The following is a 1,153,433-nucleotide window of genomic DNA, read 5'->3' as shown; positions in this document are numbered from 1 at the left end:
CTAGCATGGGACTCTAAAGAAGAGGCATAAAAATTCCCTGAATGAAATGGGAGAGTCCACTCAAAATTTTAACAAAACAGTTCTAGGCTATATGGGTGAACCCATGTTTGACTGTTCCTTGACCCACCACCCTTACTCAACAGAGTGAGTGCTTGTGGAACATGTGGCACAATATGTCTCAATTAAACTGACACAACCTTCGGACAGAATTACTTAGTTCATAATAGTTTAGTAATGTTAGTGTCTTCTCTAAAATTAAACAAGTATGTTGCTTTTCTTTACAGAATTCAGGAAAGGCCACAAAAAATGGTTGGATTGGACCTGGATTGATTGTTCGGACAGACTCCTAGATTTACTCGCTTCTTTAACAAGAATACTTGCGTTGGTAGACAAGGCGAGGCTGGAGGGCAAGGGCATTTAGGTGGATGCCTCTCCATTATTTAAATGGGCACAAAGATTGATTTACATTTTGGAAAACACAACTGCAGCTTGATATCAAGAACAGCATAAAAGCTTTAATTCAAACATGTATCCTAAATTGGAAATTTGGGTCTCAAATGAGGAGGGCCAAGAGGTGAATGGTTTTCTTTTGGTGATGTCTTAATAAAAAATGAGCAAATATGTGGCAATGTTCACTTGTGTAGATAAGGCACAATTTTCACTGACAAAATGTTTTGAATTCAGAGTTGTTTTTAGGGATGATGAAGGTAGTATTTACTTTGTCAGCTGGTATTTCACAAGTGGAAATATACACTTAAGAAGTTTCAACAAATACCAACAAGATTAAAAGCTGCATTTTTACTCTGAAAGGGGAATAGGTTACAGGAATTGAGTTTATCACCCAAGAAAATCAAAACTCACGTAGGAACTTGATTCTGGCAAACCTTCTGTGGGAGGCCACCTGGCCTTTTTCATATCAGCTGGGCACAGCATGACTTCAAATCCAAAGGTTTTGCAAACAGTTCAGGAATATTACATAAACCTTTATCAATATTCGGTATAAAATTTCTCCCTTACTCGCTGGTGATCTCCAAGAAAAAGAAAAAAACAATGAATGAATATAGAAATACAGCCTCTACTTCGGAGGGGAGGCTATAGAAACAACACCTTCAATTCCTTGGGTTTTTTAAAGCACACTTTTTCTAGTACAAAAGAAAAGCAAAGGTTTTGCTTAGTAATAAACCACAAAATATTCAATACCTTTGTAACATATCTTCATTTCCAAACAATTTTTAGTTTAGAGACTCCCTTTTACAAGGACATTGGATGGTCCGTCTGGACCTTCTTGATATCTCTCTTATGATTCCAGTTTACGGTTCCTACATCAAATTCCTTCAGTTTCAGTGTGGATACTCGTTTTTCTATTTCAAAAGCCTTCAGTCTCTCATTTACACTCTGATGATTCACAAAAATCTTGAGATTGCAGTGGGTCAGTTAAGAACCATGACAGTCTGCTTACTTGATTTTCTGCTTTTGGGCCAGGAAAAGATTGCTCATAAAGTCAAGTGTTGGTCTATCTTGAACTGTAACAAATGTGTTTTTTGGTAAACATAGAGAAACCCTCTTCGACACCTTCGAGCCAGTGGACTTATTACGTTTTCCTATCAACTTAGGGAAAGCTATATTACAACTTTCTCAGGGAAAGATTAAAATCATAAAAAGTAGATTGACCAGATTCTAAAACTGTCAACTTTATCTCTCAGTACTACGGCACGCACTGAGTAAGTGTACTACTTTTTAGTTATTCACAAAACCTAATTATACATTTACTCCAAGGGTTTTACTTAATCTTGGATTTTGTAAATAGCCTAAAAGTAGTAAACATACTCAAAACTGTAAAGTACTCAAATGTGTATATCCCTCAGGTCCTTCAGTTGGTGGAGACATGTAAGTTACAGTTTTGGAGTAATTTTGCCTCTCTCAAAAGTGCAAATTACTCAAAAGTGTAAGTTACCTTTGTGAATCAGGCCCAAATTGTCCAGAGATACTTGCAAGCTCATTTGCAATTCATAGTTTTGAAAGAAAACAATAAAAATAATGCCCTCCTTCAGCGAATGGATAATAATTGAGCAGTAAGGTATATCAATCATTTGGGGGGAACCAAATCCATACCATTGACTATACTAGCCAAAATGTTCTCTGATTTTTGTTTGTAAAGTAAACTTTTGGTTCAAGTAGACTATCTTACAAGCAATATGAACATGATTGCAGAATGGTGCTCTAGATAATTTTGAGATTCGAGGGATTGGTGGCTACACCCTACAATCTTCAAAAAAAATAATTCTAAGTTCAGACTTTTTGTGACAGATCTCTTTGCCTCTTGATTAAACACACAATTCCAAACTTGTTTCAAGTGGAGACCGGATCCTAAAGCTCTGCAACAGATGACATTCATCAGGATTGGTCCTAACATCTCAATTATGCCTTTCCTCCATTCATCATGATGTCTGAAGCTCTGCCTCAGATAAGACAACTAAAAGGTTCTCTGATATTGAAAATTCTACCATGGAAGCCTCAGCCTTGGTTCTCTACTATACTGGAATTATCAAAAGATTATCCAATTTTAGCAGACCTTTTCTCAGTCCACTTCTCGACTCACAAGTTCAATTCCTAAAATTTATACTGAATCATCCCTAGCATTAGTGACTTGGAAGGTTTTGGGTCAGCTTGAAGAACACCAGTAATTTGGGTAGCAGAGGCTACACAGTTCATCCGCCAATCCTGGGCCCTGGGACCCCCCAAATTTACAAATACACATGTATAGTATTGAATAGCTAGTGTTTTTTCAGCTTTTGTGAAAGGAAAAGCGCATAGAAATACCTTCAGGTTATCTATTTTGACACAACATGAGAGAGTGGGTGATAGATCTGTAGGAAAATATCCATTAATTTGTTGACTTTTTTTTTGTCCTCATATTCCTCGCCCCTGCTTTGGTTAAGTAGGAAAGGCATTGGCGCGACAAACGACAACATGCCACCAGTAAATAGACCAAACCTTAGTAGATCATCCCCTCTGATCTACTGATTATCCTTTCTCATACGGGTGTCATTGATCAAAAGTTGTCACTTTCAATCATAGCCAAAGCAGCACCTCCAAAGAGCGAGGGGGAGATCTTAATCATTGGACTTTAAAAATTCAAAGTGTAAGGAGCTTATATGACAAAGAAATAATATGTTATTGATACACATTTTCCCAATATAACCAAAAATCATCTTTTCTAGACAGGGGGCCCCGTTGTTCCAATGTACAGATTCGATTTACAGATATCTGCCAATCCGACACACGAGGAGGAAGAGGATCAATCCATTTACGACAAATTTCTCGCCTAGCTAGAAGAATTAATATGAACAGCAAATGCTCCTGCTGAACTGACAATTTCTGGTAATATGTATCCTGTTCCCGCACCCCAAACACCACTAATGCTGGGTTTACAACTAAGTTTACATTAAAGATTATTTTAAAAATACACTCTATATCCCCCCAATAATTCAACAACTTAGCGCAATGCCAAAACATATGGATATCGTCCGCCTTATCATCCCCGCACCTTGGACAGTTTTTCTGAGTCTTCCCAATAGCTGTTAATTTGGCCGGAGTCCAATAAACCCTATGGAGTGTGAACAAATGATTTTTCTTCAGCCCCGAAGGACTGGTAGTAAGCCACAATATTGAACAAGACTTTTGCCACAGTGTTGTAACATCTAGAGTTGGAAAGATCGCTCCCCACTTCGACAAGGGAAGGGAAGCGCTATCATCTGATGTTTCTAACAAAGCGTGGTACCACAATGCAACCTCTTTGTTGATGGTTCTCTGATTTAGCTTCCCTTCCCATATACTCCTCCCTATTTCTCCATTTCGGCGGGACTTTGCCCAACTAGATATTTGAAGGTACTTAAATCTAGAAACTGCCCCACCAGTACCTTCCTGGAATGCGCCCCAACTTAACACTTCAACTCCTTCTATTAACTGGCCCCATCTTTCCACCCCACTTGTTCTCAAAGGAGTTGATAGTTTGTCTATAAGGCATTCCGGAGTGCCAGGCGAGTCCCAAATGGGAGCTGAACTACAAAAATAAGGTATCTCTAACATCCTCTGAAAATGCATCCAAACGATGCATGGGTGTCTGGGGAGTTTCAAACGAACTTTCTTGAAGTAACTGGGATGTCCAAATTTATATAAAAAATGGTCTGCTCCTTCTTCAAGGTGAGCCGTTAATGCTCCCCAGACTGAATCGTACTCAGACTTTTTATACAATAAAAATCTAATATTTTTTAACTGAAAAGCCAAATAGTACTTAAAAAAGTCTGGAGACGCAATACCTCCCCATTCCCTTTTTCTACTCAACTTCTTCCAAGCAATCCTAACTCCCTTGGAAGCCCATACAAATGAGGATAACTCCCCTTGTAGTTTATTAAACCAGCTCTTCTCAAACTCGAATGGGATAGTATTAAACAAAAAAGTAAATTTTGGAAGGATACACATCTTCAAGATATTAGATCTCCCAATTATCGTAAGAGGAAGAGCAGCCCACGCTTTTAACAGTCTTTTGGTTTCCCTATATACTATATCAAAGTTCAATTTAGCTACCTCGTTAAGATCAGCTGCTAATCGAATACCCAGATATCTAATCTCTTGTTTAACTAAAGGGGAAGCATACAACAAGTTCCAGCACATTATTTCTGTCTTTTCTGCGTTTATGCTGTACCCAGAAAGTTTACCAAATTGTTCCATCAAGGCAATGACCCTAGGTAGAGTAGACCTAACATCACTCGTGTATATCATCAAATCATCTGCGTATTGAGCTAGTTTTTTTTCCCATCCCCCAGTTCGAAATGGGATAATCTCTTTAGAAGACCGAAGTAAAGTAGCCAAGGGTTCGATGTATAAATTAAAAAGCAAAGGAGATAGGGGGCATCCCTGTCTCGTACCTCGCCTGATCCTAAATTCTTGTGTTAATTGGCCATTGACTAAAATTCTCGCTAGGGGACATCTATACAGTTCCCCTATCGCCCTAATAAAAGGGATTCCCAAGCCCGCTTTTTCCAGAACCACCTTTAAAAACAACCAATTAACACGGTCAAAGGCCTTGGCCGCGTCAAAAGACAAGATCGCCAATGGCGCCTTCTCATGCGCCGCCAAATCAACTGCAGCAAATAACTCGTGAGTTATCTTGTGAAGCTGCCTCCCCTTCATGAAACCCTTTTGGTCCGGATGGATTAGATTGCCAACGACTCTCCCCAATCTCTTGGCTAAAATTCCTGTATAAAGTTTATAGTCTGCATTCAGCAAGGAGATGGGCCTATAGGAGGAACAAGACGTGGAATCTTTACCCGGCTTTAATAATAAGCAAATTATCTCCTCTCTCCAGGAATTGGGAGTTTGGGCCCCTTCTATCAACATAGAGTTGAATAGCTCTAATAAAAATGGGGTAAGTTCCTCCCCCAAAGCCTTATATAATTCATTAGGGAGACTATCTGGCCCCGCTGCCTTACCTTTTTTTAGAGCCTTTAAACCTTCCGCCAACTCAGCCTCATTTAACTTATCATTCAATAGGAGCATCTTAGACTCCTCTAAAACTGGGAGATCTACATTATCTAAGAATTCTCTTACCGGCTCTTCCAAGTTAACCAAACTTTCTGAGTATATCTCCTGAAAGAAAGATACGAATGCCCCCTCAATCTCCTCTTGCTCCGTACAGACCAGATTCATGGACTCTGATTTGACTGATAAGATGTGCCTTTTGGAAAGGTCCGACTTAACCTTCCACGCTAACAGTTTACTGCAAACTTCTCCATATTCAAAATTAGCATTTTAACCTACAACAATTTTCCAAAAAAGCGTCTAAACTAGACCGGACCTTTTCCTCTTGACAAGACAGCTCCATTACTAAGTCAGTTTTCCCTTCTAACTGCGCATTATACCTTGCTACTTGAAAGGTTTTCAATGACGATTCCATGTTTCCCAACTTTTCCCTCTCTTCACGGTACTTATGAGCTGCAAGGTTAACTAGCCTCCCTCTTATAAAAGCCATAAACGCATCCCAAACACACCACAAACTTGCTGTTCCTTGATTCACCTGAAAAAATTCTCTAGTATCTTTTTTTAACACTTCTACTGATGCGTCATCTAAAAGTAGAGCACGATTGATTGTGCTCCTAGTTATCCTGTTACTAACCCTAATATCTAAGTGTAGTATTACTGCAGAATGGTCTGACATGTGTGCTGTGTTGTGGGCTACCCTTCTTACCTCCGGGCATAAACTTTTATGAATTAAAAAAAAGTCTATTCTGGATCTATGCCCATATTTTTTATTGTGAAATGTATATCTATCTCCTTCTCCCCTTCTCCAGTGCCAGGCATCTACCAAGCCTAAATCCTGCATCGCTTGCTTCACCAATGCCCTTGTTTTAGGTGAATTAACCGTACCCCGAGGGGTTGACTTGTCCTGTGCAAGGTCTAGCAATATATTAAAATCCCCACCCAACACCACTGGGTACCTAGCTGAAAGTAGAATATTAAATAAGTCTTGAAATGGCGATGGGTCATCAATATTCGGCCCGTAGTAACCCAACACTGTAATCCAGTGACCGCCTACACACAGCTCTACCACTACCCACTTCCCTCTGGGGTCAACATGTACTGTTCCAACCCTAAACCTCATGGATTTCTTAATCAAAACTGCCACACCTTTTATTGTACTAGTTTGAGAAGAGCACACGCTGAACGCAACCCAATTCAGTTGTTTAAGCCAGGTCTCCCATTCAGTTTGGTGAAGATGGGTTTCCTGCAGTATAATAATCTCCTCCTCAACCAAAGGCAAATACTCAAAGATCTTCCTCCTCCTACCAGACACCCTTAACCTATTCACATTCCAAGAGAGGAATCTCAACTTTTCAATACCCTGCATGATCGTTCATAACGAAAAGGAAGAAAAAGGAAGAACACCAACCTCCCCGACCTATATTAGTAACATATGAGGACTTTCTTATTTTATCCTTTTCAACCCACCAAACCCAAAACAAACCCCGACCCCCGTGCCACCCACCCCTGCACCCAACACCAACATGCCCCCAACGCCCCACTCCCCCCCCAGAGGAACCCTCCCTGTTTCTACTGGGATAACCATCCTGTTATCCTATCTTCGAACCCCATGCCGGACGGGGGCTTTCCACTAGGTCTTATTGAGACGCCTTGATCTGGTCTATAAATATACTGACCTCCCCCGGGTCTCTCATATTGTACATTTTATTCTTCCACATTATACGGAGAGCTGCCGGGAACCTCAGTTGGACTGTCGCCCCTAGTTCACGGAGCTCCCGCATAAAAATTCCCAGCTCCCACTGCCTATCTGTTGCCTTAGACACATCTGATCTTATCCTAAGAAACCATTCCCCCTTGGGAAAAGCCCCTACCTTGAGGGCTTCGGACAAGATTCTTTCCTTAATAGAGTATGTGTTGAAATTTATCAAAATCCTCCTGGGGGTTTTCCTTCCTGGATTTTTCTTGAAAGGATCACCATGGACTCTCTGAATGTCATCTTCCAGATTGATCCCTGCCATACTGGGGAGGACCTCCCTAATCAGCGAGATCACATAGCTCTTAATATTTTCCCCTTCCAAGCCCTCTGGAACTCCCAGGAGCCTGATATTGTTTCTCCTCATGTTATTTTCCAACATTTCCAATTTATCTTGCAACAACTTTTCTCCCCGTTTCAATTCTAAAATGTCCTTAGATTGAGCTAACACTCGTTCCTCGTGGGCCTCCACCACAGCCTCTAGTTTCCCCAGCCGGTCTGATAACAAGTTGATTTTACTTTCCAAGACCTCACAGGCTTCCCGAATCCTAGTTTGATTAGTTTCTGAGATTTCGAATCTCCCTCTAATTTCTTTAGTAAGAGAAATTAACAGAGCCTGTACATCCAAGTCATGTGGTGTTGATCCACTGGAGAAATTACCATCAACTTCCAGCAAGGGCAGTGTCTTAGAAGGGCCCTCTCTCAGTGTAGCTGGTCCCAAATCTAATAGTTCTTGTGCTGGGCCGACAGCTGAACCGCCTTCAGCTAGCTTAGAAACCCCTAACTCGCCTAAGGCCGATTGAGCGTTTGCCATGTCCTGTGGTGGAGGAATTGTGGACTGAAAGTACCTTGTGATCAACGAGTCGCTCCTCCCCTGGATCTCAATTTGACTCTCCTCCCGGTGGGGTAAAGGATGGTCCACGAGTAATGTTGTGTAGGATGACCCTTCACCATCGATTTTAGGATCTAATTCTGCTATGCCTGTTATTATAGATCCAGACACCCGAGTCCGAAGATTAGCACTTGCACCACGGGTGCCGGCCATACTTTTCCTGGCCACAATCACCTCGTTGACTTCTGCCCGGGCACCCCTGGGGTGACGCTTAATTAATGGCATGCACTGCGAGGTTCCAACTCTCTCACACTCCTTTCTTGCGCCCTTCCCACTTAAGTTGGTTCTGGTGAGGACCCCCAGGGTCTCCGGGAGGCTCCCACGAAGCGAGCAGCGGGCGGTATAGGATCTCCCACGTCGCACACCCCTAGCCGCTTCTGTCCAAATACTGGAATTTAGAGCCTGTTTCCAAATCACCCCGCCACCCCACCCTGTGGTCAATGACCCCCCCTTCTTGTTCGCCGTTTTCCTTCCTAGTTTTCCCGACAAAAGTCGGAAAAGGGAAAATACTGTAGAGAGGAAGAATGAAATTAACAAGGCGCAATAACTGAAGTATTCTTCTTAACCCCCTCTCTTTCTCTCTTTCTCTTTCTAACGCCTGGAAGTCCAGGGAGACACAGCACAAGATGTGAGGGACCAAGTACCCCCACCCAACGGGGAACCTATCTAAACGATGGGCCACCTCTTTTCTCAAGGCCTTTAAACCTTTAAACCTGAGGAATTCTCAATTGAAACAATAATTTACTTCTCAGCCCTTCCAGCAAACGGCGAACCACCACGAGTACAAGAGTGTTGAATATTTGGTGTCCATCTATATCTCACCCTCCTTCTATGTAGAGAAGCGAGATTTACACAGGTTTTGTGATTATGGAGTAAGAAGCGCTGAAACGTAACAACCCCTGGCGAATATGCAGCTGTAAAACGCGGTATTTAGGCACGAAGTTCCTCTAGTACAAACTTCTAGTAGAAAACTCTTGCACCTGCTTATTTTTACCATAAGCAACACTTTTCATATGTATACGCGTTTTCTTTAAGCCCCCAATACTCCTGGGAAGGCAGCCTCGGTATTGCTAACAGTCTCTGCCTGCTAAGAACAGGTTATAACCAAGCTATAACCCAGGCTCCCCCCCCCACGCTGCCAGAAATAGACTGTCACCGTCTTATGCCGCTCCTTGCTCCGCTGGCACAGCTCTAGGGGCCTCTCCCAAAGAGACGCCAAAGCGGGAGCTCCAAATCTCAGGCTCCCTGGTTCCCAATCCGATGTGCGAAGGCGCGAGGAGGAAATCCTCACCCTCGCCTTCCTATCAAACAGGCCGTCGCCAGGGGGGGCCGGGGGCATAAACAAACTCGAATCCGGGGAAAAACTTCCGCAGCTTTCCCGCAGCTTTCCAGAGCAGAGACCGAGGGGAGGTCTGCTCACAGTCCAAGTCGCGCGATGTTTGGCGTCACATCCGTCCGACGGGAGTTCACGGGCAGCTCGTTAGCTGACCGTCATGTTCCTCTCTCCTTTGTTGACTTTTAAAGGGAGTAAGATTTACCTAAACATCTTTAACCAAAATACATTCAAATGTGGGATGTTAATTCAAAATTGAATTTGCTTTTTGATTGGCCTGATAATGATTAATCATTGAATTTATTTTCTGCAAAACTCTTTTATTATGTTTGGTGTCCTTAAACTCATCTTTCTGATATCAAAACATTCTATGCTTCTTCAGTTCAATATATCCTTCAGGCATTTGTTTCTAAGTCTGTAAAAGAAACAAACGTAATCTAATATCTGTCCATTACCCTTTATTTCCTTTTCATCTTTAACTCTGTGAGGGAAATTGGTTAAAAGTATATAATCAGAAAACAGTAGATTTGAGAACATCCTCTTCAGTCCAGCTCAATATTACATTCAGAAGACCACATAAATAAGTATCTTCCCCCAACTAAGGTCACTGGGTTAGATGGGTCATGAAGTTAACAGATTTTGATACCTGGTTAAGGACTCATTCATTTTTTTATGGTCTTTACCATTGTTCTCATTTACTGTTCATATGTTAAATTATGCTAGATCAGCTCTCACAATAAAGAGGGCTTGTTACTCCCAGTCAAGAATGTTCATGGATTATCTAACTTAATTGACTGTATGGCATTATGACATCATCTTGTAGTTATTTCCCAGTTTTTCAGGTTTTTAACACGTCTGCTATTTATTTAATGGCAAGAAGAGAATGCCTAACAGGGAACTTTGTGCCACCGGAATGTCACTTTTACAGATGTTTCGGTGACGCAATGTCCTGCCCCATATTTACAAAGTGGCGTTATGCCCCTTTACACGCATCACTTTGCGTGAAAGGGGTGTGCAATGGGTGTTTCTGTAGGTGCTCCACTGCAACACCCATTGTATTTTGATGCTGCTCCACATTTAACTGTAAACCTGAGGGAGTGCCAAAAACTAATGCCACTCCAGGGGCCAACGAGGAGAAATACTTTTACCTCTCCTCGTTTTTGCTTTTCCTATGTGCGCTGCATTCTGCATCCACACAGGAAGAGCAAAACACCATTAATGATTATTTTTGTGCAGGAAAGTGTCCCTTCCTGCACATAAACAATCATTAAATAATGATGATTTGCTACTCCTATGTGTGCTATGTTGTGCATCACCATTATGTGCAGAAAGTGACACCATCCTGCACATACTCAATCATTCCCTGCACTGCAGGCACCCTTGCACTATGGTGCCTGGGTGCCTGAGTTGGCACTAGGCAGCTTAGTTTAGCGCTAGTGCTACAGAAAACGCAGGGATGCACCAAATTGCAGCAAATACAGCACATCCCTGTGTTTTGGAAGTGATGCAGTGTGGCGCTGTCAAATTTGGCGCGGCGCACTTTACTACTTTATAGTAAATGAGGCCCTTTGTGTCTTTAAAGTTTGGAATATCTACATTTGTTGCCTCTTTCTGGTTTATGAGGAAAGAAATCCCCCCACTTTCTTAGCGCTGCTGACACTGATTGAGGAAGTCAACCAATGTCCTAAGCATGCAAGATCACACCCAGTATTTTCTATCAAAGAATCTACTGTACATACAGTGTCTCTAGTTACAAGAGGGCCCCCTACTCCATACTCCGCTAACAGCTTCACCACATCTACTGACAATTCAGCTTGCGGGATGAATGTTCTGAGATATAAATAAAAATAACACTATGCTTAATTTTCCGTCCATGTCTTTCGAAGTAGACAAGGGTAGGCCACTAAGGACACTGAAGTTCTTAAATGTTTGGTCTCTGATTCAGCATGCCAACGCAGAGGACCTGACTGAGCACTTCTGACTGTAGTTGCATCAGCCATGAAGTATGTCAGTACACCTTCACAACACTTGCAAAACTATTCGATATGCAGGAACATAGGTAGATCTAAGGCATCTTTATCTGATGTTCTCTGAAGTCGTATTGGAAATAGTGTTTAATTGTATTAAGAAGCAGTACTGAGCCTACTACAAAGTACAGGCCATATTCATGGGCTTTTGACTCAGGGCAACACAGCAAGTAAACTTGCTGCACTGTCGTGCCTCAAAATGACATAGCAAATGGTGCATTCCTGTCCTTTCACATTGTTCTGGCACCATTGTGTCAGCCTAGCACCAACACAGGCACCCTTGCACCATGGTGGATTGGTGCCTGCATTGCATGCAGGATTGCTTTTGTGTAGGAAGGAGGAAGAGACACCTTCCTGACAAAAACAATCCTGGGAGGCTTTTTCCTCTGCAGCATCCAAAGTAAGAGGAAAAAAAGAGGAGAAATAAAGATATGTCTCCTTGTTGCGCCACCCCTTGAGAGGTGTAAGGTTATGGCGCATTTGGAGGTTTCCAGGTTCTTTGGGATCTCTCTGGGAATGCATCAAAATCCATGGGTGTTAAGTGGGAACACCCACCACAGCGCCCATGGAATACCTCCCTTGCTCAATGTAAGACAAAATACGATTTGCGCAGCTTGCCTTACTCCATTACTAGGAGGCCATTCAAAGGCACACAAAGTCACTTTGTGTGGCCTCACAGATATAAGTTCAAGGTTTGTGCCGCAGTTGCATCACAAAAAGTGGTGCAGCAGCAGCCTTAGGGGCTCATAAAAAGTCCCCTACGTTTTCAGCGTTTGAATTATATTGGTGTGTTAGTTTAGGTTTACTTGAATAGTTAAATTAACAAGCTCATCCAAGTATAAGAGTCGGTAATAAAAAACATTGTAGTTCTGCGCTATGAAGCATTCTTATTGATGGATGGCTTTACTCGGGCTGGTATCTGTAAAGTGCCTAATCATGTTCTGCCAGACAATTATTATTTTCCCTTGAAAACAGACATCACCATGAGCACACAAGTAAATGGTCTGAATCCACTGAAATGACAAAGCACGAGTAAAATTAAGGACATAAAAAAATAACAGTAAATTAACTTGCAGCAGAGCTCAGAGCGGAATTGCAAACTTGCACATATACTCCACCTTATGCTGTAAAAACCAGCAACAGCATAAACAACGAAATATACGACGAGGTTATTAGTATATCTAGCACAATGCTGCCCTCCAGTGTATTTTAAAGAAATAGCATCTGGAGGCAGCTAAACCAGTTTAGCGAGATTTGCCTACTGCCTTGGCTTTTTGAACCTCGGGGTTTACCGGGCTGAGCCGTAAATTATAACCTTTCAAATGAGACTTTACCAGAAATTACATCAACAAAGGTGCTGAAATAAATAGCTCGGTTGAAGGCAATGGGCAAACAAACATACAGGTAGCTGAAGACTTTGGCATTTATGCTTTGGCGGTAGGCAGCCAAAACGGCATCAGGGCAATGAGAAAGGACTGGAATGCGCCGTATTACATAAATCCGGCGCCCTCCTGCCCTTTTCCTTTGATGCAGGGCAGGGCAGCAAGCAACACTGCCCTGTCCTGCACCAAAATCCCATAAATATAGACTACTTTAAATCATACAAAGGGAAGTCAGAAAATAAACACAAATTCTTTCATTCCCCACCCCCAGCCCTCACAAAACGTGCCCCTGCTCTATCAGTCTAACCCTCTCTTCTTTCTGTGCTTGTTTCTGCTTTTATTACTTTCTTTTCTTGTATTCCTCGACCCTCTTCCCACCCACCAGCTCTCACACTTTTCTCTGCTCACCCAAGCATCTCTAATCACCCCTGTAGCCTGTCCGTTCCTTCCATTTCACTCCAGCAGCTTGATTTTCATAACAATGTTCTTTTCCCCAAGTTATTTTATAAGGTATTCCTCGTGCCTCCATTTCTTTGTATTCCTCGGTGTCATACCCACTTCACTGTCGGTTGCTCAATTCTAAGCACACAAAACCTTCAGATATTTTAACAAGATGTCTCAGTGAGGTAAAGCTCATCAATGACATCTGCTGTTACCTGCATGTGAAAATCTGGAATCCAGCTAGACCAGCATAGGCTTCAACAGGGCAAAAGCCAGGCGTACAAGCAGGTACAGGGTGGACACCGTCCACCCTGCAAGAAGTGGGCCCCACTGAAATATGCTGAACATATCCTGATGTACTAATTGTCAGGCACCAGGCACATTTAGCAGCACCTGCACCTTGTCTGCTCTTGTTTGGAGCAGCAATCTGCAGGAGACATGGGGGTTTTCATGCTTCAGACTCTCGCTGGGCCCATAACAAAAGCTGAATTTAAGGGGCCATCAGGCCTCATTTTGTTCCACTATCCTGACTGGGATCTATCTGATCGTAACACCTAGATGCAAATGCAAGGGAAGGGAAACAAATCCACACAGATTGTTATAATTTCACAAACATTTAAGAGACACCTACTTTTTAAGGTGTTCAATCCTTAGATATGAGAGATATGCATCTTCTATGAATGTAAGTTGTGTTGGTCTGTTCCAGTATTTACACAATAACAATTTAGATACCACTATTTCGCTTTATTTCTTTTATTGCTCTACTCATCTCAATGCAGGGTGTCAGCGCACTTTACATCAGACATACACATTACACATTGACAATAAATCCTATGACTGTGTAAATCAACGTACAAAATGTGTTACATAAGACACTGAGGGTTACAAGATGTAGGAGTCACATTTTCGTTCAAAGCTTGCTGTGTTATATTAGAAGGATTACAGTTTCTAAAATGCGAGGAACATAAGGATGTCTTTAAAAAAAGGATGTAAAAGCAGTAACTCACTTACCTAACTACATAAAATAAAAATCTGTCATCTGCAATGCTTAACAGAATGCACATTAACCCCCTGTGCTACTTTGATTCAAAACTGTAACTATAGAAAATGCAGGTCTCTCCAGCAAAAGCATTATCCTCCAAAGTTATCTTTTCATTGTTATTGTTCTCTGGGATTGACTGGGCACCGAAATACCTCTGCAGCAGGTGCCTTAACCCCATAAAATATTTTAAAGTGCAGCCTTTGCAAACAATTAAGCAGAATAGATTTACTGCTACATTACTCCTTGTTGCCAACTTCTTTGTGGCAGAGTTTTAAAAACATAAATGTATAAATTGAGGCCCACATATTGCATCAGGGTTGTGTCATGTTTTTGGCACAAACCAGATGCAAAATCTCATTTGTTAAATCTCATAATGCGCTCAAATGGACTTATGCTGGACCTGTGAAACATGTGTGAAGAGTTAAGATTTGATGTCACTTCTTGAGATGACACTTCCTGTAAGGTCAGGGGTTATGATGACACTTCCGGTGCTGCTGTGACGCCATCCACCATGCTGTCACTTTCATATTGCCTAACTTGCCTGGGCCTCAATGTTTCCAAGATCTGTTAAATTAATTTTAAAGCTTAGAATGTGATATTCTGACGATTAGATGAATTTGACTAAGCTGAATCTGATTAACTGACGACTTTCATTAATTGGTTAATCTGATAAACTGCTGACTTTTTAAAAACTTTTAAACTGAAATTTAAATATTACTTCAGGGATCATGGAGGCACTTTACTAATTTACATTTTCTCATTATTGTGGTTGTTAGGGGGTTTTAGGGGAAGTAACTCAGGGGCAATAAGATAGGTAATATAGAACATGTACTGAGAAGATATCCTCTTTTTGGTTAGCCTCTATCTTAGAAGGAAGGTTAGCGCTCTAGCTCTTGCGCAGCCGATGATTGACCTACACAGAATAGTTATAAGGAGAGGGCTAGCATAGCTGTGCATAGCGTGCATGCCACTGCAGTGCTGAAGTTGCACCAAAAGGCAAGCTTGTCTGCACCCGGACAGAACCAGGAACCAGTTATAATGCCTGAATCCATACCTATATGTCTAGGGAATTGCAGCGAGTGAATCAGGAAACTGGGGGTCTTGATTCCCAATTAGCCTCTGAGTTAAAGGAACTTGCTTCACTAAAGACTTCGGCTCTCTCCTCTTTTAAGGAAGGACACATACCCTGCTCAAGTCAGTCACAGCAAAACACTCATTGACTTATAATGACATAAGAAACACATGCTTCTTGGTAAAACATAAGGAAGAAGTGCACTACTACTTTACATGTTTTATACCTGCAGTACTGATGCTCACAGAGTCCTGGCTCACTCAGGATTCTTTATGCGAAATGCTAGAAGCTACCCCTGAAGGATGTGCACCACTTTATGCAAATAGGGAAGAAAATAGAAAATGTGGTGGACTCGTGAGGAAACAACTGAAAGTAGCTCAACTCCAGTGTCACACTACAGCAACAGTAGATCTTCTACCACTGAAAATAGATTTTAACAAATTAAGAGGAGATGCAGTTTATGCAAGGAGAGTGAGAAGAGATTTAAGATAGGTGACAAGAGAAGTTGTGGTCATTTAGAGGATCTGGAAAAACCAAGGCATTCCATTTGTCTTGATTTTATTGGACCTATTTATGAAGTACCGTTTGAATTAAGGTCTGCTGCAGTAATTGATGATGTGCATTCAAGGTGGCTCATAGTAACATTCATGCGAGACATCACTACTAATACAGCAATAAAGGTGTTGGAAGAAGTCTTTGTTTACCTTTGGTACTGATTACCGATAATGGGACTCAGTTGACCTCTAATGAAATGGTTTCTCTTTTGAGACGGTGTGGTGTGAGACATTCTCGTCCTTCTTTATACAACCCACAAGGAAATGGTATTGTGGAGAGGGCCAACAGATTGGTCAAAGGAACTATGCAATTAGCTTTAAGCAATCATTGGATTGTGAAAAAACAATCTCTGAACTGATTTGGGCCTATCGTACTACTGAACAGTACCTCTAATAATTGTCCCTTTCAGTTGATGAGAAGGCATTCTCCAGGCTTTAAGTTAGTTCTTTCTTGGCTTAGAGAGTGGATTGTGTCTGGTGGAGAGAAGGTAGTGGAACCAATAGAAGTGTCTAGAATAAGAGTGGGTGATTGGGTTAAAATAAAATATGGAAGAATAAGAGGAGGTATTTATAAATGTATAGGTCCTGTTGGGGTTTTGAAAGTTAGTAAGTAAGTACTATGTGGTGGTGGAAGGTGGTGAGAGGTGGAGTGTTAGAAATATGTCCCTGTATCAGAGGGGTGGTGAATGTGAAAAGAAAGATGATGAGGGATTTTCTGGAGCAATGTTGGCTGCGAATGAGAGATACAAAAAGGTGACACATTCCACAAGTTTAGGTGAACATGAGAGACATTTGGAGAGTGCTCAGAACATTTGGGGAAAGGGTGTAGATGTGGATGTTTCCATGGTTAACAGACGTTTAAAAGTACATAGACCACCTGCCTATTTAAATGATTAAGTTAGGTCTTGAAGTATTTCACTTTTTATTCCTCTCTTACAGAGTTCTTCGATGTAGTTTTGTTCTTATGCTCTTATTAGAATTTGGAAAACATCTGTGTTTTATTTTTACATGATGAAGGGGAAAGGATGTGTTGTGTTTTAATTCAGAGAATGTTCGTTAAGAATGTGAGAGGAGAGAAATTCCAGAGAGAGACAGTTGCTGCTCTCTCCTTGGAGTGGATCAATGCCAGGTCATGTTCCTGAAATAAACTTGGTGTGACTAACACTACAACAGTGTTGATTACACTTACAACACTCTGTATTATGTTTATTGGTTTAACGTCCTTCACAATATATGCCTAACTTCTATGAGCACATATTTTAATTGATTTGTCCTATCGCATCCCAATATTCTCAGATGTTGGTCCTAGGGGACTTTAGTTTCCGGTTTGACTTGAGGGTAAACTTAATAACAATGAAATATTTTTGGACACCATGGGGCATATTTATACTTTGTTTGCGGCAAATGTGCATCAAACATTTTGACACACATTCAGCGCAAACCAGGCACCTTTTTTAAACTTTGATGCCCGAGCCCACGGATGTCACAATTCCTCTGTGTGTGCAATTTTTTGGATGCGGGAAACTGCCTTGCGTTAATGACATACAAGGTAGGCGTTCCTGCCCAAAAAATGAATTTAAGGCCTGTGCGCCTTATTTATTCTCCCGCTTCATTTTGACGCACAGGAGGGGGCAGACCTTAAAAAATGGTGCACAGCCTGATGTGCGCCGTTTTTTAACGCCTGTGTCAGGGCAGGCGTTAAGGGACCTGTGGGCTCACTTCCATGGTCTCTGACCATGGAAGGAGTCCAGAGGTGCCCTTCCCTGTCCCCAGGGACACCCCATGCCACCCTCGCCCACCCCTGGAGGACACCCGTGGGTGTAAGTGCAGGTAAGTTGAGGTAAGTATTATTATTAATTTTTTTTAAGTGGCATAGGGGGGCCTAATTTGGGCCCCCCTACATGCCACTGTGCCCAATGACCATGCCCAGGGACAGAAGTCCCCTGGGCACGGCTATTGGGCAAGGGGGCATGACTCCTGTCTTTGCTAAGACAGGAGTCATTTTAATGGGGGTTGTGCGTCAAAAAATGGCGCAAGTCCGGTTTGAGGCATGATTTTTGCCTCAAACCGGACTTGCACCATTTTTTTACGCACATTCCCCATTTTCCCCTACGCTGGCGCTGCCTGGTTTGAGTCATTTTTTTTTACTCAGACCAGTCCACAGTGCCGGCTAACGTCATTCCTTGACGGTAACATTTTTGACGCAACCCAGCGCCGGCGCTGGTCTGTGTCAAAAAGTATAAATATGTGCCCATGTCTGCCTTAACTTTTCAACAACATATCACCAAACCTACACACATCAAAGGCCGCATATTAGACTAAATTTAGTCACAAAACTTCGAGGTACAAGATATAATTACGTAACCCTGCACCTGGTCCAACCACCATATAATTGAATTATTAACCCAAAGACCTCTTTCCACTCATCCTTCTGAAATTAGGTTACCTGGTAATTGGAAACACGTAGCCACATGCAAATTAGCTAAAATGGTTCGGCACACCAAACCCATCAAAAGATCATCCACTGCAGGTGCTGAACTTGAATATATAAACTTGTTAACTGCTGCAGCAGACAGTCGTGCACCTCTTCCGAGCCAATACGTGCCCACTATAGCTAAATCATCCCCTTGGTTCTCGAAAGAACGCAAGGAAGGCAAACTGAAATTGAGACAAATAAGGCACCAATGATGTCATGTTTCTACATCAGTGTAAATGTTGATTCATAGCGTATTTCGTAATGGAAAAGAACAATAAACTCTCTCATGATGAACGGAAGGATCCACAAGTTGATTCCTATTGTATCGACTGGGTGTACGCAAGCAGAGAAGAAATAAACGTAGATGTGCAGATGTCTGCCTAATATATTTTTCTGATATCTAGTGTATTTGTAATTGGATAATTCTTTTTGCCTGACACTTTTGACCAATAGAAAATATGCATGTATTTTAATATAGTGATCTGCTCACTGAGGTTAGGGAAGATTACTTTCTCTATGACGCAAGCTGACTGATTCTCATGGTGATTTGTCTCTCTGACATTTCATGCTTTACCAGTCAGTCTAATGACGTTCTGGTGGTTTATTGTTTTCTGAGTTTATTTTGTTTGTTCAATGCTGAACTAATGATCTGATAGTTTAATGATTCTATAGTCCAAATTCTAAACCGTCCCCTTACCCTGCCTCCTATCCTGATGCTGATGCTACTGACCCCTTGATGAAGCTTTGCAGTTTTGCTTTTTTACCTTAGGAATAGGTAACTATGTTCAGATTGTGCATAGTTATTTGTCTTTTGTTTTTCAGGTCCCAACTGCAACCTTTCTAATACTGCTGCTATTTTGATAGAGCCATAGTTAGATGTTTTTTTAAATTAGTATTACTAAAACTGTTGCATGAAGCCCAACATGCTAATACTAATCTGAAGTTAGTGAGGTGTTTCTTTATGCCTATGATCTGATGTTAATTTGCTTGCTGAACAAATGTATTCTATATCTCTTTCTCAAATATTGATGTTATTAACGAGTATTTTCATTTTTGAGATGATTGTTCTTGTTGATTTGTCAAGATTCTTTAGGTGATATGGACAGCCTGTGATGTTTCTTTATCTTTATCATTTGATGTTGTGACTGATTTTCATGACCTAAGCGTTGTTAATATAGGGAAATAAATGTTCTGATTGATATTACACCCCTTCGCTGCCAGGCCTTTTCCGCCTCAGGTGCCAAGCCTTTTTTTTGGCTGTTTGGGGAAGTTCACTCTTAAGCCCTCATAACCTTTTGTCCACATAAGCTACCCACACCAAATTTGCGTCTTTTTTTTTTTACACCAACCTAGGGATTCTAGAGGTACCCAGACTTTGTGAGTTCCCCTGAAGGAGGCCAAGAAATTAGCCAAAATACAGCAAAAAGTTTGTTTTTTTCAAAAGATTGGGAAAAAGGGCTGCAGAAGAAGGCATGTGTTTTTTTTTCTCCTGAAAATGACACCAACAAAGGGTTTACTATGCTAAGATCACTATCTTCCCAGCTTTCACGAACAGGCAGGCTTGAATCCGAAAATCCCATTTTTCAACACAATTTTGGCATTTTACTGAGACATACCCCATTTTGACCATTTTTTATGCTTTCAGCCTCCTTCCAGTTAGTGACAGAAATGGGTGTGAAACCAATGCTGGATCCTAGAAAGCTAAACATTTCTGAAAATTAGACAAGATTTTTAATTCAGCAAGGTGTAATTTGTGAGGTCCTACAAGGGTTTCCTTCAGAAAATAACAGCTGAAATAAAAAAATATTGAAATTGAGGTGAAAAAAACAGACATTTTTCTCCACGTTTTACTCTGTAACTTTTTCCTGTGATGTCAACTTTTTTAAAGCAATATACCGTTACTTATGCTGGACTCTTCTCTTGTGGGGATATATATATGGCTTGTAGATTCAAAAAGAACCCTAGGTACCCAGAGCCAATAAATTAGCTGCACCTGCCATAGGTTTTCATTCTATACAGGGTATGCAGCAATTTATTTGCTGAAATATAAAGGGCCACATGTAGCAACATTCAGAATTGCGACCCGCAAATTGCGAGTCAAAGAGACTCACAATTTGCGAGTCGCAAATCCGAATGTTGAATGGTGTCCCTGATACCATCTGAGATTCGCAAGGGAGTCGCAAATGCCCACCTCATGAATAATCATGAGGTGGGTCGTAATTTACGACCCCCATGCGAATGGCGGCCCTCACAGGCATGGTGGCCTGCTGCGGACAGCAGACCACCATGTCTGTGACTGCTTTTTAATAAAGCAGTTTTTTTTTTTTTGTAATGCAGCTCGTTTTCCTTAAAGGAAAATGAGATGCATTACAAAAATGAAAAATGAAACGTTTTTGTTTCATTTTTTCAGCTGCCCTGAAAAAATGTTTACAGTGCCAGGTCATGTTCCTGAAATAAAGAACTATGGGGAAGGGGTCCCATGGGGACCCCTTCCCTTTTGCGAATGGCTTACCACCCATTTGAAATGGGTGATAAATGCAATTCGTTTGCGACCGGGTTCGCGGTCACAAACCAATCGTACATTGCACTGCGACTCGCAATTAGGAAGGGAACACCCCTTCCTAATTGCGAGTTGCAATCCCGTTTTGGGATTCCGTAACCAGGTTACTGAATCGCAACAAGGGTTTTGTGCATTGCAATGTGCTTTTTGCACGTCGCAAACAGTGAAATTCGCTGTTTGCGACGTGCAAAAAGTTTGCTACATGTGGCCCAAAGACCAAAAAATAGGTAATTTGTATTTCCAAAATGGACACAAGATAAGGTGTTGAGAAGCAGTGGTTATTTGCACATCTCTGAATTCCAGGGTGCCCATACTAGCATGTGAATTACAGGGCATTTCTCAAATAAATGTATTTTTTAATCACTGTCTTACATTTGGAAGGAAAAAATGTAGAGAAACACAAGGGGCAATAACACTTGTTTTGCTATTCTGTGTTCCCCCAAATCTCCCGATAAAAATGGTACCTCACTTGCGTGGGTAGGCCTAGTGCTCGCGACAGGAAACGCAACATGGACACATCACATTTTTACATTGAAATCTGATGCATTTTTTGCAAAGTGCCTAGCTGCAGATTTTGGCCTCTAGCTCAGCCAGCACCTAGGGAAACCTACAAAACCTGTGCACTTTTTAACACTAGACACGTAGTGGAAGCCAAGATGGGGTGACTTGTGGGGCTCTCACCAGGTTCTGTTACCCAGAATACTTTGCAAAATTCAGCCAAAAAACACTTTTTCCTCACATTTCAGTGACAGAAAGTTCTGGAATCTGAAAGGAGCCACAAATGTCCTTCCACCCAGCGTTCCCCCAAGTCTCCTGATAAAAAACTTTACGTCACTTATGTGAGTAGGCCTAGCGCCCGCAACAGGAAATGCCCCAAAACACAACGTGGACACATCACATTTTCCCAAAGAAAACAGAGCTGTTTTTTGCCAAGTTCCTAGCTGTGGATTTTGGCCTCTAGCTCAGCCGGCACGTAGGGAAACCTAGCAAACCTGCACATTTTTTAAAACCATACACGTAGGGGAATGCAAGATGGGGTGACTTGTGGGGCTCTCACCAGGTTCTGTTACCCAGAATCCTTTGCAAACCTCACAATTTGCCCAAAAAAACACTTTTTCCTCTCATTTTGGTGACAGAAAATTCTGGAATCTGAGAGACGCCGCAAATGTCCTTCCACCCAGCATTCCCCCAAGTCTCCTGATAAAAATGGAACCTCACTTGTGTGGGTAGGCCTAGCACCCACGACAGGAACTGCCCCAAAACACAACCTGGACACATCAAATTTCCCAAAGAAAACAGAGCTGTTTTTTGCAAAGTGCCTAGCTGTGGATTTTGGCCACTAGCTCAGCCGGCACGTAGGGAAACCTAGCAAACCTGCACATTTTTTAAAACTATACACCTAGGGGAATCCAAGATGGGGTGACTTGTGGGGCTCTCACCAGGAGCCGTTGCCCTGAATCCTTTGCAAACCTCAAAATTTGGCACAAAAAACAATTTTCCTCACATTTTGGTGACAGAACGTTCTGGAATCTGAGAGGAGCCACAAATTTCCTTCCACCCAGCGTTGCCCCAAGTCTCCTGATGAAAATGGTTCCTCACTTGTGTGGGTTGGCCTAGCGCCCGCAACAGGAAATGCCCCAAAACACAACGTGGACACATCACATTTTCCCAAAGAAAACAAAGCTGTTTTTTGCAAAGTGCCTAGATGTGGAGTTTGGCCTCTAGCTCAGCCGGCACCTAGGGAAACCTACCAAACGTATGCATTTTTGGAAACTAGACACCTAGGGAATCCAAGATGGGGTGACTTGTGGGGCTCTCACCAGGTTATGTTACCCTGAATCCTTTGCAAACCTCAAAATTTGGCCCAAAAAATCAAATTTTCTCACATTTTGGTGACAGAAAGGTCTGGAATCTGAGAGGAGCCACAAATGTCTTTCCAACCAGAGTTCCCCGGAGTCTCCCAATAAAAATGATACCTCACTTGTGCGGGTAGGCCTAATGCCCGCGAAAGGAAATGCCCCAAAACACTATCTAGACACATCAAAATTATCAAATACAAAACTACCTGTTTTTGTGGGGAGTGGGGTGGCACCTGAATTTTTGGTCCTGGGCTCAGCAGCTGTCTAGGGAATCCTACCAAACCCAAAATTTCTGAAAACTAGACACCCGAGGGAGTCCAGGGTGGTGTGACTTGCGTGGATCCCCCAAAGTTTTCTAACCCAGAATCCTCAGCAAACCTCAAATTTAGCAAAAAATTCATTTTTATCCCACATTTCTGTGTGTGATCACCACACTGGGACAAATTTCCTACAATCTATCGTTCCTCTCAGTCTCCTGGTAAAAATTATACCTAACTTGTGTAGGTGGACCAAGTGCCTGTGACAGGGAAAAGCCAAAAACAAGTCGCAATTGAGGGACAACCAGAGCGGGTCCAAAAGGGCAGTTTGAAAAAAAAAATGTTTAGGCTGATGAGTGCAGCAAAAATGTTATTAGTATACATGAGATAATGCTGGGTGGTAGTAATTTTGTGGATTCCTGTAGATTTAAACACAACACTAACACTGTTAGAGTGGAAATGTACCTGGGAGCATAAAAAATAACCCCGCACGGGTGAGTATCGACATCACTCATGAGTGATACTGTGCGTTGTTTCTCCTTCAGTCAAGTTGGCGTGCATCGTTTCTTCTCTCCGCAGGAGAGCGATGCGTCAATTTGTACAGCACTCTCGGGTCCGGGCAGGCTTTGTGCGTTTTTATACACCCAGTAATGTTTGCATCGGAAATCCTGCCGCACAATGATCCGAAAACCATGCAGCGTGGGTTGCGATCTCACCAGCCTCCATCAGCGATGCTGTGCGTCGTTTCTCCAGCCACGTTCATAGATCTTTCAGTCGCGCTGCAGGCCAGTGTTGATTTTCAGCCGCAAAGAAGGCGGCGCATCTATTTTTCAGCCGCGGATCAGAGTTGTGTCAATCTTTTCACCGCACGGCGGTCAGTGCGTGGATTTCTCACGCTTGGTCTGCCAGCTTCTCCTTTCAGGGTCCCAGGAACTGGATGTGCACCACTTGGCAGAGTAGGATTTTCAGCAGAGGCTCCAGGTGCTGGCAGGGAGAAGTCTTTGCTGTCCCTGAGACTTCAAACAACAGGAGGCAAGCTCTAAATAAAGCCCTTGGAGAGTTCTTCACAAGAAGGAAGGCACACAATGTCCAGTCTTTGTCCTCTAGCACAGGCAGATGCAGCAACTGCAGGATAGCTCCACAAAGCACAGTCACAGGCAGGGCAGCTCTTCTTCCTCAGCTCTTCAGCTCTTCTCCAGGCTGAGGTTCCTCTTGGTTTCCAGAAGTGTTCTAAAGTCTGTGGTTTTAGGTGCCCTTCCTATATCCATTTTGCCCTTTGAAGTAGGCTTACTTCAAAGGAAAGTCTCTCTTGTTTGTGAAATCCTACCTTGGCCAGGCCCCAGACACACACCAGGGGGTTGGAGACTGCATTGTGTGAGGGAGGGCACAGCCCTTTCAGGTGTGAGAGACCACTCCTTCCCTCTCCTAGCACAGATGGCTCATCAGGAAATGCAGACTACACCCCAGCTCCCTTTGTGTCACTGTCTAGTGAGAGGTGCAACCAGCCCAACTGTCAAACTGACCCAGACAGGGAATCCACAAACAGGCAGAGTCACAGAAATGGTTTAAGCAAGAAAATGCTCACTTTCTAAAAGTGGCATTTTCAAACACACAATCTTAAAATCAACTTTACTAAAAGATGTATTTTTAAATTGTGAGCTCAGAGACCCAACCCCTCATATGTCTGTATGCTCCCAAAGGGAATATACACTTTCATCATATTTAAAGGTAGCCCCCATGTTAACCTATGAGAGGGACAGGCCTTGCAACAGTGAAAAACTAATTTAGCAATATTGTAGGCTTGCTTCAAAGAAAATTCTCTCTTGTTAGTGAAATCCTGCCTTGCCCACGCCAGGCCCCAGACACACACCAGGGGGTTGGAGACTGCATTGTGTGAGGGCAGGCACTGCCCTTTCAGGTCTGAGTGACTACTCCTCCCCTCCCTCCTGGCAATCAAGGCTCATCAGGATATGCAGGCTACACCACAGCTCCATTTGTGTCCCTGTCTAGGGAGAGGTGCAACCAGCCTAACTGTCAAATTGACCCAGACAGGGAATCCACAAACAGACAGAGTCACAGAAATTGTTTAAGCAAGAAAATCCTCACTTTCTAAAAGTAGCATTTTCAAACACACAATCTTAAAATCAACTTTACTAAAAGATGTATTTTTAAATTGTGAGCTCAGAGACCTCAAACTCCACATGTCTATCCACTCCCAAAGGGAATCTACACTTTAATCATATTTAAACATAGCCCCCATGTTAACCTTTGAGAGGAACAGGCCATGCAACAGTGAAAAACTAATTTAGCAGTATTTCACTGTCAGGACATATAAAACACATTACTATGGACCTCATTACAACCCTGGCAGTTGGTGATAAATCTGAGGTAATACCGCCAACAGGCTGGCGGTAAATACTGCCAAATTATGACCATGATGGAAACAGCTCGGACAGACAGCCACTTTAACACACCGACTGCCAGGGCGTAAACAAAAGTCACCACGGCGGTAGCCGTCTACAGCCAGATAGAAGTCAATGTTTCGTCCACTGTATTATGAGACAGGAAACCGCCATGGCAACAGGGTACAGAAGGGAAACGACTCACCTGTGGAGACTCAGGGTAGAACCATGCCGCCATGGAGCCCGAGCTGCATGTCTTCCCCATGATCTTCTACGTTCTGCTCCATCACGAACATCAACGGTAGCAAAGACGACCATGGTAAGTACAGCCACCTAGCACACAGGGCGGGGGGGAGGAAAAAGCGACACGCGCAACACCACCACCCTCAAAACCATACACGCACGCAGATGCAGTAACATAACATATTGACCCTGTACCCCTCAGGAAAAAGGCAAGGACAACGCCATTATATCAAAGTGAGTGTAATAAGATAAATATAGTAGTAATACGTGCATCCAAATCCAAAACTATATCCATATTTACAAATTAAGGGACATTGCCCAGTCCTCAATGTTCGTGGGCCACAGGGCCACATTACAAGGTCCAAGGCCCCACTTGTTTCCTGCAACAACACGGAGAGAACACTGCAGGGGCATCAGTTCAAAAATAGGTAGGCACCTCAGGGGGATGGGGAATGGGGGGGCACTTCAGCCGGAAGATGGAACAACACCACTGGTCCTAGAGGGGGCAACATGCCCTGCAATTGTTCCTGGTGAGTGCAAGGCCACAGTCTCTGAAGTGAGTGACTTGCCCAGATTCTCTGGACGGGGCAACATGCCCATTGCTCTTTGTTCAGGGGAGTGCAAGGCCACGCTCTCTCAAGTGGGTGACTTGCTCACATTCCCTGGAGGGGGCAACATGCCCATTGCTCTTTGTCCTGGGGAGTGCAAGGCCACAGTCTCTCAGGTGGGCGACTCGCCCGCTGGCGCTGGAGGGGGCTTCGTGCCCTGTGATTTTCATCCTGGGGAGGATGGGGTGAGTGGGTGACTTGCCCTCTGGCTCTGGAGAGAGCTCTGTGCCCTGTGATTTTCAGCCTGGGGGGGATGGTGTGAGTGGGTGACTTGCCCACTAGCTCTGGAGGGGGCATCATGTCCTGTGATGCTGATATTTGGGAATGCAAGGTCACAGTCTCTCAGGTGGGTGTCATATGCACAGGATTTGCAGGTGCAGCCCGCCCAACAGCCCACGGATGCAGGATTACACACTGTCCGCCGGCGGTGACAGATGCTCAGTGGTGGCAGTGGTGGTGCTGCTGCTGATACTGGTGGGGGGAGGCTCCAGCCCATCCCCTGCAGCCTCAGACGGCTGCCCACTGGTGCTGCTGGTGGTGGTGCTGGTGGCTGTGCTGCTGGTGGAGCTGGTGGTGGGGGGAGACTCCAGGACCTCCCGTGCAGCCTCGGACGGCTTCCCACTGATGCTGCTGGTGGTAGTGCTTTTGGTGGTGCTGCTGATGGAGCTGGTGGTGGGGGAAGGCTCCAGCCCATCCCCTGCAGCCTTGGACGGCTGCCAACTGGTGCTGCTGCTGGTGGTGGTGCTGGTGGTGGTGGTGCTGCTGGTGGAGCTGGTGGTGGGGGAGGCTCAAGCCCATTCCCTGCAGCCTCGGACGGCTGCCCACTGGTGCTGCTGCTGCTGGTGGTGGTGCTGGTGGCGGTGCTGCTGGTGGAGCTGGTGGAGCTGGTGGAACTCCCCAACCAAGCCCTGAGATAGGATTCCAGGGGTAACAAATATCTTTGGGACGGGATCTAATGGACATCCCAATGATCTCGACAGTAAGCCACATCATGCAGCCAGCAAGCTGTCAATGGTGTCGGCCCCAATGGACTGCAACATGACTTTTCGCAAGCACACAAGAAGGGCTGGCAGTTTGTGCATATCTGTGAGGATAGCCTTCACATATCCTAGAAGCACCGTGAGAGGTGATTGCTGAAGTGCAAATCTAATGATCTCCTCAACTACATCAAATACTTTGCATCAAAAATGTTGCACACCAGGGAAGAGCCAGACAAGGTGTAAAAAGTTTTGCTGGGCACAGTGCAGTGGCGCGCAAGCAGCGTGCATCATCTGTTAGTCTCATTCTATGCATCCTCTCTAGTGTACACTAAAGTCTGTGTAAATATTTAAAGTTGATTAGTCTCAGCCTGTAATTGGGGGATAATGCACAGAACTGGAAGCGGCAGTACTTCCATTGGTCTTCTGTGAGGGGGGTTGTCAGGTCTGCGCTGCATGCCTAGCTGGTGCCATGGACTTGTATTGTTGCGGTCTCCTGCATGTCAGTATAAAGCTTATTATCATGTTTACTGGAAGATGGATTTGTGAGTGTTGCCTCAAGCAACTGAAATGAAGGGGAAGCAGCAGGAAAAGATGTATGAGTGGTCTGGATGGCTGCTTGTAGTTGATAATAGGTGGCCGTGTCCAGTTGGGTCACTGCACGGCCCTGCAGTGACTGATGTGGTGTAATAAAATTGCCATCTGGGTACACCACACCCATGGTAGCTAACTTCTAGCATTTAGATCTGGTGCCAGCATCCATGGTCCAGGACAGCAGCAAGTCCTACAATAGGAATTGAGTGGGCAAATAGATAATCCAGTTGAGTTGATTCCTTTCTCACACTGTGCCAATCCACACTTGCGGGCACTTGGGGTCAGGCATAGTGGCACTCAAAGAGGGGCATGCTCGGCATGATCATGCCCAGGTGCTGTGTGTGCCTGAAACTGTGTGAGGAATTATCCAATAATGTGTGATCTGTGCCTGTGTGCTAATATAGTATAAGTCCATGTCTGTTGCACCCAGACCTCCCTACTTGAAGGGAAGTGTTAATATTTTCCAGGCAACTTGAGGCTGCCTACCCACCCACCAAGAGATACTAAGCGCAAGCAAAGTTTTCGTTGAAAGAGCAACGGCAATGGGAGCAGCAAATTTATGACTAAATACAAATTTTGGGAATGATTAGCATCTTAATGACAGCCAGTCTCCCAGTTAAAGAAAATGGGAGCTTCAACCAGTCCTCTATTCACTGATCCAGCCAGGTCAGCATGCATCAGTAGTTAACCTTCCAAAGGTCATCTAGGTTTCTGCTTAGCCAGATCCCCAGATACCCCACCAACTCTATTGTCCGACTCTCTCACCCACTGCAGCAGGTACTCTTAAATGAACTTCTCTGTCAAGGCTATCAGGGGGAACAAAATTGATTTAGCCAAATTAATAGAAATGCAGAGGAGTCGCGGTTTAATTGCTCCACAACAGAATTTCCCTCTGGATGAAATGGAGATGAGTACTGGAGTTGGAGCCCCAATGAAGCCATGGTGTCCCTGAATGCCCTTGAGGCAAAAGCAGGGCCCTGGTCCGAATGGAATGCCGCAACTGCATATGTACCGACAAAGACTCGCAAATCTTTAATAACAGTCCGAGCGTCAGCCGAGCGTTGTGCCACACCCACACAAATCTGGAGCAAGAATCCACAGCGACTAGGATATATTTATATGCACTATCCGGTGTTAGTGGACCACAATGATCCAAGTACACACATTGTAATGGTCTATTAGATATTAAGAAGGGTGTCTGCTGCGGGCGCTTAGCTGTTGAAACTTTAATTTGTTGGCAGATGTCACAACAAAGGACATACTGCTTGGACTCTTTATAGAGACCAGGCCACCAATAGCGGGCCTGTAATAGCGAAATTGTAGCTGTCACGCCAGCATGAGCAGATGCCACTCCCTCATGTGCTACTTTAATCAATTGAGGTCTTACATCTTTATTGGGGATGTCGCGTACGCCAACGCCTGGAATCTCAACTTCAGCATTCAGCATACCTCCCATAAAGTATAGGTATTTATTAGGAATTCCCTTAGGAAAAGGTGTGCCATCAACCAAAGCTTTTATGGCAGCCATAATGTCTGTGTCTTGTTTGGAACTCAAAAGAGTCACTGCAGCTACAGTGGCAACTGCCACTGCCGACTTTGCGGCTTCATCAGCCAAAGTATTTCCAGCAACGTGTATTCCAACGCGCTGGTGTCCAAGTGTATGCACAACATGGATAGCGTCTATTTTAGATCTGCTACCTTCCCCCACAGTAGTCTGTGTTTTATGGTGTTGCCTTTTGAATCTCTGAACCCATTCAAGCACCAGTAATGTAGGTATTCATTAAAAGACTGGACGCAATAATACGAGTCACAAACAATCAGTGTGAACTGCGTCGGATCCGTATGTTCCAGTGCCATCAGCAGAGCTTTTAGCTCAGCCAATTGTGCTGTACAATCCCCTAAGGTCTGCGTATAGGTATGTTGGGGGCAGAATTTCTCCCCCTCCATACAGCTGCTCACTACCGCACATGCAGCAGAATATTGGTGTTTTTGTTCCAATCGCCGGTTGCACAGAGCCATCGGTGTACATGACTACTTGATATTGATCAATAGGCAACGTGTCAGCGGGAACTGGATATTCAACTTCATATTGCAGAAATTCCTGAGTTTGTAACTTTGGGTCAAAGATGTAGTCTACATCAGTGACTGTTAAAGACGTAGCCTATTCTATCCATCGCGGGTGAAGTGCTTCCGCGTTCGGCACGCTAGCTTTTGTAACAGCCTCGAGGGCCAGAATAGGAGATACAACAATAATGCGTTTCCCCTGGGCAAGAGGTCTTTCTTTCATAACAGCCATCTGTACAGCAGTGAGAATTTTCTCAGTGGGTACAAATCGTTTTTCAGCAGCAGAATACAAGTGCGACTTGTATCCTATTGGGACTACCTCACCCTCATTAAATGTGAGATAAGTAAATCCAATGGCCCCAGCTATTACCCTGAACACCAAATGCGTCTTATTGTCCCATGTGTGTAAATGTTTCGCTGCTAGCAGATCTGCCTGTAACTCCCGAAGAGTATGTGTATGTTCAATTGTCCAGAATTTGCTTGAAAAATCAGGATGTATCAATTCATAGAAAGGTTTTATGCGTGTTGCATAATCAGGAATGTATGTTCTGCCAAAATTTAGAAAGCCCAACAACGATTGGAGTTTTTTAATCGTATTTGGTGGTTGCAATTGTGCACACTTTTCTAAGAATTGTGGCGCTAGGCTCTTACCTTCATTCGACAGCTCATATCCCAGGGATATGATGCTGAGGAAGGCTATTTTTGATTTTTTGAAGTAAAATTTGTATCCGATTTCGGCAAACCCCACAGCAATGCGGGCTACCCGTCTTAAATGTTGTAGCAACTCTTCATCCGTGAGAAATATATCATCCACATATGACAACGCTTCAGGGTCTAACTTGTGTAGAATAGCCGTCACACGAGCCGCAAACAGTCCTGGGCTGTTCTTATACCCTTGAGGCAAATAACAGAATGTTTTTTGGGAGCCTAGTGTGCTAAAGCTTGTTAAATCTCGGCTTTCAGGAGCTACATTCTGACAGAAGAATCCATTCGAGATATCCAAAGTTGTTTTATCTTTTTTCCGCAAAATGTTATTCATTAGTGCAGCGCTATGCGAGTTCTGTATAGCATATGTACGGGTATGTCCGTTCAAATGTCTGTAGTCTAAAACTATTCTATACAAATGGTCCGGTTTAGCTACAAGAAATAAGGGATTATTCATCGGTGAGACACAGGGTTCAATTACCCCCTTGTATTCCAATTGTGTAAGTATTTCCCTCACCGGTGTCCTTTTTTCATGTTTAATTGGATACTGCGGTTGTGACTGAGGATCACCTTTAACCACTTCGCTGCCAGGCCTTTTCCCCCTCCTGTGCCAGGCCTTTTTTTGCCTATTTGGGGCAGTTCGCGCTTAGGCCCGCATAACTTTTTGTCCACATAAGCTAACCAAGCCAAATTTGCGTCCTTTTTTTCCAACATCCTAGGGATTCTGGAGGTACCCAGACTTTGTGGGTTCCCCTGAAAGAGGCCAAGAAATTGTCCAAAATACAGGGAAAATTTTGTTTTTTTCAAAAAAATTGGAAAAAGTGGCTGCAGAAGAAGGCTTGTGGTTTTTCCCCTGAAAATGGCATCAACAAAGGGTTTGCGGTGCTAAACTCAGCTGCTTCCCAGCTTTCAGGAACAGGCAGACTTGAATCCGAAAACCCAATTTTCAACACAATTTTGGTATTTTACTGGGGCATACCCCATTTGTGCAATTTTTTGTGCTTTCAGCCTCCTTCCAGTCAGTGACAGGAATGGTCATGAAACCAATGCTGGATCCCAGAAACCTAAACATTTCTGAAAAGTAGACAAAATTCTGAATTCAGCAAGGGGTCATTTGTGTAGATCCTACAAGGGTTTCCTACAGAAAATAACAGCTGAAAAAGAAAAATATTGAAATTGAGGTGAAAAAAACATAAATTTTTCTCTACTTTTTACTATGTAACTTTTCCCTGCAATGTCAGATTATCGAAAGCAATATACCGTTACGTCTGCTGGACTCCTCTGGTTGCGGGGATATATAGGGTTTGTAGGTTCATCAAGAACCCGAGGAACCCAGAGCCAATAAATGAGCTGCACCCTGCAGTGCGTTTTCATTCTATACCGGATATACAGTAATTCATTTGCTGAAATATAAGGAGTAAAAAATAGCTATCAAGAAAACCTTTGCATTTCCAAAAAGGGCACAATATAAGGTGTTGAGGAGCAGTGGTTATTTGCACATCTCTGAATTCCGGGGTGACCATAGTAGCACGTGAATTACATGGAATTTCTCAAATAGATGTCTTTTTTACACACACCCCTATATTTGGAAGGAATAAATGTAGAGAAAGACAAGGGGCAATAACACTTGTTTTGCTATTCTATGTTCCCCCAAGTCTCCCGATAAAAATGATACCTCACTTGTTTGGGTAGGCCTAGCGCCCGCGACAGGATATGCCCCAAAACACAACGTGGACACATCACAGAAAACAGAGCTGTTTTTAGCAAAGTGACTACCTGTAGATTTTGGCCTCTAGCTCAGCCGCCACCTAGGGAAACCTACCAAACCTGTGCATTTCTGAAAACTAGAGACCTAGGGGAATCCAAGGAGGGGTGACTTGTGTGGCTCGGACCAGGTTCTGTTACCCAGAATCCTTTGCAAACCTCAAAATTTGGCTAAAAAAACACATGTTCCTCACATTTCTGTGGCAGAAAGTTCTGGAATCTGAGAGGAGCGACAAATTTCCTTCCACCCAGCATTCCCCCACGTCTCCCGATAAAAATGATACCTCACTTGTGTGGGTAGGCCTAGCGCCCGCGACAGGATATGCCCCAAAACACAACCTGGACACATCACAGAAAACAGAGCTGTTTTTAGCAAAGTGACTACCTGTAGATTTTGGCCTCTAGCTCAGCCGCCACCTAGGGAAACCTACCAAACCTGTGCATTGCTGAAAACTAGAGACCTAGGGGAATCCAAGGAGGGGTGACTTGTGTGGCTCGGACCAGGTTCGGTTACCCAGATTCCTTTGCAAACCTCAAAATTTGGCTAAAAAAACACATGTTCCTCACATTTCTGTGGCAGAAAGTTCTGGAATCTGAGAGGAGCCACAAATTTCCTTACACCCAGCGTTCCCCCACGTCTCCCGATAAAAATGATACCTCACTTGTGTGGGTAGGCCTAGCGCCCGCGACAGGATATGCCCCAAAACACAACGTGGACATATCACAGAAAACAGAGCTGTTTTTAGCAAAGTGACTACCTGTAGATTTTGGCCTCTAGCTCAGCCGCCACCTAGGGAAACCTACCAAACCTGTGCATTTCTGAAAACTAGAGACCTAGGGGAATCCAAGGAGGGGTGACTTGTGTGGCTCGGACCAGGTTCTGTTACCCAGAATCCTTTGCAAACCTCAAAATTTGGCTAAAAAAACACATGTTCCTCACATTTCTGTGGCAGAAAGTTCTGGAATCTGAGAGGAGCCACAAATTTCCTTCCACCCAGCGTTCCCCCACGTCTCCCGATAAAAATGATACCTCACTTGTGTGGGTAGGCCTAGCGCCCGCGACAGGATATGCCCCAAAACACAACGTGGACATATCACAGAAAACAGAGCTGTTTTTAGCAAAGTGACTACCTGTAGATTTTGGCCTCTAGCTCAGCCGCCACCTAGGGAAACCTACCAAACATGTGCATTTCTGAAAACTAGAGACCTAGGGGAATCCAAGGAGGGGTGACTTGCGGGGCTCGGACCAGGTTCTGTTACCCAGAATCCTTTGCAAACCTCAAAATTTGGCTAAAAAAACACATCTCACTCACATTTCTGTGGCAGAAAGTTCTGGAATCTGAGAGGAGCTACAAATTTCCTTCCACCCAGCGTTCCCCCAAGTCTCCCGATAAAAATGATACCTCACTTGCGTGGGTAGGCCTAGCGCCGGCGACAGGAAACACCCCAAAGCGCAACGTGGACACATCCTAAATTTTGGAAAAAAACAGAGGTGTTTTTTGCGAAGTGCCTACCTGTAGATTTTGGCCTCTAGCTCAGCCGGCACCTAGGGAAACCTACCAAACCTGTGCATTTATGAAAACTAGAGACCTAGGGGAATCCAAGGAGGGGTGACTTGCGGGGCTCGGACCAGGTTCTGTTACCCAGAATCCTTTGCAAACCTCAAAATTTGGCTAAAAAAACACATGTCCCTCACATTTCTGTGGCAGAAAGTTCTGGAATCTGAGAGGAGCTACAAATTTCCTTCCACCCAGCGTTCCCCCAAGTCTCCCGATAAAAATGATACCTCACTTGCGTGGGTAGGCCTAGCGCCGGCGACAGGAAGCACCCCAAAGCGCAACGTGGACACATCCTAAATTTTGGAAAAAAACAGAGGTGTTTTTTGCGAAGTGCCTACCTGTAGATTTTGGCCTCTAGCTCAGCCGGCACCTAGGGAAACCTACCAAACCTGTGCATTTCTGAAAACTAGAGACCTAGGGAAATCCAAGGAGGGGTGACTTGTGTGGCTCGGACCAGGTTCGGTTACCCAGAATCCTTTGCAAACCTCAAAATTTGGCATGTTCCTCACATTTCTGTGGCAGAAAGTTCTGGAATCTGAGAGGAGCCACAAATTTCCTTCCACCCAGCGTTCCCCCACGTCTCCCGATAAAAATGATACCTCACTTGTGTGGGTAGGCCTAGCGCCCGCGACAGGATATGCCCCAAAACACAACGTGGACATATCACAGAAAACAGAGCTGTTTTTAGCAAAGTGACTATCTGTAGATTTTGGCCTCTAGCTCAGCCGCCACCTAGGGAAACCTACCAAACCTGTGCATTTCTGAAAACTAGAGACCTAGGGGGATCCAAGGAGGGGTGACTTGCAGGGCTCGGACCAGGTTCTGTTACCCAGAATCCTTTGCAAACCTCAAAATTTGGCTAAAAAAACACATGTTCCTCACATTTCTGTGGCAGAAAGTTCTGGAATCTGAGAGGAGCCACAAATTTCCTTCCACCCAGCGTTCCCCCACGTCTCCCGATAAAAATGATACCTCACTTGTGTGGGTAGGCCTAGCGCCCGCGACAGGATATGCCCCAAAACACAACGTGGACATATCACAGAAAACAGAGCTGTTTTTAGCAAAGTGACTACCTGTAGATTTTGGCCTCTAGCTCAGCCGCCACCTAGGGAAACCTACCAAACCTATGCATTTCTGAAAACTAGAGACCTAGGGGAATCCAAGGAGGGGTGACTTGTGTGGCTCGGACCAGGTTCTGTTACCCAGAATCCTTTGCAAACCTCAAAATTTGGCTAAAAAAACACATGTTCCTCACATTTCTGTGGCAGAAAGTTCTGGAATCTGAGACGAGCCACAAATTTCCTTACACCCTGCGTTCCCCCACGTCTCCCGATAAAAATGATACCTCACTTGTGTGGGTAGGCCTAGCGCCCGCGACAGGATATGCCCCAAAACACAACGTGGACATATCACAGAAAACAGAGCTGTTTTTAGCAAAGTGACTACTTGTAGATTTTGGCCTCTAGCTCAGCCGCCACCTAGGGAAACCTACCAAACCTGTGCATTTCTGACAACTAGAGACCTAGGGGAATCCAAGGAGGGGTGACTTGCGGGGCTCGGACCAGGTTCTGTTACCCAGAATCCTTTGCAAACCTCAAAATTTGGCTAAAAAAACACATGTCACTCACATTTCTGTGGCAGAAAGTTCTGGAATCTGAGAGGAGCTACAAATTTCCTTCCACCCAGCGTTCCCCCAAGTCTCCCGATAAAAATGATACCTCACTTGCGTGGGTAGGCCTAGCGCCGGCGACAGGAAACACCCCAAAGCGCAACGTGGACACTTCCTAAATTTTGGAAAAAAACAGAGGTGTTTTTTGCGAAGTGTCTACCTGTAGATTTTGGCCTCTAGCTCAGCCGGCACCTAGGGAAACCTACCAAACCTGTGCATTTCTGAAAACTAGAGACCTAGGGGAATCCAAGGAGGGGTGACTTGCGGGGCTCGGACCAGGTTCTGTTACCCAGAATCCTTTGCAAACCTCAAAATTTGGCTAAAAAAACACATGTCCCTCACATTTCTGTGGCAGAAAGTTCTGGAATCTGATAGGAGCTACAAATTTCCTTCCACCCAGCGTTCCCCCAAGTCTCCCGATAAAAATTATACCTCACTTGCGTGGGTAGGCCTAGCGCCGGCGACAGGAAACACCCCAAAGCGCAACGTGGACACATCCTAAATTTTGGAAAAAAACAGAGGTGTTTTTTGCGAAGTGCCTACCTGTAGATTTTGGCCTCTAGCTCAGCCGGCACCTAGGGAAACGTACCAAACCTGTGCATTTCTGAAAATTAGAGACCTAGGGGAATCCAAGGAGGGGTGAATTGCGGGGCTCGGACCAGGTTCTGTTACCCAGAATCCTTTGCAAACCTCAAAATTTGGCTAAAAATACACATGTTACTCACATATCTGTGGCAGAAAGTTCTGGAATCTGAGAGGAGCCACAAATTTCCTTCTACCCAGCGTTCCCCCAAGTCTCCCGATAAAAATGATACATCACTTGTGTGGGTAGGACTAGCGCCCACGAAAGGAAAGGGCCCAAAACACAATGTGGACACATCACATTTTTTTATAAAAAGCAGTGCCTACCTGTGGATTTTGGCCTGTAGCTCAGCCGACACCTGAGGAAACCTAGCAAACCAGTGCATTTTTGAAAACTAGAAACCCAGGGGAATCCAAGATGGGGTGACTTGCGGGGCTCTGACCAGGTTATGTTACCCAGAATCCTTTGCAAACATCAAAATTTGGCCCAAAAAACACTTTTTCCTCTCATTTCGGTGACAGAAAGTTCTGGAATCTGAGAGGAGCCACAAATTTCCTTCCACCCAGCGTTCCCCTAAGTCTCTCGATAAAAATGGTACATCACTTCTGTGGGTAGGCCTAGCGCCCACAAAAGGAAATGGCCCAAAACACAACGTGGACACAACATATTTTTTCACAGAAAACAGAGGTGTTTTTTGCAAGGTGCCTACCTGTGGTGTTTGGCCTGTAGCTCAGCCGGCCCCAGGGGGGGGGGGGCAGAAATGCCCTAAAATAAATTTGCCCCCCCAACCCCCACCCTCCCCCGCCGGGAGCGACCCTTGCCTACGGGGTCGCTCCCCCTGCGTGACATTGGCACCAAAAAACAAATCCCCGGTGCCTAGTGGTTTCTGCCCCCTTGGGGGCAGGTTGACCTAAACTCAGCCAATCTGCCCCCAAGGGGGGCAGAAATGGCCTAAATACAATTTGTCCCCCAGGGGAGCGACTTTTGCCTGATGGGTCGCTCCCCATCTCTAAAAAAAAAAAACAAAGAAAAAAAAGAAAAATTCCCCTGGCGCCTAGAGGTTTCTGCCCCCCCCCGGGGGCAGATCGGCCTAATAATAGGCCGATCTGCCCCCCGGGGGGGCAGAAATGGCCTAAAATAAATTTGCCCCCCCAACACCCACCCCCCCCGGGAGCGACCCTTGCCTACGGGGTCGCTCCCCCTGCGTGACATTGGCGCCAAAAAACAAATCCCCGGTGCCTAGTGGTTTCTGCCCCCTTGGGGGCAGATTGACCTAAAATTGGCCAATCTGCCCCCAGGGGGGCAGAAATGGTCTAAATGCAATTTGCCCCCCCAGGGGAGCGACCCTTGCCTGATGGGTCGCTCCCCTTCTCTAAAAAAAGAAACAACAAAAAAAAAAACAAAAAAAAAAAATTGCCCTGTCGCCTAGAGTGTTCTGCCCCCCCCCCCGGGGGGCAGTTCGGCCTAATAATAGGCCGATCTGTCCCCCGGGGGGGCAGAAATGGCCTAAAATAAATTTGCCCCCCCAACCCCCCCCCCCCCGGGAGCGACCCTTGCCTACGGGGTCGCTCCCCCTGCGTGACATTGGCGCCAAAAAACAAATCCCCGGTGCCTAGTGGTTTCTGCCCCCTTGGGGGCAGATTGACCTAAAATTGGCCAATCTGCCCCCAGGGGGGCAGAAATGGTCTAAATACAATTTGCCCCCCCATGGGAGCGACCCTTGCCTGATGGGTCGCTCCCCATCTCTAAATAAAGAAACAACAAAAAAAAAACACACAAAAAAAAAATTGCCCTGGCGCCTAGAGTGTTCTGCCCCCCCCCCGGGGGCAGTTCGGCCTAATAATAGGCCGATCTGTCCCCCGGGGGGGCAGAAATGGCCTAAAATAAATTTGCCCCCCCAACCCCCACCCCCCGCCCCCCGGGAGCGACCCTTGCCTACGGGGTCGCTCCCCCTGCGTGACATTGGCGCCAAAAAACATTCCCCGGTGCCTAGTGGTTTCTGCCCCCTTGGGGGCAGATTGACCTAAAATCGGCCAATCTGCCCCCAGGGGGGCAGAAATGGTCTAAATACAATTTGCCCCCCAGGGGAGCGACCCTTGCCTGATGGGTCGCTCCCCATCTCTAAAGAAAAGAAAGAACAAAAAAAAAAAACACAAAAAAAAAATTTGCCCTGGCGCCTAGAGGTTTCTTCCCCCCCTGGGGGCAGATCGGCCTAATAATAGGCTGATCTGCCCCCAGGGGGGGCAGAAATGGCCTAAAATAAATTGCCCTCCCCCAGGGAGCGACCCTTGCCTAAGGGGTCGCTCCCTTTGCGTGAAATTCACGCAAAGAAAAAACTCCCTGGTGTCTAGTGGTTTCTACCCCCCTTGGGGGCAGATTGGCCTCATCAAAATAGGCCAATCTGCCCCCAAGGGGGCCAGAAATGGCCAAAATATAATTTTCCCCCAAGGGGAGCGACCCTTGCCTAAGGCGTCGCTCCCCACCTCAATAAAAAAAAATGAAACAAAAGAAAAAAATGGTCCCTGGTGCCTAGAGGTTTCTGCCCCCAGGGGGGGCAGAAAAGGCCTTTTCAAAAAAATGCCCCCCCTGGGAGCGACCCTTGCCCAAGGGGTCGCTCCCTTTTGTCAATTTCAATGAAAAAAAAAAAAATCCCTGGTGTCTAGTGGGGTTTCAAAAGCCGGATTGCAAGAAATCCGGCTTTTGAAACCCTCGGAGGGACTTCAAAGGGAAGGAAATACTTTTCCTTCCCTTTGAAGCCCCTCCGGGGCTCCCAAGTGATTGAAAAAGAAATGCTTTTGCATTTCTTTTTCAATCGCGCTGGAAGCAGAGCTTCCAGCGCGACTAGGGAGGCCCCTGTGACAAATCAGCGCGCGCTCGCGCGCTGACGTCACGGGTGGGGGTGGGGGGGGTCGGGGGTGGAAGGGGAAGGGATTCCTCGGTCAGCCCTGACCTAGGGGGGTGGGGGGGCGGCCCTCGGGAGGAGCGCTAGCGCTTCTCCCGAGGGAAGCATTCAGGACGTAATGGTTACGTCCATGGCGCCACACGGGCGCTGCCATGGACGTAACCATTACGTCCGTGGCGGGGAAGGGGTTAATAGGAATTACATGATATGGAGAATCCCTATCCCACCCTATGTGATTTCTATATAAGGCAGGTGCTTGTGCAAGAGCCCATTTAATCGAATAAGACTCTGCGAGTTCCCCTGGAACAAGTGGCGAGAAGGAAGGTTTAATAACCTCCTCCCCTACTGGGCAGGTGCAAACAAAATCAGGTGGCCAATCTTGTTCAGCCAACGAGATGTCATATATATTAACTACACAATCCCAAAAGATTGCGTGTATAGTGCGCTCAATGTCTCCTTCCAATTGTAAAGTCACTGTATACACCCTATCGGGTTCGGAGACATGCATATCTGCTGTTTCTACTTGTATGAAGTCATAAGTTGCTTTCACCTCCAGATGCTCTAGAAGATTCCGGCGAACTATTTTGACCTCTGCTGCACTGTCTAGCAGTGCTAGTGCCCATGTCTTCTTCTTCAAGAGAACCCTCTTCCTGTGTGGCATGTCTGACTGAAACTGCCGCCACCTTTTTCTTTTTAAACTGTTGTTTTTGTTGTATCGGTTTCTCTTCCTTCTTGACAGAAACCTCCGAAGAGCGATGTGATTCCTGTCTCGGTTTCACGTACTCTGTTCTCTGCTCTGACCGCCCACCTCTCTCATTTCTCTTTTCTGAGGAGTCCTGAAAGGAACAAGATTGGTGTGTATCAGTATATTGATATCTATCAGGCGTTTTTATATTATCTCTATTCCTTAAATCATACCTAGTCTGTGGGGTCTCCGTCCGTGGAGATTCTCCCCTTTCTTTTTTGGCTGTTTGTTGCTTTTTCTCCCAGCGCGTCTTATTACCCTCAGGTTGCTGTTTAGCATTATCCTTATTAATCTTTCCCAGAAATTGAGGTTTTTGTGGTCGAGCCCCTAGGCTATCTCGACCGATACTGGAATATGTTTCCGCTATTATTTTAGGCAGTTCCCGCTCCTGATCTTGTTGCGGGACGTCACGAAGAAGCATGCGCACTGCAAGTGCAACTGCTTCCCCTTTAAGATTGCTTAGGATTATCAAAGAAACCGTGGCAAAATTGTCCATTAGTTGCATTCCTAAATCTAAGGCCGGGGCAGCCCCATATTCATCCTGAATCTGTTTAAGCACTTCCGGTAGGTTTGCTAATGTCGGTGGACCGTGTGCCGTTGTATAGAGCGCGGCAAATACCGTGCCCCATGTATTACAATGTTCCACTCTGGGAACCATCTCAAAAGGTAAACACATAGTTAGTATTCTATGTTTGTCCTGAGGTCCCGTATGGGGAAACACTGCCTCCAGCGTATTAATTTTCTGTGCCAGCCAAAATGGAGTCTCCTCTTGTTTTGCTTGTACTTTACATATAATAGAGTGTACAGTCACTGGATTTATACCTGGTGTTACTGCATGAGGTTGTGCTGGAGCAGCACGCGCTGGGTTTGTACTTAGTGTCTGCATCACAAATTGTACTAATCGTCTATATATTGCTATAAGTTCAGTATATAAGCGTCGAACCTCAGCCACTGCCATATTAGCAGCCGCAGGATGTGGTGTATAAGTGGCCAATAAAGGCAAGGTAGGACCATCATTGCTTAGTGGACCTAACCTTACTGGTAATATTGTATGGGGTAGGGCGCCATCAAGCCAATTATTATGTTCTTGATAAGATAGAGGTACCTCTAAGTATGCGTACGCCGTGTATTGTCCAGACGGGTTCGCTACTGCTGGAAGTGTGACCCAAGAGTAAAAAACGTTCTGTTCTGTAGGCTACATGGGCGTCCACCACAAACGTGACGGGACCACCCTGGGCCGTGAGGCCGTTTGCTAGCAAATGTGCTGTGAGCGGTTGTCTCATGTTGAGAGATATTTGTACAACCTGGGGATTTGCCATTATAAAAATGGACCAGAGTTTAGTGAAGGCACACCAAGATGAGTTTTTTTTAATCCTTTTAAGGTTCAAGCTTGAACAACCACCCGCTGTAAATAGGGTTACCTATACGGCGGTGGTGGAAATCCTCAGTGCCACAGACGTCTCCGCTTAAAGGAACTGAGGAATCATTATATTATATGAGACCGAGATAATCCGGCGGACCTGAAAATTAGAGCCAGACCAAACGTTGGCGGCTCCATGTCGCGTAGGCTCTCATCATCCTAATGAGACTACTGAATTTTTGGGCGGCAAGATCGTTCACAGTGTGGGGGACTAAGTCTGACCCACAGTGAAGGACCTTTGTCAACCCAAACCCGGTTTTTGTTCCGTCTAACTAGCAGTGCCACATCTCTCCCGAAGGGAAGAGACAATTGGGCAGCCGAGCGCATGACATCTTAATACTTCCCAGGGAAATCGTGGTCACTCAGGTCACAACCGGTTCTCTCATACACAATGCGGTCTCATATATAAATGACAAAGGCAGTTTGAGTTTTAAAGATTGGTTTAATAAAACAACTGCATTTTAGATAACAAAGCGTGAGCTGCTATAACCAGAACTATACAACACAGTAGGATTGAAATAGTAACGAGGAGAGTGAAACACAAGAATAAAGCTATCACAGTGTAACTAAATTATGTTCTCTCTAAGTTATATTTTGAGCACAGCCTATGAAGCTCTAAGCCTGCCTTTCAGGTTCCCCCGGGAGGACATCAACCCCCATACCTCAGCAAAGGCCAGTAATCTGCATCAGCATCTGCAACAGGGCAGTCAGCATCTAGTTGTGGGTTCCTGGTCGGAATCTCCCTCTTACGTGTACCAGGACTAGGAAGTGTTTTTATAACTAACACGCCAATGTTCTAAGAAACGTCCCTACGTAAGAATGAGTACTTTCTATGAACCCTAGAGACTAAACTTCTACCACGTCTATCGGCAATGTACCAGACTGTATCCTTGACTGAAGCACAGAGCGAGCAAGAATGTATTGTTTGAGAACACAGTGCTAAAGTAAGCTAAACAGTGTGATAGAATGAAATAAAACAAGACCGTGAAACTGGTTATTGTAAAATAACAGTGCAAGGTTAAATAAAATGCATCTAGGGCAAAGTGCACAGAGGCCTAATACATTAAGCAAACGCGCATAAAGCTATATTAAAAATGGCTACACTACAAGACAGTCTCTCTGCCCCTGGCAAAACTCCTCTCTGGAGGGTCCACCGGCTCCTGTCAGTTCTGTGAAGTCTGACAGATCTGGTAGGGATGGAGTTCCATCGTCAGAGGTCAGATCCTTCCCATCAGGGTCAGATTCCTCCTGTACTTCTGGAGTTCCCTGGGCTGACTTCCCAGACCCTGCACCCTTATCCATGGAGGCTTGCTCCTTTGTTCCAGGTTCCAAGTGTCCAGCATTTTCCTTCTGAGTAGTCTGTGACCGGGTCACAGCACATACCCACTCAGGGAGCTCCAATATTCTCACATGGAGCCCTCTCTCCACTTCTGACCAGTCAGATGCTTCGAGATCATTTCCCAGTAAACACTGTACTTGCATGGTAGGTGACACAGCTTCTTTCTCAGGGCCTGTCACACCTCCCCACTTTAAATCCACCTTAGCCATTGGATGGAGTTTGGTCCTGCTGTCTGCATAGGTCACCTGGTGAAACTCACCTGGTAGCATTTGCTCTTGAGACACCAGTGTATCCCTCACCATAGTCACATTGGCTCCTGTGTCTCTCACAGCCTCAAACTCCGTCCCATTGATTTTAAGCCTCTGCCTGTACTTGTCCATGCTTGGAGGTAATGTGGCTAGGGTTGCAAGAACCACCCCACCAAAGGATACTATGATTGCCTCTGCCACTTCCCTACCCCTCTCTGGGGCACTCTCCACCTCCACCTCCACACTTACACTAGCAATCCATGGGGGCTGCCCAACAGTGGAGGGCTTCTTTGTGCAGACAGCATCTCCTCTCCTGTGCTAACCACAGTCAAAGCACTTTCCCACCTTTGAGGGATCAAAGAACATACCCCTCTTTCCCTGATACCACCTCTCCTTAAAGTTAGATTGGCTCGGGCCCCCCCTCCTTTCTCAGGTTTTTGTGGGTCTTTAGAGGACTCCTTCTGTTTCTGAGCTTCTTTCCCCTGGGCTTTCCCCGGGGAAGGGATCTGTCCTCCTTTCTTCTGGTCGCCCCCCTCGTGCAGATTGGAAAACCTGGTTCTGGCCCACTCATCAGCTGCCTTGACTAGTTCCCTAGGACTAGACAGATTAGAGTCTACTAGATACTGGCGTGACCTCTCCTGTACACAATGAGTCAAAATGTGTTCCTTCAAAACCAAATTATACAATCCGTCATATGTGCTCACTTGGTTACCAAAAATCCAGCCCTCTAGTGCCCTCTCGGATGTGTCCAAAATATCCACCCAAGAATGTGTACCCACTTCCTGGGTATCTCTGAACTTCACTCTGTACTGCTCTCGGGTCAAGCCAAATTTCTACATTAAGCATCTCCTCATGTGGGTGTAGGATTTAGCCTCCTCCCCATGCAGGGTCAAGAGCCTATCCCTCCCAGCTACTGGAATCAGTTCCCACAAGAGTGAACCCCACTGCTTGGGGTGGGCACATCTCATGGGCCCTTTCAAATGCAGTTAGCCATTTGTCAATGTTGTCCCCCTCTATGTATCTGGGTACTATTCCCTTGGGAAGCTTGGAATCAAACCCCCCACCCCTGGGCACCTCAACATCTTCTTCATTGTCGCTGCCACCATTTCTCTTTGCTTTTTTCTCCTCCCGCTGCTCCTTAGCTAACTCTAGTTTCTTCTCCAAAGCTATTAAAGCTAATTGGGCCTCAAGCTGTCTCTCTGCAAATGACAGTTGTGGTTCCTGAGTAGGGCCCCCTGCCCTCCTCCCAGCCTCCGAAGTGACAGACTTAGTACTGGAAGCAATGGAAGGTCTATCCTCCTCATCCTCCTCTGTGATGCAGTAGAAGGGGGCCACCTCCCCCTCCCTTTCCCTCTCTGGGGCTAACCTGGCCCAGGCCTTCAGGGAACTAACCAATGCTGCCTTCCTAATCTTGGTAGTATCAGGTAGCCCCCTAGCCTTATACAAAACCCTAATCTCAGCCACATTGAGTTTAGTCAGTTTAGCCAGGTCCAGCTTCATGGTATCCCTAGTTTTGGGTCACAACAACTATCAGTTGGACTTAGAACAAATTTAGAAAAATGAAAACAATGGATTAAAAATAAGCTTAGTCCAAATTTCAAAAATTAAAAAATCAAAAGTTTTGTTCTAAGGCAATTTAGCAGATTTTTACTGATCTCAACATAAACTCTGTATGGTGTAAATTGAACATAAGTCCTCTTCCACACCACTGATCACCAACATGTTGGAAAGTGGGTTATTGGCAGTGGTAACTATGAACCTACCACTGGCACCAAGGCCACTAGCCAAATATAGGTTCAGTACAGGCCGCAGTAAATTAGCCCCTTGCTCAACCCTTGGTAGCTATAACCAAGCAGGCAGGCCTAACTTAGGAGACAAGAGTACAAAGCATTCAAAAACACCAATACAGTAAATAAGTGAGACACATCACACAATAAAAATCCCACACCAATTTATAAAAATAGGTTATATTGTTATGAGTAAATAGACACCAAAGCAACAAAAATCCAATGTAGGGAACCAGAGATATGAATTTTAAAAGAATAAACACTTTAGCAGTTAGAAACACAAAATGCTAACTTTACGAAAATTCTCCAAACTTCAGGAGGTATTTACTGAAGTTCTCCTTGCAGGTACAAAATGTCCAAAACACAAATCCAAGGGTCTGGAATCTCCGGGTGGGTCCTTGGAACCGGAGATATGAATTGTTTAAAGAAAAACACTTTCTAGTGCTTAGAAACACAAACCGCCAATTTTACCAAAATTCTCCTAACTTCTCCAATCTTCAGGAGGCATTTCCTGAAGTCCTCCTTGCAGGCACTGAGGTGTCCAAAACACAAATCCAAGGGTGCGGAATTTCCTGGATGGTCCTTGGAAAGTTGGACCACAATTCCCACAATGTACCTGGCCAAATCCTTAAAGGTCCACTGGATGCACTCCAGGATGGGGACTTTTGCTGGGGATGGTGCAGGTGAAGCTCTGTTAACCTGTAGCTGCAGGAAGTCCACCCCTGAGTCCTTCTTAAATTAAGGCACCGTCCCCAGGGCTGTAGTACCACATTGTGCAGCAGGCACAGTTCACTTGGAAGTGCAGCCCAAGGGTGCAAATCAAGATTCCAGCAGGGCAGTCCTTCTTTCTCTTGTAGTTTCAGGCAGCAGATCTGAGAGGCCATGCACCTCTCACATATTTATTCCCAGCTCCTGGGCATCAGGAAGGGGGGCGCCCAACAAATAGAATGCAGAGTGACGCCCAGATGCATGACCACTTCCTGCAAAGTGTGGCATATTCTTGCCCCAGAAAGCACAATTTTTCCAAAATCCATGATGTCTGAAACTAAGAGCTGACTAAACTATCCTCCAGTGTGTCTCATTTCCATAACTCTCCTCCTTCTAACATCTACAAATTCCTTCCTTAATCCTGGTATCTGTCTGAGAGGTACAGAAGGTGGGGGTTAGGTGATCTGGCATTCTCTCCTGTCTTGCTCTCCTTTGAGGCTGTATGTTTTATTACCCCTGCTCATGCATTCCTGTGCAGCCCCCGAGCTGCCCTTCACCAGATAAGCTCCCCCCTGGACAGCCACTTATCACTTAATCAAGCAGCTCTGCTAATCCTGTTAGCACTGACCAATCAGAGGGGACAGTCAGAAGGCTGGATTTTGGCTTACAGAAAGAAAAGCCTTATAACTTATTTTCTGTACAAATTGTGATAAATTCACCAATGTCAAATTACTGGATTTATAAAAACAAATCTTTTAAGTCCTTGAATTACTTTTTTGTGCTTTTCCTTACTATTATTCCCATGAAATACAATATAGCAATGATAGCTTATGAAGGCCAGTATCTATAGTGGGGGAAAATGAAATGATCAGTTTTTCCCTTACCCAGGTTTATAAAAAATCTTGTATAAGGCCCCTGCTTATGGTTACATGACCCCCTGCCACTGGGGTTCCTAGGGGAGATCCTTGGGGAACCTAATATGTGAAAATAAGGTAGATCATCACATTTAAAGTGCCCACAGCACCAAAGTTGAATTGGGACACCATTTCAACGTAAATGCAGTCTGTAGAGTCAGGCTGCATTTTAAAATGGAAGAAAACATCCAGTGGTGCCCACATGCAAAGGGCAGCAATTCTGCTGGGTCTCTTGCTCCATGCCCTATTATGTACGAGGGTCTCATAGGTAGTTGTCACCCCTTTTGTCACCTTGTTTACTAGGGACCCATAGGGGCTGTTGTGCAAATGGTAGTAATGTAACTTTTAAAGACAAGCTGCAAGGCAGGTCTGCATTTAATGGACCAGAAGCACACAGCAGGGCACACATGCAAGTGCAGAAATTCTGCTGGACCTCTATTAGATAGGGGCCTATAGGCAGATTATACACCCTTGCCCCATTATATACTAGGGACTTACAGGGTCTATCAGGACAGTCGGAAGGGTACCCTAATACCTAGTGTCCTCTACTACAAGTGCGTGTTTTAACATAGCACCGGCCTGGGTCTGGCTAACAGAGTCCAGTAAACAGTCAGAGTCAGTTATCATCAGCACCAGTCAGCACCAAAAAAAAAAAAATGGGGATGAACAGGGCAAAAAGATGACTTTGCAACACCCAGGTTTACCTGTTCTTGTAAATATGGGAATGCATCAAAATCCACTGATGTTGTGTGGGAATACCCATGCAACATCCATTAAAACGCCTCCCTGGTGCAGAGCAAATCAACACAGCAATTTGTCCTGCGTTACATCACTGGAGAGGCAAGGTGACCTTGCATGACTTACAAAATCTCATTTTTCATTTACAGAGCTCTTGCACCATGCTGCGTGGTGCAAGAGTGACGCAAAGAGGCTCATAAATATGCCCCTTGGTGTTTTTATCCTCTGGGTTGAAGTGTTCACTTGTCCATCACAAATGCTGTTGCCCTGCAGTAGCCAAAGCACTGAGGGCAGGGCCGTTACCGGACATCACAGGGGTAGGAGTGAGGGAGAGGGGCAGTGATGGTGGGAAGGAAGGGGTTTGTTCAAAATGTTTTATATTGCACCATGAAGACAATTCCCCTAACTCCAACAAAATGTTGTCAGAAGCGTATTTTGGTTTGGTTCCTTTTAGCGTTTGTGTGGACTCAGAGTTCGGAATGCTCAATGATTGGAATGTGAATGTGAAATAGCTGAGGCGAAACAGTTGAAGCAAAGAAGTGCCAAATCTAGCCTGCAGTGTTGTGGCACCTATCCAATAAATATATTGATTCCTCAATTAGTCTCTGGCCTCATGAACTATGTGGTGTCTTTAAGATATTCCTCGTGAATGGTCTTACTGTGATGTCATGTATAGACTTATTTAACAAATGTGTTGTGCCCTTCATGCTGCAGCTGCGTGCTGCAGAATGTACGAGTTAAGTGGAAGGCAGGCTTGCTCTGCGGAATGCGAGTGATTCGGAAGGCAGACCTCGGCAGTTACAGAAAGTCTCCCTCCCGGTTTGACTTCTAATAAACTTCTACTATTTTCTTCACCCACGGCGTGCCCTGGATTATTACACTGGTGACGAGCTTCATTACTGGGAGGAGAGACAGCAGTGTGGTGTGCTGCAGACGCGAAACGAGTTTCCTGAGATTTGAGTGTTGCGGTGCGGTTCCGGTGTGGGGCCTGCTTCCGTCGTGGGATTCAGACCGGCAACGTCAGAGTTTGGCAGAGTGACGAGCAAAAAGAAAGTTAAGGAAATGGATTAAAAGTGGATAGGAAGTACTTTTCGTACAAATTGCTTTTACAGAGGCTGGTTGCTTGGCAACGCTGTGCATGAGCAACGCTGCGGATCAAGCGTCACTAAGCTTGTGGCAGTAGCTAGGCATGAGCGTCTTTCCGTTTCTTGGTGCATAGTTGCTGGGCATCATGGGAGACGCGGAAAACGTCAGAGTGTCACCAAGCTTTTGTCAGTTGCTGGGAAACAGAGAAGACAAGTGTCTTTTCGTTTCATGGTGCTTAGCCATTTTCGTTCACAGTCAATTCGGCAAGCAAATCACTTTGGCGTGGTTTTGTTTGATTGTGATGATTTTACAATATTTCTGTGCCACAACTAGCTTAGTTCCTAAGTGATTTTATTACAGAACTAATATTTTGTTTATAGCTCAATGTTATTAAGCAATTGAGAGCTCCTGCAATTTCTAATAACGTTGATATGCGAAAGTGTGAATTGGCACTACGAAAAGTGTGTTGATGGATCACTCTGCACTAATTCCATTGTATTAGACCTATGCTTCTGGTTTAGTGTAGTTTATTTTTTTAGTGCTTTATTTTCTTGGTAGTGATGGAAGGTTTCACAGCGCCTAGTTTCTTCTTAAATAATCCTGGTGAACCAATTATGCCCTGGGAAGACTGGAGAGAAGGTTTTGAAGCCTATGTTTTATCTGTCGGTGGGGATATATTTACAGCATCAAGGAAATTGGCCATGCTAAAACATTGCTTAGGAGCGGAAGGAAGGCGTATTTTGAATCATTTGCCTTAGCGTGATGATGAGCATGAGCAGGACAATGATGAATTTTGGGAAAAAAAAGAATGTTGTTGTGGAACGATTTAAATTTCTAAAGAGAGGCCAACTACCAGGAGAGTCAGTGGAAAGTTATGTGGGGGGTTGAGAGTTTTGGCATCTATATGTAACTATAAACATTTTCAGGACAAGATGTTAAGAGACCAATTGGTGTTGAAGGTTAATGATAATAACATACAGGAGAACTTGTTAAATACAGAGGACATGACTCTACGAAAGGTCATAGACATAAATTGGATTGGAAAAATGACTAGATTTGTTTTAAGTGTGGGTTGAAGGGACACATTGCAACTGATGCGTGCTGTCCTGCCATTGGCCAAGTTTGCAGGAGATGTAAATCTAAGGGACATTTAGCCAGGGTATGCAAGGGAAGACAAGTGGGAGTAAAGAAAAGTAAAGGGATGATCAATTCAGTGGGGGGTGACAATGAGGATGGGAGTGGACAACAATTTATATTACAAGTGGTGGATGTTGGGAGTGTAAGTGCTGATGGCCCTCATTGTGCCATCAGGATTGATGTTTTGGATATGTTAGTAATGGATGACTCAGGGGCGAGGTACACACTGATTGGAGTAGAAAATGTGTCAAAATTTCCAAAGCATGAAATCAAACCACTGGATGTGCGTTTAGTGGCTTATGGTAACAAACCTATTGAGCTAGTGGGGTACATGGAGGCTTTACTGGAGTTTCAAGGCACAGCTGTAACTTCTAATGTGTATTTTGCGGAGGAGGGTACTCATCTTTTGGGATGGCCACAGCAGAAGGATCTTGGCATCATTCTTGATCCGAACCATCCTGATCAAGTGTTGGGGGCATGTTCTAATGTATGCAATGTAAAAAATAACAATTTTGTGGAAGAGTTTTGGCAAGTGTTCAGGAAGGGTTTAGGTAAACTGAAGGGATTCTCGCATAGGATTGTATTGAAACAAAATGCTGCTCCTAAAGCTCATAAACCTCATACATAAGAGCACATAAGAGCGTCTGTTTATTACCCTCAAAGCAATGGGTTAGTAGAGAGATGGAACAGAACTTTGAAGGAAGGTTATGGTATAAATTGGCAAAAGACAGTAAAAGATTTGGGCCCTCATTGCCGCCCGCCAAGATCTGACCGCCGGGTGGCCACCAATGCGGCCACACTCCCGCCGCGGTCATTTTGAGATCCCCGCCGGCCCAGTGGGTACCTCGGGCGCTACACAGGAGCCAGCCCCAAATGGAGCCGGCGGTGTTGCGGCCGTGCGACGGGTACAGTTGCACCTGTCGCGCTTTTCACTGTCTGCATAGCAAACAGTGAAAAGCTGCATGGGGCCCTGTCAGGGGGCCCCACGACTCCCCGTACTGCCAGCCTTTTCCTGGCGGTTCAAGCGCTGCCAAGGCGGATTATCACCGCCTGGGCAAATGTGGCGGGAAACCGCTGGCCCCGGCGGGGCGACAGCGGCGCAACCGCAGCGGTCGTAATTACCTTGGAAGCACCGCCAGGCTGTTGGCAGTGCTTCCGTCATAACAGCCCTGGTGGTCTTGGACCACCAGGGTTGTAATGACCGCCTTGGTTTGGTCTTACTGCACAACTCCCCATGGTGTGACCAGGAAATCACCTTTTGAGATTATGAGAGGAAGGAAACCTAGGGCGTTGTTTTCCAAGGGGGTGGAGAGGAAGAAGATAGCTGGTGAAATGGTGCTAGGCGATTTTATGGTTGGTGATGTGGTCCCGGTTGTGAAGGGTGAAAAAAACACTAAGGGTGAGTCGAAGTTTTCGGAGCCCTTGGAAGTGAAGAAAGTGTATAAATATACTTTGTTGCTGAGTGATGGCAATGTGTGGAATTGTGGAAAGATTGTAAAAGTTCTGGATTGTGTTAGACAAAATAATTTATCTGAGGTAGACACCAAACCTCTAACCAATAAGTGTGATTATTCTAGGGTAAGTGTGCGTGACAAGACCTGTGGTTGAAATTGCCCAAGAAATGTGAAGACTTTGTTGTACAATGAGAATGTTGTTCTTTCTTTTTGCTATTGTTACTTTAGTATGACAAAAGGGGATGTGTTCTGTACTTCATGCTGCAGCCGCGCGCTGCAGAATGTACGAGTTAAGTGGAAGGCAGGCTCGCGCTGCTGAATGCGAGTGATTCAGAAGGCAGACCTCTGCAGTTGCAGAGAGTCTCCCTCCCAGTTTGACTCCTAATAAACTTCTACTATTTTCTTCACCCACGGCGTATCCTGGAATATCACACAAGGCCTCAGCAATTTACCAAAAAAAAAGACATCCTCAAGGAACTGTTTCATGAGAATTTCTCAGAACTTCTTAGCAGCTTCTTGGGGAGCCAAATCAATTAAAGTACACACAGTAACGCTTACAAAACATTGGATCTTACCAGCCTGACTGTCATTTTGTTCACTTCCGCTTGTTTCGTTTTCTGCACATTGGTTTAGGAGGTGGAGCAGATTACATGAAATCATAACCTTAGCTCCTTATTGGCTGAGTTCTTTTACTAAAGAAAAGACCATTGATTTGTTGTACAACCTTCATTAATGGTTTTCAATTCAGAAATTTTACCATCAGAAGGATTTAGGTGCCGAACCGCCGCGGTCAGAATGCCCTGCGGGGCACCGCCGGTCTGTCGGCAGTGCTCCCGCCGACCCTGGCCCCGGCGGTCTCAGACCGCCGGGGTCAGAATGACCCCCGAAGTCTTTTTGGTCCTGAGACTTCAGGGAACAGGAGGCAAGCTCTATTCTTGGAGAGCACTTCTCAGCACAGCCAGAGAGCAGCAAGGCAGCAGGGCAACAGTAAGGCAGCAGTCCTTCACAGAAAGCAGTCAGGTGAGTCCTTTGGCCAGCCAGGCAGTTCTTCTGGGCAGGTTCGGGATTCTTGTTCAGGTTCTCTTCTCCAGGATGTGTCTGAGTTGGTAGGGGTAGAGGCCCTGTTTAGATACCCAAATGTGCCTTTGAAGTGGGGGAGACTTCAAAGAGTCACTTAGACGTGCACAAGGTCCCCTTTCAGTTCAATCCTGTCTGCCAGGGTCCAAGTAGAGGGTGTGACAGTCCTTTGTGTGAGGGCAGGTTACTGTCCTTTGACATGTAAGTGTCATGCCCTCCACCCTCCCAGCCCAGGAAGACCCATTCAAAATGCTGATGTATGCAAGTGAGGCTGAGTATCCTGTGTTTAGGGTGTGTCTTAGTGAATGCACAAGGGAGCTATCAACTGAACCCAGCCAGACATGGATTATAAGGCACAGAAGGATTTAGGTGCAGAGAAATGCTCACTTTCTAAAAGTGGCATTTCTAAAATAGTAATATTAAATCCAACTTCACCAGTCAGCAGGATTGTCTATCACCATTCTGGCCATACTAAATATGACCTTCCTTCTCCTTTCAGGTCAGCAGCTACAACTCAAACAGTATATGAGGGTATCCCCAATTTTAGCCTATGAAAGGAGCAGGCCTCACAGCAGTGTAAAAACTAATTGAGGAGTTTTACCCTACCAGGACATGTAAACTACATAGGTGCATGTCGTGCCTTTTACCTACACCGCCCCCTGCATTATGGGGTTACTGAGAGCATACCTTAGGAGTGAAACTGCACAGACAGGCCTTACAATGGTAGACCTGAGACTTGGTTAAGGAGCTACTTAAGTGGGTGGCACAATCAGTGCTGTGGGCCCACTAATAGCATTTAGGCCCATATTTATACTTTTTGACGCAAAACTGCGCTAACGCAGTTTTGCACCCAAAAAATTAGCGCCGGCTAACGCCATTCTGAAGCACCATGCGGGCGCCGTATTTATTGAATGGCGTTAGCCGGCGTTAGCTGACCGGCGCTGTCAGGTGTGCGTGAAAAAAACGACGTACACCAGGCAGCGCCGGCGTAGGGAAAAATGGCGTTTGGGCGTCCCAAAATGGGGCAAGTCAGGCTGAGGCAAAAAAATCGTCTTAACCAGATTTGCGCCATTTTTTAGGGGCGCCAAGACGCCATTAACATGACTCCTGTCTTAGCAAAGACAGGAGTCATGCCCCCTTGCCCAATGGCCATGCCCAAGTGACTTATGTCCCCTGGGCATGGTCATTGGGCATAGTGGCATATAGGGGGGCACAAATCAGGCCCCCCTATGCCACAATTTTTTTTAAAAAAAATACTTACCACAACTTACCTTTTCTTCCCTGGGATGGGTCTCTCCATCCTTGGGTGTCCTCCTGGGGTGGGCAAGGGTGGCAGGGGGTGTCCCTGGGGGCAGGGGAGGGAACCTCTGGGCTCATTCTGAGCCCACAGGTCCCTTAACGCCTGCCCTGACCCAGGCATTAAAAAGAGGCGCAAATGCGGGGTTTTTTGCCCCGCCCACTCCCGGGCGTGATTTTTGCCCGGGAGTATAAATACCACGCACATGCCTGGGAGTCATTTTTTAAGACGGGAACGCCTACCTTGCATCTCATTAATGCAAGGAAGGTGTTCACGCAAAAAAATTACGCTAATTCCATGAACTTTGGCGCTAGACGCGTCTAACGCCAAAGTATAAATATGGAGTTAGTTTTGCGTCGAATTTGCGTCAAAAAAAACGACGCAAATTCGGCGCAAAAGGAGTATAAATATACCCCTTAATTTACAGGCCCTGGGCATACATAGTGCACTTTACCAGGGACTTATAAGTAAATTAAATAATCCAATTGGCTATCATCCAATGTTATCATGTTTAAAGGGAGAGAGCATATGCACTTCAGCACTGGTTAGCCATGGTAAAGTGCGCAGAGTCTTAAAACCATCAAAAGCAGTATCCAAAAGGTGGAGGGAGGTAGGCAAAACATTAGGGGTGACCACCCTAAGGCTGTCAGGTCTAACAAAAATTAAGAGAGCTGTCTATGAAGTGCCAGTTTGGACAAATGGCTGCTGAATTAATAAGCAATCAATTAATTGTACAATGTTGTAGTAAAAAAAACAAGAAAGGTTATGGGCAGTGAAAAACCTTTGTGTGAAAGATGCTAAACAGATTGCCAAAGTTTGTTGGAGAATCTGAATATTGTATGGATGAAAGTAACGAGAGAGAAATAGTGGAGGGAGGGGCTAGGTGTCTACAATTAACAAGGATGATGGAGAGCAAAAGATGGTGCGTGTTTTAAATAACTATGGTAAAAGTTCAGAGAAATTTCAAAAGAAAAATAGTACCAGTGGACAAAAATCCACAGAAATAAATTGTTTTAGGTGTGGTAGTAATTTTCATTTAGGGGATTCTAAATATTGTTTTGCTATCAACACAGATTGTTTGTGTGGTTCTAAAGGACACTACGCAAGAGTATGCAGAAGTAACATCAAATCAAGAGATGCTGTAACAGATATAGCTGATTTTTCTATTACTAGTACCAAGGATCACATTTTGAGTGTGAGGAATTACAATATTATTGAAACTCTCGCCCGGTAGCCAAATTTTGTATCATGGGAAGAGAGGTTGGCCTAATGGTAGATTCTGGTTCAATCATTCAAAAAAAAAATATTCTTAGAGATTTGGCCTGAAATTACACTTCAGCCTAAGTACATCAATCCAGTGGGGTATCATGTTGAAAATATTTACATTTTGATATATTTCTCTGCATCTATGCAGTTCAAAATAAGAGAGGTGCTGGAAAAAATGTACGTGGTGGAGGTTGGTCCACCGATTCTAGGGTGGGTTCATCAATATGACCTGTACGCGATAATAAATCCCAGAGTGCTGAATCAGGTTATGGTGGCTGAAGAAGTAGACATTGATAATATATTAGAGGAAGCCAAAGATGTTTTCAAAGATGAATTAGCTTAATTGAAGGGGTATGCATATGAAATAGTACTAAAAAAAGAGGACCCTTACCTTTCAAATATAAGGTCAGGAGAGCACCGTTGATAATGAAAAATCAAGTGAAGAAAATGCTTGAAGAAATGCTGCAGGATGGAATAATTTAATTAGAAGCCACAAGTTGGGTGTCACCTGATCACTGAGAAAATTGATGGTCATCTGCGCTTTTGCGTAGATTTGAGAAGTGGTAACCATGAGATAGTAACAGGTAGTTTTCATTCACCTGATATAAATGAGGTGATTTTGACTTTAAATTGGGCGACATCTATTTTCAAGATGATATCCTAGTTTTTGTAAAGACTGAAGAAGAACGTAATTGTGTTCTTAGGCAAGGTTTCAGGAGATTATCTTATACTGGTGTCACTTTGAGAAAAGACAAATGCTTATGTCAAGTTCAAGAAATAGAATATTTGGGGCACACTGTTATGGGAGAAGGTGTTCAACCAAAGGAAGATCTCCTCAAGGCCATAAGACTGGCTTGCATTCCTCGTGACAAGGACCAATTGCATTCTTTTATGAGTCTCATAGAATATTATTTTAAATTTGTCGACAGATTTGCTGAAAGGACTGAATGTTTAAGAAGTCTATTAAAGAAAGCATGCACATTTGAATGTGATGAGAAGCAACAGAAAAATTTTGATAACCTCAAACAAGAAAACCTCAAACAAGAAATCTGTACAGTTGATATACCTGTGCCTTTTGACACCTCATTAAAAGCAATTATTACTGTTGATGCCAGTGCCTCTGGTATTGTGGCCATTTCTCATGGGTACAGAGAGTGGCCTGGAGTGTTGAATATTTTCAAACTTATGTATGGGGTGAGGTGCTTGTGATCCGCACTGACCACAAACCTTTAGAGAAGGTTCTGACACCAAAAGGAGCTGAAAAGGGTTTGGCCAGGCCAGCAAGGTTAGCAGCAAGGTTACAAGAGTATTGATACACACTAGAATATGTTCAGAATGAGAAGAATGCTCAAGTGGATTGCTTGTTGTGGCTTTCAATAAATTGGGAAGAGGTGGATAAGGAAGCAGTAATGAATAGAAAACAGGAAGGAGCTATAGCGTGGTTAGCAGATACTGAACTGAATGGTAAGGGAACATTTACCACGGAGATGTGGGAGAAGCAGATAGAGGTGTATGAGGTATTGATAAAAGTCAAAGAAATTATGTTACCCAGTGGCAGCAGGGAAAGTGATGTTTCTTCTGATGTTAGACCATATGACAAAATCATGGACGAATTATCCATGCGGGGACATAAAGTGATAATGAGAAAAGACAGGTTTGGGCCTCCATTAGGATTAGGAAAACAGTTCATAATATTAGCTCATGAAGGACATCTTGGAAAACCTTAACTAAGAAAGGGATACACAATACTTTTTAGTGACCTGGAATGAATGAACAAGTGACAAGATGGGTTGTTAATTGTCAGGACTGCAAGGAGAGTGAAAACAGAGTACAGACTGATGCACAATCAGAAGGAGGCCACATTATAACCAAGGGGAAATGTTTGTATGGATTTTACAGGTCCAATGCAAAACGTGAAACTGGAATTGAGGTATGCTCTAGAAATGGTGGATGTTTATTCTAAGTGATTTGTAGTGACATTTATGAAAGAAGTGACAATGAAAAGTATCATATTGATATGAGAGAGAGTTTTTAGGGAAGAGGGTTTTCCCAGAGTTTCTGTCACTGACAATAGAACACAACTTATGTTTTCAGAGATTAATGCATTCTTGGAGATGTTTGACATCAAACACAGATGCACAGCTCTATACAACCCACAAGGAAATATCCTTGTAGAGAGGGACAAATAATTGGTAAAGTCTACCATCTTAATGGGACCTCAAAGTGGAAAAGAAGTTGAAGAAATGGTTGAGAATATGGTTTGGGCTCATCGGTCAACAGAGAATGCTGCCATTCCTATTTCTCCCGTTGAGTGCATGCTAAGAATGAAGCTGGGAATTAAATTGTTTCCTGCATGGTTGATAATGCAGGGTGGTGTGGATCAGGTGATTAAAGAAAGTGCTTTTAAGGATAAAAAAGAAATAGAGTCTGGCGACTGTGTCAAGATCAAGAAGGGACGTGTGGAGGTGGGATTATCCAAGTTTTGAGGCCGCACCTTATTGATATCTGAACATTGCTGCATATGGAAGAATGAGCTGGAACGTAAGTACTACTTATGAGTTACCTATGAGTGACAGTGGAATAGAAATAGCATTACCTTTGGTTTGTTCTTGTTGATTCTAAGTTAAATTACTATCTCTGTTGGGATGCAGACATCGAGTAATTGAGGCACGCCCTATAGGAAGTTCCTCGAGCCCAAGAGTGCGTCTCTGTGTGTTGTTTTGCCTGACAATAACGAGACAAATAGCAGAATGTGTTCAAGGGAACCTCTGAGCACTCAGGGACACTTCACAGAGTGCTATTATCTGAAGAGCTTAAAGCATTCAAAAATGGAATTTAATGGCTGAAACTGAGAGGTGCTTGTGAAGCTGTATTCAGAACCTTTCATATTGCAAACGACAGCTGTGTGGAGAGCTTCTGGGTGAGACTACATTTGTCTCAATGATGTAAATAGGGGTGGGCATAACTGGTGTAATCCTCTTTATCATAGTTGTAATTTATACTAAATTACTTGTAGTCCTGTGTAACTATATGAGAAGCGTAATCCAGGCTTTAGTTCTCTTTTCTTAGTGTCAAATGCACCTTTACATCCAAAATGGCCCAGAGGATGCAGTTTGTGCTAAGAAAATAGCAGTAAATGCTACAGGACATGAACAGCAGTAGCCAGCAGCTACCCACTCTCTTAGTAAGGTTATCTGGCACTCCTGCAGTATACTTTTTGCACCAAATTACTCTTAAGTGCTCAAGTTGGTGTAATTGCAAATTTTGGTGAGTTTGTATCATAGCAGTAATGTCTAATTACTGAACTTACTCCAATTAATGTGGCATAATTAAAGTTCACCCAGACCTAATATGAAGCCCTGCTGTCTTGCAATTTGACCCTGCAGGCTAAGTACTGTTGCACGTGTATCTCTTTTTGTTTTGTGTTGTTATTTTGTTTTTATATTAAATTGTTATGTTACTTTGTTGTGTTAGTGTATTATGCAAAATTATTGTTTCAGTTAGTTATGTACTCTGAAGTCATGGTGGCAGCCAGTATGTCTCAGCCACTGCTTTTTCTGAGAGAGGCAGTGAAGCATCTGTTGCTGTGGAAAACTGGAAACCCTATTTGACTCCCTTTTAATAACCATTAGTGGGAAAAGTTTAACCAGCCTAAACGCAACAGTTTCTTTTGCATACCCTTGGAATTGGGTGGAATATTTATGAAATCTTGGATGAGTTGCCAATTGGAGCTGGTGAGGGTGAAACCCATGATATTTATGAAATGTCAGTGAGAATGCTGGAGAAACATTTTGGCTCAAAAGTCATCACAGAGCTTGACAGACACAGCTATTTCACTTGTGGCCAAGTAAAAGGTGAAAAACTATCAAGTTATATTGCAAGTCTTTAGAGTATTTCTGTGTCTGTACTGAACTCAGAGACTCACTGATATGGGACAAATTTGTGAATTGCACAAATAATTCCAGAGTTCAGTAGTAACTGCTGGTAAAGAATCCATCTGTAAAAGAGGCTATAGATATTGTTCAAGGTATGGAACATACTGTGGGAGGGTGAAAAAATGAGGGGGACCTTTGAGGATTGTATGGACAGTGTAAGTTACATTGTAGTGTTCATGTGTGACACAGAAGGAGCAAATGTATTGGTGCACAAAGTGGGTGATGAAAATTTGAAGAATATAATCATTAAAGAGAGCTAGTTGAAGTGTTGCACGTGTGGCAATATTGGCCACACGTCCAATAGCACAAACTGTTATGTGCAAGAAGTGTAGCAACTGTGCACACGTGTGCTGTGCTTTTAGGTTCCAAAGTGTAGGAGAGGTTTTGAAAAGATATCCAGAAATTGTTGTTGCAAGTTTGTAACCCAGACAACTAAGGAAAAGTGTGGTTGGTTGTGATCTATTAACAATACTTGTTACGTTAAAGTGGGAAGTAAGTTGGTATTGGGTCTAGAAAAATTGTGGTTCACCATAAACCCTGATAGGTGACAAAAACTGTGATAAGATTCATGAATATGATAATATTTTCCTCTCTTCTCTTGATAAAAACCAGGGTTATGGAGGTTGAAAGCTGACCTTGTTGGCCACTGCCAGATGGGGTGACAATCGTTTAGGCTAGAGACACTAGGCCCACATGCCAATAGACTTGTGGAGCATATGAGGAGAGTAGTAAAGTCATGGGTCCAGACAGAACATGATAGTAGACGAGGTTTGATGTAAGTAGTATGTAAAACATTGTGGTTGCACAGGAATCTATCTAATAAAGTCATTAAGGTTTCACCTTCCGTATGCTTGAAATGACACAGTGACGGGTTTGAAGCGTATCCCTTATAGCTGAGATGTGAGAGGTGGAAGGATGCGACAGAAGGGAATAACGTTTGCTTATTTGTGCTGTGGGGGAGATGCCAGGAAAGTTGGGGTATTATGACAAGAACAGTGGGAAAGCTAAGAAGTGGAATGTGAGTGATGTAGTATTTTTCAAAAGTCAATGTTGAGTAAAGAAAGGTAGATCAAGATTTACTGTTGCTTTTAAGATTTCTAAAATGAGGAGGAATGTAACGGTGTTGGATATGGGAGAAATCCGGAGCATGTCCGCGTTAGCTAATAGATCAGGGAATAAAGTGTATGGGGGAAGGAGATAGCAGGATTTTTAGATGGTGGAAAAAGAATGGTGTATCCTTTGCCGTCTGATGCATGGAAAGAAGGTCACTGCCCAAGGCCTTGAAGCTCCTCGTTCAGCTCAGAGACTTTTTCCTCAATGGGGATGATGAAGAATTTTTGTGTGGAGTTTTATGTACATTGCTTAGGCCTTACATCATGCCCTAGAATAACGCCTGATGCACTAGCACTGGTACTGAGGAGCTTTGTCTTTTAGCTTTTCCTGTTAAAACTTAGGCCCATATTTATACTTTTTTAGCTCCGCATTTGCGTCATTTTTTTACGCAAAAGCGGCGCAAACTTGCAAAATACAATTGGATTTATTGCAGGTTTCTTTGGGGATTTATTTTGTGAGTTTTCTTCCTCATCCTTATTTTTATTGTGTTTTTTGTCCTTCTACCTTCTTTGGGTCGAATGATATTCATGGGAATGGGGATGTGCTGTGGTTTACTCTCTTTTTAGGGTTGGTAGGAGCTCCTTGTTAGAATGTTCAATGATTGGGTTGTGGAATGCGAGATCAGTGAGACAAGGCGGGGAAGCAGAGAAGCATTGAGCCTAGCCTGAAGTGCTGTGACACCTACCAATAACGTTCATGCCTTTACCAGTCTCGGGCCTCGTGGATTAATTTAGGGTCGCTCTACCTAGGTGGGGACTTCTGCACTCTTAAGGACATACCTTTTGATGTGTATTTTTAATGCTCGCATCTACCATGTAAAATTGCAACAGACAAGGAAACTGTCATGTCTCACTTAACAACAAGCAGTCGATTAAAAAAGGACTTCCTCCGAGGGCCCTGTCTTGTGCTGTCATTTTGTAAATGATCAGCTCCAGCAGAGTTCCTGTATTTTCATGTTCTAGAATAGTCATCTAGCTGTTAGCAGTCCCAAAAACGTATAGAAAGCTCTTTAGTCAATATTGAGGAGAACTATACGCAATTCACCCCAGGCACTAACCTCCAAAAGGACTATCAGACTAGAACAAATGAATAACCTCTCATTTATCATGACATCTTGTGAGGGGAGAATTAATACTTAATAACACAATGCTGGACGGCAACCAAAGTCGAGCGAGCAGGGCAGTGCCATAATCACAAAGATAAAGACAGATTTATGACCAAGTGGTGCAGTGCAGCAACTTACCTTGATGTACTGTGCTGTGTCACAGGGACACGGCAGGAATGTGCTGTATTTATTGCAATATGGAGTATTCCTGTCCTTTCTCCAGGGCTGGGGCAAAGTGGGCTGCCTAGCGGCATTGCACGCACCCTTGCACCATGTTGCAATGGGGCCTTTGCTGCATGTATGATTGTTTTGGTATAGGAAGGGGCACCTTCCTGAACAAAAACTATACTAAGAGGATCTTTTGTCTTTGCATGTGTGCTGCAAAATGCAGCACTCAAGGATATAGGAAAAACAAGGAGAAATAAAGATATTTCTCCGTGTTGGGCCTTCCCTGGCAAAGTGCAAGGTTTTGGCACATTTCCAGGTTCACCAGCTCTTGTAAATCTGGGGATGTCTCAAAATCCATGGGTATTGCATGTGAGCATCCACTGCAATACCCATGGAACACCTCCTTTGAGCAGAATGAAGCAATAGGTCTTGCCTTCCTTACTCCATATTTATGAGGCCAATCAAAGCCACACAAAGTGGCTTTGTGTGGCCTCGTAGATATGAGTTCAAGGTTTGTGACTCCGTTGCATCACAAAAAGCTATTTGCACTGCGTTGCTTTACTCAAGATTTATGAAGTCACTCAGGGTCACTCAAGGTGCCTTGCGTGGCTTCATAAATCTCATTTTGGGCTTGCAAAACCCTTGCAGTTAAGTGTTGCTAGAGTGACACAACAGGTCTCGTAAATATGCTCCATATTGTGCAACTACCCGCTTCTCCAGCGCTTGCGATCTTTGAGTCTACCGAGTGCCATGATACATACCTTTGCACCATAGTACAAATAATCCTCTGTTCGTATTGTCATAGCAGAAATTACCAGATAGAAGTACATTTGTGAATATCATAAGTAGGGGAGTTTTAGAAGTTTTTTCTATAGCGTGAACTTGGCTCAAATGAATTAGAGTGCTTTACAACAGAACCAGACAGGTACACTTTTTAAAAGTTGACAGTGATGATGATGGGAACAACCCACAATCAAAGACTCCTTTCCTGCAATAAATGATGATACAGAGGGAAGCATAAGGCATGAAACAATTAATCGGGAGAATGCTGTGGATCACAACGTATCACAATGGAGCAAGAGAAAGCAAGATATACCACCTGAAACAGAATCAAAGGTAAGGGGTGGAAGAAACCATCAGAACACACAATCATTGTGATAGGTTTAGAAGAAAGATATATTATCGCCACCTTAGTGTATGTAATAAAATGTTCTATTTGCTGTGCACGGGGTAAGAAAGCTCTTATCATTAAACAGCTCACCTTTGAAAAATGAAGGACCTCATTTACAAGTCCCTTGTGCAATCATAGCATATTTTTTTTTTTACGCTAAGGCATTGTAAAACAGTCTCTGACCCCACGCCATATTTACAAACTGCCACAATGTCACCATTGCACCAGTTTGTAAAGCCTTGCACGACATTATACCTTTGCCAGTTATAATGTATGCAAGGTAGGCGTTTCCACATAAAAAGCCCCACAGAAATGGTGCAGTGAAATGATTTTTTTTAACGTCTGATCAGGGCAGGCAATAAAAGTAAGGCTGGCTGTTTCCTATGGGGTCCCCTTAGAACTCCTGGACTAGTATTAAAATGTTGACTCTCGTCCACCAATGTTAAGGGGTAGCGCCACAACAGCATCATTATGGACACTTTTGTATCATGGAGCACTGCCTTGTAAATACCGTGCTCCCATGGCGTTGTTAGGAGGCGCCGGGCGATGCAAGAAAAGTGACACATCAGAGCTGAAGAGCCGCTTTCTTGTAAATGAGCCCCTCAGTATGATTTCAATAGCTGTAAACTGAATATTGTATGAGATGACAATGAGGTACAATATGTGAGTACACCCACTAACAGGTTTGAAATACATCGAAGACATTTGTAAAACAAAAAGAACTTAGAACTAAAATGTGATTTTGTAATTGTGCATGTCATAAATATTTGGAACTGTGTTTATCTTCTGTCAAGTAGCTTACTGCACCATTACGGAATAAAACACTTGTATTTGTAAATTTAAAGAGACCTATTGGCTCTTACCTATTTCATTTTTCTGTAAATAAAAATGCACGGTCACACAAAGATTACTTTGGGCATAGTGTTAAAAGTTAGTCTTAAGACCAAGATGAAAAGATCCGTTCTTCAGCTGTAATTGGCTCCTGACGGTGTCTTACAGAATTCATAAATTCACTACATTTAAGGCAATTGGCGTCTCGTACCCTAACAGCATCTGTATCCTTGTAATGCTTTCATTTATGCATCCGTGAGTGTGGTTTTGCTGCGATCTGTTTGATACAACTCTGCCATCTACTGGCTGTTAATGAGTATGGTACAATAAATTGCGAAATATTCGTTTCGTTTTAAAACAGCATCGTGAAACATTTTAGATAATATGAGGCCCATTTTGCGTGAGTAACTTCAATTTATATACGCAAGTGGCTCATTTCATGAGCGCAGGTTATTTACAACAGGTGATCTTGCAGTCATGAATCTACTTATTCATGTGTAATAGTATTACTTGATTTGATGGAGTAATATTGTGTGTGAATAAGAGAAGCAGTGGTGGGGGTCTATTGTGCTAAGGCAGTGATGATGAGGAATGTTGGGGACACCCACAAACGCAAAGTTTTCAGGGGAATTCTTATACCTTTATCTGAGCCGTGCCACGCAGGGTATGCTTTGTAGATTTGTAGATTTTCTTCTGCCCCTCCTCCAGAATTGTTGGGGTATAGGTGAAGAGTTTACTCGTCGAGAGAAAAGGTCCGGTTTCACAATGGCATTTCCTCTTGGGCAACCGTGTTTGCATTATATCCGAAAAATGATGACGCACAAAAGATGGAACTAGTACATTTGGGTACTTCACACCATTGCAGGCTTTCAGGGATAATCAGAAAAACCTTTGTGAATTAAAACAAATCAAAATCTGCTCCATTCAGAGACTGGAAACCCGAAGGAGCAGATTTCTGACTTTTTTTTGTGAATACGGCGTTTTTAGTCATTCCGTTATTTTGTTACATACCATGGAATTATACATATTTTTATAAAAATAAATGAGGGTATGAACTAGAGGAGACATACATCGGACTGATTTGCTAGTATATCGATGAAGTGGGCATATTTACGGTCATAGCACAAACTAGTTGACGGGATGCATCAGAAGATGCCAATGCTTTGAATGTTTAATAAAGGACAGTTTGCTGGCTGATGGTTGGTGGATGGGGTTTTGGAGCTTAGCGAAATACAGACTACCATTTGACAAAATGTACTGTTCATAGGAAGCATCTCATCTTTAGACTTGTAGGGGGTTCAGTTGTTTGAGTTATTAAGATATTAAGGGGGTTATTCTAACTTTGGAGAAGTGTTAATCCGTCCCTAAAGTGACGGTAAAGTGACGGATATACCACCAGCCGTATTACGAGTTCCATAGGATATAATGGACTCGTAATACGGCTGGTGGTAAATCCGTCACTTTTCCGTCACTTTTGGGACGGATTAACACCTCCTCCAAAGTTAGAATAACCCCCCAACAAGAGTTGCCACACGTCACTACTGCTTACACAGGTAAAACGCGTGTGGTAAGAAAGGGGGCAAAACTGTGAAGGCAGCTTACCCACAGCTAACATCTGTATATTCATGCTCAGATTGGGGGTGGAGAGTCAAACTGGGGCAGATAGGCAAGAATAGGTCCATATCGTTCCTTGACACTGACGGAGGACGGGCACAGGGGCAGAATCATTCACTTAGAACAGCGGCCATAGGCCTGCTATCCTATATACACGTTCTATATTTAATACATTTAGAATTGCACAAACAGTATCGCCTTCAGTGGGGTTGCATGACCGAGTTACTCGAGTTAAATCACTCTCACATCATTGTGTTAAGCAATAGACTTGAGAAAATTGAATTTATATCTACTGTGCTACTGGATACGAGGGAAAGTGGATATCGTTTTAAATCCAAAATGCATTTGAAATCGATAATGAAACCACCAAAATAACCCATCACAGCCACATTACGTCAAAGGCTACGTACAAGCACATGTTCTTTAAAACATACACAAAAAAAACACACGAAACATTTTGTATACTCTTTTACAGTGGCTGAAAATGGTTCAGGATGTGCAGATACTCAGAAAACAACAGGGAGTTCTTACTTTCACTTACAAAACTATAAAATCCAGCCCCAGGCTTAAGGAGGTTGGATTCCGAAATATCACTATTTGTCAGGAACATAGAAGAGGAGATATCCGAGAGATTCTTGAAACTGCCTTTTGCACACTTGGGGACAGATGTGAGAGCCCCTAGCGCCTCCTTGCACCACTTTTGCATCATTTGTTTATGCTAATGTGGTGGGGGGGGCAAAAAAATGACGCAAAGAAATCTAAGAGATTGCTTTGCATCATTTATTTTGGCACTTTTTAGTCCTGCTCACAACAGCCATTAAATGGAGGCACACTGTTGTTTACAATGGGTCTCAGGGGGCTTCGCTATATTAGTGTCAACTTTCTTTACGCTAATCCTGCAAAGCTCCGAACTAGCGTCAACATATTTTACACTAGTTCCCTAACTACAGCCATGGTACACCATATCTTAGATACAGCACACACATGGTGGCTTTAGGGGAGCGCTGAGGGGCGCAAGGAAAGTGACGCTGCATTGGGTGCAGCGTCACTTTCCTTAAATCAGGCCTTTGGAGTTATACGCCGTGTTATTTAGACAGTGCTCTAGTAGGAACAAGTAAATATATTTAGGCGGTGTTAGGATGAAGCCTGGGTCTTATCACATGGGGCATTTGTTCGCATACACTAAACAGTTTCCATTTTGGTTTGTTGTATCCAGTTTTAAAGTTGTCAAGTTGATAAAAATTAGTTTTTTCTATTCTGTTGTGTACACGTCTACAGTTTGGATACTTGTTTTGATGAATAAAGGTTGTTCATGAAGGCCACTATGGTGTCAGTTACCACAGCTTCCCTGAAAGAAAGGAGCACTAAAAATAGTTAAATAACAGTCCCTATGTCATCCTTTAGGGAGAAAGATCCAGATATCATATTTATTACTCTTCCAATTAAAAAAGTAGAGCTCCAGGGGCAGGAAAGTTGGTCTTTTGAAACAAAAGGCTCTTGTTGTTTGATATTAGTCTGCCTTTATGTAGCTAAAGTAGTGTAAACTCCCTAACACTGCTTAAAGATTTATCACATAAGTATTTATTCTATCCTGACTTCTTAAGTAGCCTCTTGAGATCACTTGTTGCTCCTGAAAATGATCCCATACCAAGCTTCAACAATGAGCAAGCCTAACCATTGTGTGTCCTTTAGAATTTAGCAAGAAAGTTCTTGAAGATGGCAAGATAACAAATACATGCATAATCCAACCTACGTTGAATGACACTGTGACAGGTAAGTAATATGTCAGGATACGTCTCCCTTTTTATCTGAATTTTGAATAACTTTTTGCACCAGTATATTAAGGTTCTTTGATATACGTGTTTATTTCTTTTCTCTCTGTTCTTATTCTCTAATCCATATATCAATATATTCTACAGTCTTTGTCCTCAGTGTGCTTCTCCTTGCGAGTCTTCTCCCGAGGTAAGTGGTTCAAAAGCTCTGGAATCTCATCCACATCAAGAGAGGGAGAGAGGAAAGAAAACACAAAGCCTTTATTAGGTAAGTGGGTGGGTAGCTTAATATATTCTTTCTACTTTTCCCTTCCCAGAAAGATTTATTTTCCCCTTTTGTGTTTTTGGTGAATTGTGAATGAATAATTCCTGGTTGCTCCTTGATTATATGTTAGTAGTGTGGCATGTGTTGTTTTCTTTTTTTATTTTCTTGTCTGAGGCATGTCGCCCTTTATTTCCCTTCACCTTGTGCTATTTACCTCTCATAAGTGCTCTCATTGTTTTCTTTCCTTTTTTCGGTCAGTTAGTGCCCAACGCGTCTCCCTCCTCCTCCCAGAATTTCTCTGCCCTCCCTCCGATGGTTTCCCCTCCTTCCCCTGTCCATTCTCGTACCTGTGTAAGCCACGCTCCTCCAGGAACGTGGCTGGGTTCTTCACCTGTCACTCTCTTCCTCATCTTCTTGTCTATTGATGCTCTCTGCTCCCCGCAGTGTCTTTGTCCCGTCGTCTCCTTCTCTTCCTCGTCTTCCATCATCTCTGGCATGGCTTCCCTCAGAGGAGAGACGCCCTGCTCCTCTGTGACTCACGACTTTCTCCTTGCTCTCCCCATGCTGGCTCCTTTCCTTCTGGGTCCTCGCACGGCTCCTCCGGGCTCCTCTATGACGTCAGACCGTTCTGGACGAAGATATGCTCTGGCACTCATCGCCCCTGTTTCTCCTGTTATTTGTGCCCTGCCACAGACACCCAAATGGGTTCACTGATAAACAGAAAAAGAAAGTGGCAAACACTTGGAGTAGTCAGCTGAGCTCTAGCATGTTAGTTTTCGAGCAGAGCGCAACAGGGAAAAAATTAAGCAAGGTTGTCCTACTCTTTATTTTCTATGGTTTATCAAGTCCTTGAAGGTGGGGCAGATTCAAAGAAGTGGTGAAAGAAGTATTTATTTGGCAATAAATATGGCACAGTTGATGAATCAGCAATAAAAATGGCAGATGTTGGACTTTTTTGCGTATGCTGGGTCATCCTCAATCTTTTTGCCTCCTTCCTCCTATTTTTTCTGACCTGTTTCTGTTGGCTTTTGAACTCTGAGCACTTACCTCAGCTAACCACTGCTTAAGTACATATGCTCTCTGTGTAAATTGTATGTAATTGGTTCATCCATGATTGGCATATTTGATTTACTAGTAAGTCCCTAATAAAGTGCACTTGAGGTGCCAGGGCCTATAAGTCAAATGCTACTAGTGGGCCTGCAGCACTGGTTGTGCCACCCACATAAGTAGCTCTGTAATCATGTCTCAGACCTGCCATTGCATTATCTGTGTGTGCAGTTTTAACTGTAGATTCGACTTGGCAAGTGTACCCACTTTCCAAGCCTAAACCTTCCCTTTTCTTACATGTCAGACACCCCTAAAGTAGGCCCTAGGTAGCCCCAAGGACAAAGTGTATTATATGGTTAAGGTAGGACCTCATTACAACATTGGTGGTCGGCCAAGGCCGACCCCCAATATTTGACGGCCAGGAACCCACCTGCCGCATTTGGGCATCCCTTCTGGGCCAGCGGGGAGCAGGGCCGTAACATTGCAGCCGGCTCCTAATGGAGCCAGCAGCAATGTGGCATTGCGGTGGGTGCTGCAGCACCCGTCGCGCAATCCACTGCCCGTAATTCGGGCAGTGGATTGCACGATGGGGCGGTGCCTTGGGGCCCCTGCACTGCCCATGCCAAGTGTATAGGCAGTGCAGGGGCCCCTAGGGGCACCCCGAGTCCCCTTACCGCCAACCTTTTCATGGCGGTATTCACCGCCATGGAAAGGCTGGCGGTAAGGGGAGTCGAAACCCCCAGGGCAGCGCTGCTGTAAGTGCTGCCTTGGCGGATTACGACCGCTGGGACCCCCATGGCGGTATTCCGCCGGTACCGGCGGTATGACTTTAGCGCTTTCGCCACGGTCAAAATACGAAGTGTAGTACCGCCCCAAGTTGGTGGTACTACTGTCACATTTCCCCTGGCTGTCACCGACCGCCAGGGTTGAAATGAGGGCCATAGTAATGTGTTTTATATGTCCTAACAGTGAAATATTGCTAAATTCGTTTTTCACTGTTGCAAGGCCTGTCCCTATCATAGGTTAACATGGGGGCTACCTTTAACTCTGATTAAAGTGTATATTCCCTTTGGGAGCGGATGAACATGTAGAGTTTGGGGTCTCTGAGCTCACAATTTAAAAATACATCTTTTAGTAAAGTTGAGTTTAAGATTGTGTGTTTGAAAATGCCACTTTTAAAAAGTGAGCATTTTCTTGCTTATACCATTTCTGTGACTCTGCCTGTTTGTGGATTCCCTGTCTGGGTCAGTTTGACAGTTAAGCTGGTTGCAGCTCACACTAGACAGTGACACAGAGGGAGCCGGGGTGTAGCCTGCATATCCTGATGAGCCATCTGTGCTAGGAGGGAGAGGAGGAGTGGTCACTCACACCTGAAAGGGCTGTGCCTGCCCTCACACAATGCAGTCTCCAACCCCCTTGTGAGTGCCTGGGCCCTGGCCTGGGCAAGGCAGGATTTCACATTCAAACGAGACTATACTTTTAAAGTAGGCCTACTTCAAAGGAGAAATTGGTTATAAGAAGTGCACCCAAAACCACAGACTTTGGAACACTTCTGGAAACAAGAGGAACCTCTGCCTGGAGAAGAGCTGAGGGAGAAGAGCTGCCCTGCCTGTGACCGTGCTTTGCGGAGCTATCCTACAGTTGCTGCTTCTGACAGAGTAAGAGGGCAAAGACTGGACTTTGTGTGCCTTCCATCCTGGGAAGAAATCTCCATGGGCTTGATTTAGAGCTTGCATCCTGTTGTTTGAAGTCTCAGGGACAGCAAAGACTTCTCCTGCCAGCACCTGGAATCTCTGGAGAGACTCCTAGTCTGCCCTCTGGTGCCCATCCAGTTCCTGGGACCCTGAAAGGAGAAGCTGGCAGCCTAAGAGGAGGAAATCCACGCACAGAGCTCCGTGCGGGAAAAGGATCAACGCAACTCCAATCTGCGGCTGAAGAAACGACACGCAGCTGGCTCTACGTCTGAAAATCGACGCTCACCAGAAATGCGACTGAAGAATCGATTAACGGAGCTGGAGAAACGACGTGCAGCATCGCTGACGGAAGATAGGAGATCGCAACCCACGTTGCGTGGTTTTCAGATCATCGTGTGGCTGGATTTCCAACGCAAGCATTGCTGGGCATGTAAAAATAGCGCAAGGCCTGCCCAGACCAGAGGGTGCTGACCGGAGAGAAGAAACGATGCGTCCCGACCTGATGAAAGGAGAAACAACACAAGGTCTCGCTCGTGAGTGAAGTCGACGTATCACAAGCCCTTTTTGTCGCACACTCGCCTGTGCGGGGTTATTTTTGATGCACCCAAGGCCCTTTTTCACGCTAACAGTGTTAGTGTGTGTTTTAAACAACATAAAGACTCTTTTTGCTTTTTAATTGATGACTTGCGTATGGTGTTTTTTTTCATTTTGGTCTTGTTTTGTTTAGATAAATATTTCCGATTTTTCTAAACTGGTGTTGTGTCATTTTGTAGTGTTTTCATTAAGTTACTATGGGGGTTATTCCAACTTTGGAGGTGGTGTTAATCCGTCCCAAAAGTGACGGTAAAGTGACGGATTTACCACCAGCCGTATTACGAGTCCATTATATCCTATGGAACTTGTAATACGGCTGGTGGTATAACCGTCACTTTACCGTCACTTTTGGGACGGATTACCACCTCCTCCAAAGTTGGAATAACCCCCTATGTGTGTTGGTACAAATACTTTACACCTAGCATTCTGAAGTTAAGCCTACTGCTCTACCAAGCTACCAAGGGGGTAAGCAGGTGTTAGCTGAGGGTGATTCTCTTTTACTCTGACTAGAGTGAGGGTCCTTGCTTGAACAGGGGGTAACCTGACTGTCAACCAAAGACCCCATTTCTAACAACAGACAATTGGCAGGTTAGCACTCATGTTTATGTCAAGTTCTGGCCAAGACCGTGATGTCAGGGCAAGGATAAACGGAGGTCATAAAAATGTTATTCCCTAATAAATCTTTCAGTGATTTGCTGTATCTGCAAAAAACCCAATGTAACCTATACAAGTGCAAGGCCAAGCTGGTGAATTGGCTAACTCACACTGCCAATGCAGTTTGGGTGCAGAACCTGGCCAAAGACCATGCTAGGTGCACAATGCGTACATGGCATGTGATTGTGTTACATCATAAAATTACATGAAATTCACTGAAAAAAAAAGTTAAAAGTTAAATGTTAATTATGGTTCAGCATATACAAAACCAAAGAACCCTTGAAATACACCAGTTGTGGTGTGCAATACATACTGCACAACCTAACTGTAAGAAATGTGATTATTAATTGAGGTGGATGGAAGCCACACTTAGGCCACAACCACATTCCTTGTAAGGACAAGCCCCCAACAAAGGTCACTAAATTAACCTGTGCTAAACGCTCCTCTATCTTGGTACAAAGCAGTCAGGATTAACTTAGAGGCAATGTGTAAAGTACTTATGCAGCACACAAACGATGATAAAGTGAAAATACAATACAAGAAAAACACCAAACCAATTTAGAAAAATAGAGTACATTTCAATAAATAAAATAATACTAGAAAGTCAAAAATCCAATCTTTAGAACTGGAGATATTCAATTGTAAATATTTTGTGAAAAATAGCACTAAGTGCCAACTGCAGTTATTTGGTAGCACCAGATTGGGATAAAGTTACAAGTTCAGTCTGACCACAATGAAATGCGGGCCAGATAGAGGGACCAGGTCAGTCCCACTGAGAGTTGTATATTATGCCATTCATGCTAATCTTTGCTTCATTTTGCGTTGCTTCTGATCATGAACTGTGCAGTGCAGTGATGAGAAGGCCTGCGTTGAGTTGCTTCACGCTGCATCAGTTCTGGTCAGGAGCTGTGAGGTCTGCACTGTGAGGTCCTGTGTGGAGTTGCACTGTGCTGCGCCAGTTTAGACAAGCATCTGCGAGGACTGTGATGTAAGGTGCTGCATTTGTTCCAATTAAGCCATAGATCAGCAGCGGCTGGGTGCTGGGATGGGAGGTCCTGCATTGAATTTGATGGAATCTACAGTTTGGCGGGAACAACTACACTCTGATTCCAGCTAAAGGTCCACAACCTGGGGAGGCACCATTCGGAGATCAGGGCTCACTCCAGGCAGAGGTCACCAGTAGAGCTCAGGCAGGTCCTTTTGCAGGTCCCTTTGCAGCAGGTTAGCTGGACAATTGCAGGGAGACCTCTGGAGCTTGTTATGTCCCTATAGCTCCTGCATCAGATCTGACAACTGACCCTTTGAGTCACTCTGGGCTAGTCTGGAAAGAACATAAGCAGATTGAGTCTTCCTTCTCAGACAGCAAGGCACTCCTTAAACAGCAGGGCAATCCTTTTTCTATGACTTCACGATGTCTTGGAGTGTTCTCAAGATTGGCACAGTAGGTCCAATATTTATACCTGGTACAAGCCTTTAACTGTGGGGGAAGAGGGTTGCCTCACCTCCCCTCACATCTGCTTCTAGACGTATATTCCCCTGTCAAGGCTCCAAACTGTTTGGGGTGACTATAGACAGGACAGGCCTGGTGTTAGATTCCTTTGTGTATGCAGGAGGCTGAGGCCATTGAAATTCAAGACAGGCTGGATACAGCCCCACTCATTCATCCTGCAAAGGATGGTTCATCCTGTCCACAACATAGTCCCCTTTGTGCTACTGTCTGGAAGCAATACAGAAACCTCAACAGCAAGTCATTCATAGTCATGTGACCCAGGACACTGGGAGAAGGCACAAATGGTTAGTACAAGAAAATGCCAACTTTTTAAAAGTGACATTTTCAGAATTGAGACTTTACTAAAGATCATTTTAGATTACAATTTGTTTGCATGTATACAATCTATTTCTACCTGATCCCAATCTTAAGTTATCACTTATTAAATGTAATAAGGTAACCCAGTGTTAGTCAGTGGGAGAGATAGGCCTTGCACCAGTGAGAATGACTTTAGGGTTTTTTACTGCCAGGAGATATACAATTTAAGCACACCTGTCCTACTTTTTAAACATAATGCAGCCTGTCCAATGAGCCTTTGGGGTCTATCTTAGGGATGACATTTATATGAAGAAAGAAGGTTTGGGCCTGGCAAAATTGTCATTTTGCAGATTGAAATGGCAGTTTAAAACTGCACTACAGGTGGCAGGCCTGGGACATATTTTAAAAAGCCACGTTAACATGTGACACAATAAGTGGTGCAGGACCATTAGTAACATTTAATTTACAGGCCCTGGGTAGAGATAGTATCATGTACTAGGGACTTACAATTAAATTAAATGTGGCAGTTAGGTGTAGTCCAATTTTATCATGTTTGAAGGAGAGAGCACAATCACTTTAGCACTAGTTAGCAGTAGCAAAATGCACAGTCCTAATAGCAACAAAAACAAATTCAGCAAAACAGGAAGAATGAAGGCAAAAGGATTGGAGGAATTCCACTCTGAGGATTACAGGTAAAACAGTAACACATGCCCCTCACTTTTCTTAAGATATTCAGTACAACCCAAAGCCAATGGTGTCTATAAAGTCTATCAGCAATGAGCAAATCATGATGAGGGCTGGCAATGTGGGTTGTATTATGATTTGCACCCTACAATTAGTGAATTTAATGGCTTTTTAAGACAAATAATTTAGAGGTTACTTCTGGCTGGTTTCTTCCTATCAAAGTTTTCGAGCAGTAGCCATATTGCTTTTCAAAATCTTGTCAGTGCCAGTGTAACTTATCGACCAATGTAAGAGTAACACTGGATTTCTGTAGGGTAGTATGCATTATGTAAGTACTAGTAAGCACTTTTGGTCATGTGGGAGAATGTCAGAAATCTCAGCCCACACCTATAGGGATACTGTTATCAGCTCAGAGACATGTTCTAGGGTTCTTGGAAAATGTTGAGCACTATTTGTACTTCCAGCATTTTCAGATCAGACCGGTTTGGAATCTGATGAAATTGTCTTATACATGCATTCTTCATTATTTCACATTTCTATCTAGCTCTCTAATCAAACTTTATAAGTACCACAAAAAAGTTGTTGAGTAATTGGCTAATTAAGGCTACTTCTTTAACTGGTGTTGTAATTTTCAAACTCAAGTTTATGTGAAGACTGCATTGCTCACATTTTGCTGCCAAAGACAATACCACAGCTACTTTTTGGGAATACAAGTTTGGGGTGGGGGAAATTTATAGCGGATGGCCACAGGAATCAGTGCCTAAAGGAAATGTGACAGACAACAGTTTTTTAAACAACTCTGTATGCAGGCCATGGACCCTACCTTTCTCTCTCTCTCCTAACCTTAAGGCAGTCTCCTCTGAGTCATGCTTCAATAGGGCCAAGAAGCATTGATGGTCTTAATGAGTGGTTGAAGTGTATTTGAGTGTGCGTGGATGGGTATGTGATTAGATGAAGAGCACTGTTGGTATTGTCCCTTATCTGTAGCACTGTATATGTAAGGGGGCTGGGTTATGGATTTAGTAGCCTGTCTCTCCTGGGTTTTCAAATCAATCCTATAGGAATGGGCCTGCTATTGCTCTGTCCATGTGCAGAGAGGCATTTTTTTTAGATTCACATGCACTCCAGTCTGCTAGAATATGCAGTTAAGCTGCCATATAATATGTGTGAATATCAAGAAGAACCAGGCTTCCTCTTCTTCTGGGTCTACAAATTATCTTGTAATCTACATGGGATCTCCGATTTCACAAGAGGTACTACAAAAAATGGTTTTCAGCGCTGATACGAGTGTGTGTGGAAGCAGTATTAGCAGGGTCAGGAACAGGTAAAATAGCCTGGGAGAACATTAATTTTTATGACGTTGATACAGCTCAACAAAAATACTGGGAGGGAAGCCCAGCATAGGAGGCCCCTTCATGTGTCACTAAGTGGAGGAGTAAAATTGAAGCCCAAAAGCTCTTGTATGTTTGCTGCTAATTTAACACCCTGGTAAGTGATGGATTTATCTACCCACCGAAAGGAGGAGGTGCTCCTAACTCAAGTGGCAATGTAAAATTATGCAACTCAGATTTGGTAGAGTTGAACTTGAAGCTGGAAGCAGAGTCACAGAAAAGTAACTGTTCTTGTAATTTAGGAAGTGTTGTATCTGGGTTGGTAAGTGTTACCAGTACATCATCTGCGAAAAACATCAGTTTATGATCCTCCTTCTGGGAAGGGAGGCCTGTGATCTCAATGTCTTCCCTAACCTTGGACGCAAGGGGCTGTATGGTATGGGCAAAAGGCATTGACCATGCCTTTTGTGTGCCTCTGACTAAGTGTTTAGGAGCAGAGATGCACTCGTTCACTAGAATATGTGCTGTGGGGTGTTGGTAACCTGCCAGGATCATGGTTTCAAATCTTGGGCCTATGCCCGGTCAGTGCTATACTTTTGACAGGGAGGCTGAGTCCACCCAATCAAACACTTTTTCTGCATACAGACATATCAGGATTGCAGGAGTAGCTTTCTTTTTGGCTTTCTCGACCAGGTAGGCCACCGTCCTGATATTGCTGTGTAATTGTCAGCTTGCTAGGAAGCCCATTGATCCAGGTGTGCAAGAGTGGGCATAATGGGTTCCAGGCATGTGGCCAGGATATTCATGTAGATTTTTAGGACAATATTCAGGTGTGCAATGGTTGTACAAGAGGAGCACTCGGCAGGGTCCTTGTGTTGCTTGGGCATAAGAGAACTTGTTGCTTCTTTCATAGAAGACATGACTATTTAGGTTGACAAAACGAGTTATGGAGACCCACTAAGAAGGGTGTTAGCTGGGGCTAAAACTGTTTATAAAGTGTGCTCATGAACCTGTAATGCCCTGGAGCTTTATTAACTTTAAGGGACTAGATTGCAAATTTTATTTTATCTTCAGTGACAGGATCCTCCAGTGCAGCATATTGTTGGGGAGTAATCTTGAGAAGTTGGTAGGACTTCAAATAAGCTGCCATGTCTGTAGCTCTTTCCGCTGCTTATGTTTGGGAGTAGAAGGCTAGTTTGTCAGACTCTCTGGATGCTTTAGTGCAGTTTGGAGGAGCCAATCTAGGTGCAGCCCCACTTTATTTCCCTGAGTGAAGTGTGCATGTTTCAATTTCCAACATAAGAGCTCTGCTTTATTTGTATTTAGTGTCCTACGTTTGTCCCACAGGGATCTGATAGACCTCAAATCTTTGTGTATAGGTGAGTGACAATACTCTTTCTCATTTTCTTTTAAGGCCAGTTCTAGCTTGTCTCCATGCTGATGCCACAGTTTCTTAAGGAAGATGACCTTACTAATACACACTCCCTGTATAACTGCTTTAAAGGCATCCCAGATGAGTCCTTCAAGGGTGTTCTCTAGGTTGTTTTCAGGAAAACATTCAGTACTATGGGTTTTCAATGTTTTACAAAGGACCAGGTTTCAAAGCAGAGAGAGATGGAAAGTCCATTTCCTTGTCCCTCTTGGGCCCTCCCTCCCCGTTCAGTGGTTGGAAACGGTAATGGTCCAAATTTCAGAGTGTGAGACCAGCTGCATAAGTGGAGAGGAAAGGAAGGCATACTCTATTTTTGAGAAAGTTCTGTCAACATGGGAGAAGAATGAGTATTCCTTCTCCTTGTCCTGGAGTGTCCCCAAACTGTACTGGAGTTCCAGTTCTTTTAATTTGTGTTTGAGTTTCTTAGAGAAGTCTCTTGCATATTAGGACCTGTCCCCTGTTCTATCCATCTGTAGGTTCCACACAACTTTGAAATCCCCAAAAGGATAATGTCCCCCACTACAAAACATGATAGGGTGTCTAGAGGACTAGCTGTAAATTCTTCTTGTCCTATATTGAGGGCTTAGACAACTGCAAAAGTAGGAGATTTCCCCATTAGAATACCCTTGCAAAATAGATACCTACCATCCTTATCTCATTTAATGTCTGTATATAAAGGGTAATAAGTTGTGTAAAAAGAGGGCCATCCATTATATTTAGATTGGCTGCAAGTTTAGAAACCTTAGGGATAGTGTTTTGTTTGAATCCCATTCCCTTTGTATGTTGTAAGTGTGTTTCTTGGACAGTCAGACAGTCATAACACCTTCTCCCCATAAATGCTAATCCATTTGTTTGGGGCATTGAGTCCCTTAACATTCAAAGAAACATTCTTAACCATGGAAGCGTAGCTGCAGAGATGAAGTTTCTTTCGACATTCCTGGAGAGTCTGTCAGGGCAGTGTCCCTCTGGAGGTATATGGTATGTGGTGCTATACATGTATAGGTAGAAGGCAAAACATCTTCCCATTTCCATCCCTTCCCACCCCATGACCCTCCCACCAAGGTTTAACATAGGTAACAGCACTACAAATAATTTCAGAACAATCTCATGGTTCTTCACAGGTCACTACTTGGTCCGCAGGGTTTCCCTCCTTCTACAGGGGGTGGGTTGTGCACCAAGTCCATTCAGGAAGCAAAGCAGTTCATAATGCAGAGTAACCTGCAGGGGAAGAATCACCATTAGGTCTAGCCATAGGGCTATGAATGTCATTGCTGAATCGGTGTCCCTTTTCTTTTTCTTTTTCATGTGTTATAAATGTAAATATGACAAAAATACGTACATACAACAAGGAATAGCATCAGGTCAGGCATAAACGATTTAAAACCGCAGAAGAAAAACAGGTTAGCCATGAGAGTGTACATGTACATAGGGAGACAAAAGTCACACCAGACCCCTCAAAGGCAGTACTTAAATTTGGCTGTGATGTGTACAGGGTAAGGCCCTGGGATCAGAAATGTGGTGCTCGGCACATACAGTGGTCCATGCCTTGGGTTATATTAATCAGAAACATAAGAGTCCAGCACCAGTATGTAACCGCATAGTGGATGTCTTTGAGTCGTGAGGTGAGGGGTTGTGGAGAGGCTTACACTTCACTTGTAAAGTCACAATAAGTCATATCTTTCAACTGTTAGAAATGGGGTCTTTGGTTGGCAGTCACCTTACCCCCTGTCCAAGCAAGGACCCACACTCTAGTCGGGGCAAAGGAGAAACACACCTGGTTCACCCCCACTCACCCCCTTGGTAGCTTGGCAGGAGCAGGCAGGCCTAACTCAGAAGAAATGTGTCAAGTATTTGTACCAACACACACAGTAAGATAGTGATTACACTTCAAAATGAACACCACACCTGCTTAACAAAATAGGTATTATTTATCTAAATCAAACAAGACCAAAATGACAAAAATCCAACATACTCAAGTCAAGATATGAATTTTAAAACGAATGAGTCTTATTCCATAGAAAACAATGGAAACATTGTTATTACACAAAGTATCTGGTTTGCGTAGAAAATAAAGCCACACGAGCAAGCGTGAGTTGAAAAAGTCAGCGATGCGTCGATTTCTCACTTGAAAGTGAGACCGTGCACCGTTTTCTTCTCCTATCGAGTAGGCGCTGCATCGCTTTTCTCTGCCACAAGAGATCGATGCGTCAATTTCTAGACGGACACCTCGGATCCGCACAGGCTTGTGTTGACTTTTGATGCCCAGCGATGCCGAGTGATTATGCCTGTGAAATCTGGCTGCACGGTGATGGAAAACCATGCTATGTGGAGTTTGCGTCATTATCAGCAGCCACAAGCGGGTGTTGCATCGTGTCTCCAGCCACAATGCGTCGATCTCCAGCTGCGATGTAGGTGGAGAGTTGATTTTTGCGGGTGGCGCATTGTTTTTCGGCTGAGTTGCAGGTGGTGCCAACCTCACCTCTCAAGGGCTTAGGGACTGGATAGGACACCACTTGGCAGGGCAGGAGTCTCAACAAAAAGTCCAGGTGCTGGCAGAGGCAGTCTTTGATGGCCCTGAGACCTCAAAACAGGAGGCAAGCTCATTTCAAGCCCTTGGAGAGTCTTCTCAAGCAGGAATGCACAAAAAACTCCAGTCTTTGTCCCCTTTCACAGGCAGAAGCAGCAACTGCAGGATAGCCCAATAAAGCACAGTCACAGGCAGGGGCAGCACTTCTACTCAGCTCACATGCTCTTCTACTTGGCAGAGGTTCCTCTTGATCCCAGAAGTAATCTAACAGTCTGGGGTTTTAGGTCCACTACGTATACCCCTTTCTGCCTTTGAAGTAGGCAAACTTCAAAGGAAAGTCTCATTGTTCACAAAATCGCAGTAGTGCAGCTGTTCTCCTGTAATTCACTATGCAACGGATATTACTGTCTCCTGGTCTAGATTTCTGATTTAGTGTGTCCGTCCTTTTCAAGCGCATAACCCTATCACGTGCTTTGTCAATGATATGAGGAGTATAACCTCGTGATTTAAATCTGTTTCCCATATCCTCTATGCATTGTACAAAATCCCGCTCTCAACTGCAGTTCCTTCTTGCCCGTACCATTTCACCATATGATATCGAGTTTATCTGATGTATTGGATGTGCACTCCACGCATGTAGAATGGAATTACATGCCGTGCTTTTTCTATAGAGACGGCTCTCAACTTTATTGTCATGGATAAAAAGTTCCACATCCAAAAATGCAATGCTGGTCGTGCTGTGTTCAGAGGTGAATCGAATATTAAAATCATTGGTGTTCAAATAGGTTATGAAATCATTAAGTTTCTGTGTGTCACCCGTCCAGATCATTAAACAATCATCTATGTATCTGCCCCAAAATAGTATATCAGTGTTCCATGTGTTTACCTCCTTGCTCCAAATAACATTCTGTTAAAAAAAAAACATAAAGAGGTTAGCATAGGCTGGTGAGAATCTGGATCCCATGGCCACGCCCTGTTTCTGGCGGTACCAATCTTTCTTGAATTGGCTGTGTTGCATTATGGATATTGTTTTCCAAGAACGGTTATTGTTGCCCTAATGGATATTGCATTTCAAGATTAAATTGAACCTTTGCCTATTATCCCGGTCCGACTTATATTTGATGATTTTGAACAAAATACCAAGACCTGACACATATGGAGGATTGAACTTTTATTCATGAGTGCCCTGACATCTGTTTGTCGCAGTGATAACAGTGTATAGGGTCAATTCTAGCCAGGCCAAGTGGTTGGTGTATGACCGTTAGAGAAACCTATGATGTAAAAGCTTATGTTGATGATTAGGGCAAATGAGCTTTGTTTCAGTACAACAGTAGCACCAGGTCTTGTCAGGGATCAGCATCCCAAATCTCTTTCCCACCCACCTCTAATCCTCCTGGTGCAATCTGGTTTCAATGCAACATAAGCTTGATGTAGCCTGGAGACCAATCTCTTACCCTCTGCAGATGTAATTGCTAAGGTCAACAGAGGTAATTTGTCTGGCTCCAGTGGAAAAGATGGAAGTCTGTCACACAGTGTATTATGAAGCCATCCAATCATGAAGCAGTCCATATACGCAGCACACCTATATTTGGCAGTATCTGCTTGGTTGATGACATGTTCTTCTGAGGATAGGTTCCCTATGGTGTGTCGATGGAAGTTAACAGGTTAACACTGTACCTGTTTTTCAGTCATGAGAGGAAGCCATGGATTGTGTGGCAGTGTAATGGCAAGAGAAGAAAGTAAGCCCCCACTCAACCAGTGGCAGAGCTTCCCCGGTTCCCCCATGCCCAACTGGTAGTGGATAGTGTCTGAATATCAGAGGGGTTCCTTGGTATGTTCAGTGGGAGAAGCGAGGAAAGCAAACTACCCCCAGCCTGGTCTTTCTTCGGTTTCACATAAGGTAATTGAGCATCAACATGATACCAGCGGTATGCAAACTGGCACTGCTTCACCAGAAAGTATAACTGCAGGTTTGGCAGATCTGAACCACCCCGTTCATAAGGGAGAATAAATTAGTCCCATTTAATCCTGGGTTTACGTTCCACCCAAATTAGCTGTAACAGGAGGCCCTTCAGAGTGGCGAAGAAATTGATCGTCAAAGGTCGTCAATTGATCTTGTGAAATAGATGTCAAAAATGAGGAAGCACAACCATTTCGATAATGGCAATTCGTCCCGCCATGGAAAGTGGTACCTTGATACATCGTTCGATTTGTGTGGTCAACTTATCAAGTTCTGGGCCATAATTTAAATGAATTACCACTTCCTTTTGCATATGAAGAATAATGCCCAGGAATTTAGTTGAATCTTTGCACCAGGCGTGAGTGTATTCCGGCGTGCATCACGCTGTAGCATCTGTGAGTGGAAAGAGTTTTGATTTGGTCCAATTGACGGGGAGGCCAGAATGCTAAAGCAAAAAAATTCACGCATGAGAGTGGGTAGATTGTCAGCAGGCCTTTGTACAAAAAGTAATATTTCATCCACGTATATAGATATCAATAATGAACCGGGACCAATTATTGAGCCCGCCTGCGGATGTTGATCTTGCAGCTACCTAGGGTGTCCACGGCTATGATAAAAAGTAGCGGCAAGTGGAGGCCCCATTGACGCGTTGCAATAGTCACCGGGAACTGGCCCGTAAGGGAACCATTGACCCTCAGATGTACCACCGGGCTCGTCTATAACAGCATAATAATGGCAATATACCCCCATGGGAGTCCCAGCTTGCCCAGTGTCACTTTAAAAAAAGGCCATTCACGTGAGATGAATCAGCATCGAGAAAGGCAACTGCTGCTGCTACATCATGTGATATCTGATTTAATACTGCAAAAATTGAGCATAGGTTAAGGGCTGTGGATCTGTGCGGGAGGAAACCAGTTTTGTATTAGTGATAAAAATAATCGCTCCATTAATAGAGCGAGGCGATTAGCGTTGGCCTTAGTCATAATTGTATTATCGTGGATGAGGAGAGACAGGGGTTGATATGATATGCATGAATTAGGTGCTTTGTCAGGTTTTAGAAGCAAAGTGATTATGGCTTCACGAAGCATTGGCGGGAGAGACCCGGGCTCCAATGGTTCAGCATATGCTTCCTGGAGATGGGCAGTGAGGAAATGCTTATAGGACTTGTAAAAATTACCAGTGAGACCATCTAGCCTCAGGGCTTTGGACTCATCTAGGGCATCTATTGCCTGAATAATTTCTTCTCAAGAAATGGGCTCACTTAGAATCTGCCTCTGTCCATCCATCAACCATACCATTGCCACCTCAGCAAGGTACTCTGCAATTGCAGAGATATTGTCCTCCATCCGGGTTGTATGCAGTCGCTCATAAAGGTTTATCATTTCTCATATTATGCACTTGTTATCCACTATCGGCTCTCCCCCAGGTCCGTTATGTACCTGCTCTGCCTACTGGTGCATAATAAGCGGGCCAATGTTCGGCTGAGTCGTTCTCCCTCCCATATTGTTGTACTTGTACATATTTACCCAGGTAGGCCAGCCCTCTGGCTTTCAGGTCCGAAACACATCCATCAAATCTGAAAGATGTTATAGGCAATCCTCGTGCCTCTTCTGTGTATCTGCCTGATCAATGCAGAGTATCTGGGCCTCAAGGTATCTGAGATGTGTGTGAGTGTCACACAGAATGCTTGCGTCCTTGGTGATACTAACCCCACAAATGTAGGCCTGTAAGCCTTACCAGAGGGTGGTCTGTGTGTCGAAGGAGCCAGAATTGAGTGTAAAATATTCTACAATAGAGTCATGACAGCCCGCTTGAAAGACTGAAAAACCGAGTCACGAAGGACGGTATTAATAAAGCGGCGTTGCTATGCAGGGCCCCACATATAAGGCATCTGTAGTACCATTCTTACTGGGGCATGATCCGACAGTGTGCAGGGAAGGTGTACCACGTCAGACACCCAGAGGCCAGCATTAGTGGAGAGAAACCAATAATCTATCTGGGTTCGTGTGCCATGAGGAGCAGAGTAAAACATGTATGCTGAGGTTGTTGAGTTGCGCAGACACTGCACATCAGAAAGTTTGAATGTGACAAGAATATCTTAGAAGATGTACACTGCACACGGTTTGCTGCCCACACTGGATCCCGTGTGTGTCTAATGAAGGACTAAGCACTAAATTCAAATCCCTTTCCCCCTTCACTTAAAGCACCAAAGGTCCGCTTTAAGAGCCCCTAGTGCCTCGTTTCACCATATTAGCGTCTTATTTTTCACGCTAATGTGGCCCAACAAGGCCAAAATCACCACGTCAAATTTACAAAGTGGCACAATGCATACATTGCTTTGTAACCCTTTGTGCTACATTGTGCCTACACCGGGCATAATGTATGCAAATGGGGGTGTTCCTCCGTTAGGGGGTTGAAAAAATGGCGTAAAGAAATCTAAGCGATTTTTTTGCGTCAATTTTTGGGCACTTTTAACGCCTGCTCAGAGCAGGCGTTAAAAGGATGAACATCATTATTTATAATGGACCTCAATGGGCTTTGCAGGATTAGTCAAAAAAAATTATGCAAATCCTACAAAGATCCGAACCAGCGTAAAAAAATTGATGCTAGTTCCCCTAACTACTGCCATTGTGCGCCGTATCTTGGATATGTGCCCAGTGCGGGACCACTTTTCTGAAATCAGGCCCTAAGTCTGCCTCAACTTGCCCCATTAGCTCGAAAACCTCATAGTAAAAGTCAGAGGAGTCTACATTAGGAGCATACACATTGACCAGAAGTACTCGTTTATCTGCTTAACTACCAGTCAGTATCACATACCTCCCGGTTCCATCATTAAAACTGGTCCTGTGTCTGAACTGTACTCTCTTGTGAATCAATGTGCATATTTCACGTGAGCAGGAGCTACAGTAAGAAGAGTATCAATTGTCCCCCCATGTTGAGGCAAACAAGCAAGTGTCATGGGGCGAAAGATGGATCTCCTGGAGAAATGCCACATTGACGCCATATAGTGTTAAGTACAAGAGCACCTTTTTAACCTTATGAGAGCTGTTAAGCCCTCTAATATTCCATGTCATGTACACTAACTTCATAGTCTGTGCCCTTCTAGTAGGGGTCCCCATTACTTGATTTTATCTAGTGACCTGTCTCGTAAGTGTTGTACCTGGTATGTTGTGTAACAGCCTGACAGCCAGCAATCAAATGAATAATAGCTAAACATCAACAAAGCATCCCTCCCACCCACACTGGATTGCAAAACATCCAGGGAATCCCAATAGAACACTAAAAGCACCCCAACTGTAGTCAGCACAGTGTACACCTTTGAGGATGGCAGCACCACAATGGGCATGCTCAAACTGAATAGGAGTACTGAAATCTAACATTATGATGGGTTATTTGCATTGTAACAACAAACCTTCCCCCAGATGGCCAGCAGAGCATAATGAGTAAGTTAGGTCAAGTTTGACTGTGTCTAATAAAGAGAGAATGGGAGCAGAGTATTAGAAGCAGTTAATGATCACTCAGATAGCGGCTGAACAGTGTTGACATTTTCAGCAGGTGGGGATCGACCTGGAGTGGTATGTCAGGAAGAGCTCCTCTGTCTGCAGTGCTGCTTGTAGAAGTCCATAGCCTCGGCTGGTGTAGCAAAGATCCAAGCCCTCCCATCAACCTCTACCTTCAAGTGAAGTGGATACAGCATATTAGGCCCGATTCAGAAATGTAAACTTAGACGTTTGGTCTAAACGTAGTCATTTACGAGTAGTACATTTAGGTCCGCACTTAGGGTGGATATCCGCCCGAGTACGAACCTAAAGATAGTACCTGTGAATGTCCTTTGTGAATTCCCAATGATGTAAACGTAGATGTTTAACCTAAGTTTAGACCAAATGCCTAAGTTTACCTTTGTGAATCAGGCCCACTGTAGTTAGTCCTTCTTTGTGTAGGGTGTTCTGTACATCTGCAAACTTACAACAAGCTTCCTGTACTGTTGCAGTGAAATCAGGTAAAATGGTGATAGTTGAGCCCTGGAATGATAGGGGGCCCTGCTCCCGGGACAGGCATAGAGCCACGTCCCTTTCCTTGAAGTTGAGGCAGATAGTCTATAAGAAGGCAAGGTTGGATGCTCGGCCTGTGGGCTCTCTCCACCACAAATGTGTCCCTGAAGCATTTCTTGTTAAATGGATCTCTAAGGAGACATTCAATGAACAGGTCAGGTCAGGCCATATTCATAGACTCTGCCACTCCTAGTATCCGTATGGTATTGTGACAGGACCTGGCCTTGAGGTCTACATTCATAACTACAGCAGCTTTAAGCATCTTTATAACTACTCTTTTCAGCTGTTTTGTAACTGATGAGGTGTTGTCCTCCATCTCCGAGGTATGCTTCTTGGCACCATTCAGCCTAGTGTTCTATTGGTCTATACACTCACCCATGAGATCCAGATTGTGTGAGCGAGTGTCAAAGCAGGCAGATGTCAATGGATCTGAAGCCTGCACAGATCTCTTCCATTATTGCTGAGGTGCCTTCAGCAGCTCTGCAGTCTCCCAGACAAGGCCATCTTGGGTGTCTGACAGGGACTGTTGCCACCTTATACTTTTATTCTGCTCAAACATGGCCTTCCTGTGCTTGAGATCACCTCTTCCCATTCTGGATTGGGTTTGGTAGGAAAGGCTGGGGATGTTCACATCAGCAATCAAAAGTAGCACTCATAGGGTTGATACAGCTTATGTCACCCCAAGCTCAAGGAAATGCTAGAAGTCCCATACATCAGTGGTACACACAAAATCAGATATTGGCACCAAGTGACCACAGCGGGTAATAATCTCTAAGCACCTTAGCTTACCGGTGCACTTTTCATGACTCATGGGGACTCCACGCTATTAAAGCAAAGACATTTCATCCAGAGCCAGAAGCCTCAAACTTCACCCCCACCATTAGTTCAATAGATCCTCAGGAGCAGAAAATGGCCTCCATTGTTACGCATCCACTAGTGGCACAGGGCAAGTCTCAGGCTGCAACAGGGGGCTGATAGGCATCAAACCAGGAGATTCAGCAGGTGATTAATTGGTAGGTGCCCCTCTCACCCACCCACAGCTCCTTGGGGAAAAAGGAAGCAAAGTCATGCACTGCCTGGCTTTTGTCACAGTAGGTTTCTTCTGTGTTAGGTGAGAGTTGGCCAAATATCCGTTGATGAGGCCCAGCAAGGTCCAACAGCACCCGCCTCATGGTCACCCATGACACTGATCACCGTGAGTACACTGAGACCCTGCCAGATAGTGGCGTTGGTTCGCTCCCAGAGCGATCCTGAGTCTGTCCTCATATTAGGGGCCCACCAGCAGCAAGTAGTCCTCTCACCTGGGATGCTTCACCGCCACATCAGTTCCTCTATGCTCATAGGGCTGACTGGTCACGGACCCACCAAAGCTTGGTAGCCTTGGCCTCAGGCTCGCTTGCTGCCCCTGTTGCTGCTGGGCCTCTGTGGCCAGAGCCAGGCCACAGTAACTGGTTGCCCCAGCCACCTATTCCCAGCACCATAACTCCCCAGTCAAGGGGCACATCAGGGACAGACATGTCCTAGGCCAACAATTCTGTCATACTTGGCTTCTCCAGGATGGAGAAGGATGGTGAAACCCAGCAAAAAAGGGCAGCCAGCTCAGGAGCTTCACAGTTAGGTGGCTATCTTGGTTACCAGTGTGGCCCGAATCACTGTCAATGTAATCTAACTCGTGCCCAGAAGTGATGGTAGGTGGTGGTAAGCTATGGCTTTACTCTGGGACTCTGTCTCTCTATTACAATCTCTGATGTTCAACTGTCGCATCTTGTGTCACTCTTTCTTTGGGGCCGGTGACTGCCATGAGGAGTCATGGGACGGGAAGGTAAATGGTCATTCTTGCTGTGTTGAAGGCTTGTTCTCCAAGGTTTAATCCCAGCATACGAATGCCTGTTCTATTTTCGAGAATTGATGGGTGCGATTCCCATGGTCAAAGGCAATGCTGAAGGGAAAGAGCCACCTGTAACATATTTTACACTGTCACAGATGGTCAGTTATAGGGTGTTATTGTTCCTGTCTAAGGAGTGTAGCCGGGGAGATGTCCTGACAGATTGTGCAGTTGTAGCCCTCATTTTCAAAGCAGTCTGTAGCTCTGGTACCTTCTAGTATCTTTTCTTTCCACTGTCATGCAAAGTAAAATAGTTGTGGCACTTGGCCAGTACATCTTGTTGTCTGCTCATTTCTTCTGGGCATCATGGGCCTACTTGGTGTACTCAATCAAGTTGTATTTTGGAGGGGTCTAGACCGGCCACTGAGCCGAAGAGAGATTAAATGTTCTTCATTGAGTTAGATTATTCAATGTCCTCTCTCAGGCCCCTAAAAGGCAGATTTTCATGATGGAAATGGTTTTCCTAGTCTTCGATCTCCTGTGCCATGACATTGTTTGGAAGGATGTGCATTTGTCCGTAAGTGTTAAACTTTCTGACGTATTTTCTGTGTCCTGTACCCCCACTTGGGGCAAGGTGACTGCCACTTTTGTAATCTAGCCTGCCACGAAAAAGCCAGTCACTTTCTTCAGTGTCTGTCGCTTGTGGGCATAGGTTGCGCGGTACTTATACAGGGAGGGTGGGAGGCCTCAAATGGAGAAAGACCGCCACAATCTAAACACGTTTGTGGTGACATGTTTGGGAGTATTCATACGGTTTGCCTATTATTGTACATTGAAGAAGTGGTGACGATTTGGGCAAACTTGTTGCTCTTCATACCCGTAAGTTGTGACAGACCTTGGTGAGAAGGTCTAAGCAATTGTACACATGCTGATGTACACAAATGTATGCAGGGAGAGTGAACATACCTGTTGGATAAATCGAGATGGGCTCACACAGAGGGGTGTCATTACCCTTAGGCAACATGTTTTAGCATGTCTCAGACCCTTAGTCAGGTAGGAGGAGCAATGGTTTGGCTTCACGTTCATCTCTATGCATGGATACATGTATCCACTATGGGTATTATGGAATACATTGTATATTGCAGGGCCGGCTTTAGCACTGGTTGCGCCTTGTGCAACAGTCTTTTTGATGCCCCTCCACCCCATGACCACCTCCTCAGATTCACTCACTGCCACCTGGCAATTGTGCCCCTCATCTCTTCATAGCCCCTCTTCCACATGCATCAATTTGTTTTAAAGCGCTTGTAATGGCTGGCTTTACTAATCCACTTGGCTATGCACAAAAAAATACAGTTCTGTTCTTTACAGCAGGCATATTCACCCTCTACCTAGTTTAAGCCTGTCAGATCTAACAACATTTAACAAGTGGTAACTTTCAAATGGGACCAGATTGTAGTGTCAAGTTTGGTGTCTATGGTATTGTAATTTAAAACCCTCTTTAATGGTAACATCAGGTTTTACATCACAATTCTGAAAATGTCACTTTTAGAAAGTTGGCATTTTCTTGTCTAAGCCATTTGGCACCTTCAGCCTGTACCCTGGGTCACATGACTACGTGTAGTTGCCAGCTGGTCTTTCTGCATTGCTCCCAAACAGTGAGATTAAGTAGGAATAGGTGTTGGCAGGATTGGCCATCTCTAGCATGATTGGGGATGGAGCTGGTACTTACACTGGCACATCACAAAGCCTCTGCCCCTTTACACTCACAAATGATTTGCCACTACTCTTTTTTGCCCCCAGATAAGTCTGGGGCCAGGACTGAGAGGCAGGAAATTCCAAGCACATCTGGGGCTGGAAGCCTCTAGAAACATTTCCCACTTTACAGTGAGCAGTAGGTTTCAATTTAGGACCAAGAGAAGGTGTCCCTTCCTGAACATAAACAATCATTCCCTTCAACGTAGGCCCCCTTGCACTATGGTGCAAGGATGCCTATGTTGGAGCTGGCAGCTATATTTAGCACCAGTGCTAGGGGAAACACAGGGGTGTGCCATATTTTTGTAAATATGGCACATCACTGCATTTCAGAACTGATGCAAAGCGGAGCTGGCAATTTTGGCGCAGTGTCAGTTTCTTGGAAATCTGGCCTGGTGCAACCAGATAACCACAGTTTGCACTTTGTACTTCTAAGCGCTGTTTCCACTTAAAGCTTTAAAATTGAATATCTCTGATTCCACTGATTAGATTTTTGTCATTTTCGTCTCAAATAAGTTACTCAATTCCACTCTCTTTTTCTAAAATGGTGTGGAATTTTTCTTGTGTTGTGGTTTCTCTTGATTACTATTTGAAGTGCTGCATAAATAATTTACACATTGCCTCTAAGTTAAGTCAGACGGCTTTTGTGCCATGCTAACAGAGAGTTAAGCAAAGGTCTATTTGGGGTTTCCTTGTGACTTACCCCGACAAGGATTGTGGTTGTTGCTTAACCAGGGCTCACACCCCAGTCAACCAGTAACCCAAATTCTCATCTACCACAGGGGCTGCACTAAACTTGGTGGAACTCAGAGAGTTTTACTCCGTTAAAAAATTCTCAACAAGATTTAGAAAAATGTTGTGAATGGGTGGGAAAATGTTCTTTCTGCCATTGTTTCTTTATTTTTCATGCTGGAAGTGCATTCTATGGTGAAAATCAGTGCAATCAGAATCACACAGAGTGCATTGGTACGACCATTTTATTTTATTTGCTTCTGCTTCTCTTCCTGTTGTGGGCCTGCTTTTTCTCAGTCGTACTCAGTCTTCCCCATCTGATCATCACCCCAATCTCCCAGCCATCATTTACTCACAGCCATCATTTACTTCTTTCTTATCACTTGTGTCTTTCTGTGCATGCATTTTACATTTCTCTGTGAGTATTTTTTATTTTTTCATTTTTTTGTACTTTGTTGTTTCCTTCCGTCCTTCAATTGGTGTTCTATATCCTTCCTCATTTTTCTACTACACTATCGCAGAAGCAAGCAGCAGCGGTGCCAGTACCAACTGCACCCCCTGTGGGGACCAGTGCCTTCTAGGGTTGCAGCCCTGCCCCATTTTCAGTGAGGCAGCGGTGGCTGCACCAGTGTTTTGGGTCCAGCATCACTTCCCTTTGGGTCCAGCATCACTTTCCCTGCATGTTGTCAGCATGAGGCAGGCCCGTCAAGGGGTACGCCCTACAGGAGCAACAGCTGCTGGGGAGGATGTAATGTTCATTTTTTTCTAATTGTAAAAATAAATGTATTTCACACTGGTTAATAAGTGTGCATATTTATATTTATGTTAAGTATATAACTATATATGCAAACATATATAATGCAAATTTGTAAACGTGTGTGTTACATATCTTTATTTTATTTATACATTTATCTATAATATGTGTGTGTGTGTGTATATATATTTATCTTACAAGACATATGCATAGGCCAATTGGCACACGAACACTGGTGGTGCTCGTAAATGCACTTGCACCCATGCGTGCAAATATGCAGATTCCTGCTCCTGATCAATCCAAAGGAAACAAGAACAACACTCCTGGTGGTGTGTGAATTCTTTAATGAAGAAAGTGGCAGCATAAAGCTGCAAACATCACTTCAATGTGTTTCCGGCCAAAAAGCCTTGTTCACGACACTGACTTCTTTTGTGAGTGCCATATTTAACAAAGTACAAAAAGATAAGCATGAACAAAGGATTAAACACAGTATTCTGCCATAGGTGTCATCTTATGTTGGTGTGATACACAAAGAAATCTAACTGTGAACATGAGATTATAATAGATTTGGTAATTTCTGCTCTCCAGTACGGGCCACTGTCTTCTGAAAGAAGTGGGCATGCAATGTTGTAATATGCCAGGGTTTATCATCTATAAATGTTGCTGACTGCATCCAATTCAGGGCACAGAGTTCTTACATTTTATTTCAGGCAGCAAGACAACTTGGTGCACTGTGTCAAAGTGAGAGGGCAGGAATGTGAGGTATTTATTAATTTATCGAGATATGTTGCAATCCTGGTGCTGTATACTGTGCCAGTGCACGCACCCTTACAAGTGAGTCTCATACATTCGTTACAGAGTATTCCCCTCCGCCAAGTTCTAAATCGGGCACTAAGTGCCTGATTTAGGCTAGTTTGTCAGATAGAATACTATGTGACAAATGTTCCAAATAAAATATATCCTGTTCCCTTCCCTGTTCTATACTGCATTGATTAAAATCTGTGCATTGTCTACTTACGACAGACAGGATATCCTCTATATGTGATGGAGTATTCATCTGCCACTTCTAACTAATGAGTCAGGGTTGAATTGAAGAGCAGCCGGAGAAGAGCAGGGCCATTGGAAATAATATAAAAAAATAATAAATTATCCATTACAGCTACCCCAAATACATGCTGCAGACTGTTAATCCAGCTAATGTTGAATATCAATAGTACTATTAATTGTGCTGCATTTATTTCTTACTCTTTATTGAGAGTTATGTTATACAAAGTATCAGTTTAGTTTCACTATGAAATCTGTTGAATGAAAAAAAAAACCTTTTTCTATTCTGGTGGTATTCTGGCTTAGTTCCCCTTGCCTTCAGTGCTATTGTTATGTGCTGTATGTGGGGTGAAAACCTGGCTCTGTGACTAATTAAATCAAAATTACAGTGGCTTTAAGGGAGCTGCAAGGTTCTGCTACTGTTCCACTATAAACAAGTGTTTAAATTAAGAATTACAATTTGTGTTTTTCATTCTTTATTGATATAGTTACTCCTGCTGCTGGATGCCCATACCGACAAGAGATAGCCACCTGGCTGTAGCACCAGTGGATGGAGGACATCGTGGCCAAATACCACTGGCTTTTGGTTTGGACAAGGAGGAGTAGGAGGAGGCATGTGCCTCCAGTCCTTCCCATCAACCTGGTCCGTCCCCATCCTGGCCACTCCATCACTGCCAGCAGCCGGGGTCTACCATTGCCACCCAGCAGAACACCACTCTCCGCCTCATCATCATCTTCAACCACAACATACCACCTCCTCTGCCACACCCTACATGAGCTGGTGCTGATTTGCAAAGGCCAGCAGAGTCCTTTTTTATGGACTTTTTTGGTGAGAGGGACTGTTTTGTTGATGATGGAGAGGCTGGGAATTGGGACGGGAAGTTGGGGCAAAGGTCAGTCAATATTGATAGGACATTCGGGCTATTTGTTTAGGGCAAAGGGGCAGGTCTGTTATGAGTGGTGATGGTGGGTTTCCTTTGTAAAAAAATGGTGTTGTTTTTATTCTTTCAAATATACTTATCACTCACAATCTATCTTTTATCTTTGCACTGCTTTTTAGCAAATAATTGTGTTTTTTATTGACAAAAAGATGCCTTATGAAATAGTCACATACTGTACATCGACTTTTCCCCCTAGACTTTCACGACCTGAAGCCCCTTGCCATAGGTTACTTACATTACTTACGTCTTCTTCCTGCAGTCCAGTGTATCCAAACAACACCCTGCTACCAGAGTGAAAACAACACAGACTAGGTCTGTCTTATTGCTTGATGAATTAACTTTTGCCCCTTTTGTATCATCCACTTATTGAAGTGTATTCCAGTTAGTTAATAATACCCTTGTCCTACTGTTGGAAAATGGGTTATTGGTAAGGGCAGGTAGGTACCTACACCTAGCAACAAGCCACTAACCTCCACTTAGGTCCAGTTAGGTCTCAGTAAATTAACCCCAGCTCAACCCTTGGTAGCTTGGCAACGAGCGTCAAGGCTTAACTTAGGAGACAGTGGGGGTCATTCTAAGTCTGGCGGGCGGCGGAAGCCGCCCGCCAGACTTCCTCCACCAAAATACCGCTCCGCGGTCGAAAGACCGCTGAGGGTATTTTGGGATTTGCCCTGGGCTGGCGGGCGACCGCCAAAAGGCCGCCCGCCAGCCCAGGGCAAATCATCCTTCCCACGAGGACGCCGGCTCAGAATTGAGCCGGCGGAGTGGGAAGGTGCGACGGGTGCAGTGGCACCCGTCGCGTATTTCAGTGTCTGCATAGCAGACACTGAAATACAAAGTGGGGCCCTCTTACGGGGGCCCCTGCAGTGCCCATGCCACTGGCATGGGCACTGCAGGGGCCCCCAGGGGCCCCGCGGCACCCCCTACCGCCATCCTGTTCCTGGCGGGAGACCCGCCAGGAACAGGATGGCGGTAGGGGGTGTCAGAATCCCCAGGGCGGCGGAGAGCGCTCCGCCGCCATGGAGGATTCACATGGGCAGCGGAAAACCGGCGGGAGACCGCCGGTTTTCCGCATCTGACCGCGGCCGAACCGCCGCGGTCAGAATGCCCTGCGGGGCACCGCCGGCCTGTCGGCGGTGCTCCCGCCGACCCTGCCGGGGTCAGAATCACCCCCAGTGTGTAAAGCATTCAAATATCACAAAACAGTTATTAAATAAAACACAGGAAACAGTTTAAAAATCCAAAACCAATTTATAAAAATAGTTTATATTTTTATCTTTAAAATGACACCAAAACTAATAAAATCGGATAAAGTGAACCGGAGATATGAATTTTTAAAGAATTATTATTTTTCTAGCGCTTAGAAACAAAAAGCGCCAATCGGGTCATCTGGTTGCACCTCGACCGGGGCAAAGTCAAACTTTCAGGCCGACCGCGATGGAGCCCTGCTCGGCTACAGGTCACGGGAGGCCTCGGTTAAAAAGTTACCTTCTGACTTAGTCTTTATTTTGAAGATTTTCTTCAGCGGGACGAACCTGCCAGTCCTATCCGACCTCCTGGAGCCCTTCTCCGGATACGCGATGCTGGATTCCTCGGTGGAGATTTTTACCTTCGGACTTAGTCGTTTTTTCGAGGTGAAAATCCTTCGACCGGGGTAAACCTGGATCTTGATCCGACGTCCATGGAGCCCTTCTCGGATACGATGGCTGGGAGGTCCCGGTCAACTTTTTACCTTCGGACTTAGCGGGTCATTCCGACCCTGGCGGTCGGTGGCCGCCAGGGCCACCGACCACGGGAGCACCGCCAACAGGCTGGCGGTGCTCCTACGAGCATTCTGACCGCGGCGGTTTAGCCGCGGTCAGACGCGGAAAGCCAGCGGTCTCCCGCTGACTTTCCGCCGCTCGTAGGAATCCTCCATGGCTGCGGAGCGCGCTCCGCAGCCATGGAGGATTCCGACTCCCCCTCCCGCCATCCAGTTCCTGGCGGTTCTCCCGCCGGGAACCGGATGGCGGGAGGGGGAGTCACGGGGCCCCTGGGGGCCCCTGCCGTGCCCATGCCTATGGCATGGGCACGGCAGGGGCCCCCGTAAGAGGGCCCCTAAAAGTATTTCAGTGTCTGCAAAGCAGACACTGAAATACGCGACGGGTGCAACTGCACCCGTCGCACCTTCCCACTCCGCCGGCTCTATTACGAGCCGGCGTCATCGTGGGAAGGGAGTTTTCCCCTGGGCTGGCGGGCGGTCTTGCGAAGACCGCCCGCCAGCCCAGGGGAAAACTCGGAATACCCTCCGCGGTCTTTCGACCGCGGAGCGGTATTTCGGAGGGGGGAAGTCTGGCGGGCGGCCTCCGCCGCCCGTCAGACTCAGAATTAGGCCCTTAGTCTCTTTTTCTGAGATTTTTCTTTACCGGGACGAACCACCAAATCAGGCCGGGTCGCGGTTGAGGCAAGCCGGCTAGAATTTCCGCGGCGGGTCGGTCCCTCTAATGAGCTTTTTTACAAAAATTCTGAAATCTTCTCCAAACTTCTGGGGCTTCACCCAGATGTTCTTTTAAGGTTCTTTTGGGGTCCACAGCTCACCCCAAGGGTCCAGAAGTTCTGAGATGGTCCTTGGGGGGTGCGGACTACCACTCCCAGAATGCACCTGGCGCAAACTCCTTTTTGGCCACTGGACAGTGGTCAGCTGGTCACTTTCTTCAGGGGTTGGTGCAGGGGACTCTGGATAGCAATTTTTCACCTGTAGCAAACAGGGAGTCCCTCCTTGATCCAGTTGAAGCCAGGCAAAGTCCTTCTTGTGGTGAAGCCCAAGTGTGCAGCTGGTGCAGTCCTTCTGAGTGCAGGTTCCAGGTGCAGGCCAGAGGTCCAGCAGGGCAGTCCTTCTTCTCCTTTAGTTCTTTTCTTGTTGAATTCTGGCGGGGATCTGAGGTGTGGGTGCAGGTCTGCCAGTTTTATCCTTGCTCCTGGGTGAAAAGCAGGGGGGTCCTGGTTCTCCAATCAGGTGCAGGGACCTTCCCCCTGCGATGACCACTTCCTGGGAAGTGTGGCAAAAATCCATCCCAGAGGGCAACATTCTCTAAAAATCCAACATGGCTAAATCTGATTTTTGGAGGTTACATCTGGCTGAGCCCACCCACTGGTGTGGCTAAAAATCATAAACACACCCCTCTCCTAATCTAATCAAGGGGGCACCTAGTTGTCTGGGGTTGCAGGATGTGGGGGTGTTGCTGGTTGCTCCAAATGTCCTTCTCTGCCTTTGAAGACAAGTTTGGCAGCCCTCCCCCTTCCTGCCTCACCATCTGCTGAGGGGAGATTCTCTCCCACAAGCACATTCCTTTGTGTGAAGCCAGGCCGCTTCACACCTCATCAAGGCAGCTTGGCTAAGCTGCTGCAGGCTGGCCAATCAGAGCACAGCAGCAAAAACAATGCAGGGCTGAAATTGGCAACTTTTTAGGTAAAGTCTAAAACTTTTTACCTGAACAAGTTATATTAAATCCAACAACTGGAAGTTGTGGGATTTATTACAACAATTAATTTGATACCAAATTTTTGGTATGCAACATTTAAGGAGACTTTAAAATTTAAAATAAAGTCTCCCCATTCTAGCCTCTGAAGGCCATTTACTTCAATGAGGGAAAAACGAATTTGGCTGTTTTTACCTCGCCAGGGTTTATAAATCTATTTTTATAAAGTCACTGCTTATAGTTACATGGCACCCAGCCCTAGGGGCACATAGGGCACAACTTAGGGGTGACTTATATGTAAAAATAAGGTAGTTTAAGACTTTGGAACTACTTTTAATTCCAAAGTCGAATTTGCATATAACTTTAATTTAAAAGCAGCCAGCAAGGCAGGCCTGCCTTTAAAATGACACTGGGCACCTCAGCAGTGCACCTAGGAGTGCACCACCTATGCTGTGGTCCCTAAACCTACATGCCCTACCATATACTAGGGACTTAAAGGTAGGTTAACTTAGCCAATTATAATTAGCCTAATTTGCATATTGATTTTACACAGAGCACAGGCCCTGGGACTGGTTAGCAGTACGCAGGGCACCATCAGAGTCAGGAAAACACCAGCATAAAGTGGAAAATGGGGGCAAAAAGTTAGGGGGCCTCTGCAATCAGCCCTGTTTTCTCACACAAGCCCCCCCCCCCCCAGCCCACACGCCCAGGAGACTCAGCCCAACCCTGGGAGAGTCTTCCTGGCATGTTAGGCGAGGAAGACAGTGAAGAAAACTGGCTGTCCCTTTGCAGGGCCTACTCTGGCTTACATCCTCCTGTCATGGTCACTCCCTCTGGGTAGTGAAGCCATCCCAACAGTGAAAGGACCCATCTCAAACTGAAACTTCCCTCTAGGGGGGTCTTCCTCCTCTCTCTCTGCCAACTTGGGTAGTGAGGTGCCCACCTCCCCTACTCCTAACTTTGCTAGGGCAACACCCAGCTTACCCAAAGAAGTCACAAAACACTTGAGCAACCCCACCATGACCAACAGGGTCACGGGGCCTACTTTGCTATTGGCCCTGGGGTCTGCCTCCCAGGCCAAGTACAGTGCTGCCAGGAAGGCTAGCACCCAGCAGAGGCTACTGACAGCTGTCAGTACCCAGAACCACACCCTAAGCTCTCCACTAACAGGTGGCTGAGCTGCTTTAGGGGCAACTTTGGGGTCCTGGCACCCCTCTTGCTTTCTAGAGTGGGGGGCTACCACCTCCTGTGGCAGACACCCTCCTTCTACTCTCCCTTCTGTCAGTGCAGGGGCAACACCCTGCATCTGGACAGCTGCCTGACTACTCAGGACTTCCTTGGGGTCAGGGGAGGCCTCACCAGTGCCAACTCTGGGCTCCCCCCCTACTGGGGCAGAAGGCCTTTGGCTCCCTGGAACTCTCTTTAAGAGTGGCCTACCCTTCCTTTTCTTCTTTCCTTTTCTTGGGGACCCCTGTCTCCTAACTGTAGGGACTGACTCCCCAGGACTTTGGTTTGGGGGGGCGCCCTGGGCGACCGCCCCATCTGGGACCAGACCCCCCTCTGGGAGGTCATTGCCCAGGATACAATCTAGGGGGAGGTCAGCACTGACTACCACCCTAAACCAGTCAAGGATACTTGTTTGGTGGTGACCTCCCCTGTGGCTATCCTGACTTTCCTTGTCTCTCCTGGGACATACATGTCTGGGGTCACTAACCGGTCACTCACTATAGTGTGACTGGCACAGGTGTCTCTCAGGCCAGTGGTAGGGATCCCATTCACCTGAATGGGGTGGAAGTGCCTACTTCCACCCTCAGGGATCACCAGCTTACCATCTGGTCCTGTCTCCCAGCTCAATGCTAGGAGGACTTCATCATCTGAGGAGTCCTCCTCCATGGCTACACTGGACAGCCCAGTGCTAACCACCTTCTTTCGACAGGCTGCATCTCCTCTGAAGTGACCTGTCTGCTGACAGTCAAAGCAAGCCCTACTGTCCAAGAGCTTTTTTAACCCTGGGTCTCCCTGTCTCTGCTTGTCAGAGTGGGAGTGGGATTTACTCTCCTCCTTCTTAGGGTTCTGGGGTACAGAGGGAGTCTCTGTGGTGGGCTTACCACCTCCCTCCTTAGGTTTTTGGGGACCTGCCCCCCCTTCTTGGAGTCTCCCCCCTGGGACTTGACAACCACCCTGGTTCTCAACCACTCATCAGCTGCCTCCCCTAGCTCTCTAGGGTTGGTCTGCTTAGAGTCCACTAGATGCTGGCGTAACCTTTCTTGGGTGCAATTGGTCAAGATGTGCTCTCTCATGATCAGATTGTATAACCCCTCATAAGTATTTACTTTGTTACCAATAATCCAGCCCTCTAGTGCCTTTAGTGAGGTGTCTACAAAGTCAACCCAAGACTGGGTACTGACCTTCTGGGTGTCCCTGAACTTCATTCTATACTGCTCTGGGGTCAGACCAAACTTCTTGGTTAAGCACCTCTTCATACTAGGGTACGAATCTGCCTCCTCCCCCCTTAAGGTCAGAAGCCTATCCCTCTCTGAGTTGGGGACCAACTCCCACACAAGGGAACCCCAGTATTGAGGCCTAACCCTTCTCATTTGGAGTGCCCTCTCAAAGGCCTCCAACCACTTGTCTAAATCATCCCCCTCTACATAAGCAGGAACCACCCCCTTGGGTAATCTGGGGCAAACTCCCCCACCCATGGACATCTCAACTTCTCTGTCGCTGCCACCATCTCTTTTCTCCTTGTTTGCCCACTTTTTCTTTTCTAGGGCCAGCTTGTCTGCTTCCAAAGCTATATAGCTATATATGCTAGCTGGGCCTCCAGCTCTCTTTCCCTGATGGATGGGTTCTCTCCTCCTGAAAGGACCCCCTTCCCACCACTAGCTTTGGGTCTGCCCCTAGTGACTGTATGTACTGAGGACCGTTCTTCCTCATCCTCACTTAGGCTCAGATGCCCTCCCTCCCTTGAGTGGTTAGAGCTAGCACCCTCCCCTGTTTCTTCCTCCTCTGGAGCTTCCCCTAGGTCTACCTCTTGGGCCTCAGCCCATGCTGTCAGGGATTTGATCAGGACTTGCTTCCTGAGGTCAGTGGTTGCAGGCAACCTTCTTTCAGTACACAACCCCCTAAGCTGGACTACTGTCAGTGTGGGTAGGCTAGCCAGATCAAGCTCCATGGTTCCCTGGTTTTGTGTCAACAAAAACTTTTTGCAAAAATTGGAAACAATAATTTAGAAAAATTACAAAAATTCAATAATAGAAATTAATCCAAATTAAAAATGTAAAAAAAAAAAAAAAAAAGTTTTTTAAAACAATTTTTGCACTAAGACAATTTAAAGGATTTTTAATTTGTTTTACTTAAAACTGTAACGTGATACTGAACACAAGTACAGGATCCCACCGCTGCCACCAAAAATGTTGGAAAATGGGTTATTGGTAAGGGCAGGTAGGTACCTACACCTAGCAACAAGCCACTAACCTCCACTTAGGTCCAGTTAGGTCTCAGTAAATTAACCCCAGCTCAACCCTTGGTAGCTTGGCAACGAGCGTCAAGGCTTAACTTAGGAGACAGTGTGTAAAGCATTCATATATCACAAAACAGTAATTAAATAAAACACAGGAAACAGTTTAAAAATCCAAAACCAATTTATGAAAATAGTTTATATTTTTATCTTTAAAATGACACCAAAACGAATAAAATCGGATAAAGGGAACCGGAGATATGAATTTTTAAAGAATTATTATTTTTCTAGCGCTTAGAAACAAAAAGCGCCAATCGGGTCATCTGGTTGCACCTCGACCGGGGCAAAGTCAAACTTTCAGGCCAACCGCGATGGAGCCCTGCTCGGCTACAGGTCGCGGGAGGCCTCGGTTAAAAAGTTACCTTCTGACTTAGTCTTTATTTTGAAGATTTTCTTCAGCGGGACGAACCTGCCAGTCCTATCCGACCTCCTGGAGCCCTTCTCCGGATACGCGATGCTGGATTCCTCGGTGGAGATTTTTGCCTTCGGACTTAGTCGTTTTTTTGAGGTGAAAATCCTTCGACCGGGGTAAACCTGGATCTTGATCCGACGTCCATGGAGCCCTTCTCGGATACGATGGCTGGGAGGTCCCGGTCAACTTTTTACCTTCGGACTTAGTGTCTTTTTCGGAGATTTTTCTTTACCGGGACGAACCACCAAATCAGGCCGGGTTGCGGTTGAGGCAAGCCGGCTAGAATTTCCGCGGCGGGTCGGTCCCTCTATGGAGCTTTTTTACAAAAATTCTCAAATCTTCTCCAAACTTCTGGGGCTTCACCCAGATGTTCTTTTAAGGTTCTTTTGGGGTCCACAGCTCTCCCCAAGGGTCCAGAAGTTCTGAGATGGTCCTTGGGGGGTGCGGACTACCACTCCCAGAATGCACCTGGCGCAAACTCCTTTTTGGCCACTGGACAGTGGTCAGCTGGTCACTTTCTTCAGGAGTTGGTGCAGGGGACTCTGGATAGCAATTTTTCACCTGTAGCAAACAGGGAGTCCCTCCTTGAACCAGTTGAAGCCAGGCAAAGTCCTTCTTGTGGTGAAGCCCAAGTGTGCAGCTGGTGCAGTCCTTCTGAGTGCAGGTTCCAGGTGCAGGCCAGGGGTCCAGCAGGGCAGTCCTTCTTCTCCTTTAGTTCTTTTCTTTTTGAATTCTGGCGGGGATCTGAGGTGTGGGTGCAGGTCTGCCAGTTTTATCCTTGCTCCTGGGTGAAAAGCAGGGGGGTCCTGGTTCTCCAATCAGGTGCAGGGTCCTTCCCCCTGCGATGACCACTTCCTGGGAAGTGTGGCAAAAATCCATCCCAGAGGGCAACATTCTCTAAAAATCCAACATGGCTAAATCTGATTTTTGGAGGTTACATCTGGCTGAGCCCACCCACTGGTGTGGCTAAAAATCATAAACACACCCCTCTCCTAATCTAATCAAGGGGGCACCTAGTTGTCTGGGGTTGCAGGATGTGGGGGTGTTGCTGGTTGCTCCAAATGTCCTTCTCTGCCTTTGAAGACCAGTTTGGCAGCCCTCCCCCTTCCTGCCTCACCATCTGCTGAGGGGAGATTCTCTCCCACAAGCACATTCCTTTGTGTGAAGCCATGCCACTTCACACCTCATCAAGGCAGCTTGGCTAAGCTGCTGCAGGCTGGCCAATCAGAGCACAGCAGCAAAAACAATGCAGGGCTGAAATTGGCAACTTTTTAGGTAAAGTCTAAAACTTTTCACCTGAACAAGTTATATTAAATCCAACAACTGGAAGTTGTGGGATTTATTACAACAATTAATTTGATACCAAATTCTTGTTATGCAACATTTAAGGAGACTTTACAATTTAAAATAAAGTCTCCCCATTCTAGCCTATGAAGGCCATTTACTTAAATGAGGGAAAAACGAATTTGGCTGTTTTTACCTCACCAGGGTTTATAAATCTATTTTTATAAAGTCCCTGCTTATAGTTACATGGCACCCAGCCCTAGGGGCACATAGGGCACACCTTAGGGGTGACTTATATGTAAAAATAAGGTAGTTTAAGACTTTGGAACTACTTTTAATTCCAAAGTCGAATTTGCATATAACTTTAATTTAAAAGCAGCCAGCAAGGCAGGCCTGCCTTTAAAATGACACTGGGCACCTCAGCAGTGCACCTAGGTGTGCACCACCTATGATGTGGTCCCTAAACCTACATGCCCTACCATATACTAGGGACTTAAAGGTAGGTTAACTTAGCCAATTATAATTAGCCTAATTTGCATATTGATTTTACACAGAGCACAGGCCCTGGGACTGGTTAGCAGTACGCAGGGCACCATCAGAGTCAGGAAAACACCAGCATAAAGTGGAAAATGGGGGCAAAAAGTTAGGGGGCCTCTGCAATCAGCCCTGTTTTCTCACACCTACTATCTACTGTAATATTCCAGTTAGTTAATAATACCCTAGTCCTACTATCTACTGTAACATTTGATCACTGAGGTATGCCTATGCCTACAGCATATATAAAACATTAATCTTACTTATCTATTGCTGCTTGTATAAGTTACTAACTAAAATAGTCCACTTCAATTCTTAGTTCTCTTACCTGACTAGATGAAGTGATGGCTGCTACTGCCCTCAGTCTTCCAAAACCCTATTTTAGGGTTTTCAGAGGTCCGTCGTAATGGTGGTGGTAGTAGCAAGTTAGAGCTAACAGGAAAGACATTATAACCCGGGTCCCTCTTCCACCTATTCCACATGAGGTGAACATGCAGGATTATTCAGAAGGATTATCCATCACAGGCAACATTACTGAAAAAAAACACAGTTAGTGGGTTATTTATTATCATAACTTATCAAAGACTGATACCAGACCACCACCACCACACAAAGACCGCATATTAAACAAACTAGGAGTATTAGTGTCTGAGCAATGGGGAGCTACAAATTATTTTATGAAAACAATTAAAAAGAATTACATTTACGAAATCCTTGAGTCAGGAGTGGGCTCAGGAGAAGGGTAAGCATTTAATCAACACAAGGCCTGATTCAGCAAGGTAAAGCATGTTACACTTTTGGTGTTAGTTTACTATTGCAGTGTAAGTTATTGACTAGTAACTTTCCATCAGTAACTTTACGAGTAGTAACTTTGAAAGCAGTAAGTAATCCCTATCACTTTCAAATGAGTTACTACTACTAATTAGTACCTACTCATAAGGTTACTACTTGTAGTGGTAAACTTCTGGTAGTTCAGTTAAACTGCAAGAGTGAACTTACAGCAAAAGTGAGGCTTTATCTTTGTGAATCAGGCTAGATAACGCATAGCAGTACTACTACCTATTGTGGAACACAGGTATTGTCTGACTCTGCACTATGGGGTTGTTGTTATCCCTTTCATGTCTGGTTGAGTAAGTGGGACTGGCATGGGCTATTGTTCAGGTAAGAAAACCCAGCACTTTCACCACATCTGCCCCACCAAATGTGTGATCCATTTAATCTAAGTTCGTAAGTCACACTTCAATAGAATACACAGTCTTGGGGATGAGGGGTAGGAGTTTGATGAATGGATGGGCACAAAGAGCTGGGGAAAGGTATAACAAAGACAAAAACTACACAAACATAACAATATTCATCAGGTCAATGACCAAACATCATCATCATGAAATCTGTTGGGGAAGGAAATTAAGGAATGACAGACACAGTTCAGTCAAATCCATTGCAAACACTCCTTCAGCACCAGAGACCCAAGTTATTATCTAATGGTTCTGTCATCTAAGTTTCACAAATTTTAATTAGGGAGGAGTGAAACCACACATTTCCCAATAAAAATATGATTTCCCTAACTACTGCCATGGTGCGCCATATCTTTAATATGATGCACTCGTGGTGGCGTTAGCGAGCACTAAGGGGCATCTGGCCCTAATTGTTGATACTGTTAATTTAAGGTGAAACTAAGCTTCGTGAGGAGTGGACCAGGACGCAGACCAAGGGCAAAGGCTGCTGCAGTGCAATACGATCGTGACTCGTGTGATTAACAGAGAGGTGAGAACAGTTTTACAGCCAATCCCAGACAAGGAGCTGCATGTACCTGGCTGATTAATCTTACAACTGTCACAAAATGTATCTGAGTGTATTAATCATTTGACACGTCTGTTTCCAGTTGCAGCCCCCCAACCACAATTACTTCATCAGAGGAGTTTGACATTTGAGCAAGCACACTACTTAGCATTTCCAAAATCATCACACCTCTCTACAGTCTACAGAGCTGATTAGGCCTCTTTGAGTCATGGTCACTTCCCTTGGAACTTGAAGTAGATAACATTCTTCTGGCTGTTAAAGTAGTCCTGCCCTGAGTCCTGAGTCTGACTCCGAGCCCGGACTCTGTCCGACTCCCCAGTCCTTCTGACCCAAATGAGATTGAGAGCTATAGACCTGTAGTGCACTGCCGTTAATGAACAAAAAGAGCAAAGAATTTGATCATATTGTATAGATTGTATTTGTTAACTAAACTCACTGTTCTCAAAGGAATTTGAAAAAAGTACAGCAAGTAGTGGACCATGCTAAGAAATCTAACTAAGTGTGAAAGGGCCACAGATCTTCAAGTACAATCACCCATTAGCCCCCAAACATTGTATATCATCGAACTCAAATTTACAATTATTAAGCGAACAACACACTCATTGTCTGCCACCACACCAATCCTCATCACTCACACTCACTCAATATACATTACTCATTGGCGCAAAAGTTACCTGTTCCAATCAAAGCATGATAGTACACATTTCTCTATTGTAACTCCTATTTTCTTTTCCCATGGAAGCAACACAGTGGCAGTCTTGTAAATTAATGATCTTTAGTGGGGCAGCCCAACTAGGGAATTAAAAAAGAAAGATAAGAATAGGAAGGAGTCAGGCATTGTCTCCTTCATGTCCTTTAAGCAAATGAGGAGACTTCTTCTGTGCACACTGGTCCAACTCCAGTCTGGCCATACATGTGAATAAATGGTAAGGCCGCATAAGTCAGCCACCAAATACATATATATTTCTCTAGCTGTTATACATTTTTATTGCAAAGCAGTTCTTTGAAATTGTGAAAGTTCCATTGTGGCATGCTCAGTCAGGGAAGTAGATTTCATACTCAAACTCGGGGGGTTCACAAAGAAGTTGGTCAGTTAAAAAACTTGAGTTTGACCAAGGGAACCTCATCCTCCTTGTGTGCTGTTTCAGGAACAGTGTAATCTTGTGGTGTGAAGAGTTGGTTAATTTTAATCATGTTCAATCTCTCCACGTTTTGAGGTGTGAGACTGGTCCTTCTGACTGTGACAACTGCACCAGCTGTCATGAACTCAAATTCAGCAGACACACTGGCTACCGGACAAGCCAGATACTTTATTATCAGCCTACTGAGTTCTGGCCATTGGCACATCTTCCCATACCAATGGACCAATGGGTTTAGATCCACGTAGACCTTTTTTGGGGTCATCCAGGTAGCCATGGATAATCCCCTGAATGGTCATTGGTGCTGCCTCTTGCTCGACCTCTGTTGCCTTCACCTCTGCACTTGACTTAAGTCTTACCACTTGAAACCAAGCCATTGCAAAGGTTAGGTTTGGGTCTTCTGTTGCTGGTGTTGTTGTTGCCGCCAGTGTTTTTGTTGCTGGTGTTGCCGGTGTTGGCTGCTATGAGACAGAAGCACTGCCCTCTCTGGAGGTTGAAGGCAGCATGCCAGAACTTCTGCCTGGGCCTCTAACGTTCAGCCATTCTTCTTCCAGGTCTCTCACTTGCTCAACAATCCCCACCTTGTATTATGAAACTTCCCCGTCTAAAAAAGGAATGAAAGTGACTAGTATTTTTTGTACCATGGATCAAATATTGTAACACAGATGTACTCTTTGGAAGACAGAATCTTTCTTTGCATCCTTGGATTAACAGCTCAGTGAAGGACTAAGGGCCACATGTACGAACACATTTTCCCATAGACACAGAATGGGTAAAACCCTTTGCTACATCTGGCCCTAAGCTCTCAACCAATGAATGCACTTCTTCGTTCACACCTGTCAACCTTTACAACACCTATTGTAAGTCCTGTAGCAAATGCAGCATCATGATAGCTAGGCTCATCGTTCTGTCCTCCTTGTTGATTTTCTGTGGGAAAACCTCAAAAGGAAGAACACATGCAGGTCTATAGCAAAAGCACACTGGCTGACTACATAAAATAGCCCCAAGTCACATACTCAAACAACAAGCAAGGAGGCATGGACAACAAAGAACACATGGAAGTTTATGGCAAAAACACACTAACTGACTAAACAAAATGGCCACCGGCCACATGGTTAAACAACAAGCAAGGAGGCATGAACAACAAAAAAACTTGCAGGTCAATGACTACACAAAATGTCTGCCGCCCACATGGCAAGGAGAGCAAAGACAAAATGTAGGCTTATGGCAAACACACACAAATTCTGGCCAGACAAAGGAGGCATGGCAAACAATGAAGAAAACATTACTATTCATTCAATAATCTCAAAAATTAACCTTAAGTCAGCTATACATTTTTTACAACAACATACATCCTGTCAAGGCATTAAAATGTACTACTCCAAGAAAAGAAAATACACATTTTGCAGAAAAAAGTGAGGTACAAAAAAATTGCATTTTGTATGTTTTAATCCAATGCTACCCCTGGCCTAAATCATAGATATTTAAATATCACATATACCACAGAAACAGTTGTTTCATATACTCCGAATAGTACTGGCCAGATCTCCATGGGCAGACTAGGCCACTTGGTAAAATAAATAAATATTGAAAATTCAAACAATATGGAGAAAATGTGCTTAACTGTGCAACCTTTTTCCCTTATAAAAGCTAAAACATTAATTGCAAAAAAAGTACTGGCCCCCTATTGTAAATCCAGGCCACCAACCACAGTCAAAATAAAAAAATGAACAAAGGTAGAAAAATATATGCTGGTGTTTGCCCTCTATCTAACAGCACGATGTTCCAAAGGTTTTTCAACTTACCTGTGATGTCACAAAAAAGTATTTAACAAAATCCAATAGTATATATGGAACAGGAATTGAAAGAGTGATTCTTTCACCTGAAAATACAAATGAAAACTGACCAAGAAATGGGCAAAGCAGTGGGAGAAACCTTCTGGACAGGAAGAGGAAGCTGGAGTCTGTGCATTTCCTTCCTGTTGAAAAAGCATTAAAACAATGCTTTCCACACCAAACAATGACCTGACCCCTCTGTTTGAGTAGAATATCAACATTGAAAGGTATTTTTAAGTTGATTTAGTTATTTCTCCAGTAGGAACTCTACTCAAGAAGCAGTCGCTCATGAGCACTGGCATCACAAAATGGTGCTAGAAGGCTCTGTGGTAACTGGAACTCACGACAGCTGTCAGAAAACCTCACTCATACTCGCGTGTTAAAGGAACCTTTGCGTTTTTCACATGAAAAATCGCTAATCGCTAATGAAAGAATATTTCCACCATTGTCGAAATTTTGCAGGAAATCCGCATTACACATGTAACATGGAGTTACCAAATTTCGACAACTCCGCAAGTGGAATTAGATTTTCTGCCCAGGCCTAGAGGTGGCACAGGTAATTTTCCCAGCTAAAACTAAGACCACCATGTTGTTGAGATAGGCAGCAATGAAGTTCTCCAACCCAGCTAGGACCGGATTGACCAACTTCTGGAAGGTGGTAGGGGCATTCTTCAACTCAAAGGGCATTACCAGAACTGGAAGTGCTGTTCTGGGGTGGAGACCGCAGACCTCTCTTTGGACCCCTCAATCTAGGCAATCTGCCAATACCGAGATGCTAGCAGCTCCTAACCAATCTATGAGCTCATTAGCTCCGGGGATGGGGTGTGTATCAGTCTTGGTGACTGTAGAGCCCACAATAGTCAACCCAAAACCAAAATTCTGGAGTGATTCCTGGAGGGGTATCCTTGGGGACCAACACCACTATGCTAGACCAAGGGCTATATGAGTGTTCAATAACCCGTAATTGTAACATCTTGGAGACCTCCTCTTTGATGCTGGCTCTTACCTTATCAGACAACCTGTAATTTTAGCTTTTTACAGGTGTGCTGTCCCCACTGTCATCATGTAAGGGTAGGGGAGAATAAAGAGGCAAACTGCCCCAACAACTAGCAGCAGTCTCTATTCTGCTCTAGGGTCAATGTGGGGGAGAGGTGAACACCCTTCACTGACCCATACTGCTTCTTGGAATGAAGGCATCAGGCATAGGTCCACCCTCCTCTTACACCCTATTATCAATGACTAAGAGCATTGTTAACTCAGGCCTCTGAAAGCGGGTCTTGAAGCAGTTGATGTGCAGAATCCATAAAGGGTTCCTGGTAGTCTTGAGTTCCACCTGGTAGGGCACCAGGTAGGTGGACACACTCTTGCGTTCCTTGTCATGTACTCACCTGGTTCCTACCACTGGGGCGATGCTCTGCCTCAAATCCCAGCTGGGGCTGTACAGTGTAACAAATAACAACTGCCTAGTTCCACCGACAGCACCCAGAGGGGAAAGGGGGATTAGGGTAAAACAAGAAAAAGATGAATCCTCTGTGGGAACTGCTCTACTGCCGCATGCACTGCCTAGAAGATTCGGAATCTCTGACCTCGATACCCTCTATGCAGATGCAATACAATACAAATTATACACTACAAAGGACAAAAGACAATGTTAATTATAGATTCCCTACTTAGCATCTCAATAGTTTGCACTACTGGTACACTTATAGGCACCATCATTAGCTTTGCATGAAAGAGAGCAGTAATCAATTCAAGAACAAACTGTATTCTTCCAGAACTCCGGAGCATACAAGATTTCCGATTCTAACCAGATACAACTTTAGTCTTGAGGAACTTACTCCAAGGTACTCAATTGCAATGGAACACAAGTGCCTGATGGCACAACCCAATTGTTCACAGTGGAAACATGACTACCTTAACAAGACATGACATCTGCAGGTGCAGACCAGCTGAAACTAGCATAGCAACAAACCAGGAGGGTCAATGGTTCAGACTTCTCGGGAGGAGAAAACCCATAGAGAGAGCTTGGGACTGAGGAAGCATGCAAACATGATGGGAGTACTCACGTTAGGGAGACAACACATGGGAAGGGTGACATGAGCCCAGCGAGTAAAACCCACTGCACATAGTGCACAAGATGGAGACTTGACAGTTCAAAGGATGACTTACCAGGTATGTTTTGTCAGGGTGACAGGTATGAAACAACAGAATCAGGTGAGGGGCATGAACTTTACTGGTGGATTCCCAAGAGATCTCCTCAGGACCAAAACCTTTTCTTGCAATTAGGTCAAATAAACCACCCTCAGTGTATCATGAATCTAGTATCATTTGAACTTCAAATTCTAGGTGCCCATCTAGTGCTACAGGTAGAGGAAGAGGAGTAGGTAGGGTGTGGACCTAATACGGTTTGAGGAGGGAAATATGGGACACAGAGTTAACAGGGAAATCATCATGCACTGAAGCAGGACTGCCACAGGATTAATAACCTTTTCAGTTGGAAAGGGATCAAAAACCAAAGTTGCAACTTGTGAGGACCATTTAGTCATTTGTGGCTAGACAGACCTTATCTCTGATTTTGTGCTCTGGTAGAGGTCGCTGATGTCTTTCCATGTTAACCTTAGCCTTTCATAAGTGTTGTGACACTTCTTGTTGGGAGTTAGTGAGTTGCTTTACAAAGTATTTTTTTGCAGGCACATACTCAGATGTTTTAACAATGCTTTCAAGTAGCATTTGTAGATTGATGCCTGTTACAGAATAAAAAGAAGATACCCCAGTGGTGGAATGCACAGAATTATTGTCTGCAAACTCTATAAAAGGTAACAAGGACTTCCATTCTTTGGGAGTTGAAATTAAAAGACTTTGCAGTGACTGTTGGAGTACTTGATTTACTTACTCTGTTTAGCCTCCGGTTTGGGGGTGATAGGCAGACGAGAGTCGAGTGTCAATGTTCAAAGATGTGCAAAGACTGTGCCAAAACCAGGAAATGAACTGTGGGCCATTGTCAGAAATAATGGCAGAGGAAAGACCATGTAATCGCAGGATATGTAGCACAAATCTGAATGGAAAGAGTCTTGGCTTTGGGTATATGTTTCAAAGCAACGAAGTGGGCCATTTTAGAACAAAGGTCAACCACTATCCAAATAGTGCTGTAACCATTTTAGTTGGGCTGCTCTGTAATAAAATCCATAGTTATCATATGCCATGGAGGTGGGGGGTACAGGTAAGGTTCTTAATAGACCTAGGCTGTCTAGTAAGCCTTGTTCTGATAAACAGATGGGACAGGTATGGACATAATCATGCACATCCTTGGAGACAACTGTTAGACTTTATATCCTTGGCGTGGTCTCCTTTAACATTTTGCCTCTGTTCCCCAGGTTGTTGATGTGTGCTGGACTCTGATTACACTGTTATTGTTTCTCTGGGCACTTTACTACTGCTAACCAGTGATAAAGTGCAAGTGCTCCTTTACAAAATGTGTATGTAATTGGCTTATCCAAGATTGGCATATTTGAATTATTAGTAGGTCCCTAGTACAGTGCACTAGAGGTGCTGAGGGCCAGTAAATCAAATGCTACTAGTGGGCCTGCAGCACTGATTGTGCCACTCACATAAGTGTCTCTGTAATTATGTCTCAGACTTGCCATTGCAGTGTCTGTGTGTGCACTTTTAATTGTAAATTCGACTTCGCAAGTGTACCTACTTGCCAAGCCTAAACCTTCCCTTTTCTTACATGTCAGACACCCGTAAGGTAGGCCCTAGGTAGCCCCAAGGGCAGGGTGCCGTGTATGGTTAAGGTAGGACATATAGGGGGTCATTCCGACCCTGGCGGCAGGCGGTTTGCTGGCGAGAACACCGCCAACAGGCTGGCGGTGTCCCGCCAGCTATTATGACCGTGGTGCAAAAGCCACGGCCATACTGCCGGCCCCTCCACTTAACCGCCAGGTTTCCGCCTGGCGGTCATAATCCCCAGGGCAGCGGTGAAAGCACCGCTGCCCTGGGGATTATGAGTCCCCGACCGCCAGCCTGTCCGTGGCGGTAGACAACGCCATGGAAAGGCTGGCGGTAAGGGGACGCACGGGGCCCCTGGGGGCCCCTGCACTGCCCATGCACTTGGCATGGGCAGTGCAGGGGCCACCAGGCGTAGCCCCGTCGCGCATTTCACTGCCCGAATAGCACCCGCTGCACATCAACATTGCCGCCGGCTCTATTATGAGCCGGCAGCAATGTTGATGTGCCATTTCTGCTGGGCCAGCGGACGGTAACGCTGTTACCGTCCGCTGGCCCAGCGGAAATGTCGGAATAGGGAGGCATGAATACCGCCGGCAATGGCGGTATTCTGTCTCCCCCGGCCTCGGCGGTCTGGAAAACAGACCGCCGAGGTCGGAATGACCACCATAGTAATGTATTTTATATGTCCTGACAGTGAAATATTGCTAAATTCATTTTTCACTGTTGCAAGGCCTGTCCCTCTCTTAGGTTAACATGGGGGCTACCTTTAAATCTGATTAAAGTGTAGATTCCCTTTGGGAGTGGATGGACAAGTGGAGTTTGGGGTCTCTGAGCTCACAATTTAAAAATACTTATTTTAGTAAAGTTGATTTTGAGATTGTGTGTTTGAAAATTCCACTTTTAGAAAGTGGACATTTTCTTGCTTATACCATTTCTGTGACTCTGCCTGTTTGTGGATTCCCTGTCTGGGTCAGTTTGACAGTTGGGCTGGTTGCACCTCACACCAGACAGTGACACAAAGGGAGCTGCGGTGTAGCCTGCATATCCTAATGAGCCATCTGTGCTAGGAGGGAGGGGAGGAGTGGTCACTCACACCTGAAAGGGTTGTGCCTGCCCTCACACAATGCAGTCTCCAACCCCCTGGTGAGTGTCTGGGGCCTGGCCTGGGCAAGGCAGGATTTCACATTCAAAAGAGACTTTACTTTGAAGTAGGCCTACTTCAAAGGTGAAATTGGGTATAAGAAGGGCACCCAAAACCACAGACTTTAGAAACACTTCTGAAAACAAGAGGAACCTCTGCCTGGGGAAGAGCTGAAGAGCTGAGGAAGAAGAGCTGCCCTGCCTGTGACTGTGGTTTGTGGAGCTATACTGCAGTTGCTGCTTGTGCCAGAGTAAGAGGGCAAAGACTGGACTTTGTGTGCCTTCCATCTTGAGAAGAAATCTCCAAGGGCTTGATTTAGAGCTTGCCTCCTGTTGTTGGAAATCTCAGGGACAGCAAAGACTTCTCTCTGCCAGCACCTGGAGCTTCTGGAGAGACTCCTACTCTACCCTGTGGTGCCCATCCAGTTACTGGGACCCTGAAAGGAAAAGCTGGCAGTCTAAGAGGAAGAAATCAACGCACAGAGCGCCATGAAGCGAAAAGTTCAACACAACTCCAATCTCCGGCTGAAGAAACGACGCGCCGCCGGCTCCGCAGCTGAGAATCGACGCTCGCTTGAAACGCGACCGAAGAATCGACGCACATAGCAGGAGAAACGACGTGCAGCATCGCTGACGGAGGCGGGGAGATCGCATCATCGTGCGGCTGGAATTTTGACGTGAACCATCGTTGTGCGTGCAAAAACAACGCAAGGCCAGTCTGGACCCGGGTGCGGACCGAATCGATGCATCGCTCTCCTGCGGAGAGAAGAACCGAAGCACGCCGACTCAACAGAAGGCAGAAACGATGAAAGGTCTCACTCGTGAGTGATATTGATGCATCGCAAGCCCTTTTTGATGCACACCCGCCCGTACATCTTCACCTTAGCAGCGCTAGCGTGTGTTTAAAACTACTTGAAGACTCTTTTTTATTTTTAATTGATAACTTGACTTGTGTATTGTGGATTTTTGTCAGTTTGGTCTTGTTTTGTTTAGGTAAATATTCCCTCTTTTTCTAAACCTGTGTTGTGTCATTTGGTAGTGTCATTAAGTTACTGTGTGTGTTGGTACAAATACTTTACACCTAGCACTCTGAAGTTAAGCCTACTGCTCTGACAAGCTACCAAGGTGGTAAGCAGGGGTTAGCTGAGGGTGATTCCCTTTTACCCTGACTACAGTGAGGGTCTTTTCCTGAACAGGGGGTAACCTGACTGTCAACCAAAGACCCCATTTCTAACATTGGTGATCAGCGGTTGGGATTTGGACTTGTATTTGTACTTGACATACAGTGATTAAGTGTACACTACTATTTTGTGTGCAGACCACTAAGTGACCACATACTACTTGTTTGGTGATCTTTGATTTTTCTCTTTTGCTTGGATTTTTCGATACATCCATTTTTGTGGTAATCTTTGATTGACTTCTGAACTTCATTATGTTTTTTGGAACTTTGCACTTTTGTTGGATTTTCATCATGTCTCAATCTGGAGATGTATCAGTTGGAGCTGCTTTTGACCTGTAGAAATTGGATAGCTATACCAAGGCCCGGTTAAAAGAGTTCTGTAAAAGCTTTAACTGTCCCATTAAGAGCTCATCCAAGAAGGAGGAGCTGCAAAAGGCCCTGAGGGCCTGGGTGACAGCCAAGAGCACTGGAGGGCACACAGAGGATGAGGAAGATGAGGAGGAGGAAGTGCAGTCCATACACAGTGGTACTGTGGGTGGGCCTGTTATGTCCAGGTAGAGGGTCTCCAGGGCAGGTAGCAGTGTCTCATCAAAGGGTGTGACCCCTGAAGAGTTGCAGGACAGAGAGGGAGCACCAGAGGGAGTTGGAGAAAAGGAGGATGGCACTAGAAGAGAAAAAGATTTTGTTGGCTCATGAGCGTAGCTTGAGAGAGCTGGATCAGAAGAGCCAGTTTAGTAGGGATGGTGGCAGCCACATCCCAGTGCAGCCTGAAAGGAGGGTGCACGTTCCTAAAGATCTTGTGAAGGATTATAAAAGGGAGGATGACATATACTTGTGGTTTACGGGGTATGAGTCTGCTCTCCATATGAATCTGGTCCCTGAAGCTCATTGGGGGGAGGGTCTGTGGAAGCACTTTGAGGTAGAGGGGAGGGATACACTGTCAGCCTTAGGGGATTCTCAGAATCTCACCTACTCTAGCATGCAGGATGCCTTGCTTACAAGGTATAGTCTTACCCCTGAGCAGTACAAGGATAAGTTTTGATCCTACAAGAAGAAGGAATCCCAAACATGGTTGGAATAAGTTGATTCTTATTGCAGAGCTGCACCAGCACCTGATTGATAGCAAGATGACTGACCCCAGGAAGCTTGTGCAGGAAGCAGACTGCTGGGAGAGCACCAGGGTCCAGAAGAGGTATGGGGGAGACCACACCAAGGGTGGGCAGGGTGCCTCTCAGAAGAAAGGGGGGGGGTTAAAGGTAAACAGGGGGAGTTCTCTAAAGTGCCTCAAACTGATTCCCAGGGTAAGGATTCCCAACACCCCAGTGAGAAGAACCCATGGTTCTCTAAAGGGAAGCCAGAGGCAGGTGATCCCCCACGTAAGTGCTATGCATGTGACCAGGAGGGTCATGTGAGGGGGGAACCCAAATGCCCCAAAAGTACACCGCACCCACTGGTGCACCGTCCCAGGGTTTGGCCAGTGTAGCGCTTGAGGAGGAGTTGGTTTCAGGTGGGTGGGAACAAGCTGAGATGACCCTTGTCTCACTAGGGGACACTGAGAGGGTCCAGAGAACCCTAGTGCCTGAAAACACTAAGAAGTACAGGCAGTGTGTGACCATTAATGGACAGAGGGTGGAGGCTCTGAGAGACACAGGAGCCAGCGTGACTACAGTGAGTAGTTAGCTGGTGTCTGAAGAGCAGATAGATCCCAAGGTACTTCACCAAGTAGTTGCAGTGGACAACTCTGAGTGCCTGTGCAGAGTAGCGCAGGTTCCCTTTGAATGGGGGGGGTCTCCTTGAAGGTAGCTGTGAGTCCAACCATGCCTGTTGATTGTTTGCTAGGCAATGACCTGGAGGATTCCCCTTGGAAGGAGGTGGAACACAGGTCTCACTTGGAGATGTTGGGTCTGCCTGGGTGGGTATGCGTAGCCACACGGTCAACGGCAGCCCTTCAGGGTAATCAAGAGCCCCTGGAGACAGAAACAGTGGCCCAGGGGACCGCCAAGAAGAGGACGGGCAGGGGGTGTGGGAATCCAGCCCCAGAAGTTCCCACGGTCCGGGAGGAGGCAGAGCCTGAGGGTGACGCCCCAGAGCGTAAAGGGAAACAGGTGGCTGAACTGTGGGAGGTCCCTCAGCTGTCACAGTGGCAGCAGGAAGGGGGTCCCACCAGGGAAGCATTCTGTGCAGCACAGAAGACAAGCCCTACTTTGGAGAGTTTGCGGCAGCAGGCTGCAGACCTGGCAGCTGGCAAGGAGCCAGGATTACACCTGATATATTGGGAGGATGACCTCCTGTATAGCAAGCCTAAGGTTCCTGAGCCTGGGTCAGCCCCTTTGCTGGTGGTACCCCAGTGCTTCAGGACCTTCCTACAGGGGTTGGCTCATGATGTGCCTTTAGCTGGACATTTGGGGCAGGACAAGTCCTTTGGAGGCATGTCACCCACGTTTTCTGGCCCCTAATGCCAGGCACTCAGATGAACATTGCAGGTCTTGTCAGACATGTCAGGCAAGTGGCAAGAGTGGGAGGAAATGTAAGGCTCCCCTCCAGCCTTTGCCTGTTGTCAGTAGTCCCTTTGAGAGGTTAGGCATTGACATTGTGGGGCCTCTGGATCCTAAGACAGCCATGGACAACAGGTTTATCCTGGTCTTGGTGGACCATGCCACCCGGTACCCAGAAGCCATTCCTTTGAGATCAATCACTTCCCCTGTGGTGGGTCGTGCTTTGATGGAGGTTTTTACCCACATGGGGTTCCCCAAGGAAGTGGTATCTTATAGGGGTACCAACTTCATATCCACGTATTTGAAGTCTCTGAGGAAGGAGTGTGGGGTGACCTACAAGTTCACCACCCCTTACCACCCCCAAAGAAATGGTCTGGTTAAGAGATTCAACCGCACCTTGAAAGGCATGATCCTGGACCTGTCAGAGCCCTGGAGGTGGAAGTGGGACGTCCTCTTGCCATGCCTTCTGTTCGCCTACAGGGAGGTGCCTCAAAAGTGACTTGGGTTTAGTGCCTTTGAGCTGATTTATGGCCACCCTGTGAGGGGACCTTTAAATCTGGTTAAGGAAGCTTTGGAGAAAGCTCCTAGTAAACCCCCCCAGGATGTATTCAGTTACATGCTGGCTCTGAGAAACCAGACTGCCCACTTCAGGAGTCTCGCTCAAGAGAACCTGGAAGCAAGCCAGGAGGACATGAAACGCTGGTCTGACCAGAAAGACACTCTGGTCGAGTTTCAACCTCGACAAAAAGTGTGGGTGATGGCACCAGTGGAGCATAGGGTGCTCCAGGATCAGTGGACTGGGCCATTTGAGGTGGTGGAGCGCAAGAGTGAAGTCACCTACTTGGTGGACTTACGGTCTTCAAGGAACCCTTTAAGGGTCCTGCATGTCAACCGCCTCAAACCTCACTTTGACCGGACTGAACTGTCCATGCTCCTTGCGACAGATGATGGGGTAGAGGAGGAGAGTGAGCCTCTTCCTGACCTCCTGTCTGCAGGAGAAAAAGATCCGTCAGTGGAGGGAGGGATCCTCTCCCCCCCATGACTGAGGAGTAGCAAGGTGACTGTCGCCACGTGTTGGGACAGTTTTCCTCACTGTTTTCACACTGATCTCAGGAGTCACACACTTGTGCACACATGATGTGAACACTGGGGACAGTACACCCATTAAACAGAAGGTTTACAGGGTGACTGACGGGATCAGGGCATGCATTAAGGATGAGGAATCCAAAATGCTTACCCTAGGGGTTATTGAGCACTCCAGCAGTCCTTGGGCCAGCCCAGTGGTATTGGTACCAAAGGCTGCTGCACCTGGTGCCACTCCAGAACTCAGGTTCTGTGTGGACTACCGGGTAGCCCCAAGGGCAGGGTGCAGTGTACGGTTAAGGTAGGACAAATAGGGCCTCATTACAACCTTGGCGGGCGGCCACCGCCGCCCACCAAGGTGTAAACGCCGTGCAGCCGCTAATGCGGCCGCACTCCCCCCAACCCCATTTTGTCATCCCCGCTGGGCCGGCAGGCGGAAACAGAGTTTCCGCCCGCCGGCCTAGCGGGGATGTCGGCTGCAACATGGGACACAGTCGTGCTTTTCAATGTCTGCTGTGCAGACAGTAAAAAGCAGTTTGGGGCTGTGCTTGGGGGCCCCTGCAGTGCAGGGGCCCCCCGGTGCCCCACGACTCCCCTTCCCGCCAGCCTTTCCATGGCGGTCTCTACCGCCATGGACAGGCTGGCGGGAAGGGGACTCGTAATCCCCTGGGCAGCGCTGAAGCAGCTCTACCCTGGAGGATTAAAACCGCCGGGACAACCATGGCGGTAAACCGCTGGTCCCGGCGGTGTGACGGCAGCGCTTCGGCGGCGGTTGTAATAGGCAAGATTGCACTGCCAGCCTGTTGGCGGTGCAATCTCCAAAACAGCCCTGGCGGTCTTTGTCTGCCAGGGTTGTAATGAGGCCCATAGTAATGTGTTTTATATGTCCTGACAGTGAAATATTGCTAAATTTCCTTTTCACTGTTGCAAGGCCTGTCCCTCTCATAAGTTAACATGGGGGCTACCTTTAAATCTGATTAAAGTGTAGATTCCCTTTGGGAGCGGATGGACATGTGGAGTTTGGGGTCTCTGAGCTCACAATTTAAAAATACATCTTTTAGTAAGGTTGATTTTGAGTTTGTGAGTTTGAAAATGCCACTTTTGGAAAGTGGGCATTTTCTTGCTTATACCATTTTTGTGACTCTGCCTGTTTGTGGATTCCCTGTCTGGGTCAGTTTGACAGTTGGGCTGGTTTCACCTCACACTAGACAGTGACACAAAGGAAGCTGGGGTGTAGCCTGCATATCCCGATGAGCCATCTGTGCTAGAAGGAAGGGGAGGAGTGGTCACTCACACTTGAAAGGGCTGTGCCTGCCCTCACACAATGCAGTCTCCAACCCCCTGGTGAGTGTCTGGGGCCTGGCCTGGGCAATGCAGGATTTCACATTCAAAAGAGACTTTACTTTGAAGTAGGCCTATTGCAAGTATAATGCATTTGTATGCACCATCTGAATTTAAAGGACCACAATGGTCCAGGCACACACATTGCCTAGGCTTATTTGCCATTAAGAGGGGTGTCTGAGGTGGGCCCTTGATGGTGGAGCCTTTAATTTATTGGCAGATGTTACTATTAAGGACATCCTGCGTGGTCTCTGCCCACCAATAGCGTTTTTGTAAAAGAGATATTTTACCCACAACACCAGCATGGGCAGAAGCAACACCCTCATGAGCCACTTTGATCAGTTCTAGCCTACAATCTTGGTTGGGTATAACATGATCACCCACTCCTGGTATTGAAACAAAAGGAATGTTTTGGGGACTTAAATTGTAGGAATATATTGTAGGGCATTCCTCTGGTAAAGGCTTGCCATCAACTGAAGCATGCAAAGCAGCAGAATATCATCTTCCACCCTCATATAAGAATAAGTTATCACAGCAACAGAAGCAGTTTCAACTGCAGATTTGGCTGCTTCAGCTGCTTATGAGTTTCCTACAATCTGTAATCCAACATGTTGGGGGCCCAGGGTATGTATTATGTGAGCATGTGGCAGCTTGTCTTTGAGGCCTTTCACTTTCCCTCCTAAGAAGGTGTTTTGTATGGTATTTTGTTTGGAATCTCTAAACTCATTAAGGCACCAGTAAGTCAAATTTTCATTAAAAGACTGGACACAATAAAGAAAATCACATACAATAGGTGTAGGCAGTTCAAGAGCCATATGTTCTATTGCCAAAAGCAATGCTTTAAGCTCTTCAAGTTGTGCTGTGCAGTCCCATAGGTTTGCAGAGGGTGGAAGTTACCATTCCTCATCACTCCACAAACAGCTGTGCAAGCCATGGAGTATTGGTGTTTGGTACCTACAGCTGGTTGAGCTGAACCATCAGTATAAATAATGATTCCGTAATGGTCAAGAGGCATGACATTATTAGGCATAGGGTACTCAAGTTCATATTGGAGAACATCTTGGGTCTGTAGTTTTGGATCAAAAACATAATCAGTAGCAGTCAAGGAGATAGCCCACTGTATCCACTGTGGATGTAATGATTTGATGTTTGGAACACTAGCTTTGGTAACATCCTCAAAGGCTGGATTTGGATAACAACAATGATGCTTTTTCCCTGGGCTAGCGGTGTCTTCTTGATGACCGCCATCTAAACTGTGGTCGGTATTTTTTTTCTATTGGTGCAAATCGCATTTCAGCAATGAAGTATAAGTGTGATTTATACGGTATGTGTATTGTCACCTTTGTTAAATGTGACATTTGTGAAAACGATGGCACCCGTGATTTCCCAGATCACCATATTTGTTTTGTCTTCCCATGTGTGTAGGTTTTGAGCTTCAAACATGTCAGTCTGGAATGATCTGAGAATGTGTATGTTGTTGTGTCCAGTGAGAAATCAGGACAAAACAAGCCATAAAATGGATTTTATAGGTTGTGAATAATCTGGAATGTATGTTCTGCCAAAATTAAAAGAATCCTAGTAAGGATTGCAGTCTTTTAATATTGTTTGGTGGTCGTAGTTGTGCACATTTCTCTAAGAAGTGTGGTGCCAGACTTTTCCCCTCATTAAAAAGCTCCCAGGAACAGGACACTTAGGAAAGCTGTTTTAGTTTTCTTAAATTGCATTTGTAGCCATGTTTCGCAATTTCCCAACACAATGCGATCTACCCTGGCTAGATGTGTGTTGAGGTCATAATTCATCAGATAGATGTTGTCTACCTAGGACATTACCTCAGGATCAATATCATGTAATACTGTTGTGACACAGGCTGAAACCATCCTGGACTGTTCACATACCATTGGGGAAGTCGACAAAACCGAGAGCCTAATGTGGACAATGTGCTTAAATTCCAGTTTTCAGGCACTAGATTTTGGCAGAAGGACCTGTTCGAAATATCCAAATATTGTATTTTCTGTTTACAATATTGTTCATGAGAGCTGTGCTATGTGAATTTTGAATAGCAAATGTGCATTTGTGACTGTTTAAATGTCTGTAATCTACGACGATTCTGTAACAATTTTGACAGTTTCGAACCCAAACACTTGCTGAACCCACCACCTACACCCCCGCCAGGATCAGACAAACCCTCTCAACTCCTGCATACCTGGACCCCCCTCACGACGGACGACACCCTCTCCACCATGAGCAGCATCCACCCTGGAGCCCTGACCGACCTCTGCCCACACTACATTTTCAACAAGGCCAGTGCCACGCATAGCACCGTAACTCTGTAACACCATCCCCTGCTCCCTAGAAGCAGCAACCTACCCCAAAGACTGGAAGCATGCTGAGATTTGCCCTCTTCTAAAGAAACCCACATCTGATCCAACAGACCTCAAGAACTACCGCCCCATCTCACTGCTACCCTTCTCAGCTGAAGCTGCAGAGAAGCCAATCAACACTCAGCTACGACAACACATCGAGAACAACAACATCCCGGACATCTCCCACTCAGGATTCAGAACTAAACACAGCACCAAAACCGCCCTGCACTCAGCCACAGATGACATTCGGTCCCTCGTTGATCAAGGACAGGGAGCAGCCCTCATCCTACTTGACCTCTCAGCCGCCTTCGATACAGTATCCCACCGTACCTATGGGTGTCATTACGACCCTGGCGTTAGGTGATAATGTGGCAGTAGTTACCATTCCTACTGCCATGGCGGTAGCTGCCGCTGGGCCGGAGATAACTATCTCCAGCCTGGCGGCCGCTATTGTACCAACAGTGGCATTTTGAGCCTGCCTACCACCATGGTTTTCAGGCGTTGTGAACACCATTAAAACTATGGCGCTAGGCCCTACCAGTGACAGGGAATTCCTTCCCAGTCACTGGTAGGAGGTTCACCCACCCCCCCAAACACTCCCCAGATGCCCTCCTCCATCCACGATCCCCCACTTCCAGTCTCCCACTCCCCATACGCAGACACACTTGCAGACACGCACCATGCACACACCCACTAACTGACACTGACATACATGCATTCATTCACGCATACATCCATTCATTCTTGCACACATCCGTACACAAATTCACACTGACATACAGACATGCATTCACATTTCCATTCTTACACGCATTCACACACATGCATACACCCACACAAACCACACTACACACACAGACGAATTCACGCACACACTCTCACATTCATGCACACAACCCACACACACACACAACACCCCCCTCCCCTGTCAGAAGCCCAACTTACCTGCATCCAGGAGGTCTTCCGGCAGGGAACGGGACAAGGCATTGCTACCACCAGCTGCGCCCACCAGGTGTCATGATACGGATGGCGGCGGTCTACTGGCGTTGCAGTGCTGGTGGTAGCAGTGCCACCTTATCACCAGCCGCCAGTATCGTAACAGCCGGATTTCCGTCCTTCTTGGGGCAGACGTCCGGCTGGGGTCATATTTTGGCGGGTGGCGGTCCTTTGGCAGCCGTCACCACAGCGCTAGGCAGCTTATACCACCAATGTCATAATGTGGGCCTATGTGCCAGACTCTATGAAGCAAACATACGAGGCAAGGCCCTTCAAAGGATTCACTCCTTCCTGACAGGCAGAACACAGAAAGTCAGAGTCCTGCCCCACCAGTCAGAACCCACCAACATCAGCTGTGGAGTACCACATGGATCGCCGCTGAGCGCCACGCTGTTCAACATCTACATGATCGCACTCGCCCCCATCATCAGAAAATACGGGATAAATATTGTCTCCAATGCTGATGACACCCAACTGATCCTCTCCCTGACCAAGAACCCATTAATGTCCATCAAGAATTTCAGAGACAGGATGGAAGCAGTAGCCCCTGGATGAGGGAAAGGTGCCTCAAGCTGGACTCAGACAAAACTGAGATCCTTGTACTGGGACCCTCACCATCGGCCTGGGATGACTCCTGGTGGGCCTCAACACTTGCCAACCTCCCACCCCTATGGACCATGCACGCAACCCTGACAACGTCACCATGACCAGGCAGGTCAACTCCATTGCCTACACCTTTTTCCACACCCTCCGACTCCTACGAAAGATCATCAGTTGGATACCAACCGACTGGCAGAAAATCATGACACACGCCCTTATAACAAGCAGACTCAACTATGGCAAAGTCCTCTATGCTGGAACCTCCAAGAAAAACCTGAACAAGTTACAACAGACCCAGAACGCTGCCCCCAGATGCATCCTAGACCTCCCCTGCCAAGAACACATCACAGATCACCTGAAGAACCTCCTCTGGTTCACCGTCGCGAAGAGGATCAACTTTAAACTCCTCATACACGCCTACAATGTCCTCAATGATAATGGACCCAACTACCTCAACAATTGCATCAACTGGTACTCTGCTGCAAGACACCTCCACTAGTCCCAACAGTCACTCGCCAATGTACCCCGAATAAAGAAGTCCTTTGCTGGAGGAAGATTATTTTCATACCTGGCAGCAAAAAGCTGGCAACTTTACTACCGCTGCTCAGACAATAACCATCATTGCCTCAGTTCAGGAAGAACCTCAAGACATGGCTCTTTGACTGATCTGTGGGGTCACTCCTCACTGCCTTGAGACCCTATGGGTGAGTAGTGCGCTATACAAGACCGTGATTGATAACAATGGTCCGGCTTAGCTACAGGAAATAACAGTTTATTCATAGCTGATACACAGGGTTCAGTTACTCCCTGGTATTCAAGTTGTGAGAGAATTTCCCTCACTGGGGATTAAACATAATGTTTTATTGGGTACTGAAGTTGTACTTCTGGTTTAGAACTTACAGGTATAATGTCATAAGGAGAATCCCTTTCCCAACCCACATGGTTATGGTATAGCACTGTAGATTGTGCCAGAGCCCAATCTACTGCATAGGCTTTCTTTACTGGATCTGGAATGAGGACTGTGAAAGAAGGCAAAATGACAACTTCCCATTGTGGAAATGTTCAGACAAACTCTGGTGGCCAATCTTTTCCTTCCAGAAGACTATCATAGCTTAAGGTTAATCTTTCACAGCAACTTACTTTAATAGTGCGCTTGATGCCCCCATCATTTAGAAGTTTTGATTTGTAGACCCTGTTGGGTGGGGCGAAGCACCTGTCTGAGGTTTTCGACTTCAAGGTACTCAGTCGTTAGTTGCTGTCACGTCCAGAAGCTCTTGAAGATTCTGGTGAACTATTGTGACCTTTGCCGCACAGTCTAGCGGAGTCACTGCCCATAGCCTGTTAGTCAGTAGTGTTCTCAATATGTTTGTCATACTTAGCTGAAAGTGCTGCAATCTTCATTTTGAACTGAGGTTTGCATTGTGGAAGTTTTTCTTCCCTTTTTATCATGATGTCAGAGGGGCATTGTGAGTCCTGTTTTTTAGTTTCACATACTTGTTTCTGTGTTTTGACTGCTTGCCTCTCTATGTCCATGAGTTCTGAAGGGCATGTATTAGTATACTGATAACTGTCAGGAGGTTCAAAATTGTCATGATTCCTAACATTGTATCATTTCTCTGAGGTCTCTGAATGCGTAGAATCTTCTCATTGTTTTACTTTTCCTTTATAATATTTTTGTTTTTCCCAGTGTTTTGTAGAACATTCTTATGCTCATTTGGTACTATTCTTCTTTGAATTACCTTTAAGTTATGGATTGTTAGGTCTGGCCCCCAGACTATCCTCACTGATATTCTCATAGGTTTTAGATATAATTTTTTGTAGCTCACGCTCCTGGTCTGCTCCAGGAACATCCCTGCACCAGCGGCACACTGCCAGTAATGCTGCTTCCCCTTTTATATTTGTGTCAGAGTCCCCAGATCCTCGGGGTCTGTGCACGTTCCCAACACGTCCACCACTGAACAGCTCCAAGACTCTGATAGATAAATCACAGAGACTGAGAGAGTTCAAGAGGGGATTAGGAAGGGAACAGCTGGGAAGGAGACCTGTAGTAAGAAAAAGGTTAGAACACACAAATCAGTACTAGACTATGATTCTAAGCCTAGTCACTTTGAAAACATGAGCAATCTAAGAGTTAAGTTTAAAATGACGAAGTTTCAAGATGGCCGGATACCTGTAGGGGAATCAAGATGAATTAAATGAAAACTTTCTTATTCAAGTACTTTCCTTTACATGAGAATCAGAAAAAAACATTCTGACTAAATTTTAAACCAGTCATATAAATCCTGTTTTGAGAATGTATACTAGGACCATACAATATTGCATCTAGAAACTCTGGCCTTCTGTGTACTCTTAAAATGTTTCAACACAAATTGCGCATATTGCAGATATATATATATATATATATATATAGTAAACACCATAAAAGGATTGTGCACCATGAATAACACAATATGGATTCAGGAAACAAATCACATAACTTGTCAACTCGAATATTACATAATAAATATCTTAGAATAGTAGCATACAATAAACAACATGAATTAAACTCGAGGAGAGAATCGTGCGTCTTGCCAATTCGAGTGTTACCATGTAAAATACCAAGAAATGGTAGCACGCAATGAATATCAAAGTCAAATCATCATTAATCGAATCGAGCGTCTTGCCGATTCGTAAAACACGATGTAAATGTCAAGGAATAACAGCTCACAATAAATAACAAGATCAAAGTACAATGAAACGAATCGCGCTTCTTTTGCCGATTCTTAAGCCACCATGTAAAATGTCAAGAAATGGTAGCACGCAATGAACAACAAAGTTAAATGCTCATGAAACGAGTTGTGCGTCTTGCCAATTCGTAAAACATCATGTAAATGTCAAGAAATAGTAGCGCGCAATGGACAACAATGTTTAAACACCATAAAATGAATTGCGCGCCTTGCCAATTCTTAAGCCACCATGTAAATGTCAAGAAATGATAGCGCGCAATGAATAACAAAGTCAAACCTTTATGAAATAAATCGCGCGTCTTGCCTATTTGTAAACTACCATATAAATGTCAAGAAATGGTAGCGCGCACGTAATCTGTTACTCATTTAGGAATTTAAACCAAGAATATGAAAATTCTAAATAACAGTGTCGGGACAGTCCAACCACTGTCTTACCGCCTGGAACAATGATCACCAATGAAGGATTAGGGCAGAAGACTGAAAGATCCAAATAGGCCGCCGAGACAGGAGCTCAGGAAGAAGCTGCTGCTCTGCACCGGGACCTCTGAATAGTGAGCACTGGGAGTTGGGCTGGCTCTCTTTTATAAAGTCTTGGGTCAGCCCAGAACCACGCCCAGGCATGTTGCAGGGAAAGTCTCTGGAAGGCCCTGGAAAGGGGCCACACCCTAACACACTCTGAAAACCTACAGCAATACATTGCAAAGGAACAGTATTTGTAAGCATATTAAAAATAAGTTTTCAGGATTGAACTCTGCAATGCAAAAGGTTAAACCACAACATATCAGCACAATGCATAAATTACTTTGTTTTGAGAGTGCTGGGTTTTTGCATTTTTGTCGCCAATAGAGCGCACACTGCTCTGGTGTTGACAGTACTCCCAGACACGCTCTAGGGCCTGGTTTGCTTGGATTACGACGATGAAAGCGTCTCACAAGTACTGGAGCATGAACATCAGATGCGGAAACCCATGAGTTACTTTCAGGACCATAACCTTTCCATGAGATTAAGTACCATAGATTATGCCCTCTCAGTTTAGAATCCAACACTTTCTTGACTTCGTACTCTTCTTCCCCTTGTACTAAAACAGGAGCTGGATGAGGGTGGACCTTTTGAACTGCCTTTTTCAAGAGGGAAGTGTGGAACAGTGGATGAATCCGTAAGGATCTGGGCAATTGTAGTTTATAGGTCACCGGATTGATTTGCTGAAGGACAGTATAAGGACCTATGAATTTAGAGTTAAACATGTGCTTCTTCTTGAAGTCTTTATGTTTTGTGGAAAGATACACTTTGTCACCTGGTTGATATTGTGGTCCCTCACAATGTTTCTTGTCATAATGCCTTTTATATTTTTGTTTGGCTTTTTCTAAATGCTGTTGAATCAGTTTCTGGGTTTGATGTAAATGCTGAATGGTTTCTGACACAGCTGGAGTAAGATAACTTTCTTGAGGAATTGTGATGGGCAAGGTGTCAGGATGATAGCCAAATAAACCAAAAAAGGGTGTAACCCCAATAGAAGTGTGGAATGAGTTATTGTAAGCTAACTCAGCTAACCAGAGCATAGATGTCCAAGAATGAAGTGCCTTTTCAGCGTAGGCACGTAGGTATTGTTTCAAAGTCTGATTTAGTGTCCCCGTTTGACCATCTGTTTGAGGATGGTGACTAGTAGATAGCGTAGATGTCATTTGGAGTGTTTTACACCATGTCTTCCAGAAATTGAAGGAAAATTGTGACCCCCGAACGGAGAGGATAACCTTTGGCAGTCCATGATAACGAACCACTCTGTTCAGTAAAATAGTTGCCAATTCACTAGAAGTGGGCAATTTTTTACAGGCGATGAAATGTCCATATTTGGTGAGACTATCTACTACCACCAGAATTACTGAATGCTGTTGAACCACTGGCAGACCGGTAATAAAGTCTAAAGAAATGTGCTCCCATGGACGACTTGGGGTTGGAAGTGGATGTAACAACACTTTTGGTTTTGAATGACTTGTTTTAATGCGAGCACAAACTTCACAGTTGTTTACCATTGTTTTTACATCCACCAAAAATAGCGTTGGATCAGTTCAAGAGTTTTAGGAGTACCTGAGTGACCTGCTGTAGGTATAACATGCAACCAATGAAACACTATCTTGCGAAGTTTGGTAGTGGGTATGAACAAACGAGCGTCATGAAAGGGTAAACCTTGCTTGATTGACCTTTTGGGATCTGCTTGGGCCCATGTTTGCCATTTTTCAAAAGTGAAAGAGTTGCAAATTTCTTCAGAGAAACCTTAATCTTCAGTTTTTATGATACATAGAACCTTGTCAGGAGCAATGATAGCTCTGGAGGCTTGAAACTCAGGCAACATGGTAGACTCTTGTCAGGACAAGGCGTCAGCCTTGCGATTATCTTCACCAGGCCGGAACGTTACTACAAAATCAAATTCGGCAAAAAAAAGCATCCAGCGTAATTGCCGAGGGGTCAAAAGTCTGGCAGAACTCATGAATTGAAGATTACGATGATCAGTATGTACTGTAACAGTGTATTTGGCACCCAACAAATGATGTCTCCATTCTTCAAAGGCATCACGAATCGCCAGAAGCTCTTTTTCAGCAATGACATAGTGCTGTTCGGCTTCGTTCAACTTCCGAGACATATAAGCTACAGGATGAAGTTGACCAGTGTCTTTATTTCGTTGTGATAAGACGGCTCCTATTGCTACATCTGAAGCATCAGCTTCCACTATGAAAGGTTGACTCGCATCAGGATGAGTCAAGACTGGGGCAGTGGAGAAAGCTTCCTTCAAAGTCGAGAAGGCTTGATCAGCTTCTGGGGACCATACAAACTTTTCTTTCTTTCTTAGTAGCTTAGTGATTGGAGCCACTGTCTGGGAGAAATGATTTATGAACCTCCGGTAAAAATGTGCAAACCCCAGGAAACATTGTACATCACAAACAGTCTTTGGGCCGGCCAATCAGATACGGCTTTTACTTTCTTTTCTGCCATCACCATACCTTGAGGGGTAAGAATAACCCCTAAAAACTCAACTGTGGTAACATGTAACTCACACTTGGTTAGTTTGCAATATAAATGGTGTTTTAGAAGGGCTGCAAGAATTTTCTTGACATGTTGGACATGTTCTTTTTCATTGTCTGAGTAGATCAAAATATCATTGATGTAGACTATGGCAAATATGTCGAGGTACTCTCTAAGAACGTCATTCTAGAAAAATTGAAATGCTGCTGGAGCATTACACAGACCAAAAGGCATGACGGTGTATTCAAAAAAGCCATATCTTGTCTTGAACGCTGTTTTCCATTCGTCACCCTCTCTCATTCTGACCAAATGATAAGAACCTCGAAGGTCAAGCTTTGTGTAGATTTTTGCTTTCTTTACTTGTTCCAATAAGACCAGAATTAAGGGCAAAGGATATTTATTCTTGATGGCGACTTTGTTCAAACCCCTATAGTCGATGCAAATTTGAAGTTCTCCATTAGCTTTTGGAACAAAAAACAAAGGCGAAGCTGCAGGAGACTTAGAGGGGCGAATGAAGCCATTCTCCAAAAATTGATCTAGGTATTTTCGTAAATGTTGATTTTCATGTTCTGACAGGGCATATACACGACAGTTGGGAATTATCGCACCTGTGGCTAGATCAATTTGACAGTCATAAGATCTATGAGGAGGTAGAGTCTCTGCTCCTTTCTCATCAAATACATCTTTGTAAGATGAATACTGTTTGGGCAGCTGAATTTCTTTCTCCGCGGCAGTAGCTATGTAAGAGTTGCAAACTTTTGGTACTTTAATCTTTTGGAGACATTGTTCGTTACGTAGCGCAGATGAGAACACGATTTTTCGTTCTGCCCAATTGATCTCCGTATTGTGATGAGTTAACCATGGCAAGCCGAGGATAATCCCGTATTGGGGAGCATGGATCACGTCAAAGATGATTTTCTCTTTATGTTTCATTCTTTGAATCTTATCTTCACAAATCATCGACAAGGGGATAGTCTGAAGAGTTACCGGACCTCCAGTCAAGCGTTTTTCATCGACTGCCTGGATGATTTCTGGGGTCTTCTTTTCAATACATGGGATCCCCCATGCACGAACCAATTGGACATCAACAAAATTCCCAGTAGCCCCAGAATCGACTAAAGCCTTTTTGAAATAGATCTTTTTCTTGACCTGAACTCTTATTTCCAGTTTAAGATGTGTAGATTGTGAAGGGTCCACGGTGAAACCCAAGAGTAACCCTTCTCTGCATCTCGGGTGTTTTAGTTTTCCAACTCGACTGGTGCATTGGCTGCGACATTCTGAACTGGACCTTGCTTGTTCTTTGGTTTGATTGGACAATCTTTGGCAAAATGACCTTTTCTCCCACAATAAAGACATTGTCCATTTTTTCTGCGGAGGTCCTTTTCATCTTTGGTCAAAGGTCTTCTGATGGTTCCAATTTCCATTGGTTCCGGCGTTCTTTCTTTCGGAGTTCTTGAGTCTCTGTTATCATGAACATGCCATGAATATTTTTCAATCTTTTTGCGCGTTCTTTTACGTTTTGCTAAACGATGATCAAGTCTCAAGACAAGATTTATTAATTCTTGACAGTCTGTAGGTTGGGGATCGATTTGCGCTAAGATATCTTTTAATTCCTCTTTGAGTCCCTTGTAAAACAAGACCGCTTATTTTTCTCAAGGCCAGGATGTCTCGGCAACCAGCCGGATAAAGTTGGCTAAATACAACACTAGGTCTTGATTTCCTTGGCGTAAACAAATAATTTCACGATCTGCTGATTGTGTTACAGTTCTACGATCAAAAACTCTCTCAAATTCACGAACAAAATTTCTCCAGTTATACAACAAGGGACTATTTTTACTCACAAGAGAAATTGCCCAAGTAGCTGCATCCCCAGGCAGATATGATAACAAGAAAGCTACTTTGGACTGGGCATCGGGAAAAGTATTTGGTCTGCAGGTGAAGTGTAGTTCCACTTGAACCAGGAAACATTGCGCTTTCAAAGGGTCACCTGAGAAACGTTCTGGGGGAGCTAAAGGAATTGCAGAAGGAACATTTAGGGAAATTGGATTACTTCCAGAAGCCTGAGAAGAAGTACCTGGCCAAGACACACCTGTTGGACTTTGTTCCTTCTTCTCTACCTTATCTTGCAACTGACTCACTCTCTCTGCTAAGCTAGTTGTCAATTCTTTGGATGATACCACCTCTGCTTGGAGCTGGGTGATAGCCTTGACTAACTCGTCTAGCGTGGCCATGCTGAGAACATACACAAGCCAGGAGGATAATAATTTGTGGGCTCACTATTCTGTCAGAGTCACCAGATCCTCGGGGTCTGTGCACGTTCCCAACACGTCCACCACTGAACAGCTCCAAGACTCTGATAGATAAATAACAGAGACTGAGAGAGTTCAAGAGGGGAAGAGGGAATAGGAAGGGAACAGCTGGGAAGGATACCTGTAGTAAGAACAAGGTTAGAACACACAATATGAAAATCATATCTCCTGAAATCAATACTAGACTATGATTCTAAGCCTAGTCACTCTGAAAACATGAACAATCTAAGAGTTAAGTTTAAAATGACTAAGTTTCAAGATGGCCGGATATCTGTAGGGGAATCAAGATGAATTAAATGAAAACTTTCTTATTCAAGCACTTTCCTTTACATGAGAATCAGAAAAAACATTCTGACTAAATTTTAAACCAGTCATATAAATCCTGTTTTGAGAATGTATACTAGGACCATACAATATTGCATCTAGAAACTCTGGCCTTCTGTGTACTCTTAAAATGTTTCAACACAAATTGCGCATATTGCAGATATATATATATATACATAGTAAACACCATAAAAGGATTGTGCACCATGAATAACACAATATGGATTCAGGAAACAAATCACATAACTTGTCAACTCGAATATTACATAATAAATATCTTAGAATAGTAGCATACAATAAACAACATGAATTAAACTCGAGGAGAGAATCGTGCGTCTTGCCAATTCGAGTGTTACCATGTAAAATACCAAGAAATGGTAGCACGCAATGAATATCAAAGTCAAATCATCATTAATCGAATCGAGCGTCTTGCCGATTCGTAAAACACAATGTAAATGTCAAGGAATAACAGCTCACAATAAATAACAAGATCAAAGTACAATGAAACGAATCGCGCTTCTTTTGCCGATTCTTAAGCCACCATATAAAATGTCTAAAAATGGTAGCGCGCAATGAACAACAAAGTTAAATGCTCATGAAACGAGTTGTGCGTCTTGCCAATTCGTAAAACATCATGTAAATGTCAAGAAATAGTAGCGCCCAATGGACAACAATGTTTAAACACCATAAAACGAATCACGCGTCTTGCCGATTCTTAAGCCACCATATAAATGTCAAGAAATGGTAGCGCGCAATGAATAACAAAGTCAAACCTTTATGAAATTAATTGCGCGTCTTGCCTATTTGTAAACTACCATATAAATGTCAAGAAATGGTAGCGCACACGTAATCTGTTACTCATTTAATAATTTAAACCAAGAATATAAAAATTCTATATAACGGTGTCTGGAAAGTCCAACCACTGTCTTACGGCCTGGAACAATGATCACCAATGAAGGATTAGGGCAGAAGACTGAAAGATCCAAATAGGCCGCTGAGACAGGAGCTCAGGAAGAAGCTGCTGCTCTGCACCGGGACCTCTGAATAGTGAGCACTGGGAGTTGGGCTGGCTCTCTTTTATAGAGTCTTGGCCCAGCCCAGAACCACGCCCAGGCATGTTGCAGGGAAAGTCTCTGGAAGGCCCTGGAAAGGGACCACACCCTAACACACTCTGAAAACCTGCAGCAATACATTGCAAAGGAACAGTATTTGTAAGCATATTAAAAATCAGTTTTCAGGATTGAACTCTGCAATGCAAAAGGTTAAACCACAACATATCAGCACAATGCATAAATTACTTTGAGGCATATTTATACTCCGTTTGCGCCGAATGTGCGTCAAAAACTTTGACGCACAATCAGCGCAAACGTTGCCCCATATTTAAACCCTGACGCCCGAGGCCGCGCACGAGTAAAAACCACAGTGTGCGCCATTTTCTGGAAGCGGCAACCGGCCCTGCGTTAATGACATGCAGGGTAGGCGTTCCCGTCCAAAAACCGACGCACACACCTGTGCGCCGTATTTATGCTTCCGGGCAAAAAGGACTCTCGGCCGGTAGGCGGAGCTAAAAAATTACGCAAAGCCCGATGTGCGCCAAAATTTAACGCCTGGGTCAGGGCACGCGTTAAAATGGGGCAAACACACCTGTATTTAATCAGAACACACAGAACAAACAACAGAGCAGCAGAGCAGCAGAGCAGCAACAGGGAGACATGGAGGTGATTGTTATTCAGCGTGCACATAGACGCAGAGCCCTGCAGCAACAACAGCAGCTACAACAACAACAGCAGGGACCCCAAAGGCAGCGCAGAAGGCAGGAGAGGATATTCCGCCCAAGAACAACCCTGCATGGCCTCAGGGAACACGACATCATACAGAGGTACCGGTTGAACTGGCAGGCCATTCAGCAGCTGCTGAGAAATATTGAACAGCAGTTGGCCCCCACTTTGGTGAAACCCCACACCATACCAACAGAAACAAAGCTGCTTGCCGTACTTCACCTGCTGGCAAGTGGCTCGTTTCAGACAACTGGTGCCCTGGTTGGTGGAATATCACAACCATCATTCTCCGCATTCCTGCCAAAAGTCCTGGATGCCATCATTCGCCTGACACCCCGCCACATCTGCTTCCCTAACACACTGCAGAAGCAGCAGGAAACTAAACAGGGGTTCTACGACATCAGTGGCTTCCCACACGTCCTTGGTGCAATCGACTGCACACACGTACGCCTTGTGCCACCTGCTGCAACAGAACACCTCTACTGCAACAGGAAGCACACACATTCAATCAACGTGCAGGCCATAGTCGATCACCAAGGATTGTTCAGCAACATCGTGGCAAAATATCCTGGGAGTGTACATGACGCATTCATCTTCCGTCACAGCACCATCAACCAACACTTCCAGGATGGACGGTATGGTAATGGACTACTTGTTGGTAAGTACAAAAATCAAACTTATATACACACTGCACAGCAACCCTCTAGGACAAACAACACCTACACCACAATAGCAACACCTAGCCAGGAACACACTGAGGTCCTCACATCACTAGCCATGTTTCTGAAGTCACCATTGAACCTGTCACACATTGGAATTTACTCCACAGCTTAATGTGAAGACATTAATGAGTGTGGTTGCCTAAATGTCACCTTGCAAATTGGAAGTGTCACAATAACCTGTACATTAACACATTGCATAAGTCTTAAGGTATGGGATGTTCAGGGTACTTTCATATGAACGTGTTAACTACACTTTCATGTTTTAACTCTGCATGGAACTATCATCTCACCCCCAGTGAAGACACACGGACACGTGTATCACAAGTCACAATGCAAGGGAGGGCACACTGTTCTGAAAATCCAAATACATACTGCTGACAAACGGTTAGCTAACAAACACTTGCTCTGCCAAGGAAAAAACTCAATGCAAAACTTTTCTCCTACAAGTATAGGTTGTCACATTAGTACACAAAAGAGTCACAGACAACACAACACAACTACTGCCATCAAAGGTCTGTACAAGAGTGCCTCCTACATCTAATTGATCCCATTCTGTGTTTCTCTTTCAGTTGATCAGGGGTATGGCATCCAGCCTTGGCTAATGACACCATTTGGGAACCCGACTACTGCTGCAGAGCGGGCATACAATGACACCCATAAGAGGACACACAGCATTGTTGAGCGGACCTTTGGGATCCTAAAGTCAAGGTTCCGCTGCCTTGACATCACTGGTGGTAGCCTACTATATTCCCCAGAGATGGTCTGTAGGATCATACTCACTTGTGCCATATTGCACAATATTTGTGTAAAAAGGAACATTCCCCTCCTTGAACCAGACCCAGACATGCCGGAAGAAGACGAAGAGGAGGATGCTGGCCTGCAACAGGAGGGGAAACAACCAAACACGGCTGCTGGAGTGCGTAGGCGCCAACAGCTTGTAAATAATTTATTTTCATAATTTCTTATATCAACACTTATTGCACAATTGTAAATAAACACAGATAACAAACACCACATCATGCTTTGGCCTATTCATTTCTGCCCACCTTTAGTTTGAATTTGCTGAAGAAGAATGTCGTCTCATTGTGAAATAATGACATAACACTCATCACACAAAAATTATACACCACAAATGTCTGCACTGAGGCTATGATGTTTCATGATACATTACCATCCACAGAGGCCAACAGGAGTACAAATGTGGCAATGACACATGCCGGATCCAGACACCTGAGACAGTCTCTCACTCAGCACAAAAATGTAGCTCATTTGAAAGTCTCATTACACGTGTTCAGTGACAGGGTGGGACCATCCATGTGTACGTGACCATGTCCTCAATGGCATGTATCAATTTTTGATATAAACAATACCCAATTGCAACAAGATTAGCTGCCACTAACTCATGAGGAGACCTTGAAGTTACAGTGACAACATTCACCCAGACAGTTGATAGTGGATCCACATTCGCCCACACATATAAACATATGTCATCCAATCAACCAAATATTTGCAAGCAGCCGATCACAGTAGTGTCCCAGTTCGAACCTAGCAGGAAGAATGTAAAATGCCACTAAACCAGGTAATGCATAAAGGGCCACATACATCAACAACCTATTTGTCATCAGCACATGAGGAACGCCGAGATTTAGCAAACATAGTCAGTGCAAAATGGTATGTCAGATTGCTCCAAATAATCAATAGGGCAAACGTCAAATGGGCTAATGGGATGATTGAATGGCTAACAGTGATTCATACCCTATGGCCTTCCATTAGCCTGCTGCTGCAGGTTTAGCATAACAGCATAAATGAAAGACCTGGATAAATGAGCAAATCTGGAAGGGCAAAACCTAGGGTGCTGGGGGCCTAGTCCACCTCTACCGCCCCCAAATATACAAGAATTAGGTAGATGTGAAGTAAACACATGCATAAGGCGCATGTGTGGCCTATATGTCAAAAGTCAAACACAAATCAGATACACAAAATCATTATTAGGACATGGTTAGCCCCATAAAAAGTGTAAGTGACTATTGCACTCCCTGTTTGGACTATAGATAAATGCATTACCGTGATAAATGTGGACACATTTTTGAGAAGGAATACATCCTGGTATCCCATTCATCATTTCCAAATAGCCATCAGCAATTAGCCAAAATATGTGTACAAATATGGTTAATAAACATTTTGAGCAATCATAAATCTTACAGTGTGAATGCCTTCTATACATCCAATAAGGGACATGTGTCATAGCTAACCACAAATGTGTATCACATAGCACCGTTTGGCCATGACAAAGTTCCTTTCACAACTTGAAAAAATCTAGACATTTTTGTCAAAATGCGCCATTTTTTCACGCATACAGCATGGGCGTCATAATTTTTTGACGTACAGGAGTGCACAGAATGCAGAGTCAAAAAATATTATATGAAAAATAATAAAATAATAAGGTACATGACATGTACACCATATTGTCTATGAAGCGTCATATTTCCACGCATACAGCATGGGCGTCATAATTTTTTGACGTACAGGAGTGCACAGAATGCAGAGTCAAAAAATATTATATGAAAAATAATAAAATAATAAGGTACATGACATGTACACCATATTGTCTATGAAGTGTCATATTTCCACGCATACAGCATGGGCGTCATAATTATTTGACGTACAGGAGTGCACAGAATGCAGAGTCAAAAAATATTATATGAAAAATAATAAAATAATAAGGTACATGACATGTACACCATATTGTCTATGAAGCGTCATATTTCCACGCATACAGCATGGGCGTCATCATTTTTTGACGTACAGGAGTGCACAGAATGCAGAGTCAAATATAATTTTCATATTTGGTTCTCATATTTGCCAGCAAATTACAATTCTACTGTAGAACTGTAAACTCAGCCTCACACAAATGTAAGGGAACAATGAAGAAATTAGTTTTGACTGCATTATGTGCAATGTTATGCGTCAAAAAATATGACGCACAATCTGTATGCGTGAAAATATGATGCATAACGGAAAAATAAAAACCATTTTCTGCAGGAAGTGATGTAATAGGATATCCTGTTTACATAATCTGTACTGTGAGTTTACTTTCACTTTCACTTTGCAGTCTCAGATTCTTCTAGACTGTGTGGCTGTGTGAAAAGTGTTGTCCTGTGTTTTACTGCTTTTGTGTCCTGTGTACCTTGTATATTGTGCTTTTGTGATCATAGTCTTGTTGTCTAATATTGTCTTAGTCTGTTTTGTATACTTTTGTCAAATCCTGTGTTTGTTTGTTTTGTCTGTGGGAGTCTGTTCTGGGTAGTTTAAATTTGGGGTTAGTTGGGCTATTTTACTTAAGTTTTCTTTTTCCTTCACTACTCTACCTTTCCCCATTTCCCACTTTTACTTTTTTGTCTAATTTTTCACCTTTCAATTTGTAAATATGTCAGGTAGGCCTCGGCTTGCCAGGATGGGTGAGGAGGAATTGGGGGGATTCATTTGGCTTGTTTGCCATTTCCTCCCACTCATGCTGGAGGCTGGGGGCCGTGTGATACAGGGGTATCACACCGAGGCACGTAAAGTCCGGTGGGGGAAGGTGCAGCATCACCTGGGCCGGGTCTATGGTAGCATTAGGAATGAGCATCAACTCAAGCACCGCTGGGCTGATCTGATATCCAGGGAGCAGGATCTGCTGGACCAATAGGGAATCAGGATTGGTGGCCATGTTGGTGAGTACAAATCAATTACATGTGAATAATTGAAAGCTCTGTGGGGACATGTGATGATTGTTACCCAATCTGCTAGATAAGTAGCTGACTGTGTGTAATGCTAGGGAAACCTAATGTGTATTTGTTGCACAATGTGTAGGCAGACCAATGCTAGCAGTCAGATGGCTCATGTTTTCAACAAATACCGGATGCCTGTAGCTGTATGTAATGTGTTGTTGCCTTTGTGTCAGACAAGCAATACGTTAATGCCTCTATTTGAAGTCTACAGGTCATAATTGCCATTGAAAAAGTGATGTTGAAACATCATACCTACATATGTAGATGCCATAGCTAGACAGAAAATTGTAAACCCATGATGATGCTATAAATGTGTGGTGCCTTCACGTCACATGAAGTTAGCTATGTTGTCCACACATATGTCACATGTGTGTCTGGTTGGTGTGTGTTGAAAATGTCCACATAGCCAGTTTGAGTTTGAGGGGTCATGCAGTCCTCAAGTAACCAGCTTTTGGATGTCTCTCTGGGATGCACATGATGAGATGAATGCAACCCTATATTGTTGGGGCTTAGTAATGGAGGTGTATCTTTGACACCACATGACTGTCCTGGCCACCGCATGTGTGTAGTAGGGTGTGTAACTGTAGCAGGAGACTCATCCAATGTAAATGTTGCTTAAAAATACATCCATGCAGTATGAGCATGTGTGAAAGTGTATCATTACGCATGTCATATTCACACAGTGTCATAGTAACTGCAATTATTTGTCAGTGCACGGAGTCTGAGTATATTCTTCCTTTCATGCTTTACAGGTGGACCTGCACCGTACACCGTGGGAGAGGTGGCACATTTTGAGGACCCCGATACCTACAGTGAGTGTGGCCTGAGTGCTATTTTTATTGTTTGCTAGTGATGCAAGATGGACTACTGTGTGTTCAACAGAATTCAAGATTTGATGCGCTGCCCGTTCATTGGCATTGTTGCTTTTGTGGGATTTCAAATATCACTTCTGTTTCTGTAGACCAATACTTAGCCATCTCTCAGATTTAGGGGCTGTAGGTCATTCCAGTCGGCCCGCTATGGGGAGTGAGATGAGTCATGTGGAATACACTGGTTAATGTAAGAGTTGCTCTGGGACTTGGCTTGGACTGAGTCTGCATATCAGACTGACATTCTCCCACATAGCTTTGGCAAAAGGCTAGTATAAAATATGCAGCTTCCTAGTTGAGGATGGACTGTGTACACTGTAGATTGGATCTTCCGGGGGCATGTACTTCCACAAGTTGAACTAGAAGTGTGTGGGACTAGAGTGCAATGGCCTAGGTGTTCAGTCGACTCATGATCATGGGTGTTCTTGCTCCTCTGTGTGTGTGGTAAAACATGCCTCACTGGTAGTATGTGATGTTGGCCTGAGTCAGTGCATTTTGACATGTGTGGACCTTGGATAGGACAATGTTTGGCTGACTCCAAAGTGTTACTAGCCCTTCATTGGTGTTGTATGTGGAGCCAAATACTTGTTGACCTTTCTATACCCTCCTGGGTGTGCATTGAATCTGGGATTGTTGATTGTTCTTCCCACCCCACCCTCAAAGAGTGCCATGTGATTGGGAATAGGGTACCTAGGACTGTAGCAACCAGTATGTTACACATACTTGTGACCTTTTGCAACTTTGTTTAGAACCTAGTGTACACATTCAGTTATGGCCCATGGGTTCAATATTTGCAAACAACAATTTACAAATGGCATTGAGTGAGGGTTGTGATAGTTATCACATAGAGTGACATATGTAGTGAAGTCAGTATGCGGAAGAGGTTCAGCCATAATGTCAGCTGCATTAGGCATTATTTGGATGAGAAGTTTAGGCTGATGTCACCCATCATGTAGAGACATGGATATGCTAGGTGTGAGATGGCCTTATGTATGCAGGCTTCACATGTACTTCCTCTGAGACTTTCAATGAACTATGTTGTGACAATTGCTGGAACAAATACAGTACAAGTAATGTGCAAATGACCCATTGTGCTATTCCACCCAATGCATTTCCCATGGTAAATATTTGCCATATCTCTTCACAGCTGCAAACATGAGTGCCGCAGATAGACACCAGTTTGAGAGGCGTGCCATGCGAAACCGGCACATCCTGCAGGTGCAGTCGGGGTACAGGAGGATGGCCCGCAAATACCAAGCAGATCGTGCCTCCGGGGCATGGTGGGCCTCACCACAGGGTGGCCCTACATTGCCCACAACAGCCACCACCACCACATCCACCAGGTCTCCCCAAGTGGCCCCAGCAACGGCGGGGACAGTTGACCCTGCCTCGTCATCAAGACCTGGACCCAGCCATGTTCAACACCCAGGACAGTCCAGTGGGCATTCAACTACTGGCACAAGGTCCACCTCGGCCGGCACACAGACTGCATCAGCCCCTCCTGTGGACTCATCCGCATTCCTGGCATTAAGCCGTAAATTGGACAAAGTTTTTACAAAGGTGGACAAGCTAAGCCAGGATGTGGCATATATCAAGAAAAGGGTTCGGTCCATCAGGCGGACCCTACGGAGGGCCAACCTCTAGGACTTTTGCCATGTTTTACTTTTACCCCTCCTCTCTCTCCTCTTTCCTATTTTGTACTGATAGTTGGGTTTTGGGGATTAGTATTAGGTTAGTATAGGTTGTTAGCTTAGTTAGTGTTAGGGAAGAGGGTGGGGGGTCCTTATTCTTTCTATTTTTCTTTTTTGTGTGGGTGGGTGGGGGTCAATGTTGGGATTCCTGTTTGTTTAAAAAAAAAAAAAAACAAAAAAAAAACAAAAAAAAAAAAAAATATATGATTGTTTAGGATAGTATAGTATGTGTGTAGGTTAGTATGTGTTGTCCTGCATGTGTCCTGTCTCATAATGGTGGGTGGGGGGTTGATGTTTAGATCGTTTCGTTATATGTGTAGAGTAAGTTTAGCTTAGGTTAGTTAGGGACAGTTGTGGGTTAGTAGTAGTCAGGTTAGATTAGTGTAGGTATTACTTTTCCCTTAGTTGCCTCTTGTGTGAATAAATAGTAATAAATATATAGTTAACCCTTTGCATGATGCGTTAGGTGCTACTTTATCATGGCCTTGACATCAGTCTAGGTGAATGTTTTTCTATGACATTAGTGTCCTATGCTACCCACCACAGAAAATGGAGGTTTAACATGCCAGCTACCCGTGTGCTAACTTGGTAAGTAGCCACCATTTTGGAGACCCACCATTGGTAGTTTGCATCGATCACCAAGTTTTTGTGTTGATGAGTAGGTATTCTGCTTCACAAAGTGTGCTTCCAGACTTGTTATTGTGGGTAATTTAATAGGTCGGACTGCAGTGTGATGTTCAGGGAGATCTTTGTAGATGAGGTGTTGTTAACACTCTTGTCTTGTTGCCTTCATTGCTGACCTAGATCATGTGTGTAATAATTCAGCATGACTTTCCTTCATGGAAGTATACTCAGAAAGGGTGATTGATGCAGTGTTTTCTTTTTTTGTTTGCTTAGATTTTGCTGCATAATTTCATGTTTTAGTATTGCATGGTGCCTACATTTCTCAGCCACCATTAGTTGACTAGAATTGCTATAGATGGAGCATTATTCTGTCCAACACAGCATGATTGTGTGTGGTTTGTCCCTTCATCAGTTATTCTCCTCAGGATGGTAAGGCTATGATGCAATCCTGGCCACTGCACAGATGTATCAGACTACATGATGTCAGGACAGTTGTATTGACAAGCTACATGGTTGCCACACAGGCACTTTAGAGTTATCTACTGCACAGTTGATGTGTCAAATCACACAGAGACATATTAGGTGTGCAAGTGCTATTTATTGATAGGTGCTGTAGTGCAAAATGTCCATTGTCCATGTTTTCTGAGTCCGTTCTGGTGCATTCTTACATGGTGATCCTACAGAAGGGGTGTGGATGATGCTCCTGACATGCTGGGGTGATGTCACAGACAGTGCAGAGGGACAGGAATTGGCAAATAGTAGGAGAGAGACATTCACTGGCAATGGTGACAAGTCATACAGTGGATTGCAGAGCAGTCATTGAGTGTAGTTCTAGTGAGACTGGCATTTGACAAAACGTAGGACCTTGGTCAAAGTAGGCCATGGTGCAGGGACTAGTGCTTCTGGGTACTCTTCAGTGAGAATGTGATCTGTTCCATGTCTTCTTCTTCTGATGTGTGTGTTGCCTGGTTTGTCCTCGTTGTTGTTGGTTGTGAAGGGGCAACACACACCTCAGTGTTAGAAGACGTGGAGTCAGACATCCCGGGGGCTTCTCCCTGTAAAGTTCTTAAGGGCAGTACTGCTGCAAGGAGGGCCTGCTGGTTTTTGAGAATAGCAGCCACATCACGATGGTAGGCAGCCAGGTCGGCCCTGAGGGGTTCAATGTTGCGTTTGTGCACACGTTGACTGGATTGCAGTTGTAGGTGTTGTGTCAACTGGATGACAGCTGTGCTGATTTCCTTCTGTGTTTTAGCAAGTTCCTGCAAGAGAGATGTTAGGGCTTGCATTGCAGCTGCCTGATCTGCAAATGACGTAATGCACGAACGCACCCCCTCAAGGCTGGCTGCCATGTTTTGCATCCCCACCCGCACCTCCTTGGCCAGCTCCCGCTGGACACCAACTACAGTTCTTTCAAAGCTGGTGCCAGTGTCGTCAGAGTCCTCAGCTGTGTAGGAGCTGGCAGGTCTTACAATTGGGGTGGTTGGTGGGTCTTCTGTGATGGCTGCTTGTTCTCTGCTCCTCCTTGTGACTGAAGGTGGGGTCTGGAGGGTTTCAAGGACCTTTTGGATGGTCTCCTGGGAAATGTTTATGGGCTCGTCATCCCTGTCATCAGGGAAATCAGGGACAGGCATATCGGCAGGAGATCCATGTTCCTCTGCAATGAAACAGGGTACAATTAGTGTGTCTGTGTTGTGACAATTTTGCCATAACATGCAAGCCTTTTGCTGAGTTTACTTTGTGCTCTGGTTTGGTATTGGTATCTGCTGTCCTTCATATGAGCATTGTTATAGGCCTATGGCCCACCTGTGTGTCACATGTATGATATATAGTTATCAGACTTGTCTGCCTAATCGCCTCTAGGTGTTGCTTTGTACCAATTAGGGAATTGCCATCTTTTTGTCCTACTCGTCCCTCCGTGTATATCTATTCTTATGGAGAGACATTTTGTTGTGTGGGCTCTCATTATCCTAAATGAGACTACTGGATTTCTAGGCAGCAGGATCGATAACGGTGTGGGGGCCTGAGTCTGACCCACTTGTAAAGAACTCTGTCACCCTAAAAAAATTTTATGTCTCTGGCTAACTAGCATTGCCGCATGTCTCCCACGGGGAATAAATGATTAGGCAGCCGAGCGCATGACATTTTTGCAACTTCTCAGGGAAGTGGTGGTCACTCAGATCCAAACCAACTCTCTCATTTCCAGTATGATCTCATATACAAATGACAAAGACAGTATGAGTTTTATATGATGATTTCATTAAACAACTGTATTTTAGATAATAAGGCGTGAGCCGCAATAACCAGAACAAAATAACATAGTAGAATTGAAATAGTCACCAGGAGAGTAAAACTTAAGAACAAAGCTATCATAGTGCCTAACAGTTTCTACTCTCCCTCTGCTTGTTCTATTTAGAGCACAGCATGTTCAGCTTCTAGCTTGCCTTTCCGAATCACTGGGGAGACATCAGCCCTCATACCTGAGCAAAGGCCTGTGATCTGGTTCAGCATCTGCAACAAGGCAGGCAGCGTCTAGTTGTGGTTCTCTGTTCGGAAACTCCCTCTTGTGTGTATTGGGACAAGGAAGTGTTTTTATAACTAACATGTCATCGTGATCACAAAATGTCCCTACGCAGGAATGCGACATCTAAACTCCTACCACGTCTATCGGCAATGTACCAGACTGTATCCTTGACTGAAACACAGATTGAATATGTTATGGAGAACTCCAGTGCTGAAGTAGGCAAAACAGTGTGAAATGAATACAAAACAAGACCGTAGAACTGGCTATTTGAAAATAACAGTACGATGCCTAATAAAAAGCATTTAGTGCAAAGTGCACAGAGGCTCTAAGCTGTCAGCAAATGAATAAAATACATTCAGGGCAAAGTGCACAAAGGCCTAAAGCCTGAAGCTAATGTGCAAAGGATAGGTAAAACTTACCACACTACACTTTCACTGGCTGTGGGTGTTGTGATTGCCCTGCCAGCACACTTGCCTCTCAGGACCTGCCCCAAAATCTTTTTATTCACATTGACCTAAATGTAATTGTTATGTGACATATCCTATGCATGGCAATGTTAGGATGTGATATGGATTTAAACATTGTTGATGTTTCCAGCTGATGTTGGGTAATGTGTGTTTAATTGGATTGCCCTGTTTATCGTATCAATGTCCTATTTGGTTCTCAGACTGTGCAGGTGTGTTTCAGTGACCAGTTGCATGTGTCCCCTCCTCAATGTTGTTGTCTGAGCAGTATGACATTAGTGATGTTGCCTTGTTAGCCAGGCACGTGAGGGACCCTGACGTATGCAGCATGTGTGTGTCCTTAGTGCTGTGTGGCTCCTATTGCTGTTTACTTTGGCTGATGTATGTGTCAACTATGGGCATTGGCATTTGAGTGTACTGGTGCGTTTGTCTTAATTCTAGAAATAGTTTCAGAAGTCATCCTCACCCCCTAATTTAGGTAGGTATGTTCCATGGGGAGGTTCCTGCCATTTGCTACTATAGCTGCACAGAGATCAGAGGTGTTAGTGTCAACTGTTGTTGCAGTTACATTGCAGTTGTTGTTTTGGCTACTGGATTACTGATAGGGACCTAGTTGATGTATGATACATTTTGACTGTTGAGTGCCTGGATGCAAGTTTGACGTAGTGGCCTTCCCACCTGTCGCTGCTTTCCCTTAGCTCCATTGTTGTCATGACAGGATGGCCCCATGGGACTGGTGTTGGTGCTGTGTTTTGTCGTGCCCCAGCTTCTGTCTGTGCTGGGCATGCCCCCCTGCCGTGCCCCTTTACCCATGCCACTTCATATATATGCTGACTTACATGCATTGTGTAGTTGGTATTCCCCACCCCGGTTACAGTTATCATTATTGCATTATAATTCCCCATGTGACTTACCCTGCATGTGAGTTGTGTCCTGGTAGTCTGCGCTGTCCTGTCCTTGAATCCCTGTGACGATCTCCTCAGGGATGACGGCTGCGACCATCTCCTCCATGTGGTCCAGGGCCTCCTGTTGTGCTGGACTCCCCCCTCCAGTCTGCAGTGCTGCCTTCCTGTTCCTGGCCATTTTTTCCTTTGTCCTACATTTGCAGTCATGCCAGCGTTTCTTACACTCGGTGACTGTTCTGCGTTCTTCAGCCACACTGTTGATCTTGTCCACAATTTGTTTCCATATGGTCTCTCTCCTGCTGATTGGCAACTTAGAGGTGATGAACAGTTGGTGCTGGTGTTCCGTCACCTCTTTAACCAGGATTTCCTGCTCCTCTGCACTGAAGCGACACTTTCTTTTTTTTCTAAAAATGTCCTGGTTCCTGTATGGATTATCCTGGCTGGTTACTGGTCTGCTGTCATCTTCCTGGGGTATGTTGGGGCATCTGGGATCCATTTTGGCTCTCCTCTGCTGAAAGGGCAGTGTTCGCGGGTAAATTTGACGCTATTGCGTCAAAATTGACGGCACTTTCCGGGTTGCGCTGTTGTAAATCGACCCACAGTCATTTGCGTCGCGTTAACGTTGGTTTCCTTTACGACTTGATGCCGCTGTGTGCGTCACGAAATAATGACTCCCACCTGTTGGTTGCGCCGCCGTGCGTCAAAGTATAAATTTGACGCCCGCATGGCGCATCGAAATGGCGTTAGCCGGCGCTAATTTTTTTGACGCAAAACTGCGACGGCGCAGCTTTGCGTCAAAAAGTATAAATATGGCCCTTTGTTTTGAGAGTGCTGGGTTTTTGCATTTTTGTCGCTAATAGAGCGCGCACTGCTCTGGTGTTGACAATTTGCCAACATTATTGCAGAGACTATGGCAAAATGATCCATTAATTTCATCCCCAAATCCAGGGCAGTGGCAGCTCTGTGTTCACTTTGTATTTGTATTAACAATTTCAGATGATTTGCAATTGTTGGTGTACCATGCATAGTGGTATATTTTGCAGCAAATACTATGCTCCATGTGTCACAATCATCTATAGAGGGGTCCATTCCTAATGACACACATATTGTGAGAATTTGGTGTTTATCTTAGGGTCCTACATAAGGAAACATTGCTTCCAGTTGATTTGTTTTGTGTGTAATCCAAAACAGAATTTCTTCACATTTGGTGGAAGCTTACCGATAGTTGTATTAATAGCTACTGGATTTATACGAGGTATTGACAATTTTTGGTTAGCTGGAGCAGCCCTTGCTGGGGCAGCATTTGAAGTTCGTATTATGAATTGTATTAAGTGCCAGTATAATCTATTTAAATTAGTGTATAGTAGGTGCAGATCCGCTGCCTGTAAATTTTGTATATTTGGGAATAGTGTGTATGCAACTAGAACTGGCCAAGAGGTACCATCATTACTGAAGGTCCCAGTCTAACATGATCAATAATGTGTAGCCTTGAAACCAATTTTGTTGTTCTTGATGTGTTAATAGTAATTTTAGACTTTCATAGGCTCTGTATTGTGCATGTAGATTTGCTACAGTATATGTATGAATAGTACTTGTGTTTGCATCAGCTGCAGGAAAAGTGATCTAGTAATAGAAAGTCTCTGTTCTGTATACAGCGGGGGCCTATACTATTAACATAACATCTCCATCCCCATTAGAAAGCTCATTAGCAAGTAGAAACTGTGTGACTGCTCAACTACAGTTGACTGGAATTACTACTGGCTGTGGTTGTGCCTTCTCGATAAGACCAGGGTGATAGAAACACCAAATGTGGAATCCTTTTAAGGTTCAAACTTGAACAACCTATAGACTAATATAGGACCCACCTATGTAGCTAGGATTTTTCCTTAACACCATGGACGTCTCTATATAAAAGGTGCTAAGGGTATCTTTGCTATGCATAAGAGAGTTACCCCTTAAGTAAGTACCTTACCAACATTGGTAGTGCCATGTCGTGTGGCTCTTATTATTGGCTCTGATTAATTTATGTAGCTCTAATTATTTTAAGCAAAATAACACTTGGTACAATCCCAGCAGATTATTAAGATCTTCCAACTCCAGGACAATCAAGGTTTGCAAAATCAGGAGATTCAGTTGGGGGCAACCCATTTGTGGAATAACTTGCCAGAACACCTTAGAGGCCAACCCAATTTTATGTGCTTTAGAAAACAGCTCAAAACCTGGCTGTTCTCCCGTCCAGTAGGAGAAGTATAAATTATGTCAGGCTGAGGCACTATGGTTCTGCTGTAGTCAAACAAGTCAGTGGTAGTATTCAGTGCCAAGAAGCCTTCGGCATTCGAGCGCTCTATAAAATTATCACTATTAATATCAATTATGGCAACACAACTGCATGTTTAGGGGGGCGCATTCAAAACGCCTCGGCGCATTCAAAACGCCTCAGCCCGCCTCATCCTCGACATACCCCGCAGCAGCCACATCTCCGCACACCTGAGACACCTGCATTGGCTCCCAGTCAGCAAAAGGATCACCTTCCGACTTCTCACCCACGCACACAAAGCCCTCCACGACAAGGGACCGGAATACCTCAACAGACGCCTCAGCTTCTACGTCCCCACCCGCCTCCTCCGCTCCTCTGGCCTCGCACTCGCTGCTGTCCCTCGCATCCGCCGCTCCACGGCGGGTGGGAGATCTTTCTCCTTCCTGGCGGCCAAGACCTGGAACTCCCTCCCCACCAGCCTCAGGACCACCCAGGACCACTCCGCTTTCCGGAGACTCCTAAAGACCTGGCTGTTCGAACAGCGATAACCCCCCCCTTTTTCCCCTAGCGCCTTGAGACCCGCACGGGTGAGTAGCGCGCTTTATAAATGTTAATGATTTGATTTGATTTGATTTGATTTGATTTGACACTGCCAGCCTAACTCCTGGCTTGCTCTCAGTCCCTCACCCACCCTAATAAGGGTAGTAGTGATTTGTGGCAACATAAACTGAACATGCTGACTCCTCAGGGAAGTTGTGATGAACAGCTCATACTCCTTTCACTCCATTACTCAAAGACTCACACATGTCAGGCTGGCAAGACGAGAGATGTAGACTGAATTTTAATATATTCATTGAAGCAATTGCATTCTAGTCTAAATAGAATGAGCTGCAATAATAAGGAAGATGAAACAATGCAGTGATCATCATTACAATGAGAGTGAAAAAAATAAACAATCCTACCATCTTGTATAGTTCTAGAAAGTCTAATGATTCCAGCCTAACCTCTATGTATGAGAGCATAGGGGTAGTAATCCATCCACCAGTCCCGATCCAAAGGAGTAACCCTGACCCCGTACTTGAAGTGGATAGCAGGGGTCTGCCTGTTGTCTGGATGTCAATCCGCTCCAAAGCTGAAGCGTTAGCATTAGGATCAGCAAAGCTAGCTGCAGTAGGTTGCACGTCCCAGGGCAGTCATGATTGGAATTCCCTGGGCCCTCCTTAGGCCTATCTGTTGTTTATATAATAAACCCTACACCATTCCTGGAAGTAGACTTGATGTCGTTGATGCGTCTAAAGGATAAGGACTGTCTCCTGAGACAACAAACCAACATGGCATATCAGGTACCGAATGTAACAGGCTTAGAGAAGGCACAGGATGCATGTAATGGAAAAGCTGAAACAAATGTGCAGTACGTCCTCCTTTTTCCTATAAGGAGGTAGCTTGATTAAAAATATAAAGCAATGCACTAAAAACAGGCTCTCCTAAATAAATGACAATAAATAAAGGATCATGTTTAAGAGCCCCTAGCGCCATTCTAACGCCACATTAGTGTAATTTGTTTACGCCAATGTGGCGTTAGAAGGCCAAAAATGCTGTGCCATATTCACAAAGTGGCACAATGCATGCATTGCGCCACTTTGTAACCCTTTGCACTACATTATGCCTGCACCAGGCATAATGTATGCACACGGGGCGTTCCCCCATTAGGGGGTCCGAAAAAATGGCGCAAGGAAATCTAACAGATTTTTTGCGTCATTTTTTTCTGCACTTTTATTAATGCCTGCTCAGAGCAGGCGTAAAAAGGGGGCATTCTATTGAATACAACGGGCCCCTCTGTACTCTGCAAGAGTAGTGCCAAAAGTTTAGTGCAGCTCATTCAGAGTACATCAGTAGCATAAAAAATTATGCTACTGCCCCCTACCTTGCGCCATGGTGCACCGTATTTTAAATACAGTGCACATATTGTGACGGTAGGGGGGTGCCAAAAAGAGTGCAAGAAAAGTGGTGCTGCACTATGTGCAATGCCACTTTTCCTAAATATGACCCAAACCATATGCATGTGTTTAAAGGTGCTGGTTGTGAAACTAACTAAAACCTGGGTGTCCAACACTAAATGGCCACTACAATGCCCTCCCCTTGTCGCTTATGTAGTGGAGATCCTAGTAAGTATATAATTAAATAAAACCCACAAAATATACAAAACCTAATAATAATAAAATGGTACAGCCTCAAACTGCATATTAAAAGAATATAAAAAGTGTAAAATGTCCTGGTCAACAAGCAAAGCAACCAAAAGAACAAGGCCACATTAATATCATTTTTGGAAAAAAGTGCCAAATTAAAAGTCAGTGGAATCAGGCAGCAGGTCACCCAATACATCAGTTGAGATGGAATCCAGAAACCCCCCCACTTAGGCAGACAATAAATCCACCAGTTCCTTATTTAAAAGGTCAAAGTAGTGAGAGAGCGTAGTTTAATATTACATATTATAGACGTGAAATGCTTATGATTAACAATGCTGCATTAAATAAAATATTAGTTAAAACATATTCATTAACGTAAAGGATTTTCATGTGTGTAAACTAATGTCAACTGTAAGAAATAATCATTCCTAGTTTGCCTAAGCTGTGCACATTAAAACGCATAAGACTGCATTCGTTAGAGCCATATATCTTAAGTTAGCGTGAGTCGAGGAAAGCTGTGTAGCTCTCATATTAAAGCGTACTTTTCTGTCTCTTCAGTGTGCTGACTTGCAAAAGACCATGACCCAGCGATTGTTCTTTTTCTTCACTAGTTTGCAACAACATCCAATTCTCCGATCCGCATGTTAGTAGCTTCTAGCATAAAAGATATGTACTTCGAAACAATAATAGACATTTCCAAGGACGATAAAGCGAGAAGAAGAGAACTTTTGACCCGACGTGTGCCAGATCGGTGAAGTAACCCCGGATGAGCCACCTACGAAAATACGTCAATTATGAAGACCAATTGGAAATTAGGAATTTATCGTGAAATGACAAAATGCATTACTTAATGTATAATTTGATAGGTTACCAATGGTGGGGTGTATTGACTGACCAATAGAATTTTGGGGGAATGTATCACGAAAAAGGGATAAAAACCCATGACACAGGAGACAAACGGTATTAGGTAGGGAATGATATCGATTGCATCCCGAAACTCTGTCACTCTATTTGGTGATTTGAGACCTAGATAAAACCATCCTTGCCCATAGACTGCCCCATTACACTTTTCTCCTTATGAGGAAAGTGACCCTTGCCTTTAACTTAGATAGACTGACGGTGATCTAGCTGATGTCCTGAAGACGAAGACTGATCCTGTATGCTGACCTATCTTGAGGAGGGTAATTATAAATGTTGCTAATGAAATCTACTTACTTGCCTTTTCTTTCTAGGTACCAACTGCTGTGTGTTTTTGATTAGAGACCTTAGTTAGATGTTTTCCAAATTAATGTTCTAAATTGTTTTGCATGAAGTCCAACATGCTAATGCTAATTAGAGGTTAGATCAGACATCCATTCCGACTGACAAACTGACATTGACTGCTTATAGTCAACTGATTGTCTATGCTTCTGATCTTTGCATTATTGAAAGTCTATCATGATTGTCATCTTGTGATTATGCCTATTTACTATTTGGTTTTGAGATTGACGCATTTGCTATTAGATTGTAATCAATAGGGAATAAAACTCATAAAAACTTCATTAAGGTGTGATTATTCATGACTGAAAGGTCATGGTTTCGCCGAAGGCTTATTAATGTCTAAGGTGGGATATATTTTGGTGCTAACTATTGATAATGTTATTGACATATTAATCGATATATTGATCAGTTACCTCGTCCTACGGTGTCTCACCACTGGGTCCAAAGATTCATCGGCCTAAAACGAGTCCTGATGTGTATAAATTAACATAGACGGACGCGTTAACAGTAGCACATATGATCCATTGCCTCAGCAATAACCACAGCCGAGGAGGGAGCATTCTGTGTAGAACCAGATGGCGAGGCACCAAGAGCCACAGACACTTGATCCAGGAATGCTGACTCATAGACGGTGTCAGAGAGCAACCACAATCTCATAGTACAAATCTGGCAATGAACACCTTGTGGTGATCCCCCCCCCCCAGATATCGTCTTGAGGACCCTAGTGCTGAAGCAGTGGCCCACCCCTTTACCAAGCTCTCTCGGGTCAGTGAGGTACAATCAAGTGTGTGCGTAAATCCACAAGGCTAAACATGTGCTCCTTTGTAATTAATTTATACTGCCTCTGGTAATCTTTTACATCATTTCCCTTTACCCAATCATTCTGTTCCTTGCAAAAATAAACTACACAATCCACCCAGGTCTGCTGGACTAGTTTCTGACTGTATCTAAACATCTGCCTCTACTTCTCTGGGGTAAGGCCGTACTTCTTGAAAAGGCCAGCAAAAACAAGGTCAGCAAAAACAGAAGGTCTGAAAGCAGTAAGTTACAGGAAACTTCACCAAGGATGCCAGGTCTCATGGAATACATGTGCAACTTTTCAGGAATTCATACAAAATGTTGAGTACTTCTGGATTATGTATCTGTCACAACTTCCCTTTGTTATTCACAGGGCATGTGTCATGAAATGTGATACAAATTGGCATTTTCGTTTCTAAACACCAATAATTTCTATTTTACTCCATAGAGAAACACATTTAACCACAGGGTTATCATTATTTGAAGTTTTTCCTCTCCAGTCTCACCCCAAAATGCACTTAAACCTACACTTGGCATCTGTTCATTTACAAGCATATTTGGGAAAGGAGACCATCTGAAAATTATTTCTGAATGCTCACAAACTTGCAGCTACCCTTTACTAGTGGATTAAACTAGAAACACCCTTAAACCAATCTCAGTCACAGATTTCCTCACTCAGGGATTTCACCATACTGACAGAATTTTTAAACACAGACAAAATGACCTCATTCCTGGTTTGTTTTAAAATAAAAATGAGTTGGCAATCACAAATGCTTTTATTAGTGCACTTAAATTTCAGGCTTTGAAAGCAATTGTGACTAAATACATAAAAAGTAAGTTTGTGAATGTGCACAAACTCTCTGCCCCATAAGTATGTTTACTCATACAAAAATCTTTGTGTAAATACATCTATGGACAAGGGTCTAACTGCTTTTGTGAATGTCGAAAGTGTTTTGAACATGGTAAAGTAGAATATTCCTAAACTTAACTGTTATTGGGGTGCACAGTATTTAGATTTTTCTACTGTATACAGTAAGGTACATCATCAATCCGCTCCTCCCTCTGTAGAAATGTCTTAGACTTCAGCCATTCTCTTAAGTCTAGCTTCTTCCTTCATTAGTCCCCGAGACACAGGTGAGTTGTGATCTTTAGTGGGCCCTTACAGTTTGAGTTAGACACCCTGGTCACTAGGTGGCTTCTAGGGAGATGAAAGCAAAAGGCTAGCAACCCAGCACTCCATAAAGAGTTTTATATCTTCTGATAATTTCGTAACTTACACAAAATGTGAACTGGAGTGGGCTACCTCACAGGGTCAGCAAAGGGTCAGCAAAGTTTTTATAAAATCTTGAGGGCATATTTACGAAAACGTATGCATCGCTGTGGCAAGGGAGCGATGTGTCAGAAAAAGTTGCACCGCAAAGTGATAGTTGCCAACTACATGGATGCTCCATATTTAAGGTATGTCAAACCATTTTGCAAGGTCCCTAGGTGCGCCCAAAAAATTGGCGTATCCATGGGACAGATGTGGCAGCGAAAACTGATACATGTGCAGCCAAAGTGATGCAAGGGTGCTTTGCCAGTTGTAACCCAAAGCTTATGTGCTGCAAATCACCTTTACGTCACAATGGAGCCCGTCATGCATCAACAATCCCTTAAAATGTGACCCATTGCTGAAAAAAAATATTCCCTACACCTCAAAACAGAGAGATCGATTAGGCAACACTGGGCAGCAGCAGTCAGGGCAACAATCCCAACAACCTAAACTCCAGACAGGATATCCAAACAGAACCCGAGGGGAAGGGGAAGAGGAAGATTAATTTTAGTGAGGCGGAGAATGAAATACTAGTAGCAGAGGTGAAAAGGCATGAGCATCAGGTCTTTTTCACTTCCAAAATGCCATTGTGAAAGCAAGAAAATATTTGGCAGTCCACAGTGGAGAAAATCAACAGTGTAGGACAAGCTAAAAGGACCATGCCAGGGTGTAAGAAGTGTTGGCATGATTTATAAGCGTAGGACCAAGGAGAAACTGGCCAATAACCTGGCCACCCATGCGAACTGGAGGAGGACATGAGGACCAGAAGGAACTTGACCCATTGGAGGATCAGGTGGCATTAGTCTTCCCAGCAGAGGTGGTGGCAGGAGTGGCAGGACAGGACAGGACAGTGCTGGCTTTGCCATGCTGTGCAGTGAAGCAAGCTATGTTCCTACACTGTATAGCACTGTGCGCAAGGCAGAGGATGGGAATCACTCACATTTTCTGTCATACAACACAGAAATGTAAGTCACATTGCCTAGTTACACGTTGTGCAGCCCACTCCAGCTCACTAAAAATTGTTAATTCCATGCGTTATGTGCAACACCAGTCCAGGTCCACCTTAGTATAATGGAACTTGTAGCGGAATGTAAAACGTGAGTGACCAGGACTACAAATCCCACAATACAAAGCAGAAATACCTGGACTGGAACAGCACATTATACAAGAACACTTGAACCCTGCCCAACCTGCATTGGACAGTGTTGCTCCCCTTGCTTCATGAGGTTAATGGGGCTTATTCATGTAGAATGGGCGCAGGGCAGTGTCACAAGTCTTCTCGCTGCACTGCTTTACATCAATGTGAAAGGACAGGAATGCACCATACTAATGCATTACGGTGCATTCATGTCCTTTCTTCCTGTGCTGGCGCACATTTGGCTGCTTAGCACCAAGGCAGGCATCCATTCAGCATTGTGCAGGGGTGCCTGCATTGCCTGAAGGATTATTTTTGTGCAGGAAAGGGCACCTCCTGCACAAAATCAATCCTGAGAGGCATTTTCCTCTTTCTATGTGAGCAGAAAGCAGCACACATGTGAAATGAAAATATTTCCCCTTGTTACGCCTGCTCTTGGGATGCGTAAGGTTTTAGCACTTCCCCAAGTTACATGATTCAGTAAATCAGGGCAGGGTCAAAATCAATGGGTGTTGCCTGGGAAAACCCACCACAATGCCCATGGCACGTCTCCCTGGTGTAGAGTAAGGCAATGCAGCAACTTGTGCTGCTTTGTTTTTCTCCATATATATGAGGCCACTGAGAGCCACGCAAACTGGCTTTGCGTGGCATCAAAGATATGGTGCAGAAGCTTGCCCTGCCGGAACATCAAAAAAAGTAAAGTTCTAGCTGCACAAGCCTCTCATAAATAGGCCCGGGTGGATTTCACAGAGTCGGACTCTGCAGAATTCCGCGGAGTTCAACAAAAACTCAGTGGAATTCCGCAGAGGCAGAGTTCCATGACTCGCAGAGTCCTGAATGTGCCCGATCTCCGAAGTGCTAAGCTGGGTCAGGCTTGGTCAGCCAAGCCCCACCCTGCTTAGTGCTTCAGAGGGCTAGCACATTCAGGAGAGGGCCTTGACAGTGAAAGCTGCCGTTTCAAGCCTTTTGTGCACTGACCTGTCCCATCTGTAGTGAACATTGGGCAGGCCAGTGCACAAGAGACCTGAAACAACAGGTTTATTTTGCTGCCCTGGCCTGAATTCAGGCCACAGCCGTAGGCAGTGAAAGCTGCCAGACCTGTTGTCCACCGCCAGTCCTCTGTACAGCGAGTTGGTGTCTTGCTGTAATGGAACGCACCATCCCACGTAGGTCTTTCCACCTCTTCCTGATGTTATCCCTTGTTCTTGGGTGCTGTCCCACGGCATTGACCCTGTCCACGATTCTCCGCCATAGCTCCATCTTCCTAGCAATGCATATCTGCTGCACCTGTGCTCCAAATAGCTGTGGCTCTACCCTGATGATTTCCTCCACCATGACCCTTAGCTCCTCCTCAAAGAATCTTGGGTGTTGTTGTGGTGCCATGGGTGTAGTGTGAGTTGTGTGGGTGAGGGTGTGTAGGGTGATGTGTTGGGGTGTGTGATGTAAAGAGCTTGGGTGGTGTATAGGTGATGGTGGTTTGTGGCTCTGGTTGTGTGAGTGCTCTTGCTGTAGTCGTAAGGGTTTGTGGGTTTTATATTGATGTGGGTGTGTGGGTATGGTGTGTGTATGTGTGTCAGGTGTGTCTAGTTTGAATTGACCAATGTGGTGTTGTTTTGTTTGAGTGTGTGTATTTTGACCATTCAATGGTTTACCTCTATTGAATGTCTGCTGTGCTGATTCGTGGGTCATAATGTTGTGGGCGTTGTTCTGTTGGCGTAATGGTGTGGGTTTTGCTACCGCCAGTTTATCACTGACCTTTGGGCTGGCGGACTTGCATGTGTGGCTGTAAATTGATGGATTGGTATGTGTGTGTCATAATATGATAAGCGAAAATCAACAGCGGTATGTTGGCGGCAGTCAGCGTGGTGGTAAGTGGGATTTACCACCAATGTCATAATGAGGGTCAATGTCTCTTTTGTATGTAGTTAGCTTAGATTTTAACTAGATTTCAGGTTTTTAGTTCAGGGCATCTTAAATTTGGACTGATGCACCTTCGTTAGTGAGTTAGCATCCTTCTTCTGGCAATCGGGAGGTGCAGCTGTTAAAGCCTCCTTTTCTATCTGCCCTCAGGAACAAACCAGAGACCAGCCAGCCATAAGATACAAGCAGAAATATTTAATAATACATGCACGGAGACTGTGGTTTGATAGGCCAAGTCCAAGCAGTCTGAATTGCGGAACTCCAATACAAGCTTTTATGCATGAAAACCACAAAAGGGTGAAAAGACATCATCCAATCAGAACTACTGAAAGATAATTTCTTCATCAAGTACATGGTGTGATGTTGATCAGGAGATGCATGATGTTACACATATATTAGGCATCTATCCAATCACAGTAGAATGACATTTCCTAGTGGCAGCGTGATATAAGATGACCTCAAGCGTGACCTTCACATTTCTCGACGGTTGGGACTTTCCAAGGCGTCACCAAACCAGTTTCTTCATAACCTCTCCTCAGACCTATGTGGACATCGAGATGTCTGTCTGTTGCTGTCTCTTTTACTCAAGCCCTGAATTACAAGCTGCCTGTCAGGAGTTAATGTACTAAAGGTCATCCAATCTTTTCCAAATGTTTTTCAGGCCTGTACATCATTGAGTATCACAGGATGAGGTCAGGCCTGGGCCTTAGCCAGTTTCCACACAGCTACTAATGGCCAGACGCCTTAAGGTTTTGCAGCATAGCTATCACACTGAAGGATGCTGAAGCTCACTGTTAGAACTTGGATATCAGTAAGCATTAACTACTACAAATAATTATTGGTGGGCCTGTGTCAACTGATAAATGGTATCTTAAAGCACACTGGGATACATGGAGTCAATGTGCTGGTCTATGTGAACATCCGCCCCTGAGAGCCCTCACATGCACTGAGTAAAAGTGTAACCACACAAGACATCAATAATACAATATACACAAGAAAAACAATTAGAAGCCAGGTCACACACACATTATTCAAGCTACACATCCCTAGGGTAAGAGGAAATGGGAGACTTATGGTTTAGTGATTTAGCAAGTAGTTGCACAAAGTCACATGCAGGATGTTCCCCACTTAGCAAGTACTCAATGGCAATGATGATTGAGGTTATCCAGGCAGGTGGAAACCACATCCATGATTTACAAACAGCTAAAAACAATGATCTCCTGGTACAATGGTGCAAGGGTGTGTGCGTAAGTGGGTGTCACCAGTGTGCGTCCAACACATCTAGGAATGGGTTATTTTGAGAGACAGAACCATCCATACTATACATACAACATCTAGTACACACATAGTGCCACGGTATCCACGGCAGATAGTGCATTATTAGCCAAATTAGGTCACCAAACTCCGCCTCTGACAAATTATCCCCCCTCCCCAATATGTTGCTATTCCCTCCACTAACACTATATCACAGATCTAAACCCACAACTACTTAAACTATCCCTAAAATAAAACCAGACAAAATGACAAAGCTCCCAACAATGCAGTGACAAAAATACACAAAACTAGACAAAAGGAAAATAATGGACAACAACAAACCACTTTTGAGACAGAGCACAAACAGAGCAAGACCAAACTACCAACAATTGTAGACAAACTCTCAAAAACCACCAACACCCAACACTGACAAACATAGAGTAAAACAAGGTGAAAGTAACTTCACACTTCCCAGTATGCAGCCTGCCACACTCATAGCATCATATCCATGATGAGCTGCTGCCCTTTTTTGACAAATACACAGTTTTTTATGATGCATTGGCGGTGATTTTGATATGGTAAAAATGATTGCACAGTGCATTGGGACTTATGCTGAGTTGTACACGCATTGGCTTTGATGTGCAGTTAAAACCAGTGCAACTGGTGCAATATGTGGCATTTGGCACATGCTACTGGCCCAATATGTGTGATGTAATGAAGACTCTGAAAAACAATATATTACAGCTTGTGCACAAATCAATTGCTCCTGCGGGTATAGCAAACAGGTCCAAAGGTTGATAATGAGTGTCATTTAACAAGTCAAAGTGTGCTTATGTGTGATATAATTCCATCTTGCATGTGACATGTAGAGTGGATCATATTCAAGGTGTAAGAACTCAGGGGCATATTTATGAGAAGCTTGTGCCACCAAAACCACTTTTTCTTTTGATTGTCCGGTGGAGAAAGCCTCCCAACCATATCTATGAGGCTACGCAAAACCACTTTGGCCTCCTAGATATGGTGTAAGACAAAGCAGCACAAGTCACTGCATTTCCCTACTTTGTTCCAGGGAGACATAGCATGGGAATTGCAGTGGGCTTTCCTATGCTGCACCCATGGATTTTGATGCTTCACCAGATTTAGTGGATCACGTAAACCTGGGAAACTGCATAACCTTACGCATCCCCATTGCAGGCGTAACAAGGAGAAATATTTTCATTTCTCCCTGCAGCACACATGGAAAGAAGAAAACACCTCTCATGATTGATTTTGTGCAGGAAGTTGTCCCTTCCTGCACAAAAACAATCCAGCATGCAAAGCAGGCGCCCTTAAACCATGGAGCAAGGGTGTCTACATTGGAGCTAGGCAGATAATTGTGCACGGGTGCAGGGTAAAAGGACAGGGATGCACTGTATTCCATAAATACAGTGCATTCCTGCCATTTGATATTGGCGTGGGGCAGTGGTGTAATAAGACTTGCAGCACTGTCCCACACCACTTACCCATAAATATGTACCTCAGTTTTTCAAATGTATTGAGGCATTGAGTAAATCATATTCATTTAGTGTTTTGAAAGTGGCTTGGGAGTACTTCCTTCGTTGCAGTGAGGCTGTGGTTATGTGATTTTAACATAACAACATCCAGTGTTGAATGGTACTTAGCACAGCTGTGAACAGTTGTCACTACTTGTCAGCTCTGTGTGACAGAGGGTGGTGTCCCGGTGGGCATAAATGCTGGGTCAGCTGGTATAGGCATAAGGATGACTAAAATTGAGTGGCAGAGTGTTTCACCAATTAATCCATTGCCTCTTGCTACATGAGATATAGGCTTCTTTAGTATTGCTTTGGGCACACGATGACAACATATGGATTATGAAACATGACAAAGCACATACAGTGGGAAATGAGCCAGTAGTGATACATTCCCAGGTGTGAAATTACAAGGTCTTGTACCAGAAATTCTCCTAGCCTCCGTTCTCTATGTGAGCTTTGTTCTGCTTTGGACATAGATGGTGGAATTAGGCTCAGAGGAAATTACTATTATCAAGACGATGCCCCTTCATGCACACATACCTTCCTGCATGTGAAATTTGCATCCCTGCTCTATGGTGCAAGTGTGCCTGCCTAGGCCCTAGACAGCCAAAACAGCAGCATGATTGTTTTGTACTCAGTTATGGATATCATTTTACTTCCAATGTCCATTCACACATAGCCATGCATTAGGGAGTATATCAGTGCTGCACTTTGTGGCTATGTACATTCGGTGCCCCTTTGTTTATAATCTCAGGATGTTGGTGGAACCCGGGAGACGGCCACAGAGAGAGCCAAGTCAAAGGGTAGCTGTAGGGAAAGGTCTCTCATTGCACGTTCACCTCCATTTTCTGGACTGATGCTGCTGGTTTTATGACTGTGCACTAGGACTCTATAAACCAGCCCTAGTGCATGCACTTGACTACAAAATCATGTAGAAATTGGTTATATTCCTAATTGCCATGTTTACCTATAGTTTAGTATAGGGTACAAAGTGTACAAAGGTACTGTAAAAATGTTAGTAGTGGACTACAGCAGCAATTGTACCATGACTTCAGTGCCAATGCAAACATGATTGCAGACCTACTATTGTAGCTTGGCTGTGTAATTTTAAAACAGCGATTTGACCCGTCAACATGAAGACTTTTAACAGGTCAAAACCATTATTTTTAATCAATACCAATGTGTCACCAATATGAAAGCCTTATAAGTCCTAAGACAAGGTGCATGGTATTCAAAAGTAAGCCAAGAAGTTTAATGTGACCCATGATTTTACAGTGAAAAGCCCCCAAAGGCTATTTTCGCATTAGCAATGTTGACTGTTCAATAGGAAAGCATTGAAATACAATGACACATTTAATAATGTTATCTTTGGCTGGGAAACACCTACACATGTCATTCTTGGACTTTTTGAAATAGTTACTGCAATCCCAATTCACTTGTATTATCAGGTGTGCAATACATATTTTGGAAAAGGTACTTTTAGAAGGTTACAGCTTCCCTGCCTAAAGCCTCTGGAGGCCCATTTGCATGAGCTCAGACTGTCAGCAGGCAACTGAGTAGCCTCCTTTATGAAATCTGCTCCTGGAGCAGGACAAACACTTTGGGGGTCATTCTGACCCTGGCGGTATTCGGAGGTTGGCAGTAGCACCGCCAACAGGCTAGCGGTGCACCGCCGGGCATTCTGACCGCGGCGGTACAGCCGCGGGCAGAAGCGGAAAGCCGGCGGTGTACCGCCGACTTTCCGCTGCCCATGGGAATCCGCCATGGCGGCGCAGCTTGCTGCGCCGCCATGGGGATTCTGACACCCCATACCGCCATCCTGTTCCTGGCAGTTCGCCCGCCAGGAACAGGATGGCGGTATGGGGTGTCGTGGGGCCCCTGGGGGCCCCTGCAGTGCCCATGCCAATGGCATGGGCACTGCAGGGGCCCCCGTAAGAGGGCCCCACAAAGAATTTCAGTGTCTGCTTTGCAGACACTGAAATTCGCGACAGGTGCAACTGCACCCGTCGCACCTTCCCACTCCGCCGGCTCCATTCTGAGCCGGCTTCCTCGTGGGAAGGGTGTTTCCCGCTGGGCTGGTGGGCGGACTTTCGGCGCTCGCCCGCCAGCCCAGTGGGAAACCCAGAATGACCGCCGCGGTCTTTTGACCGCGGTACGGTCTTCTGGCGGTTCCCGCTTGGCGGGCGGCTACCGCCGCCCACCAAGCTTAGAATCAGGGCCTTTGTGTGTGAGGAGGTGTTTCATTTCTCTGGCAGGAAGACCATCTAGACTGTGCCCAGCAAAGTAAATGACCCCAAAGAATCCTAACCTGTCACAGGCACATGTTAGGTGACACCAGGGGAGGGCTATTCTTTGTTGATCCAGTGTGAGAAAGTAGCCTCTTTCTAGCCTTGTTACCCCCACTTTTGGCCTGTTTGTGGGTATATGTCAGGGTGTTTTCACTGTCTCACTGGGATCCTGCTAGCCAGGGCACAGTGCTCATAGTGAAAACCCTATGTTTTCAGTATGTTTGTTATGTGTCACTGGGACCCTGCTAGCCAGGACCCCAGTGCTCATAAGTTTGTGACCTATATGTATGTGTTCCCTGTGTGATGCCTAACTGTCTCACTGAGGCTCTGCTAACCAGAACCTCAGTGGTTATGCTCTCTCTTTACAAGTTGTCACTAACAGGCTAGTGACCAATTTCACCAATTCACATTGGCATACTGGAACACCCTTATAATTCCCTGGTATATGGTACTGAGGTACCCAGGGTATTGGGGTTCCAGGAGATCCCTATGGGCTGCAGCATTTCTTTTGCCACCCATAGGGAGCTCTGACAATTCTTACACAGGCCTGCCACTGCAGCCTGAGTGAAATAACGTCCACGTCATTTCACAGCCATTTACCACTGCACTTAAGTAACTTATAAGTCACCTATATGTCTAACCTTTACCTGGTAAAGGTTGGGTGCTAAGTTACGTAGTGTGTGGGCACCCTGGCACTAGCCAAGGTGCCCCCACATTGTTCAGGGCATATTCCCCGGACTTTGTGAGTGCGGGGACACCATTACACGCGTGCACTATACATAGGTCACTACCTATGTATAGCGTCACAATGGTAACTCCGAACATGGCCATGTAACATGTCTAAGATCATCGAATTGTCACCCCAATGCCATTCTGGCATTGGGGAGACAATTCCATGATACCCCCGGGTCTCTAGCACAGAACCCGGGTACTGCCAAACTGCCTTTTCAGGGTTTGCACTGCAGCTGCTGCCAACCCCTCAGACAGGTTTCTGCCCCCCTGGGGTCCAGGCAGCCCTGGCCCAGGAAGGCAGAACAAAGGATTTCCTCTGAGAGAGGGTGTGACACCCTCTCCCTTTGGAAATAGGTGTGAAGGCTGGGGAGGAGTAGCCTCCCCCAGCCTCTGGAAATGCTTTGATGGGCACAGATGCTGCCCATCTCTGTATAAGCCAGTCTACACCGGTTTAGGGATCCCCCAGCCCTGCTCTGGCGCGAAACTGGACAAAGGAAAGGGGAGTGACCACTCCCCTGACCTGCACCTCCCAGGGGAGGTGCCCAGAGCTCCTCCAGTGTGCTCCAGACCTCTGCCATCTTGGAAACAGAGGTGTTGCTGGCACACTGGACTGCTCTGAGTGGCCAGTGCCAGCAGGTGACGTCAGAGACTCCTTCTGATAGGCTCTTACCTGTGTTACTAGCCTATCCTCCTTCCTAGGTAGCCAAACCTCCTTTTCTGGCTATTTAGGGTCTCTGCTTTGGGGAATTCTTTAGATAACGAATGCAAGAGCTCATCAGAGTTCCTCTGCATCTCTCTCTTCACCTTCTGCCAAGGAATCGACCGCTGACTGCTCAGGACGCCTGCAAAACCGCAACAAAGTAGGAAAGACGACTACTGCAACCTTGTATCGCTGATCCTGACGCCTTCTCGACTATTTTCCTGGTGGTGCATGCTGTGGGGGTAGTCTGCCTCCTCTCTGCACTAGAAGCTCCGAAGAAATCTCCCGTGGGTCGACGGAACCTTCCCCCTGCAACCGCAGGCAACAAAAGACTGCATCACCGGTCCTCTGGGTCCCCTCTCAGCACAACGAGCGTGGTCCCTGGAACTCAGCAACTCTGTCCAAGTGACTCCCATAGTCCAGTGACTCTTCAGTCCAAGTTTGGTGGAGGTAAGTCCTTGCCTCCCCACGCTAGACTGCATTGCTGGGTACCGCGTGATTTGCAGCTGCTCCGGCTCCTGTGCACTCTTCCAGGATTTCCTTTGTGCACAGCCAAGCCTGGGTCCCCGACACTCTAACCTGCAGTGCACAACCTCCTGAGTTGTCCTCCGGCGTCGTGGGATCTTCTTTTGTGACTTTGGGTGAGCTCCGGTTCACTCCTCTTTGTAGTGCCTGTTCCGGCACTTCTGCGGGCGCTGCCTGCTTCTGTGAGAGCTCCCTGTCTTGCTGGGTGCCCCCTCTGTCTCCTCACGCAATTGGCGACATCCTGGTCCCTCCTGGGCCACAGCAGCATCCAAAAACCCTAACCGCGACCTTTGCAGCTAGCAAGGCTTGTTTGCGGTCTTTCTGTGTGGCAAGCTTCTTCATGACGTGGGACATCCATCCTCCAAAGGGGAAGTTTCTAGCCCTCTTCGTTCTTGCAGAATCCACAGCTTCTACCATTCAGTGGCAGCTTCTTTGCACCCTCAGCTGGCATTTCCTGGGCATCTGCCCAATCTCGACTTTGTCGCGACTCTTGGACTTGGTCCCCTTGTTCCACAGGTACTCTCGTCCGGAAATCCACTTTGGTTGCATTGCTGGTGTTGTTCTTCCTTGCAGAATTCCCCTATCACGACTTCTGTGCTCTCTGGGGAATATAGGTGCACTTTATGCCTACTTTTCAGGGTCTTGGGGTGGGCTATTTTTCTAACCCTCACTGTTTTCTTACAGTCCCAGCGACCCTCTACAAGCTCACATAGGTTTGGGGTCCATATGTTATTTGCATTCCACTTTTGGAGTATATGGTTTGTGTTGCCCCTATACCTATGTGCTCCTATTGCAATCTATTGTAACTATACACTGCTTGCATTACTTCCTTTTGCTATTACTGCATATTTTTGGTATTGTGTACATATATCTTGTGTATATTTGCTATCCTCATACTGAGGGTACTCACTGAGATACTTTTGGCATATTGTCATAAAAATAAAGTACCTTTATTTTTAGTATATCTGTGTATTGTGTTTTCTTATGATATTGTGCATATGACACCAGTGGTATAGTAGGAGCTTTGCATGTCTCCTAGTTCAGCCTAAGCTGCTCAGCTATAGCTACCTTCTATCAGCCTAAGCTGCTAGAAACACCTCTTCTACACTAATAAGGGATAACTGGACCTGGTGCAGAGTGTAAGTACCCCCTTGGTACACACTACAAACCAGGCCAGCCTCCTACATCCAGTCAGGCAGGCACTAATCCCAGTGGGAGAGCAGCTGCCTCCAGAACTACTTTAAATGACTACAGATGACACAGACAAGGGGTTACTCATTTCGCTGGCCACATGTGTTGGATAGGCCCGCAGGCTTGCACAAGGGGAGCAGGGCTTCACCATCTTGGATTTGGGTAGAGAGGGGCACTGTGGATTTTTTTGCAGTAGGGCACACAGGAACTGCTGCAAATGTGGGTAAAGTTATCACTGAGAACCTTTTCCCTTTTGGTTAGGGAGGGGCCAGGAGTCATCCCCACCAAAAGTCTAGTGCCAGGCATAAATGTGGCACCTGTGGATACCCTCTACAGAACACTATTTGCCCTGTGGAAAACAAAAGAAGGACAATACCTGCTGCTGAGACCTAAAAAAGGAGACCTGAAAGGCTTGACCTGCTCCTATGTCGACCTAAGACAAAGAAGTGGACAAAGGTCAGTTAGCTCACCTTCTATTAAGATACAGGGACACATCAAGGTGTTAGAAGCCCTACTGGTGGCTACTGATACAATGAGTCGTGCCCCTCCAAGCACAGTTCCTGAGGTCCTGTGACCTTTTGCTATGTCAAAGTTTACTTCTCCTAACATCTCCTAACATCCTGGGAAATCTGGGACCTATAAACTTTTTGGTTCTAAAGACCTTTGGAGGACCAAGACAAACCTGCCAAGTCAATATGACGAAGAAAACTGCATTGTGCAATGTGTGCAATGGGTGTTGTTGTGGCCTTTCCACTGCAGCACCAATCGCTTTTGATGCTGCCCCAGATTTACAAAGAGTGGCAAATCTGTGGCAGCGCAAAAACTAACGCCATCCCAGGGGTGGCATTAGCATGGCACAATGAGGAGGTATACTTTTAGTCCTCCTCGTTTTTGCTTTTTCCATGTGTGCTGCATTGTTCAGCACTCATAGGAAGAGCAAAAGGCCATGAATGATTGTTTATGTGGAGGAAGGTGTCCCTTCCTCCACATAAGCAATCATTCAAAAATGAGAATTTGCTACTTCTATGTGTGCTGCGTTCTGCAGCACACATAGAAGTGTTAAATCACCATTTTAGATTTTTTATGTGCAGGAAGGGACACCTTCCTGCACATACACAATTATTCCCTTCAACGCAGATACCCTTGCACTATGGTGCAAGGATGCCTGCGTTGACAGCTATGTTTAGTGCTGACATAGGAGGAAACACAGAGGTGCATCGTATTTTAGTACATACGGTGCATCCCTGTGTTTCTAAAGTGACGCAGCACGCACTGCAAATTTTGCGCCAGCACCGCGCTGTGCCACTTTGTAGTAAATCTGGCCCTTATTTCGCATTGGTGCTGAAAAGATAAATCTGCACTGCGCTAATCTTGACCTATGTTTGAAATGAAGGTAGACGCCTAATTAAACATTTTGGGAAGGAACATCATCCCAAAAGAAAGACTGAATTATAGCAGCTTTCTACATGAATACAGAGTTCTGCTAAAATACATAGTCGGAAATTTCAACTGGTTATCCCGTAATTTACTATTGCGGATTTAATGCTCCCCTGAATTCAGAAATTTAGCACAGACGCCGGTGGAAGCCTAAACATTTAAACAGTCATTCGCTATTAACTATGCATAAGAAGGCATGTGTCTCACTTCAGCCTAGAAATTTCACAAACCTGACTTTCATAGCAGGAAATCCACGAAGCATGAATTCCTCCCCATAAAAGTCAGCCATGCAAAAAAAATCACGATAATTTACATTTAAGAGAACTGTATGTTTTTGTGTTGTTATGATATCAACGTGTACAGTACAAAGGAATTACCACCTACATACAAGGAACATTTCTCGCCTTTCATATGTTTGGGTTTTGAAGTCTATATTTTGACTCAAGAGTGTAACTTTTCATAGGGCTATTCACTTTCCCTGTTAAGACAAATTATTTTTAGGGTGGTGATAACTCGGTTTCAAATGAGGTGAAACCATCATGTTGATAAATGGGTTTCTTGATGAGGGGAGTTTATAACCTGGGAATACACTCTGCAAAGACCACACAGATCTGTTACTGGAATATGCTGTTAGCTGTTTGTTTTTAGAAATAAAATACACATGCTATTCTTATATAGAGAGACCTGAGCAACTGAATTTTAAACATTCTCGCCCTGGCTACCATACTGCTCTGCTGGGATATGACTGTAGAATTTCTTTTATTGTTATTGTGGTACAGGGAAGGGATACTCGCTTGCCAGATTTGGTTCACTTTTTCCCTAAACTGAGCATCCTCGGTTTATATGCTATATGGACTACAGAATGTAAGTTATTAATAGCAATGTTTTACATAACGTTGTATTTATATGAAGTGTATCTCAAGTGTGAGATACAGTGCACCAGATATGCTCCTGGATAAACGTTAAAAAGGCATAGAAGGAGTGCATTTGTTAAATCCGTAACTTTTTCACAAAATAGCCACAGATGGGGTTTTTAACAAAGACAAGTACTGCCTGCAAAATGACAGAATTTTAGGTTTTTAATCAAGATCTACTATTAGCGGGTCGGTCTTATAGGAAGGATTTTGTGCTATATATTGCACTTATGTGCTCATTATGGCCCTCGTTTACAAGGGCATTGCGGCTCCGGAACATCACTTTTACTAAAGCTTGGGTGGCACAATGCCCTGCCCCATGATTACGGAGAGGCGTTAAGACACTTTTTGTGGCTTAATAAAGCTTTGTAAATACAGCCTCTTACACGCTTCACTTTGTGTGAAAGATGCATGCAATGGGTGTTGGTGTTGGCATTCCACTGCAACACCCATTGCATTTTGACACTGCCCCAGATTTACGAGAATTGGTAAACCTGAGGCAGTGCCAAAAAAATAGTATTTCATTTCTCCTTGTTTACTGGAACACACATAAGAACAGAAAAAAAACAATAATGATTGCTTATGGGCAGGAAGGTGTGCCTGCATTGGCACAAGGCAGCTAATTTTCACACCAGTGCTAGGAAAAACACTGGGGTGCACTTTATTGTATTAAATACAGCGCATCCCTGCGTTTCTGAAGTGACGCTGTGCTGCACGGCCAAATTTGGCACAACGCCGCACTTCACCACTTCTTAGTAAATTTGACCCAATGAATTTGGGTGGCCTGCATGCTTAAATATCCAAGCAGTGTGAATTCAAATAAGCAGATCATTTGCTCTGCAGAATTGCAATTACAACAACTATTCCACTGATGAGACACAATTTAATAATTCAATACTTATTACATATATCTAGAATAACAAAAGACAAACTAAAACATAAACTATAATGTCTATGAAAATTTTAAAATATGAATGGCTTCTGGTACAGGAGAATGTCCCCTAAATATCAACAAGTCTGTGGAAACACAGTTCTTCATGTACTCCATATATTCTATAGATTGAAGGGGAAGGTATCAGAAAGCTGGTATATCATTTAACTGCTATACACAATTCCTCATTGACCTTACTGATTGGTAACCTTGAAAAAAGGTCTTTCAAGCCAGTGCTTGGAGGTTCCACCCAACACATATAGTTAAGTTGAACCAACAAATTACTTCCTAAACTTCTAAAACAATCATCTGAGCAATATAACAAATAAAGAAAAAAACACACATGAAACAAAGAGAACTCTTCATTAGAATAATCAAAATCAAAATTTTGCACATGAGCAGATCCCAAAACGTATGTACATCATCATTCCAAGCTTATCACATTCAACATTAAATAAAACGAGCAAGGATACAGTATGCAACAGTAGAATGGTCAACAGAATTGTCAATATTTTTGAGACAAAGTATAAATAGTAAAACAGCATCCTATGTGGTATATTTCTAAGAGGCTTGCGCTGCCGTTGCATCATTATTTTTTATGTGATGGTGGCACAGGCAGTACTGCATAATCATGAGTTGATGCATGTGAGCCAATGCGTCATTTTTCTGTAGGCCTGCGTCAAATAATACCTGCGCCAGAACAGGCTTAAAATATGCAAGGTAGGTGTTCCCCCGTAAAATCGATCATAAAACTGATACAGTGATACTTATAGTTTTCTGAATATGTACCTCATCATGGGCATGCGGTGCGCAGAGCCTAAAATGCGTACCAAAATTCCTGCGCATCTGCAACCCAGATGTGCAAAATGATGCAGTTGCTCTGGTATAGAATAAGAACACACACAAAGCAGTTTGGCAAGCTAACTACACCACAGAGGTGCTCATTCTTCATCTGGGAGTTGTGAGGGGACCCCCACCACCACCATGGAGGTAGGGCAGGAGAAGGGAGTGTGTCTTCCGCTAGCGGATTTCCCTCATTGACCTCAGTGAAGATGAGGTCATCACATATTACAGACTCGGGATGGAGTCCATCATTCAACTGCTCCACCAGATTGCGTCAAGGCTGAAGCCACCAACTGCCAGGCCAACTGACGTCTCTCCGCAGGTCAAGCTGATGGCAGTCCTCCATATGCTGGAATCTGGTTAATTTCAGAGTACAACAGCCAGGCTGGCAGGAATATCCCAGCCATCTTTTTCTGTATTCCAGCTCTTCGTCCTAGTTGTAATCAGCAGCTTCACACCTCAGTACTGCATTATACCCAAGGTTTCCATGCCATTGCAGGCTTTCCACATGTCTTGAGTGCTATGGACTGCACACACGTGCAGCTTCCTCCTCCTGCAGCAACATTACACATATTTTACAACAGAAAACACACAAACTCCATCAATGTCCAGGCAATTGTGGACCATCTGAGGATGTTTACAAATGTGCTGGCCAAGTACCCTGGGAGTGCTCACGATGCTCACATCTTAAGGCACTCCATCATCAATGAGCACTTCCAGAATGGGTGATATGGGAATGGCCTACTATTAGAAATGGGGTATCTAGTTGTCAGTAGTTTGTACCTTGTCCAAGTATGGACCATCATTCTAGTTAGGGTAAGATAACCCCTGGTCACGCCCTTGGTAACTTGACTTAAGCAGTTAGGCTCAGAGGCAATGTGCCTCACATTATCACAGTGAATACACTGCAAAAGTATTCCACACAAGTTCAGAAAAATAGCCAATATTTATCTGAGTAAAACAAGACCAAAACAACAAAAATCCAACATACACAGGAAATCACTTTTTAAAAGATTAAGGGCCTCATTCTCACCCTGGCGGTAATTACCGCCAGGGCGGAGGTCGGCGGTAGCACCGCCAACAGGCTGGCGGTGCTCCGCCGGGCATTCTCACTGCGGCGGTACAGCCGCGGCCAGAAGCGGAAAGCCGGCGGGCTACCGCCGACTTTCCGCTGCCCGTCTGAATCCTCCATGGCGGCGGAGCGCGCTCCGCCGCCATGGGGATTCAGACACCCCCTACCGCCATCCTATTCATGGCGGCTCTCCCGCCATGAACAGGATGGCGGTAGGGGGTGCCGCGGGGCCCCTGGGGGCCCCAGCCGTGCCCATGCCAATGGCATGGGCACGGCAGGGGCCCCCATAAGAGGGCCCCAAAAAGTATTTCAGTGTCTGCCCAGCAGACACTGAAATACGCGACGGGTGCAACTGCACCCGTCGCACCTTCCCACTCCGCCGGCTCAATTCTGAGCCGGCATCCTAGTGGGAAGGTTGATTTGCCCTGGGCTGGCGGGCGGCCTTTTGGCGGCCGCCCGCCAGCCCAGGGCAAATGTCAGAATCACCGCCGCGGTCTTTCGACCGCGGTGCGGTGTTCCGACGGCGGTACCTTGGCGGACGGCCTCCGCCGTCCGCCAAGGTCAGAATGACCGCCTAAGTAACTCTTAATCCATAGGAATCAATGGATTTATCTCCTTAGCACAGACTACCTGGGATGAGCCAAGAACAGAGACGATGCGGGCCACAGGTGAGGTGAAGCACCGGAAAAGCAAATTAATGCATTGGTTCCTTACTGGCAGTGGAGGTGATGCATCAGTTCTTTCTTCACAGGAAAGGTGATGTGTTGATTTCCGGGCACGCAGCCCTGGATCCTTACTGCAGTGTGGGGTCGATGAAAAATTGGCACACAGGAACAATGCATGGAAAATCCATATGCACTGTGCTGATGAGACCGTGGTCAAACAGGCATTGTGTCGATTCTGCAGTTGTGAGACAGGCGCTGCGTCAATTTTTCAGCTGCAAGACAGGTGCTGTGTCAGTTCTTCCAGCGTGCCATGTTGATGTGTGAATTATCTTCTTCAGATCACAAGCTTGCACTTCCAAGGGCCCAGGGACTGGAGTTGGCACCACTTAGCAGGTGAGGACTGTTGGAAAATGGGTTATTGGTAGGGCAGGTAGGTACCTACACCTAGCAACAAGCCACAAACCTCCACAAAAGTACAGTTAGGTCTCAGTAAATTAATCCCAGCTCTACCCTTGGTAGCTTGGCAACGAGCGTCAAGGCTTAACTTAGGAGACAAAGTGTAAAGCATTCAAATATCACAAAACAGTAATTAAATAAAACACAGGAAACAGTTTAAAAATCCAAAACCAATTTATAAAAATAGCTTATATTTTTATCTTTAAAATGACACAAAAACGATTAAAATCGGTTCAGGGGAACCGGAGATATGAATTTTTAAAGTATTATTATTTTCTAGCGCTTAGAAACAAAAAGCGCCAATCGGGTCATCTGGTTGCACCAGGACCGGGGCAAAGTCAAACTTTCAGGCCGACCGCGATGGAGCCCTGCTCGGCTACAGGTCGCGGGAGGCCTCGGTTAAAAAGTTACCTTCTGACTTAGTCTTTATTTTGAAGTTTTTCTTCACCGGGACGAACCTGCCAGTTGGATCCGACCTCCTGGAGCCCTTGTCCGGATACGCGAAGTCGGTTTCCTCGGTGGTGATTTTTACCTTCGGACTTAGTCGTTTTTTCGAGATGAAAATCCTTCGACCGGGGTAAACCTGGATCTTGATCCGACGTCCGCGGAGCCCTTCTCGGATACGATGGCTGGAAGGTCCCGGTCAACTTTTTACGTTCGGACTTAGTCTCTTTTTTGGATGTTTTTCTTTACCGGGACGAACCACGAAGTCAGGCCGGGTCGCGGTTGAGGCAAGCCGGCTAGAATTTCCGCGTCGGGTCGGTCACTTTATGGAGCTTTTTTCCAAAAATTCTCCAATCTTTTCCAAACTTCTGGGGCTTCACCCAGATGTTCTTTTAAGGTTCTTTTGGGGTCCACAGCTCACCCCAAGGGTCCAGAAGTTCTGTGATGGTCCTTGGGAAGTGCGGACTTCAACTCCCAGAATGCACCTGGCGCAAACTCCTTTTTGGCCACTGGACAGTGGTCAGCTGGTCACTTTTTCAGGAGTTGGTGCAGGGGACTCTGGTTAGCAATTTTTCACCTGTAGCAAACAGGGAGTCCCTCCTTGAACCAGTGGAAGCCAGGCAAAGTCCTTCTTGTGGTGAAGCCCAAGTGTGCAGCTGGTGCAGTCTTTCTGAGTGCAGGGTCCAGGTGCAGGCCACGGGTCCAGCAGGGCAGTCCTTCTTCTCCTTGTAGTTCTTTCTTCTTGAAATTTGGTGGGGATCTGAGGCGTGGGTGCAGGTCTGCCAGTTTTATCCTTGCTCCTGGGTGAAAAGCAGGGGGGCCCTGGTCCTCCAATCAGGGACAGGGTCGTCCCCCTGTGATGACCACTTCCTGGGAAGTGTGGCAAAAATCCATCCCAGAAGGCAACAGTCTCTAAAAATCCAAAATGGATGAATCTGATTTTTAGAGGAGAGATCTGGCTGAGCCCACCCACTGGTGTGGCTAAAAATCATAAACACACCCCTCTCCTGCCCTCTCCTAATCTAATCAAGGGGGCACCTAGCTGTCTGGGGTTGCAGGATGTGGGGGTGTTGCTGGGTGCTCCAGATGTCCTTCTCTGCCTTTGAAGACCAGTTTGGCAGCCCTCCCCCTTCCTGCTTCCCCATCTGCTGAGGGGAGATTCTCTCCCCCAAGCACATTCCTTTGTGTAAAGTCAGGCCACTTCACACCTCATTAAAGTAGCCTGGCAGAAGGTGCTGCAGGCTGGCCAATCAGAGCACAGCAGCAAAAACAATGCAGAGCTGAAATTGGCAACTTTTTAGGTAAAGTCTAAACTTTTTACCTGCACTAGTTATATTAAATCCAACAACTGGAAGTTGTGGGATTTATTATAACAATCAATTTGATACCAAATTCTTGGTATGTAACATTTAAGGAGACTTTAAAATTTAAAATAAAGTCTGCCCATTCTAGCCTATGAAGGCCATTTACTTCAATGAGGGAAAAACGAATTTGGCTGTTTTTACCTCACCAGGGCTTATAAATCTATTTTTATAAAGTCCCTGCTTATAGTTACATGGCACCCAGCCCTAGGGGCACATAGGGCACACCTTAGGGGTGACTTATATGTAAAAATAAGGTAGTTTAAGACTTTGGAAGTACCTTTAATTCCAAAGTCGAATTTGCATATAACTTTAATTTAAAAGCAGCCAGCAAGGCAGGCTTGCTTTTAAAATGACACTGGGCACCTCAGCAATGCACCTAGGTGTGCACCACCTATGCTGTGGTCCCTAAACCTACATGCCCTACCATATACTAGGGACTTATAGGTAGGTTTACTTAGCCAATTATAATTAGCCTAATTTGCATATCCATTTTACACAGAGCACAGGCCCTGGGACTGGTTAGCAGTACCCAGGGCACCATCAGAGTCAGGAAAACACCAGCATAAAGTGGAAAATGGGGGCAAAAAGTTATGGGGCCTCTGCAATCAGCCCCAGTTTCTCACACAACCCCCCCCCAGCCCACACGCCCAGGAGACTCAGCCCAACCCTGGGAGAGTCTTCCTGGCTTGTTAGGCGAGGAAGACAGTGAAGAAAACTGGCTGTCCCTTTGCAGGGCCTACTCTGCCTTACATCCTCCTGTCAGGGTCACTCCCTCTGGGTAGTGAAGCCATCCCAACAGTAAAAGGACCCAACTCAAACTGAAACTTCCCTCTAGGGGGGTCTTCCTCCTCTCTCTCTGCCAACTTGGGTAGTGAGGTGCCCACCTCCCCTACTCCTAACTTTGCTAGGGCAACACCTAGCTTACCCAAAGAGGTCACCCAACACTTGAGCAACCCCATCATGACCAACAGGGTCAGGGGGCCTACTTTGCTATTGGCCTTGGGGTCTGCCTCCCAGGCCAAGTACAGTGCTGCCAGGAAGGCTAGCACCCAGCAGAGGCTACTGACAGCTGTCAGTACCCAGAACCACACCCTAAGCTCTCCACTGACAGGTGGCTGAGCTGCTTTAGGGGCATCTTTGGGGTCCTGGCACCCCTCTTGCTGTCTTGAGTGGGGGGCTACCACCTCCTGTGGCAGACACCCTCCTTCCACTCTCCCTTCTGTCAGTGCAGGGGCAACACCCTGCATCTGGACAGCTGCCTGACTACTCAGGACTTCCTTGGGGTCAGGGGAGGCCTCACCAGTGCCAACTCTGGGCTCCCCCCCTACTGGGGCAGAAGGCCTTTGGCTCCCTGGAACTCTCTTTAAGAGTGGCCTACCCTTCCTTTTCTTCTTTCCTTTTCTTGGGGACCCCTGTCTCCTAACTGTAGGGACTGACTCCCCAGGACTTTGGGTTGGGGGGGCGCCCTGGGCGACCACCCCATCTGTGACCAGACTCACCTCTGGGAGGTCATTGCCCAGGATACAATCTAGGGGAAGGTCAGCACTGACTACCACCCTAATCCAGTCAAGGATACCCTCCCTCTCTAGGGGCACTATGGCTACAGGTTTGGAGGTGACCTCCCCTGTGGCTATCCTGACTTTCTTTGTCTTTCCTGGGACATACATGTCTGGGGTCACTAACCGGTCACTCACTACAGTGTGACTGGCACAGGTGTCTCTCAGGCCAGTGGTAGGGATCCCATTCACTTGAATGTGGTGGAAGTGCCTACTCCCACCCTCAGGGATCACCAGCTTACCATCTGGTCCTGTCTCCCAGCACAATGCTAGGAGGACTTCATCATCTGAGGAATCCTCCTCTATGGCTACACTGGACAGCCCAGTGCTAACCACCTTCTTTGGACAGGCTGCATCTCCTCTGAAGTGACCTGTCTGCTGACAGTCAAAGCAAGCCCTACTGTCCAAGAGCTTTTTTAACCCTGGGTCTCCCTGTCTCTGCATGTCAGAGTGGGAGTGGGATTTACTCTCCTCCTTCTTAGGGTTCTGGGGTACAGAGGGAGTCTCTGTGGTGGGCTTACCACCTCCCTCCTTAGGTTTTTGGGGACCTGTCCCCCCCTTCTTGGAGTCTCCCCCCTGGGACTTGACAACCACCCTGGTTCTCAACCACTCATCAGCTGCCTCCCCTAGCTCTCTAGGGTTGGTCAGCTTAGAGTCCACTAGATGCTGGCGTAACCTTTCTTGGATACAATTGGTCAAGATGTGCTCTCTCATGATCAGATTGTATAACCCCTCATAAGTATTTACTTTGTTGCCAATAATCCAGCCCTCTAGTGCCTTTAGTGAGGTGTCCACAAAGTCAACCCAAGACTGGGTACTGACCTTCTGGGTGTCCCTGAACTTCACTCTATATTGCTCTGGGGTCAGACCAAACTTCTTGACTAAGCACCTCTTCATACTAGGGTATGAATCTGCCTCCTCCCCCCTTAAGGTCAGAAGCCTATCCCTCCCTGAGTTGAGGACCAACTCCCACAAAAGGGAACCCCAGTATTGAGGCTTAACCCTTCTCATTTGGAGTGCCCTCTCAAAGGCCCCTAGCCACTTATCTATGTCATCCCCCTCTATATAAGCAGGAACTACCCCCTTGGGTAATCTGGGGCAAACTCCCCCACCCATGGACACCTCAGCTTCTTTCTCGCTGCTTCCATCTTTTTTTTCTTTGCTTGCCCATTTTTTCTTTTCTAGGGCAAGCTTCTCTGCCTCCAAAGCTATGTAGGCTAGCTGGGCTTCCAGCTCTCTTTCCCTGATGGATGGGTTCTCTCCTCCTGAAAGGACCCTCTTCCTACCACTAGCTTTGGGTCTGCCCCTAGTGACTGTGTCCAGTGAGGACCGTTCCTCCTCTTCCTCACTTGGGGTCTGATGCCTTTCCTCCCCTGAGTGGTTAGAGTTAGCATCATCCTCTTTTGGTTCCTCCTCTGGAGCTTCCTCTGTCTCTACCTCTTGGGCCTCAGCCCATGCTGTTAGGGATTTAATCAGGATTTCCTTCCTGAGATTAGTGGTTGCAGGCAACCCCCTCTCAATACACAACCCCCTAAGCTGGACTACTGTCAGTGTGGGTAGGCTAGCCAGATCAAGCTCCATGGTTCCCTAGTTTTGTGTCAACAAAAACTTTTTGCAAAAATTGGTAACAAGAATTTAGAAAAATTACAAAAATTCAATAATTGAAATTAATCCAAATTAATTTAAAAAAAAAAAAATTAAAATTAAAAATTAAAAATTTTTTTTGCACTAGGACAATTTAAAGGATTTTTAATTTGTTTTATCTAAAACTGTAACGTGATATTGAACACAAGTACAGGATCCCACCGCTGCCACCAATTATGTTGGAAAATGGGTTATTGGTAGGGCAGGTAGGTACCTACACCTAGCAACAAGCCACAAACCTCCACAAAAGTACAGTTAGGTCTCAGTAAATTAATCCCAGCTCTACCCTTGGTAGCTTGGCAACGAGCGTCAAGGCTTAACTTAGGAGACAAAGTGTAAAGCATTCAAATATCACAAAACAGTAATTAAATAAAACACAGGAAACAGTTTAAAAATCCAAAACCAATTTATAAAAATAGCTTATATTTTTATCTTTAAAATGACACAAAAACGATTAAAATCGGTTCAGGGGAACCGGAGATATGAATTTTTAAAGTATTATTATTTTCTAGCGCTTAGAAACAAAAAGCGCCAATCGGGTCATCTGGTTGCACCAGGACCGGGGCAAAGTCAAACTTTCAGGCCGACCGCGATGGAGCCCTGCTCGGCTACAGGTCGCGGGAGGCCTCGGTTAAAAAGTTACCTTCTGACTTAGTCTTTATTTTGAAGTTTTTCTTCACCGGGACGAACCTGCCAGTTGGATCCGACCTCCTGGAGCCCTTGTCCGGATACGCGAAGTCGGTTTCCTCGGTGGTGATTTTTACCTTCGGACTTAGTCGTTTTTTCGAGATGAAAATCCTTCGACCGGGGTAAACCTGGATCTTGATCCGACGTCCGCGGAGCCCTTCTCGGATACGATGGCTGGAAGGTCCCGGTCAACTTTTTACGTTCGGACTTAGTCTCTTTTTTGGATGTTTTTCTTTACCGGGACGAACCACGAAGTCAGGCCGGGTCGCGGTTGAGGCAAGCCGGCTAGAATTTCCGCGTCGGGTCGGTCACTTTATGGAGCTTTTTTCCAAAAATTCTCCAATCTTTTCCAAACATCTGGGGCTTCACCCAGATGTTCTTTTAAGGTTCTTTTGGGGTCCACAGCTCACCCCAAGGGTCCAGAAGTTCTGTGATGGTCCTTGGGAAGTGCGGACTTCAACTCCCAGAATGCACCTGGCGCAAACTCCTTTTTGGCCACTGGACAGTGGTCAGCTGGTCACTTTTTCAGGAGTTGGTGCAGGGGACTCTGGTTAGCAATTTTTCACCTGTAGCAAACAGGGAGTCCCTCCTTGAACCAGTGGAAGCCAGGCAAAGTCCTTCTTGTGGTGAAGCCCAAGTGTGCAGCTGGTGCAGTCTTTCTGAGTGCAGGGTCCAGGTGCAGGCCAGGGGTCCAGCAGGGCAGTCCTTCTTCTCCTTGTAGTTCTTTCTTCTTGAAATTTGGTGGGGATCTGAGGCGTGGGTGCAGGTCTGCCAGTTTTATCCTTGCTCCTGGGTGAAAAGCAGGGGGGCCCTGGTCCTCCAATCAGGGACAGGGTCGTCCCCCTGTGATGACCACTTCCTGGGAAGTGTGGCAAAAATCCATCCCAGAAGGCAACAGTCTCTAAAAATCCAAAATGGATGAATCTGATTTTTAGAGGAGAGATCTGGCTGAGCCCACCCACTGGTGTGGCTAAAAATCATAAACACACCCCTCTCCTGCCCTCTCCTAATCTAATCAAGGGGGCACCTAGCTGTCTGGGGTTGCAGGATGTGGGGGTGTTGCTGGGTGCTCCAGATGTCCTTCTCTGCCTTTGAAGACCAGTTTGGCAGCCCTCCCCCTTCCTGCTTCCCCATCTGCTGAGGGGAGATTCTCTCCCCCAAGCACATTCCTTTGTGTAAAGTCAGGCCACTTCACACCTCATTAAAGTAGCCTGGCAGAAGCTGCTGCAGGCTGGCCAATCAGAGCACAGCAGCAAAAACAATGCAGAGCTGAAATTGGCAACTTTTTAGGTAAAGTCTAAACTTTTTACCTGCACTAGTTATATTAAATCCAACAACTGGAAGTTGTGGGATTTATTATAACAATCAATTTGATACCAAATTCTTGGTATGTAACATTTAAGGAGACTTTAAAATTTAAAATAAAGTCTGCCCATTCTAGCCTATGAAGGCCATTTACTTCAATGAGGGAAAAACGAATTTGGCTGTTTTTACCTCACCAGGGCTTATAAATCTATTTTTATAAAGTCCCTGCTTATAGTTACATGGCACCCAGCCCTAGGGGCACATAGGGCACACCTTAGGGGTGACTTATATGTAAAAATAAGGTAGTTTAAGACTTTGGAAGTACCTTTAATTCCAAAGTCGAATTTGCATATAACTTTAATTTAAAAGCAGCCAGCAAGGCAGGCTTGCTTTTAAAATGACACTGGGCACCTCAGCAATGCACCTAGGTGTGCACCACCTATGCTGTGGTCCCTAAACCTACATGCCCTACCATATACTAGGGACTTATAGGTAGGTTTACTTAGCCAATTATAATTAGCCTAATTTGCATATCCATTTTACACAGAGCACAGGCCCTGGGACTGGTTAGCAGTACCCAGGGCACCATCAGAGTCAGGAAAACACCAGCATAAAGTGGAAAATGGGGGCAAAAAGTTATGGGGCCTCTGCAATCAGCCCCAGTTTCTCACAAGGACTCTAAGTAGAAGAGCCCAGGCACTGGCAGATAAAGTAATTGATGGACCTGAGACTTCTTATCAGGCGTCCAGCTCAGTCCAAACCCTTGGAGAACCTCTGGAAGCAGGATGTAGAAAGCCAAGTCTAGTCCTTTCACTCCCAGGGTAGAATCAGCAAGCACAAAGCAACAGGCAGAGTGGCAGCCTCTTCCACAGCATCTAGCTATTCTTCCTGGCAGAATTCCCTCAGTCCAGAAGGATTCTAACTAAGTAGTGTCAGAGGTCCAGTACTTATACACATTTCTATCTTTGAAGTAAGTGATCTTCAAAGAGAAGTCTTTGTTGTGCACAAGACCCTGCCTTTCCATGCCATTGGCCCCAGACAAACTCCAGGGGACTGGAGACTGCTTTGTGTGAGGGCAGGCACAGCCCTATTCAGGAGCAGGTGTCAGCTCCTCCCACCACTCTAGCTCAGGAAGAACCATCATTTGGGTGATGGGCACATCAGGATGTGCAGGGCACACTTCAGCTCATTTTGTGTGACTGTCTAGAGTGAATGCACAAACAGCACAACTCTCCTCCTGACCCGGACATGTATTCAGCAGACAGGTTGAGGCAGAGAATGGTTAAGGAAGAAAATGCCCTCTTTCTAAAAGTGCCATTTTAAAACTCACAGTTCAAAAACCAACTTCACCAAAATATCTATTTTTAAATTGTGAGTTCAGAGACCCCAAACTCCGCATATCTATTTACTCCCCATGGGAAATTACACTTAAAAGATCATTCAAGGCAAATCTTATTTTACTCGATGGGAGGAATAGGCCTTGCAATACTGTAAACCACATTTAGCAGTATTTCTCTGTAAGACATGTAAAACACACCATTGCCTACCTTTTAAATACACTGCACCCTGCCCATGGGCCTGCCTTGGGCCTACTTTAGGGGTGTCTTACATGAAATAAAAGGGAAAGTTTCGGCCTGGCAAGTGGGTGCACTTGCAGGTCGAAATGGCAGTTTAAAATTGCACATGCAGACACTGCAATTGCAGGCCTGAGACATGTTTGTATGACTTCTCATGTGGGTGGCACAACCAGTGCCTCAGGTCCACTAGTAGCATTTGTTTAACAGGCCCTGTGCACACCAGGCACACTGTACTAGGGATTTACTAGTAAATTAAATATGCCAATCATGGTGAAACCAATCACCTATACAATTTACACAGGGAGCAGTTGCACTTTAGCACTGGTCAGCAATGGTAAAGTGCACAGATTCCTAAAGTCAGCAACAACAAAATTCAGCACAGGATCGAAAACCAGGAGGTCCGAAGCAACAAGACAGTGGAAACCACGCTAAGAGCTGGAAGGTCTAATACCTACTTGCTGGTAAGTACATCTGAAGTACATAACACACCTACTAACAGTAAATAATGTATGACAAAATAGTCTTCTTCGACTGAGGTAGGGCCATATGTATAAGGGGTGTACCTCAACCTCATACATAGGTCATAGCACATGTGCAATGGAAACCCCCAAGTCACCCAAGTCCAATTCAAGGCATTATGCCATATGCACAGAACACTGTACAATCAAGGCCCTTATATGTTGAGAATAATAGCTTCCTTTCATGTTCCTAGCAGGCTGCTGAGATCTTCTTCAGCTATGTTAGTGACGATCCCGAAGGTGGCAAAGGCCAGATACGGAGGAAGGTTGTTGACCTATCAAGGAGCTAAACTTTGGAACAGTCTTCCACTCAATATTAGATCGAGTTCTCAAGAAATTTCTTTCCAGAAAGCCTTAATGACCTGGCTATTCAAAGCTTGAATTCAAGGGTGGTTATGTATCATTGCGTTTCTGCATTGCAGTTGAGCACTACGAGGCCTTCGGGCAGTTTAGGCGCTATATAAGCAATTATAACATAACATAACATAACACATGTTCAGACAGGCAAAGCCCATGTGTGTGCCTTTGATTTGTATAAAGATCCAGAGCAATGTAACACTATGCAAAATGCAGTTTTGCTGAATTATGTGCATGGGAGGGGTTCCATGCCTCGTTTGTTTGCCCAAATGCACCTCCCATGGTTCATGAGACATGTAATGTATCCCACACCAGGTAAACTGTGAAATGTGGCAAATAAATTGCTATTCCCATGTCAGGTGTACCACAGAAAAATAACTAATGTCACCCTAGACACTCTTGCAACCTATTTGTGGTGCACTCCATGGCACACACACAAAGACAATCAGGCCTCCAAGGGTTCATACTATGCAGAAGGTGGCCCTTCCTGCACAAAGTTAATACCATGTGCAATACAGCCACAAGAGCACTATGTTGCAAGTTGTGTGTGCTTGTCTCTGTGGTATGAAGCCCGTTGTGGGCCTGTGCAACTGTATGTGCTGTATGGCCTAAAATCTGTCTAACACTGCCCTTTCTCAGTGCCACAGTGTAGTGTTGATAGGTGACTTACATTACTCCACTGTACAGTGCCACATTTCAAAATATCTGGGCCCTTGTGTCATGTCCACATAGTGGGCCCAAAGCACTGTAATGTATAGATAATGATGTTCCACAGTGACATGCACTCACTAATCTATCAATGACAGTAGCAACAGAACATCAGTGACTATTAATGTGTCATTTGACTCTGTGTGAACGAATGGAGCCACATCATCCACACCAGGTATAAAATTACAATATGTGGTAGACCAAAAAAGCCAATATGAGTACCAAGCCAATGCAATTGAGAAGATTGAGATAAGTGTTTCCTCAATGGCATACCTACTCTGCGTATCAGTAAAGACTCATCATTTTCAGGGAAGTGAGAACAAGTATTTTCTAATGAGTAAGTGTATCACACATGGCAGTATACTGGTATGTTGAGTAAAGTGTCATGACCTACACAGGAAGAATTTGGAAAGGCCATGTGTGCCATGCAATGTCAGTGTAGGACCCAAACATAGGTAAATATCAATACTAGATAACAATGTGGCATCAACATAACAAAACACACATATATCTCAGCCATACTGATAGTCCATATAGAGATATGCACTTAGGTTTACAGCCACATTGACAGATGCAACCAATGTGTTGGCTCACCTGTTCTGTGAGGTACGTTGCCCAAATGAAAAGTATATGAATTTAGCAATGTGAAAGTCACAAACACTAACACAATGTTGCCAAATGTAGCATACTTCAGTCATCAACATAGAATTTAGTGCAACCTGGACAAGGCACCACAGTATACTCAGTATACCAATCTCAACATTCATTTTCCAGAGCAATGAGTATAAAATCATTGCATGTAGGTACACAATCCACTACAAGTTACAGTAAAACACATACATGTGAAGACCAATGTATTGTGTCCAGGTCATTATTAGTCAGATATTTGTTACAACATAAGTGTGTTCTACATAGAGATGCCCCACATTGTAATACTTATGTTTCAATCCCAGTACACCATAATAAATTGTCTGATGAAAAGCAGCAGCTGAAGGCTGACAATAAATCATACAACTATCCATGGAACATGTTTTGAAAACACCACATGTACTCACCAAAATAACTTACTAAAGTAAGCGAACAAATCAAAAGCTTTGTCATTGTCAGGTAGTGGAGCAACAACATCAGTGGTTCCACAGGAACATATGTTTATGTGAGCATGGAACAGGTTGGCACTGGCATAGCCTACCTAGGGATGACCAAAAGGGCAAAATTAAGAACAACATACTGTCACTTTAAATATGCAGTGAGTATGCATAACCTACATTGTCAATGAACCTTTCAAAACACCTGTCACACTAAGTTACTGCCAAAATCATATTATCTGATTGTGGCTATGTCAAAGGTATCAGAGCATGCACATATTTTAGTATGACACAGAGACCTGGAAATAAAGTGTGCAATAGTATATGTAACCAATATTATCAAATAATGGTGAAAGTGTGTATGAGTCATTCAGTACACAAAAGAGATGTAATGGAATGTGGGTATATCAATCACCATAATCCTTGACTGACTTTGTTTTTCATATTTTCAGCTGACCAAGGACATGGTCTGCAGCCATGGGCCATGGCCCCATTTAAACATCCCCAGACAGAGGCTGAACACCAATACAATCAGGTAGTGGGCAAGACTCGGGGTATAGCTGAGAGAATGTTCTGTGTCCTGAAGTCTCATTTTTTGGTGCTTAGATATATCAGGGGAAGATTGCTATACTCCCCCCTATGCTCTGATGTACAAAATAATACTGGTATGTTACATACTACATAACATATGTGTAAGGACAAATGTCCCATGGGATGTGTCCCATGAGGAGCAGGAAACAATGGAGGAAGATGAGGATGAGGACAGGGGGGAACATATACCAACAATTAAGGGTAGGTGGTGACTCAACCATATTATCCAAAACTTCTTTTCATAAAGGTTATTTTTCGGGATGGATTTCATCAGAATTTAGGATTGATTTCTGCAACATGTAAATACATTTTTATATACTAGCTTTGTGCTTGCAATTTTAATGTCACAGCCACTGCCAACATCAAAACACTCACATATTGTCACCTTGAAGAAGGCCTATTCCAATGGTGCGTAGCTACAAATTATACTCACCCCAGCACAACATCATGTAAATCAAAATATGTGTGCATATCAACACCATGTGGTAAACGCATGTGCTTGGTCAAGACATACACAACTAAAATGAATTACTGTGGATCAGTGTGTACATTATGAGAGTGTGTGTGCTGCAAGCCTGTGTTCACCTTCTGACACTTAAGCACAGCTCCAAGGGAGTATAGATCCAAACTTTATGAGCTGACTGAGTGTGTGTGCTGCATGCCATAATGTTAGTTTATGCCAGACACATACGAGTTATATCTCACCCCTGAAGTCTGCCTTGGGTGTCCCAAGGAAGAGTACCTTGTTATAAAAAGCAGGGACAATATAAAATATGTTTTATATGCCCTGGTAGGGAAAAAACGGAAAATCATGTTTCACTATTGTAGTGCTGCTATCCCCATAGGTTAACTTGGAAAGGCTTTATTAAACTTTACTAACTTTTGATTGGAGATAACTAGCAATATCATTCACAGTATCACAATAATGGTTCCAATAAATCCAAGAACTTGCCATGTTCAGATTTATTATACCAATTGTAGGAAAGTAGTTTTAGAACGTACTGTTCTGTAGTTACCTAAAGCAGCTCTTTTGCAGACTCTTCTAATTGATCAGCCTTTTACAGCCTGAGCCAAATTGCTCCCTGAGTAGGTGTGAAAAGGCTGGGGGATGAAACAGTACAGCCATTTGGTGGGAGGACATCTGATTCCTGGAGAAGCCAGGGAGAGGAAAGACTGGGGAGATAAGCTGGACTTCAAAGGCAGAAGAGCAGATGTCACAGGACCAAGGCCAGTATCAATCCAATATGGCCCCCGTCTGCAGTGTGTGCTTGGATTCACTCCAAGTTGTAATATTTGAATGTGCATATTAATAGTGACAAAAGTGAACTATGAGCAAAACCATAGGATGCTGCCCTGTTCACTTTTTATTTCCATTTTTCACAAAAAATGTCTGCAAAACCTCCAAATTTGTTATCACATAATCATTCTGTAGCTATGAGAGAAAATCCATTACTTTTAAGGTACTACAATAGCAAGTGCTCTGTTTACAGAATTATCTAAATTAGAAGTATACATTCTTTCAGAATGTTACACATAAAGTTGAAAAAACAATGATGGAATGATGTAGAAATGTAAAAATATCTATTTTCAAATCGTTGTATTGGTTGACTATTGCCAAATTAATCATTTCAAAGCCTTTTATTTGAAATGTTCTTTTCTTTCCAATCCCATATTTATATTTATTTTTTTAATGAAATAATTGTCTATGCTCTTTATGGTCTCATTCTTCTGCATCTTCTAAGAGTCTCAATAAAACCTGTAAAAGACATGTTCTCAAGGTGAAAATGTAGAAGTAATCCTAGGTGGCCATTTAGACTTCTGCACAAACAGAGATACCTAATTCCACTCACACAATTGATGAGTTGGAAAACCACTGGTTTTCTGCCTTTGTATCGTGTCAGTCACATGATACAATTCAAATCAAAGGCATGAAATATTGGTTGGTATTGTCAGGAATCGGATTATTCACTTTAGAGGTGGTGACCCTAACCAACCTAAAAAACACAAGCCAAAGGAATACAAATGATAGCTTCAATTTGCAAAAGATCTCATGATCATTACAAAAGGATAAGGGCAACTGGAAATATATTTTTTTACAATTTTAAGGCAACATGTAAAAGCTCCATTGATAGCAAAAAACAGTTCACGAGGCTTACACACAATGTCGGGATGATTGTAAAGAACCAGATGTCTGATATACCAAGCAGGTTGACCATGTCAAAGTTCTCATCTAAAGACTTAGGCTCTGAATTAAGGGGGCTTAGTGCCACTTTATCACTGCCTTAGCATAATTTTTTTGATGCTAAGGTGACCTTTTCCCCGCACCAAATTTACAAAGAGGCACAATGCATACATTGCGCCACTTTGTAACCCCTTGTGCTACATTATGCATGCACCATACATAATGCATTGAAAGGGGGGCATTCCCCTGTTCTGGGGGGTGAAAAGATAGCGCAAAGAAATCAAAGAGATTTCTTTGCATCAATTTATTCGGCACCTTTAACGCCTGCACAGAGCAGGAGTTAAAAGGGGGCACACCATTGGTTGCATTAGGCCCATATGTACAGTTCAGGGTTAGCGTCAGAATGTTAGCGCTAACCCTGAACAGTACATCAAAAGTGTCAAAAATGTTGATGCTATTGCCCCCGACCCTGTGCCATGATGCAGCATATCTTAAATACAGTGCACACATGGTGGTGGTAGGGGGGCACTAAGGGGCGCAAAGAAAGGGGCGCTGCACTAGGTGCAGTGCCACTTTCCTTAAACCTGCCCCTTGGTCTCTGAAAAGAAAGTCAAAATCTATCAGAAGGCCACAATTCTAGACTGTGATTGGGAAAGTCTGGCACACAATCCTAACTATTTTCTTGCAGTTCCCCACCTCCTGTTTTAGCAAGCCCTCTCTCCCTTACTGTAAAATTATACAAGAACCCCTTTTTCAAGATGGCAGAACTCTTCTGACACCAACCAGGCCAGTCTTCATCTCCTTCACCACTCCACTGTTTAGATGAGATGCCGTCCTATCCTCATAGGATTAAACTTGTTCTTTTAGCACAGAGACTGGAACCTGGCTGTCTGGGAGGGTCCTGTGAATGGATATTACCATCCTTTCTGGCATCCCCAAGTCAAAAGAGGTAGTGCTACTTCTGCCAACTGTTCCTGTCCACTCACAGATCGCTAATGCCTGGAAGGTGGTCTGCAGTTAACCCCAGCTAGTTCTTCCTGTATTATGATACCAACCATTATCTTCTGACCAATGGCCATTAACTCACCTAAACACATGTATATATTCCAGTTCAGGAGGTTTGATAAATAGAAGAACTGATTTAAGCCAGTTGTGCCACAGGCAGCTTGAAGTACTCTCCCACTCAAGGTTTCAAAAATGTAGTTTCACATTAAACCAGATTTTGAAAATTAAAGAGAAAACTTTCAAGGAATCAGCTAGCATTTTCCCAGACGGAGATAAAGAATTAAGGGGGTCATTACAACATTGGCAGTAAAAGCCGCTTACCGCCGTGCAGAAGACCGCCAACACACCGCCGTGGCCACGGAAATCTGCCACAGCTATTATGACCCACATCCCGAAATCCAACAAAATTCAGACACCCACACAAGTCCGCCACACCAAAGGTCAGTGATAAACTGGCGAAAACAAAACCTCCACCGTCACGCCAACAGAAATACGCCCATGCTATCACGACCCACGAATCCACGCGGCGGTCTTTCAACCGCGGTATTCCATTGGCGGTACACACCGCCGCCCTCAAAATACACACACTCCTACAAAACACCACCACATACACACACCACTCCCACACACTCAATACAATATAAAACACACACCCACATCACCCACAAACCCCTACGACAACAATTGAGAACGAAGCACAGAGAGAGACACCACCATCCACAAACTAGCAGCCACATAAACTCAACACCATCACCCACACTACTTCCACGCACAAAACACCACACACCACTACATATCACCACACTTATCACCACATACACCACCCCACACATCACCTACACCACCCCATGGAACGGCAAAGACACCCCAGGTTCTCTGAGGAGGAGCTCAGGGTCATGGTGGAGGAAATCGTATGGGTAGAGCCACAGCTATTTGGCTCACAGGTGCAGCACACCTCCATTGCTAGGAAGATGGAGCTATGGAGAAGAATAGTCGACAGGGTCAATGCAGTGGGACAGCACCCAAGAAATCGGGAAGACATCAGGAAAAGGTGGAACGACCTACGGGGGAAGGTGCGTTCTGTGGTTTCCAGACACAACATCGGGGTACAGCGGACTGGCGGCAGACCCCCACCTCCTCCCCCACAACTAACAACATGGGAGGAGCAGGTCTTGACAATTCTGCATCCTGAGGGCCTCGCAGGAGTCGTGGAGGAATGGACTCTGGTAAGTCAAATCTTAACTATCATATCCCCCACCATACCTGCATGCTATCAGATACCCCCACCCTCGCCCCCAGCCCTATCACTCCAACTCCTCACAAATGTACCAATATCACAAACCACACATCCCAACACCAAGCCCTGCATGCAAAAACAAAGCATGGACACCCATCACTAAAGCATGCCCACTGCACATACCCATAACACCCCCCTCAACCATCATCACACAAGCCCACACACAGGAACGCTAGCACTGGGGTACACGGTCACCCACCCATTGCACACCATGAAACACACAGATGCAATAATCATGCCTTTACACCCCTGCAGGACCACTACCCAACGTCACCAGACAGGAGGGTCCAGACATCTCCACCCCTCCCACAGAAGAGGCCCACAGTGATGACAGCAGCTCTGTCCACCTGGATCTAGATGACCAGCCCGGACCATCGTGGGCCTCGGGATAGTCGGTTCCCCTCACACAGGCACAGCCCACCACAGACCTTCCACCCACTGGTAACACCAGCACAGCACCCACCCAGCAGGCCCATACCTCCGTACCCAGGACACGTCAATCAGCTGTGTGTCCACCACTACAGGGAACCCAGGATAACCCACCACCCCAACAACAACAGGGACCTGGGCGCAGTGGTAGTGGGCACACGGTCCTGGGGACGGAGGCACAGGAACACAGGGGAACTGGGAGGGCTGCCGTGTGACAGGGGGCGGACAGGCCCAGGGAACCCAATCTCCACGAGGCCCTCTCCAACATCATGGGAGCATACCACCACTCCCAGGAGACGATAGCAACGGTACTGGCCAAATTTCAGGAGACCCAGTGCCTGCAGGAGGAACAGTATTTGGGCTTCAGGGAGGAACTCAGAACCATCCGCACCCCCCTGGGCACCATCGTAGGGGTGCTGAAGGAGATATTGAACACCAGGAGGGACACTGTGGCACTCCAAGGGGCCCCTGACACTAGCCTGGACGATGAACTGCCCACCACCTCCGCCGGCGCTAGTGGACAGGAGGCACGGCCACAGGACCACCACACCACCACCCCACCCCCTGCAGACGGAGAACCACCCCGCAAGCGGTCCCTGAGAACCAGGAACAAGACAGAGCATGATGCCAAGACCCCCGCCAAGAAATAAGACCACCCTGATTGTCATCCTACTGTCCCACTTTGTAACCCTGTCCATTTTGGAACTGCCCCAGCTCCACTTCCTATGCCCATTTGGGCAATGCAACTGTGAGACTAATAGACTGGACTCTGCCATGGACATTCCTCCACCATCACCTCTCACCATTTTACAACCCCCCTCCAATATTTAGCACTGCAATAAACACCCTTGAAGCACAAAACAACCTGGAGTCAGTCTGTGATTTAGAAAATGTATATTAGCAATGACAGTGACAAAATGCTTTTTCAAATGTAATGTCAACATACCTATGTCACACATCTCAAGTCCATGAGGAATCTCAGCAGATGACACACGTTGGAAACCACACCTGTGAAACCGTAATGGAAATGTACAACTCAGTTACCATATGGTGGTTGAAATCAACAGACAGGATAGAGGTAGAAGTGTGAAAGTACTTGTAGTAGGCAGGAATGTATTCTCACCTGTGTGTCACTGGAAATATTGCTGGATAACTGAGTCCCTGTTGTCAATGTCTTCTTCCTCTGCTTCCTCCTCATCACTGTCCACAGGCTCCACAGCTGCCACAACACCGTCATCTGGACCATCCTCCTGCAGAAAAGGCACCTGTCGTCACAAAGCCAAATTGTGAAGCATACAGCAGGCCACGATGATCTGGCACACCTTCCTTGGTGAGTAAAATAGGGAACCACCTGTCATATGGAGGCGCCTGAACCTGGCCTTCAGGAGGCCGAAGGTGTGTTCCATCACCCTCCTAGTCCGCCCATGGGCCTCTTTGTAGCATTCCTCTGCCCTGGGATTCCTCACTGGGGTCAGTAGCCATGACAGGTTGGGGTAACCAGAGTCCCCTAATAGCCACACCCGGTGCCTCTGGAGTTGACCCATCACATAAGGGTTGCTGCAAATCCTCCACCTGAGGGAAAAGGATGTAGCTCCGCATGTGTTTCAGCAGGGCAGACAACACTCTCGACAACACGTTGGAAAACATAGGCTGGGACATCCCTGATGCCATGGCCACTGTTGTTTGACATGACCCACTTGCGAAGAAATGGAGCACTGATAGCACCTGCACTTGAGGGGGGATTCCTCTGGGATGGCGGATTGCTGACATCAGGTCAGGCTCCAACTGGATACACAGTTCCTGGATTGTGGCACGGTCAAACCTGTAGGTGATGATTAAATGTCGCTCCTCCATTGTCAACAGGTCCACCAGCGGTCGGTACACCGGAGGATTCCGCCATCTCCTCACATGTCCCAGAGGACGGTGCCTAGGAAGTACAACAGCGAGCACAGAGTCAAACAACTCAGAGGTATGTACCCACAGTCTACACAGAACACGAAACATAATCCAAAAAGTTGCCTGTATGTGTGTTGAGTCTACGCCTAGGTATGTGTGACGCACTTAAAAATTAACCCATGTGGGCCCCTGAAATGGCGGCTGCCTGACCTCTAAACTGGGACAATGGGATGTGAGGTAACTGGCTGGCGTTGTACACCGTCGCGAAGACCGCAGAGCAATGCTGCATTGGTTAACAATGGACCCTATGTGTCCCAGGAGCCAATGACGAAGTGCGCCGGTGGTGATGGTACACACCACGCGGACGTCACTGCCGCGGACGTCACTGCTGTGGACGTGACCGCCATTTTCTATCTGTTCAATCACTCGATACCTGATCTTCGACAGGAGAGGACCTACACTGCAAGTGCTGCTGTGACCTCGGTCTGGAAGTGACAATGGCTCGTGCGTCTGGGGAAAGGGCCCCTGCCTTCACTGCACAGGAGTTGGAGAAGCTCGTGGACGGGGTCCTCCCCCAGTACATGCTACTCTATGGTCCTCCAGACCAACAGTTAAGTACACAGGGAGCACGTTGTATGGGCTATGCCTGAGTGGAGAGGGCTGGTTGTAAGAAGGAAGGGGCCACAGTTCTGTGTGCATGAAGGACTGTGAATGCATGTGCCACAGGGCAAGGGTAGGGATGTGGGCCACTCACTTCGACGGTGCAGTTGCTAATGACTTCTCTTCTTCCCCGGTACATTTCATTTAGGTCAGCGCCCACCAGAAGAAGGATATTTGGCGTGCCATCGCCAAGGACGTCCGGACCCTGGGGGTCCACCACAAATGGAGCACCCACTGCCGTAAAAGATGGGAGGAAATTCACCGCTGGAGCAAGAAGACAGCGGAGGCTCAGCTGGGGATGGCCTCCCAACGTGGGAGGGGTGCCCGTCACACCATGACCCCCCTGATGTTCCAGATCCTGGCGGTGGCCTACCCTGAGTTGGATGGGCACTTGAGGGCATCACAGCAGACACAAGGGGGTGAGTACAACATCATTCTGCGGAATTTGCATGCAGTGAAGGTGTCTGGGTGGGGGAGGAGGGCTGTGGGTTCCCCTAGGCCAGGGCGAGTTCCGTAGGCTAGGCCCCTCCGTAATGCAAGCCATGTGGCACTCCGCCCCACCTCTGTAGAGTGCCAAGTACAGGTATACATGCCCCTGTGTCATCTATGTGTGCAGATGTCGACCATAGCCATGTAGGCCATATCCCAGGAACTGCATCTGTAGAGCCCAACAGCGCGGCATAGTGCAGGGGGCTCCAGTTATTGTATTGTCCGCCAACGGTAGCGGTAAGCTATCGTCCCCCCCCTTTTTGTGGTCTCCTTGTTCTTGTGTGCATCAGCATCATCAGGCGGAGGTACAGTGGCACCAGAGCACAAGGGAGCTGCATCCCACAGGGCCATGGAGGGCCACACCACAGACTCTGAATACACCAGTGGGACAGAGGGTGAGGGGAGCTTCACGGCGGTCACAGGATCTGCAACCAGCGACACGGACTCGTCCTCCGATGGGAGATCCCTTGTGGTGGCGGCAAAATCTGTGCCCCCCACTTCAACAGGTACAGCCGCCACCCCCCCTACCAGCACCACCTTCCCAGCAGCCCCTCAGCCTTCGCCCCGTGCCCACTCACCCAAGAGGGTGGGCATCACCTTCGCCCCAGGCACCTCAGACCCTGCCCCTGTCACCTCTGCTGCCCTCAGTGAGGAGGCCATTGACCTCCTTAGGTCCCTCACTGTTGGGCAGTCTACCATTTTGAATGCCATCCAGGGTGTAGAAAGGGAATTGCAACACACAAATGCATTCCTGGAGGGCATTCATTCTGGTCAGGCTGCCCTTCATCGAACCCTGCAAACTCTGGCCTCAGCACTGATGGCAGCCATTGTCCCTGTGTCTACCCTCCCCCCTCCAACTTCTTCCACCCAGACCCAATCCCCTGTACCCCAGCCTATCCCAAGCACACCATCAGACCAGCATGCACACACCTCACCACACAAGGGAAGCTCAGGCAAACATAAGCACCACACATCCCACAGGCACTCACGCAAGCATCACACACATACAGACACAGCAACATCCACTGCCTCCACTGTGTCCCCCTCCTCGTCGTCTCCCTCCTCTCTCCCAGTCTCATTTACACTCTCCCTGCATGCACTACCACTACAGCCACTAGGTCCCGCACCAGCACACCCACCACCACACCCCGCTCACCTGCAGTCACCACCCCACTCCCATTTACACATCCCCTGTGTCCTCTCCCAGTGTGTCTGTGACGCCCCCTCCCAAAGTACACAAACGCAGGCACACACCCACCCAACATACATCCACCTCACAACAGCCTCCAGCGCATGCACCTGCACCCAAAGCCACAAAAGTTATACCTCCTACAACCACCTCCTCTTCCTCCACTCCCAGACCCCCTCCAGCTACCCGTCCCAGTGTTCCTAAGAAACTTTTCCTGACCAAGCTTGACCACTTTCCCACCCCCCCTCCAATTCATAGGTCCCATACTAGCACCTCAGCCAAAAAATCTCTGGGACCAGTGGTGCCTGTTGTTAGAGGTATGTGGAGTACACCAGGCACCAGGGCAGCCAGTGTGAAACGGAGCCACAGCACAGCCAGTCCCCCCCCTGTGAAGCACCAGAAGTTGGACAGTGCCCGGCGGGAGAGGGGGAAGACTCCAGCCAGCAAAGCCACTCACAAAGGTCCCGGGGGGAGTGTCCACTCAGCTGTGACTCCTCCCAAGGTGGGGAAGAGGCAGAAGAAATCGGCAAAGTCTGGGAGGAGCAGCACGGCGGAGAAGACCGCCATCATCCCCGCTGCCCAGGACGCCACCACCAGCCCAATCGTCAGTGGCCAGGAGGCCACCGCCAGAGTCAGTGCCCAGAAGGGCAGCCCGATCGTCACTGGCCGGGAGGCCACCGCCAGAGTCAGTGCCCAGGAGGCCACCGCCAGAGTCAGTGCCCAGGAGGGCAGCCCGATCGTCAGTGGCCAGGAGGCGTCACTGGCCAGGAGGCCACCCCCAGAGTCAGTGCCCAGGAGGGCAGCCCGATCGTCACTGGCCAGGAGGCCACCGCCATAGTCAGTGCCCAGGAGGGCAGCCCGATCGTCACTGGCCAGGAGGCCACCGCCAGAGTCAGTGCCCAGGAGGCCACCGGCAGAGTCAGTGCCCAAGAGGGCAGCCCGATCGTCAGTGGCCAGGAGGCCACCGCCAGAGTCAGTGCCCAGGAGGGCAGCCCGATCGTCACTGGCCAGGAGGCCACCGCCAGAGTCACTGCCCAGGAGGGCAGCCTGATCGTCAGTGGCCAGAAGGCCACCGCCAGCCACAGCCCAGCTGCCCCGGAGGGCCCCGGCAGCCACAGCCCAGCTGCCCAATGAAGGACCGCCAGCCCCAGCACAGCTGGGCAATGAAGGACCGCCATGGCAAGCACTGCTGAACAGGTCAGAAACTGCAAACTCAAGCACCGCTGAACAGGGCAAAGACCGCCATGGCAAGCACCGCTGAACAGGGCAAAGACCGCCATGGCAAGCACCGCTGAACAGGACAGAAACTGCAAACTCAAGCACCGCTGAACAGGGCAAAGACCGCCATGGCAAGCACCTCTGAACAGGGCAAGCACCGCTGAACAGGGCAAAGACCGCCATGGCAAGCACCGCTGAACAGGGCAAGCACCGCTGAACAGGGCAAAGACCGCCATGGCAAGCAACACTGAACAGGTCAGAAACTGCAACTCAAGCACCGCTGAACAGGGCAAAGACCGCCATGGCAAGCACTGCTGAACAGGGCAAGCACCACTGAACAGGGCAAGCACCGCTGAACAGGGCAAAGACCGCCATGGCAAGCACCGCTGAACAGGTCAGAAACTGCAAACTCAAGCACCGCTAAACAGGGCAAAGACCGCCATGGCAAGCACCGCTGAACAGGGCAAGCACCGCTGAACAGGGCAAAAACCGCCATGGCAAGCACCGCCGAACAGGTCAGAAACTGCAAACTCAAGCACCGCCGAACAGGGCAAGGACCGCCAACTCAAGCACCGCTAGCCCATGAGCGGCAGGGGCAGTGACGCAACTGGGACTGTCACGGGGAGAGTGATGCACTCTGGGCACCAGTCCCCCTCCAGAACCAGTGGAGACATGCATCCACTCAGTCTGTCCTGCACAGGATAAAGCACTCTGGGCACAAAGCCCCCTCCAGAACCAGTGGAGACTGTTATCCACTTGAGAGACTGTGGCTTTGCACTCCCCAGGATAAAGCAGTGGGTAAACCACCCACTGTAGAGACTTGAGAGACTGTGGCTTTGCACTCCCCAGGATGGTACAGTGGGCAAACCACACACTGTAGAGACTTGAGAAACTGTGGCTTTGCACTCCCCAGGATGGTACAGTGGGCAAACCACCAACTGTGGAGACTTGAGAGACTGTGGCTTTGCACTCCCCAGGATACATCAATGGGCATGGAGCCCCCTTGTGGATCTGGCGTGGTGCACTCATCCGTCTGAGGTGCCCCCCCTTCCCCCTGAGGTGCCTATTGTATTTGTATCTGATGCTCCAGCAGTGTTCTCTTCGTTTTGATCAGGTATCTTGTGTGGGCCTCGCCCATGCATTTTGGGCCCAGTGGTCCACGGACAATGACTTGTGCATTACCTGCACTACTAATCATGGTGTATATTTTGTTGAATGTGTATATATATATATGTGTAGATATTTGGTTACTGTATTTTGATATATTACAATAGTTCCACTCATTTCCTTTTGTCTTTGCATTCTTCCGCGGGGGTTGGGGGTTGTTACTGTAATGTTTGGATATGCATTGGTGTGTGTGTTGTAGTGGGTGAGGGTCGGGGTGGGGGTGAGGGTGTTGCGTGTGTGTGTGTGTGTCCCTGTCTTTTGACTCCCCTCCCCTATGTCGTAGGTGCAGTACTCACCGTTGTCTTCGCCGCCGGCATTGATGATCGTCGTATAGGAGCAGGAAGACTAGTGCAGGAAGAATATGGAGTTCAGGCTCCATGGTGCCCTCCTTCCTCGTGGAGTGTGTAGAGGTGAGCGTTTTCCCTTTGAAATGGCTGTTTCCGCCATGTTTTTATCCACGGTGAATCCGCCCCGGAAAAGGTAGCGGATTGGTAGGTTGTGATACTGTGGGCGATACTTTGTCTTCCGCCTGTCTGTTGGCGGTGACCGCCGCGCTGTTTGTTTGTACCGCCGTGGCGGTCGGAGTGTTAAAGTGGCTGTCTTTGTTGGCCGTTTCTGCCACGGTCATAATTCCCATTTTTTTACCGCCGGCCTGTTGGTGGTCTTACCGCCGCTTTAACACCGTCCGCCAGGGTTGTAATGACCCTCTAAATATTTTAATCATGCCTAGGCCAGTCATAAAGAAAACATAGCCAACATACACAGTGAAATAACTGTTAGGTTTTCAGTCACCATGAAGACACATTTTTTAAATATAAAATGTGACACTTTTTATGTATTAGGCACCTTGTCATGTGGGCTTACAAAGTAGGTTTTAGAGGTAACTTTAATATATAAAAATAGGTTAACCTACATGATGAGGGCACTTTTCCTTGCAATGTGTTACTGCTCTGCCTTTGAACTGTAGCCATTCTAGAGCACAGTGCTGCTTTTGCCAGCCATTTATTTTGAGGTCTCTCTCTCTCTATATATATATATATATATATATATGTATTTCTCTATATATAGATACTTATAGAGAGATAGGTAGAGATATAGATATAGATATATTTGTACCAAACTCCTTCAATTCGCAGAAGCAATGGCAATCCCATTACAAATGCTATAACTAATGATCTTTTATTTAGGCTAAGAACAAGCTACGCATTTCGTTCCACATGGGACCTTTGTCACGGTTGAAGACATTACATTTTCCACTTCCTCTTAAACAAAAATAAACATCAAAATGAACGATGGACCAGCTAGTATCTTTACATTCATTATTTACGTGGCAGCCAACTTAAGCAGTTCATTCTCCTGCAATAATTATTTTTATCTCTTAAAAAACGAGCAGCGAGAAGAAGTACACCGTTATAGTTGTGGATAATTCAAGTAACTAAAACTCACACCGTAAGGCAACTGTAACTTGTGCCTTCACCATGCACAGCTAATTACTCCACGCATTACATCAATGATGACACCTTTTATGGCATCATTGATATTATTACTGCAACATGTGCAATAAAATTATTGATGAGAAAACTATGCATGGTGGGGAATTGAGTTATAGTAACCTCAGGGTGCGAGTTATAGTTACTTGAGTTAACCATAACTATAACAGGTGACTTTGTGTAGTTTTATATGTTTAAAAGGTGAGCCAAGCTATAACGTCCCTTTATCCTTTTTTTCAGTGAATTCCTTTTTTTTTATTTTTTTATTGAAAGTAATTTTCATTACTACACACTAATCCAACCAGCATTGCGGCCAGGCCATGCAGGCAACCCCTAAAAACCACCCAAACCTGTTCTTGGTCTTAACTGTGCATGGCAGGGGTTGACGCCTATAGCCCGCCAACCCTGTGCTGCATATGGCTGACCTGTGGTCAGGCCCTGTGGCCAACCCCTATTAATAGCCAGGTCATGCACAGCAGGGGTTGGCTGCAGGGCCTGGTGTGTGGCCAGGCCCTACAGACAAGCTCCTATAATCATCTGGCCGTGCGCGGCAGGGGCTGGCCACAATTTTGTTTCTCGCATTGCCTGGGGGGTGGTAGAAAACAATGTAATAACAAGAAAGGGGTTAGGATACAAGTACAGACGAATTGCCCTTTTTTTTTGGTTGATCCACAGCTCCTTGAATCCTCCCTGGATCCTCCTCGGATCCTCCTCAAATCCAGTGGATAAGCAAGGCCCTGATTGGCTGGCTGTTACCAGAGAGAAATATTAATGTGTGTGTTAAAAAAACCATAGAAATTCACTCAAAAATCCAAAGTTTACAGAGACATTATAGTTAGGTTGACGTTTTACCCATACACAACAATGGAAATCCAGCAGTAATAGTTATATTTATATAACAATAGAATTTCGCAGTGATATAGAAGCCCTGGGGACTACCACCTAACCCAGAGCAATATGTTAAAATTATGCAGGGGGTCATGCAGCCCCCCACTTCCTGGGGACTGCCACCCCCCTGGGGCCTATTATTTTTATATGTAAAGGGGGTCCTGAGGACACCCCTGGCCCTTGGGGACCATCACCTATTTGGAATATGTTAATATAGTATGCTAGGGGGCTCCAACACCTCCCTGAGGCAACATGGAAATTTAAAAGAGGGATCCTAAGGATTTTCCCTTGCCCCGGGACTGCCAGCTCCCCAGGGCTATAATTTATAAATAAGCAAGGGGTGTTTGGCTCCACCCCTCACCCTGGGGACTAACACCTCCCTGGGGCAACGTAACAAAAGAAATAATAGGGGAGGTCCTTCGAACCCATGGGGCCCTGGGGACCACCACCTCCCCAGGGCAAAAAAAAGATATAAGAAGGGGGTCAGTCATGGACCCCGTGCTTGTTTTTTTTCTTTTTTTAAAATGTTACAGCAAATTTGCAGATCGATCACGAATGTGCAGCAAAAATGTAAAAAAAAATGCCCTGTGATCCCAGCACCAGAGCTAGGTGTCAGGGTGACCCTACCCTGCCCCTTTCCTCTTCCCCTTTCCTCTCATTTATCTTTTTTGTGGGACTCAGCTGAAGCTAGTCCCAAGATGGCTTACAACACTTCCTCGATGAAGTGTTGGCAGCCAATCAGAGCTCTGTAGTGCACAAGCTTGTTATTATTTGAGAACCCTTCGCACCTCTTGATAGCTATATTTAATTTTCTTATAATATTTCAAAAAGTACTGAATGGATTTACACCAAATAACAAAAAGTATTTTTAATGGACCAAGACTAACTTTCTGCCAAATTTGGTGTAATTCCATCCTTAGGTTCAGGCTGTAGTTGTGTCTAAAATCCCTATGGGAATTATAATAAAAAAAGAAAATTTCTTGACCTCCCCTTTTTCTCGGCCCCCGCTTGACGGATCATCCAGAAACTTACCATGTACACCAAGGTTCACTGGAAAGATTCATCAAACGGTGCCAAAGATATAGGCAAGTCGAAAAATGCTTTTTCAATGGAAACAAGGTCCTAACTATATCTACCTGCTGGTGGCGACCAGTAGGAAAAATAAATATACACATATATATATATATATATTTATATATATATATATTTATATATATAAAACACAAGAACCAGCTTAATTAATAGTGTTTATCAACTATTGTGTGAAAAGACATTCTTATAAGAGCTGTTGACCTGAACGCAGCATTTGTTTTGTTGTGTAGGGTGAAAAGTCCAATAATACTTACTGAGGGCCTTATTCACAAAATTTTGGTGCAGGACAGCACTGTCAGCATTTTTGCTGTGTCACCCTGCATCAAAACAAAAGGGCAGGAATGCACTGTATCTACCAGATGTACAAATTACATTATCTCACCCTTTGGGTGGTATTATCACATATTAAACATGTTAAGCTTATGATCTTGGGTGGTGTTCTGCATGAACATATTTGCTTACACTCGAGTACACAAATCATGCATATTTGGCACTCTGTCTCAACTATCTTGCATGTTCGCCATTGCACAATGTGTTAAATCTTGTTTTGCAACACCCACATAGCTGGACTGGCCTTTTATTCCATCACCCAGTGGGCCGGATCCCTTGGAGACAAGTTCTCAAAGCCTGGAGCCTACTATAATAATTGGACTACGTATTAGAATGACATAGTGACATAACTTCAGAATGCGAAGGCTGAGTCCATCCACACCATCAGAAACTGTCAGCCCAATTCCTGGCTAGCTTACAGTGCCTCACCTGAATCCCTAACCTTATCAAGGTGTAAGGTGATTATGAGAACCTGAACATGACATTTTGATCCCCAAGGGAATCGTGGAAACAAATCTTACCTTTTTGTTGTCTTACTCATGCATGCCCAGGCAAAACGCAAGAGAGATACAAAATACGTTTTCAATACATTTATTGAAAACATTGTAGTCAGGCATATAGAGAATGAACTACAATAATTAGGCAGATGAAACAAAGCATCGTTGCCAGCCTTATGAACATGGTGAAAAGAATAAACAGTCCAACCATGGCAAATTATTTCTAGATATTATATCTAAAACCAGCCCTATAGTGAAAGCATAGTGAGTGTACCCTCTGCCTCCGCCCGATCTAAGCGGATAGCCATTGCTCCCTTCCCTAGAGAACTGAACCAGGGAGTCAGTCTGTAGTGTACATGGAAATCCTTCTTGGTAAACTGGAAGATCTGTGCCAGCAGAGCTGCATGTCAACCACAGCATTCGCCCCAGGGCGGTCAAGGCTGGAGTTCTTCATTTATATAATCAAAGCCACACTGTGTTAGAGGCACAGCTCTGATGCAATGATATGTCTAGATGTTATAAGCTGTCACCAAAGAGGCAACGCAAGAACAAGTATCTCTTGTACTGTGTTCCTAGCCTTGAGCAGAGCTTATGCATTTCATGGTGAGAAGGTCTAAGTTTAAAAAAAAAAAATACAATATATTTTTGTAGTAATTTCCTGCAACCCTAAATGTGTAAAATGCTACTGCTAAAAGTGATGTCTTCTAAAACGTGTAAATTGTGAAATATATTTTTTAAAGCTAAAGTGGTGAACCAAAGTGGGCCCAAGAAGGCCTCATATCAGTGGCTGTCACTTTTCCCAACCCAGGAAAGTTAACTGCAGCAGGCACAGTGGGTCTTCAAGAGAGAGACGAGAATGAGGGAAGGAGATTGAGAGAAAGAGACCAGGGAGAAAAAAAGAGGGAGGAGAGAGAAAAAAAATGGATGGGTTGAAAGAGGGAGAGTGAGGCAAAGAAGGGAGCAGAGCTGGTTTGAGCAATTTTGTCAGGACTGCTCTTGGTTCTCAGTCTGGCCCTGATCACCCAAGTTGTCCTCATGTCCATCACAGATAACGACATTAGCCTAAGTAGCTTTGTAAATAAGCTAGTGCACTACATCAGTGTTCGCAGAACTGAAATACGCATGAAACAGATAGCATTTAGTACCGATAAGAACTGCACCTTTCCTTTCTCTAATCTCAAACTTAGCTTTTCGTACAGACGCTACTTTATTGCCACAGACAATTCACTGGACACATCTATTGCCAAATCCAGGAGTTTTGTCAAGCAAGCAGAGGCTCTAAGGCATACTTCAACTATTCTCAGCTAATAAACGCTTCATTTTCCTTGTGTCTGTTTCCACAATAGACGATGAGAAGCAGTTAACCCGGATAGGGGGTCTTGCTTCAGTGCTCTTTCTTATGATTGTATTCCTCCTATCGGAGAAATACAATGTTGTTTGAATAATTCTGTAAGTGAAGGGAAACCGAGGCAGTATGTGAACGCTGGCCAGCACCCCTCCCACCCCCACACCACACTTCTCAAGAAGCACTTATGTGCAGGCGCAGAAGCACCTCTCCCTAGGAGAACACATTAGGAAACCCTGGCGCAGCTGCAAGAGTATGTTTCCCTTCACTTGTGTGGCATGGAGCTTAGAAAATATAAAGGCGATGAAGTGAGGTGGAACAGGAATGCAGAGTTGAGCAGGGTCCCCACGCAGTGAAAGCACGGTTCAGAAACAGCTGAGTACATAAAACCTCATAAAGAAAACCTCAAGAATGACATTCCCCATTGTGACTGTTTAGTCTTTCTGCAGAGACTCGTGAGGTCTCTGTTATGATCTATTTTTAATGTCACTTGACCCTAACATACATGTAGCCATCTGGGGTATGAAAGCCATTCCATATTAAGCGCATTGTAGGTCCATGAAAGAAGTGCTGATTGTAAAGGCTCGGGTACATTTTAGGAATTTGAGTCCCTGATTTATCAAGGAAGGTTTGTATGCTCTATTTTCGAATTACACACAAGTACTTCACGGCGATAGTCACATTACACGGCTCTTACTTCATTAGACGCGCTTCAATATTTTCGTAAAGCACCAGAGAAGAGATAGCGAGATGTGGAAAAATAGGAGCAACCAATTTAATTAAAAATGAAAATTGTGACAAGTATTACCATGGCAATGAGGTTGTTTCATATCTGACAAGAGATGACCAAAAATGTGCATACTTCAGAAGAAGGTAAATAAATCAAGTAAAAAACAAACTCTGAAAAAAATACGTAAATAATCAGTCTTAAACTCCAACCAAGTATTTTGCCAAATATTATTCTTGTAAATTACGTGATTCAAAACTCAGAATATAATCACTGTTTGATTCCAGTTTCTAGTTTAAATGCAAGGGTTTTCATTTACAGTCGGCGTATTTTGGATTGAGCGTGCGCTTCAGTGGCATTATCAGTGAATGAGTGGTATGTGTAGTGTAGTTTCACTCCGATCCCCATCATACTATGATCATTGCATAGACTCATTGATTTCTGAAACACCTCTCCCCGTGCCCTCTAAACACATATGTATGTATTGTAGTTCTAATATTATGCATTGACTCAGAGAAACAGGCACGATAAATGTCACGAGCTTGCAGTTGTAAATTAAAATTGTTGTTCTTTAACATCACAGAAGTAACTTTGTCAAGTGATTATTTGATACGTTTCAGGATATAACATCACTTCATCAGCAGATAAATATTCGGTTGATTCAATGAAAACAATTCTACCTGCCTCCCAGTTTATATTCATTATTGAAGCACAAAGGAGTCTGCTTGATGTATTCAAATGCAAATTCAAAGACAGGAAGTCTTTCTTCCTGGTCACCACGAAGTCTCTACCTTTTTTATTGCAATACCCAATTTACACTCATTCCAGTGCTTAATTTGTGCTTGTTCTTTCCGGGCGGGGCTTATTCTTCTGCCTCAAGCATTTACTGCAAGGAAAAGACACATATGGGAAAGAGGGAGGAAGAGAAAAACGAAAAAACGTCACAAAGGGAGAAAGCAGAAAGCTGCCAGAGTGAGCTGAAGGGGCAGGGAGTGGCTGTAAATGGTTTGATAATGCCTGATGTGGTTTCAGGATTATGCTGCCTCAGTATTATGTGCTGGCACATTTAACTACATCAGCCGCATGTTTAAGAGGATGGCTTTGGGCAGTGGCACATTTTTATTCACAAATTAAGCACTGACTCATCCCCGATTAATAAATAATTATTTAAAAAAAGCTTATTATTATAAATTCAATCCACACTGTACAGATAATGTTCTGTCATTTATACTTAGATGTTCGATCAACTGTTGCCTGTTATAATCTTTTTTGTATTTTAAAAGACATTCAGATATGCAGGGAATACTGAACGAAAAACCCACCGTCCAAATACATTTAATAATAATGTGCCTTTCTTCTTATCAGTCGATGGAATCTTATGCCTCTGCTGCGCTAAGGCCGTGGTACTACTGAAACAAAACTAAGCACCAAGTACACTCAGGAGGGGTGGCCAACATTCGGGAAGAAGCTCAACAAAGCACACAATAACAATAAATCTATGCCCAGCCAGTTTTAAAAAGTCCTCCAATTCACTCGCAATAAAATAATTTTAAGCATAAAATTAGACAGCTGCACAATAGAAGACTGACACCCCTAGAGTCTTTTAAACTAGAAATGTGTATAACAAGTTCTTCTGGAGTTCTTCTGGAGTCATATCATTTAAAGCCTCTTCCTATGTTATTTGTCACAGAGAATGTAAAACCCTTACTGTTGGACTTGGACGTTTTTGGACAGGCTTCCGTAGTTTTTTACCTTCTTTTGACAAACCTATTTTTGTTGGCATTAGACCTCTGTGCACTTTTTCCCTGCTAACCTGTGGTAACGCCCCTCAGCATCTCCCTCAAACACAGTAAAAGTGCCGTCCACCTAATTAGCACATCTAATTTACTTGCAAGTTCCTAGTAAATGATAATACCTATGCCCAGGGTCTGTAAGTTAAATCCTACTAGTGGGTCTGCAGCACTCAATGTTAAATTCGCCTTTTAAAACATGTCTCAGGCCTCCCACTGCAGCCTGTAGTGCAGTTGTAAACTGCCATTTTGACCTGGCAAAAAAACCTTTATTTTGATTAATGCATATGCCACCCCTAAATTAAGCCCTAAAGGCTCATGGGGCAGGGTGCATTGTCTTTAGAAAGTGTGAGAAGTGTAAATTAAGCACAATGCAACAAGATCAGCAGAAACAATAATGTTTATTATTGTCGAAATATAACTCAGGAAGTCGGTCACCCCAGGCTGATTGCAGGCAACTCCAACTGCTGACTCCTAGATCCGTCCACTCTCCCGCATTCTAAGAATCCTAAAGAACAAAGGGTCTCATTACAACCCTGGCAGTCAACGACCACCGGGGTTGTTTTGGCGATTGTACCGCCAAGAGGCTGGCGGTACAATCTGCCTCATTACTACCGCGGCGGTAGCGCCGTGGTCGCACCGCCTGGACCGGCGGTTTCCCGCCATTTTCTTGCCCCCTCCCCCTAACAGGGGAATGCCCCCCCCTTGCATACATTATGCTTGGCACAGGCATAATGTGGCGCATGGGTATACAAATTGGTGCAATGCATGTATTGCACCACTTTGTAAATATGGCGCGTGGAAAAAAACGTTTTAGCATAAAAAAAGTACACTATGGTGGTGCTGAGGTGGCACTAGGGGCTCTTAAATATAACCCCAGTTTTGTAATACAAATCAAATCCCTAACCACAATAGCTTCACCCTGTACCCTGTCTCTTTGATCATAATACATCTTTTGTTTAGACTGAGCTCTCTCTACAATATATTAGATCTCGCAATGGAGTCTAAGGGCCTCATTACGTGTTTGACGGTCCTGTGACCGCCATGTTGGCAGTGGCGGTCAGACCACCAACAGGCTGGCGGAGAAGACCACCAAATTTTGAGTTTGGCAGTGGTGCACAGAGAAAATCTCCAAAACAAAATCTCCAAAACACTGCCAACACTGCCAGGCAGGACATACCTCCACAGTAGAATGGAGACAGTTCAGCGAAGACCGTGTTTCCGCCTGACTCATTACGAGGTTGCACACCGCCAATATGACTGCCGTAATGGAACCACCACAGCGCATCAGGCGAAAATGAGCAGTATAAAAGGAGACACTCAACACCAGGAAGCCATACACATGGGAGCTGCTATGGAACCAAAAGGCAACAGAATCATCACTGATGAGGACAACTACAACTGTAAGTACACATACTCACCTGTTACATTTGTAAATTGTAAACATTTTTACAGTGTCATTACACACCATAGGAAGGGGGGTGCATTTTTACAGTGTCATTACATACCATAGGAACAGTACAGTGATGACCACACTCACATAATGCATTAAGGACACCCACACAGACACAAAACGCACACTGCAGCTGGCACACACAGTACATGTCAATACCACACAGTTACGCACAGCAACAAAGCACAGGCCTAGCCTCACATATTCCTATACAACATACCAACCAGTTACAGCAAACACAACAACTGCACAAATACAAACACATGTCACACACTCAGAACCAACACTGACCAGGGACTCGACACACATACAACACAATGTACAACCATCTGTGATAGAGCACACAACAACACCATCATACAACCTAGCAATCAACACATCACACACAACACATCAACCTGTTTCTGCCATGCACAATACAAGCAGACACAAACAGTCAAAACACACAAAGCATGGTCTTAGGAGGGGAGCTCTAGGCTTTGGCTTGGGAGGGGTTGGGACATTTTTGAGAAGGGGGGACTTCTTTTTGGTGGAGGCGGGGCATGGGTACTGGCAGTGGGGTAGGGGAGACCATGGAGGTGGGAAGGATTGCCTTGGGGAGGAAAACTGATCTTTTGGGGGTGCCACAGGGGAAGAGTTGGGAAAAGTTCAAGGTTACAAAGGAAAAGTTTCTTAGACACAAGGGGGTGGTCATCAGAAGGGGGTTTGGGTGTGGAGGGTGAGAGAGTGGTTGTATGGCATTTATGTGTGGATGTCTTGGGTGCGTGTTTGTGGGAGGTGTGCTTGTGGGTGGTGGGTGTCTGTTGGGTGGGTGAGTGAGGACATTTATGTGTCTTGGCCTGAGGGGATTAGAGATGCTGGAGGATGCCATGGTGGGTGGGTGTCTGTCTGTTGGGTTGGTGACTGCACATATGGTGGATGTGCTGCATGTAGGCAGGTCACTGGTTGAGGTGTCTGTGGGTTTGGTGATGGGTAGATGTCTGAGGGTCTGCTGGGGTGCAGTCTGCAGGTAGGATAGGTGTGGTGGTGGATCAGTGAATATTGGTGTGGTGTCTACTTGTGTGTCAGGTGTTGTGTTTGTGATGCTGGGGGTGGTGGGGGTGTCAGGGCAGGTTGTGACTGTTGCTGTATCTGCAGGTGGAGGTTGTCTGTGTGCACACAGACAACATCAACCTGCAGACACAGCAACAGTCACAACCTGCCAGTGGTGTGTCTTGTGGTGCTTATGTTTGTGCACCCTTCCCTTGTCTGTTGAGGTGAATGCATGCAAGTCTGTTTGTGTGCTTTGGCTGGGGTGGGGAAGGGGGTATTGGGACAGGGAAGAGGAAGGTGGAGGGGGAACGATAGACAAGGGGTGACTGGCTGCCATCAGTGTGGAGATCAGAGCCTGGAAACATCTCTATAGGTCAGCCAGTGCACCATGAATACCCTCCAGGAACGCATTGCTCTGTTGGATTTGAGTTGCCAGTTTCTGAATGGCATTCAAAATGGTGGTCTGACCCATAGAGATCGACCTCAGGAAGTCAATAGCCTCCTCACTGAGGGCAGCAGGTGTAACAATGGCTGGGGCAGAACTACCTCCGGCAAAGGAGACGCCCACCCTCTTGGATGGGCAGGCACGGGCAACTGGGTTGGGAGTTACAGTGAAGACACTGATAAAACGGGGTGGCGGTCAAAGGATGTTACTGTAGGGGTCCCGATGGGTCTGCCACCACTAGGGAGTGGCTACTGGAGAAGGATTCTGAAGAAGATGTAGCAGATCCGGTCTTCCCCATAGTACTCCCCTCACACTCCGGGCCACTGGGTCCCTTGGTGCCTGTGGTGTCATGACTGGAGGTCTCGTGGCCAGAAGCTTTCCCACTCAGCTGTGCCCCATCTCCACCAGTGCTGATGCTGAATAAAAAAAGTGAAGTATAGTCATCACATTCACAAGATAACACTTCCATCATACATCACACATAAGTCCCATAACATCCTGTTCATTAACAGCCCCAGGAAATGCCAGTAAAGTGTTCACACTATGTCACAACAAAATACAATTTATGTCCCTCAAAATTAACATTGTAACACACCAGCAAAGCTAGCTGACAGACACCTACACTACCATGATTTAAGTTGATCAATCACACTGATCATACCATGACAAGGTGACTATGCCACTTAATAGGGGCTCCCTATCCAGAACAACATAGTCAAACAGCAATCAAGCAATAGTTCATAATTGTGAAATAGCTTACCACAAATCCAGACAAAAAACTTAATACACAAATACTTTACCCTGATTTCATGTACCAGGCAATGCCACATGTTGGAAAGTAAAGGCAATCAAGCCCTGTGCAAACAAGCCATACCTTCTTTATATCACATAGTTACTACCATACACTACGGGCACATACCAACATGTAACACCTCAAATTGTCACACATGCCAAATGTTAGTCTAGGAGTTAGAACACATCACACACACATGCACCAATTGTCAGGTACCAAGGAGTGACAGTACAATGTGGACCAAGGCACCTAGGAAATGTATCTCCAGAAAAAGAACAATATCAGTCATGTAAGGACCAAGTAAGTTCAGCCCAATATCCCACACAATAACAAGATGTCAATAAAGTGTATGTATCAAATGGACTACTGTACTGTGCATGAAGGAGAGAAACAGACCTAGCTAACTATGCAATGAGTCCATCGATATGCCACTGACTGACTAACAACATCACTACCCACACATAAGACATGGCAAGCATGACATCTGTCTGTGGAGTATTCCTAGAAGCACAGCATATGTAATTCCAACATAACTGGAGCATCAACCATGATGCAAGCCAAACGCCTGGACACACTTAACAACCTACTCAGAGGTATACATGAACTACCACAACTGCGCCAAATAGGCATCATGGCAAACATGAGGTTCCCAAACAGCCAGGCCTCATTTGGCATATGTTTCATAGCAACAGCAGGTTCACATAACAAATACCAATGTTGAGTCATGACTGAACATTTCCATTTAAACATGATGTTGACAAATAACTCTCTGGGCCATAGCTGTGATTAGGCTACTGTTGCCTATGTAACATACCTACAACATTATGACAATTGACAAAGTTGTGTGTCCAGTTTCTACTATCAGAACATCATCATGGTAGTTACATTCTTACTCCTGATACTAATATGTGTTCCTGTGGAAATGTTGCAATATCTCAATGGTATCTAACATGCATATTGTCCACTCCTATGAGATGCTACAAATGTCTAAGTGCATCCCTCGCTTACCAAGAGGGATTACCTTGCAACAGGTGTGAGGATGTTAACCATGTATGTCATGCAACATGTCAGATGGACAACACAGCTTCACATGAGGCTGTCAGTTATCAAAAATCTTTAAAAACTAGAGATGAACTGCATATGAATGACCCTATGTTTCACATAAACATGAATCTTGAGCCATTCCTAAGGACACAGAGCAAGGACCTACACACCTTATCAATATGATATTGGGAGAATTGACCTGTTGGTGAGAAATAACACCCCTCAGGGTGGCAAAAGCAGTATATTGGTACACATACGACACAGTCATATGTGCACCAATATGTGCCATTGGACTGAGGGGACAACATAGTTGAGTAACATGTCTCAAAATACATTTGTATGTGCACACCAGTTTGCTATAGATGTCTAGTGTACATCAGTGTGTTCACAGAATATCTGTAACACTTTGCACTAACCACATTGTCAGAGCTAACATTCTGTTCCCTCACTCAACACTAGGTGAAGGGGCAAACATGTGTTAGGTCTGTATTTCCCCCCTTGTGGCCGCTGTGCTGCCTTCAAACTCCCATCCAACTTAGGGAAGGCCACAACTGAAATTGAGGCCATTAGTGGGTCCAATGAGCACCCCATCCTCGTTGGGAGCACATCTCCAGCTGGGCCTCTGTGGTTTTTCTGGCCCAGCGCCTCAGATCCTCTCACCTCTTCCGACAGTGGACATTCCACAGGCCGTGGGCCCCAAAGGTCCGCACTTTCTTGGGGATGGCACGCCATATCCCCTTCTTCTGATAGGAGTTGACCTGCATGGATGACATCGACAAGAAAGAATATCATGTCCACATGTACCACACAAAAACAGGTAGAGTTAATTATAAGTCAGTTCAGCAAGCCAAACACAGAGGGCCTGATTACAACTTTGGAGGAGGTGTTAATCCGTCCCAAAAGTGAAGGTAAAGTGACGGATATACCACCAGCCGTATTACGAGTCTATTATATCCTATGGAACTCGTAATACGGCTGGTGGCATATCCGTCACATTTGGGACGGATTAACACCTCCTCCAAAGTTGTAATCAGGCTCAGACTGTCTTGAACATCATCTCCACTGTTGGATGAGCATATACAGTGATGGCATATGTGAGGTGAGAAACAGACAGACGGCATGCATCACCAGCACCAGCTGTCATGTTATCACAAAGGACCAGACACCAAGCACATATGATGATGGGATTTTTCAGACGGAGTCTGGCATAACTCCTCCACTAACCATGTGCAACAGTCACAAGGTGGGTCAGAGAACATACATGACACACTCTCCACAATGTCTCAGGACTCTAAATCTGTCACCAAACATAGGTACATGCACGGGAACTCACCAATTTTGCAAAACTTTATCACCCAACTGACTTTAAGGACACAATGGGAAACTCTGCGCATCAGCCTTTGCTTAGCATCTCAAAGAATAGTCGAGCTAATGAAACATATGCGCACATGGTGCACTTACCTGCTCCTCTGGTACACCATAGAGCTGTTGATACAGGGTTAGGACCTCCTCCACCAGCTTCTCCAGCTCCTCGGGTGAGAAGGCAGGGGCTCTATCATCTGTAGGACATGGCATTATTGCTCATAGAGGCGGTAGACAGCAGCTCATGTCATGGAAATCTTGCTGGCAGCAGTGTCAGTAGTTAACTGAGAGATGAAATATGAGATGGCAGTCACGTGCACCACGTAAGAGACTGTCACTGCTGGTGGACACTCCCATTGGCCCTAGACTGCCAAAGACAGCAGTGTGTTCCAATGAAAATGTCCACTGTTGTAGTATCCGCCTACTGCTATGACGACCTCTGCCGGCAGTAGCTGGTTGTTTCCTATTGTCCAGAACAGTAGGTCAGGCATTCACCATTTTAAGGCCCTTAGATGGTTGGAAAAGTTAATTTGATGATGCATCACAAGGTGGGAAACATACCTATCACATAGTCTTCTGTGCTGGCATTGACCAACATTGTATGAATGTCCAGATTGAAGGGACATGTTGTCATGTTGACAAGATGCAAGTAAGGTATCTTTGGTGGCACAGTCAGCACCCTCTTGGCAAGATAGTTTTTGTGGCTTTTTAATGCAATGCATAGTTGGATGTCAATATTACAGAGACTTGCTGAGGCATCCGTTTACATTTCCATGTCATAATTGAGGGAAGGGGATGCAATTCAACTAAAATGACATCATTACCATTGGTCTGTGCTGTGTACCATGTTCCTACTGTATCATATAGCATGTCAGATCATTATGAGAGATTTATGTATTGACACTTACAAGGCACACCAGGAGTGATGGACATACCTTCTTATTTTCTCCCACATAGTTACTCTGGAAAGAGAATGGTCAGACAACCACGAGCAGATCTGCAGAGCATGGAGGATTGACATGTGTTTCAGATCTTCTACCTGGATAGGCAGACAATCAAGGATCTCTGTTATTGGTTGGAGCCAGATCTGATGACTGACATTCGTCATCCAAATAGCATACCACCTACTGTACAAGTCATGTCAGTGCTGCATTTCGTAGCCACAGGGTCCTTTCAAAATATTCTGGCCCTAACTGCAGGGATGTCCCAGCCTATGTTCTGTCAGGTCTTGAAGGCTGTGCTGTCTGCATTGTTGAAACACCTGGACAGCTACATCTGATTTCCACAACGTGAGGATTTAACCTATGTGAAGGCTTATTTTTATGATTTGGCACACATCTCACTTGTAGTGGGAGCCATTGATGTGCCCATGTAGCCTTGGTTCCTCCACATGGCAATGAACAGGTTGTATCGGGACAGGAAGAACTTCCGCTACCTAAATGTCCAAGTAGTCTGTTTGGCGGACCTCTACATTTTCCAAGTATGTGCACAGAACCCAGGTTCAGTCCATTATGCCTTCATCATGTGGAACAGTGCTATCTCACAGTGGATGACATCACAGTACCCAGAGAGGGCCTGGCTGGTTGGTAAGTCACACGTGTCATGTATGTTAGTATCCTATGTCTGCTGCCAAATGTAAGGATGTCCTAGAATTATGATTGCACACATGTAATTATTTCTTACAGGGGACTCTGGCTACCCAAATCATCCCTGGTTATTGACACAAGGGGAAATCTGCTTCAATGAGGCCTGTGGAAGGACACAGCATGTCATGAAGCGGACCCTTGGGCTCCTGAAGCAAGATGCTTTAGCACTGATAAGTCTAATGGAGCCCTGCTCTACTGACCTGCCAAAGTGTGTCAGATCATTGTGGCCTGCTGCATGCTGCACAGCCTCGCCCTGAGAGGGCAATCCCCATACATCCCAGATGAGGGGGAGCCAGCAGTTCCACCGGGGTGAGAATGAAGAAATGCCAAGTGAAGATGATATTGATGAGAATTAAGTTGGAGACATCCGGGCAGATCTCATCAATCAATACTTCACCTGAGTATAAGTATGTGATGTTCTGCAATTTGACTGACTCAGTGGGGTAGTGGGGTGGTTAAGGACGTTTGAGAAGGGTCTTTGTATGACCCTCAGACTGATTAGCTCAGGTTTTCATAGATGAGTTGTGACTATCGTGATTATCTTTTTTTTTTAGTGTTTGTCACAATGCACAATCTAAGTTACCCTTGTAACATTACTTTTTTAACATTACCTGCCTAATCTCCTTGTTCAACATTGTTACTTTCCAGGTCTCTTCACAATTACATCCTCATGTGAACATTTGTGAATTGTGTCACTGGCAGGTTGGTTTAGCTAATCTGACTTGTGAAGTGGACATGGATTGATCCAGGTACTCTATGACATTATTATGGTGGTGTTCCACGCCCAAGCTGTCAGGACAGTGGGATGGCAGTGTGCAGACCTGTTTGCCATGCTATCTGGGTATAATGGTGTCAGGTGTGTGATCATGTGTCTATGACACGTCTTTCTGTGCAATCCATTCACGCCACCTTCTCATTGGTTTGATAAAGGTACTAACCTACTTATATGTAGCTGTCACTGTCTTTCCTCATTGCAGGCCACTGTGCATGTGTGTCAAGACTGACATAGGTCAGTAGCATGCCTACAGATACCTGACCATGGTAAGTGGAAGGTTCCTTGACTGGGAACGGTTATACTGACCTCAGTCTGGGGTATGTTGATGTGGTAGGTATGGCATGGGTATGTAATAAGGGCTTAGCTGATGACAAATTGCACCAATCTGTCTGCCTATTGGGATAGACAATGTCTGACATGTCCCTTATTCAGTGGCTTGTGGGATGTTAATAACTGACACCTATGTGAAGACCAACGTTGTGAAGATGAACTTCACTGTGTGATCATTGGCATGTGGTCAACCTATGTGCAGCACAATACTATAAATGGGGATTGATGATTGTCCACTTGTATCATTCTGAATGCACTGAACCCATAATCAACAGTACATGTGACCTGTCACTTCCCACATTTCCTACATTTGAGTATATCATGTACATTCAAGATATTTCACAGTCAACTCTTCAACATAGATGGAAAATGACTCTCAAACATTTCTTGTGGTTTTGTTGTGTTTATTTACAAGTGCACAGGAAAATAAAGTGAATGAGATCTGGTGCTGTGGACATACCCTGCTCAGGGTGGTGTTGATGTCTCTCAGCACCCCTGTTAGGGAGACCATGTCGGCATTGACGGCCTCCCACTGTTGCATGACTTCCTGGTGATTGTCCCTCTGCAGTTGCTTGATCTCCCCCATCATGACATTTACCTGGGCTATCACACCTTGGGACTGTTGGTAAGCTCCCAAGACTTGGGAGATGGTGTCCTGGCCAGTTGTATCCATAGCAGCCTCAAGCCACTGGCCCGCACTATCCCTCCCATGCACCATACACCCATGTACCTCCCTCCTTGGTACAGTTTGCCCACTGCCACTGGTGCCATGTCCTTATTGTCAGGGTTTTCCAGTTGTGACTCTAGTACCTGTACTGGGTGACACATGATGGTTGTAACTGTCCTTGGGACACAGGTTTAGGGGCAACTGGTTGTTTGGGATGTAGAGGCAACACGGCTGGGAGGAGTCAATGTGGGCAGGGTGAGGCTGAAAGTTGTAGACTGACCAGGTAGCCCAGATGGGCCAGATTTGTCCTCATTGTCCACACATTTTGGAGTGCTATCCTCACTGAGGGCTTCATCAAGGGTGGAAGTGGCTGTCTCAGGTGCCCTCTCCATGGTCTCAATGGCAAGTACACCGGTTGAAGAAGTGGAACTGACAGTTACAGATTGTGATGCAACATGTGGTATCTACATTTGACAGGTAGATATGCTTTGTGCCATGTACAGATAGGCTTTGCTTGGTCCCCTCATGTGATAGTGACACCTGCTTTCAGTTCTGGAGACCTGCTATATGGGGTACAGACAATTCCTATTACATTCATCTTGCTACAGGATGTCAGAGTATCTTGACAGTTGGATGTCTGTTCATAGACTCATATCTTGGCAGCTGTGTAGCTTTATTTTTTTCATGTTACCTCCCAGTTGGCAGTAGTTCATTATTGAGTAAACAGATAACTGCACAAGGTCATGTGGAAACTTACCTGGCCATCAGATTAGGAGTAACCATTCAACCTGGCCATATGTGTCAGGTTACACCAAGTACAGCACACTGCATGATCCCCCAGTGGAGTAGATTTCAATAGGTGATGGAAGGTAAAAGGGCCACTTTAGCAGAGGACACAGCTGTAGCTGTCTGTTGGGGGTATTATATTTCCAGATGCCCATAGCATTGCTGTCAATATCACAGACTGTACAATTGTGGAGCATTCAGGTGAGTTTACTCAATTGTTTATTTAACATGCAAGGAAATTTAAATTGTGGTACACTGTTCTGGTTTTCGTAATGGTGGAACAGTGCCTGCTTGGAGTTGTAGTGCTGCCAGTCCCTGTACTTCCCACGCCATACACAGATACTGTGCATCAGGTGAGTTTAGTTGACAGGCGTATTCGGACAGCTGGACACATGGGTGGTGACTGGGTTTGCTGTTAAGATGTCAAAAGGTAATCAGTGAGCATGCAAGACAATTTTTGGGTGACATTATTGGTGTTGTGACTTACCTGACACCACTCCTCCAGGTATTCCTGTCAAGCCCTCAGGATGCAAGATGGCCAAAAGCTTCTCCTCCCATGATGTGAACATTGGGGGAGGAGATGGAGACCACCACCAATCTTGAGGCCCGCAAGCTGGTGCCTGGCGGCCATGGAATGCACATTCTTCCTGAGGTCATTCCACCTCTTCCTGATGTCCTCCCATGTGCATGGATAGCTGCCTACAGAATCCATCCTGTCAACTTTTCTTTGCCACATCTCCATTTTCTTGGTGATAGTAGTTTGCCGAACTTGGGCTCCAAATAGGTGTGGCTTTACTTTGATAATTTTGTCCACCAGGACCCTAAATATTGTCGTCAGTGAAAACTGGGATGTTTTTGTGGGGACATGGTGGTGGTCGAAGAGACGGAAAAGTGATAAAAATGGATGATGAGATGTACGTGCTGTGTTGTAAGGGGGTGACAGTTGGTGTCTGATGTGTGGGGTGCTATTTTGTGTGTTAGGTGTGTTGTGCAGGTGTGGGATAAGTGGTATTTGAATTGTGGAGGGGTGCCTAATCTATGGTTTCTAATTTCTATTGGCAACCTCTGTTTTGCTGTGTGTGGCGTTTTTATTGCAAAGGATTGTGGTGTGAGAAGGGGTTTGTTTTATAGTGCAGTTTGTAGGTGTGTCAGGTGTGTGGAATTCAAACTAACCAATGTGGTGTTATATATTACTGTGGTGTCCGCCGATCTCTGCGTTTCACACCACCATTGGTTTACCACCATGGAAGAACCGCTATTATGATTTGTGGATATTTGATAGGCTGGCGGTGGTGGTGGTTGGACTGACTTTTTCCCGCCCTCCAGAGTCCAAGTGGTGTTTTGTTTTTTTGGCTGTTTTTGGAAGTCCTGACTGTGTAACTCATAATACAGCAGTCTGTATGTCCACCAAAATGATGGTCTTTTAGAGGCCGCCATCATGGCAGTCTTGCTGAAAGACCGCCAAACTTGTAATGCGGCCCTAAGTCCTTCCGCAATTGTTGATATTTTAACCACTTAGACATCCAGGCAGGTCTAAACTGTGTGGCAGGCTATCTATTTTTGAGTAATACAAAAGGAGACACACCTGTAGATGAATGAGGTGTAGTTCTGTAGAACCACAACATAGTTTTGGACAGCTGTAGTAACCACTGTTGTTGTGTAATATCCATCTCACACACTCTCCTAAGACCCTGCTGAAGCACACAACAAGGCCTTTGGTTTGTAGATGATATAATGAGCTTTTTAAATGTTTGATTGAAATAATTGTTAAAAAAATCTTCCACCTCAGTCGAAAAAAACTGTTCCCTGTTATCAGATACTAACTCTTCTGGCAATCCCTTGCACAAGAACACTTCTTTTAAAAATGTTAATACAGCGTTAGAATTAGAATCACTCACAAATCTGACATGTGGCCACTTAGAATAATAACCTGAGAGCCCAGAAGCATACCTACGTTGAAGTGGTAGTGAGTTGAAAGGTCCTACTAAATCTATGCCAATAAGGCTATTTTAATGATTTGTTACAAGGTGCACATACCACACATTTGTTTTACTAATTGATCAATAGTACCATTTATTCGTGGCCACCAATATGATTCACACAACCTATATTTGGTTAAAGTAGCTCCTAAATGTCCTTCATGGGCTTTTTTCAATATCTGTTACCTGAAATCATTGGGTGGTACTAATTTGCCTAATCTCATTATCAGACCATCTTCAATGGTTAGCTCAACTTTACAAAATGGTTGAATCATGATATTCACCATCTTTTCTCTTGGCCAACCTTCAACTATGTACTTGGTTACTGTTTTTAACACCCAATCATTTTCAATGGCCTCTTTCCATTTTCTTTCAGAGAATAAACTCTAATTTTCCACCTCAATTGCTGCAATCAGACATGCTCCCACATCATTTTCAACATTCACTGTACATTTGTCCTTGATTGGATAAGTAGTCTACCCGAACATTTCTTCCCCTGATATATGGAAAACATCAAAATGAAATTGAAGTAACCTTACAGTAAACCTAACTAGTCTGGGAGTACTTGTTTTTGCATTGGTACCACTGAGTAGAGACACTAGAGGCTTATGATCAGTTTGAAGAATGAAGTATCTACCCCATAGGTAACTTTTGAACTTTTCTATAGCCCACCAAAATGCTAAAAGTTCTTTTTCTATAACCGAGTAGTGAGTTTCTGTTTCCCTAATGACCCTGATGCGAAACCAATAGTGCATTCCTGTTCAACCGACTTCTGAGGCAGAACAACTACTAGCCCCACACTACTTGTATCGACTGTAAGGATACATTTGAGATTAGGATCATAAGACTTAAGTACTTCTACTAATGACACTTGCTGTTTGATATCCTTAAATGACTCATCACATTCTACACTCAACACAAAATCTACTCATGACTTTAGTAACATTGAAATGGGTCTTACCTTTGATGTAAAATCTGGACTAAACCTAGAGTAGACTTCAGAAAGCCCGCAAAATGATTTGACACTAGTCTTGTCTGAGGGAGGTGGCACTTTTACAATAGCATCAACCAAATCTCGCTTAGAGCAAATATCTGCACATGCAATTACATGACCCAAACACTCAACTGATTCTGACAAAAATGCACACCTCTCCCTTTGTAGGACAACACCTGCATTTTGGAAAAATTAAACTACATTTTGTAGTATGCCATCATGTTCTTTACACTCCTTAGCATATATCAAAACATCATCTTGAAAGATGGAAACTTATGGTATCCCCTTGAGCATATTAGTAATAGGTCTCTGAAAGACTGAAGCCGCAGATGCCAGCCTAAATGGTATATGGCAAATACTGGTAGCTTCCCAGTGGGGATACAAATGCAGTAAGATGGCGACATTCAGGTTCTAATTCCAGCTGGTGATATTCTGAAGGTTGACGCAGTTTCAAAAAATATTTTGCCCCTAATAGTGTTGAATGCATTTTGTTGATTTTTGGAAGGGGATGCACATCAACCCATATTTCTCTGTTGAGCGCTCTCAAATCCACACACACTCATAGTTCCCCATTTTTTTCTAAGCTACCACCAATGGCGAAAGCCACAATGAGGATTCAGCAGGTTCATTGATTCCCTTACTGCCCAATACTTCTAACTCTATTTCTCAGTCATACCTGACACTGAAGGGTACCCCCCTTAATTCATGACAGGAATAATATTGTCTTTCGTTTTAATTCTGTGTTTGAAACCTTTTGTCTTTCCCAGTTCAGTTCTGTGCTTGAAACCAGAGAACACCCTGGGAATCTGGTTCAATAAATCCTCAATACCATTCTCATCACGCATCACAGTCACCTGTTCGCTGGTGCATGGTTGCAGAATCATGCCAAAAAGCCATTGATGGAACCACCCTAATATGTTTAGGGCCACATGTAGCAAAGTTCACATTTGCGACTCGCAAATCCAAATGTAGGGCAGTGTCCTTGACACTAATTGCGATTCGCAAGGGGGTCACAAATGCCCACCTCATGAATATTCATGAGGTAGGTCACAATTTGCGACCCCCTTGGGAATGGTGGCCTGCTGGAGACAGCAGACCACCATGTCTGTGACTGCTTTTCAATAAAGCTGTTTTTTGTTTTTGTAATGTAGCCCGTTTTCCTTAAAGAAAAACGAGATGCATTACAAAAACAAAAAATGAAACGTTTCCTAATTGTGAGTTGCAAAACTGGGTTTGTGCATTGGGAAGTGCTTTTTGCACATTGCAAACAGCCAAATTCGCTGTTTGCGAGGTGCAAAAAGCTACGTACGTGTGGCCTTTAGTCCTTTAACTGCTACATAAACTTTAGCATATATCCTTCTCCCTTTAAAAGTCATGATATACTTAAAATACCCCAGCAGATACATTTTTCGTCCTTCATACGATACAGACAATCTATCTTGGGGCATTAAACTACATTCTCCCAATTTATGTTCAAATAATTCTGGAGTGATCATGGTGATCTTAGCCCCGGAGCCTACCAACAAACTCAACACTTTGTCACCAATTTGAATATTAACATAAGGATCAACACAATGCTTGGGGTTTCCTTGTTTGATCTCAACATTAGACACAACAAGAATCAAATCTTGCACTTCATTTATCAGCTCATCCACATTACTTTCACCCTCCACACATGCTGCAGTAACATTTGCAGATTTGCGTTTGGCACTCTGGCAAACCTTAGCAAAATTACCTGCTTTCATACACATTTGACACTGGACATTCTTTGCTGGACAAGCCTTGACTCCCTTAACATGTAGGTCATTTCCACATCTGAAACAGATGGTAGATTGTGTGAAAAACATAATTTTGACTGTATCCACAGGACGCTTTGTTATACTGCATTAACTTTGTTACCCTTTCCCTCTTGTTTTTTTTTTATACTAATAACCTGTTCTTCTTCTTTGTCATCTGATTCTTTTGCAGCTTTGACAGAGATTTCAATACTTTGTGCCACACTAATTGTTTCAGTTAAGGACGTGTTTCTCATGGATAATAACTTTTGTTTAATTGCTCTATCCATACAATGGCAAATAAACTGATTACAAATTAATTGTTCTGTGAAATTTTCAAATTGACACTCTACACTCAGTTGTCTCAAAACAGATAGATACGTGTTCATATCGTCACTAGATTTCTGTTCACGTTTAAACAATTTATGCCTAAGCACAACTAGGCTTGGTGGAACATCAAATATTTCCACAAGTTTTTTCACAGCTTCCTGGAACTGGTCAATGTCTTCTCCTTTTACCACCTAAACATCAGGTATATGTTTGAATATGGACCAACTCTATTAAAAAAAATGTAAAATGTTTTACAAGCAGCACTATCTCTCACTATAATATATATTTTTAATATAGTGATCAAAATAACCATAAGATAAGTGTGCCACTGGTAGCCCATAATGCAGAATATATAATTTGTAACTGGTCCAATAGAAAGAATACACTGAAATGTAGAAATATGGTGTGTGTCACCAAATATTTTGGGTGTAACACGCTGGTCATACACGTCATTTTATATAGATGATGGTGCATAAATACTTCCAAAATGTATAATAATCCCCGTGAAACAGGTCTGCGCATCACCGTAATTTAATGGTTGACACTCTGTGCAAATATGAACCAAATATAGTGAATTGTTATGGTTCCAAATTAAATCACAAAGTCAAATTCAACACTTTGCTCATTCTTGACAATATGGTGATTTTTTCTGAGATGCTTTAACTCCTTCGCTGTCAGGCCTTTTCCCCCTCCTGTGCCAGGCCTTTTTTTGCCTACTTGGAATAGTTCTCACTGAGGCCCTCATAACTTTTTGTCCACATAAGCTACCCACACCAAATTTGCGTACTTTTTTTCCAACATCCTAGGGATTCTAGAGGTACCCAGACTTTGTGGGTTCCCCTGAAGGAGGCAAAGAAATTAGTCAAAAAATAGTGAAAAATTTGTTTTATTTTCAAAAATGGGAAAAAAGGGCTGCAGAAGGAGGCTTGTGTTTTTTTCCCTGAAAATAGCATCAACAAAGGGTTTGCGGTGCTAAAATCACCAGCTTCCCAGCCTTCAGGAACAGTCAGACTTGAATCAGAAAACACAATTTTTCAACACAATTTTGGCATTTTACTGGGACATACCATATTTTTACGATTTTTTGTGCTTTCAGCCTCCTTCCAGTCAGTGACAGAAATGGGTGTGAAACCAATGCTGGATCCCAGAAACGTAAATATTTCTGAAAACTAGACAAACTTCTGAAATCAGCAATGGGTAATTTGTGTAGATCCTACAGGGGTTTCCTTCAGAAAATAACAACTGAAATAAAAACAATTGAAATTGAGGTAAAAAAACAGCCATTTTTCTCTACGTTTTACTCTGTAACTTTTTCCTGCAATGTCAGATATTTTAAAGCAATATACCGTTACGTCCGCTGGACTCTTCTGATTGCGGGGATATATAGGGCTTGTAGGTTCATCAAGAATCCTAGGCACCCAGAGTCAATAAATGAGCTGCACCTTGCAGTGGGTTTTCATTCTATACCGGGTATACAGCAAATCATTTGCTGAAATATAAAGAGTCAAAAATAGGTATCAAGAAAACCTTTGTATATCCAAAATGGGCACAAGATAAGGTGTTGAGGAGCAGTGGTTATTTGCACATCTCTGAATTCTGGTGTGCCCATACTAGCATGTGAATTACAGGGCATTTCTCAAATAGACGTCTTTTTTACACACAGTCTTATATTTGGAAGGAAAAAATGTAGAGAAAGACAAGGGGCAATAACACTTGTTTTGCTATTGTATGTTCCCCCAAGTCTCCTGATAAAAATGGTACCTCACTTGTGTGGGTAAGCCTAGTGCCCGCGACAGGAAATGCCCCAAAACACAAAGTGGACACATCACATTTTCTCAAAGAAAACAGAGGTGTTTTTTGCAAAGTGCCTATCTGTGGATTTTGGCCTCTAGCTCAGCCGCCACCTAGGGAAACCTACCAAACCTGTGCATTTTTTAAAACTAGAGACCAAGGGGAATCCAAGATGGGGTGACTTGTTGAGCTCTCACCAGGTTCTGTTACCCAGAATCCTTTGCGAACCTCAAAATGTGGCTAAAAAACACTTTTTCCTCACATTTCGGTGACAGAAAGTTCTGGAATCTGAGAGGAGCCACAAATTTCCTTCCACCCAGCGATCCCCCAAGTCCCCCGATAAAAATGGTACCTCACTTGTGTTGGTAGGCCTAGTGCCCACGACAGGAAATGCCCCAAAACACAAAGTGGACACATCACATTTTCTCAAAGAAAACAGAGGTGTTTTTTGCAAAGTGCCTACCTGTGGATTTTGGCCTCTAGCTCAGCCGCCACCTAGGGAAACCCACCAAACCTGTGCATTTTTTAAAACTAGAGACCTAGGGGAATCCAAGATGGGGTGACTTGTCGAGCTCTCACCAGGTTCTGTTACCCAGAATCCTTTGCAAACCTCAAATTGTGGCCAAAAAAACACTTTTTCCTCACATTTCGGTGACAGAAAGTTCTGGAATCTGAGAGAAACCACAAATTCCCTTCCACCCAGCGTTCCCCTAAGTCTCCCAATAAAAATGGTACCTCACTTGTGTGCGTAGGCCTAGTGCCCACGACAGCAAATGCCCCAAAACACAAAGTGGACGCATCACATTTTCTCAAAGAAAACAGAGGTGTTTTTTGCAAAGTGCCTACCTGTGGATTTTGGCCTCTAGCTCAGCCGCCACCTTGGGAAACCTACCAAACCTGTGCATTTTTTAAAACAAGAGACGTAGGGGAATCCAAGCTGGGGTGACTTGTCGAGCTTTCACCAGGTTCTGTTACCCAGAATCCTTTGCAAACCTCAAATTGTGGCTAAAAAAACACTTTTTCCTCACATTTCGGTGACAGAAAGTTCTGGAATCTGAGAGAAACCACAAATTCCCTTCCACCCAGCGTTCCCCTAAGTCTCCCAATAAAAATGGTACCTCACTTGTGTGCGTAGGCCTAGTGCCCACAACAGCAAATGCCCCAAAACACAAAGTGGACGCATCACATTTTCTCAAAGAAAACAGAGGTGTTTTTTGCAAAGTGCCTACCTGTGGATTTTGGCCTCTAGCTCAGCCGCCACCTTGGGAAACCTACCAAACCTGTGCATTTTTTAAAACAAGAGACCTAGGGGAATCCAAGCTGGGGTGACTTGTCGAGCTTTCACCAGGTTCTGTTACCCAGAATCCTTTGCAAACTTCAAAATGTGGCTAAAAAAACACTTTTTCCTCACATTTCGGGCACAGAAAGTTCTGGAATCTGAGAGTAGCCACAAATTTCCTTCCACCCAGCGATCCCCCAAGTCACCCGATAAAAATGGTACCTCACTTGTGTGGGTAGGCCTAGTGCCCGCGACAGGAATTGCCACAAAACACAAAGTGGACACATCACATTTGCTCAAAGAAAACAGAGGTGTTTTTTGCAAAGTGCCTACCTGTGGATTTTGGCCTCTAGCTCAGCCGCCACCTACGGAAACCTACCAAACCTGTGCATTTTTTAAAACTAGAGACCAAGGGGAATCCAAGATGGGGTGACTTGTTGAGCTCTCACCAGGTTCTGTTACCCAGAATCCTTTGCGAACCTCAAAATGTGGCTAAAAAACACTTTTTCCTCACATTTCGGTGACAGAAAGATCTGGAATCTGAGAGGAGCCACAAATTTCCTTCCACCCAGCGATCCCCCAAGTCCCCCGATAAAAATGGTACCTCACTTGTGTTGGTAGGCCTAGTGCCCACGACAGGAAATGCCCCAAAACACAAAGTGGACACATCACATTTTCTCAAAGAAAACAGAGGTGTTTTTTGCAAAGTGCCTACCTGTGGATTTTGGCCTCTAGCTCAGCCGCCACCTAGGGAAACCTACCAAACCTGTGCATTTTTTAAAACTAGAGACCTAGGGGAATCCAAGATGGGGTGACTTGTCGAGCTCTCACCAGGTTCTGTTACCCAGAATCCTTTGCAAACCTCAAATTGTGGCCAAAAAAACACTTTTTCCTCACATTTCGGTGACAGAAAGTTCTGGAATCTGAGAGAAACCACAAATTCCCTTCCACCCAGCGTTCCCCTAAGTCTCCCAATAAAAATGGTACCTCACTTGTGTGCGTAGGCCTAGTGCCCACGACAGCAAATGCCCCAAAACACAAAGTGGACGCATCACATTTTCTCAAAGAAAACAGAGGTGTTTTTTGCAAAGTGCCTACCTGTGGATTTTGGCCTCTAGCTCAGCCGCCACCTTGGGAAACCTACCAAACCTGTGCATTTTTTAAAACAAGAGACGTAGGGGAATCCAAGCTGGGGTGACTTGTCGAGCGTTCACCAGGTTCTGTTACCCAGAATCCTTTGCAAACCTCAAATTGTGGCTAAAAAAACACTTTTTCCTCACATTTCGGTGACAGAAAGTTCTGGAATCTGAGAGAAACCACAAATTCCCTTCCACCCAGCGTTCCCCTAAGTCTCCCAATAAAAATGGTACCTCACTTGTGTGCGTAGGCCTAGTGCCCACAACAGCAAATGCCCCAAAACACAAAGTGGACGCATCACATTTTCTCAAAGAAAACAGAGGTGTTTTTTGCAAAGTGCCTACCTGTGGATTTTGGCCTCTAGCTCAGCCGCCACCTTGGGAAACCTACCAAACCTGTGCATTTTTTAAAACAAGAGACCTAGGGGAATCCAAGCTGGGGTGACTTGTCGAGCTTTCACCAGGTTCTGTTACCCAGAATCCTTTGCAAACTTCAAAATGTGGCTAAAAAAACACTTTTCCCTCACATTTCGGGCACAGAAAGTTCTGGAATCTGAGAGTAGCCACAAATTTCCTTCCACCCAGCGATCCCCCAAGTCACCCGATAAAAATGGTACCTCACTTGTGTGGGTAGGCCTAGTGCCCGCGACAGGAATTGCCACAAAACACAAAGTGGACACATCACATTTGCTCAAAGAAAACAGAGGTGTTTTTTGCAAAGTGCCTACCTGTGGATTTTGGCCTCTAGCTCAGCCGCCACCTAGGGAAACCTACCAAACCTGTGCGTTTTTTAAAACTAGAGACCTAGGGGAATCCAAGATGGGGTGACTTGTCGAGCTCTCACCAGGTTCTGTTACCCAGAATCCTTTGCAAACCTCAAAATGTGTCTAAAAACACTTTTTCCTCACATTTCGGTGACAGAAAGTTCTGGAATCTGAGAGGAGCCACAAATTTCCTTCCACCCAGCGATCCCCCAAGTCCCCCGATAAAAATGGTACCTCACTTGTGTTGGTAGGCCTAGTGCCCACGACAGGAAATGCCCCAAAACACAAAGTGGACACATCACATTTTCTCAAAGAAAACAGAGGTGTTTTTTGCAAAGTGCCTATCTGTGGATTTTGGCCTCTAGCTCAGCCGCCACCTAGGGAAACCTACCAAACCTGTGCATTTTTTAAAACTAGAGACCAAGGGGAATCCAAGATGGGGTGACTTGTTGAGCTCTCACCAGGTTCTGTTACCCAGAATCCTTTGCGAACCTCAAAATGTGGCTAAAAAACACTTTTTCCTCACATTTCGGTGACAGAAAGATCTGGAATCTGAGAGGAGCCACAAATTTCCTTCCACCCAGCGATCCCCCAAGTCCCCCGATAAAAATGGTACCTCACTTGTGTTGGTAGGCCTAGTGCCCACGACAGGAAATGCCCCAAAACACAAAGTGGACACATCACATTTTCTCAAAGAAAACAGAGGTGTTTTTTGCAAAGTGCCTACCTGTGGATTTTGGCCTCTAGCTCAGCCGCCACCTAGGGAAACCTACCAAACCTGTGCATTTTTTAAAACTAGAGACCTAGGGGAATCCAAGATGGGGTGACTTGTCGAGCTCTCACCAGGTTCTGTTACCCAGAATCCTTTGCAAACCTCAAATTGTGGCCAAAAAAACACTTTTTCCTCACATTTCGGTGACAGAAAGTTCTGGAATCTGAGAGAAACCACAAATTCCCTTCCACCCAGCGTTCCCCTAAGTCTCCCAATGAAAATGGTACCTCACTTGTGTGCGTAGGCCTAGTGCCCACGACAGCAAATGCCCCAAAACACAAAGTGGACGCATCACATTTTCTCAAAGAAAACAGAGGTGTTTTTTGCAAAGTGCCTACCTGTGGATTTTGGCCTCTAGCTCAGCCGCCACCTTGGGAAACCTACCAAACCTGTGCATTTTTTAAAACAAGAGACGTAGGGGAATCCAAGCTGGGGTGACTTGTCGAGCTTTCACCAGGTTCTGTTACCCAGAATCCTTTGCAAACCTCAAATTGTGGCTAAAAAAACACTTTTTCCTCACATTTCGGTGACAGAAAGTTCTGGAATCTGAGAGAAACCACAAATTCCCTTCCACCCAGCGTTCCCCTAAGTCTCCCAATAAAAATGGTACCTCACTTGTGTGCGTAGGCCTAGTGCCCACAACAGCAAATGCCCCAAAACACAAAGTGGACGCATCACATTTTCTCAAAGAAAACAGAGGTGTTTTTTGCAAAGTGCCTACCTGTGGATTTTGGCCTCTAGCTCAGCCGCCACCTTGGGAAACCTACCAAACCTGTGCATTTTTTAAAACAAGAGACCTAGGGGAATCCAAGCTGGGGTGACTTGTCGAGCTTTCACCAGGTTCTGTTACCCAGAATCCTTTGCAAACTTCAAAATGTGGCTAAAAAAACACTTTTTCCTCACATTTCGGGCACAGAAAGTTCTGGAATCTGAGAGTAGCCACAAATTTCCTTCCACCCAGCGATCCCCCAAGTCACCCGATAAAAATGGTACCTCACTTGTGTGGGTAGGCCTAGTGCCCGCGACAGGAATTGCCACAAAACACAAAGTGGACACATCACATTTGCTCAAAGAAAACAGAGGTGTTTTTTGCAAAGTGCCTACCTGTGGATTTTGGCCTCTAGCTCAGCCGCCACCTAGGGAAACCTACCAAACCTGTGCGTTTTTTAAAACTAGAGACCTAGGGGAATCCAAGATGGGGTGACTTGTCGAGCTCTCACCAGGTTCTGTTACCCAGAATCCTTTGCAAACCTCAAAATGTGTCTAAAAACACTTTTTCCTCACATTTCGGTGACAGAAAGTTCTGGAATCTGAGAGGAGCCACAAATTTCCTTCCACCCAGCGATCCCCCAAGTCCCCCGATAAAAATGGTACCTCACTTGTGTTGGTAGGCCTAGTGCCCACGACAGGAAATGCCCCAAAACACAAAGTGGACACATCACATTTTCTCAAAGAAAACAGAGGTGTTTTTTGCAAAGTGCCTATCTGTGGATTTTGGCCTCTAGCTCAGCCGCCACCTAGGGAAACCTACCAAACCTGTGCATTTTTTAAAACTAGAGACCAAGGGGAATCCAAGATGGGGTGACTTGTTGAGCTCTCACCAGGTTCTGTTACCCAGAATCCTTTGCGAACCTCAAAATGTGGCTAAAAAACACTTTTTCCTCACATTTCGGTGACAGAAAGATCTGGAATCTGAGAGGAGCCACAAATTTCCTTCCACCCAGCGATCCCCCAAGTCCCCCGATAAAAATGGTACCTCACTTGTGTTGGTAGGCCTAGTGCCCACGACAGGAAATGCTCCAAAACACAAAGTGGACACATCACATTTTCTCAAAGAAAACAGAGGTGTTTTTTGCAAAGTGCCTACCTGTGGATTTTGGCCTCTAGCTCAGCCGCCACCTAGGGAAACCTACCAAACCTGTGCATTTTTTAAAACTAGAGACCTAGGGGAATCCAAGATGGGGTGACTTGTCGAGCTCTCACCAGGTTCTGTTACCCAGAATCCTTTGCAAACCTCAAATTGTGGCCAAAAAAACACTTTTTCCTCACATTTCGGTGACAGAAAGTTCTGGAATCTGAGAGAAATCACAAATTCCCTTCCACCCAGCGTTCCCCTAAGTCTCCCAATAAAAATGGTACCTCACTTGTGTGCGTAGGCCTAGTGCCCACGACAGCAAATGCCCCAAAACACAAAGTGGACGCATCACATTTTCTCAAAGAAAACAGAGGTGTTTTTTGCAAAGTGCCTACCTGTGGATTTTGGACTCTAGCTCAGCCGCCACCTTGGGAAACCTACCAAACCTGTGCATTTTTTAAAACAAGAGACGTAGGGGAATCCATGCTGGGGTGACTTGTCGAGCTTTCACCAGGTTCTGTTACCCAGAATCCTTTGCAAACCTCAAATTGTGGCTAAAAAAACACTTTTTCCTCACATTTCGGTGACAGAAAGTTCTGGAATCTGAGAGAAACCACAAATTCCCTTCCACCCAGCGTTCCCCTAAGTCTCCCAATAAAAATGGTACCTCACTTGTGTGCGTAGGCCTAGTGCCCACAACAGCAAATGCCCCAAAACACAAAGTGGACGCATCACATTTTCTCAAAGAAAACAGAGGTGTTTTTTGCAAAGTGCCTACCTGTGGATTTTGGCCTCTAGCTCAGCCGGCACCTTGGGAAACCTACCAAACCTGTGCATTTTTTAAAACAAGAGACCTAGGGGAATCCAAGCTGGGGTGACTTGTCGAGCTTTCACCAGGTTCTGTTACCCAGAATCCTTTGCAAACTTCAAAATGTGGCTAAAAAAACACTTTTTCCTCACATTTCGGGCACAGAAAGTTCTGGAATCTGAGAGTAGCCACAAATTTCCTTCCACCCAGCGATCCCCCACGTCACCCGATAAAAATGGTACCTCACTTGTGTGGGTAGGCCTAGTGCCCGCGACAGGAATTGCCACAAAACACAAAGTGGACACATCACATTTGCTCAAAGAAAACAGAGGTGTTTTTTGCAAAGTGCCTACCTGTGGATTTTGGCCTCTAGCTCAGCCGCCACCTAGGGAAACCTACCAAACCTGTGCGTTTTTTAAAACTAGAGACCTAGGGGAATCCAAAATGGGGTGACTTGTCGAGCTCTCACCAGGTTCTGTTACCCTGAATCCTTTGCAAACCTCAAAATGTGTCTAAAAACACTTTTCCTCAAATTTCGGTGACAGAAAGTTCTGTAATCTGAGAGGAGCCACAAATTTCCTTCCACCCAGCGATCCTGCAGTTCCCCCGATAAAAATGGTTCCTCACTTGTGTGGGTAGGCCTAGTGCCCGCGACAGGAAATGCCCCAAAACACAAAGTGGACACATCACATTTTCTCAAAGAAAACAGAGGTGTTTTTTGCAAAATGCCTACCTGTGGATTTTGGCCTCTAGCTCAGCCGCCACTTAGGGAAAACTACCAAACCTGTGCATTTTTTTAAACTAGAGACCTAGGGGAATCCAAGTTGGGGTGACTTGTCGAGCTCTCACCAGGTTCTGTTACCCATAATCCTTTGCAAATCACAAATTGTGGCTAAAAAAACACTTTTTCCTCACATTTCGGTGACAGAAAGTTCTGGAATCTGAGAGAAACCACAAATTCCCTTCCACCCAGCGTTCCCCCAAGTCTCCCAATAAAAATGGTACCTCACTTGTGTGAGTAGGCCTAGTGCCCGCAACAGCAAATGCCACAAAACACAAAGTGGACGCATCACATTTTCTCAAAGAAAACAGAGGTGTTTTTTGCAAAGTGCCTACCTGTGGATTTTGGCCTCTAGGTCAGCCGCCACCTTGGGAAACCTACCAAACCTGTGCATTTTTTAAAACAAGAGACCTAGGGGAATCCAAGATGGGGTGACTTGTCGAGCTTTCACCAGGTTCTGTTACCCAGAATACTTTGCAAACTTCAAAATGTACTTAAAAAAACACTTTTTCCTCACATTTCGATCACATAAAGTTCTGGAATCTGAGAGTAGCCACAAATTTCCTTCGACCCATCGATCCCCCAAGTCCCCCCATAAAAATGGTACCTCACTTTTGTGGGTAGGCCTAGTGCCCGCGGCAGGAAATGCCACAAAACACAAAGTGGACACATCACATTTTCTCAAAGAAAACAGAGGTGTTTTTTGCAAAGTGCCTACCTGTGGATTTTGGCCTCTAGCTCAGCCGCCACCTAGGGAAACCTACCAAACCTGTGCATTTTTGTAAATTAGAGACCTGGGGGAATCCAAGATGGGGTGACTTGTTGAGCTCTCACCAGGTTCTGTTACCCAGAATCCTTTGCAAAAAAACACTTTTTCCTCACATTTCGGTGACAGAAAGTTCTGGAATCTGAGAGGAGAAACAAATTTCCTTCCACCCAGCGATCCCCCAAAGTCCCCCAATAAAAATGGTACCTCACTTGTGTGCGTAGGACTAGTGCCCGCGACAGGAAATGCCTCAAAACACAAGGTGGACACATCACATTTTCTCAATGAAAACAGAGGTGTTTTTTGCAAAGTGCCTACCTGTGGATTTTGGCCTCTAGCTCAGCCGCCACCTTGGGAAACCTCGCAAACCTGTGCATTTTTTAAAACAAGAGACCTAGGGGAATCCAAGCTGGGGTGACTTGTCGAACTTTTACCAGGTTCTGTTACCCAGAATCCTTTGCAAACTTCAAAATGTGGCTAAAAAAACACTTTTTCCTCACATTTCCGTGACAGAAAGGTCTGGAATCTGAGAGGAGCCACAAATTTCCTTCCACCCAGCGATCCCCCAAAGTCCCCCAATAAAATTGGTACCTCACTTGTGTGCGTAGGACTAGTGCCCACGACAGGAAATGCCTCAAAACACAAAGTGGACACATCACATTTTCTCAAAGAAAACAGAGGTGTTTTTTGCAAAGTGCCTATCTGTGGATTTTCGCCTCTAGCTCAGCCTCCACCTTGGGAAACCTACCAAACCTGTGCATTTTTTAAAACAAGAGACTTAGAGGAATCCAAGCTGGGGTGACTTGTCGAGCTTTTACCAGGTTCTGTTACCCAGAATCCTTTGCAAACTTCAAAATGTGGCTAATAAAACACTTTTTCCTCACATTTCCGTGACAGAAAGATCTGGAATCTGAGAGTAGCCACAAATTTCCTTCCACCCAGCGATCCTCCAAGTGCCCCGATAAAAATTGTACCTCACTTGTGTGGGTAGGCCTAGTGCCCGTGACAGGAAATGTCCCAAAACACAAAGTGGACACATCGCATTTTCTCAATGAAAACAGAGGTGTTTTTTGCAAAGTGCCTACCTGTGGATTTTGGCCTCTAGCTCAGCCGCCACCTAGGGAAACCTACCAAACCTGTGCATTTTTGTAAATTAGAGACCTGGGGGAATCCAAGATGGGGTGACTTGTTGAGCTCTCACCAGGTTCTGTTACCCAGAATCCTTTGCAAATAAACACTTTTTCCTCACATTTCGGTGACAGAAAGTTCTGGAATCTGAGAGGAGAAACAAATTTCCTTCCACCCAGCGATCCCCCAAAGTCCCCCAATAAAAATGGTACCTCACTTGTGTGCGTAGGACTAGTGCCCGCGACAGGAAATGCCTCAAAACACAAGGTGGACACATCACATTTTCTCAATGAAAACAGAGGTGTTTTTTGCAAAGTGCCTACCTGTGGATTTTGGCCTCTAGCTCAGCCGCCACCTTGGGAAACCTCGCAAACCTGTGCATTTTTTAAAACAAGAGACCTAGGGGAATCCAAGCTGGGGTGACTTGTCGAGCTTTTACCAGGTTCTGTTACCCAGAATCCTTTGCAAACTTCAAAATGTGGCTAAAAAAACACTTTTTCCTCACATTTCCGTGACAGAAAGATCTGGAATCTGAGAGGAGCCACAAATTTCCTTCCACCCAGCGATCCCCCAAAGTCCCCCAATAAAATTGGTACCTCACTTGTGTGCGTAGGACTAGTGCCCACGACAGGAAATGCCTCAAAACACAAAGTGGACACATCACATTTTCTCAAAGAAAACAGAGGTGTTTTTTGCAAAGTGCCTATCTGTGGATTTTCGCCTCTAGCTCAGCCTCCACCTTGGGAAACCTACCAAACCTGTGCATTTTTTAAAACAAGAGACTTAGAGGAATCCAAGCTGGGGTGACTTGTCGAGCTTTTACCAGGTTCTGTTACCCAGAATCCTTTGCAAACTTCAAAATGTGGCTAAAAAAACACTTTTTCCTCACATTTAGGTGACAGAAAGTTCTGGAATTTGAGAGGAGCCACAAATTTCCTTCCACCCAGCGATCCCCCAAAGTCCCCCAATAAAAATGGTACCTCACTTGTGTGGGTAGGCCTAGAGCCCGCAACAGGAAATGCCCCAAAACACAAAGTGGACACATCACATTTTCTCAATGAAAACAGAGGTGTTTTTTGCAAAGTGCCTACCTGTGGATTTTGGCCTCTAGCTCAGCCGCCACCTTGGGAAACCTACCAAACCTGTGCATTTTTTAAAACAAGAGACCTAGGGGAATCCAAGCTGGGGTGACTTGTCGAGCTTACACCAGGTTCTGTTACCCAGAATCCTTTGCAAACTTCAAAATGTGGCTAAAAAAACACTTTTTCCTCACATTTCGGGCACAGAAAGTTCTGGAATCTGAGAGTAGCCACAAATTTCCTTCCACCCAGCGATCCCCCAAGTCACCCGATAAAAATTGTACCTCACTTGTGTGGGTAGGCCTAGTGCCCGCGACAGGAATTGCCACAAAACACAAAGTGGACACATCACATTTGCTCAAAGAAAACAGAGGTGTTTTTTGCAAAGTGCCTAACTGTGGATTTTGGCCTCTAGCTCAGCCGCCACCTAGGGAAACCTACCAAACCTTTGCATTTTTTAAAACTAGAGACCTAGGGGAATCCAAGATGGGGTGACTTGTCGAGCTCTCACCAGGTTCTGTTACCCAGAATCCTTTGCAAACCTCAAAATGTGGCTAAAAACACTTTTTCGTCAAATTTCGGTGACAGAAAGTTCTGTAATCTGAGAGGAGCCACAAATTTCCTTCCACCCAGCGATCCTGCAAGTCCCCCGATAAAAATTGTACCTCACTTGTGTGGGTAGGCCTAGTGCCCGCGACAGGAAATGCCCCAAAACACAAAGTGGACACATCACATTTTCTCAAAGAAAACAGAGGTGTTTTTTGCAAAATGCCTACCTGTGGATTTTGGCCTCTAGCTCAGCCGCCACTTAGGGAAAACTACCAAACCTGTGCATTTTTTAAAACTAGAGACCTAGGGGAATCCAAGATGGGGTGACTTGTCAAGCTCTCACCAGGTTCTGTTACCCATAATCCTTTGCAAACCACAATTTGTACCTAAAAAAACACTTTTTCCTCACATTTCGGTCACAGAAAGTTCTGGAATCTGAGAGTAGCCACAAATTTCCTTCGACCCATCGATCCCCCAAGTCCCCCGATAAAAATGGTACCTCACTTTTGTGGGTAGGCCTAGTGCCCGCGACAGAAAATGCCACAAAACACAAAGTGGACACATCACATTTTCTCAAAGAAAACAGAGGTGTTTTTTGCAAAGTGCCTACCTGTGGATTTTGGCCTCTAGCTCAGCCACCACCTAGGGAAACCTACCAAACCTGTGCATTTTTGTAAATTAGAGACCTGGGGGAATCCAAGATGGGGTGACTTGTTGAGCTCTCACCAGGTTCTGTTACCCAGAATCCTTTGCAAAAAAACACTTTTTCCTCACATTTCGGTTACAGAAAGTTCTGGAATCTGAGAGGAGAAACAAATTTCCTTTCACCCATCGATCCCCCAAAGTCCCCCAATAAAAATAGTACCTCACTTGTGTGCGTAGGACAAGTGCCCGCGACAGGAAATGCCTCAAAACACAAGGTGGACACATCACATTTTCTCAATGAAAACACAGGTGTTTTTTGCAAAGTGCCTACCTGTGGATTTTGGCCTCTAGCTCAGCCGCCACCTTGGGAAACCTCGCAAACCTGTGCATTTTTTAAAACAAGAGACCTAGGGGAATCCAAGCTGGGGTGACTTGTCGAGCTTTTACCATGTTCTGTTACCCAGAATCCTTTGCAAACTTCAAAATGTGGCTAAAAAAACAATTTTTCCTCACATTTCCGTGACAGAAAGATCTGGAATCTGACAGGAGCCACAAATTTCCTTCCACCCAGCGATCCCCCAAAGTCCCCCAATAAAAATGGTACCTCACTTGTGTGCGTAGGACTAGTGCCCGCGACAGGAAATGCCTCAAAACACAAAGTGGACACATCACATTTTCTCAAAGAAAACAGAGGTATTTTTTGCAAAGTGCCTATCTGTGGATTTTCGCCTCTAGCTCAGCCTCCACCTTGGGAACCCTACCAAACCTGTGCATTTTTTAAAACAAGAGACCTAGGGGAATCTAAGCTGCGGTGACTTGTCGAGCTTTTACCAGGTTCTGTTACCCAGAATCCTTTGCAAACTTCAAAATGTGGCTAAAAAAACACTTTTTCCTCACATTTAGGTGACAGAAAGTTCTGGAATTTGAGAGGAGCCACAAATTTCCTTCCACCCAGCGATCCCCCAAAGTCCCCCAATAAAAATGGTACCTCACTTGTGTGGGTAGGCCTAGAGCCCGCGACAGGAAATGCCCCAAAACACAAAGTGGACACATCACATTTTCTCAAAGAAAACAGAGATGTTTTTTGCAAAGTGCCTTCCTGTGGATTTTGGCCTCTAGCTCAGCCGCCACCTAGGGAAACCTACCAAACCTGTGCATTTTTTTAAACAAGAGACCTAGGGGAATCCAAGCTGGGGTGACTTGTCGAGCTTTCACCAGGTTCTGTTACCCAGAATCCTTTGCAAACTTCAAAATGTGGCTAAAAAAACACTTTTTCCTCACATTTCCGTGACAGAAAGATCTGGAGTAGCCACAAATTTCCTTCCACCCAGCGATCCCCCAAGTGCCCCGATAAAAATTGTACCTCACTTGTGTGGGTAGGCCTAGTGCCCGTGACAGGAAATGACCCAAAACACAAAGTGGACACATCACATTTTCTCAATGAAAACAGAGGTGTTTTTTGCAAAGTGCCTACCTGTGGATTTTGGCCTCTAGCTCAGCCGCCACCTTGAGAAACCTACCAATCCTGTGCATTTTTGAAAACTAGAGACCTAGGGGAATGCAAGATGGGGTGACTTGTCGAGCTCTCACCAGGTTCTGTTACCCAGAATCCTTTGCAAAAAAACACTTTTTCCTCACATTTCGGTGATAGAAAGTTCTGGAATCTGAGAGGAGCCACAAATTTCTTTCCACCCAGCGATCCCCCAAAGTCCCCCAATAAAAATGGTACCTCACTTGTGTGCGTAGGACTAGTGCCCGCGACAGGAAATGCCTCAAAACTCAAAGTGGACACATCACATTTTCTCAAAGAAAACAGAGGTGTTTTTTGCAAAGTGCCTATCTGTGGATTTTGGCCTCTAACTCAGCCGCCACCTAGGTAAATCTACCAAACCTGTGCATTTTTTAAAACAAGAGACCTAGGGGAATCCAAGATGGGGTGACTTGTTGAGCTCTCACCAGGTTCTGTTACCCAGAATCCTTTGCAAACTTCAAAATGTGGCTAAAAAAACACTTTTTCCTCATATTTAGGTGACAGAAAGTTGTGGAATTTGAGAGGAGCCACAAATTTCCTTCCACCCAGCGATCCCCCAAAGTCCCCCAATAAAAATTGTACCTCACTTGTGTGGGTAGGCCTAGTGCCCGCGACAGGAAATGCCCCAAAACACAAAGTGGACACATCACATTTTCTCAATGAAAACAGAGGTGTTTTTTGCAAAGTGTCTACCTGTGGATTTTGACCTCTAGCTCAGCCGCCACCTAGGGAAACCTACCAAACCTGTGCATTTTTCTAAACTAGATACTTAGGGGAATCCACGATGTGGTGACTTGTCGAGCTCTCACCAGGTTCTGTTACCCAGAATCCTTTGCAAACCTCAAAATGTGGCTAAAAAACACTTTTTCCTCAAATTTCGGTGACAGAAAGTTCTGGATTCTGAGAGGAGCCACAAATTTCCTTCCACCCAGCGATCCCGCAAGTCCCCCGATAAAAATGGTACCTCACTTGTGTGGGTAGGCCTAGTGCCCGCAAAAGGAAATGCCCCAAAACACAAAGTGGACACATCACATTTTCTCAAAGAAAACAGAGGTGTTTTTTGCAAAGTGCCTACCTGTGGATTTTGGCCTCTAGCTCAGCAGCCACCTAGGGAAACCTACCAAACCTGTGCATTATTTTAAACTAGAGACCTAGTGGAATCCAAGATGGGGTGACTTGTTGAGCTCTCCCCAGGTTCTGTTACCCAGAATCCTTTACAAAAAAACACTTTTTCCTCACATTTCGGTGACAGAAAGTTCTGGAATCTGAGAGGAGCCACAAATTTCCTTCCACCCAGCGATCCCCCAAAGTCCCCCAATAAAAATGGTACCTCACTTGTGTGCGTAGGACTAGTGCCCATGACAGGAAATGCCTCAAAACACAAAGTGGACACATCACATTTTCTCAAAGAAAACAGAGGTGTTTTTTGCAAAGTGCCTACCTGTGGATTTTGGCCTCTAGCTCAGCCGCCACCTTGGGAAACCTACCAAACCTGTGCATTTTTTAAAACCAGAGACCTAGGGGAATCTAAGCTGGGGGACCTTGTCGAGCTTTTACCAGGTTCTGTTACCCAGAATCCTTTGCAAACTTCAAAATGTGGCTAATAAAACACTTTTTCCTCACATTTCCGTGACAGAAAGATCTGGAATCTGAGAGTAGCCACAAATTTCCTTCCACCCAGCGATCCTCCAAGTGCCCCGATAAAAATTGTACCTCACTTGTGTGGGTAGGCCTAGTGCCCGTGACAGGAAATGTCCCAAAACACAAAGTGGACACATCGCATTTTCTCAATGAAAACAGAGGTGTTTTTTGCAAAGTGCCTACCTGTGGATTTTGGCCTCTAGCTCAGTCGCCACCTAGGGAAACCTACCAATCCTGTGCATTTTTGAAAACTAGAGACCTAGGGGAATGCAAGATGGGGTGACTTGTCGAGCTCTCACCAGGTTCTGTTACCCAGAATCCTTTGCAAAAAAACACTTTTTCCTCACATTTCGGTGATAGAAAGTTCTGGAATCTGAGAGGAGCCACAAATTTCTTTCCACCCAGCGATCCCCCAAAGTCCCCCAATAAAAATGGTACCTCACTTGTGTGCGTAGGACTAGTGCCCGCGACAGGAAATGCCTCAAAACTCAAAGTGGACACATCACATTTTCTCAAAGAAAACAGAGGTGTTTTTTGCAAAGTGCCTACCTGTGGATTTTGGCCTCTAACTCAGCCGCCACCTAGGGAAATTTACCAAACCTGTGCATTTTTTAAAACAAGAGACCTAGGGGAATCCAAGATGGGGTGACTTGTTGAGCTCTCACCAGGTTCTGTTACCCAGAATCCTTTGCAAACTTCAAAATGTGGCTAAAAAAACACTTTTTCCTCATATTTAGGTGACAGAAAGTTGTGGAATTTGAGAGGAGCCACAAATTTCCTTCCACCCAGCGATCCCCCAAAGTCCCCCAATAAAAATGGTACCTCACTTGTGTGGGTAGGCCTAGTGCCCGCGACAGGAAATGCCCCAAAACACAAAGTGGACACATCACATTTTCTCAAAGAAAACAGAGGTGTTTTTAGCAAAGTGCCTACCTGTGGATTTTGTCCTCTAGCTAAGCCGCCACCTAGGGAAACCTAACAAACCTGTGCATTGTTTTAAACAAGAGACCTAGGGGAATCCAAGCTGGGGTGAGTTGTCAAGCTTTCACCAGGTTCTGTTACCCAGAATCCTTTGCAAACTTCAAAATGTGGCTAAAAAAACACTTTTTCCTCACATTTCCGTGACAGAAAGATCTGGAGTAGCCACAAATTTCCTTCCACCCAGCGATCCCCAAAGTGCCCCGATAAACATTGTACCTCACTTGTGTGGGTAGGCCTAGTGCCCGTGACAGGAAATGTCCCAAAACACAAAGTGGACACATCACATTTTCTCAATGAAAACAGAGGTGTTTTTTGCAAAGTGTCTACCTGTGGATTTTGACCTCTAGCTCAGCCGCCACCTAGGGAAACCTACCAAACCTGTGCATTTTTCTAAACTAGATACTTAGGGGAATCCACGATGTGGTGACTTGTCGAGCTCTCACCAGGTTCTGTTACCCAGAATCCTTTGCAAACCTCAAAATGTGGCTAAAAAACACTTTTTCCTCAAATTTCGATGACAGAAAGTTCTGGATTCTGAGAGGAGCCACAAATTTCCTTCCACCCAGCGATCCCGCAAGTCCCCCGATAAAAATGGTACCTCACTTGTGTGGGTAGGCCTAGTGCCCGCAAAAGGAAATGCCCCAAAACACAAAGTGGACACATCACATTTTCTCAAAGAAAACAGAGGTGTTTTTTGCAAAGTGCCTACCTGTGGATTTTGGCCTCTAGCTCAGCAGCCACCTAGGGAAACCTACCAAACCTGTGCATTATTTTAAACTAGAGACCTAGTGGAATCCAAGATGGGGTGACTTGTTGAGCTCTCCCCAGGTTCTGTTACCCAGAATCCTTTACAAAAAAACACTTTTTCCTCACATTTCGGTGACAGAAAGTTCTGGAATCTGACAGGAGCCACAAATTTCCTTCCACCCAGCGATCCCCCAAAGTCCCCCAATAAAAATGGTACCTCACTTGTGTGCGTAGGACTAGTGCCCGCGACAGGAAATGCCTCAAAACACAAAGTGGACACATCACATTTTCTCAAAGAAAACAGAGGTATTTTTTGCAAAGTGCCTATCTGTGGATTTTCGCCTCTAGCTCAGCCTCCACCTTGGGAAACCTACCAAACCTGTGCATTTTTTAAAACAAGAGACCTAGGGGAATCTAAGCTGCGGTGACTTGTCGAGCTTTTACCAGGTTCTGTTACCCAGAATCCTTTGCAAACTTCAAAATGTGGCTAAAAAAACACTTTTTCCTCACATTTAGGTGACAGAAAGTTCTGGAATTTGAGAGGAGCCACAAATTTCCTTCCACCCAGCGATCCCCCAAAGTCCCCCAATAAAAATGGTACCTCACTTGTGTGGGTAGGCCTAGAGCCCGCGACAGGAAATGCCCCAAAACACAAAGTGGACACATCACATTTTCTCAAAGAAAACAGAGATGTTTTTTGCAAAGTGCCTTCCTGTGGATTTTGGCCTCTAGCTCAGCCGCCACCTAGGGAAACCTACCAAACCTGTGCATTTTTTTAAACAAGAGACCTAGGGGAATCCAAGCTGGGGTGACTTGTCGAGCTTTCACCAGGTTCTGTTACCCAGAATCCTTTGCAAACTTCAAAATGTGGCTAAAAAAACTCTTTTTCCTCACATTTCCGTGACAGAAAGATCTGGAGTAGCCACAAATTTCCTTCCACCCAGCGATCCCCCAAGTGCCCCGATAAAAATTGTACCTCACTTGTGTGGGTAGGCCTAGTGCCCGTGACAGGAAATGACCCAAAACACAAAGTGGACACATCACATTTTCTCAATGAAAACAGAGGTGTTTTTTGCAAAGTGCCTACCTGTGGATTTTGGCCTCTAGCTCAGCCGCCACCTTGAGAAACCTACCAAACCTGTGCATTTTTTAAAACAAGAGACCTAGGGGAATCCAAGCTGGGGTGACTTGTCGAGCTTTTACCAGGTTCTGTTACCCAGAATCCTTTGCAAACTTCAAAATGTGGCTAAAAAAACACTTTTTCCTCACATTTCCGTGACAGAAAGATCTGGAATCTGACGGTAGCCACAAATTTCTTTCCACCCAGCGATCCCCCAAGTGCCCCGATAAAAATTGTACCTCACTTGAGTGGGTAGGCCTAGTGCCCGTGACAGGAAATGTCCCAAAACATAAAGTGGACACATCACATTTTCTCAATGAAAACAGAGGTGTTTTTTGCAAAGTGCCTACCTGTGGATTTTGGCCTCTAGCTCAGTCGCCACCTAGGGAAACCTACCAATCCTGTGCATTTTTGAAAACTAGAGACCTAGGGGAATGCAAGATGGGGTGACTTGTCGAGCTCTCACCAGGTTCTGTTACCCAGAATCCTTTGCAAAAAAACACTTTTTCCTCACATTTCGGTGATAGAAAGTTCTGGAATCTGAGAGGAGCCACAAATTTCTTTCCACCCAGCGATCCCCCAAAGTCCCCCAATAAAAATGGTACCTCACTTGTGTGCGTAGGACTAGTGCCCGCGACAGGAAATGCCTCAAAACTCAAAGTGGACACATCACATTTTCTCAAAGAAAACAGAGGTGTTTTTTGCAAAGTGCCTATCTGTGGATTTTGGCCTCTAACTCAGCCGCCACCTAGGGAAATCTACCAAACCTGTGCATTTTTTAAAACAAGAGACCTAGGGGAATCCAAGATGGGGTGACTTGTTGAGCTCTCACCAGGTTCTGTTACCCAGAATCCTTTGCAAACTTCAAAATGTGGCTAAAAAAACACTTTTTCCTCATATTTAGGTGACAGAAAGTTGTGGAATTTGAGAGGAGCGACAAATTTCCTTCCACCCAGCGATCCCCCAAAGTCCCCCAATAAAAATTGTACCTCACTTGTGTGGGTAGGCCTAGTGCCCGCGACAGGAAATGCCCCAAAACACAAAGTGGACACATCACATTTTCTCAAAGAAAACAGAGGTGTTTTTAGCAAAGTGCCTACCTGTGGATTTTGTCCTCTAGCTAAGCCGCCACCTAGGGAAACCTACCAAACCTGTGCATTGTTTTAAACAAGAGACCTAGGGGAATCCAAGCTGGGGTGAGTTGTCAAGCTTTCACCAGGTTCTGTTACCCAGAATCCTTTGCAAACTTCAAAATGTGGCTAAAAAAACACTTTTTCCTCACATTTCCGTGACAGAAAGATCTGGAGTAGCCACAAATTTCCTTCCACCCAGCGATCCCCAAAGTGCCCCGATAAACATTGTACCTCACTTGTGTGGGTAGGCCTAGTGCCCGTGACAGGAAATGTCCCAAAACACAAAGTGGACACATCACATTTTCTCAATGAAAACAGAGGTGTTTTTTGCAAAGTGTCTACCTGTGGATTTTGACCTCTAGCTCAGCCGCCACCTAGGGAAACCTACCAAACCTGTGCATTTTTCTAAACTAGATACTTAGGGGAATCCACGATGTGGTGACTTGTCGAGCTCTCACCAGGTTCTGTTACCCAGAATCCTTTGCAAACCTCAAAATGTGGCTAAAAAACACTTTTTCCTCAAATTTCGGTGACAGAAAGTTCTGGATTCTGAGAGGAGCCACAAATTTCCTTCCACCCAGCGATCCCGCAAGTCCCCCGATAAAAATGGTACCTCACTTGTGTGGGTAGGCCTAGTGCCCGCAAAAGGAAATGCCCCAAAACACAAAGTGGACACATCACATTTTCTCAAAGAAAACAGAGGTGTTTTTTGCAAAGTGCCTACCTGTGGATTTTGGCCTCTAGCTCAGCAGCCACCTAGGGAAACCTACCAAACCTGTGCATTATTTTAAACTAGAGACCTAGTGGAATCCAAGATGGGGTGACTTGTTGAGCTCTCCCCAGGTTCTGTTACCCAGAATCCTTTACAAAAAAACACTTTTTCCTCACATTTCGGTGACAGAAAGTTCTGGAATCTGAGAGGAGCCACAAATTTCCTTCCACCCAGCGATCCCCCAAAGTCCCCCAATAAAAATGGTACCTCACTTGTGTGCGTAGGACTAGTGCCCATGACAGGAAATGCCTCAAAACACAAAGTGGACACATCACATTTTCTCAAAGAAAACAGAGGTGTTTTTTGCAAAGTGCCTACCTGTGGATTTTGGCCTCTAGCTCAGCCGCCACCTTGGGAAACCTACCAAACCTGTGCATTTTTTAAAACCAGAGACCTAGGGGAATCTAAGCTGGGGGACCTTGTCGAGCTTTTACCAGGTTCTGTTACCCAGAATCCTTTGCAAACTTCAAAATGTGGCTAATAAAACACTTTTTCCTCACATTTCCGTGACAGAAAGATCTGGAATCTGAGAGTAGCCACAAATTTCCTTCCACCCAGCGATCCTCCAAGTGCCCCGATAAAAATTGTACCTCACTTGTGTGGGTAGGCCTAGTGCCCGTGACAGGAAATGTCCCAAAACACAAAGTGGACACATCGCATTTTCTCAATGAAAACAGAGGTGTTTTTTGCAAAGTGCCTACCTGTGGATTTTGGCCTCTAGCTCAGCAGCCACCTAGGGAAACCTACCAAACCTGTGCATTATTTTAAACTAGAGACCTAGTGGAATCCAAGATGGGGTGACTTGTTGAGCTCTCCCCAGGTTCTGTTACCCAGAATCCTTTACAAAAAAAACACTTTTTCCTCACATTTCGGTGACAGAAAGTTCTGGAATCTGAGAGGAGCCACAAATTTCCTTCCACCCAGCGATCCCCCAAAGTCCCCCAATAAAAATGGTACCTCACTTGTGTGCGTAGGACTAGTGCCCATGACAGGAAATGCCTCAAAACACAAAGTGGACACATCACATTTTCTCAAAGAAAACAGAGGTGTTTTTTGCAAAGTGCCTACCTGTGGATTTTGGCCTCTAGCTCAGCCGCCACCTTGGGAAACCTACCAAACCTGTGCATTTTTTAAAACCAGAGACCTAGGGGAATCTAAGCTGGGGGACCTTGTCGAGCTTTTACCAGGTTCTGTTACCCAGAATCCTTTGCAAACTTCAAAATGTGGCTAATAAAACACTTTTTCCTCACATTTCCGTGACAGAAAGATCTGGAATCTGAGAGTAGCCACAAATTTCCTTCCACCCAGCGATCCTCCAAGTGCCCCGATAAAAATTGTACCTCACTTGTGTGGGTAGGCCTAGTGCCCGTGACAGGAAATGTCCCAAAACACAAAGTGGACACATCGCATTTTCTCAATGAAAACAGAGGTGTTTTTTGCAAAGTGCCTACCTGTGGATTTTGGCCTCTAGCTCAGTCGCCACCTAGGGAAACCTACCAATCCTGTGCATTTTTGAAAACTAGAGACCTAGGGGAATGCAAGATGGGGTGACTTGTCGAGCTCTCACCAGGTTCTGTTACCCAGAATCCTTTGCAAAAAAACACTTTTTCCTCACATTTCGGTGATAGAAAGTTCTGGAATCTGAGAGGAGCCACAAATTTCTTTCCACCCAGCGATCCCCCAAAGTCCCCCAATAAAAATGGTACCTCACTTGTGTGCGTAGGACTAGTGCCCGCGACAGGAAATGCCTCAAAACTCAAAGTGGACACATCACATTTTCTCAAAGAAAACAGAGGTGTTTTTTGCAAAGTGCCTACCTGTGGATTTTGGCCTCTAACTCAGCCGCCACCTAGGGAAATCTACCAAACCTGTGCATTTTTTAAAACAAGAGACCTAGGGGAATCCAAGATGGGGTGACTTGTTGAGCTCTCACCAGGTTCTGTTACCCAGAATCCTTTGCAAACTTCAAAATGTGGCTAAAAAAACACTTTTTCCTCATATTTAGGTGACAGAAAGTTGTGGAATTTGAGAGGAGCCACAAATTTCCTTCCACCCAGCGATCCCCCAAAGTCCCCCAATAAAAATGGTACCTCACTTGTGTGGGTAGGCCTAGTGCCCGCGACAGGAAATGCCCCAAAACACAAAGTGGACACATCACATTTTCTCAAAGAAAACAGAGGTGTTTTTAGCAAAGTGCCTACCTGTGGATTTTGTCCTCTAGCTAAGCCGCCACCTAGGGAAACCTAACAAACCTGTGCATTGTTTTAAACAAGAGACCTAGGGGAATCCAAGCTGGGGTGAGTTGTCAAGCTTTCACCAGGTTCTGTTACCCAGAATCCTTTGCAAACTTCAAAATGTGGCTAAAAAAACACTTTTTCCTCACATTTCCGTGACAGAAAGATCTGGAGTAGCCACAAATTTCCTTCCACCCAGCGATCCCCAAAGTGCCCCGATAAACATTGTACCTCACTTGTGTGGGTAGGCCTAGTGCCCGTGACAGGAAATGTCCCAAAACACAAAGTGGACACATCACATTTTCTCAATGAAAACAGAGGTGTTTTTTGCAAAGTGTCTACCTGTGGATTTTGACCTCTAGCTCAGCCGCCACCTAGGGAAACCTACCAAACCTGTGCATTTTTCTAAACTAGATACTTAGGGGAATCCACGATGTGGTGACTTGTCGAGCTCTCACCAGGTTCTGTTACCCAGAATCCTTTGCAAACCTCAAAATGTGGCTAAAAAACACTTTTTCCTCAAATTTCGGTGACAGAAAGTTCTGGATTCTGAGAGGAGCCACAAATTTCCTTCCACCCAGCGATCCCGCAAGTCCCCCGATAAAAATGGTACCTCACTTGTGTGGGTAGGCCTAGTGCCCGCAAAAGGAAATGCCCCAAAACACAAAGTGGACACATCACATTTTCTCAAAGAAAACAGAGGTGTTTTTTGCAAAGTGCCTACCTGTGGATTTTGGCCTCTAGCTCAGCAGCCACCTAGGGAAACCTACCAAACCTGTGCATTATTTTAAACTAGAGACCTAGTGGAATCCAAGATGGGGTGACTTGTTGAGCTCTCCCCAGGTTCTGTTACCCAGAATCCTTTACAAAAAAACACTTTTTCCTCACATTTCGGTGACAGAAAGTTCTGGAATCTGAGAGGAGCCACAAATTTCCTTCCACCCAGCGATCCCCCAAAGTCCCCCAATAAAAATGGTACCTCACTTGTGTGCGTAGGACTAGTGCCCGTGACAGGAAATGCCTCAAAACACAAAGTGGACACATCACATTTTCTCAAAGAAAACAGAGGTGTTTTTTGCAAAGTGCCTACCTGTGGATTTTGGCCTCTAGCTCAGCCGCCACCTTGGGAAACCTACCAAACCTGTGCATTTTTTAAAACCAGAGACTTAGGGGAATCTAAGCTGGGGGACCTTGTCGAGCTTTTACCAGGTTCTGTTACCCAGAATCCTTTGCAAACTTCAAAATGTGGCTAATAAAACACTTTTTCCTCTCATTTCCGTGACAGAAAGATCTGGAATCTGAGAGTAGCCACAAATTTCCTTCCACCCAGCGATCCTCCAAGTGCCCCGATAAAAATTGTACCTCACTTGTGTGGGTAGGCCTAGTGCCCGTGACAGGAAATGTCCCAAAACACAAAGTGGACACATCGCATTTTCTCAATGAAAACAGAGGTGTTTTTTGCAAAGTGCCTACCTGTGGATTTTGGCCTCTAGCTCAACCGCCACCTAGGGAAACCTACCAATCCTGTGCATTTTTGAAAACTAGAGACCTAGGGGAATGCAAGATGGGGTGACTTGTCGAGCTCTCACCAGGTTCTGTTACCCAGAATCCTTTGCAAAAAAACACTTTTTCCTCACATTTCGGTGACAGAAAGTTTTGGAATCTGAGAGGAGCCACAAATTTCCTTCCACCCAGCGATCCCCCAAAGTCCCCCAATAAAAATGATACCTCACTTGTGTGCGTAGGACTAGTGCCCACGACAGGAAATGCCTCAAAACACAAAGTGGACACATCACATTTTCTCAAAGAAAACAGAGGTGTTTTTTGCAAAGTGCCTACCTGTGGATTTTGGCCTCTAGCTCAGCCGCTACCTTGGGAAACCTACCAAACCTGTGCATTTTTTAAAACCAGAGACCTAGGGGAATCTAAGCTGGGGGACCTTGTCGAGCTTTTACCAGGTTCTGTTACCCAGAATCCTTTGCAAACTTCAAAATGTGGCTAATAAAACACTTTTTCCTCACATTTCCGTGACAGAAAGATCTGGAATCTGAGAGTAGCCACAAATTTCCTTCCACCCAGCGATCCTCCAAGTGCCCCGATAAAAATTGTACCTCACTTGTGTGGGTAGGCCTAGTGCCCGTGACAGGAAATGTCCCAAAACACAAAGTGGACACATCGCATTTTCTCAATGAAAACAGAGGTGTTTTTTGCAAAGTGCCTACCTGTGGATTTTGGCCTCTAGCTCAGTCGCCACCTAGGGAAACCTACCAATCCTGTGCATTTTTGAAAACTAGAGACCTAGGGGAATGCAAGATGGGGTGACTTGTCGAGCTCTCACCAGGTTCTGTTACCCAGAATCCTTTGCAAAAAAACACTTTTTCCTCACATTTCGGTGATAGAAAGTTCTGGAATCTGAGAGGAGCCACAAATTTCTTTCCACCCAGCGATCCCCCAAAGTCCCCCAATAAAAATGGTACCTCACTTGTGTGCGTAGGACTAGTGCCCGCGACAGGAAATGCCTCAAAACTCAAAGTGGACACATCACATTTTCTCAAAGAAAACAGAGGTGTTTTTTGCAAAGTGCCTACCTGTGGATTTTGGCCTCTAACTCAGCCGCCACCTAGGGAAATCTACCAAACCTGTGCATTTTTTAAAACAAGAGACCTAGGGGAATCCAAGATGGGGTGACTTGTTGAGCTCTCACCAGGTTCTGTTACCCAGAATCCTTTGCAAACTTCAAAATGTGGCTAAAAAAACACTTTTTCCTCATATTTAGGTGACAGAAAGTTGTGGAATTTGAGAGGAGCCACAAATTTCCTTCCACCCAGCGATCCCCCAAAGTCCCCCAATAAAAATGGTACCTCACTTGTGTGGGTAGGCCTAGTGCCCGCGACAGGAAATGCCCCAAAACACAAAGTGGACACATCACATTTTCTCAAAGAAAACAGAGGTGTTTTTAGCAAAGTGCCTACCTGTGGATTTTGTCCTCTAGCTAAGCCACCACCTAGGGAGACCTACCAAACCTGTGCATTGTTTTAAACAAGAGACCTAGGGGAATCCAAGCTGGGGTGAGTTGTCAAGCTTTCACCAGGTTCTGTTACCCAGAATCCTTTGCAAACTTCAAAATGTGGCTAAAAAAACACTTTTTCCTCACATTTCCGTGACAGAAAGATCTGGAGTAGCCACAAATTTCCTTCCACCCAGCGATCCCCAAAGTGCCCCGATAAACATTGTACCTCACTTGTGTGGGTAGGCCTAGTGCCCGTGACAGGAAATGTCCCAAAACACAAAGTGGACACATCACATTTTTTCAATGAAAACAGAGGTGTTTTTTGCAAAGTGTCTACCTGTGGATTTTGACCTCTAGCTCAGCCGCCACCTAGAGAAACCTACCAAACCTGTGCATTTTTCTAAACTAGATACTTAGGGGAATCCACGATGTGGAGACTTGTCGAGCTCTCACCAGGTTCTGTTATCCAGAATCCTTTGCAAACCTCAAAATGTGGCTAAAAAACACTTTTTCCTCAAATTTCGGTGACAGAAAGTTCTGGATTCTGAGAGGAGCCACAAATTTCCTTCCACCCAGTGATCCCGCAAGTCCCCCGATAAAAATGGTACCTCACTTGTGTGGGTAGGCCTAGTGCCCGCAAAAGGAAATGCCCCAAAACACAAAGTGGACACATCACATTTTCTCAAAGAAAACAGAGGTGTTTTTTGCAAAGTGCCTACCTGTGGATTTTGGCCTCTAGCTCAGCAGCCACCTAGGGAAACCTACCAAACCTGTCCATTATTTTAAACTAGAGACCTAGTGGAATCCAAGATGGGATGACTTGTTGAGCTCTCCCCAGGTTCTGTTACCCAGAATCCTTTACAAAAAAACACTTTTTCCTCACATTTCGGTGACAGAAAGTTCTGGAATCTGAGAGGAGCCACAAATTTCCTTCCACCCAGCGATCCCCCAAAGTCCCCCAATAAAAATGGTACCTCACTTGTGTGCGAAGGACTAGTGCCCGTGACAGGAAATGCCTCAAAACACAAAGTGGACACATCACATTTTCTCAAAGAAAACAGAGGTGTTTTTTGCAAAGTGCCTACCAGTGGATTTTGGCCTCTAGCTCAGCCGCCACCTTGGGAAACCTACCAAACCTGTGCATTTTTTAAAACCAGAGACCTAGGGGAATCTAAGCTGGGGGACCTTGTCGAGCTTTTACCAGGTTCTGTTACCCAGAATCCTTTGCAAACTTCAAAATGTGGCTAATAAAACACTTTTTCCTCACATTTCCGTGACAGAAAGATCTGGAATCTGAGAGTAGCCACAAATTTCCTTCCACCCAGCGATCCTCCAAGTGCCCCGATAAAAATTGTACCTCACTTGTGTGGGTAGGCCTAGTGCCCGTGACAGGAAATGTCCCAAAACACAAAGTGGACACATCGCATTTTCTCAATGAAAACAGAGGTGTTTTTTGCAAAGTGCCTACCTGTGGATTTTGGCCTCTAGCTCAGCCGCCACCTAGGGAAACCTACCAATCCTGTGCATTTTTGAAAACTAGAGACCTAGGGGAATGCAAGATGGGGTGACTTGTCGAGCTCTCACCAGGTTCTGTTACCCAGAATCCTTTGCAAAAAAACACTTTTTCCTCACATTTCGGTGACAGAAAGTTTTGGAATCTGAGAGGAGCCACAAATTTCCTTCCACCCAGCGATCCCCCAAAGTCCCCCAATAAAAATGATACCTCACTTGTGTGCGTAGGACTAGTGCCCACGACAGGAAATGCCTCAAAACACAAAGTGGACACATCACATTTTCTCAAAGAAAACAGAGGTGTTTTTTGCAAAGTGCCTACCTGTGGATTTTGGCCTCTAGCTCAGCTGCCACCTTGGGAAACCTACCAAACCTGTGCATTTTTTAAAACCAGAGACCTAGGGGAATCTAAGCTGGGGGACCTTGTCGAGCTTTTACCAGGTTCTGTTACCCAGAATCCTTTGCAAACTTCAAAATGTGGCTAATAAAACACTTTTTCCTCACATTTCCGTGACAGAAAGATCTGGAATCTGAGAGTAGCCACAAATTTCCTTCCACCCAGCGATCCTCCAAGTGCCCCGATAAAAATTGTACCTCACTTGTGTGGGTAGGCCTAGTGCCCGTGACAGGAAATGTCCCAAAACACAAAGTGGACACATCGCATTTTCTCAATGAAAACAGAGGTGTTTTTTGCAAAGTGCCTACCTGTGGATTTTGGCCTCTAGCTCAGCCGCCACCTAGGGAAACCTACCAATCCTGTGCATTTTTGAAAACTAGAGACCTAGGGGAATGCAAGATGGGGTGACTTGTCGAGCTCTCACCAGGTTCTGTTACCCAGAATCCTTTGCAAAAAAACACTTTTTCCTCACATTTCGGTGACAGAAAGTTTTGGAATCTGAGAGGAGCCACAAATTTCCTTCCACCCAGCGATCCCCCAAAGTCCCCCAATAAAAATGATACCTCACTTGTGTGCGTAGGACTAGTGCCCACGACAGGAAATGCCTCAAAACACAAAGTGGACACATCACATTTTCTCAAAGAAAACAGAGGTGTTTTTTGCAAAGTGCCTACCTGTGGATTTTGGCCTCTAGCTCATCCGCCACCTAGGGAAATCTACCAATCCTGTGCATTTTTGAAAACTAGAGACCTAGGGGAATGCAAGATGGGGTGACTTGTCGAGCTCTCACCAGGTTCTGTTACCCAGAATCCTTTGCAAAAAAACACTTTTTCCTCACATTTCGGTGACAGAAAGTTCTGGAATCTGAGAGGAGCCACAAATTTCCTTCCACCCAGCGATCCCCCAAAGTCCCCCAATAAAAATGGTACCTCACTTGTGTGCGTAGGACTAGTGCCCGCGACAGGAAATGCCTCAAAACACAAAGTGGACACATCACATTTTCTCAAAGAAAACAGAGGTGTTTTTTGCAAAGTGCCTACCTGTGGATTTTGGCCTCTAGCTCAGCCGCCACCTTGGGAAACCTACCAAACCTGTGCATTTTTTAAAACGAGAGACCTGGGGGAATCTAAGCTGGGGGACCTTGTCGAGCTTTTACCAGGTTCTGTTACCCAGAATCCTTTGCAAACTTCAAAATGTGGCTAATAAAACACTTTTTCCTCACATTTCCGTGACAGAAAGATCTGGAATCTGAGAGTAGCCACAAATTTCCTTCCACCCAGCGATCCCCCAAGTGCCCCGATAAAAATTGTACCTCACTTGTGTGGGTAGGCCTAGTGCCCGTGACAGGAAATGTCCTAAAACACAAAGTGGACACATTGCATTTTCTCAATGAAAACAGAGGTGTTTTTTGCAAAGTGCCTACCTGTGGATTTTGGCCTCTAGCTCAGCCGCCACCTAGGGAAACCTACCAATCCTGTGCATTTTTGAAAACTAGAGACCTAGGGGAATGCAAGATGGGGTGACTTGTCGAGCTCTCACCAGGTTCTGTTACCCAGAATCCTTTGCAAAAAAACACTTTTTCCTCACATTTCGGTGACAGAAAGTTCTGGAATCTGAGAGGAGCCACAAATTTCCATCCACCCAGCGATCCCCCAAAGTCCCCCAATAAAAATGATACTCACTTGTGTGCGTAGGACTAGTGCCCGCGACAGGAAATGCCTCAAAACACAAAGTGGACACATCACATTTTCTCAAAGAAAACAGAGGTGTTTTTTGCAAAGTGCCTACCTGTGGATTTTGGCCTCTAGCTCAGCCGCCACCTCTGGAAACCTACCAAACCTGTGCATTTTTTAAAACAAGAGACCTAGGGGAATCCAAGCTGGGGTGACTTGTCGAGATTTTACCAGGTTCTGTTACCCAGAATCCTTTGCAAACTTCAAAATATGGCTAAAAAAACACTTTTTCCTCACATTCCGGTGACAGAAAGTTCTGGAATCTGAGAGGAGCCACAAATTTCCTTCCACCCAGGGTCCCCCAAGTCCCCCGATAAAAATTGTACATCACTTGTGTGGGTAGGCCTAGTGCCCGCAACAGGAAATGTCCCAAAACACAAAGTGGACACATCACATTTTGTCAAAGAAAACAGAGTGTTTTTTGCAAAGTGCCTACCTGTGGATTTTGGCCTCTAGCTCAGCAGCCACCTAGGGAAACCTACCAAACCTGTGCATTATTTTAAACTAGAGACCTAGGGGAATCCAAGATGGGGTGACTTGTTGAGCTCTCACCAGGTTCTGTTACCCAAAATCCTTTGCAAACCTCAAAATGTGGCTAAAAAACACTTTTTCCTCAAATTTCGGTGACAGAAAGTTCTGGAATCTGAGAGGAGCCACAAATTTCCTTCCACCCAGCGATCCCGCAAGTCCCCCGATAAAAATGGTACCTCACTTGTGTGGGTAGGCCTAGTGCCCGCGAAAGGAAATGCCCCAAAACACAAATTGGACACATCACATTTTCTCAAAGAAAACAGAGGTGTTTTTTGCAAAGTGCCTACCTGTGGATTTTGGCCTCTAGCTCATCCGCCACCTAGGGAAATCTACCAATCCTGTGCATTTTTTAAAACTAGAGACCTAGGGGAATGCAAGATGGGGTGACTTGTCGAGCTCTCACCAGGTTCTGTTACCCAGAATCCTTTGCAAAAAAACACTTTTTCCTCACATTTCGGTGACAGAAAGTTCTGGAATCTGAGAGGAGCCACAAATTTCCATCCACCCAGCGATCCCCCAAAGTCCCCCAATAAAAATGATACTCACTTGTGTGCGTAGGACTAGTGCCCGCGACAGGAAATGCCTCAAAACACAAAGTGGACACATCACATTTTCTCAAAGAAAACAGAGGTGTTTTTTGCAAAGTGCCTACCTGTGGATTTTGGCCTCTAGCTCAGCCGCCACCTCTGGAAACCTACCAAACCTGTGCATTTTTTAAAACAAGAGACCTAGGGGAATCCAAGCTGGGGTGACTTGTCGAGATTTTACCAGGTTCTGTTACCCAGAGTCCTTTGCAAACTTCAAAATGTGGCTAAAAAAACACTTTTTCCTCACATTTCGGTGACAGAAAGTTCTGGAATCTGAGAGGAGCCACAAATTTCCTTCCACCCAGGGTCCCCCAAGTCCCCCGATAAAAATTGTACATCACTTGTGTGGGTAGGCCTAGTGCCCGCAACAGGAAATGTCCCAAAACACAAAGTGGACACATCACATTTTGTCAAAGAAAACAGAGGTGTTTTTTGCAAAGTGCCTACCTGTGGATTTTGGCCTCTAGCTCAGCAGCCACCTAGGGAAACCTACCAAACCTGTGCATTATTTTAAACTAGAGACCTAGGGGAATCCAAGATGGGGTGACTTGTTGAGCTCTCACCAGGATCTGTTACCCAAAATCCTTTGCAAACCTCAAAATGTGGCTAAAAAACACTTTTTCCTCAAATTTCGGTGACAGAAAGTTCTGGAATCTGAGAGGAGCCACAAATTTCCTTCCACCCAGCGATCCCGCAAGTCCCCCGATAAAAATGGTACCTCACTTGTGTGGGTAGGCCTAGTGCCCGCGAAAGGAAATGCCCCAAAACACAAAGTGGACACATCACATTTTCTCAAAGAAAACAGAGGTGTTTTTTGCAAAGTGCCTACCTGTGGATTTTGGCCTCTAGCTCAGCAGCCACCTAGGGAAACCTACCAAACCTGTGCATTATTTTAAACTAGAGACCTAGGGGAATCCAAGATGGGGTGACTTGTTGAGCTCTCACCAGGTTCTGTTACCCAGAATCCTTTACAAAAAAACACTTTTTCCTCACATTTCGGTGACAGAAAGTTCTGGAATCTGAGAGGAGCCACAAATTTCCTTCCACCCAGCGATCCCCCAAAGTCCCCCAATAAAAATGGTACCTCACTTGTGTGCGTAGCACTAGTGCCTGCGACAGGAAATGCCTCAAAACACAAAGTGGACACATCACATTTTCTCAAAGAAAACAGAGGTGTTTTTTGCAAAGTGCCTACCTGTGGATTTTGGCCTCTAGCTCAGCCGCCACCTTGGGAAACCTACCAAACCTGTGCATTTTTTAAAACAAGAGACCTAGGGGAATCTAAGCTGGGGGACCTTGTCGAGCTTTTACCAGGTTCTGTTACCCAGAATCCTTTGGAAACTTCAAAATGTGGCTAATAAAACACTTTTTCCTCACATTTCCGTGACAGAAAGATCTGGAATCTGAGAGGAGCCACAAATTTCCTTCCACCCAGCGATCCCCCAAGTGCCCCAATAAAAATTGTACCTCACTTGTGTGGGTAGGCCTAGTGCCCGTGACAGGAAATGTCCCAAAACACAAAGTGGACACATCGCATTTTCTCAATGAAAACAGAGGTGTTTTTTGCAAAGTGCCTACCTGTGGATTTTGGCCTCTAGCTCAGCCACCACCTAGGGAAACCTACCAATCCTGTGCATTTTTGAAAACTAGAGACCTAGGGGAATGCAAGATGGGGTGACTTGTCGAGCTCTCACCAGGTTCTGTTACCCAGAATCCTTTGCAAAAAAACACTTTTTCCTCACATTTCGGTGACAGAAAGTTCTGGAATCTGAGAGGAGCCACAAATTTCCTTCCACCCAGCAATCCCCCAAAGTCCCCCAATAAAAATGATACCTCACTTGTGTGCGTAGGACTAGTGCCCGCGACAGGAAATGCCTCAAAACACAAAGTGGACACATCACATTTTCTCAAAGAAAACAGAGGTGTTTTTTGCAAAGTGCCTACCTCTGGATTTTGGCCTCTAGCTCAGCCGCCACCTTTGGAAACCTACCAAACATGTGTATTTTTTAAAACAAGAGACCTAGGGGAATCCAAGCTGGGGTGACTTGTCGAGCTTTTACCAGGTTCTGTTACCCAGAATCCTTTGCAAACTTCAAAATGTGGCTAAAAAAACACTTTTTCCTCACATTTCGGTGACAGAAAGTTCTGGAATCTGAGAGGAGCCACAAATTTCCTTCCACCCAGCGATCCCCCAAAGTCCCCCGATAAAAATGGTACCTCACTTGTGTGGGTAGGCCTAGTGCCCGCAAAAGGAAATGCCCCAAAACACAAAGTGGACACATCACATTTTCTCAAAGAAAACAGAGGTGTTTTTTGCAAAGTGCCTACCTGTGGATTTTGGCCTCTAGCTCAGCAGCCACCTAGGGAAACCTACCAAACCTGTGCATTATTTTAAACTAGAGACCTAGGGGAATCCAAGATGGGGTGACTTGTTGAGCTCTCACCAGGTTCTGTTACCCAGAATCCTTTACAAAAAAACACTTTTTCCTCACATTTCGGTGACAGAAAGTTCTGGAATCTGAGAGGAGCCACAAATGTCCTTCCACCCAGCGATCCCCCAAAGTCCCCCAATAAAAATGATACCTCACTTGTGTGCGTAGGACTAGTGCCCACGACAGGAAATGCCTCAAAACACAAAGTGGACACATCACATTTTCTCAAAGAAAACAGAGGTGTTTTTTGCAAAGTGCCTACCTGTGGATTTTGGCCTCTAGCTCATCCGCCACCTAGGGAAATCTACCAATCCTGTGCATTTTTGAAAACTAGAGACCTAGGGGAATGCAAGATGGGGTGACTTGTCGAGCTCTCACCAGGTTCTGTTACCCAGAATCCTTTGCAAAAAAACACTTTTTCCTCACATTTCGGTGACAGAAAGTTCTGGAATCTGAGAGGAGCCACAAATGTCCTTCCACCCAGCGATCCCCCAAAGTCCCCCAATAAAAATGATACCTCACTTGTGTGCGTAGGACTAGTGCCCACGACAGGAAATGCCTCAAAACACAAAGTGGACACATCACATTTTGTCAAAGAAAACAGAGGTGTTTTTTGCAAAGTGCCTACCTGTGGATTTTGGCCTCTAGCTCAGCAGCCACCTTGGGAAACCTACCAAACCTGTGCATTATTTTAAAGTAGAGACCTAGGGGAATCCAAGATGGGGTGACTTGTTGAGCTCTCACCAGGTTCTGTTACCCAAAATCCTTTGCAAACCTCAAAATGTGGCTAAAAAACACTTTTTCCTCAAATTTCGGTGACAGAAAGTTCTGGAATCTGAGAGGAGCCACAAATTTCCTTCCACCCAGCGATCCCGCAAGTCCCCCGATAAAAATGGTACCTCACTTGTGTGGGTAGGCCCAGTGCCCGCGAAAGGAAATGCCCCAAAACACAAAGTGGACACATCACATTTTCTCAAAGAAAACAGAGGTGTTTTTTGAAAAGTGCCTACCTGTGGATTTTGGCCTCTAGCTCATCCGCCACCTAGGGAAATCTACCAATCCTGTGCATTTTTCAAAACTAGAGACCTAGGGGAATGCAAGATGGGGTGAGTTGTCGAGCTCTCACCAGGTTCTGTTACCCAGAATCCTTTGCAAAAAAACACTTTTTCCTCACATTTCGGTGACAGAAAGTTCTGGAATCTGAGAGGAGCCACAAATTTCCATCCACCCAGCGATCCCCCAAAGTCCCCCAATAAAAATGATACTCACTTGTGTGCGTAGGACTAGTGCCCGCGACAGGAAATGCCTCAAAACACAAAGTGGACACATCACATTTTCTCAAAGAAAACAGAGGTGTTTTTTGCAAAGTGCCTACCTGTGGATTTTGGCCTCTAGCTCAGCCGCCACCTCTGGAAACCTACCAAACCTGTGCATTTTTTAAAACAAGAGTCCTAGGGGAATCCAAGCTGGGGTGACTTGTCGAGATTTTACCAGGTTCTGTTACCCAGAATCCTTTGCAAACTTCAAAATGTGGCTAAAAAAACACTTTTTCCTCATATTTCGGTGACAGAAAGTTCTGGAATCTGAGAGGAGCCACAAATTTCCTTCCACCCAGGGTCCCCCAAGTCCCCCGATAAAAATTGTACATCACTTGTGTGGGTAGGCCTAGTGCCCGCAACAGGAAATATCCCAAAACACAAAGTGGACATATCACATTTTGTCAAAGAAAACAGAGGTGTTTTTTGCAAAGTGCCTACCAGTGGATTTTGGCCTCTAGCTCAGCAGCCACCTAGGGAAACCTACCAAACCTGTGCATTATTTTAAACTAGAGACCTAGGGGAATCCAAGATGGGGTGACTTGTTGAGCTCTCACCAGGTTCTGTTACCCAAAATCCTTTGCAAACCTCAAAATGTGGCTAAAAAACACTTTTTCCTCAAATTTCGGTGACAGAAAGTTCTGGAATCTGAGAGGAGCCACAAATTTCCTTCCACCCAGCGATCCCGCAAGTCCCCCGATAAAAATGGTACCTCACTTGTGTGGGTAGGCCTAGTGCCCGCGAAAGGAAATGCCCCAAAACACAAAGTGGACACATCACATTTTCTCAAAGAAAACAGAGGTGTTTTTTGCAAAGTGCCTACCTGTGGATTTTGGCCTCTACCTCAGCCGCCACCTAGTGAAGCCTACCAATCCTGTGCATTTTTGAAAACTAGAGACCTAGGGGAATGCAAGATGGGGTGACTTGTCGAGCTTTCACCAGGTTCTGTTACCCAGAATCCTTTGCAAAAAAACACTTTTTCCTCACATTTCGGTGACAGAAAGTTCTGGAATCTGAGAGGAGCCACAAATTTCCTTCCACCCAGCGATCCCCCAAAGTCCCCCAATAAAAATGGTACCTCACTTGTGTGCGTAGGACTAGTGCCCGCGACAGGAAATGCCTCAAAACACAAAGTGGACACATCACATTTTCTCAAAGAAAACAGAGGTGTTTTTTGCAAAGTGCCTACCTGTGGATTTTGGCCTCTAGCTCAGCCACCACCTTGGGAAACCTACCAAACCTGTGCATTTTTTAAAACAAGAGACCTAGGGGAATCTAAGCTGGGGGACCTTGTCAAGCTTTTACCAGGTTCTGTTACCCAGAATCCTTTGGAAACTTCAAAATGTGGCCAATAAAACACTTTTTCCTCACATTTCCGTGACAGAAAGATCTGGAATCTGAGAGGAGCCACAAATTTCCTTCCACCCAGCGATCCCCCAAGTGCCCCAATAAAAATTGTACCTCACTTGTGTGGGTAGGCCTAGTGCCCGTGACAGGAAATGTCCCAAAACACAAAGTGGACACATCGCATTTTCTCAATGAAAACAGAGGTGTTCTTTGCAAAGTGCCTACCTGTGGATTTTGGCCTCTAGCTCAGCCGCCACCTAGGGAAACCTACCAATCCTGTGCATTTTTGAAAACTAGAGACCTAGGGGAATGCAAGATGGGGTGACTTGTCGAGCTCTCACCAGGTTCTGTTACCCAGAATCCTTTGCAAAAAAATACTTTTTCCTCACATTTCGGTGACAGAAAGTTCTGGAATCTGAGAGGAGCCACAAATTTCCTTCCACCCAGCGATCCCCAAAGTCCCCCAATAAAAATGATACCTCACTTGTGTGCGTAGGACTAGTGCCCACGACAGGAAATGCCTCAAAACACAAAGTGGACACATCACATTTTCTCAAAGAAAACAGAGGTGTTTTTTGCAAAGTGCCTACCTCTGGATTTTGGCCTCTAGCTCAGCCGCCACCTTGGGAAACCTACCAAACATGTGCATTTTTTAAAACAAGAGACGTAGGGGAATCCAAGCTGGGGTGACTTGTCGAGCTTTTACCAGGTTCTGTTACCCAGAATCCTTTGCAAACTTCAAAATGTGGCTAAAGAACCAGTTACTTACCTTCGGTAACGACTTTTCTGGTGGATACATTAGCTACCTGTGGATTCCTCACCTCATGAATACTCCCATGGCGCCAGCATTCGACGGAAATCTTCTTACTAGTCTCTGCACGTCGACGAGGACGTCACTGTCTCGCACGCGACGCCGTCTGACGTCATACAGGCAATAAGAGGTCCTCGACGACGTGCAGACGTCAGTACCAATCATTTTTTACGTGCATGAGAACAACCAGGCAATGCAATGAAAGAGCAAGGCAACATCCATTATATTGTAAAATACACCACATTGTATGAATAACTGTAAATCTTTTTATGTACATATATATATATATATATATATAAAACTCTCTCTTTTAAAATATATACACACACCAAGTATATACATAAAGATATATACACATATACACATATATATATACAAATATATTATATATATACATCTATTGCACCCTCAAGGACCAAGAGGAGCGCACTCAAGGATTACTTGGCAAGACCATAAAGGCAACGGGGAGGCGGGTGGGACCGTGAGGAATCCACAGGTAGCTAATGTATCCACCAGAAAAGTCGTTACCGAAGGTAAGTAACTCGTTCTTCTGATGGATACAACTACCTGTGGATTCCTCACCTCATGAATAGAGTCCCAAAGCAGTACCACGCCCGGCGGTGGGTGCCTAAATGGTCAAACCAAGAAATCCTGCAGCACTGACCGTGCAAAATGGCCGTCCCTTCTAACCTCAGAATCTAAACAGTAATGTTTTGCAAAAGTGTGAAGGGACGACCAAGTTGCGGCCTTGAAGATGTCGACCACAGGAACACCTCTGGCTAAGGCCGAAGTGGCCGACTTAGCTCTGGTGGAATGAGCTCTAATGCCCTCAGGAGGATCCTTCTTTGCCAAAGAGTAACATATTTTAATGCAAAGAACAACCCACCTGGATAGTGTTCTCTTGTGGACTGCCTTTCCTCTCCTCTTGCCCACGTATCCAATAAACAGCTGATCCTCCAGCCTGAAATCCCTTGTTCTATCGATAAAGAAGCTCAACGCTCTCTTTGGGTCCAGACGGTGCAGTCTTTCTTCCTCTTTGGAAGGATGAGGCGGAGGATAGAACGTGGACAAAGTAATTGCCTGAGCCAAATGGAAGGGTGAAACAACCTTCGGGAGGAAAGCAGCCTTGGTCCTCAACACCACCTTATCCCCATAAAAAGTTGTATAAGGGGGTTTTACTGATAAGGCCTGCAACTCACTCACTCTCCTTGCTGATGATATAGCTATCAGGAAGACTGTTTTTAAAACCAAATACCTCAAGGGGCAAGAATGCATAGGTTCAAAAGGGGACCCCATAAGGAAAGTCAGGACTAAGGACAAATCCCATTGCGGCATAACAAATGGCTTTGGAGGATATTGATTTAGAAGACCTTTCAAGAATCTGATAACAATAGGGGATTTAAATAAAGATGGCTGGTCTGGAAGACATATGAAGGCTGACAAGGCCGATAAATAACCTTTAATGGTAGCCACTGCACAACCTTTTTGCGCCAGAGATAGAGCAAAAGACAAAATGTCCGATAGATGAGCATGTAAGGGATCAATCTGCCTCTCTCCACACCACGCAACAAATTTAGACCACCTATTAGCGTAGATAGATTTAGTGGAGTGTCGCCTGGCCGCTAATATAACATCCACTACCTCAGGCGGGAGAGAGAAGGAACTCAGGTTGCCCCGTTCAATCTCCAGGCATGTAGGTGCAGACTCTGGAGGTTGGGGTGTAGAACCTGCCCCTGCGACTGCGAGAGGAGGTCTGCCCTGAAAGGGAGACGGAGCGGCGGGCACATTGAGAGTTGGAGAAGATCGGAGTACCACACCCTCCTTGGCCAATCCGGAGCTATTAAGATTACTAGAGCCCGGTCTTGGCGAATCTTCCTCAATACTCGAGGAATCAAGGGTATGGGAGGAAACGCGTAAAGCAACTGGCCGCACCAGGTCATTTGAAACGCGTCCCCCAACGCTTCCTGCATCGGATACTGAAGGCTGCAGAACAACGGACAATGCGCGTTCTCTCGAGTGGCGAACAGATCTACCCGAGGAAACCCCCACTTCTGGAAGATTAAACGGACTTGATCTGGATGGAGACGCCACTCGTGGTCTGCCGAGAAGTGGCGACTGAGACTGTCCGCACGCACGTTCAAAACTCCGGCCAGATGGTTTGCTATCAAGCAAATCCGATGGTCCTTTGCCCAGGACCATAGTCGAAGAGCTTCTCTGCAGAGAAGGTACGACCCCACTCCTCCCTGCTTGTTTATGTACCACATCGTGGTAGTATTGTCCGTTAGGACCTGTACCGACTGACCACGAAGGGAAGGGAGGAAGGCCTTGAGAGCCAGACGTACAGCCCGTAACTCTAACAGATTGATGTGAAAAATCTGTTCCTCTGGAGACCAAAGACCTTTGATCTCCAGATCCCCCAGATGAGCTCCCCACCCTAGAGTGGAAGCATCCGTTATGACTGTTGTCACTGGTGGCGACTGCTGGAACGGCTTTCCTTGTGAAAGATTGTTGCTTGCAATCCACCACTTCAAATCCACAGCAGCATCTCTGGAGATCTTGACAGTACCCTCTAGATCCCCTCTGTGTTGAGACCACTGCCTTCGGAGGCACCACTGAAGAGCCCTCATGTGCCAGCGAGCATGCGTGACCAACAGAATGCAGGAGGCAAAAAGACCGAGCAGACGAAGGACCTTGAGGACTGGAACTAACGCTCCATTTCGAAACATTGGAACCAAATCCTGAATATCTTGAATCCGCTGAGGTGGAGGAAAGGCCCGACCCAATGTTGTATCCAGTACTGCCCCTATGAACAGGAGGCGCTGAGAGGGCTCTAGGTGAGATTTGGGCTCGTTCACCGAAAAGCCCAGGTCGAACAACAACTGGGTTGTTGACTGCAGATGACGCAACACAAGCTCCGGGGACTTGGCTTTGATTAACCAATCGTCCAAGTAAGGGAATACTGCTATCCCCTTCCTTCTGAGCTCTGCCGCAACCACCAACATCACCTTCGTGAAGACTCGAGGTGCTGAAGTAAGACCAAACGGAAGGACCGCAAACTGATAGTGTTGCGATCCCACCACAAACCGGAGATACTTCCTGTGTGACTTGAGTATCGGGATATGAAAGTAAGCATCCTGCAAGTCGACAGACACCATCCAGTCTTCCATGTTCAACGCCAAAAGCACCTGTGCTAGGGTCAGCATCTTGAACTTTTCCTGCTTGAGGAACCAATTCAAGATCCTCAGGTCCAGAATTGGTCTCAAACGACCATCCTTCTTGGGAATCAGGAAATACCTTGAGTAAACTCCTTGACCCCTTTCCTGCTCCGGGACCAACTCCACCGCGCCCTTTAAAAGGAGGACTTCTACCTCCTGTTCTAGCAACAGGAGGTGTTCTTGTGAACAATACGAAGGGCGGGGCGGGATGAGGGGCGGAAACTCCCGAAAGGGAAGGGTGTAGCCTTTTCCCACAACACTGAGAACCCAAGTGTCCGACGTAACAGTCTCCCATTTGGTGAGAAAATGCTGTAATCTTCCCCCTACAGGAGAGGAGTGAGTGGGAAATGGTGGAAGCCTAAGGCTGCTTCCCCTGCTGCACCCCGCCAGAGGATGAGGAAGAGGCAGAGTGCTGCTGAGAAGCTCCCCTGGTGCGGACCCTACCCCTCCCCCTAAAAGATCTATATGGATGGGAAGAGGCAGGTTGCTGATATCTTCCCCGAAAGGAAGAGGAGGAAGAGCCACGCCCAAATCCACGAAACCTCCTGAAGAATCTGGAAGAGGCCGTGGAAGAAGGAGCTTGGAGTCCCAGCGACTTAGCCGTGGCCCTGCTCTCCTTAAACCGTTCCAAGGCCGAATCAGCCTTAGCCCCAAACAGTTTGTCCCCATCAAACGGGAGATCCAACAATGTGGACTGTACATCTGCCGAAAAGCCCGAGTTACGGAGCCAGGCCTGTCTCCTTTCCACCACAGTTGTGCCCATTGCTCTGGCTACCGAGTCAGTGGTATCCAGTCCCGTCTGGATAATTTGGGTCGCAGCAGCCTGGGCATCAGAGACAAGATCCAAAAGACCCTGGGGAAGCTCTGTAAACGAAGAGGAGATGTCATCCATCAGAGCATGAATATACCTCCCCAGGATACAGGTTGCATTGGTGGCTTTTAATGCCAGACTGCAGGCCGAAAAAATCTTCTTCGACTGCGCCTCCAGCTTTTTTGAGTCTCTGTCCCCAGGCACCGTCGGAAAAGAACCAGGCGCTGACTTGGACGAACAGGAGGCCTGCACAACCAAGCTCTCCGGCGTAGGGTGCCTAGATAGGAAACCAGGATCAGTTGGAGCCGTCCGATACCTCCTGGCCACGGCTCTGTGAACTGCTGGGGAAGATGCCGGCTTCTTCCACACCTCTAAAACCGGATCCAGCAGAGCGTCATTAAAAGGTAATAGAGGCTCCGCCGCGGCTGAGGCCGGATGCAACACCTCTGTCAAAAGGTTTTGTTTCGCCTCCACCACCGGCAAAGGCAGGTCCAAAAAACTAGCTGCCTTCCGTACCACTGTATGAAAGGAAGCAGCTTCCTCGGTATATTCCCCCGGGGACGAAAGGTCCCACTCAGGGGAAGTGTCCAGCCCACTGGCCGACTCCAGTCCACGCAGCCCATCACCCGAGTCCTCTAGCTCTCCTTCCTCTAGAGCTCGTTGGTACTCCTGCTCCTCTAGTACCCGGAGAGCACGCCTCCTTGAATGCAGTCGTTGCTCAATCCGCGGAGTCGACAATACCTCCGCCGAAGTCGGAGATCGGCGCCGATCTCTCGAAGCCACCGACGCCGCATCCGGCGCCACAGGTAACTTCGGCGCCGACTGAAGAGCAGATGAAACGGATGGACCCACCGGAGTCACAGGCCGAAATCTCGACGTCGACGGGATGGGAATCCCTGGGGCCAATCCCTCCGAAGCCATCGGAGCGGCCACCGGCGCCGACACTGGCGCCGAGCCCACGTTCCCAAACGGGAGAAAGGGCATAAAGGGTGCCGGCCGAAGAGGCGCAGGATCACCCAAAGAAAAGGCCAAAGGCCCAGCCGGAGCACCCCCTGGAGCCATCTGCTGGAAGATGGCATACATCGCATTCAAGAATGCGGAACTATCGGCTCCAGGGGTGGGAAAAGCCGGATACTGGGGTGCCTGACTCGGAGGCGACCCCGACGCCGGCCTCGGCGTCTGCTCCGGAGAAAACACTTGAGGCTCCAATACCTCAATCACCGACGCCTGTCCAGGCGAAGTTGGAGACGCCGGAGAGAGCAACGGCGTCGAAGGATGCGGCGTCACCGTGGGGCTGACCTCCCATGTCCTCCGGCGCCGATCCGGAGACCAGGAACGAGCCTCCCTTGAATGACGCCGAGATTCTCTACGGCGCCGGGAGTCTCGATGACGCCGATGTCTTGGAGAAGACTTTTTCTTATGATGCTTCTCCTTTGACTTGGCCATAAACAGCTTCGCCTCGCGTTCTTTAAGGGCCTTCGGATTCATGTGCTGACACGAATCACAAGTCGAGACGTCGTGGTCGGAGCTCAAACACCAAAGGCAATCGGAATGAGGATCCGTCACCGACATCTTGCCTCCACACTCACGACAAGGCTTAAATCCAGACTTTCTCTGCGACATTATTTCCACAGAGAAAGAGTACGCAGCAAGATATACACTGTAACCGCAAGAGTAACAGTTGCTCCCTCGAAGATAACCGTTTCGAATGCACGGAAAAAAGGGAACTGACGTCTGCACGTCGTCGAGGACCTCTTATTGCCTGTATGACGTCAGACGGCGTCGCGTGCGAGACAGTGACGTCCTCGTCGACGTGCAGAGACTAGTAAGAAGATTTCCGTCGAATGCTGGCGCCATGGGAGTATTCATGAGGTGAGGAATCCACAGGTAGTTGTATCCATCAGAAAAAACACTTTTTCCTCACATTTCGGTGACAGAAAGTTCTGGAATCTGAGAGGAGCCACAAATTTCCTTCCACCCAGCGATCCCCCAAAGTCCCCCGATAAAAAGGGTACCTCACTTGTGTGGGTAGGCCTAGTGCCCGCAAAAGGAAATGCCCCAAAACACAAAGTGGACACATCACATTTTCTCAAAGAAAACAGAGGTGTTTTTTGCAAAGTGCCTACCTGTGGATTTTGGCCTCTAGCTCAGCAGCCACCTAGGGAAACCTACCAAACCTGTGCATTATTTTAAACTAGAGACCTAGGGGAATCCAAGATGGGGTGACTTGTTGAGCTCTCACCAGGTTCTGTTACCCAGAATCCTTTACAAAAAAACACTTTTTCCTCACATTTCGGTGACAGAAAGTTCTGGAATCTGAGAGGAGCCACAAATGTCCTTCCACCCAGCGATCCCCCAAAGTCCCCCAATAAAAATGATACCTCACTTGTGTGCGTAGGACTAGTGCCCACGACAGGAAATACCTCAAAACACAAAGTGGACACATCACATTTTCTCAAAGAAAACAGAGGTGTTTTTTGCAAAGTGCCTACCTGTGGATTTTGGCCTCTAGCTCATCCGCCACCTAGGGAAATCTACCAATCCTGTGCATTTTTGAAAACTAGAGACCTAGGGGAATGCAAGATGGGGTGACTTGTCGAGCTCTCACCAGGTTCTGTTACCCAGAATCCTTTGCAAAAAAACACTTTTTCCTCACATTTCGGTGACAGAAAGTTCTGGAATCTGAGAGGAGCCACAAATTTCCATCCACCCAGCGATCCCCCAAAGTCCCCCAATAAAAATGATACTCACTTGTGTGCGTAGGACTAGTGCCCGCGACAGGAAATGCCTCAAAACACAAAGTGGACACATCACATTTTCTCAAAGAAAACAGAGGTGTTTTTTGCAAAGTGCCTACCTGTGAATTTTGGCCTCTAGCTCAGCCGCCACCTCTGGAAACCTACCAAACCTGTGCATTTTTTAAAACAAGAGACCTAGGGGAATCCAAGCTGGGGTGACTTGTCGAGATTTTACCAGGTTCTGTTACCCAGAATCCTTTGCAAACTTCAAAATGTGGCTAAAAAAACACTTTTTCCTCACATTTCGGTGACAGAAAGTTCTGGAATCTGAGAGGAGCCACAAATTTCCTTCCACCCAGGGTCCCCCAAGTCCCCCGATAAAAATTGTACATCACTTGTGTGGGTAGGCCTAGTGCCCGCAACAGGAAATGTCCCAAAACACAAAGTGGACACATCACATTTTCTCAAAGAAAACAGAGGTGTTTTTTGCAAAGTGCCTACCTGTGGATTTTGGCCTCTAGCTCAGCAGCCACCTAGGGAAACCTACCAAACCTGTGCATTATTTTAAACTAGAGACCTAGGGGAATCCAAGATGGGGTGACTTGTTGAGCTCTCACCAGGTTCTGTTACCCAGAATCCTTTACAAAAAAACACTTTTTCCTCACATTTCGGTGACAGAAAGTTCTGGAATCTGAGAGGAGCCACAAATTTCCTTCCACCCAGCGATCCCCCAAAGTCCCCCAATAAAAATGGTACCTCACTTGTGTGCGTAGCACTAGTGCCTGCGACAGGAAATGCCTCAAAACACAAAGTGGACACATCACATTTTCTCAAAGAAAACAGAGGTGTTTTTTGCAAAGTGCCTACCTGTGGATTTTGGCCTCTAGCTCAGCCGCCACCTTGGGAAACCTACCAAACCTGTGCATTTTTTAAAACAAGAGACCTAGGGGAATCTAAGCTGGGGGACCTTGTCGAGCTTTTACCAGGTTCTGTTACCCAGAATCCTTTGGAAACTTCAAAATGTGGCTAATAAAACACTTTTTCCTCACATTTCCGTGACAGAAAGATCTGGAATCTGAGAGGAGCCACAAATTTCCTTCCACCCAGCGATCCCCCAAGTGCCCCAATAAAAATTGTACCTCACTTGTGTGGGTAGGCCTAGTGCCCGTGACAGGAAATGTCCCAAAACACAAAGTGGACACATCGCATTTTCTCAATGAAAACAGAGGTGTTTTTTGCAAAGTGCCTACCTGTGGATTTTGGCCTCTAGCTCAGCCGCCACCTAGGGAAACCTACCAATCCTGTGCATTTTTGAAAACTAGAGACCTAGGGGAATGCAAGATGGGGTGACTTGTCGAGCTCTCACCAGGTTCTGTTACCCAGAATCCTTTGCAAAAAAACACTTTTTCCTCACATTTCGGTGACAGAAAGTTCTGGAATCTGAGAGGAGCCACAAATTTCCTTCCACCCAGCGATCCCCCAAAGTCCCCCAATAAAAATGATACCTCACTTGTGTGCGTAGGACTAGTGCCCGCGACAGGAAATGCCTCAAAACACAAAGTGGACACATCACATTTTCTCAAAGAAAACAGAGGTGTTTTTTGCAAAGTTCCTACCTCTGGATTTTGGCCTCTAGCTCAGCCGCCACCTTTGGAAACCTACCAAACATGTGTATTTTTTAAAACAAGAGACCTAGGGGAATCCAAGCTGGGGTGACTTGTCGAGCTTTTACCAGGTTCTGTTACCCAGAATCCTTTGCAAACTTCAAAATGTGGCTAAAAAAACACTTTTTCCTCACATTTCGGTGACAGAAAGTTCTGGAATCTGAGAGGAGCCACAAATTTCCTTCCACCCAGCGATCCCCCAAAGTCCCCCGATAAAAATGGTACCTCACTTGTGTGGGTAGGCCTAGTGCCCGCAAAAGGAAATGCCCCAAAACACAAAGTGGACACATCACATTTTCTCAAAGAAAACAGAGGTGTTTTTTGCAAAGTGCCTACCTGTGGATTTTGGCCTCTAGCTCAGCAGCCACCTAGGGAAACCTACCAAACCTGTGCATTATTTTAAACTAGAGACCTAGGGGAATCCAAGATGGGGTGACTTGTTGAGCTCTCACCAGGTTCTGTTACCCAGAATCCTTTACAAAAAAACACTTTTTCCTCACATTTCGGTGACAGAAAGTTCTGGAATCTGAGAGGAGCCACAAATGTCCTTCCACCCAGCGATCCCCCAAAGTCCCCCAATAAAAATGATACCTCACTTGTGTGCGTAGGACTAGTGCCCACGACAGGAAATGCCTCAAAACACAAAGTGGACACATCACATTTTCTCAAAGAAAACAGAGGTGTTTTTTGCAAAGTGCCTACCTGTGGATTTTGGCCTCTAGCTCATCCGCCACCTAGGGAAATCTACCAATCCTGTGCATTTTTGAAAACTAGAGACCTAGGGGAATGCAAGATGGGGTGACTTGTCGAGCTCTCACCAGGTTCTGTTACCCAGAATCCTTTGCAAAAAAACACTTTTTCCTCACATTTCGGTGACAGAAAGTTCTGGAATCTGAGAGGAGCCACAAATGTCCTTCCACCCAGCGATCCCCCAAAGTCCCCCAATAAAAGTGATACCTCACTTGTGTGCGTAGGACTAGTGCCCACGACAGGAAATGCCTCAAAACACAAAGTGGACACATCACATTTTGTCAAAGAAAACAGAGGTGTTTTTTGCAAAGTGCCTACCTGTGGATTTTGGCCTCTAGCTCAGCAGCCACCTAGGGAAACCTACCAAACCTGTGCATTATTTTAAACTAGAGACCTAGGGGAATCCAAGATGGGGTGACTTGTTGAGCTCTCACCAGGTTCTGTTACCCAAAATCCTTTGCAAACCTCAAAATGTGGCTAAAAAACACTTTTTCCTCAAATTTCGGTGACAGAAAGTTCTGGAATCTGAGAGGAGCCACAAATTTCCTTCCACCCAGCGATCCCGCAAGTCCCCCGATAAAAATGGTACCTCACTTGTGTGGGTAGGCCTAGTGCCCGCGAAAGGAAATGCCCCAAAACACAAAGTGGACACATCACATTTTCTCAAAGAAAACAGAGGTGTTTTTTGCAAAGTGCCTACCTGTGGATTTTGGCCTCTAGCTCATCCGCCACCTAGGGAAATCTACCAATCCTGTGCATTTTTGAAAACTAGAGACCTAGGGGAATGCAAGATGGGGTGAGTTGTCGAGCTCTCACCAGGTTCTGTTACCCAGAATCCTTTGCAAAAAAACACTTTTTCTTCACATTTCGGTGACAGAAAGTTCTGGAATCTGAGAGGAGCCACAAATTTCCATCCACCCAGCGATCCCCCAAAGTCCCCCAATAAAAATGATACTCACTTGTGTGCGTAGGACTAGTGCCCGCGACAGGAAATGCCTCAAAACACAAAGTGGACACATCACATTTTCTCAAAGAAAACAGAGGTGTTTTTTGCAAAGTGCCTACCTGTGGATTTTGGCCTCTAGCTCAGCCGCCACCTCTGGAAACCTACCAAACCTGTGCATTTTTTAAAACAAGAGACCTAGGGGAATCCAAGCTGGGGTGACTTGTCGAGATTTTACCAGGTTCTGTTACCCAGAATCCTTTGCAAACTTCAAAATGTGGCTAAAAAAACACTTTTTCCTCACATTTCGGTGACAGAAAGTTCTGGAATCTGAGAGGAGCCACAAATTTCCTTCCACCCAGGGTCCCCCAAGTCCCCCGATAAAAATTGTACATCACTTGTGTGGGTAGGCCTAATGCCCGCAACAGGAAATGTCCCAAAACACAAAGTGGACATATCACATTTTGTCAAAGAAAACAGAGGTGTTTTTTGCAAAGTGCCTACCAGTGGATTTTGGCCTCTAGCTCAGCAGCCACCTAGGGAAACCTACCAAACCTGTGCATTATTTTAAACTAGAGACCTAGGGGAATCCAAGATGGGGTGACTTGTTGAGCTCTCACCAGGTTCTGTTACCCAAAATCCTTTGCAAACCTCAAAATGTGGCTAAAAAACACTTTTTCCTCAAATTTCGGTGACAGAAAGTTCTGGAATCTGAGAGGAGCCACAAATTTCCTTCCACCCAGCGATCCCGCAAGTCCCCCGATAAAAATGGTACCTCACTTGTGTGGGTAGGCCTAGTGCCCGCGAAAGGAAATGCCCCAAAACACAAAGTGGACACATCACATTTTCTCAAAGAAAACAGAGGTGTTTTTTGCAAAGTGCCTACCTGTGGATTTTGGCCTCTAGCTCAGCAGCCACCTAGGGAAACCTACCAAACCTGTGCATTATTTTAAACTAGAGACCTAGGGGAATCCAAGATGGGGTGACTTGTTGAGCTCTCACCAGGTTCTGTTACCCAGAATCCTTTACAAAAAAACATTTTTTCCTCACATTTCGGTGACAGAAAGTTCTGGAATCTGAGAGGAGCCACAAATTTCCTTCCACCCAGCGATCCCCCAAAGTCCCCCAATAAAAATTGTACCTCACTTGTGTGCGTAGCACTAGTGCCCGCGACAGGAAATGCCTCAAAACACAAAGTGGACACATCACATTTTCTCAAAGAAAACAGAGGTGTTTTTTGCAAAGTGCCTACCTGTGGATTTTGGCCTCTAGCTCAGCCGCCACCTTGGGAAACCTACCAAACCGGTGCATTTTTTAAAACAAGAGACCTAGGGGAATCTAAGCTGGGGGACCTTGTCAAGCTTTTACCAGGTTCTGTTACCCAGAATCCTTTGGAAACTTCAAAATGTGGCTAATAAAACACTTTTTCCTCACATTTCCATGACAGAAAGATCTGGAATCTGAGAGGAGCCACAAATTTCCTTCCACCCAGCGATCCCCCAAGTGCCCCAATAAAAATTGTACCTCACTTGTGTGGGTAGGCCTAGTGCCCGTGACAGGAAATGTCCCAAAACACAAAGTGGACACATCGCATTTTCTCAATGAAAACAGAGGTGTTTTTTGCAAAGTGCCTACCTGTGGATTTTGGCCTCTAGCTCAGCCGCCACCTAGGGAAACCTACCAATCCTGTGCATTTTTGAAAACTAGAGACCAAGGGGAATGCAAGATGGGGTGACTTGTCGAGCTCTCACCAGGTTCTGTTACCCAGAATCCTTTGCAAAAAAAAACTTTTTCCTCACATTTCGGTGACAGAAAGTTCTGGAATCTGAGAGGAGCCACAAATTTCCTTCCACCCAGCGATCCCCCAAAGTCCCCCAATAAAAATGATACCTCACTTGTGTGCGTAGGACTAGTGCCCGCGACAGGAAATGCCTCAAAACACAAAGTGGACACATCACATTTTCTCAAAGAAAACAGAGGTGTTTTTTGCAAAGTGCCTACCTCTGGATTTTGGCCTCTAGCTCAGCCGCCACCTTGGGAAACCTACCAAACATGTGCATTTTTTAAAACAAGAGACCTAGGGGAATCCAAGCTGGGGTGACTTGTCGAGCTTTTACCAGGTTCTGTTACCCAGAATCCTTTGCAAACTTCAAAATGTGGCTAAAAAAACACTTTTTCCTCACATTTCGGTGACAGAAAGTTCTGGAATCTGAGAGGAGCCACAAATTTCCTTCCACCCAGCGATCCCCCAAAGTCCCCCGATAAAAATGGTACCTCACTTGTGTGGGTAGGCCTAGTGCCCGCAAAAGGAAATGCCCCAAAACACAAAGTGGACACATCACATTTTCTCAAAGAAAACAGAGGTGTTTTTTGCAAAGTGCCTACCTGTGGATTTTGGCCTCTAGCTCAGCAGCCACCTAGGGAAACCTACCAAACCTGTGCATTATTTTAAACTAGAGACCTAGGGGAATCCAAGATGGGGTGACTTGTTGAGCTCTCACCAGGTTCTGTTACCCAGAATCCTTTACAAAAAAACACTTTTTCCTCACATTTCGGTGACAGAAAGTTCTGGAATCTGAGAGGAGCCACAAATGTCCTTCCACCCAGCGATCCCCCAAAGTCCCCCAATAAAAATGATACCTCACTTGTGTGCGTAGGACTAGTGCCCACGACAGGAAATGCCTCAAAACACAAAGTGGACACATCACATTTTCTCAAAGAAAACAGAGGTGTTTTTTGCAAAGTGCCTACCTGTGGATTTTGGCCTCTAGCTCATCCGCCACCTAGAGAAATCTACCAATCCTGTGCATTTTTGAAAACTAGAGACCTAGGGGAATGCAAGATGGGGTGACTTGTCGAGCTCTCACCAGGTTCTGTTACCCAGAATCCTTTGCAAAAAAACACTTTTTCCTCACATTTCGGTGACAGAAAGTTCTGGAATCTGAGAGGAGCCACAAATTTCCATCCACCCAGCGATCCCCCAAAGTCCCCCAATAAAAATGATACTCACTTGTGTGCGTAGGACTAGTGCCCGCGACAGGAAATGCCTCAAAACACAAAGTGGGCAGATCACATTTTCTCAAAGAAAACAGAGGTGTTTTTTGCAAAGTGCCTACCTGTGGATTTTGGCCTCTAGCTCAGCCGCCACCTCTGGAAACCTACCAAACCTGTGCATTTTTTAAAACAAGAGACCTAGGGGAATCCAAGCTGGGGTGACTTGTCGAGATTTTACCAGGTTCTGTTACCCAGAATCCTTTGCAAACTTCAAAATGTGGCTAAAAAAACACTTTTTCCTCACATTTCGGTGACAGAAAGTTCTGGAATCTGAGAGGAGCCACAAATTTCCTTCCACCCAGGGTCCCCCAAGTCCCCCGATAAAAATTGTACATCACTTGTGTGGGTAGGTCTAGTGCCCGCAACAGGAAATGTCCCAAAACACAAAGTGGACACATCACATTTTGTCAAAGAAAACAGAGGTGTTTTTTGCAAAGTGCCTACCTGTGGATTTTGGCCTCTAGCTCAGCAGCCACCTAGGGAAACCTACCAAACCTGTGCATTATTTTAAACTAGAGACCTAGGGGAATCCAAGATGGGGTGACTTGTTGAGCTCTCACCAGGTTCTGTTACCCAAAATCCTTTGCAAACCTCAAAATGTGGCTAAAAAACACTTTTTCCTCAAATTTCGGTGACAGAAAGTTCTGGAATCTGAGAGGAGCCACAAATTTCCTTCCACCCAGCGATCCCGCAAGTCCCCCGATAAAAATGGTACCTCACTTGTGTGGGTAGGCCTAGTGCCCGCAAAAGGAAATGCCCCAAAACACAAAGTGGACACATCACATTTTCTCAAAGAAAACAGAGGTGTTTTTTGCAAAGTGCCTACCTGTGGATTTTGGCCTCTAGCTCATCCGCCACCTAGAGAAATCTACCAATCCTGTGCATTTTTGAAAACTAGAGACCTAGGGGAATGCAAGATGGGGTGACTTGTCGAGCTCTCACCAGGTTCTGTTACCCAGAATCCTTTGCAAAAAAACACTTTTTCCTCACATTTCGGTGACAGAAAGTTCTGGAATCTGAGAGGAGCCACAAATTTCCATCCACCCAGCGATCCCCCAAAGTCCCCCAATAAAAATGATACTCACTTGTGTGCGTAGGACTAGTGCCCGCGACAGGAAATGCCTCAAAACACAAAGTGGGCACATCACATTTTCTCAAAGAAAACAGAGGTGTTTTTTGCAAAGTGCCTACCTGTGGATTTTGGCCTCTAGCTCAGCCGCCACCTCTGGAAACCTACCAAACCTGTGCATTTTTTAAAACAAGAGACCTAGGGGAATCCAAGCTGGGGTGACTTGTCGAGATTTTACCAGGTTCTGTTACCCAGAATCCTTTGCAAACTTCAAAATGTGGCTAAAAAAACACTTTTTCCTCACATTTCGGTGACAGAAAGTTCTGGAATCTGAGAGGAGCCACAAATTTCCTTCCACCCAGGGTCCCCCAAGTCCCCCGATAAAAATTGTACATCACTTGTGTGGGTAGGTCTAGTGCCCGCAACAGGAAATGTCCCAAAACACAAAGTGGACACATCACATTTTGTCAAAGAAAACAGAGGTGTTTTTTGCAAAGTGCCTACCTGTGGATTTTGGCCTCTAGCTCAGCAGCCACCTAGGGAAACCTACCAAACCTGTGCATTATTTTAAACTAGAGACCTAGGGGAATCCAAGATGGGGTGACTTGTTGAGCTCTCACCAGGTTCTGTTACCCAAAATCCTTTGCAAACCTCAAAATGTGGCTAAAAAACACTTTTTCCTCAAATTTCGGTGACAGAAAGTTCTGGAATCTGAGAGGAGCCACAAATTTCCTTCCACCCAGCGATCCCGCAAGTCCCCCGATAAAAATGGTACCTCACTTGTGTGGGTAGGCCTAGTGCCCGCAAAAGGAAATGCCCCAAAACACAAAGTGGACACATCACATTTTCTCAAAGAAAACAGAGGTGTTTTTTGCAAAGTGCCTACCTGTGGATTTTGGCCTCTAGCTCAGCAGCCACCTAGGGAAACCTACCAAACCTGTGCATTATTTTAAACTAGAGACTTAGGGGAATCCAAGATGGGGTGACTTGTTGAGCTCTCACCAGGTTCTGTTACCCAGAATCCTTTACAAAAAAACACTTTTTCCTCACATTTCGGTGACAGAAAGTTCTGGAATCTGAGAGGAGCCACAAATTTCCTTCCACCCAGCGATCCCCCAAAGTCCCCCAATAAAAATGGTACCTCACTTGTGTGCGTAGCACTAGTGCCCGCGACAGGAAATGCCTCAAAACACAAAGTGGACACATCACATTTTCTCAAAGAAAACAGAGGTGTTTTTTGCAAAGTGCCTACCTGTGGATTTTGGCCTCTAGCTCAGCCGCCACCTTGGGAAACCTACCAAACCTGTGCATTTTTTAAAACAAGAGACCTAGGGGAATCTAAGCTGGGGGACCTTGTCGAGCTTTTACCAGGTTCTGTTACCCAGAATCCTTTGGAAACTTCAAAATGTGGCTAATAAAACACTTTTTCCTCACATTTCCGTGACAGAAAGATCTGGAATCTGAGAGGAGCCACAAATTTCCTTCCACCCAGCGATCCCCCAAGTGCCCCAATAAAAATGGTACCTCACTTGTGTGGGTAGGCCTAGTGCCCGTGACAGGAAATGTCCCAAAACACAAAGTGGACACATCGCATTTTCTCAATGAAAACAGAGTTGTTTTTTGCAAAGTGCCTACCTGTGGATTTTGGCCTCTAGCTCAGCCGCCACCTAGGGAAACCTACCAATCCTGTGCATTTTTGAAAACTAGAGACCTAGGGGAATGCAAGATGGGGTGACTTGTCGAGCTCTCACCAGGTTCTGTTACCCAGAATCCTTTGCAAAAAAACACTTTTTCCTCACATTTCGGTGACAGAAAGTTCTGGAATCTGAGAGGAGCCACAAATTTCCTTCCACCCAGCGATCCCCCAAAGTCCCCCAATAAAAATGATACCTCACTTGTGTGCGTAGGACTAGTGCCCGCGACAGGAAATGCCTCAAAACACAAAGTGGACACATCACATTTTCTCAAAGAAAACAGAGGTGTTTTTTGCAAAGTGCCTACCTCTGGATTTTGGCCTCTAATTCAGCCGCCACCTTGGGAAACCTACCAAACATGTGCATTTTTTAAAACAAGAGACCTAGGGGAATCCAAGCTGGGGTGACTTGTCGAGCTTTTACCAGGTTCTGTTACCCAGAATCCTTTGCAAACTTCAAAATGTGGCTAAAAAAACACTTTTTCCTCACATTTCGGTGACAGAAAGTTCTGGAATCTGAGAGGAGCCACAAATTTCCTTCCACCCAGGGTCCCTCAAGTCCCCCGATAAAAATTCTACATTACTTGTGTGGGTAGGCCTAGTGCCCGCGACAGGAAATGCCCCAAAACACAAAGTGGACACATCACATTTTCTCAAAGAAAACAGAGGTGTTTTTTGCAAAGTTGCCTACCTGTGGATTTTCGCCTCTGGCTCAGCCGCCACCTAGGGAAACCTACCAATCCTGTGCATTTTTGAAAACTAGAGACCTAGGGGAATGCAAGATGGGGTGACTTGTCGAGTTCTCACCAGGTTCTGTTACCCAGAATCCTTTGCAAAAAAACACTTTTTCCTCACATTTCGGTGACAGAAAGTTCTGGAATCTGAGAGGAGCCACAAATTTCCTTCCACCCAGCGATCCCCCAAAGTCCCCCAATAAAAATGGTACCTCACTTGTGTGCGTAGGACTAGTGCCCGCGACAGGAAATGCCTCAAAACTCAAAGTGGACACATCACATTTTCTCAAAGAAAACAGAGGTGTTTTTTGCAAAGTGCCTACCTGTGGATTTTGGCCTCTAACTCAGCCGCCACCTAGGGAAATCTACCAAACCTGTGCATTATTTAAAACAAGAGACCTAGGGGAATCCAAGATGGGGTGACTTGTTGAGCTCTCACCAGGTTCTGTTACCCAGAATCCTTTGCAAACTTCAAAATGTGGCTAAAAAAACACTTTTTCCTCACATTTAGGTGACAGAAAGTTCTGGAATTTGAGAGGAGCCACAAATTTCCTTCCACCCAGCGATCCCCCAAAGTCCCCCAATAAAAATGGTACCTCACTTGTGTGGGTAGGCCTAGTGCCCGCGACAGGAAATGCCCCAAAACACAAAGTGGACACATCACATTTTCTCAAAGAAAACAGAGGTGTTTTTTGCAAAGTGCCTACCTGTGGATTTTGGCCTCTAGCTCAGCCGCCACCTAGGGAAACCTACCAAACCTGTGCATTGTTTTAAACAAGAGACCTAGGGGAATCCAAGCTGGGGTGACTTGTCAAGCTTTCACCAGGTTCTGTTACCCAGAATCCTTTGCAAACTTCAAAATGTGGCTAAAAAAACACTTTTTCCTCACATTTCCGTGACAGAAAGATCTGGAGTAGCCACAAATTTCCTTCCAAAAGCGATCCCCAAAGTGCCCCGATAAACATTGTACCTCACTTGTGTGGGTAGGCCTAGTGCCCGTGACAGGAAATGTCCCAAAACACAAAGTGGACACATCACATTTTCTCAATGAAAACAGAGGTGTTTTTTGCAAAGTGCCTACCTGTGGATTTTGACCTCTAGCTCAGCCGTCACCTAGGGAAACCTACCAAACATGTGCATTTTTCTAAACTAGAGACCTAGGGGAATCCACGATGGGGTGACTTGTCGAGCTCTCACCAGGTTCTGTTACCCAGAATCCTTTGCAAACCTCAAAATGTGGCTAAAAAACCCTTTTTCCTCAAATTTCGGTGACAGAAAGTTCTGGAATCTGAGAGGAGCCACAAATTTCCTTCCACCCAGCGATCCCGCAAGTCCCCCGATAAAAATGGTACCTCACTTGTGTGGGTAGGCCTAGTGCCCGCGAAAGGAAATGCCCCAAAACACAAAGTGGACACATCACATTTTCACAAAGAAAACAGAGGTGTTTTTTGCAAAGAGCCTACCTGTGGATTTTGGCCTCTAGCTCAGCAGCCACCTAGGGAAACCTACCAAACCTGTGCATTATTTTAAACTAGAGACCTAGGGGAATCCAAGATGGGGTGACTTGTTGAGCTCTCACCAGGTTCTGTTACCCAGAATCCTTTGCAAACCTCAAAATGTGGCTAAAAAACACTTTTTCCTCAAATTTCGGTGACAGAAAATTCTGGAATCTGAGAGGAACCATAAATTTCCTTCCACCCAGCGATCCCGCAAGTCCCCCGATAAAAATGGTACCTCACGTGTGTGGGTAGGCCTAGTGCCCGCAAAAGGAAATGCCCCAAAACACAAAGTGGACACATCACATTTTCTCAAAGAAAACAGAGGTGTTTTTTGCAAAGTGCCTACCTGTGGATTTTGGCCTCTAGCTCAGCAGCCACCTAGGGAAACCAACCAAACCTGTGCATTATTTTAAACTAGAGACCTAGGGGAATCCAAGATGGGGTGACTTGTTGAGCTCTCACCAGGTTCTGTTACCCAGAATCCTTTACAAAAAACACTTTTTCATCACATTTCGGTGACAGAAAGTGCTGGAATCTGAGAGGAACCACAAATTTCCTTCAACCCAGCGATCCCCCAAAGTCCCCCAATAAAAATGGTACCTCACTTGTGTGCGTAGGACTAGTGCCCGCGACAGGAAATGCCTCAAAACACAAAGTGGACACATCACATTATCTCAAAGAAAACAGAAGTGTTTTTTGCAAAGTGCCTACCTGTGGATTTTGGCCTCTAGCTCAGCCGCCAACTTGGCAAACCTACCAAACCTGTGCATTTTTTAAAACAAGAGACCTAGGGGAATCTAAGCTGGGGGACCTTGTCGAGCTTTTACCAGGTTCTGTTACCCAGAATCCTTTGCAAACTTCAAAATGTGGCTAAAAAAACACTTTTTCCTCACATTTCCGTGACAGAAAGTTCTGGAATCTGAGAGTAGCCACAAATTTCCTTCCACCCAGCGATCCCCCAAGTGCCCCGATAAAAATTGTACCTCACTTGTGTGGGTAGGCCTAGTGCCCGTGACAGGAAATGTCCCAAAACACAAAGTGGACACATCGCATTTTCTCAATGAAAACAGAGGTGTTTTTTGCAAAGTGCCTACCTGTGGATTTTGGCCTCTACCTCAGCCGCCACCTAGTGAAGCCTACCAATCCTGTGCATTTTTGAAAACTAGAGACCTAGGGGAATGCAAGATGGGGTGACTTGTCGAGCTTTCACCAGGTTCTGTTACCCAGAATCCTTTGCAAAAAAACACCTTTTCCTCACATTTCGGTGACAGAAAGTTCTGGAATCTGAGAGGAGCCACAAATTTCCTTCCACCCAGCGATCCCCCAAAGTCCCCCAATAAAAATGGTACCTCACTTGTGTGCGTAGGACTAGTGCCCGCGACAGGAAATGCCTCAAAACACAAAGTGGACACATCACATTTTCTCAAAGAAAACAGAGGTGTTTTTTGCAAAGTGCCTACCTGTGGATTTTGGCCTCTAGCTCAGCCGCCACCATGGGAAACCTACCAAACCTGTGCATTTTTTAAAACAAGAGACCTAGGGGAATCCAAGCTGGGGTGACTTGTCGAGCTTTTACCAGGTTCTGTTACCCAGAATCCTTTGCAAACTTCAAAATGTGGCTAAAAAAACACTTTTTCCTCACATTTCCGTGACAGAAAGATCTGGAATCTGAGAGTAGCCACAAATTTCCTTACACCCAGCGATCCCCCAAGTGCCCCGATAAAAATTGTACCTCACTTCTGTGGGTAGGCCTAGTGCCCGTGACAGGAAATGTCCCAAAACACAAAGTGGACACATCACATTTTCTCAATGAAAACAGAGGTGTTTTTTGCAAAGTGCCTACCTGTGGATCTTGGCCTCTAGCTCAGCCGCCACCTAAGGAAACCTACCAAACCTGTGCATTTTTTTAAACTAGAGACCTAGGGGAATCCAAGATGGGGTGACTTGTCGAGCTCTCACCAGGTTCTGTTACCCAGAATCCTTTGCAAACCTCAAATTGTGGCTAAAAAACACTTTTTCCTCAAATTTCGGTGACAGAAAGTGCTGGAATCTGAGAGGAACCACAAATTTCCTTCAACCCAGCGATCCCCCAAAGTCCCCCAATAAAAATGGTACCTCACTTGTGTGCGTAGGACTAGTGCCCGCGACAGGAAATGCCTCAAAACACAAAGTGGACACATCACATTATCTCAAAGAAAACAGAAGTGTTTTTTGCAAAGTGCCTACCTGTGGATTTTGGCCTCTAGCTCAGCCGCCAACTTGGCAAACCTACCAAACCTGTGCATTTTTTAAAACAAGAGACCTAGGGGAATCTAAGCTGGGGGACCTTGTCGAGCTTTTACCAGGTTCTGTTACCCAGAATCCTTTGCAAACTTCAAAATGTGTCTAAAAAAACACTTTTTCCTCACATTTCCGTGACAGAAAGTTCTGGAATCTGAGAGTAGCCACAAATTTCCTTCCACCCAGCGATCCCCCAAGTGCCCCGATAAAAATTGTACCTCACTTGTGTGGGTAGGCCTAGTGCCCGTGACAGGAAATGTCCCAAAACACAAAGTGGACACATCGCATTTTCTCAATGAAAACAGAGGTGTTTTTTGCAAAGTGCCTACCTGTGGATTTTGGCCTCTACCTCAGCCGCCACCTAGTGAAGCCTACCAATCCTGTGCATTTTTGAAAACTAGAGACCTAGGGGAATGCAAGATGGGGTGACTTGTCGAGCTTTCACCAGGTTCTGTTACCCAGAATCCTTTGCAAAAAAACACCTTTTCCTCACATTTCGGTGACAGAAAGTTCTGGAATCTGAGAGGAGCCACAAATTTCCTTCCACCCAGCGATCCCCCAAAGTCCCCCAATAAAAATGGTACCTCACTTGTGTGCGTAGGACTAGTGCCCGCGACAGGAAATGCCTCAAAACACAAAGTGGACACATCACATTTTCTCAAAGAAAACAGAGGTGTTTTTTGCAAAGTGCCTACCTGTGGATTTTGGCCTCTAGCTCAGCCGCCACCATGGGAAACCTACCAAACCTGTGCATTTTTTAAAACAAGAGACCTAGGGGAATCCAAGCTGGGGTGACTTGTCGAGCTTTTACCAGGTTCTGTTACCCAGAATCCTTTGCAAACTTCAAAATGTGGCTAAAAAAACACTTTTTCCTCACATTTCCGTGACAGAAAGATCTGGAATCTGAGAGTAGCCACAAATTTCCTTACACCCAGCGATCCCCCAAGTGCCCCGATAAAAATTGTACCTCACTTCTGTGGGTAGGCCTAGTGCCCGTGACAGGAAATGTCCCAAAACACAAAGTGGACACATCACATTTTCTCAATGAAAACAGAGGTGTTTTTTGCAAAGTGCCTACCTGTGGATCTTGGCCTCTAGCTCAGCCGCCACCTAAGGAAACCTACCAAACCTGTGCATTTTTTAAAACTAGAGACCTAGGGGAATCCAAGATGGGGTGACTTGTCGAGCTCTCACCAGGTTCTGTTACCCAGAATCCTTTGCAAACCTCAAATTGTGGCTAAAAAACACTTTTTCCTCAAATTTCGGTGACAGAAAGTTCTGTAATCTGAGAGGAGCCACAAATTTCCTTCCACCCAGCGATCCTGCAAGTCCCCCGATAAAAATGGTACCTCACTTGTGTGGGTGGGCCTAGTGCCCGCGAAAGGAAATGCCCCAAAACACAAAGTGGACACATCACATTTTCTCAAAGAAAACAGAGGTGTTTTTTGCAAAGTGCCTACCTGTGGATTTTGGCCTCTAGCTCAGCCGCCACCTAGGGAAACCTACCAAACCTGTGCATTTTTTAAACTAGAGACCTAGGGGAATCCAAGAGGGGGTGACTTGTCGAGCTCTCACCAGGTTCTGTTACCCAGAATCCTTTGCAAAAAAACACTTTTTCCTCACATTTCGGTTACAGAAAGTTCTGGAATCTGAGAGGAGCCACAAATTTCCTTCCACCCAGCGATCCCCCAAAGTCCCCCAATAAAAATGATACCTCACTTGTGTGCGTAGGACTACTGCCCGCGACAGGAAATGCCTCAAAACACAAAGTGGACACATCACATTTTCTCAAAGAAAACAGAGGTGTTTTTTGCAAAGTGCCTACCTGTGGATTTTGGCCTCTAGCTCAGCCGCCACCTAGGGAAACCTACCAAACCTGTGCATTTTTTAAACTAGAGACCTAGGGGAATCCAAGAGGGGGTGACTTGTCGAGCTCTCACCAGGTTCTGTTACCCAGAATCCTTTGCAAAAAAACACTTTTTCCTCACATTTCGGTTACAGAAAGTTCTGGAATCTGAGAGGAGCCACAAATTTCCTTCCACCCAGCGATCCCCCAAAGTCCCCCAATAAAAATGATACCTCACTTGTGTGCGTAGGACTACTGCCCGCGACAGGAAATGCCTCAAAACACAAAGTGGACACATCACATTTTCTCAAAGAAAACAGAGGTGTTTTTTTCAAAGTGCCTACCTGTGGATTTTGGCCTCTAGCTCAGCCGCCACCAGGGAAACCTACCAATCCTGTGCATTTTTGAAAACTAGAGACCTAGGGGAATGCAAGATGGGGTGACATGTCGAGCTCTCACCAGGTTCTGTTACCCAGAATCCTTTGCAAAAAAACACTTTTTCCTCACATTTCGGTGACAGAAAGTTCTGGAATCTGAGAGGAGCCACAAATTTCCTTCCACCCAGCGATCCCCCAAAGTCCCACAATAAAAATGATACCTCACTTGTGTGCGTAGGGCTAGTGCCCGCGACAGGAAATGCCTCAAAACACAAAGTGGACACATCACATTTTCTCAAAGAAAACAGAAGTGTTTTTTGCAAAGTGCCTACCTGTGTATTTTGGCCTCTAGCTCAGCCGTCACCTAGGGAAACCTACCAAACCTGTGCATTTTTTAAAACAAGAGACCTAGGGGAATCCAAGATGGGGTGACTTGTTGAGCTCTCACCAGATTCTGTTACCCAGAATCCTTTGCAAACTTCAAAATGTGGCAAACAAAAACACTTTTTCCTCACATTAGGGTGACAGAAAATTCTGGAATCTGAGAGGAGCCACAAATTTCCTTCCACCCAGCGATCCCCCAAAGTCCCCCGATAAAAATGGTACCTCACTTGTGTGGGTAGGTCTAGTGCCCGCAACAGGAAATGCCCCAAAATACAAAGTGGACACATCACATTTTCTCAAAGAAAACAGAGGTGTTTTTTTCAAAGTGCCTACCTGTGGATTTTGGCCTCTAGCTCAGCCGCCACTAGGGAAACCTACCAATCCTGTGCATTTTTGAAAACTAGAGACCTAGGGGAATGCAAGATGGGGTGACTTGTCGAGCTCTCACCAGGTTCTGTCACCCAGAATCCTTTGCAAAAAAACACTTTTTCCTCACATTTCGGTGACAGAAAGTGCTGGCATCTGAGAGGAGCCACAAATTTCCTTCCACCCAGCGATCTCCCAAAGTCCCCCAATAAAAATGGTACCTCACTTGTGTGCGTAGGCCTAGTGCCCGCGACAGGAAATGCCTCAAAACACAAAGTGGACACATCACATTTTCTCAAAGAAAACAGAGGTGTTTTTTGCAAAGTGCCTTCCTGTGGATTTTGGCCTCTAGCTCAGCCGCCACCTAGGGAAACCTACCAAACCTATGCATTTTTTAAAACAAGAGACCTAGGGGAATCCAAGATGGGGTAACTTGTTGAGCTCTCACCAGGTTCTGTTACCCAGAATCCTTTGCAAACTTCAAAATGTGGCTAAAAAAACACTTTTTCCTCACATTTCGGTGACAGAAAGTTCTGGAATCTGATAGGAGCCACAAATTTCCTTCCACCCAGCGATCCCCCAAAGTCCCACAATAAAAATGATACCTCACTTGTGTGCGTAGGACTAGTGCCCGCGACAGGAAATGCCTCAAAACACAAAGTGGACACATCACATTTTCTCAAAGAAAACAGAGGTGTTTTTTGCAAAGTGCCTACCTGTGGATTTTGGCCTCTAGCTCAGCCGTCACCTAGGGAAACCTACCAAACCTGTGCATTTTTTAAAACAAGAGACCTAGGGGAATCCAAGATGGGGTGACTTGTTGAGCTCTCACCAGATTCTGTTACCCAGAATCCTTTGCAAACTTCAAAATGTGGCTAAAAAAACACTTTTTCCTCACATTAAGGTGACAGAAAATTCTGGAATCTGAGAGGAGCCACAAATTTCCTTCCACCCAGCGATCCCCCAAAGTCCCCCGATAAAAATGGTACCTCACTTGTGTGGGTAGGCCTAGTGCCCGCGACAGGAAATGCCCCAAAATACAAAGTGGACACATCACATTTTCTCAAAGAAAACAGAGGTGTTTTTTTCAAAGTGCCTACCTGTGGATTTTGGCCTCTAGCTCAGCCGCCACCAGGGAAACCTACCAATCCTGTGCATTTTTGAAAACTAGAGACCTAGGGGAATGCAAGATGGGGTGACTTGTCGAGCTCTCACCAGGTTCTGTACCCAGAATCCTTTGCAAAAAAATACTTTTTCCTCACATTTCGGTGACAGAAAGTTCTGGCATCTGAGAGGAGCCACAAATTTCCTTCCACCCAGTGATCTCCCAAAGTCCCCCAATAAAAATGGTACCTCACTTGTGTGCGTAGGCCTAGTGCCCGCGACAGGAAATGCCTCAAAACACAAAGTGGACACATCACATTTTCTCAAAGAAAACAGAGGTGTTTTTTGCAAAGTGCCTTCCTGTGGATTTTGGCCTCTAGCTCAGCCGCCACCTAGGGAAAACTACCAAACATGTGCATTTTTGAAAACTAGATACCTAGGGGAATCCAAGATGGGGTGACTTGTCGAGAAAATTTTTAGGCTGACAAGTGCAGCAGAAATGTTATCGGTATAGATGAGACAATGCTGGGTGGTAGGAATTTTGTGGATTACTGCAGATTCCGGAAGGTTCCATCACAAAAATGTGGAAAAATGTGTGCTTTCCAGCAAAGTTGCAGGTTTGCAGGGCATTGTGGGTAAGGAAATGGTGCAGGGTGCATGTGAAGCACACCACCCTAGAATCAACTAGATGTTTAGTTTTCAGATGTGTCTAGGTCTTGTGGATTTTTCTACATGGCAGCGTCCCAAAGTAAAAAAAATTGCAGCCCTCACCATTCCAAGTGGGACGATTCTGAGAGTTACCAAGCTCTCATGGCCCAAATGTAAAACAAAAAACAAAAATAATCAAATGTCCTCTTGCTTGCCATGGGATAAGATGTTTTAGTGTGCGGGGGAGACCTAAATGACTGTTAGCCCCTTCAGTTCGGGTGGGGGCATAACCAGGCCCATACTGGTTGGTAGCCACCACCCCACTCTTTTCTTTTATTTTTTTTATTCCCTGGCATCTAGTAGACTTACTGTCCCCCCGGGGTGTGGATCGAGGGTAATTGCCCAATCTGCCCACTGGTGGGCAGAACAACTTTGGCCCCATTTATTTGGGGTGCGGGTATGGCCATACCCCCAACCTCTTATTTTGAAAAAAAAATCTTCCCTGGCCTCTGGTGGGCTTTCTGCCCCCCTTGGGGGCAGATAGGCCTTCCAAAATAGGCCAGTCTGCCCTCAAGGGGGGCAGTTATGGCCAAAAGTTATGTGCCCCCATGGGGAGAGACCCTTGCCCAAGGGGCTGCCCCCTCCAAACAAAACACACACATACACACACATCAATCCATGGTGTCTAGAGGTTTCTGCCCCAAAGGGGGCAGATTGGCCTTACAAAAATAGGCTGATCTGCCCCCAAGGGGGGCAGAAATGGCCTAAATACAATTTGCCCCCCAGGGGAGTGACCCTTGTCTAAGGGGTCGCTCCCCATACATAAAACATAAAGTAAATAAAAAAATATATGTATCCCTGGTGTCTAGAGGTTTCTGCCGCCTGGGGGCAAATCCGCCTAATTATACTAGGACGATCTGCCTCCAGGGGGGGCAGAAAAGGCCTAAAAGTATTTTGCACCCCCCCGGGGAGAGGCCCTCCCCTTTTGTGTTAGTATAAAAAAATAAAAATTCCCTGGTGTCTTGTGGTTTTTGCCCCCCCCCCGGGGCAGATCGACCTAATAATATTAGGCCAATCTGCCCCCGGGGAGCAGAAATGGCCTAGAAATAATTTGCCCCCGAGGAGCAACACTTGCCCAAGGGGCCGCTCCCCTTACTTGAAATAGCCCACACAAAAAAATATTCCCTGGTGTCTAGTGGTTTTTGCCCCCCCTGGGGGAAGCTTGCCAGGCCGATCTGCCCCCAGTGGGTGCAGAAATGGCCTAATAATGATTTGCCCCCCCGAGCGACCCTTGCCCAAAGGGTCACTCCCCAAACATAAAAAATTAATAGAAATAAAAAAAAATGATCCCTGGGTTCTAGTGGATTTCTGCCCCCCCCCGGGGGCAGATTGGCCTAATAATATTAGTAATAATAATAATCTTAATAATATTAGGCCGATCTGCCCCCGGGGGGCAGAAATGGCCTAGAAATAATTTGCCCCCGAGGAGCAGCCCTTGCCCAAGAGGCTGCTCCCCTTACTTCAAATAGCCCACAAAAATATATATTCCCTGGTGTCTAGTGGTTTCTGCCCCCAGGGTGGGCAGAAATTGCCTAATAATAATTTGTCCCCCCTGGAGCGACCCTTGCCCAAGTGGCCGCTCCCCAAACATACAAAAAAAAAAAAAGAACATTTTCCCTGGTGTCTAGTGGATTTCTGCCTCCCCCTTGCCTAAGGAGTCTCTCCCTCAAATAAAAAAAACAAAACAATCCCTGGTGTCTAGGGGGTTTCTGACCCCCCTGGGGGAAGATCGGCCTGCCCAGGGGGCAGAAATAGCCCAAAAATAAATTTCCCCCCTGGAGAGCGGCCCTTGCCCAAGGGGCCGCTCTCCTTATTGAAATAAACAAAACAAAAATTCCCTGGTGTCTAGTGGCATTTCTGCTGCCCGATCGAATCGCGGCAGCAGAAATGCTCCGAGAAGCCTAAAAAAAGGCCTTTCCTCTCCTTCCAGGCTTCTCTGACCCCCTCCATGTGATCGGAGGAGAAATACTTTGTGTTTCTCCTCCGATCTGGCGCTGGAGGGAAGGCCTCTGACGAGGTCAGCGCTGACATCATCAGACGCCACAGGGTGGTCATGGAGGGAGGCGGGAGTGGAAGGGGAAGCGATTCCCCTTCCATCCCTGCCTGGGGAAGGGGTGTGCCTGGCCATCGGGGGGACCACCTCGTCCCGGGCACACAAGCGGTTAAGATGGCCACTGTATAATCTATAAAATGGTGTCTATGCGTTGACATGCAATACCTTTCAGTTTTTCTAAAGTTGGTGGAACTAACACTGAAACATATACTTCTATTTCACGAGGCAGTAGGGCACACTGACTGGTAAACACTCCTTTGAAGCACAGATGCATTCCACAGCCTCTGATGGCTACAGTGCCACAATAACAATAAACTTAAAGACATCTCACCAGCAAAAATTCATCTCGCCACAAGTACTTTTAATGTGCTTTTCCGATCTCATGAACTCCCAGGCTACATAGAGTCACCAGCGTATTTGCGGATGTTTTTCTGTCACACCTCATGGGTTGGTGTCTCTGAGGTGACCAGCTGCTTGTCGCCACATAAATTAAGCATAATGCAAAAGGATCGGCAGAAACAAGTAGGTTTACTATCGTCAAAGTGTAACTCAGAAAGTCTTCACCCCAGGCTGCTTGCAGGCAATTCCAAATGCCAACTCCTTGAACCACCTGCTCCCCTGCATTTTAAGAATCATAAATAACAGTGGTTCCTTAAAGAACCCCTAACAAGAATTATTACAGTGAAAACATTGTACTGTGATATAGCAAAGTGTACTTACGTTTTGCATGTCCTGGCAGTAAACAACTCCTAAATTTGTTTTCACTGTTGAAATCTCTCCCATTGATTAACATTGGGTTACCATACTATATCTAATAAATTATATCTTTGAATTGGGAGACAATAAAAATATGCTGTTTATACTCAAACCCACTTATTTTAAATCCTCGTTGATGGTATAGTCAGATTTTAGGTGACAATCCTGAAAATGCCACTTTTTAGAAAGTTCAAAAACTTGCCTCAAGCACACACAAAGGAACCTGACCCTAGCCTTTTGTCACCCCAGGTGTCTTGGAGCCTTGACAGGGGAAGGGAAGCACCTACTAGAAGAACTTACTAGAACCAGATGTTGGGGTAGTATAGGGATTCCCCTCACATAAAGACTGTGTCCAGGGATGAATATTGGACTTCTACAGCCCCTCATCAGAACACTTCTGGACCTATGGATGTTACATAAGGATTGCCTTGGCACCAGACGATTGCCCTGATGCTACCAGAGGAATGCCCTGCTGCTCGGAGACTGACGTGCTCTCCTAGATGGAAGAATGGATCTGATCCCTACCTCCCAGGATAACCTGAGGCCAGCTAGCTGACCACCTGTCTGAGCTACAGTGCCCTAACAAGCCTTGCTGGCCTCTGCTGGAGTGAGTTCCTGCATCCCAAGACGTGCCTACCCACGTCTTGGACCATTGGCCGACATCAGTTGGAAATGCTGACATAACATTGCGATCAATACCATTGTGGACTAAAATATCATGTCAAAAGTATGAATTACAAAAATAATGTTTCCCTATAATTATGAAGGTAAGTAGAGAAATATTGAGAAAAAATATTGTTTTACACTAATGTCATTACAAATATATATATATATATATATATATATATATATATATATATATATATATATATATATATATTTTCAACCTCAACGCAGTCTTCGAAGCAAAGCACTCTGGCTGCTGGTGCTGGTGTAAGGGTCAAGACCACGACCCTTAATATAGAATCACACAAGAGAAGAACACCGCACTCCTGGGGAATTCTTTAGCAAGTTGATTTAATGACAGGCAGAATTTCTTAAGCAGCATTAATCAAGCTCCATGGCGCGTTTCGACATCTCGTCTTTATCAAATGGTTTAAAGTCTTTTTCAATGTTGTTTTAAAACGTCTGTCTTTAGTGCGCAGAGGCATTGTGGGATTTATACCTTCATATCCCACACCTGTGAACTTCATTGTTCTGTGAGCAGTTGAAAAGACAAGGCAGGTGGCACGAATAATGTTGGTGCAGTAACAAGTAAGTAGTTTGTACCATTAATCTTCCCAAAATCTGTTCACATTTTCATTATTTCAATAATTCAACACTCCGCACTTCAACATTCGTGCATATGCTCCAATACCTGCACTGTTATTTCACAGAAATCCATTTCGTGTCTTATTTAACCACTGTGCACAATAACTGTTGGTGTTGAAATGCTTTATCCCCGGACCCTCTATGTAGTTAAAAGGGTCGCATCGGTGCTGTGAATCATGAAATGAAGAGAAATATGCTCACCATAATTTAGATAAGTCCATCTCTTCCACAAACAAATTGGCGCAGAGGCGCTTTGGAAGTTATTGACTAGACAGTCTGTTCCAATCTTCCAAGTACAGTACACACGCAGGGGAAATATTTCTCCTCGCCAATTTTGTTGTAAATTATATCCTCCTTTCACAGAACCGGGTGCTCCTGCTTATAAATATTTTCAACGCGTTTCGACATCTCGTCTTTATCAAATGGTTTAAAGTCTTTTTCAATGCTGTTTTAAAACGTCTGTCTTTAGTGCGCAGAGGCATTGTGGGATTTATACCTTCATATCCCACACCTGTGAACTTCATTGTTCTGTGAGCAGTTGAAAAGACAAGGCAGGTGGCACGAATAATGTTGGTGCAGTAACAAGTAAGTAGTTTGTACCATTAATCTTCCCAAAATCTGTTCACATTTTCATTATTTCAATAATTCAACACTCCGCACTTCAACATTCGTGCATATACTCCAATAACTGCACTGTTATTTCACAGAAATCCATTTTGTGTCTTATTTAACCACTGTGCACAATAACTGTTGGTGTTGAAATGCTTTATCCCCGGACCCTCTATGTAGTTAAAAGGGTCGCATCTGTGCTGTGAATCATGAAATGAAGAGACATATGATCACCATAATTTAGATAAGTCCATCTCTTCCACAAACAAGTTGGCGCAGAGGCGCTTTGGAAGTTATTGACTACACAGTCTGTTCCAATCTTCCAAGTACAGTACACACGCAGGGGAAATGTTTCTCCTCGCCAATTTTGTTGTAAATGATATCCTCCTTTCACAGAACCGGGTGCTCCTGCTATAAATATTTTCAACCTCAATGCAGTTTTCGAAGCAAAGCACTCTGGCTGCTGGTGCTGGTGTAAGGGTCAAGACCACGACCCTTAATATAGAATCACACAAGAGAAAAACACCGCACTATATATATATTACAACAAACGGTCCACTCAAGGCACGCTCATTTCGTTGGTGCCCACGTCAGGGAAGGACCATTTCCCAGTATTTTACATCCACACAAGTTTGACACAAAGACAAGAACGCGGCACTCACAGGATTCTTTGAATTACTCCTTTAATCTGCAACTGATTACCCCAACACCAACGCGTTTCAACCAACAAGGTCTTGATCACAGTAAATGAGTGATCCATTCATGCCTTAATGTGGTATTATGGGATATGTAGTACTCTACAATAAATACCATACAAACTCGTGATTTCAAGCATCAAAAAAAGAAAACCCAAAATGCCATTAAAACAAATATTCACATATTAACAGAAGTCTTTTGTCACTGATAGTCATCACAAAGAATTATATCAAATGATGTTAATTTCTACTGATCAATACATACATTCTTTTTATTCTTTGCATTTTGCATTTGCTACATTTGCCTGCATCAATCTTCTATTTTATCTATGTTATGTTATTATTTTGGAATCCATTATCAAACGTAGTGGTCTAGTACCCACTCTTTCTTTTAATGAATCAACATATTCTGTATTGTCAGCATGGTACACCTATACTTTCTCACCTGGTGCAATCAATTCCATATTTATGTCGTTATAATTAGCTCATCATTCTTCATATTTATAAATGACAGTACAATTTCTCATCTCCATTTATCCCATAAGGGATCTTCATTTTCAATCTGATGATATACCTTGATTCTAGACGCCTCAGTTTTTTAACTCTGTCCCCTCCTCTCTCTTGTTTTTTTACTGTTGCATTACCAAAATACCTCATTTGTAACCAATTTGATTTTTCAAGATTTTTCAGATGTGTAGTCGTGGCATAATTACTATCATCATTTTGTACCGCCCTAACATGTACAAGAATTTGCGTCTTTAAAGGATAGATGGTGCTCCCTACATACCTCAAACCACAGATACATTCTATAACATACACTACAAATGTAGTTTCGCACGTGATCCTATCTGTAATCGGGATTTCGTTACCCCGAAAATCTGTAATCTTCTTCTTATTACAGCCAGTCTTGCATGCTTTACATTTGTTACAGCAGAACAAGCCTTTATTTTCATCTACTAGGCAGTTAGATGTTGCTGGTAATTCAAAGTGACTTTTCACTAACATATTCTTTAGCGATGGTACCTTCCTATATGTTACAAACTGTCGAGTTCTGATTTGTGATCCAATGTCTCCATCTTTTTTAATCACGTGCCAATGTCTATTTAAGATATTCAATATTTGTTGATTCTCTTTACTCTAATCCAATATGTCTTATTTTTCTCAATTTCCTCCTCACTCTTGCATTCATTCCTATTAACCAGCGTCTGTGCTCGTGTTTTCAGTCTTGTTTTTTTCTCACCTTGTTTCACATCTCTCACTTTATATCGTCTTTTTATAAATCTCTGCTCTGTATCTCTGAATTTCATACCTATGTCTTTTTCATTTGAACAATTTCTCTTAATTTGAATGAATTCTCCATATTAAATACTTTTCATAAGCGATTTTGGGTGAAAGCTTGATCCATGTAAAATACTGTTGGTCACCGTGGGTTTTCGATGTGATGTTGTCTGTAATATGTTGTTTTCTATATATACCATCACATTTAAAAACTCTGTAGAGATTTTACTTGTTTTGAATGTAAACTGAAGTCCAACATCATTCGTTTTTAATTTCATAAAGCACTCCTTAAACAACTTCTCAGTACCATTCCAAATTAAAAATAGATAATCTATATACCGTAGCCACATTACTACTTTCTCCATATAGGTCTAATTTTCTTGTCCCCAGGTTATGTGCTTTTCCCACCAACCCATTGTTAGGTTTGCATAGCTTGAAAAAAATGGACTCCCATGGCAGTCCTACAGATCCGTTTGTAAATCTGGTGATTGAAAATAAATAAATAATTTCTTAAACATAATTCTGTCATCTCTAGTAACATCTCCAAATGTTTCAATAAGTGAAAACGTCTTTGCTGTAAGAAATATTTCACTGCTCTCATACCTAATTCATTTGAAATAGATGTATATAGAGAGACCACATCTATGGTGATCAACATATAGTCAGACTGCCATGCCACACTTTCTAGTAGTCTGAGAAAGTGTCCTGAGTCCTGTGTGTATGCGTTCAAACCCTTCACCATAGGCGCCAAAAAGTAATCTACATACTGTGGCACCCCCTTCATATAATGATCCACAGCTCAAGATAATTGGCCTACCCAGAGGTTTCTTCAGAGTCTTGTGAATCTTTGGTAAAAAAAAATATAGGGTCGGCGTGATCAGATTCTCATTCATCATAAATTTTCTTTCATCAAAACTTATCAAACCATCTTTATACCATTTTTCCAGTCTTAAATTTAAATCCAACACCAACTCATTTATGGGATTTTTGTTTAGGTTGCAGTAATTAGATTCTATGATTAATTGATTGTACGCTTCAGCAACATAGTCATCCCTTCCCCAAATCACTATATTTCCTCCTTTGTCTCCCAGTTTGATTACTATGGTTTGATTTTCCATCAAGTTCTCAAGTGCTTCTCATTGAATTTTTTTCAAGTTTTCTTTGTTTCCACTCATTTGAAACTGTATTTTTTCCAAATCATTAACAACAAAATCATGGAATACATCAATATTATTACTCGGCGTCAGTGATGGACAAAATTTCGATTTAGGTTTAAACTTGGTGTATTCATTTTGTTCTGTACCTATTCCTAAGGTTGATAGTATTTGTGTTTCCGTCATTTGATCATCCTCCAACTCATGAATCAAGTTATACACCGTTTTCGTATCAGATTTTTGTTCTATTGTGCATTTCAAGTCATACGTCACTTGAACCTCTTTTGATACTCTCTTAGATCCTACTTTCGAAAAATATTTGGCCAACTTCAATTTTCTTGCAAATTTGTATATATCAGTTCCAGTTTGTACAAAATCCCGATGTTTCTCCGGGCAGAAGCTAAGGCCTTTCTGCAAAACACTCTCTTCCACCTTGGTTAATTGATAGTTCGACAAGTTCACAATCAGATTATCTATCTTTTCCGGGTCTGTATTGGTGTCTATTGTTTCTTACGACTGCGTAACATGTAGTCCTTTCCTTTTTCTAGCCCGCTTCTCATTTTCCTATTCCTTTTGTTCTTTCCCCACCTCGGCCTCTGCCTCTACCTCTGCTCCTTGGTGTTGCTTGGTCCAAATATACCAGCTTCATTTCGTATAAAAAAGTAGTTTTTCTTACATTTCTTACATTGGTACTTGCCTCTTCCCCTTCACTGAGATCGGTCTCTGAACCACTGCTTTCTATGGTTTGAATTTGTTCAAAATCAATTTTTCCAGTATGAAATTGTTGTTTCAAAATATCAAATCTCTTAGCAAAGGTTAGGATACGTCCTGTCTCATAATCTTGTGCATCTCTCACAAATTTTTCTCTTTTTTGTTCTTCCACTTGATTCTCATATTTGTCCAAAATCGTATACATTACTTTCTTACATTTTTCTTTCTCATCTTCCTGATCCAGTGACTGGATCCTATTTTACAAATCTTTTATACTTTTTCTTAACTTCTCACTGTCTTTTTTGGCATACTTAATAATTATCTCCATCATGTGTTTAAAACATTCCGTACTTTTAGCTCCCCATTCTTCCAGCATTTCTGGACACGTGTCTGGATGATTGGGAAGAGTGAAAATTCTCAACACTCTTGGTACTCTCCCCACTTGTATATATTTCTGTAAAGTAATCACTTCCCAGCTTTTAGAAATGTCCTTTTTCATTAGCCGCTCTAGTTGTATGTAAAGTTGTTTTATATTGTCTTTGGGTGTTGTTGAATTTCCCTGGGACACCCCATCCTTTTGTGTTTCACTTATTCCACAGAACACTGATACCACTCTCTGTGTTCTCTTTGCCACCCTTTCCTCCATGTTAACAGTTATTTATATTGCACCTTGGATGACTAAAAGTGATCAATCAATAATCAACCGTACTTCAAATTCATTTCACTCAGTTGGGTATCTATTGTTGTGTTCCTTATATCTCTATTTCTAATTCAAAGGACCCTGGGTTGATACCAGGCAACCTTTTCCTGTTGCCTAGTATCTACCACTAGGAAACGTATATATTTTTTTTTACCTCCTTTTGTTCACCTACCTGAGAGGAAGTCTTAATCCGTTCATGTGGCGTCCACCGACCCCACTCATTTGGTGCTTCAACTCAGAAAGGAACTCCGTTGTTGCTGCTATGCACACAATGTTTTTTTCACAGGAAGATCCTGTATGGAGGATGTATGTATTGATCAGTAGAAATTACCATCATTTGATATAATTCTTTGTGATGACTATAAGTGACAAAAGATGTTAATCTATAACAAGAATAATGGATATACTATTCCCACTCCAACCTATGCAACATTAGAGAAAGAGTTGGACTTCGGAGGGATAAGACTTACTATTCCCACTCTAGTATATGCAGCAGGAGGGAAAACATTGGATTTCGAAGGGGTAAAATTTACTATTCCCACTCCAGTCTGTACAATGTTAGGGATAGCACAGGACTTTGGTGGGATTAGGTTTACTATTCCCACTCCAGTACATGCAACAATAGGGAAAGTGTTGGACTTCGAGGAGGTAAAATGTACTACTCCCACGTTAGCATGTGCAACAGTAAGGAATGCATTACACTTCAGAAGGGTCACATTTTCAGTTTCCATTCCGGTCTTCCTAACAACAGGGAACATATCTGAGCAACCATATTTGTTTACAAACATAAAATTCCTAAAATGAACATTAAAGTACTATATGGACAAACACTAAACAATTTACATGATTATTTATTTATTACTTATACATTTAAAAAAATGTAATTTACTTATCACTTAATTAACTTTGTACACTATACCCCTAAAGACATAGCAGAACACATGTAAAAAATATGTATATATATATAACATAATTAAAATTATTAATAAGCCAATAAATAATTATTAATTCATTAATAATTGTTAAATAATTATTTTCTATGTAAATTACCATCATATATCCCTAAAACCCAGCAGCCCACACATAGTATATGAATTAACAAATATAATTATTACACAATTCACATAATTAGCACTCAATCAAATAATTAATAATATATTTGAAATGAATTGCAATTCAAATATTTCTTAATTAATTTCCCACCCTATGTCTCCTCACAATGCTTGTAAACATAATTATTGCACAATGTATATAATTAATACTCACTTAAATAATGAATAAATAATTAATTGTTAATTAATTAAAGCTCAGTTACCTTCCAACCCCCATCCCTCCAAACCCAGCAACTCTCTAAAACACTATAAATCACTATTAGCAAATAAATTAAAATGATAAATCACTTACAATTATACATTATATTTAAGAAATATTATTAACAGTTATATAAACAATAATAACATAGATTCAATACATGAATTAAAACACATAAAACTAATTTAAAAAACAATATCATATGCAACTATACAATTGAAAATGATATTAACAACAACAATATTCTTGATGCAATATTCTTGACAATGATATTTTTGCATCACAATGTTTTTGTATCAAAATATTGTTTCCACTATTTCTGTCACTCAATATTTAAAACTCAATATTTTGGCCAAATACCCTTAGTTTAACTAATTCTGAGAAGAAAGGAGAAATCCTGAAGTTTTTGGCTCTTGGCAACCGTCACCAAGCTCGTTCATGTTAAGACTTTGTCGCCCCCGATGGCGCAAAGTCCAATGAACTTGAATCTTTGCTCTCCAGCAATTGCTAGTGACAACCGACAATGCAATATATGCACCTTGCGCTACATCAACAACAACCCTGTGTGACACCCAACATGAAGCTCCAGAAACAACTGTCCAGAAACGCCCGACCGGTTATTCGTGCTATAGCAATGACAGCCGGTGGTGCTCCAGCCTGCTCTTTGCGCTACAGCAAAGAGCATCCACAATGCCATTCCCGCTCCTTGCAACCTCTTAAGCCTGAATGAAACTCTTTGTGCCAGACTATGAGAAAATATTTTTTGAGCAGGACTAACCCGGTCCCTGTAATCAACCAGCACTCCATCACAGTCTGCCTGAACTTTGGACTTCCCCCAGTCTAACATGACCCGATGACCGCAACTTTAACATTGCATTTCTCCAGTTCAATTGATTGGATTTCTGTTATTCTGGTATTGTTTTATTTATCAAATTGTACTCTATTCTTTTCTAAATTGGTTTGGGATTTTTCTTGTGTTCTGTTCTCACTCTATTACTGTTTGTGTGCTGCATAAATACTTCACACATTGTCTCTAAGGTAAGCCAGAGGGTTATGCACAGGTTAATTTATTGACTTTTGTGGTTCACACTGGCAAGGATTGTGGTTGTTGCTTGAGCTGGTCTTCTGCCCCTCTTAACCAACAGCCTGGCTTTCCTACTGTATTTATCGTACAGGTTGCAATGTAAAATTGCTAGCTGATGTATTTGTCACGTACTTATGCCATGCAAAGCTCCTTCCCACTGTAAATAACACAAGATCTATGTTAACAGATCTTGTGTTATTCTGACCAATGGACCTTCTTCATAGGCTAGCTGAAATTACTTCTACACCAGCAAATACCCTAGAGACCTTGAAGTTGCTGAGGAAGATCTTCAAATGGCTCTCAAGCTAAAGTAGAAAAACTGTCGCTTATGCCCCAGTGACGGGCATATTGGATTATGTGAACATCCTCTAAGCTGGACTCTCCAAGCAACTTACTAGAAGACTACAGATCATCCATTACTTGGGAGCCAGACTCATCCCCAATCTCCCCCACAGAACCCACATTACACCATATCTCAGGGAACTACACTAGCTCTTGAGACACAAAAGTACTCAATTCAAGCTCCACACACACACAAAAGGCCCCACACAACTGAAGCCCCGCCTACCTGGCCTGTATACGATACAGTGCTTGTATGGCGAAGGTCATTGTCCCATTGTCCAGGTTCAATAAATGTACAACAGGATGTGCCAATCTTAGGGCACACACCCCCCTTTATTTTGGTCATCAAGTCCAACCCATCCCGATGTTGCATCACCATGAGACGGATGGTTCTTAGTTCTTCCTTGATAGAGTTTAGGCCAAGCTCAGTATTGTTGATCATTTCCAGAATTTCCCATCTGGTTATCTGCAACCAGTGGGAGTCCGCTTTTGTCTGTAGGGTGAATAAGGGTATAGACCCTCCCACCTTTACTTGAGTGTCAGTGAATAGTTTGAACTCTTCCAAAATGTCCTTTTGTTTGAGCCCAGTCAAAATAATCAGCAGTTCTTTTTTACCAAACCTGATGCAACAGAGTTGTTTTCTTCTGTAGCAGGTGTTGGAATAACTCAGACAGGGGTGTGTATGGTCACATAGGAGCGGAGGTTCCACCATCTGGGCACGAGCTGAGTGTAGGCAAATTCTTCACACTACCAGTAGAAGCCCATCAGCGCGAAGGTGCCCCAGTGCATGTCTGATACGTGCAGTATTGCTCCACAATTCTCATTCATGCTGAGAGGGATCATACTTTTGCCTCTGAAACACAGTGAATACAATCTAAGTTTCCATATAATTAGGGATTGCCCCTTCTGTTCCAACCACGTTTACCTATCTATTTCAGTATACCAGATTTCCTGACATGGGGTATCTATGCCGGTATTTAATCCTTCCCTTTGAGGCTCATTTCTCCTTTTTATCATTGAGGTGGATGGCCCTACACCTGAGCTTTGTGTCTGGGGTTCACTTGTTATTAAAGAAGACTGCCCCAGGCATGCTAAGGGCTTCCACTGGACTATAGGCAGAGGTGGGATTGAATGTGTTTGTGCACTGGTGTGCTGGTTTTGTTCCCTCCAAGAACCTCATTTCTGGATAGGCTTGGGGCCAAACAGTGTCCTCCCCTACAGAGCCCCGCCTGTGCATTCAGTCTAGCTCACTTTGACTATTGCTAGACTTGGTGTAAAGGTACAGTGCGGTGGGACTGGTCTCATATTGAGTAACATTTGCTACTACTCTATGGAGTTCTATCTTACTAGGTCGTATCTTGGCCCTGATTCTACAAAGGTACAGGTAAATTAAACATTTTGCTTTCTTGGGGGTTACCTCCTAAGATAAACAACGTCTATCTGCACATACAGCGTGTGGTAACAGCTAACAGACGTAGAACAGTCTGGCCAATGTCTGGGCACCCATGGCAGTCATGTGCTGATACCATGTGTTATGTAAGAGTGCGTTGTGTAGAGTGTGTGGAATACCCACATTAGGTTCAGTGTAATTGTAAGTGATGCGGGAAAGCCCCCTATGCAATTGCTGTAATAATGTTGAGGTAGGCTAAGTGTGACAAGGCAGATTTCTGGCCATTGATGGATGTGGCCAAGCCCACAACAAACAAAGGGTATACACTGGTGGAAAAATACATAACTTTTGGAATTTTGAAAGTCTTGGTATGGGTGTCTTTGATCTGGCCAAGTGCTGTGGTACAGGGGGTGTCTTTGCATTGGTAAGAGAGTTTGTAGAAGAGTATCTGTAAAAAACAGTAAAAAAACTGTCTGTGGACTTTGTATTTGCTCTCTTGGGTCTTGTCAGAGTTCTGGAAGTAGTTGCTGAAGAGGTAGCGGGGCTCTGTAAAGGTGGTGCACTTGTGGTTTCGTCACAGACCTGTTGGATAAAAGCTGTGGGTTGTAGGTTATCTTAGAAAAACATACATGATTGTTTAGTCTTTGGAAATTCCTGTATCTTTCTTTTTTACTTATACTCTGTACATTTATTTAGGAGGTGGCCACAGATGGAGGCAACTATTTCAGCGAGTGGTGAGCGTTTTAGTCATGGATCACCTGAATTTTATTTTATGTGTCATTTGGTCCTCTCCTCTCACCAGGGCAGCGGAGAGTGTTTCCATGGGGCGATCTTCGTGGGGTTATTTCTTAGCTGTTTTCCCTGCTGTGTGTGTGCCTGTACCAATAAGGATGGAACTTTTGACCTACATGTACATGGAGCGATGTGAAAGGAAGGAGGTGTGTCACAATTTGGGAGTTACTGGTGTTTGCAACATGCTCCGAGGACATGTGTATGCCTCTCTAATCCCTGCACGTGGTGTGCAATGAAGTTTTCCCTAATAAAGTGAGGTGTTTTTGTTTATGCCGTGTTAGACCTGATTGTCTGTCCCCAACTTTTTGCCTGCCTTCCTCCATTTTTCTGATCTAATTGTTGCTGATTTTAGGACTCTGCACAGTTTACCACTGCTGACCAGTGCTAATGTGCTTGTGTTCGCTCTCCCAAACATGACAACATTGGCTCATACTCAATTGGTATATTTAATTTACCTATAAGTCCCTATTAAAGTGCACTAAATGTGCCTGGGGTCTGTAAAATAAATGCTTCTAGTGGGCCTGCAGCACTGATTGTGCCACCCACATAAGTAGCCCCTAACCTGTCTCAAGTCTGTAATTGCAAGGCCTGGGTGTGCGCTTTTACTGCCACTTCAACTTGGCATTTGAAAAAAAACAGCTTTTCTTACATGTAAGTCACCCCTACGGTAGGCCCTAGGTAAACCATAGGGAAGGGTGCTATGTAAGAAAAAGGCAGGACATGCACTTATAAGTTTTACATGTCCTGGTAGTGAAAACTCTCAAAGTCATTTTTCACTACTGTGAATCGTGCTTCTCTCATATGCCAGCATTAGAAATTCCCTTATCTCCTTTTAAGTGGTGATTTCTGATCTGGGAGCAATAGCCTTGTCATGTTGGGTATGGTTGGAATGGTAGAGAGAAAACTTACTTACTGGTGCAGTAAGTAGAAGAAATCCTACTTACTGCATTACTGTTTTAGAAATGCCACTTTTAGAAAGTAGCCATTTCTCTGCACTTACTGCTCTCTGTCCCTTACAACCTGTCTCCAATCGACGTCTGGTCGTTGCTGGTTGACAGCTCCCCTTGTGCATTCCACACAGACATCCATGAAGACAGAACACTCAGCTGCATCTGCATTCATCTGCATACTGATGGGTCTTCCTGTCAGGAAGGGTGGAGGGGCTCTCACTTACACTTCAAAGGCTAGTGGCCTGCCCTCTCACAAAGGACTGATACCCCCCACACAGGGCTCCTGGCAGACAGGGCTGGGTTGAAAGCGGAACCTGTGCACTTCAAAACAACTCTTTGAAGTTTACCCTACATCAAAGGCACTTTTGGGTATATATACGGGGCTGTGACCCCACCAAATCAGTCACTTCTGGACCAATAACTGGACTCTGCCAGAGGAACTGCCTGGCTGGCCAAAGACTCATCTGGACTGTTTTGCTGGAAGGACTGCTGGCCTGCTTGTTGCACTGCTGCCTGCTGGCCCCTGACTCTGCTGGAAGGACTCTGCCTTCCCCCATAAGTGCTCTCCAAGAGCTTCGATTGAGCCGGCTTTCTTCTCTGAAGGCTATCAAAAACGTCAGAAAAGACAATGCAGTGTGTCATAAAATCAGCGCAATGCCTGAAAAAGTCAATGCAACACCTGCAGGATCAACGCAGCACCTGTTGCGTGGCTTAAGAATCACTGCATCACCTGCCGGATCGATGCAGCACCTTCACAACGCATACTGGATTTTCCAAGCATCATCCCTGGGCATCAAAATATCCCTGCATTGCACTGAACAACCAAGGCAGAACTGCTGGAAACTGATGCATCACCTTGCCAAGTGGAAAGAAATGACGCCACCCCTTCGCCGTGTCACACATCGCTTTACTTTCTGGCACATCTCCTCCTCTGCAGCTCTCTGCCTTGTTATTTTTGACTTTTGTATTAAAATGATACAACCACAGATTCTTAAGGATTGAAACTCATCTAAACCTTTAAAAAGTGATATCTTGATTTGTGCATATTGGAGTTTTGTTGTTTTGGTCTTATTCTATTCAGATAAATATTATCTATTTTTCTAACCTAGTGTAGAGTACGTTTGTGTGGTGTTTTCACTGTTACAGTATAAGTTATTTCACAAATACTTTACTCATTGCCTTCTAAGTTAAAACTGCCTGATCTGTGCCAAGCTACCAGAGGGTGAGCACAGGATAATTTAGGTTGTGTTATCGCATACCCTGACTAGTATTGTGGTCCCTACTGGGTGCATACCTCTGCCAACTAGAGACCCAATTTCTAACAAGCCCCTTTTCTGGAAACTTTGTTTTAGGCTTGGGTTTCTTTTTGCAGGTCACTGGCCGCTTCCCTAGATCGTCATGTGATGGTGTTTAATAGCAGTATGCCGAAGGGAGCCAGAGAGGTGCTCCACGGCCCTAGCATGATTTTGATGCCGCAATGACTAGATTCATGTCTATTGCTTCCCAGACAGTGTGTGTGTGGGAGGCCTTATGTGATCCTACCGACATGCTGGCCACGACAGCAAGTGTATCTGTGAGCCTCGTATGGGGCTGTAATGGTCATTCACACAGTCGCTTTCCCTTCCGGCACCCTCTCTTCTGTGATCCATGTTGTTTTAGGCTTGCTGCCCCTGGCTGTGGCCAGGGACTTCTAACCAGTGGCATGCTACTCTCGCTGTTTTGGAGGGACATGATCTGATGAGCAGGCTTTTACCAGTTGGAAGCCTTTTGCAGGGAGGAGGAGGAGGCAGAGCATTTGCTACGATGGGAGTCAGATGTCTGATCAGGACTTGTTGAAATTCTCCCGATACAGGTAATGAGCTGGGACATTGATTGAATTTTCCTACTGACCTGGTGCCATGTAAAGCTTTGCAATCTGTTGGATTCTGTGCATGCATTCTGAAGATTTAAGGGGTCTTCATTGTCCCAAGTGTGAAGGAAACCTGACTCCCGACACTTGATCATTGCTTCTTTTTGCAGCTAGCTGCTAGTGGACGTGCAGCACTGGGCCACCCACTTAAGTAGCCCTTTAACCATATCTCAAGTCTGCCATTGCAGTCTGTGTGTGCAGTTTAAAACTACCATTTCAACCTGACAAAAGAAACATTTTGCCAGGCCCAACCATTCTTTTGTAATGTACATGTTACCTCTGCGGAAGGCCCTGGACAGCCCAGAGGGCAGGGTGCAGTGTATTTAAAATGTTGGACATGTACTTTTAAGTTTGACCTGTCCTGTTAGTGGAAAACTCTTAAATATGTTTTCACTAATGCAAGGCTGACCTCCCCCATAGGATAAGTTTGGAATTACCTTAATACCTCTAATACCTTTAACTTTCACCTGGAAAGCACCCACGACTGCAACTCCTCGGCCCTGCTGGACAACCTCGCAAACCTCAGCCTCAAGCAACTGGTCACCTCACACACCCACTCAGCCGGGCACACGGTAGACGCCATCTTCACCTCCAGTAGCCACATCGCTTTCACTCACACCACTAAACTACACTGGACTGACCACCACTGAGTTCACTTCTCCTTCCTGAAGCCCACCACCCACCACCAACAACATCCTACCCCATACCGCAAGTGGAACAAGATCTCCAAAGAACAACTGATCTCCATCCTCGCACAAGTTCCACCTCCTAGTACCAATGACCGCAACGCTGCCGCCCTCAACCTCACGCGATGGCTAGAAGCATGCACATACTCCCTCGCCCCACTCAAAATAACCAACAATACCCACACCAACAAGACAGCCCCCTGGTTCACCGCAGGACTTCAGTCTTCCAAATGAGAATGCTGAAAAATTGAGAAAGCCTGGCGCCAAGAATCCTCAGTGAGCAACTTCTCCGCCCTCAAATCAGCCATGTGCAAACATCACCAGCTCATCCGGACCACCAAACGATCCTTCTACAAAGAACGCATATACGACAACGCACACAACAGCAAGGAACTTTTTGCCATCATCAAAGAACTCACCAAACCCAAATCCTGCGCCATCGACCCTCCACACTCCCAAGACCTCTGCAACTCCCTCTCCAACTACTTCCACTGCAAGATCACAGACATACACGACAGCTTCACATCGTCATCACCCACCATCACCGGCACAGCCAACACCACAGCACCCTGCCTCACCAACGTACTGAACACCTGGACCCCCACCAACAACAAAGAAACTGGCAAAACCATGAGCTCCATCCACTCAGTCTCCCCAACAGACCCTTGCCCCCACCACATCTTCAACAAGGCCAGCCAAATCTACGCCATATTATCCTCCTGCTTCAAATCTCTCTGCATGCTATGCAAGACTTTCAAATGGATTCCTTAGGAAACAAGAAGAACGGTCACCCACGCTCTCATAAGCAGCAGACTGGACTACGGCAACGCCCTCTACGCAGGGACCACAGCCAAGCTTCAGAGAAAACTCCAGCGCATCCAGAACAGAGCTGCATGTCTCATCCTCAACCTCCCTTGCCACAAACACATCTCCGCCCGCCTCAGATCCCTACACTGGCTGCCCATCAACAAAAGGATCATTTTAAAAATCCTTGTCCACGCTCACAAAGCCCTCCACGACACCGGACCGGCCTGTCACAGTGCCCTTTCCTCGGGATCTGAGTTATGATGAAGCCAGATGGGGGAAAAGGGAATTAGGGTAGGGAACTGAAGGGAGAGAGATCTGAAAAGAAACGATTAGAACAAATATGCATGTACTCATTCATAACAGTATAAACTCACCAATAGACTCTTGAATAAAGGCGTCTCCGTGGTATCAGATTGAGAGCCTTTGTGAATTGGGCATAGCCCCTTCTTTGAATCATGGAACAAGAACAAACTGCAACCTCTGAACCTAGAGATGGCAAGAGCTTTGGACTATGGTCGTACTCTGAATATCAATCATGTCACAAGTATGCATTGATAACATAAACGTTTGATCTCAGCCTAGAAATTCTCAAAGACTTAAATATGTATCTCACATATTATGCTTCCCAAAAAAACAATGAAACTATAATTTGCTTATCTCCAAAACGTTTTCACATTTACTACTAAGGCCTGAAAGTTTTACTCATTGAACTTGAAACGCTTTGTTCGTTGGGCAGAAGTGTCTTGTTTGTTGTTCATGAAGCGCTTTGATCATCATACATGAAGCGCTTTGTTCATTATGCCACAGAGCGCTTTTACTTGCTTTGTCTGAAGCGCTATGCTCGTAGTGCTAAGGGGCACTTTACTCATGTGGCCTGAGGTGTTTTGATCCTCGTGCCAAGACCGCTTTACTCATGTGACCTGAAACGCTTTGATTGTCGTGTCAAGGGCGCTTTACTCTTGTGACCTGAAGCGCTTTGCTCGTTGTGCTAAGGGGGCGCCTTACTCATGTGGCATGAAGTGCTTTGACCGTCGTGCCAAGGGCGCATTACTCGTGTGGCCTGAAGCGCCTTTGATTGTCTTGCCAAGGGCGCTTTACTCGCGTGGACTGAAGCCCTTTGATTATCGTGCCAAGGGCGCTTTACACGTGTGGCCTGAAGCGGTTTGCTCATTGTGCTAAGGGGCGCTTTACTCATGTGGTCCAAAGCGATTTGATTGTCGTGCCAAGGCCGCTTTACTCGTTTGGCCTGAAGCCATTTTATCATAGTGCCAGGAGCGCTTTACTCTTTGGACTGAAAGCGCTTTGCTCATTGTGCTAAGGGGCGCTTTACTTTTGGAGATAACAATTCCCTTCAAGATTGGGCTCATCAAAACCTTCCCGCTACGAGTACAACCTACTCGTATCTGAATTCACCATGGAAACAAGGATACTCCGATTTGCTGTTAATCTGCCATGCAGGAAATCTGCTCTTCTTCAGAGGAACGCCCACGAGGTCTGACTGCATCAAAGTCTTCAAAATAGTGAGCAATGTGCTTGGGTGTGGCTGGGCTTTATAGGCCTGCCACACACCAAGATGGCGAATTGTAGCCCATTCATAGAATAGCACTGATAAGTGCATCTTGTCCACCAATGTCCTGACCCTGCAGCTGCATGAGCTTTACCACAGGGCAGGCGATGCTGATAACCACTTCTAGAACAAGAGGGGATGACAAGTGGTGCGCATGAAGCGCCACAAATATGCGCAGCGGAGTTTCGGGCAGGACCTGGACCTCACACAGCCTTATTCCTGACACGGCCTACCTCAACGAATGAATCAACTTCCACAAAGCAACTTAACAGCTCCGCTCCGCTCCGCCGACCTCGCCCTCGCTACAGTCCCCTGAATCCAATGCACCACCTCCGGAGGCAGATCCTTCTCCCACCTCGCCCCCAAAACCTGGAACTCCCTCCCCACCAACCTACGCAAGGCCCAGGACCTCCTAGCCTTCAGAAAGCACCTCAAAACATGGCTTTTCGAGCAGTAACCCTCCACCACCCACAGTGCCTTGAGACCCTAGTGGGTGAGTAGTGCGCTTAAGAACTTTGTTTAATTGATTGATTGATTGATTGAATAACCTCCGAAGTAGAAGAGGTATCAGGTCATGTTTGGTGTCTTTGGAACTGTAATGAAAAATGCCGTTATCAGATTTTAAATTACAGTTTTGAAAATTACACTTGTAGAAAGTTGACATTTTCCTGCCTTAGCCATCTAGATCCTGCAGCCTTCTTCTAGGTCACATGACTGGGTGTAGCTGACATTTGGGCTTTGTGTATTCCTTCTAGACAACTACACACAGTGGAGAGCTTAATTGTGCCTGGATAGGCCATCACTGGCAGGATGGGAGGGCAGAGCTGGACACATCCCTCCTTAAACCTCAGTAGGCTTGTCCTGCCTCCACACAAAGGGCTCCACACCACTTATAGCTAGTCTGGATCCAGGGATTGGAGGCACCTAATCTATAAACTTCAAAGGGAAACATCTAGAAGCTTCTCCCACTTCAAGGTAGGCACCTGGTATAAATATTTGACCTTGTACACCAACTCTTCAGTACACTTCCGTTGGCACCAACACTTTGATACTCACACTCTCACCAACGCGAAGTTTCATTAATCTAACCTTTTGTGCTATGGCATCAACAGCTCACAGGGAGTCCTACTTAAAAGCTCTTGCCCTCAGTTACCAACAGGATCTTTACGCTACATCAATCACTGTCTGTGACATCAGGCAGACTCTCCTTGCTACATCGATGACCGCTCGTGACACTTCCCTGCTCCTCAAGGCCTCATCCACCATGAACAGGACACTTTGCACTGGACGTAGAAGGTAACTTTTGAGTGGGACTAATCTGGTCCCTTTATCTGACCCATACTCCTTGTGGTCGACCTGAACTTATGACTTTCTCCCAGTCTTGCATGGCCAGGTAGACACGAGTAGTACTTTGGGCTTTTTGGCACTATTTTCACTTATTTTACTATTGCATATCTCCAACTCTACTGATGTGATTTTTGTCATTTTGGTCATGACTTATTGTTAGACCTGGCATCCTTGGTGGGGTTTCCCCAGTTTTTTTGCCTCTGCTTCCTGTGTTTTTGACTGTGGGCTGGACATTGTTGTTGCTGTTTTTTGGTACTCTGGTCACCTTACTGCTGCCTACCAATGCTAAAGTGCAGGTGCTTCCTGTGTAAATTGTGATTATGATTTGTTGCCTGTAAATCAAATGCTACTACTGGGCCTGCAGAACTAATTGTGCCACCCACAAGAGTAGTTCTGTAAACATGTCTCAGACCTGCCACTGCAATGTCTGTGTGTGCAGTTCTGCCTTGCCAAGTCAATCTGGCCAGTGTACCCACTTAACAGGCCCAAACCTTCCCTTTTATTACATATAAGTTACCCCTAAGGTAGGCCCGAGTAGCCCCATGGGCAGGGTACAGTGTATTTAAAACATAGGACATGTACTGGTGTGTTTTACATGTCCTCATAGTGAAATACTGCTAAATTCAGCTTTCACTATTGCATGGCCTATCTCTCTCGTAGGTTAACACGGGGGCTGCCTTTAAATATCTTCTAAGTGTAGTTTCCCATTGGGAGCAGATAGAGATATGGGGTGTGGTGCCTCTGAACTCACAATTTAAAAATACATATTTTGGTAAAGTTGGTTTTTAGATTGCCACCCTCGAAATGCCACTTTTAGAAAGTTGGCATTTTATTGCTTAAGCTTTCTGTGGCTCTGCCTGCCTGTGGAATCCAATTCTGGGTCAGACTGACAGCTGGGTTGTTTGTTAATTCCCTCTAGACAGTGACACAAAGGGAGCTGAGGAGTGCCCTGCATATCCTGATGAGTCTCCTGGGCTAGAGTGGGGAGGGACGAGCTGACACTTACATCTGAAAGGGCTGTGCCTGTCCTCACATAGCCCTTTCAGGTGCTGTCTACAACCCCCTGGTGTGTGTCCGGGGCCAGGCCTGGGAAAGGCAGGCCCTTGTGAGCAACATAGACTTTTCTTTGAAGTTTGCCAACTTCAAAGGCAGAAATGAGTATAAGTAGTGGACCCAAATCCCCAGACTTTTAGAATACTTCTGGATCAAGAGAGGTCTCTGCCTAGGAGAAGAGCTGAATAGCTGGAGGAGGAGTATTGCCACTTTTCTGCATGTGCTTTGCTGGGTTAGCCTGCAGTTGCTGCTTCTGCCTTAAAGAGGACAAAGACTGGACTTTGCTGTGTACCCTGCTTGTGAAGATTCTCCATGGGCAAGGTCTGAGCTTGCCCCCTGTTCTGAAGTCTCAGGGTCATCAAAGACTTCATCTGCCAGCACTTTGGATCTCTTGCTGAAACCTCTACCATGCCTGGTTGTGCCACATCCAGTCCCTGGGCCCTTGAAAAGAAAAGCTGATGAACCCAAGGTGAAAATCCATGCACCGGACTCGAGCGACAGAAAAATGGATGCAGTGCTACACTGCGGCTGGAAAATAAATGCATCACCAGCTCAGTGCGGATTCATTGCTGCCGTGTCCACGCATCGTCCCAGGGCATCAAAAACATGAAACATCACCGTGCAGACCCGAGGCTGCTTGTCCGGAAATAGACACATCTCTTCCCTGCAAGGAAAGAATTTACACATCGTTGCCCAGTGGAGAAAAAATCAACGCACTTCTCACTTGCAAGTAAGGAATCGATGCATTGCTTGCTTTTCCGACACATACTCACCCTTGCAGCTTTATTTTTGACGCATACCAGGTACTTTGTGCTAAAACAAAAGTTGAATGTCTCCTGCCCGGCGTTTCATACCGCCATGGAGGTATCAGTGGTGATGTGGTAGGTTGGCAGAGGCCAACCCTCCGCACTCATAATGTGGCCGTATACACCACCAACCTGGTGGCTGTGATACTGCCACATTAACCCTGGCGGTCAAAAGACCGCCAGGGTTACAATGACCTCCATTGTCAACAAATGCAAACACCACACATGCCCTGCACAGTGCTGCATACTAACCTGATGTAGGCCAAGGGAGAGTTAAGCCATCAGCAGAGGAACTTTAAATGAGTGAGCCTGTAGGCCTCACTCCAGTGACACAAGTAGAAATGCCTTTTCACTCTTATTTATCCTCACTTCAGTCCAACAAGACAGCAAACCATAAGGCAAGCATATGTCATGGCGCATATGCATGATCTTTGATTGCCCAAAGCAACAAAAATCAGCACCAGATAGCCAGGCATGTTGCAGCTGGGGCACTCTGGGCAGGAGTGCATATCAGTCACCATGTGAGGAACTTTTCCTTCCCAATACAGTCAATGGACACAAACACAATAACATATAAAATGAATACACAAAACAAATGAACAGCTGCACAAATATATGCACCCAAGCAACCACAAATACACCACAAATACATCAACAGCATATATCAGGAGTCAGAAAGGGATATGTTAACAAATACTTATGGCTTTCCACATTATGTCCATCAGTTTGTAACAATGAAAATTACAGAGCACACAGCAAGGTGCACGTGTTCTACAAAAACAAGGAACTCACATCTGTGATACCAGCTAAACTGCTATTCCCTACTAAACAAGATTAGCGATTCACTAAAATAAATGTTACCGCAACTGGAAAAATCATTTGTGAATTAACACTTTTTGGTCGCGTATGACAATAACTATGGACCTATGAACATAAGAAAATCTAATTATTATTATTATTTGCAATCACAAACAATTGTTGTCACAAAAACGTTTGTACACTATTACAACAAATCAAACATGGCAAAATATAATCAGTGATCCCAGTTACTTGTAAACAAATGATAAAAAATAGCAGAGAAAGTCCCTAAAATCACCATACTTTTTCAGACTTGTGAGACCCACAATATTCCAAGAGAAAGCATTCCATTTTTTTCATACTTTGTTGGTCATTTTGGGACAAATCACAGGTTATGCTGGAAAACTACTCCGGAATTCATATTCTTTGGTACCCACTCCCACTTTTGAACCACATCCCCAAAACGTGTTGTTGGGTCTTCACTAGCAGTGTTCACTATTGTCTCCCAAGTCTCTGGCATGAGTAACAGCATGGACATTTCCATATGTCCCATATGAAAAGTCAATGCAAACTGTATTTCAATGTATTTATTGAAGCAATTGTATCATAGTGTCAAAAGCATGTGCTGCACTAATAAGGCAGATGAAACAGAGCATAGTAATCATCATTACAAGTGGAGAATATAAACAACCCCACCATTTTGTGTGCTTCAAATAAGTCTGTAGATTATGGAGATTCATAATAAAAACCTTTGTCTAGATCTGAGAGCATAGCGGTTGTAACCCTCTGCCTTACCTGACCAAAAGGATCAGTCCCAGCCCCAAACCTGAAGAGAATAGCAGGGGTCTGCCTGTTATCTGGATGTCAATCCTCTCAGGAAGCTCTATAGTCAATGCCAGGACTGTTGTGTGGTACGCCTCCCAGGACTGTAATGACCAGAATGCCTTCTACCCTCCTTGAGCCTATGTATAACAATCCATACAGGCCTGATGTAATGCTGTGTCTTGAGGATAGAAAATGGCTCCTGGGCTGGCAATACAACTTAGCATATCATGTGCTGTACATGGCAGCCTTGTACAAAGGTACAGATTACGTGTTGTACAATGGCTGATGAAATGTGCAATGTGAACGCTGCCATCCTAGAAGAGGCAGCTAATAAAATATATAAAGCAATTCCTAAAAGCATGCTTGCTAGAAATATGAATAAAACATTGATAAAATGTGTATGATTGTAAAAGCCACCCACATCAAGTACTCTCTCCTGATCCTATTCAGACAGAGAGGTACAACCTATATTCTCTCAGTATAGACACAGGTTTAGATAGGAACCTCTAGAACATCTAGAACCACATGCCTCATGGATTGATTGTTCATCTTTTTTACCATGTTTGTAATGCTGATTAGCTTGTTGTGTTTCCTCTGCCTAATTATGGCAGCTCACTCTTCGTATGCTAGATTGAAATTGTTTCATTAAATGTATAGAAAACGTATCTTGCATCTTTTGTGTTTCGCCTTGGTATGCATGAGTAACAGTACAAAAGGGGTAAGATCTGTTTCAACAGCTTCCCTAGGGAGTAGGACTGCCATGTTCAGGTTGCCATAATTACCCTCCACCCTGGTGGTTTTGGGGCTCGGGTGAGGCACTGTGAGCTAGCCAGGAGGTAGGCCGACAGTCACTAAGGGTGTGAATGGGTCTCCCCCACACTCTGCATCCTAAACACGGAGTCCTATTACCCAAGTATGCACAGCATGAAAAACTGATATATTTACCTAACTTTAACATTAGTTTAACATTAGTTTTTCAGTGTATTTCTGAGGATTTTAAATGTTAAGTGCAATGGTATTATCAACTATAACATCACTTTAACCTTTAGTATTTTCAGTGAATTACTGAGATTTTATTAATATAAAGTACCAGTATAAAGGCTATCATTTTCAATAAGGCAGACCTACCAGCTTTGTCAAAGGGTTAGTAGTCCAAACAATAAACTACAGGCCTCTTGGCTTAACCAGGGGATCAGCACATCAGTATATATAAACTAAGACTATTGCCTTTGTCATTAAATCACCACAATAATTTATAACAATCATAATCCAATGTATCCCTGTGGGATCTGGCCCTCTCAGCAGGGTCACCCCCAGACTCTTTGTCTTCACCCTTACTGTTTTCTGAACCTATTTTTGTCGGTTTTTAGGACTCTGTGGTCTTTTCCACTGCTAACCAGTGCTAACACGCATTTGCTCACTCCCTAAAATATAGTGAGATTGGCTTAAGCCTGAAGATCATATTTACTTTAAAAATATGTCCCTAGTAAAGTGTTACTGCATGTACTCAGGACCGGTAAATTAAACTGTAGTAGTGGACCTGTAGCACTTATTGTGCCACCCTTAAAAGATGTCCTGGGCCTTCTATTACAGCATGAATGCATTTAGAAACTCACAATTCGACTTGGCAAAATAAACCCCTTGCCAGCCCTAAGCTTCCCTTTTTATTACATATAAGCCACCCCTAAAATAGGTCCTAAAAAGCCTATAGTGCAGAGTACATTGCATTTAAAAGGTTGGACATGTACTCATAAGCTTTAAGTATCCTGGTAGTGAAAAACTCACAAATTAGTTTTTTACCACTGTGAGGCCTACATCCTCAATAGGATAGCATTGAGTTCCCTTATTACATTTAGTAAGTGATAACTTTCAACTTGGAGCAGGCAGGAATGTTGAGTTTGGTGTCTAAGTAAGTGTAATTTTAAATCCACTTTAAAGGTAAAGTTGGATTTTAAGTCACAATTCTGAAAATGCCACTTTAAGAAAGTTGCAGGATGCAAGAGCGAAGCTGTGAACAGTCTTACTTGCACTTCAAAGACCATGCCTCAGCGCATACCTCAGCTCACACACAAGGGACTATTGTGCCCCCAGACAGACTGGGACAAGGGTAGGGCAGCAGGAATTTCCAGGCACCTCTGTAGGCAGAAAACCTTACAATTTTTTTCCACCTCAAAGTTGGCATCAGGTATTAAATGGAAGCCTCAGACCTGCTCTACAGACCTGTTGAGCAATCTCCGTGGACTGCCCTGCTGCCTCTTGCTTTCTGTGTACTTCGGAGCACTGCCCTTCTGCACCAAGTGGGCTCCCCTGCTGCCCTAAGACTGCCTCATGATGTCAGGCAACTATCCTGATGCTTAAGATCTGCTTTTCTGCTTAATCCTAGGACTTCCATAATGACTTCAATGGCTAGTTTTACATTACAGAGTGGCAAACGTTCAGCCAATTCCACCGCTGGAGCCGAATATATTGCCCACCCCAATAACAGCGCAGTCGTAACTACCACTCCGTAACATTCACTAAAAAATACACAGAAAAGTGATGTTATAGTTAGGTTTGATGATAACATTGTACATTTAATTAAAAATTCACTTAGAAACCCACTACAAAAAACAAAGGTTACAGGAACAACATGATTAGGTGAAAATGTCAGTTAAAACCTGCAGTTTTAAACAAACAAAATCACTGAAATTCACTAGTTATAATTACCTCAAGTAACTATAAGTTGTGCCCTTAAGTTACTGAGACTTGCATCCCCACCATGCATAGTGTTGTAATTCTAGATGTTGCAGTGATTTTATCAACAATGTCATAGGAGGTGTCACGGGTTATGTAATATGTGAAGTAATTAGCAGTACATGGTGACCCATTTATGGGTCCCAGAGACACCATCCCCTGGGGCTGATAATTTGTTTGGGGGGAAGTAAGCTTGCAGCCACCCTCCCTGAGTTTCTAAGGCCCCTGGGGCCCTATTTCCTGAGGTTTTCCTAAACCTCGAAAGGGCATCAGGGACCCCATCCCACAGGGCTATTATTTTTGTGAGGAGGGGTCATGGGCCCCATCTCCCTGAACCATTCAGGGTCCCTGAAGACTTCATCCCAGGGGACCCATGCAGCAGTATAGTGGAAACCACATTCCCTGGGATACTGCGGTTCCCTGCCTGCAAGAGCGTGGGCAGGGAGTACTTCAAATAGGCAGCGAACGGGAGCAAATAAAATTTGGCACAAACCACTGTAGCTGGGTTCAGCTGCACCATGATTAGTGTAGGCGCAAGAGCTGACAGGGACAAGGGGGACCCTGTGGCTTCCCCCACGCATCCATGGGTTGCTACTGCTGTAGGTGTCCCTAGTCATGCCTCATTGGCCAGGTATAGCTTGGTTCCAGTGACACAGTGTACATGGGACTCACGTCTGGGCATACCTGTCTCATTTAGGGAGACACACAAGAGCATATAAAACTTCTAATCAGCATTTGTTTTTGAACTTTAGTGTGTTGCCTGGCAGTTTGGGCTCAATAAATGATTTCCATATGGCTGGGACCAAACTGAGGTTACAGGGTGAACAAAATAACGACTGAATGGTATAGAGCAGTGAGTGATTACTGGTGGCTGAGATTAATTCAAGCATTCCATCCATCACTTTTTTTGTATAATTTAATGTGTCACACCACAGATGTGGCCAGAAAAATGAGCAACCCTTTACTGTGGTCACTCTAAACCGGTTTTGGGCGCAAAACTTCTCCCACCTGCATGGTTCCTGACTGGCTTGGTGGATAAATTAAATGAGCAGGGCCATGTGATAGGTGCATCTGCCTTTGATAGGGTAGACCATTTGGGAGCTAATTAAATTCCTGGGCACAGCCCAGTTGGTCTGCCAGCCAGACAAACCACACACCTCGCCACTCTCAAGGCCTTTGTCGCAGCTCAGGGAGCAAGTTCACACCACATCAGGGGGGCAATTCAGCTCTTGGGTGACAGGTGGTAGCTCATGCGGATGGGTTTATAGAGGCTTCAGGCATGCAAAAGGTAACTTTCCTAAAAGTACCAATTCTAAAATATTTATTTCAAACCGACTTTACCAAAGATTTGGGTTTGAAATAAATGATTTAAAATGTCCAAATATGAAATATGTAACTGTTCCTTAAGTAGAGATAGCAAATATTATATTTATTAATGTATCCTATTGGTTACCTGTAGAACAGCAACCCCTGCTACAGTGAAAATAGCTTTGTTTTTTTTTCCCATTAAGGACATGTTTAACATGAAAACTTTACATGTCCTACTGCTTTTAAATAATATGCACCCTGCCTTATGGACATGTAGGGCCATCTTAGTAGTGACTTACTAATACTTAAAAAAAGAGTTTAGGCCTTTCAAATGTGGTTCTTTTGTCAGATCCAATTTGCAGTTTAAGCCTTCACAGAAAGATTACTTCTGGCAGGCCTAGAGTCATGTTTACAGTGCCACTATATGGATGGCACAATGAGTGCTGCAGGCAACTTGTGAAATTTAGCTTAGAGGCCCTGGGTATACTGTAGTACCATATTCCAAAGGCTTAAAGGTGAAAACAAGAACGAGAAGGGGAAGTCCAGAAAGGTCTGTTTTTTTTGTTGCAACAAACCCAAATGTGACAATTTGCTCATTGACATTGTAATTCCTAACAAAAGAGGAGTTGGCAAAAGAAAGAGATGGAATGGATTGCCTGGTACCAGACAAATAGGTCTTCCCATCAGTGATATATACTCACTAAGCTTTCATGGCAGAAAATCTGTAAGATTCCACAAAGAGCTAAAGCATCTGTTGTAGAAGGCTTTGATTTGGCTACATGTCGGAAAATTCATAAAGCAAGTCCAAGCTGATCCATTAGTCTTGCTGGGCCTTTGCAGCCAAAGCAGAAGCTGAGACATTGAAAGACATATCATGTCTACTAGACATACTTTTTCTTATAAAACTGCAATTTGTGTTCAAGTAAAAATAATATATTTTGTGCCTTTGCACTGGTGGAGACTCAGCAAAAGTGACACAAACTGGTGCAAAGGATCAATTTGTGAATTACCTTCTAGCACAAATCTTTTTTTGCAATGGAAAGTTGCATAAGTTAAAGCAAAGTAGCACTTTGCTCTTCTTTGCCTCGGGGGGGGGCATGGCATAGCTGTTACATGGGTGTCCCCATTAAACCACCTATGATTGTTTTATGCAAAGTTCTATGTATTCATGTTTGTAGACAGGGCTTGTAGCTTTTAAAATATGTCTCCTTAAGGCAAGTGCAGAGAAAGAAAAACGTTTTCCTTTCTACAAACTTTTTCTGTCTTTGCATGTATGCTGCACTATATAGCACACAAACTGGAAAATATTCAAAAGCAAGTCTAAAAATGCTATTTAGTACCAAACGTATACCCTTCCAGTAGATAACTTATTATTTGCACTGTGATGCAAATGTATGTGTTTGTGTGTGGGGCAAGTGCCAGATCTTCATAGATAGGTCAGCTTTGTTTTCTGTGCTCTGTTGTGTAAAATAATAATAAATATAAATCTTTGTATTTAATTGGTCCTCACATTATGTCAAAGTAGCTTTTCTTCTTTGTGCTAGGCTCTACTTGTTCTCTTTTCTTTTTATCAAACTCTGTAATGAAGGGGGAGAGGGGGCACTGCACTTGCACATCCATAAGTCATGTTTCAATTAGGTCCAGAAGCCAAGTCAGAGCCACATCTTTGGTCCAGGTTAGACTAGTATCTGCCTTAACTTGCTCACCTACACATTTAGGGACAGAGTTACTGAGAACTTGAGTTGTCCTTACATTACGCAAGTCTCCGCAAGGCAAGGGAAGGCAAGTTGTCGCAAGGCAAGGCAAATCATAGCAAGTCAAGGCAAAGCCTTAAATGGGATTTGCAAATCCATGCAATGGGATGTTTGTGCCACCTTGTGTGACTTTGTAAAAAAATGTTTCATAACTCAGGTGCTTGTATCATATTGCAGCATATTTCTTAGTGGTAGGCATTCCATGGGTGGAGCATGGCCTTTCCCATGCATCCACCTATGGAAAGTGACACTTTACCAAAGGCATTAAAACTAGAATCACAACAAAATGGTGTGCATACCACCTTGAGGTGTGACGAGAAGTATCTTTATTTCTCCTCATTACTTTCTCTTTCTATGTGAGATGCATTCTGCATCAACCAAGGAAAGATAAATTCTAGGATTGGTTTTGTACAGGAAAGTATCCCTCTCTACACAAAAGCAATCTTTCTTGTAATGTCCTACACCATTGCAGCTTGGCACAAGGGTGCTTGCGTTGGCACTAGGCAAAGCACAGTACACCAGTGCTAGGGGAGAACAGATGTGTGCTATATCTTAGAAGATATGATGCAGTTTTGCTCTCTATCTTTTATGCAATGTAATGCAGCATTTTGCCTTGCTGTGTTGTGTGAAACATTAATTAATCTACCCATTAACTTTGCATTCATCCCACCAAGGTCAGTCTAATGAGTTGAAAATAATTAGATCAGTTCTCAAAAGTGCTAGACCAGGTATGTTTGGTGTTATTCTTTTTGTCTTCAACCCTCCTGTTTCCCAATTTCATTTTTGTTGGCTCTAGGACTGCACACTTTATCACTGCTAACCACTGCTAAAGTGCTTGTGTTCGCTCCTAAAAGCATGTTGAAATTCGGTCACACCCAATTGTCTTAATTTATTTACTTGTACGTCCTTAGTAAAGTGGCACTACAATTGCTCAGGGTCTGTAAAAGTAACTGCTACTAGTGGCACTCACTTAAGTAGCCCTTTAAATATGTCTCAGGCCCGCCAATGCAGCTGTCGGTGCAGCTTGAAATTGCCATTTCAACCTGGCATTACAAACCTTTTGCCAGGCCCAAACCTTCCTTTTTAATAAATATGAGTTGCCCCAGGGAAAGCCCTAGCAGCCCATAGGGCAGGGTGCAGTGTACTTAAAATGTAGAACATGTGCTTTTAGGTTTACATGTCCTGGTAGGGAAAAACTCCTCAATTATTTTTTCACAACTCCAAAACATGCCTCTTCCCTAGGATAAAGTTAGAGGTACATTATTAAATGTAATATGTTGTAACTTCCAATTGGAGCAGGTAGATAAGTTGAGTTTGATGCTTAAAGAAATGTAATTAAAAGCCTTCTTAAATGGTAAGGCCAGATTTAAATCACAATCCTTAGAATGCCACCTGTAGGAAGGGCCACTTTCTTGTCCTAGCCACTTGGTGACTGCAGCCTGATCCTGGGTCACATAACTAGGTGTAGCTGGCAGTTGATCTTTGTGAATCACTCGCAAACAGTGAGAGGAAGTTAAGATGGGTGTTGGCAGGATGGGCCACTGTGAGATAATGAGGGGGAGGTGATGTCATACTGGCACATAACAAAAGCTCTCCCATAAAGTGTCTGTCACCGGTCTTTTGCGACCGCAGACAAGCTGGGGCCAAGACAGGTTGGAAGGGCGTGTCTGACAGCTCCGGAGGGTTGAAACATCTAGAAGCTTCCTCCATTTCAAAGTGGGCATCAGGTATAAATATTGGCGATTAGAACAAACTCTTCAGTACACTTCTGGATCGTGGACTCTGTCAGAAAGAAGGACTGCTGTGCTGCTAAAAGGACTGCCGCTCTGCTGGACTGCTGCTCTGAAGGACTGCTGCCCTGCTGTGCTGACCCTGCAGTAACTCTAAGGGCTAGTTAGTTGCCTTCCTGATCAGAAGCCTCAGGGACGTAACAGGCCAACCCAGCCTTTGACCCTTAGAAGTGGGCCCGGAGGTCCTCAGCAAGCCCACTTGTGGATCCAGTAATCTAATGCAACTCCTCCACAGTGCAGCTCATTGCCTCAGAAACCGATGCATTGCCTCTGCTTTTCAGACTTCCTTGACAAAAACACTTCACACCACCCAAAGCAGCCCATTGGAGCCAAGGGATCTCTCTGAAAGGATATCACCTCACACTACGCAACTTCCCTGAAACACCGTTGCATGATGGACCTCCTCTCCTTGACCTCGCAGCTACATTGTTGGGCGACACATCTTGACATGGAACTCTGTATCTCTTTGCAACCAGAACTCTTTGGGTCCCTGTAGCCAGCCCATACTCCATTGCAGTCGGCCCGAGCTTATGATTTTGTTCCAGTCCGACATGATCAGATAACCTTAATGGGCACTTTGTGCTATTTCTACCTAAATCTTTAAAATTGCATGTCTGATTGGATTTTTGTCATTTTGGTGTAAATAATCTATTGGAATGGACTCTTTTCTAATTAATATGTGATTGTTCTTTTGTTGTGTTTTATCTTTATTACTGTTTGAAGTGCTGCATAAATTCTTTACACATTGCCTCTAAGTTCAGCCTGACTGTTCTGTTTTAAACTACAAGAGGGTTGAGCACAGATTAATCTGGGGGTTTCTCTTTAAGTAGGGTTCCTCCCCCACCCCCAACCAGTAACCCAGTTTCTTAAAGCACCTTATAATGACTTCAAGGTTCTGTGAACGGCTAGACCTACTACAAGGTTGGTGGTTGATATTTCGGATTACACAAAAATAAAATGCATGTTTCAATGTACAGTTTGAGATAATTCGAGAAATACATAAAACTATACCTTTTAATTGAAAACTCCTATTGCTTTATTGTTTGATATCTATGCGTGAACCTCTGACTGGCTATTTAATAAGGTCGCCCCTGCCCTCTCTTTAAACGTTTATTATTTTTATGTTTTAGAGACATTTTGTTTGTGTGAAGTTAAATTGACATGGTCAGATGGTGTACCAAACTGCTTTTGGCTTCACGCATCAGCACCAGAATCAGAACGTTGCCAAACAAATTTCATCACAAAAATGAAAAAAAATATATACTTTTCAAGACTATCAGCAGGGTTGGATGCAATTTTATTAAAAATGACAAGCAAATAATTCCTATTTTTAAACCATTACTAGAACATATGTTAGTGTACTAATAACCATAACGTAGGTGTAGATGTCTCACCACAGTAAGTATATCACATCCCCTGCTGTTAATATTTTCACAGCTATCTCTCAGTCACTTGTAATAGATGCTCGCTTTTCATACTTCGTCTTTGTTTCAGTGCCTCACACTCTGCAAAAAGTTTTCCACAAACTGTTTATGTGTTGAGTGCAGTACTCCATGGACTTTGGAGTCTAATGGTGTGTGAGAGGGGCCTGTGGTTTTTCATCTTGTTTTCAGCTGTACAAACACCATGCACTTTCCCCTTCTATTCAGAGGCCATACTATGCCCAGTAAAACACCAGTGAGTTGAGAAACATTCAGGGAGACTGGGAAGACCCGATGCCATTCAACCTAACACCCAGCGTGTCGGAACGGTTTATTTGTTCTTCCCCAGTCTTGGCCTTCAAATAAACATATAAATGGCCGATTTCCAATTGCCACTCTTTAAAGGGGATGTAGAAGGTATTAAATGCATGGTAGGGAAAAAAACGAATTTGTGGCCGTAAATGTAATATAGAACTGGAATGAACAGGGATATTGTAATTTTTTTTTACAATATTTCCTTTTTTTAATATAAAAAAGGTCTGTTTTGATTTCCGATACTTTGACTTAAGTGGAATTTGTATACTACCCCTTGGTTTGCGGGTTTGCCATTTTTGGTGTCCACAGGGATGCGCTGTGCCATTCATGCACACCCCGCCCTTGAAGACTTCCACTGTAACCATAAGATAAAGTGCTGGTCTGTACTGGTGACATGCGGGCTCCCCATTCGTTAAAGAGATGTATTATGTGGAAAGCTGCTATTTAGTCCTTTGAAGCTACAACCCAGGGACTTTGGACATATGTACAGGTCTGCTACTAGTAAGGATGACCAACAGGTAAGCTGCATTTTGACGAAACGTACTGACGCCATTTTATTTACTTTGTTATTAATGGGTAACTACTTATTTTAAACTATTTTTTCTACCACACAGCGAGAGCTCTAATAATGTATCCCTAAAAAAGTATGGTTTACTTCATAATCGTATGCTAGTTGCTATTGTAACATCAATATACCTACATAATGATATCTTGTAGCCAGACCTGCTTTATTCCGGTGGAATAACCTCTTTCCCTGCACCACACCAGATCTGGGAGTGTTTCCTTGCCCTCCCCACCCAGGAAATGAGATTTACACCAGCCCTTAGCAGCCCCAGGGGGGGTCGTGGAGTCCTGGAAAGGGGGTCCCGCATTCCCCCAGCAATCCTCAAAATGCCTCAGCTGAACTTTGAGTCTCCAGTGCTGTGAAAGCTGCACAGACAGCTAAGGAGGCCTTCCCAGGGTGTCTACTTTCTGAATGAAATGCAAATGTGCTCTACGAGCTCATCTGCAAATGTAAAGGGTGCTTGGGAGCAGCTTTAAATGATCAAATCACTCAAAGCTTTGGGACGACAAATATTTATTCTTTTTGAGGGTAGTGCAAAGAGTTAACAACTGGCTGTGAAGTGGGTGCTCTTAATTGTAATTGTATTTCCACAGTGCTTACTTCACCTGGCAGGTGTTGAAGGGACAGCTATTAAAAAAAAAAGGTATTGCATATGCTCTGGTATTACTTAAATCTACATTTTGGAACCACAGTTTTATCTTTATCCTTTTTGTAGTGGCCTATCTTATACTGTGTGTAATGCAAATATAAAATAATGCCTCACATACTGTATTCACAGTGCTTTCTGTCACAGGCTGTGACCTCATGGCACTAAAAATACACAAGTCACTATTCTCAATAGTCGCTCTCTGGTTACACGCAGACCTCTGCAGTGCATTAACTAATAGAGGTTTCATAATGCACTACAGTGCATTTACCAATGAGTAACAACTTTTTTTTATTTATATTTGGCGTTGTAGATATGGAGAAAGGCAAAACAGCTGCATTGCCTAACTTTGCGTCGAAGAGGCGTTCCATGGGAGTAGTGGTGGGTGTTCCCATGCAACACGCAAGGATTTTGACGCTGCCCCAGATTTACAAAATCACGTAAACTGGAGCAGTGCCAAAACATTACGCCTCCCCAGAGCAGGCATAATGAGGAGAAATGTTTTCATTTCTCCTTGTTTTTTCCTCTTTCCATGTGTGTTGCTATCTGACGCACATATAGAAAGAGGTACAATGCCTCTCTGGATTGTTTTTGTGCCAGAAGGTGCCCCATCCTGCACAAATACAATCCTGCCTATATTGGCGCTAGGCAACAATTTTGCGCCAGCACAGGGGGAAAGGACAGAAATGCACTGTATTTCATAAATACAGTGCATTCCTGCCCTTTTGTATTGGCGTGGGGCAGTGTAGCAAGAAGACTCGTGGCACTGTCCTATGCCAAATCCTCATAAATGAGTACCTTTGTTTTTAGTCACACCCTTGACAACGCCCCCACACTCACTGACCTTTGGTTTGCTAAACACTGTTTAATATTATTTCCTCACAGTAAAAATGATTTGCTGTGGGAAATGGGGACGTTTATTATTGTTGTTGATGATGAGGAGTACCAGGTTCTAGAAATTTTTATCAGAAGGGGGTCCTTACACCTAAACATTTTTAAGAGGGGGTCCCGGCATCAAAAAGTTTGAAGACCTTAGCTGGAGTAAAAATCTGACCTTTTCCAGGGTGGAAAGAGGGAGGAGAAGAGTTTGTGTGTACAGAAAAACATTGGCATTCACAAAGGTCCAAGGCTAACCACACCTTGGAATGCCCACTTTCCCACCCCTTGAATGGGGATTGCTGGCAGGGGGAACTCAACAGCAAATCAGTATTTAAAAAGTGCGTGTTTAGGACTTCCCTTCCAAATATTGATTCCTTATGGTATGTATTAATGTTTTTTCAACTGAAATCCGATCGCAAAGCGTTCATATTTTACTGAAAAATCAAAGCGCCTCGTAACCCATTCACAAATGGGCTAGGGGTCCCCCAGGGTGTGAGACCACTGCTTACTTTAAAGAAACATTTGTAAAACTTAATCTATTTTTTTTAATATATTCCATTTTCCTTAAGAAAAAATCACATTTAAAAAATAAACACTTGCTTTATTTAAAAGCAATTAAAGAGATGGCGGTCTGCTGTCTCCAGGAAGCCACAATCCCTTATGATGGCAGTGAATCATAGTGGGTTGTAATTTGTGAACTACCTTATTAATATTCATGAGGTAGGTCAAAGCGCGACTCACTATGAACCCATAGTTCATAAGTCTGTAAAATACAAACTCATTAGGTAAAAGAGTGCACATTAAGACGACTTTTATTCAATGCATTCTTACTACATCTTGCCCCTAGGTATATATATATATCCTACCTGCTCAAATGTATTGCCATTTTAAACTAGTTTTCTATGTCAGCATGATAATCAAAACCAAATTTAGAGGTAGTGGTAACAGAATTCTGTGTTTGAAATATAGACTGACAAAACTATCGTGCACCCGAGTTATTATCAAATCTACATACAATTGTATAGTATTCTTGAAGTCGATATTTTGATATTCTTATGTAAGATACATTTTTGTAAATGATATTCTGGCATAGAACATTTGTTATGTTAAAAAATGCAAAAATAGCTCATGTTCAACAGTGGTTATAGGCACTGGATAGATAATGTATGTAAAAAAATGAAACAGTAAGAGCGAGGAATCATGTAGATCCAGTGTATGAGGAGTACCAATTACAAGCCTGTGTGAAGAGTAGTGTCTTTAAGTCAGTTGTGACTGACAACTATGAAAAGTGGCATGGCGAGGGCAGGGGGAATAAAAAAAATACAAAAAACTTACCTGAACTGTGCCGTACTGCCGCTCTCTGCCACACTCCAGGCTCCCAGCCTGCCCTGTGCCAATTATGACGCTGCTCAGAGCAGTGTTATGATTGTCTGGAGCACCCCGACTGGGCACTCCAACGCAGACTGGGAGCCTGGGCTTGCTCTCTCCAACTCTGCAACACAGTGCCGGGTTAGACAGACGCCAGCTAAACATATATGCGCACTGAGGGGAGTGCTCTGTGCAGTCCCCTTCATGCTCATCACCCCCATGGCCCCGCCCCTTTAAAAATAAAACGATAATAAACAGAGTTAGTTTATTATTGTTTTATTTTAAAGGATTTTCAGCTACTGGCAGGGGGGATGCTCCTCTGCCATAGTGGAGGATCCGCCACTGCTTTAAGTTCTTTCAGAAGGACGAATATTCAGTGCCTGTCCTCAAATTGTCAGGAAAAGAATCCCAAAACTCAGGTACCAGCACAGGAAAGCTGCATTTCCACTTCTTTCTCTGATGTACCTTTGTGTTTCTTTGTTGATGATGAACCTAGTGGATGTTCAGACTAATATCATGAAAAAAAATGAGAAAAATGATGGGGCCATCTCATATGTAATGAGGTTGGGCCCACATAATACAAAGCAGGAATTAGGTCCCAATATTTGAAAAAAAAGAGAAGTACTCCTGCCGATAAAATGTCAAACGATGTATGTACGGTTCAAATGAATCAGCAGTGTCCTACAACTGAATTGTACAAATGTTTTGACTTTAAACAAAACACTGATCATTCGTTTCTCTTAACAATTGGGCATATTACACAACAACCAAGTCACATTTTTATGACAGTGCTGCGGGTAGAATATGTGACCCCGGTTGACCATAGTGAAATAAGTGGTGCACCTCCGTTCCTGACGGCTGCACTAATTTTGCAGTGTGGTTATTGGGAATGGGTCAGTGGCCGCACAAGAAAAGAAAATGTTTCTGTTGAAAACAGGTCATGAGGGGAGAGCTTTTACCACCCTAACTTAACAAAGTTGTTTATTTGTATTGTTGTAAGGCCAGTGCACCCAGCATGCTGACATCACAGCAAAGCAAAGTCAACCTAATGGCATGGTCTACTTCCATAACTCTGCTCCCAGAGCTGATCTCTGAGGGACAATGTCCCATTTCCAGTGTGCCCCCTCCCTAGTGGACCTCTGCTTGGGGATCACCCTTGCAGCACTCACCATCATGTGGTTTTCACGTGCCCTCTAGTCTGATTTGTTTCTATGCAGGCATAAAGTTGAGCCACACGGGCAGGGTACCATTTCAGTTGAAAGAAGATTGAACATGCTGGGTGGTAGGAATTTGGGGTCAGATGTAGCAAGATATGCTTTTGGGAGTCTGAAATTGCGAGTCGGTGCGACTCGCAAAAGCATATGCAGAATGGTGTCTCAGACACATTCTGCGACTCGCTATGGGGTCGCAAAGACCCACCTCATTAATATTAATGAGGTGGGTCGCTTTTTGCGACCCCATAGCAAGTCCCTGCACTCACAGGGATGGTGGCCTGCTGAAGTCAGCAGACCTCCATGTCTGTGACTGTTTTTTAAATAAAGCAGTTTTTTTTTCATTTTGCAGCCCGTTTTCCATAACGGAAAACGAGTTGCAAAATGAAAAAAATACCAAAACCATTTGGATTCATTTTTTCAGAGTAGGCAGTGGTCCATAGGACCACTGCCTGCTCTGAAAAAATATTTTTGTCGACATTCACAAAGGGGAAGAGGTCCCATGGAGACCCCTTCCCTTTTGCGAATGAGTTACCACCAGTGTGACACTGGTGGTAACTGCGAGTTTCTTTGCGACTGCATTCGCGGTCACAAAGCAAGTCTGAATTGCGATGCAAGTCGCAAATAGGAAGGGAACACCCCTTCCTATTTGCGAGTCGCATTCCCAAATTGCGAGTCGGTACCGACTCACAATTTGGGAATGAGCATCGCGGGAGGCCGTTTGCATGGTGCAAACTGCGTTTTTCGCTGTTTGTGCCATGCAAACGGCTTGCTACATCTGGCCCATGGTGTGTCCTCTCAGATTTTGAAAGCTTCCATCAGAAATAAGAGCAAAATGCATAAGTTTAGGAAAGTTTGAAGTTTGGAGGGCACTGTGGGTAAGGAGCTATAGAAAAGCACGCCACCCTGGAATCTTCTGAATCTAGTTTTCCAAAATGTCTGGGCTTGGTAAGTTTCCCTGGCTAGTAGCCGAGTCCATACCTCAATACAGCAGCAACCCCTAATGCAAAAATAAGTAATTTTTGACACAAAATGATGATGTCTCCACATAGAATTTTGGGGCCTTTTCGGTGTCATGTTCGTTACACCAACCACACAAGTGGGGTACAGTTTTTATTAGAAGAGGTGTGTCACACTGATTAGTAAAACATCTGTTGTTATGAGTTGAATTTCTCTCCAGTATTGGCTTCCAAATGTAAGCCAGTCACACAATTTGCAGATTGCTCTCTGAATCACAGATAGTAAGGGTAACCCCCAAATTCAAAGTTTTATAAATAACCACTATTCCTAGAATCAGTGTCTTGGGCACATTTCACAAACATGCATAGGTTTCCTTCATTCCCATTTTGTATTGATTAGATTTTACCATATGTGTTGATGCAAAGTCAGTACACCAGGAACTATTGTAATCTATAGCTCCTTTCTTGGCTCTGGGTATCATGTGTTTTAGAGCAACCAACAAACACTATTTGAGCTATTCACAAAGGTATCTTACACATTTGAAGAAGTGTTATATACTCTTACACTTTTGAGTAACTTTAATACATTTTGCTAATCAAACAAATCTGAGTGTAAAGTTATTTAAAAGTGTACACTTACATGTGTACATGTTAGAATAATCCTAATTTAGAACTGTATAGTTAATACATGTAACTAAGAACTGTACTTTATGTCTGAAGGGACGTCTGCACTGAGGGAGGACATTACACCTTGGGCTCTGCATGGTAGAGAATAGGGTACTGCTGCATGGCAACGATTATGAAAATATATACACCTGGAAAAAATCTGACCCACCTGATGCACAGTCCCTTATAGTCACATACTCATTTCACAGGATATATTATTTCCTCTTCAGATTTCAGAACCTGCAGCCACCACTGTGTCTTTCTGGCTGACCTATTTTTACTTGTACCAGTCCCAACAGGCCATGGCAGAGGCAAGGAGTACTGCTGTTGCAAAGTCCCATATTTTCTGTGGTCAATGGCGGCATGAGGGGGTGCCACCCTACCATCTCTTCAGTAATAAGAAGGTGGCCATGTTTATTTTTTATGCGAAGTGCCACATCTCCCTTACGCTGGCAGCAGGTGGGGATAGTCTGATGCAACATACACCTCCACACTGGCATCCCTTGCACAGAGTAGCAAGTGACACAGCGCTGGCAAACATCCTCAACCAGGAGTAGGCCCTGCTCGACCTCCTTGGGGTAGAACTGGCACACTAGATAAGTGATGTTGCATAAAATGTGTTTTAATATTATCTGTACTACTTTTGGGACAGCATTACACCTAGGACAGGTAAGAGTAAGTGATATACATGTGTCCCACAGTTTCTGACTAAGCAACTACTTTTCATGGCTTCCATTACTGATCTATGTTCTATGTTCTACCTTCCATTAAAAATGGAACTAAGCCTACTATTATATGACACCCAAAGTACCTATAGCCAAACAGAAGGGAAACCATGGTGTTCTATTACAACATATCTTACCCCAGAGTGACTTGCTCTATAGTCCAGGAAAAACGTATTTGCAGGGACATTAGAAGTTATGCTGACATGTCATTAGTTTTTGACAAAAATATGCTGCCCTGCCACAGTGGCTCCATTAATGTTGTATGCTATATTGTATAGTCAAGTAAATTGTGTCAGATTAACTTAATGTGTCATATTCATCAATAGCAATAAATATATTTTACAGCTGATTTATTTATTAACACACATTAACTATCGCAAGTAGACCTAGTTTCCACATGAAATCCTTTTACCTTTATATCATTTTTAAAAAAAACAGTTTTGATTACGGCGGTGCTCATGGATTAATCCATACCTGAGGAAGTGGGTTCTGTATATACTATCTCAAAGTAAGAGATAGTGTGCACAGAGTCCAAGGGATCCCCTTAGAGGTTGATAGCGGCAAAATTAGATAATTCTAATCCTCTATTTTGTGGTAGTGTGGTTGAGCAGTAGGCTTATCAGAGGGTAATCAACAGTTCCTGAGGGAGGTAAGTATGGTTAAGTTTCTGAGGTAAGTAAAGCACTTACAAGTTCAGTCTCTGGGCATAGGCAGCCCACCGTTAGGGGTTCAAGGGAACCCCAAAGTCACCGCACCAGCAACACAGGGCCGGTCAGGTGCAGAGGACAAAGGAGGGCTCAAAACACATTGGCGCCTATGGAGAACAGGGGTGCTCTGGTTCTGGTCTACTGGCAGATAACTACCTGCGTCCTCGGGGAGCAGACCAGGGGGGTTTTGTAGAGCACTGGGGGGGCACAAACAGGCACACAAAACACACCCTCAGAGGCACAGGGGCGGATGGGTGCAGTGTGCAAAGTTGGCGTCGGGTTTGCCATAGGAAGCAATGGAGGGACCCGAGGGTCACTCAGGCAATGCAGGTAGGGCACGGGGGCTTCTCGGGCCAGCCACCGACTGGGCTAGGAGGAGGGCCACCTGCTGGTCACTCCTGCACTGGAGGTTGGTTCCTCTCGGTCCTGGGGGCTGCAGGTGCAGTGCTTAGTCCAGGCGTCGGGTTCCTTGTTACCAGGCATTCTCGGTCAGGGGGAGCCTTTGGATCCTCTCTGCAGGCTCGCTGTGGGGGTGCAGGGTGTCGACTCAGGGTACTCACGTCTTCACAGTCACCTGGGAGTCCTCTCTGCAGTGTTTGCTCTCTGGAGCTTGAGTCGGGGACGTCAGGTGCAGAGTATGAAGTCTTAAGCTTCCGGCAGGAAGAGAGAGTTCTTTGAAAGCTGTTTCTTTGTTGCAAAAATGTTTCTGTTGGTGAACAGTGCTGCTGTTCTCTGGAGTTTCTCGGTCCTTCGGTTTCAGGGCAGTCCTCTGAGTCCTCAGAGGTCTCTGGTCCCTGTCGGATGCGTCGCTGTGCAGGTTCTTTGAGTCTGGAGACAGGCCGGTAGGGCTAGGGCCAAGTCAGTTGTTGTCTCCGTCATCTCTGCGGGGCTTTCAGGTCAGCAGTCCTTCTTCTTGTTGTAGGTTGCAGGAATCTGATTTCCTTGGTTCTGGGTCAGCCCTAAATACTAAATTTAGGGTTGTGTTTAGGTCTGGGGGAAGTAGCCAATGGCTACTGTCCTTGAGGGTGGCTACACCCTCCTTGTGCCTCTTCCCTGAGGGGAGGGGGGCACATCCCTATTACTATTGGGGGAATCCTCCAAAACCAAGATGGAGGATTTCTAAAGGCAGGGGTCACCTCAGCTGAGGACACCTTAGGGGCTGTCCTGACTGGTGGGTGATTCCTCTTTGTTTTTCTCATCATCCTCTCCTGCCCTGCTGCCAAAAGAGGGGGAAGTGGCCAGAGGGGCGGGCATCTCGACTAGCTGGGATGCCCTGGGGTGCTGGAACAAAAGGCATGAGCCTTTGAGGCTCACCACCAGGTTTTACAGTTCCTGCAGGGGTGGTGAGAAGCACCTCCACCCAGTGCAGGCTTTGTTTCTGTCCTCAGAAAGCACAAAGGCTCTCACCCCAAGGGGGCAGAAACTTGTCTCAGTGGCAGGCTGGCACAGACCAGTCAGTCCTGCACTGAAGGATTGGGTAATATACAGGGGCATCTTCTAAGATGCCCTCTGTGTGCATCTTGTAATAAATCCAAAACTGGCATGAGTGTGGGTTTATTATTCTGAGAAGTTTGATACCAAACTTCCTAGTATTCAGTGTAGGCATTATGGAGCTGTGGAGTTTGTTTTTGACAAACTCCCAGACCATATACTTAATATGGTCACACTGTACTTACAATGTCTAAGAATGGACTTAGACACTGTAGGGGCATATTGCTCATGCAGCTATGCCCTCACTTGTGGTGTTGTGCACCCTGCGTTAGTGCTGTAAGACCTGCTAAAACACACAGGCGGTCATTCTGACTGCGGCGGGCGGCGGTCGCCGCCCGCCATGTGGTTACCGCCGAACGACCGCACCGCGGTCAAAAGACTGCGGCGGTCATTCCAACTTTCCCGCTGGGCCGGCGGGCGACCGCCAAAAGGCCGTCCGCCGGCCCAGCGGGAAAGCCCCTGCAACGAGGAAGCCGGCTCCGAATGGAGCCGGCGGTGTTGCAGGGGTGCGACGGGTGCAGTGGCACCCATCGCGATTTTCACTGTCTGCAAAGCACACAGTGAAAATCTTTGTGGGGCCCTGTTAGGGGGCCCCTGCACTGCCCATGCCAGCGGCATGGGCAGTGCAGGGTCCCCCAGGGGCCCACGGCACCCGTTCCCGCCATCCTGGTTCTGGCGGTGGACACCGCCAGAAACAGGCTGGCGGGAAGGGGGTCGGAATCCCCATGGTGGTGCTGCAAGCAGCGCCGCCATGGCGGATTACCTGGGCCAGGGGAAAACGCCGGTTCCCCTTTTCTGAACGCGGCTTTACCGCCGCGGTCAGAATAGCCCAGGAAGCACCGCCAGCCTGTTGGCGGTGCTTCCGCCACCCTCCGCCATGGCGGTCATGGACCGTCAGGGTCAGAATGACCCCCACAATGTGCAATGGCAGTGTACATGTGTTAGGTGAAGGGTCCCTTAGGGTGGCACAACATATGCTGCAGCCCTTAGGGACCTTCCTTGTTCACAGGGCCCTTTGCAAGGGACTTATCTGTGTGCCAGGGATGTGCCAATTGTGCAACAATGGTACATTTTTAAGCGAAGGAACACTGGAGCTGGGGCCTGGTTAGCAGGGTCCCAGCACACTTCTCAGTCAAGTCAGCATCAATAGCAGGCAAAAGGTGGAGAGTAACTGCAACAGGGAGCCATTTTCCTAAAATACCACACTCTGCTACTGCATTCTGTGAAGTATGAATGAGAAAAACGTTGGCCCTGTGACAAAGAATCACTTAACAAGCATTGGCAAAGCCAAAAGGTCTCAGCAGTGGGCGAGCTTTGGGTGTTGTCAATACGTTTTAGCCATGCGTAGTGTAGAATGGCATTTCATGGAGTGGCAGTGTGTGGAGCAGCATTGCGCGGAGAGACCGTGGTGTTACGTGGCTTTGTATGGAATTGCATGGTGTAGATTGGAGTGCTGTAAAGTGGAGTGCAGTTGGACGGAGTGGTGTTGCGTAAAGCTGAGTGGCATTGCGTAGAGGTAAGTGGCATGGCATAGAGAGGAGTGCAGTTGTCTGGAGTGGCATTGCATAGAATGGAGTGGCACTGCATGGAGCAGAGTGCTGTTGCATGCAGCGCAGTGGCATGGCATAGAGTTGCATGGCATAGAGTGGCGTGGCATAGAGTGGTGATGCGTAGAGTCGTGTAGAGTGGAGAGGTGGTGCGTGGAGAGATGTAGAGTGGAGTGCAGTTGCATGGAGTGGCATTGAGTAGAGTGGAGTGGTGTTTCGTACAGCAGAGTGCAGTTGCATGGAGTGGCATAAAGTGGTGTTGCATAGCATGCAGTTGCAATGCGTAGAGTGGAGCTCCATGACCTTAGTGGCCTTGTGTGAGTCGAAAGGTGTTGCATAGAGTGGTGCTGCCTAGAGTGGCATTAGAATAGAGTGGTGTTGCATAGAGCAGAGTGGTGTTGTGTGGAGTGGTGTTGCATAGAGCTTAGTGGTGTTGTGTGGAGTGGCGTTGCACAGGGCGGAGTGGCATTGCATACATTGGAGTGGTGCAGCATAGAGTGGAGTGCAGTGGCATTGAGTGCATTTGCATTGAGTGCAGTTGTGTGTGCTATAAATATAGAACAAAAAGTGTGCATGTGCGCAAATGTGCTTTTACAGAAATAGGAATCAGTACAAGTCACAATATCGGCACTCTGAGATTTCATCAGGGCAGGAAGGCGACAGGTCATGCTGTGCTGCACACATTAAGGTGCCCTATCAGAAAATACATTTAGAAGCAGATGTGATCTGTTGTCCAAATAAGCATCAATTTCAAAGGAAAGAAGTAATGATAGATGGAGGGGGCAATCAGCGATAAGGGAGGCGGTCCATACAAAATTATTCACCACATGACCACTCAATCTTAGCCATTAAGAAGCGCAAAATGTGTGCATATGTGCAGTGCAGTGAAAAATAATTTGAGTGCAAATCAACAAACCTTAGTAGCATAAATTCCCAGAAGCACAAACAACTGTGAAACAAAACACTGTAGTTGACATCAAAAAATGAATTGACTAAAATAATTGGCATGCATCACAAAGGTGTAGTTTCTCTGAAAGCTTTCTAGCGCTATTTAGTTTTTTGCGTTCGCAACGAAATCTCCCAATGAATAATTAAATATTAAGAAGCATTGTCTCACATTTTTCAAATTTAGAAAGAAAGCGGAGGTCAGCTTGTGTTGTCGCTCTGGGTGATGAATCATTACAGTATTTACATGTTGGCCTCAGTTTTTCAGCAAACAGCCTGCCTCACACTGATCCTCCAGCAGAGATAGCTTATCAGCTACATCTCATAAACAGCTGCCCTCGGCTCTACGCACCCTGTTTAAATTAAACAAACAAGGATTGCAAGCTGAGAAAAAGCAGAACCATGGGCACAGCAGCATAGGCAAAGTAACTTCTTGGTGTGGGAGAGAGGAAGAAGCTGCCTGCAGGGAACAGCGACAGGAGGGGGGGTGGAAGAGAGGTAAACTACGAAAGAAGAGGGGAGGGGATGCAAACAACGGGAGGCATTATGTAACTTATTTGGAGAGAAAGAGAAGGTGCTGTTTGCTGTGAGGACAGAGAGCCTTGGTGGCTAAGAGGTTTATTTATATGCAAGGCGGCTTTTCTCTGGGCCGTTTCTAAGTTTGTGGTTTAGAAAAGCAACCGAAAAAAACATACCCAAGACACTTAATATGTAATGAATCTATTGAACAGCATCATGTGCATATCTCCTTTGTGAAGGAACAGATCGTGCCATAAACACGGCCGGATTAGCATCCCTCGCCAAGTCCCTCAGTTCCGGATTTCAGCACTTACAACGCACCTCTGTCGAAATCCACAGAAGCAACACTTGCAGGGGTGAGGTTGATATAACAAAACCGATGCTGCTTTGAATGCACAGAAATCTTCAAATGCGCAGAGACTAAAATCGCTTAGTTAACCCAGCAACAAGGCACTTCATGAAAACCTTGACGAGTTTAGACACGTAGTAAGGCTGGAGGATATTTCCGGGCTGCTGAAAGAATGTAAATTAGTCAGTCATGCACCCGGACCGCCAGTCACACTAACATTCAATCAATCACTTTGAAGTCAGACAAGAAAAAAGTCGCTCTCAGAAAACAGCGTCTGACATTCGCTCTCCATCGTTTAATTTTAATGCACCGCAAATGTGACCAGATAACACTCGGTGAACCACGAGCACTCAAAAGTAGTTCCTGAACAGAGGACATAAATGGTGACCAGTGTGTTTATACAGTAGTTGGTCGGTGCGCTCGGGAGGGCTCAAGAAAGCAAAAGGCATGACAAATGCACACCCAACACAAATGGTAAAAAACAATGGGTGAGTGACGCTGGAGCCAGCCAATTGCTACCCTGTGGGTGGGCTGAAGCCCCCAAACTGGATACAACATGTCTCTTTTCAAGACAGCGCATGCGCGCGTCTAGAGCAAAGACCTAAAAATGACCCTCGGGGGCCCTCAAAGCTGTGGTACTTCCTAACTATACAAACAAGTGTTTGTGTTGAGTACTATAATTTAGATTATTTTCTTCTTTTCTTTTGATCATCTAACTCCTCCTGCTGTAGGACCTGTCTGAGAGTTAAACTCCCTGTTGGAGATAGCCCCTCAGCTGCACCTCCACACAAACCAAGACAACAAAATAAAGTAGCAGCACCAAGAGTTGGTCCTTGAGGAAGAGGAAGCAGCCGCCACTGCATCCATCAACCATTCAACACAAATGGGGTGTACCCCGACTGATATTATCACAGGGGCCTGAGATAACTAGCAAAATATGAAAATCAACAGAAATGCTCAATGCATTAAATACGTTTATTAATGATTTTAACCCCTATTTGACATCTTGCATTACAGAATACAAAAATGAGAGAAAAAAAGGTTTTAATTATTCTGTACTTTAACTTCTATGTGAAAAAAAACATTAACTTCTGTGTGAAAAAACACTTTTATACAAAAACCCTACCAATACCCCGTTTCGGGTGGAGTAAACAAACCCTTTCACAATTTCTCTCTAAAAAACAAAAACATATAGGCAAAATTTAAAAATAAAACACACAAAATAAAGGAAACAAGCCCAAGAGATAGAGGCCCTCATTCTGACCTTGGCGGGCGGCGGAGGCCGCCCGCCAAAGTCCCGCCGTCAGGTTACCGTTCCGCGGTCGAAAGACCGCGGCGGTAATTCTGACTTTCCCGCTGGGCTGGCGGGCGGTCTCCTTCAGACCGCCAGCCAGCCCAGCGGGAAAGAGGCTTCCACGATGAAGCCGGCTCGGAATCGAGCCGGCGGAGTGGAAGCTGTGCGACGGGTGCAGTTGCACCCGTCGCGTATTTCACTGTCTGCGCAGCAGACAGTGAAATACATGTAGGGGCCCTCTTACGGGGGCCCCTGCAATGCCCATGCCAGTGGCATGGGCACTGCAGGGGCCCCCAGGGGCCCCGCGACCCCCCCCTACCGCCATCCGGATCTCGGCGGTCCGACCGCCGGGATCTGGATGGCGGTAGGGGGGGTCAGAATCCCCGCGGCGGTGCAGCAAGCTGCGCCGCCGCGGAGGATTCAATGGGGCCGCGGTACACTGGCGGGACCCCGCCAGTGGTGCCGGTCCGACCGCGGCTTTACCGCCGCGGTCGGAATCCCCATTGGAGCACCGCCGGCTTGTCGGCGGTGCTCCCGCGGTCCTCCGCCCTGGCGGTCAAAGACCGCCAGGGTCAGAATGAGGGCCAGAATGTCTTGGAATTCCAGCCCTTTCAGATTTTCAAAATGATCCCTGCATCATCCCCGTGCAGTGTTTTCCATTAGAGCTCATTCTTTGTTGAGATTTAGGTCCTCTTTTAGCTTTTCATCGAGACCATCCTCAGGACTTGATGGAGGTTCGACAGATATAGGGTACTACAATGAAATGAAATTTCACCAATTAATCAGCAATCTGCAAAAACTCCTCTCCTAGATGTAGTGCTCCATAGATACTACCAAGAAACATTCTGTCATATTTTGTTTTGATTACATAAATTACAACCCACAAATTATTCACAACATTTTAGCATAAACTCCATATGTGTTTAAAAGGGTTTCCATCACATACTCCACATAATGTTATATAACATGTTATATTCAATAACCAGTATCTCCTAAACCAATATTGTGATTCTAAATATAATAAATAAACTGTCATGAACCTGCTAAAACAGGACTACAAGAACACTACACAGTGTCCAGAAACATGAATTAACAAATAATAATGCATTGTAATACCAGTCTTTTATGCCTATTATTGTACACATTTACGTTATTCAACTTGAATATAACGCTGAAGCAACCATCCCACATCCTACAGCAGTAGGCAAGACATTTCTCATACATAAATGTACATCTTCAGAAGTAATTGCGTCTCCAAATCATTGCATTATTATTGTTAATAATACCAGTTGACAAACAGCAATGAAAACATAATTTTAATTAATTGTCACAGTGAAGAAAAACAAAAACAAAAATGGAGATAAGAAGAAGAAAAAACAGAGATAAGAAAAGGAAAAAAAATGAAAGGCTTCCAATGGAACCAGGGAAGAAGCAGATCAAGATATGTATTTGCCTTATCCCTCTGACCTAATACCTACTATAAAATATGTGTTCCAAATACAGTCAAAACCTTTGACTATAATATCATTGCTCACATACATTAAACATGCTCTACAAGAAAACAAAGGATAAACAGCACCTGAAATCATTTACCTAAGCATAAACCCAGATGTGACAACATATTATTCAGTATAAAAAACAAGCTTAAAAATCACCTAAAATCCAGACGTTTGAACAAGTCTAAAGTCATTCAGCCACTTGAAGCCACTTGCTGTAAATTTACTCAAACAAAGGATTATAATTCCTCTCTGTTAACTAGTTAGTTCCTAGGAACAGGAGGCAACAAAAGACAAACAAAACTTGAATGGTTTAAAATAAAAACGTACTACTGAAAAGTTATGTTCCTCGATCCAACAGTCGGTGACATTGCAGGCATCTGAGGTCACTAGCTGCCCCCAGCAACCACAGATTCCCTTCTTCATCAACTTGTTAGCCTAGATGAATGTTAGAGAAGGCCAGAGGGAATTTATGAGGAGACTGGATGCAGTGCAGGCCCATTTATTATAAAGAGGGGGTGAGGCTGTTGAAAATTGAGGGTGGGAACAACAGTTGGGGACAGGGTTGTTGAGGTGTTTTAGAGTTTTTAGGGTGAGGGGTTTGCCTATTGTGGATACGAGTTTCCATATGTGTGTTACAAAGATTAAATTAGTTTATTTTTCTTGATATCTGTCTTTACAGTATTGGCTTTGGAAGGTTCACTGTTAGTCAAACAGGAAGCTCAAACAACATAGTGATGACAGAGTCCACCCCCTTTACCCTCCCTAGTTTTTTGTCTTTCGGTACCTGAGCTTCCTTGCCATGTATTGTTAGGTAAGCTACTTGCACACCTTGCCTTACCTCTTCAAGTACAGCAATCCCCCTGGCAGTTAGAGCTTAGTGGCTTGATCAGGATGAGCAACACTAATCCCCCCACCAGTATCAATAATAGTTGTATTATTCTTAATACCCTTACCCTATCCTCTGTAGGTAGTGACCACTAATGGGGTCTGTCAGTATTCAGCAAAATCAACAATCCCTCCTTCCTGAGAAATGATGTTCTTATTTGAGTAGATTAAGCAATGTCTGCTAACTCTCCCCACTCTGCCTATACATTAACCCCTTCTGTGCCTTGGACGAGATGATCTCGTCCAAGGCTACAGTTCCCCTGTGCCTTGGACGAGATCATCTCGTCCTAGGCACAGGGGAACTTGGGGGCGCGCTAGCGCGCCCCCCGTGCACCCCCCTTCCCCCCCCCAAGTCGGGATGGAAGGGGAAGACCTTCCCCTTCCACCCCCGACGCCCCCCACCCCCCCCGGTGACGTCAGCGCGCGCGCGCGCGCTGATTTGTCACAGGGGCCTCCCTAGTCGCGCTGGAAGCTCTGCTTCCAGCGCGATTGAAAAAGAAATGCAAAAGCATTTCTTTTTCAATCACTTGGGAGGTCCGGAGGGGCTTCAAAGGTAAGGAAAAGTATTTCCTTCCCTTTGAAGTCCCTCCGAGGGTTTCAAAAGCCGGATTGCTTGCAATCCGGCTTTTGAAACCTCACTAGACACCAGGGATTTTTTTTATTTTTATTGAAACATACAATGGGAGCGACCCCTTGGGCAAGGGTCGCTCCCAGGGGGGGCATTTTTTTGAGAAGGCCTTTTCTGCCCCCCCAGGGGGCAGATCGGCCTTATTAGGCCGATCTGCCCCCAGGGGGGGCAGAAACCTCTAAGCACCAGGGACCATTTTTTTTTATTTATTTTTTTTATGTTTCATTTCTTTTTTTTTTGGTGGGGAGCGACCCCTTAGGCAAGGGTCGCTCCCCTTGGGGGAAAATTATATTTTGGCCATTTCTGCCCCCCTTGGGGGCAGATTGGCCTATTTTGATGAGGCCAATCTGCCCCCAAGGGGGGTAGAAACCACTAGACACCAGGGAATTTTTTCTTTGCGTGAATTTCACGCAAAGGGAGCGACCCCTTAGGCAAGGGTCGCTCCCTGGGGGGGAGGGCAATTTATTTTAGGCCATTTCTGCCCCCCCTGGGGGCAGATCGGCCTATTATTAGGCCGATCTGCCCCCAGGGGGGGCAGAAACCTCTAGGCGCCAGGGCAAAATTTTTTTTTGTGTTTTTTTTTTTTTTTGTTTCTTTTTTTAGAGATGGGGAGCGACCCATCAGGCAAGGGTCGCTCCCCTGGGGGGCAAATTGTATTTAGACCATTTCTGCCCCCCTGGGGGCAGATTGGCCGATTTTAGGTCAATCTGCCCCCAAGGGGGCAGAAACCACTAGGCACCGGGGATTTGATTTGTGGCACCAATGTCACGCAGGGGAAGCTACCCCGTAGGCAAGGGTCGCTCCCGGGTGGGGTGGGGGTTGGGGGGGGCAAATTTATTTTAGGCCATTTCTGCCCCCCCGGGGGCAGATCGGCCTAATATTAGGCTGATCTGCCCCCGGGGGGGGGGGGGGGCAGAACCCTCAGGGCACCAGGGCAAATTTTTTTGTTGTGTTTTTTTTTTTTTTTTTTTTTTTTTTTTCGAGATGGGGAGCGACCCATCAGGCAAGGGTCGCTCCCCTGGGGGGCAAATTGTATTTAGGCCATTTCTGCCCCCCTTGGGGGAAGATTGGCCGATTTTAGGTCAATCTGCCCCCAAGGGGGCAGAAACCACTAGGCACCGGGGATTTGTTTTTTGGCGCCAATGTCACGCAGGGGGAGCGACCCCGTAGGCAAGGGTCGCTAGGCAAGGGTCGCTCCTGGGGCGGGGTGGGGGCCGGGGGGGGGACAAATTTATTTTAGGCCATTTCTGCCCCCATCGGCCTATTACTAGGCCGAACTGCCCCCAGGGGGGGGCAGAACCCTCAGGGCAAATTTTTTTGTTGTGTTTTTTTTTTTTTTTGTTTGTTTTTTCGAGATGGGGAGCGACCCATCAGGCAAGGGTCGCTCCCCTGGGGGGCAAATTGTATTGAGGCCATTTCTGCCCCCCTTGGGTGCAGATTGGCAGATTTTAGGTCAATCTGCCCCCAAGGGGGCAGAAACCACTAGGCACCAGGGATTTGTTTTTTGGCGCCAATGTCATGCAGGGGGAGCGACCCCGTAGGCAAGGGTCGCTCCCGGGGGGGGGTGGGGGCTGGGGGGGGGAAATTTATTTTAGGCCATTTCTGCCCCCCCTGGGGGCAGATCGGCCTATTATTAGGCCGAACTGCCCCCAGGGGGGGGCAGAACCCTCAGGGCACCAGGGCAAATTTTTTTGTTGTGTTCTTTTTTTGTTTGTTTGTTTTTTTCGAGATGGGGAGCGACCCATCAGGCAAGGGTCGCTCCCCTGGGGGGCAAATTGTATTTAGGCCATTTCTGCCCCCCTTGGGGGCAGATTGGCCGATTTTAGGTCAATCTGCCCCCAAGGGGGCAGAAACCACTAGGCACCGGGGATTTGTTTTTTGGCGCCAATGTCACGCAGGGGGAGCGACCCCGTAGGCAAGAGTCGCCCCCGGGGGGGGTGGGGGCCGGGGGGGACAAATTTATTTTAGGCCATTTCTGCCCCCAGGGCAAATTTTTTTGTTGTGTTTTTTTTTTTGAGATGGGGAGCGACCCATCAGGCAAGGGTCGCTCCCCTGGGGGGCAAATTGTATTGAGGCCATTTCTGCCCCCCTTGGGTGCAGATTGGCAGATTTTAGGTCAATCCGCCCCCAAGGGGGCAGAAACCACTAGGCACCGGGGATTTGTTTTTTGGCGCCAATGTCAAGCAGGGGGAGCGACCCATCAGGCAAGGGTCGCTCCCCTGGGGGGCAAATTTATTTTAGGCCATTTCTGCCCCCCTGGGGGCCGATCGGCCTATTATTAGGCCGAACTGCCTCCAGGGGGGCTGAACCCTCTAGGCACCAGGCAATTTTTTTTTGTTGTGTTGTTTTTTTTTTGTTTGTTTGTTTTTTTCGAGATGGGGAGCGACCCATCAGGCAAGGGTCGCTCCCCTGGGGGGCAAATTGTATTTAGGCCGGGGGGGGGACAAATTTATTTTAGGCCATTTCTGCCCCCCCTGGGGGCAGATCGGCCTATTACTAGGCCGAACTGCCCCCTGGGGGGGGCAGAACCCTCAGGGCAAATTTTTTTTTTGTGTTTTTTTTTATTATTATTTTTTTTTTCGAGATGGGGAGCGACCCATCAGGCAAGGGTCGCTCCCCTGGGGGGCAAATTGTATTGAGGCCATTTCTGCCCCCCTTGGGTGCAGATTGGCAGATTTTAGGTCAATCTGCCCCCAAGGGGGCAGAAACCACTAGGCACCGGGGATTTGTTTATTGGCGCCAATGTCACGCAGGGGGAGCGACCCCGTAGGCAAGGGTCGCTCCCGGGGGGGGGGGTGGGGGCTGGGGGGGGACTTTATTTTAGACCATTTCTGCCCCCCCTGGGGGCAGATCGGCCTATTATTAGGCCGAACTGCCCCCAGGGGGGGGCAGAACCCTCAGGGCACCAGGGCAAATTTTTTTGTTGTGTTTTTTTGTTGTTTTTTTCGATATGGGGAGCGACCCATCAGGCAAGGGTCGCTCCCCTGGGGGGGCAAATTGTATTTAGGCCATTTCTGCCCCCCTTGGGGGCAGATTGGCCGATTTTAGGTCAATCTGCCCCCAAGGGGGCAGAAACCACTAGGCACCGGGGATTTGTTTTTTGGCGCCAATGTCACGCAGGGGGAGCGACCCCGTAGGCAAGGGTCGCTCCTGGGGGGGGTGGGGGCTGGGGGGGGCAGATTTATTTTAGGGCATTTCTGCCCCCCCCCCCCCTCCCGGGGCCGGCTGAGCTAGAGGCCAAACTCCACAGGTAGGCACTTTGCAAAAAACACCTCTGTTTTCTGTGAAAAAATATGTTCTGTCCACGTTGTGTTTTGGGTCATTTCCATTCGTGGGCGCTAGGCCTACCCACAGAAGTGAGGTACCATTTTTATTGAGAGACTTAGGGGAACGCTGGGTGGAAGGAAATTTGTGGCTCCTATCAGATTCCAGAACTTTCTGCCACAGAAATGTGAGGAACATGTGTTTTTTTAGCCACATTTTGAGGTTTGCAAAGGATTCTGGATAACAGAACCTGGTCCGGGCCCCGCAAGTCACCCCATCTTGGATTCCCCTAGGTCTCTAGTTTTCAGAAATGCACAGGTTTGGTAGGTTTCCCTAGGTGCCGGGTGAGCTACAGGCCAAAATCCACAGGTAGGCACTGTTTACTTTCAAAAAATGGGATGGTCCACGTTGCGTTTTGGGGTGTTTCCTGTCACCGGCGCTAGGCCTACCCACGCAAGTGAGGTATCATTTTTTATATATATAGATAGACATATATATATCAATCAATCAAAGAGATTTATAAAGCGATACTCACCTGTGAGGGTCTCAAGGCGCTGGGGGGGAGGGGTGGGGGGAGGGAAAGTGGCTGGGAGGTTCACTGTTCGAAAAGCCAGGTTTTGAGGCCCTTCCTGAAAAGAAGTAGGTTTTGGGTCTTGCGAAAGTGGGTTGGGAGGGCATTCCAGGTTTTGGGTGCAAGGTAGGAGAAGGATCTGCCCCCGGTGGTGGTGTGTTTGATGCGGGGGACAGAGGCGAGAGAGAGGTCAGCTGAGCGGAGGTTTCGTGTAGGGGTGTGGAAGGTGACTCTCGTTGAGGTAGGCAGGGCCTGTGTTGTGAAGTGATTTGTGTGCGAGGATGAGGATCTTGAAGGTGATCCTTTTGTCAATGGGGAGCCAGTGGAGGGATTTGAGGTGTGGAGAGATGTGTTCGTGTCCGGGGAGGTCGAGGATGAGTCGTGCTGCTGAGTTCTGGATGCGTGTAGTTTGCGCTTGAGTTTTAGAGTGGTGCCGGCGTACAGGGAGTTTCCGTAATCAAGTCTGCTGCTGATGAGTGCGTGAGTGACAGTTTTTCTGGTCTCTGTGGGGATCCATTTGAATGTTTTTTTCAGTATACGGAGTGTGTTGAAGCATGAGGAGGTGAGAGCGTTGATTTGTTGGGTCATCGAGAGGGAGGAGTCTAGGACGATGCTGAGGTTGCGTGCGTGGTTGGTGGGGGTGGGTGCAGGGCCTAGCGTGGTGGGCCACCATGAGGGGTCCCAGGTGTTTTTGTGTGGGCCAAAGAGGATTATTTCGGTTTTGCTTGAGTTGAGTTTCAGGTGGTTGACTGTCATAAATATATCACTTTTGTCAATATGTGTATGGTTTCCCTGGGGGGGAAAGGGTCAGACTTGTCTAGTGGCAGTTTTAGTGCCATAAAGAAGCACAGAAGGTTTATATGCCTACTGCAAAGAGCAAATCTGTATTGTATGTAAATAGCTGAGTACATTAGTAAAGTCAGCCATTACCTGCGCTATAATACCAATGAAATGTATGTGCAGGGTTGACAACGGCTATGGAGAGATGACGGGCACTTTTGCTGGGTGGTAATGAGGGAATCCTAGGAGGAGGGAGTGGGAGCACCAATAATGATTGTTGCACTGGGCGCAGGAGGTGCTAAAGACTGGGACGAATGGTATGTGACAAGGTGTTTTTTGAGTGTCTTGAAAGAACGTGTTGATTGAGGGAAGAAGCGCAGGTAAGGTGGCCTCTACTGTTGCACGTATCTCACACACACCCTCGATTTTGTGACTGTCTACGTAGGCTAGTGTTTTAGAGCAACAGTTTAGCCAATAGCAGAGATGGCATCTTGATGGATGACTGCTGCCTGCACTCGGGTTATAGAGGACCGCTCTGACATAGGATCAGAGACAGACATCAGATACTGAGACAGCATCTGAGGGATAGGACAATGGCGCAGACTCTGGGAGTGATTTTTCAGTCGGAGGAGTCCCATTCGATAACTCCTCTTCCAGTACATTATGAGGGAGGTGATGAGGACATTCCTGCTGTCCCTTTGCAAGCTGTTTGTGCAACTGGGTAATAGTGGGTTAGCCCAACCCAGAGAGCAGGTGAATGCGGCGGCAAGCAGAGAGAGAGAGAGTGCTCTCTTGGGAGCTCCCCAAATTAGTTCAGCCCCAAATTCCACCACCCAAATCGTATTGTGGAGACATCAAAATTATCTATGGCAAAACAAACTGGTTTTGTAAGGCAGGCACCTGTGTTTTTGGTCCTGGATTCGGCGGCCATATAGAGAAACACACTAAACCCAAACATTTCTAGAAACTAGACATTCGGGGGAGTCCACAGAGGTGTGACTTGTGTGGATTCCCCAAAGTTTTCTTACCCAGAATACCCTGCAAAGCTGAAATGTTGACTAAAAACTCTATTTTTCTCGCATTTCTGTCACACAAACTACAGGAATATGCTGGGATCCACAAAATTTCTACCACCCAGTGACTCCTCACCTGTCCTGATAAAAACACTACCCCACTTGAGTGCCTACACCTAGTGCCTGCGTCAGGAATGGATCACCCCAGGGTCAACAGCTGCCTCACGTAAGGACCAACATTGACCGTTGTGTGATCTATTCCTGTCGCGGGCACCAGGCTTACCCACACAAGTGAGGAATCATATTTATCGGGAGACTTGGGGGAACGCTGGGTGGAAGGAAATTTGTGGCTCCTCTCAGATTCCAGAACTTTCTGTCACCGAAATGTGAGGAAAACGTGTTATTTTAGCCACATTTTGAGGTTTGCAAAGGATTCTGGGTAACAGAACCTGGTCAGAGCCCCACAAGTCACCTCATCTTGGATTCCCCTGGGTTTCTAGTTTTCAAAAATGAACTGGTTTGCTAGGTTTCCCCAGGTGCCGGCTGAGCTAGAGGCCAAAATCCACAGGTAGGCACTGTTTTCTATGAAAATATTTGATGTGTCCACGTTGTGTTTTGGGGCATTTCCTGTCGCGGGCGCTAGGCCTACCCACACAAGTGAGGTATCATTTTTATCAGGAGACTTGGGGGAACACTGGGTGGAAGGAAATTCGTGGCTCCTCTCAGATTCCAGAACTTTCTGTCACCATAATGTGAGGAAAACTTGTTTTTTTAGCCACTTTTTGAGGTTTGCAAAAGATTCTGGGTAACAGAACCTGGTCAGAGCCCCACAAGTCACCCCATCTTGGATTCCCCTAGGTCTCTACTTTTCAAAAATGCACGGGTTTGGTAGGTTTCCCTATGTGCCGGCTGAGCTAGAGGCCAAAATCTACAGGTAGGCACTTTGCAAAAAACAGCTCTGTATTCTGTAAAAAAATGTGATGTGTCCACGTTGTGTTTTGGGGCATTTCCTGTTGCGGGCGCTAGGCCTACCCACACAAGTGAGGTATCATTTTTATCGGGAGACTTGGGGGAACGCTGGGTGGAAGGAAATTTGTGGCTCCTCTCAGATTCCAGAACTTTCTGTCACCGAAATGTGAGGAAAACTTGTTTTTTTAGCCACTTTTTGAGGTTTGCAAAGGATTCTGGGTAACAGAACCTGGTCAGAGCCCCACAAGTCACCCTATCTTGGATTCCCCTAGGTCTCTAGTTTTCAAAAATGCATAGGGCTGGTAGGTTTCCCTAGGTGCCGGCTGAGCTAGAGGCCAAAATCCACAGCTAGGCACTTTAGAAAAAAAGGCTCTGTTTTCTGTCAAAAAAATGGGATGTGTCCACGTTGTGTTTTGGGGCATTTCCTGTTGCGGGCGCTAGGCCTACCCACACAAGTGAGGTATCATTTTTATCGGGAGACTTGGGGGAACATAGAATAGCAAAACAAGTGTTATTGCCCCTTATCTTTCTCTACATTTTTTCCTTCCAAATATAAGAGAGTGTATAAAAAAGACGTCTATTTGAGAAATGCCCTGCAATTCACATGCTAGTATGGGCACCCCGGAATTCAGAGATGTGCAATCAATCAATCAATCAATCATTAAACTTATAAAGCGCACTATGTACCCGTTAGGGTTTCAAGGCGCTGGGGGGGGGGGCAGCTGCTATCGGTCGAAGAGGCACGTCTTGAGGAGTCTCCTGAAGGTGAGGAGGTCCTGGGTCTGGCGCAGGGAGGTCGGGAGAGAATTCCAGGTCTTGGCGGCGAGGTAGGAGAAGGATCTGCCTCCAGAGGTCTTGCGTTGAATTCGGGGGACGATGGCGAGGGAGAGGCTGGCCGAGCAGAGTTGGCGGGAGGGGACGTAGAAGTTGAGTCTGTTGTTCAGGTAGGCGGGACCGACGTCGTGTAGTGCTTTGTGCGCGTGGGTGAGAAGTTTAAAGGTGATCCTCTTGTCCACAGGGAGCCAGTGGAGGTCCTTCAGGTGGTGGGAGATGTGGCATCGGCGGGGGATGTCGAGGAGTGCGTTGCCGTAGTCAAGTCTGCTACTGACGAGGGCCTGGGTCACCGTTTTTCTGGTTTCCGTCGGGATCCACTTGTAGATTCTACGGAGCATGCGGAGGGTGTTGAAGCAGGAGGAGGAGACTGCGTTGACCTGTTTGGACATGGTGAGGGCGGAGTCGAGGATGAAGCTGAGGTTCCGTGCGTGATTGGCTGGAGTAGGTGGGGGTCCCAGTGCGGTGGGCCACCAGGAGGCATCCCAGGCCGAGGGGTAGCGTCCGAGGATGAGGACTTCCGTCTTATCTGAGTTTAGCTTCAGGCAGTGTTTCTCATCCATTCGGCAATGGATTTTAGTCCCTCGTGGAGGTTGGCTTTGGCGGTGTGTGGATCTTTAGTAAGGGAGAGGATGAGCTGGGTGTCGTCGGCGTAGGAGAGGATGCTGAGGTTGTGCTGACGGGCCAGTTGTGCGAGGGGTGCCATGTAGACGTTGAATAGCGTTGGGCTTAGCGAGGAGCCTTGGGGGACGCCGCAGATGAGGTTGGTGGCTTCGGAGCGGAAGGATGAGAGTCGGACTCTCTGGGTTCTGCCCGAGAGAAAATAGGAGATCCAGTTGAGGGCTTTGTCTTGTATTCCGGCTTCGTGGAGACGAGTTAGTAGGGTGCGGTGGCAGACCGTATCGAAGGCGGCGGATAGGTCTAGGAGGATGAGGGCTGAAGTTTCGCCGTTATCCATTTGCTGTCTGATGTCGTCTGTGGCGGCGAGGAGTGCAGTCTCGGTGCTGTGATTGCGCCTGAAACCGGATTGGGAGGGGTCTAGGATGGAGTTGTCTTCGAGGTAGTGGGTGAGCTGGGCGTTGACGATCTTCTCGATGACCTTCGCTGGGAAGGGGAGAAGGGAGATCGGGCGGAAGTTTTTGAGGTCGTTGAGGTCAGCCTTTGGTTTCTTGAGGAGGGCTTGGATGTCGGCGTGCTTCCAGCTGTCCGGGACGGTGGCGGTGTCGAAGGAAAGGTTGATGATTTTACGAAGTTGGGGGGCGATGGTGGAGTCGGCTTTGTTGTAGACGTGGTGTGGGCAGGGGTCTGTTGGGGATCCTGAGTGGATGGAGTTCATGGTCTTTCGGGTTTCGGCGTCATCTACGTGGGTCCAGGTGGTGAGGTGGTCGGCGTAGGAGGAGTTTTCGGGGGTGGGGTCTGTCGGAGGTGTGGAGTTGAGGCTGTCTTGGATGGCGGCGATTTTCTGGTAGAAAAAAGTAGAGAGTGCGTCGCAGAGTTTCTGGGATGGTGGGATGTCGTTGACGTTGGCGCTGGGGTTGGAGAGCTCCTTCACGATGCAGAAGAGTTCCTTGCTGTCGTGCGCGTTGTTGTTAAGGCGTTCTGTGAAGTGGGAGCGTTTGGCGAGTCGGATAAGTTGGTGGTGCTTGCGGGTGGCTTTCTTGTGGGCTGCTAGGCTGTCGGGTGTGCGTTCGAGCAGCCATTTTTTCTTGAGTTTCTGGCAGGAGTGTTTGGAGGTGATGAGTTCGTCTGTGAACCAGGCTGCTTTTTTCTTTTCTTGGTTGACGGTGGGCCTCTTGATTGGTGCGAGGGTGTTGGCGCAGTTGAGGAGCCACTGTTGGAGGTTGATGGCGGCTGCTCCGGGTTGGTGGGGTCGGTCGGCGGGTTCTTGGCGAGGGTGCTGGTTAGTTGGTCTGCGGTGACTTTTTCCCAGCGGCGGTGTGGTGGTAGTGGGGTGCGGTGATGGTCGGTGTTTTTCTTGAATGTGAAATGGACGCAGTGGTGGTCGGTCCAGTGGAGTTCGGTGGTGTGGTTGAAAGAGATGTGGTTGCTTGCAGTGAAGAGTGGGTCTAGGGTGTGACCGGCGATGTGGGTGGGTGTGTTGACCAGTTGTCTTGAGTCCGAGGTTGGAGAGGTTGGTGATCAGTGATGCGGTGTTGGCGTCGTTGTTGTTCTCCAGGTGGAAATTGAGGTATCCAAGGAGGATGTAGTCCATTGAGGCGAGGGCGTGGGTGCTGGCGAGGTCGGAAATGGTGTCACTGAAGGGGGCTCTTGGTCCTGGTGGTCGGTATATGAGAGTTCCTCTGAGGGTAGTGTTGGGGTCCGTTTGGATCTGGAAGTGAAGGTGTTCCGCTGTCTATGTGCAAATAACCACTGCTCCTCAAAACCTTATCTTGAGCCCATTTTGGAAATGCAAAGGTTTTCTTGATATCTATTTTTCACTCTTCATATTTCAGCAAATGAATTGCTGTATTCCCAGTATAGAATGAAAACCAACTGCAGGGTGCAGCTCATTTATTGGCTCTGGGTACCTAGGGTTCTTGATGAACCTACAAGCCCTTTATATCCCCGCAACCAGAAGAGTCCAGCAGACATAACAGTATATTGCTTTCGATAATCTGACATTGCAGGGAAAAGTTACAGAGTAAAACGTAGAGAAACATTTATGTTTTTTTCACCTCAATTTCAATATTTTTCTTTTTCAGTTGTTATTTTCTGTAGGAAACCCTTGTAGGATCTACACAAATGACCCCTTGCTGAATTCAGAATTTTGTCTACTTTTCAGAAATGGTTAGGTTTCTGGGATCCAGCATTGGTTTCATGCCCATTCCTGTCACTGACTGGAAGGAGGCTGAAAGCACAAAAAATTGCAAAAATGGGGTATGCCCCAGTAAAATGCCAAAATTGTGTTGAAAAATTGGGTTTTCTGATTCAAGTATGCTTGTTCCTGAAAGCTAGGAAGCTGCTGAGTTTAGCACTGCAAACCCTTTGTTGATGCCATTTTCAGGGGGAAATCCACAAGCCTTCTTCTGCAGCCCCTTTTTCCAATTATTTTGAAAAAAACGAAATTTTCACTGTATTTTGGCCAATTTCTTGGCCTCCTTCAAGGGAACCCACAAAGTCTGGGTACCTCTAGAATCCCTAGTATGTTGGAAAAAAAGGACGCAAATTTGGCTTGGTTAGCTTATGTGGACAAAAAGTTATGAGGGCCTAAGTGCGAACTACCCCAAATAGCCAAAAAAGGGCTCAGCACTGGGGGGGGAAAGGCCCAGCAGCTAAGGGGTTAAGTAAAAAAAACTCAGAAAAAAGTGAATGCTATAGTTAAATAAAAATATTGAATAAAACTTGATGTTTAAATTGAAAAAAACACTTAAATTCACCAGTTATCATTAATTAATTGAAGTAACTATAACTTGCAGCCTTCTCATGAACTGGTTATGGCAACACATATTACAACACTCATGACATGTTCCATACCATTATAGATAGTATGAATGTGACATCGGAAATTATATCATTGATGCATGGTTGTGATGGTGCAAGTTATAGTTTATTCCCTGTAACTTTTGTTTTTCCAGTGAATCTCTAAGGTTTTTTAAAGTCCAGTTTCTAACTATAATGTCCCTGTAATCTTTGGGCCATATTTATACTCCGTTTGCGCCGGATTTGCGTAGTTTTTTTTAACGGAAATTCAACGAAAAACGAACTCCATATTTATACTCTGGCGTTAGACGCGTCTAGCGCCAAAGTTCATGGAGCTTGCGTCATTTTTTAGCGTGGACACCTACTTTGCGTTAATGATATGCAAGGTAAGCGTTCCCTTCTAAAAAATGACTCCGAGGCATGTGCGCCGTATTTACACTCCCGGGAAAATATGACGCCCGGGAGTGGACGGGTCAAAAAAAATGACATCCAGCCGCTTTTGCGTCGTTTTTTTGCGCCTGGTCGGGGCAGGCGTTAAGGGACCTGTGGGCTCGGAAGGAGCCCAGAGGTGCCCTCCCATGCCCCCAGGGACACCCCCTGTCACCCTTGCCCACCCCAGGAGGACGCCCAAGGATGGAGGGACCCATCCCAGGGAACTTAAGGTAAGTTCAGGTAAGTATTTTTTTTGTTTTGTTGTGGCATAGGGGGGCCTGATTTGTGCCCCCCTACATGCCACTATGCCCAATGACCATGCCCAGGGGACATGAGTCCCCTGGGCATGGCCATTGGGCAAGGGGGCATGACTCCTGTCTTTGCTAAGACAGGAGTCATTTCAATGGGGGTTGGGAGTAAAAAAAAAAGGGCGCAAATTGGGTTGAGGCGAAAATTTGGCCTCAGCCTGACTTGCCCCATTTTTTGACGCCCAAGCTCCATATTCCCCTACGCCGGCGCTGCCTGGTGTAAGTCATTTTTTTTTACGCACACCAGGCAGCTCCGCCGGCTAACGCCGGCTAACGTCATTGAATAAATACGGCGCCCGCATGGTGCTTCAGAATGGCGTTGGCCGGCGTTAGATTTTTTGACGCACAACTGCGTTGGCGCAGTTGTGCGTCGAAAAGTATAAATATGGCCCTTTGTTTTTTTAGTGAATTTCACCATTCCCTTAATATAAACTGTACTACAATTTCACCCATACACTCAATTTAGTAATATACATTTTCACCAGTTTATAAATACATTTTATTAACACACGTATTCTTATTATACATTTTAAAAGTAACAAGAAATCAATCTAGGGAAACATGTAAATTGTACATAACAACAATACAAAAGGTTTTTCTCTTTTTTGTATCCATTTTATGCATCTATTGACCCACCTCAATGCCACCACAAATCTGCCGAAATTCCAGGAACATACCCAAACCTCGACTGCTCATTGGATAGACTAAGGGGCACGTTTAAGAGCCCCTAGCACCACCGGAGCATCACTTTTTGTGACGCTGCAGTGGCGCTATGCCCTGCGCCATACTTACAAGGTGGCATTAATTCACAGCAACACCCATTGCATTTTGACGCTGCCCCAGTTTTACAACTTTTTGTAAATGTGAGGCAGCGCCAAAATCTAAAACCACCCCACGGGTGGCGTTAGAGTAGTACACATTCTTGCTCACACACAGAAAGAGCAAATCACTATTTAATATTGTTTTTGTGCAGGAAGGTGTTCCTTCGTGCACATGAACAATCTCCCCCTCAACTCAGCCATCCTTGCACTACGGTGCAAAGGTGGCTGCGTTAGTGCTTGGTACTGCCAAATTTGGGACAGCGTGATGCACTGTCATTTTCCATTAAATTGGTCTCTACGTTTCCACTCATCCGCATTGCAAACATCATCCTAAATTAGTTATTTGGATTTCACATCTCTCTGGAGACAGACTCAAAACCCCAGCTCTATCATTTTTCTGTCTTTCCTAAGAGAGTTTCAAAATTAATATGTCTTTTGCTGAATATAGAAGAAAAGGGGAATAGTAGACACAAGAAGAAAACTTACCACCACGAAAGGATTTCTCCAATGTTTCAAAATATTGCTCCATTCCTTCTGAAGAAAAGAAAGCTCTTCCTAAAATTTGTCCAATGCAATATATGCAGCAAAAACTCTCAAAAGTTATGGAGAAGAAGTATTCATATTGTACGTCCTCAATTTAGAAGCACATTAAAATGATACATAGAAGGACATATCACAAGATGATAAGAGAGAGGAAAGGTGGTCCATCATCATCAGCAACGGGGCAATCTGTGAGACCCTTACCGCTTATCCAGATGGTTACCATCTCCGCTGTTTCAATAAAACTAGAAGACATGGTCACACATTGTAGCAAATGCCAGTTGCACTAAAAATGTAACTTGTTGTCCAGTCTATGGATGCTACCTACAAAAATAATTGCTATTTTTTTTACCTCACAGCTCCATCTTCTATCCCGCTTTAAAAAACAAGTAGATATCTGAAAAGCAAATATAGAATATATTTAACTTTACATTATATACTGTTAGATTACATACTTTAGGCAAGTGAGTAGCTACATAAGTGGTTATGGCATTGTGTAACAGGCTGTGTAAGTGTCTGAGTATGGGGGTATAAATGGGTATATGAGTGGCTGTACTGGTGGGTGACTGAGTGTGTAAGTGGTTGAGTGGATATGTGAATGAATACATCAGTTCCTTTATGGGTGGGTCACTGGATGTGTAAGTAGCTGTGTGGGCGTGCTAGTGACTGTATGGGTGTCTAAATGGGTATGTAAGTGGTTGTATGGATTGGTAACTGGCTGTGGTAATGGGTTATTGAGTGTGTACATGTGTGTACAAGTGGCTCTGTTAATGAGGGAGACATAAGTGCTGTGTGGGTGTGTGGATGTGTAAGTGCCTCTGTCACTCTCACTGGGTGTGTGAGTGGCTTTAAGGTTTGTAAATAGGTATGTAAGTGGCTATATGAGTGGGTTGCTGGGTGTATAGCTCCCCCATAACTCCTCCATGGTTCTCCCTTTTAAATTGCAATATGCAAATGTGCCAATCACCTGGAAGTTGTATCCGCTTTGCCATGCACCGTATACCTTAGTAGTAGGCATATGTTTTTCCCCTTTTGAAAGGATGATGGACAATTTTCGAAAGGGCCCCTAGTTCATTTCTTGCCGATTTTGATGCCACATTATTGATGCCAAGGGATATGAGGACATCTTCACAAAGCAAAGAAGCACTTACTTATATAGAAAAGAGGACAGACCCTAGTTAGGTGTAGATTTATGTCTTTGTAGTCTTGTTGGCCTCTCTATAGTTGGTTGCATCTTATCATAGAATTCTGTAATAAAATGCACAAGGAGCTATCACATTGCCAAACATATGCAGGTCACTGGTAACATTTCCTTGTGCTCCATGGCACAGTTGTAGCATAGAATACATACTGGACATTTACCCAAGGAGGCAGAAAAAATGGGAGACATTCAGCAGTTATATTTAGAGTTATTTCAAGTAACTATAACTCACGGCCTAAGGTAACTATTACTCCTGGCCTTGCTATGCACTGCTATTTACCCCACATATTACATCACTTAATGACAACTTTTAAACATCAATAAAAATATCAATTAAACATTAGAAGTCAAATTATAGAAGAAAAAACTATGCATTGCGGGAGCGCAAGTTATAGTTACCTTAGGCCGCAGGTTATAATAACTTGAGGTAACCTTAACTACTGAATTTCTCAGATTTTGCGCAAGTAAATTCAGAACTTAACTATAAAGTTGGGGACCTTCTTTACCTGATATAAACAATCTTTATTGAGTAAAAGTAATGAATTACAAATACACATTTTGCATTCACTGATAGAGGAACCAGAATTTGGTTTGAAAGTGTATCTGCAACAAGGAAAAACAAATCATCTCAAGGTTGCCATAGCACTAAAGACATCCCCAGTAGTAACACCACTCCCCTCTCTCCTCCCCAGTCAAACACAAAACCTATGCCATCTCAACTGCCCCCTGGCACCCCTACATCCCAAACAGTAAAGTTTCCAGTCTTAGTGCCCCTAAGTAGGGCATCAGGGTATAGTGTACCTCATGAACATCTAAAATGACCAGATGACTAATATATAATGCAGTCCTGATCTCCACTAAGGAGGGTGGCCAGTTCCCAGCATTTTAAAACAATTACCCCACTGCTCCTCAAACTGGAATTTTATCCTTCAATTTATGTATGGAATATTTGAAGGTTGCTGTATCAGGGACCTTATTCATGAGTCAGCGGTATGAAACATAAAGCCTTTTTGCCAACTGACAAGAGCATGCAACTCCAGATCTGTACATTGAACTATAGGAACCACAAATACTTTTTACCTCACATGCATGTGTCCATCCACATATACCTGACAACTTAAGGAGACAAGCCCTTCCGGTAAACCATACCTTACACTTATACATGCATAGTGTGTAAATGAGAACGATTCTTAATAACTACCTAAGATTTGTTAACCAACACAGAAATCTTCATCTGTGGACATATGTTTTCAAAATGGAGGTTTTTCACACATCTACACATGCATGCTCACAATTATATTACATGGTACAAGGTTTTCTTCTCGCCTGTGGAGTGAAACATCAGAGCTGCACTGAGTCCTTGTGAGAACACACAACAGACAAAATCAGTTTTTTTCATCTCTTTATACATAAAGTAGGCCTTGTTTTTTCACTACATTTATTTCCGCCTTGAATAAGCCCAAGACCTGTGTGCCAAAATGGAGCAAAACATGTGTTGGTTGTCTTGTTCACTTTTTAGAGGCACAAAGAAAAGTAAAAAAAAATACAAAGAAAAGGAACAGAAGCAATCCTCCAAATAGAATATCTTCTATTTCCATTTCACTGTATATATGAAGTTAACAGTATGTTTCAATTAAATCCGGACACTTCTAAAAATAATGAAGAAAAATAATATTGCAGAGTTAGAGCAATAACACTAGATTAACAAAGAAACTGAGCAAAATAATCTGAGGTGCTAAGGAGTAATTGTGAGGAGTAGTAGGGTTCACCCTCATTCAGAGTGCAATAACATCACACTACTTAATTGCATAAATAAATACACTATAAGTAGATCACAGCTTGCAAGGCATCAAACCTCACTTTACCTCCAGTGCATACAGCATTTGTATATTCACAGCAGGGGGTTGGCACAGGCCAACTACCAGCCCCTGCCGACCCAAAACAGGCTACCTTATAGGATCACCTTGCACTGTCAAACCCTTGATTTCCATTGGTTTGTTCCTTTACCCACCTACTGCCCTCTGTGGTCATCTTCATATCCCTGTCTCTTCTTTCCTGTCCGCTGTTCTCTATTTGCATGCACTTGGCCCCTCAAGCTAGCCCTCCATAGTCACCTTGAAACCCCTGCCCACCTCATTCCTGCCCTCCATTCTCCATGTCCTCTCTCCACTGTCTTCCATAGTTTGTTGTGCTTCCCCTGCTGGTCTCTGCTCCGTAGTCAAATTGCTACAGCTTCCTTCCATTTCCCATGTGCATGCCCCGCCTTCCCTCCTGCCTTGCATGGTACATTCTGCTGACGCCGCCTATGCTGACCTGTTTGCAGTGATAAAACTGTTGCCCCACCCCCTTCTAATTGCCCTGAATACACCAGGTGCATGTTCCTGCTCTATCTTGCCAGTCCACTGTCATAGGTTACATGGCCAGCTTGCTGCCTCTGTTTCTGCCTCCCCTTCCATGCCCCTAATTTTCTGTGTGCATGCCTATGTCCCCTCCCTTCTTCTCTCCATGGACCATTGTGGTGCCCCTGCCCATTCAGGCCTTACCTCTGTGATCAGCTTGCTGCCTCTGTCCCCTCATTTCTGCCCACCATTGTCTGAGTCTATAGCCTGTCCCCTCCTTCCCACCCAGCATGGTACTTTGTGCTACAACTGCTTCTCCTGCTTGCCCTCCATACTGAGCTTGCTACCCCTACCGTCCTCGTCCCTGCCCTCACTTCTCTGAGTTGATTCTTCTGCCCCTTCCTTCCTGCCCTGCACATTCTGATGTGCTGTTACTGCCACTCCCACATGCTCTTGGTGGTTAGCTAGCTGTCCCAGCCCTTGCACCCATTCCCTTCCCCTCACAGTTGGAGTCCATGCCCCTGCCACCTCACTCCAGCCCTGCATGAGCCATTGTGCTGCCATTGCCTCTTTCATCTATCCTAAGTGGTTAGCTAGCTGCCAGTGCTCGGTTTCCTCTTCCCTCTGTTATACACTTGGTGGAAGGTCAGGCATTTGTTGATGTATGCTGCTCCTTCATTGCGGAGGGCCTTGTAGATGTGGATCAGCATCTTGAACTGGCATATCTTCTGAATCTGGAGCCAGTATTGTTTTTTGTGATGAGGATGAGCTGTGTGTCGTCAGCGTGGGAGATGATGTTGAGTCTGTGTGATCTGATGGTGATGGCCAGGGGGGTCATGTACGTGTTAAAGAGGGTCAAGTTGAGGGACAATCCTTGCGGGACTCCACAGATGATCTTCTTGGGTTATGAGGTGAACAGTGGGGGAGTGATCCTTCGGTTTTTGTTGGTGAGGTATGAGGCAATCCATATTAGGGTGTTTCCTTGAATCACAATGTGATAGAGTCTGTTGATCAGGATGAGGTGGGGGATGATGTCAAATGTGACAGGCAAGTCCAGGAGGATGAGGGCTGCTGTTTCCTCATGATCCAGAAGGACTCTAATGTCATCTGTGGCTGCAATTGGGGCTGCCTTGGTGCTGTAGGTATCTCAAAATCCAGATTGGGAGAGGTCCAGGGGGTTATGGTCTTCTAGTTCTTGGGTGAGTTGCTGGTTGATCACTTTCTCAAGCACTTTTGCTGGATAGGGGAGTAGAGAGATGAGCCAGTAGTTCTTCAATTCAGCTGGATCGGTGGATGATTTTGTCAGGACAGGCCTCACTTCAGTGTGCTTCCAGACCTCTGAGAAGGAGGCTGCAGATATGGAGGTATTGGGGTCTTCCTGAGCTCATCACTGATTGGCTTGCTTCCAAGGTTGAAGACGTGGTGAGGCAAGGGTCCGTGGGTGCTCCTGAGTGTACGGAATTGATGATGGAGATAGTGTCTTGCGTGGTGCAGAGGGTAGATGAGAAGGTGTTGCTGATACTGTCTGCAGTGGAAACTGGCATTCGAAGATTTCATTGTTAGCCCAAATCTTGTCATGGAAGAAATCTGTGAGGTTGTTGCACAGTTCCTGGAAGGCTGCAGTATTGGTGAAATCCTTCATGATGGAGAAGGGTTTTTTGTTGTTGTTTTACTGACTTTGATGCTGTCTGCTAGTGCGTTCTTCTTGGTTTCTTTCAGGAGGTGGGGTGACTGGTTGAGGGCAGTCCTGAAGGCAGTGCAATCCTTTGATTTTTTTGCTGATGCTCCACTTCCTTTCAAATTGTCAGCAGTTGCATTTGGAGGAGTGCAATTCCTTGGTAAACCAGCTTGCTCTTCTGCTTTGCTCTTTGAGCCTAGCTGTCTTGGCAGGGGAGATGGATTTGGCACATTCTGTGATCCAATGGGAGAAGCTCTTGGCTGCTTGTTCAGGGCCGTGTGTAGAGTCTGGGAGGTGGGAGCAAAGAATGTGATTCCACTGGTCTTCTGATACCTTTTTCCAGTTTCTTTGTGTGGATCTGGGGGGCACGGCGCCCGGGTTTGTGGATCTGGTGAAGTGTACACTGCGATGGTCCGACCATGTGAGTGGTGTGGTACAGATGTGCCTGACTCTTCTGCTGGAGTTGAAAATGGGGTTGAGTGTATGTCCTGCGATGTGGGTAGAATCGGTGATAAACTAATTGAGGCAGCAGTTGCTCAAGCTTTCCGGGAGGTCGGTGGAATTGGTGTTGCTGGTGTCATAGAGGTGGAAGTTGAGGTCCCCTAGGAATATGTAGTGCTTGGAGTCAATTGATAGTGGGGCAGTGAGTTCTGGAATGGTGTTGCAGAATCCAGGGTGTGGTCCTGGTGGTCTGCAGGCAAAGGTGTCTGGTGATGTTTTTCTGTTTGTGTGGAGGTGGAAGTTGAGGTGTTCCATTACCAGTGTTGGGTCATCAGGGGATATCGGGCAGTGGATGGTGTCCATGTAGATGATGGCAATTCCACCTCCATGCTTGTTTGTTTGGTCCCATTGTGTAAAATCTTGTAACCTTCGGTGATGGTGATGGAAGTGTCTGCTGTTGATGCAGGGTTAAGACAGGTTTCTGTGAGGAAGATGACGACTGGGGTGAGGGAGGAGACCTCGGAGGTATGTTTAACTAGTGAACATGTGTTGAGTAGGATGGACTGTATTTGTGTTGTGTTGGTCTTGGTAAATGTGTCAGGTGCATTGGTTGCTTCAATGCTGGAGGTGTGGCAATAGTGTCAGCAGGAGAACGGTCCTCTGGAGTTATGTGGGGATGATCTCCAGCAGTGGTTGTTGGTGCGTCCGGGGTCTAGGACTCAGAGGCCAGCGGTGGTGTAACTTCATGAGGTGAAAGAGCCAGGGTTCCTGTGGCTGGACACGGTCCAGGAGTGACGGGCACTGACGGGCTTGCATTTGGAACTTCAGCCTATATTAGGTAGGTACTGGGAGAAGGGAGGGGTTTTGGGAGGTGGTGAGGTAGGCTAGGTGGGAGGTGGAAAAATGGCCGGCAGGCGGGATCGGGAATGGGGAAAAAATAAATGAACAGAGAAAGAAAGAGACAAAAATCTGGAGAAAGTACTCAGAAAAAAACAGGGGGAAAGGAGGGAGAAAGCAGTGAAAATGAGGTAGCAAGCAGGAGAAAGCACTTAGGAAAACAGGGGAGAGTAGGAGAAGGTAGTGAGAATGAGGCAGCAAACAGGAGAGAGCGATGCAGCAAAATGGGAGAGCTGGCCTGGAACCTGCTCCCAGGCCAGCCCATTCAGGCTCTGCTAACTAAACCCATGTTTGTGTGCCTGTCTTAACTGTCAGTTACACCCAGGCATGTGAACTAAGGCAACCTACAAGCACAGAGGGCTAAGGGCAGGAAAATGCCAACTTTCTAAAAGTGGCATTTTCAAACTGGTAATGATAAATCTGACTTCAGCATTAAGGAGGGTTTATAATTACAGGTTCATTGATATCAAACATGATATATCTACCACCTCTATGTTAGGAATTACAGCTTTTTTCATATATAAGGAATCTCTAATGTTATCCTTTGGGGTAGGCTTCACAGTAGTGAAAAAACAGAATTGGTAGTTTTCAACTACTAGGACAAGTAAAACTAAAAAATAAATTTGCTACCTTTTAATTGCACGGCATCCTGTCCTTTAGCCAGCCTAGGGCCTGCATTGGGGTGAGATATGTAATAAAATGGGAGTTTAAGGCTTGGCAAGGAGAATTAATGCCAAGTCGATATGGCAGTGAACACTGCCCTTAGCAGTAAGGGCAGGCTTGCGACATGTTTTAAGGTGGTACTTAAGTGGGTGGTACAATAAGTGCCACAGACCCACTGGTAGCATTTAATTTACAGGCCATGGGTATATTGTATACCCCTCTATAAGGGACGTACATGTAAACTAAATATGCCAATCAGGTATATGCCAATCAAACCTTGTTTTGGAGATAATCCTGACACCCATACACCTCTGTAAAGAAATGTCGTCCAGAAATTCAGATTTTTTATTTCTGTGCTTGGATCATTAGAGAAGTGATTTAACTTGGGTAGACACTGCTGTTCTGGCCCGAATTTTTTGGGACATTTTAAAAAATGGCAGATGTGTTGTAGTGATGATGTAATATTTCAGGAACAATGAGCTCTGTATTCTCCATTTTGGTTTAAGAAATAGGTTTTGGGGGTCAAATAGTCTTATAGAGACAGAAAATAACTCCTCAGAGCAACCATTCTGACATTCTCCAAAATGGCAGCTGTAATAGAGGAAGAGGCAGAAATAGAAAAGAAAGAAATAATATTGTTTTATAATCCATTTATGTATACGCCAAGCAATATTTATGGTCTGAATATGAAAAAAACATAAAGTTTAGCACTACTGTTTTAGATACATTTTCATAGTTCATTTTATTTGTTTCTGCAATCACTTGTGGTATATTTGCAGGATGTTGAACATATCGACAGGGACATCTATATGTAAATTATGTGGGTAGAGGCTTTAGCAATTTAATATGTTTTAGCACCCAAGCAATATCTTCCAAACCAAATTCACATTTACCTTTCTCTACATAAGCATGATTCAAAACATTTACACATCTTCTAATCAAGTAAAACACTCTTTTAATATGTCCATGCACCAAATATGACTTCTCTGGAAGGGCACTTAGCAGGATTGATTTCTTGAATTCACTGTACCAAAGATTGGCAAATGTGTGACAGTCAGACCTCATTTTCCACACATGCATCTTTAAAGTAACATTATTCCTGTCTCAGTAAATCCTGTTAGAAACTTCCCAGGTTCAGCAGTTAAAGCCCCAAGCTTTGTTCCAGTTTTTCTCATAGTGTAAGAATATGTGCCTTGATAAGAACACTGGGCATCTCTGGGTCAAGTTTCTTGAACTGACGATGAAGCAGGATTAAGGGGGTTATTACAACTTTGGAGGAGGTGTTAATCCGTCCCAAAAGTGACGGTAAAGTGACGGATATACCACCAGACGTATTACGAGTCCATTATATCCTATGGAAATACGGCTGGTGGTATATCCGTCACTTTTGGGACGGATTAACACCTCCTCCAAAGTTGTAATAACCCCCTAAGTGTCTTTTCTTGCCTGTTCGTAATGTATCTGTGACTCTGGCAATCCTTGACTTATGAACATTGCAGCAAATCCAAGTAGCACAAAAATAACATCTGTAGCATTTGACAGTACAATGACTTGATTGGAATAATTTCGAACAGCCCACTCAACTTGTGGAACAACACAAAGGTCAGCTTCCTCCAATTTGCTGTTAAGTTCTTGAACAATATAGCCCATACCTTTTCAAAATATCTATGTAGGCACCAACTTCTCATTGACAATCATTCCACCTGCAATAATTGGAAAATCAGCATTAACTGATGCATCAGCAATGTTTTGGAGGGTTAAAATCTCCAAGTTCATCTTGTTCAATGTTGATGACCAGAATTTATCAAGTTGCACAGGCATTGGTGTCAAATTTGTGATGCAGACAAGGTCAATAGTTCCACTTGTAGACATTTGTCTGATTCTCTCACATTCTATGACAGATAGTTCAAGATAACTGTCAAAGACAATGTGCAGGTCTTGCAAGGTGCACACTGAGTTTGATATCTGTAGACCAGTCTAAATGCCCTCGCCAAAATTTTGCATGGATGAAATTTTGAACATTCGCAATTCTGACCTATAGTCAACAACAACGGCAGTTTTCAATGAAAGTTTTTTTACTTGAAATTCTTTAGGTGAAAGGTTTTTTTGAGGTCTTGTACGAGTTTGTGCTTCACTGGTTTGTTTGCAGCATATCCATCAAATAATTCATTTGTTGGAAGAAGATCATGCAACAGACTGTCTTCGATAAATTCACCACTTTCTTTTGCTTGCAAAGGTTTTTTTTTTTTAACCTGTTTTGTAGTGGCTGGTTGGACAAACTCCTACCGTGGCATTTAAAGTATGAGTTTTTAGCTTTAGTGATGATGTCAAACAGCTTTTTCTCTTTCAATACAAATCTCTCCTGCTTCAGTTCTGCGTAGAGTTTCGATCCATATTCCATGATATCTAGTAGACATTTCTTTATATTGTTATCTACATTTGTTTTGTCACAACATTTTGTAGTCGCACAGGCTCAGTCATTTCAAAGGGATTTCCTTGCTGATGAATGAAATGAAGAAGGCTGTCAACATGTTTATTCAAATGTTCCCCTCTCTTTCCCAGAGGTTTGTGGTGAGGAACAGTTTCACTATGCTCTATTATTTTGAATTGTCCATCTCTCTGAAAACATTGCAAATAGAAAGGACTTCATGGTAAACTAACTGTCATTGAGCAACGTATTCTCCTTTACATGCCTGACCAACAGTTTGCTGTGAGCTTTTGTGTGATCTCTGGATTGTTTGTTCCAGTTTCATGTCTGAAGCCACAGCATTTAACAACATTGAACCTTCCCTCTCTGTCATTCTCCACAAAATGTCTTTAGATTAATTTTCTGTAGAGGTATGTTTTTTCCAACTCCAGCTTCTTCATTCTTTCCAAATACCATGACCCATACCTCAGGTATTTTATGCAATCAAATTTGAAAAACACAGTAATCAATGACTCCACAGTCCTCAATTTCAGCTCCCAATAACCTACTCAATCAGCATGTACTACGTTTTTCACTAAAGCAATCATGTGTAAAACATTTTTCCAGTATTAGCAAAGTTCAGATTTTTCTTCACATTCTTAGACAAATTCTACAAACTTGTTTTTCAGGTTTTCTGAGTGTATTGGGACTTTGCATTATGTCTTTTAAATGAAGTGCTACCTGTGTCTTATTCACTTCCGAGATAAGATGTGCAAAATCTAATTTGTCATTCTTGTTCCAGAAAGCCTTCCAACGCAATGTTTCTAGAGCCTCAGATATGTTGAGTATAACTTGTAACGAATAAACATAATGAGTTGCTCTCAATACTGAATGGACAGTTTTGCTTCTAAAGATTTCAGCCTCAATAAGTGCATTGTCTATGCCACATCCACTGAGATAACTTCCAGCACATTGAAACACAACTTTGTCCTGTGGAAAATGCCCATCATTGGCTAAAGATCATCAACTTCTACTGGATTCCTCATAAAAATGTCAGCTACAATATGGAAAACACACTCACTGCAGAAAATGGTCAGGATAGGCTAGTCTTCAAGCTGAGTATGCACATTTTGGACATTTTTTAGAGTCATGTATACTGTTGCATAGTTTGTGAATGGAGAAGGTATTACTGGAAAAAACAAACCTTCTTCTTTGGGATGGTATTCTGGGAGATCAAGGACTTCCAGCCCACAGAGGAACTGGCTTTTCTCCATCCTTTTCTTCATCCTTCAGTCTACTCCAAATAAGCAAAATGATAAATTCAGTTAAATCAGCTTTGCGGACCGCAGCATCACGTAGAAGAAGATCCATGTCCTTAGTCACTTTAAACTTTTCTGGTAGACTTAGACATCGTGATGGCTTGTAATGATTTTGCACACATTGGCAGGGCAGTTGGGTTCTAAGTTTGCAGCTGTGTTTGTTTATATCTACAGATGACACAGCTTTTTGTGCAGCAGCTACTTCATTGGTACAGTCTTGAAAAAGCACCATGGCAGTGTTGTGTGTGAAGGATTTTTCAGACAAAGAAGAGCTGCCTTCAAAATCAAAATTATGAAGAGCAGCAATTGTAAATCCTTTCCTGGTAAAGTGGTGTGCTGTTGGATTCACATGATTTTACAACATGAGCTGCTAACAAGTTCCTGCTCCATACTATTTCATTATAACATGTTGATACATCAATCCTATTCTTTTAAGTTTTCTTTTTCCTGTCATGAAAATCATGAAACATGATTTGGAAAAGAGTACATTTTCACAGCTTAAGCCTGTTAGTTCTTGGGATTGTCTTCCACTTCTTCGCTTATATCTTCAAAGCCATCATGTTGTTGACTTCTGTTTCAAACTCAATAACTTTAGTTTTGTAAGAGCCTTGCTTTGCTGATATTAAACAATGATATAAAAAATATTAAGACAACATCAGGCATTCTTGTTGACTCACATGATTTGTGGACCTCTGGGGCATTACAAAATTTGTCATTAAAACTATGACCCTCATTATGACCCTGGTGGTGAGTGATAAAGTGGTGTTAATACTGCCAACAGGCTGGCGGTAATTACTGCCAAATTATGACCATGGTGGTGATAACTCCCATAGACAGCCAATGCACCACACCAACCGCCAAGGCGGAAACAACACTCACTACGGCGGTAGCCGTCAACAGCCAGGCGGAAGACAAAGTACCACCCACCATATTTTGACATATTGATCCACCATATTTTCCGGGGCTGTACCAATGCCATCAAAAGCCTGGCGGAAACGCATCACAGAAGAGAAAGGACTCACCATTTGAGACACAGAGAAGAACAACGCCACAATGGAACCGGAACTGCAAGTCTTCCCGATGCTCATCTACGTCATGCTCCACCTGAAACACCAACCCCGACGAAGATGACGACAGTGAGTACAGCCACCTAGCACACAAGGGATGGGGGAAGGAAAACGAGAGTGACACACACACACGCACGACACACACCCGACACACACACACCAACACACAACCAGCTGTACATGAAAAACAAAGGCACACGATACACGGCACAATAATGCAAGGACAACAAGAATGAACTAATGAGAATGTATAGATATAAACAGCTAATAAATAATCCAATTGTATGTTAAACAGATATATACAAGTGTACACAAAGGGCCACTGCCCAGTCCGATGTTCAAGGGCCCACATGGCCACAGGGCACAGTCCAAGGCCCAACTCGATTCCTGACTTCATCCGGAAAGAATTCTGCAGGGGCATCAGTTTGCATGTGGGAAGGCACCTGAGGCAGATGGGGGTGGGGACACTGCAGCCGAATACGGGAACAAGCCCACTGATTCTGGAGGGGGCTCCATGACCACATCTCTGTGCTGGAGAGTGCAAGGCCACAGACTCTGAGGTGGGTGACTTTCACACAGGTTCTGGAGGGTGCTCCATGCCCATTTGTCAGTGCTGGGGAGTGCAAGTCCACAGTCTCTTAGGTGGGTGACATTCCCACTGGCTCTGGAGGGGGCTCCATGCCCATTACACTGTCCTGGGAAGTGCAAGTCCACAGTCTCTGGAGTGGGAAACATGCCCACTGCTCCTGTAAGGGGCCCCTTGCACACCAGCCCCTGAAGGGTGACCTACATGGCTTCCTCTAGTGGTGATTGCTGCACTGTGTCGTCTGGTGGTGAGGGCTGATCTGTGGTGGCAGGTGAAGATGCCTACTGGGCAGCCTCTGCTGGTGGTGAGGGCTGAACTGTGGTGGCAGGTAAAGTGGCCTCCCGGGCAGCCTTTGCTGGTGGTGAGGGATGCACTTCCTCAGCTGGCGGTGGGGGCCCTTGACCACTGGCGGTGGTGGAGGTGTCACCCTGACAGCCTCTGCTGGAGTCGAGGGCCTCTTCCCCTTCATGACATGAGGCGTTGGATCCTTACCCTGCCTGGCAGGGGTTGAGGGCTTCTTCCCCTTCATGGCAGGTTGTGCATGTTCCTTAGCCTTCTGGGCAGGAGTTGAGGGCTTCTACCCTTTCTAGGCAGGAGGTGCAGGCTCCTTTCCCTTCATGGCAGGAGGTGTGGGATCCTTCACCTTCTTGGCTGGTAGAGTGGGATCATTCACTGACTTGCCACCACGATTAGGTGGTGACACCACTGTCTGCGTGGACTGTTTGGCTGAGGTGCTGGGCTGGGTCACTGGGACCCTGCTCTTATGGGAAGGACGGGGGAAGGGGGAGGGAAGAGGTCAAGTTGGGCAAAGAAAAGCTTCTTAGGGACGTTTGGGTGGGATGAGGGAGGAAGGATGTGAGTGGAGGTTCAAGGAGTAGTTGCAGGAGGTGTATGTCTGCTGGATTTGGGTGCACGTGCATAGGCAGTATGCTGATGTGAGGTGGATGGCTGTTGGGTGTGTGAGGCTTACGCTTGTGTCCTTTGGGGGACAGACTGGGTGGGAGAGGACACAGGGGATGCATGCATGGATGTTGTGGAGGTGTCTGCTATTGAGGTGTGTGTGCTGCTTGGTGTGGAGATGCTGATGGTGGATGTTGATGCAGTGCATGCAGGTGTGAGTGTGGACGTGACTGTGAAGGAGGTGGAGGAGAAGGAGGGGGAGACAGTGGAGGCAGTGGATGTGGTTGTGTCTGCAACTGTCTGGTGTCTGTGTGAGTGCTTGTGGGATGAAGTGTGGTGCTTGTGTTTGACTGTGCCACTCTTGGGTGTTGTCTTGTGTGCATGCTCGTCTGCATGTGTGCATGGGATGGGTTGGGGTTGAGGAGACTGGAACTGGGAAGTAGTAGTTGGAGGGGGGATGGTAGGAATAGGGACAATGGGCAGTATCAGAGAAGAGGCCAGAGCCTGAATCGATCTCTGTTGGGCCGCCAATCCACTGTGGATGCTTAACAAGAGTTCATTGCATTGTTGCATCAGCCCCTGGATGGCATTCACAGTGGTTGACTGCCTTACAGGGATGGATCTCAGGGGGTCAATAAACTCCTCACTCAGGGCAGCAGGGCTCACTGGGTCAGGGCCTGGGGTGCCTGGAGCAAAGGAGATGCACACCCTCCAGGGGGAGCAGGCACAGGCAACTCGCTGTGGGGCTACTGGGAGGGCGGTGCTGTTACGGGGGTGGGGGCTGTACCTGCAGCTGGGGTTGTCCCAGCGGTGTCCGCTAGGGAGCTTCCATCGGACGAGATATCTGAGTCTGTGTTCTCACCTCCTGTCTCCGCCGTGGTGATCCTCTCGCCCTCCGTCCCACTGGTGCCCTCGGTGATGGTGGACTCTGCCTCCTGGGTCCCGTGGGATGCAGCTCCCTCTGTCGCCGGTGCTCCTGCTCCTCCGCCAGATGATGCTAATGCACACATGGACAGGATGACTGAAGAAAAAAGGAGAGGGGAGAAAAAGGAAACACTGGGTCAATTACTGCACCAACACCACAGTTGGCAGACACAGCACCGTCAAACACAGGCATAAGGCTTGAGCACTTTGCATTGCACAGCCAGTGATTTGGCTAGATGCCACAAGATAAGGGCCACACACCGCCAACTACACCCCTCCTGGTACCCACAGAGCCCTGACTGATATGGAATGCTAACAAACTAGGTTATCTTCATTTGCCATACCTCCATCACCCTAGAGTTGACTCATGGTGCAATGTCTGGCCTGGCCCTAGGGGCACCCACTAACTCACATCCACCACCCGGATCCTATGACACCTGCCAATTTTTTTAATAATGCGCACTGTACTCACCCCATTGTGGCTGCTGTGATTCCCTCAAGCGCCCATCCAGCTCTGCGTAGGCCACCGCCAGTATGCAGGCCATCATGGGGGTCAGGTTCTGACGGGCACCCCTTCCTCGTTGGGAAGCCATACCCAGCTGGGCCTCCGCGGTCTTCTATGCCCAGCATCTCAGGTCCTCCCACAATTTCCGACAGTAGGTGCTCTGCCTGCCATAGACCCCCAGGGTCCGCACATCCTTGGCGATGGCACGCCTTAATCCCTTCTTTTGATGGGCACTGACTTGCAGAGGTAATACAGACAGGAGAACACCATTTCACATACAATCCAGCGTGTCACACATATGGCCCACCAATCCTGCTTCCATCACCATTGGTACACACATCGCCTGGCACACACCATGTACACCACCACAAGACATTTTCCCGATGACACGATGCTTGCACACACATCTCCATGCATCCTTCCAACATGCAGTGTACTCACCTGTTGGTCTAGAGGCCCATACAGCAGTCCGTACTGGGGTAGGACCCCATCCACCAAACGCTCCAACTCATCTGAAGTGAAGGCAGGGGCCCTCTCCTCAGTCACATGGGCCATGGCAGGTTCCAGACACAGGTCACAGCAGCACAGGCAGTGTAGATGTTCTCCTGTTGAAGATCAGGAAACAAGTGAGAAATCAGATAGAAAATATCAGTCACATCCGCAGCGGTGTACACCGTCACTCCCGGCGCAGATCACCATTGGCCACTGTACTCCATAGAGCCCCATATTATCCAAATAGGAATTGCTCGGCAGTGCAAGACCGCCTTCCGCCACGACGCCTAACATTGGCGGAATTATCTCACTTCCACCTGTCCCTACATACAGGACAGGCGGTCTCAATTTCATGGGGGAGAACAACGGGCATATCGACATTAACTGTGTCACAACCTAGATTAGCACATACAACCCCATTCCCACTGTTCCATCACATAAATGCACTATGTACACGGAAGACGTGGTTCCATTGTTCAAATTGTGACAGCCTACTCACTCTTGTGTCCCTTAGATACCTACTGCTGCAGATGAATAGGAGGTGAAGACATACCCACGTGTATAGACCCCTTGTGGACTTGGCTACACTGGAGAACAGGCACATTATACTCACTTGTAGACTGGACAGGGCCACAATAACTGAGCTGTGTGCCCAATCGGAGCCAGACCTGATATCTGCTATCCGTCATCCCACTGGGATCCCCCTCTTGTGCAAGTGCTATCAGTGCTCCATTTCCTGGCAACAGGTTCTTTCCAAGTGACAGTGGGCTTGGCAGCAGGAATGTCACAGGCGATGTTCTCAATTGTGCTGGCAAGAGTTTTGTCTGCCCTGGTAAAACACATGTGCAGCATTTTTCTTTCCCCCAGGTGGAAGATTCGGCCACAAAGAAGGCCGGATTCTATACAGTGGGACATATCCCCAATATTATTGGTGCGATTAATGGAACACATATTGTGGTTGCCCCCCGCAAGAATCAAGAGGTGTTCAGGGATTGTAAGTGTTTCCACTCACTGAATGTGCAAACGGTGTGCCTGGCGGACCAGTACATCTCCACTTCAATGCTAAGTATCGTGGGTCGGTGCATGACGCCTTTGTTCTGAGGAATAGCAGCATACCAAATGTGATGGCCCAATTACAGAGGCACAGGGTGTGGCTAATAGGTGAGCCTTGGTCCCCACCCACTGTATGTTAGTGCATGCCTTCAGGTGTCATCCCTATAGCATTGTGTGAGGCTAAATGTTATCTGGCAAACCAAACCTATCGTGGCTGCTGACCCCTGTGAGGAATGCCAGGACAGGGGCAGAGTAACGTTATAATGAGGCACATGGGTGAACCAGATGGATCATCGAGAGGACCTTTGGCTTCGTGAAGGCCAGGTTCAGGTGCCTCCATCTGACAGGTGGATCCCTGTGCTACTCACCCAGGAAGGTCTGCCAGATAGTAGTGGCATGCTGCATGTTGTGCAACCTGGCCCTCAGATGGCATGTACCCTTTCTGCAGGAAGAAGAAACTGGAGATGCATCTCTGGCAGCAGTAAACCCTGAGGACAGTGAGGATGAAAAGGCTGAGGATGAGGACAACAGAACATCAGTTATGTGTCAATATTTCCAATGACATACAGGTAAGACGGTGCAACTGACCATTCGTCTGACTATTGGTGTATTCTGTGTGGCTGTAGCATGATGGCATTAACTTCCTTTGCATTGCAAGTTACTGTCTCCGATGGCTTGTCATTTTACAGATGTTGGTAATATAACAACTGTGTACTGATGTGCTACAGACAGCTACAGGTCATTATTTCTATGCTTTCACAGTGTTCAGATAGATTGCGCTAGATGTGACTGTTTCCATAAATGCACAGTTTCAAAACATAAAATACTAGTAGTCAAGTTGTGTTCAAGGGTGTTTATTGCAGTGCAAATAATTGACTCAAAAGTGCAATGGAATGGGGTGATGGTAGAGGAAAGTCCATGATATTGTTCCAGTCTGTTTATAGCACAGGTCCAGTGTCCACTGGGCCATAGGAAGGGAAACAAAGGCAGTTCAAAGTGGACAAGGTGACATGGTGGGACAAAAGAGGGACAATCAGGAGAGTCTAATTTCCTCGAGGTGGTCTTGGCAAATTTCTCTGGCTTCTGTCTGGCTCGCAGTGAACGTTTGCGAGGTGGTTCACCCTCTGGAGGGGGAGGGGTGCTGGGGCCTGTGGGTCCTGTGGCGGGAGCTCCTGCCCACTAGAGGTGGAGGGCTGGTCAATCGACTGGCTAGTGGTAGGGGCCCACTGATGTGCTGTTTCCTCCCTCATGATGTTGACCATGTCTGCCAGCACCCCTGCTATGGAGATCAAAGTGGTGTTAATGGCCTGCAAGTCCTCCCTGATACCGTCCCTCCTGCACCCGCCTGTTCTCCTGCAAGTTGTCAAGGCTATGGCCCATCGTGTCCTGGGAATGTTGGTAGGCTCCCAGGATCCCTGAGAGTGCCTCCTGGAGAGCCGGTTCCCTGGGCCTGTCCGCCCCCTGGTGCACAGCGGTCCTCCCAGTGTCCCTGTTGGCCTGTGCCTCTGTCCCCAGAATGGTGTGCCCACTGCTACTGACCCTAGGTCCCTGATTGTCTTGGGTCTGAGGTGCAGCCTAGGGTCCCTGTACAGGTGGGCACACTCCTGATTGACGTGTCCTGGGGACAGAGGTGTGGGTACGCTGGGTGGGGGCTCTGGTGTTGGATAGTGATGGGGGAGGCTCTGTGGTGGACTATGAGTGGGCTTGGGTGACCGACTGTCCAGTGGTCCCTGATAACCCAGGTTGTTGGTCCAGATCCTGAAGTCCAGTGTTACTGTCATCACTAGGGGCATCTTCTGTTGGGGGAATGTTTTGTCATGGCACCTCCTCTCCTCTGACATTGGCTGGGACACCTGTGGGGATGAAAGTGATGTATTATGCTCCATGTCTGTGACATATTGTACATCCCTGGCTTCCCCTCTATTGCTGCTGTTGCACTGCTAACTTTTGCTTGTGTATGGTGATGTATTGTGTGATTGTTAGTTTCCCTATGCTGTGCATGCTTTGGTTATGGGTGTCCATGCAGGGCCGGGAGGGGTGTCCATGCATTGGATTGGCATGCATGGCTTGGCATTGTGGTTACTCATATATGTAGGTCCAGTGTGTGGGATGGAGTGGAGTGATGGGATTGAAGGTGAGGGTGTGAGATAGCATGCAGGTATGGGGGTGATAAGTAGGAAATGTTGACTTACCAGTATCCAGTCCTCTGGCTACTCCAGTGAGTCCCTCAGAATGCAGTAATGCCAAGACTTGCTCCTCCCATGCTGTGAGCTGTGGGGGAGGAGGTGGGGGTCCACCCCCAGTCCTCTGTTTGGTGAGGTGGTGCCTCGCTGCTATGGAACGTTCTTTCCCCGTGGGTCGATCCACCTCTTCCTGATGTCATCCCTTGTTCTTGGGTGCTGTCCCACGGCGTTCATCCTGTCCATGATTCTCCGCCAAAGCTCCATCTTCCTGGCAATAGATATCTGCTGTACCTGTGCTCCAAACAGCTGTGGCTCTACTCTGACAATTTCCTCCACCATGACTCCTAACTCCTCCTCAGTGAAATGGGGGGTACCTTTGTGGGGACAGGTGTCTTGGTGAGAGTGTGTTGAGTAATGTGGTATTGTGTGTGATGTGGGGTGCATGAGGGATGTATGGTGTGTGTGTCTAGTTGTCTCTGTGTCAATCTCCTGGCAGTAATTGTTGTTTGTAAAGGGTTGTGGGTACTGTGGGTGTGTGTTTTAAAGTGCTATGGGTGGGTGTGGTGTGTGTATAAATGTCAGTTGTGTGTTTTTTGTATTGGCCAACGTAGTGTTGTTTTGTATGTGGGTGTCCATTCTGAGCGCAGCTGTATGTACTGCCAATGGTTTACCACCGTTGAAAGTCTGCTGTGGTGATTTGTGGGTCATAATGTGGTGGGTGTTGTTTTGTTGGCCTAACGGTATGGGTGTTGGTACTGCCAGTTTATCACTGACCTTTGGTCTGGCGGATTTTTGTATGTGGCAGTATTCTGTTGGATTGGTGTGTGTGTGTCACAATATGGCGAACGGATATTCGTCACTGCGGAGGTATGTTGGTGGCCATCACCGCGGCGGTAAGTGGGATTTATTGCCAATGTCATAATGAGGGCCTAAATCTTTTTGGGATGTTTCTTGAAATGCTTCCTGCTGATTTTCCTGCGTCCTGTGATCTTATTTTGGCAACAAGAACTTCAGGAGTCAAATCAGCTGAGAACACCATAAGTGACTCATTTTTTTTGTTAGACTGACAAAAACTAAATCTGTCAATCCTTTCATTATTATGAATCAATACAGTTTCATCAATGTTGGCCATTATTTCTGTGAGTGTGAACCCATAGCTTACACTCAAGAGTGGCTTTAAAACTTAATTTGCTTTTTTAAGAGTGTAAACTTAATTGAATGAGCTGCTGGGAGCTCATTGTACATTCATATTTTTGAATGTTTGCATGCATGTAGTTGAGGTGGGCATCCAAAACCATTGCAAATACATTAACCTCACTGTTTAGATCAGCTACTCGGTTGAAAACTTCATCTTGGCAGAAACTAGGGGCAGATAAAAACATGTTTGCCCTTTGAGACTCATACTCTGCACTCTGTTCTTTTGTCAATCTCTTTGGCCCTTATTCTGGCTAAACCCCAGATAACACATTGAAGATCCTCCACTTTCTGATCAGTTGTAGAAGTTGGACGAGGGGAAGCCATTGATTTCTAAGTGGATGGGCATTCGGTTTGGTTGTTGTTGCTTCCACATTCTTGTTGTGATTCATTGGTTTCTGCTGTTTTTGGCAATTCCTTTCCAAGCTTTTTCCAATGTGTACATCTTTGAGCACTTGTTACAATGATAAAATATTTGATCCTCTTCACCCATCAGTTTCAATCTTTTGTGAACTTCATCTTGCTGTATTTCTCTAGCATCTCAAACTCTATTCTGTCTAGAACTCTCTTCTCAAACTCTTTCCTCAAACTTTCTTCTGTCCAGCTGCAGTTGATGATAGCTTTTCTTTCAGATTAGTTTGATATAAGACACATTTTTCTTTGTTGAAGGAGTCCTCAGATTGTATAGTTAGCAACACTCTGTCAGGAGTTAAAGATCCTCTGCTACCACCTGCTTCGCTCATGTTTATGAATTTGAATCAACAGAAAACCTGAAACAAAATAATATTTAAAAAAATTATCAATATGATGGCTAAAACACATCATTATAAGCCACCATTTTGGAAAATGGCAGAAGGGTTGCTCTGAGGAGTTGCTTTCTGTCTCTATAAGACTACTTGACCCCAAAACCCATGTTTGACCTCAAAATAATGCATATAGGTTTCATGTTTGACACCAAAATAATGTATATAGGTTTCATGGTTCCTGAAATATTACATCATCACTGCAACACGTACTCCATTCTTAAAACTGGCATCCAGAAGTACTTAGCCCAGATTAGCAATGTCTACCCAATCTAAATTATTTCTCAATGTTGACCATTATTTCTGTGAGTGTGGACCCAAATCAAGAATGAAAATCTCTGGACAACAATTTTTTATAGAGGTATATCAAGGAGCCAGGACTAGGAGTGTGAAAATAGCAACCTCTACCACTCTATTATTTGAAGTTGCTTGCTCATGGGCCTCTTGTGAGTGCCCCGCGAACCTGACTGTCCAGATGTACAAATATTTTGAACCTTAATCTCTCAAAAACTACTGAAGAGATATTCAACAAATCAGAAAAAAGTACATTTTCTGCAACATTTGGTGTAATTCCGTTCAACCATTTTGGCTTTAGGGTTGTTCAATAATCCCTTTAGAAAATGTATAAAGAAACAAAGTTTGGGAATACCTGTTTTTCTTGGTCCCCTCCCTGCTTGGCAGATCTTTCTGAAACATTCAAGGAAGGAGTGAAGTGGATGAATGTGTTCTTTCTTTTTTGGAAAACTTAGCAAAGGTTCATCAAATGGTGCCAAAGTTGCCTTCTCTTCACTCCTGCCTGGGTGGGAGCAGCATTTTGTAACTGCTCCCACCGTGCAGGCAAAAAGCTGAGTTCTCTGTCCAGGAGAGTGCAAGCGGGGAATGCATAGAACCTCCTGGGCAGGGAGCCATAGAGTCCTTATGGTGGATTAAAGTATGGGGCCATGGTGAATAGTGCCTCTGGGGCTGAAATCAGCACTGGGAGGGGTTCACAGGACCACCTCCCATTTTCAAAGAAATTCAGCCCTGAGGATGGGGTCAGCAGTGCCTGAAAAGGTTCTAGTAGGGGGCTGACCTCTCCTTTTATTATAATTCAGCCCCAGGGGATAAGGTCCCTAGGCTCTATTGTAGCTCAGGTAGGGGGGGCCGTATACCACCTCCCTTTTGTTTGTCTGTTTGTCATTTAGCCCCAGGGGATAAGGTCCCACAGGCTCATAGAGGCTCGGAGAGGGGGCCATGTGCCTCAATTCAATTTTACAAATCTGTCAGGCCCCATGAGATGGGGACCCAGAAGCAGCAGGAGCCCCCTTTTGTTCCAAATGGGGGAGGAGGGGTTTCTCTGTTTACGCCAGGTGGGAGCAATCTCTGTTTCTTGAGTCCTCTGTCTCCTGCAGTCCCTGTTACCTGCTCCTCAGTGTCTGCGTCCTCACCAGGCACTGCTTATGACCTCACATTTTACATCACTCATGACATGTTCAATGACATCATTGAGAATATTACATCCATAAATGACAATTGACAAAACTGTGAATGGCAGGGGTCTGAGTTATAGGTGCTTCGGGTCACAAGTTATAGTTATTTGAGATAACTATAACTGGTGAATTTCAGTTGTTTTGTTAATTATTTTTTAACTCACATTTTCACCTAACTACAATCATCCTTTAACCTTTAATTTTTTGCTGTGAATATTGAATGTTTTTTAAATTGAAAGTATGCTATATTTATAATGCCTTATTATAAAGCACTGTAAACATAGTTTTTTCTGTGAATTCTTTATGTTTTATTAATGTAAAGTAAGACATCCATCACTGTGCATGGCGTGAGGGTTGGACAAAGGGCCTGGCATGTGGCCAGGACCTGTGCCAAGCACCCAGTAACAAACCCCCTTAGCTACAACCAGCTGTGGAGCAGGGCCTGGCTGCAGGGCTAACTATGCGTAACAATTTAAAGGGTGTAATGTTACGTGAGGCAAAAATACTGGTATGTCAAAAAATCACCAATAACTGTCATCAAATGAACCTTTCATAAATTCCCACATTGCAATGCTCAATAAAAGTGATACTCATAAAATACTATGAATAAAGCCTTTGTTTAAAGTAAAACCATTAACATGTCTTTGATACTTTCTTTTAGCATTTTTCAAAGCACAAAGTGCAACCATAGAACCAACTAGTATAGTTCCATACACTCCAGCTGAAAAACATGCAGCTGTAGCTCAGAATGCTTTTAAAAATGTGGTTAGCTCTCCTGGGTTCATACATTTAGGGGGTCATTACAACCCTGGCGGACGGTGTTAAAGCGGCGGTAAGACCGCCAACAGGCTGGCGTTTTTTGGGGGGAATTAGGACCATGGCGTTTACCGCCATGGTCATCCGCCGCTTCTCCGTTCCGCCCGCCAGGACGGAGATGACCGCTGGGCTGGAGACCTGGGTCTCCAGCCCGGCGGCTGTGACAATACCGCCGCCGGTATTTTGACCCGGCTTACCACCGTGGATTTCCAGCCGTAGGAACCGCCATGAAATCCATGGCGGTACGCATTATCAGTACCAGGGATTTCCTTCCCTGGCACTGATAGGGGTCTCATCCACCCCCCACCCCCACCCCAACTCCCTCCCCTACACCCCCCACCACCCCTGCCACTTCCCAAAGGTGGCAGGACCCCCCTCCCCACCCTGACCCCCGACATTACCTTACACATACACACTGGACACGCACGCAGGCACCACCAACACACATACACGCACACACACCGACACACATGCCAACATCCACACACAGTCAGACAAGCACACCCACATTCAAACATACATGCGCACTTCCACACAGACATCCCTACAGACATACACACACTCATTCCCAAAACACGCACCACCCCCGCAAGCATACACGCACTCACACACCCCCTCTACATACACCCACGCACACCCCCATGCACCCACTCAACACACAACACCCACCCACCCCCCTCCCCTGACGGACGATCGACTTATCTGTTCCGTCGATCCTCCGGGAGGGGACGGGAGCCATGGGGGCAGCTCCGCTGACACCACACCGCCAACAGAACACCGCCGCGCAGAATTACAGGACGTGATTCGCTGGGCGGTGTTCTGTTGTAGTGGCGGTGGAGGTGGAGGTGGAGCAACCTCCACTTCCCCGCCGCCCGTCACTATGGCTGTTGGCAGCTCTCCGTCAGAAAAACGACATAGAGCTCCCAACAGTCATAATACGCCGAGTGGAAAACCGCCACCACTGGCGGTCTTCAGCACGGCGGTCCCTGAGCGGTCTTGTGAAAAGACCGCCGAGGTTGTAATGACCCCCTCAATTACTTATTGCTTATTTTTAATGTTTCTGTTGGCTGTCGCACTCCCTGAACCCTTGGCCAAAGTGGTACCAGCAGCCCCTCCTGGCATACAAGGTTACTGATTTCGGCAGGCACATGTCCATACTCCTGACACAAAGTCAGTTCACCGATGACACCCTCTGGCATATTGGGTCCTCTTGGCACAGCAGTATGGGCCTGGTGCCGCCCACACAACGCCTCTGGTGAGGCTAAGTGCCAGGCAACCCTCTTGTGGAAAATCAGGGTCACAGAACTGATACTGCATACAGGCAATGGCCCGATAGCTGCACAGCCTCACACTTTGCTCAAGGATTTCTCCTGCAGGGCTCCTCACTGGACCCCCTGTCCCACACAGTGCACCCTGGTCTTGGCAATCAGGCAAGTGATCATGCCCCAAGCTCCAGGGGATGTGACCTTGGTGTCCTGGGTGATGTTCCCTTACCCAGCAGGGAGACTAGCAGACTTTTGCTCCCTGTCCTAGTCACAGACAAAATGCCTTGCAGAGCATTTGCTCCTCACACAGCTCATATGGTTGCTTGGCAGATGGCTACATTGGGGATCTCAATTTCCACTTCTTAAAGTCCTTTTCCAGGCATCAAATATGATTTGAAGTTTAATGCTGGGGTTCTGCTTTTTTTAAGTGGACATAATTTTCTTTTCTTCTTTTCTCTGAAAGAATGTCTATCACAGCAGGCATGACTTTCAAGCTGATTGACCCACGATACAATTAATGGGAGTGACCAGCGTTCACACCTGGTTGTCAGCCACTGTGAAATGTGTATCACATGGTTAATACAAGGCACCCAGCCCTACTCTTTATGATTCCACTATCAGCCCATCTCCCTTTCTCACATGTGTACTTCCTTATGATCTCTCACTGAATCAGAGAGAAACATTTTGAAATGTAAAGGAAAAATCCCTTCCTTCAGTGTGTCCCAAGCAGCAACACACAAATCTGTCTGGGGGATTCATCTACTCCTCATGGCTTCACCAGGCAGGCTTAGGCTTCTCAGAATGGAACCCAGGTTCCTCCATGTAATGTACTGTTGTAGGCACATTGGCTCTCAGTCTGCATTCATAGCACACTTACTGCACAGCACTGGTACTTTCATGTATTGTACTATTACAGACACAAAAATATTCAGCACGCACATTCATTCTGCACACACTGTTCAGCACTGTAACCTTTCTGCATTGTACCAGGGTATGCTATTGTAAAACACACACATTCCCAGCATGCACACACACTACACCCTTCCTGTATTGTACTTCACACAAGCACACATACACTATGGACATACTTTCCTTCCATGCGCACTGTACAGCACTACATCTTTCATGTACTGTATCCCACCAGGCATCAATACATTTAGTACATGCACTAACCGTACGTATACTGCACAGTAAGGCTCTATCACTGTACAGTACCCTCCACAGGCACATATACAACCTGCACAGTCATTAGTCCTATGTTGCGTAGCACTTACGCATCTACCTGATGTAGGCCAAAGGATGGAGTAATCACACAGCAGCTGGACTTTTAAAAAGGTGAATTAGCCTGTAGGCCTTATTCCATTGACACAGGGTGAAAAGGACCCCTCACTACTACTGATCACTACACAGTATGCTGCCACAACAGGACATTTGCTGCTATAACTGTAACACTTTAGGTGCCCCTCCTGATCCATCAAGCCTGCAATTTGCAAGACAGGCCTATGTCCTGGTGCACACACATGATCCATGCTCGCCTATGAAAAACAAATCAGCATTCGACATCCAGACAACAATAGAGTTGGGCACTTAGGATACGGGCTACACGTCTCTTACCTTGCAGATTAGTTTTCCATCCCAACATTCATGTTACTGCTTTTCATTTTATAATATTTGGGGGGACCTTTTTGCCCCCTCCCTGAGCCATTGCAGGCCCCAGGAACCCCATTCCCCAGGGTATATTATTTTTATGGGATGGGGGCAGCATGTGACCCACTTCCTTGAGCCAATACTGGCTACAGAGGACCCATTCCCCTGTGCCAAAATTCATTTAACTGGGAGGGTGGCCTATGGTCCACCTCCTAAAGCCAATACTGGCCTGAGTTCGGTTCCCTGGCCCAAACTGGAGAACCCATGTCACACAATATTGGGGGCTACAGCAAGAGGCTCATAGCCCCCATGTCCTCACTGGCCCCCTGCATGCACCTATGTTTAGTACCCGAGGAACCAGCTTGGCTCCCGTACGACGGAAGCAGGTTTGTCTCTCTGCTCCAGCCTAGTGGTGGAAATCTGAGTTTCACTGTCCGCAGGAGAGTGGGCAGGGAAAACAATGTGTGCTTCCACCTGATGGGAGCATATTTGCAGCTACCGTTAGATGGGAGCATACAAGTCTTTGAAGCCCATGCTCTAGCAGGCAGGGAAACAGTGTCCCAGGAATGGGATCCCCAGAACTCAAGCATTGAGCTGGCTTCAAAGTTTGGGGTCCCTGTGGCCTTACAAGTCTTGGGCAAGGTGACGACGTGCCCCCCTCCTCTATAATTATGCATAGGACCTATGATATAGGTTTCCTGGGGTCTGATTAAGGGGGGGAGACACATGCTTGGTTAAGGGGGGTGAAAACCCTTCTCAAGCAACTACCACAATCCTTGTCAGGGTGAAGCACGGAAGTCACTAAATTAACCTGTGCCTAACCCTCTGGTAGTATTCTGTTAAGTATTATTAGTGTTATTATTATTATTATTATTATTATTATTATTAATATTATCAGTATCATCATTGCTATTATTTTTATTAATAATAATAATAATACTGATAATACTACTACTAATAATAATAATAATAATAATAATAATACTTATTATTATTATTATTATTATTATTATTATTATTATTATTATTATTATTATACTAATGATAATAATAATAATAATAATACTAATAATAATAATAATGATAATAATAATGATAATAATAATAATAGTAATATGAAAGCACAACACAAGAGTAAAATTTAATAAATACATTGGACCAAAATGGCAAAAGTACAATCAGTGAAACCAGAGGAATACCATTTTTAACGTTTAATTAAAAATAGCGCCAAGGAGCAGAAGGCACTAATTGCGGGTATCTAGACCAGGACAAAGTCACAATTTCAGGATGACCACAAAGAAGTGGAAGCTGGGAAATGGGAACCAGTTAGTCCTCTGAAAAAAGTTACCTTCTTGAAATCAGGCATTCATATTCAAGTATTTTCTTTATGCTTATTGGTAAACCTGACAGCCCTTAGAGTGGTTTTCCCACAAACAATTTGTTTTAACCCCTTTTGTGTGCTGAAATTCATTTTTGTTTTCCTTAGTACTCTATGCACTTTGCCACTGCTAAGTTCTAAAAATTTGGCATTTTCATGCCCTTACCATTTCGTGCCTGCATCCTGTTTCTTGGGTCATGTGACTGTGATTAGCATGACAGTTGGCCTTTGTGTATTCCTCCTAGACAATGAAATAAAGATGTTGGCAGGTTGGGTTATCCTATTAGGAATTGTTCAGTCAAGCTGTTCCCTGACCCATTTATATTTCAAATGAGCTGCCTCGGCACACTCACAAAGAACTCCACACCTTTGCTTTGTCACCATAGACCTTTTGGAGCTTGGGGAAGGGAGGAAGGAAATTCCAAAACCAGATGTTATGTCATGTAAAGTAGATTTGTAGAGTGGTATCCTGACACTGAGCAGGTGTTGTCTAAGCACACCTAGGGCGTAGTGGGAGTACTGAAAAAGCCATGTCTTTAGCTTATTGTAGAGTTCAAGAAGTAAGGATGAGGCGCATGTGTATGGACAGGTTGTTCTTTGTTATAGGAGCAATTTAGGAGGCCACTCGACTGCCAGATATGATTTTCCATATACATGTAATTTGTGCAAGCAACAATCCAAACAAGCAGAGGTGTCTGGAAGGTTTCTGAAAGTAGACGCAATTGTTGAGGTAGGCTGGGGTAGTGTTATGAGGCACCTTGAAATTTTGGGTGAGAAGTTTGAATTGTGCTCGTTTGTGAATGGGGAGTAGTTTTATGTGAATGAGGCATGAGAGGTTGAGGGTGAATTTGGGCACATAGGCCCTCATTACAACATTGGTGGTAAAAGCCGCTTACCGCCGTGCAGAAGACCGCCAACATACAGCCGCGGCCGCGGAAATCTGCCACAGCTATTATGACCCACAGCTCGGAATCCGCCAAAATTCAGACACCCACACAAGTCCGCCACACCAAAGGTCAGAGATAAACTGGTGAAAACAAAACCTCCACCGTCACGCCAATAGAAATACGCCCACACTATCACGACCCACAAATCCAAGTGACGGTCTTTCAACCGCGGTATTCCATTGGCGGTACACACCGCCGTGCTCAAAATACACACACTCTTACAAAACACAGCCACATTGGACAAATCAAAATACATACACCAGATACTCATACACACACCACTCCCACACATCCAATACAATATAAAACACACACCCACATCACCCACAAACCCCTACGACAACAATTACCGAGACAAGGCCAGAGAGAGACACCACAAACAACTACCAAGCATCCACAGGTACACAATACCATCACCCACTGAACTTCCACGCACCTCACACAACACACCACTAACTATCACCCCACTTATCACTACACACACAACCCAACACATCACCCACACCACCCCATGGCACAGTAAAGACACCCCAGGTTCTCTGAGGAGGAGCTCAGGGTCATGGTGGAGGAAATCGTACGGGTAGAGCCACAGCTATTCGGATCACAGGTGCAGCACACCTCCATAGCTAGGAAGATGGAGCTATGGCGAAGAATAGTGGACAGGGTCAACGCAGTGGGACAGCACCCAAGAAATAGGGATGACATCAGGAAGAGGTGGGGGAAGGTGCGTTCTGTGGTCTCAAGACACCACCTTGGGGTTCAGCGGACTGGTGGCGGACCCCCACCACCTCCCCCACAACTAACAACATGGGAGGAGCAAGTCTTGACGATTCTGCATCCTGAGGGCCTCGCAGGAGCAGATGGAGGAATGGACTCTGGTAAGTCAAATCTTAACTATTACATCCCCCACCCTACTTGCATGCTTTCACATACCCCCACCCTCACTCTCACCCCCATCACTCCAACTCCTCACAAATGTCCCAATATCACAAACCACACATCCCAACACCAGGCCCTGCATGCAACAGCTAAGCATGGACACCCATCACCAATGCATGGCCACTGCACATACCCATACACCCCCCTAAACCACCATCACACATGGTCCCACACAGGAATGCAAGCACTGGGGTAAACGGTCACCCACCTATTGCACACCATAGCACACTCAGATGTCCAAAACATCCTTTTATACCCCTGCAGGTCCCCTACCCAACATCACTGGACAGGAGGGTCCACACATGTCCACACCACCAACAGAAGAGGCCCACAGTGATGACAACAGCAGCTCTGTCCAACTGGATCTAGATGACCATCCCAGCCCATCTGGGACCTCGGGACAGTCAGTTCCCCTCACACTAGCACAGGCCACCACAGAGCTTCCCCCCTCTGGAAACACCAGCACAGCACCCACCCAGCGGGCCCATACCTCTGTCCCCAGGACATGTCAATCAGCAGTGTGTCCACCACTACAGGGAACCCAGGCTAGCCCACCACCCCAACAACAACAGCGACCTGGGGGAAGTGGCAGTGGGCACACAGTCCAGGGGACGGAGACCCAGGAACACAGGGGAACTGGGAGGGCTGCTGTGCGACAGGGGGAGGACAGGCCAAGGGAACACACTCTCCACGAGGCCCTCTCCAACATCATGGGAGCATACCATCATTCCCAGGAGACGATGGCAGGAGGGACACTGTGGCACAACAAGGGGCCCCTGACACTAGCCTGGACGATGAACTGCCCACCACCTCCGCCGGCGCTAGTGGACAGGACGCCCCACCACAGGACCACCACACCAGCACCCCACCACCTGCAGAGGGAGAACCACCCCGCAAACGGTCCCTGAGATCCAGGACAAAGACAGAGTACGATGCCAAGACCCCCGCCAAGAAATGAGACCACCCTGAATGTCATCCTTCTGTCCCACTTTGTCACCCTGTCCATCCTCAAACTGCCCCAGCTCCACTTCCTAAGCCCATTTGGGCAATGCACCTGTGAGACTAATAGACTGGACTTTGCCATGAACAATACTCCACCATCACCCCTCACCATTTTACAACCCTCTCCAATATTGAGCACTTAAATAAACACCCTTGAAGCACAAAACAATCTGGAGTCAGTCTGTGATTTCGAAATAGTGTATTAGCAATTACAGTGTCAAAATGCTCTATCAAATGTAATGTCAACATACCTATGTCACACAGCTCTAGTCCATGTGGAAACACTGCAGAAGTCACACAGTGGGACCCACATCTGTGAAATCGTAAGGGAAAGTGACAACTCAGTGACCATACACTGGGTGAAAACGACAGACAGTAGAGAGGTAGTAGTGTTAAAGAACATGTAGTAGGCAGGTTTGTATTCTTACCTGTGTCTCATTGGAAATATTGCAGGATCACCGAGTTCCTGTTGTCGATGTCCTCTTCTTCTGCTTCCTCGTCTTCACTGTCCACAGGCTCCACAGCTGCAACAACACTGCCATCTGGACCATCCTCCTGCAGAAAAGGCACCTGTCATCACAAAGCTAAGTTGTGAAGCATACAGCAGGCCACGATGATCTGGCACACCTTCTTTGGTGAGTAGAATAGGGATCCACCTGTCATATGGAGGCACCTGAACCTGGCCTTCAGGAGCCCGAAGGTCCGCTCTATAATCCTCTGAGTTCACCCATGCGCCTCATAGTAGCGTTCCTCTGCCCTTGTCCTGGGATTCCTCACTGGGGTCAGTAGCCATGACAGGTTGGGGTAACCAGAGTCACCTGCAAATGGCAAGGGACAACTGTTAGACAAACACTAACCTGTAGGGATATCCCCAGACCCAGACAACCATTCCCACTGACTTGCTTCCAGGTGCTCACCTAATAGCCACACACGGTGCCTCTGGAGTTGACCCATCACATAAGGGATGCTGCTATTCCGCAGGATGTAAGCGTCATGCACTGAGCCAGGTAATTTGGCATTCACATGGGAGATGTACTGGCCTGCCAAACACACCATCTGCACATTCATGGAATGATAACTCCTCCGGTTTCTGTTCACCTGTTCACTCCTGCAGGGGGGAGGGTTACCAATACCACATGTGTCCCATCAATGGCACCTATGATGTTGGGGATATGTCCCAGGGTATAGAAGTCACCTTTCACTGTAGGCAAATCCTCCACCTGAGGGAAAACGATGCATGTGTTTCAGCAGGGCAGACAACACTCTGGACAACACGTTGGAAAACATAGGCTGGGACATCCCTGATGCCATGGCCACTGTTGTTTGAAATGACCCACTTGCAAGGAAATGGAGTACTGACAGCACCTGCACTTGAGGGGGGATTCCTGTGGGATGGCGGATAGCTGACATCAGGTCTGGCTCCAACTTGGCACACAGTTCCAGGATTGTGGTACGATCAAGCCTGTAGGTGGTGATCACATGTATTTCCTCCATTGTCGACAGGTCCACCAGCAGTCTGTACACCGGAGGATGCCGCCATCTCCTCACATGTCCCAGCGGACGGTGCCTATGAAGGACAACAGTGAGCACAGAGTCAACCAACTCAGAGGTACGTACCCACAGCTTACACAGAACACAAATCATAATCAGAAATTTGACCTGTATGAGTGTTGAGACAAGGCCTAGGTATGTGTGACACAGTTAAAAATTAAGCCATGTGGGCCCCTGAAATGGCGGCTTCCTGACCTGTAAAGTGGGACAATGGGATATGAGGAAACTGCGCTGGCGTTGTACACTGTCACGGTAGGCGGTCGAAGACCGTGGCGCAATTCTGCATTGGTTAACATTGGACCCTATGGGTCCCAGGAGCCAATGAGGATGTACGCCGGCGGTGACAGTACGCAATGCCGTGGACGTGACTGCCCTTTTCTATCTGTTCAATCACTCGATTGACCTCGGTCTGGAAGAGACAATGGCTCGTGCGTCTGGGGAAAGGGCCCCTGCCTTCACATCGGAGGAGTTGGAGAAACTCATGAATGGGGTCCTCCCCCAGTACACGCTACTCTACGGTCCTCCAGACAAACAGGTAAGTACACTGGGAGCATGCTGTATGGGCTATGCCTGTGTGGAGTGGGGTGGATGAAAGATGGGGGGGAGATTGAGGCGTGCATGAAACGACAGTGAGTGCATGTGCCACATGGCAAGGGTAGGGATGGGGGCTGATGACTGTGACGGTGCAGTTGGTAATAACTTTTCTTTTCCCCCTGTACAATTCCTGTAGGTCAGCGCCCATCAGAAAAAGGATATTAGGCGTGCCATCGCCAAGGAAGTCCATACCCTGGGGGTCCATCACAGACGGAGCACCCACTGCCGGAAAAGATGGGAGGACATTCCCCGCTTGAGCAAGAAGATGGCGGAGGCCCAGCTGGGGATGGCCTCCCAATGTGGGAGGGGTGCCCGTCGCACCATGATCCCCCTGATGTTCAGGATCCTGGCGGTGGCGTACCCGGAGTTGGATGGGCGCTTGAGGGCATCACAGCAGCCACAAGGGGGTGAGTACACTCTCATTCTGCTGATTTTGCGCGCAGTGGAGGTGTCTGGGTGGGGGAGATGGGCTGTGGGTTTCCCTAGGCCATAGCGAGTATGCTAGTTAGGTCCCCTTGTTCTGGCAGACCCTGTGGCACCCCACCCCACCTGTGTACAGTGCCAAGTACACCAAGTCAGGCTCCTGTGTCATCCATGTGTGCAGATGTCGGCCATAGCCTTGTAGGCCATGTCCCAGGGATTGAACAGTGGAGCCCAAGTGCGCGGTGTAGTGCAGGGGGCTTCTGTGTCTATCGTGTCCGCCAACGGTAGCGGTACTGCATGCACTCAACATGTCTTCTTCTGTCGTCGTCCCCCTTTTTGTGGTCTCCCTGTTCTTGTGTGCATTAGCATCATCAGGCGGAGGAGTAGTGGCACCGGAGCAGGAGGGAGCTGCATCCCACATGGCCCTGGAGGGCGAGACAACGGACTCGGAGTTCACCAGTGGGACGGAGGGCGAGGGGAGCTCCACGGCGAACACAGGAGCTGACATCAGTGACACAGACTCGTCCTCTGATGGGAGCTCCATTGTGGTGGCGGCAACATCTGTGTCCCCCGCATCTACAGGTACAGTCCCACCCCACCACAAGCACCTCCCTCCCAGCAGCCCCTCAGCCTTTTCCCCGTGTCCGTTCACCCAGGAGGGTGAGCATTACCTTCACCCCAGGCACCTCAGGCCCTGCCCCAATTACCCCTGCTGCCCTCAGTGAGTAGGTCATTGACCTCACTGATGGGCAGTCTACCAATTTGAATGCCATCCAGGGTGTAGAGAGGCAGTTGCAACAAACAAATGCATTCCTGGAGGGCATTCATTCTGGTCAGGCGGCCCTTCAGCGAGCTTTTCAGACTCCGGCCTCAGCACTGATGGCAGCCATTGTCCCTGTCTCTAGCCTCCCCCCTCCAACTTCCTCCACCCAGACCCAATCCCCTCCACCTCAGCCTATCCCAAGCACACCTTTAGACCAGCATGTACACACGTAAACACACAAGGGAAGCTCAGGCAAACATAAGCACCACCCATCCCACAGGCACTCACGCAAGCATCACACACATGCAGACACACCAACATCCACTGCCTCCACTGTGTCCCCCTCCTCCACGTCTCCCTCCTCCCTCCCAGTCTCGTCTCCACTCACACCTGCGTGCACTACTTCTACAGTCACTACTTCCATCACCAGCACACACACCACCACACCCCGCTCACGTGCAGTCACCACCCCCACTGCCATTCACACGTCCCCTGTGTCCTCTCCCAAGATACACAAACGCAGGCACACACCCACCCAACAGCCATTCACCTCACGACAGCCTCCAGCGCATGCACTTTCACCCAAAGTCACCAAACGAACACCTCCTACAACCACAACCTCTTCCTCCACTCCCAAACCCCCTCCAGCTACCCCTCCCAGTGTTCCCAAGAAACTTTTCCTGTCCAACTTGGATCTCTTTCCCTCACCTCCCCCACCCAGTACGTCTCCTAGGGCCCGACTCTCCAGGTCCCAACCTAGCACCTCAGCCACAACATCTCTGGGACCAGTGGTGCCTGTAGTCACCGGAATCTGGAGTGCACTGGCCACCAGGGCAGCCAGTGTGGCACGGAGCCACAGCACGGACAGTCCCCCACCAGTGAAGCATCAAAAATTGGCCACTGCCTGGCAGGAGATGGGGAAGACTCCAGCCATCAAAGCCGCTCCCAGGGGTACAGGTGGGAGTGTGGAGTCAGCTGCGACACCTTCCAAGGTGGGGAAGGGCCACAAGAAAGTCAGCAAGTCTGGGAAGAGCAGCACGGTGGAGAAGACCACCATCCTCCCCACTGCCCAGGAGGCCACCGCCACCCGCCCAGCTGCCCAGGAGGCCACCGCCAGCACCAGCCCCGCTGCCCTGGAGGCCACCGCCATCATTCCCGCTGCTCAGGAGGCCACCGCCATCATCCCCACTGCCCAGGAGGCCACCGCCATCATCCCTGCTGCCCAGGAGGCCACCACCAGCAGCAGCCCTGCTGCCCAGGAGGCCACCGCCATCATCCCCGCTGCCCAGGAGGCCCCCGCCATCATCCCCGCTGCCCAGGAGGCCACCGCCAGCATCAGCCCTGCTGCCCAGGAGGCCAGCACCAGCCCTGCTGCCCAGGACAGGACCACCAGCACCAGCCCCGCTGAGCCTGACAGGACCGCCAGCACCAGCCCCGCTGTGCCTGACAGGACCGCAAGCACCAGCCCCGCTGGGCCTGACAGGACCGCCAGCACCAGCCCCGCTGGGCCAGACAGGACCGCCAGCAGTTGAGTCACTGCAAAGGAACCCTCCGCCACAAGCACCGCTGAACAGGGCACCACCGCCAAAACCACCGCTGAACAGGGCACCGCTGCCACAAGCACTGCTGAACAGGGCACCGCTGCAACAAGCACCGCTGTAGAGGGCACCTCCGCCACAAGCACCGCTGAACAGGGCACCGCCGCAACAAGCACCGCTGAACAGGGCACCGCCGCCACAAGCACCGCTGAACAGGGCACCGCCGCCACAAGCACCGCTGATCAGGGCACCGCCGCAACAAGCAGCCTGAACAGGGCACCGCCACCACAAGCACCGCTGGCCCATGAGCGCCAAGGGCACTGACGCTACTGAGTCCGTCACGAGCAGGATGAAGCACTCTGGGCACAAAGCCCCCTCCAAAACCAGTGGAGAAAGACATCCACTACCTCTGTCCTTGGCAGGATGAAGCACTCTGGGCACACAGCCCCCTCCAGAACCAGTGGAGAAAGACATCCACTACCTCAGTCCTTGGCAGGATGAAGCACCCTAGGCACAAAGCCCCCTCTAGAACCAGTGGAGATTCACATCCACTACCTCTGTCCTTGGTAGGATGAAGCACTCTGGGCACAAAGCCCCCTCCAGAACCAGTGGAGAAAGACATCCACTACCTCAGTCCTTGGCAGGATGAAGCACTCTAGGCACAAAGCCCCCTCCAGAACCAGCAGAGAAAGACATCCACTACCTCAGTCCTTGGTAGGATGAAGCACTCTGGGCACAAAGCCCCCTCCAGAACCAGTGGAGATTCACATCCACTACCTCTGTCCTTGGCAGGATGAAGCACTCTGGGCACAAAGACCCCTCCAGAACCAGTGGAGAAAGACATCCACTACCTCAGTCCTTGGCAGGATGAAGCACTCTGGGCACAAAGCCCCCTCCAGAACCAGTGGAGAAAGACATCCACTACCTCAGTCCTTGGTAGGATGAAGCACTCTGGGCACAAAGCCCCCTCCAGAACCAGTGGAGATTCACATCCATTACCTCAGTCCTTGGTAGGATGAAGCACTCTGGGCATATAGCCCCCCCCAGAACCAGTGGAGAAAGACATCCACTACCTCAGACCTTGGCAGGATGAAGCACTCTGGGCACAAAGCCCCCTCCAGAACCAGTGGAAATTCAAATCCACTACCTCTGTCCTTGGCAGGATGAAGCACTCTGGGCACAAGGCCCCCTCCAGAACCAGTGGAGAAAGACATCCACTACCTCTGTCCTTGGCAGGATGAAGCACTTTGGGCATAAAGCCCCCTCCAGAACCAGTGGAGAAAGACATCCACTACCTCAGTCCTTGGCAGGATGAAGCACTCTGGGCACAATGCCCCCTCCAGAACCAGTGGAGACTGTTATCCACTTGAGAGACTGTGGCTTTGCACTCCCCAGGATGGAACAGTGGGCAACCTAGCCACTGTAGAGACTTGAGAGACTGTGGCTTTGCGCTCCCCAGGATGGAACAGTGGGCAACCCACCCACTGTAGAGACTTGAGAGACTGTGGCTTTGTGCTCCCCAGGATGGAACAGTGGGCAACCCACCCACTGTAGAGACTTGAGAGACCGTGGCTTTGCGCTCCCCAGGATGGAACAGTGGGCAAACCACCCACTGTAGGGACTTGAGAGACTGTGGCTTTGCACTCCCCAGGATTGAACAGTGGGCAACCCACCCACTGTAGAGACTTGAGAGACTGTGGCTTTGCACTCCCCAGGATGGAACATTGGGCAACCCACCCACTGTAGAGACTTGAGAGACTGTGGCTTTGCACTCCCCAGGATGGAACAGTAGGCATGTGGCCCCTTCGTGGATTTGGCGTTGTGCACTCAACCGGCTGAGGTGCCCCCCTTTCCCTTCCCCCTGAGCTGCCTGTTTTATTGTTATCTGATGCCCCTGCAGTGTTCTCTCCGTCATTTCGGGGATTGAGTGTGGGCCTCGCCCATACCGTGTGGGCCCAGTGTTCCACGGACTTCAATGGAGCACTATATGGACTACTATTCTTGGTGTATATATTTGTTTATAGTGTTTATATATATTTTTGCGTACTGGATTTTAATATATTACAATGGTTACACTCATTTTCTTTTGTCCTTGCATTCTTCCCAGGAGGGTTGGGGTGTAACTGTTATGTATCATGCTGTATTAGTGTGTGTGTTGTCATAGGTGAGGGTGGGGGTGGGGGTGTTGCGTGTGTGTGTCCCTGTTTTTTCCCTCCCCCCTCCCCTGTGTCGTAGGTGCAGTACTCACTGTGGTCTTCGCCGCCGGCGTTCGTGCTCCTGGTAGAGGAGCAAGAAGATAAGGGCTGGCAGGATGTGGAGTTCAGGTTTCATGGCGTCCGGATTCCTTGTGGGGAGTGTAGAGGTGAGCGTTTTCCCTTCGGAGTCCTGTTTCCGCCGTGTTTTCGTCCACGGTGAATCCGCCCTGGAAAAGGTGGCGGATTGGTAGGTTGTGATACTGTGGGCGGTACATTGTCCTCCACCTGTCTGTTGGCGGTGACCGCCAAGCTGTTTGTTTTGTACCGCCGTGACGGTCGGAGTGTTAAAGTGGCTGTCTTTGTTGGCGGTTTCCGCCACGGTCGTAATTCCATTTTTTTTTCTGCCAGCCTGTTGGCGGTCTTACCACCGCTTTAACATCGACCGCCAGGGTTGTAATGACCACCATAGTTCTGAATGGTCTGCAGTCTTCTGGTGAGTCTTTTATAGATCCTGACATAGAGGATGTTCCCATAGTCCAGCTTGCTTGTGGTCAGTGCACATGTGACAGTTTTCCTGGTGCTGATTGGAAGCCATTTGAACATTTTCCTCAGTATCTTCAGGGTATGAAAGCATGAGCCAGTGACTGCATTGACTTGGGCAGTCATGTTGAGTTTGCTCTTGATGATGATTTAGCGGTTCTTAACTTGGGTGGTGGGTGTTAGTCCTAGCTCTGTTGACTACCAGGTAGAATCCCACAATGATGTACTCTTTCCAAAGATAACAATTTTAGTTCTGTTGGTATTCAGCTTTAGACAGTTGGTCTGTAGGAGGAAGTCTAGACATTTCTCCCTCTTTAAAGGCTGACACCAGGTAAAAATATTAGACCCTCAGACCAACTCTTCAGTTGTCTCCTGGACCTGCGTAAGACCTACAGAAGGACTGCCTTCTACTTCATTGAACTACGATGCTGCTCAAGGCCTGCTTTGTACTTAGAAAGTTTGCCCTTCTGCTCAAGGCCTGCTTTGTACTTCAGAGTTCAGCCCTGTTGCTACCAGAGGACTGCTCTGCAGTTTGAAGCCTGACTTCTTCCTTCAAAGGACTAACCTTCCACCTGAGGCATGACTTGCTGCATGATCCCAGGACTATCAGAGTGTGAGGAATTAGGTTGTTGGTTGACTGGGGTGTGAGCCCTCGTCAAGCAGCAGCCACAATGTTTGTCAGGGTAATGCACAAGCAAACCCCATATTAACCTGTGCTCACCCGCTGGTAGCTTGGCACAGGGCAGTCAGGCTTAACTTGAAGGCAATGTGTAAAATATTGTGCAACACTTCAAACAGTAAAACAGTGAAACACCACACAAAAAGATTCCCACACCAGGTTAGTAAAAAAAGAACTTAAATTAACAACTAATGAAACACCAAAACAACAAAAATCCAATAAGTAGAGCTAGAGTTATTAATTTTTAAACAATAAACTATAAAATAGCACTTAGAAGCAAGAAGAATTAAATGGGGATACCTGGTCACACTGGACTGTGATAAAGTCAAAAGATCAGACCGACTGCGATGGAACACAGGGTGGCAACAGGGACCCAGTTAGGCCTGCTGAACCAAAGTACCTTAAATTCTTTGTGGAGTGTTGCATTGATCCAAAACAATGATGTGTCATGCAGCCAAGGCGATGCATCAGTTCCGAGATGAAGTGCAGGATCCTGATGGGTCGAGGTTGATGGTGCTGTTGACAGGGCTTTTGATGTGAAAACTGGTGAAGAGGATGTGTTGCGCATTTGAGGTATGCGTTTGTTCCAATCTACCCAGTAGCTGCGAAGAGGAGGTTAGACGGCATGGCCTAGGCTGCGGCCAGTGAGAGATGTGAGGAACCAATGCCAGAAGAGCATTGCGCAGTGGTGGTTTCAAAGGTGATGCAACACTGTTGCATCAGCTCCGACCCACGGAGTAGCAGTGATGTGTTGATTTTGCTCCTGCAACAGAGGATGCAGTTCTGCTGCAGCAAACATCTTAGGCCCTCTTCCAAAGGCCCAGGATAGGGGTGGCACCACTAGGCAAACAGACTCACAGATGGCAGAATATATATGCAAATGCAAGATGGTTGGAAGTCTTTTATGTCCCTGAGACTTCAGATCAGAAGGCCAGCTAACTAACCATTGAGTCACTCTGGGTTCTGTGTTGGAGAGATATAGGTCTACTCCTTCTCACACCCAGTCAGTAGGGCAGCAGACACATGTCAGCACAGAAAAGCAGGAGTCCAGCAAAAGAACAGAGCGGCTGTTGTTTAGCAGCACAGCAGACCTTCTTCCTGGCACAGTATCCGCAGGTGCATAAGTGTACTGAGGTGACGGTGTCTGAGGTCCAGTTCTTATACCCACAGGTCCCTTTGATGTGAGGGAGACTTCAAAAACTTGCCCTTGAAGTGTACAGATGTTCTGCCCTTCCTGCCCTGGCTCCAGTCTCACTGCAGGGGAGTATGCAACCCTTTGTGTTTGAAAAGGACACAACCTATTCAGGTGTAAATGTGGCTCTGCCGAGATCTTCCCTACCACCCTGCCCAGGATGGCCCATGAAGGCCCATCAAGTCACACCTAAGCTCCCATTGTGTGAGGCTGTCTAGGTGGAGTACACAAGGCCCAGCTGTCACTCACCCCAGACAAGTGATCAGAGACAGGTTGTAGGCACCAAATGACTAAAGCAAGAAAATCCTAACTTTCTAAAAGTAGTATTTTCAGAATTGCAACTTAAAGTTGAACTTCACTATAAGTTAAGATTTTAAATTGTGACTCCAGAGATACCAGAGTTGGGGGGTACCTCCTCCCGTTTGGAAATTAAGATTATAAAGTGTAATAAGGTAACTTTCATGTTACCCTATGGGAGAGAAAGGCCTTGCAGTTGTGAAAAATTATTAAAGAGGTTTTCAATACTCTGACATGTAAAACTTAAAAGCACATGTCCAACTGTTTAAATACAATGCACCCTAACCTTGGGGCTATATAGGGCGTACCATAGGGATGACATGTGTATAACAAAGGAATGTTTAGAACTTGCAAAAGGTTTACTTTACTAGGTCAACATGGCAGTTTAAAACTGCACACACAGGCTGTGCAGGTGTAGTCCTGAGATGTGTTTCCAGGGCTACCTAATTAGGTGGCACAATCAGTGCTGCAGGCCCACTAGTAGCATTTACTTGGCACAGGTAGTGCACTATGCTAGGGATATATAAGTAAATCAAATATCCCAAATGGGTATAGATCAATGTTACCATGTTTTAGGCAGAGAACACAAACACTTTACACTGGATAGCAGTGGTAAAGTGTGCAGAATCCTAGGGCCAGCAAACATGAAGCCAGGAAAAATAGGGGGCCTGAAGGCAAACATTCAGGGTAAAAACCACATCAGTGATTTCAGGTCTAACACAGAGTGACTGCAAGGGCCAGTTGGCTGGCCTCTGATTCCGAACTACTGGAACAAATAAAGTTCTAACAACCTTGAACCCACACCTGGACCCTGCCTTAAGTGAGTTCCTTCCTCCAAGTGGAACCTATTCAGCCCTGGTTCTTTGGAAGTGGTGCTAAAAGTACCAAAACAGTAAAAACTGAAACTTGGTTCTTTGAACATTTTCCCCCCAAAAGTGGGCTGAGAACCAACAGAAGACGAGGACCTATCTGCTTGACGATTGTCCCAAGGTGCATTGCCAGTCATCCTGACTTTGTAGAAGCTCTCTCTACATTCTTCTCTACAGCAGCAAATCCAGTTCCTCTCATGAAGGGTATCTGGCCTCGTGGAGCTCTCTTTGGCTACAGCCTGCAGCTTTGTCCTGCTGGAGATTTTGGACTTCTGAAAAAGAGACTCAGGGGGTCATTCCGACCCCGGCGGGCGGCGGAAGCCGCCCGCCTGGCGGGAACCGCCAAAAGACCGTACCGCGGTCAAATGACCGCGGCGGTCATTCTGACTTTCCCGCTGGGCCGGCGGGCGACCGCCAGAAGGCCGCCCGCCGGCCCAGCGGGAAAGCCCCTTCAACAATGAAGCTGGCTCCGAATGGAGCCGGCGGAGTTGAAGGGGTGCGACGGGTGCAGTGGCACCCGTCGCGATTTTCAGTGTCTGCTTTGCAGACACTGAAAATCATTATGGGGCCCTGTGAGGGGGCCCCTGCACTGCCCAAGCCAGTGGCATGGGCAGTGCAGGGGCCCCCAGGGGCCCCACGACACCCGTTCCCACCATCCTGTTCCTGGCGGTATTTACCGCCAGGACCAGGATGGCGGGAAGGGGGTCGGAATCCCCATGGCGGTGCTGCAAGCAGCGCCGCCATGGCGGATTCCTTGGGCCAGGTCAGAATGGCCCAGGAAGCACCGCAAGCCTGTTGGCGGTGCTTCCGCGGTCCCGACCGCCAGGGTCGGAATGACCCCCTCAGTGTGAATGTAGAAATCTTCACAGCACCTTCGTCCAGTAGCTCCCCGATGACACCTCCTTCTTGGACACCGCTGGCTGCCTTGCCCTGCTGAACTTTACCTACTCAGACATTTTTCTTGAAAACATCTTCTAAGTTCAAAGGTAAGCTGAGACTAGGCCCAATCCACCTCGTGTATCCCAACTGTGCTGCATTTCCATTACAGTTGGCCCTAACGTTTGGCTTTGTCATGGTCTTGTACGAGTAGATGCCTGCGATTGGCACTTTGATTTTCTGGGCACCCGTTCTCTCTAACTTTAAAGTTAATACCTCTGGTATTACTGAATGGATTTAATTTCTTTTTGGTGTCAAATTATTTATTACTTTTTTCTCTATTTTTTAAAATTGCTGTGGGATTCTTCTGTGTTTTCATTTCATTACTGTTTGTGTGTTGCATAAATATGTAAGACATTTCCTTTAACTTTCTCCTGAATGCTTTTGTGCCAAGCTACCAAAGGGTTAAGCACAGGTTAATTTAATGTCTTGTGTCATATACCCTAACAAGCACAGGGATTGTCGCTTGAGAAGGATCTTAACTTCCTTAATCAAAAACCCAATTTCCTACACTCTTCTTTGAGGTGACTTTGACAGTTGCATCCCCTTTCCTTTGAATTACATAAATGTTGATGACCTATACTGCTCAATCGGGTGTTAAAGCATGTAGTAGGTTGAGGTCTGAAGTGTTGGGACCTCCTGTATGAGGGTTAATATAGTTACTTTGTTAGCATGCTGCATGATCTTCAACTGCTCCTGAGCTTTGAATGGATAACTATAATAGGTAGAAATTATTTGGCAGGTGACCAGCATGTTACTTACTGCATCTTCTTTTTGGAGGACGTCCTGGGCAATTAGGTGTGTGCAATGAATTAAACACAGGACTCTGAAGTATTCGCAATCAGCCTTGGCTTTGACAACATTGCTGCCCTTGTCAGTGGCCATACATCCAGTGTTGAGACCTCTCTGTTGGAGACATTTGTACACCTCAGTATTAAATTCATCCAGGATAATATATGCTATGCATGATTTCTCCATGACAAAAATTACAACTGTTGCATGACACTGAATGCCCCAAAATACATCATCTTTGGTGAGACAAGCAATTAGCTGTTGCCTCACCCCTTGAAGGAGATTAATTCAATGTGGAGTGATGCAACTCTAATCTATTGCTTTACAGCTGGTCCACATGCTGTCAAGAGGTGAATAGACTAAACAGAGCTCTCCTTCATAGCATCGCCAACCAGTTGCACCACTTGATGGTACAGCACTGACATAGCAACAGTGGAAAAAAAGGACAGGGTTGGAACCTTCCATTTTGGGCAGAGGGTCTCTATTAATGCAAGACACCTTTCTCTTTCCACAACAGAAAAGGGTAGGAGGTCAAAAGCCTATATTTTTGTTATCTTTGTGTAAATTGTATAAATGGGCTTTCTCATTGGTTCAGTGATACTGTGACTCATAGGTGGACATTACATCAATAACATCAGACAGTCTTCTTTATGATACCTCCCATAGTACTGGCCCACAGGGAACATGTAGGTTGCTTGGGTGCTTTGAGATGAGAATATTCTTCTGTCCCTTTTGCCGTTTTGAACTTTCTGTGGGTGTTGACCAACACTGTGTGCCACAAACACAGTGCTGTTTTGTATGCTGCTGACATCCTCCTCCTTCTTCACCACCACCTCCTCTAAGAGTTACCCACACAACTGCATATGAATTTTCAGATGGGCCATTTGTCCTGCAGTACTAGAATGTCCACCTAACTTATAACTACAAACCTTTTTTAGTAAAGCTTTATTATGATGTCAAGGCCTAAAGAACTTGTTCAGGTGAATCTTCGTGGTTGTATTGGCCTTTCTCCCTGGGGCAGCTGTGAGTGTGATAGAGTCTAGGGTTACTGCTGGTGTTTAGGATCTAGAAAAGATGGTGAAAGACAGTGTTGGTCAACCTACATGACTAAGAGCAGGTTAAATAGAGTTGAGTTATACTCCCTTATGCCACTCTCCACATTAACAGTTCCTGACTCATCATCAGCTTCTTTAAATTGAAGGCTTTCAGAAACCTTAATTTTCCCATGTCTTTCATGCCAGGCCTTGGGTGGATTACATTCTGTATCCAGATCATCAAAAGTCTTGAAAAAAATAGTGCATGCTAAATTTTTTCTTTGCCAGAAATAGCAAAGCTGATATGTCCAGAGGAAGACCGGTCACAACAACATCCTCCTCTGCAGCAAGCTCAGCTTCCTGCTCAGCTCCTACATCTAGAATATCTGGTGTTGCAGGCTGTGGTTACAGTTTTTTACTTTCATATGAAGATTTGGTTGGCTGCTGGGACAATTCTAATTTAGATTCACTGCTGTCCGTGACTGCAGTCTATTAGGTATGATGTATACAGAAAAATTAGGAGGACTTGATGCCAGCAAAAGGCAACATACTACTTTTTCTACTCACTGGCCACTTTTATGGCAGGCACCTCCTTCTTTTTGTCCATTTTCCTTTATGGGTTAGCAAGTAATACAAGTAGAAGCACTTAGCAGGGTACTCTGGTGGTACCGTCAGCTAATTCTGATACTTCTCTCTATCACAGTATTGTGCAATATGTGATATAATACAAGTCATCATCATCATCAATGCTTAAGAGTGAAGGTGACTAACCCAGCCAAGATGTCGGGCGCATAATCTAACGGCTCCGACGGGGCCTGCCACGAGATCCAGACACTCAGTTCTTCCCGGGGTCCAGCAGGACAATCTACGCAGACCGGGATGGCCTGACCCGGCGGGAAGCGGCGGAACCAGAATTTGGTCCCCCGGAGCACTCCTGAGCGACGAAGAGGGAGCGGCTTCAGCGCGCATCGGAGCTCAGCCCTAAAGCCGGGAGCTCAAGTTGAGCGGCGTCGCCAGAAGAGACGGTGAGAGGGCGCATGCGGCAGCAGACTTCGGGCGGGCACTGGTGGGGCCCGGAGCTGCACTGGGGAGAGACCCAGGGGCCCCTCTTAACTCCAGCCGGCAGTGGAACTAACTCTCCCCTTGAGGATCAGGGGCGGCGGTCGGAGTATCGATCCCCGAGCACGCCAAACAAGAAGGCGGTGGCCGGGGAGCAGGGCCCAGCAAAGGGCAAGAGAATCTCTGGGCCCCTGGGTGGGAGCGGCGGAAACCGCGTGGACCCTGCACAGGACCAGGAAGCGCCCCATAGGGTGAAGGAAGCCACTGCTGGGCCCTACCTATCATCTGATGAAGCGGGTCTGGTGCGGCCCAATGGTGGATGAGGCCGGTGCTGGAGAGAACAGCGACGGCCTCAGGAGCAGATGAGGAACTAAAAGGAACAATGAGAAGTGGGCAGATTCAATCTGGGCACTGAGGAGACACCTCGGGACATCGGTCCTCGCACGTGGACCTCTGGTGCACCACAGCGACACTGCAGTCACAAACTGGAGGGAATGCTAGCGGCTGACCCCCAAACGACTTGAGCTGGCATACTGAGGGGGAGAGAGCATCACGCCCAGTGGGCACCGGTTGGGGGAGCACCCATTGGACAAGGGAACGGCCGTTACGACATAACAGGACCTACCGGAATGAGTCACAAACATAGCCGGCGAGAGCCAGAACCAACAAAGAGAGAGGCCCCATCCCAGCGGGGCACTTAGATCATAGAGTAGCACACCACACAGATGTCATCCAGGAGCCGGAACAAGGGCAACATGATGAGCCGCAGAACTTCATCCGACCGCGGCGGGGAGCACACCGGAGACCACACCCACCCAACAGTGCAAGCCACACTTGATAAGATACTAGGTGCCATTGAGGATACCAAAGCAACCCTGCAATGCAATATCAACCAGGTGGCAGTAGAGGTGGGCCTTCTATGGGCGAACTGCCAAAAACTGACGGACAGAGTGCGGGAAGCAGAAACTACACTGATGGAACTTACTCCGAAACACGAAGACCTGTCAGCCACTGTAATCAATCTAACCGACCGAGTCCTGCACCTAGAGCGACTGGCAGAAGATGCGGAAGGGAGAAGCCGCAGGAATAACATGCGCATAGTGGGCCTACCCGAAGGAGCAGAAGGAACAAGCATGGTACAGTTCCTAGAGGAGTGGCTGCGCACGGTGGAAGCGCCAGAGAGCCTGACTCAGTTTTTCTCCCTGGAGCATGCACACAGGGTGCCCTCGAGACCCCTGGAGACGGGAAGACCGCCCCAGGTGGTAGTGGGCAAACTTCTGAACTACAAAGACAGAGACGCCCTGCTCCAACGTGCCAGAGAAGCCGGATCCTTCAGGGTAGCGAATGGTGAGGTGGCGCTGTTCCCGGATTTCACATTGGAAGTACAAACTAGACGGGTCTCCTTCCTGACTGTGAAGAGGGCACTTAGGGAAGAAGGGATCTAGTACTCACTCCTTTTCCCGGCCAAGCTGATTGTGATTGTCGATGACAAAACTATGTTTTTCCAGAGACCCGAGGAGGGTTGGGAATGGCTAAAGACACGCGAAATAGAAGAAGGGTGCCGAGGCGGGAGTGACCAGGCTCGGCGGATCCGCCGTGGGGGACAGAGGAGACAGCGGAACAGACGCTGCCCACGGGTTGAACCGACCAGGGCCCAGAAAGACCTTGCTAAAAGAGCTGCTCTAGAGGCAGCAGCATCCATAAATAAGGAGGTGTCCTCGCAGGACGGTAGTGGAGGAGAATTGGACCGGGCCTCTGTGTTCTCGGCGGGGGGCTCAGGCTGCTCCGTGTCTGCTCCGAGGATGACTCCACAAATGGCAGATGAACTGGGCTGAGCTAACCCGCAGTCTGGACCTGAGGTGAGGAGCACAGCACAAACAGTAGGCCCTGACGGGCATGGAGTCACAACCCCCTACAGGTGTCTCGGCCACTCAGCTTAAGATGGCGAGACCCACACCTAACTTGTTGACTAAGTTGCACTGTTGCACTCTTTTGTGGGCTACCTACAGTTGGATAGGTGCCCTGGAGATGGGGAGTTGGGAATCACAGTTTTGTGTTTTGATGGTGATGTCGAAGATGAGGGTCACATATATACAGGAAATGTAAGCGAGTGGCGGACATGGGGTCTGGGCGGGTGGAGGGGGCATGGTCTGCTGCAGACACATCAATATGACAGAATATAATATACTAACATGGAATATAAGGGGGGTGGGGTCACCCACTAAACGACATAGAGTGTTGGCCTACTTGAAAAGGCGGGGTATCCATTTGGCCCTACTACAGGAAACGCACCTCCTTGCGAGTGAAATTGAAAGACTGAGACGTGGATGGAGAGTGCAGGTATTTGCCACCAAATACTCGGCTTACGCCAGGGGAGCACTGGTGTGGGTTAGAGCGGGAGTCCCCTTTGAAGCTACCTCGACTGATGTAGACCAAGAGGGCCGATTTGTAACAGTGAAGGGGAAGTTACATGGAGCCCCAATTGCCCTGACTAGTGTATATGCCCCTAACCAAGATCAGATCCCCTTCATGCAGCGCCTCTCGAGTCACATCACCCGCCACCAAGGCGAAGAGCTATTGATTGGGGGGACTCTAACAGCATAATGAACATAGACCTTGATCGTTCCACTCCCCCGCTGGCAGGCGCAGTAACACACAAAATAGCTAAAAACCTGAGGGATTGGATGAGGGCCTGGGAGCTGGTAGATGTCTGGCGCAACCAACACCCAGAGGAGAGGGATTACTCCTACTACTCATGCCTACACCGGGTCCATACCAGGATAGATAGGATAGTTTGCTCGGCCTCTGTAGCGCAGGAAATTACACACTCAGAATATTTAGGACGCACCCTCTCTGACCATAACCCCCTAATGCTCACATGGAGGGCGATCAACGATAGATCCCCCCATACCAATGTGGAGATTGAACACAGCAGCGCTGGAAGACCAGGCGTACAGAGAGGTGCTCCGCTCTTACCTGGCGAGCCACATCACTATTAATAAGGGATCCGCGTCGGCTAGATATGTGGAGTGGGAGGCACTTAAGGTGGCGACCCGGGGTGACTGCCCTGGACAGACAGTTGGAATCAGATGCACATTGGAGCGGGAATTAAATAAGTTAGAGAAGATCATAAATGAAGGAGAAAGAGGGGGGATTTGAGAGGCGATTGAACACAACAGGTACGAGGAAGCAAAGAGGACCTACTCACAGGTCAAGGAGCAGTTGAGATGCCATAGCATGCAGAGACACTTAGCCTTGGTGCAGTTGGAGGAGGGCAGATCGGGCAAGATGTGAGCTTGGCTGGTAAGACCAAGGGGGGCCACCTATCTTGAGAGTGCGTGACATGAAAGGGGAGAGCAGGAACTCACCGGGGGCCATAAATGACACCTTTAGAGATTATTATACCTTCCTCTACAGGAGCCCAGAAGTACCCGAGACAGAGCCATTGGATGCTTACTTGCGCCCACTACCCTTGAATAGACTGGAGTATGGAGAGAGGGACAGGTTGGGGGGACCAGTGACATTAGGGGAAGTTCAGGAGGCCATCGCGCAACTAGCGTCAGGGAAGACCCCGGGCACAGATGGGCTCCCGATGGATTTCTACAAGAGGTACTCGGCCTTGCTGGCACCCCAGCTGGTGGAAATATACACAAAGGCGTTCCAGCGAGGTCTCTTACCGGACTCAATGAGAGAGGCCCTGGTGGTCCCTCTCCCCAAGCTGGATTTGGGTGACGTGTCTGTGACTGACTTCCGCCCATTATCAATGCTGAACAGTGACTTCAAGATTCTTAGCAAACTTATGGCCAACCGATTGCTTCTACATATATCCAATTTGATCCACGGGGATCAAAACGGGTTTGTACCAGCACGCAATACATCGCTAAACCTTAGACGTCATTTTGCCATCTTGCACATGCTGCCTAAGGAGAAACCTCCTACAGGGATGCTCCTCGCAATCGACTTTGAGAAGGCCTTTGACTCGATTCGATGGGACTATCTGAGGAATGTCATGCTTCGGATGGGATTGGAGGAAGGATGGTTGTGTTGGTTGGACCTGCTATACGCACCTCCCCTGGCAAGAATAAGGATGGGCAGGACGGTGTCGGAGACTTACCCCGTATACAGGGGCACCAGGCAGGGGTGCCCGTTATCCCCGTTGTTATTTGCTTTAGCTATTGAGCCTCTGGTGGCCCGACTACGGACGGAGGGCAAGGGCAGAGGAGTGGAATGGGGACAGGATGAACATATTATCTCATTCTACGTCGATGACATCCTAATCTACCTAAGGGAGGGTGAATCGGGGCTACCGTGGGCCCTGGCTAATATGGACCACTTTGGAGGCATGTCTGGCCTGTGTCTCAATAGGGGCAAGACCTTTGTATTCACCCTGACAGCAGGAGGTCTGTGCCCCTCATCCTGCCCAGAGGACATGGTGTGGGCACCACACACCTTCAAGTATTTGGGCATAAAGGTGTTCCATGACCTCAGAGACCTACGTAAGGGTAACGTAGGGAGGGCACTCTGTTCGCTTTGGGCATCTGTGGGATTTTGGCAATCTCTTAAACTATCCATAAGGGCCAGAGTATCATTATCCAAGATGATTATGTTGCCACGCCTCCTTTATTACTTCGCCAACTTACCGGTGTTAGTCCCCCTGACGTGGTTTAGGGAGCTGAACAGCCTTCTCACAGACCTTATTTGGGATGGTGGCCGCAGACGCACTGCGTTTGTGATCATTTATAGACCGACTAGTGCAGGGGGATTGGGAGCCCCGGGTTTTGAATTTTACTATCTGGCATGTCCGCTGCAGTGGATCTCCAGATGGTGCGCTAGGGAGGGTCGCCTAGACAGGTGCACCCCAACGGCGAGAAAGATACAGAGTGGATCATAGCACAAATGATAGGTCGACGAGTGGAAGCGCAGGAAGGGAGTGTCATGACGAAGGTAGCCCTACCTGCTGAAAGAGATGCTTGCACCGCGTGGGACGACCTTACTCTGCAGCACTCCCTCTGTCGGTAATAACACAGGGTACCAAGGAGGGCGTCTTACTGGGTTCGGGCTGGGAGTTTGGTACAAAGCTGGGGTAGAGACTATAGGGGACCTCTTCCGAGGCGGGATACTGAGGTCCTTCACAGACATGACTGATCAAAAGGGAATACCAGCAGGACAATTTCTATTACATCAATACCTGGTACATCACGTAAAGGAACACTGGGCCATGGTTAATGCGGAACATACCACACACTGGGTCCTGCACCTACAGCTAACTTCCGGAGTTGATCGTCATCTGGTGTCTGGGCTGTATAAGGCCCAAAATGATGACACACTTGACCCACTGTAGACACTGAGGGAGAAATGGGAAAAGACACTAGGCAGAGATATGTCGGAGGCAGAGTGGAGGATGGGTCTGGCATACCCGCGGGCGGTCTCACGAAATACACGACTTTGATACATACAGTATAACTACACCCACAGGACGTACTTCAACCCGCACCGGCTGAACCTCATATACGAGGGTGAACCCAGCGGGTGCCCCAGATGTGGAGAAGTGGACGCGGATCTGGACCACATGATATGGCACTGCCCCGAGCTCCTGCGGAGCTGTAGGGCAGCATTGACTGACCTGGAGGGCCTCTTGGGCACTACACTGGGGCTGACCCCTTCTGTGTGCCTGTTGGGCTTGTACCCCGTGCCAACCCCTGGAAAAATAGGCAACCGATTTCTAGATCTGGCTTTGGTGTTGTTTAGGAGACGGATTACACTACGTTGGAAATGACCAAGGGCCCCCACCATAGAGGACTGGAGACGGGACCTATCGAAGTGGGCAGGGGCCAAACTGCAGGTATTGCGGCGCGAGGAGGCTCGGGAGTGCATCAAACGCACATTGCACCGATCTGGGAAGAGGCACTGGCCAAATGGGAGAGTAGGGACTGGGAAGCAGGAACTCCGACAGGAGAGTTGGGGGCAGACATGGAACAGGAAGAGAGAGAAACAGAAACAGGAGTGACACACCGAACCTTAACATAAAAAGGGATGCCCCGGACTACCCCCTTCAAGCAGGCTATGAGTGAAAGGACTAGAGGGGAAGGCAGGCAGACCTGGAGGACGCCAGCAGACACGGATACTGTAAGGGACGATAGACGAAGGGAGCACCCCAGTCCCCCTTATGACGCCGACGTTCAATAGGGAAATTGTAGAGGCAGCAATTAGACTTGACGCTCCGCCTGGTGGAGGACCCCTGGTTCACACCCATATAACCAGTAGTCAGTACTCCCCCTCTCTGCGATACACCATCATGTATATAGTTGGTTTAGCTTTAAGCACAGGAACGAAATGTGGTCAAGAGAAATATAGCAAGATGCACGACACAGGAACATGCACAATCAATACGCAGATCAAGCACAGAGCTGGGACCATACGGAAGCTGGGCATCAGCTTTGAGTAGGAACTCAGCGAATTACATGTTAGAGATTGCTCTTGGAAATTGTTGCGGTCTGTATAATTGCATGAATAAGTGTATGTTAATACAACGAACAGATTTGATTATGTACAACAATAAAATGTTAATAAAAACAACTTTAAAAAAAAATCAATGCTTAAGAGTAGTGTACCCATGCAATAAATGTTTTTGATAGACATTACACAGGGAATGTAAATTGGTGCACTTCAGGGCCCCATTGGCTTCCTATGGCAGGTGGGGGAGGGGAAAGACAAAAATCAAATAAATGGATAAAATATTTCCTGCTGCTCTTCTGGGGCGCATGGTGACTCTATGGGTGGGGTAAGTGGTCAGCAAAATTGAACTAATTAATTAAATATTTGCTGATAACCTTCAAGGGTGAATGAGGACCCTATGGGAGGCAGGGGAAAACAGATATTTTAATGAATAAATAGCATAATTGATAGTGTCACTCCACAGCCCAGGCAACACTTTTGAGAAGCGGGAGAAGGCAAAATGTGTATAAGTTAAAAAAAGAATTGCTGTGCTCATCAAGGGCCCATCGAGCCTTCATGGGAGGCAGAAGTAGGAAGACAAATATCAAATAAATTAATTGCATACTTCAGAGGAAGGCTAACATCAAACATATGAATTAAACAATTGACAGTGCCACTACAGGGCCTATGGGAACCATATGGGAGGCAGGAGATGCAGAATTAATTGAGTAAGTTGAGTAAATAATTGTTTTTGCTTCTCCTGTGCCCCTGGTAACTCTATTACAGGCAGGAAGAGGCAGTTAAATATATAAAAATACATGTATTACTCTCTTGTGCCCCAGCAGGGAGGATTAGGATTATCTGGGAGGCAGAGAGAATGGATAAAAACATAATATCACATCAGATGATTGCTGTTGCCAGACCACGGGCGATTGGGACTCAATAGGAGGCAGGAGGAGCCAGTTACAAACAAACAAAACAATCAATTAAATATAAACAGGGACACTGTAGTACAATAAGCCATAAGCACAAATCAGTGAATGAGGAAAACCAAAATATAAACAAGAATGTCATGGGCTTCTTAAATCAATGTTTCTAGAAAATGGCTATTAAAAGTGGAATAAAAGCGAACACCCACTGGCTACACAAAATGGTATTAGGTAGCTGATCTACCAAATGTCTTCTGAAGGAGGCATGGAAAACAAAGAAAAAATGTGTTAAAAAAACACACGCACACTCACTGCCTCTACAAAATGTTGGTTGTTGCAGGGCAAGCAAACAAGGATGCACAGAGAATGAAGACAAAATGGCCACCACTAACATACACATTCACTGGCTGCACAAAACAGCCACCACCACCATACTAGCAAAGAAGGAAGCATTGGGAACAAAGACAAATGGTAGCCTATAATAAACACACACACTGGATGCACAAAATGGCCATCACATGATTAGCAAGGAAACAGACATGGAGAACAAATAACATGTAGCACTATTCTGCATGGAAAATCCCTTTGCCCCGCTAAAAAACAATTTTGTAACATTGCGGACAAAAGGTTGCTCAAATAAACCCAAAATGTATCAGAGCCTACACATAGGACTGCCTTACTCACAACCAGTAAATCATCAAGGTCAGAAAACAAAATGAATCATAACTTTAAAAATCCCAAAATACAAACAGACCAAGTTGAGATCCTATGCCCTTCCAAAATACATTTAAAAGTTGCAGAAAAAGTTTAAACTCAATGTTAACCATGTCACACATACACACACTCACAACAAATGGTGTGAAAGCACATGGGGAGAAGCTAGCTGAGAACAAAGGAGCATGTCTGGTCATATACGCCTGGGATTCCAGGATTTCCACTGACCTTTGCCACCAACAGGCACCTGGAGACAAAAAGAATCTATATTTGGCACTTAGTACAAGGCCTCCACAAGGCCCTGAATTTATTAAAAACATATAGCACTGCAGCAGCGAGAATGTGAAAACATGCATTAATATTACACCCAAGGCCTACAGCAGGGCAGACTAGGCATCAAACAGTAAAATAATATTAAATTAAAATGAGTTATATATTTGTACAAAATTCACAAAATACAAAGACAATTGAAAAATGTATTTAGAAAACAAGCATCCATCATGCCAAAAAAGTGCAAATATTATCCCTTAAAACAACTGAATTCCACGAGGAGTACGACTACTAACTCCAGGTTATCCAACAATGTACAAAGAAAAAAAACACAAATGCACAAAAAAAGAAGTCCCTCCCCTTCTTCGAATTACAACATTTTCTAAAATGTTTTTTGACTATCTACATTAAAGAAAATGGTTCTAGCATTGGGAGTGATGCTGCTGCCATTCAGATTTGTGTTTTAGCAATCAGAATTACCTGAACAGTGAGCTCACGTAAAAAAACAACCTGAAATGTTTGTTGACTGCTCGCGTTGATGGAACTGCCCCTCACATTGGGTAGACATCATTTGTGTTTGTACTGATTTGTTTCCCTATATCTCATTTTAGAAGTTTGCTCCCGAAGTGGAGTCTCGTTATGCAGCATGACATAATAGCTTAATCTTGGTTATTATGGATACATTTTGTTATGCAAAATTACTCAAAATATGCAATATATTGGTTGAATCAAAGAAATAACACTGAAGAAAGACTAACCCAAAAGCCAAGGACTAAGTTATAACACGGCATGGTCGGTGTCTACTTCCATATATCAGTTTACCCATCATGATGATTTAAATTGAATTCAAAGTTCCCTTTTACTAATACAATATTACTGAACAAAAGCAACACTCATATTTACTGTTAGCCGAGTAGTTTCTAGCTAGCCATTTTAAAGCAAATAAAACATTTCAGCAATCGAAACCGTCTTTAACTTTTACAACTTGCCTAAAATATGTGGGTTGCTGCACATGTTCCAGATCTGTGAAAATATTTTTGATCAGTTTATTTCCCAATCTCTGCCCTATTTATTATATTAGAGAAGACACTGTTTATATGCTGATAACATATAAGAAAAGAGTTACTACTAATGAACCTCAACTTAAACGGCACAATTCTGTTGAGAACCCTAATAGTGAAAACATAAATTTCAGACAACTAATGTGCCCATATTTAGAATCCCATGAATAGAAATTAGAAACATTGAAGTGATTTACGTCAATATGTATATTTTAATGTTATTATCATAACAGTTGCCTGTTTTATAGTGGAATGCTGCGGATACCTGAGGTTGATTACTTTGGGACGAAGAGTGATATGTCCCAGTAATTTCAGAAAAGAGAAACCCTAGAGAAGAAAATAAGAGTCCAACTTAAAGTCTATATAGATGATATCCTGAAATAAAACTTTCTGCAAGGTAATTTCTGGAGAATAAAGCCAAGACTTTCCAGAATGATATTGAAATAAGTGTTAGCATGGGGGTAAGGGAAACTGAAACTAAAACTGAAAGCAATCATGGCCAATCATTAAGGAGCCATGCAAGCAACGGGCAATGAACATGTGGTTGTTCCATTCCTTTAGTCAACCACACATGTGGGCTGATTCCACCATGTGAGCCAATGTAACTGATTCTACTGATGGTGGTTATTTCAAAGTTTTGATGTACACATGATGTATGTTACAATAAGTGCTTCAGCTGGGTGTACGGAGCAATGAGCCCAACCAATGTTTTGTGCATTCACATATAGGAGGCCCTGCGTAGGTCATACATTGTCAGAAAATGTAAAATGCACATCTACTCACACAACATTATTTATCTATGAGTGAACTTGACATGGAACTTTCTGATTGTGTGTAGGGATGGCAGGTGTCATCCTGGTTTAAATGGATAGCAATGACAGTTCTCAAAGGCGCCTTGTCTCTGCCTTGGGGAGCTGAACTGTCTCTTCAGGCTATATTCAAAGAAATGTGCCTCTACACTTGTATGATCTCTGAACACCAGGATGAAGGTGATTTTTGCATTTCTCTTCGTGGGTATAAGTAAGTCACATTTGAAAAAACACCCACCTGGTCATAGGGCTGCAAGGGTGCCAGCGTACAATTTCCATCTTGTTTCCCCATTTATGGCGATTTCATCTTGACCTCTTGGTCACTCGACCACTTCCATCATGGGCCCTCCCTCTTGGTGCAAATTTATACTAGGATGGAACCCTCCACCGTTCACACAGCCCTCATCCATCACTTTATCATCCCATCATTTCAGAGGCTCAAGACATACTGGTTTTAGGATATAATTACATGTGGTAATGTACCATAGAACCCCTGACGCCAATACTGTTTTTTCCTGTTGTTGGCTGACCCAGGGTTGATTTATATGTGGGCTAGTTTTGAAATTTTGATTTTTTAAATGTCATTGTTCATGCGTGTTGGTTGTAGAACATCATTTTTGTGGTCGGGTCACCAGGCTCCAGTCCTGGGCTTACGTTTTTAAGTCATTGTTTTCACAGTGCAATCAGGATTTCTTGTATTTTTAATGATGACACATGTTAAGTAAGGCAGAGACTGACATGAACAACTATTGTCTGCGTGTGTGGTCATGTGTGAAATTACCTATATTCAAGCCTATATGACCGCAGTGACCTGCATATGGCCAGCAGAGCTATCCTTTCACATTTGCTCTAGAGGTGACTTGACCACGACGCTTGTGTTAACTTCTCTGATGTTGTTCATTGATGAAGGTTATCATGACCTTGACCCCTCCTGCTCTGCTGACACAGTTTGAACATTACATTTGTGCAATGTCTCACCACTGAAGTCATTTTTATTCCTCTTCAGCCTGTGCATTACTCTTCTTTGCGACTACAACTCCCACTGTTAGGGTTGCAAACATATACAAATTGCTTCTCAGCTGTCAAGACACTTGAGGCCGGATGTAGTAAGATATGGGGCATTACTTAATGAGTTGACATATTTCAGGACCACACATTAAGAATTGATTTATTAATCTTGCTTTTGACAACATTCTTTTTTTAAATTAGCTTTAAAATACGCCATTTGGCCTTCCTTTTTTCCAAATGTTTCTCCAGAGGAGACAAACCTTCCACTTTGTCAGTCGGGCTCCTTGCGCTCCCTCACATTGCTCGTTCTTACTTGAAAGTCATTCACAACTTTGCCCCACCCCTTTGAAATGTCGCCAGCTGCCACTGGGGTCAGGTATAGTTCCCTGCACAGACCCTTCTAGATGTTATAGTTTAAAACACGTATTGTTCTGTTAATTTCGGTGGAGGTATCCCGAGATATTGCTTGAATCTGAGCAGAAAGCAAGTGTGTTTAAATTAACGTGAGACAGTGTATGTCTGCACAACTCAACGGTTTTCATTATTTTTGTTGCAATATATTTATATTTTGTCTATGCTGATCAGCGTTTGTCATGGACGTGACGCTGGCATTGACGTGACGAGTGCAGCTCTCGGCAGTCTCATACATGCAATACATAGTCCCGCTCCTATGCTGCGTTGTGGGTTTGCATAGAGAATGTATTTATTTCCATTTTTTACATAACTGGGGGATCTTTTTAATTCAGCTGCATCTGACATTGCCCTGACTAATGGCAAGCTAACACTGAAATAGAGGATAAGATAATGGCGTGATTAACGACAGCATTATTATTGTCAGTCAGGTTACAGAAGCGTCATGTGTTTTATTACATCAGCAAATATGTCAGTTATAACCCGGCATGATCGATGTATTACTTCCATATATCAGGTTACCAATCGTGATAATGTAAATGGGATTCAAAGTTCGCTTTTAATAATGCAATATTACTGAATAAAAGCAACACTCATACTTACTGTTAGCCAAGTAGTTTCTAGCTAGCCATTTCATAGCAAACAAAACATTTCAGCAATCACAACAGTCTTTAACTTTTACAACTTGCCTAAAATATGTGGGTTGCTGCAGAAGTTCCAGATCTGTGAAAATGTTTTTGACTAGTGTATTTGTTGTAGTTAGTATTTTGTCCAAAATAACGATGTTCTAACTTATAAAATACATGGGCTGACATTTACACACGTGACAGCAACATGACAAATCTAAGAGAACCCCAGTATTCTAGTAGCTGTCGTTAGCTGCAGGCCTGTGAGATTAAGCACTCCTCGGAGGGCTTTGTGCACATTCTAGTGGGAACAGAGAAAGTGTTTCCTGTTCGCCCCTGGTGTCAACAGCCCTCCAAGAGGTCCCAGTGACCCATAGAGCCTGCGCTAAAGTGGATACCCGGCCAGATGGCAGAGCTTCCTCGCATTCCTCTACTTTATTTTCGTAGGGTTTGTTGAACAGAGCACATTTTTGCTCTCCTTTAATGAAAAGAGCAGCAGCATTGCAAGGAAAAAGTGATACACGGTACCCAAATATGAAAGGGTTATGAAAGTAAAGTGTACACTAATTTGAGTCCTAAGGCACATTAAACATTTACCACTGTAAGAAACATCCAAACTCGTATTTAGTCTTACTCTTGATAGTTAATTATAGGGGAAATTATGCACCCTTAATTTTATCTGTTAATGTAGGTAAACCGTTCACTCTCCTTGTGACTTACCAGATAAAGTTTTTCAAGATGAGAATAATGTCTTTAACGTATAATGGAAAAGTGAAGTAAAAAAGATTTATATGGTGCCTTTATCACCAAGATAAATCAGAATTATCTAGGTATATTCCGACTACTAGACAATGAAATCACACGATTACATACAAAAGAAAAGTTTCAAATTGAACATTTGAAACATTAGCTATGTGAATGCTCTGAAATCAGAAACAAATCACTCCACAGCTTTCAGGTATTAGTAACTAGTAAGGGAAGCATTTCTAGTCATTACTTAGTGGGTGCAACTGTGCTCTCCTCTATTGGGGTAACAAAGACATGCACTTGTGCCCCATCTATCACAAATCATGTTGGCTGTAGCGCAGCTGGCATCAGTCACCAAGACAGGTTTAACAGAAGATGTCTGCCCACCTAATTCGGAATTGGTATTACTGGACCTAAAATGTAAGATCTAAAAGGTCCCCCTCTATTTTCTTTGGTACCTTACCTACAGCACACAATTACCAATTTAGTCAATTTCTCTGAAACCATTAACCAAACATTTTCTAGTTCTCATATCATACCTTGAGGGGCTTCTTTACAAGCCCCTAGCGCCACCGGAGCATCACTTTCAGCAACGCTCCGGTGGCGTTAGAGTGGCACAACACAGAGGAATACTTTTATTTCTCTTCCTTTTTGCAGAATGCAGCACACATAAAAAAAGCAAAACTCCATTAATGATTGTTTATGTGCAGGAAGGTGTCCTTTCCTGCACATAAACAATCATTCTCTGCAATTCAGGCACCCTAGCACTATGGTGCACTGGTGCCTGCGTTGGCAATCGTTAGCTAATTTTAGCACCAGGGCAGGGGGAGAGGACAGAAATGCACCATATCATGTAGATAACAGCACATTTATGTCCTTTTCCGGGCGGCGCCACAGAGGCTTGTGAATAAGCCCCTTGGTTTCCTAGAAGTGGGACTCTGAACCTCCTAGAAGATTTACCAGTTTTCAAATTAAAAAAGTTCCTAACTCCAAACCAACCTACAGTTCTACTGGTTTGCTAGACCATATCTGCTTCTTTTAGTAAAATCCTTCATTTCACCTGCTTCCTGTCATGTCATGGCTTCTCTTTCAATATTAACGTATTGGAACAGATAGTAAAGTTGTTTTCCCTGGTACCTCTGTCAAACGAGAACATTAACTAATGATGGCACTCCTGAAGGTCATTTGGCAACATTAATCCTTGGTGTCTCAGAAGGCTTAAATTTTGTTTCAGTGTCCATAAGATAAGATAAAAAACACTCCTGCAATAACCTAAAATCAACACATTTGTTCTCTGAAACTAATACACCTTAAATCGGAAAGGTGCAAATGTTTACTAAATATCAACCTATGAAACCAAATCGAGTCAAAGGAGAGAGCATGACAATATGGCTGACTTTTACATTGCAATCCGTGTATTTGTTGCTTTGAAAAATAATGTAGTACATCCAGCTTGAACATCGTAACCAGCTTCCAGCAATATTTTGAGGAAAGCAGTAGTCTGATTTCAAAACCAGTTTGGATTTCCGTTTTAGGCATGACAAGTTCATCACGATTGTCAAAACTGACTTTGAAAACACCCACATAAGTCCATATGCTATAAACAAACATGTGCATGTCAACAGAAGAATTAAGCATATTTCACTTTGCAAATGTTTTGGGATAAAAATTATCTATTCAAGCACAAACAATTTACTTGTGCATTTATTTATTTATGGATTTTCATATCACACTGGGTCAAGTCACTTTACAGCCACTTCTATGTGCGTAGTAAGTGACACAATAAGACCAGATCCACGCCAAAGGATGGATAGTTCTGACAGTCTCTCTGGATTATTAATAGGGATATCAGCTCTCGGATATCATCTTTTATGTAAAGGGTCCTGGTTCCTGGGAGCATCACTGTGGCAAAATATATTGGTGAGCCGCAGGTGTTGCTAAAAGGTAGATATTTAAGTCTCTTCTAAATCTGAGTTAGTTGGGTTGGTCTTGTAATGATGGATTGAGTGTATTTCAGCAGTGAGTCCCAAATATGTTGAGGAAACTTCATCCATGCATTAAATGTCTTGGGTTTGTTTGTGTAGGTGGGATGCGTTCTTAGACCATAAGGTCCTTCTAGGTTGGTAGTGGAGGACCAGATTCTGCTAATAAAGGAGAAGGAAGTTACTCCAGAAAATGGGGTAAATGGTACCTTATACTGAATACTTTCCTGCACTGTGAGTCAATAGAGGGACATCAAAGGCTGGTCAAATGCTCACAAGTCTTTTGTTTGAAACATAGACTGGCAGCTTAGGTGTCGATTCTTAGATGTTTTAGTATTTGTGATTTATGAACACATGCATACACAGTATTGCAGTAATCTCCTTTCGAAAAGGCTTTCACGAGCTCTTTCTTATGGTTGGTCTAAAGAAGAAGGATTTTGAAGGATAGCTCAAGATTACTTTTGCCAGACCTGAGAACTGTATCCAGCATTCTTGTTGGATTCAAACTACACAGTGTACAGTTGCCCAAGGGGATACCTGGATAGTTAATGACATGAGAAAAGCACTTTAAGAGACAAATACATCGCACACTTTGACTAAAAGCACAATGCACAGATGCAGCAGACACTAGCTAGCTTCTTTAGGCATCCAACCACAGTAAACTTGGCATGACTTGTGAAAAACTGACCTAGAGGGATTGACCCACAGTTCACTCTACATTAATACATTTGTTCAATAATGTTAACCTTGGCTTACGTTTAGAAGTTTGGCATAAGCAATAGAGAACACCCTGAACAGTGTGCAGGTTGTGTGCAAAACAAATATACAATTTAATAAACAAATATAATGAATAGACCTTGCAATGTCCACACAACAATTAAGTAGCACACTAAAATAAAACAATGTTTAGGAGGAACTCTTAAAAAAGTTTTAAACGATATCTTAATAAAAAATCAAAAAATCAGGGAAAGAAAAGTGAAGCACAAACAATAGTTCCTTGGAGGTATAAATATACCTCATCCAGAGATCATTCAAAGGGTCATTGGGATCACATAGAAAGATACACCAAATGGGAAAGATTTAACTGGGAGTCTGCCCAAGTTTCAGCAGTCATGTGCACAGCTCTGACTTGAGTACATTTGTTATAGGAAATGATACGCACACTGATCAGGTGGGGGTTTACATAACCATTTATTTCAATGAAATATTAGGCAAAATCCTGTGGCCCACCCCTGGAAGTCTGAGGCACAGTGGGTATCTCAATCTTCCTGCCATGGGTTGCAATGAGGGTGTGGCTGAAAGCTTTCAGCAAAGGATCAGCCACAGGACCTGGATGAAAGCAGAGCCCTACGGCTGACCTCTGCTGTGTACAGTTGCAAGTCTTTCATAGCAGGTGTTGGTCACTTCCATAGAGCTGGATGCTCCTGTGGCCAGTCCCACTATGCATGGCCGAAGGCTGAGCACAGTGTAGGCTGGCAGCCTGAAAAGGGTGGGCTGCAGGGTCTGACCTGAGACTAGGCCTTAGTGTCTACTCTCATTGTGCATAGACACAGGCTGTGCACAGTGATGGATGGTGGCTCGTGAAGGAAGGGGTGCTGCAGTAGTTAGACCCTTATCCAACAGGTCACACACCTTGTGCAGCAGTGGTTTGCTGCCAATGTAAGGTAGCATGCAGGGCTTAGCCAGAGTCCAGGCCCTGTGGCCAACTCCCACTGCTCATGGTTGACTCCTGCAGCACATCGCTGCTGCAAACGGGCAGGCATTGTTAGCCTGGGGATGGTGGGGCAGAGGGCCTGGTTGGGGGCTAGGCCCTGCGCCAACCTTCACTGCATATGGCTACAAGCCATGCACAGTGAGAGCTGATCGTCCAATGGCAGTTGGGACACTCCTGTGGACAACCTTGTCAATTATGGATGAAGGCCTAGAACAGTATGGGTTGTGTGCCAGCTGTGGGTTGATTCAGGGCCGGATTTAAGGCCATGATCTGTGAGCAATCCCTGCATTACAATTTCTCCTATTCATTTCCTTAATTTCACACAGTCTGTCCTCATGTGAGTCGCGTGCACGGACTCTCATTCATTCTCACTTGCATATAAAACAAACAACATACATTTTTTATTAATTTTAAGCTATAAAAGTTGGTAGTGAAAAGAACCATTTTAAAAATAAAAAGTCTTACATTCATTATGTTACCAGACTCTCAAACCCATGATCCACGAGCCATCCAGTTGCACCACCTGCACCCAGATCCAACATCAGCCTCCAAGTTATGGCGTGCTACCAGACAACTACTTGTGCAGCCAAATCACAAAAGCTCACATTAAACTAAGACTCCAACCAGCTTTGATTGCATCCTCTTGTAGTCATTTGAGGCACTCTTGTAAGGCAGCTGACTAGAATTGCTTTAATGTAAATATGTAGGGGTACTTGTTTATCAGGAACTTAGCTGGGTAGCAATGGTCCACTGAAAAGAGGGCAAGAACCCAGTTTTAGGAACATTAATACCAAGACAGGGAGAATGTGGAAACATAATGCATGGAGAGAAAACACTCTCTAAGGTTGTTGGTCTTCAGTTCTTTCTGCATATCAACAGAATGGATGGCAGGTGATGTGATCATTTATTTACTTACTTATTAAATTAAAGCTTTTCTACAGCACCACTTTACTATGTTGTATTTCAGCAGTTTACTGTAAACATATCAATCCTTAAGCAAGCAGTTTAATACTGAAATTGAAACTGGGTGAAAAATAGATCAAACAAGGAATTCAAAGGTATAGATAAGAGGGAGAGGGGAGGAATGTTATGGTTAAAAAGGGGAATGGTGGAGGGGCACACACATTTAAGGTAAGTCAAAGAAATACAATGCTTAAATGAAGTCTACAATAATCAAATTAGCAGTTGTGGCACCACTACACTGCACAGTGCTATCCCTTATTTTGCAAAAAGGTGTGCGGACCCAATAAAGGGAAGGCAGCTTCTGTGTTAAAAAATATTCCGAACTTTTCGAGCGGAGATCCAAAAAGATGATTTCTGTCGTGAATGTCAGAAAATATTCCACAATAGGTTCACTGAAATAAGTGAAATATCCAACCCAAAGAAATGTTTCATTCCTTTACTCTTTTCTCTCCTTTAAATTTCCAAATTATATAAGCTGTTCCAGTAATCACATAACACATTGATGGCACATTGATGGCCTATCTTCAGGTCTGAAAGAATTACACAAAAAAAACAGGGCCCCACTCTCAATTTAAGTACTTTCAACAGTCTTCATCTTTTACAACAATACATGTACGGCTTCAAACAGCTTCATATATAATTTATTTGACAAACCAATATTGATAAATCACAGGTCATCTTCAATCTATCAAGTAATAAAATATAACATAGTAAGCATATATATAAAAAAATACAAGTCACAGCCATCTGCCCTCATTTGTAAACTCAATCCATTCATCATTCACTCAACCGGAGCCTCACAGCTAAACCCACTCCTTATTATACACACATTTTCTCTAATCTTATCAAAAACATACTAATTGTGCAAACTTAGCAATGCAACCTTAATCAACAACAATCTATTAAGAAAGTGAAATCATTTCCCACAACTTTATCTGAAAAATAAATAGAAATAGAATATCTACCAATACAGTCTCTCATATATAAGACGTTCAAACTCCAAATCCATTCCATTTATTTTCTTAAATACATTGATCCCACATTGGTGTGGCTCAAGTTCAAATCTTTTTTCGATTGCAAATTTGTGTGGCTCCAATTGAATTTAATTTAGTTGATTTTTCCCCACATTGCTGTGGCTCGAGTTCAATTTTCTTTCAATTACAAATTGGTGTGACTCAAATAGATTTTTTTTTTCAAATTATTTTTCCCCTGATTCTTTTCTACAAGCGTTTCGACATGACGCCTTCCTCAGGAATGCCACAACCCTCATTCTTCTGTAGTTGCAAAATCTTGACCAGCATAATTAAAAAGCCTAACAAATGCCCTAAGGCTTCCCCAAGATACTGTAGGTCACCAGTCTTATTTATCCCAACAAGATATCTATAAAGAGTTCTCCCAACTCCATAAGACCTATGCAAGACTCAAAGAGCCCTTTTCACTAAAAATCATATGTCAGCACTTCTATTGGTAATGTATCCTTGTTCTATGTATATCAATGCAACATATTTCCAATCCAATTGTCCTTATAAAGTGCTTCTGTTGTCACCACTATGTTTGCCTGGTCATACTGCTACAAAGAGGTAGTCATCTTCAGGTATACCACTAATGGTAAATCTGCAAATGCACCAATAGACATGGGTGGATGCATTGGGATACCCACACTCCACCCATGTACCACCTCCCTAAGGCAGAGTAATGCAAGCCAGCAATTTGCACTGCCTTGCATTACTCTGGATATATCAAGCAATGCAGAGCCATGCAAGGTGGCCTTGCATGGATTACCCTTGCACCCCTTGTGTGGCACAAAGATTAGCCACAATCTAATACATCTGGCACCAAGGGGCACATTTATGACTTTGTCACAGAATGCTGCACAGCAATTTACTGTGCTACACTGCGTGAAAGGGACAGTGCAAAAATGCACCATATTTTAAAATAAATAAGGTCCATTCCTGCTATTTCCCCTGCTCTTGTGCTGTTTTGGCTGCCTCCTTCATGGCATGCAGGGTGGTTTTTGTGCAGGCACTTTCCTGCCCATAAAACAATCCTGTGAAGCTTTTACCTCATTTATCTCTCTCTCTCTCTGCTGCAAAATGCAGCACACATAGAAAGAGGAACACATGAGGAGAAAAATAACAATTTCTCTTTGTTACATGTTTCCTGGGTAGGCGGACCTTTTTACCTCTTCTCGGGTTTACCAGTTCTTGTAAATCTGGGAATGCTTAAAAAACTATGGGAGTTGTGTGGGAACACCCACACAACGCACAAGGAATGCCTCCCTAGCACAGAACCAGGCAATGCAGTGATTTTCACTGTGTTGCTTTACTCTACCCAAGGCCACGCAAAGTTGCCCTGTGTAGCTTTAAAAAATCTCACTGAAGGGTTGCACTGTGCATATGTCAGATTGCGTGGTAAAAATGTGATGCAAGGCAGGTCATAAATATGGCCTTAAGCAAACTTTTATTGCGCTTTATGAAACCACACAAGGCCTCCTTGCATGGCCTTATAAATCTTGAGTACTGAAACGCAGCTCACATTACTGTGTTGCATTACTCTACATTTTCATAGGTGTTGCATGGGTGTGCCCAAATACAATTCCTGGTTTTTAAAGCATTCCTAGATTTACTAGAAGTGGTAGACCTAGGAACGTTCCAAAAACCTACACCTCCCCAAGTGAGGTGTAATGAGGAGAAATCTCTTTTGTTCTTGTTTTTTCCTGTTTCTATGTGTGCTGCATCCTGGGTCGCACATAGAAAGAAAAAAAAGCCTCTCTGCATTGATTTTATCCAGGAAGATACTCCTGCACAAAAACAATCCTGCATGCAACACAGGCACCCTTGCACCTTGGTGCAAGGGTGCCTGCATTGGCGCTGGGCCACCAAAGGGGTACCAGCTTAGGGGAAAAGGCAGGAATGCACTGTATTATTTTAAAAACAGCACATTCCTGCCCTTTCCCTCTCACAGTGCAGCACTGCAAGGTGACTTGCTGCACTGCACGACTATCCTCATAAATATGCCCCCAGTGTCTAATTTTGACACATGCAACACTACGTCGTGCTCCTTTGGGCAAATTTCTGCAGATTCTGTAAAGCTTTTGAAACATTGCCTTGCGTCCTATAGACAAGAAGGTAAAACTAGAAACCAAAACTACTTTTTAATACATTTTCAAATTTTGCAAATAGCTTATATTGTGTCGTATATTTCCTACTGAGATTGATCGAATGGCTGCAGGCCTTACCCAACACGACACACCTGGCTGAGGGCCTCGCCCTCGAGAAAGCAGCGGTCTTTAGGTACCTTGTAGTTTGTACTCGCCTGGCTCTCATCAGGACCACCTAAAACCATCCCCTGGGTACAAGACCGATGTTGAGTCAGCTGGGAGGACGCTGTTGTAGCTCTCAATACACCAAACAGATGTCTGTAATGTTATTACTCCTTTCGCGAACAACCAAAGAAAGCTGGAAAAAATAGCACCTTGAAATTTTCAGAATAAGAACACAATCCGTATTTGGAAACAAATGACAAATTCAAAACTCTTGCACAATCACAAACATTTTAGGAGAAAAGATACACTTCTATAACTTAGAAATGAAATCATAGTTTGACGAAAAAATTCAAGATTCGAGAGGATTTAATTCATTTTACCGGATTATTATTACACAGTTAACTGTTGATGCCGAGAACTGGACAGGGCACCGACTTTGACCGTCAGATGGTTGTTTCTCACAATATGGTGCTATTTATCTACTTTTGATTTAAACCACACATATGAATGTCAGGGGTGTCGCTTGGTAATTAAGACTGGGGTCCGGTGAGCTTCAGATTTCCTAGTAATCCCACTGGGATATAATAATAAAATACATTTTACAGCAAGCAGGGCGCAGGTCAAGCACAGGAAAGGGAGAGAAATGCGGACTGGTAGGAGGACTTAGTGAGATAAAACACATTTTGTGAAATAAGCAACATTATTGAAGTCTTTACAGAGAGAGAAAGTGTGTGTGCGTTTTTGTTTGTGTGTGTAAACATTCCTGGTGAAATCGCCATACCCAACTGAAAGCACCTGTACCCAACTATTTTTAAAAAAATACATTTTTTAGGGGGGCATAACACCCCAAACACCCTCCTGAAGCTGCCCCCCGTGATGAATGTATAATTGAAAACAATTAAACTGTCTACGGCACGGACGGATCCTCCATTAGGGTGGAGGAGCATCGCCCCCACCAGCAGCAGAAGCTGCTAATCTTTTATCTTGAAGGGATAATATCCTAAAATGAGCTTATTCAACCCTTTGTCGTGAAAGGGGCGAGCCATGGAGGTGACAGGCAATGTGGGAAGTGCACTGTGGACACCCCTCAGAGCGCATGTGTGTTTGGCCAGCCGCCTCGGGCCGGTCAAACACACATGCGCAGAAGGCTCTCTCTAACCTGGCACTCTGTTGCCAGGCTGGAGATAGCCTGCACAGGCTCCCAGTCTGCCTGGGAAAGCCCAGCATCAACTACAATCCTAGTCAGGGTAAGGCACAAGCAAAACTCAAATTGACCTGGGCTCAACCACCTGATAGCTTGCCACAGAGCAGTCAGGCTCAACTTACAAGCAACACTTCAAACAGTAAAACAGTGAAAACACCACACTAAAAGATCCAACACCAGGTTAGAAAATAGAGTTTCATTTCATAAATAAACCAGGACCAAAACAACAGAACAGTTTCGGAGTTATGAATTTTTATTTTGAAAATGTTTAAAGAATCAACTGTAAAATAGTGCCTCAAAGCAGAAAGCATCAAACACAGCTATGTGATTACCACTGGACCGCGTCAAAGTCAAAAGTTGAGGCCGACTGTGATGGAAAGGAGGTGAGATACAGTCTCAGATTAGTCCCACTGAGTCTTACCTTCTCAAGTTTTGTGCCAAGAGTCCTGTTCACATTGGAGAGGGTCACAGTGAGCAAAGAGAGTGTTGCAGGCAGTGATCAGTGTGACACGGAGCAGGCTGGGTGACAAGGACGGGCAGGCTGGAGCTTCATGCTGGTGGTCCTTTGCGGGCAATCGATGCTTGCTGTGCAAAGAGATGGGCTGGCAGTAGCTTGTGCTGAATTTCCGTGCGTACGGCGTGGTTCCTGTATGAATGGGCCTATTTCCAGTCATGAAGAACCCAAAACCTTGATTTTAAAAACCCGTGAGCCACACCGATGGTGATGGACCTCAAAATGAAGTAGCAATTGTGAAAGGCATTGGACTAGCCCCATTTATCCATCATCATGGTCATGCTTTTGCCAGTTGCATCCCCTCCTCTTTGAAAGACATAGTCAGTGACGAGTCTGTAGTTCTCAAACAGACGCTGAAACATGTAGTAGTTTGAGTTCCAACATGTTGTCATCTCCTGTATGAGGGTTTTATCCATTATTCAGTTAGCATGCTGAATGATCCTCAATTGTTTCTGGGCTTTAAAAAAATGACTGAAACAAGTGCAGATTCTTCTGCGTGTGGCTAGTATGTTGCTGACAATGTCTTCTTTTTCTTAGGAAGCCCTGCACAATCAACTTGATGCAATATTCCAAACACTGGACCTTGAAATATCCATCATCTGCTATGAACTTGACTATATTACTGCTATTGTCTGAGGGAAAAAATGCAATTCTGAGACCTCTGGGTCGAAGCTATTCAAATAGCTTACTGTTAAAATGTTTCAAGATGTTTGAAGCTGATGGTTAAATGGGTGTGAAGGGGTAAACACGGTACCCTCTGAACCAGTTTCCATACTGGAAATCACTGGCACGTCCTTATCCTTCTCCATAATTCTAAGGCTTTCATGAACTTTCCTTTTCTCTTGTCCCTTGTGGCAGGTCTTTCAGACTCAGCAGGAGTCCACTCCATGTCGACCCTTCTATTCTGCTCCTACTTCATGAAGAACCTTTTCTGGCTGTGGCCCCTATTATCCAATTTCCTGTGATGATTGGGTACTAGTTTGTGGCTGAGACAAATCCAAGTCAGACTCACAGCTCATCACCATGACTGCAGTAGCTGCATCACTGAGAGATGTGGGCTTAGCCTTAGGTTGGGGTGATGCTGTTGATGTTGCAGGAATACTGCTTCCAGCCTTTTTCTGACCAGAGGAGGGTGGAGCAGGTACATCACATTTCTGGGAAAAGGTGGTGGCCGGCAAACAAGTGGTGGCAATATCCTTCTTCTTCTCCTAAATGGCCACTTTCTTGGAAAAAAAACCTTCTGTGATGCCATATTCAAAATCTTTCTTAGCTTTGGCAGATGCCACTTAGCTACAAAAGGGGAAGTTGAAAAGGACTCAGCTGGTGGGCGTTGCTTCCAGCCTTCTGTCTGGCTGAGCTGCATGTGACAATGTCTCTTGTACATCTAAAAGCATGCAAACAAGAAAAACCTTCAGTGAAATGCGGCATTTACAGTTTGAATCTATAGACAATATAATTTAGTGAGGTCACATCATAAGTAATTAACAATAGTGCATCCATTCTGAACCATAATAACATAATATTTGAATGACATACAGATCGAAAAATTTACTTTAGGTTGTTCTAAGGCCTATGAGACACATGTGGCAGGCAGGAGGTGCAGGCGAAATAGAAAAATCCTTAAAAACATAAGAAATCTGGTATGTGCTTATGACAGCAGGGGGTGCAAGGGAAAATGGAACAATCCTTAAAATAATTTGTGTGTGCCTATGGCCTAAGAGACCAATGGCAGGCTGGGGGTGCAGTGAAAAATCAAATAATGTAAAAAAATGATTTTTGATGTCTCACTAGGGACCATGAGAAATCATAAGGGAGGCAAGGAGGTACAGGGGGCAATGAAAAAATAATATAATATATAAACACTGTACATAATACTATAATCATGCTCAAGAACATGTAAGTGATTTCAGGGAAAAAAGAAAAAAGAACATAAACAAAATGGTATTGCCCTCTTGTAGCAATGTCCCTAGAAAAGGATTTAAAACACTGACTACTACACAAAATGGTCACATGTTTAAACAACAAGAAAGAAGGCATGAACAACAAAGAACACATGCATGCCTATGGCAAATGCACACTGACTACTACACAAAATGGCTTCCGGTTACATGTTCAAACAAAAACAAGCAAGGAGGCATGGACAACAAAGAAGACATGCAGGCCTATGGCAAAAGCACACTGGCTACTACCAAATGGCAGCCGGTCAGATGTTCAATCAAGAACAAGCAAGGAGGCATGAACAACAAAGAACACCTTCAGGCCTATGGCAAAATCACACTGACTACTATAAAATGGCTGACAGGGATATGTTTAAACAACAACACGAAAGGATGCATGGACAACAAAGAACACTTGCAGACCAATGGCAAAAGCACACTAACTACTACAAAATATTCACCAGCCACATGTTCAACCAAGAACAAGGAAAGAGGCCTGGACAGCAAAGAATACATGCAGGTCTATGTGAAAAAGCACAGTGACTGCTACACAAAAATTCCACGGAGTCAAATTCTACACACCACTATTTAATACTATGCAAAAAAACATTAAAAAAAGAAAAAAAACATATTTTGGATTTCATTCGAGGCCATCCCTAAATCATTGATGTTTTAAACAGTATACACCACCGAAACAGTACATTCTCTACCCAGTGCCTAGTACTGGCTCGATGGGTGGTGGCTAGACTAGACCACATGGTAAAATGAATAGTGCAAATATCACGAACATGAAGAACATGTACTTAACTGTGCAAACTTGCTCCCTTATGAAAAAATAAAAATGTGAATGCAAAAAATAGGCCCCTGCTGCAATTCCAGGCCACCCACAATCAAATTTAAGAATTAAATTAAAAAACAAAAAATGTACAAATACATACTGGTACAGGTGTGCCCGGCCCATATATCAAGTGCCGAACCAGAAGAACAGCCAAGAGAGAGAAGACACAAACCACAAATTGAATCTCTGCCCCAGGGGGCAAGGAGGTCCCCGACAGTCACCGCTTAAAGGTCTGTTCCTGGAACATTCACAGGCTAAAGGACAAACTGCAAGACCCTGACACACTGACTTATCTCCAAGCCTTTTCGATCATAGTCTTACAAGAAACCTGGGCACTGGAACCAATCCCCATTCCTGGATGTTCCTTTTCCCTCCTTCCCACCACCAAGGAAGGCAAATTTGGCAGAGGGAAATGAGGCCTGGGGGCCTATCTATCAACAGCCCTAAAGGCCAGCTGCAAGAGGCTCTCCTCAGACTCTAACAAATTCCTCACTGTGCTCCTAACCCATCAACACAAAAGTGAGGAGCTAGGGCTCATCCTAGTCAACATATATATATATCTCAAGATGAAAAACACAAGTTGAACTGTCAACCCTGCTTGTGGACCACATCACTCAAGTAGCAGGCACCCAGCACTTCTTCCCCTACCAGTAACAGGGTACTTCAACATGAAACTGCTAGGAGGGTCTGATACTAACAAGGTCATCAATACCCAGGAAAATCATTGGTATATTCCTGAACAAACACTTATCAAAACGGCAAATGGAAGCAACACAGGAACAGCTCTAGTTGGATCCCTTGAGCACCTAGGTCTCAGAGCACTAAATGGCCGATTCAGCAAAGATCCCCCCTTCCATATCATTCCGCTCTACAAATGGAAGCTCCTTAATGAACCTCACCTGGGTCTCACTATCACTCCTGAAAATGGTATCATCCTTCAAAATGGGCCTATGTCCTGAAAGGAATCACCTGCCACAGGAAGTGGCTTCCTCCGCAACACCAGCCTTACACACGACCAATACGGTACCAGCCAGCAACAAATAGTTGTGTCTGCTGAAAAGAATCAAATGGACAGCTTTTTCCTCAGCTCTCCTGGCAAAGGAAGCTGACAAACACCTAAAAGCCTCCCAAAGAAGCGAAAGGTCAATTAAAGACAAATGGGAGACTTTCATTTACTCATACACCCAGCAGTTCATCAGAAATGCTGAAGACACCAGGTGCCACCCCTTAAGGGCCACAAAGGAGTTCCATTCCTCCCTTAGTCTGAAACAGCTAAAGAGGAAGGTCAATCAAGCACTCTGGCAGGCCCACCGGTTCTTCAAACAAGAATGCCACCTCATCAAACTGAAACAGGCGAAAGGCAAACTGAAACATACGGTATGGGTGTAGGAGGCTGGAATGGCTAATAGTGGGTGCCTGAGGGTACTTACACCTTGTGCCAGGTCCAGTTATCCCTTATTAGTAGATTAGTAGTGTTCTGGCAGCTTAGGCTGATAGAGGTAGCCATAGCAGAGCAGCTTAGGCTGAACTAGGAGACATGCAATGCTCCTACTACACCACTTATATCATATAGGTACTACATCATAAGAAATACAATACTCAGAGTTCCTAAAAATAAAGGTACTTTATTTTAGTGACAATGTGCCAAAAATATCTCAGAGGATATACTGCCTTAGGAGGTAAGTAAAATACACAAAATATACACACAAACCAAATTCAAGTAAGTTAAACAGTCAGAAAGTAATGCAAACACTGTAGAATACAATAGGATGCAATAAGCCTGGGGCAACACAAGCCATATACTAAGAAAGTGGAATGAGAACCACTTAGGGACCCCAGGCCTAGAGTAGTGTGTAGAGGGTTGCTGGGACTGTAAGAAAACACTAAGGGTGTCCAAGATACCCCACCCCAAGACCATGAAAAGTAGGAGTAAAGTACTACTATTTCCCCAGAAACACACTAAACTCATGATGGAGGATTGTGCAAAGACCACAACAGACTGCAAAGCACTGAAGATGGATTCCGGGACCTGAGGACCTGCAAAGGAAGGGGACCAATTCCAAGAGTCGTGAAAGTGTCCGGAGGGGGGGCACTAAACTCCGGATGAAGGTGCAAAATGGCTGCCTCTGGATGGAAGAAGCTGAAGATTCTGCAACAACGAAAGGTGCTAGAAACTTCTCCTTCATGCAGAAGATTTTCCACTGAGTGCTGGAGGATACAGAGTTGTTTCTTTGGAGAAAGACTGCAAACAAGCCTTTCTAGCTGCAAAGGTTGTGGTTGAAGAAAACGGGTGCTGCCCAGGCCCAGGAAAGACCAGGATATCGCCACTTGGGAAAGGAGACAGAGGGGGCCCTCAGCAACATAGAGAGTCCATGCACAAGAAGGTAGCACCCGCAGAAGACCTTGAACATGGGTTCAAGAAGACTGAGCATGGCAGTCATCTCAACACTACAAAAGAGTGTCCCACGAAGCCGGAGGTCTACTCAGGAAGTTAAGCAATGCAGGATGGAGTGCTGGGGAACTGGGCTTGGCTGTGCATGAAGGATTCCTTGGAAATGGGTACAAAAGCCCTAGCAACTGCAGTTCATGCGGTGCACAGGATTACTGTCTGGAGAGGGGAGGCAAGGACTTACCTCCTCCAAATTTGTACAGTTGGACCACTGAACAGTCTGGATCACTTGGGTCCACCGCCTGTATTCCGGGGGCCATGCTCGTCAGGATGAGAGGGGTCCCAGGGTACCGGTGACGCTGAAGTTTGGTGCATGTTGGAGCAAGGGGAAGATTCCATCAACCCACAGGAGATTCCTTTGTGGCTTCCAGTGCAGGATGAAGGAAGGCAGCCCCCAAAGCATGCACCACCAGGAAACAGTCAAGAAAGCTGGCAGGATTTGGCGCTACAAAGTCGCTGGTAGTCTTCTTGCTACTTTGTTGCAGTTTTGCAGGAGTCCTGGAGCAGTCAGCGGTCGATCCTTGCCCGAAGTCGAAGAGGGAGATGCAGAGGAACTCTGCTGAATTCTTGTAAGTCGTTATCTGAGGAAAAGCCCACAGGAGAGACCCTAAATAACCCGCAGAGGAGGATTGGCCACCTAGTGAGGTAAGCACCTATCAGGAGGGGTCTCTGACGTCACCTGCTGGCACTGGCCACTCAGTGGCCTCCAGAGTGCATCACACCTCTGGATTCAAGATGGCAGAGGTCTGAGACACACTGGAGGAGCTCTGGGCACCACCCCTGGGGTGGTGATGGACAGGGGAGTGGTCACTCCCCTTTCCTTTATCCAATTTCGCACCAGAGCAGGGGCTGGGTGTTCCCTAAACTGGTGTAAACTGGCTCATGCAAGGAGGGCCCCATCTGTGCCCTTCAAAGCATTTCCAGAGGCTGAGAGAGGCTACCACTCCCCAGCCTTTAACACCTATTTCCAAAGGGAGAGGGTATAAGACCCTCTCTCAGAGGAAATCCTTTGTTCTGCCTTCCTGGGACTGGGTTGTCCAGACCCCGGGAGGGCAGAACCCTGTCTGTAGGGTGGCTGCAGCAGTTGCTGCAGAGAAAACGCCAGAGAGCTGGTTTGGCAGTACCCGGGGTCCATAGTGGAGCCCCGGGGATGCATTGGATTGGCACCCCAATACCAGATTTGGCATGGGGGGGACAATTCCATGATCTTAGACATGTTACATGGCCATATTCGGAGTTACCATTGTGAAGCTACATATAGGTATTGACCTATTTGTAGTGCACACATGTAATGGTGTCCCCGCACTCACAAAGTCCAGGGAAATTGCCCTGAACTATGTGGGGCACCTTTGTCAGTGCAAGGGTTCCCTCACACTTAGTAACTTTGCACGTAACCTTCACTAAGTGAGGGTTAGACATATAGGTGACTTATAGGTTACTTAAGTGCACTGTAAAATTGCTGTGAAATAACGTGTACGTTATTTCACTCAGGCTGCAGTGGCAAAAGAAATGCTGCAGCCAATAGGGATTTCCTGGAACCCCAATACCCTGGGTACCTAGGTACCATATACTAGGGAATTATAAGGGTGTTCTAGTGTGCCAATTAGAATTGGTGAAAATGATCACTAGCCCATAGTGACAATTTTAAGGGCAGAGAGAGCATATGCACTGAGGTTCTGGTTAGCAGAGCCTCAGTGACACAATTAGTCACTACACAGGTACACACATTCAGGCCACAAACTATGAGCACTGGGGTCCTGGCTAGCAGGATCCCAGTGAGACAGGCAAAAGCAAACTTACATACATGTAAAAATGGGGGTAACATGCCAGGCAAGATGGTACTTTCCTACACAGGGAGATCAGGAGGCTACACAAGGACAATTCTGGGCTAAAATCATCAGGGACATAAAATACAAGAACTGCAGCCAATTCTAGAGTACTGTAAATGCACCGAAAAATCAGCAAGGTCCTTTTCAGGACTCAAAGCCATGCCCCCCCCAGACCTGTCTGGGGAACTAATCCCAGAATCATGGAGAGGATCTATAATCTCACCAATATACAAAGGCAGGGATCCTGTTGACAAAGCTGAACAAATACTCTCTCAGCCCACTGCTAGAAGTAGCAAGAGCCAAGGCGATCCCAACATTAGCCTGTGGCAGTATCACACTCTGTGGCAGGGACGCAAAGGTCATGGATGTCACAGTAATAAGCATCTACAGGCAACTGTTCAAGCTCTTGAAGCATATATATCACCAGCACAGATAATGTTGGAGTTCGGCCTCCTCAAACAGTCCCTAGCAAGGAGAGCAGCTTTTACCAACTTCCTTCATAATGCAAGGGCTGCAGCCACAAACACCATAAACCATGACATCTGGGAAGAAATAATGTTGAAAACCCGATCTCCGGCGAGAATATACCTTGACTCCTCAATAAAGCAGCTCGACATCGAAACCCATGGACATCTGAGTCTAACCACAAACTGTTCGAAACCTTAACTAAAAGATCAATAAAGACACTGTCCCTCACTGAAGACAAGATAGTCCTCGAGAAAAGACACCATGTCTGTCTAGTCCTGAACAGCTACAAGACCTTAGCTCCCCAGTCTGATCTGGGTGAAATTTTAACCTACGGCACAAAGAGGAAGTACTTGCTGTAACGCCTGGGGTTCCTCCCAGTAGGACCACATGAGAAGCCATGGCTATGATCACCAAAGGATGGACTCTGCCGGCTGTGTGGGATTACACCCAAAACAGTGTCCCACGTGTTCTGCCTGTGCCCCAGGACACTGGAGTGTTGCCGGCTCCTGAGACCACTGTGGGTTTAACTGGGGGCCCGAACCGCAGACAAGCGACTATAATCAGTATTAACTCCACCAACCAAAAATTGATCACCTGCACTGTGAAATACCTGGAGGGAGTGGAGCGCACCCTGGGCAATGTACTCAGGGCAGACAACAAATCGGGTGAATAAGCGCTTAGCCAGAATTGCTAAAACTATAACACCCAAGCACCCATGCCACATGTTCTGAACAGGTCCTAATTCCATGGTTGTATTTGTCATGGTTCTATTTTCTTTTAAGAGTGATGAGCTAATTTTACTGTTTTACTTTGTATAAGTGCAATGTTTTTAATTAGCTAAACACACTGGTAATAATAAACTTGAACTAGTACATGCCCTCTATCAAACAACAACACTCTTACACATACGTTTTTTAACTTACTTGATTGAGATGCACAAAAACAAAGTCCTCAAAATCCAATGGTATATGCAGCAGGAATTTTTTGACAAAGAGATTGATCTTTTCACCTTGAAATCCAAATGAAAAGTGACTAGCGGATGGATAAACCACTGGGAGGAGCATGGTTGTCACATGGGCAGTACAGGGGCCCCCTTGTGGCCCTAACCACCACCTTACTGCCAGCCTTTTCATGACAGGGACCCCACCCTCAAAAAGGCTGGTGGAAAAGGACCTGTGTGCAGCATGGCAGTGGTAAACTCAGCACTGCCATGGCTGACCATGACTCCAACCGCTGCCACCCTGCTGGGATCCATGATATAACTGCACAGGTTGTAAGCTGGCCATCGGACTGCCATGAGTATGATGGCCTAACTGCCACTGCAGCTTTAGCAATCCTCAGACCACCAAAGTCGTATTGAGGGCCTTTTTTGAGCTCAGAATGCTCCAACAGGACAAGGATGTGGAACTGTGGACTTATATCTGGCAAATGTTAGCTTTCCCCAAGTATCTTGATTTGATTCACTGACGACTGACAACTTCCCCTTAGAACTCCACCTTGCTACTTTTGAATTAATTTGGAATTTCCTTTATGAAACCAATACTAACTTTGATCTGCATCCCTTACATTTCTATGATTTGCAATGATATATACATTATTTTTAACTTCAGATTGAATACTTGATTTGATAAACATGTTTACTTGACTTACCTGACTTACTAAACATTTATTTTGTACCTTTCATCAATTTACTAATAAACCTTCACTGCTAGAAAACACACACTAGGTGTCCTTAGGAAGTTTCTGTGGCTTTTCATGGGATCTGACACTTTAACAATAAAATTTCATATCCTTGATTTGAAGAACACAAAAACGCCAGTACACATGCAGGGTAATGCAGCCAACACATTGCACCAAGGACGCTATACCAATCAACAATTGCATATTGCATCTCTTTATAAGCTTTGTAAAATTAATAAGAAAGCTTGGACATACACATGTTCTACACCTGCAAGTAAGAAACAACTCTTCCATATATATATATATATATATATATATATATATATATATATATATATATATATATATATATATATATATATATATATTGGTTTTTGGGGTGGTGGAATTCCTTCAACAATACAAAATTATTATCCATTCCAAGAATGCCCTGACCTGCTGCAGGTGTGTAATCATCCCATTAGTGAGTTAAAAGGCCACATCATGCTATGACCAGTCAACAAAAAAAAGAATTGGAGAGTAAACACCTAGCGCTAACACAGGCTTACAATCATTTATCTACACAGAACATACATGATTGTACGGAAAACAGACCAGGAGCAGCACACAGGCTTTGTAATCCAGAACATTTTTAAATGGTCCCATGCTCTTTCGCTATAGTTTTGCTTTTTGAGGGAGTTTTTGGGGCCTCGAATCCCAAGGGATCCCTCACACTGCACATCTGGTGCTTCTGAAGGACACCATTGCTGAGACCGGAAAAAGCTCCAAAAACTGTGATACACTCTTACCTTCCTTTTTGTGTAACTTAGGGATTGTGTTTTGAATTGCGTTTGTGGTTTAGTAGTCCTGGGAAATTCGAGGTGTATGCAAATCTATAGGGTCACGAAAAGTATGTCTGAAATAAAGTAACTCAGGTTTAGATAAGAAGGTTGTGATCCTTCATTGGCTATATATTATACTTTATACATACATCAATGATTGCAACCATTGGACATTTGAGAACATTACATCGTTGAAGTGTCAGTCTTATAGTGCATTTCTGTATAGTCTTTTTAAAATGTCTACATTTTTATGGCCTAGTTTCTGCTGGTATTAAGATTCTAGGCACGGTGAACAAAGTCATTCAGTTTCACAGTGCATGTTTGCTACCCCTAAAACATGAGGTAAAATTGGATACACTCAATTGGCTCATTCAGTTTTCAAGTAAAGCCATATACCTATTGGGGCATACACTTATACTAAGATTGACTCGTGGGGAGTGCCAACACTTATCAGTGGGAGCTGTGTAGTCCCAAGAACGCTTTTGGTGCTCCCTGACTGGAACCCTCACTAGTCATTGAGGCCCTCATTATGTTCTTGGTGGTCTGGGCCGCCATGCCGGCGGTGGCGGGAAATCCCGCCAACCGGCATGGCAGCCCAGACAGCCACATAATGAAGCCCTCCTCCACCGCCAGGCTGCCTCCGCCAGGCAACCTGACGGTGGACGGCATCATTATCCAACAGGGCAGCGCTGCTGCCCCTCAGATAATGATCCCAATTCCCCACTAGGGATAGGCTGGCGGAAGGGGTTCCCCACCATGCATTTGCCATGCTTTGCTTCTGTCAATAAAGTATTTTATTCAGAAAGGACAGATGATAGTATGAGCCGTGAGAATAAATATAAGCAGTCCAAATGATAGGTATGTTTTATTTGGATTTGGACAGTGCTGCATTGCAGCCTCGATCCAATCAGCAGTCTCCCCCAATCCTCAGCCAATTTTGTGTATGTGAAGGTTTCAGGGTGATCCATCAAATGGAGTGCTGTGAAAAAGGAGGGGTCCAAAAAAACATTTTCTCCATTTTATTTCAATAGGATTTTTTACATTTTAGAACACGACTACAGCCTCAACAGCTGATTCAAGAAGGGGCAAGGAGGCACCACCAGCTGCATCTAGGAAGGGCAAGGAGGCACCACCAGCTGTGTCTAGGAAGGGCACGGAGGCACCACCAGCTGCTACAGGGAAGGGCAAGGAGGCACCACCAGCTGCATCTAGGGAGGGTAAGGAGGCACCCCCAGCAGCTACAGGGAAGGGCAAGGGGCAATTCCCAGCTGCTGACAGGAAGGGCAACGGGCCTGCACACGTAGGCAGGAAGGACAAGAGGCATGGTGCTGGGACTCATTCGGAGCCCTCTCCATCAACCATGGTGGTTCAGCCATCCGAGGCAGCAAGGGAAGAGCTGGAGCCTCTCTCCCCACTGGCAGCACCGCCACCAGTACCGCAGCCAGCACTGCCACTTGCACCGCCACTTCCACCACTGAGCAGCCGTTACCGCCAGCAGACAGTGTGTAGTCCTGCATCCAGGGGCTGTTGTGCGGCCTGGGCCCTGCTAATCCTGTGGGTCTGACACCCAGGTGAGAGACTGTGACCTTGCACTCCCCAAGATCTGCATCACAGGGCACAATGCCCCCTCCAGAACCAGTGGAAGTAGCCATCCACTCACCACATCCTTCCCAGGATGACGCACACTGGGCACAATGCCCCCTCCAGAACCAGTGAAAGTAGCCACTCACTTGAGAGACTGTGGGCTTGCATTCCCCAGGACCAAGCAGTGGGCAAACCACCCACTTGAGAGACTGTGGCCTTGCACTTCCAGGACCAAGCAGTGGGAAAACCACCCACTTGAGAGACTGTGGCCTTGCACTTCCAGGACAAGCAGTAGGCAAAGCACCTACTTGAGAGACTGTGGCCTTGCACTCCCCAGGACCAAGCAGTGGGCATGTAGCCCCATCCAGGACCAGTGGCGTTGTACCATCTTCCGGCTGAGGTGCCCACCCATTCCCCGTCCCCCTGAGGTGCCTGTGTATATTCGACCTGATGCCCCTGCAGTGTTCTCTCTGTGTTGTTGCAGGAGTGAGGTGGGGTCTTGGCCTATGTGATGTGGCCCTGTGGCCCACGGACATTGAGGACTGGGCAGTGTCCCTACATTTGTAAATATGTATATACGTTTGGATTTTGATGCACTTATTCATAATATTTTGTCATATTATACTCACTTTCTTCAAATCATTTTGTCCTTGCATTATTCCTGATGGGTCCGGGGTGAATATGTAATGTTACTGCATCTGGTTGTGTGTATGGTGTTGGGGTGTTGCATATTGTGTGTGTGTGTCACTCTCTTTTTCCTTCCCCCTCCCTTATGTGCTAGACGGCAGTACTCACCATGGTCGTCTTCGCCAGCGTTGATGTTCATAATGCAGCAGAATGTAGACGAGCATGGTGAATATGTGCAGCTCAGGCGTCATGGTTGTTCCTTGAGTCTCCACAGGTGAGACCTTTGACTTCTGAGATCTTTTGATGTCATTGGTACCACCCCAGAAAAGGTGGCAGATAGGCCAGTCATAATACAGTAGTGTGGGCGTTACATTGTCTTCCGCCTAGCTATTGCTGGTTACCACTGTGGTGCTTGTTGATTCCACCGTGGCGGTTGGTGTGTTTAAGTGGCTGTCTGTCTGAGTGGTTTCCGCCGTGGTCATAATTCCATTTTTGGGACTGCCAGCCTGTTGGAGGTATTACCGCCGCTTTATCACCGACCGCCAGAGTTGTAATGAGGGCCATAGTATTAGAATTTGGATGCAAAGTGTGAGTTGTGCTGCCTCAACTTTTAGAAGATAAAACCTGCCTCTGTTTGTACAAGAAAACAGAGTGCATGAATTGTTTGCACACCTCTTGAATAATATGCGCTGTTGCTGCATATTCCTCATTCCTAGGTGTGAAACTCGGAATCAGGTGCAAATTACACACAGCACTAGCGCAAATTACAAAACTTGCTTAACTAAGCTGTAAACTTGCTTCTTGTTTATAAGCTTATATTTTGGGGATGTTTGAGAAGGGAAGTTATGATATTAGAATGCATTAAAATAGAGCAAAGCTTGTGAGAATGTTCAGTTATGTAGCCAGAGCAACTGTGAAAGAAACAAAATATGACACAACTTAGACTGCTTTTTGTTCTGCCTACTATCTCAGCTGAAGCTCTTCTATTGTCAAAAATACTCAAATGACAATTAGCTGTTTGATAATTTGTGTAATTCAGTTTTTTCTAAAATTGTAAACATTTATGGTAATGTATAAAAATGTTCCTAGGGTAAGTACAGAGAGATCGGGGTTATTGGAGACTCTCTTAGAAACACACGCTTTCGAGCTTCGGATACAGAGAGAGTGCCCTCTGCTTTGACCCTACTCGATTACATTCTGTTACAGTATTCTTCAAGAGTACTGATAACTTCTCTGACTAGACTGCACTTTCAAAAGCTTGTTTTCTCGTTTTGATAAATTTAACTAAATGTTGAATTGATTTAGACTATTTAGAATAGGGATAGAATTTGGGACAGGCTAAATGCAATGTACCGTAATTATCGATTCCCTAATAAAGAAAGACTTGAGAACTGATGAGAAAAATACATCTTTAAAACTTAATGAACTTTCATTATTGACTCCTAATTAAAATAACTGTACTGTTATTTACTGATTTGAGAAATTGCACATTATCCCTGTACCATCCCAAAGAGCCCCTCTTGTGGGCCAGAGATGCAGAGTATTTTACACTTTTAAGATTCTCCGCTCTCCCAAAAAGTTGGTAGAAGAGTGTTGGTTAGGATGATAGGAAAGAAAGCTGAAATAATAAAAAAGTGCTCAAAGGTAGATAAAATATTGAGTGCCCAGAATCCGAGTGCAGAGGCTGATGAGGTGCAGTTTCTGAAGAGGTTGAAGATTGTCGATAAAGAGTTGTTGAAATTCGATGGGTGTGAGTATCAATAGGGTTGATTTGTCAAAATGTGTGTGTTGTGATTTGAATTGAAATGGTTTTATGATGTTTTGAATTGCAATACTTGTGGTTTATGTTTATGTGCTTTGTTGAAGAGATAAACAGTTTGTCAGACAGTAGTCTTAGATCCTGTTAGAAATTGGGTTTCTGGTTGGCTAGGGTATGCACCAAAGCCAGGCAGAACCCACCACTCTAGTCAGGGTGAGGGAGTTACACAATCAAGATACCACTGCTCACGCCCCTTGGTAGCTTGTCAGGTCCAAGCAAGCAGGCCAGCGCAAGAGTTCCAAGGCAGTGGCAGTCCCTCTCAATGACCTAGCAGATCACAGGTTAGCACAACGGCAGCAGTCCCAAGGCAGTTCCTGGCGAGTCCTTCCAGCAGCATCCAGTGCATTAGGGTCTAAAAATGTGGGGGAAGACTCCCTGTACGTATACTTATTTTCAGCAGTCTCCACAAAAGGAGGAGAAGGGGTTTCAATCAGTACTCACCGGTTCCAGGAGTGTGGGGTCAGGGCACAGCCTTAACCAATGCAGGTATGCCCCGCTTCTCCCTCTCTCAGTCCATGAAGACCATTTAATATGCAGATGCACCTCTGTGACACCTACACCATCACTGTGTACAGGCTGTCTGAAAAGTATGCACAAAGTCTGTCACACAGCCCCAGATGTGGATTGGAGTCACACTGCAAAACACCAGAGTCATTAGCACAGAGAATTGCCCACTTTCTAAAAGTTTCATTTCTGTAATGGTAATAAAAAATCAACCTACACCAGTAAGCAGCATTTCTCACTACCATTACAACCATACCAAACATACCTACGCTACCACTCATAGATTACACAATACCATCTAGACATAAGGTAGGGCATTTCCAATGCCATCCAGTGAGAAAGGCAGCACTCACAGTAGTGAGGAACCAAATAGGCTGTTTGTCACTACCAGGACAGGCACACAACCAGGCACATGTCCTGCCTTTCACCAACACAGCACCCTGCTCATAGAGCTAGCTAGGGCCTACCTTAGGGGTGATGTGTTTGTAGTAAAAGGGGAGTTCCAGGCCTGGCAAGTAAATTGAGATGCAGGTCCATGTGGCAGTAAACTGCGCACACAGGTTCTGTGGTAGCAGGCCTGAGACAGGTTTGAAAGGCTACTTCTGTGGTTGGCGCACTGATACCACTGAACAAGGAACTTACAGGTAAATTAAATGTGTTAATTAGGTGTAAGTCAATCATACCAAATTTAGCAGGGAGACCACATGCATGTTAGCACTCATCAGCAGTGACAAAGTCTGTTGCCATCCCCTGTGCAGCTCCACCTCTTGCTGCTGCCTTTGCCTCAAGCGAACTGGGAGTCTGCCTGACTCTCCGTTCGAGGCCCAACTCCACCCTCAGGCTCTCCCCTGAGCTTCATTCATCCTTGGTGTCCTAGTGGTCATCTGAAAGTATCTTCTGTCTCTCCTCACTCCTGCTTTTAATTCAGTCTTTACTTCTGTTTTTACTTCTGTTATTATTTTCTGACCTTTACTCCATCTTTTTCCCTTGTGTCTCTTTCACTCTCCTTTTATTCTTCCTGTGTTTTCCCTCTGTCACTGCTGCCCCTGCGGGCCCTTCCCCCTTCCCCCAGCGAAGCGCTTTTCCCACCCTCCTGCCTCCAAGTTGATTGGACCCCCGCCTCCCTCCCTTTCTTAATGGCAGCCGCTGTGCTGCCATGCTGCTGGCGCACCAAAGGCAAGCCCATCTGCGCCTGTCCGTACCTGGTCAGCGCCCAGTGCCACAGATTCTGGTCTTTGCTCCATCTACCAGTTCAATGCTAACACAACGCGTCCTAACCGGGTAGGACCCTCAGTCTGCCTCCTAGCTGACCCCAGGAACACTCATGGACCTTTTTGATGTCGCGCATCCTCCCGCACCCTCCAAGGACAACCTTACGATCCTGTACCGAGTACAGACGACAACCTCAAGTGCATACTCCTCAACACATGCTCTCTTATCAAGCGCGCAGAAGTCTGGGACCTCCTCGACTCAACTGCCCCAGACATTGCCTTCTTGGCAGAAGCATGGATCACCCCAACCTCTGCCCCGAACATTGTCACGGCCATCCCAGACAACTACAAAATCATCCACAAGAACATTGCCAAGAGGCCTGGAGAAGGCAATGCCATAGTCTACAAGAACATCCTCCAACTATGAACCACCAACGTGTCACAGTCTCAGCCAACCCATGAACACCTACACTTCCAGATTCAGACCAACCCCAACTCCTCCCTCTGTGGCACACTCATCTACAGGCCGCCCAGACTCTGACCTCAATTCAGTGAAGACATTGCGGACCTCGTCACCCCCTCAGCGCTCACCTCCTCTGACTACATACCACTCGGCAACTTCAACTTCCACCTTTATACCCATGATGACCGCAACACAACAAACCTCCTTGACAACCTCACAACACTCGCCTCAAACAACTTGTCAACATCCCCACCCACTGAGCCGGACACATTCTCAACCCAGTCTTCTCAGCAGGGAACAACATCACCATCTCTCACACCTCCGAACACCATTGGACCAACCACAAATGTGTCCACTTTACCTTCACAAAGAACAGTACGCTCCCTATGCCCCATGCCCCCTCGGCAGATGCTGGGGCAAAGTTACAGAAGCTCAACTCACCAATGCTCTCAACCACTCCCCACCTCTGGATGCAACAGGCACTTATGAAGCCACACGCAATCTACACCACTGGTTATCGGAATGCATCCACAATGTAGACCCCCTATGGAAACTTTCAAGAAAATGACATAGCAAAACACCTAAATGGTTTGTGGCAGACCTACAAGAATCCAAATGCTCATGCGGATGACTGGAATAGAAATGGAGGAACAGCAAATTAACCGTAGACCACACAGCCCACAAGAATGCAGTCAAAATGCACCACCAGAACATCTGAGCCACCAAAAAATGTGCCATTCAAGAACACAACAGCACCACTGCTCACAACAGCAAGGAGCTCTTCGCCATCTTCAAAGAGTTCACGTACACTTGGACAGACACCTCTGCCATCCCTCCCTCCCAAAACGTCTGCAACAACCTCGTCACTTTTTTTCACTTAAAAATCTAGGACATTTACGAAGCCTTCAGGAACCAAAACCCACCGCACCACCCACTAACATCACCATGGACCAAGCACTACACCCGATCCTGAACTCCTGCACCCCATCACCAAAGAGGACATCCAAAGACTCATGAACTCCATCTACTAGGAAGCAGTCTCTGATCCATGCCCTTGTCATATCTTCAACCTGTCCAGTGCCACTATTGCACCTAAGCTCTGCTGAACTATCAACCAATCCTTCAGGACCACCACCTTCCCATCAGACTGGAAGCACACCGAGATCAACCCACTACTCAAGAAATTCACCACCGACCCAAGGGAGCTGAAAGACTACAGACCCATCCCTCTCTCTACTCCCTTTCCAGCCAAAGTAATGGAAAAGGCCGTCAACCAGCAACTCACCGAATTCTTCGAGACACACCAAATCCTGGACCCATCACAATCCGGATTCAGAAGCAACTCCAGCAATGAAACAGCACTCCTAGCAGCCACAGATGACCTACGCATCACACTAGACCACGAAGGCACAGCAGCACTCATCCTCCTCGACTACTCTGCTGCATTTGACACCATCTCCCACTCCACCCTCTGAGACAGACTACACAATACCGGCATCCGAGATAAAGCACTGGATTGGATCAGGTCCTTCCTCACTGGAAAAACACAAGTGTCAGATTACCGCAATTCACGTCTGAAACCAAAGACACATGCTGTGGAGTGATCCAAGGATCGTCACTCAGCGCAACGCTTTTCAACATCTATATGGCCCTGTGATGGGTTTTAATAGTTCAGAGAGCGTGTACGTTTGGAATGTGGGGGTTGGAACGTGGTTATGTGGAATATGCAGATACAGAAGACGGAGAGAAGCAGTTGGGAGGAAGAGGTTGCAACAGTTCTTGGATAGTACTGTATTACCAATAAACTTACTTTGAAGACATTTGTGGAAACTTTATATTGGCAACGAGGATGTGGCTCATGTGGATTACAGGAAGAAAATGTATGAAGTGTATCTTCTGATAAAACTAGAAGGCCTTTTTGTGATCTACTTATAAATGGAATGGGTGTAAGAATAGTGGCAGATTGAGGTTAACCATTCACTTTGTTGCATGAAAAAAAATGGAAAAAGTGTTTTAATCACATTAGTCTTAAAGACTCTTCCATAAAACCTGTAGGGTACGGTGGTAAATCAATAGAGGTATTGGGAGAGTATTAAGCAGAATTTAATTTTCAGGGTAGTGTGGCGAAAGGAATTGTGTATGTTGCAAGGGATGATACATGTTTGTTGGGGTGGAAGGATCAAAGGAAACTAGGAATATTACTTGATCCAAATAATCAGCTCAGGTGATTTTAAGTAAGCATTAGAAACGTGTGCTTTCTATTGGGTGTAATACGTAGGAAAATGTTTGTGTTCAGAAGTCTTTCAGGATGGTCTTAGAAAATGTAAAGGATTTTCTCACAAAATTAAATTGAGGGAGAGTGCTACTCCAAGGGTTCTCAAGATGAGAGGGGTTCCTTTACCTTTACGAGTGGAGTTAAGGAAGGAGCTCAACAAGTTGTGTGATCAAGGAGTAATAGAAAGAATAGAGTCTTCTGATTGGGTTTCTCCTATTGTCATTGCTCGTAAGGTTGATGGGTCTGTCCACATGTGTGTGGAGTTGCATGATCTGAATGAGCAAATTTGGATCCCTTGCCTAACATTTCTGAGATGCTATCTACTTAGAAAAAGGCTTGCAAGTTCAGTATGTTGGATGTGGCTTCTGCGTACCATCAGATAAATCTACAAATTGAGTCTAAGCACTTAACTGCATTCATCATACCTGAAGGTTTATTCCAGTTAAGGCACATGCTGTTTGGGTTGGCATCTGCCTCTGCTGTATTCCACAGGGTTGTGGATAATTTGTTTAATGATTTTGGTGGTATTGTTGCATTTCAAGATGATGTTTTCATTTTTGGAGACAATCAAAATCAACACAGTGGAAGGTTAGGCAAGCGTTATCTATTTTAAAATAAAAAGAAGTCACACTCAGGGCGAACAAATGCAAGTTTAATGTACCAGGCATTGATTATTTAGGGCACTGAATATCAGAGCAGGGTATAGAACCTAAAGCCAGTTTGGTTAATGCAATAGATTTAAAATCTCCTTCTAATAAGGATCAAGTAAGGTAATTCATGGGGTCGGTAGAGTTTTATAGTAGGTTCATTCCTAAATGTGCTGAAAAACGTATGCTATAAGGAATCTTTGGAAAAAAAAATGTTAAGTATGAATGGAGTCTAGATTGTGAGCAAGAATTCCAGCTGATAAAAATGGAAGTTGCTCAGGCCATTCCCTGGAACATGCTACCTCTCAAGCTCAGGCAGACCGCAGCACTGAAGCAGTTCAGGAAGGACCTCAAGACCTGGCTCTTAAATTGAGCAGCACACCCACATACAGCACCTTGAGACCTTATGGGTGATTAGCTGTGCTTTAAAAGTCACTGATTGATTGATTGAGAGTCCTAGAGCCAACAAAAAGAGGTCACAAAAAATAGGAGGACAAAGGTAAAAAGTTAGGGGATGACCCTACAAAAAGGGTCAGGTCCAACAGATCCCGAGATAGATATAGAGGAAAATAAGGTATTTTGTCTGCTTGAAGAAGTGTAAGTCATGAGACACGCATGTAATGTAATAAACAGGTTGGGAATTCAAGTTCATGAGTGGTAAAATTATTTTTGATTGAGAATCAAAATGGATAAAACCTTATTCCTTTTGTTGAATTGTACTATTGGCTTTCTTTAGAAGGAGACAAAGATTGCTGTCTTTTTACTTGCTTAGTTACTAAATTTGTCTTTTATTCATTTAGAAGAGAACATTGTAAAGGAGGGTGAACCACTGCAAGGAGTTGTTGCATCATCTTTTGCCATGCTAGTATTGGATGATGGTATGAAATCAAGATGTGATTGGTTAAATATCGGCAAGAGACACAAACTAATTGGTTGATTGTATTATTAAACTGCATTGTGATTTGATAACAGATTTCCTTGTTCTGAGGAGTACGTAACACATTCAAAACATTTGAAATGCTGTGCTTTCAATTATTGAATTTTCAACTTAAATTTGAAATAATGAAGTTTTTCCAACCTATACAGAGTTTAATGAGAAGGGATGACTTCATCAATGGTGCTAGATCACTGAGACAGAGGGGTGATTGAGTTTTCTTAGATGGGGAATATTTAATTTAGGGATAATTGGCAGATTAGGAGAAGTGTTACATGAAATGAAGCCACCTCCTAGCTGTACACATTTTGAAGCACTTAGCACATGTGAAAAAATGGCCCAAAGCAAAAGTAGAGAAAGGTTAAAAAAAATAACTAAAAGAGCAATTAGGAATTATGCAGACTCAGTATGGGATGAAAGAGCACAAGCGTGGAAGAAGGGTATAGTGTTAGGTACTAAATTATATCTTGTATTTAGAAAAGAAGAAAGAGTAAAAGCTAAAGATTCTGAAAAAGCCTGTAAGGAAAAAGAATAAAGGAGATAACGAATCAAAAACTGAAGCAAAAGATAATTCAAAATATAATTCAGATTCTGATTTGGGTGATGGTATAATGGAAGAATTATAAGTTTGATGTCCACTGCCATATGTGGGCCCCATGAAAAATGAGGGAGCACAATTAGTAAATAATGTGACCATAGCTACAGCTCCAACAGATCTAGGTGTTTTGCAAATCACTAGTCAGTTGCAAGTAGCACAGCCCACAAATATACACCGAATCTTAACTCAGCCAATCAGCCAAATGTTGCACAGCCTATTACACAGCCTGTATTACAGCAAGCAGCTGCCAATGCTCTAGCAGAAATGAGTATAGCTCAAACAAGAACTCAAGTACTCAGTACTGTGTTACTGAATTGATTACACCACAAACAATGTCTGAACAGATTATTCATACTCCAACTACAGTGGTTCAGCAACTAACCCGGTGTACACCAATAAAGAGGTTTATTCTGACTTCACAGATTCGTGGTATGGGCAAACCCCTCACTATTCAAACACTTGAAAGGAAATTTGTATTTATGACCAAAGCTGTGATAGGGGAATGTAATTTAGAAGGTGATTTATTTCCTCTTTGGTTTGAAGAAGCTGCCAGAAATTTGGTGAAAGCTGAGGTTGCAGAAAGACCAAGTACTACTGTCAGTCCAGGAACTAGCTTAGTTCCTGCAAAGGACAGACCTTTAAATGTTCCCTGAATGAAAGGAATAATTAGAGGATATTTGGATCCTGTGTAACAATTGAGCTTGATTTTGCATTGGCACTTGCTTTTGTCTTATAGAAGTATTTGTCACTTGCATTTTATTCACTCCTTGTGGTTCCTCACTCATTTGAGGTACTGCTTTTTAGAACTAAAACTCAACATCTTACCTATTCAAGATCACTCATTATGAGCAGCAAATCCTGGTGGGAAGCAATCTTGAACTGAGAAGTTGTCAAGTACTGAATCCTAGGACACTTTCGCCCATCCACCAAGGAGAAGAATTGGATTATTTTGACTGTGATTGCCTTGATGTCACAGAAATATGAAACAAACCCAGACTCTACATAAAAGATGAAGCTTTAATTGGCCCGGATTACATTTTATTTGTAGACGGCCCACGCATAAGAACAAATGAAAGTTCTCTGGGTGCAGCTTATGCGATCTGACCAATTCAAGAAGTGATAGAAGCTTCATGACTTCATGGGGTTTCTTCAGCACAAGTCGCAGAATTAATTGACCTTGCCAAAGCTTGCAGCTTGATAGCCCAAATGATAGTGGTCATATGTATAGACAGTCAGCATGGATTTGGTGTTGTTCATGATTGTAGGCAATTGTATTCCCAGAGAGGGTTTATTACCTTTTCTGGTTCACCCATTTGGAATGGGGAACAGGTCATAAATCTTCTAGAAGCTTTGTACCTTCCAACTGACATTGCTGTGGTAAGGTTTTCAGTACACAGGAGCTATAGTAGTTATGTCACAGTTGGCAACAGGTGGGCTGATGAAGTGGCATGCTATTGCGCAGCTGTGACTTGCACATTCAATAACTCATTTACAAACCAAATTCCGGGTGAAAACATCTTTTCCATGATGTTGAGAATGGCTGATAATTGGGATGAATTGAGGCAAATGTAAGAAAATGCATAAAAAACAGAAAAGTAGGGTTGGATCAGAGCAGGCTGTGGAATAGATGAATGTAATGTTTGGGTTTCAGTGGATGGAAGACCAGTATTGCCAGACAGTCTTCTATCTCCAATGGCAAGACGCTTTCTTGGCCAGAATCATTTGGGTAGAGATTCCATGATTCATACTTTTAAAAAAGTTCTCATTTAATGCGCGATTCAGAGCACAAGCTGAAGAATTGTGTCATCGATATGTGACATGTTAACAGATGAAGGTAGGCAACTGAGCACATGTTATACTGAGACATGCAGGAAGATCAGGAGGTCCTTTTAAAAGATGTAAACGGATTTCATTGAAATGCCTACTTGTAATGGATTAAAATATGTTTTGGTGGTTGTCTGCATTTTCTCTAGGTGGGTGGAGGCGCATCTAACCAGATGAAGTAATAGCATTCTTGTAGTCAAGTTACTGTTGAAACAGCTAGCGCCAAGGTATGACATGCATGTCTTTCTAGAATCTGATTTAGGTACTCACTTAAAAGTAATATTATAAAGGTTTTGTGTGCACCATTACAAGTTGAACAGAAGGTCCATTGCAGTTATCGTCCAAAAACTTCATTCAAAGTGGAGCAGCTAAATAGGATGATTAAATCAAGATTGGAAATTGCTTGTGCTTCTGCTTTCCTGAAATGGCCTGATGCTTTACCTTTAGTGTTCACAAGTCTTCAAAGTACACCTGACAGTAAGACTTGTTTGTCGCCCAATGTGATCCTGATGGGTAGAACAAGGAGGCTACCTACAGTTGCAGCAAATGCACTTGTGAATATTACAGATGACATGACATTCTAATCCTGTAGGGGATTGGCTGATGTGGTATATTCTGTCTCTCGGCAGGTTGAAGCTGTAGCCACAAATCCGAACCAGGAGCAGTGCCATGACCTTTGTACTGGTGACTGAGCCTCAATAAAAATGCATGTGATAAAGTCCTGTCTAGAGCTAAGTTGGAATGGCCAGGTGATTCTGGTCACAAATACCGCAGTCAAATGTTCTGAAATCCCAAACTGGGTGCATGCATCTCATAAAAAGAGAACACGAAATACATTTCAAGAAATTGTGTTCTATGAGCCAGAACCAAGAGCACTGCCAAAGATTACAGGGACCAAAGGTTACAGACACATTATGTTTAGGAGTTAGGCTCACATTTTAAATGTACCAAACCATAGAAATTCACAAGTTGTAGGTAGACTTATCTCAAGTAACTATAACGGGTGCCCTAAGGTAACTATAACTCATGCACAGTTATCTGATCAATAATTTTACACCAGATGCTACAGTAACATTATAAATTACGTTATCAAGGATGTCATGAGTGCTGTAATTTGTGGGGTAATTAGCAGTGTGTGGCGAGGGCACAGGTTAGAGTTACCTTAGGGCATGAGTTACAGATACTTGAGATAAATCTAACTACAGCAGGTGAATTTCTATGGTGTCGTACATTTACAATTTGAATCTAACTATAACATCCCTGTAACCTATGGTTTTTAATTGAATTTCTATGTTTTTTTAAATTCTATTTTCTAACTATAACATCCCTGTAACCTTTGTTTTTTTCAGTGAATTTCTATTTTTTTAACGTAAAGTAATTATTATTACTATACTTTCATCCAACCACGCTGCACATGGCCTTCGGCAATGCGTGGCGGTGATTGGCCGCAGGGCCAGGCCTGTGGCCAACACCCTAACTACCCAAACTTGCATTGTGCATGGCCTTTGACCATGCACACTAAGGTTTGTCACAGGGCCTGTGACCAACCACCCTAGCCACCCAAGCCTGAGAGAGAAAGAAAGTGAGAGTTTGATTGAAAGAAAGCAATTTAGGCTTTGATAAATGATATACATAAAATGAGATTTTTCTCAACAAATTAATTTTGTCAATTAAAAAGAGTGAGGTCACCTTTCAATGTGCAACTTAAATATTTATAGTTGAAAAGAAACTAAAGCAGGAAATGACCACAGACTTACTTAGAATGGAATCCTTATCCTTCAGTGTGGATGTCTGAGACCGTGACCACTAGGCCAGAATGGACTCCCTACAGTGCAGTGTCCAGACCTAGCTACGACATTCAACTAACAGATTTTGAGGGGAAACAAACTTCAATGTTCCATCACTAGGAATGTTTAACAGTCAAAACACTAGGAAATATCCAGGCACTCTGGTATGAGATATTAGAATTTGAACCTTCAACCTACTGACAGTCCAAGAGTTTTACCATTAGGTCAGAATACACCCTTGTCTGCTGTCCATGAAAATGTAAGTATAACATTAGCGCCAAACATCTTGCTACCTTGATGCATTGAAGTCATTGCTTTAAGTGACAATTTCAGTAACAGTCTCTCTCTCTCTCTCTCTCTTTCATGCCATTATGGGATGGAAGAGAGAGAGTGACAGGACCGTGAGAGGAGCCTCAAGGCCTCAAGGCGCCTCAAGCCCCTGTGGTCATAGCTGTCATCCTGTGAGAGCCAACATTGGTCCCACAAGCAGGGAGCAGCTTTAAATAGAAGCTCCCTACTAATGGGAGCAATGTTTTCATCTGTTTTCCTGCACACATATTTGCATGGAAGGAAACAGATGAAAACTCAGTTTTCTGGAAGTAAGAGCTGTTGGACAAAGCTCCCGCCAAGTCAGAGCAAACAGCTATGTCTGAGGATGGGCACCCTGGGACATAGGAGGAGCCGACCCTGGGGAGTGGCAGGTCCCGAGGTCCATCAATGGCTCCACGAGGCGGGCTGCGTGGCCAGCCTCCAATGTAAAATAGCCCTGGGAGGGGGTGGTCTGCAGGACTGGGGATCCACAACAGACCTGGTTCATCATTTTAGTTCAGCCCCGAGGAGGTAGTGGGGCCACAGGGGGGCTGCATGCCCCCACATTATATTTGATTAAAATCCCAGGGAGGTGGTGGAGTGCGCCCCCCCAAGTTGTACTTGATTTCAGCCCCAGAGAGGTGGTGGTCAGTGGGGCAGAGAGACACGGCCCCCATGCATTAAACCGGAATAAAGCCCTGTAGCCCTGTAGAGGTGCCCTGTGGCTGTGGAGAAGCATTTTGGCCCCCATGTTATAATTGATTAAAGCCCTGGGGAGGTGGCGAGCTTTGCAGTTGCAGGGAGCCAAGTGGCCCCTGCATTATATTTGGTTAAAGCCCTGGGAAGGTGGCGGTTCCCAGGGTTGTGCAGGGCAGCAGGGCCCGAATTATATATGATTGAAGTCCCAGGAAGGTGGCAGTCTGCAGGGTTGCGGGGGGCACGTGGGCCCGCATCTAATCTGATTAAAGCCCCAGGGAGATGGTGGTACCTGGAGCTATGGGGGGCATGCATCCCCCCTGCATTCATTATGATTTATACCCCGGGAGTGCTTGGGGAATCAAAATACCCTAGGAGGGGGGCCCAGTGTGCCCCCCTCCTTTATTTCAACATTTCCTGGAGACCTGGCACAAAAAAATGCTGGAGTCTTCACTTTTTTCTTTTGCCGTGAATTTAGAACATCATCATGAATTCACAGCAATATTGTTTTTTAAAAAGTGCTTTTTTGACCTGGCAGGATTCCTTTGGGACCCCAGCACCAGCACTAAAGGGTCAGGGTGTCCCTGCACAGGTCCCTTTTCTTATTTTGACTTTTTTTTCTGGGACTTGGCTGCCAGTACTTCCTGATTTGAAGTATTAGCAGCCAATCAGAGCTCTGCAGCTCCATGCACAAGCTCTTATTATTCATGAAGTTGTCAAGGAGAATCTGTTGCCCTAGATATACAAATGTATTTTCCCTTTAATATTTAAAAAACTACAGAAGGAATTTACCACAAATAACCAAAAGCCCCAATTGCTGAACAAAATCTAGCTTTCTGCCAAATTTGGTGTAAGTTCCGTCCAGCTGCTTGGGCTGTGGTTGTGTCCAAAAATCCTATGGGAAATGACAAGGGAACACATGTCTTTTCACTCCCCCTTTTTTCTCAGCCCTCACTTAACAGATCACTCTGAAACTTAACATGGGCAACAAGAATCACTGCCACACTTTTTTTCAAAATGTTAGTGAAGATTCGTCAGACAGTGCCAAAGATATAGACAAGTCAAAAAATGCTTTTTCAATAGAGACATGGTTTTAACTATAACTGCCTAGTGGTGACTGCCACTAAGTTTTATACTCATATAATGATCCATAAGTATATATATATATCTCTCTCTATATTTTTTTTTTGTTTTCTTCTTTTTTTACCATATATATACATCTGTTAAGCAGACTGCAGACCTAAATATAAACAAATAATCAAATTATAACTGTTTACATGCACAGGGGTATGCTGTACATTAGTGTTTGAGTATGGTGGTTATGTAGGGAACAACACACTCTTGAGAGTGCCAATCTTGAGTGGAGGTAGGTTCCTTTGTTGAATGTGCTTGGTGACTTTATTCCTTATGAAAAGAAGTCCTGTTCTATGTATTGATTTCTGGGTGATACAAAGCAGCTTGAAGGTAGATATTCTTGAACCTGGTAAGCAATGTAGGGACTCAAGGCAGGGGAGAAGGGTGAGTGTAGCTTTATATGTAGTAGTAGTCTGGCACCAGAGTTCTGAATCTGTTGTAGTCTTTTAATAGTTGATAGAGATGGTCTGTGGTAGAGTCCATTGGTGTAATCCACTTTAGATAGTACAAGAGAAATATTAGCCTTGACCTTCTGTGGAAATCCCAGATGGAGGAAGCTACATTGCAGAGTTTTCATGCTGATTTGTCCACTTGGGTATTCATTGTTAACTTGGAATCAATGGTAAGTCTAAGTTTTCTTACCTTCTTATATACTTTAGAAGGTGGTCCCAGATTTTTAGACCACCTGTAGAGTGGGTCATAATTTTACCAATCGCAATATTTGAACATTTCTGTTGTGGAAGAATTCAATTTGGGATGGCTCCATGTCATCCACTGATCAGCGGCTCTGAGGCAACTGAAGGTTTTTGAATTTCAAGTGTCTTTTTGACTTTCCACTTTAAGAAGTAGTTGTGCACATTTGTAGCACGTGAGCTGAAATTCATTAGTGGTTTCCACATAATGGCTTGAGGGCATATTTACAATATTTTGGTGCAGGACAGCACCACAAGGCTTCTTGCTGTGTTATCCTGAGTTAAAGGAAAAGGGCAGGTATGCACTGTATTTATAAGATACAGCACATTCCTGTCCTCTTCCACTGTGCTGAGGCACAACTGGCTGCCATGCGCCAACGCAGGCACCCTTGCTCCATGGTGCAAAGGTGTCTGTGTTGTGGGAATGATTGTTTTTGTGCAGGAAGGAAAAGAATGCAACACATCTGGAAAGATGGAAAAATAAAGTTTTTTCTCCTTGTTATGTCTCCTCTGGGGAGGCTTAGGCCTTGGCTTTCAAAACATTCCCAGGTTTACAAATCCTTGTAGATGTGGGAATGGGACAAAATCTGTCGGTGTTGTGTGGGACCACCAACCGCATTGCCCATGGAATGCCTCTTTGACACAGTGTACAGCAATGCAGCGACTAGCGCTTTGTTGCCTTACTCCATATCTACAAGGCCATGAAAAGCCACAGAAAATGACTTTGCTTGACACTGTTGGTGTAGATCTACAGCCTGTGGTCAACTGTGTCAAAGGCAGCTGAGAGGTCTGAAAGAAGTAGTGCAGTAACCCCATTGCTGTCTACTGTGTTTTTAAGGTTATCCTAGATGGCAATTAGAGCAGATTCTGTGCCTCTTCCTGGGCGGGATCTAGTTTGGTAGTCTGAAAATATGAATTGTGGCATCTCGGTAAATGCTGCTCTTTCTATCAGTGTGCTGCTGTTTTTTCTATCAGTTTGCCCAGGAAAGGTCAATTTGTAGTCGGTCTGAAGCTGTTGGGGTGATACAGGTCCAGGTTTGTTTTCTTCTGAATGGAGATATGTATGTGTTTTCGGTCTTTTGGAAAGATTCCAACAGTTAAAGAATTATTGATGATTATTCTACTGATGTGGCAACAGAGTTAGATAAAAGAATGTTCTTCAAAATGTGTGGTGGACAACATTGCAAGTAACTGGAAATCACCTACAACCCCACTCTCTTGAAGTGGGACTAGGGAGTAGACTGGTGTGCGAGACAGGAACAACTGGTTTACAAAGCCCTAAGGTACCTCCGTAAACATGGGCGGGTATGAATGAAGTGGATGGGTCAGATCCCTTGAGTATCCTTAGCCCTGAACTGGGAGGAATGTACAACTTGGTATTACTTGAATGCAGTCAATGAATGATGTTGGTACCATTGTTGCTCAACTCTTATGCTGTTCTCAATAAACTCAATGAAAATTTGTTTATCAAAATGTCTTGTGGACAAGGGTCAGAAGGACAGCCGGAAAGTCTGCTTGATTTGACCAGATCCATAAATTATCTTCTTGATATTTACTGGAAGGAATGCAGAGGCTAGTTTACCTTATTCTTAGAGCAGATTTTTGGAGATAGGTTGGTGCTGGTGGTTTTCCTTTGTGTCTGCACACTTTTTTCAGCTTTTTTGATTGTTGATTTTTATATGTTCTTAAGTTTGCGTAGGTGAAGTTTGTCTTGATTGCTGTTTGCTTTGAGCCAGGTTTGTTGCAGCCTTCTGATTTGTTGTTTTATCTGTTTTAGTTCTGTATTTCTCCAAGGTGCTTGTTTTCTTTTGTACTGTTTTGTTGTTCTTAGTGGTATTAGGAAATTAAAAGCTTCCTGTAGCCACTCAAAGTTTTGAATGGAATTTATTGTGTCTAGATATATGTTGGCTGTTTTTTGTGTTTCTAATTATTCAAAATTTAATTTGTTACATGGTCGATAGGTAGATGCACGTAAGGTGGTTTTTGATCTGTTGTTTTGAGGTGTTTAATTTTGGAAAGCTGCCAAATAGTTGTCTGACCATGTGACTGGAGTAATATTTTGCATGGTTACTAATCCAGGATTTGCTAAAATTACATCTAGGATGTGTCCAGTGTGGGTTTGTATACGATCTGGTGTAGGTTCAGTGTGACTAGGCCAGTGATGGATGTGGCATACTTGTATTGTCATACCAAATGTTTAGGTCCCCAAGAGTGCATACTTTTGAATATAGTGTTATAAGGTACAAAACTATGTCTAGAAATGTGTCTGGGAATGTTGCATTGCTATGTGGTGGCCTGAGAAGGAGGAGGATGTTAGAGGAGGAAGTTGGTGTAGGGTTGCATCTACTGATGAGGGCCTCACAGTCTTGTATATAAAAGCTGTCAGTTTAGTGAGATTTATTGTTTGCTTGAATATAACAGGTAGTGCAAATCCTCTTTGGCCTAAACGATTTTGTGTGATATTTGCTTTGCCTGGAGCAAAGGCTTCATTCAAAACTTGAGCCATGTCATCCCCCAACCATGATTCAGTTATGAAGTTATGAAGAGTAAGTCAAGTTGTATGTTAGTGAGTAGGTCAAAGATGTGGTGCTTGTTTGTAGAGACTGATTGGGCATTTATTAGCAGGCGGTTTAGTGATTATGGGTCTGATTATAAGTTTGCTCTGTCACAAATGTGATGATAATCCCACCCACCGTATTACAAGTGCCATAGGCTATTATGAGGTCATTATATGGTGGACAGGATAACCGTCACATTTGTGATGGATTAACCTCCTCTGCCAAACTCTAAATCAGGCCCTATGTTTTGGTGGTGGGATGACTTTGCTTTCTAGAAGAGTGAGCAGTACATTTTGAACTTGTAGCAGGTGTGTCATTAGTGCTCCTATGAACTGTATGAAGATTGCAATAATGTTGTTTTTCTATTTCGAATTCCTTGTCCAGAAGGCTTGGAAGGCATTTTGTTGGGTCTGCATGTGTCTGCATGTGTCAGTGATGGAGATGGTAATTAAGAGTGGTTAAGAGTACAAAATCATAGAAATTCAGCTGTTATAGTTAGAGTTTTTTTAAGCAACTATACCCCATGGCCTAAGATAACTATAACTCGTGCCCCCTCCATGCACAGTTCTTTCTTTAATATTTTGACTTCTAATGTTTCATTGTATTGATGTTATATAAGTTGTCAAGAGTGCTATAATATCTGGGTTAATTAGCAGGCAATGGCGAGGGTGTGAATTATAGTTACTTGAAATAACTATAACAGCTGAATTTCTATGGTTTTGTGCAAGTAAATTCAGAACCTAACTATGATGTCCCTGTAACCTTTGTTTTTTTAAGTGAATTTTTAAGGTTTTTATAATGATATTTCCCAACTATAATGTTCCTGTAACCTTTGATGTTTTCAGTGAATTTCTACATTTTTTTAAGCATAAAGTAGTTTTCATTGCCACCCTGTCGACAAACCCCGCCAGCCACACAACCCCATGTTGCGCATGGGCTTTGGCCATGTGCAGCAGGAGTTTGTCACAGGGCCTGTCTCTCTGGGTGTGACAATAGGTGTGGGAGGGTGTCTCGGTGTGAGAGTGGCTGTGAGAGTGTCTGTCTGGGTGTGAGAGTTGGAGTGAGAGGGTCTTTGTGGGTGTGGGAGTGGGTGTGAGAGTGTCTGATTGTGCTCCAATAGATGAAGGATGCATTCACCTCCAGAAAGGATTTCAGATTAATTTTCAACATGGAATCGCGGAGTAAACACACTTGCTTTGCCTTTTTAAAGCCCAGGAGTTAGAATTATTTGTCCTTTAAAGAAGTGGAGCTTCAACTGGGCCATCTTCTACGATTATATTTGTAAGTGCTTCCTGCTGAGGTTTAATTTCTGCTCCTTTATCCAAAATTTCACAGTTTGCACAAAATGTCTACACACCTGGAGCACTTTCTACTGGTTAGTTAGTGCTACCTCATTTGGTAAATGTGCAGTGTGAGAGAGGGGGGCCGCTCGCCTCCCCCTCCTGAGGCTGATTTCAGGCCTGTGGACCTCATCTCTGAGAGCATATTACAATTACATGGGGAGTTAATGGCCCTCCTCCCCAGCCCAATCTCGGCTCCCGGGGACTCCATCCCCCAGGGCATGGTCTCAAGATATATATATATTTTTGGGAGGCAAAGGGCCATGCAGACCCCCTCCCTGACTGATTTCAGCCGTGGGGACCCTATCCCCCATGGTCCCAGCCAGCTCCCGGCCTCATGCGGGATCTAGCATTGCTTTTGCAGACAGGGAGCTGCAAAATATGTGGCTCACTGTCTGCAAAAGCAGTTGTTTTCTCTGTTTCCCTGTCCACATCTCTGCAGGCAGGGAAACAGAGGAAACCTCCACTTTCAGCAAGTGGGAGATGTTTAACAATTCTTATTCACTGGAATAGGAGTGTTTGCTTTGACTTGGAAAGAGTTGTGAAAGCTCCTGCCAAGTCAGAAAAGCAGCTATGTCCAGGAGGTGGGCATCTTCAGGACATAGCAGGAGCCAGCCCTGGGGTGTGGTGGGATATTTTGGGCTTCATGAGGGGGGCTGCATGTCCCCCATCCAATGTTGTATTTGCCCCGGGAAGGTGGTGGTCCCAGGGGCCCGCAATTGATTCCCTTCATTATCAAAATTCAGACTTAGAAAGGTGACAGACCCTAGGGCTGCAGGGGGAGGGCACCTGACCCCCCTTAGTATACATTAATAGCCAAGTGAAGATGGTGGTCCCCAGGGCTGTGGGGGGCGTGCCCCCACCTTAATTTACAGGAATAGCCCCGGGGAGGTGGCAGTTCCCGGGGTTGCTCGGGGCTGTTCAGCCACCCCACATTAATTAATTATTCAGCCCCAGGGAGGTGGCGGTCCCCAGTGCTGCAGAGGGGGCTGCATAGCTCCCTGCATTCATTATTTATTTAGCCCCAGGGAGGTGACGGTACCCAGGGCTGTGTGGGGGGATACACCTCCCCCTCCTTCTATATAAATTAAGCCTGGAGAAAGTGGCCTACTTCGTATTTGCAGTCCTGTTGCAAATTTATGTATTTTTTTTAAAGTACTTTTTTACCCTGGGGTGTCCCTCTGGGACCCCGGCACCAGAGCTAAGGGGTCAAGGTGTCTATACCCTGGCCCTTTTTCTCATTTTCTTATCTTTTTTTCTGGGGCTCGGCTGAAGCCGAGTCCCAAGATGGCTGTCAACACTTAGTTGTTGAAGTGTAGGCAGCCAATCAGATCTCAGCACGAGATGAGGATTTACACCAAATAACAAAAAAGGGCTCTTTCTGGACCAAGAACTAGCTCTCTTCCAAATTTGGTCTAATTCTGTATAGCGGTTCAGCCTCCATTCCTGTTCAAAATCCTTATGAAAATTACTGCAGAGAAAATTTATTTTGCGACCCCCATTTTTTGCGGTCCTCACTTAAAGGGTCATCCTGAAACATTCCAGACATGAGCGTTGTATGCTTTTTAGGAAATTTTGTGAAGATTGATGAACTAGGGCCAAAGTTATAGTCTAGTGAAGAACGCTTTTGCTATAGAACTAGGTTCTAACTATAACTACGTAGGGGCGACTGCCATTAGGTAAAATATATATATATATATATATATATATATATATATATATATATATATATATATATATATATTTGACACACACACACACAGAGGGCTTAAATGACTTGGCTATGAAGTGAGGCACATTTTTAAAAAAAATTGTCAAAATTAAACACAACCCCTTAACGGAAGTAAATTCCCCAAATATGACACTGGTTAAAAGGCAATATATTCCATTTCAAACACTCCCACAGTTAATTTCTCTTGGTGTTGCATCAAGCCATTCAGTCTTAAATTCCTATTTTCTGTATTGATTCTCTTACCTAAAGCTGAATTGCGGTAAACAGAAGTTAGAAGTCTCAATGCCAGCTCTCAGTAGCTTGAAATTAGTGAAACGTGTAATTCTTCATTGATATTTTTTCTGCGTCTCGGAGTTCGTAGTTAACATTTGTGTAAATATATGAAGAAAACTAGCGCTGTCACCAATAGTGTCGCTATAGAGCAGCCTGTTCAAAGTACAATATGAAACATGAACTTAGTCATCTAATGCACACTCTCTCTGTGCAAGAGGAGGTGAATGATATGACCGTGGAGAGAGTCCGGCTCAGTTTCTGGCCATTTTACAGCCCCCTTACATACATAAAATACACACATGGGAGAATATTTAACTGATGAATTGAGACCACAATCATTTCTGCTCGTGTACTGGAGTAGCAGATGGTATCATTTGACACTGTTCACTTCAGCCAGAGCATAATGAATTTCCCAGATGGTTTCAATTACTACCAATAAACGTCCACATGTATTATCTATATGGCTTTTATAGTTCAGGACAAGTGCTCGAGTGAGTTAGCATTTCGCTTTCCATCGTGGCTAGGGCACAATTCACATTCCGCTGCCTGTAAAGTGCAATAATTGAAGGATATCTGCGATACTGAAATGGATTGTTATACTTTGTTCACTGTCTGTCTTGGATGCCTTCCATGTGGCTCATCTTAAATGTGGTTCCGGGCATTGACAGCAACTTTCTTAAGACTTAATGAATGCTTGTTTGTTTGTTAGTGTTTATGGCGCCACTAAAAGATATTCAGCTGGCGTTTTAAGTCAATGTTTACGATTAACAAGCCTTCTTGTTCTTACAAATAAAGTTGCACGAACCGTTCCATTATGAGATAGATATGTGCATAGTTCTCCTTTAAATTACATCCCCCTAATAAACATCGATAAACACTTCAATTGAGCAGTAATGAAATATAATTAGTAATATTATGAAATGTATTTCCGCTTCCTTACCCAACTGATTCCAGTCCTCACTGTCGGGTCCCTGGGATAATAGTCTGTATCTTCTGGTGGTTACTTACTGCCCCGCAAAAAATGATCACGGACACTTGTGCATGTGCAGATCGGGCATGAATGTTTTTCAGTCTGATTCTAGCACTTCCAAAAGCAAAAGTCGACCGATCTAGGCGTGAATACCACCAACCCTCTGGTCCTTCTGACATCCTATAGATTGACTAGGCTCATGCATAGAAACCCTCCATAGTACAATGCCCTAAAGACATAAGGATGCACAACACCGAAGTACAGAAGAAAGTGTTCCTTAGTCTCCTTCATACCTGATCCACATACATGCATGGTTACATGCAGTGTTAGTGTATAGATTTGGTGCTCCACTTTTAACCACACGCATAGCAACAATTTATTTTCACATAGGCCATCATGCATTAACACATTCTTCAAACCACAGATGATGGCCCAAGGCCACAACAGAATGGGCACTGACAAGCCCAACGGGAATAAGTGCCAGTAGAGCTCTACATAAATGTCATATAACAATAACCTTCTTAGCAGAAACACCCTTTTTTCTTGTTTTCTGTTCCTATACACTTCTATTACACAACAAGTCTTCCATCAAAATTGTCATGCATTCTCTGACATGCTTCCTATCCACCCATGGATGTCATTTATGGATCGCTAGGGGTTGCAGCTGCAACCCCGGCTTGCCATTTGCTACCCCTGGTCTCAGAGGTGGCAAATTAAGTGCCAGGAAAACAGTGGCAGCTCGTCCTTATTGACGTCAGTTGGGGCTCCACTCTCTTTGCTTTCTGTCAATTTTTTAACACACCAATAGTGAATAATAATATAATACTCCCTTGTAGTGTAATAAAAATAGAGTACGGTGAGCTGGAATATGCCCTTCCATAGCAGCTCAGGTAGGTAAAAATGCTTTTAAATGTGTGTGTGAGAAAGAAAGTGGGGGTTAAAGTGTGTGCGATGTCACTTCCTCTACCCCGGCATCATTTCGATGCATTGACGTCCAAGACTACACCTTGTATCTAATATCTAATTCTAATCACCAAAATAATACCTTGTTGTTGTCAAAGGACAGCAGAACCTTGTAGAAAACAAATTATGGGGGTCATTCTGACCCTGGCGGTAAAATCCGCCAGGGCCAACGACCGCGGGAGCACCGCCAACAGGCTGGCGGTGCTCCCTTGGGCATTCTGACCGCGGCGGTACAGCCGCGGTCAGAAACGGAAAACCGGCGGTGTACCGCCGGTTTTCCGCTGCCCTGGGGAATCCTCCATGGCGGCGCAGCTTGCTGCGCCGCCATGGGGATTCCGACCCCCATACCGCCATCCTGTTCCTGGCGGTTTTGGCCGCCAGGCACAGGATGGCGGTATGGGGTGTCGTGGGGTCCCTGGGGGCCCCTGCAGTGCCCATGCCAATGGCATGGGCACTGCAGGGGCCCCCGTAACATGGCCCCACCAAGATTTTCAGTGTCTGCATGCGACGGGTGCAACTGCACCCGTCGCACCCCTTCCACTACGCCGGCTCCATTCGGAGCCGGCATCCTCATGGAAGGGTGTTTCCCGCTGGGCTGGCGGGCGGTCTTCTGGCGGTCACCCGCCAGCCCAGCGGGAAACCCAGAATACCCGCAGCGGTCTTTTGACCGCGCAGCAGTATTCTGGCGGTTCCAGCCAGGCCGGCGGCTTCCGCCGCCGGCCGGGGTCAGAATGACCCCCTATATGTCTGAGATATGCTCAGCAATAAAGGCTGCATCAGGATCACAAGTCAGTTTGGAAGTTTTTGGTTCCTAAATTCGACTTAAAAGAGTCTCAATCCTTAGAAATTAACAGTTGTTTCTTTGTTCCACACAGTACCCGGGATGAGTCAAAAATAATGATGCACAGAGACCACAGAGGAAGAGATGCGTGGAAAAATAAGGTGTTGCATCGGATTTTCCTTCACGGCGTTGCATTGTTTCTTTCCACGCTGCAAGGATTTGCATCAATTTTCAACTGCAATCTTGGTTCCTCACTGTGATGCAGGGATATTTTAACCCCCAGGGACAAAACGTTGAAAATCCTTGACGCACTGGAAGAAGGAGCAGGCACTGCGTCGATCTGATGGGCGATGTGTTGAATTTTTCTTCTCATGGTAGGCACTGCGTCAAATTTCCAGTTGGGAAGTCAGTGCTGCGTAGTTCCTGTCGGCTGTGCTGTGAGACTCCAGAAACAGGAGGTAAGCTCAATCCAAGCCCTTGGATAGCACTTCAGGAGGAAGGAAGAGTCCTTCAGGCAAAGTCAGAAGCCAGCAGGCCAGCTGGGAAATAAGCAGGGCAGCAGGCCCTCTCAGCAAAGCAGTCCAGATGAATCCTTTGAGCAGCCAAGTAGTTCCTCTGACAGAGTGCAGGTCCAGAAGTGTCTGAGTTGGTTGGGTCAGAGACCCAGTTTATATACCCAAAATGCCTTTGAAGTGGGAGAGACTTCAAAGAGTGGTTTTTAAATCAATCAATCAGAGAATTTATAAAGCGCACTATGTACCCGTCAGGGTTTCGAGGCGCTGGGGGGGGGGTGCTGCTAGCGTTCGAAGAGCCAAGTCTTGAGGAGTCTCCTGAAGGTGAGGAGGTGCTGGGTCTGGCGTAGTGAGGTGGGGAGAGAGTTCCAGGTCTTGGCGGCGAGGAAGGAGAAGGATCTGCCGCCAGAGGTCTTGCGCTGGATTCGGGGGACGATGGCGAGGGCGAGGTTGGCAGAGCAGAGTTGACGTGTTGGGGCGTAGAAGTTGAGTCTGGTGTTGAGGTAGGTGGGTCCGGTGTTGTGTAGCGCCTTGTGAGCGTGGGTGAGGAGTTTGAAGGTGATCCTTTTTTCCACGGGGAGCCAGTGGAGGTCCACCAGGTGGGGGGAGATGTGACATTGGCGGGGTATGTCGAGGATCAGGCGGGCGGATGCGTTCTGGATGCACTGGAGTCGTTTGATGTCTTTCGTTGGGATGCCTGTGTAGAGTGCGTTGCCGTAGTCAAGTCTGCTACTGACGTGGGCTTGAGAAACCGTCTTTCTGGTTCCTGTTGGAATCCACTTGAAGATCCTGCGGAGCATGCGGAGGGTGTTGAAACAGGAGGAGGAGACGGCGTTGACCTGTTTGGACATGGTGAGAGCGGAGTCAAGGATGAAGCCGAGGTTTCTTGCGTGGCTGGCAGGGGTGGGTGGGGGGCCGAGGGCTGTGGGCCACCAGGAGTCGTTCCAGGCCGAGGGGGTGCGTCCGAGGATGAGGACTTCCGTCTTGTCGGAGTTGAGCTTCAGGCGGCTGTTGTTCATCCACTCGGCGATGGATTTCAGTCCCTCGTGGAGGTTGGTTTTGGCGGTGAGCGGGTCTTTGGTCAGGAAGAGGACGAGCTGGGTGTCGTCGGCGTAGGAGATGATGCTGAGGTTGTGTTGACGGGCCAATTGTGCGAGGGGGGCCATGTAGACGTTGAACAGCGTCAGGCTAAGAGAGGAGCCTTGGGAGACGCCGCAGATGAGGTTGGTGGCTTTGGAGCGGAAAGGGGAGAGTCGGACTCTCTTGGTTCTGTCGGAGAGGAAGGATGAGATCCAGTTGAGGGCTTTGTCTTGGATGCCGGCTTCTTGGAGACGGGTTAGTAGGGTGCGGTGGCGTACTGTGTCGAAAGCGGCTGATAGGTCGAGGAGGATGAGGGCTGAGGTTTCGCGGTTGTCCATTTGTTGTCTGATGTCATCTGTGGCGGCGAGGAGTGCGGTCTCAGTGCTGTGGTTTCGTCTGAATCCAGATTGAGAGGGGTCTAGGATGGAGTTGTCTTCTAGGAAGTGGGCGAGCTGTGCGTTGACGATCTTCTCGATGACTTTCGCTGGAAAAGGGAGGAGAGAGATAGGTCGGAAGTTTTTGAGATCGTTGGGGTCAGCCTTGGGTTTCTTGAGGAGGGGTTGGATTCCTGCGTGCTTCCAGCTGTCCGGGAAGGTGGCGGTGTTGAAGGAGAGGTTGATGATCTTGCGGAGTTTGGGGGCGATGATGGCGTCGGCTTTGTTGAATACGTGATGTGGGCACGGGTCCGTGGGAGAGCCTGAGTGGATGGAATTCATTGTTGTGAGGGTTCCGGCGTCGTCTACTTGGGTCCAGGCGGTGAGGCGGTAGGCGTGGGAGGAGTCGTCGGGGTGGGGTCTGGCAGAGGTGTGGTGTTGAAGCTGTCGTGGATGGCTGTGATTTTCTGGTGGAAGAAGGTGGAGAGGTCGTCGCAGAGTTTTTGGGAGGGAGGGACGTCGTTGATGTTGGCGTTAGGGTTGGAGAGTTCCTTCACGATGCCGAAGAGTTCTTTACAGTCGCGGGCGTTGTTGTTGAGGCGTTCTGTGAAGTGGGCGCGCTTGGCGAGTCGGATCCGTTGGTGGTGATCACGGTTGGCGTCCTTGAGGGTAGCGAGGTTGTCGGGTGTGCGCTCGAGGATCCATTTCTTCTTGAGTTTCTGGCAGGTGCGTTTGGAGGTGGTCATTTCGTCTGTGAACCAGGCTGGTTTTTTCTTTTCTTGGTTGGCGGTGGGTTTCTTGAGTGGAGCTAAGGTGTTGTTTTTAAGTGCACAAGTTCCCAATTCAGCCATGTCCTGTCTGCCAGGGTCCCTTTGAGTGAGGGGGGGTTATCAGTCTTTTGTGTGAGGGCAGGCCACTGGCCTTTGAAATGTAAGTGTGAGTCCCTCCACCCTTCCAGCCCAGGAAGACCCATTCAGTATGCAGAAGAATGCACATGTCACTGAGTGTCCTGTGTTTGTGGTTGTCTGGGTGAAATGCACTAGGGAGCTGTCAACCAGTACAGACCTGACATGGATTGGAGACAGGCTGTAAGGCACAGATGATATTACATGCAGAGAAATGCCAACTTTCTAAAAACGTCATTTCTAAAATAGCAATATTAAATCCAACCTCACCAAGAAGCAGGGTTTTCGATTACCATTCTGGCTATACTAAATATGACCTGGTTACTCCTTCCAGATCAGAATCTACCACTCAAAAATATATGAGGGCAGTCCCAATGCTCGTCTATGAAAGGAGCAGGCCTCACAGTAGTGGTTAGATTTATGAGTTTTTCACTACCAGGAAATATAAAACACATAGGTACATGTCCTGCCTTTTATCCACTTAACACCCTGCCTTATGGGTTACCTAGGGCATACCTTAGGCGTCCCTTATATGTAGAAAAAGGGGAGGTTAAGGCTTGGCAAACAATTTTAAATGCCCAGTCGAAGTGGCACTGAAACTGCACACACAGGCCTTCCAATGGCAGGCCTGAGTCATGGATAAGGGGATACTTTTGTGGGCGGCACAATCAGTGCTGCAGGCCCACTAGTAGCTTTTAATTTATAGGCCCTGGGCACATATAGTGCACTTTACTAGGGACCTACAAGTAAATTAAATATGCCAATTGGGTGTGAACCAAGGTTACCACGTTGAAGGCAGAGAGTATATGCATTTTAGCACCGATCAGCAGTGGTGAAGTGTGCAGAGTCCTAAAACCAGCAAAAACAGTATCAGAAAAGTGGAGGAAGTCTAGCAAAAAGTTGGGGGATGACCCCCCCATAAGGCTGTCAGGTCTAACAATGGTCAAATATTCTTGAGTTAAACCTGCAACTAGTTACTTTTTTCTCATTTTGATACCTTTCCTTTTGCACAGGAGACAGTTCAAACTTGAACACTCATAGAACTATTTTCCTCAAATGTGAAATAAAAATGCTCTTGGAATGAATGAATGACAGGGTTATCAAATGATGGAAACATTATCAAACACCAACAGAGTTCATTACCAGGCTCATCTGACACAGCACAAGAGCAGCAGAGATGCCAATAGTCTAATATGTCCTATTCTGTAAGCTGTCTGTCTGAGAAAGAAGTCCACAGTAGGCATTATAAGATATCTCACCATAATGAGTGAAGTACAGTTACGGAAAATAAAAGCTTAAAAAGATGTAATGTATATGCAAAAATGCATTCACATAATGTTTGCTACATAAGGATAGAGCACATAATCTTACAGCGCCTTTTAGCCACAAAGAACAGTAGAAATCTATTCTCCAGCAGTGTTACACAAATAATGCATTCTCCGTGTCTGACCATTGTCCAGTAGCACTACTTTCCACTTTGTGCACATTTCACTTCTTTACAAAAAAGTAATGAAGGGCTTCCCCTGAAAACCTAGGGCCAGATGTAGCAAATAAAAAATTTGCGAGGTGCAAAGTGCGAGTCCATGCGACTTGCACTTTGCACCTCGCAAATTGGTATGCAGTACGGTGTCTCAGACACCGACTGCAACTCGCTATGGGGTCGCAATGACCCACCTCATGAATATTCATGAGGTGGGTCGCAAATTGCAGCCCCATAGCGAGTATAGGCACTCGCAAACATGGAGGCCTGCTGTCGTCAGCAGACCTCCATGTTCGTGACTGCTTTTAAATAAAGCAGTTTTTTTTTTTTTAAGTGTAGCCCGTTTTCCTTACAGGAAAACGAGCTGCACTTAAAAAAAAAACGAAACCTTTAGTTTCGGTATTTTTTCAGGGCAGGGAGTGGTCCCTTGGACCACTCCCTGCCCTGAAAAAATATTTGTGGGTCCAGTCACAAACTGGAAGGGGTCCCATGGGGACCCCTTCCAATTTGCCAGTGGGTTACCATCCACTTGAAGTGGATGGTAACTGCGATGCCATTTGCGACCGCGTACGCGATCGCAAATGGTATTGCATACCACTCAGACTCGCAAATACGAAGGGAACACCCCTTCCTATTTGCGAGTCGGAAATGCATATTGCGAGTCGGTACCGACTTGCAATATGCATTTCTGCATAGCAAAGAGACATTTGCACCTCGCAAACGGCGATTTTCGCCGTTTGCGACGTGCAAATACTTTGCTACATCTGGCCCCCAGTCTGCTCATCCCCTCCACATCCCCCTTTGTACCTAAACATTGATTAAAGCTTTACTTATATCTCTTGAACGCCACCTCTAATTTGTCTATCACCAAACTCTTGTCCACCTCAATCAAATTCCATTCATCTAACCACAATGATGAATGTTTTGATCTTGTCTCACTCCCTTTAAAGAATCCAAAAGATGAAGTCCCCATCATCATGTTGGAAGTAGTGCAATAATGTCAGACTAAATTACATTATTAAAAGGCAACCCACTCTCGCTGACTAACTGCAAATAGCCTTCAATAAATGATAGATGACTCAGGCCAGTAGCCAGGAGTATATTTTTTGGGGCATGCCCCTCAGCTATGACCAAACATTAAAGCTGTGCTCTAAAAGTGCATTATTTCCCAAATACTTATTGTACTACTAAATAACGACTACCAGGATATTGTGATACATGAATACTGAGAACAGAGTATTGAAAGGTAGGTGCATATAGGAAAGTATTGATTTATTATTCCCACTTCGTATCTATATATCTGGAATTGCTGTATAGATTTCCTAGGTACATATATGGGGTGTATGGAATAGAAAAACTATGCTTAATTACTTGTGGATATTTTTGATCTAATATTCTGTAACTGATATTCTGGTTTTGAAATTCAGGGTGCACGCAGTGTAATTCTATGTGAAGGAATATCCGGATTTTGTGAGGTACATATTGAAGCACACTCAATTCAATATTAAATCCTATCAATTAGGTTGAATTAAATGTAGAAGGATGTAAAGTTGTAAAGTAGGCTGACTGGCAGCTTGGTGTATTTTCAAAACTGTTCAATCTTCATGTAATATGAAATGTATCAAATTATTATTATTATTATTATTTTTAAATAAGTTGGCCTCATCTCAGAGCCCTCCCTCCCACAACTTTTACCTGAGGTGCTGGATGCACAACAATTTTGTGATGGAGGATGTCTTACCTGTGACATTCTGCATCACACCTGGAAGGCCGAAAGGATAAACCTTACATCAAGTAAAGTTAAACTTAGGGGCTGATTTAGACTTTGCAGGATGGGCTACGCCTTCACAAATGTGATCGATATCCCGTCTACCGAAATATAAATGGGATTTATATTTCAGCGGACGGGATATCCATCACTTTTGTGACAGAGTAATACGTCTACTGATATCTAAATCAAGCCCTTAATTTGCTTCATAAAGGTTGGAGTTTCTTAATTCTGACCAACTTTGTAAATGAACATTTAATTTATCTTGCCACTTATTTAACATAACTTTAGAGAGAACTTGAAGTATATCCATCAAAAACATATTATGAAATTAATGGCAAACAGTGTGTTGTAAACATTTTAGGGATGCAACAATGGTGAAAACTTAATAGAACGTAGATGCCATTTTATAGGGAAAGTTGCGAAGTGTAGGAAGCTGGCCTGGTGTTGTCTCCTTATACCAGGTCCAGGTATCCCCTATTAGTGAAGTGTAAACAGTGTCCAGGAATCCAGGGCTCTTTAGAGGTAGCTGTGGATGAGCAACCAAGACTTATCTAGGAGAAATGCAAAGCTTGTGCAATACCACTATGGTCACACAGCAACGTATCACACATGAAAGAACCACACAGTGTTACAAAGATAAAGGAACTTTACTATAGTAACACAACACTAGATTACTTATGGGCAGTCCCCTCATCCGAAGGTAAGTACAAACTATCTATCTATATATCTATATAAATATAGGTATAAGTGATTATGTGAACCCGTGATGGGTTCCCGTGAGGCCTGTGGCCTGGCATTGGTCACTAGCAGCAGCACTGCCTCTAATGCCCTGAATTGTGGTTTAACAGTTTGCTTCTAGGATCCTGCTCTGTAATAACTTCTCTCTTTGATGGTGCTTGCATGATACCTCTAATTTGGATGATATATAGTCCTTCCCTTCTAGAGTTTCTCTACTTGTTCACATGCAGTACACCCCTTGCATAGGACTCTCAAGGTTGCACCCACTATATGCGGCTAACCTTACTTAAATGAGAATGAACTTTTCTGAGTGGTGAATGTAGAAAGTATTGAAGCCTGCCATGTGTATTATAAGTGAAAAAATACTTGTGGAGGGGTTCTTTGCCATTACTAGGGGTGCAGATAAAAGTCTAGCTTGATGTTATCAGATAATGTGTCTGCCACTCCCACAGACCTCATTAGTTGGTCTTATGGGCTATATTAAAGATGTGCCCCTTGAAATCCGATACCCCGACTCTATGCTCCTGCTACCAACCAAAAGACGTGTTGCTATGCACTTGGGCAGGCAGCCCACACCTAGAACCGATGCCTAGCTGCAGGATGTGGTCTACTGACAAGAACAGCTATCCACATACTGGCACCTGACACCACCAAGGTTCTACTGAAAGAAATCTGGGAGCCACTATTGGCTTACTCTAGGCAGAGAACCACTCCCCCCACCTGTGGTACGGAAGGATTTGCCACTAGTCAGAATAGTGTGCGAGGCAACCCTGATGGCCCTATACCGGACATCCCACCCCTCTAAAACTTTGAGATGTGGATGTAGCTTGCAAATTGCACCTTTTCCCCTGAGCTGCCAGCTGTGTGAAGAACCGCTGAACTAATTTCTCATGCAATGTGCTTGTACCCATGTTGCCCTGGTTCAAAGGAGATATTATGGAGTGATGATGCCATAATATCTTCTACAATGTAACAAATTTCCTCTTTTCCCATCCCCACTCTCTCTATTCCCTTATCCCCTCCCTTGTTGTTTAGAGGTTGTTACTTCACTGCTATGTCATTAAAGAAATGCCTATAAAAACACCTTAACAAAAAAGTTTAGCTTGATGCTATGAAACAGTTAACAGACTGCCCTATTAAAATGTACACTAAAGAGCCAAATCACCTCCTTAACAGAACTTTAACTTCTTAGCAAGTTGGATATACATTTCAATGATTATACCAACAAATGTAGACATGGCTGATATATATTAAAAGAGAAGGTGTCAGCACTTCTCAAAAAGTCCATGTAGTGACAAATAACAAGAGGGTGCCATTGTTAAGCACTTTGCCAAAGGCAATGGTTAGACCTTATTAGAAGTTCAAAGGCCACTATGCAAGGTGATTTGTGGATCTTACATTAAGATCCCTTTTAGAAAATGAAGTGCAAGATTGTGCCAACATGTGATAAGCTATTAACTTCACTTAAAATGACCAATCACCATCTGTCTACATGTACCTAGCTATCATTTTGCTTCTTTAGGGTCTCTCTTCATTTCTCTATTCACTCTCAATCTCAGCCCCTGCTGCTTCTCTCAAACTTTTCCCTGCTATCCTTTCCTGTTTGATGCTGCTTTTATCTTCCCATTCCTGTTGTCCCAGCTCTATCTTCCATTTTGTATTTAGTCTCCTTTCTTCCCCTTAATCTTCTCTCCTTTTCTAGAGCTTCTACTCTCTATCTTCTCTTCTTTCTTTGTACTTCTCAATTTTTTTTATTCTCTCTCTAGGCCAACTCCTCATTAGAGGAGTATAGTAAAACTGAGACTAGGCTATTAGCGCCACCTGCCACCTTTCTTTGAACACTCTGTTTATTTACTGTTTCCCAGTCCCACCTGGAGCCAGAGAAGTCCCCTCAGATAATAGAGCAAAGATGTTAGTACAATATGGCCATCAAATTCTCACACATTGTCATAAGTTGTAATTGGACAGGACATCAGGCTGTATGGATTTGGTGGATTCTAACTGCTATGGGACAGTTGACCCGTTGGCGTCCACCACACTACTTTCACAGTGCGATTGACTTAAATGGGTCATCCACAGTACTGGAAAAGAAAATGCAACAAGAAAAACACCAGAAACTTTTTGTTTTCCTAAATCAAAGTTGGTACACAAGGGAAATGCTTCCCAAAACTCCTAAGTTTTGATTTTTGTTTTGCTGTTTTGCACATACACTATGTACACTTGCATTACATAGCAAAACAAAAGTAAAAGCAGATTAAGCTAGAGGAGTCTGTGGCAATCCACAACTGACCGATCACTCAGCATTCCTACACTTCTCCCAGTTATTACCTCTTTTGTGTGATTGACCTTTTGCCCGTGAAATGAAAGGCACCCAAAGGCCCATAAGACACTAGGAAAAATTAAGATTTTGCCTTAAAAATTTACCAATCCTGGCAATGTGGGTGGCTGTGGTACTTAGGCCAGGACTTGGCTAGCACCCAGAGAAACCTTGCAGGCCCAAAAGTGAAAACAAGGTACCAAGGGAAGTCTAGGGTGGTATACTTTGCATGGATTCTGATTCATTTCCTTATCCAGAAGGGCCTGCAAACTCCAGATTTGGCTATTTTTTTAGTTTCATATTTCTGTGAAGGAAAATTCTGGAATCTGTCAGAATTCATACAATTCCTACCACACAGTGTTCCTGTACTTCTCCCCCAGATGTTCACCAAATATTTTGCATTTAGTACATTAATTGGACCTGATAACAAAAAAAATTCTGATATGCCCATATATTAGACAAAGATAAACGAGAATTTTGTAAGTGTCAAAATGTTGGGGTGAGTTGTGAACTCCTAAAGGACCTTCAAAGACCTTCTGGAAGAAGATCCAGAGGTTTGGAGAAGATTAGAGCACTTTTGGAAAAAAAGCTTCATAAGTGGACCGACCCAACGTCGTAAGTCAAGCCGGCGTATGTTGACTGTGACCCGGCCTGCTGAAAAGCTCCGGAGCCCTAGACTTCCAGGATTTCACTGGGGGCTCGTGGAAAGGCAATCCTATGATATTGACTCAAAATTGCCTTGAGGTGGAGTCCAGCGTTGGAGAGAAAAAGCTCCCAAAACGTTTCTAAGTGATAACATAAAAAGTTGATGAAGGCTTCCCGCTCAGCATATCTGAAGAGGGCTCCAGGGAGGTCAGACTCAATTTCAAGTTTGTCCTAGGTGAAGATTTCCATCATGAAAAATCATCTAAGTCTGAGCGTAGTTCTTCTTCACTGAGGTCTGCTGCAACACATATCTGAAAATGGTTCCAGGGAGGTCGGAACCAACTTTTGATTTCCTCCCAGTGAAGAAAATCTTCAAGAAAAAGACTAGGGCCCTCATTACAACCCTGGCGGTCGGTAATAAATTGGAGGTAATACCGCCAACAGGCTGGCGGTAACTACTGCCAAATTATGACCATGGCGGAAAGATCTATGATAGACAGCCACTTTACTACACCGACCGCCAGGGCAGAAGCAACAGTCACCACGGTGGTAGCCGCCTACAGCCAGGCAGAAGTCAATGTTCCGTCCACCATATTATGACCCCTGAAACCGCCACATTTTCTGGGGCTGTAGCAGCAACATCAAAAGCCAGGTGGAAACAGAGCTCAGAAGGGAAAAGACTCACCTTTGGAGACAAAGGGAAGAACCACGATGTCATGGAGACCGAGCTGCAAATATTTGCCATGATATTTTAAGTCCTGCTTCACCATGAACACCAACGACGGCGAAGACGACCACAGTGAGTACAGACGTCTAGCACACAAGGGAGGGAGGAGGAAAAAGAAAGTGACACACACATGCACAACACACACCCTCCACCCCCAACACCATACACACAATCAGATGCAGTAAGACAACATATTTACCCCGTATCCCTCAGGAATAATGCAAGGACAACACAAATAGATGAAAGTGAGTGTAACAATATAAACACTGTAAAAAGACGAACATTCAATCCAAAAGTAAATTCATATGTACAGTTCAAGTGACACTTCCCAGTCCTCAATGTGCGTGGGCCACAGGACAAAGTCCAAGGCCCCACCTGCCTCCTGCACCAACACAGAGAGAACACTGCAGGGGAATCAGTTGGAAAATATGTAGGCACCTCACGTGGACGGGGAACAGGGGGGAACCTCAGCCGGCAGATGGACAAAATCTACTGGTTCTGGAGGGGGCAACATGCCTTGTGCTTGGTCCTGGGGAGTGCAAGGCCACAGTGTCTCAAGTGGGTGACTTGCCCACTGGTTCGAGAGGGGGCATCATGCCCTGTGCTTCTGATCCTGGGGAGGATGGGGTGAGTGGGTGTCATACCCACTGGTTCTTGAGGGGGCATTGTGCCCCGTGCTTCAGATCCTGGGGAGGATAGGGTGAATGGGTGGCATACCCACTGGCTCTGGAGGGAGCATCGTGTCCTGTGCTTCTGATCCTGGGGAGGACGAGGTGAGTGGGTGGCTTGCCCACTGGTTCTGGAGGGGGCATCGTGCCCTGTGCTTAATATCCTGGGGAGGATGGGGTGAGTGGGTGACTTGCCCACTGGTTCTGGAGGGGGCATTGTGCCCTGTGCTTCTGATCCTGGGGAATGCAAGGTCACAATCTCTCAGCTGGGTGTCATACCCAGAGGATTTGCAGGGGGCAGGGCGCACAACAGCCCATGGAGGCAGGACTGCAGACCATCCACCGGCGGTGATGGCTGCTCAGTGGTGATTGTGGTGCTGCTGCAGGCGCTGGTGGGGCGGAGTTACAGCCCATCCCCTACACCCTCGAATGGCTGCCCACTGGTGGTGGTGGTGCTGCTGCTGGTGGCAGTTGTAAGCTCCTGCCCATTCCCTCCAGCCTCGGATGGCTGCCCACTGGTGGTGGTGGTGGTGCTGCTGCTGCTGGTGGCGGTTGTGGGAGGAAGCCCCTTCCCATTCCCTGCAGCCTCGAATGGCTGCCCACTGGTGGTGGTGATGCTGCTGCTGATGGTGACGGTTGTTGGGGGAAGCCCCTGCCCATCACCTGCAGCCTCGGATGGCTGCCCGCTGGGGGTAGTGGTGCTGATGCTGCTGGTAGTGGTTGGGGGGGAAGCTCCTCCCCATCCCCTGCAGCCTCAGACGCCTCCTCATTGCTGGTGGTGGTGGTGCTGCTGCTGGTGGCAGTTGTGGGGGGAAGCTTCTGCCCATCCCCTGCAGCCTCGGACGGCTGCTCAACCATGGTTGGCGGTGGGGGCTCCGACTGAGTCCCAGCACTAGTCCCCTTTTCCTTCCTGCCTGCTAGTGCAGGTCCCTTGCCCTTCCTGGCATCAGCTGGGGATTGCTCCTTGCTCTTCTTTGCAGCACATGGGGCAGGTTCCTTGCCCTTCCTGGCAGCAGCTGGAGATGACACCTTGCTTTTCCTGGCAGCAGCTGGGGCAGGCTCCTTGCCCTTCTGGTCAGCAGCTGACTATGGCACCTTGCCTTTCTTTACAGCACTTGGGGCAGGCTTTTTGCCCTGCCGGGCAGTGTAGGAAGCTGGCCTGGCTTGTAGTGGGTACCAGAGGCACATTGTGCCAGGTCCAGTTATCCCGTATTAGTGTAGAAGAGGTGTTTCTAGCAGCTTAGACTGATAGAAGGTAGCTATGGCAAAGCAGCTTAGGCTGAACTAGGAGACATGTAAAGCTCCTACTATACCACTGGTGTCATATGCACAATATCATAAGAAAACACAATACACAGAGTTACTCAAAATAAAGGTAATATATTTTTATGACAATATGCCAAAAGTATCTCAGTGAGTACCCTCAGTATGAGGATAAGTTATATACGCAAGATATATGTACACAAACCAAAATTAGGTAAGTAATAGCAAGAAAAGTAATGCAAACAGTGTAGAATTACAATAGATTGCAATAGGAGCACATAGGTATAGGGGCGACACAAACCATATACTCCAAAAGTGGAATGCGAACCACGAATGGACCCCAAACCTATGTGAGCTTGAAGAGGGTCGCTGGGACTGTAAGAAAACAGTGGGGGTTAGAAAAATAGCCCACCCCAGGACCCTGAAAAGTAGGTGTAAAGTTCACCTACTACCCCCAGAGAGCACAGAAGTCGTGATAGGGGGATTCTGCAGGAAGAACAAACACCAGCAATGCAACAACAGTGTATTTCCTGGACCTGAGTACCTGTAAGACAAGGGGACCAAGTCCAATAGTCGCAACAGTGTAGAGAGTGGGCAGGAGCTCAGGAAATGCCAGTTGAGGGTGCAAGGAAGCTGCCACCGTGTGGAAGAAGCTTGAAGTTCTGCAAGAAAGAAGAGGACTAGAGACTTCTCCGTTGGAAGACAGATGTCCTACATCGCGATGAAGCTTGCAGAGGTGTTCCCATGCAGAAAGACAGCATACAAGCCTTGCTAGCTGCAAGGGTTGTTGTGGAGATTTTTGGGTGCTGCTGTAGCCCAGGAGGGACCAGGATGTCGCTACTTGGAGGAGGAGACCGAGGGGGCGCCCAGCAACTCATGGAGCCCTCGCAGAAGCAGGCAACACCCGCAGAAGTACCCTAAGAGGCACTTGGAAGGAGAGTGAACTGGAGTCCACCCGAAGTCACAAAAGGGAGTCCCATGACGCCGGAGAACAACTCAGAAAGTTGTGCACTGCAGGAAGGAGTGTCGGGGACCCAGGCTTGGCTGTGCAAAAAGAAAATCCTGGAAGAGTGCACAGGAGCCGGAGCAGCTGCAAATCACGCGGTACCCAGCAATGCAGTCTCGCGTGGGGAGGCAAAGACTTACCTCCACCAAACTTGGACTGAAGAGTCACTGGACTGTGGGAATCACTTGGACAGGGTTGCTGAGTTCCAGAGACCACGCTCGTCAGGATGAGAGGGGACCCAGAGGACCAGTGTTGCAGTCTTTTGGTGCCTGCGTTAGCAGGGGGAAGATTCCGTTGACCCAAGGGAGATTTCTTCGGAGCTTCTGGTGCAGGGTGAAGGCAGGCTACCCCCAGAGCATGCACCACCTTGAAACAGTCAAGAAAGCCGGCAGGATGAGGCGCTACAATGTTGCTGGTAGTCGTCTTGCTACTTTGTTGCAGTTTTGTGGGCGTCCTGAGCAGTCAGCAGTCGATCCTTTGGTAGAAGGTGAAGAGGGAGATGCAGAAGAACTCTGATGAGCTCTTGCATTCGTTATCTGAAGAATTCCCCAAAGCAGAGACCCTAAATAGCCAGAAAAGGAGATTTGGCTACCAAGGACGGAGGATTGGCTGCCAAGAGAGGTAAGAGCCTATCAGAAGGAGCCTCTGACGTCACCTGCTGGCACTGGCCACTCAGAGCAGTCCAGTGTGCCCCCAACACCTCTGTTTCCAAGATGGCAGAGGTCTGGGACACACTGGAGGAGCTCTGGGCACCTCCTTTGGGAGGTGCAGGTCAGGGGAGTGATCACTCCCCTTTCCTTTGTCCAGTTTCGCGCCAGAGCAGGGCTGGGGAATCCCTGAACCGGTGTAGACTGGCTACTCCTCCCCAGCTTTCACACCTATTTCCAAAGGGAGAGGGTGTAACACCCTCTCTCAGAGGAAATCCTTTGTTCTGCCTTCCTGGGCCAGGGCTGCCTGGACTCCAGGAGGGCATAAATCTGCCTGAGGGGTTGGCAGCAGCTGCAGTGAAGACTCCGGAAAGGCAGTTTGGCCGTAACCGGGTACTGTGCTAGAGACCCGGGGGATCATGGAATTGTCCCCCCAATACCAGAATGGCATTGGGGGGACAATTCCATGATCTTAGACATGTTACATGGCCATGTTCGGAGTTACTATTGTGACGCTATACATAGGTAGTGACCTATGTATAGTGCACGCGTGTAATGGTGTCCCCGCACTCACAAAGTCCGGGGAATTTGCCCTGAACGATGTGGGGGCACCTTGGCTAGTGCCAGGGTGCCCACACACTAAGTAACTTTGCACCCAACCTTCACCAGGTGAAGGGTAGACATATAGGTGACTTATAAGTTACTTAAGTGCAGTGGTAAATGGCTGTGAAATAATGTGGACGTTATTTCACGCAGGCTGCACTGGCAGGACTGTGTAAGAATTGTCAGAGCTCCCTATGGGTGGCAAAAGAAATGCTGCAGCCCATAGGGATCTCCTGGGACCCCAGTACCCTGGGTACCTCAGTACCATATACTAGGGAATTAGATGGGTGTACCAGTATGCCAATGTGAATTGGTAAATTTAGTCACTAGCCTGTTAGTGACAAATTGTAAAGTAAAGAGAGAGCATAACCACTGAGGTTCTGGTTAGCAGAGCCTCAGTGAGACAGTTAGGCACCACACAGGGAACACATATAGGCCACAAACTTATGAGCACTGGGGTCCTGGCTAGCAGGATCACAGTGACACATAACAAACATACTGATAACAGAGGGTCTTCACTATGAGCACTGGGCCCTAGCTAGCAGGATCCCAGTGAGACAGTGAAAACACCCTGACATATACTCACAAACAGGCCAAAAGTGGGGGTAACAAGGCTAGAAAGAGGCTACTTTCTCACACAAACCCCCCCAAATGAAGGACAATAAGGCTAACCTTGGCCAGTTGAGTCTTTATTGTCTAAGTGGTGAGAAGTGGAGAGTAGCTCTGCAATAGACTGGTTACTCCCTTTATCATCCAGTATATGGCTACTTCCCTGTGGGAATGTAAACCACCCTGTTTGACGTTTTTTAGCTAACCACAATGTGAAGATATATTCTCAGAGTTCCTTTCAATAAGTTTTAGTTTATAACAGTGGGAATTGTCCACTGGAGCTATTGCTAGTGATGAGAATGCCAGACAGGTATGCTGTCTCAGTAAAGCCATAGCTGGGCAAAAACTTTGTCCATATGGCTGTAAGAGAGAACAGGGATGCTGTTTCTCTTGAGTTGGAGCAGGGCAGGGATGCTGTCCTCTGAGCTCCACACTAGGGCAGGGCTGCTGTCCTAAGTGTTTTGAGGCAGTGCAGGGTTGCTGCACTAAAGTTTCTCTGGGAGGGTTGGAGGGATACTCCATGTTAACTAAAATGGTGGACTTTTTCTCACCAATATTAGGTATCCCACACCTCAGGGAGTACAGCTGTGCCAGCTGATGGTTCCCTTGGTACAGTTGCCACCCCAAGAGAGGTTTCTCCTACCACAGGAATGGTATCCTGAATGGCAGGGTGGGTAGGGGATACTGTGATGCCCTTTTTACCTGTTGTTGGAGAAGGATCCTGAGTTTTCAGGCATGTTCCTCTCCTTTGCTTTTTCATTTCAGTAGAAATGAGAGGAAGCAATTCCTCAGGGATACCCAGCATGGCTGCATGGGTATGAAACTCTACCTCAGCCCAAACTGAGGTCTCTAGGTCATTACCTAAGAGACAGTCTACAGGTAAGCTAGGTGACACTACCACCTGCTAAGGGCCAGTAACTCCACCCCAACTAAGCTGAACTATAGCTAAGGGAATATACTTAGTGGAGTTATGGACATTAATAATCTTGTACTGTTGTCCAATGATGTGTTGTTCAGGAGACATTAGGTTTTCAGTCACCAAAGTGATACTGGCACCTGTGTCCCTGTAGGCCTGGGCCTCAACACCATTTATTGAAACTGTCTGCCTGTACTTATCCATTGTAAGGGGACAAGCAGCCAGTGTGGCAAGGCCAATGCCACCAGGTGTGACAGAAACTGCCTTGGGACTGACTTCCCCAGTTTCTATGATGGACCCATAAGTGAACCCAACTGCACCCTTACTTTGACTGTTGCCAGCAGTCCCACCACTATTACCACTACTGCCAGGGGCACTAGAGTTTGATGTATTAGTGGTGGTTGGCTCAGGGGGTTTAACTGGACAGGACTTATCCCCTTGCCAATGGCCTTTATTTTTACACACATAGCACCAAGGCTTTTTAATGTGTGTATGTTGTGAAGAAGACGAAGAATTTGATTTATCTCGACCCCCTGAAGAGTGTTTAGGATTTGAAGAAGGATCTTTGGTTTTACCCTTATCCCCATGCTTATCCTGAGATTTCTCACCATCTTTCTTCTTGCCATCCTTGTCACCTCTTGTATGAACTTTTCTGTTCACTCTTGTTCTGACCCATTTGTCTGCCTTCTTTCCCAATTCTTGGGGAGAGGTCAGATCTGAGTCTACCAAGTACTGGTGCAACAAATCAGACACACAATTGTTAAGAATATGCTCTCTCAGAATACGATTATACAGGCTTTCATAGTCAGATACCTTACTGCCATGTAACCACCCTTCCAAGGCCTTCACTGAACAGTCTACAAAGTCTGTACAGTCTTGAGAGGACTCTTTTCTGGTGTCTCTGAACTTAATCCTGTATTGTTCAGTGGTTAAGCCAAATCCATCCAAGAGTGCATCCTTCAAAACTGTAAAATTGTTAGCTTCACTTTCTCTAACAGTAAGGAGCCTATCCCTACCCTTTCCAGTGAAAGATAGCCTCAAAATAGCAGCCCACTGCCTTTGAGGGACCCCCTGTACAATACAGGCCGTCTCAAGTGCAGCAAACCACTTGTTGATGTCATCCCCCTCCTTGTAAGGGGGGACTATCTTGTGCAGATTCCTGGAATCATGCTCTCTAACAGGATTACTGTCAAGAGTACTGCTGCTGCCACCATGGGGTCCAAACCCCAACCTCTGTCTCTCCTTCTCAATGTCTAGGGATTCCCTATCTAAGGCCAGCTGTTGCTGTTTAAGCTTCAGTCTGGTCTCCTCAACCCTCAACTTTTTGAGTTCCCTTTCTAACAAGTTATCCTCAGGGTGGGTGGGTTGGGAATGCTTGGACACAGAAGACACGTTTGAAACAACAGAGGGGGATCTGTCCCTATTTGTCTGGACCCTGGTAACTTGGCCTCTAGGAATAAAGCCTTCCCTACTGTGATGGAAACCTCCATTACTACCAACATTACTGGGTGTCCTGTTAGGGGCAGATCCTGTTCAGAACCCTCCCCACCTCCCTCAAGGTGTTCACCTGAGTCAGAATGGGAACCTTCTATTAACCTATCATCTGATGTGCCTGCTTGGGACTCATCATTTACAATAAGCATGTTAAATAGAAACTCTTTTATAGTGTTCTTTCCTATCACTAAACCTCTATCTAAGCAGAGACTGCTTAGGCTCTTGTAATAAGTAGTATTGACCATTTTAAGAGTTGAATCTTCCACAGACATGATAGCAGGAGGTTTAGAGATAGTGAGAAGGAAGAAAAAGTTTCAGAACTTTTTAAAGAACAGAGAAAAAACTTTTTCTAACTTTTAGAAAACTTTTAAAGGTTTAGAGAAACTTTTCAGAACATAGGGATCTCCTGGAACCCCAATACCCTGGGTCCCTCAGTACCACTTACTAGGGAATTAGATGGGTGTACCAGTATGCCAATGTGAATTCGTAAATTTAGCCACTAGCCTGTTAGTGACAATTTTTAAAGTAAAGAGAGAGCATAACCACAGAGGTTCTGGTTAGCAGAGCCTCAGTGAGACAGTTAGGCACCACACAGGGAACACATATAGGCCACAAACTTATGAGCACTGGGGTCCTGGCTAGCAAGATCACAGACACATAACAAACATACTGATAACATAGGGTCTTCACTATGAGCACTGGGCCCTGGCTAGCAGGATCCCAGTGAGACAGTGAAAACACCCTGACATATACTCACAAACAGGCCAAAAGTGGGGGTAACAAGGCTAGAAAGAGGCTACTTTCTCACAGGCAGCACTTGAGTATGGCACCCCTTCCTTGAGGCTGCCTGGTGCCCTGGATCCTTTACCACCACAAGTGGGTGTGGACTTTACTGTGCCCATGGACTGGGTGGCTCGGGTGCTTGCCTGGGTTTTTGCCACCCTGGCCAGATGTGAAGGACGGGGGAGGGGTTGGCAGGAGGTCAATGGTGGAGAGGAGTGTGTGCATTGCTGTTGTGAAGGTGTGTGTTCTGCTAGGTGTGGTGGTGATGCTGATAGTGGATGAGGATGTAGTGCATGCTGCAGGTGTGAGTGTAGACGGAATTGGGAGGGAGGTGGAGGAGGAGGGGGACACATTGGAGGCAGTGGATGTTGGTATGTCTGCATCTGGATGGTGTGTGGTGCCTGTGTTTGCCAGTGCCACTCTTGTGTGTTGTCCTGTGTGCATGCTTGTCTGCCTGTGTACTTGGGGATAGGTTGGGGTTGAGCGAAATGGGATTGGGAAGAGGAAGTTGGAGGGGGAAGGGTGGAAACAGGGACAATCGCTGCCATCAGAGAGGAGGACACAGCCTGGATTGATCTCTTTTGGGCCACCAGGCCAGTGTGAATGCCCTCCAGGAATGCATTTGTTTGTTGCATTTGGGCTGCCACCCCCTGGATGGCATTCAAAACGGTTGACTGTCCTACAGAGATGGATCTCAGGATTTCAGTAGCCTCCTCAATCTGGGCAGCAGGGCTAACTGGGGCAGGGCCTGGGTGCCTGGGGCGAAGGAGATGCCCACCCTCCTGGGTGAGCGGGTATGGGCAACTCAATGAGGGGCTGCTAGGAGAGCAGTGCTGGTATGGGGGTGGCGGGTATACCTGTAGCTGGGGTAGTCACAGAAGTGTCCGCCACCACCAGGGAGATCCATCAGAGGAGATATCTGTGTCCGAACTGTCCCCTCCAGTCTCCGCCGTGGTGTTTCCCTCACCCTCCATCCCACTGGTGTCCTCAGTGTCGGTGGACTCTGCCTCTGGGTCCTGTAGGATGCAGCTCCCTCCATCGTCGGTGCCTCTGCTCCACTGCCAGGTGATGCTAATGCACATAAGGACAGGATGACAAAACAAAAAGGGGGGAGAGACAAAGGATACACATGGTCAATGGCTGCACCAACACCACTATTGGCCTTTCCAGCACCTTCACACACAGGGAACAGGCCTACGCCCTATGCAATTCACTACCAGTACCAATGCTAGCCACCATGGCATGGGGAGGGACACATCCTACCAATTGCACATATCTGGCACCCACACAGCCCTGTCCAGTAGAGGATGCCTACAAGCTAGGTAGGAGCAATATCACTTCAGAACTCTGCCCAACACGGGACCTACTCTGTAATGTCAGGCCTCGCCTACGGGCTTCCACTGACACACGTCCCCCACTTGGATACCACCCTACCAGTTTTAATGACAGGCACTGTACTCACCCCCTTGTGGCTGCGGTGATGCCCTCAAGTGCCTATCCAGCTCAGGATAGGTCACCTCCAGTATGCGGACCTTCTGGGGGATCAGGGTTCGACAGGCACCCCTTCCTCATTGGGAGGCTGCCCCAAGCTGGGCCTCCGCAGTCTTCCGTGCCCAGCATCTCAGGTTCTCCCACTGTTTCCGACAGTGGGTGCTCTGCCTGCGATAGACCCCCAGGGTCCTCACGTCCTTGGCGATGGAACGCCATATACCCTTCTTTTGATGGGTGCTGACCTGCACAGAAATACGGACAGGGAAAGCTATTAGTCACACCACCCACACAGGGCCCAGCACACAAGCTGTACACTGCCCAGGGGACATCCACCAACCCCCCCACAAGCGCCCTTCACACACACCACTCCAGTGCATTCATGCCACATGCATTGTGCGCACACTGTACTCACCTGTTGGTCTGGAGGCCCATACAGCAGTCTGTACTGAGGTAGGACCCCATCCACCAGTCTCTCCAACTCCTCCGAGGTGAAGGCAGGGGCCCTTTCGCCATGGTAGCTCACAAACACAGGTCACAGCAGCACATGCAGTGTAGGTCCTCTCCTGTTGAAGGTCAGGTAGCAAGTGAAAGAACAGATAAAAAATGGCAGTGCATACCGTCACCGCCGGTGTACATCACTATTGCCCACTGTACCCCATAGGGCCCAATGTTATCCAATGAGGAGTTGCACGGCGGTTCCCAACCGCCTCCGTCAATGGCACACATCAGTGGAATTACCTCACTTCCACCTGTCCTTCCACACTGAACAGGTGTACTCCATTTCGGGGGGGGGCAGGCCCTGGATTATAACTGCGTCACAGTTCACAATTGGACATGCAGGACAAATGCCACTTATACATTTAAAATTGACATCATGCATTGTACTGTTGTGGTTACAATGTTCAGTTTGCTCACTCTTTTGTCCCTTAGACTGCAACCGCTGCGGATGAATAGGAGATGGAGACATACCCCCGTGTACAGACCCCTGCTGGACTTGGCAACAATGTAGGACAGGCACATTATCCTCACCTACAGACTTGACAGGGCCACAATAACGTATCAGTGTGCCCAACTGGAGGCTGACCTAATATCTACTATACGTCACCCCGCTGGGATTGCCCCTCTTGTGCAAGTTCTATCAGTGCTCCATTTCTTGCTAATTGGATCTTTTAAAGTGACAGTGGGCTTGGCAGCTGGAATGTCACAGCCAATGTTCTCAATAGTGCTGACCAGAGTGTTGTCTGCTCTGATTAAACACATGTGCAGCTACATTGTTTTGCCCCAAGTGGATGAAAGCTGACTTCTATGCGATGGGACATATCCCCAACATTATTGGGGCAATTGATGGAACACATATTGCATTGGTCCCCACCCGGCAAAATGAACAGGTATTCCAAAATCGAAAGAGTTATCATTTGATGAATGTCGAGATGGTGTGCCTGGTGGACCAGTACATCTCCCATGTCAATGCTAAGTATCCTGGGTCTGTGCATGATGCCTTTATCCTGAGGAATAGCAACATCCCGAATGTGATGGCCCAACTACAGAGGCACAGGGTGTGGCTAATAGGTGAGCCCTGGTTCCAACTCACTGGATGTCGGTGTATGGGTATGGTGTAGTCCATATGGGATGGTGTGTGGCTGAATGTTGTCCCTCCATATTTGCAGGTGACTCAGGTTACCCCAACCTATCATGGCCACTGTCCTCTGTGAGGAATCCCAGGACAAGGGCAGAAGAACGTTACAGTGAGGCATATGGGCATACAAGAAGGATTATGAATTGTACCTTTGACCTCCTGAAGGCCAGGTTTCGATGCCTCCATCTAACAAGTGGATCCCTGTGTTACTCACTCAAGAAAGTCTGCCAGATCATCGTGTCATGCTGTATGTTGCACAACCTTGCCTTGAGAAGCCATGTGCCTTTTCTTCAGGAGGAGGAGGCTGTAGCTGGCCATGTGGCAGCAGTGGACCCTGTGGACAGTGAGGATGACGAGGCAGAGGATGAAGAAGAGCACAATAGAACTGCAGTGATCAGACAATATTTCCACTGACACACAGGTAGGACAGTGTTACTTCACATTTCATTGTCGTTATTTAGATTATCATTGGCACTGGCATGCTGTTATTTCCCACTTTAATGCCCACTCACTGTACCCTTTGGTAATTAATTTTGCAGATGTTTGTGCCCCACTATCGCTCCTGGTGTGAAAACTGCAGCCAACTACAGGTCTTTCCAATGTGAACATTACTGTACATTTGAAATGCAATGTTTGAATCTGGTTAAACAAATACATACTTAAGTCATTTGACATACTTCATACTTGTATTTTTTCGAAGGGTGTTTATTTAAGTGCTAAGGAGTAGAGGGGAAGCGCATTGGGCTGGGGTGATGATAGAGGAAAGTCCAGGGTATAGTTCCAGTCTATTTGTAGCACAGATGCATTGTCCAAGGGGACATAGGAAGGGGAGCAATGGCAGTTCAAGGTGGACAGGGTGACACAGTGGGACACAAGGGTGATAATCAGGAGAGTCTCATTTCCTGGCAGGGGTCTTGGCAATAGTCTCTGGATTCTGCCTGGATCGCAGGGAACATTTGCGGGGTGGTTCTCCTTCTGCAGGGGGAGCGGTGCTGGTGGCCTGTTGGTCCTGTGGCGGGGCCTCCTGTCCACTAGTGGCAGCAGAGGCAGAAGGCTGTTCAGATGTCTGGCTAGGGGCAGGGGCCCGCTGTTGTGAGGCTGCCTCTCTCATAATGGTGGCCACATCTGCCAGCACCCCTGCAATGGAGACCAGGATGGTGTTAATGGCCTGCAGGTCCTCCCTGCTCCCTTGGTACTGTCCCTCCGGCAGCCGCAAATTCTCCTGCATGTTGGCCAGGATCCGGCCCAGCGTATCCTGGGAATGTTGATATACTCCCAGGATCTCAGTGAGTGCCTCCTGGAGAGTTGGTTCCCTGGGACTGACCTCCCCCTGGCGCACAGCACTCCTCCCAGTTTCCCTGTTGTCCTGTGACTCTTTCCCCTGAACCGTGTGCCCATTGCCAATGACCCCAGGTCCCTGATTGTCTTGTGGGTGAGGTGTGCCCTGGGGTCCCTGTAGTGGTGGACACACTGCTGATTGACGTGTCCTGGGGACAGTGGTATGGGTACTCTGTGTGGGTGCTGTGGTGGTGTTTCCAGATGGGGAGGCTCTGTGGTGGTGTGTGACTGTGGCTAGGTTACCGACTGTCAAGAGTTCCCTGATGGGCCAGGTTGGTCCTCCTGATCCAGGCATCCAGAGTCGCTGTCATCACTGTGAGCCTCTTCTGTGGGAGGACTAGATATTGCTAGCACCTCTTCTCCAGTGACATTGGCTGTGGTACCTGTGGGGATGTGAATGCAGTGCTGTTCTTTCTGTGTTTGACATATTGTGCATTGGTGGGTTGCCCTCTTTGGTTATCATTATCCTGGCAGCTTTTACTTGTGTAAGTTGGTATGTGGTGGGCTAGCTGATTCTCTCTAGTGTGCATACTTTGGTGCTAGGTTTCCATGCAGGTCTGTGAGTGGTGTCCATGCATTGGTATGCCATAGAGGGCTTGGCATTGGGATAAGTGAGGTGTGATGGTGGAGTGTGTGGGATGCAGTGAAGTGATGGGAGTGAGGGCGGGGGTATGTGCTGGCATTCAGGTAGGGGGGTAGCAGTAGTAGAGAGTTAACTTACCAGAGTCCAGTCCTCCTGCTACTCCAGCCAGGACCTCAAGATGCATGATTGCCAAGATGTGCTCCTCCCATGTTGTTTGCTGCGGATGAGAAGGTGGGGGTCCACCGCCAGTCCTCTGTACAGCGAGTTGGTGTGTTGCTGCAATGGAACGTACCTTCTCCCGTAGGTCGTTCCACCTCTTCCTGATATCATCCCTGGTTCTGGGGTGCTGTCCCACAGCGTTGACCCGCTCCACGAATCTCGACCATAACTCCATCTTCCTGGCTATTGATATCTGTTGCACCTGTGCTCCAAATAGCTGTGGCTCTACCCGGATGATTTCCTCCAACATAACCCTTAGCTCCTCCTTAGAATCGGGGGCGTCTTTGTGGTGCCATGGGTGTTCTTTGAGTAGTGTAGGTGAGGTTGTGTAGGGTAATGTGTTGGGGTGTGTGATGTAAGGTGCGTGGGTGGTGTATAGGTGATGGTGGTGTGTGGGTCTGGTCTTGTCTGTAGTCGTGATGCCAGTCTGTTGGCAATGGTTTGTAGTCAATAGGGATTGTGGGTAATGTGGGTGGGTGTTTTATAGTGGTGTGGGTGTGGTGTGTGTATGTGTGTCAGGTGTGTGTAGTTTGAATTGTCCAATGTGGTGTTGTTTTCTATGTGAGTGTGTATTTTGAGCACAGCGGTGTGTACCGCCAATGGTTTACCGCCGTTGAATGTCTGCTGTGGTGATTCGTGGGGCCTAATGTGATGGGCATAGTTCTGTTGGTGTAATGGTGTGGGTTTGGATACCGCCAGTTTATCACTGACCTTTGATGTGGCAGACTTGAGTGTGTGACTGAATAGTGATGGATTGGTGTGTGTGTGTCATAATATGGCAAACGGATATCCGCCGTGGCAGCAGTATGTAGGCGGCAGTCAGCATTGTGGTAAGTGGGATTTACCACCAATGTCATAATGAGGGCCTAAGTCTGAAGGTAAAACTTTGACTGAGGCCTCCCACTCACTGTACCCGAGAAGGGCGCCACTTAAATCGGCCTATAATTTTGACTTTGCCCTGGTCGAGGTTGACCAGATGTCCAGATTGGCGCCTTTAATTTCTATGTGCTAAAAACGTTTAGGCCCTCATAATGAACATGGCGGCAATCACCGCCGACCACCGTGGCGACGGTGAATAGTAGACCTCCAGTGGCGGTGAACAGCACACTGCCGTATAATGATGCCAAAAACTAAAACCTCCAAAAATCCAGCAACCTCCAATCACCGTCAGGGCCCATGATGGCGGAAAGGCTACACACTTCACCCCATCACCGCCATGCAGACAAATCCTCTCCCCACAAAATAAAGATGCACAAATCACCATCAATGGGACCCAACAACAAGAAATGCACACATTGGCAAGTTTGAAACCCACACACCTGACACACATCCACAACACTATAAAACACCCACATACACACCCCAACAATCCTTTGCAACGCCAATTGCACAAATGAGACTCACCACACTACACGCATACACTGAACACAACATAACAAAAGTCACACACACAAATACACAACAGCACCCTCACCAATACACCCATAACACCACATCCATAAAACACACCAGGGTACCCCCTGAGCACCCAATCTTCACAGATAGGGAGCTAAGGACCATGGTGGACGAAATACTGAAGGTCGAGCCACAGCTTTTCGGGGCACAGGTGCAGCAGACAACAATGCCAGGAAGATGGAGTAATGGCAGACGATTGTCAACAAGGTCAATGCAGGGGGAAACCATCCACGCACAAGGGACGACATTCGCAAGAAATGGAATGACCTTCGCGGGAAGGTGAGGTCAATGGCATCCAGGCACAACATTGCGGTACAGAAGACTGGTGGAGGACCCCCTCCTTCACCCCCCAACTATACCGACTGGGAGGAGAAGGTACTGGCTATCCTCCACCCGGAGGGCCTCACTGGACTCACTGGGGGACTGGACTCGGGTAAGTCAACTAAAATTACTTCATATTCACCACACCTGTAATGCATGTACCACCTCACCCCTGCCAACACCAGGACCACATCCCCTCCCAGGCCACAACATCCACATCCAGTAACCCTGCATGCCCACAAATGCACTAACAGGCCCACGTACCTCCCCCTGTGCACAGTCACCTACCCCTACAAGGATTCACAATGGCACTACTGCACCCACAATGCACCTCCACCCCCACGCAAAATGAAAGGATAATTCCACAAAAGGACCCTGCTTGGCCCAGCAGGGAAATAAAAGCACAAAATAGGGCAGAGTTGTGCATCCCTTTCTGATTTTGTACATGTAACATACATGTCCATTCCCCCCTACAGGCACCACCACCCATGCCACCCGGACGAAAAGGCCAAGGAGTGCCAGCGCCCCACATGGAGACAGAGGCCCCACTCAGGAGACTGGAGAGGAATGTATGGATAGTGAGGAATACCATGGCCCGTCACACAGTCCTGGACTGTCTCCCTCCAGCAGCCCCACCCAGGATAACCCTGACAGCCCTACCAACCAGCCAACACCATCAGCTCTGGCCAAACAACCCAACACCAGTGTCTCCAGGCCACAGACTGGTGGACCACATGTAGCGATGCCACAGTCGCCACCCACCAACAGGGAGGACAGTGACGCCCCCAGTGCAAGTAGGACTCCCAGACCTGTGCAGGGGACACAGGCACAGGGGTCAAGGGCCAGTGGGAGGGCATCATTTGGCCAGGGGGGAGGCCAAAGGATGGATGCTGCAGCCCAGGAGGTGATCTCAGCGTTCCGGGAAGCATACAACCATACCAGGACAGGATGGGCCAGACCCTTGCCACCCTGGAGCAGACTCAAAGGCTGCAGATAGCACAACACCAAAAGGCCATTGAGAAATGGAAACAACTCAATGCCACCATGGCCACCATTGCAGGGGTGCTGCAGCACCACTACCCTAGCCTGCCTGAGACACCCACCCACCTGCAAGCCCCTACCACTAGCCAGAACACTGCCCTGCCATCTACATCAGCAACAGCTACTGGTCTGGTGGCACTGCCAGTGGACACACAGAAGAACAGCACCCCTAGCCATGCAGCCCATCACCAGTCACTCAAGCATGCCCTCAGACCCAGATGTGGCACTGGAACACCTGCCAAGACCAAGGCCACCGCTAAGAAGTGACTCTGCCCTGAACTATGTCCCAAGTGTGCCACTGTGCTATCATGTTGACCCGCCAATACCAATACACCATCTACCAAGGGACAAATGGACCAATATCTACTGCCACCAACAGCTGAGCCCATGCACCAGAGTATGGATATGCACCATGAGCCCACTCCATATCACTGTACAGCGAACTCACAAATTTGTGACACTTATGGAAACACATCTACACCAAATCTTATGAACTATGTCATTATGAGTATACAATTGTGAGTGTGTATGCATTAGCCATTCAATTTCATATTCATACATTTATTGCAGGAAGGGAATCCCATGCACTGTAGTATCTGAAGTAAGTCAGAATGTACACCATTTCAGGTTACCTGGCACATGCCACTTCAGTCCAGTTAACAGTGTCAATGACTACAGACACCGCATCATCAATCACATGAGTCAGACTTACACTATGCAGTGAAGACAACAGCATCAGTGAACAGTATCTCATAGTCACTGGAAGTATAGGCGGATCAGCTGATTCCTGGAGTTGACATCTTTCCCCTTTTTATCCTCACCATTACTGCCATCTCCTCTCAGAAGTTGCATGACTGGTTGGACAGAACCCTCCTCCTCTAGAAGTGGGATACCCTTCCTCACAACCATGTTGTGCAGCATGCAGCATGCCACCACTATTCTACACACCTTCTCAGGGCCATAGCTCAAGGGTTCCCCCAGAGAGATGGAGGCAATGAAATCTAGCCTTCAGGAGACTTATAATGACCCTCCTAGTATGTCAATGGGCCTCATTACAATTCCTCTCTGTATCCTCACAGTTGTCAGGAGCCATTGCAAGTTGTACTCATCCAGTGTCATACACACTCACCTATGGGCCAACCTCTGTCCCCTTGTAGTTGTTCCATCATGTGTGGCACACTGCTGTTCCTCAGCACAAAGGAATCATGTACTGATCCTGGAAACCTGGCGTTTAAATGTGATATGTACTGGTCAGCAGTACACACCAATTGTATGTTCATGGAGTGGAAGGTCTTTTCGATTCCTGTACACCTGTTCATTCTCTCTCAGGGGTATTAGAGCTATGTGGGTTCAATCAATGGCACCTATCACATGGGGGATGTTAGCAAAGGCATGCAATGCAGACTTGATGGCAGGTAGTTCAGCCCTTTGGGGAAACTGGACATATGTCTGCAGGTGTTGGACAAATGCATCCAGGAATTTTGTCTGGATGAGGTTGAACATTGGCTGTGAGAACCCTGCACCCATGCCCACTGTCAGCTGAAATGAGCCTGTTGCCAAAAAATTGAGTACAGATAGCACTTGCACTTCAGTAGGGATGTCATGCTGATTACGATTATCCGGTCTAAGTACAGGATCCAGAAAGGCACATAGGTCATGGATTGTTGCACAATTGATTCTGTAGGTGACAATGATGTGATGTTCATCAATGATTTCCAAATCAACAAGAGGTCTGTACACAGATGGGGCCCTCCCTCGCCACATGGGTCTGTACCTATGGGGATGAAAGAACACATATGAGGGTCACACATACACGTCCCAAGCAGGTTGTAAATGTATTAATGGATGTGCAATACATAGGTTATACAGAAAGACGCTATGGATAATGTAGATCATCAGGCACATGTGTGCAGGGTCAACTCTATTGTAATGGCATCCCAGGGTGGACACATTTCATAAGATGGGTGCATGTGAGGATCAGTCACTCATGTGAGCAAGTGACTGAGGTCTGAGATTTGGAGGCCCTGAATGGGGCCCCTGGCCAGGATATGTGTACGTGGTGCTAGCAAGATTGCAGCCTCTTCCAGGTCTGAAGGAGTGGAAGTGACATCATTCCACTGGCGGCAGTCATCATGGCGGAAGGTGGTGTTCACCGCCGTGCACCCACTCATTGGATTACATGGTTGTCAATGGGGAACCAGGCCCTATCATGATCGCCACCAGCGGTGACGGTGCACACCGCCGTGGAACGTACGCCATGTTGTCACACCCATGACACTTGACTCCTGATTTGTGTGCAAGCAAGTACTCCACTGCGTGTGCTGCTGTGTCCTGACTCTGGTTACAAGTCACAGGGGAACGGGCCCTGGCCTTCACCACAGAAGAGCTTGAGAAGGTGGTGGATGGGGTCCGACCCAAGTATGCCAAGTTATATGGGCGACCAGAGGAGCAGACGAGTTGGCGCATGTCTTGCTTGGATGTGTGTGATTGGGGCAGATGTCTGTATGCATGTGTCTTCAATTTGTAACTGCACAGCCATAGATTGTGTGACATGTACTATTTGTGAGTTGGTAACATGTCCTTTTGAAATGTCCGTTCCATAGGGGACAACATTTCATCTGTATAAGATGACCCCATCCTGACGTCTGTTTTTCTGCTCTGTGTGTCCCATGCAGGCCAGCGCCCATCAGAAGAGAGGACTGTGCACGCCATCGCCAAGGAGGTGTGGACCCTGGGGGTCTACAACCAGCAGAGCACCCACTGTAGGAAGCGGTGGAAGGAACTGAGGCGCTGGGCCACGAAGACCTGCGAGGCCCAGCTGGGGAAGGCCTCCCAACGAGGAAGGGGTACCCGCTGGACCCTGACCCCCCCTAATGGCCCGCATTTTGGTGGTGGCCTATCCGGAGTTGGATGGGGGCTTGAAGGCAGCACAGCTGCCACAAGGGGGTAAGTACCAACACTGTTTAATACTACTTTGGAAGATGTGTTTGGGTGCTGTGGTAGGTATGCTGTCTAGTGCCAGGCACTCTGAAAGGTGTGTTTCTGCAGTCCTGCCCCCATAGACATGGAAATGGTGTGGGACAGGTGTGGACGGTCCAAATAGGCCCTTGGAGGCTCACCTTCCTGTACTCTTGCATGCTTTGTGGGCCCATGGACTAGTGGGTGCATTGGCTGGGCATGGTCCCCCATGTGTGTAGTCCACACAGTTTCTCAGGTCCGTGTTTTATGTGCGTAATGTGGTGTATTCTGGGGTAGTGACCACTAGTCATGGGCACAGTCATGACTATTGTTGTAGGTGCTGCGTGTAGGTGTGTGACCTGGATGAAAGTGTGTGTGAACCAGGAATGTACATTCATTCAGGTATTTACAGATTTCTCTCATGTTTTGTCTCTCCACCCCTGTGCTCTTGTGTCCTTTGTGTACATCAGCATCATCTGGCGAGGGAGCAGTGGCACTGGCGAGTGGGAATGCAGGGGCTCATGATTCCAAGGAGGCAGAGTCGGCGGAGGCCAAGGTGACCAGTGGGTTGGAGGGCGAGGGGAGTACCACGGGGGAGGCAACTACCACCGGCGGTAGTGACTCTGATACCTCCTCGGATCGCAGCTCCCTGGTGGAGGCGGACCATAGTGAGCCCACCCACTTTTCGTCATCTTCCACCACCCCAATGCCATCTCTGCCCTCCCAGTTGCTCCCGACTCAGTTGTCTGTGCCCACTAACCCAGAAGGGTGGGCGTCTCCTTCGCCCCAGGCACTACATCCCCTGCCCCAGTCAGCCCTGCTGACCTTGACCTCACGGAGGAGGCTATTAAACTCCTGAGGACCATCTTTGTAGGGCAGACAACCCTTGTGAATACCATCCAGGGGCTAGCATCCCAGATGCAGCAATGCATACTTGGAAGGCATTCACAGTGCCATGTCTGGCCTACAGAGATCTTTTCAGGCTCTGGCCTCCTCTTTGACAGCAGCCCGTGTCCCTGGTCTTTCTGTTCCCCCTCCAACCACCTCTACCCCTTACAGCACCCCACTCCCTTCACCCATCCCAAGCAGATGTCCAGACAGCCATACACTCACATCAACACACAACAAGCACTCAGACAAACACAAGCACCACACTTCCCACCACAGGCATACACACAACCAACATACAAAGGCACACACAACAACATCCACTTTCCCAAGTGTGTCCACCTCTCCCGCCACCCTGTCTGTCACCTCACCAAGCACACCCACAAGCACTGCACCCTCAGTCACTGCTGCTGCCCCAATTCCTGCAGTCACCACAACATCTGACATCCAGTCATCCACCCCAGACCCCACACTTGCACTCACCACAACTACATTGACTGACACATACAGCACACTCACTAGACCTGCAGACACCCAGACAACATCCATGTACACTGGCAGTCAGTCTTGTCCCACTATGTCTACCCCCCCTCCCAAAACACTCAAACATTCACAGACACCACACAACACACATCCAACACACAGAAGCATACTTTTCAGGCACCTGCATCTACGTCTGACACACATACACCTGGTACAAGCACTCCCTCTACCTCCACTCCCAAACTTTTCCTCTCCCATGTTGACCTGTTTGAGCACAATGGCCCACCCCGTCCCGTCCCTAATTGTGTACATCTCCTTGCCCAGTCCACTCCTTTCTTGTCCAAGACCGCCCCAGTCCAACCTTCCCATTCCTGTGCCCCTTCCCCAGGGCGGGAGAAGCCCCATGTTGCCCCAGGTCCCTCTGCCACCACCCGGTCCAAGCCCACTCCCCCACCTTTCGAGGGCAAGCCCAAACCCGCTCCACCTCCCAAAGAAAAGCCCAAACCACCCCCTTCCAGACGTAAATCCCTACCCCGCCACCCACTGCCGCTTTTCCCTGAGGTGCCTAGCTGCCCCATTGATGTCCCTTTTCAGTGGAGTACCCTGTGCACATGTAGGAGCCGAGTCCGGCCTATTTGTGACCTTCAGGGTATACCTTATGGACTGGCCAATGGCCTTATTCTAACATTACATTGTTCTACTTATTTTAAAGTTTGAGTGCCCAGTGGTGCTGTTGGCACAATATGGTGACGTTGTTCATCATTTCATTGTGGGGGTGTGGTGTGCACATGTGTGTACTTTGGTGTAGGACTTTGTTGCCTTGTATCGGTAAGTACATATTGTTTTGGTGTATATGGTGTGGGATAGTGTGAGGGGTTGGGAGTGCTTTGCATTGTGCAACTATGCCCTTTCTTCCCATGTGTACTAGGTTGCGGTACTTACCATCATCGTCTTCGTCTGCGGTCACAGTCGTGGAGGTATATGGCAAGGAGCAGCACTGGCATTATTTGCAACTCTCTCTCCATGTCTACTTCAGCGTGTTGTGTGTACCACCGGTGAATGTTTACTATCTAGTTCAGTGGTTCCCAACCTATGGTCCGGGGACCCTTGGGGGTCCACGAAGACTTCTCGGGGGTCCGCGGGAACCTAGAAAATTAAACAATATTAACAAATATTGATAAATTATGTCCCCAGCTTCCAGTAATGACTCAGGCGGGGGTCCCCGGATTCCCATAATGAGTCAATGGGGGTCCCTGGGTTCCATTAATGTTAAAGTGGGGGTCCACAGAAATCAAAGGTTGGGAACCACTGATCTAGTTCGTTATTTCCCGCCCCGGAACTGACGGCCATCTTGTGCTTCATTATTTGGTGGGCAGGTGGGGCTTTTCCGCTGGCCTGTGGGAGGCCTCCACAGTCCTTGTTGCCACTCCAATGCTGGCTGTGTGTGGCTAGTCTGCTACTTGTTTCTCATGTGCTTCATTATTTTGTGGTCCGGACCGCCAGCCTGTTGGCGGTAGTTACACAACGGTGCCGTAGTTCCTGCCATGTTCATATTGACTACCTTAATCCTTAAAAATTCATTTCACTGGTTCCCTTTATTGAATTCTTGTCATTTTTGTGTCATTTTAAAGATAAAATCATACTCTATTGTTATAATCTAGAGTTGGATTTTTATTGTGTTTTGTGTTTTACTTATTTACTGCTTTGTGATTTTTAAATGCTTTACACACCTTTCTCCTAAGTTAAGCCTAACTGCTTATTGCCAAGCTACCAAGCGTTGAGCGGGGATTAATTTATTGAGACCTGACTGGACCTAGTGGGGGTTAGTGGCCTATTACTAAATGTAGGTACTTACTGGTCCTTACCAATAATCCACTTTCCAACAGTTAGTATGGCTTCACCCCTCTGTAGCAGGCACATTAATCTAGCACATTGCCCTACCTGTTAATTACATAGCACCCTGCCTACCCTAGGGGTGACCTATATTTAATAAAAGAGGAGTTTAAGGTTTGGCCAGGGGTTGTAAATGCCAAGTCGACATAGCAATCTAACACTGCATTCAGGCTGCAATAGCTGGCCTGTGACAGGTTTATGAGGGCTAGTTCAGTGGGTGACACAATATGTGCTGCAGACCCACTGGTAGCATTTAATTTACATGCCCTGGGTATGTTATACCACTCTACAAGGAACTTACAAGTAAATCTAATATGTCAATTGGAAAAATGCCAATCAAACTATGTATTATGGAAACAGCACAAGCATGTTAGCACTGGTTGGCAGTGTTAAACAGAGTCCTAAGGCCAACAAACAGAAATTCAGCAAAATTGGAGGCAAGCAGGCAAAAGGTTTCAATGAAGACCACACTGAGGCTGACAGTTCTAACACCATTGCTTCTGAATGACTAGGAGATTTGGGTTTCCTATCAGCTCCTCACATACACACTGTGGTGTCTCACAGAGGTCCATCTTAACACCTCTACTATTCAACATCTACCTCAACTCCTTACCCAACCTGGTTAAATCATTCAACTTCACCTGTTACAACTATGTGGATGTCACCCAAATCATTTCTATAAAAAACAGATGGTCGGAAAGACCTTTACAATTTGAAACATGACAACTGCTTTCAGGCCAGAAACACATGAATGAAGAATAACCATCTAAAACCTAATACCACAAAAACAGAGCTCATTACCTGCGGACACTGACGAAAATACCATGTTACCACCATATGGACTAAGGAACATGAGGCCAATCCAACAATATCAAAGGAATTAAAAAAAACTAAGGGGTAACCATGGATTCAGACCAATATTTGATACCACATGTTAATAATGTAAAACGGAGTGTCTTCTACACAATGAAAACATTATGTTGCATCCTCTCATACTTTGGTTACCAACAGAAGACATTCTCACACTCATGATCTCCAAGCTTGACTATGCCAACAGCTTATTCCTTGGCACAGCCACATTCATAAAGTTCAAAATACAACTCATCCAAAATGCTGCTGTAATATTTCTTCTCTGCCTCCGCCCACTAGAAGACATGACTGAAGTCTTGCAATCGCTCCTCTAGCCATCCATAGCAAAGAAGGCAATGTTCAAAGCACTTTGCATTGTTCACAAAACCTCCAAGGAAAAGGCTACTATATTTACAAGCTAAATTTAAACAGTACAAATGAATGGGGACACTGCACCCCAGGCTTGCACCACTAATCATACCACCTTACCATATAAAATTAGTAGGAGACACACAACCAACCTGTGTTTGAAGCATCGAAGAACCTATACACTTCAGAAAACAGATGAAAACTTGATAATTTTCAAGAAAACTACACCACAACACATCCCTGCAACAGAACCTGGAAAGACAGTCGTACTCTCAAACTCAATCATCAGCATTAGATCCATAGATTGGAAGTACCTGAAACAGCAAACTAGTTTTGGTAGGCAGGTCATTTAAGGAGATCTGACTTATCCTTCACCCGGATATTGTATAGTAATATATTTATGCCACTTCTTTTCCACTATCATTAACTTAAATATCTGCTTTGCTTTATACCCTCTAACTCTGTTTCGCACTTAAGACATTCTTGGTATGTCTCTTTGCCATGCCTGGTTTCATAGTTTATCAGATGAGGGGGTCACTTAAGAATTCACATGAGCATAAATTATGATTAACATAATATGGTGACATCACAGTCTAGTGCAGTGGTTCTTAACCTCTGGTTACTTAACCAGTGGTCTTGTCCCCTGGGGTTCTGCAAAATATACTCAGTGTGTCTGTGACTTCATAAAAATTTAATTACATTAACTGATTTATATAGTGTATATTAATAAAGAGGCAAATTGTGAAAATTTTAAATTTCAAAAAGGTCTGTAAATGTTTAGAAACTTGAAGTTGGATGCTAAAGATTAAGTTGGTATAAGCAGATTGATTTGTGGGACAGTCAAATACAATATAATACATCTATATAGTCACTGAAAAAGCCAAAGTTAGCGGGACATTGTAGTTAGATTGACGTTTTACCCATACAAAGCCAGCCTTACCATTATTTTTTTCTGTTTGTCTGTGATTTTAATAAAATGTGTCATCCGTTGTGTACTTTTGTAATGAATGCTGTTCTCCTAATTTTGTATTGTTTTGTGGTTTAAATACTATAAATTGATTAGGCTGGGGAGTTTGGTTTTCAAAAACCACTCATTCTGGGTCCCTGAAATCCAATAATGATTCAGTAGATGTCCCCACATTCCAGTAGTGATTAATGTGGGTCTACAAAAGTCAAGAGATTAAGAACCACTGGTATAGAGAAAAAAGGCTCAAAACTTATCAGTTCATATAAGTTAATTTGCAAATTGCCCAGCAGAGGGCAATAGCGTTATCCTAACACAAGAGCATTGCAGGGTTTCCCGTTTAAAAAGGAAATACATGTTTCACTAAAGCGTTTTGAAAAATAAATAATTTATTTTTCTTAAAAGAAAATGAAATTCTTAAGTTTGAAACCACTAGTTGTGGGGAGTGAATATTCTAATAAAGTGCATATAAAATGGTAATTTGATCAATTACACCTCTATTAACCAGTCTACTTCTGCACATCTTTCCTTTTTTAAGCAGGTACATAGGACTGTTCAAATATAAAAAAGACAAGTGTATTAACAGTATCAACACAATGCGTGAGTGATACATTTTTTAATGAATTACTCTTTAGAATGTTCACAATGATTAATGTAGCTCTCTCTCTCGCTCTCTCCTACTGCAGCTATCTCTCTCTCTCTCTTAATGGCCTTGTAAATATGAACCCCTTTCATGCATTGCTCTGTTTGAAAGAGGTGTTCCATGCATTCCCAGATTTATAAGGCTGGGAATGGGTCACATTCCTATGCCACCCCTGGGGTGGTGTAAAAGGGGTGCAACAAGGAGAAATATCTTTATTTCTCCTCATTGTTTTCTCTTTCTATGGAAGGAGGAGAATGCCATTATTGATTGTTTATGTGCAGGAAGGTATCCCTTCCTGCACATAAACAATTCTGCCTACAACGCAGGCACCCATGCACCATGGTGCAAGGGTGCCTGTGTTGGCGCTTGGCTGCCCATTGTGCTCCAGCGCTGAGGAAAGTACAGGGATGCGTCTCATTTCTGTAAGTATGATGCATCCATCACCCTCCTAATGGCGCAGCTCCGCACTGCAACTTGGCTTGATGCACGAGGCTGCATCGTTAATTTGTAAATATACCCCTATGTGTCAAGGAAAGGCAATTGTGTGGCATAATGAGGTGCATTTTGTGACAGTGTCACTTATTTTTGTCATTGTTTTACACACTTGTTAACGCTATCTGGACAGTGGTTCCACCTCACTACTAGCAGTTTGACACCCAAATATAGCAATGACCAACATAAAGATGAATAGTCCTCCTTTGAAAAGGTCCTTCCTCTGCGTGTAAACACGTGTAGCTGCATTTTTCGTTACTTTTGAATCGTTAGAAACAAAATTTGATGTTGAAATCTGCAGATTATGGAGCAGATGAGTTATATGGCCAATGCTGTAAATCTACATAAATGCAAAAAAAAAATGCTGCCGCCTCACAATTGCACAATTTCAGTGACCCTGCATGTACTTTACTTAGAGAATATTTAAATAATATGATGTGATTACATAGTATTTTAGTGCTGAGAATACAGGGTGCGTGTTTTTGTGTGCGTGTTAGATGTCTTAATAATAAAGAAAAGAGGAAACCCTTCGAATTCAAGACCTGACAGTCTCCAGAGGACCTGGCTCCTGGGTGCGCCTCTTTCCCCTACGGGGATCAGTTTCGAGTTTGGCAAGGAAGGGTCCCTGGGCAATTCCCCACTTTGCCCATACCTTAAGCCTCTGTAGCCACTACATGCCAGTCAGGTTTCTTCCACTCATTCTTCTAAAGACGAGAGCCCTGCTATTTACCCAGAACGACTAAGGCCAGTGCCTGCTATTTAAGTTTCCCATCCAAAATATTATCTAAGTTACATTTTTTGCAAAACAAATTGGTCCCTCGTCTGTGCAACTTGAACAGTGTTACGACGTTCATGCTTAGAGTTGAGCAAGACAGCAAATTAACACTCAGAACAGAGCAACAGTGAAGCCAAGTGTCTGTATTAGCTCTGAGAGCCACAACAAAAGCTGAGCCATCAACATATTTGGCATGTAAATCCTGCAACAAATGTCATATGAAATTATGATTGTCTTCAATTTAAAAAATAGCTATATATGTTTTTAACTTGCCAAATCATTTATTTCACTTTATAGATTTCGTATGTATCAATCCATTGCGTACATTTTTCAGACGTTATAGCTTATAAACATGAATTTAGAAATAGCCTCCCCACTAGCCCTAACAATAATGGTGTAAGTGAGCCAGGAGACAGTCAGGAGACAGTCAGTTGTCATGTGTACTCTATACGAGGGCTAGGTTGGTAATATAGATGAACCAATATTATAGTCTATTACAAAATGCACAAGACAGGTTTTCATACAGCTCACATCCCGAACTGAGGTATTTCAAGTCCCTCTCAAATTGGATGACAAAGGAAAGGAAAAATAAAGTAATTGCCTAGGATCACTCAGTTGGTCATGGAGGGATGCTGGAATTGATCCTAGGTTTCCCCCTTGTGCATTTCAGCTACCAGATCGGTATCTCCTGCTAACCTGTGTTACATCTAAGGTTAATGTTTTCTTCCTACAATGAAGAGTTATATCAGTACATTGTGTTAAATAAAAACAGGGTATACGAAAAAAAAAAAAGCTGAATCAAAAAGACTTTCTGGAAAATGATGTCTATTGCAAGAGGGGTGGCAGCAAAACCCCATTAAGGCTCATTTAGTTTTTGGCTTAATTTTCCAAGACGGCCTCAAGTTGAACCACATCCAAGCATCTGGGTTGCAGCCTTCCCTGGCTCATCCGCCTCCACTCGTCGCACCCTACATTCATTACCTGTGACACAGATATCTGCAGTTTAAACTCTGTGGCTAGTCCACCGGGCTTAACCATTTCAGGTTCCCTTTCAACCTGGCTTCAAATCACTCGGTCTTTACCTTCCAGGACACTTTGCTCTGCCTCACACCCTATAAACACAGTCCCCAGTTTAGGCGAGCCTCCCTCGGGACGAATCTTCATTGGTGTGGCACCTAAGTCATGGAATTAATTACCTTTACCTCTCCATAGCATCACAAATTACACTTTCTTTTGTAGGGCGCTGAAGACTTCTTTATTTACTCGTATCTTTCTTTTCACTTGGTACCATTCTTAACTCTTGGTGTGCGTGTGCTTAAAATACAGCATTCAATCATTGGTTCATTCAAGGAACATTTTTAATCACAAATCCACGTTTTAGAAATACGTTATTTAAGCTCCACTGCTCTTCAAGCTTGTCAACTATATCATACCAATGCATGCCAAATGGGATGAAAAACATATTTTACTCTATTTATTTGTTTGTGTTATTTGCATCTTTGAACGATACCTTTATTAATCTGCAGCTTCAAATCTAACATAACTCTGACATTTTGCTAAGAAATTCTAAAACACAAAATACTGGCAAAGCTGAAAGATCTCGCTCTTGAAACCTATTGTCTTTCCAAATAGTTTCTTATCTTTTATGAGAATCTATTCAAAGATGGCCGCCTCGAATGACAGTAGGATTCACAGGTCAGCATGTTGAAGGACACAACCCATCCAAGAAAAACACAATGAAACATCATGGGTGGGACAGTTAGAGGAATAGTTAGGAAACCCATTGAATCAGGATCAGGGAAGTGAGAGAGACAAGCAAGCTTTCATATCATGAGTAAGGGAATAATCCAAAGACCATTTGTGAAATGTATGGTTCAGGTTTTCAACATAAAACTGCTAAAACTGCCTGTGGACAAACAGGATTATAGCAGTCGCGGCTCACGGGTATCGAAAGGGGCACGGTGGGATGGCGTGCGTTGGGAAGGGGGAGCAGGAGGGTGGCGGATGGGTTAAAATATAATAATAAAATAGAAAAAAATATATGTACCTTTACGCGAAGTAGCACCGAGTCCCGCTCCTCTGCTGGCTGGAGGCAGGCACAGGCTCCCAGCTTGCCCCGCAGCCAATCTTGACGCTGCTTAATGCAGAGTCAGGATTGACTGGGAGAACCCAGCCAGGGTGCTTCCAGGCAGACTGGGAGCCTTGCAGGCTCTCTCCATCCCAGCAACTCTGTTGCTTGGCTAGAGAGAGCCCACTGCGCATGTGTGTTTGGCCAGCTCGAGACTGCCAGCCAAACACACATGCGCTCTGAGGGGGAATGCTGAGCTCTCACCCTCACACTCATCACCCCTATGGCCCCACACCTTAAAAAGGAAATGATAACATACATTGGCCCTCATTACAACCCTGGCAGACGGGGAAGAAGTGGCAGTAATACCGGCAACAGGACGGCGAAAAAAAAATGGAATTATGACCATGGCGGTTACCGCTATGGTCATCCGCCACTTCTCCACTCCGACCGCCAAGGCGGTGATGACTGCTGGGCTGGAGACTTTGGTCTCCAGCCCGGCGGCCGTCACCAGACCGGTGGCGGTATCACGACCCTGCATACCGCCATGGATTTCGGGTGGTTTGGAACCGCTGCGAAATCCATGGCGGTAGGCACCATCAGTGCCAGGGAATTCCTTCCCTGGCACTAATAGGTGTCTCCCCCACCCCCCTCCCTCACCCTTGAGTCCTCCCCCATCCCTCCACCCTCTTGCCACCCCCAAAGGTGGCAGGACCTCCCTCCCCACCCCTACCCCCAACATGCACAGACACACACACCCTCTCCACCCCCACCCCCAACATGCACAGACACACACCCCTACACGCACACATACACTGCAACAACACATACCAGCACACATACAGACATGTACACAGACCGGCCCGCACACATTTCCCATAAACACAACACCCCCCCTCATGCATACACGCAGTCACACACTCCCTCTACATACTCACACGCACACCCCCATGCATGCACTCAACACACAACACCCCCCCACCACCAACTCTGTTGCTTGGCTAGAGAGAGCCCACTGCGCATGTGTGTTTGGCCAGCTCTAGACTGCCAGCCAAACGCACATGCGCTCTGAGGGGGAATGCTGAGCTCTCACCCTCACACTCATCACCCCTATGGCCCCACACCTTAAAAAGGAAATGATAACATACATTGGCCCTCATTACAACCCTGGCAGACGGGGAAGAAGTGGCAGTAATACCGCCAACAGGAAGGCGAAAAAGAAAATTGAATTATGACCATGGCGGTTACTGCTATGGTCATCCGCCACTTCTCCACTCCGACCCCCAAGGCGGTGATGACTGCTGGGCTGGAGACTTTGTTCTCCAGCCCGGCGGCCGTCACCAGACCGCTGGCGGTATTTCCACACACTCCCTCTACATACTCACACGCACACCCCCATGCATGCACTCAAACACACAACACCCACCCTCCCCTAACAGCCGATCAACTTACCTTGTCTGTTGATCCTCCGGGAGGGGACGGGATCCATGGGGGTTGCTCCACCGCCAGCTCCCCATCACCAGGACACCGCCACACCGAATCATGGAACGTGATTCGGTGGGCGGTGTTCTGATGACGGGCGGTGGAGGTGGAGCAGCCTCCACTTCCCCGCCGACCGCCAGTATGGCAGCCAGCAGTCATAATACGCCATGCGGAAAACCGCCTGCACTTGCGGTCTTCAGCATGGCGGTTCCTCAAAGACCGTCAAGGTCAAAATGAGGGCCATTGTTTGTTATCATTTCCTTGTAAAGGTTTTGCAGCTGCCACTGTTGGCTGGGGGGCAGCGCTCCTCCGCCCTTATGGAGGAGCTACCCCTGGATTATGGAGACATTCCCACTGTTTGCTCCTTTATTCTGGGGTAGTGGAGGGTGTTATTCTCCATTGCCAACATCTGGCCCATTTGCATTATTCCAGGTATGTGACTTAAGCCTCGAAGAATCTATATGTTGTGCATCCAGACATAACTGCATATGATGAAAGAGTAGCCTATCAATAATATGCAAGAAATGAATTCATATTTTTCAGCTTACTGAGCGACATAAGAAATCCTTGTGAAATATGTGGAATCTTCACTCAGTTTAAATTTACATAGGATTTACAAACATTTGAAAACCCAATTCTTACACTTTTCTATGTACCCGAGTTACACCTCAATGATCCATATCTAAATGCTGGTGAACATGTGCATTCTTACATGCTTGACTGCCGGCAGTTAGAAAGAAAAGAAAATGCTAGGAAGAAGATAGTGAAAATGTAAAAAACTGAAGGATGAAGAAGAAATTCCACGGATGTGGAACCCCCTATCTTTGTAGTACAACAGTGTTAGTTTCCTTCAATTTCTCCTGCACATGAGTAAGGAAGACTGTGTCATGAATCAGTCAAGCTGGTGCTGTCAAGCATAGGCATAGTGCACAAATGCTATCATTATATAATTATACTGGGCTCATCTTACAAACTTCATTTTGTACCATGTAATGTAGTTCTATAGTAACCCTACTAGCAAGCAAAATGCAATTCACAAAATTACTGCTGGACACCCATGTGTCTACTCTCTTTCCGTGTGATGATTTCTGCCACAGTGGAGAAGTGGTTGGAAAATGTGAAATAATCACTCCTAAATGGGTGGGGTTAGGGAAATCCACGGAGTGGGTTGGGAGTGACATGTAAATGCAAAATATATACATACAAAAGAGTAGGACTATTGTAATTCACAAAATACATTTCTAAAGTTAGTACAGCCTCAAAAGTGTTCAATAGGAAATGCCTTTTGTGTGTTCCTAATAAATTTGACACTGTTTGACAAATCTTCACAAAACTTTCCGAAAAGTATTCTTTCTTGCCCAGTTTCTGCATGGAAAGTTTTGGGGTGATCTGTCAAGTGACGGCCATGAAAAAAGGGGTCACAAAACACTTTTTCCTCATGTATGTTTCCATAGGAACTTTAGACACAGCTACAGCCCAAACAGCGGAACATATTTACACCAATTTTGGCAGAAAGCTAGATCTTGGTCCAGAAAGAGTGCTCCTTGTAATTTAGTGTAAATCTGTTCAGTAGTTTTTAAGCAATTAATGTTCAAAAACTATGCATATTTTACACTGCAGAGAATCCAAGGGGCTGACAGACTGTGTACCTTCCTCCCCTTAACCCAAAAAAGGCCTAGGGAAGTGGTACCTGGCCCCAAAGTGTTTCAGAGAGGGGAGATATGCTACCCCCCTTAAAAAAAAGACCCTTGGAGATGGGGTTTCTAAGCCCACACTGTGCGCGGCTAAAGGGTGTGTGAGGCGGGTGTTGACTTCACGTAAATAACAGAGTATTACTTTACTTAAAAGAATCCCTAAAAGTTCACTTAAAAAACAAAGATTAAAGAAACATTATAGTTAGGTGAGAATTTTAGTGACAATGCAACTTTTTTAACTAAAAAGAACCTAAAATTCACCAGTTATAGTTATCTCATGACCCAAGGTAACTATAACTTGTGCCCTTGCCATGCACTACTAATTACCCCACATATTACATCATTCATGGCATATTCTGTCACATCATTGATAATATTACTGCAAATTTGCAATAACATAACTGATAAAAAAAGATTGTGCATGGCGGACGTGATCTATAGTTACCTTGGGTATAAGTTACAGTTACTTGAGATAACTATAACTGGTGAATGTCAGTGTTTTTTTTTTAGCTTAAAACATTATGTTGTCACTGAAATGTGAGATTATTCCCTAGCATATCAGGGACATTAGTTTATCATTTGTCAAGGGCAGGCCTTCACTTGGCCTTTCTGTCTTTAGGGAATGAAAAAAAGTGATCACCTGTTAGCAATGGCACCACACATTGAGGACGGTCTTTGTTTATTTTCAGGAATTCGGCTCCCACCATGAAGATGGGATCTACTGGGTACAAAAGGCATTCAATCCTGACTCTAACTCTAGTTTTGGTGGGAAGTCACAGTGGAGCCAGAGGAGTTGGTATCTACACTGCCACATTTTACCATTAAAGTGCTCGCACACCAGACTATTAAGGTCTCCAGATCCGATCACCATCTGACATTCACTACAATGATACACACAGGATAGAGTGGAAAATTAGACTGGTTCATATTTTTTTATCACAAGGAGGTAAATGTATTAAGTGCCTGTGAAAGAATATAAAGTATTATAAAATCTGAAGCCAGACTACCTATTAATTTATCAGTTGGAATGTTTCAACGTGTACCATGTTACGGTTTTCCTATTGTTTAGAAGAATTATGTGTCATCAAAGAAATTAAAGAGAAGTTTCGAAATTAATTTTGGTGAGTTACGGTATATTATTTCAATTTACTGTCTGCCCTTGAAAACTCAGTTGTAATTTGTGACTGTGTATATATAAATGTATTAAGTGCCTGTGAATGAGGTGTCTGTGATAATATTGCTCAGAAAAAATATGTGGAGTCAAGAAATTTAAATACTGTGATAATATTATTTTATAAAAAGTGTCTAAATGATTTTTGGTGTGGAAAGGCATTTCATGTCAATTGAGTTTCTGTCAGAGAAACTCTCAGTTGAGATTTTTGAGTGTGTGCATGTGTATCTGTGCATATTTCACTGATCTGTGGTCAGTGTTTGTGTCACTCCCCCGTGCTGCACCACCTGTTTCTGCTGCTGCCCTGCGCATTGTGAGCCTGCGTGTCTGTCTCTGTTGCCTTTTTGCCTCTCTCCACTTTTTTGCCTCTATTTTCCCTTCTTTTCTTCCTTTTTGCTGCTTCCTGCTCCCCGTGCTTCCCCCTGCGCTGCTGCCCCTGCGGCCCCACCTCCTCCTAGCTCAGCATTTTACCACCCTTCCACCCTCCCACCTCCCATCTAACTGAACCCTCCCACCTCTCTCCCCTTCTTAATGGTGGCCGCTGTGTGGTGAAAGGGCAACTTTTACTGACCTTTGGTCAGCATATTGTCACTCCCCATGCACTTCACCAACTGTTTCTGCTACTGCCCTGAGTGTTGTGAGCCTGCCTGTCTGACTCTGTTGCCTTTCTGCCTCTCTCCACTTACTTGCCTCTTTTTTCTGCTTCCGTTCCCCGTGCTTCCCCCTGCTGCCCCTAACTCCCTCTAGCACTGAGTTTTCCCACCCTTCTACCTCCCAGCTGACCGACTCCTCCCACCTCCTTCCCCTTCTTAATGGTGGCTGCTGCAGGGCCCATGCTGGCACGTCAAACGTGTGCCAATGGCAAGCCCGTCCATGCCTGTCCGTGCCTGGACCACGCCCAGTGCCGCGGGCCCTGGTCGCCACACCATCCATCGATACAATGCCAGTACCCTGCAAGCCCTTAAAACCAGATTCTCCGTCACGTGCCACCACGCCTCACCAAAGAACATGCAAGGCCCATTCTCCTGCCAGAACTGCATCTTCACCTACCTTCGCCCACCACAATGCCCCACCCCTAGCCCAGCCGGACACCTCAGATGCTTACTTCTCAACACCCGCTCCCTCACCAAACACACAGTAGAATTATGGGACCTCCTCGACTTAACTGCCCCTGACGTCACCTTTCTCACAGAGACCTGGATAACCCCCACCTCAGCCCTGAACATCGCCACCACCATCCCAGATGGCTACAAAATTGTCTACAAAGACTGTGTCAACTGATCAGGAGAAGGCATCTCCATTGCTTACAGGAACACACTCTGCCTTACGACCAATACTAAGGCCCAGACCCAGACCCAGACAACTGCCACCCAACACCTACACATCCAATCCAGACCGGCTCTAGCATCCCTCCCTGCAGCACACTCATCTGCAGACCCCCGGACCCTGCCCCCAGTTCAACCAAGCCATTGCCGACCTCATCACCCCACATGCCCTATGACTACATCCTCCTCGCCCACCTCCGCTTTCACTCCGAAAAACGCAACAATCCAAACACCATATCGCTCCTGGACAACCTCGCAACCCTCGGATTCAAGCAACTGGTTAATCTCCCCACTCACTCAGCAGGACACACCCTCGACCCCATCTTCTCAGCAGGAAACAACATCTCCCTCTCTCACACCACAGAACACCACTGGACCGACCACCATTGTGTCCACTTCACATTCACCAAGATCACTGTACGCCACCATGCCCCCAGCCCCTGCAGAAACTGGAGCAAGGTTACCAAAGCCAAGCTCACTGACACACTCAGCCACACCCCTCCATTGGATACCATGGACGCAAACGACACAGTTCACAACCTCCACAGCTGGATCGCCGACTGCGCAAACACCATAGCCTCCCTAAGGACACAGTTCGCAACCAACACCGCAAGAAACCTAGCTGGTTCACATCTGATCTCCATGAATCAAAACACAGCTGCAGACAACTTGAAAAAAATGGAGACACTGCGAAAGCATGTCAGATAGCACAGCATACAAAGGTGCAGTCACCGCTCACCGCCAACACATCAGAGCCTCCAGAAAGGCAGCCATCCAGGAATGCATAGGCACCAAAGCACACAGCGGGAAAGAGCTTTTCAGCATAGACAAGGAATTCACAATCCCTGGCATGGACTACACAGACATCCCCCTCTCAAGACCTTTGCGACAACCTCGCCTGTTTTTCCACTATAAAATCCAGGAAAACTACTAAGGGTTTGAGAGCTAAGTCCCACCTCCACTGCCCACCAGCACCACCATGTATCCCACCCCCCAGCCGTCACTGTGGAAATGGAACCCCATCTCCACAGAAGACACCGAAAAGATTATGGGGCACCCTCAGACCCGTGCCCACAACACATCTTCAACCGAGCCAGCGATAATATTGATTTGACGCACGCAGATATCAACCTGCTACCAAAAAACCCCTCCTCTGATCCTAGATATATGAAAAACTACAGACCCGTCTCTCTTCTCGTCTTCCCAGCCAAGGTAACCGAAAAGGCCATCAACACGCAGCTCACTGAATTCCTCAAGTCAAACCACATCCTGGACCCCTCCCAATCCAGTTTCAGGAGCAACCATAGCACCGAAAGTGCCCTCTTCATAGCCACGGATGACATCAGCATCATACTGGACCATGGAGACAAGTCTGCCCTCATCATCCTCAAATTATCTGCCACCTTCAACATGGTATGCCACACCACCCTATGCACCAGACTTCATGATGCTGGCATTCACTGCAATGCCTTGGAATGGATCCACTCCTTCCTCACTGGAAGAACCCAGAGAGTCATATTCCCGCCATCCATTTCGTAACCAAGAGAAACCTGCTGTGGAGTACCCCAGGGCTCCTCCCTGAGGCCAAACCTCTTCAATATCTATATGGTCCCGCTCACTAGAATTCTTTCCCTCACCAATGAACCATCAACAGCCAAGATCAATTTCCACAACAGAATGAAAGCAGTCGCCATCTGGGTGGAAAACAGTTGCCTCAAGCTCAACTCGGACAAAACAGAGACCCTCATCCTGGGCCTCACTCCCTCTGTCTATGACGACTTCTGGTGACCAGCTGCCCTTGGAAGTACCCCCTACCATCGCCAACACATGCAACCTGGGCATCATCCTTGACTCGTTGCTGTCCATGACCTGCCGAGTCAACGCTGTCTCATTGGTATGCTTCCACACTCTCCGCCTCCTCCAGAAGATTTTCAAATGGATCCCCAACGAGGCAAGAAGGACGGTCACCCACACACTGGTCAGCAGCAGACTGACTATGACAATGTTCTCTATGCCAGCATAATGAAGAAACTCCAATCAAGACTGAGTTCAGGCCACACTCATCCTGGACATCCCCTGCCACAGCCACATCTCCACCCACCTGAGAGACCTGCACTGGATCCCCATCAACAAATGCATCACCTTCAAACTCCTGACACACGTCTACAAAGCCCTTCACAAAATCGGACCAGCCTACCTCAACCAACACCTATCTTTCCACACCCCCGCCAGACAACTCCTATCTGCTCAACTTACCCTTGCAGCCACCCTTAGAATCAGGAAGAGCTCAGTTTGAGGTAGATCCTTCTCCTATCTTGCTGCACAGACCTGGAACACCCTACCACTCCACCTCAGACAGGCCCCCTCACTGGATTCAAATAGGACCTAAAGACCTGGCTCTTCGACTGGTTGGAATCCCCACAACAGCGACTTGAGATCCCACAGGTGATAAGCAGCACTTTGCTGATTAATTGATTGATTGATTCAAGAGCGAGAAAGAGAGATCAGATTTTGGGCCTGATTCACAAATTTGAGTTACACTTTGAGGAAGCTGACACTTTGTAGTAAGCTTACTATTTTCAATATTCACAACCTCTGAGTGTAAACTTGCTACAAAAGTGTAAGTTACATGTCTCCACCCTCAGAGTAATAAACTAAGCTGTAAACTTCGTACTTGTATAGCGCACTACGCACCCATTAGGGTCTCAAGGCGCTGTATGCATACCACTGTGGAACCCCTCCTGGCTTTTCCCTGTGACGTGCCCACTCATGGGCAACCTCCAAGGTGAAGCCAGGCATACCAGCGCTGTTGGAGTGACTAAGCAAGCTATTCCCCAGAGTTACAGAGTGGGACCCATGAATTAGATTAGGCACCGATGCGAGAATTATCAGGTCCGAGGAAATTGAGCCCAAGACCTGCCGAGACGGGAATTGAAACCTGGCCCCGGGCCCGATTTCTGCATCAGGGTCTGCCGCTCTAACCATTGAGCCACACTTCTCTCACTGAATTTCTCAAGTCAAACCACATCCTGGACCCCTCCCAATCCAGTTTCAAGAGCAACCATAGCACCGAAAGTGCCCTCTTCCCAGCCACGGATGACATCGGCATCATACTGGACCATGGAGACAAGTCTGCCCTCATCATCCTCAAACTATCTGCCACCTTCAACACGGTATGCCACACCACCCTATGCACTAGACTTCATGATACAAATGGTTTACTCATGTGTGGATGGGTTATCTGCCTTTCTATACCCCTTCTTCACACTCCCTAAATTCCTCTCACTCCTCCCTAGTTCCACAGAAACAAAATGGCACCAGCCTTAGTTGCTCTCATTCCTCCCCATTATAACCTAAACAGTTTCTAAAGTGAGCTTGATTGCTCAAACAAAGAATCAAATAATTTGTATCCAGACTTCTATGTGTGCCAGTTAGTATTCATGTTTTATTTGGCTTCACTCTTCTGAAGAATATTCCCATGTTATTGCTGTGGGTGCTTTACACAAGATGATGTGGCCTGGAAAGCTTGAACACATTCACAACTCCTTCCTTAGTCCTGTACCTTAATTATCCTTTAAACTCCAGCAGCAGGTTTTCTCTGTCCCGTGGCAGAATAGATATGACAAGTGAAAATTAGATGTGAAAAACAGGAGGCCTACCAGGATAATAAACAGTGCAGGTATCAACATCTGATATTTCCATTGTATTTCTCCTACAATATTACATAAATGCATTGACCTTGATTAGGGATTGTTGCACTGTGTTCTGCCCCTACAGTAAACCTGGATTTTTTACTTTTCTGATCACCTGGTTTTTGGAATTTTTACTGTGGGTAAGTCTCACTACCAGAGTCTCAGACATGTTAATCACATGGCAAATAGACTGCATATTTTTACTGCCAGTATCTGCCTTTTAAGACAAGGCTGCTGCGATGCAGGAAGGGTAAGCTGGTAAAATGGTAAGCACTGGCTGGTTACACATGAACATGTGCGGGCTGTGCGTGGGAGACTACTGTTGTGCCCAGCCTGGTAACAGTGCACAGATAGCCTGGTGCAATAGGAACTTTGCGGGACTGAGTATTCCCCTGAGATAGGCCTCATGAGGGTAGTGTACACTATTATGGAAAGTTAATGTGGTTTACTGTTTTAATATAAAGACACTCCATTATACACTCCATTATACACATAGGGAGGGAATCGCCTTAGAATGTAGTTTCAACTTCCCCTTTGCCCACAGAGACCATTGACGTCTTGAATTGTAGTGTAACCTGTGCAAGAAACCCAAATTTGTAACTTCCAAAATGATAATTGTACATTTGTGGGTCATTCAGAGTTTCCATGTTTTCCTGGCTGAGCTCTGGATCAGAGCCTAGGTCTTTTGCCAACCTGCTGTATCCAGCAATTACATTCTCTCTAGCAGCAAGAACAAATTAGCACTACTTCTCCTTGCTTCTGAGGAGGAAAGGGGTGGGGCGGAATAATCTGCATCAGTTACCTAGCTGTCACACTATGCCTGGCATGGGCCTTCCCAAGCCAACTCAACAACTGGAGCCAACCCACTGAGGGGCACCCTTTCAAATTCTAGTGGAAAGGTCCCTGGCAGTGATGTCAGTGAAGGGTGGAGCTGAGTCCCCTGGAGCCGATGGGACCAGTGTCTACTGGATTATGCCATTTTGAATTGTCCCAACATGCTGTGCAAAAGGGTTGGTACATGAGTGGAGAGGTGAGGTGGCACCCCAGGATTGGTTAGGGGTGTCTGTCTTCTGGAACCTTCCTCTCCTCTAAGTAAACTCTTGCACAAGGGGAAGACTTTCTCTTGCCCATCAATTTCTACTCACCTGCCAGCTGGATCCTGGGACTGCCATGGAGACTGGAAGGAGGAGCCCCCTAACCCCCACTCTAGATCCAGGACTCTGTCCTGTTGACTCAAGGACCAGTAGATTCCCCCAAAGGCCAGTGAGCCTGGCCTTCTTGCACTCTGAGGACCAGTTGGGGGAGCCCTGGACTTTTCTGCCCCCATCAACAAAGCCGCAAAGGAGAACTGGTGCAGGAAGCAAGGAGGAACAGCTTATACAGGACTGCACTGCTTTGGAGGTGATGGGAGTTGTTGCAAATGCCCCTGGTGGATTGAGCTTACGGCCAGGAGTAAAATAAGCCCAGAATTGTTCAAGTTAATCCAATGAGGCCCAAGTTTTGGCATTCTAAAGTGTGCTAACCTCTGACCCAGTTTTTCCTCCCTCAGAGCACATGGAACTCCGCTTCCGTTTTGGTCAAATTCCCCTGTGGTGCACCAGGGTGAGGGGTTGACACCAGGAAGCTGTAAGAGCCTTGCAGGAGGAGAGGGCATACACAGGTCCCTCTGTCCTTTTTTCTACTTTGCCCAGGGGTCCCATGCTCCTGGCAAATTCATGCTGCAGGGTCCGGGACCCCATCCCTGCAACCCCTGAACTGCTTCTGAGGTCAGGAGAAGCTCCCCGTGCCGCACAGCTCCACCATTGTGCACGCATCCCTCTCCCCGCCCTCACAGCTGCTACTGTGAGTTTGAGGCCCTCCTCCACCCGCAGGCCCCTGCGCCTCATCCCTGGTGGTCTAGTGGTGCCGTAAGTATTGTCTGTCTGTTTTGCCTTGTGTCTGTTTTTCACTTTTCTTTTTTTCCACTGCTTCTCTGTTTTTATTGCTCTGTTTTGTGAGCCTTTTAATTATCTTGCCCTGTTTTCATTCCTTGGGCTTCCCCTGTGGTTCCCCTGCCACTGCATCCCCGTGGCCCCGCCCCCCTTGCGCGCCCATTCACACTTCCCTCCTGCCTCCCAGCTGCTCCTCCCTCCCACCTCCTCCTCTTAATGGTGCCTGCTGGTCGGTGAGGAGGGCAACTCCTGACCTGCTTCTGAGGTCGGGAGAAGCTCCCCGCGCCGCACAGCTCCACCGTTGTGCACGCGTCTCACTCCCTGCCCTCGCAGCTGCTACTGTGAGTTCGAGGCCCTCCTCCACCTGCAGGACCCCGCCTGCACTTCATCCCTGGTGGTCTAGTGATGCCGTAAGTTTTCATTCCTTGGGCTTCCCCAGTGGTTCCCCTACCGTTGTGTCCCCCACGGCCCGCCTCCCTCCCGTGCCCATTCACGCTTCCCTCCTGCCTCCCAGCTGCTCCTTCCTCCCACCTCCTCCTCTTAATGGCGGCCGCTGCGCTGTGAGGAGAGCAACCCCTGACCTGCTTCTGAGGTCGGGAGAAGCTCCCCGCGCCACACAGCTCCACCGTTGTGCATGCAACCCTCTCCCCGCCCTCGCAGCTGCTACTGCGAGCTCGAGGCCCTCCTCCACCCGCAGGCCCCCGCCTGTGCCTCATCCATAGTGGTCTAGTGGTTCCGTAAGTATTGTCTGTCTGTTTTGCCTTGTGTCTGTTTTTCACTTTTCTTTTTTCCACTGCTTCTCTGTTTTTATTGCTCTGTTTTGTGTGCCTTTTCACTGTCTTCTTGCTCTGTTTTCATTCCTTGGTTTTCCCCTGTGGTTCCCCTGCTGCTTCGTCACCCTCGGCCAGCCCCCCTCACGTGCCCATTTGCGCTTCCCTATGCCTCCCAGGTGCTCCTCCCTCCCGCCTCTCCCTCTTAATGGCAGCCGCTGCACGGCCGCGCCGCTTGCGCGCCTGAGGTGTTCCAGAGGCAAGCCAGTCTGTGCCCGTCCGTGCCTGGACAGCGCCAAGTGCCAGTCCCCCGGCCTCCGAGATCCCCCCAGCACCAGACGTCACTATGACGCCAGCGCCCTCCATGCCCTCAACACCGGCTGCTGCACCACCTGCTTCCAGGCCTCTTCTAAACTCGTCATCTGATCTTTCTCCTGCTGGAGCTGCAACTTCTCCACCCTCAAAGCCACCACCTCTCCCACCAGAACCAGAAGCAACCACCTCAGGTGCATCCTTCTCAACACCCGCTCCGTCCACAAGCACACCATAGAGCTTTGGGACCTTCTCATCTCATCCTCTCCGGACATCGCCTTCCTGACAGACACCTGGCTGAACTCAGCTCCCAACATCACCATAGCCATCCCAGACGGTTACAAGATCACCCGCAGAGACCGCATCAACAGACCGGGAGGAGGGATCGTCCACAGGAACACAATCAGAATCTCAACCAACACCGAAGACACCCTCAGCATCGTGGAACACATACAATTACAAATCCACATCGACCCTAAGACCACCCTCAGGGGCACCCTCATCTATAGATCCCCTGGACCCCGACCTCAGTTCAGTGACTCCATCACCGGCATTGCCAGCACCCAAGCCCTAGCTTCTATAGATTACATCCTCCTCGGAGACCTGAACTTCCACCTCGAAAACACCAATAACAGCAACTTGATTGCCCTGCTTGCCAACTTCGCCAACCTCGGACTCAATCAACTTGTCACATCTCCCACCCATTCCGCCGGACACACGCTCGACCCCATCTTCTCCGCCAGCAGACACATCACCTTCAGCCACACCACAGAACTCCACTGGACAGACCACCGCTGTGTCCACTTCACCGTCGCAGCTGTAACAAGATCGCCAATGACCGGCTGATCTCTGCCCTCCCCCGAGCCCCATCAGCTGACTCCACCGACGCCCACTCAGCTGCCCGCAACCTCAGGCAATGGATTGAAGACTGCGCTGACACTCTCGTCCTGTTAAAAAAAACTCTCACGACCGCACCATCAGTAAGGCCACCTGGTTCACCACCGACCTCCGGACCTCTAGACAGTCCCCAGTCCCCAGGACATTACTGAGTGCCTCCTGGAAAGTCGGTTCCCTGGGCCTGTCCACCCTCTGGCACACAGCTGTCCTCCGTGTGTCGAGGTCCCCCTATGGTGCGTCCCGTGAACGGTGTACCCACTGACCCAAGGGCCATGATTTTCTTGGGTGTGAGGTATGGACTGGGGTTCCTGTACAGGTGGGCACACTGCTCATTGATGTGTCCTGAGGACAGAGGTGTGGGGATGTTGGGAGGGTGCTATGGTGTTAAATACTGAAGGGGAAGGCTCTGTGGTGGACTGGGAATGGGCTGGGGTGCCCGGCTGACCAGTGGTCCCTGATGGGCTAGGTAGTACATCCAGATCCAGAAGTCCAGAGTTACTGTCATCACTGGGGGCATCTTATGTTTGAGAAATGGATAGTTGTGGCACCTCCTCATCACTGGGATTGGCTGGGGCACCTGTGGGGATGTAAGTGATGTATTACTTCATGTCTGTGACATATTGTACATCCCTAGCTTCCCCTATATCGTTGCTGTTGCCCTGCCACCTTTGTTTGTGTATCGTGATGTATTGTGGGATTGTTTGTTATCCATGCTGTGCATGCTTCGGTGACGCGTGTACATGTGGGAGGGCTGTACATGCATTGATATGGCATGCAGGGATTGGCATTGGGGTTAGTCACATGTGTGGGTGCACTGTATGGGATGAGTGGAATGATGGGAGTCAGGGTGTGGGGGTGAGATGGCATGCAGGTATGGGGGTGATAAGTAGCAAATATTGACTCACCAGTGTCCAGTCCTCCAGGTACTCCAGTGAGTCCCTCAGGATTGCCAAGACTCCCATTCTGTCAGGTGTGGGGGAGGAGGCGGGGGTCCTCTGGATGGCGAGCTGGTGCCTTGCTGCCACAGAACGTATGTTCCCCGTAGGTCGCTCCACCTCTTCCTGATGTCGTCCCTTGTTCTTGGATGCTGTCCCATGGCTTTCACCCTGTCCACGACTCTCTCCCATAGCTCCATCTTCCTGGCAATGGTTATTTGCCATATTTGTGCTCCAAACATCTGTGCCTCTACACTGACTATTTCCTCCACCATGGCCAGCCACTCCTCATCTGTGAAATGGTGGTTCCTTAGTGGGGAAATGGGTGTTGTGTGGTGTGTGTTGTGCAGAGGGTGTTGAGTAATGTGGTGGAGTGTGGGATGTGGGGTGCGTGACGGATGAATGGGGATTTTTTTGTGTGTGTGAAGTTGTCTATATGATTTGTGTGGCTAGTTATTGCAGTCTTTTCATGTTCGTAAAGAGTTGGGTTATATAGTGCTGTTGGTGGTGTGTATGGGTGTCAGGTGTGTGATTTTTGTTTTGTCCAATGTTTTGTTGTTTTGTATTCTGGGTGACCATTCTGACCACACCGGTGTGTCCTGCCAATGGTTTACCGCCGTGGAACGTCTGCTGTGGTGATTCGGGGGTCATAATGTAGTGGGTGTAGGTTTGTTGGCGTAGCGGTATGGGTATTCGTACTGATACTTTACCACTTATCTTTGGTCTGGCGGGTATGTGTTTGTGGCAGTATTCTGTCAGTTTATTGTGTGTCATATACAATGGTATATTGGCGGCTGTCATTGTGGCGGTAAGCGGGATTTACTGACAATGTCATAATGAGGGCCTTAATGCCTTGGTGCTACGTATATGTGTCAAACTAACTTATCATTTAAGTCTGCTTGTATATGTAAAATTATTAATTTGCCCCAGTTAATCTGTTTAGGGCCCTTCACCATGTCTGCTTCATTTGGACATTTCAAAGTTATTTCATTTGCTGTGAGATGTTGGTGTTGGAAAGTATGAAGGGAACTTAGGTTGATCCTGGGACAGAAACCCACTCTGGATGGACAGATCTTGCACAGAGCCAACTTGCACTCTGATTGAATAGAAGCTCTTGAGATTTTTTCGGACCTTTTTTCTGTTGCCATCTAGGAAATTGTGTGCTGCTTACCTTGCTCTAACGACAAGTGGCAAGCCATAGCATACTGGTCTCCCTTCACACTGGCTTTCTCTTCAATTTGTGTGAATTGGTGTAGAGTGGAGTGAGGTACAGTGTAGTGGCATACAGTGAAGCTGTTGAGGTGTCTCCTCATAGTTGAAGGAACCTTTTTAGCACACCACTGAATTGTGGTTGTGACATTTTACCAGACACTGCCACAGTGTCCTGAAATGGTCATGTGGGCTAAATTTTTGTTACTGCCATGATGTGGACTCTTGGGCCCATATTTATACTCTGTTTGCGCCAGATTTGCATCATTTTGTTTGACGCAAATTCAGCGCAAACTTAACTCCATATTTATACTTTGACGCTGGACGCGTCCAGTGCCAAAGTTATGGGGTTTGAGTCATTTTTTGTACGTGAAAACCTACCTTGCGCTAAGGACATACGAGGTAGGCATTCCTGTGCAAAAAGTGACACTAAGGCATGTGTGCCTTATTTATCCTCTCGCGTCATTTTGATGCACAGAAGAAGGTGGGCCTTAAAATATGGCACCCAGCCGGATTTGTACCGTTCTACGGTAAGTAGAGGTAAGTATTTATTTTTTATTTTTTAAAGTGGCATAGGGGGCCTAACTTGGGCCCCCCTACATGCCACTGTGCCCAATGGCCAGGGTGGCATGACTCCTGTCTTTGCTAAGAAAGGAGTAAATTCCATGGGGGTTGTGCGCCAAAAAATGACGCTAGTCAGGTTAGAGTCATTTTTTTTACTCTAACCTGACTTGCACCATTCTTTGACGCAAAACCCCCAGTCTTCCCTACGCCTCTGCTGCCCGGTTAGAGTGATTTATTTTGATGCTAACCAGGCCGCAGAACTAGCTACCGTCATTCCTTAAATATGACGCCCAGTTGGTGCGTTGGAATGGTGGTGGTTTGCGTCACAAAGTATAAATGTGGACCTTGGTGTAATTCATGTAGGATACCTATTGTGAGGGCAGGGTGTCTGGTTCCAGCAGAGGTCATGAACCAATACAAGTTTGACTATTTAATTTGATGTTATGAACTATTCTCTTTGGTTTTATGAAACCAATAATAGTTTCCCTATTCAATTTGATTTTATGAAATAGTCCCTTTCTAGAGTGTCAACTTCCAAATGGCACAGACTCTTTGGTTTCTGCATGATTTGTGAAAAGCATATTTGATTGTGTCACAGACCTGTTACCTACAAATGTATAACACCAACACATTCAGATTCCATTGTTTCTTTTTTCATTTTTTTGACACAGGAAGCACATTACAAAGTTGGTATCTATTATTTGTTTTAGTGTCATATTTCTTGACATATTTCAAATGATGGAGTACAGAAGACATAGAAATAAATTACCACAGTAAATACGCCAGTCTTTGACTTTGTTTCATGTGCATTTTTTTTTTAATGAGTGCAATATATATTGTAACCAGTATAGAAAAGAACAAGGATTAAAGTCTAAAGTCCATCATGGTGGATGAAACTATATTTGTTGAGTCCAACATGCAAAATACAACTCTCCTCAAAAAAGGTAAATTAGTCCACGAAATGGTTCACTGAGTGAATGGTAGACACACACTGGAGGAAATTAGGTTCAGCATCTCCTGGAGGGGGTGTTGGAGGTCATGAGTCATAGAGTGGAATAAGAATATAGTGGTGCGGCGTACAGTGGAGTGGTGTAGAGTTGAGTGGCATAAAATGGAATAGCTCATAGTGGAGTGGTGACAGTGGAGGGGCAAAGAGTGGAGTGGTGCAAAGTGGAGTGGGACAGAGTACAGTGGTGTAAAGTGGAGTGGTGCACATTGGAGTAACACATATTAGAGTTGCGTACAGTGGACTGACGTACAGTGGAGTGGCATAGAGTAGAATAGCATGGAATGGAGTTTTGTACAGTGGAGTTGCATTCAGTGGAACAGTATAGAGTGGATTGGCATACAATGCAGTGCCATACAGTAGAGCCTAGTAGAGTTGACTGGCATAAAGTGGAATAGCATAGAGTGGCATGTCGTAGAGTGGAGTGGCATAGAGTGGAGTGGCATAGAGTGAAGTGGTGCAGAGTGAATTGGTATAGAGTGGAGTGAGGTACAGTGTAGTGGCATACAGTGGAATAGCATAGAGTGGAGTGTTGTAGAGTAGATTGGCATGGAATGGAATAGCATAAAGTGGCATACGGTAGAGTAGTGTAGCGTTTAGTGGCGTAGAGTGGAGTGAGGTATAGTGTAGTGGTGGACAGTGGAGTAGCATAGACTAGCGTGGCATAGAGTGAAGTAGCGTACCGCTTAATTACATAGAGCTGAGTGTTGTAGAGTGGAATTCACAATAGCAACTTCCGAAAAGTGTGGTACGATTAACCACACACTGTATCCTTCCCATATGAAAGTGCTCTACTCCCAGCTCTAACTATCCCAAAAACACTCTAAAACCTGCAAATATAACAACATAAGGATAAAGCACACTAATAACAGTCTGAAATACAAATATCTTATCATATCAGAGCAATTTCACAAAGGCCTCCAAGAGAAGAAATGTAATGTTTTGCATGAAAAAAGAGACCAAACAAATGATTCCAATTGAAATGAAAAGATCAAGCAACTGACTAATCTTGTCTCATCTGTCAGTCTGGTGTTTCAGAAATGCACTAAAGTTCCATTTAATAGATCACGCTGCCACAAACAGTTATTTCAAAATATTCATTCTTTATTCCTTTCTTGAATATATATAAATTAACTTAAAAAAAAACAAAGTTTGCATGATCGTTATAGTTCACATTTTACTTGTTCAAAACTGTAGAAATTCAACAGTTATAGGTATGGTTATCTCAAGTAACTATAACTCGTGCCCTAAGTTAACTATAACTCGTGTCCTCGGGCGGGGGGAACCGGGTCAGTGCAGCCCACTTTAATTTTTACATTTAGAAACAGGGAGGTGGTGGTCCACAGGGCGTTCATGTGACCCTTCTCCATTTTTAAAAAACAAGTGCTGGGGATGTGGTGGTCCCTGGAGCTCCCTTGGGCCAATGGAGGAGGGTCTGCACTGGTCCCTGAGGCTCATTAGAACTGTAGGAGGGAGCCCCATGCCCCCCTCAATTTTTTTCATAATGATGAGTTCCCCTAGGGACCTGGCCCGGGGATATACTGAACAAGCACAGGAGACTAGACTTGTTTTTTTAGTTTTTATTAGTTTACCACATGTGGAACCACACTTTGCTCATGGCTGGACACCTGCAAGAGGTTGCGCCAGGCCATGAGTCCAACCCCACACCTTGTACAGTGATGGATATCTTTCTTTATGTTAAAAACATACTAATTTATTTTAAAAAAAGAAGGTAAAGTAAAGTTATAGTTAAGAATTGTAATGAGATCTTATTTTACATTTAAAAAAGCCTTTGAAATTCACTGAAAAAAAACAAATAGAGGCATAGTTAGGTGAAAATTTCAGTTAAAAATAGGCCTGGGCTGAAATATAATTCCACTCGGAAAGTCAGGAGAATTCGGATAACTCCGTGCTACGCATGGAATGCAGAGTTTCTGTCCAATTCTGGCATCTGGCGCATGGTGGAATTATATTCCCCGTTGGCGCATGTGAGGGTCCATAAATGCATGCTCGCAAGTGTGAACAATATTTGCCACCTGCTAGCACAATTTTCAGTCACCACTGAACCTTCCAGCACTATTGTGTGATGCCAGCAATCGCAAGTTGTCAACAAGCAGGTAAATCAACTAAAAAATACCTTTTTGATAAGCTATTCTACTTGCATGGATGGTTCAGGTTCTTTTTCAGTGTGAAAAACATATTTTTATTTAACTTTTTTTCAACAGGAAGGAAGTGGCCCAGAGACTCCAGCTTCCTCGTCCTGTTCCAGAAGGCTCTTTTCAGTCAGTTGTCTGTCTCCTGGTCATTTTTTATTTACATTTCAAGGTGAAAGGATCACTCTCTTTGTCAGAAGATCCTGCTGCATACATGCTTTTGGATTTTTAGGACTTTGCTTTTGTGACCTCGCAACAAGTAAGTCCAAAAACCTTTGGATGAGGGTATTGTGTGATACAGGGCATCTGCCATAGGGATAGTGAGCTGGGTCTAAGGTATATAAATGACAGCATTCAAATCTGTTCCCTGGTGTTATGGCGATTGGTTTGAAAAAATGAAGAGGCGCATTAGCAATAGATATGATAATCGGCTGTTTAGCTTGTGATAAAGGTCTCATTAACCCATGGTTAGCATTTGTAAAAAAATATTTAGAATCTATTGGCCTATCCCCAGATGTTTACCAACACTGAAACATGCGCTACGATGGGCAGGAAGCAAGTCAAAATGTCATTATTAACTCATGACCAAACAAAATGGTTAAATGCTGAAACTCGGAAAACTTCCATCTCAACACATCTATTAGTGAATCACGATAACACTCTCAGCAATTATTTATGTTTTCATGTTTTCATGTTCTGGCAGGGGGTTGTGAAAATTGTTTCGCTTGTTACTTTGCTTCCCGGCAGGCTCTCAGCACAATTTAGAATCGCTCGTATGGCCATGCACAATATTTTTAAACAATCAATGCTGCACTTTACTTTTTTTCTGTGGTTTTTATCAAAAATATAATATTTTAAAATATTTGTAATGCCTCTTATTAAGCCAAACAAATTATGCATTGCAACCAGTCACAATGAAAGTTTGTTCCCACGTGCTGCTGCACAATCAAGACAATCAATGCGCCTGTATTAAAATTACTGTACAGAATCTGTGTGGGCGCATGACCAGAATAATATACTGACCCTGTGTAGTAGATACATATAACACTTAAGGTAGGATATCTTATTCATGTTGGTATTTGCTACCTATTTTAAATTTGTACATGATTATTGTACTTAATTTGGTGTATGTGAAAGACTTTTTGACTGAACTTTGGTAGTTACTCGTATCATCAATAATTCTGTACTTTCATGGTTGCTCTGCAACCAAATAACATTTTGAATTGAATTGAATTGACTGTTTCTGTGCTATATGTTGTTTTGAAAACATCTATGATTTAGGCCAAGAATGCTATTGGATTAAATGGAAAATATGTTGTTTGGTATTTTACTTTATGTCTGCAAAAAAGTATATTTTGGTGGGGTAATATGATGCCTTGAGAGGATGTGTGTTGTTGTGAAAAAAAATCATAGTTGGCTTAATTTAATTTTTGGCATTGCTGAATTAGTGGTAGTGTTTTCCTTATTGTGCACCATGCCTCCTTGTCTGGCTGGGTGTGTATGGGGGTGTGTGTGTGTGTCTTTGTGCTTTTGCCATAGACCTGCCTGTTGTCCATGCTTCCTTGCTTGATCTTGTTTGACCATGTGGCCATTTTATGCACCCAGCCAGTGTGCTTTTCCCGTAGACCTGAATGTGTTCTTGCTGTCCATGCCTCCTTGTCTGATGTTGTTGTTTGACAATGTGGCCAGAGGCCATTTTGTGCAACCAGTCAGAGTACTTTTGCCATAGGCCTGCATGTGTTTTTTGCAGTCTATGCCTCCTTGCTTGTTGTTGCTGTTTGACCATCTGGCCATTTTGTGTACCCAGTCCTTTTATTAAATCTTTTTTTCCAGTTTCAAAGGCATTTTCTAAGGACTTTGATAAGAAAGGGCTAGGCCTTTATGTTTTTTATTCATTTGTTTTACTTTTTCCCGGATATCAGTTTGATGTGGTTGAGAATCCATTTAAGATATGTATGAACAGTGTTTATATATTATATGCATTTTGTACATTCCGCCCTGCACCTCCATGCCTCCCAATAGATTTGTCACAGTGCCTAGTGATACACCGGCAAATAAATGTTAATGTTTTTCCTCCACCCCCTGACTGCCATAGGAGCGCAGCAGAACACTTTTTTAAAGGTTATGTCATTTTCTCCTGCACCCCCTGCCTGCCAGAGGTGCACACTAGCATTCATTTTTTAAGGCTAACTCCTTTTTCCCCCCACCCATGCCTGTCATAGGCACAAATTATCATTCATTTTTTAAGGATTATTCAATTTTCCCCTGCTCCCCATGCCTGCCATAGACGCTCACTAAGATTATTTTGTAGGGATTGTTCCATTTCCCCCTGCTCCCCCTGCCTGTCGGGCACATACCAGCATTCTTTTTTTAGGGATTATTCAATAATCATGCAACCCCATGCCTGCCACAGTGTCTCCCAGTAGATGCACATAAAACAAACAGTTACATCTGTATGTTTTTATCCTGATTGAAACATTTAGTTATGGTGTGCATTGGACTGGATACATTATTGTAGTTATTTGTTTAAAATAACCTCACTAAATTATATTGTCTGCATTATGAATAATTCAAACTGCAAAAATGCCAAGTTTCACAAAATGTTTTTCTTGTATGCTTTTACGTGGTTGTTTGTTCGCTTTTAGGTGCTTTAGGATGAAGTTCCTGATAAGTATAAACTACTTACTGTTTTAGTCATTGCACTAAGGCATTTTCTGGGGGTCTTATTGGCTTATTGTGATTTTTTACTGATTTTCATAGCACATTCTGTTTTACTGATTTTACTTGACACATTCTATTTGATTCTGTTTTTAATTTGCACTCTTTGCATGTGATTTTTGCTCTGGATGGGGCATATTAGAGCCTGCCTGGCGCCTTTCACACCTTGCCTCTTCGAGAAAGAGGGATCACTTTTATTCCATCACTATTTTGGGTAAGACCATGGAGGTTAGCATTCTAGTGGATTAGTGGATGGGCCAAAACACTAATAAAAAGCATCTTTGTGCACAGCAGCGCCAGAGCCATACCGAAGGTGCCTGTCCATGCCCTGGCAGTGCCAGGGAGGCTGCCCATTGCACATCACAGGCTAAGACATGTTTACTCCAGGACAGAATCATTGGGATGGAGAGCAAAAGGAATGTTTATTGTTAAGTTTACTAGATGGGGATCATGCACAATGTGCGCATTGCTGCTGGACTCCAAAGACTTCTGTAAAATCGAGGCGAGCTCTATATACAACCCTAAGAGATTGTGGAAAATTAGGACTTTTCTGAGCCACAAAGGCACTATGGCCCTCATTACAACTCTGGCAGTAAAGTCAGCTGACCGCCGCCAACATACTATGCCCGTGGCGGAAATCCGCTACGGGTATTATGACCTACACTTAGAAATCCTCCACAATACAGACACCCACACAAGTCTGCCACACCAAAGGTCAGTGATAAACTGGTGATAGCAAAACCAACACTGTTACACCAACAGGAATACGCCCACACTATCACGACCCATTAATCAACACAGCGGTCATTCAACTGCAGTAATCTATTGGCGGGACACACCGCCGCGCTCAAAATACACACACACTTACAAGACACAACCACATTGGACAATTCAAAAAACACTCACACCACTATAAAACACACACCCACATTACCCACAACCCCTTACAATGTCATTTGTGGAAGAAGCAGAGAGACAGAAAAGCTACGACAACACCAGCATCCAGAGGCACACAACACCATCACTCATACAGCATCCACGCACATCAAAGAACACACCCCAACATATCACCCCACACATCACATCAACCACCCCCTCACACATCACCCACACCACATCATGGCACCTCGAAGACACCCAGGTTTTCTGAGGAGGAGCTCAGGGTCATGGTGGAGGAAATCATCCGGTTAGAGCCACAGCTATTCGGATCACAGGTGCAGCAGACATCCATTGCAAGGAAGATGGAGCTATGTCGGAGAATTGTCAACAGGGTCAACGCAGTAGGACATCATCCAAGAGCACGAGATGACATCAGGAAGAAGTGGTACGACCTGTGGGGGAAGGTACGTTCCGTGGTATCCAGACACCAGGTAGCCGTACAGAGGACTAGCAGTGGACCCCCACCTCCTCCCCCACAACTAACAACACGGGAGGAGCAAGTCTTGGCGATCATGCATCCTGAGGGACTCGCAGGAGTAGCAGGAGGACTGGACTCTGGTAAGTCATAGCTTTACTATTATATCCCCCCCACCCTACCTGCATGATATCACAAACTCCTACCCCTACGTCACACCCATCCCCCCCACACCTCATAGATACCCCATTATCACAACCCACACATCCCAATACCAAGCCCTGCATGTGACAACAATGCATGGACACCCATCACAGACCTGCATGGACACCCATTACCACAGCATGTCCAGTAGAGAGACTCAGCCAGGGCACACAATCACCACTCACACAAGGGCCAAGGCGATAATGCAAGCACAGGAGTAGAGGGAAACACATCCATTGCACAAGATGGCACACACAGATACAATAACTATGCATTTACACCCCAACCGGACCATTACTCAACGTCACCGGACAGGAGGTGCCAGCCATATCCAGTTCCCCCACAGAAGAGGCCCACAGTGATGACAGCAGCTCTGCATGCCTGGATCAAGATGACCAGCCTGGCCCATTAGGGACCTCGGGACAGTCAGCTACCCTGCAACCCCGAATGATGAACAGCCCTTCACGTCCGACGGCGCTAGTGGACAGGAGGTCCCGCCACAGGAACAACAGGCCACCAGCACTCCACCACCTGCAAAAAGCGAACCCCCCGCAAATGGTCCCTGCGATCCAGGCACAAGACAGAGAACATTGCCAAGGCCCCGCCAGGAAATAAGACTCTCCTGATTGTCACCCTTCTGTCCCACTATGTCACCCTGACCACCTTGAACTGACATTGCTCCACTTCCTATGCCCTATTGGACAATGCACTTGTGATACAAAGAGACTGGACTCTACCATGGATATTCTTCCACCATCACTCCAACACATTGCACATCCCCCTCCACTTATTAGCACTTAAGTAAACATCCTTGAATCACAAAACAATCTGGAGTCAATCTGTACGTTCACAAATGTATTATTACAACCTCTTTGACAAATAGCATTGTAAATCTTCATTTGCACATACCAAAGTATGACAGTTTTTGGGCAGCAGTAAACATAGCAGAAGGAAGAATGTGGTACCCAGATATGTGAAAAGGAAAGCCATACTGAACTGTCAGGGTCCAGGCACAGAGGTAATAAGGCAGACTTATACAGTGTCCTACAGTAGTCTGATATGAGATGAGCAGTGCCAGTCTCTTACGTGAGTCTCACTTGAAGTACTGCATGATGATGTTGTTTCTGTTGTCAATATCTTCTTGTTCTGCCTCCTCTTCCTCACTTTCCACAAGCTCCACAGCTGCCACAAGACCAACTTCAGGCCCATCCTCCTGCAGAAAAGGCACCTGGCGTCGCAAGTCCAGGTTGTGCAACATACAGCATGCCACGATGATCTGGCACATCTTCTTCAGTGAGTAGTATAGGGAGCCACCTGTTAGATGGAGGCACCAGAATCTGGCCTTCAGGAGGCCGAAAGTCCGCTCTATAATCCTCCTAGTTCACCCATGTGCCTCATTGTAGCATTCCTCTGCCCTTGTCCTGGCATTCCTCACTGGGGTCAGTAGCCATGAGAGGTTGGGGTAACAAGAGTCACCTGCAAATGTTGAGGGATATCTGTTAGACATACACCAACCCTTAGGGACCACCCCATACCCAGACACCTATTCATACTGTATGAGGACCTTGGCCTCAACTATTAGCCACACACGGTGCCTCTGGAGTTGCCCCATCACATAAGGGATGCTACTATCCCTCAAAGTGTAAGTGTCAGAGCCAGGATACTTGGCATTCACGAGAGATGTACTGGTCTGCCAAACACACCATCTGCACATTCATTGAATGGTAGATTTTACGATTTCTGTACACCTGTTCATTTCTGCGGGCAGGGACAAATGCCACATGTGTACCATCAGTGGCACCAATGATGTTGGGGATATGTCCCAGGGCATAGAATTCACCTTTCACTGTGGGCAAATCCTCCACCTGTTGGAAAACGATGTAGCTGCGCATGTGTTTCAGCAGGGCAGATAACACTCTGGACAACACGTTAGAGAACATTGGCTGTGATATCCCTGATGCCATGGCCACTGTTGTTTGAAAGGAACCACTGGCCAGGAAATGGAGCACTGACAGGACCTGCACTAGAGGGGGGATACCTGTGGGATGGCGGATAGCTGACATCAGGTCTGGCTCCAATCGGGCACACAGTTCTTGGATTGTGGTACGATCAAGTCTGTAGGTGATAATGATGTGTCTGTCTTCCATTGTCAACAGGTCCACCAGGGGTCTGTACACCGGAGGATGACACCATCTCATCATCTGCCCCAGCGGATGTGCCCTATGGAGGAGAATGGTGAGCAGAGGGTCTTGTACCACATAGGTTGCACAACGGTTTTTGCACTACTGTGATTTAATCGGTGTGTGGCGTTGTCTGTCCGTATTCCTGCCCAAATGTGATGTGACACAGTTAGGGGCCCTGCCATGTGCCACCCTGAAATGGCAGCTGCCTGACCTATAAGGAGGGACAAGGGGAAATGAGGCATTGTGCAGCGTCGCGGTAGGCGGTCGAAGACTGCAGCGCAATTTAGCATTGGTTATCAATGGGCCCTATGGGTTCCAGGAGCCAATGACGATGTACGCTTGGGGTGACGGTACGCACCGCTGCAGACGTGACCGCCATTTTCTAGCTGTTCACTCACTTGATACCTGACCTTCAACAGGAGAGGACCTACACTGCAAGTGCTGCTGTGACCTCAGTCTGTAAGCGACAATGGCTCGAGTGTCTGAGGAAAGGGTCCCTGCCTTCACCGCGGAGGAGTTGGAATGACTAATGGATGCGATCCTCCCCCAGTACACGCTACTCTATGGTCCTCCAGACAAACAGGTGAGTAAACTGTGAGCATGATGCATGGGACATGAATGTATGGAGTGGTGTGGATGGAAGATGCATGTTGGGGGGGGCTGAGGCCTGCATGTTAGAATGGTGACTGTATGTGTGTGTCAGGGCATGGGTGGGAACTGGTGGCCAATGAGTTTGATGAACCGGACGGGGGAGTAAGTTGCTTTCTTACTTTACCTTTCCTCTAAGTCAGCACCCACCAGAAGAAGGGTATTTGGCGTGCCATCACCAATGAAGTGCGGACCCTGGGGGTCTATCATAGATGGAGCACCCACTTCTGCAAGAGATGGGAGGACCTGCGCCACTGGAGCAAGAAGACAGCTGGGGAAGGCCTCCCAACGTGGAAAGGGTGCCCATCGCACCATGACCCCCCTGATGTTCCAGATCCTGGCGGTGGCATATCTGGAGTTGGATGGGCGCTTGAGGGCATCACAGCAGCCACAAGGGGTTGAGTACAGTCTCAGTCAGCTGGCTGTGTGCGCTTTATGAGGTGTCTGGGTGGGGGTTGTGGGTTCACCTAGGCCAGGGCGAACTTGGTAGGGTAGTTCCATTGTTAGGCAGGCTTTGTGGCACTCCAACCCCTAAAGTGGAAGTGGCCATCTATAAACAGTCAGGCTCCTGTGGGTTCCAGGTTGGCAGCAAATGGGGTTAGGCATAGTTCCCCATGGGCAGGTGACTTTCAAACGAACTGTTAGTACATGGCCTAGTGCATAGGGCTACTCCCTGTATGTTGTGTCCACCAACGGTAGTTGTGTTGCTGGCATTGACCATGTGTCTCCTCTGTCTTTCCCCCCTTTTTGTTTTGTCACCCTGTCCTTGTGTGCATAAGCATCATCTGGCGGAGGAGCAGTGGCACTGGAGCAGGAGGGTGAATGTACGGAGTCTGAAGGCACCAGTGGGACGGAGGGCGAGGGGAGCTCCACGATGGGGACAGGAGGGGACATCAGCGACAGGGACTCCTCCTCTGATGGGAGCTCACATGCGGTGGCGGGCACTTCTGTGCCCACCGCAACAACAGGTACAGCCGCAACCCCCCTACTAGCACCGCCCTCCCAGCAGCCCCTCAGAGTGTTTCCCGTGCCTGCTCACCCAGGAGGGTGGGTATCTCCTTCGCCCCAGGTACCTCAGGCCCTGCCCCAGTCAGCCCTGCTGCCTTCAGTGAGAAGGCTATTGACCTCCTGAGATCACTCACTGTTGGGCAGTCAACCATTTTGAATGCCATCCAGGGTGTCGAGAGGCATTTGCAGCAAATAAATGCATACCTGGAGGGCATTCATTCTGGCGTGGCAGCCCAACAGGGAGCATTTCAGGCTCTGGCCTCAGCACTGATGGCAGCTATTGTCCCTGTATCCAGTCTCCCCCCTCCAACCTCCACTACCCAGACCCAATCCCCTCTACCCCAGCCTATCCCAAGCACATCATCAGACCAGCATGCACACACATCAACACACAAAAGTGGCTCAGGAAAACATAAGCACCACATATCCCACAGGCACTCACAGAAGCACCATACCCATGCAGACACACCAACATCCACTGCCTCCACTGTGTCCCCCTCCTCCACGTCCTCCACCTCCCTCCCATTCTCATCTCCACTCACACCTGCATGCATTACATCCTCAACCACTACCTCCATCACCAGCACGCCCATCACCACACACTGTTCACGTGCAATCACCACCCCCACTACCATTCACACGTCCCCTGTGTCCTCGCCCAGTGTGTCTGTGAGCCCTCCTCCCGAAGTACAAAAACGCCGGCACACACCCACTCAACAGCCATCCACCTCACAACAGCCTCCAACCCATGCACCTTCACCCAAACTCAGCAGACGTACACCTCCTACAACCACCACCTCTTCCTCCACTCCCAAACCCCTTCCATCTTCCCATCCCAGTGTGTCTAAAAACTTTTCCTGGCTACCATTGACCTCTTCCCTACACCTCCTCCCCGTCCTTCCCCTAGGGCCAGGTTGTCTAGAGCCCTGACCAGCACCTCAGCCACCAAATCCTCGTCCAGTGTGGTCCCTGCAAGTCCGGGAGGATCGAAGAGGGCACCCATCAGGGCTGCCAGTGTGCCACCTACTGAAGCCAAGGACCACCCTATTCTGCCACCTGCCAAGGTACAGAAGGGGCCAGCATGCAGAAGAGGAAAGCCGCACCACCCATCCAGTGAGGCCTCATCCAGAACCAAAGAGGACAGTGCCTAGGTCCCAGCAGCGACTTCCAAGGTGGGGTAGGGACACAAGAGCAAAGGGAAGTCACCTCAGGGCAAGGAGCTTCCGGGTGAGGGACTGGTGTCCCCCTTTTCACAAGACAGGCCAGCAACCTGTACCGCAGTGAGCACCGCCCCAACGAGCGACACTTGCACCTCCATCTGCACCACCAAATGCATGGCAGCTGCCACAACTACAGTCACAAGCATCATCCCCAGTGGGCAGCCTTCCAAGGCTGCAGGAGACGGCCTGGTGCCTCCCTTCACAAGTGTAGACACCTGCACCACCGGCAGCATCTCCGCCACAGACACCGCCGTACCCACCGCCACCTGCCCCACGACGTGCCCAGCCAGTGCCACACCAGCGGACATCAGCATCATCCCCAGTGGGCAGCTGTCCGAGGCTGCAGGAGACGGCCTGGTATCTCACTCCACAACTACAGACATCTACACCACGGGCACCACCGGAAGCATGTCCGCCGCTGCCACCGCCGCAGCCACCGCCACCTGCCCTACGACGTGCCCAGCCAGTGCCACCACAGTGGACCTCAGCATCATCCCCAGTGGGAAGCCATCCAAGGCTGCAGGAGACGGCCTGGACAAAGGCACACATTACATGAGGCACCACCACCAGCACTGGCATTACCAGCAGTTTGCAGCCTAAGTCGTCGCAAGGAGGAGTGTGGCTCTGCCTCCATGGAGTGTCATGCTACCTGTTGCTGGAAAATCTCATGCCTCAGACACCCAGGTGAAGGAATGGGAACTGCCACACCCCTGGTGCAGCATCACTGGGCACCAAGCCCCCTCCAGAACCAGTGGAGAAAAGCATCCATTACTCCAGTCCTTGGCAGTATGAAGCACTCTGGGCACAAAGCCCCCTCCAGAACCAGTGGAGAAAAACATCCACTACCCCAACTCTGGGCACCAAGCCCCCTCCAGAACCAGTGGAGAAAAACATCCACTTGAGAGACTGTGGCCTTGCACTCCCCAGGACCAAGCAGTGGGCAAATCACCCACTTGAGAGACTTGTGAGCCTGTGGCTTTGCACTCCCCAGGACCAAGCAGTGGGCAAACCACCCACTTGAGAGACTTGAGAGACTGTCGTTTTGCACTCCCCAGGACCAAGCAGTGGGCAGTGAACCCACTTTAGAGAATTGATAGACTATGGCTTTGCACTCCCCAGGACCAAGCAGTAGGCAGTGAACCCACTTGAGAGACTTGAGAGACTGTTGGTTTGCACTCCCCAGGAGCAAGTAGTGGGCATGGAGCCCCCTCGAGGAGCAGTGGCTGAGGTGCCCCCACCTCCCCTTCCCCCTGAGGTGCCTGTTTTTTTATCGACCTGATGCCCCTGCAGTGTTCTCTCAGGTGTCATGTGTGGGCTTCACCCATGCTTTTTGGGACCACTTGTCCACGGACATTTAATGGGACAGTGTACAGACATGTGTACTTGCTGTAAATATTTGTATATACTGATGATTTAGAGTTATCTTGGGCTATCTGATAGTTTGATTATTACACTTGTTAAACTCATTTCATTTGGTCCTTGCATTCTTCCAAGGGGTGACAAGGGTGTATCTGTGATGTTATTGGATGTGTGTGTGTTGTTGTGGGTGGGGGTGGGGGGGTGGGGGTGTTGCGTACGCGTCACTCTCTTTTCCCTCATCCCCTGCCCTGTGTGCTAGGTGCAATACTCACCATCATCGTAGCCGCCGTCTTTGATGTTCCTGGTAGATGAGGAGGTAAACCATCATGGGCAGGACCTGTAACTCGGGCTCCATGGCATCCTGGTTCCTCATTGGGTGTCGAGAGGTGAGTGGTTTCCCTTCCAAGTACTGTTTCTGCTGTGCTTTTGATGGCGTTGGTACCTCCCCGGAAAAGCTGGCGGATTGGTGCCTGTTAATATTGTGGACGGTACATTGACTTCCGCCTGTCTGTTGGTGGTTACCGCTGCGGTGTTTCTTTCTACCGCCATGGCGGTCGGAGTGTTAAAGTAGCTGTCTGTGTTGGTGGTTTCTGCCATGGTCGTGATTCCATTTTTTTTCCCGCCGGCCTGTTGGTGGTCTTACCGCCGCTTTATCACCGACTGCCAGGGTTGCAATGAGGGCCTATGTGTGCTTTGGTAAATGCCAGGTTCTTGGTCAAACACTGCCTTGAAATACATGAATTGATCGAACTACACAAAATATACTATCTGTTTATTATTTAATCATGGACCAAGGAAGATTGAGCCATGAGCTAGTTATGGCCACTGTCCCTGGGGAATTGACTACCTGAGTTTATAGGCCCTCTAGGAGGGGAAGTGGCCTAGCAATTATTTAAAAAACCTCCATAAATCTTACGCAGTGGGGAGAGAAATTACCGATATATGTGAAATGACATAATTTAGATAATCAGAGAGTTTTACTGTCTGGACTCCTGATCTATCGTCCCCCCGTCCTCCTTCCCAGTTTTGTAAAAAATTGGACCAAAGTATGGAACCTTATATTACCAGCCACAATGTGGTAATTTTAGGTGATTTTAATTTACATCTGGAGGAAAAGGGTTACAAAGAAACTATCACCTTCCTCAATCACATGTACAGTTTTAGTTGTACTTCTTTGGTGACTGCCCCCACTCATAAGGCGGGACATACCCTTGATGGAATATTTTCAAACACTTCAGATGTTGAAATTGGGAAAATTCTCCCGCTCACCTGGACCGACCACAGGGCAATTACTTTTATGATTCTACCTCAGAGAGCAGAAGAAATGACTCTCCATGAGCCAGTCAAGTACACTAGTGGGGATAGTATTTCCCATACCAATTTAGAAGCAGCATTAAAAAAATTGTTTGAGTGAAGGAATACTATGCAGAATCTTAGCCCAGAAGCTTTTAACAATGGGATCAGAGTAGCTATTGAGGAGATTGTCCCTCTAAAATGTAAGTTATGTCTGAGATCTAAAGCATCAGCACCCTGGTTTTCTGAGGAATTAGGAGCTCTTAGAAAAACCTGCCAGAGACAAGAACGCAGGTGGAGGACCACCCAGTCCCAGGAAGTAAGGGCACCATAAGGCCGCAATCGCCACCTACAAAAGAGCAATTGCAGAAGCTATATTTGCCTATTTGACAGACAAAATAGGGACAGCCTTGAATACTTCCAAGGAGCTATTTAAAACAGTGAATGGCCTATCTAAACTTCCGTTACAGCAGTCTCTTGAAAACTCCCAGACTTTCTGTAACAACATAGAAGACTAAAGAATAAATTATGTAAATCTTCTCAGAAATTAATTCCTCTGTAGATGAGTTTCACAGTCTAGGAAAGATGGAGACTTTTAAAAACAATTACGCCTCTAGCTTTTTAATTTCTTTTCCACTCATAACCCAAACTCAAACAAAAAAAACATTCAATGCAGTTGGCATCTGGACCCTACAATGACCCATGTCCCCCTAAAGTTCTCCAGTGGGCACCAGATCTGGTTGCTACTTGTCTAGAAGCAGTCTTGAATCAGGTGATTAGCTCAGGGATCTTTTCTCAGTTATGAAAAGAGATGATAGTTATCTAAATAAAGAAAAGGGCCAACGGAGCATTTGATTATCTTAAAAACGTAAGACCCATCTCACTGCTGCCTATCCCGGCTAAAATTCTAGAGGAACATATGAACCAGAGTTTGACAAAATTCATTACAACGCAGAATATTTGAGATGGTTCTCAAAACAAGTTCTGTAGTGGACACAGCATGAAATCGGCTTTGGTGGTCTTATCAGACCTTATAAGGATTCAGGTGGACCAGGGTGGAGCTGCCAATATGGTGATGCTGAATTTATCCTCATCATTTCATACGTTGTCCCCAACCCACCTGTTGCAAAGATTGCACCAGGCGGGAATAAGAAACACTGCACTGGCGTTCTTGAGTTCTTTTCTTACTAATAGAACGTGTACAGTTAGCTGTTGAAATTTTAGGTCTCCCCACTTCTGACTTCCATGTGGTTTTCCACAGGGGTCTTCATTCAGCCCTACATTATTCAACCTTTATGGGGCTCCATTTGTATCCCTGGTGAGGTCTTTCGGCTTCCAGGTTCAGTCTTATGCACACGATACACAGATCAGTGTTTCAGTGTCTGATGAGATAGAGGCTGTGGCTGAAAGGTTCCAGAAATGTATGGTTAACATTAGCAGTTGGATGAAGGAGAACTGCCTTAAATAGAGATTCTAGTTTTAGGTGTCCAAAATCCGGTGTAGTCGGGATGTACTGGCCTGACATATGCGGCCAGCTCCCCACCCCTGTAGACACTGCATAGAATTTAGGAGTCATTTTTTGTAACAAACTGGCTTTTGATGCGCAAATAAATAGAACAACCAATATTAGTTTCTATATTATTATGATGTTGAGGAAAATATTCCCCTTTAAACTTCATGAACTTAAAATGGCAGTAGCTATTTCCCTGGTAACCTCTAGACTCGACTACTACAATGCATTGTATCGTAACATCAACAAATCCCTCCTCAGGCAACTTCAAGTGATCCAGAATGCAACAGGTCATCTGGTCTTAAATTCACCAAAGCTTCTCTCAATAAGGAAGGGCCTCTGCTCTGTGATTCAGCTCCAAATCCCTCAGAGAGTACACTTTAAAGCCCTCTGCATGATGCACAATGCCTTTCATCAACAAGGATCGCATGCCCTGAAGTCCACATTTCACTGCTACCACCAGGTAAGACAATTGCAATCATAATACATAAAGAAGGTGTGCATCCCAAAGTTCAGGAAGGATAGATGGGGAGGCAACATGTTCTATACAGCAGCAGCCAAACTCTGGAATGTGTTACCTCCTGATATTGCCAGCATAGATTCCCACTTGGCCTTGTGGAAGCAACTAAAGACATTGATATTTTCTATTTCCTAAATCTTCTTTGAGGATGCTTCTTTTTGATTGCTAGTGCTTTGATGCCCATTGGCATAGTGCGCTCTATAAAATGCAAATACAAATACAAGAGACATCACCCCCAGGTCTGCCGGACATATGGCCGGCACAAAGTGATAGTACACCACCTCGGTCTTCCTCTTCCTGCTTCTACTTGTGCACTACTGACAGAGGTTGAAGATGGCCACAAAGAAACGTGTTCCTGCCAAGAAAGTGGCCAGTTAGTGGGAGAAGAAGAAATAGATTGCAACCACTGGAATGCCACTCTCTACCTTTTTCAGGAAACATGGTGTGTATGCTGCAGCGTGCTAGAAACAGCAAGCTGGGAGCAGCACTCCTGCATCCAAGACACCACCACCCCAACCTAAGCCCAAGCCCATGTCGCAGCAAGACAGCCACTGCAATCATGGAAATGAGCAGTGAGTCTTAATTGGATTTGTCTCAGTCACAAACTAGTACCCAATCATCACAGGAGATGGAGCAAAGTGGACAATGGGAGCTACAGCTAGAAATAGTTCTTCCTGAAATAGGAGCAGAACAGGAGGTTGAGCTTCCTGCTGAGCAGGATGTACTTCTTCTTGAACCATCGGCTTACCAGCCTCCAGCAAGAAAAAGAAAGGTTACACAGTGCAGAGAGTCCAATCAACCCCACCTTGGTATCCAGAAGTAAAACTAGATTACCTAATGCTATATTTTTGTGGTAGTGCGGGTGAGCAGTTAAGCTAATCCAGGAGTTGTGCTAAGCATTTGTTGTATTCACAGTATCTATAAATGAAGACACACATTCAGAAGAATAACTTGAGACCAATTTACACAAATACTATAGATTTTTAGGAAATTTTTAGACCAAGGTCTTCATTACACAGTAAATACTTTTTTAGTATGTATGTATGTACGTATGCCAAAATTCATAAAGTGCATTCCTACTCAATAGAGCGTCGAAGCGCTAGGAGGAGAGAGCGTAAAAAATAAGACGCAATAAAGGGCACTACCCAGAGAAAGAAAGAATTATAAAATATAAAATAGACAAAAGAGAAAGAGAAGAAAAAAAGAAAAACCAAACACAGGTCATAAACCACCAGAGAAAGATTTTAACAAGGGAAGATCCAAGTTTTTACCAATTTCCTAAATTTCAAATAGCAGGATCCTTGCCTGATGTTCAAAGGGAGCAAGTTCCACCTTCTGGCAGCGGCCACAGTAAAGGCTTTATCCCCCCATTTAGCTTTATAGGTTCGAGGGACCTGTATCCAATAGGCTTGAGAAGACCTCAAATTTCTCTTAGGTACATACCAGTGACGTCTGGAAGTCAAATACCGTGGTCCAATCCCATGAGCTGCCTTAAATGTTAAACAGAGCGATTTAAACTGTATACGATGAGCCACCGGCAGCCAATGTAATTGCTTAAGGCTCTCTCTAACCGATGTCCACCCAGGGAGATTGAGAACTGCTCTGGCAGCGGAATTCTGAACCAATTGAAGCCTGTTAATCAGCACCTTGTCCAGATTAAGAAATAGGGCATTGCAATAGTCTACCTTGGACATCACCAGTGTAGGATGGCGGATACTCTCCATTCGTATGACAAATAAGGAAACAAAACTCTGAGCATTTTGATTGACCAAAGACTGATCTTTACCGTATGGTTAACCTGCTTTTTAAAGGATAACTGATCATCAAACAGAATGCCCAAATTCCTGTTAACAGTAGAGGGCACAGGACAAATGCCACACTCAGAGGGAGACCACTGTGAGTTCCACAGCTCCTTCCCAAGTCCGAAACATAAAATTTCGGTTTTGGTGGTGTTCATTTTCAGCCAGTTGGTATTCATCCATTTACTCACTGCCAGCATACAATTGCTAAACCGATCCGCCACCTCCTCCCATGGCTGATTAATTGGGATAATAAGCTGAGTCATCTGTGTAGGAAGATGGAATGAAACCAAAAGTTTGAATTAAACTAGGCAATGGAGCTACATACACATTAAACAGCGTGGGGCTAAGGAAAGATCCCTGAGGAATCCCGCAAGGCAAAAGGTAAGGTGTGGATTTAAAATCGCCATAGCTAACTGTGGTCCATCTATTCGTAAGAAAGGACTCCAAGAGCTTAAGCGCCCGGTCCCTAATCCCCACTTCTTGAAGGCAAGAAGTCAGCAAGATAGGAGACATTGGCCCTCATTACGAGCCTGGCGGTCTGTGACCGCCAGGCTCGCGGTTGGCGGGAGCACCGCCGACAGCCTGGCGGTGCCCCTTAGGGCATTCTGACCGCGGCGCTTTGGCCGCGGTCAGTGCAGGAAAACCGGCGGTCTCCCGCCGGTTTTCCGCTGCCCGTCAGAATCCTCCAAGGCGGCGCAGCATGCTGCGCCGCCTTGGGGATTCTGACACCCCCTACCGCCATCCTGTTCCTGGCGGTTCGCCCGCCAGGAACAGGATGGCGGTAGGGGGTGTCGCGGGGCCCCTGGGGGCCCCTGCAGTGCCCATGCCAATGGCATGGGCACTGCAGGGGCCCCCGTAAGAGGGCCCCGCTTGTATTTCACTGTCTGCACAGCAGACAGTGAAATACGCGACGGGTGCAGTAGCACCCGTCGCACCTTCCCACTCCGCCGGCTCGATTCCGAGCCGGCGTCCTCGTGGGAAGGTTGTTTCCCGCTGGGCTGGCTGGCGGGCGGCCTTAAGGCGGCCGCCCGCCTGCCCAGCGGGAAACTCAGAATGCCGGCCGCGGTCTTCAGACCGCGGGGCGGTATTCCTGCGGCGCAACTTTGGCGGGCGGCCTCCGCCGCCCGTCAAAGTTGTAATGAGGGCCATAGTGTCAAAGACCGCAGATAAATCTAAAAGAACTAAAATAGCCCCCTGGCCTTCATCAACCATCCTCTGAATAGCATCGGAGGATGAGATCAAGCCCATTTCTGTGCTGTGCACTTTTCTAAAACCATGTTGAGAGACATCAAGAACTTCTGCTTCAGTTAGGAACTCAGCCAGTTCCAGATTCAGAATTTTCTCTAAAATCTTCGCCAGATATGGGAGAAGTGCTATCGGCCACAAATTACTCAAATCCTGACTATCACCGTCTAGTTTTTTCTTGAGGGGTACCACTATAGTTTCTTTCCAAGAAGAGGGGTACACCCTGGATATTAGTACCTCTTGATAGATGGGAGCTAATATCTGAGCCATCAGATCAGGAACCAAATGAAAGATAGAAGGAGGACACAGATCAAGAGGGGAACCAGACTTGATTTCAAGAATCCTCTTTTTAATATTATCCAAGTTAGGGAAATGGAAATCTGATAATAGTAGTTTGCCACTTGCATTAGAACTAGCAGGTGTCATGGAGGGAAGTGCTCCAAAGATGTCCTGAGGAGCAAAGTTGCCATGTATTTGAAGAATCTTCTTCTCAAAATGCATAGCAACCCTATCACAGAATTCCTGAGAGTTTTCCAGACCAGCAGTCTTAAGGGGCGTAGATAAAGCCTTTATCATCTTAAAAAGCTCCCTAGGGCATTTAATGCCTCCTTCACATTAGTGGTGTAGAAATTAGATTTGGCCTTAAATTGCGCTAATTTATAAACCTTCAGAGTGGACTTTAGGACCGCCCTTTCCTCAGGTACTGGATTAAGTTTTCACCGACGCTCCTGTTGATGGTACTTTCTTTGAAGGAGTTTAAGCTCCTTTGTAAAGCAGGGATGGCCTTGTTTCTTCCGGCTGCTGGGTCCCCTAATTATAGGGGGCACCAGTAGGGCCATGGTCATTTCCACCCCTTGCTAAAAACTATCAAGCAGGGGCAGGGCTAAATTCTTCGCCTTATCCCAGCCATCTTCTAATGCCGGGACTAATTCCTCTGCTTTAACCTGTTTGCATAGCCTTACCACTTTACCCACCTCCTTATTAGGATCAAAAAAATTCATCGAGGCAAATTTAAAATTCAACAGGTAATGATCCGTCCAGCTCAGCTGAACGATGGTTAAAGCCAACTGTTGAGAGGCTCGTACAAAAACCCCATCCAAAGTGTGCCCTGCAATATGGGTTGCTGCTAAGACTCTAAAGTTATGATTTTTTAAAGTTTAGAAAATGTACTGTTCTTGTGCCTAGTATTGCACCATAGGAATCAATAGGAGAAAATGGAAAAATGCATATAAAATCAGGCAATGTTCCAAAAAGTCTCACCTTCTGTTTTTAGGTCGAGGTCATGGAGAGGTCCAATGGTCCAGCCAGAGAAGTTCAGGCGGTTCCTGGTTCGAGCAGGAGCAGTGACTGAAGTGCTTGGAACTGGCACATAAAGGAGAACGGGCCACCTGGGAAGACACTGAAAAAAAGGACTTAAAGGTAAGTCCAAAGGGTATCCTCGGAGGGAGGAAGTTGCAAGGGCTTGGGGACAATGGGAGCATAACTGGTTGGTCAGTGCAGGGACCAGGGAGGACGGCTGTAGCACAGATAGGTCAGCCAGGTGTTAAGAGTCTGGGAGTCCTCGCGGCCCAGAGCAGGCAGCTTTGTGGGTGAATTGCAGGTCAGCTGGGCCACTCAGGGGGTAGATCTCTGGTGTCCTGATGTCCCTTGACTGTTGCTTGCTTCTGAGCTTTTGGGAGTCCAGATCTGAATTTGGGTGTCTACCATTGGGGGCCTTGTTCCTCGGGTACTCGTACAACATAGTTATGAAAGGTCCTGGTGCCACCAAACTTGGCAGGGTAGCAGGTCAAGTCCTCTGGACCTGTTGTACAGTGTTTGGTTGTGCTGCTGGGTCAGAGTCATTGGTCAGCAGCAGGTTAGTATACCAGACTTCATGGGTTCCTTGCCTGCAGGATGCAGAAGAGTGGTACCTTAACTTCTGAGGGAGGTGTTTGGCAATTTTGAAAATTCTGCAGGAGCTCTGGGGTTTTGTAGAGTCCTTCAGGTTTCCAGACGACACTCCATTGACGATTGTCAAGTCCTTGGAGCAGCAGGCTGGGTTTGGCACCTTTTTATTCTGCAGCAGGGCTTCAGTTTTCATGACTTAAGTCTTCTTTGTCCCTGGTCTTTTTTAGGTCTTGGTGTAGAACTCCGTTCCACCTATGGAGTTAACAGAATTCGGGCACTTCACTCTATGCAGAGTAGCACGGAGTTCCCAAATTCTGCTCTCCAGCATGGAGCGAATTTGTTCATGCTTGTAAGACTGAGTTTTGGCACTCTCTCACTAGTGCGACAATTCTCCTGGGCCACTGGCGTGTGCGTGAGAGACCTCGCGTTCTCTTGCATTGCTTCCAGCCACGCTGGGGCCTAAAACTGGGCACTTGTGAGCACAAACTCACTTTTGAAGTAGATTTACCACTCCAGAGCCACTAAATCCAGTCAAAAAGTGTTTTATTGACTAGATTTGCCTCACTAATGGTCCCTGCAATTCGTTGTTCAGATTGAAAAGCCTTTTTTTTCAAACAGGAAGTGTGTCAGATATTCCAACTTCCTGTTCCTCTCCAGCATGCTTCTCCCAGTGCTTTGTCCATCCCCTGGTCAATTTTACTTGGATTTCGACGTGGAAGGATCATTCTCTTTGTCTCCTGGGTATACATTTGGTTTTAAGGGCTTCAAGGCTGATTACAAATTTGGCGATCCTGTGTCTGCCATGTTGGAAATGGTGGTCGGACCGCCAATGGTCTGGTAGGTCAGACCACCATATTACGAGTTTGGCGGTCGTACCCACAGAAGATAGCCAGTTGTCTGCCACCACCGCCAGGCAGCACAGACCACCACGGTCACAAGCAAGCACAAACAGGGCAGCGGAGCCTGTGTATCTGCCCAACCCATTATGAGGTTCAACCACCATGTAAAAGTTGGCAGAAATGGACAGTATAAAGGGAGACACTCACCTGGAGGCAGCCTCACACATCTCTAGCCACCATGGAGCCCTTCGCAAATGTCATGCCACTGCTCCTGCTCATCCAGAGACATCAGTATCAACATTGACGTGGGCGAAACTCAACCTTAAGTACACACACCTACCTGTATCATTAATCCTTAAAAACGGCACATAGCACCGGCAAACACATCAGAGTGGGTGCGCCACAGGCAGCAGCTACACTTTTTATACAATACACACAGCAACATGGACAGATACACACTCACAATATGCACACTTTGGCCAGCGCACTCACACTGCATTACAAGACCACACATATACACATGGCCACACAGCTCAGGTACACGGACACTGAAGGCTACACAACATTGTCACACGCAACAGCAACAACTACAGCACATATACAAATACAACTCACACGCTGACATCCAACACAGACCAGGGACTGTCCCCACATACAACACACATCTCAATCTCTGTGGCACGGAATACAAACAACACCACCAGTAAACAACCCTGTAATGGACACACACAAAAACATACGTCACACTATAATGGGAGCACAATGCCATCCACAAAACACAGAGAGACAAATACACCAGGAACTTCACAACTATACCTACATATTTGGGATGGGGCCAACTGGAACACACAGAGAAGGAGACTGCACTGGGACATATCATATTCCCAACAGGACGCTCAATGAACATGTCCATAGGAAATGGCCCTTCATAAGTCACAGGCACAAACAATACTAAAACCATTTGTCATGCACATCTAAACATTGAGGAAGTACAAGTCAACAAAGTGCCACAACTCCAACTGCATGGGACAGATCTCTGGAAGAACCAGCTTCAAGGGACCGACACCTAAATGGACAGATGCACAGGCAAATGCAAACACAGCTAGCACAACTGAACACACTCCATGTATGCACATACAAAACTGAAGATGATACACACCACATCAGTACAGATGCCATATCATGGGCACAAGTCCAACACCATACATGCCCACATTGCTCAACACAATTGCACAGTGTTCCACACAATAAGAAATACATACCACAACAAACACAGCACAATGTCACATTATCAACATTGCCAATTATACACACATACCTACACACACAACAAATAACCTCTTATTGGGGGACACCAGCACTGCACACAAACTCACATACCACAAGCAACACCACATGGAGCAGCAAGCAGGCTCAAACACACTACTAAAGTAATTCTGAAACTATATAAAGCTACAAAAGGAAGTGCAAGACAAAGGTGTACCTCAGAAAAAAAACTGTTTGGGTTTATTAAGTGTACAATTTTAGAAAGTCCATAGGCCAGAACATCAGTTTTGCATAACTGCCACAGTGCTGTGTCCCTTCTTGACTCCTGACTGCCATGTAACCTCCACAGGAAGGGGCATCAAAGGGACAGGCAGGCACTTCAAGGATTTTCTGGGGGTGAGAGTTGGAATAATTGGACTTGGGAGAGGGGCTTTGGGCTTGAGCTTGGGGTTGCTTCTTCTGGGGAAGGGTAGGCTTCTTCTTGGTGGGTGGGAGAGGTGTATGGGTGCTTGCAGGGGGGGCAGGAGAAGCCTTAGAGGTGAAAGGGACACCCTTGGACAATACAAAGGACCTTTTGGGTGTGGTACAGGGGGAGGGCAGGGGTAAGGTCAAGGTCACACAGGAAAAGCTTCTTGGACACACGGGGCAATCATCAGAAAAGGGATGGGGTTTGGAGGTTGACGGAGTGGTCATATGACATGTAGGTGTGGATGTCTTGGGTGCGTGCTTGTGGGAGGAGTGCTTGTGTGTGGTGGGTATCTGTTGGGTGGGTGAATGAGGGCGTTTTGTGTCTTGGGCTTAGAGGGGTGGAGATGCTGGGGGATTGTGTGATGGGTGGGTGGCTGTTTGTTGGGGTGGTGACTGCAGGTATAGTGGATGTGCTGGATGTAGGTGTGTCTGTAGTTGTGGTGTCCGTGGGTGTGGTGATTGGGGGATGTCTGAGGATCTGCTGGAGTGTTGTCTGCAGCTACGATGGGTGTGGTGGCTGTATCAGTATCTGTTGATGTGGTGCCTGTAGGTATGCTTGATGCAGTGTGTGTGATGCAGGAGTGGTGGTGTCAGGGAAAGTTGTGACTGTTGCTGTGTGTGTTTGTAGATGTTGTCAGTGTGTGTGCCGGTGTGTCTTGTGGTGCTTGTATTTCTGTGCGCTACATTTGTCTGTTGAGGGGGATGCTTAAGAGTCTGTTTGTATGCTTTGGGTAGGTCTGGGAAGGGGGATTTGGACTGGGAAGAGGGAAGTGGAGTGGGGACGGAAGGTGGGTGGGTGGTGACTAGCTGCTGTCCGTGAGGAGGCCAGAGCTTGAAAGGCCAGCCATTGTACCATGAATGCCCTCCAGGAATGCGTTTGTCTGGTAGAGTTGTATCGCCAGCCTCTGGATGGCATTCACGATGGCTGACTGACCCACAGAGATCACCCTCAGGAGGTCAATAGCCTCCTCACTTTGGGCAGCAGGGGTAACAGGGGCTGGGGCAGAGGTGCCTGCGGCAAAGGAGATGCCCAGCCTCTTCGGTGAGTGGGCACAGCCAACTGGATGGAGAGCAACAGGGAGGACGGTGATAGAACGGGGGTAGTGGGCAAGGATGGTATGGGGGGAACCGATGGGTCCTCCACCACCAGGGAGTGGCCACTGGAGGAGGAAAACAAAGATGATGACGTGATCCAGGTCTCCCCAATGGCAGTCCCCTCACCCTCCAGGCCACTGGGTTTCTCTGTGTCGGTTGTATCTTGCCCAGCAGTCCCTTGGCCACTCAGTTCAGCCCTGTCTCCTTCATCCGCCTGTGCTGATGCTGCAAATACAAAGAAAAATAGGGTCATAACAAGTACATGACTATCCTTCGACCTCAACACTGAGTGACAGACAATACCATCATGTCAACTAGCCCCTAGCAAAACCTTCAACTAAGTGGTACATTCATGTGCCATCGCTTATGCATGCATGACATCAGGACTTACCAGAGTTACCCACCAGAAAATCAGTGTCTCAGACAACTAAAACTGAATGGATGAAGTCTAGCAACCAAAAAACATAACTACCACTAGGTGACCTCTCCATCATCCAAGATGTGCCACATGCAACTGACCTCTGTCAACTTGTGGCCAAGCATGGTATCCCACTGTAAACTACTCTGCCATAGTTGCACATAAGCAAATGCGCACATCTATCTTGCACTTACATGATGTACCAACAATAAGAGATGATGCCAATAAAAACCAGTTAAATTCCTATCTACAATATCCTGGAGTAGGTGACATGGAAATACCCATGCCACAATGGACACATTCCAACAATGTACAGGTCAATAAGTTACACCTGTCCCAACTGATTAAAGGAGGTAGTAGCAGGGTCACAGATATAGGTCTCACATGTGGCATGAAAGGTGTTAGACCTGACAACCATGATGTGGTTTCCCCTGTCTTTTTTACCTCTGCTACCTTTATTTTTTACTGTATGCAGGACTTCGTTTTTGCTAGCTGTGGGTACTTTGGGCATTTTACCACTGCTGACCAGTGCTAAAGTGCAAGTGCTCCCTGTATACATTGTAATTATGATTGGTTATCCTTGATTGGCATATTTGATTTACTAGTAAGTCTTCAGTAAAGTGCACTGGAGGTGCCCAGGGCCTGTAAATCAAATGTTACTAGTGGGTCTGCAGCACTGGCTGCACCACCCACCTGAGTAGCCCTGTAAACATGTCTCGGACCTGCCACTGCAGTGCCAGTATGAACAGTCTTGCACTGCCAATTTGACCCTGCACGTGTACCCACTTGCCAGCCCCAAGCCTTCACTTTTATTACATGTTCGTCACCCCTAAGGTAGGCACTAGGTTTTCCCATGGGCAGGGTGCAGTGTGTTTAAGAGGTAGGACGTGTACTGGTGTGTTTTACATGTCCTGATAGTGAAATACTGCCAAATTCACTTTTTACTATTGCAAGGCCTATCTCTCCCATAGGTTAACATGGGGACTGCCTTTCAATATCTTTTAAGTGCAGTTTCCCATTGGAAGCCGAAAGAGGTAAGGAGTTTGGGTTTCTTAACTCACAATTTAAAAATACATGTTTTGGTAGAGTTGGTTTTCAGATTGTCTGTTTGAAAATGCCACTTGTGGGTATTTTCTTGCTTAACCATTCTGTGCCTGTGGAATCCACGTCTGGGTCAGACTGACAGTTGGGCTGTTTGTCAATTCTCTCTAGACAGTGACACAAAGGGAGCTGAGGTGTGTCTTTCATATCCTGATGCATCTTCCTGGGCTAGAGTGTGGAGGGAGGAGCTGACACCAGCATCTGAAACGGCTGTGCCTGTCCTCATACAATGCAGTCTCCAACCCTCTGTAGTTTGTCTGGGGCTATGGCTGGGCAAGGCAGGATCTTGTGAACAACAGAGACTTTCCTCTGAATTTTGCCTATTTCAAAGGCACAAATGAGTATAAGTAGTGGACCCAAAAACCCATATTTTTAGAACACTTCTGGATCAAGAGGAACCTCTGCCAAGGAGAAGAGCTGGAAGAGTACTGCCCCTTTGCTGTATTTGCTTTGATGGGTTGGCATGCAGTTGCTGCTTCTGCCCTAAAGTGGACAGAGATTGGACTTTGGTGTGCATCCTGCTTCTGAAGATTCTTCACGGGCTTGGACTGTGCTTGCCTCCTGAAGTCTCAGGGACATCAAATACTTCATATGCCAGCACCTGGGCTCTCTTGCTGAGAACCCCTGACTTGCCAAGTGGTGCCTCATCCAGTCCCTGGGCTCCTGGAAGGAGAAGCTTGCAGAACCAGAGAGATAATCCACGCATGGAGCGGCACAAAAATCGCAGCTGAAAAATCAGTGTAAAGCTGGTGAAATCAGTGCCCCAGCAGCTCATTAAGGCAGCTGATTGCTGCCGTGCATCGGATTTTCCACACATCGTCCCTGGGGGTCAAAATCTTCAACATCCCCACACGGACCTAAGGCTGCAGGTCCAGAAACCAACGCATCACTTACCCGATGGAGAAAGAATTGACGTACGACCTCACTTGTGAGTAAGGAATTGACGCATCGCTTGCTTTCTGGCGCACACTTGACGGTGGGGCTTTAGTTTTTCACGCATACCCGGTACTTTGTGCTAAAACAATGCATCCATTGATTTCTATTGATTAAAACTCTTTTAATTTTTAAAATTCATATCTTTGCTTGTGTATGTTGGATTTTTGTCATTTTGTTCTTGTTTGATTTAGATAAACATTGGGTATTTATCTAAATTGGTGTGGAGTCTTTTTGCAGTGTTTTCACTGTGTTACTGTGTGTGTTGGTGCAAACACTTTACACATTCCCTTTGAGATAAGCCTGATTGCTGGTGCCAAGCTACCAAGGGGGTGAGCTGCGGTTATCTGAGATGTGTATTTCCCTGACCCTGACTAGAGTGAGGGTACCTACTTGGATAGGGTGTAAACTGACTGCCAACTAGAGACCCAATTTCTAACAAAAAGGATCATCATTGACGTCAGGTCTAATGTATCAGGAAGAGATGTCTTGAGAAAACACATAATAAGGAATCAGCAAGCCACATGATAGCCACTACTAATGTCTGACACCAATCACAATGAGATCATCTGAGTGTGTCTGCAGTAAACACCTGTTCCTTGCATGTTGGAGAGTTACAGAACCTGAAATGACCAATTGAAGGATCCCCAACCCATTGTCTAATGTGTAGCCACACCATTACCCACATCTCAAAATTGGCAAGCCTGCCATCTAGCTGTGGATGAATGCCTGAACCCAAACACATGTGATGTCAACATCAATGCAAGTCACTCCATAATACATGCCTAGTCAGGGCACAAGCCCCAATCTCTACTCAGGTGCAGTGCACTAATTAACATGATGCCATATCAAGGGCATCGAAACACAGAGTTGTTCCACAATCTTGGTCTACCTGCCATGTTCCTCAGTGTAACTGTGATCCTATATGCCAATTGACATGTTGTGATGCAAGAAGGTATCAGTCAGATGATAACCAAAGGTGGCACACTCCTGTCTGTGGCACCACATGAAATGGACTACCTTTATAATTATACCAACCCACTAACTGTTTTCCATGCATATATATATGTATGTGACTACATACATTATCCAATCAACACAGATAGAACATACATGACATTGCAGAAAGGAATGCATCCCCAAGAGAAAAGGACACATGCTGACATATAGGCACAATTGTTTGGCTACAGTCTTAGGACATTCTCCGCTTACCAAGGGAAAGTAGTTTGCTACACCTGCAGGCCTTTAGCCATATAGGCCATGTCACATCTATGCTGGGCATAAGCTTATCACAGACTGCAGTGAGGCACCAGCATCAATCATACAGTGAAGATCACTTGCTTCTGGGTGGCAGGTGTCTGCATACACATAGTTCCAGACACATAGCAATGGACAGTAATCCCTTACCTACTTACCTATTGTCTGTGAGAGTCAGGGAAAGTGATCTGTGGATCATAAATCACATCCATCACAACTAAAAATAGCACATGATTGTTCACTGTACACAGCCATTTGTGGTCCCTGCAGACAAAGTGGCTTGGGGATTCACAACAGCTTTGTAATAGGTTCCAGATTCAGAAGGCAAGGTACCCCAGTTTGACAGTTTGATACACATCACATGTCAACACAAGAAATCTCCCATCAACTGTTTGACACTTGGCTCAGCTCTGATTGTCAGGGGAGCCGTCTGTACCCCAGTCATTCACCTGACAATGGAACAGGCAGGACTTGCTGTGTACTCACCCCCTTGTGGTGGCAGTGCTGCCCTCAAATGCCCATCCAGCTCTGAGTAGACCACCACCAGAATGCAAGCCATTAAAGGGATCATGCACTGATGGGCAGCCCACCCATAGTTAAAGGACAGCCTGAGATGGGCCTCCACGATCCTCTGGTCCCAGTGTTTCAGCTCCTCTCACCTCTTGTGATAGTGGACACTCCACCAGCTGCGGACCCCCAGGGTTCCCACCCTATAGGCGATGGCTTTCCAAATCCCCTTCTTCTGATGTTTACCTGCGTGGATGCAATAGACAAGACAGGAAATCATGTAAAAAATGTCCCATCCAAAATGGCAGAGGCACGTACATGTCTGCACACTAAGCTGAGAACATCATGTATTGCCCAGACTGGCCAGGTGTGGCCCATACCAGTCACTGAGTACAGGGACATGACAACAAACACTTCCTAGTCAGCAGACCAACCCACCACCTTGCTCAGGCCCTCCACTGACCAGGTAGGCCGACTGACATCTTGTGGGACATGCTGAAGCAATCAGAGTAAGCTCAGAAGCACAATGGGGCACATGACAACTCTGTGGCTTCTATGAGGTGGATTCCATAGGCACAAAGGTTTCAATTCACTCACAATCTGTGAGGATGATTATACACCAATATTTACTCCAGCCTAGGTCTAGGGCACATGACCCATCCCTACACATGGGTATCAATGAAGTTACTGGCATGGTAGGTACAGGAGGTTCCTAACCTGTCCATGTGTGGACATGTGGACTCACAGATGCATACTCATTCCACCCAGGGGGTGGGGTAATGTATCATCTACCTGTGACACAGAACATGGCTCTAGAAATATGTGTCCATCCTACAGACAAATAAATGTGTTGTACATTTTCAGCCATGTAACACAACAATAAGGCCAGATATTATGGGTTCACAGTATTCATCGCACTGTCTGCACTATGAGACTAGCATGCACAGGACAAATGTGACCTCTAAAATGATGACAATAGGACTATGGGATTAAGGGACCTATCAGCGGTCAGAGACACACATTGACAGTGATGCCAAGTGCACATTGATCACAGAGCTTTGACTCGCTATCCAGTACCATCTACATACTCCTCAGTAAAAGAACTTCAGGAAGCTGCATCTTAGCACAGAGACTAGAGTGGTCCACATGACTAGAGTACCCAAAATGACTCCACTCAATCCTAGACTTGGACCCATACAGCGAGATACAGTTGACAGATACTGGTCTCTGAAGGCTGAGCAGTCAGAACCTGTCATGGATGTACATGTGCTATCACATTGTCGACATCAAGAGTTGTATGGGGAAGCTGCTGAGTCCCCTCACCTAGTTTAGGGCATCCCACATAAGGAAAAGCATGGTATACTCAAAACACACACACAAGTCAGATGCCTCAACATTTGGCACTGATCCAAGTCACTTGCACAAAATTTCTCCCATTGATGCCACACCAATAGCACCCCCATGGTCCTGACTTTACATACTGCTCACATTGGCCTCAGTATAGCCTGTGAAGAGTAGAAATATAATGAAGTACATGGTAAAATAGTGTACATGAGGCACTTACCTGCTTCTCTGGTGCACCATAAATCTCCCCATACAGGGGTAGGACCTCCTCTACTAGATTCAAAAGCTCCTCCAGGGAGTAGGCTGGGGCCCTATCACCTACTGGATGTGGCATGATTGCTCCCAGAGGTGGTACACAGCAGCTCAGGTAGTGAAGGTCTTGCTAGCAGCAGTGTCAGGAGTCAAGTGAGGATGTTACAGAACAGATTGGTCATGTTTGCCACATATGGAGACGTCACCACCTGCGGACACAGCCCATTGCCCCAAGACTGCCACTGGCAACAACATTGACCGATGGCAGTGTCCGCTGCTGCACCATCTGCCAACCACCATGATGACTGCTGCAGGCGATCAAGGGTGGGTCACAATGTCCAGTGGAGTAGGTCAGGCAGCCACCATTTTAGGGACATACCATGTGGTTTAGGGCCAAACAAAACATATTACAAGTACATTTCTTTTTTTATGATAGTGGTGAGTGCTGGTCTTGTCCTGGCATGTAAGTCCTTTGACTTTTACACCATTTTGGGCGTACGCTATGCACATATGGCTACTTGCACTGGGACATAGCCCACCTTACAAATTATGTTATGTGACATCAACTCACAGTCCGAGTGGCAAGTCTCATGCACAAATATTTTCTGTCCAGGTAGATGATGTGTACACAGTTGTGGGAATGCAAGGGGTAAACATATTACTTCTGTGTGATGGACAATTTTGCTGTGTACTGTGTATCATGTCCTCAACCTATGGCATGACTTATATCAGTTTATGAAAGACATGCATATGTATGATGCCTATTCTCATTTTCTGTCCCACATAGGTATCCAGGGAAGGGAATCCTCCTGTGTATTGTCCACTGGCAGACCTTCAGGCCATGGAAGACAAATACATCATCCAAATCTACTGCCTGAATAGGCAACCAATCATGGATCCCTGTCGTCAGTTGGAGACAGATCTGATGCCTGCCATTAGTCATCCAAATAGAGTAGTAAAGTATTTATAGAGCGCATTCCGGCTGTAGAATCAAAGCGCTAAGGAGTGAGTTATGCCGGGGGGCCCTAGTGTGAACAGAGCAGATCACTGAGACTACCAAAATAACCCTCCCTAATTAGAAAAAAGCCAAGTTTTAAGCTGCTTCCGAAAATGGAGGTATATCTCCTCCTGCCTAATTGACAGCAGGAGAGAGTTCCAGAGTTTTGCCGCCACCACTGAGAAGGCTTTATCCCCCATCTAACCCTTCAACAGCGGGGCACCAAAATTAGATTATGAGCAGAAGATCTGAGCAGATGACAAGGCGAATATTGCTGCTAGGAAGAGCCGAGATATTTACAGCCTTCCAAGTGGAAAGCTTTATGTGTGAGGCAGAGTGTCTTGAAAATAATACGCTTTTCCACCAGTAACCAGTGCAGCTGCCTTGGGCAGCTACTGGCAGATGCTGAGCGCGTGAGATCCAAAACAAGGCATGCAGCAGCATTCTGAATCAGCTGTAATCTATAAAGAGCATTGCAATAGTCAAGTTTAGAGATAACTAAGGCTAAAATCACCATGATTCTGAGTTCCCCCTGAAGAAAAATAAAGATTTTCTTGAACATTTTCAGAGACCAGTAACAACATTTAACGGTATGGTTTACTTGTTGCTCAAAAGAAAGAGTCTTATCAAATAAAATTCTGAGGTTTCTGGCTGTTGGGCTTGGGACTGGACACTCATTGCAAGACTGTGGCCACCAGTGGGAGTACATAAATTAGTTTCTAAACCAAAGAGAAGAATTTCAGTCTTTTCCCTGTTCATTTTAAGCCAATTATGGCTCATCCAATTGTTAATCTCACTTTTGCAATTATAAAATCTGTCTGCCTCCTCCTCCCATTTCTGGTTGACAGGGATGATCAGCTGAGTCTTATCAGCATATGAGACCACTTGAAAACTGAACGAGCGGACCAGTCTGGCCAGTGGGGCAACATAGAGTTTAAACAGAGAAGGGCTGAGCGAAGGCCCTTGTAGAACACCGCAGGGGAGTTGAAATGGGGTAAACTTGTAATAACCATAGCTTACCGTGATGGATCTATCCAATAAAAAGGATTTTAAAATATTTAGGGCTGTTTTTCTAACTCCTGTTTGACAGTGGCGTTGGATCACTAATTGAGGGGAGATGGTATGAAACACCGCAGTAAAACAAGAATGGCGCCCTCCCCCTGATCCACTCATCTCTGAATAATATCAGCTGTAGAGACAAGAGCGGATTCCGTACTATGTGCTTTATGGAACCCGTGTTAGGATGGGTCTAGTCCACCACTGGACTCAGGAAAAGCCAGCCAGTTTGATATTTAGATGTTTCTCCAGAATTTTGGCCATGGAGGGAAGTAAAGATATGGGTCGTAGATTTTTCAAATCGTTTGGTGCGCCACCCGGTTTCTTTATAAGCGGAATCACAAAGGACTCCTTCCAGGAGGGAGGAAAAGAACCTTCCTTCAAGATGTCAAGGTAAACCGGTTCAAGCGCAACAGAGACCAGGTAACATACTAGGTTTAATATCTTAGGAGGGCAAGGGTCTTTAGGGGACCCAGATCTAACTCCACACAACAATTCTTTAATTCTCTTTGCCTGTAAATGTTGAAAACAGGTGAGGTTGGGTCCAATATCTAAGGCCAGAGCTCCCACCTGAGCTTCACCGCTCAGCTCCGGTGGGGGCTTCGCAAAGTTGGCGTGGAGCTGTATTTTTTAAAAAATCTGCGACCCTTTGGCAAAAGGCGAGAGAATTCTCCAACACCGGGGAAGAGGGAGAGGAGGTCAGGGAGTGGACCACCTTAAAAAGTTCCCTGGGTCCATTGTCCGCTTCCTTAATTTTGCAGGAGAAATAATGATGTCTAATTTATAGTCCTCAAGAGTGGACCTAGGCTTGGCTCTCTCTGCATCATTCTGGTGAAACTTCCATCTTTGTTCCTGTCATCTGTAAAGCCTCTGTTCATTTTTAAGTTCCTCTGAGTACCAAGGAGAAGATAGAGTCCTCCCCGACTTAAAACTTACTTTGACCAGAGGATCAAGAGAGTCAACTCAAAACTGTCCAACTTGGAGATGCCCCGTTCTCTGGCCTGATCCCAGCCTAACTTACGGACCCTAGCCAGACTCTGCTCCTCCACCTTATGCCATTGCCTGGATAGCTTTTGGGCATGGGGAGTATTGGTAGAGACTATTGTGCTTGCTACTTTAATGGTCAGCAAGTGATGATCTGTCCAATCCAAGGCAATATTTTCCAATTGGGTGTAATTATGGTGACGGATAAATATATCGTCCAACCCATGTCCTGCGCAATGTGTGGCAGACATGCCTGTAAGATCCCAATCAAGGCTTGACATCAGGTCCGAAAACTCCCCCGTGGCCATGTCATGTTTATCTTCAAGATGTATTAAAATATCCCAACACCATGGCCTTGGGGGCCATGGCTATAGGTTCAATTATAGCAGGCCAGAGAGAAAGAAAGGTGTTCTTAGGGCCCGGGTGACGATATATTAGATATATCAAAGAGTATTGAGTATTGAAGTTGCAACTTGAAGTAGCCCCCTTCACAAATATCTGAGCTAACATTAATAGATTCACGTGAGCAGTGCAAATTGCACTTAAAAATTACCACCAGACCTCCCTCCCTCTTCCCAGTCCTATCAAGTCTAGAAAATGAATAGCCAAGAGGAGAAGCTGCCAGAATATCCGGGTTACAGTCTTCTCTGGCCCACACGTCTGTAATGAAGAGACAATCTAAGTTGAATGCTTCAATCATGTCCCTAATTTCCACACAGAGCTTGCTCAGTGAGCGCACATTAGTTAAACCACATACGAGGATTTGTTCACCATGACCTCCAACTTCACTCACAGAGGCAGGTCCTGCTGCTTAGTAGAGTAACCACAACTGCAATGTGCTAACTCAGGCTCCCAGGTACACGCCCCACACCGCCAGCCCTTAAGCTGATCAGAGTTGGCTTGATCACATCCCTCATGGGTCTGCCTAGAAGAGATGTCCAAGAGGTCCTGTCTAGAATACTGCAGAGGTAGGGAGGCTCCTCTCCCAGAAGCATAATGTCCAGCCCCGGGCCCAGTCGGGTGCGGACAGGCACAGACGGACTTGCCTTAGGGGCACTTTTGGCACACCAGCGGTGTGCCCACTGCATGCATCCACTGTGCGGCCGCATCCCTGTCCGCTTAAATGCTGAATGGTGGTCAGAACGGGCACGCCGATACAGCAGCTAGTCTGGTAACCTAATCCCCTACCTCCAAGATGGCCACCACTGCCTAAGAAAGGGGAGGGCTCTAAGAGGCCCTTCACCCTGAAAACGGAAGCAGCAGGCAGCCGAGTACCCTACGTAATGTCACCACCAGGGAATTGTAAAAATTAAAATTGCCGAAAGAGGTAAAAACCATGTTTAGAACACTGGATATGAATTACCTAAAAGCTGAAAATAAAACCAATGCCCTGATATCAGTCTGTGCGCTGCCACCAACCCCCCATTAAAAATACACAAAACAAATGATAGAAGGAACGAGAGCAAAAACAAAGGCTCCAGTCCCTAAAACCTAATAGATCTCGGTCTCTACCCTCCTTACTGCATCTCTGCTCCACCCATCACACAAGTCATGGCAGTGTTGCACTTCCTGGCCACAGGGTCCTTCCAGAATACAGTGGCACTATCTGCTGGGATGTCCCAGCCTATGTTCAGTATAGTATTGAAGAATGTACTACTACAGTAGTCCCCTGGGCATGGCCATTGGACAGGGTGACATGACTCCTGGCTTTGCTAAGACAGGAGTCATTGCCATGGGGGTTGTGCATCAAAAAATGGCGCAAGTCAGGTTAGAGACAATATTTTTTTAACTCTAACCTGACTTGCACCATTCTTTGACGGACAACGCCCATTCTTCCCTACACCACCACTGCCCGGTTAGAGTAATTTATTTTGAGGCTAACCAGGCCGCAGCGCTGGCTAACGTCATTCCATAAATAAGGCACCCGGCTGGTGCATTGGAATGGCGTTAGCCGGCGGTAAACTTTTTGACGCAAACCTGTGCTGGCGCTGGTTTGCATCAAAAAGTATAAATATGGACCTATGTGTTGGAAATAATTTTCAGTAGTTGGTGCTCCTGTTCCAGCTGTGGAATCTCCTGGAGCCGCTGGCCAATAGCCAAAGCTACCACTTCCCCTTCAATGTTGTTGAGTATTATTGAGGAGACTGTGTTGAAGTTACACATCAGCTTCATCCCCAAATCCAGAGCTGGTGCAGCCCTGTGCTCATTTTTAATTTGTTTTAACACTTCTGGAAAATTTGCAAGTGTTGGGGTACCATCTATGGTAGTGTATATTGCAGAGAAGCCTGTACCCCATGTGATGCAATCATCCACTGAGGGAACCAATACAAATGGCAAGCACATTGTGAGAATTCTATGTTTTTCCTGTGGTCCCATATGGGGAAACACAACTTCCAGCTGATTAGTCTTTTGTGCTATCCAGAATGGGATCTTCTCTCGTTCACTGGGCACCTTGCCCATGATAGAATGTACTGTTTGTGGGTTAATCCCACTAACAGCCAATTGGTATCCAGCTGGTGCTGGGCACACTGGTGTTGTGTTCAAAGTTCGCAATGCAAACTGAACAAGTCGCCTATATAATGTTTGTAATTCATTGTAAAGGTTGCTCAGATCAGCTGCCTGCATGTTTTGAACACCTGGATGTGCTGGAAATGTGGCAAACATGGGCTGTACTACCTGTGTTAGAGCGCCATTAAACCAGTTCTGGGTAGGTAATCAGTATTTCAAGATACTGACAAGCTTAGTACCATTGTGGTACGTTCACTATTTCATATGTGTTAAATGTGTATGATGTTGTAGTGTCTTTCTCAGGAAAAGTAATCCAGGAATAGAATGTTTCTGTTTGGTAACCTTCATTACCTTCCACTATGTGACCTCCCTGCCCTCATTTTTCAACTCATGTGCTATTAGATGTAGTGTTAACGCATGCTTAGCATTTTTTAAAATCTGTATGGCATTAGCGATGTTGGATAATGTGTAAAGAGAAGGAACAGCAAATGGGGAGAAAGTCTTTTAGGAGTTCAAGGTTGAACAACCTATAGCCCAGTTAGGTACTCCATATTCAGCTGAAGAGGATCTTCCCCAAGACCACTGACACCTCCGTATATTGGTACTTAGGGTAGCTGTTGTGTGTGAGACAGAGACATTCAGGGTATCCATAAACCAGTGCCAAAACAACATTGTTGGTGACGCCATGTCGTAGTTGGACTCTCGCTCATACGTCAGACTGCTGGTTTAGGGATGACAGCACTTTTGTTTGTAGGTGACTAGGCCAAGCCTACAACAAGTTGCAGCTGTCAACCCAACCCTCCCAGCTCACAAGTAGTACCTCACCAAAAACCCAAACATTAAAAGGTGATTTTTTGGCAGCCTTTACGTTTGGACTCTAGAATGCAACATCTCAGGTGAGTTGTGGTGGAATGGAGATTACCCATTTCTCACGTTAGTAATACGTCTCAGTCACACACAGGCAATAAAGGAGATGCAGGAGAGTTTTTAACAGGTTTAATAAAAAGACTGCAGTGATTAGGATAATGAACAATGCAAGAAGCAAAACTGCGAAGATGAGAGTCATGAATACATATACCCCCACCATCTTGTAATAAACATAAGATGGAAAACATCCCTAAAACCCTAACATGGAGAACCCAGTCTCTAACCTAACGAGAGCTAGATGTGATAAACCTAATTTGCCAGTACCAGGTCCATGAGAAATGCCCCCCAACCCTTGTTTCCTTGGAATGAGGCCTAGGTCAGACTTTGTGGTGACATAAATGCTGAATCTGCATCAAGCTGACGTGCAGCATAGATCGAGTCGATAGCTTCTGGTAGGAATCCCTCTGATAACCTTGTCTCCAGGATGTGTATTTATACAGATCTTGTAGGACCCATGACACAGGTATATTCCCAAAAAATAGATAAGGGGCAGGCTAGTGGTAACAATTATGTAAACAATTCCCTCCAAAAGTACATTATGTTCCTGTCTCATGTAAGTGGGAAAGGGACATGATGTGAATACCTACGTACATTACTTAACTTTGACGCTGATAGAGATGCCTTCACAGAGTGGCATTTATAATGTGATATCAAAACATCTCGATACTATAAACATGGCAGCCATTTTAAAAGAAATAATAATATAGCTCTGCTGAGACAGAGCAAGATAAGTAGGTTAAAAGTCAATAGGTGATGGGGGCACAGGCCTGCACGCCAGAAGGCTAAGCTAAACTCCTGAGACCCATTAAAACTAAACAGGATCCACTACAGCATAATCAGCAGCTTTTTGCTGCTGGGCTACAACATCCCTCCGATGCACCCTACCCCCAGGTGCCTGCGCCCTTGGTGCAGCCTGCCCCCTTCCACTGGTTCCAGGTCCTTCATCGTCGGAGTTGGCTTGCTGTGAATCAGGAACCTGGACTGGGGACATAAGATGTTAGTGACTGTCCTCTGGACACAGGTTTGGAGGCGACTGGGAGGAGTTGATGTGGTCAGGCTGAGGCTCACTGGTGACATCTGACAAGGTTGCCCAGATGACCCAGAACCATCGTCAATGTCCGCAAGTCCAGGAGTGGTGTCCTTACTTAGGGCTTCATCCATGGGGGTTCTGGCAATCACTTCAGTGGTGTCAGTAGTTGCAGTGGCTGTTCTACCTACTGATGTGAGAGATACAATGTTACAGGTTGTATTGTGACATCTGCCTCAAATAGATGACATTGACATTTGGCCAGGGCCATGTACACATTGGGGTTACCAGCCTTCCCTTATGTGACAGGTTCACATGCTATCACCTGGGATTTGAGTAACATATCTATTCTATTTCAGTCAACTTGCTTCAGAATGTCTGAGAACCTTAGCGCTTGGAGGGATGGTCATAGACATATCTTGGCAGCAGTGGAGGCAAAACAGTGGCTGGGCAGGATGTGGTTTGGGTCATCTTAAGACCTAGTTGGCTGTTATGTAGGTAGACCCAATGCCTTGCAGTATATGCAATAGTTGTCACCATGTGGTCAGTGCATTGTGGACATGTCCGCTGCCAATACCTTTCAGAAGATGCATGTTGGGGCCTTTGAATTCTCATAAAGTTTTATAGCCCATATTGTGAGCTGTCCTTTCTGTCTACAACATTTCATCTTGGCATAGCTGCTTATGATGGTTCTGGGTGTGTAGCCACATCCCAGGGTGTACCATGACCTGTATGTTTGTCCCTCCCAGATAGGAAGACTTCATTTGTGAGTTCACAGACAGATGCACAGTGTCAAATTGGAACTAGCCTGGTGATAGGCGGTACATGGACTTGCTCTCCTGCGATTTACAGTGATGTTCCTCCAAGTAATACACACAGTATACTTGTGTCATCCTCTGAGGTGAGTACCCTTCCATTACAAGTTAACCTACAAAGATATTTGAGCATATGCAAAGTGGTCTAGTGCTTTGAACTGGGTAGACCTAGCCTCCTCCTGACTTAGCAATCATGTGACTCCCAGTTCTTCTTGTACTTGTTATGTGTCATCCCCCATGTTAGTACACTTCATGTGTGCATTTCCAGGAAAATGCTACTTTGGCAAGTGTTCACGGGACTGGTACTTGAACTGACAGCTAGTGATCCGCCTGTGTAATCTAGCCATTTGACTCCATGTATCACACACACCAAACAGTTGTGATCCTTTCTAGTTGACTACAGTTCAATGGAGTATAGGTGAAAGGCTCATTATGGCAGAGAACACTGTGTTGGTTGATTGGGGTAACACTATTATTGCACCATGGCAATTCCTATAAGTGCCTGTGCCTACACCAACACTATACAGTTGTGATCATTTCTAGATGAGTATAGTTCAATGGTTGACTAGAGGTAATAGGCTCATTGTTGCAGAGGACACTGTTGGCTGAGTGGGGAAACACTACTAGCGTCTCCTGGCCTTAGCAGTTCTGTCTGTGCTTGTGCTACACCCACACACTGTAGAGTTGAGCTCTTTTCTAGGTGAGTACATTAGTTTGGGGTTTTGCAATACACGGTAAGTTTGTATGGGACACACAGTTCTGGTTTTGTGAATTGTAGGACAGTGCCTGCTAGGAATTGTAGTGCTGTCAACCCCTGTCCTACACCCAGTATACACAGATGAGGTTCCCCCAGGTGAGTCTAGTTCACATGTGAGATGGCAGGCCATGTTCCTTGGACAGGTGCAGACTGGGATGGTGATTGGGGTGCCAGTGAAGGAGAGCATGCAGCATGTATGCCAGTTCTCTTAGATGTGATATTTTTGTGTTCTGACTTACCCAACATCACCCCCCCAGGTATTCCTGTCAAGCACTCAGGATGCTGGATGGCCAAGACCTCCTCCCATGATGTGGGTTGTAAGGGAGGAGGTGGGGACCACCACCAGTCTTCTGGAGCTGCAGCTGGTGCCTGGATGCCATGAAATGATCATTCCTCTTGAGGTTATTCCACCTCTTACTGATGTCGTCCCTTGTGCCCGGGGTGGTGCCTACAGCATTCATTCTTGCGACGATCCTTTGCCACAGTTCCTTTTTCTATGCGATAGTAGTTTACTGAACTTGGGCTCCAAATAAATGTGGCTCTACGCTTATGATTTCATCCATCATGACTCTTAACTCATCTTCAGTGAAATGGGGAATTTTCTTTTGTGACATGGTGGTGTTAAATAGAGATGGGTGGGTGCTGGGAAAATGAACAGGTGATCGGGAGTAAATGGAGTAGGAAGGTGGAGAAGGCTCTGATAAGGGTGTGTTGAGGGTGTGGGGTGTGTGGTTGATGTAAATTGGATGGGTGCCAATTCTAGTGTATTTTGAGTTTTGGAAATTTTGTGCTATCTTGCATTGTTTTGCTGTGAAAATGCAAAGGATTGTGGTGTGTGAAGGGATGTGTTTTATGGTGTGCTTTGCAGGTGTGTTGGGTATGGGAATGTGTCAGCTGTGTTGCTTTCAAATCTATCCAATGTGGTGTTGTGTATTATTGTGGTGACCGTGAACTGCCACAGTTTGGTCTGCCAATGGAAGTCCACCACTGGTGAACTGCGATTGCGACTTTTGACTTATCATATGTTCAGTGGTTGGTTGACGAGCTGGCTATGCTAGTGGTCAAACCACCTATTTCTATCCCTCAAGAGTCCTAGCAGTGTTGGTCCCTTGGCTGTCTTTTGGCAGTCCTGGCTCTGCGACTCATAATACAGTGGTCTGTGTGACCGCCAACATGGCGGTCCTTTGGTGGCCACCACAGTAGCAGCCTGGCTGTCCAACCACCAAACTTGTAATGAAGCTCTTTGTTTTTGTGAAATTAATACACAAGTGAGTTCTACAACTACTGTATACTGAATAAGGGTGTTGTTGTTTGTTTGCTTGGGCATGCACCAGTATTTATTTGTACTTTATATTGATTTTAAAATGTATAGTGGTGGGTGGCCTGGAGTTTAAGTATGACCTAGTTATTATTTATTTTCCATTTCATTGGTTTTTCAGCTTTTGTAAAGGAAAATTGTTGCACAGCTCAGTACCTTTTCTACATGTTTCCATTTGCAATATTATTTTAGTATGTGGCCTATATTACCAAAGGGCCATTAACCCTGTCGGCCCAGGCCAGTACTAGTAGTCATTAGTGCATGAAATGTTTCAGTGGTATATGTTTTTAAAACTTCATTTTGGGCTGGGATGGCATTGGATTAATTTAAATTTAAAACGTTGGCAATTGTTTGCATATCATTTTTGCAAAAAGTATGTATATTGTGGGGTAATAATATTTGATGGAATAAGAGGATGTTGTTTGACCATGTGGCTGGCTGGCAGCCATTTTATGCATGCATCCAGTGTCCTTTTGCCATAGGCTTGCATGTGTTCTTTATTCTCCATTCTTCCTCTTTGCTCCTTGTTGTTGTTGTTTGACCATGTTGCTGGTAGCTATTTTGTGCATGCAGCCAGTGTCCCTGGCCGTAGGCTTTCATATGTTCCTTGTTCCTTTGTTCTCCATGATTCCTCCCTGATCCTTTTTATTGTTGTTTGACCATGTGGCTGGCTGGCAGCCATGTTGTCCATGCAGCCAGTGACCCTTGCCATAGGCTTGCATGTGTTCTTTGTTTGCCATGTCTCCTTGCTCCTTGTTGTTGTTGTTTGACCATGTGGCTGGCTGGCAACCATTTTGTGCATTCACTGTGCAGCCAGTATGACATAGGCTTACATACAACCATCAATAATTATTTATCATTTTTTTTAAGTTTCTATTTTTTTCTATTTTATTTTTCATATTTTTTTAATTTAAATTAATTTTGTATACCATTTTTATGTCATGTTTTAATTATTTTTTATTTTAATTTGTATATTTTATTTTTATTTTTATATATTAATAATTTATTTACTTTTTTATATTTTTTTATTTTTTTAATTTTAGTTTTATTTTGTATTTTTTTATTTGTTATTATATTTTAAATATTTTTTTTATTTTTATTTAATTCTGCATTTTGCCATGATCCATCCATCCAATCCTTTCCATTCCTCCATCCATCCATTTGCCAAAGACGTGGAGCTGCACTACAGCATTCAGTTTTTTAGGTATAATTCCATTTCCTTCAGGACACCCTGGCAATGGAGCATGGCAAACACATCAACAGCATACTTAATTTTGTTAGTGATTATTCCATTTCCCTTAGACTACCTTGGTACCATATGTTATTTAAAGGATTATTCCATTTACCCATGCACTGCTCTCTGACTACCCCAGGTGTCTCCTATAACAGATGAAAATAAAGTAAAGAGCTTGATCTGCCTGTTGTGCTGTCTGATTTGAAATGTAATTGTTTTATGGTGTGGTGGTGTGGTTTGCCCTTACAATGTTTGATTAAATACTAGGTATATTACATAAGTAACCTACCGCACTTAGATTGCATTTCTCTGTACTATTTTCAACCTGCTGCAACAATGCACATTTCATTAACTTCATGTTTTTCTTGATTGGTTGTTTTTAGGTGTACAAGAGAAGAGACCCCACATCACTCGCAGTACTGCCAAAGAGAAAGCCTTATGTTACTTCGGTCCACAGGCAGCCAACTCTGATGCTTGTGCATCTTAGTGCCTCTGCCAACCTAGAGCTAGTTAATATGGCACCAAAGAAAGTTGCACCCAAGAAAGTGGCCAGTGAGAAGAAGCATCTTTCTGCAAGTGGCGTGCCAACTGCAACCTTTTTTGGGAGATGTGTGCCTGCTGCCACACCGGCCTCCGAGGAGGAACATGGGAACACTCCTGCATCAACAACACCACCCCAACCGAAGCCCAAGACCATTTCTGTCAGTGAAGTAGTCAGTGTAATCATGGCGACGCTGATGAGAAGTGATGTTGAATTGTATTGATATCTTTCGCAAAGTGGTACCCAATCGTTTCAGAGAAACAGAGCAAAGAGGATAGCAGCCGTTGCCAGATGTTCCTGAAGTTGGAATGAAACAGGAGGTTAAGCTTTCTGTAGAGCAAAAACTTCGGGCCATATTTATACTTTTTGACGCAAAACTGCGCTAACACAGTTTTGCGTCAAAAAAATTAGCGCCGCCTAACACCATTCTGAAGCGCCATGCGGGCGCCGTATTTATTCAATGACGTTAGCCGGCGTTAGCCGCCGGCGCTGCCTGGTGTGCGTGAAAAAAAACGACGTACACCAGGCAGCACCGGCGTAGGGGGATATGGAGCTTGGGCGCCAAAAAATGGGGCAAGTCAGGCTGAGGCAAATTTTTCGCCTCAACCCGATTTGCGCCATTTTTTTCGACTCCCAACCCCCATTGAAATGACTCCTGTCTTAGCAAAGACAGGAGTCATGCCCCCTTGCCCAATGGCCATGCCCAGGGGACCTGGGCATGGCCATTGGGCATAGTGGCATGTAGGGGGGCACAAATCAGGCCCCCCTATGCCACAAAAAAAAAAAAAAAACTTACCTGAACTTACATTAAGTTCCCTGGGATGGGTCCCTCCAGCCTTGGGTGTCCTCCTGGGGTGGGCAAGGGTGGCAGGGGGTGTCCCTGGGGGCTTGGGAGGGCACCTCTGGGCTCCTTCCGAGGCCACAGGTCCCTTAACGCCTGCCCTGACCAGGCACTAAAAAACAGCACAAAAGCGTCCGGATGTCATTTTTTTTTACCCGCCCACTCCCGGGCGTGAATTTTGCCCGGGAGTGTAAATACGGCGCACATGCCTCAGAGTCAATTTTTTAGACGGGAACGCCTACCTTGCATTTCATTAACGCAAAGTAGGTGTCCACGCTAAAAAATGACGCAAACTCCATGGACTTTGGCGCTAGACGTGTCTAACGCCAAAGTATAAATATGGAGTTAGTTTTGCGTCGGAATTGCGTAAAAAAAAACGACGCAATTCCGGCGCAAACAGAGTATAAATATGCCCCTTCCTCTTTTAGAATCAAGGGCTCCCAGATCGCCAACAAGAAAAAGGAAGGGTACTACACCACCATATTCTCCAAAGCACCACTTCTGATGATGATGATAGGGACATGGGGTGGACCCTGGCAGGTTCTGGGAGATGCCAGGAGAAACAAGGGAAAATAAAAAGGTCCATAATGCTTTAGAATCATGGAAGTGGATGGTAATGACGACACAGTAATTGTGGAAGCTGGCACAGAGGATTCCGACATTACTTTCCAACCTGCTCCAAGGGATGAGGCACAGGCAGCACTGCCATTTCCCATATTTGTAAGACCCCAGCAAAGAACTGCAACAACCCTTATCTCAGAACAAGTATAAACAGCAGAGAGGCGATCGACATACCCATGACCACTTACATCCAGTTCTTCTTCAGCCATTGGCAGTGGCCCAACAAGAAAGTACTCCTCCCCAGTTTGGGACATTTTCATGATTAGAAAACAGGAGAACATTGCCACATGCTGCATTTGCCACACACGCGTTCATCTAGGTAAGCCTGTTTCACATTATGGTACTGGAGGCCAAACAACCTATATGAAAAAACATCACGCCATCCAGTGGGAGCAGCAACTTAAACAAACAGCTCAACGTAGTCACGGTGGTGAAGGTGAGGAGAACCAGGAAACATCAGCTACACCTGGTCAAAGCATTGTGGAAGGTGAGGAATGTTAGGGAGTCGGTCCTTAATAAGTAAACTTACAAGGGAATGCGTATAGGTCGATGAACCTTTTGATTCATTTAAGTTGTTCTTACCATAGTTCCAGTACAGAAACAATAATCAACACACAATAATCAATAATCATTAGTACAATCAATAATCAATGGAGTCAGTAAGTTTCACACACCATGGCTTTCCAGCCATGAATAACCACACCTTTAGTAAACGTTTAGTAAGTTTATTTCCCTTATATTGACAATACTAAAGTAATGAATCTTAATCACCAAATCAAATCAGACACAATTAATAATGCTTGTTAGTCAACAAGTCACAAGAAACATGATCTAATCAAAGCTCAAATCAAAAGACATTCCAAAGCATGAGCACAATTCATTAGTAAAACCAATTTCAGCAAGGCTATAATATTCATAAGTTCTGCAAATTAGTCCATCAACCATTTGTCTCTGCAATTCGTCAGTCGTCATGTGAATAACCTCAACTAACCCAGATTAACATCAGCATGTGGGGCTTCATGCAAAACAAATTTAGAACACAAATTTGGGAAACATCTACCTAAATAAAGTATTAAGACAGCGCAGTTGGTACCTAGAAAGAAAAGGAACGAAAATGCAATTCAGTATTTGTCATATCTACCTATCCACGGTATGGGTCAGCAAGCAGAATCAGTCTTCATCCTCAGGTCATCAATCGATCAGCAAAACATCAGGCTCTCAGTCAGAGAATATAAGCCCAATGTCAGAATCTCGAATCTCTTCTTCTCCCACCGTCACTCTAAATCTCTAGTCTCGCAAATCTGTCTAAGTTCCCTCTGTTATGTTCGTATATCAAAGTCACCCAAACTATCCCCTAATTTACGATTGGTGAATTAATCACACGTTATTACTCTGTCCAATAATGTCCATATGCCAAGTCTATGAATTCCAATATTTCACACTTCACATGTTGTTGATTGGTCCGCTTTACTATGATCTCATCATTCGGCTCGTCAGGTATCGAAATTGTTGCAGCTTAGTCTCCAGTCAGTGTCTTCATTGTTCGCGTCCTGGGAAAGAACCTTTTGCACATTTTACACATGATTTGTTACTTTGCAAGAGACCTCACCTCCTGTCCATTGGTTCCCATAGAAAGCTTCTGCTAAGCATTTTATGAAAAAATGAGCATTTCACAGTTAGTTCACTCTGTCAGCATTTTTCTATTAAACTCTAAGAAATACAGCTTCTGCATGAGGCCTGGCAAACTAGGCCAAGATGCTCGCTAAGTTAAGGCCTACAATTAATAAGCAAGAACATAATTCATAACACTTAATATGACATATTATTACATGAATCTAATATATTTTCAATATTTTATATGAATTAATAATTAATTAGTACAATTTGTAAATACTGATGGCCATTCTTTCAGGTCACATTTTCAAACGTGAACGTTATTTTTTACGTTATTCATTTTTCTACATAAACCATTATTCAAAATACGTAAGCAATCATTAATAATTTCTAATTAAAACATTTGCTTCAGCAGGAAAAAGAAGGCAACAACATCCTCATGCAAAGCAGCCATGTCCCCAGCAGTGCGCCAGAATCACCTGACTCAGTGACCTCACAATGGCACAGGAAGACTCAGAGCCAGATGGAGACACCACAGTATATGGTGACTGCACCACAATGCACATTGAGTCTACCACTACCTACATCTGAAAAGTCATCTGAATCAGTGTCCCCACAAAAGAAGAAAATCCAGTCTACAATTATGGGCATGTTTAGGCAGGAGGTCCCCTTCAACTGCAACCACCCATTGGCACGTTTGTACAATGGTAAGCTAGCAAAAATGTTTGCGCTGATTCTCCTTTTTTCTTTTGTGGAAGGAGTGGGATTCTTAGAGTTTGTGACAGGCCTCTACAGGAAATGGAAGGTTCCAAGCCGGACCTATTTTGCTAGAGATGGTTTTCCAGTACTGCATCATGATGTGCTGCAATTGGTTGGCCAAGCTTTGCAGCAAAATGTTATTGATACTGTCCACCTGACAACAGACATGGGGACCAATTGTCAGGCGACTGATTACATGTGCATTACTGCACACTGGATCTCTTTTCTGGGGGTAAAGCAAAAACTGTCTACAGGTCTCAGCCCTGAAGAAATGTTTAAGAGCGTTCAGCGGCATGCAATAGTAGCCATGTTCGCCACAGATAAGTCACACACAGGTGCAAACATCTTGGAGGAATCGAATAGCAAGGTGCCTGAATGGCTGTGACCCAGAGGTCTTCGAGTTGGATTTGTTGCCACAGACAATGACAGTAACATAGTCAAGGCAATGGCAGGATGTGGCTATTTCAAGGCCCTGAGAGAAGACATAGTCAGCAACATTCTGGCCACCTGCAGATGCATCTGCACTTATTTCAGCCATTCTTTTAAAGCCCGGAAACAGTTGTGGATTATTCAACGTCATAACAGAGTACCAGTTAAAGCTCTGATACAGGAGGTGCCAGCATGTTTGAACTCAACCTATTAGATGTTTCAACATCTATCTGAACAGAACAAACAGATCAATGACTGTCATTGAAAGAGGAGCTGAAGCAATTGCAAGATCTATGACCATGGATGCGGACAAATAGGGCCTGGTCAAATGCTTCCCATAGGTGCTGCTCCCTTTTGAATGTTTTCACACAGGAAGGAGGACAGTACACTGGGCCAACCTATCCCGTTTTTGCATCTGCTACAGGAGCAGCTAAAGAAGGTGTCTGAAAGGTTCGCATTCGGGGGAGCAAAAGAAAACCCAGAAATGTATGCCTTGGTTACTAGCCTAAGCTATTGCTTGACTTGTAATGCAAGGCTGCAAAATGACATAACCTCGTTGGAAGAGTACATCTGTGCCAGCCTACTTGAGCCACACTGCAAAAAAATTATTTCCGCTATCATTCTTTTTTCTGAAGGGGATGTTTCCCAATACAAGAGGTTGATAATTGAGCAAGCAGGAGAACTGGAAGAAGAAGGACTGGAACGTTGAGTCTCACTCTGCAGTTCTGGGGTGCCACCTTCACCGTCCAGAAAGGGCAGTCTTGTCTCACATATGCCAACCCCACCAACAAGAAAAACTGTGACAACAGCAACAGAAGAATTGGACCCAATCTCTGCATTGGCTTGGTTTCAAGTGACAGGTCTTAATTCCAGTGCAGCGGTGAATAAAAAGGTGATGGAACAGGTGGCAGCACCAGGGACCATTCATAGGATGTTCCAGGAGTATCTGGATGATCCGAAAGTGGTGCATGTGGATCAAAACCCATTTGTGTAATGGTATGGCCAGAGCTCAGCATGCTGGCAATAAAGTATCTCGGTTGTCCTGAAGCCAGTGTGTCTGCTGAACATGTTTTCAGTGCAGCTGGTACAGTTGTAACAGTCAGAAGGACCAGTCTCTCACTGCAAAACGTGGAAAGATTAACTATAATTAAAATGAACTAGCATTTTATACTACCTGATTATACCATTACCAAAATACCATAGGAGGAGGAAGAGGATGATTGGTCAGACCCAAGTGTGTTAGATGACCAACTTCTGGGTGAACCACCAGAGTTCGAGGACAAACTCTACTTCTGAGACTGAATTGCCAGTGCCACATGGAGCTTTGTAAATAATTTTCTAATTGAACTTATTTTTGTCTTTCTTTGTTTGCAAATTAAACATTATGTTTGTGTCTGATTTATGCTGCCCCAATTTTATAGTCACGTATTAGAAGCCTGGATTGGAGTTGGACACGTGTGAGTGAAGAAGCCCCCCATATACCCTTCAGGACATTGGAGGACGATGCCGACCTCCCTCATATGCCATTGCCTATCCTTTTTTTTAACATCACCTAGCAAGGCTACCCTAAATTATCATAAACATAAGACTATTAGTGGCAATGTCAACAATGTGTTCAGTTGCCATCAAAGAGGAGATATTTTGTTCAAACACCATGCTTGGATTAGAAGAGGTAACTACCACTTGTAATAAAGTAACAATTTTTGCGCCAATGAGTGGTGATATTTTGAGTGTTTGTGGATTTGTGGTGGCTGACATTGAGGGAGGGAGTTAAAATAAAATTGTAAACTTGTTTCAGAGGATTTGCAATGTTTAGGAGCTGATAGGTAATAATTTTTTGCTGAAAGTTATTGGCCTTTCAAACTTAGTGAAATTTACCTGCAGAGTCCACTCCTTAGTTTTTTCTGGTTCCTGAGAACAGACTAGCCACTTTATTTGCCAAACATAAATCTACATAAAATACTAAATTTTTGTCTCTCTATTATCTATTTGTTCTAATCTTCATTTCCACTGCAGTGCACTTCATAAGTTTACCTTGCTCGCTTTGGGACTGGTGGGGAGATACTCAGAATCTGGAAGAGAAGGATGGAAGGACTCAGGGCAAGACTACCTCAACAGCTAGAAGGAGAAAGTTATCAACATCAAATGATGGTGAATGCTCTGAGGCCTAATACGCACTCACTCAGCTCTGTGAACTGGAGAGAGGTGCGTTGATGTAGAAATGCTGCTGAGTATGTGTTTGCTGCATTGCTGGCTCAAACATGAAACTCCTTATGTTCTTGCTCTGCCTCTGAGTCTTCTAAGTACACTCCTGACTCCTCATGAAGCTTACCTTGCTTCAGTTTGTCCTTCTCCTTTACTCTATAATACAGCTACTGTTTTTCTTAATACACAAGCCTCAACCTGGTCCTCTCCTAAACAAAAAAAACGTGGAAAGCTCAAGACTCCAGCTTATGTACCAGACAGGTTCAGACTTCAGACAGGCACCTAGGAGTGACCGACATTCCAAGAAGAATGGAGAGATGCATCACCCAATTTGGCAATATAGTATCATTTTCCTTTTAACAATCATAAGTTTTAGAACTGTGTTGGTTATCTTCAATCTTAGATAATTTCTATTTTTCAAAAATAGATGACATAACATTTAGGATAAACTATCTGGGGACTCTCTGGGGCAATTTGTTGCATGTTTGTGGCAATTAACTGAACTGTGTCATATCTATCCCATTGTTTCCACTTTCCTTCCACAACAGATTGATGATGGTATGCTGCTCAGTGCACCAAAGAATATTGCTGTGACTTCTTTTGTGTAGCATTTGTCTTTGTAAATGCCTTTCCCCAAATCCCCTTTCCCATACATTCATCGAGCCCCTAACCAGCTTCTCCCGGGCTGTGTGATTTATTGAGGTGTGACTTAATTTTACACGATAAATGCATCACACACTTGCTGGGGCAGGCGTGGTGAAAGCGACACCAACTCACTGCATAATCTTGTGCCTTCTTCTATGTGAGCAATATTCCACACCAGCCCAATCAAATCATCATCATTCAGGCCTTATGTGTGTGTTCCGTAAATGCTTAACCTGGTCCAACCACTCAAGTCTGAGCCCACTTCTCCTAACTCCCTGATTTAACTCCCTACATTTAGTTTTATAGCTCCCCACCATTGCTCAGAAGAAATTGATATTGCTAGATTTTATTATCAGTCCGGTCTCAGTCTTCCTAAAGTTGTGATAAGATCACCCACTAAATCTGTTGTACTTTTCTTTCAATCGAGTTGACAGTGATGCATAACTCTGATTAATCCTGTAGTTGGAGTGGCACCTTCTGTGAAGTTCTGTCTTCCCTGTTACCATGCAAGCCTGCCACCTGCCACCCCCTTAAGAGCTATAATGCCATTTGGGCTAAAACCTTGTAGTAGGAAGATGATGACTCCCTGGCTTCATCTATTCAGGTAAGAAAAGAACTATGGTTTGAAGTAGTTAGTAGTAATTCCTACTAAAGAAGATGCTGTCTTACCTGTCTATGTGTATCTATTTTTTTTTGCAGGCAAAATAGGCAATGTCAGTCATCCACTAGTGATCAATATAGTTTAGTTGCAGAGGGCAATCCAGCAAAGGTAACTGTATAAGTAAATGACATGCACTTCTTTTCTCAGATTTAAAAGACAGGCTACACTAAAAGGCAGCAGTTCAAACTAAAACACGAAACTAAACATTTGACTGCAGCATAAATCAAGTAAAATAAATGATCCCCTTTTATTTATACATATAGAACAACACCCACATTTTCCACCCACAACAGGCCCACCCCCTCCCCAAGCAAATCACCCGAACCCCAAAAAGTCCATGAAACATCCAAGTAACTTTCAGTCAAACCTCGTCCCAACTCCCCACCACCCTTTCCACCCACAACAAGTGTCCTTCCACAAAATAAAAAATGTGAAAAAGGATCCGAAGAGGGAGCTTTCAAATTCACTGCAGTAGGTTCCAGTTATCAATGAGGGCCACCTCAATGTGTGCCACCCGGCAGTCCAATCATGCAAAGTGTTGCAAGGCACAGCATTGGAATATGCAGTCCTGGGCATGGAGTGAGGTGGGAAGGCAGCAGTGGTGGAATGGAGACGGGTTTGCTGCCGGCTGCAATGGTGTTGCCAGCACTGCTGGGAGGATGCAGACGCTGGCATCTGGCTGGAGGAACTGGGGCCGGTGGCCATAAATCTTGCCTTGGCCTCCTCCTCCTGGAGGGTTAACAGCTGCCAATATTTGTTCCTGATGCTCTCCAGCCTCTGCTGCTGCAGCTGTGCTGTTATCTCCTGGTGAGTTGGATGATGATGTCCACCAGGAGTAGCTGTAGGAGGAAGGAAAAAGGAAAATTACAAATTATAAACCATGCTCAGTTCAAACAATTTTTAAGTACAGTGGCACAGTAGCAGTACATTTCTTACCCTTAGGGCGATTGTAAGCTGATGTGGCAGATTATTTATGATGAGTTACAGGGCCATTTTGTACACACACATGCACCACTGTCGTTGAGTTAATGTTTGAATGTCAAAAGGGTAAAATTTGGACTGGCATGAATTCATCATGAAAGCCATGACATATTATTAACTTATACATAAATGTGGTGCATGCCAAAAGGGATTTCACATTTCTTTTGGGTTGCTTGGGACAGAACTTTGGAAAAAAAAGGACTAAAGTACTAGGAGGTGACAGATTGGGGACTGAGGTGGAAAGGAAACACCTTTTTAAGTGTGAATGCATTGACAACTTTGTAAATGCTGCATTAACTGAAGCAGATGTGTACATTTCACATAAAACACTGTTGAACACTGCCACACTGCAGTTTCATACTCATAGTAGCATTGGTGACTAATGGTGAGGGAGGTATGACCATGATGGGTGGGAGGATACATCTGCCTTGATTCAACTACAGGGAATTAAGGGAGAAGACATCAAATTAAAATAACCCAACTTTGAACTATAGCTTTGATAACCATGCAAACCAAGCAAGTGAATTAATTGAACAGCAGGCATGTCCCTCTCCACAACAGCTACCTTATTTGTTTTTTGACCCAAGCAATTACACACTCATTTTTCATTCATCTAATCTATTTACACTTTGATACCCACCATTTGATTTCAGCTTATACTCTCTCATCCAGTCTTTCACTATTCCAATCCAGCCATCCATATTTATCCACCCGTCCATCCATAGACTCACCTATTCAGTAACCATCTTTTCAAACACCCTGCTTTCACCTATCCATCCGGCAATTACCCATGTATCATTCATTACCATATACCCATTCCTCACCCAAGCATACTCATTCACCCTTCCTTCACCCACTGAGGTATCTTTTCACCCGTTTCATCTATCTTCACTGACCCATGCATCTCCTATCATTCACCTATGCATCTTTCTTTTCCTTTGACTCACACGTCCTTTCACTCGTATACCATTTCACACATTCTTTCTTTTAGCAGGCCATCAATTGCTTTTCCATCAAGTCATAATTTTTAGGCTCCATTCAATCATTATGAGTAGCATTTGTCTGCTGATTTGTAGAGAGAAGATTATATTAAGATTAAGAACTCAAACCTCAATTCAGCTACTCAACCAGGTGTTTCACAAGCAAAACCCTTGCAGTGTGTATATTAGTAATTGTCAATGGCCAAGAGCAATATGACTTACAAGCTCCTGTCCCGACCGAGTCCAGGAAGAACAGGAGCCCCTGCTAACCCGGATGAAGGTGCAAAAGAAGAACCACTGGTGAGAAGACAAAGGCCCTATTACAACCCTGGCAGTCGGTGATAAAGTGGCTGTAATACCGCCAACAGGCGGGCGGTAAGAAAAATGGAATTATGACCATGGTGGAAACCGCCAACACATACAGCCACTTTAACACTCCGACAGCCATGGCGGTAGCAACAAACAACGCCAACAGCCAGGTGGAAGACAATGTACCGCCCACACTATTATGACACACCAATCCACCACCTTTACCAGGGTGGTATCAATGCCATCGAAAGCACAGCAGAAAAAGTACACAGAAGGGAAACGACTCACCTCTTGACACACAAGGAAGAACCACAACGCCATGGAGCCCGAACTGCATATATTTCCAATGCTGGTCTACCTCCTCCTACACCAGGAACACGAACGGCGGCGAAGACGACCACAGTGAGTACTGCACCTAGAACACAAGGGAGGGGGGAGGAAAAAGAGAGTGACACACACATGCAACATTCAACACCCCCAACCCAACACCATTCACATAAACAGATGCAACAACATCACATATACACCCCGTAACCCTCAGGAATAACACAACGACAAAAGGAATTGATTAAAGTGAGTGTAATATTATAAATTTAGATATATACATCCTTAAAGCAATAAACAGTATGTACAATATATACAGATGGAGGGACAATGGCCACTACAAAATGTCCGTGGCCCACAGGGCCACAACACATAGGCTAAGGCCACACTTGACTCCTGCCTCAATATGGAGAGAACACTGCAGGGGCATCAGGTGGAAAACACACAGACACCTCAGGGGGATGGGGAATGGGGGGGCACCTCAGCCAGAAGATGGTACAACGGCACTGTTCCTGGAGGGGGCTACATGCCCTCTGCGATGTCCTGGGGAGTGCAAAGCCACAGTCTCTCAAGTAGGTGGTTTGCCCACTGCTTGGTCCTGGGGAGTGCAAAGCCACAGTCTCTCTAGTGGGTGGTTTGCCCACTGCTTGGTCCTGGGGAGAGCAAAGCCACAGTGTCTCAAGTGGGTGGTTTGCCCACTGCTTGGTCTTGGGGAGTGCAAAGCCACAGTCTCTCTAGTGGATAGCTTCTCCACTGTTTCTGGAGGGGGCTTTGTGCCCAGTGTGCTTCATCCTGGCAAGGAGGGGGTGCATGGATGTCTTCTTCCACTGGTTCTGGAGGGGGCTTTGTGCCCAGTGATGCTGCTCCTGGATGGTGTAAGGTCAGAGTCTCTCACCTGGGTGTCACACCTACAGGTGTTGCAGGGGCCAGGACGCACTACAGCCCATGTACGCACGACTACACACTGTTCGCCAGTGGTGACGGCTGCTCAGTGGATAGCAGTTGCGCTGCAGGTGGCGATGCTGTCAGTGGTGGGGGGAGGCTCCAGCCCTTCCCCTGCAGCCTCGGACGGCTACCCACTGGGGCTGCTGCTGCTGGCAGTGGTGCTTCTGGCAGTGCAGGTGGCGGTGCTGCTGGCAGTGCCGGTGGCGGTGCTGTCAGTGGTGGGGGAAGGCCCAGCCCTTCCCCTGCAGCCTCAGACGGCTCAAGTGCCATGGCTTGTGTTGTTTGCCCAGATGCTGCTTCAGCCCCAGGCACCAGATCCATCCTGCCTGCGGCGTCAGTTCCCTTTACATTGGCCTTGGCAGCTGTATCCACTTCCTGCTCTTGGCAGATGGTGGTGCCTCCTTGCTTCTGCCAGCTGGTGTACCCTTCCTGCCCTTGATGGCTGGTGTTCCCTCCTTCCCCTTCCTTACTGTGTTCCCTCCTTCCCCTTGCTGGTTGGTGGTGTCTCCTTCATCTTGCTGGCTGGTGTCCCCTTCTTGCCCTTGCTAGCTGACGTCCTCTTCTTGCCCTTGGCAGGTGGTGCGGGCACACTGGCTGTGCTGACGGGTGCGTCCTTGGAGCCTCTCACACCTGCAGTAGCTGCAGGAACTACAGTGGCCGTGGACTGGGCTGATGTGCTGGCCTGGGTTCTGCCCACCCTGGCCCGAAGTGAAGGACGGGGGGGAGGGGTAGGGAAGAGGTCAAGGGTGGAGAGGAAAAGGCTTTTATGGACACTAGGGCTGGAAGAGGGTGAAGGTTTGGGAGTGGAGGAAGAGGGAGTGGTGGTAGGAGGTGTCAGTCAGGTGTGTTTGGGTGCATGTGCATGGGCTGGATTCTGTTGTGAGGTGGATAGCTGTTGCGTGTCTGAGTGCTTGTGTTTTTGTACTTTGGGAGGAGGGGGCACAGACACAGTGGGAGAGGACACAGGGGACGCGTGCGTGGATGTGGGGGTGGTGACTGCCAGTGAGGGGCGTGTTGTGATAGGTGTGCTGGTGATGGAGGTAGTGGATGAGGATGTAGTGCATGCAGGTGTGAGTGTAGATGTGACTGGGAGCGAGGTGGACAACGAGGAGAAGTGGGACACAGTGGAGGCAGTGGATGTTGGTGTGACTGCATCTGGATGGTGCTTGTGTGAGTGCCTGTGTGATGAAGTGTGGTGTGTGTGCTTGCATGAGCCACTTCTGTGTGTTGATTTGGGTGCATTCAGGTCTGAAGGTGTGCTTGGGATAGGCTGGGGTTGAGGGGAATGGGACTGGGTAGAGAAAGCTGGAGGGGGGAGGCTAGAGACAGGGACAATGGCTGCCATCAGTGACTTGGCCAGAGCCTGGAATGCTCTCTGTTGGGCCGCCACGCCAGAGTGAATGTTTGTTGCAAATGCCCTGCTAGACCCTGGATGGCATTTAGTATGGTTGACTGCCCAACAGAGAGAGGTCTCAGGAGGTCAATAGCCTCCTCACTGAGGGCAGCAGGGCTGACTGGAGCAGGGCCTGAGGTGCCGGGGCAAAGGAGATGCCCACCCACCTGGGTGAGCGGGCACGGGAAACTCCCTGAGGGGCTGCTGGGAGGGCGGTGCTTGTACGGGGTGGCGGCTGCACCTGTAGTTGGGGTGGGCACAGAGGTGTCCCCCACCGCCAGGGAGCTTCCATCAGGGGAGGTGTCGCTGTTGGTAGTGTCCCCTCCTGTCTCCGTTGTGGTGCTCCCCTCGCCCTCTGTCCCACTGGTGCCCTCAACGTCTGTGGATTCGTCCTCCAGGCCCATGTGGGATGCAGCTCCCTCCATCACCGGTGCCTCTGCTCCTCCACCAGATGAGGCTAATGCTCACAAGGATAGGGTGACAAAACAAAAAGGGGTGGGGAAGAGACAGAGGATACACTTGGTCAATGCCAGCAACAACACTACTGTGGCGTACACAACTCACAGGGAATAACCCAATGCACTAGGCCATGCACTACCAGTTACAATGCTAGTCACCAGGTCATGGGGTACAATGCCTAACACCATTAGCTGCACTCCTGGAACCCACAGGACCCTGCCCAGTAGTAGATGCCCACTAGCATTATTTCTGTTGGCGTAACAGTGTGGATTTTGTTACTGTCATTTTATCACTGACCTTTGGGCTGGCGGACTTGTGTGTGTGTCTGTATAGAGGCGGATTTCTATGTGTGGGTCATAATACGCATAGCGGTATACCGCTGTGGTCGCGGTATGTCGGTGGCAGTCAGCATGGCGGTAAGCAGCACTTACCGCCAATGTCATAATGAGGGCCAAAGTTAGTATTGCACCAGAGAAGACAGATGTGGGTTCCTGGTTGGTGTAGAAGATGTCCCACGCCAGATGGATGAATGCAGTTTGGTTTGCGTTGCTGGATTCCGCCCACAAGCCTTGACTCACGCAAAACATGGGGTTGGTGGAAAATGGCGCTGTCCGGGACCTGGTGGCCTCTATCCAGTATGAGGAGACAGAGGGGGCTCTCAGCACCTCAGAGATCCCTCAGAAGACCAGGCAGCATGCACAGGAGTCCCACAGCATGGGGACAAAGGAGGTTCAAATGGGGGCCCACACAGCACAACACAAAGGATTCGCACGCCACTGGAGAACCACTCAGGAAGCTGTGTGTCACAGGATAGAGTGCTGGGGACCTAAGCCAAAAACGTGGTGGAAGGTCACCCACAAGCCTTGGCAACTGCAAGTCACATGGTGCATGGGGGTACTGTATTGCGTGGGGAGGCAAGCTCTTACCTCAACCAAAGTTGGACAGCTGGACGTTGGTACTGCCGGAGTCACTTTAGTCCACCACTGTGTTGCTGGATTCACACCTGTCATCTGGAGAGGGGACCCAAGCCACAGGTCGTCACTGCAGAGAGGTGCCTGTTGAAGCAGGGAAGTGACTCTGGCACTCCTTGGGAGCTTCCTTCAGTTCTTCTGGTGCACGCTGAAGAGAGGCAGTCCTTGGAGGGTGCACGACCTTCAAACTCTTGCAATTGCTGGCAGGAGCCAAAGATACAATGTTGCAGAAGTCATCTAACTTCTTTGTTGCAGTTTTGTAGAGTTCCTGGAGCAGTCAGCGGTTCATCTGTCTGTAGAAGATGACGTAAAGGATGCAGAGGATTCCTGCTGGAGTCTTGCAATCTGAATCTGAAGAAACACCCAGAGGAGAGACCCTAAATAGCCCTGAGAAAGGGATTTGTCACCTAACCAGGTAAGCACCTATCAGGAGGGGTCTCTGACGTCACCTGCTGGCACTAACCACTCAGATGCTCCCAGAGTGCCCCACCAACTTGGAATCCAAGATGACAAAACGCAGGGACACTCTGGAGGAGCTGTGGGGACCACCCCTGGGGTGGTGATGGACAGGGTAGTGGTCACTCCCCTTTTTTTGGTCCAGCTTCGCTCCACAGAGGGACTGGGGGTCCCTGAACTGGTGTAGACTGGATTATGCAAGGAGGGCACCATCTGTGTCCTTCAAAGCATTTCAAGAGGCTCTGCGAGAATACTCCTCCCATGCCTGTAACATCTATGTCCAATGGGAGAGGGTGTAACACCCCTCTCCTAAAGAAAATGCATTGTTCTGCCTTCCTGGGATAGAGCTGCTCAAACCCCATGAGGGCAGAAGCCTGTCTGTGAGGTGGCAGCAGCAAGGGCTGCAGTGAAAACCTCAGAAGACTGGAATGGCAGTACATGGGGTCCACTGTGGAGCCCACAGAGTGCATGGAATTGTGCAACCAATACTGGAATCAGTATTGGGGTACAATTCCCAGTTGTTAGACACCTTACATGGACATATTCAGAGTTACCATTGTGAAGCTGTACATAGGTATTGACCTATGTGCAGTGCACACTTAAAATGGTGTCCCCGTACTCACAAAGTCCGGGAAAATGGGCCTGGACAATGTGGGGGCACCTCTGCTAGTGCAGCGGTGTCCTCACACACAGGTACTTTGCACCCAGCCTTCAGAGTGTGAAGCCTGGCATATAGGTGACTTATATGTGACCTGGTGCAGTGAAAATAGCTGTGAAAAAGTGCATGCACTATTTCACACAGCCTGCAATGGCAGTCCTGTAAAAGCCTTTGTATGGTCTCCTTATTGGTGGCAAAAGAAATGCTGCAGCCCATAAGGATCTCCTCGAACCCTAATGCCCTGGGTACCATATACTAGGGACTTATAATGGGGGCCAGTATGCCAATTTGGAGTGGAATACTGGGTTACCAGTACGTAAGGGAAAATTTGGAACCAGAGACAGCATAAGCACTAGGGTCCTGGTTAGCAGTATCCCAGTGGCACAATAAAGCATACTGACGAAAACAGTGAAGCATACTGACAAGTAGGCCACAAACCATAAGCACTAGGGTCCCGACAAGCAGGATCGCAGTGACATAGTCAAACACACTGACAAACAGGCCAAAACTGGGGGTAGCCATGCTAGAAAGAGGCTACTTTCTCAAACACCTTGTCATGCAACTTGTAATGGCAGTTTGTAGGGGGCTTGTGTTGGGCCTCTTAGAGTGACACAATTAGTGCTTCAGCTCTGGGGGCCCCTCTTCAGTACCCATGCCCTAGGTACCAGGGGTACTATTTACTAGGGACTTACAAGGGTCGCTGGAGTGCCAATCCCATTACAGTTTTTGGGCAAAGAGATATGACCCTGGGAACCTGTTTAGCATGACGAGGACACTTACAGTTCAAAACCACATCATGTTCCAGGCAAAAAGTGGGGGCTAACCATGTCAAAAGAGGCACCTTTTCACAGATACTCCACCATCTTCTCCAAGCCCCCTTCTGATGATCTGATCATGGATTGGACCCCAGCTGAGTTTGAGAGACCCACCACAAGCTACAACAGAAGAATAAAGGGGCAGATGTAGGTAGGTGGCAATTTGCGAGTTGCAAATTGCGAGTCCTTCCGACTCGCAATTTGCAACTCGCAAATTGCTATGCAGTACGGTGTCTCAGACACCGACTGCAACTCGCTATGGGGTCGCAATGACCCACCTCATTAATATTAATGAGGTGGGTCGCAAATTGCGGCCCCATAGCGAGTATAGGCACTCGCTAACATGGAGGCCTGCTGTAGTCAGCAGGCCTCCATGTTAGCGACCTGCTTTTCAATAAAGCATTTTTTTTTTTTTTGAAATGTAGCCCGTTTTCCCTAAGGGAAAACGAGCTGCATTTAAAAAAATCCGAAACCTTTTGTTTCGGTTTTTTCAGGGCAGGGAGTGGTCCCTTGGACCACTCCCTGCCCTGAAAAAATATTTTGGGGTCCATTCACAAAGGAGAAGGGGTCCCATGGGGACCCCTTCCCGTTTGCGAATGGGTTACCATCCACTTCAAGTGGATGGTAACTGCGACTCCATTTGCGACCGCATAAGCGGTCAAAAATGGAATTGCATACCATTGCGAATCGCAAATAGGAAGGGAACACCCCTTCCTATTTGCGATTCGGAAATGCATTTTGCGAGTCGGAAACGACACGCACACATGCACACAGACATATACGCACACAATTCCCATATACACAACACAACCCTGCATGCATACACGCACTCACACAACCCCTCTACACACTCACACGCACACCCCCATGCACGCACACAACCCCCCCACCCCCCTCCCCTAACGGACGATCACCTTACCTGGTCCGGTGATCCTCCGGGAGGGAACGGGATCCATGGGGGCTGCTCCACCGCCAGCACCCTGTCACCAGAACACCGCCACGCCGAATCCTGGGACGTGATTCAGTGGGCGGTGTTCTAATGATGTGGTGGTGGAGCAGCCTCCACTTCACCACCGACCGCCAGTATGGCTGCTGGCGGCTCTCCGTTCGAAAAAGGGCGGGGGCTGCCAGCAGTCATGATACAGTGGGCAGAAGACCGGCATCACTGGCGGTCTTCAGCCCGGAGTAACCTCGGCAGTCTTTTAAAAAGACCGCCAATGTTAAAATGAGTAATATTATTGAGGCAGGAACCCTCTAACCCTTATGACCAGGGCAGTAAAAGCAAGTAAGTTAATGTTCAATGCAAGGGGGAAGTAACCTAGACTTTCACGGTAATCCAATCACTAAAAGATTCTAAGTATACAACCAATGTAACATCAATAGTAATTTATTGCATTATGCATCTTTTTGACATGTTATTGTAGACACAGTTATATTTGTCTAAATAGGTGCTCCAAATAAAAACAGTGAAAGTGAAAGTTTTGCAGCAAAGTGAAGGTGATAAATACAATATGTACAACGGGTGGTTTAAGAATATTATGGCCCTCTAGCGGCTCCGTTAGTCCAGGAAGCCCTGAAGTCACATAAGATTTCTTTATGGTTATATATTCCACACTCAAAGATATTGCAGAAATAAATCAAAGGTAGGTCATCATCAGGACTGGGAAAATTCAGGTCGGTAGCACCTAAGATCCAGGGTAGAAATCCGATCTGGTGGACTAGGACATCTTCGTGTTGAGTAGTTCACTGTAGCCCAAGGACTTGGTGTACTCCAGTCTGGGGGTCAATAGGAATGGTCTGTTGTTCGGTGTAGTGTCTTCAGGATCAAACAAGCACTGAAAGCCTTTCACAATTGCAGGCTGGGGCTCATGATTTTATTCCGATTGAATCAGAGGAATCAATTTTGTGGGCCTGGTCGAGTCATCTGGGATCTCCCGGCGCCGTGTGTACCATTGTGGAGTTAACTCTCCGTTTGAAGTAAGCCTATCATGAGCCCCACCCACAACATGCCCTCCTACCAAAACAAGAAGTCAATTAAAAAAGGCCTTGAGGGCATGTATTTTCAGGGCCAAGTTCTGCTGCCAATGCCAGTTTAGTGCCATCTTGCGTCTGAGCTGGCCCATCTCATATCTCAGGTGTGGCAGCTCTCATAGGACATGGTGGAGGAGGCGTGGTGTTGATGAGACCGAGGTGGAAGGGAGGCTGGTAGTGGTATGGGTAGCAGTGGACCGTTACTGCAGTTGCTAGCAGCTGTGGCATTGCCAAGTTGGAGGTAGGCCTGGCTAGCGGCCCATGGAACTTGAGGCCTGTGCCTCCCAGAGACACCAGGGGGCATATTTATACTCCGTTTGCGCCGAATTTGCGTCGTTTTTTTCAAGGCAAATTCGACGCAAAACTAACTCCATATTTATACTTTGGCATTAGACGCGTCTAGCGCCAAAGTTCATGGAGTTAGCGTAATTTTTTTGCGTGAACACCTTCCTTGCATTAATGATATGCAAGGTAGGCGTTCCCGTCTTAAAAAATGACTCCGATGCATATGCGTCGTATTTATACTCCCGGGCAAAAATGACGCCCGGGAGTGGGCGGGTCTAAAAAACCCGCATTAGCGCTGGATTTTAGCGCCTGGGTCAGCCCCTGCCACCCTTGCCCACCCCAGGAGGACACCCAAGGATGGAGGGACCCACCCCAGGGACATTAAGGTAAGTCCAGGTAAGTATTTTTTTTTATTTTTTTTTGTGGCATAGGGGGGCCTGATTTGTGCCCCCCTACATGCCACTATGCCCAATGACCATGCCCAGGGGACAGAAGTCCCCTGGGCATGGCCATTGGGCAAGGGGCATGACTCCTGTCTTTGCTAAGACAGGAGTCATTTCAATGGGGGATGGGCGTCGTAAAAAAATGGCGCAAATCGGGTTGTGGCGATTTTTTTGCCTCAGCCTGACTTGCACCATTTGTGGACGCCCATACGCCATTTTCCCCCTACGCCGGCGCTGCCTGGTGTGCGTCGTTTTTTTCAACGCACACCAGACAGCGCCGGCGGCTAACGCCGGCTAACGTCATTGAATAAATACGGCGCCCGCATGGCGCTTCAGAATGGCGTTAGCCGGCGCTAATTGTTTTGGCGCAAAACTGCGTTAGCGCAGTTTTGCATCAAAAAGTATAAATATGGCCCCAGGTTCTAAAAGTACACTTGTTGTGTTGTAATGCATATGGTGTGTTAGGTCTATTTTAGTTGGATAATATCACTAATTGAGAAATGCTAGTACAGCACCTGGTGATTTATAGCAAGTAGTGAGGGCCACATGAGCGTATTTATGATAGATCTGATTGGGAATTTGAATGAAGAAAAGTATTAGTGGCAAGGAATATCAAACTTCTTTTCAATATTGTAATTTCTGTCTGATTATACCATGGCATGCCCTACTATCCTTCATTTTGTAATATTTTATGACAAAGGTGTATTTATATTTTGAGAACTGAATGCTTTAGTACAAATATAAGTATTGTATTACATTATCTAGTGGAGAAGTGCAGTTCTTCCTTTGGGGCTTTAATAAATTGAGCTGTTGGAAAATGCGGAAATTTCGATAAGTCCAATTGATATGGTGAATCAATTTTTGCTCAGATTGTTTCTGCTCAGAAGCTATATTAATTATACTCAAGTGTTATCAGTCATGATAATATGCTTTTTTTCTTACGACTATAGTTTATGAGCGTCAGTGATTGTTCAAAGGTTTTAGTATGCCCAGGGCAATACTATGATAATCCCCCTTTGGGGTTTTGAAATCTATATGCTATTTTGTATCACAGTTGAATGATGACATTTAGGGCCAGATGTAGCAAAAAGAAAATTTGCGAGTTGCAAATTGCGAGTCCATGCGACTCGCAATTTGCAACTCGCAAATTGGTATGCAGTACGGTGTCTCAGACACCGTCTGCGAGTCGCTATGGGGTCGCAATGACCCACCTCATTAATATTAATGAGGTGGGTCGCAAATTGCGGCCCCATAGCGAGTCTAGGCACTCGCAAACATGGAGGCCTGCTGTCGTCAGCAGACCTCCATGTTCGTGACTGTTTTCTCAATAAAGCAGTTTTTTTTTTTTAAGTGTAGCCCGTTTTCCTTAAAGGAAAACGAGCTGCACTTAAAAAAAAAACGAAACCTTTAGTTTCGGTATTTTTTCAGGGCAGGTAGTGGTCCTTTGGACCACTACCTGCCCTGAAAAAATAGTATTGGGTCCATTCGCAAAGGGGAAGTGGTCCCATGGGGACACCTTCCAATTTGCGAGTGGGTTACCATCCACTTGAAGTGGATGGTAACTGCGACACTATGCGGTCGCAAATGGTATTGCATGCCACTCCGAATCGCAAATAGGAAGGGAACACCCCTTCCTATTTGCGATTCTGAAATGCATATTGCGAGTCGGTCCCGACTCGCAATATGCATTTCTGCATAGCAAAGAGGCATTTGCGCCTCGCAAACGGCGATTTTCGCCGTTTGCGACGCGCAAATCCTTTGCTACATCTGGCCCCTAATGTCTGCAACAATGAAGTATGTTAGCTGAGCAATAATGCTTCAATAAACACTTCTAAGATGAGCTGACTCTAGATGCACTTTGAGGGAGATTTCGTATGTCATTTTTCACTTTTGATGATGAGAGTTTGTTTAAATGTTTTGCATGCGCAGGCTGTGAGCAAGGCTGGCAAAGGCCAAAATGTGTCATGGAGAATGGCAAATAAATCTGTCAAACTGCTGCCGAAGTGACCGCTTTATTCCTTTGTGGAGTTATTGGACTTTTGGATATTTCACCGGCTCACCGGCACACTCCACCCTACTAGGGTGCCAGATCCATGGAAAGCACATTGCTGATTTATATATATATATGTATGTATATATATATAGATATGTTCAGTGAAGAAAACAAAGGTTACAGGGAGGAAATACAAAAAAAACCATAGAAATTCACTTAAAAAACCAAAGGTTACAGGTACGTAGTTACTATAACTCGTGCCGTAAGGTAAGTACAATTTGCGCCCCTGCCATGCACAGTTTTTCATGAAAAATTTTTCTACAGGTATTACATTATTATTATTATCAATGATGTTATCAAAGATGTCATAATTTTTGGGGTAATTAGCAGTGCATGGCGAGGGCGAGAGTTATAGTTAGTTGGGCACGAGTTATATTAACATGAGATAACTCTAATTATAACTGATGAATTTCTATGGTTTTGTGCATTTAAAATGTCAGCCTAACCATAACGTTCCTGTAACCTTTGTTTTTAAGTTCTATGGTTTGTTTACTTCTATTCACTAACTGTAGTGTCCCTGTAATCTTTCAATCAATCAGTACTTCCATAGTGTGGCTTATCACCTGTGGTGTTTTAAGGTGCTATTGCGGGTGTGCTGCTCAATCGAATAGCCAGGTCTTGAGGTCCTTCCTGAACTACTTCAGTGATGTGGACTGTCTGAGTTTGAGAGGTAGTGTGTTCCATGTCCGGACTGTGAGGTAGGAGAAGGATCTTTCCCCTGCTGTGCTTTTCTGGATCATTCGAATGGCTGCAAGGGCCAGCTGTGAAGAACGGAGCTGTATGTTGGGTGCGTAGAAGATGAGGTGGTGGTTGAGGTAGGCCGGCTCTATGTTGTATAGTGCCTTGTAGGTGTGTGTCAGAATTTTGTAGGTGATGTGCTTGTTGACTGAGAGCCAGTGTTGGTCTTTGAGGTGGGAGGAGATGTGGCAGTGTCGGGTGGTGTCCAGGATGAGCCTGGCTTCTGCATTCTGCATTCTTTGTAGTCTTGATTATAGTTTCCTGGTTATGCCAGCACAGACTGCATTGTCATAGTCCAGTTTGCTAGTGTGTGGGTGACTGTCCACCTCATCTTGATGGGGATCCACTTGAAAATCTTTCTAAGAAGTTGAAGGGTGTGGAAGCATGATGACGAGACGGTGTTGACTTTGCGGGTCATGGACAAAGAGGAGTCCAGGACGATGCCCAGATTGCGAGCATAGTCGGTGGGCGTGGGGACATTTCCCAGTGCGGTAGACCACCAGGAGTCGTTCAAGGCAGAGAGGATGCAAGGATCGCCTTTTTATCCGAGTTGATTTGAGGTATCTCACGTCCATCCAGGCGGTGACTGCTCTCATTCTGTTGAGGAATTTTCTCTTGGCTTTTGCTGGGTAATCAGTCTAGGAGGGGATCAGTTGGGTAATGTCGGCGTAGGAGATGATGTTTAGGCTGTGTTGTCTGGTGATTTTGGTGAGCCGGGCCATGTACATGTTGAAGAGTGTCAGGCTGAGTGAGGATCCTTTGGGTACTCAGAGAATTTCATTACTATACATTAATCCAACCACTGCCATGCATGGCGGAAGTTGGCCATGGAGCCTGGCCTGCAGCCAGGCCCTGAGGCCAACCCCCTATAAGCACCCAAACTTGCAGCAAGCACGGCCTTCAACTGTGCATGGCAGGGGCTACCTGTAAGGCCTAGCCTGCAGCCTAACCTTCCAACTGATGCTGAGCATTGCCCTTTAGCCATACGTGGTGTGAGTTGGCCGCAGATAGTCTCCCTGGGTGTGAGAATAGGTGTGAGAGGGTGTATCTGGGGATGAGAGTGGCTTTGAGATTCTCTGTATGGGTGTGAGAGTGCGTGCATCAGTGTCTTAGTGGGTACGTCAGTGTCTATACCGGTCTTTGAGTGGGTGCATGAGGGTGACAATGGGTCTGTGAGTGGGTAAGTAAGAGTCTGAGTGAGTCTGTAAGTGGGTGTGGGAGTGGGTTTGTGAGTGGTTGCATGAGGGTCTGAGTGGGGCTGTGAGTGGGCGCACGAGGGTCTGAGTGGGGCTGTGAGTGGGTGGGTGAGTGTCTGAGTGGGTTTGTGAGTGGCTGTGTAAGATTGTGAGTGGGAGAAAGATTGAAAGAAAGAGAGAAAGAAAGAAAGAGAGTAAGCGGGAGAGAAAGAGAATTTTTTAGGCTTTGATCGATGATAAATTCAGAATGAAATATTTCTGCACAAATTGAAAAGAAAAATGTATTTGTCAATTAAAAAGAGATAGATCACCTTTCAGTATGAGCCTTCAACATTTGCAGTTGGAAAAAAAAGTAAAGGAGGAAAATGACTATGGGCACACCTAGAGTCAAACCCTGAACTCTCAGTGTGAAGATCTTTGACCTTCACTATTATGCTATCCTTTTTTTTAATGGTCCACTTTTCAGCCCATTATGGGCTATCTGGGACTGGGGCGGAACCTCAAGGCCTTTTCATAGCAGTTCCCTGCTTGCTGGAGAAATGTTGTATCTGTCTTCCCTTGATGCATATCTGCATGCAGGGAAGACAGATGAAAAGTCTGCTTTCTGACAGGTCCTGCTCCAGCCAAGCATTAGCAAACAGGTATGTCCCTGGGTAGGCACCCTGGGACATAGCAGGAGCTGGCCCTGGGGACGGCAGTCTCCAGGGCCATCAGTGGCTCCTCTGGGGGCACACGCCCCCCCTGCTATCAACAATGCCCTGGGGAGGTAGTCCCTGGTGCTCTGGGGTTTGAAACAGACCCCCTTCACTTTTTTATTATAGCCCCAGGGAGGTGGAGATCCCTGGGGCTGTGAGGGGCTGCACACCCATGCACCCAGTATGATGAATGCCTCAGGGAGGTGGTGGTCCCCAGGGCTGCAGGCCATGCAGATGCCCCGCACACAATATGATGAATGCCTCAGGAAGATAGTGGTCCAGAGATCCCATAAACTTGAAGCCCCCGGGGCTGTGAGGGAGGATAATTGTCCTCTCCCACACAAATAAACTGTTTTGTCCAGCAAGGTTGTGGTCCCTGGGACACGGGGTTGCATGGCCCCCCACACATTTTTTATGCATCTTCTGAGGGAGATGGCAGTCCCCAGGGCTGTGAGGGGGGCAGACAGTGCCCGGACTTGCCCATCACTGGGGCTTCAGAAAGATGAAGCGCAGGAGCCAGCACTTACTTTTTTTTTTCATTTTTACCAGATCTCAAGGTGAAAAATAAAAAAACCTTCAGCCGAGTCCCAAGATGGCTGCCAACACGAGATCAGGAAGGTGCGTGTAACCTTCGCTTACCTGTATATTACAATTTGAATTTCCTTTAATTTCTCAAAAACTACTGAATGGATTTACACTAAAGAACAAAAAGTGCTCTTTCTGGACCAAGAGCTACCTTCTGCCAATTTAATTCCGTCCAGTGGTTTGGGCGCTGTCGCTGTTCAAAATCTCTATAGAAAAATGAATGGGTAAAACGTGTTTTGAGCCCCCACTTTTTCTCGCCCCCCCCGCTTGACGAATCATCTGGAAACCTTCCAGAAAGTAGCTGAAGTGCGCACTGTATTTTCTTGGAAAATTTCACAAAGATTCATCAAACAGTACCAAAGTTATTAGCAAAACAAAAAACTCTTTCTACAGAAACTAGGTCCTAACTATAACTACCTAATGTTGACTGCCAGTAGGGAATTTTTGTATATGTGTATATATATATATATATATATATAAATTACTGTTGGACTTTTGCTTATGCAGGGTCATCCCCAGTCTTTTTGCCTCCTGCCTCCTATTTTTTTCTGACCTGTTGCTGTTGGCTTTTCAGATCTGAGCACTTTACCACTGCTAACCAGTGCTAAAGTGCATATGCTCTCCGTGTAAATTGTATGTAATTGCTTTATCCATGATTGGCATATTTGATTTACTAGTAAGTCCTAGTAAGGTGCACTAGAGGTGCCAGGGCCTGTAAATCAAATGCTAATAGTGGGCCTGCAGCACTGGTTGTGCCACCCACATAAGTAGCTCTTTAATCATGTCTCAGACCTGCCACTGCAGTGTCTGTGAGTGTATTTTTAGACTGTAAATTCGACTTGGCAAGTGTACCCACTTGCCAGGCCTAAACCTTCCCTTTTCTTACATGTAAGGCACCCCTAAGGTAGGCCCTAGGTAGCCCCAAGGGCAGGGTGCAGTGTATGGATAAGGTAGGACATATAGGCCCTCATTCCGAGCCTGGCGGGCGGCGGAGGCCGCCCGCCAGGCTTCCCCCCTCCGAAATACCGCTCCGCGGTCGTAAGACCGCGGAGGGTATTCCGAGTTTTCCGATGGGCTGGCGGGCGGTCTTCACAAGACCGCCCGCCAGCCCAGGGGAAAACTCCCTTCCCACGATGACGCCGGCTCGTAATAGAGCCGGCGGAGTGGGAAGGTGCGACGGGTGCAGTTGCACCCGTCGCGTATTTCAGTGTCTGCTTTGCAGACACTGAAATACTTTTAGGGGCCCTCTTACGGGGGCCCCTGCCGTGCCCATGCCATAGGCATGGGCACGGCAGGGGCCCCCAGGGGCCCCGCGACTCCCCCTCCCGCCATCCGGTTCCCGGCGGGAGAACCGCCAGGAACTGGATGGCGGGAGGGGGAGTCGGAATCCCCATGCCGGCGCAGCATGCTGCGCCGGCTTGGAGGATTCCTTTGGGGCAGCGGGAACACGGCGGGAGACCGCCGGTTTCCCTTCTCTGACCGCGGCTGAGCCGCCGCGGTCAGAATGCCCCGCGGGGCACCGCCGGCCTGTCGGCGGTGCCACCGCGTCCCACGGCCCTGGCGGACTTGTTCCGCCAGGGTCGTAATGACCCCCATAGTAATGTGGTTTATATGTCCTGACAGTGAAATACTGCCAATTTCGTTTTTCACTGTTGCAAGGCCTGTCTCTCTCATAGGATAATATGGGGGCTACCTTTAAATATGATTAAAGTGTAGATTCCCCTAGAGAGTAGATGGACATGTGGAGTTTGGGGTCCCTGAACTCACAATTTAAAAATACATCTTTTAGTAAAGTTGATTTTAAGATTGTGCGTTTGAAAATGCCACTTTTAGAAAGTGAGCATTTTCTTGCTTAAACCATTCTGTGACTCTGCCTTGTTTGTGGATTCCCTGTCTGGGTCAGTTTGACAGTTGGGTTGTTTTTCACCTCGCACTAGACAGTTACACAAGGGGGGCTGGGGTGTAACCTGCATTTCCTGATTAGCCATCTCTGCTAGGAGGGAGGGGTGGAGTGGTCACTCTCATCTGAAAGGATTGTGCCTGCCTCTGACAATGCCGGCTCCAACCCCCTGGTGTGTGTCTGAGGCCTTGCCTGGGAAAGGCAGGATTTCACAAGTAGGTGTGAGTCCCCTTTGAAGAAAGGTGACTTCAAAGACTAAAATGGGTATTAGAAACACTTCTGGAACCAAGAGGAACCTCTGCCTGGAGAAGAGCTGATAGCTGAGGAAGAAATGCTGCCCTACCTGTGACTGTGCTTTGTGGAGCTTTCCTGCAGTGCTGCTTCTGCCAGAGTAAGAGGACAAAGACTGGACTTTGTGTGCCTTCCATCTTGTGAAGAAATCTCCAAGGGCTTGATTTAGAACTTGCCTCCTGTTGTTTGAAGTCTCAGGGACAGCAAAGACTTCTCTCTGCCAGCACCTGGAGTCTCTGGAGAGACTTCTGCCCGAAAAGTGGTGCCCTATCCAGTCACTGGGCCCTTGAAAGGAAAGCTGGTGGAATCCAAGGAAATCGACTTCGGACGACTTCGGACCGACGCCGCTGCTGAATCCGGTAACGCCGCCTGCACCTGACGCCGTGACCTTTGCTGGAACGCGACGCTCTTCGCAGGCCCGACGCCGCAGCAGCCCCGCTGAAGTCCGCGACTCCGTGGAAGTCGCCGCACCACGTCGTGACCGAAGCCGCTCGAAGTGCACGGATTCAATGTTTCGCACAGACGCCGCGATTCCCGACTTCGCGCATCAGCTTTTTTTTTCACTCTTCACCAAAGGTACTGTACTTGGGGGTCTACACGACTACGTGTCTGGCGCCGCTGGTGTCGGCTTGTTGGGAACGACTCCGTCATGATGCCGTGTTAACATCTCATCGAAGCATTTTTGTTTCTAAAGCGCTATTTTTTAGTTTAATCTTTACAAATTCATAACTTGACTTGTGTATGTCGGATGTTTGTCGTTTTGGTCTTGTTTTGTTTAGATAAATATTTCCTATTTTTCTAAACCGGTGTTGTGTTATTTTGTAGAGTTTACATTAAGTTACTGTGTGTGTTGGTACAAATACTTTACACTTAGCACTCTGAGGTTAAGCCTACTGCTCTGCCAAGCTACCAAGGGGGTAAGCAGGGGTTAACTGAGGGTGATTCTCTTTTACCCTGACTAGAGTGAGGGTCCTTGCTTGAACAGGGGGTAACCTGACTGTCAACCAAAGACCCCATTTCTAACAATTACCAACTAGCAGGATGAACCTGCAAGTCAGGCCGGGTTGCAGTCGGTGTATTCCGGGGATTGACTCATGACGTCGGGTCGGTCCCTTTTAGGAGCTTTTTACCAAAAGTTCTCCAAACTTCTGGATCTTTTTCCAGATGGTCTTTGAAGGTCCTTTATGGGTCCGCAACTCACCCCAAGGTTCCAGAAGCAGTGAATTGCTCCTTGAGTATTAGGATTCCAACTCAGAGAATGCACCTGGCTGAAACTCAAAAATGACCACTGTACAGTGGTTAGCTGGTCAGTGTCCTCAGGCTTTGATGCAGGAAACTCTGGTTAGCTGTTTTTTACATGTAGCAAACAGGGAGTCACATTTTGAACCAGTTGAAGCCAGACAAAGTGCTTTTTGTGGTGAAGCCCAAGTGTGCAGCTAGTGCTGCCTTCAGAGTGTAGTGTCCAAGTGTAGGTCAGGAGTCCAGCAGGGCAGTCCTTCTTCTTCTTGTCTTGTTCCTGATAGGGATCTGAAGTGTGGGGACAGCTCTGTCATATTTATCCTTCCTCCCGGAGTAGAAAGCAATGGGGCCTAAATGTCCAACCACAGCCAGGCCACCACCCTCTTGGATGATAACTTCCTGGGAAGTGTGGCAAAAATCAATCCCAGAGAGCAACATTCCTCAAAACTCCAACATGGCAGAAATTCAATCTTTGAGGTTTGCTCTGGCTGAGCCCACCGACTGGTGTGGCTAAAATCCCTTAGCACACCCCTTTCCTGCCTTTCATAATCTAATCAGGGGGGCATCCAGTTGTCTGATTTGAACGGGGGAGTTCCTGAGCTGCTCCAAATGTCCTCCCCCCCATTTAAGTCCAGTTTGGCTGCTCTCCCCCATCCTGTTTTACCATCTGCTGATGATGATTTCCTACCCAGCACTTCCCTTGCCCTCAGCTTTGGCCACTTCACACCTCATCAAAGCAGCCTGGCTAGGCTGCCAGAAGTTGGCCAATCAGAGAATGCTTACGTTCTCAACTTTCATGTAGAGTTCTAAAACTCAGTCTCTGAACTAGGTATATTAAATTCAACAATGGCAGTTGTTGGATTTATTTTAACAATAAGTTTGAAACCAAACTTGAAATATTTAGCTCCTTTTGAAACTTCCGTAATTAAAAATAAAGTCTCCCATGTTAGCCTATTAAGCCCATTCACTACAGTGAGAGAAAAACAAATTTGGCTATTTTCCCCTAACCAGGGTTTATAAAAGATCTTTTATAAAGTCCCTGATAATAGTTACATTGTACTTAGCCCTAGTGGCACTTAGGGAACACCTTATGGGTGACTATATGTATAAATTAGGTCACTTAAAACTTTGGAAGTACTTTTAATTATAAAGTTGCATTTAAAGGTAACTTTATTTTAAAAGCAGCTAAAATGATACTGGACACCTCAGCAGTGCACCTATGAGTGCACTACCTAAGCTGGGGTCCCTAACCCAACATGCACTCACATAAATTAGGGACTTGTAGGTAGGTTGACATAGCCAATTATAATTAGCCTAATTTGCAAATCCACTTTACGCAGAGCACTGGCCCTGGGACTGGGTAGCAGTACCTAGGGCACAGCCAACAGTCAGTAACCACCAGTATCTGTCCAAAACATTTTGGGATGACCAGGGAAAAAGGAGGACTTTCCTACACAGACTAACTGTGATTGAACGTGGTTCAGATGTGGGACAAGGTTCATCTTGGTGAAGAGTTTACCTTCTCAGACAGTCCAGGTCCAGATGAGAAGCATCAGCCAGAGCTTTGTGTTGTCAGGAGGCACAGGTGGTCATTGCTGATACGAAAAGCAGGTTGCTGCCAAATCTTTGCGCTGGAGGGATACATGGGTGGTTGTTCATGGCCAAGAGGTGCTCCAAACGTCTGGATTTTCACCTAGAGTTCAGAATTTGCAGGTTGCCAGGTCAAGAAGGACACTCTGATACCAACTGAGAGCATGCATGTGTATGATTTACAATCTCTCATGTGTGTGGATCTTTTAAAGTGCATTGAGACACCGAGGGAGTTATGAACAATAAAACACTTAAATTTTCATGAAGCCCATTTGGCCACACAAAATCAGTGATTGAAGTTAAGAAATGTTATTGCCAATCAATAATCAGCCCAATATATATGCAGGTCAGGAGAATATTAAAAAGATACAAGATTACAGCTGGGAAGTTGAAATATCGCAATTGATTCAATCTCAATGGATTAAGATATGAGAGAGCGTATTTGATATTACATATTATAGACGTGAAATGCTTATGTCTAACAATGTTGTATTAATAAAACATTCATTAAAGCATATTCATTTAAATGGAGAATCGTTCATATGTATAAACTAATGTCGACTATAAGAAATAATCGTTTATAGTTTGCCTAACTGAGCACATTAACACGTATAAAACTGCATTCATTAGAACTTGTATATCTTAAATTAGCATGAGCCAAGCAAAGCTGTGTAGCTCTCATATTAGAAGCGTATTTTTCTGTCTCTTCAGAGTGCGGACTTGCAAACGACCATGACCAGCTATTGTTCTTTCTGTATTAGTTTGAAACATGGGGAAATTCTCCCATCCGCATGCTAGCATCTTTTAGTATAAAATGATGTGCTTCGAAACATTTATAGATACTTCCAAGGACAATGAGACGAGGGAAAGAGAACTTTTAACCTGAGACGTGTGCCAAGATGGTGAAGTAACCCCGGATATGCCACCTACGAAATGCCGATTATGAAGACCAATCAGAAGACGAACTAATATCAAGAAATGACAAATGCATTACTTAATGTATAATTTGATAGGTTAACAATGATGGGGTGTATTGGCTGACCAATAGAATTTTGGGGGAATGCATCACGAAAAAGGGATAAAAACCCATGACGGGGAACAGACAACATCATTAGGTAGGGAATGATATCAATTGCATCCCGAAACTCTGTCACACTATTTTGTGACTTGAGACTTAGACAAACCATCATTGCCCATAGACTGCCCCTTACACTTTTCTCCTTATGAGGAGAGTGTTTTGCCTTTAACTTAGATAGACTGATGGTGATTTAACTGATGTCCTGAAGACGAAGACTGATCCTGAATGCTGACTTAATCAGAGGAGGGTAATTATAAAATTGCTAATGAAAATTCATTTATTTGCCTTTCTTTCTAGGTACCAACTGCTGTATGTTTTTATTAGAGACCTTAGTTAGATGTTTTCCAAATTGGTGTTCAAAATTGTTTTGCATGACGCCCAACATGCTAATGCTAATTAGAGGTTAGACGAGGTATTCACTTTGACTGACAAACTGACGTGACTGACGTGGTGCTATGCTGAACTAGTATCTTAGAAAGTTCGATGTGTTACAATCTGCTTATATCTATCTGATTGTCTCTGCTACTGATCTTTGCATTATTGAAAGCTTATTATGGTTGTCATCTTGTGACTGTGCTTATATGCTTCCTGGCTTTGAGATTGATGCATTTACTACTAGATTGTAATCAATAGGGAATAAAACTCATAAAACTTCATTAAGGTGTGGTTATTCATGACTGAAAGGTCATGGTTGAGCCAAATGTTTATTAATGTCTAAAGTAAGATATATTTTGGTGTTAAATGTTGACAATGTTATTGACATTTTGATTGATATTTTGATCAGTTATCTCGTCCTACGGTGTCTCACCACTGGGCCCAAAGATTCATTGGCCTAAAACGAGTCCTGATGTGTATAAATTGACATAGACGGACGCGTTAACAGTTCTGGTAGCAGAGTACGGTTCGGCCCTTGGGGGCCCTAGGACGGAGTTTTCACTGTTCAATTGTTTTCTCGTGATAATGCAATCTGGAAAGATGATGAGTTGCTAGATTTGCCATGGGCTTTCCCGGGATCTCGGAGCTTGCCTAAATGAGTTAGGAATGTTCTCGGCGCCATAGTATGTGTGGTTAGGGTCTCTTGCGCTTATTAAATCTTATGCACTTTGCAGGTGATTGTGAATATTTGAGTGCGGCTATGCCAAATTAAGTGTTGTTTAGAAGGAGTGGGCGTACTCCACAGCATGAGAGTAGGGAAGTCGGCGTACTTCATGTGAATGCAGCGATTGTTGCTCAAAAATTATCCACGTGGTTGGTTGTTGTATACGGGCCTATTGAGGTCTAAGACTCCGGAGTATGATGTTAAAATGGTTTATGTTGTAATCTGTGCGGTTTAATAGGTCAATTGGGCGTGGTTGACAGGTCGAGTTTTGAGTTATGATGCATGCGTGTAACCTTCGATGGAGATTTGACAAGTTCTAAAGTGCACTAGAAGGAGTCATTGACAAGTCGAGAGTAGGATTTGCAGGTCGAATTCTGCTTGCGTATGAGGGAACTGAGAAGGAGAGAGTAGCGGCCGAGGCTTCAAGTGAAATCTCTGTAGAGTTCTGAAGCGAATGTGTTAACCTTCCTGTAGTAAACCGGCAGATTTGTGTTGTCATTTAAGTGCTAGCAATAATTCGCATTAGTTTGTATGAGTTGTAAGGAGTTAGCAAGGTGTGGACAAGCCGCAAGACTTTGTCAGCTGCAGTGTGTGTGAGTGTGACGTCAGTGGTGCCGCGCTGGGATAAGTCAGATGTCAAGAGGGGTCGCGCACGGATTGGTTGCTGTCCGTGAGAGACAATAGGTTGAGCAAAGGGTAGGTGAAGAGTGTCCTGGGAACTAAGCCTTTTTTCTGAGTAAATATAAAATAAAATGAATTTTGTTAAGGCATTCAAAAGCGCTTTGAAAGGAGATGTGTATATCGTTGCAACTGATGGGGAACCTACACCACCTGAGGGTACACCAGCTTACACGGTTATGGAGGAAAAGGGTGTTGCACCGTGTTTATGGATAAAACAATGGCGCAAACTAACAGAGAAAGAAGGGTGTCTAGCGTTTCCAGAACATGGAACATTTAATCAAAAGGTGTTAGAAAATCTGAGGTGGATGTTAAGTACGCAGAAACCACCTCCTCGACCAGCACAATATGAGGCTTTGGCAATTTGGGACCTGATGGCTCTTAAAACAGACAAGAAAGATTTCACAGAAGATTGACAAGAGCAGAAAAGTCCTATGCAGAGGCTAGATGGGACAATGAGAACAAAATGTGGAGACGAGGAATAGTGGATGGGTTGAAGCTGTTTCCGGCAATAACCCAGGGAGAGGAAACACAGGGAAAGAAAGCTTCTTGCAAAACTGACAAAGAACCAGGCAAACACAAAGAGAATAAAAGATCTTGGGAAGAAGAGGACGATTCAGATGATGAGGCGTTTATGGATAGATTGTTACATGATCGTCCGCCACCATACGCGGTGAACGACAGTGCTCCAAGTACTAGCTTGGATCCTGGGAACCAGACGAAAGAGAAGGGTGTTACTGATACAGTGCAGACTAGCGATACAGCTTTGATACAGAATGGTGTCTGTGTACCCACCGCACCAGACTCGCCGATACAGTTACAGCCTCCACCACAGATAAAAAGAATTTATCCCAATGTTCCAGTACTCGAGACTACTACAAACTTGGTGGTACAACCAGACCCGATATATACAAAGCCAAGGTTAATGCAGATCGAGTCAACTCCACAGTTAGTGTCACAACCGCCACAACTGATACCTGGATATAACCCAGTAGCGGGTCCTTTAAAAGAACCTGCACCAGGATTATTAGAGCAGACTTATGGTGTTGAAGCTCCAAGAAGCTTGGGAGCAGGCCAGACACCTGCCGCTATATCACTACCCATTACAGTTGGTCCCCCGGTGCCGTTATATGCACAGGAGAAAACAAGGACGTGTGAACAGGGAGTCATAACTCATGAAATGATAAGAGGAGGGCCTATTATAACTCCACAAATAATGGCACAGAGAGGACAGGTTTGTGAACAATCAAGACCCTTAATGGACCTCAGTCCAATAGGGGCACCTCTTGAGGCAATGCGGCAAGCAGGATTGGGAGTCCTGACTCCCCAAACTATGAGTACAAATACCTCATACACTCCAATGATACATGCAGGGAACATTTCACTGCAGGGTTTTACAGTTCAACAGTTAAATGAGTGGTTAGAGAAAACTTGCACATCACAAAAGACTACAGCGACTATAATCGAACCTGAGAAAGAGAAACACAATGAATACCTAAATCTAGTACGACTAGGAGCAGAAGCTGCTGAATTGGTGGATGGAACAATGGGAGTAAATAGGTTGGAGTCTTACACTGAGGCAGAATTAAGGTACTTATGCCCTAAAATCACCAAAGAGGTAGGCAAAGTACACCAGAAATTAACGAATTTGGCAGACAAATACAATATCGACATTGGAAACACAAAACATTTGAAACGGAGTTACAGATTAGATTTTGACACAAAGGATTTTGAACACATGAGATCTGCAGGCATGAAGACACATTTGAAAGAGTTGCTGCAAAGCGCACAAATTTGGGGAGCACTGGAGAAATGGGAAGGCCGATGGATGAAGAAAAGAGATAAGGGGAAAAGAGATAGTCCAGGATCTAATGAAACAACAGTCACACCAAACTTAGAGACAGTGAAAATCCTACCTATGAGAGAAACAGCTGGTGGTGTTTTGGTGCATGTGCCTTGGTCCAGGGGAGACATTTTGTCCTTTACGAATGATTATCCTAGGTTAAGAGAAAAACCGATTGAGTGGTATCAACAGACAGATAGATTTGTGAAGCTTGCGAAATGTCTCTGGGAAGACTTAAATACCTTGTTTGAGATTATTGTTCCGCCAGACTTGTGGCTTGAGTGCAAGAGAGGGGTAGATTGGCCCACAAAGGAACCGGCAAGGGATAAAGTGACTGGAGCACCTTCTGAAGAGGTGATGAAATATTATCATAAAGTAATTGAGTTTTTGAAACAAAAGGTGTCGCCGAAGGTGACCGATTGGCAGAAAATCGACCGGACCTCTCAAGAGGTTAAAGAGTCAATACATGCATATTATGAAAGATTGTTAAAGGCATTCAAACATTACAGTGGTACTAAAACAATTGAGCCGAAGGACATGAATCATCTTGTGCTTAGATTCGTCGAAGGGCTGAGACCGGAGGTCAGCCAAATGATTAAAAATCATTTGATTTGTTGGCAAGCTAAACCGATTGATGAAGTATTACAGTACGTGAAATACTGTAGTGACGAAATTGAGTTAAAGCAGAAAAAGTTGAAGGAGAAGGTGATGGTGATGCAGATAAGGGCTGCACAGGCTGGAATACAGGGAAATGGTATTCAGCAAATGATACAGCAACAACCGCAATTGAATGGTGCGTTTCAGGCACAACCAAGAGGTAGAGGTTGAGGGTTTGTGAACCGTGGTTCGGACATGAATAATGTTGTTGTTCCAGGTGATGGTCACAGAGTGAAAAAGATGTCACCATGCCATGCGTGCGGGGGCGTGGGACATTGGAAACGGGATTGTCCAAATATAATGCAGGATGGTACAGTTCAGCAGAGTATCAATGTCGGTACATTGCAAAATTCACGAGGTTCAAGAATGAGACACCCGAATCAGAACTATCAAAATAATTTGGTGCAAATGTCAGGGGTGCAACCTATGCAGCAAATGCAAATGCCGCGTTTTCAAACAGTGTCAGTACAACCAATGCAACAGCAGATCCCTATGGTGCCTAGACAGCAAATGCAGTTACCCCTAGCTCCGATGGGACAGCAACAGGTGACGCTTCCTCAACAGGTCACAGGTCAGGTAACAAATCAAAACAACACTGTACAACAATTCCCATTACGAGGTGAAAATGAGATGAATGAGGACTGGTCAGATGATAGCTCAGACAGTGAAGAGTGCAGACTCGCTGCATCCTTAGAGGTAGACCAGAGAGGCCCATATGTGGAGGGAAAAGTAATGGGCTACAAAGTTTCATTTTTAGTCGATACAGGAGCTACACGCACTACGGTTCGCAGTGCAGAGGTACCAAGATTACCTCTCTCAGGGCGCACCATACGAGTGGTTGGTGTGGCTAATCAGTACCTGACTAATCCAATCACTGACCCAGTGCAGGTTGAAATCGGAAATTTTCAGGGCCTGCATAGATTTGTTGTATGCGATTCAAGCCCAGTATCCTTATTAGGAAGAGACTTATTATGCAAAACCAAATGCTCAATTACCTGTTCCAATGGTGGAATAGAGGTTCACAGTGATGATGAGACAGATGAGGGTCAACTCATAGAAGAAGGAGGAGAGATGAATGAAGATTACCCTCTAATTACCCTTTTCCCAGTGTTTACCTTGATCGATCTACCTGCTGATCTGCAAGGATCGGTAACAGAGAAGGTGTGGGATTTGACTGGAAAGGAGGTTGGATTAATAAAGGGAGTAGGTCCAGTCAAGGTGCAGATAAAGCCGAACGCAGTGTTCCCACAAGTGTCACAATATCACATGACTCAGGATGTCCTTATTGAAGTGACACAGATAATTGCAGATTTTCTCAGACAGGGAGTTTTGAAAGAGGTCCTGAGTAGTCCGTGTAACTCTCCAATTATGGGTTTGAGAAAGCCCTGTGGGAAAGTTCGAATTGTGCAGGATTTGAGAAAAATAAACGAAATTGTGGTAAAATGCTGCCCTGTGGTTCCCAACCCAGCAGTAATAATGTACCAGGTTCCTTGTGATGCTGAATGGTTTACCGTAGTAGACCTATCACAAGCGTTTTTCTCGATACCACTTCACGAAGACAGCCAGTTTTTGTTCAGTTTCAAATTCCTGGATAAGGTATACAGTTGGTGCAGAATTCCTCAGGGGTTTTCTGAGTCACCATCCATCTTCAATCAGATATTGAAGAAGGATTTGGAACCTCTTGTGCTGCCTTACAATTAGACTCTTGTGCAGTACATTGATGATTTGTTGATTGCATCCAAAACCAAAGACAGCTGCAAATATGATACCATTGCCTTATTGAATCATTTAGGAAAAAACTGACATAAGGTATCACCTAAAAAGCTGCAGTACTGTCAAAAAGAAGTGAAGTATTTGTGGCATCTGATTGAAAAAGGGTCCCGAAGAATATCAAAAGAGAGAATAACAGTTGTTTTACAAATGAATCCCCCAACAACAAAGAGAGATGTCAGAATGTTATTGGGAATGGTGGGCTACTGTCGCCAGTGGATACCCAACTTCTCGATCATTTCAAAACCATTAACAAAACTGACAGGAAAGGAAGTTAAGGATGAACCATACACAATCACATTGACAAAAGAAGAGCTTGAGTCATTTCTAGAGCTGAAAGAATGCATGTGCAGGGCTCCAGCATTAGGAATGCCTGATTATGAGAAACCATTTTTGTTGTTCTGTCATGAACGTGATGCTTGTTCTTTGTCTGTTTTAACACAGGTCCATGGAGATGCAAATCGCCCAGTAGCATATTTTTCAGCTACTTTGGACCCTGTCGCAGCAGCCTTACCGGGTTGTTTGCGAGTAGTTGCAGCAGTTGGTCAAAGCCTTTCACAATGTGAGGGCATAGTCATGGGATACCCTTTGACAGTATTGGTTCCACATTCTGTTGAAATTCTGCTGACACGAACTAAGACACAACACATGACAAATGCACGACTTACCAAATATGAGACAATTATTCTGGGGTCACCTAATGTCACATTGAAAAGGTGCACTGTGCTGAACCCGGCAACTCTACTTCCCATTGAGAATACAGAAATAAAGGATGGGGAAGAGTTTGAGCATGATTGTCTGGAGGTGACTGAGCTCAGTACCAAACCTCGCTCAGATATAAAAGATACCCAGTTAAAGGAAAACGATTACATTATGTTCGTTGATGGGTCCTGTCTAAGAGATTTAACAGGAACCTTGAGAGCTAGTTATGCAGTATGTACCATATCTGGTATAGTCGAGGCCTCCTGGCTCGAGAAAGTGTTTTATGCACAAGTGGCAGAATTGATAGCTCTCACAAAAGCCTGCCATGCTGCTGTAAATCTGAAAGTCACAATCTATACAGACAGCAGATACGGATTTGGAATTGTACATGATTTTGGTCAACTCTGGTCACAAAGAGGGTTCATGACATCCTCTGGTTCACCAGTGAAAAATGGAGAACAAATAAGAGATTTGTTACATGCGATTCAGTTGCCTCTCGAAATTGCCGTGGTGAAGTGCAGTGCTCACACCAGATCACAAGATTTTGTGTCAATGGGGAATGGTTATGCAGACCAAGTTGCCAGATTTTGTGCATTGAACTGTATATCTTTTAAAGAGCAGTGGGAACTGTTACCACAACCTGAGAATGACACAACCTTAAGTCTAGCATTACGAGTGGTTGATACTTTAGACGAATTAAAGACATTACAAAGCCAAGTTGGTAAGGAAGAAAAACGTTCCTGGCAGAAAATGCAGTGTGTACAGAGAGCAGACGATATTTGGGTATCAGGAGAGGGAAAACTAGTTTTGCCAAACAGTCTTCTGTCACAATTTGCCCGATTGTATCATGGGCAGGCACATTTAGGAAGAGATGCCATGATCAGATCATTTAAGATTGATTGGTTCAATCCAAAATTCAGACATGCCGCAGAAATTACTTGTCACAGGTGCGTCATTTGTCAACAGATGAACGCTGGAAAAGGAATTGTGGTAACTTTGAGCCACATTGGGAGAGCTGGTGGTCCATTTAATAAGATACAAATGGATTTCATTGAAATGCCTGTTTTCGGAGGTTTGAGATACGTGTTGGTGATTGTGTGTGTTTTTAGCCATTGGATTGAAGCATATCCCACACGTAGGAATGACAGTCTTACAGTTGCAAAACTACTACTCAGAGAATTAATACCCAGGTTCGGGTTTCCTGTTTCTATAGAATCAGATAGGGGAAGACACTTCGACAATGAGGTAATTAAACTTCTGTGTGCCGCACTCAACATTGAACAAAAGCTGCATTGTAGCTATCGCCCTGAAGCCTCAGGACTAGTCGAGCAGATGAATGGTACTTTGAAATCAAGAATAGCAAAAATGTGTGCAGCAACAAACATGAAGTGGCCAGATGCATTACCTCTAGTGCTGATGTCTATGAGAAACACGCCAGATAAGAAAACGGGATTGTCCCCACATGAAATCCTCATGGGCAGAGCAATGAGGTTACCGGCGGTACCTGCAAATGCACTAGTGAATATTACAGATGATATGGTGTTGGATTACTGCAAAAGTTTGGCTGACGTGATTCGCTCTTTCTCTCACCAGGTGGAAGCTAACACGTTACCACCAATCGGCGAACCAGGACACTCTCTGCAAGCTGGAGATTGGGTGGTTGTCAAGAAGCACGTAAGAAAATCGTGTCTTAAGCCGCGTTGGAAAGGGCCATATCAAGTGATATTGACGACCACTACTGCTGTGAAGTGTGCCGGGGTTCCCAACTGGATACATGCCAGTCATACAAAAAGGGTAGCGTGTCCTGTTGAAGAGGAACTTGAAAATTCCGGTACAGCAACTTCAAGAGAAGAAGTCTCAGAGTCAGAGATCAGTCAAGAAAGATCTGAGACTACAGGAGAGCCCGCTGAGAACAGCCGTGTCCCTCAAACTATCAGTGAGTTCGAGAGAGGTGACGAAGTGCCAATCTCAGTGGAGGCAGCAGGAGAACAAAGACAAGGAGAGGTTATCCCAGAAGCAGACAAATACAATTCAGAATCTGAATACAGTGTCGAACAAGGAGAGAGAGACGAAGAAGTGGCAAATTTAAATCAGAACGAATCAGAATCTGCTGAACAAGTTTCAAGCCTATCAGGAGAAAACACCATATTACCAGAGGAGAGTGCTGTCCAAAGTACTGAAGGAAAACGCCGAAGTAAGACGAACAGAGGTGACAATTGGCCAGACAAATCACACTTTAGAATAAGAGAAATAGCAAATGAAACAATAATAGAGGAAAGCGATACCTCACGAGCAGACGATCTGAGTGAAGGAGAACAGCAAGGAGAACGAAAAATAAAAATAAAAAGAATAGCAAACAGAAGATATACCGGTCCTGAAGGGGCATACGCTACAACCTCTGAATGTCAACAAGAATTCTTAGCATTCTGTTTTGATCGAGAAATACCAGGCCAGTACTACGGTACCTGAAGAATATACAACAAGAAAACAGAAGATAAAAGATTGAAAATTGTAAAAGCTGAATAATAAAAATAAAGAATCTTAGAGAAAAAGAAAAACTACCGGAAAGTGTCATCAAACCTGGATTTGACTTATAGAAACCTGATTACGACAAGCTGCTAACCTGAATTGACGAAAAGGGTCTTGGAGTGAGTGAAGACGTTGTAAATTACGCAGAAAGAGTTTGCTACTCAGAGTTGATTGTTAATCTGCTATTCTGATTCTATACAAACATGGCTTATAGTAACAAAGGAAGTAAAGTGTGTGGCTGGTTAGGACTTATGATAGGTGTTGTATGCGCAATAATGATTGTGGGAGTGATTGTGGGAATGCCATGGAGAGAGAGTGAAACTATTAATGCAACTTCAAAACCTGAGACTACTACTACAACTAATAAACTATCACCATGGGAGAAATTTGAGCAAGACACAAGACATCTGCATGAGGGAACTAATGCAAAAGGGGAGCTTTCTACTAATGTTTTCTATCGCCTACTAAATGAGTATGTGGAAACTATGAATGCGAAAGACTGTTATGTATGCACTAAAATGTCTTCATCTGTGCAGGAGGGAGTTACTTATCATAGCCTCCCTCTTACGTATGGGATCAGCTGTAGCTTGCTACTAACAAGATTTTATGATCAAGAGCATGTGCAATATTTTTATTCAAATTTAGACGTTGTGTTTTCTTTTGTGCCTGTTATTGAATTCTTAAATAAGTTAGCTAAAGAGCATGATATAAAATTAGTTAGAGGATTCTTTGAGCCAACACTAACATTTGGAACTGCTTATGCACATCGCAATAATTTAACATGCTTACTGTCTCCTGTAGAGAAAAGCTTTTTAGATCACACAGATGATAGACGAAAAGCATTAAAAGAAAGATTAGAAAAAGGTTTAGAAAAACGCACTTATGCAAATGATTATGCTTATACTGAAATTAAAACACAAGGCAAGTTAGCTATAGATGCATTACACGTAGGTAGACTCTGCATATATAGACCAAAATCTGATCAAGATAATTTGTTTGTGGGAACGAGTGAATGTAGGCATGTGTTTTTGTTTCAGAGCAAAAGGACCTTTATGTTAAATGGACAAGACCCAGCGATTCCTGGAATCTATTACATCTGTGGGTTAAATGCATATTGCCGTCTCCCTAAGGGATGGTATGGGACATGTTATTTGGGAATAATATTCCCAAAGATTTACCAGATTGATGACTTAAAACAACTATCTAAAACGTCTGAATTACAACATACCAGACAAAAACAAGAATCAGTGGCGGCTGTCATTGGTGACATATTTGGAGCTATAATCCCTTCAGTGGGGGTTATCCTAAATTCTATGAAAATTCTAAAGTTGTCTACTCTTGTGGATAACATGCTGACAAACTTTACAGGAGCTATACTTCTGATGGATACTGAACTTGCTGCAGAAAGAGCTATGACTCTTCAAAACCGGCTTGCTTTAGACATTCTTTTAGCAAAGAGTGGAGGTGTGTGCAAAATGCTTAATGAACGTCATTGCTGCTCATATATACCTGATAATAGTAAGAAAATTAGAAGCATGCTTACTAACCTGACTAGAGATAGTACAGATTTAAAGGATCTAAAAGAACTTGGTGTTTGGGAGAAATTTGGAAAAGGAATTGCCCGAGTGGGAAGCTGGTTTACCAACATTTGGAATGGGGTACTTGCAAAAATCATGATGGGACTACTAATTGTTCTGATTTGTTTATTGGGATTTTGGGGAATATGCAAAATAAATGATAAAGTGAAAAGAAAATTGACTAAAAGAACCCAAAGAAACGAAGAAAGTGAAAGAGAGAAAATGTTCAATGAAATATGGGAAAGCTCACATAAAGGAAAAGATGTTGAAATGCGTATTATGCGCAAGGTGAAAAATTAAGACCAGAAAGATTTGTGATGACGAGCGTCATCAGAGGAGGGACTGAGAGAGCGTATTTGATATTACATATTATAGACGTGAAATGCTTATGTCTAACAATGCTGTATTAATAAAACATTCATTAAAGCATATTCATAAAAATGGAGAATCGTTCATATGTATAAACTAATGTCGACTATAAGAAATAATCGTTTATAGTTTGCCTAACTGAGCACATTAACACGTATAAAACTGCATTCATTAGAACTTGTATATCTTAAGTTAGCATGAGCCAAGCAAAGCTGTGTAGCTCTCATATTAGAAGCGTATTTTTCTGTCTCTTCAGAGTGTGGACTTGCAAACGACCATGACCAGCTATTGTTCTTTCTGTATTAGTTTGAAACATGGGGAAATTCTCCCATCCGCATGCTAGCATCTTTTAGTATAAAATGATGTGCTTCGAAACATTTATAGATACTTCCAAGGACAATGAGACGAGGGAAAGAGAACTTTTAACCTGAGACGTGTGCCAAGATGGTGAAGTAACCCCGGATATGCCACCTACGAAATGCCGATTATGAAGACCAATCAGAAGACGAACTAATATCAAGAAATGACAAATGCATTACTTAATGTATAATTTGATAGGTTAACAATGATGGGGTGTATTGGCTGACCAATAGAATTTTGGGGGAATGCATCACGAAAAAGGGATAAAAACCCATGACGGGGAACAGACAACATCATTAGGTAGGGAATGATATCAATTGCATCCCGAAACTCTGTCACACTATTTTGTGACTTGAGACTTAGACAAACCATCCTTGCCCATAGACTGCCCCTTACACTTTTCTCCTTATGAGGAGAGTGTTTTGCCTTTAACTTAGATAGACTGACGTTGATTTAACTGATGTCCTGAAGACGAAGACTGATCCTGAATGCTGACTTAATCAGAGGAGGGTAATTATAAAATTGCTAATGAAAATTCATTTATTTGCCTTTCTTTCTAGGTACCAACTGCTGTATGTTTTTATTAGAGAACTTAGTTAGATGTTTTCCAAATTGGTGTTCAAAATTGTTTTGCATGACGCCCAACATGCTAATGCTAATTAGAGGTTAGACGAGGTATTCACTCTGACTGACAAACTGACGTGACTGACGTGGTGCTATGCTGAACTAGTATCTTAGAAAGTTCGATGTGTTACAATCTGCTTATATCTATCTGATTGTCTATGCTACTGATCTTTGCATTATTGAAAGCTTATTATGGTTGTCATCTTGTGACTGTCCTTATATGCTTCCTGGCTTTGAGATTGATGCATTTACTACTAGATTGTAATCAATAGGGAATAAAACTCATAAAACTTCATTAAGGTGTGGTTATTCATGACTGAAAGGTCATGGTTGCGCCAAATGTTTATTAATGTCTAAAGTAAGATAAATTTTGGTGTTAAATGTTGACAATGTTATTGACATATTGATTGATATTTTGATCAGTTATCTCGTCCTACGGTGTCTCACCACTGGGCCCAAAGATTCATTGGCCTAAAACGAGTCGTGATGTGTATAAATTGACATAGACGGACGCGTTAACAGTTCTGGTAGCAGAGTACGGTTCGGCCCTTGGGGGCCCTAGGACGGAGTTTTCACTGTTCAATTGTTTTCTTGTGATAATGCAATCTGGAAAGATGATGAGTTGCTAGATTTGCCATGGGCTTTCCCGGGATCTCGGAGCTTGCCTAAATGAGTTGGGAATGTTCTCGGTGCCATAGTGTGTGTGGTTAGGGTCTCTTGCGCTTATGAAATCTTATGCACTTTGCAGGTGATTGTGAATATTTGAGTGCGACTAGGCCAAATTAAGTGTTGTTTAGAAGGAGTGGGCGTACTCCACAGCATGAGAGTAGGGAAGTCGGCGTACTTCATGTGAATGCAGCGCTTGTTGCTCAAAAATTATCCACGTGGTTGGTTGTTGTATACGGGCCTATTGAGGTCTAAGACTCCGGAGTATGATGTTAAAATGGTTTATGTTGTAATCTGTGCGGTTTAATAGGTCAATCGGGCGTGGTTGACAGGTCGAGTTTTGAGTTATGATGCATGCGTGTAACCTTCGATGGAGATTTGACAAGTTCTAAAGTGCACTAGAAGGAGTCATTGACAAGTCGAGAGTAGGATTTGCAGGTCGAATTCTGCTTGCGTATGAGGGAACTGAGAAGGAGAGAGTAGCGGCCGAGGCTTCAAGTGAAATCTCTGTAGAGTTCTGAAGCGGATGTGTTAACCTTCCTGTAGTAAACCGGCAGATTTGTGTTGTCATTTAAGTGCTAGCAATAATTCGCATTAGTTTGTATGAGTTGTAAGGAGTTAGCAAGGTGTGGACAAGCCGCAAGACTTTGTCAGCTGCAGTGTGTGTGAGTGTGACGTCAGTGGTGCCGCGCTCGGATAGGTCAGATGTCGAGAGGGGTCGCGCACAGATTGGTTACTGTCCGTGAGAGACAATAGGTTGAGCAAAGGGTAGGTGAAGAGTGTCCTGGGAACTAAGCCTTTTTTCTGAGTAAATATAAAATAAAATGAATTTTTTTAAGGCATTCAAAAGCGCTTTGAAAGGAGATGTGTATATCGTTGCAACTGATGGGGAACCTACACCACCTGAGGGTACACCAGCTTACACGGTTATGGAGGAAAAGGGTGTTGCACCGTGTTTATGGATAAAACAATGGCGCAAACTAACAGAGAAAGAAGGGTGTCTAGCGTTTCCAGAACATGGAACATTTAATCAAAAGGTGTTAGAAAATCAGAGGTGGATGTTAAGTACGCAGAAACCACCTCCTCGACCAGCACAATATGAGGCTTTGGCAATTTGGGACCTGATGGCTCTTAAAACATAGACAAAAAAGATTTCACAGAAAATTGACAAGAGCAGAAAAGTCCTATGCAGAGGCTAGATGGGACAATGAGAACAAAATGTGGAGACGAGGAATAGTGGATGGGTTGAAGCTGTTTCCGGCAATAACCCAGGGAGAGGAAACACAGGGAAAGAAAGCTTCTTGCAAAACTGACAAAGAACCAGGCAAACACAAAGAGAATAAAAGATCTTGGGAAGAAGAGGACGATTCAGATGATGAGGCGTTTATGGATAGATTGTTACATGATCGTCCGCCACCATACGCGGTGAACGACAGTGCTCCAAGTACTAGCTTGGATCCTGGGAACCAGACGAAAGAGAAGGGTGTTACTGATACAGTGCAGACTAGCGATACAGCTTTGATACAGAATGGTGTCTGTGTACCCACCACACCAGACTCGCCGATACAGTTACAGCCTCCACCACAGATAAAAAGAATTTATCCCGATGTTCCAGTACTCGAGACTACTACGAACTTGGTGGTACAACCAGACCCGATATATACAAAGCCAAGGTTAATGCAGATCGAGTCAGCTCCACAGTTAGTGTCACAACCGCCACAACTGATACCTGGATAAAACCCAGTAGCGGGTCCTTTAAAAGAACCTGCACCAGGATTATTAGAGCAGACTTATGGTGTTGAAGCTCCAAGAAGCTTGGGAGCAGGACAGACACCTGCCGCTATATCACTACCCATTACAGTTGGTCCCCCGGTGCCGTTATATGCACAGGAGAAAACAAGGACGTGTGAACAGGGAGTCATAACTCATGAAATGATAAGAGGAGGGCCTATTATAACTCCACAAATAATGGCACAGAGAGGACAGGTTTGTGAACAATCAAGACCCTTAATGGACCTCAGTCCAATAGGGGCACCTCTTGAGGCAATGCGGCAAGCAGGATTGGGAGTCCTGACTTCCCAAACTATGAGTACAAATACCTCATACACTCCAATGATACATGCAGGGAACATTTCACTGCATGGTTTTACAGTACAACAGTTAAATGAGTGGTTAGAGAAAACTTGCACATCACAAAAGACTACAGCGACTATAATTGAACCTGAGAAAGAGAAACACAATGAATGCCTAAATCTAGTACGACTAGGAGCAGAAGCTGCTGATTTGGTGGATGGAACAATGGGAGTAAATAGGTTGGAGTCTTACACTGAGGCAGAATTAAGGTACTTATGCCCTAAAATCACCAAAGAGGTAGGCAAAGTACACCAGAAATTAACGAATTTGGCAGACAAATACAATATTGACATTGGAAACACAAAACATTACAGAGTTACAGATTAGATTTTGACACAAAGGATTTTGAACACATGAGATCTGCAGGCATGAAGACACATTTGAAAGAGTTGCTGCAAAGCGCACAAATTTGGGGAGCACTGGAGAAATGGGAAGGCCGATGGATGAAGAAAAGAGATAAGGGGAAAAGAGATAGTCCAGGATCTAATGAAACAACAGTCACACCAAACTTAGAGACAGTGAAAATCCTACCTATGAGAGAAACAGCTGGTGGTGTTTTGGTGCATGTGCCTTGGTCCAGGGGAGACATTTTGTCCTTTACGAATGATTATCCTAGGTTAAGAGAAAAACCGATTGAGTGGTATCAACAGACAGATAGATTTGTGAAGCTTGCGAAATGTCTCTGGGAAGACTTAAATACCTTGTTTGAGATTATTGTTCCGCCAGACTTGTGGCTTGAGTGCAAGAGAGGGGTAGATTGGCCCACAAAGGAACCGGCAAGGGATAAAGTGACTGGAGCACCTTCTGAAGAGGTGATGAAATATTATCATAAAGTAATTGAGTTTTTGAAACAAAAGGTGTCGCCGAAGGTGACTGATTGGCAGAAAATCGACCGGACCTCTCAAGAGGTTAAAGAGTCAATACATGCATATTATGAAAGATTGTTAAAGGCATTCAAACATTACAGTGGTACTAAAACAATTGAGCCGAAGGACATGAATCATCTTGTGTTTAGATTCGTCGAAGGGCTGAGACCGGAGGTCAGCCAAATGATTAAAAATCATTTGATTTGTTGGCAAGCTAAACCGATTGATGAAGTATTACATTACGCGAAATACTGTAGTGACGAAATTGAGTTAAAGCAGAAAAAGTTGAAGGAGAAGGTGATGGTGATGCAGATAAGGGCTGCACAGGCTGGAATACAGGGAAATGGTATTCAGCAAATGATACAGCAACAACCGCAATTAAATGGTGCGTTTCAGGCACAACCAAGAGGTAGAGGTCGAGGGTTTGTGAACCGTGGTTCGGACATGAATAATGTTGTTGTTCAAGGTGATGGTCAAGGAGTGAAAAAGATGTCACCATGCCATACGTGCGGGGGCGTGGGACATTGGAAACGGGATTGTTCAAATATAATGCAGGATGGTACAGTTCAGCAGAGTATCAATGCCGGTACATTGCAAAATTCACGAGGTTCAAGAATGAGACACCCGAATCAGAACTATCAAAATAATTTGGTGCAAATGTCAGGGGTGCAACCTATGCAGCAAATGCAAATGCCGCGTTTTCAAACAGTGTCAGTACAACCAATGCAACAGCATATCCCTATGGTGCCTAGACAGCAAATGCAGTTACCCCTAGCTCCGATGGGACAGCAACAGGTGACGCTTCCTCAACAGGTCACAGGTCAGGTAACAAATCAAAACAACACTGTACAACAATTCCCATTACGAGGTGAAAATGAGATGAATGAGGACTGGTCAGATGATAGCTCAGACAGTGAAGAGTGCAGACTCGCTGCATCCTTAGAGGTAGACCAGAGAGGCCCATATGTGGAAGGAAAAGTAATGGGCTACAAAGTTTCATTTTTAGTCGATACAGGAGCTACACGCTCTACGGTTCGCAGTGCAGAGGTACCAAGATTACCTCTCTCAGGGCGCACCATACGAGTGGTTGGTGTGGCTAATCAGTACCTGACTAATCCAATCACTGACCCAGTGCAGGTTGAAATCGGAAATTTTCAGGGCCTGCATAGATTTGTTGTATGCGATTCAAGCCCAGTATCCTTATTAGGAAGAGACTTATTATGCAAAACCAAATGCTCAATTACCTGTTCCAATGGTGGAATAGAGGTTCAGACAAACAGTGATGATGAGACAGATGAGGGTCAACTCATAGAAGAAGGAGGAGAGATGAATGAAGATTACCCTCTAATTACCCTTTTCCCAGTGTTTACCTTGATCAATCTACCTGCTGATCTGCAAGGATCGGTAACAGAGAAGGTGTGGGATTTGACTGGAAAGGAGGTTGGATTAATAAAGGGAGTAGGTCCAGTCAAGGTGCAGATAAAGCCGAACGCAGTGTTCCCACAAGTGTCACAATATCACATGACTCAAGATGTCCTTATTGAAGTGACACAGATAATTGCAGATTTTCTCAGACAGGGAGTTTTGAAAGAGGTCCTGAGTAGTCCGTGTAACTCTCCAATTACAGGTTTGAGAAAGCCCTGTGGGAAAGTTTGAATTGTGCAGGATTTGAGAAAAATAAACGAAATTGTGGTAAAATGCTGCCCTGTGGTTCCCAACCCAGCAGTAATAATGTACCAGGTTCCTTGTGATGCTGAATGGTTTACCGTAGTAGACCTATCACAAGCGTTTTTCTCGATACCACTTCACGAAGACAGCCAGTTTTTGTTCAGTTTCAAATTCCTGGATAAGGTATACAGTTGGTGCAGAATTCCTCAGGGGTTTTCTGAGTCACCATCCATCTTCAATCAGATATTGAAGAAGGATTTGGAACCTCTTGTGCTGCCTTACAATTCGACTCTTATGCAGTACATTGATGATTTGTTGATTGCATCCAAAACCAAAGACAGCTGCAAATATGATACCATTGCCTTATTGAATCATTTAGGAAAAAACGGACATAAGGTATCACCTAAAAAGCTGCAGTACTGTCAAAAAGAAGTGAAGTATTTGGGGCATCTGATTGAAAAAGGGTCCCGAAGAATATCAAAAGAGAGAATAACAGTTGTTTTACAAATGAATCCCCCAACAACAAAGAGAGATGTCAGAATGTTCTTGGGAATGGTGGGCTACTGTCGCCAGTGGCTACCCAACTTCTCGATCATTTCAAAACCATTAACAAAACTGACAGGAAAGGAAGTTAAGGATGAACCATACACAATCACATTGACAAAAGAAGAGCTTGAGTCATTTCTAGAGCTGAAAGAATGCATGTGCAGGGCTCCAGCATTAGGAATGCCTGATTATGAGAAACCATTTTTGTTGTTCTGTCATGAACGTGATGCTTGTTCTTTGTCTGTTTTAACACAGGTCCATGGAGATGCAAATCGCCCAGTAGCATATTTTTCAGCTACTTTGGACCCTGTCCCAGCAGCCTTACCGGGTTGTTTGCGAGCAGTCGCAGCAGTTGGTCAAAGCCTTTCACAATGTGAGGGCATAGTCATGGGATACCCTTTGACAGTATTGGTTCCACATTCTGTTGAAATTCTGCTGACACGAACTAAAACACAACACATGACAAATGCACGACTTACCAAATATGAGACAATTATTCTGGGGTCACCTAATGTCACATTGAAAAGGTGCACTGTGCTGAACCCGGCAACTCTACTTCCCATTGAGAATACAGAAATAAAGGATGGGGAAGAGTTTGAGCATGATTGTCTGGAGGTGACTGAGCTCAGTACCAAACCTCGCTCAGATATAAAAGATACCCAGTTAAAGGAAAACAATTACATTATGTTCGTTGATGGGTCCTGTCTAAGAGATTCAACAGGAACCTTGAGAGCTGGTTATGCAGTATGTACTATATCTGGTATAGTCGAGGCCTCCTGGCTCCAGAAAGTGTTTTCTGCACAAGTGGCAGAATTGATAGCTCTCACAAAAGCCTGCCATGCTGCTGTAAATCTGAAAGTCACAATCTATACAGACAGCAGATACGGATTTGGAATTGTACATGATTTTGGTCAACTCTGGTCACAAAGAGGGTTCATGACATCCTCTGGTTCACCAGTGAAAAATGGAGAACAAATAAGAGATTTGTTACATGCGATTCAGTTGCCTCTCGAAATTGCCGTGGTGAAGTGCAGTGCTCACACCAGATCACAAGATTTTGTGTCAATAGGGAATGGTTATGCAGACCAAGTTGCCAGATTTTGTGCATTGAACTGTATATCTTTTAAAGAGCAGTGGGAACTGTTACCACAACCTGAGAATGACACAACCTTAAGTCTAGCATTACGAGTGGTTGATACTTTAGACGAATTAAAGACATTACAAAGCCAAGTTGGTAAGGAAGAAAAACGTTCCTGGCAGAAAATGCAGTGTGTACAGAGAGCAGACGATATTTGGGTATCAGGAGAGGGAAAACTAGTTTTGCCAAACAGTCTTCTGTCACAATTTGCCCGATTGTATCATGGGCAGGCACATTTAGGAAGAGATGCCATGATCAGATCATTTAAGATTGATTGGTTCAATCCAAAATTCAGACATGCCGCAGAAATTACTTGTCACAGGTGCGTCATTTGTCAACAGATGAACGCTGGAAAAGGAACTGTGGTAACTTTGAGCCACATTGGGAGAGCTGGTGGTCCATTTAATAAGATACAAATGGATTTCATTGAAATGCCTGTTTTCGGAGGTTTGAGATACGTGTTGGTGATTGTGTGTGTTTTTAGCCATTGGATTGAGGCATATCCCACACGTAGGAATGACAGTCTTACAGTTGCAAAACTACTACTCAGAGAATTAATACCCAGGTTCGGGTTTCCGGTTTCTATAGAATCAGATAGGGGAAGACACTTCGACAATGAGGTAATTAAACTTCTGTGTGCCGCACTCAACATTGAACAAAAGCTGCATTGTAGCTATCGCCCTGAAGCCTCAGGACTAGTCGAGCAGATGAATGGTACTTTGAAATCAAGAATAACAAAAATGTGTGCAGCAACAAACAGGAAGTGGCCAGATGCATTACCTCTAGTGCTGATGTCTATGAGAAACACGCCAGATAAGAAAACGGGATTGTCCCCACATGAAATCCTCATGGGCAGAGCAATGAGCTTACGGGCGGTACCTGCAAATGCACTAGTGAATATTACAGATGATATGGTGTTGGATTACTGCAAAAGTTTGGCTGACGTGATTCGCTCTTTCTCTCACCAGGTGGAAGCTAACACGTTACCACCAATCGGCGAACCAGGACACTCTGCAAGCTGGAGATTGGGTGGTTGTCAAGAAGCACGTAAGAAAATCGTGTCTTGAGCTGCGTTGGAAAGGGCCATATCAAGTGATATTGACGACCACTACTGCTGTGAAGTGTGCCGGGGTTCCCAACTGGATACATGCCAGTCATACAAAAAGGGTAGCGTGTCCTGTTGAAGAGGAACTTGAAAATTCCGGTACAGCAACTTCAAGAGAAGAAGTCTCAGAGTCAGAGATCAGTCAAGAAAGATCTGAGACTACAGGAGAGCCCGCTGAGAACAGCCGTGTCCCTCAAACTATCAGTGAGTTCGAGAGAGGTGACGAAGTGCCAATCTCAGTGGAGGCAGCAGGAGAACAAAGACAAGGAGAGGTTATCCCAGAAGCAGACAAATACAATTCAGAATCTGAATACAGTGTCGAACAAGGAGAGAGAGACGAAGAAGTGGCAAATTTAAATCAGAACGAATCAGAATCTGCTGAACAACTTTCAAGCCTATCAGGAGAAAACACCATATTACCAGAGGAGAGTGCTGTCCAAAGTACTGAAGGAAAACGCCGAAGTAAGACGAACAGAGGTGACAATTGGCAAGACAAATCACATTTTAGAATAAGAGAAATAGCAAACGAAACAATAATAGAGGAAAGCGATACCTCACGAGCAGACGATCTGAGTGAAGGAGAACAGCAAGGAGAACGAAAAATAAAAATAAAAAGAATAGCAAACAGAAGATATACCGGTCCTGAATGGGCATACGCTACAACCTCTAAATGGCAACAAGAATTCTTAGCATTCTGTTTTGATCGAGAAATACCAGGCCAGTACTACGGTACCTGAAGAATATACAACAAGAAAACTGAAGATAAAAGATTGAAAATTGTAAAAGCTGAAAAATAAAAATAAAGAATCTTAGAGAAAAAGAAAAACTACCGGAAAGTGTCATCAAACCTGGATTTGACTTATAGAAACCTGATTACGACAAGCTGCTAACCTGAATTGACGAAAAGGGTCTTGGAGTGAGTGAAGACGTTGTAAATTACGCAGAAAGAGTTTGCTACTCAGAGTTGATTGTTAATCTGCTATTCTGATTCTATACAAACATGGCTTATAGTAACAAAGGAAGTAAAGTGTGTGGCTGGTTAGGACTTATGATAGGTGTTGTATGCGCAATAATGATTGTGGGAGTGATTCTCGGAATGCCATGGAGAGAGAGTGAAACTATTAATGCAACTTCAAAACCTGAGACTACTACTACAACTAATAAACTATCACCATGGGAGAAATTTGAGCAAGACACAAGACATCTGCATGAGGGAACTAATGCAAAAGGGGAGCTTTCTACTAATCTTTTCTATCGCCTACTAAATGAGTATGTGGAAACTATGAATGCGAAAGACTGTTATGTATGCACTAAAATTCCTTCATCTGTGCAGGAGGGAGTTACTTATCATAGCCTCCCTCTTACGTATGGGATCAGCTGTAGCTTGCTACTAACAAGATTTTATGATCAAGAGCATGTGCAATATTTTTATTCAAATTTAGACGTTGTGTTTTCTTTTGTGCCTGTTATTGAATTCTTAAATAAGTTAGCTAAAGAGCATGATATAAAATTAGTTAGAGGATTCTTTGAGCCAACACTAACATTTGGAACTGCTTATGCACATCGCAATAATTTAACATGCTTACTGTCTCCTGTAGAGAAAAGCTTTTTAGATCACACAGATGATAGACGAAAAGCATTAAAAGAAAGATTAGAAAATGGTTTAGAAAAACGCACTTATGCAAATGATTATGCTTATACTGAAATTAAAACACAAGGCAAGTTAGCTATAGATGCATTACACGTAGGTAGACTCTGCATATATAGACCAAAATCTGATCAAGATAATTTGTTTGTGGGAACGAGTGAATGTAGGCATGTGTTTTTGTTTCAGAGCAAATGGACCTTTATGTTAAATGGACAAGACCCAGTGATTCCTGGAATCTATTACATCTGTGGGTTAAATGCATATTACCGTCTCCCTAAGGGATGGTATGGGACATGTTATTTGGGAATAATATTCCCAAAGATTTACCAGATTGATGACTTAAAACAACTACCTAAAACGTCTGAATTACAACATACCAGACAAAAACGAGAATCAGTGGCGGCTGTCATTGGTGACATATTTGGAGCTATAATCCCTTCAGTGGGGGTTATCCTAAATTCTATGAAAATTCAGAAGTTGTCTACTCTTGTGGATAACATGCTGACAAACTTTACAGGAGCTATACTTCTGATGGATACTGAACTTGCTGCAGAAAGAGCTATGACTCTTCAAAACCGGCTTGCTTTAGACATTCTTTTAGCAAAGAGTGGAGGTGTGTGCAAAATGCTTAATGAACGTCATTGCTGCTCATATATACCTGATAATAGTAAGAAAATTAGAAGCATGCTTCCTAACCTGACTAGAGATAGTACTGATTTAAAGGATCTAAAAGAACTTGGTGTTTGGGAGAAATTTGGAAAAGGAATTGCCCGAGTGGGAAGCTGGTTTACCAACATTTGGAATGGGGTACTTGCAAAAATCATAATGGGACTACTAATTGTTCTGATTTGTTTATTGGGATTTTGGGGAATATGCAAAATAAATGATAAAGTGAAAAGAAAATTGACTAAAAGAACCCAAAGAAACGAAGAAAGTGAAAGAGAGAAAATGTTCAATGAAATATGGGAAAGATTTGTGATGACGAGCGTCATCAGAGGAGGGACTGAGAGAGCGTATTTGATATTACATATTATAGACGTGAAATGCTTATGTCTAACAATGCTGTATTAATAAAACATTCATTAAAGCATATTCATAAAAATGGAGAATCGTTCATATGTATAAACTAATGTCGACTATAAGAAATAATCGTTTATAGTTTGCCTAACTGAGCACATTAACACGTATAAAACTGCATTCATTAGAACTTGTATATCTTAAGTTAGCATGAGCCAAGCAAAGCTGTGTAGCTCTCATATTAGAAGCGTATTTTTCTGTCTCTTCAGAGTGCGGACTTGCAAACGACCATGACAAGCTATTGTTCTTTCTGTATTAGTTTGAAACATGGGGAAATTCTCCCATCCGCATGCTAGCATCTTTTAGTATAAAATGATGTGCTTCGAAACATTTATAGATACTTCCAAGGACAATGAGACGAGGGAAAGATAACTTTTAACCTGAGACGTGTGCCAAGATGGTGAAGTAACCCCGGATATGCCACCTACGAAATGCCGATTATGAAGACCAATCAGAAGACGAACTAATATCAAGAAATGACAAATGCATTACTTAATGTATAATTTGATAGGTTAACAATGATGGGGTGTATTGGCTGACCAATAGAATTTTGGGGGAATGCATCACGAAAAAGGGATAAAAACCCATGACGGGGAACAGACAACATCATTAGGTAGGGAATGATATCAATTGCATCCCGAAACTCTGTCACACTATTTTGTGACTTGAGACTTAGACAAACCATCCTTGCCCATAGACTGCCCCTTACACTTTTCTCCTTATGAGGAGAGTGTTTTGCCTTTAACTTAGATAGACTGACGGTGATTTAACTGATGTCCTGAAGACGAAGACTGATCCTGAATGCTGACTTAATCAGAGGAGGGTAATTATAAAATTGCTAATGAAAATTCATTTATTTGCCTTTCTTTCTAGGTACCAACTGCTGTATGTTTTTATTAGAGACCTTAGTTAGATGTTTTCCAAATTGGTGTTCAAAATTGTTTTGCATGACGCCCAACATGCTAATGCTAATTAGAGGTTAGACGAGGTATTCACTCTGACTGACAAACTGACGTGACTGACGTGGTGCTATGCTGAACTAGTATCTTAGAAAGTTCGATGTGTTACAATCTGCTTATATCTATCTGATTGTCTATGCTACTGATCTTTGCATTATTGAAAGCTTATTATGGTTGTCATCTTGTGACTGTGCTTATATGCTTCCTGGCTTTGAGATTGATGCATTTACTACTAGATTGTAATCAATAGGGAATAAAACTCATAAAACTTCCTTAAGGTGTGGTTATTCATGACTGAAAGGTCATGGTTGCGCCGAATGTTTATTAATGTCTAAAGTAAGATATATTTTGGTGTTAAATGTTGACAATGTTATTGACATATTGATTGATATTTTGATCACTTATCTCGTCCTACGGTGTCTCACCACTGGGCCCAAAGATTCATTGGCCTAAAACGAGTCCTGATGTGTATAAATTGACATAGACGGACGCGTTAACAGATATAAAGCAGTAACAGCCACTACAGTGCAAAAACTGAGAATTGGAAATAGGTGTTCTATAAAGATAGTCCTGTTCTCGTTCATAAACAAGAAATGATTCTAAAAGTATGTAATCATAGTTCTAAATACGGAATGAAGATGATTTGAATGAGGTCTTGAGGAAATTTTGAAATTCAAGAGGGTCTCTGCATAGTGAAGGCTTCAGTAGAAGTCTTCCAGAAAAAGAAATACATGCTCATAATAAAGCTTCAAATTTTCAAGAATAAACTAATCAGAGGAGTCTCTGACCTCAAATTCTAAGTAAATATGTTGTAACTTCAAACAGAATGAGCCTAAATTAAATCGAACACAAACTTCAATAACAATTGTATCTCTTACCACCCCACCAGGAGCCAGTAATTTCTCTTCCTGTGGTATGCATTTGCAACATCACCGTAATTTCTCATCCCGCAGAACTTGGACAGTTATTGCTACCTTGAGCATTCCCCATTCCTGGCACTCAATGAATAAGAGGCTTCTGTCTGCTCATTAGGTCTTCAGGTTTCTTGCCAAGATTTCCCTTCTCAAGACTGGCTATCAATAAACAAGCACAGATAACAATACAACTTTGACAAAGCACCTGCAAAATAAAGAACACACTAACCAAGTAAAATACATTTGAAAATGTAGGTCTTTAGTCAAGCTAAATTTAGCTCAACTTTTAGGGCCTGATTTAGATTTCGGTGGATGGGTTTCTCTGTCACATAGGTGATGGATATCCCATCTGCCGAAATATAAGTCCCATCATTTCCTATGGAATTTATATTTTGGCAGATGGGTTATCTGTCACCTTTGTGATGGTGTAAGCCATCTGCAGAAATCTGAATCAGGGCCTAAATGTCCATTTTTGAATATGATTATACGTGCTCAGATGTAACTTTCAAAATAAATACAGGAGATGAATAAGAAAATGAATGTTTACTTACGCAAAGTAATTACAAAGTATGAATAATTAATACATGTAAGCATTTTCAAAATGAATATTGGTGCACACTTGTGGATGTTTTTAGTCTTTGAAATGGTTACATTTAATTAATGTGTTTGAATGTTCACACATTATTATCATTATGCCACACAGTAAATATATTGTCAAATATAAATCTGTAATTGCGCAATGATAAGGTGTAAAGGACAGGGTCTAAATTGAGCTGCTCCTCTGCTGGGGATCCAGGATCTTGGAACGTACCTCATGGGGGTCAGGACTATTTCCAGCAGAGGCCCACAGCAGGGCTCAGGAAGGTCTAGTTGGTGAGGGACCACTGGGCACTTGTTGGGAAGGCCTCTAGAATCTTTTTGTGTCCCTTTAGCTCAAACAGAAGGCCAGCCAACTGACCCTTGGAGTCACTTCTTGGCTTTTATTGGCTCAAGGAAATCAGGTCAGTCCTTGTACTTCAGACAGCTGGGCATTTCTTCTTGCGGATTTTGCAGAGCTCTAGGAGTGGTCTGATTCTAGGTTCTGAGGATGCCACTGTTATACCCAGTGCGAGCCTTAATGCGTGTGGGGGGCAATCACAGGCCTCAAAATCTGGTGCCAGGTTGTTTTGTGTGTCCTGTAAGTAGAGTCTTTTGAAGTGTAATCAGGAAAATTCACAACTCCTCCCCACCCACCCTGTCAGGAAGTCTTATCCTTCTTCCCACTTTTGCCCCGTCTGGAAGAAATACACATCACAGTAGAACCATTATCAGCCATGTGACCCTTGATATTGGTAGAATGGCACATTTGGTTTGGGCAGGAGAAATGCCAATTTTCTAAAGGTGGCATTTTCAGAATAGTAACTTAAAATCCAACTTTACCATTAAAGATTATTTTAATTTGCAAATCAAATAAGTGGAGGATAGTATTTTTCTATCTGCTCTCAAACTGAAGTTATCACGTATTACATGTAACCCAGTGTTGGTCTACGAAAAATTACTTTGGGAGTTTTTCACTGCAAGACATGAAACCTAAAAACACATGTCCTACGTTTTAATTACTATGCTAAGAGCAATCAAGACCTACCTTAGGGGGTTATACAGTATATATTAAGAAGTAAGATTTAGGCCTGGTGTAAGGTTTATTTTGCAAAGTCGAAATGGCAGCTAAAAACTGCACTACAGGCTGTAGTAGTAGGCTTGAGACATTTTTTAAGAGCTGTTTTAGTGGGTGGCACAGTGAGTGCTGCAGCCCACTTCAAGCATTTAATTTGCAAGCCATGGGTACAGGTAGTACTATTATCTAGGGCCTTATAGGTAAATTAATATGCCAATTAGGTGTATACCAATTTTTACCACGTTTAAGGGAGAGAGCACAAGCACTTTACGAATGGTTAGCACAGGTAAAGTGCACAGAATTCTAATGCGGCCAACAATGTGTTCAGCAACAACAGGGTAGTGAAGACAAAATGTCTGGGGGAATACCATGAAAAGTTGCCCAGTCTAACGCCAATCCCTTCCCGTCTTCCATATCCCGTCTTCCATTAAGAATCTACTATTCCCGCTTTACTATCTTTTCTTCCCCTTCCCCTCCTCTCTAGCCTGTATGAATCATTTACAGCTTCTTCTTACACCTCCCCTCTCTAACGTTATCCCTTTCAGTTGACCGCCATCCTCTTTGCTCTACCACTTTAATTTAATTGAAAATAACAACTAAATAAAATGATGGTCTGTGGTGCATTTTAGTTTTGTAGTTCTGGATATCAATACAGCAGCACTTGAGGTGTGATCTGCAACTTTCAGCGCGCTACCACGGGCCTCTCTGCAGGCTTCTTGGCCAAGTGCAAAAGCGTTCCGCCCAACTTCCAAATAAAAAAGGTTACACAAATTAACATTAGTAGCAAAGTATACAACAAACACAAACCAAATCTGCTAAATACTGTGCTTGAAACCAAAAGATAATGTACACCCTCGTCCCTCCTTTGCGTCTAAGGTTGTGACCTACTAGCTAAGGAAGAAAGAGAAATACATCAGTGGGAAAATTCTCTTTCTGTGCAATCACAAATACAACGAGTTCAATGCTTTGCCCTGCAACGATCCAGAAAAAACAAACATGGCCACTTCCCAGAACGAGGAGCTCACCACTCACCTGCTTTCAGAGTGTGATTATGAGGGAAAGTTAAGCTTAAAAGAACATTACGTGCTCGTTCATATCCTGCCATGCTCCCATTAAAACGTCTCAACAGCTAAAGCACCTTTGATTTAAAGTGTAGACCCCTTCAGCGACAGAAAACTGACGATTCGTATAAAATCATCCTTCCAGCTGCCCCTAAATGCCATGGATGGCCTGACACATTTTTGGGCGAGTTTCATCTGTGTATCCCACCCAGTTTTCAAAAGAGTCTTCTCCATCTTACACACATAGGCTCTGCCTGAAAGAGAAGGGTAACAGTGTGTTACTGTATTTTTATTCAGGTCGTGGTCAGCATAGCGTCTTTGAATAGGATGCTGCACAAATCATCTAAGTTGAAAATGCCTTCACGCACACCCACACAGTACTGACAGTGGACGGTCCCACTTTAAAGCTGTGGGGCAGAGGAACTCCCACGTCGTGGGGACTGTAGGTGCGTGTGTTATGCCCCTGATTATAAAATATCTATTTTCTTCTTTGTTGCCTAATTTAGTGCCATGGGTCACAAACTATTTGTAAAATAGTGTAGCATTCCTATCTGTTCATGGTGAATGGCCAGGAGGCTCACCTTCACGGGTAGAGAGTCTTCAATCTTCAGATTGTTTCATTTCAACTATTTTTGTGATGGTTCATTTTGAGTGTTGAGCTAGACTATATTCTGAAGCTCTTAACTCATATACTCTGTTGTTTGTGGTCTTACTTCCTTGTTCATTATGGCAAGAAATCAGAAGAAAGTCGTGTATCTATGTTTGGTAGATGTTAGTCCTTTTTTCGGTTGTTTCACCATTAAGTCCAAGTGAGTATTTTCCCATACCTGTTAGTTTAAGCAAACATTACCACTTTTTTTTTTTAAAGAAACGTTGAAAAAGATTGAGCTCTATTCACCACTAATACATATTATGGGCTGAAATATGTGGGTAATGTGAACTCTTCCCGAATTTCAGAGAAATCTCACAAACTGAAATATGGACCATTATCAAAACTAGACCATCATCTCACTTCTCAGAGTCCATTCATTCAATCATAAAAAATCAGCAGGCCAAATCATCATTCCGGACCAACCTAACTAACTCTTTGTTAGCTGAAGTGGAAGCTCTAGACTGCTTCAAAACAGCTTACTGAGGAAAATAGGAGCAGTTGCAAAGGATCTAAACAACTTTCACCCAGAAAAGAACTTACATTTTCTACTAAAGCATCAGAGTCCTCGCCAGACAATTGGCATGAAGCACATTCTAAATATTTCAGCTCCACCGATGGCCCCCTGTATCTACCAAAATACCAACTTCCCTGATGGGAGGACAGGCCTTCTTCACTAAAAGAAGCCCTTGTAAAACCTTTGCCTAGCAAAACAACTCCTTGGACAGTGATGACGCAGAAATGAAGGTTTTACATTTATTAGCGCTTAAACGTAGTGCCGCAATAATCAAGTGTGACTTTAATCGAACGAATAAAGATTGTACGGGGACAAGTGTGCCCTCAGAGTAGTTTGCCAACATTTATAAGCGTGCTTTATATAACGTGATGTATTAGAATTGTACGAATCTGACATAATCGTAAACGTGTGCTACGATTTGCTTGTTTGAAACGTTTTAGCTTAGCATAACTTTAGTGCAGGCTTCGGCCTAGTTGCCTTGTCTCACGATTTGGATGCTCATATTTTTCCAATGTGCTAATAAACGTGTATTTCTGCTTGAAGCTGTACTTTTCCACTGAGATCGTTCACATGCTTATCTTAAGGTTTCGTGCCAGCCTGGCATCTTCTTCTTTGCTCCAAGGTCAATCTGCAGGTGCGGACAATGGAAGCTCTGAAAGTGAGTTAATTGGTATAATATGTTGCAACTTACGTACCCGTCTCCAAGGATAATGTATGCTTAGGTGAAAGCTTGAGAACTGTTGTTTTTGATTGGACAATTTGAAGCCAACCTATGAACCCTCCAATGGAAGACCCTACTGGATTTGAACTGTTGTCTATTTAAACCTGGTGCACGAGAAGAAAGCAGCCATTACCAGCCATTACCAGCCATTACCAGCCACTGCCCGCCATTTGCAGGACTTTGCAGCTATTATGGCCCACCTTGCTGCGACGCCATTTTGAAAGAGACTCTGATGCTTTCTCTAATCGAGAGAAAGAGACTTTAAGAAATTCTCGCCCTAGAGACCTTAAATTTGATTCGTCCCTTTGCATGAAGTAATAATTTTGTCCCTTTGCCGCTGAGAGGCAAATGCCCCGTCCACCCTGCCCCCTTTGCCCCGTCCCATGCTGATCGAAAACGATACCTGTGAGACGAAGACTTCCTTGAATGCTGATTGAAATTGGTAAATATGAAAGGAAATTGTACAATTGCATTGTGTTTCTTTTAGGTAACCAACTGCTGATTTTTGATAAGATCCCTAGCTAGGAGTTTTCCAAATTAATGTTGCTAAATTGTTTTTGCATGAAGTCCCACATGCTGATGCTAATTTGAGGTTAGATGAGGATTCTTTTGGATGCACGATGCAATTTGAGACCTTGTTATGCTGACTAATGTATGCAATTAGCTCATTACAGATTATAGTTTTAGTAGTTTGCGTTGCTATTATTGAATGCATTGTTATTCAAATGCTGCATAGATTGCATTTTTTCCGCCGTTATGGACAGCTATTAATGTTCATTTACATATATCATTTGGTGTTAAGACACATCTATATTGTGCTAGCTTTGTTAATATAGGGAAATAAATTCATTACCTTTGAATAAACTGGTGTGGTCATTCATGACCGAAAGGTCATGGTTCGCCGAAATGTTTTCTGGATTAATTGTTAAGTGTTATGTTGATCAGGGCATTGCTTATGTTCGTTATTGATTATTGATTAGATTAAATAGATTAAATTGATTGATCTCGGGTGAAGAGAGTCCCACTTGGTCAAAAGATTCATCTACCCAAGAGCGTTCAAAGCACAGGTAATTTATTTGGCTGAAACGCTCTATCAGTAGATGGTAGCAGAGGACGGTTTCGACTTTTGGGACCCCACTCGAGACATACATGGTGTTGAATTAACGGTTTCGACTTTTGAGATCCCACTCGAGAAGTTGAATTAGATTTTTCTTGGGTAAAACAGATTGAGAGAATGATGATGGGCTAAGTCCCTCGCGACTTTCCCGGGATCTCGGAGCTTGCGAATGGAAAGAATGGAGGCGTGGAATCGGCGTTGGCGGTACTAGTGACGGTATGAGTGAAGTTAGGGTTTTGCGCTTGCACAGCTTATTGCCGCAGATTGTTTGAAAAGGTTGCGAGGATTTTAGAGAATAGCGGAGGTGCGACTCCGAGTGTAGGAGTAGGGAAGTCGTCGAACTTCATAGAAAATAGCGGAGGTGCGACTCCGAGTGTGAGAGTAGGGAAGTCGTCGAACTTCATGTGTATGTGGCGCTTCGTGCAGAAAAAGGTCCACGTGGTTGTTGTTGTTGAGACGGGCCCTGCGAGGTCAAGAGACTCCGGAGTATGTTGAAAAGTGTATGAGACACTTGCTTTATGTTGTGGTCTGGTCGGTTTAATAGGTTGATCGGGCGTGGTCAACGAGTCGGTACGTGTGTTAAGGGAGTGAAAGAAACTTCGACTTCGGGCTTTGACAAATTCTAAGTGCACTAGAATAGATCATTGACAAGTTGAGAGCAGAGTCTGCGGGTCAGATTTGCTTGCGAAAGTGGGGACCGAGAAAGATGGAATAACTGCCGATGCTAGTGAAAAATCCCTAAGGTCCTGAAGCGATTGTGTTACCCTTCCTGTAGTAAACCGACAGATCTGTTTTATATTTTTGGTTGCTCGCGATATATGCTAGAAGTTGTTACGAGAGGAGCTGAGTGAAGGAGGACAAGCCGCGAGGCTTTGTCAGCCGCAGTGTGTGAGTGTGACGTCACTAGGAGCCGCGCTGGGATAGGTTGGTTGCAGAGAAGGGTCGCGCACGGATTGGACGCAGTCCGTGGGGCCCGATTGGAAGGGGAAAGGCAAGCGAAGAGTATTAAGGGAATCAAAGTCACTTACTAATTACAAACTTTGTGAAATAAAAGACGAGAAAATGAAATTTTTTAAAGCATTAAAGAGTGCGATGAAGGGGGAGTCTTACATTAAAGCGAGCATAGGAGAGGAGACGCCACCCGAAGGTACACCAGCTTAAATTGTAATGGAGGAAAAAGGGGTAGCTCCGTGCCTTTGGCTAAAGCAATGACACAAGCTGACAGAGAAACATGGGAGCGTAGCGTTCCCGATCCATGGGACATTCAATATAAGGATCCTAGAGAATTTGAGATTTGCGATGTACGACATGAAGGTACCTCCAAGGCCAGCACAGTTTGAGGCTCTAGCGATTTGGGAACTAATGGCTAGACAGCAACAGCAAAATAAGTTCGAGACCAGGATAAGAAAGGTAGAAAAGACACTAGCGGACGCTAGGTGGGATAATGCACAGAAGGTGTGGAGGTCAGATGTATTGCAGGGGATAAAATAGTTTCCCGCAATTGCTAAGGAAGAAGAGACGACAGGCAAGAAAGTTACCTGTAAGACAAACAGGAGGTGTTCCAAAGATAGAGAGGACGAGGAAAAGTTAAGGAGAGAAGAGGAGTTAGAGGATGAGGAGTTAGTAATGCAATTGCTGAACGACCGTCCACCACCTTATGCAGAGAGTGGACAAGGTCCAAGTACCAGTTCTGCCCCTCTGGCACCGGTACAGAATAATGAAACTCCGAGTTCAGGAACGCCATCGGGATCTAAGGACCCGAGTTTACTGTTCACCCCGCAGATACCGCAGGTTAGGAGAATATATCCAGATGTGCCGATATTGAAAACAGCAGAAAATTATCAGCCGCAGGTCCCAAGGTACTACAGCAGTGACAACAGTACGGGAATGATCCTAGATCCAACCGAAATGGGGGTACAGAATGGTCGCAACCCAACATTGGCACAAGCTGAATCAACCCAGTTTTTGATGCCTCAAAAGCAGATGCAGGGGGGAACCGCACATGCTCAGATGACGGGGAGTCAGATGGGCATGCCGGCAATGATGACCCATAGTGTGGGAATGAACATGTCTCAGAACATGGGGAATGGACAGAACGCAGATGCGATATCTCTACCCATTACTGTAGGTCCACCGGTACCTTTGTACATTCAGCCTAACTCAGGTATGAGCAGACAAGGATCAATGGTGCAGAGTGGGATGGAAAGGAGGTGCATTCAAAACACTCCAGAGACAACTCCGATAGCGGCTCTGCCAACTGGATCTGGGTCCTTGATGGAGTTTAGTCCTATATGTGCTCAGTCAACAGTGGTGAGGTCGAGTCCCCCACTGATGATACCGCTATCATCGAACACTGAAAAGTTGCCGCAACCATCAATGGCAGTTGATGTGAATGCTACACTGATGGGGTTGAATGCGCAACAGCTGACACAGTGGTTCAACAGTCTGAATTCCACACAAAGCTCAGCCAGTGGGAAGGGAGAAGACTATCTGAATAGGGTCAGTGTTAGAAATGGGGTTTTTAGTTGGCAGTCAGGTTACCCTCTGTCCAAGCAAAAGCCCTCACTCTAGTCAGGGTAAGTCACACACTATCCAAGATTATCCTGTGCCCACCCTCTGGTAGCTTGGCACGAGCAGTCAGGCTTAACTTAGAAGGCGATGTGTAAAGTATTTGTGCAATAAATCATACAATACCACCATATAGCACCACAAAAATACACCACACAGTGTTTAGAAAAATATATAATATTTATCAGGATAATTGTAGGTCAAAAAGAATAAAGATGCAATGGAAAATTGTAGAACTATCACAGGAAAGTGATATAAAGTGTCTTAAGTCTTTAGAATGTAATACAGTGTCTTTCAAGCACAAAGTACCTGGTTTCTGGTGGAAAATCTCCTCAGAGGGCCACAGGTGAAGAGATGCGTGGAAAAAGGGGTGTGTGCGTCGATTTCCTCTCAGCACACACAGACTTGCGTCGTTCTTTTCCACGCGGGGAAGTCGGGCGTCGTTTTCCGGCGCGCAGACAGTCTCTTTTTGTGGATCGCGGGGATTACCAGATGTCCCGGGTCTATGCGTGGATTCTCCTGCTTGTTTTCCGGCTGCGCGTCGTTCTGCGGGGCTGCGCGTCGAAGTTTCGATCTCACGGTAGGCGTCGCGTCGATTTCTCCTTGGAAGTCGGGCGGCGTTGTCCTTGCGAGGCCGTGCGTCGAAAGTTTGGTCTCACGGCAGGCGTCGCGTCGATTTCTCCTTGGAAGTCGGGCGGCGTTGTCCTTGCGAGGCCGTGCGTCAAAGTTTCGCACTCACGGTAGGCGTCGCGTCGATTTCTCCTGGAAAGTCGTGCGGCTTTGTCCTTGCGAGGTTGTGCGTCGAAGTCTCGATCGTCCCGAGGGCGTCGCGTCGATCAGCGTCGGTGTGCGGCGTTTTTCTCGCCGCGAAACAAGCTGTGCGTCGACATTTTCGGCGCACGGAGCGTCCAAGTGAAAGGAAGAAGTCTTTTTGGTCCTGAGACTTCAAGGAACAGGAGGCAAGCTCTATCCAAGCCCTTGGAGAGCACTTTCACAGCCAGACAAGAGTTCAGCGAGGCAGCAGGGCAACAGCAAGACAGCAGTCCTTTATAGAAAGCAGACAGGTGAGTCCTTTGAGCAGCCAGGCAGTTCTTCTTGGCAGGATGTAGTTTCTGGTTCAGGTTTCTTCTCCAGCAAGTGTCTGATGAGGTAGGGCAGAGGCCCTGTTTTATACCCAAATGTGCCTTTGAAGTGGGGGAGACTTCAAAGAGTGGCTAAGAAGTGCACCAGGTCCCCTTTCAGTTCGATCCTGTCTGCCAGGGTCCCAGTAGGGGGTGTGGCAGTCCTTTGTGTGAGGGCAGGCCCTCCACCCTCCCAGCCCAGGAAGACCCATTCAAAATGCAGATGTATGCAAGTGAGGCTGAGTACCCTGTGTTTGGGGTGTGTCTGAGTGAATGCACAAGGAGCTGTCAACTAAACCTAGCCAGACGTGGATTGTAAGGCACAGAAGGATTTAAGTGCAAAGAAATGCTCACTTTCTAAAAGTGGCATTTCTAGAATAGTAACATTAAATCCGACTTCACCAGTCAGTAGGATTTTGGATTACCATTCTGGCCATACTAAATATGACCTCCCTGCTCCTTTCAGATCAGCAGCTGCCACTTCAACAGTGTGTGAGGGCAGCCCCAATGTTAGCATATGAAGGGAGCAGGTCTCCCAGCAGTGCAAAAACGAATTTAGGAATTTTACACTACCAGGACATATAACTACACAGGTACATGTCCTGTCTTTTACCTACACAGCATCCTGCTCTAGGGGATACCCAGGGCACACATTAAGGGTGACTTATATGCAGAAAAAGGGGAGTTCTAGGCTTGGCAAGTACTTTTAAATGCCAAGTCGAGGTGGCAGTGAAACTGCACACACAGGCCTAGCAATGGTAGGCCTGAGACAAGAAAAAGGGGCTACTTAAGTGGGTGGCACAATCCGTGCTGCAGGTCCACTAGTAGCATTTAATCTATATGCCCTAGGCACCTGGAGTGCACATGACTGGGGACTTATAAGTAGATTAAATAGTTCAATCAGGTATGATCCAAAGTTACCATGTTTACAGAGAGAGAGCATATACACTTTATCACTGGTCAGCAGTGGTAAAGTGCGCAGAGTCTAAAAACCAGCAAAAACAGTATCCAAAAAGAGGAGGGAGGCAGGCAAAAAGTTAGGGGTGACTACCCTAAGGCTGTCAGGTCTAACATGTGTCCCCCCCAGCTGAAAGTGGGGAGAGCTACCCGACCTCCTGGGAGCTCTCATCGCTAAGGCGGAAGTACCTGGAGAGACCATCAGCATTGGCGTGGTCAACCCCTGGGCGATGTTCCACCGTAAAGTCCATCCCCTGTAGGGAAATGGACCACCTCAGAAGTTTTGGATTCTCACCCCTCATCTGCATGAGCCATCTGAGGGGCCTGTGGTCTGTCTGAACTAGGAAGTGAGTCCCAAACAGGTAGGGCCTCAGCTTCTTCAGTGCCCAGACCACAGCAAAAGCTTCTCTTTCAATAGCACTCCACCTCTGTTCCCGTGGTAATAGCCTTCTGCTAATAAAGACTACCGGTTGATCTTGGCCCTCCTCATTTAGCTGTGCTAGGACTGCCCCTATGCCATGCTCTGAAGCGTCTGTCTGCACGATAAATTCCTGGGAGTAGTCAGGGGCCTTGAGCACGGGGGCCGTGCACATGGCTTCCTTCAGGGCGTCAAAGGCTTTCTGACAAGCCTCTGTCCAATTCACCAACCTAGGTTGCTTCTTGGACGTGAGTTCTGTCAAGGGGGACACAATGGTACCATAGCCCTTGACAAACCTGCGGTAGTATCCGGTGAGGCCTAAAAAGGCTCTCACCTCAGTCTGGTTTCGAGGTGGTTGCCAGGCCTTGATAGTTTCGATCTTGGCCTGGAGTGGCTGCACCTTGCCACCACCTACTAGGTGTCCCAAGTACACCACGGAACCCTGCCCAATCTGGCACTTACTAGCCTTGATGGTCAGGCCTGCCTGTTGCAGGGCCTGAAGCACCTCCTTGAGGTGGAGCAGGTGTTCCTCCCAGCTGGAACTGTAGACAGCTATGTCATCCAGGTAGGCTGCACAGAAGGCATCCTTGCCAGCCAGGACCCCGTTAACCAACCGTTGGAAGGTAGCGGGGGCATTTTTCAATCCAAACGGCATCACCCGGAACTGGTAATGGCCGTCAGGGGTGGAAAAGGCGGACCTTTCCTTAGCCCCCTCAGTCAGGGCGATCTGCCAGTACCCGGAAGTAAGATCAAACGTACTCAGGAACTTGGCAGCGCCTAGCCTGTCCACGAGCTCATCAGCTCGGGGGATGGGGTGAGCATCAGTCCGTGTGACTGAGTTGAGACCCCGGTAGTCCACGCAGAACCGGAGTTCTGGCTTCGCGCCTGGGGCAGTAGCCTTAGGGACCAACACCACTGGGCTGGCCCAGGGACTACTGGACTTCTCAATAACCCCTAGCGTCAACATCTTGGAGACCTCCTCCTTGATGCTGGCCTTCACCTTATCTGACAACCTGTAAATTTTGTTCTTCACAGGGAGACTGTCACCGGTGTCAATATCATGAACACAGAGGTGGGTCAGTCCCGGAGTAAGGGAGAAGAGGGGGGAGAACTGCTCCAACAGCTCATAGCAGTCTCCTTTCTGGTTTAGAGTCAGGGAGTCAGACAGAATGACCCCGCTTACGGACCCATCACCTTCTTGGGCAGAGAGGAGGTCAGGGAGAGGTTCACTCTCCTCTTCCATTCCTTCATCTGTGACCAGAAGCATGTTGATCTCCGACCTCTCAAAATGAGCTTTTAGTCGGTTCACGTGGAGCACCCTTAGGGGGTTCCTAGGGGTTTGGAGGTCCACTAGGTAAGTGGCCTCCCCTTTCCGCTCCTTTATTTCAAATGGGCCAGACCAGCGGTCCTGGAGAGCTCTGGGCTCTACTGGCTCCATTACCCACACTTTGTCTCCAGGTTGAAACTCTACCAGAGTGGCCTTCTGGTCATACCATTGTTTCATCACCTCTTGACTGGCCTCCAGGTTACTTTGGGCCTCTTTCCAGAAGCGGGTCATCTGATTGCGGAGGGCCAACATGTAGCTGACCACGTCCTGAGGGGGTGTCTTTGGAGCGTTCTCCAATCCCTCCTTGACAATGCTTAAGGGTCCCCTGACGGGGTACCCATAGAGAAGCTCAAAGGGACTGAACCCTACCCCCCTCTGGGGGACCTCTCTGTAAGCAAAGAGAAGGCATGGTAAGAGGACGTCCCATTTACGCCTCATGGCCTCAGGGAGGCCACCAATCATGCCTTTCAGGGTCTTGTTGAATCTCTCCACAAGCCCATTAGACTGGGGTGATAGGGTGTGGTGAACTTGTAGGTTACACCACACGCATCCCACAGATGCTTCATGTACGCGGACATGAAGTTAGTGCCTCTGTCAGACACTATCTCCTTGGGGAATCCCACACGGGTAAATATCCCCATCAGGGTTCTGGCTACCACCGATGCAGTTACGGTCCTCAGAGGGATTGCCTCTGGGTACCGGGTGGCATGGTCCACCAAAACCAGGATAAACCTGTTGCCTAAGGCAGTTTTGGGGTCCAAGGGGCCAACAATGTCGACGCCCACCCTTTCAAAGGGGGTGCCAACGACAGGGAGTGGAATCAGGGGGGTTTTAACCCTCTTTCCTGCTTTACCACTAGCCTGGCAGGTAGGACAAGCCCTGCAGAATTTGTCTGAGTGTGTCTTCATTTTGGGCCAGTGAAAGTGGGTGACAAGCCTGTTGAAGGTCTTGTCTTGTCCCAAATGTCCTGCCAGGGGAATGTCGTGAGCCAGACCCAGTAGGAAGGCTCGGTAACATTGGGGGACCACCAGCACACGTGCTGCCCCAAAGACCGGAACCCTAGGCTCACTGTAGAGGAGATCATTCTCCCAATATAGGTGGTGATTGCCAGAGGCGTCACCTGCTGCCTGGTTTAAGGCTTGTTTCCTCAACCCTTCTAGAGTGGGACACTCTTTCTGCGCCTTGCAGAATTCCTCCCTGGTGGGTCCACCCTCAACTTGCCAGCCAGCAAGCTCAGGTAAGTCACCTAGGGTGGCAATGTCTTCCCCAGTTGGCTCGGGAGTCTCCTCCTCAGGAGCCCCGTCAGCCACTGTGGGAACTTCTGGGGCCGGTTTCCCGCGCCCCTCGTCCCTCCTCTTGGCAGCTCTCTGGGCCATCGTTCCAGGCTCCAGATGCCCTTGACTTCCCTCTCGGTCAGCCATGGACCGGGTGGTCATGCAGACCCACTCAGGTAACCCTAACATCTCCAGGTGAGATCTGAGCTCTACTTCTTTCCAAGCAGTATGCTCTAGATCATTGCCTAACAGACAATCTACAGGCATGGCAGGACTCACAGCTACTTTCAGAGTACCAGAGACCCCCCCCCACTCAAAGGGAACCCGAGCCACCGGTAGGTGACTCTCGCGATTGTCAGCGACTATGACCTGGTGGAATGTATTAGGGATTATCTGCTCTGTGGACACCAGCTGACTCTTGATAGTAGTCATACTGGCTCCTGTGTCACGTAGAGCCTCCACCTTCTGCCCATCAATGAGGACCCACTGCCGGTACTTGGAAGTATTTTTAGGCATGTGGACCTTGGACATCATTTCTCCTTCTCCCAGGGACACTAGGGAAATCTCTACCTGTCCCCCACAGCTATCTGGGTCCATCTCCCCCCCGAGCGCTACACTAGTCAACCCAGGGACCTGTCCAGTAGTGGACGGTGCCCTCTTGGGGCACTGGGGATCGCCTTTATAGTGACCATACTGGTAACACTCCATGCATTTGGGGCTAGATTTTCCTGACCTGTCAAATGTCCCTGGCTTTTTCCCAAATTTGGAAAAGGAAGGGTTGCCACCCCCTCCCTGGGAGTTCTTTTGGGGGCCTTTAGAGAGTTCCTTATCTGTAAGTTTATCTCCCCCCTCTTTCTTCTGTTGGGAACCCTGACCACCTTTGTGGGAGTCCCCCCCAGGTACCTTTTTGGACACTCTGGTGCTAACCCAGAGGTCCGCCTCCTCAGCAAGCTTCCTGGGATCAGTCAGCTTACTATCCACTAGGTGCTGGCGCAAATCGTTATAAGTAACATTAAGCATATGCTCTCTCAGGATCAAGTCATATAAACCTTTATAATCTGCTACTTTGTTGCCCCGCACCCATCCATTCAGTGCCTTACTAGAGAAATCAAAGAAATCTACCCATGTTTGTGTGGTTTGTTTGGTGCTGTCCCTGAACCTTTGACGGTATCCCTCAGGGGTCAGCCCAAACTTGGCAAGTAAAGTGGCTTTCTGGAGTGGGTATGTGTTTTGATCCGGTGGATCCAATGTGAGAAGTGTGTCCCTCCCCAATGGCGGCACATAACCCCACATAGCTACCCCCCATTGCCCTTCAGGAACCTCATGAGCCCTTAGTGCAACTTCATAAGCAGCTAACCATTTATCTATGTCATCTCCCACCACAAAACTGGGCACCACATTTTTGGGTATACGAACCTTCTTTTCTCCAGCAGGTCCTGTCTGTATGCTGCCACCATTATTGCTGGATTCAGACTGTCTTGCCTTGATCTCCAGCTCCTTGAGACTCAGTTCATGAGCCAACAATAGTTTCTTTTCAGCCAAAGCTCTTTCAGCTTCCACTTGTTTGGCTGCTCTTTCAGCTTCTGCTTGTTTGGCTGCCCTTTCAGCTTCAATCTGTTTGGCTGCTCTTTCAGCCTCAGCTTGTTTGGCTGCCCTTTCAGCTTCAATCTGTTTGGCTGCTCTTTCAGCCTCAGCTTGTTTGGCTTCTCTTTCTGCCCTCCTCTCCTCCTGTTGTGCCTCAATTTTCAGTTTTGCCATTTGCAATTGGAACTCCCTTTCCTCTCTCCTTTCCTCTGCGGTCAGGCTTTGCATGGAGACACTGCTCCCTGATCTGGAAGGGTGCACGATTGCAGTGGTCACACCATCCATAGATAGTGAAAATCCTTCTGAGGGGCCATTTTCTGGCTCCTCTTCCTCATCATCCTCTAAATGGGCTTCTGCCCAGGCCCTCAGCGCCACTTGAAAGTCCTCCTTTCTGGAGGCCCCTTGGGTGGGTACCCTTAATGCCCCGCAGAATCCTCTTAGTTGTTTGACCGTGTATGTATCCAACTGGACTAGGTCAAAGTCCCCTGTCTGAGACCCAGTCAGAGACATGTTGAGTGAGGATTTAGTAAAAACCGAGTTGACCTTCAACTGTGGGTAGGTAGTGAAATACTTAGCTACTGTATGTCACTGCACAAATACAAGTCCTATCCTCACCGCTGATCACCAATGTTAGAAATGGGGTTTTTAGTTGGCAGTCAGGTTACCCTCTGTCCAAGCAAAAGCCCTCACTCTAGTCAGGGTAAGTCACACACTATCCAAGATTATCCTGTGCCCACCCTCTGGTAGCTTGGCACGAGCAGTCAGGCTTAACTTAGAAGGCGATGTGTAAAGTATTTGTGCAATAAATCATACAATACCACCATATAGCACCACAAAAATACACCACACAGTGTTTAGAAAAATATATAATATTTATCAGGATAATTGTAGGTCAAAAAGAATAAAGATGCAATGGAAAATTGTAGAACTATCACAGGAAAGTGATATAAAGTGTCTTAAGTCTTTAGAATGTAATACAGTGTCTTTCAAGCACAAAGTACCTGGTTTCTGGTGGAAAATCTCCTCAGAGTGCCACAGGTGAAGAGATGCGTGGAAAAAGGGGTGTGTGCGTCGATTTCCTCTCAGCACACACAGACTTGCGTCGTTCTTTTCCACGCGGGGAAGTCGGGCGTCGTTTTCCGGCGCGCAGACAGTCTCTTTTTGTGAATCGTGGGGATTACCAGATGTCCCGGGTCTATGCGTGGATTCTCCTGCTTGTTTTCTGGCTGCGCGTCGTTCTGCGGGGCTGCGCGTCGAAGTTTCGATCTCACGGTAGGCGTCGCGTCGATTTCTCCTTGGAAGTCGGGCGGCGTTGTCCTTGCGAGGCCGTGCGTCGAAAGTTTGGTCTCACGGCAGGCGTCGCGTCAATTTCTCCTTGGAAGTCGGGCGGCGTTGTCCTTGCGAGGCCGTGCGTCAAAGTTTCGCACTCACGGTAGGCGTCGCGTCGATTTCTCCTGGAAAGTCGTGCGGCTTTGTCCTTGCGAGGTTGTGCGTCGAAGTCTCGATCGTCCCGAGGGCGTCGCGTCGATCAGCGTCGGTGTGCGGCGTATTTCTCGCCGCGAAACAAGCTGTGCGTCGAAATTTTCGGCGCACGGAGCGTCCAAGTGAAAGGAAGAAGTCTTTTTGGTCCTGAGACTTCAAGGAACAGGAGGCAAGCTCTATCCAAGCCCTTGGAGAGCACTTTCACAGCCAGACAAGAGTTCAGCGAGGCAGCAGGGCAACAGCAAGACAGCAGTCCTTTATAGAAAGCAGACAGGTGAGTCCTTTGAGCAGCCAGGCAGTTCTTCTTGGCAGGATGTAGTTTCTGGTTCAGGTTTCTTCTCCAGCAAGTGTCTGATGAGGTAGGGCAGAGGCCCTGTTTTATACCCAAATGTGCCTTTGAAGTGGGGGAGACTTCAAAGAGTGGCTAAGAAGTGCACCAGGTCCCCTTTCAGTTCGATCCTGTCTGCCAGGGTCCCAGTAGGGGGTGTGGCAGTCCTTTGTGTGAGGGCAGGCCCTCCACCCTCCCAGCCCAGGAAGACCCATTCAAAATGCAGATGTATGCAAGTGAGGCTGAGTACCCTGTGTTTGGGGTGTGTCTGAGTGAATGCACAAGGAGCTGTCAACTAAACCTAGCCAGACGTGGATTGTAAGGCACAGAAGGATTTAAGTGCAAAGAAATGCTCACTTTCTAAAAGTGGCATTTCTAGAATAGTAACATTAAATCCGACTTCACCAGTCAGTAGGATTTTGGATTACCATTCTGGCCATACTAAATATGACCTCCCTGCTCCTTTCAGATCAGCAGCTGCCACTTCAACAGTGTGTGAGGGCAGCCCCAATGTTAGCCTATGAAGGGAGCAGGTCTCCCAGCAGTGCAAAAACGAATTTAGGAATTTTACACTACCAGGACATATAACTACACAGGTACATGTCCTGTCTTTTACCTACACAGCACCCTGCTCTAGGGGATACCCAGGGCACACATTAAGGGTGACTTATATGCAGAAAAAGGGGAGTTCTAGGCTTGGCAAGTACTTTTAAATGCCAAGTCGAGGTGGCAGTGAAACTGCACACACAGGCCTAGCAATGGTAGGCCTGAGACAAGAAAAAGGGGCTACTTAAGTGGGTGGCACAATCCGTGCTGCAGGTCCACTAGTAGCATTTAATCTATATGCCCTAGGCACCTGGAGTGCACATGACTGGGGACTTATAAGTAGATTAAATAGTTCAATCAGGTATGATCCAAAGTTACCATGTTTACAGAGAGAGAGCATATACACTTTATCACTGGTCAGCAGTGGTAAAGTGCGCAGAGTCTAAAAACCAGCAAAAACAGTATCCAAAAAGAGGAGGGAGGCAGGCAAAAAGTTAGGGGTGACTACCCTAAGGCTGTCAGGTCTAACAGTCAGGTTGAACATGGAAGCACAAGAATTGGTGGAAGGGACTGTGGGTGTGAATAGGCTAGAGTCCTACTCGGAAGAAGAGCTGAGGTATCTATGTCCCAGGATTACGAGAGAAGTGAACAAGGTACATAGAAGGTTGCAAGAAATAGCTGACAAAAACGGGGTTGAGATAGACAAGACAAAACACTTGAGCAGGAGCTATAGATTGGATTTCGGGACCATAGACTTTGAACACATGAGGTCAGCAGGCATGAAAACGCACCTTAGAGAATTGCTGCAGAGTGCCCAAGTGTGGAGGTGCTTAGACAAATGGGAAAGCAGATGGGTAAAGAGAAAGGAAAAGAAGAAAGATAGTGCTCCAGAGCACAATGAGAAAAGGCCACAGAGTAGTGATGCAATAACCATGTTACCAATGAGGGAGACAGCAGGGGGAAAATTAATACATGTACCGTGGCACAGAAGCGACATTCAGTCTTTTACGGATGATTTTCCCAAACTGAGAGAGAAACCGATAGAATGGTATCAACAGACTGATAGGTTTGTGAAGCTTGCAAAATGTCTTTGGGAAGACCTGAACACCCTCTTTGAGATTGTGGTTCCGGCAGATTTGTGGGAGGATTGCAAAAGAGCTGTAGGGTTGGCAGACAAGTGAACCAGAGAGAGACAGGGATACGGGTGCACCATCACCTATGGTGATGAGCTTGTACTATAAGGTGATTGAGCATTTGAAGACGAAGGTTGCCGCGAAAAATGTGGATTGGCAGAAGATTGATCGAACTGCCCAAGAGGCTAAAGAGTCGATTCATGGTTACTATGAGAGGTTGTTGAAGGCGTTCAAGAACTACAGTGGCACGGAAACAATAGAGGCGAAGGACATGCTTCATTTTGCGTTTAGATTTGTGGAAGGGCTGAGACCAGAGATAAGTCAGATGATAAAGACGCATTTGATTTGTTGGCAGTCGAAACCGATTGATGAGGTGTTGAATTATGCGAAATACTGTAGCGACGAAATTGAAGTGAAACAGAAAAGGTTGAAAGAGAAAGTGATGATGATGCAACTTAAAGCAGCTCAGACAGGTCTGCAAGGGTTGCAAGGGTTCCAACAGCAGGTACCGCAACCGCAGCCGCAGTTGCAGGGAAATATGATGTTTCAGCCACAGGCGAGAGGCAGAGGCAGAGGAGGTTTTGGGAATAATGGTCCGGATTTGAACACTGTTGTGACTCCGAATGGTGTGCAGGCATTGAAAAAGGTGATGCCGTGTCACGTGTGCGTAATCGTCGGACATTGGAAACGCGAGTGCCCGATGGTGGTGCAGGAAGGTGCAGGTGTTGGTCAGCAAAACAATGATGTCAATGCATTTCAGACAATGAGGGGACCGAAAATGAGAGGTCCAAACCCAAATTTTCAGACCATAAATCAGCTGCAGGGATTACAGCCCATGCAGCCGCAGCAGATGCAGATGCCCCGTATGCAGATGACGCAAATGCAGCCAATGCAACAGCAGTTTCCCATGGTACCTAATCAGCAAATGCAAATACCTTTGGCACCAATGAGTCAGCAGCAAGTGATGGTTCCTCCACAGGTCTCGGGTCAGGTGATGAGTACAAATGGCACAGTACAACAGTTCCCATTACATAGTGAGAATGGAATAAACAATGTATGGGAGAGTGAAAGTTCAGATGAGGAGGGAAATTGTGTGCTTGCAGCATCCTTGGAAGTTGATCAAAAGGGTCCATATGTGGAGGGAAGAGTTATGGGTCATAGTGTTTCATTCTTGGTTGACACAGGAGCCACACGTTCAACTGTTAGGAGCATTGAAGTACCAAAATTGCCACTCTCAGGGAGGACAGTTCAAGTGGTGGGAGTAGCAAACAGGCACCTGACGAACCCAATAACAGATCCAGTACCAGTCAGCATTGGTAACTATCAAGGGTTACATAAATTTGTGGTATGTGACTCAAGCCCGATAGCACTGTTAGGGAGAGACCTATTGTGCAAATTGGGATGTTCGATTATGTGTTCGAACGATGGAATTAGAATTCAGACGAGCAGTGATGGGGAAGAAGAGGACAGTGTAGAAGGGGATGAGATGGAAACTGTCGATGAAGAGTATCCTCTGATTAACCTTTTCCCGATGATAACTGAAGAAGATATTCCAGCTGAATTACGGGAAACAGTCGGAAAGGAAGTGTGGGACATGACAGGAAAAGAGGTGGGATTGATGAAAGGAGTGGAACCAGTGAAAGTGACTGTAAAACCCAATGTAACCTTTCCTCAGACCCCACAATACCACATGGCACAAGACACTCTCATGAAAGTTGCCCAACTCATTGACGAGTTTGTAAAACAGGGAGTACTGAAAGAAGTGTTAAGCAGTCCATGTAATTTACCAATCATGGGACTAATAAAGCCAAGTGGAAAGGTCCGAATAGTGCAGGACTTGAGGAAAATAAATGACATTATAGTTAAATGTTGCCCTGTCGTACCGAATCCAGCTGTGATAATGTTTCAAGTCCCCTGCGATGCCGAGTGGTTCTCAGTCATTGACTTGTCACAAGCATTCTTTTCGGTGCCTCTTCATGAGGACAGGCAATTTCTCTTTTGTTTCAAATTCTTAGACAGAGTTTACAGTTGGTGTCGAATTCCTCAAAGGTTTTCTGAGTCACCGTCAATTTTCAATCAGATTCTAAAGAAAGACTTGGAAGCGTTAGAATTGCCATTCGAGTCAACCCTAGTACAGTACATTGATGACTTACTGATTGCATCTAAGACAGAAAGTGGCTGCACAGCCGACACCATTGCCCTACTGAACCATTTGGGAAGGAATGGATACAAGGTGTCTCCTTCAAAGTTGCAGTTCTGTCAGAAGAAAGTGAAATACTTGGGTCATCAAATAGAGAAAGGGTCACGGAGAATAATGAAGGAAAGAATAACAAGTGTACTTCAAATGAGTCCACCAAAGACAAGGAGGGAGGTGAGAAAGTTTTTGGGAATGGTGAGCTACTGTCGCCAGTGGATTCCCAACTTCTCAACTCTAGCCAAGCCTTTACTGAAACTGACCCAGAAGGATGCCTTGGATCAAATTGAGCTGAAAGGAGATGAGATGGATGCTTTTATTGAATTGAAAGAATGCATGTGCAGGGCTCCAGCTTTAGGTATGCCTGATTACACAAAGCCTTTCACATTGTTTTGCCATGAACGTGATGCATGTTCTTTGTCTGTCTTGACCCAAGCCCATGGTGGCATAAACAGACCAGTAGCGTATTTTTCAGCTACTTTGGATCCGGTCGCAGCAGCACTTCCAGGGTGTTTGCGCGCCGTAGCAGCAGTTGGTATCAGCCTCACTCAGAGTGAAGGAATAGTGATGGGACACCCAGTAACAGTCATGGTCCCTCACTCAGTTGAGATACTTTTGACCCGCTCCCGAACGCAACACATGACTGGAGCAAGACTCACAAGATATGAGACAATAATTCTGGGCTCACCGAATGTGCAGCTGAAAAGGTGCACTACGTTGAATCCAGCAACCTTGCTTCCTGGTGAAAATGCTGAAATTGAGAACGCTGAAGACGTCGAGCATGACTGCCTTCAGGTGACTGAATTTTGCACAAAACCTCGACCTGACATTAAGGATACTAAGCTTGATGAAAATGACCAAATTGTTTTTGTTGATGGTTCATGTCTAAGAGATGGGATGGGAATTTTGAAAGCAGGATATGCTGTATGTACTGTAACAGGTGTCTTGGAGGCATCCTGGCTCCAAGGAGTTTATTCCGCACAAGTAGCAGAGCTTGTAGCCCTTACAAGAGCATGCCAATTGTCTACATTGATGAAAGTTACCATTTACACTGATAGTCAGTACGGGTTTGGAATTGTGCACGACTTTGGGCAACTATGGTCACAGAGAGGTTTCCTGACTTCTTCAGGGTCCCCAGTGAAAAACGGGGAGAGAATAAGGGAATTGTTACACGCCATTCAAATGCCAGCCGAAATTGCAGTGGTAAAGTGTAGTGCTCATACAAAAGGACAGGACTATGTTTCTCTGGGAAATGCATATGCGGATCAAGTCGCAAGATTTTGTGCCTTGAACTGTATATTGCTCAGGGATGAATGGAATTTGATAAGCGAACCAGAACTCGAACCAGCTGAAGCATTTGCCTTGAAGGTCGTGGATACAATGGATGAACTAAAAGCATTACAGAATAGCGTCAGGGAGGATGAAAGAGATTCCTGGATTAAGTCACAATGTACAAAGAGACCAGATGAGTTATGGGTTTCAAATGAGGGAAAATTTGTTTTGCCAAATAGTCTCTTATCGCAGCTAGCGCGGTTCTATCATGGGCAGGCTCACCGAGGGAGAGATGCCATGATAAGATTGTTCAAAACTGATTGGTTTAACCCCAGATTCCGTCAAGCTGCAGAAGCAGTTTGCCATCGATGTGTCATTTGTCAGCAGATGAACCCAGGGAAGGGAACGGTTGTGAACGCGAGCCACGTTGGTAGGGCGAGTGGCCCGTTCAGCAGAATGCAGATGGACTTTATTGAGATGCCTGTGCATGGAGGCCTGAAGTATGTGTTGGTGATTGTGTGCATTTTTAGTCACTTGATTGAAGCATACCCCACACGTAGGAATGACAGCCTTACAGTTGCAAAACTATTGTTGAGGGAGTTGATACCACGTTTCGGATTCCCGATCTCTTTAGAATCAGATAGAGGAAGTCACTTCAATAACGAGGTGATAAAGTTACTTTGCGCAGCGCTGAACATTGAGCAAAAACTGCATTGCAGCTATCGCCCTGAAGCCTCAGGACTGGTGGAGCAGATGAATGGTACACTGAAATCAAGAATGGCGAAAATATGTGCATCGACAAATTTGAAATGGCCTGACGCATTGCCTTTGGTGTTAATGTCAATGAGAAACACCCCTGACAGAAAGACTGGATTGTCCCCGCACGAAATTCTCATGGGCAGGGCCATGAGACTTCCTGCAGTTCCCGCAAACGCGCTTTTGAATATTACAGATGATATGGTGTTAGACTACTGCAAAGGTCTGGCTGACGTGGTTCGCTCTTTCTCTCACCAGGTGGAAGCAACCACCTTGCCACCGATCCAAGGTCCAGGACACACACTGAAAGCAGGTGACTGGGTCGTGATAAAGAAGCACGTGAGGAAGTCGTGTCTGGAACCCCGTTGGAAAGGCCCTTTCCAAGTGATTCTGACGACCACTACCGCTGTGAAGTGTGCGGGAGTTCCCAACTGGATTCACGCCAGTCATACAAAGAAAGTGTTGTGTCCCACAGATGAGGAAGTTGAAGCGCTGAAACTGCCAGTTTCTGATAACAAAGTGCTGAGCGCTGAGACAGAGCAAAACCGAACTGAAAGCGAACAGGCAGGAACAGGAGAGAGAGAAATATTCTCTGAGGACGAAACAACCGACTCACTTGGGGAAGACCAAGGAGAAACCTCAGACAGCGACGAAGCAGCTGAAGGTGACAAAGAGCCTGAAGCAGCTGAAGGTAGCAAAGAGCCTGAAGCAGCTGAAGGTGACAAAGAGCCTGAAGCAGCTGAAAGTGATAAAGAGCCTGACGAAAGTAACGGTGACGAAGGGCTCGAAAGAGGTGAAGAAGCAGGAGAGCCTGATCAGAGGAGGGCTTTCCCAGAAGCAGACGGTACAGAAAAGGAGAAAGAGAACGTGATTGATTCCCCAGAAGGAGGGGACAAGGCAGAACAGAACGAAACTGTTCAAGCTTCCACAGAAGAGATCGCAGGTCCATCAAGTGGACACGGTGCAAAGAGGAGACTAAGTATATCCCCAATAAAACTAAGAACTAGAGAAAAATTGAACGACAGAGAAAGGCCAAAAGTGAAAGAGAAAAGAAAGGAAGTGTCTGTCGTGGTACCAACCTCAAGTGAAGGAAAAGACTTGGCAAAAGAGGAAAGTACCAGTGAGGCAGAATCGAAAAGAGAAGCAAAATTGAAAAGGAAAAGGATACCGAACGGGAGATATTCTGGTCCAGAATGGGCATATGCAGTCAATGACGATTGGACTGACGAATTTGTATCTCTAAGCCTCGAGAACGAAGAAGAAGAGATACAAATAGAAAATAAAAGTTTTATGGACACGGTTGATTGAAAGGGTGATAAATGACATTGCTTGCTACAATCTAAACCGGATGAGACATCTGCTGAACTGATAAAAGACTGAGTTATTGATTGAACTTTGAAAAAAAAAAAAAAAAAGAGGACTGAGTTATTGCCGAATTGAGACAAATGCTGCTAACCGATAAGTGACTGGGCTCCTGAAGAAAACTGTGTGAACATTGTGCTCGTTCAGCTTTGTAACTAAATTACTAAATAGTTTCTTTATAAGTGCTTCTAGCTCTCTGATTCTATACAGATCATGGCTACACAAAACAGTAGAGTGAAATATTGTAAATATGCGTGTATAGGCTTGATAACTGCATGTGTACTAATAATAATGGCAATAGTGCTTGCTACACGTGGAAAGGGTGAGAATGAGAAAATTGATGCTTCTACTTTTGCTCCTGTTACTGTCACTGAACTAACCGCATTGAAAAGACTAGAATTAGATGAGAGACACTTGCATGATAAGAAAGAACTTTCGTATAATGTTTTCTATCGCTTGCTAACAGAATATGTTGAGACTATGGATGCGAAAGATTGTTATGTGTGTACACAGATACCGACATCTGTAACCGAAGGGGTGACTTATCACCACATGCCTCTTACATATGGGATTACATGTAGTATAGTAACTTCTAGATTTTATGGTCAAACCAACATACAGTATTTTTACTCAAATTATGATGTTACCTTTGCATATGTTCCTATAATCACGCAGCTAAGCCAGATTGCTAAAGATTGGGATGCAAAAATAATGAGGGAATTTTTCGAGCCAATGCAACCTTTTGAAACAGCTCACGCTCACAGGGAAAATCTTACCTGCTCGCTATCTGCAGTAGAAATAAGCTTTTTAGATCGCACAGATGATAGAAGGGCACAAATGAATGCGAAATTAGAAAAGGAACTACATAAGAGGACTTCAGTAGATAATTATGCTTTTGCCGCAATAAAAACACAAGGGAGAATAGCTTTAGATGCTTGGCATGTAGGGAAATTTTGTATATATCGAGGTGAATCTTATTATGACAACATTTTCGTAGGAGCAAGTGAATGTAAACATACGTTTATCTTTAAAGCCAAATGGACATTCATGATGAACGGACTTGACCCTGTCATACCCGGTGTATATTACATTTGTGGGCATAATGCCTATTATCGTCTTCCAAAAGGGTGGTGGGGGAGATGTTATTTGGGTATAGTGTTCCCAAAGGTTTATCAACTGGATGACCTATCGATGATTCCAAAGACGCCTGGATCCCATCGTATCCAGAAAAGAGAGACCGCAGCTGCTGTGGTAGGAGATATATTTGGAGCCATGATTCCTTCATTGGGAGTTGTGTTGAATTCCATCAAAATAAGAAAGTTGTCTACTATAGTGGATAACATGTTGACAAAGTTTTCAGGTGCTATGATCCTGATGGATGCTGAACTTGCAGCAGAAAGAGCTATGACTCTTCAAAACAGGCTTGCCCTAGACATCCTTTTAGCAAAGGATGGCGGCGTTTGCAAAATGCTTGGTGCGCGCCACTGTTGCACGTATATTCCAGACAACAGTGCAAAGATTAAAACAATGCTTGCTAATCTAACAAAAGAGAGTGCAGATTTGAAGGAATTGAAAGAACCAGGAGTGTGGGAGAAGGTTGGAAAGGGAATTGCTTCAGTGGGAAATTGGCTTGGTGGCATTTGGAATGGAATATTGCTAAAAATAATACAGGGAATATTAATAGTACTGATTTGTATCTTTGGAATTTGGGGAATAAAAAGGGGAATAATAATGATTATGGCAAGAATCAAGAGAAGGAAGGAAGAGAAAATGATGAAAAGAATGGCAGAAGAATACAAAGCAAGAACTAGGGGAACTAAAAGGAAAAGAGAACTGACAGAATTTTAATGGAATAAAATTTGTGGGAATAGTTTTGTGTGATGACAAGTAGTCATCAGAGGAGGGATTGATGACGCAGAAATGAAGGTTTTACATTTATTAGCGCTTAAACGTAGTGCCGCAATAATCAAGTGTGACTTTAATCGAACGAATAAAGATTGTACGGGGACAAGTGTGCCCTCAGAGTAGTTTGCCAACATTTATAAGCGTGCTTTATATAACGTGATGTATTAGAATTGTACGAATCTGACATAATCGTAAACGTGTGCTACGATTTGCTTGTTTGAAACGTTTTAGATTAGCATAACTTTAGTGCAGGCTTCGGCCTAGTTGCCTTGTCTCACGATTTGGATGCTCGTATTTTTCCAATGTGCTAATAAACGTGTATTTCTGCTTGAAGCTGTACTTTTCCACTGAGATCGTTCACATGCTTATCTTAAGGTTTCGTGCCAGCCTGGCATCTTCTTCTTTGCTCCAAGGTCAATCTGCAGGTGCGGACAATGGAAGCTCTGAAAGTGAGTTAACTGGTATAATATGTTGCAACTTACGTACCCGTCTTGTGGTTCTAAAAATTCTGGACCCATGTAATTTACTTTGCCACAGCAGTACAATTTTAGTATCAAAAGACCGATAATGACTAGTACACTGAGCATGAGCATTTTCGCTCAATTCCAGCAGCGTTTTCACCTCGAAATCGCCATTTTCGTCCTGCACTCGTGGCTCCCATTTTATACACGGCAGCCATTTTAAAAGTTGCCCTCACATAGGCTTATAATACAGTCAGATTTGATTCCAAGGACACGTACACCTTGATTGACTTTTCTCTGACCTGGGCAAGCTGGAACCATTGCCTCAGGCCAAACCTGTTTGGTCAGTCCCTCTCCCAGTGGCCGAATCAGATAGCATCAAGGCACACCATGCCATAAAACCCTTATTATCGCTCACACACCCTACCTAATCTTGCTCACACCTGCACCTGCTCTTTTCTTACTCTTACTTTACGAGGGGGAGGTGCCCGTTTTTATTGGGGGTCCACACTTATCTGATGTAAAATACTAGGCCTTGCCGGGTAATTTATTATGGGTTGGATGACATGAAATATGAGGTTTCATCATGACACTGTTTTTTTCCTTTGTAGTGAAAACATGTGAATGACCAACCAAAATGTCAAGAATGTTTGCCTGAAGCTTAAAAAACTGTATATAAGGAAACCTGACTTTGCATTGAAACACAGTCTCCTGAGAACATACAAATCGTGCTGTTGTACTTCTAGGACACTTGTCAATTGGTTGCAGCCAATAAATTCGATCTTTGACTTCACCTAGAAGAATCTGAGTTTCTGTAGTCTGAATCAGGAAAGTACCCGAGGTCTTTGGGTGTACCCTGGCACCGCTGGGTTACCGGATCAGTACCGGTTCTGAAAAACCCAGTACCTCAGTCTCCAAGGATAATGTATGCTTAGGTGAAAGCTTGAGAACTGTTGTTTTTGATTGGACAATTTGAAGCCAACCTATGAACCCTCCAATGGAAGACCCTACTGGATTTGAACTGTTGTCTATTTAAACCTGGTGCACGAGAAGAAAGCAGCCATTACCAGCCATTACCAGCCACTGCCCGCCATTTGCAGGACTTTGCAGCTATTATGGCCCACCTTGCTGCGACGCCATTTTGAAAGAGACTCTGATGCTTTCTCTAATCGAGAGAAAGAGACTTTAAGAAATTCTCGCCCTAGAGACCTTAAATTTGATTTGTCCCTTTGCATGAAGTAATAATTTTGTCCCTTTGCCGCTGAGAGGCAAATGCCCCGTCCACCCTGCCCCCTTTTCCCCGTCCCATGCTGATCGAAAACGATACCTGTGAGACGAAGACTTCCTTGAATGCTGATTGAAATTGGTAAATATGAAAGGAAATTGTACAATTGCATTGTGTTTCTTTTAGGTAACCAACTGCTGATTTTTGATAAGAGCCCTAGCTAGGAGTTTTCCAAATTAATGTTGCTAAATTGTTTTTGCATGAAGTCCCACATGCTGATGCTAATTTGAGGTTAGATGAGGATTCTTTTTGATGCACGATGCAATTTGAGACCTTGTTATGCTGACTAATGTATGCAATTAGCTCATTACAGATTATAGTTTTAGTAGTTTGCGTTGCTATTATTGAATGCATTGTTATTCAAATGCTGCATAGATTGCATTTTTTCCGCCGTTATGGACAGCTATTAATGTTCATTTACATATATCATTTGGTGTTAAGACACATCTATATTGTGCTAGCTTTGTTAATATAGGGAAATAAATTCATTAACTTTGAATAAACTGGTGTGGTCATTCATGACCGAAAGGTCATGGTTCGCCGAATTGTTTTCTGGATTAATTGTTAAGTGTTATGTTGATCAGGGCATTGCTTATGTTCGTTATTGATTAGATTAAATAGATTAAATTGATTGATCTCGGGTGAAGAGAGTCCCACTTGGTCAAAAGATTCATCGACCCAAGAGCGTTCAAAGCACAGGTAATTTATTAGGCTGAAACGCTCTATCAACAGCACATGGACGGAATAATCCATGCCCATTACACCGAGAACGTTTTCACTTCCATGGATTCTCGTCAGTAAAAGTTCAGGAGTGTCATACTCCTGGGCTTACATCTGTTGCATTCATCGCCTTACACTACCTGATTTTGCCAAAACATGTTACATCCTCAACAGAGACAAGGCCTTTGCTTGGCTGAAATCCGTTATTTTAGACAGGTTCCAACAAATTTAACTGGACAAATTTCAGTTCCCCTGCCACTCTGTTTCATTGGGGCATCTCCAAGTCTTGTCCCTCACCCTTTTCCTTCTTAAGCTCTATAGTTAGCCATTAGCCCCATTTCTCAAATAATTCCGAGTCACAACACACCTCTACACTGACGACAACTAAATTGTCATCATTCTAAAAGGTGACCCCCTTGAGTCCAGTGTAATGCATCCCCGCTTTTCTGACTACCACTGCCATATGATGGACAGCAATGTTCTTACACTGAACCCATCAAGATAATACATTTTTCCTGTTTCATGTGTTCACTACCAATAACATCTGGGATTCTTCTCTATGCTCAATACATTTTCGGAAACTGCCGTATCTCCGCATCCTCAGTCCAAAACCTAGTGGTAGTCCTCGATTCCGACCTTAATCTTCATAATCAAATTTTCTATATTACAAAATCATTTCCAGATTCCTGTCCTGAGGGGAATTGTGCCATTTCTCCCTTTCCCATCTACAACAATATTCTGGTGAATGCAATTGTCAAGTCAAACCTCGACTATGCTACTGCTGCCTATTTAGGCCTCCACAAAAGAAAGTATTGACACCGCCTTCAAAAATTCAGAATACTCTCACCAGAGGAAGATTTAAAGCCTAAAAAACAATTTACACTGTCAACTACATTGGCTTCTGGTGAGACAGCACATCTCCTTAACAACTGCCTGCCTCGTGTTACAAATCCTACACAACTCTGCCCCAAAATGTTTGACAAGAAATTTACAATGTATGTCTCTTCCAGATTCATTCGTCCATTCATTAAAACCATCTGTGATGCTCCTCATTTTAAGTAATAAAAATGGGGCTTTAGGGCCACAACACGAGGATCCACGATGTGAGCAGAAATCCCCAGAAATCAGAAAGCTGCAGCACATACTAAGGTCCAAGAAAGCATTAAAAACCTGCCTTTTCACTTAATTCAAGCCACACTGCATGATCAGTCTTCAAGATATGTAGTGACAAAAGACTCTGTTAGGAGAGATAACTGCACTATGCAAAAATCCATAATAAATAAATGATATAAATAAAGGTATACAAGTCTGGAGTCTTATCACCATTTTAAACTTAACTGTCTCACAGTAAAACCTTTACTGACTGCTTCCCTTAATTCCTCCACTCCCATACAACACTAGTTGAAAAACGTGAGCATTCTACGCCAGAAGTCAGAGCTTATTCTCTGCATACAATTGCTTAATTTTGTGCAAGAGAGAAACCTAAACCTTCAAGCATACGTAGGCTCACAGTGCCAAATGAGTCTATTATTATAAAAGATTAGTTTAAGCATGTGACATGGGGGTCCAGTGGTTTCTAAAATTTAGTCGATCACTCAGCAGAAGTAAAGGCAGTAAAAAGAGTTTATTGAATGAATGAATGACACCTCTCAAAACCAGCCGGGGCAGCTCCATGGCTCTAACTCACTCTGACGGCCCGCATTGAAAGTTCAATAACTTCATGATACATTACAATTTAATTGCTTCAAACATATACAGCTGATACATAGAACTTTCCTTCTTGGACTATGGTCATTTCTTGCTTTGTGGAATTCTCTGTATCCACTTCCTCCTCTTAAGGCAACGCCCTACACAGTGACGAGACGCATAGAAGGGAGGAGAAAATTCGAACATTACTCTACTGTTGATCTTGCTTAGATATCTACCAATATAAACAAGAAGCCAATTCAAAATAGCATGCTTTACATAGAGAGCCAATAGTAACTACTTGCATCCCTTAATCAGAACAGTGATGTAATAGCCAATGTTGGGATGGAAAAGGTCCACTGCATTATATTGCAGAGCTCCACATCTGGGCTCTGTGGTCTGGACCGGCACACCATGTGTGCACTCCCTTTTCAACGAGTTTGGCTATAGTTAGCTAAGGGTTGTTGCGGAATACAACTGATTATACCTGCTCAACAGGCCTTTTTACCTATCGCCTGCACAGGGAAACTTGCTTTCTGATCGTTTCTGCTTAAAATTATCTGCCAGTTCCCAACAACTGTATCCTTTGCTCCATCAGTGTGGAACATACTCACCATATGTTTAACCTATGTCTGCGTAGTAAGATGTCCTTGACTATTGTAGTCAAGCAATCTATTTTGGATCTTCTGTGTGTTTGTGGTATGTAACATGGAGTCTAGAGGTAACCTGCTAGGCAGCACTGTAAATTCCAAAGCATTCCTTCAGTCCTTTGAAGTGGACCACACTCTTGGGTGTGGGGAAAGGGAGAAGAGAGTTCATTTGAAGTGCAGTGGATCATTTTCACTCTTCCTGCCACGTTCATCCCCAGAGGTATTGATCCCAAAAGGCTGAGAGGTAGCTGAAGATTCTTTTTTTTACTAAGCAGGGAATACAGCTTTGTACATTGCAGTGTAAGACATATAGGGGGTCATTACGACCCTGGCAGACGGCGGAGAAGCGGCGGTAAGACCGCCAACAGGCTGGCGGTAAATTTTTTGGAATTATGACCATGGCGGTTACCGCCATGGCCATCCGCCACTTCTCCGTTCCGCCCGCCAGGGCGGAGACGACCACTGGGCTGAAGACCTGAGTCTCCAGCCCGGCGGTCGTCACTATACCGCCGGCGGTATTTTGACCCGGCTGACCGCCATGGTTTTCATGCAGTTTGGAACAGCCATGAAAACCATGGCGGTGAGCACTATTAGTGCCAGGGAATTCCTTCCCTGGCACTGATAGGGGTCTCCCCCACCCCCCACCCCAACTCCTTCCCCTACACCCCCCACCACCCCTGCCACCCCCCAAAGGTGGCAGGCCCCCCTCCCCACCCCGACCCCCAACAGAACATCACTCATTCACACACGACACGCACGCAGGCACCCCCAACACACATACACGCACACACACCGACATACATGCCAACATCCACACACACAGTCAGACATGCACACCCACATTCAAACATACACGCACACAACCATACAGACATACCTACAGACATACACGCACCCATTCCCAAACTCACAACACCCCTGCAAGCATACATGCACTCACACACCCCCTCAACATACACACACGCACACCCCCATGCACCCACACAACACACAATACCCCCCCACCCCCTCCCCTAACGGACGATCGACTTACCTGGTCCGTCGATCCTCCGGGAGGGGACGGGATCCATGGGGGCTGCTCCGCCGACACCACACCGTCAACAGAACACCGCCACGCTGAATCACAGGACGTGATTCGGTGGGCGGTGTTCTGTTGACGTGGCGGTGGAGGTGGAGCAACCTCCACTTCCCCGCCGACCGCCAGTACGGCTGTTGGCAGATCTCCGTCCGAAAAAGGACAGATAGCTGCCAACAGTCATAATACGCCAAGCGGAAAACCGCCACCACTGGCGGTCTTCAGCACGGCAGTCCCTCGGCGGTCTTGCGAAAAGACCGCCGAGGTCAAAATTACCCCCATAATTATCATAATTTCTTTCGAATCAATATAAGCAGTCCTTCAACCCATTAATCTTCCAATACCCCATAAAAAGGTCCAATAAAGTGCATGGCTCATCAAAAGTGTATAACTGAACAACCCCATAACCCCTGCAACCTAACTGAAACATCTGTGCCCTGGTATGATCAAGTGCATAATAGTGCTTGTCACTGCTTAACAAGCTGTAAAGTTACCATGCCCCTGTGCCATATGGGCATCCAATCAGCAGTTTCCCTAGGGACTCCGCTAAAGTGCAATTATAATCTAAAGTGCTTAATTTATGCATTTCTGAAACAGCAGTAACCTGATTAATTACTGTAAGGAAACAGGCTTTCTGCAGGATTCCCCCCACTTTTTGCCCCCATTGGGACTAATATCTGTTGTTTTTTACTCTAAGAGTGCACTGAGGCCTGCAAACCAGTCTTCACTGTCAGTGTTTGAGCCCCATACAAATTGCACATTGAATTGGATACACACAATTGGCGAGGCCTGACTTATTTATAAGTCCCTTGTATATTGTACCCAGGGTACCCAAGGCATGCAAGACAGAGGGCCTGGTTTAGATGTTGGCAGTAACGGTCCCGCTGTTAACATTTAGATGGCAAACCCACCCTTCGCTGTGACAGTCCCCGCCGCTGTATTTAGATGTCAGTGGAAGCAAAGGCAAAAGACAATGAGGGTCAGCCAAGAATCTTCACCCACGTCAATGCCGCCATAGGCTAAAGCAGCTGGTGGCAGGACAACAACCCCTTTCACCTTTGAGCCAATCAGGATGGGCAGTCCTACTGATGCAAACGTGGCAGCGAAACCTCCACACCTAGGTTGGCTGTTTGGGAGCTATATAAACATGAATCTCACCTTTTTAACACTTTCCACATATCCTGCCACCATGGACCTACTGCTGCCAGCCCTCCCATTGCTCTTGGGATGGGTGCAAGATAGAAATCAACCCTGTCATCGCCGGAACAGAAGGTCAATCACAGGCATTCCTGTTACCCTCGGAGTTGTAGCTTCCCAGTAATACTGGACTCGTGCACGGCTCATTAATTTGTGTAAACACCGCCAGGATGATGTGCAATGCTGAAGTTTGTAATGTTGTAGTCAGAAAATATATCAGAACAAACCTCAAGATATAAGTAGCACCCACCAATCTGGTTAGGACTGCTTTCATAGCAATGGACACCTACACAAAAAGCCCCAACAATCACAAATAGAAATGCATCCATAAAGGTGTTTGCAATAATGTCCCTAAAACATTGAAAGTATCAACTTAAACAATATCCCCAATTTGAACCCAACAATCCCATGATAATGTAGCAATTACACTACAACATGCTACATGTGGGTGTACACAGATTGTAATACAATTTTTACTGGTAAACTGCAAACATGGCAGAGATGTATCAATGTTGCATGTCCCCTTGCTGTGTGCAATATTTCACAAACATAAGATCCCAATTAATTGCTAAGTGCCTAGTTATCTGTGTATTTGTACTTAGAATGCATTCCAAACAATGGAATGGTTGAAATACCCCTAATTCGTGTCAAAATAAACAGACATGCATTCTCCACTCGCCAAAACAGAAACACATATAATTGTGGTGTAAGTGTCCAGTACCAACATGAATGCTTGCACCAAAATTAATATGTTAATCACTAATGTACAACACTGATGTATGCATTTAAAAAAACAACTAAAATATACAATCTGTGTTTGCCACTGTCACAAATGAGAGTTAGTGCATGGCACAGACATTATCAAAAAGAACATCATCAGCAAACAATTAGTAACAATCAAAAATAAGGCCAGGACATAGGCATTCTCAAAATAACATTTCTTTATACAAGAAAGGAACCAAATAGCCTGTGAATCAGAAAGGAAGAGGTTACCCAGTCAGACATTCCCCAATCAGACATGTACCTGTTCCACTGGGGTCCCATAGAGGTGGCTGTACAGGGACAGAACCTCCCTGGTAAGGAGCTCCAGCTCCTCAGGGGAGAAGGCAGGGGACCTGTCACCTGCTTAGCATGGCATCCTGGCTCCCAGATGTACAGCAGCAACAAATTCGTAGGTCCTGATGGCTGCAGTGTTAGGATGCAAGGGAATTTTTTTTCACAATGCTGTGTACAATGACATGGTGGATGCAATCCGTGATGGAGACACAAACAGCCACTTGCTTTTGTGCATTGCCGTCAAACATGTTAGCCTACGGCAGGGCCCGTCATGGAGGCTACCACCTACTATACGGTCAAATTTTGCTGAGGGCCATCAGGTAGCCAATGTCCTGATGGCAAGGTCATGCAGCCTCAATTTTAGGGAGTGAAGCTGCACATTTTTCTATTGTTACCAGCATTCTAAATGGAGGTTAGTGTATTTCTAAATGTCAGATATGAACAACACTTTTCTTGGAAAGATACGACAATAAAATGTGAATCTGATAGTGAAACGGGGGAAGTACTACTATTGTTAACGGTATTTAAAAAAAAAGGAAAAAATAGAATTATGTGCAAATAATACATTTTAAATGCATTATTTGCACAAATTACAAACAAATAAAAATTAGATTTTCCTAACATTTTTGAAGTCCAAATATTTGATGACAATGAGTGTACATGTATTAGCCAATGACATTTCTACTGTTACCAAGAAGTCAGATGTGTTCTGGCATTAAACGTATAGTGTGGCCATTACATCTGATCTTTTCCATACATACATATGTCTAAACCCAGCCATGGGTAGAAGGCGACAGCCTCAGGTTTCCCGGCCCATTCTAGACCCTGCCACCATGGAGGAAAGTGATGTCATAAAGCAATATTCTCTAAATAGGTAAACTATCCAGGATTTGTGTCAACAGTCAGAGCCTGATCTCCTACCTCACAATATGAGCCCAAAAGCCACAACTTGTAGCCACTGGTACCTTTCATTACGCTGTGGCAGTATCCAGAGGCATGTCCCAGTCATCTTTCAGTGGTGTGCTACAAGACATCCTTCCTCCCTTGATGAAAAACATGAACAGCTACTTCCATTTCCCATGTCTTCATAATTTGGCCACAGTGAAGGGAGAATTTTACACTTTGGGTGGAATACCTCATGTGGTCGGAGAAATAGATAGCATGCATATTGCCTTGGTGCCACCACACACAAGGAAACAGGTCTACTGCAATCGCAAGAACTTCCATTCCATCAATGTGCAAGTGGTCTGCTTAACAGACTTATACATCTCATGTGTGTATGCCCTCTTCCCTGGGTCAACACATGACTCATTCATACTATGGAACAGCAATATACCCATATAGATGTCACAACTTGGACCAGAGAGAGCTGACTTGTTGGTGAGGACAATATAACTTGCAAATCTTTTGCCTAAATCCTAGTTTAGGAAGGGAAAATGGCTTGATATGTTGATGTGTTGCTTTCGTGTAGGAGACTCAGCATATCCTATCTGACCGTGGTTATTGGCACCGCTGAGGAGTCAAACAGTGCCAGGGGAAGTCCGCTTCAATGAGGCCAATGGAAGAACACAGAGGCCAGTAGATCGGTGTTTAGGGCTTCTGTAGGCTAGGTTAGGGTGCCTGGACAAGACCTATGGAGGCTTCCTCTACTCACCTGATAAGGCATGCCAAATTACGGGTTGCCTGCTGCATTCTCCATAACATCACCTTGAGTAGAAACATCACTATAACTGTAGAGGAGGGAGACTGTGATAAGCTCTCAGGTGAGCATGTTGAAATGCCCAATGATGATAATAGTGGTGAAGGAGTTGACTTACATCAAGATGTGATTGACCTCTTCTTCACCTAAGTGAAAATTTACGTTTACAGATTGTAACATCTAATGTCAGTACTACTTGTGACCTAGGGACCAAATCTGTCTGCTATGGTAATTTGTTAGGAATGGTCAGTGCAAGAAAGTTCAGGGCAAAAATGTTTGTGGATCAGAGTTTCCCTACATTGAGTAATGTGGTCATTGACATAGATGAAATGTGCTTGTGCTAAGTATGTGTGTCCTCAGGACTTGTCAATTGAGTTCAATTTAATATGTGGTAAAATTAATTTACCCTTGTTATTCTGTTGCAGGGACCTTCACTGTGTCATCTTCATTTGGGCATTTCAAAGTTGTGATATTTGCTGTGAAATGTGCCTGTTTGGAAGTACAAAGTGAACATGTGCTGATCCTGGGACAGACACCCACTTGGGATGTACAAGTTATTGCCAAATACGACTTGCACTCTGATATTAAGGGAGTTCAGAAGATTGTATCAGACCTGTTTCTGTGTGATGTTGCCATCAAGGCAATCATTACCACTTGAGTTGTTCAAACCATATGTGTATGTAAAGCCCTGGCATACTATTCTTCCTTCACATTGGCTAAATCTTCTATTTGTAGATGTTGAAGGTACCTGTTAATGTGTTTCATCATAGGTGAGTGAACTTTTTTGCTAGAAAACCACTGAATGTTGAATGTGTCATTGCACCAGATACTGCCACAGTGTCCTGTACTGGTAATGTGGCCTCAAATGTTGTTACTGCCATGATGTAGAGTACTGGTGCTATTGATCTAGAATTTCTATTGTGAGGGCACGATGTATGCTCCAAATGAGGTCATGCATCAGTGATAATTTGCCTATTTAATTTGTTCCCATTGCATAAACCTCCATGGTTTCATGGTTGTGGATACAAATGAAAAAAACCTGAATGGCACAGACTATTGGGGTGAGGCCTGGTTTTTGTAACCCAGAATACATTGCCAACATTTGTACACTCCTAATAAATTCTTAGTTGAGTTTGTTTTCTTTAAATGAATTGGTTAATACTTTACCTCTTTGTAATTAGAAAATTTTTTCTCACCTCAATGCTCAAAAGATTTGACAACATGATGGTGGAAGATAGACATGACAAAGGAAATGCCACAAAACATCCAACAAGAGTCTCTTGCTCTGTGCCGATAACATTTATTATCATCACACAAAAACAAGAGTGAGGTGTATTATAAAAAGATGAAATAAACAAAAAATAGTTTATCATGATTCATGGAATCATGGTAATAGAGCCAAAACCAGTTTGAAACCATGACCAAAATACAACTGTCCTCAGAAAAGATAAATGTGTCCACGAAATATTCCAGAGAGTGAATGGTAGACACACAAGAAGGAAATTAGGTTCTGCTTCTCTTGGAGGTGGTGATGTTAGTCTTGACACCCTCTCCTGCTGGTCTGGATGACCGTCCCCTCCGGTTAAGGGTGTGGGGCAGAGGTGCAGGGATTGGGTGGTAGGAGCAAGCTCCTCATGTGGCAGGGCCTTCCTGTCTGTGGCTGGCAATGGTGTACTTTACCCAGTTGTGGAGGGATCACAGACAGAGCAGATAGTACAGGAAAAGCCCTGCACATATGGTGGTAAATGTCAAATAGCACCCCAGTCAGGGAGCTCAATTTTTCTCAATGGTTCTGTAGTTCCAAGATGTGCTCCCTCTGCACCCTCTTGATTTCCCTGAGCTCAGTTATAACCTGCCCCATCATGTCTTAGGACTGTTGGACTGTTCCCAAGACTTGGTCAATGGTGGTCTGGCTAACAAAAACCCCAGTGGCCTCCCTTGGCTGGCCCACAGATTCCCTCCCATGATCCCTACACCGACTAGCCTGTGCCATTGAGGAAGCCACTGGGTCTTGTGGTAAAATGGGGCTGTGATGTTGGTGTTTCAACAGGAGCCAGGATTTGGGGCATAGAACTGGTGTGTAGTTCCTCGGTACACAGGAAGTAGAGGTGTCCTCACACTGAGATGTTGTTTCAGATTTGGTGAGAGGTGAAGCTATGGCCCAAGTTTGACTCACTCGAGCTGTCCGGCCAGACAGATCTGATGGACCAGCTGGTTCATGGTCATCCTGACTTTCAGCATTGGAGTCCTCAATAAAGGCTTGCTCCTTGGCTGGAGTGGAGATGTCTTGGCTGGCAGGCGGTGGTTCACTGGGCTGGGTGTTTTGACCCTTGAAGGTTACAGAGGATATGTAATTAAAATACAGTTTCTGCATTTCATGTGTCTTTGTCTACAGAAGGGCCAACCTAAAAACTAGAAAGAGAGTGATAGACTGATTAGGCCTTTGTGTTATTTTCATTATTTTACACATGCAGCCTGATTTACATGGATGACAACTCCAGAGCTGACCTTGTAGAGATGTCCTGAAATGCAAAAGTGTTATTTCAAATTTGTAGGTTACATGTGACAGACATACATTCAACCCAACCCAGTGGTGACTAGATTTGAGTACTGGAACATTCCAAGTCCTAGCAGGCTGCAACACATTGGACACAAAGTGGTTCATAATGCACATAAAACTGTAATAGGTCATCACATGGAAAGTGAAATGTGACTTGTGTGTGACTAATAATTCTATTCAGCATGCTACAGCACATTTTTGGATATCTTGGATTCAAAAGACTGTGAATAATGTAAGCATTTTCCGCAATTAAATGTACTCATGAGGAGGTGTCATCATGGTTGAGATACACAAGAAGCTATATTTCAATCCATAGCATGACATGGTGACTGTCAAATGCACTATGTTTTTGAAATGTATGTACATATGGAAGTAAAGGACAGTTGGAACAACATTACATTCCAAACAGAGTATCATGGTAGTTGTAGTGATCTGTTGACACCATAGACAATACTTGTTTGAACGGTAAGTTACACATTTCACTTTCAATTAATATTTTGGAGATAAACACATATTTGCAACTTGTACACACATATGGATATGATGTAACTAGGAGAAGATACCACTTAGAAACACTTGTTGTGCAAACGGATGTAGTTTTGGACCTGTTTTGGCAGCACAACAACATACATTGATAGACAGTAATGGGCAGAGCCCATGCAAGGGATGATTCATGGGGAACTACACACAACCTACCTATACATATTACATTATGTTAGAAGGAGAGCTTCAGCAATGCTGCTAGTAATTTGTATGACACAGCATATTTTGTTTAGTCAACATTATCCATATCTGTGTTGCTAAGGTTGTTGCAGCATTCTAAACATCTAACTGAAGGGCTGTCTCCATTAGTGATTAGAGAGACATACATAGATCTAATTTACCAATCTGCACACCACCAGGAATTCCAGTCAAGGATGATTTGCAAGACCTTCTTTCTCCCAGGGAATGTATTGTAATGAGGAAGGAGGAGAACTACCACCTGCCCATTGGGATTCCAAGTGACGCTTGGAGGTCAGTGAACAATTTTTCCCTCGCAGGTCATTTCATCTCTTCCTAATCTCCTCTTGTGTGCACAGGTTGTTAGATACAACATTCACTCTGTCAACTATTCTGGCCCCCATTTGCCTTTTCTGGGAAATGGTAGTATTTTGGATTTGTGCTCTAAACAATTGTGGCTCTACTCTAATGATTTCTTCCACCATGGCAGATAAATCCTCCTTTTGAAACGGGGATTTCTCCTCCCTGCCATTGTGAATTTTTGCTAAACAGATCTAGTGCTAAAAAAATGAAGGGTACTGAAATAAGGTCAATTGAACAAAAACACAAATGGAAAGGAGAATTGAAAAAAACCTGTCTCCTGTGTTGTGAATTCTGATGCCTGTCTGGTCTGCTGCAGTGTGATTGCAAAGGTTCTTGGACTGAAATGGAGTGTGTTTTGCAGGTGCTCACAATTGTTCAATTTACAACAGGTGGGTACTAGCATCACCAATTGCCACTGCCATTGTACTATACTAACGGCCCGCCACTGACATGCTTCCAGCACAACTGTGTGATCTAAATAGGTTTGGCAGGATGCGACAGAGTGCTAATCATCAGTATTGGAGACCGCTGCATCAACTGCAGGATGCAGCTGGAACTACATAGTACACTGCGTAATGGCAGACTTTGGCTTAGCCGCATTACATCTGAATACCATGGGAATGAGACTGTCAACGTAATGGTCTTTTCAGGGTGCCGCAGATGCGACTTGGCAGTAATACCGTCAAGATCTAAATCAGGCCCAGAGTGTCCACTAAGGGCTTTAGCACTGTTTTTGCCACCCGTTGCGTGACAACATACAAAATGCCACCCAGCCTGCCACTGCAGACTGGAAGGGCAGTGTTTGCAGTCAGTTTGACTTTGCCATTTAAACCTATAGCAAATTCGACCCATCACTTAACATTATATGTAAGTCTCCCTTGCAGAAGGCCTATCGAGTCCTATGGCAGGGAGAATTATTTTGCAAAGTAAGACATGTTTTACAATATGTCTTAGTAGCAACACTTCCAAATTGTCCTTTTGCCGTGGGCAAAGTTGGTAACCCCATTGGCTAATGTAGGGTTACCGAGTGGCATCCCCACCCAGCGAATTTTTGACGGGACTACCAAAATGGGTCAAGTGAGGTATCAAATTAATTGTGGCATTAAATGCAACCTCATGCCTAGATTGAAATTATTGTCACTATTAATATTGGGCAGCTTTTAGAGAGTTGCTGATCTTTGCTCTGCTTGTCCTGTAGCATCACAAAGGCATACACACTCAGACAGGTTTCTGACCACCTGGGGAGACATGTGAATGACTCCCAGGCACAGGAACACGGAGCAGTGATGCAGCAGTGAGGTGTCATCTCTTCTGCCTGAATGTCCACTCGGGGGTAGTGGTCTAGCTGAGAGACGTGCTCCAAGGGGAAGCCGCCGTTGATGGACCATCCGGCCCAACACCCATGGACAGGATGCATTTTGTTCCTGTAGACAGCTTGGAGACCGGGCCAGAGAGGGGAAAATGCCCCCCCAAACCTGCTTTACTGTGGGTGTGTTGTCCTCAGGTAGCCACACCTCTTGGGCGGGCTACCTGTCTCCTCACAAACAAGGAATGGTCATGCCATCTTGTTGGAAAGCAAGAATGCGGCATACTGGAATCACAGAAACTTCATCACTAGACAGGAGGGGACCCAGTAGCCTATTGGCTAATGACTGCGTGATCCCCCCTTTCCTGGTCTGAATATGGCATCTCTGGCAAGTTGACCCTCGGTACTCACTGGACATTGAAGGAGGATGAGAAGAAGACTACTTTGGCACTCATTGGAAGTGTACAAAAAGAGGCTGTGATGTCAAAGCGACTGCACCTGCTGCACTTTGGGCTAGCAGAGTTTGGACCATGTTTTGCGTGCCTGGCTTAAGAAAAAGCTGGTTCCTGGACCCAGTTTGAAGCAGAGACGCAAAGGGTCAGTTAGCTGGCCCACCAGAAGGGCCCTGGGGACATCAAAGGTGAAAGATCCCAAGACACAACTCTGGTAGTCATCACAGAAATGATGCTGTTACCGGACATTGGGAATCCCAAAGGACAATGCGGAGATAGCCAAAAGTGCACCTGTGTCTGCTGGACTCGTGAGTGTTGGTTGTGACTGGATTTATCACCCAAGGCAGACATCAGCCTCCACCAAAGATTTGCACCGTGACTGCTGTGTTGCAAAAGCGCAAGGTCTGCGTCTGCAGCCCTTGGAACCCTGTACAGAGGACCACCAAGATCGGTGGACAGAGTTGCCCCCACTCATCAGTGGGCCGAAGACTCATCTGGACTTCATCCCCATGGACCGCACAGTATCAGGAGCATTCTCAAGCATCTTTAAGCCTGCATCCCTCAGCATCAGGACAATTCCATTGTCGTCTAAGATGGTCATCGTGTAAAGTTTGGATCTTACTTTAAAAATGTTCTGGTTGCCAGGAAACTGTCCAAAGTGTCCTACCTGGGCACCTAGACCTCTGTCTTGAGGACGTGGTTGTCCAACTTGGGCCAGAACTGTTGAATTAACTTTCACAAACGTTTCGCAAGTTTTTAAACTTTTTGTTGGCCATGCTCATTTGTGGTTGATATGAAAGTTATTTATTGCCTCTAAAATCTGTTTGCATGGAACCTTCCAGTGGATTTTGATGATTAAGGTTTCAAAAAATCAATAAATATCTTCTCGGTTTTTATAAATCCGTGACTTTTTTTTCCGTGCCGTGTGAATTTTGTATTCAGTTGTTTGGTGCTGCTAAATGCTTTACAAAGTGTTGCTTACTGCTCACAGACACAGCAAACCAGGGTTGAGCCAAGGCTGAGTAAATGTACCTGACTGACCCCAAGATGTTATTTGCGAGTGTACTGCATGGTAGAGCTTCCCATTCATACCACATAGTACACCCAAATCCTCACAATTAACCTGTGGCCTGATATAATAAAGTACCAATAATGCTTATCCAAGCTTGACACTCCAGAAGGTTACCATAAACCTGTGCCGACTGGACTTCCAACCCAAAGTCTCCCATAATGTGAACTTGTGTGAGAACATACCCAAAGGTAGCCCATATTTTCTTGTAGCTTGTCATTTTATTGCTCTGAATATGGTACCAAAGATCTATTTCACTCACTATCTTTAACCTATTAAACCATTCAAAAAATATTGGGCCAGTGGGAGACTTCCAGTATTTAGTAATAATTGAACAGGCAACCATCACTGAGATATAAATAAATGGTGCCCCTTCTTTCACATACAGGAAATCTGCAGCAATGCCACAGAGTGCCAAAATAGGTGATACTTCAACCTCCTGAGCTATTTGAACTGACATCTGAAATTGGAGTCCAATATTCTTCCAAAACCACACATGACCAAAAACCATGTTACCAGGTCCCTTGTTGGTCACATTTCCTACTACCCTCGTGGATCATTTTATAGAGTCTGGCACGGGTGTATTACAGCCTTCAGCCATTTTTAAACACCATCCTGTGAAAGTTAGCCACTCTCAATAGAGAGAGTGCGAAACTGAAGTAATTATGCCATCTTTCCCTGTCCTTATTAATACCTGTGTGAAGGCTCCATTTAGCACAGATCACCTCAATAACCCCAGTTTGGTTGAGGTCAAAATCCTTATACAATGATGTAGGAAGGTAGCCTCTTTCTAGCCTTGTTACCCCCACTTTTGGCCTGTTTTTGAGTATATGTCAGGGTGTTTTTACTGTCTCACTGGGATCCTGCTAGTCAGGACCCCAGTGCTCATAGTGGAAATCCTATTTGTCAGTGTGTTTGATATGTGTCACTGGGACCCTGCTAGCCAGGACCCCAGTGCTCATCGTTTGTGGCCTATATGTGTTCCCTGTGTGGTGCCTAACTGTATCACTGATGCTCTGCTAACCAGAACCTCAGTGTTTATGCTCTCTCTGCTTTTAAAATTGTCACTGCAGGCTAGTGACCATTTTCACCAATTCTAACTGCCACACTGGAACACCCTTATAATTCCCTAGTATATGGTACCTAGGTACCCAGGGTATTGCGGTTTCCAGGAGATCCCCATGGGCTGCAGCATTTCTTTTGCCACCCATAGGGAGCTCAGACAATTCTTACACAGGACTGCCAGTGCAGCCTGAGTGAAATAACGTCCACGTTATTTCACAGCCATTTTACACTGCACTTAAGTAACTTATAAGTCACCTATATGTCTAACCCTCACTTGGTGAAGGTTAGGTGCAAAGTTACTAAGTGTGAGGGCACCCTAGCACTAGCCAAGGTGCCCCCACATTGTTCAGGGAAATTTCTCCAGACTTTGTGAGTGCGGGGACACCATTACACGCGTAAACTACATATAGGTCAATACCTATATGTAGCTTTACAATGGTAACTCCGAACATGGCCCTGTAACATGCCTAAGATCATGGAATTGTCCCCCCAATCCGAATATGGTATGGGGGTGCCAATTTCATGCATCCCCTGGGCTCCAGCATGGACCCCAGGTACTGCCAAACTGGCTCTCTGGGGTTTTCTCTTCAGCTACCACTGCTGCCAACCCTCAGACAGGTTTCTGCCCTCCTGGAATCCTCAGAATAAAGGATTTCCTCTGAGAGAGGTTGTTACACCCTCTCCCTTTGGAAATAGGTGCTAAGGGCTGGGGAGGAGTAGCCTCCCCCAGTCTCTGGAAATGCTTTGAAGGGCACAGATGGTGCTCTCCTTGCATAAGCCAGTCTACACCTGTTCAGGGATCCCCCAGCCCCTCCTCTGGTGCGAAACTGGACAAAGGAAAGTGGAGTGACCACTTCCCTGTCCATCACCACCCCATGGTGCCCAGAGCCCCTCCAGTGTGCCCCAGACCTCTGCCATCTTGATGGCAGAGGTGTGAGGGAACAATGGAGACCTCTGAGTGGCCAGTGCCAGCAGGTGATGTCAGAGACCCCTCCTGATAGGCTCTTACCTGGTTAGGTAGCCAATCCTCCTCTGAGGGCTATTTAGGGTCTCTCCTGTGGGTTTCTCTTCAGATAACGAATGTAAGAGCTCACCAGAGTTCCTCTGCATCTCCCTCTTTGAAGTCTGTCAAGGATCGACCGCTGACTGCTCCAGGACGCCTGCAAAACCACAACAAAGTAGCAAGACGACTACCAGCAACATTGTAGCACCTAATCCTGCCGGCTTTCTCAACTGTTTCCTGGTGGTGCATGCCCTGAGGGCTGTCTGCCATCACCCTGCACTGGAAGCCAAGAAGAAATCTCCCGTGGGTCGACGGAATATTCCCCCTGCTACCACAGGCACCAAACTTCTGCATCACCGGTCCTCTGGGTCCCCTCTCATCTTGACGAGCGTTGTCTCTGGAACACAGGAGCTGGATCCAAGTGACCCCGACAGTCCAGTGGTCCTTCTGTCCAAATTTGGTGGAGGTAAGTCCTTGCCTCCCCACGCCAGACAGTAATCCTGTGTACTGTGTGATCTGCAGCTGCTAGGGCTTCTGTGCACTTTTGCAAGGATTCCTTCAAGCACAGCAAAGCCCAAGTCCCCAGCACTCCGTCCTGCATTGCTCAACTTGCTGAGTTGACCACCAACTTTGTGGGACCCTCTTTTGTTGTGTTGAGACGACTGCCATGCTCAGATTTCTTGAATGCCTGTTCAAGTGCTTCTGTGGGTGCTGCCTGCTTCTGTGTGGGCTCTCTGTGTTGCTGAGCGCCCCCTCTGTCTCCTCCTCCAAAGGGCGACCTCCTGGTCCTTCCTGGGCCCAGACAGCACCCGTTATCTTCAACTGTGACTCTTGCAGCTAGCAAGGCTTGTTTGCAGTCTTTCTGCATGGAAAAAACTCTGCATCCTCCAGCACACGTGGGACATCTTCTGAACAAAGGAGAAGTTCCTGGTACCTTCTGTTGTTGCAGAATCTTCGGCTTCTTCCACCCAGAGGCAGCCCTTTTGCACCTTCATCCGGGGTTTAGAGGGCTCCTGCCCCCCCGGACACTTGCGTAACTCTTGGACTTGGTCCCCTTCCTTTGCAGGTCCTCAGGTCCAGGAATCCGTCTTCAGTGCTTTGAAGTCAGTTGTTGCCTTCGCAGAATTCCCTATCTCGACTTTACTGTCTTTTTGGGGTAGTAGGGTAACTTTACTCCTACTTTTCAGGGTCTTGGGGTGGGGAATCTTGGACACCCATAGTGTTCTCTTACACTCCCAGCGACCCTCTACACACTACACTAGACCTGGGGTCCATTTGTGGTTTGCATTCCACTTTTGGAGTATATGGTTTGTGTTGCCCCTAGGCCTATTGTCTCCTATTGCATTCTGTTCTACTGTGTTTGCACTACTTTTCTAACTGTTTACTTACCTGATTTTGGGTTGTGTGTATATTTTGTCTATTTTACTTACCTCCTAAGGGAGTATATCTTTATTTTTAGTAACACTGAGTATTGTGTTTCTTATGATATAGTGCTATATGATATAAGTGGTATAGTAGGAGCTTTGTATGTCTCCTAGTTCAGCCTAAGCTGCTCTGCTATAGCTACCTCTATCAGCCTAAGCTGCTAGAACACTACTAATCTACTAATAAGGGATAACTGGACCTGGCACAAGGTGTAAGTACCATCAGGTACCCACTATAAGCCAGGCCAGCTTCCCACACATGAGCTAAGGGAATCCCCATTCTTGTCTTTCAAGAACAGCTTCCTAACACAAAATTCGACCAAAGATCAAGATTTTATTCTAGTGATATAATCACCTAGTTTAGGATACCCCACCAATTATTAATAACATACCCAGTGAAACAAGGAGATACATTTTTGCAACTGGTCGGGGTGTTTCGGCAGGGATTGCAGGAATTTTGTATTTTGTACACAATTGATGGAGGCAGACCAAAGCACCAGCAGGATCTTATATCTCACATTTTTCGGTACTTTGAGTCTTTTTATGGTCCTGGGAAGAGTGCTGACCCCATAATTTTTCACCATGTGTAACCTAACAAAATCATCAAATCTGGAAGATTGCACTGGGATTTTCTAATCTGTGATGTAAAGGATGCCCAATAATACTGCTTGCAGGTAGGACGAGCCAGTCTGCAGTGCATTTAGGAAGTTCTAAAGTGGTCATATTAGCACAAGGGGTCTTATTCCGCCCTGACAAATGAAGTCATCATGCTATCCAATATAGTAAAAATTAATTCTCTACTTTACAAGAGACGGTTAGAAATACAAATAGCATGAGAGGTAAAATCGAAATTTTAATCAGGGAAGCATGACTATAATAGAAAGGAGGCGAGATTTCTAAATTTCAAAACAGGGCTGAATTTTGCGTAATAGAGGGATACAATTTAAATAATAAAGATCGAATGTCAAATTCGAATAACACACCTAAACATATATTCCGATCATAATTATCTCTGAGCTTGCATGGTAAAACTTCTGGAGTAGTGTTGCACAAAAGAGGCTCCATTTTAGATTCAGTGGTTTTATAGCCACCTCCCAGCTGAATAAACTTTCGAATAGCCTGTAATGCAGTCTCAATATTAATTACTTGTGGAAGTAAATAGAGAGTGATGTCATCAGCACATAGCTTTAGTTTAGCCCCACCTGCTACGGGGGGTAACATTCTCTTTTGGGAATGGATACATTGAGCTAATGATTCAATAAATAAAGCAAACAAATTCAGGAAGATGAGGAGACCATGTCACGTACCTCAGGATGGAAATACCGTACCCGCACATGCATTATTAAAAACGCATGTGTGAGTCATCACCCATTCTTGTGAAGACCTTACATTTTGCCAGGGCAGTAATTTATTCTGATGCTGACCTCCAAAAAGCAGCGGCCCAATCCATCTGTGTAAGTTAATAGGATCTTAAAACAGCCCATAATGAAAAGAATTTGCAATTGCTGTTGGTTCGTTGAGTTTCAAGTAGGTGAGGTCCCACTAGGTTAGGTGTAACAATTACAACAAGAGGGCAACCCACTGCTCACTAAGGCTTCAGGGGGGCCTTTTCTTTATGGTAAACACACATCTACCCCCTTAAAAACGTTTTCCGGAGCCCTAAATCTTATTGACCTTTGACATTAATAGCTTTGTTCGATTCTGGCACTTCTGCCATCTTCATCGATCAAACGTTTGATGACGAGAAATTTCATTAAAGATTTTGCAGAGGCTGTCTGTGCTATCATTTCTAAATCATTATCTTCTGGATATGTTTCATAGGAAACTAAACTTATGACAATGGCTCCGGAAAGGGAACTTCAAACACATAATTTGGGACTTTATTGGACTTTTTTGGCACACCCTCCTTCTCCGAAATATTGGATGCAACCAGGTCAAGGTTACATGAGTCTTTGATTAACTAGCAAAAGACCATCAATATGGTATTCCAATATTGTCAGAAACATTGTTTTCCAAATTACGATGTCTTTTCAAGAGCACCTTTTTTGTCAGACTGTTTGTGACCAGGGAATGTGGACACACGTGAGGTATATAACAACTTCAATGTTGTTTTCAGAGTTAAAGAAAGGATTGTTTATCCCCGTATCATGAATATGATTGCACCATTGACTTATTCCCTGGGCAAAAACACAGCATGGTTAATATATCCTCAAAGAAGATGAGATTCGGAAAACCTACTTAAAAGAAAACCCTGAAAAGGTTTATTTATACCATGTCACTTCTCCAGCTACAGCTCCCATCTATTTTATTTCAAAATCAGATGGGGACGTATTCTCCTGTGTGGATTACATCCAGGTAACTATGTGAAAAAGCTATCCACCCCCTTAATAGCAGTACTTCTGGATCAGATATGAAAAATATTTTTTTTTTCAAAACTAGATTTGAGGAGTGCTTAAGTCTTGTATGTATCCACACCAGCAATGAATAGAAAAAAATATATAAGAAAACGACCTTCAATACAAGATTAGTACTTGGGGGAACTTTGTTCTGTACTGTACTGTTGCATAATTTCCAGCATTCAAGTTATGTTTCTTATGAATTGTCAGAGATTACCCACTATGCCATTGCTAGAAATGGGGTCTTTGGTTGGCAATCAGGTTACCCACTGTCCAAGCAAGGACCCTCACTCTAGTCAGGGTAAGTCATACGCAATCCAAATTATCCTGTGCCAACCCCCTGGTAGCTGGGCACTGAGCAGTCAGGCTTAACTTAGAAGGCAATGTGTAAAGTATTTGTGCAATAAATCATACAATAACACAATATAGCACTACAAAAGTATACCACACAGTGTTTAGAAAAATATAGAATATTTATCTGGTTATTTGCAGGTCAAAACGCTCAAAGATGCAATAAGTAAATGTAGAGATGTGACTGAAAAGTGATATAAAGTTTCTTTTTAGCACAAAGTACCTGGTTTGCGTGAAAAATCTCCACAATGGGATGCAGAGGAGGAGAAGGGTGGAAACAAAGGAGGTGTGTGTCGATTTCTCGGGCCGCACACAGTGATGCGTCATTTAGTTTCCAGGCAGGGACGGCTGTGTATCGATTTCCGGCACTCGGTCGTGGATCCTCTTAAGGTTGCGGGGTTTTCCGACGCCCTGGGGTCTGTGCGTGGAATCCTGGGCTTGTGGAGCATAGTAATCAGCGCTGTTTTGTTCCGGTTCAGCGTGCAGTGAATTTTTCACCACGGGCAGGCTGTGCGTCATTTTTAGCAAGCTGTGCGTTGAATTTCCACCGCACCAGGAATCTAGTTGCAAGAGTGAAGTCTTTTTGGTCCTGAGACTTCAGGGAACAGGAGGCAAGCTCTATCCAAGCCCTTGGAGAGCACTTCTTCACCACAGCCAGAAAGCAGCAAGGCAGCAGCGCAACAGCAAGGCAGCAGTCCTTCACAGAAAGCAGTCAGGTGAGTTCTTTGGGCAGCCAGGCAATTCTTCTTGGTGGGATGCAGGGTCTGGTTACAAGTTTCTTCTCCAGGAAGTGTCTGAGTTGGAAGGGGTAGAGGCCCTGTTTACATACCCAAATGTGCCTTTGAAGTGGGGGAGACTTCAAAGAGTGGCTTAGAAGTGCACCAGGTCCCCTTTCAGTTCAATCCTGTCTGCCAGGGTCCCAGTAGGGGGTGTGGCAGTCCTCTGTGTGAGAGCAGGCCCTCCACCCACCCAGCCCAGGAAGACCCATTCAAAATGCAGATTTATGCAAGTGGGGCTGAGTATCCTCTGTTTGGGGTGTGTCTGAGTGAATGCACAAGGAGCTGTCAACTAAACCTAGCCAGACGTAGATTGTAAGGCACAGAAAGACTTAAGTGCAGAGAAATGCTCACTTTCTAAAAGTGGAATTTCTGAAATAGTCATATTAAATCCAACTTCACCAGTCAGCAGGATTTTATATCACCATTCTGGCCATACTAAATATGACCTTCCTACTCCTTTCAGATCAGCAGCTACCACTCAAACAATATATGATGAGGACAGCCCCAGTGTTAGCCTATGAAGGAAGCAGGCCTCACAGCAGTGTAAAAATGAATTTTGGAGGTTACACTACCAGGACATGTAAACTACATAGGTACATATCCTGCCTTTTTGCCTACACAGCACCCTGCCCTATGGGTTACCTAGAACATACCTTAGGGGTGTCTTATATGTAGAAAAGGGGAGTTTTAAGCTTGACAAGCACTTTTAAATGTCAAGTCGAATTGGCAGTGAAACTGCACACACAGGATTTGCAATGGCAGACCTGAGACAAGGTTAAGGGACTACTTAAGTGGGTAGCACAACCAGTGCTGCAGGCCCACTAGTAGCATTTAATCCACAGGCCCTGGGCACATATTGTGCATAGTACTAGGGACTTGTAAATTAAATAGTCCAATTAGGTATGATCCAGTGTTACCATGTTTAAAGGGAGAGAGCATATGCATAGCACTGGTTAGCAGTGGTAAAGTGTGCAGAGTCTAAAAACCAGCAAAAACAGTGTCCAACAAGTGGAGGGAGGCAGGCAACATTTTAGGGGTGACCACCCTAAAGCTGTCAAGTCTAACAGCCATATTATGTAATTAAGGTGTATTTACCCATAAGGCCATTCCACTACGTTTTCTGTGTATTTGTCAATTCCATTTCTGTTATGTGGAGGCTTGGCTAGCTGGTAGTGAAATTGGCCTTCTACAGTTCTTGGTAAATGCATCCGATTCTTCACATGTCCAGGGTTAAGCAGATTTTTTTTTTTCTAGGGGAAGCCTTCACCTCCACTTCCTGTTGTAGTCGCCGTGGGTAAGGAATATGAAGCAGAGACTTCAGGGAATTTCACAGAAGTTCGTAGCAGTTCCATGCAGTACTTGGTGTCCTCAGACTCCTTGCGAAAACAACCCTGTATTAAGATCAGCAATTACCGAGGACCACAGAGAAACTCGAAGTCTCTGGCAAATCTATAAAGTCAGAAACATATTTTACAGGACGAGCACTGTGTGACAAGATCTGTCGTATTTGTTTCTCATGTAAATATATTCAAGAAACCTGGCAGCCAATTAGCTAAGCTAGAGATTGAAGAGGCAACTTTGTCTTAAAAATAGACTCAAGCTTTCCTGTGTGGCTGGGACCACCCATCAAAAATACCAGCCCCTACTACTTTTGCAGACTGTTTTCTTCACTGCAAACTTCAAGAAGAAAAAGTGAAAGTTTGTAAACTAAATCAAAACTGTATACACATTTACTTTAGAAAAATGCATAGACTACATGCTCCTTCGCTCTTCGGTCTTGGCTACATTAAGGACCACATGTACGAAAAATGAGTTTTGCGACTCACAAATTGCAAGTCAGAACGACTCGCAAAACCTTATGTTCAAACAGTGTCAGTGACACTGCTTGCAATTTGCAAGGGGGTCGCAAATGACATAAACCTCATGAATATTCATGAGGTAGGTCGCAATTTACAACCCCACTGGGAATGGCCGTCCTCACAAGAATAGTGGCCTGCTGGAGACAGCAGACCACCATGTATGTGACTGCTTTTAAATAAAGCAGGTTTGTTTTTTTAAATGCAGCCCGTTTTCCGTAAAGGAAAACAAGATGCATTTCAAAAATAACAAATAAAAAGTTTTCTTTTAATTTTTTCAAAGCAGGCAGTGGTCCATAGGTCCACTGCCTGCTCTGAAAAAATGTTTTCGCTGCCATTCACAAAGGGGAAGGGGTCCCATGGGGACCCCTTCCTGTTTGCGAATGTGTTAGCACCAGTTTGAAACTGGTGCTAACTGCAATTGTTTTGCAACCGCGGTCAAAAACAATCATACATGGGACTGCGACTCGCAATTAGGAAGGGAACACCCCTTCCTAATTGCAACTTGCAAACCCTTTTTGAGATTCACTAAATAGTTTACCGAATTGCAAAAATGGGTCTGTATATCCCAAATTGCATTTTGCATGTCGCAAACGGCCCTATTCTCCGTTTGCAACGTCCAAAATACTTCGTACATGTCGCCCCATGTTACTATTTACTCAAGCCGTTACTGGCTATCATGTACATCGACCTCGCTGAGCAGCTGTGCAATTTTCAGTAAAACCTTTCCTAACTTTTTTTTACTTTCCTCTGTCATTTATATTTTTACAGTTCGTATGACATTTTGCATTATATTATTGTACCATTTCATTTACTTTCCAAATGCGATACGCAATAGAAATAAATTATGAAAGGAATAAATAAAACAACAACAAATAACTCAAGCTTATGAACACAGCATTTACAAATGAATAACACAATAAAATTGTGTTTCATTGTAGCAAACTAAAAGCACAAATTAGTACCCCAAAAAAACAATGGCAAAGTCAGTAGGTTTGGCTTATACCTGAAAATGACTAATTGCTTACATCTACTATCAATCAATCAATCAGAGTATTTGTAAAGCGCACTCCTCACCAGTGAGGGTCTGAAGGTGCTGGGGGGGCTGCTACGGCTCGAACAGCCATGTCTTGAGGTGTCTCCTGAAGGTAAGTAGGTCCTGTGTCTGTCGCGGTGGGTGGGAAGAGTGTTCCACGTCTTTGCGGAGAGGTGGGAGAACGATCTGCCACCGGCGGTCGTTCTGAGGATGTGTGGGACGGTGGCGAGGGCAAGGTCGGCGGAGCGAAGCTGTCGGGTCGGGGTGTAGAAGGAGAGCCGACTGTTGAGGTATTCTGGTCTGGTGTTGTGCAATGCCTTGTGAGTGTGGGTGAGGAGCTTGACCGTGATTCTCTTGTTGATGGGGAGCCATTGTAGGTCTCTCAGGTAGGCTGTGATGTGGCAGTGGCAGCGATGTCCAGGATGAGGAGTGCGTTCTGTATGCGTTGCAGTCTTTTCTGGAGCTTGGTTGTGGTTCCTGTGTAGAGGGCATTGCCATAGTCCAGCTTGCTGCTTATGAGGGCTTGGATGACCATCCTTCTGGTTTCAGTGGGGATCAATTTGTAGATCTTCCGAAGCATGCGGAGGGTGTTGAAGCAGGGGGAAGAGATGGCGTTGACTTGTTGGGTCATTGATAGTGATGAGCCAGGATGAATCCCAGGCTGCATACGTGGTTGGTGGGTGTCGGTGCGGTTCCCAGGGTGGCAGGCCACCAGGAGTCATCCCATGCAGAGGGAGTGGAGCCAAAGAGGAGGACCTCGGTTTTGTCGGAATTCAGTTTCAGGCAGCTGTTATTCAGCCACTCAGTGATGGCCTTCATACCTTCGTGGAGGTTAGTTTTGGCCATGGCGGGGTCCTTGGTGAGGGAGAGGATCAGCTGGGTGTCATCGGCGTATGGGCCGATGTTGAGGTTGTGAGATCGGGGAATGTTTGCGAGTGGAGCCATGGTGACGTTAAAGAGGGTCTGGTTGAGGGACGATCCCTGGGGTACACAATAGATTATTTTGGTGGCTTCAGAGCGGAATGGAGGGAGACAGACTCCCTGGGTTCTGCCGGTGAGCAAGGAGGTGATCTAATCCAGGGCTCTGTCATGGATCCCTGCGTCATTGAGGCGTGTGCGTATGGTGTGGTGGCAGACGATGTTGAATGTGGCTGAGAGGTTCAGGAGGATGAGGGCAGCGGTTTTGACATTGTAAAGTATGGTCCTGATATCATCGGTGGCGGCGATGAGGGCAGTTTCGGTGCTGTGGTTGCTGCTGAATCCGGATTGGGAAAAATCAGGCCATTTCAGTGCAGGGAGACAATCAAGTAGTAATGTCTGACATCAATCACCAGTTTAGTACCATTTCCTCTTTCCTCAATAGTCTGTTTCTCCTAATTTGTTCTTTGGCAGAGTCCAATCTCCTCACCCTCAAAGTGACTCACATGCAGGGTGCTCTCAAGTGTCTGGCCACCATATGTTTCACCAGATTTGCACCAAATGGGGGGGTTCCTGTAGCGGAACTGTTTGCATCTCCTTAGAACAACAAAGTTCCTCTCTTTTTTACATGATTTCAGACTCTGGGAGCAAGGGGGTACCGATGCTCTGTCCAGTCCCAGGCCTCCAGAACTCCTGTATGCCTTCCCTCCTATCTCCCGCATTCACAGGTTTCTGGTGTGAATCTGCAGAGAACGAGTGGAAGTGCTTCTGGTTCTCCCTTGTTCGGTCAGGTGCCCTTGGTTCCCTCTGTTTCAGCTTCTAGCCTTGGAGAAGGAATACATTTTCCTCCCCTTCTCCTTTGAGCCAGCCTGTCCTTCTGCCTCAGACTCTGATGAGGTTGCAAATTTAGTTTGAAGGTTGAGAGGGAAGTCCTGTTAAAAAGAAGTCTTTCTGTGTCAGGATCACGTTCCCTGCAGTCTTCCAGGTGACCTTCCACCAATAAATCATACAAGCACCATTGGATATCTTTTGACTGCTGGGGTAGGGAAAGGTCTTTGTCTCCTATTTCCACCCTGACTGAAGATATTTTTTAGTTCCTCCAAGAGGGTTTTGCAAGGGACTTTGTCCTACACTCAAGCTCCAGTGGTTTTCCATTAGGACTTTCAGATCTCCTGGGGAAAATTTATCCTTCGGTGAGCTCCTGGTTTCAAAGGTTTTCAAGTTTTGCAGCCTATGATTCGCTCCCATTTTCCTTCCTGGGACCACCCTTTAGTTATTTATGTGCTCCAGGGAGATCCTTATGAGCCTTTGCAGAAGGTTTCCCTCTGGTAGCTTACTTTTAAAATGTTTCTATTGGTGGTCAAAATCCTCTGCAAGACTGAACGGAATCATCTGGTATGCCGCCCCCATACTTGAGAGTTTTTGATGACAGGATTGTGTTATATCTTGATCCGGAGTTTTGTCCCAAGGTCAATTCTTCATTCCATTGTGAAGAGAAGATTGTATTGCTGATTCTCCCATAGGAGAATTTACCTTCAGATTTTTCTGTCTCGCTCCCTGATGAGGATCAAGCCCTTAAGATTTATCTATCCCGTTCAGCAGAGTTCCAACAGTCTGAGAGTTTGTTTGTCAACTTTGGTCTGGTAGAAAAGGGTTAGAAACTGTCTTCCTCTACTATGGCCATATCTGTCAAGACTGTTATTTTTTGGGGCAGACTCTGGTGTAGATATGCCGGGTGGGATGAAGGCTCACTCTACCTGGGGTGTAGCAGTCTTTTGGAATGAGTGATTTGGAGTTTCTATTAAGAATATTTGTAGAGCTGTTACGTGGCCTTCCCCAAACACCTTTTTTCTCATTATAGACTAAGGGGGGTCATTATGACTTCAGCGGTCTGTTTACACCGTCCACCGAAGTCCCGATGGGCAGGTTGCCACCAGTGCAGATGCCTCCCTGCAGACCCCATTATGAGTTTCCCGCTGGCCCAGGGGGAAACGGCCTACAACATTGTCTCCAGCTCGTAATTAAGCCAGCTGCAATGCTGTAGAGTGTAGGGTGCACCAGTTGCAATGTTCACTGTCTGCAGTGATCATAGCAACAGGGCTGGCCATGCGGACCCCTGCACTGCCCATGTCAAGTGCATAGGAAGTGCAGGGGTTCCTGGGGCCCCCTGCGTCCCGTCTCTACCAGCTATTTCATGAAGGTGCTATTGCCATGAAACAGTTGGCAGAGAGGGGAGTTGTAATCCCCAGGGCAGTGCTGCCCTGGCAAGTTAGAACCACCAACATCGCCAGTCCGTCCTGTGATGGTGCTGGCGGTCCAACTGCGGCGCTACCACTGCGATCATAATGTGACTGTTGGACTGCTACATTGGAAACGGACCAACCGCCACCGCGAAAACCGCCAGGGTCATAATGAGGCCCTTAATGTTGCTCAGGGATCTGCCCTTTCTTTTGTCCATATGTCTTACAGTTTCCAACGAATGAATAGTGTGGTGTTTGTTTAATCATTTATAGCCTATTTTTTCTTCTATCTCTCTGCATTGTTACAAATAGTTGGACTATTTGCTAATAACAATTTTCCCTTCTACTTCTCTGTTTATTATTGTTTGATTTCTCTGGTATTTCCGTATGGTGCTTAAAGGTTGATTGCTTGGGCATCACTCCATTAGTAAGGAATGGGAAGATGTTTTGAAGATGAGGAGGTAATGCCTGGATTACTCACCAGTAATCTTCATTACTTCGATTCTTCTTTACTCATCCCATTCCTTACACTTATTCTCACCCTCCCTTTGTTTCACCAGCACTCCTGGGCTTTTTATTGAATTTAAAGTTGTAAGAAAGGGATGGGTTTATTCTTCCTAAGACTCTCTCCATAAAAAGAGAAGACAGCTTTGCAAGAGTGATAGAAATTCCTGAATGGGCACAATCACTCCATTAGTAAGGAATAGGACAAGTAAGGAAGAATCCGAGTAATGAAGATTGAAGATTGCTGGTAAGTCATCCAGGCAATAGGATTTTGTCCATTCACTCAATATTACCATGCTTCCAGTACATACCTATGAGTCCAGGGAAGAAGCCCAAATTAAGAAATATCTTTTTAATAAAGTTCAATGAAAGCCCTGTTAAAGAACCTTGTGTAATGAAAGTTACTTTTCACATAAATTCTGATTAAAATAACCTCAGCACTCAAGATTTAATAACAGTTGAGTGCTAAACCATGAATCAAATGTCCACATATAATGCATGTGACAATCAATTTCTCAAATTCAACAAATCACATCTGATGTAGACTTAAGAAATCCACTATTCAAAATGCATTTTCAAAATCCTATGCAACATGAAGAGATACATTCTCAGTTGAAGCCGACTCCATATCAAATGTAAAATTAGAGACCTGTCAGTATGAAGAGCAAATGGAAGGCATATCTCTTATCACTGCAGAATAATGCTTTAAATTGGGCCGAAATGTCTTCAAGGTGTGTGCGTTTTAATACATATTTATAGTAGAGGACCTCATGTTAATGAACTTAAGAAACAGTACTAAGTGAACAGTTTGGATTTGGACTTCGAAGATGGTATTCGTACAGGACGCAGACAGTATGATTCCATTTTAAACACACCCGACAGTGGCTGCAAAACTTGGATAATTACTCCATTTCATCTTCTTAACTTGATATTTGGGGCTGTGATATTTGGGGTGTATAAAAGTATGCTGGTACTTTACTTCTCTCAATGTCCTTTTCCCCTTTCCATTGTTAGTGGGGGTAAGATTCCTAGCCCATATAAAGTCTTCCAAAATGGCGCACATGTCAGCCAGTGGTAATATGACCATGATCTATGTATGTACTCCATATTAGTAGCAAGATTAGGTATTTTCTTCATGATAATGAGGTTTTTTGCTACTTCCATTATAATGGGTTTTCCTCATATGTTCCCAGCATGCTTCTCAACTCAGTATTCATGTTTTCTCATTGATCTGCAGTGATGGCGCTTGAGGATCACATTCTTTCTTCTCCTCTTTTGACAGATCTTTTAAGAAGTCTTGAGTGGTAAATTAACACTTCAAATCAATTAACAGTGTAACCTATTCAGTCACACATTAAATCCCGGAGCTAGAGAGTAAAGTTCAAATGTTTATTACAACTTTAAGGCGAAACTTATGTAAATGAGTCTCAAGAACACGCTATGTATGTACAGAATTACCAAAGGTTAGGTGAAGTGTTGAATAAAATTACATCGTACAAGCACAAGGAATTTCAGTTGCAGCAAGACAAAAGATAAGGAAAAAAATGTGATGATTAATATATGTCACTTTCCTCTTACCTAAACAATGGACAATCTAATTTAACATAAGTACTCTAACTAAGCCATACAGAAATATTAGTTATCTATCAGGAAATATAGGAAATGATTGACAAATAGAAAAATGTCAGCAAAGAAGAAACATCAGTATAAGTTCTGATAGAGAAGTGCAGCATAGCAAAAATCCACTCAACCGGATAGAGTAGAGAGGTCTGAACTTCTCAAACTCTCAGAGAAATTTGCTCTTGTCAAAGACTAAATAGAATGTGCTGCATCTAACTAAGTGAATACCAATTAAACCTACAAAACCTTAGAGAAAGCTACCTCGTCAATGCCAATATTTTTCCATCTTCCTTGCACAGTTGAAATTGGCAACTCCCTTCAAATTCTCATCCCACAAATTGAACATCAGAACCACCTTGAGTGTCTTGTAGATCTTGGCTCACAAATGCTCCTTTTGTCCTTGCCAAAGTATCCTCCAATGCCTCGCTATCTCAGATACACAATATGCTTTTCATTAACGGTAGACTCAGGCCCTCATTACGACTTTGGCGGCCAATTCCATTACAATTGGTGGCTGCTCACCTCTATTTTTGAGGCGGAGAGCAGACATCATTCCTTCTGGCGGTCAGCTGGGCAGAGGCTGTTCCCTCGCCGTCACCGCCACACCAGCAGGAATTAAGAGAGGTAATACAGCTCAGGGTGTCCTGCTGGCGTGGTGGTGATGGAGAGGGAAGACCGCCAGGACCCATCCCCTCCCGGACGTCCTCTACGATGGAAGAGGTAAGTGGGTGTCTGAAAGGGGGGAGTCTGTGGTGTGTTCGGGTGCATGTGTGTGTCTGTGTGGGGAAGGGGGGGCTTAATGCATGCATGTCTGAGAGTGAATGTGCATGTATGTGCGCATGTATGGGGGTGTCTGTATGGATGAATGTGAGTGAGTGGGTGTGTCTGAGTGCATGTATGCGTGTGCTGAATGGATGTGTATGTGAATGCATGTGTGCGTGAAGGGGTGGGGGTGCCTGTGAGTGTATGGGCAGGTGGGAGGGATGTGTGCATGTGTGGTGATGTGTGTGTGTATGTGTGTGTGAATGATGATTCCTGTCGCCAGGTGCATGACCGTCAGGCTTTTCATGGCAGGGTGACCGCCATGGAATGCCTGGTGGTGTGCAACCTCGTAATCCGGACGGCAGCCTGAAACCTGCCTCCAGATTGGAGGAGGTCACCGCTGGCTACGGCGGTGCAACCGCACTGGCGGGCCAGGCGGAGTTGTGGAAATTTGGCTTCAGCCAAACCCCACAACTCGTAATTCGTCAGTCTTCACCACCGGCTCCACAGCAGTGAGACCGTCACGGCGAGTCTGGCGGTTTCAAGACTCGTAATGAGGGCCTCAGATGGACACACCTGCAAATAAAGAATATTAAAATGCCAGCAAAACTCCCTGTTGAAGGTTAAATACACAAAATCAACATTGCAGGTCTTTATTTAAGCTAACTTAATAACTTAGTATGACATTTCAATGCACATTCAAAGAACATGATTAATATATATATACGTGTGTGTGTGTGTGTGTGCATCTTCAGTTATAATTGCAACATGATTATAAGTAAAACATAATAATATGCAAGTTCGACAAAATACCTCATTCAAAGTACATGAATGTAAATGTGCATACGTATTACAATCCAATAATTTAAAACCAGAACAAACATATGGGTTTAGATGCTCCACTTTACATTAGTAACATTAAGGCACACAGTATAAGTATTGTTGATTACATTATTATGTCAATTCTGTGAAGCATAATGGCACAAGTCAAAGTTATGTGTTCTTAGCAGTAAAAATCTAATCACATTGCTTGTTGCTCGTATAACATATAACAGTTTAATCGTAATTTTGTTATTTTACTATTTATGTGGCACAGAAGAAACATAAATGATGGTCTTATTGGTATTTTGATAACAGTTGCACAATGTTTAGTGTGGGGTTGTGTAGTGCCATAAAATAACAGCCTTCTGCCCCATGAAGATGATCTTTATGATATGGTCGGACTTCTGAAAATGATTTAAAGGGTGCAGATGTTGGATTATCCGATGTAACCAAACATTTGTTAAGACATTGTTGCCTCAAACTCTTTCAACATATTTCAAAATCTTGTTTAATTATTCAACTTTTATTTATTTATTAGACTTTTCATTAAAAGTACTGGTATCCCTAAATATGATTCTTTTTTCACGTAGCTTTTTACATATCACATAGTGTTCGTGTTGCATTGAATTGTTCTCTCCAACATATATCTATTGATTGGTAACAACCAGGTCCAAATATTTTGCCCACGTCTCTCGCTTTATTCGGTCAATGACATTGAAATATGTATTATAATTCCATCTCCTTGACCCACGTAAGAAAATGTCTTTTATGTTTACACTACTAGGACGTTCCGATTTCCTATGAGCCGTAGGAGTAATTTTTCAGGTAATGTTTAGATTACATTTCTCATTCTTTTTCAATCGAGTTTGCGCTGTATCCGTTTACGCCCAATAAAAACGAATGCTTCAGCAAAAGATAACAGGCATTTGCAATGCAACGGGTCTCGCGTTGTAAACTCCATACCGGACTTTTCTTGCCGCATAAGCTAATAATGAAAAGTAAAACAGTTTCACATATGCGAGCTGATGGTCGCCATGAGCATGAAGGAGACACAGAAAAGGAAACAGAAGTTCTCTCACAGTGAAACTTATCGGCAAAAATGCAATTATCCATGTTACCGGTAAAAGTTCAATTATCCATGTAATCAGCATCAGTGCAATTATCCATGTAACATGGTCGGTGTCATGCAAAGCCTCGACTTCTGCCCAGCGAGATCGCACTGCACAGGAAATTTAAAGATAAAGTAGCCAAGAAACCAGCTGAAAACATGGAGCCTTGTATGTTTTCAGTAGTTTACCGGTGCATTTGAGGAGGGCTAAACACCAGAAAAGGCATGACATATTCATGCCTTTCACAAATTGAATTGATCAATTTCTAAAAGCCAAGCCCACAAACTAATAAAAGTGACAGGTGTGACATGGGCGTGGTTAGAAGCCCACAGAGAAATGCAAGTCGTAGGTAACCACAATCATTTGGTTCTTGACAGTCTAGATTTTGTAAGTTCTATAGCCAGTCTGCATTCCTCAAGCAAAGATAGACATGCCTTTTTCAATTCCTTCCTACTATGTCACTGTATTGTATTAGAGTTCTCAAAGTATTCAGCATATCTTAAGTCCAGACAGGTTTGTTTAATAAAGTACAACCAAGGAATATTGATAAGTGAGGACAACTTAAGACAATTGTTGAAGATCTTGTGATTTAATACAGTTAAAAAAGGTCCTGAGTTTTTTAATCTTATGAGCCTGTAGAAAGCTGGATAAGAATGACAGCCCCTTATAATATATGTATATTACTATACCCTTTTTCTGAGAAGCTTAATAGTTTGACTTTAGCAGCAAAGCACTAGAGGCATAACAGTTTGTCAAACTCAGTTTAGGCAGGTGTCATAGCCTATTCATAACTGCCCCACTTGTGTAGCTAGCCATTCCTGTAAAACAGCCATGCCTCAAATGTTTGTGAAATAATGCAGAAAAGAGCTTCCACAAGGTAAAAAGAAAGGCAGCTTTATTTACCCAACCATATAGTGTATTGCATCACAAGAATGACAGTTTAGGGCAGAGAGAACATGCAGATACTCTCAATGATCTATAGAGTGAACCACTTCAGGAGTAGGAGCAGGTTACTACAATGTTTCTCATTTGTCATCTTTGGTAATCATACTTAGCTTGTTTACTTTCACAACTCTAATGGGTCAATAAATCTTTCTCTGTCCCATTTCAATGTGGCCTGGCTTGCAAATTCTAATCAAATCCCCCACTTGAATATTCATGTTAGAGACTGTGTGAAAGAGATCACATCTGCTTTTTGCTGTGTCTTCGTAAAGACTACCATGTCTTCTAGGTAAAGAATCATTAGTTTTGAAAGAAGGGGAAAAATAATTCTCATCTACCTTGAACAAATAGAGAAAGTAGGTTCCATCCCTTGAAGCTGGAAAAAAGAGGATTTTCCCATAACAGAACTGGGTAAAATTCAATACCCTGATAACATTTTCTTGATGGAAACAATGACAGAAATCTTTCCAACAAGGGCTAGATGTATACTGTCTTTAAAGTAAGGGTTGAAATATTCTACCTGACCATTACATTGTGGATCATATAACACTGTCTCAGAGTATTCAATATCATACATTGCAAGGAAATTAGTAATTTCTGTGGACACAATTTGTACACCATTTTGGTTTATGGGGTACTCATGAAAAGCCTCATGACTAAAAACATCATTAAGAAAATCTAAAACAACATGTGTTGTGACTGAATCAGAAAACATTACTTTGGTCATTTAGAGTGACATCTATAAGATAGCATACTGCATATCATGGGGAAGGCTTTTAAATAACTTCCTATGTCAAATCCACATTGTGCCAAGGACTAGAGGGCTAGGGAACACAATGCTTGGGAGACATCTGAGTTTTGCACATTTTGTCTGATTCACAAACTTTGTATTGTCTAGTTCATAGTTCTGCTTCAGCATCCATGCCGGGCCACAAAAAATAATTCATAGGCAGATTTGAAACATTTGACATCCCACATATGGTTTATGTCAATACTATTCTCTCAAACCTAGAGGTGGAAATAATTTATCATTGTGAAAAGTCAAATCTCCCACAACACTGAATTCAGGCACAACCTGAGCAAAGGAGTGTAGAGATCCTTTTAGATTTTTTGCGTTAGGCCTCCCATCACAAACACATTTCTTTACCATTGTTAGTACCACATCTTTTTTATTTTCTGAAAACAACATTTCTTTACAAAGCTTCTTTCGCCAATGAGACATATGTCAGAAATGTAGGTAACTATATCAAACTCATCATCATCTTGAGCTGCAGAATCTGAATTACCACAAGGAGGTTTGGGCAAACAGCAAGTCGGCTCGTTTGTGAGTCTGGGAGATTGTGCAATGTTACAACTATATTCCTGTAACTTGGAACATAGCCTGGAATTTCTTGAAGTTGTATTAGTTCTGTCCCCAGGTGACAGAATCTGTTTTCCAGATGAACATTCTAAAATGTTCAACAGCCCACACACAATCAACTCTCTTTCAGTGTTATCTTTCTGCTTCAGACAATGTTTTAGGCACATAAGCAACAGTCCATTGATTCTTTTATAGACATTTGGGATAAAGCCACCACAAACAATATGAGCTGGTATCAGCAGTGATGATGCAATATTGCCACCAATGAAAGGCTGCAAAGTAGGGGCATTAGCAATGTGTTTCATAATGAGATCAAACGCATCTTGTTGTTTCTCTTCCCATACAAAGTCAACATCTTTACTTAAGTGTGAGAAATTAGTTTGCTTGTTGACTGGGTGTTAGCCCTGGTCAAGCAACAGCCACAGTCCCTGATAGGGAGAACCACCATAAATCACTAAATTAACTTGTGCTTAACCCTGGGTAGCTTAGCACAAAATGCAGTCAGGATTACCTTAGAGACAATGTGTTAAGTATTAATGCAGCACACAAACAGCACTAAAGTGAAAATTCAAGATAAATTCCACACCAATTTGGGTAAGCAGAGTAACATTTAATACATTATTTGACACCAAAATGATAGACATCCACAAATAAAGTCACAATGAAGATTTCTACATCCAGTCTTAGTCACTTTTATGAAAGTCGAAAATCTCCAGCAGGAAAAGGCAGAAGGCTGTAACCAATGAGATTTCGAAGAGGCCGGATGCCCCTTTGATGAAGGAACGCTTACAGTATTTGTTGCTGTGCAGAAGAAAGTAGGGATGCTACCACAAAGCCAGGCACACTGGTGATGCACCTTGGAAGGATAGATAAGGAGGTTGGTCCCAGTCTCGGTTCTCAGAATAGCTTTTAGCCAAAAGGTTTGGATCTAAGCACCTCTAGCACCCCCATCAAGGGTCCAGGGCTGGAGGGGCACCACTTGGAGGAATAGGACTCCCTCAGGCTTGGTCCAGGTGTGGGATCAAGATGGTGGGGGCCTGCTATGTCCCTGTGGCACTGAACAAGAGACCAGCAAACTAGCCATTGGAATCATTCTGGTAGTCCTGGGTTAAGGTGGAGATGCAGGGTTCAACACATAAGGGAGGCCTATGAGGGTTCAAGGCAGGCTCCAGGCAGCAAAGCAGTCCTTCCAGGCACAGCAAAACAGTCTTAAGAAGTACACAGCAGGCCACAGCAGAAGGCAGCCCTTTAAGAGTCCTTCCGCAGGTCCAGAAAGTGAACTGAAAAGTGGGTCTGAGGGCCATATTTTTATTCCTACCACTAGCTCCGCCCTCCAATCCTGCCAGCAGATGGCCCATTCAAGCACACCTAATCCTTCTATTTTGTGACTGTCTGGGAGGAATTCACTAAGTCTTAACTGCCAACGACACCCAGTCATGTGATGCAGGGTAGGTTGCAGGCATCAAATGGCAAAGGGAAGGAAAATGCCACCTTTACCTTAAAAGAATATTTTTAATTACAGTTTCATAGATACCAGACATCACTTATTATTTAATATATGTAATAAGGCAACCTAATGTTATCCTAGGGTACAGATAGGCCTCACAGCAGAGAAAAATTAATTAAGAAGTTTTTCACTACCAAAACTCATAAAACTTAAAAGTATCTGCCCAACCTATTAACGACAATACACCTTCCTCTATGGGCTGCCTGGGGCCCACATTATGGGTGACTGATATGCAATAAAAGGCTTGCCAAGGGGGTTATATTGCCAAGTCAAATCAGCAGTTTAAAACTGTATTTAAGTTGCAATGGCAGGCCTTGGACTTTTTTTGAGGGGCTACTTAACTGGATGGCACAATAAGTGCTGCAGGCCCACTAGTAAAAAGAACAGATGTGGACGGATTGCTGAATAATGTCAAACATTCACCCCCAGTCAGAGATATGGGACTAAATCCATCATTTTTGCCCACCAGGTCACCCCTCTTTTTTGCATTTGTCGCCCTACGTATGTAGGGTATGCCTCATGCTCACAATGCCACCGGATTCAAGCTAGCCTTGTTGATGAAGGGAGATAGCCAAAAAGGGGTCCCAGGGTGCTTGTTTGTGATCCAGGGAGAACCTGGCTTACCTGTTCGGGCTGGACTGTTCCCATGCTGAGCAGAGTCAAGACTGATTTGCATATGGCTGGGTCCAAACTGGAATGGTATGGCATTGAAAAAAACAATGGATTTAGGTCCAGATCTGTGACGGGGTTCAATGTTTGACATTGTTCAGCATTCCCTCCATTATCTGTTCTTTTTGCACTTGTCACCCTAACTGTGAGGTGTATGCCCAAATATGGGTCCCGTGTTTTCTATGCCACCAGATTCAAGCTAGCCTGGCTGATGAGGGGAAACAGGGGACACAGGTCTCAGGATGCTTGTTCCTTGTCCAGGGAGGACCTGGCCTGGCAGTTCAGGCTGGAGTGTTCCCATGGGGAGCAGGGGCAAGACTGATTTTCTCATGGCTTGATCCAAACTGGAGAGGTGTGGCAAGCATAAAACAATAGATTTAGGACCAGATTTGTGATGGGGTGAATGGTTTGACATTGTTCAGCATTCCATCCATCATCTGTGCTTTTTGCGTTTGTCACACTCAATGGGAAGTGTATGCCCAGACGTGGGTCACGTGCTTACTATGCCACAGGATTTAAGCTAGCCTGACTGATGAGGAGAGATACCCCGAAACTGGTTCCAAGATACCTGTTTCTGGTCCAGGAAGGACCTGGCCTGGCAGCTTGCGCTGGGCTGTTCCCATGAGGAACAGGTTCAAAACTGATTTGCATGTGGCTGAGCCCAAACTGGAATGTCATGGCGAGCAAAGAAATAATGGATTTAGACCCTAATATGTGACTAGGGGTGAGGGTTTGACATTGTTTAGCATCCCGTCCATAATCTGTCCTTTTTGCAGGCTTCCTAGTAGCATTTAACTTACAGGCCTTGGGTATATGATCAACCTCTCTACAAGGGACTTAAATGTAAATTAAGTATTCCAATCAGGCATAAGCCAATTATACCATGTTTAGTGGAGTGAGCTCCAGCAATTTAGCACTGGTCAGGAGTTGTAGAGTGCACAAAGACCTAGGGTCAACAAAAACAATTTCAGCAAACACAGAAGGAATAAAGGCAAAATGTTTGGAGTGGCCCCAGAACCAACACTAAGAGTTTGTGTAATAGTCCCATCAAGTTGCAAAATATATCACAAACTTTGTGTGAGATTCACATAGCCCTGAAAACAATCTTAATGTTTCTTTACCACCAACTGTTAGAGCTTTGATTATGGTATTAACTAAGGATTCTTTGGGTTTCACTCCTTTACCGGACTGGGAATTACTCAGGTATTTAACTTGTGTCTAGAAGAGTTTGCATTTATCAGGACATAAGCCCATACCCTCTTCGCTTAGTTTTCTGTACACTTCTTTTAATATAGTCATATGTTCATCTGCATTCTTGGATTGTCTTGGAAAGCACACAGGACTCCATGTCCTTAAAGAGATGATACATTACACATGGTAAGGCCAATGCTTTTAATTCCAAGTCGAAAAGCATTATTTTGCACTGAAATGCCCCAAAAGGGTGATAAAAGCCATGAGTGGTCTTGATGATTCTGTAAATACAATCTACAGATATGCACAGCGCATCCAAGGTAGCAAAACAGTGGCTCCATCTGACATAGATATAAAATCATTGATTTTTGATAGTGAATGGTAGTCATGTGATAATCTCAATTCTCCATTACATTTGTCTTTAAAACATTCACATAGATCCAATCAGAAGATTTGATTACTTCAATTATGTCTTCCTTCTGCAATTCTTCCAGTAGCAATTAAAGTTTTCTACAGATGCTGAATGACACTTTCCTTAACTTTTCCTTAACTGGTATGGCATTTGCCTTCAAATTGGATCTGATGAGTAAAACATTTCAACTTGCCAATGTCATTGTTGAATACTTCAGTAAACTCATTGACAATCCTTTGAGACATATCATTATTAGAGACTGCACGAACAGGATCATTGGCACTGGGGTCAAGAACAATTTTCAACAATGTTTGATTGCTCCGACCTAAATACAAACAACTTTCATGGCAACATATATTTTGAGTCTGGCAGACCTCCTTTTAAACTGAGCAATTTCTGCAAAGTAACCACAAAACTGTATTCTACTGCGATCATAAGGGACTGCTGTAATGTCAGGTGCCATTCCTCTTTTAACCTTAGTGGCAAATAAACACTGGAAGATCTACTTAGATGCAATAGTATACAGTGATCCCAAATCAGCTAATAGTGAGAGTTGGACATGTAGAACTGACAAAGTACAAAACAGTGGTTTAATTGGTTTATTCTGAAACTTTTCTCCATCATCTTGTATCATTAAAACCATTCCTTTGTGTACACTTCAATCATTGCTCTCCACTTGTTTCTCACTACCATCATTATCGGAGACATTAGCACTGTGTGATTTAGCATTTTTGGACTTTATCTGTAATATCTGGCAAAATGTCCTGTAAATGTGCAATTGATGTGCTCTTTTGCAATGGCAGAATATGTATTTTTGTCATTTGCTATATGAGATTGTAGGAAAGTACCATCTTGCCTGGCATGTTACCCCCATTTTTACTTGTGTGTCAGTTTGTTTTTGCCTGTGTCATTGGGATCCTGTTAGCAAGGACCCCAGTGCTCATAGTCTGTGGCCTATATGTGTTCCCTGTGTGGTGACTAACTGTATCACTGAGGCTCTGCTAACCAGATCCTAAGTATTTATGCTCTCTCTGCTTTTAAAATTGTCACTGCAGGCTAGTGACCATTTTTACTAATTCTGATTGGCACACTGGAACACCCTTATAATTCCCCAGTATATGGTACCAAGGTACCCAGGGTATTGGGGTTCCAGAAGATCCCTATGGGCTGCAGAGTTTCTTTTGCCACCCACAGGGAGATCAGACAATTCTTTCACAGGACTGCCACTGCAGCCTGAGTGAAATAACGTCCACATTATTTCACAAGCATTTTACACTGCACTTAAGTAACTTATAAGTCACCTATATGTCTAACCCTCACTTAGTGAAGGTTAGGTGCAAAGTTACTAAGTATGAGGGCACCCTGGCACAAGCCAAGGTGCCCCCACATTGTTCAGGGCAATATCCCCGGACTTTGTGAGTGCGTGGACACCATTACATGCGTGAACTACATATAGGTCGATACCTATATGTAGCTTCACAATGGTAACTCCGAATATGGCCATGTAACATGTCTAATATCATGGAATTGCCCCCCCCATGCCAAATCTGGTATTGGGGTGCCAATCCCATGCATCCCCAGGGCTCCAGCATAGAACCCGGGTACTGCCAAACTAGCTCTCTGGGGTTTTCTCTGCAGCTACCGCTACTGCCAACCCTCAGACAGGTTTCTGCCTTGCTGGGGTCTGGGCAGCCCAGTCCCAGTAAGGCAGAACAAAGGATTTCCTCTGAGAGAAGGGCGTTACACCCTCTCCCTTTGGAGATAGGTGCTAAGGGCTGGGGAGGAGTAGCCTCCCCCAGCCTCTTGAAATGCTTTGAAGGGCACAGATGGTGCCCTCCTTTCATCAGCAGGTCTACACCAGTTCAGGGATCCCCCAGCCCCTGCTCTGGCTTGAAACTGGACAAAGGAAAGGGGAGTGACCACTCCCCTGTCCATCACCACCCCAGGGGTGGTGCCCAGAGCTCCTACAGTGTGTCCCAGACCTCTGCTATCTTGAATACAGAGGTGTGAGGGCACAGTGGAGGCCTCTGAGTGGCCAGGGCCAGCAGGTGACATCAGAGACCCCTCCTGATAGGTGCTTACCTGGTTAGGTGGCCAATCCTCCTCTGAGGGCTATTTAGGGTCTCTCCTGTGGGTTTCTAATCAGATAATGAAAGCAACAGCTCACCAGAGTTCCTCTGCATCTCCCTCTTCGACTTCTGCCAAGGATCGACCGCTGTCTGCTCCAGGACGCATGCAAAACCGCAACAAAGTAGCAAGACAATTGTCAGCGACATTGTAGTGCCTAATCCTGCCGGCTTTCTTGACTCTTTCCTGGTGGTGCATGCTCTGAGGGCTGTCTGCCTTCACCCTGCACTGGAAGCCACAAAGAAATCTCCTGTGGGTTGACTGAATCTTCCCCCTGCTCCAGCAGGCACCAAACTTCAGCATCACCGGTACTCAGGGACCCCTATCATCCTGACAAGCGTGGCATCTGGAACACAGGAGCTGGATCCAAGTGACCCTGACAGTCCAGTGGTCCTTCTGTCCAAATTTGGTGGAGGTAAGTCTTTGCCTCCCCATGCCAGACAGTAATCCTGTGTACTGCGTGATCTGCAGCTGCTAGGGCTTCTGTGCACTTTTGCAAGGATTCCTTTGTGCACAGCACAGCCCAGGTCCTCAGCACTCTGTCCTGCATTGCTCAACTCACTGAGTTGACCACCGGCTTCGTGGGACCCTCTTTTGTTGTGTTGAGATGGCCACTGTGTTCAGATTTCTTGAACGCCTGTTCAAGTGCTTTCGTGGGTGCTGCCTGCTTCTGCATGGGCTATCTCTATTGCTGAGCACCACTTCTGTCTCCTCCTACAAGTGGCGATCTCCTGGTCCTTCCTGGGCCCGGGCAGCACCCATTATCTTCAACCGTGACTCTTGCAACTGGCAAGGCTTGTTTGTGGTATTTCTGCATTGAAACAACTCTGCATCCTCCAGCACACTGTTGAACATCTTCTGACCAAAGGAGAAGTTCCTGGCACCTTCCTTTGTTGCAAAATCTTCAGCTTCTTCCACCCAGAGGCAGCTCTTTGGCACCTTCATCCGGGGTTTAGTGGGCTCCTTCCCCCCGACACTTGCGTGACTCTTTGACTTGGTCCCCTTCCTTTACAGGTCCTCAGGTCCAGGAATCCAGCTTCAGTGCTTTGCAGTCAGTTGTTGCCTTTGCAGAATCTCCTATCACGACTGTAGTGTGTTTCTGGAAAGTAGGGTAACTTTACTCCTACTTGTCATGGTCTTGGGGTGGGATATTTTGGACACCCTTAGTGCTTTCTTACACTCTCAGCGGCCCTCTACACACTACACTAAGCCTGGTGTCCATTTGTGGTTCGTATTCCACTTTTAGGGTATATGGTTTGTGTTGCCCCTAGGCCTATTACAACCTATTGTATTCTAGTGTTTGCACTACTTTTCTAACTGTTTACTTACCTGATTTTGGTTTGTGTGTATATTTTGTGTATAATACTTACCTCCTAAGGGAGTATATCCTCTGAGATACTTTTGGCATATTGTCACTAAAATAAAGTACCTTTATATTTAGTAACTCTGAGTATTGTGTTTCTTATGATTTAGGGCCAGATGTATCATCACGGCCCTTTGCGATTCGGAAATAGCGATTTTAAAGAAATCACTATTTCTGACTCGCAAAGTGCCATGTGTTACATTTGCGATTCGGTAATAGCGATTTCTTAAAAATCGCAAATGCTATTACCGAATCGCAAATTGCGATACCGGCTCCATTCGCAGCTATAGGCCTGTTGGCCCATATCTGCGAATCTTTTGCATTTCCAAAATTGCGATTTCTGAACCGGAAATCGCAATTTGGGAAATGCAAAACCCCAAGGTGCTGGGGGGCTAAGACCAACTCTGCTGCACCCCTACATTTTTTGGGGGGAGATGTTAGGTGCACACATGCCAAAAGGGCATGTGTGCTTTACATGTACAATTTAAAAATGCATTTTAAATGCATTTTAAAATTTTGCACATGGTTACCACCAAGTTCAACTTGGTGGTAATTAGCGATTCTTAAATGCCAAAATCGCATTTAGGAATTGCTTCATACATGTGCTAAGAAATCTCAAATAAGGAATCCTTATTTGCGATTTCTGATTTAGAGAGTCGCAATTTGCGACTCTCTAAACAGGGTCGCAATTTTAAGGAATCGCTATTTTAGCGATTCCTTAAAATTGTGTTCAGAATGTATGAAATACATTCTGAACTGGTATTTTGCATTCGCACCATTTGCGAATGCAAAATGCTTTCATACATCTGGCCCATAGTGCTATATGATATAAGTGGTATAGTAGGAGCTTTGCATGTCTCCTAGTTCAGCTTAAACTGCTCTGCTATTGCTACCTCTATCAGCCTAAGCTGCTAGAACACTACTAATCTACTAATGATGGATAACTGTGCCCTGGCACAAGGTGTAAGTACCATAAGGTACCCACTCTAAGCCAGGGCCAGCCTCCTACATTGGTGGTGCAGCAGTGAGATAAGTACTAGTAACTGCTTTACCACTTTATCATTTGGTGCTTTTCATAGGAAAAAAAATATACCAAATACTTCAGAATATAAACAGTTAACCTAAACAGTTTAACTTTCCTTCTCTAAACTTTCTAAAACGTTTTAGAAAAGTTTTCAAAAGTTTTCAAAAGTTTTTCTCTTTTCTCTAAAAGTTTCTAAACTTTTTTCTCTCTATCTTAAACTCTTTCTAACAATCAGTAGAACTCACTCCCACAGTTGTCCAGGCAACATATGGTAGTTTAAACTTTAAAAGTTTGAGGGGTCTCTTCATTGAAAGGGGTTTAAGTATTGGTAAGAATCCCATAAAAGATCTTCTCCTTAGCCTTCTCCTAGAAAGTGACCAGAACCAGTCTGGCCCATCCCAGGATCAGGAGGCAGAGGAGGGGGGTATCCAGCCATACTCAGAGGAGTCCTGAGGATGCTGGGGAGGATTCTTCCAAAGACTTGCCAGCTAAAAGGGCATTGAGTGACACTGGTAGTGGGAGGGGGGTCACACACTAGTAGGGCACCTTTCACTCCTTAAGGCCAGGTTACTAGAGTCCAGCCAGTTAGGGACAGGTCACACTCTGCCAATTCCCACATTTCTTCTGTATCTCACAATTCCCAAGACTCCCACCCTGAGGATAACCTGATGGAAAGGGAACTCAGAAAGCTGAGGTTGGAAGAGGCCACGCTGAAGCTAAAACAGCAGCAGCTGGCCTTAGACAGGGAATCTCTGGCTGTAGAGAGGGAAAGACAGAGGTTGGGGTTAGTTCCCCATGGTGGCAGCAGCAGTGTTTTTGATAGCAATCCTGTGAGAGAACAAGATTCCCGAAACCTGTATAAGATAGTCCCTGCTTACAAGGAGTGGGGTGATATTAACAAGTGGTTTGCTGCACTTGAGAGGGCCTGTATGGTACGGTTGGTCCCTCAAAGGCAGTGGGCTGCTATCTTGTGGCTATCTTTCACTGGTAAGGGTAGGGATAGGTTCCTTACTGTCAGAGAAAGTGATGCTAAGAACTACAAAGTTTTGAAAGATGCACTCTTGGATGGATTTGGCTTAACCACTGAACAATACAGGATTAAGTTCAGAGACACCAGAAAAGAGTCTTCTCAAGACTGGACAGACTTTGCAGACTGTTCAGTGAAGGCCTTGGAGGGTTGGTTACATGGCGGTAAGGTGACTGACTATGAAAGCCTGTATAATCTAATCCTGGGAGAGCATATTTTGAACAATTGTGTGTCTGATTTGTTGCACCAGTACTTGGTAGACTCAGATCTGACCTCTCCCCAAGAATTGGGAAAGAAGGCAGACAAATGAGTCAGAGCAAGAGTGAACAGAAAAGTTCATACAGGGGGTGACAAGGATGGCAAGAAGAAGGATGGTAAGTCTTCTGACAAGGTATCCTGAAGCAATCCCCTTAAGGACCACTACAGCTCCTGCAGTGGCAAAGGCCCTCCTGTGAATCTTTTCCAGAGTGGGCTTCCCTAAGGAAGTGGTGTCAGACAGAGGTAGTAAATTTATGTCTGCATACCTCAAAGCAATGTGGAAGGAGTGTGGTGTAACATACAAGTTTACTACTCCTTATCATCCACCTACAAATAGTCTGGTTGAGAGGTTTAATAAAACTCTAAAAGGTATGATAATGGGACTCCCTGAAAAACTCAGAAGGAGATGGGATGTCCTGTTACCTTGCCTCCTTTTTGCTTACAGGGAGGTACCCCAAAAAGTAGTGGGCTTTAGCCCCTTTCAACTCCTCTTTGGGCACCCTGTGAGAGGTCCCCTTGCACTTGTTAAGGAGGGTTGGGAACAACCTTGAAAAGCTCCTAAACAGGACATTGTGGACTATGTACTTGGCCTAAAATCAAGAATGGCTGAGTACATGAAAAAGGCCAGTAAAAACCTCCAGGCCAGCCAAGAGCTGGAAAAGCAATGGCATGACCAGAAGGCTGTCCTGACCCAGTACCACCCAGGACAGAAGGTGTGGGTATTAGAGCCTGTGGCCCCTAGAGCACTCCAGGACAAATGGAGTGGACCCCATCTCATTCTTGACAAAAAGCGTGAAATTACCTACTTGGGAGACCTAGGCACTGCCAGGAGTCCCCTAAGGGTGCTCCTTGTCAACCGCCTAAAACCCTACGATGACAGGGCTGATCACACTCTGATCATGGCAACTGATGAGGGACAGGAAGAAGAGAGTGACCCTCTCCCTGATCTCTTCTCCACCACTGAAGCTGATGGCTTAGTGGAGGGAGTAGTACTTTCAGATTGCCTTACTGCTAAGCAGAAAGACAACTGTGTAAATCTCTTAAGTCGTTTTTCTGAACTCTTCTCACTGATACCAGGTACCACTACTTGGTGTGAGCACACAATCAATACTGGAGACAGTTTACCTGTCAAAAGTAAGCTTTATAGGCAGCCTGGCCATGTCAGGGACTGCATAAAACAAGAGGTACATAAAATGTTAGACTTAGAAGTGATTGAGCCTTCAGAAAGCCCATGTGCTAGCTCAGTGGTGCCTGTCCCAAAACCTCACAGTAAGGATGGTAAAAGAGAGATGAGGTTTTGTGTTGACTATAGAGGGCTCAACCAAGTAACCAAGACAGATGCTCACCCTATACCCAGGGCAGATGAGCTGATAGATACACTGGCTTCTGCCAAGTATCTAAGCACTTTTGATGTAACTGCAGGATAATGGCAGATTAAATTATCAGAAGATGCTAAACCTAAAACTGCATTTTCAACCATTGGAGGGCAATATCAGTTCACTGTAATGCCCTTTGGTCTGAAAAATGTACCTGCCACTTTTCAAAGGTTGGTGAACACAGTCCTGCAAAACCGCAACAAAGTAGCAAGATGACTGCCAGTAACATTGTAGCACCTAATCCTGCCGGCTTTCTCGGCTGTTTCCTGGTGGTGCATGCTCTGAGGGCTGTCTGCCTTCACCCTGCTCTGGAAGCCAAGAAGAAATCTCCTGTGGGTCGACTGAATCTTCCTCCTGCTAACACAGGCACCAAACTTCTGCATCACCAGTCCTCTGGGTCCCCTCTCATCTTGAGAAGCGTGGTCCCTGGAACACAGGAGCTGGATCCAAGTGACCCTGACAGTCCAGTGATCCTTCTGTCCAAATTTGATGGAGGTAAGTCTTTGCCTCCCCATGCCAGACAGTATTCCTGTGTACTGCGTGATCTGCAGCTGCTAGGGCTTCTGTGCACTTTTGCAAGGATTCCTTTGTGTCCACAGCCCAGGTCCCCAGCACTCCGTCCTGCATTGCTCAACTCGCTGAGTTGACCACTGTCTTCGTGGGACCCTCTTTTGCTGTGTTGAGACGACCACCGTGCTCAGATTTCTTGAATGCCTGTTCAAGTGCTTCTGCGGGTGCTGCCTGCTTCTGCTGCATGGGCTCTCTCTGTTGCTGAGCACCCCCTCTGCCTCCTCTTCCAAGGGGCAACCTCCTGGTCCTTCCTGGGCCCGGCAGTACCCATTATCTTCAACCGCAACTCTTGCAGCTAGCAAGGCTTGTTTGTAGTATTTCTGCGTGGAAACAACTCTGTGTCCTTCAGCACGCCGTGAAACATTTTCAGACCAAAGGAGAAGTTCCTGGCTCCTTCCGTTGTTGCAGAATCTTCAGCCCTTTTGCACCTTCTTCTGGGATTTAGTGGGCTCCTGCCCCCCCTGGACACTTGCGTGACTCTTGGACTTGGTCCCCTTCCTTTACAGGTCCTCATGTGCAGGAATCCATCTTCAGTGCTTTGCAGTCAGTTGTTGCCTTTGCAGAATCTCCTATCACGACTTTAGTGTGTTTCTGGGGAAGAAGGGTAACTTTACTCCTACTTCTCAGGGTCTTGGGGTGGGGTATCTTGGACACCCTTATTGTTTTCTTACACTCCCAGTGACCCTCTACACACTACACTAGGCCTGGGGCCCATTCGTGGCTCGCATTCCACTTTTTGAGTATATGGTTCGTGTTGCCCCTAGGCCTATTGCATCCTATTGTATTCTACAGTGTTTGCACTACTTTTCTAACCGTTTACTTACCTGATTTTGGTTTGTGTGTATATTTTATGTATATTACTTACCTCCTAAGGGAGTATATGCTCTGAGATACTTTTAGCATATTGTCACTAAAATAAAGTACCTTTATTTTGAGTAATTCTGAGTATTGTGTTTCTTATGATATAGTGCTATATGATATAAGTGGTATAGTAGGAGCTTGGCATGCCTCCTAGTTGAGCCTAAGCTGCTCTGCTATAGCTACCTCTAACAGCCCAAGCTGCTAGAACACTACTAATCTACTAATGAGGGATAACTGGACCTGGCACAAGGTGTAAGTAACATAAGGTACCCACTATAAGCAAGGCCAGCCTCCTACAGAGATTTGCTCCAGACCTATTACATATAAGTCTGATGACAGCTTTCTTTTTAATTTCAATGTTGATTACTGTGGATTTGCAATTATTGAAACACACTTCAGTCCCTTTTTTTATCCATTTTATCTTCACTAACCTCTTTGACCCTAGTCATAGTCTGCTCAATTGTTTAGTAGATTGTATTACTTCTTCTAGTAAAAGATTACACAGTAATCAAAGTTGTTCCTTTTTATTCTTTTGTTGTTAACAATCAACTGACCTCTAATAGTTTTGTCATTGACAATGTCAAAACTGCAGGTATTTGAGATGCTTTTTAAAAAAACTGTCATTTTCCAACTGGCGTCTGGTTTAAAACTAATATCAGTCTGAAGTTTTACTTATGGTTGGTTTGAAACATTGTTCCAATCTCAACATTGCCTCTTCAAGCTCATCATATTCATTTTGACCCTCTGGTGCTTCTATCATAGGAGTTAACCTAAACATGCCTTAACCCTCAGATCCAAGTAAGTGTTGAAGAATACATTTTTTCTGTCAACAATCTTTCTGTTTGCTTCAATTGCAGTCAAATATGTTTGGAATGCCTCCTTTCATTTTTTCCATTCATGTGAGGTATCTCTTTTGTTTCTGCAAAAAATTATCTGGTGGATCAAATTGCATGATGTATAATGGAGGACAGCAAAATAGAAATTGAGTTAAAGGGTCACAACTTAAAGTGAATAGTTTGAGTCTATGAGAAAATGTGTTCCAATGGAGAAGGTAAGTAATTCAGCCCTAAGGACGTGGGTTAGTGAAAATAATGTTTGTATATGTATAGCTTTAATCTCTGTACAAAATACAATATTACAATAAATATATTATAATAACTGTTTTTCCCCACAGTAGATAAAGTTAGTGTTTTATGAGATGGCTGCCAGAGGACTTGGAACACAAACTGAACATATGAAAAGATATCAAACTAGGTGGTTGCCATTGGTTTAAATGAGGATTGGAACTGCGGTTTCAACTGAATGATTAAATTTCCTGACAGTATGATGACACTGAAATGAAAGAGGTGTGTGAAAGAGGCACGCCTTGGTCAGAGTAAGCATCCAACATACTCCAAAATGTACTCCCTCAACACGTGACTGAACTCTAGAGGAGGGTCAACTTCGTAGTGCATCTCTCTGTCAACATGCATATTGGCACCACAGATCCAGTTTTTGCAATGACCCAATCCATCAACTGATGACCACAGCAGACACAGCAATCCTCATCACCAAGTGAACTAATGGAGCGCATAACATTTCAGAGGTAAACAGAAAGACAACTTTATTTATGCAACCATGCAATGGATTTGTATCACATGAATTACTATTAAAGCCAGAGGTGATACGCAGGTAGTCTCAATGTTCTTTAGAGTGAACCACTTCAGAACCACAGGGTTGGGTTATGTCAATAAGGTAGGAAAACAGGAAAAGAAAGAGGGACTAAAAGGTAATCGGTGAGCAGTTACTCAAGAATAACATAAATAAATACCAATGTAACAGGATGTCCCTCTGAAGCACCGCTCCTGAAATTAGGCTACCGGCCCACCTCCACTGTGCTCACTCCTAAATTGTGGTAATTCAAAACTCTTTTGGAATACCAACAATAGTCACAGCTCATCCTGAAGGAAGAGTTTTGGAAAGTCTTTTTGTGACAGAACTTCTTCATATAGTGGGAATTCGAACTCAAACTCAAAGATCACTTGGAATTTAATACCCATATACCCAAATTATGAGAACAGTAAATTTGAAATTGAGCCTCAGGCAAATTCCTTACCTCACTTGTAACATTATGTGCTGTACATGCTAAAAAAGGTAATTATTGAATTTCTTCCCATCCCATTATATTCACCATAGTCTACGCATTTACATGCTCTGCAATCTCAGAGAGACATATTCTGAAAAAACCTATGTGTAATGTGGATTTGATCCTATACACCCTACCATATTACATTTGGTTGTTCATATTGCAAGCCAATCCTACATTTTCTAAGTGTCTCCTCTACTCACAGGCACCAAACCACTATGCACAGGCATGCCTCATGCTTATATACAGAGCTCAGTGAGGGGCAAGGACATTGCAGAAAAAATATTCTAGATCCTTCTTAATGTTGCCCTAATTTATAGACTAGCTATTAACATTTGGCCCCAACAGATTTCTGTTTGATTTCACAATTTTGAAGCATCCTTTTCCAACAGATTAAATAAGATAAAAACAAGACAGGCATAGAATGGAGATTGTCTCAGCTTTAGTCAAACAAAGCCTTGATATTATTAAAGATGCATAGACAAGTATTATGCCTTCTGGCTTGCCTTTATTTGAATAGCAGCCAAGAAAAAAAAATATAGTTAACATGAACCACAGAAAAAACAGCTACAATTTAACATCACAATGGCATTAACCAACCAATGGCAGGAACACTATAAAGCGTTTGACTTGGAGTAAAAAGTCCTCTTTTCTTCCAAGAGCACATTAAAAAGGTTGTAGCACAGGAGTGGTAGTAAAAGGCATCAGAAAAGTAAAAAGGTCTCTAGCATGGTCCATCAGAAGACGTTTTTGCTGGTTCCCTAAGAAAAGATCTAGCATTGAAATTGAGTAAATACTCTTTATGAAAAAAAACTCCATGAGTTGATTAAGTGCCCCTTGAAAGGGAGTCCTTTCTGTCCATTTTGTTCCTAAGATGGCAGGTTACTGGATCCTGTAGGCACTACTAGAAATGAAGAGGCAGAGTTAACATAGTCAATGTAGTGGGGTAATACTTGCCTCCATGCTTTTAATAAAATCAAGACTTTCTTTCAGTAAAGCTAGCAAAATCTACATTTTATTACACAACAGAAGGCAAGTATTATACTAGTTTAAAGCATAGCAAAAACAGAATTAGCAGCACAAGGAATGGGTTTGCAATAGAAGGCTTTTTAAAGCAGAAACATTACACCACCAATCTGGTGGTTTCAATTTGACATCCAAACTTGCATAGGAAGCCATTGCACCCAAGTGGAATGGGCATTGAAAAAAGAAACCTCAAGACCTGGTCAATTTTACTTGACCCAAACATAAAAGGTTGGTGAAAAGAACTGGCCAACGGGGAGCTTTAAAGGAGATCAAAAGTTGGGGAAAGGATGCCATTTTTAGACCTCTAGTTTAAACAATATATTCTTGTAAGCATTTCCCTACACTGAGTTGTGGATAAAATGGAAAATAGGGATAGAAGAAAAACATTAGGTTAGCTTTAGTTTTTCTGTGGACTTGGAAACACACTTCAGATGGGTTATACTGGATAGAAAAAAGGCCTTGACATCAGTAAGACACATCAGAAAGACCAAACAAAGAACAGTGAGCTTAGCAGATAAATATTTGAGTGATACAAAAGGATTATCAGACCATCTGAGAAGCACATTCAAAATTATGTTCACATTCCACATGTGGTTATATTTTGGCAAATGTCTGTTAAATCGTATCCCATTAATAGACAACACACCACAGATGTTCTCATAAAGGTCCTCATCCACTCTTAAATGTTCTGCCAATATAGCTTGCCTATAAGTGTCAATAGTTCTGTAAGCCTTCCCTTGGGAAGCCATTGATGCTAAGAAATTGGGCATTAGAATGGCATCTGCTGGAAAAGGGGTCTGCATCCCTATTCAAGCACCAGATATTCCACACCATCCAGGCTAATCTGTCAAATTTAGTTGTACATTCTTCACCTTTGGTGCTCTCTTTTACAAAGTCCTCAATCAAGCAATATTTCCATCAGGCAACAGAAACGGCTTCAAAGGATTGAGAAGTTGTTCCAGATTTGGCATCTGCAGTTATATTTCTGAACTTCTCGAGGTGTTCTCTTAGCAGTTTGCCCAGTTCACCTCCAGATTCTTCAAAAAAGTTAAGAAAATCAAGTAAAGAAGTACCTGGCACAATGCTCAATACCAAGCACAGAAAACAATTGTGCCCTAGCTTAAGACAGTGTGACACACTTATTGACTTCACAACAGACCTACCTCCACGTACTATTCCCGCTCCCCCTTACCCAATCTTGTCAATTTTACTACAGTTGGGCATGATCAAATGCAAGAGCCAACATACACTGCCACACCTTGCCCTACCCTTAAAGTAGGTTATGTAGGTCACTGGTCAGCTTCTATATGTGTAATCACAAGTTTATTTCCAAACTCAAATGTGAGCATGCTGACTGCAACTGCACAAGTCTACCAACCCATGGAGTCAATGAGCCCTATGGTTTCACCATCCCAAACAATCAATCAGGCCCTAGATCAAAAGGGTGTCAACCCGCCCATCAGAAGGGGACGTTTTACTGACTTGGAATTGGGAAATGTGTCAGATCACTTTCTCTTCAACATTGAGGCCCAAATAGATTAAACCTTGGGGCAAACACTGTCAGTGAATTGGGCCCCAGTGGAAAAGGCCACTGAGCCAATTTTGACAAATCAGGAAATCCAAAAGATAGTAGCAATTAGAGCTCTGTTGGGCACTATAGCCAGGGCCCTTCTATGGGAGTCAAGCAAAACGGAGTTGCAACCTGATTTAATTCAATGATAGCAACCCACCTTACTGAAATTGGTTCCAAGCTTAGCATCCTGGAAACATAGTCAAACCCTGCCCAGGCTCCCCAATCGCCAATAAGCTGAATACATTGCCCGAGAAAATGGACCTTTTAGGTACATTTAAGGCCTCCACGATTAACAAAACTCTCAGGGTTAAGTCTCTGATGGCTACTGTGCCTAAGAAGCCTGATCAGAAGACGAATGGTGGGTCCCCTCAAGGTGCCATCCCTCTGGTACTTTTCCAGAAATGTCCTTTTATGCAGTACCAGGTGGGCTGTTCTTCTTCCTCTTTCCTCTACATCCCACTGGACCAAGAAGATGAGCTTCTGTACAGGACTGTTCAAGAGATTAATGAGGTGGTCATTGCGAGAGGACACAAGTGGCAACAGTAGCTGGACTTCAATCTCATCCTCCTGCCTGTCTATAAGGGCAAAACAAAGGTGTAAAAAAGCAATCAAAAAAGCAGCATTTGGTTAAAAGAAGCTTTGTCTGCCAAACTAGCCCAAGGTAATAAAATTCAAGCACCCAAGAATCCTAGTAATTTCTATCCTATGTTGCCCCTCCAATGCAGATGATACCCCAGCACCGGCCATCAACTAATACCAGCTATAGTCCCCTCGGGTACCCTGGTAGTACCTGACCCAAATGAGCCGACCCAGATTAAGGAGGCACCAGTGATTTACAACCTCTCAGTGCAAAATTCAACTGAAGACTGAGAACAGTGGGAATGGGAAAAGTTAGATCAAGACCTCTGCATCCCCACTGAAGGTTTCAAATCTATAGCAGCAGAAGGGATGCTGGCTATGGATAGTGAAAGGGTGGTACTCAATCTGAATGGGTGACCCTGGATCTGACAGGCCCCAATTTTAGGGGGCCAATAAAAGGATCTACTTACCTCCAGAACTGTAATTGGCTAAGCACTGGGAAGGGAGTCTGCATGAGCTTGCTGGGCTATACCTGCCTCGTCAGTACCAGGTAGTGCGAGGCCCTCCCGTTGGGTGGAAAATACTGGGCTCCATTTAGTTCCAGCTTGCTGGGAAGCATTGTTTGGTGAGTGACACGGGAGCGAGCCCCATACCTTACCTAATTACAGCTCCCTGGCACAGCTTTCAAATTTCTGCTCTGGGCCCTGTGCTGCCCAATCAGAGAATCAGCATGACTCTACCTTCTCCAAGCGTGACGATGAGAAGTACAATCACCTAACACTTCTCTTGATACCTTTATACTCCCCCAACGGCTCAATTGACACTGTCAAAAGCGGGAACTTGTTATGATTGTTTGCCCGTATTCCAGTCCTTAAGAATACAACCACTGATGACCTTGATTGGGTCAAATTTGCTCCACCCCTGCTAAACTCAATCAGATAAGTGACCAAGGAAAATAGCAGCATAACGGAACACTATTTGGGTAGCAAGGGCATTTTTTGAAGAATGGGGCATACATCTGCCCCAGTGAAATATCCAAATATTCTTCTAAATCCTCCTCAAGCCCAAATGCAAGGTTGTATATTGAAGGGTGCAATTCGGGGAACTCACAATGGGGCCTTCACTGTTGGGGTCTCAAGGCCATTAACCAATTCTTAAAGGCATGAGAGGAGGGAGATTTCCTTTATTTCAGCACAGAATGCTTGCCACACACAGGACACGTAGCCGTAGTCCATCATGCAGGCCCCTCGAGGAAATGTCTCCTACATCTGCGAACATCATGACAATGATCTCCTGGAATGTTGTGGGGCTGGATCCCAACCTTGTCCAAGAGGACTGGGGGGAATCTATGGACTCTGCTGATATAATCATGTTCTAAGAAACCTGGGAGATGTCCCCAGTGTACAGGCCGGGTTTTAAAATCTTGTATGCCCCAGCCTGCAAGCTTAGACCAGGTAGACCCTCTGGTGGGTTGTTAATATGGATCAAGGTTTCCCAAAAGATCCATGCTACCCAATTATCTATCAATTGTCTGACTTGTTTGGCCTGGAGATCTCCACCCCTAATCAAACAAAAAAATGTATTTTTAACATTTACAGTAGAAGTGTTTCCAAAACTGCTGATTCCCCTGTCCTTCACCTCTTGATTGATTACATCTCCACTTTACCAAGGAAAGAAGCAGTTGTGATTGTTGCTGGGGATTTCAATGTATGCTGTGATATGTCAGCACACTGTTATGAAGTGGCTGGAGAGGAAGACCAATACTGGGGTAGTCCTCTAATCTCAAGACCACTGTTGCCTTTGATCCCACAGACTGGCCTGCAAATGCTGGAAATCTGTATGAGTTGCCGCTTGAGGGCTTGCAATGGCATAACTAATCTGATCTGGGTCTTTGCCCCACGTTTAAAAGGAATAGTTACCTTAGCCATATTGATTACTTTTTATCAGATGTTCAATACTGGGAGAACCTTATCAATATACGTAGAAGTCCTGCATAGATATGACAGTGACCATTCCCCCCTCCACATCTCCCTCTGTGGTCACGGGGGAGAAGGACTCTCCAATTACGCCATCCCCTGGGTTAGTAACAACCGGAGGAAAATTAAGAAGAGCTTTATGTTCAATGGGTCTAAGTATGTGCTATGATATCAAGAGCTAGTCCCCATTTTGTCCTATATGTCTAACCCAGAGGCAGCCTTGAATTCATTATGGGAGCTCATCTTAGATGGATTGAACACCTAAAAATGAGCTATTTTAATAAACCTCCCCCACATAAGGCTGTTCCTAAGAGTGCAGACCCCACATGATAGGCAGGACTTGTAGGTTAGGTAAGAGTAACCTACTTAGTGCCGTTAAAAGTGGGTTCCCGCAGTTCATAAAGTCAGCCAGAGCAGACTATAAACAAGCTTTAACCTGAACAAAATCTGCCTCGGATTCAGCTATCTGGAGTGACATTTTGTCTGCAATAAGCTCAGGAGACCAGGCACCCTTCTGGCATATAATAGCTTAAACCCACATTATGATGCCAAAATCTTGTATTCTTCCACAAAACTGGGTGAACCACTTTGAGGATCTTCGTGGTTGCAGCATCTTCACTGCTGCCACCTCTAAAATGACTGGTTTCCAAAAATCCCCTGTGTCCTCTAAGATCTCCTTCAATTTAGAAATTCCTTTTGAAGACTGGTCATTTACAGTAGCTGAAGTGGTTGCAACCAATAGATGCCAGATGGCAGGAAAGGCGCGCAGGTTAGGCCGAATAACGGTGGACCTTTTTAAGTCCAAACCAGTAATCTGAGTACCTTACACATGTTTTTCATGCCATTCTTGTAGGAGGTAAGATTCCAACATCTTGGAAAGGGGCAGAGCTTATTCCTGTAAAAGAGAAAGGCCCGAAGTCTGACCCAGCCAGTACTGTCCAATCAGTCTCATTGATTCAAGTAAAAAAATCTTGTGTAAGTTTTATGAAATCAGCTTCTCACCTGGGTGTCTGAGGAAAAAATCTTAATATAATTTCAGTCTGGTTTTCATTCAAAAAGTATTACAGTCAACAAAGTTTTTAGGTTTCAACTCATAAGACAGAAAGAAGTTGAAATAAAAAGAGGTATCCTCTATGTCGCATTTGCTGACCTTAAAGCGGCTTTTGATATGGTCCATAGTGACAAGTTATGGTGTACCCTAGATGATTTAGGTTTTCCTCGTCATCTCCTTGATCTGTTTGGTAGGCTTCACCAGGGCAGTTTTCCACAAGTCAGGTGGAGTGCATATGTAGAAATCACTGTCCCTTTCAAGGTTTTCAAGGGGGTTAGGCAGGGAGGTGCCCTCACCCCCACATTGTTCCAGCTGTTTATAAATGGCTGTATTGACTATCTATTGGGCTGTGACAATAACTCTCCAGTCTTAGGGGGAACTAAAATACCCACCTTACTGTTTGCTGACAATACTCTACTAGTGTTGAAAACACCCAAGGGTCTAGAAACCTTACTGAGTAACTTTAATAAACTCCGTCAGGAGTATGGATTGGCAATTAACATGAATAAGACCAAGTTTATGGCCATCAATCCCCTTAGAGTTTTCAGAAGGACCAATGAAGATAGTGGGGAAAGGGTTAGATAAGGTGCTAAATTTTGATTATCTTGGCATCCGCCTTTCTAGTACAAATACATGGGGAACCCAGGTTATCAAAAGCACCCTTGTATTGAAGCTTAGGGTGGCAGCCACACTAAAATTCACAAATAGGACCCTATTCCACCCAATCTCTCCCCTTTCTGGGGTCTGGAGGCTAAAGTGGTTTCTGCTGCAGTATATGGAGCAGAACTCTGGGGGCACATCAACCTAAAATCTCTGAATGTGGCTTAGAATAATTTCCTCAGAGTAGCTCTTATACTGCCCCAAAGTTCACGATTGATATTCAAACACAACTTGGGTTTTCCCTCCATCACCTCCTTTGCGGACTTGAAACCCATCTTGTAATTACAGATTTGGTCAATGCCCAAGCTTTTGTCAAACCTTAATACAATCTTTTTCGTGGTCTTAGCCTTCTTACGGAAAATGGGCTTTGTTTGACCACCATAACCGCTCTGCTTAGGATCATATCACCTCTTTCCCTGCGCATAGAGGGAATCCTTTCCCTTCTTGTATTGGGTAATAGGGTGGGCCTAAGAGAAGTTTTGGATAAATTCCTGAGAGGAGCCAGGCTTCCTTGGCCGGACTATGTTAAACAGTACTTATATTCTATGAATTTACATGAGTTTTGGCAGTCCCCTGAAACTATTCCTGCTTCTTCAAATATTAAATTAAAGGCCACCTACTGGGAGTTGCAGGAGGCCAAATTACTCAATCAGGTTGACCTGGGACGATTAACAGACTGTTTCCTAGGGTTTAAGCCTTCCACGTACTTTGAAACATACATGAATGACATTGAGCACCCCCCTTTACAAAAACTCTTTACATGAGGTTCAGGTTAGGTTCCTTAACCCTTGCTACTCTGACTGTTAATTGGATCGGTCAGCAAGGAGGTGGTAAATTCTGTCTTGTTTGCAAGATTGCCAATGAAACTGATGGTCACTTTTTATTTTTTTACCAAGTTACCACAAGCAGCATAGGCACTGGATTGCCCACCTGTGCTGCCTCATAGGTGTGGCCCAATATAGGGTAGCAAAAGATTATGCAGAGTGAACATGTCTCCGGCCACTGTTTTCTCCATTGCTAAATATCTGAAAAGCATTTGGCTGACTCGGCAAAAAAATCTGCCTTCTTGCTACTACTTCGCTTTCTGTTTAGTGCCAATTGTTTCCCCACTCTGTAATATGGTTCCATTATTTGCAGGATTTGTGTAGTCAAACTGTTCTAAAGCTGAAGCACTCACATTTTATGTAGCCAGTTTGTCCTGCGTCCTGGGATAGGGTTTGTACATATACCCAAAATCTGGGATTTATTTTACTACTGTTTTTAGGATCTAATCTCTATGTTTTATGTGCCATTTGTAGTTGCTCACATACAGCAATGTCCCATTTATGACCATCTGCCCCTCAAAGTCACTATTCTGGTTTGAATTTTGTCAATACTCATTTTCATTATAGTATGACACACCCAAGTTGTACTTTTAGGCTTGGCGGTCCACATTTATTTTTGTCTATGGTCAAGTACCTGTCTATCTGTTTGTGCTTTTAGGCCATGAATGGATACTTGTTATGACTTTTACGTGTATTGTATCTGCACATTTTAAATCTGTGTAGGAAAGTACCATCTTGCCTGGCATGTTACCCCCATTTTTCACTGTATATATGTTGTTTTAGTTGTATGTGTCACTGGGACCCTGGTAACCCAGGGCCCCAGTGCTCATAAGTGTGCCTGAATGTGTTACCTGTGTAGTGACTAACTGTCTCACTGAGGCTCTGCTAATCAGAACCTCAGTGGTTATGCTCTCTCATTTCTTTCCAAATTGTCACTAACAGGCTAGTGACCATTTTTACCAATTTACATTGGCTTACTGGAACACCCTTATAATTCCCTAGTATATGGTACTGAGATACCCAGGGTATTGGGGTTCCAGGAGATCCCTATGGGCTGCAGCATTTCTTTTGCCACCCATAGGGAGCTCTGACAATCCTTACACAGGCCTGCCACTGCAGCCTGAGTGAAATAACGTCCACGTTATTTCACAGCCATTTTACACTGCACTTAAGTAACTTATAAGTCACCTATATGTCTAACCTTTACCTGGTAAAGGTTAGGTGCAAAGTTACTTAGTGTGATGGCACCCTGGCACTAGCCAAGGTGCCCCCACATTGTTCAGAGCCAATTCCCTGAACTTTGTGAGTGCGGGGACACCATTACACGCGTGCACTACATATAGGTCACTACCTATATGTAGCTTCACCATGGTAACTCCGAATATGGCCATGTAACATGTCTATGATCATGGAATTGCCCCCTCTATGCCATCCTGGCATAGTTGGCACAATCCCATGATCCCAGTGGTCTGTAGCACAGACCCTGGTACTGCCAAACTGCCCTTCCTGGGGTTTAACTGCAGCTGCTGCTGCTGCCAACCCCTCAGACAGGCATCTGCCCTCCTGGGGTCCAGCCAGGCCTGGCCCAGGACGGCAGAACAAAGAACTTCCTCTGAGAGAGGGTGTGACACCCTCTCCCTTTGGAAAATGGTGTGAAGGCAGGGGAGGAGTAGCCTCCCCCAGCCTCTGGAAATGCTTTCTTGGGCACAGATGTGCCCAATTCTGCATAAGCCAGTCTACACCGGTTCAGAGACCCCTTAGCCCCTGCTCTGGCGCGAAACTGGACAAAGGAAAGGGGAGTGACCACTCCCCTGACCTGCACCTCCCCTGGGAGGTGTCCAGAGCTCCTCCAGTGTGCTCCAGACCTCTGCCATCTTGGAAACAGAGGTGCTGCTGGCACACTGGACTGCTCTGAGTGGCCAGTGCCACCAGGTGACGTCAGAGACTCCTGCTGATAGGCTCCTTCAGGTGTTAGTAGCCTGTCCTCTCTCCTAAGTAGCCAAACCCTCTTTTCTGGCTATTTAGGGTCTCTGTCTCTGGGGAAACTTTAGATAACGAATGCAAGAGCTCATCCGAGTTCCTCTGCATCTCTCTCTTCACCTTCTGATAAGGAATCGACTGCTGACCGCGCTGGAAGCCTGCAAACCTGCAACATAGTAGCAAAGACGACTACTGCAACTCTGTAACGCTGATCCTGCCGCCTTCTCGACTGTTTTCCTGCTTGTGCATGCTGTGGGGGTAGTCTGCCTCCTCTCTGCACCAGAAGCTCCAAAGAAATCTCCCGTGGGTCGACGGAATCTTCCCCCTGCAACCGCAGGCACCAAAAAGCTGCATTACCGGTCCCTTGGGTCTCCTCTCAGCACGACGAGCGAGGTCCCTGGAATCCAGCGACTCTGTCCAAGTGACCCCCACAGTCCAGTGACTCTTCAGTCCAAGTTTGGTGGAGGTAAGTCCTTGCCTCACCTTGCTGGGCTGCATTGCTGGGAACAGCGACTTTGCAGCTACTCCGGCCCCTGTGCACTTCCGGCGGAAATCCTTTGTGCACAACCAAGCCTGGGTCCACGGCACTCTAACCTGCATTGCACGACTTTCTAAGTTGGTCTCCGGCGACGTGGGACTCCTTTGTGCAACTTCGGTGAGCACCGTTTCACGCATCCTTGTAGTGCCTGTTTCTGGCACTTTTCCGGGTGCTACCTGATTCAGTGAGGGCTCTTTGTCTTGCTCGACGTCCCTTCTCTCTTCAGGTGCAATTTGCGACATCCTGGTCCCTCCTGCGCCCCAGCAGCGTCCAAAAATGCCAAACGCACGATTTGCAACTAGCAAGGCTTGTTGGCGTCCTTTCGGCGGGAAAACACTTCTGCACAACTCTCCAAGGCGAGAGAGATCCGTCCACCAAAGAGGAAGTCTCTAGCCCTTTTCGTTGCTGCAGAAACCTCAGCTTCTTCTGTCCAGTCGAAGCTTCTTTGCACCCGCAGCTGGCATTTCCTGGGCGTCTGCCCATCTCCGACTTGCTTGTGACTTTTGGACTTGGTCCCCTTGTTCCACAGGTACCCTAGATTGGAAATCCACAGTTGTTGCATTGCTGGTTTGTGTCTTTCCTGCATTATTCCTCTAACACGACTACTTTGTCCTTAGGGGAACTTTCGTGCACTTTGCACTCACTTTTCAGGGTCTTGGAGAGGGTTATTTTTCTAACTCTCACTATTTTCTAATAGTCCCAGCGACCCTCTACAAGGTCACATAGGTTTGGGGTCCATTCGTGGTTTGCATTCCACTTTTGGGGTATATGGTTTGTGTTGCCCCTATCCCTATGTTTCCCCATTGCATCCTATTGTAACTATACATTGTTTGCACTGTTTTCTAAGACTATACTGCATATTTTTGCTATTGTGTATATATATCTTGTGTATATTTCCTATCCTCTCACTGAGGGTACACTCTAAGATACTTTGGCATATTGTCATAAAAATAAAGTACCTTTATTTTAGTATAACTGTGTATTGTGTTTTCTTATGATATTGTGCATATGACACTAAGTGGTACTGTGGTAGCTTCACACGTCTCCTAGTTCAGCCTAAGCTGCTCTGCTAAGCTACCATTATCTATCAGCCTAAGCTGCTAGACACCCTATACACTAATAAGGGATAACTGGGCCTGGTGCAAGGTGCAAGTACCCCTTGGTACTCACTACAAGCCAGTCCAGCCTCCTACATTGGTTGTGCAGTGGTGGGATAAGTGCTTGAGACTACTTACCACTCTTGTCATTGTACTTTTCATAAGAGAAAAATATACAAAACAAGGTCAGTGTATATACACATAGCCAAAAAGTTTTGCATTTCCTCTTTTCACTCTTTTCTAAGTGCTGAAAAGTACTTCTAAACTTTCAAAAAGTTCTTAAAAGTTTAAAAAGTTTTTTTCTGTCTTTCCAAAAAGTTCTGAAAACTTTTTTCTCTTTTTCTATCACTTTAACTCTCTCTAAAAATGTCTGGCACAGGCCAAAATGTTGATCTGTCCAAACTTGCATATGACAACCTTAGCTGGAAAAGAGCAAGGAGTCTCTGTATAGAGAGAGGTTTGAGTGTAGGGAAGAATCCTTCCTTGGAACTGTTACTTAACATGCTTAGAGAACAGGATAAGGCCATAGGTGCCTCATCTGTTGAAAAAGTACCTAATAGTTCTCAATCTGATTCAGGGACTCCCCCAGGAAAAGATTCAGGAAAGAAACTTCCTAGCCTGCCCATTACTAGACAATCTAGCATAGATGGTAATGATGATGAGCCACACCATATAAATAGTGTTATCTCACATCATAGCAAAAGCATTTATTCTCACCATACTGGTAGTAATGTTTCTGTTAACCAAGCTGTTAGGGTGGCTTCTGTAAGGGACAGGTCTCCTTCTGTTCATTCCCATCATAGCTCTGTTTCTAGGAATGTCCCTCCCACCAACCCTGATGACAGAATGTTAGAGAGGGAACTCAATAAGTTGAGGGTGGAACAAACCAGACTGAAGCTTAAAAAGCAACAGCTGGATTTGGATAGACAGTCTTTTGAATTAGAGAAGGAAAGACAGAAGTTGGGTTTAGATACCCATGGTGGCAGCAGCAGTATTCCCCATAGTCATCCTGCAAAAGAGCATGATTCCAGGAATCTGCACAAGATAGTTCCCCCTTATAAGGAGGGGGATGACATTAACAAGTGGTTTGCTGCACTTGAGAGGTCCTGTGTTGTACAGGATGTCCCTCAAAGGCAGTGGGCTGCTATCGTATGGCTATCATTTAGTGGAAAAGGTAGGGATAGGCTCCTTACTGTGAAAGAAAATGATGCTAATAATTTCCAAGTTCTTAAGAATGCACTCCTGGATGGTTATGGCTTAATCACTGAACAGTACAGGATAAAGTTCAGAGAGACCTAAAAGGAGTCTTCACAAGACTGGGTTGATTTCATTGACCATTCAGTGAAGGCCTTGGAGGGGTGGTTACATGGCAGTAAAGTTACTGATTATGACAGCCTGTATAACTTAATCCTGAGAGAGCATATTCTTAATAATTGTGTGTCTGATTTGTTGCACCAGTACTTGGTGGACTCTGATCTGACCTCTCCCCAAGAATTGGGAAAGAAGGCAGACAAATGGGTCAGAACAAGAGTGAACAGAAAAGTTCATACAGGGGGTGACAAAGATGGCAACAAAAAGAAGGATGGTAAGTCTTCTGACAAGGGTGGGGACAAATCTAAAAATGAGTCTTCATCAGGCCCACAAAAACACTCTGGTGGGGGTGGTGGGTCCAAATCCTCCTTTAATCAGAACAAGGAAAAGAAACCATGGTGCTATTTATGTAAAATAAAAGGCCATTGGACAACAGATCCCAGTTGTCCAAAGAAAGGCACCACTGCTCCTACCACTACAACCCCTACTGCTACACCTAGTGTCCCTACTAATAGCAGTGGTGGTGGGAGCAAAACTACTAATAGCCAATCCAAGGGAGTAGCTGGGCTCACTATTGGTAACTTAGTTGGGGTTGGTCTGATTAGGGAGACCACAGAGGCTACTTTAGTCTCTGAAGGGGCTATTGATTTAGCCACTTTGGTTGCTTGCCCCCATAACTTGGAGAAGTACAAGCAACTAACCCTAATAAATGGTGTTGAGGTCCAGGCCTACAGGGACACAGGTGCCAGTGTCACAATGGTGATTGAGAAACTGGTGCACCCTGAACAACACATACTTGGACACCAGTACCAAGTAACCGATGCTCACAACATAACACAAAGCCACCCCATGGCTGTTGTAAATCTCAACTGGGGGGGGGTAACTGGTCCAAAGAAAGTTGTGGTAGCTTCAGATTTACCTGTAGACTGTCTATTAGGGAATGATTTGGAGACATCAGCTTGGTCAGATGTGGAGTTGGAGGCCCATGCAGCAATGCTGGGCATCCCAGGGCATATTTTGGCTTTGACAAGGGCTCAGGCCAAAAAGCAAAAAGGACAGGGAAGCTTGGATCCTGGAACAATGGACCAAGTGCTCCCTAAAGCTAGGGCTAGTAGAAGCAAACCACTTCCTACTATCCCTCCCTCTACAGTGGATTCTACTTCTGAGGAAGAAGAATTCCCTCCCTGTGCAGAACCTACACCAGAGGAGCTGGAAGCAGACACTGCTGAGCTTTTGGGTGAAGGGGGGCCTGCCAGAGAGGAGCTGAGTGTGGCACAGCAAACCTGTCCCACATTAGAGGGTCTCAGACAGCAAGCTGTCAAACAGGCTAATGGGGATGTCAGTGACTCTCACAGAGTTTACTGGGAGGACAACCTCTTGTACACTGAGCATAGGGATCCTAAACCTGGAGCTGCCAGGAGATTAGTGATTCCTCAGGAGTACAGAAAGTTCCTCCTAACACTGGCACATGACATTCCCTTAGCTGGGCATCTAGGACAAATGAAAACTTGGGACAGGCTTGTTCCCCTGTTTCATTGGCCTAGGATGTCTGAGGACACAAAGGAATTTTGTAAGTCCTGTGAAACCTGTCAAGCTAGTGGCAAGACAGGTGGCACCCCAAAGGCACCCCTTATCCCACTGCCTGTGGTTGGGGTTCCCTTTGAAAGGGTAGGGGTTGACATAGTTGGCCCCCTTGACCCTCCTACTGCTTCAGGCAATAGGTTTATCTTAGTGGTAGTGGACCATGCCACAAGATATCCTGAAGCAATTCCTTTAAGGACCACTACAGCACCTGCAGTGGCAAAGGCCCTCCTGGGAATATTTTCCAGGGTGGGCTTCCCAAAGGAAGTAGTATCAGACAGAGGAAGCAATTTCATGTCTGCATACTTAAAGGCCATGTGGAAGGAGTGTGGTGTAACGTACAAGTTCACAACACCCTATCATCCACAAACAAATGGACTGGTGGAGAGATTTAATAAAACTCTCAAAGGCATGATTATGGGTCTCCCTGAAAAACTCCGCAGGAGATGGGATATCCTTCTACCATGCCTCCTTTTTGCCTACAGGGAGGTACCCCAGAAAGGAGTGGGCTTCAGCCCCTTTGAACTTCTTTTTGGACACCCTGTTAGGGGTCCACTCACACTTGTAAAGGAGGGTTGGGAACAACCTTTAAAAGCTCCTAAGCAGGATATTACTGGGAGTTGCAGGAGGCCAAATTACTCAATCAGGTTGACCTGGGACGATTAACAGACTGTTTCCTAGGGTTTAAGCCTTCCTCGTACTTTGAAACATACATGAATGACATTGAGCACCCCCCTTTACAAAAACTCTTTACATGAGGTTCAGGTTAGGTTCCTTAACCCTTGCTACTCTGACTGTTAATTGGATCGGTCAGCAAGGAGGTGGTAAATTCTGTCTTGTGTGCAAGATTGCCAATGAAACTGATGGTCACTTTTTATTTTTTTACCAAGTTACCACAAGCAGCATAGGCACTGGATTGCCCACCTGTGCTGCCTCATAGGTGTGGCCCAATATAGGGTAGCAAAAGATTATGCAGAGTGAACATGTCTCCGGCCACTGTTTTCTCCATTGCTAAATATCTGAAAAGCATTTGGCTGACTCGGCAAAAAAATCTGCCTTCTTGCTACTACTTCGCTTTCTGTTTAGTGCCAATTGTTTCCCCACTCTGTAATATGGTTCCATTATTTGCAGGATTTGTGTAGTCTAACTGTTCTAAAGCTGAAGCACTCACATTTTATGTAGCCAGTTTGTCCTGCGTCCTGGGATAGGGTTTGTACATATACCCAAAATCTGGGATTTATTTTACTACTGTTTTTAGGATCTAATCTCTATGTTTTATGTGCCATTTGTAGTTGCTCACATACAGCAATGTCCCATTTATGACCATCTGCCCCTCAAAGTCACTATTCTGGTTTGAATTTTGTCAATACTCATTTTCATTATAGTATGACACACCCAAGTTGTACTTTTAGGCTTGGCGGTCCACATTTATTTTTGTCTATGGTCAAGTGCCTGTCTATCTGTTTGTGCTTTTAGGCCATGAATGGATACTTGTTATGACTTTTACGTGTATTGTATCTGCACATTTTAAATCTGTGTAGGAAAGTACCATCTTGCCTGGCATGTTACCCCCATTTTTCACTGTATATATGTTGTTTTAGTTGTATGTGTCACTGGGACCCTGGTAACCCAGGGCCCCAGTGCTCATAAGTGTGCCTGAATGTGTTACCTGTGTAGTGACTAACTGTCTCACTGAGGCTCTGCTAATCAGAACCTCAGTGGTTATGCTCTCTCATTTCTTTCCAAATTGTCACTAACAGGCTAGTGACCATTTTTACCAATTTACATTGGCTTACTGGAACACCCTTATAATTCCCTAGTATATGGTACTGAGGTACCCAGGGTATTGGGGTTCCAGGAGATCCCTATGGGCTGCAGCATTTCTTTTGCCACCCATAGGGAGCTCTGACAATCCTTACACAGGCCTGCCACTGCAGCCTGAGTGAAATAACGTCCACGTTATTTCACAGCCATTTTACACTGCACTTAAGTAACTTATAAGTCACCTATATGTCTAACCTTTACCTGGTAAAGGTTAGGTGCAAAGTTACTTAGTGTGAGGGCACCCTGGCACTAGCCAAGGTGCCCCACATTGTTCAGAGCCAATTCCCTGAACTTTGTGAGTGCGGGGACACCATTACACGCGTGCACTACATATAGGTCACTACCTATATGTAGCTTCACCATGGTAACTCCGAATATGGCCATGTAACATGTCTATGATCATGGAATTGCCCCCTCTATGCCATCCTGGCATAGTTGGCACAATCCCATGATCCCAGTGGTCTGTAGCACAGACCCTGGTACTGCCAAACTGCCCTTCCTGGGGTTTCACTGCAGCTGCTGCTGCTGCCAACCCCTCAGACAGGCATCTGCCCTCCTGGGGTCCAGCCAGGCCTGGCCCAGGACGGCAGAACAAAGAACTTCCTCTGAGAGAGGGTGTGACACCCTCTCCCTTTGGAAAATGGTGTGAAGGCAGGGGAGGAGTAGCCTCCCCCAGCCTCTGGAAATGCTTTCTTGGGCACAGATGTGCCCAATTCTGCATAAGCCAGTCTACACCGGTTCAGGGACCCCTTAGCCCCTGCTCTGGCGCGAAACTGGACAAAGGAAAGGGGAGTGACCACTCCCCTGACCTGCACCTCCCCTGGGAGGTGTCCAGAGCTCCTCCAGTGTGCTCCAGACCTCTGCCATCTTGGAAACAGAGGTGCTGCTGGCACACTGGACTGCTCTGAGTGGCCAGTGCCACCAGGTGACGTCAGAGACTCTTGCTGATAGGCTCCTTCAGGTGTTAGTAGCCTGTCCTCTCTCCTAAGTAGCCAAACCCTCTTTTCTGGCTATTTAGGGTCTCTGTCTCTGGGGAAACTTTAGATAACGAATGCAAGAGCTCATCCGAGTTCCTCTGCATCTCTCTCTTCACCTTCTGATAAGGAATCGACTGCTGACCGCGCTGGAAGCCTGCAAACCTGCAACATAGTAGCAAAGACGACTACTGCAACTCTTTAACGCTGATCCTGCCGCCTTCTCGACTGTTTTCCTGCTTGTGCATGCTGTGGGGGTAGTCTGCCTCCTCTCTGCACCAGAAGCTCCAAAGAAATCTCCCGTGGGTCGACGGAATCTTCCCCCTGCAACCGCAGGCACCAAAAAGCTGCATTACCGGTCCCTTGGGTCTCCTCTCAGCACGACGAGCGAGGTCCCTCGAATCCAGCGACTCTGTCCAAGTGACCCCCACAGTCCAGTGACTCTTCAGTCCAAGTTTGGTGGAGGTAAGTCCTTGCCTCACCTCGCTGGGCTGCATTGCTGGGAACAGCGACTTTGCAGCTACTCCGGCCCCTGTGCACTTCCAGCGGAAATCCTTAGTGCACAGCCAAGCCTGGGTCCACGGCACTCTAACCTGCATTGCACGACTTTCTAAGTTGGTCTCCGGCGACGTGGGACTCCTTTGTGCAACTTCGGCGAGCACCGTTTCACGCATCCTTATAGTGCCTATTTCTGGCACTTTTCCGGGTGCTACCTGATTCAGTGAGGGCTCTTTGTCTTGCTCGACGTCCCCTCTCTCTTCAGGTGCAATTTGCGACATCCTGGTCCCTCCTGGGCTCCAGCAGCGTCCAAAAACGCCAAACGCACAATTTGCAACTAGCAAGGCTTGTTGGCGTCCTTTCGGCGGGAAAAACACTTCTGCACGACTCTGCAAGGCGAGAAAGATCCGTCCACCAAAGGGGAAGTCTCTAGCCCTTTTCGTTCCTGCAGAAACCTCAGCTTCTTCTGTCCAGTCGAAGCTTCTTTGCACCCGCAGCTGGCATTTCCTGGGCGTCTGCCCATCTCCGACTTGCTTGTGACTTTTGGACTTGGTCCCCTTGTTCCACAGGTACCCTAGATTGGAAATCCACAGTTGTTGCATTGCTGGTTTGTGTCTTTCCTGCATTATTCCTCTAACACGACTACTTTGTCCTTAGGGGAACTTTAGTGCACTTTGCACTCAATTTTCAGGGTCTTGGGGAGGGTTATTTTTCTAACTCTCACTATTTTCTAATAGTCCCAGCGACCCTCTACAAGGTCACATAGGTTTGGGGTCCATTCGTGGTTTGCATTCCACTTTTGGGGTATATGGTTTGTGTTGCCCCGATCCCTATGTTTCCCCATTGCATCCTATTGTAACTATACATTGTTTGCACTGTTTTCTAAGACTATACTGCATATTTTTGCTATTGTGTATATATATCTTGTGTATATTTCCTATCCTCTCACTGAGGGTACACTCTAAGATACTTTGGCATATTGTCATAAAAATAAAGTACCTTTATTTTAGTATAACTGTGTATTGTGTTTTCTTATGATATTGTGCATATGACACTAAGTGGTACTGTGGTAGCTTCACACGTCTCCTAGTTCAGCCTAAGCTGCTCTGCTAAGCTACCATTATCTATCAGCCTAAGCTGCTAGACACCCTATACACTAATAAGGGATAACTGGGCCTGGTGCAAGGTGCAAGTACCCCTTGGTACTCACTACAAGCCAGTCCAGCCTCCTACATTGGTTGTGCAGTGGTGGGATAAGTGCTTGAGACTACTTACCACTCTTGTCATTGTACTTTTCATAAGAGAAAAATATACAAAACAAGGTCAGTGTATATACACATAGCCAAAAAGTTTTGCATTTCCTCTTTTCACTCTTTTCTAAGTGCTGAAAAGTACTTCTAAACTTTCAAAAAGTTCTTAAAAGTTTAAAAAGTTTTTTTCTGTCTTTCCAAAAAGTTCTGAAAACTTTTTTCTCTTTTTCTATCACTTTAACTCTCTCTAAAAATGTCTGGCACAGGCCAAAATGTTGATCTGTCCAAACTTGCATATGACAACCTTAGCTGGAAAAGAGCAAGGAGTCTCTGTATAGAGAGAGGTTTGAGTGTAGGGAAGAATCCTTCCTTGGAACTGTTACTTAACATGCTTAGAGAACAGGATAAGGCCATAGGTGCCTCATCTGTTGAAAAAGTACCTAATAGTTCTCAATCTGATTCAGGGACTCCCCCAGGAAAAGATTCAGGAAAGAAACTTCCTAGCCTGCCCATTACTAGACAATCTAGCATAGATGGTAATGATGATGAGCCACACCATATAAATAGTGCTATCTCACATCATAGCAAAAGCATTTATTCTCACCATACTGGTAGTAATGTTTCTGTTAACCAAGCTGTTAGGGTGGCTTCTTTAACGGACAGGTCTCCTTCTGTTCATTCCCATCATAGCTCTGTTTCTAGGAATGTCCCTCCCACCAACCCTGATGACAGAATGTTAGAGAGGGAACTCAATAAGTTGAGGGTGGAACAAACCAGACTGAAGCTTAAAAAGCAACAGCTGGATTTGGATAGACAGTCTTTTGAATTAGAGAAGGAAAGACAGAAGTTGGGTTTAGATACCCATGGTGGCAGCAGCAGTATTCCCCATAGTCATCCTGCAAAAGAGCATGATTCCAGGAATCTGCACAAGAGAGTTCCCCCTTATAAGGAGGGGGATGACATTAACAAGTGGTTTGCTGCACTTGAGAGGTCCTGTGTTGTACAGGATGTCCCTCAAAGGCAGTGGGCTGCTATCGTATGGCTATCATTTAGTGGAAAAGGTAGGGATAGGCTCCTTACTGTGAAAGAAAATGATGCTAATAATTTCCAAGTTCTTAAGAATGCACTCCTGGATGGTTATGGCTTAATCACTGAACAGTACAGGATAAAGTTCAGAGAGACCAAAAAGGAGTCTTCACAAGACTGGGTTGATTTCATTGACCATTCAGTGAAGGCCTTGGAGGGGTGGTTACATGGCAGTAAAGTTACTGATTATGACAGCCTGTATAACTTAATCCTGAGAGAGCATATTCTTAATAATTGTGTGTCTGATTTGTTGCACCAGTACTTGGTGGACTCTGATCTGACCTCTCCCCAAGAATTGGGAAAGAAGGCAGACAAATGGGTCAGAACAAGAGTGAACAGAAAAGTTCATACAGGGGGTGACAAAGATGGCAACAAAAAGAAGGATGGTAAGTCTTCTGACAAGGGTGGGGACAAATCTAAAAATGAGTCTTCATCAGGCCCACAAAAACACTCTGGTGGGGGTGGTGGGTCCAAATCCTCCTTTAATCAGAACAAGGAAAAGAAACCATGGTGCTATTTATGTAAAATAAAAGGCCATTGGACAACAGATCCCAGTTGTCCAAAGAAAGGCACCACTGCTCCTACCACTACAACCCCTACTGCTACACCTAGTGTCCCTACTAATAGCAGTGGTGGTGGGAGCAAACCTACTAATAGCCAATCCAAGGGAGTAGCTGGGCTCACTATTGGTAACTTAGTTGGGGTTGGTCTGATTAGGGAGACCACAGAGGCTACTTTAGTCTCTGAAGGGGCTATTGATTTAGCCACTTTGGTTGCTTGCCCCCATAACTTGGAGAAGTACAAGCAACTAACCCTAATAAATGGTGTTGAGGTCCAGGCCTACAGGGACACAGGTGCCAGTGTCACAATGGTGATTGAGAAACTGGTGCACCCTGAACAACACATACTTGGACACCAGTACCAAGTAACCGATGCTCACAACATAACACAAAGCCACCCCATGGCTGTTGTAAATCTCAACTGGGGGGGGGGTAACTGGTCCAAAGAAAGTTGTGGTAGCTTCAGATTTACCTGTAGACTGTCTATTAGGGAATGATTTGGAGACATCAGCTTGGTCAGATGTGGAGTTGGAGGCCCATGCAGCAATGCTGGGCATCCCAGGGCATATTTTTGCTTTGACAAGGGCTCAGGCCAAAAAGCAAAAAGGACAGGGAAGCTTGGATCCTGGAACAATGGACCAAGTGCTCCCTAAAGCTAGGGCTAGTAGAAGCAAACCACTTCCTACTATCCCTCCCTCTACAGTGGATTCTACTTCTGAGGAAGAAGAATTCCCTCCCTGTGCAGAACCTACACCAGAGGAGCTGGAAGCAGACACTGCTGAGCTTTTGGGTGAAGGGGGGCCTGCCAGAGAGGAGCTGAGTGTGGCACAGCAAACCTGTCCCACATTAGAGGGTCTCAGACAGCAAGCTGTCAAACAGGCTAATGGGGATGTCAGTGACTCTCACAGAGTTTACTGGGAGGACAACCTCTTGTACACTGAGCATAGGGATCCTAAACCTGGAGCTGCCAGGAGATTAGTGATTCCTCAGGAGTACAGAAAGTTCCTCCTAACACTGGCACATGACATTCCCTTAGCTGGGCATCTAGGACAAATGAAAACTTGGGACAGGCTTGTTCCCCTGTTTCATTGGCCTAGGATGTCTGAGGACACAAAGGAATTTTGTAAGTCCTGTGAAACCTGTCAAGCCAGTGGCAAGACAGGTGGCACCCCAAAGGCACCCCTTATCCCACTGCCTGTGGTTGGGGTTCCCTTTGAAAGGGTAGGGGTTGACATAGTTGGCCCCCTTGACCCTCCTACTGCTTCAGGCAATAGGTTTATCTTAGTGGTAGTGGACCATGCCACAAGATATCCTGAAGCAATTCCTTTAAGGACCACTACAGCACCTGCAGTGGCAAACGCCCTCCTGGGAATATTTTCCAGGGTGGGCTTCCCAAAGGAAGTAGTATCAGACAGAGGAAGCAATTTCATGTCTGCATACTTAAAGGCCATGTGGAAGGAGTGTGGTGTAACGTACAAGTTCACAACACCCTATCATCCACAAACAAATGGACTGGTGGAGAGATTTAATAAAACTCTCAAAGGCATGATTATGGGTCTCCCTGAAAAACTCTGCAGGAGATAGGATATCCTTCTACCATGCCTCCTTTTTGCCTACAGGGAGGTACCCCAGAAAGGAGTGGGCTTCAGCCCCTTTGAACTTCTTTTTGGACACCCTGTTAGGGGTCCACTCACACTTGTAAAGGAGGGTTGGGAACAACCTTTAAAAGCTCCTAAGCAGGATATTGTGGATTATGTACTTGGCCTCAGATCAAGGATGGCTGAGTACATGAAAAAGGCCAGTAAAAACCTTCAGGCCAGCCAAGAGCTCCAGAAGCAATGGCATGATCAGAAGGCTGTTTTGGTTCAGTACCAACCAGGGCAGAAAGTGTGGATCTTGGAGCCTGTGGCCCCAAGAGCACTCCAAGATAAATGGAGTGGACCCCACACAATTGTTGAAAAGAAGGGTGAAGTCACCTACTTGGTTGACTTAGGCACTGCCAGGAGTCCCCTTAGGGTGCTCCATGTCAACCGCCTGAAACCCTAATATGACAGGGCTGATCTCACCCTGCTCATGGCAACTGATGAGGGACAGGAAGAAGACAGTGATCCTCTACCTGATCTCTTCTCTTCCACAGAACAAGATGCTCTTGTGGAAGGTGTAGTTTTGGCAGATTGTCTTACTGCTGAGCAGAAAGACCATTGCATAAATCTCCTAGGACAATTTTCAGAACTCTTCTCTACTGTGCCAGGTACCACTTCTTGGTGTGAGCACACTATAGATACTGGAGACAGTTTACCTGTCAAAAGTAAGATCTATAGGCAGCCTGACCATGTCAGGGACTGCATAAAGCAAGAAGTTCAGAAAATGATGGAACTAGGAGTGGTTGAGCACTCTGACAGTCCATGGGCTTCTCCTGTGGTACTGGTACCAAAACCCAATTCTAAAGATGGAAAGAAGGAAATGTGGTTTTGTGTAGACTATAGAGGTCTCAACTTGGTAACCAAAACTGATGCTCACCCTATACCCAGGGCAGATGAGCTTATAGATACACTGGCATCTGCCAAGTATCTAAGCACTTTTGATTTGACTGCAGGGTATTGGCAGATCAAATTATCAGAAGATGCTAAACCTAAGACTGCATTTTCTACCATTGGAGGACATTACCAGTTTACTGTAATGCCTTTTGGTTTGAAAAATGCACCTGCCACTTTTCAGAGGTTGGTGAACACAGTCCTGCAAGGGCTGGAAGCTTTCAGTGCAGCATATTTGGACGATATAGCTGTCTTTAGCTCCAGCTGGGATGATCACCTGGTCCACCTATGGAAAGTTTTGGAGGCCCTGCAAAAGGCAGGCCTCACTATCAAGGCTTCAAAGTGCCAGATAGGGCAGGGTAAGGTGGTTTATCTGGGACACCTTGTTGGTGGGGAACAGATTGCACCACTTCAGGGGAAAATCCAAACAATTATTGATTGGGTTCCCCCTACCACTCAGACTCAGGTGAGAGCCTTCCTAGGCCTCACTGGGTATTACAGGAGGTTCATTAAGAACTATGGCTCCATTGCAGCCCCTCTTAATGACCTCACATCCAAGAAAATGCCTAAAAAGGTATTATGGACAGCAAACTGTCAGAAAGCTTTTGAGGAGCTGAAGCAGGCCATGTGCTCTGCACCTGTCCTGAAAAGCCCTTGTTACTCTAAAAAATTCTATGTCCAAACTGATGCATCTGAATTAGGAGTAGGGGCAGTCCTATCACAACTTAATTCTGAGGGCCAGGATCAACCTGTTGCTTTTATTAGTAGAAGGTTGACCCCTAGAGAAAAGCGTTGGTCTGCCATTGAGAGGGAGGCCTTTGCTGTGGTCTGGGCTCTGAAGAAGTTGAGGCCATACCTGTTTGGCACTCACTTCATTGTTCAGACAGACCACAAACCTCTACTTTGGCTAAAACAAATGAAAGGTGAAAATCCTAAATTGTTGAGGTGGTCCATATCCCTACAGGGAATGGACTATACAGTGGAACATAGACCTGGGAGTAGCCACTCCAATGCAGATGGACTCTCCAGATATTTCCACTTAGACAATGAAGACTCATCAGGTCATGGCTAGTCTTATTGTCCTTCGTTTGGGGGGGGGGTTGTGTAGGAAAGTACCATCTTGCCTGGCATGTTACCCCCATTTTTCACTGTATATATGTTGTTTTAGTTGTATGTGTCACTGGGACCCTGGTAACCCAGGGCCCCAGTGCTCATAAGTGTGCCTGAATGTGTTACCTGTGTAGTGACTAACTGTCTCACTGAGGCTCTGCTAATCAGAACCTCAGTGGTTATGCTCTCTCATTTCTTTCCAAATTGTCACTAACAGGCTAGTGACCATTTTTACCAATTTACATTGGCTTACTGGAACACCCTTATAATTCCGTACTATATGGTACTGAGGTACCCAGGGTATTGGGGTTCCAGGAGATCCCTATGGGCTGCAGCATTTCTTTTGCCACCCATAGGGAGCTCTGACAATCCTTACACAGGCCTGCCACTGCAGCCTGAGTGAAATAACGTCCACGTTATTTCACAGCCATTTTACACTGCACTTAAGTAACTTATAAGTCACCTATATGTCTAACCTTTACCTGGTAAAGGTTAGGTGCAAAGTTACTTAGTGTGAGGGCACCCTGGCACTAGCCAAGGTGCCCCACATTGTTCAGAGCCAATTCCCTGAACTTTGTGAGTGCGGGGACACCATTACACGCGTGCACTACATATAGGTCACTACCTATATGTAGCTTCACCATGGTAACTCCGAATATGGCCATGCAACATGTCTATGATCATGGAATTGCCCCCTCTATGCCATCCTGGCATAGTTGGCACAATCCCATGATCCCAGTGGTCTGTAGCACAGACCCTGGTACTGCCAAACTGCCCTTCCTGGGGTTTCACTGCAGCTGCTGCTGCTGCCAACCCCTCAGACAGGCATCTGCCCTCCTGGGGTCCAGCCAGGCCTGGCCCAGGATGGCAGAACAAAGAACTTCCTCTGAGAGAGGGTGTGACACCCTCTCCCTTTGGAAAATGGTGTGAAGGCAGGGGAGGAGTAGCCTCCCCCAGCCTCTGGAAATGCTTTCTTGGGCACAGATGTGTCCAATTCTGCATAAGCCAGTCTACACCGGTTCAGGGACCCCTTAGCCCCTGCTCTGGAGCGAAACTGGACAAAGGAAAGGGGAGTGACCACTCCCCTGACCTGCACCTCCCCTGGGAGGTGTCCAGAGCTCCTCCAGTGTGCTCCAGACCTCTGCCATCTTGGAAACAGAGGTGCTGCTGGCACACTGGACTGCTCTGAGTGGCCAGTGCCACCAGGTGACGTCAGAGACTCCTGCTGATAGGCTCCTTCAGGTGTTAGTAGCCTGTCCTCTCTCCTAAGTAGCCAAACCCTCTTTTCTGGCTATTTAGGGTCTCTGTCTCTGGGGAAACTTTAGATAACGAATGCAAGAGCTCATCCGAGTTCCTCTGCATCTCTCTCTTCACCTTCTGATAAGGAATCGACTGCTGACCGCGCTGGAAGCCTGCAAACCTGCAACATAGTAGCAAAGACGACTACTGCAACTCTGTAACGCTGATCCTGCCGCCTTCTCGACTGTTTTCCTGCTTGTGCATGCTGTGGGGGTAGTCTGCCTCCTCTCTGCACCAGAAGCTCCGAAGAAATCTCCTGTGGGTCGACGGAATCTTCCCCCTGCAACCGCAGGCACCAAAAAGCTGCATTACCGGTCCCTTGGGTCTCCTCTCAGCACGACGAGCGAGGTCCCTCGAATCCAGCGACTCTGTCCAAGTGACCCCCACAGTCCAGTGACTCTTCAGTCCAAGTTTGGTGGAGGTAAGTCCTTGCCTCACCTCGCTGGGCTGCATTGCTGGGAACCGCGACTTTGCAGCTACTCCGGCCCCTGTGCACTTCCGGCGGAAATCCTTTGTGCACAGCCAAGCCTGAGTCCACGGCACTCTAACCTGCATTGCATGACTTTCTAAGTTGGTCTCCGGCGACGTGGGACTCCTTTGTGCAACTTCGGCGAGCACCGTTTCACGCATCCTTGTAGTGCCTGTTTCTGGCACTTCTCCGGGAGCTACCTGCTTCAGTGAGGACTCTTTGTCTTGCTCGACGTCCCCTCTCTCTTCAGGTCCAATTTGCCACCTCCTGGTCCCTCCTGGGCCCCAGCAGCATCCAAAAACGCCAAACGCACGATTTGCAACTAGCAAGGCTTGTTGGCGTCCTTTCGGCGGGAAAACACTTCTGCACGTCTTTCCAAAGCAAAAGGGATCCGTCCACCAAAGGGGAAGTCTCTAGCCCTTTTCGTTGCTGCAGAAACCTCAGCTTCTTCTGGTCAGTCAAAGCTTCTTTGCACCCGCAGCTGGCATTTCCTGGGCATCTGCCCATCTCCGACTTGCTTGTGACTTTTGGACTTGGTCCCCTTGTTCCACAGGTACCCTAGATTGGAAATCCACAGTTGTTGCATTGCTGGTTTGTGTCTTTCCTGCATTATTCCTCTAACACGACTACTTTGTCCTTAGGGGAACTTTAGTGCACTTTGCACTCACTTTTCAGGGTCTTGGGGAGGGTTATTTTTCTAACTCTCACTATTTTCTAATAGTCCCAGCGACCCTCTACAAGGTCACATAGGTTTGGGGTCCATTCGTGGTTCGCATTCCACTTTTGGGGTATATGGTTTGTGTTGCCCCTATCCCTATGTTTCCCCATTGCATCCTATTGTAACTATACATTGTTTGCACTGTTTTCTAAGACTATACTGCATATTTTTGCTATTGTGTATATATATCTTGTGTATATTTCCTATCCTCTCACTGAGGGTACACTCTAAGATACTTTGGCATATTGTCATAAAAATAAAGTACCTTTATTTTTAGTATAACTGTGTATTGTGTTTTCTTATGATATTGTGCATATGACACTAAGTGGTACTGTGGTAGCTTCACACGTCTCCTAGTTCAGCCTAAGCTGCTCTGCTAAGCTACCATTATCTATCAGCCTAAGCTGCTAGACACCCTATACACTAATAAGAGATAACTGGGCCTGGTGCAAGGTGCAAGTACCCCTTGGTACTCACTACAAGCCAGTCCAGCCTCCTACAATCTGATATTGTGTTGTGTGTCTTTTTAAAAATAACTTTGTATTACTTTTATGGCCATTGGCTGAAATAAAGAAAGTGAGTAGTAGTAGACTTAGAAGACTCACACAGTTCAATTAGAGAGGTTATATGCCTCTTCTTTGGAGGCCTTTGCCAAGTCATTATGCCTGGGTCATCTTTATCATAATCATTATCAATATCACACAAATCATTGTCCATGTCATGTAACTGACCCACATGTAAAGGTAATTGTATCCTGCTTACCTTGCAGGGAGGATCCAATTATGGAGCATCATTAGCGTTTGATGATTCAGTGGAAGCATACATTTCCCCTTTCCTAACATTGGGGTAATCGTTTGCAGTGGCATCCCTTGCAAGAATCATTTTCATTGAGGACTCAAGTGTCTTTGATATATTAGACATGGAGTCTGCTTGTTGTAAATATTATTTAATAAAACTGTTTAAATTGTCTCTGAAGACTACTGCCTCTTCCTCCTAGGAATTCATAATGTCCAAAGAATACATATGTAAACAAATATGGAAACAAAGTATTATTATTGAAAATAAAATTAACAAAGAGTTTATAATTAAGGTAAGGTTTAGTTATGTTGTAAATAGCAGCCTCCAACCCCAGAATGTTGAGTAATGGCTTAACTGGGGAAGATTGGGGCATGGCAGGACAGAAGCACGTCAGCAGAGTTGTAGGCACACCTGAAATGAAGGAAGATGGACGGGTCTTCCTTATTGCTCGGACGGAAAAGTCCTCTGCATGGAAAGAGACATATACACCTGCCCTGAGTGCCCAACTGTATGTTGTCTTGGATCCCTAATGCTGATTTGTTGTCGTAGGCAAACATGGATCATCCATGTGCATCATGAAAAAGGCCTGTCTCACAGATTGCAGTCCTGTTTAACCGAGAGGGGTGCTCAAAGCTCTGTTCTCATATTGGTGGAATGCTACCACCTTCATCAGGAGTTAAGGAGCACAAGCACAGTGGTGGCAGCATACTGTGTAGTGATCAGTAGTAGTGAACAGGTACATTTTACTCTATGTCACTGGAGCGAGGCCTGCAGGCTCACTCACTTTTCTCAAAATTTTGCTGCTGTGTGCTTAACACACCTCTGGCATACTCAAGTTTATGTGAAAGTGCATGCGTGATGGAAACGTGCTCAGTGCATGTAATCTCGTAAGAAATACACTACATAAACAGTTAAGTGTGGTACAGTGTGTTCATGGTAAATGTTTGTGTGTTGTCAGGGTTCAATTTTAAAATAAAACACTCTGGCCTAGTACGGAGAGCCTGCAGTACTAAACAGAGTGCACAGACTGAATGTGTATGTGGGTATGTTGTTGGGGGCATAATACACAAGGATAACAGTACTGAGCAGTGAGTGTGCTGTCGATGTACACTGAAAGCAGAAGTGCCTGTACTGGTACATTACATGGAGGACCTTGAATTCTATTTTGGGAAGCACAGGCCTGTCCGATGAACACATGAAGAGTAGAGAATTCCCCCCACATGGATTTGTGTATTGATGCATTCCTGTAAGCTGGGTGGTACAAGCCCTGGAGAGATGGGATGGGAGAACCAAGCTCTCTCTGTGCATTTCAAACGGCTCTTTGATTCAGTAATAGATCAGGAGAAAGGGCCTGAACACATTTCAGGAAGAGAGAGATGAGACTGAAAAGAAAATCATAAAGAGTAGGGCTAAGGGCCCAAGATTAACCTTTTGATGTACATTTCACTGTAGCTGACACCCAGGTGTGAACTCTGGTCAGTCCCAAGAAGCCTGTGGTGGGTTAATCAGCTTCGGAGACCTGCCTGTTGTGACAAACATCCTTCAGCAGGAAGAAGAAAGGGGAAAGATGTCCAATTCAAAGAAGCAGAACACCAGCATTAAACTTCCAAAGACCCAAACACTAAATTATAGAAAAGAGCTACCAGTAGAGAAGCTTGAGACTCCAAACTTTGTCATCTGCCGAGGAGCCAGATAGGCTGTATGAAGTGGGGAACCTCTGCTTGTCACCAGGTCTAGGGGCCCAAGCCTGCTAGTGTTCCTACTGAGGACATCACCAAGGGAATCCAAGACCACCTTCTCTGGGGCACTAATACCTGCCTGGTCGCCAAGACCGATGTGCCCTTTGAAGGAGATGAGAGCATTGGAGGGAGTGAGGTCCAGAGGGGAGCCCTGACATGAGTACTCTCAGTGCGAAATGTGCGGAAACCTCTCCTGCACCGATTGGGGTGTTGCCCATGTGCCGGATTGTTTAGGTGACCTGTGTGCCAGGAAGGACCGCCATGAACTGAACTATGGAGCGCAGTGCGAGAAACCCACTCCCTGCACAGAACGGGCCATCACCCATGTGCTATACTGATTCGCTGACCCCACACGTTAGGAGAGGCCGTCGTAAACTGAATCAAGTAGTGTGTTTGGAGAAACTCACTCCTGGACCAATATGGATGTAGCCCAGGTGCCGGAATACTTCTGAGACCCCGAATGCCAGGAGGGGCTGCCTGCCATGAACACCAACATTGGGTCAGTGTCATGGTAAGGACCTTGTATGCCTGAAGGGGCTGCCAGTGACCCTGAGGCCAAGAGCCAGGGTCATCGGCCAAGTCTGAGAAATTGCTGCTGTAACCAAGGCAGGACCAGCTTATTTCTGTGAATTGCACCCGAGGAGGCCCGAGGACCAACAAGACATTGCGGCAGGCCCGTCCAAGCAAGGAGAAAACTCATATCCCTGCGGAGGTAAAAGTGACTTACCATGCAATTAATGGAGCAACTTGATCGTCAGAGCCAGCCAGTAGCATTGCTCCAGGGAGAGAACCTGCCGAGTGCTGCTGCATGTGATGACAGCACACAGCTGGAATATGCCGATCCAAAGCTGGACTGTGCTACACCACTGAAGGGTTCAATATTACTGGAATGGGTAAGCCAATAACTAGACCTCTGTGGCCCTCGGTAACATACCACAATTGGTGCTGCAACTCCATGGACTCTGGTGACTGAAATTACGAAAACAATCAGAGGGTAGAAGTCTTGAGTACGGCCTGATTGTTTACATTCTCTGGATGTTCTCAACTGTGAATGGGGAATAACATTGAACCTGTTGCAGTTGAGGTGGGAGGACAGGGAGTTTCCTGACGACTACTAGAGCTCCAACCTCAAGGGAAATTATGTTATTGGTTCTTAATGTTGTTTACCTTTGCAAGCATAGAGTTAAAAATGAAAATACTTATTTTAATATAACAGCAAGTATTTGACTGGGCATTGATGTACTGTTCGTGCTGTCTGCATGGGGCATTATGAGTCATGTTCACTCATCTGTATCTGCTCTTCTCACAGAAGGAGCCAGGACTGCTTACCCTACGCTACCCAACTGAGAGTCAGGCCCAGTTGAGCAGGATCCATAGTAAAATGGGCCCCAGGACATAGGAAGTAAAAGGACTTAATGAGCATGATTGGGCCCAATAACTCCTACTTGGCCCCTGGTCTTCAGAACGGGGTTCTCACACAGAAAAGACAACTCAGAGTGAGGCACTGCCCAGACACAGCACATAGCTGAGATGCATTGGTGGGCTTAGGAGAAGCTGGGTCTAAGCTCAACCAAAGGAGAAAATGGCATGAAGAGTTGTTAACCTGAGAGTGAGCATTTTAGCTGGATTGGGCTATGCGTGGGAAGGGATTGTGAGAATATTGTGAAACAATACTAAATTAAGAAAAATCTACAATAACATTTACACATGTTGTTGTAATAGCATATTCTAAGAAATCACAAAGAATACTTTATTGCAAGCAGCAAGAAAAGAGGACTTGTTACTCTCAGTCAAGAGGTTTACATTGTGTTCCCAATATTGATTGGTTAATGCCATTGTAATGTAGTTGTTTTCCCTTTGATTCATGGGAAAGGTAATATGTTCTTTGCTGCTGTTCAATTAAAGGCAACAAAAGAAAGCATAATAAGAACCTACTGTCTTAAAATGAAATACATTCCTCATTCTCAGTCTCATCCTGGGAAGGCCTTTGGAAAGCATGGTGCTTCCTTTACAACCAGCAGTTTAAAAGTTCTCTTTTCTAAAACACAACACACTACTAGCTACAACACATAAGTGTGACTAGCCAAGTAGCCATTACTTTTTTGCTCTGGCTTAAGGAATAGCAGTTTGGAAAGACTGTATTTGTTCAACTATTGAAGTCTCTTCCTATACGAAGCCGTATAATAATTACTGTTTACTCTTTAACTGTTGCATATCTTGAAGCCTTGAAATGTGGCCTAGTTCAGGAACTACACTAGTATAAAATCAATTACTGATCAATTATGGTGTTCGTATCTTGGGCAATTTCTGCCTGAATTTGGTTTTGTCAGAAAAAAATGTTCTATGATTTCAGTTCATTAATCAAATCTGTTGACCCATAGCTCTTCAAGCTTCATAGTAGCCCTGTCAGTACTCCTTACAGTCTTTTGCCCGGATCCAAATCTTAACTATTTACATTATTTCGTAAAAGCATAGGTGTTTTTTCATTGGGACCTATTTTATTCCTATAAAGCTCTTAGGTTCTTCACGGTATCTTGAAATGACTTTGCATTCACTGGTGACGTGAGTGTGTTGTTTATGTAATTGGTCTTCAATGTATTGATATGCACATTTCGGATCTTAATACGTTCATGGTCCTTTAAATTTAGAATATATCATGAATTTATGTCAGCAGCAGCCTATTTTGAGCCCCTCATGAAATTCTCCTAGTCTTTTCAGTGTCTTCTTGAAACTGGTTGCTTGGCCTCCATAGATTTCCAATGTTTGTACACTGCCCAAGTTTCTTGTAGTTTTACAATTCACTGAGTTAGTGTATAGAATTATGCAAGGATAGCTTTGAGCTTAGAGAACGTTTTAACTGAAGGTTTGTGAGTGACATATTAGAAAATAAGTGTGAGGTCTAAGTTGTCCGTGATCAGTACCACATGTTGAAAATCATGATAGCTACCCATCAATAAATTTGTACTGTGCATGATCCCTCCCAAAAAGCCACTCTGCTAGTTCGACAGACCTACCATGGATGTGATCTTAGTCATGGAGGCCACTTTCAAATATGCTTTTTCTGCTTTTTATAGTTCTACTCTCCACCGCCTACTTCCAGAAAAGAAGAGGCTGACCAATTCAAACTCTCAGGTTTTTTGTTTTGTTTTTGGATCTCGGCTGTGAGAGAGTCTGCCTAGTGGAGTCTCATCCACAATGAAGGTCTGTTAAAAAGCTGCCAGTGCCTACCTTTTAGAGTAAGGTTGACAGATGTGGGCAGCTGAGGTACAGGGTTCTAAACAGATTGTGTGTGACAAATGTTAACACATGTGCACATGTGTGGAGCATGAGCAAGGGACTGCTTCTCTGAGCTTACACAGACAGCACTGTGGCAGATGGAACCCTCAACATTGGTTTTAGTCTCCTAAGGCTTTGTAATTCAATTGAGAGCCCAAAGAGAAATGTTACCATAATTTGTGGCTGACATGTAATCAGAAGTGTAAAGAGTTCCTAAAGTATAACTTTTTGATCGAGAGTTCTAGCACTGCCTGTTGAGGCTATACTAGCGCAGTTTATACACTGTGTGCAGCATGATGGAAATAAACTACAATTTCCAGTAGGCAATAAACTTTCACAGGGTCCAGAGTGACTGAGGCAATGTTGGATTATCTGCTCTGACATCCCTCACAGTTTGTGGCATTCTTTGCTATGTAGTTGAGATACAACCTAGACATCATTACATGAAATTTGGATTTTCATTGCCAAAACCTATTTTCTCCTAAATTATTGTTTTGGTGGACACTGGGAACACAGAAAAGCGTCCAAAAGTCATGTTTTTTTCCTGAACATTTATCTGCAACTCTGAATACTGAGGTTGTATATTCTACAAACCTTTCCCACTGAAGAAACAGAAAGGATTCTTAGATTGGACTACATTGCACTTTTACATGTGAATTTCATCTATATTGTATTAGAGTTGAAGTAAGCATACATTTGCTTAACATAATGAACAACTGGGCATTAGCAGTGTTGGTTATTCTGCAGTTCTGCAGACATAAATCCCCCCACTAAAAATCATATTCCACAAAATGGGGGTGAAGAGACAACGCTTGATGCAGTTACAAAAGATAGGGAGAAGTGTCAGTAGACAGGTATATTTAGGATACTTACTTTTCATATGTTTAGTTTTCAGGAACTGCCAGTTTCATATGTACAGAGAGATATTGCTAAGTTATATCTATTCACAATTACAGTTTTGTTTAACACTCAACAAGTTACTTAAGATATCCTGTTTGTCTTACATAGATCAATGTTATACTGCAGACCTCCTTGATCAACAGAATTGATGAGGCTGAATGTAGGTCCTCTGCCTCTGTTTTCTTTCTTATCCTATTCCCCTTTCACTGCTTCTACTACTGATCATCATATCTCTTTTTATGTGGTCACTGTTAGGGGTGGGGAGCGAATAAAAAGAGCATCCCTTTAATGCTTTCTGTGCACACGGTCGGGGTAACCTGACTCTAGAGCAGGTCCAGAATCAGTTTCATTCTAAATATCTTGGTTTATATACCTTTAAAATGGAGCATATGTTCCTGGGCCAACCTTAATAGGATTAATGGTTTGAACTACATTGATGTACAAGTAAATTACACCACTGACCACTTTTTAGAACGTTTCAGCTCCATATTTAAACACCTGCACAGTGAAGAACAATTGAGAAGCAGAAGAGCAATCAAAGAAGAAGGGATTGACAACATGGATGAACCCAAGGTGCAGAGGGAAAACACTTTAGATTGGTACTTCTTGTACTTAAGTTGAACCATGTTTCCACAGTCAGCTCCCCGTCTCACTCTTGGAATCAGTAGATGGTGAACTTGTTGCATTTCTATGAACTGATCTTAGTTGTGGGTACCCTAAGAACAGGTGCCACAGGTTCCTGCTAGACAAAGCCACTATGAAAGTGGTAAATGACCTGAATGATGGTTGGCTAGTGCAGGCAGGGTGATCTGCCTTGGAAACTGTGGAGTGCTGCTGTCCAGAAGTCCCCAGATAAGAAGACTGCAAAGGACAGCTTCAGTTTCTTAAAGCCCACCTCTTCTGAAAGAGTGGAAGCATTGCCATGTGCTGGAAACATCATTTCAAACATATTTAAAATGTGGGTGCCAGGAAGTCCCACAAGACCGCTTGACCACTTATGTTGCCTACAGTGCACCACCAGGAGCTAAATGGGAATGGGTGGTACCCACTTGGTTCAGGGTCCTGATTGCCTGCAATGCAATCTTAGGTATGTTCACTGATTTACAACTGCTACTGTTGAAAATGTGACAAAGAAAATAGACATGACTTTTCAAAAGTGAAAGGTGTAGTATGCTAATACTTGTGAATTAGTGCTGAAATATTTGTGCACAGTAAAATGTCTATAGGCATGTATGAGGATACATTAAAAAAATGTGTGCTTTACCTTGTCAGAGGGATGGCCCGTCTATGTGATGCACTTGTTCTTCCCACCCTACCATTGAAGTCCAGCCAACTTATGTGCTTCCCAGCGGGCCGGAGAGGATCCGCTATAAAAGCAATGTCCAGAATCAACAGTGGCTTCAATTGGCCCTTAGACAGAGTGGCATTTTATTCTAGAAAGCACAAGCACAATTAAGGTTTCCCACAGCAGGGACATTTCTTTGCCCAAAATTAGATCACCACTTCCTAAATGTATATCTGCCCTAATCTATTCATCTCCCTCCCCTAAGCCAGTGAAGATCAAACGTAAGAGGGAGGAGCCAAAAGTCCACATTGGGCTCTGTTTTTTTATCCTTTGTTATTTTCTCTGTTGCAGAGTATTTTTGAACTGGAACATGGGAACTTCATAAAGCACATGCAGGAAAAGAAACAAACAGTATTCTAACAGCCTCAAGATTTGTAGCATTTAGCTAAGGTCTAATTTCAAAGCTAGGTTAGCTTGAGAATCCAAATTAAAGCACATTATAATCTTAACACCATACAAAAGCAAGCTAAAATCATTATAATGTGAATAGCCAATACGTGAAAATACATGTGTTATGGATTCACTCCAATACACTACAGTGTGATTTCTAAATGTACACAACAAAGTTATCTCTTAAAATACAAAGATGTAAAACACACAAGTTAACTAGTTAAGGCACATGTTAAAACATAGAATATAACCTTCAACATATGAATAGAGTACTTGTAGAGGGTGGAGTTAATTCCCTTTCAATCAGTCATCTTCCTTGATCCTATTTATTTAAATCTCTTAATCATAACAAAATAAGCAAATGAAACAAATAACAATGATTATAATAGGCCTCAATATAGCACCTAAAAATTCTACCACCTATGTTTCTAAACCAATTAAGTACCTACAGAAGAAAATCCCTTTTCAATTGCCTCCCAGACACCAGTAACTTCCAAGTCCTTCAAATTGTGTTTTAAATCAGTGATTTTCTCACAAATCCACTTCTCTCTTTGCTCTTGTAAGGAATGTAGTTGCAGCATTGCTGAACATCAAGTCAATGCAGGTTGAACTCCCCTTATTTTGTGATTAATCTCCCTTGATGGCCACTTATCCTTTCAAGCATCTTTCTCTACTTTGGTTCAGTCCTTTATCCCCCTTCTCCTGTCTTCTAATTTTTTAATACATTTATTTTCTATGGCTTTCGTGAACAGGTCAAATTTTGTCTGTGAGCATAAGCATTGTTGAGTTCAGTGATAGACCTTAAGAAGCTCCAAACAGTGTTCATTTCTTTGCATTAGGGTGTGGGTTTAAATATTTAACCAATGGCACTTCCAGAAAACCACATCACAGTTAGAACAATATTACTCAAAGCAATCCTGTTTATACAAATGTCTAAGCAAAGTACTACAATAAATCCCATAAGAGAGAGGAATATGATAATAGGTAATAACCTCAGCTACTTAAGCAGGCAGTTAAGTCAAACATAGGGGTTCTTGGCACCAATAGTATCTATGTATTCATAAAGCAACAAAAAATAAGCATTTGAAGAAAAATCTCCCTTAGAAGCCTCTTCGAGTATCAGTTTAAAATCATAATTATGTAACCCTTCTTCAGCAGTATTAAGCTCTTTTGGGAAAGGGGTAGACCCAATGGGACCGTTAGGTATTGGGGATTTCAATCCTAAAATCAAAGCAATTGGCACTATGATGGCAACAATTAGTATTCCTGCAACCGGCAACTTACATCTATGAAGATTATGGGTACTCAAGACGTCACTACAATCAGACTGTTGAGTAGAAATAGCAGGACACAGATCTATGTTCTGCAACATTTCTACTTGTGCAAAAGGCAAAACTGAAATTGATAATGCAAAAAATATGCATTTATATACAGTTATCTTTGTATAACATCATTAGCGGTACTCTTTCTTCTTCTATGATGACAACTGTAATCTTCCTCTGAAGCCTTGGCCCTAGGGACTCTTCCTAATTTATCGAGCAAAGTTCAAAGGAAATGTCAACGTTCAATTCAGATTTAAAATGTTTCAGAAACACTGTTCATTGTTCAGATCATCCAATCATAGAAAAGAAGCACAATTGCCTGGTATAGTCCAAATTCATGGTGGCTCTGTACTGTTGTCATCCCAAGATTAAGAAACTTGGTCAATGTCACTATCCACGTAGTCAGTCCACTCTGGAGTGGAATACTCAAACCCCCTTTGACCACCTTAATGCTGGCTGTTCGTCCTCACTTCCACTTGCCTTACTATTCTCCTCTTCTTTAATGACAGTTTGTGGTATACATTTAAATGACAAGCTTGGCCTCACCCATACTTGCTTTTTCACCTACTCACCTCTTGTCTCAGTCTCTGCTGTTCACCCCACTTGGACCTTCGCCAGGATCAGGGTCAGTCTTTATCTGCACCAACAGACAGATCAATTAATCTTTCCCAACTTCAATCTCAGCTGTGTCAGGGCTTGCTTAAGTTTGATCTCATGTCCCCTCAGAATCTTGGACCATCAGAAAACCATGGGGTTCTTGCCAGGGGTGGGCCGAACCCGAGGACAGAATGTGGCATGTCGCACTACTTACACTGATTTTTAGCCCCAGGAGCTTGTTTGAGAATGGCATCACATGGTGGCCCAGAGGGGGATGTTTCTTTCTGCTGCTTGAGATTTCCTAATAAAAGCAGCAGTTTTCTCAACACGCATGGTAATAACCCGCTTCAACTGTCCGCGTTCAGAAATCTTGCTGGGAAGCAATCTATCACTCGATATCCTCACTCACCAACTTAATGTTGGTGAGCCGCATGCGAGAAAAGACTCGACAAAGCAGCAGTTGGTGGAATTTTTTCAGAATTTCATGCTCCAAGCTGAGCGCAGATTGGGCATAACAGTGCAACTATCCACTATAACAAGCATCAGTGAAGCGGAATCTTTCCCCCCCCTCCCTAATTCTTCCTATCTCGCTTCCCCTATCTGGTCTTTCAGAATGCCCAACAGTTATTGATAGTGTTTCTGTGATGAGCAAAGTTATATTATCTAGAGGACATTCCACTTGCTGGAAATGTGAAGCATGTAGCCAATTAGAAAGACCTCCAAATTTCACTGCTGTATTTCTCACCAGTATAACCTGGATGGGGCCTTTCTATTGAGGTTCCAGACGCATCTCTCAAGCATGTTTCTTCACCAGGATCCATTCCCCAGGAATGAGGTAATGCAATGTTCTTGATGTGAAAGGTCAGTGGCAGCGTTAACCTAATGAGACACAGGACATACCACATCAGCCAGTCCTTTGTGATAGTTGAGAATTATTTTAAATGTGATGTTCATAAGCACATTTCTAGGCACAGCAGGCAGTCTCATAGTTCTCCCAAGATTATCTCCTGAGGCAACAGTCCTGGTCTCCTGTAAGACATATACTGCAATAACTCATCAGCACCAAAGGTAAAGCATCTGGCCATTTCAAAAATGTAAATGCACACACTTTCGCAAACGTCACTTTCAGCATCATAATAACCTGATCAACGATTGCAGAAGCCTCGAGTGTGTAACTGTAATTTAGCCTCTGTTCCACCGGCAAAGCTGTACACAACAGACTCAGGACCTTATTGTTGAAATTAGTTTCTTGGTCTGATTCTAGAGACGTCGGTAATCTGACCCAGGGCTTCAACTCTCTCAATAACAACTTTGCCACAGTCAGACTGTCATTTCTCCTAGTAAGGTAGGCCTACACCCACCGGGAGAAAGTGTGCATAATAACCAGGATGTATCTTAGCCCGTTATTCAAAGGCATCTCAATAAAGTCCATATGCATTCTGTTGAGGGGACGCCTGATTTGCCTATATAGCTCATTGTGACTCAAGTTCTCCTCCCCACATTCATCTGTTAATATACAACACACCAATGATATAAACTCTCAATCATCAATCTAAATTGAGGATTAAACCAATTCTGTCTCAACAGTCTCAACATTGCATCTCTTCCTATATGTAAATGGAATGGAAATGGCCAGCCACCAGAGACAACATAATATCAGGAATCACTGGCCTCTCATTTGCAGACACCCAAATCTCATCTTCGTTCTCTACTCAACCAGCCCTATTGTTCTGCCTCTGGTACTTCTTCTTGCAACCTCTTAACTTTTTCCCAAGTATCAGCCAGTGACAAAAAAAGATTTAAGTTGGTCTCATTTTCAAATTCAGTTTATGTTGTCCATTGAAAGTATGGGTCCCATGAGCTCAATACCATGCAACCTCATCAGCATAATGGTTGCCGACTGTCACATAATAATTTCTGCACCTGTTTGCTGCATACTTAATGACAGAAATCTGCATTTACAAGTCTTCTAGTAATCTCATGACATATTCCCCAATTCTTATCAGGGACTCTGAAGGTGTCATAAATCCCCTCTGTGACCAGAATTGTCCAGAGTCATGGACCACACAAATGCCATACTTGCTATCTGTAAAAATAGTCACTGTCATTGGATCTGATGCATAACAAGCTCTATTAAGAGCAACCAGTTCAGCCACTTGTGCAGACCTTAAACCTTGGAACCAGTAGTCGTCCACTACTCCCTCCATGGTACAGCCTGTGAAGGCAGCTCTCAAGTTCCTCCATCATCCCTCAGATAAGAGCTGTCCGCAAACTAAATATAATCAGACTTTACCAGGGGCTCATCTGTGACATCTGGTATTAGCTTGGTGCATAGTTCTGTGACATCTAAACAGTCAGGTTCAACATCCCTGTCATCATGTTTATTTTCAGGCAATGGCAACAATGTAGTGGGATTAAAAATAGAACATCTCTTCAGGGTTATATTCTCAGCTGCCAGAATTATTTGTTCATATCTCGTGAGATGGCTATTAGTAAAATGCTGGGTCCTGGTTGTAGTCAATGGAATGTGAGGCTATCACTTTAAAAATATGTCACATGAGTATGCTTTCCCTTCATTCAAAAATGGTACATACTATCATTAAGGTAGCCATGCAGCCTTGAGGCTACACGGACAAGAGTCACAGAAAAATGAGCTGCAGGGCTGTGAGCATGCCCATGCATCTGTGTAACCACTGAGAGAGCATAGCTTTCTTTCTCTCTGCAGACAAGTATAAAAACGTCATTACAACAAGGCATTCCCAGTGCCAGGGCATGATAGAGACATTCTCTCACCACTAGGAATGCAGTCCAACAATTGTTGTCCTATGGTAGCAGATGGCGCACATCCTTGTGTATCCGCCTCTGTAAAGGCTTAGCCACCCGGGAAAAGTTGGGTATCTACCGTCAACAGTAGCCCACCATTCCCAAGAACATCCTGACTTCTCTTTGTGTAGTTGCAGGATTCATGTTTAACCCTTTCACTGCTAGGCCTTTCCTCCTAGTGCTGTCTTCTTTTGGCTATTTGGGATAGTTTGTACTTAGGCCCCAATTACTTGTTGCCCACATAAGGTATCCACACCAGTTTAGTGTCCTTTTTACCCAACATCTAGGGGATTGTAAAGGTACCCAGGGTTTGTGAATTCCCCTGGAGGGGACTGGGAAATTAATTAAAATGCAGCTAAATGTAGTTTTTTGGGGGAAAAAGTGCTGCAGAAAAAAGCATCCTTTTTACCCCCTGCAAAAGGCATCAACAAAGGGTTTGTGGTGCTAAAGTCATCATCTTCCCAGCTTTCAGGAACAGGTAGACTTGAATCAGAAAACAAACTTTTTCAACACAGTTTTGGCATTTTACTGGGACATAGCCCATTTTTCCTATTTTTTTGCTTTTAGTCTCCTTCCAATTCGTGGTAGAAATGGGTGTGCAACCACTTGTGGATCTTGGATAGCTTTACATTTCTGAAAAGTAGATAACAATTACAATTTAATAAGGGGTAATTTGTGTAGATCCTTTGAGGTTTTCCAATAGAAAGTAACATTTGAAATGAAAAAATATTGAAACTGAGTTAAAAAACAGCCATTTGTGTCTAAGTTTTCATCAGTAACCTCTTCTAACTATGGCAGATTTTCAAAAGCAATATACTGTTACGCCTGCTGGACCCTTCTGGTTGCTAGGATACATAGGGCTTGTAGGTTTACTGAAAGCTGCACCTTGCGATGGTTTTTCATTGTGTACTGGGTATACAGTAATTTGTTTGGTAAAATATAAAGAGTGAAAAATAGGTATCAAGGAAACCTATGTATCTACAAATAGGGCACAAGATAAGGAATTTAGAAGCAGTGGTTTGTTGCATATCCTTGAATTTGTGGGTACACATACTAGCATGTGAATTAGAAGGCATTTCTCAAAATGACTTCTTTCTTACATACTGTACTACATTTGGAAGGCACAATTCAGAGAAAGACAATTTGTAATAACACGTGTTCTACTATTCTGTGTTCCTCTAAGTCTCCCTAGTGAACGTGATAGGAATTGGCCCAAAACGCAACGTGGCCACAGATCATTTTTCCACTAAAACTGACCCTTTTTTGCAATGGGCCTAGCTGTGGATTTTGGGTTCTAGCTCAGCTGGCTCATAGGAAAACCTGTACATTTCTGGAAACTAGACACCTAGGGGAATCCAGGATAAGGTGACTTGTGTGGATCTCGCCAGGGTCTGTTGCCCAAAATCCCATGCAAACCTCACAATTTGTCTGAAAAACACATTTACCCCATATTTCTGCGGTGGAAAGTTCTGGAATCTGAGGGGAGCCAACCATTTCCTTACACCTAGCATTCCTCATAGTCTCCCGATGAAAATGGTACCTCACTTGTGTGGCTAGGCCTAGTGCCCGTGACAGGAAACAACCCAAAACACAATGTGGACCCAGCACAGTTTTCCACTCAAAACTGACCCTTTTTGCAATGTGCCGAACTGTTGATTTTGAGCCGTAGCTCAACCAACACCTAGGAAAACCTAACAAACCTGCACATTTTTGACAACTAGACACCCTGGGGAATCCATGATGGGGACTTGTACAGCTCTCACCAGTTTTTGTTACCTCCCCCCGTGGTGCAGTTTAGGGCTAGGGGGGCAGAAAACTGTGCTTGTTTTTTTTTTGGCGGGGGGGGGAAATTGCAATGTCCATTTTGGGCAGCCCCCATATTTCTTTTATAAAATTGAATCCCTGGTGTCTAGTGTGCTTTTATTACCTACTGGCAGTCGCAAGAAGGTAGTAATAGTTAGGGCGATGTTTCCATTTAAAAAGCATTTTTTGACTTGCCTATATCGGGATTTTAGACACGACTACAGCCCAAACTGCTGGATGGAATTACACACATTTGGTAGAAAGGTAGCTCTTGAGCCACATTTGGTGTAAATCTGTTTAGTAGTTTTAGGGATAATAAAAGAAAAAGACATATAGATATCTAGAGGTGCAAAAGATTCACTAATGAAAAGGAGCTCATGCAGGGAAATGCAGAGCTTTGATTGACTGCCAACAATTCAACCAGGAAGTATTGGCAGCCATCTTGGGACTCGGCACAAAACAACATGAAATAATAGAAGAGGGGGCAGGGTAGGAACATACTGACCTTTTAGCTCTGATGCTGGGGTCCCAGAGGGAGACCCCACCCCACCAAAGGCAAAAAAGCATTTTTTTTTTAATCTTTCACCGCAATTCATAAATCTGGCAAAATGTTTTTTTTTAAAGTGCAGGCTCCCGCGCTTGTTTTCATGAAGCTCCCTGGGCCAGGTCCCAGGGCATATGAAAATGAAGGAGGGAAGTGCATGTGTCCACCCTCCTAGGGCACTTTTATGCTCCGGTAATGCTACCTTCCTTGGGCTTTATTCATAATGAGTGTGGGGGGCACAAGCCCCCCGGATCCTGGAGGACCGCTACCTCCCTAGGGCTTTAATCAAATAGAATGTGTGGGGCCTTTATGGCCCCCCACAGCCATGGGGACTACCACCTCCTCAGGGCTTTAATCAAATTGAATGTGAGGGCTACATATGCCCTTACATTCTCAGGGACTGCCACCTTCCCAAGCCTTTAATCAAATAGAATATGGGAAGGGCCCATGAAGGGGTCAGTTTTGGACCCCCAACCCCAAGACCACCACCTTCCTGGTACTATATCACATTGGAGGGTGGCTGCATGGCCTTCCTTGTGGAGCCAATGGTGGGCCTGGGGACCACCATCCCAGAGGGCTGGCTCCTGCTATGTCAAAGGGTTCCCACCCCAGGACATAGCTGTTTGCTCTTACTTGGTTGGAGATTTGACAGCTCCCAACAAGTCAGAGCAAACACTCCACTTTCTGCTCCCACTTGCACAAAGCTGAGTTTTCACCTATTTCCCTGCATGCTAATATGTGTGTGTGGAAACAGATGAAAACATTGCTCCTGAATGCAGGGGGCTGCTATTTACCCGCAGGATGTCGGGCGCTGGCTAGGACTGCGTGGGTTCTCTTTCTTCCATCCCATAAGAGAAAGAGAGAGATTGTTATTCCAGTGGTCACTCCGTGCAATGACCTCAAAGTGTCAAACTAGCAAGATCTTTGATGTAAATGTTATAGTTACATTTTGATGGACAGCAAGGCAGAGTCACTTCTGGCCTAATGGTAGAAATCTTGGACTGTCAGTAGGTTGAAGGTTCAAATCCTAGTATCTCATGACAGTGTTTTTGTTTATTTCTGGCGTGTTGACTGTTAAACATTCCTAGTGATGAAACATTGAAGTTTTTGTTCCCTCAAAATCTGTGGGTTGAATGTCATAGCTAAGTCTGGAGACTGCACATGAGGAAGTCACCTCCGGCCTAGTGGTTAAGGTCTCAGACATGCACACCTGAAGGTTAAGGGTTCCAGTCTAGATGAGTGTGTGATGATTTCCTGCTTTAGTTTCTTTTCAACTAGAAATATTTAAGTTACATACTGAAAGGTGATCTCACTCTTTTTAATTGACAAAAACATTTTTCTTTTGAATCTGTCCGGAAATATCTAATTCTTAGTATATCATTCCTCAAAGCCTAAAAATATCTCTATCTCTGTCTTTCTCTCTCTCAATTTCTCTCTGTCAAATCTTTCTGTAAATTGCTCTCTTTCTCAATCTCTCACTTTCTCTCTGTCTCAGATTGGGTTGTTGTAGAAGATCGGCTGCAGGGCCTGGCCGCAAAGCCCGGCTGCAGGCCAGGACATGCGGCCAACCCTGACTGCGCACAGCAGAAGGCCATGTGCGGCACAGGGTTGGGTGGTTATAAGGGCTGGCCGTAGGCCCCGCAGTCAACTCCCACTGCGCACGGCTGAACGCCATGCGCGGCTGTGGTTGGATTAATGTATACTAATGAAAATTACTTTATGTTAGAAAAACTATAGAAATTCACTGAAAAACCAAAGCTTTCAGGAACATTATAGTTAGGAAATAGAATTTAAAAAAACTTGGAAATTCACTTAAAAAAACAAATGTTACAGGGACGTTATAGTTAGATTCTGAATTTATCTGTAAAAACCAGTTAAAACTCGAGCCCTCACCATGCACCACTAATGTCCCTGACACCATCTGCGAATCGCAAGGGGGTCTCAAAGACCCACCTCATTAATAGGGAAAACGAGTTGCAATACACTCGAGAAAATGAAACCATTTGGTTTCATTTTTTCAGAGCCATTCACAAAGGGGAAGGGGTCCCGCGGGGACCCCTTACCTTTTGCGATTGGGTTAGCACCCACTTCACATGGATGCTAACTGCGAATTGCTTTGCGACCGCATTCGCGGTCACAAAGCAATTATGCATCGAGATGCGAATCGAAATAGGAAGGGGAACACCCCTTCCTATTTGCGAGTCGCATTCCCATTTTGCGAGTCGGTAACCAAGTTACCGAGTTGCAAAATGGGAATGAGCATCGGGATGCGCGTTTTGCATAGTGTAAACAGTGAATTTCACTGTTTGCGCCATGCAAAACATTTCGTACATCTGGCCCTATATCTTTTTTCCTAATAATTTTGTTCGCAAATTTGGCACAGAATGTAACGCTCATTTATGATAAAGTATAAAATAGATATATATTTCATAAACAATTTATAACAGAAATATTTTTTAAATACAGTCTAAATTTTAAATTGTGTTATAATTTGCAATGCAATGCATTCTTAATATTAGTGTATGTAACTATGAAGATGTCGGTATTCGCGATGTCATCGGCGTGCCTACATAATTCCACTTTCGTGGATATTCCGATAATCGCGCTTACAGCGCGTTTCAGAAAAAGCGTAAAAGACACACATACACATTTTGCGTAAAATGCTTAACATTAGGGGCCATATTTATACTTTTTGACGCAAAACTGCGCAGGCGCAGTTTTGCGTCAAAAATATTACCGCCGGCTAACGCCATTTTGGGGCGCCGTTCGGGCGTCAAATTTATAATTTGACGCACGGTGGCGCAAACCACAGGTGGGAGTCATTATTTTTGACGCACACCGCAGCGTCAAGTCATAAAGCAAAATGACGTTAACGCGGCGGAAATGACTGTGGGTCGATTTACGACCCTGCAAACCGGATATGCACCGTTTTTTTATGCAATAGCGTCAAAAAACCCCGCGAACACTGCCATTTCACCAGAGGAGAGCCAAAATGGATCCCAGATGCCACTACTGACCCCAGGAAGATGACAACAGACCAGGAACCAGCCAGGAGGACCCACACAAGAACCAGGACACTTATAAGAAGAAAAGAAAGTGTCGCTTCAGTGCAGAGGAGCAGGAAATTCTGGTTAAAGAGGTGATGGAACACCAGCACCAACTGTTTGTCACCTCAAAGTTGCCAATTAGTAGGAGAGAGGCTATATGGCAACAAGTTGTCGACAAGATTAACAGTGTGGCAGAAGTACGCAGAACAGTCATCGAGTGCAAGAAACGCTGGCATGACTGCAAGCGCAGGACAAAGGAAAATATGGCCAGGAACAGGAAGGCAGCACTGCAGACTGGAGGGGGGAGTCCAGCAGACCAGGAGGCCCTGGACCACATGGAGGAGATGGTCGCAGCCACAGGGATTCAAGGACAGGACAGCACAGACTACCAGGAGACAACGCACATGCAGGGTAAGCCGCATGGGGAATTAAAATGCAATAATGTCAACTGTGAGCAGGGGGGATACCGACCACAAAATGCATGGAAGTCATCATATACATGGAGTGGCATGGGTAAAGGGGCACGGCATGGGGGAATTGCCTGCACAAACAGAAGCTGGGGCACACCATTACACTACACCAACAACAGTCCCATGGGGGAATGCTGTCATGCCAACGATTGAGCAAAGGGAAAGCCACGCCAGGAGGGAAGGGCACAACGTCAAACTGACATCCCGGCACACGTCAGCCACCATACCCCCTACATTAACTAGGGCCCTCTTAACAACCTCTAGCCATACCGACAACTGGAATGTAACTGCGACAACAGTTGCCACTACCACCTCTGCTCTGTGTGCAGCTCAAGTAGCCAATGGCAGTAACCTCCCCATAGATCATACACACCTAAATTAGGGGGTTGAGGATGACAACTTCAACAATCCCCAGAAACAAGACAAAGGCCCCAGTACTGTCAAATGTCAATGCCCATAGTTGTCGCAAACATCAGCCAATGTAAACAACAATAGGAGCTACACAGCACTAAGGACACACCCATGCTGCATATGTCAGGGTCCATCCTGTGCCTGGGTAACAATGCAACATCCCAAATGTCATACTGCTCAGACAACAGCATTGAGGGGGGACACATGTAACTGGTCACTGAAATACACCTGCACAGTCAGAGGAGGAAATAGGACACTGATACGATTATCAGGGCAATCCAATGTAACACACATTCCCCAACATCAGCAGTACACATTACCAATGCCAATATCCATATTGTGTCATAACATTGCTATGCATAGGATATGCCACATGTCAAATACATTTAAGTGGATGTGAAAGATCAGAGATTGGGGCAGGTCCAGATTGTTAAGTGTGCTGCCAGGGCCATCAGAACACCCACAGCCAGTGAAAGCTCTCACCATGAGAATGGATGTAGACAGAGGCTTGAGTAGGACAAGAAGGTGGCAATTCTCTATTTGGCCCAAACCAACACCTAGAGGCGATGATGCCGACAAGTCTAATAACTCAATAACATACATGTGACATGCAGGTGGGCCATAGGCCTGGAAGAATGCCCATCTGAAGGACTGGAGTAATGAACACGAAACAATATCACAATGTGAATTCATACAAGGCAGGCATGTCACATCACCCATGCCACAACACAGACACACTAATTGTACCCTGTTTCATTGCAGAGGAAGATGGATCTCCTGCGGATATGCCTGTCGCAGATTACCCTGATGACATGGATGACGAGCCGATAAACATTCCCCAGGAGACTATCCAAAAGGTCCTTGACACCCTACAGACCCCACTTTCAGTCACAAGGAGGAGCACAGAACAAGCAGCCATCGCAGAGGATCCACCCACCACCCCAATTGTAAGACCTGCCAGCTCCAATACAGCTGAGGACTCAGACGACACTGGCACCAGCTTTGAGAGAACTATAGTTGGAGTACAGCAGCGGGAGCTGGCCAAGGAGGTGCGGGTGGGGATGCAAACTATGGCAGCCAGCCTAGAGGGGGTGCGTTCGTGCATGTGGTCATCTGCAGATCAGGCAGCAGCTATGCATGCCCTAACATCTATCTTGCAGGAACTGCAAAAAACCCAGAAGGAAATCAGCACAGCTGTAATACAGTTGACCCAACACCTACAACAGCAATCCTGTCAACGCGTGCACGAATGCAACATTGAACCCCTCAGGGCCGACCTGGCTGCCTACCATCGTGATGTGGCTGCTGTTCTCAAGAACCAGCAGATACTCCTTGCTGCAGTACTGCCCTTAAGACCTTCACAGGGAGCAGTGACCGGGATGTCTGACTGCACGTCTTCTAACACTGAGGTGTGTGTTGCCCCTTCACAACCACCACCAACAAGGACAATCTAAACACTGCTTGGCTTAGCAGTTTCCAAGTGCATGAGAAAGATTTTAAAACTGAAAAGGGCATCTCTCAATCACTTAAGCACAAACCAGCATGCATGATGGCATACCGACAGCATATCTTGGAGGAAAGTTATTTCTACTAAAACATGAGTTTAAGATTTCACAAAAGACTTTTAGAGCCCAACCTGAGTGGGCAGTTACAGTAAACACACAGGCTCTGCCCGTATTAGGCCTCACCCATGATTAATGCAGAATTTGTGTGCACACATAAAAAGATTGTGTCACTGCTTGCCTACATTTCTCTTTGAATGTAGAAGTTCACCTCAACGAATATATCACTGTCTATGTTAGAGAATACATGGGTGTGTGGCTGTTTCTCTCATTGCATTTGATACTGCTACATACACAAGTACAGACCAACTTGAGTGGGCAGTGACAGTGCACATACAGGCTCTGCACTAGTAGGCCTGAACCATGATTAAAGCAGTATTTGTCTGCATACCTTACAACACTATGGCCCTCATTACAACCCTGGTGGTAAATCCCACTTACCGCCGTGCTGAAGGCCGCCAACATACTGTGGCCGTCGGGGAAATCCGCTACAGGTATTACGACCCACATCTCGTAATCCGCCACAATACAGACACCCACATAAGTCAGCCACACCAAAGGTCAGTGATAAACTGGTGAACCAAAACCTACACCGTCACGCCAACAGTAATACTCTCACACTATCACGACCACAAATCAACGCAGCATCTTTCAACCGTGGTGATCCATTGGCGGTACACACTGCTGCACTCAAAATACACACACATATATAAAACACAACCACATTGGACAATTCAAAATACACACACCTGATACACATACACACACCACACCCACACACCCACAACACTATAAAACACCCACCCGCATTACCCACAACCCCTTACAACGACTTTTTTGGAAGACGCACAGAGAGAGAGAATAGCAAACAGAACACCAGCATCCACGGGCACACATACAACATCCATGCAGCTCAAAGACCACACACCAACACAACACATCACACAGCACAACAAACAGCACCTCACACATCACCCACACCAAGATGGAGCTATGGCGGAGAATCGTTGACAGGGTCAACGCAGTGGGACAGCACCCCAGAACACGGGATGACATCAGGAAGAGGTGGAACGACCTAGGGGGAAGGTGCGTTACGTGGTTGCAAGACACCAGGTAGCAGTACAGAGGACTGGTGGTGGACCCCCACCTCCTCCCCCACAACTAACAACATGGGAGGAGCAAGTCTTGGCAATCATGCATCCTGAGGGCCTCGCAAGGGTAGCAGGAGGACTGGACTCTGGTAAGTCAAATCTTTACTACTTTATCCCCCCCACCCTACCTGCATGCCATCACAAACTCCTACCCCTACCCTCACCCCATCACTCCAACACCTCACATATGCTCCACCATCACAACCCACCCATCCAAATACCAAGCCCTGAATAAAAACACCTATGTATGGACCCCCATCACCAAAGCATGTCCAGTACAGATACCCACCAAGACCCCAAAATCACTAATCACACAATAATCACAATACACAATCAAAATAAACACAATAATCTATGCACAGAAGTAGAGGGTAACTCACCCAATGCACAAGATGGCACACACAGATACAATAACTATGCATTTACACCCCAACAGGACCCATACCCAACGTCACCGGACAGGAGGTGCCAGACATATCCAGTCCCCCCACAGAAGATGCCCACAGTGATGACAGCAGCTCCACACGCCTGGATCAAGATGACCAGCCCGGCCCATCAGGGACCTCTGGACAGTCGGTTCCCCTGCCACAGTCACAAACCATCACTGAACCTCCCCCCTCAGGAAACACCACCACAGCACCCACCCAGCGGGCTCCATCCCTCTGTCCCCAGGACACGTCAATCAGCAGTGTGTCCACCACTACAGGGACCCCAGGCAAACCCACAAACCGAAGACCATCAGGGACCTGGGGTCAGTGGGAGTGGGCACACGGTTCAGGGGACAGAGGCACAGGATAACAGGGAAACTGGGAGTATTGCTGTGCTACAGGGGGAGGACAGGCCCAGGGAACCCACTCTCCACGAGGCACTCTCCAACATCATGGGAGCATACCATCATTCCCAGGAGACCATGGACACAGTACTGGCCAAGTTTCAGGAGACCCAGCGGCTGCAGGAGGAACAGTACCTGGGGACCAGGGAGGACTTGAAGTCCATCAACACCACCCTGGTCAGCATTGCAGGGGTGCTGGCAGACATGGCCAACACCATGAGGGACACAGTGGCACACAAACGGGCCCCTAACACTAGCCTTGACGATGAACAGCCCTCCACCTCCGCCAGAGGTAGTGGACAGGAGGTCCTGCCACAGGACCAACATGCCACCAGCACCCCACCCCCTGCAGAAGGAGAACCGCCCCGCAAACTGTCCCTGAGATCCAGGAACAAGACAGAGAACATTGCCAAGACCCCCACTAGGAAATAAGACTCTCCTGATTGTCACCCTTTTGTCCCACTTTGTCACCCTGACAAGTTTGAACTGCCATTACTCCACTTCCTATTGTTGAAGTAAGCCTCAGCAAGGCCTACTAGTGCAAGGGGTTCGCCCTTCTCTGCACAAAGTCCTCAGACCATATAGGAAGAAGTTGGCACAGAAACTGAAATAAAAGACAAAGTTTATTAAACCTCATGAGGTGGTACTACAGTTCAAACAGCACCCTTCAGTAATGTTTGAAGTAGCACACTGAACTAAGAAAGCATGGTCCTTTTATACCCACGCAGGGGCTAAAAGAAGGTGGTACAATTATAGAAGCAAGGCTTACATACATGTAAGGTCATATGGAAATGCACAGTCGACAGGTAGGAGGGGCTAACAGTTTCAGGGACTAGTTGACACATTACTGTCTGTTACTGATTACTAACAGCTGCAGATCTTACTGGGCATGTGCAAAAGTGGGAGATGCTAAATATAACTTGTCACTAGACAGATTTTCAAGAGTAGTTAACAGAAAGGTAGGACAGAGCACATGGCGAGCACATGGCAGAGAAAATGGCTGGGACCTTGTCCTGCTACCTAAAATGGTGACCTTAACTTTCTGGTGAGGTTGCAGCCAGCCAGTCATCATATTCTGGTGGTGTGTGCATTTGAGACTACACTGAGATAATTGCAAAAACGTTGCGAAAGATCCGCGGCCCTAAACGTATACATTTTGTTTTCTATAATTTCCCCAAAAACTACTGACTGGATTTACATCAAATATACAAAAGCGTAATTTACGTACTGCAACCTACCTTTCTGACAAATTTTGTATAATTCCGTCTGGCTGATCAGGCTGTAGATTAAAGTTATTTTAAGTAACTATAGCGTGCACCCTAAGGTAATTATAACTTCTCCATGAAGGGTGTAAGTAGCGTGGTCCGTTCCTATTGAAACATTTTCAGCAAAGGTACACTGCCTTGAAGGCTATCCTTTTCCCTTAGGGCAAATGCTGCTCATTCTATTAGTTTGTTGAGGAAAGGTCTATTTGTAATTGGTCTGTAGTTGGGGTTATGCAGGTCCAGTTTGTTTCCTTTAACAATAGGCATATGTATGCCTTTTGTAGGCCTTTTGGAAAGATTCCCGTAGTTAAAGACTTTTTGTTCTTTCTTCTTAGTGGTGTGGCAACAGAGATAGATTAAATAATGTCCTTAAAAATGTGTAGTAGACAAGGGTCAGAAGGGCAGCCAGAAGGCCTGCTTGCTTTGACCAGATCCATAAATTCACTTTGTGGTATTGTTCGAAGGAATGCAGGGGCTTGGTTGGCTTATCTTGGAGATGAGTTTTGGAAACGGGTTGGTGTCGGTCGTTTTCCTTCTTTTTAAATAGGAGTCCAATTTGTCTGCTTTGACTGTGTAATAATTTGCCAGTGTGTCGGTGGATTCTTGATTAATGGTGTGGATTCTTGATTAATGGAATGAGTTCCTTCCATACATTTAGGTTTACGAAATTTAGTGTGAACTCTATAAAAAAACTTTTTGCAGAATTAAATTTTTTAATTCTGTCTGAATAGAGCCTTTATTTTTTTAGCTTTTTTGATTATTTATTTGTATATTCTGTTAAGTTTGCACGTGTGAAGTTTGTCTTGACAGTTGTTTGTTTTGAGCCAGGTTCGTTGCAGCCTTCTGATTTTTTGTTTTATCTATTTTAGTACTATATTTCTCCAAGGTGCTTGTTTTCTGTTGTTCTGCCTAGTTTTTTTTAGTAGTATTAGGATATTGAAAGCTTCCTGTAGCCACTCATAAAGTTTTTTTAAAAAATGTATTGTGTCTAGATCTGTGTTGTCTGTTGTTGTGTTTCTGAGCTTTCAACATTGAGTTTGTTCCATGGAGGATCGATGGAAACGTTTAAGGTGTCTTGAATGTGTTTATTTGTGGTGTTTTACATTGGAAAGTTACCGAATGGTGGCTTGACCATGTGACTTGAATAATCCTTTAAGGTAACTAGTTCTGGATTTGCATAAATGACATCTAGGATACATCCAGCGATATGTGTGGAATTGTGTATGATCTGATGTAGGTTCAGTGTGACCAGGCCACTGTTGATAGTTTTTGGATGGGGCATTTTGGGTTTCTAAAACCAAATGTTTAGGTCCTCAATAATGTATAGGTTGAAATATTGTGTTATAAGGTCTGAAACTGTGTCTAGAAATGTGTCTGGGAATGTTGCATAATTAGGTGGCAGGTTGTAAAGAAGGAGGAAGTTGGTGTAGGGTTGCATCTGGTTTTGAGGGACTCTCAACCTTGTATGGAAATGGCTGTTTTGGTAAGATTTATTGTTTTTCTTGAATATAACAGCTAGTCCATTGCCTCTTTTGCCTATACAATTTTGTGTGATAGTTTGATTCAGTTATGAAGAGTAGGTCAGGTTGTGTGTCAATGAAGAGGTCATAGATGTGGTGCTTGTTTTTAGAGAGTGGTCAAGCATTTGTTTGTAGGCAATTTAGAGAATGTGTTTTGGTGGTGGTGTGACTTTGTTTTGTAGAAGAGTGAACAGTGTATCTTGAACTTGTGGCAGGTATGTCATTAGTGTTGGTATTAATTGTGTGAGGGTCACAAAAGTGTTGTTTTTCTGTATTTTGTTCCTCATCCAGAATGCTTAGAAGGCATTTTGTTGGGTCTGCATGTGTCGGTGGTGGAGATGGTGTTGAGAGTGAGATGGTGAATTGTGTTTTTTTTTTTTAAGCATAGCATTGCTGGGTAATAGAGTTGGGGATGCGAAGTTGTGAAGAGTGGCATGTTGCTTATTTTGTTTGTGTCTGTAGGCTGGAAGGAGTATGGATTAGGGATGGTAGTGGAGCATGTGGGTCATATTCTAAGGCTCTAAATTGTGCAATGAATGAGAGGCAGGTAAATGAGAGTTCTTGTGTTGATATATTTGTTGTTGGTAAAGATAGAAAATTTGGGAGAAATCTGGTTTAGGATGTGTGTAATTTGTGTAGTCATAAGGGAGGGAGGGAGTGCATGTTTCAAATTTGTGATGGAAAGTATGAAAGTACATGTGATGTTGATGTGCTGGTGTGAGTGTGTGTGTTATTTATTTTTGTGAATTATTGAGAGGAGATAATGATGTAGTGGTTTTTTGAGAATGATTTGTATGTAAAATACTGCTGCTGAGTGGTGTTTGAACTGTGCAAGTCATGGTGATGTGTTTAGAGAGGTGCGTATGTGGTATGTAAGAGGGGATGGACAAGTGTTATGAGTATTTGTGTTAGATTTGATTCAAATATGTGTGGTGGAGTGGAGTGTAAGGACTGTTTGGCTGTGTGTTTTTGTTAAAAGGTGGGGGAGGTGTGCTATATGATATGATAGAAGGTTGAGTATAGATTTCTTTGTGATAAAAGGGGGTCTGTTACAAGGAAGTAGAGAATAGAGCTAGTGTTGTGTATGAACAACGAATGTGTGTCTGGGCGCATTAAAGTTATGTATAATATGGCTTTTTGTTGTGTTGGTGATGTGTGAATTTTTTAGAGGTATAGGACAGAGTTGTGTTTTGGGTGAAATGAAAGTTTCATACTATTGTAGTCGGGTGGGGGCGCGTACATGTATAGTTTGTGGGGTTTACTAGTGGTTGTTGAGAAATTGAAATCAGTTTGAGGTTTGTTTGTAGTACAAGAGTAGAATGCCTTTGCTGATATTGGCCTTGTTGGAAAATGGGTTATTGGTAAGGGCAGGTAGGTACCTACGCCTAGCAACAAGCCACTAACCTCCACTTAGGTCCAGTTAGGTCTCAGTAAATTAACCCCAGCTCAACCCTTGGTAGCTTGGCAACGAGCGTCAAGGCTTAATTTAGGAGACAGTGTGTAAAGCATTCAAATATCACAAAACAGTAATTAGATAAAACACAGGAAACAGTTTAAAAATCCAAAACCAATTTATAAAAATAGTTTATATTTTTATCTTTAAAATGACACCAAAACGAATAAAATCGGATAAAGGGAACCGGAGATATGAATTTTTAAAGAATTATTATTTTTCTAGCACTTAGAACAAAAAGCGTCAATCGGGTCATCTGGTTGCACCTCGACCGGGGCAAAGTCAAACTTTCAGGCCGACCACGATGGAGCCCTGCTCGGCTACAGGTCGCGGGAGGCCTCGGTTAAAAAGTTACCTTCTGACTCAGTCTTTATTTTGAAGATTTTCTTCAGCGGGACGAACCTGCCAGTCCTATCCGACCTCCTGGAGCCCTTCTCCGGATACGCGATGCTGGATTCCTCGGTGGAGATTTTTACCTTCGGACTGAGTCGTTTTTTCAGGGTGAAAATCCTTCGACCGGGGTAAACCTGGATCTTGATCCGACGTCCATGGAGCCCTTCTCGGATACGATGGCTGGGAGGTCCCGGTCAACTTTTTACCTTCGGATTTAGTCTCTTTTTCAGAGATTTTTCTTTACCGGGACGAACCACCAAATCAGGCCGGGTAGCGGTTGAGGCAAGCCGGCTAGAATTTCCGCGGCGGGTCGGTCCCTCTATGGAGCTTTTTTACAAAAATTCTCAAATCTTCTCCAAACTTCTGGGGCTTCACCCAGATGTTCTTTTAAGGTTCTTTTGGGGTCCACAGCTCACCCCAAGGGTCCAGGAGTTCTGAGATGGTCCTTGGGGGGTGCGGACTACCACTCCCAGAATGCACCTGGCGCAAACTCCTTTTTGGCCACTGGACAGTGGTCAGCTGGTCACTTTCTTCAGGAGTTGGTGCAGGGGACTCTGGATAGCAATTTTTCACCTGTAGCAAACAGGGAGTCCCTCCTTGAACCAGTTGAAGCCAGGCAAAGTCCTTCTTGTGGTGAAGCCCAAGTGTGCAGCTGGTGCAGTCCTTCTGAGTGCAGGTTCCAGGTGCAGGCCAGGGGTCCAGCAGGGCAGTCCTTCTTCTCCTTTAGTTCTTTTCTTGTTGAAATCTGGTGGGGATCTGAGGTGTGGGTGCAGGTCTGCCAGTTTTATCCTTGCTCCTGGGTGAAAAGCAGGGGGGTCCTGGTTCTCCAATCAGGTGCAGGGTCCTTCCCCCTGTGATGACCACTTCCTGGGAAGTGTGGCAAAAAACCACCCCAGAGGGCAACATTCTCTAAAAATCCAACATGGCTGAATCTGATTTTTGGAGGTTACATCTGGCTGAGCCCACCCACTGGTGTGGCTAAAAATCATAAACACACCCCTCTCCTGCCCTCTCCAAATCTAATCAAGGGGGCACCTAGTTGTCTGGGGTTGCAGGATGTGGGGGTGTTGCTGGTTGCTCCAAATGTCCTTCTCTGCCTTTGAAGACCAGTTTGGCAGCCCTCCCCCTTCCTGCCTCACCATCTGCTGAGGGGAGATTCTCTCCCACAAGCACATTCCTTTGTGTGAAGCCAGGCCACTTCACACCTCATCAAGGCAGCTTGGCTAAGCTGCTGCAGGCTGGCCAATCAGAGCATAGCAGCTAAAACAATGCAGGGCTGAAATTGGCAACTTTTTATGTAAAGTCTAAAACTTTTTACCTGAACAAGTTATATTAAATCCCACAACTGGACGTTGTGGGATTTATTACAACAATTAATTTGATACCAAATTCTTGGTATGCAACATTTAAGGAGACTTTAAAATTTAAAATAAAGTCTCCCCATTCTAGCCTATGAAGGTCATTTACTACAATGAGGGAAAAACGAATTTGGCTGTTTTTACCTCACCAGGGCTTATAAAACTATTTTTATAAAGTCCCTGCTTATAGTTACATGGCTCCCAGCCCTAGGGGCACATAGGGCACACCTTAGGGGTGACTTATATGTAAAAATAAGGTAGTTTAAGACTTTGGAACTACTTTTAATTCCAAAGTTGAATTTGCATATAACTTTAATTTAAAAGCAGCCAGCAAGGCAGGCCTGCCTTTAAAATGACACTGGGCACCTCAGCAGTGCACCTATGGGTGCACTACCTATGCTGTGGTCCCCAAACCTACATGCCCTACCATATACTAGGGACTTATAGGTAGGTTAACTTAGCCAATTATAATTAGCCTAATTTGCATATTGATTTTACACAGAGCACAGGCCCTGGGACTGGTTAGCAGTACCCAGGGCACCATCAGACTCAGGAAAACACCAGCATAAAGTGGAAAATGGGGGCAAAAAGTTAGGGGGCCTCTGCAATCAGCCCTGTTTTCTCACAGGCCTTCATTATGACATTGGCGGTAAATCCCACTTACCACCATGCCGACTGCTGCCAACATACCGTATACGCGGCGGATATCCACTTACCATATTATGACACACACATACCAATCCGTCACTATACAGCCACACACAAATGTCCCCCAGCCCAAAGGTCAGTGGTAAACTGGCGGTATCAAAAGCCACACCGTTACGCCAACAGAACTACGCCCACAACATTATGACCCACGAATCACCATGGTGGACATTCAATGGCGGTAAACCATTGGCGGTACATACCGCTGCACTCAAAATACACACACTCAAACAAAACAACACCATATTGAACAATTCAAACTACACACACCTAACACCCATACACACACCACACACCCACACCACTATAAAAGACACACCCACATTCCCCACAACCCCTTACGAATACAAACAATTGGCACAAGACTGACATCACGACAACAGACAAGACCACAGCCACACACCACCATCACCTATACACCACCCATGCACGCCAGATCACACACTCCAACACATCACCCTACACACCCTCACCCACACCACTCACACTAAACTCATGGAACCACAACAACACCCCAGTTTCTCTGAGGAGGAGCTAACGGCCATGGTGGAGGAAATCACCCGGGTAAAGCCAAAGCTATTTGGATCACAGGTGAAGCAGATATCCATTGCTAGGAAGATGGAGCTATTGCGGACGATCGTGGACAGGGTCAACGCCATGGGACAGCATCCCAGAATAAGGGATGACATCAGGAAGAGGTGGAATGACCTAGGGGGAAGGTGCGCTCTATTGCAGCAAGACACAAACTGGCTGTACAGAGGACTGGCGGTGGAGCAAGACTTGGGAGGAGCAAGTCTTGACAATCATGCATCCTCAGGGCCTGGCAGAAGTAGGAGGAGGACTGGACTCTGGTAAGTCAACTCTTTACTACTACCACCCCCCTACCTGCATGCCATCATATGCCCCCCCACACTTCCCCTCACTCCCATCACTCCGCCACCTCCCACACACCCCACCATCACAACCCACTCATCCCAATGCCAAGCCCTGCATGCACCACCAATGCATGGGCACCACTCACAGCCCTGCATGGACACCTATCACTAAAGCATGCACTCTAGAGGGAAACAGCTAGCCCACCAAATACAAACTCACACAAAGCAAAGCTGCCAGTGTAAATCCCACTTACCACCATGCATACTGCTGCCAACATACCGCCGACGCGGCGGATATCCACTTACCATATTATGACACACACATACCAATCCGTCACTATACAGCCACACACAAAAGTCCCCCAGCCCAAAGGTCAGTGGTAAACTGGCGGTATCAAAAGCCACACCGTTACGCCAACAGAACTACGCCCACAACATTATGACCCACGAATCACTATGGTGGACATTCAATGGCGGTAAACCATTGGCAGTACATACCGCTGCGCTCAAAATACACACACTCAAACAAAACAACACCATATTGAACAATTCAAACTACAGAAACCTAACACCCATACACACACCACACCCACACCACTATAAAAGACACACCCACATTACCCACAACCCCTTACGAATACAAACAATTGGCACAAGACTGACATCACTACCACAGACAAGATCACAGCCACACACCACCATCACCTATACACCACCCATGCACGCCACATCACACACTCCAACATATCACCCTACACACCCTCACCCACACCACTCACACTAAACCCATGGAACCACAACGACAGCCCAGGTTCTCTGAGGAGGAGCTAAGGGTCATGGTGGAGGAAATCATCCGGGTAGAGCCACAGCTATTTGGATCACAGGTGAAGCAGATATCCATTGCTAGGAAGATGGAGCTTTTGCGGACGATTGTGGACAGGGTCAACGCCATGGGACAGCACCCAGAATAAGGGATGACATCAGGAAGAGGTGGAATGACCCAGGGGGAAGGTGCGTTCTATTGCAGCAAGACACCAACTGGCTGTACAGAGGTCTTGCGGTGGAGCAAGACTTGGGAGGAGCAAGTCTTGGCAATCATGCCTCCTGAGGGCCTGGCAGGAGTAGGTGGAGGACTGGACTCTGGTCAGTCAACTCTTTACTACTATCATCCCCCTACCTGCATGCCATCATATACCCCCACACTTCACCTCACTCCCATGACTCCGCCACCTCCCACATACCCCACCATCACAACCCACTCATCCCAATGCCAAGCCCTGCATGCACCACCAATGCATGGGCACCGCTCACAGACTTGCATGGACACCTATCACTAAAGCATGCACTCTAGAGGGAAACAGCTAGCTCACCAAATGAAAACTCACACAAAGCAAAGCTGCCAGGGCAATAACAACCATAGAGGGCAACACACCCATGCACAAGATGTCACACTCAGAAACAATAACACTGCATTTACATCCCCACGGATAACCCAGCCAATGTCACCAGAGAAGAGGTGCCAGCAACATTCAGTCCCTCCCAGAAGAGGCCCACAGTGATGACAGCAGCTCTGGTCACCTGGATCTGGATGACCAACCTGGCCCATCAGGGACCTCCGGACAGTCGGTTACCCAGGCACACTCTCACACCACCACAGAGCCTCCCCCTCAGGAAACACCACCACAGCACCCACCCAGCTGGCCCATACCTCTGTTCCCAGGACACGTCAATCATCATGTGTCCACCACTACAGGGACCCCAGGCCACCCCACAAACACAGGACAATCAGTGACTTGGGGTCAGTGGCTGGGGGCACACGTTTCAGGGGAAAGAGGCACAGGACAACACGGGAGCTGGGAGGACTGCTGTGCAACAGGGGGAGGGCAGAACCAGGGAACCGACCCTCACCGCGATCCTGGGAGCATATAAACATTCCCAGGATATGCTGGGCCAGATCATGGACAAGATGCAGGAAGGACAGTACCTGGGGATCAGGGAGGACCTGAAAGCCATTAACACCACCCTGGTCTCCATTGCAGGGGTGCTGGCATATATGGCCAACGGTATGAGGGAGGCATTGGAACACCAGCGGGCCCCTGACACTAGCCAGACTACTGAACAGCCCTCCACCTCTGCTGCTGCTAGTGTACAGGAGGCCCCGCCACAGGACCAACAGGCCACCAGCACCCCTCCCCCTGCAGAAGGAGAACCACCCCGCAAATGTTCCCTGTGATCCAGGCTGAAGCCAGAGACTATTGCCAAGACCCCTGCCAGGAAATAAGACTCTCCTGAATGTTACCCTTGTGTCCCACTCTGTCAACCTGTCCCCCTTGAACTGCCTTTGCTCCCCTTCCTATGCCCCCTTGGACATTGCACCTGTGATACAAATAGACTGGACTCTAACTTGGACTTTCCTCCATCATCACCCCAGCACATTGCACTACCCCCTCTTCTTCAGAGCACTGCAATAAACACACTTTGATCAAATACAAGTGTGGTGTTTGGTCAAATGATTTCAAAATGTATTCGTTTAACAAGGTTCGAACATTGCAATTCAACTGTACAGTAATTTTTACATAGGAAAGACCTGTAGTTGGCTTCACTGAACACACCAGGAGCTATAATGCGGTACCAACATCTGCAAAAAGAGATGCCAACGGTTACAGTGAGTGGGGATAGAAGTAGGAATCCACAGCCTGCCAGTGACAATGTCACACATCAAACTGTCTATGATATGCTAAATAACACTATCTTACCTGTGTGTCATTGGAAGTATTGACAAATGACTGCACTTCTGTTGTCCTCATCCTCTGCCTCCTCACCTTCACTGTCCACAGGGTCCACTGCTGCTACACGGTCATCTCCAGCCTCCTCCTCCTGCAGAAAAGGCACATGGCGGCGCAAGGAATGGTTGTGCAACATACAGCATGCCACGATGATCTGACAGACCTTCTTTGGTGAGTAGCACAGGGATCCACCTGTTAGATGGAGGCACCGGGACCTGGCCTTCAGGAGGCCAAAGGTCCATTCTATAATCCTTCTTGTTCACCCATGTGCCTCATTGTAACATTTCCCTGCCCTTGTCCTGACATTCCTCACAGGGGTCAGTAGCCATGAGAGGTTGGAGTAACCAGATTCACCTGCAAATATCGAAGTACAACTGTTAGCCACACACTCACCCTTAGGGCCCACACCATACCCATACACCAACATCCACTGGGTGGGAACCATGGCTCACTTATTAGCCACATCAGGTGCCTCTGGAGTTTGGCCATCACATATGGGATGCTGCTATTCCTCAGGATAAAGGCATCATGCACAGACCCAGGATACTTTGCATTGACGTGGGACAAGTAATGGTCTGCCAGGCACACCATCTGGACATTCATGGAGTGAAAACTCTTTAGATTTCTGAACACCTGGTGACCATGTTGGTACTGTCTGCCTACTAGGATGCATCAGTGAGCAAATTAAAGTTCGGAGCTTCACAGATGGGGTCCACAGATGAGGAGAAGGGTTCCCCATGGGTCAGTTCAGTGGCCCCACAGAGTATAGACAGAGAAGCCCAGAAAGGCATAGAAATGGCAAGTGCCCCTGCAGTAGTGGGCCACTGTCCATCTTCTATTGCCCTAAGAAGGGAAGTCCATCAAAGTATTGATTAGCCTACCCTGGCTTTAGGCTGGAAGGGGGATATGTTGGAAATGTTTTCTGTGCAGGTTCACCCCCAAACATTTGGCCTTCCTCCTTTTCTGTTTCAGACCTCATTTTTGCCAGCTTTAGGACTATGGACACTTTATCACTGCTAACCAGAGTTAAAGTACATGTGCTACCTCCCTATAACTTTGGCTCATTCCCAATTGGCATATTTAATTTGCTTGTGTGTCCCTAGTAAAGTGCAATACATGTACCCAGGGCCTGGAAATTGAATGCTAGAGGTGGGCCTGCAACACTGGTAGTGCCAACCACATACATAGCCACTTAACCATGTCTCAGGGCTGCCATTGCAAGGCCTGTGTGTCCAGTTTCACTGCCACTTCGACTTGGCATTTAGAAGTACTTGCCAAGCCTTAAACTCCCCTTTTTCTACATATAAGTCACCCCTAAGATAGGCCCTCCGTAACCCTAAGGCAGGGTGCTATGTAGGTAAGAGGCAGGACATGTACATGTGCATTTTATGTGTCTTGGTAGGGGAAACTCCTAAATTCCTTTTCCACTACCATGAGGCCTGCTCCTTTCACAGAGTAGCATTAGGGCTACCCTCATATACTGTTTGAGTGGTAGATTCTGATCAGAAAGGGGTAACTAGGTCATATTTAGTATGGCCAGAATGTTAATACAAAATCGTGTTTATTGATGAGGGTGGATTTTATATTACTATTTTAGAAATGCCAATTTTAGAAAGTGCAAAAACAACAGATGATGGACAGAATGCAGAACAAATCAAATATTCACTCATAGTCACAGATCTGGGTTTAATCCATCAGTTTTTTGCTTGCCATGCCATTCCAGTTTGGACCCAGCCATATGCAAATCAGTCTTGACCCTGTTCCCCATGAGAACAGTCCTGCCTGACCTGCCAAACCATGTCTTCCCTGGACCAGGAACAAGCATCCTGGGACCGGTTTCAGGGTATCATCCTTCATCAGCCAGGCTAGCTTGAATCTGGTGGCATAGCAAGCACGGGACCCATGTCTGGGCATACCCTTCCCACTTGGGGCAACAAATGCAAAAACAACAGATGATGGATGGCATGCAGAACAAATCAAACATTCACCCCCAGTCACAGATCTGGGTTTAATCCATCAGTTTTTTCATTTGCCATGCCATTCCAGCTTGGACCCAGCCGTGCGCCAATCAGTCTTGTCCCTGTACCCCAGCGCCACCTTAACACCGTCCGCCAGTATGGCCACAGTCGGTTTTCTGCCCTTCTTGGGGCGGAAATCCGGCTGTGGTCATATTTTGGTTGACAGATGTTAGCCGCGGCGACAGACTTTTGGTGGCCGTCGCCGAGGCGGCACTTATCGCCAATGTTACAATGTGGGCCTATGTCTATTCAACATAATACCTGGTTCATCTGAATATTGTTTAGATATTCTCGCCACAGCTTCTCTATAAATATCCCAGTCTCCACCTCCTTTCCTACCTGGTGGTGCTAATGTGGGCAAATTATGAAACACTTCCTGTGCAGCATGGCCCAAAGCATCAACTAACATTGCCAAATTACGCATGGCTGAATAACCAGGCGCATGAATTGCCACAAGGTAGTTTTCGGATAACCTGAATCATAGCTTCCACTTAATCGGTGGCTTCCCTGGATTCTATAAAAATGGTGGTAGTTGTACAAACCTGTGCAAATTAGATGCCATGCTGGATATCTGTGCTGAAGTATCTTAAGGTTAAGTCTTAACACTAGTCAAAACGTAAAAATAAAATCTAAGGGGCATATTTATACTCCGTTTGCGCCGGATTTGAGTCGTTTTTTTTTACGCAAATTCAACGCAAAACGAATTCCATATTTATACTCTGGCGTTAGACGCGTCTAGCGCCAAAGTTCATGGAGTTTGCGTCATTTTTTAGCGTGGACACCTACTTTGCGTTAATGATATGCAAGGTAGGCGTTCCCGTCTAAAAATTACTCCGAGGCATGTGCGCCGTATTTACACTCCCGGGCAAAAATGACGCCTGGGAGTGGGCGGGTCAAAAAAAATGATGTCCAGCCGCTTTTGCGTCCTTTTTTAGCGCCTGGTCAGGGCAGGCGTTAAGGGACCTGTGGGCTCGGAAGGAGCCCAGAGGAGCCCTCCCATGCCCCCAGGGACACCCCCTGTCACCCTTGCCCACCCCAGGAGGACACCCAAGGATGGAGGGACCCATCCCAGGGGACTTAAGGTAATTTCAGGTAAGTATTTTTTTTTATTTTTTTTTGTGGCATAGGGGGGCCTGATTTGTGCCCCCCTACATGCCACTATGCCCAATGGCCATGCCCAGGGGACATAAGTCCCCTGGGCATGGCCATTAGGCAAGGGGGCATGACTCCTGTCTTTGCTAAGACAGGAGTCATTTCAATGGGGGTTGGGAGTAAAAAGAAAATGGTGCAAATCGGGTTGAGGCGAAAATTTTGCCTCAGCCTGACTTGCCCCATTTTTTGGCGCCCAAGCTCCATATTCCCCTACGCCGGCGCTGCCTGGTTTACGTCATTTTTTTTGACGCACACCAGGCAGCTCCGCCGGCTAACGCCGGCTAACGTCATTGAATAAATACGCACCCGCATGGCGCTTCAGAATGGCGTTTGCCGGCGTTAGATTTTTTGACGCACAACTGCGTTGGCGCAGTTGTGCGTCGAAAAGTATAAATATGGCCCTAAATTTCTATACATGCAAAGTGAATGGTAATAATCATCACATTTAATAATAGACACTACCTCAAGTTTGTCGTAATATATTTCACGTTTGCCTGTCACCATGTACACAGGCCATAAAAATGTATTATAGAAATGCCAACACTTAAATATTTAGGTGTGCCTGTCACTGTAAATGCAGATGTTTGATAACAATAGAAATGCTAGCGATATAAACTTCAAGTGTGCCTGTAAACGTAGATGCAGGCACACAAGAACAACAGAAATGCCAGCAATATAAAGTTCAAGTGTGCCTGTCACCATAGATGCCAATGTGTGTATGAGAACACCATCTTGAAGGGATTGGGCCTACAACCTAGCCCAATGCAGGTGGCCACCACGAAAACGTGACAGTGCGTGATGACATTTACCACTGTCCTCGCAATGACTCCAAGATGCTCGCATGCCCCCAAGTTCATGCAACTCTGGTCGCACAGACTTCCTCTGGGAACACCTTCTCTGTTTAGCAGATTAAAAGTTGCAAAGCATGTGCCAGAATGTACCAAAATGGGTTTTCAAAAATTCCCAAAAATAGGAATACTCACTATGGCATCACCGTCACCACACCCACAGTTAAAAGGACTTGATCCTAATCCTTCTGAAGGTTAATTCTCCACATCCCTGGTCAGTTGGGCCAGAAGGAATATGTGATAGGGACTCTGATATGCTGAGGTAATTGTGTATTGTGATTTTGAGATTTATTCGTACCCTGTTGAGCCCACGGCAAAAACATAACCTCCCCTGCTTGGATCCTGGCAGCAACTGACAAACCAGTCACTGCCAGAACCCTTGCACAAACACATTTCATTATTCTTAATTCTTAATTACCTCATAATGTTATAGAGTCCTTTGTTGATTGTTGACACTATTGAAAGAGGACAATAAGGCCCCCATGCATGACGCTATCACACACAAGGGAGCACTTGGGAGCACTCTCTGATTGATTGTTGCGCATGCGTCTTCAGATACTATTCTGACAGTTGGGATATTAGAGCCTTAGGCTGTCTAAATATTGTTTTCCAACCTGTGGTCTGGGGACCCCTGGGGATCTGCAAAGCCTCCTCAGGGGGTCCACTACTGCTTCGAAAACTAAATAATATTATCAGATTAATAAAGTATGCAGAAAGAAAGTGGCTAAATGTGCAACTAAAAATGTACTGTATGTCAGAGAATTTGAAATTAGAGGCTAAAAATGTAATTAGGATCCTCAGGTTGCTTTGTGGGAGCAGTGCAGCTGCATCAAGCAAAATATAGTATGGATAATGTGTGGCTTCAATTGAATATAGGAAAGCTCCAAGCTTCCTATTATTTTGTTAAAATGTATATTTGTTTGCAAATTAAATAAAATGTGTTATCATTAGTGTATGTGTTTGATGATTGTTTTTTTCTGTATTGTGTGTGTATTGTTTTGTGTTTCAAATCATTGACAACGTATAGGCTGGGGTCCCCGTCTTCCAATAATGACTTAGTGAGGGATCCCCAGATTCCAATAATGATTCAGTGGGGGTCCCCGGGGTTCCAGTAATGATGCAGTGGGTGTCCAGAGAAGTCAAAAGGTTGGGAACCACTGGTCTAAATATTGTAGAAGTAATCACAGAGTGCAGAGTCATTATTTTGTGAATGTTTTTGGTATGATAGTAGTTATTCATATAAGCACTGTCACTTTCAGATTTTGAGATTTTGGTTGTATTTATGAAGGATTATTGCCCATAATCGGAGAACGGATACATTGCACTTACTGAATGGTTTATTTTGGTATATTCGAGATAAGGAATCGGATTAACTTATATATATATATTTTTTTTCTTTTAGCTTTATGCCAAACTATTTATAAAACTAAGGTATGGGTTCAGTTAAGTCCTTAGGCATCATTGGGTTTACTCTTAGTGATAGAGAATCAATCTTCATGGTCCACAATCAGGTGACTGTGCAATTTGGACTTTTGTTACACTTTTATCTTTCATCTATTTGGTCTTAATAAATCATGATTGACACACCTATTCTGATTGTTATTGAGAGGTTTCCACATTGGGCACCTTAACATGATTAGTAATGCAACTTATTTTATTTGAACTTGGCTATTAATAATATTATTTTATATGGTTTTGTCAGGAGGTAAGGGACATTATTGTAACGTAAATCTAAGAAATGAATTTGTGTAAACAGAGATTTTGTTTTATTTTTAGCCCTGACGAAGTCGTGGGCAACACGCCTTAACGACCAAACACATGCTGTCAGAGAAAAAGGCTTAAAGTGTGACAAATGAAAACTGGAAACATGGTTTATGAATTAAAGGATGGGCTGATATTTTGATTACGGTGGACTTTTTTTCGTGCGCTCAAAGACGTTTCTTTCTGTTATACAACATATACGTATATTGTTAAATATATAAAGTTTAATACATCATATTTCTCATTAAAGTTGCAAAGTTCCAGGAACTATTTAGGTGCCACTCTGAACAAAAATATTGGAATGTGCATATCAGCTCAGAGATTAACTGGCAACTCTAAGCAAATACATGCAGTACTCTGTACTTCAAAGGACTGTGCTGAACTACAATGCTAAAATGAAACATTCAGCTCATAAATCACCCCGTTTTAAAACGTTGGTTTCACTGCACGGCTGCACGAATAGTCATTCATTTCATGTGTTGTTTCAATTCTTGATTGATACAGCGAGCGTATGTTTTGCAAGTAGAATGTCGGGGGTCAATTTCAGAATGGCGGTGCATCGTGATCGAGTGGGTTGTTATGTGCAGCCGCCCATAGATCTGCCATCTTAAAACCACAAGGCTAGGACACATCTGCGTCTGTACACCTGCTTATTTGTGTAAGAGAGTTACGCGCTGGTGGTGGGATAAGGTTGTGTCAAGGTGTGAGGACTCTTTGCTGCCTGTAACCTCTTAAAAGCACATTCCACAGTGCGTCTAGCCATCCAGTGAGGCGTTTCCAGGAGGTCCGGCCCATTGTGCAGGGTCAGTGTCATCACTCCATTAAGAGCACTGGCGGGCCTCCGCGGCCGATTCACAACGTGCACCTGAACAAGCAAAACAAGAATGATAACTCCGCCTGAATGAGCGGGTGTGAAGTGTCTTTCTGGGAAACAAAACAAACTATTCATAACAGGAGGGAAATAACTTCTGTGCAAGAAACAGCAGCCCCCTCTATTCTGGTGAATGGAGAGGCGGGTTGTGAACTTTTCAGTCTGTAATAATTGCTATAAATTCTGCCCACTTTGCTGACTCACAGGCATGCACAACTTAAAGTAGAATGCAAAGAAGAATCCGAATTATTTTACAAACAAGTATATTTAACGCTCTGTGAGTTATAAGACTTTTCCACCACGTAAACTTTTTAGTACACAGTTTTAAAGTGATTGTAGTCTGATACAAAATGGCACTCATATCACTTTGAGGAGGTGGCACATGACGTATTATTAATCACTCCCGTGGCAAAATAAATGGCTTAATATAAAAATACGTAAATGAATGTAGATTGGATGTAAGTTACCAATTTAGGGTGAACTCAACAGACTCGGATCGACAAACCATACAGAACTACTCTTGCATTACGTACCAGGAAGCCTGAAGAGGAATACAGAGATTCTCCTGATGGAAGTTTAGTTTATTCGTGGTACATCATGAGCTTGATTATTGGTGTATTATTGGTGCATGTTGGTTCCATGGTATATCTGTAGTTTGAAAATAGAATTTGTTATTTGTTATAACTGTTTCCAAGCATGTAGTGAAGGGTGTTAAAAGAACATATGCCACACCATTAGAAACGATTTGTAAGTGGTCAAATATGATTCCCGCCTGGGACAGTCCACATAATAACATGTTGCAGTGATGTGGATCTGGTTACCTCTTTCGTAAATGCAGCCATGTATGATACTATGCAATGCTCGCACAATGTGGGTACACCTAGGAATGAGATAAGGTGACTGAAAACGAGTGTGCCATTATATGTACCCCTGATTATCCGAATAACATTAATTAAGGGAAGTTCTAATTATTTCACAACCCTAAAAAATGGTAGGCCTTAAAAGAACACGGGGGCAAAATGCATGTCACTTCAATTGACTGAGACCATTGCAGAAACTCTGTGAACTGTGCACGTTATTGCACCCTAATTAATCTATTTATTCTATTTAGAATTTAATGCCCATTTCGTCTGTCGCAGACTGCGTAGGAGGGACCTCTCCAACCCATTTTTAAGGGGGCTTTGACATAAATGAAACTTTATGCTGGCATGGCAAGTGAAGTGCTTGATTAATAAAGAGTTTCACTGTTTTCAAACACATATTCCATGCAGGCTCATTTGAAGAAAACCACAAGTGGGGAATGCTTTACGGCTTCCAGTCACAAGGGGGTTGTGTATTTCAATCCTGCTTACACAGTTAGCTTACTTTGGAGCCCGGGTAGGAAAGAAACATGACCAGCAGAAATAATGCTACATTCAGTGACCCTGCCCTTAAAATCAATTGGTCTGAGGGGAGAACTATTTTTTTCTCCCTTCGCTACTGTTTTCTTAGTTTTTAACCTCTTAATGCTTTTTTTCCTGTCGCACCACCCTTAGAGAAAAGAGCATGGATTCATATTCACTGAAGAGCGCTGGCTTCATCACATGTGAGTGCTTTGAAAGGCAACCCTAATTGCTTAACACATTTTAAGGACTGACCTAGAATTCTCAAAACACAGGCTTCCTTTTACTCAAGTTCCTAAATTGTTTTTTTACAGACAATGTAAAATGTTTGGCTTAAACTGATTTTTTAATCAAATGTTTGTTTATGCTCATTAAGGTGCCACCACAGTAAGAAGTTGGGACTATGAAGAAGAGCACGAGAATGAGAGTGGAAATGAGAATGAGGGGATGTATAAAATGTGCTAAGCATGCGACTTTGGTATTGCCATTCTTTTAAAATAGAGAATTCCAGCAGTTATAATATTACCTTTGGTGTCCTGAACTTGAATTGGTGCATATCTGTTGTAAATAGCAGTGCGTTTTCTCTTACAAAAATACTGACCAACAAACGTCCAAATAACGCTACATAATTGGCTTCCCCCAGCTTACCTATAGACCTAACAACCCGTCTTAACTGTATATGGAAGTCTGTGTTTAGAGATTGTGCTTAATTTGCGAGAACATAGGTCTGAGGGCTCTCGTCAGGAGGCAACAACAGCTTGCACTACCTAGAGCCCCTGCCAGTGCTGCCAGTGACAGAACCAACACAGCTATGATCTATCACTGCTACCAATGCGATAATTCAGAATAGAAAAGCTGGCTGCACTGCTGTGCTCTGTTCACTTGAATAGCCAGGTATTGAGGCCTTTTCTGAATTCTAGGAGTGATGCAGGTGCAGAAGGAGGTTGTTTCAGTCCTTGGCCACCAGGTGAGGAAAGGATTATCCTCTGCTGTTGGCTTGCAGATCTGGACCTTGTGTCTGAGAGGAAGAGGGAGGCAGATTGCAGGTGTCTGGCCGGTTGGTGGAAGGTAATTGATTTGTTGATGTATACTGGTCCTTCATTTTGCAGGGCTTTGCATGCATTGGTCAACATCTTGAAACAGCACCTCTGCTGAATTGGAAGCCAGTGTAGTTCCTTGAGGTGTGGTGTAACATGATTCCATCTGAGGAGGTTGAGGATGAGTTTTACTGCAGAGTTTTATATTCTCTGCAGTCTCTTCAGGAAGTGTGTAGTGATTGCTACATAGAGAGCGTTTCCATAGTTTAGCCTACTGGTGATGAGGGCCTAGGTGATGGTACATCTGGTTGACGAGGAGCCATCTAAAGATCTTACAGATGAATAGGGAGTGGAAGAAGGTGGATGAGACTGCATTTACCTCTTTCTGCATGGATAACTTGCTGTCCAGGATAAAGCCGAGGTTGTGGGCGTAGTTTCTCTTGGCGAGGGGAGAGCCGAGTTCAGCAGGCCACCAGGTGTTGGTCCATGGCAAGGTGTTGTTCCCAAAGATGAGGACTTCAGTCTTGTCTGTGCTGAGATTGAGACAGTTGTCCTTCATCCAGTCATCAGCATTCAGCATGTATCTGTGGAAGCTGACTCTGGTGGTTGATGGTTCTTCTGACAGCTAGAGGATGAGCTCGGTGTCATCGGCCTATATGATGTTGAGTTTGTGCGATCTGATGGCCAGAGGGGCCATGTATGCTTTGAAGAGGTTGGGACTAAGGGACAATCCTTGTTGGATGCCACAGATGATTTTCTTGGGATCCAAGGTGTACAGTGGGACACGGATTCTCAGGGTACTTCTGGTGAGGTATGGGGCAATCCATTTGAGGGTGTCCTCTTCAATTCGGATTTGGTGTGGTCTTTTGATCAAGGTGTGGTAGGAAATGGTGTTGAAAGCGACTGACAAGTCCAGGAGGATGAGGGCCGCCGTTTCGCCGCTGCCCAGGAAGGCCCTGATGTTGTCTCTGGTTGCGATCAGGGCTGTCTCGGTGCTGGGGTTGGCTCGGAATCAGGAGGTTGTGGTGTTCCAGGTTTTCGATTAGTTGGAGTAGGGGAGCAGGGAGCTGGCTGTTCTTGGGTTCTGCTGGGTCAGCAGAAGGTTTCTTCAGGAATGGACTTACTTCAGTATTTTTCCAGGTTTCAGGGAAAGAGGCCATGTTGATGGATTAATTCAGGACTTTTTTGAGATGTTTGCCAATTGTTTTGCTCCTGAGGTTGTAGATGTGGTGGGGATATGGGTCCATGGGTGCTTCTGAGTTTATCTAGTTTATGATGGAGATTGTGGCTTGAGTTGTGAGGGGGTCCCAATCAGTGATCATGTGTTCATGGTTTGTGTTCATGGGTGAAAGTAGGCTGATGCTGTCGTTGGCTGGGGTTTGAAGTTCTCATAGATGATTGAAATCTTGTCATGGAAGTAATCCACTGTCGCACAGTTCTTGGAAGGGGGTGATGTTGTTCCTAGTGGCTGTGGGGTTGGAGAATTCCTTCATTATAGCAAAGACTCTTTAGTGTGGTTTTTGAAGTCTTCTTTGCGCTCTGCCAGGGCACTTTTCTTAGTTTCTTTCAGGAGGTGGTGGTACTGGTTGAGAGCTGTTTTGAAGGTGGTGTGGTCTTCTGTCTTTTTGCATGCTTGCCACTTTCTTTGTAGTTGCCTGCAGTTGCTTCTGCTGGATTTTAGTCTTGTGGTGAACCATCTGACTCTTTTAGCAGGTACTTTGGGTTTGGTAAGCCTATTAGTGGCAATTGTGTCAGCGCATGCCACGAGCCACTAGGAGAAGTTTCTTGTGGTGTGATCTGGATCAGATGTTGGTGGGAGTTGAGAGCACTGTTCCACTGGTCTTCTCCTATTCTTTTCCAGGTCCTGTGTGTGGAGATGAAGGGCATGGTGCTAGTTTTGGTAGGACCTGAGACGATGAAGTGTTTGCTGTAGTGGACAGTCCAGGTGAGCTGCGGGGCATGGTTGTACTTGATTCTGTCACTGGATGTAAAGATGGGGTTCAGTGTGTGTCCTGTGATGTGCGTGGGATCGGTGACAAGCTGCTTGAAGCCGAAGTTGCTCATGCTTTCCAGGAGGTCAGTTTTGTTTACGTTGCTGGGGTTGTCAAGGTGGAAGTTGAGGTCCCCTAGGAAGATGAAGTGTTTGGAGTTTATGGTAATCAGGCTACAAAGTCAGGGATGGCGTGGGAGAAGCTGCTAAGAGGTCCTGGTGGTCTGTATGCGAGGGTGTCACTGATGGTGTTTTTTCCGTTTGTGTGAAGTTGGAAAGTGAGATGCTACAGTATCGGGGTCGAGTCGTCTGAGGAGGGTGTGCAGTGTATGTTTTCCTTGTGGAAAACGGCAAACCCACCTCCCTGTTTGTTGATTTGGTCCTGGTGTGTTATCTTGTAGCCTTTGGGTATAGGGACAGCTATGACTGGTGCAGAGGCAAGGTTCAGACAGGACTCTGTGAAGAAGACGATGTCTGCAACAAGGGAAAAGATTGTGTCCCAGATCACGGTGGTGTACTTGCTGAGTAAAATACACTCGAGTTGCGCTGTGATGTATTGGTCAGTGGGGCAGATGCAGTTGTGTTTGTGGTGTCTCTTGTTTAAGTTGCAGTGCTAGAAAGAGAAGGGTCCTCTGCTTGTGTGAGTGGATGCACAGCAGCAGGTGTCGTCAATGCACCCGGGATCCAGGGCTCTGAGTACTGCTGTGATGTAGCGGTGTGGGACAGAAGGGCAAGGGTTCCTGGCGCTGGGTGTGGTCCAGGTGTGGACGGCCACAGATGGGCTTGTCTTTGGTGCACTGCAGCCTCCATTAAGTAGGTCCTGGGAGGGGTGTACGGTGGGAGGAGTTAGCAAGGGGTGGGAAGTGGGAGGAAAAAGTTGCTGCCATGCACGAAACAGAGCAGGAGGCAGCAAGGCGGGAAACAGAGCGGGTGGCGGGGCTGAAAAAGCAGAAAGTCCAACGATGAACAGAGATATGTACAGCAGAAATAGTACCACAGATAACCAGGTCACAAGGTGAAACCAAGCAGAAGAGAACAGGGTCAAACAGAACAGAAACAACAGACAGACAGGCAACAACAGGTAGAGTACTACAGAGCAAGATCAGATAGAGAAGTTACAACAGACAGACAGGCAACAACAGGCAGTCAGTTCACTGCAATGGTCATACTTTGGTGGTCCTGCACAGCCAGCGGTCTGGACGTTATCACCAGCGTGGCAGGGCAGGACCGCCAGGGTCATAATGACCCACTATATATCTGCAATTTTCACTAACTACAACTGGTATCAAGTATACTTCACTACAAAAATGCATAGATATATCATGTTATGTTGTTATGTTATGTTATGAAATGTTTACATGTAGACAGCGTATATTACTGTGGTGGGTATACTGGCATTTTAGAGAAAGGGATACTTCCCTAGATGGAGCCTACTGAAGGAGCCAAGTTAACAGTTATTTTCAGAATTCTAAGACTGAGCTGGTGGCTCTAATGTGAAGTTGGTTCCAGGATCTAGGAGCCAGGTATGAGAAGGTGCAGTGGCCAGCTAGGGCTCTTCAGATGCAAGAAATGGAGGCAAGAAGAAAGCAGGATGGTTAAAGTTGTCTAGTAGGGTACAAAAGCTGGTGTGGTTGCTTAGCAAGACCTAGATTGCTCAATGCTAGGTATGTGTGTGTTTGAGTAGCCTGAACAGTGCCCATTTGTGAATAGGGAGCCAGTGGAGGTCTCTAAGGTGAGTGGATGTGTGAGTATGAAGTGGGGGTTTGAATGTTGGTCTGTCTACTGTGTTCTGGATGGCCTGGAATCTCTTGGGGAGAGATTCCATCATACTTTACTGGTGAATACAGCTTGGGTGATTGTTCTACAAGTGTTGACAGGAAGCCATCTGAAGATTTTCCTGAGAATCTTGAGGATAAAGAAGCAGAAGGAGGCAATTGTTTTAACATGACTAGATATTGATATTTGATCACAATCCCTAGGTTCCTAGTGTAATGACTCCATCTTGTGCCCTATGTGCTGTGGGTTTTACTTGTTGGGATCTTGTCACCCTTCCCTTGTGACGCATCTGTGTCCTGAGCAGTTCAAGTCATCCTTCCCTTGTGGTGCCTTCCTGCCTTGGGCGCACCATGATTCCTCCCCCAGGAAGCCTGAACCATTGATCCTCCTGCTCTTTTGCTAAATAGGTTTAGTCTGTTCTGCACCTGCACATTATCACGTGTCTTTTAAGACAAGTTACGCTAGCCACTGTGACTCACTGAATTGTACCCTCACACATGTGGGTTTCAGTTATAATTGTCAATAGTGGTCAATTGCTGTTTGCACCTGCCACCTGCAAGGCCTCGTATCCATTGTTTCTAATACATGATCTTCCCCTGGTTCACTGGAATGTTTCACGCTTCCAAGTGGGACACTTGTCTTCAGGAACACTTTTTTCTTGCAGCATATATACCTCCCTCTCAACCTGCATCGGGGCTTTGCCTCATTTCAGTCCATCACAAGGCTTGTCCCTACACTCACCATCTGAGTCTCCCGATCTTCCAGATTTCTACTCTTCCAAGCCTCCCTGATGATCCCATGACTCTGGCTTCTGCAACACCTCTAGTGTCTTACTTCATGATCTACAATGTTGTCTTCTCTTGAGCTTCTTTCACCAAACCTCCTGCAATCTTCGGATTCCAGTTAAAATACTAGACAAGGGTTAGTGTGCACTAGTTCTCTTATGGTAGTAAGCAGGCCTGAGTATCAGCATCTTCAAGACTATATACTTGTCTCCAGTCCCTTCTCCATGATTTCCCTTCACCACTCCTTTCCTGTTCGCACTCTGCACCATCCCTACAACCCTGATGCTTGAGCTGCTCTTATACAAGGACTAGAGATTAGGGATAGATGTATCCTTATTTTGAATAGCAATTACCTAGTTGCGATTTTCTGCAAATCACAATTAGGTAATCGCTATTTAAATGTATACAACTCCAGGAGTTTAATTTAGTGTTTCCTAATAGCTTGCTAATCATCCTACCTCATTAATATTCATAAGGTAAATTGCAATTTGCGACCCATTGGGAAACTCTAAAATCACAGGAATGGTGGCCTGCTGGGCTCCTTCCAGTTTGCAAATGGGTTACCACCTACTTGAAGTAGGTGGTAAAATGCGAATGTTTTGCAACCGCATTTCGGTCACAAAACATTCCTACATACAGATGTGATTCGGTGTTAGGAAGGGACTCCCTTGACACACCCCTTTCTAATACCGAATCAGTATCTATGCGCAATTCCAAATTGAGATTTGGTAACATATTACCAAATCGCAAATTTTAATTGATACATATCAAAATGCATTTTGATAGGGCCATTTGCTAATGCAAAAATGCATGATACATATGGCCCTTAATTTTGTGTTTCTCTAATGAACAGAAGTGTCAATAAGTATGTTCTTTTAGAGCAATTGGTATTGTATGAAGCTTGGAAACTCCAATTTGTGTTTCTAGCATACCTTGGGAGTGTCCCTAACTCCAACCTACTTCTGAGTGCAACTTTAGAGTGCCAGTAACTCCAACCTTTGTTTTGAATGTCACCTAGGGAGTGCCAGTAACTCCAGCCCATGTTCCAAGAGTAACCTTGGGAGTGTCCCTAACTCCAACCTTTGTTTAGAGAGTAACCTTGGGAGTGCCAGTAACTCCAACCTATGTTCTGAGTGCAACCTTGGGAGTTTCCCCAACTACAACCTATGTTCCAAGTGTAACCTTGAAAGTGCCAGTAACTACAAAGTATGGTCTGAGTGTAACCTGCAGAGCGCCAGTAACTACAACCTATGCTCCGAGTGTAACCTTGGGAGTGCAGTAACTCCAACCTATGTTTCGAGTGCAACCTTGGAAGTGTACCTAACTCCAATCTATGTTTCAAGTGTAACCTTGAAGGTGCCAATAACTCCAAACTATGGTGGTCATTATGAACTCGGCAGGAAAACCCTCAGAGTTTGGCGCTGGCGGTCAACAAAAGACCACCAGTGCTCAGAATTCCCCACTGGCCCCATAATGAACATTCAGCTGGGCCGGCGGGTGGAAATAGTGTTTCCGCCAGCCGACCCAGCTGAATGCAGGGCCTGAACATTGATGCCAGCTCCATTTGGAGCTGGCGGCAATGTAGCAGTGCGGCGGGTGCAGCAGCACCCGTCATGCATTTCACTGCCCGTAAATCGGGTAGTGAAATATGCGACAGGGCTGTGCATGGGGGCTCCTGCATGGGCAGTGCAGTGCAGGTGCCCCCAGGGGGGCCAGAGGCACCCATTCCGCCAGCCTTTCCCTGGCAGGGTAAACTGCCAGGGAAAGGCTAGTGGAACCTGAAACATTATCCGGCGGGCAGCGCTGCATGGTGGCCCAGACCGCCACGTTCGTAATGAGGGCCTATGTTCTGAGTGTAATCCTAGGAGTGTCAGTAACTCCAACCTATGTTCCGAGTTTACCCTGGGAGTGTCAGAGGCTCTAATCAGTATTTCAAGTTGTTCCTTGAGAATCTCATAGCGAATCTCAGAGAGTCCTATCCAAGAACGTGGTTATCCTGCTCCCCTCCTGTGATTTTGAACAAATATGTAAGAGTTTCTTACTGAAGTTAATGCATTGTTAATGTATCCAAAGGTTTGCTAGTGTATTAATGGTAATTATCTCTTCTTATTTTTTCCCAGTGTATTGCACCTTCATGAAACCAGAGATTCTGGTACTGTAAATGTCCACTTTGCAAACACAGAAGGTCTTAGGAGTGATGCATTCTGTTAAACAGTTTTGTACCATCGCTGAGCAGATCAAGTTTTTTTTCCTTACTTTTTCCTATCCCTCCTTCTCCGAGGACGTTGTGGGATCTAGGAGTTCCGTCCCTGGATCTTGCATCATTCTAAGAGGGATTGAAGGTCCAGCATCAGCTTCAGTGTTGTCTCTGTAGTTGGGACCAGGTAAATGCGTGACACTTGGCATGACTGCATGAGGTGGGTTTTGGTTTTAGTTCAGATGGCCACCAGACCAAGGAAAAAAGTGCAGTTTCTCTTCCGAAGAGTGACATGTCCATCTTATCCAAGTTGAACTTCAGGCAGTTGCATTTCATTCTGAGGATGACTTCTGACATACAGTAGATAAACTTTGCTTGGGTGCTTGGGTGTCCTTGGAGAAGGAGAGGATGAGCTGTGTGTCATCAGTGTATGAGATGATATTGAGGTCATGGATTCGAACAATGTTCTCAAGTGTATCCATATAGAAATTGAAGAGTGTGGGGCGGAGAGATGATCCCAAGGCATTCTCCAGATCAAATTGGAAGGTTTAAAGGTGTAGAGGGATAGGCTGACCTTTTGTGTGTGACCTGTTAGGAAAGAACAAATCCACTGAAGAGCAGTTCCATGAAGTTGAGTAACAATTGGGTGGGAGACAGTGTTGAAAGACACAGAGAAGTCAAATAGGAGGAGGGCTGTGGTGTCACATTGGCTCATAATCAGAGAGATGTCTGTGGCAGTGATGAGGGCAGTCTCAGTGGTATAGCTAGGTCTGAATCCTGATTGGAATGACTCCAGGAGGTGGTTGTCATTGAGGTGGTCTGGTAGTTTCTAGTTAATGAGTTTCCCCAGGAATTTCACTGGGTAGGTGTAACAGGGTTACTATACCCCTTGAGGCTCTCGCGCGATTGGGACCGATGGAGAAGGGCCCCGAGGGCACTATAGAGACTATTGCGTTCCTAAGGCAGAACATTGATATGAAACAGGAAGAGAAAGGTCGGCGTGTTGGAAGTGTGAAAAGTGGAAAGGACACGGACGAGCAAAGTGAAGAGAGCAAACATTGGATTTTGGAGGAGAGACCCTCGATCATAAGGAGGCGGTGGAGAGACAAAAGACGGCACGAGAAAATGGAGAGGAGATCACGGAGAGCCGCACCCGATAGAAGCGAAGACGTACGGCAGTGGCAGATTTCAAACTTGGAACTCGATAACTTGCCACATCCCCAGAGGGGATTTTTTTTGCATAAGGCATAACTAGGCAGGAAACTGGTAGATAAAAGTGGAAAGAGGGAGGCGGGGAGGAAATATAATATAAACCTTAGCGAGAAGTAAGGAGAGTACCTCTAATCAGTTACCTCTAATTTAAAACACGTATGTTGAAATATACTAACTATTGATCTGTTTGTTTTCATTGTAATCACTTACACAAATTCGCCGGAAAGAACCACAAATAGACATAAAATGATTTATCACAGAGAGTTCACGTTTATTCAATCTCCCTCACTTACCCTAACCCAAATACTCACGAATGGGGAATAAAACCTCAGACTTACCTCCTGTTCCTGTATCCTTTGTTCTATCCTCATGCTCCTGAGTGATGCCCACAGGACCCTGAGCTGTACCTAAAGGAAAAACAAATCAGAGAACGTTAAGAGAGAAAAAAAAGGAAAAGGAGACAGAGCACTACAGAAGAAAGAATGTAAAATAAGAGGGAAAAGAAAAGGGGAAAAAGACTGGAAGAAGAAAATCAGAGATCCAAAGAAGAATTTTGGACACAATCAACACAATCAACCGAATAATCTAAGGAGGGTAACCAATAAGTAGAAATAAAGAAAAGTGCCATATTGTACATCAAACCCAGAGTTCTTTATTTTGTGAGACCTTAAGAGGGGACTGAAGTAGAAAGACGGTTTTCTTAGAATAGCCCACTACAGTCGGGTAGCAGGGAGATGATCTATCTGTTTGCTGGAGCAGTTAGATCTGCTGCATGTTTTTCAGCAGTATGGTTGGTGTTTCCAAGCATTCGTGAGGATACCTGTTTGTTGTGAATAGGGGAAAGGACAGAACAGATGGGTTTGATTCCTTTGAAGAAGGCGATGTACGGCCAATCTTCTGAGGGAGCTCCAGAGTGGATTGATTGCATTGTGGCAATGGTTTCTGGGAGGGTGATTGTGGGCCAGCAAGTCAATGTGGTTTCTAAAATGTTCTCACCCTTCTAATCTAATGGAGGGCTGTGAGAGTGAAGGGACTCGGTTGGGTTGCAATGTTGTCATAGATTGTGCTTATCTTTTTGCAGAAATAATGAGCCAGTTGGAAGCAGCAGCTTCTGAGAGGGGATTGCGATAGTGGACCATTTTCATTGAGTTATTGGTACTGTTGTTGATCCATTCAAAACTGAGTGGTTGGTGGCTTTGAGCTGCTGGTGGTAGTGTTGGAGGGCTGATTTGTAGGTCTAGTCCCCAATGGCACTCCAGTTGCTTGCAGCGACACTTGATGAGTCATAGCTCTTCAGTGTACCAGCTTGCTTGAGGTCTAGTTCTCAAGGTGGTTGTGATTTTGAATGAGACCAGGACATCCGTACAGGAGGTAATTTAATTATTGAAGTTGTTAATGGATCAGGTGAGGTCAGTTTAGTGCATCAGGCTGGGATTTAGTAGTTCTGTGGACACATTTTCCTCAAAGATTCCTTTCCAGTTGCCTTGGATGGATTCCGTTGGTGCAGTTCTCTGTTGGTGGTTGAGGTGGAAGTTGAAATAGATAAGGGGACTGGGCTTGTCCGCTGTGCTATCAGAGACTTTGATGAATATAGGGCCTAGGAGATGAAAAGGGGTGCTTGGCTTGTTGAATCTGTTCAGGTTTGCCAGGAGGTTGGTGGGTGTCAGGTCGGTGTGATCCTCCAGGTGGAAGTTGAGGTCTCAAAAAAGGATGAAGAAGCTGAAGTTGAGCATGAGGTGGACTATGCTGTCTGTGATGGTGCTGATGAAATCAGCTCTTTATCTGGGAAGCCAATAGATCATTACTCCACCAAGAGTACTGTAGTTGGAGATACTGATTCTGAACACCTGGTGTTTTAGCTGGTTGCAGGGGTTTGCAGATATGAGAGATCATCTGATGTGTCCTTATAGATGATTGTGATTCCTACTCTGGGCTTATTTATTTTCTCCTGTCTAGTTACCTAGTAGCCTAGGGCCATTACTGTTGTGATGTCTGAAGGATAAGGTGGGTTTGAGTCAGGTCTAAGTGAGGAACAGAAGCTCAAGAGACAGGCTGTGCAGGAGGTCCCAGATTTTAGTGCAGTTTTTGGCGAGCAAGCTAGTGTTTAGGAGGGTACCAGGCAGTGCGGGATGGGTGATGTCCTTGTTTATGTCACAAGACGTGGGAGTGAGAGTGTGGAGAGGATGGAGGGGGGGGGAGATTGTCCTCAGTAGGGCACAAGAGAAGTAACAGGTGGCGAAGAATAATGATCATTTGGTGCTGGTCAGGGTGACCAAGCAGTGTGGGGAAATACCTCCAGGATCAGGAAATGGAGGTCTGCATCTGGGTAGCATCTTGGGATGACCTAGGTGGGAGGAGGACCAGGTGTTCTATCACTGAGCACGGGCTGGGCACGTATGGGAGCAGACAGGCTTGTCTTTGGTGCCATCTGAGCACCAGCTGCTTGCGTCCGCTGTGTGTCTGCACTGTAGCCTCCATTAAGAATGCCTAGGGGGAGATCTCGGAGGCAGTGAGTGGGGTGAGCCGGCCTGGAGCATGCAGCAGGAGAACGTGGGATGCAACTGCTGAAACAGCAAGTGAGAGCATAGCGTGCAGGGAACAAAGGTAGGAAAAAAAGGCCATGGAGATGAAAGAGAAGCAAACTGAGCAAGAGAGGCTGATTCTGAAAGAGAGAAAAAAAACAGAAAAGGGTGTGGAATGAAAGAGAAAATCCAAGGTAAAAGGCATGAAAAAGAGAGTGAAAAAGCAGCAAACGTGGCTGAAATGAAACCAGTGTGAGAAAGAAAGAGAGAGAGAGAGAATGCGGAGATTAAAGAGTAAAAAAGTGCGGCAAAAAGAGTGAAAAAGTGGCAAAAAAGGTCCAAAGTGATATGGAGTGGGCAAGTGAGGAATGGAGAGTGGGAAAAAGAGCAAAGAGGCAAAAGGTAAAAGAAAACTAAAAAGAGGCAAAAGGTGATGAGTCAAAAGGGGGAGACAGGCAAAATGAAAAAAGTCAGAGGTGAAAAAGGGAAGCAGAAGAAGGGGCCAGGAGGCTGGTGGGCCTTAGGACATGCAGCAGAGAGATGGAGGGTTCCAAAGGGCTGGGCGGTCAGGCATGTCCAGGCAGCAACTTCTCAATGGCTGATCTGCATTGCAGATGACATTATGAAAATCTGAGGTTCGGGGGAGACCCTGGTGTTGGTGGGTGGAGTTGGCCAGGGCCAGGGCATGCAGTGGGAGAACCCGGGAAGCAGTAGCCGGAGTAGCAGATAAACGCATGTCATGGAGGGAACAACAGCAGAACATGTCTCTATTAATAATTACTCGCATTTCAGCGTGATTATTCCTAGTTACAAGAGTATGACAATAAGAGATAATATGGTGAAAATATACCATTGCCTAATTTGAGCCAATGGTTTCCATTGCTCAGCACCACCACTTAATTGTTAGCACTGGCTCTAGTGACAGTCCATGGCATGGTGGTATTGTTTGCCTAATTCTGAGATGAGCACACATGTGTTTAATAAGTCAATATACATAGAAAGAAGAATAGTAGCTGCACCTCACAGCCTGAACTGAACTGTCACACTTGTAGCGCTGCCATGTTTAGTAGCTGTGTTGGTACTTTTGTGGCAGTGCTGACGGGGGTAATCCTCGATGCAAGCTGCAGTGGCCTCCCGAGAAGGGCCCTGGCACTTACTTTTTTTTTTTATATATATATTTTTTTTTTTTACAAATTAAGCACTGAAATATACACGATAAAGCAAAATAGATTTGGAAAAAGACTTGAACCACTATACCATGTAGCCGAGTATGTGATGTTAATAAGTATTACATTATGAAGAAACTGAAATGAATATTCAGTTGCCTGGGTGTAAATCTTCAAGTCCTGAACATATGTTGGATGTCTTCGTGAGTAACAGAGAGTCTAGCAAATAACTTTTTTCTTGCACCTCGTGTGTACTTATCAATAACCTGTCTCTGTAACGGATCGGAAATGTAAGGACATAAATGTTGAAACTCAAAAACGGCACAAGAAACTGATTTCAGTGAATATATTTTGTAAATGTAAGATTCAACGAAGAGGTTTTTATGAGAAATAATGCCGTATTGTTATATAAAATAAAATATGACAATACACGTTTTGATATTATTCAAACCAAGACAGCTTGATTATTCAATATGTATAACATTGTTATGCCCTCAACAATATATAAAGTGTTTAACTTTGTAAACCACACGGTTTACAGGCACCGTGGGTAGAAGCAGCACATATCTCTTTATATCAGTTAACCTTTATAAAATACAGGAGAGAATGTTTTGGGGGAGCACATCAGTAGGTTTACTAGCACATGGTAGAAAGCAGGCTGTCATATTCTGTTCGGCTTTGATCTCTTGCAGTAAAATGAAGATAACTGTTTTGGAATTTCAATGTAACCTTCTGCTATCTGATGTGGTTACCCAGCTGTCTTTGAAAACTAAATAAATGACATGTGGTACAGTGCAAAAGGCCTACAAAAACACAGCAGACATGCAGACTCTACCCAGAAGAAAGCATATTTAGATACAAGAATTTGGCATGTGCATGTTTTCCAGTAACTAACACATTTTGAACTGTGTATCAAATGTAATTTAAACTAACTTAAAATTGATGCCAATAACTGTTTTAAAAAGTGATGTAAATCTGTTACCCTAAAACCAAGAATGGTTTTGGAAGTGCTTATTAGGCCTAGAACTATTTGAGGTCCACAGGTACAGGTGAAAATTGTTTAATGTGTTTAGATGCAAAGGACGCAGGTTTGTTCCTTAAATTCTCGGTTCTCTTTCAACCTTTCACGAAATCCCTGTTCGAAACATGATTTTCTGAGAATAAGCTGTCAAAAGTATCAACACATTTCAAAAACCAAATGACTATCAGCATTAACAAGCAATGGTGAAGTCAAATGTTCTCTCTTTTTTAAGAGGCAATGTCAATCACTTTTTAATGCTATTTGTTAGAAATGTGGTCTTTGGTTGGCAGTCAGGTTACCTACCCCCTGTCCAAGCAAGGACCCTCACTCTAGTAAGGGCAAAGGACAAACACACCTGGTTAACCTCCAATCACCCCCTTGGTAGCTTGGCAGGAGCACGCAGGCTTAACTCAGAAGCAATGTGTAAAGTATTTGTACCAACACACACAGTAATACAGTGACAACACTACAAAATGGACACCACATCAGTTTAGAAAAATAGGCACTTTTTATCTAAATCAAACAAGACCAAAACAGCAACAATCCAACATACACAAGTTAAAAGATGAATTTTCAAAGGAATAAGAGTCTTACTCAATAGAAAACAATGGAAATGCTGATTTTGCGCAAAGTACCTGGTTAGCGTAAAAAATATAGCCACATGGGTGAGCCTGCATCGGAAAAGGCAGCGATGGGTCGATTTCTTCCTCGCAAGGGAGGCCGTGCGTAGTTTCTTCTCCGGTTGAGTCGGCAATGCATCGTTTTTCTGCATCGCAAGAGTGCGATGCATCGATTTCCTGATGTGGCATCTCGAATCTGGGCAGAGTCGGTTTGACTTTGACACCCAGAGACGATGCATGGAAAATCTGGTTGCACTGTGTTAGAGAACCGCAGTGGATTGGGTTTGCATCGTTATCAGCAGCCGCAAGTGGGTGCTGTGCGTCATTTCTCCAGCCGCAATGCGTCGATCTCCCAGCCGCAATGCAGGTGGAGTGTTGATTTTAACTGTGAGGACGGCGACACGCAGTTCATCAGCCACGTTGCAGATGATGCTTCAAAAAGTTTCCCACACGGCATTCTGTGCATGGATTATTTTGCTTTTGTATGCCAACTTCACCTTTCAAGGGCCCAGGGACTGGATAGGACACCACTTGGCAGGGCAGGATTCTCAGCAGAGAGTCCAGATGTTAGCAGAGGAAGTCGTTGATGGCTCTGAGACTTCAAAACAGTAGGCAAGCTCAATTCAAGCCCTTGGAGATTCATCACAAGCAGAAATGCACAAGAAGACTTTTGTCCCTTTCACAGGCAGAAGCAGCAACTGCAGGATAGCCCAACAAAGCACAGTCTAATGCAGGGGCAGCACTTCTACTCTGCTCTTCTCCTTGGCAGAGGTTGCTCTTGAATCAGAAGTGATCTAATTTGTAGGCCTACTTCAAAGGAAAGTCTCTGTTGTTCACAAGATCATGCCTTGGCCAGGCCCTAGACACCCACCAGGGTGTTGGAGACTGCAGTGTGATAGGGCAGGCACAGCCCACTCAGGTGTAAGTGACTACTCTTCCCTGCACTCTAGCACAGATGGATCATCAGGATATGCAGGCTACACGCCAGCTCCCTTTGTCTCACTTTCTAGAGGGGATTCACAAACAGCCCAACTGTCACCCAGACAGGCAGTCCACAAACAGGCAGAGTCACGGAATGGTTTAAGCAAGAAAATGTCTTCTTTTTAAAAGTGGCATTTTCAAACTAACAATCCAAAAAACAACTTCACAAAAATATGTATTTTTAAATTATGAGTTCAGAGACCCCAAACTCCATATTTCCATCTGCTCTCAAAGGGAAACTGCACTTTAATAATATTTAAAGGCAGCCCCCATGTTAACCTAGGAGAGAGATAGGCCTTGCAACAATGAAGACTGAATTTAGCAGTATTTCACTGTTAGGACATGAAACACACATCAGTACATGTCCCACCTTTAACCTACACTGCACCATGCCAATGGGGCTACCTAGGGCCTACCTTAGGGGTGCCTTACATGTATAAAAAGGGAAGGCTTAGGCCTGGAAAGTGAGTTCCACTTGTCAAGTCGAATTGGCAGTTTAAACCTGCACACACAGACACTGCAGTGGCAGGTCTGAGCCATGTTTACAGGGCTACTTATGTGGGTGGCAGGCACAACCAGTGCTGCAGGCCCACTAGTAGCATTTGATTTCCAGGCACTGGGCACCTTTAGTGAACTTTACTAAGGACTTGCTAGTACATCAAATATGCCAATCATGGAAAGCCAATTACACATACATTTTACATAGGAGCACTTGCACTTTAGAACTGGTTAGCAGTGGTAAAGTGCCCAGAGGATCAAAAACAGCAAAAACAGAGTCCAGCACACATCAACAACCTGGGAAGCAGAGGCAAAAAGTTAGGGTAGACCATGCCAAGGATGCCAAGTCTAACACTATTTAAAATCTACAATTTTAAGTCCCATTTTTGCAAAACTGACACCTCAGGGTAGGTGTAAGATATATTCACTGCAGAGGTGGAAGTAGGTTAGGTGGGTTAGTGTAGCAATTTGCACGGATGATACTGCTAGTGTCCAGGATGAAACCTGCTTTTTGGCTGTAGAGTTGCATATATGGTGGCATGTTATGTTCAGTAAAAGGGATGAGCCAGTACTGAGTCAGTACTTCTTCAAGGGCACCTAGAGTCAGTGTCTTCCTCTGTCTGCTCCCTCTGGTGCCTAGGACTGACATAATGTGTGATGAGCAAGTCGGGTCACAATATTACCGCAGCTGCCCTCTGTTCGCTCTATGCTGCCATGCAAAACTGACATTACACATTGCTTGGGGGTCTTTTATCATGATCACTGTGGTAAATCACAATAGACCCAGATTAGTGTCTCTATTTTAAAATGCACATTTTAGCATTTCCTATTTGATGGTAACACTTTGCATGGCTCTCTACTCATGGAATAACATGCTGACAAATCAACGTGCATGCACCTTGTTTCTTGTAAGTGTTGATGCCATCCATTATGTACACTCCATTCAAGGCCAAGTACTTAGAATGCAATGTCCTAAGTATTCTGATTGTCTGTCGAGACAGCTCCGCACTTGCAGACATATTACACACTAAAGCCTGCACCTCTGACACAATGTGACACAACAAGTGCTTTTATTATAAAAACTGCTTTTGTGGCACATTCTGCAGGGAAGCATTTCAGCTAGGCTTATCCTGGAATGCGGCACACTGTGCCTGAGATGCAAATTGGCCGATTCTGATTTCTATTCTGCACAGGAAGATAGCCTGCACTATACCATACCAGCTTCCAGACTTCCTGTACATCTCTCCTAGGTATGGGGGATTAGGCTGTCCCAATTGATCTGGCAGACGGTACTCCCACTATGCTCTCGATAGAGTAAATAGTAACATATAGGAGTGATAATACTACAGTGGTTGAAATTGATATATTTTTCTCATTTTTTAATGGCGGTATCCATGCTCTATCTTATTTGCCTAAAAATACAGTTCGTGTTTTTTGTGCAAGATTAAGATAGTTGCAAAAAGTTTTCGAAAAGACATTCTTGCATCTTTCATGTGCTTTATCTTGAATATGTAGGCTGACAATGAAAGGAAAGATCTGATTCTATGATTTCCTTGGGAATCTGAAAAGTCATGTTCGAGGTTGCAAAACTGATCTGGTTCCCTGGTGTGTTTAGGGGTTCAGATGGGGCACTGTGAGCAAGCTAGGAATTGTTTCAACATTTCCTGATGGTTTAGGTGGACTGAGACCCTATACACGGATGTTATGTTGATCAGATACACAGTTCTACTTGATTCGTAGCAACTTCATAACATGGTGCCACCAACGTTCTAGGTCAGGCACTTATTTAATTGGTCTCCTGAGTAGTTGTTAAGTACCCGAGGTCTCCCTTTGCACCTTTGTTGGAGACAACCATAGTGTTAGGGATTAATTCTCCTCAGCTGACTAGGAAACCCCAATTTTAGTCTGTAAGTTGTTCAATCTTGAACTTTTAAAAAGATCACCCCACTATAGAGTTCCCCCTCCAAATCCTATTCTTTAATATGCTAAACATGGTTAACATTCCGGTTTAAGGCAGACAGGCTGTCACAACATATTTGGCACAACAGGGACTCACTCTTACAGGTGAGGAAGTTACCATCATGGTAAAAGCCCACAAAGCGTATAAATGTGACGTTTTCTATTTATGAGTCAATTTTCCTGCAGTATGCGCAAGCACACAAATGTTTCATGCATAAAATAGGGTGATGGCACCTTATCAATACAGACCATATCACCTTTTCTATATAGCATTACCACATCAGGAACATCACAATTGGTTCCAAGATGCCCTACCACATGCACTGTGTTAGAACTGACAGCCTTAGGGTGGTCACCCCTAACTTTTTGCCTGCCTCCCTCCCTCCACTTTTTAGGTACTCTTTTTGCTGGTTTTAAGACTCTGTGCACTTTACCACTGCCTACTAGTGCTAAAGTGCATATGCTCTCTCACTTTAAACATGGTAACATTGGATCATACCCAATTGGACTATTTAATTTACTTGTAAGTCCATAGTAGAGTGCACTATATGTGTCCAGGGCCTGTGAATTAAATACTACTAGTGGGCCTGCAACACTGAGTGTGCCACACACTTAAGTAGCCCCTTAACCTTGTCTCAGGCCTGCCATTGCAAGGCCTGTGTGTGCAGTTTCACTACCAATTCGACTTGGCATTTAAAAGTACTTGCCAAACCTAAAACTCCCCTTGTTCTACATATAAGACACCACTAAGATATGCCCTAGGTAACCCATAGGGCAGGGTGTTGTATAGGCAAAAGGCAGGACATGTACCTATTGTCAAAGCCCAGCTCACCTGAGTCCTTGTTCAGTTCTGGTGGAGGTTGAAGACAATCCGACCCCACCCTGAAACTGCTTGTTCCAGCACACTAGTTTTTAAAACAGTGCACTAAGAACAGAAGCTCAAGGGAAGGGGGGAAGTGGATAAAATAAAATAAAGAGACAACAGCGTTCTTGCGTTTCCACTGTTGAAGTGCTGCACAAATCTGAGGCCCTCTCTGACTTCGGTAGAAACTGGTGCCTAATGAAACATAAACAAAGAACAGATAAGTACATCCTATTCCGAACTGGGTTCCTGACTATCCCTTTATTTATTAGAAATTTTCTTCTAAAAGTACCTCTTGGATCCTTGTCTCTAGTTTCCAGGTTTGGAATGTGTTACTGCTCTGGGATGTGCTTTCTATTACTCTAAAGCTTCTAAAACATTAAACAAATACCGTTATCAGAATTATCAATATCAAACATTCATCTTAATATAACTAAAGCCTAAATTGCCAATAGCAGACTCACTTTTCCCATATTTCCAGAATCTTTTATAAAACAAATACTGTACTTTTACGTCAAAATACAGCATGTAATTTGTGCAAGTCCTTGATTTACTGTTTGCCTTGCTGTTAATGGTTTCCACGGTTCGATTCTTAAAAGTTCCATAAAAAAATGTTTGCTTCACAAAGTTCCGCAAAGTATTGTTGTAACAAAGAGTTTGAATCACAATGTTCGTGGAAGGTATCTTGTTTCAAATTGTCTATACACGAATCCAGAAATTGTTGTCAAAGTTCTTTCAGGTAATAAAAGTTTTGCACTTACTTGTTGCTGGCAAGAGATACTGATCAGTCTAACCTTGTCTTCTTTCTCTTTTGCAGGTTGCTTGTACGAGAGAGGCTGCGGCAAGGAGGAACCGGAAACCGGAAGAAGGAAGAGCCAGCAGCTGCGCCCATTGAAGCCAATGAAAGTCTGTAGAGAGCAGGAGTGCCAGCACCGAGGGATCTGTCCTCAGGTAAGCGGGAGGTAGACGAGCACAAGCACTGGGCGAGGCTCGAGGGCTGCCTTTTATAGACAGGGCTGGGTGTGGTCCTCACATGCTGCACATGTTCTTGAAAGGTGTGCAGAGCTGGGTGTGGTTTGAAGAGATGGGTGTGGTCCTCACATGCTGCACATGTTCTTGAAAGGTGTGCAGAGTTTCAGTTATTATGCAAATGAGTTAAATTAACACATGGCCTATAGAGGAGTGTTTTAAAGAAGCCTTGGTAAAAGCAAGGCCCAATGTGTAAACAAAACAGCACATTAAACAACATACACAGAAGCCTAGGGGAGGGGGAAAGGTGAGATAACAAGAAAGGCTTTCAATAGTAAGTTTAAAAGGGAGCTATTACAGAACCCACTAGTGCAGTGAGAGGGGACATGCTCTTTGCTGTGCACAAACCCTAACAGTTGCCCCCCTCAAAGGCCCTCCTACAGGACGGGGTTTTCCTGGATTTTTTAAATAAAACCGTCTAATCCGCTGAGGGGCATGTACATATGATGCTGGTTCCCATGAATTCTCAGATTCATCATATCCTTTCCATTCTACTAAATAAAACAGACGTCCACTAATTCTTTTTGAGTCTTTTATGCTTTTCACTTCATATTCTAGATTTCCCTTAATTGGTATGGGTGGAGGTGGTGGTTCAGGTCGGGTTTTTGGATTGTACGGCTTAAGCAAGGACACATGGAATGTAGTATGTACTGGATATTCTTTTGGTAAATCTAATTTTACTGTTACCGGGTTTACTATGGCAGTTATACTAAAGGGTCCAATGAAACGTGGTTGCAGCTTTCGGGATCCCTCTATGTTTAGGTTCTTTGTGGAGAGCCATACCTTGTCCTCAGATCTGTGTTTGTCTGCTTGTCTTTTCATGCTTTCCTTGTACTTTAATAAATGTTTCCTGGCTTTGTCTTGTATGTCACCTAACCTTGTTAGTCTATCCGTTACTGTAGGTAACAGAGAATCTTCTAACAAAATGGGTATAGCTCTTGGATGATACCCCTGCAAGAAATAGAATGGTGAGCAAAGCAGAGCTGAATGCTCAGTATTATTATAAACAAACTCCGCTACAGGGAGAGCTTCCAACCATTCAGTAGAATAATCAGCCAATAAACAACGTAGCGTTTGAAGTAAGGTTTGGTTCAGTCGTTCAGTCTGTCCATCTGTCTCTGGGTGGAAAGCAGTGGATAATGCCACATCTATTTTCAGTTTTTTACATAATTTTTTCCAAAATTTAGAGTTGAACTGGCTCCCTCGGTCTGACACCACTTTGCTTGGCAAACCATGTAAACGCACAATTTCCCTTATAAAAATATCGGCAAATTCTGCCGCCGTGGGTAATTTCCGTAATGGTACAAAATGTGCCATTTTAGATAAAAAATCCACTATAACCAACACTGTTGTGAAAGATTTTACAGGTGGTAAACCTACAATAAAGTCTACGCTCACAGTGTGCCAAGGTTGCTTGGGTGTTGGCATTGGTATTAACAAACCGTCAGGGGCCTTATGAGAAGATTTATGTCTTGCACAAATTGGACAGGTAGTGACAAATTGCTTAATGTCCTTTCTTATAGTGTCCCACCAAAAGTGTTTTTGCACATTTTCCAGGGTTTTTACCCAACCAGGATGACCTGCCAACGGTGAGGCGTGATGCCAAATTATCACCTGTGTTTGTAATTGAGAGGTGGGCACTAACAGCATGTTGTCGTGATACAATAAACCTCGTTGTATTGTGTTATGGGAATCTTTTAACCAATCCTGAGGTGCTATTTGCATGTGTGCATTATATAGATCTGTGATGAAATCCTTCTGTTGTACTGGTGCCAAAAACTTTTGGGGAGGAATAATGGGTTCTCCTATTTTATCTTGTTTCATGTCTGAAGTATGTCCGTATCTAGATAACACATCAGATTGAATTTGTTGTGCACCTGGTCTATAGGTTATTACAAAGTCAAATGTGCTAAAAAAAATTAACCAGCGCATCTGACGTGGTGTTAGTGCTTTAAGTGATCCAAAAAACTGTAGGTTCCTATGGTCAGAAAAGATTGTAACTGGGTACTTGGCTCCCATTAAATGGTGCCTCCATTCTGAAAAGGCTACTTTGATAGCTAGTAGTTCCCTTTCAGCCACAGTGTAATTTTGTTCAGCTGGTAATAACTTTTTGGAATAAAAGGCTATAGGATGTAACTGGCCATCTACTGCATCTCGTTGAGAGAGAACTCCTCCTAAAGCTACTTGTGAAGCATCCGCTTCAACAAAAAAAGGCAAGTCAGGATCAGGATGTTTCAGAATTGGGGCTGAAGTGAACTTTTGTTTTAGGAGTTGAAAGGCGTGTGCCGCCTCATCAGTCCAAAGAAATCGTTGCCCTTTCCGCAACAAGGTAGTTATTGGGGCCGCAATGTCTGCGAAATGTGCAATAAACCTCCTATAAAAATTGGCGAAACCCAGAAATTTCTGAATATCTTTTACAGAGGATGGTTCTGGCCAATCAGTAATAGCACTGATTTTCTTTACATCCATAGTTATTCCTTGAGGTGACAGGCAGTATCCTAAAAAGTCCACCTTGCTGACATTAAAAGTACACTTTTCTAACTTAGCAAAAAGATGATTTTCTTTTAACTTTGATAATACTGCACGAACATGTTGGGTATGTTCTTCTGAGTTCTTAGAGTAAATGAGGATGTCGTCTATGTATACTATGACACAAACGTCCAGGAATTCGTGTAGGACCTCATTTATAAAGAACTGAAAGGCCGCAGGGGCATTACATAACCCAAAGGGCATTACTGTGTACTCAAATAAACCAAACTTTGTCTTGAAAGCTGTCTTCCACTCATCCCCCTCTTTTACTCGGACTAGGTGGTAAGCTCCCCGCAGATCTAGTTTAGTGTATACAGTAGAATGTCTTAACTGATCCAACAACACAGGTATTAGAGGAAGAGGATATTTATTCTTTATTGTAGCCTTATTTAGTCCTCTATAATCGATACACGCGCGCAGGGATTTATCCGGCTTCGGGATAAAAAAGAGTGGAGATGACACCGGAGATGTGGAATGACGGATGAACCCAGACTGTAGTAGGTCATCTAGGTAGGTTCTTAAGTATTTGGTTTCTTCGTCAGTCAAAGCATATACTCTGTTATTAGGTAAAGGGGCCCCTGGGATAAGATCTATACGACAGTCATAAGACCTATGTGGGGGCAGCACACTAGCCTTTACTGGATCAAAGACGTCTTTAAAGTCAGAATATTCAGGAGGGAGACTTGGTTCATCTTGTATAACACTAGCACAGTGTAATACTGTGCTCTGTTCTGTACCTGCTTCTTGATAGCAATTGGTTCTACAGAAAGAGGAATCCAAAGTAACATTTCTATTCACCCAATCAATTTTTGGGTTATGAGTTGTTAACCAGGGTACCCCGAGAATCAAACCAAAATTAGGAGTATCTATCAGATCAAAGCTAATCACCTCTGTGTGCCCGTTCTGACAGACCATAACAAGTGGACTTGTTTGTTTTGTGATTAATCCAGAGGTCAATTCTGACCCATCCACTGCACATACTGCTTCTGGACAAGGCTTTAGGCACATAGGAAGTCCTAAGTTTTTAGCTAACTTATTATCCACAAAATTTCCTGTCGCGCCTGAGTCCAGTAGGACAGGGAGAGAATGCCTCACTTGGGTAGTAACAATTAAAACGACCTGAATTATGAAATGTCTAGGTATGTGCGGTACCATGAAGGCTGCAGCATTAGAGGTTTGATTAAGATGTTTTCTCGAACAAGTAACCTCTCCCCTTGTCGAGCTTAATCGTTTCCCGATTCAGTTGAGGAGGTGGAGGAAACAGCACCCTTTCGTGGATTTTTAGGCTTTACTGGACATTCTCTGGCAAAGTGACCTGCCCTTCCACAATATAAACATAATTGAAGTTTTCTCCTTCTTTCTTTTTCCTCTGATGTGAGTGAACCTCTGAGTGTCCCTATTTGCATAGGCTCAGGTTCAGGGAGTTTATTATCTGGGTCTTTCTTCTCGTGTCTAATACAAGTTAACCGTGATTCCAGTTTGTATTTATCTCCCTTTCTTTCTCCTAGTCTATGTTCTAATTTCACAACTAAATCTACAAAGTCCGAATAGTCTTCTGGCAAATCAACGATATGAGCCAGCGCGTCTTTTAACTCGTCTCTCAAACCTTTATAGAAAAGGGAGACATGCTTTTCTTCTGGCCAGTGTGTCTCGGTGAGTAAACGATTAAAACTAGTGAGATAGGTCAATAAATCCTTGTTACCTTGTTTAAGATTTAAAAGCTCATTATCACTTGCCTGCATGAAAGTGTGTTTTGCAAAAAGGCTGGTCATGGTACGTTTAAATTGATTCCAATTATGGAGGATGGGATCATCTCTCTCCACGAAAGGAATTGACCAATTGGCTGCTGTGCCACCCAAATAAGACAAGACGAATGCCACTTTCGTAGCATCAGTAGGGAACTGTTGTGGCTTACAAACGAAGTGTAATTGACATTGATTGATAAAAACATGGAATTTGTTACTATCTCCATGAAAACGTTCAGGTGCTGCTAAGGGCACAGCATTAGGAACATTAACAGTGACCTCAACTGGGGGAGGCAAAGTTGTATGTTTTGATGGCGCCCCTGTCTCTGAGGAGGTTTTAAACAAAGGCGTAAAAGCTGTGTTCCACTGAGATACCCTAAATTTATACCTGCTTAAATCCTGTTTTAAAGAGGTATTCTCCATCTTTAATCTCTCTATTTCCTCTTGCATATGTTGCAAGATGCCAGACACTGATTCATTATGAGCCAAGTCCTCATTTAGGGCCTGTGCCATATCCGTGACGTCAATGCCCTCTATTTCTTCCCCGATATTCATCGTCCACCAGAACTGAATTTTTTATTTTTATTTAAGGCTTGTGCTTCTGTCAAAGTCCAGCTCACCTGAGTCCTTGTTCAGTTCTGATGGAGGTTGAAGACAATCCGACCCCACCCTGAAACTGCTTGTTCCAGCACACTAGTTTTTAAAACAGTGCACTAAGAACAGAAGCTCAAGGGAAGGGGGGAAGTGGATAAAATAAAATAAAGAGACAACAGCGTTCTTGCGTTTCCACTGTTGAAGTGCTGCACAAATCTGCGGCCCTCTCTGACTTCGGTAGAAACTGGTGCCTAATGAAACATAAACAAAGAACAGATAAGTACATCCTATTCCTAACTGGGTTCCTGACTATCCCTTTATTTATTAGAAATTTTCTTCTAAAAGTACCTCTTGGATCCTGGTCTCTAGTTTCCAGGTTTGGAATGTGTTACTGCTCTGGGATGTGCTTTCTATTACTCTAAAGCTTCTAAAACATTAAACAAATACCGTTATCAGAATTATCAATATCAAACATTCATCTTAATATAACTAAAGCCTAAATTGCCAATAGCAGACTCACTTTTCCCATATTTCCAGAATCTTTTATAAAACAAATACTGTACTTTTACGTCAAAATACAGCATGTAATTTGTGCAAGTCCTTGATTTACTGTTTGCCTTGCTGTTAATGGTTTCCACGGTTCGATTCTTAAAAGTTCCATAAAAAAATGTTTGCTTCACAAAGTTCCGCAAAGTATTGTTGTAACAAAGAGTTTGAATCACAATGTTCGTGGAAGGTATCTTGTTTCAAATTGTCTATACACGAATCCAGAAATTGTTGTCAAAGTTCTTTCAGGTAATAAAAGTTTTGCACTTACTTGTTGCTGGCAAGAGATACTGATCAGTCTAACCTTGTCTTCTTTCTCTTTTGCAGGTTGCTTGTAGGAGAGAGGCTGAGGCAAGGAGGAACCGGAAACCGGAAGAAGGAAGAGCCAGCAGCTGCACCCATTGAAGCCAATGAAAGTCTGTAGAGAGCAGGAGTGCCAGCGCAGAGGGATCTGTCCTCAGGTAAGCAGGAGGTAGACGAGCACAAGCACTGGGCGAGGCTCGAGGGCTGCCTTTTATAGACAGGGCTGGGTGTGGTCCTCACATGCTGCACATGTTCTTGAAAGGTGTGCAGAGCTGGGTGTGGTTTGAAGAGCTGGGATGGTCCTCACGTGCTGCACATGTTCTTGAAAGGTGTGCAGAGTTTCAGTTATTATGCAAATGAGTTAAATTAACACATGGCCTAGAGAGGAGTGTTTTAAAGAAGCCTTGGTAAAAGCAAGGCCCAATGTGTAAACAAAACAACACATTAAACAACATACACAGAAGCCTAGGGGGGGGGGGAAGGTGAGATAACAAGAAAGGCTTTCAATAGTAAGTTTAAAAGGGAGCTATTACAGAACCCACTAGTGCAGTGAGAGGGGACATGCTCTTTGCTGTGCACAAACCCTAACACCTATGTAGTTTACATGTCCTGGTAGCGTAAAACTCCTAAATTCGTTTTTACACTGCTGTGAGGCCTGCTTCTTTCATAGGCTAACATTGGGGTTGCCCTCATACATTGTTTGAATGGTAGCTGCTGATCTGAAAAGAGTAGGAAGGTCATATTTAGTATGGCCAGAATGGTGATATAAAATCCTGCTGACTGGTGAAGTTAGATTTAATATTTTTAGAAATGGCACTTTTAGAAAGTGAGCTTTTCTCTGCACTTAAATATTTCTGTGCCTTACAATCCACGTCTGGCTGGGTTTAGTTGACAGCTCCTTGTGCATTCACTCAGACACACCCCAAATACAGGATACTCAACCTCACTTGCATACATCTGCATTTTGAGTGGGTCTTCCTGGGCAGGGAGGGTGGAGGGCCTGACACTTGCATGTGAAAGGACAGTAGCCTGCCCTCACACAAAGGACTGACACACCCCCTACTGGGACCCTGGCAGACAGGATTGAACTGAAAGGGGACCTTGTGCACTCCTAGGCCACTCTTTGAAATCTCCCCTACTTCAAAGGCACATTTGGGTATTTAAACAGGGCTTCTGCCCCTACCAACTCAGCCACTTCCTGGAAAAGAAACTTGAACCAGAACCTGCATCCTGCCAAGAAGAACTGCATGGCTGCCCAAAGGACTCACCTGTCTGTTTTCTGTGAAGGACTGCCCCCTTGCTGTTGCCCTGCTGTCTTGCTGCTCTCTGGCTGTGGTAAAGAAGTGCTCTCCAGGGCTTGGATGGAGCTTGCTCCCTGTTCCCTGAAGTCTCAAGACCAAACAGACTTCAACTCTACAAGAAGGACTCCTTGTGCGGCGAAATTCGATGCACAGCCTGCTAGAAAGGACGCTCAGCCTGCACCGCAGTGAAAATTTCACAGCACGCTGAACCGGAATGAAGCAGCCCGACTTTGCAACAAGAAGATCAACGCAGCACCAGTGTAGTGACCAGAAATTTGACACACGTCCCACTGGATCAATGCACAGCCAAGCCGGAACGACGCAGCCTGACTTCCAGAGAGGAATCAATGCAGTGCCTGCCTTGCGGTAGTAAATTTGACGCAACGCCCACTGGATCGATGCAGATCCTGTGACTTTGTCCTGCCAGTGCAGGAAATCCATGCATCGTCCCCGGGGCGTCTGAAAACCCTGCAACCTGAAGAGGATCCTCGACTGAGTGCTGGAAATCGACGCACAGTCATCCCAGCATGAAAACTAGACAACGTATTGCGGTGTGCGGCCCAAGAAATTGACACACACCCCTTTGTTTCCACACATCTCCTCCTCTGCGGTTCTTTGCAGAGATTTTTCATGTGAACCAGGTACTTTGTGCATGAAAGAGACTTTGTTTGCTTTTTTAAAGACTTATGACACTTTAAATCACTTTTCAGTGATATCTCAACATTTACTTATTGCATTTTAATTGTTTTGACCCACATCTTATCAGATAAATATTATATATTTTTCTGAACACTGTGTGGTGTATTGTTGTGGTGCTATACTGTGTTATTGTATGATTTATTGCACAAATACTTAACACATTGCCTTCTAAGTTAAGCCTGACTGCTCAGTGCCAAGCTACCAGAGGGTGGGCACAGGATATTTTGGATTGTGTGCGACTTACCCTGACTAGAGTGAGGGTCCTTGCTTGGACAGGGGGTAACCCGACTGCCAATCAAAGACCCCATTTCTAACACACTGCAAAACCCGAGACTGGGTCCCCTCAGTATAGTTGGGGTGACCTGGCCCGTCTTGGCCAGCTACACACCATGTCCATATTTTGCACCATTAAATGCTAGGGAACTCTGTATCCTAGACACAGGGTTGGGTCAACTATATAGACATCTTACTCAGTTTTGTATGTGAATGATGACAACTGTCAAAGCCAGGGCTGTTCGGAGCTGTCCAGTCACAGTTAGGTGTGTCTGCAGTTATACCAGTCACTATAAATGCAATTATGGGTAAAGTTTCCAACAGACAGGAGGAGAGTCCATTCTGGCTTGCTCAGAATACAAATCAGCTTGATGCAGTTTTTCCTAATGGGGGACTGCAAGATAAACACAGGATTCTTACTATGTCCCTGCAACTTGGTATGGTTACACCTACTGAGGAGTGTGCCACCTGGGGCACCGTCTTTAATATTATATACATACCTAAACACATGGTACGCCATCAATAGCTGTTTTACTTGAAATGCTAAAACATATTAAAAATGAATACAGTACTACCCCTGCCTTGGACTAGAGGATGAAATTAATTGGCCAGTTTGCCACAGTTTTCTAAATTATATTCAGTATTGTTGAAGGGGAGGCAGCAGCACTGACAATACCCCAAAGACTCACATGGGTTCCTGTACAAGATGCTGAACAATACATGGGCATTGACACTGCTAGACAGCGCAACAGAGGTCACAATAGTTTGCTGGACTCTTCAAGAGCTTCTGCTTTCGAGAGCAACTGCTAAATATGTACAAGTTGAAACACCAGATGAGCTGTTGAGTCCTCCGTACAGATTACATGAATTGGAGATTCAAATTGAGGGCAACATACTGCACAACATCCAATTGATTTTCTAGTATCAATTAACGTACACTTAAGACATTCTCTTTCCTGAGGTAGATATGCTGCCAAGGTTTGTTAGGAAATTCCCACAAGAAGAATACGTAATAATACCCTCCTTCTCTGTTCTTGTTTCCAAACCAGTTAAACAGGCGTATCCCGAAGAAAGGGCTCTTGCTCAAGCCCGTGCACTATAGTGCAATCATCTAGGTTGGCCTAAGGGTTCTCCATACTAAATAATACCTATATGCTCTAGTCCACATGTGCAACCACAATGCTCTATTAAACATAAAGTGAAAGCTCGAGTGAGGGAAATTCTCCCACAACTTGAACACCAGGGAGTAACTGAACCCTACATGTCTCCTAAGAATAATCCTCTTTTTACTGTCATGAAACCAGATCATTCCTATCGCATAGTTTTAGACTACATATATTTAAACAGTCGAACACGCACCTTTGAAATTCAAAGTTCACACAGTAGGGCCTTGATGAACAACAGCAACAACATCCTGTCGAAATACAGCGCCTGAGAGTAGAGACTTAACAGCCTTCTCCGCTCTAGGGTCACAGTGACAATTTTGTTGACTTCTTCAGGGTATAAGAACAGTCCTGATTTGTTCACTGTCCAAGTAACATTAATTTTACATGAGATTGACTCAGGAGCTTGTCATTTGTTGATAACATCTACCTGATGGCCGATGACTTAAACATACACAAGGTGAGTAGATTGCATAGTGCTGGATTTTCTGGAAACATACAAACTCAATTTCCGAAAATGAAACAATGGTTTTCTCAGTGTCCTGTGTTTAGGATGCAAGCTTTCAAATGAAGACAAGAGCCTTGCCCCATACTCCTTAGAGAAATGTGCTCTTTTCAACCACCAAGCATTATAAAAAAGCAACTGTCAATGTTAGATTTTCTAAGTTTTAGTAGAACATTCATACCTGATTATGCACATCAGGTTAAACCATTGTATGATTTAATTTGTCCAGATTTTTCCAGTTCACATTGCACATCAGAACACACACAAATACTCAAATCACTGCAAACTGACATGCTTGTAGCCAGACACTTGGACACTTGTGTCAACACAACACATTTAGTGATATGTGTCACTGCAGGATCCACTGGCTATATATATGTCTCCATCAACAAAAATGACACAGTACCTATTGCATATAAATCACATTTGTATTTCAATGCCGAAATGCGTTTTGCATCCACTGAGAACATTTTGACAGCAGTTCAAATGACTGTCATAAAGAAAAGACCATGAGCTCAAGGAAACTGCATTATTGTTCTAACCCCTGTTCCAGCCTTAGGGGCTGTCACCAAGGTGAGTGTTCCTAACACAAAAGCCTTACATACAGGCCTCATTTTGAGTTCTGCAGATGGTTTTGCTCGTCCACTGAACTTCTGACAGGGAGGTTGCCGCCATTGTGGCTTCCTCGACCATTATGAGTTTCCCACTAGGTCAGTGGTCAGAAACCTGCGTTTCTGCCCGCTGGCCTAGTGGGTAATGACCTACAACATTGCCTCTGGCTCATAATCGAGCCTCATGGCAATGCAGTAGGTTGCAGGGTACACTAGCACCCTTGCAATTGTCACTATCTGCAAAGCAGACAGTCAACATTATGATGGTGCTGGCCAGGAGAACACCTGCACTGCCCATTCCAAGTGCATGGGTGGTGCAGGGGCCCCCCTGGCGGCCACTGCCCCCATACTCCTCCAGCCTTTTCATGGCGGTGCTACGGCCATGAAATCCCTGGCAGAGAACGGGGTCATAATCCCCAGGGCAGCGGCTGCCCTTGCGGATTAGGACCGCCACAATAGCCAGAAGGCTTGGATCTCTGATCCTGGCAGTGCTGGTGGCATGACCGCTGTGGTCGTAATATGGCACTCGGACTGCCATATTGGCAGAGGTCCGACTGCCATCCGCAAAGCTGGTGGTCATGAGACTGCCAAGTTCATAATGAGGCTCTACGTCCTTGACCCAACTTTGCAGACTCAAGGACTCCTTCGGTAAGAAGAAGAATACCCTGTGCTAAGTAATATTTTGACTCTTGAACAGTGTGATTTTATAATCTATATTGATTGTTCAGCTCAGCCTGCGATTACCACCAAACAGCAATATTCTGCTGCTTGTGTAGTAGTACATGGTGTAACGAAAAAAGTCGAACTACAGCCAATACGAATGTTTACAAAATCCCTAGGGAATTGTACAGCGCAGTTGGCAGAATTAAAAGTACTGATTCTGGCACTAGAGAATACAGATTCTGATTCCCTACAGTGATAGTTTGTGATTCACATTACTTTGTTCAGTCTTATAATGAAAACTTTCATTATTTGCGCCTGAATGGATTCAGAGACTCTAAAGGGAATGTTATCAAGCATAAACTGATTTGGGGAAAAGTGGTGCATCTTAAAGATTTCATGCCACGACCTCATGTAATTCATACATCACATGTTGGAATACACATTGCAGGGCTGATGAGGCTGCAAAAGTAGCAGTCTGCACTGCTGTAGTATCTGCAATTACTCATTATCACATGAGGGTGCATGATGATGTTGAAGCCTTCTTCAGATCAGGAACAAAACCAAAAGACCAGCCAGCCCTTAGAGTAAAAAGGAAGACAATTTATTGCGTGCAGGGGAACTGTGGCTTGAGAGGCCAACTCCAAGCAGTTCCATTAAGGAAGTCATACATGATCTTTTATTTCTACAAACCACCAGGCGTGTTAATGCATCTCATTAATTCTCAACATTAGGATGTGATCATTTCTCAAACATTGCAGAAGGTAATCCTTTATATTGCACCAAATAAGGTAAGGTACAGTACAGCAAGGAAGTTATAGAATATGGGTTACGTGCCTCACATTGCAAGATGGAACTTTGCATCTAACACAGGATATTACATTTCTTCATATATATTGCTTCAGCTAGCGTGCAATGATATTTCATGAGGGCTGTCTTGATAGGAAGCCTTGCACCATAATGCGTTCCGAGCAAACAGAAAAGAACAGAAAACAGAGTTCAGCTAGTTTCTGAGCTGTCCAACAAACAGGCCATGTTATCATTGAGTATCACAGGTCCTAGCAGGCCCAATAATGGAGACAATGTAAAATGCAATTCCACAATGACATCATAGCTGCAGTTGCCCCTTCATGCAGTGGTGCTCCCTTACCTTAAAAGTATCCAACAACATCTTCCTATCTGTTGAGTGCCCGAAATATTCCTTTTGCCCTCATTCCCATGGCGCTTGATCGAGTGACACCCAACCAGGACTGCAGGCTAGAGCTAATAATAGCTGCATAAGAGGGGTTGGTGTCTCACATGCTTGTGTGGTGGCAATCGTTTCTCTACTTCAGAAACGCTATCGGTGGCATGGTCTGTACAAGCAGACTAAACAATATGTCCTAGCTGTGACATTTATCAAACAAACCCATCCAATGTATGTATTTAGATCATTAATGACCTTTAAATTCTGATAGTGCATTTGAATTCAATCTACTAGCCGTAGGTTTATGTTCTAGATTCCAATTGGTGTGGCCATAGCAAACGGCTGACACTCAAACTGTATTAAAATTTGCAAGTCTTTGTGGGGACAAAATTAATAACGACATTTCACTCAGACCAGGGACCTGCTTTTGCCTCTAAGGCTACAGTAGCACCATGGGAACACTGGGTGTTGCTTTACATTAATCCTCTTCCTATAATCCTGAGGGGAATTTGATGTGAAAAGGAAGAACCGTGACTTAAAGCAGTCCTTAGCAGCTAGAGTATTAGGTTCAGGTTGTAGTTGTATCCATCGCTTGCATGAAGTCCAGAGATCTTTAAATAATCTGCTTAGAAGATCTTTAAGAGTCTGGACCTCCTATGAGGTCCTTTACAGCATCCAGATGTATGTTCCAGATCTCGATAATCCTGGCACAGTGGCGGCACACACACCTTTTGACTTAACTGAACGTTTCACTCTTACAGGAATTAGAAGACCTCCCTCATGAGTGCTCAAATGAAATTATCAAACTTTCTGCCACTGATGAGCTGAAGAGCAACCAGCATTTTCTGGCTGGATTCCAAAGGTTGTGGATCTGGCCCATCAAATAGAGCACTGGTGCAAGTCAGAGGCATTCAAGGTACAAGAACCGTATTTTTCCTGGTTGTAAAAACAAACACTTTGTTTCAGTCGATCTGAGAAAGCTACACCGTGTGGCCAGTCCTACACAGTAGGCCAATAGGGCTCCTGAGAAGTTACCTGCCTTCTCTCACTACTCTGCATGAGATCCCTCTACAAGAATTAAGTAATTCAAATATTGCTTTTCCCCAGCTGAAAACTACAGATGCTAAATTTCCATATCCTGTTGCTACTGCCAATAGAGGACACACTCCTGATGTGAGTTAACAGTCTTCAACGTTTGTTTCTAACAATGGAATTGGCACTCCTAACCAGCTTTGGAAGAGACTACTAGTTCTCCTTTACCATGTGAGTACCCTGTTAATCCATAGACTGCCTCTGGTTACTTTATCCCCTTCTGTGCCCAGGACGTGATGGTTACGTCCTGAGGCACAGTGCTCGTGTGCCCAGGACGTAACCATTACGTCCTGGTCACAGAGCCCAGAGCGAGCGCTAGCGCTCCCTCTGTGGGGTTTCCCCCCACCCCCCCAAGGCAGGGATGGAAGGGGAAGCTCTTCCCCTTCCACCCCGACCCCCCTCACCCCCGTGACATCAGCGCGCGAGCGCGCGCTGATTGTCACAAGGCCTCCTTCAATCACGCTGGAAGCTCAGCTTCCAGCGCAATCGGAAGAGAAATGCAAAAGCATTTCTCTCCCGATCACGTGGAGGAGGCCAGGAGACTTCAAAGGGAAGGAAAGTTATTTCCTTCCCTTTGAAGTCTCTCTCAGCGTTGTGGCAGCCGGATTGCAAGCAATCCGGCTGTCAAAACGCCCACTAGACACCAGGGATATTGTTTTTTAAATGAAAGTGGCATGAGGGAGCGACCCCTTGGACAAGGATCATTATTTTTTAAAGGCCTTTTCTGCCCCCCCCTGGGGGCAGAAACCTCTAGGCACCAGGGAGTATTTTTTTGTTTTTGTTTTGTTTTAAATTTTTGAGGTGGGGAGCGACCCCTTAAGCAAGGGTCGCTCCCATAGGGGGCAAATTATATTTAGGCCATTTCTGCCCCCCTTGGGGGCAGATTGGCCTATTGTTATGGGGGCCGATTATAGGTCAATCTTCCCCCAAGGGGGGCAGAAACAACTAGGCACCCAGGATTTGTTTTGTTTCGCCAATGTCACGCAAGGGGATCGACCCCGTAGGCAAGGGTCGCTCCCCGGGGGGCAAATTTATTTTAGGCCATTTCTGCCCCCCCTGGGGCCGGCTGAGCTAGAGGCCAAAATCCATAGGTAGGCACTTTGTAAAAAACACCTCTGTTTTCTGTGAAAAAATGTGATGTGTCCACATTGTGTTTTGGGCCATTTCCTTTCATGGGTGCTAGGCCTACCCACACAAGTGAGGTACCATTTTTATTGGGAGACTTGGGGAAACGCTGGATGGAAGGAAATTTGTGGCTCCTCTCAGATTCCATAACTTTCTGTCACCAAAATGAGAGGAAAAAGTGTTTTTTGGGTCGAATTTTGAAGTTTGCAAAGGATTCTGGGTAACAGAACCTGGTCAGATCCCCACAGGACACCCCATCTTGGATTCCCCTAGTGTCTAGTTTTCAAAAATGTGCTGGTTTGCTCGGTTTCCCCAGGTGCCGACTGAGCTAGAGGCCAAAATCCACAGGTAGGCACTTTGCAAAAAGCACCTCTGTTTTCTGTGAAAAAATGTGATGTGTCCACGTTGTGTTTTGGGCCATTTCCTTTCGTGGGCGCTAGGCCTACCCACACAAGTGAGGTACCATTTTTATCGGGAGACTTGGGGAAACGCTGGGTGGAAGAAATGAGAGGAAAAAGTTTTTTTGGGGTCAAGTTTTGAGGTTTGCAAAGGATTCTGGGTAACAGAACCTGGTCAGATCCCCACAAGTCACCCCATCTTGGATTCCCATAGGTGTCTAGTTTTGAAAAATGTGCTGGTTTGCTCGGTTTTCCGAGGTGCCGACTGAGCTAGAGGCCAAAATCCACAGGTAGGCACTTTGCAAAAAACACCTCTGTTTTCTGTGAAAAAAATGTGATGTGTCCACGTTGTGTTTTGAGCCATTTCCTTTCGTGGGCGCTAGGCCAACCCACACAAGTGAGGTACCATTTTTTATCGGGAGACTTGGGGGAACACAGAATAGCAAAACAAGTGTTATTGCCCCTTGTCTTTCTCTACATTTTTTCCTTCAAAATGTAAGGCAGTGTGTAAAAAAGGCATCTATTTGAGAAATGCCCTGTAATTCACATGCTAGTATGGGCACCCCGGAATTCAGAGATGTGCAAATAACCACTGCTTCTCAACACCTTATCTTTTGGCCATTTTGGAAATACAAAGGTTTTCTTGATACCTATTTTTCACTTTTTATATTTCAGCAAATGAATTGCTGTATACCCGGTATAGAATGAAAACCCATTGCGAGGAGCAGCTCATTTATTGGCTCTGGGTACCTAGAGTTCTTGATGGACCTACAAGCCCTATATATCCCCGCAACCAGAAGAGTCCAGCTGACGTAACAGTATATTGCTTTAAAAAAATCTGACATCGCAGGAAAAAGTTACAGAGTAAAACGTGGAGAAAAATGGCTGTTTTTTTCACCTCAATTTCAATATTTCTTTATTTCAGCTGTTATTTTCTGTAGGAAACACTTGTAGGATCTACACAATTTACCCCTTGCTGAATTCAGAATTTTGTCTACTTTTCATAAATGTTTAGCTTTCTGGGATCCAGCATTGGTTTCTCACCCATTTTGGTCACTAACTGCAAGGAGGCTGAAAGCACAAATAATAGTAAAAGTGGGCTATGTTCAAGTAAAATGTCAAAATTGTATTGAAAAATTGGGTTTTCCAATTTAAGTCTGCCTGTTCCTGAAAGCTGGGAAGATGGTGATCTGCAAACCCTTTGTTGGTGCCATTTTCAGGGGAAAAAACACAAGCTGCCTTCTGCAGCCTTTTTTCCCATTTTGTTATAAAAAAAAAAAACATTTTCACTGTATTTTGGCTAATTTCTTGGTCTCCTTCAGGGGAACCCACAAAGTCTGGGTACCTCTAGAATCCCTAGGATGTTGGAAAAAAAGAACGCAAATTTGGCGTGGGTAGATTACGTGAACAAAAAGTTATGAGTGCCTAAGCACAAACTGCCCCAAATAGCCAAAAAAAGGCTCGGCACAGGAGGGGGGAAAGGGCCTGGCAGCGAAGGGGTTATGAACACTGATGATTTTTCTTTAAATTCTTCACATACTTCTTTGAATGGAATATATGCTTTTCCTATTTTGCTAAAAAAGACTTACTTGATTCCTCAATGGTTCGATGTTTGGATTATCACCTCACTGTTTTTCCTCTTCATTTACATTGGATTTGTTACAATTTTCATCGTGATTTGTCAGATCATGCCCACAACCTCTGCATCATCCTAGACAACAAAGTCACTTTGAAATGCCAGATCAATGCAGTCACCTCTGCCTGATTCCACACCCTTTGCATTCTACAAATGATGTTCACATGGCTCCTGGATGACGCAAGGAAAACAGTCACCCAAGCCCTTGTCACCAGCTGGCTTGATTACAGCAACATGTTGTATGCAGGAATCTTAACCCAGCTTTTGATGAGACTCCAGACCATTCAGAACTCAGAAGCAAGACTCATCCTGGACCTCCCCTGAAGGAGCCACATTACACCAACTTCAGGAACCTCCACTTGCTCCCAATCCAGAAAAGATGTCAATTCAAGGTGCTGGCACACGCCCACAAAGCCCTCCACACCCAAGGACCAGCATACATCAACCACTGACTACCATCAAACCTCCAGACAGCTGCTCTCTGCTGACCTCACATCCATCCAAGCCACAGTAGAGGCCACTCCTTCCCCTACCTTGCCACCAAGTTTTGGAACAACTTCCCCTCCACCCCCAAAACAGCACCATTGCTCACAGAATTCAGAAAGGAACTCAAGACATGGCTCTTCGACTGACAACAGCAGGATCCCAGCAACTGGATACACTCAAGGATGATTAACCATGCTTTACAATTCCAAATTTTGTTTGATTATGCTCATCGCTATTTACAAGGGAGTTAGTTTTCCATGTGCAGTTTATAGTTACACACAATGGGAACATTGCCGAACACCATCAATAGATAGTTCCAGAACATACATGAGAAATTTTACATATATTTCAGGAGAAAACCACCTAGACCCAACTTACTATTTTTCTAAACTTACTCCCTCCCCAGCAAAGAAAAACATGCTCACCCAAACTAAATTGATTTTTTCAGATTCTTTTATACCCGACCTGACCCTACAGGGTTTAGAATAATCTCAGCTCATGTTTTTTATGCTAGAAAAACATTGTTGCAATAAATGCTCTAAAAGACATTCTTGCATCTTTATGTCTCTCATCTTGGGTATGCAGGCTGATGAAAGGGTAGATCTTTCTCCATGGTTTCCTTGGGATTTTGAGTAGTCATGTTTGAGGTTGCAAAACCCATCTGGTGCCTTGGTCTGCTTAGGGGTTCAGATGGGGCACTGTAAGCTAGCTAGGAATCGTTGTCAACATTTCCTGATGATATAGGTGGACTGAGTGCCTATACGCTGATGCTTATGTTGACCAAACACACAGTTCGTCCTACTTGATTCATAGGAAGCATATAACACCACTGGCTGCTGCACCATGCCTCTACCAAATAAAGCAACCCAACTTCATGCAGTGCTGAAAAAAGAACACACTCTATACAGAGCTCATCGGTGGTCTAAAGTGGGCTAGCAAAGTATGTGCTTTGCAGTGCATCCTTATTTCCAGTGCGGAGCAGCATCCCATCGCTTATCACCCCTAGGGAGCATAATTGCATCCTTTTCTGCAGGGCTTCACCTCACAGCAAGAAAAAGAATCATACAGAAAGAAATTCCAGACTTTAATGAGTAGGCATGAAAACAAGTGCAAAGGCTAAACACGGGCGGCTGAGCCGAGAAAACCTAAGGGGCACCGAATTGGTGAGGAGCTACATTTTCATCTGAACACCATTAGCCATGTGTGCTTTAAATAGGCAAGAAACATTTGCAGTTTTTGTGCAAAGCTGACCACAGGAACCGAACAGTTTTCCTGTATTGCTGCACTTTCACATTGCCATTGATAATTATTTCTGAATTAACACAGCCTCCCTCTTCAAAAGCGCCAAATAGATGTTGTGGGGAGAGTGCCCCTGAGTCGTGGAGGAACAGAAAAGGACTGTATTTTCAAGCTCTTTTGAACTCTTCATGAAACTAACCCTGATCATACTTCTACTACATCAATAGAAGCCCTCAATGCCCATTTTCCACCACTTGTCAATCCTGGTTACAAGTGATTTCTTCTGCACAAGCCAAGGAAAGATAGGAAGTGTCCGCAGATGAGTTTCATGACTTCCTCAAAGATTAAGCCCGCATATGCTCTTATTCACTCTCCAAAATGAAACTGGTGAAAGACGTGCACAATTCATTCAGGGCTATACTTCTGGAAAAATGAAACACCAGATTTTAAAAGAGCCTGGCAAGTCCATGTAAAATGTACTCACCTTGCGCAGGGCGCTCAAACCTGAGCTCCTGAGCTCACATATGTAGGCTGCTCTAAGCAAACCTGTGAAGGAGCACCAGTAGAACTGCTGTCGAAGGGACCTGAAAACTAAGGTAGAACTTGAAAAGTGACAAAGATAAATCCTGCAGACGCTGTGGAGGGTCATTCACTTTGCAAGAATCTGTCGATCTGCATAGCACTGTAAATCCCCAGTGAAGAACATAGTCAACACCTTAGCCTCTCTGCTGTATTCGATTCAATTCAAAATGAAGCGGGGGTAACGAGGGACTAGTGGATGAGGTGGTCGTCCATGTTGTGTACTCCACATAGCAATGGGAATTGGCGGGGCTGGTGTCACAACCTAAGTGTAAAGTAAAAGTATAATGAAAAAACATGAATTCCTTTTAGATTCTGGGGCTTCCATTAACATAACGGTCTGGTCTCAGTGACCCCCCTCACAGCCTCTGCCAAGAATAAACCTGTCAAAATGGAAGATACTTGCTTATGGCAACAAGACGACCCTGCATGATGCTTTCTTAAAAGAGTCAGATTATGAAAGGCAGTCAATCACAGCCAAAGCGTTTGTCACCCAAGAAGGATAAGGAACTCTCTTAAGCTTTCAGACTGTTCAACAACTAAACTTGTTAATCTTTCCCTACAACATTCACACTTACAGTGTAGAAGGATTGGTGCACTTGTACGATCCCTTTTAACACGTTTGGGATGTTTAAAATACAAGACTATCGAACTTCACATTGCCAGTGGCAATTCACTTCTACCCACTATTGAAGTGGAGCTACTGTAGCTTAAAAAAGCAGGCTTCATTGAAATTGGAAGACCGTAACCTGCGAGTCACTCCAATTGTTGTCCTCAGCAAGCCCAGACAACTGAATGAAGTGCGCATCCAGGCTGATTATGCACCTCCCAGATGTGGTCTTTAAAAAGGAACATCTGACACCATCAGTAAATGATCTGGTAAGAGAGGTCAATGGCTCCCTAGTGGTTTTCAAAAGTTCTCCTTAACTCGTGGTATTATCAGTGACTCCTAGGTCCTCAGTCTTGATGCATAACCATGTTTTTTACATACCTTGGTCTTCACTAGTACAAAAAAGACTCATGCCCATATTTATAGTTTTTTAGCGCCGTATTTGCGTCATTTTTGACGCAAAAACGGTGCAAACTTGCAAAATACAATAGTATTTTGTAAGTTTGCGCCGTTTTTGCGTAGAAAAGAGGCGCAAATGCGGCGCTAAAAAAGTATAAATATGGGCCTCAATTCTTAAATTTCAAGTGTAGCATAGGTATTATAAAACATCGATTGAGAAGTATTGACCAGGCTTGTGGGAGTAACAAATGTCAGAAATTACATTTTGGTCCATACAAGAATGCTTGAAGAGCACCAACCATACCCACTTAAAAAGTGTATTCCAAAGGCTGCGTGGGTGCAGACTAACGTTGAACCAGCAAAAAAATGAATTTGTAATGTCAGCATTGAATATTTTGCCTACTTATTTTTGGCATAAGTGGTAGGACTAGACGGTTGTGGACATTAAAGCAGCTCGCACTCTCACCTCAGTTACTGAAGTCTAACGTTTGATGGGAAAGGTGAAATATTGTATTGAGAATCAGAATCACCTATTGCTCACTTAATCCCTGTGAGAACTGAACACATAGTCAACAACATGGATCTGGAATTGCCACCACAAGTCTGCTTTCCAAGCTAGAAGAGATGCCTTATATTGTGAGATGACTGTAAAATGATTTGACCTTTCAAAAGAGTCTGAGAGACAATGGACGGCACCTCCTCTGGATAGAGGACAGTATTGTCCCTAAAACAAACCCCTGTAATAAGTGGGCCCTTGCAGCTTTTCCGTGTAGCACATTAACATCAATACGAACAAAGATATTGAGGAACAGAGAAAGAGGCCATTGAGATACATTGGGGATTTCAACACCTCATTTATACCTGTACGAATTTCTTTCAAGCCAACGCTGATCACACACCACTTATCTATTTGCTTCAAGGAAACTTGTTAAAGCCACCTACCAGAATAAAAAATTGGATCCTGGAGCTTCAACAGTACTACAGCCAGGCACTCAGATCCCACCAGATTTTCTTTCAAGACATTTATGTAAAAATACTATGAACCGGTAAGTATTTTATAGGTTTATTACCGGAAAAACAGACCCTGACATAATAAGCCATCTTAACACCGGCAATCATGCCAACCATCTCTCCTCGAATCTTTACCTGGTGCCATGCTCGAGCTTGGTGAAAACAAAAGGCGGAGGCCCTACGTAACCAAGCACAAGCATCGCACCACATCTTCCCCTTAATAAAACAACCAAAAAAAACAAATGCACAATGAAATTTCAATACATAACTAATCATGCATTACAGATATAATCATGAAATCTGCTTGGTTTCCTGACCAAATCGCCACATCTGCTAGTTTTCCTAGCAGAATTCTCCATCTGACCGTTTGTGTCAATCTGCTCATTGATCGAATGTCCAGAGTAACTAGGAAACATCTTCTTCCAGTCCAACAACCAATTGAATTTGCATTTCGGACCTAAATCCTTCTTTTTCTTTTCATCTGGAATAGAACTTTCATCTGGAACGGAATCCACATTACTACAAAGAGACAGGGATGACATATGCCATACTTTCCCATCGCTCAACAAAACTGAATTACAGAAAATATTTTCAACCCTCAAAGGGTCAGAAAATCGAATACAACCTTACCCAATGAAACCAGGTTTCTTAACCTTTACAACATCACCAATTTTGATGTTCTGTACTTTACACTTGTGTTTTGCATCAAAATACTGTTTAATTCGTTTTTGAGAACACTTAATATTCCGTGTAACCGTGGAATTCTACCTCTCATTAATACAAATGGAGAAAATCCGGTAGAATCACACGGTGTTGTTCTGTAGGCCCACACATTCCTCATCAATTTGTTTTTCCAATCCCAATTACTGTTGTTGGCCAACTGAATGACACCCTAAAGCACTCGATTAAATCTGTCCACTGCGCCATTACCAGCCGGATGATATACAGAAGTGGAATTATGCTGAACACCCTTCCTTTCCACATACTCCTTAAATGTATGTGAAACAAATTGTGGACCATTATCACTCACAATGCACCTAGGTAGGCCTTCTCTCAAAAACACTTGATCCAAAAAACAAATAATAGATTCAACTCTCTGCCTTGTTAACAATCTCCACTTCAGGCCATTTAGTAAAATGATCAACTAAACCCAGTAAAAACTTCTGTTTGTCTTCATACATCACAGGACCAGCAATATCAATTCCAATACGTTCCCAAGGTCCAGCAGGACATATCAAAGAATGCAAAGGTGGTCTTAACGTTACCTGGGATTTATCAGAACTAACGCAAGCCTGACATTCCCTAACTTTCTTTTCAATATCAGAATACAACCCAGGCCACCAGTAAGCACATTTTATTTTGTTTTGGTCTTCCCAATGCCTAAATGTCCCTCATGCCACAAATCAATAATTCTTTGTCTTAAACAAATAGGGGGAATAACTGTCATTCTTCAATACTAAACCTCCCTCTAAAGAGAGTTCATGTCTCAATTCCCAAAAAACACAAATCCTCTGATCTAACATGTGTTTTTTAGGCCATCCTTTCCTAATATACTCACTAACAACAATCAGCAAATCATCCTGAACTATAGCCTGTTCCCACTCCTATTTGGAAATGCCAGGTAAATCAGCCACAATATTAACAACTGTAAATGAATCAAGATCATCATCCACACCACCTTTTATGGGTAAAGTAATTCTGGTTAAAGAATCTGCAACCACATTTTTGACCCCAGGAACATATTGAATGCTGTAATTAAAATCAAAAGTCTGACAGACATGCGAGCTATACGAGGTAAAGCCCCACCCCCACCTCCTCTACCCCCCTTCCGTGAGGTGCCTGGATCCCCATATGGTGCCCCGTTCAGTGGAGTACCCAGCACTTGTGGGAGTCAGGAGTGGCCAGTTATGGCCACGGACTAAGGACTTTTTATGGACTGGCCATTGGCCCTTTGTGGTCAAAACCTACTTAAGAGGCTTATGATCGTACATCAACAGTACGTGGTACCCCCAAATGTAGGCGGTCATTATGAACATGGCGGGAAAGACCACTGACTGCTGTGGTGGTGGTGAACAGAATCCCGCCGGCAGCAGCGAATGGAAGCCCGCCAAATAATGATAGAAAAACCCAACCCCGCCAAAAATCCTCACACCACCACTTCCCGACAGGACCCTGTCGAAGGGAATCCCGGCCCACCCCACCCCGCTACTGCCAAGCACACCCACATCCCGCCCTCCAAATAATGATGCACAAATCACCTCGGCGGACAGTGGAGGCCAGACAACCATTGGTGGCTGCGACTTATTGGGGGGCGGCAATTAGTCCCAACAGCAACCAGTGCACACATTGGCTAGGCCTAGCACCCACACACCTGACACACATCCACAACACCATAAACACCCACAGACACACCCCACAATCCCTTGCAACGAAACCAGGACCAGAAGACGGGGAGCACCAGAGCCAGAGAGACAAATGCCAGCAGACAGGACACGCATAGCGACCCACACAGGAGCACCCAAACCCCGTCCCCAGTCCCGACTCCATCCACCACCCTCACCATGTCCCCCCCAAAAAATCCATGCTTCACCGAAAGGGAGCTAAGGACCATGGTGGATGAGATCCTAAAGGTGGAGCCACAAATGTTCGGGTCCGAGGTGCAGCACACACCCATTGTGCAGAAAATGGAGCTGTGGCAGACCATTGTTAACAGGGTGAAGGCAGTGGGACACCATCCACTCACCAGGGACGACATCCGCAAGAGATGGAATGACCTGCGGGGGAAGGTCAGGGCCATGGCATTCAGGCACCACATCGCAGTACAGAAGACTGGGGGAGGAGAAGGTACTCGCCATCCTGCACCCAGAGGGACTCACTGGACTCACTGGAGGAATGGACTCGGGTAAGTCATCTACAATTACCCCCTATACACCATACCTGTAATGCATGCACCACCCCACCCCACCAACACCCACCTAGACCCACACCCCACCCAGCCATTACCCACCACATCCACCACCCTGCATCACCCACAACTCACTACCAGGCCCACATCACTCCCGCTGTCTACAGCCACCCACCCCTGCATGTACCCAAAATGGAATAATAGCCCCCACCACAATGTTAACCCACCACTGACACTAAATGCAATGACCACATCACAAAGGCACCCTGGAAGGCCACTGAAAGGCACACCAGCACAAAATTGCACAGTTCTGTACACCGCAAACCCTCATGCATATGTAACAGACATGTCTATGTCCCCCAACAGGCACCACCACCCATGCAACCCTAATGGAGGGGACAAGGAGTGCCACAGCACTCCAGGGAGACAGAGGCACATCACAAGACCTTGATGAAGGATCCCTGGAAACTGATGAGCAGGCAGGCCCCTTACACAGCCCTGGATGCTCAGCATGCAGCAGCCCCACCCAGGCAAACACTGTCACCCCTAACACCCAGTCAAGACCAGCAGGCCAGGGGTGGCATACCCACACCAGTGGACCCAGGGCACAGACAGGTGAAACACAGCTACAGAGGCCACAGTCTCCCACTCCCAACAAACAGGAAGGCAAGGGCCCCAGTACAAGTTGCACGTCAAGACCTGCACAGGGGACACAGGCACAGGGGGCCAGGGCAAGGTCAAGTGCCCCAGTGGGTCAGGGGGTAGGGCACCTGATGGATGCAGCGGCCCAGGACGTCATTGCAGAGGTATTGGGGGCCTACCAACATACCCAAGACAGGTTGGCACAGATTGTATCCACCTTGGAGCATAGTCAGTGGATGCAGCTGGAACAACACCAACAGGCCATGGAGCAGTGGAAAGAACACAATGCCACAATGTCCACCATTGCTGGAGCACTGCTGCAGTTGGTCAACAAACAGTGCCAACCATGCCACATCAAGAAGCTCCACATCAGGTGCCCAAACGTAGTCTTAGGCCAAGATATGGCACTGAAAACCCAGGTAAGAACAAGTTGTACTCCAACAATTGACACTGCTACTACTGCAAAGCAACCATCCCACCCGTTCACCAACTACACTTAGCTGAGGGCTAAATAAAGTACTATACTACACATAGGACCCACCTATGACATCCAACAGGGCTGCCACCAAGTCTGTTTTGAGGACAGCCAACCCTTACGACTTCCATCACTGTACATAGTACATTTCACTGTACTTGACCATTAAACATCATTTCTCACCTCTAATACTGTCCCCTGTCTTCAATGTCAAACAAAGTGGAGTATGGATGCAACTGGCAGGGAACTACTTTATTGTCAATTTATGCTTGGTGGTGGTAATGTGTGTTTCAAATTATGCAAGGAAGTAATGCATATATTGTCTGTCAGTACCATGCTGAAGAGGTCCATGTCTCGCCTATCATGACCAATTCCCCCTATACGACATGGCACACTTACAGTATCAGTCACTAACCTAAATGACAGGCTTAGCCCTACACAGTTATTGGAAGTAGAGTTGTATCAGTTGGTTCCTTGAATTGACATCTTCCCCTTCCTCATCCTCACCATCACTCTCCTCACCTCTCTGAGGTAACTGATCAGGACCTATAGCACCCTCCACCTCCAAAAGGGGGATTGAATGTCTCACAGCCATGTTGTGCAGCATGCAGCAGGCCACCACAATTCTACACGTCTTATCAGGCCCATAGGCCAATGAACCCCCAGAGATATGTAGGCACAGGAATCTAGCCTTCAGGAGACCTATAGTACGCTCTATCACCCTCCTACTACGTCCATGGGCCTCATTGTATTTCCTCTCTGCATCCGTCCTGGGATTCCTCACTGGTGTCAGGATCAAACGCAAGTTTGGATAGCCAGAATCACCTAGGGAAATAGTCAATACAGAACCGTCAATGTAATGTCCTTAGTCAGACAGGCTGGTGTTCTGCAATGCGTCAGTTAGTGACATGCAATCTTACCTATGATCCACCCTCTGTCCTCTTGTAATTGTTCCATCTTCTGTGGCACATTACTGTTCCTCAAAACAAATGAATCATGGACAGAACCCGGAAACATGGCATTCACATGGGAAATGTACTGATCTGCAGTACAGACCAATTGGATGTTCATGGAGTGAAAGTTCTTCCTGTTTCTGTACACTTGTTCACTCACTCTTGGGGAGATGATGGGTATGTGGGTGCCATCGATGGCACCTATCACATGGAGAATGTTTGCAAAGGCATAGAAGTCTTGATGGCAGGGAGGTCAGCACTTTGGGGGAATCGCACATAGGATTGCAGATGTTCTACAAATGCATTCAGAAATCTTGTCAGTACCTGGCTGAACATTGGCTGTGAGAAACAAGCACCCATGCCCACTGTCACTTGAAATGAGTCTGTGGCCAGGAAATGGAGGGCAGAGAGCACCTGCACCTCAGTTGGAATGGCATGCTGATTACGATTTGCGGGAGTCAGTGCAGGACCCCATATCTACAAGTGGTCTGTACACAGAGGGTGCCCTTCCTCGCCACAAGGGTCGGTACCTGTGAGGGGTAAGAAAAAGGAGTGATGGGCACACATACATTAGCAGATATGCTAAATACATGCAGTATATTGTTCATAGTAGTAACTGCACAATAACTGCAACCTCACAGAGGTACATGTACATCACTAGGAGGGAATGGAGTAAATCATGTGTGATTATATGCTCAATGGATAGAGGGTTAGGTGCTTCATATGGCTAGTAGGCCCAGCATTGTGAGTATCATGAAATTCTACATGCGTAGGTGATGGCAAAATGTCTGCCCACTGTAGTTCTGCCCCTTCGTTGTGGAAGTGGCCTAATACCGCTAGAGGTTGACGTCACAGCGTATGGTGGTGTTGACCGCTGTCAAATCACAACAAGAGAGTATGGGGGAGCGGGGGGGGAGGCAAAGGAAGAACACAACCGTACTCAGCTCCCAAAATCACTACAAAATCACAACAGAGAGTACGGGGTTCATTATATCTAAAGAGGGATAAATCGATGGTGTATCAATTACAACACCAGATCCCTCATGATCCTCTGTTAGAGGTGAGGTATCAGTAACAAAGGTGTCAGTAAAAAAGGTGCTGTGGAGAGTCTGGGGGACACGGAGGGGAGTTTTCTTTACGGACTAGGTGGTCTCACACACTATATAGTGTCATGCTTCATCATATGACCACCTAGCCCCACCTAGGTAGGACAGTGCCACCTGGGCGGACTCAACCTCACTGTTAAAGGAACAGGAGGGAGTGCGTAAATTAAATCTGGTTCTGGAAATAGAGGGATCCAGCTAAACTAAGGAATAAAAACACCTAAACAGATACCTGTGTAATTATTTAATAAAGGTTCTGTTTGATGTGGTTAAAAAAGTGAAGATTGGGACACCTCTGTGAGAACAAGGACTCACAGGGTCACCTATCTATGAGGAAGGAGCTGACATGTTTCTGCCCTCAGTAATGAGCTCAGGAAAGTCTTTAGGCATTCATCAGGGCGAAGGATCCCTGCTGCTCATGCTCAGAGTATTAATAACTGCTTTGAAATTTATAAATAAATATATATAAAGAGTGTGGGGGGGCCTACCTTGCCCGGGAGCTATCTGGGAGGTGGCCTGATGGAGAAAAAACAGACTGACAATGAGAATAACAGTGTGAGACAGCAATACACAGCAAACCACAGCACATATGAAGTATCAAATCATGCAGCAGACAGAATCACTGGGTGCGCGGGGCATACATCATATAATATATGGGCAACAAATCACATCTGAGTGGAGGGCAATAAAAACGGGGGGATGGAGATAAAGAACTTCTTACCCTGTCCCGAAAGGCTATTGGCCTCTGATGTCCTCAAGAGGGAGTACCGGCAGTGTTGACCGCTGTTCGCACCCTCATTGGCTATCATGGATGCCAATGGGGAATCCTGGCATATCATGATCGCCGCCGGTGGTGATGGTGCATACCGCCGCGGAACGTACGCGCATTTGTCATCGTTTGATCACTTGACTCCCTGATCTTGTGCGGACAGGTACTCCACTCTGTGTACTGCTTTGGCCTGCCTCTGGCTATCGATTTGCCACGTGGTGCAGGGGAAAGGGCCCCGGCCTTCATCCTGGAAGAACTGGAGAAACTGGTGAAAGGGGTCCTGCCCCTGTACGGCAGACTCTACGGCCGGCCAGAGGTACAGGTGAGTCTGGATTTGGGGGGCACTGTGTGAGTAATGGATGGAGTGGATTGCACAGATGTGTGCTCCTGTGAGCCAGGATGGGCCATGGTGCATGGAATGCTGCGTGCCACTGTCCTGCATGTCTGGGAGTACTGTCTGTCCTATGTCTGACATTCTGCCAGCTGTTCCCATCGTGCAGGTGCCTGACCTCTGTGTTCCATTTCTGGGTCACCCTACTAGGTAAGCGCCCACCAGAAGAGGGCACATTGGCATGCCATCGCCAAGGAGGTATGGACCCTGGGGGTCTACAACCGGCGGAGCACCCACTGTCGAAAGAGGTGGGAGGACCTGCGGCGCTTGGCACGAAAGATCGCTGAAGCCCAGCTAGGGAAGTCCTCCCAACATGGAAGGGGTGCCCGTTGGACACTGACCCCCCTCATGCGAAGAATCCTGGTGGTGGCGTACCCAGACCTGGATGGGCGCTTGAAGGCTGCACAGCAGTCACAAGGGGGTGAGTACTCACAGCCCATACTTCAGCCTGGAAGGATGAGTGTGTGTACGATAGGGCTCATGGTGCTTAGAGCAGGGAAATTGACTGGTGTCCAGCTACTGTCTGTTCCCCAAAGGGTGTAGGGGTGTCCCTGTCAGGTTTCACCTACCTCAACTCAAATACAATTTCAGGGGATGGGTGTAGGTCAGTATTCTGCTCAGTAGTCAGGGCCATGGCCATGGGCATGGTGCACGGTGCTGCCTGTTGGGTGTGTCTGCTGCGTAGTTTTATGTCTGGCCATTGTGTATCAGCATTTAGCTACTTACAAGTGTCTCTCCTGTTTTGGCTCCTCATCCCTGTTCTCTTGCGTTTGTCTGGTACAGCATCTACATCAGGTGAGGGAGCTGAGGCACCAGCAAGTGGGGAGGCAGCGGCCCACGGATCCTCCGAGGCAGAGACAATGGACGCCCAGGGGACCAGTGGGTGGGAGGGCAAGGGGAATTCCACAGGGGAGGCTACTACCACAGGAGGTAGTGACTCAGAGACCTCCTCCGATGGGGGTCCTCCGGTGGTGGCAGACCCTAGTGTACACATCCCTACCGTAACATCTTCTGCCACCCCATACCATCAGCGCCCTCCCTTCTGCTCCCCACCGAGTTGCCCGTGCCCGCCCACCCAGAAAAGTGGGTGTCTCCTTCGCCCCAGGCACCTCCTCCCCTGCCCCAGTCAGCCCTGCTGCCCTCACAGAGGAGGCTATTGACCTCCTGAGAACCATCTCTGTAGGGCAGACAACCATCCTCAATGCCATCCAAGGTCTGGCTTCTGAGGTGCAGCAGACCAATGCCTATCAGGATGGCACTCACGGTGCTGTGTCTGCCCTACAGAGATCCTTTCAGGCTCTGGCCTCCTCTTGGATGGCAGCCAGTTTCCCTGGCCATTCCGTCCCCCCTCCAACCTCCTCTACCCCTTCCAGCACCCCACTCCTTTTACACAAGAAACACGCTTCCAAACACAAGCACCACACCTCCCACCACAAGCATTCACACAGCCAACAGACACCTGCACACACAACAACGTCCACTTCACCCAGTGTGCCCACCTCTTCCGCCTCCCTGTCTGTCCCCTCTACAGCCACACCCTCATACACTGCACCTTCACTCACTATTACTGCTCCTCTTCCTGCACGATAGTAGAAAGCCATACATGCACCCCATACACCACACCTGCACTCACCACCTCCACTGTAGTTGACACATGCAGCATACTCACCAGACTTGCAGACACCCACCCAACATACATCCACACTAGCTGTCTGTCTTCTCCCACTGTGTCCACCCCCACCTCCCAAAACACTCAAACGCAGCAACACACCCACCCATCAGACATCCACCACACCACAGCATACTGAGCAGTCACCTGCACTCACTACACGCACACCTACACCCCATACATCCACTCCCTCTGCCTCCACTCCCATGTCCTCATCCACGCCCACCACAATTTCTCCCAAGAAACTTTTCCTCTCCCGTGCAGACCTGTTCGAACCCACTGGCCCACCCCGTCTTGTCCCGAAATGTGCCCACCTCCTTGCCCTTTCCGCTCCTTCCACATCACAGCCCACCCCGGTCCAGCCTTCCCATTCCCGTGCCCCTTCTCCGGGGAACAAGAAGGCCCGCTCGGAGTCCAAGCCATCCAGCTCCACCCAAGCCAAACAGCCCCCAGCCCCTACAAAGGAGAAGCCCATCCCCCCTCCAACCTCCTCACGCAAGTCTAAGTCCCACCCGCTTCGTAAATCCCCACCCCCACCCCCACCTCCTCTGGTGCCTGGATCCCCATATGGTGCCCCGTTCAGTGGACTACCCAGCACTTGTGGGAGTCAGGTGTGGCCAGTTATGGCCAAGGACTAAGGACTTTTTATGGACTGGCCATTGGCCCTGTTGGCACTTTTTTGCTCAGTGAGCTACATATTAAAGGTTCTGTGTGGCCCGTGTTTTGGGCTGCACGCAGTTCCACCCTGGTGTTTGTTTTAATTATTTATGGGTGTGGGGCTATTGTATGTACTATGGCCAAGTTGCAGTGGCCTTTGGTCGGATACGTCCCTCTTGGTGTGGGGTATCTGACTTGTGCTGCTGGGAAGGGTTGGGGGCGTTGCAGAGTGGGTGGAGTGGGTGGGTATGTAACTTTGCCCTTTTCTCCCTTGTGTCGTAGGATGCAGTACAGTTCGTCGGCGGTCTCGGTCGTGTAGAAATATGACAAGGAGCAATGCTGGCATGATCTGCAGCTCTCTGTCCATGGATGTTGCTGCACGTTTTGTGTTTCTTTTCCACATGGCTTTCTATGGCGGTGGTTCCCGCCCCGGAACTGGCGGCGGAATGGTGGTTCATAATTTGATGGGCGGGCTGGGCCTTTCCGACGGCCTGTGGGCGGACTCTGCTGTCGTCAGCGGGACTCCTTTCCTGGCAGGGGGTGGTGCGCGGGATGCGTGTGTCTCGTTTGCTTCATTATTTGGCAGTCCAGACCGTTCCTCTGTTGGCGGTTTCTACCCCCACCACCGGCGGAGCGGAATGGACCACCATGTTCATAATGAGGGCCATAGTGTCTGAAGTGCTCCAAACCCCATACACAAGCTAATGTTTCACGCTCAATAACCAAATATCGTTCTTCTGTGGGAGTAATTGAACGTGAACCAAAAGCTATGATTCTCTCAACACCCCCACCGTCAATCTGAGAAAGAGTTGCACCAATACCCTTAGAACTGGCATCAGTGGTGACAATACTTTGCAACATGGAATCTAAACCAAGCAATGGTGGACCACTATCAATTTCATTTTTGATCTCTTCAAAAGCATAATCACGTTGTTCATTCCATACAAATTTGTTGCTGGTTTTAAGAAGTTGTCGCAAAGCAAAACATTTTCTAGAAAAATTGTCTACAAATGTGGCATAAAATTCGGGCAGACCTAAAAAACCTCGCACATCATCTTTAGACTGAGGCCTTGGTGCTTTCCTCACTGCTTCTACCAATTTTGATTTGGGTTTGATACCTACATCTGAGATCTCATGACCCAGATAGTTAATTTTATTTTCAGCAAACTTGCATTTGCTAAGTTCAGCTGTAAGGCCATGCTGACTTAGGCCCTCATTACAACCTTGGCGGTAAATCCCGCTTACCACCGTGCTGACGCCCGCCAACATGCAGCGGCGGAAATCCGCTGCAGGTATTAAAACCCACATCTTGTAATCCGCCACAATGCAGACACCTACAGAAGTCCGCCACACCAAAGGTCAGTGATAAACTGGTGATAACAAAACCTACACCGTTTCGCCGGCAGGAATACGCCCACCCTATCACGACCCACGAATCAACGCAGCGGTCATTCAAATGCGGTAAACCATTGCCGGTACACACCGCCGCGCTCAAAATACACACACACTAACAAAAGACAACCACATTAGACAATTCAAAATACACACACCTGATACACATACACACACCACAGCCACACACCCATACCACTATAAAACACACACCCACATTACCCACAACCCCTTACAACGACTTTTTTGGAAAAAGCAGGGATAGAGAGAATAGCAAACACAAAACCAGCATCCACAGGTACACAGCACCATCACTCATACAACATCCACATACCTCATATAACACACCCCAACACAACTCGTCATATGCACAACAAACATCACCTCACACATCACCCACACCACATTATGGCACCTCAAAGACACCCCAGGTTTTCTGAGGAGGAGCTCAGGGTCATGGTGGAGGAAATCATCCGTGTAGAGCCACAGCTATTTGGATCACAGGTGCAGCAGACATCCATTGCAAGGAAGATGGAGCTATGGTGGAGAATTGTCGACAGGGTCAACGCAGTGGGACAGCACCCCAGAACACGGTATGACACCAGGAAGAGGTGGAACGTCCTACCGGGGACGGTGCGTCCCATGGTATCCAGACACCAGGTAGCCGTACAGAGGACTGGCGGTGGACCCCCACCTCCTCCCCCACAACTATCAACATGGGAGGAGCAAGTCTTGGCAATAATGCATCCTGAGGGCCTCGCAGGAGTAGCAGGAGGACTGGACTCTGGTAAGTCAAATCTTTACTACTTTATCCACCCCACCCTACCTGCATGCCATCACAAACTCCCACCCCTACCCTCACACCCATCACCCCAACACCTCACAGATACCCCACTATCGCAACCCACACATCTCTATACCAAGCCCTGCATGTAACACCAATAAAAGACACCCATTACAGACCTGCATGGACACCCATCACCAAAGCAGGTCCGGTAGAGGGACTCACCCAGGCCACAAAATCATCCCTCCCAGAAGGGCCCAGGCAATAATGCTAGCACAGGAGTAGAGGGAAACTCACACATTGCACAAGATGGCACACACAGATACAATAACTATTCAACTACACCCCAACAGGACCCCTACCTAACGTCACCGGACAGGAGATGCCAGCCATATCCAGTCCCCCCAACGAAGAGGCCCACAGTGACGACAGCAGCTCTGCACGCCTGGATCAAGATGACCAGCCCGGCCCATCAGGGACCTCTGGACAGTTGGTTCCCCTGCCACAGTCCCAAACCACCACAGAACTTCCCCCCTCAGGAAACACCACCACAGCACCCACCCAGCGGGCCCATGCCACTGTCCCCAGGACACGTTATTCAGGAGTGTGTCCACCACTACAGGGACCCCAGGCAAACCCGCTAACCCAAGACAATCAGGGACCTGGGGTCAGTGGCAGTGGGCACACGGTTCAGGGGACAGAGGCACAGGGCAACAGGGAAACTGGGAGGACTGCTGTGCGACAGGGGAAGGACAGGCCCAGGGAACCCGCTCTCCATGAGGCACTCTCCAACATCATGGGAGCATACCACCATTCCCAGGAGACCATGGGCACGGTACTGGCCAAGTTTCAGGGGTCCCAGTGGCTGCAGGAGGAACAGTACCTGGGGATCAGGGAGGACTTGAAGCCCATTAACACCACGCTAGTCACCATTGCAGGGGTGCTGGCAGACATGGACAACACCATGAGGGACACAGTTGCACACCACCAGGCCCCTGACACTAGCCCGAACGATGAACAGCCCTCCACGTCCACCGGCGCTAGTGGACAGGAGGTCCCGCCACAGAACCAACAGGCCACCAGCACTCCACCCCCTGCAGAAGGAGAACCACCCTGCAAACGGTCCCTGCGATCCAGGCACAAGACAGAGAACATTGCCAAGACCCCCGCCAGGAAATAAGACTCTCTTGATTGTCACCCTTCTGTCCCACTATGCCATCCTGTCCTAATTGAACTGCCATTGCTCCACTTCCTATGCCCCCTTGGACAATGCACCTGTGATACCAATAGACTGGAATCTACCATGGACATTCCTCCACCATCACCCCAGCCCATTGCACATACCCCTCCACTGATTAGTACTTAAATAAACACCCTTGAATCACAAAACAGTCTGGAGTCAGTCTGTACTTTCACAAATGTGTTATTAGAACCTCTCTGACAAATATCAATGGCAATGTTCATTTGCACATACCAAAGTATGACAGTTGTTGAGCAGCAGTAAACATAGCAGAAGGCAGAATGTGGTATCCAGATCTGTGAAAAGGAAAATCAAAGTGCACTGTCAGGGTCCATACACAGAGGTGAAAAAGCAGATTTATGCAATGTCCTACAGTAGTCAAATATGAGAGGAGCAATGCCAGTCTCTTACCTGTGTCTCACTGGAAGTATTGCATGATGATGTTGTTTCGGTTGTCTATATCTTCTTCTTCTGCCTCTTCTTCTTCACTGTCCACAGGCTCCACACCTGCCACAAGACCAACATCAGGCCCATCCTCCTGCAGAAAAGGCACCTGGCGTCGCAAAGCCAGGTTGTGCAACATACAGCATGCCACGATTATCTGTCACACCTTCTTCGTGAGTAGTATAGGGAGCCACCTGTCAGATGGAGGCACCGGAACCTGGCCTTCAGGAGGCCGAAAGTCCGCTCTATAATCCTACCTGTTCGCCCATGCGCCTCATTGTAGCGTTCCTCTGCCCTTGTCCTGGGATTCCTCACTGGGGTCAGTAGCCATGACAGGTTGGGGTAACCAGAGTCACCTGCAAATATCAAGGGGCATCTGTTAGACATACACAAACCCTTAGGGACTACCCCATACCCAGACACCTATTCAAACTGTGTGGGGACCTTAGCATCACCTATTAGCCACACACGGTGCCTCTGGAGTTGGCCCATCACATAAGGGATGCTGCTATTCCTCAAAATGTAAGCATCATGCACTGAGCCAGGATAACTGGCATTCACATGGGAGATGTACTGGTCTGCTAAACACACCATCTGCACATTCATGGAATGGTATATTTTGCGGTTTCTGTACACCTGTTCATCCCTGCGGGGTGGGACAAATGCCACATGTGTTCCATCAATGGCACCAATGATGTTGGGGATATGTCCCAGGGCATAGAAGACACCTTTCACTGTGGGCAAATCCTCCACCTGGGGGAAAACGATGTAGCTGAGCATGTGTTCCAGCAGGGCAGACAGCACTCTGGAAAAAAATTAGAGAACATTGGCTGAGACATCTCAGATGCCATGGCCACTGTTGTTTGAAGGAAACCACTGGCCACGAAATGGAGCACTGACAGGACCTGCACTAGAGGGGGGATTCCTGTGGGATGGCGGATAGCTGACATCAGGTCTGGCTCCAGCTGGGCACACAGTTTATGGATTGTGGCACTATCAAGTCTGTAGGTGATAATGATGTGTCTGTCTTCCATTGTCGACAGGTCCACCAGGGGTCTGTACACCGGAGGATGATGCCATCTCACCATGTGCCCCAGCGGATGTGCCCTATGGAGGAGAAGGGTGAGCAGAGGGTCATATACCACATGGGTAGCACAAGGGTGTTTTGCACTATTGTGATTAAATCGGCGTGTGGCGCTGTCTTTCCGTATTCCTGCCCAAAAGTGCTGTGATGCAGTTAGGTGCCCTACCATGTGCCCCCCTGAAATGTCGCCTGCCTGACCTGTAAGGAGGGACAAGGGGAAATGAGCTAACTGTGCTGGTGTTGTGCAACGTTGCGGTAGGCGGACGAAGACTGCTGTGCAATTCACCATTGGTTATCATTGGGCTCTATGGGTTCCAGGAGCCAATGACGATGTACGCCGGCAGTCACGGTACTCACCGCTGCGGACGTGACCGCCATTTTCCAACTCTTCACTCACTTGATACCTGACCTTCAACAGGAGAGGACCTACACTGCAAGTGCTGATGTGACCTGAGTCTGGAAGCAACAATGGCTACAGTGTCTGGGGAAAGGGCCCCTGCCATCACCGCAGAGGAGTTGGACAACCTTGTGGACGGGGTCCTCCCCAGTACACGCTACTCTACGGTCCTCCAGACTAACACGTGAGTACAGTGTGTGCATGGTGGATGTGACATTAATGTATGGAGTGGCTTGGATGGAAGATAAATGGGGGGAGGGGGTGGCTGTGGCCTGCATGTGAGGATGGTCAGTGTATGTGTTTTTTGGGGCCTGGTTGGGAAGTTGTGGCCAATGAGTGAAAATAACCGGACGGGAGGGTAAAAAACATTCTTACTTTACCTTTCCTGTAGGCCAGCGCCCACCAGAAGAAGGGTATTTGGCATGCCATCGTCAAGGAAGTGCGGACCCTGGGGGTCTATCATAGACGGAGCACTCACTGCCACAATAGATGGGAGGACCTGCGCCGCTGGAGGAAGAAGATGGCGGAGGCCCAGCTGGGGATGGCCTCCCAACGTGGAAGGGGTGCCCGTCGCACCATGATCCCCCTGATGTACCGGATCCTGACGCTGGCATATCCAGAGTTGGATGGGTGCTTCAGGGCATCACAGCAGCCACAAAGGGGTAAGTACAGTCTCATTCAGCTGACTCTGCGCGCTTTATGAGGTGTGGGGAGAGTGGGCTGTGGGTTCCCCTAGGCCAGGGCGAACTTGGTAGGGTAGGTCCCTTGTTAGGCAAGCTCTGTGGCACTCCAACCCCATTAGTGGGAGTGGCGATCTACAACTAGTCAGCCTCCTGTGGGTTCCAGGTGTGCAGCAAATGTGCTTAGGCATAGTCTTCCATGTGCAGGTGATTTTCCTAAGAACTGTTAGTTCATGGCCTAGAGCATAGGGCTGCTCCCTGTGTGTGGTGTCCGCCAACGGTGGTGTTGTTGCTGGCATGGTCATGTGTCTCCTCTGTCTTTTCCCCCCTTTTTGTTTTGTCACCCTGTCCTTGTGTGCATTAGCAACATCCGCCACCCCCCCAACAGCACCACCCTCCCAGCAGCCCCTCAGCGTGTTTCCTGTGCCCTCTCACCCAGGAGGGTGGGCATCTCCTTTGCCCCAGGTACCTCAAGCCCTGCCCCAGGCAGCCCTGCTGTCCTCAGTGAGGAGGCTATCGACCTCCTGAGATCCCTCACTGTTGGGCAGTCAACCATTTTGAATGCCATCCAGGGTGTCGCGAGGTATTTGCAACAAACAAATGCATACCTGGAGGGCATTCAATCTGGTGTGGCGGCCCAACAGAGAGCATTTCAGGCTCTGGCCTCAGCACTGATGGCTGCCATTGTCCCTGTGTCCAGCCTCCCCCCTCCAACTTCCACTACCCCGACCCAATCCCCTCTACCTCAGCCTATCCCAAGCACACCATCAGACCAGCATGCACACACATCAACACACAAAAGTGGCTCAGGCAAACATAAGCACCACACATCCCACAGGCACTCACACAAGCACCATACCCATGCAGACACACCAACATCCACTGCTTCCACTGTGTCCCCCTCCTCCACGTCCCCCACGTCCTCCACCTCTCTCTCAGTCTCGTCTCCAATCACACCTGCATGCACTACATCCTCAGCCACTACCTCCATTACCAGCACGCCCATCACCACACACAGCTCACGTGCAATCACCATGCCCACTACCATGAACACATCCCCTGTGTCCTCTCCCAGTGTGTCTGTGAGCCCTCCTCCCAAAGTACACAAATGCAGGCACACACCCACTCAACAGCCATCCACCTCACAACAGCCTCCAGCCCATGCACCTTCACCCAAACTCAGCAGACGTACACATCCCACAACCACTATCTCTTCCTCCACTCCCAAATCCCCTCCATCTTTCCGTCCCAGTGTGTCTTAAAAACTTTTCCTAGCTGCCATTGACCTCTTCCCTACACCTCCCCCATCCTTCCCCTAGGGCCAGGATGTCCAGATCCCAGCCCAGCTCCTCAGCCACAAAATCCTCGTCCAGTGTGGTCCCTGCAAGTCCGGGAACAAGGTAAAGAAGGGGCCCGCATGCCGAAGAGAGAAGCCGCACCAACCACCCAGCAATGCCTCTTTCAGGACCAAAGAGGACAGTGGCAAGGTCCCATCAGCGACTTCCAAGGTGGGGAAGGTACACAAGGGCAAAGGGAAGTCAGGTTAGGGCACAGAGCCTCCGGGTGAAGGGACTGGTGCTCACCCGTTCCGCAAGACAGCTCAGCAACCTGTGCGGTGGTGGGCGCCGCCGCAATGACCGCCACCTGCACATCTGCTGCCTCTACTACAGTCACCAGCATCATCCCCAGTGGGCACCATTCCGAGACTGCAGGAGACGACCTGGTGTGTCCCTCCACAAGTGCAGAGACCTGCACCACCGGCAGCATCCCTGCCGCAGCCACCGCCGCAGCTACCGCCACCTGCCCCGTGATGTGCCCAGCCAGTGCCACTACAGCAGACATCAGCAGCATTCCCAGTGGGCAGCCGTCCGAGGCTGCTGGAGACCTCCTGGACACTGCACACACTACATGAGGCACCACAACCAGCACTGGCACTACCAGCAGTTGGCAGGCTAAGTCGCCGCAGGGTGGAGTCAGTCTCTGCTTCCATGGAGTGTCATGCTACCTGTTCCCTGAAAATCTTGTGACTCAGACACCCAGGTGAGGGAATGGGAACTGCCACACCCCAGGTGCAACATCACTGGGCAACAAGCCCCCTCCAGAACCAGTGGATAACAGCATCCACTACCCCAGTCCTTGGCAGGATGAAGCACTCTGGGCACCAAGCATCCTCCAGAACCAGTGGAGAACAGCATCCACTACCCCAGTCCTTGGCAGGATGAAGCACTCTGGGCATCAAGCCCCCTCCAGAACCAGAGGAGAAGCCACCCACTTGTGAGTCTGTGGCCTTGCACTCCCAAGGAGCAAGCAGTGGGCAAACCACCCACTTGAGAGACTGTGGCCTTGCACTCCCCAGGAGCAAGCAGTGGGCAAACCACCCACTTGAGAGACTGTGGCCTTGCACTCCCCAGGACCAAGCAGTGGGCAAACCATCCACTTGAGAGACTGGGGCCTTGCACTCCCCAGGAGCAAGCAGTGGGCATGGAGCCCCCTCGAGGAGCAGTGGTTTTGTCCCATCATCTGGCTGAGGTGCCCCCCCTCCCCTTCCCCCTGAGGTGCCTGTGTTTTTTTCGACCTGATGCCCCTGCAGTGTTCTCTCCGTTTTGAGGCAGGTGTCATGTGTGAGCTTCGCCCATGCTTTTTGGGACCACTGGTCCACGGACATTTAATGGAACAGTATACGGACTTGTGTACTTGCTGTAAATATTTGTATATACTGACCATTTCAAGTTATCTTGCCCTATCTGAATTTTCGATTATTACGCTTTTACAATCATTTCATTTGGTCTTTGCATTCTTTTAGGGGGTTACGTGTAATGTTGCTGCATGTGTTTGTGTGTATGGTGTTGTGGGTGAGGGTGGGGGTGTTGCATGTTGCGTGTGTGTGTCACTCTCTTTTTCCTCCCCCCTTCCCTGTGTACTAGGTGCAGTACTCACCGTGGTCATCGCCACCGTCTTTGATGTTCCTGGTAGATGAGGAGGTAGAGCAACATGGGCAGGACCTGTAACTCAGGCTCCATGGTTCCTCGTTGGGTGTCGTGAGGTGAGTGGTTTCCGTTCCAAAGACTGTTTCCACCGTGCTTTTGATGGCATTGGTACCGCCCCAGAAAAGCTGGCGGATTGGTGCCTTGTAATAGTGTGGGCGGTACATTGTCTTCCACCTGTCTGTTGGCGGTTACCACCGCAGTGTTTGTTGCTACCACCGTGGTGGTCAGAATGTTAAAGTGGCTGTCTGTGTTGGCGGTTTCCGCCATGGTCGTGATTCCATTTTTTTTTACCGCCAGCCTGTTGCCGGTATTACCGCTGCTTTATCCCCGACTGCCAGGGTTGTAATGAGGGCCTTAGTCTTTGCAAGACATCATCAAGAACCAAGTTATGTTCCTCCTTATCTTTTCCCATTACCAAAATGTCGTCCTGAAAAATCAGCACATTTCTCAAGCCTGACAACACCTTGTGCATCAACGGTTGAAACATTGCTGCTGCAGAAGCCAAATCAATTGGTACTCTCTTGAATCTAAAACAACCAAATGGTGTGATGAACGTTGTCAAACTCCCACTTTCTGCATGCAAAGGGATCTGGTGATAAGCAGCTTTCAGATCTGGCCTAGAGAACCACTAAATACCCTTAGTTCTAGCTAACATTTCATTAATCCTGGGTAAAGGAAATTGATCCACCACAATACTCTTGTTGAGGTCCCTAAGGTAAACACATAATTCACCAATGGTGAAACCCACTCTGAAGACTCCACAGGATCGATAATGCCATCCTTATGTAACGTATGTAACACCTCCTCTACCTACTTCCTTACAGAGACTGGGATACATCTGACATTATGAATATAAGGGGTAGCATTTACTTTTAACTGTATCATGTGTTGGAAACCATTAAGTTTCCCAATGTCACCCGAAAAAACGTTAGGGAATGTTTTTGCATTCTTTCTATAAATTCTGCATCTTGCTGGACAACAGATACCCGGGTTGCACTACTGGGAGACAAAACTATACCAAGTTCTCCTTGATCCCTCCACCCAAGAACAGATGGCCCTGTGTCTGCCACATACACCTTGCACATAGCCTGCTTATGTTTGAATGTAATTTTTTATATATTAATAGATTCAGCAGTGAATGTTTTGGGAGCAATGTCAGCAGTTTCAAAACAATTTCCTAAAACGGGTTCAAAATATTGCCGTCAAACTTCTTTGTTGACAATAGTGTAAGGAGAACCTGCTGGTACTTTTTTTCATTTTGCCCAATTTCATTCACATTCAAAATGCACATCAGAATCTTCTGAAGAACTATTTTCATTCAGATCACACTCATTCCCACACTTCACATATGTGCCACAAACCCCCAACTTCCTCTTGCCACACACTCTCACAAAATGCCCCAGAACTCCACAGCTTGAGCATTTCTGATTTCGACCCGGACATTTCTTGTCATTTGCCAAACGGAACTTGCTGCCACATCTAAAACAAGATTTCTTGTCCTTGAAGTACACATCATCTTTGTTCCTGTGTATGGATCCACTTAACTTATTATGGACTTTGTTGCTTTTCTTCACCAAATTTATGGTAGCGTTATCATCCGGTTTTGACACAGGTTTATCCTCATTGCGCAACACAGCTTTGGCACATATTCCTGTTAATTCAGCCATCTTGACCAATTCAATAACCTCCTGTAACAATGCTTCCCCTCTTGCCCACAACTTCTCTTGAATATGAGGGTTCGCTGTGTGCATATTCACTTGGTTTTTAATCAAATCATCATGTAAACTTCCAAATTTGCAAGAAAGTGCCAAATTTTTAAGTGCTGCCACAAAATCCTCCACAGATTCTTACTGTTGTTGCTTCCTATGAAAAAATTTATAGCGATCCACAGCTACACATACAGAAAGTTTAATGTACTCAGCAAGATCTTCCAAAGCGTGACTATAAACATCACCTTGATCTGGTGCCCTAGCTTTTTTATGTATACTGTTAAAAATTTGTAACACCTTTGCGTCCAAACAATGTAACAAAAGCTTCTTTTTTTCCTCTGGTGTGAGTTCCTCTTCATCCTCAAATGTAGAAATATAATTCTCAAAATATTCTCTCCACTCTTCCCATTTCAATGTGGGTTCTCCATTCTTAGGCATAAAAGGTTCAGGTGCTGTAATATTCCAAATGTTACCCGAAGCCATAGTTTACATATTAGTAATATGTAGTCTTGAATCAACTTATGAAAATAAAATAAACAGAACAGCAAAAGAAAGAATTGTTGTCCTGTCAACTCTCCTTTTTTTTTAAATGTATGATCACAAAAAAAAATGGCATTCAATATAGTGTAGAAATGTCTTTTATCCACAATTCCAGCACATGGAGTGTCGTGCGCGCGTTGACACAGAGAGTGAATGTCAGATACACTTCTACACACGCACGCGGCAAAGCGTGTATATAAATCCAAAACTCCTTGAAATTTAGCCTTCAAAAAGGTTGCGTGCGAGGGCAAAAGTGCGTGACATGCCAAGCCTTACCATTGACCAACCCACAGAGTTAAAGTAAATAAATAAGGCTGAATGCCTAAAACACAGCATGCACTGACAGAAGCAGGCAAAGGGCTAATGTTCACAAGTTTAAAAAAAACAAAGTATCCTACCTCTGCCCTGTCTACCAATGGCCTTCCAGGAAGACACCCACCTCCAAATCGATACACGGAGACCAGGAACAGAATCCAAACGTGGACAAAATTGTAAAGATACCTCGAACCGGTAAGTATTTTATAGGTTTATTACCGGAAAAACAGACCCCGACATAACAAGCCGTCTTAACACCGGCAATCATTCCAACTGTCTCTCCTCGAATCTTTCCCCGTTGCCATGCTCGAGCTTGGTGAAAACAAAAGGCGGAGGCGCTACATAACGAAGCACGAGCATCGCAACAATTTATGACTAGCTACAAAAAAGGAGAAAAATGCAACTTAGGCAACAGAAGAGTATATATGAATGGAGGTGGAACGGTCTCTTCCTCGTCCGATCTCTCCAGACAACATTGTGAAAGCTACCTGTAATGATGATTGTCTACAACTGGCCACCCAATCTGTGCAGAAAAGAGAGAGGAAAAGTTTACTGATAAGTGTGCTAAGTCAAAATCAGGAACTGCAACAAATGGTCAGTTCTTTGCACACAGTATTGCCTGAAACTGGCTGTTACTGTTGCCTGTCCTAGACAAGGAAGTAGAAAAGATGACTGAGCGAAACCCCCACTATCAAGCCACTGACCCACCTGACTGATCTGACCTGGTTATAAGAGAACATATTCCTCCTCACCTCTGTGTGAGAGCAAATTCAGAGTATGTGGCCCTTTCAAAAAGATGTTGGTTGATGACTTCTCAAATTACCCTGAGGTGGAGATAAGTCCGTCGATATCGGCTGGTGAACTCATATCCAAATTAGAAAAAAATCATTGATTTGTATGGAGTCTTCGAGGAATGAAGAACTGACAATGGACTATCATTTCACCCATCGACTAATGACCTTTTACCCATGGGATTCAAATATTCAAAAATTACCCAGTGATGGTGTCAGGATAATTAAGAGGCTGAGCGATTAATTGAAACAATGGCAAACTCCCTTAAAAATATCTGCTGTTCCTCAGAACATTGATTGGTCTATTTTCTCCTACAATAGACAATAACTGCCAGTTCTACAACATACTGTGCCCTTAGTCATATTTGTATAGCGGGTATTGTGCCCCATCACCTTTCTAGGTGGATCCCTGAGCCTCAGAATCATACTCAACTGATGACTAGGAGGGTAGCCAGGATTAATTGTTGTAGTGCTTGAAGGAGAACCCAGGAATGAATAATTCAAGTAGAGATCAGCTTCTTATTAAAGGCTATCATCATGGCAGCAAATTCCGGCTCCCATTTGAAGCATTACCAAAAACAGTGATTCATGTGAACCTAGGTAACAGCTCACAAAGCAGATGAGAAGATAATTAGGAATGTAACATTTTTTTAAAGATTTCTAGAGACTGATGCGGACCCAGATGATGGTGTTTCTGAGTCAATTGATATCTGGCATTCTGTTCCTGATTGTCCTTCAGATATGGTACTCTTGCCAGAGCCACAATATTTTGGAGGTACATTCCAGGAGGTAATGGAATCCTCAGTAGATACGGAGTCAGTCAAAGTGAATTAGAGCTCCAGTGGATATAAATCACTTACAACTTCTAGAACAAATCATCGAATTTACAGCTTGATACTCATCCAACCATCACAGAAATACAAAGAATATGTTCAATAATGAGTGCATATGGTGGTGTTTGACGTGGCATGCTCTTGAAATATTATTTTAGTGTTTTATTTTGTTGGCTAGCTATCTTTGGAATGAACCTCAAGATACTAATGCTGCCAGGGAAACTTATTTTTGGGTTTGGCAGTGTGGTTACGCTTATGATGTGTTATGTACAATAAAAGGGGCAAATACATGTTGAGTCAATAATACTTCTGGGGCTGCCAAGCTCATTGCTCCTGTATCTCTCTTTCTCCAGCTGTTCTCTTGGCACCCTGGGCCTGACATTTAGTAAGCTACAGCAGGTAAATATGGTTTGTAAGTATTGAAAAGTTACGTGTGATAGGTTATGTATAGATGGATGTGTCTTAGCTTGGAAGGTAAGTAAAGTGAGTTATAGTAGGCATGGTAGGTTTGATAAAGTTGCTTAAGTATCGTAGGTATGGTTGATAGGTATGGTCACTGTGTTGTATGAGGGGTTAGGTATGGGAGGTACGTAGATGTGGTAGTCACCTTAGTAAGGTTAGGTAGATTTATAGGTATAATAGGAAGATATAATATATTAGGCATAATAGGTAGGTTAGGTTTTATAGGATAGGAATGTTCGGTAGGTATGAAAGGTATGGCGGGTAAGTTAAAGTAGATATGATAGGTTAGGTAGCATATGTTAAGTATGGTATGTAGGTATAATAGGTATAGCAGACTGGTATGATAAAGCAGGTTTAACAGGTAAAGTATGTTAGTCTAGGTATTGTATGATAGGTATGGTAAGGCAGCTTAGGTTAGGTAGGACATAACATGTTTGCCTAAGAATTAACGTTTTCGGCTATTAGTTCTGCTAAGTATTTTCTAGACTTCATGCTTAAAATTTAAGGAATTGTTAATGAGAAGTTCAAACACATACAGGTATTAATATTCTGTACATTTTTGCTTATAGATGAGTGAACTGTTGTATTTGATGTTGAAAATGTATTTATTAATTGTATTTATCTGTAGCTTTGTACAAAGCAGACCCTGGGATATCAGAATGCTTTACAGATTTAAAAAGGGGAGCTTAATGAAATGGCAATTCTCACAGTCTTTTACAGATCAATCATAATACAGAGGCCAGCAGAATTATTAGTTCCTGGTCTAAAAACTGAAATGAGCAGATATAAATTCACTTAACAAATACTATAAAAGGCAGAGGTAAAATTGATTCATGTAGATTCAGAAAAACAGTAACCACTTTTGGGGATACATCTTTTAGGAGCTGCTTAGTGTGGTCTTCTTCCAAAATAACCATCAAAGTCATTTAAAACAGCTTCAAAAGTATTGTTTGCAAAAAGTGTTGTGTTTCATTGTTCACAATATCACAATATTTTAAGAGGGGTTTCTTCTGATGACTAGTGCTATCACATTCCAGAGCTTTGATGCACTCACTGAGGAGTATTATTTGAGTGCTGAGAGAGCATAGTTGACTGTGCTGCTACGCCTCTTAAAAACGAACGTGAAAGGGTGGTCACGTCTCTGTTACTCACAATTTAGTGGTCACATTTCTGTATAATGTGAAGAAATGTTTTCATTTGCATGGTGCACTTCAATGAATATGAACAAAGTGCACAGTTGGATATAATGTTTTAAATAAATGAATATTTGAAATTATGTTATGTTATAATGTTTGAGAAGTATTATTTTATAATCATTTTGTATGTCAACTATAAGCAACAGAATTCATTTAAACAACAATGTATTTGTGTTTTCATAGCAAGGCAACATTTTTCTACTTAACCTTCAACATGAGGCTGCTTCTGTGTGTTTTCTACAGACAAAAGGTGCCAGGATACAAGGTTGAACTAATGAAGAGTCCATTGTAAGAAGATTTGTGAAAGGCACTTTATCACTAGGGGAGTCATTTGCAATGGTGCCTGTAACTCTTCTGAAGTTCCTGGGAATGTGAGGGGGCAAAAGGTCGGCATAGAGAGTTTCTGAAGTCAACTTGTCAATTATAAATAATTTACCAGTCTGTTTTTCAGTGAAGATGCTTTTAAAATGATGTAACCTTTGAAGGATGGGGACTTAAAAGTGTGGGCTATCCAGTGGAAGATTCAGATTCCTCTTATCCTTAGCAGAGAGCAGACCTTACTGAGATATATCTTTATTCTTAGATTCTCTCTGGCTTCATGCCGCTGCACCTCTCTTAACAGAAATGTCTACTGAAGATTCTGTTTGCTGACTCTTTACTCAGAAATTATTAGTACTAGAGCAGTTAAACTTAGATTAAATGGTCAGGTAGGAGAACTTGATTTAAGGATTTAAGCATCAGTCTTTATTACAGATTTTTTGCATTATCACTATTGAGATACTTGTCTTTTATATGCTCTGAAATTTAATATAGCACAACGCTTTAACTTTCAAATAGAGATTGTGTATATCTATTGTATGGTTTTGAGACTCATTTATGTAATTTTCCCTGTAAGAAAGCCCTTTGAAACTTTAAGATTGTATCTGAGACTTAATGTGTGGCTTACTGAGTTATACTGTAATTTCTCTTAATAATTTGATACAGGTTCCCCTTGTCCCTCGGAACAGAGAAGAAGGATTCATCGAACTTCAGATTTATTGATGTGGCCCAGCAGTAGCAGCTGGTTCTCTTTCTGAAAAGGACAGAACTAGAACTCTGTTATAGAGCAGTTAGTTCCCAATTGTCCAAACCCCTAGTGCCCATGCCCAGAGTCGAAGAGTTGAAGAAGTCTCAGAAAATTGGCAAAAGGCCATATTGATATCAGTGATGTGAGTATCAATAAGGCTGTGCTTTGCAGCAGTTCGTGCTTAGCTTGCAGTGATTGTTAAGCTGGGTGCTGTCTTGCAGAGATGTGTTACATGTTGTGTGAATGTGGTGAATTATAAAGAAGTTAAAGTGGTTATCAGGTCCAACGTGACCTAAGATCCCAGGATAGTTTGAAAGGTGTAAAAGACACCACATTATATTGTCTGCTCAGAGGTTGTGTTTTTTGTGAGGTAGCATCAACACAGTTAAGTCAGGGCTTTACTTTGTGTGAATGTGAGATGATTGGTATAGCAGATCCTAATGCACAGGGTGAGGCCTTACTGATCAAGGTGATACCCCACAGTTCGAGGTTTCATTAGAAGAGTTTGAAAACGTTATTGTGTGTTCGAAACTGTTCATTCACAGGTAATATGGGTTGATTTGAACACATTGTTTGACATTCTTGTTCAAAGTGACCTGTGTACGGAATGTAAGATAGCTGTTCAGTGGCCTGAGATGGAAATGTCTAGAAATGTGATAACCACGGTTCTTTCATCACTGGTTATGAAGAAATATCGGGAGGTCATGACATTCCTCAGGATGTTGAATGGGTGAAGATTGATCGAAGGACTTAAAAACCAGAGGATCTGATACATGCTTACTATGAGAAACTGTTGCAGGCTTTCAAACAGTACAGTGCTATTGAGACCTTAGAGACAAAGGATATGGGACATTTTGCGTAAAGGTTTGTGACAGGATTGAGGCCAGAAATGACTGTGATGATCCAGCAGCATTTGATTTGCTGGTAGAATAAATCAATTGATGAAAGTTTACATTATGCAAAGTACTGCCACGCAGCTGCTGCTCCTCTGCAATTGTGGAGGAGCGTCGCCCCACTGGCTCAGAGACAGCAGCTGAAAAATAAAACAATGGTTTATTATCATTTTATTTTTCAGCTGCTGTCTGAACCAGCATGTGCAGCACGGGGCAGCACGGGGCTAGGCCATGGGAGGGGGAGAAAGAGTGGAGTGGAGTGCACTTAAGTGCACATGTCAGTTTGGCTGGCCATCTTAGGTCAATGAAACAGACATGCGCACTTAGGTTTCACCAACTCAGCTGTATGTGACAGTCGGCCTGGAGAAACAGTGCAGACTTCCTGTGCCTGAGCAGGTGATAAATCAGCCCGCTCAGGCCAATCCCCGTGCTTCTTTCATACTTGGTAATAGCATGAGTGCAGCATGGGGATTACACAGGGATTCTCTGAAGCTACTGCTACTGCTGGGACCAGGAAGAGGAGAGCAGGGCTGCCAGCAGCACCCGGTAAGTATTTTATTTTAATATTAAACCCCCTGCACTCATTCGGCACACCCTCCATCCACCCCACTACCTTTACATTTTTTTAATTGCATTGGCCACCACTGCTGCCACAACAAAATAGAGATGAAGCAGAAAATGTTAAAGGAAAAGTTGATGCTTGCTCACATAAAAGCAGCCCAAAGAACTGGCTGTATACAATGCAGGTACAATGCAGGGTGTGTATCAGCAGACACAGAATACAAAGTAAGGCAGAGGTTGAGAAGCTCCAATAGATCCTGGTACAGGAATGGATGTTAATAGTTTGAAAAGATTAACTTCTTTTCACCTGTGCAACAAAATGGGGCATTGGAAGTGGGAATGTGACTTAAATCCAGCATCAGGTCAAAATCCAGGATTTATGCCCTCACATAATATTAACCCTAACCAGATGCAGGGTGTGCAAATACACTGTAATGAGAATATTAATTTCCCTTAAGCACCCTGTAAGCAGGTACCTCAACCTACGGATGCCACAGACAAATGCTGGTGGATTTTGGAAAAAATATGAATCAGGGCTTGAGAATGAATGTGAGTCAGGCACAAGATAATAACGGGCTTCAACAATGTCCCTTATGTAGTTCTATTGAGAGGAATGGCTCCAATCAGTCGGCCTGATGGTGCCTGAAAGGGGAGGTAGACTGAGTAATTGATGCAGCTTTCAAGGTAGACCTGAGCAGACCATTCATAGATAGTGAAGTCGATGGCGATCCTGTATCTTTTCTGGTTGATACTAGTGCTACCCGTTCTACTCTGAGAACAGTAGAAGTCCCTAACTTACCCCTCTTGTAAAAAATTATCCAAGTTGTTAGTGTGGATTATAAACAAATGTCAGCCCAAAAAACTGGCCCAGTGTCAGTGAAAATAGGATCTTTTGAAAGTAGGCACAAGTTCATTTTACGTTATCGAAGTCCAGTAAATCTCTGGGATTTACTCTTCAAAATTAGCTGTGTTATCTTCTGTACTCCAGGTGCTAACTGAAGATGAGGATGCTGCTTTTAAGTGTGCGAAACCTGAATTACACAGCATGTTGTTGGTTTTGCTAACAATGGACGAATTGCCCTCAGATTTGAGAGAGACTGTCAAACATGAACTGTGGGTATTTTTGGACAAGATATGGAACTGAGATGTGTAGAACCTGCCCGAATCTCTGTTAAACCTGATGTAAAATTCCTGAGAACGTCACAATATAATTTGACACCCGAAACGGAATAACTCCTATATTCGAGTCCACGATACTGCAGGGAATTTTGAAAGCAATAATGGGAAGTCCTTGTAACTCTCCAATTATAGGTCTTCAGAAACCAAGTGGGAAATACAGAAGTGTACAAGACCTTTGAAAAATAAATAACCTATTTGTTCCTTGCTGCCCTGTGGAACCAAATCCAGCTGTAATACTGCTTCAGATTCCATGCGAGGCTGAGTGGTTCACCGTCATTGATGTGTGTCAGGCCTTCATTTGGATACCATTGTATGAGGACAGTCAATTCCTTTTGGCATTCCAGTTTGGAAACAGGGTCTTAACATGGTGTTGTGTGCAACAGGGGAATACTGAGTCACCACTGATCTTTAATCAGACCCTAAAGAAAAACCTGGAATCTTTGGTTATGCCTTGTAATTCAGTTCTGATCCTATATATTGATGACCTGATGGTAGCGCTGAATACTCAAGATGCTTGCAAACAGCATAATATTGTGCTACTGAACCAACTAGCTGAGAATGGACATACAGACCATCATTATGTCATTGTTGGTAAATACCGAATACCTCCGCGCTGACTGCTGCCAACATACCGCTGCGGAGGCCCACATCCGTCTGCCAGATTATGACACATACATTCAAAATCGACAGGAAACAGTCACAACCACAAATCCGCCAGACCCACTGAACGTGATAAACTGTTGGTGTTACCACCCACATCATTACGCCACCAATACAATGCTCTCCAAATAACAACCCACAAATCACCGAAGAGGACATTCAACAGCAGCAAACCATTGGGCGGTGCACACCGCCGCTTCGGAAATGGCCATCTAAATACAAAACAAGACAACATTGGCCGGAACCGAAAACCCACACCTGAAACAAATACACCCACCCACCAAAAGCACTATAAAACACACACCCACATCACCCACAATCCTTTGAAAATATGAGAATACCACTACACTTTGCCACGCCAATCCTTAAGAGAACTGCATACACATATCACAAGCACCTATTCATCCATCATGCACTACACACCACACACCCCACCACTTCACACATCACTCTCTGAGCTACACACACACACCACACAACACCCATGTCCCCACAAACGCACCCCTGTTTCACCAATAAGGAGTTGCAGGTCATGGTTGAGGAAATTGTTAGGGTAGAATCACAGCTGTTTGGAGCACAGGTCCAGCAGATTTCCATCGGCAGGAAGATGGAGCTATGGGGGAGGATCGTGGACAGGGTGAACGCAGTGGGACTACATCCACGATTAGGGGATGATATAAGGAAGAGGTGGAACAACCTACAGGGGAAGGTGCGTTCCATTGCAGCAAGGCACCAGCTCGCCACCAGGAGGACTGGCTGTGGACCCCCACTGCTGAAAGCATGGGAGGAGCAAGTCTTGCCAATCCTGCATCCTGAGTGACTCTCTGGAGTAGCCGGATGACTGGATGCTGGTGAGTCAACATCTACTACCTATCATCCCGTTACCCGCATGCCACCCCGACCCCTAACCCTGACACCCATCACCCCACTCCATTCCAAACAGTGCACCACCCCTATTACCAAAATGAAATACCAAGCCCTGCATGCCAAACCCACTACATACACATCCCTTCCAGCCCTGCATGTACACCCACTACCAATGCATGCACAGCATAGGGAACTAACAATCCCACAATCCAGCTCTATACACAATTAAAGGTGGAAAGGCAACAGCAATAACATTGGGGAAGCTAGTGATGCAGAATATGTCACAGACATGTAGCATAATACATGTGCCCCAGCCAATGTCAGCAGCGATGAGGTGCCATGGCTACCCAGTCTTCCACCAGAAGATACCCCCAGTGATGACAGCAACTCAGGAGCTCTGGATCTGGATGAACTCCTTAGCCCACCTGGGACCACTGGTCAGTCGGCTACCTCATCCCACACCTAGTCCACTTCAGAGCCTCCCCCCTCAGAATCCAACACCACAGCAGCCACCCAACATACCCAGACCTCTTTCTAAGGACACAACAATCAGTAGTGTGCCAACCTGTACAGGGACCCGAGTCCACACCTCACAGGCAAGACAATGAGGATCCTGGGGTCAGTGGGAGTGGGTGCACCATTCAGGGGACACAGGCCCAGGGGGCAAGAGATGGTCAGAGGACAGCTGTGTGCCAGGGTAAGGACAGGCCCAGGGAACCGACTGCCCAGGAGGCACTCACCAATGTCTTGGGGGCATACCAACAATCCCAGTACAAGATGGGTCAAGTGATAAACATCATGCAGGAGAACCAGCAGCTGCAGGGGGAACACCACCAGGAGGTCATGCAACAATTGCAGGCCTTGAATACCACCATGGCCTCCATTGCAAGGGTGCTGGGTGACATGGCCAACATCATGCGGGAGTACACAGCACACCAACGGGCTCCTACCGCTAGCCAGTGTACTGACCAGCCGTCCACATCTGCTGCAGCCAGTGGACAGGAGACCCTGACACAGGACCCACAGGCCACCAGCACCCCTGCCCCTGCAGAAGGTGAACCACCCCGCAAACATTCCCTGCGACCCAGACAAACAGCAGAGACAGTTGCCAAGACCAAGACCATCGCCAGGAAATGAGCCCCTCCTGAATGTTCCCCTTGTGTTCCACTGTGTCACCTTGTCTACTATGAACTGTCATTGCTCCCCTTCCTAAGGCCCTTTGGACACCTGACCTGTGCAACAAACAGACTGGCCCACTACACTGGACTCATCCCAACCATCACCTCACCCTATTGCACTTTCCATTGTATACCAGAATAACTATTAAACACCCTTGGACACAATTTGAGTAATAGTGCTTTATCTGAAGTATCTTTACAGTATATTGAATTTTTTGAGCTGCATGGTCTTGTCAAATGTCCAGTAATATGTTGATCCATCCTACATATATGTCTCAACAGTCTGTACACATCACAGCATCACAATGTTGTAACCACACCAAAATCTGCAATATGGGAAGCCATAGGTGACAGTCGGTTGGGATGCAAAGGCAGTAACTGGCATAATGCTACAGCCACACAGCACAACACTTAAATGGCAAAATGTTTAGTTCAAAAATCTTACCTGAGTGTAATTGGAAGTACTGCTGTATCTTATGTGTCATGTTGTCCACATCCTCCTACTCTTCCTCCTACCCACTGTCCTCAGTGTTCAATCCTGCCACAAGTGTATTGTAACCCCCCTCCTCCTGCAGATAGGGCACATGACATCTGAGGGCCAAGTTGTGCAACATGCAGCACACAACAACAATCTTGCAGACCTTCTCAGGGGAGTAGCATAGGGATCCACCTGTCAGATGGAGGCACCTGAACCTGTCCTTCAGGAGACCAAAGGTCCTTTCAACAATTCTCCTGGTACTCCCATGAGCATCATTGTACCTATTCTCAGCCCCTGTTCTCAGATTCCTAACAGGGGTCAAGAGCCAAGACAGGTTTGGGTAGCCGGAATCACCTGCAAGAAGTGAGGGGCACACATTAGCTTTGCACAATGGCAGGAAGTATGACTCCTGAAGGCATACTGTACACTGACATACATTGGGTGGGGATTCTGGCTTACCCATAAGCCACACTTTGTGCCTCTGTAGTTGTGCCATCAGCTGTGGGACCCTGCTATTCCGCAAGACAAAGGCATCATGCACTGGTCCAGGATACTTGGAGAAGACGTGGGAGATATACTGGTCATCAAGGCACACCATCTGGACATTGAATGAGTGGAAACTCTTCCTATTCCTGTACACCTGTTCATCGGCCCGGGGGGGGGGGGGGGAAGGCAATATGGGTCCCATCAATAGCCCCAATAACATCTGGTATATGTCCCATTGCATAGAACCCAGCCTTAAAAGTGGGCAGTTCACTACCTGGCGGAATGTGATGTAGCTGCACATGTGTTTGAGCAAGGCTGCCAAAACCCTTTGCAAGCACAGAAGAGGACATTGGCTGTGAAATTCCTGCAGTCAAGCCCATTGTCACATGGAAAGAGCCTGTTGCCAGGAAATGGAGCACTGATAGTACCTACGCAAAAGAGGGTAGTACTGATAGCAGATCTGGCTCCATTGTGCATACAGCTCTGTGATTGTAGCCTTGTCCACACAATAGGTGAGTATGATGTGCCTGTCCTCCAGTCTAGCCAAGTCCACAAGTGGTCTGTACACAAGTGCTTGCCTCCTCATCCTCCTCTGCAGTGGTTGGTATCTAAGTGACCCAAAAGTAAGAAGGGAGTGACAACAGGAACTATGGACACACTACATCAGTGCACACAGAGCATGCTTGTATGTTGGACACTGGAATTGTCTAGGTGTGTACATTTGACAACAATTACACACTTTCAAATTGGAACATGTGTACTAGCAGTAGAAAATGGCAACCTCCTGTCCTGTATGCAGGGACAGGTGGAAGTGACCTCACTCCTCCAGCGTTAGGCATCATGGCGGGAGGTGGTCTGCACCGCCGTGCAATTCCTCATTGGCTAACATGGGCCGCTATGGAGTATAGGAACCAATGATGATCATCGACTGCGGTGAAGGTGTTCACCGCCGCGGCCGTGACCGCCATTTTCTTTCTACCACTTCACTTGATTCCTGGCTTTCCACAGGACCACATCTCCACTGCATGTGCTGCTGTGACCTGTGTCTGGAACCTGCTATGGCCCGGGCAACAGGGGAAAGAGCCCCAGCCTTCACATCAGAGGAGTTGGAGAGGCTTGTGAATGGGGCCCTACCCCTGTAGGAGCAGTTGTATGGTGAATACACCATGGGTACAATGTATGCAACATGGCTGCATGGAGATGTGAGTGTGCTGGCAGTGTGCCATTTGTGGGGGCTTTGGCTGGTGGAAGTGTTTTTGCAGTGGTACGGGTCAGGTGTGTGCATAGTGCCATGGCCAAAGACGTGCAGACCCTGGTGTTCCATAGCCGGCAGAGCTGCCACTGCAGGAAAGATGGGAGGACCTGAGATGCTGGACCTGGAAGACCACAGAGGCCCAGCTGGGGACGGCCTCCCAAAGAGGGAGGGATGCTCATTGGAATCTGCCCCCCCTGATGGCCTGCATACTGTCAGTGGCCTAACCATATCTGGATGGGCGCTTGAGGGCATCACAGCAGCCACAAGGGGTGAGTACAGTGTGTGTAACAACCATCTATGTTGCCTGGCATGGGATTTTGCTGCAGGGTTCTAGTCAGTGGATGCCCCAATATGCCAGCTTAGACATTGCAGCGTGGTCCAGCTTAGGTATTTGGGGTTTAATGCATATTTTAGATGGCTACGTAGCTGGCTTTCCGTGTCAGACAGGACTGAGTTGGTTCCAATTGATGTGAAGATGGCAGTGTTTGGCTCCTACCTGCTGTGGTTCCTAGCCAATGGAATGCCAGTGTGGTCCATACTGCCCATTCTTAGTACCTGTGTGTGGTAGTGATGTATATGCTATCTGTGCTGTTGTGGCTGTGATTGACCCTGTGCTCCCTTTCTTCCACCCTCTCCTTTTGTCATCCTGTCCATGTGCACATTAGCATAATCTGCCGATGGAGCAGGGGCACCGGCAAGTGAGGGAGCTGCAGCCCACCAGACCCAGGAGGCAGAGTCCACCGACGCCAAGGGGACCAGAGGGACAGAGGGTGAGGGGAGCACCACGGGGGGACTGCAGCTTATTCAAATGACTCTGATACCTCCTCCGATGGAAGCTCCCTGGTGGTGGCGGACCCCTCTGAGACCACCCAGCTACATGTTCAACAGCCACCCCTCTGTACTAGCACCCCCTCCCAGTAGCCCCCCACTGAGTTGCTCGTGCCCACTCACCCAGGAGGGTGGGCGCCTCCTTCGCCCCAGGCACCTCAGGCCCTGCCCCAGTGAGCCCTGCTGCCCTTAGTGAGGAGGCTATTGATCTCCTGAGCTCCATCTCTGTAGGGCATTCACCATAGTGAATGCCATTCAGGGGCTGGCATCCCAGGTGTAGTAATGTCATACCTTCCTGGAGGGCTTTCACCGTGGCTTGGCTGCCCTACAGACATCATTTAAGGCTCTGGCCTCCACTCTGATGGCAGCCAGTCCCCCTGTTTCTTCCGCCGCCCCTCAAACTACCACTTCCCAGTCCCAGTCTTCTCACCCCAAGCCCATCCCACACATACATTCTGACAAGCATGCACCTAAAACATCAGACAAGACTCGCACAGACAAACATAGGCAGCACCCTTCAGTCCACAAGCACTTACACAGATGCACAAACGACATCATCCACGGGCTCCACTGTCTCCCCTCCTCTTCCTCCTCCTCCCTCACAGTCACATCAGCACTCACACCTGCATGCACTGCATCAACAGTCCCTGAACCCTCCACCTACACTGCCTTGCTGACAGTCACCACAACAGTAGACCCGCAGACATGCACCCCACACACCCCATGCGCAGTCACCACCACCACCATCACCACCTCATGCAGCACACCCACCTCACTAGCAAACACCACAACATCAATCCACACATCCTGTTTGACCTCCCCCACCCTGTCTGCCCCCCTCCAAAGACACACAAACGCTCGCACTCAGACCCCCAACAGCCATGCACCTCACACATGCACACTGTCCATGCACCTGCACCCAAGTCCAGCACACCTCATCCTCCTCCTACAACCACTCCCTGTACCTCCAATCCCATCCCTCCTCCCACAACCCACCACATTAGCCCTATGAAGCTTTTGCATTCCTGCCTTGCCCTCTTCCCTCCCCCTCTCCCATCCAGCCCGTAGGAGAAAGTCTAGCCCTGTTTCACCCCCAAAGACTTCAGATGCCACCAAGGGGCACATTAGTGCAACTCTGGCCCCCTCCTGCCCCCAGCCCACTCCTCTGCCCTCCCAAACCCAAACTCAAGCCCAAGGACCCGCCTCCCAAAAAGAGGCCCTACCCATCCCCATCCCAACTCCCTGAGGTGCCTGCCTATTTCCAACATGATGCCCCTGCACAGTGGAGTCCCAATGTTGTCAGGAGTCAAGTTGGGGCTATTACTTTGCCCTGTAGGCTTATTCAGACTTTGGACTGGTCACTGGCCCTGCATGTGAGGATGCATTGATGTATATATTTTTTGGATTTTGGCTCTTCATCCAACAGGATTACAGTGGTTGGACCAGAGGTATGTGTCCTGGCTTTCTTTGTTCCTGCGTTCTGTTACTGTTGTTTAACTCTGCAGATGGTTCTCGATGTGTGGTGTGTGTGTATGGTGTGTGTTGTGGTTGTGTGTGTCACTCTCTCCTTCCTCCCTCCCTCCCATGTGTGCTAGGCAGCTGTACTCACTGTCTTTATCGGCGTTGGTGCTCCAGGATGGCCATGGCGTGGTACAGCTTCAGGAAGACAAGCAGTTCTGGTTCCATGGCGACATCTGACTCCTCTGTGGCCCTGGAGGTGAGTGTCTCCTTTTAAATTATGTGTTTCCGCCAGGATTTTGGTGGCATTGGTACGGCCCCAGAAACTGCAGAGTTTGTGACGATTAAATGTTGTAGAAGTTTGAATCCTGCTACTCTATTGCCAATAGGTGAATGGGACCACAACTGTCTAGAAGTCACTAAACTATGCACCAAGCCAAGACCAGACATACAAGAGGAACCATTGCCTGAATCTGATTATGTTGTTTATGTTGATGGCTCATGTTTAAGAGATGCCGGAAGAAGTCTGAGAGCAGCATATGCTGCATGTTCCCTTTCTAGAGTGGTTGAAGCTTCCTGGCTTCAAAGAATTTTCCCAGCTCAAGTTGCTGAATTGATTACTCTTACTAGAGCATGTTGTGTCTCTGACCAATTGAAAGTGCTTGTTGTGTCTCTGACCAATTGAAAGTGGCAATCTTTACTGATAGTCAGTATGGCTTTGGTGCTGTCCATGACTTTGGACAATTGCGGTCTAAGAGGGGGTTTATAACATCTTCTGGATCTTCAATCTGGAACGGCCAACCAGTGAGAAACCTTCTTGATTGTTAGAAATGGGGTCTTTGGTTGGCAGTCAGGTTACCCCCTGTCCAAGCAAGGACCCTCACTCTAGTCAGGGCAAAGGAGAAACACACCTGGTTAAGCCCCACTCACCCCCTTGGTAGCTTGGCACAAGCAGGCAGGCTTAAATCAGAAGCATTGTGTAAAGTATTTGTGCCAACACACACAGTAATACAGTGAACCACTACAGAATGACACAACACAGGTTTAGAAAAATAGCAATTATTTTATCTAAATAAACAATACCAAATATGATTTAAAAAATCTACAATACACCATTAGAAATATGATTTTAGCACTTAAAAACTCCAAAATGCCTAGAAGCACAAATGCTGCAATTTGATGATAAGCGGCGTCATGACGGAGTCGTTTCCTACAATGCGATGCCACTGGTTCCATTTACGGAGTCGTATGACCCCCAGGTACAGTACCTTTAAAAAACAAGTAGAAAACAGGCCGGTGCACAGAGTCGTGGAGCGAGGCGTCGCTGGATCCAATGCGGCGTCGGTTCCGGTGCTACAAGGCAAAGGAGCAGAGGCGTCGTATAGCGGCATCGGGTCCTTACTGCAGAGCAGTGGAGGTGAGGCAGCATGGGTTGCGAGGTGTCGCTCCCTCGGTTCCACTAGATACAATTCCGGCGAAATTATGATGCTGCGCAGCGACCTCCCGGGGTCGCGATGACACCACAGTGCCACAGGCGCTGCAATGGCATTGGGTGTCACGGACGTTGGACTTACGACACTCTGATCTCTGCAAATTTGTGCGGGGTCAGTCGCTGCCGCGATGCAAAGCCTGCAGAGTCATTGGGGATGTCCCGCTTCTGCGAGGTCCATAGCTTTGGGGCAGGCGGAATTGCGGTTTCTGTGCAGCGACGTCCTTAGAAAAGTTGCATGGTGTCATCCACCGTCGTTAGACAGGTTTTCTCCAGAAATTCACTTTCAGGGCCCAGGAACTGGAATGGCACCCTCTGGCAAGCTAGAGTCAACAGCATGCAGACTCAGAACTGGATGATGAAGCCTTTGCTGTCACTGAGACTTCAGAACAGGGGGCAAGCTCTACTCCAAGCCCTTGGAGATACCGCTCAAGCAGGATTGCACAACAATGTCCAGTCTCTGTCCCCTTGCACAGGCAGAAGCAGCAACTGCAGGATAACCCAACAAAGCACAGTCACAGGCCTGGGCAGCACTTCTCCTCAGCTCTTCTCTAGGCAGAGCTTCCTCTTGAGTCCTTGAAGTAATCTAAAATCACCCCTTTCTGCCTTTGAAGTTGGTAAACTTCAAAGGGAAGTTTCTCTTGTTTCAAGATCCTGCCTTTACCAAGCCAGGCCCTAGACACACACCAGGGGGGTTGTAGGCTGAATTGTGAAAGGGCAGGCACAGCCCATTCAGGTGTAAGTGACCACTCCTCCCTCCACTTTAGCATAGTTGGCTCATCAGGATATGCAGGCTACACCCCACCTCCTTTTGTGTCACTGTCTAGAGGAGATGCACAAACAGCCCAACTGTCAAACTGACCCGGACAGGGAATCCACAAACAGGCAGAGCCACAGAATGGTTTAAGCAAGGAAATGCCTACTTTCTAAAAGTCACATTTTCAAATTAACAATCCAAAAACCACCTTCACTAAGATGTATTTTTAAATTGTGAGCTCGCAGACCCCAAACTCCATATTTCGATCTGCTCTCAAAGGGAATCTGAACTTTAATAATATTTGAAGGCAACCTCCATGTTAACCTATGAAAGAGATAAGCCTTGCAACACCGAAGACTGAATTTAGCAGTATTTCACTGTTAGGACATGTAACACATTAGTACATGTCCATCCTCTAACATACACTGCACCCTGCCCATTGGAGATACCTTGGGCCTACCCTAGGGGTTTCTTACATGTATGGAAAGGAAAGGTTTAGGCCTGGTACGTGGGTACAGTTGCCAAGTCGAATTGGCAGTTTAAAACTGCACACAGATACTGCAGTGACAGGTCTGAGCAATGTTTACAGGTGATAAAGTGCCCAGAGTATAAAAAAACAGCAAAAACACAGTCCAGCACACATCAACAACCTGGGAAGCAGTGGCAAAAAGTTAGGGGAGACCACTCCAAGGATGCCAAGTCTAACATTGATGCATTACATTTGCCTGAGCAAGTTGCACTGGTAAAGTGTCCTGGACATCTATCTGGAGATAATCATGTGGCTTTGGGCAATAGATACGCCGATGAGGTTGTTAAATATTGTGCTTACAATGTTTGTACCTTTAATAGTGAATTCAAAAATGAAGGAGTGGATGAGACTAACTTTAACCACTTGTTGACAACAATTGACACTTGGGATGAAGTGAAAAGGATTCAAGAGGAAGTGTCTGAGGAAGAACAGAAGATTTGGGTCAGAGCAGGATGTGTCAAAAGAGACGATGACATTTAGGTTTCGATGGATGGGCGACCGATGTTGCCAAATAGTCTGTTACCTCCTATGACTAGATACTTTCATGGTCCAGCCTGTATTGGTAGGGGCACCATGGTGAGAATTTTGAGGCAGACTTGGTTCAGTACGAGCTTTAGGTTGATGGCTGAGGCGTTGTGTCACATATGTGTTGTGTGTCAACAGAACAATATTGGAAAGAGAACTTCAGTCACACTGAGTCACATAGGAAGATCAAGTGGGCATTTTAACAGGATTCAGATGGATTTCATTGAGATGCCTGTGTACAATGGATTGAGGTATGTTTTGGGCATTCTATGCATCTTTTCCCGGTGGATCAAAGCGTACCCAATTAGGATAAATATTAGCCTCAATGTAGCCAGACTGCTTTTGAGGGACCTCATCCCCAGATTTGGTATACCAACCTCTTTGGAATCAGATTAAGGACCTCATTTTAATAATGAGGTCCTAAAATTGTTGTGTGCGGCATTGCAGGATGACCAGCAATTGCATTTCAGCTATAGACTTGAGGCTTCTGATCTTGTGGAGAGAGTGAATGGAACGCTATAGTCCAGATTGCGCTTCAACATCATAGAAATGCCCGACGCTTTACCTCTGGTATTGATTAGTCTTCAGAGTATACCTGATTGAAAGACATGATTTCCCCCCCCATGAGATATAGAAATGCCCGACGCTTTACCTCTGGTATTGATTAGTCTTCAGAGTATACCTGATTGAAAGACATGATTTCCCCCCCATGAGATCAGAACAGAGAGGACGATGAGACTGCCAGTGAACATTACTGATGACCTGGTCCTAAACTTTGGTTGGGGTACCCCTTGAGGTCATGGAATATCTCCCAAGGAGGTAGTGTACCGAAGCAGAAGAGCAGCTAAAGGTATACTCACGGAAAGGACACCTATGGTAGGGCACAGAAAACAGGATAGTGAAGGCAGAGCAACCTTAGTGTGAACAAACAGTGAACAGATCAGTAATGGACAAACACACTGGGGTTACCACTAAGGTTGTACACAGGGTAAGGCTAAGAACTTCCCACAGCAACAGGGAACGTCAGTGCCTCTGTGGAGATTACTCTTACAGATAGTCACCCCGCAAGCCCCATAGAAAGGAGGCAGCAGAAGTGATTCTGTCTCTGGACCCCTAGGACACAAACAAGGATTGTGCTTACATACACAAGACAAGCCCTTGTGGGTCCAGCTGGAAACACAGTGGCAATTCCTAAAAAACAGTAATAGCACGCTTTCACTGTTAGGCACTGAAGACCTCATACAACACTTGACAAAGGATTCGGCAAGAATTGCCTCCTGGAAAGCAGGAGCCAACCCCAGTACAAAGGAAAACACGTATACACAGGTAAGGACTGATAGTACACTTACCAGACACAATAACCCAAGAGGAAACAGAAACAGAAGGAACAAACTAGAAGGCAAAATCAGGGAAAGGCCTGGAGAACAGGGAACAGGCTCAGACTGAACAAATCAAGAACAGGACTGGAATACAGGGAGCAGGCACTGGCTGAAGCAAGCAGAACAAGACTGGGTAACAGAGAGCCAGTTCCGGCTGAAACAAACAGGAACAGGACTGGGAAACAGAGAGCAGGCTCTGACTGGAACAAGCAAGAACAGGGAGCTGGAACAAGGCTGGAACAGGACTAATAATCAGAGAGCAGGTTCAGGCTGAAACAAGGCTGGAACAGGACTGGAAAACAGAGAGCAAGTTCTGGCTGAAGCAAGCAGGAACAGGGCTAAGAAGCAGGGAGCAGACTCTGGTTGAAACAAGCAGGAACAGGGCTGAGAAACAGAGAGCAGGTTCAGGCTGAAGCAGAACAAGAACAGGACTGGAACACAATCTATCAAAGGGTCTGGTACACAAAGGAATTGAATTCCAATGCACGACGAGGAGCTTCAGGGAATGCCAGCTTATGAGCAGTTCCAGACAGCAGCAAACCCAGGGTGGAAACACATGGCTCGGCTGCACAAGAAAGGTCACAGGTGTGTGCAGTTTCAGTCTCTCACAAGTCCTGGAGGAGAGAATCCATTACAAAGGAGCAACCAGACTTTTCCCATAGGAAGCAATGGATAGCTTCCTATGGGAAAAGTGGATTACAGGTCTTACCGACTAGCAGGCAGTGCATTATGGGACCTGAAGTCCATGGAGGCAAATGTAGTTCTTCCATAGCATGCCATATTGAAAAGGGAAGCAAACAGGAGTAAGAAAGGGACTCTGGGTGAGTGTTAAGGGTGATTCCCAGGCTGCAGATAGTCTGGTTACAGCACCCCCTAGAGATGGGACGGCAGAGTCGTAATACCACTTGGCCATGCAGAAGAGGGTCTCGCATAAGCCACAACTGACACAGAAACAGAGAGAAATGAATCTTGTCCTATGGTGAATGAGTCGGATCAGAACAAGACCATGAAGAATAAACTAGTGCTGGGAGGAAGCGAGTAGAAGTTGGAGACCACTGGTCTAGGAAACTAGACGGGAAAAAGTGAGTGTGTCTAGAGAACTAGTGCCACTAATGATCCTGAAGAAATAGAATGTTCAGACCTGAACAAAAGTGAAGACAAAGGTATAGCCCAGTCGCAAGTGTTCTTCTCCCGAGTGCATCTACTTTGCAAATTACAGAGGCACAGAAAAAGAGTTCTGGGAATCTTGAATTCAACATATAGGTTTGGTTGACCTGTCAAGGACTGAAATTAGTGGTTGAATTGGACATAAAATGTTCCTGTCATTGATGAGCTTGGTTTATATAGAAGTAAAAGGCATCTATGTTGATTGGGATAGGGAAATGATAAGATTGCCTAGGCCCAAGTAAAAGAAGAATAAGGGTTGTTTTTTAGAAGAGCATGGAGTAGGGCTAGAGAGGCCTAACAAAGATTTATACAATGCTGCTAAACGAACGTTGAACTTTCAAACTTTGCTGTTCACTTTGGTGAAACCAATGAAGCAATCCTTAGGTGTTGCTGCTGTACATATTTGAAAAAGAAAATATCTGATTCAAAAGGCGCAATAGAACCCAATAAAAAAACAGATGTAGATACATGTTTGGTGCTTTATCACTTTTTTTTTTCATCATCATATCATACTTTATTCGGTGCAAAAAGACCATAAAAGACATAAAATAAATAAATAACATACAAATTTCACAGTCATAAAAATTTCTAAAAAACGTTGTTAATACATTTTCCGAACACCAATAGCAGCATGTATAAAATTTAGCACGGCCTGGATTAAGTCCATATTTCCCAAATCCTGTAAGTGGGAGTAAGCAAGTTGGCTAGTTCTAATACTGTTAGACTGAAATAGCGGACGTAAAAATCTTTTTCTTGGAACAGTATATAAAGTGCAAAAAAGCATAAAATGTAATGTACTTTGAAATGTCTTTCCATCGCAGCAACAGGGAGGGAGGTTCTTAGACCAGGTTCCAGCAACTGGGAATGCTACCAGATAGTGTAAGGTGTTCAGACGCAGTCTTGTGAGTAAAAACCTTTTTTGCTCATGATTAGTGATGGTGAGATACTGCTTTATCACTTATTTTTGTAGTAGTGTTAATATTGCTGTTAATTGGAGCATTTTCCCCTGCACGTTCAGAGGAGAAGGTGTCCCCTAGTGTTACCCCGCAAACTATTAGACCTCAAGACTATGGGGGTCATTCTGACCCCGGCGGTCATGGACCGCCGGGGCCAGGGTTGGCGGGAGCACCGCCAACAGGCTGGCGGTGCCCCGCAGGGCATTCTGACCGCGGCGGTTTTGCCGCGGTCAGATGCAGAAAACCGGCGGTCTCCCGCCGGTTTTCCGCTGCCCTTTAGAATCCTCCATGGCGGCGCAGCTCGCTGCGCCGCCATGGGGATTCTGACAGCCCATACCACCACCCTGTTCCTGGCGGTTCTCCCGCCAGGAACAGGATGGCGGAATGGGTTGTCGTGGGGCCCCTGGGGGCCCCTGCAGTGCCTATGCCAATGGCATGGGCACTGCAGGGGCCCCCGTAAGAGGGCCCCACTTTGTATTTCAGTGTCTGCTTTGCAGACACTGAAATACGCGACGGGTGCCACTGCACCCGTCGCACCTTCCCACTCCGCCGGCTCAATTCTGAGCCGGCGTCCTCGTGGGAAGGCTCTTTTGCACTGGGCTGGCGGGCGGCCTTTTGGCGGCCGCCCGCCAGCCCAGTGCAAAAGCCAGAATACCCTCCGCGGTCTCACGACCGCGGAGCGGTATTTTGGAGGGGGGAACTCTGGCGGGCGGCCTCCGCCGCCCACCAGGGTGAGAATCACCCCCCATATGTTAGATGAAAAAGCATTCCACATAGAATGAGTCTACAGGAGATTATTCAGTAAATGTATATTTTAAACTGTTATATGAATATGTAAACATAATGAACACAAGGGACTGTTAAGTTTGTACACAGTTACCTGCTTCGGTGTGGGAAGGTATCACCTATCATCACATCCCCATTAACCTATTGTATTTCTTGCAGTCTATGGTTAAGCATATTTTCCAATGAGGGAAGTTTTCAATATTATTTCTCAAATTATGACCTTGTGTTGCCAGAAGTTCCTTTGTTTAGACATCTTAACAATATTCCATATTTTAAAGGAGCAGAACTTGCAAGTAAATATCTCTTTCCACTGAAACTGTTAGACACTGCATATGTATATAGACACACTTTGACCTTGTCAATGACTGACATAGAGAAGAAATTCTTGAATTTAGTTGAAGATTGAAGGAGTGAAATAGAAACCAAGTCCAAAACAGATAACAATCTTAAGTCACAACCTCAATGGAAAAAGGAGGAAATAGAACATTTAAAAGGAAATTTACCAGATGTAACCTTAGATAACACAAAGCGAAGTTGTAGATAGATATCGATCAGAGCTACGTAGATCCATTGTTCACAGGGAAGAGCGATTTTAAGCATGTTTTTGATGTCAGAGGAAAGAGTGAAATCTTTTCGGATGGGAAGGATCCTGTGATCCATGTAGTTTATTTTATCTGAGGACAACATGCATATTTTAAGTTGCGAAAGGACGGCATGATAAGTATTATCTAGCAATTGTATTTCCAAAGATCTATCATGTGAAACTTCTTGAAGATTCTGTGTTGGAGACGATACATAGAACTAAGAAAGATAGTAGTGGATATTTTTGGAGCACTGAACCCATCAGTGGGAGTGATTTTGAATAACATAAAGATTAGAAAGCTATCTACAATAGTGGATAAACTAGCTACTAGTACAGCAAATTTGTTGCTGTTGATAAACAAAAAAATGGTAGCTATAAGGTCATTGGGTTCCACTAGACTTGTTGGACGCGAAAGAGGGCGGAGACTGTCAGATTTTGAAAATTCAACAATGTTGCACATATATTCTGGATAGAAGTAAGGATTTGCAGAAGTACATCTGGAATATTTCAGGCTTGGAAGGATTTGAAAGAGTTGGAAGCGACAAATGCATGGGAAGCTCTCAGAGATGGATTTTCTGCTATGGGCCGATGGTTTGCTAGCTTGGGAAGTGGAGTTGTAGGTTTTGTGTTTAGGTCATTGTTGATCATTTCAATAGTTGCAGTAGGTTTGTGGAATGGATACAACGTTTTCCAGAGATGAAAAATTCAGAGGGGTTGGAAGAGGAAAAGAGCGGAGTTTGATTTGGAAGATAGACAGTATCAATATTACTATGATACGAAGCGCTTGGAGACTCAAGGCTGAAGCTGTTCAAAATAGCCAGGTTTTAGAGAGTCTCATTCAAGAATTAAAAAGGGAATTGTGATGACTATAAAAGTCATCAGAAGGAGGGTTGAGAGAGGGTAGCCAGCTGGTCCGCTATGCCTCTTAAACCTGAATGTGAAGGGGTGGTCACTTTTATGTTGGTCACAGTTTGGAGGTTACATTTCTGTATAACGTGAAGAGATGTTTCAATTTAAATGGTGCACTGCAATGCACAGAAAAAAGGTGCACAGTTGGATATAACATTTGAAATAAGCTGCATATAATAATCATTTGAAATTATGCTCTGTTAAAATGTTTTAGAAGTGTTATTTTCTATAATCATTTTATATTTCAATTATAAGCAACACAAGTCATTTAAACTGCAGTGTATTCGTGTTTTTCTCAGCTTGGCTGGAGTGAAGGACACAATTATCATTATTGCTTAACCTTCAACGTGAGGCTGTTCTGCATGTTGTTCTACAGACTGCAGGTGCGAGGATATGAGGTTGAACTAATGAAGAGTCCATTGTGCTGAAGAGATGAGAAGATTCATGAGAGGCGCCATAATCATGAGGGAAGTCATTTGGAATGGTGGCTGTGGTAGCTTTAACTCTTCTGAAGTTCCTGGGAATGTAAGGGGGTGCAAGGACGACGTGGACAGTTTCTGACGACAAATTGTCAATTATAAATAAATTACAAATCTGTTTTTCAGTGAATATGCTTTTGAAATGATGTAAGCTTTGAATGATGGGGAGTTAAAACTGTGGTATGTCTACCAGAAGATTCAGATTCTCCTTGTCCTTAGCAGAGAGCAGACCTTACTGAGATATATCCTTATACTTAGATTCTCTCTGGCTTCATGTCACTTCACCTCTTCTAACAGAAACGTCTACCAAAGATTCTACTTGCTGACTCTTTACTCAGAAATGTTTAGTATTAGAACTGTTAAACATAGATTAAATGGTCTTGCAGGAGAACTTGATTTCATAATTTGAGCATCAGTCTTTATTTCTGATTTCCTGCATTATCGTTATTGAGACACTTGTATTTTATATGCTTGTGAAATTTAATATAGTACCACGCTTTAACTCTCCTTTAGTGATTGTATATATCGATATATAGGCTCCCCTGTGGCCCCCAGTACAGCCTTCCCACCAGCCTTACCGAGGGGGTTGAACCAGCACAGAAAGGCCGGCAGAAATGGGACTAGTGCTCAGCCACGGCAGTGCTGAACTCAGCACCGCCGTGGCTGAGCTCAAGTCCAACCACCGTCAGCCTGTTGTGAACCATGTTCCCTTGGTGGTCGGACCATCTGGGTCATAATGTGGTAATCGGACCGCCTGGAGTTCAGCATTATGACCACCACTGCAGCGTTGGCGGTCCTCAGCCCTTAATGTTTGGCTCACTGATTTGCACTGTAAGTGCTGTGAATAATTTGATGCAGGTTCTCCTCATCTCTCTCCGAACAGAGAAAAAAGATTCATCTGACTTCAGATTTATTGATTGGGCCCAGATCTGCATCTGTGTCTTTATTCTTCTTCAAATTAGAAGCCCCAGGAGAAGGATATCAGAGGTCTATAATTTCAGTTGTCTGCTGGAGATAGCTTCATGTTTGGGTAGATAGTTCAGAGATCAAGAGTGGGGGGAATATGATGAAAGACATTGTCAGAACGCATCTTGGTTTGCTAGGAAGCCAAAGTAGTAAGATAAGTATTGCAGTGATGTGGTCAAATATCCTTGTTTGAGAGATCCATCTGGCTGCACTATGGAGTGCTTCTTTAAAGGTGGCATGATGGATTTTTTTAGCCCCACTTGTAGATAATTTCCATTATCTAATAGGGGTAAGCGTAGAAAGTGAGCCAACTAAATTATCATCAGGAATAAATGATCTGACATAGAATTTAGTTTGGAATCCTGACTGTTTGCCCAAGGCATGTATTTGAAACTGTAACATACATTATTTGTCAAGACTAAAACCTAGTAATATGATAACTTAATAATAGACAGAGGGCAGTCTAAGATGTTGAGAGCCAGGATAAGACTAGGGTAGATCTGTTGGAGGAGGTATAAGTAGGAATACATTTTTGAGGGATTTAAATTAAATTAAGGTGGTCCTCTGTCATCCAGGATAGGATTTTGTTCTAGGATCTGTGCAGGACAGATGATATTTTCAGAAAGAGGTACATGTGATTTTTAACAGATCTGGACTAATTGCTTTTACATTTTATGTAATGAAAAGTGTGAGTTATTACCAAGATTATGCTATTAGGCTATGTTGCATAACAATACTCCCATCCTGTGAGAAATCATACCGCAAGATGCATGGAAACAACACGATCGGCACAAATGTTGCTGGCATCTTCCCACAACAAGCGGCATCTTTCTAATGTAAGTGTCAATCTATTTAACGCAGACAATCAACAAACATTTCAGGTTGATTTACCTGATTAGGCAGTTCGTACCATTTTTTAGAGTGAAGCATGAGCAGCAGTATCAATACAAGTGACTAGAAAATCAACTCAAAATTACATTTTCGGGTTGAATTTTTACCCAAACTGGTTAGTTTGAGCCACAACACAGAAAAAAGGTGCCATAGAGAACGGGAGGCTACCATACATACAGAATCAACTAATTCCTCCATCCCTGAAATCTATTCTTCCTGCTTTGTTTAACCCTTATTCTCTTTGGATTTGGATTTTAGAGGAAAAGCATTATTCCTTTTTGTATGTAATCTCCACCCTTTGACTTTGTAATCATTGGGAAAACTCAAGCAAGTCCGATGCAATATCTTGCTAAATATTTGCAGTTTGAGGGACAGCAGACACTACTACTTTTATTCATCTTTCGTTTTTTTTCTTTTTGTTTGTTGTTCGATAGTCTGGAGTTAAGTGTAAGAGACTTTTTGTGGGTTAAGATTTTTCAAAAGATAATGTATTGTTTGGTATGGTGGAGGCCTGGGGTTACAAATAGGTTTCCTCCATTCCCTGGTGAGTTTTGTGATATTTGTACATATCTGTTAATCATTGTGATGTGTTGTTGTTTAACTGGTTGGGGCCTAGTCTGTTCTGCAGTAGGCCTTGAGTGGATTTTATGTATAATTTTCTAATTCTTAATCATTTTAAGGGCTTGTATAAAATGAAAAACATTTAGCTTATTTTTTCTCCTGGGTCTATTGGTGGCTACGGTTAGGGTGGCTCCCTCAATCTAGTCCTTGTAGGTAGACATCTTCCTTTGTTCTCAGCTACTTTATTCCCCATGTGTTTGCCCACAATTTTTTCTGAGTTTGTGTATGTGTGACATGGTTGATATTGTGTTTTACTTCATCGCTGCAAATTGTAAAAGTGTTTGGAAATTATAGTTATGTTAAGTAAATATAACTTGTGCCACAAGGAGACTGTAACTTGTGCCCTGCTGTGCACCTTTTTAAAGCACATGTCACCCCTCAGTTAGGTCATAGGCAGCACAAAGGGCAGGTTGCAGTGTACTTAAAAAGCAAAAGGTACTTTTAAGTTTTACATGTCCTGGTAGTGAACTACTCCCAAAGTCGTTTTTCACTACTGCAATGCCTATTTCTTCCATAGGATGACATCGGGACATATAAGACTTCCAACCAACACAACAGTGCAATGGGACTCTGCCAGCTCTGAGCTTGACCTGCCAAGTAGTGCCACCATAGTCCTTGGTCCTTGGAAGTAGATCTTAAGGTGCTGCTCCAGCAGAATCATGCATCTCTGCCATTGTGTGAACAGAACCGGCACATCTCAGCCGTTGCATGGATAAAACCAGTGCATCGCTTTCAAAACCAGCACGACAGCACATTCTTCGGTGCAAGATTTCCACATCCCTGTCAAAAACATCTGTTATTCTTTCATTCTGTTCTTCATTCAAGGTTGAACGTGATATGTCACAAGTTATTGCTGGCATAAAGCATTCATCAAGTCCCTATCTCTCATACACAGATAAATACTTGTTGTCATGTAAGGGCAGTTTTCTTAGAACACCAGATGGTTTATTATAAAACACCTCGGTGCCCTACTACACAATAGAGGGGAAAGTTGCTACTGTACGCTGCACATCGCCTTTGCAGTTTCTGCTGAGACATGATGCCTTTTCTCCCTCCATGTGGGAGGATTCTCAGTAGACCATCAGACTTCTTCTTTACCTACAATCACAGGTATGGGAATGCATTTCTTGTGGGGGCATGATGGACAGATTAGGGCTTACACTGCCATGTTCTTCTATAGAATCTTAGTAGTGCGCGTAGGTATTCTAGAGCCATTGTTTTAACCATTGTTTTGACAGTATGGTGGGACTTTTCCATTGTTTCTTTTGCCTTGTCACTGCCTTGCTTTTATTATGTTTTATCATTTATATGAATGATAAACATTACAGGGGTAAAACCTGTTCCACCATGACTTCCCTGAGAAATCCAGATGTCATGGAAAGGGTCACCACAAATCACCTTTTACTCTTGGGTACTGGTGAGGGGCTGCTAGCTGGCCAAAAGGGTTAGGACGACAGCTGTCACATGGTGCAGGATCAGAATAATTCCCTGCGCTCTTTGGTGCTGCTGCCCAAATCCAGGCAGTCGTGTTAATATAACAAGAGTCTCTATGACAAGAAGATGCACATTCATCATAGATTCAACAATGATTCAACAATTACATCATTAAGTTGTCATAAAGTTGTCATGCGCATATTGAAGCCCTCATTATGAGGCTGACGGTCATCAGCACTTCCAACCCATCGACAGGCCTCAGTCTGCCGGCCGGATTACAAGGCTGCAGACTGCCAGGCTTTCTGTGGCAGTCACCCTACAAGGAAAACCCTGGCGGAAACGTACCTGGTGACAGGAATCCCCAATCCTATCACCGGCACACGCACCCCCACTTGTCCACACACATGCACCCACACACGTCCACACTCTTACAAACATGCATCCCACTCACCCACACACTCGCTACTTACACCCCCATTCACTCAGAGACACACACTCAAACATGCACACTGAAACACGCATTCACGCATCAATATGCACTCAGGAACACTCATGCAAACATGCACATGAACACCCTCATTCACACGCACACATGCACACAAACACACAAACATTCCCATTCATTCACATACATGCATGCATTCACATACCCCCTCTGCATACTCACACTCATACATCCCCATTCGCACACATACATGCACTCATACACCCCCATTCACACACATACACGCACTCATACACCCCCATTCGCACATTTACATGCACACAACACACACATGCACCCAACACTCCCCACCCCCTTTCGGACGATCACCTTAACTTTTTCCAGTAAGCTGGTCGTCCGAGAGGGGATGGGTCCTGGCTGTTTTGCACCGCCAGCCAGGACCACGGTGAGTGGAGTCTTGCTGCCATGGCGGTGCTAGTGATGCACCGGCAAATTCGACTCCTTCAGCTGGGCCCACAGAGTTGGACTTCCTCCCGTAAATGGGCCGAAGTCCTCCACCAACTCCAAATATGGCAGTCAGCACATCGCCAGCACTGGCGGTCTGCTGGCTCTGGCAGCTTCGGCGGTAATTGGAAAAGACCGCCGAAGTCATAATGAGGGCCTTAAACTTTTATATGTAGTTTCAATTCATTTAATTATTTTTAAACACTCAATGATGTGTTTCCTTCTTTGTGGTTTTAGACAGTCAGTGATATCCCAAGGGAGGAAGGGGAGAATCATTGAAATACGGGTCTCGACCTAGATTGAGGTGGGTATTATTTGGATGAGGTCATCATCAAGGCTTTTATCCAATTGTGACTCATACCTCTTTTTATGTAAAGAGTTTGTTTCCTTTTCCTAATGAGTTAGCTTTATTTTTCAAGCATGCATCAATAGGCGTGCCCCCAGATATTGCTCATGCTTTTCTCTATCTTGTTTTTCATTCTTATCATCAGCATTTCAGACATCCCCATATGGACACATAAGGCAAAAGGACATCAATTCAGACTACATTATTTTGTTTATATGTCTGTATGTCTGTAAGGAATATGGCGGCGTCCATTGTTTAAGCTAGGGAAGATGGTGGCCTCCATAAGACTGAGTTAGGCCTACCTAAAATGGAGTCAGATCTTGGGGGCTTTACGTCATCCCCAGCTTGTACATCTGATATCATAGGGACATTTCTAACCAATAGGAATGTGACCAATGGGTATAAAACGGCATGCTGGTAAGCAACGTCCACAATTATTTAGGATAAGATACATATGTAAAACATCTATATCCAATATACTTGTATTATAAAACAAATAACATAAAAGACATTAGTACATTGTAGGTATAAAGGTGAAAAATGTGTAGCAATACATATTGCTCACAAAGCGAAGCATGAATATTTGCAATCCTTGCATTACAGTTGATAGCAAAATATATTTCATAATCTGCCTAAAGTATACAATGCGTGTTGGCAAAAGACATACCAGTGGTAGTATAGAAAGGCCGCATAAAAAATAACCAATATTAAAATAATACTTAAAAGAGTCCCTTGAAAGGTAGAAAAACAATTTTCTTTTTCAAATCTCAGTTCTTATGGTGTTTGTGGCAGATATGACAGATACAGGTCAGTGTTCATTGGTTGACTAACTTGTTGAGTTCATGTCCCGTCAGAGGACATATCAGCATCGTTGGGTGCACACAAAGCGTATGTGTGGTCTTTGTGAAACCCATACAGACCATGTTTGTGGTTGACAGTTAGGGTGCTGGATGGACCAGCAACTCGTTGCTCATTTGAGGCACTCAATGTTAATTAAGGCTCTTCTCTAAGAATAACAATGAGTCAAGCCAGTCGTCAAGAGTTGCATTGAAAAATGTCAATAGTGATACTGCTCTTTCAAAGGTGGCACCCTGTAGAACTGACAGGTTCATTGCTTGACATTGTTTCCGGTGCTCATTTAGAGGTTGCAGGATCAGTTAAATGTCAAAATAAGCCACTCAGGTCTGTTCCAGATGTAAGTTCAAGAGGATATCAGTCAGACAACGTATGTGCCAGAAAACAGATTTCACTTGTGTTGCATTCACTTTGCAAAATGTGAGCAACCAGTGGTTGCTGAGTTCATATAGCCAAACCTATGTAACATGCTAGAGTTTTTCTGCAACTTTGATCATTTCAATCTGTGTGCTCCATGTTGTCAATTATCATGGTGGAGCAGGAGAAAAATTATGATGCTACAGCCAGTTAGATGTATTATGTTCAGAAATCCTCCAAAAAGACTAGAGAATAGCGAATGAAAAGATGATGGAATCAGTCCAAATACTGCTTTAAATCCAGTCCTTAGACCAGATCCAATCATCTAAAAAAGATGCAAAACACAAGTTGTTTCAGATGAATTAAATATCGATTGAATCATATCTGCAAACTGTGTTGGTTACTGTGTGTATAACAGCCACTGAATCTTTGAAGCAGTTCTGGCTGCCTGCAGATTATAAACTTCCATGGCTGAAGTAAAAGGGACTTTTTTCTAACAGAACAGACAATAGTTTGTTCAAACTGCACAAATGCATAGAATTCATATTAATACTAGGCCAAGGGCTGTTTCTAATAAGATTTCTAAGCGAAGGATAGGTCATTCCACAACACTGTATTGTTTCTGAAAATGTTATCAGGTATGGCCAGCCACATTCCAACCCATAGCAAGTAGCATTTGTGAAGAACTAATCAGAGCCGGTATTAAAAAGTTCATGATATTTGGGAATGAATGCAAGTGGGGAAACAGATTAGGTACAGCTTAATCCTGGCATTAAATCATTACACATTCCAAGCAACCATATAGTGTCACACAGAAAGGAGTGTCCAAGAGGATTTCTGCAACTTGCAGACCATCCAAGATGTCCTTGGAACCCTCCAGACCCCACCTTCAGTCACAAGGAGGAGCACAGAACAAGCAGCCATCGCAGAAGATCCACCCACCACCCCAATTGTAAGACCTGCCAGCTCCAATACAGCTGAGGACTCAGACGACACAGGCATCAGCTTTGACAGAACTTTAATTGGAGTACAGCTGGAGCTGGCCAATGAGGTGCGGGTGGGGATGCAAAGTATGGCAGCCAACCTAGAGGGGGTTGTTCGTGCATGATGTCATCTGCAGATCAGGCAGCAGCCATGCAAGCCCTAATATCCATCCTGCAAGGACTACACAAACTGTCAAGGAATTTACAATTGCAGTAAGGGGGATGCCACAACACCTCGCACCCCAAACCTTCCACTGCATGCACGAATGCAATCATGACCCCCTCAGGGCAGACCTGGCTCCCTACCATTGTGATGTGGCTGCTATTCTTAAGAATCAGCAGATCCTCCTTGCAGCAGTACTGCCCTTTAGACCTTCACAGGTAGCAGTGACCAGGAGTTCTGACTCCACCTCTTCTAACACTGAGGTGTGTGTTGCCCCTTCACAACCACCTCCACCAGCGAGCTAGGAGGCAACACACACATCAGAAGAAGAAGACATGGAACAGATCACCTTCACAACAAAAAGTACCCGGAAGCACTAGTCCCTGCCACATGGCCAACTATTACCAAGGTCCAGCGCTTTGTAACATGCCAGTCTTACAACAACTGTACTCAATGACTGTTCTGCTAACCACTGTATATCTTGTCAGCCTGCCCAGTGCTTATCTCTCTCTTACTCATTGGCAAATCCTGTCCCTCTGCACTGTCTGACACATCACCCCAGCATGTCAAAAGCATTTCCCTTTACCCCCTGTGTAGGATCACAATGGAAGATGTCACCATAATGGACTCACAAACATGTACAATGTATATATAGCACTACAGCACTTTTCAATAAATAGCACTTACACAACAAATTTGTCTCTGTGTACTGTGACACATCAACTGTGCAGTAGATAACTGAAATGTGCCTCCTGTCAAATAACGTAGCTTGTCAATACAACTGTCCTTAAATTATGTAGTCAGATACATCTGCACAGTGGCCAGTATTGCATCACAGTCTGCCATTCCTGAGGGTGATATCTGATGAAGTGAGAAACCATACACCATCATGCTGTGTTGGACAGTATAATGCTTCCTCAAGAGATGTCTAAGTCATCAAATAGTGGCAGCAAAATGTTGTCACCATGCAATACTAACACATATAACATTGCCCACAAATCTAAGGAAACACTCCAAAAACTACATGAATGAAGGTGTCTGAGTTTACAACCAAATAGGTAATCATGCTGAACAGTGTCACAAATGATCTATGTGAGTCATGAAGACTATACTACAAGAGTGCTTACGACAACTCATCTGATAAGGGTGTCCTTGAACATCACACTGCAGTCAGACCTAAAACTGTTCCCCCAATACCAAATCTGGAAGCACTGTTTGTGACTTGGAAAACATACTTATTGACAAAAACACGTTGGGATCCATATTAACTGTGATTGGTGGTTGCAACGAATGGTTGAATCTTTGCAAGGTAGCTCTGGGGTAGCTGCCAATCTTACAGCTCAGTTGGGGTTTTGGATGTGCTATGTGTGATATGACCTTTGTAGGCTGGCCTGCCATGTACTTCACAAAGTAACAAGTAAGATAGCACACAGGGCACAAAACCACAAAATCACTGGACAACACTCTGGACACAGCCACACAGTCTAGAAGATTCACAGACTGCAAAGTGAAAGTGAAAGAGCACCCACTGTACATAATCTGTAAACAGGATATCCTATTACATCACTTCCTGCATAAAATGGCCGCAGTTTTTATCGTTAAGTGTCATATTTTTTCACCCATATAGATTGTGTGTCATATTTTTCGACTCACAGGAGTGAAAATTAGGCCACATCCAAATAATAGTAAATAGTCTTTACAATTATTTGGATGCGGCCTAATTTTCACTCCTGTGCGTCGAAAAATATGACACACAATCTGTATTGGTAAAAAAAATATGACGCATAACGCTAAAAACGTCAACATTTCAGTACATGAACTGGTTTGGGGGATTTTTTCAATTTTAATGTTATGTTACATTTGGGACACAACTGAGATAGGCTGATTGCACCCACTTTGGTGTTGATGGTGTATGTTCACATGTGAGACATCATACTGCAGCGGACCATGACCCGCTACTTCCTTAACAGGATTTTGATGCTTGGCTGACGCACTAGATGGCCATATGTGTGGCCAACATAAATATATTGCACAATTTGGGCATGTTTGGCATCAGGAGAGGATAGCAAGGTGACGTACAGAAGTACAATACCTCAATGCCTATGGCTCAATGTGTGTGCAGTGGCTACTAATGTAGTTGTTGACCCAGTGTGTGTGCATCACAAGATGTATTATTGCAAATATGCTTGTATGAATGTGAAGTCAATGTGTCCAAACCTTAGATGCAAGTCATTGTGGAAATGAGAGAGGACATGTGTTAGTCATACATGTAGCAACATCCGTTGTGTGCACTTCCAAGACTTTGGGTAACGTAGACACCACAAATGGAAAAGCATGCACCAGATAGAGGGCAGACGCTTGTTCATGTCAATGGTCCACAATTTGGCCATCCCATGTCCTAGATTTTTGGTAACTGCTTCCTAGGCACTTGTTGGTGAATCCCACAGTGAGTCAGGCACATTCATAGACAAAGTGGGTGCCATGTAATTGGCCCAGACAGCCAAAGGTGAACCACAAATGTATTATGATGCCACAGTTGAGGTCATATAACTGAGCCACAACTCTCCAGTGGCTGTGGTGGACCAGCAGACAAGGCAGCACGTGTCCACATATTTCCTGTGATCAGTTGCACAGAGGTGTCTTGTTCATGTGTGTGGTCCAATGTTGATCCTGTATATTTTTAGGGGTGCATGTTGTCACAGTTACGTCCAGGTCTCATCATGAGTCAGTGCCAGCTATTCCTGTGTCTACTGAGTATCCTTCGGAGATCAATGTGAGTAAAGTCAATGAGGACATGAGAACCTACATGGGGATGGTCCCACCATGTCACTGAAGACGTGTAATGAGACTGTCAACAGGGCAACCTTGGTGTGCTGAGTGAGATAATGTCTCAGGTGTCATATTCCGGCAGGTGTCATTACAACAATTGTACACAGGTTGGCCTCTAAAATTCACACTGCATCTGGGAACATCATAGCCTCTGTGCTGATTATTCTCGCAGCTATTCACCACGCACGGCCCATCAATATATTGTGAGCAATGTAATTCAGCGTGTGAACTGTCAGGGTCCTAACATCTGTGGACTTTTCATGGACATTATCAGAGGTTGCTAGTTCTGCTGGAGGCACTGTACCCAATCCCTACATATGGCCCTGGGACACTGTCACACTTTGTCGTTCATGCATACATGAGACCCAGGCAAGGGCTGGGCCATGATTTTGGTATTCAAAGACAATTTAACAAATATGGTACAATTAAAAGGCAGATGATGCTATACAATGTATTTGGGTATGCATTGATGAAGCACATGACAAAATACCCTCTGAGGAATGAGAGGTTTGGTAAAGCAAGTGTGGTACATATGTAACCACAGGGAATCTTTAGGTTAACGCACAGACAGGTGCCAGTCAGGCTGACAGGATGCAGGGTCAATCAGGATCCAGCAATTTCACAAGTTACATAATCAGTGGTCTGACTAGGACTGTTTGGAGGAGGAACAAGACAGCTGACATGTAAAACGTGTATGTCCTGTGTTTTTGAAGGTGACACATGAACCCAAGGGCTGTGCTTTACTAGCAATGCATAACGGTGCATTTGACAAAATGGCAACTTCTATGCTGTTCCAGGCATCAGCAGGGGCAGTTCATGTTGAAATGGGTGGTGTGCATGGAGGTGATCACAGGTGTGGGCTGCATCATTTTCTCACAAGTCCTGTAGGTGAGATTTGCATTCAAATGGCCAACAGTACTTTTCACACGGGAAGCAATCTACTGGTGATAACAGGGCTTAGAAACTACAAGCCGGTGTATTAATTGACCTGACGTCCATGCAGTCAGATGTACTATGACAATGGTATACCATAGGAAAGGGTGTAGCACACTGGATTACTATTGTTTGTCTGTGTGTGTAGAGGAGGGAATATCGGGGTACACATATTACTATTCCAGGGACATCTTTAGACAGGTGAGTTGTGGCTAGGTGCATGGGTGTGTCAGGAGTTAGGAAATGGGCTGACATGTACATGGAATGTCATGTGCGCAATGCTTGTCATATGTGTGGCACTTGTGCTGTCTATGTTTTGCTTATATGGAACTCTAGTCACAGATACTCCCAATGCTTGTCATATGTGTGGCACTTGTGCTGTCTATGTTTTGCTGATATGAAACTCTAGTCACAGATAGTTCTTGCAAAGATTGGATGCAGTTGGACTTACTGCTGTCAAGGGTCTGGTCTTACATTCCTGTTACTGATGCAATATCACATCAACTGCCTCATGTATGAGGCTTGTTTCCCCTTATTGAGTGTTGGTGTCTTAGTCGTGGGCCATATGCTGCGATGAACCATGTTTCCAACATGTATGTGTGAAATAGGTGTGGTCCTCTGCTATTACCCTTCAAAGGTGATATGTACAGGATATATGTCATTTACAGTGTGTGTGTATGTGACTGTTGTATGATACGCATCACAATTGCTCTGGGACTTTCTGTGTCATGATCAGTATATCAGCAATGCTCCATGAGGCAACACTCTTATTCTGATAGTTAAAGATAAAGGTGAGCACAAATGATTAGCCAGACCATGATATGGTGATTATTATTGGTGTTTATTTACATTAGTTAATAAAGTGGTGATGGTGATTATATTTAAAAGAAATTGTTCATGATATGTTGGCGCCTACGCAATCCAGCGGGCGTGTTTTGTTGTTCCCCCTCATGTTGCAGGCCACCATCCTCCTCTTCCTCCTCTTCAGACATGTGTGGCTCTGGTTCCAGGAGGGGAATGTTCCTTCTTATGCAAATGTTGTGCAGGATGGCACATGTTAGAATGATCTTACACACGGCACTCAAGGATGCTACACGCGAACACTACCAACTCATCAGGCTAGCGAAAAGATCCTCCTTCAAAACCTGCCTAGAAAACAACGCCCACGACTGCAAAGAACTTTTCAGCATCGTAAAAGAACTCTCCAACCCAAGCGCCACCGTCAACTCCCAAGAACTATGCAACGCCCTAGCAACCGCCTTCCACCGAAAAATCACAGACATCCACGACAGCTTCAACTCCCCTCATACTTCAGACACTCCTACCCCGCCCTCCACGAACTCCACCCGCTCCAGCCGACTGACCTCCTGGACCAGCATCAGCGACGACGAAACCCGCAAGACCATGAACTCCATCCACTCCGGATCACTATCGGACACCCGCCCACACCACATCTTTAACAAAGCAGCCACAGCCATCGCACCACACCTACGGAAAGCCATCAACATCTCCTTCGAAACTGCAAGATTCCCGGAAAGCTGGAAACACGCCGAAATCAACGCCCTTCTCAAGAAACCAAAGGCGGACCCCAAGGACCTGAAAAACTTCCGGGCCATCTCCCTGCTCCCTTTTCCGGCAAAGGTCATTGAGAAAATCGGCAACACTCAGCTCACTCGGTACCTCGAAGACAACAACTTCCTCGACCCCTCCCAGTCTGGCTTCAGACGCAACCACAGCACCGAAACCTCCCTCCTCGCCGCCACAGATGACATCAAAAGCCACCTCGACAATGGAGAAGCATCAGCCCTCATCCTCCTCGACCTATCAGCCGTCATTGACACTGTCTGTCACCAGACTCTGAAAAACCCCTCTGCGCAGCAGGAATCCAAGACCAGGCCCTCGAATGGACCGCATCCTTCCTCGCCGGCAGAACCCAAAGAGTCCACCTCCCCGTACCAATCCAAAGCCTTCAACATCATCTGCGGCATACCCCAGGGCTCATCCCTCAGCCCAACGCTGTTCAACATCTACATGGCCCGCCTCGCACAAGTGGCCCATCAGCACAACCTCAACATCATCTCCTACGCCGACGACACCCAACTCATTCTTTCCCTCACCAAGGACCCACACACCGCCAAAACCAACATCCACGAGGGACTAAAAGCCATCGCCGACTGGATGAGAGACAGCCGGTTAAAGCTGAACTCAGACAAAACAGAGGTCCTCATCCTTGTGCCCACCCCCTCCGCCTGGGACAACTCATGGTGGCCGACCACGTTGGATCCTCGCCGACACCTTCCGACAGCGCACGAAACCTCGGCTTCACCCTCGACTCTTCACTCTCCATGTCAAAGCAGGTCAGCGCCATCTCCTCCTCCTGCTACAAGACCCTCTGCGTGCTTTGCAGAGTCTACAAATGGATCCCAACAGAAACAAGAAAAACAGTAACCCAGGCCGTCGTCAGCAGCAGATTCGACTACGGCAACGCCCTCTACGCCGGTATCCCATTCAAACTCCTACAAGGCCTCCAACGCATTAAAAAAGCCTCCGCCCGACTCATCCTCAACATCCCTCGCCACAGCCACATCACCCCCCACCTAAGAGACCTTCACTGGCTCCCCGTCAACAAGAGGATCACCTTGAAGCTCCTCACCCACGCACACAAGCCACTCCACAACACCGGACCAACATACCTGAACAACAGACTCAGCTTCTACACCCCCACCCGGCAACTTCGCTCCGCCAACCTCGCCCTCGCCTCCATCCCCCACATTCCGGTGGCAGATCATTCTCGTACCTTGCCGCCAAGACCTTGAACACCCTCCCGTCGGACCTAAGACAGACCCAGGTTCTTCAGAAGACTCCTAAAGACCTGGCTCTTCGAGCAGTAGCAGCACCCCCCCTCAGCGCCTTGAGACCCTCACGGGTATGTAGCGCGCTTTACAAATAACTTTGATTGATTGATTGAGACCATTTCAGGGGAATATAGGAGGCTACCACCTGAATCTCGACTTGAGGATGCCGAAGGTCCTCTCGACTATGCTCTGTGTCCTCCTATGTGTGTCATTGTAGGCATGCTCTGCTGCAGTACTTGGGTTGCCAATAGGTGTCATAATCCAGTGTTGTTAACACGTTCATATCAATGTACCCTGGACATCACATACCTTTAGACTTATGCAATGGATTAATGTAAACATAATTGAGACGCTTACAATTTGCAAGGTGACATTTAGGCAACACACTCCAAACGTTGTGATCATTGACGTCTTAACATTAGGCTGTACAGTAATTTCAGATGTGTGACAGGTTCAATGGTGACCTATGAAACATGGCTAGCGATGTCACAACCTCACTGTGTTCCTGCCCACATGTTGCTGTTGTGGTGTATGTGTTGTGTGTCCTAGAGGGTTGCTTTGCAGTGTGTACATAAGTAGGGTTTTGGACTTACCAACAAGTAGGCCATTGCCATACCGTCCATCCTGGAAGTGTTGATTGATGGTGCTGTGACGGAAGATGAGTGAGCCATGGACACTCCCAGGATATTTTGCAACGATGCTGGTGATCAATCCTTGGTGATCGACAATGGCCTGCACATTGATGGAATGTGTGTGCTTCCTGTTGCGGTAGAGGTGTTCAGTTGCAGCAGGTGGCACAAGACGTACATGTGTGTAGTCGATTGCACCAAGGACATGTGGGAAGCCACTAATGAGGTAGAACCCCTGTTTTGTTTCCTGCTGCTTCTGCAGTGTGTTAGGGAAGCAGATGTGGCGGGGTGTGAGTCCAATGATGGCATCCAGTACTTTGGGCAAAAAGGCAGAGAATGATGGCTGTGATATTCCAGCAACCAGGGCACCAGTTGTTTGAAAAGAGCCACTTGCCAGCATGTGAAGTACGGCATGCAGCTTGTTTTCTGTTGGGATGGTGCGGGTGTCAGCAAGGTGGGTGCCAACTGTGGCTCAATGTTTCCCAGCAGCTGCTGAATGGCCTGCTAGTTCAACATGTACCTCTGGATGATGTCATGTTCCCTGAGGCCATGAAGGGTTGTTCTGGTGCGGAATATTCTCTCCTGCCTTCTGCGCTGCCTTTGGGGTCCCTGCTGGTGTTGTGGTAGCTGCTGGTGTTGTTGCTGGGCTCTGCGTCTGCGTGCACGCTGGATGAGAAGCACCTCCATGTCTCCCTTTTGCTGCTCTGCTGTTGCTTCTGTGTGTTCTGATTAAATAGAGGTGTGTTCGCCCCATTTTAACGCCTGCCCTGACCCAGGTGTTAATTTTTTACGCAAATCGGGCTGTGCGTCATTCTCCGGCTCCGCCTCACGGCCGTGCATATTTTTGCCCGAAAGCATAAATACGACGCACGGCTGTTTAAGTCATTTTTTGAGCGGGAACGCCTACCTTGCATATGATTAACGCAAGGCGGGTTGCCGCATCCAAAAAATGACGCACACGGCGGGATTTTGACATCCGCAGGCATCAAAGTTTAAATATGGGGCAAGGTTTGAGCTGAATGTGCGCCAAAATGTTTGAAGCACATTCGGCGCAGACGGAGTATAAATATGCCCCTCAGTGTTCTGCATTGAGTATTAAGCTCAAACATCTCGACTGGAAAGTAGAAATAGAAATTTTACTGCTTTATTCAGGGGGTTGGTATTCAGAGTAGGGAGAGGCTGGGAGGCACTATTCTGAATCCTTATTTGTATCTGCGGCAGCTGGTTATACAGCACTGGCCACATAGTGCTTTTTAAAGCAGTCGACAGACACCTGTCTGTTTCTCTTTGAGCCACGCAAAGGAGGCAGAATAACAATTCTGCTGCCTCTTACCCCAAGAACAGTGACAGGTGGTCTGAAGGATGGCTTAAAAGCTTGCTTGTTGTGGATTTTCTCACATACTAGGTCCCTAATTTTCGGAATGCAACCATCAGCAGTGGTAATAACTTTCTCTTCAGAGGTGATGGTGTCAGAGTGGTTGGTATTAGACGGCTTGTATTTGACTTCTTGGATCCTATGTAAAACATTGAAATGCTTCTTTAAGGCAAATTTATTTTCATTTGTCACCGTCCCAGAATTATCTAAGCCAAGCACATACTTATGAACTCCAAAAGCAGCTCGTATGGAATGCATCCTCCCAATTCTCGTCTAGGCAAGTTATTCAGTGCTCTCTTAACTCCATAGAGATTTTGAAACCAACTAAGAACTGAATTTAATGCCCTAATTCCCTGTAAGCCTTGGAGACAAACACAGGACTGTTATCTGAATGAAATGTATTAACTGCCCTCATTGACACTAGGCACTGCAAAGTTTTACCACTGCTGAAATGTTTGCATTTCTGTGTGCCCAAACCCATAGGAATTGAGATCATTAATCAATAGCTACCAATATGTAGTTATATTGGTTATCTGAATTTAAGGGTCCATTGTGGTCCAGACAAATAACCCACAAAGGGGTGTTTGAAATCATGTGCAGAGCTGGTAAAGGTCTTTTGACAGTGGAGGGTTGAATTAGCTGGCTAAAATCACATTGTCTAATGTGGTCCCTAGTTTGCTTGTATAGATTCAGCAACAAGTAGCATTGCTGCAGCATTGCTATGGTTGCATTTATTGTTTTGTGTGCAGATGCCAACCACTCATGTGCTTCTTTGGTTAATTCTAATCTAGAGAGATTATTCTGTAATACTCTGTCTCCTACTCCTGGTATGGTAACTGCTTGAATGTTATCTGAGTTAAGGTGTGGAATCGCATTTTCCTGGGACCCATTTTGGGCCTGTTGGGCCCTGTGATACCCAATGAGAACTAGGCCTGTTTCTGTTAAACAACTAATGACCTACATGATCCATGGTTACTGATATATTTTACTGTTGCTCAGAATGCATTATGTTGCAAGGCTTGCTATTAGAACAGCCTCCATGAAATATCATTGCATGCTAGCTGAAGAAATCTTTCTTTAAAAATGTACCATCCTGCATATGTGCTGTTCTCAGTTCTGTAGAAAAATGTATCACGCAATATTAGACACGTGTGACATATTCTGTAATTTCCTTGTCTATGCTTTAATTTACTATATATTGTGCGTTATGAAGAATTAACGGTAACACCTTTGGCAATGTTGAAGAAATTGTCATACATCAATGTCAAGAACCAATGAAATGTACAAACTTCTTTGTGGTTTGATAGCATAAAAGATCATGTATTACTTCCTTATGTAGACTGTTCGGGCTTGATCTCTCAGGCTGTTCAGTTTCCGTGTGCACGTAATAAATTACTTTGGGGGTCATTCTGACCCCGGAGGTCAAGGACCGCCGGGACCGGGGTCGGCGGGAGCACCGCCAACAGGCTGGCGGTGCCCCGCAGGGCATTCTGACCGCGGCAGTTTGGCCGTGGTCAGAACAGGAAAACCGGCGGTGTCCCGACGGTTTTCCGCTGCCCTGGGAATCCCCCATGGCGGCGCAGGGATTCCGACCCCCTCACCGCAATCCTGTTCCTGGCGGTTTCCGACCGCCAGGAACAGGATGGCGGTGAGGGGTGTCGTGGGGCCCCTGGGGGCGCCTGCAGTGCCCATGCCAATGGCATGGGCACTGCAGGGGCCCCCGTAAGAGGGCCCCACTTTGAATTTCAGTGTCTGCTTTGCAGACACTGAAATTCGCGACGGGTGCCACTGCACCCGTCGCACACCTTCCACTCCGCCGGCTCCATTCGGAGCCGGCTTCCTCGTGGAAGGGTGTTTCCCACTGGGCTGGCGGGCAGCCTTTTGTCAGTCGCCCGCCAGCCCAGTGGGAAACCCAGAATGACTGCCGCGGTCTTCTGACCGCGGGACGGTCTTCTGGCGGTCCCAGCCAGGCCGGCGGCTACCGCCGCCGGCAGGGGTCAGAATGACCCCCTTTGTCTCTAACCTCAAGAGCGGGCTGGTCTTCGGCTTCTGAGCTGACCTGAGCTGTTTTTGCTTCAACAACGGTTACAGGAGTATTTGGGAGGAAAACCTGCTCGAGGTTTTCCAGCTTACTAGGTTATATATATTGCTGTGTTGATGTTTGTTTGAGATCTGGTTAGAAGTGCTACTCAGAAAGTCTGAATTGCAGATTGTGCTGCTTGGTCAGCTGCTCACGGACCAATGGAAGCTTGTCTTGTAAGACAGCTACCTTTCCCCAAAGATGACTATTCTTTATAGGCTTTCTCTATAAGTCCTTGAATCCATTCAATTGCCAATGTTGCAGATCGACATTGAAAACTTGCTCTCAGAAAGCTGAGTTGGACACAGTTAGCATGGGAACTGACAAATCAGTCTTGTGTAATGAAAAAAGCAGGAATGTAATTTTGCATGTTGTGGCGGACTGTCATCTAAGAGTTTGGTGTGGGTGTATTGTGTGCACACATGGTGGCGAAAGGGGGGGCGTTAAGGGGCACTAGAAAAGTGACGCTGCACTAGGTACTGCACCACTTTTCATAAATCCGCCCCTAAGTTCCTACGGGAGGTTGGGCAAAACCATCTGTGTAAAAGATGTTCTGGTAAGTCTCAACAGGTAAAGTGTCTGGAGTCGGAACAGTTTCTTGTTTATACTGGAGAAAAGCTTGTGTACGAAGAGAGGGTGTAATCCTGGTGACTGGGTATGAATGATAACCAGGTTGATTTTGTTGTCCTAGTTAGTGAATATTTTGTTTCAAAGATGTACGCTTGCAGAGCATGCAATATATCATTATGTGTGCTTAGCTACTGTTTAAAAGAAAACGTGGTAGAAATCAGGTCATACAGAGGCTTCAGTCTCTCTGCATAGTGAGGCAAATAGGTATGTCCAAAGTTAAGAAACCCCAACTAGAATTGTAACTTTTTCAAAAGGTTGAGAGGCTGCAGGGTAGCACACTTCTGGATGAAGCCCTGAGCTAGAGCCTTGCCCTCGCTAGATAATTCACATCCAAGAAGGGTCATCATCAGGTAGGCAACCTTAATTTTTTGTAACCATGTGCTGTTAATATAGTCTGTCTACCCTAGTAAGATGTTGATTCAAGTCATCATCAGTTAAGTAGATATCATCAATGTATGACAATATTAGGGTTGGGTGGCAAACTCCGCTACGCCAGTGGAGTTCATAGAGTTTTTGTCACTCTGCGCTCCGCTTGGAGCATGGAGTTTAAAAACTCAGCCTGCGCAGCACCAGTGGAGCAAAGTATACCGGGCCAGTGTGCTTGCCACTCCTGGTCACCAATCACATCCTATGCCTAATGAATAATATCCAAGAAGCCAGCCTCAGCCAATGGTTGGGAGAAGATGCTCTTTTACGTTGCTTCAGCCACTAGCCAATCAGGTTTTTCTCGTGCTTTGAATCAAGTGCAAGGCTGCTGAAGAAGACCAGTGGTGTTGTGGAGCTTGAGCTGTGCCCTTTATTTCTGAATTATGAAGTATACAGCACAGGTAAGCTGAGTCATTACTCCTCTCACAGCCATGCTCCATATTTCCTTGTCCAATAGTGCTATTGCTTCTCCTACCCCACTTTGTGCACCCGATTCTGCGGTTATTGTTTATTCATTGCCCAACATGTTCCAAAGACCGCACACCTTCTCCTTTAGGGGTGTCAGATCAGTTCATCTCTACCTTTGGGCTAGACAGTCATTGAACCTGTGGTCTGGATGACCAATTTAATCCCAATTGACTGTTTCTTTAGGAAAGTGATAGTTAAAAACATTTTCAGTAATACTTGCTTTTTATTTTTACCGCTTTGTGTGATTCAGCTAAACTTTTTTAACTGCTTTCCGTCCATCCCCTTTCAGTCACTGTAGGAGCGATGTGAGTCTTAGCGTTTGACTTTTTAAGGCAAAAAAGTAATATTATACAATCTGTACCCATATTTTGTTCATAACGTTGCCAATACTTTCCATGCTTATGTCTCTTTGTTCCCACTTTTCCTGTAAAAGACAGGAGTGATGCCCACCACTCCAATGGCCAACACAGGGACTTGTCCCCTGTGCATGGCCATTGCACCCAGTGCCATGCAGAGGGGCCCATTACAGGGCCCCCAATCACACTTATTTTTTTAAATACTTACCTACACTTACCCTACTTACCTGGGACGGGGTCCTCCATACTCTGGTGTCCCTCTGGTGTGTGTGGGTGTGTTCCTGGTGCTTGGGGTGGGCACCTGTGGGTGTTTCACCATGGAAATGAGTCCACAGGTCCCCTAATGCCTGGTCAGACCAAGGCATTAAATAATATTGCAGAATTTAGCCCCTCCTCCCACCCGTGTGTCTTTTTAGCATGGGGGGATCAATATGGGGCTATCGGGGTTAGCACAATTTTTTAGATGGGAATGCCTATCCTGCATCTCATTGACACAAAGTAGGTGCACACATCCCAAAAATAAATATGGAGTAAAGTTTGTACCAAATTTGCGTAAAACAAATTACGCAAACATAGTATAAATGTGCCCCAAAGTGTCTTTGCAGTCTGCTTTTCTTTGCAGAGCCTGTCTTCCTTGCTCGGCAGCAGCCCCTGCTTGTACAGGGCAGCAGTAGCATTCACAGGAGGATTTGTGTTTACCTCACTACTGCTTAAAGTGCATGCGGCTTGATCACCGATTGCTGTTATTCGCCATGCAGCACACGCGATCTGCAGGCCCAGGTACCCAGCCAGCTGGAGGTGCCTTCCTTTCCATCTGTCTGCAGCATGTCGGATGGCCATCTTCAACAAGCGCTGCTTGCCCAAACAACACATTAATTCATTTATAGACCTTCTACCCACAGTGTGCCGAGGAAACAGAAACCTTTGAATAGGATGTAAATGATAACAATGTGTTCTATAAAATACCTTCAAAAAGTGTTCTTAATTGGTAGTCGTGATGCTTCATTGAAAAGAACATTTCCACCAGCCTGGATATCCATGTAATTTGCATGCATTGTCTGCTCGCTGCCACTGCTTGAGTTTGTTATCAGATGTTTTGGAAATAAATCTTTCCTTTGTGCTTGACCTTAAAACTAGTTCAAACATACCCTCCACAGAGAGGGCCATATGTATGAAAGCATTTTGCATTCGCAAACGGTGCGAATGCCCGTTTGCAAATTCAAAATGCCATTTCAGAATGTATGAAATACATTCTGAACGCAATTTTAAGGAACCGCTAAAATAGCGATTCCTTAAAATTGCGACCCTGTTTAGAGAGTCACAAATTGCGACTCTCTAAATTAGAAATCGCAAATAAGGATTCCTTATTTGCGATTCCTTAGCACATGTATGAAGCAATTCCTAAATGCGATTTTGGCATTTAGGAATCGCTAATTACCACCAAGTTGAACTTGGTGGTAACCATGTGCAAAATTTAAAAATGCATTTAAAATGCATTTTTAAATTGTACATGTAAAGCACACATGCCCTTTTGGCATGTGTGCACCTTACATGTCCCATAAAACAATTCTGTGGTGTAGCAGAGGGGGCCTGAGGCCCCCAGCACCCTGGGGTTTTGCATTTCCAAAATTTAGATTTCTGGTTCAGAAATCGCAATTTTGGAAATGCAAAAAAATTGCAGATATGGGCCAACAGGCCACAAGGTGCGAATGGGGCCGGTATTGCAATTTGCGATTCGGTAATAGCATTTGCGATTTTTAAGAAATCGCTATGACCGATTCGCAAATGTGATACATGGCACTTTGCGAGTCGGAAATAGCGATTTCTTAAAAATCGCTATTTCCGAATCGCAAAAGGCCTTGATGATACATCTGGCCCAGAATGTGCAGTGCTAAAATTCATGACCAGAACTACTCTGTGATCCTTGAATAAATATTTATTTATTATTTATTTGGGATTTGCTCAGGGCAGGGAGAGCCTGTGTGGCTTGAAAATGGAAAAGTTAAAATGAAATGCGCTAAGTGATTATAGTGTGTTTTGCCATACATTGCGATGCGAGGAAAATAGAGCAGGCAGGTGCAGTAGTGATCGGTCTTAACGATTCCGAAAATATGATGACTTGTGTGTTTGCATTGACGCAAAGTGTTTATTACAAAGAGGCCTAAATGTTCCCCCTCTTTCACGAAATAGCAGGGATGGTCCTGCATGTCTGTGATAGAGAGAATAAAAGGTGGCCGAGCAATTCTTCTCCCGCCCACAGACCTCTGGGGAATTCCTGAGAGTGTTTCTGTGACTCTATGGAATTCCACAGAGTGAAACTCCGTGAACTCCGCCTGATTGTAAGATCTCCACGATTCAGGCTGAAAACAGGCCAGGATGGTTCTTAAAGGCCCATGGTCAAGCATCGGATTAAAAACTGCTCTCCATCGAAACTGAAAGTAGTTAGATACTCACTTTCAGCTACTTTATTTTGACTGAAAACCCCACTGAAAATATCCAGGTTCATCTTTTATTTTTTCTGCACCTGGTTCCTCATTAAGCCTGTGCTGTGTGCATTTTGCACTGCAAATGTTTGTCTATGTGAATCTAAATATTGCTTTAATGCCACATTTTGTGTCTGATTTAAAAGGGTTTTGTGGTTGAGGTTGTGGTTTACTACATAGTGAAATAACTTGTGGACTAGAGAGTTCTCCCATCCCACTTGATTTCTATATAAGGCTGGATCCTGTCTTACGGGCCATTCTTCAGCATAAATTTCCCTGATTTTCTCAGATACTATTGAAGAGAAGGTTACCCTCATAACCTGCTCCCCAGGCTGCTTCTTCTGTTAGGATGATGTCATCATCATCAAATAATTGGGTCCATAAGACTGCATTAATTATACATGGTATGTCTCCTTTTAATTTGTATTCTTAGGTTGTAAACCCTGTGTGGAGGGTTTAAATGCTGATCTGGACTCTTGATCTGTATAAAGTCATCAATTGGATTTGCATCCAGAAACCTCTGAAATGTCTGATTTAATTTTGTGATTTCTGCAGCAGTGTCTAGGAGCGCTCTTACCCAAGTCCTGTTTCTTGAAAGAACTCTTAGTTGAATCAGCATGTTTGTTAGAAAGTCATGCAACTTTCTTCTTTTTACTGGAGTTTTAGAGTTCATTCCTGCCTCTTCCCTCTTTAATCTGACATCATCTTACGTCCTCCTTCACTTTTCCTACTGCACTCGGATAGGCTCTCCCTTTCTATCTTTTTACCTTCAGTGTCCTGAAAAAAACATGAATAAAGGCTATCAGAATACTGATACCAGTCAGGCTTTAAACATTTTTTGTTGTCTCTTAATTTATAACCACTCCTGCCAGATTGCTGAGAAGTGCGTGATCCAGTATGTCTTTTATTTTTGTCTTTTTGTTTTTTATTCCTGTCTGTTGCAGATTTCTCCTTAATGGGAGTACCTCTGGGTCATTTTTAGGTTTTATGTGTGGCTTAGTGGGATGAGTACCTAATGTATCTCTATCTACAGAAGTTCATGTTTCTACAATTATTTTAGGTAGTTCCTGTTCACTGTCTTGGACCGGAACTGCTTCCAGTCTCTGACGTGTAGCCAGAACTAAAGCCTCCCCCTTTATATTTCTTAGAATGATGGAAGAAACTGTAGAGAAGTTTCCCATTAACTCATTCCTAAATCCAGAACTGGTGCAGCTCCATGCTCGTTTTGTACTTATGTAACTACATCAAGGAAGGCAGCCAATTAAGACGTACCATGGTCACTGGTAAATACGTATGCAAAGATGCTATCCCACTAGGTACACTCTTTTAAGGGAGACACCATCTAAAGAGAAAGACACATAGGACCTGATTTAGATGTTGGTAGTAAAGATCCCACCGGCATCTTTTCAACTGAAAAGCCGTCCACTGCTGTGATGGTCTGCCCACTGTATTTAAATGTTGGCAGTCCCATAGAAGAAAGTCCGTATTAGAACCGTCATCTCTGCCAAGAAACACTGCTCAAGTCGACTGCGCCATAGGGAAAAGTGGCTGACGGCAGAATCCCAGACGCCTTTCTCGCTGTGCAGATTTGGATGTGCCTTACCAAACAAAACAAAAGTGGTGGTCCAACTTCCATGTTTGAGTTGACGGATGGGTTGGAAAAGGGGTGAAAACTCACCTTTTTCCCCCTTCTACCCCTGTCTTCAACTGGACACGACTGAACAAGACCTGCCGTCACGGCAGCCACCGACCCATGGAGGAAAGACGAGCCCTCCGTCACCAAACTCGAAGGTAAGGATACCTCATTGTCAGGGTATGTTGGGTGGGCACTGCCAGGGAGGTTGAGATCACTGCAGGCATATACATTTCACAGTGACATGGATATATCGGAGAGACAATTGTGTCACACCTGGCTGGGGACACTTGGGCACAACACGTATACCATACACAAATAAAACTGTAATTATGGTGTCATCATTTAATGCAAAGTGAATGCTGGCACCACAGTGACGGTACACTCCCACTGGACAATGGTGTACATGTGTGCGCAGTGCAAGGGGACTTGTATGGGTAAGTTTGTGCTATCTGTTGCATATGTAAATCCGTAAGTGAACATGTATGTGGGTGTGCAATTGGCAGTTTACGATGGAGGGGTTGTGTCTGTATGTGTGTCACTTGCATGTGAGATCGATGGTGTATGTTGTGTTGCCATGTGACACATTCAGATGAGTGTTTTTGTTGTGTGGTGGATGTTGTTGTGATGTGTGTAATTGTGCTTGTGGGAGTATGTATGTGTAGCTGAGGAAGAACCACGCCGCAATGGAACCAGAACTGCAAGTTTTCCCGATGATATTCTATGTCATGCTCCACCACGAACACCAACGCCGGTGAAGCTGACGACGTTGAGTACAGCTGCTAGCACACAAGGGAGGGGGGAGGAAAACGAGAGTGACACACACACGCACCATACACACACCCGAAACATACACCATACACAGCATCAGCTGCCCAAGAAAATAAGTTAATCCCCGTAAATCGGCTGAATAAGGCAAGGACAACAGGAATTGACTAAAGTGATTGTAATAAGATCAAAACAATATTAATAACAACTTTGCCAATGCAACAGATATGTACAAATGTACAAATAAAGGGGCACTGCCCAGTCCTCAGCCACAATCTCTCGGTGGGTGTCTTCCCCACTGGTCCTGGAAGGGACAGGCCACACAGCAGCCCATGGAGGCTGGACCACATTGTGTCCGCCAGAGGTGATGGCTGCACTGTGGTGGTGGTGGTAGTGGGAGGCTCCTGCTCAGCCCCTGCACCTTGCGATGGCTGCACTGTGGTGACAATGGTCGTAGTGGGAGGCTCCTGCTCAGCCCCTGCACCCTGCAATGGCTGCACTGTTCTGGCAGTGGTGGTAGTGGGAGGCTCCTGCTCAGCCCCTGCACTCACTGATTGCTGCACAAGCACGGTTGGTGGTGGGAGCTCTGTGACAGCTGCTGGTGGAGGCTCCTTCCCTTCTTGCTTTCTGGTGCAGGCTCCTTCCCCCTTCTGCTGACTGGTGCAGGCTCCTTCCCCTTTCTGCTGGCTGGTGCAGGCTCCTTCCCCTTTCTGCCCGCTGGTGCAGGCTCCTTCCCCCTTCTGCTGGCTGGTGCAGGCTCCTTCCCCTTTCTGCTGGTTGGTGCAGGCTCCTTCCCCTCTCTGCTGGCTTATGCGGGCTCCTTCCCCTTCAGTATTTGTGGCCTGGAATCCTTTCCACCACGGGTAGGTGCTGATGGAAGTGGGCCCATGGACTGTGTGGCTGAGGTGCTTGGCTGGGTTCTTGATACCCTGGCCATACGTCCTGGACAGGGGGGAGGGGTAGGGAAGAGGTCAATGGTGGAACAGAAAAGCTTTTTGTGGACATTGGGGCAGGACGAGGGAGAAGTAATGGGAGTGGAGGATGAGGGAATGGCTGTTGGAGGTGTTTGTCTGCTGGATTTGGGTGCAGGTGCATGGGCTGTATGCTGTTGTGAGGTGGAGGGCTGTTGGGTGTCTGAGTGCTTGCATTTGTGTACGTTAGGGGGGGAAAGGCACGGTGGGAGAGGACACAGTGGACGTGTGCATGGCTGTCGTGGAGGTGTCTGTCAGAGAGGTGTGTGTTCTGCTTGGTGTGGTGATGATGCAGGTAGTGGATGATGATGTAGTGCATGCAGGTGCGAGTGTGGACGTAACTGGGTGGGAGGTGGAGGAGGAGGAGGAAGAGAGGGAGGCAGTGGAAATAGTGGATGTTGTTGTGTCTGTAACTGGATGGTGTTTGTGTGAGTGCCTCTGGGATGAAGTGTGGTGCTTGTTTTTGCCTGTGACACTCTTGAGTGTTGTTCTGTGTGCATGTTCTTCAGGTTGTGTGCTTGGGATGGGTTGGGGTTGAGGGGAATGGGCCTGGGAAGTGGAAGTTGGAGGGGGGACGGTAGAAACAGGAACAATGACTGCCATCAGAGAGGAGGCCAGAGCCTGAATCGATCTCTGTTGGGCCACCAATCTAGTATGAATGCTCTCCAGGAATGCCTTAGATTGTTGCATCTGGGCTAGCAGACCCTGGATGGCATTCACAATGGTTGACTGCCCTACAAAGATGGATCTCAGGAGGTCAATAGCCTCCCTACTCAAGGCAGTAGGGCTCACTGGGGCAGGGCCTGAGGTGCCTGGGGTGAAGGAGATGCCCACCCTCCTGGGTGAGTGGACACGGGCAACTTGTTGAGGGGCTGCTGTGAGTGCGGTGCTGATACGGGGGTGGTGGCTATACCTGTAGCTGTGGTGATCACAGAGGTGTCCACCACCACCAGGGAGCTCCCATTGGAGAAGGTATCTGAGTCTGTATTGTCCACTCCAGTCTCCATCGTGGTGCTCCCCACGTCCTCGGTCCCACTGGTGCCCTCAGCGTCAGTGGACTCTGCCTCCTGGGTCCTGTGGTATGCAGCTCCCTCCATTGCCGGTGCCTCTGCCAGATGATGCTAATGCACATAAGGACAGGATGGCAAAACAAGAAAGGAGGGGAGAGAGACAAAGGATACACTTGGTCTGCACCAACACCACCGTTGGCATACACAGCACCCTCACACACAGAGAACAGGCCTATGCACAATGCATTGCACTCCCAGTGATATTGCTAGCCTCCAAGGCATGGGGAGGGGCACACACCTCCAACTGCAGCACACCTGGGACCCACGCAGCCCTGGCCAGTAGTGGATGCTAACAAGCTAGGTAGCCATAATTTTTCATTCAGACCCCTAGCCTCCAGAGGACCTACGCTGTTATGTCCGGCCTGGCCTAGGGGGCACCCACTGACATCCACCCACCACCCGAATACCACCCCACCAGGCATAAGCTGTACTGATAGCCACTGTACTCACCCCCTTGTGGCTGCTGTGTTGCCCTCAAGCGCCCATCCAGCTCTAAACAGGCCACCGCCAGTATGCAGGCTATCAAGGGGGTCAGGGTTCAACGAGCACCCCTTCCTCATTGGGAGGCCATCCCCAGCTGGGCCTGCGTGGTCTTCCGTGCCCAGTATCTCAGGTTCTCCCACCGTTTGCGACAGTGGATGCTCCGCCTGCCATAGACCCCCAGGGTCTACACCTCCTTGACGATGGCACGCCATATACCCTTCTTTTGATGGGTCCTGACCTGCAGAGGCAATGCAGACAGGAGAACACAATTAGACAAACAGTCCAGCCTGTCACACACATGGCCCAGCATACCCCTTTCCATCACCATTGGCACATAAATACCCCAGCTCACAGCATGTACACCACCAACAGATAATCCCCACCTTACACAATGCCTTCACACACATCTCCATGCATCCATGCCACATGCATCGTGCCCACAGTGTACTCACCTGTTGGTCTGGTGGCCCATACAGCAGTCCGTACTGGGGTAGGACCCCATCCACCAGTCGCTCCAGCTACTCCGAAGTGGAGGCTGGGACCCCTTCCCCGGTCACACGGGCCATGGTAGGTTCCAGACACAAGTCACAGCAGCACATGCAGTGTAGGTCCTCTCCTATGGAAGGTCAGGTAACAAGTGAGGAATATGATAGAAAATGGCAGTCACGTCCACGGCGGTACATACTGTCACCACTGGCATAGATCACCATTGGCCACTGTAACCCATAGGGCCCAATATTAAGCAATGAGGAGTTGCACGGCGGTTCCTGACCCCCTCCCGCCACGGCACACAACGTCAGCGGAATTACCTCACTTCCACCTGTCCCTCAACACAGGACAGGCAGACGCCATTTCAGGGGGGCAGCCCTATGGAATAATGCTGCATCACAGGAGAAATAGGCACATACAGGACAAATCACACTGGCACATTACATGTTCACAAAATACAAACTACTGTTGGTGCCCCTTTGTTCAGTTTGTGACAGGCTCCTCACTCTTTTGTCCCATAGATTCCTACCGCTGTGGATGAATAGGAGATGGAGACATACCCATGTGTACAGACCCCTGGTGGACTTGGCTAAACTGGAGGACAGGCACATAATACTCACCTATAGACTGGACAGGGCCACAATCACATAGCTGTGTGCCAAATTGGAGCATGACCTGATATCTTCTAGCCGTCACCCCAATGGGATCCCCCCTCTTGTGCAAGTGCTATCAGTACTTAATTTCCTGGCAACTGGTTCTTTCCAAGTGACCGTGGGCTTGGCAGCAAGAAAGTCACAGCCAATGTTCTCAATAGTGCTGACAAGAATGTTGTCTGCCCTGATAAAACACATGTGCAGCTACATTGCATTCCCCCAGGTTAAGGATTTGGCCACTGTGAAGGCAGAGTTTTATGCAATGGGACATATCCCCAATATAATTGGGGCAATTGATGGAACACATATTGCATTTGTCCCCCCGCCAGAATGAACAGATGTTCAGGAATCGTAAGAGTTTCCACTCCTTGGATGTGGAGATGGTGTGCTTGGTGGACCAATACATCTTGCACGTCAGTGGTAAGTATCCTGGATCAGTGCATGATGCCTTTGTCCTAAGGAATAGCAGCATCCGAAATTTGATGGCCCAACTACAGAGGCATAGGGTGTGGTTTATAGGTGAGCCCTGGTCCCCACCCAGTATATGTTGGTGTATGGGTATGATGTGGGCCATATAGGGTAGTGTGTGGCTAAATGTTGTTGCTCAATAATTGCAGGTGTCTCTGGTTACCCAAAGCTATCATGGCTGCTGACCCCTGTGAGGAATGCCAGGACAAGGGCAGAAGAATGTTACAATGAGGCACATGGGTGAACCAGAAGGATAATTGAGAGAACCTTTGGCCTCCTGAAGGCTAGGTTTTGGTGCCTCTATCTACTCACCCAAGAAGGACTGCTAGATAGTAGTGGCATGCTGCATGATGCACAACCTAGCCCTCAGACGACATGTACCTTTTCTGCAAGAGGAGGAGACTGTAGATGCCCCTGTAGCAGCATTGGACCCTGTGGACAGAGAGGATGAGAAGGCAGAGGATGAAGATGAGGACAACAGAACATCTGTGATCTGTCCGTTCTTCCAATGACACACAGGTAAGACAGTGTAACTTTACATTACAATGACTTTGGTTGTATTCTGTGTGGCATTGGCATGCTGGTAATTCCCAATTCAATGCCCACATACTGTTCCCTCTGGATATTCGTTCTGTAGATGTTGGTGATATGACAAATACTCCTGGTGTGATCACTACAGCCAGCTACAGGTCATTAATTCTATTAATTCTATGCTCATTGTATGTACAGTTCGTTTGCAATGGTTGTACCTGTTTCAAACAATACATATTTCATATACATGACAAACTCGAAATCGATTTTTGTCAAAGGGTGTTTATTGAAGTGCTAACATATGGGGGAAAGTGCAATGGGATGGGGTGATAATGGAGGAAAGTCCAGGGTATTGTTTTAGTCTGTTTGCAGCACAGGTGCATTGTCCAAGGGGACATAGGAAGGGGAGCAATGGCAGTTCAAGGTGGACAGGGTGACTGAGTGGGACACAAGGGGGACAATCAGGAGTGTATCTTTTCCTGGCAGGGGGCTTGGCAAGTGTGTCTGGCTTCGACTGGATCACAGGAAACATTTGCAGGGTGGTTCACCTTTCTACAGGGGGAGGGGTGCTTGTGGCCTGTGGTCCTGTGGAGGGGCCTCATGGCCACTAGCGGCAGCGGAAGTGGATGGCTGTTCAGATGACTGGCTAGTGACAGGGGCCCGCTGGTGTGAGGCTGCCTCCCTCATAATGTTGGCCATGTCTGCCAGCACCCTTGCTATGGAGATCAGGGTGTTGTTGATGGCCTGAAAGTCCTGCCTGATCCCCTGGTACTGTCCCTCCTCCAGCCGCCTGGTCTCCTGCACTTTGTCCAGGATCTGGCCCATTGTGTCCTGGGAATGTTGGTAGGCTCCTACAGTCTGGGAAAGTGCCTTCTGGAGAGTCGGTTCCCTGGGCCTGGCCTCCACCTGGTTCCCAGCACTCCTCCCAGTTTGCCTGTTGGCCTGTGCCTCTGTCCCCTGAACTGTGTGCCCACTGCCACTGACTCCAGGTCCCTGATTGTTTTGTGTGCGAGGTGTGGCCTGGGGTCCCTGTACAGGTGGACACACTGCTGATTGACATGTCCTGGGGACAGAGGTGTGGGTACACTGGGTGGGTGCTGTGGTGGTGTTTCCTGAATGGGGAGGCTCTGTGGTGGTCTGTGACTGGGCTTGGGTAATCGGCTGTCCAGTGGTCCCTGATGGGCCAGGGAGGTCGTCCAGATCCTGAAGTCCAGAGGTACTGTCATCACTGTGGGCCTCTTCAGTTGGGGGACTGGATAGTGCTGGTACCTCCTCTCCAGTGACATTGGCTGGGGTACCTGTGGGGATGTAAATGATGTGTTAAGGTTGATGTGTATGACATATTGTACATCCTTGACTTCCCCCCTATGGTTGGTTTTTCCCTGCCAGCTTTCACTTTTGTATGTTAGTGTATGGTGGGATTGTTAGTTCTTTATGCTTTAGTGATGGGTATCCATGCAGGGCTGCGAGGGGTGTTCATGCATTGGTACAGCATGCAGGGCTTGGTATTGGGATTAGGGAGATGTGATGGTGGAGTGTGTGGGATGGAGTGGAGTGATGGGAGTGAGGGTGAGGGAATGTGATGGCATGCAGGTAGGAGGGTGATAATTGTTGAAAGTTGACTTACCAAAGTCCAGTCCTCCACCAACTCTGGGCAGGCCCTCATGATGCAGTATTCCCAAGACTTGCTCCTTCCAAGCTGTGAGTTGTGGCGGAGGAGGTAGGGGTCCACTGCCAGTCCTCTCGATAGCAAGCTTGTGTCTTGCTGCTATGGAACGTACCTTCTCCCATAGGTCGTTCTACCTCTTCCTGATGTCATCCCTTGTTCTGGGGTGCTGTCCCACAGTTTTGACCCTGTCCATGATTCTCCACCATAGCTCCATGCTCCTAGCTATATATATTAGCTGCACCTGTGCTCCAAATAGCTGTGGCTCTACCCTGACAATTCTCTCCACCATGACCCTTAGCTCCTCCTCTGTGAAACAGGGGTTTCTTTGTGGTGCCAAGGGTGTTATGTGAGGTGTGTTGGTGAGGGTGTGTTGAGTAATATGTTGGGGTGTGTGATGTGGAGTACGTGAGTGGTAGATGAGTGTGAGTGGTGTGTGGCTCTAGTTGTCTCAGTGGTCTTGGTGTCTCTCTGGTGGTAATGATTTTTAATCGTGAAGGGTTGTGGGTAATGTGTGTGTGTGTTTTATAGTGGTGTGGGTGTGGTGTGTGTGTATAGGTGTCAGGTGTATGTTGTTTGCATTGTCCAATGTGGTGTTGTTTTGTCTGTGGGTGTCCATTGTGAGCGCGGCGGTATGTTCCGCCAATAGTTTACCACCGTTGAATGTCTGCCGTGGTGATTCGTGGGTCATAATGTGGTGGGCGTTGTTCTGTTGGGGTAACGGTGTGGGTTTTGATACCACTACTTTAGCACTTACCTTTGGACTGGCGGATTTGTGTATGTGGCTGCATTCTGTCGGATTTGTGTGTGTGTCATAATATGATGAACAAATATCCGCCGCCGCAGCAGTAAGTTGGCGGCCGTCAGCGTGGCAGTAAGCGGGATTTACCGCCAATGACATAATGAGGGCCTATGTGTTTTCCACATGTTCGGGTTGTGTTGAAATGGCAATGTGTTAATATGTGTATGTTGTGTGTTGTGTAGTGTTTAGTGCAGGGGACACACATGGCTAAGGGACAGCATGTGTGTCACTCTCTCCATTGAAATAGTTCATTCTGCCCTGCCCTGTGGGCAATCCATCACCAGTCAATCTGATGCAGAGCTGTAATATCAAAATAGGTGGGTACAACACAGTTGGCTTGACAGTCTTTTTGAGTCCACTGATGACAGTGTGATTACCAAGATATAAATCAGGCCCATAATCAGCATTCTGTGTTTTTCTTGGGAAGTGGTATACACATACACTGCTTCTAACTGGCTGGTCTTGCAAGCAATTCAGAAAGCCAGGTCATCATGCTTCTTGGGTGCATTTCCCATGATAGCGTTAATAGTCAATTCAAGTCAAAATAACTTTATTCGGCAAGTATACAAGAAATAGATAGTCATTTAAAAATCATACAAAATTACAGTTTTGTGGTTTATTCAGTAGGTCTCAGCCAGGGTAAACTGGCCAATACTTAAAATATAATTCTAATAACAAGAACTCTATTAAAGGTCATCCATTAAACACTACATCAATAAAATACATTCATAATTACAGGCATACCATGTACAATATTAAAATCCCTGTAAAGTGCTTGGACATATATTATTCTGATTTTGGCGTCTGTTTTGAATTTAACAATTATCAAAACCATGCTAGATTAAATCTCCCATCTCAACTGGGGGACATAACTGCATAAAGTGCATATATATATATATATATATATATATATTTTTGGCGAATCATTAAAAGCATAATAGGGCTTCTAATGATAAACAATAACATACAATATGATCGTAAGTGGGACCACTCCAATAAACACCCTACTAGTTGTCCCCCATTCTTCTCCTACTGCAGATAGTATGTTTAAAAAAACTACACATCTCAATGTAGACATCTGTATTACCTAACAGCTGAAGAAAGGTTAGAAGCTCTTTACATATTTGAATAGCTGATTTTCTTAACAAGGGCTTAAGGTATGTCTGGAAAAATCTCCTATACAAAAAACTGAAAAACATAAAATGAAGTAGTGATTGTTTTTTGCCACCATTGCAAGGACAAGGTGACAACAAAGTACCCCACACAACATTTACATCATTAAAACAGAGTGGTCGCCATACAGTACCTGACCTGAATCTAAGAAGTATTGATCTCTCCCATATTGATAACTTTAACTTCAGATACAAGGGAGTATCACCAACCACCAGAGTAAAATAAAAGTTACAGATGTTCAGTGTACTAAGAGCATCAGGTATCCTCTGTTGGGTGGTGTACTCCTCAAATCTCCGCCTCACTACCATCTTATCTGATTTGACAATCACATCAGGGTTGTTAAACAAGTCTGGGAGGCCAATGTTGGTCAGGGAATTAGCTATGTACTTTAGCCTTGGAATAGTGGGCCCTTTATCCAATTTCAAACAATCCCTAATTATTTCCCTGTTAAGGCTTGTCTTACTATTGCACCACACGCTAACCCAGAGCAGGAGAGGAGCCAGCTTTATCACATCAGTAATGTGTTCCATGTTCTATTCAGAGTGTAAAATAAAACTGGCACTAGAAGGCAGGAGATTCAGTAAACGCCTATGGATTCTATTTCCTTCACCTGAATTGCTGTGGAATTTTGATAACCCCATACTCCTGTGCCATAAGTCGCAGTCTATATACATTGCATTTTGTAGATTTTTCATCTTTCCTTACTAAATTGAGTCGAGAACCAGCAGATCTACCCAATTTACGGCAAGCTATAGATACCTGATTTAACCAGGAATTGTTTGTAGAGATATCCTGTCCCAGACAACCAAAATTCCTAACAGCGCTGAGGGATTTTTCTCCCACTCTCAAGGTCACTACTGATTTTTTCCATGTCCAATGGTCATAATATGCGATTTATTAAAATTGATGGTCATGTCTAGGTTATGCATAAAGGTCACAAAAGCATCAACTAAAATTCATAAAGTGCACAGTGTTCTAGCCAACAAAACTGCATCGTTGGCGTACAACAGAGCTGGCACAGGGAGATTAGCAATTATCAGTACATCCCCTGCAGAGTTAGGGAGGCAGGCATTTAAATCATTTATATGAAGAAAAAAAAGGAGAGGTACTAAGACACAACACTCCTGGACACCAATTTCTAAATAAAAGGTGTCTGATAATTAACTCCGCCAGCCATAACGCACCCTAGCACCTACATTTTCATGTAAACAGTACAGAAAGTTCACAAGGTCGACATTCACTCCTAAGTTGATTAAAGTCATTGAGAGCTTACTTCTATTTACCCTGTCGAATGCAGTAGGCAGATCCATAAATCCAGGTAGATTAGACCTCGCTTAGCAACAGTATATTTACTTACAATAATATGTCAATTCAAGCACTGCTCTACAATTCCAAGACCTGGTCGAAAACCATATTGACCAGAAGACAATACTTTGTTCTCTGCAGTCCAAGCCTGCAAACGATTAAAAATGACTCTCCCTATTATCTTAACAGAGCTGTCAGCTAAAGAAATGGGCCTGTAACATTTAGGTGATCCCCTGTCTCCTTTTTTAAAAAATTGGGACAATTGTAGAGAGTGACCATGACTCAGGTATCTTATCGCATAAGGAGTTATTGAATAAGTTTGCAAGTAGGGATCCCCAGAAACCCGGATGACATCTAAATAGATCCATAGGGATCCTGTCCAGGCCCAGCGCCTTTCCACCTGTGCTCGAAACCATAGCCCCCTCAACCTCATGAACTTGCAGCGGGCCAGCAAATGCAAGTGCCTTCTGCAATACGGTCTCTAACTCTCTGTCGGCTACATTTTAAAAGTGTATTACCCAATCATGACCTGAAATACTGCTGATTAGACGGTTTGTTTGTAGTACATCTCTTTGATGGAGGCAGTTGACTTTCTCCCAAAACATCTTGCCATTACTTTGAGCAGCAGCCCGTTCCAACATTTCCCAGTCCTTATTAAAAGTGCTTCCATTCTTTTAGAGCCGCATTATAAAAGAATCTTGCCTCCTGAACCTTTTTTTTTATCCCTGGGGAGCTTCACTAACGCTGATCTCAAATACCGATTAGTAATAGAACACTTTGCATTGAATCAATGGGGACTATTTATTTTGGGTTTAAAAGGTTGTGATAACATATTCTTGACTGCTTCGCACAACAATAGCACTGGAACAACTCAGCCCCAGAACCTTCCTCTAAACATCCCAAGATAATCAAGAGATTGTCTCTTATAAGGCCAGTTAGTGTTGCTATAGGGTCTTTTAAGTGCCACACTACCACTAAGCCATCCCTCATATGTTTATTGATGCCATCAGACACTTTTGGGTTGGCATCTTTATTCAAGGGAAAACAAGCATAGAGGTGCATTATGATCACTCCATGAAGTTTCAAGCACCATGCTATTTTTACACCACTGAAGACAGTTTTTTGTGGCAAATACATAATCAATAACAGAACCCTGACCCCCTCCTCAGTACTTTGGCTTATCTGGACCAGAGCCTTGAAAAAAATTAACTACATCTGTCAAATCATATTGAGCTACTAGATTCCACAGATACAGTCTTCTCGCATCACAGGGCACTTCTTCCGTAACCTTACTCCTTAACATATGTCCATTTTAGAATTAAAATCACTCCAAATAAAAATGCTCGGTTGTCGAGTGATACTTTTCCCAAAAAACTTAATGCTTCTTATGAAGCTAAATAGCTCCTCAAACAGGCCACTATAAGTGTTGGAAAAGTTGTTGTTATAAAAATGTACTAAATATAAGCTGAACGATCACTTTTTGTCTCTCAGAAGTAAGGCCTGTTAATCAGAACTACCTGTATCTATAACTGTAACAGTAATTCTGATGCTAAGTTTTACCCAGATCGAAAGACCGCCACTAGCTCTTCCAAATTGAACAGCAACAACAGGGCAAGAATAACAAGAAAAAACTTTTAAAACTGCAGAAGTGGTATCTCAAGTTTCTTGGAATACAATGAAATCATAACCTTCAATAACAAAATCCACTCTGGGCTGGCAATTTTGCTTCTTAAGCCTGCCACATTCAGGCTTAACAGGGAAAACTGTCTGTACCTACCCTGGCTATTACAGTACATCTCACTTCCTTGGCCCCTTTCCCTCAATAAGGTATTTGACAAAGGCAAAAGAGTAATAGAAGACACCTGTTCTAAAGCAGGCTTGTCATGATGTGAGGACACACTATAATAAGAAACAGGTCTACTGTAAAGGGAAGATCCCCGTCCGATTCCCTATCCCTGACACCTGGAGCTACCTTTTGCAGGCCCTTATACTGTCAGTCCATCTTGTTAGGATCTAACAATAGGTCAATATGCTTTTTACACATAACACTTGAAACACCTAAAGGGAGCTGTGCTAGGAAAGTCAAGGAAGAAATCATGGGATTTTGGGGGTTATTTGGTCTGTAGAAAAAGCCATGAGGTCAAACTCTAATTTTACCCGAATTGCCAAGAGTCTCAGAAGGCTGGGAGGGAATTTTCTTTGCCCGATGTGGATACCTAAAGTTAATAGTAATGCAGGGATACATTTATCAGAGGGACCGATCCAGGCGACACTACGAGTCAGCAAGATATTTCCATAATGACAGATATCAAATTGAAAATGATTAACTAACCAGTGACAGACCTTGTTTTGTAATTTGGAGGTAGATTCTAAATGTGAGTTTAGCACAGAAGGAACACCGACCAGAACAACAACATATGGACAACAAGTAGGAGGGAGATTAATCACTGGTAAGTATGGGGGTGATGCTACAGCTAAAGACTCTTGTGGCACTGCATCAGGGACAGTTGAAGACACATTGGGAGCCAATGTATTACCTATAGGAGCTAAGATGGATGCAGGTCGCTTATCATGCAGACATAGGCCAGGGCACAGTAGACTGATTCCTGCTATCTCTTCCTGTCTAGTATTTACACGGGGGAGAACATTCAATAAAGAAGAGTGTCCCAAAGAGATCTTTTCAGGATCGTCTGTAGTATCTATAGGCCCCCTCGGTGACTGCCTTTGTTGACTCTGACATTATCCTAGAAGTTTCTCTACTGCTACTTATAATTTCCCTAATCTATCTCTCAGGGGGTTTAAGCACTCGTTCAAGGAAATTATACATTTTTGGGCAACCATATCCCAATCTGGTATTTGTACCATACCCTGATTGACTGTTTCACCATGCACTCCAACAGTTGACCCTCTTAAAGGAGGTGAAAAGGGAGCGATAGTCTTAGCTTTCCTCTTGCGCTTAGTAGCAGGTGAGGCTGTAGTTATAGTTTGGTTTGGGAGCTCCACATGAGAATTAAGTACCCTACTACTGACCACAGGGGCATCTGACTCTATTACAGGGATAGAGCCATTTAAGGCGCTGATAGCCTACCCTCCTATCTCAGTTTCTACAGCAAGTATCCCTATAACATCAGTATGGGAAGAACCTGCACAACCAATGGACAATCGCCTCTCTGCCAAATCAATCTCCTTAGAGACAACACTAACTGCTCACACCAAAAAGGTGGTTGCAGAATTGCACCCTATGGGCGTTTTACTGCAGGCTACCTTCTTCTTGCCCATGACTGCTTTCTAGTCTGATATAGCCCACTACCAATGGACATAAGCTTGTTATAGCCCTATAGCAATCCTTCTTGTGCACACTACTTTACTCAACACTTTCTATGCTATATGAGTCAGCAGTCAGTGTCAATGCTTAAAAACATGAAAGAGAAAGAAACAGAAAAACCAAGAGAGTGGGCCGTGCCCAACCTCTTCCGGCCGCTTGTTAGTGGGCTCTAGTGTGAGCAGCTGGTCCCCAAAATGGCCGCCTCCTGGGGTGAAGAGGAGCCTGGGATATGTAGTCCCCCACAAGTAGATTAGTGCATACCGTGCGGCGATGAACTGGTCGCACTTTATAGCGCTCATTGGTGGGCTCCAGTGTGAGCAGCTGGTCCCCGAAATCGCCGCCTCCTGGGGCCAAGAGGAGTCTGGATATGTAGTCCTCCACAAGTAGATTAGCACGTCCCATGCTGCGGGGATCTGGCTGTGCTTTATAGCGCTTGTTGGTGGGCTCTAATGTAAGCAGCTGGTTCACAAAATGGCCGCCTCTTGGGGCCAAGGGGAGTCTGAGATATGTAGTCTGCCACAGATAGAATAGCGCATCCTCCACACTGCAGTGATCTGGCCGCGCTTTATAGTGCTCATTGGTGGGCTCTAGTGTGATCAGCTGGCCTACAAAATCGCTGCCTCCTGGGGCCAAGAGGAGTCTGGGATATGTAGTCCCCCACAAGTAGATTAGCTCGTCCTGTGCTGTAGTGATCTGGCCGCGCTTTATAGCGCTAGTTGGTGGTGGGCTCTAGTGTGAGCAGCTGGTCCCCAAAATCACCACCTCCTCGGGCCAAGAGGAGTCTGGGATATGTGGTCCCCCACAAGTAGATTAGCGTTAATAGTCTAATGGTTTGTATTTGTGCGGGAGAGGCAGGCTATGCTGTAACAGCAGGTCTGGAGCTCAGAGTACTTTGCACACACTGTACAAATCTCCTCTATAGAGTGAATGTATAATTTAAGACCTGTACTAACTCCTCGTTGGGAAGGGTTCCATGGCAAGGAGTGATAGAATAACTGCCAAAACTGACTAGGTAGCCCCCTTATTGTTTAGAGGCCCCAAATGAACATGTCTGTGTATGTGTGATAAATGAACACCAAATCAATTTTGGTGTTCTTGCTATGTTAAAGGTATTTCCAATTTCTAGTGAGCCCTATAGTGTACAGGTGGATCTACAACCATGTTTTCATGAAACTGCCCTGAGGCAGCATCAACAGGCTCAAGCTCCACCCAGAAGTAAACATTTTCACAGGCATACCCTGGATATAAGCTCTTAAAAACGTTAATGCCCTCAATTCATCAATTGGAAGTAACCATGATTACTATGGATGTCTCCGTAATAACATAATAATGGTTCAGATGTGTCTAATAAATGTAAACTACTCTGGGTGCAGCCGGAAGATACAAGTCCCATGTTGGGCACCAGTTGCTGCATAATTTACTACTTTGCTGTAACTCTACAAGGGGTGCTTTCACACCCACGAGTGACAGAGGTGAATTTGGTTCAATGCACCAGCAATGAATCTGAATTACATTTTATTGTAGCCTTGCAAGACACTATTCAATGTGTCATTGACATAGAAGCATTGCTTTTGGGTTACTAACAACCGCATAAAGGGATCAGAGGCAACGTGAAAACAGCAACAAACCTTATTTTGTTATTCACAGTATCAGACCCACTGCGCTAAGAAGAATGAACACTTCGGGGGTGATTTTAACCTTGGCGGACGGCGGAGGCCGTCCGCCAAGGTACCGCCGTAAAATGACCGCACCGCGGTCAAAAGACCGCGGCGGCCATTTAAACATTTCCTCTGGGCCGGCGGGCGCTCTCCGAAAGAGCGCCCGCCGGCCCAGAGGAAATGCCCCTGCAACGAGGACGCCGGCTCAGAATTGAGCCGGCGTAGTTGCAGGGGTGCGACGGGTGCAGTTGCACCCGTCGCGTATTTCAGTGTCTGCAAGGCAGACACTGAAATACTTTGCGGGGCCCTCTTACGGGGGCCCCGCGGCACCCCCTACCGCCATCCTGTTCATGGCGGGTTTCCCGCCATGAACAGGATGGCGGTAGGGGCTGTCAGAATCCTCATGGCGGCGGAGCGCGCTCCGCCGCCATGAAGGATTCCCCCGAGCAGCGGTAAGTCGGCGGGAGCCCGCCGACTTGCCGCTTCTGACCGCGGCTGAACCGCCGCGGTCAGAATGCTCGTGGGAGCACCGCCAGCCTGTTGGCGGTGCTCCCGTGGTCGGTGGCCCTGGCGGCCACCGGCCGCCAGGGTCAGAATGACCCCCTTCATGTTAAAAGCATTTATTGCTAAATGAACAATATTTTTCTTAGTACATCTGAAACAACTGCACAGAATATTATAAAAACAGCAACAAGACATGTTATAAATAATGAGAATAAAATGAAAGTTGCTAGCATTGTTAAACCGTAATTTAGAATATTATCTGCAACCTATTCCCTAGTATCTACTTTCTTAGGGAGAAGAGATGCACTGCATACCTTGTTTACAACAAAAAGCTGTCTTTATCAACTGAGGCGTGAAGACAGTGTTCCTCGTGAAGGGCAAACACCCACTGTGGTAGCAGTCAGTCAGTCTTCCTCTGGGACTTATCTTTATCAGTTTCAGGCTTCAGCTTCAGTCTTCAGGATATAAGGCTTCAAGTGAGTTGTAGCATCTGCAAAGTACAAAGTGTAAAGTGCTCTAGCAGCAGGCAAAACCAACACTTCTATAATCATGTGTGATAATTTGAATGAAGGCCCTCTCCTGACAGGTGGTCAAGTTCAGCTACTTATAGGGAGCTGAAGAGCTACCAGTAGCTCACAAGATATGCATTGGAGAATCCTACCTTAGATTTGTCATTAATCGGAGAAGGTGATGGTATCACAGTTCCTGGAAAGATAAGGTCTGGTGACAATTGAGTTTAAAGGCAGAAATGAAAAAGATTCTGCATAAAACATGGAATATGGTGTCCATTGTTTAAGCTGGGGAAGATGGAGGCCTCCATAAGCTATAAATGGAGTTGGGGCCTACCTAAGACGGAGTCAGACCTTAGGGACTTTACCTTAAGCACAACATTATATACCGACTTGAGTTTGGGAGGATGCCAACAATTCATCATATTTCTCACCATATCCATATTGGCAGTGTTCTTAGTATGACTCTGAGCATACGAAAGTAGTGCTGCCACCTCTGCTTTCCTAGAAATGGGGAGGGCCATTACCCCCTTGCCCAACCATTACTCTCATGGCATCTGTGATGCGCAGACAGCGGTGCTGCCTGCTTCTTCAAGAAGCTGGGATGGGCAACAGGGAAAAATGCACAACAAATGTATGAAAACATAAAAATAAGCACACAAGGGCAGTAACAAAGTATAAAAAAAGTGAAACTAATGTTGAAAAGGGAATAGGTTGGCAAGAATGGGGTGGATGACATGGATAAAGATGATGGGCCCTAAGGAGCAGGAAATGTGAGGAATAGCTAGGAAGGTGCAGGCTGGAGTAAAGCAAAATGGCCATGCACTTGCACAGTGTGGACTGCAATCACTGTCAGTATATTTTTTGAGTTGAGGTGCAGGATTTGCATTTCATATACTTACACATAATTTGCTTATTTTTTTGATAATTTTATGTAATCACTCAAAAGAAAGTTATGGGAATTTCACACATCCCTAATTTTTAGAAGAGCGTTAAGTGATTCCATGTAAAGATTGAAGATGGTGGTATATGGAGGATATAACCTTGTAGTGCACCCTGCTGATGTAGAGAATGGTTGAAGCACTTATGCATTAGGATCGTCCAGGGATGAGTTGAACCGTGTGAGAGGTGCAGCCTCAATTCTCACCCTTCTCTGTCAACTGCTTTCAATTTATAGTCATCTAGAAAAAGAAAAATAATCGGCTGTTGATACAGTTGAATGTATCTGTTTTATTGTATTACTGTTATTGTGGTGCTCTTGCCGGCATCCCGCCTAGGTCAGCAGCACCTGAGGCCACGTCTGGTAGGTGGGACACACAGCCCTCAGGAACAGGAATTGGCATAAGAGCACTGGCGGGATGCTTCAATCCCTGTGCCAACTTGTCCTACGGCGGCAAGCTCACTGGTGTAGCCGCATCCACTATCCTGCTTTCCCCTTGTTGAAATCTACATGGACGATGTCCTCAGTGCTTTCATAGCCCAGCAAAACTTCTGGGTGTGGATCTCTGGGAAAGTATATGTCTGTCTCCTCATTACAGTCAATGGGAGCTTCCCAATCCAACATGGTTGCCTAAACTTCAATGAGGTAATTTCCTGTTTTTTGACCTCTAAAAAGAAGGAGATCTGTCCATTCCTTACATTGCAATGCATTTTGGTTTCCTGTGGTTGTGTTCCAGTTATCTAGTCTGTCTCTAAGAATTTTCTGGGATTCACCTGTTCTTTGCTTCCCCGTTGTTTCTTCCAGCTACTCCTCCCCCAGTGCTCCTTTTTCCTTCACTGGGATTTTCTGGAGTGTTCTGCCCAGCCACTCTCTCTGATTCGAAGTCCAGCCTCAGTACCTTGCAGCCTTCTTGGAGGTTTTTTGCCTTAGGGCTTTTTCCTCCATCGTGGGGCCTATTCTAGAAGGCATTTTCTGCTTTGACACTGCCTGGTGAACAGCAGCATTGTGGCTACAGAAAAGGGTCATCTATATCTGTGGCAGACAAGAACTGTGAAGACCTGGGTTTCCGGTCCAACTAAATGGCAGTTTATGGCAATTATCGTGAGAAAGTGGATCATTATTAGGGATTATATGGGAGTCCACAATACATAATGTCACTATTCTTGTTAGGTTCAGTAAAAGCTTCCTGTAACTTAAACCTGAGCCTAACTTCTGGTAGCTATGGCACAAAGCAGACAGTTTTAAATTAATGCTCATCAACATAGCCACCTTGGCACAGTGAAACAAAGCAGAATAAACAACAGAAGAGCATAAAAAAATGAAAATTAGCCTAATGGCAGAGAATATAGCTGAAAATATTGGTTTATCAAGCCCTTCTAAAGGTAGATGTGAAAGAATGTTCTTTATGTGCAAGGGAAGGTTATTGTGGACCCAGTTCATAAAGAGTCAGGCCACAGAATTGCAAATACTTGAAATGAGGAACAACGAGCAATAGCCATGAGTTAGAGTATATGCTTCTCGCGTGTATATAGCAAATACATTATTGTGTAGATTTTTCCACTCCATTTAAAAAAGACCTGTCCATCAGGGACATAATGCACACCCTTGCAGCCCCTATGGAGGAGCTGGGACCTCAACCCTGCAAGAGGGCCAATTCAGCACACGATCAACAATTATCTATGAGATGGGCAACAGCTGGGTCTGGTGGCTTAGTGGAATAATGCATCCACTGTAGGAGCCTGTGTTTGACCTCATAGTCACAGGTTCAATTCCCAGCAGGTTCACTCAGCCTTTCAACCAAAATTCTGAGGTTGATGAAATGAGTACCATTGAGTTGTGTAATGATAAACATCTGTTATTCAGCACCTAGATACCTATGGGTTATGTGCGCTTTACAAATACACATGTTATGTTATCACATTCTGCAGGAGCGCCCCATCATTGTGTGTAATGACTTTGCTGCACTGAAGGCAGAGTATCTTTGCAATAGGTTTCTTCTTGACCAGGCTCCAAAACGGTTGTATCCTGGGTGATGTGGTCACATTTTTGCAGATTACTGACTTTCCATACTGGGAAGTCCTCAATGCTTGGCATTTTTGATAGGGAGACTAGATAGTTAACTAGGCCTTAACCCCATCTTGTTCAAAATGGATATCTCCCATTGCACATTTACTGTTGATAATTTCTGTTGCTCACAGTCAAGCAAAGCTATGTTTGTTTATTTCATTGACATTGTTTTGTTGTCCTTAAAAAAGACTTTCTAACATGGGCTCAGTAATATTGCAATTTGAATGCCCTTTTGCTAGCTTTCTCTGCTGTATTCATTTATAATAGCTTGCTCTGTTTTCTATATAAGTTATTCTGCCATGTCCAGATGACTTCACTCCCCTCTAGCAGAATCAATATCATGTAGTGGAGTAGTGCTTAGATTGTAAGCCAAAATTATGTTTACTAAAACCATGCTCTAATTTGCTGAGAGTATAACTCTTTTGCTCATACCATGATAAATTTGCAGTTTTTGCACTTCCCTATGCAAGAAAAGGGCATATCAACACTTGATTCACGGGTGAACCAAAATACTCCTCCGGGACTTTTCAATGTCGCTGGAGATGCTGTCCGATTAATTGTTGATTTTGCTGCTCCTTTGGGACTGAGAGCAGCTTTTAAATTTTGCCCTCAACTCTGTAATGCCCTACTGTAGAGAGCATTCATGGCATTGACTTTATGCATATGCATTTTCTGTACTGTATCTCTTTTTTGTAATAACTCTTTCAAAAAACTTTAAATTTCTAATTCCACTCTAGAGTTATTGAGTCTGTCACTTTTTGATTCTGTCCTTATACAATTAACTATATATCAATATGTTTTGTGGCGGCATCTCAGGACACAGTGCCTCATGAAATTGAGGTTTAACACTGTCTCAGGACACATGCCTTATGAAATTGAGATCCATCCACTTGTGGGCAAGTTATTGGGGTGTCTTTCCAGGTGTAAGACTTTAGGGATTCGGAGCACCCCCAAAACTTTAAGAGCAGAGTATTTCTGGAAAATAAGAGCACCCCATTTCTGCCATATGTTTGCCCTGCCCCTAGTTTTGTCATAGTGAATTTCCCACTATGGAGTTTCCAGTGGATTTCGTGCTGAGTTTCTGACTTTCAGTGCCGTTCCTGAGCAAAGAAGACTGTAAGATAGATAAGGCAGAATAATTCATGAGATTGAGAGCATTCTGGTGTGATGTGAATGTGTTGTGGTTTGCCTCTATCTTATTTATCTGGACTGTTATACTGCATGTGTGGTTTTTGGTTTTGTACTGTTGATTCTAGATTCAGATGTGTTTAATTAAACCACCTTAGTTTGATTAGTTTTACTTTAAGGCATTGCCTTACTTGTGATTTGCATCAAAGAAGTGTTGATTTTATTATTATTATTGCTTGTTTTGGTAATTGGATTTGTTGCAATCCAAGATCGCAAGATATTATTGTTGAACTTGTCTGAAATACAGCAGAGTTCCAGAACCCAAGAAAGAAGGAGTTAGCAGATTCGTATCAGCTTTTCTTTTGGATTTACATCTTCTGATTTCCAGACTTCCTCCATTTACTGATGGTGTAAAGAGACAGGCGCCATTTGCTGCAGTTGTATCTGACCATGGTAAAGCGGGAGAAGGCCTGGGAATACAACACAAGGATTGACTATGTTTACAGTGGCAGGGGTGGCTATGACAGTGAGTGTAAATGCCCTATCTGGGAAATCCATTGATGACTTTGCTGAGTACTAGTAGATGTGACCATGGTAAATGTGCCTGCTCTTGTTCCTACTAAGCCTTCTAGACAGAGGTAGGTCAATATTGGCTCTTGAAGACTGAGTTTGGAAAAAATGTATAGGAGACAATTAATTTAAATAGACAAATGTCCTATGATGTAGATGAAAACAGATACTTGATAAGAGAAGCAGTGAGGTGTGCAACTGTGAATAAAGGGCATTAGTTTAAGAATATGAGATTGATATGAGCAGGGTGCAGAATGTACAGAAAAATTATGAAATGGATTTGAGTGAAGCAGAGATAAAGGAAATGGGCTTGGTGACTTTGCGAGCTCACATTACGGATTTAATTGAAAGAACTAAAGAATGGAGAGACTTGAAGAAGTACCTTGAAAGATAGAAACAGAAATGTACAACTAAGAAGGTGGTTGCTAGTGATTCAGGACAAAAGACAGTGTCAGAATTCCCCTTGAGAGAAATGCATGGGGGAAATTATGTCTATGGGGGTTATTCTAACTTTGGAGGAGGTGTTAATCCGTCCCAAAAGTGACGGAAAAGTGACGGATTTACCACCAGCCGTATTACGAGTCCATTATATCCTATGGAACTCGTAATACGGCTGGTGGTATATCCGTCACTTTACCGTCACTTTTGGGACGGATTAACACTCCTCCAAAGTTAGAATAACCCCCTATGTGTCCTGGACTAGGAGTGATCTTCATTACTTTAAAACACAGTTTCCAAAATTGAAAGAGGGACCTGACAAGTGGTATAATGAAGTTCATAGAATGGTGGCAATTTTGAAAAATGCTGTGGATTGATTTGGACACATTATTGGGATTGTTGTTTCAAATGATTTCTGGACAGAGTGTAAGGTTGATTGACCTATTGAGGAACCAGCTAGAGCTGCATCTAGTAATGCCCTGGCTGATGTGGTTGCTGACAAATATTAAGCTGTGATAGAACATTTGGAAAAAGGTGTCAGAGAAGTAAGTGAATTGAGCAAAAAATCATGAGAACTACTCAAGAGTCGAAGAAGTCAGTACATGCTTATGAGAAGGTGTATAGGAAGCACAGCAGAGTTCCAGGCTTCAAGAAAGAAGGAGTTAACAGATTTGTATCAGCTTATGTTTTTGATTTACATCCAGATATTAGTTCACATATTCATCAGAGTGTGAATAAGGGTATTGATAAGATCCTGAAATATGGCCAGTATTATAGTGACTGTTTTAATACAAAGTTGTAGGACTTGGCCCTCATACCTAAATGTTTTTTCTTTCCGTGCTCAACCCTCTGGTAGCTTGCCGAAGAGCAGTCAGGCTTAACTTAGAGGCAATGTGTGAAGTATTTATGCAGTGCTTCAAACAGTAATATTGTCAGAACACAGCTCATGCAAAATCCCTCACCAAATTAGAAAGATAGAGTAACTGTTAGTAAATAAATCAAGACCAAAATGACAGAAATCCAATTAGTAGAACCGGGGATAAACATTTAAAAAATGTCAGTGAAAACAGAGCCAAAAAGCACAAAGTACTAACTGAGGTTATCTGGGCACACCAGACTGGGAGAAAATAGAAAGTTCAGGCCAACTGTGATGGAGTGCTGGCTGGCTAGAGAGACATAGTTAGACCAGCAGACCAAGAGAACTTTAAGATTTCATTTTAAAGCATCGTGAGGCCCCACATCAAGGATGCATCACACAACCAAGGCAATGTGAGGTCCTGGGGGGATATACATCGTACAGCATTGATGCCCAGGGGCTGTGATGCAAGGCCCTGCATCATCAATTGGGAGGCCATTGATTAGGGGGATTGTGGTGTGAAATCCTGTGTAGAGGATGTGTCACGCACCGATTAGTTCTGAAGAAGCAGCGGGGCTTGCGATGAGGAGTCATGCATTTTCATTAAGGAGGTAGAGGCCAACAGGCTTGTCATGGGAGGGCCTGCTTTGGGGAAGAGTGATGCAGCAGCGCTTCCAATGAGGCTGTGGGCTATGAAGGTGAGTCCTAGTGCTGGGAAAGTCCACTCAGCAGAGGAGATGTGTCAGTTCTGCTCAGGGTTGCACCACACAGGCAGCAGAGATGCATTGGTTCTGAAGAGTCCACAGATGGGCTGGTAAAGCAACTTCAGGCCCACCTCCAAGTTGGTGGCACCAAGTGGCAGTGTAGGACTAACAGTTGCAGAATCCAGGTGCAGGTTTTCAGAAACTAGTCCTTGGAGTCACTGTGGTAGTCCTGGGAAAAGGCTGCTGGTCCAGTCCTTCTCACCCAGACAAGCACAGCAGGGCAGCATTCCTTCAGGACAGCAGTCCAACAGAGTGGGAGTCCTTTCAGAAAAACCTTCTTCCTGGCATAGTCTTCAATAGTTCTAGAAGTGTACTGAAAAGTCAGTGTTTTTGATCCAATAAGTATACCTGGTGCCTAGTTTGAAGTGGGAGAAGCTTTGTGAAGATTCTCTTTGAAGTTCACAGGTTTCCTGCCTCCCCTGCTCTGGCTGCAGACTAACTAAAAGGGGTATGCAGACCTTTGCGTGATGGCAGGATACAGCCTATTCAGATGTAAATGAGGTTGTGCCCATCTCTGCCCCTCCTTCCTGCCAGTGAGGACCCATTCAGGTACACCTAAGTTCTCTCTTGTGTGTGGCTGCCTGGATGAACAAAAAGACCAACTGCCAACTACAACTAAACCTAGTCTTGTGACTCAGAGACAGCCTATAGGCACTAAATGGCCAAGGCAGGAAAAGGCCAACTTTCTAAAAGTGGCATCTTCAAAATTGTAATTTGAAAACCAATTTTACCATAAAAGAGGATTTCCTATTACAGTCCCAAAGATATAAAACATGAACTGTTGTGCAGTTTTAAACTAGTATTGTGACCTTGCAAAATAAAACATTTGCCAGTCCCAAACCTACCTTTTTAATACATAAAAGTCACCCATAGGATAGGGACTAAACAGCCCGCAGGACAGGGTTCAATGTACTTAAAAAGTGAGGCATATACTTAAGTTTTACATGTTCTGAAATTGAGAAGCTCTTACATTTGTTTTTCACAATTACAAGGCTTACGTCTCTCATTCATAGGATTATCTTGTAACATTTAATAAGGACAACTTCTAAATGGGAACAGGCAGAAATGTCAAGTTTGGTGTCTAAAGTAGAGTAATTTAAAATCCTTGTTAATGTAAAGTCATATTTTAAGTCATAATTCCGAAAATCCTACTTTTAGAAAGTTGGCATTTTTTGTCCTAACCATTCAGTGCCTGCAGATCTAGCCTTGGTCACATGACTAAGTGTAGCTGACATTTGCATCAGTAAGCCTCTCCCAGAGCACACTCACAAAAGGTTTGGCACTAGTCTTTTGTGCCCTAGACAAGCTAGGCCAGGGTGGGAAGACAGAAAATTCCAACCACCTCTGGGGGTGGAAATCATCAGCTCCATCTCCTACTTCAAAGCTGGCAACAGGTATAAATAATGGACCCTCAAACTCAAATCTTCAGTACACCTCTGGAACAGTGAAAGAGTCGAAAAGATTGCTATGCTGCTCTGCAAGAAGGACTGGTACCCTGCTGCCTTGCTGCCCTGCTGTCTAATAATGATAGACTGGACAGGCAGCTTGAACCCAGGACTGCCAGGGTGACTCCAAGGGCTAGTTGCCTGGCCTCCTTATTAGAGCCTCAGGGACAGAAAAGCCTTCAACTACCTTGAAACCAGCACCTGGATTCTGCCTGCTGTGAGTCTAACTCCCACGTCCTGGACCCTTGGAAGTGGGTCTGAAGGTGATCTTTCTGCCCATCTGTGGTCTCTTGGGCAGAACCAATGTAGTGCAATGCATTGGCTCACAGCCTCGCATTGGAATCGCTGCCGCAAGATGCATCCCTGAGGCAGGACCCTGCAGCTCCTTGGAACTGCCACTGTGTGATGTATCCCCTAATCAGGACCTTGCATTGCAGCACTGCAGCTCACAGGAACCACCACTGCATGATGTAACCTCGATGCAGGACCTCAGATCACAGCCCTGCAGGCTCCTCAGAGCTGCTGCTGTGGGTCACATCCTTAACACAGGACCTCACAATGCTCTGTAACCTGGATTTAAAGTACTCTGGGCCATATTTATACTTTTTGACGCAAAACTGCGCTAACGCAGTTTTGCTTCAAAAAAATCTGCGCCGGCTAACGCCATTTTGAAGCACTGTGCGGGCGTCAAATTTATACTTTGACGTACGGCGGCGCAACCAACAGGTGGGAGTCATTATTTTGTGACGCACACAGCGGCGTTCCGTCGTAAAAGAAACCAACGTTAAGGCGACGCACATCACTGTGGGTCCATTTACGACAGCGCAATCCGGAAAACGCTGTTTTTCTTCACGCAATTGCGTCAAATATTAGCGCGAAAACTGCCCTTTCAGCAGAGGAGAGCCAAAATGGATCCCAGATGCCACTACAGACCCCAGGAGGATGACAGCAGACCAGGAACCAGCCAGGAGGACCCATACAGGAACCAGGACATTTTTAGGAAAAAAAGAAAGTGTCGCTTCAGTGAAGAGGAGCAGGAGATCCTGGTGAAAGAGGTGACGGAACACCAGCACCAACTGTTCATCACCTCTAAATTGCTACTCAGTAGGAGAGAGGCCATATGGAAACAAATAGTGGACAAGATCAACAGTGTGGCTGAAGAACGCCGCACAGTCACTGAGTGTAAGAAAGCTATAGTACCAAATGGCAGGAACCTCCCCATGGAACATACATACCCAAATTAGGGGGTGTGGATGACATCCGCAACTATTCATAGAAATAAGACAAAGGCACCAGTACACTCAAATGCCGAATTTCCATACCTGACACAAACATAAGCCAAAGTAAACAGCAATAGGAGCCACACAGCACTAATGACACACACATGCTGCATACGTCAGGGTCCCTCACGTGCCTGGCTAACAAGGCTACATAACTAATGTCATACTGCTCAGACAACACCTGAGGAGGGGACACAGGCAACTGGTCACTGAAACACACTTGCAAAGACTGACAACCAAGTAGGACCTTCATACGATAAACAGGTCAATCCAATGAAACACAAATGACCCAACATCATCTTCAAAGATCAACAATGTTTACATCCATACTACATCCTAACATTGACATGCATAGGAAATGCTACGTCACATGTACATTTCGGGCAATGTGAATAAAAAGTGTATGGGGCAGTTCCTGAGAGGCAAGTGTGCTGCCAGGGCATTCACAACACCCACAGTCAGTCAAAGTGTAGTGTGGTAAGTGTAACGTATACTTTGCGCATTAGTCTCAGGCTGTAGGCCTGTGTGCACCTTACCCTGAATGTACTTTTACTCATTTGCTCACATCTAAGATCCTCAGAGCACTTTGCACTAAATGCTTCTTATTGGCCTTCCTATCAGTTAAATTAGCAATTAGCCAGTCCTAGGGTGTTGTTAATTAGTAAAATCACACTATTTTGCCTACTTCTGCACTGGAGTTTGCCAGAACATATTCACTCTGTGGCCCAGTCAAGGATACAGTCTGGTACTTTGCCGATAGATGTGGTAGGGGTTAAGATTTGGCATTCCTGCGTAGGGAAACTTTGTCATCGCGATGACATATGACTTATAAAATCAATTCCTTGTCCCAAGAGACGCAAGAGGGAGTTTCCAAACAGAGAATCACAACTAGACGCTGCCTGCCTTGCTGCTGATGCACAACCAGATCACAGGCCATTCCTCTGATATGAGGGATGATGTCTCCCCAGTGATTCAGACAGGGAAGCTCCAAACTTAACATGCTGTGCTATAAATAGAACAAGCAGAGGGAGAGCAGAAACTGTTAGGCACCATGATAGCTGTGTACTAATGTCTTACTCTCCTGCGGACTATTTCAATTCTAACAGTTTGTATTGTTTGAGTTATTGTGGCTCACACCTAAATATCAACAAGTCAGTTGTACAATGAAATCTCATATTGAACAAATACTGTCTTTGTCATTTGTGTATGGGAACATACCGGAAAAGAGAGAATTGTGTATGATCTGAGTGACCACGACTTCCCTGAGAAGTTCCAAAGATGTCATGCGCAGTCTAAACATTCCTTTGCTGTGGGAGACCAGAGGCGCTGCTAGTTAGTCAGAGCAAAAATAAATATCAGGGTGACAGAGTTATTTACAAGTGGGCCAGACTTAGGGCCTCATTATGACCCTGGCGGGCGGCGGAGGCCGCCCGCCAGGATCCCGCCCTCCAAATGACCGCGCCGCGGTCAAAAGACCGCGGCGGGTATTACGAGTTTTCCCCTGGGCTGGCGGGCGGTTCCAGTTAAACCGCCCGCCAGCCCAGGGGAAAACGACCTTCCCACGAGGATGCCGGCTCGTAATCGAGCCGGCGGAGTGGGAAGGTGCGACGGGTGCTACTGCACCCGTCGCGTATTTCACTGTCTGCAAGGCAGACAGTGAAATACATTTTGGGGCCCTCTTACGGGGGCCCCTGCCGTGCCCATGCCATTGGCATGGGCACGGCAGGGGCCCCCAGGGGCCCCGCGACCCCCCCTACCGCCATCCTGTTCATGGCGGCTTTCCCGCCATGAACTGGATGGCGGTAGGGGGGGTCAGAATCCTCATGGCTGCGGAGCGCGCTCCGCAGCCATGGAGGATTCCAATGAGCAGCGGAAAGTCAGCGGGAGACCGCTGACTTTCCGCTTCTGACCGCGGCTGAACCGCCGTGGTCAGAATGCTCATTGGAGCACCGCCAGCCTGTCGGCGGTGCTCCCGTGGTCGGTGGCCCTGGCGGCCACCGGCCGCCAGGGTCAGAATGACCCTCTTAGTCCCCCACACCATTAGCTATCCTGCTGCCTAGAAAGCCAGTAATCTCATGTAGGATAATGAGAGCCCACCCAACAAAATGTCCCTCCATAACAATAGTTAAACACGGAGGGAGGAGTAGGACAAAAACATGCCTATTCCTAAATAATTACAAAGCAACAGCTAGAGGCAATCAGGCAGACAAGTCTGATAGCTCTATATCATACATGTGACACACAGGTGGGCCATAGGCCTACAACAATGCCCTATGACGGACAGCAGATACCAAGACAAACACAGAGCACAAAGTTAAGGCATCCAAAGGCTTGTATCTTAGTACAAAATTGTCACAACACAGACACACTAATTGTACCCTGTTTCATTGCAGAGGAACATGGATCTCCTGCTGATATGCCTGTCCCTGAGTTCCCTGATGACATGGATGACGAGCCCATAAACATCCCACAGGAGACCATCCAATTGGTCCTTGAAAGCCTCCAAACCCCACCTTCAGTCACAAGGAGGAGCACAGAAGAAGCAGCCACCACAGGAGAACCACCCGCCACCCCAATTGTAAGACCTGCCAGCTCCAACACAGCTGAGGACTCTGACGACACTGGCACCAGCTCCGAAAGAACCGTCGTTGGGGTACAGCGGGAGCTGGCCAAGGAGGTGCGGGTGGGGATGCAAACGATGGCAGCCAGCCTTGAGGGGGTGCGTTCGTGCATGATGTCTACTGCTGATCAGGCAGCTGCTATGCAAGGCCGAACATCGCTCTTGCAGGAACTTGTCAAAACACAGAAGGAAATCTGCACAGCTGTCATCCAGTTGACACAACAACTACAACTGCAATCCAGTCAACGTGTGCACGAATGCAACATAGAACCCCTCAGGGCAGACCTGGCTGCCTACCATCGTGATGTGGCTGCCATTCTCAAAAACCAGCAGGCCCTCCTTGCTGCAGTACTGCCCTTCATAACTCCACAGGGAGCAGCCCCCGGGATGTCTGCCTCCATGTCTTCTAACACTGAGGTGTGTGTTGCCCCTTCACAACCACCACCACCAAGAACACATCAGGCAACACACACATCAGAAGAAGAAGACATGGAACAGATAACATTCACACGGAAGAGTACCCGGAAGCACTAGTCCCTGCACCATGGCCTACTTTGACCAAGGTCCTACGTTTTGTCAAATGCCAGTCTCACTACAACTACACTCAATGACTGTTCGGCAATCCACTGTATGACTTGTCCCCATTGCCAGTGAATGTCTCTCTCCTACTATTTGCCAATTCCTGTCCCTCTGCACTGTCTGTGACATCACCCCAGCATGTCAGGAGCATCATCCACACCCCTTCTGTAGGATCACCATGTAAGAATGCACCAGAACGGACTCAGCAAACATGGTGAATGGACATTTTGCACTACACCACCTATAAATAAATAGCACTTGCACACCTATTGTGTCTCTGTGTAATTTCACACTTCAACTGTGCAGTACCTAACTCCAAAGTGGCTGTGTGGCAACCATGTAGATTCTCTATACTAGTGTCCTGATTTCATGTATACTGAAACATCTGTGCAGTGGCCAGGATTGCATCATAGCCTTACCATACTGAGGAAAATAACTGATGAAGGGACTAACCACACACAATCATGCTGTGTTGGACAGAATGATGCACCATCTATCGCTATTCTAGACAACTAATGGTGGCTGAGAAATGTAGGCACCATGCAATACTTAAATAAGAATTAATGCTGCATAATATAGGGAATCATGAACAAATTACACTGCATCAATCACCCTTACAGAGTATACTTCCATGAAGGAAAGTCATGCTGAATCAGTACACACATGATGTAGGTCAGCAATGAAAGCAACAATACAAGAGTGTGAACAACTCCTCATCTACAAAGATCTCCCTGAACTTCACACTGCTGTCCGACCTATCAATTTACCCACAATAACAAGTCTGGAAGCACTCTTTGTGAAGTAGGATACATACCAAAACAAAACCTTGGTGATCAATGCACACTACCAATGGTGGGTCTCCCAAATGGTGGATACTTAACAAGTTATCACACGGGTAGCTGGGATGTTAAACCTCAATTTCCTGGGGATGGCGAGCATAGGACACAAATGTCATACTAAAACATTCTGCTACACTGATGTCAAGGCCATGATAAAGTAGCACCTAATGCATCATGTAAAGGGTTAACTATATATTTATTTCAATCGAGTAATACAAGAGGCAACTAAGGGAAAGGAAAACCTACACTAATCTAACCTGACTACTACTAACCCACAACTGTCCCTAACTAACCTAAGCTAAACTTACTCTACACATGTAACGAAACGATCTAAACATCAACCCCCCACCCACCATTATGAGACAGGACACATGCAGGACAACACTTACTAACCTACACACATACTATACTATCCTAAACAAACATATTTTTTTTGTAATTTTTTATTTTTAATTTTTATTTTTTTATTTTTATTTTTATTTTTTTTAAACAGGAATCCCAACATTGCCCCCACCCACCCACCCACACAAAAAAATAAGATAGAAAGAATAAGGACCCCCCACCCTCTTCCCTAACACTAACTAAGCTAATTACCTATACTTATCCTAATACTAATCCCCAAAACCCAACTAACAGTAGAAAATAGGAAAGAGGTGAGAGGGGAGGGGTAAAAGTTCTAGAGGGCAAAAGTGCTACAGGTTCGCCCTCCGTAGTGTGCGCCTGATGGAGCGCACCCTCTTTTTTAATGTAGCTCATGTCCTCCCTCAGGTTGTCCACCTTCTTGACCAAGTTGTCCATTTTTCGGGTCAATGCCAGGAAGGCAGCTGGGTCCACAGGAGGGTCTGTGCTGGTTTGTGTGCCGGCGGAGGTTGATGTTGTGGCAGGAGTTGGTTGGCCACGGGACAGTCCTGCTACCACAATACGGCTGGGTCCAGGTCTGGAGGAAGATGCAGGGTCCATTGCTGCAGACGTTGCTGGGGCCACTTGGGTAGACCTGGTGGATGTGGTGTTGGTGGTTGTTGGTGGCAATGTAGGGGGAGCCTGTGGTGTGGCCCACCACGCCCCGGAGGCCCGATCAGAATGGTACTTGCGGGCCATCCTCCGGTACCCCCACTGCACCTGCAGGATGTGCCTGTATCTCATGGCACGCCGCTCAAAATGGTGGCGATCAGCGGCACTTATGTTTGCAGCTGTGAAGAGAAAAGGCAAATATTTACCTTTGGAATTGGATTGGGTGGATAGCACAATGGGTTATTTGTACATTACTAGAAATGTATTGGTTGCAGCAATTGTCACAACATAGTTCACGGAAAGGCTCAGAGGAAGTACATGTGAAGCATGCATACATAAGGGCATATCACACCTAGCATATCCATGTCTCTACATGATGGATGACATCACCCTAAACTACTCATCCAAATCATACCTAAGGCATCTGACATCATGGCTGCACCTCTTCCGCATACTGACTTCACTACATATGTCACTCTATGTGATAACAATCACACTCCTCACTCAATGCCATTTGTAATTAGTTGTGTGCTAAGATTGAACCCATGGGCCATAACCAAATGTCTACACTAGGGGCCAGATGTAGGAAGATGGAAAATTGCGACTACCAATTTGCAATGCAGAACGGTGTCTCTGACACCGTCTGTGAGTCGCTAAGACCCACCTCATTAACATCAATGAGGTGGGTTCCAAGTTGCGCCACCTTAGCGACTATGGGCACTCACGGGGATGGAGGCCTGCTGGGAACAGCAGACCTCCATGGCCGTGACTGCTTTTAAATAAAGCAGGTTATTTTTCCCCAAGTGTAGGCCGTTTACCTGAAAGGAAAATGAGCTGCACTTAGAAATAAATTGCAACAACTTCAATCTTGGATTATTTCAGGGCAGTTAGTGGTCCCTTGGACCACTGGCTGTTTTGTACAGGATTATTTAGGTCAACTCACAAAGGTGAAGGGTTCCTATGGGGACCCCTTCCAGTTAGCAAGTGGGTTACCATCCACTTCAAGTGGATGATAACTGCGACTCACTTTGCAACCACGTACTCGGTTGCAAATGGAATTGCATACCACTGTGAGTTGCAAATAGGACGGGAAAACCCCTTCCTATTTTGGATTTGGAAAAGCATTTTGCAAATATGTTCATAATCACCAAATACATTTCGTAATAGGAAACAGACGTTTGCAACTCACAAACAGAAATTTATGACATTTGCAACTTGTAAACAGTTTGCTACATCTGGCCCTAGGTACTAACTCAAGTCACAAAAGGTGTCAAGTACGTGTAACATACTGGTTGCTACAGTCCTAGGTACCCTGTTTCACATTAACATGCCAGTCTTTGAGGGTGGTGTGGGAAGAACAACCAACAATCCCATGTTACAATGCACACCCAGGAGTGTATAGAAATTCAACAAGTATGTGCCTTCACACACAACACCTATGAATGGCTAGCAACACGTTGGAGTCAGCCAAACATTGTCACATCCAAGGTCCACACATGTCAAAATGATATGACTTAGGCCAACATGACATACTATCAGTGAGGCCTGTTTTACAACACACACAGAGGAGCTAGAACACCCATTCTCATGATTCGACAGAACACCTAGGCCATTGCACTCAAGTCACACACACTTCTAGTTCACCTTGTGGAAGTACATGCCCCCGGAAGATCCAACCTACAGTGTACACAGTGCATCCTCAACTAGGAAGAAGCACTTGTCATCAAACTCATTTGCCTAAGCTATATGGGAGACTGTCAGTCTGATATGCAGACTCAGTTCATGCCAAGTCCACCACCAAGTCTTACATTGACCAGTGTATTCCAAATGACTCATCCCATTCCCCATTGCTGCCCAACTGGAATGACCTACAGCCCCTAAATCTGAGAGATGGCTAGGTATTTCTTTACAGAAACAGAAGTCCTATTTGATATCACACTAAAACAACAATGCCAATGAACGGCCAGCGCATCAAATCATGAATTCTCTTGAACACACAGTAGTCCATCATGCATCATTACCAAACAATGAAAATAGCACTCAGGCAACACTCACTGTAGGTATCGGGGTCCTCAAAATGTGCCACCTCTCCCACGGTGTACGGGGCTGGTCCACCTGTAAAGCATGAAAGGAAGAATATACTCAGACTGGGTGAACTGACAAATAATTTCAGTTACAATGACACTGTGTGAATATGACATGGTAATGATACACTTTTCCACATGCTCATACTGCATGGATGACTTTGTATTCAACATTAACATTGGATGAGTCTCCTGCTACAGTTACACACCCTACTACACACATGCAGTGGCCAGGACAGTCAGGTGTCGTCCAAGTTAACCCTCCATTAGTATGCCCCAACAATAATGTTATCCATACATCTCAGCATGTGCATCCCAGAGAGACATCCAAAAACTGGTTCCATGAGGACTGCATGACCACTCACAATCAAACAGGCTAGGTGGACATGTTCAACACACAGCAACCACACACACATGTGACATATCTGTGGACAACATATCTAACTTCATGTGACGTGAAGGCAACACACATGTATAGCATCATCATGGGTTTCTAATTTTCTGTCTAGCCATGGCGTCTACATATGTAGGTATGTTGTTTCTACATGACTTACTCACTGGCCAATATGACCTGTAGAGTACAAATAGAGCCGTTAACGTGTTGCTTGTCTGACACAAATGCAACACTACATTACATACAGCTACAGGCATCTGTTATGTGTAGAAAAAATGAGCCATCTGACTGCTAGCATTGGTCTTCATACACATTGTGCAACAAATACACATTAGGGCACATATGTATACCTTTGTAGCGCAGCATTTGCATCATTTTGTCACGCAGAGATGGGGCAAACTTGCAAAATACAGATATATGTTGTAAGTTGCTGCTGTTTTTGCGTGAAAATGTGGTGCAAAAATGGGGATATAAATGTATAAACATGGGCCTAGGTTTCCCTAGCATTACACACAGTCAGCTACTTATCTAGCAGATTGGGTAACAATCATCACATGTTCCCACACAGATTTCTATTATTCACATGTAATTGATTTGTACTCACCAACATGGCCACCAATCCTGATTCCCAGGTGGTCCAGCAGGTCCTGTTCCCTGGTTATCAGATCTGCCCAGCGGTGCTTCAATTGATGGACATTGCGCATGCTCCCGTAGACACGGACCAGGTGATGGCGCACCTTCCCCCACCGGATTTTCCTTGCCTCCGTGTGATACCCCTGTATCACACGGCCCCCAGCCTCCAGCATCAGTAGGAGGAAATGGCAAACTAGCCATATGAATCCCCCCAATTCATCCTCACCCATCCTGGACAGGCGAGGCCTACCTGACATATTGACAGCAAGAAAAATTGACAAATGAAATAAGAAAGTAAAAGTGGGAAATGGGGAAAGGTAGAGGTGTGAAGGAAAAAGAAAAAGGAGAAAAATAGCCCAACTAACACCAAAAACTATGCTACCCACAACAGACTCCCACAGACAATACAAACAAAAACAGGAATAGACAAAACTAGACTAAACAGACAATGTTATGCAACAAGAATAGATTCACAAAAAGTCAAAATACAAGGTACACAGGACACAAAAGCAGTAAAACACAGGACAACACCTTTCACACAACCACACAGTCTAGATAAATCTGAGACTGCAAAGTGAAATTGAAAGTTAACTCCCAGTACAGATTTTGTAAACAGGATATCCTATTACATCACTTCCTGCAGAAAATGGCCGCCGTTTTTATTTTCCCGTTATGCGTCATATTTTCACGCAAACACAATTGTGCGTCATATTTTTTTGACGCATAACATTGCACATGATGCTGAGTCAAAAAATATGATATGAATATTAATAATTTTTTAATGTACATGAGATGTCCAACATATTGTCCATGTTGCGTCAAATTTACCACGCATACATCATGGGCGTCATATTTTTTCCACGTACAGGAGTGCACATGATGCTGAGTCAAAAAAATATGATATGAATATTAATATTTTTTTAATGTACATGAGATGTCCAACATATTGTCCATGTTGCGTCAAATTTACCACGCATACATCATGGGCGTCATATTTATTCCACGTACAGGAGTGCACATGATGCTGAGTCAAAAAATATGATATGAATATTAATAATTTTTTAATGTACATGAGATGTCCAACATATTGTCCATGTTGCGTCAAATTTACCACGCATACATCATGGGCTTCATATTTTTTCCACGTACAGGAGTGCACATGATGCTGAGTCAAAAAAATATATGATGTAAATTATATTTTGATGGCTAAATATGCGAAACTTTTGGATACATTTATATTTGACTCTGCATTCTGTGCACTCATGTACGTGAACAAATTATGACGCCCATGCTGTATGCGTAGAATTTTGCGCAATTTTTTTTATTATGTCTTCATGTTTTTAACTTGGGGAAGGTGATTTGTCATGGTCAAACGGTGCTATGTGATACACATTTGTGGTTGGATATGACACATGTCCGTTGTTGTATGTATAGAAGGCATTCAGACTGTAATATTTAGGAAACGTTACATAATGTATTAACCATATTTGGTCACATATTTTGGGTAATTGCTGATGGCTAATTTGAAATGATGGATGGGATACCATGATGTATTCCTTCTCCAAATTGGTCCACAATTATGATGGTGATGCTTTTATCTATAGTCCTAACAGGGAGTGCAATAGTCACTTACAGTTTTTATGGGGCTAACCATGTCCCATTATGAATTTGTGTTTCTGATTTGTGTTTGACTTTTGACATGTAGCCCACACATGTGCCTTATGCATGTGTTTAGTTCACAAGTACAAGATTCTTGTATGTTTGGGGGGCGGTAGAGGTGGACTTAGGCCCCCAGCACCCTAGGATTTGCCCATCCAGAATAGCTACTGTATCCATGGCTTTTATTTATTATATTATGGCAAACCTGCAGCAGCAGGCTAATGTAAGGCCATATAGTATGAATGACTGTTGACCATTCATTCATCTCATTAGCCCATTTGACGTTTGCAGTATTGATGATTTGGAGCAAACTTGCATACCATTTTCCAATGACTATGTTTGCAAGACTCTCAGCATTCCTCATGTGCTGATGAACATTATTTAGTTGTTGTCTGTGTCCCTTTCTGCATTACCTGGTTTAGTGGCATGTTACATTCTTCCTGCTAGGTTCAAACTGGGACACAACTGTGATGGTCTACTTTCAAATATTAGGTTGATTGTATGACATATGTGTACATGTGTGTGGGAATGTGGATCCACTATCACCTGTCTGGGTGTATGTTGTCACTGTGACTTCAAGGTCTCCTCCTGAGTTAGTGGCAGCTAATGTTGTTCCAATTGGGTATTGCTCATATCACACACTTGAGAGAAGCCATTGATGACATGGTCACGTACACATGGATGGTCCCACCCTGTCTCTGAACACGTGTGATGAGACTTTCAAATGATCTACATTTTTGGGCTGGGTGAGAGACTGTCTCAGGTGTTTGGATCAGGCATGTGTAATTGCCACATTTGTACTCCTGTTGGCCTCTGTGCATGGTAATGTATCATGTCACATCCTACCCTCTGTGCATACATTTGTGATGTTTATTTTTGTTTTGATGATTGTTATAGCATTCTTGCTCAATGAGACGACATTCTTCTTCAGCAATTTCAAACTAAAGGTGGTCAGAAATGCATAGGCCAAAGCATGATGTGGTGTTTGTTATCTGTGTTTATTTACAATTGTGGAATACAAGTTATTATGATACATTAAGAAAAAAAATTATTGACAAGCTGTTGGCGCCTACGCACTCCTGCTGCCGTGCTAGGTTGTTCCCCCTCCTGTTGCAGGACAGCATCCTCCTCTTCGTCATCCTCAGGCATGTCTGGGTCCAGTTCAAGGAGGGGAATGTTCCTTTTTACACATATATTGTGCAATATGGCACAAGTGAGTATGATCTTACAGACCATCTCTGGGGAATAGAGTAGGCTACCGCCAGTGATGTCAAGGCAGCGGAACCTTGACTTTAGGATCCCAAAGGTCCGCTCCACAATGCTGCGTGTCCTCTTGTGTGCGTCATTGTATGCCCGCTCTGCAGCAGTAGTGGGGTTCCCAAATGGTGTCATTATCCAAGGCTGGATGCCATACCCCTGATCAGCTGAAAGAAAAACACAGAATGGGATCAATTAGATGTAGGAGGCACTGTTGTACAGATCTTTGATGGCAGTAGTTGTCTTGTGTTGTCTGTGACTCTTTTGTGTACTAATGTGACAACCTATGGTTGTTGGTGAAAACTTTTGCATTGAGTTTTTTTCCTTGGCTGAGCAAGTGTTTGTTGGCTAACCGTTTGTCAGCAGGATGTATTTGTTTTTCCAGTACAGTGTGCCCTCCCTAGCATTGTGACTTGTGATACAGGTGTCCGTGTGTCCTCACTGGGGGTGAGATGATAGTTCCATGCAGAGTTGAAACATGAAAGTGTGGTTGAAACGTTCATGTGAAAGTACCCAGGCCATCCCATACCTTAAAACTTATGCAATGTATTAGTGTACAGGTTATTGTGAGACTTCCAATTTGCAAGGTGACATTTAGGCAACCACAGTCATTAATGTCTTCACATTAAGCTGTAGAGTAAATTCCAATGTGTGACAGGTTCAATGGTGACTTCTCAAACATGGCTAGTGATGTGAGTACCTCAGTGTGTTCCTGGTTAGGTGTTGCTATTGTGGTGTATGTGTTGTTTGTCCTAGAGCTTTTCTGTGCAGTGTGTATATCAGTTTGGTTTTTGTCCTTACCAACGAGTAGTCCATTTCCATAACGTCCATCCTGGAAGTGTTGGTTGATGGTGGTGTGACGGAAGATGAATGCGTCATGTACACTCCCAGGATATTTAGCCACAATGTTGCTGATCAGTCCTTGGTGATCGACTATGGCCTGCACGTTGATTGAATGTGTGTGCTTCCTGTTGCGGTAGAGGTGTTCAGTCGCAGCAGGTGGCACAAGGCGTACGTGTGTGCAGTCGATTGCACCAAGGACGTGCGGGAAGCCACTGATGGCATAGAACCCCTGTTTAGTTTCCTGCTGCTTCTGCAGTGTGTTAGGGAAGCAGATGTGGCGGGGTGTCAGGCGAATGATGGCATCCAGTACTTTAGGCAGGATTGCGGAGAATGATGGTTGTGATATTCCACCAACCAGGGCACCAGTTGTCTGAAACGAGCCACTTGCCAGCAGGTGAAGTACGGCAAGCAGCTTTGTTTCTGTTGGGATAGTGCGGGGAGTCACTAAAGTGGGGGCCAACTGCTGTTCAATATTTCTCAGCAGCTGCTGAATGGCCTGCCAGTTCAACCGGTACCTCTGGATGATGTCCCGTTCCCTGAGGCCATGCAGGGTTGTTCTTGGGCGGAATATCCTCTCCTGCCTTCTGCGCTGTCTTTGGGGTCCCTGCTGTTGTTGTTGTAGCTGCTGTTGTTGCTGCAGGGCTCTGCGTCTACGTGCACGCTGAAGAAAAATCACCTCCATGTCTCCCTGTTGCTGCTCTGCTGCTCTGCTGCTCTGCTGCTCTGTTGTTTGTTCTGTGTGTTCTGATTAAGTTCAGGTGTGTTTGCCCCATTTTAACGCCTGCCCTGACCCTGGCGTTAAAATTTTACGCTATTCGTGCTTTGCGTCATTTTTTAGCTCCGCCTACCGCCCGGGAGTCATTTTTGCCCGGAAGCATAAATACGACGCACCGCTGTGTGCGTGGTGTTTTGGACGGGAACGCCTACCCTGCATGTCATTAACGCAGGGCGGGGTGGCGCTTCCAGAAACTAACGCACATAGCGCCATTTTCCTTTTGCGCCGGCTCGGGCGTCAAGGTTTAAATATGGGGCAACGTTTGCGCTGAATGTGCGTCAAAAATTTTGACGCACATTCGGGGCAAACGGAATATAAATATGCCCCTCTGTTTAGAAGACCTAACTTGGTCCCTGTATCTGGGCCACACTCCACTGTGATCATTATGAACGTGTGACTTTGTCCTGGTTCGGCAAGGCAAGATAACCACAGTTGGTGCTCTGTCCTTTTGCACTCTTTTCACTTACATCTTTGAAATTGCATTTCTCCAGTTCTACTGATTGGATGTTTACTGTTTTGGTACCAAATAATTCATTAAGTTTTACTCTAGTTTTTCAGGTTTGGTGTGGGATTTTTCTTGTGTTGTGTTCTCAATTTATCACTGTTTGAAATGCATAAACTTTTTACACATTGCTTCTAGGGTAAGCCTGAATTCTTTTGTGCCAAGCTACCCAAGGAGGACACATAGGTTCATTTGGGGTTTGCTTGTGTTCCCAGCTGACAAGAATTGTGGTTGCTGCTTTGGTAGGGTTTCACTCCCCTCAACCTTCTACTCTACATTACTCTGCTGGAGGAAGGCGTTCCATGGGTGAAGCATGAGTGTTCTCACACATACACCTATAGATTGAATGATGTGAACATTTGAAGTTTATCTATGCTGCTGGTTAGGCTAGCTTCGAAATGCTGCCAGATCGCTAATGCAGATTAAAACAGAATTAATTGCAATGCGTGCAATGATTATACAAAATTGCTTAGCATTAGAGATCCTTCTTGTAAAGGAAGGTGGTATTTGAAAGGTTTTGAATGTTAGAGAGTGTTGTTGCTTTATTCACAATAACAATAGGTTTATTAATGTTTCTAACCATATCATAACTAGCATTTCTCGTGAAGTGCAAGCATTAGAAGAGAATGGCTGCAAGAAGGAGTAGGGTACTAGGTTAATGAGATTGGAAAGAACTTTAGTAAGGTTGATGACTTGTTTGTTAGTTTGAGAGGGTGTATGTTTAAAACTATAAGAACCAATGTAATTATTGGGTTAATTGGTTCTGTTCTTGTTCAAATTCTCTGAACTGATATCTCTAAATTGTGGGTATAAAGAGAAAATGATATTGGATAACAGTAAATGGGACAAGACTGAGTAGAAAAGATGTCACAATTTGGGTGTATAAATAACTGAAGCTGTCGGAGGAATCAATTTGCAAGAAACAGAATATAGGTGGTCATTACAACCCTGGCGGACGGTGTTAAAGCTGCAGAAATACCGCAAACAGGCCGGCGGACAAAAAAAGGGAATCATGACCCTGGCGGAAACCGCCAACAAAGACAGCCACTTTAACACTCCGACCGCCACGGCGGTACAGACAAGCACCGCGGCGGTTACCACCAACAGAGAGGCGGGAGACAATGTACCGCCCACACTATTACAACCCGCCAATCCGCCACCTTTTCCGGGGCGGATGCACCGCGGATAAAAACACGGCGGAAACAGCTTTTGCTATGGGAAAACGCTCACCTCAACACATCCTACGAGGAAGGAGGACACCATGGAGCCCGAATTACAAATCCTACCTGCCCTTGTTTTTCTGCTCCTTTATGATCAACAGCTACATAGGCGCAGAAGATACCGGTGAGTACTGCACCTACGACACGGGGGAGAGGGGAGGCAAAAGTTAGGGGGACACCCACCAAACACCCCCACCCCCACCCTCACATATCACAACATGCACACCAATGCAGTCACAAAAATCACAAGAACAACCCACAATCCCGCCGGAAGAATGAAAACACAATGGGAAAATAGGGCAAACCTTGTAATGTGCCAATATACATGTCATATAAAAATATACAGATATACCTATCTCAAAATCACTCTTATTTACACATATAATCCGAGAAGTAGTGCAGATATGTACACAACAATGTCCGTGCACCAACAGTCCAAAAAAGCATGGGTGAGGCCCACAATAGATACCTGACCAAAATCGGAGAGAACACTGCCGGGGCATCAGATAGAAACACTACAGGCACCTCAGGGGGAAGGGAAGGGGGGACACCTCAGCCAGATGAATGCGAAGCCAGATCCACGACGGGGCTCCATGCCCATTGATGTATCCTGGTGAGTGCAAAGCCACAGTCTCTCAAGTCACTACAGTGGGTGGTTTGCCCACTGTGCCATCCTGGGGAGTACAAAGCAACAGTCTCTCAAGTCACTACAGTGGGTGGTTTGCCCACTGTGCCATCCTGGGGAGTGCAAAGCCACAGTCTCTCAAGTCACTACAGTGGGTGGTTTGCCCACTGTGCCATCCTGGGGAGTGCAAAGCCACAGTCTCTCAAGTCACTACAGTGGGTGGTTTGCCCACTGTGCCATCCTGGGGAGTGCAAAGCCACACTGGTTCTGGAGGGGGACTGGTGCCCAGACTGGATGAGTCTCCATGTGAAAGTACCTGTCCTGTCACTGTCCCAGCTGCACATGGGATAAGGATGCCTGATGTGGCGGTCCATTCATTCCTAGACGGTGCATGCCCTGTTCAGCGGTGCTTTGCCATGGTGGTCTTTGCCCTGATCAGCTGTGCTTTGCCATGGCGGTCTTTGCCCTGTTCAGCGGTGCTTTGCCATGGTGGTCTTTGCCCTGTTCAGCGGTGCTTTGCCATGGCGGTCTTTGCCCTGTTCAGCGGTGCTTTGCCATGGCAGTCTTTGCCCTGTTCAGCGGTGCTTTGCCATGGCGTTTCAGGACTGTTCAGCGGTGCTTTGCCATGGCGGTCTTTGCCCTGTTCAGCGGTGCTTTGCCATGGCGGTTCTGATACGGACATTGGTGTGTGGCATGATGTTCCATCATTGACCAGCGGGGCAGTGGCATCCTGGCCCCTCATGGGCTGTGACTCTGGCGGTGGTCTCCTGACCAGTGACGATACTTGGGCCCTCCTGGCCTGTGACTCTGGCGGTGGTCTCCTGACCAGTGACGATACTTGGGCTCTCCTGGCCTGTGACTCTGGCGGTGGTCTCCTGACCAGTGACGATACTTGGGCTCTCCTGGCCTGTGACTCTGGCGGTGGTCTCCTGACCAGTGACGATACTTGGGCCCTCCTGGCCTGTGACTCTAGCGGTGATCTCTGGACCAGTGACGACGGTGCTGGCGGTTGTGTCTGGACCGCCGGATATGATGGCGCACTTCTCCGCCGTGACACTCACAACAGGCTGGGCAGACTTCCTCTGGATCTTCCCCACCTTTGTTGGAGTTACAGCTGACTCACCAATCGCCTTCGATCCCATGTCACTTGTTGTCCCACCAGGAGTCTTAACACGGTCCCGTCGTCCACTCTCCATTTTCAGAGCCTTTACAGGGGGTGGGCTGCCACTGCCTTGGCTCCGGGTCCTACTGCCTGCCCTGGTGGCCGGTGCACTCCAAAAACCTGGAACACGCACCACTGGTACTGGAGGCTTTTTGGCTGAGGCGCTACGACGGGACTGATGAATTGGAGGGGGGGGCAAAAAGGTCAATTTAACAGAGGGACAGTTTCTGACGAACACTGGGATGGGTAGCTGGAAGGGGTCTGGGAGTTGAGGAAGAGGAGGTGGTTGTAGGAGGTGTCACTTTAGCTGTTTTGGGTGCAGGTGCAGGTACTGGAGGCTGTCGTGAGGTGGATGGTTGTTGGGTGAGTGATTGGCGGCGTTTGGGTACTTTGGGAGGGGGCGTCACAGACACATTGGGAGAGGACACAGGGGACGTGTAAATGGCAGTGGAGGTGGTGAGTGTAGGTGAGCGGCTTGTGGTGCTGGGTGTCCTGGTGCGAGTCCTAGTGCCTGTAGATGTGGTGCATGCAGGTGTGTGTGTAGACGAGACTGGGAGGGAGGAGAGAGAAGAGGAGGAGGGGGACACAGTGGAGACAGTGGATGTTGCTGTGTCTGTAAGTGGGTGAGGCTTGCGTGAGTGCCTGTGGTGTGTGTGGTGCCTATGTTTGCTTGAGCTAATTGTGTGTGTTGACTTGTCTGCAGGTGTGCTTGGGAAGGGCTGGGGTACAGGAGATTGGGTCTGGGTGGAGGAAGTTGGAGGGGGGAGGCTAGACACAGGGACAATGGCTGGCATCAGTGCTGAGGCCAGAGATTGCAGGGTTCGCTGAAGGACAGCCTGACCAGAAAGAATGCCCTCCAGGAATGCATTACCATGTTGCAACTCCCTCTCTACACCCTGGATGGCATTCACAATGGTAGAGTGAGTGACCTGAGGAGGTCAATGGCCTCCTCACTGAGGGCAGCAGGGGTGACAGGGGCAGGGCCTGAGGTGCCTGGGGCGAAGGTGATGCCCACCCTCCTGGATGAGCGGGCACGGGGCGAAGGCTGAGGGGCTGCTGGGAGGGCGGTGCTGGTAGGGGGGGTGGCGGCTGTACCTGTAGAAGTGGGGCGCACAGGTGGTGCCGCCACCACAGGGGAGCTCCCTTCGGTGGATGAGTCCGTGTCGCTGGTTGGAGATCCGGTGGCCGACGTGGAGCTCCCCTCGCCCTCCGTCCCACTGGTGCATTCAGAGTCTGTGGTGTGGCCCTCCATGGCCATGTGGGATGCAGCTCCCTCGTGCTCCGGTGCCACTGTACCTCCGCCTGATGATGCTGATGTACAAAAGGACAGGGAGAGCAGGAAAAGGGGGGGAGACAAACAAAGAGAGTTTTAGTGCATGGCATGCCGCTACCGTTGGCGGACAAGACAGACGCAGCAGCCCCCTGCATTACACCGTTCTCCTGACCTCTGCACATGCAATTTCTGGGACATGGCCTACATGGCAATGGTGGGAATCTGCGCACATGGATGCCACAGGGGCAACTATACCTCAACTTGGCACTCTGCTGAGGTGGGGTTGAGTGCCACATGGCCTACATAACGGAGGGGCCTTGCCTACCTAACTCGCCCTGGCCTAGGGACACCCACAGACCACCTCCCCCACCCAGACTCCTCCACTGCACGCTAACTCCGCTGAATGAGGTTGTACTCACCCCCTTGTGTCTTCTGTGATGTCTTCAAGCGCCCATCCAACTCCGGGTAGGCCACCGCCAGGATCCGGAACATCAGGGGGGTCATGGTGCGACGGGCACCCCTCCCACATTGGGAGGCCATCCCCAGCTGAACCTCCGCCGTCTTCTTGCTGCAGCGGCGGATGTCCTCCCATCTCTTATTGCAGTGGGTGCCCCGTCTCTGGTAGGCCCCCAGGGTCGGGACCTCCTTGGCGATGGCACGCCAAATGTCCCTCTTCTGGTGGGCGCTGACCTACATGACATGCACAAGGAAAGAGGAACAGTCATTACCAACTGCACCGTCAATGTGAGTGGCCCCCTCCCTACTCTGGCCATGTGGCCCATTCATTCCCATGCATAGTGTTCTATGTACTCTGCCCTCTTCCCTCTTCCACCCATCCCTCTCCACCCAGGCCTAGCCCATACAACGTGCTCCCTGTGTACTAACCTGTTGGTCTGGAGGACCGTAGAGTAGCGTGTACTGGGGGAGGACCCCATCCACAAGTTTCTCCAACTCCTGTGCAGTGAAGGCAGGGGCCCTTTCCCCAGACGCAGCAGCCATTGTCGCTTCCAGACCGAGGTCACAGCAGCACTAGCAGTGTAGGTCCTCTCCTGTCGAAGGTCAGGTATCTTGTGAGTGAACAGATAGAAAATGGCGGTGACGTCAGCGGCGGTGACGTCTGCGGCGGTGACGTCCGCAGCGGTGCGCATCATCATCGCCGGCGCACCTGTTCATTGGCTCCTGGGACCCATAGGGTCCAATGTTAACCAATGCAGCATTGCGCCGCGGTCTACGACCGCCTACCGCGACGGTGTGCAACGCCACTGCAGTTACCCCACAATCCCATTGTCCCAGTTGTGAGGTAAGGCAGCCGCCATTTCAGGGGCCCACATGCCTTCATTTACTACTGCGTCACGCATAGCTAGGCCTATACTCAACACACATACAGGAAGGCTTTTTTGTCTGGTGTAGTCTTGTGTGTAACTGTGGGTACATACCTGGAGGAATATTGACAGGTTCTTCGCTGTTGTCCTTCTTAGGCACCGTCAGCTGGGACATATGAGAAGATGGCGGAATCCTCCGGTGTACCGACCGCTGGTGGACCTGTTGACAATGGAAGAAAGACATATCATCGTCACCTACCGGTTTGACCGTGCCACAATCCAGGAACTATGTACCCAGTTGGAGCCAGACCTGATGTCACCAATCCGCCATCCGATTGGAATCCCCCCTGACGTGCAGGTGCTGTCAGTGCTCCATTTCCTTGCAAGTGGGTCATTTCAGACAACAGTGGCCATGGCATCAGGGATGTCCCAGCCTATGTTTTCCAACGTGCTGTCCAGAGTGTTGTCTGCCCTGCTGAAACACGTAAGGAGATACATCATTTTCCCTGAGGTTGAGGATTTGCCTACAGTGAAAGGTGACTTCTATGCCCTTGGACATATCCCCAACGTCATAGGTGCCATTGATGGGACCCATGTAGCTCTGGTCCCCCCCGCAGGAGTGAACAGGTGTACAGAAACCGAAAGAGTTATCATTCGATGAATGTCCAGATGGTCTGTTTGGCAGACCAGTACATCTCGCAGGTAAATGCAATGTTCCCTGGCTCTGTGCATGACACCTACATCCTGCGGAATAGCAGCATCCCTGATATGATGGTTCAACTCCAGAGGCACCGGGTATGGCTATTGGGGGACTCTGGTTACCCCAACCTTTCTTGGCTATTGACCCCAGTGAGGAATCCCAGGACCAGGGCAGAGGAACGGTACAATGATGCCCATGGGCGGACTAGGAGGGTAATCGAACGCACCTTCGGCCTTCTTAAGGCCAGGTTCAGGTGCCTCCATATGACAGGTGGATCACTATACTACTCACCGAAGAAGGTGTGCGACATCATCTTCGCCTGCTCCATGCTCCATAATTTGGCATTGTGACGCCAGGTGCCTTTTCTGCAGGAGGATGATCCAGATGATGGTGTTGTGGCAGCTGTGGAGCCTGTGGATCCAGTGGACAGTGATGAGGATGAAGCTGAGGATGAAGGAAACGACAACAGGGAGTCAGTCATACAGCAATATTTCCAGTGACACACAGGTGAGAACATTTTCAGGTTTAACATTACATTAACTTTCACACGTCTACCTCTATCCTGTACCTACATTTCACTCACTATTTGTTAATTGAGTTGTACCCTTCCATTTCAGTTTCTTAAGTGTGGTAACCCACGTGTCAACTGCTTGCATCCATCAAGGGCTTGTGATGTGTGACATTGGTATGTTAGCCTTACAATGGGTAACCCATTATGACACTGTAATTGATAATACAAAGTTCCAAATCATAGACTGACTCAAGTTTTTTTGGCTTTCAAGGGTGTTTATTTAAGTGCTAAAAAAATCAAGGAAGGTTGTAAAATGGTGATGGGTGATGGTGGAGGAATTTTCATGGCAGAGTCCAGTCTATTCGTCTCACAGGTGCACTGCCCATCTGGGCATTGGAAGTGGAGCTGGGGCAGTTCCTATCTGGACAGGGTGACAAAGTGGGACAGTGGGGGGACAATCAGGGTGGTCTTATTTCCTGGCGGGGGTCTTGCCATCTTGCTCTGTCCTGTTCCTGGATCTCAGAGACCGCTTGCGTGGTGGTTGTCTGTCTGCAGGGGATGGGGCGCTGGTGTGTTGGTCCTGTGGCGGGGCGTCCTGTCCACTAGCGCCGGCGGAGGTGGTGGGCAGTTCGTCGTCCTGGCTAGTGTCAGGGGCCCCTTGGAGTGCCACGGTGTCCCTCAAGGTCTTTTGAATGTCCGTCAGCACCCCTACGATGGTGCCCAGGGTGGAGCTGATGGTCCTGAGCTCCTCCCTGAACCCCAAATACAGTTCGTCCTGCAGACACAGGGTCTCCTGCAACTTGTCCAGGACCGTGGCCATCGTCTCCTGGGAGTGGTGGTATGCTCCCATGATGGAGGATAGGGCCTCGTGGAGAGTTGGTTCCCTTGGCCTGTCCTCCCTCTGTCGCACAGCAGCCCTCCCAGTTCCCCGGTGTTCCTGTGCCTCCGTCCCCTGGTCCGTGTGCCCACTACCACTGCCCCCAGGTCCCTGTTGTTGTTGGGGTGGTGGGTTACCCTGGGTGCCCTGTAGTGGTGGACACACCGCTGATTGACCTGTCCTGGGTAGGGAGGTTTGGGCCCGCTGGGTGGGTGCTGTGCTGGTGTTACCAGAGGGTGGCAGCTCGGTGTTGGGCTGTGGCTGGGCAAGGGGAACCGACTGTCCTGAGGCCCACGATGGTCCGGGCTGGTCATCAGGATCCAGTGGGGCAGAGCTTCTGTCGTCACTGTGGCCCTCTTCTGGGGGTGGAGTGGTGTTGTCTGGACCCTCTGGTGTGGTGACGTTCCTTCTGGTTCCTGCAGGGGTATAGGCACATGATTATTGCATCTGTGTGTGTAATGGTGTGCAATGGTTGGGTGTGCGTGATCCCCAGTGCAGGCATTCCTGTGTGGGGGCTTTTGTGGTGATGGTTGGGGGGGTGTTCTGGGTATGTGCAGTGGGCATGCTTTAGTGAGGGGTGCCCATGCTTAGTTGTGTCATGCAGGGCTTGGTTTTGGGATGGGTGCTTGGTGTCATGGGTAGATTGGTGAGTATTTGGGGTGATAGGGGAGGGTGTGAGGGTGGGGGTGTGTGATAGCATGCAGGTAGAGTGGGGGATGTGATGGTTAAGATTTGACTTACCAGTGTCCCATACTCCATCAACTCCTCTGAGGCCCTCAGGATGCAAGATGGTCAGGACTTGCTCCTCCCATGTTGTTAGTTGTGGGGGAGGAGGTGGGGGTCCGCCGCCAGTCCGCTGCACCGCGATGTTGTGCCTGGAGACCGTTGAACGCACATTCCCCCGTAGGTCATTCCACCTCTTCCTGATGTCCTCCCTATTTCTTGGGTGCTGTCCAACTGCATTGACCCTGTCCACTATTCTGCGCCATAGCTCCATCTTCCTGGCTATTGATGTGTGCTGTACCTGTGAGCCAAATAGCTGTGGCTCTACCCGTAGGATTTCCTCCATCATGACCCTGAGCTCCTCCTTGGAGAAGCGGGGGGGTCTTTGGCGTGACATGGGGTGTTATGTGTGATGTGTTGGGTGGTGTATGTGTTGATGAGTGTGGATGAGTGTAGTGGTATGTGGTGTTTTGTGCGTGGATGTTGTGTGGGTGATGGTGTTGTGTGCCTCTGTGTGTTGGGGTTGTCAATAGCTGTGCTGTCTCTGTGGCCTTCTCTCAGAATTTCTGGTTGTAGGGGTTTGTGGGTGATGTGGGTGTGTGTTTTATATAGTATTGGGTGTGTGGGAGTGGTGTGTGTATGTGTATCAGGTGTGTGTATTTCGAATTGTCCAATGTGGCGGTGTTTTGGAGATGTGTGTGTATTTTGAGCGCGGCAATGTGTACCGCCAATGGAATACCGCGGTTGAAAGACCGCCGCGTGGATTCGTGTGTCGTAATTGCATGGGCGTGTTTCTGTTGGTGTGGAGGTGGAGGATTTGTTACCGCCAGTTTATCGCTGACCTTTGGTGTGGCGGTGTTGTGTGGGTGTCTGAATTTCGGCGGATTCCTTGATGTGTGTCATAATAGCTGTGGCGGTCTACCGCGGTCGCGGCGGTGTATTGGCAGTCTTCTGCACGGCGGTAAGCGCCTTATACCGCCAATGTTGTAATGACCACCATAATGTATAGTGGGCTGCAACTAATTATGGATATTAGTGAATATAGAATCATCAGAGGAGGGTGGTTCTTTGAGTTTCTGAACATTTTTTAACATGCACAAAGTGGATTTACTCTTGATTTTACATGTGTACAATGACATAATGTTATCGCATTTGAAACAATTTTACTACGGCTTACCTAAATGTGTTTTGTGTTCTTTTCTGGCGTATTCGTACTACACCAGAGTTAGGCCTCAACAACATCTTGTTCAAAGTGTACGTCTCCCTCTGCAAATTTACTGTTTGTTATTCATACAGCTCACAGTCAAGCAATGTTATGTTTGTTTATTTCCATTAATACTCTTGTGTTTTTCAAAGAAAACTTTGCAACATAGGTTCAGTTCAGTAATGTTGCATTTTCCAAGACCCTTCCGCAAGCCTAGTGTCTTGTATTAATTCAGAATAGCTTGCTGTTGCTTTTTATCTAGTTTGTTTTTCCATCTTTGGAAGGCTTCAGCCCCCTCTGGCAGAATCAATATTCATGTAGTGGAAGAGTGATTAGATAATAAGGCAATATGATATTTAATGAAAACAAGCTCTGATTTGCTCATATCCAGGGATCTGCGGATGTGAAAATTAGGCTGCCAATGCACCCGGTGACTGATCATCCCTCATGTGACATGAAGTTCCAAGATGAAGAGTAAGATCCCCCTGGGGAGAGCGGGGTTACAGAGAGAGAGGTAAAGGAGAGGAAGAGAAAATGTGGTCTGGTGTTTTCTTCTCTCTGCATCAGCACTCTCTCTGGACAAGGATGTGGTTTCACTTGTATTTTGCTATAGTTCTTCTTGGGGAACTGTTAGACCTTCGATTCTGACTATGAGGGGGTTAATACAAAAACATTCCATAAATAGCAATCTTCACTATAAAACTATCCTCCCTGATGGTCACCCAACCTCCCCTTGAGCCTTCCAGTTCCTGGCTAATTTCTGAGGGATTGGAGCTTCTTTAGATGTTGCCTGAGACGTGCATTTTTCAATCTTCTACTGTCCTTATTCACCCTTGTTCAGCTTCTGTTCAAAACAAACACAGAACATGAATACAACTTTTACCAATCTAGCTCCATCCTAACAGTGTTATTAGAAGCACACTGGTCTTTCTCTAAGCTCTCATTCTTTTCTTTTAACAGTGCTTAGAAATAATCAAGCGATGTGTCTCAAAAGTCCCATGGAGGAAAAGGAGATCCGCTTGCTCACATAATACAAGTAGTTTTTATTTGCCCTAAACCACTTTTTCTGTTGTGTGTCACTTTTATGCACTAACCTTTGTTTTGTCTGATTCTTATTAACTGTCCATAACCTAAGGCCTGATTACAAGTTTGGCAGTTGCATTGTCGTTCCGCTGCGGCGGCGTTCTCATGAAGACCACGGAGCCGGCGCTCTTCTGCCCAAAGTATGACAATGTTTCTGTTGTGCTGGTAGTCTCACAGTAGTGGTCTTCTGAAGTAGGTATTATTTCACAGTGCAAATACATAAGGTTGTATGTACACGAAGCAAGACTGAAAATACACACCTATGTATTTCACCTGTGGAAAACATACCTTGTCCAACAGCCATTGTAACATTGAAGAAATGTACAAGCTGCTTACCTCAGGAGTTGACCCCAATGGTGTGGATTTTCTTTGTGGTCATGTGGCTGCAGCAAAGGAAGGACATTTATAAGGCGATCTGTACCAGGAAGAGGAGTGGAAACTTGACATGACGGCTTGGCGGTGAGCCACATCGTAATATCGCTGACGGGAACAGGGGCTGGACTCCACCCATCAGTCCTTGTAGCCTGTGACTGCCATTGATGTGGGTGGGAGAGACTGGCGGTGGTGACAGGAAATGGCGGCCTTTCATCAGTGGGACCACCAACATCGTAATTCACCCCTTTGCTTCCTCTTCTGTTGCTCACTGACTTTAATCTTGCTTATAACTTATAACCATGTACAACGCTTCTCTGCTTTATGGCTAAGATCATGCTATAAAAAAAACATACAAAGACATACAAAGCCAAAATGTATTTAAAAGGATTATTAATAACATAATTAATATATATTTAATTAAAATGAATGTTTCTTTTTAAAAGAAATTGCACTATTAAAATAAATTATATATTTTTTTATATGTATCTTCTAGTTATGCATTAAAATATATGTTTTGAAATAAAAAAATACTTTTTACAATTTACTGCTATAAAAACAATTTACAGTAAAATAGATAAAGTAAGATCAAGGCAACTTTTTTTCAAAAATAAAATCAGCACAGATAGAAATAAAAATAAATATCTTCAGAAATAGTTCAAGAATAACAAAATATGAATTCTTAATACATTGACATATGTTTGGGGATGGGATACCATATTTATTTTTCAGGATGACTATTCCCTCTCCAAACTAAGCAACATTGGGAAAAGCGTTGGATTCTAGGAGTGAATGGGGGTTGGGGCAAATTTGCTCTTTCTATTATAAACTAAGCAATGTTGGGGAAAGGATTGGACAGCAGGGATATCAGATTTACTATTTCCACTCCAGGCCAATCAAAACCGGGCAAAATCATTGATTTCTGGAGGAGGGGAAAGGGTAAGGGGTAAGTGGTAAGGGAAGTTTTAAATCTCCTTAACCCAAACTACTGGACGGGAAAATGTTGGACTGTGAGGGGCTCATATTAACTATTCCTACTCCAAACTAAGGGCCTGATTACGAGTTTGGTGCTCCATGGACCGCCAAGGCTGCGGCTCAACCGCCATTGACTCGACGGTCGAACCACTGTATTATGATGCATGTGGTTCCATAGAGGAAAGACTGCTGCATTTCCGCCGGCCCCGCCAGGCAGCCTAGACCACCGGGTTGGTAGGAGAGATCAAACAGGCCGACTGACCCAGTATTTCCGTCACACACATTATGATGTTGCCTACTGCCAATGTGACTGTGGAGGTATAACCACCACATCCCAGCAAGTATAAATGGAGAGCATAAAGGAAGCAACTCACCTGCAGGCAGTGTTACATGTCCTGTGCTGCCATGGAGCTCATCACACATGTCTTGCAGCTGCTGCTGCTCATAGATGGAACCCAAAATCCATGACACCGTAGACTCAACTAATGGTAAGAACACATACCTACCTGTGTCATAAAGCACAACAATAGATCGTCACATCATCATCCATGATATGGGCCTTACGCTACGGCACAAAGTAGACTTGACATTGTGTCACAGGTCAGAGTCATTCACAAAGAATGACACTTACACAGCTATTAAACACCCCCTCTGGGCAGATCTCTGGCACTGCACAGCCACACTCCACAATAACAGAATTATGCTCATCTTTGGCACAGGGTCAGTGAAGTGTACAGGACATTGTATAACATAACAGCAGCACCACAGCAACATCACATTTACTAATTCAACTGACACCCTCACATAGCTCACATGCTATGGACTGTCGTCCGATTGAAGACACATATGTATGGATTTGTCATGGAACACAAATACCACTCCCATGAAACATCCCTGTAATCGACCCACACATCACCGACATTGCAACACAATGAAAGATCAAAGGGATGCAAAATATTTTCAGAGACAAATAGCCAAAGCTCACAACCCAAACAATACTTTCACAATGGGGATGGGGCATCAGGAGCATTCATGGAAGGATGCTGCCCTGGGACACCTTTCACTTTGCACATGCCTTACAACACCATTTAACATGAACTGGCCTTTCATGTATCTAAGGGACAAACAATAGTATAGCCAAATGACATGCCAATCTGCATAATGTGTAAGTGCTCGTCAAGAATGCAAATACAACAGCAATAGCATGGCTCATACATCTAGATGAAGTGGCTGCAAGGTACACACATCAAAATGGACACATGGTCACTCAAATGCAATGGAAGGTAGCACAATTGAACACCCTCCATGTGTGGCCAAACAAAACTCTTGCTTCTATACATGAGACGAATGTACAATTCATCAGGGGGACAAATCGAACACCAAACATGCTGACATTGGCCAACACAAGATGGAGTAGTTACCATAGGAAACATAACACAATGCAATGGCACCCAGATTGGATATACACCCATATCCATACAGTGTACATCTACCCTTGTCTTACTGGCACCAGCACTGCCCACAAAGTCAGATTTTGGAAACAACAGCAAATGGATCAGCAATCAGGGTGAAACACACACAACTGTAGGCATACAACACGTTACTCAGGAACAACAAAAAGGCAGAAAAGTAATGGAAGGACAAATGTGCACTTAACAAAACAACAACTTAGGTTTATTCATTCAAAATGTAGGTCAAAGGCCATTGGCAAGTCCATATGAGTCGATGCACAGTACTGTGCTCAACCTTGACTCCAGTCACTGCCAAGAAAGCTCCACAGGAAGCAGCATCAAGTGAGCAGGCAGGGATCTGAGGGATCATGCCTGAGTGTGGTTGGGTCGGATTTGGGATGTGTGAGTTTGGGTTTGGGGGGGGGGGGATTATTCTTCGGAGGAGTGGGATTCTTCTTTCGGGATATGGGTGTTTGCAGGTGGCAGGTGTGATAGGGGTGCACATGGATGTGGAGGAGATGGGTTGGAGTGTGGGTGAAGATCTCTTAGGTTTGGGGGCGGGGGTAAAGGGAGCAGGAGAAATGGCAAGGTGAAAGAGGAAACTCTTGTTGGGAAAATGGGTAGGGTCATCAGAAGCAGTTAGGGATTTGGAGGTTGAGAGAGTGGTGGTCTTGTGTGTGGGTGTTGATGCCTTGGGTGTGTGCATGTGTGAGGTATGCTTGTGTTTTGATGGTATCTGTTGCATGTGTGAGTGTAGGCATTTGCATGTCTTGGGGGCTGGGAGGTTCGATGTCCTGGGTGATGTAGGAGTGGTGGATGTGTGTGTCTGATGGGGTGGTGTCTGCGGGTATGGTGGATGTTGTGGATGTGTCTGTGTTTGTTGAGGTGGTGTCTGTGGGTATGGTGGATGTGGTTGATGGGTCTATGGGTAATGTGCCGGTGTCTGGGGGTATGGTTTCTGATGTGTGTTGGTCTGTGGATTGTGAGAAGTTGTCTGGGTGTTTGGTGGGTATGGTGGATGTGTCCTTGAGTGTTGTGGTGGTGTCTGTGGGTATGGTGGTTGTAGTGTGTGGGTCCAGCGGGTGGTGGGGGTGTCTGTTAAAATAGTGGCTGATGTGGTGTCTGTGGGTGAATATTGAGTGCCTGCATGCTGGTGTGTCTTGTGGTGCATGTGTCGATGTCTGCTGCTTGTGTATGTTGAGGTGAGTGCATGTGGATGTGGTTGGTTGGGGAATAGGGAATTAGTGTTGGGAAGAGGGAGGTGGTGGGGGAGGATTGTCTGGGGTGGATGACTGCTGTCAGTGAGGATGCCTGAGCCTGAAAAGACGTCTGTAAGCCAGACATGTCACTATGAATGCTTTCCAGGAAGGTATTTGTCTGCTGAAGTTGGCTTGCCAACCAGTGGATGGCATTCACAATGGCAGTCTGCCCAACAGAGATACTCTTCAGGAGGCCAAAATCCTCCTCACTCAAGGCAACAGAGGTAACAGGGACTAGGGCTGAGGTGCTTCAGGCAAAAGAGACACCCACCCTCTTGAGTAAGCAGGCACAGCCACCTGGGTGGGGAACAACAGGGAGGGTAGCAATAGAATTGGAAGTGGTGGACAAGGATGATACAGAAGCAGGTCCTGATAGGTCCATAACTGCTAGGGAGTGGCCACTAGTGGTAAAATCTGAAAATGACGAGGTTGATCCTGTGTTCTCCATGGCACTCTCCTCACCCCTCTGGGCCACACTCTGTGTCAGTGGTGTCATGACTGGTGGAACCATGGCCAAATGCTTTCCCACTTGGTTGCACCCTGTCTCCTTTGCTTGCCTGGGATGATGCTGCAAATACAAAGAGAACAAGCATTTGCAGCACAATAGGCCTTGCATTTACTTGTCTTGGAGCTATTGGCATCGTAAATGTCTAACTGGAATTTTTTGCCACATTATTTGGTCAACCCTGACACATATTTTGGTTGCCTCTGTCACATAATTCCAGTGTCCCTGCATGTAACTAAATGGCTAGTAGGCCTACTGAAATATTTTTTTAAACAAAGCCCCTAAAACACAAACTACTCCCAGGTGCAAGACATATTCACTTGGCAGTTGGTACAGGCGAAATTGCCCATGGGGCAACAATTAAATAATTGTACTCCAAGAATGCGTACTTACTTGATCACTGTCCCTTTACTGCAGTCAGGGGAGTCGAACAAAATGCCCATGATTTTTCACACAACGGAGGAGAGCCATCTCACATGATATTAATGATCCTCAGTCAGTCTTGAACTGAAATATTAGTTATAAAATATTGAATATTAAGTACAGCATAATTGCCTGTAAGCTCTCTTCGAGGTTAGTTTTATAAATACACGTGCACACACAGCTCAAGTTTCACAGACTCAAACGTATGTAGTTCATCAAGTCAGGTTTCTGCTTGGTATTCACAGCGTGTATCACAATATAAAAATAAAACTACAGGTCCCAGAATGCAAAGCAGAGACATACACAAAATGAGCAAATCACGTTTTGAACTAGGGAGCTGCAAAACTCTACTACTACTACTTCAAGGGCTGGCTTCCAACTTTACTATATTACAGTTCGAATGCCCTCTTGAATAGTAGTGTATCACAGTAAAAACACAACAAAGCCAGGATTTCAACACCTTACCTGACTGTTTTCATCACAGACCGCAGATACAGCTTATGAGTTGAGGTTCGCTGCCTGCACAGGGATTGGAAATGACCGCAGTGCACAAATTTCAAAGGTATTTATTAAGGAGTTCAGTAAAGCTGTAAAATTGTGCTTAAACAAATAACTCATTATTCCTGGAGGCCCAAAAACACAACCATCTTCAAATCAAAAAATAGCTTTAAAGCACTGTGCAGGAACACCGGCTTCTGCATATAAATGTTAAAGCACTAAATACTGAGGCAACATAATCTTAAAGCAACATAATTTAGTTTTACCTCAGAATTAGACCGGCTTGCTTGCTGGTGACAAGGTCAATGTAGAGTTGTTTTGGTAGGTCTCATGGCATGGAGGGTCTTTGTCTGCTGGAGGTGGAATTGCTTTATGGCCACTACCAGGTTCAATGGGTGGGTTTGCAATATGTTTTGTCATGAGCGTCTTGACATCTAGAAGAATTATCTGAAGTAGTACCTGTTGTTAGAGAGCGGATAACGTGATGGTCACTCGCGGTTCTCTGTTTGCTTTCAGTAACTCAAATGAGACCTTCTGGTGCTAAAATTGTGTTGAGACTGAAAGAGAATCTGCTTACACCCCAATAGAAGTCTGAAAGGGTTTATTAACAAAAGAAAAATGTAATAGCAGGTTAAGCCTGCAGAGGTTCTCCTAGACAAGTTGAAGCAAAACTCATTACACAAAGGCAAGGCACACTTTATCAGATCTCACAAACGGGACTGCAATGAGGGCATGTGCTTGCAACCAAACAAATAAAATGTACGGGTTTCTAAAGACTGAGATCATAAGACTAGAGGAAGACGACCCTCAGTTGTAACATGAATAGAAACATTTATAGCTGGTCAACACTTTCTCATCTTTGGAGATGCTCAAAACGTCAGCCTGGCACTTCCTTTAGGCACTTGTTAGCATGAGCAGAAAAACATGGCTGAAGTGAGTTACAGTTATGCTAATAAGATCATCCATTCATGAGTTGAAGAGGGTGCGCAGCAAACAAGCAACAGTTTCTGTTCTGGGATTGAGGACTGTTCTATCAGGGACTTTGGAAGTGTGTATCTGTAAGTCCCCGTTAGCCCTCTACCACTCTTTTTGAGCTGGTGTTTGCTGTACTCAGCAAAGCACCTTGCCAAGGATAACCTCATGCAGAACATGACAGAGAAGGGGTTCCAGGCACCACAAAAGTGATGGGGTATGAGTGGCATGTATATGGTGGTGCTGAAATGTACTACATGGAGCATGTGCAAAGGTGGGCAGAAAACAGCTGCTGACCATCCCTCTGTCTGGAAAGGTGGTGAGTGTTCAATCACTGAGGTCGTCAGGAAAAGGAATGTTTATAATTAATATCTCATCAGTGTCCTGGAGGCTTTGGTACACTCTTATAGGAATTCTATGGGAGTCTATTAGTTTTACTCAAGGATCTGAGGATTGTTGAGGGCTTTGTAGGGGACTCCTGAGCACTTCAGGTTTTAAGGAGTATATTGTTTCAGGTTTGCTGATTGTATAGTGTTGCAGCACCTCAATGCTGCTTCTCAGCTCTGTAAAGTGGGTAGAAGAGCGAAAAGTATGATATTTCGGAAAAGAGGGAGTAGGAGAGACTGAAGGTATGTAAACGGAGCATAATGTGGCGTCATGTCAGCAGGTAAGCAGCTAGATCAGGGTGTCATTTTAGGAGTCTGGGTGTGGTCCTGTGCCAGCACCCCAGCTGCTAATAGCCAGCAAGGTGTCATCCTAGGTGATGGGTGCAGTCTGATGGCAGCACCCAGGCTGCTAACAGTCAGACCTCATTCCATCCTAAGGCGATAAGGCAGGCTTTGTTCCAACGCCATTATGATGCATACATTACATATAGGCCAGGTGCCATGTTAGGGTGGTAGGTGATGCCTTGGGCCGGCTACCATGTTGTTGGAAGGTAGACAAGGTGTTGTTACAGGCAGTGCGTGAGCTAGCACTCCACGTGTGTGAGGGTGACATGAAGTTAGGTGTCATTCTAGGGCATTGGGTGATGCTTTAGGCCAGCTCCCCTGCTGTGGACGATTAGACTGGGTGTTGCTTTAGACACTGGCTGGGTGAGGCAGCACTCCCACTGATGCCATCATAGTATGGAGGGCAGTGCTTAATTTGTAAATAATAATGTGCCGGTGCCCAAAGTTCTCCTCTGAAACATGCGGGTGCTGCCATGAAATGTGCAAGCCCCGAATTCTGAGGTAGCGTAATCCTGGAGCCTTTTCGGGCCTCTTTAGTCCATTTACAGCAACTCCCTGCCCCTTCTTTTTTATACATATTTTATTGTTTTTCAACAACACAAGCTCACTGGAGCTCATTACTACAGCAGTTGTTCAGCTTACAAATTAGTCAACAATGCCATGCACATAGCTTTCTTCTACATAATCAAGTCAATGCGTCTTCCACTGGCAAAGCCCACGTCCAATCTTCAGCAACCAACAGCAACAATAAACTCCCAACTACCCTGTCCCTCCCCGCAATTGCATTAATTGTAGGATAGCAGTGCTCATCTTAATGGTTTTCGGGCCACATTGTGCGTGCTATATTTAAGCCACCTTCCTTATTGCTCCACTAGCAGGCAGTCAGGAACATGGGCACATACTCATTTCTCTCAGCGGTCACCCCGTGGCAGTATGGGGCCTTGTAAGCCCATCATATTCTTAGTCTGAAGCAGTCCCCCATAGTGGAAACCCCAACTTCTCCCCACACACTGCCAGCCCTCTCCAGTCTCCCCCATGAGGGAGTGCTGCCAACATTGTGATCGGTAGAGTAGATGAGTAGGGCCTTCCAATCCGGCATCACTGTAGGCATCTCCTCCAGCCCCTCATGATCACCTTGAATTCCTCAGTGTCCATCACATTAGGGCATTTGATACCCAACAACATTCGTATCAGACCTGGCAACTCCGGTATAGCCAGGTTACCCCCTCTCTCTGGCAGTTATCTCTCCGCCAACCATTGGACAAACCACTGCAATTGGGCCACTAAATAATATCCCTCAAAGTCCGGCACCGCTAGCCCTCCCTCTGCTAAAGGACGTTGTAGTGTAGTTGATGCGACTCATTTTCAGGAAGATTCCCCATATGAATGCTATCATTGTGGAGTCTAGTTCTTCAAAAATCTCCCGGGGTATCCACAGGGGCAGTACTCCAAAGTAATACAAGAGGCGATGAAGGGTAACTATCTTCAGTAGCGTTGTTCTACCTACCACTGATAGCGGGAGGGTTGACCAGAATGCTATGCTAGCTTTCTAGCTTTAAAGGCCCGCAGGGCACTGCCCACATTGCCATCAAATAAGTCTGCTCGCTCATGGTATATCCTGACACCCAAGTAAGACACTCATCTAGGGGCTCACTGCAGTGAGGCTACGTCCTCCGGTGGTGGCAATCCTGCAACCACTGGGAACTCCCAAGACTTCTGCAATCCACCTTAAGGCCAGTCAATTGCCCAAAGTCTTCCAGCATGTTTTTGGCCCTGGCTGGTTCTTCCTTGGCATCCTGTAAAAATAGCAACATGTCATTAGCATATACTGCTATTCTATGCCACTGCCCCTTACTTTCTGTCCTTGAAAACAGGTTCCCTGCCTCTCCCTAGCTGCAAGGGGCTCCACGGCCAAAGCAAGCAACAGTGGGGACAACGGGCACCCCTGTCACATCCTCCTCTCTACTCTATAGCTCTGTGAGATTACCTTATTCGTTCGTACCCGTGCTGTTGGGTTTGTGTATAGCAGCTTAGTCCAGGCTATGAAGCCTCCTCCTAACCCCATATGTGTCATCACTGCATACAGGAAATCCCACTCCAAGCTGTCAATCAATCACTCAATCAATCAGTGTTTAGAAAGCGCAGCTACTCACCCCTTAGGGTCTCAAGGCGCTAGAGGGGGGAGTGTAGCGAGTACCGGAAGGTGGATTAAAAAAGCTATGTCTTCAGTTCCTTTGTGAAGCTGGGGAGGGAGGTGGTTTGTCTAATGTGGATGGGTAGGGCATTCCAGGTGGTGACTGCGAGGTAGGAGAAGGAGCGTCCTCCTGTTCTGGTTTTCCTGATACAGGGTACTTCTGCGAGAGAGAGCTGGGCTGAGCCTAGGGCCCTGTGGGTTATGTGGAAGTTGGGTCGCTGGGTAAGGTAGGCTGGTCCGGTGTTGTGGAGGCCTTTTATGTGTAAGTGAGGATCTTGAAAGTGATTCTTTTCTCTATGGGGAGCCAGTGCAGTGTACGTAGGTGTTGTGAGATGTGGCAGTGTTGGGGAGGGTCGAGGATTAGTCTGGTGGCTGCGTTCTGGATGTTTTGCAATTTGTGGGTGAGTTTTTTGTTGATTCCGGCGTAGAGTGCTTTGCCGTAGTCCAGTCTGCTGGTGATGAGGGTGTGTGTAACGGTCTTTCTATGCTTAAGGGGGATCCATTTGAAGGTCTTACGTAGGAGGCGGAGGGTGCGGAAGCGGAGGTGACTGAGTTGATCTGATGGTTCAGGCTGAGGTCAGGGTCCAGAATGATTCCGAGGTTGCGGGCTTGGCTGGCCGGGTGGGCTGGTTTCCGAGGGTGGGTGGCCATCAGGAGTTGCTGCATACATTGGGTTGAAGTCCCAGGATGAGTATTTCGGTCTTGTTTGTGTTGAGTTGAAGGCAGCTGTCTCTCATCCAGTTGGCGACTGCTTTCACGCCTTTGTTGAAGTTGTGTCTGGCCTTGTCTGGTTCATTGGAGAGGAAGAGGATGAGTTGGGTGTCATCAGCATAGGAGATGATGTTTATTCCGTAGCTTCTGACGATGGTGGTTCGCGGAGCCATGTAGTCATTGAACAGCATGGGGCTTAGGGAAGATCCTTTGGGTACTCCTCAGGTGGTGGGTGTGGGTTGTGAATCCAGATTGGTAGATGTTGAGGATATTGTGGTTTTCTAAAAATGTGGTGAGTTGGCTGCTTTTTCAATTACTTTCATAGGAAAAGGAAGTAGGGAGATGGGCCTGAAGTTTTTGAGGTCGGTGGTGTCAGTCGAGGGTTTCTTGAGGAGGGGGTTGATCTCAGCGTTTTTCCAGTTGTCGGGGAAGGTGGCGGCAGCTATTGAGCAGTTGAGTGTGAGGCAGAGCTTGGGGCGATGGAGTCTGCAGCTTTGTTGAAGACGTGATGGAGGCATGGGTCCGCGGGGGCCCCGGAGTGTATGGACTTCATGGTTTTCAATGTATTTTCGGTGGAGAGGGGTGTCCAAGTAGAGATTGTAGGTTTGTTGGTGTTGGGGTTTGGAAGGGGGCATTCTGCACATGGGTTGTCCTTATTGAAGCTATCATAGCAGGTCTTGATTTTGTGGTGGAAGTAGGTGTTGAGTCTGTCACATAGTGCCCGTTGTTTCACTGTTGGGTTGGGTGAACCCCTTGATGATGCTGAAGAGTTCCTTGCTGTTGTGTGCTTGTAAGGAGATCCTGTTTTGGATAGCTTTCGTTCTGGTGTTTCTGATGAGTTGGTGGTATGCAGTGGTGGTGGCTCTGAAGTTGCTGTGGGCTTCTGGGGATTTGGTGTTTCTCCAGATTTTCTCGAGGCAGCGACAGGTACGTCTCGATTCCCGGTGTTCGGGGGTGAACCAGCTGATTCCCTTTGTGTGGGTGTTGTTGTTCTTTTTGAGGGGGGCTATGGTGTTGTCACAGTCGGTGATCCAGTTGTGGAAGGTGCATGCTGTGGTGTTTGGGTCATCATTGCGTGCGATGGTGGGGGCAGCGATGGCGATGGTGAGGGCGGCGGTTATTTTTGACCAGTTTGAATGTGATGGCTGGAGTTGGGGTCCTGGTGATGGTGGGAGTGTTTAAGGTGAAGTGGATTCATTGGTGATCTATCCATGGGAGCTCTGTGGTGTGGCTGAAGGTAGCGGAGGTTCCTGTAGTGAAGATAGGATTAAGGGTGTGTCCTGCAGAGTGTGTTGGCTCTGTCATGATCTGTCAGAGTCCTATGTTGTGGAGGTTGTCTAGGAGGGATGCAGTGTTGGGGTCTTGTAGGTTTTAAAGGTGGAAGTTGAGGTCTCCCGGCAGTGTGTAGTTGGTGGCTGCGATGGCTTGTGCGGAGATGAAGTCTGTGATGAAGTCAGCGAAAGGTATGCGAGGTCTGGGGGTGGGTATGATGGTTCCCCTGATGGTGGATATCAGGCTGGTGTGCAGCTTGAAGTGGAGGTGTTCCATCAGATTTGTGGCTCCTTTGGAGTCTTCGGAGTGTGTGTTCAGGTGGAGGTTGGACCTGTGGACAATGGCGATTCCCCCCCCCCCCCGGGTGGCAGGGGTGATCTTTCTGGGCAATTCTGTATCCCTGGAGGATGGTTATGGAGATGTCTGGGCCTGAGGTGTTGTTGGTCCAGGTCTCGGTGAGGAATGGAACGTCCGGTGTGGTGCTGTCGAGGAGGTCCCAGATTTCGGTGGTGTGTTTCTTGAGGGATCGGATGTTGAGGAGGATGCACTTCAGGGGTTTCAGGTTCAGAGAGTTGCTGCGAGTAGGTTGTGCTGGGTCCCGGGTCTTGGTGATGGTGCAGGTTTGACGGCTGTGGAAGCAGCTGAAGGGACCATGTGTGCTGCCTGGAGCTGCTTGCTTGCAGTTGTTGTTTTGTCCTGGGTTGAGTGCTGAGTTCAGCTACTGTGTAGAGGTGGCGAGTGGCAGGACCCTGGGTCCTGGCGCTGGTCACATTCGGATCTCTGAAGGGCACAGACAGGCTTGCCTTAGGTGTGCCTTCCGCAAGCTGCCATTAAGTAGGGAGGTGGGGAGGAGAGGACAGCTGGGAGGCGGGAGCGAAAAACAGCGCAAAATAAGAGGGCGGGCTGCTGGGGCAGCAGCGGCGGGGAGTGAGAGAGCGGGAGAGCGATAGTGAAGAGAGAGAGAGCGGAGTGAGGGGAGAAATACGAGGAAGGGAGAGTAAACGCAGAAAGCGAAAGACACAAAAGGAACACAAAAGAAACAGAACACAAAAGGAACAGCACACAGAGTAAAAAAAGGCGAAAGAGGAAAAAAGTGAAAAAAGAGGCAGAGGGCAGCCTAGCAGAAGAGCAGAGGTCTCCTACTAGACACCAGGGATGAGGCACAGGCATAAGCCTGCGGTCAAAGGAGGGCCTCGAACTCCTGACAGAGGTCAGAGTTCAGAGGACAGTAGGGCTTCACTTGCCGGTGGAGCTACGAGGTGGCAGAGCAGTTCACTGACTAAGTCAGTGAGGTTGTCATCCTACCGTGCAGCGGCCACCATTAAATAGGAAGGGGGGAAGAGAGGACAGCTGGGAGGCGGGAGTGGAAAACGGTGTGATAAAAGGGGACGGGCTGGAGCAGAAAAAGGTGGGCAGGGCTGTGGGGGAAGCAGCGGCGGGGATAGAGCATGAGAGCGAGGAGGGGTGTGGGGCCACAGGGGCAGCAGCGGTGGGGGAGTGAGAGAGGGGGAGAGCGCGAGTGAAGAGAGAGAGAGCGGAGTGAGGAAGAAAGAGTAAACATAGAAAGCGAAAGACACAAAAGGAACACATAAGGAACAGCACACAGAGTAAAAAGAGGCAAACGAGGGAAAAAGAGAAAAAGAGGCAGAGGACAGCCTACTAGCTCTCCCACTAGACACCAGGGAGGAGGCACAGGCGGAAGCCTGCCGGTGGAGGAGAGACTCGAACTCCTGACAGAGGTCAGAGTTCAGAGGACAGAAGGGCTTCACTTGACGGAGGAGCTTCGAGGTGGCAGAGCAGTTCACTGACTAGGTCAAACACCTTTTCTATATCCACAGCCATAATCATCTCCCCATCATAGTCCATGGCCTCCCTGTCTAGTATGAAGAGTAGACGTCTGATGTGCAGAGAGGTGCTATGCCCAGGAATTAATCCAGCCTGATCTGCATGTACCAACCACAGCATATGGGAGAGTAATCTCATGGCAAGTATTTTGCTAAGGATTTTGTAATCTACATTTAACATCAACCGGGGCTGATAGGCCTTATATTCCCAGGAAGGTTTGCTAGGTTTTAAGAGAGGTACTATCAATTCTTCACAGGATGTCAGGTAGTTGGCCTGATATTCTGGCTTTGTTATATAGTTTCTCCAGTCTGGGTGGTAACTGGCCTACATGTCATTTATCATTCTACTGTAAATCCATCTGTCCCCAGTGTTTTTCCCCTTGACATGCCCTTTATGGCTGCTTTTATGTCCTGCTGTGTAATATCCGCCCACAGTTCCTCAGCCTCTGTGGGTGCCAACTGCACTAGGCCTGCTGTGCCCAGACACTCCCCTCCAGTCTCTTCTACCCAATCACTTATGCTTCAGTATAATTGAGTGTGATATATAAGGAAACAATCATTTATCTCCTGCTGCCTAAATTCCAGGGCCCCTTCATTTGTTTTTAATTCCAGGATCGAGGTCCCCCTCTTCGCTCAGTTGGCCAACCAGGCCAGTAAGAAACCCACTTTATCACTCTCTGCATACAAACGTGCCATTTACTCCTTATAGTCAAAATATCTGAGTCTCTCTACCTTGGTGAACACCTCTTCTTTCTTATCTAGCAAGGACTGATGTATATCTGGGTTCTTAGGCCTCCATCGCTCAAGCTGACACAATTCCTCCTCAGCCACCTGTATTTCTTCTACCAAGGTTTTCCTTTTTCCCATCCCCACCGCTAACCATTGCCCTCTGAGAGTGATCTTAAATGCCTCCCACTCCATCAGTGTGCTTGATGCCGTCCCTTCATTCTCTTTGAAATAGTCTTTTATACCTTGTCAAAGTGCCTCTCTGATCGTTTGCTCCTCAAGCATTTCCGGTTTGAGCTTCCAGGTGGGTATCTGAGCCCTGGGCTGGTGCCAGTTGCAACTCAGCATTATGGGATTATGGTCTGAGATCCTACGGACTAGGTATTCCACATTCGTCAATAACTACAATTGCTTGGGTGAAGAAGCAACACAGTAACCATTGAACAAGTAGGAGGCCTGATCACCTTCAGTATTTTGCCTCATGAAGCATACATCACTTACGTATTGTCATATAATAGTAGGCCAATGAAAAAGTTAGTTCTCACATATCCCGCACAAAGGTCATGCAAACATCTATTTATCACATACACAATAATATAACAATAAGATATCATGCTCCAAAATCCTGCCATGTTGCTGACAGCAGTACATTATACTGAAGAAGGTGGCATGGAAATAATCATGTCACGCTGGAAACATATCAACAATGCACACTTCACCATGTGTAAATTGTCCTAATGGATTAATGGAGGTAGTACTAATGTTGCTCAGATATACTTCATATTTGGCATGGAAATGTACACTTTAGACAGAATGTACAAATAGTCAAGGAGATATGTCTCTCAACTCCAGATCACAATGAATCAAAGAGCCCCAGGGAAATCACAGCTACTGTATGGAACCCCTTACAATGACATACTGTGATTGCATCAGTAGAACCTATTCGTCCTTTGTATGTTGGAGAGGTATGGGGATTTGCAAGTACTTGTAGAAGGCCTGCAACATGTTGCCCAGTGGAAAGCTATATCATTGTCTCCATTTTGGTTCTGCAAACCCAGAAGTCTGTGTATGAATGGTTGTACCCAACCACATATGATTTCAACATTACTGCATGATGCATGCCATCAGTCAGGTGACAAACTTTCCCCATTTCACATGTGCTGAGCACTTTGCCACGTGATGCCATATCAATGGCATGGAAATTCACATTGTGGGTAAAAACTGGAGTCCCACCTGTCATGTCCCTCATTGCTATTGCAGTTGTACATGCCAAATGACATGCAATGATGGGTGAGGGTATGTGTGAGCCAACAATCAATGTTGACACACTCCAGTCTGTGGCGCCACATGAAATGTAGCCCCATTTCATATATCCAATTCAAAACACAGGTTGGCATGCACATATATGTGAAGGAATACAGAAATGAACAGCTACTTTTCATGAGTATTAATATGTCATGTGATGTAATGACTGTGACTGTACAATAAACTGTAGTGATAATGTGTGGAGTTTAGTATTTTGTAAACCATTGGGGAACTGCTACTCTAAAAAAATCAGCCAAAGACTGATTGATTAGATAGATTTTGACACATTCCCACCAAATTTAAATTTATTGCAATGCATTTTGTTTTCCAGATGCTTGCTATGTGACTTGTCTTATGTTTGAAGCCTATACTTCTTGTTTTGTTATTTGTATAGGTACCTTCACCATAATAACTTCATGTGGGTATTTCCGAGTTGTAACATTGGCAGGTATGTGATGCTGTTCTAGCATAGGAAGTGGACATGGATTGTTCCAGGTAATGTAGTTCAGAAGTGCCCACTGGATTTGTTTTGCGTCCTGTAGTGGGCCTGATGCATCATGTGTGTCATCAAGTGGTCATAAAATATGTAGTCCTACGTCATGAACAAGTCAGTTTCCATTCACATTGGCTAAGCACTCTTTTTGTATGACCTGTTTATACCTGTAGATGGTTCCCATCATTGTAGGCCACAGTGCCTCTGCCAAATACTGTTGTACTGCTATTTGTCTGAATCTTGTTTTATGTGATGTTGAATTACTTTGGTGTGATATGGGATAAGGCTCAAGCTGGTGACATCAATCACTTCAATATTTGCCTATTCTACAGGACAATGGCCTTCATTGGGACCTTGGTGGTACATACCGCCTACCACCGCGGCGACAGGTGCCAAAAGACCGTCACCGAGGCTGCCAGCTGTCCGCCGTATCATGACCACGGCCGTATTTCCACCAGAACCATGTTATGAGAATAAGATGGCATGGCAATGTCTCACTGGTGGGATGCTGCTGCTGGCAGCAGCTCCTCGTCCCATCTCCTGCCGGAGGACCCCTGGATCCAAGTAAGTAGGTGCTCTGACAGGGGAGAGGTGTGGGGGGGTGTTGTGTGAGTGGGTGTGTGTGTATGTCTGTGCGTGCGTGTATGGAGGTGTGTGTTGCATGTTGTATGTGTGTGCATGTTTCAGGGTGTGCATGCATGTATGTTGAGTTGTGTGAATGCCTGTCTGCGTGTATGTATGTAAGTGTGTGTGGATGTGTGTGTGTGTGAATGGATGTATGCATGCGTGGAGGAATGTTGGAATGGGTGTGTGTATCCGTGTGTGCGTGTGTGAAGGGAGGGGCATGTAAGAAGGGGTGGTCTGTAAGCGAAGGGGGGATAGGGCAACCTGGGGAGGGGGTGGGGAAGACCCCTATCAGTGACAGGGAAGGGATTCCTTGTCACTGACATGGCCTACCACCATGGGTTTCGTGGCGGTAAGGATGCCATGAAAACGATGGCGGTAGGCGGGGGTCATAATCCCTCAGATGGGCAAGTGACGGCCGCCGGGCTGGAGTTTGGAGACTCCAACCTGACAGTCATCACCGCCATGGCGGTCGGTGTGGTACATTGGCAGTTTGGCTTCAGCCAAGCAGCCAGTGTCATAATATGGAGGAAAGTACTGCCAGCCTGTTGGCAGTACTTTCCTCCATATTAACGCCAACCGCCGGGGTCATAATGACCCCCAATGTCTGGGAAATCCCTTCCTTCCGTAGTCTGGGGTCTGTACCTATACATATGTCCATTCACACAGTATGAGTCAATCATTTATGATTCCCAATAGTTCAGACATATTGACTGCCTATGTGCTGAACATTGTAATAAAACTTTTAGTTTGACCAGACACTTGTATGTGTTTGTGTGGGATGGTTGTAATCCTGAGCTGGAAAGTGGGTACATGCAATATATCCCATCTTGAAAAAGTACCTTAGATCATCATCATATGGTTCACATGGTCTGACATATCTATATGGTTACATATGAAATCAAAATCGTCAGACAATTTGTCACTGATGGGTGATCTTATTGTGAAGCTGCGACTAACAGAAAATATATGTGACGTGAATCAACCAAAAAAAATAATGAGAAGTGGTCAGTCATGGGGAATGGAATTATTGGAATAGATGTCAGACCATTGGAAGCCAAAGTCTAGAATATTCCTCCATTAGTAAATGGAAGGTGGTTCAGGATCAGTCCACAGAGTAACACACAAAGCAGGACCTTAAGGAAGAGAGTTATTGCTGGCAGTGGTGAGTGTCTTGCCAGCCGCACTTCCTGGATTCTTTGCTAGATGTCTCCCCGCTTGTGGGATTGGGATTAGCTGCTACTGAGGCAGGGGTATCTATGAGTGGTTGTTCCTCAGGCAGGACCTCCCTTCCTGTGGCTGCTGCTGATGTTGATTAGTCTGCTGTTGGTGAGCCAAGGAAGGGGAAGATTGTTTTTGAAAGCCCTGCTTAGGGTTGTGTGTATGTCCCTCAACACCCATGTTAGGGAGGCCAGGTTGAAATTGTGGGGTCTATCTGTTCACGCATCTCCCTATGCATGTCCCTCTGTAGCTGCTTGATTTCCTGGAGTTCAGCCAACACTTGGCCCATCATGCCTTGGGGCTCCTGATAGACCCCAAAGACGTGGCTGATGGTGTCCTGGCTGAGAGAAGCCCCAGTGGCCTCACCCCTGTGACCCAAAGCATCCCTCCCACACAACCTACCCCCACGGGCCTATCCCCTTGGTAGAGGGAGCTCTCTCCAACCTGGTCCTAGACCCCCAGTGTCCAAAGTGTTGAGCTGTAACTCAAGATCCAGGACTGGGGGGCACAAGATGGTGGAAACTGTGCTAGGAACACAGGTTGGGGGGTAAATTATTTCCTGTGATGTTGAAGGTACAGGGCTGGGAGGTGACGTTGTGGGCACAGTGAGATTCACTGTTGCCGTCTGACCAGGTTTACCAGATGGGCCAGAACCATCCTCTACGTCCACAATTCCAGGAGTGTTGTTGTCACTGAGGCTTCACCCAGTGTGGTAGTGGTAATTTGTTCTGTGGCCTCTGTGTGCCCAGCGGATGATCCACCTGTTGATGAAAAAAAGGCATTGTTACTGGTTGAATTGTGACATTTACCTCCAAAGGTTTTGTGTTACTGTAAGAAGAGACCTTGGGTTAAGTTGTATGTAAACCAATTGTGGCAAGTAACCATGGTATTGGGTGATTTGACATGACATGTGTGAAGCATGCCAAACCAATTTGATTCAAGAAGCTGATGAAATGTGCAGATCAGCTGCACTTTGGAAGATGGCTTGAAATGACATCTTGCCACCAGTGCAGCAAACACAGTGGAGAGGCAACATATGGCATTGACCACTTGGAGGCCTAGTTGAGTGGGATTCAGGAAAACATAGGTCTTTGTTATATATCTGACTGGAGTCCTCATGCGCATAGAGTGGTGTCAATGTGTCTGCTGCCAATACCAATCTGGTGATGCATCTTGAGGCCTTAGGAATTCATCTTGGGTTAGCAAGTCAAGATGGAGCTAGGTTGTCAGACACATCTCTGTGTTGACCATGATCTCTATATTGGTTACTCCCAAGTGAGTAAACTTCAATTGAGAGTTCAAAAACAGGGGTATTTGGACAAGTCACCACTGGGATTGAATGTTCACAAACAGAGGACATTGAAAAAGTAACCACTGGGCTGATATTTGGAATTACTGAAGCAGGACCCGTTGTTCTTTTCAGTCAGCTTACTCCCTCTACTACAGACACTATAAAAATGATACCCTCCCAGGTGAGTTCACTTCAATTGAGAGTTCACAGACTGGGGAATTAGGATAAGTAACCATTGGGCTGGTGATTTGAGTTAGAGAAAGAGGGCCTCCTGAGAGTTGCAGTCAGGTCACTCTCTACTCCCCAACACTTGACAAATTTTGGTATTACATATCTGCATGCAGGCTCGATTTAGGTTTAAACAAACATTTACAATTTGAGACATACCATGAATCCTGGAATGTGTTTTGGTAATGTGAGATTTACAGGCACCATTTATGGTATGTGATGGGCCTTGGAAGCTGTATTGTTGGCTCAATTATACACATTGACAGTGGTAAATCTCAGTTAATTTGGGTATTGAATGTAACTGAGGTACACAAACAAGACAGTGGCAGAAAATGAGCTGTAAGCATGCATGACATTGCATTTTTGCGACAGTTTTTGTGTTGTAACTTACCAGACTCCACTCCCGCAGGTACTCCGGTCAAACTCCCAGGGAAAGAATCTTAATGGGGCACTGAGAGGGCCACCGCCAGTCTTGTTGACCTCCAGCTGGTGCCTGAGAACCAGGGAACAGACCTTGCCCTGATGTCGTTTCACCTCTTCCTAATGTCCTCCCTTTTGTGCAGGGTGGTGCCTACAGCATTCACTCTATTGACAATCCTGACCGACATTTCAATACTCCCACTGAGAGAAGTGTGTTGGACTTGGGCCTCAAACAACTGTGGCTCTACTCTAATGATTTCATCCACAATGACTCTCGAATCATCCTCTGAAAATGGTGGGTTTTTGTTTCCATGACATGACTGGAAATTAAAGGGATGACAGTGACTAACTAAACAAGACAAGTGAATATTGGGAAAAAAAATTGACACAGCCCCCCATGCCCTCCCCAAAAAAAAACAATAATTTGGCCACACTCTGGGGGATGGGTTCCCAAGGACTGAGATCGGCCTGGGGAGTGGGGTTGTGCGACACCTCTGTCCCCCAAAAATATAAATGTATAGGCCGGGCCCCGGGGATGGGGTCCTGGGGGGCTGAGGTCAGCCTATGGAGAGGGAGGCTGCGTGGCCCTCCCCCCCAAAAAATAAAATATTTAGGCCAGGCCCCAGGAGATTGGGTCCCCAGGGTGGACATTGGGTGGGGGCCGTGCTGCTCCCTCTTGAAAAAAATTAAATATTTAGGATGGACCCTGTGGGCCAAAATCGGCCTGGACGGCCATGTGGGTTGGATTGTTATAGGGGATGGCTTCAGGGACCCCAATGTGTAGTTATAGTTAGAGTTCTTTCAAACAACTATAACTCATGCCCTAAGGTAAATATAGCTCACACCCTTGCCATGCACTGATAATTTCCCCATATATTATAGCACTCATGACAACTGCTATAATATCATTAAAAATATAAAAGAAACAATATCACTCAAATTATTAAAGAAGAAACTGTGCATGGTGGAGGCACGAGTTATAGTTACCTTTGGGCACAAGCTATAGTTGCTTGAAAGAACTCTAACTTCAACTGCTGCATTTCTTTGGTTTTGTACGAGTAAATTCAGAACCTAACTATAATGTCCCTGTAATCTTTGTTTTTTTCAGTGTATTGCTAAGATTTTTGTAAATCTATTTCCTAACTATAACATCCCTATAACTGTTTGCATTTTCACTGAATATATATATATAAATATATTCCCCAAAACACTACAATTGTAGAACAATTGTATTTCCGTAGCACTCCAGGAGTGTTTATCCTTTTTATTAAATATTGATTATAGCACAACACCAAGTCCACCACCAATGCGTTTCAAACAACAGGTCTTGATCACAGCACAACAGGAGAAAGGGATAAGAAATAAAATGATAACTCAGTAACTCCCAAAATGTATAGCCATTTCCTCATCAGTATTGACATCTTTGGGGATTTTGGGATAAAGTTCTAAGATGTATTTTGATTCATGTTGTCTCAAGAGTTGGGTACAGCTCCCCCCACCCCCCAGTTTCCTTCAGATACTTGGTCTAAGGCAAAGAATTTGACTATCTCACCTTTGCTGTCATGACCCTGGTAAAGTGGTCATAACAGGATTCTGTCCTTCCAAGTTCTTAATTGCACAAATATGTTCCAATACACATTTTTAACAGGATGTACTGTGCTTTCTATATAAAGCTTGTTAAAAGGGCAGATCAAAGCATGCCCATAGAAATTTGATTTACAGTTTAGACATTTTTTAATAGCTTTTTCTGTACTTGTCAAAGCGGAAAAATACTTTTTAAAATCAACATTCAATTTGCATGCTTTGCAAATAACACATTTGTAAAAAAAAACTTTGGGAGCTTTTTATGATTTACTCCTGCTTGTTTCCACTTACTTTTTGCACAGTCTGTCCCTGTGTGAGATGCACCTTCTGTACGTACTAACATAATCTCACATTTAGCTGTAAATATTTTGTCTGAAGTACAGTTGCTATGGGCTCTCAAAACTTCCCCATAAGAGATACTGTTTATGAAATTGGGAGGGTGGCTACTCTGGGCATGAAGTAAAATGTTTCCTGCTGTTGAATTTATGTACAGCTTGAAGGTGAGTCTGTTACCTCTTACCTCCACTATGGTGTCACGAAACTCAACCCTCTTTTTACTAATCATTCCCTCAAATCTCAGATTCAAGTCACTATTGTTGAGCATGGAGATGGAAGTGGTAGCCTGAGCCTCCTCGCTCCTCCAAATAAAATAAAAAAAGATCATCAATGTAATGAAACCAAGAAATAATATGTGAATTGCTCTCCACCACTGTGTTGGCCACCTGCTGCTCCCACCACCGCATGAACAGGTTGTTGTAGCTGGGAGCAAAGCAGGTGCCCATCACCATATGGGTGAACAGTAATTCCACATCCCCAATTCTTAAATCACTGAATTTAGACATTTGGGTTGGAGGTGTAATCTCATCCTTTAAGTCAAACCACTTATGCAGTTTGAGTTTTCTAGTAAACTGAAACAGATTTAACCTACTCTAGGGAGGACTGAATGTGTTCACTGGGCAAAATGACAAACCCAATTTTAAGACCTTATTCTGCACCTGGGATACGTTTACCACATTATTAGGTATATAATTTATTGTCCCAGCTTCTGGTCTCTTGTTATTTCCATGGGGATCCCTGATTTGCTGTAGACTCCTCTCCTCGTTTGCTTGTTGCAGATCATTTGTCTCTGCCTGACCTCCTCTTCCTCTGCCTCTGTACTTTTTCCAATTTTGCTCTGTCCTCTCCTGTTGGATCATCTGGAGTTCTTTCCAAAATTGTCCAAGCTTGAATGGACTTGCTTTTTGCTGATCACTGCACTCCTTACCTGCACGTCGCTCTCACTGTGTTTACTTAGTGATCTGGCTGCTTCCAGCTGGTTGTCATTCTGTAGGGCTACAAGGTTCTGTGAGGATTCCCATGTTCTGTTGACTTCTTCACATGTGTGGTTGAATGCCAGGGCTCATCCTTCCTGGTAATCTCTTTGATTGTGCAAGAATTTCCTCCACTTTTGTAATTGGATTTTTTTTTCCTCATATTTCCCTATTCTTTTCCTTATCTCACTCCTCCTGTTCTCAAATGCTTTGTTAGTGTCTTTAGTTCTCGACTCCTGGGTGATTAATTCAATCTCCTTCAAGAGTATGTCCCTTTCCAATCAAGCAAATTTGATGAGAGTCTTCACCATATGATTCGAGCACTCAATTAAATTATCCGCCCACTCTTTTAGTAGTTCTGGACTGTGATACTCGTATAAGGGGCAATTAGTATCCTCAGTACTCTTGGTACACGCTTCCACTCTATGTATTGCTCTAGTGTTGCCACCTCCTACCATAATGAAATCTTTTTTCTCATTAGTTTTTCCAGTCTATAATAATGTTGATTGACTGTCAATGCTCCTGCATTGCCAAGAACATTACCATGTCACACACCTTCACTTGCAAAAAGCTCCTTTGCCTTTTCTCTTCTCCTCGAATCATATTCATGTGCCATGGTGGCCCAACAACGCCTCTCCTATGCAGTATGTTGAGTCCACCCTTAGGAGTTATCGCCTGGCATGGTTGGAGTTTCGGGACTTCGAAGCAATCAGGGGGCAGTTTTGGAGTCAGGAGCGGGCATTACTCGAGGCGCGAGCAATGCGTTTTGTTCTGTTTTTAATTCAGAAGGGTTTATCGCCGGTCACGACTGGGGGCAAGTTGTCAGGGGTGTCTTTTTATGGAAGTAGTTTTTTGGATGGGACCCAGCAAAGAATGACATTCAGGGAAAAATGCTGAAGGATTGGGGAGGGTTCGCTCTAGTTCAGATTTTGTTTGGGAAGCCATTACGTTTGACTTGTTGGAAATCTTGCACGTTTTGCCAGTGTGTTGTTTCAATGTGGATGAGGTTGCATTATTCCGGTTATGCATGATCTGGATGTTTTTTGGGGCTTTCCGAGTGTCCGAATTTTTGGGGGTGAACACAGCACGTGGTGTGAAGAGATGTGAGGTGCAGAGACACGGTGGCAGACTGTGGATATGGCTGAGGTGCTCAAAATGGACCAGTTGAGTAAGGGTACGTGGGTTTGGTTGGAGTCAGGGGGGGTGGCGGAAGCATGCCCGGTGCGAGAATGGGACACATTTACTGCATGCAGCGTGAGTCAGGGTGAATGGGTTTTCAGTGGAAGAATGGCACCAAGGTTACAGCTTTCCAGTTGTTGTCTGAATTGAGGATGGCCCTTAGGCGACTGGGAAGGCAGGTGTGTAATTTTGGCACACACTCTTTTCGAATAGGGGCAGCAACGGAGGCAGCCAGGTTGGGGTGGGACTGGGATAGGATCAGGCGCATTGGACGATGGCGCTCAAAGTGCTGTGAAAGGTAAGTGAGAATCTAGCTTCGGCTGAAGGGCAGACGTGAGGCTTTGAGGTTCGGGTGATGAAAGGGGGGGACTGGGTTTTTGTGGTATGAGGTGCTGATTTAGTTTTTCGTTTCAGGTTGTGTAAGTGTTCCGGAAAAGGCTAAGTCAGTCACGTGGCTGGTTGGACATTCCTTCATGCATTGGGCGGCCAAGTAGGCAGGGAATCAGATCTACGGACGATCTTTTGGACTACAGAGTAGCCGGCATGAAGTGCTGTGGTAGGGAAAGAGCGGCATGAGGTGGGGAAATTTGCTTCCGTTTATCACTTCAATTTTGCCAACTTGGGGATTTACGGATGTGCTGGTAATACACTTTGGGGAAAATGACTTGGTCCGTCTTTCAGGGCTCACCCTACTGCAACACATGCAGCGATAACTGGTCCTGAAGAGGAGCAACATGCATGGGACTTGCCTGGTGTGGACAGAATTTATGCCGCAAAGGAAGTGGCGTGGGGCACAAAAACATGGGGAAATCAAGTCGGCCAGGAGAAAAATAAACAGGGCTATGCGGCTTTTCTGCGGGGCCCATGACATTAAGGTGCTGACGCATGAGGGTCTGAAAGAGGAAGAGCAAGTACTTTTCAGGGTTGATGGTGTACAAATCTCGGACATGGGGAATGCGCACTATCTGATGGAGTTGGGTTTTTTGCTAACAAATCTGTGGGGTGAGAGTTTTTGGAGGGGGAGCATGGACGGGTAGACATGAGTTGCAGTGGGTTTTGCTGGTGGGGCAGCAAAACGCCAAGCGGGTTTTGCTGAGTGGCTGTGGATGGGGTAGTGTGGAGAGTCAGATGCGGGCTTGTCCACCCTTCCAATGGGGGGAGAAACAGATGAAGGATGACAGACGGGGGATGTCAGAGTCAGGCAAGGGATAGAAGAAAAAGAGGGATGGATGGAAATAAAAGTGGAGTTAGGAGATGTGAAGGATGAGTGGAGGTTTGAAATGTGAATGGATGAAAGGGAGTTACAAAGTTAAAATAAAGGTTGTTATAGGTTCTGTTTATATTTGACGTGTTATGACCATTTGAGCAAGCCTGTCCTAATAAATTGCCTTTTACACTAACTAAGAGTGTTGGAGTCTATGTCCCACTAGGGCCCCTTTGAGAGCTGGATGCAGTCCAGTCTTTCCACGGGAGCTCTTGGGCCGGAAGATGATTGCCGGGTAGAGGATAGGCTGCTTCTCTGGGCAGGGGACAGGCATTACAAAAGTACAAAAGGGGTGGGGTTGGGAGGATCGGCCTCTTCGGCGCCAGCAAGTCACGCTGTGCAGAGGTTGGCCACCCACCTGCCCTACAGGTGTGAGAGGAATTGACAGGGGGGGAGTGAGAATGAGTGGCCTGGATGGGGGGTGGGAGAGGATACGGTTCATTGCCAGTTTTAGGGCAGGTTGCTCGGCACGGGCTGTGAAATGTGAATGGATGAAAGGGAGTTACAAGGTTAAAATAAAGGTTGTTATAAGTTCTATTTATATTTGACGTGTTATGACCATTTGAGCAAGCCTGTCCTAATAAATGGCCTTTTACACTGACTAAGGGTGTCGGAGTCTATGTCCTGAGGATACTTTCTGCGACACAAAATCAATAAAGCCTGCTAGACGCAATGGCGACGCCTACTTATCCAGATGCTCTTGTCAAACACAGCATGTCCTCCGACACGGCGCAAGATGTCTGTATTCCCTAGTGATCAGCCGCCCGTCACACCAGCTCGCAGTTGCCCTCCAGGCTGGATAAATATCAATTCAACAGGTTCCCGCGGGTCAACCACACCGTAGCAAAAATGTCAGCACAAAGTCACTTGTCCTCAAGAGTGGGACCCTTCGACTTCGGCGACCACCGCGGGTGAGGAACCCATAACGTCCCAGTGCGTACCACACAATCTCCTGTGAGAATGTTGCGCACTCCGGACCATAAAACTCCACTTCGAAACAATGTGTAAATATAATTACAAACCAAACGTAATTAACTTCACACATTGTATTAAACAATTTTTCAACAGAAGCATTAAAAGAAAACACAAAACAAACTCCAACATTAAAGAACATTTTATATAAAATAATATTCACATATATTGAAACTTATTGTCATTTGAAACACATAAAAATATTAAACACCACTATATTTCAGTGATAGGTATTTAACATTTCAATCATTGATAAAAAATAAAAACATGATATACTTACCAACGATATTAAAAATTCCGTACTTTAGTACCATTTATATTATGACATCGATATTAAGTGCCAACGGTATTCTGACATCGATATCCATATAAAATGTCCACGCTAATGTTAAATCATGGAATCGGGTATTTCATGGGCTGCGTAAAATGGAAAAGAAATACATGGGCACAGATGACATTTGGATAAAGAAAATGTAGTCAGTTCGCAAAATGTTATAGAGACACACTTGGCTTACTTTTCCAAGGAACAAATTTCACACTAATCTAAATATTGCTCAGTGTGTATTGCTCAAGTGGATGACTTAGTGGTGGTGTTATGCACATGGCCGGTATTGTTGGTAGGCAGGGGACTGTGATGCTCCTCGGATGGTCAAGAGAGGCCTCACTTGAATCCAAGGAGGGTTCATAGTCCAAGTGCTGCAGAAAGAAGTCTTGTCATTCCATGGCAGTGTAGAAGAGAAGCTGGGTCAGCAGTTGCCGTACCATTTCTGCTGGAGCAGTTGTTAGTTTCCAAAATGGGTGAAGGTCCTTTATAAGGTATATTTGGATAGTTTAGAGAGTGGGTCAGTTCCTTTAGTTCATTTTGTTGAACAAATTGTGACTCCACAGAATGATCTCATGAATATCTTTACAGGCTTTGCCCTAGAACCAGAATGAGAGCAGAGTGTCTTGTGGGGTTGTCTGCTTCAGATTCCATATCAGTCCTTGACTCTGCTGTTCCTTCCGATGACTGAAGATGAACAATAGGCAATTTATTTTTCAAAAGTAAATGGGAGGTAACTAGACTGAGGTGTCAGACTTCGAGGATGGTAGACTTTACTTCACCAGATATTGCTGCTTTTTTTTTAACTACAGTGTTTTTGTTACAATAATGAATGCATCTTTCACAAAAAATTGGATGGGGTCCCCTTTAGTAATTCCCCTGGTGTTTTGCTGCTGTCAGTGGTGGCTTCTCCGCAATAGTGTCACCCACCCGCCAGCAGCAACTGCTGCAAATCCTTTAGCAGGGAAAGGATAATTAACCAAGTTTATTATCCTTTCCTTCTTAGAGGGGAGGGGGTTGTGGGATGACAAGCACAGAGGGGAGTGGATTGTGCACTTACCTCATGTGCACATGTATGTTTGGCCGGCCGTCTCAGGCAGTAGGCTTTCTCCAGCCCGGCATTGTGTTGCTGGGTGGAGAGAGCTTGCACAGTCTCCCTGTGTGCCTCTGGTCATCCTGGCTTGGTGCTCCCAGACAATCCTAATGCTGTTTTGAGCAGTGTCAGGACTGGCCGCAGGGCAGGCTGCGAGCCTGTGCCTGACTGGCCTGGTGCGGAAACGAGGGAGGATCGGCAGCACAGCACGGTGCGGCTTGCATGTACTTTTTTTTGTAATTAATGTCCCCCATTATCCACCACTCTCCCACACGTGCCGTCCCGCCCACTGTAATCCCCACGAGCCGCGACTGGTCAGAGTTGACCAGTAATCACACTTGCTAGTGCTTTGGCTAGGTGCACCAATTTGTATTTCAAGTGAGAATAAAATGTACAGAAGTAAAAATAATATATCTAATAGTGGGATGGAGGGACTGTGCGCATTGAATTCTGGCAGCACAGGTGAGTGTGTGGGGCATTGTCTGTGCCCATGCCCTGCAGTCGGAATCTACTGCTCTTTGGCAAACGGCCAAGCACTGTAGATTCAAGGAGGATCCAAGGAGAAGGTTGGCAGGGTGGATGGTGTGGCCAATGGTCACTGGTCACTGCGCATAGATGTTTGCACACAGTGGCTTTAGCTATGCAGATTTGTTTGTGCCAAAAATTCTAAAAAAAAACACATAAATAAAAACAAAACCCACAGTGCAACTGCAGAATGTCAAACACAATGCCTGGTAAGAGCTAATGACATGTAAGGGGATCAAGGCATAGATGGCTGTAGACTAGACTCTATACTCAGACACCATTGCGGACAGCTAATGTTAGCTATCTTGGCCAGACCCTGTGCAATAGGAAAACTGATTAAGGCCCTGTGCAGCTGATTCATTGGAAAGGGCCTGGGCACAGTGCCTCAATCTAGTCTAGGCTAAGTACCAAAAGCTAGCTAATTGTATCCTTTGGTCATGCGTAGTTGTGTTAGTCAGGCTTTGAGTCCAGAATCTGAAGGTTCTGCACCTCTGGTCTGTTGCGATGAGCGGCATAGCACACCTGGTTTGGTTGGCTAGACTGGCCATATGCTGTAGGTAGAAACCTTCACCCTTAGCACCCAACACCTGGCTGTGTATAGTTTATTTGTTGGGACTAGGCCCAACAAAGGGCCTGATGTAAGGCCACACCCGCAAGCAGAACAACCTGTGTGTATCTGAAGGTCCTGCACAATTATTTCGTGGGATGGGCATGTGTGCAGGGCCTTGTCCCTAAAGCACAACGTCCAAGGCCATACACAGACAGTGAATGGGATGAGCCTGCGCAAAGTGCCTGGCCCTCTCCCCAGAGACACTGATAAAGTTCCTACCCAGGTTGAACACTATGCACATGTAAGACGCTTCAGACAGCTTAGCAAAGGCTAGTGAACCTTCTTTGGTATGAGTGATCCTGTGCTTAAAGCCCACTGCACAGCCATAGAATGTGTAGCTCATGGCGGAGCTGTGAGTTAATATCTGTTATCATAATTTCACTGGGGAACTTGAGTGTTTTATAGACCTTGTATTGCAACCATAGTTTCCCTTTTAAGTTTTACATGGAATGTAAACATTTTATGTTTTCTATGGAGTGACATGCCCAATCAAAAATGTATTAATTGACAGACAAACTATCAAATACTTTAGACTGACCGATGCTTAGTCAAGAATGGGTGCTCTGATACTTAAACAGATAGATTAATTTTAATAGACAATATGTCACGGTGGCAGTGAAACATTCAGAAAAAATGTTAAAGCTCAAGAAGTTCACACTAGAACACTGTTGAAAATCCAATCTGGCAACATAATTCAACATAATATTGCATTTTGCATTCCAAACAGCTTTATCTGGCAGGAGTTTGTGACCACAAATCAGCTTGACACTTCCTTCTTCTTGGAATGGAAGCATATTTTTAAAATACACTTGGGTGAGCACTCACTTACTCTTTGAATACAGCAAAGTGTCAGGTTGATTTGCATGTAGAAATGGTTGACAGGAAAGCTGCCTTTGGCATACCAAGGTGACATTTAAGTCTTTACTTAAGCTTAAAATGTCTCGGGTAAAAACAACTCCTGAACCAATGAACCACAAGTGGACTAAAAATCGTCCATTTTAAAATTGTGATGCAGGGATCTCTGCTTGAGGAAGGAATGGAACATTGATATTAATGGGAACTGTTACAAATGGGGACTTTGTCCCCCTGTCCAAGCAAGGACCCTCACTCTAGTCATGGTAAAGGAGAATCATCCTCAGTTAACCCCTGCTCACCCCCTTGGTAGCTTGGCACAAGCAGGCAGGCTTAACTTCAGAGTCTAGGTGTAAAGTATTTGTACCAACACACACAGTAACTCAGTGAAAACACTACAACATGACACGACACAGATTTAGAAAAATAGGTAATATTTATCGAAACAAAACAAGACCAAAACAACAAAGATCCACCATACACAAGTCATGAATTAAAAGGCAAAAAAGTCTTATACCCTTAGAAAACAGAGCTAACACTGTTAGCGTGAAAAAGTACCTGGCTTGTGTCAAAATAACACCGTACGGGCGAGTGTGCATCGGAAAAGGCAAGTGATGCGTTGATTTCTCACCTGCAAGCGAGAGTGTGCGTCGTTCCTCCTCTGGTCGGTTCGGCGTGCGTCGTTTTTCCTCTCTGCAGGAAAGCGATGCGTCAATCCGGACAGGCACCTCGGGTCCGGGCAGGCTTTGCGTTGTTTTTCCGCATCAGCAATGTTGCGTCAAAAATCCGAGTGCACGGTATCACAAAACAGCCCAGCGTAGGGTTTGCGTCGTTATCAGCCTCGGTTAGCGGGTGTTGTGCATCGTTTCTCCAGCTGCATTGCATCGATCTTCCAGCTGTGATTCAGGTCGAGCGTAGATTTCATCAGCAAAGTCGGCGGAGCATCGTTTCTCAGAGGCGTCTCGGAAGGTGCGTTAAAAATTTCCCCGCACAGCGGTCTGTGCGTGGATTTTCAGTCTTTGGCTGTCAGCTTCACCTTTCAAGGGCCCAGGAACTGGATAGGGCACCACTTGGCAGGGCAGGAGTCTCAGCAGGGAGTCCAGGTGCTGGCAGGAGAAGTCTTTGATGGCCCTGAGACGTCAGGAGACAAGCTCAGGTCAAGCCCTTGGAGATTTCTTCACAAGTAGGAATGTAGAACAAAGCCCAGTCTTTGTCCCCTTTCACAGGTAGAAGCAGCAACTGCAGGATAGCTCCACAAAGCACAGTCACAAGCAGGGCGGCACTTGTCCTCAGCATTTCAGCTCTTATCCTTGGCAGAGGTTCCTCTTGACGTCCAGAAGTGATCTAATTTTTCAGGGGCTTGGGTGCTCTTCCTATACCCATGTTGGCCTTTGAAGAAGGCATACTTCAAAGGAAAGTCTCTCTTGTTTGTGAGATCCTGCCTTGCCCAGGCCAGGCCCCAGACACACACCAGGGGGTTGGAGAACGCATTGTGTGAGGGCAGACACAGCCCTTTCAGGTGTAAGTGACCACACCTACCCTCCCTGCTAGCACAGATGGCTCATCAGGATATACAGGCTACACCCCAGCTCTCTTTGTGTCACTGTCTAGAGGGAGGTGCAAACAGCCCAACTGTCAAACTGACCTAGACAGGGAATCCACAAACAGGCAGAGTCACAGAATGGTTTGAGGAAGAAAATGCCTACTTTCTGAAAGTGCCATTTTCAAACACACATTTCAAAACCAACTTTACTAAAAGATGTATTTTCAAATTCTGAGTTCAGAGACCCCAAACTCCATATGTCTATCTGCTCCCAAAGGGAATCTACGCTTTAATCATGTTTAAAGGCAGCCGCCATGTAAACCTATGAGAGAGATAGGCCTTGCAACAGTGAGAAACAAATTTGGCACTATTTCACCGTCAGGACATATAAAACACATTAGTATACATCCTACCTTAAAAATACACTGCACCCTGCCCTTGGGACTACCTAGGGCCTAGCTTAGGGGTGTCTTTCATGTAAGAAAATTGAAGGTTTAGGCCTGGCAAGTGGGTCCACTTGCCAAGTCGAATTGGCAGTTTAAAACTGCACATACAGACAATGCAGTGGTAGATCTGAGACATGATTACAGGCTACTAATGTCGGTGGCACAACCAGTGCTGCAGGCCCACTAGTAGCATTTGATTTACAGGCCCTGAGCACCTCTAGTACACTTTACTAGGGACTTACTAGTAAATCAAATATGCGAGTCATGGCTAAACCAATTAACTATACAATTTACACAGAGAGCATATGCACTTTAGCACTGGTTAGCAGTGGTAAAGTGCCCAGAGTCCTAAAGCCAACACAACAGGTCAGAAAACATAGCAGGCAGGAGGCAAAAAGATTGGAGATGACCCTGCAAAGGGAAACAAATGTCCAAGAGGAACATTGTTCAATGTTGTTTTCCTTTACTAGACGCTTAGAATGTATTCATTTTTTGTTGTAGAAGCAAGCACAACATTCTTTTCTACATTGAAAGATTATTCAAAAATGAAGGTTAGACTGAGCAATTGAGCTCCTTCACACTGGATGTCCTCAATCATGGTTAGTATACAAAACATGGCATCTTCTTGATCGTCACATTGGTGGTCTGGCGGTCCGACCACCAAGCACAAAATCCGGTCCTAAGTTCTTAGTGCCAGGGTGTCCTGAAAACTGACCTCTATTTCTCTAGACAATCGAGATGTCACATCATCTCACTCTATTTAGAGTACAGAAACCATTGGGTAACCATCCGTGGAGTATCCACTTGCTCTGTCAACAGAAATGCTGGACCCAGCAGTCAGTTTAACACATGACCACTGCTTCACAATGAAGATCGACCAGTCCTATTGAGCAGCAGGACCACCGTCTCTTATTTACCTCCCTTTGCCCGCAATACGAGACATGTCCGGGAAAAAAATATCTTGCATGTCAAAGCATCAGTTTTTCTGAGTTTTTTTCCTCTGAACAGAACAAACATTGCGCCTACTCAGCAAACTCCACTGGTGTGAAGAGAGCCATTGTGGCAGCAGCTCCCTTCCTAGCAGAGGATACTACTCCACCTTGGTGACAGAGGTCATGACTTCAGTCCACCCCACCCTCAAGGCCTAAATATGGCCAGTAATTATTTTTGGCCTACAGGCATTGGTTTTGCAGATTAACTTTAAAACGCTACAGTAGCATTGGTGAGAAGAAGACTTCACTGTTTCTGTAGTTGGAATCTTGGGAGGATACTAACCATGCTATACATTTTTTGAGCTTGATGAAATCTGGGTTTGATAATATCTACTTCACCTTTTCTGTATGTGAGTAAAATCAGTATGACCCTGCTAATCCCTTTCCCCATCTCCGAAGCTTGAAAAGATTGTTTCACTTCACAAAACGAAAACCAAAACGATTTCATTTGTCAACCTTTGCTTCAATGAGCCCGTGGCTGGATATGCTCTGCTTAAGCTAAACATTTGCATTTCTGGCATCCATAATATTATATAAATTACTAAGGCTATTTAGTCTGGGTAGTTCCTAAAAGGAGCAACCATTTGCCAAAGTTGAACATTTCTGTCATTGATCAATTAAAAGAAAGATTATGTTCACAAAAGTAAAACCACCCATTTTTAACTTCTGAAAGACATGGTTGAATGATTTTATTACTATTAATGCTTGTTTCTGTATCTCTTGGGAAAATGTTTCAGAGCCATAAAATGTGTAGGTTGACATTAAATGAAGCTTGACTGCCAACATTTCCTGTTCATTGCAATCATTTTCCCTTTCGTTGTTGCTTCGCTAGACAGAAGCTGTTTTGAAGGTTAATGCTAGCCATTTAAAACAAGTGCCTGGCATGAACTGGGCTAAATACAAGGCTTCAGTAATGGTTGAGACGATATGAGTAGATACACTTATGAACCTGCTTCTATAAAGTTGGCAGTAAATGTTATGTTCACCTGCCTCTAAGGAAAAGTGCGACAGTGTGACAAATATTATAGAGTGATGAGGAACATACAATGCTGTGCGATAACAACTGCATAACAAAAGACAGTCACACTGTCTACATTAGTATTCAGGTACTAAGCAGTCGGGGCAGAGATCCCCATATGGTTAAATATACGGAGAAGTTATTACTATTTTAGCAGTGCGGAGTCTACGCATGGTAAAGTATGGGACAAAGTAAAAAAGTTTTTTAAACTTGGAAAACGTTTGTCAAAATATCTTAATATTAAATATAAATGTAACTTATTTTATATATTTATTTTAGATGTAGAACTAATGAAATGAGCAGAGCAACTAAAACGATTTTACTATACATCTTTAATTAACGTAAACATATTAAATTATATTAAATTTATTTTTCTTAAGTTTGAATTAAATAATACATTTTCAACTAAACTAAAAAACGTTCTTATTATGAGCTATAATGATTAAATGCGACATATAGAACTAATTTAAAGTAATTTAATTATATTTTAGTTACATTTATTATTACATAAGCTTTAAAAAGCAAAAACTTTTATTCAAATGTTCATAATTAATAACAATATGCACTAATAGGGAGACATATCTTGTTTCCTCTATCAGGGCCACTAACCTGAGCTCAGTTTTCGAAACAGAAGGAGCCTCCCCATGTGGGATTTTGGTAGACAAAAATGTGGTACCTATACCTAATGGATAAGGCCATTTTGGCTGTCAACATGAATGTTTTAAAAAAACATGGAACCCTATCAAGACAAATGTCAGAGGCCAGATAGGGGGTAGAGAGTGGCTCATCATGTTACAGAATTAGAAAGGAAGGGTAAGATACAAAAATGTCCTGCTCCTTCATTAAAACCGAGCCAGACAACAGATCATAAATTGACATTTATTCACAAATTTGATTTTCCACAGGGCACTTAACTAGACAATATTTAGTGAAGAGAGAAAGAAGGCAATTGGAGGGCAAAACAAACTGGGTCATAGCTCGTTTCAGATGGCATTGCTATAAAGATCTTTTCTGTCACAGGAAGCAGAGAAATATAAGGACTGTGAAAGACCCCACAGCCTTATGAGGTTGCTGGATCCCATTGACATGTTAACATTGATAATGGCCGGCGTGGCCTGGGAGCTGAAGTCGTAGGATGCAGTATTGAACTGCTCCCAGGACCGCGCCGCTCCTCTGGCCCCATTTGTTACCATTGTTGTCCATTAATGTCCCTATGAGATCAGGGTTACCCTGTGACAGTGCCCAGACTCCTGTGTTACCGAGGACAGTGCCAGGGAAAGAGAACTAGAGGGTCTGATTCCCGCTGGCTGAGTGAGGCTGCGCGGCTGCACAAAATTCCGGCTTGCAAAACTACTGTCTGACTGCTGGGCTTGTAGGCAGGCACCATGACACCATGAAAGAGAGATGTGGTGGTGAATTTGCCCCCCCTTTACACCTCCTCTGCATACTCTATGATTGTTTTTGGGGGGAGGGGACAAACCCTCACGCCACATGGATGAGAATCCAGCCCTAAAACTTTGGGACCTCAGGAAGAGTACTGACACGCTGCGAAGACCTCAGAGGTGTGCTGCATGTGCAATAGCGGCCCCTAAGCCTGGATTAGACTGAGGAGATTGTGGGGTGTGGAGCTCTGACATCAAGCAGACCCATGAGCATCTATAGGTCACAGAGGGCTTGCGAGCGTCTCAGCGATGGGGAGCCACGCTAAGGGGGTAGGCCTGTCTGAGAGGCCCTAGGGGATGCCCTTCCTCCCGCAATGAACAATGGAGATGAATAAGGGGCACCTCTAGCACTCCAACACAGGCCCTGCTGGGGATAACCAGCCACCTGTTAATGTACTTACTGCTGGTCAGCTCCTCCCACCACTCCCATTCAATATCCTTTGACCTGGAAATAATGTGACCCACAGAACATTTGGCTTACTCCAGAAGATGGCACTGCTGTCGTGGGGGGTATTTATTAACAGTCCTTTGGACTCTGACCACAATGAGGGCACCCTTGGGGCCCCCTTCCTTCTTTCTCCCCCTTCAATCAATCAATCAATCAATCAGGGAATTTGTAAAGCGCACTACTCACCTGTGTGGGTCTCAAGGTGCTGGGGGGGGTTTGCTACTGCTCAAACAGCCAAGTCTTGAGAAGTTTCCTGAAGGTAAGGAGGTCCTTGGTCTGATGCAGGTAGGTGGGAAGAGTGTTCCACATCTTGGCTGCAAGAATGATCTGCTGCCGGTGGTTGTACTGCGGATGCGTAGGACGGTGGCAAGGGCAAGGTCGGTGGAGCGAAGCTGTCAGGTTGGGGTGTAGAAGGAGAGCGGTTTGTTGAGGTATTCTGGTCTGATGTTGTGCAGTGCCTAGTGAGTGTGGATGAGGAGTTTGAAGGTGATTCTCTTGTTGACGGGGAGCCAATGCAGGTCTCTCAGGTGGGCTGTGATGTGGCAGTGGTGGGGGATGTCCAGGTTGAGGCGTGTAGGGGCGTTCTGGATGTGTTTCAACATTTTCTGGAGCTTGGCCGTGGTTCCTGCATAAAAGGCATTGCCGTAGTCCAGTTTGCTGCTTACGAGGGCTTTTGTGACTGTTCTTCTGACTTCAGTGGGGATCCATTTGTAAGTCTTTCGAAGCATGTGGAGGGTGCTGCAGCAGGAGGAGGAGATGGTGTTGACTTGCTGGGTCATAGATAGTGAAGAGTCCAGGATGAATCCCAGGTTGTGTGCGTGGTCGGTGGGTGTCGGTGCGGACACCCTTCAGCCCTTGAGACTGAAAGTGATGCACGCCTCAACCTGCACCTGGCTTGCCTGTTGAAACTACACCTCCTGGGATTGCATCATTCCCCACACACCTAATTCCGCTTGTAGGAGCATACAGGTGTTTGAGCTGTTATAGCCTGAAACCTGTGGGGAGCAAACAGATGGGTTGCTACACTAGACTCAAAAGTCTGAAGGGGACAGCCACCCTCCTACAGGCTGATCTATACCTCTGCTTACAACCACGGGCTCAGCTAATGCTCCTAATGCATTGTCCACTTCTCTGGATTCCATCATGGTAGCCATCACCAAATCCAGGGAGGCCCTTGAGCACTAATTGGATACTGTTGTGGTTGACTTGGGCATTTTTAGGGATGACCTATGCAAGTTGTCTGAGAGGTTGAAGACTACAGAACCAACTGTGGCTGAATTAGAGCCAGAGGTGGGGGGCCTCACTAATCAAATGACCGAAGTAATGGAGCACATTCCTCTACTGGAACATAGTACAGAGGGTGCAGAGGGGAAAGCGCACTAAAACAGCATCTGCCTTGCGGGGCTCTCAGAAAGAGTAGAAAGACAGGACATAGACTCCTTCATGGAAGAGTGGCTTCGCTCATAAGGTAGCGTCTGAAGGACTCTCACTCTGTTTCACCCTGGACAGGGCACACAGGGTCCTGGTGAAACCCATACCACCGGGTTCGTGACTACGCATTGTAATGGCCCGGCTACTATATTACCTAGACCATCTCCTCAAAATGGCCAAAGAGAAGGGGGTATACTTCCTGACAATTATAGAGTCATAGTATTTCAGGACTTCACAATGGAAGTCCAGCGGCAGTGTACTTCGTTCATAGCCATTAAGGCATGTTTCTGACAGCAGGGGTGTCATATGTTAACTTTTTTTCTGTCCAAGCAAAAGGTCCTCGGGAATAATGGTTCTTCACGGAGCGGAGTGAGGTTTGGAGGTGGATTGAAACTCACCCAAGGAACTCGGAAGTTCACATAGACCTCATCTGAGTCCTACATCCCTTGCCAGTTCCTATAGGACACAGGCCCTGGAGGTTCGGCTACATGCAGTGGCGGCAGGGACTAGCTTTGAGGGACTTGGGTTTGAACTTAGCTCATTTGGAGACTGTGCAGCTCAAAGGCCTTGGACTCAGATGTGCCTTCCAACTCCACACTGCATCCTTCCTCCGAGCTGGATCTGCCAAACATCACTCCTTGTGAGGCTGATGATCTGGGCTGACTGTGCTTCACCCCTTATGGACAATGCTCCCTGGTAACTGAATGCGGGTGGGGGGGGGCTTGATATGGGATGGTTTGATTTGGCTCCAGCATGATGGATTTGTTCCGCTCCACTTTGCCTTATTGAACTTCGCTTTGCTCTCCAGTATGTATGCCCAACTGGGATCCCCACTGTCTGTCTGCTGGGTGCAAATTATCCTTGCATGGCTAGGGTGGTGGATGGCAACCTGGGTTCCACCATTCCTTGGTGACCACCACAACCCCACAGCTGTTTAATGTGTGTCCCCGCACACAGTACTTTTGTTGGTTTTTCCCTTTTGTTGGGGTTCAAGTTTGTTAGAGTTTGGATGGTGGTACTGTCTCCTGTCTGTCCAGGAGATGAGGGGAGAGCTTGGTTGCTTGTGTCTGTGGGAGCTTCTGCATGATTATGGGAAGGGGATGGTGGCCATGGGAGGCTACAAGGATTGGGGCATGCCATTCGGGCTTAATCAGCTGCAACAGCCGACTCATTGGTTGACTGTAGTGAGATCACTTTGAATGTTGGGGAACTCAATGGTATGGCCAAACGCTATAAAGATTAGGCTTATCTCAAGAGCGGGGAGACATATATTACTCACACAGAGGAAAGGACATTGTAGAAACGGTGGAGAGGACACTTAATGCATCCACATACTCTGCCTTTGCACATGGGGTGCTGATATGGGTCTGCCCAGGGGTACTATTTCGAGCGCTGCAGGGTGAAGAAGGTAGACAAGGAGAAGGTAGACCAGGAAGGAAAATTTGCAGTACTGAGTGGATGACTGGGAGGTAAAATCCTCATCACAGTAAATATCTATTCCCCCAATACTGAACAGCCAATGTTTTGGTTGAGTTTTTGAGGGCCTTGGTGCCATTCCTCACTGAGCCAATCCTCATTAGGATGACTTTAACTGCAGAGCAGATCACTTTTTGGACAGGTGCCATCCACCCTGCTGCATCCCTGGTCATATGTACTGCCAAAAAGGATGTGGACTGGACGCATCCATGGGGCCTGGCAGACATCTGGCAGTTACAGCATCCTGCAGAGAGACTGCTCTTCTTATTCTCCGTTGCATGACCTCCACATCAGTCTAGATATATTCCTTTGATCCCCTGACTAATCATGTGCAACTGCGTCACTCAGAGTGATGCAGTTGCACCCAGACGCTATCCGATCATAACCCCCTCATGATTGTTCTGGCCTGGATACCCGCTCACACATGTACACCTAGCTGTCACCTTCATTGTGAAAGCCTGGATGATCAGGTGTGTTGCAAGAATCTGGGGGAAGATGTTAGTAACTACTTTACAGATAATGCAAGATCCACAAAATCCCCCTTAACCAAGTGGGAGGCCTTTAAAGTGGCCCTTCATGGACATTGCATTGCTTGGACGGGATGGGCATGGAGAGCATTACTGGAGAAGGTGAGGACTCAGAAGTTGCGGCTTTGCACCCCAGGCACTGACTGCACTTTGATCCATCAGCAGATGATTTACTTTTGCAGGAGAACAAGACCCTAGCAGCCCTAGTGAAATGGTTGTGATGCTTCAGTTACAAAGAGTACAGGGTTAGAGGCCATTCTTAGTGAAATAGAGCTGGTGCTTTGCTATCATGGCTGGCGAATCCGAACAGGTGCAACTCACCCATAGCAGAGGTGTTCGATTAGGCAGGTGCGTGGGTCTGTGACCCGTTCCATATAAATGACTGCTACCATGAGTAATACAAAGAGTTAAATGAGGACCACCCCAAACAGGCCCCTCCTGTCCTGGACTTCTTTTTAGGCCAGCTGCCTTTAATGACCATGAGGCTTGAGGTCGCAGAAGGGCTGGGATTGGAGGTTACCACTGCAATACAGGCCATGGCTAGGAGTAAAGTACCAGGCTCAGATGGGTTGCCAGTTGAGTTCTATGTAGCTTACATCACTCACCTGGCTCCTAGAGTAACCGAGTTGTATAAATCGGCACAGGACACCCGAGTATTTCCCCCCATGACCAGGGAGGCATTGCTGTTCCCTCTGCTTAAACATAGCTGCCCAGAGTGGGAGTTGATGTCCTACTGACACCTCTCCATGCTTAATGTAAACTATAAGGTGCTGAGTAAGATACTGTCTATACGCTTATTGCCCCACATGCCAGGTCTCATTAACTTTGATCAGACGGGCTTCATCCCCAGGAGGTGCAGAGTGTTCATTAACAGATGAATGTTGACGCTGCTGCTCACTGCTGCTGATCTGGATGAGCAGGCGCCAGTCCTGACACTAGATATTGAAAAGGCATTTGGAAGCCTAGGTTGGGACTATTTGTATGGTGCTGCGCTGCTTTGGCGTAGGGAACGAGGCTGTAGCTTGGGTGTGGCTATTGTATTCAACAACTACTGCCAGTGTTACAACAAGTGAAATGATCTCGGACTGTTATGTTGGGTTGCAGGGTACGCTCTGTCTCCATTGTTGTTCACCTTGGCAGTTGAACTAATGGCATGATCAGTGCATAGGGGTGGATGCTACAATGCCATTATGCATCAGGGAATTCTGCATGCTGTTGCATTATATGCAGACAACATGCTGTTTTTCCTCCGAGACTACATGAGGGATGCCCCTAGAGTAACCATGATCTGTCCGGTTTGCGTGTGATTTGGCAGAAGACCAGTCTGCACTCTCTTCAGAAGATCTAAGTGGACCCTACTGTGAAAGGGGATCTACAATAGGAACCTTCCATCTTTCGGTATCTGGGAGTGCAGCTGTATACACTTAATCGGCATTGTGAAGGGTAATATCAACAGGGCTTTGATAGCACTTCAGGGATCGATATACTTCTAGCGGGGACTTCCTATCATTGTGGCAGGACTACCACTATAGCTAGGATGATTGCATTGCCTCAGCTGTTATATAATTTTGCCAGGCTCCCGGTCATGATTCACCACTCTAGATTCAAAGAGATGCACTCCCTGTTGGTGGACCTCAAATGGAGTGCAGACCACCACTGGGTGGTCTTAGTGAAACTTCAGCGGCCAACCTGGGACGGAGGGTGGGCCTCCACCGATTTTGAAGTATACTACCCTGCAGAACAGCTCCAATAGGTGGCCAGGTGGGTGGATACTGTGTTGCATGGTGGACCATTTGCAGAGGGCAGTGTGCCGGCACTGGCCTGGTTGTCGCAGCTCCTGCAGGAGCCTAAAAAAGCCCATGTGGAACCTATTACATTGTAACCAGGGGAAAAACATTACTAGTTGCGATACCTGCAGAGAACGGGTCTAGTTCCCTATGCCCCGTGATAATGCTCAAATGATTGGCACAGCTTTAACCCAGGGACATAGCCCAATGCTTGGTGGAGAGGGCGGCCAAGGTGCTGTTGACCCTGAGGGAGCTGTATGACACTGGGGTCCTGTAACTTTGTGAGGACCTACAGATGGCATTTGACTTGCCAATTGGTCACTTGCTCTTCCACAGGGAGGTCACTCTAATGCTGAGGCAGCAATGGCAGAGAGGGCTGGAGGAGAAGCAGTTGCTGCAGGGCCCTCAATGGTTGTGCACTTCTACTGGCTGGTACAAGGCCATCACAGGCTTGCATACGGCATTCCAGATGGAAACGAGCACTCCTCTGGCCTCCCTCAATGATACCTGGTTTGTGGAAACTTGCATCCCCATTTCGGATGTGGACTCAGTCAAAATACTGAGGGGGTTATTCCAACTTTGGAGGAAGTGGTAATCCGTCCCAAAAGTGACGGTAAAGTGACGGATATACCACCAGCCGTATTACAAGTCCATTATATCCTATGGAACTCGTAATGCGGCTGGTGGTAAATCCGTCACATTTGGGACGGATTACCACCTCCTCAAAAGTTGGAATAACCCCCTGTGTCTTTCGCAATGTATGCTTTAAATTAATTAATTTTGATTATTTACATAGAGCATACCTCATTATGGGGAGAATTAACAAGTTCTTCTCAGGAGCTAAGTCAAAGTGCCCTAGATGTAATCTGGCAGATGCTGACATGTACCATATAGTGTGGAGCTACCCTCACGTGGAGGGGTTCTGGAGGGTGGTGGTGGCTGTGATCACCACAGTTATGAAGTGCATACTACTGTCTGCCTCCTGGGACTGTTCACAAGGCCAGCCAAGCACAAAGTCACCATGGCATTTATTGATCTGTCGCTTATTCTGGCAAAATGGTAAATTACGATTAACTAGAAGAGCAAACAGGGACTGTTGATTTCCAAATGGACGGGGGGTCCGTAAATGGGCTGACTTTAAGGGGGCTACCTTGCTGAGTGAGGCTAAGAGGGGGTGGTGCACCATAGATGCTGCTCTTTTGGAGGAGCTGCATGAGGATGCGGCGGGGTCATACACAGCTTCCATGTAAATAGTTAAGATAATGGAGAGATTTTGTACCTCCCCTACATTGCCCTGCTCCTCGCCCTTATTAATTCTGCCTTGGGGGGTAATGTGTTTCCACAGTGGTCCTCTGGTGCATTAAATAATATGATTGCTAACTTTAGACCGGGCACATGGGTGGGGGGTGGTTATTGGGTATGTTGACTGGATGTTTGGTCAAGTTGCAGTAAGTTTATGTTGGGTACGCGGTAGCACTGACTTGTTTAGAAATTGGTATGTTCCATACAAATGACTGGGGTGATGTACTTACTCATTTACTACTGCTGCTGTATTGTGATTCTGATGGAAATGCTAATACATTTTGGTGCAAAAAACATGTAACATTGTCATTGCTGGCACCATGACAAAAGATCCTGAATGGAATTAGTAGATAGATGCACATTCATTCTAATGTTCTAATACATCTCTTTTTCAAACAGTGCCATTTGTGTTCATGATTTATTTTGGTTTATTCATATTCACAAAAATATATATTATTTTTAAAAGTATAAACATTTCTAAAAATTTCCCAGCGTTTTTCATAGATACTCCCAATTTTTTTTTAAGTGTGGTACAAGAAGCGTACAACATAGTAGAATCTTCCACAGGCAAGCATACCCCAATTATTGGAAGGAATGTCGACAATTAACATAAAGAGAAAAAAAGAGGAACTCCCCAAAACACCACCTCCCACTTTACTCTCATTCTCCTTATGGACAAGTTCCCAACTTTCTCCAGTTTTTTCACTTTCCCTCAAAACATCAAGTCAAGGCCCTGGTTCTACAACTCAGGGCCATCCCAAGAAATTACAGTAATCACTCCAGTCTTCCCAAGTCTCATATATCATAAGGGAAAGACCTTAGCTCCCTTAGTCCTATATCCCAGTATACAATGCACTATTGCCTAGTAAGGCTGCTACCCAATACCCTCATCCGGTAATGCTTCCAATTCTCCATCATTTACCTGTGCATTCCTAAGGTCTACCAACATTTCCATCCATGTGGCCAGACCATCTGCCACATTCTCATCACTCTTGACATGTTTTAAGGGTACTTCTTCTGCTACAGCCCACTCCGATACATCCCGAAGCCAGTCTGTGCAATGGGGTGAGGGCTGTATCCAGCCAGTTTATGGCAAATGGCGTTTAGCAGGGAGGAGACCCAGTAAAAGGAATTTTCTACTTAGTTTTTTACCATCTGGTTTTGGCACCAGGCCTAGAGGCACTGTTTGCAGGGGTAAGCTGTAGATCCCACCTCGCTGCCACATTAGGGCTTTCCACCGCCGTTATCCAGTATGGTACTATAGACCAGCAGATCCACATCACATGAATAAAGTCAGCTGCAGGAGTTCTGCATCTACTGCACCTATCTAGTCTGAATTCGTATATGCAATGTCGTTTTTGGTGAGAGGTAGGTTTGGTGAATAAAATTGTATTGGATTCATTTAAGTTGGGCATTCAAACAGACCTAATTGGCTTCCCAGATATCGGACTCCCTTCGACATCCACAGGATGCCCACCATAGGGCGGGCCTCAGGTGCCATCGCCATCCATTGCCCCAAGAGGAATATCTGGAATTTTATTGTAGTAATTTTTAGGCCTGAGGTGTCTCCAAACCATCACAGGTTATTCATGAGTATAGGGACTGAACAATCCAGGGTCTGGAGGTACGCCAAGACATTGTCCACTTCCAGAGATACCACATGGGTTGTGTCTCCCACCCTAATGCCCCATGGGTTCAGTGCCATCCTCATCATTACTGCCAAAGGCTCCATAAGCAAGGCAACAGGAGTGGTGAAAGGAGACAACCCTGACGCGTACCCCTCAATAGTGAAAATTTACTAGAATTCAGTCTGCCCGTAGGTATCCTGGCTCCCAGATCTGTGTGTAACAGTTTGATCCAGGTGGTATAACGGGGACCCATGCCCACTTTCCTCAACATATCTCAGAGGTATTCCCAATTTACAGAATCAAAAGCTTGCTCAATACATAAAAGAACGAGGACCCAGTCATCCTCTCCTTGTTGTGCGGCATGATACACATGTGCCAAGCGGCAGAGGTCATGGATGGTACTCCTTCATGGAATGAATCCACAATGGTCAAAATGAACCAGTGGAGGTAGACATAGCAGTAAATGTGCTGCCTGTGTGACACTGAGAATTTTTATATCCATGTTTAGTGATATCGGCCTATGAGAGGAGGCATACAATGTATGTTATCCAGGCTTGGAAAGCAGAATTGTAAGAGCCTTACGCAATGAGTCAGGCAACAGGCCTCGTTGAGAGGCTTCCTGGTATAACTCCAACAATTTCTCTACTGCTTGAGCTGCATATTTTTTTATAAAACTTGGATGGGAGGCCATTGTTGTCCAGGGTTTTTGCCATCTTAAAATGTTTTATGGCGGTCAAAACCTCTTCACAGGCAATAAGCTACTCTAGTTCTTCCCTGCTTTCCTTTGATAAGTTTTGCAGATCTACCTCAGCTAAAAAAGTGAGGTCTTGACCTTTTGTATTCCCCCCATTATCTGCATATAAAATGCTGAGGTGAGCTTGAAAAATGCAGTAAATAGCAGGGTGGGACTAGACCAAGGAGCCATTCGGATCCTGCAGCATTAGTATTGGAGTTCAACCCTCCAGTTGTTTCAGTAAATGGGTTAACTTCGCTCCCATCCTGCCCCCCTCAGCATGCAATCTCTGGCAATAGGCTGTGTATATTTCACCATCCTGCACCAATCATCTAGTAGTTCCTTACATGTTTGTCCCTATTTCTTAAAATTAGACGGCTAAATTGGGAGTTTGTCGCTCAAGTATATTCAGATGGATTTCCTGATGGCCCAGGTCTCGCTACAATTGTGTCTTCATGTCATATGTTGTCTTGGGGCAAATGCTTCTGACACCCACCTTCGTAGCTTCCCATTCAAGGGCTCCATTCTCCACACTCCCCCAGTTTTCTGTGAAATAGTGTGATAGTTCCTTTCCCACCACCGCTGCAAAGAGGGGGATCAGTAAGGGCCTCCACCCTCAGACACCAGAGCAGAATCGCTGGCCAGTTATATCCCCTACATAAGCTCAACCGAACTGGGTCGTGGTTGGCTAGATAGAGGGCCAAATAGGAGATGTCATTTATATCCTGAGATAAGGTTGGTGTTAGTAAACAATAATCTAGCCTACTATAAGTACCAGTTGTGGGCTTGTAACATGAGTATAGTTTGGTGTTGGGGTGTCTGTCCCTCCAAAGATCGGTGAGTTGCAGACCCCGCATCATATCAAGGCGTGTCTGCCTCATATTAGGCTTTGTGTGTGTCCTCGGTGGGACCCGGTTCAGTGATCCAACTAAAACACAATTTCCATGCCCACCATGAAAGTTTCCACTGCTAAGTAGGGTGTTGCTGCTGACATGACTTCCCGATAATATGTACCACTATCAACATTCTGGGTGTATACATTTATCAAGCATAGCTCCTGCCTATCCAAAATACCATGAAGGAATACATAGCGGCCCTCTAAGTCTGCTACATGGGTCTTATGGTGAAAAGGAGTCCCTGGGGCCACACAAATCATTGACTCTTGTGCATATCCAGAGTCTGAGGCAGCAAAGATTTGTCCATCTCTTGTGGCGACTAGAGATACAGTCATCCTACATATGAGTTGCCTGTTAAAAAGCAATAGACACTCGATAATGTTTCAGGTGTGCATACATATGCCAATGTTTCTCCAGGCTACCCAGACCTCTTACATTCCATGTCATAATCTTAAACCCACCAACCTTTATTTCCAGACAACATCGAGTGAAGCTGCCCCCATTCCCACCAAGGCTGGCCAACTATTTCTAATGTACCAGACATCCATAATAGAAAAACAATGGACGTTGTTAGGTAGAGAGCAACGATTAGTACCTCAAACTCTAAAACTTCCTAGAACAAAACATCCCTCCAATTCCCCCCACCACTTAGCCAGTAGTGCAAACTTGCCTAGGCCAAAACTAGGCAGAACATCAACTGGCACCTCCCGCCCCCATCCCCTTACACTTACGGAACCTTAGCACAGATTCAGAGCCATACTACTTAGAGGTATGCTATAGGTCAAAACACTACAGGAAATGAGAGGATATAACTGTTTTGTATAAGTATTATCCAATGCTGGTTATAACATCAAACATATACTGAAGGAGCATGAGTACAAATAAAGGCTGACATTGACGGTAAATCCCACTTACCGCCATGCTGACTGCTGCTAACATACCGCCGCTGCAGCGGATTACCGCCACCGATATTATGACCCACACATAGCAATCCGTCACTATACAGCCGCACAGACAAGTCCGCCAGACCAAAGGTCAGTGATAAACTGGTGGTAGCAAAACCCACACTGTTACACCAACAGAACTACGCCCACAGCATTATGACCCACGAATCACCGCAGTGGACATTCAATGGCTCTAAACCATGGGCGATACATACCACTGCGCTCAAAATACACACACACTAACAAAACAACACCACACTGGACAATTTGAATAGCACACACCTGACATACATGCACACACCACACCCACACACCACTATAAAACAGGCACACACAATACCCACAACCCTTTACCATTACAAACAAGTGCGACAAGAGAGATAGCAAAGCCACAGACAAGACCACAGACACACACCGCCATCACCTATACACCATCCACGCACCTTACATCACACACCCCAACACAGCACCCCACACACCCTCACCCACACCACCCACAATACACCCATGGCACCGCAATGACACCCCAGGTTCTCTGGGGAGGAGCTAAGGATCCTGGTGGAGGAAATCATCCAGGTAGAGCCACAACTATTCGGATCAAAGGTGCAGCGGACGCCCATTGCAAGGAAGATGGAGCTATGGCAGAGGATTGTGGACAGGGTCAACGCTGTGGGACAGCACCCCAGAACAAGGGATGACATCAGAAAGAGGTGGAATGACCTACGGGTGAAAGTGCGTTCCACAGCAGCAAGACACCAAATAGCTGTACAGAGGACTGGTGGTGGACCCCCACCTCCTCCCCCACAACTAACAACATGGGAGGAGCAAGTCTTGGCAATCATGCATCCTGAGGGCCTGGCAGGAGTAGGAGGAGGACTGGACTCTGGTAAGTCAAATCTCTATTACTATCACCCACCCTACCTGTATGCCATCACATACCCCTACCCTTACCCTTGCTCCCATCACTCCACCCCTCCGACACACCCCACCATCAAAACCCACCACTTCCAATACCAAGCCCTGCATGTAACACCAATGCACGGACCCCCATCACAGACCTGCATGGACAACCATCACTAAAGCATGCACATTAGAGAGAATTACATGGCCCACAAAATCACTACTCATACAAGGCAAAGCTGCCAGGGTAATAACAACCAAACAGGGCAACACACCCATGCACAAGATGACACATACAGAAACAATAACATTGTATTTACATCCCCACAGGTACCCCACCCAATGTCACCAGAGAGGATGTGCCAGCAACTGCCAGTCCACTCCCACAAGAGGCCCACAGTGATGACAGCAGCTCTGGATGCCTAGATCTGGATGACCAACCTTGCCCATCAGGGATCTCGGGACAGTTGGTTACCCAGCACAGTCCCATACCACCACAAGGCCTCACCCCTCAGGAAACACCACCACAGTACCCACCCAGCCGGCCCATACCCTGTCCCCAGGACACATCAATTAGCAGTGTGTCTACCACTAGAGGGACCCCAGGCCACCCCACAAACACAGGAAGATCAGGTACCTAGGGTCAGTGGCGGTGGGCACACGGTTCAGGGGACAGAGGCACAGGACAACAGGGAAACTGGGAGGACTGCTGTGCGGCAGGGGGAGGACAGACCCAGGGAACCGACTCCAGGAGGCACTCACCAACATCCTAGGAGCATGCCACCATTCCCAGGAGACAATGGGCCAGATACTGGACATGTTGCAGGAGACCCAGTGGCTGCAGGAGGGACAGTACCTTGGAATCAGGGAGGACTTGAAGGACATCCACAACACCCTGGTCACCATTGCAGGGGTGCTGGCAGACATGGCCAACACCATGAGGGAGGCAGTGGCACACCACCAGGCCCCTGACACTAGTCAAAACGATGAACAGCCTTCCACCTCCGCTGCCGCTAGTGGACAGGAGGCCCCACCTCAAGAACAACAGGCCACCATGACCCCAACCCCTGCAGAAGGAGAACCACCCCGCAAACGGTCCCTGCGATCCAGGCAGAAGCCAGAGAACATTGCCAAGACCCACCAGGAAATAAGACTCTCCTGAATGTCACCCTTGTGTCCCACTCTGTCACCCTGTCCACCTTGAACTGCTATTACTCCACTTCCTATGGCCCCTTGGACAAGGCACCTGTGATGCAAATAGACTGGACTCTATCCTGGACTTTCCTCCATCATCACCCCAGCCCATTGCACATCCCCCTCTAATCATAAGCACTTAAATAAACACCATTTGAATAATACAAGTATGGAGTCTGTCAAATCATTTAACCAAACCATGTATTTGTTTAACAAGCTTTAAACACTGCAATATAACTGTACAGCATTGTATACATAGGAATGACCTGTAGTTGGCTGCAGTCAACACACCAGGAGCGATAGTGGGGCACAAATATCTGAAAATAGAGATGCCAAAGGGTACAGTAAGTGGCCATAGAAGTTTTAAAATCAGCCTGCCAGTGACAATGTCAAATACAAAACTGTCAATGTAAAGTGTAATTACAGTGTCTTTCCTGTGTGTCATTGGAAGTACCATCTTATAATAGCACTTCTGTTGTCCTCATCCTCATCCTCTGCCTCCTCATCTTCACTGTCCACAGGGTCCACTGCTGCCACACGCCCATCTCCAGCCTCATACTCCTGCAGGAAAGGCACCTGGCGACGTAAGGCATGGTTGTGCAACATACAGCATGCCACGATGATCTGGCACACCTTCTTGGGTGAGTAGTACAGGGATCCACCTGTTAGATGGAGGCAACGAAACCTGGCCTTCAGGCGGTCGAATGTCCTTTCTATTATTCTTCTTGTTCGCCCATGTGCCTCATTGTAACGTTCCTCTGCCCTTGTCCTGGGGTTCCTCACAGGGGTCAGTAGCCATGAGAGGTTGGGGTAACCAGAGTCACCTGCAAATATTAAGGGACAACTGTTAGACACACACTAACGATTAGGGCCCACACCATACTCATACACCAACACCTACTGTGTGGGAACCAGGGCTTAACTATTAGCCACACCCGGTGCCTCTGGAGTTGAGCCATCACATATGGGATGCTGCTATTCCTCAGGATAAAGGCATCATGCACAGACCTAGGGTACTTTGCATTGAAATGGGAGATGCACTGGTCCGCCAGGCACACAATCTGCACATTCATGGAGTGAAAGCTCTTTCGATATCTGAATATCTGTTAATTTCTCCTGGGGGGGGGGACAAATGCTATATGTGTACCATCAATAGCCCCAATAATGTTGAGGATATGTCCCATAGCATTGAAATCAGCTTTCACTGTGGCCAAAACCCCACCTGGGGGAAAACGATGTAGCTGTGCATGTGTTTAATCAGACAATACTCTGGTCAGCACTATTGAGAACATTGGCTGAGACTTTCCTGCTGCCAAACCCACTGTCACTTGGAAAGAGCCACTTGCCAGGAAATGGAGCACAGATAGGACTTGCACAAGAGGGGCTATCCCGGTTGGCAGACGGATAGCAGATATCAGGTCAGGTTCCAATTGGGCACACAGCTCTGCGATTGTGGCCCTGTCCAGTCTATAGGTGAGGATAATGTGCCTGTCATCCATTGTTGCCAAGTCCACCAGCGGCCTGTACATGGGGAGATGTCTCCATCTCCTATTCATCCACAGCGGTTGCAATCTAGGGGGCAAACTGTGAGTAGCTGGTCAGTATTCCATATTTCCAAACACTACACTGAATTGCATATTGTGACTGTAACACAATACTGTTGTATAGGCCCAAATGGTGCCTATGTGTACTGTGACATAGTTAGGTGACATGACCTGCCCCCCCCCCCTTAAATGACATCTGCCTGTCCTGTATGGAGGGACAGGTGGAAATGAGGTAATTCCACTGACGTTGTGCTCAGTTGCCGGAGGCGGTCAAAAACTACCATGCAACTCCTCGTTGGATCCCAACGCTGCAGAGTTGGAGAGACTGGTGGATGGGCCTCCAGACCAACAGGTGAGTACACTGTGAGCACGATGCATGGGGCATGAATGCATGGAGTTCTGTGTGTGAGGTCCTCGTGTAGGGAGGGGTTGATGGAAGGGCCATGTGCTGCGTGCTGCACGTAAGGTGGGCAATGTCTGTGCATAAGGGGATGGGAGGGCTATGGTGGGACAATAGTGTAACAGGCCGGACGGTCTGACCGATACCTTTTGCTATGTGTATATTGCTGCAGGTCAGCACCCATCAGAAAAAGGGTGTATAGCTTGCCATCGCCAAGGACGTGCGGCCCTATGGCAGGCAGAGCACCCACTGTGGGAGGACCTGAGACGCTGGGCAAGGAAGACGGCGGAGGCCCAGCTGGGGATGACTTCCCAATGAAGAAGGGGTGCCCGTCGAACCCTGACCCCCCTGGCGGCCCGCATACTGGCAGTGGCCTATCCGAAGCTGGATGGGCGCTTGAGGGCATCACAGCAGCCAAAAGAGGGTGAGTACAGTTTCCCAATATACTACTAACACGTGGTGGGGTAGTCTCTGGGTGGGGGATGTGGGCCTGTGGGTGCCACTAGGCCAGGCCGGACATTGCAGGGTAGGTCCCATGTTGGGCAGGGCATGATGTGAACCACCTCCAACCAAGCTAGTAGGCATCCACTACTGGGCTGGGGTCTGTGGGTCTCAGGTATGCTGTTATTGGCGTTAGGTATTACTGTCCATGGCCTGGTGACTAGCATTGTGACTGGTAGTGCATTGCCTAATGCGTAGGGCTGTTCCCTCTGTGTGTGTGTGTGTCATGTACGCCAGCAGTGTTGTTGTTGCAGCCATTGACCAAGTGTATCCTTTGTCTCTTCCCCCCCCTTTTTGTTTTGTCAACCTGCCCTTCTGTGTATTACCATCATCTGGTGGAGGAGCAGATGCACCAGCGTGTGGAGGGAGCTGCATCCCACATGGCCCAGGAGTCCGAATCCACCAACAGTGAGGGCACCAGTGGGATGGAAAGCGAGGGGAGCACCACGGCGGAGACAGGAAGGGACAGTTCTGACAGTAATACCTCCTCCGATGGAAGCTCCGTGGTGGTGGCGGACACCTCTGTGGCCACCCCAACTACAGGTACAGCCGCCACCCCTCGTACCAGCACCACCCTCCCAGCAGCCCCTCAGGGTGTCTCCCATGCCCCCTAACCCAGGAGGGTGGGCATCTCCTTCACCCCAGGCACCTCAGGCCCTGCCCCAGTTAGCCCTGCTGCCCTGAGTGAGGAGGCTATTGACCTCCTGCAATCCATCTCTGCTGGGCAGTCAACCATTGTGAATGCCATCCAGGGGATGGCAGGCCATTTGTAACAAACAAATGCATTCCTGGAGGCCATTCACTCTGGCATGGCGGCCCAACAGAGATCAATCCAGACTCTGGCCTCCTCTCTGATGGCAGCCATTGTCCATGTTTCTAGCCTCCCCCCTTCAACTTCCTCTACCCAATCCCATGCCCTCAACTCCAACCTATCCCAAGCACACAGGCAGACCTGCATGAACACAGGACAACACACAGGAGTGGTTCAGGCAAACACAAGCACCACACGTCATCCCACAGGCACTCACACAAACACCATCCACATGCAGACATAACAACATCCACTGCCTCCACTGTGTCCCACTCCTCCTCCTCGTCAACCTCCCTCCCAGTAGCAGCTACACTCACACCTGCATGCACTACATCCTCATCCACTACCTCCATCACCAGCACGCCTATCACTGCACACCCCTCACTGGCAGTCACCACCCCCAGATACATGTACAAGTCCCCTGTGTCCTTTCCCACTGTGTCTGTGCCCCCTCCTCCCAAAGTACACAGACACAAACACTCAGACACCCAACAGCCATCCACCTCACAACAGCATCCAGCCCATGTACCAGCACCCAAACACAGCAGAAAGACACCTCCTACAACCACTTCCTCTTCCTCCACTCCCAAACCTTCACCCTCTTCCCACCCTAATGTCCCTAAGAAGCTTTTCCTCTCCACCGTTGACATCTTCACTGCCCCTCCCCCCTGTCCTTCACGTCGGGCCAGGGGGGTCAGAACACAGGCGAGCAACTCAGCCACTCAGTCCACGGCCACAGTAGTGTTGACAACTACTGCATGTGGGAGAGGATCCCGGGAACAAGCCAGCAGCACTGAAAGTGTGCCTCCAATAAATACTTAAAGAATCTTGCTGGTGATGGAGTAAGAGAAGTGATAAAGACAGTTTCACGGATTGAGGTAATGTGGTACATTCAGATCAAAGAAGCTTTAGCAGCCAATGTCAATTCGATGCCAAATTTCGACTATGAAAGGTACATTTTTTGTTAAGCCAAGGAGTTTGTTGAGAAATGTGATGTGCTTATCAAACTTTGCAAGTTTAGTGATGTTAATGATGAGGGAGCCATGTGCCTCAGAGTCATTGATCGTTCTTTATCGGACTCGTTCATAAGACAGATGGTGAGAGAGACGCTCAGTTTAGAAAAAGTACTAATGACTGCCAGGGCCAAGGAACAAGGGGATCGACAGGCCGCTGACATGGAAGCAGGGACAGCAAAAAGTGAATTGGCCTTAATCATAAAAAGCAAACACAAGCACCAGTCAGATGTCCGTAAGTCAACATCCTCAAAGGAAGAAAGACTGTGTTTTCAATGTGGATTTTCAATTCCACATTAAAGCAAATGTCCAGTCATCAGAAGGACTTGCAAAGGTTGCTGAAAAGAGAACCAGTTCATAATGGTTTGCAAAGCAAAAGAGAAACAATTGCATCACTGCGAGACAAGAAAATGGATGCCAGAAGATTCAAGAAGCATTCTTGCCACGCCCACAAAGACAAAGCAACCTCAACTGTGACAGTGGAAGCTAAACAAAGCTGATCATCAAGTTCATCCTGCAAGAGTTCTTCGACATCACCGTTGAGTGACAGTGAAGAGGGTGAATTTGCAATGATCATATCTAAAAAAAAAAAAACAACATGAACACGTCAGCAACGCTGCTTGCAAAGAAAACAAACGAAGGACAAAAGCATGTGAGTCAACAAAACAAAATAATTCATATGGACATTGCTCCAAGATTAAACTAAAAGTCAACAGTTGCCCCGTAACTTTTGCAGTCAACAGCGGTGTATTGATCAACATCATGGCAGTCTAACCATTCAATGATTTGTCACCTGTACTGTGACTCAAAGGCCCAGATTTAAGAGGGCCCAGCGCCATTCTAACGACACATTAGAGTCCTTTTTTTCACGCTTATGTGGCATTAGATGGCCAAAAACGCTACACCATATTTACAAAGTAGCTCAATGCATGTATTGCTCCACTTTGTAACCTTTTGTGCTAAATTATGCCTGTGTCAGGCATAATGTATGCAAAGTGGGTATTCCCCCGTTGGGGGGGGGGCGAACAATTGATGCAAAGAAATCTAAGACAGATTTATTTGTGTCATTTTCTTTAGCACTTTTAACCCTACTCTGAGCATGCATTAAAAGGAGGCTCCCATTGGTTACAATGGGCCTCTGGGTGCTTTGCAGGATTAGCATAAAAAAAATGTACGCTAATCCTGCAAAGCGCCGAACCAGCGGCCAAAATTCTGATGGTAGTTCCATAACCACTGCGATGCTGCACTGTATATTAAATATGGTGCACACATGGAGATGTTAGGGGGTGCTAAAGGGCGCAAGAAAAGTGGCGCTGCACTAGGTGCAGCACTACTTTTCATAAATATACTCCAAAGTGTCAAAAACTAAGGGAAGACGTGTGCTGCTTCCAACCCCTTGCACAGGCAAGGCTCATTCACAGTGAACCTATGTCATGAGAAGATGTCGTTGCAGGCCCAAATCCCTGTTCTTCAAAGTTCTTCATCCAGTGCCTATCTGCTTAGTTTTGCAACTGCTACTGACATGGGACTGATATCTTTAAATTACAACCTGAATACGCAATCTGAAATTGTGAGACAGTTCCCATTGTGATTCTATGGCCTAGGATGACTCAAAAAAATGAAGGTGTAACTTCACATTAAATAAGACATTCAGCCTGTTACACAGCAACACTGCAGAATAGTGTTTCACTTATAAGAAGTGGTCAAGAAGGAATGAGAAACAATGTTAAAACACAACATTTTCCCAAATCGGTCATGTTTCCTGTGCATGGATATGCAGGGCTGATAGACTTGGCTCCAGACCTGCAGATGGAGACTGATGGCTTTAAGTACCTGGGGGTGTTTATCACACCCTGTGCCACACTCTCCAGATCGTTCAGCTTGAGGCCCGTCCTGATCGGGTGAGGGAGGAGATATGGACTAGGTCGCTTCTGCCTGCTGTTACTTACTGCACATCGGCTGTTTTTAAAATGGTGTCCCTGCCCCGGGTGCCCTATCAATTAAACAACATCCTCACCCAGTCCCCGGGTTGTGGTTCAAACAGCTTAATATAATCCTCACACGGTTCTCTGGGGCAGGGGGACCCCACCCATCGCTCTAGTTAAATGTTTTCAACCGACCTTTAACGGCAGAATTACAGCTGCAGACATATCCTCCTAGTATTTCGCTTCCCACATTCTCAGTATCAATAAATAGTGGTGTGACCACCATGGGGATCCAGCAAATGCGGCTGGGAAATGGGCGATGGGTGCAGTCCCCCTTCTGGAATCTCTCTATGAGGGGGAGGTCAGCTAGGCAATCTTCCCCCGGCAATGCAAGTGGTGTTGACCATATGGAAAAGTTCTTTAAACCAAATTGAATGGTGGGGAAGGCTCACAGAGCACCAGAGCTATGGCGGGACTCTGTACTGCAACAGGTGGCACAACTAAAAGGATTTAGGAAGTGGGACATGATATATCTACCCTGGGAGATGTAATGTCTGACATGGTCCAGAAATCCTTCCAAGAGCTCCAGCGGGACTTGTGCCTTCATCACAACCAATTCCATCGCTACCTACAACTTCATCATACACTAGCCTCCTACATAGGCAACCTTGTTTCTCTTCCAAGCTACAATCGCCTGGGAGGTAAACTTCATGCAGAGGACCTGAGCAATAATAAAAGGCAAATTATATTGTACACTACTTATACACATCCCCCATACTGTCAACCCTTCGAATAGCCTGGGAGACTGACCTTGGAACTCTTAACAATGAAGACTGGCCTGATGCTCCAAAATCGCCTCAGGAGGCAGCTATTTCAGTACACCTGTGACACATAGAGCCTAAATACCCCCACAAGGTCTATTACACCGGATATCTCTTATGGCACATGGGAGTGATGGACTCTCCATTATGCCTCCACTGTCACACAGCTGATGGATCCTTCCTCCACACAGTGTAGGGATGCACTGTCTTGAACAAACTCTGGGATGGGGTGACCTCCTGTTTTGGCAGGGTACTTTCCTGGGCAATACCTGTAAACCCGAAGTTGACCCCCTGCATGTTACAAATGCCATTGGAGGCAATAGGTACAAAAGGGTGCTCTTCTTCTTAGGTCTGACCTTGGAGAAAAGAGATGTTGCCAGAGAGAGGAAAGCTGAGGCCCCTCCATCCTTGGCGCTATGGAAGAGAGGTCTAGATCACTGCATGGGTATGGAGGTTGCAGTATATCAAGCCAGGGGTTACACTTGAAAGCACACTATGGTTTGGCAGAGTTGGGTGGACTATCAGAGGATTAATTTGCAGCCTTTTAGCATGAAACGCTTCTTTCTGAATGAAGAGATTCAAGAGTATGGACATGTGGGTGGGAGAAATTAATCAACAATGTGCAATATTATCTGAAATGCATATCACTCTTTACTGTTGGGTGGCAGGGTGGGGTGGGAAGGTTTCGGGTCATGGAAAAAAACACAAAACACAAAGGTTCTCTACTGCTACCACACCATGGGTGTCACCCATAAAGGTAGTGCCAAAAAAGAATAGGGGAGGTGCAGTGCACATCTGTGTGGATATGCACCACAACAACAAAGCAATCAAGAGAGAAAGATATCCTGGTCCGGCCATTGCAGACATGATCATGCAGCTAAATGGTCCCAAAGTCTTCTCCTGTCTTGATTCAAACAGGGGATACCATCAACTCAAACTGGAAGAAAACTGTAGGTACATTACCACTTTCTTGACTCATGATTGTTAGTTCAGATACAAAAAATTTGAATTTTGGAGTGCCATCTTCTGCAGAATTATTCCAAGATTTTATACTTAGAATCATTTAGCTTGTTACACATGCTTTCAATTACATTGTGTCACAACTACATCTTGTGCCCTGTGCTGTAGGTTTTACTCGCTGGGCTCATGTCACCCTTCCCTTGTGGTGTCTCCTTGTCCTGAGTACATCTGGTTATGCTTTCCTTGTGGACCCATCCATCCCAGGAAGCCTGGACCATTGTCCCTCCTGTTCTGTTGCTATGCGAGTTCAGTCTGTTTTGCATCCTCAGATATCACATGTCTATTCTGGATAGTTACGTTTCTACTGTGAACCATTGAATTGTATCATCATGCACTTGAGGTTCTGTTGTACTTATTTATTGTTGACTATTACCATTTGCACCTGCTACCTGCTAGACCTCATATCCGTGGTATGTAATACATGATTTTCTCAAGGTTCATTGGAATATTCCATGTGGGAAATATGCCTTTCTGGAACACTCTTTGCTTCATGTATAAATACCTACTCGGAACCTGTATCAGGGTGTAACCTCATTTCCAGTTCTGCGCAAGTACCGTCCCTGTACTCACCTCTTGAGTTGCCTGTAACTTCCAGTACTCTAGTCTCCCAAGCCTTTTGCTAGGATTCCATGATCCTGACGTCTGCGGCACTTCCAGTGTTTTCCTTCATGAGCTACGATTCTGCCTCGTTTTGGGCTTCTTGCACTGAGTTTCCTGTTGTCTTCAGATTCATGTTCAAGTATTGGACATGGCTAAGTACTTTCCCCTCAGGTTAGTGCGCACTAATCCATGTGTATAATTCCAAGGTCGATTCCTTTGAAGGCTTGAGCAAGTTTTCGGACACTGAACATTATTATTCAACCTCTTGAGCCCCAGTGCTATTAACTTTTTCATTGCAGAGCTCTGAACTCTATTGTCCCCAAATTGATCCAAATTGAAAGTTTGCCACTGTGTGTCTTGAAAAGTTGTATCGTATTTTTGGGAGAAACGTCTAGAGCTTGAGATTGTATTTGAGTCTGAATCCATCCCCTGTATGATCTTGAGTGCTAGATAATTTCTAGTTTATTCTTGAAGTTGTTTCTGAGTTAGGAACATATAGATAACACTGCCTCTTGTTGTTTTTAGCATTTGTCACCTGCATCAAGGATACAAGGTCCAGGGATTCCCTTTCCTACTAGGCAGGTCACAAGACAGCAGAGCAGTTCCTTCAGTGATGCAAGTTCATCTTTTCTTATTTTATCCCACCCCCCTTTGCCCTCTGGGACAGTTTTTGGAACTAGACAGTTGTTTCTTATTTCTCTGAGCTGCCCCACCTGGCATCGTCTCTGAGATTGGGACCAGGTGAGTGCATGACAGAAGGCCAATGCTCATACTTTCTACCACTCAGATGATATGGAAGACCCATCACATGATGACGATTTAGCTAGCTCAGGCATTATCTGATATACAACATTGAGACAGGAAAAGCTGTTGCTTAAGGATGAGTTAGTTAGATATCGCCCCTGCCATTCACCCTGGTGAGCTGATGCTTGGGCTGGGGCAACTCCTAAAGATACACAGCCTATTCTACAACCAGCATGCTTTGACAAAAAACAAAAAATACCACTAGTGAGCCCTCCATTGGTAATATTAATACTGTGCACGCCACTGTAACTACTTCCACACTGTGCCTCTGGCTCCGTCGGAAGGGTTTTTGGTGCTAACAATACATTTAATGCCTTTTGGAGTCAGTGCCAGTTAGAATATTTTGATTAAACCCAGAGACTTTCCTTGTGACACAGCTAAGATAGCCTTTCTTATATCCTATCTTGGGGGCACAGCTGCTAACTGGTCTATCCCACTCATTGAAAATAATGATCCAATCCAAGATTTTGGAAGGTTTAAAGAGGTGATGCGTAGCCTCTTTTCTAAACACACCTTTGTTCAGGCTAGTGATAACGAGTTATTGAATTTACATAAGGGAAGGAAGGACCTTCTGACTTATATTACGACTTTTTGTGGACTGGTTATGGAAACCCAGTGGCCACAAGATAAGTGAACTTCCCTCTTCTACAGATGTCTCTTTAGAACACCTTGTGATTCTCCCACCTGATTGTTCTGAGGTTATTGATTTAGTTGTTTAGTTACACCATAGAGTAACTGAACGTAACAGGGAACATACTCAAGGGGCACCTAGACTATTAGAAATGCATCCAAAGCGTGAAGAGATAAAGACCAAGAACCAGGATAACACAGAACCCCTGGAGATAGGGGGGTATGTGTCCAATAACTATAGAGGAAAAATATCAGAGAAAACAGTTACAACTCTTCGTGTATTGTGGTAAGGCAGGGTACTTCACTCATGAGTGTATTGTCAAACCTAAAGGGATTTAAAAGAATGTTACTGTAATGTCTGGTTCAATGCATAAAAAATAGAGAGCTCGGCTGACCCCGGGGCCAACCTGTTGGGTAGGGTCCTAGTGCAGACCCTCCAGTTTCTGGCAAATACTTCAGATAATGTCTCACAAAATGTTACCATATGTGTTACCTTAATACTTTCCATTCAACAGCTGAAAGTATTACCTATCCTCTTAGAGTCTGGGGCCAAAGGAAACTTATTTGATCTAGCTTTGGCCAGGTCTTTGCATATACCTTGTGTTAAGAAAAAAGAACCATAACTGGTCAGAGCTGAGGATGGCTCAGAACTTTATTTTGGAATGATTACTTATGAAACTGTTCCTACTACTCTAGTATGTGAGAATGGGCATATGGAGACCTTACCCTTTGATCTCATAGACACACCCATCTTTGCACTATAATCGGGTCCCCATTTTTGTCAAAGCCATTGTTATAAAGAGCTGCAGGAGGTTTTAGCTCCATGGACATGTGCAGCACTAAAACAAGAATGCAAGACTCAAATTCCTGTAGAATAGCAGGACTTCCATGATGTTTTTGATGAATAGAAGGCTACACAATTACCTACCCATAGGAAATATTATTGTTGCATAGATTTAATTCCAGGAGCAGCACTTCCTCGCTGTTGCATCTATGCTTTTTCGAACCTGAGACAAAATACCTGAAAAAAATATTTGGATGAGTTTTTAGCCCTAGTACTCATCCGTCATTCCACCTCCCCTGCCTCTTCATCACTCTTTTGTACCGAAAAATAATGATGATTTAAGGATGTGCATAAACTATAGGGCCCTTAATAAGATTACAGTTAAAAACAGATATCAATTCTCCCTGATTCCAGTCTTGCTTAATCAGGTTCTGAAATTCACAGTGTACTCAGAACTAGATCTGAGAGCCGCGTACCACCTTATCCAAGTAAAATACAGTGATCAGTGGAAAACAGCCTTCTGACCTAACTTTGGGGTATTCCAGTATACAGTCATGCTGTTTAGGTTATGTAATGTTCCTGCAGTGTTCCAATATTTTATAAATGAGGTTTTATAAGAATTACTGGGCATTTGTGTAGTAGTATACATCAGCTACAGCCTTATGTATTCCCAAAATATGAAGGATCACATAAAACATGTCAAGAAGGTGCTCCAAAGACTCCGATAACATGGCCTTTTTGTTGAAATGGACAAATGTAACTTCCACACGCAATCTGTTGAAGTTCTGTAATATTTCTTAACCGTAGAAGGCATTACCAGGATCAGAAAATGGATTGGCCAGTATCAACCGGAGTCAAAGAGGTAAAAAATGTAATGGGTTTTAAAACTTTTATAGATGGTTTGTCACCTGTGTCACTGATGTAATAAACCTAATTACCCGACTTTTATGAAAAAAGGTTTCTTTTGTTTGGTCTCAGGAGGCCAAACATGCATTTAAACTACTCAAGGATGCATTCAGTATGGCCCTGGTACTTAGACATCCAGATCCCAACTTACCGTACTTTGTAGAGGTGGATGGCTCTCAGGTTGCTGTAGATGGTATTCTGTCACAATGCGAAAGCACTATGGGACACATGCCTCCAGTAGCATTCATTTCTAAGAAGCTGTTACCAGCTGAAGAGAACTAAACAGTTGCTGAACGAGAGCTGTTGGCAGTTAAATTATGTTTCCAGGAATGGCGAAAATACCTGTTAGGGGGTCAACATACTATTACAATATATACTGAGCATAAGAATCTCCAGTTCTTGCGATCATTAAAAGCAATGAACTCTAGACAAGTAAGATGGTTGTTGTTTTTCAATTAATACAATTCAATCATTACCTATAGTCTAGGCACGCAACAGAGTAAGGCAGACCTGCTTTTCAGGTGGATTTGAATCAAACGTCTCAGGAACTGGCACCAGAGAACATCATAATGCCCACACACATAATAGGTCTATGCGAACAAGAGTCATTTTTCAACAGGATTAGACAAAGCATGAGCCAAGAGGACTTAGATTTTTGTGTAATGGATAAAGATAATCATGTACATAATAATCTTCCATAACATGGCACCACTTTATTTATTCCCTCTAAGGAATTAAAGCTAGAACCACTTACTGGGTGTCATGACACTCATCTAGCTGGTCATCCTATAAATCACAAGACCCTAGATAAATGTCAGTTATTTTTTTGGTGGCCAACACTGTCCAAGGATGTGCAGGTTATGTCCAGACCTGTCCCACCTGTTCTCAGATCAAGACCTCTCACATTCCCCCGCAGGTCTGTTAAGAACCTTGCCTGTACCCCTACATCCCTGTCATAATATAAGTATGGATTTTGTCATAGAATTGCCCAACTCCAACAGTTACAATACTGTTTGGGGAGTTGTTGACCTGTTTTCTAAGATGGCACACTTTGTTGCCCAGAAACGAATGCCCAATGCCAAAACTCTTTCCACCCTGTTTGTGCATCATATCCTGCAGTTACATAGTGTGGCATCTGTCATTATTTCCGACAGATACCCGCAGTTAATTTCACAGTTTTGAACATCATTGGACATTGAGGCTCGACTCTGATCAGCTTATCACCCACAAAGACACAGCTATGTTTTTTAACCTCAACTCCTAAAGACAGGGAGTCGAGGTTACCTTTGTAGCGTTTGTGTATACGATTAACAACTTCATTCCACTGGGATGGTGAATTGTATGACAGCCACTAATCCACAAATTGTACCTGAAAATATTGTGAAATCAACTGAAAGTGTAAAGTGAACATGGAGAGGAATGCTAATAAACATTATGGAGCACCACCTGACTACAAAAGGGGGGATCAGGTTTGGCTTGTCACATAACATTTATGACTACATGGTCCTGGCAAATTGCAACCTTGATTTATTGGTCTCTTTTCAATTAAAAAGGTGATTATTCCTGTAGCAGTCAGGTTCAAACTATCAGATGACTTGCCTGATCATCCTGTGTTCCATGTTTCCCTCCTCAAACCATGCCCTGCCCAAACCTGTCCCACTTCTCCACCTGTAACCCTGGATGGTCACCTATAATTTGAAGTCCAAGGGACTCTAGATTTACGGCGTGATAAGGGTCATTTGTTTTACCTACTTTGCATGAAAAGGGTATGGTCCTGAGGAAAACTTCAGGGGACCAGCTTGTTATGTTTATGCCCCTCGCCTCGCTCATTCATTTAATGCCCACCACCCTTACAAACCATGCCCAGTAGGTCGTCCTTTGCGGGGGGAATTGTCTTGACTCCATATGGTGCCCTATGTGCGCAAGATAGCAGAGCAGTTACTTCAGTGATGCAAGTTCAGCTTTTCTTATTTTATCCCATCCCCCTTTTTACTTTGGGGGCAGATTTTTAATCTAAACAGTTGTTCCTTGCTTTACTAAGCTCCCACAGCTAGAATTGGGGGTCTAGCATTGTCTCAGCGGTTGGGGCCAGGTGAGAATGTGACACAGTGATGATATGTAGTGGCAGATTAATGAAAAGTGGTGCTGCACTAGTGCAGCACCACTTTTCTTGTGCCCCTTAGCACCAACCTAATGCCACAATGTGTGTACCGTAGTTAATATACGGTACACCATGGTGGTAGTTAGGGAACTACCATCAACATTTTTGATGCATCAAAAATGTTGACGCTAATCCTTATCTCTTATATTTCTTTGCGCCATTTTTTCTGACCCCCTAATGCCGGAACACCCCCGTTGCATACATTATGCCTGTTGCAGGCATAGTGTGATGCAAGGAATTACAAAGTGGTGCAATGCAAGCATTGCACCACTTTGTAAATCCGGCACTGCATTTTTGGCCATCTAATGTCACATTAGCATGAAAAAAAGATGTTAATGTGTTGTTAGATGATGCTATGCCCTCTTAAATCTGGGCCCTAGTGATGTTTGGAAAGACATTGAAGGAGCATGATAAGGCTCTCAAACAAGTGTGTCAATAGCTCACAAATGCAGGTCTCATGGTAATGGCAAGTGTGAATTTCACAAAACTGAACTCAAGTTCATTCACCGCATATTCTCTGATGGGGAGATAACTCCTGACCCAGATAAAGTACGAGCACTGTCAGAAACCAGTCCCCCACAAGATGTCAGTATGTTACGGTCCTTGTTGGGTTTGGCCTGCTTTTGTTCAAAGTATGTTTATAACTTTGCTACATTGCAAAACACACATAGGCCCTCATTAGCAAATTGGCGGTAAATCCAACTTACCGCCATGCTGACTGCCGTCAACATACCGCCGCCGCAACGGATATCCGTTCACCATATTATGACACACACACGCAAATCCGTCACTATTCAGCCACAGACACAACTCCGCCACACCAAAGGTCCGTGATAAACTAGCGGTATCCAAACCCACACAGTTACGCCAACAGAACATCACCCACCACATTATGATACATGAATCACCACGGCAGACATTCAATGGCGGTAAAACATTGGTGGTACATACCGCCTCACTCAAAATACACAACACTACATTGGTCAATTTAAATAACACATACCTGACACCCATACACACACCACACCCACACCACTATAAAACACACACCCACATTACCCACAACCCCTTATGAATACAAACCTTTGGCACAAGACAGACAACACAACTACAGACAAAACCAGAGCCACACACCACCTACACCTGTACGCCACCCACGTACCCCACATCACACACCCCAACACATTACCCCACACACCCTCACCTACACAACTCACACAATACCCATGGTACCACAAAGACACCCCAGATTCTCAGAGGAGGAGCTAGGGGTCATAGTGGAGGAAATCATCAGCGTAGAGCCACAGCTATTTGGAGCACAGGTGCAGCAGATATCCATTTCTAGGAACATGGAGTTATGGCGGAGGATCGTGGTCAGGGTCAATGCTGTGGGACAGTACCCCAGAACCCAGGATGACACCAGGAAGAGGTGGAACGACCTACGGGGGAAGGTGTGTTCCATTGCAGCAAGACACCAACTCGCTGTACAGAGGACTGGCGGTGGCCCCCCCTCCTCCCACACAACTAACAACATGGGAGGACCAAGTCTTGGCAATCATGCATCCTGAGGGCCTGGCCAGATTAGCAGGAGGACTGGACTCTGGTAAGTCAACTCTATACTACTATCACCCCCCTACCTGCATGCCATCATATACCCCCACCCTCACTCCCATCACTCCACCACCTCCCACACCCCCCAACATCACATCTTACTCATCCCAATGCCAAGCCCTACATACCGTTCCAATGCATGGACACCACTCACAGACCTGCATAGACTCTTATCACTAAAGCATGCACACTAGAGAGAACTAATCATCCCATCATACACCAATGTACACAAGTGAAAGCTGCCAGGACAAATACAAACAAAGAGGGCAACCCACCGATGCACAATATGTCACACACAGAAACAATAACACAGCATTCTGAGCCAATGTCAGCGGAAAATAGGTGCCAGCATTATCCAGTCCACCAACTGAAGAGGCCCACAGTGATGACAGCAACTCTGGTCGTCTGGATCTAGATGACCAACTTGGCCCATCAGAGTCGGTTACCTAGCCACAGTCAGACACCACCACAGAGCCTCCCCCATCTGGAAACACTACCACCGCACCCACCCAGCGCACCCATACCTCTGTCGCAGGACACGTCAATCAGCAGTGTGTCCACCACTACAGGGACCCAGGGCACACCTCATACCCAAGGCAATCAGGAACCTGGGGTCAGTGGCAGTACACACACGGTTCACGGGACAAGGGGCACAGGACAACAGGAACATTGGGAGGAGTGCTGTGCGCCAGGGAGAGGACAGGCCCAGGGAATTGACTCTCCAGGAGGCACTTGCAGAGATCCTGGGAGTCTACCAATATTTCCAGGATACGCTGGGCCAGATCCTGGACAATGTGCAGGAGAACAGGTGGCTGCAGGAGGGACAGTACCAGGGGATCAGGGAGAACTTGCAGGCCATCAACCCAACCCTGGTCTCCATAGCAGGGGTGCTGGCAGACATGGCCAACATTATGAAGGAGGCAGTCTCACAACAGTTGGCCCCTCCCACTAGCCAGACATTTGAACTGCCGTCCACCTCCGCTGCCGCTAGTGGACAGGAGGCCCCACCACAGGATCAACAGGCCACCAGCACCCCTTCCCCTGCAGAAGGTGATCCACCACTCAAACGTTCCCTGCGGTCCAGGCAGAAGGCAGAGACTATTGCCAAGACCCCCACCAGGAAATGAGACTCTCCTGATTGTCACCCTTATGTCCCACGCAGTCACCTATCCACCTTAAACTGCCATTGCTCCCCTTCCTATGTCCCCTTGGACAATGCACCTGAGCACCAAATAGACTGGAACAATACCCTGGTCTTTCATCCATCATCACCCCATCCCAATGCACTTGCCACTCTTCTTCTTAGCACTTCACTAAACAATCAATGGAGTATGTCAAACTTAGTTAAGTATGTATTTGTTTAGCAAGGTTCATACATTGCAATTCAACTGTACAATAATGTTCACCCAGGAAAGACCTGTAGTTGGATGCAGTGATCACACCAGGAGTGATAGTGGGGCACCAACATCTGCAAAATGAGTTGCCAAAGAGTACAGTGAATGGGCATAGAAGTGGGAAATAACAACATGCCAGTGCCAAAGATAATCTAAATAATGACAATGAAATGTGAAGTAACATTGTCTTACCTGTGTGTCATTGGAAGCATTGTTGAATCACTGCTGTTCTGTTGTACTCATCCTCATCCTCTGCCTCCTCATCCTTCTCATCCTCACTGTCCACAGGGTCCACTGCTGCCACACGGCCATCTCCAGACTCCTCGTCCTGCAGAAAAGGCACATTGCGTCTCGATGCAAGGTTGTGCAACATGCAGCATGCCACGATTATCTGGCAGACCTTATTGGGTGAGTAGCACAGGGATCCCCCAGTTAAATGCAGGCACCTGAACCTGGCCTTCAGGAGACCAAAGGTCTGTTTGATTATCCTTCTTGTTCGCCCATGTGCCTCATTGTAATGTTCTTCTGCCCTTGTCCTAGCATTCCTCACAGGGGTAAGTAGCCATGATAGGTTGGGGTAACCTGAGTCACCTGCAAATATTGAGGGACAACATTTAGGCACACACTATCCTATATGGCCCACACCATACACCAACATCTACTGGGTGGGAACCATGGCTCACCTAATAGCCACATATGGTGCCTCTGTAGTTATGTCATCACATTAGGGATGCTGCTATCCCTCAGGGTAAAGGTATCATGCACCGATCCAGGATACTTAGCATTGACATGGGAGATGTACTTGTCTGCCAAGCACACAATCTGTACATTCATGGAGTGTCTTTCGATTTCTGAACACCCATTTCTTTTGCTGGTGGGGAGGAGGAAAAGGCAATATGAGTTCCATCAATCGCCCCAACTGTGTTGGGGATATGTCCCATTGCATAGAATTCAGCCTTCACTGTGGCCAAATCCTTCACCTGGGTGAAAACAATGTAGCTGCTCATGTTTAATCAGGGCAGCACTATTGAGAACATTGGCTGTGACATTCTTGCTGCCAAGCCAACTGTCACTTGGAAAGAACCAGTTGCCAAGAAATGGAGCACTGATAGGATTTGCACAAGAGGGGGGGTCCTAGTGGGGTGACTGATAGCAGATATCAGGTCAGGCTCCAGTTGGGCAGACAGCTCTGTGACCGTGGCCCTGTCAAGTCTATAGGTGAGGATAATGTGTCTGTCCTCCATTGTTGCAAAGTCCACCAGGGGTCTGTACACGGGGGTATGTCTCCATCTCCTATTCATCCGCAGCGGTTGCAGTCTAAGGGACAAAAGAGTGAGGAGCTGGTCACAAACTGAACATCGGAGCCACAACAGTACAATGCATGATGTTAATTTTTATTGGTTAAGTGGTACTTGTCCTGTATGTCCTATTTTTAACTGTGACGCAGTTTTTATCCAGGGCATGCCCCCCCTGAAATGACGTCCGCCTGTCCGGTGAGGAGGGACAGGTGGAAGTGAGGTAATTTCCCTGACATTGTGCGCCTTTGCGGGAAGCGGTCGGGAACCACTGTGCAACTCCTCATTGGTTAACATTGGGCTCTATGGGGTACAGTGGCCAATGGTGACGTACGCCGGCGGTGACGGGATGCAGCACAGTGGACGTGACCGCCATTTTCTATATGATCACTCACTTTCTACCTGACCTTCAGCAGGAGGGGACCTACACTGCATCTGCTGCTGTGACCTGTGTCTGGAACCTACCATGGCTCATGTGACTTAGGAAAGGGCCCCTGCCTTCACCTAAGCGGAGTTGGAGCGACTGGTCCTACCCCAGTACGGACTGCTGTATGGGCCTCCAGACTAACAGGGGAGTACACTGTGAGCACGAGGCATGTGGCATGAATGCATGGAGTGGTGTGTGTGAAGGCCTCATGTGGGGTGGTGGTGAATGTCCCCAGGGCAGCATGTGGCTTGTGTGCTGGGCCATGTGTGTGCAAATGGTGATGTGAAGGGGTATGGTGGGCCATAAGTGTAACAGGCAGGACGGTCTGACTGATACCATTTCCTGTGTGTATTTCTATGCAGATCAGCACCCATCAAAAGAAGGCTATATTGTGTGCCATTGCCAAGGACGTGCTGACCATGGGGGTCTACGGCAGGCGGAGCACCCACTGTCGGAAACAGTGGGAGGGCCTAAGACAGTGGGCACGTAAGACAGCGGAGGCCCAGCTGGGGATGGCCTCCCAACGAGGAAGGGATTCCCGTCGAACCCTGACCCCTCTGATGGCCTGCAAATTGGAGGTGGCCTGTCCGGAGCTGGAAGGGCGCTTGAGAGCATCACAGCAGACACAAGAGTTGCACAAGCAGACACAGGCACTACACATCATCCCACAGGCACTCACACAATCACCATCCAGATGCAGATATTCCAACATCCACAATTTCCACTGTGTCTCTCTCCTCCTCCTCCTCTACCTCCTTCCCATTTGCGTCTACACTCACACCTGCATGCACTACATCCTCATCCACTACCAGCATCACCACCATACCTAGCAGAACACACACCTCACTGGCAGACACCTCCACAACAGCCATGCACACGTCCCCTGTGTCCTCTCCCACTGTATCTGTCACCCCCCCAAGGTACATAAACCCAATCACTCAGACACCCAACAGCCAGCCACCTCACAACAGCATCCAGCCCATGCAACTGCACCCAAACACAGGAGACAGACACCTCCTACAACCACTCCCTCTTCCTCCACTCCCAAACCTTCTCCCTCTTCCCGCCCCAATGTCCCTAAGAAGTTATTCCTCTCAACCATTGACCTCTTCCCTACCCCTTCCCACCGTCCTTCACGTTTGCCCAGGGTGGCAAAAACCCAGGCAAGCACCTCAGCCACCCAGTCCACGGGTCCAGTAGTCTGCACACCCACTCTTGGTAGGAAAGGATCCAGAGCACCAGGCAGCCTCAAGGAACAGGTGCCTGCCCCAGCTCTGGGCCGGAAGACCAGGGAGCCTGCCCCAGTGCTGCCAGGAAGGGCAAGGAGGCTGACCCAGCTGCTGCCAGGAAGGGCAAGGAGCCAGCAGGCAGGAAGGACAAGGGGCCTGGTGCAGGGACTCAGATGGAGCGCCCACCAACAACAATGGTTGTGCAGCTGTCCGAGGCTGCAGGGGATGAGCTGGAGCTTCCCCCCTCAACCAGCAGCAGTAGCACCACCACCAGTGGGCAGCCATCTGAGGCTGCGGGGAATGGGCTGGAGCCTCCCCCCACCAACAGCAGCACCACCACCACCAGTGGGAAGCCATCTGAGGCTGCAAGGGATGGACTGGAGCCTCCCCCCACCAGCAGCTGCAGCAGCACCACCACCACCACTGAGCAGCTGTCACCACCAGCAGACGGTGTGTAGTCCTCAAAAAACAACAACAAGGAGGGGCGAAAGTGGGAGATTCGGAGGAAGAACTCCTGGTCCTGTGTGTAAAGCTCCCGACAGTTGTAGGGGGAGCCCATTCCATATCAGGTGTGTAGTCCTGCCTCCATGGGCTGCTGTGCGGCCTGCCCCTTGCAAATCCTGTGGGTATGACACCAAGCTGAGAGACTGTTACCTGTGACCTTGCACTCCTCAGGATCAGAAGAACAGGGCACAATGCCCCCACCATAACTAGTGGGTAAGACACCTACTAACTCCAGCCTCCCCAGGATCAGAAGCACAGGGCACAATGCCCCCTCCAGAACCAGTGGGTAAGACACCCACCTACCCCAGCCTCTCCAGGATCAGAAGCACAGGGCACAATGCCCCCTCCAGAACCAGTCGGGAAGACACCCACCTGAGAAACTGTGGTCTTGCACTGCCCAGGACCGAGGACAGGGCATGTTGCCCCCTCCAGAGCATGTGGGCAAGTCACCCACTTGAGAGGCTGTAGCCTTGCAATCCCCAGGACCAAGCACAGGGCATGTTGCCCCCTCCAGAGCATGTAGGCAAGTCACCCACTTGAGAGACTGTGGCCTTGCACTCCCCAAGACCAAGCACAGGGCATGTTGCCCCCTCCAGAGCATGTGGGCAAGTCACCCACTTAAGAGACTGTGGCCTTGCACTCCCCAGGACCAAAGAAAGGGCATGTTGCCCCCTCGAGAACCAGTGGTCTTGTTCCATCTGCCGGCTGAGGTGCCTCCCTTTCCCCATCCCCCTGAGGTGCCTGCCTATTTTCCAACTGATGCTCCTGCAGTGTTTTCTCTATGTTGGTGCAGGTGACGCATGAGGCCTTGGACTTTGGCCCTTTGCCCATGCACAATGTGGACTGGGCAGTGTCCCTTGTACTGTACATATGTATATACCATTAGAATGCATTTTCGTATTTCTACTGTGTTGTTATTATTATGCTAACTTTTGCACATTCCTGTTGTCCTTGCATTATTCCTTAGGGGTACGGGGTAAATATGTTTTATTACTACAGCTGATTGTGTGTCTGCAACAACGGAAGACGCCAGGAACTTCTCCTTTGCACAGAAGATGTCACACGGCGTGCTGGAGGACACAGAGGGCCTGATTACAACTTTGGAGGAGGTGTTAATCCGTCCCAAATGTGACGGATATACCACCAGACGTATTACGAGTTCCATAGGATATAATGGACTCGTAATACGGCTGGTGGTATATCCGTCACTTTACCGTCACTTTTGGGACGGATTAACACCTCCTCCAAAGTTGTAATCAGGCCCAGAGTTCTTTCCACGCAGAAAGACCGCAAACAAGCTTTGCTAGCTGCAAATGTCACAGTTGAGGAAAATGGGTGCTGCCCGGGCCCAGGAAGGACCAGGAGGTCACCCCTTGGAGTAGGAGACAGAGTTGGTGCTCAGTAGTACAGAGAGCCCACGCAGAAGCAGGCAGCACCCGCAGAAGCACATGAACAGGCGTTCAAGAAATCTGAGCATGGCAGTCATCTCAACACTACAAAGGAGGGTCCCACTAAGCGGGTGGTCAACTCAGCGAGTTGAGCAATGCAGGACGGAGTGCTGGGGACCCTGGGCTATACTGTGCACAAAGGATTCCTTGCAAAAGTGCACAGAAGCCCTAGCAGCTGCAGTTCAGGTAATACACAGGATTACTGTCTGGCGTGGGCAGTCAAGGACTTACCTCCACCAAATTTGGACAGAAGGACCACTGGACCTTTGGGGTCACTTGGATCCAGCTCCTCTGTTCCAGGGTCCACGCTCGTCAAGATGAGAGGGGACCCAGAGGACCAGTGATGCAGAAGTTTGGTGCCTGCTTTACCAGGGGGAAGATTCCGTCGACCCATGGGAGATTTCTTCTTGGCTTACAGTGCAGGGTGAGGGCAGACAGCCCTTAGAGCATGCACCACCAGGAAACAGTAGAGAAAGCCAGCAGGATTAGTCGCTACAATGTTGCTGGTAGTCGTCTTGTTATTTTGTTGCGGAGCAATCAGCAATCAGCATTCGATCCTTGGCAGAAATCAAAGAGGGAGATGCAGAGGAACTCTGGCGAGCTCTTGCATTTGGTATCTGAAGAAAAACCCACAGGACAGACCCTAAATAGCCCTCAGAGGAGGATTGGCCACCTATCCAGGTAAGCACATACCAGGAGGGGTATCTGAGGCCTCCACTGTGCCCCAACACCTCTGCATTCAAGATGGTAGAGGTCTGGGACACACTAGAGGAGCTCTGGGCACCACCCTTGGGGTGATGATGGACAGAGGAGTGGTCACTCCCCTTTCCTTTGTGCAGTTTCGTGCTAGGGCAGGGGCTGGGGGATCCCTGAAATGGTGTAGACTGGCTTATGCAAGGAGGGCACCATCTGTGCCCTTCAAAGCATTTCCAGAGGCTGGGGGAGGTTACTCATCCCAGCCCTTAACACCTATTTCCAAAGGGAGAGGGTGTACCACCCTCTCTCAGAGGAAATCCTTTGTTCTACCTTCCTGGGACTGGGCTGCCCAGACCCCAGGAGGGCAGAAGCCTGTCTGTGGGCTGGCAGCAGCGGTAGCTGCAGTGAAAACCCCAGAGAGCTAGTTTGGCAGTACCCAGGGTCCATGCTGGAGCCCCGGGGATGCATGGGATTGGCACCCCAATACCAGATTTGGCATGAGGGGACAATTCCATGATCTTAGACATGTTACATGGCCATATTCAGAGTTACCATTGTGAAGCTACATGTAGGTATTGACCTATATGTAGTGCACACGTGTAATGGCATCCCCACACTCACAAAGTCTGGGGAAATTGCCCTGAACTATGTGGGGGCACCTTGGCTAGTGCCAGGGTGCCCTCACACTTAGTAACTTTGCACCTAACCTTCACCAAGTGAGGGTTAGGCATATAGGTAACTTATAAGTTACTTAAGAGCAGTGTAAAATGGCTGTGAAATAACGTGGACGTTTATTTCACTCAGGCTGCATTGGCAATCCTGTGTAAGAATGGTCTGAGCTCCCTATGGGTGGCAAAAGAAATGCTCCAGCCCATAGGGATTTCCTTGAACCCCAATACCCTGGGTACCTAGGTACCATATACTAGGGAATTATAAGGGTGTTCCAGTGTGCCAATCAGAATTGGTAAAAATGGTCACTAGCCTGCAGTGACAATTTTAAAGACAGAGAGACCATAAGCACTGAGGTTCTGGTTAGCAGACCCTCAGTGACACAGTTAGGCACCACACAGGGAACACATTCAGGCCACAAACTATGAGCACTGGGGTCCTTGTTAGCAGGATCCCAGTGAGACAAGCAAAAACAAACTGACACACACGTAAAAATGGGGTTAACATGCCAGGCAAGATGGTACTTTCCTACACAACCCCCCCAAATGAGGGACAATAAGGCTAACCTTTCCCAGATGAGTCTTCATTGTCTAGGTGGAAATATCTGGAGAGTCCATCTGCATTGGAGTAGGTACTTCCAGGTCTATGTTCCACTGTATAGTCCATTTCCTGTAGGGTGATGGACCACCTCAAGAATTTAGGGTTTTCACCTTTCTTTTGTTTAAGCTGTAATAGAGGTTGGAGGTCTGTATGTACAATAAAGTGAGTACCAAACAGGTATGGTCTCAACTTTTTCAGTGCACAGACCTCAGCAAAGGCCTCCCTCTCTATGGGAGACCAACGCTTTTCTCTAGGGGTCAACATCCTGCTGATAAAAGCAACAGGTTGATCCTGGCCTAGGCTGTGATAGCACTGCCCCAATCCCTAATTCAGAAGCATCAGTTTGGACTATGAACTTCTTGGAGTAGCAAGGGCTTTTTAGGACAGGTGCAGAGCCTTTTGACAGCTAGCTGTTCACAATACCTTTTAGGCATCTTCTTAATAATGAGGTCATTAAGAGGAGCTGCAATAGAGCCATAGTTCTTAATGAACCTCCTACAGTACACTGTGAGGCCTAAGAAGGCTCTCACCTGGGTTTGAGTTGTAGGGGGAGCCCATTCCATAAAGGTCTGGATCTTCCCCTGCAGTGGTGCAATCTGTTCCCCACCTACCAGGTGGCCCAGATAAACCACTTTCCCCTGCCCTATTTGACACTTTGAAGCCGTGATAGTGAGGCCTGCCTTTTGCAGGTCCTCCAAAACTTTCCATAGGTAGACCAGGTGCTCATCCCAGGTGGGGCTAAAGACAGCTATATCATTTAGATATGCTGCACTAAAAGCTTCCAAACCTTGCAGGACTGTGTTCACCAACCTCTGAAAAGTAGCAGGTGCATTCTTCAGACCAAAGGGCATCACAGTGAACTGATAGTGCCCTCAAATGGCAGACAATGCAGTTTTAGGTTTAGCATCTTCTGATAATTTAATCTGCCAATACCCTGCAGTAAAATCAAAAGTGCTTAGATACTTGGCAGAAGCCAGTGTATCAATTAGCTCATCTTCCCTGGGTATAGGGTGAGCATTAGTTTTGGTTACTTGCTTGAGTCCTTTGTAGTCACACACAAAACCTCATTTCTCTTTTACCATCCTTACTGTGAGGTTTTGGGACAGGCACCAGTGGGATAGCCCATGGGCTTTCTGAAGGCTCAATCACTCCTAAGTCCAGAGTTTTCTGTATATTTTGTTTTATGCAATCCCTGACATGGTCAGGCTGCCTATAAATCTTACTTTTGACAGGTAAACTGTCTCCAGTATTGATTGTGTGCTCACACCAGTTAGTGGTACCTGGTATCAGTGAGAAGAGGTCAATTTGGCCTAGGAGATTTATACAGTTGTCCTTCTGCTCAGCAGTAAGGCAATCTAAAAGCACCACTCCCTCCACTAAGCCATCAGCTTCAGTGGTGGAGAAGAGATCAGGGAGAGGGTCACTCTCTTCTTCCTGTCTCTCATCAGTTGCCATGAGCAGGGTTAAGTCAGCCCTGTCATAGTAGGTTTTTAGGCGATTGACATGGAGCACCCTAAGGGGACTCCTGGCAGTGCCCAGGTCTTCCAAGTAGGTAACCTCACCCTTCTTCTCAACAATGAGATGGGGTCCACTCCATTTGTCCTGGGGTGCTCTTGGGGCCACAGGCTCCAATACCCACACCTTCTGTCCTGGGTGGTAATGGGTCAGGACAGCCTTCTGGTCATGCCATTGCTTTTGGAGCTCTTGGCTGGCCTTAAGGTTTTTACTGGCATTTTTCATGTACTCAGCCATTCTGTGTCTTAGGCCAAGTACGTAGTCCACAATGTCTTGCTTAGGAGCTTTTAAAGGTTGTTCCCAACCCTCCTTCACAAGTGCAAAGGGACGTCCAACAGAGTGTCCAAAAAGGAGTTCAAAGGGGCTAAAGCCCACTCCTTTTTGGCGTACCTCCCTGTAAGCAAAAAGGAGGCATGGCAACAGGACATCCCATCTCCTTCCGAGTTTTCAGGGAGTTCCATAATCATACCTTTGAGAGTTTTATTAAACCTCTCAACCAGACCATTTGTTTGTGGATGATAAGGAGTTGTTAACTTGTAAGTTACACCACACTCCTTCCACATAGCTTTGAGGTATGCAGACATGAAGTTACTACCTCTGTCTGACACCACTTCCTTAGGGAAGCCCACCCTCGAAAAGATTCCAAGGAGGGCCTTTGCCACTGCAGGAGCTGTAGTGGTCCTTAAGGGAATTGCTTCAGGATACCTAGTGGCATGGTCGACTACCACAAGGATGAATCTATTGCCTGAAGCTGCTGGAGGGTCAAGGGGGCCAACTATGTCAACCCCTACCCTTTCAAAGGGCACCCCAACCACAGGAAGTGGAATTAAGAGGGCCTTAGGTGTGGCACCAGTCTTGCCACTGGCTTGGCAGATCAAACAAGAGCAACAAAACTCTTTAGTGCCCTCTGACACATGAGGCCAGTGAAACAATGGAACAAGCCTGTCCCACGTTTTACTCTGGCCTAAATGCCCAGCCAAAGGAATGTCATGTGCCAAGGTTAGAAGAAACTCCCTATACTGCAAAGGGATAACCAATCTCCTGGCAGCTCCAGGTTTAGGGTCTCTTGACTCAGTATACAGGAGGTTGTCTTTCCAATAGTCCTTATGGCTATCAGTGACATCCCTATTCTACTGTTAGACAGCTTGCTGCCTCAAACCCTCTAGTGTGGGACAGGTCTGCTGTGCCACACTCAGCTTTTCCCTAGCAGGCCCCCCTGCACCCAAAAGCTCAGCAGTGTCTGCTGCCAGCTCATCTGGTGTAGGTTCTGCACAGGGAAAAGATTCCTCTTCCTTAAAAGGGGAATCTTCTGCAGAGGGAGGGATAGTGGGCAGGAATTTACCCTTTCTACCACTAGCTTTTGGGAGCACTTGGTCCATTTTTCCAGGATCCAAGTTTCACTGTCCTCTTTGCTTCTTGGCCTGAGCTCTTGTCAAAGCAAAGATATGCCCAGGAATGCCCGGCATTGCTGCATGAGCCTCTAACTCCACTTCAGCTCAAGCTGATGTCTCCAAATCATTGCCTTGTAAGCAATCAACAGGTAAATCAGTGGCTACCACAACTTTCTTTGGACCAGTTAACCCCCCCCCCAGCCCCCCCAGTTGAGATTCACAACAGCCATGGGGTGGCTAAGAGTGTTGTTAGAGCATCAGTCACTTGGTACTGCTGACCAAGGAGGTGTTGATCAGGGTGAACCAGTTTCTCAATCACCATAGTGACAGTGGCTCCTGTATCCCTGTAGGCCTCAACCTCACACCATTTATGAGGGGAAGGTGCTTGTACTTACCCATATTAAGGGGGCAAGCAACCAAGGTGGCAAAGTCAATACCACCATCAGAGACTCTGTGGTCTCCCTAACAAGGCCAACCCCAACTACACTACCAATGGTGAGCCCAGCTACACCCTTTGGTTGGCTATTTGTAGTAGACTTCCCACCACCACTGCTATTACTAGGGGCACTAGAGTTTGCAGTTGGGGTTGTGGTAGTGGGAGCCTTGGTGTTTTTCTTTCGACAATCACTTGCCCAGTGACATTTACTCTTACATAAATATCACCATGGCTTCTTTTGATTGTGGGAAGAGGATTTGGACCCACCACCCCCAGAGGATTTTTGTGGGCCTGATGAAGACTCAGAATGTTTTTTATCTTTGTCCCCACCCTTGTCAGACGACTTACCATCCTTCTTCTTGCCATCCTTGTCAACCCCTGTATAAACTTTTCTGTTCACTCTTGTTCTGACCCATTTGTCTGCCTTCTGTTCCAATTCTTGGGGAGAGGTCAGATCTGAGTCTACCAAGTACTGGTGCAACAAATCAGACAAACAATTGTTCAAAATATGCTCTCTCAGGATTAGATTATGCAGGCTTTCATAGTCAGTCACCTTACTGCCATGTAACCAACCCTCCAAGGCCTTCCTTGAACAGTCTACAAAGTCTGTCCAGTCTTGTGAGGACTCTTTTCTGGTATCTCTGAACTTTATCCTGTGTTGTTCAGTGGTTAAGCCAAATCCATCCAAGAGTGCATCCTTCAAAACTTTTAATTATTAGCATCACTTTCTCTGACAATAAGGAGCCTATCCGTACCCTTACCAGTGAAATATAGCCACAAGATAGCAGCCCACTGCCTTTGAGGCACCAACTGTACCATACAAGCCCTCTCAAGTGCAGCAAACCACTTGTTAATGTCATCCCCCTCCTTGTAAGGGGGACTATCTTATGCAGGTTTCTGGAATCTTGTTCTCTTACAGGATTGCTATCAAAAACACTGCTTCTGCCTCCATGGCGAACTAACCCCAACCTCTGCCTTTCCCTCTCAACATCTAGAGATTCCCTGTCTAAGGCCAGCTGCTACTGTCTTAGCTTCAGCCTGGCCTCTTCTAACCTCAGCTTTCTGAGTTCCCTTTCCATAGTTTTATCCTCAGGGTGGGAGGCTTGGTCTGAGACACGGAAGCAAAATGGGAACTGTCTCTAACTGGCTGGACTCTAGTAACCTGGCCTTTTAGAGTAAAAGGTGCCCTCCTAGTGTGTGACCCCCTCCTACTACCAGGGTCACTAGGAGGCCTGTTAGCTGGCAGGTCTTTGGATGAACCCTACCCAGCATCCTCAGGGCCCTCCCCTGATTCTTGCTGGCTACCCTCCTCCTCTACCTCTTGATCCTGGGATGGGCCAGACTAATTCTGGTCACTTTCTAGGAGAAGGCTAAGGAGAAGATCTTTGGTAGGGTTCTTACCAATGCTTAAACATCTTTCTATGCAGAGACCCCTCAACATTTTAAAGTTTAAACTACCATAGATTGCCTGGACAACTGTGGGAGTAAGTTCTACTGCAGACATGATTGTCAGAAAGGGTTTAGGACAGAGAGAAAAAACTTTAGAAACTTTTAAAGAAAATAAAAAATATTTTTCAAACTTTTGAAAACTTTTCAGAAACATTTTAGAAATTTGTAGCAAGAAAGATAAACTGTTTAGGTTAACTGTATATATTTTTAAGTATTTGGTATATGTTTTTCTTATGAAAAGCACCAATGACAAAGTGGTAAAGCAGTTACAAGTACTTATCCCACCGCTGCACCACCAATGTAGGAGGCTGGCCTGGCTTATAGTGGGTACCTGATGGTACTTACACCTTGTGCCAGATCCAGTTATCCCTTATTAGTAGATTAGTTGTGTTCTAGCAGCTTAGGCTGATAGAGGTAGCTATAGCAGAGCAGCTTAGGCTGAACTAGGAGACATACAAAGCTCCTATAATACCACTTATATCATATAGCACTATATCATAAGAATCACAATACTCAGAGTTACCAAAAATAAAGGTGCTTTTTTTTAGTGACCATGTGTCAGAAATATCTCAGAGGATATACTCCCTTAGGAGGTAAGTAAAATACACAAAATATACACACAAACCATATACTAAGAAAGTGGAATGCTAACCACTTTGGGACCCCAGGCCTAGTGTAGTGTGAAGAGGGTTGCTGGGAGTGTTAGAAAACACCGAGGGGCATATTCATACTCTGTTTGCGCTGAATGTGGGTCAAAAATTTTGATGCACATTCGGCACAAACCGTGCACCATTTTTAAACTTTGACGCCTGAGCCCGCGAACGGCAAAATTCCGCCGTGTGCATCATTTTCTGGATGCGAGAAACTGCCTTGCGTTAATGACATGCAAGGTAGACGTTCGCGTCCAAAAAATGACTTAAACACCAGTGCTCCTTATTTATCCAATTGAGCAAAAATCCCCCACGGCCGGGAGGTGGATTCGGAAAATGACGCACAGCCCGATTTGCATAAAAAATGAACGCCTGGGTCAGGGCAGGTATTAAAATGGGGCAAACACACCTGTAGTTAATGAAAACACACAGAAGCAACAGCAGAGCTCCAAAAGGAAGACATGGAGGTGCTTTTCATCCAGCATGCACGCATCCGCAGACCACAGGACCAACAACAGCAGCTTCTACAACACCAGCAGGGACCCCAAAGGCAACGCAGAAGGCAGGAGAGGATATTCCGTACCAGGACAACCTTTCTGGGACTCCGCCAACAAGACATCATCCAGAGGTACAGGCTCAACTAGCAAGCCATTCAGCAGCTGCTGCCCAACATTGAGCCACAGTTGGCACCCAGCTTGCAGACACCCTGCACCATTCCACCAGAAACCAAGCTGCTAGCTGTACTCCACATGTTGGCAAGTGGCTCCTTTCAAACCACTGGTGCCCTGACTGCCGGGATCTCACATTCCTCATTCTCTGCCTTCCCACCTAAGGTATTGGATGCCATCATCTCCCTCACCCCCCGCCACATCAGTTTCCCCAACACACAGCAGAAGCAGCAGGAGACCAAACAGGGCTTCTACCAAATCAACGGCTTCCCACATGTGCTTGGTGCCATTGACTGCACACATGTACGCCTTGTGCCACCTGCTGCAACCAAACATCTATACCACAACAGGAAGCACACACACTCCATCAATGTGCAGGCCATTGTCGATCACCGGTGATTGATCACCAACATCGTGGCAAAGTATCCTGGGAGTGTACATGATTCATTCATCTTCCGCCACTGCACCATCAATCAACACTTCCAGGATGGACGATATGGAAAGGGCCTACTTGTTGGTAAGTACAGAAACCTACTTATATACACACTACACAACGACCCTCTAGGACAAACAACACATACACCACTACATTGACACATGACCAGGAGGACAATGAGGTTGTGACACTGCTAGGCATGTGTGATATCCTGACCCATTTTGATAGACTCCTATGGACAAATGACAGAACCAAATAACAACAGATTAAACTCCACAGACACAAGGGAAGAATTTTAAACAACACAATGACAATGACATGGCCTCAACTGGCAGTACAACTTGGAAGATTAATCTTTCAATATCACATCAATCACACTCAATCAAACACCCTTCCAACCAATACGTATTGTGTAAGGGGTGCGTAATGTGTTTGCTGCAGGTCAAACACCATGACACACATAGCATGATGATGACTACAATGAAGGTCACATGGAATCATTGAGGCTGTACCAATATCTCACATCACTCCTGCTCTCACATTGCCCACTACCAATAAGCAAGTCGACTGTGTGAAGAACACATATTGATGGGACTATATTGAAAGTGCACATTCTTACACACACGGCTTGAGACAATTTCATACACACACAACAGATGTACAGGCATACAGACCTTCTGACACTCCAAATGACAACCTCACAACCAAGTTAGCCAGCTGAACTAGAACATGTTCAGTAGTATAGGTACATGTTAGAACCGGAGTCGACTTGGCAAGGGCAGTGAAATAGGTCTGCAGAGATTTGTCACACATGTGAAATTTGTGCATAGTCAATTGTCAACACGTCAGTGCTGACAACGTACGGCGATGTGTTGTACATTGTCACCTAGCCAAATCTAAGGGTCTCACTCATGTTTAACTAATTCTATTGCATATGTGAAATTGGATGGGTTGTCCAGGGTATATAGATGCAACCGTGTTACCACCACTGTGGAATTGTATCTGTGTATGGAAGTATCATGTCACCCCCAGTTAAGACACAGGGACACCTCTTTCACATGACATAATGCAAGGGAGTACACAATGTACTGCAACTCTACACAAATACTGCTGACATCCGGTCAATCAGCCAAACACCCGTTTAGATAAGGAAACAACCCAATGTATTCCACACAATAACACAAACACAGATGAGTCACAGACAACACAAGAGAACAACTGCCATGCAAAGTGATAATCATGGTGCAAGCTACATCAACATGTTCTCACTCATTTTCTCTTTCAGCTGATCAGGGGTATGGGATCCAGCCATGGATCATGACCCCATTTACAAATCCAAGCACTGCAACAGAGTGTGCCTAAAATGAGGCACATCGGAGGACACGCACCATAGTCAAGAGGACCTTTGGCATCCTGAAGTCAAGATTCAGGTGCCTCGACAACACCAGAGTCAGCCTCCTATACTCACCTGAAATGATGTGCAAAATCATTTTCACTTGTGCATCCTGAACAACATATGTGTAAGAAGGAACATTCCCCAATATGAACCCGACCCACAAATGCCTGAAGAGGAGGAAGAGGAGGATGCTATCCATCAACATGAGGGGGACCATCCAAACACGCTACAATGTTGCTGGTAGTCGTCTTGCTACTTTGTTGCGGTTTTGCAGGTGTCCTGGAGCAGTCAGGGGCCGATCCTTGGCAGAAGTCAAAGAGGGAGATGCAGAGGAACTCTGGTGAGCTCTTGCATTCATTATCTCAAGAGGAACACACAGGAGAGACCCTAAATAGCCCTCATAGGAGGATTGGCCACCTAACCAGGTAAGCACCTATCAGGAGGGGTCTCTGACGTCACCTGCTGGCCCTGGCCACTCAGAGGCCTCCACTGTGCCCTCACACCTCTGCAATCAATATGTCAGAGGTCTGGGACACACTGGAGGAGCTCTGGGCAACCCCTGGGGAGGTGATAGACAGGGGAGTGGTCACTCCCCTTTCCTTTGTCCAGTTTCGCGCCAGAGCAGGGGCTGGGGGAATCCCTGAACTGGTGTAGACTGGTTTATGCAAGGAGGGCACCATCTGTGCCCTTCAAAGCATTTCCAGAGTCTTGGGGAAGCTACTCCTCCCCAGCCCTTAATACCTATTTCCAAAGAGAGGGGGTGTAACACCCTCTCTCTGAGAAAATCCTTTGTTCTGCCTTCCTGGGACTGGGCTGTCCAGACCCCAGGAGGTCAGAAGCCTATCTGTGGATTGGCAGCAGCGGTAGCTCCAGTGAAAACCCCAGAGAGCTAGTTTAGCAGTACCCGGGGTCCATGCTGGAGCTCTGGGGATGCATGGGATTGGCATCCCAATACCAGATTTGGCTTGGGGGGGACATGTTACATGGCCATATTCGGAGTTACCATTGTGAAGCTACATATAGATATTGACCTATATGTAGTGCACGTGTGTAATGGTGTTCCCGCACTCACAAAGTCCGGGGAAATTGCCCTGAACTATGTGGGGGCACCTCGTCTAGGGCCAGAGTGCCCTCACACTTAGTAACTTTGCACCTAACCTTCACCAAGTGAGGGTTAGACATATAGGTGACTTATAAGTTACTTAAGTGCAGTGTAAAATGGCTGTGAAATAACGTGAATGGTTATTTCACTCAGGCTGCAGTGTCAGTCCTGTGTAAGAATGGTCTGAGCTCTCTATGGGTGGCAAAAGAAATGCTGCAGCCCATAGGGGTCTCCTGAAACCCCAATACCCTGGGTACCTAGGTACCATATACTAGGGAATTATAAGGGTGTTCCAGTGTGCCAATCAGAATTGGTAAAAATAGTCACTAGCCTGTAGTGACAATTTTAAAGACAAAGAGAGCATAAGCACTGAGGTTCTGGTTAGCAGAGCCTCAGTGGCACAGTTAGGCACCACACAGGGAACACATTCAGGCCACAAACTATGAGCACTGGGGTCCTGGCTAACAGGATCCCAGTGAGACAGGCAAAAACAAACTGACACACAAGTAAAAATGGGGGTAACATGCAAGATGGTACTTTCCTACAGGTGGGTGGCACATTGACGTCCAGCTGGCTGTTGGCGGCTACCACTGTGCTGGCTGGTGTGTCCGCCCTGGCTTTTCGATGTAGTAAAGTGGCTGTCTATCTGAGTTCTCACCGCCACGGTCATAAGTTGGCAGCAGTTACCACCAGACTGTTGCCGGTATTACCGTCAATTTAGCACCAACCACCAGGATTGTAATGAGGGCCATAGTGCGATACACCAACTGAACTTTGTCTGACATAGAATGTACCTATTCGAGACACAAAGAGAGTCTGTGGCTGTGGTGTGCGCCTGTGAACACTTTCATGTGTTTCTGTTTTTAAAGCACTTCATGATTGTTACAGATCACCAAGCACCGCTCACCATATTTGGAAATCCAAAAGGCAAAATGCCCCCTCACATTGAGAGGTGGGTTTTGCGTTTGCAAAAGTATGACTATACAATTGTGCATTAGTCAGGCAAGAACGAAAACCATGCAGACTATTTCTCCCAAGTACCACTACAGTGGCACAGTTCAACATCCAAAACTTCTAAGGAAAACATCAACATCACTTTAAAAGTCCAGCATGTCAGGAGCTTTACCCATCAAACAGATTGTGGCCGCTTCAAATACAGACAAAGACATGCTTGCCATTATAAACATTACGTTAACACAATCATGGAGACAGAGTGTTCGACCTCTGAGTGACAATGTTGAATTTCAAAAGCATCAAAATGTTCAAGATGAACTCTCTGTCACAAAGGAAGGCATTGTGCCTGAGAGTCTGAGACAGCAGATCATTGAACTTGCTCATGAAGGACATCGTAGCATTGTCCCTACCAAGAGAGCTCTGAGAGATCGAGTATGGTTCCCTTGCTTTGGTGAGCGAGTTGAGAGGGACTTAAAGGAGTGTCATTTATGCAATTGCCTCTCCCCAAATGTGACCCAGCATCCACTAACCATGTCTGATCTTCCTGCAAATGAGTGGCAAGAGTGGCCGTAGATTTCTTTGGCCCACTTGAAAACGGGCACCATCTAATGGTGGTCATTATTGAGCATTCCCCTTTTTCCTCGGTTAAAGGATGTCATTACCAACCCACGACATACTAATTGAGTGGCTGGATGACATATCTGCAGTGTCGGGCATGCTGGACACTCTCAAGCCTGACAATGATCACCATTCAATGGCAACGAGTTTGAAGAGTTTCTGACTAGACTCAATATCAAGCACCTTTGTGCCTCAGGAGAACAGTGTCATGGAAAGTTTTATGGGACCCCTAAAAGGAGTGATTCAACATGCATTGATGGAAGGAATTAAGCTGAGTCAGGCATTATGTCAAGCCCTCCATGCTTATTGTTTGGCTCCTCACTCTACCACCGGTGAGAGTCCAGCCACCTTGATGTTCAGGAGAGCTATAAGAGCAAAACCAGCCCAGTGGACAACTGAACAAACCTGGTGTGATGAAGAGGTCCATCCTACTGACACTCCTCGAAAATGGCAAATGAATACATATGCTCAATCAATCAGTCAATCAATCAAAAAAATTTGTAGAGCGCGCTACTAACCCGTGAGGGTCTCAAGGCGCTGGGGGGCGGGTGTGGGGAAACAGGGTGGGGGCAGGGAGGGGCACTGATCGAACAACCATGTCTTGAGCTTCTTTCTGAAGACCAGGAGGTCCTTGGTTTTGCGAAGGTTGGTGGGGAGGGAGTTCCAGGTTTTGGGGGCGAGGTAGGAGAACGACCTGTCTCCTGTGGTGGTGCGGTGGGTGCGGGTGACTGTGGCTAGGGCGAGGTCAGCTGATCGGAGGTTGCGTGTGGGAGTGTGGAAGTTCACTCTATCGTTGAGGTAGGTTGGGCCGGTGTTGTGGAGGGATTTGTGTGCGTGGATGAGGATCTTGAATGTGATTCTCTTGTCTATGGGGAGCCAGTAAAGGGATTTGAGGTGTGGTGAGATTTGTTCGTGGCGGGGGAGGCCAAGGACAAGGCGTGCTGCTGTGTTCTGGATTCTCTGGAGTTTGCGTTTGAGTTTGAGTGTGGTGCCGGTGTAGAGGGCGTTACCGTAGTCCAGTCTGCAGCTGATGAGTGCGTGGGTGACTGTCTTTCTGGTTTCTGGGGGAATCCATTTGAAGGATTTTTTTTTGAGCGCGGAGTGTGTGGAAGCAGGAGGAGGTTAGAGCATTGATTTGCTGTGTCATGGAGAGGGAGGGGTCAAGGATGATGCCGAGGTTGCATGCGTGGTTTGCGGGGGTGGGTGCGGGGCCTAGGGCAGTGGGCCACCAGGAGTCGTCCCATGTGGTTTTGTTGGGGACGAAGATGATGATCTCGGTTTTGTTTGAGTTGAGCATGAGGTGATTAGTGGTCATCCAGTTGGCGGTGTCGAGGAGAGCGGCGTGTAGGTTGGTTTTGGCGGTGGTGGGGTTTTGGGTGAGGGAGAGGATGAGTTGGGTGTCATCTGCATAGGAGAGGATAGTGATTCCGTGTGCTCGGAGGATGTTGGCTAGGGGGATCATGTGGATGTTGAAGAGTGTGGGGCTGAGGGAGGACCTTTGGGGGACTCCGCAGGTGATCTTGGCAGTGTTGGAGTGGAAGGGTGGAAGGCGGACTCTCTGGGTCCGGTCGGTGAGGAAGGAGGTGAGCCAGTCTAAGGCTTTGTGCCGAATTCCTATGTTGTGGAGGCGTGTGCGGAGTGTGTGGTGGCAGACAGTGTCGGATTGTGAGGGGTCAAGAGTGTTGTTTGCTTCGAGGAAGTGGGATAGGCGGGCATTGACTAATTTCTCTGCAGGGAGATGGGGCGGTAGTTGGAGAGGATCTCCGGGTCAGCTTTGTTTTTTTAAGGAGAGCTGTGATTTCTGCGTGCTTCCAGGGGTCTGGGTAGGTGGCGGAGTCGAAAGAGGAGTTGATTATGTTGTAGAGTATGGGGGCGATGGTTGGGCTAGCTTTGTTGCAGATGCAGTGTGGGCAGGGGTCAGAGGGGGAACCGGAGTGGATGGAGTTCATGGTTTTTTCGGTTTCTTCATGTGTGGTGGGGGTCCAGGTGGAGAGTGTGGTGGGGGGGTCATGAGTGGGGGTTGGGTTGGGTGAGTGAGGGGTGTGTGTGGTGTGTGTGTGTGGTATGAAGCTGTTGTGGATGTCCAGGATTTTGTGGAGGAAGTGGTTGGAAAGGGTGTCACATGGGGCTGTGTGTGTGTGGGGTATATGTTGCTGGCTTTGGGTTTGGCAAGTTCATTGATGATGGTAAAGAGTTCTTTGCTGTTTTGAGAGTTGTTGTCAAGGCGTGTTTTGTAGTGATCTCTTTTGGCGGTGCGTATGAGTTGGTGATGGGTGCGAATGGTGGTTTTGAGGGTGGAGAAGTTGGTTGTGGAAGGTTTTAGTCGTAATATTTTCTCAGCTTGCCAGCATTTGCGCTTGGAGTCTTGGAGTTCAGGGATGAACCATGGGGCATTCTTGATGTTGCGGGTGGCGATGTGTTTTCAGAGGGGGGCTAGTGTGTCTGCACAGGTAGTGATCCATTTGGAGAGGTTGTGTGCTCCTGTGTTGGGGTCGTTGGCATGGGGGGGGGGTTATGGGCCATTTGGGAGTTTAGTCGTGCTGTGGGGATCTTGTCCCACATGCGGTAGGGGGTGGTGTGTTGATGGTAGTGTGTGGGGGGTTTGGTGAAGGAGAAGTGGACGCAGTGGTGGTCAGTCCAGAGGAGTTCGGTGGTGTGGGTGTAGGTCATGTGTTGGCTTGCGGTGAAAATTGCGTCAAGCGTGTGTCCTGCTGAGTGGGTGGGTGCTGTGACCAGTTGTTTGAGTCCGAGGTTGGTGAGGTTGTCTATGAGGGAGGTAGTGTTGTGGTCCTGTAGGTTTTCTAAGTGAAAGTTGAAATCACTGCGGATGATGTAGTCTGTGGAGGTGAGGGATTGTGAGCTGATGCTGTCGGCGATGGTGTCGTAGAAGGCGGGGCGTGGTCCGGGTGGTCTGTATATTAGTGTACCTCTGAGGGTGGAGTTGTTGTTAATGTGGATGAGGAAGTGCATGTGTTCAGTGTTGTCGATAGTGTCTTGGGAGCTGGTGGTGACTTTGATGGTGTCTCTGTGTAGGATGGCGATGCCACCGCCTGGCCTGTTGAGGCGGTCTTTGTGTTGGAGTTTGTATCCCTTGGGGTGATCAATGTCTGAGAGCTCAGGAGATAGTCTTCAACAAAGGTTACCAGGATCTCTTAAAAAAAAACGGATGCGAATGACCGATCTTCTGGTTGCTGTTAAGGCCTCTGAAAGTTGTAACATGCAGGGGACCCATGATAGCAGCACAACATCCTGGCAAATATATCACAAGGGACTCATCACATTTCAGACATGTGTCTTGACAATCTTTGGTCCCTGGAAGCCTAGATGAGGTTGCTCCACCTGAAAGCCCAGATCAGGCATTAGACCCTGTACCCTTGGTGTCCACTCCGGGTACAATCTGACTAACTCATATCACATGGTCTGGGTGAATTGTGCAAGCACCTTGACAATTGACTGAAGAAATATAATGCTGATATTGTTTACCCTTTTGATTAAACATGGGGGGAGATGTAGTGTCTTGAGATTGTGAGCACTAGGACCCTGCATCCTTGGTGGACTAATAGATAAATTACATAATGAGTTGAGAGGTGTTAAGGTGTGGTTATTAACGGGTATGCAATGATGAGAAGATCAGTTTGAGCATTGTATGCTGATGAATAAAGACTGTAGGTATGGGCTCTATGTATGGCATGTTCTTGTGCATACTCCCAGGCTGGTGAGGACGCAACACTGAAGACTTCTAAATTCATGCCTCACAGAATCACTCAGTCAATCAATAACATATTTATTCAGTTTTCCAACCATAAAAGAAGGCAAGCCAAACCTTGGATACAGCTAAAATAGAGAAGGTAATGATAATGATTTTATACAGTAATAGTTAACCCCCTACTCACCTGGTCTTTATAGATTGCTTTAAAAAGCTATTACAGCAAACCACACATCAATTGATTGCCATTGTTGCAGGAATACTAGAGCAAGTCTATATTGTCTAAAAACGAATTTCTTGATTAAAAACCTTAGACAACTTGATCTTGCATTTTTGTAAAATTTGCAAGAAAGTACAGAATGTAAAGTGCATTGGCATGAAAGTCTGCCACAAGGACAGACAAGAGAGATTCTATACCATTCATTCATCTTTGGGACAGCAGCCAGGTAGTTAGCAGCATTTAACTAAAACTGAGTCAACATGAACCAAAAATGCTGTTAAGTAAAATTGAATAACCTAGGAGCTCACAAACAGGAGTAGGTAATGTTGGTTACTTTGCTCCCCTCCCTCTGCACTCACTTCTCTTCACAGCAATTTATGCAAAGAGTTGTAATATGATTCTTAAAAAGGTTGCTGTAGGAGTTGGGATGGTTAAAAAGTTCAGATCTGCCCATCCTCACATGCTGATTTGCTAGGTGGCTTAAGCTGGGAGTGCAAAAAGCATAATCTAAAGAAAAACAGTCCTAAAGAACTATCCTACTGAAGGTGGTTTTGGGTTTAATCCACACAGTGTGCGACAAAGGAGGAGGCAGAGGCAAATCAACCCCTAAAAGTAATTCAAAACATTACCCTGCGGCATAGATAATTGGAAGAACTGGACAGAACTGCCAATAATCTCATCAAAAACAGTTTTTCAAAATTTTGAGGTTTTCCACAATCATCATAATCCAAAAGACACCATCCATAACAAACTACAGAAACACATTTGCCTTTATAAACCATAGATATTTCTTTCAGGGGCTTTTGTCAAATATTTTGGCAAAACTAAAATGCTGCTTCAATGAAACTGTCAAATTGACATTTTCTAATGGATCTCAAATGATCTCAAATCCCAGCCAAATCAAATGGTATACCCAGATATGGAAAAGTGCATATTGTTCCAATTTTAGCACCAATAACAACATGGGGTTGGGCCCGTGCAACCCTATGGCTTCAGGTCATAGATAAAAGTTTTGCTTAGCATGGTTTTCAGGTCCAGCCCACCCATAAAGGTGCCAAGAGCATCTACATTTTTTGAAGGCCATTGGTGGTCCTTAACATCATCTGCATAAAGCAGATAGGGATTGGGTGGTTTTTGACTTGTGACATATACTGACCTTAAGCAACCAAATAGTTTCCAGGTCATTTATGCAAAGATTATATAAAATAGGAGCTAAAATGCATGCCTGTGTGTCACCTTTCTCTATCCAGAATTAATTAGTAAATTCACCATTTGGGCCAAAGTATACATTAGCCAATGCATTTGAGTAAGTGGCCTCAGGAACACACTGATCTACCTCTACATTTCAAATGTTTGATCAAAGCTTACAATGGTTAACACAGTCATAGGAGCTGGTCAGGTCTATGAAAGCTAGATGCATAGAACCATCTTTGCTACAGTGTTTTTACCCATTGGGAGATGCAAGTTTAAAGACTGTTCTACAATTCCCATACCTTTCCCAAAGTCATATTTTCTTCTGTTAAGATATTGTTCTTATCCTCCCAGTTTTCTGGTATGGCTTATAATATATTCCCTACAACCTTCACCAATAAAAATGATATTTGGGGGGTGATGTATTGAACCTTCCATGTTCCATTTTTTAGAGAAAGGCACTATTTTCATTTCTGATCATGAACTAGAGGGACCACAATTTGCCTTACCCACTAAAACATCGGTCAATAAAGGCACCCACAGCTCATTATTAGCTGTAAACATATTTAATAGTACCCCATGTGGACTAGGGGCATTGTCGCAATGACTCAATTTAATACATAGAGGAACCTCTTTGTACTCATAAGTTAATGGCTGATTAGAGAATGGCTTCATTTCAAGGGTGGTTTTCAAAGTGCCCGATTCTAGATGTGCCTGAGAATAAATACCTTCAAACTGATCAACCCAACAATTGACAGTAATATTGGCCTCAATGGCCAGGACTGAAGCCTCCTTGAAATAAGCCATATTGATCAGCTTCTAGAAGGCAGTGGTGTCTTTGTTCCTACTGGCAGCATTTAGGAAGGCCCAAACATTCTTCCTAATGGTGGATTCCCTACGCTCTAAGACTATTGTACTGTTGCATTTGCATCAACAAACTTTGTCAATATCTTAAGGAGCATTGAAAGGGCAACAGGTAAATTTAGTTTCTACCAGACTGATCAAGCCATCCAAACTGATGTTTCCTTTGAGGCATTTTTGAATGGTCAGGAACTTCTTAACACACCTGGCGATACCATACATCAAAGGCATCCTAAATGTCTTTCTTTACTGCTTTTCCTATAAGACACATCACAAATTCTTGGTAATTCTCCACAATAAGATCCTCTAATAATAAATCATTATTCATGCAATACCAAGGGATTATGGGACCATTAGTTCTTAACAACTTCAGGGTGAACAAATGGCTTATCTACCTTAAAACTGAGTAAGAATTTAACAATTGAGAGCTGTGGTCACTAAGAAAAATAGGAGAAATCTTGAAAGCAAAAGCATTAATACATAAACTAACAGTCAATATAAAACAAATATAGCCTTTGAGTATTAATAGGCCATTACTGAAAAATGTGGGAATGGAGCAGAGACAAACATACAGAAAGCATCAGTGCAAACTATTTAGTAGATTACTTAATACTTCCTCCTACTGATCATGGACAAAATAGGGGTGGTCCTCTCCAGAGAGTCAGTCTGACTAAAGACTTGTTTAGGTGGTAGAGGATGTGGTAGGTGGAGGTGGTAGGTGGTGTGCATTGAAATCCCTTGCCAAAATTAAACTGCAGTCCCTTTTCCGTATTTGAGAGGAAGGTCCACAGTACTTTCTCAAGATCTTTAAAGACCTCCAACTCTGCAGCGGCCTAACTCATTATAATAGCGATATATCACCAATATGTCAGAACACCAATGGATTCAACCACAGCATCTAATGATGTGGGGAATTGAACATACCCTTTGGACTTTCCACATGAACAGAATTAATACTAGTATGGCAAGACCACCCTCATCTCTCCCTGCTTTGCAAGGAAGTGTGGGCGAATGGAAAGTTAAATATCCATCTAAATGAAAAAAGTCAACTGCCCACTCCTTCCAAAAACACAGGAGGTTATTACTCTCTGTAAGCGAGAACAAGTTATTCCTCCTGCATGTGGGAGTTATTCCTCCCACATGCAGGAAAATTACATTAAACTAGTCATTTACTAATGGAGCCTTACCAAGTTGACCAAAGTCATCCTCTTTGCCTGTATTCAGACAAGATAAACATATTATGGAAGGAAGGCAGGTTGAAGCTAAACCTTGGTAGGAAGGGCGTTTATATAAATAAGAATGTTACTCAATAAATCAATCAATATCATTTACTGTGTTGAGCATGGTCAAAATAATTAGCAATAGATATATATTATAGAACTTTGCCAAATTACCGTTAGAGATTTTTTGCCTGATGTACATGCAGAGTGCCTCCAGTGTTTATATTATAGATGTAAACCAGGGGTACAAATTCAATCTCACTTTGTTCAGTGAAGAGACACCTAAGTCTCTCCAAGAGAGCACTCAGGCAAAAAGCGATCGAAGATTAATAGCTATGCAGCTCTCCTCACATACGTTTGGAACAGCAGTCCACCCAATTGACTCTCCTTGCCATCTTACTATCATGGCGGCATAAATGCATGGTTAGTACCTCTCATGCCATTTGTCCAGCATTTGCACTACCGTATTCTTCAGCTCCTGACAGACTTCAAATTGGACACCCTGTAAATAACTGACATTTTTGCCATGCTCATCCATGCTCTTTCTGTTTGCTCTCACTCATCCCCTGCTATTCTGCTGCTGACGTGTCTCTTCAGAGATTTTGGCAGCAGAGATTACAGTAATATAGGTGTCTTGAAAAGCTCTGAGAAAGTGTATCTCATATTTGGCTGTGCATGTGGCATACATAGCAGGCCTATCACCACTGCAGTGCCGGCAAGGTGGGAAAGGACAGAGGAGGGTAGGCAGCATCAAATGGAGAAACTATTTGCCATGCTGATATTGCAGTAAAAGAGCAAAAATTGGTGGTGACATAAATGGGGACAGCGAGTTACAAATGGGGAATCAATATCTAGGTGAATATTCTGTCAAGCATCAATAATAGTCCAGACCCGAATGTTTATGTCCTAGTATGACCCAGTCTATTATCCACTTCTTTAAGCAGTGGACTAGAAACTCCCACAAGGTTACTGATTAGGGAAGAGCCGAAGGCAAAGGAACTATTATAGAAAGAGAGATAATCAATAAGATTAGGATTGATATTCATCCGGAAAGTCTGAAGCAATTAGTTTACACACAATCACACACACAAAAACACTCTCTCTACTACAACCACAAACAAATCAACATGTATGCTATGCCCTATAGTTTAATATATATTCAAAATGTGTGATTAATTAATAAAAACAAGACCTTGATTCATTCCTTCATTTCTTTTTAACGGTATATAATGTAAGAGTACATTTATTTTATTTTTTATTTATGTGCATGTCTTTTTTTGCATTCTATGTATATTGTAAAATATGCTGGACCAGACTCACTAAGGTAAAGGATAGAACAAAAGTCTAACTTTAGACCTTAAGTCTAAATTTAGACCTGAGGTCTAACTTTAAACCTGAAGTCTAACGTTACACCTGAATTACAGCTTCACACCTGAAGCCTAAGTTGAGACACGAAGTCTAAGTTTAGACCCAAAGTCTAAATTAAACCAAAAGTCTAACTTTCCTACTTTTTGGCATTCACAAAAGTCAATCAATCGATCAGCATTTATAAAGCGAGGCTTGTCACCGGGGGGTCTCAAGGTGCTCTAGAGGTAAGGTAACAAAGATAAGTTACTACTAGTTAAGTCAGACTTTCGGTCTAAGTGAGACTTGAGGTCTAAACTTAGACTCCATGTCTAAACTCAGGACTCAAGTGTAAGGTTAGACTTCAGGTGTAAAGTTGGACTTCAGGTGTAAATTTAGGGCCAATTCAAAAGGTAACGTTAGAGAAAAAGTCTAACTTTAGACCTTAAGTCTGGGGGGCATATTTATACTCCGTTTGCGGCGGAATTGCGTCGTTTTTTTTTACGCAATTCCGACGCAAAACTAACTCCATATTTATACTTTGGCGTTAGACGCGTCTAGCGCCAAAGTCCATGGAGTTTGCGTCATTTTTTAACGTGGACACCTACTTTGCGTTAATGAGATGCAAGGTAGACGTTCACGTCTAAAAAATTGACTCCGAGGCATGTGCGCCGTATTTACACTCCCGGGCAAAATTCACGCCCGGGAGTGGGCGGGTAAAAAAAAATGACGTACGGCCGCTTTTGCGCCGTTTTTTAGCGCCTGGAAAAGGCAGGCGTTAAGGGACCTGTGGGCTCTGAAGGAGCCCAGAGGTGCCCTCCCATGCCCCCAGGGACACCCCCTGTCACCCTTGCCCACCCCAGGAGGACGCCCAAGGCTGGAGGGACCCATCCCAGGGACATTAAGGTAAGTTCAGGTAAGTCATTTTTTTTTTTTTTTGTGCCTGATTTGTGCCCCCCTACATACCACTATGCCCAATGACCATGCCATGGGCATGGCCATTGGGCAAGGGGGCATGACTCCTGTCTTTGCTAAGACAGGAGTCATTTCTATGCTATGGGGGATGGGAGTCAAAAAAAATGGCGCAAATCGGGTTGAGGCGAAAAATTTGCCTCAACCTGACTTGCCCCATTTTTTGACGCCCAAGCCCCATATCCCCCTACGCCGGCGCTGCCTGGTGTACGTCGTTTTTTTCCACGCACACCAGGCAGCGCCGGCGGCTAACGCCGGCTAACGTCATTGATTAAATACGGCGCCCGCATGGTGCTTCAGAATGGCGTTAGCCGGCGCTAATTTTTTTGACGCAAAACTGCGTTAGCGCAGTTTTGCGTCAAAAAGTATAAATATGGCCCTAAGTTTGGCCATAATACTTAAGTTTATACCTGAGGCCTAACTTTATACCTGAAGTCTAACTTTACACCTGAAGCCTACATTTAGACATGATTTGCATCCAGCAGTTGCATGGCAGAAATGTTTGAAACCTTCAAGGATGTTGTACTTTTTTTCAAAGACCTCCATAAGGGTTATAGAAAACACTTTGCTAATTGAATATAACCATGAAAATCAGAACACTGTTTGAACTTGGGTAGGTGGCAGAAAACTCACAATAAAACTTCAGAAACAAGAAGGTAGACTAACTTTGCAGTTGGCCATCAGAAGGGATAGCCAAAGATTCCTACTCCTGAACTGCATTTCTTCATATGCACTGGATACTCTCCCAAGAACAGGTTGTACCAGTTGCCTGACTCTCCTCAGAACTAATGAAGAGTGCGCGTACTGTACTGCTTTGGGCTAGCATTGATGTGCTGACGCCCTTGAAGTGTTGAATACCTGTGTGACCCTGCTGCTTTGCACATATTCTCATTAATGTTCCCGTTGAGAACGTTGGAATTGGCAGCTGCTCGTAGGCAGCTGGACTATGTCCCACCAGGCTGCTACAACTGCCAGTATTGCAGCAAGGACCCTGGTAGGGCTGGCAGTTAAGTTGCTTCAATGTGTAGAATAAACTCTAGAGGATGGGAAGGAGGTGTTGGGAACACCCAACACCCCAATTCTGCAGCTTATCATAACCAGAATAAGTGAGGAAGCCTGTTGCTTCATTTTGTAGATGGAATTGTGCACTGTCCAACAAGATAACTGATTTGCCCTGATAGCTCAGGCTGAGCAGCTTATGATAATCATTTTCTTTGTAATTTGTGCAAAAGCAGCCTCTTGTGGCAATTTTGGTTTAAGGTCTGGTACTGTCAAAGTCCACTCACCTGTTGACCTGATTGTTATGGAAGTGCTGGAAAGTATGCTACACCCCATTGTGCTGCTTGCAAAGTTAGACATGATCCAACCAATGGCCAGACCCCACTGAGGGAAAGGGGTTTGGGAAATGAAAGAAAAACTCATTTGAGTCTTCACTACTGTGTGGTGAATTATTCACAAATAGGCACAACCATTCGATGTCCCACACATCATTCATTAAGAGTATAAAGAACCATTAGGAATTATATTATCTTTCCGGTTAAGAAAACTCTGTCAATCACAATCCAGAAATAAGTACTTCTTACCAGAATTTGATCTTTATATCCTTGAGCCAAAATTTCACTAAGTGTGCATTTTCAAAGTCTTTAGGCTGTGTTCAGGTTTAACTCTTCACTCTGCAATGCATTTTATTTTGTTCACAGACTAGTGTGGCCCCTGTGTTCTTTCCAGAAACAGTCTTACTTGTGAAGATAGATTACTTTCTCCCTTTTCTTCATTCTGGTCACAGCTACTGTGGCAAAATCATGAGTAATCCTCATTTTTTAATGTCTCAAGAAATCAATTTCAAAATTATGCATAGTGCACTAACTTTAATTAGTTGAAATATTCTGAGTGATTTTTATTTTGGCTTCTATTATTTATTCAGATAAAGTGCTGAACTAAATAAAAATGATTGCAATTAACATGTGAAATAAGCTTGTAGGCCTTAGATGATAAGTAGAATTGAAAACATTATGGCCCACATTATGACATTGGAGGTAAATGACGCTTACTGCCATGGTAACAGCCAACATACCGCCGCAATGGCGAATATCCATGCGCCATATTATGACACACACACACCAATCCGACAGAATACAGCCATATACACAAATCCACCAGCCCAAAGGTCAGTGGAAAAGTGATGGTCCCAACACCCATACCGTTACACCAACAAAACAACGCCCATCACATTATGACCCACGAATTACCACAGTGGACATTCAACGGTGGTAAACCATTGGCGGTACATACCGCCGTGCTCAGAATGGACACCCACATACAAAACAACACTAAATTGGCCAATACGAAAAACATACACCTGACACCCATACACACACCACACCCACACCAATATAAGACACGCACTTACATTACCCACAACCCTTTACGAATGCAAATCATTGCCACGAGCCTGACACCAAGACTGCTGGGACAACTAGACACACACCCCTTACACCCATACATCCCTCACACATCCCACATCACACACCCCACCACATTATTACTCAACAAACTCTCACCATCACACACCACACAACACCCATGTCCCCTCAAATACACCCCCGTTTCACTGATGAGGAGTTAAGGGTCATGGTGGAGGAAATTGTCAGGGTAGAGCCACAGCTGTTCGGAGCACAAGTACAGCAGATATTCATTGCAAGGAAGATGGAGCTTTGGCGGAGAATCGTGGACAGGGTGCACGCAGTGAGACAGCACCCAAGAACAAGGGACAACATCAGGAAGCAGTGGAACGACTTACGGGGGAAGGTACGTTCCATTGTAGCAAGGCACCAGCTCACCATACAAAGGACTGGCGGTGGCCGCTCACAGCATAGGAGAAGCAAGTCTTGGCAACACTGCATCCTGAGGGACTCACTGGAGTAGCCGGAGGACTGGACACTGGTAAGTCAACATTTACCACTTAACACCTCCCATACCTGCATGCCATCTCACACCCTCACCCTCACTCCCATCACTCTACTCTATCCCACATACTGCACCAATGCAGATGACTAATCCCAAAGCTAAGCCCTGCATGCTATACCAATGCATGAACAACCATCCCAGCCCTGCATGGACACCCATCAGCAAAGTATACACAGCACAGGGAAACTAACAATCTCACAATACATCACCATACACAAGCAAAAGGTTGCAGGGCAACAATAATGATAGAGAGGAAGCCACGGCCCGTGTGACTAGGGAAAAGGCCCCTGCCTTCTCTTCGGAGGAGTTGGAGCGACTGCTGGATGGGTTCCTACCCCAGTACGGACTGCTGTATGGTCCTCCAGACCAACAGGTGAGTAAACTTTGGGAACAATGCATGTGGGAAGGATGCATGGAGATGTGTGTGCAAGCATCGTGTGAGGGGGTAGGGAGAATGTCTTGTGGCGGTGTAAATGATGTGCGCTGGGCGATGTGTCTGCCAATGGTGATGGAAACAGGTAAGTTGGCCCATTTGTGTGAGAGGCTGGACTGTTTGTTTAATGGTGTTCTCCTGTCTGTATTGCCTCTGCAGGTCAGCGCCCATCAAAAGAAGGGAATATGGCGTTCCATAGCTGTTAGAAATGGGGTCTTTGGTTGGCAGTCAGGTTACCCCCTGTCCAAGGATGGACTCTCACTCTAGTCAGGGTAAGTCACACACAATCCAAATTGTCCTGTGCCCACCCTCTGGTAGCTTGGCACTGAGCAGGCAGGCTTAACTTAGAAAGCAATGTGTAAAGTATTTGTGCAATAAATCATATAATACCACAATATAACACCACAAAAATACACCACATAGTGTTTAGAAACATATATAATATTATCTGGATAAATGCAGGTCAAAACGATTAAAGAGGAAATAAGAAAATGTAGGGATATCACTGAAAGTGATATCAAATGTCTTAGAGTTGAAATATTACTGTAAAAGCAGTAAAAAGTGTCTTAAGTTCTCCTAGAAACAACAAGTGTCTTTTACAGGGCAAAGTACCTGGTTTGCATTGAAGAATCCTCACAAGGGACCGCAGAGGAGGAGATGCATAGAAAACAGTGAGTGTGCGTCGGTTTTGCCCCTTCGCACATGGACTTGCGTCTTTATTTTCCACGTGGCGAAGACATTGCGTTGATTTTCGGTGTATGGACTTGGATCCTCTTCAAGTTACAGGGTTTTCAGATGCCCCGGGGATGATGCATGGAATCCTGGGCTTGCGGAGCGAAGTCACAGTGGCTGCGTCGATTCCGGTAGGCGATGTGTGGAATTTTTTTCTGCACGGCAGGCGCTGCGTCGATTCCTCTCAGGAAGTCGGGCGTCGTCGTTCTGAGTCGGCTTGCGTCAATCCAGTAAGGGCGTACATCGGAGTTCCGGTCACGCCGCTGGCACTACGTGGATCTTCTTTCGCAAAGTTGGGCTGCGTCGTTCTGGACTCGGCGTGCAGTGAATTTTTAACTGCGAGCAGGCTGTGCGTCGTTCTTCGCAGGCGGTGGGTAGAATTTTCACCACACAGGGATTTCAGCTGCAGGAGAGAAGTCTTTTTGGTCCTGAGACTTAAGGGAACAGGAGGCAAGCTCTATCCAAGCCCAGGAAGACCCATTGAAAATGCAGATGTGTGTAAGTGAGGCTAAATATCCTGTGTTTGGGGTGTGTCTGAGAGAATGCACAAGGATCTGTCAACTAAACCCAGCCAGACATGGATTGTAAGACACAGAAAAGATTTAAGTGCAGAGAAATGCTCACTTTCTAAAAGTGACATATCTAAAATAGTAATATTAAATCCAACTTTAGCAGTCAGCAGGATTTTGTATTACCATTCTGGACATACTACATATGACCTTGCTACTCCTTTCAGATCACCAGCTACCACTCAAACAATGTATGAGGTCAGCCCCAATATTAGCCTATGAAGGGAGCAGGCCTCACAGTAGTGTAAAAACAAATTTAGGAGTTTTACACTACCAGGACAAGTAAACTACACAGGTACATGTCTGCCTTTTACCTACACAGCACCCTGCCCTAGGGGTTACCTAGGACACACCTTAGGGGTGACTTGTATGTAGAAAAAGGGGAGTTTTAGGCATGGCAAGTACTTTTAAATGCCAGTTCGAATTGGCAGTGAAACTGCGCACATAGGCCTTGCAATGACTGGCATGAGACAAGGTTTAGGGGCTACTGAGGTGGGTGGCACAATCAGTGCTGCAGGCCCTCTAGTAGCTTTTAATCTACAGTCCCTGGGCACATACATTGCACTCTACTAGGGACTTATAAGTAAATTAAATAGCCCAATTTGGTGTGATCCAATGTTACCATGTTTAAAGGAGAGAACATATACACTTTAGCACTGGTTAGCAGTGGTAAAGTGTGCAGAGTCTAAAAAACAGCAAAAACAGTATCTCAAAAGTGGAGGGAGGCAGGCAAAAAGTTAGGGGTGACCACCCTAAGGCTTTCAGGTCTAACAATAGCCAAGGACGGGCAGACCCTTGGGGTCTATGGCAGGCAGAGCACCCACTGTCGAAAACGGTGGGAGGACCTGAGACGCTGGGCATGGAACATCGTGAAGGCCCAGCTGGGGATGGCCTCCCAACGAGGAAGGGGTACCCATTGGATCCTGACCCCCTGATGGCCTGCATAGTGGCGGTGGCTTACCCTGAACTGGATGGGCGCTTGAGGGAATCACAGCAGCCACAATGGGGTGAGTACAGTGGGTATCATTACATACTTTGGCAGGTGGGGTGGGATCTGGGTGGTGGATGTGTGTTAGTGTGTGCCGATAAGGCCATGCCAGACATTGCAGCGTGGGTCATCTCTAGGGTAATGGGTGTATGCCAAATGCAGGTAACCTAGCTTGTTAGCAGTCAATTTCAGGCATGGTATTGTGGGTCCCAGGAATGCTGCATTTGGCGATGTGTGGCCCTCATCTTGTCTTAGCATCTAGCCATATCACTGGTAGTGCAATGCAGAGTGCTTAAGCTTGTTCCCTGTGTGTGATGGTGCTGTGTATGCCAACTGTGGTGTTGGTGCAGTCAATGACCCGGTGTTTCCTTTGTCTCTCTCCCCCACTTTTTTGTTCTGTCATCCTGTCCTTGTCTGCATTAGCATCATCTGGCAGAGGAGCAGGGCCACCGGTGAAAGAGGGAGCTGCATCCCACTGGACCCAGGAGGCAGAGTTCACTGATGCTGAGGGAACCAGTGGGATGGAGGGTGAGGGGAGCACCACTGCGGAGACAGGAGGTGACAACACAGACTCAGGTACCTCCTCCGATGTAAGCTTGCTGGTGGTGGTGGACACCTCTGTGACCACCCCAGCTGCAGGTACAGCCTCCACCCCCGTATCAGCACCGCCCTCCCAGTAGCCCCTCAGCGAGATGCCCGTGACCGCTCACCCAGGAGGGTGGGCATCTTCTTCACCCCAGGCACCTCAGGTCCTGCCCCAGTGAGCCCTGCTGCCCTGAGTGAGGAGGCTATTGACCATCTCTGTAGGCAATCAACCTTTGTGAATGCAATCCAGGGGCTGGCATCCAAGATGCAGCAATGCAATGCATTCCTGGAGGGCATTCACAGTGGATTGGCGGCCCAACAGAGATCAATTCAGGCTCTGGCCTCCTCTCTGGTGGCAGCCATTGTCCCTGTTTCTACCGTCCCCTCTCCCACTACCACTTCCCAGTCCCATTCCCCTCAACCCCATCCCATCTCAGGCACACACAGAGACGAGCATGCACACAAAACAAAACCCAAGAGCGGCACAGGCAAACACAAGCACCACACTTCATCCCACAAGCACACACGCAAACACCATACAGTTGCAGACACGACAACATCTACTGCCTCCACTCTGCCCCCCTACTCCTCCTCCACCTTCCCCCAGTCACGTTCACAATCACACCTGCATGCACTACATCAACATCCACCACCTGCATCACTACACCAAGCAGCACACACACCTCACTAGAAGAGACCTCCACAACATCCACACACATCCCCTCTTTCCTCTCCCAGTCTGTCTGTCACCTCCCAAAGGACACAAATGAAAGCACTCACACACCCAAAAGCCATCCACCTCACATCAGCATACAGCCCATGCACCTGAACCCAAATCTAGCAGACATACACCTCTTACAACCACTCCCTCTACCTCCACTCCCATCACTCGTGCCTCTTCCCGCCCCACCGCCCCTAAAAAGCTTCTCCTTGCCCAACTTGACCTCTTCCTTCCCCCTCCCCCAGTCCTGCTCATAAAAGCAGGGTACAAAAGACCCAGCCCAGCACCTTAGCCAAACAGTCCACGGGGACAGAGGTGGCACCACCTACTCGAGGTGGTAAGAATAAAACACCTCCAGGCAAGAAGGGGAAGAAGCCTGCACCTCTAGGCAAGAAGGGGAAGGAGCCTGCACCTCCATCCAACAAGGGTAAGAAACCATCCACCCCTGCCAAGATGGGTAAGGAATCCACGCCCCATGTCATGGAGGGGACGAAGCCCTCTACTCCAGTGGAGGCTGTCAGGGTGACACCTCACCACCACCAGTGGTCATGGGGCCCCCTCTGCCAGCTGAGGAAGTGCAGCCATCACCACCTGCAGAGGCTGCCCAGGAGGCACCTCCATCTGCCACCACACTGCAGCCATCACCACCTGCAGAGGCTGCCCTGGAGGTACCTCCATCGGCCACCACACTGCAGCCATCACCACCTGCAGAAGCTGCCCAGAAGGCACCTCCATCTGCCACCACACTGCAGCCATCACCGCCTGCAGAGGCTGCCCAGGAAACACCTCCATCTGCCACCAATGTGCAGCCATCACCACCAGTGGACGCCATGTAGGCCACCCTCCAGGGGCTGCTGTACGAGGGGCCCCCTTCAGAACCAGTGGGCAAGTAACACACCTGAGAGACTGTGGCCTTGCACTCCCCAGGACAGAGCAATGGGCATGTTGCCCCATCCAGAACCAGTGAGCAAGTCACCCACCTGAGAGACTGTGGCCTTGAACTCCCCAGGATATAGCAATGGGCATTTTGCCCCATCCAGAGCCAGTGGAAAAGTCACCCACCTGAGAGACTGTGACCTTGTTGAATGTTTCTTTATGAACAGCTTTTGTCAATGGAAATGTATGGGAAAGAGAATGACTTCATATACTAATGTAGTGTCGTAACCATGAACTGTTTTTGTCTTGTAGTAAGAGGCGCTGGGAACCAAACTTGAATTGATCGTTGCATTGCAATTTGTAGCACATTTGAATCTTGCTTTTAGCCGCCCTTTGTTTTAGATTGGTTAGACGACAGAAGTTGTCCTTTTCCCATGATGATATCACTGGCTGATTAGACAAGCTGCTGAGATATGGCAAGTAACTTTAGCAAACAAATTATATCAACATATTATAATTGTGTGTTCCTAGACTACACTAGAGAGAGAGAGCCCTAAACTCAGACCCGAGACCTTTCATTTTCCAGACTCTCTTTGCTGATGCTTCTCATATTCATTCTGAGAGACCTAATCATTTTCCTTGCCTGAAACAATACTGCTTAGACTCAACAGAGTTTCTTGAACCTCGCTTTATGGGAAGTTCTTCTTGTGATCTGAAAGTGATGCTAAAAGCTTCATGCTTTCACATCTTGAATTTGGAGCTCTTCATGGGTTATATCTGACACTTTTCTCTCTCTCTCCACAGCTTAGAAGAGGGATCACATTATATGAAACCATCTTCATGCTTTGTTCTCTACTGTAATGAGAAATTAACTGATTAAGACTGATGATTTTTCAATAGAGAAATATTTACTAATAAAATGTAATAAAGGTTTGTAACCTACACCAAAATCTCATCATTGACTCCCATGAAAAAATAAATGTAATGAGATGTTAAATAGATTGATTATTATTTGCAACTCCTGAATAATTCCTTTCTTGCATTCACGGCCCATTGCCCTTTGGCCCAGTATAGAGAGAGGGGACTTTATATTTCTGGATAGGTTGGTAAAATTTAAGCTGTAAACTGAAAATATTTATTTAAGGTCCCTGCTCCAACACAGGGACCTTGCAGACTCCATTCTGGTTAGTCAGGGCCTGAAGACCACAACATCCATCATCCACTCAGGATCTAAGATGTGAAATAAGATATGTTCTGATGGGGTCTAAAAACTGGGTTCTTGAGGCGATGAATCCTAAATTCAGGCAATTAGCACTTGTGCACAATGTCAAACTTCACCTGAAATCTTGCTTAGTTATATAAGATCTTAGAAGTAGGAAGAAAAATAACTTACTACTACCATGGTTTTGCAGGGCTTTTAATTAGTTCAAATTCTTGTCTCATTACATATGCTTAATTTTCCTAGAACATTCATCAGTCTGTCAGGTTTTCCACCAAACCCTGGCCCCCACCAGACAATTTATTCTGGTGATGTGATTTTGTTTGATTTCACACCAAGATGTTTTCAAATGATGCCTGGATGAATTGCAAACATATGTATCCTTTCAAAGTTTGAGAATTCATGTGCTTAAAATTAAGGTAGTGGCGTTCAGGAGTAAAAATAAAAAGAGCAATCCCTTTTCCTCAAAACTTGATAAAAAATAAATAGAAAGTGTAAAATCATACTCAGGAACCATAATTAGGAAATATGTCTTTCTAAGGCCTAAGGACCATACACCATACAGCCTAGCGGGGGGAATGGGCCTGGCCTTTATAGAGGTAGGCTCCCGCCATAAACCTTTGGGGAACTGACATTTGAAACACCTAATTACTATCTATAACACTATGACCCAAGACATTCTACTTTACAGAACTTGAATCGTCATACCTAAATGAAGTAGAAGGCAGAAACCTTCAGAAGTTGAGGAGTGTGCATTTTCTCTTCCAATTCTAACTCCGAGGCTTTAGATGGGACTGACAAGTGCCTTTGCCATGGCATTAGCAGTAATGACTGGATGAGACCTTCGAATAACCCTTTCCACATAAGGCTCTCTGCAAGTGAAGAGCAGGGTTGCCATCCACTCAGGGCCCCAAGATGAGAAAGGAGGTAAGTTCTGATGGGGTCCAAAGACTGGGTTCTTGAGGTGAAGAACTATGAGGCAAGCAATTAGTACTTGTACACCACATCAAGCTTCACCTGTGATCTTGTTCAGTTATGAGATCTTAGGAGTAGGGCGAAAAAGTACTAACTACTACCATAGACCAGAAAATGCAAAAGGGGTGCCACAGGTGAACAAGATACAGGACATGAAAGGCAAAGGGAACTAGCTTAGGCACCATTGGAATGCTTTAGTCGCCACCTGAGGTGGCAGAAAAGAGAAACAATGTAAGTAGCACAGAAAAGACAGGCAATGACAAGTACTACATTGAATTTAATCCACAATTGTCTTATACATGTAATTTCACAAAGTTTCTGGCGATTGTGGAAATTACAAGACACATTAGCCCCCCCCCCCCCCATGTTGGTCTTGCTGTTCGTGCTGCTGCCAGAGCCATAGCCATGTCTTAGCCTTACTCAGCTTCTCCAGCCATATAATTCCTTATGACCACTCTTCCTGAAAGTCTGTGTACTCCTAGGTGGTTCCAGAGGGTGGATAGGAAGAAACATGGTGGAGAGCAGAGGGAGAGACTGAGGAGAGCGGGTGTAATGGGGAGAACATCTGCTGTTCTCTAATACCGATACCAAGACTTCACAGTTTGAAGCTGAATGCTGAAGTGGAGTGGAGTGGACTAGAGTGAAGTAGAGAGGAACAGCTGGCCCCCTTTCTGTCACCCTTTACCATGGCTGTGTCACTGAGTCAAGGAGCAGTTTTCAGAAGAAAGGAGCAGTGCAGAATAGGAGCCGAGCTGAAGAACAGAGTTGGAACACAGGTCCAAGGAAAGAAGCAGGAGGGTAGATGGACCAGTGGCAATCGTATGTAGTTATTGTGGATGCTGGGGTTGTGACAGTCCAAATGTAGCTAGGGAATAAGTGCTTTAAAGGCATTATATAAACTAACATGTATGAAGGCTTTTTTAAGCTATTAATGGACAAGCAAGCTACTGAAACAGAGTTGTAAAGACCGTTGTCTCATTCACAGTCCCTCCACTGATACACAACTGGGTCTATACCAAAATCATGTGTTAGTACTGTAATACTAGCCTAATTTGAAAAATCCAGAGAGATGTCCTCCATTGCCATAGTTAAATAAAGCCCTTTGGAAAAAGCTTTCTTGAGCACCTCTACATGTGAGCAACTGAATGTGCACGTTCCTCACATTCCACAGAATAGTTGTACAATCAATTTTGTAGCCAAAAACTGGAATAAGGAGACACCTACTATGCACTGCATTTATTAACTGGTCAACAGTTTTTGATAGTGTCAGAAAACACCCTGTTTGGAGAAAGCCAGTTGCCCTGAAGGTTCTGCAAGGCCTTCTGAAACTGATTACTATGTTTCATTCATGAATTTGGTGTAAGGTGCTCATAGGAGGTAAAGGAGGTCTTTCTCCAAGAACTGACACTCAAACTAAGCTTTGCATGGTTGTATATTACCTCAAATTCTTGTCTCATTGTATATACTTGGGTTTTCTAGAACATTCACCAGTCTCCAAGGTTTTCCACCAAAATGTGAGGAACCATGTCTCCCATAGCCTATCATGGTCTTGTGTATTTTTGCAGACCATGGCATTCTGAGGCCTAAAATCCTGCTCCTAATATGCTCCACTCTTGTAAAAATTGTCAGGTATAGACTTCATTCTTAAAAGCCGAATTTATAGATTGGCGAACTAATCACCTCGAAAGTGAAATTAGAATCAATTGGGAAAATAATGTTTCTTGGATAAAACCTTTGCATGTTTTCTAGCCACATATATACAATGTCAATCTGTGTCTGGCTGTGAAACCAGATACCAATAGTCCTATTTTTTGGATCTTGGAAAAATCGTTCATAGACATCAAAAAATGCAGTATGAACCTACCTGTAGATCTTTGCCATAATTTGGTGATGTGAAATGTTATTAATTCTAGTTAACACAATACCTTCTTTGGTATTGTGTTAAATGCTGTACCTATAGTGTTTTAGTCTTTGTAAATTCTTTAAAATCTTTTGCTAGCCCTGCACAAATAAATAAATGAGTACAGATGAAAAGTATCTCGGTGGGAAACATGTGTCTTCCAGCTTACAAAAGTCTTAGCTAAATAAAGGGCGATGAAGGGCAGGGAGGCTTGTCCATTCGGAGCCAGAGTCCCATCATTATACATCACTGACTAGATTGTGTAGGAGTTCTGTTACAGCTCTCTTCAAATCTACGACTCTCCTTGTCAAACATGGATATGTAGTTATTGATTCCAAGTGTATACTTGTTTCTCTAACCTTTTGTGTGTGGAGGCTCCACAAAATATTTATTTCTTGTTTATTTACATGGGAACTATTTCCATTGTAGATTTTCCCATTCCATTAGGTATCTTGAGAAAGGTTATATTCCATGATGTATCCCCACACTTCCTTTACTACTTGCACTTGGTACATTCAAGTGGGACCTTTGATGTGCAGATAATTGTATGGAACAAATTATGACCTCCGGCACTGGCGTAAGGAAACTTGAGGGCCCCCTGCCTGCAAAGTACATGGAGGGATCCCCACAGACTCAGGAGCTCTCATGCCAGGTTACTGTGCTGATCCTCCCTTTTGGCATGGAACCAAAACTGATTTTCATGTGAGCAGTTCCTGTGTTTACTAGCATTTAGAAGTTTCAAACAATGGATTTGAAAGTAGCTCAGTCTATTTATCCGCGTCTGACTTTAATTCAAGGCTTTCAACCATCACTTTTTGTGCTGTCTGTATGAATCTCCCTAACATGGAGGGATATGCCCAGTCATTGCACGGAATTCAGGGCCAGATGTATCAAACTATTTTGCATTCACAAGCAGTGCGAATAGCAAAATTCCGCCATTTGTGAATGCAAAAAAGCCTTCTATGATGTCTGAAAGGCATTTTCAGTTCATTTTTAAGGAATCGCTAAAATAAAGATTCCCTAAAAATGCGATTAGGTTTAGTGAATTACAACTTGCGATTCGCTAAGAAGGAATCACAAATCCAATGTATGAAGCAAATAGCAAGTAGTCGCAACACAGGGATTTTGCATGTGCAATTTACCACCAAATAAAATCAGGTGGTAAACAAGTGCAACCTATAAAAGAGGTTGAGAATGCATCAGCGCTTTTCCACAATGGTTTCACTCTACATCATGGCGAGGAGGATGAGGATCCTAGCAGGTTTAAGGAGAAGAAGGAGGAGACAGGAGCGCATTTTCAGAGTGCACATTAGTCTATTTGATCAAACAGAGGAGGAAATATATGACAAGTACAGGTTGAACTCTGCCATGATACTGGATTTAATAGCAAATGTACAACCCCTACTGCAACGACACACACAGGGAACCAATTCCATTCCCACTCATGTGCAGGTGTTATGCTCCTTGCACCTCTTAGCCTCAGGTAGCTATCAGGGGGTCATATCAGCAGCTGGAGGTGTAACTCAAAGTGCACTTTCACCATTTTTTTTTGCATTCCTAAATGCTGTGTTAACAAAATGGAATCTGCACATAAAACTCCCCTACACCCCACAGGATTTGCAGCAAACTAAATTTAATTTCTGCCAGGCAGCCCAATTTCCACATGTTATTGGCCGCATTGATGGGGCACATGTGGCAATCTGTCCACCATCTGCAAGTATATCTACAGGAATTGTGAAAAATACCCATTCGATGAACATCTAGGTCATTTGCAATGCTTCCCACATTATAACTGAACTAGTGGCCAGATACCTTTGTAGCACACATGATTTCTACATCTTTAGGCACAGTGGAATGTACACAAGACTTCTTGCTGAAGAGTTTGGCAAAGGATACCTAATTGGTAATGTAACAGAGAACAATGCTGTGTATTGCATGAGTGAAGTCACAGATAACAATACCTAATAGCCACTCCTGTCATTACAGGAGACAATGCAGATGCAGTGCAGTCCTTCATCCTGACCCTGTATCTCAATCCAGCCACGCCAATTGAGCAGCGATACAATGCGGCACATAGGAGGACACGCAGTGTGAAAGAGAGGACCTTTGGACTACTGAAGAGTCGCTTTCGGTGCCTGTACAAAAGTGGGGGTGCACTCCTATACAGTCCAGAAACCCACCTGCAAGATTGGGCCATTTGTACAATGTTGCATAACATTGCTGCGACACAAGGTATAGAAGTGGTTCCAACAGAGACGGACTCCAATGAGGATGACGACCAATTGCCACCCCTTCACCTAGCAGACAGAACCAGAGCAGCATACAGCAGGCAAAGACGTGCTGAGATTACGTTCAACTATTTCTAATGTAAGTAATGACAATGCCACATCTCGTTTCTTTTTTGCTACAGGTATCACATTTATTGCCTGCTCCAGATCAATTATGTGGGCATAGGACATAGGTATTTCGAAAAAGCACAATCAGTACCCAGTAACAATGTCATACTATTAAGATCATAGTACCAATGCATTGAGATAAAATATGCTAGGCCTAGAACATGTCCAAATCACTTTTTACTTCCACGCACTCTGCTAGAACATTTAGTGGGCTTAGCTACACATCTTGTTGAAGGCACTGAGACGGGACTGTGTCTGGAACTGCGATGCCTAGAATCCATTACAGGGCTGTGACACTACTGAGGCTAGAGACCTCCTCACTGTCCCCATCACCCAGATCGCTGTTTGCAGCACTCCGAGTTGTCTGCATTGTTTCCAATGCATTAGTGACTTGCACCAAACCTTGTGCAACGTCCTGACTACAATGTGCCATTTCCACTTGCATGCCCACACCACGTCGTGACACAAAGCAGTTGTATTAGTGAGCCGATTAACAGATCTGCTGAACCCATCCAACCTACCCATCAATTGTTGATGGCACCTACTGTGGGTGAGATGCTCCTGCTGCAGTACAGTGCTGAGTCCATTGATTGCAGTTGTCATCTCCCTTAGGTGTTCTGCTGTAGCTTGTTCCTCATACAGCTTGTACATGTTGTGATTGTGAGGCACCAACTGCCTGTGGATTGATCTCATGTGCTTACATTGTAGGCGCTGCACCTTCAACATGGATGCCTCAAGATCACCAGACAGGGATGGGCCTCACCTTCCACTGTGCTTTGTCTGCCTTCTTCACAATGCCTCATGAGGGGAGTATACTGGTGCCGAAACAGGGACTGCTGTCTGTGCGTGCGTCTACCAGCTGACGGTGGTGTCTGTACATATCTTGTAACTCATCAGAGTTCTGAGTGAAATCTGGGAGGGGTTCCACTCTTGCCTTGCATCTGGGTGGTGATAGTATGATGGACTCAGTGTTGTTGGTATCAGACTTTGGCTGACTTTCCTCATTCCCCCTGTTTCATTCTCCGCTGCATCAGGTGCAGGAATATCTGCAACAACCATGTGCAGCATGTTGTTCCATATGTTCTTTTTGCATGTGTCATGAAACAGTTACTTTTGTATTGAACATTTTCCCTGGCATTGTATCTCTCTATGTCTGTTGTATTGTCTCTCTGTTTGGTTTGACACAATACTGCTCTTTTGGCAATAGATAAACTTTTGGGGACTTGACTACCACTCCCAAAAGGCATTGTTGTGTTGAATAGACGATGTGGCATGCACTGTTTCTCACACTGCATGGTGACATTGAAAATTTCTAACAGACATGTGTACGTGCACATATAGTGATTCAAATCATTACTGCCCTTACATTTGCTGGTGCCAGGTGTGACTGAGGTGTCTATGTCAGTGACACCACCTACTGCTTCAGGCAGCAGTGTTGACCTCACCATGTCTTCCAAGCGTGTGGAAGGTGTCTGGGTGGATGATCTTCCGCCAATGCTCCTTGCCTCCTTCAGCCTGCTTGCTACCCTCTCCTTGGCACATGATCGTAAGTTGTACCAGCGCTTGCATATCTCTTCGATTGTACATTGTGCAACACCTCCTGCGCTGATTTTGGTCTGGATGTCAGTCAACAATATCCTTTTCTCACTTTCTGGGTCATGTAGTGAGTTCTTCCCAAATAACTGGTCATGGTCCTTGACCACTTCTTCTGTGAGCACCTCCAATTCCTGCTCACCGGATTTCAGTTTTCGTTTTCTCCCTCCTATGTCCTTGACATTTCCATCAGTGGCCATTGTGTTGACCTGGTCCTGGCTGACTCTCCTGAGTGGCTCCCCGGTGCTGTGCTGGGTCTCTCTGCCTGCTCCTGTGGCTCAGGCTTCTGGAAACAGCATGCGCTGACTCACTTCCTGGTTGTGATGTCATCATGCTGCTCCAGAATACAAAAATCACAATTTGTGATTTCCAAATACCGATTCACTAGTTAACAGAGTCTCTAATGGTACTCGCTATTTGCAATTGCAAATTTTTGTTACATCACATTTTGCAAATCCTAAATAGCGATTTGGGAATCGCAAATGCGGACCTTAATACATCTGGCCCTCAGTCTCTTACAGAACTCAAGATTCATCTCACTGATGAAGAGAAACAAAGCCTAAAAGAAACTGGAGTTACTTGTTTTCTTGTTCAGAGGGATGTGCCCTAGTAGTTCGCGTTGGGCTATCCCTTTTGGTGCGGAGTCAAGACTCACCTACATATAATGTTAGAGAAAAACTAAAAATGTGAATTGCGATCCGGAGTAACTATCAGTGGCAAAAATTAATTCAAACATGGCAGTCATCACTTCTTCCTTTCCTTGTGCAAAATCCCAAATATAGGTAGTCAAAGAAGTGGTGATTTCAAAATAGCCTGTGTATAACAATCAAGCTTGATAACCACAGTTTTATTCTTGCACATTTAACCTAATTATATTCTCTCTTCCATACGCATCTTAAAGTATGTCAGTGGAGGAGGAAAATATTCATGTGAGACTGAAAGAAAATATATTTTTATGTAAAAGACATAAAGATAACGGATCAGATTTCAAACACGGTGTTGTTTGGTCTTCTGAAATGTGACCATGTGCCCCAGAGTGCAGCTTAAGGTGCTTTCAACAATGGGCTTAGCCATACATATTATCATTTTATTTACATTTACCACTGCCCATGTTTTTTAAATAAACTAGTCAACTTTAAAAACAAAAGAACAATAGGCACAGATGCGCACTATGCGATCTACCCCGGTGTCCTGCAGGCACTTGAATTTCTCATCTCAAATATCCTCAAAACACATTTTATTTTAGAAAAGAAATTCACAGGCATTCAACTCATTCCACAACTAGACAGACATACAGCTGTATAAAATACCAGGCTGTTGAGACAATAAATAACTTGCAGTTCAAGACTACCTGTCACTTGTTAGGAAAAAGTAAGCAGGTGCATGTTAGACATCCTTTCACAAACTATGCTGACGGCTGCACTGCCCTCTCTGTATAGGTGCCAACAATTATGCCTATGTTGCTTTATGTAGTACTATCTGTGGGGTAGTTGCTATAGAACTAAGGCATTCACTTTTCCTGGGACACATGAGCTCTGAATACACTGTTGTGAAATACGTCTGATGTGCATGAGAGAGCTCATCTAGCATGTTGTAAGATCTTTGAGAGCTCAAAATAGGAGGAGTGAGTGGAGGGGTAGGAGTTGAATGATTGGCAGAGGTATATTTCGAATTCTTTATGATAATCAGTGATGCACTGGCAAGGGTCCGGCAAAGCACAAGGGCCCTAATACGAGCAAGGAAACTGGAACAGAGAGCCACGACCGAGGTGCACTAGTCCCCTAACACCCGTGGGTCCTGGTGTTACTGTCCCTGCTGCACCATGGATAGCCATGCCCCAATGAACATGAGATATTGCTAGACAAGTGTAACCACAGTAGTTCGCGAGGGCATCTTGCATTGATATTTCAAAACCACTATTTGGAAATGGTCTTGGTTGTCCTTCAGCTAGTGCTTTCGATACGTAAACTATTTTAGTCATTTAACCATGTAAATCCTTCAAATTGTTTTTTTTAAGAACTTCCTACTAAACAGGTGAGCCCAACACCAAAGAATACAACCGTGCAGTGAGAACTATGTGCATACAATTTAAATGAACGTTTGTGAACAATTCTAACCAAAGGAAGTATTATAAAGAAATCCAAAATGAGCGAAGTTCACGAGTTGGCACTCATCAACATTTAGAGGTGAAGAAGTGTACAACTGAACGTGAGCATAAGGCATAAGTTGCATATTGCAAAGCGTGTACCTGTGACCAGAGGTGAACGATGCGAGACGCCAGGACAAACACAAGACAGCCTCTGGTTTAAAAAGAGCAAAAAGCAGAGTTGAAATTCAGAAAAAAAAAATCAAACAACCAAAAGACACCGCTTGAATAGAGTGAGGTCCAAGCGCAGAGTTTGTTGCCATGTTGTCAGGCTGCCATTTCGGTTTTGCAGGAGACAATCCAGAACAGCAGCCTGGCATTTCTTCTACCTTTAACTCTCGATTGTTTTCAATGTGTTTCAGGATTCTGTAGTGTGTACACGACGAGCACTGCACAGAAAGCTCTAATGACCCCCGGCAAAGACTGCTCAGACATTGAAATATCGTAGCACCTGAAAATGGATACTAAATAATAAAAGACAACTGCTGGAAGAAAATTGGGAAAGATAAAGACGTCTTTCCCGAGAAATGGCGGCAATTTGCATAAAACAATAAGGAGCCTATTTATGAGCCCTTAGTGTCACCATAGCCTCACTTTTCATGACTCTGCAGTGGCGCACTGCCCAGCACCTTAGTTACAAGGTAGTGTTAAGCCACTTTTTGTGCCTTAACGCCACCTTGTAAATACGATCCCTCCACACGCAGCACTTTGCGTGGAAGGGGCGTGCAACGCACCCATTGCCTCAGATTTATGAGTTTTTGTAAATCTGAGGCAGCGCCAAAATCTAACCCCACTCAGGGGTGGCGTTAGCAAGGCACAATGAGGAGGAATACTTTTATTCCTCCTCGTTTTTTGCTTTTTCTATGTGTACAGCATTCTGCAGCACGCATAGAAAGAGCAAAATGACTGTTTATGTGTGAGAAAGTGTCCCTTCAAGCACACAAACAATCATTTCAAAATGACACTTTGGCACTTCTGTGTGTACTGCATTGTGCAGCACGCACAGAAGTGCCAAATCGCCATTTGTGATTGTTTATGTGCAGGAAGGGGCACCTTCCCCCACACAAACAATCAAATCCCTTAATGCAGACATCCTTGTATGATGGTGCAAGGATGCCTGCGTTGGCGCTAGGTAGCTCAATTTAGCACCAGCACAGGGGAGAACACAGGGGTGTGCTGTATTCAATTAAATGCAGCGCATCCCTGTATTGCGAAAATGACGGAGCGCGACACTGCAAATTTTGGCGCAGCGTCCTGCTCTGTCATTTTCTTTTAAATATGGGCCTATGTCACACATAATACAACCACATTCAATGGACTCGGAAGGTGGCTCACACCTCACATTCAAGTGATTTGGTTGGCCCACCAACATATGTTTTCCTGTTAGTATACCACATATCATGCTTTTGCATTTGTTGATGAATGACTTTGGCTTGACACTCTAGCCATGAAAAATCTCCAAGGCCGAACACGCCAGTGTGAAACGCGTCGGCTAAACCGTTTCCATGCTCATTAGATGAATTTATCCGGATCGCTAAATACCTAAAACTGAGATCACAATCACTTAACCCCTGCGTGCATAAAAAATTCAAATTCGAACAACAAATACACATGCTTTTGCGTTGTCACTTTATGTGACACACTGGGAATCTCATAAAAAAAACAAATACAACAAAGTTGAATAGGTATACTGTAATGATGGACGATAGTTTTTCACCAAGGTTAAGATCCTTTATTTACAAGCAGTAAACCTCGTACATGGTGTCCCCTTCACCAGTCAGCAGGTAACTGCCGGCCAAGGGAACACCAACACAAAACACTCTATATCACAACCCAGAATCTCGAGGAAAATTTCAGACAATGCAATACCTGCAAACTTAACACAGGAAATATTAAATGACAATATATACACAGTCTCCCCTAATACCACCCCATCTGAATAAAGTGCAACAGGGCAGTGACGAGTCATGCAATTGGTACCACTGCCAAATCAACTAAGAAATCATGCACACTGTTGGAAATAACAGTTACATCACGTTCAATGGTGCGTGGTATTGCCCATCGTGCCCATCCTTGTTCTTCATACTTGCCGTCTGCTTCATTGTCTGCCTGTTCCTAAGGGACATCATCCCTCTCTGTGTGGCTAGTAATGCCACTTCTTTACTACTTGAAGAACTTTCCCTAAACCTAACAGGCATAGGGAAATATCCATAAGAACTGCATACAATTGAATTAAACTATGTTAGGTTCCATATTGCCATTCCAAATTCCAATCGTATTAATATTAATATTTAAAGTTGTGTTGTGTTTCCCCCAAAGTTTTGGGGTCACATCTGTAATTTCCCTAAGCACCAAAAGGAAATAGTGATCTTTTAACAAACAATGATTACTGGCACGTGTCTCTCAGCCTTACTGCAGGTGATATACATGCTATACAGTATGATTATGTATTATGCACCATTTGCCCACACACAATGTGAATACGAATGATTGCAAATATGAACTGCTCAGCAACTGATATACATGCTAAGGCAAAGGAGCGATACATCACCACCATATTTCATGACATATCCCCAATCTGTTAGTCAAATAATCCCTTCCTCATTGTAACTAACTTTCTAATAGCCTGCATAACTTATTGTGCCATCATGCCTGAAGTTGGAACTCCATACTCCAGCATACCTCCGGTGACTGGTCTGCATGACTAACCTCATCCCAAACATTGTTATCTTTTGTACCTTTCTAGAGCATAGTGCTCTATGGAGAGAGAGACGAGTTGTCGGCTCAGGCATGGCTCCTGTTTTGCTACACAGAACAGTGAACAACACTTTTATTTAAATCTCAGGAAATACAAAGAAGCTCACTGAATTAATATCTTCTTTCCTTCTTTTAATCGGAATTTGCAAGGTCACCTACCCTCATTGCTGTGTCAGAGAATGGAAATTTTCCTTTTCAAGTCTGTTAGTGTGAGCCTCAGGAAGCATGGCAATCGAGTACGTATTTTATTAGCTTGCACGCTTTCAACAGCTCTTGTTAAAAAAAAAAGCATTGGCAAAGCTAAAAAGTTTCACCTTTGTCTTTATTTTAATCTGGTTTTAAAATATTTGAAAAATGTTATAATAATGTTCGTTTTATATCATGTAAACAAACATTATTATAAAAATGTTCTTATATTTGTGAGCCAGTTAAACATCGAAGAAAGAAGACGTCAGTGAAGTAAGAAGACGGCATGCAGGAAGAAAAAGACAAAGACAACAACAGGAAATGACGTGGAACGCCGTTTTGGCCAATCCAATGCACATAAATCAGAGCGATGTTGAAATAAGCCAATGGTAAGTTCTGGTAAGTAAGGGGCTAGTTCCAAGCCACTTTTAAGTTTTTTTAATAACAAAAGATTTCGCAAGCATGCATGCATGTGCACGTGCAGGTGAAACCTAATAAACAGGTCTGGTTTCTAGTCCTTAATTGTTAATCAGTCACTCTGTTACATTCAGTGCATGTACAGCGGCCATCTTATTATACAGCAAGGCCCATGTTGTATTCAATACAAAAACTGATAATTAGCCATGCCACAAAGTTGCAATTGATTTGACTATTTCCTTGTGAGATTATTATGCAACTGATTCAAAAATGTGTGGAGTTAAGCCTGAAAACTATGCAATTCGTGCTTTATGTATGCACATGCATACACACTAAGAACAATGAACTTATCATGGCTAGAATGATATTGAAGTACAATCATTTTTAGCAGCTTTCTATCACAAATGATTTTCTATCCCACACACCCTAAAAACTGAAAAAGGGACTTATAGATGTTTTTCAACACTTTGTACACTGTTTACATCTTACTCATAAGTATGAATATTATAAGTTAAGACACGAATGGAAAAATGTTTCTTCATGTTTGTGAATATCATATAGAATTATAGATGAGTAAGAGTGAATTACAGGGATAATTGTAACCGAGGGCTCTGAGTAACATGAGACAGACAACAATAGTGTGTCTCGAGTTGTCTATGATGTTACTTAGAACCCTGAGGAGAAATACATCCCTGTAATTCACCAAGCAGGCTTCTCTCACAGGCTCAGAGGAAGGCCTGTCAGCCTGGCCTGGAAGGTCCTTAATGACATTACAACAGAGGGCAACTTGTTTTGTTATCCACTGTTGCTATGTCATGGCAGTGGGTTATGAGATTCAGAAACTAAAATAAACTATGGAGTCTCTCTATGACAGCTATGCATAACAACATGGTTATTATTTGCAGGTGATAACCTAATTAAGATTGCTTGCTGTTGTCTACTCCTCAAGCAGTGCTCACATTTGCACACCCATGTGCACACACTGATGGAATACTCTTACCTACATGTATTGAATATGTGTAAATCATTAGTCCTATACAAACAAGTACACCACATGCTCAGTTCTTAGAGAAAACCTTAAATCTGCAATTACAGGTCTGTGACTGCATATGAGTGATTTTCTTCAATTTACAATAGTATCCAGAATTACAGCTAGAAACCTCTTTCACCTGGACGTTTCCAAAATTACTCCTAGAAATCGTTTGTGAATCCCATTTTCTCTTCACCATATATAGTTATGGCCAATTGCTCAGGAGCAGATCTGAAAAGCAAGTGGAAATGGAAATGGACTATCTTAACTTTTTTCAGTTTTTCAAGGAAGAATATGTTTTTTCCTTATTGAGAAACCCTTTTCCCTATTCCCACCACCATATTTGGGGCTCTAGAATCCATTATCATCTTGAACATGGGTTTAATTCGGCCTTTTCAGAAGTGCGTGCCTGATGATGTTCAGGACTGGAAGAAGACGGAAAAGAGGTATGCAAGTTTTTGGGCCTGCATGTACTCGCAGAATAATGTTGACTCTCATGACAGGACCTTATCCTGTAACTAACTGTGAGCAACTGGGTTGTTGGTTGATGGGGGTTGAGCAACAATCCCTTGCAGGGTGAACCACAAAATGCCACTACTTTAACCTGTGATTAAACCTGGGTAGCTTGGCACACAAAAACAGTCGGACTAAACTTATTGGCAATGTGTAAAGTATTTATGTAGCACACAAACAGTAATAAAGTGACAACACAACAAAAGAAAAATCCCAGACCATTTTAAAACAATAGAGACAAAGTTAATACATTATTTGACACTGCAACCATCAAAATCCAATTAGCAGAACTAAGCTCATGAATTTTAAAAATTTAAGATTCAAAATAGCAGGTCCTATGTTTTGGAAAATTGCCACCTGGGACCTCAACCAAGGGTCCAGGAGTGGACGGAGACCTCTTGGGGGTTCAAGACTCACTCAGGCTAGGTCCAGGTGTGGGTTCAAGATGGTGGGAGCCTGAAAAGGAGGCCAGTAAATCTAGCCCTTGGAGTAACTTCTGGAAGTCATGGGTGCAGGTGAAGATGCCAGCTCCACAGCAGGGTTGACCTCTGAAGGTTCACAGTAGTCCTTCCAGGTACACTAGCAGTCTGGTAGAATGCACAGCATCTCGTACCAGCAGGCAGCACTCTGAGAGTCCTTCTGTCCAGTAGAGAGCTGAAGAGTGGGTCTGAGAGCTCTATTTCTAAACCCTGGCTGCACTAACAACACAGGGTTGGTAAGCCTATTATATGGGGCAGAGCACAGACTATTCGGGTGCAAGTGGATCTATACTTACTTTCGCCCCTCCCATCAAGTCAGTTAATGGCCCATTCAGGCTCTGCTAATCCCACTATTGTGTGACTGTCTGGGAGAAATTCACAAAGTCCTAACTGTCTGTTACACCCAGTCATGTGACCTAAAGCAGGAACAGAGGACTAAGGACTTGAAAATGACAACTTTCTAAAAGTGTCATTTTCAAACTTGTAATGATACATCTGACTTTACCATTAACAAGGGTTGATCATTACAAGTTCATAGGTATCAAATAGGACATATCCCTCTGGTTTGGGGATTACAGCGTAGTAAATATAAAAACGAATCCCCAATGTTATCCTATGGGAGGTGTAGGCCTCACAGTAGTGAAAAACAAATATGGGTGTTTTTCACTACTAGGACAGGTAAACCTCAAAAGTACATGCCCTACCTTTTAATTAAACAGCACCCTGCCTTATGGGCTAGGGGTGTTTAAGGCTTGACAAAGTGGTTTAAATGCCTAGTCTACTTGGTAGTGGGGTATTGGCTTCAGGCTGCAATGGCAGGCTGATACATGTTTTAAAGTGCTCCTGAAGTGGGTGACGCAATAAGTGCTGCAGGGCCACTAGTAGCATTTAATTTACAGGCCTTGGGCATATGGTATACCACTCTATCATGGACTTACATGTAAATTAAATGTGCCAAATGTGTATAAACCAATTAAATTGTGTTTTAGGAAGAGAACAAATGCACTTTAGCACTGATTAGCAGTGCAGTGGTAAAGTGCACAGAGTCCTAATGCCATCAAGCAAAAATCCAGCAACAAGTAGGAGGACGAAGGCAAAATGTTTTGGGGTGAACCTGTAGAGAGGGCCATTTATAACAGTAACTTTACTCACATAAATCTGTTCGTGTATGTACATTTTTTAGGAATGCAAAACTAACATTGTAGGAGTGCAGCCCCAACTTTTGTGAACTAAAAAAGTGGTTTTACACTTAGAAAAATGTGTAAGCAGAACTTTAAAGTGCAAATAGTTTTGTGAATCTTCTCCTATGACATGTCACATTAGGGAAAAGTTTATGCATCGTTTTCTAAATGTGTTTTAGTTGAGCATGGTTAGGACTTGCTGTCACAGAATTGGCTCTAGTAATTACACTTTCTAGGTATCTAAAAAACTACGCTTGTGTGAACTGAAGGGAGTCAATGAATGTATCTGTGAATATGCTTCAACCAACAGAGGGTCTGTGTTAACCTCGGGCGAAAAAGAGGGGATATTTTACCTCTACTTGGTCCAAGTAAAATTACATTTCTTACAGGTTCCGTTCTTTTTAGTCAGTGTCCTGCGCTATTAAATGTAATTTTAAATATCTGAACCACTTTTACTCTCATTGGAAAGGGGAATCGCTTCCGTGAAGGAAAATCAGATTATACCTTCTTTTAGAATCCCAAACAAGGATGAAATGTTGCTTATATTGACTTTTCGAAATAATGAAATACAAAAACAAAATCCATCCCAAAAAATGCTAGAGGATTAACAGAAGCTGCCCTGCACAAAATAATTTTGTGGTTTTTATGGAATTATGATGCCTAAAATGTTGGACCTTCGTGACCCTCTGTATAGCAAGTTTACATTGAAACAGTTATAAATTATTGCAGAGGTGAAGCCAATCTAAACAGCCCAACATAAATATATCTTTAGACGTACTGACTACTGCACATTCTAAACGCTGGCTGCATATGAATAAATAGAGCTTATAGAAATATGTAAATAGTTTTAAATATTATATTAATTCACACGATCAATAGTACTTGGTTTAGGTGTCACGAGTCACACTTTCTCAGAATGTATTCCTATCTTGGAATCCTACATGTAATAATGGCGTGAAGTGCATCTGTTATTGTGCATGATATATACTCATATTTTTCGTTCGTTTTGCTCCTTACCACATTTTATTACATTTTAGTATACATAGTTTTTAAGAAATACTGTATAAAGGTATGCCGATGAAATATTTAGCGTAGGAATTATATAACGGTGCCATATAGCGGTAAAATGTAGTCAATGAGCTCAGAATGCACTCATTGACAAACGTATGACGAAATGAATACTGTGCATGATCATCCGTAGGTTTTAGCATGCCGTGCTGATATCCGGGACACCTGATAGATTTGCTGTGCTGTATGCTTAATGAAATGCGTATTCCTGATTTCTTTCTTACAAATAGTGGACATTTATTCCTTTGTGAGATAACGAGTTTTATTGTGAAGTTCATAGACTGTTTCAGCGCCAGGATATCCTCCCGGGTGGGTTGGGTGCAATTAGGGCCAGCTTTAGCACTAGTGGCGCCCAGTGCGACTGTCACTTTGGTGCCCCTTCATGACCACCTCCTCAGATTTCCTCACTACCACCAGGCAAAAGTGCCCATGAACGTCAATTCATCGTAATGCCAGGGGTAGTAGAAGTGACATCACATGTCATTTGATCTTTACTTTCACTCACACATGCTTATACTCAAACATTCATACATACACACACTGTCCCTCACATAAACACACTCTCACCCACAAGCACGCACATAACATACATATGAAGATATTTTTTATGCACCTCTGCTGCAAGGGATGGTCATATTCCAAATAACTGTACTCCATTCTTAGCCCGACCTGCCACTGTGTTCCCAGCTCTGATTTTGCCACCTCTGAGGCCAGGGGTCGCAAAGGCAGTGCCAGAGGTCCAAAGGGACAAGTCAGGGGTCGCAGGTTCGAGCTCTAAATGAGGTCCATGAAAGTGCCTCCTCATCTCTCCACAGCCCCTCTTTCACATACATTTCATTTTATTTTAAAGCACTGGTAAGGGCTGGCCTTACTAATAAGAGTATTTATCTACCCAAACAAACCCTTTTTAGCAGCATTAGGACTAGATAATGAAAGACTAGGGGGGAAAAACATGATGTCCTTTAATGCAGCTCTTTGATGACAGTTCAACAGCCACTGGTTTGTATTAGGGTTGTTTCTTGTGAATTGCTGTAACAAAAGGATCTCTGTGATAAAAGCAGTAATCTACCAAGCTATCCACATAAAATACATATCTGTGATCTCCAAGGTAGACGTTATTTGCAGCAGGCACATTAACCCTCTGCGCAACTTTATGGCGAGTACAAATGCCACTAGACAAAACTCCAAAAAGAACAAGTGAGGGACGGAATGCTCAACAATGTCAAACATTCACCCCCAGTACAGAGATCTGGACCTAAATCCATTGTTTTTTTGCTGCCCATGCCTTTCCAGTTTGGACCCAGCCATATGCAAATCAGACCTAAATCCATTGTTTTTTTGCTGCCCATGCCATTCCAGTTTGGACCCAGCCATATGCAAATCAGTCTTGACCCTGTTCCCCATGGAAACAGTCCAGCTCGATCTGTCAGGTCTGGTCTTCCCTGGACTAGAAACAAGCATCCTGGGACCAGTTTCGGGGTATCACCCCTCCTCAGCCAGCCTAGCTTGAATGCAATGGCATGGGGAGCTCGAGACCCACGTCTGGGCATACCCTAGACAAAACTCCATCTGTCTCTTTAGCGGAAACATTAATCTCAAGAGTTATGCTGACATTTGTATGCTACCTGGAAGCTGGACCACAAGGAACACTGCAGCAGGTGTTTTTAAAATCATAAGTTAATGCTAAAGCAGACCCCCCCCGGGGTCAGCACCCCTTTCCAGGTCAGCGCCCAAAGCGCCCGCACCACTCGCACTGCTCTAAACTTGGCCCTAGGTGCAACACAAATACACATAACATAACACAACATAGTAAGACACCAAAGTGTCACCTGATGCTCTCAGGGTGCAGAATATATGAGCAGGAGTGCAGGATGGAAAACGGGGCTCTAAAGGTCATCAATCACAAGAGACACAATGGTAGAAAAGATGGCAAGGGATGTATTGTTAACAGGAGTGAGCACTCTGAAAATCATATGTTATCGTGTTGCAAATTTAGTTGTCTTATGTGGAGACTGGAACCAGAGGTTAAATTAAAAAAAAAGCTAGCAGCTGAATGAACCATGCTCAAAAAGTCCATGTTCAAAATAGTAAATGCATTTAACAACGTGTGACACACATTTAGGAGGTAAAGCTCTGAAATGCCAAATGCCTTTTAAGAACTAAGTAGAACATCTGAGGATTCACCGAAGAAGTGCAAATATAAGAAGGGGAAACATGGGAAACAGCCTTTACCACACTCTGATTACCATGCATGCCTTTACCATTGTGCCTTTCCCACGAAGATAAGTACTACACAGGTATATATTTTTACCTTTATCACGCAGTACTTTAGAATGAAGGTACATTTTTTAAAAATGAAATGATTTTTGTTATTTTAAAAAGGTGGTTTAGGTGCGGATAGCGGTAAAGGGAGGTAGGGGTAGTAGTAGGGTCTAAAGATGGTTAAAGGAGGTAAGGCAATTTTAGCTCTAGTGGTTCGGTAGAGGAAGGTTAAAAAAAACAGGGTTTTTGGGGTTTCCCAAAAAATAAAAATAAATTACATATTACCCAGTGGCAGCTGCCACTGTGTAGTTATAGTTAGTATTGTGTTTCCATAGGAAATGCATTTTTTGGGGTTGCTAATAACTTTTGTCCTGCTGGACGAGTCTCCATGAAACCTTCTCAAAAAATTCTACGTGTTCACTGGTTTGTGCATGCATAGTTTCGGAGTTAACAGTCAAGCGGTGGCGAGGAATAGGGGGACCCATGACACATTTTCCCCATTTATTTTTCTATGGGAAGTTTAGATACTGCTACAGCCCAAACCGCTGAGCGGAATAACATCCAATTGACTAGATCCTGGTCCAGAAAAGTGTTTTTGTGTTTTGGTGTAAATCTGTTAAGCAGTTTGGCAAAATTAAGGCTGAAAACATTGCATATTTCACGTCATGTATGATCTGCCGAGTCAACAGATCTCAAAGTGTGATTTGATTGGCTGCCACCACCTCAAACAGGAAGTGGTGGTAGCCCTCTTAGGAGTCTGGGCCATGCACTGTTTTATCTTCAATAATTTAACTGCTAATGTTTCAGTTATATTTTTAATGACGTTATAGAAGTTGTCATGAGTGCTGTAATATCTGGGGTAATTAGCGGTGCATGGCAAGGGTATGAGTTGTAGTTACCTTAGGGCATGAGTTATAGTTACTTTATATAACTCTTTAACTATAACTGCTGCATTTCTATGGTTTTGTGTGAGTAAATTCAGAACCTAATAATAACGTCCCTATAACCTTGGTTTTTTAAGTACATTTCTATGTTTTTTTAAATTCTATTTCCTAACTATAATATCCCTGCAACCTTTGCTTTTTTTAGTGAGGTTCTATGTTTTTTTAAAGTAAAGTAATTTTAGTTACTATACGTTAATCCACCCCCCATAAACACCAAAACCCATGCCATGCACAGGCGAAGGATGGGATTGCCACAGGTTCTGTCTCTCTAGGTGTGAGAATAAGGCCCATATTTATACTTTTTGACGCAAACCAGCACCAGCGCTGGTTTGCGTCCAAAAATTTACAGCCGGCTAACGCCATTCCCACGCACCATGCGGACGCCTTTTTTAAGGATTGACGTTAGCCACCGCTGCGGGCTGGTCAGAGTAAAAAAAAATTACTCAAACCAGGCAGTGTCAAAAAATGGTCCAAGTCAGGTTTGAGGCAAAAATGATGGCTCAAACCGGACTTGCGTTATTGTTTGACGCACAACCCTCATTGAAATGACTCCTGTCTTTGCAAAGACAGGAGTCATGTCCCCCTGCCCAATGGCCATGCCCAGGGGACTTCTGTCCCCTAGGCATGGTAATTGGGCACAGTGGCATGTAGGGGGGCCCAAATTAGGCCCCCCTATGCCACTTAAGTGGAGAAGTGTGGCACAATGGTTAGAGCGTCAGACCCTGATGCAGAGATCTGGCCCCGGACCAGGGTTCAATTCCCGCCCTGGCGGGTCTTGGGCTCAATTCCCTTGGACCAGATAATTCTCGTCTCGGTGCATAATCTAATTAATGGGTCCCACTCTGTAACTCTGGGCAGTAGCTCCACAATGGCCCTGACAGCCCTTGGATGCCTGGGGTTGCCCACTCCTGGGCACCTCACAGGGAAAAGCCAGGAGGGGTTCCACAGTGGTATGCGTACAGCGTCTTGAGACCATAATGGGTGAGTAGTGCGCTATACAAGTGTGAAGTTTTACGTTTAAAAAAAAATACTTACCTGTACTTACCTGGGATGGGTTCCCCCATCCATGGGTGTCCTCCAGGGGTGGGTGGGGGTAGCAAGGGGTGTCCCTGGGGGCAGGGAAGGGTGCCACTGGACTGCTTCCATGGTCAGAGAGCCCACAGGTCCCTTAACGTCTGCCCTCACCCAGGCGTTAAAAAACAGCACTCATCAGGCTAGGCGCCGTTTTTTAAGGACCGTCCCCTCCTGTGAGTCAAAATGACACAGGAGTATAAATAAGGCGCACAGGCCTTAAAGTAAATTTTTTTGATGGGAACGCCTACCTTGCATGTCATTAACTTAACACAAGGCGGTTTCCCGCATCCAAAAAATGATGCACACAGAGGATTATTGACGTCCACGGGGTCGGGTATCAAAGTATAAATATGGGGCAAGGTTTGCGCCGAATGTGCGTCAACATTTTTGACGCACATTCGGCGCAAACAGAGTATAAATATGCCCCTGTGAGAGGGTATGTGGTGTGACACCCTTCTGCCCCGGGATCTTACCTGACGCTCCAGCAAGTGATCCTTCAGTGGGGTCTCGTAGCGACACCTGGAAGAAAAAAAGCGAAGAAGGACAATGAGGGAAAGCCCGATCTTAACACCGGATGTTGTTTTTCAGACAGGAAAATAGCAAGACGATAACCCAGAAGAGGGTGTCGACAGCCTGGAGGAAGAGACTAGATATAGAAAGCAGACAGGAAACGCTAGAGAGGAAGAACATGGATGAGAAGCAGATGGACAGAGAGGAGGTCACCATTCAATGCATCCACCACAACTATTAACCTTCAACATAGAAAAGTGCAAGTGATCGACTTATGAGTGGGGTACATTACCTGATTTGGATAGGCTGGTGAGGCAACCCAAAGAAGAGGAAGAAAATTGGTGGAGTAAAGCCCCATTTGCATAAATAGAGAATTTTGAAAAACCAAAACCAAAGATCAGAAAGAACAAATGGATCAAAAAAAGAAGAGAAACACCTATTTTTGAAAGGACTCCAAGTATATTAAAAATATATTGTTTGGGAAATTGATAGGAACTTCAGAGCAGCACAAAGAGAAGATGCCCAATTCCAGGAGGTGTGGGCTGAAGTCAAATCCAAGGAGGACCCAAGGGGTAGGGTGACCAGAATTTTAAAGCCTGGACGTTTAACAAAAATAGAGGAAGGACTAACATTTTACTCTAAGCTAGAGGACAGAGTGACAGCATAAAATAACCAAAGAGGCACTATGAGCATAAATAAAGTGCCATTTTGAAAGCCAGTATAATACCTGTTAATTAACTTGCTTTCTGATGACACTTGGTAACTATCGCTTCTTTGGAAAAGCAAAAAAAACCTTGGACATGAGCTAAATTTCCCCAAATCTGACAGGACAGCTGGTGAAAAATCAGGACTGTCCTGGCAAATCCTGGATGCCTGATTATCATACAAAGGGCGTATGTCCCTATTTCTTCATACAAAATGGGCTGTTGTATAGAAAGGGAGGGCCCCCTCCAGGCGAAACAATTACTTGTTCTTTCTCCCTTCTGAGAGAAAGTATTATTCTTAGCTCACAGTCATTTATTGGGGGGACATTTTGGGAAAGGAAAAAATGGGAAAATCATAATGGGTACATTTTATAGGACCCGTATTTACAGCAGGTACAGAAATACTGTAGGAAGTGTCATGTTTGTCAACTCCATAGTCGAATACCTCCAAAGAGCTCCATTGTGTCCTCTACAGTTATAGAAGAGCCTTTTTCAAGAGTTTGGATGGACATTATAGGTCCACTGGTTCCCTCTTGTAGTGGGTGTCGATATATCCAAATAATACTCGACTACACCACTTGTTATCCTGAAGCCTTTCCACTGCGTCATCCAGACACGCAGGGAGTAGCCAGAGCTATGATAGATTTTGTTTCAAGGGTAGGCTTTCCACAGGAAATTATCACAGACAAGGGCACAACTTTTATTTCCAGACTAATGAAACAGATTCATCATCCACTGCAGCATATCATCCCCAAACTGATGGTTTGGTGGAAAGATATAATGCCACCCTCAAAATAACCCTAAAGAAGCTACTAGATATGGAATCCCGAAATTGGGAACAAATGCTACCCTTAATGTTGTTTTCGATAAGATGTCATGAACAGAGTAGTATGGGCTTCTCCCCTTTTGAGCTCCTTTTTGGTCACAAGCCTCAAACCTTATTGGACATGGCAAAAGAGGCTTGGGAGGAAAAAAAATGACACCACCCCCTTGTTTGAGTATGTAGTGGGACAAAAAGCACATCTGGAACAGTTGCAAGATATAATCGCAGAGAATTTGAAGGAAACCAAAGTCAGACAGAAGAATTGTTATGAAAGAGGTACAAAATCAGGAGAATGTGTACCAGGGGATCGGGTCTTGTTGATGCTACCTAAATTAAAAAAATAGATGCTGGAAAAATAACAAAGTCCCTCTACCATCCTAGACAGAGTGACCCTTGTCACCCACAGAGTGGAATTGAACAAAGACCGAAAGGAATCCCAGATCTACCATCTCAAACTACTAATGAAATGGGAAGCCCCTCTTCCTGTATTGCTCACTACAGTGGTAACAGAACACCTACTTATTCTAGGTTGTATCGACCCAGACCTGGACCCAACACAACGAAAGAAACTAAAGGAAACCATATATGCCTTTGGGGAAATGTTTTCCCCACTAACAGCAAGAAACCACCTTATAGAACAAGCAATTCATACCAAACCAGGAGAAAGAGTAAGATTGAACCCATACAGGATTGCAGAGGCTCATAGGGAGGCTATGGAACAAGAGATACAAAACATGTTACAAATGTGTATCACAGAGCCCTCTAATAGCGGGTGGAACTCACCTATTGTATTGGTTCCAAAGCCAGGTGTTTCCATTAGACTCTGCATCGATTTCAGAGAAATAAAACCTTTCAAATTCAATACTTATCCCCTCCCAAGAATAGACAAGATGATAGAGAGAATGGGGGAAGCTCAGTATAACAGAACCTTGGACCTCTGCAAGGGATACTGGCAAATCTCTTTAAGATCTCAGGATAAAGAAAAAACAGCATTCTCTACACCAGGGGTCCTATACCACTTTACCGTCCTTCCCTTTGGCCTCCATAGGGTGCCCACCACTTTCCAACGCCTAATGAACATCGTCTTCAGACCATATCAAGCCTATTCTGCTGCTTATATTGATGACATTGTGAGATGCAATCCTTCCCGGGAAGCACCTCTCCAACATTTAGGGGCCATGCTACAATCACTTGCAACAGCCGAACTAAAAGTGAACGCCAAGAAAAGCCACCTATCATCCAAAACAGTGAAGTACCTAGGTTATGTATTAGGTAAAGGAATGATCCAACCACAGAAAGAGAAAGTAGAGGCTATATTACAGATACCCATTCTTAAGACAGAAATGGGACCCCAGAGCCTTCCTGGGGCTGGTAGGATATTATAAAAGGCTCATTCCAAATTTCTCCCAGCGGGTGGCCACCCTCACTGATTTGCTGAGAAAAGGCAAAAAAGGCCAATTTAAAACTAAAACGAACAGGTACAAAGGTATTAGCAGCTTTCCAAACACCTCAACACAGCCTCACAACTGAATCCATTCTATGCACCCTAAACTTCACACCCCTTTCATCCTCCAGACAGATGCATCCGGCGCGGGCTTAGAGGCTGTTCTCTCCCAGAAAGACCTACTAGGGGAAGAAAAACCCATCCTTTACATGAGTAAGAAATTATTTCTCAGAGAAATAGGTTAGGCAACCATAGAAAAAGATGCACTAGTGATCAAATGGGCAGAAGAGACAATACAATATTACCTAGAAAGAAGGGATTTCTTTCTATGCACTGACTACGTACCTCTGGAATGGATGGCCAGAAATAAGAGGAATAATCCCAGGATACAAAAGATGGTTCCTTGCATTAGAGCTCTTTTGTTTTACCATCCAACATAGAAAGGGGCAGGACCAAGGCAATGCTGATTACTTATGTCAATGCCCTCTGCCATAATTTCAAAAGTGGGAGAGGAGGTATGTGGCGTGAACCCCTCCTGCCCTGTGATCTTACCTGATGCTCCAGCAAGGAATCATTCAGTGGGGTTTCTGTCACGAAGCCTGGAAGAAAAAAAAGAGTAGAAGGACAATGAAGGAACGACCAATCATAACACCGGGTGTTTGTTCCAGACAGGAAAACAGCAAGACGATAACCTGGAAGAAGGTGTCAACAACCTGGTGGAAGAAACTAGACATAGAAAGCGGACAGGAGATGCCAGAGAGGAGGAACAAGATCGAGAAGCAGACTGACGGAGAGGAGGAGAAGAAGGCGAAGAAGGAGGATGAGAAGGAGACGGACGGAGTGGAGGAGAAGAAGGCGAGGACTGAGGACGAGAAGCAGATTGATGGAGAGCAGGAGAAGAATGAGAGGAACAAGGATGAGAAGCAGACAGATGGAGAGGAGGGAAAGAAGATGAGGAGTGGACAAGTGGTTTGAAGCCGTATCCTTAGACTCCGCCAGAGACACCGTAACACCCACCAGGACTCCAAAGAGTCGTGTCATCTGCGATGAGTGAAAGTGACATCAAAGAGGGGGGGAGAAGAAAAAGAAACACTGTGTGGGGGCACTCTATGAAGGTTTTCACAGATTTAGATAAGTGAGGGGCCACTATACTAAATCACCGGGGGGCACTTTGAAGTTTTTCCCAATAATGCAGCAGTATAACCACAAGACGCTGCGCCTTAAGGGAGGAAAACAAGATTAAAGAGGGTCTAACGGTGGATAAATGTATTTTTCTCTTTCCTATTTTTTTTTTTTGGGACCCTGAGTTTGTTTGTTTTTTCTCTCTGGATGCTATTTCGTTTTCACCCCTGTGGGGTATGCTAGGGACACTACCCACATGGTGCTGCACAGCTGGTGTCTGGTAGAGGGGAAACTCCTGCGTTGGCTATCATACTTACTGTGGATACTCTCCCTTTTTCCTAAGAGCCTCGGCAAAAGTCAGCACTCTGAAAACTCTACACCTGTGAGAATCAGAAGAAAGAAGATAAGATTGCAACATCATTCAAGGAAACCCTCCTAGATGCCAGGCCCTATCCAAAGCACCCTTCCTGGTTACAACAACAGTTTACAGGAAGCCTACTGCAGGTAGTAGCATACTCCATGCCCATAGTGTCCATTCCCATCCTCTCACTAGGAATATTCAATTTGGAGAGGTGTACAGGGCTCGGCAGATATGCAGTACAGAGGGGTAATACTTGAAAATTGAAGGACAAGTGCTTTCCCGATTTAGTCAAAGGGGGTATGGTAAGGTGTAACATTAGGTGTCATTAAGAACAAAAACTTGCAAGAGAGAGGAAGCCTTGTTTGCTCGTAGGAAGTCAATGAAGTATGAAAGTAATAAGGGGGATCCACTACAATAGAACATAGGTTTATCTCTACATACAGTAGGCAACATAGACAGAGAGGCCTTAACTAAACATTGGCATTTAGTGCAGAATGACCCAGTGATAGGGCACTCAGTATCCAAACACACTTTAGTAAGTTACAGGAGAGCAAAATCGATTAGAGATCTTTTGGTGAGGAATGACATTGAGAAAGAGGATAGAAGAGTGATGTGGTTAAGACCTAAGCCTGGATTTGCCAAGTGTACACAATGTAAAGCATAAGCAAGGGGTAAACATGGAGAAGTATGACACTAAGTGCAGACATAATGTAAGGATAAGGGAAAGGATAACATGCAAGAAATGTTTTGCTGTCTATATGCTAGCTTGTCCTTGTAAGAAGAAGTATATGGGGAGTACCACTCTTCTGCTGCATAAAAGGATTTACAGCATTTAAGACCTATTAAGAATGTGGATCTCTCTCATTCAGTCAAAAAGCAATTTGCTTGTAAATATAATAGTAATGAGACATTATTGCGTTACAGTGGTTTGATACATGTACCGAAACCCATTAGGGCTGGTGATAGGGAATTGACCCTTCGGAGGTTGAAAGCAAAATTGAGCTTAGAAATGGACAGTCGAGAACCTAATGGACTGAGCTTGGATGAAGAATTATATGTATTCCTGTGAGCTATATTACCTTCTGCTCCCTCAGGACTGTGTAATATGAAATTGGAGTTGATGGTTTTTAGTTGTCATTATATCTTTATTTTACGGATGGTGAGGTTGAGAAAAATACCCAATGGGGAAGTATATCACAAGACTGGACTCATGAAATCAACAGAATCCCCTTTCTGGAAGATGCAGGTTGCACAATCATATTTGGAATACCACCTGGAACATGGACTTACAAATTATAGGAAGATATCAAAACTTGGAGACACAGCTTTTTAATAAATGTAAAATTGTTATTATTGGAAATTGATTTATTTACATCAATGCAGTGGGGTCTCATCTTTATAAACGTGTATTTAATTGTAGGGTCAATCTCCAGTGAAATGTAAACTAATATAAGTGAGAGATGAATTATTGATGAAACAAGTGTAGAATAAGTAAGCCAACATTTGCTTGTTATGGTATAGGTTTAAGAAAGAGGTTGGCCCTTGTGTAACGTGCAATAGTTGTTTAGTTAATTCTCTGTACAATCAAGAACTATCCCAAGATGGAGGATTCTGAGCACATGTACGTTGTCCTTTTTCTTTATCTTTATAATAGTTTGATTTGTTGTCAAGAAGGGTGTAGCATTTTCAAAAGGAAATGAACAGTGAATGGCACTACTAATATGAACAAGGCGTGGGGCGAAACACATTGTTTGTTCCTCAACACAATAAAAGCTTTTTACCAAATTGCTGCAGAGTTCTGATCTCTTATTAATGCAATAAGAGTTTTGAGGATTGGATATTTCATGATGTGTGGGCAGGTGAGTAGGGCAAACACCTCTGTTTGAGAGCACACTTACACCATGGCTGTACTTGGTATATACATATATTATATATACAGAAAAATACAAAGGTTAAAGTAATCTCATAGCTGAATTTCTCAGTGACTTAACTTTTCGAACTAACAAAACACAGAAGGTAATGGGTTATAGTTAGCAGCAATAACAATAGCGCACCCTCGCCATGCACTGCTTATGACATCACTGATGACATCTCAAATGATATAATCGATTACATCACTGATGACATCAATGATGACATCCTCAAATGAATGTACTAGTTTGTTTTACAGTTTACATGGTGTCGAGTAACTGCTGTATTAAATCTACGCAATGTTGTACATAGCTGCTATAGCAGTATAGAACACATTATAAATGTTTGCATTCAACAATAGGTCTATGTGCAAGTGACAACTGACTTGTATTTATTATACTCCATGCATATTTTTGGTTCTGCAGAAAAAGTTTTGGGCAGAAGAAAGATTCTATGTAGTAGATACTAACTTTTGTAAGCAGTCTTGAGTTGTTAGACAGAATTGTGTCAGCATGAAAATTCATACATTACATAGAATAGTGTGTGCACTGGGTACTAACCTATACACATGTGCATGTTTTACTTCAGAAAATGGGCTGTCTGTTAAAGTTTTACCACTGTATAGAGGATGGTCGTTATATGGTCTTTAGCACCTTCAGATCTTGATTATTTTTAGGAGAAAGTATCTTCTTTAACAACTGTTGCATAGAACGTACACTGTTGTTACTTGTCTCTTTTTAATACTCTGTGGTTTATTTATCATGATACTTTCACTGTTTGGAAACACTGTGATACAGAATTAACTCTTTCTACAGAGTATACATTGTTTACAGTCCTCTACTGATAGCAACTTAATTTCTGAACGTAGGTTTGGTGTGCATCGGGGTACAGATAAAAGCTGTCTCTACTGGAGCAGTTGTTTTGAAATTGGAATTTACTACTATGGGATTCTCTAAACAGCTGTATACAGATTGAACACCATTCTCAGTGAGGATTTCCAACATATGTAGTTTATTGCTAATGTGAATTATGCTACTTGTAATACCATGGCAAATTAAACAACAATATGGGCGAAAAACAAACTTGGAGAATGTCATGAGTGATGTCATAGAACATGTCATGAGTGATGTCACATGTGAGGTCATAAGCAGTGCATGGCGGGAGCGCAAGTTATAATTAGTGCTGCTAACTATAACTGGTGAATTTCTGTGTTTTTTTAGTTCAACATTGTAATGTCATTGAGAAAGCACCTAAATATAAGAGTACATTAACCATTGTGCTTTCAGTAAATTTCTAAGGTTTTTTGTTTTTTAAATGAAAACAGATATTTTTATTACATCTAACTAAATCATTACTTTACCTTTTGTTTTTTTCAGTGATTTTTTAGGGTTTTTAGGTAAATTAATTATTTTTGTGAATGTATGTATGATAGAATGGCTGTATAATATATGTTGTTTTTAGACATTATTTTAGCAAAAGATTTTTTATTATAACAAAATAGCATATGGTTGACAGTTTGCAAAATTCTTTGTAAAATATGTGAGTATTATTCTGATAAATATTTAATAGAAATTATTTATTTGTTCAGAAATCTTATTTTTTCAAGTGTCAATGCTCTCGCTAGAAAATCGTACAAAACTCACAGGAGACTTGTGAGAGTGTAAATTTCTAACTTTGATTGTCATCTATTCTGTATGGCTCATTATCATGTTTTCAGTTACTATTTAATGTTAATGCATAATAGTGTAGTGAATAAAAGAAGGTTGAGTTTTTGTTTATATTTTCTATTTAGAAAATGATGGCTCTCGCAAGACGCTTGTGGGATCCAGCCACACAATCCCCTGTGTGGACTCCAAAATGCTGCACTTTCAGTTTGGCCCATACAACCTATTTGCAAGATCTTAAATTATTTGAAATTGAGGTAATTACAGTGTTTTAGTGTCATTTTCTGAAAAATAGAACATTAGACATGTTGTTTCTGGTCCAAAAATGAATTGAGTAATGTCTATAGTAGACATAAAGGAGGTATTTTTGACTTATAGTCTCGCAAGATGTCCGTGAGACACTTGCAGTAGGTTTGGGAGAGGAAGCAGGCCCTAAGGAAGGATTCTAATTGGTTGATATGGATGTCTTCATTTAGAAGAAGATTCCAGACCTTTTGCTTCATTTTACTATTGGACTTTTGTGAGAGTACACATATTTAGCTTGCTCTTCTTTCCCCTTTGGCTTTGAACAGAAAGATGACCTTATCTGATTCAGATGAACAGTCAGGGGCTTCTGCACCAGCTGAGCCACGTCAGCCACCCAAGGAATTCTGGATGTGGCAATTATTTTTTTAATTAGGCCAGGTGCTAAGAAGGTTTCAGCGAAGTATCCAAATCTGTATTACTTGCAGCAAAGAGTTTAGCTGTGGGTACAAAAATAAGCAATATCTTATGAGTACCATAGGGATGTAGAGACACTGAGATCTATGCATATGCAAAGGCTTACAAGGGAAGCCCTGGAGCTAAAGAGCTCTACGAGGGCTTCTACATCATTTTCTCCAGGAGATACTGTGCAGGTTTTTAAAAAAGTTTTTCTCCTTTTTGCTTTTAAGGAGATGGTGTTGTTGTTTGGTTAGCACCTCAGGTAGCTTAATTTTGTTGTTGTAGCCTTTAAAAAAAATAAAAAACAAAAAGAACTTACAAATGTTTGAAAACACAACAAACATTTTAACTGGTGAAAACTGTGATCAAAAACAGCTCTTTCTAGAGCTACCTCTAATTTTATTATCTATGCTGTTTCCGATGTTTCCCCCTTCTTAAAATCTATTGCAAAACTATCATGAGAGCCAAGAAGGCAATCCCTCGCATTCATTCCAAGGGGACAGTGCTTCCTGGTTTGCTCTTGTAAGCCTCTCGTGAGATTGTACCAAAACCTAAAGTCAACCAATAGAAAAGCACATACTGTTTATCAAGTAACTGTGCACCCTACACACAGCAGTTGGCCACAAATTAACAAACTTATGTAACTGCCAAAAACCTACCAATTACATTTATAACTGTGCCACCCTTCCACCTTTTCTGTCCTCATATAACTATACATAGCTCTTAAACCTTAATCATTCTGCTGAGCCCTTCTCTTGTGACTGATATTTCTATACAGCAGCATGGCTCACTTTTGGACTTTGAGACACAACTTCAGCCACTGGGCTAGAAAGCATGTCATGTGGTATTGACAAAAATCTTGGAATTCCTAGCTTAGACATAACTTGGATATGGCCATAGAGGTCTGAAGTAGGATCAATTGTTACCAATGGCTGAGAGCATTTTGGATTGTGAGCACCCAGATCTGATGATAGTGCACTGTGTTAGAAGTTACCAAGTGTAATCACAGGTGTTGAGCTTCAATTCCAAATGAAGAGGTCTCTTTATAATTGATGGCTGTCTTTTTTCAAATTGCCTTTGTATATTTTAATATTTAGCAGAAGCAGAAATGGCAATGGTTAAAAATGTTTTGTTCTAAGACTGAGAAATGTCAGAAGCATATAAAAACAGTAACAATTTCTATATTTCTTCTTGACAATGGAATTGGCTCTATATATCATAATCATACATCTGGTTTGATATGCCAGGTGTATATAGACACGATAGAGTGTACTACACTGGAGAAGGGAAAAGGATCTTCCTTAATAACATCAAGGTCATTACACAATATAAACACAAAGGCTCTTGTCAGAGCCACCATATTGCAATATTATGTCATTTTTTCATGGTATAAATACTTTTTTGGGATACATACACCTGTGAGACTCTTACAAGAGTGGAGCACATAAATGCCTGCTCTCACTCATATATTCGTCCAGCTTTCCGGAGACTATTGTGAGCTTTAACATTCAAACTATATTTAATGCATAACAGCTCTGTATTATAAGGCGTAAGTACTAGACTACAGAAACACGCAAGCCTCTACACTGTAACCTTTCTGTACTCCACTACTTTTTTTCCATTTTTATACAATCTTGGAAGAGTCTTACAAGATTGTAAAATATTTTGGGAAAGAATTCTTACTTTCCTTTACTAAATTACTTATGCTTCATTGCCTCACTAGTAGGGTGTGGGAAGAAAGTGTCATTTCCACTGATATTTCTCACACTATAATAGCAGTGCATAGTAATGTGTGAAGAGAGGGTGAGTTCTTCACTAATGCACATTTCTACAATTGTGTATAGTAGGGTGTGAGGATACAGCCTCTCTAGTAACATATTGTATCAATATTTTGAGTGCTCCACTACTTTTTTTTACAATCCCGCAAGAGTCCCAAGAGACCGTCAATTTTTTTAGAGGAAGAATTTGCACTTTCCTTTATTACACTACTTATACTTTATAGTCAGTATTAGTGGGGTGTGGAGAGAAAGCAGACTCCAATGAGACCTTTTCACAATGCGACAACAGTGATTGTAGGGTGTAAAGAGACACTGCAATCTTACTGACGCCTCTCCACAGTCTTAGAACTGTGTATAGTAGAGTATTGGAAGAGACTGGCTTCTCCCCTGAAATCTTCCATTAAGGAAACTAGTGCATACAGTATAGTGTTGAGAGCTACTGAGCCAGATGTACAAAGCCATTTTGTATTTGTTAATGGTCCGAATTGATATTTCAGGCCATTAAGAAATGCAAAATGGGCTTTTCAGATCTACAAACCCATTTAGGGAATCCCAAATAGCGATTTCTACCCACTAGGGGTCACAATTTGTGATCCTCTGAAAAGGAAATCGCAAATAGGGATTACCTATTTGTGATTCCTATTCAGGTGTTCAAGTCATTTCCTAAATGTGATTTGAGCATTTAGGAACACAAGTACAAATGATTTCAGGTTGATGGTAACCATGTGCAATTTAAAAAAAAGCATCACAAAAAGCTTTTTTTCAAAGTGCAATAGAGCACACACATGCCCCCGGGCATGCGTGTGCTCTACATATACACAACTACCTTTGTGGTGTATTTCAGTGGGCCTTTTGCCCATAGCCATCCTTGGTTTTGCATTTCCCAAATAGTGATTTCCTAATCGCTATTTGGGAAATGCAAAACTGGCCCATTGTCAAAAATGGCATAGAATGTCTTATTTGGGATTTCCCAAAAGCAGTTCCTACTTTAAGGAATTGCTATTAGGAAATAAGTATCTTTGTACATAGCATTTTGCATTTCCTAAACAGTGATTTCTATGAAGTCGCTATTTAGGAAATGCAAAATTGCATCTACCTATATCTGGCCCACTGTCTTTCCACTCACGCCTTTTCCCACACTCACTAGTATGTGTAGTAGAGTAAGGGAAGTACTCACCTCACATGTAAGACTTCACTATTACATAGCAAGTACAACAAGTACTGGCCTCTCCAATGAAACCTGTCCCAAAGGAAATAACCATATGTATGCTGACAGATATAAATAGTAAGCTGTGGGGACGACTGTCCTGTTTGGTGACAAATATCTTTTGCATCATAAGTCTCCATTGTATAGTGTGAGGAAAGATTGGCCCCTCTACTGTGACCTGTCTCTTGGATGATGGGTGTCCAAATTAGACTATGAAAAGAGGCTTACCACTCTGGTCACAGATCTGTCCAGGAGGACAGATGTACAAGTAAGGTGTAGAGATTAAATTGCATCTATGCTTAGAAGTCTGTCTTGCATAACAAGTATAGAGACTATGGTATGAAAACACACTACCCTGTCACCTGACACATCTCCCAAAGTAACATATGTGGAAAGTAGACTGTGGGTAGAGATTGCTCTTTAGGTGCATGCCTCTCTTCATTATGATGAATGTCAATGGCAGAGTGTAAAATGGAGTATCTTTTCTGTTGAAAATTGTGACTTCCAAAACTGGTCTCAGTAGTTGATTGTAGTGACATACTCACCTCATTTTCAGACATCTCCCAATGGCGCCAGTCATACATAATACTGTGTGCACAGCAGGTGTTATGTGTGTGTATTAGAGTCTAAGGATGCAGTGCTTTCTGTGCCAATACCTCTTTCTTGTATCAGAGGTCCCTATACTACAGCGTGGACAAGTGCTGATCTTTCTACTAATACCTCACTATTACATGACAAGCCACAATAGTTTCATAACAGAATAATTGACTTCTCCATTAACATGTGTCTCTAGAATAAAAGATGTGTATACTACCAAAGAAATCCATATACTTGCTGCAGCGTATTTACAGTCCCTTAGAATGGAACTGACTGTTTTGCTGAATATTGAAATAATATAATGAATTCACTGTGCCTGAAGAAGGAACAATAATCTTGCTTGTGTTAACAAGGCTCTTTCTTGCTACTTATGTAAGCAGATAATTCTTTCCTCAGCACCAGGGGCCATATGTACAAACACATTTTCCCATAGACATAGAATGGGTAAAACCCTTTGCTACATCTGGCCCAAGATTCCCTTTTTCTCCTGAAAAAGACACAAAAAAGATAAAAATGACATTCTGATCAATAATTCATAACAGCGATGCATCACTATATTGTCTAAGCTTTACAACATTTTTCACCAACAATCATATATTTATATTTAGTGCATCAGGAACCTGTTATCCCTTTTTCCTGAAAAATACCACTAACCTGTGTATTTTCATATTTGTGCAATTAAATTATAACATGCCATGAACTCTGCTTCTGTAACAGGTTTTAAAGTAACACAATCATCTTGCCACCCCTTTTCCAACTCTCTCAACTCAGGTTTTGCACTCTAGAAATAGCAATATCATCACTCACATATCTCATAGTGTTAAAACGTATAGATAATGAGGTTTATAAGAAGAGTAGAGCTTGTATTATGGCATCCTTTGTTTTATAAATTAAGAAATAGTACTTCTTATTGACAAGTAGACTCAGTTACAAAACTTAATTTTTTAACACAATCTGCATTATAACGGGTATCTCTCAAAAGCTATATCAGAACATCTTCACCTTCCCAAACAGTTTTTCACTCTAAACATAGCGTAGAATAAGTTTACGAACGTTAGTACACTTACAGACATTTCGGAACAAAGCTTATAAATTATATTAAAATATCATATATATAACATATATAAAGTTTGTAAATTATATTAACTTTATTAATTATAAGTATATTTAAAAATAAATACCTCAACTCGAAGTTCTTTCCTAAAATAAGACACCAGTGTCTTTCACTTCCACATGCATTCACTTCTGCAGAGCACAACTCAAACAGACCTCCTTCTCCCCCAAAGCACTAATCACATCACAGTCACAGCATTTCTTCAAGCATGTAATTAGAATGGTAACTATTGGTTCAGCCTTGGACCTTTTTTTACTTTCCCTCAAACACTCTCACAAGACTCTCACAAGATTGCAAACTCTTTGTTGTATGTATTCTTATTTTGAAAAAAGTTACGATCTCACAAGTTACTCTCTAGAGTCACATGGAAAAATATTGGGCCTGCCACTGGGTGTTTACTATCCAGTGAGCTTCTTGCAAGACCTGTATGGAAAATTACTGTCACAAACCAACTACAACTCCTGAATTTGAGTGGTTTTATAAGATTCAAATTGTTTTGTGTGACATTTTCACCTAACTACAACATCCATTTAACCTTTGTTTTTCTGAATTAATTTCTAAGTTTTTTTTTTTAATGTACAGTTAGATATTCATGCAATTCCTAACTATAACATAGTTTTAACCTTTGGGTTTTTTCAGTGGACTTCTAGGGATTTTTAATGTAAAATAAGATGTTTATCGTAATGCACGGTAGGGGAGCTGGACACAAGGTCTGCCCTTGCATTGTCCACTGTGCTGCCCCCAACCAAGCTTGCTGCTCCTGCCTCCTCCCCCTTGCCCTGCATTGTCCAAGTCTAAGTCCATACCCCTGCAACCTCGTCCAGCCCTGAGTGTCTGTTGTTCTGCCCCTGCCCTTCTTGCCTGCCCTGCCCAGTTACCCTGCTGCCCTTATTCACCTCCTCCCTGTCCGCTGTTGTCTAAATTCATCCACCTACCCTCTCTCGCCTGCCCTGCATGGTCCAATGTGCCCCCTCTATGCCTCTATCCTTGCCCTCCTGATTAGCCGCTGTGCTTTGCATGCTATTTCAGCCTGCCCTATAAAAATGTTTGTGTGCATGCCCCTGCTCCCTCCCGTTTTGCGCAACATGTTCCATGGGCCTGCTACTTACAAACATGTCTACTGTGAGTGTTCTGTTGAGCTGCCACTGCCCCTTCTACCTGTCAAGCATGGTCAGATGGCTGTCACATGTCCATTTTGTTGCGTCTCCTTTCTGCCCTTCATGCTCTGTTATACTACAACTGCTCCTCCTGCCCATCCTGCGTGGTCTGCTGTGAAGCTACTGTCCTTCTCCCTTGGCCTCTCTTGTCTGTGTCCAGACCCTACTTCCCCATTTCTGCTCTCCATTCTTCTTTCAGCATGGCCATACCCCCTCCCTCTTGCCCACCATGGTTGGTGTGCTGCCATTAACCCTCCAGCTTGCTTTGCATGGTCTTTTGTGCTACCACTGCCCCTCCCACTGCCCTGTGTGGTCAACTTGCTGCCCTCAACCCTCTCCCACTGTCCCTTCATTGTCTGTGTCTATGCATTATAGTCTCCCTGTTGCCCTCCATGGTGTGTTGTGCTTCCAGTGCCCATCCTGTCTGCCCTGCATGGTGAGCTTGTTGCTCCTACCCTCCCCCTTAGCCCCCGGCCCTCCATGTGCGGGCCCCATTCATTCCTTCATCTGTTGGCATGACCCTTCCCCCTCCCTCCTGCCCTTCATGGTGCTGTGCTGCAACTAACTCTCCTGTTTGTCTAGTATGATCAGCATGCTGCCCTTGCCTCTTCTCTTCTGCTCTCTGTTTTCTATCTGCATGGCCCTGTGACTTTCCTATTTCTTTCCATGCTCCGTTGTGCTTGACTGCCCTCCTGCATGCCTTGTGCAGGGAACTGTGCTGCTGCAACCCCTGGTGCTTGCCCTGTAAGTTCAGTTTGTTGCCCCTGCCCACCTGCCCTCTATTGTCCAAGCCTATGTCCCTGTCCCATTCCTCCTACCCTCCGTGGTCCAGTGTACCATACATGCCAACATTTTTTAACTCAGTAAGAGGGAAATTTTGAAAACAAAAATCTGGGAGTTATGTTTCCCTATTGGCTTGCATTGAAAAAGAGGAGATTTTAGTCAGAAATGGATAAAAGAAAGCCCTTTCGGCTTAAGAATATCAGGAGTCTCCTGCCTGAAGTGGGTCTGTATGGCATGTATGTTTTTTTCTGCCCTTGCCTCTCCCTTCTGCCCTTAATTGTCTGTTGTATTGCCACAGACTCTCTTGCCTGACCTGCATGGTTGATTTTATGCCCCGTCCCATTTCCCCCTGCTCTCCATGGTCTGTTATACTGCCCTGAAGTCATACTGATGTCTTTTTCCCGTAGAAAGTATGGTGAATGCTCTAAACAACTAAAATGAGGACACTTTTTCTGAGTTTTCAAATAGCGGTAAAGCGCTTTTAAATTATTTACTACATTTCTGTTTGTTTATCCAGTTGATCACATGATTATTTGTTGCACTTAGAGGAGAGGATGTGGCGTTATGGCCAGAGCTGCTGACTTTGCAAATGAGGAACCTGGTTCAAGTTTCGGTGTCAGCTCAACATCGTGGGACCCTCCCACATGTCCTTTGGGGTCTGGGTTTGCTCATTCTGCCACCTTGCATATTTTTGAATTCATTTACAGGACACAGAGACCAAGGGCCAGATGTATGAAGGTTTGCATTTGTGAATACGATTTTTACTAAATCGCTAACTGAGAATCACAAAATGCGATGTAACAAAACGATCACAGAATTTTTTGCGATTTCCTAAAATTCGCAATGGCAAATAGGGAGTACCAAATAGCAATTCCGTAAAAAATGCCGAATCGGTATTTGGAAATCGCAAATCGCGATTTTTGTATTCTGAAGCAGCATGATGACATCACAACCAGGAAGTGAGTTAGTGCATGCTGTTTCCAGAGGCCTGATCCACAGGAGCAGGCAGAGAGACCCAGCACAGCACCAGGGAGGCACTCAGGAGAATCAGCCAGGACCAGAATAACACAATGGCCACTGATGGAAATGGCAAGGAGAAAAATAAAACTTTAATTCGGTCAACAGGAACTGGAGGTCCTCACAGAAGAGGTGGTCAGGAACCATGACAGTTATTTAGCAAACACTCACTACAGGTCCCAGAAAGTGAGAAGAGGAAAATGTGGACTGACATCCAGACCAAAATTTTTGGGTGTTGCGCAGCGTTCATTTGAGGAGATATGCAAGCGCTGGTATGACTTGTGATCACGTGCCAAAGAGAGGGTAGCAAGCAGGCTGAAGGAAGCAAGGAGCACTGGCAGAGGACAATCCACCCAGACAACATCCACCCCCTTGGAAGATATGGTGGAGTGAACACTGCTGTCTGAAGCAGTAGGTGGTGGTGTCACTGACATTGACACCTCAGGCACACTCAGCACCAGCAAAGTTAAGGGCAGTAATGATTTGTATCACCATATGTGCATGTACAAATGTCCCCTAAAAAATTGCAATAGTACTATGCACTGTGATAAACAGTTCATACCATATATTCCATTCAACACAACAATGCCTTATGGAAGTGGTAGTCCATACCCCAAAAGTGCATCTATTACATATACAGCAGTATAGTGTAAAACTAAACAGAGAAACAACACAACAGACAATCAGAGACACTATGCCAGAGGAAATGTTTATCATGAAAGTAACTTTAAGAATACAAATGCAAGGTGAACATCATGAATGACATGCTGCGCATTGTTGTTGCAGATGTTCTGGGCCCTGATGCAGCACAAAGTGGAAAAGGGGGGTATGATGACAGTCATTCACAGTCAGATTCAAACACCAGTGAGTCCATCTTACCAGCACCAACCAGACCCAGGGCAAGAGTGCAACCCCTCCCTGAGTTTACACTGGACTCCGATGAATTGCAGGAAGATGTACCCACACCACCTTTAGAGGGTAGAAGCACCAACAGACAGTCGTCCCTGTTCCAGTGTCAGTCTACTACCCTCAGGAGGTGTCATAAAGAAGGCAGACATAGCACAGAGGAAGGTGAGAGTGCATCACTGTTCGGTGGTCTTGAGGCATCCATACTGAAAATGCAGCACCTGCAATATAAACACATTAGATCAATGCACAGGCACTTGGTGTCTCTCAGTCGCGACATGTACAAGCTGAAAGAGGGACAGCAAGCTACAGCAGAACATGTAAGGGAGATGACAAATGCCATTAACAAACTCTGCACTGTAATGCAGCAGGAGCATGTCACCCACTTTAGGCGCCATCACAAAATGATGGGTAGGTTGGATGGGTTCAGCAGATCTGTCAATCGGCTCACTAACACTACTGCTTTGTTGTCACGATGTGCTGTGGACATGCAAGTGGAAATGGCACATTGCAGTCGGGACATTGCACGAGGATTGGTGTCATCAATGTATTGGAGACAATGCAGACAGCCGGGAGTGCTGCAAACAGCGATCTGGGTGGTGGGGATAGTGAGGAGCCCTTAGCGTCAGCAGTGTCACAGCCCTGTGATGGATCCTAAGTATCGCAGTTCCAGACACAGTTCTGTCTCTGAACCCACAACAAGAGGTGCCACTGAGCCTACTGAGCGCTCAAGTGGAGTGCGTGGACATAAAAAGTGATGTTGAGAAGTTCAGGGCTTTGCATAATATTTAGCAATGCATTGATACTATGATATTAATAGTTTCACATTGTAATTGGGACCTGATTGTGTCTTTTGATTACTTATGGCCTATCCACACATACATGTCCTGAAGTCAAGGCAATAAATGTGATACCTACTGCAATAAATGAAAGTAGACGTGGTGCTGTCATTACTTACATCAGAAATAGCTGTGTGTAATCTCAGCACATCTTTGCCTGCCCTCTGCTGCTCTGGTTCTGTCAGCTGGGTGAAGGGATGGCAAGGGGCGTCATCCTCATCGGAGTCCGTCACTGTGGGCTCCACTGGTATGCCTCCTGTTGTTGCAATGTTGTGCAACATTGCACATGTAGACTCAATTTTGCAGGTGGTCTCCGGACTGTATTGCAGTGTGCCTCCACTCTTATGCAGGCATCAGAAACAACTCTTCAGCAGGGCGAAGATCCCTTCAATCACACTTCGTGTCCTCCTGTGTGCCACATTGTATCTCTGTTTACTTGGCAAGGCAGGATTGAGGTAGGGTGTCAAGATGTAGGATCGCACTGCATATGCACTCGTAGAATGACAATATGAGTTTTTGTTATCTGTGACATCACATATATCCGTATATACTTACTCTGTTGCAGATGGTGGACAGATTGCTACATGTGTCCCATCAATGCAGCCAATGATGTGTGGAAATTGGGCTTCCTGATAGAAATCTAATTTAGTTTTTTGCAGATCCTGTGGGGTGTTGAGGAATTTTATGTGCAGATGTAGTTTTGTCACCATAGCATTTAGGAATGCATTAAAGAAGCATGAACGCACACTTTGTGATACACCTTCAGCTGCTGCTACGACCCCTTGAGAGTTTCCTGAGGCTAAGAGGTGCTGGGAGCATAATACCTGCACATGAGTGGGCATGGCATTGCTTCTGTGTGTGTCACTGCAGTAGGGGTTGTAAATCAGCTATTAAGTCAAGTATAATGGCAGAGTTCAACCTGTACTTGTAAAAAATCTCCTCCTCTGTCTGATCAAATAGGGTAATGTGCACACTAAAAATGAGCTCTTGTCTCCCTCTCCTCAAATCTGCCAGGATCCTCATCCTCCTCGCCATGAAGTGGAGTGCAGCCATTGTTGAAAAGGGCTGATGCATTCTGGGCCTCTTTATAAAGGTTGCACCTGTTTACCACATGATTTCAATTCATGGTAAATTGCACATGCAAAAACCCATTTTGCGACTAATTGCAATTGGCGAATGCTTCATACATTGTACTGCGATTCACAAAATGTACTCGCAATTTTAAGAAATTGCTATTTTAGCGATTCCTTAGAAATGCACTGCAAATGCCTTTCATACATCGTGAAAGGCGATTTCGCATTCTCAAACAGTGGAATTTAAATTTCGCACCGTTTGCGAATGCAAAATTCTTTGATACATCTGGTCCTAAATTCCTGAGTCTTGTAATGACTGCCAAAACATTGTTCAGGTTGAAACCAAACCAAACAATCAGGATTTACTAGTTCCATTTAAATTGGTCAATTAGAGCATATCTGGACATTTGGGCCCATATTTATACCTTTTTTGCACCATATTTGCATCACTTTTTGACGCAAAAGCGGCGCAAACTTACTAAATATAATGATACTTACAAACTTACAAAATGTCCAGATTACAAATATTTCTGTAACCTTAATTTGTCAAAAACTACTGAATGTATTTACAGGAAATCACCAAAAGTAAAATCTGCGTAGCAAGATTTACCCTCCAGACAAATTTTGGGTAATTCCGTTTAGCAGTCAAAAGTAGCATATAAAAATATGCAAAGGGATTTTGTGGTTTGGATCACACCTTTTTCTCAGCCCCTGCTTGACAGATTATCCCAAACCTTTTAATTCACAAAATAGTAATGGAGTAACACCTATTTGGAAAGATTCATGGAGATTCATCATAAAGGGTCAAAGAGATTAGCAGCACAAAAAACGGTCTTCATACACATAGACATACAAGCACAAACTTCTCAATAATCCCACGAACAGGTCCAAACACTCTTGGAATCAATTTTATTATTTTTATTTCAATAACAGCTAAATTGGAGAACTTTGCATTTCCAGAGACAGGCTTGGACCGCAATCTGAGAGCCCTGAGAATCATTATTAGTATGCTGTGCAACACACACACACACACACCATATCCACAAACGTTGCCTGATAGGTAGCTTGGTAATGGCATGCATTGTAAAATCATACACCCTTATTATTTCTCTTTTTAATTCAGAACATTCTATCGTTTGTGGGTTGAAATCTAGAATTTCATTTATAGTACTTTTACGACAGACGTTTACAGTTATTAATGGTCCCCTCGCTTCTTACAGCCTCTCCTCTACACCTCAGGTCTCAAGTTTTACCAGTCATTAACGGCCTCTCTCATTACAAGCCTTGCCTGTGCCTCATGCCTATCCCCGCTGTAGCAGGCTGAGAGACGATCATGTTGCTGGGCAGACTGAAGAGCCCTAGCAGCCTTTACCTGCTGCCTCATTCTGTGATTCCGTCGAATTTAGTTAAGCAGCTCCGGGGCACATATATTGAAGTTTGTGGTTGCAGCATTTAGCCTTTCTATGTTATTTTATTTTCACAAGGGAAATGCCTCTGGCCAATACTATGTGAGAGCCAGCTAAAATGAAAGAAACCGGTGCGTGGTGCTCCAGATATCTCATTGAAAGGCATCGGTAATGGATGGCAGTGAACTTTAGAGGTGGAAACGTCGCTGCCAGTGAACAGAAAGCCATGGAAGCAGAAGGTGGAAAATAGAATATTTTTCCAAGACTTGGCATTCAGGGCCTGTAATTACAACCCAAAGAAGGGGCATGTGGAGTGGTGACGTAGAATCAATATATGACACTCGAATTCCTGCAAACTCTTCTTGTTTATTTCAGCATAAATCCATTCACTTTTAAAAGGTTGTGTTAACTCTGAATTTTTACTAATGGATATTCATATAATCTCCGTGTTGAATTTGCATAGAAAATGAGTTAACGTAGAGAAATATTGCATGCATTTCAAATTGTGCCTACAATAATCACGAAGTGTGCTCATTACCAGTTTATTAATATAAAATGTTGTGTCATTTTTGGATTAATGTAGTAGTATGTCATATTAATGGTCATGTATTATGTATACGCTTTATTAATCGTAGACCTTACTTTATAAAGGTTTTGTGCCTAGCTGCACGGCCTCATGTCAAGCTGCATTGCTTAGGTGATTTATAAAATGGCTTTCACATGAGAACTGCTTGCTAGACTATGCTGTACTAGCTAGGGAAACATTGTACAGCTTTGTGTGTGTAAAGCCGACCGTCCTAAGAGCAGACAATGGATAAGCTGATACAAATTTGTTACCTGACAAGCCCAACAACGGGAATAGGAGAAGAGGAGCCAATCATCGACATGTGAACCGTTGACTAGTAAAATTCTTAGATTTCGGTTCTACTTTAACCCCTTCGCTGCCAGGCCTTTTCCCCCTCCTGTGCCAGGCCTTTTTTTGCCTATTTGGGGCAGTTCGCGTTTAGGCCCTCATAACTTTTTGTCCACATAAGCTAACCAAGCCAAATTTACGTCCTTTTTTTTCCAACATCCTAGGGATTCTAGGTGTACCCAGACTTTGTGGGTTCCCCTGAAGGAGGCCAAGAAATTAGCCAAAATACAGTGAAAATTTCGTTTTTTTCAAAAAAATTGGAAAAAGTGGCTGCAGAAGAAGGCTTGTGGTTTTTCCCCTGAAAATGGCATCAACAAAGGGTTTGCGGTGCTAAACTCAGCAGCTTCCCAGCTTTCAGGAACAGGCAGACTTGAATCAGACAACCCAATTTTTCAACACAATTTTGGAATTTTACTGGGACATACCCCATTTTTGCAAATTTTTGTGCTTTCAGGCTCCTTCCAGTCAGTGACAGAAATTGGCATGAAACTAATGCTGGATCCCAGAAACCTAAACATTTCTGAAAAGTAGACAAAATTCTGAATTCAGCAAGGGGTCATTTGTGTAGATCCTACAAGAGTTTCCTACAGAAATTAACAACTGAAAAAGAAAAATATTGAAATTGAGGTGAGAAAAACATCAATTTTTCACCACGTTTTACTCCGTAACTTTTCCCTGCAATGTCAGATTATCGAAAGCAATATACCGTTACGTCTGCGGGACTCCTCTGGTTGCGGGGATATATAGGGCTTGTAGGTTCATCAAGAACCCGAGGAACCCAGAGCCAATAAATGAGCTGCACCCTGCAGTGCGTTTTCATTCTATACCGGGTATGCAGCAATTCATTTGCTGAAATATAAAGAGTAAAAAATTGCTATCAAGAAAACCTTTGTATTTCCAAAAAGGGCACAAGATAAGGTGTTGAGGAGCAGTGGTTATTTGCACATCTCTGAATTCCGGGATGACCATACTAGCATGTGAATTACAGGGCATTTCTCAAATAGATGTATTTTTTACACACTCTCCTATATTTGGAAGGAAAAAATGTAGAGAAAGACAAGGGGCAATAACACTTGTTTTGCTAATCTATGTTCCCCCAAGTCTCCCGATAAAAATGATACCTCACTTGTGTGGGTAGGCCTAGCACCGCGACAGGAAACGCCCCAAAACGCAACGTGGACACAACCCATTTTTTTTAAAGAAAACAGAGGTGATTTTTGCAAAGTGCCTACCTGTACCTTTCCCCCTGTGAAAACAGGCACAGGGGGAAAGGAAAAAGCCTTTCCTTTCCCCCCGTGTCTGTTTCCCCCCCCCCCCAAGCCCCCAAAACGGAAAGGACTCACCTCTTGGGTCCTTTCCCGACGACGCGCTGGAAGCAAATGGCTTCCAGCGCGTCCGGCAACACCTGATGACGTTGGCGCGCTGTGCGGGCGCTGACGTCATCGGATTGCCGGGGGGGTCGGGAGTGGAAGGGGAAGGTCTTCCCCTTCCATCCCCGCCTTGGGGGGGAGAGGGGTGCACGGGGGGGCGCGCTAGCACTCCCCCAAGTTCCCCTGTGCCTTGGACGAGGTGACCTCGTCCAAGGCACAGGGGAACTGTAGCCTTGGACGAGGTCACCTCGTCCAAGGCACAGAAGCGGTTAATTGGACTGAACGTAAACGTACGATTCTTTGACCAATAGCAACGTGGAAAGTAGTTTTAGGAAATCTAACTTAGCCTTACGGCACCAGGAGGAGAGGTGCCATTATTTTCTTGACCGTCCTGAGAAGAGAGGTGCTTAACTTTCCTTAACTTTGTTGCCTAGAAGCGATATTCTGTATGTCTATTCTTGAGACATTTCTATTCTGAACTTTAAGGCTGAATTCCAAAGCCTTGCTGACAGAACCGATGTCCATTAACAAAGACTATCACAGCTTGATGATCTATACTGAGGCAATGTATAAGACGATGTTAATGATTGTTATGTCCATTTGCTTTTGTCCCTAGGTACCAGTCACTAATTTTGATAGAGCCATACAGTAGTTAGATGTTTTTCTAAATTTGTGTTGACTAAATTGTTTTGCATGAAGTCTGTTAGAAATGGGGTCTTTGGTTGGCAGTCAGGTTACCCTGTGTCCAAGCAAGAACCCTCTCTCTAGTCAGGGTAAGTAACACACAATCTAAATTATCCTGTGCCCACCCTCTGCTCTGGTATCTTGGCACTGAGCAGTCAGGCTTAACTTAGAAGGCAATGTGTAAAGTATTTGTGCAATAAATCATGAAATAACACAGTATAGCACCACAAAAATACACCACACAGTGTTTAGAAAAACATATAATATTTATCTGGTTAATTGCAGGTCAAAACGATCAAGTTTCAATAAGTACACTGTAGAAGGGTTTCTGATCCACTCTCTTATTCTCTTGTTTGACCATCAGTACCTCTTGACTGAACTCTCTCCTTCCTTTATCAGTAGAGTTTTTCATTACCTCCACACATTTCAAAGAATGTTCAATTTTCCAGGCCATATTCAAAACTTCATCTAGAATGGGTTCATCTATTAACCAGATTTCATCTTGAACTTTCTCAATATTACAACTGAGCATAAAATTATCCCTTAGTCTTTCGTCAATCAAGTTACCAAACTTGCAAGAGGATGCTAGACGTCGTAGATCAGTATTATAATTTTCTATAGATTCATCCTCATTTTGTACCCTTTTCCCAAATTAGTATCTTTCCAGAATGGTACTTACTTTAGGTAAATATTGTAAGTCTATCTTCCTCAAGTATATTTCATATTCATTTGAGTTCACCGCATCACTGTCAGGAACGTCTGGGAGATTATCAAATACCTCTTGACCTTCTGCTCCAAGACAGTGAAGCAAGAGCGCAGTCTTTCTTTCTGTACTCAAAGAGGTGCCACATACTCTGGAATATCTTTCAAATACCTTCTTCCATTTTGCCCACTTCATAGGTGGATCACCCGGATGTGCCAAGAAGAATGGAGGTGCAGTAACATTCTGCATCATGTAGTAACAATTTGATAAATTCCTCTAAGAGACGCAGAGTAGTGAAATGTGTGCTGTTTGCAAACTGTCACATTTAACCAATTTTATTATTTATACCATAGTTTTCCTCATTAACTGTATTTGTTAGCTGTCCACATCTTTTCTGTTTCCTCTCTGTAAGCAGAAAAAAATAATGTGGACACAGCGCATGGAAAGACAACAGAATCCCCTGTAAATAAATAAGAGGAGAGAAGAGAGATTTGTCCTTCCTCTATTTTTAGGTCAAAACGACGTCTAATGCGTGCCTCTGTAATGAGGAAATCCCTGCTCGAACCTCACGCACCAGAAGACGAACGAGGACAGCAGCCACGCACACAAGAAGATGAGCGCAGCGCAGCACAGCACGAGGGCAAGCCGTTGTAAAAAAAGTTTCGATGAGACGATTGAAACAGTTAATACATTTTCATGCTCCCCTTTGCAGATTGTATTGTCTGTTTCATAGAAACATACCAAGTAGTAAAAACGATTGCGATGTCCATTGGATCGTTCACCAACAAAGGAGGTGCGTTGTTGGGACGTTAACGAGCCTTTGTTCCTCTGCTGCTTCCCGCTTGTCACCAGTGTAGGATTCCTCCAGGTAAGACCAGGTTGAACCTTAAGAATAAAGGCTTTATTATGAAAGCGCAAAGCTCCGTTATACATCCCAACCATCCTGGTGCAGTTCGCCCATTTCCTTCTCACATTCTCAAACTCCCTTCCATGTCCCCATGATAACCCCATGCACCAGAACGCAATTACCAAGCCTCGTAACCATGCCCTGACCAGGAGACTACCACATACACTTTGAGATATCACTTAGGAAATGATAAAAGAAGTCTCTAGTCTTTAAAAAGCAACAAATGTCTCTTGCAAGCACAAAGAACCTGGTTTGTGTTCAAATTCTCCCCAAGGGAACGCAGAGGAGGAGATGCGTGGAAAACAGGGAGGTGTGCATTGATTTTTCCAGTGCACACAGACAGTGCACATGCGTCAGTCAGTTTTAACTCAGGGGAGGTTTTGCATCGATTTCCGACGTGTAGACTGGGATCCTCACCCGGGTTGCGGGATCTTCAGACACCCCAGGGATGATACGTTGAAATCCTGGGCGTGCAGGACGAAGTCACAGGGACTGTTTCGATTCGTTGGGTGATGCATGGAAATTTCTACTGCACGGCAGACGCTGCATCGATTCCTCTAAGGAAGTTGGGATGGGTCATTCCGGCTTGACTTTGCATCGATCCAGTGGTCTGTGTTTTGAAGTTGCGAAGTCGGGCTGCGTCAATCCGGTTCGGCGTGCAGTGATTTTCTCACCGCGATGCAGGCTGTGCATCATTTCTTGCAGGATGTGGATTGAATTTTTGCCGCACAAGAAGTTCTTTGCAGAGATGAAGTCTTTTTGGTCCTGAGACTTCAAGAAACAGGAGGCAAGCTCTATCCAAGCCCTGGGAGAGCAATTCTCAGTAAAGCCAGAAAACAGCAAGGCCGCAGGGCAACAGTAAGGCAGCAGTCCTTTGCAGAAAAGCAGTCAGGTGAGTCCTTTGGGCAGCCAGGCAGTTCTTCTTGGCAGGTTGCAAGTTCTGGTTCAGGGATTCTTTACCAGTTGTATCTTGTCCAGAAGTGTCTGAGTTGGTAGGGTAAGAGACCCTGCTTAACCCCTTCCCCACCAGGGACGTAATGGTTACGTCCATGGCAGCGCCCGTGTGGCGCCATGGACGTAACCATTACGTCCTGGGACTGGCAGTCGGGGGAAGTGCTAGCGCTTCCCCCGAGGGCCGCCCCCCAACACCCCCAGGCCAGGGCTGAAAGGGGAATCCCTTCCCCTTTCACGCCCCCCCCCTCTGCCCCCCCCATGACGTCAGCGCGCGATCGCGCGCTGATTTCATGGAAAGGGGGAAAGACGCGCTGGAAGCCATTTGCTTCCAGCGCGTCAAGGGAGAAGGTGAGTATTTCACCTTCGTGCGGGGTGGGGGTGCTCTGAGAGAGGCATTGAGGGAAAGGAAAGGGTTTTCCTTTCCCTCGATGTCTCTTTGAGCATTCCTGCTGCCCGATCGCGATGCGATCGGGCAGCAGGAATGCCCACTAGACACCAGGGATTTCTCTTTTGAGTGCTTACTAGTGTAGGGCAAATGTATTTTACGTCGTTTCTGCCCCCCCTGGGGGCAGATTGGCCCTATTTTTAGGCCAATCTGCCCCCAAGGGGGGCAGAAAGCCACTAGACACCAGGGATTTTATTGTTGATTTGTATTTTTTGTGTTGGGGGGCGGCCCCTTGGGCAAGGGTCGCTCCCCTTTGGGGGCAAATGTATTTTACGTGGTTTCTGCCCCCCCGGGGGCAGATTGGCCCTATTTTTAGGCCGATCTGCAACCCCAAGGGGGGCAGAAAGCCACTAGACACCAGGGATTTTATTGTTGATTTGTATTTTTTGTGTTGGGGGGCGGCCCCTTGGGCAAGGGTCGCTCCCCTTTGGGGGCAAATGTATTTTACGTGGTTTCTGCCCCCCCGGGGGCAGATTGGCCCTATTTTTAGGCCGATCTGCCCCCAAGGGGGGCAGAAAGCCACTAGACACCAGGGATTTTATTGTTGATTTTTATTTTTTGTGTTGGGGGGCGGCCCCTTGGGCAAGGGTCGCCCCCAGGGGCCCTCATGTATTTTTGGGCAGTTCTGCCCCCCTTGGGTGCAGAGAGGCCTATTTTTTTTAGGCCTTTCTGCCCCCAAGGGGGGCAGAATCCCAATAGCGCCAGAAATAGTATGTATGTATGTGTGCTTTGTGTTGGGGGGTGGCCCCTTGGGCAAGGGTCGCTCCCCCCAGGGGCGCAATGTATTTATTGTCGTTTCTGCCCCCCTTGGGGGCAGATTGGCCCTATTTTTAGGCCGATCTGCCCCCAAGGGGGGCAGAAAGCCACTAGACACCAGGGATTTTATTGTTGGTTTTTATTTTTTGTGTTGGGGGGTGGCCCCTTGGGCAAGGGTCGCCCCCAGGGGCCCACATGTATTTTTGGGCAGTTCTGCCCCCCTTGGGGGCAGAGAGGCCTATTTTTTTTAGGCCTTTCTGCCCCCAAGGGGGGCAGAATCCCAATAGCGCCAGAAAGATATGTTTGTATGTGTGCTTTGTGTTGGGGGGTGGCCCCTTGGGCAAGGGTCACTCCCCCCGGGGGCGCAATGTATTTATTGTCGTTTCTGCCCCCCTTGGGGGCAGATTGGCCCTATTTTTAGGCCGATCTGCCCCCAAGGGGGGCAGAAAGCCACTAGACACCAGGGATTTTATTGTTGGTTTTTATTTTTTGTGTTGGGGGGTGGCCCCTTGGGCAAGGGTCGCCCCCAGGGGCCCACATGTATTTTTGGGCAGTTCTGCCCCCCTTGGGGGCAGAGAGGCCTATTTTTTTTAGGCCTTTCTGCCCCCAAGGGGGGCAGAATCCCAATAGCGCCAGAAAGATATGTTTGTATGTGTGCTTTGTGTTGGGGGGTGGCCCCTTGGGCAAGGGTCGCTCCCCCCGGGGGCGCAATGTATTTATCGTCGTTTCTGCCCCCCTTGGGGGCAGATTGGCCCTATTTTTACGCCGATCTGCCCCCAAGGGGGGCAGAAAGCCACTAGACACCAGGGATTTTATTGTTGGTTTTTATTTTTTGTGTTGGGGGGCGGCCCCTTGGGCAAGGGTCGCCCCCAGGGGCCCACATGTATTTTTGGGCAGTTCTGCCCCCCTTGGGGGCAGATATGCCTATTTTTTAGGCCTTTCTGTCCCCAAGGGGGGCAGAATCCCCATAGCGCCAGGGATACTATATGTGTGTGTGTGTGTGTGCTTTGTGTGGGGGTGTGGCCCCTTGGGCAAGGGTCGCCCCCCCCAAAGGGTGCAATGTAATCTGGGCGATTTCTGCCCCCTCCCCTTGGGGGTAGATTGGCCTATTTTTTTTTAGGCCCATCTTCCCCCAAGCAGAGAAGACTAGACACAAGGGAAAATGAAAAAATGGTTAGTGGCGGAGTGTTTGTCAACTGGCGAAGTATTTGCTTTTATGATAATAACAGTTTTTCTCCTTATTGTTCTAGTTCAAAGCTTTTGCTGACTTTGCTGTGGCTTGTTGCAGTTTTGGCAGTAGTTGTCCTGCGGTTTGCGTAGTTGCATGTTTTAGGTAAGTAAATAAATTTACTCCAAGTGAGTATTGTTGCAATGCATGAATGACATGTTTGTAGGTGGTGTACTGAATGCAGGATTGTGTGTGAAATTGTCCTTAGAGTTCTGCACAATGATTATTGTGTTGTCTTATGTCTAATTTGCTTTTTTTTTTCTCTTTTTAGTGGGATATCGTTGGTGATTGCTGTGGCTGTGCAGAGTAGTTGCTGGTGAGTCAAGCTTTTTCAGGCAAGTGAGCAGTATAGTTTTTGAGTTTATAATTCTTAGTGATAAACCTATACTTTGTTACTTATCTTACACAGTGCTGGTTGTTGGTGGTGTATTTGTCCAGTTAATTTTTGTAGGAAGGATCATGGCCAGCCGTAGGATGACCGCTCAGCAGGTTGTTAGTGTGCTTTTTGAGTCATCTTCTGACCATGAATATGAGACTGACTCTGCATCTGAGGCAGAGGAGGAAGTGCAGGATTCTGGAAGTGAATTTTCTGTCAGAGATGAATCATCTGATGATGAAGCCACTCTCAGTGCTGATGAAGGGCCTGTTTTAGAGGAGGACAGTGATGTGCCAATGGTGCAGGAGCCAGCGGCTGAAAGGCTTCCCATTGGAAGACCTGACGCATGGGTTGCACCAAACATGGAGCAGCCACAGTTGCCTGCGTTTACTGGTTTTCCTGGGTGTCGAGTTAATACGGAAAACTTTTTGCCCGTCAACTTTTTTGAGTTGTTTATGGACAATATATTTTTGGAAGAGATTGTTGAGCAGACTAATTTGTATGCAGAGCAGTTTTTGAGGGACAACGCTGCCAGACTTAGGCCACACTCTAGAGCTAGCCGGTGGATTCCCACAAATCTGGAAGAGTTGAAAAAGTTCTTGGGTTTAACTTTTTTGATGGGGCTGATAAGGAAGCCGTCGCTCTCTTCATATTGGTCTACTAGTCCCTTGATGGCAACTGCTATATTTCCTGCCATCATGAGTCGTAACCGGTATGAGCTTCTTCTTCGGATGTTGCATTTTGTAGATAATGCTTTAGCCTTGCCACGAGATCATCCTGATTCTGACCGTCTTTTTAAGATTAGACCTGTCCTTGATCATTTGGTAGATCGGTTTTCAGAGATCTATGTTCCAGGGAAAGAAATATCTGTAGATGAGTCTTTGGTCCTGTTCAAGGGTCGTTTGGTTTTTAGGCAGTACATTCCTAGCAAGAGGGCACGGTATGTAATTAAATTGTATATGCTGTCAGAAAGTAGTACAGGATATGTTTATAATTTCCGGGTCTACACTGGTAGGGATTCCAATATTGACCCCCGTGGTTGTCCTCCCACTTTTGGAGTTAGTGAGAAAATTGTGTGGGAACTTGGTAGACGACTGTTTAACAAAGGTCACCATTTATATGTAGATAACTTCTACACTGGAGTTCGGTTGTTCAAGGAGTTGTTCAGAGTGGACACTGTTGCTTGTGGCACAATCCGCTCTAATCGGAAAGGCTATCCAAAAGAGCTTGTCTGTAAAAAACTTGAGAAGGGACAGTGCAGTGCCTTGCGGAATGATGAGCTGCTAGCTCTGAAATTTGTAGACAAGAGGGATGTATACATGCTAAGCACCATCCATGATGAGAGTACTTCACCTGTGGCTGTTTGGGGTCAGGTTGCCGAAGTGCGCAAACCTGTGTGCATCTTAGACTATAATAAGCACATGGGTGGTGTTGATAGAGTAGATCAGAGGTTAGAACCTTACACTGCTGCTCGTAAGTCTTATGTGTGGTATAAGAAATTAGCGCTTCACTTGTTCCACTTGGCAACTTTTAATGCTTTTGTGTGTTTAAGGATAGTTCTCCAGAGTCAAGGATGACATTTGTGAAATTTCAGGAGTCTATCATAGCTAGCCTTGTGGTGCTGGAACAGGCAAGAGTTCCTAGAGAAGCAGTGGTGTAGGATGTGGCTAGATTGAAAGATCGTCACTTTGCTGAGCACATTCCTCCCACGCCCAAAAAAAACTTTCCTGCTAAGAGATGTAGAGTCTGTGCTCGAAGAGGTATCAGGAAGGAGACTAGGATGTACTGCCCTGATTGTCCTTCAAAGCCTGGGCTGTGTGTGGGTGGCTGTTTCAGGAGCTACCACACACAGAAGAATTATTGGGAAATTCTGTGAGCGTAAACTGGTGTTTTATATTTTTATATGTTCGGTTTCACGGTTGGCATTAGTCATGTATTCAGTTAGAGCTTTTGTGTTTGTAGTTTTGTACTAATTTATGATTAGTGGTTTCTTTGTTGTTTAAAAACAAAAAAAAGGGGATGGCATGTGTAGAGTGGCGCTTGGCTGGCGGCGTGGGTGGCGCTTGGCTGGCGGTGTCTGTGGTGTGGCGCTTGGCTGGCGGTGTGTGTGGGGTGGCGCTTGGCTGGCGGTGTGTGTGGGGTGGCGCTTGGCTGGCGGTGTGTGTGGGGTGGCGCTGGGCTGGCGGTGTGTGTGGGGTGGCGCTTGGCTGGTGGTGTGGGTGGGGTGGCGCTTGGCTGGCAGTGCCCCACGCTGGGTGGAAGGAAATTTGTGGCTCCTCCCAGATTCCAGAACTTTCTGCCACAGAAATGTGAGGAACATGTGTTTTTTTAGCCAAATTTTGAGGTTTGCAAAGGATTCTGGGTAACAGAACCTGGTCCGAGCCCCACAAGTCACCCCTCCTTGGATTCCCCTAGGTCTCTAGTTTTCAGAATTGCACAGGTTTGGTAGGTTTCCCTAGGTGCCGGGTGAGCTACAGGCCAAAATCCACAGGTAGGCACTGTTTTCTCCCAAAATTTTGGATGTGTCCACGTTGCGCTTTGGGGTGTTTCCTGTCGCAGGCGCTAGGCCTACCCACGCAAGTGAGGTATCATTTTTATCGGGAGACTTGGGGGAACGCTGGGTGGAAGGAGATTTGTAGCTCCTCCCAGATTCCAGAACTTTCTGCCACAGAAATGTGAGGAACATGTGTTTTTTTAGCCAAATTTTGAGGTTTGCAAAGGATTCTGGGTAACAGAACCTGGTCCGAGCCCCGCAAGTCACCCCTCCTTGGATTCCCCTAGGTCTCTAGTTTTCAGAATTGCACAGGTTTGGTAGGTTTCCTTAGGTGCCGGCTGAGCTACAGGCCAAAATCTACAGGTAGGCACTTCGCAAAAAACACCTCTGTTTTTTTCAAAAATTTAGGATGTGTCCACGTTGCGCTTTGGGGTGTTTCCTGTCGCCGGCGCTAGGCCTACCCATGCAAGTGAGGTATCATTTTTATCGGGAGACTTGGGGGAACGCTGGGTGGAAGGAAATTTGTAGCTCCTCTCAGATTCCAGAACTTTCTGCCACAGAAATGTGAGGAACATGTGTTTTTTTAGCCAAATTTTGAGGTTTGCAAAGGATTCTGGGTAACAGAACCTGGTCCGAGCCCCGCAAGTCACCCCTCCTTGGATTCCCCTAGGTCTCTAGTTTTCAGAAATGCACAGGTTTGGTAGGTTTCCCTAGGTGCCGGCTGAGCTAGAGGCCAAAATCTACAGGTAGGCACTTCGCAAAAAACACCTCTGTTTTTTTCCAAAATTTAGGATGTGTCCACGTTGCGCTTTGGGGTGTTTCCTGTCGCCGGCGCTAGGCCTACCCACGCAAGTGAGGTATCATTTTTATCGGGAGACTTGGGGGAACGCTGGGTGGAAGGAAATTTGTAGCTCCTCTCAGATTCCAGAACTTTCTGCCACAGAAATGTGAGGAACATGTGTTTTTTTAGCCAAATTTTGAGGTTTGCAAAGGATTCTGGGTAACAGAACCTGGTCCGAGCCCCGCAAGTCACCCCTCCTTGGATTCCTCTAGGTCTCTAGTTTTCAGAAATGCACAGGTTTGGTAGGTTTCCCTAGGTGCCGGATGAGCTAGAGGCCAAAATCTACAGGTAGGCACTTCGCAAAAAACACCTCTGTTTTTTTCCAAAATTTAGGATGTGTCCACGTTGCGCTTTGGGGTGTTTCCTGTCGCCGGCGCTAGGCCTACCCACGCAAGTGAGGTATCATTTTCATCGGGAGACTTGGGGGAACGCTGGGTGGAAGGAAATTTGTAGCTCCTCTCAGATTCCAGAACTTTCTGCCACAGAAATGTGAGGAACATGTGTTTTTTTAGCCAAATTTTGAGGTTTGCAAAGGATTCTGGGTAACAGAACCTGGTCCGAGCCCCGCAAGTCACCCCTCCTTGGATTCCCCTAGGTCTCTAGTTTTCAGAAATGCACAGGTTTGGTAGGTTTCCCTAGGTGCCGGCTGAGCTAGAGGCCAAAATCTACAGGTAGGCACTTCGCAAAAAACACCTCTGTTTTTTTCCAAAATTTAGGATGTGTCCACGTTGCGCTTTGGGGTGTTTCCTGTCGCCGGCGCTAGGCCTCCCCACGCAAGTGAGGTATCATTTTTATCGGGAGACTTGGGGGAACGCTGGGTGGAAGGAGATTTGTAGCTCCTCCCAGATTCCAGAACTTTCTGCCACAGAAATGTGAGGAACATGTGTTTTTTTAGCCAAATTTTGAGGTTTGCAAAGGATTCTGGGTAACAGAACCTGGTCCGAGCCCCGCAAGCCACCCCTCCTTGGATTCCCCTAGGTCTCTAGTTTTCAGAATTGCACAGGTTTGGTAGGTTTCCCTAGGTGCCGGCTGAGCTACAGGCCAAAATCTACAGGTAGGCACTTCGCAAAAAACACCTCTGTTTTTTTCAAAAATTTAGGATGTGTCCACGTTGTGCTTTGGGGTGTTTCCTGTCGCCGGCGCTAGGCCTACCCACGCAAGTGAGGTATAATTTTTATCGGGAGACTTGGGGGAACGCTGGGTGGAAGGAGATTTGTAGCTCCTCTCAGATTCCAGAACTTTCTGCCACAGAAATGTGAGGAACATGTGTTTTTTTAGCCAAATTTTGAGGTTTGCAAAGGATTCTGGGTAACAGAACCTGGTCCGAGCCCCGCAAGTCACCCCTCCTTGGATTCCCCTAGGTCTCTAGTTTTCAGAAATGCACAGGTTTGGTAGGTTTCCATAGGTGCGGGCTGAGCTAGAGGCCAAAATCTACAGGTAGGCACTTCGCAAAAAACACCTCTGTTTTTTTCCAAAATTTAGGATGTGTCCACGTTGCGCTTTGGGGTGTTTCCTGTCGCCGGCGCTAGGCCTACCCACGCAAGTGAGGTATCATTTTTATCGGGAGACTTGGGGGAACGCTGGGTGGAAGGAAATTTGTAGCTCCTCTCAGATTCCAGAATTTTCTGCCACAGAAATGTGAGGAAGATGTGTTTTTTTAGCCAAATTTTGAGGTTTGCAAAGGATTCTGGGTAACAGAACCTGGTCCGAGCCCCGCAAGTCACCCCTCCTTGGATTCCCCTAGGTCTCTAGTTTTCAGAAATGCACAGGTTTGGTAGGTTTCCCTAGGTGCCGGATGAGCTAGAGGCCAAAATCTACAGGTAGGCACTTCGCAAAAAACACCTCTGTTTTTTTCCAAAATTTAGGATGTGTCCACGTTGCGCTTTGGGGTGTTTCCTGTCGCCGGCGCTAGGCCTACCCACGCAAGTGAGGTATCATTTTCATCGGGAGACTTGGGGGAACGCTGGGTGGAAGGAAATTTGTAGCTCCTCTCAGATTCCAGAACTTTCTGCCACACAAATGTGAGGAACATGTGTTTTTTTAGCCAAATTTTGAGGTTTGCAAAGGATTCTGGGTAACAGAACCTGGTCCGAGCCCCGTAAGTCACCCCTCCTTGGATTCCCCTAGGTCTCTAGTTTTCAGAAATGCACAGGTTTGGTAGGTTTCCCTAGGTGCCGGCTGAGCTAGAGGCCAAAATCTACAGGTAGGCACTTCGCAAAAAACACCTCTGTTTTTTTCAAAAATTTAGGATGTGTCCACGTTGCGCTTTGGGGTGTTTCCTGTCGCCGGCGCTAGGCCTACCCACGCAAGTGAGGTATCATTTTTATCGGGAGACTTGGGGGAACGCTGGGTGGAAGGAAATTTGTAGCTCCTCTCAGATTCCAGAACTTTCTGCCACAGAAATGTGAGGAACATGTGTTTTTTTAGCCAAATTTGAGGTTTGCAAAGGATTCTGGGTAACAGAACCTGGTCCGAGCCCCGCAAGTCACCCCTCCTTGGATTCCCCTAGGTCTCTAGTTTTCAGAAATGCACAGGTTTGGTAGGTTTCCCTAGGTGCCGGCTGAGCTAGAGGCCAAAATCTACAGGTAGGCACTTCGCAAAAAACACCTCTGTTTTTTTCCAAAATTTAGGATGTGTCCACATTGCGCTTTGGGGTGTTTCCTGTCGCCGGCGCTAGGCCTACCCATGCAATTGAGGTATCATTTTTATCGGGAGACTTGGGGGAACGCTGGGTGGAAGGAAATTTGTAGCTCCTCTCAGATTCCAGAACTTTCTGCCACAGAAATGTGAGGAACATGTGTTTTTTTAGCCAAATTTTGAGGTTTGCAAAGGATTCTGCGTAACAGAACCTGGTCCGAGCCCCGCAAGTCACCCCTCCTTGGATTCCCCTAGGTCTCTAGTTTTCAGAAATGCACAGGTTTGGTAGGTTTCCCTAGGTGCCGGCTGAGCTAGAGGCCAAAATCTACAGGTAGGCACTTCGCAAAAAACACCTCTGTTTTTTTCCAAAATTTAGGATGTGTCCACGTTGCGCTTTGGAGTGTTTTCTGTCGCCGGCGCTAGGCCTACCCACGCAAGTGAGGTATCATTTTTATCGGGAGACTTAGGGGAACGCTGGGTGGAAGGAAATTTGTAGCTCCTCTCAGATTCTAGAACTTTCTGCCACAGAAATGTGAGGAACATGTGTTTTTTTAGCCAAATTTTGAGGTTTGCAAAGGATTCTGGGTAACAGAACCTGGTCCGAGCCCCGCTACTCACCCCTCCTTGGATTCCCCTAGGTCTCTAGTTTTCAGAAATGCACAGGTTTGGTAGGTTTCCATAGGTGCCGGCTGAGCTAGAGGCCAAAATCTACAGGTAGGCACTTCGCAAAAAACACCTCTGTTTTTTTCCAAAATTTAGGATGTGTCCACGTTGCGCTTTGGGGTGTTTCCTGTCGCCGGCGCTATGCCTACCCACGCAAGTGAGGTATCATTTTTATCGGGAGACTTGGGGGAACGCTGGGTGGAAAGAAATTTGTAGCTCCTCTCAGATTCCAGAACTTTCTGCCACAGAAATGTGAGGAACATGTGTTTTTTTAGCCAAATTTTGAGGTTTGCAAAGTATTCTGGGTAACAGAACCTGGTCCGAGCCCCGCAAGTCACCCCTCCTTGGATTCCCCTAGGTCTCTAGTTTTCAGAAATGCACAGGTTTGGTGGGTTTCCCTAGGTGCCGGATGAGCTAGAGGCCAAAATCTACAGGTAGGCACTTCGCAAAAAACACCTCTGTTTTTTTCCAAAATTTAGGATGTGTCCACGTTGCGCTTTGGGGTGTTTCCTGTCGCCGGCGCTAGGCCTACCCACGCAAGTGAGGTATCATTTTCATCTGGAGACTTGGGGGAACGCTGGGTGGAAGGAAATTTGTAGCTCCTCTCAGATTCCAGAACTTTCTGCCACAGAAATGTGAGGAACATGTGTTTTTTTAGCCAAATTTTGAGGTTTGCAAAGGATTCTGGGTAACAGAACCTGGTCCGAGCCCCGCAAGTCACCCCTCCTTGGATTCCCCTAGGTCTCTAGTTTTCAGAAATGCACAGGTTTGGTAGGTTTCCCTAGGTGCCGGCTGAGCTAGAGGCCAAAATCTACAGGTAGGCACTTCGCAAAAAACACCTCTGTTTTTTTCAAAAATTTAGGATGTGTCCACGTTGCGCTTTGGGGTGTTTCCTGTCGCCGGCGCTAGGCCTACCCACGCAAGTGAGGTATCATTTTTATCGGGAGACTTGGGGGAACGCTGGGTGGAAGGAAATTTGTAGCTCCTCTCAGATTCCAGAACTTTCTGCCACAGAAATGTGAGGAACATGTGTTTTTTTAGCCAAATTTTGAGGTTTGCAAAGGATTCTGGGTAACAGAACCTGGTCCGAGCCCCGCAAGTCACCCCTCCTTGGATTCCCCTAGGTCTCTAGTTTTCAGAAATGCACAGGTTTGGTAGGTTTCCCTAGGTGCCGGCTGAGCTAGAGGCCAAAATCTACAGGTAGGCACTTCGCAAAAAACACCTCTGTTTTTTTCAAAAATGTAGGATGTGTCCACGTTGCGCTTTGGGGTGTTTCCTGTCGCCGGCGCTAGGCCTACCCACGCAAGTGAGGTATCATTTTTATCGGGAGACTTGGGGGAACGCTGGGTGGAAGGAAATTTGTAGCTCCTCTCAGATTCCAGAACTTTCTGCCACAGAAATGTGAGGAACATGTGTTTTTTTAGCCAAATTTTGAGGTTTGCAAAGGATTCTGGGTAACAGAACCTGGTCCGAGCCCCGCAAGTCACCCCTCCTTGGATTCCCCTAGGTCTCTAGTTTTCAGAAATGCACAGGTTTGGTAGGTTTCCCTAGGTGCCGGCTGAGCTAGAGGACAAAATCTACAGGTAGGCACTTCGCAAAAAACACCTCTGTTTTTTTCCAAAATTTAGGATGTGTCCACGTTGCGCTTTGGGGTGTTTCCTGTCGCCGGCGCTAGGCCTACCCACGCAAGTGAGGTATCATTTTCATCGGGAGACTTGTGGGAACGCTGGGTGGAAGGAAATTTGTAGCTCCTCTCAGATTCCAGAACTTTCTGCCACAGAAATGTGAGGAACATGTGTTTTTTTAGCCAAATTTTGAGGTTTGCAAAGGATTCTGGGTAACAGAACCTGGTCCGAGCCCCGCAAGTCACCCCTCCTTGGATTCCCCTAGGTCTCTAGTTTTCAGAAATGCACAGGTTTGGTAGGTTTCCCTAGGTGCCTGCTGAGCTAGAGGCCAAAATCTACAGGTAGGCACTTCGCAAAAAACACCTCTGCTTTTTCAAAAATTTAGGATGTGTCCACGTTGCGCTTTGGGGTGTTTCCTGTCGCAGGCGCTAGGCCTACCCACGCAAGTGAGGTATCATTTTTATCAGGAGACTTGGGGGAACGCTGGGTGGAAGGAGATTTGTAGCTCCTCTCAGATTCCAGAACTTTCTGCCACAGAAATGTGAGGAACATGTGTTTTTTTAGCCAAATTTTGAGGTTTGCAAAGGATTCTGGGTAACAGAACCTGGTCCGAGCCCCGCAAGTCACCCCTCCTTGGATTCCCCTAGGTCTCTAGTTTTCAGAAATGCACAGGTTTGGTAGGTTTCCCTAGGTGCCGGCTGAGCTAGAGGACAAAATCTACAGGTAGGCACTTCGCAAAAAACACCTCTGTTTTTTTCCAAAATTTAGGATGTGTCCACGTTGCGCTTTGGGGTGTTTCCTGTCGCCGGCGCTAGGCCTACCCACGCAAGTGAGGTATCATTTTTATCGGGAGACTTGGGGGAACGCTGGGTGGAAGGAAATCTGTAGCTCCTCTCAGATTCCAGAACTTTCTGCCACAGAAATGTGAGGAACATGTGTTTTTTTAGCCAAATTTTGAGGTTTGCAAAGGATTCTGGGTAACAGAACCTGGTCCGAGCCCCGCAAGTCACCCCTCCTTGGATTCCCCTAGGTCTCTAGTTTTCAGAAATGCACAGGTTTGGTAGGTTTCCCTAGGTGCCGGCTGAGCTAGAGGACAAAATCTACAGGTAGGCACTTCGCAAAAAACACCTCTGTTTTTTTCCAAAATTTAGGATGTGTCCACGTTGCGCTTTGGGGTGTTTCCTGTCGGTGGCGCTAGGCCTACCCACGCAAGTGAGGTATCATTTTTATCGGGAGACTTGGGGGAACGCTGGGTGGAAGGAAATTTGTAGCTCCTCTCAGATTCCAGAACTTTCTGCCACAGAAATGTGAGGAACATGTGTTTTTTTAGCCAAATTTTGAGGTTTGCAAAGGATTCTGGGTAACAGAACCGGGTCCGAGCCCCGCAATTCACCCCTCCTTGGATTCCCCTAGGTCTCTAGTTTTCAGAAATGCACAGGTTTGGTAGGTTTCCCTAGGTGCCGGCTGAGCTACAGGCCAAAATCTACAGGTAGGCACTTCGCAAAAAACACCTCTGTTTTCTTCCAAAATTTAGGATGTGTCCACGTTGCGCTTTGGGGTGTTTCCTGTCGCCGGCGGTAGGCCTACCCACGCAAGTGAGGTATCATTTTTATCGGGAGACTTAGGGGAACGTTGGGTGGAAGGAAATTTGTAGCTCCTCTCAGATTCCAGAACTTTCTGCCACAGAAATGTGAGGAACATGTGTTTTTTTAGCCAAATTTTGAGGTTTGCAAAGGATTCTGGGTAACAGAACCTGGTCCGAGCCCCGCAAGTCACCCCTCCTTGGATTCCCCTAGGTCTCTAGTTTTCAGAAATGCACAGGTTTGGTAGGTTTCCCTATGTGCCGGCTGAGCTAGAGGCCAAAATCTACAGGTAGGCACTTCGCAAAAAACACCTCTGTTTTTTTCCAAAATTTAGGATGTGTCCACGTTGTGCTTTGCGGTGTTTCCTGTCGCCGGCGCTAGGCCTACCCAGGCAAGTGAGGTATCATTTTTATCGGGAGACTTGGGGGAACGCTGGGTGGAAGGAAATTTGTAGCTCCTCTCAGATTCCAGAACTTTCTGCCACAGAAATGTGAGGAACATGTGTTTTTTTAGCCAAATTTTGAGGTTTGCAAAGGATTCTGGGTAACAGAACCTGGTCCGAGCCCCGCAAGTCACCCCTCCTTGGATTCCCCTAGGTCTCTAGTTTTCAGAAATGCACAGGTTTGGTAGGTTTCCCTAGGTGCCGGCTGAGCTAGAGGCCAAAATCTACAGGTAGGCACTTCGCAAAAAACACCTCTGTTTTTTTCCAAAATTTAGGATTTGTCCACGTTGCGCTTTGGGGTGTTTCCTGTCGCGGGCGCTAGGCCTACCCACACAAGTGAGGTATCATTTTTATCGGGAGACTTGGGGGAACGCTGGGTGGAAGGAAATTTGTAGCTCCTCTCAGATTCCAGAACTTTCTGCCACAGAAATGTGAGGAGCATGTGTTTTTTTAGCCAAATTTTGAGGTTTGCAAAGGATTCTGGGTAACAGAACCTGGTCCGAGCCCCGCAAGTCACCCCTCCTTGGATTCCCCTAGGTCTCTAGTTTTCAGAAATGCACAGGTTTGGTAGGTTTCCCTAGGTGCCGGCTGAGCTAGAGGCCAAAATCTACAGGTAGGCACTTCGCAAAAAACACCTCTGTTTTTTTCCAAAATTTAGGATGTGTCCACGTTGCGCTTTGGGGTGTTTCCTGTCGCCGGCGCTAGGCCTACCCACGCAAGTGAGGTATCATTTTTATCGGGAGACTTGCGGGAACGCTGGGTGGAAGGAAATTTGTAGCTCCTCTCAGATTCCAGAACTTTCTGCCACAGAAATGTGAGGAACATGTGTTTTTTTAGCCAAATTTTGAGGTTTGCAAAGGATTCTGGGTAACAGAACCTGGTCCGAGCCCCGCAAGTCACCCCTCCTTGCATTCCCCTAGGTCTCTAGTTTTCAGAAATGCACAGGTTTGGTAGGTTTCCCTAGGTGCCGGCTGAGCTAGAGGCCAAAATCTACAGGTAGGCACTTCGCAAAAAACACCTCTGTTTTTTTCCAAAATTTAGGATGTGTCCACGTTGCGCTTTGGGGTGTTTCCTGTCGCCGGCGCTAGGCCTACCCACGCAAGTGAGGTATCATTTTTATCGGGAGACTTGGGGGAACATAGATTAGCAAAACAAGTGCTATTGCCCCTTGTCTTTCTCTACATTTTTTCCTTCCAAATATAGGAGAGTGTGTAAAAAAGACATCTATTTGAGAAATTCCCTATAATTCACATGCTTGTATGGTCACCCCGGAATTCAGAGATGTGCAAATAACCACTGCTCCTCAACACCTTATCTTGTGCCCTTTTTGGAAATGCAAAGGTTTTCTTGATAGCAATTTTTTACTCTTTATATTTCAGCAAATGAATTGCTGTATACCCGGTATAGAATGAAAACGCACTGCAGGGTGCATCTCATTCATTGGCTCTGGGTTCCTCGGGTTCTTGATGAACCTACAAGCCCTATATATCCCAGAGGAGTCCACCAGACGTAACGGTATATTGCTTTCCGTAATCTGACATTGCAGGGAAAAGTTACAGAGTAAAACGTAGAGAAAAATTGATGTTTTTTTCACCTCAATTTCAATATTTTCTTTTTCAGCTGTTATTTTCTGTAGGAAACCCTTGTAGGATCTACACAACTGACCCCTTGCTGAATTCAGAATTTTCTCTACTTTTCAGAAATGGTTAGGTTTCTGGGATCCAGTATTGGTTTCATGCCCATTCCTGTCACTGACTGGAAGGAGGCTGAAAGCACAAAAAATTGCCAAAATGGGGTATGCCCCAGTAAAATGCCAAAATTGTGTTGAAAAATTGGGTTTTCTGATTCAAGTCTGCCTGTTCCTGAAAGCTAGGAAGCTGCTGAGTTTAGCACTACAAACCCTTTGTTGATGCCATTTTCAGGGGGAAATCCACAAGCCTTCTTCTGCAGCCACTTTTTCCATTTTTAAAAAAAAAAAACGAAATGTTCACTGTATTTTGGCCAATTTCTTGGCCTCCTTCAAGGGAACCCACAAAGTCTGGGTACCTCTAGAATCCCTAGGATGTTGTAAAAAAAGGACGCAAATGTGGCTTGGTTAGCTTATGTGGACAAAAAGTTATGAGGGCCTAAGCGCGAACTGCCCCAAATAGGCAAAAAAAGGCCTGGCACAGGAGGGGGAAAAGGCCTGGCAGCGAAGGGGTTAAATACCCAAATATGCCTTTGAAGTGAGGGAGACTTCAAAGAGTGGCTTAGAAGTGCACAAGGTCCCCTTTCAGTTCCATCCTGTCTGCCAGGGTCCCAATAGGGGGTGTGGCAGTCCTTTGTGTGAGGACAGGCTACTGTCCTTTGACATGTAAGTGTCATGCCCTCCACCCTCCCAGCCCAAGAAGACGCATTCAATATGCAGATGTGTGCAAGTGTGACTGAGCACCTGTGTTTGGGGTTTGTCTGAGTGGAATGCACAAGGGAGCTGTCAACTAACCCAGCCAGACGTGGATTGTAAGGCACAGAAGGATTAAGTGCAGAGAAATGCTCCCTTTCTAAAAGTGGGCTTTCTAAAATAGCAATATTAAATCCAACTTCACAAGTCAGCAGGACTTTGTATTGCCATTCTGGCCATACTAAATATGACCTTGTTACTCATTTCAGATCAGAATCTACCCCTCAAGCAGTATATGAGTGTAGCCCTAATGTCAGCCTATGAAAGGAACATGCCTCACAGCAGTGTAAAAACAAATTTAGGAGTTTTACACCACCAAGACATATAAACTGCACAGGTACATGTCCTGCCTTTTATCTACATAGCACCCTGTCCTATGGGTTACCTAGAGCCTACCCTAGGGGTGACATATATGTAGAAAAAGGGGCGTTTAAGGCATGGCAAGTACTTTTAAATGCCAAGTCGAAGTAACAGTGAAACTGCACCACACAGGCCTTGCAATGGCAGGCCTGAGGCATGTTTAAGAGGCTACTTATGTCAGTGGCACAATCAGTGCTGAAGGCCCACTAGTAGCATTTAATCTACAGGCCCTGGGCACATGTAGTGCACTTTACTGGGGTCTTACATGTAGATTAAATAAGCCAATTGGGTATTAACCAATGTCACCATGTTTTAAGGGAGAGAGCATATGCACTTTAGCACTGGTTAGCAGTTGTAAAGAGTCCTAAAACCACCAAAAAGTGGAGGGATGCAGGCAAAAAGTTAGTGGTGACCACCCTAAGGCTGCCAGGTCTAACAAAGTCCAAACATTTTATTCTAATCTGAAGGTTAGTTAGGGTGCTCACTGATGATGCTCATTAGATGTAATAACAATTGATAAATTTTCTTTGCTGAATATAAATGTACGCCATTTCTCTTGCGCAGTTATTCTTGCTATTGATTTGCACTGTAACCTAGGAATGTGAAGTGGTCCAAGCCTTGATTAAATTGTGATTCTTTAGGAGATTTGGGCAGACAGTATTGTTTCTGTATGCTTACCATTTGATTTTAAGACTAAGGCCCTTATTATGACATACCACTGCCATGGCAAATATCCGTTCACCATATTATGACACACACACCAAACCGACAGGATACTGTCACATGCACAAATCCGCCAGCACAAAGGTCAGTGGTAAAGTGTTGCTACGAACACCCATGCCATTACGCCAACAAAACAACGCCCACCACATTATGACCCACTAATCACCACAGCAGACATTCAACTGCGGTAAAATATTGGTGGTACACTTTGGTGCGCTCAGAATGGCCACCCAACTACAAAACAACACAACATTGGCCAATACCAGAAACACTCATACACACACCACATCCACACACCAACAGCACTATAAAACACACACCCACATTACACACCACCCTTTACGAATACCAAAAAGCACCACAAGACTAACACGAAGACCACTGAGACAACTACACACATGTCACAAACACCCATCCATCCGTCACGCATCCCACATCCCACACCCTACCCCATCACTAAACACCCTCTGCACAACACACACCACACAATACCCACGCCCCCACTAAGGCACCCCGTTTCACTGATGAGGAGTTGCGGGTCATGGTCGAGGAAATAGTAAGGGTAGAGCCACAGCTGTTTGGGGCACAGGTCCAGCAAATATCCATTGTGAGGAAGATAGAGCTATGGCGGAGAGTCGTGGACAGGGTGAACGCCGTGGGACAGCATCCAATAAACAAGGGATGACATCAGGAAGAGGTGGAACAACTTATGGGGAAGGTATGTTCTGTGGCAGCAAGACACCAGCTCGCCACACAGAGGACTAGCAGTGGACCCTGATCTTCTCTCCCACAGCTCACAGCGTGGGAGGAGCAAGTCTTGACAATACTGCATCCTGAGACACTCACTGGAGTTGCTGGAGTACTGGACACTGGTGAGTAAATATTTACTACTTATCACCCCTATACCTGAATGCCATCACACCACCTCACCCTCACTCCCATCACTCCACTTCATCCCACACACTGAACCTACAAATCTGACTAACCCCAATGCCAATCACAGCACGCTATACCAATGCATGGACACCCCTCCCAGCCCTGCATGGACACCCATCACCAAAGCATGCACAGCTTGGAGAACTAACAAGCCCACAATCCATCACCATACACAAACAAAGGTGGCAGGGAAACAGCAACAATAGAGTGGGAGCAAGGGATGTAGAATATGTCACAGACATGAAGTATAATACATCACTTACATCCCCACAGGTGCCTGTACTTCAGGATCTGAATGAATTACCTGGCCCATCACGGACCACTGGTCAGTCAGCTACCCCAGCCCACAGTCTACCACAGATCCTCCACCATCAGTATGCAACACCACAGAACCGACACAACGTCCCCACACCTCTGTCCCCGGGACACGTCAATCAGCATTGTGCCCACCTGTATAGGGACCCCAGTCCACACCTCACACCAAAGACAATCACGGACCTGGGGACAGTGGCAGTGGGCACACCGCTCAGGGGACACAGGCACAGAGGAACAGGGACACTGGGAGGATCGCTGTGTGTCAGGGGGAGGACAGGCCCAGGGAACGGACTCTCCAGGAGGCACTCACTAATGTCCTGGGGGCTTACTAACAATCCCAGGACAAGATGGGCCAGATCCTTATCAACATGCAGGAGAACAAGCTTCTGCAAGATGGTCACCATCAGGGGATCAGGGAAGATGTGCAGACCCTCAAACCCACCATAGTCTCCATAGCATGGGTGCTGGCAGATATGGCCAACATCATGAGGGAATGGACAGCACACCAGTGGGCCCCTGCCACTAGCCAGTCTACTGACTCGCCCACCACTTCTGCTGCAGCTAGTTGGCAGGAGGCCCTGCCACAGTACCCACAGGCCACCAGCACCCCTCCTCCTGTGGAAGGTGAACCACCCTGCAAACATTCCCTGCGACCCAGACAGAAGCCTGAGACACCTGCCAAGACCAGGACCACCGCCAGGGAATGAGACCCTCTTGAATGTCCCCCTTGTGTCCCACCTTATCACCTTGTCCACTTTGAACTACCTTTGCTCCCCTTCCAATGGCCCCTTGGACAATGGACCTGTGCTACAAACAGACTGGAACAATACTCTGGACTTTCCTCAACCATCACCCCATTCCATTGCACCTTTCTGTCAATAATTTGCCATACAATTACCAGCCTTGAACACAACCTAAGTGAAAGTGTTTTATGTGATAAAAATGTGCATATATGGAAACAGTCACATCATGTGCAAATGATCTGAACACTGTGATAGCATGCATTTTATGACCTGTATCTGTCTGTAGTCATCACATCGGTACACTATTGTCATATCACCAACATCTGCAAAATGAGAAGCCATAGGTGTCAGTAAGTAGAGATGCAAAGGACAGTTCCACTGTCTCACCTGTGTGTCATTGGAAGTATTGGCACATAACTGATGTTCTGTTGTGCACATCCTCACTCTCTGCCTCCTCATCCTCACTGTCCTCATGGTCCACAGCTACAACAGGGGCATTTCCAGTCTCCTCCTCCTGCAGATAAGGCACATGTTGTCTGAGGGCCAGGTTGTGCAATGTGCAGCATGTCATTACTATCTGGCAGACCTCCTCGGGTGAGTAGCACAGGGATCCACCTATCAGATGGAGGCATCGGAACCTTGCCTTCAGGAGACCGAAGGTCCTTTCAATAATTCAATAACACATAATTCTCCTGGTTCACCCATGTGCATCATTATAATGATTCTCAGCCCCTGTCCTGGCATTCCTCACAGGGGTCGGGAGCCACAATAGGTTTGGGTAGCCAGCGTCACCTGCAAGTATTGAGGGACAAATATTAGCTTTACACAATGGTATAGGGTCAACGCCAGAGGGCATACATTGGGTGGGGAGTCAGGCTCACCAATTAGCCACACCCTGTCCCTCTGTAGTTGTGCCATCACATTTGAGATACTGCTATTCCTCAGGAAAAAGGCGTCATGCTCTGACCCAGGATACCTGGCAGTGACGTGGGAGATGTACTGGTCAGCCAGGCACACCATTTGCACATTGAGTGAGTGGAAGCTCTTCCGATTCCTGAACACTTGTTCATTCTGGCAGAGGGGGACATACACAACATGTGTACCGTCAATCGGCCAAATAATGTTTGGTATATGTCCCATTGCATAGAATCTAGCCTTCCGACTGGCCAAATCTTCCAACTAGAGAAAAGCAATGTAACTGCACATGTGTTTCACCAGGGCAGACAAAACCCTTGCCAGCGCGATTGAGAACATTGGCTGTGACATTCCTGCTGCCAAACCCACTGTCACTTGGAAAGAGCCAGTTGCCAGGAAATGGAGCACAGATAGAATCTGCACAAGAGGGGGGATCCCAGTGGGATGACAGATAGCAGATATCAGATCAGGCTCAAATTGAGTACACAGCTCTGTGATGTGGCCCTGTCCAGTCTATAGGTGAGTATTATGTGACTGTCTTCCAGTGTAGCCAATTCCACAAGGGGTCTCTGCAGTGGTAGGTATCTAAGGGACACAAGAGTGAGTAGGCAGTCACAGTTTGAAAAATGGAACTCTCACCTCAGTGTACATATAGCATTAACATGATAGGACATTGGTAATGGCAATGTATGAGCAAATTATGGATATGACGCAGTTCTCGATTATCTGAATGTTGTCCACCACCATAAGATGGTGACCACCTGTCTTGTATGTAGGGACAGGTGGAAGTTAGCTAACTCCACCGGCATTGCGCGTCATGGCGGAAGGCGGTCTCGCACCACTGTGCTATTCCTCATTGGATAATATGGGGTTCTACGGAGTACAGTGGCCAATGGGGATCACCGGCGGCGGTGATGGTGTACACCGCCGCATACATGACCTCCATTTTCTGCCTATAACCTCACTTGTTACCTGACTTTCCACAGGACAACACCTACACTGCATGTGCTGCTGTGACCTGTGTCTGGATCCTGCAATGGCCCGTGTGACCGGGGAAAGGGCCTGTGTCTTCACTTCATAGGAGTTGGAACGCTTAGTGGATGGGGTCCTACCCCAGTATGGGCTGCTGTATGGGCCTCCAGACCAACAGGTGAGTACAAATTGGGCACGAGCCATGTGACAAGGTTGCATGGAGATGTGTGTGCAAGCATTATGTCATTTGGGGGTTCGTATGTCTGGTGGTGGTGTACATGGTGGGCGCTGGGTGATGTGTTTGCCAATTGGGATGGAAGGAGATTTGTGGGCCATATGTGTAACAGGCTGGATTGTCTGGTTAATGGTGTCCTCCTGTCTGTTTTTCCTCTGCAGTTCAGCACTCATCAGAATAAGGGAATGTGGCATTCCATTGCCACGGATGTGCGGACCCTGGGGGTCTACAGCAGGCAGAGCACCCACTGTAGGAAGAGGTGGGAGGACCAGAGACGCTGGGCCCGGAAGACCACGGAGACCCAGCTGGGGATGGCCTCCCAACGAGGGCGGGGTGCCTGTCGGAACCTGGCCCCCTGATGGCCTGCATACTGGCGGTGGCCTACCCAGAGTTGGATGGGTGCTTGAGGGCATCACAGCAGCCACAAGTTGGTGAGTACAGTGTGTGTTACAACTATGATTGGTAGGTGGCATGGGAACCTGGTGGTGGGTGTCAGTTAGTGGGTGCCTCTTAATGCCAGCTCAGAGAACACAGCGTGATCCAGCTCAAGGGTAATGGTTGTATTTCTAAACCTGGTAACCTAGCTAGGTGGCATTCCATGTCAGACAGGGCATTGTGACTCCCAGGAGGGGTGCAGTTGGCGGTGTTTTGCTCTCATCTTGCTGTGGTACCTAGCAAATGTAACGCCAGTGCGATGCATGGTGCTCAATCCTGATCCCTGTGTGTGACAGTAATGTGTATGCCATCTGTGGTGTTGGTGCTGTAATTGACCCAATGATCTCTTTTTCTCTTCCCCCCTTTTTAGGGTCGAGCCTGCATCGCATGCGCTTGCACATCGTATTGCTATTGAGACGCTTTAGGAATTAGAAAAGGGCTCGGAGCCCCGTGGACCTCACGTCAGTGTCTTTCATTGGTTTGTTGGCTTGCATGTTAGAATCTGCTTGCTTTGATTAGTGGATGGCACGCATACGTCATGCCTTTTCCGTGGTTAGCCCTCCTCGAGCGCAGCGACCAAGTACAGAAAACATGGGAGGCTCGCTGTTTCCCGTCAGGTTTGAGGCCTACTTTTTATATTTAGTTCACAGCGCGATCTCGCTTGTTTATTATATTTAGGTCACAGCGCGATCTTGCTTGTTTATTATATTTAGTTAACAGCGCGATCTTGCTTGTTATATTTAGTTCACAGCGTGATCTCGCTTGTTTATTATATTCAGTTCACAGCGCCATCTCGTTTGTTTATTATATTTAGTTCACAGCGCAATTTTGTTTGTTTAGTTTGTTATTGTTGCAGCGCGGCAAGCATTTGTTATTGTTGCAGCACGGCTTGCCACACTTTATCTTTAATTATGGCAGCCACACCTTTCTTTCATTGTGCACAGCACAGCTGGTTTCATTATTTGTTGATCACTTGGCCACATCCTGAATGTTAGCGCAGTACAGTCATGAATCCAAATGGGTGCGGACTTGTGACGCCGCCCACTTGTTTCAAGCAGCTTACGTTACACCACGCCCAGAAATAATGTTTAAAAGTACCTTTTAAGACAGATTTCCACAGCGCCGTTAGAACAAGTGCAGAGAGAGTCCCTATGGTTAAACACGTAACGTTTTTCATCAGTGATCCAATTAGTAAGCACATTCTAGCAATAACTGACACTTTTAAAGTTGTTAGAATATTTCATTGTTGCAGCACGTTACCTCGCGCTTTATCTTTAATTATGGCGGCTGCCTCTTTCTTTCATTGTGCACTGCAGGTTTCATTATTAATTTATCACTGGCGTTTACTTTCCAGCTTGTGTTTGAGCTCTGCTGTGTCTCTGGCACTCTCTCTGCCTGCCTTCTGTTTTGGTTCATTACGGCCCACCGAAAAGTTGCACTGCAGCAACCACCAATGAATAGCTTCCTGTTGTTGCAAATAGACATCATATAACCTTTGGGAAAGCTTAAATTGTTCATGAATTCAAGAATGTTGCTGCAATTTGTACCCAAACATTCACATTTGTTGTTGCAGTTGTGTTCTGCTCAGTATTTGGCACTTTATTTGCCTGACCTCTGTTTTCTTTTATTACCGGCGCAATTTTTCGTTTACTTTGTTTCCTGCTCATGTTCCAAGCTCCCTTCCATACTTCATACTTTATCAGTCTGCTGTTCGTTTTCTTTCTTGACCGTTGCATATCTTTTCTATATTATTTATGTTTTCTCATTGAAAATAATATGTGTAAGTTGGCATACTGTTTATACAATGTGTTTTCCTTCATTTGGAATGTTTGCAAAGAGAAAATAAAATTAAGAACGAAAATGCATTCCCCTAAAGAACATTACCAACAAACTCACATTGTATGCTTTTGTTCATCACCAGCCTTATTTTTGCAGAATTTCTTGTGTTCCGCACTCTGCGCTGGATTTGACATTCTATCTGCTTACTGTTATTTTTCTTTTATTACCACTGCGTTTCTTCGTTTAATTCATTTCCTGCTTGTGTTCCAAGATTTCCTTGGAATTGTACAGCTTTACAGGGACTTGAACCAGGCTTCCCAGTCAACTGTCACTCAACTCTATACTCCTTGTTCCTTTCTAGGTGCTGATTTAGAACTCATGTGGCACAGTACATGAAACAAACGGCACCGATTTGCTCACACAATCACCTGGGTCATAAATTCCCAAGTGCTATGTGAGTGAGTATTTGCCGATAGGTATTATTATGAGTGAACTGTAGCAGCGCGATCGCGCTATTTTTTTCTTTTAACGTGGCAAGAAAAATCCGGTTGGGAGTTTACAACTGGTAGTAGCTGTAACTTGGACAAATGCAAGACCCTAGTGCATGGCAAATGCTTGTTTCTTCTGCCATTCTGTGCATGTGTGCATTAGCATCATCTGGCAGAGGAGTAGGGGCACCGGCAACAGAGGGAGCTGCATCCCACAGGACCCAGGAGGCAGAGTCCACCAACACCAAGGGGACCTATGGGACGGAGGGCGAGGGAAGCACTACGGCGGAAAAAGGAGGTGACAACACTGACTCAGATACCTCCTCCGATGGAAGCTCCCTGGTGGTGGCGGACACCTCTGTGACTACAGGTACAGCCGCCAGCCCCATACCAGTACTGCCCTCCCAGTAGCCCCTAACTGAGTAGCCCGTGCCTGCTCACCAAGAAGGGTGGGCATCTCCTTCGCCCCAGGCCCCCTTAGGCCCTGCCCTAGTGAACCCTGCTGCCCTGAATGAGGAGGCTATTCACCTCCTGAGATCCATCTCTGTAGGGCAGTCAACAATTATGAATGCCATCCAGGGGCTGGCATGTATGTAAGTATGTTAGATTTATAAAGCGCATTCTGGCTCACAAAGAGCATAGAAGCGCCAGCATAAAGGCGAGGGAACGCCAAAACCATCAAGAGAAGCACAGGATGAAGAAAAAAGGGAGATACCCCTATAGAGGCTAATGAGGAAAAAGCCATGTTTTGATCAGTTTCCTAAAACTTAAATAACTGGGTTCTTTCCTGATATTCAGAGGAAGCGAGTTCCAACATTTTGCTGCAGCCACGGTGAAAGCTTTATCACCCCATTTGGCTTTGTTGGTACGAGGAACCTGAATGCTATAGGCCTTATATGACCTAAGATGTCTCACTGGTTCATACCAACAGAGCCTAGTGGTCAGGTATTGAGGGCCAATACTGTTAGCTGCTTTGTAAGTCAGGCAGAGCAATTTAAAAATAATCCGCTGAACCACCGAGAGCCAGTGTAGCTGTCTAAGGCTGCCTTTAACTCAAACCCAGCGAGAAAGATTAAGGACAGCTCTCGCAGCCGAATTCTGGACCAGTTGTAACTTGTTCAACAAGGCTTTGCCCAAATTAAGAAAGAGGGCGTTACAATAATCCAATTTGGACATAACCAGAGCTAAAGTGGCAGAGACTCTCCATCCATATTGAAGATAAGGAAAAACTTTCCTTAGCATTTTAATAAGCCATAAGCATGTCTTTACAGTGTGATTCACCTGACATTTGAAAGATAAATGATCATCAAAAATAATGCCCAAATTCTTACTAACAGTGGTGGGGATTGGGAGGGTACCACAATCTGTCGGCCACCAGCGTAAATTCCATTGCTCGTTGCTCGACCCGAAACAAAGAATTTCAGTTTTGGCAACATTCAATTTGAGCCAGTTAGTCCTCATCCAATTACTGACTGCTTGCATACAATTTCTGAAACGGTCCGCCACCTCCTCCCAGTCCTTATTAACTGGGATGATTAGCTGTGTATCGTCCACATAGGAGGTGGGGATAAATCCAAAGGATCGAATCAAATTAGCCAGCGGGGCAACATACATATTAAACAGGGTGGGGCTCAATGAAGATCCCTGTGGAGTCCCGCAGGGTAATAAATAAGGTGTAGATTTAAAATTCCCACAACTAACAGTGGTCCATCTGTTAGTCAAAAAAGGTTCCAAGAGTTTCAAAGCCCACTCTCTAATCCCTGCTTGATAAAGGTGGGTCAGCGAAAATTGCAGAGAGATGGTATCAAATGCCGCCGATAGATCCAATAAAACAAAAAAAAACCTTGCCCTTCATCTGCCAATCTCCGAATGGAGTCTGAGGATGAGATAAGAGCAGTCTCCGTACTATGCGCCTTTCTGAAACCATGCTGAGAGGAATCTAAGCCTCCCACTTCCATCAGGAATTCTGCTAGTTCCTTATTCATGGTTTTCTCCAAAATCTTTGCCAGAAAAGAGAGAAGAGCAATTGGCCGTAGATTATCTAGGTCCTGGCTATCACCATCTGGCTTCTTTTTCAGGGGGACAACTATAGTCTCCTTCCATATAGCGGGATAAATCCCAGAAATCCCAGAAATAAGGACCTCCTGAAAAATCGGAACTAAAGCCCAAGCCATGAGGTCCCGGGCAAATTGAAAGATGGAAGGGGTGCAGGGATCCAGAGGGGAGCCTGACTTAATATTGAGAATCAATTTTCTAATGCTGTCCTGAGTCGGGATTTGAAAATCAGATAAAATTTTACAGCTAGCTTTAGGATCCGGGAAACCCGTAGGAGATTGTTCCCCAAAAGACTCACGAGGAGTAAAATTGGCATGAATTCGAAGAATTTTATTCTCAAAATGCCTTGCTATCTTGTCACAAAACTCCTGGGAGTTTTCCAATTTGGATGGCCTAGAAGGAGTAGATAGTGCCTTAATCACTTTAAAAAGCTCTCTAGGGGCATTCAATGCCTCCTTGACTTTAGTAGTGTAAAAATTAGATTTAGCCTTAAAACGCGCTGCTTTATAGATTTTAAAAGTGGACTTCAGTATGTCCCTTTCCTCTGTGACAGGATTTAATTTCCACTGTCGCTCCTGTTGCTGATATTTTCTCTGGAGGGATTTGAGTTCACTGGTGAACCAAGGTTGACTAGGCTTCTTCCGGCTACAGGGCCTGAGAATCCTGGGGGGAGCCAGTTGAGTCATAGCAGTTTCAACACCCTGATAAAAGCTGTCTAACAAGGGCAAAGACAGCTTATTGGCCCTATCCCATCCCTCTTCTAGGGCAGGTGCCAGCTCTTCCAATTTAATCTGTTTCCATCGTCTAATTACTCTCAGTTTTATACAAAGGGAGGGGATGATTAATCACAGTTTTAAAACTCAAGAGATGATGATCAGTCCAACTTAACTGGGTATTAGTTAGTTCCAGCTGTACCTCAGTACGAGCAAAGACCCCATCTAATATGTGACCCAGTATATGGGTGGCGGCAGATACTCTGAGGGTCCAATGCAGGGCTACCATGAGATCTAAAAATTCCATAACCACTGGATTGCAGGTCTCATCAAAGTGGATATTAAAATCACCTAATATGATTGCCTTAGAGGACATGACCATAGGTTCCAGCCAATTCATCTAAGTTTGATAAAAATTCGCAAGGGGTCCAGGCGGTCGATAAATCAGTAAACCCTCCAGAAAAGTATGATTATTCTGTGAAATCTTAAAAGCCATCACTTCGCATGTTTCAGAGGGGATACCAGTCCAAGTGCATGTGAGAACGGTCCTGCAAATGATTGCCAGGCCTCCTCCCCGACTCAGGGGTCTATCTAATCTATAATAGGTGTATCCTGGAGGAGTTGCTGCAATAAAATCAGGGTTGGATTCTAATTTACCCCAGGTTTCTGTCATAAATAAACAACCAATATGCCAGGAATCAATCAGCTCACTAATTTCTAATTTATGTTTAGGAGTGAGCGAACATTGATCAATGCATGACAAAGCGGCTTACCATAGGCTGCCTTATTCCCGTGAGCTATATTTCCTGACTTCAAGGTCCTTCTGTGCTGAGCTCTAACCTCCTTCATGGTTAGGGGAGCTTGTACTTTCCAATGGCATGCCTTATTGATCCAGTCTGACCTACTGTCTACTGGCACCTTGTGCTTGCAAGGTTTAGCAGTCGCCTTACAAAAAGATGCATGAGAATGAGCATCATTATTAAAAAAAAGGACAGAGGCCCTCATTCTAACTCTGGCGGGCGGCGGTTGCCGCCCGCCAGGCGGGAAGCGCCATTTGGCCGCCACACGGCCAAAATACCGCTTCCCGCATTCTGACATTCTCGCGGGGCCGGCGAGCGCTAAGCAAGTTAGCGCCCGCCAGCCCAGCGGGAATGAGGGCCGCAACACAGGAGCCGGCTCCGAATGGAGCCGGCGGTGTTGCGGCGGTGCGACGGGTGCAGTTGCACCCGTCGCGCTTTTCACTGTCTGCTTATGAAAAGCCGCCCTGGGCCCTGTTAGGGGACCCCTGCACTGCCCATGCCAGAGGCATGGGCAGTGCAGGGGCCCCCAGGGGCCCCAGGACACCCGTTCCCACCAGCCTCTTCCTGGCGGTGAAAACCGCCAGAAACAGGCTGGCAGGAAGGGGGTCAGAATCCCCAAGGCAGCGCTGCTTGCAGCGCTGCCCTGGCGGATTCGCCCAGCCGGGGGTAAACCGGCGGGAAACCGCCGGCCCCGGTTTTCTGACCGCGGCTTTACCGCCGCGGTCAGAATGGGCAAGGAAGCACCACCAGCCTGTGCTTCCGTCATTCGTGGCCCTGGCGGTCAAAGACCGCCAGGGTCAGAATGACCCCCAGAATCTCTGGCCCCTGGGCTCGTTCGGGCACGGACTGTGTGGCAGCTCTGCTGCTGTCATTTTGTGATGCTGAGTCAGAAGACCCGCGTCAACTAGACCGCTGACTATGTCTACAAGAAAACCGGAAGAAGGGCTCTTACAGACCCTTACCTCCAAATAAAAATTACCAATAAAAAATTCACAACGACTAACTCCTAAAAGGGGTTAGAAAGTTTAAAAAAATCACCAACCAGTTCCCCTAAAACCCCTGAGAGCAATTCCCCAAAGATTATTGAAAATTACAAAAACAGCGCTCCTCTGAGTAGCGCGCGCTCACCTTCCGCTGCGTGGCCACTCTGCTGCTGTCATTTTATGACTTCGAGTCAGAAGACACGCGTCAACTAGACCGCTGACTATGCGGTCAGTGTCTACAAGAAAACCAGAAGAAGGGCTCTTACAGACCCTTACTTCCAAATAAAAATTGCCAATAAAAAATTCACAACGACTAAGTGCTAAAAGGGGTTAGAAAGTTAAAAAAATTTCACCAATCAGTTCCCCTAAAACCCCTGAGAGCAAGTCCCCAAAGATTATAAAAAATTACAAAGACAACGCTCCTCCGAGTAGTGCGCGCCCACAATGCAATGCATTCCTGGAGGGCATTCATGGTGTATTGGCGGCCCAACAGAGATCGTTCCAGGCTCTGGCCTCCTCTCTGATGGCAGCCATTGTCCCTGTTCCTACTGTCCCCCCTCCAACTACCACTTCCCAGTCCCAATCTCCTCAACCCGCACCCATCCCATGCACACATACAGACAAGCATCCACACAACACATCACAAATGAGTGCCACAGACAAACACAGGCAGCACACTTCAGGCCACAAGCACTCACACAAACAACAGACAGTTGCACACACAACAACATCCACTGCCTCCACGGTCTCCTCCTCCTCCTCCTTCCCGAATGTCAAAACCACACTCACACCTGCATGCACTGCATCAACAGCCACCACCACCATCACCACACAAAGCAGCACACACACTTCACTTGCAGACACCTCCACAACATCCATCCACGCGTCCCCTGTGTACTCTCCCACCCTGTCTGCCCCCTCTCCTAGCACGCACTCAGACACCCAACAGCCATCCACACCACATCAGCACACTGCCCATGCACCTGCACCTAAAGTCAGCAGACATACACCTCCAACAACCACTCCCTCAACCTCCACTCCCATCCCTCCTCCCTCATCCAGCCCCACCGTCCTTAAGAAGCTTTTCCTTTCCTAACTTGACCTTTTCCCTCCCCCCGTCCTGCCCATAAGAGCAGGGTCACAATGACCCAGCCCACCACCTCTGCCAAACAGTCCACTGGGACAGTGGAGGCACCTCCTAGTCATGGAGGTAGGAAAGGAAAGAATCTCACTCCACCACTCAAGAGGGGGAAGGATCCCACTCCAACACCCATGAGAGGGAAGGATCCTACCCCACCACCCAAGAGAGGGAATGATCCCACTCCACTACCCAAGAGAGGGAAGGATCCTACTCTGTCACCCAAGAGAGGGAAGGATCCCACTACACTACCCAGGAAAGGGAAGGCTCCTACTCCACCAACTAAGAGAGGCAAGACGCCCCCTCCAACAGCAGTGGGCAAGGGGCCCTCACCTCCAGCTGGGGCACAGCAGCCCTCACCTCCATCTGGGACACAGCAGCCCTCACCTCCAGTTGGGACACAGCAGCCCTCACCTCCAGCTGGGACACAGCAGCCCTCACTTCCAGCTAGAAAACAGCAGCCGTCACCTCCAGCTGGGACACAGCAGCCCTCACCTCCAGTTGCAACACAGCAGCCCTCATCTCCAGCTGGGACATAGTAGCCCTCACCACCAGCAGAGGGCATGAAGGCCACCCTCCAGGGACTGTTGTACATGGAGCCCCCAACAGAACCAGTGGGCAAGTCTCCCAACTAAGAGACTGTGACCTTGCACTTCCCAGCTAATTGTAATGGCCATGGAGCCCCCTCCAGAACCAGTGGAAAAGTCCCCAAACTCAGAGACTGTGACCTTGAACTCCTCAGCTAATTGTAATGGGCGTGGAGCCCCCTCCAGAACCAGTGGTCAAGTCCCCCAACTCAGAGACTCTGACCTTGCACTCCCTAGCTAATTGTAACGGGCATGGAGCCCCCTTCAGCACCAGTGGGCAAGTCCCCCACTTCAGCTGAGGTGCCTGGCCAATCACAACATGATGCCTCTGCACAAAGTAGTCAGGGAACGAGTTGGGCCTTGGACTGTGTCCTATGGCCATGTGGGCCTTTTGTACTTTGGACTTGCCATTGGCCCTTTCGGAACAGTGAATCAAGTATTGTTTATCATATGGACAATATGGTGGTTGTTTGCATCCAATTACACTACCAGTTCTGGAATGATGTAGTCCTTACATTATTATGTGACATTGTTATTCCTCTGCAGCTGGTTGTGTGTATGATGTGTGTGTTATTGGTGTGTGTTGTGCGTGTGTGTCACTCTCCTTTTCCTCCCTCCCTCCCTTGTGTGCTAGGCGGCTGTAATCACCGTCATCGTCTTCGTCGGTGTTTGCGTTCCAGGTGCATGGCGTAGGAGAGCATCAGGAAGACTTGAAGTTCGGGTTCCATGGTGGCGTTGATCTTCTCTGTGTCTCTGATGGTGAGTCTTTTGTCTTCTGTGTTCTGTTTCCACCAGGGTTTGGATGGTGTTGGTAAAGCAGCAGGAAATCGTGGTGGTTTGCAATGTCTTAATGTGGTGGTTGATAGCTACAGTCGTGGTCAGTCGTGTTAACACCCTGGCGGTTGGTGTGGTACATTGGCTGTCTATGGGAGTTATCACATAGTCATAATTTAGCGGTAATTACCACCAGCCTGTTGGCGGTATTATTGCCACTTTAACAGTCACCGCCAATGTCATAATGACCACCTACGTTTTGTGATATTAGCATTGTTAATATAGGGAAATAAACATTTTAACTTTTACATAAAGGTGTGGTTGTTCATGACCGAAAGTTCGTGGTGTGTGGAAATTACTGACTCCTACGATTATTGATGCTATTGACTGTCATTGCTAATGATTTATATAGGTACTGAGTCTTATGGTGAGAACTACTCTAAGCGCAGTCAAAAGGTTCATCGACTTACAAACGCATCCCCTTCTAAATTAATGTCAATTAACCAAATAAGGTCAAATGCGCTAACAGTTGCAAGGTCTTGATTTGTAAATTGAGTGCAACTGGATTTCAAACTTTGAAAAGCACAGAATCTGGAAAAAAGTCTCTCACCTGACCTGTGCCCTGTGTTCTAATCAAAATTCCCCAAAAGATCAAGCTTTGTAATTTCGCACTTATTCTGAGGTGCCTGTGGATTTAGACTGAGGCATAATGTTACAAATGTATTCACCCTCAATTGTAGTACAAATTTACATGTCAGTTAAGACCATGGCAATAGGATGAACATTATGCTGTACTCAATGTCCCGCCAAATGAATACATCATATTTCAAAAAAACATTTTAAAATCCATGGCTTGCTTTAAGAAAAGTGGCACTGCATCCAATGCAGCACCACTTTTCTTGTGCCCCTTAGCTCCCCTACTGCCACCATGTGAGTGCTGTAATTGATATGCAGCACACCGTGCAGGGTAGGGGCAATACCGTCAACATTTTAGGAGCTATTGATGTACTGTGTAGGATTAGCACCCAAACTTTGGAGCTAATCCTGCACAGTACATAAGGGCCCATTGAAAGCAATGCTATATGCGGTGTTAAAAGTAGCAGCAAGAAATGATGCAGTGGAATCTCTTAGATTCCACTGTGCCATTTTTGTGGTCCCCCTAATGGGGGAATACCCCCTTGCATACATTATGCCTGGCACAGGCATAATGTGGCGCAAGGGGTTACAAAGTGGTGAAATGCATGCGTTTTGCCACTTTGTAAATATGGTGCAGCGATTTTGGCTTCGTTGGACAACATTAGCATAAAAAAATGATGCTAATGTTTCACAAGGAGGCACTAGGCCCTCCTAAATTTGGGCCCAGTTTCGTAACGGACAATGCTTGTCAAGTGAGGATGAGACAAATAGCCAACGAAAGTTGGCGATCATTTGAACTCCTCAACCAGGGGTCTATATTATCAGAGCTACTGCTTGGTAAAGCACAAAATGGTAACTCCTTAATAGGATAACATGTAATAGCATGGAAGGCTCACTGTTACTTCATTGCTTATCCTCAAATACTCGTTATGTGAAATCTAAGAAAGCTGCAGGCCTGCCTGTCAAGTTCAACAACATCTTTGTCCCATGTACCATGTCTGTGAAAAATCTGAGACCGAGCAATATGTCTAGTTGTTAGACGAACTGTCCTGAAATTCATTTTAAAAGTCGTCAGTCAATAACACGATGATATCTACCCGAAATTAAATCCCAGTTTCTATTGGAACCTGGGGGCAGAGGTACAAAAGTAGGAATCTTACTGAATCGCACCTAGGAAATTATAGTTCCCTATGTAAGAAAAAATGCAACTCCTAATTAGCGATTCCTAGTGGGTTGCAAATCAACCTAACTCATGAATATTAATGAGGTAGGTTGCAATTTGCAACCAATTAGGAATTGCAATCATCACAGGGATGGTGGTCTCCTGAGGTCAGCAGACCACCATGTCAGCGATTCCTATTAAATCAATCTAACAGTTTTGGGGTTTTTTTAACGCTTCCCGTTTTCCTTCATGGAAAAAGGATCCCTTCAAAAAGGAATAAACGAAACTTTGAAGTTTCATTTTGTAAGTGTAGGACCGCTGCCTGCTCTTAAAAAATAGTTTTTCAACATTCGTGAAGGAGAAGGGGTCCCCTTGTCCCATTTGAGAATGGTTTTCCATCACTTTTTTAATGGTGGTAAAGCATTACTGTTTTGCAAATGCAATTGAGTTGCAAAACAGTAATCCATACCATACCGATTCAGCATTTGGAAGCACTGCCAAAAGCACATCCCTTTCAAATAACCAATCATAAATGCACATTGTGATTAGGTAACAAGTTACCAAATCGCATTGTGCATTTTGTACATCAGAAAAAGCATTTCCGGTTGCAAACAGCCCGATTTGGCGAATCAGGCCTTTTGAGACTAGAAAAATGCTTTGTACATCTGGCCCCTGAATTCTTAGTAGAGAGTAAGAACAACCTGCCTAATAAGTAAACTGGTTGCTGTTAAAAATATGGTACTTACTCTTTGTAGTTTGGCACAAAACACGACTTTCCTCACAGCAGAAGCAAAGGAAATTGAGTTATAAAATAAACATGAAAATGTTCCTGAAACAAATTAGCAAAAAGCAGCACAATACAATTTAATGATAAGGATGACACCAAAGTGAAAATATTCTCATGTATGGCTTAGAAGTTATTAACAAATGATTTGGGATTCTTTTCAAATATTAAGTAGAGTTTAAAAGTTAAAATGAAAACACACCAATCAGCTGTGATTTTTATAAATAGCTACTAATGATTAACAGTGCTTTCAATTTTGGCACCAAAACAAAGAGGATGACCATTCTCCAATTATCATATATAGAGAATCTTGATTTCATTAAAGACAACGGAGGCTAACATTGTACAGTAATCCTTTATTGCTGCCCCAAACTGCAGAACACCAAATACATCATGAACAGAAAATTCAAAATTGGAATTTGAAAAGTAATATCAGTTCATAACAACCAGGCGCATTCCTCTTTGGGCTGTGATGAAACAAAAACATACTTCAGGCTTAGTGGTGAAAATGTTCTTATTGCAAGGTTGAATCTGAAAAGAAAGAGAGATGAAGTAATAGTACAAATCCCTTTCGATCAACAAAAAAACGTCATTCTGTAAACAAAGAATAGTGAATAAAAGAATAATTAGCAGTAGATCATAGAGTAACTTTACTTCCCTTTTTTTATATAACTTTATGTGGTGATCTCATGTATTCTACATTCCATGCTATATATGGAATGTGGAATGAGAGATCCTTGGGGGCAGTCCATAGGGGACAGCTCTTGATAGCAGTCGGAGCGGTCGATGTCTGTGGCCAATAAACATCCAACTTCATTGAACTGATCATCGGTGTTCATTCTCATTATTTTCACCACAAAATCTGGCGATGAGCTGGCCGCAGTCAAGAACCCACTTTCAGTTTTTCAGGACCTCGAGGGGTTCTCCTTCATCGAGCGTGGCGAGCGCGAAGAGCTTGTGTACTGCGCTAGAGGATTTCAGGCCAGTTCCTTGCTGTTGTTGTGAAGTTCTGACAGGCTCCATGTCAGAGACCCGTCACATACATTCATTTCACTTAAATTGTAGAACTTTATATGTGATTGTTACTTCTGCTCCCCAACAGTCTCCTCCGTGCGCTACATAGCCACACGCACATCTGGCATCACGTGCATTCAATCACGTCCAGAATCACATTGCATCATTACGTACGTTCAGCCATAGGCACGTTGAGGCACCCATACTATGTGGCACGTACAAATATGCACGTGAGCCAGATTTTGAGTAACTGCAATCAGCATGCATAATACGTACGGCAAACATTCTTTGGCAAAATCCATTACAGAAAGGTGCGATCTGCATGCATAATACGTAACAACACATATGGGGATCTAACCCCTCACAGAAGCTTGTGGACTTCACTGTGATCCACACGCACAATAAACCACTCACAGCAATGTGTGGATTTCACTGTGATCCGCATACACAACAAACCCACTGCGATCCACACGCATAATACTCACAAGACAGTGGATTTTACTGCGACTACCTCGATTAAAATCACAGCGATACACACGCATAATACTCAGGAATGTTTATGGATTTTACTGCGATCTGCATGCATTTAGGGAGCCACTGAAATAGAAGCAAAGCAGCATTAAACAAATGTATTTTTGCATACTACTACAACACGTTATAAAAGTAGAAGGAAGCAGTGTTATTCAAATCTATTTTATATACTACTAAATCACATTATCGTAGCCATTATGCAGAGTGTCAGTGCTTCGCCACCGTTCTTACAAACACCTGGAGATCCACCAATACCTTGGAAAAGTTGGCATAAGGCTTTCACTAAATATTTAGGAGCTGTAGGTGGTGATAGAAATTGCCCAGAGAGGAAAAGATTCTTAATAGAACACAATTTAGCGTTTGAAGGACAATTTGTTTATGAACACTTAACAGTGAACAAATTACCGGATGGTGAAGCAGATGATATTGATGAGTATCAACTTGCAGTAAAAAAACTCAAAAAGTAGTTTGATGTTCAACCAAGCTTGATAGTAAATAGACACACATTTTTCAAACAAGCACCTGATTTTGGTCAGGAGCTCGCTCCCCCACGTCCGAAGCACCACCTTGCTGTGTCCGTGCCCCTGACCCCCGCCCATGCTGCTGCTCGCGTGTTCGAGGCCCTCCTCCACCCGCAGGCATCCGCCTGCGCCTCATCCCTGGTGTCTAGTGGGCTTCAGGTAAGCGTCGCTAGACTTGTGTGCATTGTGCCGTTTTTACCGTATTTGAGACTGTATACTGTGCCTTGCTTTATTGTGCCTTTTTGCTCCATCTGCTTCCATTTGTGCTTTTTTGACTTTTTGTGACTGCTTTTGCCCCTTGTGCGATCCCCTGCTGGCTCTCTGAGCCGCGTTTCCCCGCCGCTGCCTCCCTGCGGCCCCACCCCCCTCGCGCCCCCATTCGCCGCTCCCTCCCGCCTCCCAGCTGCTCCTCCCTGCCCCCTCCCTTCTTAATGGCTGGTGCGCTGTGGGCGCGCCAGAGGCAAGCCCGTCTGCGCCCGTCCGTGCCTGGACCGCGCCCAGAGCCACCCCCCCTGGTCAAGACGACCCCGGACCGCCAGACGCCTCTACACGGCCAAACAGCTCATCGCCCTCAACCCCGGCCGCTTCACATCATGCTGCCAGTCCTCACCGAAGAACACCAAAGGACCCTTCTCCTGCCGCGCCTGCAACTTCACCTGCGACAGAACTAGGAAACCTGCAACTACTGGTACAAACCACCTCCACTGTATACTCCTCAACACACGCTCCGCACACAAGCACGCCATTGAGCTCTGGGACCTGCTCCACACCACCGCCCCAGACGTAGCCTTCCTGACCGAAACCTGGTGGAACGACTCTTCAGCACCTGACAACGCCATAGCCATCTCGGACGGCTACAAGATCATCAGAAGAGATCGCACCAACGGAATCGGAGGAGGAATAGCCATCGCCCACAAATCCACCCTCAAAATCCACACCCACACAGACGACACCCTCAAGACCGCCGAACACCTGCACTTCCGAATCCACACTGACCCCAACACCACTCTCAGAGGAACGCTCATCTACAGACCCCCGGACCACGAGCACCCTTCAGCGACTCCATCGCTGACCTCACCAGCACTCTCTTCTACGGACTACATCCTCCTTGGAGACCTTAATTTCCACATGGAGAACAACAACGACGCCAACACCGCATCTCTGACCAACAACCTCTCCAACCTCAGCCTCAGACAACTCGTCACCACACCCACCCACATCGCCGGCCACACGCTTGACCTGATCTTCTCCGCAAGCACCCACGTCACCTTCAACCACACCACCGAACTTCACTGGACCGACCCCCACTGCATTCACTTCAGCATTTCGAGCATATCGAGCACCACCGCACCCATTAACCACCCCGCCGCCACTGGAGCAAAGTCACCGAAGACCAGCTGACCAGCACCCTCGCCCTGAACCCACCCACCGACTCCACCGACCTAGACACCGCCGCACTCAACTTCCGACGGTGGATCAACGACTGCGCCAACACCCTCGCTCCACTCAAGAGATCCACCGACAACCATGAAAGAAAAAAAGCCGCCTGGTTCACTGACGAACTCCTCACCTCCAAACGCGCCTGCCAGAAACTAAAGAAGAAATGGCTCCTCGAACACACACCCGACAGCCTCATAGCCCACAAGGATGCCACCCGCAAGCACCACCAGCTAATCCGACTAGCCAAGCGATCCCACTTCACAGAACGCTTGAACAACAACGCACACGACAGCAAAGAGCTCTTCTGCATCGTGAAAGAGCTCTCCAACCCCAGCACCAACATCAACGACATCCCACCATCCCAAGAACTCTGCGACGCCCTGTCCACCTTTTTCTACCAGAAAATCGCCGACATCCACAACAGCCTGAACACCACGCCCACGACGGACCCCACCCCCGAAAACTCCACCTGCACCAACCGCTTGACCGCCTGGACCCACGTAGACGACACAGAAACACGCAAGATCATGAATTCCATCATGGATCTCCCTCAGACCCATGCCCCCACCACGTTTACAACAAAGCCGACACTACCATCGCCCCCCAACTTCGAAAGATCATAAACATATCCTTTGAAACTGCGACATTCCCGGAAAGCTGGAAGCACGCCGAAATCCACACCCTCCTTAAGAAGCCCAAAGCAGACCCCAACGACCTCAAAAACTTCCGACCAATCTCCCTGCTCCCCTTCCCGGCGAAGGTCACCGAGAAGATCGTAAACGCTCAGCTTACCCGCCTCCTCGAGGACAACTCCATCCTGGACCCCTCCCAATCCGGTTTCAGATGTAACCGAGCACCGAGACTGCCCTTCTCGCTGCCACAGATGACATCAGACAGCAAATGGACAACGGCGAAACATCAGCCCTCATCCTCCTGGACCTATCCGCTGCCTTCAACACGGTTTGCCACCGCACCCTGAAAACATGCCTTCACGTAGCCGGATTACAAGATAAAAAGCCCTCAACTGGATCTCCTCATTTCTCTCAGGCAGAACCCAGAGAGTCCGCCTCCCACCCTTCCGCTCCGAAGCCACGAACATCATCTGCGGCGTCCCCCAAGGCTCCTCGCTGAGCCCGACGCTGTTCAACATCTACATGGCCCCCCTCGCACAACTGGCTCGTCAGCACAACCTCAACATCCTCTCTTACGCCGACGACACCCAGCTCATCCTCTCCCTCACCAAAGACCCGCGCACCGCCAAAGCCAACCTCCACGAGGGAATGAAGTCCATCGCCGAGTGGATGAGAAGCAGCCGCCTGAAGTTGAACTCTGATAAGACGGAGGTCCTCATCCTAGGACGCACCCCCTCCGCCTGGAACGACTCCAGGTGGCCCACCTCACTGGGAGCCCCGCCAACACCTACCGACCGCACACGCAACCTGGGCTTCATCTTCGACTCCTCCCTATCCATGTCCAAGCAGGTCAACGCAGTTTCCTCCTCCTGCTACAACACCCTCCGCATGCTCTGCAGAATCTACAAGTGGATCCCGACAGAAACGAGAAGAACGGTGACCCAGGCCCTCGTCAGCAGTAGGCTAGACTACGGCAACGCACTCTACACAGGCATCCCAGCAAAAGACACACGACGCCTCCAACGCATCCAAAACACCTCCGCCCGGCTGATCCTCGATGCACCCCGCCGCTGCCACATCTCCCACCACTTGAGAACCTCCACTGGCTCCCCGTGGACAAGAGGATCACCTTCAAGCTCCTCACCCACGCTCACAAGACACTCCACAACGCCGGACCAGCCTACCTGAACAACAGACTCAACTTCTACGCCCCCACCTGCCAACTCCGATCCGCCGACCTCGCCCTCGCCACCGTTCCCCGCATTCAGCGTAAGACCTTCGGTGGCAGATCCTTCTCCTACCTCGCCGCCAAGTCCTGGAACGCCCTCCTGACCGCCCTGTGACAGACCCAGGACCTACTCGCCTTCAGGAGACTCCTTAAGACCTGGCTCTTCGACCAGTAGCAGCACCCCCTCCCCCCGCCCTCAGCGCCTTGAAACCCTCACGGGTACCTAGTGCGCTCTACAAATATTGTGATTGATAGATGAATCAATTGACAGTTATAAATAAATTTTACATACATTAGCTTCTGAATGCGAATTTTAAAGCTCTATGGCACAACCTATTCGCGATCAAATAGTGGTACACTGCTGGGATAAGAAAGTCTAAGAAAAACTGTTAATCTTAAAAAAAATCCTTCTTTGGCAGAAACAGTAGAAATTGTAAAAGGTATAGAAATTTCTCAGAAAGCATGCAAGGAACTTTCACAAAAAGAAAATGTTGGAGTAAGTGCATTCAAAATTAAAGGGTACTCCATCGATTTCACTAAAGAACAAACCAAGAGATCAACACAGAACCAAACTAAAGATGAATTCTTCAGCAGAAGGAACATATGTTCCACATGTGGTAATCCTAGAAATTGTAACAACGCTCTCCCATGTCTAGCTAAAAATTTCAAGTGCAGAATATGAGGAAAAGTAGGGCATTTTACCAACGTTTGTCTGAGTAGTGAAACACTTGAAAGAGTGAATGTGATGGAAGAACTTGATCCAAATGAAAGCCCCAGTGATGAAGTGAACCCAAAAAAAGATGTAACACTAGTGGTCCAATGTGGTGAACATAATTGCATAGCCCCTCATGAAAACATTGAGGTTGATGGGAATAAACTATGCCTATTAATAGATGGGGCAAGGATGACCATAATTACTGAAGAATTGCTATTACAAACATATGGGGAAAAGCTGTTACCCTCTGACAGAAACCCTGTGTCATACGATTTAAAAAAAATAGATCTCATTGGTTATTTTGAAGCACATATGAAATACGAAAACAAAGTGATTCTTGGGAAAATTTATGGAGCTAAAAATGTTTTGAATATACTTGGGTGGTATCACCAGGGTTATTCGGTATGACATTAAGATCAAGGAGGAGTGTTCAAGTTTCATTGGTTACCGATGAGTTAAATGATGAATCTCTGGACGTTCAAGACAAACAACCAAAGAATATTTGATTACAAAAGTTCATTTAGGTGTTCAGTAATAATTTGGGCAGGATCACAGGTTTTAAACATAAGATCAAAGTACAAAATGGTTCTGCACCTGTAAAGCATAAATTGAGAAATGTACTCTTCAGTGTACATCAGGATTTAGAGAGTATTCTCAAACAAATGGTTTGTTGTGTAGCCATTTTAGCTATAGCTCCATGCACGTTAATTTAACACACTAGGCCATGCCGCTATGCATTCTAACCTAGATATATTTGATTCGGCTTCATTTTTATTATTGTTAAAATAGCCACTTTTGCCGTCTTGTTTTATTTTCTGTTTATCTAACCGTTTTTGCCTAGGCCAGCACTCTGTTCTCAAACAAGACATTCATGCTCACTCTGTGCTTCTTCCAAGGCTACTGCAACGTACATTGCCATTGAACGTTGTACGTTAAGTTTAGTCTCCGACATTCGTAGAAAATACACATCCTTATGTAGGGACATTTTCTCAGAACATCAGATGTTTTGTTATAAAAACACTTCCTAGTCCCTTACACGTTAGAGGGAGATTCCAGCCAGAGAACCACAATTGTATGCTGACTGCCGAATGCTTCGCTACAGCTGTTTTGCAGACTTCAGGCCTTTGCTCAGGTATGTGGGATGATGTCTTCCCAGGGGAACCTGAAGGGCAGAATTAGAGCTTAACACACTGTGCCCTATCATAGCCTAGGTAGGAATTAGTCTATTGACTGTAGTGACAACATGGTAGCATTATCCTTATGTTTCACTCTCCTTGTCACATTTTTAATTTTGTCATGCTTTGTCGTCCTGGTTATTGCAGCTCACGCTTTGCTATCTAAGATGTAGTCACTTCATTAAAATCATTATTGAAACATATACTGCCTCTGTTTGTCCTTGTATATATGAGACTAATGGAACTGAGAGAAATGGATGAGACCTGAGTGACCACGGCTTCTCTGAGAAACCAATTATGTCATGCGCTCGGCTGCCCAGTCATCCCCACCCTCGGGTAGAGATGAGACACTGCTAGTTAGCCGGAGCAAAACCCGGATTGGAGTGACAGGTGTCACCTGCAGTGGGTTAGATTTAGGCCCTCATTATGAACACAGCAGTAAACACCGCACCGCCGGCGGTGGCGGTAACAGCCGCCAACAGACGTGCGGTCTGAACCACCAAATAATGAACCAACTGAAACACAGGCATCCTGAAAACCACTCACCGCCAGCAGAGGAGTGCCCACAGCGACGGCAGAGCCCACCCACAGGCTGACGGAAAGGCCCTACCTGTCCATCAAATAATGAAGCACTAGACCGCAGTCAGTTCTGGGCCGGGAACCACCGCCACGCAAAGCCAGGTGTAAACAAACCAAATATAAGGAAACACTCACCGGAGGCTCACAGAACACGCCGAAGCAGACATGGAGAGAGTTGCAGATCATGCCAGCCCTGCTCCTTGACACATACTTCCACGAACGAGACCGCCGGTAAGTACCGCAACCTACTAAAAACGGGAAGAAACGGCACAGTTACAGACCCACCCACTCCACCCACCCTGCTACGCTCCCACAACCATTCACAGCAGCACAAGCTATACACCCCACAGCAAGAGGTACTTACCCGACACAATGCAAATCAAACCTGCCCAAAGTACATACATGTGCCCAACACCCCCAAACAATGAAACGAGAGACCACGGATCCAGAGCGTGCCTTAAACAACACAGGCCACACATTAACCTTTATTCTGCTCAATGAGCAACCGAAGTGCATATAGGCCAATGGCCAGTCCAGAGTTAAAGAAGTCCGATGGGCCACAATGGCCCCAACTTGACTCCCACAAGTGCAACGCTACTCCACCTCATAGGGGCAAGAATGAGGCATCCTGGCACCTCAGGGAACAGGGTCAGGGGTTGGTGGGGGCGGGGACTTACAAAGGGAGGGGGGCTTAGATTTACGTTTGGAAGGTTGAGGGGGCTTGGGTTTTGGGACAGCAGCTGGTGGAGCGGACTTGGCCTGGGGTGCGGCAGATGTTCCTGGGCCAGCACGGGGTCTCTTCCTCACATGGGAGGTAGCACAGGAATGGGAAGGGCGGACAGGGGTGGGCTGTGACGTGGGAGGAGTGGACAGGGCAAGGAGGTTGGCATGTTTAGGGACGAGACGGGGTGGGCCAGTGGGTTCAAATAGGTCTTCACAGGATAGGGAACTTTTTTAGGTGCAATTGGGGTGAACCGGAGGAAGGTGTGGGAGTGGAGGTAGAGGGAGTGGTCGTGACAGGTGTTGGTGTGTGTGACGTGGGTGCATGGGCCTGGACAGTATGCTGAGGTGTGGTGGATGTGTGATGGGTGAGTGTTTTGATGCGTTTGAGTGTCTTGGGAGGAAGTGGGACAAGGCAGGCTGGCAGTGTAAATGTATGTTGCCTGGGTGTCTGCAAGTCTAGTGAGTGTGCTGCATGTGTCAACTAAAGTTGTTGTGGTGAGTGCAGGTGTGGTGTTTGGGGTGCATGAATGGATGTTTGCTATTGTGGTGACTGCAGGAATAGGGTCAGCAACATTAAATGAGGGTGCAGTATCTGTGGGTGTGCTTGTACAGGGGACAGACAGGGAGGCGGAAGAGGTGGACACACTGGGGGAAGTGGATGTTGGTGTGTGCAAGTGTATGTTGGCTGTGTGTATGCCTGTGGTGGGAGGTGTGGTGCTTGTGTTTTGAAGTGTGCTTCTTGTGTGTTGAGGGGTGTGCCTGCATGTCAGAAAGGTTGGAGGGGGGATGGAATGACTAGGGACACTGTCTGCCATCAAAGAGGAGGCCAGAGCCTGATAAGATCTCTGTAGGCCAGACACGGTACCGTGAATGCCATCCAGATAGGCAGTGGTCTGCTGAACCTCTGATGCTAGCCCCTGGATGACATTGACAATGGTTGTCTGCCCTACAGAGATGGTTCTCAGGAGGTCAATAGCCTCCTCTGTGAGGGCAGCAGGGCTGACTGGGGCAGGGGATGAGGTGCCTGGGACGAAGGAGACGCCCACCCTTCTGGGTGAGCGGGCACGGGCAACTCGGTGGGGAGAAACTGGGAGGGCGGTGATGGTATGGGGGGCAATGGAAAATGACACAGTAGGGGTGGACCCACTAGGGTCCGTCACTGCCAGGTAACTCCCATCGGAGGAGGTATCGGAGTCACTACCTCCAGTGGTAGTTGTAACCCCTGTGGTACTCCCCTAGCCCTCCAACCCACTGGTCCCCTCAGCGTTGGAGCACTCTGCCTCCGAGGATCTGTGGGCCGCTGCATCCCCACTCGCCGGTGCCTCAGCTCCCTCGCCAGATGATGCTGATGTATACAGACAACTCAAGAGAACAGGGATGGGGAGACAAAAGAGGAGAGACACTTGTAAATAGCTGAATGGAGGTACAGAACTGGTTCACACATACGCCCACCCTGAAACTATTCCACCATGCAGCACCTATCGCTGTACACATGGCTATGCCCCTGACTAGTGGCCAGAACCCTGCTCTACAACCATTCACCACAGCACTGAAGGACCTGACGTACTGCAGACTTGACCCTTACACCCCCTACTCCCCACGGGGGCCATTATGTAGATGGACATCAGTCAGAGTCCCTGCCACTAGACAGCATAAACATGAATGCACACACACACACATTTATCAAGGAGCCAAATTATGGTATTTGTACTCAGACCCTTGTAACTGCTGTGCAGCCTTCATGCGCCCATCCAGGTCCGGGTACGCCACCGCCAGGATGCATTGCATAAGGGGGGTCAGTGCCCGATGGGCACCCCTTCCTCGTAGGGAGGACTTCCGCAGCTGGGCCTCACATATCTTCCACGCCCAGCGCCACAGGTCCTCCCACCTCTTCCTGAAGTGGGTGCTCTGCCGGTTGTAGACCCCCAGGGTCCTCATCTCCTTCGCGATGGCATGTCAAAGTCCCCTCTTCTGATGGGCGCTTACCTATAAGGGACACACAGAAGAAGTAACACTGAGGTCAGACAATGGCCAATAATATACAGCTGGCTATACGTCCACTATGGGACGGACATTTCAAACAGCCTAAAAGCACACACGCAGCATGTCAGGAACCCTGGACTATCCAGTGTCAAACGTGCACACAGGTATGCAGCCATCTTCCACCATTACAAACATCCATGCCCCCCAATCCTCCTACTCACCTGTACCTCTGGCCGACCGTAGAGCTTGGCGTACAGGGGCAGGACCCCATCCACGAGCTTCTCCAATTCATCGTTGGTGAAGGCCGGGGCCCTTTACCCTGCAACACGTGCAATTTCCATGACCAGATGCAGGACACAGCAGTACACTCAGTGGAGTACCTGCATGCGTGAGATCGAGGAGTCAAGTGATGTTGGGGTGACGAGTTTGCGTACGCACCGCGGGGTGTGCACGTCACCACTTGTGGCGATCATGATACGCTAAGAATGCCCATTGACAACCATGTTAACCAATGAATTTGCACATGGCGGTAAACACCGCCTTACGCTATTACGTCAACCGCTAGCAGTATGAGGTCACTTCCACCACGACACTTCAACAGGGAGCAGACATTTTGGCCTTAACTACGCAGTTGGAAAACCCTCATCAGCACCATGCGGGCCCTATTGTCCCCTAAACACCATGAAACAATATACATTACCTCACCTGACCAGTCCTGATATATCATTGTGGTCATGTTGCTGTAATGTCACACATACTAAGCATTTGTGTCATCGACAATCATGCCAGCAGTGCTGAATCAGAAACAATGTCTGCAGATGTATGTATGTTCCTCACACATGTTCTCCACTCCTCCCAGGTACAGACCCTTGTGGCGAGGGACAACTCCATCGGTGTACAGACCACTTGCTGATTTGCGGACCATGGTGGAGCATCACATCATTGTCAGTTACAGACTCACTCATGCTACTATTCATGAACTTTGTGCATTACTGGATCCAGCACTGAGACCGGCTAATTAGAATCAGCATGCCATCCCTACTGAAGTTCAGGTGCTCTCTGCACTCCATTACCTGGCCACGGGCGCATTTCAAGTGACAGTGGGCATGGGTGCAGGTTTTTCACAGCCAATGTTTAGCATTATACTGTCCAGATTCCTGAATGCATTTGTATGACACCTGCAGTCCTATGTGAGGTTTTCCCAAAGTGTTGACCTCCCTGCCATCAAGTCGGACTTCTATGCCTTTGCCAACATACCCATAAACAGGAAGAACTTTTATTTCACAAACATTCAATTGGTGTGTACTGCAGACCAGTACATCTCACATGTGAATGCCATGTTCCCTAGATCAGTCCAGGATTCCTTTGTGCTAAGGAACAGTAGTGCGCCACACAAGATGGAACAACTACAAGGGGACAGAGGATGGATCATAGGTAGGTGTTTCTGACACTTATTGCCATATAGCAGACAGCCAGGCTGTCTGCTACTGAGAGTTGTCATTGACAGTCCTGTTTTGCCCCCTTTTGTAGGTGATTCTGGCTACCCCAACATGTGTTGGCTCCTGACACCAGTGAGGAATCCTGGAACAGATGCAGAGAACAATTACAATGAGGCCCATGGACAGACTAGGAGGGTGATAGAGCACACAAGAGGACTCCTGAAGGCTAGATTTTGTTGCTTACAAATCTCTGGCAGTTCCCTGGAGTATGGGCCTGAATAGGTGTGTAGAATAGTGTTGGCCTGCTGCATGCTGCACAACGTGGCTGTGAGGAATTCTATCCTCCTCTTGGAGGAGGAGGGTGCTGTATATCCAGACCTGCTTCCTCAGAGAGGGGATGAGAGTGATGGTGATAATGAGGAGGGGGAAGATGTACATTCCAGGACCCAACTGATACAACTCTACTTCCAGTAACTATGTGGGACTAATCAAAGAGATTGCTGTTTGTGCAGCATACTGTCAGTGTGCCTTTTCATCTAGGGGGGTGTTGGGTCAATAATCATTGCCACTGTGACCAGGTCTGCATAGGACAGGTAACATTATAGTATGATAGTTCGACACATCTGTAGGCACAACAACAAGTTATGCATGTTGCATTTCCTGCTACTCAGGTAATAATGAATGATTTATAATACAGTTGCATCCATACTTCACTTTGTTTAAACATAATGACAGGGGGCATTGTAATAGGTGAACTGGTGTTTTATTTGGTGCAGGGATTACATCGCGCAGATTACAGTGATGGGAGTAGGCTACTTGTGGTTGTACAATATGGCAACATGGTTGTTGGCAATACTGGTATGTCCATCTATGTTTACAAGTGTTTGTTGTTGTTTTCACACGGTTTGGTCGTTGATTTAGTGGGACACTTGGAGGACAGTTCTTGCCAGAGTCACTTCTTTGATGGGGCCTTGGCAGGTGTTCCAGTGCCATATCTGGGCCTGAGGGACAGTTTGGGTGCCTGGTGTTGGCCTGTACAGATGCATGTCTCCTGTGTGTCCTGAGATGGTGGAACATGTCCAGTTGCTGCTGATGCTGTTGTTGTCCGGTCTGTAGCTTGGCCTGTAGTATGGGCTTCCTAATCTGTGTGGGCCTCAGGCTGTGTTGGGACAAGATGCAGCAGCGTACCTGCTATGGTGGCCATTGTGGCATTGTGCAGTTTCCACTGCTCCATGGCTTCTTGGTGGTGTGCTAGCTGCATCCTTTGACTCTGATCCAGGGAGGATACTATCTGGGCCAATCTGTCCTGTGTATGGTGATGTGCTCCCAGGACCTCAGAGATCACGTCCTGGGCTGCAGCATCAATCCTGTGGCCTCCCCCCTGGGCCACTGATGCCCTCCCACTGGGCCTGGCCCCCTGTGCCTGTGCCCCCTGCACAGGTCTGGCAGTGCCACTTGTACTGGGGCCATCTTCTTTCTGCCATTTGGTAGGGGTGACTCTGGCCTCTGTCCATGTGTTCCACCAGTCTGTGGCCTGGATACACAGGTGTGGGAACGGCTGCCCTGGGCTGATATTGTTGGCTGGGTAGTAGGGGTGTCAGTGGTGTCCTGGGTGGGGCTGCTGGATGATGACAGTCCAGGACTGTGTGAGGGGCCAGGGTGATCGTCCAGGGTTCCATCCCTAGTGTCCTGGGAGGAGCTTCTGTCTCCCTGTGGGGCACTGCCACTCCTTGTCCTGTCCATCAGGGTGGCATGGGTGGTGGTGCCTGTAGGGGGAAATGGACATGTCTGTTACAATTACATGATTGTATGGGGTGCACAGGACTGGGCAGTTTTGTGCAGGTTTTCACACTTTGGGGCCATGCAGGGTGCTTTTGTGAGGTTTGCATTGCATTTTTCTTTGGATGTGGAGGTGCATTGTGGGTGCTGTAGGCCATTGTGATTCCTTGCAGGGGTAGGTGGTTGTGCAGAGGGGGAGGAATGTGGACCTGTTAGTGGATTTGTGGGCATGCAGGGGGACTGGATATAGTGATTGTGGCCTGGATGGGGTAGTGGTCCTGGTGGATGTTGGAGGGGTAGGGTGGTGCATGCATTACAGGTGTGATGAATATGGGATAAATGTAGACAACCTACCCAAGTCCATTCCTACAGTGAGTCCAGTGAGTCCCTCAGGGTGCAGGATGGCCAGTACCTTTTCCTCCCAAACAGTGTAGTTGGTGGTGTTGGTGGAGGTCCTCCCCCAGTCTTCTGGACTGCAATGTGGTGCCTGGATGCCATGGACCTGACCTTCCCATGCAGGTTGTTCCATCTCTTGTGGATGTCGTCTCTGGTGTGTGGATGGGGTCCCACTGCATCGACCTTGTTGACTAGTTGACTATTGTCTGCCATAGCTCCATCTTCCTGGCGTTGGGTCTGTGCTGGGCCTCTGCCCCGAATAATTGTGGCTCGACCTTCAGTATCCTTAGCTCTCTTTCTGTGAAGCGTGGGTGTTTCGGGGGTGCCATGGTGTGTGATGTGAATGGTGTCTTGTGTGGAGCTATGTGAGGGTGCTCTTGTGTGGTTGGGTGTGTGAGTCGTGTGATGTGGTTTTCAGTGTCTGCCTGTAGTGTTGTCCATCTGGCTTCTCCTATTGGTGATGCAAAGGATTGTGTGGTATGTCTGTGAGTGTTTTATAGTGTTGTGGATGTGTGTCAGGGTTTCAAACTTGCCAATGTATGCATTTCTTACTGTTGGGTTCACTTGCTGCCGTGGCGGTCTGTACCGCCAATGGTAGTTCGGCTTCCACTGACCACCGTGGTGATTTGTGCTTCATTATTTGGAGGGTGGGGTTTTTGTGTGCTCGGCGGTGGTGGGGTGGGAGGTCCAGCATTTCCGCCGACATGGTCCTGGCGGTGACTGGTAGCAGGGAGATTTTTGACGGGGGTCCAGTCACATTTGTGGTGGACACACATGCAGCTTCTAGAACAGAACTTTTCTATTCTTGGGTCAGATTTCCAGCAGTTGATGGGAACACAAACACATTTCATCACTATACACTTGCAAACGTACCTGGACAATACAGGGCATATGCATATTTAGAAATACTTTTATCTCATCAAGAACATAATAATTGGCTTGATGGTGCCCTAGCCCACACAATTTTACCAGTAAGGTTAGGTCCTCTAAATAATGAGGGTCCTACCTGGCCTTTATTGGCCTCCTGTGCACCTCACCCTGCAGTAGTAACTTTAGCAGTAGCTAAGGTTTGTCGCTTGTAGACTGAGCTAACAGCGACATATAGACGACTAGCACAATTTGTAATGCAAACATTCAATGCAAACATAGCACGTGCTGCTCCAACACAACCACATGTAGTGACGCCAGGTATAAACCTTGCGACTGTACATTCCATCATGGGTAAAGCACCCGCCAAACTAGAGGAAACTCTGTTTTGTTTAGCACAAAAAATAAATGCACTGGATGCAGTATTTCCCCATACGGCACTGCATGATAAACATAGAATTCTAACAATGTGCTTGCAATTTGGGATGGTCCCTACAGTAGATAACTGTAATACCTGGGGCATGGTATTTGCCGTGCTCTATACAACAGCACACGGCACACCAACACTTGCCAAAGCGGAGGTGTTGAAGCAAATTCAAGATGAATACGGGGCTGCCCCGGCCCTGGATTTGGGGATGCAATTAATGGGCAACTTTGCCACGGTATCCTCAATTATTTTAAGTAATCTTAAAGGGGAAGCAGTCACTCTAGCAGTGCGCATGCAGCTCCGTGATGTTCCCCACCAGGATCAGGAACCCAAGCTGCCTAAGATCATTGCAGAGACCTATTCTAGTGTTGGTCGAGATAGTCTAGGGGCCAGACCAACTGAAAAACAATTTCAGGGCAAATCCAATAAAGATTTTTCCAAGCAAGCTCTTGAGGGTAATAAGAAAGGCTGGCATAAAAAAACAACAACCACCTGAAAAAGAAAGGGGAGAATCTCCCCGTATGGATACCCCACAGAATAGATACAATGTCAGAAATAGAGATAATATAAGAACAGAGTACGTGAAATCGAGACAGGAATCACAACGCTCAAAAGAGGTTTTGATAAAAAAAAAACTCCCCAACACAAACCCCAATTTAAAAAGAAAAAGGTGGCAGCAGTTGCAGTACGACATGCCACTCAAGAAGAGGGTCCTCTTGAAGAACAGGAAGTGGGCACTAGCACTGCTAGACAGCGCAGCAGAGGTCACAATAGTTCACCGGAGTCTTCTAGAGCATCTGGAGGTGAAAGCAACTGATGACTTTCTACACATAGAAACTGCGGGCTTGCGTGTCTCCACGCCTGATAGAGTGTATAAAGTAACACAACAGATAGAAGGAGACATTGAACGCATAATAGACTCAGGCCCTCATTACAACCCTGGCAGTCGGTGTTAAAGCGGCGGTAATCCCCCAAACAGGCCGACGGAGAAAAAAATGGGATTACGACCGTGGCGGAAACAGCCAACATAGACAGCCACTCTAACACTCCGACCGCCATGGCGGTAAAAAACAAACAGTGCAGCGGACTCCGCCAACAGACAGGCGGAAGACAATGTACCGCCCGCCCTATCACAACAGGCCAATCCGCCACCTTTTCCGGGGTGAAACCAACGCGAACAAAAACACGGCGGAAACAGTACACAGAAGGGAAAACACTCACCTCTCCACACCCCACGAGGAACCAGGACGCCATGGAGCCCAAATTGCAGATACTGCCGATGATGGTCTTCCTGCTCCTCTATCAGGAGCTCCAACGACAGCGGCGACGACCACGGTGAGTACTGCACCTACAACACAGGGGAGGGTGGAGGGGGGAGGGAAAAGAGAGTGACACACACACGCAACACACAAAACCCCCACCCACAACACCATACACACAAATACATGCTACAACATTACATATACACCCCCCACCCCCTGGAAGAATGCAAGGACAAAAGCAAATGATTTGAACGAATGTAATCATGTGAAATATCATTATCAAAATTCAAAATCCAGTATATACAATTATGTACACCAAATACACAAGTCCGGATAGTGCAAAAATCATTGTCCGTAGATCACTGGGCCCAAAATGCATGGGCCAGGCCCACACATGATACCTGACTCCAAACAGAGAGAACACTGGAGTGGCATCAGATAGAAAATATACAGGCACCTCAGGGGGACGGGAGGGGGGCACCTCAGCCTGATGAACTCACGACGCCACTGCTCCACGAGGGGGCTCCATGCCCACAGTTTGGTCCTGGGGAGTGCAAAGCCACAGTCTCTCAAAGTCTTTCCAGTGGGTGGTTTGCCCACTGCTTTATCCTGGGGAGTGCAAAGCCACAGTCTCTCAAGTCTTTCCAGTGGGTGGTTTGCCCACTGCTTTATCCTGGGGAGTGCAAAGCCACAGTCTCTCAAGTGGATAACAGTCTCCACTGGTTCTGGAGGGGCTTTGTGCCCAGAGTGCTTCATCCTGCCAAGGACTGAGGTAGTGGATGTCAATCTCCACTGGGTCTGGAGGGGGCTTTGTGCCCAGAGTGCTTCATCCTGCCAAGGATTGAGGTAGGGGATGTATCTCTCCACTGGTTCTGGAGGGGGCTTGGTGCCCAGAGTGCTTCACCCTGCCAAGGACTGAGGTAGTGGATGCAATCTCCACTGGTTCTGGAGGGGGCATGGTGCCCAGAGTGCTCCACGTGCAGTGTGGCCGGAACAATACACTCTCCTGGGTGTGTGTGCCATGAGATTGCCGAGGTACAGGTTGCATGATACGCCATGGAGGCAGACATACCCCACACTGCTGTGGCTTCGCATTCCATATGCAGGTGACAACTGTGATGACAGTGATGCTTCATGGAAGCTGCCCAGGGTCCTTGAACTCACCACCAGCCTCGGATGACTGACCACTGGGGATGATAGCCATGTCTACGGTGGTGCCACTGTCTGAGGATGTCGCGGGGCTGCTGGCGGTGCATGCGGCGGTGTCAGTTGTGGCGGTGCTTGCGGCGGTGTCAGTCGCAGTGGTGCTGGCGGCAGGGTCTGTGGCGGTGGTGCAGGCTGCAGGGTCTGTGGTGGCAGTGCTGGCTGCGGGGTCTGTGGCGGCGGTGCTGGCTGCTGGGTCTGTGGTGGCGGTGCTGGCGGCGGGGTCTGTGGCGGTGGTGCTGGTGGCGGGGTCTGTGGCGGCGGAGCATGTGTCAGCACCAGCTGAGTGAGAAAGCAGGATGTCTCCTGCAGCCTCGGACGGCTGCACACCGGGGAAGAGGCAGGGCACTGTCACAGCAGCTGTAGACGTGCCAGAGGCGGTGCAGGTAGCGGTGCTGGTGGCGGTGAAGGTGGCGGTGCAGGTGGCGGTGTTCTACACCGTACATGTTTGCATGGACGTGGACAGAAGGTGTGACACTGGTCCCTCACTCGGTGCCACCATGCCCTCTCCTGACCTGCCCATCTGTGTTTGGCCCTTCCCCACCTTTGATGGTGGCACAGTTTTCTTGCCACTATCCCCTTTCATTTTCGCTGACCCCTTGGTGGCAGGTGTGTTCGGCTTCTCCCTCCGGGATGTGGGCACCTTTTTAAACTTGGCAGGTGGCGGATTGTCCTTGCCCTTGCTCCGTGGCACACTGGCATCTCTGATGGTTGGCGCACTCCATGACCCCGCTGTGCCTGGGGATGTGGTGGCTGAGGTGCTGGGCTAGGACCTGGAAAGCATGGCCCTAGGGGAAGGACATGGGGAGGTGTAGGGAAGAGGTCAGTGTTAGCCAGGAAAAGTTTTTTAGACACGCTGGGACGGGTAGATGGAGGGGGTTTGGGAATGGAGGAAGAGGTAGTGGTCGTAGGAGGTGTACGTCTGCTGAATTTGGGTGAAGGTGCATGGGCTGGAGGCTGTTGTGAGGTGCATGGCTGTTGGGTGGGTGTGTGCCTGCATTTGTGTACTTTGGGAGGAGGGCTCACTGACACATTGGAAATGTGTGAATGGTAGTGAGGGCGGTGAGTGCATGTGAGCAGTGTGTGGTGATGGGCGTGCTGGTACTGGAGGTAGTGGCTGAGGATATAGTGCATGCAGGTGTGAGTGGAGACGAGACTGGGAGGGAGGAGGGAGACATGGAGGAGGGGGACACAGTGGGGGGAGTGGATGTTGGTATGTCTGCATGGGTATGATGCTTGTGTGAGTGTCTGTGGGATGTGTGGTGTTTATGTTTGCCTGAGCCACTCTTGTGTGTTGATGTGTGTGCATGCTGGTCTGATGGTGTGCTTGGGATAGGCTGAGTTACTGGGGATTGGGACTGGGTGGAGGAGGTTGGAGGGGGGAGGTTGGACACAGGGACAATGGCTGCCATCAGTGCTGAGGCCAGAGCCTGAAATGCTCTCTGTTCGGCTGCTACGACAGAAGGAATGCCCTCCAGGTATGAATTTGTTTGTTGCAAATGCCTCTCAACACCCTGGATGGCATTCAGAATGATATACTGCCCAACAGTGAGGGATCTCAGGAGGTCAATAGCCTCCTCACGGAGGGCACCAGGGCTGACTGGGGCAGGTCCTGAGGTGCCTGGGGCAAAGGAGATGCCCACCTTCCTGGGTGATCGGGCACAGGACACATGCTGAGGGGCTGCTGGGAGGGCGGTGCTGGTGGGGGGGGTGGCGGCTGTACCTGTTGATGTAGTGAGCACAGAGGGTCCCGCCACCGCAAGGGAGCTACCATCAGAGTAGGAGTCGCTGTCACTGGTCTCTGCTCCTGTCCCCCCGTGGAGCTCCCCTCGCCCTCCGTCCCACTGGTGGCTTCAGACTCTGTTGTTTTGCCCCCCAGGGCCAAGTGGGATGCAGCTCCTTCCTGCTCCGGTGCCAATGCTCCTCCGCCTGATGATGCTATTGCACACAAGAACATGGAGACCACAAAAGGAGGGGAAAGACAGGAGAAAGACATATTCAGTGCATGCATACACCACTACCGTTAGCAGACACAACAGACACAGCAGCCCTCTGCACTACACCATGCACTTAAAGTTCCTAAATTAATCACATGCCCATGGGGTACAAGGCCTAAGCCCGATTGCTGCACACCTGGAAGTCATAGGAGACTGACTAGGTGAAGATGGCACTAACCACTAGTGGGGTTGGGGTGCCACATAGCCTGCCTCACAAGGGACCTTGCCTACCAAGCTCGCCCTGGCCTAGGGGAACCCACTGCCCACCTACCCCCACCCAGACACCTCGTAATGCGTGCAGAGTCAGCTGAATGAGAGTGTACTCACCCCCTTGTGGCTGCTGTGATGCCCTCAAGCGCCCATCCAACTCTGGATACGGCACAGCCAGGATCTGAAACATCAGGGGGGTCATGGTGCAACGGGCACCCCTCCCACATTGGAAGGCCATCCCCAGCTGGGCCTCCGCCATCTTCTTGCTCCAGCGGCACAGGTCCTCCCATCTTCTACGGCAGTGGGTGCTCCGTCTGTGGTGGACCCCCAGGGTCTGGACGTCCTTGGTGATGGCACGCCAAATAGCCTTCTTCTGGTGGGCGCTGACTTAAAGGAATGGTACGGGAAAGGAAATTGTTTAACATTCCGGACCGTCATACACATTGGCCCCCGTTCCCACCCTTGCCCTAACACACATGCAATCACCGTCCGCTCATGCAGTCCTCAGTCCCCCCCATGTATCATCCATCCACACCACTCCAAACAGGCATTGCCCATGCAGCATGCTCACAGTGTACTCACCTGTTTGTCTGGAGGACCGTACAGTTGTGTGTACTATGAGAGGACCACATCCACTAATTTCTCCAACTCCTCCGAAGTGAAGGCATGGCCCTATCCCCAGACACATGAGCCATTGTCGCTTCCAGACACAGGTGACAGCAGCACTTGCAGTGCAGGTTCTCTCCTGTTGAAGGTCAGGTATCAAGTGAGTGAACAGACAGAAAACGTCCGCGGCAGTGCGTACCGTCACCGCCGGCGTACATCGTCATTGGCTCCTCGGACCCATAGGGTCCAATGTTAACCAATGCAGATTTGCGCCGCGGTCTTCGACTGCCCACTGCAACAGTGTACAACGCCAGCGCAGTTACCTCATATCCCCTTGTCCCACCTTACAGGTCAGGCAGCCGCCATTTCAGGGTGCCACATGGCATTACTAATAACTGCGTCACACCAATGTAGGCCTGGAATACACACAGTTACAGGCACATTGTGGATGAATAAATGTGTGCAAATAACACAGTGTGATACCTCAGTGTTGGCTGACTCTCTGCTCGCTGTTCTCCTCCATAGGGCACGTCTGCTGGGGCAGGTGATGAGATGGTGGCATCCTCCGGTATACAGACCGCTCGTGGACCTGTCGACAATTGAAGAGAGACACATCATAGTCACCTACAGACTTGATCGTACAACAATCCAGGAACTGTGTGCCCAGTTGGAGCCAGACCTGATGTCAGCTATCTGCCATCCCACAGGGATACCCCCTCTAGTGCAGATCCTGTCAGTACTCCATTTCCTGGCAAGTGGTTCCTTTCAAACAACAGTGGCCATTGCATCAGGGATGTCCCAGCCAATGTTCTCTAAAGTGTTGTCCAGGGTGTTGTCTGCACAGCGGAAACACATGCGCAGCTACATCGTGTTCCCTCAGGTGGAGAATTTACCCACAGTGAAAGGTGACTTCTTTGCCCTGGGACATATACCCAACATCATTGGTGCCACTGATGGGACACATATGGCATTGGTACCCCCACGCAGGAGTGAACAGGTGTTCAGAAACCGGAAGAGCTATCATTCTATGAATGTGTAGATGGTGTGTTTGGCAGACCAGTACATCTCCCATGTGAATGCCAAGTTTCCAGGCTCAGTGCATGACGCTTACATTTTGAGAAATAGCAGCATCCCTTATGTGATGGGGCAACTCCAGAGGCACCGTGTGTGGCTTATAGGTGAGGACAAGGATCCTATACAGTGTGAATAGATGTCTGGGTATGGGGTTGTCCCTAACGGTTAGTGTGTGTCCAACAGTTGTCCCTCGATATTTGCAGGTGACTCTGGTTACCCCACCCTGTCATGGCTACTGATCCCAGTGAGGAATCCCAGGACAAGGGCAGAGGAACGCTACAACGAGGCACAAGGGTGAACTAGGAGGGTGATTGAAGGCCAGATTCCGGTGCCTCCATATGACAGGTGGTTCTCTCTACTACTCACCAAAGAAGGTGTGCCAGATAATCGTGGCCTGCTGTATGCTGCACAACCTGGCTTTGCGATGCCAGGTGCCTTTTCTGCAGGAGGATGGTCCAGCTGGTGGTCTTGTGGCAGCGGTGGAGCCTGTGGACAGTGAAGAAGAGGAGGCGGAAGAAGAGGATATAGACAACAGAAACAACATAATCATGCAATACATCCTGTGGTGGGTGTTTCCTGAGGGGGGAGGCTCTCTGGTGGCTTGTGCCAGTGTCAGGGGAACCGACTGTCCCGAGGTCCCTGATGGGCCGGGCTGGTCATCTTGATCCAGTTGTGCAGAGCTGCTATCATCACTGTGGTTCTCCTCTGTGGGGGGACTGGCTATGTCTGGTACCTCCTGTCCGGTGACGTTGGGTAGGGGTCCTGCAGGGGTGTAAAGGCATGATTATTGCAGCTGTGTGTGCCGTCGTGTGCGATGGGTGAGTGACCCTGTACTCCAGTGCTTGCTTTCTTGGCTTGGTCCTTGTGTGATATTTGGTTTTTGGTCTGTGTGGGTAACTGTAGTGGACATGCTTTGGTGATGGGTGTCCATGCTTTGGTGTTGCATGCAGGGCTTGGTATTGGGATGGGTGGGTTGTGATAGTGGGGCATATGTGAGGTGTTGGAGTGATGGTGGTGAGGGTGAGGGTGGGAGTATGTGATGGCATGCAGGTAGGGTGGGGCGGTAAGGTAGTAAAGATATGACTTACTAGAGTCCAGTCGTCCTGCTACTCCTGCGAGGCTCTCAGCATGCAGTATTGCCAAGACCTGCTCCTCCCATGTTGTTAGTTGTGGGGGAGGAGGTGGGGGTCCACTGCCAGTCCTCTGTACAGCAATCTGGTGTCTGGAGACCACGGAATGCACCTTCCCCCGTAGGTTGCTACACCTCTTCCTGATGTCACCCCTAGTTCTTGGATGCTGTCCCACTGCATTGACCCCGTCGACAATTCTGCGCCATAGCTCCATCTTCCTTGCAATGGAGATGTGCTGCACTTGTGATCCGATTAGCTGTGGCTCTACCCGGATGATTTCTTCCACCATGACACTGAGCTCCTCCTCAGAGTACCCACTTGCCAGGCCTAAACCTTCCCTTTTCTTACATGTAAGGCACCCCTAAGGTAGGCCCTAGGTAGCCCCAAGGGCAGGGTGCAGTATATGGTTACGGTAGGACATATAGTTGTAGTGTAGCCATTTTTTGTGCCATTTTAGTGTAGCTTTCTGCACGTTAGGTTTTCATATTAGGCCTCTGTGCACTTTACCCTAGACACATTTTTATTTCGCCTCAAACTGTTATTTTATAATAACCAGTTTTACGGTCTTGTTTTATTCTTTCTATCACACTGTTTAGCCTAGTTCAGCTCTGTGTTCGCTAACATTGCATTCTTTCTCACTCTGTGCTTCAGTCAAGGCTACAGTCTGGTACATTGCCAGTACACGTGGTAGAGGTTTAGTCTCTGGTGTTCGTAGACGATACACATCCTTACGTGGGGACCTCTTCTTAGAACATCTGCGTGTTAGTTATAAAATCACTTCCTGGTCCTAGTACAGGCAGAGGGAGATTCCGACCATGAACCTACAACTAGATGCTGACTTCCCCGTTGCAGATGCTGATGCAGCTTACAGGCCTTTGCTCAGGTATGAGGCTTGATGTCCTCCCGGGGAAACCTGAAAGGCAGGCTTAGAGCTTCCCATGATGTGCTCATAATATAACTTAGAGAGAACTTAATATAGTTGCACTATGATAGCCTTATTCTTATGCTTCACTGTCACCATTACTATTTTAATCCTACTGTGTTGTTTTGTTACGGTTATCGCAGCTCATGCCATACTATATGAAATGCAGTCGTTTTATTAAACCAATCTTTAAAACTTAAACTGCCTTTTTCATATTTATATGAGACCGTACTATGTATGAGAGCACCGGTTGAGACCTGAGTGACCACGACTTTCCTGGGAAGTAATAAGATGTTATGCGCTCGGCTGCCCAATTGTCCCTTCCCTTCAGGAGAGATAAGGCACTGCTAGTTAGCCGGAGCATAACCCGGATTTGGGGTGACAAGGGTCCTTCACTGTGGGTCAGACTTAGTCCCTCACACTGTGAAACGATCTTGCCGCCCAAAAATTCAGTAGTCTCATTAGGATAATGAGAGCCTATGCGACATGGCGCCGCCAACAATTGGTCAGGCTCTGATTTTCGGGTCCACTGGTATATCTCGGTCTCATATGATATAATGATCCCTCAGTTCCGTATACGGAGACTTCTGTGGTACTGAGGAATTCCGCCACCGTTGCATAGGTAACCCTATTTTCAGCGGATGGTTGTTCAAGCTTGAACCTTAGAAAGGAAATAAATAATTCCCCTGTTGGTATACCTTCTCTGAGTTCATGGTGCTTTGTTGATGGCGAATCCCCAGGTAATACAAATTGCTCTTAACATGAGACAGCCACTCACGGCACATTTGCTAGCACACGGCTTTACAGCCCAGGGTGGTCCGATCACATTTGTGGTGGACGCCCACGCAGCCTATAGAACAGAACTTTTCTACTCTTGGGTCACATTTCCGACAGTTGATGGGAACACACATGCATTCCATACATATAAAGTAGCGAACGCGCCTGGACAATACAGGGCGTACGCATATTTAGAGATCTTATCAAGACCATAATATTTGGCTTGATGGTGCCCTAACCCATACAATGTTACCAGTAAGGTTAGGTCCCCTGAGCAATGACAGTCCGACCTGGCCTTTATTGGCCACCTATACACCGCATCCTGCGGCTGCGAATATGGCGGTGGTTGAGGTTCGACGCTTATATACTGACTTAACAGCAATATATAGCCGTTTAGTACAATTTGTGATGCAGACACTTAATACACATCCAGCGCATGCTGCTCCAGCGCAACCACATGCAGTGACGCCAGGTATTAATCCGGTGACTGTACATTCCATTATGGGTAAGGTCCCAGCCAAATGAGAGGAGACTCCGTTTTGGCTGGCACAGAAAATTAATACCCTGGAGGCGGTATTTCCCCATACGGGACCTCAGGACAAACATAGGATATTAACTATGTGTTTACCCTTTGGGATGGTTCCCACAGTGGAACTGTGTAATACATGGGGCACGGTGTTTGCCGCACTTCACACCATGGCACATGGTACACCTACACTGGCTAACTTGCCTGAAGTGCTTAAACAGATTCAATATGAATACGGGGCTGACCCTGCCTTAGATTTAGGAATGCAACTGATAGGCAATTTTGCCACTGTTTCTTCAATGATCCTGAGCAATCTTAAAGGGGAAGCAGTTGCGCTTGCTGTGCGCATGCGTCTTCGTGATGTTCTGCAACAAGATCAGGAGCGGGAACTGCCTAAAATAATAGCGGAAATATATTCCAGTATTGGTCGAGATAGCCTGGGGGCTAGACCACAAAAACCTCAGATTCAGGGGAAACTTACTAAAGATAGTATGAAACAGCAACCTGAGGGTACTAAGAAGCGCTGGGAGAAAAAACAACAAACACCTAAAAAGGAAAGGGGAGAATCTCCGCATATGGAGACCCCGCAGAATAGATATAATCTCAGAAATAGGGATAATATTAAGATGCCTGATAGATACCAATATACTGATACGCGCCAATCCCGTTCCTTTCAGGACGCATCGGAAAAGAGAAATGAGAGAGGTGGGCGGTCAGAGCGGAGACAAGAGTACGTGAAACCGAGACAGGACTCACAACGCTCTTCTGAGGTTTCTGTCAAGAAGGAAGAGAAACCAGTACAACAAAAACAACAGTTTAAAAAGAAAAAGGTGGCAGCTGTCTCAGTTAGACATGCCACTCAAGAAGAGGGTTCTCTTGAAGAACAAGACGTGGGCTCTAGCTCTGCTAGATAGCGCGGCAGAGGACACAATAGTTCGCCCGAATCTTCTAGAGCATCTGGAGGCGAAAGCAACTGATGACTTCATCCAGGTAGAGACAGCGGACATGCGTGTCTCCGAACCTGATAGGGTGTATACAGTGACTTTACAGTTGGAGGGAGACATTGAACGCACTATACACGCAATCGTTTGGGATCATGTAGTTAAGATATATGACATTTTGTTGGTAGAACAGGATTGGCCGCCAGATTTTGTCCGCACCTGCCCTGCTGGGGAGGGGGTTATTAGATCTTCCTTCTCGCCCCTTGTTCCGGAGGAACTCGCTGAGTCCTATTCTATGAAATGGGCTCTTGCACAGGCACCTGCATTATATAGAAATCATGTTGGGTGGGATAGGGATTCTCCATATCATGTAATTCCTATTAAAGGTGAGCCTCAACCACAACCGCAGTATCCCATAAAACATGAAGCAAGGGCACCGGTGAGAGAAATTCTTACACAATTAGAATACCAGGGGGTAATTGAACCCTGTGTCTTACCGATGAACAATCCCTTATTCCCTGTAGCTAAACCGGACCATTCATATAGAATAGTCTTAGACTACAGACATCTGAATGGACATACACGCACATATGCTATGCAAAATTCACATAGCACTGCACTAATGAGCAATATTGTGCGGAAGAAATATAAAACAACCTTGGATATCTCGAATGGATTCTTCTGCCAGAATATAGCCCCTGAAAGCAGGGATTTAACCAGCTTTAGCGCACTAGGCTCCCAGAAAAATTCTGTCATTTGCCTCAGGGGTATAAGAACAGCCCAGTACCGTTTACAGCTCGTGTGACTGAAATTTTGCACAAGCTCGACTCTGAAGCATTGTCATATGTGGATGTTATATATCTCATGGATGACGAGTTGCTACAACATTTAAGATGGGTAGCCCGCATTGTTGTAGGATTTGCCGAAATCGGCTACAAATTTAACATCAAAAAATCGTAAATTGCCTTCCTCAGCGTTATATTCCTGGGATATGAGCTGTCGAGTGAGGGTAAGAGCCTAGCGCCACAATTCTTTGAAAAATGTGCACAATTGCAACCACCAAATATGATTAAGAAACTCCAATCGTTATTGGGCTTTCTAAATTTTGGCAGAACATACATTCCTGATTATGCTACACGCATAAAACCATTATATGAATTAATACAACCTGATTTTTCTAGTAAATTCTGGACAATTGAACATACACATACTCTTCGAGAGTTACAAGCAGATATGCTAGCAGTGAAACATCTACCCACACTGGACAATAGGACACATTTGGTCATCAGGGTGATAGCTGGGGCCATTGGGTTTACTTATGTCACATTTAATGAAGGTGAGACAGTCCCCATATCATACAAGTCACACTTGTATTCAGCTGCCGAGCAACAATTTGCACCCACAGAGAAAATTCTAACTGCTGTACAGATGGCCGTTCTTAAAGAAAGACCTCTGGCCCAGGGAAAACGCATTATTGTTGTTTCTCCTATTCCGGCCCTTGAGGCTATTACAAAAGCTAGCGTCCCGAATGCAAAAGCACTCCACACACGATGGATACAATGGGCCATGTCCTTGACAGCCACTGATGTAGACTATGTTTTTGACCCAAAGTTACAGACTCAGAAGTTTCTACAATATGAAGTTGAATATCCAGTTCCCGCTGACACATTGCCTATTGCCCAATATCAGGTAGTCATGTACACTGATGGCTCTGCGCAACCAGCGATAGGAACCAAGACATCAATATTCTGCTGCATGTGCAGTAGTGAGCGGCTATATGGAGGGGGAGAAACTCTGCCCCCAACATACTTATACCCAGACCTTAGGGGATTGTACTGCACAATTGGCTGAGCTAAAAGCTCTACTGATGGCACTGGAACATACGAATCCGACTCAGTACACACTGATTGTTTGTGATTCGTATTATTGTGTCCAGTCTTTTAACGAATACTTACATTACTGGCGTTTGAATGGGTTCAGAGACTCAAAAGGCAACACCATTAAACACAGACTACTGTGGGGGAAGGTAGCAGACCTGAAAGAGACGCTACCCAAAGTCCATGTTGTGCATACACTTGGACACCAGCGCGTTGGAATACAAGTTGCTGGTAATACTTTGGCTGATGAAGCCGCAAAGTCGGCAGTGGCAGTTGCCACTGTAGTTGCAGTGACTCATTCTAGAACCAAATCAGACTTAGAGATCATGGCTGCCATAAGAGCTGCGGTTGATGGTAAGCCTTATCCGAAAGGATTTCCAAACAAATATCAATATTTTATGGGAAGTATGCTGAACGCTGAAGTTAAAATTCCTGGTGTGGGCGTACGTGACATCCCCAATAAAGATGTAAGACCACGATTGATTAAAGCAGCGCATGAGGGGGAAGCATCTGCACATGCAGGCGTGGCAGCTACAATTTCACTATTAAAGGCCCGCTACTGGTGGCCCGGTCTCTTTATAAAGAGGCCAAACAGTATGGTGGTCATTCCGACCTAGGCGGGCGGCGGTTGCCGCCCGCCCGTCGGAAGCCGCCTGAATACCGCCCCGCGGTCAATAGACCGCGAGGGGTATTCTGACTTTCCCGCTGGGCCGGCGGGCGATCTGATTCAGATCGCCCGCTGGCCCAGCGGGAAAGCGCCTTCCACAAGGAAGCCGGCTCGAAATCGAGCCGGCGGAGTGGAAGGCGTGCGACGGGTGCAGCAGCACCCGTCGCGCTTTTCAGTGTCTGCATCGCAGACACTGAAAAGCCTAGTTGGGCCCTGTTAGGGGGCCCCTGCAGTGCCCATGCCATGGGCATGGGCACTGCAGGGGCCCCCAGGGGCCCCAAGACGCCCGTTCCCGCCGGCCAGGTTCTGGCGGTAAGAACCGCCAGAGCCAGGCCGGCGGGAAGGGGGTCGGAATCCCCATGGCGGCGCAGCATGCTGCGCCGCCATGGAGGATTCCCCAGGGCAGCAGGAAACTGGCGGGAGACCGCCAGTTTTCCCTGTCTGACCGCGGCGTTAGCGCCGCGGTCAGAATGCCCTTAGGGGCACCGCCGGCCTGTCGGCGGTGCTCCCGCGCCCGTTGGCCCTGGCGGATTGTATCCGCCAGGGTCAGAATGAGGGCCTATGTCCTTTGTTGTGACATCTGTCAACAAATTAAAGTTTCAACGGCTAAGCGCCCGCCGCAAACACCCCTCTTAATCTCAAACAGACCATTACAATGTGTGTACTTTGATCATTGTGGTCCATTAACACCGGATAGTGCATACAAATATATCCTAGTCGCTGTTGATTCTTGCTCCAGATTTGTGTGGGTGTGGTCACAACACTTGGCTGACGCTCGGACTGTTATTAAAGATTTGCGAGTCTTTGTTGTTATATATGCAGTTGCGGCATTCCATTCGGACCAGGGCCCTGCTTTCGCCTCCAGGGCATTCAGGGCCACCATGGCTTCGTTGGGGGTCCAGCTCCAGTACTCTTCTTCATTTCATCCCGAGGGAAATTCTGTCGTAGAGCAATTAAACCGTGACTTAAAGCAGTCCTTAACAGCCAGAGTAATAGGCACGGGTCGTAGTTGGCTAGCTCACCTGTATGGAGTTCAAAGAGTACTAAATAACCTGCCTAGAAGGTCCCTGGGGTGTCGTACTTCATATGAGTGCCTGTTCGGAACACGAATGTTTGTTCCGGATCTTGATGGTCCTGTTGTGAAGGCGGCGGAGACACCTTTTGACATAAATGATCGTGTCACTGTTTTACAGGAATTACAGCAGTTCCGTGATGATAACTCTTCTGAAAGTGCTGCCTCCACTGGAATTAAGGATGTGCCAGTAACACCTACCGGCTGGATTCCCAGCGTTGGGGATCTTGTGCGTGAAAAGGTTGCAGTGAAAAAAGAATTTGGCCCTTCTTATCGTGCACCAATCCCTGTGTTGGTGATACACGGTACGAGAACTGTGATTCTGCCACCGTTGCCAGGTGCCAAAGAAAAGCGCTTTGTTTCCATTGATAATGTCAAGTTACAACATGTGGCCGATTGTACACAGCCGACCAAGAGGAACTTCCAGTAGTTCCCAAATCCCTCTCACTACTGGAGAAGACGTTCCCCTTCAAGTTGTTTAGACCAACACTGTTGCCTCTCCGAGCTTGGGGAGGGTGGATAATGATCTTGCATTAGTTCCATTAACAACGACCAATTTGGAAACATTTGATCGAGTCACCATGAATACGGACGTGACGGATGGTGCTGTCTACACGATGCCGACGTGAGAAATGCCAACTCCTCCATTGACTGTGGCAGCGCCTTTTGCACGAAATACCTCTGGTTATTTTGTTGATAACAACGATGGTCTATCAGACTCGTTTGCCTCTTCAACTACTGACCTGTCAGGTCCACGTAAGCTGATGCGTTGGCTTAAAGATACGTATTTTGTTTTTCCATGGAACAATCTATGGCTTTTATTGACTGTGTTGGCGTTTTTTCTTTGGATTGGGTTTGTCATTACCTTTTTTCTGTTGATACATGGTAATTTTCTTCCTGAGAGATCAGCTGTTGAACAGGTGGAGGAGGTGTTGAAACCACATTTCTCATCACATAAGGTTCGAAGAGACTTGTCCTTTGTGAACATTTCTGCGGTGCCAATTCCAGATGGGATTGTGTGGGATAAAGTAATGTTTGATAGATACGGTCCCACTGAAATAATTCAAATACCATATATGCTAAAGTTATCTATGAATGATATAGTCATACCAGGCATTGTATCTGATGGTTGGGATGTGAAGACAGTTGACTCAATGATGACAGAATTGCAATATTACACTGTCTATGAAAATGAAGATGTTTACCAATTTAGAGACAATTATGGTGACTAAGGGTAGAGAAACACTGTTTAGAGCATGTTTCATTCCCGTCCAAATGATTTTTTTAAATGAAATTGTACAGCAGACCAGCTGCTTGGGTTTAGCTACAATTAGAGAATTAAATATGCCCAGTATACCTGTCCCTGCGAAATTCAGTAACTGGCAAAAATACACTAATGCAACTTTTAGTGAGCTTAGTGAATGGGTCCAAAATGGTACATTTAACACTTCACTGACACATCCAGGAGGGTGGTTATTGTGGCCAATAGATACCAACAGGTGTCATCAACGTTTTGTCACTTCCTCAGGGGGTTTCTGAACGAGTAGGTCAGACCCTCGCTATATATCACCAGAACATGCTGATATAGTTACAACATATAGTGTGGGGAAATTATGCCAGCAATGGCTGAAATCATCCTCGCTAGATGCAGTTAAGACACATCTCACTCTCCTATCTAATGACACTGACCTACAAGATTTTTTTGTCAGGCCCGAAGGTGCCACGTAGAAAGCGTTTCTTGTATGAAGTATACAATGAAATTTGGAAACTTTCACAACAAGAAGCTGCAGCCCGGTTACGGCAAATAGATCAGGATAATCTGAAAAAAGCATTAGCTGTTGTGGATAATGGTATGCACACCTTGTCCGACCGGATTTATACAATTAACAACATTGTTTCTTCTGCTATAGACATTATACAATCTGATATGTCTTCTTTATATCATGGACAGAGTCAGACCAGGTCCATTATGCAGTTGGGTTGGACGCTTCAGACATTGAAGGCGGGTCGTGTTCTGTGGCAGCACATCAGTGCCAGGGAAATATTTTTTTCCTTTAATTTGACACGTCAACAACAACTAATGGCTAAGAAAGAGGCGACTTATGTCATGCTTCACATTGAAAAGTTGGAAAGATTGCCTTTTACCGTGGCCGAGATTCCCTCTGCAGAATGGATGATACACGGTGTTATTAATCTGCCTATTTCTACATTACAATTCACTTCTTGTTTGAAACATGTTCCGGTAGGCAGATATGAGAAGCTAGGAGATAGTTACATCCATGAGGTGTGGGAGCTTCCCTTCTTGTACAAATGCCTCAATGGCATGAAAGAGTTCTTTCTTAGCGGTAGTGAATGTGAGACTTCAGTCAGCCATTTGATGACTTGTAAGCAGCTGTCCTTGCATGGGGCGTGTAATGCCTCAGTTGCGAATTTGGCTTGCTATCTGAAGGGAGTTCCAGTCCCCTTGATTAAACGCACATTCCAGGTGCTTTCAAACGGCAGCTACGTCCTCCTCAATAGTGAAGACTGTTGTGGTATGCGAGCCGGAATAGATTACATTGTTTCAGTCTCTAAGGTTGTTACTTGCTGCGGGAACGTGTTGTTTCCCCCCACTAGAATTAGGGAGGTAGTGGATATTTGGCCTCACATTGCTACTTCCAAGGTGAATTTCGACAAGTTAAGCAGACCGAAAGCTTTGTTGTTTCAGAAGGTTGTGGCCCTTACATCTGCACGCGAGACCTACGCACTTCAAGTGGCAAGGTCATCGGCGGAAATACAGTCCCTGTTAAATAGCAACTTTCGGAGCCACTTTGGTGAACTTGTGGGACGTATATTTAATGCGTACAGCACGGCTGGATTAGCACATTTTTTCAAAGCCGTTGGTGTTGGTTTCATTCATACCTTCTCTTCCATATTCGGTGTGATACCTTCGGCTATTCATTACATTTTTGGAAGCATTTTTGGAGGATTTCCGATAACTTTGGCTATATTGGCCGGCATTTTACTGTTGCTGTTGTTTTTACGCAATGGCTGTCCCGCCGCTTCAAGGACGAATGTGAGCGCTCCCATCAGCGCAGCTGTGTCATGAACGCATGATACAGTATTTTGGAGCAACACTCCTGGAACATTTGGGGTGTGACTGGTCTCTGTCATTGAGACCAGTTTGGATTGTGTGCAGCCCGTGTTTCGGTGCCGTTGGTGCTCTTTTGAACATGCACTAGACGTCTGTCTCTCACGGCAACGCCCCCGTGGTTGATGCTGATCTGTTGGTGTTCCCAATGAGGGCTCATTACCAGACATGCGCGCTGCGGCTGCGTTTGCTTAGAGAAGCTCAATACGAGATACCCTTCCTGGAGGAAGTTGATGTTCACTCGTTTATGGGCACTGCACGGGATGGTGCCTTGGTGGCTACTGAGGCTTTGAAACACACCTGCTCCCTGCTGGTCTTCGGGGTGGATTTTCCAGTTTTGTTGTCTGCCGAAGTGGGGAATCTCCTGCTTTCCGTGACCACTGCTTAAATTGAACTTATTCTAAATTGACATTATCCCTTAAATTCGGCATTTGGCCACATGCTCCTTTTTCAAATTGCGAAATTCTGTGCTTATGTGTCCTCTTAACTTGTTGAAATTGGATAGAGTCTTACTTATATTTTAGCATAAGGACATTTTTTAGCTTTTGCTTAAACCACTTTCTACCGACAAGGGGAGGGTGCAGTGTAGCCATTTTTAGTGCCATTTTAGTGTAGCGTTATGCACATTAGGTTTTCATATTAGGCCTCTGTGCACTTTACCCTAGACACGTTTTTATTTCGCCTCAAACTGTTATTTTATAATTACCAGTTTTACGGTCTTGTTTTATTCTTTCTATAACACTGTTTAACCTAGTTCAGCTCTGTGTTTGCTAACATTGCATTCTTTCTCACTCTGTGCTTCAGTCAAGGCCACAGTCTGGTACATTGCCGGTACACGTGGGAGAAGTTTAGTCTCTGGTGTTCGTAGATGATACACATCCTTACATAGGGACCTCTTCTTAGAACATCTGCGTGTTAGTTATAAAATCACTTCCTGGTCCTAGTACAGGCAGAGGGAGATTCCGACCAGGAACTTAAAACTAGATGCTGACTGCCCCGTTGCAGATGCTGATGCAGCTTACAGGCCTTTGCTCAGGTATGAGGGTTGATGTCCTCCCGGGGAAACCTGAAAGGCAGGCTTAGAGCTTCCCATGCTGTGCTCATAATATAACTTAGAGTTGCACTATGATAGCCTTATTCTTGTGCTTCACTCTCACCATTACTATTTTAATCCTACTGTGTTGTTTTGTTCTGGTTATCGCAGGTTATGACAGTGAAATATTGCTAAATTCGTTTTTCACTGTTGCAAGGCCTGTCCCTCTCATAGGTTAACATGGGGGCTACCTTTAAATCTGATTAAAGTGTAGATTCCCTTCGGAAGCGGATGGACATGTGGAGTTTGTGGTCTCTGAGCTCACAATTTAAAAATACATCTTTTAGTAAAGTTGATTTTACGATTGTGTGTTTGAAAATGCCACTTTTAGAAAGTGAGCATTTTCTTGCTTATACCAATTCTATGACTCTGCCTGTTTGTGGATTCCCTGTCTGGGTCAGTTTGACAGTTGGCTGGTCGCACTTCACACTAGACAGTGACACAAAAGGAGCTGGGGTGTAGTCTGCATTTCCTGATGAGCCATCTGTGCTAGGAGGGAGGGGAGGAGTGGTCACTCACACCTGAAAGGGCTGTGCCTGCCCTCACACAATACAGTCACCAACCCCCTGGTGAGTGTCTGGGGCCTGGCCTGGGCAAGACAGGTTTTCACATTCAAAATAGACTTTGCTTTGAAGTAGGCCTAGTTCAAAGAAGAAATTGAGTATAAGAAGGGCACCCAAAAACCACAGTCTTTAGAACACTTCTGGAAACCAAGAGGAACCTCTGCCTGGAGAAAAGCTGAAGAGCTCAGGAAGAAGAGCTACCCTGCCTGTGACAAAGGCCATTAATGGAACACATATAGCATTTGTACCCCCCCCCACCCGGCACAAAGAACAGGTGTTCAGGAATCAGAAGAGTTTCCACTCACTCAATGTGCAAATGGTGTGCCTGGCTGACAAGTACATTTCCCACGTCACTGCCAAGTATCCAGGGTTAGTGAATGACGCCTTAGTTTTGAGGAATAGCAGCATCCCAAATGTGATGGCACAACTACAGAGGCACAGGGTGTGGCTAATAGGTGAGCCTTAGTCCCCACCCAATGCATATGCGTGTATGCTTTCTGGAGTCGTCCCCCATACCATTGTGCAAGGCTAATGTTTGTTCCTCAATTCTTGCAGGTGACTCTCTCTACCCAAACCTGTCGTGGCTCTTGACTCCTGTAAGGAATGCCAGGACAGGGGCTTAGAATAGGTATAATGATGTTCATGGGTGAACCAGGAAACTAAATGAGCGGACCTTCGGCCTCTAGAAGACCCGGTTCAGATGCCTCCATCTGACAGGTGGATCCCTCTGCTACTCCCCTGAGAAGATCTGCCAGAGAGTTCTTGTATGCTGCATGTTGCACAACCTGGCCATCAGACGACATGTGCACTATCTGCAGTAGGAGGAGGGTGAAAATGTTCCTGTGGCAGCAGTGGACCCTCAGAACAGTGAGGATGAGGAGGTAGAGGATGAGGATGTGGACAACAGGACATTAATCATACAGCAGTACTTCCAATAACACACAGGTAAGACTTTGGAAATGACCATTCCTCTGATTATTTATCTTTTCAGTGTGGGTGGGGCATGATGGCAGTCACTGCCTTACCATCTCAACTGACTGTCACCTATGCCTTCCCATTTTGTAGATGTTTGGTGTGGTTACAGCTGTGTACTGATGTGATGACTACAGACAGCTACAGGCCATTATTTGTATGCAATCACAACGTTTAGGACAATTGCACAAGATTAAACTGTCAATATTATTGCACATTTTCATTTCATAAAGCACTATCACTCAAGTGGTGTTCTAGGGTGTTTATTGTAGTGAAACTTATAGAAGGAATAGTGCAATGGAATGGGGTGATAGTAGATGTAAGTCAGGGGTATTGGTCCAGTCTCTTTGTAACACAGGTGCAGTGTCCAAGGGGCCATAGGAAGGGGAGCATTGGCAGTTCAAAGTGGACAAGGTGACATAGTGGAACACAAGGTGGACATTCAGGAGGGTCTCATTTCCTGGTGGTGGTCTAGGTCTTGGCAAGTGTCTCTGGCATCTGTCTGGGTCCTGGGGAATGTTTGCAGGGTGGTTCACCTTCTGCAGGGGGCAGGATGCTGGTGGCTAGTGGGTCATGTGACAGGGCCACCTGTCCGCTAGCTGCAGCAGTTGTGTCGGGCTGTTTAGTTGACCCGGTGGTGTTCTGTGTAGTCTCTCATGATGTTGGCCATATCACCCAGCACCCCGCTATGTAGACCATGGTGGTGTTAAGGGCCTGCAAGTCTTTCTTGATCTCCTGGTGGTGTTCCTCCAACAGCCACTGGTTCTCCTGCATGATGTTTAACATCTGACCCAACTTGTCCTGTGATTGTTGGTAATCCCCCAGGACATTGGTGAGTGCCTCCTGGGCAGTCGGTTCCCTGGGCCTGTCCTCCCCCTGGTGCACAGCTGTCCTCTCTGTGTCCCTGTCCTCCTGTGCTTGTGTCCCCTGATCGTGTGCCCAATGCCACTGACCCCAGGAATCTGATTGTCTTGCCTGTGAGGTGTGGACTGGGGTCCCTGTACAGGTGGGCACACTGCTGATTGACGTGTTCTGGGGACAGAGGAGTGGCTGCTGTGGTGATGGATACTGAGGGGGGAGGCTCTGAGGTGGAGTGGGTGTGGGCTGAGGTAGCCGACTGACCAGTGGTCCCTGATGGGAAAGGAAGTTCATCCAGATCCAGAAGTCCAGAGTTACTGTCATCACTGGGGGCATCTTCTGTTGGGGGACTGGGTATCCATGACACCTCCTCGCCACTGAGATTGGCTAAGGCACTTGTGGGGATGTAAGTGGTGTATTATGCTACGTCTGTGACATTTTCTCAATCCCTAGCTTCCCCTATATTGTTGCTGTTGTCCTGCCACCTTTGTTTGTGTATGGTGATGTCTTGTGGGATTGTTAGTTCTCCATGCTATGCATGTATTGCTGGTGGGTGTACATGCAGGGCTGGGAGTGATGTTCATGCAGTGGGCATGGCATGCAGGTTAGTCAATTGTGGTGGTGTACTGTGGAGGGGATTGAGTGGAGTGATTGGTATCAGGTTGAGGGGTGGTGGTGGCATGCAGGTTTGTGGGGGATAGGTAGTAAATATGGACTCACCAGTGTCCAGTTCTCTGGCAAATCCAGTGAGTCCCTCGGGATGCAGTATTGCCAAGACTTGCTCCTCCCGTGATGTCAGCTGTTGGGGAGGAGGTGGTGGTCCACCTCCAGTCCTCTGGATGGCGAGCTGCTGCCTTACTATAATGGAACGTACCTTCCCCCGTAGATCATTCCACCTCTTCCTGATGTTCTCCCTTGTTCTTGGATGCTGTCCCATGGCATTCACCCTGTCCACGATTCTCCGCCACAGCTCCATCTTCCTGACAATGGAGATTTGCTGTACCTGTGCTCCAAACAGCTGTGGCTCTAACCTGTCTATTTCCTCCACTATGACCTGCAACTCCTCATCTGTGAAATGGGGGTGCCTTTGTAGGGACATGGGTGTGTGACGGATTAATGGGTGTTTGTGGTGTGTGTGTGATTTGCGTGGCTATCTCTTGGCTATTTTTTGTGTTAGTAAAGGGAGTGAGTAATGTGGATGTGCTTTTTATAGTGCTGTGAGTGGGTGGGTGTGGTGTGTGTATCAGTGTCAGGAGTGTGTTTTTGGTATTGGCCAATGTTGTGTTGTTTAGCATTTGGGTGCCCATTCTGAACGCTCTGGGGTATACCACCAATGGTTTACCTCCCGACAGTTTAACACTAACCTTTGTCCAGCGCATATGTGTTTGTGGCAGTATTCTGTAGGTTTGGTGTGTGTGTGTCATAATATGGTGAACGGACGTTCGCCTCTGCGACGGTATGTTCGCTGTCGTCAACGCTGCGGTAAGCGGGATTTACCACAAATGTCATAATGAGGGCCTTTTTAGTGTTATGGCGACATGCAGATTCAGGCAGGTCTAGTGCAGCAGTTCAACTGGCCATTTACATGAAGCCCGCCTCTGGAGCTTGTTATGTCTCTGTGACTCAAATAGGAGGTCAGCCAACTGACCCTTGGAGTCACTCAAGTTAGCCTGGGATGAAGGTAAACAGGCCCAGTCTTCCTACTCAGACAGCAAGGCGGTCCTAAAGGAGCAGGACAATACTTCTTCTGTAATGGTTACAGGTCCAGGAGTGTTCTGATGAGTGACTCTGGACAGCCAATGTTTATACCTGTACTATACTATAGGGGAGCTACCTGTCCTACCTCTAAATCTGGTTTTGGGAAGTTCTCCCCTTCCCTTGTCAGGGCCCCAACAAATCTGGGGTGAAACAAGGCTGGTGTCAACTTCCCTTGTGTGTGCTGGAAGCAAGCCCTTTGAAGTACAAGTGGGGTACAGTACATTATCCGGACCAAGCCATCCTGCCCACTCCTAGTCCCCTTTGGGACACTGTCTGGGCATAATATACAAACCCCCACAGCAAAACCATTCACAATCATCTGACCAAGTACAACACAGAAGGCAAAAATGGCTATGAAAAGAAAATGCCAACTTTCCAAAAGTGTCATTTTCACAATTGTGACCTAAAATCCAACTTCACCGTTAGAGGATATTAAATTATATTAATTTGAGTTTAAACAGTATATTTCTATCTCCTTCCAATCCAAATGTATCACTTGTTAAATATAATGGGGTAACACAGTAGTAGTCAATAAGCATCATAGGCTTTACAACAGTGAACAATGACTTTAGGAGCTTTTTCATTGCCAGGATATGTAAAACATAAGTACACATGTCCTACTTTTAAATGCAATGCACCCGGCTCTATAACAGGTTAGGGCCTACCATTTGGGTGATTTGTATGCATTGAAAGGAAGGTTCAGACCTGACAAATGGCTTACTTTGCCAGTTTACAATGGAATTACAGGTGCAGTGGCAGGTCTGAGTCATGTTTTAAAAGGCTCCTTCAGAGGATGGCACAATGAGTGCTGCAGGCTCACTAATAACACTTAATTTACTGACTCTGGGTACTGGTAGTACCATCTACTAAAGACTTACAAGTAAATGAAATGTTCAAATTAGGTGTAGGCCAATTTTACCATGTTTGAAGGAGAGGGCACAAGCACTTTACCATTGGTTAGCAGGGGAAAAGTGCAGATTCCTAATGCCAACAAAAATGGGTTCGGCAACAGAAGTCAAACATCTAGGGGTGTCCCTGCAAAAAGAGCCAGTTCCAACAGTTGGTATTGATCAAAGCTGTGCCTTTGTGAGAACAGAAAGAGGTTTAACATATATTGAATTTGATTCTCAAAATAATGGTTTGTGAAAGGTATTCCTTCTTTAAAAGAAGGGGCTAGTTTTCAAGTATTGGACAGTAGGTTAGTAAAATCACTAGACGGGGAGAAGGACATAGGTGTCCTAAAGAGAAATTAGAAGCATTACAGCCTCTGCCTGGCACACACTTAACAGATATGCCTGGGGTTCTTGCATAGTGGTTGTGGGACATAATGTTGCCATAGGGAATGCTTGTGAGAGATCTGTCTCTACTGGTGTGGGATCAAAAACTCTAGAAAGGTACAGAATTAGTTGTGCCATTTTTGCAGCTATGATATGTTAAGTTATAGTTAGGTGGTGAAATGAGACAATAACTAATATTTTAAGACAACCACCCACTGTGCCCGTCCTTTGTGTGTGTGAGTTAGCCACAGGACTTTGCAACTAGCTAGGTGCTGCTCCCAACACCATATTAGGCGCCCAACCCCCTCTGCACACGGTCTTTGGCAGCAAGTAATTAGTTGACAGAGGAGGGTTTGGGTGCCGGGTTGAGGTCAATTCCCTGCTGTGCACAGCTTTCACAACAGGAGAGTGGCTGCAGGGGTTGGGTGCAGGACCTGGCCCTCCACCCAAACCCCTCCTCACAGGCACCCAAACCCCTGTTGTGCACTGCTCTCAGCCCTGTGCAGCATGGAGCTGTCCACCTGGCAAGGCCTTTGGCTCCTAAGCCGCCACAACTGTTCAACACCCCCAAGACAGCCTTCAGCAGTGTGCATCATTGGGTTAGGCCTATGCCCAATGAACTGCAGGAAGCCACCTCCTTCTGGAAACAGCCTATGGCCTGCACAACAATCAGGTCTATCTTCAGAACCTTGTATTTATTATTATTTTGGTGCCATGGTACAGGTAACAGTAATGCATGCCACAGTGGTGATGTGCTGGGTACCAGGGTATCAGGCACCAGTACAGGAGTATCCGCACACTGAAAAAAAACAGTTTTTATTTACCTTAAGGGAAAGTTCACTTGGTACCACCAGAACCACACACACATGGCTCTGGTGTTCAGTTATGTCCACCTTGCCCCTTTATGTGTTTTTTCAGTTCTTTATCATTCCTTAAGTCCTGTAATGGTTGCTGCAACATTTTGGGACCAAACAACTAGATAACTCGGTACTGCAGTATTGGTACAGGTAACACACTGCCAAAATGGTCCATTGGAGAAAAACCTCCCTCAGCTAATTAGAAGGCCTTAATTTCAGTATTGTTTCCCACTGTGGACTCCTGAACTAACTGTCTGTTGGTAAGCCGAAATGCATCATGACAACACTCAAGCCCTAAAGTAACTATAACACATGCCCCCTTTATCCCAGTGTTGTCATCAATTATGTCATTTCAGATATTGCAGTGATGTTATCCATGATGTGATGTTGTGAGTGATGCAGTATGGGCAATAATTAGCAGTGCAAGGCGAGGATGAAAGTTATAGGTAGCTGAGGGCACGAGTTAAGAATAATTATATCTAGTGAATTTCAGTGGTTTTGTTTCTTCAAAACAGTGGGGGGCATTCTGACCCCCGCGGGCGGCGGGAGCCGCCCGCCTGGAGGGAGCCGCCATATGGCCGCTCCGCGGTCGAAAGACCGCGGAGGCCATTCTGGTTTTCCCGCTGGGCTGGCGGGCGACCGCCAGACGGCCACCCGCCAGCCCAGCGGGAAACCCCTCCCCACGAGGAAGCCGGCTCCGAATGGAGCCGGCGGAGTGGGTATGTGCGACGGGTGCAGTGGCACCCGTCGCGTATTTCAGTGTCTGCAAAGCAGACACTGAAATACAAAGTGGGGCCCTCTTACGGGGGCCCCTGCAGTGCCCATGCCATTGGCATGGGCACTGCAGGGGCCCCCAGGGGCCCCACAACACCCCATACCGCCATCCTGTTCCTGGCGGGCGACCCGCCAGGAACAGGATGGCGGTATGGGGTGTCAGAATCCCCATGGCGGCGCAGCAAGCTGCGCCACCATGGAGGATTCTGCAGGACAGCGGAAAACCGGCGGGAGACCGCCGGTGTTCCTGTTCTGACCGCGGCTGAACCGCCGCGGTCAGAATGTCCTGAGGAGCACCGCCAGCCTGTTGGCGGTGCTCCCGCATCCCCGGCCCCGGCGGTCCTTGACCGCCGGGGTCGGAATGACCCCCAGTATGTCTTAACTGACATGTTTACCTAGTTATAACTATAACTTCCTGTTAACCTTTCATTTTAAAGTGAATTTCTATGATTTGTTTTCAATTCCAAGTAAAACATTAAAAGCATACCTAGCTATAATGGCCATCTAATCTTTAACCCTTGGGTCTTGTAACGTAAAGTATTATTTTATTACCATAAGTAACACCAACCAATGCCACGCAGAATGTAGTTGGCAGCAGGGCCTGGTCTGTGCACAGACCCCTCATCCCAACTTCTGCAGGCAGCCAACCCCACACCATGCACAGCCCTCAGAACACCAAACTATAAAAAGTGAGATTGTTAGCTTTAAGAATGGGTCAGAATATCAAAATATACAAAGCACGCCAGTTTTCTTGGTCAAAAAATCACAGAGTTGTATAAGCAAATGTGTATTTCATTAAAAAGTGATTGTCATAAAAAAAATTGATACCAATTTTACCAAAAAATCAACATGTCTGAGTCCTTTAAAAAAAAAATAAATTGTCAAGCTACAAAGTGCAGCTACAGAACTTACCTCCCTGGGGTTCTGCACTCCAGCTGAAGAGAATACAGTTCCAGCACATAGTGCTTGAAAAAAATATGGAAAGGTCTCGTAGGGTCGTGGATTTAGTGACCCAGGAGACGTTTTGCTTTTTGCAATGTTCCTGGGGGGACTGCTGTACTGTCTACAGTCTTCCACAACAATAAAAAATAATTGGTAAATCCCTGCCCCCCCCAGCTACATCATTAGAATATAAAAAAGGGCATTATGAGGTATTTGATCTTTGAGCAGTGAATAATAACAAATGTCTCCTGACATTCATTTATTATTCATTTTTAAAACTATTTTGCTATTTTTTAGGATGTTACGGTGCTTATCCGTGACCCCTACATCTTTAATTTTTGATCTGAGCCCTGGAGGGAGCCCTAGATACCACACAGACCATCCAGCTCCATGTAAGCAGCCCCATATGGCACACAGTATTTGGGAAAAATATTGAGTTTTAAATATTGGGTTACAAAAATATCAGAAAGCAAAATATTGTGATAAAATAATATTGTGATTCAGAAATATCATTGTCAAGAAAATTGTTTTTTCAATTAGAACATTGGAACGTTGGCAGCTCCATTGAAAACAATGGAGTGCTCCGGGCTTTTACTGGTCAGTAAAAGCCCGGAGTGCCAACATTCCAATGTTCTCTTTGTTCACAGCAAGAGCTGTGAACAAAGCCTCACGGAGCCTGAGGGGATTTTAACGCGGGAGCAGGCCTTTAATGCTCGGTAGAGCTTGCTACGGCAGGTTCTAAGGCTATAGTAAGTAATTTTGTTATCAACAATATTGCTGTTAAAATCATTTTCAATAAAATAGTTATGAAAATTTTGTTTTTAATTATCTTTAAGTGATTACGTTAATTGTATATGATATTGTCTGCATAATTGATAATATTTTTAAGTATAACTTGTAATTTTACGTGAGTTATAATTTTTCATGTAATTGCTAATAGTAATTTTTGGTGTTCTGGCAAGTTGCTATGTCTTATAGGTTATAGAGTGGAAATATACTTATCAATTAAATATTGATTCATTATGAAATAATTAATTAAAACTGCATTATGATTATACTTTTTACGTTAAACATTAGGTGTGGGTTGCTGGGTTTGTAAGGGTATAGTGTGGGAAATTAATTAAGCAATAAATACATAACAATTAATTATTAATTTATTATTAATTATTTAATAAATTATCAATTATGTAAATTGTATAATAATGGTATTTTTATTTACTTATTAACTGCGGACTGCTGGGTTAATAGGGGTAGAGAGTGGGTACTTCATTTAATAATAATGACCCTGCAAATTAATTATTAATTTTATTATGAATTATGTCATTAATTAATAATTGTGTAATTTGTGTAATAATTATGTTTGTTAAAGTTGTATATTAGGTACAGACTGATCAGTTGGTAGTGGCTTTGGTTGGGAAGTTAATTAAGTAGTAATTAATTAACAATTCTTTTTTTATGTACTATTAATCATGGAACTGATTATTAAGATATATATATATATTTATCTGCAAAACAATCTTTAAATAAAAGCACACACTCTGGACCTTATGAAGCAGGTGGAACTTTACTGTACCAAGTTCCTGACGCCTTACAACTACTTAGCTGTCTTGATTAAGGATTGTTTTGTGAGTATTGTTATAGTGTGCTCCGCTGGCTGCCTCACTTCACCTCTCATGGTTTTCGGACTCCAAGAGGATCATTCTGCATATTGGATATATATCTATAGCTATATATATATATATATATATATATATATATATATATATATATATGCTTTTTTTTACTTAAAAAAACAAAGGTTACAGGGACATTACAGTTAGGTTCTGAGCTTACTCACACAAAACCAGTGAAATTCTGCAGTTATAGTTAGAGTTCTTTCAAGTAACTATAACACACAGCCGAAAGTTACTAAATGGGCCCAATTATGGGGTTGGCGGTTCCAAAAAGACCACTATGCTGGTGGTTCCTAGCACACTGTATTACAATTTATAGAGGCAGAACTGCTGCCCAGCAAGCAAAAAAGGTAGATGGTCCAACCTCTAATGCCGCAGCCAACTGCAGAACCTATTACGAACATACAGTTGCTGCGGTGGTCTCCCTGCAGCAGCAAGGCAATGCTGACCTACCGCTGTGGTCCATGCTCAGCAATGTAACAGGCAAGTGCCTATTGGCTGAACACAAAAACAACATAGTTGACACACATTGGCCCAGTGGACACACATGCAAAGCACACTGTATAACACACCCCTTCACAGACCACAATCCTTTGCATTTCCCCTGCACTCTAAAGAACACTGACCACCATTTCCTCATTTTACAGTACATCAGGCACCCAGTTAATTTTGTTCACCACCCTATTTAAGACCATGCAAACAATTCTTCCTATCTACTCCCTATTGCACTTCCCCTGTTAATTAAGCCCCTTGCACTTTAGTTATCCACCATGTCACATCTCAAAAATCCCAGTTTTTCAGAAGATGAGTTGAGAGTCATGGCGGATGAAATCATAAGAGTAGAGCCATAAGCCCAGCATGCTCCTCTCAGTAGGAAAATGGAACTGTGGCAAAGGATAGTCAACAGAGTGAATGCTGTAGGCACCACCCTGTGCACAAAAGAGGATATTAGAAAGAGGTGGAATGACCTGAGGGCAAAGGTCCATGCCCTGGCTTCCGGCCAGTGCCCCATCAAGAGACTTTCCCTGGGAGGGGATGGTCTTGGTCATCCTACATCCTTGAGAGCTTGAAAGGAATACTTGGGGGAGTGGAGTCTGGTAAGTTACAACACAAACACTGTTGCAAAACTGCAATGCCCTGCATGTTCCCAACTCAGCTTTTGCCTCTGTCTTGTTCATGTACTTCACCAACATGCAATACTCAGAGCATCTGAGTTTTAACACTGTCAATGTGCATTGTTTTACCCATCATCACAGTTACCAAGATCCAACACATGTCACATGTTAAAATGGTGCCTGTAAATCTTACAATATCCAAAAAACATCCCAGGATTCATGGTATGTCTCAACATGTAAGTTTATGCTCAAACATAAATGCCGTCTGCACACAGATGTGGAATACCCCCAATTTTTCTGGTGTATGTATAGTGGAGAGAGTGACCTGACTGCAACTCCCAGGGGGCCTTTTGCCTGTACCACCAACCACCAACCCAGTGTTCACTTGCCCAATTACCCCTGTGTCTTAACTCTCAATTGAAGTGTACTCACCTGGTGGCATATCATTTGTCAAGAGTTGGCAACTAGAGGGAGTAACCTGACTGCAACTCCCAAGAGGCCATGTTTCTGTGACTCCAGTTCAACCACCAGCCCAGTGGCCACTTGCCCAAATACACCTTTTTGTTAACTCTCAAATGAGATTTACTCACCTAGGAAGATACCATTTACATACTGTGAGTAGTTGAGGGAGTGACCTGACAGAAACTCCAAGGAGGCTCTGTTTCAGTAAGTCCAACCACCAGCTCAGCATTTACTTGCCCACATACCAATGTGGCTTAACTCTCAATTAAAGTGTACTCTTCAGGGAGGATACCATTTGTCAAGTGTGGGAAGTAAAGAGAGTGTTCTGACTGTCAAGGCCAGGAGGCCCTGTTTCTGTAACTTTACTGTACTCATCTGTGAGAGAGCAATATACAGATTATGCTTAACTCAGAGATGTATATGTCTACCTAGCTCCATAGTGACCTGGTACCCAAGATTGCACTTTTGAGGACAGGAATGACACCCTACCAAGTGATTCTAAGGCCTTAAGCTGCATCACCAGATTGGTAGAGGAAGCAAACACAGACATAGCAATGCACACACGATGATTGCAGTTACATATACAACATTCTGTGTTTGCCTGTATCTCACTCAACTAGGCCTCCAAATGGTCAAAGGCACATGTTGATTCTACAAGGTGTTAGCTTCACTGTTGGTAAGATGTCACTTACAGGCCATCATCTAAAGTGCGACTGACTTTCACATCTCATGAGCTGCTTGAGTCTAATAGTTTAGGAAAGCTTTGTACATGTCATGTCAAATACTCCAATACCATGGTAACATGGCACAAATGCTAACCTACAACTTATGAATGTCCAGTGTCTCTGCTTACTGTAACACAAACTCTGTGGCGGTTGATGTCACACTTCAACCAGTAACAATATACTTCCTTCATCAACATGTTGAGTCGCCACTGTGCCCACTAAGGCCGCCTAACAGACTCCTACATCCCCTGGATGAAGCTCTCAGTGGTGATGACACTCTGGGACTTGTGGACATGGAGGATGGTTCTGGGCTATCCGGGCAACCTAGTCAGAGGGCAACAGTTAGTCTCATTGTGCCCACAACATCACCTCCTAGCCCTGATGCATCAACATCCCGCCCCTCCAACCTTTGTACCTAGCACATTTTCCACCATCTTGTGCTGCCCATTCCTGAATCCTGAGGTTGAACTTGACAATCCTAACACTGAGGATCCAGGACCCATTTGGAGAGGGCACTCTATGCCAAGGGCACAGGCTTGTGTGGGTAGGGTACGTGGGAGGGATCATTAAGCAGCTGCAGAGGATCATGACAGACAAAATGGATGACCACAATGACAACATGGGCATCCTAACAGGGGTTCTGAGGGAAATCAACACCACCCTGAGCAGAGCTTCCCTCCCACCACTTACCCTTTCCTGTGTGGCAACTACATCACAGCCAACTACATCTGCTTGACCCACAAAAAGGGAGGCCCTGCCAGAGGCACAACCAGCCTCAGACACCTCTACCTCTGCAGCAGCTGATTCTCCACATCACAAATGGGGACGTCCAGCAAAGAATCCAGGAGTGCGGATGGCAAGAAACCCACCACCGCTAGCAAGTTACCTCTTCCATAAATTCCTCCTTTGTTTGACACATTTTCACTCTGTTGGCTGATCCTGAACCACTTTCCTTTTCCAATGGGAGGAGTAGTCTGGACTTTGGCATTTACTCCAATGATTTCATCCTTCGTGACTGACACCTTCACTTCACTTTGATTCTCATTTATGTCCCAATTTTAATTTATGTTTGTGCACTGAAAGAAATACACCCATCCCAAACTTATTGTCTGCTATCTTTAATGTCATAGACATATGAAATTTCATAGACAATGATAGCACCTGAGCTCTGCCTGACTATCAACTGATCCTTCAAGACCGACACCTTCCCTTCAGACTGGAAGCACTCTGAGATCAACCCACTACTGAAGAAATCCACCGCCGACCCAAGGGAGCTGAAAAACTACAGACCCATCTCTCTGCTCCCTTTCCTAGCCAAAGTAACGGAAAAGGCCATCAACCAGCAACTCAATGAATTTCTCGCGACACACCGGATCCTAGACCCATCCCAATCAGGATTCAGGAGCAACCACAACACCAAAACAGGACTCCTCGCAGCCACAGATGACATCTGTGCCATAATAGACCACGGACACACAACTGCACTCATACTCCTCAACGCATTCAACACTGTCTCCCACTCCACCCTCTGCGCCAGCCTCCATGAATCCGGCATCCGCAATGAAGCACTGGAATTGATCAGATCCTTCCTCACCAGAAGTACACAGAATGTCAGACTACCACTGCTCACATTAGAACATAAAGAAACATCATGCAGAGTGCCCCAAGGATCATCACTTAGCCTGACGCTCTTTAACATCTATATGGTCCTACTCACCAAGATCATCAAACAACACAGGCCAAACACCGTCTCCTATGTGGAAGATACCCTACTGATCCTCTCCCTGTCCGATGACCTTGTAAAGGTCAAGAGAAATTGTGGGATGAGAGCAGTCGCCGCCTGGATAGAAGCCAGCTGCCTCAAACACAACTCGAAAAAGACGGAGATCCTCGTAAACGCATACTGCACTGGGAAATGCTCCCGCTCCCACTGACCATGCACACAATCTGGCCATCATCCTGGACTCCTCTCTGTCCATGATCCACCAAGTCAATGCCGTATCGCCATCATGCTTCCACACCCTTCAACTCCTTCGAAAGATCTTTAATTGGATCCCCACCAACATGAGGAAGACAGCCACTCACACACTATTCAGTAGAAAGCTGGACTCTGGCAACACACTCTATGCCGACATCACCAAGAAACTGCAATCAACACTGCAAAGAATCCAGAATGTAGCAGCCAGGCCCATCTTGGAAATCCTCTGACACAGCCACATCTCCTCCCACCTCAGAGACCTACACTATTCCCAGACTATTCCATACTTCCCCCAGTGTAGTTGGATTCCTCAATGGTGTCAATAACCAAGGACAGTTTGGATATACCGAGGCCCTGATTTATACTTTTTGGTGCAAAACTGCACTAACACAGTTTTGCACCAAAGAGTTTAGCACCAGCTTGCACCATTTCTGTGCACCAGCCGGGCACCATATTTATGGAATGGTGCAAGACGGTGCAAATGGTAGTCTAGCGTAAAAAAATGACGTTAGGCAGGTAGGACTGGCTGTATGGAAAATACTCTAACCTGCTTACAGTCACTTTCTGATGCAAAGCCATCCATACCACATGACTCCTGTCTTAGAAAAGACAGGAGTCATGCCCACCACTGCAATGGCCAGCACAGGGGACCAGGGTCCCCTGGGCATGGCCACTGCACCCAGTGCCATGTAGGGGGGCCCATTTCAGGGCCCCCAATGGCACTTTAAAAAAATAAAATACTTACTTGTACGTAACTATACTTACCTGGGATGGGGTCCCCCATCCTTTGCTGTCCCTCTGGTGTGGGTAGGGGTGTCCCTGGGGCCTGGGGAGGGCACCTGTGGGCTTATTCCATGGTGTTCCACCATGGAAATAGGCCCACACGTCTCCTAACGCCTGCCCTGACCCAGGCGTTAACAAATGGTGCAAAGCAAGCATTGCACAATTTTTTTACCCATCCTCCGTCCCGTGCGTGATTTTAGCACGGGGATAAATATGGCGCTAAGGCCATAGAGTAAATTTTTGCATGCGGACGCCTACTTTGCATCTCATTGACGCAAAGTAACTTTCCAAGTCAGAAAAATTACTTTAACTCCATAAATTTTGGGCTAGAAGGGTCTAGCACCAAAGTATAAACATGGAGTTAGTTTTGCACTGAATTTGCGTAAACAAGTGACGCAAATTCAGCTCAAAACAAGTATAAATATGCCCCTGAGTCTCCTGTTTAGGAATGAGACGTAAGTGCAACAATGAGTCACCCACTCACTAGCACCTGAATTTGCACATACAAAATCAGGACAGATGTGACTTACCAACCAGTCAGGCCTTCTTTGGTTGCAGTTGCAATGAAAGGGCTGCCATGGTGGGCACTCATACCTCTTCAGGGTAGGTTTCTGTGGTATGTACCTGTACCACAGAACACATTTGACCATATGTGGCAAACCTACAGCGATGGCATCCAACATACAAAAGTATGTTTGGTCTTATTTCTGCCATGAAGCCAAGCTGGTGAGTCATGTGTCATGGCCTTCCTGGAATCAATTCACTTTCTGCACTGTGGGTTTGTCAACCATGGCAGCCATTTCATTGTCACTCAAATATTAAGGTGAAGTCTGTACTATGGTAGTTGCCTGTAGCGACTGTATGCAGTCAATGTTGCAGAGTGTATATGTGTCTGTCCAGTCAGGCCCATGGAGTTTACCCTTCAGAAGGCCACAATGTTGTGTAGTGTTTCAGTGTGGCTCACATCACAGAACATGTTGCTTGAGCTTGGGCTACCTGATGTCAGTAGGCTTGCTCAGTCAGTGTAGGACATGAGCTGGGTAGTGGTTTAGTCTGTAGATGATGCCAAAAGTGTGTAGTCATGTCCCTCTACTTACCAACATTTGTGCTTTACACTTGTAGTGTACCGACAAGTTCAACAATTTTGTGCTTGTTGTTTCTGACATGAGTGTGACACAACCATTTAGGCAAAAACTTGTGGTTGTAACCTTTTGATTTGTTTCTTGCACCCGTACAGGTCAATGCCAATCAGAAGAAGGGGATTTGGAGAGCCATCGCCTGGAAGGTGTGGACCTTGGGGGTCCAAAGCTGGCAGAGTGCCCACTGTTGCAAGAGGTGGGAGGACCTGAGACACTGGGCCCAGGAGATCACTGAACTCCTGCTGGGGCTGTCCTCCGAATATGCGTGGGGTACACATCGGAGCCTGATCTCCCCCCAATGGCCCACATTCTGGAAGTGGCCTACCTGGAGCTTGATGGGTGCTTGAGGGGTGCACAGAAGCTACAAGGGGGTTAGTGCAGGGTATATTCCTGTCTATAACTTTGTCAAGTTGATGTGTTAGGTTCTGCCATCTCTACCTGAAGATTGTGGATGGGTCCGGTGTGACTCACAAGATGATTGGTGCATGCTGATGTGCTTTACCTATCAGCCCAGTGATCTAGGACACACCTGAGTACAGTCAACAACCAATTTACTCTCCAGGGCCAACATATGGCTTAGTACAGTGATCAATCAGGTCATGTTGTTTGCTGTTTGGGGTATAATTTGTACACAATAATCCACTACTCTTCAGTGAGATATCCCAAACGACATAATAGATCACTGTCCTCAGGCATGTGTTTGCTCATGTAAGTATATTGGCATCTGTCCCCTAGAGGCCACTTGTCTTCAGTGTGTCATGAGTGCTAGTGCCTCACTACTGTCTGTCATGTGAAGGTGTCCATCATACATGTGACAGAACATACATTGTTTTTTGGGTACAGTCACAGAGCCATACTTTCCCTTGGTAAGTGGGGAATGTCCATTGACATGAATTTGGTGACAGCACTGCTGCCATCATTCCTTGTGACTACATGTTAGCATGTGTTCCTTTCACTTTTGCCAAATCATTTTCACTGCTGTTTCATGCATAGTCTACCTGTCTTCATTGGATGACATTTGAATTCCCTCACATATGTGTGCATGTCAACATGTGTTTGGATTGGACATATGTCATGGGGCTACATTTCACGTGGTGCCACAGACAGGAGTGTGTCACCATTGATTGGTGGCTCACACATACCCTCACCTGGCATAGCATGTTATGTGGCATGTACAACTGCAGAAGCAATGAAGGACATGACATAGTTTTCCACACAAGGTACATTTCGAAGCCATTGATGTAGAAACATATAGCATCATATAGCAAAGTGCTTTGCACATGTAACATGGTGAACATTCATGGTATATTCACTCGGGCTAGATGATTGTGCTGTGGATTTTGTAGACACATCTCCCTGATATTGTGCACAATTTGTCTTCAGTATACAATTCTGTGCAAGATGTGTTTCTGAGCAACATTAGTAAAACATCCATGACTCCACTGGGGCAATTTACACATAGTGAAGTGTGCATTGTTGATTTGTCTCCAGTGTGACATGAGTATTTCCATGTCACCTTCATCAGGCTACTGTACTTCTATAGGCAACAGGGCTGGATTTTTTACCATCATTTCTTCATGATGTGGTATTGGGTATGCGAAGTTTAGTTGGACGCCTGACCTTGTGTGTGATCTATGTAAAAGAACTTGACATTGCCCTACTATCGTATGACAACAGGTAACTGAGGAATGCTACACAAGGCAAACAATTGAAGGTGATAAGGTCTCCTACTTGTTCAATAGGTACTGTGATTGCACAACCACCCATGCAATTGGAAATGTCTGTGATTCTTGTGGGCAACTGCCGACAGTTCATGCAGCATGCATGCACATTGTATGGCAAATAAATGAACCTGTTTGGTGGAGCTTGTTGCTGGGGGCTACTGTACACCATGGGAGTGTTTGCTAATCACAGCTGTTGTTCAAGTATGATCAGGAAATGTAGTGACCCTATTTCTCTTTGTAATTTTATCATCATCCAAGACAAGCGAAAGAGACAGGGCAGAATCAATTGGGGAAGCATCTGGCCACAGTACCTCCAGTCATGACATCACTGACATGGAGGGACCCAATGGCCTGGAAGGTGAGGGGAGTACCACGGAGGACACAGGATCGAGTGGCCACTCCCTAGTGGTGGTGGACCCATCAGGACATGCCCCTATTGAATCCTTGTCTACCACCCCAGTTCCACCGCCACCCTCCCTGTTGCTCCCCACCCAGTTGGCCATGCCTACTCACCCAAGAGGGTGGGCAGCTCCTTCACCCCAGGCACTTCATCCCCTGCCCCGGTTACCATTACTGCCCTGAGTGAGGAGGCTATTGACCTCATGAGGAGTATCTCTTTGGCTCAGGCCGCCATTCTGAATGCCATCCAGGTGCAGGGCAGCCAGCTCCAGCAGATGGTTGGTACCTGGAAGGCATTCATAATGCCATGTCTGGACTACAGAGATATTTTCAAGCTCTGGCCTCCTCACTGATGGCAGCCATCTACCCACCACAAGTCTCCCCACCACCACCTACAATTTCCCAATCCAAACTTCCTATTCTCCTATGTGCCCCAAGCACACAGACACATCTATGCACCCACCTCAACACACACAAGCACCACAAGACACACTGACACGCAAGGACTCAACAGTCACTCACAGATACCACAGCAACCACTATTCCCACAGACACACCCACCACCGCCACCAACCCGCACACCACAACTCCATAATCACAGATACCACAACATCCAGTGACACATCCACCACACACACCAGATACCACCTCACAGGCCCAAACACCTCAGATACCTTACCCCAGATACCACCCCAACACACAGACTTTGCCACCACATCCACCATATCCCCAGACACTACCCCAACACCCACAAACACAGCCACCCATCCACCATACATCCAGACACCACCCCAAAACACATATCCACCACTGCCACATCACCCAGCACCTCCACCTGATATCCCCTAGACACACAAAAATCTAAACTCAAACATAACAGCAGAATGACCCCGGCACACAGAATGGTATAGTCACAGTTCAAATTGAGGACAAGTGTCCCTGGTGTTCAGGTTCCGGACGTGAGTAATAAATCTGAAGAGTCCTCAGTTGGTGATGCAAGTGTCTTTATTTGTAGGCCCAATTTGCCACAGATTTACGTAGTCATCCAAGAACAGCCAACACGTGTTTCGTCACACAAGTGACTTTTTCAAGGCTGTAAAACAGTAAATGGTGTACACGATATGTGGGAGTAGACATGGGTAAGTAGGCTTGGTCTAAGTCCAAAGGGACAGGTGCCAGTGTAATACTTAACCCATGTGAGTGTGTACACACATTCATGCTCGTGACGTCAAATTGGGTAGGCATGGCAAACCATAGTGAAATTTGTGAACAGAAGTCCCATGTGTAAAGGAAAGGACAATTAGGAAGAGGAGAAAAGTGAAGAAGAAGAGAGCAACTCATTATTCGAAACCGTGTGTTGGATTGTGATAATGAGCACCTAGTATTATTCCCAAGTGAAGTGATTCCTAGGTAAAGCCAAGAAGGTGAAGTAATAGGAGAAAGGAGGTAAGTGCATATAAGGGTTGGGTAAGGAGGTAAACAGTCATACCTGGGCCAGTTGGCCAGGGAGGTAAGTAGTGGGTGGAACCAATGTAAGGAGTTGAATGGTTGGCAGTAGGTAAAAGCCGATCCAGTAAATGAAGGTAAGCAAAAAGGCCTTGATAAGCCTCAGTTGGGGACCCTGCGTGAGTAACAAGGTAAATGTGAGGAAAAAAGAAAAACTGTAGTGACTCGCTGCATCAATTAAATAAACCTATGGGCAACCAAGAAAGATAAGGCAGGAAATGCTGGTGAGATAATAATGCGCCATATATGTAGAACAGTTAAATAAGTCCGTTGGTGTCAAAGGGAATCAAACTCGTAGGTGAGGTAAAAGTGAGCAAAATACGAGCATATGTAAGCATACCAAGATGAGTAAGTCGATATTGGTAAGAGGGAGTGTCGTACAGGGCATATAATTAAGCTAAATAGCACAAAGACGTGAGATTGTGAAAAGTAAAATATAGTAATAAAAGCTACTGGACGTTTGGGCTAAGGGATTGGATACTAACCCCGTAAGTAATGAGCACATGGGAAGGCCAGAGGTGAAAAGAAGAAGGTCCAAGTTGAATAAAAAAAGGGAAGTTCCCTGGATAAGTAAGGTAAAATGAATTCTGAGAGGGCGCAGTGAACCAAGGGGGTACGGCAGCCGCCAGTAAGTGGAAGGCTGCCCCTAACGTGTAACCGGAGAGAGAGGTACGTGTAAGCTAGTGGGAATGAGAATTGAAAAACAGTCCGGTAGCGTATAGCAGCAAAACGGGGACATGAAAGCCAGTATTAAATGTCTGTTGAAGAGTCAACTTGGTACTTGAAAGTAGGAAAAGCGCAATGTATTCAGTGAAAACAAAAGGAGACGGGCGAGTCGAGCGCGACATCCGCGTGGAAATGGGTCGAAGCCTACCTGGTGGGATAATGAGCCGGTCGTAGTTTGCCGAAGAAGCGCGTCTCGGTGTAACCGATGTAGCCGCGCTCGTGCAATTAAGTATGTTTGATGGGCAGTGACAGGGCAAAAGGACTAACTGAGTCGGAAGTGAGTGTATAGGCGGAATGTGGCGGCCATCTTAAGATGGCTAAGTACATGAATACAGTATGGAAAATGTTAGTGGAATATGGATGGTTAACAAGTGATGAAAAAGTTGTGTTGAGAAAAAGAAAAAGAAAAAGAAAAAGAAAAGGAACCTATAGTAGTGGACATGCTGGTGCCATAGATGGTTAAGGCAGATGTTAAACAAGGTAATTTTGATGTGTACAAACTAATGTTAGCATAATCAATCTCAATGCTGTCCATTAGGGGAATACAATGTAAACGAGTATTGTATGGTCCTAGAAGAGTAAGTACTAGCACAGAATTAATATGGTGGATATAAATACAGGCATGAGTTTACATAAACAAAAAAGATAAAATAATAAAATAACAAGTTGAGTGGTGCGGAGGCCAAATAGCCCCATTGTGTGACCAAAATTCAAGTAAGGCATAATACTACTCATCATTAGATGTAACACGCCTGGTTGTGGCAAGTGAATAGTACTGCATAGTTAGACATTCGATAAGTTTACAGACACAAGAACAAATATACATTAGTATGTAACGACCCGGGAGCCCCCCGGCCTTGTCACATTTCAAGACAGGAAAAAATGCAATTTGCGATCAGTGTTAAGCCCTTGTTCAACTGCGCGGAGTTTTAAAATCCATTTAGCCTCGCATTTTCGTAGATCCTTGGTTATGTCACCACCTCTGGGTGAATTGGCAACATGAGCCACTCCATGAAACCTGACCTTGGTGAGATCCCTCTCTCCGTGTAGAGTATTGAAGTGTACAGCCAGTGGATAAGTGGTGTTTAGGTTTTTAGTGGCTCTCACATGCTCCTGTATGCGTTCCTTGAGTGGGCGTATTGTGCTGCCTATGTAGATGAGACCACATACACAGATAACACAGTACACTGTGAATCTCGTATTGCAGTTGATAAAGTCATTGATGTGATAGGTGGTCCTTGTGTTGTAGGAAAAGGATTTGATCTTGTTGAGAGCCAGAGGGCACGATATGCAGCACCCACATTTGTAGAAGCCCTTAGGCTTGTCTGGAATCCAGGTAGAGGGGAATGTTAGCGTGTGGGAGGCGAGGAAACTGGGACACAAAATATTCCTAAGTGTACGTCCTCTGCTGTGTATCATTGTGGGTGAACTGTTGATATAGTCCTTGAGACATGAGTCTAACAGTAGTAGGTGCCAGTGTTTTTTGAGAATGCAATGTACCTTTTTGCTGGCAGGGCTGTACTGTGTGATGAAGGAGACAGGACGTTTGGTAGAGTCAGTTGTAGGAGACTTTCTGGCCCTTCTGATGAGTAGAGAGTGTTGGTCCTTAGAGGAGATACGATTGCTGGCTGTCGAGATGAGTTTATTTGTGTAACCTCGTGCCCGAAAGCGTTGTTTCAGGTTCTCGAGTTCCTGGTTGAAAATGTCAGTATTGGTACAGTTACGTCAAACCCTAACCATTTCACCATAAGGTATTGCTCAGATTTGTGTAAAGGGATGAGCACTCCGTGCGTGTAGAATGGAGTTGCAGGATGTCGGTTTTCTGTACAGTCTGGATGTTATTTTATTGTCAGTGATGTATAGAAGAAGATCCAGGAATTCAATTTGGGCACAGTCAACCTTGTGTGTAAATGTAAGGTTAAACTCATTGTTGTTAAGGTGGCATATAAGTAAGTCGAGGTCGGACATACTGCCTGTCCAGATTACCAGAATGTCGTTGATGTATCTCCCCCAGTACAAAACATGTTGAGTAATGTGTGTCGGGCAGTTGGTCCAAAGATGTACCTTCTCAAATTGGCCCATGTACAGATTCGCATAAGAGGGTGAAAATTTGGCTCCCATGGCAACTCCCTGACATTGTCGGTACCAGTTACCATTATGTATGAAGACATTGTTTTCCAGTACCATGCGTGTGAGATCGAGGAGCATGAGTGTGTGTTCATATAGTGTGGCATCTCGCACGCTAAGTGTGTCTGAAAGCATCCTGAGACCCATTTCAAGGGGAATAGACGTGTACAGTAAACTGACGTCAAGGCTAACAAACAGACATTCCTCCGTCCATTCAACATCTTCAAGTTGGCATAGTAGGTCCCTAGTGTCCTGGATGTAGGAGGGAAGGTTGCGTACCAAGGGCTGGAGAAAGGAATCTATGTATTCTGAGATCGGTTCCGTTGGAGAGCCGATGCCCGAGATGATGGGTCTACCTGGTGGAAAACTGGTCGTTTTGTGTACCTTGGGTAGAATGTATATGCACGGAGCCCGGGGTGTCGAGACAAGCAGGTATCTGTATTCAAGGTCAGAGAGTAGACAGAGATTTTTCCAATAAGTCAATTTGTCTGAAATGAGAGTTGAAATGGCAGAAAGGGGGTTAGATTGCATCGGAGTATAGGCTTGTATATCAGCCAATTGTCTGTCGATTTCCATCAGATAGTCAGATCTATTCATGACCACAACGTTGCCCCCTTTGTCAGCCTCCTTAATCACTAAGTCAGTCTGTTTGGAAAGTCTCTTTAGGGCTAGAACCTCATTGTGGTTAAGGTTGTTATTCTGTCTACGTATGTAGGTAGTGGGTTTGTCCTCAAGGTGGAAAAGTTCAGTACTTACTGCTTTATGAAAAACATCTATGTAGTTGTCAGGAGGTAGTACCGGGACAAAAGTGGATTTAGGGTTAAGTCCACTATTGAGGTCTAAGTTGGATGGAATGTCTAGCTGGACCCGTAATGTGTCCAAATCTGGGGGTGATGTGGAGGTATTGTCAAGTGAAAGGATCGTGTGGATGTCCTGGAGATCCCTGATGGATTGGTTACATGCCGGTATGGGACTGCGGATGCCACTGTAAGGCTGGGGTCTATTGTGAAAAAACTTTTTTAGCTTCAGATTACGTACAAATTTGAAGAGATCAATATGTATGTTGGTGTAATTTGGTGTGGAAGTAGGACAGAAACCCAAACCTCTTTTTAAGATGTTTATTTCATGAATGGACAAGTCAACATTAGAAAGGTTCATGACCTGTACAGAATCCTCTGATACAGTGAGTAGGTCTTGGTGGGGGGTACCCATCAAGGTCTTTGAGTTCTCGTAGTGGAGCGAGTTGCCACGCCCTCCCTTATGTTCGTTGTTGCGTTTCCTCCCCCCCCCGCAGGGTGGGTTTGGGTTTAGGCCTGCTCTGTTGAAATTTAGTCGAACCCCCTTTCTGTAACGACCTAGCTCCTCTAAAAAAGAACTCGAGTGAAGAGTGGTATTAGAGACGGTTGCATTGTCAGAGGGCCTTGCCATGGGTGCGTCTGCACAATCACTAGACAGGTTAGATATATCGGACAAGCTGCCTGAAGCTGACCCGGTTGCGAAATTGGTCTGTGTGTTGTGTGTGCCCCTATTGACCTGATCAAATTTGCGTGCAAAGGTATAAATTCTCCCTTTGCTGTAGTCATTCTCATCCCTAATGAGTTTTCTCATCTTTTTGTCTTTTACATAGAGTTGGTAACCATTAAGAATCTCTTTCATAATAGCATAGTTTTTGTCAGTTGCCTCGGTTAGGTTAAGACCCTTGATCTCCTCTTCTAGTGAAGCAAAGTCAAGAAGCAATTTGCTACGTTTCCTGTCTGCATGTTTAATTAGTATATTAATCATACTAAAGGAGGTAGAAGAAATAAGGTGTTCCAATTCCCCAAGTAAATCGGGGTCGAGATCTTCAAATGAGGGAAATATTATGACCCGTAATCCCCTGGGAATTTGTTTCAATTCTAAGTATCGTTTGAGGGTGGTAATGTCCCACCAACGTGCAAGTTCTTGTTTCCTTAGTCTTTCTAACTTGATAAATTTCTGCCTTAGTCCTTCCTTGGGTGGTGTGGAGTTAGTTGTGTGTGTAGCATAGGGTTTTTTGGAAAAGAGTTCCGCAGCTAAGAGATCTCGATTGTCGTCGAAGGAAGCCATGCCTGAGTATCTTGGAGAGATGGGCCAGAAACAGAGAGTACAAATGAGAAAGTATAACTAGATGTCCGTATGGACGGAGTGCAGCTCACCGCATATGGTCAGGAAGCAACCAAAAGCAAACAATATAAGGGTAGTTAGGGTGAGAGCAGCCGCACTTCCGTTGAGTAACAACACAAGTAATGAGAGAATCAGTGAAATTTAAACATTGGTGCTCGATGGGTCGGGTGCCTAACTCCCCTAATTGGCACAGATATGCGTAACAGGTACACAATGGTAATAACAGCAGAATGACCCCGGCACACAGAATGGTATAGTCACAGTTCAAATTGAGGACAAGTGTCCCTGGTGTTCAGGTTCCGGACGTGGGTAATAAATCTGAAGAGTCCTCAGTTGGTGATGCAAGTGTCTTTATTTGTAGGCCCAATTTGCCACAGATTTACGTAGTCATCCAAGAACAGCCAACACGTGTTTCGTCACACAAGTGACTTTTTCAAGGCTGTAAAACAGTAAATGGTGTACACGATATGTGGGAGTAGACATGGGTAAGTAGGCTTGGTCTAAGTCCAAAGGGACAGGTGCCCGTGTAATACTTAACCCATGTGAGTGTGTACACACATTCATGCTCGTGACGTCAAATTGGGTAGGCATGGCAAACCATAGTGAAATTTGTGAACAGAAGTCCCATGTGTAAAGGAAAGGACAATTAGGAAGAGGAGAAAAGTTAAGAAGAAGAGAGCAACTCATTATTCGAAACCGTGTGTTGGATTGTGATAATGAGCACCTAGTATTATTCCCAAGTGAAGTGATTCCTAGGTAAAGCCAAGAAGGTGAAGTAATAGGAGAAAGGAGGTAAGTGCATATAAGGGTTGGGTAAGGAGGTAAACAGTCATACCTGGGCCAGTTGGCCAGGGAGGTAAGTAGTGGGTGGAACCAATGTAAGGAGTTGAATGGTTGGCAGTAGGTAAAAGCCGATCCAGTAAATGAAGGTAAGCAAAAAGGCCTTGATAAGCCTCAGTTGGGGACCCTGCGTGAGTAACAAGGTAAATGTGAGGAAAAAAGAAAAACTGTAGTGACTCGCTGCATCAATTAAATAAACCTATGGGCAACCAAGAAAGATAAGGCAGGAAATGCTGGTGAGATAATAATGCGCCATATATGTAGAACAGTTAAATAAGTCCGTTGGTGTCAAAGGGAATCAAACTCGTAGGTGAGGTAAAAGTGAGCAAAATACGAGCATATGTAAGCATACCAAGATGAGTAAGTCGATATTGGTAAGAGGGAGTGTCGTACAGGGCATATAATTAAGCTAAATAGCACAAAGACGTGAGATTGTGAAAAGTAAAATATAGTAATAAAAGCTACTGGACGTTTGGGCTAAGGGATTGGATAGTAACCCCGTAAGTAATGAGCGCATGGGAAGGCCAGAGGTGAAAAGAAAAAGGTCCAAGTTGAATAAAAAAAGGGAAGTTCCCTGGATAAGTAAGGTAAAATGAATTCTGAGAGGGCGCAGTGAACCAAGGGGGTACGGCAGCCGCCAGTAAGTGGAAGGCTGCCCCTAACGTGTAACCGGAGAGAGAGGTACGTGTAAGCTAGTGGGAATGAGAATTGAAAAACAGTCCGGTAGCGTATAGCAGCAAAACGGGGACATGAAAGCCAGTATTAAATGTCTGTTGAAGAGTCAACTTGGTACTTGAAAGTAGGAAAAGCGCAATGTATTCAGTGAAAACAAAAGGAGACGTGCGAGTCGAGCGCGACATCCGCGTGGAAATGGGTCGAAGCCTACCTGGTGGGATAATGAGCCGGTCGGAGTTTGCAGAAGAAGCGCGTCTCGGTGTAACCGATGTAGCCGCGCTCGTGCATTTAAGTATGTTTGATGGGCAGTGACAGGGCAAAAGGACTAACTGAGTCGGAAGTGAGTGTATAGGCGGAATGTGGCGGCCATCTTAAGTTGGCTAAGTACATGAATACAGTATGGAAAATGTTAGTGGAATATGGATGGTTAACAAGTGATGAAAAAGTTGTGTTGAGAAAAAGAAAAAGAAAAAGAAAAGGAACCTATAGTAGTGGACATGCTGGTGCCATAGATGGTTAAGGCAAATGTTAAACAAGGTAATTTTGATGTGTACAAACTAATGTTAGCATAATCAATCTCAATGCTGTCCATTAGGGGAATACAATGTAAACGAGTATTGTATGGTCCTAGAAGAGTAAGTACTAGCACAGAATTAATATGGTGGATATAAATACAGGCATGAGTTTACATAAACAAAAAAGATAAAATAATAAAATAACAAGTTGAGTGGTGCGGAGGCCAAATAGCCCCATTGTGTGACCAAAATTCAAGTAAGGCATAATACTACTCATCATTAGATGTAACACGCCTGGTTGTGGCAAGTGAATAGTACTGCATAGTTAGACATTTGATAAGTTTACAGACACAAGAACAAATATACATTAGTATGTAACGACCCGGGAGCCCCCCGGCCTTGTCACATTTCAAGACAGGAAAAAATGCAATTCGCGATCAGTGTTAAGCCCTTGTTCAACTGCGCGGAGTTTTAAAATCCATTTAGCCTCGCATTTTCGTAGATCCTTGGTTATGTCACCACCTCTGGGTGAATTGGCAACATGAGCCACTCCATGAAACCTGACCTTGGTGAGATCCCTCTCTCCGTGTAGAGTATTGAAGTGTACAGCCAGTGGATAAGTGGTGTTTAGGTTTCTAATGGCTCTCACATGCTCCTGTATGCGTTCCTTGAGTGGGCGTATTGTGCTGCCTATGTAGATGAGACCACATACACAGATAACACAGTACACTGTGAATCTCGTATTGCAGTTGATAAAGTCATTGATGTCATAGGTGGTCCTTGTGTTGTAGGAAAAGGATTTGATCTTGTTGAGAGCCAGAGGGCACGATATGCAGCACCCACATTTGTAGAAGCCCTTAGGCTTGTCTGGAATCCAGGTAGGGGGAAATGTTAGCGTGTGGGAGGCGAGGAAACTGGGACACAAAATATTCCTAAGTGTACGTCCTCTGCTGTGTATCATTGTGGGTGAACTGTTGATATAGTCCTTGAGACATGAGTCTAACAGTAGTAGGTGCCAGTGTTTTTTGAGAATGCAATGTACCTTTTTGCTGGCAGGGCTGTACTGTGTGATGAAGGAGACAGGACGTTTGGTAGAGTCAGTTGTAGGAGACTTTCTGGCCCTTCTGATGAGTAGAGAGTGTTGGTCCTTAGAGGAGATACGATTGCTGGCTGTCGAGATGAGTTTATTTGTGTAACCTCGTGCCCGAAAGCGTTGTTTCAGGTTCTCGAGTTCCTGGTTGAAAATGTCAGTATTGGTACAGTTATGTCAAACCCTAACCATTTCACCATAAGGTATTGCTCTGATTTGTGTAAAGGGATGAGCACTCCGTGCGTGTAGAATGGAGTTGCAGGATGTCGGTTTTCTGTACAGTCTGGATGTTATTTTATTGTCAGTGATGTATAGAAGAAGATCCAGGAATTCAATTTGGGCACAGTCAACCTTGTGTGTAAATGTAAGGTTAAACTCATTGTTGTTAAGGTGGCATATAAGTAAGTCGAGGTCGGACATACTGCCTGTCCAGATTACCAGAATGTCGTCGATGTATCTCCCCCAGTACAAAACATGTTGAGTAATGTGTGTCGGGCAGTTGGTCCAAAGATATACCTTCTCAAATTGGCCCATGTACAGATTCGCATAAGAGGGTGAAAATTTGGCTCCCATGGCAACTCCCTGACATTGTCGGTACCAGTTACCATTATGTATGAAGACATTGTTTTCCAGTACCATGCGTGTGAGATCGAGGAGCATCACACTGTGTGTGTTCATATAGTGTGGCATCTCGCACGCTAAGTGTGTCTGAAAGCATCCTGAGACCCATTTCAAGGGGAATAGACGTGTACAGTGAACTGACGTCAAGGCTAACAAACAGACATTCCTCCGTCCATTCAACATCTTCAAGTTGGCATAGTAGGTCCCTAGTGTCCTGGATGTAGGAGGGAAGGTTGCGTACCAAGGGCTGGAGAAAGGAATCTATGTATTCTGAGATCGGTTCCGTTGGAGAGCCGATGCCCGAGATGATGGGGCTACCTGGTGGAAAACTGGTCGTTTTGTGTACCTTGGGTAGAATGTATATGCACGGAGCCCGGGGTGTCGAGACAAGCAGGTATCTGTATTCAAGGTCAGAGAGTAGACAGAGATTTTTCCAATAAGTCAATTTGTCTGAAATGAGAGTTGAAATGGCAGAAAGGGGGTTAGATTGCATCGGAGTATAGGCTTGTATATCAGCCAATTGTCTGTCGATTTCCATCAGATAGTCAGATCTATTCATGACCACAACGTTGCCCCCTTTGTCAGCCTCCTTAATCACTAAGTCAGTCTGTTTGGAAAGTCTCTTTAGGGCTAGAACCTCATTGTGGTTAAGGTTGTTATTCTGTCTACGTATGTAGGTAGTGGGTTTGTCCTCAAGGTGGAAAAGTTCAGTACTTACTGCTTTATGAAAAACATCTATGTAGTTGTCAGGAGGTAGTACCGGGACAAAAGTGGATTTAGGGTTAAGTCCACTATTGAGGTCTAAGTTGGATGGAATGTCTAGCTGGACCCGTAACGTGTCCAAATCGGGGGGTGATGTGGAGGTATTGTCAAGTGAAAGGATCGTGTGGATGTCCTGGAGATCCCTGATGGATTGGTTACATGCCGGTATGGGACTGCGGATGCCACTGTAAGGCTGGGGTCTATTGTGAAAAAACTTTTTTAGCTTCAGATTACGTACAAATTTGAAGAGATCAATATGTATGTTGGTGTAATTTGGTGTGGAAGTAGGACAGAAACCCAAACCTCTTTTTAAGATGTTTATTTCATGAATGGACAAGTCAACATTAGAAAGGTTCATGACCTGTACAGAATCCTCTGATACAGTGAGTAGGTCTTGGTGGGGGGTACCCATCAAGGTCTTTGAGTTCTCGTAGTGGAGCGAGTTGCCACGCCCTCCCTTATGTTCGTTGTTGCGTTTCCTCCCCCCCCCCGCCGGGTGGGTTTGGGTTTAGGCCTGCTCTGTTGAAATTTAGTCGAACCCCCTTTCTGTAACGACCTAGCTCCTCTAAAAAAGAACTCGAGTGAAGAGTGGTATTAGAGACGGTTGCATTGTCAGAGGGCCTTGCCATGGGTGCGTCTGCACAATCACTAGACAGGTTAGATATATCGGACAAGCTGCCTGAAGCTGACCAGGTTGCGAAATTGGTCTGTGTGTTGTGTGTGTCCCTATTGACCTGATCAAATTTGCGTGCAAAGGTATAAATTCTCCCTTTGCTGTAGTCATTCTCATCCCTAATGAGTTTTCTCATCTTTTTGTCTTTTACATAGAGTTGGTAACCATTAAGAATCTCTTTCATAATAGCATAGTTTTTGTCAGTTGCCTCGGTTAGGTTAAGACCCTTGATCTCCTCTTCTAGTGAAGCAAAGTCAAGAAGCAATTTGCTACATTTCCTGTCTGCATGTTTAATTAGTATATTAATCATACTAAAGGAGGTAGAAGAAATAAGGTGTTCCCATTCCCCAAGTAAATCGGGGTCGAGATCTTCAAATGAGGGAAATATTATGACCCGTAATCCCCTGGGAATTTGTTTCAATTCTAAGTATCGTTTGAGGGTGGTAATGTCCCACCAACGTGCAAGTTCTTGTTTCCTTAGTCTTTCTAACTTGATAAATTTCTGCCTTAGTCCTTCCTTCGGTGGTGTGGAGTTAGTTGTGTGTGTAGCATAGGGTTTTTTGGAAAAGAGTTCCGCAGCTAAGAGATCTCGATTGTCGTCGAAGGAAGCCATGCCTGAGTATCTTGGAGAGATGGGCCAGAAACAGAGAGTACAAATGAGAAAGTATAACTAGATGTCCATATGGACGGAGTGCAGCTCACCGCATATGGTCAGGAAGCAACCAAAAGCAAACAATATAAGGGTAGTTAGGGTGAGAGCAGCCGCACTTCCGTTGAGTAACAACACAAGTAATGAGAGAATCAGTGAAATTTAAACATTGGTGCTCGATGGGTCGGGTGCCTAACTCCCCTAATAGGCACAGATATGCGTAACAGGTACAGAATGGTAATAACAGCAGAATGACCCCGGCACACAGAATGGTATAGTCACAGTTCAAATTGAGGACAAGTGTCCCTGGTGTTCAGGTTCCGGACGTGGGTAATAAATCTGAAGAGTCCTCAGTTGGTGATGCAAGTGTCTTTATTTGTAGGCCCAATTTGGCACAGATTTACGTAGTCATCCAAGAACAGCCAACACGTGTTTCGTCACACAAGTTACTTTTTCAAGGCTGTAAAACAGTAAATGGTGTACACGATATGTGGTAGTAGACATGGGTAAGTAGGCTTGGTCTAAGTCCAAAGGGACAGGTGCCCGTGTAATACTTAACCCATGTGAGTGTGTACACACATTCATGCTCGTGACGTCAAATTGGGTAGGCATGGCAAACCATAGTGAAATTTGTGAACAGAAGTCCCATGTGTAAAGGAAAGGACAATTAGGAAGAGGAGAAAAGTGAAGAAGAAGAGAGCAACTCATTATTCGAAACCATGTGTTGGATTGTGATAATGAGCACCTAGTATTATTCCCAAGTGAAGTGATTCCTAGGTAAAGCCAAGAAGGTGAAGTAATAGGAGAAAGGAGGTAAGTGCATATAAGGGTTGGGTAAGGAGGTAAACAGTCATACCTGGGCCAGTTGGCCTGGGAGGTAAGTAGTGGGTGGAACCAATGTAAGGAGTTGAATGGTTGGCAGTAGGTAAAAGCCGATCCAGTAAATGAAGGTAAGCAAAAAGGCCTTGATAAGCCTCAGTTGGGGACCCTGCGTGAGTAACAAGGTAAATGTGAGGAAAAAAGAAAAACTGTAGTGACTCGCTGCATCAATTAAATAAACCTATGGGCAACCAAGAAAGATAAGGCAGGAAATGCTGGTGAGATAATAATGCGCCATATATGTAGAACAGTTAAATAAGTCCGTTGGTGTCAAAGGGAATCAAACTCGTAGGTGAGGTAAAAGTGAGCAAAATACGAGCATATGTAAGCATACCAAGATGAGTAAGTCGATATTGGTAAGAGGGAGTGTCGTACAGGGCATATAATTAAGCTAAATAGCACAAAGACGTGAGATTGTGAAAAGTAAAATATAGTAATAAAAGCTACTGGATGTTTGGGCTAAGGGATTGGATAGTAACCCCGTAAGTAATGAGCGCATGGGAAGGCCAGAGGTGAAAAGAAAAAGGTCCAAGTTGAATAAAAAAAGGGAAGTTCCCTGGATAAGTAAGGTAAAATGAATTCTGAGAGGGCGCAGTGAACCAAGGGGGTACGTCAGCCGCCAGTAAGTGGAAGGCTGCCCCTAATGTGTAACCGGAGACAGAGGTACGTGTAAGCTAGTGGGAATGAGAATTGAAAAACAGTCCGGTAGCGTATAGCAGCAAAACGGGGACATGAAAGCCAGTATTAAATGTCTGTTGAAGAGTCAACTTGGTACTTGAAAGTAGGAAAAGCACAATGTATTCAGTGAAAACAAAAGGAGACGTGCGAGTTGAGCGCGACATCCGCGTGGAAATGGGTCGAAGCCTACCTGGTGGGATAATGAGCCGGTCATAGTTTGCCGAAGAAGCGCGTCTCGGTGTAACCGATGTAGCCGCGCTCGTGCAATTAAGTATGTTTGATGGGCAGTGACAGGGCAAAAGGACTAACTGAGTCGGAAGTGAGTGTATAGGCGGAATGTGGCGGCCATCTTAAGATGGCTAAGTACATGAATACAGTATGGAAAATGTTAGTGGAATATGGATGGTTAACAAGTGATGAAAAAGTTGTGTTGAGAAAAAGAAAAGGAAAAAGAAAAGGAACCTATAGTAGTGGACATGCTGGTGCCATAGATGGTTAAGGCAGATGTTAAACAAAGTAATTTTGATGTGTACAAACTAATGTTAGCATAATCAATCTCAATGCTGTCCATTAGGGGAATAAAATGTAAACGAGTATTGTATGGTCCTAGAAGAGTAAGTACTAGCACAGAATTAATATGGTGGATATAAATACAGGCATGAGTTTACATAAACAAAAAAGATAAAATAATAAAATAACAAGGTGAGTGGTGCGGAGGCCAAATAGCCCCATTGTGTGACCAAAATTCAAGTAAGGCATAATACTACTCATCATTAGATGTAACACGCCTGGTTGTGGCAAGTTCATAGTACTGCATAGTTAGACATTCAATATGTTTACAGACAGAAGAACAAATATACATTAGTATGTAACGACCCGGGAGCCCCCCGGCCTTGTCACATTTCAAGACAGGAAAAAATGCAATTCGCGATCAGTGTTAAGCCCTTGTTCCACTGCGCGGAGTTTTAAAATCCATTTAACCTCGCATTTTCGTAGATCCTTGGTTCTGTCACCACCTCTGGGTGAATTGGCAACATGAGCCACTCCATGAAACCTGACCTTGGTGAGATCCCTCTCTCCGTGTAGAGTATTGAAGTGTACAGCCAGTGGATAAGTGGTGTTTAGGTTTCTAATGGCTCTCACATGCTCCTGTATGCGTTCCTTGAGTGGGCGTATTGTGCTGCCTATGTAGATGAGACCACATACACAGATAACACAGTACACTGAGAATCTCGTATTGCAGTTGATAAAGTCATTGATGTGATAGGTGGTCCTTGTGTTGTAGGAAAAGGATTTGATCTTGTTGAGAGCCAGAGGGCACGATATGCAGCACCCACATTTGTAGAAGCCCTTAGGCTTGTCTGGAATCCACACACACCAGATACCACCTCACAGGCCCAAACACCTCAGATACCTTACCCCAGATACCACCCCAACACACAGACTTTACCACCACATCCACCATATCCCCAGACACTACCCCAACACCCACAAACACAGCCACCCCATCCACCATACCCCCAGACACCACCCCAAAACACATATCCACCACTGCTACATCACCCAGCACCTCCACCTGATATCCCCTAGACACACAAACATCTAAACTCAAACATACCTCACACACGCACACACCAAAAAGCATCAACACCCACAGGCAAGACAACCACTCCCTCAACCTCCCAAACCCCAATCCCTTCTGAAGACCCTGCCCATTTTCCCAAATAAAGTTTCCTTTTTGGCCTTGCTCTAGCCCCTGTGACCTCCACCCCCTCCCACTCACAAGAGGACCTCACCTACATCCCAACCCATCCGTCACACATCCAAGTAGTCCCCTGTCACACCTGTCCCCCTACAAGCACCCCTACTCCCCCAAGAAAAAGCCTACCCCTCCTAAGAAAAAGCCCACCCCTCCCAAACACAACCCCTCCAATCCCAAATCCATCCCCACCTTACCCAAGCATGATCCCGAGGACCTGCATGCCCACTCAATGTCCCTTTATGTGGAGCTTCTCTGACAGTGATTGGAGTCAAACTGGAGAACAATACTGTGCATGATCTACCAATTGGACTGGCCAATGGCCTTTGCTGTTCAGCATTTACCATTAATGAACCCAAGTTGTTGTGTTTATTGGGTACACATTTGTCCTGCCATTACTTTTCTACCTTTTTGTTGTTCCTGAGTAATTTCTGTTGTATGCCTACTGTTGTGAGTGTTTCACCCAGATTGCTGACCATTTACTGTGGTTGGCAAGAATGGACTTTGTGGGCAGTCTGGTGTCAGCCAGCACAAGAGTAGATATTTACTGTATGGGTATGTGGATGGTAATCAATTTGGTGGATCAGTGCATTGTGTTTTGTTTAATATGGTATTTTTTCATCTTGGGTTGGCCAATGTTAGCATGTATTGGGTTGGATTTGTCCCCCTGATGTGGATTGGACATTAGTCTCATGTCTGGACGCTAGAGCTCTGATTGTCCACACATGGAGGGTGCTCAATTGTGCTACCTTCCTTTACATTTCACTTACCACGTGTCCATTTTGATGTGTGTACCTTCCAGCTACTTAAGCTGTTGTTGTTGTATCTGCTTTCTTGACTTGCTCTCACACATTTAGAAAGGCATCTCACTTGGCTCTACTATCGGTTGTCCGCGAGATCCATGAAGGGTAACTTCCTGTGCAAATGGTGGTTTAGGGGCATGTGCAAAGTGAAAAGTATTCCAGGGCAGCATCCTTCCAGGAGTGTGCCTAATGATCCCATCCCTATTGTGCAGGTATTGTTTATATTGTGAGCTTTAGATATTTGTCTCACAAAATATTGTGCATCCCATTGAGCTTCCATTGTGTTGCAATGTGGATGATATGTGTGGGTCCATTACAGGGATGTTGCATGGAAGGGGTGTTTGGGTTAAATGACGCATCACTTCATATGTGTCTTCAATCTCACAACAGTCCATGGCATGTGAGCAATGTGATGGTGTCAGGTTAATTATGTGTGAGGCTGATGTGGTGTTGTTGCTGTGTGACACAATGTTCTGTACACTTCACTGTCCCTAACACTATGAGGAGCAGACATGCGTTTTTGTGGAGTGTGGCAGTGCAGTGTCAGTGACCTGCCCAAAGGGGGCGTCATGTGGCTGTGAATTGGTCATTCATTCTGAAAGACTCCGACCTAGAACACAATGACAAGTGTACTTGGCCCACTTAGAGTAACCTACATGCAAAGTGAATGGTGGTGCCTTGATCTGTTAGTGAGTTTCAGAACACGGACAGGTGTGTGTTCTTACTGCTGGTTGCATCCACGGCATGGTGAATTTTGTGCTTCATCTATGAGCAGCAGCAGTGACAGGACATATGTAATGGGCTCCATGAAATCACACGGGCCCTCATTATGACCCTGGCGATGAGTGATAAAGTGGCGGTAATACCGCCAACAGGCTGGCAATAATTACTGCCAAATTCTGACCATGGTGGTGAGAACTTCCATAGACCGCCAATGCACCACACCATCCTCCAGGGCAGAAACAGCATGCACGCCGGCGGTCGCCATCAACAGCCAGGCGGGAGACAAAGTACCGCCCACCATATTAAGACCGTACAATCTGACACATTTTCTGTGGCAGTGCCAACGCCATCAAAAGCCTGGTGGAAAAACATCACTGAAGAGAAAAGACTCACCATCGGAGTCACAGGGAAGAACAATGCTGCTATGGAACCCGAACTGTAAGTTTTTCCAATGATCTTCAATGTTATGCTCCACCTCGAACACCAACGCCAACGAAGACCATGACGGTGAGTACAGCCGCCTAGCACACAAGGGAGGGAGGGAGGAAAACTAGAGTGACACACACACGCACAACACACACCGACACACACACACCATACACACATCCAGATGCAGACAAAAAACAATTTGCACCTGATACACAGCAGAATAATGCAAGGACAACAGGAATGCACATAGGTGAATGTATTCATATCAACAGCTAATAAATTATTAAATTGTCTGTGAAACAGATATGTACACATGTACACAAAGGGACACTGCCCAGTCCAATGTTCAAATGGCCTGCATGGCCACAGGGCACAGTTCAAGGCTCAACTCAAATCCTGACTTCATCCGGATAGAACTCTGCAGGGGCATCAGTTTGCAAGTGGGCAGGCACTTCAGGGGGAGTGGAGGCACCTCAGCCAAATACGGGAGCAAGCCCACTGGTTCTGTAGGGGGCTCCATGCCCATTTCACTGTCCTGGGAGTGCAAGGCCACAATCTCTTGAGTAGGTGTTTTTCCCACTGGTTCTGGAGGGGGCTCCATGACCATTTCACTGTCCTG

Source organism: Pleurodeles waltl, chromosome 1_2 (genome assembly GCF_031143425.1).
Source record: "Pleurodeles waltl isolate 20211129_DDA chromosome 1_2, aPleWal1.hap1.20221129, whole genome shotgun sequence".
NCBI lineage: Eukaryota > Metazoa > Chordata > Amphibia > Caudata > Salamandridae > Pleurodeles > Pleurodeles waltl.
Note: the sequence above shows the minus strand (reverse complement) of the source record.